Source organism: Pongo abelii, chromosome 6, assembly GCF_028885655.2.
Source record: "Pongo abelii isolate AG06213 chromosome 6, NHGRI_mPonAbe1-v2.0_pri, whole genome shotgun sequence".
Lineage (NCBI taxonomy): Eukaryota > Metazoa > Chordata > Mammalia > Primates > Hominidae > Pongo > Pongo abelii.
In genome coordinates this window covers 91980474-92847673 of record NC_071991.2, presented here as the reverse complement: position 1 = coordinate 92847673, position 867200 = coordinate 91980474, and the positions used below count along the sequence as shown (strand labels likewise).

General features: G+C 34.6%; 1 protein-coding gene and 1 pseudogene across 4 annotated transcripts; one reads left to right on the top strand and one right to left on the bottom strand.

The window, feature by feature from the left end:
- Positions 1-12929: 12929 nt before the first annotated feature.
- On the top strand, positions 12930-14102 carry LOC100459524 (UV excision repair protein RAD23 homolog B-like; annotated as a pseudogene).
- A 302739-nt stretch (positions 14103-316841) lies between these two features.
- SEMA3A (semaphorin 3A) lies at positions 316842-835496 on the bottom strand. 4 transcript variants are annotated; one of them, XM_054559577.2, is made up of 20 exons: positions 835062-835496; positions 718113-718189; positions 647643-647728; positions 536148-536341; positions 472578-472735; positions 466933-466995; positions 448250-448369; positions 406385-406478; positions 398290-398409; positions 365895-366037; positions 362834-362948; positions 362673-362742; positions 359031-359175; positions 357029-357248; positions 353641-353732; positions 343085-343126; positions 338957-339114; positions 334756-334820; positions 320787-320929; positions 316842-319413 (listed from the first exon to the last, which is right to left on the bottom strand). In XM_054559577.2, the coding sequence occupies exons 4-20, from the start codon at positions 536257-536259 to the stop codon at positions 318958-318960; spliced, it is 2316 nt and encodes a 771-aa protein (XP_054415552.1). In that variant the 5' UTR covers positions 536260-536341; positions 647643-647728; positions 718113-718189; positions 835062-835496; the 3' UTR covers positions 316842-318957. The 4 variants fall into 4 exon arrangements, with proteins under 4 accessions (XP_054415552.1, XP_002818337.1, XP_054415553.1 ...); XM_002818291.6 differs by lacking the exon at positions 647643-647728; XM_054559578.2 differs by lacking the exons at positions 647643-647728; positions 718113-718189; positions 835062-835496 and adding an exon at positions 635425-635514.
- Between the last annotated feature and the right edge of the window lie 31704 nt (positions 835497-867200).

The following is an 867200-nucleotide window of genomic DNA, read 5'->3' as shown; positions in this document are numbered from 1 at the left end:
TTATCTAATAGTGGGATTATAGGAAAAGTAAATGTGGTGCCTATACCTTTTATTGCAAATTCATGGCTACTCTCACATAACTGAAATTCTACTTAAGATTGCATAGTGCCTGTCCTAACTCTACTATAGAACTGAGACAATGTGAGACATTACAGTCATTTCATTAGTACACAAAATATGCACCTCTCAAATGTTGACAAGAGAATATATGTTATGAATGCCAAGATCTGTCTTTGGTTTTACATCTCATCCTTCAGATTAAGTTGGAGCAATTTAGAAGTAAATGCCAGAATAATAGGTTCTTTAGATTCCTCAAAATGTGCTTTGGCTTATCTGCCAGTTGTCAATGTCCTTACTTATTTTCTTTTAACTCCTCTTTATGTCCTTTTACCTTTATCTTTATCCTATAGAAAATATGTAGATGATGCCAAAAAATGACTATTAAGAAAACTATCTATAGCCTCAGTTTCTCCCATGTGGCATTAGCAATGAAATAAAGAGTCTTTGGGACCAAATTAGTCACTTACATCATAAAATAAAACAAGAAGAATCCTCAGAAGCAGAGTCATCAAATAGCTCATCATCTAAACAAGACATTTTTTGAGAATAAAAGAGGCTTCTATTCATAATTACACACACATCAATAATACTATAGACAAATCACAACATCAAAATCTGAATCCTTGGGAGCCATTTCTAGATACTCTTGAGAAACATGGAAATAGAACATTAAAAACAATAACAACAACTGACTTACCACCAACAGTGAGGGAGGAGCTTTAGTGGACTGAAAAACTTTGGAGTTACCAACAATATCGGGTGATGTTACTGTATTTGATTTGAGAGGATCCAGGCTAGCAGTTTGAACAATATCAGACAACAAGGAAAACCAGGGGAGAAGATAAATGCCAATTAGAAAGGAATTGATTGCCAGGTCAAGGGTTTTATTCCAAAATCTCTCTTTCTTGCTAGTCTTACGTCATTGTATGAAGAGCAATCTCAGTCTGGTAGAAAAAGGAGAAAAATAAAAAAAAGAAAATTGGGTACTCATCAGGAGCTGCAGTCTCCCCCACGATGGGTTCCATCACTGGTTCTCCAATTTCAACAGCAGAAAATCAACTAGCTTCTAGAACAAGCCCTCCCAGGAGGCAATCCCATACTATCTGCTGCTGAATCAACCTCAGGTACTTGTTAAAGAACAGCTTGCTATGCCCCACCTCACGTTCCCAGTTTGCCTGAAATTTTACATTCTAAGATTTGTGTTTGACAGATGTTCCTTTAGGGCAGTGTTACCAAAACATTAGGCATCTCTTTACCACATTCACCATTTTTAATATAACACATAGTATCTACAATTAAACTTAAATTAATATAAAATTAAACCATTACCTCATAGGCTTGATGTCCTACTTGTATTTTTCAAACACATGCAAAAACCAAACAGTTGTAAAAGTGTGTTTCTACGTGACTTAAAATTATCTTGCATACTGTGGGAGACAGTACTCATCAATATTCCTTCAATATCGTATCATCAACATTCATTCCTGGGTATATGGGAGACTATACTTTCCAGCTCCTTGGCAGTTATGTGAATTCACTTGACTAATTCTAGCCAAGGAAATATGAGCAGAAGTGATATGTATCACATCTGGGCTGAGGCAGTGAAATATTCCTAAGAAATCATTTGGTCTTTCTGAAGCCCTTTCTGTGGCAAAAGAGGAGAACTTACCTGGAAATGGTGGCATGATGAAATTGAATCATCTTACATTACTGAATCACCACTGGAGACAGCTACCCTAGAAAGTTACTCAGACCCACAGGAGACTTTGTGTGAATGGGAGGAAACATGTTATGTTAAGCTACTTAGTTTATTTGTTACCACAGCAGAGCGTAGACTCTCCTGACTAAATGCACACACTGTACCTACTGTGCTTCAGGGAACATGCTTTTGGACAAACTTACAGCATTAACAAGTTGCTGATGGTGTATTACGGTGTATTCTATTCTATGTGCCACTAAGACTTACTTCAGCAGAAGTTATTAATACAGACAGGCAGAGATGTGGATACTTGAGGGCCAAGTAAGAGGTAAAGTAATTCCCTGTGCCACTTATAGAATGGGGTGGAATATGCCTTTGGCTTTTCCAGTTGAACATTTACACAAAAATGATGACACATACATTATTTATAGGTGGACAACATTATATAGTACTACATCTGAAGAACATTATGATTAAAAACATTAAAAAAAGGAAAGTATCAAAATAGCAATGATAATTATCCTTTTTATAACGAAAGACAGAAATACATAAATTTTATAAATGTGTAATGGCTTAAAATACTTAGATAACGTAACTTCTCTGTGGTAGTTATGGCATTTCAGCTTCACTAATCCCTCTTCTATCCCTGCTAGCCCTGCTATCCCAATGACCTCCAGTCTGGAGCACATAAAATGTCCCACCAATAAGACCTGCTGTTGCTGCTACTGCCACCATTGCTGCTTCTGGGTTTTACAGGTCAGGACTGCTAATGCTTTTATTGGTCATTCTATTCAGATGCCTTATATCACAGAATTTGTAAAAGAACTAGAGTCTGGATTGACTGTTTCCCACATTCAGTGATTCAGGCAGATAAGGACAGATAATTACGTTACTCCTGATTTGTGTGCTGCTAAGGGTAGTCCCGGAGAATGGCATTCCATCAATTAGTACCATATACGATCCAATCATTCACCAATCATTCACCTGCCTGAAAGAGGTTTGGCTAATGTCATTCTGATGTTATCATTTGGATAGCTGACAATCCAATAAGTTGGCCTAGTATTTTTCCATCTTTGACCAGCTATCCTAAAAAGCAAAAAAGACTCATAAAACTTTAATGAAATTGCCCTCATAAAATTTTAAAATTCTTTGTTTCCGACTTATACTAGGTTTATTCTCATTTTCTTTTAGGTCTTTAATAATAAAGAAAAGCAGAAGAAGCATTTGGAGCCAATATAAGCTTTAATGAACTTTAATCAAAGAGCAGTCATGATTTGCATGCCTTTTCATGGCAAAATGAAATGATTAATTCTGAAAATTCTATGATATACAGGCCCTGGGAGGTTTTCCTATACTCTTCCTTATAGGTTATAGAGAATTCCTTAAAGAGACAGAACTCCAATCAGTTGCTTTAAAAAATCTAACATTCTATTAAAAAAAAAATCTAACATTCTAAAAAAAATCTTCTATAATATGTTATAATTGTTGGGTTTTTATGTCTTTTGTTATACATATTTGTGAGTTATTGGTGGCACCAGTGGTGAATTGGTTATAATATGTTACTATTACTCTCAACATCTAGCACTATACTCCAAACTGATTCCACTTTAAAATGAATAAAAATAATGATTACTGTTAACTTTTTGTTTTCTATATGCTAGGCAGCATGCAAGGCAATTCATATAAAATCCAATTAAACCTAGAAAATCACTCGATGCAATAGGTACCATTTTTATTGTCACTTACACAAAACAGAATGTAGGACACAGATATCAGTAACTTAGTTAGTTGGTTAACTGCTTACTTAGTAACTTGTCTGAAGAGAAACACCAGTAAGCAGCATAATTGCCATTTTAAACCCAGACAGCAGGGTCCATGTTCCAAACATTCTAATTTTTTTAAGAGGATATGATTTAGGAAAGACTTCATAATAGTTCTCCAAATACTATACTAGCAGGAACCTATCTTTAATAAATGTTAATAATGAACTATATATAGTTTTAAAATAAAAACCTTTCAAAGCAGTTGGTGCTTCAACAATTAATGTCTATGATTGAACTCAGCAAATAAAGTCCTATATTCCAGGTTGTGTCAGATGGCAGAACATACTCTCTGTGATTTCCAACTGCACACATATTAGTGATTTGGTTAGTTAATTGAATACCGACCCTTGTAGGCTGTTGAGTTTTGGCTAGTCTTTTAGGCTTGGCAAACATGAATAACAGGATGGCTAAATAACGTAGGCAAAATTATTGAAGAACAAATTCCATAGGGAACTAAGAAATGTTTTAAGAAAAATTCTCAGATAATAATGGTTATTCTTATTTCTGGAAATATATATACATAGATAAATATGTAAAGAAATACACAGAGAGAAAGACACATATTTCTGGTTATGGTCACAAAAGAAGAAAGAAGTTTCCAAGAAAGGGTTTAAGGGTAATAAATCATTTACACATAGTTACCGATGTTTAGATTATTTTGTCCAAAAGATTCCAACATTTTCAAACAATGTTACCACTAATGTACCTAAACTAAAGACAACATTTTATACTCTGTCCACTTAAGAAATTGACTCACTATGAAACCAATAGTAAATGCCATAAACTTCAGTAAAGAAGTTACCCACTGATTTCTTTAATCTTATTCTAGACTTTAATACTGCCCATATTTTTTTTTCTTCCCAGCAATAAGTGATCTAATTGTTTGACAAGCAGTTTCTGAGTTGTATACTTGAAAAAAAAAATAACGGATGGAGGGAGGCAGAAAAAAAGAGGAGAAAGAAGGAAAGGAGGGAGGAACGTACATCATAATTCAGTATAATACATTTTTAATTTTTCTCTTTTCTTTCCAAGTCTTGAGTTCTCTTTCACATTCTCTATAATCTCCATTATTTTTCAACTGCCCCTGTTAATGCCATAACCAAACCAGTTGGTATTGAGTGATTTATTCAATAAGTATTTATTGAGTTTGTGTTATTTGCAAGGCAGTCTACAAGGGCTTAAGATACTTAGATACCAAACAGTTTCTTCTTGTTAATTATTTGGAGCACTTCTTTGGTTGTTCAGATTCTCCTGATAGAGGATGAAGGTTCAATTGTCAGCATAAAGTGAAGAAAACAATTATATTCCAACACAAAAGAAGAGGAAGGATTTAGATAAAACCAATGCAATTATCCATTAGTCAGTTGTCAAGAAACTAAGCAAAATGGCCAAATATTGTGCATTTTTAAAATATTTTCAACTGTCATACAATTGGCAGAGAGATGTAAAATTTTACACATCACATAAAACTGACATAAACTCAATGAATATACCTGTTTTACATTAAAATAAAGAGAAACATACATTAACTTTAAAGTTGTGAAGAATATGACTGAAAGTAGGAATATGCAAAATAAATTATATTTTGGCTTTGAAAGTGAATTTTATAGTTCAAAGGAATCACAATGACCAAGGAGAAAACCTGGCAGAAGGCCTTTGAAGCCTCTTCTCCCCACCCTCCACCACCCCATAAGTACTGCCTCTCCTTAACATCATTCCAAATAGCCATCCATGGAAGAGACAATACATGGAAAAAAGAATGTGATGTTGGTGAGATCCCAAGAAGGGAACAAGAAATCTAAAATTATCATTTTTGCCACCTTTTATTCAGCTTTACTATAATTTCTACAAATGATTTGGCAAATCATTTTGTACACTAACCAGATAATAATTGTATATGAGCCAGATTTTACATAAGGAAGGATTTCAGATACAGTGCCTTTTTATTTGAATCTGTTGTTTTATTATTGGGTTTATTTTTGATGGGCGGTATAAGTGGTTATTTTGCATTACTAGGTAGTTCTGGCTTTTCATGTTCCAGTGCATAACACTAGCACCATGTGGAGGCCAGGACTGGTACTACATGTTTTCAGTTGTCAAGGAAATATAGTTACAAGCCTATTTGTGCTCACAATTTGTTTCTTAAAACAAAATTAAGAATTTGCTTTATTAAGTGATAATGTGACACTTTATGTTCTGAAAATAGCTAGTTTTCAAGAATGGGTCTTGCTAGTTAAGGGGGAAAATTTTCAAGTGTTAACAGTAAGAATTTTGTTCAGGAAATACTGCTTAATAAATGGCTCAGAATGTTTAAAAGATGACCATAAATATACCAGAAACAAAGGTGATAAATAGACAAATATGTTTTGTGAAAATGTGTTGATTAAAATTTAGCAAGCTCAGTTAAATTTTATAATTTAGAAAACTCTAAATTAATTCAGTCCTGATTTTTAACTGTCACGTCTCATACTTAAAGCATCTTTACTGTTACTGTTACAATAGGACAATGATATAATTCCTGCAGGTCCTCTTTGTATAATCACATGTTTATAGTAAGCAATAAATAATGCAAAAAATATGAACAAAAATATAAATTGCTCTAACCTCTAACTTCATTCCTCTTGATTGCCAAAAACTAAAACCAAATAAAACAACATCTTTCCCTTGAGATCTAAATAGAAAAAAACATTTTCGGCCAAGAATTTCACTTTGTATTATATAGGACTAAGAAATTATCATGTTTCCAAAGAGAAATTAGTGTATGTGTGTAGAGCTATGCCTAAAATTAATCGCAGGAGAATTTCAATGCATTGTTTAATGATCTCAAGGTAGATCACTAATCATTGTTGAGAAAAGTTATAAAAATGGAATTTCAATTGAAACTCTACTGTAGGAAATTTTAATAGCTAAGTAAGAAAAGCGAACTAGTATATCATGTTTGTACAATAAAATTAATAAGAGTTATGCAGGGCTAAAATGCAAGAAACAATAATATGTTTTACAAATAAGGGTGAAAATCAAGTTAAAGATTTCCTGAGTGATACAAGTTTTAAATAAGAGTCTACCTTGCCAGTTATTTTCAATGAAGTAAGCTTTACAGTATTAAAATCATGATGTGTTATTTATTTCCGATGAGAGGATAAAAATTTATGGAAATTCATTTAAATTCCCAGAATGTGCTATTTCCTATAGTTTTTCAACTATAATGATATTAACATTGACATTTGATAAAAATCATTCAAGTATAAATTTCTTCATTCTGAATAAGCAATCAAGTTAGTTAAATATTCCTTCTAGAATTTTTCATTTTTTTCCATTATTCAGTATACAATTTCTTCATATCGTTCCTACATAATCAAATGATTCCTCTTTATTGAATAATTCCCAAACAGTATAGAAAAAATGTAGTTTCCCATCATAAAAATAAATCTCTCCCTAATCTCACTTATCCTCCAGTGAAAGATTCATTTCTGGTTCCAACTTATAGTTAATTTCTTCAAAATACTGTCTATACTCTGTCTTCATTTGTTCACCTCTCATTTTCTCCTGAATCTACTCTATCAGTTAGAATTTTGTTTGGTTGCAGGTGGTAGAAAACCCAAACAACAGTGATTTAAATATGACGAATTTGACTTCTTCTTGTAAACACAGTCCTGGGGTAAGTCCAAGGCTGGTGTGCCAGAGTAAGGATCATTACCGACATGAACACTTCCTATCTTGTAGTTTATCCATCTTCAAAAGGTAGTCGACGACATCGCATAGTCCAAACTCCAGCCATCACATCCTTTTTGTGGACAACAATAATTAAGAATTAATAAAGAAGGGTATAACTATGGCTTGAATGTCCCCTGCTAAACTCATGTTGAAATTTAATTGCCATTATGACCGTATTAAAAGGTGGGACCTTTAAGAGGTTATTAGGTCCTGAAGGCTCTGCCTTTATGATGGATTAATGCTATTGTCTTGAGAGTGGGCTCCTGATGAAAGGATGAGGTCAGCCAGCTTTCTTCTCTGTCTTGCTGTCAAACATGTGCACCTCCTCACCATGCGATGCCTCCCCCCATGTTATGAGGCAGCAAAAAAACCCTCACCAGATGTGGCCTCTCAAACTCAACTTTCCTGCCTCCAGAACCATGAGCCAAATAAGCTATTATTAATTAATTAGCCAGTCTGTGGTTTGCTATTATAGCAGCAAAAAAAGGACTAAGAGAGTTGTGCCTTCTGCTTTTAAAGACACTTCATAGAAGCCCCCGTGTTCCTGACCTCTAAATGTTTGAGTGCCACAGGATTTAGACCCATGACTTCATCTGTTCTCCATCCATACTCACCCAATATAGCAAATTTGCAATGTATCAACTTGGCTAAACTGAACTACCTTTCCTAGAGTTCCCTTTCGTGTTTATTTCCAATTTGGCTGAGTCAAAAAGGAGATTCTTGGGAGAATTGAAGGGTGGAAAAGAAACAAGTCATTTTTGTAAAACACACTGGTTGCTTACATGTTGGTTTCAGTGGCAGCTTTCAGGCCTGCCACTGCTGCAGCTTCCAAGGAACCTCCTTCGGCGTCTCTGTCTCCCGGGCCAGGCGTGTGTCTTTAACTCCATGACTAAGGGCTCCAGCTTCTGCAGGACACCCACATCACCAAAATCAGAGGCGACAAGAGCTGATACTGGTTTTCGTCTGTCTTCATTGGGTTCTTATTCATTGTTTGTGCATGGAGGTTTTAGCTTGTTCTTTCTCTCTTTCGTTTTGTAAGCTTCTTTTCTGACTACCCACCCTCTGTACAACAAGCTGTATTTTTAGGCAGGAGCATAACTACCTTACAGTGACTTATTAATCAGCTTCCAAAAATGTATAATTTGAAATCCTTATAACAAATCCATATTTACCTTCTAGGGAAACTGCTTCTTCCATTGAACCCTGACTAGTACACCCTCTAGAAATCTTATCCAAGACCATGACTTTTCATAACATCAAAGTGCTGAGGATCCCAAATTTATACCAATAAACTCAACCATTCAACCCTTTCCACTAAATTACAGATTTTATATCCACTTGCCTTCTAGATATCTCCACTTGCATGTTTAATAAGCATCTGTACCTTAATATGTTCTGGTTTCTAACTGGCCCTTTATTCCCTCCATCTATAAACCTACTTCCTCCCTCTAAATAAATGAACACATCTAGGTCCCTTCCCACAAATGCTCTTCTGCTCCATGTCAATTAGGATAAAAATAAAATCCTTATAGTTGTCTAAGAGGTCTTTCTTGATGCGGACTCCTACTATATCTTTGACCTTATCTATCATTTTCTTTCTCCTTCACCCCATTCAAGACACATTGAGTCCCTTGATAATTCTCAACCTAGGTAAGCGTTTTCCCACTTCAGGACCTTTGTGCATGCTGTTTTCTCTGGCTAGAAAGCTCAGCCCTCAGAAATACATGTTTTACTTGTAGTAACTCTAAATTTTTATTGGAAGTCAAAAAGTTAAGAAAGTATAATTACTAAGAAAATAAATACTGAATATAATTAATAATAATGTATAATTCTAAACACTAATTTCAACTATCTACAAGTATCTGTAATAATGATTTTAGCTGGAAAGAATTTTTTAAACCAATATTTAGAGTAAAAGGGCATGCGTTGAATCCTGGTTTAATACTATGTGGCTGAGTGGTGCCCATGATCAAAATATTTAACTTTTTCTGAGCATTATTTTCTGTCACCTGTATCATAGATGTAGTAATACTAACTTAAGTAGAATACATATTTTGAAACCCATATGATTATACTCAAACTTTTTATATACAAATATTTCTATATTTTTACATGTTCTTCATGTTAATATTAGCATATTCAAATATTCAAATAAGTTTTCCTGTTTCAATTTTTGGGTTATGAAAAGGTCTGCATGAAAGTTTATAAATATGTTAGTTGTTTTATTTGTACCATTTGAACAGTGGGTTATTTTTTTTTCCTTAAAAACTACTTCCTGGCTGGGCACAGTGGCTCACGCCTGTAATCCCAGGACTTTGGGAGGCTGAGGCGGGCAGATCACAAAGTCAACAGATCGAGATCATCCTGGCCAACATGGTGAAACCCCGTCCCTACTAAAAATACAAAAATTAGCTGGGTGTGGTGGCGTGTGCCCGTAGTCTCAGCTACTCAGGAGGCTGAGGTAGGAGAATCACTTGAACCTGAGAAGTGGGGGTTGCAGTGAATGGAGATCGCGTCACTACACTCCAGCCTGGCAACAGAGTGAGACTCCGAAAAAAAAAACAAACCTACCTCCTATAGGTACTTATGACAATAACATAAAAAGCGTAATTGATTTTTCAGGATGGAAATAACTTAGCTCTTGTATTATTCCTAATGTTTCGTATTTTCAAAAGCATTGCTGTAAATACAGAATGTCTCCTGTGTACTGTTGAAGAGATGTAAGTAGCAACCTAATACCTCTTTATTCTCATTAATGAAATGAATGACCTCTGCAGAAAGACAATATACTCTCTCAGAATAAAAGAAAGTTAATATCTCATCAGAACCTTTAGATTACTTACTTTTTGACTTTCTTTCAATCCATCAGCCTCTCTTATCTTTACTTTCTCCTTATCCTGCTTAGAGTCTAACATTTCCCTATTTCAATAATGCTATTGCCAATAGCCTAAACTACTTAGTCCCTCTTATTCTTCAACCATCAGGCAAAACACAAGCTCTGGATTAACATGATTATCTAATGATATGGTTTAGCTTTGTTTCCCCACCCAATGCTCAACTTAAATTTTAATCCCATAATTAATACCCAAGACTAGGTAATCTATAAAGAAAAGAGGTTTAATTGACTCACAATCCTGCATGGCTGGGGAGACCACAGGAAACTTAAAATCAGGATGGAAGGCACATCCCCACATGTAATGACGAGGACCCGGTGGGAGGTCATTGAATTATGGGGGTGATTCCCCCATACTGTTCTCATGATAGTGAGTGAGTTCTCACAAGATATGATGGTTTTATAAGCATCTGGCACTCCTTTTCTCTCCTGCCACCTTGTGAAGAGGTACCTTCCATCCTGATTGTAAGTTTCCTGTGGTCTCCCCAGCCATGCAGAACTGTGAGTCAATTAAACCTCTTTTCTTTGCAGATTACCTAGTCTTGGGTATTTCTTCATAGCAGTGTGAGAACGGACTAATACACCTGCTTTCTCTATGTCTAGACACAAAGTAGCTAGGCATTGTCTCAAAAAGCCGTGACAAGGAGGATGGATATTATACTAAAGGTATAAACAGTAACTCACTTGGGCTTTCTTCACTGTCTAGCAAATTTCAGATCTTTTGCTATTAAACTCATAGTCTCACTCTTCTCAGTACTTTTTCCCAAAACATTCCTTCTCAAATGTGTAGGCTACCCTTCCCCAAAATCTTTCCTCATTTATAGCATATAACCTAGATATCTATTTCATAGAAAAAGCTAAAAACATAACTGCATATATGCTTTCATTTCCTGCACACATTTCTGTTGATTAATTGTTGGTTAAGGAGGGATGTGATATCCCTTCTTCATCTGCCATTGATATTTCTAGCTATAGGCTGAACTCTATTTCTTCCCCCTTCATAGGAACTGTACATTATAAATTGCTTGTCCCCTTTCTCTTTCAATTGCTCTTTTTAAAGTAGATGTATAAATATGCTCAAGTCTTCATATTGAAAGAAAAAGAAAAACAGCAATCTTCCTTCAAACTCCTTTTCTCTATACTATCTATCTCCTCTACAGCCTCTTCCCTGTTACAGCAAAGCACTTTAACGTCCCCTTTACTCTCTTTTTTCTATAATTCATCTTTCTTTTCAAATTGTTATTGTCAGGCCGCTGATCCCATCACATCACTAAATAGGTGAGTGATGCTTTCATGTCACAAATCACTGCTCATTATTCAGCTCTTATAAAAAATATGCAAATAAAAAAGAAAAAGTAAGAAACCAATGGCCTATAACTTCCATGTCAAGATTTTCCATGGTCTATAATAATTTCCGTGTGTCCAAGACCTACTCTCCTTAATCACCAACTTTACAAACATTTATTTCTAAATAGTTTACTTTGAAAAAAAAAATTTTGTTTTGAGTCAGGGTCTCACTCTGTCACCCAGGCTGGAGTGCAGTAGTGTAATCACAGCTCACCACAGCCTTGATCTCCTGGGCTCAAGCAACCCTCCCACCTCAGCCTGCTGAGTAACTGGGACTACAGGCATGTGCCAACATGCCTGGCTAATTTAATTTTAATTTTTATTTTTTTAGAGATGGGGTCTCACTATGTTGCCCTGCCTCATAAACATGCATTTAAACAAAATTATTATCAATAGTCTTACACCAAGCTTACAGATACTGAACCTATGAACTATGATTTTCTAGATATGTTAGTTATCTGTCACTGAGGAACAACATTACCACAAACTCAGTGACATAAAACAACACACTGATTATCTCATAGTTTCTGGGGAAGGAGGCTGGCACAGCTTAGCTAGGTCCTCTGCTCAGGGTCTAGCAAGGCTGCAATCAGTGTCCGCTAGAGCTGAAGTCTCATTGTAGGCTCTGCAAGGGAAGGATCTGCTTCCAAGCTTACTCAAGTCGCTGGTTAAATTTAGCGTCTTGTAACTGTAGGGCTGAGGGATTCAGTTTCTTATAGCCTGTCACTCCAAAGGCTGCCCTCAGTCCTACAGGTCTCCCAGAGATTCTTGTTATGTGGGGTTCCCCAACATAGCCTCTAGTTTCCTCAAAGTGAACAAGGGAGACAGTCCAACAAGATTAGCACTACAGTCTAATATCATGTAATCATGTAATCACACATACATAAATATATACATCCCATCACATTTGCCATTATCTATTGGCTAGAAGGAAGTCATGTGTCTCACCCACACTCAAGGGAAGAGGATCACACAAGGGCATGAACACTAGGAGGTGGAAATCACTGGGGTCACCTTAAAAATTTGTCCAACACTGAGGGGCAGGTCATGATGATGACAACCACCATCCTGCGGTGGGCTAGTGGATTCTGTTATGTCACAGAGTTCCTCGTGCCTCCTGCAGACTCAGTGCACTTGTTCACAAGGAAAGCCATAGTTGAGGAGGCATCAGCATGACCTTAGGTCTGGGCTCTTGGTGAGACCACCCACCTGGGTGAATATGACAAGCCCCCAGACCCCACCACCTTCCTTCCCAGAGCGCAAGGAGTGCAGGTGACCTCAAGTCCTGGCTGGGCCTCAGACTCAGCCTGGCTGGCACCAGCGATGGCCCTGCAGTGGAGCTGTGAGGTGCACCACACAGGTCACCCTAAAACTTAGGCAGCCAACCTTCAAGATCAACATCGACTCTGAAGAGACAGTGAAAGTACTGAAAAAGAAGATTGAACCTGAAGAGAGGAAAGATGACTTTCTGGTAGCAGGTCAAAAATTATTTTATGCCGGCAAAATCCTCAATGATGATACTGCTCTCAAAAACTATAAACTTGTTGAGTTTATGGTGACAAAACCCAAAGCAGTGACAATACCAGCTCCAGCTACAACGCAGCAATCAAATCCTGCCACTGCTATGAAGTGAGTTCCTCCTCAGCAGCTGCTGTGGCTTAGCCTGCAACCCTCATCTCTGCCTTTGCTCCCACATCCACACCTATATCTATCACCCCAGCACCAACAACAGCATGTCCTGAACATGTACCTTCTAGTGCAATGAAACAAGATAAACCTGGAGAAAAGTCAGCAGAAACACCAGTGGCTACTAGCTCAGCATCAACTGAGAGTAGAGCAGGGGATTCTTCTCTGCCAAACCTTTTTGAAGTTGCAAGTACACTTGTAAAAGGTCAGTCCTATGAGAATATGGTAACTGAGGTCATGTCAATGGGCTATAAACAAGAGCAAGCAATTGTGGCCCTGAGAGTCATTTTCAACAATCCTGACAGAGGAGTGCAGTATCTTTTAATAGGAATCCCTGGAGGTAGAAAAAGTCAGGCTGTGGTTGAGCACCCCCCTCCTCCCCACCCAATCAGGTACTACTAGGACTCCTCAGTCTTCAGCAGTGTCTTCAGCTGCTGCAACTATGACAGCAAAAACTACAAGTTCTGGGGAACATCCCCAAGAAATTTCACAGAATCAGCCTCAGTTTTGACAGATGAGACAAATGACTCAATAGAATCCTTCCCTGTTTTTCCAGCATTGCTTTAACAGATAGGTCAAGAGAATCCTTAATTGCTGCAGCAAATTAGCCAACACCAGGAGCATTTTATTCGGATGGTAAATGAACTAGTTCAAGAAGCTGGTGAACATGGAGGAAGAGGTGGAAGTGGCAGGAGAGGAATTGCAAAGTTGGAAGTGGTCATATGAACTACATTCTAGTAACGTTAGGATAAAGAAGCTATAGAAAGGTTAAAGGCATTAAGATTTCCTGAAAGACTTATGATATGAGCATATTTTGTTTGTGAGAAGAATCAGTTTTGCTGCCAATTTTCTTCTATAGCAGAACTTGAATGAAGATTGAAAGGGACTTTTTTGTATCTTACACTTCACACCAGTGCATTATACTAACTACATCCAGTGGGTTGTCTGGAAAGACTTGGGATCCTACCCACAATACTTTGTATATGATAGATTGCTAGGGGTGGGGAGGGTGGGATCTAGGATATAGGGCAGGGATGAATACAGTGCACGTATGCTTCAATTAGCAGGTGCTGCACATCCAAACAGTATGATTGTACAGGCTGCTTTTGCAGGTCTTTATTTCTTCTATAAAGTAGGCGACTTTCCCTAGGTTTCACTCTTTTTAGTGTACTAGATTCAGAAATTTAGTGTAATGCCCTGCTTTATATTTCTCTGACTTAACATTGGTTTCAGAAAGAATCATTGGTACGTAGAATTTTCAGTCTTTGTTTCATGAAAACACTGGATAAGGGCTTTGTGGAATTAAAAGGAAACTCTATGGCAACTGTAAAGAGAAATGCCAAATTATTGATGGTTAATTGTTGCTGCTTTACAAAAGTTTAAAATTAATGTATAAGAAAGCCCATTCTTTCCTGTTAAATACCTGGGGTGGGGTAGGGGAGAAAGGGAAGCTTTTCTTACAATGAAAATGACTACTTTAACTATTTTAAAATTTCTTGATAACTTAATTACAGGCCTTTTTAAATTTTTTTTTTTTTTTTTTTTTTTTTGAAACAGTCTTGCTCTTTCACACAGGCTGGAGTGCAGTGGCCTGATCATGGCTTACTGTAGCCTCGACCTCCTGGGCTCAAGTGATTCTCCTGCCTCAGGCTCCCAAGTAGCTGGGACTTACAGACACACACCACCATGCCTGGCTAATTTTTAATTTTTTGTAAAGACAAGGTCTTACTATGTTGCCTAGGCTGGTCTCAAATGCCGGGGCTCAAGCGATCCTCCTGTCTTGGTCTCCCAAAGTGCTGGGATTACAGGTGTGAAGTACCATGCCCAGCCGGATGTGCCCTTCTAACATGATCTGAGAAGCTGTACAAGTATAGACAAAGTTATTTTCCTGTTTACATTTTTTGTTTGTTTGGGGGAAAAATTGGTATGTTTCTGATTACTGTTTACTTCATTGTTGTATTGCAGTAAAAGTTTTGAAACAATTGTTGATTATTTGCTTTTGAATCCCTTAGTGAAATTAGCAGTTTTAGTTCCAATGAAGAAATGCAGAATTCTCTCTTCCTCTTTCCCTTTCTTCAGCAAAAATGTGTTTATCAGCAAGTTGTGGGTCAAACTACTGCCTTTAAAAAAAAAAAAAAACTCACAAAATTCTGATTCAGATCAAAATTAATGCAAACATTTCAAAACTAGATTTCTGATATTTGTAAATGATTTTCTTTATTAATTAAGAATGTATTGCCACTTAAATAATTAGTGTTGTATTGCTTTCAAAAAGAGAAGGGGGACAGAACTGTGATCCAGCATCCCTTACTGCACTGGAAAGACTAATAAAATCTTTTGAAAGGATGAGGAGATATGTCTAGAAAAATACTTTTGAAAATATATAATCAAGATATCTCTTGGAATATTAAAGGAAAAATATTTTATAGCAAAAAAAAGTATCTGTCCACCACAGCAAAACTTGTTTTTTCCACACTTACTATTTTTTTCCTTTTAGAAGAAGAAAAGGCAAAGCTACAAAATATCAGCAACAGACTCTGGTACATTTCAGATGTTCATCTTTAACATCAGTGTGTTTGCTCCCTCAATCAGAAAACCCTAGAATTGGTTGAAAACTTGAGTGTGTTGGGGCTCAGAAAATGTAACCCTGGAATATGGTGCATTGACATGAAGCAGCCTCAAGATTTCTCTGATTCTCCCGACACCCCTGTGACACCCACCCCCTGTCTTTCAATCCTCTGTCTCTCCCAAAGCACTGAGTGAAGCTATTCTCTGAAGTTCCCTTATCTAGCTAGAAACCAGATCTGCAAAGAACACAATTGCCTTTCCTGAAATTTCATTAACCAGGGAAGATTAAAACTTGTATCGCAGAGAAAGAAACTGAAAATTAAACACCACACTTAAAGCCCAGATAAACTTCATCCCAACTATTGTCTGCTCTACATCCCATTCAATTTCCAAAGAAAATTATTTAGCAACTATTGTTTGAGCATTAGGCCTAATCTCCTCCTAAACATAATTTACTGTCCCTCAAGTTGCCAAATTTTCCCCATCTCTCTGCTTCTCCTGTGAAGGAGTGTATATATACATGCATCTGTACCTAATTGGGTTATTGGGTGATCATTTCTCTGTGACTTCCCCATGCTATGCACATTAAATAAATTTGCATGCCTTTCTCTCCTATTAATCTTCTTTTGTCAGTTCATTTTTAACAAATCTTCAGGAAATGAACGGGGAACTTTCCTTCTTTGCCTCTACTAGTAGATTTCAAAGATCCACTCTTCAAAATAAGTGTCCTTTTTTTTTTTTTTTTTTTTTTTTTTTTTTTTTTTTTTGAGACAGAATCTTACTGTGTTGCCTAGGCTGGAATGCAATGGTGCGATCTTGGCTCACTGCAACCTCTGCCTCCCAGTTCAAGTGATTCTGCTGCCTCAGCCTGGGATTACAGATGCCCGCCACCATGCCCAGCTAATTTTTGTATTTCTAGTAGAGACAGGGTGTCACCAAGTTGGCCAGGCTGGTTTTGAACTCCTGACCTACTGATCTGCCCACCTCGGCCTCCCAAAGTGCTGTGATTACAGGTGTGAGTCACCATGCCCAGCCATAAGTGTACTTTTGTAGGCAATAATTATCTCACCTGTAAGATGAAAATGTACCCTAAGTCTAGTGAGACACATTTTACTTAAATAAAAATTTTAAATGTTTATGTCATGACATGTTTGTAGCATTTTATTTGTCATTCACCCTATTCTTTAAATAACGATTTTGAAGTCATGTATTCCTTGAGAAGCGTTTGCTATTTTAAAGGGATTCCAATCAGTTATTACTAATCTTTTGGGGAAAAAAAAGATATAATTAAAAGGCAATTTAGGATCTATGTGAGCTAAAAAATAGATGGACCATATTCACTTCAGTTACCTTTATAACTGTGTTTCAATTGTCTCTCTTTTAATTATTGCCAATTTATTTAATGTACATAGTATGGGGGAGTCACAGTGAAATGATTATCCAATAACCCAATTAGGTGCAGGTGCAGGCATATATACATTTCTTCATAAGGAAAGGGGAGAGATGCGGAAAATTTGGCAACTTGAAGGATGGTAAATTATTTTTACGGGGAAATTAAGAAAACCAAGCTTGTAGACTATGCAGTTTGCTGTTGTTTTTATCAACCTAAATAACAAATGGACAGGGATATGCTAAAAGAAGTGATGTTTAGTCCAGAATAGGAACTGCAATGGGTATATGTGTGTCATAGTCCTCTCTGTGCATATTCAGAGATGTAAAAGAAAACAAATGTTTTTAAAGAAAAAAATGAAGAGGATTACATTTCTCTTTATTATCCTTAGTGTGATAATTATCCTTAGTGTGAGATAATTATCCTTAGTTGCAAAGATTAATAACAAGGGTGGAGTTAGTGCAAAGTTGGATAGGCAATTGCTGGGTAGATGTTCTGGCAGAAGTTTTTTGATTTATTTAGTTAGTTATGTAGTTAGCTAGTTAGTTATTTGCATAAGGTTGTGGTGGCTTTTGTGCAAGGTTATAGTTTTTTGCAGAGTCTTTTGTGATAGATTTTTTTTTTAATCAGACAATTGTGCATGAAAACCATTCCTTCATGTCCTTTCTCTGCTCCATTTTTCAGGGTTTTTTCCTTTTTTCTTTTTTTTTTTTTAACACAAGTGACTATTTTTATTCTGACAGTTTTTAACATTGTTTATAGGTAGATTTTAGCCAAGTTGTAACTAAAATTACATCTAACTTAACAATTTGCTGTTGTCTTCAATAAAAAGTCACTCTTCCATAAAACTATGCATAATTTGTATGTTGGACACAAGAAGGATGTTAGATTATCCGATTATCCAGTTATTGAAGGATCAATTATATGTCATCTGTAAGGCAATCCTCACAGCATAAATCCTAAGAGTAGCTTTATATTAAGGAACAAATAATACATACATATGCTGCATGCAAGCACACACTGCCTGTGAACAAATTTGGAGGATTTGAAGAAAGCTTTGAAGAAATGCTTATAACTTAGATTAAAATTAAGTTTAATTATATAAAGTATTAGATTTTTGGAATTTAGACAATTTAAAAATGAATTAAAATTTAACTGAAATTCCACTCTTTGGTTCTTTCCCTTCCTAACCTGGAAGACAATGAACTATTTTTTTAATGAAAAGAAATATATTGGCGTCATCATTTTTACTCATAACAGTAAGTGAAGGAAAGTCAGAATTGCAAATCATACACTTCTGGTAAAAAGCCAATACAATTACAAAATTTATTTCAGTGTTTTAATACTTGATGTAGAATTGAGCCTTGGACAACATGGGAGTTGGGGGTGCCATCCCCCAAATTGTCAAAAATTTGCATATACATAAACAGTCAACACATATTTTCTATGTTACATGTATTGTATACCATATTCTTATAATAAGCTAGGGAAAAGAAAATGTTATTGAGAAAACCACAAGGAAAAGAAAATGCATTTGCAATACTTTACTGTCTTTGTCCATACAATAAGTTTACATTGTCTATTTCCTAGGTGAATCATCTGTCTGAAATGGGGGGGCAACCCCAGTTGCAGGCCTCGATCTGGGCTACATGTCAAGCAATTCAGCTTTTTCTTATAATGTCATGACTTCTCTGCTTCCTGGGAGCACTTCCAGCATCACTAGTGACACTTTGTATGGGTCCCATGGTGTTATTCCAGGTTTAAGGTACTGCATTAAGCACAATGAAAAATGCAGAACTATGGAAGAGCACTTTTTACTGCTACACACAATTTAGTAGAGAAATGAACTGCTCACATGGAGATGATTGGTGTCATCTGGCATTTGAGCAGATACCCCCAACAGTTGAGCTCACTGCAATAGCAACAGGAGGTGGCTGGGAAATTATTGCAGTAATATAGTATGTACTACAGTTAATTTTATGCAGTTATGGCTTAATACTGCCTCTTTACATTTATTTACATTTCTCTCTATTGCAAATGTTGCCATGTAAGGTCATGTGTGCCTAAGTTTTGATGAATTTTATTTTTTATAAATTTATGTGTATGTTATGGTAGTAAATGATCAAAAGACTAGTGTCTACATATATTTTATGCATTCATGACATACTTAGATTATTCTTAATTTTTCATATTTGTAGGCCATGTGTTTTGTCTTTTTCAAATTGTAACAATCTCAAGAAATGGTTAAAATATATTTACTGAATAAATCCACCTATACATGGATCTGCACAGTTCAAACTCATGTTGCTCAAGGGTCAAATGTATTATCTTTTGTCATCACACCTCTACAGAGATTTTTTAATATTTTCAAACAGGAGGGACCACATTGTTTTCACAATTTGTTTCTGTTTTTCTTCATGCAGGTAATATACAATGAACATCCTAGTAGCTATTCTGTATGATCTCAATAACTTTTTATTGTCTTAAATTATTATGATTGCACTAGGTTTGAAATCACTTTCCTTCTATTTTGCATTACAGGAACATACCAGAAGAATTAGGATTTTTCAAATACCTTACACTTTTAAAAAAAACTTTTTAAAATATGCATTAACTTTACAATGAAAAATGTACCTAGTTATCTCTCCTTTGTGTATATAAGTATCCACCCTTCCTGGAGGTGATTCTTCAATTACTGCTTTTCAATTGAGTAGCATCAAATGAGGTCCTTCTGTACTCTATAACTGGGCATGTCTGCAACCACTCCTTTTTTAAGGTTTAGTTTGTTATACTGAGTAATCATTATACATTCTCCTAACTTTCAGTCATCTTCACTGTGTTTTCTACAGGTCTTTTAAAATACCAAAGCCTAAGGAATTGCAACAGATCCTTATATTAGAATATTAGGCTGTCCTTTAAAATTATGTATTTTGGAAGCCCATTTATAGATATATAAAAAGTTTATGAAATAGAATTACCTGGGAAAATTAGAATATAAAATTATATATACAGTAATGGTTGTGTATACATACAAAAATATAGGAAATAGACTGAGAGTTTAACAGTGTCTCAGGAGGAAATAATTTACATAGCTTAAATATTTTCATTTTTTAATATATTCTATAATAAGCACATATTACATACATATATTTACATACATAAATATATACATATATATATTTTATATACATACCCACATATATTACATATATATGTTACATATGCATAGATAATAATGAGAATTTATTTTCTTTTCATGATTGTCTTATTTTGTTGTCATTTTGTCTTTAACATGGTTTCCAGGAGTTTGAAACTAGATTCCTTTTATTTTCAATTCTACTTTTGGCTTCTCAGATATTCCATTAACTCTGCATAGAATATCGCCTTATGGAAGGTTAAACTGCTTTGGATCAGAGGCCATTAAACTGCAGCAAACAAACTAAATCTGGTAGCCCACAGTGACCTAGGAGAATTCTTACATTTTAAGTAATGAAAAAATATTCAAGTAAAAATACTTTGAATACTTTTTGGTGACATGTGAAAATTAAATTTCAGTGTTCATAAGTAAAGTATTATTGAAACACAACCATACCCAGTTGTTTTCATATTATCTCCAACTGCTTTTGCACTACCCCTTCAGGGTTAAGTAGTTGAAACAGAGACTGAATGGCTTATAAAGCTTAATATATTTACTATTGGGCCATTTTCAGAAAGTTTGCTGACCCTTTTCATGATCGTTGTTCCTTAAACTGTGTATATATACAAATCATAAGACTAAATTCATAAAAAATGCAGATACTGATTCTGCAGCCTATAACTCTGCATTTCAAACAAGCTCCAGGTGATGTCAATTATTGCTCTTCCATGAACCACCCCCCAGGTAGTAAAGCTCTGGATAGCCATTTTGATGTAATATGCAAAATGTATGAGTTATTTGAAACCATCATTCCCAGGGTGTTTTCCAGTGCGTGTGTGTATGTGTGTGTGTGCACATGATTGTGTGTGCACATGTATGTGTGACTTCACATCCCTCTTTTACTGAAAATCAATAATAATGGATCTGGGTAAGTGGTTTAAGTAAAGATAGGAAAAATATATGATAAAAGAAATGGTTACAGAGCATTGATCTCTAGGAAATGTCTAGTGGAAAATTTATAAATGTCATAGAATATATAAAATATTCAATATAATGACATATGCCAGGATATTGAGACTGAATTTTTTTCTTTTTTCTTTTCTTTTTTTCTAGAGGCAGGGTTTCACTCTGTCACCAGGCTGGAGTGTAAGTTCTCCTTTTTTATGTAATAATAATAAAAAAAAAAAGTTATGTGCCTACAAAGATATTTAAATGTTCACTCCTTACATACTAATAATAAATGTGCATATAAAATCTGTAAAAATTATTAGGTTATAATTATTTAGTTCTTTTCCTTTTTTGAGAAAATTATCTCAAACTAGTTTACAAGAACAAACCAACCACCACCCGAAAATGAGTAGCTCTGGTAATTTATTATAAGTGTTGGCTATAAGCTGTAGCAATAGCTCTAGACCACTCTTTCTCACCATTAACAGAGGGACAAAGTAGGCTATTGTGTTAGAAGAGCTTTCCCAGGGAGGAACTCTGTTTGGATTCTTCTCCCTTTCTAAATTGCTTCCTTTTTCCTAAGGCTGGTAAGGTAAAAATGAGTTTGTGATTACTTCTCCATGGGAGGTCCCTTTGTCCCTCTAAGATTCAGGGAAACCAGGGAAAGGAGATCTGTAGTGGTTAGCTTAGAGCAGCTCTTCTCTAGGCCTTAGGAAAACTATTATTTTACTTGGGTCAGGATTCTTTGTCTCTAGTCACAGAAGGTTGCACCAAGGAACAAGATTAGGAAAAAGACCAATAAGCTAATTTCAGTTTAGACCTTAAGCTAGAGAGCCAGTAGAATTCCTATAGTATTTGGAGATCATAAAAACAAATCAACATAAATAAATGTACATTTACATTTACAGTAGGGTGCATTCCTGAAAAATCTGGTAAATTTGAAAAACATACAAAAGTAATTTTTGGTTTATATGTAAAATAGAATGAAATTCTAGGTTCAAATAATCATGAGTGGTTTTTTTTGTTTTTGTTTGTTTGTTTTCCTGAGACAGAGTCTTGCTCTGTCACCCAGGCTGGAGTGCAGTGGCACGATCTCGGCTCACTGCAAGCTCCGCCTCCCGGGTTCACCCCATTCTCCTGCCTCAGCCTTCTGAGTAGCTGGGACTACAGGCGCCCGCCACCGCACCCGGCTAATTTTTTGTGTTTTTAGTAGAGGCAGGGTTTCACTGTATTAGCCAGGATGGTCTTGATCTCCTGACCTCGTGATCCATCCGCCTCAGCCTCCCAAAGTGCTGGGATTACAGGCGTGAGCCACCGCACCCGGCAATCCTTTTAACTACATGAATGTCAAGCTGTTAAGGGGTGTCCTAGCTCCCAGAGCTTCCAAGATGGTGGCAGGCCACTTCCAAGATGGCGGAGGGCCCCTTCCAAGATGGTGGCAACCCTTGTGTTCTCTGACCTGGGGTTCTTGGCCTCACAGATTCCGAGGAATGGAATCTTGGGCCATGCGGTGAGTGTTATAGCTCTATTAGAAGCTGTGGGTCATGGAAGAGAACCTAGAACCCAGTGACTGGTGTTCAGCCCGATTAGGATGAACCCGGGCACTTAGCCCTGCAGGAACAATGGCAAGCCTTTAGCCGGATCTGGAGTGGCAATGGGAGCCTTGCTGGATCAGGAGCACAGCGGACACCCTGCCGGATCCGGAGGTATGGAAGTCAGCAGGGGATCTGTGACAAGGGCAAACAGCAGTGGTGGACAGCCAGCAAAAGCTCAGCTCCAGCCGTAACAAACATGGACCACAAGAGAGTGAAGTTGCAAGATTTAATAGAGTGAAAACAGAACTCCCATACAAAGGGAGGGGACCCAAGGAGGGTAGCCATTGCCAGCTCAAATGCCTGGGTTTATATCCTGATCATTGTCCCTCCTGCTGTACTCTCAGGCAATAGATGATTGACTATTTCTTTACCTCCTGTTTTTGCCTAATTAGCATTTTAGTAACCTTTCTTTACTACCTGATTGGTCGGGTGAGAGCTAAGTTGCAAGCCCCGGGTTTAAAGGTGGATGCGGTCACCTTCCTAGCTAGGCTTAGGGATTCTTAGTTGGCCTACGAAATCCAGCTAGCCCTGCCTCTCAAAGTGAAATATTTCAAAACTATGTGAGAAAGTCTTCCTAGGCTGGGCACAGTGGCTCACGCCTGTAATCTCAGCACTTTGGGAGGCCGAGGCGAGCGGATCATGAGGTCGGGAGATTGAGACCATCCTGGCTAATACAGTGAAACCCCGTCTCTGCTACAAATACAAAAAATTAGCCAGGCGCAGTGGCAGGCGCTGTAGTCCCAGCTACTCAGGAGGCTGAGGCAGGAGAATGGGGTGAACCCGGGAGGCGGAGCTTGCAGTGAGCGGACATGGCACCACTGCTCCAGCCTGGGCCACAGAGTGAGACTCTGTCTCAAAAAAAAAAAAAAAAAAAAAGTTTTCCTTATGCCTTATGCTTTCCTTAAGCCTTAATTGATTTGAATTGCAGGACAGCTAGCACCCCTGGCTACCAACCATAACCACTAACAGTGTCCCCAGTCATTGTGAAACCAAAAATTCCTTACAAACAGCAAAAGCTGATGATACAAAACCTATTAAGAATCTATGTTATAAAGCAAAATATCAGAATTAGTAATAATCATAATAATACTTAAGGTTTCATGATCTGTTACCTGAACCTTTCTGGCAACAATTTATCTCTGTGACTTAAAAATTATGTATCTTTGAAAAATAACTTCAAAAGCACAAGAAAAAAAAATCACTGTAAGTTCAAGTTGAATATTTGAATATTAATATGGGCCAACCTACCTATTCATTAATTTCAGGCATTTTTGTTAGCTTCTCATTCTTCTTTGCCCACTTAATTCTGAGCTTGGTTTACAGCTAAATTTTCTTTTACTTACTGGTTCAACATCTACAGAGGACATCTCTGTACCTAACACACTGTTAGCATTTCTTAATCTGCTTTAGCCTTTCAATTGCAACAGGATTATTTGATTATATTTGATATGGAAGTAAAATTCGGCTTTTTTTTTTTTACTTAATGAACATATTCTAACTCTGTCTATCAACATTCCTTTCTATTTATTTTTACTAAATTCTATAAAATTAGAAATTTTATGCATTCAAAATTTTTGTACACAAGAACACCATTTAGCTTCTATTGGTATCTGGTCTTATTCTTTTCCATGTTAAGTAGATTTCTCTTTGAAGATCTGTTTTAAATTTCCAGTAAACGTGAGACACCTGAATGGGTAGCATAAGAAACCGATCGTACTGCTTTTCTTTATACAATATTATATTTCCTGGGAAATGAGCCAGAGTCTGATCTAACTCATCTCTAGTACTTTGAATATTCTACCACATATTGCCTTGCAAAATCTTCCACAAACAGTAATAAAATATATTCTTCCGAAATAATTTGATTTCCATTCAAATATATTTGCAGATCCTAACAATCCTATAGAACTTTATGTTAGAGTGAGAAGAGTTTTAATTTCTTTTCTTTTCAACTCCTAAATTGTGACCAAAGGCTTTTCTTTTTGTTGCAAAGTTACCATTCTTAATGAGTTTAATTTTGTTTTTCCTCTTTTCTTTTTCTTCCACGTTAGAATGTGCTGTTAAATCAAGAGTCCAGGTGCAAAGGTGGTTTCTAAATGGAGAGTTAGGGTAAGTTTTTTCCACTTTTTGTGATTTAGGATTGGGCTCCCAGGTTGATTCATACCTCTAAAAACAGCAGAATTTATTTTTTGCTTTTCTAAGGCAGAGGTCACTTTGACAATTTTTAAAGCGCTTTAAATGACTACTTTAAACAACCTGCAGACCAAGGAAGTTCTCATAGCTCTGGAAATGGAAACAGCTGGACTAGTTCAGTGGAGATGATTCAGCCTGAGTCACAGACCCACACCCAAATGGAAAGTGTAAACCCTGAAGGCCTTAGGGGATCCCTAGAGCCAGGAATCCCCTCTGGGACCTACCACAGTCTCTGGACTGGCTCAGGTTTCAGAGATTATTTTTAGCTCCTCTTTATTTATCCTATGGTTCTCCATCCTTTTCATCATAAGTTATAGTATTCTTTATTTACATTTCCAGTAAGTACTGGTGAGTAAGAGTAATTGCAGAATAAATTAAGATATGTCCAGTGGACACTTGACATGACACAACCCTAAAGAAAACATCGACCTAACCCATATCTTCATTTAGTCTAAAAGTCTGGAGGAGTCTGAATATTCTTGGAGTCCCCAGAGGCAACAGCACTTCATGTTTAACTTATAGGCAAGCAGACTTAATGAAATACAGCATACAGGATACACAGCACATTTCCCCACCCACTCAAAAATACTTTCATAAAAACAGTAACCCGTGTTTACTCTGGCCAGGAACTCCAAAACATACCCTTCAGGCTTGTTCTTCATTAATATATCACAACTGCTTTGTGACATGGACATGGTTATTATCTCCATGCTCACGCAGCTCATAATTGGTAGAGCCAAAAAATGAACACAAGATCTTTGACTCCAAAGCCCAAGTTCTTACCAATTATGATGACTAAAACTAAAAACCAGTTGTATGTTTTTTCCTGAATATATTCAACAAACTTGCGTTGAGCAAAAACTGTGTTCAAGCACTGTGCTAGTTAGAGAGAATTCAACAATAAATAAAACTGACAAATGACATAATGGACTTACATCTCATGAGGAAAGTAAATAATACAAATGAGTCGAATAAATTGTATTGTGTAAATGTGATAAAGAAAAAACTCAAGAAAAGAAAGTGGGGTCATTGAGATGATAACATTTAAATCCTATGATTAGTAATGATCTTTCTGAGAAGGTGATAATTAAACCAAGACCTGTAGGAGGTGAAGAAACAAGCCCTTCTCCATCCTCAACCAACCTAGCCTCCAGGGAAAATAGCATTCCAGGCCAAAGGGACAAGTTTAAAGGCTGTGAAGCACCTGGGAGCATTGCTAGAATGACCCAAGAAGAGCAAGAAGACAGATGGGTTGTAGTGAAGTGACAAGTAGGAGAGGCTAGGAAAAGATGAGACCTGAGAGATAATAAGGCAAGGAAGTGGAGGCTTCTTCTCAGATGAGAATAAAAGCAATTGTCTTTCAAACAGAGTTGAGACATAATCTGATTTATGTTTTTAAAGGGATACTCTGGCTTTTGTATTGAAAATAGACTGGGAACATAAGGAGAGAAGAACTATCAATCTGGTATACCTGTTAGGAAACTGTTACAATTCAGAAAAAAAGATAATGTTTGCTTGGACCAAAGAGAGTATTGAAATTGATGGAAAATGATTGATGTACGTATTTTATAGGTGGAACTGATAGAATTTGCTAATCAATTGTATGTATAGTAAATAGCTGGGTCAGGCCTGAACATTTGGAAGAACGGAGATTTATTAGCTGAGATGCAGAAAGCAGTAGGTGTAGTAGGTTTAGGTATTTTGCTAAGCAAATATAGTGAAGAAAGAGAGACAAGAGAGTAGAGAGAGTATCCAGAAAAATGATCATAATGATTGACCATAGACTGTCACTGGGCTGCAGAAAAATGATCAAGGTGGACTGGGAGGGGAGTGTAGAGGTGGTAGGATCAAGGACTGTAGGTCTGTGTGAGGCTGCAGGGTTGCTGGAGTCAGTACTGGAGGAGTGAGGAATTTAATCAACGCCAACTCTAGATTCCTGAAGTCAAAAAACTTATTAGAATATGTCCTAGCAGAGCTCTTAAGAGAGGCTAGCTTCTGGGACTCTCCTGTAGTCTATTTCAATATTAGCTTTAGATAACTTTTAAAAACAATTATTAATTTAAGGACTGAATGATTTTCTAATTATCTAAAAATTAAAGTCGTCACCACTTAATATTTGAATACTTTATAAGATAGGATTTGCCTATTTGGGATATATTTGAGAATTCCCAGAATAAAATAGATTGTCCCATGTTAGCAGTCAAAGCATATCTTTGGGCCATGAGTTACTGTATTATAAAAAGATTTCAAAATGAAATAAAATGTATTAATATGGAGATTAAAGGTTAATTATTAATTTGTGTTATTTTTAAAAATGGAACACACATTCAGAATTTAAAATTTTAATATTAATCTAATGATTGGCAATCTTTTATGAAATCATTTTACCAACATCGGTTAATTCTTACAAAATAGATTATGATAAAATTATATTCTCCTAAAGTATATTTTTAAAATAAATGTGAATAGTTCATATTCAGACCATACAAATACTTTATATGTATAATTCAGACTGTACAAATACTGTATATGTATAACCAATCTCGTAGGAAGGGGGTTGGATTCTTATCTCCATATGTTTAATTCGAGATACCAGATAGCTCACCTTTCCAAAATATGACCACCCCGAGCACTGAAATATAAACCACTAAATCCTTTTCTATTGTGTGTCCAAAGATCCCTAGTTCAAAACCTATACATTACTTTTGAGGTTTAAGATACCCCCAATTTATTTTCTATTGTCATTATCTATTAATAAAGCAGAAAAGTCATGGAGAAATTAAGCATTGATCAAGTAAGCTTTGTTGGAGTATATGGGAAGAAAAAGATCCCAAGAAAAAGAAATGGGCTGGGTGCAGTGGCTCATGTTTGTAATCCTAGCACTTTGGGAGGCTGAGGCAGGTGGATTGCTGGATTGCTTGAGCCCAAGAGTTGAAGACCAGCCTAGGCAATGGGGCAAAACCCCATCTCTGTAAAAAATACAAAAATGAGCCAGGCGTGGTGGTGCACACCTGTAGTCTCAGCTATTTGGGAGGCTGAGGTGTGAGGATGACTCGAGCTTGAGAGGCAGAGGTTACAGTGAGCCAAGCCTGTGCCGTTGCACTCTAGCCTGGGACCCTGTCTCAAAAAAAGAAAAAAAAAAAAAAAAAGAAATGACCTAAGGGAGGCAGGTCCCAAGTGAGAGATAATACAAAGACAATATGGTGTTAATGAGTTGAGATACTCATTTGGAAGAAGAAAAAAAAGACAACATTTCTACCTTTTTTTTTTTTTTTCTTTTTTCCTTTTTGAGACAAGGATCTCACTCTGTTGCACAGGCTAGAAGGCTGGAGTATGGTGGCATGATTATAGCTCAACCTCCAGGGCTCAAGCAATCCTCCCACCTCAGCCTCTTGAGTAGCTGGGACTATGGACACACGCTACCATACTTGGCTGTTTCACTTTTTGTGGAGACAGAGGTCTCACTATATTGCCCAAGCTGGTCTTAAACTCCTGGGCTCAAGCAATCCTTCTGCCTCACCATCTTAAAGTTCTGGGATTACAGGCATGAGCCACTGAGCCCATCAGTGTTTCTACTTTAACAGTTAACCTCATCAACACTAGCAGCAATTCTTTTGATTCAAATACAGCAGATATATTTTTTATTAAATGATTATGATCTTGGTTTAAAAAAATTTTTTTAAAAAAGCAAACAAATTACATAATACCTTTAATAATAAAGGTATAAGGAGAGTTTCAGCCATATGTATTTCTGTAACAATGTAAGTGATTGTTTTTGTAATGGAAATAATGTATTTTTGGAGGGGAAAGGAACATACATGTTTAATTTTATGAATAATGAAGGTGGAGTAAAGGCCAAAAGAACTTATTATTAGGTATAAAAATGTTATTTCAACATTATTATTATCTGCAAAACCAAAATGGATTTAATTAAGGTGGGCAAGGAAGGACATATTTTAAATGAGAGAATTTTCTTATGCCTAAATTGGATACTAAAAACATTCAATACTGTTTATCTGTATTATTTTATTAACTTTGAAAATTATTATTATATTGTCATTCATTTACATCCTGATTTAAAGAAAAGTTTTATAACTAGTTTTGGAACAGAACCTATTAGATCCCTGCTAAGGTCCGTTCTTTAGGAAAAGACTTATTTTATTCCTTTTGAATAATCTTGTATACTTATGAGGTCGAATGGGTAGTCAAGGAAATAACCATGTTCTCAAGATGTGGCCACCGTGGTGACCATACAGTCAACACAGTAGGCTCCAGCGTTTGCACTGTAGTCCAGCTCATTCAAGCAAAGCTAACTCCAGTAGGGAATTTCCCCTGTAGGGAGCATGTGCATTTTGATTTTACCTGTCCTCCGACTGAACTGTGCTCATTGTAACAGTAGAAAACACACCCCTGGATGGAGATTTAAAGTGCTGATGAGACATGTGATGTATGAATAAGCATGTACAGCGACTGCACATGTGGACTACCCAGACCATGCTTACTAGTAACACCTCTTTCCACCTCCTTATGAATAATTACGTAAAACTCCCATAAAGGGAGTCTCCCTAGTGCCAGTCTCTCCTGTCTCATCCTTATGAGCAGCCTACCCTGAATACTCTCTCTCAGTGTGTACTGTATATTCTGCACCTAACTTTCAAAATATTATTTTCCTTTGCAGTAAATTGCTGTATGCTGCATCTTCTTTGCTATGTCTCTTGTTTAAATTATTTTAAACTGAGAAGACCAACCACCAAGGTTTCATAATAGCCATCAACATTCTACACTCATATCTACTACTTGTATCAACTCTTAATAATTATGATGGGGCAAGAACTGCTCTAAACAGTTTCTATGTATTAACACATTATACAAATTTTATGTAGATTATATTATTAACCCATTTTATAGATGAGGAATCCAAGACAGATATGTCAGATAACTTGCTGAAGATTGTGTAATGAACCAAAGGCTAAGCTGGCGTTTACATGTGATACAAGTATACTGTGAAGAAGCCAATATGGTCAAATGACTCGGATTGTCTACCTGTAAAAAGACTAAAGATTGTTCTGTTTCTACTAACTTCAATGGAGTGGGATAGTGAGTATCAGGTTTTAGTGGGTTAAGACGTGAATTCAAAGTCTTAAAGTGAAGACATTAAATTTATATAAAATGACAGGTAGTATTAGATTTTATTAATTGTCAAGGTTATCAGTTCCTGCTGGGAAAGGAAGTGTATGTATGTTGGGGTTTGTAGGTGGGAAGTGGGTCAGAAAAGGCTTACAAGAAGAAATAAGAGCTGTATTGAACATGAAAGACAAATAGAAAATTTCCAAAAGATGAAAGGCTGGAGGAAAGGGCAAAGGATCTGGACTGAGAGAATGGGATGAGGAAAGAAGGCAGGGAGGAGTTTAGAGTGGAAGAGGAAGAGAGCAAAGTTGAAGCTAGAGATGTAGGAAAGGGTAAGATTATGGAGGCCTTGGATGATCTGCCAAAAGCTTTAACTTTATCCCTTATGTAATGAGACATCTTTTGATGATTTGAAGCACAGGCTTCAAATGTTTGAGCTTATGTTTTACATAAATCACTTTGGCAGCTTTGAGGAGGCTATGTTTGAAAAGGGAAAATTTGGTAATAGAAGGTTGCTGCAGAGATCCAAGAAAAAGAATACATGATTTTAGGAGGAGTGGCTACAGTGTCTGGGAGAAGAGAACATATGTATAAACATGCAAGAGGTAAAATCAGCAAGTGTTAGTCTATTTAGTGGTAAGTAGTGAGCAAAAAGGAGGCCTCATCTCCCGGTTTTCTTGGATAGCAGAGTTCTTGTTGTTATCAAAATTAAGAGAAAACACAACTACAAGTGCAGGATGATGCACTAAATTCTAAACAAGGCTCCAGGAAGACATATAGTGGAGACGTAAGGTAAAAAATAGAATGTATAATACTTTAGGAAGATACAGACTGAAAGGTGTTTATGGGCAGTAACCAGCTCCAACATGTTCTCAGGAGAACAGTCACATTTAAGTTTCAGACAGAAGAGCCCAGGAGGAATAATCTATTAACCAATGATAGGGCATAAAAGATCCAAGGGAGTAGAGAGAGAATCTCAAAAAGGAAATAGAAACTAACTTTAAATATAAACTCTAATAACACAAGAACCTTTGGATATGGCAATGGGGGTTGGGAGTTGTTGGTTTGCTTAATGATGCAGTCACTCTCAGTAGACATAGAAGCCAGATTATAGTTGCTTGAAGAGGGAGTAAAAGGCTTAGGATTTCATGAATTCCTTATTTTTCCAAATGACCCTCGCCTTGAACATGTTCTGTAGGTGGCTGTCTTTGGTCTCTGACTGTGTTGGAAGGGAGGTTCATAATTTCTATCACTATTTTCAGCAGTTTTACAACGAAAGCTTTAAAATTTAAGAGGCAAAATAACTTTATGTTGTAAATCTATGTGACAAATTTTTATCAGTTGGTACTAACCTATGATATTCTCAGAAATAGTTTCCATTTGAAATTATATGGAGAAACATGATCTGTAATTTGCATCACCAGGAGAGAAGAATGTTGGCATATATATATATATATATATATATATATATATGCTAACAATCCAATGATTATATATATATATATGTTAGCTAATGTACAATATATAAAGATATTTCAGAATTATTTCTACTATTTATTTTTATTTGTACATCTTGGGTTTTTTTCTCCTTATAAGTATATAAAGATAGTGATTGTGGTAGGTTCTATAATTTTTATTGTCTTAGAAATAGCCAGATCTGTGCAATTATCACTATGTCACTCAATAATTTAAAACTTTATTTGATAATCTGAGGATGTGATTATTTGCACATACTAACAAGCATTATGGACATCTAAAACCTAGAAATCAAAAATTTTCAAAGCTTATTTGTTTTTATGGCCCCCATGGGGACAACTTGCAGCTCAAAATTCAGCCTTCTGGTATCCTTAAACTGGCAGTGGAGACTGAGAGAGATCCAAAAGGTATTTAAGCATTTAGACTTGTTACTTAGCAAGAACTCTACATTATATGACATCAATTCCCTCTTTAAAGAATGGCCCTCAAGTACATGCAGCTCCTCTTCATCATTTTCATTAACTAACAAACACAATGCAAACATATACACTTTTAAAGAAAAAGAAGAAACATATAAAACAAGGTGGTTGGCCTGATTTTCTGATTTTTTTTTTTAATATTTGATGAAAATTTCTGGAGATTTAAAGACTAGATAATTATCTCACTGCTTTATACTTTTACAAACACTTTGGGGTCATCATTGAGAACAGTTAGTTATCTACTATTACCACACATATTTATGTAACCAAACCCTATTCTGTTCATATAAATTGTTTAATACTGCAATAATATGAGTCACTGAACTTAAGAATCATATTTTGTCAAAAAGTTTTATATTTTTGTCATAGCCATTAGAAGGTTATAATGTGCTCATCTGTGAATTTTAAATAAATTTGGTGGGAATAATTGCCTGATTGTATGTTTTCTTAAGAAACAAATTGATATTAGCTGCCAAGTTATTTAAAATTCTCTCTGGTTTCCACCACTGTGTAAGTTAGAGGTTATCTTTATAAAATCCCAAGGACTTCTTGAAGAGTTACAGGAAATCATACTTTTTGCTACGATTCTAATTCCATGGCTATTTCCTCAATTTCAAATTTCTGAATGTTTGACACAACTGAAATAATAAATGGGGTGGGGCAAACTCGTTAGTGTAGGCAGCTGTGAGAAATCTAACAAAGTGCCCTGGGCTTCTGTCTGTCTCCCAGAAGATGAAGCGAGCAGGTGCCTGAGGTGTGCTCCTGTGGAGGAACCCTCGGGCAGAGCTTCAGAACTCATAAAGGTCTAAGGCTGTGGGAATCTAATGTCTAGGGCTGTGGGAATCACCTTGTTGGTTTCAGCAGCTGTGATCTGTACTGAATGCCTGACGAACTCCCTTCCTCCCAGGGAGGAATGGATGGAATGTGGATTCTCCACTTTACCTAGGGCTTTGAAACAGCAGGGAGCTCTTTACCATCTCTAAGGCCTTAGCAAGATGAAGGTATTTAAGACTCATAGGTAGAGGGGCCAGGGTTTCCCTATAAGTCAAAGTGAGGGACGCTGCACAATTAGAACTTACTACAATTATCTTGGTTTTATTTCAACATATATTTAAAAATTAAAACCAAACAACAAATTGAAGAATAAGAGTGGAGGTAAACAAGTACATTATCTTAAAAGTCTATTTATAGATTCAGCATGGGCCAGATCTTGTACTCAGAAAATGGTGTTGCACAAAATTGTAATGTAATCTTTATGGCCATAAATAACGTAATCATGTGTAATGTCTACCTAATTATGTGGATTGAAGAAAGCTGACTTCAAGCATTTTAGAATCAGAGAGTTGGTATGTATTGGATACATAATAATAATGAGTTGCATAACCTCGGGAGATAATTTTACCTCTCTGGGCTCTCTGAAAAATAAAGAAGTTGGACCAGGTGTTCAGAATCCTATTATCTCAAGTCATGAAGTTTTAAATTATAACTATTGGTCTATTTTAAAGTTATAAGCAGTATATGATTCACTAATTGTTTTTGTATTATTTTAGTTTTTTATTTTTCTAAGTATCAAATCATTCACGCTTGGTACAAAAAAGAATCAGAGATTTTTTTAAAAAAATTCAGAAAACCTATAAACCCAATATCCTAACAAATCTAAAGTGAACATTTTTGTGTCTGTAAGTGTAAACTTCTTGTAATACATACACATTTTATTAAATTGGGATTATACCATTCATGCTATTTCATTATTCACTTTTTGTCTTAAAATGTATTGGCCGTGCGTGGTGGCTCATGCCTGTAATCCCAGCACTTTGGGAGGCCGAGCACTTTGGGAGGCCAAGGCGGGCGGATCACGAGGTCAGGAGTCTGAGACCAGCCTGGCCAATATGGTGAAACTCCGTCTCTACTAAACACACACACACACACACACACACATTAGCTGGGCATGGTGGTGAGCGCCTGTAATCCCAGCTACTCAGGAGGCTGGGGCAGGAGAATCATTTGAACCCGGGAGGCGGAGATTGCAGTGAGCCAAGATTGCGCCATTGCACTCCAGCCTGGGTGACAGGGCGAGACTCTGTCTCAAAAAAAAAAAAAAAAGTGTCACATATATTTTCTATGATTATATTTATTTTGCTAATAAAGGTTGCATGTTTTTCTGCATGTATATTTTATGTATAAGCCATCTTTTATTTAAAAAATCATAGTAATGCTGATGAAGACTATCAATAAATATCAATAGATTATGTTCAGTAACATTATTAATGAACATTTAAGTTAGTTATTTCTGCTATTATTTATGCTTCAGTAAGTACACTTACATACCCATGGTTATGAATTTCTCTAAGTATTTCCATAAGATAAATTCCAAGAAGTAGAATTGTGAAATCAGAATTGTGAGTGTGTGTTTTAATGTGACAGCTATTTTTAAATTAAATAACATACACATTTTATGAAATACACAAAAATCACGTTCAGTCATAATTTTAGTGTAATACTTAGTTGAACTTCCATTAAGTGATTTTTCTGTAAATATATCTTTTAATATTGTTGAGATTAAATGCATTTGCAAGAATATATTTTGAAAGTAATGGTGTATTTGTCACTAACATTGGGGCAAGAGAGAAAAGAATAAGTGCTAAAATCAGGCCCCGAATTTCTCATACAGTTATTGGCAGAGACATACACGAAGCAGGTCTGTTACTCTGGGACCTGGCTGGAGTAGAAGTAAAGAGCCTTGGGCTGCTGTCCCTCTTGGCCCACATTAATTTTTTTCTCCTACTTTTGCACATGCTGTGGGTGAGCGATCCCAGAGAATTTTAAGTCTAAGGCCATAGACTCAATGTAATTATTTTCTAAAATCTGGATTGATACCAACTCAGAAATAACTATTTGGCTACAAATTAGTAAAAACTACCATTTAAAAACACCCTTTTATCAGGCACCATGCTTTATGCCTTAAATGCATTGTTTGTTAAATTTGCAAGAAGAAAAATAAGAAAGAAAGAAACAAGAAAACAGGAGTTCTGCACTTTAGGTTCTGTTGTGCCTGTGAAAAGAAGAGGTATTGTTGAGGACATTACGCTAAGTGAAATAATCCAGTAATAGAAAGACAAATGATGCATGATTCCAATTATATGAGGTATCTGAAGCAGACAAATTCTTATAATCAAACAACGGAATGGTGTCTGCCAGGAGCTGGGAGGAAAGTAAAAGAGGGAATTACTAGTAAACAGGCATAACATTTAGTCAAGCAAAATGAATAAGCTCTAGAGAAATGCAGTACAATGTTTTACCTATAGTCAACAATAATGTGTATTGTATTGTAGGGGTGGAAAGTTGTGATACCTTTCTTCACTCATCATAAGGGTCATGGCCGCACTCCTATAACAAAGATGGGTTAACAAGAAACAAATTTACTTAATCAAAGTTTAACATGACACAGGAGCCTTCAAAAATGAAGACCCAAAGACGCAGAAAAAAATTGTCCATTTTTATACTTAGATTTGATGAAGAATGGAGAGTTATGAGGAAATGTGATTGCACAAAAGGGCATGATCTAAAGGTGATTGAGGAGGGAAACCTAACAAGGACTGTCTGTTCAGATTCTTCTTGGCCTCCCTGTGTAGCATTTCTTGCTCCAGGGTAGGGGGCAGGACCCATCTGGAATTAGCATCTTCAAGGGAGAAGTGAGAAGGGGGACAGTGACCTTTCTAGGTTTTATGGCTTGCTTTGAAAAAGAGGGGTTCTCATTTCTAAGACCTGCTTTGGGGAAGTTATATTCAGACTTTCAAGATTCGCTTCTGAAAGAAGGAGTGGGAGACAGGACGGCAGGAGAAAATGAGAGATAGATTGCTTCTGAGGCCTTCCAGTGTCCTTCAGTTCAAAGTACTCAACACACCAAGGCACCATACTTTGGGGTATCATATTCTGACCCTCAATATTACACTTAAAAATTTGTTAAGATGAAGCCAGGTGCGGTGGCTCATGCCTGTAATCCTAGCACTTTGGGAGGCCGAGGCGGGCAGATCACTTAAGGTCAGGAGTTCAAGACCAGCCTGGCCAACCTGGTGAAATCTTGTCTCTACAAAAATACAAAATTTAGCCAGGCATGATGACGGGTGCCTGTAATCCCAGCTACTCGGGAGTCTGAGGCAGGAGAACAGCTTGAACTGGGGAGGCGAAAGTTGCAGTGGGCTGAGATCGCACCATTGCACTCCAGCCTGGATGACAGAGTAAGACTCCATCACAAAAAAATAAAAATAAAAATAAAAAATTGTTAAGATGGTGGATTTCATGTTCAGTATTCTTACCACCGTAAGATTTTTTGGAAATGTAAAAATTGATGCATAGAATTATTTAAAAACCTGCCCAAGATTAAAAAGCTAGTAAGTGGATGATTGAAATCAGATTTGAGGCTCTTCATCCATAATCCTGTTATTTGTCTTAACTCATCATGTTTTATTTACAGTATGTTTACAGAACATCACAAATTCATCTCAATACAACGATCACCTGAAACTCACCACTTATACTATTTGAGTGAAAATAGTTATAACCTTGTTCTTCTTATGTCTGGTAATATTTGTTTAGTCTCATACATTTCTGTCCTAAAAACATTAGGTGTGGGATGAATTCTGTTTCTTATCCTTTTTCCTGGAATGGGTGAGTTGCTCTAACTTGCTAATTTTCCCCCAACCGAGTTCTATGGTTTCTCTGCTAGTGTAATACTTATCCCAATCTTATTTATTCATTTATTTGGAGTCTTTCTTTTTTGTCACTATTTAGCAGATGAGCCCTTTGCACAGTGAGTCGAAGGCTAGCTTTTGTTAAGCATACTGATCAGTAAGAGATTTTTTTTCTTAAATTGGTGAGGGATTTGAGGAGATACTAAATAAGATTATACCTCTGTTTTATAAAAGGTGCATATGTATTAAATGCTTTCCATCATGTAAATCTTAATATTTTATAAAGCCTGTGTATCCTCTCCAAGTTGTATGGGTTATTTCTCCCTCTTTAAATAGCTGAAAGAAATGGAATCACAGAAGTGTTACGTGACTTCCCCAAGGTTATTTAGCAAATCAGCTGCAGAATTGCAGAGTTTAGTTCAAATCAGCTAAAACTAAGGGAGTGCTTTTTAAAAATAAAGCTGTAAAAGCTTTAAAATAATCACTAGAGTAGACTAGAACTACTTAATGAAAGCTAGACAATCAAAGAGGTTGTTTTACTTTTATCAAAGGCAAATATTCTAAAAGTATGTAGCTGATCTTAAAAGATACTGAGTTTTTCAATCATAAAGCATTCTCAGATAAATAAGATTCACACAAGGGATTAAATCTGTTTAGTCCTGCTCAAGGTTATGAAGCAAGTATAATAGAGAAAGGCTTTTAGAAATCTGCTTGAATAAGCCATTTTGATCTTTTTATCTTAATTGCTTTTTATCTCCTGATAGTTTGCTTCTCAGCTTTGGTGTTGGGTTAAAAAAAATTTTTTGGTCTGCCTTTACTTTGTGCTTGTTTGCCTGTTGTAATGACAATTGTGTGTCTGTAATATTCATTCCAAACTATATTGTTTATACTCTTTGTTTAAATGGTTCGTTTCAGAATTATTTAAGAAGATTTCTCTACCTAAAATGAACATTTTGAAGAACCATTTAGGAGTAAGAGAGATGATGACTAGTGTGTTTTGTGTTAAGCACAACTGTGGCTCAAAGTGTGAAATCTTTGCTACATTGCAAAAATAGTTTCAATCCCTCTTCATTAAAGCAAATAATTTGGTTGCCTGAAAGTCTAAAATACCTGTGTCATCCAAACAGAAATCAAAAGGCTGAGATATGTGTGGCATTTGTTATTTGAATTCCTACACCTTTCTGTGCTAGTGTTAACCAGCAGGTAAATTGTGAAATGCAATGAAACGCAAAGCTTAAAATAAAATCAGGTCATAAGCCGATCTATTTACAATTTGATATAATATTAACAAATTCTTACTGCAAGTTTTATGACATTTATTTGGTGTAGGAGAGAAACCAATCTTACTTTGAATACCTAACACATGTAATTGGCTCTTCTATAAAAACGTGATCCTTTAATGTGACTCCTTAATATCTGAAAAGTCATTGGGTAGGGGAAAAAAAAAACCCAGAAACATGCAATAACATTAACATATATGAAATCAAGAACAAAGCAAATCTAAATAGTGTTTTAAAAGGATCTATATTATATTTTACTATGAACAGCTGATACAAGAATTTTAAATAGGCACTAAATCATTTTGAAGCACTCTGAAAACTCAAACTTTTTTGAGAGAACAGTTTTTTATAGTGAACGCTGCTGTGTGGAATGAGCAGTGTTCACTATAGGATTGTGGAAACATAAGAAATAACTTATTAAAAGTGTTAAAAAATGGTTTGATAAAACTTATAGCTCCATGACTAGAGATATCTGCATATACTATAATATATATGTATATGTTGTTTTGGTTTTTCTAAGTTGGCTTTGAGGTCTCTCTTAGGAAATTGGCTATAAAATCTAGCCCTGCCCAGATGGGGCTCCAGGGAATTTGGTCATGGATGTTTACGGTGTGTCTTTCATGGGATACTTCTTCATCCTGGTGGACAGCCTAATGGCTAAAGGTCCAACTTGTAATCAGGTGTCATGTTCACAGGAAACTTCTTTATAGTGGCAGATGCTCTCATGACTTTTGTTTCACCTGTGTCTCATTTATTCCTACTAAGATTGCCACTCTCTTGGAGAGCCCTGACTGGGAAAGATGTTAGGTTCAAGTGTGTTGGTCAGGTGAGGCCCAGAGGAGGCAACACAACAAAACACTTAAAATAACTGAATCAGTTGATTATTTACAGATCTCGGAATTGAAGAAAGCAGCATCACAGGACCAAGGGGAAGAGGGGAGCTGTCGGAGACAGCACACTCAACCAGCAGGGTAGAGAGAAAGAGAGAAAAAGAGGGATAATGGGCTGAAGCCTTTGTTGGGGCCCAGGATATTACCCAAACAGGTTTCCCTTGGGTTTGGAGCAACCAGGCATGAATTCCACAGAGTCATGCTGTGACTGAGAGGGGGGTCACCGCAGCACATCTGCAAACTCCATGCAGGGTATGGGGGTTGGTGGGGCAAGTCAAGTAGGTTGTATCTAGCTCCGTAGGGAGGTGATTACTAGGAGACAGTTGTATAAGGCAGATATCTGGGTCACTACATTGAGGAATTGGGAAGAGGTGTAGAACTGGAAACTGTCAAGCCAGGCTTCTGGTATGAGAAAGTTAAACTTAAAATGGATGTGGAGGCAACATGAAATTCTAGGAATTTACTACATTGCATGTATGTGTGATAGGGAGAATTCAGATGTACATTCAGTTTATATATAAAGACTTTCAGAGCTTATGATGGGGTTTGGTAACTTTAGGGCTCATTTTAATCTTGAAAAATGAAAAAAAAGAGTTGCTTAAAAAAATTTTCCACAGTGTATAGGGTAGATATAGTATTGAAATAAAAAAAAAAATATGTCATTTGAATCATAACATGTTGTGTTGAAAATTAGTGTTAAACTTTATACGAGTCTAATAAAAATGATTTTGTTTTAAATTATGGTTTACTAAACAACATTCAAAATATTATTTTCCAAGGGAAGCAAAGACAAATGTGATTATTATGAAAAATTAATAGTAGATAATAAAAAGAAATAGCTTTATTATTTTACAAAAATTTCCAAACTTGTTTACTATAAGCTAAAATTACATATGGCAAAAAAAAAAAAATCACATAGCTGGCATTAACATTTAACTACAGTGTAAAATTACTGATTTACATGTGGCTGTAAAACTTTACACCATTACATGTTCCATAAATATATATTTTTCAAATGAATATAATAAACTGAATATTTATAGTTGCGCATCTGACCCTATTAAGGTAGAAATGTATGAGAAATTCTTAAAACCCAGATTTTTCACTCAGCAATAAATATGAATAAAAATTATTTAATTATCTTAATGTTAATCTCAAAGTAATATAAATGGTACATTAGATCTAATTTTTTCTTAGAAGATTGTATCTTGAAAATTTATATTATCTTTTTTATTTAAAAATCAGTTTAATTCTATTATTTGTTTGACAATATACTCATCAAATATTTTTAGGCATCTATTATTTTAAATTCTCTGCAGAAATATTTGCTACCAAGAGTCAGGAGATATAAAATTTGGTTTCAATTCTGTTACTAAGTTATTGTGCTGCCTTCTAATTAATCAACTATTTTTTCTCTGTTTCACTGTCCTCATTTGTGAGAAAGAATCTCAATCTATAATTGAGACATGGTTTCTGCTCTTAGGGTCTTCATAGTGTATTAGGAGAGAAGACGATAGTATAGAATGTTACAAGTGTTGTAATAAATCAAAAATGTTCAGGTGGCAGAAATTTCTTCTGGTTAATAGGAAACCCTCTTGGAGAAGGTAGCAGATGAAATTGAATAGGGAAATTAGTAGAATGTAGTTTTTCAAATAAAGATGGTGGAATAAATTATTGTAGGTGAAATGAAAGCAAGGAGAGAAGGTATGGAATTTGGAAAGCTATAGCGTTTCTAGAACTTTCTGGTTCATGACCCAATTGGTGTGTCAGTAACTATTTACATCAGTCTTAGGCCAAAGGAAATACTTGACAGATTAATTTATAAGTAGTTTAAGTCCAAACAAATTATAGTTCACGTGGTATGCAGCAAATATCAGCATACTTTCTTGGAATATTTAAAGATCCTGTAGTGCCACTGAGAGTTTACTCAAGTGCCCCATGGCACCTTGCTTCTGTAAACCAAAAAGTATCTAAGACAGGACTCAATTAATTTAGAAGTTTATTTTGCAAAGGTTAAGGACATGCCCGTGACACATCCTCAGGAAGCCCTAAAAACATGTGCTCAAGGTGGTCACGCTACAGCTTGGTTTTATACTTTTTAGGGAGACATAAGACATCAATCAATACGTATTAGACTATGTTGGTTTGGTCCAGAAAGGTAGGACAGCTCAAACTGGGGGCTTCTAGATTATAGGTGGATTCAAAGATTTTCTGGTTGGCGATTGGTTGAAAGAGTTTATCTAAAGACCTGGAATCAATAGAAGGGAGTGTCTGGGTTAAGATAAGGAGACCAAGACTTTTATTATGCAGATGAAACCCCCAGGTAGTGGGAGAGAATGGATTATTTTAAGGTCTCCATTTTAATGTTAATGCTGGTCAATTTTGCCTGAATTCCAAAGGAAGGAGGGTATAATGGGATATGTCCAACCATGCATTCCCATCATGGTCTGAACTTATGTTTCAGGTCAACTTTGAAATGCCCTTGGCTGAGAGAAAAGTTTCATTCAGTTGGTCGGGGGGTTGGGGAGCATAGAATTTAATTTTTGGTTTACAGTTCACAGTTTGGGAAGCATGGTTATAGTGTGTTTGGTTATAATGCATTCAGATTATGGCAAAGGAGTTTTTGTTATGTTTTGTTTACAGCATGAGCCACATGTAAGACTGCAAATGAAAAGCCCCAATGGAAGAAGGGCTTACACAATCTAGTCTATCTGTGAACTAGCATGTAAAAAGAATCCAAAGGCTGGGTGTGGTGGCTCACACCTGTAATCCCAGCACTTTGGGAGGCCGAGGCAGGCAGATCGCCTGAGGTCAGGAGTTCAAGACCAGCCTTGCCAACATGGTGAAACCCTGTCTCTACAAAAATACAAAAATTAGCTGAGTATGATGATGGGTGCCTGTAATCCCAGCTACCTGGGAGGCTGAGGTGGGAGAATCACTTGAACCCAGAGGGGTGGAGGCTTCAGTGAGCTTGTGCCATTGCACTCCAGCCTGGGCAAGAAAGTGAGACTCTGCCTCAAAATACACAGAAATTGGAGGGAATAAAAAAAAAAATTCCAATATCAAATTCAATCTTCTTGAGAAAGATTAAGGGAAAGATCAGCTTTATACATACAGCAAGGCTTCTTCACCTTTTTCCCCCTCAATTTTATGCTAAATTCTTTCCCACTTGCTCTGACCTTTGGTCTATCCCTACTACTCTTCAATTTCTGAATTGCAAAACATCCTGGAAATGGTTTGCAATGCTTTAGAGGAGAGAGAGAAGGCATAGTCGAATCATCATAAACAAATATTGCAATCTTATTTGTGCAGAAGTATGTAGAATATGGAGACTATATACAAACAAATAAATATTGTCCTGGTCACATATTCCCCCATTTCGTGAACCATCATGAAAGGGCTCAGTCTTTAATTGTGCCATCTAGTGACTCTTTCTAATTTGGTCTATCTCATCCCTTTCTTCCATATTTACTGGTACGCCTTTGAAGGTATTTACTTGGTCTCCAAAGTTTTCTTCTTAGAAATCTAAGAGCAAAGGAATGTGGGGCTTCCTGTGAGATAAATGCGTCAATGTTAGAGTTTTTCTTCAATGTCTGTGTCCCTAGCAGGATGAGAAATATAGTGTATAATCTGAGTTCTTCCCCTCATGAAGGCATACTGCCATTAGATATACCCCAATGTCACAAATAAAGAAATGCTAATCTCACTCAAATCTTTCAGCTGTCTAGCAATAAATGTTGGGTTTGGCCCACACTAACTATTGTTTCTAAAACGCCATCAGGTGACTGCATAATTCCTAAGAGGTGCCCACTTGCTGACCTGTCTGCCACACTGGAACCTGATGAATGGGCACAGCCTCCTACTAAGCTCTGGCCTTGTTTGATGTGGTGGTAGTGGGAGGCAGCAAGAGTCCCCTGACCACTAATGGAAAAATGTAATTCCAGCCACCAGCACCTTGATGGCTGGACTATAATTGAAAAGGATAAGCATATGTTATTACTTTCAACTACCGAAACTACCAGCGTGGCAGGCCTTAGCTCCAGCATTCAGCACTTGATTATGGAGCAGCATCATGATAGTCATTCTCTCTTCCTTAACCCTTTTTAGCTTCAACAGTTCAGAAGGTTTACGGGGGTTTTATGGAGGACCAAGGCTGACACGAAGTCATGAAAAAATCTGGTTCACCTATTCTTATTAACCAAGCCATGCAGCTCTCCCTCCATGGCAGGGTACAGGGGTGTGGGGTAGGGGGTGGGGAATACTGCTTTACTACTCCTTTCAGTCTTACCATAGAGATGTTAATTACATGATTATCATCTAAACATATTAATTTCTTTCCTAACCAATTATCGTATGGCTTTAGTAAGGCAGAGAAACAGTCCTCCAAAGAAAGGAGTGTGCTGTTGGATTCAAAGCAGTGGATTTTCTCTCATGCTGAGTCTTTGAATGCTTTCTTACAAAAACTTGCTCACCCTACAAAAGCAAACCCCTGGCTCACCCCTGTTAAGACCCCCCACTTCTTTTCTGTTTTAATTCTCCAAAATTTGAATCCCAAAAGATTAAAAACACAGCTGGCAAAGATAAAACCCTCAGAAGGCAATGGGAGGGTGAAAAGGGAGAGAACAAAGATCACACTTTTTTTTAAGTGGGAAGGTGAGGAAAGAGATGTTTAGAACTGAGAATGCTCTATAATGTAGAATGGGAATAAAAGCTTGGAGGGTATTAAGGCTAATGGCTAGAAGAAAGAATTTGAATACCCGGCCAAATAAGTTAGCTTTCTCCTGCAAATGATAACAAGGCATTAATTTTTATTATCCTTTCAAGTATGAGAAAAAAGTGAATCAGATAAAGATGTGCATTAGGACAAAATGCATAGGGTAGACATGACTGGAGTTAAAGCCAACAGCTATGATGATAACACACAGCCAGGTATGGAGTAGTGAAGACTCAAGCCTGGCTGGTGGCAGTGAGAATTAAAACAATGGGAGATAATTAAAAGAAATGAAAGATTGTGCAAAGATAAACTCAAGAGAACATGGTGGCATGCATACATCTGGTGGAAAACAGAGGAAGGAGTCAAGTTTGGCTTTAAAGTTTTATGTATCAGTGACTAACAATTAAAAAGTGCTATCAGTACAGTGAGGGAGATTTGGAGGCTTAAACCTGGCCCTCCCTTGATGGTGTCCCTTGAGGACAAGAAGACCAGGCTTAATCCTCCAAATCTTCCTCAATGTACCAATGGCACTTTTTGATTGTTAGTCACTGATACGTAAGTGCTCAGTGCTCACAAGTACTTCTCATGTTGCTGAGCTCTTACTGATTCATACTGGTCTTCATCATCACTTCCAGACCAAGTTACCTACCTTCTTCCTACCATGCCCAGGTTTGAATCTCATGTCATCACTTTGAAGGATCTATTTCCCCTCCTTTTTGCAGCCCCTAGGTAATAGGCCCTTCATTTATGAAGATTTTACCTCATGCTTTGTTGAAGCTCTCCCCAACATTATTACTTCTACCCAAATTCTGTATGATTTCAATAGCTTTAGTGACAATTACCACTGGTACAATGTGTATCAATTTCTACCAGGCACTGTTTTAAGTACCCTACATATATTAACTCATTTAACTCCCATAACAAGCCCATTAATTAGATATTATAATCATCATTTGATACTATAATTCCCATTTTATAGATGGAGAATTGAGGCACAGAACAATTAAATAAATTGCCCACAGTCATTCCGCTAAGAAGACTACTGGATGTGAGTCAAGGCATTAAGGCTCCAAAGTCCATGCTCTTATTTGCTCTGAAATATTGGTGGGTAGATGGTGTTTCAGTTCCTGATCTCCTTTCCTCCAACAACTATACTCTTGACCCTACCAAAGCTTCTCATTCCTTTGATTATACCTTAGATCTTCTCTGTGATTGCAAACCTCTTTAATCTCATTTTCAAATATTCCATTTGCCAACTGTTACCTCCCAATTTTCTAGCTCTGAATTAGATGGAACCAGATAAAGCAATCCTTTGACATACAGTTCATTAATTCTACCATCCTTTTACTGTCTCTTACTCCATCAAGTCTTTACTTCCTCCTTATCCAGCTTAAATTTTAGAGTCAATCCTTACCACTGTTTGGCATGTACACTCAACTATCTTGACCTTCTCTTTTCTGTAGATTTGCTGAATCAAATATAATCCTCGTTTAATTGGTTTAGTTCAATCCTTTGTCTAATCCTAGACAATATCCATATGGTTGAAGAAATCTAGAGAAAAACACAACCATCCTGTCAGTTTTCATTTTATGTTCATGATCAAGGACCTGAATGATCATGTTATATTTCCTCTGTCCATTACCTCTCCCAGTCTCCTGGACCTGTGATTCTCAAAATTGAATCCACAGTGCCTTGAGAATTCCCATGACCTTTGCAGGGGATCTTGAGATCACAACTATTTTCCTGCCAATATTTACATGTTGTTTGCTTGCTTTACTATGTTGACATTAGCTTCAAAGGCATAAAAGCACTAGAGGGTAAAATTGTTTGTGTCTTAACACAGTTAAGTCACTGGCACCAAACTGTAGTCGAAATCTCCAAAAAGCACATTCACTTAAATTTTATAAGCCAGTTTCATTTAAGAAAGTCCTATTAGAAGCAGTAAAACTATTAATATTAAATCTCAACCCTTGGATATATGTCTTTTTAATATTCTTTGAGACACAAAGTATTTCTGCTGCATACTAAAATTCAAGAGTTGTCTCTAGAAAAAGCACGTGTGCCATTTCATGGAACACTATTTTTATTTGAAAGAACAACCAACAAATTATTGTTATTCATAACTGGGTATTTGGCAGATATTTTCTCACAAATGAAGAAAGTGAGTCTTTCATTTCAAGAAAAGCAACTGACATGATTTATTGCCAGTGATAAATTTCTTGCTTTCAAATGAAAATTAGAATTGTGGACAACTTTTGTCTGCCACAGAGGGCTCCCTAATAGTTAAAGGCTTTTTTTTCCCCTGAAGAAATTAAGGGTGTTATAAATGAAAGTGATTTTTTAAAAATATTGTATATTTGCAGAACTCAGTGAGCAAATATTTTCCAAATGACTGAAACATGATGCTATAAAGTCACTAATGAGTAAAAAATCCAATGAATGAACAATATAGACCAACAGACTTCAGTGTAACAGAATACAAAATGTTTATTGATGTGACTTCAGATTTTTCATTGCAACTAGCCTTTAAAAGGCTACACTACAGGAGTGACAAAGAAGACTATCCACTATTATCTAAGAAAGTGATTACTCCCTTTAACAACCACATATCTGTGGGAGGCCAAACAAGCACTGCTCTGTGTGACCCCTTCCTCTCTGATATACTGAGAGCTCAGTAGATGGTTTGTGCTCTGCCAGGTTTTTGCAGGCAGCTCTCCTCCATCCCTCAAATCTATTTTATATTTGTTTCTTTGGTTTCTTGTGGTGCAGGTGTCTCTGTTCCCTTTACATAGCCCCGGTCTCTCTCCTTCAGTGCTTTTTCCTTTGAGTCTCAATGCAGGAACCAGAGTGATCGTGTAAAATACACAAATGAGATTATATCTTGCCTTTTCTTTAATCCTTCAATGTTTTCTCAACTTAGTTATTTTAAAAGCTAAAGTGTTTAGAATGGCCTAGATGTTACACACAGGATCTGGCTCCCTGTTAACTTCCTAACTTCATATCCTATTGTTTCCCACTTTCCTCACTGCATTGCAACCACGCTGGCGTCCTTGCTTTTGTTGAACATTAGGCAACCTTCTGCTTCAGGGTCTTTGCATATGCCCTCTGCCTGGAATGCTTGTCCCCCATATATCCACATGGCTGGCCATCTCTCTTCTTCAGGTCTTTACCCAATATAATCTCAGGGAGAACTAACATAACTACCCCTTTTAAAATTTGTAACTCTCTCTACTCTATCATTTACTATTCTCCTTCAGAGATCTATATTTTCCCCACAGCATTTACTAACATCTAGAGTACTATATCATCTATTTTTAATTTTCTGTTATAGTTTTCACCGTTCTAGAATGTGAGCCTCATGGAGGTAGGAGTCTGTGATTTTTTTGGTACACTGCTATAATCCATTACCTTAAGCAGGATCTGACAATAGATGGGACTTAATAAGTAGTTGTTAATGGAATGAAGTGAATAAACACTCATGAGTGCCTATCTAGGCACTGTGCCAAACTCTGGAGACCAAATGATGAAGAAGACATAGAACCCAACTAAAGAGACAGAGTATAGTGAGGAAAGAGAAGATACAGGGTATATAGTAGGGAAAGAATTAAAGGAAATTGGTTTATGTGACATGTGACTTTACTTTTTATTGTGTTTTCCATTGATACTTAAAATTTATAATGTTTATGTAAATGACATTGAGCTTGATAATATTTTTATGTAAAGAGCTCCATAACCATCCTCCCAAGAACATTTATACATGTCCGATACAAAGAATCAAACTGATATACTGAATAAGTAATTTTTAAATATTGTTACTTATAGAAGAATAAACTGACATTAGCATTTTTATAAATTAGAGCTATAATGATTAAAAAAATCAGCTATTTGAAGCAAGAAAATTAAGAACAAACTATCAGAATCCACCAGCCTAGCTCAAATGTATGAAGTGTTCCTATTTGGAAACCTAACTTGGTTGACACATTGAATCCCTCTTCTAACACGTTACTCAAAATCATGTGTGAATTACATATGTAAAGCATAGATGACTTGGCTTAAGAATTTAAATGCCATCTTCTTCTTTTTTTGCTGCAGTTTGCTAGCTGTGGAAATGACACTAGCTATTATGACATAGTACATGCTGACTTAAGGCTACTTTATAGCAAAGGTTTTGAGGATCTACATCCTACTGTAATACAGAAACAATCATGTCTTTTACTAAATTTTAAACAGTAATAGGAAGAGTTTGTTGGATAATGAAATACGTACGGATGAATCCAGGCAAAGAGGTGTTAGACAAAGTGTCAGATGAACAAAACAACCTGGAAGATTTTCATTCTTGGCTAAAAGTCTTCAGAAAATGACAAATTGTAAGAAAGTTATTAGTGATATTTATATTTTTTCATTCAAATTACCTAATTGAGGGTCTGAAAATATGACCTCTCTATATTCCCATGTAAAAAAAAAATTGTTCTATTCAGTATTTTAATCAGACTGTTCATCAGTTCTCACTTGTGCATCCTTTTATATTTCTTACATATATATGAGTTGAATATGAAGTAATTTTACTTTTTGCTCTACACATTGAGAAAAAAAAATCCCAAATCTCAAATTTAAATGTTTTTTAGGCTAGGTGCAAAGTCTCATGCTGTAATCCCAGCAATTTGGGAGACCAAAGCAGGAGGATCACTTGGGGCCAAGAGTTAGAGACCAGCCTAGGCAACATACCAAGACCTCATATCTACAAAAAAAGAAAATAAATAGCCAGGTTTGTTGGCACACACCTGTAGTCCTAGCTACCTGGGAGGCTGAGGCAGGAGGATCACTTGAGCTCAGGAGTTCAAGGTTACAGTGAATTATGATGGCTTCACTGCACTCCAGCCTGGGTGATAGGCTGAGGCCCTATCCCTAAAAAAATAAAAACTTTAAAGTTTTTCACTTACATTTTTAACCCAGAGGATTAAATTATTCTATTGATTATCTTCTTTCTAATTACAAGTATATAGACTGTGCTATAAATATTCCAGAAAAAACGGGACAGTATCTACTATTACTCCATAAAATAACTTGGACTTTCAGAGAAGAATTAGAATTAAGAATTACTGACCGGGTGTGATGGCTCAGGCCTGTAATCCCAGCACTTTGGGAGGCCAAGGCAGGCGGATCATGAGGTCAGGAGTTCGAGACCAGCCTGGCCAACTTGGTGAAACCCTTGTCTCTATGAAAAATACAAAAATTAGCTTGGCATGGGTGCACATGCCTGTAATCCCAGCTACTCAGGAGGCTGAGGGAGGAGAATTGCTTGAACCCAGGAGGCAGAGGTTGCGGTGAGCCAAGATTGTGCCATTGCACTCCAGCCTGGAAGACAGAGCAAGACTCCATCTTGAAAAGAAAAAAAAAAAAAAAAAGAATTACCGGTGCCACTAAGTACCCATTGATTTCTTATATTCATTAATGTTTGGAAGTTTGCAGTATGGTAAATAATTTATTAGGGAACAAGTGATTTTATCAGATTTTCTCTAACAAAAATACATTGTTTGATAATGAGTGATTACATGTAGGACTTCAATACTGTAGCAAATTAATATAATATCAAAAAGCACAACATTGTATTCAAATAAATAGAGCAATGACCAAGTCTCACACTTCTGTGCTCTTTTCTGTGCCCCAACTCCTCTGACTGGACTTTATTCCTGCCTCCCTTTCATCTTTTCTGTCCCTTCTTTTTATGTTATGCTTTTTCCACTTAAGCAAAAGAATAATTTTATTAGAAGGATACTGGAATATCTTACAAAATTTAGAAGGCACTAGACCTAGAAGCCAAAATGAGAAAGCCATAAGTGACCCAGTATTAAGTACTTGCTTTTCATTTCTTGCCTCTTCATCTCTCTGGGTACCAGTTTCTTTCATCCTTCTTTCCAAGCCTGGCTTTTGAGGTCTCTGCAAATGATGGCAGACCCATAATTCTTGAATTTACATCCCCTAGTTCAAGTTACACCCACCTAGATTAAGTTCAAATTTCTAACTCCTAGAAGAGAACATCTGGAGCAGTTTGGGTCAGGGTTTTATTTATAGTCTAGTCAATTGTGGCCAGCAGAGAGAATCTAATAATAACAATATGCCTGTCAAGGATAAGTCCCTCGAGAAGGGTGTGGGGAAGGAAAGGCAATTCTCAGAAGTATGCTGTAAACTTCTACTTGGCTAGCTTCCTATAAAACCATCAAGGGCTAATTTGGGTGTGATCTTTTCTGGTTTAATCCTTCTACCCCCACCACTATCCACATCTGGAGATAAATTTATAGAATTTAGTGCCACTAACTAAGCACTCATCTTCTGTTTCTCTCTCTTTCTCTCTCACTGTACAGGAACTTCATCTTCCAGCTTTGTGTGTCTAGTTTTGCTTTGTATCATTGTTCTATGGTAAGGACCTAAGAAATGTTTGTAGAATAAAAAGATCAATCAATGTATGAAGGAACATTAAGATTCATACCTGACCCTGGTTCTTTGCTTGTTTGCCAAGTATCTATGGCAGTCTTTCATAACAAAAGAAACATAAATGCTTTTGAAATATATAGTGTCTGTAATTTTTAAAGACAATTAACTCTATCTTCTCTTTTTTAAACAACAGCTTTATTGAAATATAATTCCCATACCATCCATCCACTTACAGTGTACAATTCAATGACATTTAGTATATTCAGAGTTGCCCAACCATCATCCTACTTTTAGAACAATTTCATCACCCCTAAAAGGGACCTTGTACTCTTTAGTAGTCACTCCCCATTTCCCTCCAGTCTCCCAGTCCTAGACAATCACTTTCAGTCTCTATGGATTTGTGTACTCTGAACCTTTGATTTAAGTGGAATCCTACAATGCATAGACTTTTGTGACTGGCTTCTTTCATGTGGCATGTTTCCAAGGTTCATCCATATCAATTGCATGTGTCAGTAATTCATTCTGTTTTATAGCCAAATACTTTCAGTTGCATGGCTATAACATATTTTATTTATCCATTCATCAGTTGATGGACATTTGGGTTGCTTCTGCTTTTAGGCTATTAGGAATAATGCTGCAATGAACATTTTTTCATATCTGGAAGCCTAGGAGTGGAAATCCTAGATCATAAGACAACTTATTGTTTAACTTTTTGAAGAAATGCCAGATTGTTTTCCAAAAGGCTGCACCATTTTTTGAAAGGATCTGAATAAATATTTGTCCAAAGATGTATAAATTGCCAATAAGTACATGAAAAATACTCGACATCAATATTCATTAGGGAGATGCATATAAAAACCAGTATGAGTTGCATTTTACATCCATGAGAAAGGCTGTAACTAAAAAGATAGATAATAATAATGATTGGTAAAGATGTGGAAAAATTAGAATCTTCTCTTTATTTTACAAACTCTCACTCTACCACAGAGTGACTGCCCAATGAGAATATTTATGAACTGACAAGTGCTCCAGTGCTATAATAACCATGGTATTATTTAAATATTATTGTAACATGACTTTTTAACTTTTGACATTATCTTTAAAAAAACTCATAAATATAGATAAATGAACAAATATAATAGTATCATAATTTAAATTTTTCTGAAATTGTTTTTGAAGAAATAATTTTGGTATGTGGTTTTTTTTTAAAAAAGAAAGGAAAATACTAATATCAGTTTAGTAATCAAATAAATCTCCTTCCATTCCTGACCACTAGCCCCTCAGTCCTCCTCCCTAGAAAAATTCTGTGCCAATTTCTTGCTTTCTAAAAACATTTCATTGCATAAGGTTCTCAGTATATATTGATAGTCTTTTAAAAGTTGTCATCAATGCTAGCATACTAGCGTAGCAGACTATACCGAACCATGCTTTTTTATTTTTGTGCAAACACACAAATATTTATTTTTAAGTACACAGATATAAAACTTGCCATAGTTAGAAATTTTAAAAATATATTGCAAATAAGATAGCAATTTGGTTACATTTTTAAGGAGATGGTGCCAAATTTTTAAAAAATCAGCAAAATATTTGTGGCAAATGTTTTTATTTTTATATTAACAACTTATCTTGAGAATTATTCTTTATCATTTCTGTGTCATTCTTTGTAATGGCTATCTGATATTCTCTTTAATGTGTGTACCATAAGATCACTGGAATTTCAGTACCATCTAATGACTCATACTTAAAAGTGGTTTTTATATATTCATCTTCCATTTATACCTATTGACATTGATTCCCTTTGCATTTTTATCTTCCATCTTTCTTTTATAAGTACTTATAATCTGATTTTCTGCTTTTGGCTCAATGAGAACAAAATGACATATCCCTTAAAATACTGGAAGAAAGAAAAAAGTTGTCTTCTTGAAAATATAGGCAATAACATATATATTTATTTATAAAGATTTATGTATAAATTGTATGCTTATAAAATTATATATAAAATGTAATTGTATATGACTATATAAATTATAAAATATAAATTATAAGATTATGGCATACATTTTAAAATTATATGCATATAATTTATGAAATATTCTTAAAATATGTTTACATGCATGGTTTGAAGACTTGGACTTTTAAAAAGTTAAGGTATATCTACTTACATTTTGCATGTTTTTAATATCATTTTTAAAAATCGACACGCAGATGCTTTTGCTCATCTATCAGGACAAAACACTATAGACATTGCCCAAAAATTACTTGAGAGAAGCAACAGAAGAAGATGGTGGGTAAAATCCTAAGGAACACAGACATTGAATGATTGTGCTTATAAGGAGAGGATTAAAAGAGTTAGTAGCCTAGTCTGATTTTATAATTTGAAGCCTGACTTTTCTCATGTACAGTGATTCAAACCCTGGGAGGAGAATTTTAAGCAATACCACGCCGGTCAATCGTCAGGTCACTGGAAATCATTGCCTTTTCACCTGGAATGCATGCCACATTGCCTCACACATGGCTAATCCTTCAGGTCGACATGTCTCTCCACATTCTTTGTGGTTCCTCATATTGTAAAATCAACCCATCTTGAGTTTCATTACCGCCAGTTTACCGCTGAGTGGTTGGATAATTAATGTTTTCCAGAAATTTGAACTGCTAGGTTAAGGATATGCCAGATAATACTTTTATTATAACAACTGCAGGGCTTCAAAGATGTCAAAAGTCAGGCCCCAAGCAGAGTGCCTTGGCAGAAGACATATCCTGACTTCTCTTAAATTAGACTGTAAAGTAGGAAGTTATATCACCATACTCTGTTTAAATTTCATACTCTCTCTCTAGTTCTTTGCCCATTGAAGATTTTTTTAAATAAATTTATGTTGAATCAAGTTCCCTATTAATAATACCAAGAAGTTGTTACAATTGAGTTTATAATTTGAAGCCTGATTTTCTTATGTTCAGTGATTCATAGTTGAAAATCTCCTTTTTACATAGGAACTCAAGCAAATAAGAAGGCTATTTAAATTATACTTAGAAAGCTAATTATATTTTGGGCGGAAGAATTACTGCATTCTTCAGTTGAGAAAATGCTGCCTAGAAACTTATATTATTTTTTCATTACTTAATACAACAATGTGAGACTGTGTCTACCTGAGATATACTGTAATATCTAACAATATGAAATTATTTCTACCTAACTGCTTTGCTGGATTAATTTTATAGTTTAAGAAACTTTGAAAAATGTTTCATCATTAAGATAAGATTATCAAGTATAGTTCTTCATGACCAGCAGGCAGTTCTTCAGTCTTTTCTTAACCTAATTGGCTTTCTAAATTCTCTAATATTTCTCTAAGTTTCTGGTGTATGTTATCACTTTATATATATATTTTTCTTTTAAAAGGTTTCTTCTTTAAAATTGTATTTACTCTAAATCAGCCTTAATCCCAAATAAGTAGCATACAAATAAACTTTGAGTCCCATAGAATATATTCATTTAATAGGCAATAGTCAAACCTTCTCATGAATTAATAAAAATATTTTTCTATCTATCTTTAAAGCTACTTTTCAGTTGGGAGTGGTGGCTCACATCTGTCATCCCAGCACTTCAGGAGGCCAAGGCAGGCCGATCACTAGATCAGGAGATCCAGACCATCCTGGCCAACATGGTGAAACCCTGTCTCTACTAAAAATACAAAAATTAGCTGGACGTGGTGGCGCGCACTTGTAATCTCAGCTACTGGGGAGGCTGAGGCAGGGGAATTGCTTGAATCCAGGAGGCAGAGGTTGCAGTGAGCCGAGATCGGGCCACTGCACTCCAGCCTGGCAACAGAGGGAGACTCCATCTCAAAAAAAAGCTACTTTCCAGGCTGCTATTGTAGGCAGTCTACAAATTAGGCTGTTTTGAGCAGTTTTATTTTGAGTTTTTGCCAAATTTGATTTGATTGACTTTTTCACCTTAATTCATTAAAATGTTAATGTTAAAATTCATTAGTCAAAGTACAAATACATCAACAATTGTTTTGACATTAAAAATATACAATTTAGAATGTTATAAAGAAGCTAACATAAATCTCTAAGAGAACAGTTGAAGGTTATTATTTTTAAATTTGTGTTTGGAATGATTACAGTGATTATTTGTATGAGAGGAATGGAGTGCACATTATCTTCTGGGCAATAATATTTATCACCTAAACACAGTTCTTTTATTACCTTTTTTTTTAAATTTTATAATAGTTTAAATTACAGGCATAGTAATGCATTTTGTGATATAACTGAAGTGACACCATATAAAAATATATGTATGCAGAATAAGTATATCTCCCATATCCTCTTCCACTTTCACACCCACATGTAACCAATGTGAAAAGCCTGTTGTGGTAGTCTTCAGCCCTGTTTGCTCACTCAATGTATACAAGCATCAATGCACATTAAGAGAGACATTTATGTTTATCTGATTTTTAAAATTAATACATCATACTATACATTTTATCCTGTACCTGATTAATTTTAATTAACCATATATTATGGATACTCCTGCAATTCCACATGCATATCGTCTGTATAATACTAAGTCTCAGACAACTCAAATAATAAAAGAATGAGCAAAGGATGTGAATAGGAAATACAAAGAAAAGCCAGTGTAAATACAGAAGACTAACAAACACGAAAAAACCCTCATTGTTAACAAGGAAAATGCAAATTTAAGTAACGAGACATCTCCTTATACCTATAAGATTGGCAAATATTTAAATGAGTTAGGATGCTGGTCACAAATGAAGATGTAGGGAAAAAGCTGCGTAAATTATAATATTTTTTAAAAAATTATCTTTTTAAAAATAGTATATTAAAAATGGAATCTATCAATTATCTATCTGCTTATCAATAACCTGTCATCTATTTAATTAAACTTTTAACCCAGAAATCCTAGGCATTGTTTTACTTTTAGATAGCTACTCCATATAAATAACAGCAATGACATTAAAAAATATAGGAACAAGATGTTCATGTTGGGTGTTACGATAGGTCCTGGGAGGGAGTTTATTTGAGAGGGATGAGGAAGGGAAAGGATAGATTCAAGCAAAATAAAAAATTAAAAGACTACCAAAAAAGAGAGTAATCTTATAATTCCATTTATGTAAGATTATATTACATGTATATGTATATCTGTATTAGTACATTAGAAAAACTTCTATATCAACCTAAAATTTTACATTATTCAGGAGAAGACTTGTATGTACTTTAACACATCTGATTCTGAGAACAGTTATAGTAAATATACTCTTATGACTGCAACTGGGAGTGACTTATTGCTCATAATACAATGTATAAAAGTTTTCCAAGGTTCATGCAGTCCTGCTACTTACTGTTTCATCTGTGGTGATTAGTTCTGTCTGTTAGTACTATTAAATAAGGAACTGGAACAAGTTTAATCTACTTTTTTTATTCAATAAACTGCAAGATCACTTTAAAGAACAAACAGCAGGTGTTGCCTCTTAAATATTTAAGAAAGATGAGAATAATTAATTTCATGGTTAAAAGTATATTCATATTTTCTTTTCATCAATGGTTTTTCCAAATAATATCAATATCAATGTACTTTTAAAAAGCATGTAAAGATTCTATGCTTCTGCAAGTGACAGTTGGTGTGATTTTATTTTAACTTTATGCTACTTACCCATATTAGTGTTATATAGAATCCTGGGATATGAAATTTATAGGTAAGAATTAAGTATACAAGTATCAAATTAGAACTGCTTAACTTTTATTCTAAGCACAATAATTATGCAGTTAAAGGACTACAGACAATAAAAATTAGCATTAATTGTGGGTCTTCAGGGTTACATATATTTCCCAAGCATCTGTTTTTCGAGTTTTTGTGTTTTGTGTATGTGGTTTTTATTATTGGTTGTTTGATTTTGTTATTTTTGGAGATCCTAAAATTTTCCACTGAACGTATTGTGGTAATTGTTTCATGTAATGTAATATTATTATTTTGTAGTTGTTCCATAGTTCTTGAATATTCTGCTCTGTTTTTTTTTTGTTGTTGTTGTTCTCTTTGCTTTTCAGTTTTGGAGGTTTCCATTGAGATATATATTAAAACTCAGAGATTCTTTCCTCAGCTCTATTCAGTCTACTAATAAGCCCATCAAAGGCATTTTTGCTTCTGTTACAGTGTTTTTGATCTCTAGCATCTTAGGGTTTCCATCTTTCTATTTACATTGCCCATCTGTTCTTACATGCTATCTACTTTATCCATTAGAGACCTTTGCATATTATCATAGTTTTTTAAATTTTCTGTCTGATAATCCCAATATCCCTGCCATGTTCAATTCTGATGCTTGTTCCTCTTCAGACTGTGTTATTTGCCTTTTAGTATGCCTTGTAATTTTTCCTTGATAGCCAAATACGTTGTACTAGGTAAAAGAAACTGCTATACATAGGCCTATAGTAATGTGGAGATAAAGTGTGGGGTGAAGGGAAGAGTTCTATAGTCCTATGATTAGGTCTTAGTCATTTAGTGAGTCTCTGTTCCTCTAGACTGTGAATTTCACACATTTTTTTTTAGTACCTGCATCCCCACTATTGGTACTCAGAAAACAATATCTCAGAATATGGGGCCTTGTGAGAGAGGAGGAAAGAAGAAATAGGTCAGGCAGGCAGTTAGGGTGGGTCCTCGGTCGAATTATTTCAAACAAAAGAACAGCCTGAAAACTCAAGCTTCAGGTACAGATAAGGGAACTTCCATATGGGGGGCTTGCCCAAGACAAGCCCACAGCCTCATAGATAAGAAAGGCTACACAGGTGACTTGCTCAAACATGCCCCTAATGGAAAATTTTATCCCCTAACACATGTGCAGTAAGTGGAACAAAGCAATATGGAGTAACTCAAGCTAAGGGCCTGCATGTGCACTAAGAGGACAGGGCAGAGCTGCCAGAAATTAGCACCTTATGCAAATGAGCTGCCCAGCCCTCATTGGTTTATTATAAAAGCCTTTGCATTCAACTGTAAAAACAGCAACCTTCTTCTAGGCCCACTCTCCACAGCAGAGAGCTTTCTTCTTTTGCTTATTAAACTTTCACCCTTTCACCCTCCAACCTCACCCTTTTTGTCCATGCTCCTTAATTCTCTTGGTCATGAGACAAAAACTCCAGGTGATACCTTACAAGTAGAGACTGCTACATTGTGGTGCACTGGTGAGACTGTAACACTTGGAGTGCTAACTGCTTCAAAAATTGAAAGTCCTTAGAAATAAGCCGTACAACCAAGTTTTCTCTGTGACTTTCCCCACAATCTCTGTCTTTCAATCCTCTCTCTCTCCCAAAGCACAGGAGGAACCTGTTCTCTGAAGTTTCTTCATTTACTTAGATCCTCAAAAGATCTCCAAAGAGAACCACAATTGTCTTCTATTCCTTTGCTGAAAGGTGCAGTGAAGGGGGAAGATTTCTTCACTCCTACACCACCTTTTGGTGTGACAGGATGACCAGAGCTGGCTGGAATTGGGTATTTCTCCTTTTCCAAATCAATTAGGCTCTGATAAAACCCCAGCAGGTTAGGCTCTGGTTAAGTAGTTTTACCTGAGGGCAGATCTTCTTAAGAAGAACAGAATGTTTTAGTGCATAGTAAGTGTTCACTTAACTTTGTCAAAAGGTTCTTGGAAACAGTGACTTTAAAGGAGACAACATATAAGAAAACCAATTTTTTTTTCTTCTCATCATCAACCTTATAAAGAAAGACTTTGAACAAACCGACATTATTCTAGGACCTGCTCTTCAGTTATTTCATTAAAGCTGCACTTCCCAAGGACCTATGATATTAAGTGAGTGTATTTCAAAATGGTTTCTTCCTCCCTCTGCTGCCAGAAACAGGAAATACTTTTTCCTAAATATTTATTGTGAGAATTTGGTCATATTCCTAGAGGTAAAACTCACAGAAGTGTGGGGACTCCTGATAACTGAAGTTATTAAGTCTCTGACTCCTCTACACTTAGCCTCCAACAATTTCTCCATTACAGTTCAGGTTTTCTACCCAGGCACTTGTTCCCACATAGGTTTCTGCTCAGGTAGGCTGAACTGTGTAACCACCCTATGAATTCCTCCTGCCTGCTGCACAAAGTCAACTCACAGAGACCACGGCATTGCAGTAAAGACAGTTTAACTGATGCAGGGCCAGCTAGGCCACGTGGGAGACAGAGTTATTACTGAAATCAATCTCTCTGAAGGCTTGGAGGTTAGGGGTTTTTCAAAGATAGTTTTGTGAGCAGGGGCTAGGGAAGGGGGCATGCTGATTGGTTGGGGATGCAATCAAAGGGGTGTGGAAAATTGTCCTCATGTGCTGAGTTAGCTTCTCGGTGGGGGCCATAGGACTAGTTGGGTTCTGAAAAGACACCCAAAAGGCCAATCTTAAGTTCTTAAAGAGTAATTGGGAAAGTTGCAAATCTTATGACATCCAGAATAAATGCTAGTAATTATTTAGAATTCAAGCCCCTCTCATTCTCCTAATTGGTGACCTTTCATTAGTTTTACAAGAACAATTTAGTCTTTGGGAAGAGCTATTATCATTTAAATTATAAACTAAATTTCTCCCAATGTTAGCTTGGCCCATGCCCAGGAATGAGCAAAGATAGCCAGCCTATGAGGTTAGAAGCAAGATGGAGTCAGTTATGTCATAATGGCTCTTACTGTCACACTTTTGCTAAGGCAATTTTAACTGCCTCCGTATCTGCTTGTTTTGTCTCTCCAGTTTTGAAGGCAGCAGTTTGCCCTGTGACCTCATTTCCCTTACTGACTCAGGAGGAGTTGCTGATTTTTCTGTTTGTTCAGCTTTTTCTTGTCACTAGAACAGACTGGTGACTTCTAAGCTGCTTACATGTGCAATTGAAAAGCAGAGCCTCCTGTATAATATTATTCTAACATTTTAAAATTGTTGCAGGATATGACCAATATTTTTCACATTTTCTACTATTAAAAATAATACATGTCTATGAACATAGAACAATAACAACTAACCAAAACTATCAACCATAACATTTTTCCAAAAATTTTCATCTCATTATTAAACACAAAATATTAGTGTTTAGCAGTTCTTTCAGAAATGATTTACAAATAGTAAATTATTTTTGTCTTTATGTGGCTGAAAATAAATGTCAGTCTGCCTCTCTCTCAAAAGATACATTCATTTTGTTTTCTATTTTTTAATTTTATTATTATACTTTAAGTTCTATTGTACATATGCACGTCTAGGTTTGTTACATATGTATACATGTGCCATGATGGTGTGCTGCACCCACTAACTCCTCATTTACATTAGGTACATCTCCTAATGCTATCCCTCCCCCTTCCCCCTACCCCATGAAGGTGTGTGATGTTCACCTTCCTGTGTCCAGCTGTTCTCATTGTTCAGTTCCCTCCTATGAGTGAGAACATGCAGTGTTTGGTTTTCTATCCTTGAGATAGTTTGCTCAGAATGATGGTTTCTAGCTTCATCCAAGTCTCTACAAAGGACATGAACTCCTCCTTTTTTATGGCTGCATAGTATTCCATGCTGTATATGTGCCACATTTTCCTAATCCAGTCTATCACTGATGGTCATTTGGGTTGGTTTCAAGTCTTTGCTATTGTGAACAGTGCCGCAATAAACATACGTGTGCATGAGTCTTTATAGCACCATGACTTATAATCCTTTGGGTATATACCCAGTAATGGGACTGCTGGGTCAAATGGTATTTCTAATTCTAGATCCTTGAGGAATCGCCACACTGTCTTCCACAATGGTTGAACTAGTTTACAGTCCCACCAACAGCATAAAAGTGTTCCTGTTTCTCCACATCCTCTCCAGCACCTGTTGTTTCCTGAATTTTTAATGATTGCCATTCTAACTGGTGTGAGATGATATCTCATTGTGGTTTTGATTTGCGTTTTCTCTGATGGCCAGTGATGATGAGCATTTTTTTCATGTGTCTTTTGGCTGCATAAATGTCTTCTTTTGAGAAGTGTCTGCTCATATCCTTTGCCCACTTTTTGATGAGGTTGTTTGATTTTTTTTTGTAAATTTGTTTGAGTTCTTTGTAGATTCTGGATATTAGCCCTTTGTCAGATGTGTAGATTGCAAACATTTTCTCCCATTCTGTAGGTTGCCTGTTCACTCTGATGGTAGTTTCTTCTGCTGTGCAGAAGCTCTTTAGTTTAATTAGATCCCATTTGTCAATTTTGGCTTTTGTTGCCATTGGTTTTGCTGTTTTAGACATGAAGTCCTTGCTCATGCCTATGTCCTGAATGGTATTGCCTAGGTTTTCTTCTAGGGTTTTTTATGGTTTTAGATCCAACGTTTAAGTCTTTAATCCATCTTGAATTAATTTTTGTATAAGGTGTAAGGAAGGGATCCAGTTTCAGCTTTCTACATATGGCTAGCCAGTTTTCCCAGCACCATTTATTAAATAGGGAATCCCTTCCCCATTTCTTGTTTTTTGTCAGGTTTGTCAAAGATCAGATGGTTGTAGATGTGTGGTGTTATTTCTGAGGGCTATGTTCTGTTCCATTGGTCTATATCTCTGTTTTGGTACCAGTACCATGCTGTTTTGGTTACTGTAGCCTTGTAGTACAGTTTGAAGTCAAGCAGCATGATGCCTCCAGCTTAGTTCTTTTGGCTTAGGATTATCTTGGCTATATGGGCTCTTTTTTGGTTCCATATGAACTTTAAAGTAGTTTTTTCCAATTCTGTGAAGAAAGTCATTGGTAGCTTGATGGGGATGGCATTGAATCTATAAATTACCTTGGGCAGTATGGCCATTTTCACGATATTGATTCTTCCTATCCATGAGCATGGAATGTTCTTCCATTTGTTTGTGTCCTCTTTTATTTTGTTGAGCAGTGGTTTGTAGTTCTTCTTGAAGAGGTCCTTCACATCCCTTGTAAGTTGGATTCCTAGGTATTTTATTCTCTTTGAAGCAATTGTGAATGGGAGTTCACTCATGATTTGGCTCTGTGTTTGTCTGTTATTGGTATATAGGAATGCTTGTGATTTTTGCACATTGATTTTATATCCCGAGACTTTGCTGAAGTTGCTTATCAGCTTAAGGAGATTTTGAACTGAGACAATGGGGTTTTCTAAATATACAATCATGTCATCTGCAAACAGGGACAATTTGACTTCCTCTTTTCCTAATTGAATACCCTTTATTTCTTTCTCCTGCCTGATTGCCCTGGGCAGAACTTCCAACACTATGTTGAATAAGAGTGGTGAGAGAGAGCATCCCTGTCTTGTGCCCATTTTCAAAGGGAATGCTTCCAGTTTTGCCCTTTCGGTATGATACTGGCTGTGGGTTTTTTATAAATAGCTCTTATTATTTTGAGATATGTCCCATCAATACCTAATTGATTGAGAGTTTTTAGCATGAAGGGCTGTTGAATTTTATCGAAGGCCTTTTCTGCATCGAGATAATCATGTGGTTTTTGTCTTTGGTTCTGTTTATATGATGGATTATGTTTATTGATTTGCATATGTTGAACCAGCCTTGCATCCAGTGGATGAAGCCCACTTGATCATGGTGGATAAGCTTTTTGATGTGCTGCTGGATTCGGTTTGCCAGTATTTTGTTGAGGATTTTTGCATCGATGTTCATCAGGGATATTGGTCTAAAATTCTCTTTTTTTGTTGTGTCTCTGCCAGGCATTGGTAACAGGATGATGCTGGCCTCATAAAATGAGTTAGGGAGGATTCCCTCTTTTTCTATTGATTGGAATAGTTTCAGAAAGAATAGTACCAGCTTCTCCTTGTACCTCTGGTAGAATTCAGCTGTGAGTCTGTCTGGTCCTGGAATTTTTTTGGTTGGTAGGATCTTAATTATTGCCTCAATTTCAGAGCCTGTTATTGGTCTATTCAGGGATTCAACTTCTTCCTGGTTTAGTCTTGGGAGGGTGTATGGGTCGAGGAATTTATCCATTTCTTCTAGATTTTCTAGTTTATTTGTGTAGAGGTGTTTAGAGCATTCTCTGATGGTAGTTTGTATTTCTGTGGGATCAGTGGTGATATCCCCTTTATCAGTTTTCATTGTGTCTATTTGATTCTTCTCTCTTTTCTTCTTTATTAGTCTTGCTAGTGGTCTATCAATTTTGTTGATCTTTTCAAAAAACCAGCTTCTGGATTCATTGATTTTTTTGAAGGGTTTTTTGTGTCTCTATCTCCTTCAGTTCTGCTCTGATCTTTGTTATTTCTTGCCTTCTGCTAGCTTTTGAATGTGTTTGCTCTTGCTTCTCTAGTTCTTTTAATTGTGATGTTAGGGTGTCAATTTTAGATCTTCCCTGCTTTCTTTTGTGGGCATTTAGTGCTATAAATTTCCCTCTACACACTGCTTTAAATGTGTCCCAGAGATTCTGGTATGTTGTGTCTTTGTTCTCATTGGTTTCAAAGAACATCTTTATTTCTTGCTTCATTTCATTATGTACCCAGTAGTCATTCAGGAGCAGATTGTTCAGTTTCCATGTAGTTGAGCGGTTTTGAGTGAGTTTCTTAGTCCTGAGTTCTAGTTTGATTGCACTGTGGTCTGAGAGACAGTTTGTTATAATTTCTGTTCCCTTACATTTGCGAGGAGTGCTTTACTTCCAACTATGTGGTCAATTTTGGAATAAGTGCAATGTGGTGATGAGAAGAATTTATATTCTGTTCATTTGGGGTGGAGAGTTCTGTATGTCTATTAGGTCCGCTTGGTGCAGAGCTGAGTTCAATTCCTGGGTATCCTTGTTAACTTTCTGTCTCGTTGATCTGTCTAATGTTGACAGTGGGGTGTTAAAGTCTCCCATTATTATTGTGTGGGAGTCTAAGTCTCTTTGTAGGTCACTCAGGACTTGCTTTATGAATCTAGGTGCTCCTGTATTGGGTGCATATATATTTAGGATAGTTAGCTCTTCTTGTTGAATTGCTCCCTTTACCAGTATGTAATGGCCTTCTTTGTCTCTTTTGATCTTTGTTAGTTTAACGTCTGTTTAATCAGAGACTAGGATTGCAACCCCTGCTTTTTTTTTGTTTTCCATTTGCTTGGTAGATCTTCCTCCATCCCTTTATTTTGAGCCTATGTGTGTCTCTGCAAGTGAGATGGGTCTCCTGAATACAGCACACTGTTGGGTCTTGACTCTATCCAATTTGCCAGTCTGTGTCTTTTAATTGGAGCATTTAGCCCATTTACATTTAAGGTTAATATTGTTATGTGTGAATTTGATCCTATCATTATGATGTTAGCTGGTTATTTTGCTCGTTAGTTGATGCAGTTTCTTCCTAGCATCAATGGTCTTTACAATTTCGCATGTTTTTGAAGTGGCTGGTACTGTTTGTTCCTTTCCATGTTTAGTGCTTCCTTCAGGAGCTCTTGTAAGGCAGGCCTGGTGTTGACAAAATCTCTCAGCATTTGCTTGTTTGTAAAGGATTTTATTTCTCCTTCACTTATGAAGCTTAGTTTGGCTGGATATGAAATTCTGGGTTGAAAACTCTTTTCTTTAAGAATGTTGAATATTGGCCCCCACTCTCTTCTGGCTTGTAGAGTTTCTGCTGAGAGATCCGCTGTTAGTCTGATGGGCTTCCCTTTCTGGGTAACCCATCCTTTCTCTCTGGCTTCCCTTAACATTTTTACCTTCATTTGAACTTTGGTGAATCTGACAATTATGCATCTTGGAGTTGCTCTTCTCGAGGAGTATCTTTGTGGCGTTCTCTGTATTTCCTGAATTTGAATGTTGGCCTGCCTTGCTAGGTTGGGGAAGTTCTCCCAGATAATATCCTGAAGAGTGTTTTCCAACTTGGTTCCAATCTCCCTGTCAGTTTCAGGTACACCAATCAGACATTGAGTTGGTCTTTTCCCATAGTCCTATATTTCTTGGAGGCTTTATTTGTTTCTTTTTACTCTTTTTTCTCTAAACTTCTCTTCTCGCTTCATTTCATTCATTTGATCTTCAATCACTGGTACCCTTTCTTCCAGTTGATCGAATCTGCTACTGAAGCTTGTGCATGAGTCACGTAGTTCTCAAGCCATGGTTTTCAGCTCCATCAGGTCATTTAAGATCTTTTCTACACTGGTTATTCTACTTAGCAATTCGTCTAATCTTTTTCAAGGTTTTTAGCTTCTTTGCAATGGGTTCGAACATCCTCTTTTAGCTCAGAGAAGTTTGATCATCTGAAGCCTTCTTCTCTCAACTCGTCAAAGTCATTCTCCATCCAGCTTTGTTCTGCTGCTGGCGAGGAGCTGTGTTCCTTTGGAGGAGAAGACGAACTCTGATTTTTAGAATTTTCAGCTTTTCTGCTCTGGTTTCTCACCATCTTTGTGGTTTTATCTACCTTTGGTCTTTGATGATTGTGACATACAGATGGGGTTTTGGTGTGGATGTCCTTTCTGTTTGTTAGTTTTCATTCTAACAGTCAGGACCCTCAGCTGCAGGTCTGTTGGAGTTTGCTGGAGGTCCACTCCAGATCCTGTTTGCCTGGGTATCACCAGCAGGGGCTGCAGAACAGCAAATATTGCAGAACAGCAAATGTTGCTGCCTGATCGTTCCTCTGGAAGCTTCGTCTCAGAGGGGCACACGGCCGTGTGAGGTGTCAGTCGGCCCCTACTGGGAGGTGCCTCCCAGTTAGGCTACTCGGGGGCCAGGGACCCATTTGAGGAGGCAGTCTGTCCGTTCTCAGATCTCCAGTTGCGTGCTGGGAGAACCACTACTCTCTTCAAAGCTGTCAGACAGGGACATTTAAGTCTGTAGAATTTTCTGCCGCCTTTTTTTCAGCTATGCCCTGCCCCTAGAGGTGGCAGGTACAGAGGCAGGGAGGCCTCCTTGAGCGGCAGTGGGCTCCACGCAGTTCCAGTTTCCTGGCCACTTTGTTTACCTACTCAAGCCTCAGCAATGGTGGGTGCCCCTTCCCCGGCTTCACTGCCGCCTTGCAGTTTGTTCTCAGACTGCTGTGTTAGCAATGAGCGAGGCTCCATGGGTGTGGGACCCTCTGAGACAGACGCAGGATATAATCTCCTGGTGTGCCGTTTGCTAAGACCATTGGAAAAGCACAGTATTAGAGTGGGAGTGACCTGATTTTCCAGGTGCCATCTGTTCACAGCTTCCCTTGGCTAGGTAAGGGAATTCCCTGACTCCTTGCACTTCCTGGGTGAGGCGATGCCTTGCCCTGCTTCAGCTCACGCTCGGTGGGCTGCACCCACTGTCCTGCACCCACCGTCTGACAAACCCCAGTGAGATGAACCCGGTACCTCAGTTGGAAATGCAGAAATCACCTGTCTTCTGTGTCACTCATGCTGAGAGCTGTAGACTGGAGCTGTTCCTATTCGGCCATCTTCTTGGCACTGATACATTCATGTTTTATGCAATTCTGGGATTAAGTTACTTTTTCTAACTATAGTACTTTGAATATTTTAACTACTATTATTTGTAACCTATTATTGCTCATGAGAATTCCAGTGTTAATATATTCCCTCTAGTAGATTTTAAAATATTCCTTCCATTTGAAATGCAAAGCTTTCTCACCATAATGTATCTATGTACTTTTTAAACTTGAAGATTTATGGCTAATCTCAACTTTTAAAATTTGCAGAATTTATCTCCTTAAATATTGTCTCTTATTCATCCTCCTTATCAATCCAGCATCCTTGAAGATGGATATTGGTACTTCTCAATTCATTTTCTTGCATTTTTATTTATCTTTCACATTTTCCTTCTCTAGCTGTTGTTTCCTTAGTAATTTCATCCCTTCTATCATCTAATTTCTTAATTTTCTATTGAAGTTTTTCCTCTACTAAGGTTATTTTTACAATCACTGAATTTTTCATATTTCTATGATTTCTAATTATTCTTTATCAAATTTACCTAGCTATATCTATCATCTATCTATATAAATAAATATACATTGAAAACAACTGATAAACAGAGGACACATACATCAGCTGATCTTATTTTATAACTGTTCCCCCTCCTTTTTTGCTTTAAGAATTTTAACCTCATTTATTTTGAAGTCATTTTTTAAATGATCTACTTGGGAGGTTTTTAACTGTGTTTAATGGATTTATATTTCCTCTTTTGCTTTGGATTTCTTTTTCCTTAGCTAGTCTTATTTGAGAGTAGTCCTTTTCTTTTGCTTGACCCTTCCTTGTGCATTGCATGGGTTCAAAAATCAGGGAAATGCATAACTCCATTCCAGTTCTTATTTTATAAGGTGGAGAATTATGATTCAAGAGAAAATTGTAGCTCCTGTCTTCCAACAAAATGCAGCAGCCAGGTATTCATTTGCTTTCTTCCTCCTAATTTCACCACAAGCAAGGAGAACATACAACTGTAAATAACCATCTAGATACAACCATGAACAAGCAGGGCGAGCTTTTACATAATCAAGGAACACAGCTGATCCTCTTGCTTCCTGTGAAGGGCCTGATTCTGGATCCCGATGATCTGTCAGGTTTGTGTCTTTTGGATAGGATTTGGGACCCCAGGCTCTGCTACTACTCCCAACATTCATACTTTAGTGAATACCAGCATCTGCTGGGCTCAGAGATGTGCGTTTCCATCTTATGTCTATGTGGCAGATAGTCTTCTATTCATCTCTGTTTCTCTTACTGCATCTGTGATTGTTTGATGAAAAAAATTATAGCTATTATTTTAATATTTTTGTCGTGAAGTGAGAAGACTCCCTGTGTTCTTTTTCATCCATTTGCCATAAGTACTCTTCCCTGAACCATTACTAAAAATAACTATTTCAGTCATGTGGTATATAGATGGTTGCTTTTCTTTCCCTTTTTCTTCCTAAATCCTAAAAGCACAAAGGCAGGCCTTTCTCCATTCCAAATTGTTGTAGAATCGGAGTGCATTTGGACTGTGGACTAACACCAAAAGCATCAAATGTATTGGAATGATTATATTATCATCTTTTAGATGGTCTCCATTAGTCACACGCACAGATCTTTTTGCCATGATCTAATAAAGATCTATCCTGTGGATCTAGTTACACAAGGAAAGTTAACACAGTAAAATAATATAGTGAAACATCCATCACTCTTTCTTTTAATTCAAATTTTGTCACAGTATTTCAAAGACTGCAAACTGACTTTCAACAGTAAACTTACCACGTCATTTAATTTACTTTTATGCTTATTTTTCTTTCACAATTGAACTATTAAGCCATGTACAAGAGAGTATGTATTTTCTGAAGCACTTGAAAAAATCAGGTATCAATTTTGCAGTTTGAACATTCAGGGTTTTATTTTAGAATAATTTCTTCTAAAGAAAAAGGAAGTTAGAACATGGGTTCTGGAGCCAGGGTGCCTGAATTTGAATCTAGTCTCTGCTACTTACTCATCACATGGCCTTAGGTAAGTTACTTACCTTTGCGGTTGCTCAGTTTCCTAGCCAATACAATAGGATTATTATATTACCTGCTTCAGGAGATCATTGTGAGATTCAAATAATTAAAATATGTACAGTGCTTAGAAGAGTGTCCGATATAGAGTAAGCATGTAGTCTTAGCAGTTACAGAAATTTAGAGTCAGCAGTCTGTTTGACAAATGTAGTGGAAATAACAGTAAAGATATCCTGTATTTTTATTTATTTATGGCAGTTTTATTTTATTTTTTTTATTTTTAGAGACAGGGTCTTGATCTGTCATCCAGGTAAAAAGGCAGTGGTATAATCATAGCTCACTGCAGCTGCTCACTCCTGGGCTCAAGATGTCCTCCCACATCAGTCTCCCAAGTAGCTGGGACTACAGGTGTAAGACATCACGCCTGGCTAATTTTTGTTTTTTATTTTTTGTAGAAACGAGGCCTCACTCTATTGCAGGCTGGTCTCAAACTCCTGGACTCAAACAGTCCTCCCCAAACCTGGGACTCCTAAAATGCTAGGATCACAGGAATGAGCCTCCTCACCTGCTCACATGATAGTATTAATAACTGTGGTCTGTTTTCCAAGACTGTATAAGCTTTCAATTAAAATGGTGTGGTATATCATAAGTAATAAATAAATTTTCCCCAATATTTGCCCCTCTCTGCTTCTAAAGAACCTTTGATCCCTTCAGATTTCTTTCACTTTTTTTTTAAGTGTCCCCCTGGAGCATTTAAAATTACACGTTTAAAGTTGGCTTTCATCAGCTGTGCCACTGCTGTCCACTCACTCTGGATGAGGGGCTAATGATTTGCTTGCTGTTCTCACTGTAGAGCCAGCCTCCCATTGCTTTCTATGCAGTTGCCCTAAGTGCCAACGTTTTCTACTGCTTCAGAGTGGGTGCTAATGAAGATACCAAGGCTACTCACCACAGGCTCAGGAAATAAGCTGTAGTGTGTGCCCTAATAATGCTGTGCTGTGAGATCCTGATGTCAAAGTGCATTATTCATCATTCAGGAAGCTACAACTCCTGCTGCAGTTGTCTTAAGATTCTCAGTCTCTCACACTAATTTTTGTTTGAAAATGGTTCTTGAACCTTTTATTTATAGCTTCTGTATCCTTACAACACCTATGCAAATCTATGGGAAGCTTGGACTAGGATACAAATCTAGTGTGAATTTTACTGTGGCAGGTCAGGCGCGGCAGCTCACGCCTGTAATACCAGCACTTTGCGGGGCCAAGGTGGTCGGATCACCTGAGGCCAGGAGTTCGGGACCAACCTGGCCAACATGGTGAAACGCCATCTCTACTAAAAATACAAAAAGTAGCCTATCGTGGTGGCGAGTGCCTATAATCCCATCTACTCATGAGGCTGAGGCAGGAGAATCTCTTGAACCCGGGAGGCAGAGGTTGCAGTGAGCCGAGATCGCAGCATTGCACTCCAGCCAGGGCAACAAGAGAGAAACTCCGTCTTAAAAAAAAAAAAAAAAAAAAAGATTTTTTATTATGCCATATTCTGAATGTTCAATGTTTCCTGGGATATTATTTTTCACAAATGAAAGTTTCCCAACACCAAAGTTCTCTGTATTTGGTTAAAAAAAAAAATTAATGAATTGGGTCAGCTTGCATAGGTAGACTCAAGCTGAGACCCAGCTAATAGGAAATGAGAGCAAGGTTTCCTTATTAGAGCCTGTTGCTTGTGAAATATACCAAGCTACACAGGAGAGTTTATAGCTCTGGATAGAGACGTTCTTATTACCTTGGAGTAACTTTGAAATTTATTGCAGTAATGATTGCCTGACATTTTGCAAAAGGTAGATCTTGATTACATTATTCTAAATTATATGTGCATTTTAATTAATGTTTTCACTATCATTAATTTTAATATAAATTTATCTTATTTCTAGGGCAAGAAAATAGTTAATTTCCTACAGGAATAAGTTTTAAAATTGGTAATTACTGATTGTTAAATGAAATACTAAACTTTTGCTAAATATCTTATAACTTACAAATTTTGATGTGGAAGTGGGAAATGGGTATTTAAGAAAGAAATAATATACAGATTAGATTACCCAGCATATTAATACTAGTCTTTAACTTTTCATATCAGGGTTTTAAACATTCTATTTTTCAGCCTCTTGGTTTATGACCTTACAGAAACTTTCAATGAAATTAGAGCCTTGTAATTCTACACAGGGTGCACTTTTTCACTGCATAATAAATATAAAATTTTACCTGTACCTTGGGTCCTATTGCAGTTCACTGGGAGTAGTAATTGAACAAAAACTTTAACTGCTTAAAATATTGAACTGTTTAAATTATTTTTTGTTCGTGTAATAAAACTAATCATGAAACTAAGCCAGTGAAACCACATACTCAGTGTTACAAATAATATTGTTTAATGCTTATATAAAGCTAAGCATTTGTTACCGTGAAAAGCCTATTTGTTGAACAGCCAATAAAGTTCAAAGAATTTTATTTTTGCAGCCCAACGCTTTCTATATGGAGAAAGGTGTTTACTGCAAATTGTGTTCTCTTTTGCCAATTAGCACTTGCCACTGATTCAGAGTTAGAAGACCCCTGCCAAGCAAAGTGATGGCTGATAATTTCTTTCCTGCTGATAAAATGGAAAAAGTTATATAAGTTTTGAATTGTGTTTTTATTGAAAATGATCCAATGTGGCATTTTAAGTAATCACATAATATAGAATAAATATTAGGTTAAAAAATATGTTTTCATCATTTTTTAATTAACTTTAAAAAATATTGCTACACTAAAAGGTTAGTACACATGTTAAGGACACGTCTTTTTTTTCTGATTTTTTTTTTTTTTTTTTTTAAGAACAAAAGTTCTTAGGAATAGATTTTCTATGCTGATATCATTACAAATGTCACATAAGCATGTTAAAGTGTACCTAATTTCCATATGAATGTAAAGCGATTGGTATTCCAATGAAAGTTTGTAATGTGGATTTTCTTTTACCTGGGTCTTTTTAAAATTTTATAATTGATCTCTGACAACATAATTTTGTTCATTTAGGTTGAGGCTTCTTAGTGGGTCTTGAGTTCTTCATCATGACCGTAACATAGTAGGCAGTATGTATATGTCTATAGTAGCAAGTAGTAATGTTTTATAATAATGAATCATAAATCATAGTGATGTAAAAGCAGGTTTTAATGTTTATAACCACATTTTATACACTATTTTAAAATGTGGTATAATTTAATGTTTATTAGTGAGTTATATAACTGGGTTCCACTGTTTTATAGACACTTTGCATTGAGTTTCAATTTTCATTTCATTTTTTTTTTTTAATAGAGACGAGGTCTGGCTATGTTGCCTAGGTTGATCCAAACTCCTGGGCACATGTGATCTTCCCATCTCGGCCTCCCAAAGTGCTGTGATCACAGGCGTGAGCTACTGTGCCTGGCCTCGATTTCCATTTATTATTTAAGATATGGTTGAACTTCAACTGAAAGTCTAGCATCTAGGTGACTCTTTATTTCAAAAAAGAGATATACAAATCTAACCGATGGCAGCGACAATTTTCAAAATTTTTTGAAATTGTATTAGTCCAAAGTAATACTTTTTGGTTTTTTTTGACAGGGCCTCACAGTTGTTGCCCAGGCTGAAGTGCAATGGCGTGATCTCGGCTCACTGCAACCTCCCCTTACAGGTTCAAGTGATTCTCCTGCCTCAGCCTCCCAAGTAGCTGGGATTACAGGCATGTACCACCAAGCCCGGCTAATTTTTTTGTATTTAGTAGAGACAGGGTTTCACCATGTTAGTCAGGCTGGTCTCAAACTCCTGACCTCAGGAGATCCACCCACTTCAGCCTCCCAGATTGCTGGGATTACAGGCATGCACCACTGCGCCAGGCCCCAAAGTAATAACTTTTAAAAAATAGAAATTATTTTGAAATTAAATGCATATTATTTCAAAAGAATAAAAGTTTGCCAATTATACTGGTATGTTTCAGTGAAACACACTATGATAAACATAACTTCTCAACATGTCAAATATTGCATAGTCCATGTATTAAATATTTAATCTCACATTATAAAAAAAGAAACTTTTATTCAATGGTTACTCTATCAACAGAATATTAGCCCATTTGCCTTATTTTATAGCTTCATTAATTATTTTTCTCTGATTTGGACTTTCAGGTATATGTTACTGTCTGTTTTCTAAAAGTTTTAGTGATAATATAGGATTATTAATATAACCATAGAGGGTTTCTCATAAAAAAACTAAAAGTAAGTTGGTAGGGTTCCAAATGTAATTTCAGTTTTTTTCTTTTGTTTGTTTGCTTGTTTTCAGATTGTCATTGCAGCAACAGCAGGCATTATATAAAAAATTGATCTGTCATATTTTGGGATTAGCTTGGGGCAAGAAGTATATATTGAAACTTTTTCACACTGAAGTGTGGAATGTGTATGAGTATATCCATACAAATTAAAGCCTATCCATGTATTTAATATTTGGCTTCTGTTTTTTTAGTGATATGTATAATATATTTGTATTTCCATTTTCAGAACTATCATAGAAAAATGGATATTTTCTGGTTTCATCTTTCTAATATATGAGTCAATTAATTTGTTCAAAAAACATGGATTATTATGTACCAGTCACCATGCTAAGCACTAAGAACATAAAAATAAACCATAAGATACTTCATTAGGAATGACAGATATTAAAAAGATAATCACAAAAAGCCTGCGTGGTCATTTATAATAAAAATGTGCAAAAAGTAGAGGTCTCTAAGTGGGAGAAAATAAGCACAAGTCAAGACATGATAAACAGCAAAGTGACTAAAAGCAGTTTGTTATCATATATCAGATGTAAGAAAAATGTTAAACCACTTTATTGGGATGTAATTTACATATCGTATAATTCATTCATTGAAAATATACAATTCAATGGTTTAATGTTTTTTAGCAAATATGCAGAGCTGTACAAACATCACTTCAATATAATTTTAGAACATCATAAGATATATTTTTAATAGACATTCCAACACATATTATAAATACTTAATATTTTAATTAATTGTCAGTTTAGAAGAAATATTTGAATCATATATGGTATTAACCTCCTTAAAGCACTATTATGAATTACTTGGCATATTTCACAATTACAAATGACACATAACTTGAAATTTACTCTTCTGAACTAATGCTAGCTAGATAGGTTGACATAAAATAAATAGTTTTTCCAGTATTAGTAACATTCAAGGTCACACCTGATGAAATTGGAATAAAATGAGGTAATAAGAAAAATTAAAAATGTATTTTTATAGGCCTACATTTTGTGTATTTATTTTTAGAAGAGATGAATGATTTACTATGGAATATGCAAAATTATATCAAATTCACTTCAAAATTAAGAGCACATATTAATGATCAAGAGTTGTTTATTGATTAATTAGAATATTTTATCACAACATATTCATTTAGAATTTTCTTTTGTAGGATATTCTGGTTTAATTCAGATGTTTACATGTTTCTTAAATAACTGTAACTTTAAATTTCACTGATTTGAAGCTCATGTAACACACACATGCGCACTCATACACACTTCAATTAATTTATTTTAGCTCACCAGTACCCGCTCGGTCTTATGTAAAAGATAAGTGACATAAGCCGTCTGTAGACAGGCTTTACTTCTACAGACCGATACAAATTTGGAAAATACATTTAAATTACGTCAAGCCCAACACATTGACGGGTAAAGTGCAGGATACAAGTCTGGAGGAAGACAGAAACTGAACTGTGTTTCAGTTAAAATAGGCACATTGATATACTTCTAAAAAATGTGAATTTAAATATACATTTTTGAGATTTGAATTGTCTTTTAGTATATCATTTTCATATAATGATGTATCACACATCACAGATAAAATTTTGTTAAATAAGAAAATTAAAATATAGCTGTATCTTTTGTATTAATATCAAGTGATTCATCTAATGATTTATGAAATGCCTACTACTGGACTGTCAAGACCAGATTTTTTTAAGCCTTCTGTTGTCTAACAGCTGACTTGTCAGAAGAACATATTAACTTAAAAACATGTATAGTACAAATCAAATATGTGTGCAGTTTACTAAAAATTTACATATTAGACATATGAAAGAAAAATCTTTGTGTTTCCGTGAAACTACAATTTAGAAATGTATCATTATTAGTATTATCACTAAAATTTTAAGAGCTACAATAAATTTCTGAAATTTTATTTCCTATGAAATATATCAAGCAATTTATTTAAATAACCCTTCTATTAAAATTTCAGATGTTTTACAGTGGCCCAGAGCAATGGAAAATATTAGAATTTGAATCTTACAAAGAATCCTAGAACTTATGTATTGATACTTGAATTCCATTCACACCTCTTTGACATTTATTCATTCCACCTCTGCTTGAGTACCTTTAGTTATGGGAAAGTGGTGATTCTTGATCTGGTGTAATGTTCTTATTTGAGTAGAAGCATGCTCTAGTTTATACGTGATGCTTTCAAATTATGATGCCCACAACTGAATAAATTACTTCACATCATCTCCTTTATTATGAATTGTCATTCATATTCACCAACATCGCCACAACTTTTTTTACTGAATGTATCACTGGAAAATAAAAACATCTTCTTTTACTCTTAATTCTGAAACAGTTGTGAATATTTCAATTTGTGTTTTCCAAGATGCAATATGCCTACTAAGGGTGTTATAAAATGTGATTTTAGATGATATATAGAATAACTATTTTCTGTTAATAATTATGTTTTAGTGGTCATGTATATTAGAAAGCAACAGCACATTCTATTTGTGATTTAATAAACATTATCATTTAGAGCAATATTAAAGTTAGATTTAATTTTAAGAAATTAGTGCAGTTGATTCTTATGTATGATGACATGAATAAGAGAAATTTGGTATAATGGGTCTTTGCTTCTAATTGTAGTCCACTTGTGAGAGAGAAATGACTATGTTTGCATGTTATCTTTCACTTCAAAGCAGTAAAAGATTGGAATAGAAGAATGTTAATTTTCTAAAGAAGTATATTGTTTTAGATTTATTGAACTTTGTACGCAGATCCCTTTCCAATGAGTTTTCTTGCCTCAGAAACTCAGGACATGGAATGAAAGCAAATGCTTTAGTGCAGAATAAATTCGGACTAATGAGGAACTCTCTCTTCATAGCCAAACCACAGTAGAGTCTCCGTAAAACACAATATAGCAGTAAGTCTGACAGCACAAGGCATTTAGTGGAAAACTTTTAGAGGATGGTGGAAAGCATTGAAGAAAAGCAACGCACTCTTCAAAATTTGTTAATTTAATGATTCTTGAGAAAATAATGTACTTTTCTTGTTTTTGTATTATATTGCTTTTTACTGGCAGCAAAAAGAGGGCTTTGAACCTAGGGATGATTCTTCAATGAGTATTTCTCCTTCATTTGCAACCATGGTGTCTTTGAATGAATTATTCTGTTTCTCCAGAAAATTGTCTCAAGTCATCAACTCATATTAACTGTCAGGACTTCCTTGCCTTCTCCTTGCAAGTAAGTTGAAATTAAAAGCTGTCAAACTAGGAATTAGGTATTTGGTAAAATACAAGTTTTATATAAAACATGCAATTCTACTGGCATACATGTCTGAGAAACAAGGCCAAACCAAAAAAGCTGTCTAGCTCAGACAATACAAATTGCCAAGTTGCACAATCATGATCCAAATAAATGGTTAAGTCACTAATTTGTGGTGTTTGTTACACAGTAAAAGCTAACTGTTACAAGACTTAAACTAACCTGGTTGATTTCAGACCCTGAAAGTAAAATGAACATGATAGTGGGTCAATGAAGCAAGTAAAATCCTTACAATATCCTAAATTGTATAAATAACAAGAAAATGAAAGGAAAAGTATTAGAACAAAAAAATGTGTGACACAGCATCTGGATTTTTAGTCTGTATTTTACTGGAGTTAGAAATAGATTTACTATGTATGAAACTAAAGAAAGTTGACAGTAAAGCTGAACAAAGTCTTCTTTTTACATTGCACCTAATGTAGGAAAACAGAACTCTGACAAAAAAAAAAAACACACAAAAAAAACAGAGGTCATTTTAGGAAGACTGAAACATCTTAAAGCAATAATCTAAGGGAGAAATAACATTGCAGAGTAAGTTAGTGGAAATTATAATGAGGGCACAGACACAATTTTCTCAGGGAAAAATTTTGACAGATTAATGAATAACTTGTTGTAGAAAGAAAAAATTAAACCATATTCTTGCTTTCTGATCTTAAGTAGTATTGTTATTCTAATACCATGTCACAAAAAATAGAGATATAGTAACCCTTAAACCATAGCAATCATTGATGGTCATAAAATTAGGAAAACAAACAGTAACTTTTACATTGTTAGAAAACAAGTTATGTCAACATCTACCTCCAATATAGTTTTATGATTAGGGTGGCATCTAATTTATATGAGGTTATATGTCAATTCTACTAAGCGGTCCAAAAAAAACCCAGTCTTATTATTTTATGTTCATTTGCAATGTGCAAGCTAATTTTATTATATACTCTTCTTTCTATTGCTGTGTAACAAACTACCTCGAACACTGGCTTAAAAAATAACCATTTATTTTGCTTGTAAATTTGGGTTTTGGCTGGACTCAAGTAGGCAATTCTCGTTCAGCATCTCTCATTAGATTGCAGTCAAACAGTGGCTGGGGTCATCTCCAAAGTTATTTTTATGGATACATTGTAATTGTTCATATTTATTGTGTGTAAGTCAAAGTTTTGATGCATATATATGTTATATAATGGTCAAATCAGTGTATTTAGCATCACCTCATGCATTTATCACTTCTTTGTGGTGAGAACATTCAAAAACCTCTCTTCTAGCTACTTTGTAATATACAAGAACTTACTCTTAACCATCATCACTGTAACTGTGCAATAACATACCAGAACATCCTCTCCTCCCTTCTTTTCTCCCCAGTCTCTGGTATCCAGTGCTCTGTTTTCTGCTTCTGTGATATCATGTCTCTCTCTCTCTGTCTCTTTTAAACTTCACATATGTGTAAGATTACAAGGTATTTGTCTTTCTAAGTCTGGCTTGTTTCACTTACCATGATGTCCTCCAGGTCCATCCATGTTGTCACAAATGGCAAGATTGTATTCTTGTTTATGGCTGAATATTATTCCATTGTGATTCTTCATTCAGTATCTGGTGCCTGAGCTGGGAAGACTGAAAGAGCTGGAGCTCCGTGGGCATATCTCTCTCTGTCTTGATTTGGTCTGCAAGGTATCTCTACAAAGCTGCTTAAGACTCCCAAAGCAAGTGTCCCAAAAGAGGCAGCAGAGATTACGTGACCTTTTCTAGCCTATCATCACCATGTGACTTATGTTGCATTCTGCTTGTCAAGGCAATTACAAAGCCCCATGCAGTTTGAACGGGAGGAAACATAAGCTCCACTTCTTGATGGGACAGCTATCAAAGAATTTGAGGACATGTTTTAATACCACTATATATACATACATATAGTGTATGTATATATAGTGGTATTCTATATATATATATATAAAATATAGTGGTATATGTATATATAGTGGCATATATATATGTGTGTTATACTATACCATACATGTATATATAGTGAGATATATATACATATATGTAGTGGTATATATACACATATATAGTGATATATATACACACACGTATATATATATTTGTGTTTATGTATTGTATTTACATACCTTTTCTTTTGGCCTACACCTAGCTCCAATAAACACACCACAGACATATTCTAGGAACAGTCTACCTATCTTTACAGATCAAGGGCCAATGGGTTCATTTAAACTTACTGCTTTAATTGTGGACAATATATTTTCATATTTTTCTTCTGGGACTATTTAAAAGAATTAGCGTACCTTCATAGAATTTCTTCTTGGTTATGCATGTCTAACTTTTCAGTAAAATGTGTAAAAATAATTTATGTTTTACTTTCCAGATGTTATGTGAAATCTGAGGAAGAGTACTTTGAAAAATATTAAATTAGGTTATTCTCCCTTATAAATGAGGTAAGGACTAAAAGAGGTAAGAGAAAAATTAACATACTCTGTCCTATTATTTTCCTATATCTCTATAGGGATATAATATGTTTCATTCACAGAGCAAAATTTTTACCTTTATGTTGAATAAAGTGAATAAAAACCTTGTCATGTGTGAAAATGAAAATGCAGCTACTTCCTTAGGTAAATGATTATAATGATTAATTAGATCAGTGATTTCAAAGGTTTTTTGAAGTATTGCTTTGATGTATTGCATTTCTAACATCTTTTAATGGTTTTTCTTGCTTTACATAAAATTAAATAAACAATTTGTGATTCAACTAATAATGAATTGATAAATAGAATAAAAGTTTATCTAAATATGAAGTTCCTTTCAATTTCATTGTAAGCTTATATTTGGGTCAGACTCTAGGAGACTATTTTGGAGAAATAATGAATTTTTCTTCTGTTTTGTTGCACTCATGTAGTTGTTAACAAAACCAAAATTTTGAAAACTCTAAGCAAATTTTTTATAAAGTCAGCACTGTTTTTAGTTAACTGACAAAAAACAATTCTCCCAGCCTTCCTTAATACAAGAACTGCCTTTGCATTAAATAGCTAGAGGCAGAGGGAAAAAGAGAGAAAGGAGTGGGGGAAATTTTACAGTTTCCCCATCCAGCCTATAACTATGTAAGCAGTTAATTATCAATATGTGAGTAATAAATGTTTAATGAGAAGAAAAAACACTGCAAATCTAAATAATTTAGCTGAGAAAATAACTTTGTATAAATGAAGTATTTTAGGGCTCTTAGGAATAGATGGATGGATAGATATAAATAGTAGATAGAAGCCAATATTGTTTTGTGAACAAAAACAAAAAGAGAGTTTTGATTTTCCAAATCCTTAACCAAAGGTCTGATACATGTGTAGCACCACACATGAGGGAAGCAGGGACCCTCATACAGTGATCTCAGCCTTAGGTGGTTAGGTGCCCTCAGTCTAGGCCTATATTCACTCACCAATGCTCCCTTCTTTTTTCTGCATTAGAACCTTCATGCTGTGTTCTAGATCTGTCTGGAACATGCCTCTGAATCCTAAGACAGGTCAGTCCCACAAGTAGCACTCTGTATTTCCCACCTGGCACTTATATTTTGTACTTGTTCGTTTGTGTGATTGGTTGATTAATGTAAGATTATAAACTTCAGGAGTGGAAAAAAAGTTTGTTTTGCTTATTTTCTATAAGCTTATTTCCTAGCACTGTGTCTAGAATACAGTAGTAAGTCAATAAATATTGTTTGAATTAAAGGATGGCCATTTCTCAGACAGTCTTAACCTTAGAGGAAAGGAAGGGAGTGTCTTCATGATGCCATAAATAAACACGGTTATATCATTAGTAGAATGCAAAAATCGCATAAGTAAAAGGGAAATAGGAAGAAAAGAAGAAAAGGGAGGAAGGAAAGAAGGAAGGAAGAAAGGAAGGAAGAAAGGGAGATAAGAAAAGGAGAAAGGGAGGGAAGGAGAGAGGGAGAGGGGAGACTAAGCAAGTCCTCTCTTTTCCTCTTCGTCTCCCAGTCCAAAAATGCTTTTTTAATCTTCATAACTGGAGGTAATTTTGCATCTTGGAGCAAGGCATCCGTTAGGCTGCCACCTTCCCATAGAGACTGGGAGATAGGGGCCCTCTCTTCCTAAGACTACATTTCAAAGACATGGCTCATAGCTCCTTGAGAAAGACTATCCTGTGTTGTAAAACTGGGAAGAGGCTTTAAAAAGATTTACATGTCAAAGTGAAAGGGAAAGAATTTACAATGACAGGTTTTCTGAAGTAAAGGCTCTAAAAAAAGGAGGTTGGGGCCTAGTGCCAGAAAGAAGCCTGCCTAAAACTTAGTTAAGGGGAGAGGAATATTAAGTCTGTCTTGGTCACCTGCAAAGGGCCATCTCTTCACACTGGATGAGCTATTCTAGGCCTAAAAAGTATTTCCCTGCTTTAAGTCCCTACCCCACAGGATCTCTGCTCATGGATAAAGAAAAGAAGTTGGGGCCGGGCGCAGTGGCTCACGCCTGTAATCCCAGCAATTTGGGAGGCTAAGGTGGGCGGATCACGAGGTCAGGAGGTCGAGATCATCCTGGCTAACACGCTGAAACCCCGTCTCTACTAAAAATACAAAAAAATTAGCCGGGTGTGGTGGCGGGCGCCTGTAGTCCCAGCTACTCAGGAGGCTGAGGCAGGAGAATGGTGTGAACCTGGGAGGCGGAGCTTGCAGAGAGCCAAGATTGCGCCACTGCACTCCAGCCTGGGGCACAGAGCGAGACTCCGTCTCAAAAAAAAAAAAAAAAAAGTTGAAGGAGATGAACTGATCTCTGGGAATAGAGTCTGCTGTCTGCCGCCATCCTTCCTGCATCAACCAGGGGTGCTCTTCTCAGGGGTAAAAGTTTCGTTTTCTCCCAGTGGTATATTCAGCCCTAATTAAATCAATTTTCCTAAATTGCCCCTGAACTCCTGGACACTTATACCCTAGGGTTATTTTTTTTCTGGTAGAAAAGTCCTCAGGACTCTTTGGATTCCTGCACGTTCTCTGGAGCTGCTGGATCTCAGAACCATCCTGCTGAAAAGTGTTCCTTTCTATTGCTCATCTAGATATCTCATCGAACCAGAGACCCTAGACCTGACCTATGAGCCCTTCAACTGCCTCCCTCATATCTGGAAGTTCCCAAGCCAGGTTTCTCTGAGCGTGGATTTCAGCCAACCGTTTTCTGCCATCAGCCTCCGCAAGATGTGGCTGGACGTCAGCGTCCTCAGGCTAGGGGAAGACCTCTTGCCTTTGCAGCATTGTTAGGGCCTCCTTTATTCCTGAACCCTGCAGAGAACTGATCTTCCTACTGTTTGGGCAACCACTGTTTTGTGGTATTTGTGTGGTTTTGGCAGCCCAGGGCTCAAAACTCTGTGTGCAAACAGCAGCTGGCAGCAGCCAGAGGGCCTGTTTGTTTCTCTCAGCTCTACCTTTTCTGAAGAAGCCAAGAGAAGCAATTAGGCCATACTTGCAAGTGAAGCCCTACAAAGAGTCTGCTCTCATAACTTGTCTTTACTCTGCCTTGAACCTCCCAAGAGAATATTACTGCTCCAGCCTCTTTGCCAGGTGCTGCTGGTGGAAATAGAAAACTAAAACTCAACCATTCTGTGTCCAGCAATATCTTGCCCTTACTGTGTCTTTGCAGAGGGCTTCCCTTTTGTTACACCCTGATTCTTGTAAATAGCATATATGGCTAGGTGTCAAGAGAGTTTCATTTGTTTCTTTATCTTGCTCATAATCTACAGAAGGAGGTAGGTAGGTTTGCAGTACATTACTTCTTTCAGTTTTGAGCTAAATTCAGTATTTCTTACTCTACAGGTAACGCAAAGTAGTAATCTACATGCCAGTACTACCCCTTACCTAACCTTCCTCCAAACTCCATCCAGGTTAGTCAGCTTTTTTTTTTTTTTCTTTTTTTAAACGAGGAAATTCTGGAGAAAGTCATCCTTGTTGGTACGGCAAAAAGATAATGTTTTTAATAGAAATAGGTGAAGCAAAGAATGTTTATTCATGCACAGATGTGACCTGATAAAATTTCTTTATAATATTCCTGCTGATGTCAAAGAGATCCAGTATCAAAAAAGGCAAAAGGACTACAATATTCAATTAATAAAATGCAGGCTGGGCAAAGACAAGAGGTGGGGACCTTTAAGGAAAAGCACTAACAAGCGGCATGTGGTGACTCACACCTGTAATCCTAGCAGTTTGGGAGGTTGAGGAGGAAGGATTGCTTGATGCTAGGAGTTTCAGACCAGTCTGGGCAACATAGCGAGATCCCTGTTTCTACAAAATATAAAAAAAATTAGCTGGGCCTTTTGGTGCCTGTAGAAAGAAAGAAAGAAACAAAGAGAGACAGAGAGAGACAGAAAGAAAGAAAGGAAGAAAGAGAAAGAAAGAAAGAAAGAAAGAAAGGCAAAGCACTAACAAAAACCCAACTATATGAAGAAACATAGGCCATACTCTTGAAGGGATAATTAGTGTAGTAAATATTAATTCTCCCCATACTGATCTATAAATATGTGATGGAATTCTAATCAAAATCCTAATGGTATTTTTCACAGAAATTGACAAGTGGTTCTTAAGTCCATATGCAGTATTAAAAGTCCAAAGTTAGCTAATGCATTAGCAAAAGGAACAATGGTGGGAGAATACCATTCCAGATAACAAGGTTTAATATAGTGTTATAATAATTAAAACACTACAGACAAATAAAAGACAATACACAACTCAGAAATACAAACATGAACATGAGGAAATTGAATATGGCAAAGTGGCATTCCAAATTAGAAGAAAAGCATAGATTGGTGTTAAAACAATTGGCTATTCAGATGGAAAATATTAGATAATTATCACACACATAAATTTCAGATAGATTGAAAAATGTGAAAGGTAAAATTATATATTAAAAGCAAAACTTTAGAACTTCCAGAAAAAGTATAGAAACATTCTTACTGTAAGATAGGGAAGAATTTCTTTTTTAAAAAATTATTATTTATTTAATTTTATTTTTTTAAATTTTACTTTAAGTTCTGGACTACATGTGCAGAATGTGAGGGTTTGATACATAGGTATACATGTGCCATGGTGGTTTGCTACACCCATCAACCTGTCGTGTAGGTTTTAAGCCCCCCGCTTGCATTAGGTATTTTTCCTAATGCTCTCAATATAGGGAAGAATTTCTTAACATTCAAAAACACAAAACATTAAAAAATATATTTAAAAAAGACCCTTCTGTTCTACTAGTAAACCTAATTTTTGACTTCTTGAACTGATGGTCATTACATGGGTACGTTCACCTTGATATAATTTATTTGCACTTCAGATTTGTTCATTTTTAAAATATATACTTTAGTTGAAAGTTACATTTAAAAATCCTCGTTGACAAAAAAATTAATTAAAAACTTCAAAGCAAAGTCACATTCCTCAAGAAGCTATATTCGACATATTCAATTAATAAAAGCTTCAAAATGACATCAAAGAACTGCAAAAAATAAAAAATATATATGAAATAAAAGTTGCTCCTGGAAATTATTGAATGGCCAATAAGCCTATAAAATGATATTTATTTTCAATAACAACTAGGATAATATAAAATATAAAGCAGTTTCACTTCACATTTAAAACATTTGGGTAAAAATTACAATTGTTTACCACCAATTGTTAGTGAGCATAAGAGAAAATAGACAGAAAACTGCTATTTCTAGTCAACAACCATTGTTGTGAACATTTAACAATGTGGAGTGAAGTCACTACAGCTGCTTAGGTGTGAGATCCAGCTGTCGGGGCAGTATTCACACAGATTAAAATGTAAGTTGTGCCCCCCGGAGTTGTGTTTGTGGCAGTCCTGCATATATACCTCAAATCAAAAGATATCACAGTTATACTCTATATAATCATTTTAAAAAATCACATGAGCACAGACAAATTTCAAAAAAGTTAATAGAGCATTTTATTAGAAAAATTTAATGTATATCATTAGAGAACTGATAAAAAATTGACTAATACTTGTTCACAATGTGAGCTAGTATGTAACAATGAAAAAGAATGAACAGAAGAATCTCAGCGTATATCCATAGGGAGATCTCAAAAATGATTTTGAGTGAAAAAGCAAATTGTAAAATTTCTACAAAGTGTAAAATACAATATAATATATATTTATGAAAATATATATTTGCATAGACTATATAAACATAATAGAAAGATAAAGATACATTTAAGACAGTGATTTCTCTTTTAAAAAGGAAGGAAAGACATTGAGTGAGAAGAAGGCTTTCAACTGAATGTAAAGCATTTGTTATTGAACAAATATTTGAATCAAACATGGCAATACTTAGCATGTGTTACATTGGAGGGGTGAGGACATGGGTATTTCATATTGTTCTTTGTATTTTTTTACTTTGGAGTATTTCATAATTAAATTACAAATGTATAAAGTTGGAAGTGCTCAATTATAATGTTTTTTACTGAAGGCCAAGCAAGATGAAGATGTGACATTGACCAGTAGCTTTGGACAAGAGCTTGATTTTCAAGCTTTAGTGTCCATCAAAAACACCTGTAGGACATGCTAGAACACAGATTGCTGGGACCTGGAATTTTTATTAAATAAGCTTAAAAAGAGCTCTGGAATGTGCATTTGAACAAGGTCCTCGATGATATTGCTGCTGATCTGTGGACCACACTAAGAGAACTATGGGTATAGGTTACAGGTGAACATTGATTAGAGCCTTTTCAGATGAGTTAGTTGAAGAGAAAATATATGGGTAATAATGAACACATTTTTATGGTAAAACTATCAAAAAATAATGTAATGAAGGTAGAAGGTAATGAAGATAGAAAACCATGTGGTCATTTCCTTAAATAGAATATATTTGGAATGTTAGAATCAGAATTCACTTAAGATATTAAAGAGTACAGATACTTACAAATTATCCCAATTGCTTAATGTTTGATATGAAATATTACCAAACTGAATTGGATGAATTTTATTGGATCATAATTTGTCCAAAAGGTATTTTGAAATACAGCATAGCATATATATGTGTGTATATACATATATATGCATAAATGTGTACATGCATATATTTGGAAATTTATATTGGTTTTCAAAATTAAACTGGTATTTGCTATTTTGGAAACTAATACGAAATTGATATTTGATAAGCAATTTAAACAGTCTTTTAAACTGAGACTCAAATTTCAATATCATATTGGTTTCAAATGCTAAAAGAATTTAAGACTTACTTGCATTTAGCTAAATAACTCTCTGTATTATCTGTATCCTTTGGGGATTAAACATGAATTAGAATTACTCATGGATTTCCACCAAAATCCATTAAGGGAAATATAGCCCAGAGAGATTCTCTTACATCTGACATTGCTTAGTGTGCTCACAGTATTAAATGGATACTCTGCAACTAAGGATTAATTCATTATATAGAAGTCACATATGTGAATCTGTCTCTTTTTAATATTATTCTCATGCTTAAAATCTGTCATAATAAAATTAAATAGAATCTATATACCTGTGATTCCTTTTTAATTGGAATTACAAGGTAATTCTTTAAAGTGACTTTTTGTTAATGAACATTTTTTATCTCTAAAAATTTAGGCTAAGAAGATACGGTTACTTCTCTTTATCCTTCACATGTTAAGTCTTCTTACATTATCAAAGAGGCAGTAACTACACAGCATGAATCTGGTGCCATAGCTATAATTGGCAAAGTATCAAAATTATCTTGGAGAACTTGTTAAAAACACAGATTTTTAGGTCGTATCTCTTTTTCTTATCAGTTATAATTCACTGTATGTCGGGAAGGATCCAGAAGTGTGATTTTCACTCCCATGATCTGCCTACAGAGGAAGCTCAGGGCACCAAGGCACCTTAGGGAAAATGGCAGATGTTTCAAGGAGTCCCTAACCTACACCAAGGGCTCACACTATTTTTCTATTTTTTTCTAATTGCTGAGGTCATGAGAAATACTCACTTTTGCTGATTCTGGAACCTAACATCTTTCCGGCCATGGAAAAAGAAAAATACCTGAGAAGTAAGTGTGACTTGAAAATATTTAACATCAAGCATGACAACACCTGCCCTCATGAAAAATAGTTTTGCCTGTATGTTCCAGCTGTATCTTTCTTTGAGAAAAGTTAAGTACGCCTTCTTCCTTTGCCTAAGGCAATACACCTGCATGAACTTTTGTTACCAAAGTGTTGTATCTCTCATGCTTCTAATCTCTTGACAGTTTCACTACTATGCCCCTTCAGGTTTAGTTAGGACACGGCTGATATTCGGCTCTCCTTGTAAACTCTGCCAGCTTTACCAGTTTGGGTTTTTCAGGACAAATGGATGCAAGAAGAAAATGATTACATGGTTCAAAAATGGAATTTTCACTGACTTCTTATTTTAAACATAAGCCTGGAGTAAGCCAAAAGTATGAGTGCACCTGTGTGGGACTTTCACTGTATGCACATCACAATTTTTATTATATAATTGTTTTAAAATAATCTGGGTATGTGTTTGTATTCTGTGCTAGTCAAAGACTCCTCAAAATTACAGGATATCTTCAACATTAGAAAGACCAAAGGCAGATTCATCATAAGATTATTATATAACATTTATTGAATGCTTGCTAATATTTTATTTAGAAAACAATTATATAGCACATACTGTGGGCACTTTACAAATGGAATCTCACCTAAACCTTCAAAACAGTCCAATGAGGCAGGTACTATGCTGCTTTATGTGAGTTCAGTTATTTCTCTCAGCAATTACCTAAGAGGTAGATTAATATTGTTCCTATTTTATAACTGTAGAGAGGGAAGTTTATATTAATGGTATTAGAATCCATTCCTCTTCTGACCTGCTCTGATTATTTATTTATGTATGTGGTCTATATAAATGCTGGAAATTACAATGCAAAGGGTACTAGAACCATATTGGCCCTGAGCAATGAGCTAGGCATACAAAGTTAGGATATTTGTTGAGGGAATGCTTAATGTATCAGAAGAAGAATGACTTGTACTATTAAGCAAAAATTTTACAGATGTATGCCAGCACTGCCCTTTTCTCTGCCTTGGAAATAATGTAGTTTCCTTTTTAACCATGGCATTGTCCTTTGATCTAGCTAGGGAGCCTGGGAAAAAAAAAAAAGAAAGAAAAAACCACCAAGGAGGAATTCAGCACCTTCACTGGCTGTGTTTGTGTAAACACACAGGAGAAAAACACACCATCCATCAAGGAAAACGGCCCCAGATAAACATGTAACCTGAGGAATATTTTATCTCTTTTAAATTTATTAACATGAATATTTGTATGTTTGTGCTGCCTCCACAGGTTTGTGACAAAGCCCAGAGCATTCAACTAACTGGAGGGCATCTCCTCACCCCGATTAGGTTGCTATTGTTCTCTGATGCAGCTGACATTTCTAAAAGAGTTTTTGTTGGATTAATTATCTTCATACATTGAGACCTTATTGTTCAGTTCTGAGGGCTTTTGTTCAAAAGCTTAAACATAAATAAATAACTGTCTCCAATTACTGCACTAGAATTGAAGAAATATCCTGAGGGAATAGTAAAGTAAACTTTATTCTTGAATCCTCTCCCTCTCTACCCCCACCCCCTCTTTTTAAGTTAATCAAAACTTCCATGAATATTATTTCCTATTTTGGAATAAATTATTTTTCTAAAGCAAAATTTGAGAACCAACATTGTAGTCATCCTCATGTGGCATTTTCACTCTCTTTTCAAAATAAATAATGCCTGTACTTTATTGCAGTATTTTAGAGTTTAGTAAAGAGCATAAAGATTATTAGGTAAAATTCCTTTTAATGGCCATATTTTGAGATTTGTTTTCTAAGTGTAAGACCAGCTTTCATGGTGATTACTAATTCTCTCTAGTATCCATATCGCCAACAAGCAGAGCATTAGAACATATAAGAAACAAGACTGGCCAGGCGCTGTGGCTCACGCTGGTAATCCCAGCACTTTGGGAGGCTGAGGCGGGCGGATCACGAGGTCAGGAGATGGAGACCATCCTAGTTAACACGGTGAAACCCCGTCTCTACTAAAAAAAAACCAAAAAAACAAAAACAAAAAAGCAAAAAAAAAAAAACACAGAAAATATTAGCCGGGCGTGGTGGCGGGCACCTGTAGTCCCAGCTACTCTGAAGGCTGAGGCAGGAGAATGGCGTGAACCTGGGAGGCGGAGCTTGCAGTGAGCCGAGATCGCGCCACTGTGCTCCAGCCTGGGCTACAGAGCAAGACTCCGTCTCAAAAAAAAGAAACAAGATTTACCACCCTTGACTGTCCACTTTGTATTATAACTTCTTAAATCACTCTATTCATCGTAGCCTCTACAGTTGAGGGAGTGTGAGGTAAAATAGAGGAAATGAGGTTATTCAGGTTGCCTAAGAACATCTAAGGGTAAATTTGGAAATGATTTTCAAGCACACAGAGACTGTGATCTTTATCTCCCCTGAGGTTAGAAAAGGAAAGAGAAGCCTTAAACCACAGCCTAAGAGGATTATGTTGGATATATAATCATAGCAGATCAGAAGCGAAAAAGTCTATAAAATCATCTAGTGTAAACCCTTCTCTTTTCAGAGAGGAGAAAACTGAAACCCACAGAGGGAGGGTCAGTGTGTAAGGTTACACTGTAGATGTTGGAACTAGAATCTGTAGATGGACTTTGCTTAAAGTCTCTGTCTCCTGTCAGAGAAGGTAGTTTGATCTGTGGATGGATTACTGAGAGATGATGAGTTTTCCTTTTGAGAGTGACAAGATATTACAAACAATCCAAGGAACAAGTTATCACCTTAATTTTTCCACGAATCAGAAAACAACATTTTAAATATTTTTACATGGTCACATTAAAGGTCACATTTCTCCATGGGTATGAAAATTTGTTTGGATTATTTAATCATTTAGGAAATAGCTTGATCACAGTGTCATATACTGTGCTAAGGAGAACAATATAGTGAATCTGCCCTAAGAAACATGTAGCTTAGTGCAATGACTCCCAAATAATGATACATGGATAGGTGCATGCTTACTTGTGAAAACATTTTATAAGCCTGGAAAGATAATGTGTTTCATAAAACTAAATTTTTGTCTTTTAAAAAATATGTCATTCTTACCTTTTAAGAATTAAAATATCATTCATTTCATTTATGAAATGATGTTAAGAGTAAATCTGATGTTAGGATTTAAAAAAAATTGCCCTTACTTATTAAAGAAAAAATACTGCTCCATGAAATTTTTAAATCTGGTCTAGTGTGAAAAGACAATTATAATACTGAAAAATAAGCAGTGATAGAGGTTCAGGCATTGTGGAAGAACACAGGATCACAGTATCAGATTCATCCACTTTTGACAGAAAACAAAACGATGTTATATAAAAGGGCGGTTGGACTCTATCTTATTTAAGTTCTAGGCAAGAGGATGTATGAAGAGAAGCAGCATATGACCCTTTTAATAAAGAGATTTTTGCGGAATAATTGCACAGTAAGTCCATGATTGTATTAGCCACAATACAAGCTGAAAAATGTACTCTTTGAGCTAGGCATCTAAACATTAGGATTAGTTCTTAAGAATCAGGACAAAATACATAATAGGAGCCAATCTTAGTCTGTACTTTAAAATTAAGCACTGAACCAATTGTGGGAATGAGAGAAAATGCCTATTAGGCTGCTGCATATGTAGGCTGAAAATATTATCTAAAATGAAGATGAGAAACGGGTGAAAAAATGTGTTCCAGGAAGTATTTAGCTAGGACCTGATACCCTCACGTAGAAATAGTAATTAAATCTAGTTGTAAGAAAATAAGATGAAAAAAGGTGAGAGATAAATAGAGTTTGGATTACAGATGGCTTTGTAAATTATATCAAGGGTTTTAGAACTTTTTTTTAATGGCTTTGGGTATTCATTAAAGGTTTTAGCCAAGTGTGTGCTGTGAGCTGTTTATGATTTAGAGATAATTTCAGCAGCTTTATAGAAAATGAATTGAAAGGAGTTTAAGACTGGACTCAGAGCAACATGTGTTAGACTTTTGCAATAATTCAAATGAGATTTGTCTTCTAAGAGAATAGTGGTAATGGAGCTAGATTGATGTGAGTGGAGCCAAGATATTTAGACAATTGATTTAGTTTAGTATGTCATAATGAATGATTAGATATAATGGAAAAAAGGAGAGAGGATTGAAAGGTGGTAACACCCTAGTTTCTGTGTTAGATAACTAGGCGCATAGTAGAATAACTCCCTGAAAGAATATAAACAGATTCGTAGGGAAAATTCACTTCATTTTAGACCTACTAAATTTTAGACACCCGCTAGATAGGCAAGTGAGTATCTCTGGGAGACTATTGTATGTGTGCATCTGCGGTCCAGGATAAGTATTTGTGTTGGGATTGTAGTTTGTCTTTTATCACGTGTAGGTGCTAGTTGATACCTTGGAGTAGATGATAGTGTGTGCAAAGTAGAAATTGAATGGAGACTAGAACAGAATCCTGAGAAACAACCAATAAAAAAGATGTCTAAAATGATAATAAATAAGAATTACCTTGAGTTTACAAAGAAAACTAGCAGACTAAAATCTGACAGAAACAAGAAGAAAATTAGCATTTTAAGAACGAACTCGGTTCATTGCTTTTACTGCTATGCTGTGGAAATAAGATACAAAATTCAAACTATCGACTTCACCAAGCAACTTTTGGTGATTTGGCAAGCGTAGTTCTCGTAGAGCGTTGTGGTGGAATTCTGACTACAATGGTAATGGGTATGGAAGTGTGGGGAGTGTGGAGACAGGTCTTTCAAGAAGTGTTGTGAAAAGAAAAGCAGAAACATAATATATAATGACAATGGCAGAGGCATGGAGTTGAGAGAGGGATTTGGAAGAACTACTAGAAAAAGAGAGATTGAAATTACAGGAGAAGAATAATAAACAAAGCAACATTTCTAGAGAAGTGAGAGGAGATAAAATCCAAAGTAAAGGTAGAAGTCTGCTTCTTAGTGAGAAAAAGGGATATCTTTTCTAGTTTAATAAGAAGAAAGAGAAAAACCATTGGATTAAATACAGATAAACTAGTCATTTGGGGAAGAGTATTGAGAAATTTCTCCTGTCATGCTCCCACATTCCTCTCTAAGAAGAGGGTAAGTTTGTGAGATAAAAGGCTTATAACAGAAAAAGTATTTCAGGTACATTTTTTCTCACACTTTATATCATGCTATCAGTTGAGATTATATTCACTTGAAAGTTACAGATACCTGGTTGGATTAATGAAATAGAGATTTGTTTTTTTCATGTGAGAAGAGTAACAAGGGTAGAACTTCCAGTACTGGTATTGCTGCTCTTGGAAGTCATCAAGTCCTTCTCCACCATCCTTTGCAGGTGATTTTTCCTCCTTCTGGTCCAAGATAGCTATCCAGCATCTGAGGTTATAGGCAAAAAAAAAAAAAAAGAAAAAGAAAAAAAAGGGAGAAAAGGGAAAAGAGATTTAGGGGAATCTATCTTTTTTTTTTTTTTTTTTTTTTTGAGATGGAGTCTTGCTGTGTCACCCAGGCTGGAGTGCAATGGTGTGATCTTGGCTCACTGCAACCTCCTCCCAGGTTCAAGTGATTCTCCCACCTCAGCCTCCTGAGTAGCTGGGAATACAGGCATGCACCACCATGCCCAGCTAATTTTTGTATTATTAGTAGGAACGGGGTTTCATCAGGTTGGCCAGGCTTGTCTCAATGTCCTGACCTCAGGTGATCCATCCACCTCGGCCTCCCAAAGTGCTGGGATTACAGGCGTGAGCCACAGCACCCGGCCTGCAATCTATCATTTTTAGCCATGTTCACTTCTGCTACAAATAAGACTGGGGTTCTGTTACATTGTGGCAAAAGCAGTCAGACAGTCTTGTCAGTTATTTAATTTTAAAGTACAATATTTTGAGCGTGGATGAGAGAAAAGGAATGGGGAATGGCAGAGGCTAGCAAAGAAAGTTTACGTATTATTATTATCAGACACTATTAAATAACTTTATTTTATTGGAAGTAACTTTTTACTTTTCGTGCTTTTTTTTTTTCTTTTCTTTTATTATTATACTTTAAGTTTTAGGGTACATGTGCACAATGTGCAGGTTTGTTACATATGTATGCATGTCCTATGTTGGTGTACTGCACCAATTAACTTGCCATTTAGCATTAGGTGTATCTCCTAATGCTGTCCCTCCCCCCTCCCCCACCCCACAACAGTCCCCAGAGTGTGATGTTCCCCTTCCTGTGTCCATGTGTTCTCGTTGTTCAATTCCCACCTATGAGTGAGAACATGCAGTGTTTGGGTTTTTGTCCTTGTGATAGTTTGCTGCGAATGATGATTTCCAGTTTCATCCATGTCCCTACAAAGGACATGAACTCATCATTTTTTATGGCTGCATAGTATTCCATGGTGTATATGTGCCACATTTTCTTAATCCAGTCTATCGTTGTTGGACATTTGGGTTGGTTCCAAGTCTTTGCTATTGTGAATAGTGCCGCAATAAACATACGTGTGCATGTGTCTTTATAGCAGCATGATTTATAGTCCTTTGGGTATATACCCAGTAATGGGATGGCTGGGTCAAATGGTATTTCTAGTTCTAGATCCCTGAGGAATGGCCACACTGACTTCCATAATGGTTGAACTAGTTTACAGTCCCACCAACAGTGTAAAAGTGTTCCTATTTCTCCACATCCTCTCCAGCACCTGTTGTTTCCTGAATTTTAATGATCGCCATTCTAACTGGTATGAGATGGTATATCACTGTGGTTTTGATTTGCATTTCTCTGATGGCCAGTGATGATGAGCATTTTTTCATGTGTCTTTTGGCTGCATAAATGTCTTCTTTTGAGAAGTGTCTGTTCATATCCTTTGCCCACTTTTTGATGGGGTAGTTTGTTTTTTTCTGGTAAATTTGTTTGAGTTCATTGTAGATTCTGGATATTAGCCCTTTGTCAGATGAGTAGGTTGCGAAAATTTTCTCCCATTTTGTAGGTTGCCTGTTCACTCTGATGGTAGTTTCTTTTGCTGTACAGAAGCTCTTTAGTTTAATTAGATCCCATTTGTCAGTTTTGGCTTTTGTTGTCATTGCTTTTGGTGTTTTAGACATGAAGTCCTTGCCCATGCCTATGTCCTGAATGGTAATGCCTAGATTTTCTTCTAGGGTTTTTATGGTTTTAGGTCTAACATTTAAGTCTTTAATCCATCTTGAATTAATTTTTATATAAGGTGTGAGGAAGGGATCCAGTTTCAGCTTTCTACATATGGCTAGCCAGTTTTCCCAGCACCATTTATTAAATAGGGAATCCTTTCCCCATTTCTTGTTTTTCTCAGGTTTGTCAAAGATCAGATAGTTGTAGATATGCGGCATTATTTCTGAGGGCTCTCTTCTGTTCCACTGATCTATATCTCTATTTTGGTACCAGTACCATGTTGTTTTGGTTACTGTAGCCTTGCAGTATAGTTTGAAGTCAGGTAGCGTGATGCCTCCAGCTTTGTTCTTTTGGCTTAGGATTGACTTGGCGATGTGGGCTCTTTTTTGGTTCCATATGAACTTTAAAGTAGTTTTTTCCAATTCTGTGAAGAAAGTCATTGGTAGCTTGATGGGGATGGCATTGAATCTATAAATTACCTTGGACAGTATGGCCATTTTCACGATATTGATTCTTCCAACCCATGAGCATGGAATGTTCTTCCATTTGTTTGTATCCCCTTTTATTTCCTTGAGCAGTGGTTTGTAGTTCTTCCTGAAGAGGTCCTTCACATCCCTTGTAAGTTGGATTCCTAGGTATTTTATTCTCTTTGAAGCAATTGTGAATGGGAGTTCACTCATGATTTGGCTCTCTGTTTGTCTGTTATTGGTGTATAAGAATCCTTGTGATTTTTGTACATTGATTTTGTATCCTGAGACTTTGCTGAAGTTGCTTATCAGCTTAAGGAGATTTTGGGCTGAAAGAATGGGGTTTTCTAGATATACGATCATGTCATCTGCAAACAGGGACAATTTGACTTCCTCTTTTGCTAATTGAATACCCTTGATTTCCTTCTCCTGCCTAATTGCCCTGGCCAGAACTTCCAACACTATGTTGAATAGGAGTGGTGAGAGAGGGCATCCCTGTCTTGTGCCCATTTTCAAAGGGAATGCTTCCAGTTTTTGCCTATTCAGTATGATATTGGCTGTGGGTTTGTCATAGATAGCTCTTATTATTTTGAGATACGTCCCATCAATACCTAATTTATTGAGAGTTTTTAGCATGAAGAGTTGTTGAATTTCGTCAAAGGCCTTTCTGCATCTATTGAGATAATCATGTGGTTTTTGTCTTTGGTTCTGTTTATATGCTTGATTACATTTATTGATTTGCGTATGTTGAACCAGCCTTGCATCCCAGGGATGAAGCCCACTTGATCATGCTGGATAAGTTTTTGATGTGCTGCTGGATTCGGTTTGCCAGTATTTTATTGAGGATTTTTGCATCAATGTTCATCAGGGATATTGGTCTAAAATTCTCTTTTTTTGTTGTGTCTCTGCCTGGCTTTGGTATCAGGATGATGCTGGCCTCATAAAATGAGTTAGGGAGGAGTCCCTCTTTTTCTATTGATTGGAATAGTTTCAGAAGGAATGGTACCAGCTCCTCCTTGTACCTATGGTAGAATTTGGCTATGAATCCATCTGGTCCTGGACTCTTTTTGGTTGGTAAGCTATTGATTATTGCCACAATTTCAGAGCCTGTTATTGGTCTATTCGGAGATTCAACTTCTTCCTGGTTTAGTCTTGGGAGGGTGTATGTGTCGAGGAATTTATCCATTTCTTCTAGATTTTCTAGTTTATTTGCATAGAGGTCTTTGTAGTATTCTCTGATGGTAGTTTGTATTTCTGTGGGATCGGTGGTGATATCCCCTTTATCATTTTTTACTGCATCTATTTGATTTTTCTCTCTTTTCTTCTTTATTAGTCTTGCCAGTGGTGTATCAATTTTGTTGATCTTTTCAAAAAACCAGCTCCTGGATTCATTGATTTTTTGAAGGGTTTTTTGTGTCTCTATTTCCTTCAGTTCTGCTCGATTTTAGTTATTTCTTGCCTTCTGCTAGCTTTTGAATGTGTTTGCTCTTGCTTTTCTAGTTCTTTTAATTGTGATGTTAGGGTGTCAATTTTGGATCTTTCCTGCTTTCTTTTGTGGGCATTTAGTGCTATAAATTTCCCTCTACACACTGCTTTGAATGCGTCCCAGAGATTCTGGTATATTGTGTCTTTGTTCTCGTTGGTTTCAAAGAACATCTTTATTTCTTGCTTTATTTCATTATGTACCCAGTAGTCATTCAGGAGCAGGTTGTTCTTGAGTGGTTTTGAGTGAGTTTCTTAATCCTGAGTTCTAGTTTGATTGCACTGTGGTCTGAGAGACACTTTGTTATAATTTCTGTTCCTTTATATTTGCTGAGGAGTGCTTTACTTCCAACTATGTGGTCAATTTTGGAATAGGTGTGGTGTGGTGCTGAAAAAAATGTATATTCTGTTGATTTGGGGTGGAGAGTTCAGTAGATGTCTATTAGGTCTGCTTGGTGCAGAGCTGAGTTCAATTCCTGGGTATCCTTGTTAACTTTCTGTTTCGTTGATCTGTCTAATGTTGACAGTGGGGTGTTAAAGTCTCCCATTATTATTGTGTGGGAGTCTAAGTCTCTTTGTAGGTCACTCAGGACTTGCTTTATGAATCTAGGTGCTCCTGTATTGGGTGCATATATATTTAGGATAGTTAGCTCTTCTTGTTGAATTGATCCCTTTACCATTATGTAATGGCCTTCTTTGTCTCTTTTGATCTTTGTTGTTTTACAGTCTGTTTTATCAGAGACTAGGATTGCAACCCCTGCTTTTTTTTGTTTTCCATTTGCTTGGTAGATCTTCCTCCATCCCTTTATTTTGAGCCTATGTGTGTCTCTGCACGTGATATGGGTTTCCTGAATACAGCACGCTGATGGGTCTTGACTATCCAATTTGCCAGTCTGTGTCTTTTAATTGGAGTATTTAGCCCATTTACATTCAAAGTTAATATTGTTATGTGTGAATTTGATCCTATCATTATGATGTTAGCTGGCTATTTTGCCCCTTAGTGGATGCATTTTCTTCCTAGCCTCGATGGTCTTTACAATTTGGCATGTTTTTGCAGTGGCTCATACCAGTTGTTCCTTTCCATGTTTAGTGCTTCCTTCAGGAGCTCTTTTAGGGCAGACCTGGTGGTGACAAAATCTCTCAGCATTTGCTTGTCTGTGAAGTATTTTATTTCCCCTTCACTTATGAAGCGTAGTTTGGCTGGACATGAAATTCTGGGTTGAAAACTCTTTTCTTTAAGAATGTTGAATATTGGCCCTCACTCTCTTTTGGCTTGTAGAGTTTCTCCTGAGAGATCAGCTGTTAGTCTGATGGGCTTCCCTTTGTGGGTAACCTGACCTTTCTCTCTTGCTGCCCTTAACATTTTTTCCTTCATTTCAACTTTGGTGAATCTGACAATTATGCGTGTTGGAGTTGCTCTTCTCGAGGAGTATCTTTGTGGCATTCTCTGTATTTCCTGAATCTGAATGTTGGCCTGCCTTGCTAGATTGGGGAAGTTCTCCTGGATAGTATCCTGCAGAGTGTTTTCCAACTTGGTACCATTCTCCCTGTCACTTTCAGGTACACCAATCAGATGTAGATTTGGTCTTTTCACATAGTCCCATATTTCTTGGAGACTTTGTTCGTTTCTTTTTATTCTTTTTTCTCTAACCTTCCCTTCTCGCTTCATTTCATTCATTTCATCTTCCATCACTGATACCCTTTCTTCCAGTTGATCGCATCGGCTCCTGAGGCTTCTGCATTCTTCACGTAGTTCTGGAGCCTTGGCTTTCAGCTCCATCAGCTCCTTTAAGCACTTCTTTGCATTGGTTATTCTAGTTATATATTTGTCTAATTTTTTTGAAAGTTTTTAACTTCTTTGCCATTGGTTTGAATTTCCTCCCATAGCTTGGAGTAGTTTGATCGTCTGAAGCCTTCTTCTCTCAATTTGTCAAAGTCATTCTCCATCCAGCTTTCTTCCATTGCTGGTGAGGAACTGCGTTCCTTTGGAGGAGGAGAGCTGCTCTGCTTTTTAGAGTTTCCAGTTTTTCTGCTCTGTTTTTTCCCCATCTTTGTGGTTTTATCTACTTTTGGTCTTTGATGATGGTGACGTACAGATGGGTTTTTGGTGTGGATGTCCTTTCTGTTTGTTAGTTTTCCTTCTAACAGACAGGACCCTCAGCTGCAGGTCTGTTGGAAGTTGCTAGAGGTCCACTCCAGGCCCTGTTTGCCTGGGTATCAGCAGCGGTGGCTATAGAACAGCGGATTTTCGTGAACCGCAAATGCTGCTGCCTGATCCTTCCTCTGGAAGTTTTGTCTCAGAGGAGTACCTGGCCGTGTGAGGTGTCAGTCTGCCCCTACTGGGGGATGCCTCCCAGTTAGGCTGCTCAGGGGTCAGGGACCCACTTGAGGAGGCGGTCTGCCCGTTCTCAGATCTCCAGCTGCATGCTGGGAGAACCACTGCTCTCTTCAAAACTGTCAGACAGGGACTTTAAAGTCTGCAGAGGTTGCTGCTGTCTTTTTGTTTGTCTGTGCCCTGCCCCCAGATGTGGAGCCTACAGAGGCAGGCAGGCCTCCTTGAGCTGTGGTGGGCTCCACCCAGTTCGAGCTTCCTAAGCAAGCTCTGTTTACCTAAGCAAGCCTGGGCAATGGCGGGCGCCCCTCCCCCAGCCTCGCTGCCGCCTTGCAGTTTGATCTCAGACTGCTGTGCTAGCAATCAGCGAGACTCCGTGGGCGTAGGACCCTCTGAGCCAGGTGCAGGATATAATCTCCTGGTGTGCTGTTTTTTAAGCCGGTTGGAAAAGTGCAGTATTAGTGTGAGAGTGACCCGATTTTCCAGGTGCCGTCTGTCACCCCTTTCTTTGACTAGGAAAGGGAACTCCCTGACCCCTTGAGCTTCCCGAGTGAGGCAATGCCTCGCCCTGCTTTGGCTCGCGCCCAGTGAGCTGCGCCCACTGTCCTGCAGCCACTGTCTGGCACTCCCTAGTGAGATGAACTCGGTACCTCAGATGGAAATGCAGAAATCACCTGTCTTCTGTGTCGCTCAGGCTGGGAGCTGTATACCGGAGCTGTTCCTATTCGGCCATCTTGGCTCCACCTTGTCCCCTCTTCTCGTGTTTTTTTTTTCCTAAAAAAAAATGGAAATACGATTTTTTCCAAGTAAGGGTAGACTATCAAATGCTTCATATTCCACGCATAAAAGAGTTTGAAAATTCAGTTTTGTGTGATTTGGGGTGAAATAAATGTTAGCTCTGGTAGAATTCATAAATTCTCCTTCCTGCTGATGTCTCTTAAAATAAACTGTTAACACAACATCAGTGTTAATGAGTAGAGGAGTTCCTATTTATTTTCTAGCCTGCACTGAAACGACTGTAGACAATTTCAGAAATCAATGAATTTCAGTTTAAAACATTACTTCCAAATAATAGAACATAAGTTGATGTAATAAACATAAGTCTGTGTGACATATATCTATACATCATAAATTAACAAAAGAAGTAAAGTTTATTTTGAAAGCTAAAATACCCAATTTACTTATAAACAATAAACGAGGAAAGATATTTTCTAAAACTTTACTCTTTAATAATAAAGGCAAAGATTGAACTATGCTTGCTCATAGGCAAAAATGGAATATTCTTTTTTTTTTTTTTTTGAGACGGAGTCTCGCTCTGTCACCCAGGCTACAGTGCAGTGGCACCATCTCTGCTCACTGCAAGCTCTGCCTCCCGGGTTCACGCCATTCTCCTGCCTCAGCCTCCGGAATAGCTGGGACTACAGGCGCCCGCCACCACGCCTGGCTACTTTTTGTATTTGTAGTAGAGACGGGGTTTCACCGTGTTAGCCAGGATGGTCTCCATCTCCTGACCTCGTGATCCGCCCACCTCGGCCTCCCAAAGTGCTGGGATTACAGGCGTGAGCCACTGTGCCCTGCCGGAGTATTCTTTAGACAAGTTAGTGTAACATTTTACACAAATGTGTGATTTGGGGTGAAATAAATGTTAGTTTTCGTAGCATTCATAATTTCTCCTTCCTGCTGATGTCTCTTAAAACAAATAAACTGTTAACACAACATCAGTGTTAATGAGTAGAGGAGTTCCTCTTTATTTTCACCCTTACAATTAATTTTATGTTCAGATTATGTAAATGGTGTCACTAGTAGATGTCCGAGAAATAAAATACTGATTTTACAGTAGAATGCTTTTTAACTTTGAAGAATTAGGGTTAGGTTTCATATCTAAGCAATGATGAGATCTCTGTTTTTCAGACTTGAAATATGCATATAAATCTTCAATATTTGAGAAACTGTTTAAGTTACATAACCTTTTAAATTTTATAACTGGAATATGTAATCAAGCCAATCTTCAAATTTTCAACATGCTTATAATCCTATCTAGACTTATTTAAATTTAGATACTAACTATTGAGGCCATGCATGGTGGCTCACGCCTGTAATCTCAGTACTTTGAGAGACCAAGGTGGGTGGATCACCTGAAATCAGGAGTTCCAGACCAGCCTGGCCAACATGGTGAAACCCTGTCTCTACTAATAATACAAAAATTAGCCAGGCGTGGTGGCATGTGCCTGTAACTCCAGCTACTCTGGAGGCTGAGGCAGGGGAGGAATCGCTTGAACCTGGGAGGTGGAGGTTGCAGTGAGCCTAGATCATGCCATTGCACTGCAGCCTGGGCAACAACAGTGAAACTTCATCTCAAAAAATAAAAAAAAAACAACATAACTATTGATTGAATTTTCCATTTTATGATTGAACATCTAGATGTGTCTAAATTCCATTTTTATTTTGCTTTGTTTTATTTAATTTTTGTTTGTTTTTAAATTACAATCTGATGTAATTACAAGTAGGTAACCTAAATTTATTTTAGTGGGATCTCCATATTAAAGTAGCTTGATGTAGATATTCTCACTCCATTTTAGCATTAATTGTGTATATTTTATTTAGTCCCAGGAATACTTGTACATTATTTTTTCTTTCGATTTAAAGTAAGTGTATATAAACAAGTGTCATCGCTTATGGCATGTATGTGTGTGGGAGGTAAGGGGAGGGAGGGAGGGAGTTTCTCCACTTACGTTTTGCATTCCATAGTTTTACTATAATACATTGACAATACTGTGTGGCAAGTCTCCAAAATCCAAATTTGATCTCATTTTGTAGGTCATCCAAATTACTCAGAAGGACAAAAACAACAGTGAACAGTGAGTCATTTTATTTATAAAAAACTCTGCCTTTCTGTTTCCAGAACATAGTGGACCGTCTCTTTCCTGCTTAGAAGATAACTGCAGTTTGTAAGTTAGATCTGTGTTTTGTTTCTTCTGTACAATCTAAAAGTTTACAAGTTAATGTTACATGGAAAATCCAGTTTATAATAAAGTTACATGATGTTCATTAATTGTGAAGTGAATAAAATGAATTTCTTAGTAGCAAATTTTGGAGGACAAAAATATATCAAAATATAAGGTTTAACAGACAAATTTTCCCTACATAACTGCATATTTTCTTTAAGGATGATCTTTTTATAATTTCATTATCTGGTAAACAGTTTGCTTTTGAAAAGTGAAATTTTTGTATAACAGCATACAAAAAATGAAGAACAATATTTAATAGGTAATATATTTACAGAGTTCAAAAATAGTAAACTGTTAATGAGCTGTACATTGAAAATTCCCCAATTCGTCTGTTTTCTATCTATATGTTGTACACCTCACTCCTACCCGTAACTTCTATTGTTAATTCTTATACATAATTCTTGTTTTTGTCCTTCCTTTCTTTAAGCATACACAAATGAACATAAGTATGTATTTTTAATACTCACTTTTTTACATAAAATGTAACATGCATGTTTTGAACACTCATTTTTACCCCTTTACAATATGTCATGGAGGTCTTTCAGCATCAATCTCTTCATGGAACTTAATAAAAAGACACTTTTACTGGAGAGGAGTGAAGTTAGAATAACCTCTGAGGCATACATAGATATAGTACTTATATCATAAGCCCAGGGCAATAAATTTATGTATTATCCTTGAAATTAAAAAAAGGTAATATAACAGTAGATTTTCACTGATCTATAGTTTTATCATAAAATTTAACATCAGTATTAATTCTCCTTAACCAATAATAAATTTATATTTCAAGTGTTATTTTAATTGCACGATAAGTCGAATTAAAAAAACAGGTAACATTCTCTATTATTTTAAGGAAATTATTTCATATAAAGTAAGATAATGAGAAGGGTCTGTACAGTACATCATACAGACTGGGAATCTCTGAACAACTAAAACTAAAATGGGGGGTTACTAAAGTCTAAATATGTTCCCCCTAATTGATGTGTTGGAAGCTTAATCCCCAGTGCAACAGTGTGGCAAGGTAGGGCCTGATGGGGGAGGTGTTTAGGTCATGGAGGCTTCAACCTCATGAATAGATTAATACAACCATATAAAGCTCTGGCAGGAGTGGATTCTCTCTCTTCTGCTTTTTGGCCATGTAAGGATACAGCCATTCCTCTTCTCTGGTGAATGTAGTAACAAGACACCATCTTGGAGCAAGAGATCGAACCTTCTGGTGCCTTGACCTTGGACGTTACACCCTCTAGAACTGTGAGAAATAAATTTATTTTCCCTATAAGCTACTCAGTCTTTGGTATTCTGTTATAGCAGCACAAAAATTTCAGGATATTGAATGAAACTAAATATGGATTAGACCTTTTCAAATGTGGATTAGAAACTTTTCAAATTGGAAGAGATAAGCCATTTGAAAGGCCAAGTTAAATGGAGACTAAATTAGTATTTAAAAATAACATTTTTATTGTAATATGCCAAATTTTAAATTATAGAGGAAAATTATTTACTCTAAATGATTTTTAGTCTAAATGAATTATTCACTCTAAGAGATGTTATCTTTTGTTAAATATATGTATTTAATTTTGGTGGTCATGAGGAAAGACTGCTAAAAAATCTTTAGCTTCAAAAGGGAAAAGGGCTTACTAAAAATGTTAAAAATAGACTTAGCATGAGACCCAGCAGTTTCAATCATAGGTATATACTTAAAATATTTGAAAACAAATTCTCAAAAAAAAAAAATTGTACACTCATGTTCATAGCAGCTCTATGAACAATAGCCAAAAGGCGGAAAAAGCCCAAATATTCATCGATGGATAAATGCTTAAACAAATTATGGTACATACATACAATAAAATATTTTTCAGCCATAAAAAGAAATGAAGTGTTTATGCAGATACAACAGTGGAAGAACTTCACAAACATTAACATAAATGAAAGAAGTCACACAAAAAAAGGTCACATTATGATTCCATTTATATGACAAGTCTGGATAAGGTAAATTCATAGAGACAGAATACAGATTGGTGATTGTCAGAGGCTAAGGGGAGGCGACAAGAGTTAGAAACTGCTTAATGGATACAGAGTTTTATTTTGAAGTGATGAAAATATTTTAAATCTAGATAGATGTGGTGGTTGTACAACATTGTAAATGTTCTAAATACCACCAAATTGTCCTTCCTGAAATGGTTAACTTTATGTTTTATAAATTTTATCTCAATACATTTAAAAAAATCAATTCTAGAGTCATGGCCAGAGGCAAAATAAAACTTATTGAAATTATTTTTTTTTTATTTTCTCTCTTTTATTGTAAGCAGAATAACAGGCAACTTAATAAGCAATCTATACAGCTTTATATATTGTCAGGATTTTTTTCTTGGGGAGCTATTCCTACCCTGTTTAAAATAACATACTTTACCAATAAGTTGCATAAATATGAATAATATGTTTGCAGCAAGATGCTTTTGATTTTTGTACAGTGTATTTTCTCATTTAATATTGGGAATATTAGCATTTGACAAATAATGTTAATTTGTAGAGGAAATGCCTTGACTACAGCACATATTCCTATGTGTTTACAAGATGGGTTTTAGAACAGATATGAGAATATTCTTTCATTAAATTTTATATATATATAATATTTTTAAGTGATATCTATATTAGTCTGTTTTCACACCACTAATAAAGACATATCTGAGACTGGGCAATTTACAAAAGAAAGAAGTCTAATGAACTTACAGTTCCACATAGCTGGGGAGGCCTCACAATCATGGTGGAAGGCAAGGTGGAGCAAGTTACATCTTACATGGATGGCAACAGGCAAAGAGAGAGAGCTTGTGCAAGGGAATTCCTCTTTATAAAACCATCAGATCTCGTGAGACTTATTCACTATCATGAAAACAGCATGAGAAAGACCCACTCCCATGATTCAGTTACCTCCCACTGGGTCCCTCCCATGACACATGGGAATTGTGCCAGTTACAATTCAAGATGAGATTTCAGTGGAGACACAGCCAAACCATATCAGTATCCTATTTGCATTCATGGAAGGGGAGGAGGAAATAATGGCTTCTAACCTTCTATACACCTGCCATAGTAGCTCCATTTTCACATCTCTGTCTACAAGAATTTTTATGTGAATATCGTCTTTTTCCAATTATTAATGTTTTCCTAAGCCATTTTTCTTTCATTTTAATAAATTCAGTAAATCTCTTAAAAAAAAAAAAAAAGGAGAAGAAGCCACACATGGTGACTCATGTCTATAATCCCAGTACTTTGGGATGACAAGGCAGGAGGATCACATGAGCCCAGGAGTTCAAAACCAGCATGGGCAACATAGTGAGACCCAATTTCTACAAAATATTTTTAAAAATTAGCCAGGTGTGGTGGTGCTCACCTGTGGTTCTCGTTACCTGGGATGATGAGACAGGAGGATGGCTTGAGCCCAGGAGTTGGAGGCTGCAGTGAGCCATGTTCTTGCCACTGCATTCCAGCCTGGGTGACAGAATGAGATCCCATCTCTAAAAAGAGTGAATAGTAAGCCACTTAATTACTAAAGTTACTAAAATCACTGAGTCTAACAATGGTAAGCCTCAAATTTTATTTTGTAATTTTTGATAAAAGTTTGCTACAGAGATTTACTTACTAAAATTATATACTAGAAATTAAAGTAGATAATTTGAAAAACAAATATGTTGGGAGAGCTGGAAAATAGCTGTCTTTTTCTGTATTCTGGGTGTAAAAGAAGGTTGATGATTTGGGCATTGTAGAGTTTACTTGGTTTCCAACTTAATGTGTGTTGACATTGATGCCCTCCCACAATGTAGAGGACTTTAAATATAAAGCTATAATTTGGATGTCATGTGGTTCAGAGATCTGAAGAAAAATCAGGTTTTACTTCACAAATCCTTAAACTGTAAGGGATTCTGAAAATTCTTATTTTTCATATCCAAGGAATATAATCAAGCTTAGTTTCTGAATTTTAAAATCTCATACACGAAGTAAATATTCTTCATAAGAATCAGTTAGGACACATAAGCTGCGAGAATTTTGTCTGACTTCAGCAACGTTGAATGTCAGGTTCAACGTTTAGCATTCAACTAGCTGAGCAGGAAAGTATACATATATATCTTTTGTTTTCCTGTAAAGTCTAATACAGGTAAGAAAGTGGTTTGTTGAATGAAGTATTTACTTTGCAAAGTAAATGGTAATTTTTGGCCAAATTTTTCCTTTTAAAAAAAAATTTATGGCCAGGTGCAGTGGCTCACACCTCTAATCTTAGCACTTTGGGAGGCTGAGGTGGGTGGATCACCTGAAGTCGGGAGTTCGAGACCAGCCTGCCCAACATGGTGAAACCCCATCTCTACTGAAAATACAAAAATTAGCTGGGCGTAATGGTGGGTGCCTATAATCCCAGCAACTCGGGAGGCTGAGGCAGGAGAATCGCTTGAACCTGGGAGGCGGAGGTTGCAGTGAGCCGAGATCACGTCAACGCGCTCCAGCCTGGGTTACAGAGTGATACTCCGTCTCAAAAAAAAAAAAAAAAATTATTTACTCAGCTCATATGGCTTTCCGACTACAAAATTGCATGGTTTTTATGTTTATTAGAATAGTTCGTGTATTATTCTAATGTATATACCATGCTCAAATTTTATACTTAGCTTATATTCTTATGAAAATAGTGTGCACTGTGGAGATAATTTCATTAAGATAAGACTATTGTCGTCCCTTTGTGTCTAGAAAAATTTCATGCTATTATTAACCTGTGCTTAAATTTCTATATAGCTTATCTTGACCACAAAATCTCATTTTATAATTTGTTAATCAACATTGATTTTTAATTTTTGTTTTAAAATTTTACTTTAAGTTCTGGGATACATGTGCAGAACGTGCAGGTTTGTTACATAGGTGTACATGTACCATGGTGGTTTGCTGTGCCTATTAGCCCATCATCTTGGTTTTAAGCCCCGCAGGCATTAGGTATTTGTCCTAATGCTCTCCTTCCTCTTGCCCCTCTCCCCCAACAGGACCTGGTGTGTGATGTTACCCTCCCTGTTAAGAAGTTCAGTCTTATCTGAAGGTAAAATTCTAGGGATACTGTGTTTATTTATTTATTTTATAATTGTTATTTTTTTTTAGAGACAGAGTCTCACTCTCTACCCCAGGCTGGAGTGCAGTGGCATGATCATAGCTCACTGCAATCTCAAACTCCTGGGCTGAAGCGATCCTCTCACCTCAGCTTCTTGAGTAGCTGAAACTACAAGCATGTGCCACCATGTCCAGCTAACTTTACTTTTTATGTAGAAAGGAGGTCTCACTATGCTGCCCAGGCTAGTCTTGAACTCCCTGGCCTCAAGCATCCTTCTGCCTTGGCTTTCCAAAATGCTGGGATTACAAGTGTGAGCCACCACGCCAGGCCGTGATACTGTATTTAAACAGGGACTTCTACAGGCTTTTGTCACTTAAATGCAAATGAAAAGGGAAGGCAAAGGAGGGAGGGAGGTAGAGAGACAGAGAAATCATAAATATAAATAATTCAAGCACACAATTTCTCAACCTTAGTATGCTTCTTTTCTCTTATATTGCAGTCTCAGATTTTCCAGCAGACGGTTCTGATCAGAGCACTAAAACCAAATTCTCATGTGTATAATTAAGTTCTATCTATTTTAAATGCCTCTTATGTTGTGGGACCTGACCTGGTCAATGATGTTAGGCTTTCATTTCAGAGGCAAGTCTATTTTCTAAAATGACTCGGAAGTCTGGCCAAGCCATGCAGGCCTTGTTGCTTTTTTGAGGACAACGAAATAAAGCAAAACCAAAAACCTGACAAATAAGAACAACTCAATATAGGCTGTTTTCATAGAATGATGAGTGTGCTGAATTACAGGACTCATTTTCAAGGGAGGAAATCCTGAACAGCATCATCCAATAATAAATGTAAAAGTGCAGTGAAGACTATTTGATGAAATGTCTATATGCTTGCATCAAGTTTTCACAAAGATGTAAACAAAATTTCATATGTCACATTTCATCTCAGTGTGTTGTGTGACTAGCTGGTATATGCAATTCACTACATCTATTTAAAATGTTTTACTCTTTGCTGTGAGTTAATTTTGCCTCCTATTATATACCACTATGTTGCTCATGTATTCTTTATGAATTTGTCTTCATTACCACCTTTGGTTGCTAAAAGTTGAGGCAAACCAGCATTTCAGCTCACCGATCATTGTCGTTATCAATTAGTGCAAGACTGCCCTTGGTTCACTTTACCTTACTTTATTTCATTCATAAGAGAGATCATTTCATTCATAAGAGAGACAGATCTCATTCATAAGACAGAGATCATTTACCTCAATGATCTCTATCTTATTCCACTTCCTACATAGGCATTTTCTTTTATATGTTTGCTCTATGTCCTTAAACATTTATTATTGGAAAATATGCAATAATTTCTCTCTCTCTCTCTCTCCTTTTATTTTTTTAGAGATGTGGTCTTGTTGTGTTGCCCAGGCTGGTCTTGAACTCCTAGTCTCAAGAAATACTCCGACTTCAGCCTCTGAAAGTGCTGGGATTACAAGCATTAGCCATTTTTACCTGGCCTGTCCCTTTAAAATTTTCGTATTTATTTTACTGCTTTATTCATTGAATGCTGTTTTTGAGGTATATTTATGTTTCTGTCATGTATTTAGTTCCTTATACAGCATTGTTTTCCTAGTGGGCAACTAACCATGTTTTACTTTTTCATTTTCCCAATGAATTCTTCTAGGTGCTTCCAACTCCCACAACAACAAACATTGCCTTGAAAAACTTATTGTACAGTTCCCATGTGAAATTATATGAGAATTTTGCTAGCTCTTAATGTGTTCATCATATATAGTTCAGAGTTGCAACAGAACAATGACTGCTGTGTATTTCTCTTTCTCCCATTTCTGTGAAGAGGAGCAATTATTGTGACTCTGCTGACCTTGCTCCACTAGGGTATACTGGCAGCATGGGAGGCAGATGGCTTGTAGTTTGTATTTCTCTGGATGGAGAGGAGATGCATCTGGACTTGGTATAGAGACTATCACACATTGTCCAGAGTTACTACACTTCTAGCTTGATGCTCTGACCAGATGAGACTTTGGGACTGAATGTAGTTTGGCTGAAGGAGGGAGAGTGAGCCAAATGACCAGAAGAGCAAACTGTGGTTACCATTAATTCTGCTCGTGAAATGTCTCTGAGTCTCTGCCTTTTGGTCAAATGATAGTGTGGTATCATGTGACAGAGGGGATATCCATCAATTCTAGCTCAACTATAGAATTGTTAGTGTGAGATCCTCCATAATGCTCTTTTTGTCTGTCACAATAACCAGCAATATTACAGATGTAGTTCTCTGTCAGTCTATGTGCAGATATGAGGACCATACCCAGAAAGCCCTCCACAAGACCCATCATGGGCGTGTAGTATAAGAATAAATCTGTGTTAGTTTGAGTCACTGAGATTTTGAAAATATTTGTTACCAGAGCATAACCCTGCTTGTAACTCATAGGATATGGATACTTAAAGAGTGGGATCACTGGGTCTTTAGGCATCTGCATATAATTTTGCTAAGTACTTCCAAGAGTACTCTAAATTCTTGATAACACTTGCTATTATCATTTCTCTAAAATTTGCCATTCTTTAATTTGTAAGGGGCAAACATTTTCTGTATTTTCTATTAGGTTGATTCTTAAATACTAAATAGTTTTTAAGTTTGTGAATGTATCTTTGCTTTTATTGTAATCTCACATTTGCTATCACTAGTGTAGAGGTGAGTTATTAGTTTTCATAAGTTACTCTAGTATTGGTGAATATTTCTCGACATTCTTACTAATTATTTGTGGGGGGGGGTTGTTTCTGTGTAGGTGACCATGCAACAATGACAGTATTATATCTCCCTTCCAATCTATAAACCTGCCATTTTCTGGTCTTGCAATATTAATGAAAAACTCTAATACCATGCTAAACAAATAGCATTGTTACTCAGATCCTGAATTTAATGACTCCCAATTTTTTTAAATTAAAGTAATAGTTGCTATTATTTAAGGTAGTTGCCTTGTATTTCTATATTCCATAATATATATAAAATATATATGTATATATGTTATATATGTGTATATATGTATATATACATATATGTATGTATATATGTATGTGTGTGTGTATATATATATATGTATTTTTTTTTGAGATGAAGTCTCACTCTTATTCCCCAGGCTGGAGTGTGATGGCACTATCTCAGCTCACTGCAACCTCTGCCTCCCGGGTTCAAGCAATTCTCCTGCCTCGGTCTCCCGAGTAGCTGGAATTACAGGCGCCTGCCACCACGCCTGGCTAATTTTTGTATTTTAAGTAGAGACGGGGTTTCACCATGTTGGCCAGGCTGGTCTAGAACTCCTGACCTTAGGTGATCCACCTGCCTCAACCTCCCAAAGTGGTGGGATTACAGAAGTGAGCCACCATGCCTTGCCATTCCTAGTATAGTTTTTAAGCATAAACAGGTGTGGAAGTTTATCAACTGCTTCCCCCTGCCATTTAATCTTTTAATGTACTCAATTATATCGAATGTTTTTAAAATATTTTTATTTATGGGATAAGCCCTACTTGAAGATAATGCATTGTTTTTAATATACTGTTTTACTTAGCTAGTATTTTATTAAGGATTTCTGTATTATGTTTATGAATGAAATTTACCCACTACCTTCTTATGTTTTTAAATAGTTGTGGAATCAGAATTAAATTGGGCCGGGTACAGTGGCTCATGCCTGTAATCCCAGCACTTTGGGACACCTGAGGATCACCTGAAGTCAAGAGTTCAAGACCAGCTTGACCAACATGGCAAAACCACGTCTCTACTAAAAATACAAAAATTAGCTGGGCGTAGTGGTTCAGGCCTGTAATCCCAGCCATTTGCAGGGCTGAGGCCAGAGAATTGCTTGAGCCCGGAGGTGGAGGCTGCAGTGAGCTGAGATCATGCTATTGCACCCCAGCCTGGGTTAGGGAGCGAGAATTAAATTAGACCAAAAGACTATGTTGAATAACTTTTTTATCCTTTCTGTTTTTCATATTATCATGAATATATTGAAGATCATTTATTCATTAAATGTTTGATAAATGTCATTGGAAAACTGGGGCTTTGGAAAGCTTTTTATAGGTAGATGTTGATTTCTCTTTCCATGTTTTTTAAGACACTGGTCTACTCAAGTTTCATATTTCTTTTTGTGCCAATACTGAACTTATGTTTTCTAGGACCTTATCTACATTATCTAGATTATGGAATTTATTGGCAGATACAGTTGGCCTTCGAACAACACAGGTTTGAGCAGTGCAGGTCCACTTATATGTGAGTTTTCTCAATAAATGCAGTTGGCTCTTTGTATTGGTGCACTCCCAGTTTGCAACAAAATGCAGATCAACAGTAATCACAGAAAGCTAAACCCACCTATATGAAGGGCCAATTTTTCCTGTCCTAGTGTTCTGCAGAACAGACCGTGGGACTTGAGTATGTGTGGATTTCGGCATCTGTGTGGGTCCTGGAACCAATACTCCATGGATACCTATGAATGTTTATAATCACTTTTATGTCTTTGAGTATTTTAATTTTTATTATCTAGAGATATTCTCCTTTTTGTAATGTAGCTTGTATCTTTTGATCATCTGCCTTTTCATTTTGATCATTATTGCTGTATATTGTGTGTTTTATCTAGTTTTTAAAAGACCTTTGTCATCTCTGTGTGTTGTGCTCCTTTTCTGTGCTCCTTTTTTTAGCCATTTCCTTTTACATTGTTTCTATGACTCTATTTTTATTACTTTCCTTCATAACGTCTTAATTTGAATGCCTAAGAGGTTTTGTTTGTTTTGAGTTTTCTGTTTTCTGACATAAACTTTCATTTTTATTTTTTTTCCCAACTTTAGGTTCAGGGGGTAACGTGTGCAGGTTTGTTACAAGGCTAAATTGTGTGTCTTAGGGGTATGGTTTACAGATTATTTCTTCACCCAGGTAATAGCATAGTACCTGATGGGTAGTTTTTTGATCCTCACCCTCCTCTCACCCTCCACCCTCAAGTAGGCCTTGGTGTCTAATGCTCCTTTCTTTGTGTTCATGTGTACTCAGTGTTTAGCTCCTGCTTTTAAGTGATGCCGTATTTGGTTTTCTATTCCTGCATAAATTCTCTTAAGATAATGGCCTCCAGCTCCAGCACTATACATGTTACTGCAAAGGACATCATTTTGATCTTTTTTAACTTTTATGATTATAAATTTCATTCTGAGTATTCATATTCATTTAGTTATGTTCTACAATCTCAAGATACAATTTTTTCTTGACTTTTTTTTTTTTTTTGATGGAGTCTTGCTCTGTTGCCTAGGCTCACTGCAACCTCCACCTCCCGGGTTCAAATGATTCTCCTGCCTCAGCCTCCGGAGTAGCTGGGATTACAGGTGTGCACCACCACGCCCAAATAATTTTTGTGTTTTTAGTAGAGACGGGGTTTTACCATCTTGGCCAGGCTGGTTTCCAACTCTTGACCTCAAATGATTCACCAACCTCAGCCTCCCAAGGTGGTGGGATTTCAGGCATGAGCCACCACAGCAGGCCACTTGGCCATTTTTAAATAAGTATTTTGAATATTATAATTTTCTTTCCTGTAGTTTCCTTTTTAACTAAAAACATATTAGCAGTACTTTAATTATTTTATAATATAATTTAAAAACTATATTAAAATTTATTTTACAAGTATTTATTGAGTGTTTAGTATGTCTAGAATTGGGGAACTTGGTGCACAAAGCAAGCTAATAAATACCAATTTCGTAATACCTATATTCAAATGAGGAAGACAGAAAATAATAAATATCATTATTAAGTTATATAGTATGTTATATGGTGATGAGTGCTACAGAACAATACAGAACTGAGAAAGGGTGATTATCAATTGAGGATAAGGCCAGGTGTAGTGGCTCACACCTGTAATTCCAGCACCTTGGGAGGCTGAGATGGGAGAATCACCTGAGGTCAGGAGTTTGAGACCAGAACTCCAGACTGGGTGACAAAACAAGACTCCATCAAAAAAAAAAAAAAAAAAAAAAAAAAAAAAAGACAAAGAAAGCTTTCAATTTTAAAGGGAATAGACAAAGTTTAGCCTTATCGAGAAAATAATGTCTGAGCAGACTGAACTTCAAGGAGTGGAATAGAAAGGAGACCTGTGGGGGCATGAATAGAGTGAGGAATAGGGAGAGTTCCTTTTCTATTCTGTGACATGGTAGTTGAAATCACCTGACAAGAGGAAGTAAGTGAAGTACTGAGATTGCATGGTGTTTTTTGTTTGTTTGTTTGTTTGTTTTGATGGAGTCTTGCTCTGTCACCCAGGCTGGAGTGCAGTGGTGTGATCTCAGCTCATTGTAACCTCTGCCTCCCGGGTTCAAACAATTCTCCTGACTCAGCCTCCCGAGTAGCTGGGACTACAGGTGCCCACCACCATGCCTGGCTAATTTTTGTATATACTTTTTATTATTATTGTTGTTATTATTATTATTATTTTTATTTTTATTTTTTAGTAGGTACGGGGTTTCGCCACGTTGGCCAGGCTGGTCTCGAACTCCTGACCATAGGTGATCCTCCCACCTTGGCCTCCCAAAGTGCTGGGATTACAGGTGTGAGCCACTGTGCCCGGCTGAGAATGCATGTTTTTAGGAAAACTTTGAAGGTTTGAAATAGTTACTGTAGACAATGAAGAAGGAGGTGACTAGGAACCCCCACATGCATTTCTGTACAGGGTTGAGGGGGAAGCTTGGCTTGAAGTCCATGGGCATCTAGCAAAATCTTTTGACACGTGAAATTTTTCCAAAATGGTGAGTATCTCAAAAAGCATACAGTTGGACATCATTAATTGGAGTTTTCCCAGGTGGATGAGGGGAAAGAATAAAGAGGCAATCACTGGCAAGAGATTGAATGAGTTTTTCAATGTGGTTTTATAGAAATTAAGTAGTTTTTTGTAGGGAGGCAGAGAATTCTTAGATAATGGAGAAGTCCCCTGAAAAATTAAAATGTGATATAGACATGTATGCCCATCTGTGAGGTTTTTTTCTGCTAGAGTAAGAAACCTTTTTGCTTATATTTGTGATGGTGCAGGACTGCATAGTCAGCAAAGGTGACTTAGCAAATAAGTCACTAGGAAGAAATAGGAGTCTCTATTATATTCCTTTGAGGAAAAAGAGGTCTTCTTACTAGTGACCGATATTTTTGATCTTCAAGGAGTAGCAAGCCATTTTGTTGTTGTTGCTAAGAATAGGGTTCAATATGGCTTTTCCAATGGATCATAAAATCCCATCATTCTAGTATAGCACCAGAATGAACTTTTAGGTAGATCTTTACAGCCTAACAAGGAGACAGAAAGAACACAAATAAAGAGATAGTGGGCTTGGGAAAGAAAAAGGAGAAAGAGCACTGGAGGTAGGGAATATGAACGACTACTGGGCCTCTTTTCTGAAAGTGGTCCCATAGGTGTGGCAGAGGGCTAGGGCCCAGGAACTGTACTAGATCAGATGATTGTCCCCAGGTCTGCAGACAAATCTGTAAGCCAGGTGCTCTATCATTTGAGTAGAAATATGGCCTACCTGCTATCTTCCTGCCTGCTGGTGCCCAGAAGTTTCAACGTTCTGTCTTAACTCTGAAAAGTCACATGCTACATTGTAATCACATTAGATCACCTACCTGAAATCTTCTAAGATATAAATTATCTCTAAAGGACCATTGTATTAGTCTCTTCTCACACTGCTAATAAAGACATACCTGAGACTGGGTAATTTATAAAGGAAAGAGGTTTAATGGACTCACAGTTCCATCTAGCTAGGGAGCCTTCACAATCATGGCAGAAGGCAAAAGAGAAGCAAAGGCACATCTTACATGGTGGCAGGCAAGAGAGCTTGTGTAGGGGAACTCCCCTTTATAAAACCATCAGATCTTACGAGACTTATTCACTATCATGAGAACAGCATGGGAGAAACCTGGCCATATGATTCAGTTAACTGCCACTGGGTCCCTTCCATGACATGTGGAAATTATGGAGCTACAGTTCAAGATGAGATTTGGATGGGAACACAGCCAAACCATATCAACCATTAAATACCATTAGTTTCCATGCTTGTATAGTGTATAGATTGAAAGTGTCACATCAATATCATATTGTTTGGGGGATTTTCTCTACTTTTTTGGAGCAATAGGTTGAAATATGCCAAAGTTTAAAATGATTAAGCAACTATTTTATTTGGGAAATATGAACTATTAGGTTGTTATGTGAAATACAAAGGAATGTATCTCTTATGCATATGCATAGTTTATTTTTCTTGCTATATTGTACTTATGTTAAATACTGCATTGGAGAAAATTCATGCACGTTTAAATAAAGTAATTCAATACAATAGTCTCAGAAATAGGTATTAATATAGACATTTAATCCTTTAAAATTTATCAATCTTCAACTGTGGATAAGTTAATCATTTGCAGCTGTCACAGGTTAACTTCCACTTCCACTTCAATAGCTACTGTAGTTAAGTTCAACATATGGACTCATAACTTAAAGAATGTTCTTACATAAGTGGCGTTTATGATAAAAAAAAATTAATGCCAAACAGATCAGGCATAAGCTCCAGCACTTGCAGAATTCATTACTCTAGTTTCACAATTTTTAAGTGTTATGATATCGTTCAGATTAGTGTTTTAAAGTTATCGTTTTTCACTCTTGCAAAGAATACCTGTATAATAGGTCCTTCATAAAGTTTGTACTTCTTTCACATAGTCTATTTTTCTGTGTGTGCCACCAGAATCACTCAAGAAAACTTAAACCTTTTCCTCTTACATATTCAATAGGACCTGTTGTTGGGTTGTGCTCCTTGGTAAAACACACGATTTCTAGTTTGTCTGTTTACTTTATATTTTATATATTAAGGTTTATTTATGGCACATTTTATTTTATTCAATTAGCAGAAGACTATTTCACATATAGTTCACTTCACTTTTAATCACCTATATTTAGGATTGATTTGTATAGAAACTAATTTTCTGAAACAGAGCAATTATGATTAAGAGTCTCATGCCAGTTACTGATGCTAGTTATTAGTGCTATGATTTAATGTATTTTATTTATATTGTCATTTAAAAATATTGCAGTCATGCAGGCAAATTGTTGATTATTTGTCAAATAAGCACCTAAATGTAATCTTGAGCAGATGTAACATATGCAAAGACATCAAATGATCTCTAAAATAAATCTAAATCCCTTCTATTAAGATACAGCTGTCCTAATGATTTTTGAATTCCCTTTCCTAGAATGTTATAATTGAGATGAAAACTGACATAATTTTAACATATTCCAATTCTAAAATACAAATTTCCCATTAAATGCAATAATCACTCAGAAATCTAACTAATTAATTCCATCTACTTTGAAATAAAATTTCAGGTTTTTATTTTCCTTAGAAAGTCTTATGTAGTACTTTGAATACTATGGTGTTAAAGTATTAAATTGTCTTTAAATTCCTTCATCTTTACATTTGTGAAAAGATACAAAATATTGAAACAAATAGTAGGTTGCTTATTCAGCTTTGACTTTATTAATTTGTGATCCAGAATTTTATAGTTTAATTTGTAAATCTTTAATGAGGAAAATGGGAAACCCAGACTGTTCCTGGAATTGACTGAAGTGGAGATCTTTCTAGTCTCTAAAGAACATATAAAATTACCTTTGGTGTTTTGATTTCAAACACAAAATAGTATTGTACATAATAATTGTGTTGATTCATTTCTTATTTGGGGCTTATTACATGTGCTCTGAGAAAGAATGTTGTTGAAAATGTTTTACACTTATTTACTATAGTGTAAAAAAATTGGTGGGCTTTAGATTAGATTCATTCAAACCCTTCTAAATGGGAATATTCTCGGATTTCAGAGAGTGATGCTCCTAAATGGAATCTTACCCAATGCATTGAGCAGCAGGGTTTACAATGCCTCAGAAATGAGAATCTGACTATTCCAAGGGAGACGATAACTGCCATGAAGCTGATTTTTTTTTTTTTGAGACAGAGTTTCGCTCTTGTCACCCAGGCTGGAGTGCAATGGCGCAATCTTGGCTCACTGCAACCTCCACCTCCCAGGTTCAATCCATTCTCCTGCCTCAGCCTCCTGGGTAGCTGGGATTACAGGCACCCGCCACCATGCCCAGATAATTTTTGTATTTTTAGAAGAGATGGGGTTTCGCCATGTTGGGCAGGCTGGTCTCGAACTTCTGACCTCAAGTCATCCACCCGCCTCGGCCTCACAAATTGCTGGGATTACAGGAGTGAGCCATTGCGCCCGGCAAAGCTGATTCTTTTTTAGCACTGCTCTCTAATTTATACAGGCCTTGGTATAAAAAGGTAGAGCTGCCAAATCCTTGATCCTCTTATGCTTGCCTACATCAAACTCCATCATCACCAAATTAGTATGAAATCCCTCGTAATAACACTCATCTTACAGATTTTTTCTATATGGTAAAAGACATAGAGAATTATATTCATTTTCTAGTGCTAGCATAACAAATTTTTATAAACTGTGTGGTTTAGAACAACTGAAATGTATTCCCTCAAAGTTCAGGAGGCCAGAAGCCCCAAATTAAGATGTCAGCAAGGTTGATTCTTTCTGGAGACTCCAAGGGAGAAACTGTGTGGTACCACTCTCTTAGCTTCTGGTGGTCACCAGCACTTAGCATAGCTTGGCTTGTGGACTCATCTCTGTCTCAATGTTCACATCACGTTCTTCTCTGTGTCCTTGTGTGCCCCTTTTTGTCTCTTGCAAAGACACTCCCATTGGAGTTAGGGCGTATCTTAATCTAGTATGCTCTCATTTGCATCCTTACCTTAATTATATCAGCAAAAATCCTATTTTCAAATAAGATCACATTCTGAGGTCCTGGGTTGATATACATTTATGCGAGGGACACTATTCATCCCACTATAGGTATGGAAAAATACATTGTCCTTGGTAAATACTATTGGGAAATAAGACCCTCTATTTCTAGGTGTCAAGAATATCTAAAACTTTAACTTTTACTATGGATCAAGCATTACCCATTAATGTATTAACTCATTTGATACTCAGAAAACTCCATGAATTAAGTACTGTCTGTTGCCATCTCCAATTTACAGATGGAAAAACTGAAGCACAGAAGGGTTGAAAATGTTTTAACAGTTATTATAGCTGTTAAATGGCAGAGCTACATTTAAATCCAAATATTCTAACACAAAGCTCATGCTCGTAACCACTATCATATTCCCAATAAGGAAACAGGACGGGGAAGAAAGGAAAAGCAAACAAACCAATAGTTTGAAGGACTAATATGCCTAGGTGCATGTGTTACGTAATCTAACTTTAATGATAGACCACTTTAGTAGGTCTTATCAGTATTCCTTATTTTCCTGAAATAAAAAATGACAGTTAAGGAATAGGAATTTTCTCAAGGTTCCATAGCTAGTAACATCCAAGTCCTGTTGCGGCTGCTTTCAAAGCTCACTCTGATTCATCACATGTTATTTTCCTTGTTCCAGGAATAATTTATAATACAAAATTTATATGTATATTTCTAGATCAATTAATTTCCCAGTTCTCAATGGTGATTTGCTGTGGAATTATTAAAAGTATAAACGTTATTTCCCTTCAAATTTATAAATGATTTAAACATTTTTAAAAATGTATCTGGTCATTAAATATCCTACAGAAAATATTATAATGTAATACCACTACTCATAAGTGAGAAATAATTAATATTTTTATAGATTGTAGGAAAATATAAAATTAATAGAATTAAATGGATTTGGAAAAAATATGTTTCAAATTGGAATATGTTACTGTAGCTTTCAAGTATTTAAAATATATCTAAGTCAAAAAGATATGCATGCTTCAATTATAAGATTTAAAATTAATGATTTAATTTTGCAGCAGTGTAAAAATGAACATACATTTGGGCCAATTTCTAGTCTCATTCCCATGAAATTAAAATTGGAAATAAGTGCTCACAGATATTTCCAGATTGACTATTTTAGAAACCACATGGAAGTTCTGGAAGGTGAAAAATCTGACTTTTTATAATGAGGTTTCATCAGGGAACACTGACAAATAAAAAATATTCAGCAATATTTTTCTTGTAATCTCGTGTACCTCATAATTTATAAGAAAAAAAGCTCTATTTTTAAAGTTAGTCTGACAAGTTTTTTTTCTTACCATGTATTTTATATATAACTGGTATCATTACCACACAGCATATTATGCTATGTTTGCATTCTTGGCATTAAAAGACTTTTTATATACTTTGTAGAGAATGATGTATTAATAGAAGTGGTGCAATTAATTTGAAGAAATAGCCATTAATTTTGGCTGGAAAATTTTTAAAGACTCATGCCAATCACTATAAAATGAAATAAATAAAAATAACAATTTTATTGAAGTTGCAAGAAAGCAAAATAGAATGGTATATTTATAGTCTCTACTGTAGTTTGGACATTTGTAAAATAGTGCAAGTTTGTGTCATATTCTCTTGAATAAAAAAATACACTTTGTCATTTATTCAATTTGGGATTCAAATGAAATGCTAAAGGTACACACACTATTGTAGTCATTTATGGTAATATTAGAACCGCTGAAAGGCTTTAGGAGAAATTTCTATGTACATCATAATTTATTCACTGAAAAGACCCTGATACAATTACAATTCTTCTTCGTCTCATGTAATTTAAACTGTCATTTACCATTTCCGAGGGAGAACATTAACACTCTTCAGTAGGAACTAGCGACAAATAGGTAATGGGAAATATACATGGAAAATTTTTCTCAGTGTCACATCAAATAATCATTTATTAATTACTTCAGAATATTTACACCTACTCGTGACAGGTTTTTGCCAGGCAATGGAGGCTCATTGTTTAGTGGAAAAAAGGCACAGTTCCTGCCTGACAGCAGGCATATGGTCGTGCAAGGTTGAAAACAAGTGAGAGTAGTATTAAACATTTTTGTTGCCCAAGGATAGCACAAACAAGAAGAGCTAAATAAATAATTCATGGATATGCCAAAGAAAATCCTTTGGCATTTGACTTAGTATGTTACACATAGGCTGTGGGAATGACTTTTTTTTTCTTTGAGGGTTGAATGAGTGTGTGCATCATAGATCAAGACTATTGCCTTTTAAAAAATGTGCATGTTAAAATAAATCAATAATTTAGGGTAGCATATTTGCCTTGCATTATTTCTGTCTCCACAGTCTTGCTCACTCTGGGCCTACTGACTGCAGACATACAATTCACACACTATTACACAACCATGTGCAGTGTACTGAATACTCCCCCCGACATCCTTCCTTATTAAAAATTGACATCAGTACTTTAAGAGGCAAGTCTAAGTTTTAATCCATCTTAGCATCTATCGCAATTCATCTCATGCCTGCATTTCCGTAGCAATCATTTCCTGTACCAATATTTTGGTTCAAGAGAGGAACTTGCAATGATGCCTACTATTGGCTCTCTGGAGACAAATTGCTTGGAACAAAAGCTGAGTCTTGTTTTGCTAAGTTACCTTAAGCAAATGAGATAGATCTTGGTTTCTGGGAAGAGTAGGTAAGACAAATATTCAGCTCAATGCCTAGAACATTAAAAAGTGTTTAGTAAGCAGCATTTTCTCCTACATTTTATTGCCTATTTTTCTTTCCCTTTTAAATTACGTTGTTTCTATATTTACCCAAGAATTCCAAGAAAATTATTTTAAAAAGCCAACAGTGTTAAAAGATTTATGATAACAACCAGAATAAAACTAGTTCTTTTCTGTCCTCTTTCCAACTCACCTACCTCATTCCTCTCACCATTCAGATTACCATTGTGATCTTTGTGATCTATGGCACATATTTGAAAAATTTGGCCAATACAACAGTGAAATATTTGTCCATTAAACAATGCAGGAATCTCTCATTAATACAAACTGAAACACAAAATATAGTCAATCTGTAACAACATATAATATTTGTAATGAAATAAAACCAAAATATAATAAAATCAATAGGTGAAGCTAAACATTTTAAATAACCCTTACCATAGTATCAAAGATACTATGTAAAGTTCCTACTAATGAAAACAGTTTCTCACTTTCCTAAAAAAAAAATAAATCATGTTATAGTTTAAAAATTTGATTGGAATTTCTGTTAAGGAGCTCCGGAGCTAACAAAGCCCATCAGAGTTCTTCCAAGTTGGGCTAAGTTTGTGAGTTTTTTCTGCCCCCATATATGGGATGATTGATATACCCCATATCAACCAGTTATTGGATATAGGCAGCTGTGAAAGGAACATAACCTTGGGTGAGGTGGTCTGCTGCCGCTGAGGCAATGCTGAAGTACCTGGCAGCTCCTGGCAGCTGCACTCAGTCCCCTGACTGCTGCACTCAGTCCCCTGACAGCACTCTGCAGCTCTGACATGTCCCTCTTTGAAAAGAGGTATAAGCAAAGCTTCTCTTTGTCTATTGGGGTAGCTTATTTAGTCTTTAAAAAACATTATATTGGTTCAAGAAACCCTTTCAGACAATGAGAATTACCTTGGGAAGATCAATTGAACATTTAAGAAGAAATTATTGACAGATAAGTTAATGGATTTTATTTTATGGAAATGTGCTTGTTATTTTTGAGGTCATTATTTGATTTGGGATGAAGATCTTAAAATGAATGACTGTGTTCTACATTATGGCTAGAAATAAATACACCATGGAAGCCTAGTGATTTAGATTTTTAAACGAATTTAAGAAATTTGTACGATAAAAAATGAGATTGAGTGTTTGTCTTGACTTCAAGGAATGAATTTTAATTCTAGTTTTTCTTAAATGGTCACTCAAGGTTTATAGTTCAACAATTCTTCCACAAGGCCACCAAAGGGTATTTTGGAGTTCTGTTTCTGCTATTTTCCAAAGGATATTGGAAGGCTTATAGCTACAATCAACTGTATTTTTTTTTTTTTTTTGGTTCAGTGAATTTGAGACCCATTAATCATATGATTTTAGAACCAGAATTGAGAATTAAAGAACCTGAAATGAAGCTTGCAAAATGGTGGTCCACAAGCAAAAGCTCTCTGCTGACAAGTTTTGTTTTTCCCACTTGTATTCACATACATTATAAATTACTTGCTGTTAAGTTGAATTAGTTGCTCTTCTCTTCTCCACTCTGGGGAAGAATTATGTTTTCCCAACCAAGACGTTAGTATTGGCCATATGACTGTTTTGTCATGTGAAGTGTTATTGACATATTTTGGCTTTAACAACCACTGGATTCTTTGCCACATTCTCTTTTCTCTGATGCAACTCAATCAGCCTGGAGTGACTATGACATGGAACACACAAGCAGCAGAGCTGCAGGTAACCTGTGATGGCCATGTAGGATGGACAAGAAATACATTTTGTTGCTGTAAGCCATTACAATTTTCAAATCGTTTGTTACTACAGCATTATCTCATCTATTCATATAGATTTGCCAACATTTAAAACATGAGAACTATAGCTTCTGGTCTAATTAGAATATCTGATTATTTCACTATTGGATAGTGGTTACTTCTTCAAGTAAGTAGTGTATTCTCCAGTTTGCCAAGGTGCCCACATAGCTTTTAGCTATATATCTGTACCCTATAGAAAAGCTATTTGCAGCTCTGACCTAAGACTTCCCTTGTCAATTGAACTATTCTATATAAATGTGAATTTAATCTGTATGTGTGCATACAAACACACATATACACATACACTTACAGTCATCACAATATTACTTGAAGCTAGAAAATTTCTATTAACATTAGAAATAAAAAAATCATGTCTATTACCATTACTATTTAACATTTTATTGGAAATATTAGCCAATTCACAAAAGAAATAGAAGGATTTTGAGTCAAAAGCTTTAAGGTTTACAGGAATGCAACTGTCTGCAAATAAGTTCTAAAAGATTTAGTTACATAACTATTAAAACTGGCATGAGATAACTAATGTCTTATAGAAAGAAATATACCAAAACCCATAGTTTTCTAATCTATTCACATGAATAGTAATACAATATAATAAAAAATAAATTTACAAGAGGAAATATTATGGAGTTCCTTGAATACAAATTAAAAGACAGTCTCATCAACTAGTTTACATATTTAGTACAACTTTAACCTAAATTCAAGTATTATTTTAGAAAATATGATAAAATTATTATAAAATTCTGCTGGCACACTACTGAGACAATAAAAATGCAGTAACAGCCAGGAAAATTATGGAGAAATAAAAAATAATGCCATTATAACATATCAAAAAGTTAAAATAATCAAAATAAGTGTGGTAATATATTACAAGACAGAAAACAGTGAAACGAAAAAGGGAGACTCCTGAAAGTGACAGAATTTAGTATGTGTTGCAGATGGGAATTTTTAGAAAATGGGTGAAATAAGTAAGTGTAGTATGATTTTATAAATCTGTAGTTACCTGAGGAAGAAACCATAAAGGTTAGACTGAAATACATAAAGTAAGAAAAATATAAAATTATCAAAATTCTATGACAAAAACATCATAAACACAATTAAAAGAAAAATAGTCATCTGAAAAAAATTTACATAAAAAGTGTTCATATTTTCAAAGCAAAGAAACTTCTTATAAATCTATTTTAAAATGCACACTCCAAAAGAAAAAGAGACAACATGAATAATTGCAGTAGTTAAGAATCTTTCTGCATTGACATCAAAAAACCCAATACAAATTAGCTTGAATAGAAAGGGGGCATATTTGTTCATTTAACTGGAAAACCTATGTATAGCTGGATTCAACTGTTTAAGCTATGATATCTGAACTTTTTCTCCATCTCTTAACTCTGTTTTCCTATATGTTGGCTTCATCTTCAGACAAGGTCATTTGCCATGGTGGCAAAGAGACTTCTGGCAGTATATATCCCCCCACCTTTTTAAAAGCTATTCCAAAAGGAAAAGGGCTTTCCATCAGCAAAACACAAAATAAGCTCTAATTTGCTCTGATTGGGCCATGTGCCAATCATGGACTAATTACAGAAGTAAAAGATGAGTTCTCTGGACACAGGAAGGAGAGCAACACACACTGGGGCCTGTCGGGGGACAGAGGACAAGGGGAGGGAGGACATTAGGACAAATGCTAATGCATGCGGGGCTTAAAACTAGATGGCACGTTGATAGGTACAGCAAACCACCATGGCACATGTATACCTACGTAACAAACCTGCACATTCTGCACATGTATTCTGGAACTTGAAAAAAAGATAAGTTCTCTGATTGATCAAGCATTGGTAACATGAATCCTTGTATGTGGCATCAGTTCACCCAAGCCAAATGGCCTGAATGAGCCAGGAAGTCTGACTTCTCAAAGAAAATACCCAAAGGATTATAAATCATGCTTACTATAAAGACACGTGCACATGTATGTTTATTGTGGCACTATTCACAATAGCAAAGACATGGAACCAACCCAAATGTTCATCAATGATAGACCTGATTAAGAAAATGTGGCACATATACACCATGGAATACTATACAGCCATAAAAAAGGATGAGTTCATGTCCCTTTGCAGGGACATGGATGAAGCTGGAAACCATCATTCTAAGCAAACTATCACAAGGATAGAAAACCAAACACCGCATGTTCTCACTCATAGGTGAGAATTGAACAATGAGAACACCTGGACACAGGGCGGGGAACATCACACACCTGGGCCTGTCAGGGGTTGGGGGGCTGGGGAAAGGATAGCATTAGGAGAAATACCTAATGGAAATGACGAGTTGATGGGTGCAGCAAACCATCATGGCACATGTATACCTACGTAACAAACCTGCACATTGTGCACATTTTGCAAATGTACCCTAGAGCTTATAGTATTAAAACAAATGTTATCTAGTTCATTCTCCTAACCAATGGAGAACAATGGAATATTTCTAATTCAGTGCATCTATCTACAGTGCCTCTTTCTAATTATTAGAGAGTTCTACATTATTTTTAGTCAATTTATTTTCTTTAATGTTTTCTCTCTTGTCAAAGCTTTGCTGTCTGCAACAACATAGCTTAAGTATCCTTCATTCTGCAGAACCTTAAAATATTGAATAAAACAATTATTTCTCCAAAAAAAATACAAGTTCTGTTGCCAGAAAAGTGAAGGCTAGGCCAGATGACAAAGGACCAGTCCAAGTGTGAAAATGGACAAGCATGACAATTTAGTTGAATTTTTTTCATTTTGATCTATAGTAGAAATAGAAAGAAACTCGATTAAAAATCTGTATTAAAAATAATAAAAGAAGCTCCTTAATGCCCCCGTAGTTCCTTGCTGAAGCATACTTGAAGTTTTGTATACAGATGCTCCTAGGCTTATGATGAGATTATGTCACAACAAACCCACACTAAGTGAAAGATACAGTAACTAAAAAATGCATGTAATACACCTATCTACTGAACATCATAGCTAGCCTAACCTATCTTAAACACTCATACTATGCTACAGTTGGGTAAAATCATCTGGCAACACAGTATACTCTCCAGAGTACACAGTGTACTCTCCAAATCACTTGGCTGACTGGCCCAGCATCACCAGAAAGCATCCTACCGCTTTCTGCTGATAGCTATTGCCTTCACATCATGGGAGTTTGAAAATCATTAAGTAGTACCATTGTAAGTCAGCGACCGTTTGTATAATGCTTCATGTGTGGCGATCTGCCAGTCAGAAGGAGTGAATTTCAGGTCCGTTGCCAAATGTATACTATTCGCCTGGTGAAGGAAACACATGAGCATCTGGATTCTAACTGCTAGTGTATAAGGGAATTCTTGCTGCCTTACAATTGCATACTCTGTGTTCTATTTCTTATTGTGTCCCTAGACTATTTTAAAGATGGACTGGAGCTGGGCATTAAATGCATGTTATTTAATGTATAGCAAGAGAGAGAAGTAACGAAGAAAAAAACTATAAATAGATGAAAGATGGTCACATGAAACAGTAGTAAAATAATAGTGAATTAATGAAATGCTGAAGTATTTTTCACTTATCAGGTTGCAATGGTTTTAAAATTTATGTTGTTCTAATTGGGTGAGAGTATAGAGAAACAGTCTCCCATGTACTGTTCAAGATATTTGAAACTGGTGATATTTCTACAAGGCAATTAGGCATGAATTTATCAAAGTTTTAAAAATAGTTTTTCATCAAAATATTAATATTTATTTCACTAAAATATTACTGTTTACTCTTGGAAAATGTATACTTATAGAAGTGTATGTATATAAATGTGTAAATGTTTTAAATGTAAAATGTTTCAGTAATTATTAATTGATGGGAAAAATTAAAAATGTACATATATATACATATAACATTTGGTTAACCTACATTACACTTCCATGACAGAAATGCTACTATTTTCTTAAGTTTGAATCTGAGTATTGCAAATTTTGATTGTAGATATTTAGAGGTCATTTAGGAGAAAAAGTGCTTACCTCTTATTTTACTTAGACTTTTCCAAAAATATTTTCTAAAAGGGATTGGATTTTTTTACCCATAAAATGCATATGTCATTAGTCAATTACCCTCAACATACTTTGAGAAGGGCTACATTGTCAAAATTTTAAAGATGTACACTAAAAGGAGTGTATTGTTAGTAGACTTCACATTTTGAAAAAAAGAGCATCTGGGTAATATAGCATGGCCTCGTTTATAAATTTATGAGGTGATATTTGAAATATAATTCATGTTCTGAACCCTAAAATACTAAAATCACATAGATTTTAATGAAACACATGTATTATGTAATACAGTACATGTGTATTATTTGGTACCCACATAGTAAGCCTCATATCACTGCTTTTTTCTCCCCATATTGAAATAGGCAAATGTAAATTACATTAATAGCTATTATGGAAATACTAACTCACAAACCCATAACATTATATAAACACTATGCTAACAGTTTATTTTGCATAAAAAATTTGACAACTAAATGCAGATGACAGCTTAACTTCAGGATAATCAATGAACTGAGACAAATCAGAAACCAAAAAATTAACAGATGCACAAAAAATATTCTTTTAGCAGATATTTAAAACTAAAAAGTTGTAAATTTGAGGTGAACATCTTCTTTAAAATTAAAGTAAACTCTATATTGGTTTCTATCAAGTGAAGTTTTTCCATTATTTTTTTCCAAAACAGAGTGAGGCTTAGAATCTTATGAATCTACATCACATTTTTTTTTAATTTTCCTGAAACCTAAAAAGAAAAAAAAAATGTCTTTAGTTTCTAGAAGGCTGGGGCATCTTCATATCAACTTTAGTCTAAATTACTTAAGAAATAATCATTTTTTTTCCAGTCCAGGTTTTGGAGTCCAGATTATCGTTAACCTTGGATAAATGAAGTTTTGGGAATTTTCCTCACTGCACAATTACTGAAATTTTGATCTTCAGATTTAGTTATGATTGTAGGATATGCTGTTATTCCCTTAATGGTCAGGAGGAAATTGTTGGGCTGGGTTATTTTTCTAGATGCTGCATCTAAGTGTTAGTCTGCTTCACCTGGTTAAGGACCCCGACATTAACATAACATGTTTCCCAATACCACTGCCCATGCCGAGCAAACATGCTTCCCCACCTATTGCTCTGTTTGATCAAAAGCCTACATTTCATTCATTGTTCATTATTCTCTCACATAGTTATGTCTTATTTCAGAGGGTCAGTTGAAGTCCTTTCATTGTGGGCCAAATTGTTTCTTTAAAAATTTTTTTTGAAGCCATTGGAATTAGCATGTAATCCAGTTTTGAATGAAAAACTGAAATAACATCTAAGTTCCCATTTCTTTTTTTTTTCTTTTTATTATTATTATTATTATTATTATTATTATTATTATTATTATTATTATTATACTTTAGGCTCTATGGTACATGTGCGCAACGTGCAGGTAAGTTACATATGTATACATGTGCCATGCTGGTGCACTGCACCCACCAACTCGTCATCTAGCATTAGGTATATCTCCCAATGCTATCCCTCCCCCCTACCCCCACCCCACAACAATCCCCAAAGTGTGATGTTCCCCTTCCTGTGTCCATGTGTTCTCATTGTTCAATTCCCACCTATGAGTGAGAATATGCAGTGTTTGGTTTTTTGTTCTTGCGATAGTTTACTGAGAATGATGATTTCCAATTTCATCCATGTCCCTACAAAGGACGTGAACTCATCATTTTTTATGGCTGTATAGTATTCCATGGTGTATATGTGCCACATTTTCTTAATCCAGTCTATCATTGTTGGACATTTGGGTTGGTTCCAAGTCTTTGCTATTGTGAATAATGCCGCAATAAACATACGTGTGCATGTGTCTTTATAGCAGCATGATTTATAGTCCTTTGGGTATATACCCAATAATGGGATGGCTGGGTCAAATGGAATTTCTAGTTCTAGATCTCTGAGGAATCGCCACACTGACTTCCACAAGGGTTGAACTAGTTTACAGTCCCACCAACAGTGCAAAAGTGTTCCTATTTCTCCACATCCTCTCCAGCACCTGTTGTTTCCTGACTTTTTAATGATTGCCATTCTAACTGGTGTGAGATGGTATCTCATTGTGGTTTTGATTTGCATTTCTCTGATGGCCAGTGATGGTGAGCATTTTTTCATGTGTTTTTTGGCTGCATAAATGTCTTCTTTTGAGAAGTGTCTGTTCATGTCCTTCGCCCACTTTTTGATGGGGTTGTTTGTTTTTTTCTTGTAAATTTGTTGGAGTTCATTGTAGATTCTGGATATTAGCCCTTTGTCAGATGAGTAGGTTGCGAAAATTTTCTCCCATTTTGTAGGTTGCCTGTTCACTCTGATGGTAGTTTCCTTTGCTGTGCAGAAGCTCTTTAGTTTAATTAGATCTCATTTGTCAATTTTGGCTTTTGTTGCCATTGCTTTTGGTGTTTTAGACATGAAGTCCTTGCCCATGCCTATGTCCTGAATGGTATTGCCTAGGATTTCTTCTAGGGTTTTTATGGTTTTAGGTCTAACATTTAAGTCTTTAATCCATCTTGAATTGATTTTTGTATAAGGTGTAAGGAAGGGATCCAGTTTCAGCTTTCTACATATGGCTAGCCAGTTTTCCCAGCACCATTTATTAAATAGGGAATCCTTTCCCCATTTCTTGTTTTTGTCAGGTTTGTCAAAGATCAGATAGTTGTAGATATGTGGCATTATTTCTGACGGCTCTGTTCTGTTCCATTGGTCTATATCACTGTTTTGGTACCAGTACCATGCTGTTTGGTTACTGTAGCCTTGTAGTATAGTTTGAAGTCAGGTAGCGTGATGCCTCCAGCTTTGTTCTTTTGGCTTAGGATTGACTTGGCGATGTGGGCTCTTTTTTGGTTCCATATGAACTTTAAAGTAGTTTTTTCCAATTCTGTGAAGAAAGTCATTGGTAACTTGATGGGGATGGCATTGAATCTGTAAATTACCTTGGGAAGGATGGCCATTTTCATGATATTGATTCTTCCTACCCATGAGCATGGAATGTTCTTCCATTTGTTTGTATCCTCTTTTATTTCCTTGAGCAGTGGTTTGTAGTTCTCCTTGAAGAGGTCCTTCACATCCCTTGTAAGTTGGATTCCTAGGTATTTTATTCTCTTTGAAGCAATTGTGAATGGGAGTTCACTCATGATTTGGCTCTCTGTTTGTCTGTTATTGATGTATAAGAATGCTTGTGATTTTTGTACATTGATTTTGTATCCTGAGACTTTGCTGAAGTTGCTTATCAGCTTAAGGAGATTTTGGGCTGAGACAATGGGGTTTTCTAGATATACTATCATGTCATCTGCAAACAGGGACAATTTGACTTCCTCTTTTCCTAATTGAATACCCTTGATTTCCTTCTCTTGCCTAATTGCCCTGGCCAGAACTTCCAACACTATGTTGAATAGAAGTGGTGAGAGAGGGCATCCCTGTCTTGTGCCAGTTTTCAAAGGGAATGCTTCCAGTTTTTGCCCATTCAGTATGATATTGGCTGTGGGTTTGTCATAAATAGCTCTTATTATTTTGAGATACGACCCATCAATACCTAATTTATTGAGAGTTTTTAGCATGAAGGGTTGTTGAATTTTGTCAAAGGCCTTTTCTGCATCTATTGAGATAATCATGTGGTTTTTGTCTTTGGTTCTGTTTATATGCTGGATTACATTTATTGATTTGCGTATATTGAACCAGGCTTGCATCCCAGGGATGAAGCCCACTTGATCATGGTAGATAAGCTTTTTGATGTGCTGCTTGATTCGGTTTGCCAGTATTTTATTGAGGATTTTTGCATCAATGTTCATCAAGGATATTGGTCTAAAATTCTCTTTTTTTGTTATGTCTCTGCCAGGCTTTGGTATCAGGATGATGCTGGCCTCATAAAATGAGTTAGGGAGGATTCCCTCTTTTTCTATTGATTGGAATAGTTTCAGAAGGCATGGTACCAGCTCCTCCTTGTACCGCTGGTAGAATTCGGCTGTGAACCCATCTGGTCCTGGACTTTTTTTGGTTGGTAAGCTATTGATTATTGCCACAATTTCAGCTCCTGTTATTGGTCTATTCAGAGATTCAACTTCTTCCTGGTTTAGTCTTGGGAGGGTGTATGTGTTGAGGAATTTATCCATTTCTTCTAGATTTTCTAGTTTATTTGTGTAGAGGTGTTTGTAATATTCTCTGATGGTAGTTTGTATTTCTGTGGGATCGGTGGTGATATCCCCTTTATCATTTTTTATTGCATCTATTTGATTCTTCTCTCTTTTTTTCTTCATTAATCTTGCTAGCGGTCTATCAATTTTGTTGATCCTTTCAAAAAACCAGCTCCTGGATTCATTGATTTTTTGAAGGGTTTTTTGTGTCTCTATTTCCTTCAGTTCTGCTCTGATTTTAGTTATTTCTTGCCTTCTGCTAGCTTTTGAATGTGTTTGCTCTTGCTTTTCTAGTTCTTTTAATTGTGATGTTAGGGTGTCAATTTTGGATCTTTCCTGCTTTCTCTTGTGGGCATTTAGTGCTATAAATTTCCCTCTACACACTGCTTTGAATGCATCCCAGAGATTCTGGTATGTTGTGTCTTGGTTCTCGTTGGTTTCAAAGAACATCTTTATTTCTGCCTTCATTTCGTTATGTACCCAGTAGTCATTCAGGAGCAGGTTGTTCAGTTTCCACGTAGTTGAGCAGTTTTGAGTGAGATTCTTAATCCTGAGTTCTAGCTTAATTGCACTGTGATCTGAGAGATAGTTTGTTATAATTTCTGTTCTTTTACATTTATTGAGGAGAGCTTTACTTCCAAGTATATGGTCAATTTTGGAATAGGTGTGGTGTGGTGCTGAAAAAAATGTATATTCTGTTGATTTGGGGTGGAGAGTTCTGTAGATGTCTATTAGGTCTGCTTGGTGCAGAGCTGAGTTCAATTCCTGGGTATCCTTGTTGATTTTCTGTTTCGTTGATCTGTCTAATGTTGACAGTGGGGTGTTAAAGTCTCCCATTATTAATGTGTGGGAGTCTAAGTCTCTTTGTAGGTCACTCAGGACTTGCTTTATGAATCTGGGTGCTCCTGTATTGGGTGCATATATATTTAGGATAGTTAGCTCTTCTTGTTGAATTAATCCCTTTACCATTATGTAATGGCCTTCTTTGTCTCTTTTGATCTTTGTTGGTTTAAAGTCTGTTTTATCAGAGACTAGGATTGCAACCCCTGCCTTTTTTTGTTTTCCATTTGCTTGGTAGATCTTCCTCCATCCTTTTATTTTGAGCCTATGTGTGTCTCTGCACATGAGATGGGTTTCCTGAATACAGCACGCTAATGGGTCTTGAGTCTTTATCCAATTTGCCAGTCTGTGTCTTTTAATTGGAGCATTTAGTCCATTTACATTTAAAGTTAATATTGTTATGTGTGAATCTGATCCTGTCATTATGATGTTAGCTGGTTATTTTGATCGTTAGTTGATGCAGTCTCTTCCTAGTCTCGATGGTCTTTACATTTCGGTATGATTTTGCAGTGGCTGGTACCGGTTGTGCCTTTCCATGTTTAGCGCTTCCTTCAGGAGCTCTTTTAGGGCAGGCTTGGTGGTGACAAAATCTCTCAGCATTTGCTTGTCTGTAAAGTATTTTATTTCTCCTTCACTTATGAAGCTTAGTTTGGCTGGATATGAAATTCTGGGTTGAAAATTCTTTTCTTTAAGAATGTTGAATATTGGCCCCCACTCTCTTCTGGCTTGTAGGGTTTCTGCCGAGAGATCCGCTGTTAGTCTGATGGGCTTCCCTTTGATGGTAACCCGACCTTTCTCTCTGGCTGCCTTTAACATTTTTTCCTTCATTTCAACTTTGGTGAATTTGACAATTATGTGTCTTGGAGTTGCTCTTCTCGAGGAGTATCTTTGTGGCGTTCTCTGTATTTCCTGAATCTGAATGTTGGCCTGCCTTGCTAGATTGGGGAAGTTCTCCTGGATAATATCCTGCAGAGTGTTTTCCAACTTGTTTCCATTCTCCCCATCACTTTCAGGTACACCAATCAGACATAGATTTGGTCTTTTCACATAGTCCCACATTTCTTGGAGGCTTTGCTCATTTCTTTTTATTCTTTTTTCTCTAAACTTCCCTTCTTGCTTCATTTCATTCATTTCATCTTCCAGGGCTGATACCCTTTCTTCCATTTGATCGCATCGGCTCCTGAGGCTTCTGCATTCTTCACGTAGTTCTCGAGCCTTGGTTTTCAGCTCCATCAGCTCCTTTAAGCACTTCTCTGTGTTGGTTATTCTAGTTATACATTCTTCTAAATTTTTTTCAAAGTTTTCAACTTCTTTGCCTTTGGTTTGAATATCCTCCCGTAGCTCGGAGTAATTTGATTGTCTGAAGGCTTCTTCTCTCAGCTCGTCAAAGTCATTCTCCGTCCAGCTTTGTTCCGTTGCTGGTGAGGAACTGCATTCCTTTGGAGGAGGAGAGGTACTCTGCTTTTTAGAGTTTCCAGTTTTTCTGCTCTGTTTTTTCCCCATCTTTGTGGTTTTATCTACTTTTGGTCTTTGATGATAGTGATGTACAGATGGGTTTTTGGTGTGGATGTCCTTTCTGTTAGTTTTCCTTCTAACAGAGAGGACCCTCAGCTGCAGGTCTGTTGGAGTACCTGGCCAGCCGTGTGAGGTGTCAGTCTGCCCCTGCTGGGGGGTGCCTCCCAGTTAGGCTGCTCGGGGGTCAGGGGTCAGGGACCCACTTGAGGAGGCAGTCAGCCCGTTCTCAGATCTCCAGTTGTGTGCTGGGAGAACCACTGCTCTCCTCAAAGCTGTCAGACAGGGACATTTAAGTCTGCAGAGGTTACTGCTGTCTTTTTGTTTGTCTGTGCCCTGCCCCCAGAGGTGGAGCCTACAGAGGCAGGCAGGCCTCCTTGAGCTGTGGTGGGCTCCACCCAGCTCAAGCTTCCAGGCTGCTTTGTTTACCTAAGCGAGCCTGGGCAATGGCGGGCGCCCCTCCCCCAGCCTCGCTGCCGACTTGCAGTTTGATCTCAGACTGCTGTGCTAGCAATCAGCGAGACTCCGTGGGCGTAGGACCCTCTGAGCCAGGTGCAGGCTATACTCTCCTGGGGCACCGTTTCCTAAGCCCGTCGGAAAAAGCACAGTATTCGGGTGGGAGTGGCCCGATTTTCCAGGTGCCATCTGTCACCCCGGAAAGGGAACTCCCTGACCCCTTGCGCTTCCCGAGTGAGGCAATGCCTCACCCCTGCTTCGGCTGGCGCACGGTGCACTCACCCACTGACCTGCGCCCACTGTCTGGCACTCCCTAGTGAGATGAACACGGTACCTCAGATGGAAATGCAGAAATCACCCATCTTCTGCATCGCTCGCGCTGGGAGCTGTAGACCGGAGCTGTTCCTATTCGGCCATCTTGGCTCCTCCCCCTAAATTCCCATTTCTAATTCAGGTCCACATGAGACGCCTACTTAAAAAATTATACTCATTTTTAAAGGTATTATCCAAAGTAGGTACAGTGAAGTCCTTGACCGAGAAGCCTCCCACGTAGAACAGTGATTTTTAACCACTATTATTGCTTCTATGCTCTTTCTAAGTATAACAGATACTCCTCCTTCTCGATGTTTCCACATCCTCTAGGGAAGGGCATCTTGGAAATGCCAGAATTACTAGGAAACTGGAGTAGGGCATATCTGGTCATCTAATAATGGTGATATTTATGAAATACTTCTTATTCCCTGGCACTTTGTTAAGCACTTTATGTAAACATTGTGTCTTTTAATAAATACAATGCAGAAAACAATCTTTTAATGTGAGCACTAATATGAAATCAATTTTTCTAGGAAACTCAGTCTTATCAAAATTAATTCACCCATGTTGAAAATTAGTGCCTGGTTGGGTCATAATTCATGCTCACAACTGTCTGTCTCCAGAGCCACAGCTCTTATCCACTATATTTCTTCTCTTTGACAGTAAAATATTCTGTGTTCTTGTTGATGCATACAGTGCTATGGAAGAATAGAACAGGGAACAATTTTTTTCTAAAACACTGTGGAATAAATTATATATTTAAAAAGGAAAATAATCTTATTTGTGTCATTCACCATGCATCAATTGTTTCCTAATAGCAATGGGATTTGAACAGAATCTTAGGATACTTAGAAATTTAACATATGGAAAAAAAGCCATGGTATTTCAAGATAAAGTTATGCCATGAGGAAAGATGCAGGTGTGATTGATGAAGCATAATAGCCACTGAAGGTAGAAAAATTTTGTTTGTAGTAGGTCGTTGTGGTTATTGATTTTTGCTTGCTCTGTGTTTATACACTTCACATAGTGTGTGGGAGGATGACATATTCACAAATAAAAATTACAATGCAGTTTAATAACTCTAGAATAAGTGTGCCTAAAATACAAACATGATTACCAAGGTAAGAGGCATTCACTTTTCTTGATAGAGCAATGTATTGGGTTTTTTTTTTTAATGTGAGGATATTTGAATATTTTTATGTAGAATACAAGGAAAAGGTCTTTCCAAACAGTGGTAACATGAACAAAGACATAATAGTTTGAAGTAGGATTTTGGATGGAGAGAATGCCTGAAATTATCTTATATATTCAGACCATGTGTGGGAGTATGGCATGGTGAGAGATGAGGACTGTCAGATAGGTAGAGTTCTGTTCTGAGAAACCTGGTATTTGAGGAAATAGCATCAGATTTGTTTTAGGAAGTGTGGCAGTGTGGAGTTTGTGAAGTGAGAGAGATGTAGAGCAGAGAAACCAATTAGTGGAAGATTAATACAGTAGCACAGACTTGAGATAGTGAATCTACCATTAGGAATGGGATTGGAAATATGTGATGCAAAAGTGAGTAAGAGGTACACGGACATATGATGGGTCATAGGAAGAGAGGTTGGTAGATTATTGGACGACATAAAGGATGAGATGTATAGGAACAGGGTAAGCATCCAAGGTCCTCTTGAAGGGATGTACCCATGGACAGCTCCAGGGAATCTTGTGGGAGTGTGGTAACCAACTAGTGAGCACTGTGCCTCCGTTGTGCTGAGGCCCGTACTATTACTCTTCCCACTGGTGTTGAGAGTGCACCTCCCATCACCTGCAGTTAGCACGTTGCTTGCTGACTCTTCAGCATAAGTGAACCCTCTTGAGCGAAAGTACATTTTCCAAGACTTTGCTTCATCCTCACTAGAGTTACCCTCATGTAGCCAATCCTTATATTGTTTCAAGACAGTCACAATCCCCAAAAAAATCAGAAGATGAATCCTGGACCCCCCAAATGTATGAAAAGGAAAACCTGTCTTCAACATCCCACCCAAGTATTATTAAATAAAATCAGTTTGAGTATTTGTCCCTGAACCAAGACAGTGGAGAAGCACTCCTCTATTGAATTCAAATAGGAATGAATCTATTTTTTTAAAAAAAAGGAGAGGATAATAACCCTGTATACTTTTAATGAAGAACCATTGATACAATGTATATGAAAGCAAAGATACTTTGAAGAATTACACATAGATTTTTGTTATTATCACTCATTTGACAATTATAATCCATGTATTTCTTTTGCTACATTATCTCCAATTAAACTGAAAAGATTTCAGAATGATAGTTAATTTGTGAATTATGCTGAATTATACCTCTTTGTTTCCTATGAGCCTTTTTCATACTGCCTTATATTGTGGGGTTCTCAGTTTGTATTTGTTGACTCGTCATAGGAAACCTTTAAATGTGTTTGGTGGCAAAATATCTTGAAACTTAATATTAAGGAAAATGTGAAGGAAAACTTTGACTTTAACTGTCACTACTATAAATACTGAGCCATATTATAAAATGTTCAAAGAAAGTCTCTTTGACATTGCCAAGGAAATAAATACAGTGTTAGCATAAAATAATTTATGGTTTCTGAAGAATGACACCTAATTTTAAAATCAAGTTCTAAGTTAAAAGTTAACTTGTTTCAAATTTCTTTCTTGATATAGTCTAAGAGACACCACTTACTGGTAAAGCAAGAGTTCATAAATGGTTTGATCTCACCTCATTGCATTAATTAGAAGCAGGTAGAAGATAATTTTTACAGTTTACTTCAAAACACTTAAAAAGCTCATCAGAAGTCAATTTTCAATTTTTATGAAGAATAAGACAGAAAGAGACATGGATTCATAATCCCAAGCCCAATGTCTTTTATATAACTAATGATGTGATTTGACTTTGAATGCAATTTAGACTACAAATTTAGCTCTCTACTAATCATTAGTCTTCATTTAAAATATTCTGATTGTGCCTGGGAGAGAAACATGATATAACTGCTTTTTTTCTCTTTCACATACACGCACATGTACACACACACACACACACACACAAATGCCTAAAAATTCCTATTCATAAAGGGGGAGAATGGAAGACACACAGTAGATCTCTGCTCATGGCAATTCTGAAATCTGACTGGGAAGACATTGTCAAGGTCTCCAGCCTTGAGCATGGGATGTGCATTAAACTGTTTTAAGTGCTATTTCATTTCCTGTATTAAGCCCTAATTCATTTTCCTGTATTAAGCTCTAATTCATTTCCCTAGAAGAAATTATTTCATTCATTTTTCTTCATGGCTCCTCGATCCACCACCCATTTGTAAACTTATTCTAGTCCTTTTTTCTCTTTGGCCACATCTTAAATAAGTGTTAGAGAGAATACCTTCCTCTGAGCTGTGGAATATTCAGGCTGTGCTTCATGCTGGTGGAAAATTGGATTCTCAAGTTTGTTACTATTTACTTATTTGTTTTAATTCTGAAGCAGTCAAATTTCTGACTTTTTGACAATAAAATTTTCTCAAATCAGGAGAGCTGCTGATTTGTTTTATTCTAATTTTACATGTACCAGTAATCACATACTCAGAGTTCTTTTCCAGATGTGGTTCTCAAATTTCTCTACTTCATTGCTTTTCACCAACTTGCTTACCTGTTACTTTAATGGTAAACACCTATTTAGGAAAATGAGTGGGAAACCATGCCTAAGCTTATTCGTTTCAGCTTTGATTTATTACATTTATTTGAGACATTTCACTGGATCTTGTTCAATCCTTTTAAAATTCTATCGCCAACTGCTAGGAGTCTATAAGCAGCTAGCTTTCCTAACTCTGGAAGGCACAGAATTTCAGAACTCTGTTCCCTTTTATTTCAGCTTGCTAAACGGCCAATTTGTTCTTAAACTGACTTCCTCCTTTTGATGGTAATATTTTGTTAAAGTTGTCCATAATGTTCAAAATATATTAATTCAGTACAAATATACTAATATACTAATTATAATACTATATTTTTCCAACTATATCCCCTAAAGTTTCCAGATGAATAGGAAATAGGAATAGGAGTTGTCTGCTTTCAAGTTACTATATGCAAAAGTTTTATCAAATGTTTGCTTTTGCAAAATATGGTTCATCATCTTTCTAAATTTCACTGTAAGGTTTCAAACTGTCCTTTTCCTGTTCACTAAACATATAATATATGTTTTATGTCTTTGTTACAGCTATAGCTCTCATAATATTGATTTATGAATTAGGATAAGTTATGCGATGGTTAAAAATAAAGCATGAAATCCTAGTGGCTTAGTAACAACAATGTTTATTTCTTGCTCTTGTCAAGATTGTATTGGTTTAGTGTGTATTGGAATTGACACTCTTTGGCAATTGTCGTGGGCTGCATGTTCGTGCCCCCTTGCCAAACCCGAATGTTGAAATCCTAACCTCCAGTGTGATGGCAAGGCCTTTGGGAAGTGATTGGGTCATGATAAAAGAGCCCTCATGAATGGGATTCGTGTCTTTATAAAAAGAGGCCAGAAAGCTAGCTCATTCCTTTTCTACCATGTGAGGATACAATGAGATGTTGGTAGTTTATAACCAGGTCCTTTCTATAATCCAATGATGTTGGTACCATGATCTCAGATTTCCAGCATCCAGAACTACGATAAATTAATTTTTGTTGATTTTAAGTAACTCAGTCTGTAGTATTTTGTTATAGTCGCCTAAACTGACTAAGACAGCAGTTTACCTTCAAGCAAGTACTCAGAAATTCAGTCTCTTTTCAGGTTACAGTCCTGGTAATTTAAACTCATGGCTTCTAGAAAGGATCAAAAAGGGACCCTGGAGACAGACCAGAAAGTACATATATTATTGTCATCCACTTCCATTGATCAGAAGCAAGAAATCTACTCAATCCAGCTGCAAGAATTTGGAGTCGTTCTGTGTTTTGTCCCAAAAGAAGAATTTGATGAACATCTAGGCAGCATGTGGAATATTATCTCCTGCTGTTATTTTTTTCAAAACTATGAAAAGGATCTCAATATATAGTGTGACAAATGCTTATTAAAGATTATCTAATTAATTAAAAAGACCATCCATCTTCACCTCTCACAAACTGTCCTTGAAATAATATCACTCTTCCAATTTCCTAAAACTAAAACAACTTTTCCATTATTCCTAGTGACATCAATTTTCATTTTGTGTACTGCTCTCTTTCAGCATATCATTATGAACACTTACTTGGCCTTATTGCTTAACAAATTCTCTTGCATTTGGGGAAAGAAGATTTCACCTTACTTTCTTCTGTAAAACTTCAGAGTTTGCAAGTGGGAAAATTCCTAGGAAAAATGCATGCCTGTTTAAGAATAGATTCCTTAACCCTTTGCTCCTTTTTCTTCATTACAGGGAATAAATAATTTTATAGTAACAGTAATCATTAATTGTTTTGATTTACCATGACCAAAGCAAGTGCTGAACAGCATTCAGTCCCCAAGGTTTTGAGTAATATGGGAGTATCCTTTGGAAATGAATGCTAGATTTAGTTTATCTTACTCCCACTAGAGTCTGAGGTCTGGGAAATGCCAGGGATTGAGTCACCAATCAGTCATCATTATAATTTTGAGACCTCAATCTTTGTTACTCCCATAAGACAGTAAAGGTCACCCGCAGAGTGTGAATCCTCATAACTGCAAGTCTGTAAATTACCTTTCGTGTAGAGCCTTAGAGATATAGACGGAAATGGGAGCATCAGTCTGGTTCTAAATCTGTTCAAACTTTCTGGTTTCTGTTGTGTATTCTAATTATGGTTCAAACTTCTGTATTTTGGCTTGTGGAATGGAATTCCCAAGAATTTCTCAGTTTTCTGGTAGCAATTACTCAATACCAGAAATCCCAAAGTAAGTAAATCTGCTTACTTGCAAGATCCCAGGTAGACACCTAGGGAATCAGGACTCTCTTGGTGGCACAGGGCAGATATACCCTAATCTTGGTTGCACTGAACTCTCCTCTTTCCAAAAGACTCTTATTTCATTGCTTACTCCTGAGACTGGTGTAAATACATAAATGTTTTGGTGTGTATATATATGTATGTGCATATGTATGTGCATGTGTGTGTGTACACCATTTTTTCAACAGATTGAAAATCATAGTAAAAGGGTACACTCAACTTTGGTCTCAAATGATTACTTAATCTTAGGCCCTAAATTCTAGAAGATTACTCCCAAACTGTAATAATTGTAAACCAAAGAACTCTGTGTTTTTCTCGATATGATTTAAAAAACTCAAAAAAATAAATAATTACCAAAAAGTATAAATTTTACTGACATTTCTTTAAAAAATAATAAAGGGAAAGGCCATACCAATCTGGGCTGGGCCTAAGAGAAGAATTGCAGACACATTAAGTTTTTCGATGCACGATTAGATGTTTATCAAAAATGAGAAATGATAGGGTTTTTATGTATTTTTAAGTGGAATTTTTTATTATTAACATTTTTACTATTTTCACTTCTGGCTCTTTAACTTTTAACTCATGTTACATACTTTAATACATCATTTTACAGTGCAGGTATATGAGACCTGTATTCTGAGACTAGGAAAGCTTTTAAATCTAGCTTTACTACAGATCATAATATACTTAGTGATCTAGAATGTTTCATAAAAATAAAACTCCATATACTTTTATGTTTGCAAAATGCATAGAATTTTTGCAAATTCAATTATATGCATCAATTTATCTTCTAAGAATTCCCTATCTTGTTAATATAGCAGTCCCTTAGCCTCTGTGGGGGATTGAGTCCAGTACCCTTGTGGATACCAAATTTGCAGATACTCAAGTCCCTTATGGAAAAAGGCTTAGTATTTGCATATAACCTGTGCACTTCTTCTGTGTACTTTTAGTCATCTCTAGATTACTTATAATATCTAATACAGACTGGGTGCGGTGGCTCACACCTGTAATCCCGGCACTTTGGGAGGCCGAGGTGGGCAGATCATGAGGTCAGGAGTTCGAGACCAGCCTGATCAACATGGTGAAGTCCCATCTTTACTAAAAATACAAAAATCAGCCAGGCGTGGTGGTGTGTGCCTGTAATCCCAGCTACTCAGGAGGCTGAGGCAGGAGAATTGGTTGAACCCGGGAGGCAGAGTTTGCAGTGAGCCAAAATCGCACCACTGCACTCCAGCCTGGGTGACAGAGCGAGACTCTGTTTCAAATAATAATAATAATTAATAATAATAATACCTAATACAATGCCTACACATCACATCATTCAAATGGATTCAGTGAAGTACTCAGTGACAACAAATTAAAGTATTGTTTTCTGGAACTTAGTATAATTTTTTTTTAATATTTTCTATCTGCAGTTGGGTTGAACGCATGAACATGAAACCCACAGATATGGAGGGCAAACTGTATCTGTCTACCTTGCCAGATTTAAAAAAAAAAAAAAAAAAAATTGTGCTGGAGTATCACCGTACTTATGGACTGTGAAGGCTTTCTGCATCTATGAATGGAATAGTGAATATCAATAATATGCCATTAAATAAGACCTCCTTCCACACCAATGAACTTAACATTGGCTTCTCTTTAATGCTAGTAAATCAAAACAAAATGAAAGTGGTTTTCAACGTTTATATCTATTGCACATTTTTAAGAATACTGATGTCAAAAGCAACATATTTCCTAGAGAAATACCTTTTACTGGGCAAGTGTGGGCACGGCATAAGAGTCTATGTTAATATTATTCTTTCAAGTGTTTTTAACACATATAAACATGACCTTTTATTGACTCATTTAAGACTCCTAGTGGAAATCTTATAGAACATGTTACAATAACTGATCTTTAGGGATTCAAGTGGGTAATTCTCAACTAAATAAAGTGATCGCTTTTCTAATCTGCTCTTGTAATGTTTAGTTAATATGTTGAAAACAAAGCACATAGTGACACTATTTCTTGTTTCCTTTTTCTTATGAGACTCATGGGACTATCAATGAATTCCAACAGAGCATTTATAAACTGGATCTTATAAATGCATTATGTTTGAAGTTCTGTGCAAATGTCACAAATGTGAAGCAGAGAAAACATTTTAAAATATTATTCTAATATTTCAGTAGGCAGAGCAGTTTTTAAATACTCTGAGAGAGAGCATGTTTCCTCCATGATTTTAAATGTATAGTGGAAAGCTGTGCTTCCCCATCAGGCCAAGAAAACATAAAATACTCCTTTTGGAAACACAACCATCACAGATACTCTTCTTGCCTATCTGATAGAGAGACACGTTCTGGAGACTCCAGGTATCAGTACAGAGTGCATATTTCTTTTAATGAATATTCTGGAAATATATCCTCCCTGTCACTGAAGATCCAATATCAAAGTAAAGGTACAAGTTGGGTGAAGCTGAAGAGTTTTGGCTCATGTAGCTAGAGTGGAAGAACCCCATAGGGAGGCTGTGAACGTATTCTGACACTTGTTCAGAGGTACAAAAAATAAAAAGTTTGCTTCGGTAAACTCCAGACATATGGTGACAGAAATAAAACATAATATTAGCTTGGTGCAAAATTGATTACTTTTTTTGCCATTACTTTTAATTAAAAAGTAATGAAAAGTAATGGCAAAAACCACATTTGCTTTTGCAGCAACCTAATAGCAAGCACAGGTAACTATCTATAATTTGACTCCCGAGACGGGAGCATTCGCTCAGCATTACTCTGGAAAATCTGGAAAGTTACTATTAGTGTATTCTCTCTCAGTACTACTGGCTCAGGGAACCTAACTGTCACGTTTCCAGGGCTTCTCATATGTGTTTTCATAAGAAATCTCATTTACTCATGTGATTCTTATTACTACATATAAACTCATGGGTTGCAACCTTTCCCTCTCTCTGAACTCCAGACTAGGCCTTTTTATTGGTGTCTCACAGTACTTCAAAATGAATATGCCTAAAACTGAATTCCTTGTCTTCACGTCTTCATCTCATTAAACACCCCACCACTTGTTCAGCATTCAGCTTTCAGCATCTTTTATACTACTTAACTCTGAGGGTAGCAGAGCCATGTATACAGTCACTTAAGTACAAAAAATAAATTAATGAAGAAAAAAGTTCAAGACTGTAGAATTTTTAAAAAGTGATTGTTTTGGTGTGTGATAAAGATGTATTTATATAAAAGGTGTTCAAAATTTATGGACAGTGCAGAGATTCTAAGATATATGAGACAATCTGTTGACAAATATTAAACTAATGCACTTTAATCCCTGCCAAAAACCTGTTCTTGAAAGTTCTCATCCTAATATAAATTCCAATGTTTGCCTCTCCAAAGTAAGGGCTGACGGGCAGTTGACCTCCTTGGCGAGACAAGACTTTAAGCCAGGCTTCTATCTTCAGATAAGATTTTCCAAAGCCTTTCTCTTTTCTTTTAGCATGTGAAGAATCAAGCCTGGAGGGTTCAACTCAAAACTTTCTCCCTTAGTATGGAAAATATACAATTGAGTTTAAGGCTTTCTGTTCTATATTGGCAAGTGGTTATAAAGTGCTTGAAGAAGTCCATTCTGATCACAGAGATTGTTGCAGAAAATAGGAGTGAGACAGAGATGAAGAGGAATATTTAGTATTCACATGCATGCAGCCAAAGTTTGTTCTCTGGGTGTTTATGGGAGTATAGCATAAGGTCTAAGATTAAGAGCTAGTATTATGTGTGCTTAACATTTGGGGAAAACTGAGAGGGACTTGAATGACCTAACGTCAAGTTGCCCTTCCCACTCTGCTCCTGTGGATAAGGTCCTGTAGCCAAACAACCCTCCTTATCACAAGGACCAGGCATAGTTCCTGCTTATTTCTGAGTATCTGGCTTCAGTCTTCCTGCCAGATCACCAAATTATTCAAATAAAGCAATCACGCTCTCCCATTGGAGTCTGGTGGCGCCTCATCCTCTTGACATTACAAAGCCTGCCTCCCATGACCTCTCACAACACCCCCAGTGGCCCTGTGTGGTGTGTAGGATCCTTTTCCCCCAGGCTATGAATCTATGGAACTAATAACCTGCTGTCAATCTCACCTAGTCAGTTTTGGATATTGTGTATTCAGGCATTCCCATAATCTTAGGAGGATCTCTCCTGTACCAAAAGGATGAAGAGGATGGTGGTGGCCAGGCATGGTGGCTCACACCTGGTGGATCACCAGGTCAGGAATTTGAGACCAGCCTGGCCAGTACGGTGAAACCCTGTTTCTTCTAAAAATACAAAAATTAGCTGGGTGTGGTGGTGTGCACCTGTAGTCCCAGCTGCTCGGGAGGCTGAGGCAGGAGAATTGCTTGAACTTGGGAGGCAGAGGTTGCAGTGTGCCAAGATTGGACCACTGCACTCCAGCCTGGGTGACGGAGCAAGACTCCATCTCAAAAAAAAAAAAAAATACGGTGGTATATTATATATGTCTGGGAATTCCACAAGAATACAGAGTCCTGCCTGTTTTTATTTAGGGCTTTGGAAAGACATCCCTGCACCAAGGAAAAACAAAACATGTTAGAGTGAAGTTGGTGGTAAAGCGTGGTGAAACACGAAATCCCTAGGTGACATGCAAGGAAACGAAAGTTCCTCTGCTGCCCAATGCCTTGCCTATAGTACAGTTTCAGTATTTAGTACTTATTGATTTAATAATTGAAATACTGTATGACATGCTCTAAATAGAAAGGAAAGGAAATGACCAATGTTGCAGATTTAGGAGTTGAATTAGGAGAAAAGACCATAATGGAACAGCTAACGACAAAATCAAACAATCACATGGAGGTTGGTGTTGTGGGATTCACAGGCAAAACCACATTGGAATGCACTTCTCTACCCTTTTCAGTAAATCACAATACGGTTACTTCCTTCTTTTTCTTCAATCTAAAATTCTTTTCTCTTTCTGGTATTATCATTGGGAACATAACAAACTTTGCAAGAGGAAAGGAGGCAAAATCCTTCTTTGAAATTGTCTCTCTGATTTTCTTTACCTTTAAGGTCTTTCCTTTCCCCTCTCCTCATCTCTTTACCAACAGCCATGGAAAGCCATTTAGCTGGATTGGTCTTTATCCTCATTTTGCCTGATGGCATTTGTTGGAAACTTTTTTGGTGGGGGTGGGGAGTGTTAATTTTATATTATTATGTGTAAGTTATTATTCACTATCCACTTTAAATATAATTAGATAACACTTTTTTAAAAGCCAGTTCTACCTTTGCTAACTCTTTTTTTTTTTTTTTTTGAGACAGGGTCTCACTATGTTGTCCTGGCTGGCCTTGAACTGCTGAGCTCAAAGAATCTCCTCCACTCAGCCTCCTGAGTAACTGGGACTACAGGTTTGTGCCACCAGGCCTGGCCTGCTTTGCTAACTTTTTAATGTACTATCAATTATAGACAAGTATTACTATATAACAAAATTTAATAATAAATATAGCTTTAAATTTAATTCATCAGAATTTTGAGCATGGTAAGTGTATAGTTATTTTCATATGAATTTAAATATTAGATCTTGGAGGAAGGGTAAGATCAGGAGAAATAACTAATGGGTACGAGGATTAATACCTGGGTGACAAAATAATCTGTACAGCAAACCCTCGTGACCTGAGTTTACTCATATAACAAACCTGTACATGTACCCCTGAACTTAAAATAAAAGTGAAAAAAGTTAAATCTTTATAAAAATTGGGTGGGGTCAAATTGACAAGAACTTCATAACTATTTTAATATTTTTATAATCTAGGCTATATAATTTCCTAGACTATCCATGGGAGTAAAAGGAATGCCTACTTTTTTTTTTTTTTTAAGTTAGAGTTTTGCTATTGTTGCCTAGGCTGAAGTGATCACGCAGTGGCGTGATCTCAGCTCACTGCAACCTCCACAGCCAGGGTTGAAACGATTCTCCTGCCTCAGCCTCCCAAGTAGCTGGGGTTACAGGCACACGCCACCACACCCAGGTAATTTTTTTTTTTTTTTTTTTTGTATTTTTAGTAGAGACCGGGATTCACCATGTTGGCCAGGCTGGTCTCGAACTCCTGACCTCAAGTGATCTGCCCACGTCTGTCCCCCAAAGTACTGGGATTACAGGCGTGAGCTACAGTGCCTGGCCCTTACATTTCTTAAGTTAGGTATAGAGAAAAAATTCCTTCAAGCATGACACAAACTCACACATACACAAATGCACACACTCCTGCTTACAAAGTAGATATTTAATTCTCTATCATTTACCAAATTTTTAAATCAAAGTCAGCATTATTTATCCACATCTTATTAAAGAATTTAGTGTTTGATGGAAATTTGGGGCAATAATTATATTTATACATACATTATGAAATAAATTCAATGAATATCATTTGTTTTCTCATCAAAAAATGTCAAAATTAGCTTTTTTCTTTGAATAAATTAATAAACTGAAAACAAATGGTTACAGATCCTACCATAACCACACGAGACTGTTTTTTGTACATATAGTGTTCTCCTTTGAGATCCCTAAGTTTCTACAAACCATGTCATATGTACATCACTGTGTTCTGAAAGGAAACAAAATTAAAAAAAAAATCCATTGCGTATCTAACTACACTTCATGTTGAACAATCAGTTAGTACAGTATGTAATTTTTAAAACAGTTGAGTGCTTTTCTTAAAAATGTTAACTTTTGAAATTATTATATGTGGAGCCATTTTCAAGTAGAAGCTGACCTTGTCAATTCTCATATGGCCCTGCCCTTGTCTGATTTTTTTTAAATATAAGAGTTATTTTCTTTTTGTTTTTTTTTTTTTAATTTTTGAGACAGGGTCTCACTCTCTCACCCAGACTGGAGTGCAGTGACACAATCGCAGCTCACTGCAGCCATAATCTCCTGTACAATCGATCCTCCCACCTCAGATTCCTGAGTAGCTGGGGCTACAGGTGTACGCCACAACATCTGGCTAATTTTTGTATTTTTTAGTAGAGACGAGGTTTCATCATGTTGCCCAGGCTGGTCTCAAGCTCCCGGGCTTAAGTGATCATCCCACCTCGGCTTTCCAAACTGTTGGATTACAGGTGTAAGCCACCATGCCTGGCCTATAATAGTTATTTTAGTACCTGTCTAATTCTTTGCAAGCAGAGAATTTTTTATTTGCAAGCAGGGGTTTGTATTCATATTTATTTTCCTGTGCTATGTAATACTCTCCCTGACACACAGTAGCTTCTCAATAAATATTTGTTTGTATTGAATTTGGTTTATCGACATTGCAAGTTTGAAGTTGTGGTATTTCCAGTTTTTTGTTTCTCATATTGTAGGAGAAACAGAATGAGACTCTCACATTTGTCACAATAATCAAGGGACTAATCAACTCTTGTTGCTAAGGGATAACACCTGCTGGACAGACTGGTTAGCTTAAAAATGGAACAAAATATTTTTACAAGTATTTTATCTTATGTTTAATAGGAGGATATATAGAGAGAACGCTACTCGCTTTTAGATAATATGTCTTAATAGCACATCACTGTCCTTTTTATGTGATTAATATTAAAATATAAACTGTCATTTTGTACATTATATTGACAGACTCATCAGACTTTTAAAGATTATATAGTTTATTTTGATATTTGTAGAAAAAATGGAGTCTGGTAGACTACATTTTCATATTTCAAGTTTTAATTAATTGCTAAGTGCTTTACTTATGAATTCTATAAATATTTTAACTGTTTTATAAATTTTTTAATATGTCATAAAAAATTGATTTTTTAAATCTTGACACGTGGTTATTAATTAGATTAAATCAATATTTTTGTTTTTTATATCTAGTGCATATTTTAAAAATATAATTATTCTTGCTACTCCTTTTTTATATTCTGATTTTACTAAATGCAATATATTTAAATTATGTTCAAATCAGGTAAAGAGGTACCTCAAAGTATGGATGGAAGAAACTGAAAACTTTTAGAATACTAAATTAATTGCATGTTTATTTGTGACAACTGTTTATAATATCATTGGTAGGCATAAAGAATGTCACTAGGGCCTCCCCCCAATGCAGGCCAGAATGACTAATGACTCCCATAAGAAAATGTTTCTGAAAATAGTAATTCACTTCTGCAAGGAGCAAAAGTAAAGAAAAACTAAGACTGTATATTCTTGTCTATTTAATTGTCTTTTTTTCCCCTTTTTAAGAAGTAGCTGTAAAATAGTGAGTGAGTTTAAGAGAACAAGCTAATTTAAGAAGGAAAAAAAAAGGCACTTGGATTGAAATACCTTGAATCCCCATCAAAAATTTTCTTATTTACATTCTTTTTCCTTATTTGGTGACCTTCAGATTTAATTATTATAGTAAAATCCTACAAAAATGGGAAAGTAGCAACAGGAAATGACTACTAAAATCCTTTAAAAGGTAATAGAACCTCTCTCACTATTTTTTACAACTTGCAGTATTGTTTGATTTTTCTCATAGCTTTTCTGTTGGTTCTGTGAGAAGTGTTTTTTTTTTTTTCTTCTTCCCCTTCTTTTTCTTTCATGCTCAAAAGCAGTGTAGCATATGCCAATTTCCACTCCACCTGCCTTCCTACCTGTGGTGATATCAGCCTCCAAGGCTATAGTTGCTCCCATGAACTGTGCTTAGACTGCAGAGACATCGTCTCAAAAGTGCTGATGCCATATTCCATCACTCCTGAAAATACCAGAAAGTTATACTACCACCTTGTGCCATGAGTTTCACCCAGCAAGTGAAGTGAAAGGAACTTTTTGAGATGTTTTTATTTTTTCTTTGACCTCATCTATGCTTAGCCACCAGTCAAGAACATGCCATGAAGACTGGACAAGAGGAAATTCTGAGCAGCAGATAAAATTCTTCCACTCACACTAGCCCATGTCCATTGCTTTTTGTTGGGGGGTAGTCTTCCTTCCCGTAGGATAAGTAGACGTTTATAGGAAGCCCAACATTTCTTCTTGCAAACTGATCCTGGTGGACTCCATGATCATCCTTTTGCAGGTGCTGCGGTGTCTGACTCCTGTGATGGTTAATTTTGTCTGCCAAGTTGGTAGAGCTGCTATAAGTAAAATTGTTTAACTTCTGCAGCTAGTAGAATAGAGTGTTTGAAAATGATGTAAATTATCATAAATTTAATGAGAGTCTTTCCTGATTTTGACTCAATTTGCCTACTGCTCTCTCAAATCAAGGTATTCTTTTCCTTTGTCTTGCTCATAACACTTCAGCAAATACACAAGGAGTACCAGACAGTGCCATACAGCTCCACAGAGAGATCAACTAATCCTAGAAAGTGGTAACTAGCACAGGCATTCTTTCATATTGTTTTAGAAGCAGAAAACCTCAGATCTGTGCAAGGAAATGCAAACATTACTGGACCAGTAGAAATCTAAGTGATAGAAACTCACAACTTTAACATCTGAAATGAGAAAAATCATGGGTTAAGTTGGAGGTGGAATGAGGAGTGACCATTTTCTACAGTCAGTTTTATGTTCTAATGAATATTAATACAAAAAATATTCATAGTGTATAGTCTACAGGGAACACTGAGAAAAGATAATCTATACTGTCTTTCATGAAGATAATTTTTTTACAGTCATTTAATTATTTCAAGTTGACACTATTTTCTGAATTGGGAAGCATTGAAAATTTAGGTGAAATGGACTGTATTTTTTCTAGTTCATATTATCTATCTGTCTGAAAAAAGTACCAAACACTATTGTCTGAAATGATTTATACAAATAGATGTATATACAGCCTTCTTTTAGTGTTTATAAAGTCCTGATTAAAGAATACCTTTTCTTGCCTGTAGGTACCTGGACATAGAACTTAACTAAAAATTATAATCATAAATTTTTATGTACTAAATAGCCTAAACAAGTTAAGAAGTTTATTTCCAGTGCCCCATGCTAAATTACTACAGTAAACTAACAGTTGTTAATCAATTCATATGTTCAATTTTTCTTTTAACGTTGTCAAGTTACTGGGGGTGATGGATATTTATGACTATAAATAATTTATCACATTAATGGTATTAAATATTGTTTATGTTACCAAAATGTAACTTATAATTTCTTTAAAAAATTTGTTCATAATTACCTACTCACTTTCTTAGAATACTGAATACTGGTTATAGAAGATCTTTTGTCTACTGAAAGGAAACAAATTCAGTATTTACGATAGCATACATTCATGTATATGAAGACAACACTAAGTGAAGGTGAGAGGATACAGGTTTGGAGAAGCTGAGACAAAGCTGAGTTGTTGTGTGTAAGAAATGGAGCAATGCATAGAGATGATTGGTGTGGGATGGTTACTGGGCAGAGAAGACTAGAGTCAGTGACCCTGGTGTGGACAGAGGAAAAAAAGGTGGTGGGGTGCTCAGACAAAGTCTGCAATAGAGGATCCCAGAAAGACGTAAAAGGAGACGTTTGGGGGAGGTAAAATGATGTCCACGTGTTGTGTTAAATACCCATTTTATAATTAATGCTTATATAGCACTTATTGTATGCCAGGCCCTATCCAAAGATTTCACATACATTTAGTCATTTTAGTCAGTAGTTATCAGTCACAAAAAACCTATGAGGTAGGTAAATTATTTCCATTTTATGGATGAGAAAACTGAGGAGGATGAGGCCAAGGTCACTCAGCAAATAAGCTGAAGAGGCAGGAGTCCAGCCTGAGTTCTAGAATTGGCAGGGCTGACCTCGATGCTGTTTTGGGTTTGCTTTTGGGAAGAGAAGAAAACTGTGATGTCCTGATACAGTGCTGGCACATGATGGAAATAGAGGCTGTTTTCTCACCCCAACCATATCTTGGTGTCAAGTACATAATAATACAAAGGAAAGATTTGTAGATGAGCTCTTTGTGTTGTATTTATTTAAGAAGTTTAATTCTGTGCCAAATGTCTTGCTGTAACCTAAAAAAAAAGCATTGTTTTTTCTAAATCAACTCTAAACTTGCTTTTGGTTTTATTATGCTATGCCTTGAAAAACTCATAGTGTCTCTTAAACATTCACAGATCTCAGCAGACACCACTTTTAGAGAGAGTCTACTTCAATGTAGAATTAAGATCCGATTCTTCCTGTTGTGTTCCTTTTTATTATTAAATAAGCTTATAGTGGGTCATAAATATATTGGAAACTAATTGGTTTTAGTATCAATTAATTGCTACAATATTTATTTATATAATCCGTTGCTTTATTAAGTTTGATCCTTATGATAGAAATCTGAGATTATTATTTTCTTTTATTAAATATTAAACCATAATTAGCCAAGTTTAGTCCACAAACATGTGCTTACCTATATTTCTTGCTTTCCCTGGAGGTAATAAAAACAAATTATAGTCAATTACCTACAATCATTTCTTTCACAAATAAATATCAGAATGTCGAGGCTATGCCCACAGATACTTATTCTGAAAAATTGCTCTCTTAAAAAAATAAAAGTGTACTATAGGATTTGACAGGTTCTAGGGGCTAAGATTCCTGCAATTATTTTTATGTTATTTTTCCTTTTATCATTCTTTCTTCGTCTTCTTTTAACTCCCTGGCTAAATATGATATGATTTGGAAAAGTTAATTTATTCTCCTAGGAGACAGACTCTTTCAATACCAATCTGAAGTTCAGTGTCACTCATTACTGACTAGCACGGGGAAGGAACTCACTGGGAACACCATTTTACAAGAATCTGACTGCTGAATGGAGCCTATGTAATCGGATGGCAGATGTTGTAAGTAAATCATTGGGACGTCTACCATCAGCCACCTGAGTATTTTTCAGTTGCCACTGAATAGCCATAAATTAATGGAGTGCTGAAAAGTCTGTCGACAATGTCACATGCCTGGAGTGACCAGGCTTTCATCTTTTCTTAGATAAACAAAATAAAGATCAATCATAATGTGATTAGCAGTTTAAAGGGACTGCTTTATTTTTATACATATGTAACTAACCTGCACATTTTGCACATGTACCCTAAAACTTAAAGTATAATAATAATAAAAAAAGAAAAATAAATGGAGTTTATCTATATTTAACTTTGTAATGAAAATATCCTATATCCCATAAAAATTTGTTAGCTGTCAGGCTCTTTGTTCAAAATAACAGTTATATAACAAAGATCTATAAAATGAATTATTTCTTAAAAAGTCAGATTAGTTGCTCAAACTAAATGCATGTGTTGTGTAAGAAAGCAATATATATCTGCAAAATTTAACCTCTGCTTATAAAAAATAAAGTGTAAAATACAAGCTCTGTTTATAAATTAAAATGACACAGTCCATTTTGTTGATGTTTTTACTTATTCAACACTCTAAGGGCTTTAGGTGTATTTCCATTATACAACAGAAAACACTCCAGGCCTTAGGTGTATTTCCATTATACAACAGAAAGAAATGACGTTCTTCCACCTTCTTATGACTATTAGGAGTTTGTTTTCAGTTTTTATAGCTCAAGACACACCTGTGCTGCTACTCATATAAGTTTAATATATTACAGTCATAAAATGCCTCTGATGGTTGGAATTTGGTTCCCAAGAGATTATCTAAATACTAAGTTTCAGAATTTAGCAGAGGTTGCTGCTGCTCCTTCAGCACCACTCTCCTTGTCCTCTGCTGTTAGTCCCTAGACTTGTTCTAGTGGGATTAGCCTCAAAGGCCCAATAATGACATTAAATTATAGGCCCAGGAGCAGAAAACTGTTTCAGCCATCAAATTTGCTTAATATTGGCCTTGCCTCTGTTTAGTGTTATGCTACTCTTGAAGGCTGCCCTACCAATGAGCAATTTCCCCAGAGCCGGGAAGAAATGTCTACTCTTTGGTTAAAAACATTCTTTCTGTGTTATTTTGTAGTTCTAGTTTCTGCACTGTTATTTGCCCTGGCACAGACCTTTCTTTCAACTCCCTGAAGCACTTCACTTATACATTTCTTACAGCATTTCTCTTACCTTGTCTTGCATTATAGTTACATTTTTACTTATGTTACTGAATTATTAAGTGTTAAGATCATAGAGAGAAAACAGTGTCTCTCACTCTTCTCTCTAACTTTTTGTATACTCATCCCAGAGCATGAATTAAATGTTTGTGACTTTCATTTGGCTCTTGCTTTGGTGGGTGAGTGTAATTTTGAGAATTTCAGTTTTTAGGTATTCATTCTTTTTGTTGTTCTAACTAGATAATTTTTTCCTTTCTTTCTTTATTTTCCCTTTTGCAAAATGATTACCTAATTTCAAGCCTAGTATTTTGTAAAACAGCCTGTTCTAAAAGGTTGTTCTAATGTCCTTCCCAACAGTTTTGTAATAACCGTGGCTATGTGTCATTGGACAAAGTAAGGAAAATAATGCAGGTTTAATTAAAAAGCAGAATCGTGATGCCTCACAAAAGATGAGGAATGAGGGACTTCTCAGTTATGAGGAGGCAAACAGGAGTAGAATTAGCTCCAGAAAGAAGGATCTTGCTGTAGTAGAAAGTTAAGAAGGTTCTGGACATTAATTTGGCTTCCACTTACTAAATAAAGCATAGCAAGTTTAAATATGCCCTCTTTCTCATTTATGAAATGTATGTAGTAACGTGTACCTTAAAAAGTTGCTATAAGGATTAAATCTGATAATATTCATGCAACCCATTTACTGGTGGCTTTGTCACATGGCAGGCTTTGGTCAATGGTTCATTGTCTGAACCGTCGTGATCAGTTATGGGCCAAAAAGGTTTCCACTGATATAAGGTCACAGGTGATAGTGCAGAAGGGTTACTATCATAGAGGACGCATAGATCAGAGAACTGAAAATGCTTATCTTGTTTAAAAAATTGCTTAAAGAGCAAGTGCTATCTCTGGTCAATATGTACTCATTCTGAGAAAGACCTTTATACTAATTGGGGATTTCCAAAATAGAGCTACAAGAATGGGACTTGATGTGGTATATGTGTATTGTGGATATTGCAGAAAAAGAATGTCAGAAAAATGAATGCAAAAATGCCCTTCCAACTTGATTTTCTATGATTATACATATACACACATATAATTTACTCTCCGTTTTTTTTCCAACAGCAGCAATCTTCCAACTCTTCATACACTAACTGGATGTCCAGCAATTCAATTCAGTTCTGACACTGACTATCCAGAACTAGCATAAACTTCACAGGTTAAGGACTCAGTCCCTCAAGACTACTCCCACTTCAGATGACAAAGGCAAGTCACAGTCTCCTGTACTTTTGACCAGCTGCTTATAAACCAGGGATTCCCATGATCCCATTCTCAGGTTCAACGATTTGTTAGAATAGCTCACAGAACTTAGGACGGCACTTTACTATTACTGATTTATTGTAAAGGATACAACTCAAGAGCAACCAAATAAAAGAGGTCCATAGGGCAAAACATGCCAGGAGATGTGTGAAGCTTCCATGTCTTCTTTGGGCACACTACCTCCCAGTACCTTGTGTTCATCAATCCAGAAGTTCTCCAAGCCCCATTGTTTAGGAGTTTTTATAGAAGTTTCATCATGTAGGCATGATTGACTGTTAGCTCAATTGCCAGCCCCTCTTTCCTCCTTGGAGGTTGCAGGGAATGGGGCTGAAAGTTCAAAGTCTCTAACGGAGGTTCAGTCTTTCTAGTGACCATTCAATCCATTTACTGGTGGTTCTATCACATGGCAGGCTTTGGTCAATGGTTCATTATCTGAACCATTGTGATCAGTTACAGGTCAAATACGGGTTCAACTGATACAGGGTTAGGCCATGCTGAAGTTATTGAGGGATTTGACAAGAGTTTGTTCATTAGAACAAAATACTCTTCTATCACCCAGGAAATTCCACAGGACTTAGGAGCACTATCTCAGGAACCTGACACATAAACAAAGTGTATATCTCTTGTTATGTCACATCTGCACACATGCACACACACACACACACACACACGTACATGCATATGTTGTTGTTAGAACAGGTCTAACAATACAAATGTGATTGGTTCTCATTTTGAATTACAAAGAATAGGAATGTCTAGTTGGATTAATCAATGTAGAGGTGGAAAACAAGAAAATTCTTGAGAATTCTACACAGGCGCATGTGAAGAACTGAGCTGAAGATACAATTTTGGAGTAATCAATATATAAATGTAATTTTAAACCATGAGACTTACTGAGATAATTAAGGGAATTAATACATGTAAAAAATTGAAGATACAGGAAGTGAGCCCTAGGACATTCCAGCTTTAAAGAGGATCAGGAAACAGCAAAGGTAAAGACTGGCCAATAGAAACCAGAAAATGTGAATGATTGTATTTTCCTAAATGACTGCAATATTTCTCATTGCACCTGCTCTTCTTACAATGTAATTTTGACACTCATTCCGTGAAGAGGTGAGTCTCTGTTTTCTCCTCTTATACCTGGCAGGGGCTTTGTGACTGCTCTAAGCAATAGTGTCAGTGGAGGTGATGTTGTGACTTCTGAGGTTAGGTTATAAAAAGGATACAGCTTCTACTAGGCCTGCTCATTTGGGTATTCTTACTCTGGTGAAGCCAGGAACGATATGGAGCTTGAGGAAGCTCAAATCAGCCCATGTGGAAAAACCACATGGAGAAACCCACACATAGAGGAACTGAGTTTCCCTGTCAACAGCCAGCATCAACCTTGCAAGTGATTTTTGCTCACAGCACTTTCATTTGCGGTTTCAGACATTTCAGAGTACAATAAAGCCAACTGTGCTGTGCTCGCTCTGAATTCCTGACCCATAGCATCCATAGATGTAATAAATGATTGTTTTACAGCTCTAAGCTTTGGAGTAATTTGTTACCTAGTCATAGTAACTGGTACCACAAGTTGGCCATAAGGAGATGCTACCCAGACATCTTAAATTAAAAAAAAAATTATATAGATTAAATACTTTACTTACACAGAAAACAGGTTGTATAGCAATTCCAAATAGTTATTAGTTAATCACTATTGCAATATTTCTTGAGATCCAAGGAAGGGAAGGAGGCTAACATTAATAGTTTTCTATTCATTCATTTATTCAATCAACATTCATTAATTCATTCAATATACAAACATACATACACATACACAGAGATATATATGTATATACAATAAATACATAAATACACACACACATCATTGCATGGCTCTCAGCACTTGGGATATTAACAGAGAACAAAACAGACAAAACTATCTGTTCTCATACATGGTGCCCTGTACTAGAAACAGGGAGTAGAAAACAAACAAGTAATATGCAATCTGTCAGATGGATAAAAGTCCTAAGGAGAAAAGTAAAACAAGAAAGAGAAATGAGGATTGCAATGAGAGGAGAAAGAGGTAGAGGGTTGTGACTTTAAATAAAGTAGTCAGCGGAAGCCTCTATGAGAGGGCAAACTTTGCAGGGAAAGAGGAAGGAAGCCTTATGTGTATCTGTAGGTGGAGGAGATGCGTTCTAGGCACAGAGAATTACAATTGAAAAGGTTGAGTGCTGTAACAGAGTGAGCAAAAGGCAGAATAGCAATATATGAAATCAGAGAGGCAAGGCAGGGCACAGGCAGAAGATGGATGGTTAGTAACGATCAGGCTTTTCTGGTTCTTCTGTGTATCCTTTGTTCTTTTCTTTCTCTCTCACTGTTTATCATTTTGTGCTTTGAGTAACCTGGGATGTCTTTGCAGGGTTTTGAGGAGAGTAGCATGGTCTGACTTACATTTTAACATGCCAATTTGGCTGCTGTGTTGAGAATAGTTTTGGGTGGAGGGGAGGCAGGAGGAATATGGAAGAAAGAAGGGTCAGTTTGGAGGCTGTTGTGATAATCCAAGGTGCAGATGATTTTAGCTCAGACCAGACAGGCAGCGGTGGAGGTAGTGAGAAATTGTTTATGTTTTTGGGTGTATTCCAAATTATCTGTACTGGATTAAGTGGGGAATGTGACTAAAAGAGAAGAATCGAATATGATTTCCAACTGTCCTGAACAACTGGTAATATAGAAGCCTACTTATAAGATGAGGAAGACTTTAGGAAAAATAGATTGTGGAGAAAAATAACAGGAATTCATTTCTGGACAAGTTTAACATGCCAATTAGACATTCAAATGGAAAATGGAACAGTCAAAAGTAAGAGTTTAGAAATTAATGGAAAGATCTGAGCTGAAGATAAAATTTGGGAGTAATAAATATACAGATGTAATTTTAAAACCATGAGACTTACTGAGATAATTAAGGGAATTAATACATGTAAAAAATTGAAGATCCAGGGAGTGAGGTCTAGGACATTCCAGCTTTAAAGAGGATCAGGAACCAGCAAAGGTAAAGACTGGCCAATAGAAACCAAAAAAGTGAAATCCACCAGGGAACTGAAGAAATTGTTGCAAACAAAAGGAGTAATCAACTGTGCCAAATGTTTCTGACAGGTGAAGTAAGTTGAAGACTGAGATGGACCATTGGATTTAGTAAGGTAGAATCATAACTGACTTTGACAGATGCACTTTTGGTGAGGTTGTGGGGTTTATAGACTAATGGACCTGGGTTAGAGAGAACCTAATAAGTGGTATTAGAAAGAGTAAATGTATTAATAAAAGAATTTATTCTAAAAGGGGGATATAAAAGTAGTCTAGCTGGCAGGGAAAATGGAGGTAGAAAGTTTTGATTGTTCTTAAACATGGGAGAAATAATAGTATATTTGTATACTGAAGATTTTATAATGATGACCTAGTAGATCCAGTAGAAAGGGAGATACAGAAAACATAGGCAGTAGAGAAAAGAATTGTAGACCCGTGTCCCTGAAGATGGAAAAGCAAAAGATCCCTCATAGATATAAATGGGATTTGTCCTTAGAGATACAGATGGTTGGTCTATGGAGATGGTAGAAAGACAGATGGATGCCAACAGAAAAGGGGTGGATTAGGGATTAAGAGCCTATAGACCCTCCCTTCCTCTGGTTCAGCTTTCTCAATGAGGGAAGCAAGATCTTCATCTGAGAATGGGAATGGGGAGGTGGCACAAGAATTTGTAACACAAGCGGATGATTTAATGAACTAAAAAAACGTAGTAGAATTACCAGGCAGGAAAAGGTCCCTCTCTAGTTTGGTAGTCACAAATTTAAAGTGAGATAATTCAATATTGTGTAAATTTATTTACTATAATTATTGATTCTTGATTGTATGTTTTTCTTTTTGAGACGGAGTCTGTCTCTGTCGCCCAGGCTGGAGTGCAGTGGCAGGATCTCGGCTCACTGCAAGCTCCGCCTCCCGAGTTCACGCCATTCTCCTGCTTCAGCCTCCCAAGTAGCTGGGACTACAGGCGCCCACCACCACGCCCGGCTAATTTTTTGTATTTTTTAGTAGAGACGGGGTTTCACCATGTTAGCCAGGATGATCTCGATCTCCTGACCTCGTGATCCATCCACCTTGGCATTCCAAAGTGCTGGGATTACAGGCGTGAGCCACCAAACCCGGCCGATTGTGTGTTTTTCTGAAGCCATGTTCAGCTGTGCAGGAATAGCCATGGAAAAAGAAAAGGGTTATATTTAACCAGGCATGCGACTTTTTCCAAACAAGGATGGTAGAATATAAGAAGTGAGAGAGTTACAGATTTTCACAAGGAAAGGATTACGGTGCCTGCCACAGGATTCAAATTGGATTAAATGGCCAGAGAAGCCAATGAAGGGGGCTAAGGAAAATTAAAATAGTAGTAGTATCAATGAGTTGAAGACATCAGTACTTTTGCACTCAGGAAATCAGAAGAGAACTGGAAAAAGGTAGTGATCAGCGCTGGGGAATGTTTATTATTAAAACTATGGAAAATGTACATCTACTGGCAATAAAAGGCCTAAGTCAGTATCATGGAAGTAAGTGGCTAAGGTAGAATGGAGGAAGAGGTCATTGGAGGAGAAGCATTGAAGGAACTCCAAAGCCAAAGAACTAAAAGCTTAACCTGCATGGGTATTAAAATCATCCAGAAATGTAACAGGAGTCATTTTGGCCTGAGTGATGGTAAGCCAGGAATAAAAATCTTCAAGTAATGAATTATGGTATTGAAGAAATCAGTAGTTTCTAAGGTTCCAGAAAAGAGGTTTGAGTGTTTTTGTGTGAAAAGAGAAATTTTGTGTATGTCTGGGGACAGGGTTGGGGGTAGGATTCAACTAGTGTGAGAGATAAGAGGAGAGGAAAGGAAAGAGGCTACAGGTCAAGTGCTGTGTGATGGAAAGGCCAAGAGAACACTCCCACCTGCGGGTTGGCCAACAAGGGTTTCGAAGAACATAAGTGTCTGATTTGCCTGTGGCTTGCTATCCACTGAATTCTGTGACGCTGTCTCTTATGCTCACCTTTGGAGTAATGTCAACCAGACTCACAAATGTTTTGTGCATATTTTTAAAAAATGTTAATATTATTTTGTGGAATTTTATGAAGTTACTTTCTTCCACATTTTTATCATCAGAGGAATGAGTAGAGACTAACAGAAAGATGGAAGCGGCCAGGTGAGGTGGCTCACACCTGTAATCCCAGCACTTTGGAATGCCAAGGTGGATGGATCACGAGGTCAGGAGTTCGAGACTAGTCTGCCCAACATGGTGAAACCCCATCTCTATTAAAAAATAAAAAAATTAGCTGGATGTGGTGGCGGGTGCCTGTAGTCCCAGCTACTCGGGAGGCTGAGGCAGGAAAATTGCTTTAACCCGGGAGGCGGAGTTTGCAGTGAGCCGAGATTGCACCACTGCACTCCAGCCTGGGTGACAGAGCAAGACTCTGTCTTGGAAAAAAATCAATAAATAAATGATAAGATGGAAGAAAGAGGCAGAGGAGGCCAAGAGAATGTAAACCTCCTATAAATTCAGATAAAGTTTGGGGAGTGCTTTGGAGATCCCTAGGTTGCAAATTTGGTGGGCTGTAAGAGGGGAGTTTTAGTCAAGTTTCCTTTACTGTATTAGGAAGCTAGGAGTAGATGTGCCCACCTATCTTTGCTCTGTATCTATATATGCGGTATCCATGTTATAATTTACCTACAGCAGTGTTTTTCAGCTTTCTAAAAAACATTGTCTCCCTGTGAAACCTTTGTGCACAATTTTTTCCTAATTACCCTCACTCCGTGAAATTCTAACACCACTGATATAAGGTACAACTGTTTCTGTACTGGGATCTTTTGGAAGGCCGCAGACCATTGTAGGACCTAAGATTTTTCACTCTACCCAAGAACCAATTTTGCCCCTTTGAAGGTGATATTGGTTCCAATGAGCAGTAGAATGTAGAGATATAAATATATGCTGAATTTTTCAGTCTAGTGTTCTTTTTACTATAATTATATTATCTTGCTCAAGGTAAACTTACTGCTTTCTAGAAATATTTCTTTCGGGAAAAATGATCTGTCACCTTTCTCAAATCCTGTGCTACAATGTCATTTTTTTTTTCTTCATACCTATGTCCAGTAAGGATTTCCCAGTAGATTTTTCCAAGCAATTTAATTCCTTATTAGTGTGGCTGATTCATGAACACTTAAGCAGGTTTCCACTTTCCTTGGGGGTCTGGGCACATGTTAAATGGTTTTGTATCATCATGGACTAATCCTTAGCAATAAAACATGATCCCAGAACAGCTGCTTAAATGACTTGGCCTCCTGGTACACATTTCAATTTTTTTAGAACCATAAATCTACAATCATTTGTAGCAAACATTCTCTCCACTCACACCAGATGTGGGTGGAGGAATAGGATGGGGATGAAGAAAGTAAAGGTAAATAAAATAATTGTGTATTTTTGGTCTTTTGTACAACTTGGATTTCCAACTTCTATGTTCAATGTATCTTACCATCCCCCCTTGGTGTCATGAGTTAAGGTAGAAATTTCTATCTGAATGTCATAGCTTACCTTTTATTTTACCAAGTACGGTGATATTGTGTTATGTAACCTTACACATTTCTCAGTGTGTGTTTGTATAACAGATACAAATATGTTGAGTATATATATATACATATATATGTATATATATGTATATATACATGTATATGTATGTATACATTACAGTTACAAATACACATTTGGAGCTACAATGTCCATTAAATACATAAATGTTTAAAATGTTTATACGCATGTGTGCCTATCTATCTATCTATCTATCTATCTATCATCTGTCTATCTATCTATAATGTATTAGTTGGCTTAGTCAGCTAGGGCTGCCATAACCAAATACCACACACTAAGTGGCTTAAACAACAGCAATTTATTTTCTCACAGTTTTGAAGACTGGAAGTCTGAGATTAAGGTGTTGTCAGGTTTGGTGTCTCTGGAGGCCTGTCTCCTTGACTCGGAGAGGCGCCTTCTCACTATGTCATCACGTGGTCTTTTCTCTGCATGTGTGCATCCCTGGTGTCTCTGTCTCTTTTTGCAAGGACACCAGTCATATTGGAATAGGGACCCACATTAATAACCTCATTTAACCTTAGTTTCCCTCTTAGAGGCTTTCTCGAAACACAGTCACACTGGGGTTTAGTGGTTTAGCATATCCATGTTGGGAGGGCACAATGCAGTCCAAAACATTTATTTATTTGTTAATTTGTTTGTTTATTTAAGACAATAGCACTTTTAGTTACTGTGAATTTGGTTACAGATGTATCCAATACAGTGACCCTAAAAATGGCAATACAGTAACTTCATACACAGGAACCATGATATCAGTTTGTATCTCGAATGTGCATCTAATTTATAATATGACTTATATTACTAGAGCCATTAGAAAGATGATGCAGTGATATGTACTTAGTAGTTGTCATGTAATTATTATAATTATTTCCAAGACTAGTGATCTCTAAGACCAGGGATAGTTTTTTCCTGATGTAGGCATAGGTCTTAGGAACAAAAGAGGAGGGTGAGAATTGACCAGCTATGCACCTTCTTCTTTAATCTATTGCTTAGCTTCTGATTAATGAATATTGATGACAACTATACATTTTTCTTGATATGAGCAGGACAATTGAAGTTTAGGAAGCACTATAACTATTGTAGCACTTGAATGTATTTTTCTTTTTAAAAATCAGTATATCCAAAGTAAATAATCTACCCTTCCTCCTGTCTAAAACATTAAATACTTAAAGAAAATATCTGCATGACAGCAATATAAAGTGTTAAGCCAATCCAGATGTTTAGATCTCTTTATATTGGATTTGACTTAAACTAAAACTTCAGTAGCATAAATTTGGCCTTAAACCATAGCTATACATACCATTATATATTGTCCCCCAATTTTGTTTTTTACAAAATGGCATCACATTACAGGACATTAAAGAGCAATTTGCCTGTTTTCCCCTATAAACAACATATTGTAACCATTTGCTTTTCAGGTCAATTTTTTATAGATCTAACTAGTTTTATAAATGTAATAGCTACATAACATGGATATTGTATAATTTATTCAATTTCCCTAATAGTGATCATTAATGTTTCTAGTTTTTGTCACTCCAAATAATGCTGCAAAAGTACTATTATAATATAGTCTAATTTACTGTTATATTTATTTCTGAAGGTCAGAGTCTTAGAAGTAGGACTGCTTTTTCAAAGCATATGTGTACTTGACAGCTTACTGGACCTGCCAAATATTTTTAGAAAAATCTTTCCACAAACTTTATATACATACACTTACCTCAGCATATTTTTAAGATCATCAGTTTCTTACACCTAATCAACACTTGTTATCATCAATTGTTTTAAATTTGTCCATCTAATTAATAAAAAGTCATATGAGGTCATGTTGGCATTTTTATTTCCCTGGATTGGATATTATTTCATAGATTTATTATTCATTTTTACTTTTCTGTTCAACCTGTTTATTATGAAACTTATTATCCCACTAAATTTAAATGCAGCTTTTATTACACAGTAAATGCATACATATATACATATTTGGAATTGTTTATACACTCTATTCTGTCCCACAAATTCATTTGTGGTGTTGTGGATATGTATGTACATGTGTCTGTCCAATTCTTTTGATCATAGTAACCCGACAGCATAATTTAATGCTTATGATTTAGTACCCTATAATAAAATAGGTTTCCACTGCCAAAATGTAAGAAAAAAGTAATTATCTCATCTGGAAGATTTATTAAAAGTATGGTCATATTATAGCCTTAATTCCTTAGGTACTTACTTTGATGCTTGAGGTCTTCAATGAGGGTGATATGCTCAGGATAAATGGAAAACTCCTTTTCTTCAGTATTTAATATGGTGGTATCGTGAAAACTGCTGCACTTAATTTTACAAATACAATGTTACAAAATGCAATACAAAATAGGTTCATTTAAGCTAAAACATCTTTCGATTATGACATAATACATTTCTGCTTAAAAATTTAAATACATTTGTTTAAAACAAATATGTGTATGGCAAAATAAACTTTGAAAATCAAAGATCCATTTCAGCCTAACAAAAAAGAAACATTCTTCCTTTCCTATAGAGAGCAGCTGTCATGTTACAGGCATCTCGTTCTGTTGAGGAATTTGATGATAGCTTTAAAAACCTTGAAGTTTCCAGAGCAATTTAAATATGATCTTTAATGACTTTGGAGTGGATTAGCCCTTGACCTTTCTGTTCCCATGGTATTTTTCTCATCTAGCTTTGACATATGTAAAAGAAAATTGTGCTCTTCAGATCACTTTGAAACTTCCAATTATGTCAAGAGGCTTAACTTGATTTTTGATTGACTTATAATGGCAAGAACTGATCTCTGGAGGGGGTAACAGATGCAAATCAGTGTTCTTTAGGACTCTATTTTGTCAGCTGTAATTTTCTTAATACTAAAAGGAAACATTTAAAACCAATAAATTTGTGATGTGATTTATGTTTATGTAATTTTGGAAAAAAATATAATTGATTTCCCAAAGAGTGCAAATTAGATTCTTTGGTATGATTGTTGTTCCTATATTATTTCTCATCATTTCCCATTTGCGTTTAAAATCCATATAGAAGGTATATTTTCATATGAACTTAATTTGGGATAATATAATAATAAGGTTAAAACCCACTTTCCGAATTGAGTAAATGACAAAAGGAAGCTCTTATAAGCAGAGCTTCAGATACAACTAGAAGAGGGAGTAAGCAGATACCAGTATAGAAAGCAAGATGAGATATAGAAGAAGACATGTAGAAAATCTCAAGGTGATTAAAAGAAACAACAAAATAACCACTAAAATAGTCTATGCTTTAAATACAATAATGTCTGTTTTATGTAAACATTGCTGTACAGGAAAAAGAGCATTTTACAGAACAGATATACTTTAAAAATTAACTTTATAACTTAATTATTTATGTACATCTATATAGAACGATAGTCCAGACTAGGAAAAAATAGATAATTCACATTAAGAATGTGGAATTTGAAGGTATTGATGAATAGAATATTTCTGTTCAAATTTATTACTGTTGAATATGATTCTAAATGAACTATTCTAAATGAAGTACAAATGAAAAGAGAGACACTGTCATTTCTGTGAATAAGAAAATTAGATGAAAAAATAAAACTTTTTTTTTTAGCCAAGTAATAGTCTACCAGCCACGGTGTAGTTTTGGTTTTAGTTATTGTGTCCTAGTAATATAGACCTTTATCTCATTTACAAGATTTACAGTGAAGGTGTCAGGCAAGCGCATGGCAATTTGTTTTAGTTAAATTTGTGCATTCGTTTAATTTCTCTATTCTTGTTTTCAAAGATAATAAGTGTTATGGGTTGAATTGTGTCTGCAAAAATTCAGATGGTGAAGTGCGAACCACAAGTATTAATAGAATGTGACCTTATTTGGAAATGAGGTCATTGCAGATGTAATTAAGTTAAGATGAGGTCACACTAGAGTAGAGTGGGCCTCTAATTCAGTATGACTGGTGTCCTGATAAAAGAATGCCATGTGAGGAGAAAGACATACACAGGGAGAATTCTGTGTAAAGATGAAGGCGGAGATTGGGGTAATGTTTCTACAAACCAAGGAACACCAAAAATTGCTAGCAAGGCCCCAGAAACTAGGGGAGAGGTATGGTATTTGTTCTTCCTCACAGCTCTATGAAAAAAAACAAGGGTGATACCTTGATCTTGGACTTCTAGCCCAGAACTGCAAGACAACACATTTCTGGTGTTTAAGCAGCTCAGTTTGCAATACTTCGTAACAGCAGATCTAACAAACTAATATAATAAACATCCATTAATCCTTCTAATTTTTTGTGATGAAGTTAAAACCAATAGAATGGAAATAAATAATGACAAATAAACAATAAACATAGAACAGAGAAAGCATGAGTTATAATGCCAGCATGAGGGGCAAAGATTAGTAAAACCGAAAATTCAAGTGAAAATTTACCAATATATTTGCAAAAACAGAAAATTAACCAACTACATGTACTAAATAAGGAGCAATGTTATGATCACAATACCTTTGTTCCTGGACCAATAATTAAAATTGCATTGATTCTACAAATGGAAAGGTACCATTTCTTACTCTGCTGGTATAATATATAGCGCTTCAGTTCATCCATAATCTGTCTACCTATCTTCAGCTACTCTATTTATTTATTTACTGGTAACAATAAATTCTGCTAAAATTAGCTGTATTGAATATGTTGGATATTGAATATTGATATATTACTTCAGCCTAAGACTTTAGGCTCACAAATAATTAAAGTGTTATGAATAGAGATCTTTCACCCTGCCAATTTTTCTGTTGGAAGGAAAGAAGGAAGAAAGGAAGGAAGGAAGGAACTTAAGATCTTTTGAAAAATAACTAAAATTTGATTGAGACCTTTTGGGAAAGGAATAAAATTTAAAAATTATATCCCCAAAGGATCCCCAAAGCATTTTTAAATAAAGCTAAATTTTGAAATTTTTATTGGATTTAGCTAGCTGTGTTCAGATATCAAGGTATAGTGTTAAACAGTTGCTTCAATTTTCCCAGAGTTGGGGAGAAAAAAAACCCTGGAGAGCTAAAAGTTAATACAACTAAACAGTTTATTTAGATTACATCATTACCTCATTAATAATGCCCAAAAGATAGGACCTCCCTCTATATGTCACGCAATGCTTACAAAAGTCTCCCACAGACCAGCTTATACACTGAAATGTGAAGCATCTCTTTTTGCTACTCAAGTTTCTTAGATATATAGCAAGATATAGTATTATACAAGACACATACTTTCACTCAGAAAAGCATGTCTTATTGAACATTACTATATAATTTATAAATATATTTTCAGTTTTATAAAAATGAAGAACAAAAGTATGCAAAAACAGCAAAAATATTGAAGTAGATTTTACCTAAATTAAAATATACCACATTATATTTACCTTGAAACTCTTAAGACTTCACCAAAGAAAGTCAAATAAAATCATTCATGTGAATTGAAGTCAAAGCTCTATTTTTGTGTGATTTTGAGCAAATAAAATAATTCTTAGCTTTTTTGGAGAGAAATATTGGGTGGAATGAATAGTCTGCTGTGCTTTTCTTTTTGATTTTATGGAATTTTTAAAATTACTGTTCTATTTGAACTGTTGTCTGAAAAAGTAATGCTGAATTTGTGAGAAGTTTGTTGATTTCAAGGAATATATTTTCTTTCTATAAAACAGGGGTAACCCTTCCCTAACTTAGTGGATGAGGTTGCTATGATGAACTCTTAAAATAATGCATAGGGTGTTTCTGTGTATGTGTCAAGCCCTATACCAAAACAAGATATTATTATTTTATATGAAGCCGTCTCCAGCTGACTCAGTACACTTGGTTTTTCTTTTTCTCTGAATTATGCTTGTACTCTCAGTTAGTGACACACATGTTTGTTCATGTTTGCATCCTTTCATTTATTTAATACAGTCAAATTTCAATCTTTAAAAGACTTTTATTTACATTTTTAGAAGATTTATTTGAGCAACATAGAAAAACATGACAGAACACTTCACAGGTTACTTTTCACAATAAAATAGGCAATAATAACATACTTATTTTGTAAGCATAAACATACACTCTAATAATGACAGACATGTGAGTATAACATTTATGAGCAGATGAACAGTACTCATAAAAAGATCCAAAAGCAAAATGTATAAACACATATCACTATGGTTGGTAATTGTGTGCAACCAACTTCATAATTGTAGTCATCTGAAGTATTGTGACAGACAACCTAAATCTTCTTTTTTTCAACTTTAATTTTAGATTCAGGGGGTACATGTATAGGTTTTTTGTTTTTTTTTTAACCTGGCTATATTGCGTGATGGTGAAGTTTGAGGTCCAAATGATCTCATCATCCAGGTACTGAGCATAGCACCCAATATTTAGTTTTTCAACACTTGCCCTCTTCTTTGCCTCCTCCCTCTAGCAATCCCCAGTGTATTTTTGCTATTTGTATGTGCTTGAGTACCCAATGTTTAGCTCCCACTTATAAGTGAGGACATGGTGTATTGGCTTTTTCTATTCCTGCCTTAATTCATTAATGGCCTCCAGTTGCATCCATGTTGCTACAGAGGACATCAATTCATTCTCTTCTGTGGGTGTGTAGTATTCCATGGTGCATATGTACCATTTTTTAAATCTAGTCCACCACTGATGGGCACCTAGGATGATTCCATGTTTTTGGTATTGTGAATAGTGCTGTGATGGACATATGAGTGCATGTGTCTTTTTGGTACTGTTTTTCAACTTGGTTTTTCCTTTTAAATGTTGTTGTGCCTATTACATGTTCTCTGCGTGTCCTTATAAGTACAGAAAATAAATTTCTATTTTATGTATGTACATGTAAAAATATTATTGTATATGTAATTTAACGTAAATATATGTAGAAGAATATTTATATTGTCCAATTTCTTGTTCTTTGCCTATTCTTTTGGTTCAGTATATACAATTTTTTCTTTCCTTACCCACTTAAAGCTTCTACTCATGTTTTTCACTTGCTTCAAATGTCATGTTTTAGAATTTGCCACATTTATTAAAATACTTCTCTTTCCTCCTAAACTAATTTCCTGAAAGGCAGGAAGTTATAGGATTTTTTTCTATCTCTTTTTGTATTCATAGCACCTACCTCTTTGCCTGCACATAACAGAAACTTAATAAATGTTGAATTAATTAGTTATTAATTTCAAGAAAGTTAAATTCAAAGTAAATACATGACTAAAATATGAAATATATGTACAACGTTAATGAGACATTTGACATTTAAATATTCAAATTGGTGTTAATTGATCTGATGGCATCTTTAGGTGGTCAAGATAAACACTTTTAAACAAATAATAGTGCTTACCAATAATGTAGATTTATTTTTCTATGAACTTACTTAGAAATATATAAAGCTGATAATGTTTAAGCTGAATAAATGTTAGATACTTTTTATTATTATGAAATACATCACACAGATATGTGGATATATATGTGTGTGTGTGTGTGTGTGTGTGTGTGAGTGTGTGTGTGTAAAGGCTGAAAATAAAGTTGTAAACACAAATCTATATAATGAAATGTTACTATTTTCTAGTATATATTAGATGAAGTTCCCAGGAAAAGATAAGCTAATGGACTATCTGTGTAACAGACTGGCTTCAGTTTTCCTGAGATCGTCTAAGAGCCCCTCAGGGAAGTCAATGGACAAGGTCATGAGTGAGGCCTGGAATACACATGGGGCAGCACCGTGGTGTGGACCCAGTAGAATACATCCAACAGAACTACAGAAAGAAAGAGTGGGTGGCTCTAGTTATTCTGTCATTATGAGTATTCTTATTATGGCCCTTCTCTACATTGCAGGAATATGTGCAATTAAAACACATTTGCAGTGAAATGAATGACCCAACTGATCCAGACAGCAGACATGCATGGTACAGCAATAACTTTATCATGTAAGACAAACCAAGGATAGATAAAAACCTAGGCTAGGCTTATCCATAAATTCTGTCCTCAGGCAAAAGATCAGTTCAATGGGAGCAGGTATGTTGCTGATAACCACCATACTGCACCTTTCTCTTAAGTTATGTGGCTCTGGTTTATGTTCATTGCTGTCGAAATCTGGGGGCATAGCTGTCATATATGATTTTCTTTCATTTTCACTTCACTTCCTTCTTGTGTGGAATCTCCTGGTTCCTATATTCCATACCTTCTTTTTCATAGGTTAATTATTTTGTCTTGCTAAAATTCAACCTCCAGAAGCTTCCTGAGAGAGTGTTCACAGAGACTTGTGTTATTCTAACCTCATATTCGATTGACATTTTAAGTGGGTACAGAATTCTAGGTTGGAAATATTTTTTCCTCAGAAATTTTATTTTATTTTAAGTTCTGGGATACATGTGCAGGATGTGCAGGTTTATTACATAGGTAAACATGTGCCATGGTGATTTGCTGCACTTATTAACCCATCACCTTAGTATTAAGCCCAGCTTGCATTAGCTATTTATCCTGATGCTCTCACTCCTCTCAACCTCACTCCCTGACAGGTCCCAGTGTGTGTCATTCCTTCCCTGTGTCCATGTGTTCTCATTGTTCAGCTCCCATTTATGAGTGAGAACATGCAGTATTTGGCTTTCTGTTCCTGCATTAGCTTGCTGAGGATAATGGTTTCCAGCTTCATCCATGGCCCTGCAAAATACATGAACTTGTTCTTTTTTATGGCTGCATAGTATTCCATGGTGTATATGTACCACATTTTCTTTGTCCAGTCTAGCATTGATGGGCATTTGGGGCTGATTCCATGTCTTTGCTATTATAAATAGTGCTGCAATGAACACACACATGCATGTATTGTTATAATTGAAGGATTTATATTCCTTTGGGTATGTACCCAATAATGGGATTGCTGGGTTAAATGGCATTTCTGGTTCTAGACCTTTGAGAAATCACCACACTGTCTTCTACAAAGGTTGTAGAATGTATTCTTTTGAGAATTACCTGTTCATGTCCTTTGCCCACTTTTTGCTGACATTGCTTGGTTTTTTTTTTGTACATTTGTTTAAGTTCTCTGTAGATTCTGGATATTTGACATTTGTCAGATAGACAGATTGCAAAAATTTTCTCCCATTTTGTAGGTTGCCTGTTGATAGTTTCTTTTGCTTTGCAGAAGCTCTTTAGTTTAATTAGATACCATTTGTCAATTTTTTGTTGCAATTGCTTTTGACATCCTCCGAATTTTGAAACCACTGTTTCATTATCTTATTTTTAGAAGCGTATTTTATTATTAGAATTCTTTTTAGAAGCGTAAAGCATCCTAACCTCTTCTTTCTTGAAATTTATAGAATCCCTATGTTCTGAAATGTGTTGATATACTTTTGTGTGTTTTTATATTGCTATATTTTTTGAGAGCACTATGGACATTAAAATCTAATATCTCATATTCTCAGGGTAATTTCTTGAATTATTTCCTTGAAAATTTTCACTTTCTGTATTCCCTAATTTCTCTTGTTATAACTCATATAATTTGGATATGGACCCTACTGGAGTAATCCTCTAATTGTTTTTATTTGCCTTACCTTTTTTTTCTATTTTTACCCAGTCCTCTTTTTTTAATTTTTGTGAATTTTCCTCAAGTTTACCCACATGTGTTTTCATTAATATTTTTAAATCAGGTGCGTGCCACCACACTCAGCTAATTTTTGTATTTTTTGTAGAGACAGGGTTTTACCATGTTTTCTGGGCTGGTCATAAACTTCTGGGCTCAAGGGATCCACCCGCCTTAGCCTCCCAAATTGCTGGAATTACATAGCTTCTTATTCCTTTTTTTGGTATCTGTCATTATCTTCTTTTCCATTCTTTTTTTTCTTGTCAATTTTTAATTTTCTATAATTTTCTTTACATTCACAGAAAGAGATTAAAAAATTTTAAAGAGCATTTGTGTCAATGGATCTTTTTATTTGCTATTTTGGACTGCTGTAAGATTGTTTATATTTTAAATAATAGAATGTGAATTGTTCTTTTTTTTCAGTGTTTGTGATGTTTTAGATAGAGCATGGATAAATATTTTAATTTTAATATTTATGACCTTATTTTAATGGATACTAATTTTTTTTAATTTTATTATTATTATACTTTAAGTTTTAGGGTACTTGTGCACAACATGCAGGTTTGTTACATATGTATACATGTGCCATGTTGGTGTGCTGCACCCATTAACTCGTCATTTAGCATTAGGTATATCTCCTAATGCTATCCCTCCCCCCTCCCCCCACCCCACAACAGTCCCCGGTGTGCGATGTTCCCCTTCCTGTGTCCATGTGTTCTCATTGTTCAATTCCCACCTATGAGTGAGAACATGCGGTGTTTGGTTTTTTGTCCTTGCGATAGTTTGCTGAGAATAATGGTTTCCAGTTTCATCCATGTCCCTACAAAGGACATGAACTCATCATTTTTTATGGCTACATAGTATTAATGGATACTAATTTTTACCTATTACTCATTGCAAATGACTCTGGTTTATATTTACAGCTGTGATATACATTTTATTTTCTATATGGCTTATAGTTAAACAGTAAGTTGGCTTAAAATTTAAAAGCTAAATAATAGTACATGCAGTTTGCTGATATGGCAAAATTCATTAAGGTGATTTGCAAAATGATGATAACTTTAGAAATATATGAAAGCTTAGTTTTATAAAGAGATTCCTTTCCCTGAAAACAATTCCTCTTTCGTGAACATCTCTCTGTTCCTGGACACTAATAATCTGTGTACAAAGAACCAAAGAAATAAATATCTGCTTCTCATGCTGTATAGCATGGTCATCTCAGTGTTAGAACTTATGGTAGTTAATACTGATATTAGCTGTTAAGCAAGAAATAATTGCCAAATTGCTAACACTTTGATGTAAATAAAATTACCAACCCTTTTTCAGTCTGCTCAGCTGTGAACAAAGACATGTTAAAAACTGAACAGACTTGGGAGGCCTAGGCGGGTGGATCACTTGAGGCCAGGAGTTCGAGACCAGCCTGGCCAATATCACAAAACCCTGTCTTTACTAAAAAGTACAAAAATTAGCCAGGTGTGACAGCTCAAGCTTGTAATCCCTGCTATTCAGGAGGCTCAGACTTGAGAATCACGTGAACCCAGGAGGCGGAGGTTGCGATGAGCCAAGATCGCACTACAGCACTCTGGCCTGGGCAACAGAGCGAGACTCTGACTCAAAAAAAAGAAAAAAAAAAATTAAAACTATAGGACATTTTACATAGAAAGAGGTACAACAGATCTAGGTGAATATTCAGAGCAGATGAGCTGAGAGGAGAACAGAAGCCAGCCAGAGGTGCTTTGAGGTAATGATAGGAGTAGGAAAAGAGTTCATGAATTGTCAGTGAAGATGATAAGACGAACAATTAAAGAAAACATGAATAACCTTGGTTTGTTTCAAAATTTTTGCCAACATAAGTACTGTAAATAAATATTAATATTAATTCATACATCTTTCAAAAATGTATATTATGTGTTATAGTCTTTAATTCTCTTGTATAGGTGAGTGAAGATGGCAATTATTGGAAATTATTACTGCTTGTTTATCAAATTTATATAGTTCTCGGAAGTGCTTTTTTAGATACACATTTCTTCCCTGAAAATCTTTCAATTTGAAATAAATATTTATAAGATTCTTTCCAATCTTTTATATGACTTTCTATAAACTCCCCTGTGATATTTCACCACTTACTTAGCAATAAATGAATTGCCCAACTTTATTTAAGACGAAGTTGGTAACATAATTTAACCAATACATGTTGTGACAATTTTAAGACATAAATTATTTAAGTGAAAGTAACAAAAGCAAAGAGCTAGAGAAAATTCTAATTAGGGAAAATGAGTGCTTGCAATTAAAGGTGAGCTCTCCATTCTCCATCATCTAAATTAATTACATCACCTGAAATGTATGGGATATATTTCTTTGGCTTTGAGAAACATCTTTTTTAGTTAGCATGTGTTCTTTGGACTATATATTATACCCAAATTTCTTTTACAGATTTTTGTATTTATAATAAATAACCCAGGCAATGAAAATATTGTTTTTTTCAATTCAAATCTATTCGCTTTGAAATATTATCATTGGAAATTTAATTAAATATTCATACTTAGTATTAAACATGGTACACAATTTGCAACAATATTATTCAAACAATGTGATACAATTTTTTAATTAAAGCATTTGATCAAACTGTGATGTTTAAACAAATTAAAATACTCAAAATCTGTGTCATAACATCAGTGTTTTGAAGTCACACATTTTTGCCCCTAAATGGCCTACTCATTACTGCTATTTTCTAACTCATTCCTACATGAAAAAAAAATGAACTTATTTAAAAACTGTAAATTCAATAGCAAAAGCTACATTTTAAAATTACAAAAATTAAAATTAAAACTTAAAATTGCAAAATTAATACAAATTAAGACAAAACATAAAATGTTTTAGTTGGACTAGGAAAAGGATGGTTCGTGCTTTTGCATTTTTACTTTCTAATGTCTGGTTTTAGCTAGATTCTACTAAGAATGTGAACAAATATAAAAACAAAGTATTTGCTTAACTTATGAAAAAAGTTGATATTCCATTATTACAAGACAGTTCCAACATTACTAAATCAATGATGTAGCTAAAAGGGAATGAAAGACGATAAATACTTAAAGAGGCTTTATTTGGGTTTTAAGATAAACGTTGATTACTCTAAAAGGCTTACTTTTTGGCATTAGAAATGTATTTGCAATGATTTAAGTTGCAATGATATTTTCAGATGTGCTCAGTCTTATCATCGGGTGAAGAGACAACCCATCTATTGTGTTTTGCTCTCATATTCTATTTTAAATCCATTCCAGTCGAGCTTTTGTCATCATTATGCCATTGAAACTTCTTTTACAAAGAAACCAATGATCTTCATGTTATGAAATCCAATTGTCAATTCTCAATCCTCATATTATTTGGCTGTCAGCCCCAACTCACATTTACTCACTCTACAATAGATTAAAAATAATCATAAATTCTTTTACACTCCTTTCAGTGAGAGTCAAGGTCTACAGACCCTCTCCTGTATGGTAGAGGACACACTACCAGTTTCTGGACCCAGATCTTAAGGCACAGACAGTGTTTATGTCTTGTCTTAAAGAACACATTCATTGTCAAAGCCCTAAGCCAGTATGTAATAAGACTGATTATGCTGAGACTGTCCCTTTGGAGACGTCATTTATAGGTGCTTTGGTAGACGGTCCTAGTTGAGCTCAGCCTTCTAGACATCTCTGCTAGAAACCAGAAATGTGAAGGAAACTGTATTGGACCCTCCAAATTAGCCACCCACTAGCTGAATACCACTAAGGACCCCAGTCAATGTAATGAGGAGCAAAAAAACATCCTCTTGGTGCTTCCTACCTGAATTTCTGACTCACAAAATAATGACATATTAATAAAATAATTGTTGTCTTAACTACTAAGTTTCAAGGTGGTTTTAGTCACACCAGTCTGTACCTAGAACACACAGCCTCCTTCTTATTCTAATTTTTTCACATTGTTTCCTGGACAGTGACATTTTCTTGGTTTTCTTCCCACCTCATTGCAACTTAATTTTTGTTTCTTTGATGGTCATTTCTTTGCTGATTCACTCACTCTTTAATGCTCATATCAATACACTCAGTCTTTCATCCTCTTTTCTTCTATCTGTCTTCCAATTTTTTGATGATCTGATGTAGTTTCACAGCTTTAAATGTCATCCATGTGCTAATGAGTACCAAATGAGATGGTATGAGATATGAGATATTAAGACTCTCATATCTGCCTAGTCAACCTTCCATTAGCATTTCCTGTAGTCAAATCAAGCTAATTATTTCTCAAACTTAACTGCAGATCTTCCTTCAAAATTCTGTTTCCTACCAGTATCCCTCATTTCAGTGACCATAGGACAACCATATAATTTGTCATTTAAACTAGTTGCTTTCAAAGTAAAAGGCATACTATATTAGATTACAGGCACAAATTGGGATGGAGGAAACTGGGATGTAGGGTTAACCTGGAAATCCATGGTTCAATGTTCAGATAAAAAACAAACAAACAACTTGGAGTCACTTCTGACTTTTTCTTTCTCTTACAAACACCACTTAATCCTTCCCCAACTATTATACTCACGCTTTTGTGCAAAAGCCTGTCTCCCAATTTTACTAACACTCAGAGCCAATGTCTTAATACAAGCTACAATACAATTCATGTGCTGGCTCCCTCACATCTCTTCTATATTTTTAACTTTTCTTCCCCTCACTCAGGCTGTTCTAGCTATACTAGCCTCTTTGCCTTAGGGCCTTTGCAGTGGCTGTTCCTTTTGCCTAAATTATCTTCTAGTTATTATCTAGACTTGCCCTCTCAACTTCTTTTTGTTGCTTCAGTGTCATCTCAAGGAGGGCTATCCTGAGCACGCTTTTAAAATTGCATTAGTCCCGCAGCACCCCACCTGACATTCCTGATCACCTTGTAACATTATCAAAAGACAAAATTACAACAAGTTTAGTTATAGATTTAATGTGTTTTTATTCATGAATCACAAATGGGAGCAGCCTCTATTCTACAGAATTGAATAAGATCAACCAAAGGGCAAGGCAGAACAGTGAGTTTTGTAGGGTGGAAACAAGAAAAACGAATAAGAAAGAGTGATCAGTTAACATCAGGTTAGTTCAAGTTAATTTTTTTAAAAGGTGAAAGTAGAGGGGTCTTCCTTATTACACTAATTCAGGTAGGCTGGAGTCTTGTTTTTAGGAAAAACTGGTCTGTTTTAGGATCTATCTGCTTCCTTAAAGTTTGATCATGTGGCATTTAGTAAGAATGACACCATTTTGGTTTCATCTGTTCTGTTGAGTCCTAGTGCAGGAACTCAGTCGAAAACAATGGACCTACAACATGCTACATAATTTATTTATTGGTTTTGTTTTATTTTATCAGTTATTATTAATAAATGTACGTTCTGAATTTTTCACCAGTACATTTCAAGTGCCTAATGTGGTGCCTCACAGAGTTGATGCTAAATTTATTTATATATAAATGAATAAATGAATGAGCATATTTTATAAATTTTGTATATGGCCATGGGAATTGCATTGATCCACTCTAAAGTATAGCAACAAAGAGAGTCATGCAATTATTATAGGATTCTTTAATTTTTGAGCCAACATTGTTAGTATATTTTTCTCATGTAATGTTTTGATATGTGTAAATGTTATGTACATATGAAGCAACATTTGCATTTTCTTTCAGATAGCTATTTTATGGTTTTTTATGATCTTATTCTCTATGCCTGAAATTATTATTAATGCTTAGAGAGAAGTAAGAGATAATATGCAATCTGTTACATTATGCTTCCAGCTTGACAGTTTTGTCAGCTCTGAGATTTGCAGTCCTGTACACATTTTGATTTCTTTAAATGATACATTCAACCATTTTTGTCTTTACTCTTTCATATAAAAACTTAAAAATAATTGTCTTAAATGTAAATCATTTTTAAAAATATAAAACTGGTATATCTTTGAAATAAAACCCTAGGTCTTATTTTGATGTGGGTGTGAATAAATATCGTACTGATCTCTTCCAGCCTGATGAATCTGTAATATGCTCTTATCCCAGCAACTGTTATCACTTTATAACAGATTGGCTATCATATAAATTGGGTAATTTCTTAGTCATTATTTTAAATATAATATTTTCTGAAAATCCTGGGTAATCTTGGGTATAAACTGGGTAATTTCTTAGTCATCATTTAAAATGTAATCTTTTCTTGGATCTGATTAAAACGTACTTCAGTCAGATATTTATTGTGTGAAAGGAAAACTAATTTAAAAAGGGACATTTACAGACAATTTATAAAAGGGGCATTTTATAAACCATTTATAAAAGGGGCAAGTAAGGAGGATGATTTTGTTTGGCTCTGTGTCCCCACTCAAATCCCATGTTGAATTGTAATCCCCATGTGTCAGGGGAGGGGCCTGGTGGGAAGTTATTGAGTCACGGGGCAGACTGCCCCCTTGCTGTTCTTGTGATAGAGTTCTCATGAGATCTGGTTGTTTGTTAAGTGTGTGGCACTTCCTCCTTTTCTCTTTCTCCTGCTGCCTTATGAAGACGTGCCTTGCTTCCCACCTGTATCTTCTGCCATGATTGTACATTTTCTGAGGTCTCCTCAGCCGTGTGGTACTGTGAGTCAATTAAACCTCTTTTCTTCTTGAATTACCCAGGCTCAGGTAGTTCTTTATAGCAATGTGAGAACAAACTAATAAAGAGGATTTCACAATTGCTTTCTGCTAATCCACTTTCTACTTATTTAAAATAAATAGAATTCATAAAATTTATTTTTTGGTGTAGTATGATTTTAGAAGACTCCTGAATAGTTGTTAAAATAATGAATAAATAATGTGTCTATTTTTTCTTATGATGTTGTCATTGGTTATTTCAGGTACATATATTAAGAAATAATTCATTATTTTTATTTTAGAACAGACAAGAAGACAACTCTGATCCCTTAAATTAGGTGAATTGTATATATTTTTCCTCTGATACTAATCCATGCTAACTTTTTCAAATGGAATTGATATAGCTGGCTTTCTGATGTCCCTCTAACCAAACTATAAACACTCAAATATATAGTCATTGAATACACTTAAAGAGTAAATACGTTGATTCATCTACTGTAGGTGCTCAAAATTATTATGTAAGTTAATATGTGGTGTTTTATAATTCATATGTGGTAAACCATAAAATAAAATACTTGACATAATGCCTAAAACCTAACAGAAAACACTGCACACATAAATAGATGTACAGTCCAAATTTTCCCAGGATATGCTGAATATGATATGAAAGACCAAAATAGATGCCCCTTTACCAACTAAGACAGGTCCTATGGTTAAGAAAACTTAAGTTACCTATAGGTTGAGGGTTCAGATCTTGGCTGGCATGATAACTTCCTAAATTCCTATAACTACTAGAAAAAAAAGCTTTCTTGCTCAACTCCCTAACAACAGAAGCTATCAGATACCCCCAACTCTGACTTAGAACCCAGACTACTAAAACTCTGATTGGACAGAGGACCTACCTTGCGCTCTTTTCTGACAAGCAACTGCAGACCTTAAGACTGTTCAATCAGCTTACAGAGACCATGCACTAACTGTCTTTGTGTCCTGTAGTTCACCTTTTGACGTAAAGAGCCAAATTCCACCCTACTGTAATGCTAAAACCCCATCCCTAGGTGAACAAGGGATGTTTATGTTACATATATGTTTGCACATTTGCAGGACCCCATCATAAATATGTATAGCTTTCCCCCAAGCATGCTGAATATGTATGACTTTATTGTCTGATACAGGCCCTGTGAGGCATAAAACCCAATCTGCCCTTTCCTTCTTCAAAGAGGAAACACCTTCAGCCTACGGTGGAGACTTTCTTTTCCCAGATTGCAAACTGTTATCACCAACAAAGCTCTCCTTTCTACTATTTAGCCATCCTGGTCATCTTTTGGACAACATGAGTGATGGAAGCCTTATACAAAAGAGCACAAACTGAATGATTCTAATTAGAGGTAGTTTTATAACAGGGAAAATTAATCTATGGTGGGGGAAAATCAGAATAGTGTTTGTTTGTGTACTACAAAGTGCAGGCAAAGATGGAGTGGGAAGGGGCATGAGGGAACTTATCCAATGAATGGCTATGCTTAAAAGCTATTTATATTACATAGTTGCATGCATTTGTCAAAACTTGTAGAAGGATATAATTAACATTTGTGCATTTAATTGTATATAAATTTTCTCTAAAAAATAACTATAAACAAACATTGAAAATTTTAGTTAACAATATGCATGCTAAAACGTTTATGCTGTGGTGATAGTTCATTTTATGTGTCAATTTGACTGGATTAAGTAATACGTAGAGAGCTGATAAAGCAGTATTTTTGGGTGTGTCTGTGAGGGTGTTTCCAGAGGAGATTAGCATGTTAGTCATGGGTGGGGAAGATCGCTCTCAATGTGGCCATTCAGTCAGCTGGGGGCCTGGATAGATCAAGAAGGCAAAGAAAAGGCAAAAATTCTTGTCTCTCTCTTCTGGAGCTGGACATACTTCTTTTGTCCATGAACATCAGAACTCCAGCCTCTCTGGCCTTTGGACTCCGGGACTTGGACCAGTGGCCCCCTGTGCTGTCATATCTTTAACCTCAGACTGAGAGTTATACCGTCGGCTTTCCAGGTTCTGAGGCTTGTGATTTGAACTGAGCCACAACTGGCATCTGGGTCTCCAGCTTGCAGATGGTCTAGAGTGGGAACTTCTCAGCCTCCATAATCACACGAGCTAATTCTCCTTATAAATTCCCTCTCTCTCTCTCTTTCTGTATCCCATTTTTTCGGTCCCTCTGGAGAATCTTGACTAATGCACGTGTTTACTGTGACCTTTTTTAAACTGACATAAATGTTTGTAAATTTTTATAATAAAAAAGAAAAATATTCCTGAGAAAGTGTGGATATTAATATTTCAAATTGTTTTCTCAAAGATTTTTTAGTGAAATTATGCTTTCCTTATTTTAAATATTTGCAAAACCATATTATTAAAGATTGTAGAAAATTCTATACAAGAGTAGAATCTGATTATATAATTTCAGTTTAGTTATATTTTATATTGAGCTTCTTTAATCTCAATTTGTTAAGCAAATTGATTTGGGATCTTGACTAACATAAAAGGAAAATTTTTGGGGGGGGGCAATAAATTGCTACAGAGAAAAAATAATTATATTTCTAAAAAAGTTATATTTGTGGCTTCTTTATGCCAGAATACTACTGTTAACATATACATTCCTAAAATTTGGTATCTTGAACAAAATATTTTATAGAAGCCATGATTTTCATGTAAGTAGCTGGCTTACAAATAGAATTCTATTGAATCTCAGGTAAATATTTGCATACCAATTATGTAAATAGAAAACACTAAACATGAATTTGTTCTGACAGGTCTGACTTGATGCCTTGGCCGCAGTCAAAAAGAATGCACTCGACTGGGCATGGTGGCTCACGCCTGTAATCCCAACACTTTGGGAGGCTGAGGCAGGCGGATCATGAGGTCAGGAGATCGAGACCATCCTGGCTAACACGGTGAAATCCCATCTCTACTAAAAATACAAAAAATAGCCGGGCGTGGTGGTGGGCACCTGTAGTCCCAGCTACTTGGGAGGCTGTGGCAGGAGAATGGTGTGAACCTGGGAGGTGGAGCTTGTAGTAAGCCAAGATCGCACCACTGCACTCCAGCCTGGGCAACAGAGCGAGACTCCATCTCAAAAAAAAAAAAAAAATGCACTCTATTAAGTTATTGCTTTTTTGCTGGCTTGTTAAAAAGCCAAGGGAAAGCATAACTGGACTTATAATTAACTAATCATTTTCCTTTAGAGCAGAAGCAACATGAACATCAGTAAACTAATGAGTGGGCCTAGGATGATGACATGGTCAATTTTATGTGTCAACTTGGTTAGGCTATGGTGTCCAGTTGTCTGGTCAAATATCAGTCTAGATGTTGTTATGAAAGTATTTTTTAAGACATGATTAGCATTTAAATCAGTAGACTTTCTGAGTAAAGCAGATTACACTCCATAATGTCTGTGGGCCTCATCCAATCAGTTGAAGGCTTTAAGAGAAAAGATTGAGGTCACTAGGAGGAAGGAATTCTACCTCTAGACTGTCTTTGTTTTCAAGACTGCAACATAAACTCTTGTTGCAATGTTGGACTTGAACAATTGGTTGGAATTTTTTAATTTTTTTTTATTTTTTGTAAAAAATAAAAACAAAAACAAAAAAACAGGATACATGTGCAGAATGTGCAGGTTTGTTACATAGGTATACGTGTGCCATGGTGGTTTCTTGCACCTGTTGACCTGTCCTCCAAGTTCCCTCCCTTCACCCCCTACCCCTCCAACAGGCCCTGGTGTGTGTTGTTCCCCTGTCTGCGTCCATGTTTTCTCAATATTCAACTACCATTTATGAGTGAGAACATGCGGTATTTGGTTTTCTGTTCCTATGTTAGTTTGCTGAGGATGATGGCTTCCAGCTTCATCCATGTCCCTGCAAAGGACGTGATCTCATTCCTTTTTATGGCTGCATAGTAGTATTCCATGATGTATATGTACCACAATTTGTTTATCCAGTCTATCACTAATGGACACTTGGGTTGATTCTTTCCTATTGTAAATAGTGCTGCAATAAATATACGTGTGCATGTGTCTTTTTCTCTCATCTCTTTTTCTATTATCACAACTCTGCTTTTGACTTCCATCAGCTTTCACCTAGGTTATTTTAGTAGTCATTCTTCCTCTGCCTTTATTCTAGGCTTAAGTCTATCCTCAAAGGGCAATGTTGTTTCTCTTATTACTCAGACCTTAGTCACTTTTCTTTTACTACTTATCAGCCGTATTCTATTTCTGTATCCTATGAAGTAGAAATCTTTAGTATGTAATTTTCAACTGAACTAGAAGATAATTTTACCAATTTGTGTTCTAAGTGGCAGTCTAGCATAGAATTAAAGGATGTGGGCTTTGGAATAAGGAAAGAATTTCAATGCTGGCTTTCACTTTTTTGCCTCATCTAAATTAACTGGGTAGGATTCATAATTTCTCTGTTTCAATTTTCTCATCTCTAAAATACAGATAACAAAAGTCTCTGTACCTCATGCTGTTGAGAGATCTACATTAGGTAATGAGATAGTGAATATAAGGTGCGTATTTCCTGTAGTTCTTGAAACAAGTAAGCATTCAAGAAAAGGCCAGCAGTGATTAAGTTAAATGTATTATTTAATTGGAAATACAGAAAAGGGTTTAACCTTATAGAGTATTTCAACTTTGACCAATTTAAATGTGTGTTTTTAAAAGAAGCAACTTCCTTAAGTATGGACATTTACCTTTCTTTGTAACATCTTTAGATGAACAAATATCTGAAATGTTTTCCCTATAAACTGATTTTCAAATGATTTGTAACTCACTTCTAATATTCTTACTAGTAACAATAGACTTTAAAAGGTGAAAATGTGTAGTGAATAATTATACTTACTTCTGGTTGAGTCATCCAACAAAATACTAGGTAATTTTATTTATTGTGATGACTTAATAATCAGGAAATATGTCTTTGACTTCTGGTTATCATTATATTTATTGAGCATGGACTTTTAAGTAGTTATTTGAGGACAGTATTTGCATTTATAAAAGGTGATTTTGGTCCTTTTCATGTAAAGTTCATTTAGGTACACAATATGCATATAGTTATATGGCTATAAAAATGATCTAAAAAACTATTTTGAAAAAAAAAATGGCAATATTCCCTTCCTTCTGTTCCTGAATTTTATTCATTTAGAAACATCAGAATTAAATAACATTGGGTATTAATTTTAGTTAAGAATAATGTTCAAAGATAGGGATAAAATTTATGAAATTAAGTCTGGAACACTTATGTAACAGAAAATTGATTTACATTTTGAATTTTGTTACTTGATGTCAAAAAATCTTTTAATTTGACAATGCTATGAAAAACTGGGTGATTCCAAAAAGTAAAATACAGTTGTCCCTCTGTATTCGTGAGGTATCAGTTCCATAACTCAGCCTAGATACCAAAATCCATAGATGGTCAAATTCCTTACATAAAATGGTGCAGTATTTTCATAAAACCTATGCATATCCTCCCATATACTTTAAATCATCCTTAGATTATTTATGATACCTAATAAAATGTAAGTGTTGTGTAAATAGTTGTTATGCTGTATTGTTTAGGGAATAATGACAAGAAAAAAAAAAGTCCATGCATGTCCAGTACACATGCAACCATCCTTTGTTTTTTTTTTTTTTTTTCCCACATATTTTTGATCTGCCATTGGTTAAATACATGGATGTGGAACCCAGGGATACAGAAAGTCAACTGAATCCAGTATTCTATAATTAAATATTGGTTTGTTATGGATTCATATTTTAAGAAAATCACACTTGGTTTTCTAAAGTGTGTTAACAGCAGTAAGTCACCAATGTGTTATAGTTTTTTAATTGCTTGGTATTATTAAAATAAACCAAGTTTATTCATGAACAAACTTCATCTCAATATTTAATTATTTATAGTAAATGAAAATGCATTTTAAAATATGTTGATAGTATAGTTATAAATAAGAGTATACTAAGAATTGTTAATAAATGTTAATTTAAATCTTATCTCTGACATCTCAGAGTATTTCATCTAGTTAGCAATTCTGACCTTGTAAAAGCTTTCCAACTATGAAGTTATTGGCCACTTTATTCTATTACTTGCTGTCCTTAAGGTCTTTCATAAGTGATGGTTCTGTGTTCTACATCATATCTAAATTTCATGTTAATTATATACATCATAAGAAAGTAGATTATCTACAATTTGATGAAAGAATTATCTTTCACTTGGGAACAATATCCATAAGTTTTATGTACATTAAGTTAATTCAGAATCATATGGTGAGAAGAATTTTTACTACATTTCATACCTGTCTCCTTGTATCACAGAGTGATTTGTCAAAGATCACAGCAGCCAAGCTACTTAAAATGTTTATTATATTTATATTATACCAGACATTTTACTAGAAGGGAGATCATTTGTGGGTAATTTTTTATTCCCTTGAAAAATGAGAGTAGTATACCTTTTCATAAATAGTAGGTTGGTGCAAAAGTAATTGTGGGTTTTGCCATTACTTTCAATATTTTATTTATTTTTTAATATTTTTAGTGTGAAAAATCACCAAATTTATAAGTTAAGAACTTCTAAGCAGTGGAAAACATCAATAAGTTACATTCTATATTTTAATATGGGGATAAAATTATGATAAGTAACTATTGTTATCTTATTTACTTATTTATTTTTACTGAGACAGAGTTTCGCTCTGTCATCCAGGCTGAAGTGCAGTCCTGGAATCTTGGCTCACTGCAACCTCCGCCTCCCAGGTTCAAGAGATCCTCCCACCTCAGCTTCCCAAGTAGCTGGGACTAAAGACATGCACCGCCTTGCCTGGCTAATTTTTGTATTTTGTATTTTTTTTTTTTTTTTTAGAAGAGATGGGGGTTTGGCCATGTTGGCCAGGCTGGTCTTGAACTCCTGACCTCAAGGTGACCCGCCTGCTTTGGCCTCCCAAAGTGCTAGGATTTCTGGCATGAGCCACTGCATCTGGCACAATTATTGTTATTTTTAAGAAATCTAATTCTGTTGCAACATTTAAAGGAATATATTAAAAATGATAGGTTTTAAATTTTTTTTTAATGCTAAGTAATCACTGAGTTTGCTTCATACAAAATACATTCTGACAATCACCAACAAATCTTCAAATAACCAGGAAGGTAGAAGCCTAAATGTATTAAAATCATGGGGTTTATCAGTATCACTCAATGTTCCCATGTAGCAACTCTGCACATGTACCCCCTCTATCTAAAATAAAAGTTGAAATTTAAGAAATAAAAACGTGGGGTTTAGAGTCAGACTAACTGGCTTTCTTCAGTTATTGTGTGACCTCTGGCAAGTCTCTTAATATTCCAGAGCCTAATTTTCCTCATTTGTAATGTAGGCGTAGAAAAGCATACCTCTTCATGAGGTGTTCTCAATTAAATAAGGTATTGTGTTAAGTGTCCAAGAGAGTAATCACTCAGTAAACATGAGTTTCTTCTCCCTATTATTTGACTAAAAAGAAAAAGCAAAAAATAAAAATTTAAAAAGCAACAGGAAGACAAATCACTGAGTAGAAGCAATTTTGGATTATTTTATATTCAGTAATACTCAAAATGGAAACATTATTTCCTATACAACCAAATTTTAATGATGTTCTCTTCCTGGAACAAGCAAATTCAATTCACTTTGAACAATTCACTTGTTCACAAACAATTAAAATAAGTGCTTAAGCTAATTATTTTGCGTCCAGGCTAAGACTTCCAGAGTATGGCTGGCATATCTCATTATGTAGTTTGTTTCTACAGTTTTCCCTTTCTAGAAACCACACATCCCCAAAACCTATATGTGGTATTCTTATTCAGGCATGAATTATACTGGTTGATCTTTTCCGTGCAATTTCTATAACATTTATCATATAAAATGTGGAAGGAGAGCTCAGTTCTATCATTATCAATTAGCATTTATATCCTTGGTGTTTTGGAGGTATTAAGTATTGGGTTTTTATTATATACAAAATACATTTGTCTACACTGTTCTGATTTTTGTACTGTTGAAAAGTTTTAACAATGCGTTTTTAAGCCAAGAGATGCCTTGCTCAAAATCCAACTGCAGACTGTACTCCAACTTGAAGTTAAACTGCAAACAATATTAATGCTCACAAAACAGTAGGCAATGAGGACTCCCACCTCTGCAGTGAGTAGGGTCTCAAACCAGCCCAGGTGCTCTAAACAACTGATAGTATGTGGCTGCCGTAGTGGTCCCAGGTTACCATTTGCTGAATGAACTGAAGATTTCCCATTATGTCAGCAAGCATTATGTCTACCTAGGCAGTATGAATGAACTTTCTGTCTTGCTGTCTTGCTTTGCATTTTGGTTTCTTCTCTGAGACTGAGGTCCAGACCATTATCTAGTGTGTTCAGACTCTTGAAAACCTACCAAGTTCACCTAAAATCTGATATAGCTTGGATGTTTGTTTCTATCCAAATTTCATGTTGAATTGTAATCAGCAATGCTGGAGATGGGGCCTGGTGAGAAGTGTTTGGGTGATGGGGGTGGATCTGTTGTGTCCTGGTGCTGTCTTCAGGATAGTGAGTTCTTTTGAGATCTGGTCGTTTAAAAGTGTGTGGCACCTCCCTCATCCACTCTCTTGCTCCTGCTTTTGTCATGTGACGTGCCTTCTCCTCCTTCGTCTTCCACCATGATTGTAAGCTTCCTGATACCCTCATCAGAAGCCGAGCAGATGTTGGTGCCATACTTGTACAGCCTGCAGAACTGTGAGCCAGTTAAACCTCTTCTCTTTATTAGTTTCTCAGTCTCAGATATTTATAGCAATGTTAGCACGGCCTAATATCATACAGAGTCCTAATCCCCAAAGTTGGATTTCCCTTATTATTTACTTCTATCGCTGGCCGGTGTTCCTTTCAAAAATAGACTATTTGCTGTACTATTATCCTCCCTCTGAGCATCTTGCTACTTAGAAATGCCAGCCACTGAACCATATCAACAGAGAAATCATTTATCAGGGTCAAGTCTGTTTCTCTATGACTTAGAGCACTGGTTCTTGAATTTGGCTGTACCTGGGAATCACCCAGGAAGGTTTATAAACTCTTGATGTCTGGTCTCAGACTCAGACATTCTCATTAATTTGATATGCATTGTGGCATGCACAGTGGAATTTTTTTTATTATTCTTGAAGTTCTGGGGTACATGTGCAGAATGGGCAGGTTTGTTACATAGGTATACACGTGCCATGGTGGTTTGCTGCACCCATCAACCCATCACCTACATTAGGTGTTTCTCCTAATGCTATCCTTCCCCTAGCCCCCCATCCCCAGCAAGGCCAGGGTGTGTGATGTTCCCCTCCCTGTGTCCATGGGTTCTCCTTGTTCAACTCCCGCACAGTGGAATTTTTAAAAGCTCAGCAGGTGATTCTCATGGGCAGTCAAGACTGAGAACCACGTATTTAGAATGCTAACTCCAGGCCTCCCCTGATGCCTGCCTTAACCGAGGTTATTTCACTATGCCTTAGCTACACCTTTTCCTCTTCTACCTACATATTCTTCTGCCTTTCTTGGAGATCCCAATTGTCTTTGTAGCTGAGTTTATGTGAGGAGTGACAATAGAATTCTGAGGTTTGTGTTGTTGTTGCTGTTATTTTTGTTTGTTTTTGGTAGATTCATTTGTTTTTGAAAGGTTAGATAAATGGCAGAAAGAATTGAATTATTTCAAAGAAGTTGTGACTGACATTTTACTGCTGCTCTTGAGCCAGAAATGAAAAAAAAAAATTCTACCAATTGACAAGTCAAGGACATATAGAGATAAATTTTGGGTTCATTACATTAGCAGTCACCAAAGTAATGTGGAGGGAAGTGTGCAAGATGGTCTGCTAGCATATCAAAAAATATTTGAAATTCTATGTGATTGTTTTGGTAGAAAAATAGAAAAAAAATGAAACTTTAACAATCCATACAGCACATGAATTAATATTGGTGCTCTCGCTTAGTCCTTCATTTACTTGATCACTTGCCTTGCAAGTTATGTGAGAGGAAAGCTCTGCAATGGATTATAGCTTTTGTGTGTACAGGTAAATGGGTGTCAATCTGATGCGTAACATTATGGAAAATACTCTCACAAGATGGAAATGGCTTAATACCAATCTCTTAGTTAACTGTAGGTTGAAAACTATACGTTAAAAATGTTAAAAGATAAAAGAATAAAATTATTTCTCATTTTGGCTTGTGTAAAAACTATTATGGAAATAACTCCATAATTCAATTTTTATCATTATTTTCATTTAATAATAGCAAAATAGTGAGCAAACTAGGAAATTTTTTAATAGCTGAATTTCTTACTTAATATGATGTCACTCAAAAATTATTATTGTGAATTATTTATCAAATACCAATAAATGAATAAATGTTACTTTTGTAAGCATTTTATACACTATCTCAGCATACACATTTGATCCCCAAATATAAAAAGAATCTTTTTTAGTTGAGCACTCTCAACATTTTTGTGAGGTATCCACCTTTCAAGATAAACTCAGAAATTCCTGCCTCCTGGAATTCATGTCCTTTTGTAGTCCCATTTCACTTCTACCAGAGTTGGTCAGGTAACCAGCAGCTCATTGTGGAAATGACGGTATATCATTTTCATGTTCAGGTTATAAAAGATTGTGGTAGCCAGGCATGGTGGCACATGCTTGTAGTCCCAGCTACTAGGGAGGCTGAGGCAAGAGGATTACTTTAGCCCAGCAGTTCCAGGCTACAGTGAGCCATGGTAGCACCACCACACTCCCAGCCTGAGCACTCTCTCTCTCTCCTATTTCTTGTTCTTTCTCAGATCACTTACATGGGAGGAAGCCAGTTTCTATGTTGTGAGTTGCCCTTATGGAAATGTCCATGTGGCCAGAAACTGAGGAAGGCCTTTAGCCAACAGTCGGAGAGGAACTGAGCCTCTTAGTTCAACAGATGGTAAGAAACTGAGGCCTGCCAACAACCAAAATAATGGGCTTGGAAGCTGATCCTTTAGCCCCAGGTAAGCCTTGAGATAACTGCAGCTCAAGAAGACAGGCAGCTGGATTGCAACCTCATGAGAGACCCTGAAGTCTTTCTTAACATAATTGCTGGCTTTTCTTTCTTTCTTTTTTTTTTAAGAAAAATAAAGTGAAAATATATATTAATAACTTTAAGGAAGTATTAATACTTTTATTTCTTGCTCTATACGTCCTTTTTTTTTTTTTGCTCAGTTGTATTGGATATCAGATGATTTGGGATCTACTTAATTTGGAAAAGTTCCCTAATGTAATGTTGCTTCTTCCTCTTTTATAAGATGGGACTTATCATGATTATTCTTTACTGAATACTATTTACTAAGCACCTGTCTTATCTTCACAAGAGCCTTTTTGGATCTTGATTATTATCCCCACTTTTTATGTTAAGAAACTGAGGTTTAGTGATTATTTATCAATATGTGGCTAGTAGGTTGAGATTAAACTCACCTGAGTCTAGCTCCAAATTTCTGTTACAACATACAACTTTCCTTGTTATGCATTTTCTTACTGAGATTTCAAGTGTTTTATTAAGAAAATTGGGATTTTGAATCAAATTTTGCGTTTTCCAAGAATAGAATGCATTCTCTCCAGAAGAGGAGAGTGGATGCCTCACTGAAAAAAAAAAAAAAAGAAAAAAAAAGGAAAAAAAGAAAATATCAGCCAGATACCTTAGTGACTAAATCCAAAGTTGACTAAGGTCAAGAAACATCTTGTACTTTTATCACAGTTACAATATTTTCTACAAACGTGGTGACTTTTTTCCTAATAATATATAAATGTGGGGAGAGGTGTGGAGATTTTCTTCTTTCAGCATGAAAAGGCACATTAATCTCTCACATCTACATTGTCCCTTAATGTTCATTTTTCACAGCAGCAGGTATTTGTAGAAGGATCACATGGTTGGAGTCAGTCAAATGTGGCTTTGAATCAACAAGTTGGTTATTCTGTCTGAAACTCAATTTCCTCATTTACAAAGTGGAGCTAGTAATGCCAGCATTCAAGATCGTTTTGTAGATTAAATGGGCATTAAACAAATAGTAGTGTGTAGAAATAGTAAATATTATGGGTTCACAATTCTGAAATCCAAGTACTTTGAAAATAATAGGTGTGAGTGATATGGGGTAAATAATATATTTTTCTCTGCAGGTGTTTTGATGAGTTTCATTATGAATTATAGTTCCAGAGTCCAGAGGAAATATGACATGAGATATGGCATATGCACCATTTAACTGTTTCAAATATTAAAAATCCTTAATTCCAAAAGAAATTTGGCCTAAAAGTTTCGGGAAAAGTATATGGACATATTATTTTTATTATTAATATTATTAATTAAAATATGGATTAAAACTTCTATGTAAAATAATAACTTTTATACTCAGTGATAGTATTCATTAAGTTTTACAGTGAACGCTCAAGATTTATATCGAAACACTTTGACTTGAAGTGACAAAATTATCTTCACAAGTAGCAATCGGTAAAATTAATATGACCTTTTGAAAGCTGAAGAAACTGAATTATGAAAGACATATGTAATTTAGGTAAAATTAAGTTAAAAATTAAGATCGCAGTTGAGATTTGAAATCTTTAATTTACTTTCTTTGTGTTTAGCTCTCTGATTAGGCATCTTTTATTTCCAGCTCAAGTACTTTTGGAAAGGATCAGCTTTGCAAAACAATCTTATTGGCAACAAAAAAAAATAGCAGCCTATATTTCTAAACATATTTTTTCAGATTAAAACAAACTAAAATTTTGTGAGCAATTTTTGCATATAACCTTTATATTTGCCATTTGTTCATATGAATTTGCTCGAACAGAAATTTTGAAAAATACTTTATAAAAATATGTGTGGTTTGTAAGAAAACATGAACACACACATGCGAATCTATGTATCTATGCTTGTTAGCCATCTAGTGGCTTTGAAATAAAATTAACAACAAAGGTAGAAATCACTATGTTATCTTAATTACTACCATGGAATATGTATTGTTTAAATTATATAGTGTGTTCTTAGTTCTTAAACACAGTCATTTTGATAAATTTTGAAGTCAAATTTTATTTAGCAAATCTTGCTTTCAGTTTTTTAGAACTCTGCCTAGTCCACTCCTCACTTTCAATTGACATAAGCAAAGTTTGAAGCACTTGTCATTTTAATTTATTTTCACTCCTTATGGACACCTATGCCAGTGGTACACAAAAGTATTATCCTTTTGTTTGTTAGAAGATTAGCCTTTCTTGCCACAGGATTGCTATAGAATCAAAGAGCCTAAGGCCTTTGTTGTTTCAGTATAACGGGAATGTAAAACGTAGTCATCATTTGGAGTTTATGCAGTCTCCAGTCATCAGACTTCTTCATATAAGAAATCACTTCTCATTTTATAGAGTATCCTATGTACTATGCAACTTCATATATTTTATAACATCAAGCAGCTAAAGATAAATTAAAATATCAAATGTAAAGAATGTTTGGATTATTTTCCATTTTGGAACGCTTACTCTGTTGTTGAGTTATTATTAGCTTTTCCTACTTAAGGCCTGTGTAAACTTTTTTATTACTTATTTTGTGGTTTGCTAGATTTTGTGCGAGTGTGTATGTGTGTTTTTTATAACTTGGTAGGCTTCTTTACATAGAGATGGAAGGAGCTAGAGATACCATGTGATTTATTTAATTTCCTTCAAAGTTTGCCATTCTTTACAATTGCTGAGTAGCTGTATTAATGTCTATGAAAATGCTGTATTAACACTATGCTGCATGTGTTGATATGATATAATCTCATTTATTGATGAAATTAATGTATCTTTATATTTAAATAAAGTAGAAAAATATTGTGGCAAAATCTTTATATTTACTACTGAAAGCCAATCTAACAAAAATTATTGTTTTATCATTTCTAACTAGCTTTATAAACTATAGCTGAAGAGGTGTTTATGTCTAAGTTTTTGTTTATTTTCAGCCATTATTTTTGCAAATTCCTAAGGACTAATTACATGTCCAGTCGGGGCATTGTGAACAATCTTCTCAATCCCTTGAGGAGGGTTCTGGGTCATATTCTTTTTGGGTAGCATTGGTGTGATCAGCTCTGTTTGAACCACATCTCTGCACTTCTACATCTTAACAAGGGAACACAAACTAGGTTCGATTGTAAAAATTTAGATTCTGGAAAAAAAAAAACACCAAAACATTTCTTATTTTGTTCTAACAATTACTATGTATGGGGGGACTCTCTATTTCATTGCTAATTTTAAACTTTATTATCTTCACCCACTGACTTTGGACTCTGCCTCAGAATTATAGTTTTATTAAGTAAGGCAACAGAACTCAACATTTGTTACAGCAAGTTAATGTTGAGTAATAAGTATTATATTCTTATACATTTTCTAAATGTGCATTAATCAATGTATAGGATTTGTTTACTTCTTCAAATTTTGAGTTATAATATATTCATTTTCTTGGGGTAACAGCCTAGTATAGAAAGATGTTCCTTGATGATTATTCCAGAATGGAAAGACAATATGTCTTGTATTTTGTTAATGTTTTCTTTTTTGTTATTTTCTGAGATGTTACTAGATTAATGATACTAGTTGAAAAACAGATGTTTCATTGTTAAAGTGAAATGAACAGGTGCCCTTCATGAGTAAAATAAAAGGGCTTTCTTTAACATCCTTGTGGAGATGATCCTTATTATTTCTTTTTTTAAATTACATAATGGGAATGTTAATCTTTATATCTCAGTTTAAATTGGTTTTAAGTACCTAACACATTTAAAAGTTGGAAAACCTTAACTACTTCTATTAGGAATTTTGTGTTTAAATTACTTAATCCCTTTTACGCAGAACTTGCATGTCATTTCTTGAAAGAATACTGCCTGTGAGTTAATTACATGAATTAGATATTTGTGTTCATGGTTTCTTGGCATTCAATCACATATTTGGCTAGAAGTATTTTGAGGTTTTAGAAAAAAATACATGGGAAATAAATTTAAAATATAATGCCTCCATTCAGATAGGGAAGTGCATGGCAAACCCTTACTTTTGCAGATGAACAATAGGATTTAGGACATCATAACCCTATCTAGAAAAAATAAATAAAAATGTAGAAAGTAATCCTCTTGGATGGTTTCCCCTGCTTCTGTCAAAACGTGAGGCTCTTTATCTAATTACAGGAGCAGAAAAGAATATAGAAGAGAAAAATTTGCAATAAATTCAGAATGTTGTGACAGAAGAGAAATAAAATTTCTATCCACTTGAAAAAAATTGCCACAATTTGAGACATAATTTACTCACTAATTATAGCCAGTTGAAATTACTGGTGACATACTGACTGGCAGAAGGCACATTTACAAGGTGTTCAATGCTATGCACTCCCTCTGAGCTAATTAAACCACCTTCAGACTTTAGCCATGGGCTCCATTTTCAGCAGAAGGATAGATCCAGGCCTCTGTATCTTTTCATTACTCAATGTTCAAACACCTGAGTGCAAAGCTGAGCGTTGAGATTGACTAGAGTTGGCAGCACCTGTTAAACATTTCTCACATCCTCTCTCGTTTCACAATAGTTTCAGAAATTCTAAGTGTTAGAGTGACATTTGGTGACAGACCGTCAGTACTGTCATCTGGGCATTAAAAAAAATCAACTGATTATTGACTTTAATTAGCTTGTTATTCCTACTCTAATATTAACTGTAATTTGGAATTTAGGAAAAGAGATGGCACCAAACCCTGTTAGTATCCGTCTGCTTTTCTCCTTGGTGAATTCAGTTGTTGATAGCAGTTTTATTATTATAAATATAACATAACTTAAAATGCCTGGAAACTATGTATGTGTAATTTAATGTAATTATGATTATTTTGCTGATGCCTTGAAATAGAAACTTTTATGTTAGATGACATACTGTTTTTATTTAGGAATCTAAAGACAGTCCCTTAAAATGCATACTTGTACAATATTTGGTATTTCTTTAAAAAGTGTAAAGTAGGAGTAGGTAGCATAGAGATATGTCCACTGAAACTATTTTAGATTTAGACATACCTTAGTTTGAATTCCATTTCTTTCACTTACAAGGCAAGCAAATTAATCTATTTCAATTTTCTTGTCTCTAAAATGGGAACAAAATGTTAGAGGTTTGTTTTGAGGACTGCATTAGTTGCTATATAGCACTTCCTTCAGTGGCTAGCACATAGTAAGTACTCAATAAGGTTTTTTTTTTTTGTTTTTGTTTTTTTTGAGACAGAGTCTGTGTTGCTCAGGCTGGAGTACAATGGTGCAGTCTCAGGTCACTGCAACCTCCGCCTCCTGGGTTCAAGTGATTCTCCTGCCTCAGCCTCCTGAGTAGCTGGGATTACAGGCACCCACCACCACGCCTGGCTAATATTTGTGTTTTTAGTAGAGACGGGGTTTCACCATGTTGGCCAGGCTGGTCTCAAACTCCTGATCTTGTGAGCCGCCTGCCTTGGCCTCCCAAAGTGTTAGTATTACAGGTGTGAGCCACCACGTCCGGCCTCAATAAGAGTTTTTAATGCAATAATGTGATGATATTAAATGTGGTGTAAACAAATTATGCATTCATGATTATAATTATACAATTACATAACAAAGTAATATACTATGTAATATTAAAGACGTATATTATAATAAAATATGTCATGATTGCATTCATTTAAAATATAATTACAATGTATACTTTATAGTACAATATAATATACTATTAATATACCATAGTAGTAATACAATATAAAATCATATACAGTATATTTTATATATTAAAGTTGAGTCATTAAAATACAATAATATATACTTAATTGTTATTAGTAAGAATAAATAAATGAGGAAAAGCTGGGAAGTAATATAATTTATCTGGTTAGCTTTTTCAATAAATTATATATTTTAAGCTTGTTACATACTAAATACCACATTAATTCTGTGAGTAAAATTAAATTTAACTATTTATCTTTAACTCTTGGGCACCTACATAAGAAATAGGCTACTCAAAATACAGAGGAACAAAATAAAGTATGTTTTGGAACATTTTTCCTTTAAGCTGAAATTCACATAAGTCCCAAATGGCCTTCACATAAGTCCCAAATGGCCTCCAGTCTACAATGTCCTCCACAAACCTAGACTCGATGTAGAATGACAGTTTGTTCTGAGAGTGCTAACAGTAATTGTAAACTTAACATCTCAGAATTGGGGCAAGAAAGTGCAGTTACTGTAAGAACAGATGTTCTTTAAGGTGATTTCTATTCTGTGAAGTCAGGAATTTCCCTTTTCAATGTTATTCTCTCAATTTATTTCAGCCTTGTCCTTAAACTAGTTTCTAATACTGATTTCATCTTTTTGTCTTTTTTTTTTTTATTTTCTCTAAACTCAGAAACAAAACTTTTAGTTGGGTACCAAACTAGTTTCTAATACTGATTTCATTTTTTTTTTTTTTTTTTTTTTTTACTTTTCTCTAAACTCAAAAACAAATCTTTAAGTCGGGTACTAAATATTTCAGTATTAAGTAGAGCTGAAATGTGAAGCATTGACCATTAATAAAATAAGATTGTATTGACGTGAGTTGGCATTGTTCTACTGGTTTGTTGTATTTCTTGGGGGACACTATCACAAATCTTAGCTTTTGACATGATCATCTGATCTTTATTGGAAAAAGTTAGAAATAGAAGAAAATAGAATGTTTTACTCAGAATTTTTAAGTAAAATATTCAATTTCCTTTTAATTTCTAGTCTAAAAATAGCTTCTCAAAAACTAATTTCTTAAAAAATACAATAGTGATCAAATAAGTATCTGATATTATGGCCTATGATCTAGTTGGCAACTCTTTAACATGGCTTCTCAGTCTCTATGACATAGTTTATTGTAAAATGCAGCTTCTTACCTTCAGGAAGATAAGAAAATATTAAAAGACTACTCCCATGACACTATCACATTCTTGACAGTTACAAGTACCCCCCAAATTTAGATTTAGTCAGAAAAGTGAAAATAGGTAGTTGAAATCATGTGATTAGATGAGATCACTGCATGAATTAAGGTTTAAAAAGATGAAATTATATTCAGGGAAGAATACTAAGAAATCGGTGAATATTAAGAATCTCTGTAGAAGGAGAGTGTCAGCAGGAGAAATTTCCACATAGTTACAAAGCTCTGATCTGGGAGTAGTCTTTAGCATTTTGGCCTGTGCTGTGTCCACGGTAATGGATCTATCATTCTCAGCCAAAGGAAAGACAATCAGCTTAAAGAATCAGCAAAATAGAGAAAGAAACCTCATATTTTCAACAAAGATCAAATGACAGTAATACCAAGCAATGTATATGCCGAAGATTATGCTAAAGAGTCTATGATGTTTGTCATTCAATAAGAAAAATATTTTTCTAAAGTATTGTTTTTAACATTTATATCCTGTAGAATCTATCTTGTAGCAGTTCCAGTCTCTCTCCATCTTCAAACATCTCTAACATGTTGCTCATTAAGGAACAACACTCTTCAAAGTAATAGCATCAGAACACAAATGCAGCATCATTAATATGAATTATCAGTATAAGGTTAAGGTCACTAAAAAGTTAAGTATCTCTTAAAAAGTATGTATGTTTTGAGTGTTTGTGAAGTATTAAAAACATAAGTTATATATATATCATATAAATAATGATACATAAAATGACAGAAAAGAACTGTATCAAGTTAAAACCTTCCAAACTGTGTAAAAATTTAGAGAATCAATATGTATTCCAGTTGGGAAATTCCCAAATATATATAAAAACATAAGCCATCTTACTTTTGGGATTTTCCAGAGAAACAGATCAATAAGATATAAATAGATATATAAAAGGAGATATATTGTAGGAATTGGCTCTCATATTATTATGGAAGTGGAGAAGTCCCACAGTACAGTTCATGCAAGCTAGAAACTCAGGAAAGCGATTGCTTAATTCAGTCCTAGTCTGAAGGCCTGAGAACAAGGAGCTCAAAAAGAGAAAGAGAATTTGCCTTTATTCTGCCCTTTTTCTACTATCTGGGCCCTTAAAAGATTGGATGATGCCTACCCACATTGTTAAAGGTGGATCTTCTTTACTCAGTCTATTGATTCACATGCTAATCTCTTCTGGAAACACCCTCACAAACCTGAACAAAAATAATGTTTTACCAGCCATCTGGGCATCTCTTAACTTTACAGTCAAGTTGACACATAAAATTAACCCTCACAGTTACTACAGTTACTATTACAGAAAAATATTTTAATATAGAAATAACTTTTTTTCTTTTACTATTAGGAAATAAAGAGCTAAATAAACACTAAAGCAAAAAAGATACGAGAAGGTGGATGCACAAAAGAGTAGATTTATCTATTGTTTTCTCTTTCTGGAAATAACTGACTCCACTTGTAATTTTAAATGGATTACTAGTTGGTGACCCCCTTTTAATAATAGGAAGCAATTGTCACAAAATAAAACTAAGTTACAATATGTTGCAATTTTGAAAATTGTAATATGTTCATTAAAATACAAAAAGATGAAGTTCTATATGGATCTAGATCATCAGGAAGTGTTGGTCAAGATCTAAGATCTTTTTCTTTTTTTTATTGTGATGAGGTTCTGGGATTTGCTAACACAAATATTCTAAGGAGTTAGAAGATGCATTCTTAAATGGAGAAGGAAGAATAGCAGCAGAACTGGAAATCATTGTGTCTAAGGCCCTTTTAATTAACCAGCTATCACAGGGTAATATTATCTTATCTTACTGTAGCATGTGAGCTTTTCTACGGAGGTCAGCTGCCACTGATCATACAACGTGAAGATTTCAGGCTGATTGTCAAAGTGAATTTTAAAATAAAAAATAATAAAATCCCCTCTTTAGGGTTTGATTACCATGAACTCCAATACCTCATATAATCAGTAAAGGCACACGCACACATGAACACACACACAAAATTAGGACACTTTCAAATATAAAGGCAAAACTTGGATGATACCAAGAAACCATTCTAGTTTTAGAGCAATACAATATAATTTTCATAAAGAAACTCTAAAACAGCAATTCACTAAGTAATTAATTCTATTTCAGAAAAGGGCCACAACAAAATGCAAAGAAAAAACCATAATTTTTTCTAAAATTACAGCAAATATAAAGGCAAAACTTGGATGATCCCAAGAAACCATTCTAGTTTTAGAGCAATACAATATCATTTTCACAAAGAAACTCTAAAACAATTCACTAAGTAATTATATTTCAGAAAAGGGCCACAACAAAATGCAAAGAAAAAAACCACAATTTTTTCTAAAAATTACAGCAAAGAAACCAGACAGTTCTCTGCTTGTGATAATAATGAAATACACTTTATTTTTGTACATTGTGATATTCATTAATTTTGTTGCATTATATTTACTCCACTATACAATATGATTATATTACAATCTTTTTATTTCATTTTTTTGCTTCTTTAATTAAATGTTTAGCTGCTGGGTCCCAGGAAACACTAGTATATTCCTTTGTATTTCACACGTCATTTTAGCTATACATGCCAGTACCAAATATATGTCCACTGAATACAGTAGCCATAATATGGCTTATTAAGCTCTATCTTATAGAAGAAATTAAACAAATACGTTTCCCTGATAAAGAAGAAAAAGTTTACATAATTTATTTTAGTAACCAGGGGAGTTTCGTATAAACTAATCAGACAACTTAGGTAACTACAGATGTTTACACAGCAACAGGTGAGAATGTTTATTTCTAAACAAATATAGCTGAAAATATCTATTTTAATAATAGATTATAATGCCCATTCTATATGTTAATATTTATATTAAGTACATTATAATAAATATCAACAAAGTTTGACAAACTTTTAGCAGCATCAAATCATGATGACAATAATTTTTTTTTCAAGGCTCTTTGAAGAGTAAGCATGGCTAATTACACCCCCAAAAATTTTTAACTGATATGAGTCATTATGATAATTTGACAGATAGAAAAATAAAAGGTACAAAAGAGGTACAATAACTCCTAATGTCACCATAGAGGCACTGAAAATACAGAGAATAACATTAGGCCTTTAAATACTGTTTACCATATAAGCAAATTCACATTACCTTTGACAAATGTCTCCTAAAAACTAATCTAATTATTTTTAAAAGTTATATGTTGAGATATGTGAATTTTTATTGACTTTGATGAGTACCCATCACTATTATATTTCAACTTTTATGGGAGCTTGAATATTTCAGCTTTAGTTTTCTAACCTTTAATTTTCTAACACTATTCCTTGCGACTGGAAAGCATGGACAATGATTGTGTTGATCACCTCCGGATCTCCATTAACTAGGATGGTGCCCAGGACACTACAAAACTCAGCATATATTCATAGATTTCATATACATTAGCTTCAGTTCCCTGACCTTAACTTTCAAGAAGACTTTTTAAATATTAGTACTATCATTTTCAGTAATGATTTCTATCTACATGATTTTTAAATTTAGTAGAGCCTAATTCCATAAGGATTGTCTATTTTTTGCTGGTACTCTTCTTCCAATGCTGCTTCTCTGATTCAGCAACTAGTTTTAGATGTTAAGTGCTTAATACAAAATAGGAATAGAAGTTAAGTAAATAAATATTAACTTCAAAGTAATTCATATGTCTACTTTTCTCTTAGGGTAACAAAATCTTTAATAAAAAGCAGTTGAAGTTTTCTTTTAAATGTGATACCGTTCTTATTCTGTACCAGAGATGTTTAAAGATTGTATTTTATTATTAACTCAAATGTGCTTATAAGCAAAACATTTTTCTAAATCTACCATGATCAGTAGGGATAAGGATTTTTTAAAGCTGATGTGGCATTGTCTTATGTACTCACACAGTGATCTCACCTCTGCCATGAAAATACATAAATGTATCCTGGAAAGAAAGTCCACTCAGTGTTTCCATGTTATCACAAATAATTTGTTCAGTGTTTATAGTTATCAACACCACTGAAATAGCTGGGGACTAATTAGCTCAGTTTGAAAATGTAAATTCGGTAAGCTTGACACCCGTTTGAGAAACTGAATTTTTGTCATCAATAAACTTCCTTTAGGGATAAGGTACAAAAATGCATTGAACATTTTCCAGGGCACACCTCTAAGTTAGTTATATGATATATTTTCCATCGGTGGAGTTTTGCTTGACTTGCATCACAATCCCTTTTGATAGGATCCCTGTAGCATCAATTAGCATAGTGTGCACCTTGTGTCATTTCAGCTACCTGCAATATTTAAAGAATAACTTTAAAAGATTAGCAACCTCAAATAAGAAAGGCAGTATAATGTACTGTATGAAAGAGTGGATTCTGAAATCAGAATACTTGGGCTTAAATCTGCCTCAACCATGTGTTACCTTGCATAGTGTATTACCTAATGGCCATTTGCCTCTGTTTTCTTATCTGTAAAATGGAGCCAATAATAGTATTTGAGTCATTCTGAAGAGTAAATACAAAGTGCCATAAGCAATAAACTGTCTAAATCAAAAAAAAAAAAAAAAAGTGTTAGCCTGGTACATATTAGGCGCTTGATATGGTCTGGCTCTGTGTCACTACCAAAATCTCATCTTGAATTGTAGTCTCCACGTGTCAAGGGAGGAAGCTGATGGGAGGTGACTGGATTACGGGGATGGTTTCCCTGATGCTGTTCTCGTGACAGTGAGTGAGTCTCACAAGATCTGATGATTTTTTTTTTTTAGACGGATTCTCACTCTGTTGCCCAGGCTAGAGTACAACAGCAAAATCTCAGCTCACTGCAACCTACACCTCCAGTGTTCGAGCGAGTCTCCTGCCTCAGCCTCCCAAGTAGCTGGGATTACAGGCACTTGCCACCATGCCCGGCTACTTTTTGTATTTTTAGTAGAGACAGGGTTTCACCATTTTGACCAGGCTGGTCCCCAACTCCTGACCTCAGGTGATCTGCCTGTCTAGGCCCCCCAAAGTTCTGGGATTACAGTCATGAGCCACTGCGTCCAATCCGATGGTTTTGAAAGTGGCAGTTTTTTCTGTGCTCGCACTTCACTTCTCTTGCTTGCAGTCGTGTAAGACGTGCCTGCTTCCTCTTCTGCCATGATTTTAAGTTTCCTGAGGCCTCCCCAGCCATGCAGAACGGTGAGTCAGTTAAACTTCTTTTCTTCATAAATTACTTATACTTGGGTATTTATAACAGTGTGAAAATGGATTAATACAGGGCTCAATAAATATTAACTTGTTCTGATGATTAATATAATAATTATTGATGATTCCAATGTACAAAATATATTCATAGATGCTTTCAATAATCTGGCCTCTCAGTTTGCTGAATACTTCTTCTCTGGTAATCTTGTCCTCAACCCTCTTTCAGACACACTTATAGTGGTACTGAAGTGTTTAATACGGTAAACACATGTGACTATTTATTCTTAATGTAAATGCACAAAATTAAATAAAATCAGAATTTTGTTCCTCAGTTTCACTAGCCACATTTCAAATGCTCATTAGCCAGTTCGTGGCTAGTAACTATTATATTGGACAGCGTAGATATAGGGCATTTCTATTATAACAGAAAATTTTATAGAATAGCACTGCTGTAGACCTTGCATTCAGTAATGTTGACTGCTTTCCTATCTCTATTCTATGCATTATACTCTTATCATCACTTCCTATCTTTAAGTTCACTTTCTTTTACAATGACTTCAACAAAGTTTTGACTTTATCATTTCCTCTAATTCATCAGTTCTCAAACTTTTTAGTCTCATAAATTCTACACTCCTAAAATTACTGAGGATGCCTAAAAGCTTTTATTTATGTGAGTAACATCTTTGTTGTATTATAAATTTAAAGTAAAAAATTAAAAATAATTTATATGTTAATTAAAATAGCAAAAATAAATTAGTTATATCTTAATAGGGAAAACCCATTTTAACATAAAATTTTACATCTGGGAGATTGTTATATTTTCCAAAGCAAAAACAAATTTAGAGAAAACAGTATTAGCTTTGTTATACATTTTGCAAATCTCTTTAATGTCTGGTTTAAAAGATAGCAGCTGGATTCTAATATTTTCTTTTGCATTAAATCTATTGTGATATCACCCACTATGAACTGTAAAACTCCACTGCAAAGTCATCAGCAATAAGAGTGACAAAGGCAAATAATATCTTAGTAGTAGTATGAAAACTTTGATCTTCTGGATCTCCTGAAAGGATCTTTGAGAACTTCATGACCATACATTGAGGACTACTATTCTAGGTCTGACTCTCTTTTCAGTGTCCTTCACTCCCTCAGATTGTCTGTCTGCTTTCTACTCAGCTTAAATACTTTCTTGTACATAAAATTAATTTCCTTATATATAATTATTTGGCATGCCAGCTTGAGAAAGTCACAACCATGGTTAAATGCTACTTTGTCCTATTCCACAGCTGCATCTGTGCAGATGAAAGCAGGAAAAAGATCACACAAGAATGTGGTCTTATCTCACTTGATGTCCTCTCAGTATTGTGAGGCAGTGATGCTTTGCATCACAGACTGTCTATCCCTCACTTTTGTCTTTTGCTCCTAACCCCCTAAATCTCTTCCCTATGGTCACTCTCAATGACCAATCTCACTGAGAAAAGCAAGCATTTAGGAGAGAACTTCCACAGACTCTTTCCATCTTCTATAGATGCTTCCAACACCTATTTGTTGGTGCATGATCTCTGATTCTATCCATTACTGTGAAAGAACACTCCGCAGGCCTGACTAATCCATCAATTCATGGGAGCATAGATCCTTTCTTCCTTCATCTAAGCAAGAACCTCTCTCTACGATTTATTTTCTTTCTTCTTTACACTACCAATGTTTTCTTTTTATCAGATCATTCCCATTATCATATAAACAAACTATTGTTTCCCAATTTAAAAACATATCTTCTTTTGACCCAACTTGTAGGAGCTACCATCCCATTTATAACAAAATATATTCCAAAAGTCACTTGGAATTACAAAAGTCATTTGGAAGCCCTATTTCAAATACCCCTCTCCAATTCATTCTTAAACACATTCTAATCAAGCTTTCATCCCTGCCTTCCTCAGAATTTGCTTCTGTCAATTTCACCCCCAGGTTGATAAAATCTAATGATTTATTTCTGGTTCTCACCTTAATTGTCTTATCAAAGTATTTAATATGGTTGATCACCTTTCCTCCTTTGATACACACCTGTTACTGGGTGTATTAGTCCGTATTCACACTGCTAATAAAGACATACCCAAGACTGGGCGATTTATAATGAAAAAGTGGTTTCATAAACTCACAGTTCCATGTGGCTGGGGAGGCCTCAACCATGGTGGAAGGTGAAAGGCATGTCTTACATGGTGGCAAGCAAGAGAAAATGAGAGCCAAGTGAAAGGGAAAACCCTTTATAAAACCATCAGATCTCATGGGACTTATTCACTACCACAAGAACAGTTTAGGGGAAACCACTACCATGATTCAATTATCTCCCACAAAATCCCTCCCACAACACATGGGATTATGTGACCCACAATTCAAGATGAGATTTGGGTGAGGACACAGCCTAATCATATCTCTAGGTTTCCAGGACATAACTCTCCTATATGCTTTCCTCAGCTTCTGCTGTCCTTCTTAGTTTTGGCATACCTAAAGTCTCTTTCTCTTCTCTATGTATACTTGTTGTTTTGTTGACCTCATCCAGGTTTTAATATCACCTCTATACTGCTAACTTCTAAATTAGAATCCTCAATCCAAAACTTTCCCCTGAATACCAGATTGTATAGCCAAATGCCCCCTTGACAGTTTCACTTAGTTGTCAAATCGGTATCTTTAATGTGTTCCAAATGAATTACTGATCTCCATTCACAGACATTCCCATCTCAGTTGATAGCAAATCCACTCTTGACAATGCTCAGACCATAGGCTTTAGAATTGATAGTACCCTTTCTTTTTATTCCTCACCCAGTCTATTATAAAATCCTAATGACTCTACTAAAATGTGGCTAGTGAGACTGAGGAACTGAATTTTAAATTCTATTTCATTTTAATTAATTTAAATTTAATATTCACCTATAGCTAGTTGTTAAACATTGGGTAGCACATGCCTAGACTGACCACTAAAATAATAAATATTAAATCACTATTAGGAAAAAAATAATTGATAATAGTTTTCAGTACATCCAAAAGAAAGTAGGGTAGAAAAGAAGAAATAATACAGACCAGTCGGGATGAAGAGAAAGCAAACAAGATTCTTGCATTCTACGTTTACTGGTACATTATTTTTGTCTAAAGTAGTGCCTGGCACATTGTAAGCGTTCAGTGGGTGTTGAATAGATATTACTATTAGCTTTTTAAGCCCCCTGTTATTAAACCAAAGATAAAGATTTTGTATGTTTTTGTGTGAATTCTGTTTTATTCTTAATATTTAATCCCTAAAATCAATATTTTATGTCACAACTTAAAAAAATACCATCACCTTTACAGAACGATTATAAAAATGTAAGTTTTTGGTGGCTTAAAGCCCCATGGTAAGTGTCTTCCTAACATACAGTTCTTTGCACTACATTAAAATGTCACCTGCACGTAAAAGTGCTTTACTGCTGACTTTTGGAATGGTAGATGCATTCAATGAGACAGATAATGTCCTCTCAATAGTTGCACAGAGTCTAAGTTTCTTTATTTAGATGACTCTAGACTCTGGATAGATTATAGATAAACATATTTTCTCCAACAAAAATATCGTTAGTGAAATTTATGTTTTTCATTATTTTGCTAATAAACTTATTACTATTACTTAGAAGAAGTTGTTTCCTGATTTTTCATGGCTTGAGCATGATAAATTTTATTTTAAGGGATTCATACCAAGATAAATGTCGTATGTCAAAAAATACCTTCATTGCTTTCAAAACTTAAAGTCTGTTGACCACCTAAAAGAAAAAAATGACAATAACCTAAGGAAGATTCTGTCATTTCATTCATTAACATAATTAACTCATGGAAATGCTTTTCTTCCTTGTGTGCTAGCATTAAGAACTTATTTATATGGGCACATTTACAAATGTCAGAACTATTGAATGGCACAATGTGTATCTTTTACCAAAATAAAAAAATCCTTAATAACAGTTTATAAAGATTCATTGTACAGAGTACATACGGTAATATATATATGATTTATTAAAATGTATCTTTTTATTATGACTTTAAATCAAGTTTAGATTTCCCTTACTATTTCTCACTAAAATTGAACGCTTAAAATCCAGTATTCTGTTGGGAAAACACTTAAAATTAGTATGTTAAAATTCAGTATATTTTCCCAGCAAATTCTGGGAAAAAATATAGTAGAGATATTTTATGTATGTTTAAATCTTTTGTAAGGCCTACTCTATTGGGCATCTGGAAAAATGAGAATTCTTCTTGTTGTATTAATAATTTATTAGTCTCAATTACAAAATGCCAGTGTGTGTGTGTGTTTATGTATATTACACATATCTATCTCTGTATTTATCTCTCTTTTTCTAACTCTCCTGCAAAATCCACTTTGTAAAGTTAAAAATTCAATCCATGACCTACTTTTTTATTATATTCAACATCAGATTCACAATTCTGTGAAACAAAATGTAGAATATTCCTCATTGGAGAATAGAAAAATAGAAACCATTTCTCTTGACTTATATAAATGTAAAGCTCCTTGTAAGTCTCAATGTGGATCAGATCGTCTGAGCTGTAAATTATCCTAAGAAAATAAAGTTAATGTCTGTTGAAACCAAATCATGTTTTACTTTACAACTTGCTTAACTTATTCCTCACATGAGACAAATAGCAGTCTATTCTCACCTCTTGTTCCTTTATGACATTTTTAAGGATTATTTTTAAAATTCTAATATGTACAAGTTCATAGAGAATTTCACCTTTTCAACCTTATGACATTCAATTCCTGTTTAATTTTTAAAAATTCTTGATGCTTAGCCATAATCTGCTGTAATTAATTTCATTCCATTTCTAGAAGAAAATAGGAATAAAAATAACGGCTTCTTCAATCATGAACAGCAGGCATTTCTGGAATTTGTTGATGTGATGGTGTTGCCAGGCTGACCTAACAATTATAAAGTAGAGTCCTTGCTTATATCGGAGCCTAATCCAGGCAGGTGTAACTCCACTCCCATCCACACGTGTTCATCTACTCACTCTTAAGAAATGTGTCATTTTGGCCTTGTTTAGATTTATATGCATATGCTTCAAAAATAAATTTTAGAGCTCGAATATAACTTTGTTCTTTATAGAAACAAATGAATGTGATGTTAAAATAAGGTTTCACTGAATCACATATACTTATAAGCCTCAATAGGAATTTACCCAAAATATCAGTATAAATTTCATAAAATATTAGGCTCCTACAACACAGTAAATTAAGTAAACTTAGACTAAAATTTCATATTGTAACCAACATTGACCAAAGCAAATGAGAATAGTCAAGGTGCATTGGTTAAAGCACATCTGCAATTTCACATTCAGCTTTAGGTGTCACTTCTAAAGTTCTGTGTACAAATTAGAATTAATTAGAAAACAGTGACAGGGAAAACGAAGTGACTCCAAATGAAATCAATTTATATATTATTTATACACCTTTCTTCTGTTTTGTCCTCAAATTGTTTTGAGGTAGCTTATACAGATACATGTAAGAGGTAGAAATTCAGATAGAATGAAGAATCAAGAGCAAGAGAAAAACAAAAATGTGCAGTGCTTATGTAGTAATGTAAGTTTTAACAACTCCATAGAGTGTTGTGGATACATGGTCTTATTCTAGAGTTTCCTGGCATCCACTTAGAAAACATGATTATGAACCTGACTCATGTTGTCCTAAAAATAAAATGAAATGCACGCAAATTACTGAGGCTCTGTGTTCTGGCCCTAGGCCTGAAAGCAATTATTCACGTGGCTCTTTATATTGGGAACACTTAGTAATGTAGAAACAGCGTCCTCAATAACATCCTCTGATAAATAAAATAAGAAGTTCCATATGTTGAGTGTGGTGTCTCACAGAATAAGCTTGGGACAAAATACTCTGTGTAAAGAAGTCCTCCAAGGAGCTAAAACCATATTATATAAATGCAGTATTTTCTGCACTTTTAACTTAATTGAGATAAAACCTAACTATCAAAACATAGTAGACTTGAGACCAAGTCACCAGGGATGTTGAGGAAACTTTGGCGGTGGAGGTAGTGGAGGTAATGGCGTGAGCTTCACAGCACAGTGCTTTTACTGAACAAGCTTGGGGGAGGTGCACAGGATTTCAACTGTCTATGCAACTTCAGTGAATAATGGAACCCCTCTGTGCTTGTTTGCTTCTTTGTAAAACAGAGATGATGACCATATTTCTATTTCATGTAACTGTTGTAAGGACTGAATGAATAAATACAAGTCAAATCCCAGGAAAAGGGGTCTGGCACATATCAATTGTAAAATAAGCATTAGCTATTACTTTTATCTTTAAATTGAAAGGGGTTAATATAGTACACAAATGAGGGTAAGGATTGATTTGTTCCACTCTAAGCAGTGGAAATAGGATAAATTCAGTCGTTCCTCATTCACGGACTTGGTATTTTGACTTCCCTTATTCGTTAAAATTTATTTATAACCTCAAAATCAATAGTCGAGGAGCTTTTGTGGTCATTTGTGGACATGTGCAGAGCAGGAGATTTGAATTGTCCTGTAAGAGTTGCCCACTTCTCAGCTGAGAGTAACAAAGCGATGCTCCGCCTTCTTGTTTCAGCTCTCACACAACAGAGTCCTTTTCATATTCCAGTTACTGTGACACTTTCCACACTTTTGTGCTTTTTCTTGGTGATTTTACTGTTTAAAATGGCCCCTGAGAGTAGTCTGGAAGTGCTGGGTAGTGTCCCTAAGTGCAAGAAGGCTGTGATGTATCTTTGGAAAAAAGAGCACTGGGAGGAAGGCAAAAAGAATGAAAGTGAGGCTATCAGAGTCAGGAGGCTGAGCTGCTTCAAGAGTTAGTGTGTCTGTAGTTGTGATGTCGAAACACACAATGAATGACCATTTATGCCTGATTCTGTAAAGAGGAAGCAAGCAAGATTCATGTTCAAGGCATGAATCTAATAGCTGTGAAAAAAATTAAGACAGTTATAGAAAATGAGTGTCATTTCTTCAGAGTAAAAATAATGGGGAATTATACAATATTTAAGATTAACTCTTGGTTTTTGTTTATTTTTAAAGTTTGGCCAGAACTATTGCTAGCTGTTGTTATTGTTTTCATGCTTATCTGACTTCTCAAGTGTGTGTATTTATGTCTGTCATGGCAAGTTGAATTCACCTAATTTTACATACAGTATCTACAATATGACAAACTTCTACTGTAACAAGGTCTTCATCAATGAGTTTTTATTTTGTTTAAGAGAACCTGTTATATTTGGCATAGTCATAAAGTCAGACTAAGTTTATTGAGCTTGCTGCGAAACACTTTATACCCAGGGCTGGTTCTGTTGAGAAGAAAGAATTACCAAATTATATAAATATTGTAGCTCGGCATCTGGTTATATATTCCTAATGTCTATTCTCAGCCTAAACAATGCATGCCCACAGATGAGGAGGAGTTTTGCTCAGCCTGTTGTACTTACTTTCTCTACACCTCTGATCAGGTGGCTTATGGAGAAATCACTGATGCATTTTTTATAACTCACAATTCCTATGTGGTTTCAAAATTGTTTTCCCAGACTGGCCTGCAGTGTCTTGCCATCAAATGGAATGTTAACAAAGAGTAATTGAGGGTCCAGGGTAGGAGAGGCACCTTTTCCCTCTGTGTAAGAAGTACACTTACTAGAGTTCCAAGGAAATGTGGACTCATTGTTTACAGCTATTTCTCAAAATTGATTTATTTATTTTTTTCTCTGCTGTCTTCGTGTAAAAAAAAAAAGCACATACTTTGGTGGAAACTAATTCTTCTCAACTTTGAATCAAGTCTAGTTACTTTTTAATACAAATGTAACAATCATTTAATACAAATGTAATATTCATAGGAGTTAGGAAGCAGAATAATAAAATGTACACGTTTTATTGTCACCACTGAACTTCAGACCTAGAATATTGCTAACCTTTTAAAACTGCCTGTGTAAACTTCCCTCTTCCATGCCATTTTCTCACCACTGATCATTTTCTTTCTTCTTTTTAAATTTTTATTAAATGATTCTATTGCTTTATTTATGTATACACACCGTGTATTTGCCATTACGTTATAGAAATGAGCATGTGCATTCTTCACAACCAAGTGATTCTGCTCTTGAATAGATGTGCCAAGATACAGGTATTTAGGTGTTGTAATAGCTAAGGCAGGAAACAACTCACATGTTCTCCAAGAAGACAATACATAAACAAATTGTGGTATAGAATATATATATGTGTGTGTGTGTGTGTGTGTGTGTGTGTGTGTGGAGAGAGACAGAGTTAGATTTTGTTTGGTTTTGAGTTCAATAAAAATGTTACCTTATTGCTTATAATTCATATCTTTCCACAAACATATTTCTAATATTATTCTGTGTTGTTACAAATAGCTATAGTTTATTTAATTCCACTCAATAATTTCAATAATGGCTGTATAATATTCCATCAATTCTATCCCAGAATTTGTTTATGTATTGTCTTCTTGGAGGACATGTGAGTTGTTTCCTGCTTTAGCTATTACAACACCTAAATACCTGTATCTTGGTACATCTATTCAAGAGTAGAATCACTTGGTTGTGAAGATTGCACACGCTCATTTCTACAAGGCAATGACAAATTATCCTTCAAGATGGCTGTATGAAAACATTCCTACAAGTTGTGTAAAGCAGTTCCATTCATCTACATGAACACCGGCAGCTGGGAACATCAGGTATCTTAATGTTTGACAATTTCCTGGGAATAAAAGGAACTAGTGACTCATTGCAGTCTCAATTTATACATGTCTGACTGTTATCATGGGTGAGTAATTTTCCTATGTTTAAGAGTTTTATTTTTTCTTCCTCATTGAAATGCGTATTCATGATTTGTTTAAATGTGAGCTTTATTTTTCAGAGCATTTATAGTTTCATAGTAAAATTGAGCACAAGGTAAGAGATTTCCCAGTTCCTACACACATGCACAACCTCCCCACTATCAACATTCTGGCTGTTCATCAGTTTTGTACTGTTCTCTAGTGATTGGCATAATTTTTTTTTTCTGAACAGTCATCTGTTTTCTAGTTTCTGGCTTGTCTTTTCACTGTTTTATGGTATTTTATGACAACCATAACAATTAAAATGTCCTAATTCAGGTGTGTAGCTTATCAATCCTTTCTTTTATGGCTCACATTTTTGTGTTTTATTTGTAAAAGTATATTCCACACAAAAGGCCATGAGGATATCTTCTTACACATTCTTACAAAAGTTTTTCTAGTTTTTCCTTTCACATATAACACTTTAATTCACCTAAAATGAATTTTTGTACAATAATATAAGGCTCTAATAGAAGGTTTTTTCTGTAGTGACGTATAGTCCAAGTTTAATCAGTATATTAAATTCTCCCACTCAAAATAGTAGGGCTTTAATAACTTTAATTCTGATCATCTCTTTCTTACATATATGCTATAATGTTGCCACGATTTTATTTCTGTCCTTATTTTCAAATCTACATATTAGACACTTTATATACAGATGTTTCATTTATTTAAGTGCATAATTTTCAACTTCCTTGCTTTCCATTCTAGCATCTCAAATCTTCATTTTTCCTTTAATGTATTTTTTTTCTAAAGATCATATGAGATGTTATAGGTCATTTCAAAGTGTTTGTTTTCATACTGAGTGAAATGGGGGAGACTTTGGCAGTTTTGGGTAAAGACGACATGGTCTTACATAAGATTTAAAAGGGTCATACTGGTTGCTCTGTTGTAATAGAGGTACAAATAGAGGTAAGTCGGCAATCAGGAAGGAGGCTATTGTATTATCCAGGAGAGAAATGATGGGAGCTTAAATAAGGTTGGTAAGAGCATAGGGAGGAGTGAATATATTTCAAAGTAGAAACTATAGGATTAAAATATTATTTTACTATGTTCTTAAAATATTTTTATATAATAAGATATAAAAATAATACCCAAAACCAGTTGGAGAAAAAAAAGTAATGTTCAACAAATATGTATAGGCTTTCTTTTGGCAGAAAAATATATAGTGGAAGCATTTTTTGCTTTTTTTTTTAATTTAGCTGTCCAGCAACTGTAGTCATTCATCATTTCGTGCTCCCAGTATAACCTATTGTTTTTCTATTGATAATTCTGGTTTATTTTTAAACATATTGTGTTATATTGAATTATAAAATCTGCTTTGAATCATTTTATGTTATGGATTGTTTGTTAAATAGACTTTAGTACTCTGATATCTTGAAAATTTAATATGTTAGGATGTGACTATGGTTTTTATCATGCCATGGACTTAAGATTTCACGTGTAACTAGTTGCTGGGCAAAACTATCTGTCTTGAATAGGAACAATGATAACATGTGTTTCTGGAATAAATATGGGTATCTTCAGTTTTGGAAAATAGGGAGTTTCCATAGGGGGTGATTGGATTGGTAAAGGAAAGAAGATAGCAGCTTAAGAAGAGATCAGCAAGAAGGATAACATTATGACCCGAGTTAAAGTATTCAAACAAATACACTTCAGTTCCTGAGCTAAGAGAGATTTAAAAAGTTAACTCTTGCTGTAAACAAGAAGAACGTGATGGTAGTTATAATGCTGTGTTTGCAAGAGTAGGTTGAATTGCCAGGAGGTGAAATTGAGGTAAAGCATCAACTTTTTCATTCTTTTTAGATTTTTAAAAAGTTTTATTGTTTCTATTAATACTAAGATAGAACATTTTGAACTCTGTGGGCTTAGTTTTAAAATGTAGAGATCCCACATCTTCAAAATCAACCCAATACTAGATAATCATCCATAGTTTCAGCACTGGAAACAATAGGAAACCATTTACCAAGACTGTTCTGAAAATCTGGAGTGGGAAGTATAAAAATTAGCTGTTAATTCTTAACCAGAGGCTGACTGAAGAGCTGTAAGGGCAGAGAGAATGTCATAGGGGTAGAAACAGAATCTTAAGAGGAAATGAACACAGGTGTAAGGTGAATCTAGTGGCTAATACCAAGTAGCAAAATCAGGAGGGGCTGGAAGGGACAAGTGCCATATCATATATATGGGTCAATGATGGAAGTCAAATAATCAAAATGAGTCAGATATTATTACATAACTACAGGCACACAGATATTCAAAGTAAGGGTCCAGGATATTGAACCAAGTGGAAGCCATGGAAAGCTGAAGGTCTGTACAATCAAATGTTTTTTTGCAGGTGTTTCTATCTCTGGATTTCAAAGTTTCAAGACTTTCGTCTTACACGAGAGTGTGCCAAGTGTAGCTTAAAAATGCTAAATGCCTTGCACATTATAGGTGCTCAATACATGTTTATTTAATTAAATATTTATTTAATTTAGTTATAGTATAGCATGCCAATGAGTTGCATGCTCTCATATAACCAAATGAGAAACATGTGTTATTGATCAATAGATATTTTATGGGAGGGAAGAAAAAAAAAAGGAAGGCAAAAGGAAAGAAAGAGATGTAGAAGAAGAAGGAGAAAGAGGCAGGCAGGAAGGAAGGCAGGCAATAAGAGACTTACATTTTCTAAGTCCGATGTCACAATATTATTCAACAAAGTTTTTTATGTGGCTTCAAAGAGGATATAAAATATAACTCTGTGGCTGTGAATGTTATAATTTAAAAAGTAACAATTATAATTAATAAAAAAGTAATATTAATAAAAGTAATTATAATTAATAAACTAAAAATGGTATAATTTAAAAAATTTTCAGGATGGAATGCTTTTTGCAGATGAATAGATGGAAGGATAACATGACAACAATTATTTTCAATCCCCAGCTGGAATAATCTATAGAATAATGAGGAAGCATGTAGCAGGGTCAGGGAACTCTAAACACCAGTGAAATATACATATGTATAATAAGGCAATGTATGTGTGAATGACTCTTCATACTTCATTTAAAGCAGGTTCACTGTGCACTAGTTACCAATTTGTCTGAGTTTAGTGAGATAGAATACCTACATACATGACAAATTACATGAGCAGATTCATTGCTTACAGATAGTCAGGAAGGGGCAACAGAAGCTTAAGATTCATTGCCAACTGAATTCCCCCAAGACCCAGAAAAGTTGGCCAAGGGGGATGGAATCTTACCTTCACGGTCCCCACAAGAACTGCAGCTGAGAGACCCCAGAAGGCAGCCGATCCTGAGCTTTATGCAATGGGGTCACATGAACCATGGGGGAAAAACCTTGTAATAAATCCTTTTCTAGAGGGAGGCTGGAACAGAGCATGAGGTGTTCCATTGAGGTTCTATCTTAGTGTGTTGTATTTCCAGAACATTCTACAATTTTTCTTGAGAACAGGAGAGAAGAGGGAGAACTGGATTGGTTCAAGGCCACCTGGAGGAATTTCCAAAGTCTCACGATATAAATTCAAAATTAACTATGCTTAAAAATTGGAATCATCATAAGGCTAGAAGATGAGATGAAAAAATATATAATCATTAAAGTGGAAAGGCTTGTTTATGAACCAAAATCCAATTACCACAATAAAAAATATTAATCAAGTATAATTGCATATAAACCTAAACCATCAAGAAGAAGAACAGCTAAATGTAAACTAGTAGATCTAAAGAAGACCCAAGAGAACTGCATGGCCCAGTGACCAGAGACCAGAGAAATTTGGATGATTCAACATATCTAAACGCAGAGAGGTAGAAAAGACCAGGTGGGAAATTGTGCTTTTTTTTTTTTTTTTTTTTTTTTTTTGAGACAAAGTCTTGGTCTGCCACTCAAGCTGGAGTGCAGTAGCACAGTCATAGCTCACTGCACCCTCTAACGCCTGGGCACAAGTGATCCTCCCATGTCAGCCTCCTGAGTAGCTGGGATTACAGGCATGTACCACTACACCTGGCTAATTATTTATTTATTTTGGGGAGATGGGGCCTTAATATGTTTCTCAAGCTGGTTTGACTTCTTGGCCTCAACCAATCCTCTTGCTTTGGCCTCCCAAAGTGTTGGGATCACAGGAGTGAGTCACTGCCTGTGTGCGCTTTCTACTAGATGCCATTCGAAGATATGCCCAAAAGATGGGCAGTGTGTTAACCTCCTAGAAGTTAGACTTAAAGCTAGAAATTTGAGGAAGAAAATACCTCAATTGATCAAGATATCCTAATTTAACTAAATTAGGCTAAAGGGATTAAGTTTTTGCTCTCAGATAGAATGGGGAATCAATAGTAAATTAAATCCAGCTTTTAATTTTTTTTACATAAGAAGCAACATGAATAGCAAAAAGCACCATAAAGAAGGCCAGAATGCAAAAATAGGTTATTTAATTTTACTATATAAAAATTATAATTGTTACAAATATACTATTATATTTGATATAAAGATACAAAACACTGAGAAAAAGCATTTGCAATGTGTAGCACAGGAAAGGACCAATCTCCTTAATATATTTCAGGAGCTCCTAAAAATCAATAAGAATTAGCATGAAAGCTCTTGAAAATCAATAAGAATAAAGACATTCAACCCCCACTTCTCAAAATACAGGCAGAGACTAATCATGGAAAAGAACTTATGAAAATTCACCCAGCCTTATTATATAAATTAAATTTGATGCCAATATTTAGCAACACATTTTGTTAATGAATCTGTGGGGAGATAGGTGTTCATGGATATTTCTGGTGGAAGTGTAACAGGACTTTACAAACACGTTGGACAATTAAAATTACGAATGTATAATAATTTGACCTAGAATTTCATTCTAGAAATTTATTTGCATGTGTGTGAAATGAATATGTTTACTGCTTTATAATGCAGCATTGCTTATAATAGCATATCACAGGGAGCAATTCCATATCCATTAATGAAGGACCAATGAAATAGAATATGGCATATCAATAAAATGTAACAGTATGAAGCTATGTGAAAAGTCTGAATGCATGTTTTAGGTACTAATATGGAAAAGTTTCTCATGTGAAAATTTTACTACATACCTACCTTTACATTTTACATATTTGAACATGTAGATGTATCACCTATTCAATCACATTTTTAAAAATTAGAGGTTATTATATAATAGCTCTCATATAAAACCAATGAAAATTACAGAAGTATTCTCTTATTTGAAGATCAGTGAAATAATACGTTTGTTCAACCTCTTCATTACAAAAAAAAATCCTGCAAATTAAAATCATATTGTGGCACCATTTTTCATCTATCAGAAATGGAAAAATTCAAAATTTGACAACCCACAATGCTGGTGAGGCTGTGAGGAAATGGGCACTCTTGTACATAGCCGGTCTGCCAACCCTACAGCTTTATTCCTACCAATTTTATTTTTTTCTATCAGAGACCATCTCACACTTTAATAGATGAAAATATCAGCTACTTTCTTTCCCAGAAAACACTGCAGCTAACATATGAGCATGGAAACTGGTACAAATAGAACCTAACACGATAGCTGAGACTCCCTTTTATGTTTTTTTTTTTTTTTTTTTTTCCTAACAGAAAGGAACACACAGAAGAAGAATATTTCTCACTCCATAGGATGCTTTTGATGGTAGGACTGTAGCAACCACACTGGACCATACTGGGACAAGTTAAAAATGCCTTGCATTTCGATTTTGTGTTACATGAAATGGTATGTCTGTAACTTTCAGCCACTTTTAGCTGTCTAGTCTGTTATTCGCAGCTGTAAGCATTCTAACTGCTACATAAATTTATCAGAAAGTAGATCAAATGTAAGAAATAGAGCAACTTCAAGTAATTATTATAACTTTTTCACAGGTTAATAGTAGAAATATAGAGAAATATAAGGATAGAGAAATATTGCAGGGAGTAAACATCTCTATTTTCTGTAGATGTATTTTGCCTAGCTTTAGCAATGATATTCCTTACTTACTTGTGGTTTATGTACATATGGTTTTAATATTTAATCACATGGAATTTGTGGGCATAACAAATGTTGATATAGTTTTCTGAAAGAATGCAGAATTCAAGAAAATCACTTCTCAATGAACAATGATGATACTGAGGTGAGTCTCTTTTATATCTTTGTTGATTTTATTTCTTTCAGATGTCAGCACCTCTTTGGGATTTGGACTCTTAAAACTCATGATCACTCAGAATAGAATCATACGACTGGTATCTCCTAAGCTATTCAGTGATCAGCTATTGGCTTATGAAAATTGAATCCATCTATGAAACTCCTACAAAATTATTACTCCCTTACTACTACTACCTAGCAAACACAATTGGTTTTTAGGTTTTTAAGTCTATACTTTAAGGTAATACCAGAGTATTTTTTCTCCAAATGAAGTCATGTGAACAAGTGGTGGATTGCTAAGGAATTTGTACATAACAAATACATTAATAGAGTTTACAAAGAGAAATATAGGTAAAGATTTCTAGTAACAATGACAGAATCAATTCAAATCAAAGAGCTGATTGAGATTATTAACTTACTAGACTATAAATAACTCTAATTTCTTGCTTATATACGGAAGTATATGTTTATTCTCATTTTCAATGAAAACATTCAGATGCTACTGAAATTGAGAAATTATACCTAAGCCAATATCCAATAAACACTATAAAATTTTAAATTTAGGAGATCTAAAGCCTTACTGATTTCATTATTTTGCTAGTACATCTATGTAAATATCATTTTTCTTACATAAATTTATTTTTGTACTTACTATGTTATTATAAATTTCTCCCAAACCTTATAAAATCTAGATGAAATTGCAACTATTCTACTTGCAACAGAAGTGGCATCTAATAAATTATAAATCCTCTGCCAGGCGCGGTGGCTCACACCTGTAATCCCTGCACTTTGGGAGGCTGAGGTGGGTGGACGCCTGATGTTAGGAAATCGAGACCAGCCTGACCAACATGGTGAAACCCCATCTCTACAAAAAATACAAAAATTAGCCTGGCGTGGTGGTGGGTGCCTGTAATCCCAGCTACTCAGAAGGCTGAGGCAGGAGAATCACTTGAACTTGGGAGGCAGAAGTTGCGGAGAGCTGAGATGGCGTCACTGCACTCCAGCCTGGGCAGCAGAGTGAGACTCCATCTCAAAACAAAACAAAACAAAACAAAACTAAAAACCAATAATAATAATAATAACAAATCCTCAAAAGTATTTAGAATTTTATTTTGCAGAACTGCATGATTATGTAATATAGAATTTAGTGATTAATAAACACTTTGTTAAACATTAAATTCTAAGTTAGCTATTCAAAATGTTTTACTCTATTGTTTATAATGATTTATCTCCTTTTCTTAAGTATTTTAACTAGTGTGAGATGTATATTGCATCTTCAGCTGGAACAGGAATAAATATGTATAGCAAGCTTGGTTGATTTTCTATGACTTAAGGAAACTGAAATTACACGTTGTTTCCAGGAGTCATCTGAGGATGACAGACATGTTATGAAAGGAAGAAGAAAACAACTAGGGCACAGGAAGAGAGAGCTAAGATTACTTGAGCAATGCATGGTCATATCTGAGGGGGAAAAATAACATAGAAGAATAATGTAGATTCCTTTGAATAATTCTTGGTAATACTGGGGGTAGTGGCCCCCATATTTCATCACATGTCACAAAGCAAAACTTCTTGAAAAAACTCTTGAACATGTCTTACTCATTACAGCTTTTATTTTCTAAAGCAGGTGACTTTCATCTTGTTCTCATTCTATTACTGTCCCCAAGGATTTTTCCTTAGTCTTTGTCTACTGAACATCCCTTTCCTTCCACTCTCATCTTCTCCTTATTTTTGCTTTTCTATCCTAGGAAGGAAAAAATGGCTCAACCATGAGTCCAATTTAGACAATGCATTTCCTCTAGCGTGGCTCTTGAAAGAGTGTGTACACTTCTTGGGGGATAGGGGAAAATCTCAATGCTTCCTGCTATATATGTCTTATATATGTCTGAATTATTAGACATGTAAGATATATGTCTTATACATGTCTAATCTATATTGCATGCATACTATGTACCTAACGCTGATTTGACAAGGATAATTCACAGGTACCTACACATACACACGTAAATACATACATGTACATACACACACATACACATATATATATATAATTTCCCCATTAGATTTCTGATTGGACAATCATTTTATCCGTTAACACTCATGCGCAAGCACAGATTACATGTTTCTCTGTTTGAGGCTGCTTTCCTCTCAAGGATGTTTTGATGAGATATTAAAGTAATTTGGTGATATTCCACTTGACCGTAACCTTCCCACTCACCATATTCTTTTGCCTTCTGTGAGTTTCAACTTGTTTCTGCCTCTTGGACCTTATTATGGCTCATTTAGATAAGCCTCCAAAAAGAGTTGAATGCAAAGGTACAGAATTCCAGAAACGATTTGTTTGAATACCCTTCAAATAAGCTCCTTGCCTCATTCCCAGCTACTCTCATTTTGTTAAGCCCTGTCCATATTCCTGATTACCCTAGTGCCAAGTCCTTTCTGTGTGGCTGCATGCTTGCCCAGATAAACTTTCCACCCATGTAAACATATACTGGCTTTAAAATCCCAATAGAGGAAAAAGTCGAAGTTGGTTTTCCAAAACTCTTTCCATTCTTTTTTCAAATTTCACAATGTTTACATAAAAATTTTATATATTTACCATGTAAAACATGATGGGCTGAAGCATGTGTATACTTGTGGAATGACTAGATCTAGTTAATTAACATGTTCATTAACTCATATATTTATTTTGTGGTGGAAGGAGATCCTGTCAGTTGTGACATTATGGATGAACCCAGGGGACATCACGTTAAAGGAAAGAAGCCAGGCACAGATAGACAAATATCACATGATCTCACTTATAAGTGGAATATTGAAAAGTTGAACTCATAGAAACCGAGAGTAGAATGGTGGTTACTGAAGCCCAGGTGCAGGGTGTCTTGGGGAGATACTGGTCAAAGGATACAAAATTTTAATTAGGTGACAGGAGTAAGTTCAAGTGATCTATTATACAACATAGTGACTACAGTTAATCACGTTTATTTTTACTTATGTTCCTCTTTGTTTAAACATAAAAACATTCCCTTTTGTCCTATTCTTAGCAATAATAAGGAACAATACATCCTATTTCAATTATTTCTCTTTTATCTAAAGGTCATCAATGTTCATTTTCTGTGTTCTATTTGATTTTATCCCAAACCCTCTCTGTCATTTTAAGAGACAGACTAAGATGTAACTAGCTGTATTTCAGTGTATTATTGTAATGTGATTTATTGTCTTTTATTTCAAGTTTGCCTACATTTTAAAAGATAAATATCACAGACATTTTTACATCTAATTTTAAACCACTGCTGGTATTCACAAGCATTTAACCAAATCTTTTAACTCATTCTGAAACACTGGCTGTCTTCAGGTATCTTCAAGGAATGTGTGTTCCTAGGTTCTTTTTTTCACCTCCTTATACAAAGCAGTATTGTGTTCAGGACTAGCAGGGCACCTTAATAGAATAAAGCTTTGTTTCATTTAACCAACAGGAACAATAGGCTTCCTCAATGCCAACAGGTGTTTTGCTTCTTCTTCTTTTTTTTTTTTTAATCACTCATCTGCTCCAATTAGAAACATTAGGAAAATATGATATATACTACTTTTGGACTCTAAACTTCTTTATAAGTAAGTCTTCATGGTTCCAGTAGTTCATAGAACAACCATAAAGAAACCTCTTTTATTTACCTGACAAATAATTTTTAAGTAAATTTGTGCAGAGACGTGCATAATTACGGTATTTCTATCATAAGGACTGGTAATACTGCTAATGAGTATAACAATATTTAGCTCTTTCTAATCATTAGCACTAATGCACTTGAATGGTACATGCATCTCAGTATGGAAAGCTGCTCAAATGAGTATCATTTTCTGGCAAAATTGCTTAGAGTAAGTCAGCTTCCTTTCCCAAATAACTTTCTTTTAGTGCTAAGGAGGAAGGAACTCATTAGTAGTCATGGAGCATTCCCTGATAAGTCATTTCCATTTCCTCAAGGTAGAAAAAGGCCCTTGAAAAACCATTATGGGTAATGATAGACAAGCAACAACAGAACCATGTCTCATGACCCATGAGAGTATGGGAAAGAGAGTATCAAAAAAACCAGGAATCATTTAAAACAGCTTTATTTGTGCTATATATATATATATATGATTATATATATGATTATATATGTGATTATATATATGATTATATATGTGATTATATATATGATTATATATATATACACACACACGTATAAATATATATGTATATGTATATATGTATTATGAAGAACATTTTGGATCTAAGTTTGTTCTTTTTACAGTTGGCTGCATGGTTTCCCAATATCAGTTATTCAAGATTCAATCGTAACTATAATCACCTTAGTCTGTTTCTGGAGTTTCCAGTGTCTTACATTGCTCTATTTATTCACATGTCTGTTGGCATAGGTTTGATTATTTAGGCATTCTAATATATTTTTTATCTGCTAAATAAGTCTAACCTTTTTGTCCTTCTTTTTCAGCTCACACTCCTCCCCATCCCCCACTAAGTTGTTTTTCTAATGTGAAATTTAGGTCATTAAATAAGGTGATATGAATATTATATATATGTATTAAAATGAATCATCAAATATTTTCTTAAAAATCAGTGGATTTCTCTATAATAGTTTCTTCTTCTTTTCTTATGATATGTACTGAATGTTTATGTCTTCTTAAAACTCATATGTTGAACCTAATTCCCGGTGTGATAGTATTTATACGTGGAATCTTGGAGAGGTAATTAGGACATGAAGGTAAAGCTTGCACAAATGGAATTAGTGTCCTTATGAAAAATGACATCTCTCTTAGTCATGTGAGGAGACAGCAAGAAGGAGGCCTTCTGCAAACCAGGAAGAGGACCCTCACTAGGAGTCAAATAAGCTGGAACCTTGATATTGGATTTCCCAACTTCCAAAAGTGTGAGAAATAATTGTCTGTTGATTAAGCCACCCATTCTATGCCTTTTAAGTAGCAGTCTGAGATGACTAAGACACTTACCATGTGTTATAGTTTATAGGAGGTTTGTACTTTATATAACCATTTTTTACTTTTAAAAAGAAAAAAATGCTGAATTTTAGTTGATACGTACTGAAGTCAGGGAAGCATGAAATTCATTCTGGCATCACAATTTAGAAAAAAACATGTTTTTGACATTTTTTATTCTTCTCTTTGGTATTTTATGTATCTCATCTCAATTCAGAGAACCTAGAATAATGTAACTAAAAAAGATACAATTAATTTTTGGTTCATCTCCAAGGTTTAATGCTTCACAAGAAGCCTCTTGAAAATGGAGTTCTCAGTATTTACCATTATAGGGAATATTTGCTAGTTGTGCAGTGCAATAGCTGAGACTCAATAAATGTGCACTGAGTTGATTTGATCAGCATTACCAGGTATTTAGAATGTCTTGCCAAACTTTAGCTTGCCAAGCCATTATCTTCTCATCATTTGAAAATTGTCTCACATGAGTTTTGATTTCACTTCCAGATGTGATATAAAAGAGCTCTCAATTTCTTCAACTATGTCCCGCCCTCTCATCAGAGATTTTGAGGTGGTTCTCCTTCAGCCATGTACATACTCTTGAAATGCATAATGATTCTGTGGTGAACTGTGCATCTCCGAAACATTTTATTATCTATTAATTTTATTTTTTAGGGTAATAAAGTCATCTAACAATGTCTGAAAATTATTATAAACCCTCAGAAAGCACAGACTTGATGTAACGGTAGAATTTTATACTTTATTGTCATATACAGTCAGAAAATTAATGAATAATGTTAGGTGACTTTGAAGATTAATATTATCGTAAAGTTAGTTTTCTTTTCTAATCTACTGCCTGTTAAGTGTTTTTGCTTATGATATACTCAAATTTTAAGCTAAGTATAGACATGTTATGGTATTATTGACCACTAATATGGAGTTGTATAAAAAAACTTAAATTAATTTCCCATGTACATTTTCCTTAATTTTTAAATGTATGTGTAACTTAAAGGAAATATTACCAAACCCACATGGTTTCATTCATTTCTATTTTAATTGTGAAAATATTCACTCAAAGAACTCTTTGAAGTTCAAGTATATTTTTAATAGCCCATTACAGCCTTTTTGTCTTAAAACTAGGATTGCATTTTGCCAAGAATAAACAAAGACAAACACCTCAAGGTTGCGGTTCAGTTAGAAATTCCAAAGTATCATATTATCCTCCATGTGTTCTAAACTTAAACATTCAAAATAAAGCCTCCTTTCCCTAGCACCAACCATTAATGAACAGTTGGAATATGGTAAGTGTCCCCTTTTCTTGACTCTATTCATTGACTTTGAGTTATCAAATACTTGATTTGCCTATTTATCAACACTATTTTGTATCAGGGACATTATAATCAATTACTAGAAAACAGTCCAACATTTTATTTTGTATACTGACTTAACTGAGGAGAATATGACTTTTTTGCTTATTTTAATATACAGCTAATGATGCCTGTTCAAAACAGTCATTTTTATGCTATAAATTTTTTTATTTAATTTCCATAATACTAAGCATCAAAGATAAAGAGAGAAAAATCCACTCCAGTAGAAAGGACAGTAAATAAATAGAAAATGTTAAAGATCTAATAGAGTTGAAGAACCTTTTGTAACAAAGCATGACACTTTAAAAAATGATAGATATTTGAAAAATTAATTGCCAATACGTCATCAATATGTTCGATAAGATACGACATATATATTCATATTTCATTTTCCATTGCTTAGTCTATTACCCGTACTCTGATTCCTATACCTCATGAAGATATTCATTATTTTCCTCTAAATTAGTCCTAAAACGGCAATGTTAGCACCAGAGCTTGCATGGGTGTGGTTTTTCCTTAGGAGAAATACACTATATGGCTAGATGTATTGATAGTTAGATGTTATGCCCTCAGCATGTTGAAATGTCAATGTTATGATAACCATTCCAACTATTCAATTATGAAGACAGTATAGAAGAGGATAGTATGGAAATAAAATGATATGTTCAAGTTGTTATCCATGGTCATGACAAGCAAATATGCATAAAATATGCTCAATGTGAGTACATCTGACAAAAAATTGGAAGAAAATGTGAATAGAAAAATCTATTACTTTTTAGGTAATAATAGGTTTGCAACATTACATTATAGCCACAGAATTATGTAATAGATGGAGAACATCAATCATAAACCATCTATCCTATCTACAAATTTTTAGCAAGAAATTTTTATTCTTATTCATACTATATACCCAAGGCTTATAATAAAATTTGGCAACTCTTACCTATGAATATTGGTGGAAAATTTAGTAAGTGAATGTGGCAGACCTCTTATGTAGCATTTTATCATCTACATTTTTCTTTAATGATTTTAAGATAGTCCATTTTATAAGCTATGCAAAATTGTAATTAGGAAGTGGTAATAATAATGGCAGCTTTTCTAATTATTTTCCTTTATAAGGATGACAAAAATGGTATGTTTTGAAAATAAGCCTAATTTTCTGAAATGTAAAGTAATTATTCTTTCACATATAAAATATATATCTTATTACATAATCCACATGTATTATCAGAGAAATGGTAAATTATACTATAATATATATTGAGTTTTGCTATTAAGTAAAACACAATTGAATATCTTTGAGCTGATCCACCTTTCTTCCCTTCCTGAGTGTAAAATATAACATCTTTATTTTTATTTACAATTTTGTTTTCTGTTTCCTCTCTAATATTTTTAGCCTTTCATAATTTATTTTGCAGGGTGTCTTTTTTCCAAGGTAACATAGCAGGGCCTGCCTACCCTACAGAAAGCATTTTGTACATAGGAAGTTCCATCTAGTATGGGTTTGACCATATGATGAAAATAGTTCTCCACTTGCATAAGCAGGGATTTTTTTTCCTGAATTTTCTTATCTGTATATTTCTAGTGTACTTGGGCAAAGAGGTGTGGGGTAGGGCAAGCATGTTGCACTCTCTGTGAAACTCTTCTATTAAGCAAAGAAAAAAAATGACTCTGCTGTGAACACTAGTACATATTGGAACTTTCTCAACTACTAACCACCTAGCAGTTTAATGACTGCAGAAGATAGTTCATATGACATTTTTAACAGACAGTCCCAGAGTAGGCTGATTGTCTGATATAAATGGAATGATGTAATCCATCTCAAGATTGAAAGAATGAGATGCAGGCTCATTGCATGCTATTGAATCAGCTGGAGGATGCTGTATGGAGGTCACTGATTACTTTGCCATAGTAGTTTCAGCCAAGCATAGGGACAAAATCCTGATAAAATTATGTTGAAGTGAGACAGATTGTTGAGAAAGTGTAGGTGAGTATAGATACATGTTGGGATAAGATTTTCTATAAAGGCTACAGGGAAATGGGCAGAGAAAATGATCCTGTGGGGAATTAATTTTTATTTTTTACAATGTAATCTCTTACAGTGTATGTATATTTTTATGAAAATGAGCCAGTAGGAAAAATAATGATTTAGGTAAGAGAGAGTGTGTGATTACAGAAACAAAGTCTGATATGCTAGAGGAGATGAGATACAGTGCAAAGGTAGAGGGAATAGCCATTCATAACAGAAGGAAATTGCATTCCTTAAAGGAGCAGGGAAGTTTGAGCTCCTAGGATCAAGTCCAAAATCCTGATCAACTAGAAGACTTCAAATTATCTTGCCATTATCTTCAGCCTTATGTGTCCTTTCTTTCTTTCACAGTCTCCTCTGCAAAAATGGTGGCCTTCTCTTCGTTCTTTCTATAGTCCCTCTTTGTTCTTCCAACTCAAATTCTACACACACATTATTCCCACTACCTGGACCAGTCTCTCATCCAAATCTACCTCTTTTCTACCCTCTCTGTTTGTTCAGTTAATGGCAACTTGTGTTTTAAGACTAGACTTAAATATTATTTTCCGAGTGATACCTTTCTGATCCCTAAAGTAGGCTGTGAGCTTTAGTTATGCACATAAACAGCATCCTGTGTTAGCCTACAATGTTCATCTCACCGACACTTATTTGCTCTTCTTTCTGCATTGTGAGTTCCATGCGGCTAGAGATTGTTTTCCCTTATGACATTTCTGTATCCTATAACAGTTGACATATAATAGATTCTTAAAAATTTTACAGATTGACTGACCACACTTCCTAATTAAATGAAATTCTATCTTTAGTTTTTTTTTTAAGTCTTTAAATCCGTATGCTCTGTGAAATATGAATTTAGTATAGAGGAAGCTATTACACTGATGTCCGTTGACACTACAATTCAGGTGAGGAAGAAATCACTTAGTAGAGAGCAGAGCAAGGTGTGGATGAAACATGGGCTGTATAAGCTCCATGGTAATTGAAGGGATCAGTAAATATCTAAAGTATCAGCTAAGGATTCAGCATGAAATTGACTTTAATGGAGGGAATAAAGTCACCCTGTTCTCTGCAGAAAAAAATACAAATTTCCACACATTCTGTTTTCAATTCAGTAAAAATAACCCTGGCCTTTTCTTTTTTGTTAGCCTGATCATGCTTCAGACTTATGGCCAGTTTAGAGAAGTTGATTACTCTCAAACATGGTTTGGCAATAGCATTTTCCAGCTTGCTCCCATCAACTGAGTATCTGCTTTATATTATTTTTTTCCAAATTTGTTTTGAGCAGTTGAATGCCAACCAATTTTCCAATGTAAGTGTTGTTTTTGTTTTCATTCTGTATTTCTGACATAGCTACCTTTTTCAAATTGTCCTTGAGGAATCATTAAGTGTTCAATCTATATTTTGTGTATATGACAAATATTTATTGAGAATTTATTACATTATAGGCATTGTTCTTAGTGGACAGAGTATACACGGCATTTACTCCTGACTCAAATTGGTATACAACTAATTACAAAATATTATAGGAAGTGATTGGAACTATTGGAAGATTTTGAGTGGTGTGCTTTTAGGGTCCAAATGAAGACATAATAAACTGTCTTGAGAGAACTGAAGAGAACTTATAGAAAACTTTTGATTGGGGCCAATGCTAAAAGTAGTAACTCAACAACATATTCAAGTAGAAATGAAGGTATGATTACCAGCACAGAGGTATCAAGTGTGTTTGGATAAGTGACTTCTCTGGTGTGACAGGAACACTGTGTATCTGAATGAAGAAGAGTAAGGACATGAAGCAAGAAAAGAAAGATACAGCCAAATTTCACAGGATGTTGAATGGTTTCTAAAACTTAAAATTTTATTCTGTATGTGATATAGAGTAATTCAGACCTAAATTTTGAAATATAACTAATTTGCATAATTGCTTCAAAATTTGGGAAAGAAGGAGCCCAGTTAGACAGCAAGAGAGAAAGAGGGCCTGAAATTTGGAGAAAAGAAACTCCCATCCATTTATCAAACTCCTACTGGGTGCCTGGCAATGAGCTGAATGCTTCATAGAAAGTCTGAGCTAAAACTTTCAACACTTTTACGAAGTGGGCATTTGTACTGAGAAGAGCAAGTAATAATAATAGCAATATTTATGTACTTATTTCTAAGTGCTCTTCATGAATTTTAACTCACTGAATCCTCTCAACAACCCGAACGGAGTCCCAGAGAGAATAACTTAGATAAAGTTACATGGTTTGTAAGTGGCAGAAGTAGGATACAGACTCAAGGAGCACAGCTCCAGGGCCCTTTCCTTTAACTCTATGTGTTACTGCAGATAAAGAGTCAACATACTGGGCATAAGGCTATTGTTCTTTATGGGTTAACAACAGACATCACAGAATCATATGAGATAATGGCAGGAGAAGGTGTGGAAAGAGATATTATGAATCAGGTACTGAGTTCTTTTAAAGTGATTTTTACTTTTGTTATGCATTTGAAAAATAAAATTAGATAACAATATCCAGCATCGTGTGTTAGTAAAGAACGTGAACTCCAGAGAGAGAATTCCTGGATTGAGTTTCGGCTTTGCCAGTTGCTTTGTGACCTTCAGCAAGTTAATTAAGTATAACACTTCTTTTCCTATTTCCTGTATGCATTATTGGTGATATTGAGTATTGGTAAAGTACTTAGAACAATGTCTTGAGTGTACCCAAATTAACACTATATAAATGTTAAATACAGTGAAAATAAAATGTCAACTTAAATCTTAATTATAGCAACTTCAATTCTATTAGCTAAAAATCTTAATTTAGAGCAAAAGAATAAAAAGTCTGTATTTATGTACAGGCTCCACTAATTTATGACCTGAGGGGGAGTATATCTACATCTAAGAAAATAAATGGGTCATCCAACAAGGGTAGTTTTGCTGCTTGTTTGGTTCTGAATGGACTTTTCCTCTACCTGGGAGAACTGGTGACTGAACTTCCTGCCTGTCTAAGAGGTTTGATGGAAGTAACTATTCTATAGAAGTGGCTTATTTTCTAGCACAGTAACAGGCATCTGGTGATTTTCTGCAACTATCTTTCATAAAATGAGCTAAATTTTTGCTGGATTAGATGTTGAGATTTTATTATACATATGTAAGTGTGTCTCTTTTTCTTTCTTTTTTTCTTACTTAAATGTGACTGCCTAGAGTAGTAGAAGGTTTTGTGAGAAGTGGAAAATTTATTAATTTTTATTTTATAAAATTCCTGGGTTTTTCCTTATTTCAGCATGTTTGGAGAAATATCTATGTGTATGAAATAGCCTGATAGGTTTTAAGTGGAATTTTTGTTCCAGAGATTTTCCCTTATGACTTTGATTCAATGAAATCAGCATCATAATGTCTAAGATCTTAATAACTAATATCAAAATAAGCATATTTCATGGTAAATGCTTGCATTATATTTGAGCAAAACATATATTTTTAGAATCTATTGCAAAAACTAGTATCAATGCAGTGGATCAAATATGAAATAATCCTTATTCTGTATAGAATGTGGTGAAATTTACTAGGGCAGAGCTTGCATATTTATTTTCACTTATTTGCAATTGTCTTCAATATTATAGATATTTTATTCTCCCCAATGCATTTACCTTCCAAAATAGAGCAGGCTTTGGATTGGTAAATAAATCAGAAAAGAAAACCTTGTGTGAATCCAGTGAAGTGCTAAAGCAGCTTGTAATAGCCCTGAAAGGATGAGGGAAAGGGCGTTTAAAAATCCTCTGGGGATATTTGACAAGCAGCTTCCTTTCATGCTAGAGAAAACTGCTTATATACCAGGCTTTTTTCTCACATGAGTTTCTGGGTCACGACTCCATCTAACATAAGCTGCTTATGCTTAGCAATTTCCAATTTCCTCTTCAAGGATAAAAACATTATATTTGAACACACATATTAGTTAATAAAAATTCCCCATGCCTTTTATTTAGCAAACAAGATCATATATTAGGCAGAGATAGGATAATAGTTTTAAAATATCCAAAAAATAAAGTATTATTCTGATTTGCAATCACCCTTTACAACTAAATCTTAGTGTGAATTGTCACATTGTCTACCATTTAATTAAACCATATTATTTACAGTGAATGAAGTCAATTATTTTTCCATAAATGTTGATATCTTTTAAAAATATTTTTGATAGACTTTTTTTTAAACATTCAGTTGTAAGAAAAGCAACATCTGAGAGATAGCTTTTTATTTTTTATTTTATTTATTTTATTTATTTTTTTTTGAGATGGAGTCACTGTGTCGCCCAGGCTGGAGTGGAATGGCACGATCTCGGCTCACTGCAACCTCTGCCTCCCAGGTTCAAACGATTCTCCTGCCTCCACCTCTTGAGTAGCTGGGAGTACACGAACGCACCACCACGCCAGGCTAATTTTTTGTATTTTTAGTAGAGACGGGGTTTCACCATTTTAGACAAGATGATCTGGATCTTCTCACCTCCTGATCCGCCCGCCTCGGCCGCCCAAAGTTCTGTGATTACAAGGAGTGAGCCACCGCACCTGGCCCAGTCTTTACCGTTCTAAGGTGGATGAATATCAAAGTAGTCCCCGGATTAGAAAAAAAAAAAAAAAGCGCTTGGTGGATGAGGCTGCAAACAACAAAAGCTGAGAGAGAGCAAAATTATCTAAGAGAGAACATAACTCAGGAGGACTCAGCCCAAGATGGTGTTGGAGAAACTCCAAGAAGGTTCAAGTCTACAGGCAAAATAAAGGTATTTAAGAGATGTAGCAACTGCTTTGAGGGGTGAAATGTTAGGCAAAACTGATGGTTTAAAAGGATTTTAAAGAAGCTTTGTTTTATATGTGTTCTTTCTCCTCTGTTTTATGAAATCTTCAGAAAAATCTTTATTCCCCCTTAATGTTATTTTAAAGTCTTTATTTACCAGTTATACGAGTATATTTTTTTCTCTCATTTGCTTACTAAGGTATTATTTAAAACAATACTATTTATTCATTTTAAGTGCACAGTTTGGTGAATGTAGTTAAGTTATGTAATTGTGAAACCGTCACCACAAGTGAAAGAGTACTTCACTCTAAAAAGTTTTCTCCTGCCCCTTTCCACCCCATACCCTTCCCTAACCATGGCCTGAGGTCACCGCTGATTCACTTTGTCACTATAATTTGCCTTTTTGAGAATTTCATGTAAATGGGGCATATAGTACATAACCTTAGCACAGGGGTTCTCTATCTTTTAACTACTGACATTTTCTCTATGTTTTCCTCTCTTCTACATCATTGATTTTTACATTCGTATTTATTGTTTCCTTACTTTTGTTTGCATTGTGTTCTAGATTTCTCTTCTTTTTATTGTTTCCTAATGTTTAAACTTAGCAACTGAAATGTTTAAGTAATAATGGCAGTAAGAAGACTAATGAATTTACTTTCATCTATAATTCTGTGCATTTTCTTTGCATTGTTTTTTGTTGGTTTGACAAGAAACTAAGATCTGTGCAATTTTAAATGGAGTATAAGTAATAGTTTTCTGTAGTTCTTTAACTGGGAGTTAGCTTTTTGTGATATTGTTAATCATGTGTGGTGGGAATAGGTTTTCATCAAACGTCAAAGAAAACAAGAAGACCTATGGTGGATGCTGTGTTTACCACTGGGTTTTTCCTTCCGGACCAAAGCTATCATTTCCCCAGCTGCCAGGACTGTTGGCATTCCACTCCTACGTGGAAATTACCTGTGGTCAGGTGCAGCTGCTTCACCTAAACCTAGATACCTTTTTCTGGGACAACCCATAATCAATGATATGAGTCATGAGATAATTATACATATAGGGAGAGAAAAGGTTAATGATACTTCTTTACCTGAAATGGGGATGGCACTGAAGAACCATGCTAGCTCCAGAGTTCCCCATGGGCTCAGCTGAAGCACTGTAACTGCATTGTAATTCAACTTTTTTCCTTGCCCAGTCCTGCTTTCTTCAGAGCCTTATAGGTGTTGAATAGAGTGTGCTCCCTAATAAATACCCCATACACAAATACCCATCTCAAATTTTATTTCCAGAAAATCGGACCTAAAAGAGCTGGTGCCATGTGTGGCTCTAGGAAACAAACTCTAAAATGCCAACTGGGGATTGAATCACCTACCTGCCAGATGATAACAAAGACCCTATCTCTGATGATCAGTAGTGTATCGATAGCTCTTGATATTCTGTATTGATGCAATTATGAAAACTCTCACCTGTGGTAAGTGGGATGGGATACCTATGGAAGCAATGTATGGGCCAATGAAATTTCTCAAGCCTTTGAGAGATATGGGGAAAGTACTAAGTACTACAAAATTACATGGTTGTTGGAAGCTATGGATGTGTTAGAGAAACAAAGAAAGGCTGAATGTCAATGATTGCCAATTTAAGGTGAAATGTGAAGTCAGAATGTTTCTTTGGCTCTCTGTAAAGAGACTTATATTTTGGCTAACAAAGGGCTCTTCCATAATATGAGATTTAATAGCCTGGCAGGGACCCCATGAGACAATGCTCACATGCTACTATGATTGCATTTAGAAGTATAGAAAACTGATGGGCTAAGCTAAATATAGAAGAAGGGTTCAAAAAGCTCAATGAGGTGTGCATGCTGGAATGGCTATATTAAGTAAGGTTTAAAAAAATCTACCAGTCTATGTTCCACGGGAGGGCCAAAAGGACACTCCATTTTTCAAAGAAATATGTTAGCGAGAGGAAATCAGTATCACTGAGAAGCTCAGCAGTGGTTGCTCTCTGTAGGCCAGGTTCAAAACAGAAAATGCTGATTAGGAACAGGGCTCCCTGAAAGTAATAATGACCCTGATATAATAGAGGCCAGCTGGCAACATTTAACCATCAGAATTCAGATGGGAGCAATTACCATAATAGGTTGAAAGGTCTGAATGGCAGTCCATGATTCTGCCCTGTGGAGAACTATTGAAAAAAGAGAACAGTGTTCCCAGGCACAAGATAGTGGGAAAGCAAACTTGAATACTGGATAAACTATACAGTCAGAATATATCAAAGATGGAAGATGAGGAGGCTGAAGGCAGTCTTTCCAATAAAATGTCACATTCTTATGCCTAGTTCTGAGACTTGAGCCAGCTCTAAAACTGGAATTCACAAGTCCCATTGGAAGGATCCTGCAACACCAGTGCAAGTGTAAACAGCAATGATAGCCCCAGTGGTTTTCTAAATAAACTTAAGACTATTTACTTGGAAACTATGTATAGAGAAGAGGGAAATAAAAACTTTGGATGTAGGACACAAGGTCTGACGGTATACAGATAACCCAGGTCTCAATGTTATCATTGTGCCACTATTAATTAAGGTAGATATGTATAGGAACTTAGTAATAAACTAAATCCTGTCCAAGGTCTGGCTTACAGCGTTTTCGCTAGGTCCACAGATCCACCAAGTGTATTTTTTTTTCTTTCTGATTCCTGAATTTCCCAGACGTTCTGGAAAAATAGAGTGAAGGGTAATCTTTTGAAGGCAGAGATGTAAGACCAGCTTAGAGAAGATACCCTGTAAAGATGGGGCACCATTCTCCATGAGAACATGGTATATATTCTATATTAACGAACATTATTGTATACTATTTATTCAAATAGTAAAATGTATGGGCCCTGGAACCAAAGGACAGAAGTAGCATCACTCCCAGCGACCCAGTTGGGAATCTGTATTCCCCACTCCCTCAACTTTAGGTTCTGTGGGCTTAGAGCAACTGGAGATGATTTTGCATCCCCCAACCCCCTTCCCTCAAGGTACATTTGGCAATGTCTGCAGACACTTTTGGTTGTCACTACTCAAGAGTGATACTGGAAACTAGTGGCTAGAGGCCAGGGAGGCTGCTAAATGTCCTGTGATGTACTAGAGGGCCCACAGCAAAGAATTATCTGGATTAAAATGCCAGTAGTGCCAAAGTTGAGAAAACCTGATCTGGAGAACACGCTTTCCAGAGGGGAATATGCTCTCACCAGGGGGCAGAGTAAGAGTTTAATTGAACTTTAAGCTACAGTTGCCATCCAATCACTTCAGAATCCTGAGCCCAAAGTAATGCACGTAAGTGAAATAATCGACATCCCAGATGGTGTAATTGGTCCTCATCATTAGGAGGCAGTAGGGAAGCTGTCATATCACAGGACAGGGAGGCTCACCCCTAATACTCAGGTGACACAGTGCACCATTATTTTTTTTGTACTCTCTCGACCAATTTTGATAATAAGTGAAAAAGTGCAGTAGCCATGGCTTGATAAGGGCATAGTGACTGGGAGCTCAGGGGCATCTCACCAGGTATGCCACATAGAGAAACAGAAGTTCTGTCCATGGGCGTGAAGAATCAAAAGGAAGGATATGATGAGTTTTTAGATAAGCTGCATCAACAGAGATTATGATCTGTTCTACTCACCTTCAACTTTTAAGTTTCCTGAGGAAATGAGACAAAGCAGAATTTTGCAAAAGTAGTTCCCGGATGGGTTGAACTTACAGTAAGAAGCAAACGGATCTGAGTGGGTGGTAATAGATCTTTTGGTGCACTGTTCATTCAGGACAAAAGTACTTATTCTCCCAGCAGAGAGGCCTTCGGCTGCTGAGATCTCAGAGCTTTATCCCCTTCCAGGAATCCCCCTCACTCATTAATGCAGGAGTGAGAGTTGCCTCTATGTCAGATTACTCTCAAAGCAAACCATGGGGCAGGTGACCTCTCTTTTGCAATTGCATTACAATTGCATTTGGTCTCTAGTACCGAATCCTGCTTTCCTCATATCCTTAGAAGTGTTGTTCCCAAGTGCACACTTTACTATATGTCTGCATAAAAATTTTCATCACAGAGTCTGCTTGCAGGACCCCAAACTTAATCAGAATCAATGAAACAATTCTAACAAGTTGAGATGATGAAAGCATTGTCCTGAAAATCCACATATAAGAGGTATATCTAAAAATTATTTGCTAAATGAAATAGAAACATTTTGAAATCCTTTTTATCAACAATGAATTTTCTTTAAAAATTTTAGTAAGCTGGACAGAGAATAAATGAAATAAGAACAGAATGGAAATCAACTAAAAAAGCAATAGCAAAATCAGTAATATTAATAATACTGAAAGCAAAATTCAACTGCTCTACACTTAATTGTTGATATCAGTAACTAATGTCAGAAGCTTTGAAAGAAAATAAAGGTAAAAGAGGAAGAGATAAGTTTTGTGAGAGAAGATTAAAGATACATGGACAGAATGTGGACACCAAACCACAAATTCTGAGTAATCACAAGAAGATGATCATAATTTTACTTTTTGCGTTTTTCTTTTTTTTTTATTATTGTTATACTTTAAGTTTTAGGGTACATGTGCACAATGTGCAGGTTAGTTACATATGTATACATGTGCCATGCTGATGTGCTGCACCTATTAACTCATCATTTAGCATTAGGTATATCTCCTAATGCTATCCCTCTCCCCTCCCCCCACCCCACAACAGTCCCCGGAGTGTGATGTTCCCCTTCCTGTGTCCATGTGTTTTCATTGTTCAATTCCCATCTATGAGTGAGAACATGCAGTGTTTGGTTTTTTGTCCTTGTGATAGTTTACTGAGAATGATGATTTCCAATTTCATCCATGTCCCTACAAAGGACATGAAGTCATCATTTTTTATGGCTGCATAGTATTCCATGGTGTATATATGCCACATTTTCTTAATCTAGTCTATCATTGTTGGACATTTGGCTTGGTTCCAAGTCTTTGCTATTGTGAATAGTGCCACAATAAACATACGTGTGCATGTGTCTTTATAGCAGCATGATTTATAGTCCTTTGGGTATATACCCAGTAATGGGATGGCTGGGTCAAATGGTATTTCTAGTTCTAGAACCCTGAGGAATGGCCACACTGACTTCCACAATGGTTGAACTAGTTTACAGTCCCACCAACAGTGTAAAAGTGTTCCTATTTCTCCACATTCTCTCCAGCACCTGTTTCCTGACTTTTTAATGATTGCCATTCTAACTGGTGTGAGATGGTATCTCATTGTGGTTTTGATTTGCATTTCTCTGATGGCCAGTGATGGTGAGCATCTTTTCATGTGTCTTTTGGCTGCATAAATGTCTTCTTTTGAGAAGTGTCTGTTCATATCCTTTGCCCACTTTTTGATGGGGTTGTTTGTTTTTTTCTTGTAAATTTGTTTGAGTTCATTGTAGATTCTGGATATTAGCCCTTTGTCAGATGAGTAGGTTGTGAAAATGTTCTCCCATTTTGTAGGTTTCCTGTTCACTCTGATGATAGTTTCTTTTGCTGTGCAGAAGCTCTTTAGTTTAATTAGATCCCATAATTTTACTTTTAAAATTTGTACAAAAAATGACTAGAAGATTATGGCTACAAATTATTGATGAGATGATAGGATTATACCTTTTGTTTTTTCATACTCTCACTTAATAAAATGATATGGAGTAATAGTGAAATGAAAATATTAGTTTATTTTTCAAATTCAAATAGTACTTTGTATATAAACTATTACACTAATATAATAGTATACAAATAATACTATTTGTATTCAAACAGTACTTATATATATATTAATAGCATGAGGAATAACAGTCTTGCACCATAGATATTTTAAAATAAGCAAAACTGCAAGTACAAAGGAAAAAGAGAAAGGTCTAATTAACACTGCCTAGTGTTAAGATATAATAAAAAGGAACTGGCTGGTTTGTAGTGTAATTTTGACACCACTGGTACTCTATGTTGGCAAATATTGGAAGAAAATCAGAGAGTAGCAGTTTTCCGTGAGAGGCTAAACAGGGAGCCCAGAACACAACAAAGCCACTGCATCATATGCAGTGATCGGCGATTCAGTGGATGAGTACACTCTCCTAATATGGGCACATGAGGAGTCAACACTGTGAGTTTGCTCACCCAGGGAACAGATTCCCCCAGGGGAACAGAGAAAAATCTGTGGATAGGGTGTGAGTTGTCTTGGGCTATGAACCATCAGGTCAGGCTTAATAAGTTTAGACTTGCCTTTGCCTTGGCTATCATGCTAGGCAGTCACAGTCCTTAGGGAGAAGGAAGAGAAAGATGGATTTATATGAACTGTTATTTTAAACTGACAACAAAGTAAGCAAACAAAACAACAATTAAAAACAAAAGGGTAGAGGAAGTCACAAAGCATTTTCTACATGCAAATTGAAAAGTAATATTGGTCCAAAGAATAAAATGAAAAGGAAACAATAAACTAGGAACACCGTTTGCATTAAAGTTCAGACAGAGCATGGCTTGAGGGTCTGCTCTGGGTCAGTCAATCCCGTGTTAAACTCTCATTTCAGTTTAAACGAAGAGTGTGGCTTTGGGCAGGTATATCAACTTCTCCATGTCCCTGTGCCCTTGTCTGTAGAATAGAGATAATAATGGTGTTGATATCATGGTCTTATTGTGAGAATTAAATATAATGAAAACTGTAAAGGTCTTGGCACAATTCCTGGCCCATATGTATTATTATTACTGTTATTAAAATAAATGAATGCAGATAAACACGAATAAAGATATATATATATATATATATATATATATACACACACATTAGGGTATGAAAAATAATTTTAAACATAGAAATTCTCATGGTTAATATGTATTAAAATGTTGAATATCAGTAGTAAAAGATACGCAGTTTAATACTCCTAATTTTTGCTACCAAGTTAGTAAAGTTCAAAAACTGATGGCACAATTTAAATTACTGCCTCACTGTTAGCAAGGATGAAGTAAAAGAGACATTTCTATATGGTCCTGTTAGAATTATAAATTGGTGCAACCTCTTTACAATTCTGTTTGACTGTATAATAATAGCTGTAAAATAATTTGATCAAGTATTTCATCTATTACAATATATTTTAAAGAATTAAAAAATTAGACAAAGATTGATGCATAAAGGTATTTATTACAGTATTGTAGGATATTTGAAAAGTGTCAGAAACAAATTATCAGTATTACACATACTGGTTTTTTGTTCGTTTGTTTTGTTTTGCTGGTCTCAGTTTAATAAGCATAGAATCTAGACCTTGAAAAGGCAGCATGAGTATTACTGTTTGAAAATTAGAATTTCAGGTCACACCCTATCCCTTCTAAAACAGAATTTGCATTTTAGTAAGATCCCCAAGTATTTTGTACAGATGTTAAAATTGAGAAGCACGACTGCATTAAGTTTGATAGACAACCAGGTTTGTTAACTGATGTGGAAGTTCAGGGAAAGCGTGACAGTAAGACATCATTGTTTAATATGAGTTGGTTGCACTTACCTCAAACGTATTTGGTCTGCTAACTGTTTTATCGGAGTGACTAACATATAATTAAATTTCAAGGACTGTTTACAAAAAAAAAAAAAATCTTAGCCGTGGAATGAAACTGTTTCATAATAACAGAGCAGTAACTATTGTACATAATTATTTTCTATAGGGTATTTATGACCATGATTAATATGGAAAACATCAAGATATCCACAGAGCTATGAGAATGAACTGAATAGAGAAACTAAGTTACAACACCAACACAAACTACTAGGACATAACTCAAAGCAATGTGTCTTACTTTTGCTGTATTTGGCAGTAGTAGTAGCAACAAAATAAAGGTAGCTGGAGGCTCCTTGTACCACACAAATTTGAAAAGACCAAGAAGCCAAGAGTAACAGACTTTGAGTCTTCAACAATTAATCCTTCTATGGTCTATGCATGTTTCTGCACTGTTCAAAGGAGCATTTGTCATGCATCCCAAAATTGTACCAAAACAAACCCCATTTTCTACTACAAACAAACAATAAGCAAAAGAAACAGTATGATGGAATCAGTTTTTAAAACCATTTCAATAGGAACAAAATATTGTTATTGCATGATCAAAGCTTGGCATCTTTCAGGAGAATAATTAGTACAGTCAGTCCAGATCTGATAATAATGTCATAAAATCTGACAAATCACAGCTGGAATCCTCCTAGAAGAATGAGGAGAGAGGCTAAGAATCAAATGCTTAAAGATTTTGTTTGCACCATGAAAGGGTTTAGAAATGCAGCTCAGCTGAATTTGGAGTCAATAATTCTTTATTTTATTTATATAAAGTGTTCTTGTATTCAAGTTTCTTAATCACTGCTGTCATATGATTGATTTACAGAGAGATAATATAATGTTGATTTGATTCTTTACCTCACACCAAAGAATATGCCTTTCTCTAAAGGCAAAGGCTATAAGTGAATTGTGTGTCCCATTCCTTTATTATTTTATGAGACCAAATTTATTTTAAGCTTCTGAAGAAGCTGCCTTCCTCTGCTTGGCTGGGTTCGTAGCCATCATTGCAAGTGTTGTGAGAGACTTAAGGAATCATGTTGCCAGCACACTGGCAGAAGATGAGGAACAGAGAAACATGGAAAATATTTTTCAAGAAATTACTTCACCCTAGAAGAAGAGACAAATAGAGACATAGCATGGCTGATTAAGGGATGGTGTAAGTACCACTGTGTACACCATCTATTTTTATACATTTATTAATCACGAGCAAGAAAGAAACTTCCAAAACGTAAACAGTAGAACAAAGATGTTAGATATGAAATAGTGGCATTAATGTCAAACAGATAAATGAGAAATAGACATTTACAGTAACAATAACTTCATGTTACTTAAAGCCTAACTTTTGAGAGGTTATGCTGTTTTTAGAGGAAAGTTATGGCAGCACAGAAAATTGTGGATTTAATTCAGCATAATAATTTATGGTCAGAAACTACTGTGGAATTTTTTTGTTCTAAATTTCTGTAGGGTTTATATAGCTTTAGGTGGATTCCCCTCTGCAGTAACATCAAATATATTTTATTAGTTATACCAACTACCACAGCCTACAAAGGAGCTTGGATATACATACTAAAATAAAATACTCCCTAAAAATATTTGCATAATCTGAGATGCTTCCAAATTATAACTCTACCAGAGATTTTTGGGGTGCCCGCTTTGCTAATTTTTTTTTCCAAAAACCACTGAGTAAAGCTCTGAATTCAGAGAATTTGGTCTCCATTTCTTGGCTTATTGCTTGAGGATTAGACATCTGGTCCAATCAGAGCCGATTAAATTCCTCTAGTTTCTAGTTTACATTTATTCGGTATTAGAAGTTGCATCTGGCTGTAATGGCTCTTAAACGTGAAGAGTACTTGGTTTTTGGAGTGCTTCGGTTGCAAAAAAGAGACCAAAGAAGATTTCCAGTGAAAATGTAGCTGGAATATGCCATGCACGTGGTTCAATTAGAGCTCCCAAATTCCTGGTTGAGGAACACTCTCTCTTAAGGTCACTGCTAGTGCCACAGCCTTGGCCGCAAGATCATAAACCCTTTTGAGGTTCCACAGTACTCAATTCCATCATTTAAAAGAAGGTAACAACAGCAAAACTAACAAACTATCTTTGTATTGTCGGATTAGTCCCTAAGATTCAAAATCCCTTTTATGATTTAATTACATATATCATGTTTTGAAAAGGAGCACATATATTTAATGTTTTAAATAACTGCTGAGTTGCTCACAGTCTAAACCATATTTTATCATTGCAGTATTTATGAGAGTCTATTTTAATCATTACATTTATTGCATAATTGTTTATTTCATAATCTAGCATATTATCTTCACAGATATCTAACTTATGCAATAAATATAATGGTTAAAATAAACTGTCTTAAATACTTCAGTGATAAAACATGATTTAGACTGTGAGAGTCAACCCAGCAGTTATTTAAACTAAACTGTTCCAACTTTTCAAAGACTGATCATACTCAGAATATAATCTAAAATTCTTTATGCGTTCTGCAAGGCCCTATGATCAGACACCTGGATGTCTTTCCAATGGTATTTTCTGACGTATTTCCCCTTGCTCAGATGCGTCGGCAATACCAAGTCACCTGCTATTTTTTAATCATATTAATTAAGCAGGGTCTATACTTGGGTCCTTTCTATTGACTGTTCCTGGGACTTTGGTCCTTTGAATAGTCAAATGCTTCATTCAAGTTTCTCCTTAAATGAAATTTCATCATTAAATCCTTTCCTAACAATTCTGCTTATATTAGCATCCCATCTCCATCATTCTCTACCATCTCTCCATCATTCTTTACTTACCGTAATTAATTTTTTCTTTGACTTCTTACAACTTGACATCTTACATATTCAGTTTTTGATTCTTGCCCCAGCACCACACACACACACACATGCACTCACACATGCACACACACACACACGCACACACACACACACTCCACACTACAGGAATGTAATTGCATTAGTCCCTTCTCACGCTGCTATAAAAAACTGCCCAAGACTGGGTAATTTATAAAGGAAACAGGTTTAATTGACTAACAAATCTGCAGCTCTGGGGAGGCCTCAGGAAACTTACAATCATGGCAGAAGGGAAAGGAGAAGCAGGCACCTTCTTCACAGGGCGGCAGGATGGGGTGAGTGCAAGCAGGGGAAATGGCAGATGTTTATAACACCATCAAATCTCATGAGAACTCACTTACTATCACAACAGCATGAGAATAACTGCCCCCATGATTCAATTACCTCCCACCAGACCCCTCCCACGACACGTGGGGATTATGGGAACTACAATTCAAGATAAGATTTGGGTGGGGACACAGTCAAACCATGTCAGTAATGTAAACTCCGATTTAAGGATTCTTTTTTCATTGTAATATTCCATGCAGTTTTAAGGATGACTAAATTATGGTATGCACTTAATAAATATGGGTTGAATGAACTAGCAATATGGCAATAGATTACTACAGATGATTTTTTTTCAGGAGGTAATACTCAGGAACTTTCAGCATCCATGTTTCTTGACATTCCAAATCCTTAATTTTACAGTTGAAGAACCTAATGGTAAGAATAATGAATACTGTGCAGCTCGGAGACTGAATGACTTGATTCTATTTTATGTTTTCAGGTGGGTTTTCTTTTAGATGATAAATCGTTTTTAATCCACATATAATGCATATATTTAGAAAAACTAGTTATAAATATCTAAGTAATTGGCCCTCATCTCTAGGCCTTGTGGTATTTGACTTGTAAATTAGGGTGTAGGGTCATTAAAGATGAAGATAATTTTTTATTGTATTTAGTGTCTTTGTATTATCAGAATATAGCACCAGTAAAAATACAGAGCAAGATAGTTACATAGAAAAAAATCTTGTTGTATGTTGAGAAAATTTGTGTTGCAAAATTTTCTGAATTGTCAGTGAATGAAAGACTTGAAAAGTTGAGGAATATAAGGAGATTTTGGATAGATGACTTTCAGATATCTTAAAATCTATTTGTGGATATAATATATGTATAGGCAAAAGAATTACAGTGCAAGGTAAGAATAAGACAAACTAATGGTAGAAGAAGCAAGTTAAACTTTGATCGAAGAAGATAGCTTAGAGTCAGGAAAGTCTTTATAGAGGAGGGACAATAGCACCTATATTGGTGATAAAATATAAACATTTTCCTAGATTACCCAAATGAAAAACAATTTAATAAATTAATAGCATATTAATTATTTAAATCTGAAATAGAAAAACAGGATACATAATATGATTAAAGCTTTGTAACCCAACCAGGGTCATATGTAAAACTCTAGGTGACCAATTGACTACCACAAAAGATGTTATAATTCCTATTTACTCCAGACATAAAGAGTTACTGCTGGCACAGCTTCTTTTCCTTTGAAAAGGAACACATACCTTTAATGTTTTAAATGCCTGCTGAGCTGACTATAGCTCACAAGTATAGACAATGTTTATCTTCCTAAGGAACCCAGAAAAGTGATGACATATCAAAATAAAGTGAACAAACAGCCCTTTTTAATGCTTACAATAGTGAATGGGTCTGAGCAATTTGCATTCCAGATCAAACTGAAAAGGAAACTAATCAAAAGCTCCATGGATCAGTGACACAATATGATTTCAAATTTGATCCTTGTTATTCAAAGAATCTGAAAGTCTGTTTGTGTCAAGCTGATTACTTTATCTATTTTATTAAAATCCTTAATGATCATATGAATAGGGCAGTTGTTTGAGGGACCTGCTTTATTATATATCTACCCGAATCTATTTGCTGTATCATTTCTATGCACATTTTTGTTGTCATCATTTAGAAATGCTGTATTTCTTTTGTCTCTCTTTCCTCCTCTCTGCTCCAGACTTTCCTTTGCTCTAACCATACGCACATTGGAACACAAGCACACACACGTACACAGCACAGCAATAGATGCACAAATGACAATTACTTCATTATCCTTATAATTGAAATTAGCCTAAGGTAATGCTCAGGCTAACCAGTGAGAATGTCTGTAGATACCGAACATAAAGCTTTTCATTGAAATATGAAGAGTTAAAAATGAAATCATCAAGTGAAGTGGTCTCTGCAAACTTCCCTTCACGTTACAAAAAGGGACTCAAAATGAGTAATTTTTACATGAAAGGAATTTTTTTCTTGTCCTTCTTTTACTGTCTCTAATATAATCCTTAATAAATCTGCCTAATAGCCCAAAGAACAGACAGTTCAAGAAAATAAACAAGTAGGGCCAGGAGAGAGTAAATCTCTAACAAAGAAATGAGAGATTAAAAAAACTTAAATAAAAAGGGAAATGTATAGTAGACTTTTGCCACTTGAAATAGTAAATATCAGTGATATGAAAAATTTGATATAACTGAATATCTGATTCCCTCACCTATGTGAAAGAAGTAAGTCATTATTGCATATATCTTTTTATTCCACTGATAAAATTTCCAATTCTTTCTGAAACTTATCCTTTGTTTACTTCTCAGTTATAACCTTATGACATGGTTGGAAGTCTTATAACAAATTTTACAATAAAAACTTAGGGAAAGATACAAAGTATTTCCTTGAAAGATAATATAAAAAATAAAGAGCTTGTGCCATTAAATTAATATTTAAAAATTATATTCTAATTATCTTATTACAATTAAATTTCATGTTCTAAAATAAAAAGTCTAGGTGATTACCATACTTAATTTAATTTAAATTAAAAATTGATACTTTGTGATAAAAATTTATTTCAGGATTTATACCCACGGAAAATCTATTGCCTGTATCCTTGAGACAGCAGTTTCCTGCTTTCTCAAAGAAAGACCTTAACATTAATGGATTTCATATGTTGGGTCCTTTCCTGTATGTACACAAGCAGTTAGATGTCCATTTTCCAAAACTATGAAATTACTTCAGTGAGTCTTAGACCATCCCAGAACTAATATTACTCTTTTTCTGACTTTTTTTAGAAGACTTTGTTGAGAGGCCTAGGAAGAAGGAAGTCTATTTCTATAAACTCGGTTGAAATTTGAAGCTTTAAAGAAGCAAAATCAATTTCCATCAAATAGAAATAACTTTTGATGACTCTGAAGGGATTTTTTGTGTGTATGTGTGCAAGGAGCAGGATAATTCCAGGGAAAATTTCAGATTGCTGGCAGAGGGGATACTACAAAGACCTTATATGGACTTCACTGGATACATTTAGATGCTATAAAATTATAGCATTTAATGTATTAGGAATATCTTCTGGTATTATTCTAACTGTGTTCCCCACATCCAGAAACATTTCTCAAAGATGTTGCCACTGGAGGTAGCAGTGGGATGGGAGTGGAAGTGAGAAAGGAACCCTTGGACTATGAACCTTGCTTCAATGAGAAGAGATCCATTTTATGAACTTCCAGTTTTGAGCTTTCCTGTTGAGTTTCACTCAAAGAAAAATATGTGTCCATTTTGGAACTCTAGAAAGCAGATGCCGATATGGAATTTGGAGTGTAAGATATAGGTTGTGAGAAATATCTGTGAAGGACAGAGGTAAGAATGGGCAAGCATACATGGAATAGAATAATCTTAGTCCTTAGAGAAGTAGATGCCAAAGTGGGATTAAAAATATCCAGATTTCAAGTAAGTAACTTGTATGAAAGGAAATAGGAGGCCAGAGAAGGCTTGTATGGCTATAAAACCATGGCACAAGTCTGATTCTAAAGAAAAGAAAAGGAGGGATGGATGGGAGCCTCTCAGGCAGCTGTCTAATCTTATAGAGGATCAGCAAGACCTTTCGAAGAATTCTCAAGTTAATGTTGGCCTTCCAAAGATACCCATGTCTACCAGGAATAGGGCTGCCTTAGCATCCTTGCTACACTCAGTCCTTTGCAGGGAGCATCACATAGATAGTGGAGTCTAATTACAAACTTGGGCAATGGATGTCTCATTACAAACTTGGCAATTGATGAGAGCTAAATGATGATAGCTCATGGACATAAAGAGGGGAATAACAGACACTGGGGCCTACTTGAGAATGGAGGGTGGGTGGAGGGAGACGATCAGAAAAATTTACTATTAAGTACTAAGATTAGTATCTGGGTGAAGAAATAATCTGTACAAAAAAACCCCTGTAACACGAATTTACCTGTATAACAAACCTGCACATGTACCACTGAACCTAAAATAAAAGCTCAAAAAAAAAAAAAAAGAAAGATCTTTCTTGAAGAAAGAGCTGGGTGGTACACCTTCATGGCTGCCATAGGATTTCATAGAAAAAACAAGTTTGAAAATGACTTATCTAGTAAATCTCTCATTTTACAGCTTATAAAATTTAACAACTAAATGAAATGACTTTCCAAAATCACAGTTACTTGTTATACAGACAAGACTGAAACCCAAATATCTTTATCCTCTACTCAGAATTATTTCTACCATACTTCCAGGCTTTTCCAATATTTACTTATGCAATAAAACCAATTCTGTGGATCTTTTTTATTCTCACCATCAAAGCCTTTAAATAATTACAGGATGAAGAGATATCACAATTTGGACTTACATTCTAATTAAATTTTTATTTCCCTTCTTTACACATTTTGAAATTGTTAATGAAATTCTCAATCAGAGTTTACCTTATAGTCAAGGTAAGGATAAGTGTTAAGGATAACATTTTTCAATTAATTTTTAAAAATCAACTGCCATTGATTTGCAAATGAAGCAATAAAGCCATGGTCAGAGGTAAATTGCCTTACCTGTCTGAACAGCAACAGACTATGCAGGATGGTGTAACTCATCTAACCAAGACAGCATCAAAATAAAATACACATGATTTCTTTGCATGTGGTTATTTTCATGCATTTAAAGATGGTTCTGTTGACAAGATTTCTTGCTTTTTGTTAACAAGGAAGTCATAAAAATCAAACTGTTGTGTGCAGTGGCTCATGCCTATAATTAGCAGTTTGGGAGGCCAAAGATGGAGGATTGCTTGAGCCCAGGAGTTAGAGACCCATTCACTACAAAATATACAAATAATTAGCCAGGAGTGCTGGTGTGTGCCTGTAGTCCTAGCTACTGGGGAGGCTGAGGTAGGAGGATCACCTGAGCCTGGGATGTCCAAGTTGCAGTGAGCCATGATCTCTCCACTGCATTCTAGACTGAATGACATAGTGAGACTTGTCTATTTAAAAAAGTAATAATAACTCATTTATCATTCATTAAAGAGTACGTGCTCTTAAAATCCTGCTTCTGTAATTTTTAAATTATGACTTTATAGACATACTTTATGGTACTTTCTTTTGACACTCAAGACAAATAAATACAATGAATGTTAAACGTTTCATAAAACAAATTTAATAAATAAAGTTAAATGAAAAAGGTAGATTTTAGTGCTGTTATTTCTGTGATATTTGGTCTCTCTAAGAAGTTATAGATTAAGGTTTTTCATATTTTCACCTGTTCTCCTAACTTTTTGAATTGTTGAATAGTATACATGTTATTCATTTCTTAACTTTGCTCTTATGTGTATTCTAGAATAATGTTTAAAATTTATTGCCAATATAGAAATTATATGAGGGTTCTATGAGGGCTTCTGACTGCATGTTCAGTAATGTCTTTCTCCTCATTGTTTCAGAAGAAAATAGAATGAAACAGACAACAACATAAAATGACACTGACATTAACTGTATCAGAACTGACCTTAAAAATCACAATTATATTTTATATTTTAAATTATATTTGATACACAGCTGTGAAATTTGTGGTATTTTTTATTTATTTTATTTTTAATTGGCACATAATAATTGTATGGGGTACAATGTGATACATTGTATAATGATCAAATCAGGACATTTAACAAATTAGTCACCTCAAATATTTATCCTTTCTTTGTGATAAGAACATTCAGAATTCTCTCTTCTAGCTGTTTTAAATTATATAATAAATATTGTGAACTATATTCACCATACTGTATAATAGAACACCAGAATATATACTGTATCAATTGTAACATTGTACCCATTGACCAACCTCTTCTTATCCACTGCCACCCACCCACCCCAGATTCTGGTAAGGGCTATTCTATTCTTCTATGAGACCAACTTTTCTAGATTCCAAATATGTGTGTGATCATGCAGTATTTGTCTTTCTGTGTCTGGCTTATTTCACTTCACATAATGTTCTCCAGGTTCATCCACGTTGTCCCAAGTGATGGGATTTCATTTTTTATTACTGAATAGCAATAAAATGTGGTGTATATACCACAATGGCATATATATAATTCCATTGTGTATATATACCACATTTTCTTTATTCATTCATCTGTTGATAGGCATTTAGGTTGATTTCACTTCTTGGCTATGCTGCAATGAACACGGAAGTGTCGATACCGCTTGACATGCTGATTTCATTTCCTTTGAGTAAATACCTTGTAGTGGAATTGCTGGATCATATGGTAGTTCTATTTTTAATTTTTTTGAGGAAACTCCATGCTATTTTCCATAATGGTAAAAAAAACAATTTTATAAGAGATTATGTATAATGTTTTTTCTTTTGTGAGAGTTTTGACTTTACATTCTAAATAATCAAATAGTAACTTTTAATAAAATACTGTGAGCTGTGTTACATATTATAGCTTTACAAAAGAATTTAAGACTCTCTTTTGGTGCACTAAAGTCTTAGTCACCATGATCTCAGATCTAATGTGAATGTAGATATCATTCAACACAGTTTATTCCCTGTGCATTCCTTTAGAAAATATCCAACAAATTAGCAACCATTTGGGTCAGAAACAACCCTTATTGTTAAAGAACACCTTCATTATGTTGGCTACACCTATCTGATCTGTTGGTTTTATTTATTCTTTGTGAAGCAATTCAAAATTTTTTCATCCCTTTTTCCGCATCATAGAACTTGAATATTGAAGAGAATTCCCATTTCTCTACACTTTTGTCTAAATGTATGCTAATATACCTTTTCTTTTAAATTAAATATCTTGCTTCTGTGGCTTTAAATTCATCCTGAATTTAATTAAGAGCCTAAATAAAGCACATTTGTAAGAATTGGTAGGAGTTTTTATTTCCTTGACTTCTTTATAAACCAAGAATCTTGATGAGAGTCAAAAGAGGTTGGGGGGGTGAGGAGGGGGTGGGAATTTAGCTTCTTCAAATCCTTTAGAATCCAGAGAGAAATCTCTGGAGAAATTGCAGTAGAGAAGGCATAGAAGGATAAGCTTTAAAAGTAACAGAATCTGATAATTAGATTTATTTGGGTCATCTCCTTACTATCATCATAATCTACTTTCTCATTTAGTGTTATTACACATCAGGTGAAATAATGAGAACACTTTTGTAGTGAACAAACTGAAAGTCTGTTAAAAAGTGAGAAATTTAGAAAAACAGAAAAAGTCATTAATTTGTAGCTATTTTAAAAATTTGTTAATATTTGTGCATGTATGCATCCTAGTTTCCATTACATAAATTTAGAATGCATTACGTAAAACTTATATAATGGTGAATGGGATTTTACAATTCTAAATGAAAGGTAAAACTAAAACTAGAGTTTTTTATTTTTAATGTAAATGTTTTACTTATTTTAAATAATATGATAAGAGACATGTCTAAGTACTACAGAAATTAAATTTAAACTAGCAAATATGAAATCTTCTAAAACCCAAGATTTACTTTCAATCATGTTCTCATAACATCCCTTTACAAGATGACTTTTTAAAGTTATCTTCTAGGAAGCAAATGCATTTGGTTTCGATTGCACAGAAACTTATGGTGAAGTTATACACATTTGCAAACATCTCCATGCACAAAGGCACAATATGGTATTTTACCAAAGTATATAATGTACATACTGCTCTAAATTTTGTTTTCTGTATGCGTGTGTCTTCTCTTGGTGGTATTATTTTAAATCAGTTCATGTGATGATACTGTTATTTGGCACTTCATTCTAGTTAACTGTTAACATTAATTTATATATTTTATTTCACAAAAGTGAAATATTTGCTACATTATTCTAGAGCCATTATGATTTATATATATTTTACAAATCTCACCAGAACAGCAAGAAAGAAAGAAATGCTTGATATGAAGCAAAATTATTTTCTATATTCTAGCTTTCTACTTTTGTATGCAAAATCACTTCATTCAAAATAACAACTTTGTGCCAAATAAAGTAAAGTACTGGCTGAGCATCATGGCTCATGCCTGTAATCCCACCACATTGGGAGGCCGAGGCAAGCAGATCACTTGAGGCCAGGAGTTCGAGACCAGCCTGGCCAACATTGTGAAACCCTCTCTCTACTAGAAATATAACAATTAGCCAGGTGTGATGGTGCACACCTGTAATCCCAGCTACTCGGGAGGCTGAGGAACAAGAATCGCTTGAGCCTGGGAGGCAGAGGTTGCAGAGAGTTGAGATCATGCCACTGTATTCCAGCCTAAGCAACAGAGTGAGGCTCTGTCAAAAAAAAAAAAAAAAAAAAAAAAAAAAAGGTAAAATACTGAAGATTAAAAATGTATATAATGCATTTACTTCTATAGCTGAACCATGCCATCTATTGTTTTTGTTTTGCTAGATTCCTTCTTAATTTTTTTTCTGAAAATAGTACTCTAGTGAGGCCCCAATCACTAAACTCTATCCCCAGTTTTAGAAGTATCCCCAATTTTAACTAAGGCTTGGCCAATAAAAAAGTTTCTTATCCTTCAGACCACAATGATTGACACAGGAATCTGATAAAACCTTGAGCTTTTATACAAAAACATTGAGAAAGAGAAAACATCTTGACTACCTGTGCTGATGTCAGCCTGGATCTGTCAGAGGTCATAGGCTTCCATGGTATGAAGTAAGTCACAAGCAGGGATGAGTCCAACTTATCAGGTGAGGTTTAGGAGAGAGACAGATGACTGAGAACCTAAAGACATGATTTAAGCTTGGGATTCCCAACTAAAAACACCAGTAAATCCCCTTTTATTGCTTAACCGAGGTTGACTTAATTTCTCTATTTCACAACTTGCAACGTCTTCACAAATATAGGGTGCGATAATGTAATAGCCTGCAAAGAAGAGTAATGAGCAGTAACTTATTCTACTGGAAATTAAAGTGTCTAGTAAAATTACAATAAATAAAACAGTGACATATGACATTTTGGCAAAAAGAAATTGACAAGGCAAACCAATAAGAAAGAAGATACTGCATGGAAAAAGGCCTGTGTGTGTGTTAATTCCAGTTAATTCTCGTGTGAGTGTGTGTATATGTTTGTATGGGTATGTACTGACACCTGATTGGGGCAAGGGGAGTGGGATTGCTACATACCCATAGAGGATCTGTTGAATATCCACCAAACAGTGCTAATGTATTTGTCATTTGGGAAAAAAATTCAAGTCATACACTTAATATACTATGTGTATGTACATTTACATACTAGATGTCTGTCTACTTGCCAAATTTACATGCTAAAAAGTTATAACAGATAGTGAATAAATGTCTAAAATTAGATAAATTATTAATGACTTTAGAGATAGGAAGGACATGTTATTCTGAGAAACAATGAAAATAACAAAAATAAATGCATTTTAATATATAAATATTATATTCTATAAATCAGAAAACAAAAATAGTAAATTTACTAAGCAAGAGATAAGACAACTAAAGAAATACAAATAACTAATAACTGTATATAAATATACAGTGTTACCGATAATAAAAACAAGTCAAATTACAAAAAATTAAAATGAAAAATATATAGTGTGATTAGAAGATCACATGTTGGCACACACCTATAGTTCCAGCTACTCAGGAGGATGAGGAAGGAGAATTGGTTGAGACCAAGAGTTCAAGGCTTCAGTTCACTATACTCATGCCACTGCATTGCAGCCTGGGTGACAGAGTCATATCCAATCTCAAAATAAAATAAAATAAAATAGAAGATGGCAAAACAGGTAATCTAACAAACACAATTCTGATAAAAGCTTAATTTTGCATCCTTTCTGCAAGAAACTCTGCCCATCTGAATAAAACTTCTTATATTTTATGGGCTTTTAATGACCCTTCTATGAGTTCTCCTAAAACATGTACTTTCATAATTGTTTTTGCATGGTTATTTAAAATAAGAGAATATAATAATAATCTTAGTCCTAAAATAGTTAATTCAATGATGTTATCTTCACACAAAAATTTTGAAGCCAATTATTTTTTTAAACACAGATAAATGTAATGTGCAAAAGTAAAGAAAATAAAGAGAAAGTCCCAGCCAGAGCAATCAGGCAAGAGGGGAAAAAAAAGTCACCCAAATATGACAAGAAGACAAACTATCTCTCTTCATTGATCATATTATTTTATACCTAGAAAACCCTAAGGACTCTGCCAAATGGCAACTAGAACTGATAAATTATTTTAGTAAGTTTTCAGGATACTAAATCAATGTAAAAAATATCATTAATACTTCTATACACCAATAACATCTAGGTTGAGAGTCAAATCAAGAATGTAGCCTTATTTACAACAGCCACCAATAAAAACAGAAACCAGAAACAAAAACCTACGACAACTTCTAACCAAAAAGGTGAAATATCACTACAAAGAAAACTACATAACATTTCTGACAGAAATCAGTGATGAGACACACACACACACACACACACACACACACACAAATAAATGAAAAAAAAAATTCCATGCTCATGGATTCAAAGTATCAATGTCATTAAAATGGCCATAATGGCCAAAATAATTTACAGATTCAATACTACTACTATCAACCTACCAACATCATTCTTCAACAAATTTAAAAAAAAAACTATTCTAAACTTATAGAACCAAAAAAGAGCCTGAAGAGCCAAAACTATCCTAAGTAAAAAGAATAAAACTGGAGGCACCACACTACTTGACTTCAAACTGCACTCTAAGGCGACAGTAACCAAAACAGCATGACACTGGAAAAAAAAAAAAGAAAGAAAAAAGCAAACACACTGACCAATGGAACAGAATAGAAATCTCAGAAGTAAAGCTACATAGCTACAACTGTTTTTCTTCAACAAGGCCAGCAAAAACTGTCATTGAGGATAACTGGTTCCAGGATAACTGGCTAGCCATGTGCTAAAGAATGAATCTGGACCCCTTCCTTATACCATAACTCAAGATGGATTAAAGACTTAAATGTAAAACCCAAAACTATAAAAACATCAACCTTGGCAAAGAATTTTTGGCTAAATCCCCAAAAGCAATGGCAACAAAACCAAAAATTGACAAGTGGGACTTAAACTAAAGATCTTCTGCACAGCAAAAGAACTCTAAATAGAGTAAACAGACAATGTACAGAATGAGAGAAAACATTCACAAACTTTGCACCCAAGAAAGGTCTCATGTTGGAAATCTATAAGGAACTTACACAAATCAACAGGAATAAAGAAATACTCCCATTAAAATTGGGCAAGAGACATGAACAGATATATCTCAAAAGAAGACATGCAAACATCCAACAAACATGAGAAATGAGATCATTACCAATTATCAGAGAAATGCAAATCAAAATCACAATGAGACACCATCTCACACCAGTCAGTGTGGCCATAATCCTAAGCCAATTAGTGCAGGAACAGAAAACCAAATATTGCACGTTCTCCTTGTAAGTGGGAGCTAAACGCTGAGCATGGATGGATCTAAACATGGGAAAAATAGACACTGTAGACTCCTACAGGGAGGAAGCGGAGGTGTGAGTGGGGTGAAAAGCTACCTAATGGGTACTATAGTCACTACCGGGGTGCAATATACTTATATAACAAACCTGCACATGTGTTGCCTGTATCTAAAATAAAAATTTAAATTGAAAAAAAGAAAATAAAGAGCATGGAACAAAGCCATATGCTGTTGTTATTATTTTGTCAAAGAAAGAAGGAAAAAGGGAGAAGAAGGAAGGAAGTTAGTCAGAAAGAGGGGAGTGAAGGTTTTTCAGAAAATAATTTAAAAAATACTAATTTTTGAAGTGGGGGATGATTACAAGGGATTCACCAGAAAATTAGAATATCTTGGGAAAATTCCTTTAGAAAACAATTAAGAATTTTATTACAACTACTTTTTATTACAGGGATAGAAATACAGTTTCTTGTGTGTATATGGAACTGTAACATTCTCAAATATTTGACGCATTATTAGGAAGACAGAGTATGAAATCTTTCTACTCATTATTTTTTTTTAATTTTTATTTATTTATTTTATTTTTCTTTATTATTATTATTATTATTATTATTATTATACTTTAGGTTTTATGGTACATGTGCGCAATGTGCAGGTAAGTTACATATGTATACATGTGCCATGCTGGTGCGCTGCACCCACCAACTCGTCATCTAGCATTAGGTATATCTCCCAATGCTATCCCTCCCCCCTCCCCCCACCCCACAACAGTCCCCGAAGTGTGATGTTCCCCTTCCTGTGTCCATGTGTTCTCATTGTTCAATTCCCACCTATGAGTGAGAATATGCGGTGTTTGGTTTTTTGTTCTTGCGATAGTTTACTGAGAATGATGATTTCCAATTTCATCCATGTCCCTACAAAGGACATGAACTCATCATTATTTTAACTTCAACTTTATTTGTCCTACACGGCAAGCCCAGCATGTCATTAAAAATGGAACTTTAAAATAGTGAGTAATAGTGGTTGAAAATTGACTGGTAATATTGCAAAGTATTTACAAAAGATAAAAGGATAAAAGGAACTCCTCAATCCCCAAACTACTAAAAAGGCAAATTTTCAAAGCTTTGAAGAAACAATAGTATAAAGGAACACATGTACAAACTATTTAAAAATATTCTTACATACTTTCACATAAATATATTTAATGTCTAATAATTTCTAGAGATTATGGTTTGACAAAAAAAATAAACAAGGAAGGGACTTTCCTGCCTTTCAATTTTCTTGGATTTGAGCAGAAGGAATGGCAGAGTTTCCTGCTGCTGATTTCACATATTTCCTCCTCCTATATATAAGTATTTACTCTCAATCTTTATACTGTGGAACAAATTAAAGCAATTTGAGAAGGCAGATGAAAGTTAAAATCACAAAATGATAAGTTATCTCCTAAAAGTGTTTAGAATTTTTGTGCTAAGCACAAAACAATGCCTGGCAATTTAAAGACAATCTCAACAAATTATACACAAATTATACTATGTTAGACAGCCTCTAAAATGGCCCCAGTAATCCATTCCTTGTAGTATTCACAGCCCTGTGCAATTCTCTTCCCTTGAGTTACTTGCTTCTAACCAACAGAATATGGCAATGATGATGGGATGTCACTTATGTGATTATGTTTCTAAAGATTGTGACTTTCACCAGGCTAGCCATCTCTATTGTTTTCATGGCTTGCATATTGTGATGAAGTAACCTGTCCTGTTGAAGAGGCGCACATGGCAGAAAACTGAGGGCAGCCTCCAGCATATAGCCAGGGAGGAATTGAGACCCTCAGTCCAGCACCCTTACAGGAACTGAATACTGCCTGAAACCACAAAGGCAAATGACATTGGAGCCTTCAGATATGACTGCAGACACCAAGCCCATATATTTTTTAAACTTGATATATAATGGTTGTACATTACAGTTGGGTTTACATGTGATATTTTGATACCTGAATACAATGTGTATTATCAAATCAGGATAATTGAGACATTCATCACCCCAAATATTAGTTTTTCTGTTGGAAAGATCACAAATACTCTCTTATAGCTATTTTGAAACATACAATAAATACAACAATTTGTTAAGAGATAGGCAATGTAAAATATGTAAACTGTGACATCAAAAATTCAAGATGGGGTGAGGGGAGAAGGGAATTAATGGGCACAGGTGTTTTCTTGTTGGTTTGTTTGTTTCTTTTCTTTTTTTCTGTGACCTCACATTTTAATTTCTGTTTTATGGGAAATCGTAAAATATAAGATAAGTCATGCCTAGGTTATTGATCCACAGAAACTGAGATAATGAATGTGTATTGTTTTAAGCTGCTAAATTAGGGGATAACTTGTTATGGAACAGTCAGTAACTAATATACAAAAGTTACTTTCATCATGATGAATTCAAATGCAAAATTAGTGGGGCTAACGTATTTATAGTATTACCTAATGTTAACAAGTGTGTAGAAATTCTGAATTCCAATTGCTTCCATATACTTTAAACAAGTGGAATTTACTATTTCATAAATGTAACTTATCCAGTTTCATCTATTACTACTGAACTCAAAGAGGAAGAGGAACGAAATTAAAAGTGAGAGGAATTTTTCCAGAATAAAGAGCACTGTACTTATATAATGGGATTGTAGCATTTGGCTAATCATAAATAAGATAATATCAAAAATGTTCTATATCCATAAAGAGCATTCACATATTTATTGTATTTATTCTGTTTTTACTGTAAATATTTATTGACCACCCACTTTTTATCAGAAATTGTTATAGGCATGTGAACCACAGTGGTAAGCAGTATGTTTTATTTTTCTTACCTTCAGCTATAACGTTAGAGGTTGTAGATCAATGCAAAACTTGAACTCTCGTTCCCTAAATCCACATCCACCACCATCCCTCTGACCATGTGGCCTGTAAGATTTGATCCTTAATGGCCTGAGTTTTAAATTATTACTAAAACTATAGTTAGATATTCATATACGTTCTTTTAATACTGTTTATCTATAATATTTATTATTAATGAGAGACCATTTCTCACCTTGTACAGTGTGCCTGCATCAGATAGCTATTCCTCTGGTAAAATGTCTATAGCATCTTCACTTCACTGTCACTTATCAAAAATATTAACTTTTATGTGCATAAAAAGTATTTAATGAAATAAGTAATTTCAGTGCTCCATGTTTTATGGTGTTTATAAAACTAAGATATATTCAAGAATATAAATTTCAAATTGGCATACACATATACATATATAATGTATTAAATAAATATGGGTGTAGAGCAAAATAAATGTTCAAATATGCGGTCATTTCCCATCTAAATAATGTGATCCAAACGTGATAAGGCAAGAAAGTGAAATTTCCTCCTCATAAAATGTATTCCTGGTGATTCATACTTCTGTAGCTAGAGCAGACCATGCCATCTGGTATACAAAGTGAATGCTACCACGAACAGTGGGACAACAAACTCATAAGCCCAGAAACTCATGATTTCAGAATTCAATAGATTTCACTGAGATTTATTTGAAGACATTAAAAGTTACAAAAGAATACTGTTTTTTTTTTTAGATAAAGAATGGAAGGTTATATCTCTCTGTGATAACAAAGGCATAGTGATATTAGTTACTAATCCTTTTCCTTCTTCTCACTACTCCATCTCACCCCACACAAGGAAATTTATATTTCAAAACCTCGTGCTCTAATAAGGTATCTCAGTTATTTGTTCAAGTGATCATCCAGAAACATATCATCAAATAAAATGCTAGAAACAGTAGAAATAAATTGAACAAAAATAGCACTTGATCTTTTTAAGGAGAAAATCATAAAAGCAACTAAAGACCAAAGGAAGCAGACATCACTGAGAACATCTTGTAAGTGTGTGGAAAAAGCCCAGATATAAGTGCTTGGTGTCAATGTGATTAATATGTGTAACAAAAGGCTAAGGGAGAATAAAAGCTTAATAACAGAATCACATTAACAGTCACAGCCTAAATTCAAATCTATGCTTCATTTTTATCCTCTTCAAAACCCAGTTTCACTTCATTGTGAAAACAGAGGTAATTTTCATATGCATCTCAAAGGATTATTGTGAATATTACATTAAACAATATACATAAAACAAAAAGGATAGTTCCTATCACATAGTAAGAACATTAACATTGGAGAATGTTTAATACCGAAAAAAATAACTACAAGAAAGTGCTACATTGAGCTAGAATGACAGCACTATTAAGTTCACTCTGATTCCATCTTCCACCATTTGTATAGTCTAATTCATTGCCTAGATCCTAGTCCCAGAGTCACACCAAATTTCAGGGAGACTGTGAAATGTAATCCAGGTTTAGTTACAAAAAGGAAGAGAAGAATGTATGTTGGACTATGCAACTGTCACTCTCTGACACAAACGTGTTGCCATTTAAGTATAAATTTGAACTGAACCCATTGCTCATTAATAATTATATACTAAATATTCAGCTACTTCTGGAATCCAGATAGCTGATGACTAACTGTAGCATCATGACATATTCCCCTAAAGTATTCCCTTTGCACTCTTGATCGTAACTTAAATAAGGCTGAAATAAGGCAGACACCTGTCTGTTCCACTATCACCCAATTTTCTTTTTTTTTTAATTTTTTAAAATTTTTATTTTTATTTTAAGTTCTGGGGTACATGTGCAGAATGTGCAGGTTTGTTACATAGGTAAACAAGTGCCCTGGTGATTTGCTGCACCTATCAACCCATCACCTAGGTATTAAGCCCAGCATGCATCAGCTATTTTTCCTAATACTCTCCCTTCCCCCACCCTACCCCCCAACAGGCCTCAGGGTATATTGTTCCTCTCCCTATGTCCATGTGTCATTGTTCAGCTCCCACTTATAGGTGAGAACATGTGGTGTTTGGTTTTCTGTTTCTTTGTTAAATTGCTGAGGATAGTGGCTTCCAGCTCCATCCATGTCCCTGCAAAGAACATCATCTTGTTCCTTTTCATGGCTGCACAGTATTCCATAGCATATATGTACCACATTTTTTTAATCCAGTCTATCATTGATGGGCATTTGGGTTGATTCCATGTCTTTGCTATTGTGAATAGTACTGCAGTGAACATGCGCGTGCATGTATCTTTGTAATAGAATGATTTATATTCCTTTGGGTATATATCCATTAATGAGATATATTAATGACCTTTGGGGAATTGCCACACCATTTTCACAATAGTTAAACTAATTTACATTCCCACCAACACTGTAAAAGTATTCCTATTTCTCCAAATTTATTGTTTCTTGACTTTTTAATAATCGACATTCTGACCAGTGTGAGATGGTATTTCATTGTAATTTTGATTTGCATTTCTCTAATGATCAGTGATTGATATAGTTTGGCTCTGCGTTCCCATCCAAATCTCATCGTGTAGTTCCCATAATTCCCATGTGTTGTGGGAGGGACCCAGTGGGAGATGACTGAATTATGGGGGCGAGTCTTTCCTATGCTGTTGTTGTGATCATGAATGGGTCTCACGAGATCTAATGGTTTTAAAAACAGGAGTTGCTCTGCACAAACTTTTTTTGCCTGCTGCCATGCATGTAAGATGTGATTTGCTTCTCCTTGCTTTCTGCCATGATTGTGAGGCCCTCCTCAGCCATGTGGAACTGTAATAATAAGAAAGTAATAAACCTCTTTCTTTTGTAAATTGCCCAGGCTTGGGTATGTCTTTATCAGCAGCATGAAAACAGACTAATACAGTGATGTTGAACTTGTTTTCATATGTTTGTTGGCCACATGAATGTCCTCTTTTGAGAAGTGTCTGTTCATGTTCTTTGTCTACTTTTTAATGGAGTCATTTGTTTTTTCTTGTAAATTTGTTTTAGTTCTTTGTAGATTTTGGATACTAGATCTTTGTCAGATGGGTAGATGGCAAAAATTTTCTCCCATTCTGTAGGTTGTCCCTTTGCCCTGATGATAGTTTCTTTTGCTGTGCAGAAGCTCTTTAGTTTAATTGGATTCCATTTATCAACTTTTGCTTTTGTTGCAATTGCTTTTGGTGATTTAGTCATGAAATCTTTGCCTGTGCCTATGTCTTGAATGATTGCCTAGATTTTCTTCAAGCATTTTTAGACTGAAACAGGAAGAAGTTGAATCCCTGAATAGATGAATAACAAGTTCTGAAATTGAGGCAGTAATAAATAACCTACCAATAAAAAACAGCCCAGGACCAGATGGATTTACAGTTGAATTCTACCAGAAATACAAAGAGGAGCTAATACTCTTTCTTCTGAAACCATTCCAAATGATGGAAAAGGAGGGACTCCTCCCTAACTCATTCTATGAAGCCAGCATCATCCTGATGCTGAAACCTAACAGAGCTACAACAAAAAAAGAAAACTTCAGACCAATATTCCTGATGAAAATCGATGCAAAAATTCTCAATAAAATACTGGCAAACTGAATACAGCAGTATATCAAAAAGCTTGTCTGACAATCAAGTTGCCTTCATCCATGGGATGCAAGACTGGTTTAACACACACAGATCAATAAATGCAATTCATCACATAAATAGATCTAAAGACGAAAACCACATGATTATCTCAATAAATGCAGAAAAGGCCTTTGATAAAATTCAACCTCCCTTCATGTTAAAAACACTCAATAAACTGGGTATTGAAGGAACATACCTCAAAATAATAAGAGCCATTTATGACAAACCCAGAGCCGATATCAACCTGAATGGGCAAAAGCTGGAAGCATTCTCCTTGTAAACCAGCACAAGACAAGGATGTCCTCTATATTAGTCAGGGTTCTCTAGAGGGACAGAAATAATAGGATAGATGCATATATAAAGAGGAGTTTATTAGGGAGTATTGACTCACAGGATCACAAGGTATGGTCCCATAATGGGCTGTCTGCAAGCTGAGGGGCAAGTAAGCCAGTCCGAGTCCCAAAGCTGAAGAACTTGGAGTCAGATGTTCGAGCTCAGGAAGCATCCGGCATGGGAGAAAGATGTAGGTTGCAGGCTAAGCCAGTCTAGTCTTTTCAGTTTCTTCTGCCTGATTTTATTCTGGCCGCACTGGCAGCTGATTAGATGGTGCCCACCCAGATTAAGGGTGGGTCTGCCTTTCACAGTTCACTGACTCAGATGTTAATCTCCTTTGCCAGCACCCTCACAGACACACCCAGGGACAATATCTTGCATACTTCAATCCAATCAAGTTGACACTCAATTAACCATCACATCTCACTACTCCTATTCAAAACAGTATTGGAAGTTCTGGCCGGGGAAATCAGGCAAGAGAAAGAAATAAAGGGTATTCAAATGGGAAGAGAAGAAGTCAAATTGTCATTGCTTGCAGATGACATGATCCCATATCTAGAAAACCCCGTCATCTCAGCCCAAAAGCTTCTTAAGCTGATAAGTAACTTCAGCAAAGTCTCAGGATATCCCCCAATTTTCACCACAAAACACATATACAATCTGCCTTATAATCTGAAGGGAAATAAAGCAAGACTTAGTAGAGAGAGTCGAGAAGTTCACTTCTGAAGTAGAGAAAATCTCTAAATTTCTTTCAGCACTCTATAAACTTATTATACATTTTTCTGTAAGAATAGCCTTTTTCCTTTGATTATGGGAAGCATGCCAATCTCCAAATGTCTGTCATATATGCTTCTGGTTAGGAAAAGTTTTCTAAAAAAGGTTTTTATTTGTTGTTTATTTTTTGTTGTTGTTTTTGTTTTTGTTTGTTTTTAAAAAAGAAGACACAAAATAAGAGTTGGGATAAGGGACAGGGTGAGAATGTAGAGAAGGAAGAAATGAATGTGAAGATGAAGGAACACATTCCCACACTTCTCATGTCCACCTAGGGGTAGCGGACCCTGTGATACCCTCTTTTAAGGAAGCTGCCTCTTGCTGTGCCCTGTGTGATAAGGTTGAGTTGCACTTGGAATACTTGCTTTTAGGAGCTCCTTTGCTTTTTGAGCCTCTATCTAGGTCTGTGTTTGTTGTTTTCCCTGAAGAAATACCTTTCTCGGCGGGGCACGGTGGCTCACGCCTGTAATCCTAGCACTTTGGGAGGCCATGGCAGGTGGATCACGAGGTCAGGAGATAGAGACCATCCTGGCTAACACAGTGAAACCCCGTCTCTACCAAAAATACAAAAAAAAAAAAAAAAAAAAAAAAAAAAAAAAAAAAAAAAACTAGCCGGGCTTGGTGCCGGGTGCCTGTAGTCCCAGCTACTCCGGAGGCTGAGGCAGGAGAATGGCATGAACCCGGGAGGCGGAGCTTGCAGTGAGCCGAGATCGCGCCAGTGCACTCCAGCCTGGCAGACAGAGCGAGACTCCAACTCAAAAAAAAAAAAAAGAAAAAAGAAAGAAAGAAAGAAATACCTTTCTCCATGTTCTCTATGTGGTAAAATCTTACTAATCCTCTGAAATACATTTCGATTTTGGTAGTTATGCCACTCCCATTTATCTGTCCTAAAGTACATGCATATATCCTTGCTACTCATCACCTAGGAGCTTATTAGAAATGCAGATGTTCAGATATATTAATCAGCATCACAAGTGACAAAATCTTCAGATGATTTGTATGTACATTAGACTTTAAGAAGTATTAGTTCCTATTGCCAATCATTTTAATCATTTTATATTTTAAAAGTTTATGTACATAGAATATCTGTAATTTTATCGTGAGCAACCATAGGTAAAATATTATAATTTATTTATATTTGAATCAACAGCTTTTAACATTGTATTTGTTCAGTAAGTATACTATGAGTAAGTGAAAATAATTTGAAAAGTACCTGTAGCAAAAACAAACTACTCAAGAAATGTAAATTTCAAATGTTGATCAATAATTATTACAAATACTGTTATTAACTATATTCACCATTCTGCTCTCTGCTTCTATGAGTTCAATTTTTTATATTCCACATATAAGGGAGAACATTTGTCTTTCTGAGTTTGGTTCATTTCACTTAGCATAATGTCTCCAATTCCATCTATGTTGTCATAAATAACAGAATTTCTTCTTCTTTTCAGGCTGAGTAGTATTCTACTGTGGAGATATACCACATTTTCTTTATCCGTTATTTCATTGATGGATAAAACTTAGGTTGTTTCTTTAACTGTACATTTCAATATTGCTAAGAGAGTATATCTCAAATGTTCTCATCACAAAAAAAAGTCAAATATTTCGGGTGATAGTAAAGTTGCTTAGCTTGATTTAATACATTACACCTTGTATTCAAATATCATAATATCACTTTTTACCCTATAAACATATATAATGATAATTTGTCAATATATAATTTTAAAAATTAAAAATATACTAAAAATAGATACTTAATGATTATATTTTATTACTTAAAATTTTCAAAGCAACTAGTAGTAATATCATTTTTCTTACATTGCTGGTGAACAGAACAAAATGTCACATTATACCCCAATATACACAATTATTATTTGTCAATTTTAAAAACAAAAAAAATTTTATTCATCTTAATATATTTATGTAACTTGGAAAATGATATTTTTTGACTTCTCCAGGACAGAACTTGAGAAAAGGAAAACTCTTTGCTAAAAGAACAATTGAGTCATAATTAAGATGTTTACTTCAAAGCCTTCCTTTGTATATGCAGAAAGACATCACTAAGAGTATCATACTTCAGAAATTTATCTACTATCTTGTTATTTTAGGCCTGAAAAAGGACACTAAATGTAACTCTAAAAAATGAATTAATAACTTTTTGGGAGAAGAGGCAGCTTGTAAGTTATAAGAAATCTATTTGCTTCTTTTTCATTTTGTATTAAAATTACATTGTCTTTAAAAATTAGTATTTTTTCTCTTGGAAAGGGTGTATGTGAATGTGTGTTTGTGTGTGTGTGTTTGGTTGAACAACTACACTGTGGATGCCTGGAATAATAAATGGGTATGTCTGCATCTCCCATTGGGAGGAAAATCTTTAAATAAAACTGTTTTGAAGGGCTCAAGCCCTTGCTGTACTTTATGGGGTGACTAAGAGCAGCCAGATACCCTAGACTTTGACATTCTGTTTTTCAAACATTATTATGCATGTTTTGTGGAACTCCAGCTCTGGTATTAGTTTTAAAGGAATATCTCAGAATTAGGGAAATGCACTACCCATGAAATAATGGACTGATTGATGGGCATGGGGTAAGACCAATTCCTCTTGGAAGGAGACTTCTAATTGCTGAGTGAAGAGCAGAATGCTAGAGCTGAAGAGTATGAGGCATGCAGCAGGGAGTCAGCAGTGAGAATGCCCATTGAGAGAGTTTAACTTCACCTTAATCCAGGCACTGCCAACCCAGGTGCCTCCCAGGTGAGGCAGGCAACAGAAATGAATCTAGCTGCCAGGTGGAAGAGTGTCTGCATATTCAGTGTGAGAGGTAGAAAAATGAGAAAGCACATTTTTGGTTTAAGTGGGTGGCTTAGTTTGCTCGGCTGCTACAACGAATGCCATAGACAGGGAAGCTGAAATAATATAAATAGATTTCTCACAGTTCTGGAGACTGGGAAGTCCAAGATTAAGGTCCAAGCCGGTAGAAGATTCAGTTCCTGGTGAGGGCCCATTTCCTGGCTTGTAGGCAGCGACCTTCTTGCTGTGTCCTCTCATGGCCTTTTCTCAGGGCAACCACATGAAGAGAGAGGAAGAAAGAGAGACAGATCTTTCTGTTATTCTGTTCTTAAAAGTGCATTATTCCATCCTGAGTGGTCTACACTCATGACCTCATCTTAACCTAATTACCTCCCAAAGGCTTCACATCCAAATACCATTTCAATGGGAGTTAGGGCTTCAAAGTATGAATTTCAGGGAGAACATTAAGCATTCAGTCCATAACAGGAGGAATCCATCATTCAGCTCCAGCCTAACGTTGCCACCCACACACATCTACCAGCCGTGTGCTCTCTGATAATTATTTTACAAAAATAGTGGAAATCTGGATTTTCCTGTAAATTATATCAGAATAACAGCACATTTTTCAGATCAGCTATATCTCATAATGGCTGGTTTGTAACCACCTTTTTGGAGTATGCAAAATGTCTTCTTTCATTAGATGTCAATTTTAAGTTTCTCCTCTTTTTGGTAATTCTCTTTGAAAAGCAAAGCAAAGATTGAAACAACTGAGTACAGGGGAAATATAGATGATTCGCTATCAACTGGTTTTCCACTATCTGCTGAGTAGCCAACATCTCATTAAATTGGTTGCCTCTAGGATTTTCAAGGTCTGGGATCACTGTGGAGTGGCAGTAAGTAAAAAGACCTATGGCTTGAAGAGTTGATGTGAAAGTAGCTTCTCAAAGGGGTTATGAGTGAAAGGTCCTCTTTCTCACTCTATGTTAACTAGGCAAAGATAGACCTTGGACAGGAGTGGAGGCTGGATGAAGTAGAGGACAGCATTATATTTATGACCTATAAAGGCCTGATTGTCCTCTTACAAATATGAATCCAAACTTCAAAAAGATAATTCAGTGCTCCAAGCAGATTTTATTTGCTTCCTCTTGTAAAAAAAAGTTACTTTTATTTTACAGAAAAAAATGTATGAGGTTTTAATGTCAGGCTGGAAGAAAATTTCAAATTAGTGGTTACGAAAATCAGCAAACAGGGATAATTAAGATACATGTATGAATCATGACCCTTATAGTTTTGAACTGTATATGATAATTCCATTTCCAAAAAAATACTTTCACATCCTGTGGACATTTTCCAAAGGGAAATTTTCTTGTAGATATTTAAAAATCTCATATTACTTATAAATTTTTAGATGGAATATTTAATTTTGGTGAGTAATCCCTGCTGCTAATGATTTTTAGGGTTATTATCATATTGAAAGTTAGAATTACCTGAGTAACAATACAAATCCCCAAAACAGAAAATATAATTATTAGTATCTAATATGCCTTTTTGCTATTTATAATTTTAGAAAGCTAAATTATTTATTTAGAAAGGTAAATTTTAGAAAGGTAAATTTAGAAAGATTAATTTATCTGAGAATTTATTATAACCAAAAGTTTCAATTAAGATAACGGAAACAAAAAACCCTAATTAAATAAAAGTTTTTCATATATTCAAAATAAGCCAAGGTGCAGAAGCAGGAAATCATACGTTTTCAGGTGTACCTTTAAAAGGTTGAGTATTACCAGGTAAAAGGTAGGTTGTCTCATAAAATCAACAGTTACTTTACATTCTATAATTGGCTATTTTAAGAAGTGTATGTGTATGTATGTGCATATATATATATATATATATATATATATATATGATGGCCTAAATCACATATCAAAATATAAATTTGATATGAAAACAATAGTCAATTTTTCATTCTGCTCATTTTTATTACAAATCACTACCACTTAAACATAGAATTAAATGTAGATTTTGAAAGATCAACTAACATTTAAATTTGTAAACTCAATAGCACAGTAGTACTGTGACTTGATTTAAATTATCTTGAAAAATAACTATTGTGAAATTCTAAAATGTGTTCAATATAGATGATGCATGTGGGCTTTACATATAAGTGGAACCAAGTTTGTATTCTGGGGAAAGTGCAACAACTAATATTACATTTTAAGCAGGAATAGCATTCTCTAATGTTGTGTACCCATGCAGGATGTGTCTGAGTGTATGTTTTGTCCTGCATTGGAGTTTTTGTTCTCTTTGGGATTCTGATCCAAGCCCTTATTCTCTGTGTTTGACATATGTTCACACACAGAGGTAGAGCATGCTGGGGAAGTCATCTGCTTATACTGAAAAGAAAATATCCTCTGTATTAAGCCTGCAATCAAAAGAGTATGTCTAGTAACTGTTGAAAATTCCTTTAAATTTAATAATCATTAATAAGAAATTTCCCAAATTTACTCAATAAAAATAACAGTACTTTCTCCTTTCACCTACTTATGATTTAATGTTATTTGCTGTTTTAAAGTTTGAAATTTACTAAAAATTAAAATGTCTCAAAATGTTAGAATTTGTAGTTTATATTATGTCTTATAATCACACATCAATTTTTGTGGCCCTTGAAAAAATGATGTGGGGAATATGTTACCTATTTCAAAAATATACTTCTAAAAGTAGAAAATAACATTTGTAAATAAACTTAATTCATATATCAAAAAGGTAAAGTCACTTTTGAACTTTGATTTCACATATCTCATTATAATAAATATAAAAGTAATTCTCAAAAATAAGTTTGTCAAGCTCAGTAATTTATAGAGTTCATCATTATAATGTAACTGATAGATTATACACATTATATAGATGATAATTTGTTGTGTGTGTGTAAACTTTGTCCTGATATCTAGCATTCCCCCAACAAGACCTCGCAATTTGAAAATGTTCAGTCTTTCATCACAGATGTCAGATCTTCTGCTGAGCATGATAACATCAACGAATTCTCTTAATGAGCCATTATTCTCTGCTTTTCTCCCTTTTAGCTTGTAAGACATAGGTATGCAGGTGCAGAAACACACTCAAAATTTCTAATAACCATTGGCACGTAACTAATGATCCAAGTGATAAGACTTGAAATTGCTGCTGAGTAAATCCAAGCATTGTTTTTTATTGAAAAGAAATGTGAACACTGTAGTATTCTGAGATGGAGTGAATAATAGGAAAATATTTAAAATGTCTGAATTAGTACCTTATCAAAATAATATTTAAATCTTTTTTTTCTAGTAGCATAACACTGGGGATCAAATCATCTGAGATTTAGAGTGAAATGTGTAAATTCTGGTTGAAAATTTTACTTTTTGATTCAATTTCTAATTCACTCCTCTATGTAAATTATATATTCATCGTAATTTAAATTTTATTTTTATATAGAAGTAGAGGATGTGTGTATATTGTGTGAATGAAGGATATGTATATATATATATATATATATATATATGCAGAATTGGTCATAGGCTATTAGGCTATTTAAGTACATTTAACTTTACACATTTCATTTGATGTATATTAAATATCAGGGTATTTAACTTTATACACTTTAAATTTCCATGTTCTTCATACTGTATTAGTAAAGGTCACTTTGAAAAATTGTGGTGGGTTCTACAATCCACAATGAAAGCTCAAATTTGTTCTTATCAACCTTGAAGGTTGTTGTAAACCATCCAAATTTCAGAAAAATACCGATTATTTCTGAATAAAAATCCAAATATAGATGCTTATGGTTAGATTGAGCCTGGATTGCCCTCAATTAAGAACAATTGAGTTATTTGTTGTTTGTTCATTTTACATGTTGTATTGGTACATGGTACATGTACTAGTGGTTTTCCAAAGTCCATGTTTTTAGTATCTTATATAAGAAATTAATTGTCAGCCAGGCGCAGTGGCTCATGCCTGTAATCCCAGCACTTTGGGAGGCCGAGACGGGTGGATCACGAGGTCAGGAGATCAAGACCATCCTGGCTAATATGGTGAAACCTTGTCTCTACTAAAAAATACAAAAAAAATTAGCCAGGTGTGGTGGTGGGCGCCTGTAGTCCCAGCTACTTGGGAGGCTGAGGCAGGAGAATGGCATGAACCCCAGAGGTGGAGGTTGCAATGAGCCGAGATCGAGCCACTGCACTCCAGCCTGGGTGACAGAGCAAGACTCCGTCTCAAAAAGAAAAAAAAAATAAAGTAAGCAAATAAAAAAGAAAAGAAAAAGAAAATAAATTAATTGTCTAACACAAATCCCTGAAGATATTCTCCCTATGTTTTCTTAAATAATATATATTTTTTAACTTTCACATTTTAGTTATGTATGAGGTAGAAATCTTTTTTTTAATGGATAACCAATTGTTCTAGCCTCACTTATTGAAAAGACCGTCATTTCTTTTCTAATTGCAGTAGTGCCTTTGTCGTAAATCAAGCACCCATCCTTGCACAAATATCCACCCAGCTGTCTTAATTGTTGCTTTAGTGTACGTGTTGAAATATGGCTAAGTTCTGCTTTTTAAATTTTCATTTTGAAGTCTGTATTGCCTAATCTAGGTCCTTTGTATTTCTACATGGTTTTAGAGAGTTTTTCCATTTCCACAAGAAGAAAGCATACTGAGATTTGTATTGTTTTTTCATTGAAGCAGTAGATCAATTTGGAAGCACAAGATTGAGTTTTCCAATCCATAAGCAGGAAAATATCTTTATTTACTTATGTTTTTTTTTAAATTGTCTCTGCAATGGTCTATCACATTCCTCTCAAAAAGTTCTAACACATTAGATTTTTTGATGATGTTATAATTTTTTTTTAATTCTAGTTGACTCTTAACCAGGCATTCAGCAACCTATCTAAATTCACTTTTTATTATTTGCATTTTTATTTTTTTGACAAACTCAACAATGCATACTTTATTTCTTTGGTTCTTTTTATTATTATTTCACTAGGGTTTCGGGGAGCAGTTGGTGTTTGGTTACATGACTAAGTTTTTTAGTGGCGATTTCTGAGATTTTGATGCATCCATTGTCCGAGCAGAGTACACTGTATCCAATGTATATTATTTTATCCCTCATCCCCTTCCCAAACTTTCCCCAGAGTCCCCAAAGTCCATTGTATAATTCTTATGCCTTTGCATACTCATAGCTTAGCTTCCACTTATGAGTGAGAACACACGATGTTTGGTTTTCCATTCCTGAGTTACTTCACTTAGAGTAATGGTCTCCAATTCCCTCCAAGTTGCTGAGTAAATTTACTTTTTAATACTAGTATTTTTATTTATGTATTTATTTATTTATTGAGACAGAGTTTCACTCTTGTTGCCCAGACTGGAGGGCAGTGCCACAATCCTGGCTTACTGTAGCCTCCGCCTCCCAGGTTCAAGCGATTCTCTTGCCTCAGCCTCCTGAGTAGCTCGCCTGCCACCACGCCTGACTAATTTTTTTGTATTTTTAGTAAAGACAAGGTTTCGCCATGTTGGCCAGGTTGGTCTCCAACTCCTGGCCTCAGATGATGCACCTGCCTTGGCCTCCCAAAGTGCTGGGATTACAGGCATGAGCCACTGTGCCTGGCCAATACTAGTATTTTTATAGAGTCTTTCAAATGTTGTAGACATATGATGAAAATAATATTCCTTCCTTTCAATCTTTATAGGTTTACTTATTTTCTTTTTATGGCATTGGATAGGCCCTTTGGTAAAAACTGAAAAGAAGTGATGAGAGTAGACATAATTGTCCTTTTTTCAACTTTAAAAAGAAAGTATTACATATTTCACCTTTTAGAATGATACTAGCTATAGATTTTCTGGTAGATGGCCCTTTATGATTAAATCCAACAAGTTTTTTTTAACGTCTAGTTGTTTGAGAATATTTATTATAAATATTCGTTGAATTTCATCAAATACCTCTTCTGCTTCTGGAGATGGTCACATAGTTTTAAACCCTATTGTTAATGTGGTAATTTATATTGATTGTCCTTGTAATTATAATTAATTTCAAATTTATAAAACAACTCCCTCTGGGACATGGTGAGATATATATATAATGTGAATATTTTGTTTTTGATTGTTGTATCTATGTACGTGAGAAACGTTACAAGTTTCCATTCTTGTGAAGTTCATACCTCACATTGGTACGGTGATTATGCTAGATGCAAGAATGAACTGGGAATTATTTCTTCCTTTCTATTCCCTAAAGTAGTTTTATAAAACTTATATATTCCTTTAATATTTAGAGAAATTTATCATTGAAGACATCTGGGCGTAGACTTTTCTTTGTGGGAATATTTTAAATTATGATTTTAATATTTACAAAGTTATTTCCTAGATTATAATTTTTATATTTTATCTTCAAGCATAAGTAAGGTTTGGACCAATAATATGGAATAAGTGTTGAGAAGTGAAACTCAGGCAAACGTAAGAACTCCTCAGGTAGCGTGGGAAGGGTATCACTTCATACAGAAATTCAATTCATTAATGTTAGAAGAAATGGAAAGGTGATGTGGGGTTACTTGTAAGTTCCATTTAAAAGGAGCGTGAATTATAATTTAAAAACAGTACACTTTTGTTCAGAAACAGAAAATGTTATGAAATGTTAATAAATTTTAGAAATATGAGGAATTTCTTGGTTTATTTTGTGAGATTATTTTTATATCTAAATGCAATTCTCTAAATTCACCTGTGCCAAAAACCATAGTTGTCTATATGTTTTCCTCTCTCACTTCTGCTGATGCACCTCAACAACCTACATATTTCAGAAAGCAGAATGAATTGCTTTGCATTTGGTTTTAATTATGTCCCCTGATTGGCTCAAGTATGTCTGAAAATTAAGGATTTCCCTTTTGAAATAATTGTAACAATTTGTTTAATATCAAAGACATCTAACATAAATTTGCTTGATTTTTCTTTGCAAGAATTCGTGCCCTTCTAATTTAAGCTGGCATGAAAGAGAGACAGAGAGAAAAACATATTTATTCTGTATTTATTGAGTTCCGAATTTGTACCTGGGTCATTGATGAAATCTTTCCATATGCCACTACACAAAATGTTTATTTTAAATTATGTACCTTCCCCGTAAATGGTGATATTATATTAACCATCACTTTCCTAAAGCAAAGTAAGAAAGTAAAGGACAAAAAACAGAGTAATTGATTATATTGGTTTCACTTTCCCCAAAATATTATTAGCCCCTAAGAATATAAAAACATTATTAATAGGATCGATAAAAAATGATCACAATTATAAACTTCAAAATCAAGCTATTTTTTTCTACTTTTTGTATTGCATAATATGGAAAACAGATTACGATGCTTACTCTTGAGTTATTCATTTATTGAACAATTTTTTAAGCATCTACTATAGTAGGTACTGCATTAAGTGTTGATGAACTGAGGATGAGTAAATGGCTAATTAATTATTCTTTGTGCCAAAGTAACATTAGATGCTTATCTTCACAGAGTGTAATTTGTGATTGAGTACAGAATCCTAAATTATGTATTTCACTATTTAACCTATTAGGAGAATAAAGAATTCTCTTAATAAGGAGAATAATATTTTAAATATTTTTTGTCTGACACTAGGATTTTTATTACAATTTAATATGAATACTTCATTATGTACATCATTAAATTATGAGACTAATTTATTTTGTATTTAGTGTTCATTAAGTAGAATATTTTACAAAAACAGTTTTAGTAAAAGATTCATCATCTCAACTTCGTAGATAACATTTTACATTTTGCTTAAAACTCTTAACCTGAGTATAGCATAACCCTTAGCAAATGTTAACAAGTTATTATCAAGTTTTAAAACATATTTAAATGTTTAATATTTTTTCTATACTTCAAAATTTCACTCCACTAAATTATAAGCTACTTTTATACTGGAGATGTATTTTATTTTCCATTAAATTCCTGACATCAAGCTGAGGTTAGGAGTTCAATAAATGTTAATTGAATGAGTTTTAAAGTTTTATAATATAATATCTTTTTCTTATGGAAATAAAAGACAAATTATCATTATTTTGTAGTGTAGACTGAAATGGGCTAAAGTCACCAATCTAAAAACATATTCAACTTTGAAAAAACATAATGGGACATATTTTAATAAAATAACTTGGATACATTTGTATTTAATTACAGTGTGAGTTTTCTCTATTGGGAGCACTGAAAATCCCCCAGTTATCTCATCTTTTACTTTCTAGTTATTCTTCTGATCAGAAGCCCAAGGTCATGCTGTGACCCCTTCCAGGTTTCAGCTACTGAACAAGGAGACCTGGTTTAGAAAACATCTCAGCAGAGTTAACACCAAAGGGAGCCAATTCTAAGTTTGCCTATTTGCAGTAAAACAGCCTTACATGGAGCAAGACATTTTCATTTCTCACTCTTCCTTAGTTAAATATAAAGTCAAACGATCTTCTAACTAGAAAATGGAGATTGCCACATTACCCTTATTTTTTTCTACTCAAGGCAATTTAAATTTCAAGGATTCACGACTCATTTAAGCAAAGACCAGGTAGGGACTTTCAGTGTAGAAAACCCTACCCTGAATTTGAGGAATGGAAAGAAGTAGAAACGGGTCTCACAGACTGGAAAGCTGTCAGGGATTGAACTTAATCTATGTCTCTCAGAGATGACAAGTCTCCCATTTGTCTTTGCTTTTGTGCTATACTTTCCTATTTCTGTAAGCAGAATGGCCTTTTCTGTTTCTTTATTGCCACTACATAACTGAAAGCTAAGAGCTATAATCCCAAAGTATATCATTGCTTGACTTCCATTATTGGTTGACCATATTCTGTGTTCTTGATTTTTTTTAATTTTAATTTTATTTTTATTTTAGAGTAAGAGGGGTACAAATGCTTCTTTGTTACAAAGATATATTGCATACTGGTGACGTTGGACTTCTAGTGTACCCATTACCCAATAGTGAACACTGTATCCAATAGGTGATTTTTTTAGCCCTTGCTCCCCTCCCAGTTTTTCCTCTTTTGGAATCCCCATTTTCTATTCTTTCCATCTGTATGTGCGTATGTACCCTTTGTTTAACTCCCACTTATAAGTGAGAACATATGGTATTTGGGTTTTTGTTTCTGAATTAGTTCACTTAGATTAATGAACTTCAGCTCCATCCATGTTGTTGCAAAGGACATAATTTTATTCTTTTTCATGGCTGCATAGTATTCCATGGTGTCTATCTATCTGTCATCTAACTATCTGTATGTATGTGTATCTATCTATATGTATTTGTATATGTAGTATGTATGTATACCACATTTGCTTTATCCAGTGAACCATTTATGGACACTTAGGTTGGTTTCATGACTTCATTATTGTGACTATCTTTTTAATATAATGATTTCTTTTCCTTTGGATATATACCCAATAGTGGGATTCCTGGGTCAGATTTTTAATTCTTTGAGAAATCTCCATATTGTTTTCCATAGAGGCTGAACTAATTTATATTCCCACCAAAGATGTAGAAACATTCCCTTTTCTCCACATCCATGCCAACATCTGCCACTTGCTTTCTAGTAATAGCCATTCTGACTGGTGTAAAATGACATCTTACTATGCTTTTGATTTGCATTTCTCTGATGATTAGTGATGCTGAGCATTTTTTCAGGTGTTTGTTGGCTACTTGTATTTCTTGAGAAATGTCTGTTCATGTCCTTTGCCCAGTTTCTAGTGTGGTTATTTGTTTTATCCTTGTGAGTTTTTTTAGTTTCTTGTAGATTCTGGATATTGGGTCTTTTTCAGATGCATAATTTGCAAATATAGTCTTCTAGATTGTAGGTTGTCTGTTCACTATGTTGCTCATTTCTTTTGGTGTGCAGAAACTTTTTAGTTTAATTAAGTCCGATTTGTTTATTTTTGGTTTTGTTGCATTTGCTTTTGGGGTTTTTATCATAAATTCTTTGCCTAAGACAATGTCCAGAAGAGCTTTCCCTAGGTTTTTATCTAGAACTTTTGTAGTTTCAGGTCTTAGGTTTAAGTCTCTTATCCATGTTAATTTTAGAGTATGGTAAGAGATAGGGAACCAACTTCATTCTTCTGCACATTGGCATAGAAGGCAATTTTCTCATCACCATTTATTGAGTAGGGTATCCTTTCCCATTGCTTATTTTTGTAGTCTTTGTTGAGGATCACTTGGTTGTAGATATGTGGATTTATATCTGTGTTCTATATACTGTTCCACTGATCTATGTGTCCATTTTTGTACCAATACCATCCTGTTTTAATTAGTTTAGCCTTGTAGTATAATTTGAATTTGAACAGAGTGATGCCTCCAGAATTGTTCTTTTTGCTTAGGATTGCTTTGGCTACTCAAGGTCTTTTTGGTTCCATATGAACTTTAGGGTTTTTTTTTTTCCTAACTCTGTAAAAAATTATGTTGGCAATTTAATAGAGATTGTGTTGAATTTGTAAACTTCTTTGGGCAGTGTGGTCATTTTAACAATATCTTTTCTTACAATCCATGAGTATGGAATGGTTTTCCATGTGTTTGTGTCATCTATGATTTCTTTCAGCAGTGTTTTATAGTTCTCCTGTAGAAATCTTTAATCTCCTTGGTTAAATATATACCTAAGTATTTTAATTTTTGTGTGACTATTATGCTTGAAATTCTTAAGAGAAATAAGCTTATTGGCTCAGTTCAGCCCATGCATCCCTCCCTCCACCTGTGGGTTGTATCTGTATCCTAATGTAACCAGTCATGTTCAGGGCTGTGGATTAATGTGATAACAGATATAAATATTTACACTCTCATGTAGAAAAGACACTTTAAACCCAGAAGCTCTAGATGTGGTAGATGCTGTGGAATGAGCTGCGAATGAGGCAAGTAAATACGCTAACATGACTGGTAAAATACTGTATGAATTTAAACAGAGCACTTGCCCATGTTTACTGCATAATGGAATGTAAGTCTGTTTCCTTCCTTTTTGTGTTTTTCTTCTACTGCTGTGTTTAGAAGCTTTTCAAGATAGACAACTTTAGCACAACTTTTAAGTGGTTTTGAAATTACTATTTTTGTTTCTATTGTCTGCCTGGACGGCTTCTTTTTCCTTACTCTTCCTTTTTTCCATTCTCAAATGCCTGAACCCTACATAATATTGACATAAAATAATTAAGAAATAATTTTAAAAACATTTTAAGATGTAATATTTCTAAGAACTTAGTTAATATTTATACTTTATCAACAAAATGTTGACAATGATCTTACAAATAGAGGCAGTATAGCATAGTGACCAACAGTTCAGACTTTGGAGTTAGAACACTTGGTTTCTTATATAACTTTTATGATCTTGTACAATATGCTGAATGCATTTAATTTATTTTATATACTAGTCATGAACTATCACTGTTAGTACTACTAGTAGTATTATTACTACTCTCATTACTTCTATAACTAGTACTGTTACTACTAGTCAATTGTCTTTAAAGCTTGTTAGTTCCTTAGAGTTTTCACATTAATGAAACATATTTAATTGTACTCTTGTGGCTTTTTCAACAAGAAGAAGATTTACTATTTTAATCTGAGCCTCATCGATAACCTTCTGTCAACTTTAACTTACTGAATATTTGTTCACTGGGGAAATTCTATCTTCTGAAGTGAGATCCAGACAGAAAAACTTATTTCTTTATCATATGAAAGTTGTCATTTTTCAGGGCTGCATAATTGCCCTTTAAAATCTTCTCTTCTCATGCTCCACTCTAACCTTGATTGACAATTTAGAGTACCACTAGATTTTTTAAAGGGAGGGAATTTCATTTTCTAGGTTTTACTTTTTATAGCTTTTACTTTTATTTAAATTGTCTTGTTTTCAATGATCTTATATAAGAAGAATAAAAACCAATAGACTATTTAACATTTCATTTCAATGAAAAGTCTATGCTTTTACTGATGAATGTTTTACTGTAGTCAAAGAAATGAAGCTTCTTAATGGGCAGGCTTCTGATATAAATTTTGCTATTATAGGTCAATGTGCATCCTAGTTTCTACATCTTAATGTACCTACCATATTATTAGAGGAAAAAAAGTAGAAAGAGAGGATATAGGACTATGTTGAGAAAGAAAGCACATATCAATGTCTTTACAAAACCTTACAAAAATAGTTGCCTATTTCATAAGAGAAGTGATCATGAGTAAAATATAACTCAAACATGCACATAAATTATAAAGGCAGAACAACCTTTTCATTGAGATAATTCACATTGTGGCAACCCTTGATTTGTCACACATCTTGGCGCTATGTAAATATTTCTATCATAAGTACAAATCAAGAAGAAGGTCTTTTTTAGATTAGTGGTAAATTTGAGAACACATGGCAGCTCAATTGCTGGAAAAGAACATTCTCTGGTGCCTTCAATTTTATTTCCGAGAATGGCAATCTTAATACCCACTCACTGAAGCCTTTCCAGGAAAGACTTCTTGAGCATGGCAGCTAGTTTGAAGACACCAAGACATTCAAATTCTTTGGCTGGTCATCCTCAGGAGGAGGATTATGAAACAAATGTATTGGAAACCTTACATTTACGTGTAACAATTGTAATTCATGTGGACATGGTAGAGATGAGATTTTTCTTTCTCCTTTTTAAAAGCCTAATGTTATTTAACTGAAACAACGCTGTGTTGCTACAAATAGGTAAAATAAAATTACATCAGTTATAAACATTTGAAACCAAATAGAGGCTTTTTAAAATCCTAACGAAATAATCTTGTATGTTTTCGGTTTGTTTGTTTGATCTTTCTCTCTCTTTCTTTTTCTTTTTGCTTCTTTCACCAATAAGACTTGTATTCCAACAAATAGCAAGATTATGGAATATATTGTTGAAGTTACTGAATTAAGTGTTTTGCCCAAAAATAAAAATGAAAACCCAAATCTAGCTACATTTTTGTTGTTTCTAGTTTTGAAGTGGAAATCAAGTTTTGCGTTGGAATTGAGTGATTTAAAAACTAATTAATTAGTTGTCTTGATGTCATTGGTTTATTACAAATTACATACGTCTGGCAGGACTGGGCTCTCTATACAATAATTTAAAGAGAAATGATAGCTACATAAACTTACTATAATCTGTAAAAAGAGAATTAAATAGCATATAATTCAACTACATTCATTTCGTCCTCAAAAAGAAAAGGACATCATATTACCATTTACACTGCTGTTCCTGATAGCATATTTCAGACTTTAATTTTTCAGGTTGTTATCGGATAGGAGCTAACATTAAACTTGGGACTCATTGGACAAGAAACATATAGCTAAAAAGAAGAGATATTTTCAAAAAGGAGAAATCAAGTTACTAATTCATTGATTCATTTATTCAATGTGTCTTGAGAAAACACTATGCTAAGTTTTTTTGGGTATTGGGGTTGAGAAAAAGACAAAACAATATACCTTTCTCTAAGCTATTTGAATTATAGATGAAGGAATAATTATTTACATGATTCATATAACTTTATTAATATAAAATTAATGCAAAAAAGGATGTGTAAAGATGAGGTGGTGTAAACATTTTTAGTAATGAACTGAACCAAAAAGTAGTATCCCCTGTTCTACGTTGCTGTTACAGTATGAGTCTCTATAAAATCTCATTTTAGGCACACAACTGGAAAGAATGCCAGATGACGGGGTGATTTTTAGATCCCATCTCAGGGTCAAAGTTGATGGCCAGATGTAACAGATCTGGAGAAAAGAGTCTAAGCCAGATGGAAAGGGCAGTTTAAACATACACACAAACATACACGCTCTGTATTTTTAAAAGGCTAGAAGTCTGGTATTTCTTTAGTAAGTCATAATATGTGTATTTTCTAAGTACAATTTTTAAAAGTTAAAGATATTAATATTAAGAAAGCAACTAGTTGTAGACTTACATTGAAATAAATTGTATAACTTGATTTGTTTTGAAAATGTTGTAATATACTAACTTGATATTCAGCCAAGTAATACTGACGGTAAGTCTTGATGTGTTGGTATCTATGACCATGAATCAAACATCTTATTATTTTACAACAATTTTCAGAATGGTTATCCTCCAAATCCCCATCTCATTTCACCTCTTATATGGCAACTTAGTCCTTGATTTGCTCTCGGTCTCTTGTGTAAACATGCTTTTCTTAGGTCTATATATCTTTATTTCCCACTTCTCGTACCAGGCATTCAAGTCAAAACCCTCTGCAATATCCATTCCGCTGCAACACGTGGTCAGGATATTTGAAGAGCCCTCTGGAAATAAAACAATGAAATCTTAAATCAATGACAATTCACATACTTCGAATTCATTAATGGGATAAAAGAAAGTTAAGGAAATCTTCAGGGGCAAACAAAACAAAACGATCAACAAAAGCAACAATAAAAAAAGTGAGCTGAGGGCTGGGTGCGCTGGCTCATGCCTGAAATCCCAGCACTTTGGGAGACCAAAGCAGGCAGATCATGAGGTCAGGAGTTCGAGACCGACCTGACTAACATGGTGAAACCCTGTCTCTACTAAAAATACAAAAATCAGCCAGGCATGGTGGTGTGTGCCTGTAACCCCAGCTACTCAGGAGGCTGAGGCAGGAGAATCGCTTGAACTCAGGAGGCAGAGGTTGCTGTAAGTCAAGATAGTGCCACTGCACTCTACCCTGGGCGATACAGCAAGACTCCACCTCAAAAACAAACAAACAAACAAAAAAATAGTGAACTGCAACTAAGATGAGTAAAGACGTTTTTGAATGAATGTTTACATCAATATATCTGCAATAAGAAATTTCTGTAAGGTATGTTTTTTAAAAATGGGAAATGACCAGAGAAAGAGAACAGTTACAAGAAAGAATAACGAACAAAGAAACAAGTAAATTAAAATGTGTATTGTCTATGTAAAATAATAGTATAGTCTAATTTATAGAGATAAGGAAAAACAGATAAATAGTAGGAGAAATCAAAATTGAAAAAATCTAAGGACCTTGTATTGTTTGGTAGGGGATGAAGACACTGAATAACTTTAGAAAAATGTTAAGTTAAATATATACATAAGTGATACAATTTCCAAATATTTTTATTCAAAGGGAAAAGATGAAAAAGAAAAAAGGCAGTCATGCCAAAAAAGTAAAATATAAAAAATTTGAAACTTAAGACACATTCAAAATGCAAAATAAAAATGGTAGAAATGAATCCTTTGTGTCAGTTGTTGTAATCAATATATTAGGTTGGTGAAAAAGTAATTGTGGTGTAGTATCCATAGAGCAGGATTTTACATCATTATCCTATTATCCCTAATATTGGGTTGGTGCAAAAGTAAATGCAGTGTTTGCCATACTTTTATGGCAACCTAATAAATAGGCCAAATTTGACAGGTAGAAAACAGAGGTCATCAGGTGGGATAAAGATGTAAAATCCTGCTCTGTGTATACTACCCATATATAGATAATATAAAGATGCAGAAAGATATTCAATGATAAAATTATGTAGTAATTATGCAACTCCAGAATATAGGACACTCTAAGAACAACTATTCACAAGTCTATGGTATGAAAATGGTGCTGGAAGTGAAGGAGAGAGATCAGTTCAAGAGTAAAATGTATGCCTTTTTGCCATTTGTATCTGTATTACATTATATAAGTTTTTTAAAAAATTACGGTATCCTGACCCAGTTTGGAGATCCCAACTAGAGGTCAGCCAGTTCCCTTCTTGAGCAGCTGAGTAAGTCCTTACTCCTATCCATTTTCCTTATCAGGTTCACACATTTTAGTCAGATACCAGACAATGAGAGACAGCCCCTATGCCCCAAATCTCACAAAATTATTCAACTTAGTCAATCCACAGGGAACAGAGAAACCTAGCTAACTCTGCTTGCCATACATAAACTGCCTGTTATAGCTTTAGTTTACTGTTACTCTAACCAAAGTGCAACTCCCAAAGTGGGTCTGCCTGGCAGCCTTCTCTCATTTGGAGCTGTAAGTAACAGAAAAGTTTTCCTTTCATCTATTCAAGTATTACTGTGTTATGGCTCGCCATCAAAAAGATCTTTAAATCTTATAAAACACATAACAACTGTTTAAGTGTGTTTTGTGTTGCCATAACAGAACACCATAGACTGGGTAATTTATAAACAATAGAAACTCTGGAGGCTGTAAAGTCCAAGAACAAGGGGATCACATTTGCTGAAGGCCTTCTTGCTGTGTCATAACATGGCAAAAGGCATCACATGGTGAGAAAATGCACAAGTGAGCAAGAAGGGGCTGAATTTGCTTTTACAACAAACCTACTCACACGATAACTAACCTACTCCTCTGATAATGACATTAATCCATTCATGAGGGCTCTACTCTCAGAACCTCACACCTCTTAAAGGTGCCACCTCCCAACACTATTGCATCAAGAGTTAAGGTTCCAACACATGAACTTGAGGGGTCATATTTAAACCATATCTACAACCCTAACCTTAAAGCTATGGGCATCCACATGAAATAATTAATTCAACATGCATATTCAGGACTCCAAGTAGGAGGTGTTTTGTAGAATTTGGGAACAAAAGACCTTCATAATAAAAAAGCCTTAACATGATTGCTCTGGAGCAAACAAAGAAAATGTAGCCAGCTACTATTTGTAACTAGCTTTTTAACTTCTTATAAGAAGCACTTATACCTTATTCCTCATGTATATGCCTAGCATAATATGAACTTAAAAACAAATACCAATCAGTTGAGTTCAGAAAATATTATAGATTTTTTTTTTAGATTGGACATTATGGGAGATACCTTTTAGTGTTTCATTATTTTTGTGTGAATGATTTAGTCCAATTTAATTATATTAATTTAAGGTAGGCTTAATAGACCCTGAGGTCAAATAACATAGACAATAATTACATTGAGTTCAGATATAAATAGTATTTTGTCATTTTAAACTAAGCTGCTACAACTAATGTTCTTTTTCCGCAGTCTCCAGCATCTGCTGAACTTACTCTATAGGTTGTATTGTCCTTATATTTTGGCAGAAACATAAGAGGGAACATATTTTCCTTACTGCCCCTCACACCCTTTGACTGGAAGGTTCCACTACTTTATTTGGACATTTTCCATTATACTTCTTATAGCATCCATATGCTAGCTTTTTGTGCCTATTAATGTTTTCTTTACTCTGGGCACCTTTCCAAATACACTACTTCGAAATATGGAACTTCTTATTTAGTTATATAGCCAATATCTAAAAAACCTCAACTAAGAAAAGATTTCCACCAGCATTTTCGAAGGTGCTGTTAAGATCAATCAATGCAGCCACTCAGTGAGTGTGGAAAAGAGTCTTATATCAGCTCAGGAAATCCACCCCATTAAAGCCTCTACCAAACAGAACATATCAGAAGATACAGCATACAAACCAGTATAAGGAAAAACTATAGCCAAACTCAGCAGCAACAGATGTAGAATAAATACACTTATTGACTAACTTCCTTGTGAGGCTATATTTGTGTTTCTACTTATTGGGTGCAGATTATATTTTCCTGCCAACAGTAAATGCTGTTGATTTAATACATGTGACAGCTCTACACCACATTGTAGCCCCATGAATGTTGGGATGGAATAGAAACATAGACATCTTTATTCTAAGATACAGAAGGTAACCCACAGAATACACAGATACTTTTGCTCAAGAGAGGCTCATGGCTAAGAGGAACTTGTATATTGTCTTTGAAAAAAAGTACAGACATGAAGTAAAAATACATTTTGGATGGGGATAAGGAACGTTGCTTCTTTTCCAGATGTCTGCCTAATTTCCTTGCCAGAAATTTCAAAGATGTGTATAAAATTTTCCTTAAAAATATGCTTACCAATGTTCTGTGAAAGAAAAAGCAAGGCACGTAATGACTTTATCATCTCAGAATGAATCATAATGGACCAGATACTGCATCATTACTCAGAAAATATGAGTCCAGAGAAAGCAGAGATCAGGGCTCTGGCTACTGGCAGAGCCATGCTGGCTAGCATGAGCAGAGGTTTTGATCCAGTTGTAAATTTTCTCCTTTGTGATGATGAGATTCCATCTCCAGCATTTAGGAGGTAAACATTTTAAAGTAACTGGTAACATCACTCGAAAATCAAATCCCAGAGATGCTGGCTGGAAGCCAACGAGTTACCCCCAATGTATAAGAAAGTGGTTGCAGCATATAATTAGGTTAATGCTGGACTAGCCTTGCTTTTGATGAGTTGGCAACTGTCATGACTGCTTTGCTTTAAGTGGGCTGGTGCCTGGAAGGAAACTATACCTATGGGACTTAGCAAGAGACAAGCAGCAGAAAGCAATTGAAAAGCTGGAATTCCACAACCTTTTAAATAATGGAATCACAGAACAGAAAGGTCATCTGTTCGGGTTCCTGACGTTACATGCGTTTTAAGTTTGAAAGATAAAATTTGATCCACTCTTCATTTATGTCTCCAAAAGGAGACTCCACTATCTTCTTTGGTAAAGGTTTTAAGGTATAATATATCAAAAACTTCTTCCATATGACTTTTCAAACTCTCTTTGTTGTAGTTAAGTCTCAGTACACTTTTTTCTCATAATATCTTTTTACATACACATGCGATTCCTTCATATTAACTGTTCCAATATCTGTACTTTTTTTTTCTTCTATCTGTACTTTTTTATTAGTCACATTCCACACTGTGAAACTGTTAATTTTTCAGTGGTTTAAAACTGATGATAATTCCATTAAAAAGTTTGATCCAATTCTGATTAACATGGAAAATGTTACACTCTGGTTCTTGGATTTTCTATTAAAGTCTGATTACTTACAAAAATAGCATGTTTGTGGTTATCTGATACTTTGTTAATTGAAAGATACTATGAGGGACACTAAATACACAGTTTGCCCAATGCTAAATGGTTAAATTACTTAAAATCAAATTTGGATGAAAGAGAATTAAAAATATCAATATATAGAATAAGTTTCTGGTATATAAGAAAAAAATGCTGGTTTTCTATAAAACGAAACAAAGTTATTATTCAGTTTTATTTTGAAATATATAGAATTACATGTATATTGAAAGTTTTACACTTTATTGCACGAGCAAAAACTTTTCAAAAATGTTAACTGCTGTAATGTCCCTGAGTTATATAATAATACTAAAAATATGAAATACATCACTTTCCAACAGCACATTTAATAGAACAGATGATTTTTTTGTGCTCTGTGGAATATAATACAGGGAAATGTTTTTCAGTAACATGTCTTCCAGAAGGAATTTTTAAACCAAAGACTCAAGTTTGAGAAAAATCTCAAGAATACATTATGAAGTTTGAAAATGATTGGCAAAGTATAGCATTCATTTTGACCAGTTTTTTATTTATAGAAAATGTTAGCCTCTCCTAAGCGAATTAATGCAGGAGCAGAAAACCAAATAATGCATGTTCTAACTTATAAGGGGGAGCTAAACACTGAGTACACATGGACATAAAGATGGAAACAATAGGCACCGTGGACTACTAGACGGGGGAAGATGGGAAGGGATCACCCACTGGGTACTATGCTCACTACCTAAGTGATGGGTCATTTGTACCCCAGACCTCTGTGACATACAATTTACCCTTGTAACAAACCTGCACATGTACCCCTTGAACCTAAAATAAAAGTTGAGAAAAACGTTAGCCTCCATAGACAGAAAATTATGAGAAATTTTCCACTTGAATTATTCTCGTAAGTACACGATTCTGAACTTCGATAAGAAAGAACAAAAATGTTGTGGGTACGTACTCTGTTCTTGCATTTTTTCATTCCTTTAAACATTGTATTATTAATCCTGTTGCAAACCAAGTTGACTTGTCAACAATTTTATGTATATCATTTTAGAATTTTTTCTCCTACTGGATTTTTATGTCTATGTTGATATTTTTCTTTTAATTTATCATTAGGGAAATAATTACCAGATAGTTTTAAAGGTGTTTTTTTTTCCTTGCAATGATCGTGGCCTAAATGAAGTGACATAACAAAATATTAAGACTTATTGAAAATTAAATACTGTGTAATGTTATAAATTTTAGAATTCAAAACAATTCTACAAAGATTAAAAGTACTGGATACTTCGTTTTTACAGTTTTGTTTTAATATTATTTATGTTATTATAAAAATCTCCCCCCAGGCCAGGTGCGATGGCTCACGCCTGTAATCCCAGCACTGTGGGAGGCCGAGGCGGGTGGATCACGAGGTCAGGAGATGGAGACCATCCTGGCTAACATGGTGAAACCCTGTCTCTACTAAAAAAAAAAATACAAAAAATTAGCCAGGCGTGGTGGCGGGCGCCTGTAGCCCCAGCTACTCAGGAGGCTGAGGCAGGAGAATGGCGTGAACCCAGGACGCGGAGCTTGCAGTGAGCCGAGATGGCGCCACTGCACTCCAGCCTGGGCGACAGAGTGAGACTCCGTCTCAAAATAAATAAATAAATAAAAATAAAAATCTACCCGGGTGCCGTGGTATACGTCAGTATATGTCTGTAATCCCAACTATTCAGGATCCTGAGTTAGGAGGATTGCTTGAGGCCAGGAGTTCAAGGCAGCAGTAGCTATGATTGCACTATTATGCTCCAGCCTGGGTGGCAGGGCGGGTCCCTAAGGGAGTCTCTCTGTCTTTCTCTCTCTCTCTCTCTCCTGCTCTCTCTCTGTATATATATATATATATATAAAAAATACTTTTTAATGGTAATAAATAAATTATATATAATTTAATGTATAATTGTATATTTATATATTATTATAATTTATATTTTATATATTATACAAATTATATGTTTACATTATTAAAAGGATATACTTTTCTTAAAATTTCTGTGGCCAAGCTAATATATTTTGTCTTTTAAATTTTTATGGTTTCTTATCTCTTTGAAACATATAATTTTATTTATGCTTATGATAATGTCTTTCACAATCATGATGCATTATTGTAGCATTTCACATGTTCAGCTATAAAGTATGCTCATATATGTGTATGTTCAGAAAAAACACCTTGAAATAAGGTATTCTCAAATTCTAGCCACATTTAATGAATCATTCAGGGGCTATATGTTAGTCTCTACCAGGCACTTGTACATCCTTTGATGTACAATTTTTTTTTAATGAAATAGTGTCGCTTCCTGGGTGTGTGTGTATATTTCATCTTTCGCTTCTTAATTAAAATATAATTTAGTCATTTAAACAATACAATTCACTCTTTTAAATTGTAAAATTCCTCAGATTTTAGTATAGTCACAGAGTTGTGCAATCATCACCACAATCAATTTTAGAACAATTCATTACTCCTAAAAAAACTTGACATGCATTAACAGAGTCTCCATTTCCTCTCAACCATCTCAGCCCTAGGCTGCTGTATTTTCTGTTTCTATAGATTTGCCTATTCTAGACATTTCATATAAATGCGGTCATACAATATATGGTATTTTGTCAGTGATTTATTTCACTAAGCATAATGCTTTCAGGGCTCTTCTATATTATAACATGCTTGAGTGCTTTACTCTTTTATCTTGCTGAATAATATTCCATTGTACGGAATATTGCATGTTATTTATTCAGTCATCAGTTGGTGGACACTTGCATTGTTTTCACTTTTTGGCTATTATGAGTAATGCTACTATTAATATAAATATTCATGTCAAAGTTTTTGTGTGGACACCTGTTTTATTTCTCTTAGGTATATACCTAGAAAGGGAATTGGTGAATCATAGGGAAACTCTATGTATAACATTTTGAATAACTGCCAGATTGTTATTCACAGCAGCTGTACCCTTTTACATTCTCAATGGCAATGTACAAGTGTTCCCATTTCTCCATACCCTCAAGACTTGCTATCGTATGTCTTTTTGCTTATAGCCATCATAGTGGGTTTTAAGTGGTATCTCATCTTTTTTTTTTTTTTTTTTTTTGCGTTTTCCTGATAACTGATGGCCAATCATGTCGAGAATATTTTCGTGTGCTTAATGGCCATTTATTTATCTTCTTTGGAGAAATGTCTAAATGTATCCTTTCTTCATTTTTAAATTTGGTTTTTGTCTTTTGTTTATTGTGCTGTGTGAGGTCTTTTTTATAAATTTTGAATACAAGTTCCATATCAGATATATAATTTGTGAGTATTTTCTACCATTCTCTGGTTTTCTTTCCACTTTCTTGATAAGATCACTTGATGTACAATTTTTTTAAAATTTTGAGAAAATACCTTCTATTGTTTCTTATCCCTTGTGCTTTTAATGTCTTATGTAAGCAGGCTTTGCCTAATCCAAAGTCTCAAAAATTTATTCCTACATTTTCATTTAAGAGTTTTACAGTTTAACGCTTACATTTCAGTCTATGATTCATGTTGAGATAGTTTTGTGTATGGTATGATGAAGGCATTCAACCAATTGTTTTACATGTGGATGTCCAATGTCCCAATGCCATATTTTGAAAAGACTATTTTTCCCCATTGAATTTTCTTGGCACTGTTGTTGAAAATCAATTGACCATTAGTGTAGTTATTTATTTCTAGACTAAAACAGATTTCATTGTTCTATATGTCTAGTCTTATGCCAGTATCACACTGATTACTGTAGCTTTGTAGTAAGTTTTGAAATTAGGAAGTGTGAGTCTTACAACTTTGCATCTCTTTTTCGTAATTATTTGGCTCTTCTGGGTCCCTTGCAATTCCATGTGAATTTTAGGATCAACCTGCCAATTTCTAAAAAGAAGGCAGCTGGGATTCTGATATGAGTAGCTCACTCACCCTGGGAGTGTCAAGAGGACACAGCTTTCACTAAAACTTTGAGGAATAGCAGCCCCGGTATCCATGGAGAACTCTGTGGTCATTCTCTGTAGGTCAGAAATTGTACTGGAATCTGCTGCCCTGAACTGGAAGTATTAAATGCAATGGGGATAATCAGATCCCATGGTGGCAGAGTCCAAGTGGTGTCACTTAATTGCAAAAGAAAGTGATTGCGCTTACTGTAAAGAACAGCAGAGTCAAAGCAGATCAGAATAGCCTATCCCTGTAAGTGAAATAGATGAGCATTCTGTTAAATTCTCACTCAATCTTTATAGATAAAATAGTTCTAGGTCAAGTAAATAGAAGTCTAATTTCACTTATGATAACATAGTTACAGCTTCTTGATCAATTCCCAGACTTGAGTCAGTTTACAGACCTGAAACTCTTTGAATGAAGGGGCGGTCAGGTCACCTTGAAGAAAAACCTGGATATACTGCCAAAAATCCATACCGTTACTCTTTCATCAGTTTTCTGCCAAGGAACCTGTAGACTTTTGCTAGGATGACTCTGCATTGGGAAAAGAAAATAATCAGACTTTTGGTGTATTATTGGACACTGGCTCAAATTAACACTAATTTTAGAAGACCCAAAACATTACTGTGGTGCACTCACCAGTCTTACTAGGGGCTTGTGGAGGACCAGTGATCAAAGGAGTTTTAGCATAGGTCTGTCTTACAGTGGCTCCAGTGAGTCTGTAGATACATCCTCTGGTAATTTTTCAGTTCTGAAATGGATAATAGGAATATACATTCTCAGTAACTGGAAGAATCACCACATTTGTTTGCTGACCTGCAAAGTATGGGCTATTAAGGTGAGAAACTCCAAGTGGAAGCCACTAAAATTGCTGTACCTAGGAAAATAGTAAACCAAAAATGATACTGTATTCCTGGAGAAATTACAGAGATGACTGCCATTATCAGACACTTGACAGGTGCAGAGGTGGTGATTCTCATCATACTACTATTCAACTCACCTATTTGGCCTATGCAGAAAACAAATGGATCTTGGAGTATGACCGTAGGTTATTGCAAATTTAACTAGGCAGTGACTCCAATTACAGCTTTTGTACCAGATGTGGTTTCATTGCTTGAGAAAATTAACCCATCTTCTGGCACCTAGTATGCAACTATTGATCCAGCAATATTTTTTTCTCGATGTCTGCTTGTGAAGACCACTAGAGCAGTTTGCATTCAGCTGGTAGGGTGAGCAATGTACCTGTACTGTCTTACGTTAGGGGTATATCAGTTCTCTAGTTCTAAATTGTAATTTAGTTCAGAGGGATCTTGACCACCTTCCCCCCGACCCCTGACACAAGATATCACACGGGTCTGTTAAATTGACAATATTCTGCTGATTGGGCCTAGTGAGCACTAAGCAGCAGCTACTCAAGACTAGGTAAGGCATGTTTATGTCAGGGGTGGGAAATAAATCGAACAAAAATTCAGGGATCTTCTACCTCAGTGAAATTTTTAGAAGTCCAGTGATGTGGGGTGTATAAAGATATCCCTTATACAGTAAAGGATAAGTTGTTGCAGCTGGCCCATCCCACAATCAGAAAAGAGGCACAATGCTTAACAGGCCTCTTTGGATTTTAGAGACAACATATTTCTCATGTGAATGTGTTACTCCGGCCCATGTATGAATAACACAAAAGGTGCAAGTTTTGAATAGGAACCAGAACTAAAGAAGGCTCTGCAACAGTTCCAGGTTGCTGTGGAAACTCTTCTGCCTCTTGGGCCATATGATCGAGCAGATCCAGTGGTGCTTGAAGTGTTAATGGAAGATAGGGATGCTATTTGGAAACTTCAAGAAGGCTCTCTAGATGAATCAAAGCATAGACCCTTAGGATTGTGGAGCAGTGCCCTAGCCTCCTCTGTGGATAACTATTCTTTTGAGAAACAACTTTTGACTTACTATTGTGCCTAAGAAGAGGGCAGAACCACAGACAAACTTGATGTATGTGTGCACACATATATGTGTATATCCTGAGAACCTTCCGCTATGCAGCCTCCACTGACCTGAAGAAGACCATATTTGCTTCACTAGAGTGTAACTCAAATAGAAATGTACTGGACCAAATCTTTGAAAAATAGGCCAGAAAGAATGTACACTTTTATTCTAAAATACTGAAAAGCATTTAAGTTATATATTTTTAGGCAACATGTATTTGCCTACAGTCACTAAGACGAAAATGATGATCTTCAAATAATGGAAACTCTATAGAAGATATCAAATTAATTACTAAATATGATTTAATTTTTCATGATTACTTGGAAAGCATCAAAACAAAAAAAGTAATCAACCTGAAAATCCTTAAGATGAATTAAAATAATGGAAATATATACAGAATAACAATAAAGCAAGTAAATAAATAAACTAGAAACCACTTTTTACTCATAGCTATAGATTTTACATCATATGACAAATGCCAATCATTGGCAATTACTTTGTCTTGCTGTTGCAATAAAAACCTTCAGAGTCAGAGTGATTTTTAAAAAATGTTTTAGCAATAGAAAATCAGTTATACGTGACTTTATTTAACACAGCATGATTGTAACCTTCCTTTGGATTTTCAGTCTGCTGTAAGCCAATGTTATTTTTAAGAGCTGCAAGAATTCCACAGAAACATCAGTAAATACACAGAATATGTGCCACAAGCAGCAATTAACCTCAATGTCATTAAAGAAAAAGCTACCTCTGTGGTGCCAGATACTGCTTTGGTATTTTGCCATAATTACAATTTTTCTCTTTGGTTCTTCTTAAACACTCTTGATAATTTGGATTTTCCTCTAAAAACAAACTCTGTTCTTATTGTAGAGCTATAAATATATTTTTGAAGATTTGAAAGCAAAACCAGAACATAAGCAAAATGCAAAACTTCATTTAAAAGTTGACAAAGCTTAAGTGCATTTTTTTTGTAATTAGGAAAGACGGTTAAAAATATTTAATGAAACTAGAGAGAAATTACAGATTATTGACTTGGCTATTTTTGAAGGATACTTTCTTCTGTCATTTAAAATTTATTAAAAAACAGAAAGTTCAGATAAAGCTGAAATATAAAACAAAGTGATGCACAATAACAATAGGAGACATCATTCTCATATCCAGTAGTGAATTGTAACAAAAAATTAGATAAATACTGAAAGTAGTAATTTAAGAAATAGAGATAAATTTTGAGTGTAACACACCAGGGCCTGTTGGAGGGTGGGGGGTGAGGGGAGGGAACTTAGAAGACAGATCCATAGGTGCAGCAAACCACCATGGCACACGTATACCTATGGAACAAACCTGCACGTTCTGCATGTGTATACTGTTTTGGTTTTTTTTTTTTCAGAAAAAATAAAAAATAAAAATAAATAAATAAATAAATAAAAATCTTCCCTGTCAAAAAAAAATTTTGAGTGTAAGTGTTGAATAGGTTCTTTCGTTGTATGCTAATCAAGTTACTGAAGAGCAATGAATCATATGAACACATCTGAAAATACTGATGGTAAAAATAATATAAAACCCATAATGCACTGCTACAATGAGACTAGGAAATATTCAAGAAGCTGTGATATTCTATGAAATACAGTATTATGATTTATGCAGAGAAGTAACTTCATAGATGCTTTCCCCAATTTGATAACAATCCTAAAAACTTCATGATATTATCTAAGTTGCAAGGTGGAAATATTTTCTAAGCTATTAATAACTTAAGACAGAGATATTTTTATTATCTCTATAGAAAATGCTATTACAAATTGTATAATTAAGAGGTAATGAGAAAGTATATAGTTAAAAATGTAAGAAAAAATGTGTTATTAAGGTGTATCAGTCAATTAATAAAACTTTTATTTTATACTGTTTGTGTTATTTGTAGTTTAAAAAGATGGTTTACTTGTTGTCATTTCATTTCTCATTCTAAATAAATATTTGTCTTCTTATTTAAGTTTATATATAGTTTACATATAATTTTGTGGGTTTTTTTAGTGAGGGTTTTTACAAATTGTATAATCTTCAGGTTCTGTGGAACCTGAGTCTTGAACTACTGATGAGGTCCAATTCCTATATCATAAACTTAGAGGATTCTATTGAGAGCAAACAAGACTTTACTGTATGATATTTTGATTTGGTATTTAGCTTAACCATATGATGGATTCTAAGCAGTTTTTTCCTTTCATTAATATACAAAAGATATTTTTAATTCTACTTTTTTTAGTTTTTGTCTCTAAGTGCAATAGTAATAAAATATTATTTTTCTAACTTATTAATATAAGCTGGATTCCTTCTCTGCTTTTCAGTATGTTGGTACCTCTGTGTGATATGAAACTATCAGAGAAACCTTTTTAACCAAAGATTAGGAAATAAATTATTTGCCAGGTTTAAACAATCTGTCCAGCCCTGTCACTGATAAGACTATTTATTAAGTCAATAGAAATGTTACTCACAGTGTTTTTTAATATAAGTAGTATTAAAATCTATTTTATCCTTTCAAAGGAAAGGAGTGTCATCTTTCCATTTCCAATGTCATAACATGTAGTTACAAAATACTAATCTGTATAATTACACATTATATACGAAAAATATGTTATCTTATATACCTAGAGTACTAGAAAATGCTTAACTTCCACACGTCTCACTACTATTCTTTCGCAAATATTTGTTGAATGCACATTCTTTTAAAAATCAAAAACATGGGATTAGTTATCTCCTATATTAATTTCTTATTGTCACCAGAGTAAAATACCAAACATTTGTAAATTTGTTGTTCACTTCAAGCAATATCCATTTATTATCTCTCAATTTCATGGGGCCAGAAGTCTAGGCACAATGCAGCTTGGCTGCTTCTCTGCTCTGCGTTGCAGAAGGAACACATCAAGTTGTGGGCAAGACTATTCTTTCATGAAGGATCTAGTGACAAATCCATTCCCAAACTAATTCAGGTTGTTGTCAGAATTCAGTTTGAGTGGCATTGTTTTACATTTTAACAACTTTCTATAATATCTGGTAGTAAAAAAGAGCAAGATTCTCCTGTCATCTTCTGTCACATTACACAGAGAAGGGTGCCTCTGAAAAACTCCACTGTACACCTATGTATGAATGAAGGTGAAAAGGCAAACGTTGCATTAGTATTATTAATATAATTTTGACCTTATGAATCCACTGAATGGACTTGGGTTTCCCAAGGGGTCCACAGAAAACACATTGAGACTCACTTTTCTAGTGGAAAAACAGATAAAAAGATTATTTAGTGGAGTGACAAGTGAGGAAAAGGGTCACACAAAGTGTTCATTTGTAACTAAGTCTCTAGCTTATCACACTATAGAGGGCACCATTCTCAACGTTAAGTTATCCTTCCCAAGCCAGAGCATAAGACGAAGGGACAATAATAAATTCCAACATGTATTTTAATTTACTTTAGAATGAATTTAAGAATAAGTAGTTGTGTGAGAAAATGTATCAAGATTTTCTATTTCCTTGATCTTTAACAAATTATTCTTGTATTTTTTTGACCTGTAGTTGGAGAGGCTGATGCTCTTAGGTTTTCAAACTATCATTTAGAACCAACTGCTCCTCACTAAAACTCATCATAGCAGGAGCTAGGTTTTCTACTAGCAGCTGGTTTTAGTTGCCACCTACTTTCTACTTATAATAAATTGTCAATAATTTTGTTTATTTATTTGTTTTTCAACATTTGTTTTTATTTCAGAAGTACATGTGCAAGTTTGTTGTATATTAGGTTGGTCCAAAAGTAATTGCAGTCTTTGCCATTAAAAATAATGGAAAAATGACAATTACTTTTGGACCAACCTAATAGGTAAACTCATGTCAAGAGGGTTTGTTGTGCAGATTATTTCATCACCCAGGTACTAAGTCTAGTGCTCAACAGTATTATTTTTTTGCTCCACCCTTTCCTCCCACCCTCCACCCTCAAGTAAGTGCCAGTGTCTGTTTCCATGTGTTCTCATCATTTAGCTCCCACTTATAAGTGATAGCGTGCAGTAATTCGTTTTCTGTTCCTGTGTTAGTTTGCTAAGGATAATGGCCTCCAGTTCCATCCATTTTCCCACAAAAGACATAATCTCATTATTTTTATGGCTGCATAGTATTCCATGGTGTATATGCACTACATTTTCTTTATACAATCCATCACTGTTGGGCATTTAGGTGGATTCCATGTCTTTGCTACTGTGAATAGTGCTGCAATGGACACGTGCGCATGTGTCTCTATAGTAGAATGATTTCTATTCCTCTGATGTATACCCAGTAGTGGGATTGCTGGATTGAATGGTAGTTCTGTTTTTAGGTCTTTGAGGGATTGCCACACTGCTTTTCACAATGATTGAACTAATTTATACTCCCAATAACAGTGTATAAGTGTTCCCTTTTCTCTGCAACCTGGCCAGTGTCTCTTATTTTTTGACATTTTAGTAATAGCCAATGTGACTGGTATGAGATGGTGTCTCATTGTAGTTTTGATTTGCATTTTTCTAACAATCAGTGATACTGAGCTTTTTTTCATATGCTTCTTGGCCGCATGAATAATTTGTTTTAAAAAGCTTATAACCATTTCTCTTTTTCTCTACAAAAACAAAGGAAATACTGGGCAGCTGTATTAGTCCATTCTTATGCTGCTATAAAGATCCTACCCAAGACTGGGTAACTTATACGCAAAGGAAGTTTTATTGACTGACAGTTCTGCAAGGCTGGAGAGGCCTCAGGAAACTTATAATCATGGCAAAAGGGGAAGCAGGCGCCTTCTACACAATGTGGCAGGAGAAAGTGTGAGTGTGTGAAGGAGGAACTGACAAATACTTATAAAATCATCAGATCTTGTGAGAACTGACTCACTATCATGAGAACAGCATGAGGAAAACTGCCCCCATAATCCAATCCCCTCCACCAGGTCCCTCGCTTGACATATGGGGATTACAGGGATTACAATTGAAGACGAGATTTGGGTGGGGACACAGCCAAACCATGTCAGCAGCTGAACATAATCTTTTAGTGGGTGTGTACTTAAAATAATTTTCTCCATGATTGCTGACAAACTGCTCTCTGGCCTCAGCTCTTTTATTCAGAGTCCTGTTAGAGTATTTAGTTCCTGAATATGATTACCTTAATCCCGAGGGGAAAAATGAATAAATGAATGTAATGTTCATATACATTTCATTCATTGGAATGAACTTTTTTCATTCACATTACTAGTTGTTAGGCCCTATAATTCACAATTTCTTTTATCTTCACCTATAACAAATGGCCCTGTGAATTATTTATTTATCTGATGTAACACCAGATTTCTCTAGTTTATTAGCTGGTTTATAAACCAGAAAATTAAGAGTTGTCTAGCATCCTTTGTGAATCATTTTAAAAAGTTGATGATTTTAGAGCAGATGGGAAAAGAGCAACAGATTAGGAAATGTGCACAGAGATACAGCATGTGATGCTGGGCAAAATATGTTTCAAAAATAAATTCAGTTATGCTTTTGGTGTAATAATAAGCTCTTTCCCCATTCATTTTCATTGATTCATCAGTTATTTGGTTATTTATTAACAGCTCTTGATCTTGGATCCTGGGTCAGGCACTGGGCTGGGCACTGAGAATACATTTGTCAAAACACATACAGTCAGGCCTTGGTAAGTTCACCTTAATCAAGAGCATTTCAAGCTGGTAGCATGCAGCCTAAATCCAGCCTAGAGACATCCAAAACAGTGTGCGTTGTTTTTGTTTTTGATTGTTTTATCACCTATCAAGTTTTATCACTGCCCCTAAGCCACAGGTAACTGGCTTCTAAGCCACACTCTAGTTAGCGAAACAAGCACACCACAGAAAAGGTAGTCTCCTTGAGATGCTTTCATTGTACTGGGGGAGGTGGGCAAACACAAAATTCATTGGGAAAGGCACTGTAATTTTGTGGGATCATTGTCAAGGGAGATGCTAATTCTTTGGTGGGAGAAAGAGTTGAAGAAGATTTTATAGAGGTGCCATTTGAGCTAGAATTGTAGCATTTTTGAAAGGCAAAAAAGCATCTTTTGGGCAAGGGCTGAGAAACACTGCAGATCATGGTATATTTGGGAGAGTACCAATTATTATAATAAAAGTGGATTTTAGCCTGCACAGGAGGCTGAATAATGGGAAGTGGCCAGATATAAAAGTGAGGGGACTATAGCTTGGAATAATGTCAGTGTATGCAAGGCTATGAAAAAGATGCTAAGAAAAAATGTAAATAGAGGAGTGGTTTCAGATTTGAGCTTCAAGTCAAATCCATGGGTGATTAATATTATGCAATGTAGAAATCAACATCCTGAATATTCCAATAACATTGAAAACTCTTCTACTTAGAGGAGAGACAGATAAAATATAGAGCCTGATTTGGTTATAAAGTGTATTAGTCCACAGCATTAACTACCCAATACAATATGCCCATTGTCAAACATTAAGCATGAAGGACTCAGAATTATCTATGTTCAGTTTTTTGTTTTTTTTTTCTGAGACGGAGTCTCGCTCTGTCGCCTAGGCTGGAGTGCAATGGCGCGATCTCGGCTCACTACAACCTCCGCCACCCGGGTTCACGCCATTCTCCTGCCTCAGCCTCCCAAGGAGCTGGGACTACAGGCGCCCGCCACCACGCCCGGCTAATTTCTTTTTGTATTTTTAGTAGAGACGGAGTTTCACCGTGTTAGCCAGGATGGTCTCCATCTCCTGACCTCGTGATCCGCCCGCCTCGGCCTCCCAAAGTGCTGGGATTACAGGCGTGAGCCACTGATCCCGGCCCTGTTCAGTTTCAATATTACAACCTAACTGCTCATTTGTCTACATAGCTTTTGCTTGAGCAGGAAACTCAGCTACTTAGATTCAGTATACTTTAAAATGTTATCAACCATTAGGCCTGAACCTGTATGTAGAATCTCCAAATTCCCTTAATACAAATACTTTGCATTAAGCTATGTAAGTAAAGTCTCCTACTAAAAGCATATATATGGCACAACATAGAGATAACATAGTGATCTTATTAGATAGTATTTCCAGGATGTAGAATATTTTATAACATTATTATTATTATTATTATTGTGACAAAGTCTCACTCTTTTGCCAGGCTGGAGTGCAGTGGCACGATCTCAGCTCATCGCAACCCCTGCCTCCTGGGTTCAAGTGATTCACCTGCTTCAGCCTCCTAAGTAGCTGGGATTACAGGCGCTTGCCACCAAGCTTGGCTAATTTTTTTTGTATTTTTAGTAGAGACAGGGTTTCACCATGTTGGCCAAGCTGGTCTCTAACTCCTGACCTCAAGTGATCTACCCATCTTGACCTCCCAAAGTGCTGGGATTACAGGCATGAGCCACAGTGCCCAGCCATAAAATTATTTAAGTAGTCATTTAGAAAGGCTTTGAGCGTTTGTGGCATTCTTTAAGGATAGATACATATTAAAAATTTAAAATTCAAAATGCATATACATTATTAAAAATTCCAACTAACACTGTTACTCATTTTCACATCAATTGTTTTTTATTAACCATAAAAATTTCTTATAAAGCAGCTTTCTTTAAATCAATTTTTAGCTATCAACAAAATGATACTCCAAGTTTGTTGCTGTTTGATAATCAAACTAATGGCTGAATATATTTCTGAAATGTTATAAAATGATGTGTAGCTGTTTGTCATTCTGTTTTCTTCTCCTACCTGGGAATATGAATGACCTGTTTTTAGACTCTCTCGCAGTAAGATGTTGCCTGTAAATAACTACTGGCCACAGAAGGACAGTGAAATGATACATGCAACTCAGACCATCTGTGTGATTACATTTCCATCTACAAGCTGGATTTTGATGACCAAGTTCACCTGAGAGAGCATGAGTTGAAAGTATTACAGCTTCCATAATCTGAGACCCTTTAGGACTTCCAGGAAAATATGTCCCTTCTCTACTCCTCCCCACTCCTCATCAGCAACACTTCATTGAACTTTACACGGACTAAAGTAAACAAACAAGCAAACAAACACATTTTTATTATGATATGCTACTGAGATTTCAGGAGTTACCTCTTCTAGCAACTATCCTTACCCTGCCTTGAACTACTTGTAAAAAACGCTAGAATTGTGGACGTGTTTAGGAGATTGAAGTTGCCCAGGAACAATTTGTAAGCAGCACGTTAGGTCTAACTTTGGGACTAAATTTGACAAGTTTAGGGAATATCGATGATGGAGGCAGTGGGATCTTGTACGATCTGGAAAAACTTTTTCTTTTCCCCATTGCTCATCTAATTGATAGGATTAGAGAATTCACGAGTTTTATTTATTTTCCTGTAGTGGAGAGGAGGCCTCTGAATTATTGTGCATTTGTGAATCCCTCCTACTGGTAATACGGTGGGTTTCCTTTTCTTTGCTGTTTTGCAAAACCTGAAAAATTACTCTGTAAAATTTTAGGTGTGTTGTGTATATGAATTAGTATTCCAAAATGTCCCTGGACAATTGATTTAGCTCCAGGTTCTCTTTCTGATTTGAGATTCTAGTTTTACACAGTCATGTGTTTTGAATGTTTTAAAAAAGGAACAGCAACAAAGACACCTTTAGTTCACAAATATAAATTGAAAGATTGACGCTTCCTAGAAATACTGGCATAAATGGCATTTAATAATTAAAGTAAGTTTCCTCTCACTATTCTCTATCTCAGATTCTTGTTTGTTCCCTTCATTTTATACACTAAATATGGACTTATTTTAATTGTTTTCTTTTTAAAATTTGTCTTATTCTCACCATAATGCGCATCAGAAGAGGCCTTGTACCCCTTTTTATTTTATTCACAGTTGTGTCCTGGGACTTAACCAGAGCAACCAAAGCATAGTAGAAAATTAATAAATATTTGTTAAACAAATTAATTTAATACACTAAAAAGTATTTTCTTAATATTTACCACTAGAGGGCATTTTTATTCTGTCTTAAAATTCTAGTTCTTAAAAGAAAAACCCTTTTTTTTAAAGCTGAAGGTACTGAGTACCACTTTATTAACTTGTAAAGATAAAATATTTCAACCATCTCAAGTTATGAAAAGCATACATTCTTTATGGCACATATTAGCTTACAATACATAAACATTCATATTCTACAGTAACATCAGCTCAAATTTAAAACATTGCTCTAATAAAATATTCAGGCTTTACAATTTAATATATCAGTATTTTAACACATAGATATACACACATATAGGATTATGTAAAATATTTCAATGATGTAAAATAGACATGATGGCCAAACACTATATATTTTGTAGCATTTTAGTTATCTGAAAGTATAATATGGATTTGATAAGATTTGATAAGACAGAAGGATATTTTGATTAAGTTAAAGAATAAAGCCTTTTTCTATAGAAGAGGACAAAACAAAATCACATGGTCACAACACAGCTGTCTTTCACCTTGAATTGCTGTTTGGGTTTCTCTGGAAGCAGGAGATGGAGTTCCTGCGAAGTGTTCACCAGGGAATACTATTGGGGTCATCCCATGTGGACAGGAGGGTAAGAAAGTAGGACTGGGCCAAGACAAAGGCCAAACTCAAGGTAAGAAGTTGAAATTGATAGGAATCAACCCTCCAAGAAGTTCTGGAGCTACAATGGCACATCAGAGGAGTGCCAAATTAAGTCAAACTGGCTGGCTTTTATATTCCTGACCCCAGCAGTCATCAGATGTGGGTGGACAGGGTGACTGGAGCAGTCAGCTTGCTGCAGCTGAGGAATCTCTGAAGAAGCCTGCAACTGAAGTGTGAGGCAGGGAGTCCTTGGAAAGGAGCTCTGGGAAGGGCCTGGCTACATCTATCACAACTTAGTTTTGTGAAAAATTTATGGGAAACGAGGGTTAGGTGGGAGCTGTGAAACTGGGAAGTATATTTAGAAACACAGTATATATTGTAGATGGAATAGAATTGTTTCAACGTAATAATTTTTTAATGCGTGGATGTTTAAATGACATTATTAAAAATTAAAGGTCAGAAATTGAGAAAAAAGTGTAAAGTGTCCATGCATAAATGAGGTTTTAAGTAGAAGACGTTATGAAGATCATTTAACATTAATAAAACAATTTTATAATTTTGTTATATTTTTGATATATGCTTGCTCTAATTTAAATGTTAATATTAATGTCCTTGAGTAAAGAACATGGTTTTTATTTTTTTAGACGGAGTCGCGCTCTGTCGCCCAGGCTGGAGTGCAGTGGCGCGATTTCCGCTCACTGCAAGCTCCGCCTCCCAGGTACGCCATTCTCCTGCCTCCGCCTCCCGAGTAGCTGGGACTACAGGCGCCTGCCAACACGCCCAGATAATTTTTTTTTTTTTTAATTTTTAGTAGAGACGGGGTTTCACCATGTTAGCCAGGATGGTATCGATCTCCTGACCTCGTGATCTGCCCGCCTCGGCCTCCCAAAGTGCTGGGATTACAGGCGTGAGCCACCGCGCCCGGCCAAGAACATGTTTTAACCGTCAAGAATTTCCACACTACTTAATAGCTAATTTACCTGAAGGAATTTACAATAAAATATAAATAACTAGTTAGGAAATGAAACAAAAAGACCCTCTCTTCACAGTAAAATTAACTTTGCTGTTAATGTTCTTTGTCAAAATACGTCTCTTTGTCTTCCTTCTTCCCCTTTCATCCCACTTTACTTTTTAGAGTGCATTTTTACTTCATTTTATGCAGCTGGAAGTGGAGTAATATCTAGATGAGGAAATGATATTTTTAGCTATTCTGTAATTCAGCTTCAAAGAAATGAAAATTCTTTGAGCAATAATTTTCTTTCCGAAGAGTTTCAAAGCCTTCTGTATGTGCTCAATGTTGTTAACCAGCAGATGGCACTCTTGCTCCTCGGCAGTGAACCTGGAGGCTTTGAAACTTGTCAGGAGTGTGGGTCAAATAGCTTCCTTTGAAAGAAGTATAATAAAGAAGGCGCCTTCAGCCTGTATATCTGAACCAATAGAGATTCTTTATGTGCAGGTGCAACTAATCCTTTCAAGATGTAATGAAGCTCAATAAATCCTCCTTTCGCAATATCTTCACTGGTCTTTTCAGGCTGATTCTGCTTTTTGTGAGAAGAAAAGTGCAGAACAGCTCAGCACAATGCTATATGTTTAAGCAATAAGGAGACTGACCCATTGTCTCATGTCAAGCTGCCTGGGACGCAATTTCCTTTTTCCTGTTCTCAAAATTAGCTGATGAGAGCAAGTTTCCTAGGTGAGCATAAGTTCCCCATATATTTTCTTTTCTTTCTTTCCTGAAGTAGGTGGCCAAAGAACTATGCCTTCACTAGCTGTTATTCTCCATTTTATGTGCTGGGAAATTCACATGAGCACAAGAAGTTATTCTTCATATCTCCATCACTGCTTCTTATTAATAAAACAAAGTACTTACCTGTTATTCATTCTCCTTTTAGCCATTTCATAAATTCTGAAACTACCCATTGGAAATATTCAGAACTCTTATTAACACAGGGATCGATAGCATGCAAGTTTGGTGTTTTTTTTTTTTGGTACAGGTAAATTATTGTTTTTTATTTAGTTATATCACAAAAGATAACAAACCTTTTGGACAGCATATTCAGTACCAATCATTTCATGTTAGCATTTTTTTTTTGCCATTTTTTAGGAAATCTCAAATTCTCAGATGTAGTTAGCTAAGAATATTATTGCTAACTGGCTATGTCTATAAGAAATAGTATAAATGATAATGAAATAGGACTTTACATTACTTTTAGTTCAAGAAAATTACAATATCAGTAATATCAATTGATAAGCTATGAGTCTTAGCCCTTCATCACACTCTATTTGGAAAACCAGCAGTTGCTTCTGAGAGTGGATGAAAAACAAAAGGAGAGGAAGGCTGCAATTACTCATATGACAATTACTTGTATTTGGTGTTGGCGTCATCCTCCCTTAATATTCTTCCGTTTTTCTACTGTCATTGTATTGATACTAAAACATGTTGCCAAAGACAGGATTAAGAGGTCTGGAAATAGCATGTTGAGCTTACTCCAAGCCATTCCTCTTTATGACTGTATGCTAGTGATAAAGACAGGAGACAGAAATACTGGGCAGAAGAGGGCAGTTTCCCAGCAGAGGCCCCACCCTCAAGCCTGGAAACCCGTGGCCCTCAATGAGAACAGGTATTCCTATTTTCACGCCCAAAAAGTTGCCTTTTGGCCTGCTATGCCCCCTATCCTGTACCCATATAAACTCCACATCCCAGGCTCCAGAAGCGGCCGAGCAGATGAAAAGCAGAAATGCAGGGCATTTGGAAGGAGAGAAGAGAAGGAGTGTCTGAATGCCGAGAGGAGTTCATCTGGGGACTACTGGAAAGGAGGTTGGCCACTGGACAGCCAAACTCCAGAGGAAGATCATCTCCCTACTCCATTCCCCTCTCAACTCCCGATCCATTCTGTGGAGAGCCACGTCCACCACGCGCTAAAACCCCAGCTTTCACCCTTCTAGTCTGTGTGAGACCTGATTCTTCCTGGATGCTGGACAGGACCTGGGTGCCAAGAGGATTCACTGAGCTGTCTAACACTTAAGCCATCCGTGGATGGCAAGACTAAAAGAGCGCACTGTAACTCATGCCCACTTGGGCTTCAGGAGTGTCAGACAACCACTCCTAAATGCTGCCATGGGGCTGGAGCCCAAAAGCTCTCCCCTTGGTTCCTGCACCTGCCCGTCTGCATGCTTGCCCTCCCATAAAGGGTTTGAGCTTGTTCAAACAAGAGAGTTTGAGAGCTTGTTCAAACAGAGAGCCACACCCCTGTGGCAAGTCCTGTGAGGGTGGTCAAGGAACTCTCCCAACTCACTAGTAAACTGAAAAGCCAACAACACAAAATACATTTTCCAGGTAGAAATCAGAGAGAATTTTTTAAATGTTAAATACTGAGTCCACTTCTTGCTTATTTTCAAATTTTCACACATTTTCAAATTGGATTTAGAATTAAAATCTGTATAAATTCCTATGTTACATGAATCTTGAATTCCTTTCTCACCTGTCTCCTACCCTTCTATCCTTAGTCCATTGAGCTTTAGCCTCATTTTGGTTCCTTAAATTTGCCACACTTAGGAGTTTTGTTGCCATTTTTTCTATTTTGAGCATTCTTCCTGTTTTTCTTTTTTGTGGCTAGCTCTTTATTTTCATGTGAACCCCAGAATCAATCTCATTCATTGATTTTCTATTATATAATTATCTTCCTAATTTACCTCCAATGGATCACTGCTGTATTAGCGCTGCCATAACAAATTACCACGAACTAGATGGTTTACAACAACAGAAATTTATTCTCACAATTTTAGAGGCCAAAAGTCTGAAAGCCAGGTGCTGAAAGGGCCATGCTCTGTACAAAGGATCTAGAAGTGAATTCTTCCTTGATTCTTCTTGTTTCTGGTGGCTCCTGGCATTTTTCACCTTTTGGAAGCATAAGTAATTCTGCCTCCCTCCAAGCTCACATGGCCTCTTCTTTATGTGTGCCTCTCTGCGTCCTCTCCTTTTCTGATAAGGACACCAGTCTTTCATTTTAGGGCCTACCCCAATCCAATATGACCTCTGCAAAAACCCTACTTCCAAATAAGCTCACATTCTGAGGTTTGGGTAGACATGGATTATGGAGGGACACTATTCAACCCACTGTAGTCACTATTTGATATTTTTCTTGATCTATGTATTGTATACTTTATTGTTATCCTTACTTCATCCATGACAACCACCCTGAGACAAGAAACATTATCTACATGCTTATGTGCTATACTGATATATATGAGAAATTTAACAAATCTTTTTTCTTTTTAATGAAGAAGCGATGGTTCCAATAATCATAGCCTGAAGCTCTCAAAGATTTGAATCATATAACTAATTCCTTTTGTCCTGATTTCATGCTAACCAGAAACCTCCCATTGTATGCTTTTCTATCTCATTCGCAGTTATATTTATCATTGCAAATTAGTAAATTATCATTCTGCTTTCCACATTGAATTTTGTACCCTAGATTCAGCATCTCTGAGTACATAAGCTCTGGAAATCTGGCAGATCAGATTTCTGAGCATGTGAGGACTAGATAATGGGCCTTGTTGAATACAAGATTATTCTACTTTGTGTGGCTTTTTAAACATTAATTTTTAGAATATTTCCTGGAGATACCCTAAACTTACTGAAGCTGCTCTTTATTCAAGTAATAGGCAATAGGCAATGGCAACAGAGGAAAACCAGCAGAGGATAAAGATAATACCATAAATCCTAGAATGCTCTTTCAATTTTATAATAGGCATCATAGATTCAAGCTCTTCCTCTTCTCTGTGAGGGTCTGTGTGTGTTTTAAATTCTTGTTATTGATATCCTATCACAGAAGGTTGCATCCTTGGCTGGATATAAATGTCACTTGAGAAGCTTTTAGAAATCCTGATCCTCCGGCAGCACCCTGAACCAATTTTATCATAACACCTAAGGGTGAGACTCAACACTTTTTTCAGCACTAAAGTTGAGTTCTCAACACTTTTATTCTTTAAAAATATTTGGCAAATAAAAAATTGAATATATTCAAAGCCAATGTAAACCTACATATACATTGTCTACCGATCTCCACAGTCAAATTAATTAACACATCCATCACCACAGATAGTTTCGTTTTTAAACAGATTCCCATGCAAAAACTATCTGTTGATAATCACTGTTCATCTAATCTGTTTTCTCTAGTTCAGGTTCTCCTGTTTTATTTTTAATCTTCCATGGGGCAGATACTTTTAGGGTGTCTTGTGATTCTGTTGAAGTGTTCTTATTGGTAGTTCAGCTTCTCTTTCAGGCATTTGGTTATTTTAGCTCAGTAAGTCTGTCTGGGGTGGAACACTCAAACCACGGCTGGCCCTTTTACTACCCACAGTTTTCAGTGATTCTAGCAGAGGGGCAAGATTAGCCTTAGATAGCGGCTAACCTGCTCTTCTTCCTTTCGTTTTTTCTCAAGCATTCCCAGCTGCCTATGGCCTCGTCTTCTGTCTCCATCCCTGGAGTTCCAGCTGGAAACAAACACGAATGCTATAGATTGTACTGGTGGAGAAGTGTGTGTGCTGTGAGATGGCAGAGGACTAGGAAATGGGCTTGGGCTGACAGACTATTCCTTTTGTGATACCCCAGTTAATTCTAATGCGCGTGCTCCAGCCTCCTCTCACTGCAGGCCTCTACCATGGAATTTCTGTGGCTTTGCTCCTATCAAGTTTTAAAAATCACACTCTTCCAAAAGTTTGATGAGCTGACTTTCTTCTGCATAATCAAAGTTTGTCCCTTTTCAGTCTCTTGGGAATAACTCTGTTTTGATCTTCAGAAACTTTACTTACCACTTCTGAGCATTACCCTACATCTATGCAATGTTTAAAGACATAATTCTTAAAAAATATTTAGTTCTGGGGTTTAATATGAGTGAAGAGGATTGTGGCGTGTCCTCAGTGTGCCTTTTTGTTCAATGCTATGGTGCAATATCAAGTTTTCTACACTTGATACTATACTACGTATATGTATACACTCACGCACATTTGTCATTCATACTCAAATACAGCACTCTCATTTTAAAATATGTGTTAAAGTCTGACATGTTTCTAATAGTAATGTAATTACAAATCAACCAATTAAACACTGATTGAGTACCTACTACTATGTGTCTTGAACTATGCTTGCAGCACCAGACATAAGGACAAATCAGATATGTCATTTTTTTCCCAAAAAGCTCACCATCTGAGTTAAGATGCCAGTCAAATTAAAATGTAAAGTGTATGCTGTATGGGCATATAAAATAGAAAATGCTGGAACAGAGACATATGGGAAGCTTTTCTGAAGATAACAAAAGATAAAATAAGTAAAATGGCCTATGCCTTTGAAGGATCAAAATTCAGTATCTGTCATTACTTTTCTGGTTTGTGTGAATTGTCGGTGTCCTTTGCATTCTTCATCTGAGTTCAGGGAATTTTACTGAGAGGATAGTGGTGCTTTTGTTAAGGCCTCATAATTGGAGTCATCTGACTTCCTATGGTCATGGTTATCTGAGCACTAGAAGCCCCTGTTAGTTTTCCATTCTTTATACACTTTGACATTGCCTATTTGTCTTGTGAACTGTGTTAAATTTTTGCTTAAAATGTGTCACTCTATCTTAGCTCAATGTCAGACTGACCTGCCTGCTACCATTGTTTCATTGGTGACTAATCTACGTGGCAAGTGCATTTCGTCAATGGTGTTATTGTGTTCTTTTTGCCTGGGGTCACTATATTTGATTTTAGAAAATATCATTTTATTGCTGTTTTTCATACACACTTATCCCATAATAGTTTGAGTAAACTATGTCAATTTATTGGCATTAAAGTGGCCTTTCTTTATCCAGATCGTATTGGAGAATCTTGTGTTGTTTCATGACTAAACTCTTCTGAGAAAAATACATTTTCAAAAATTGTTACAACTTAATTGTATGAAAGTGTTAAGTGGTGGTTTCCTTTTTAATATCAGTTATTTTGATATATTGCATTAGCTGGTGACTGTGAAAAATAGAGAAATTACTCTACATAACATCATTGCAGACTGATGTGTTTTATGACATTTCATATATCTTTCTAAAAATTGTGGTTGATAAACAACAATCAATCCTGATATTATTTTCTGCAATTTTGCACAAATGTTTCAATATTCCTTTGTTTTCCTATTTCATTTTTGCATTTAATATTCTATAAACTTGATCAAGGTAATAAAAATATTGTATTAATTAGAAAGTACTGACAAATTTGAGGAACTATTGAGAAGTTGCGAATTAAAATATTTACATTGCTAGTTTAACTGCAGGGTCAGCTTTTGCCCAAGTATTTTGGTAGTGGATATCTTTATTATGTAGCTAATTGCAGATACATAACTAGCTAACATTCAGAGTTGAGTTGGTTGGCAGTAAGTAAGAAGCCCAGTCTATTTTATGTTTTTCTTTTTAGAGATGTGAGTCTCACTATGTTGCCCAAGCTGGACTAGAACTCCTGGACTCTAGAAAACCTCCAGCCCCAGACTCCCGAGTAGCTGGGACTACAGACATTCATGCCCAATAGAAGCCCACTCTATTTTAAATGTAATACATTTTAAATACTTTGGGAAATAATTCACCATTTTTAAAACATAATTTTGTTATATCCTAATGGGAAAGTCTTTTCCTCAATTTTGATTTGACTCTTTTTAAAGTTATTCCTTATTTCTAAAATATTAGGTGCTATAGTAATACGTAATTAAGATTAATAGTCTCTCATTTTAAAAGTAGAGGAATTAAAGTTTTTATAAATGTACCTCTCATTTGAAACCACAGTCATTTAGAGAATTCATACAATATCAGTTTTCTCAGTTAACAAAGAATGTGGGAGAATCAATCCAAGTAAGAAAATATAACATTCAACTCCACTGGGATTTCAGAGTTAAGAGATAGTGGCAGAAAAGAGGTGTTGTTAAGAGAATATTCCTGAATAAGTAGATTGTCTACGTTTTTCCACGTTACTCTGTCCCACTTACTCATTTAGTTTTATATTACTTCCTTTCCCCTATTAACTAGATTTCCCCTCAATTGCCTATGAGAAAGCTAAGAAAGAAAGGCATTTTCTCATGATATTGTTTCTAACAAGGAAGGCCTTGGAGGCTAAAGAAATATTTTTTAGGTGAAGGTTTATTTATTCAATATTTGCAGATGTACTCATTCACTTGTTAATTTTGGTTCTCCATCAGTGAAATATATTATAATTTTGTGATTTATGGTACCTACTTACCTTTTAATAAAAATAGGTGAATTTAAGCAAATGAACTAAACTCATGTATGGAATCTACATATGTCAAACACTTTGACTCTATTCATGTAATTACGACCTCAAATAGCATTAGTTAAGTTTTACCAACTGACACTGATGGAAACTATCATAGATTTACAATGTGTCATTTTTTTCTTTTCCTGAAGGTTTTTCATTTGAAGAAGGACAGATGTTGAGATTCAAACTGAGTGGGGCCAGTTCTCAATTAAGTGGTTTCCACTTGAGTTTATGTTCATGGCATAATATTGGCAAGTGCAAGTTCTTGCATGGTTGGGTTAGTTAGCTAAATTTTATGTTATGATAAGATACAGAGGAGTTTGTCTCGTATTAAAGGATTTCTGTGTTTTATGACAGTTTAGAGTACATGCACATTTTCTGGAACATTAGAGGTTCTCAATATTTGTTGAATGAATAAAGTAAGGTGTGCATTATCAAAATTTAATTATTAACAGTGGTAAAAGGAAATGATTATAGCACAAATAGTAGAATTATAAAATTATATAATAATCAGTTTTAGTACTTATAACACATTTTATCCTCCTACTTAGTATATCTGCTATTCTGGGTACTTTCACCACTTCAGTTTGTATATTGAAGCCACTTTGAAACGACTAATTTTCAGCCGCAGCTGCAGAACGGCTTGACTATTTTAGCCTGCACACTAATACTGACCTATTACTCATTTTATAGAGCTATCACCATCACTTGTCAGACTGATTCAAATCATTAGCTGAAATAGCTTACTCCTTTATGTCTTTTGATTCTGATTGATTGTGAATTGTCGATTGTGAATTTCACCACTGTTGAAAGTGAAGAAGGAATAAGATGTCTTTATTCCGTCCTTCCTGATTCATTCAGGTGCAGCTATCCCCACTTAGCTGTATCTAACCACCTACCAGAACATCACTAACTGTATGTCTTTAATTTTTCTAACACTTACAATGTGTTGTGCATAAGTTTGTGTTGAAGAGAAGTGATGCTTTCCATGATTTACTATGTGGTAGGAAGTGTGATTTACACATTTAGTACATTGTGTTTTTAAAATCTTTACAGAAACACTGTAGATAACTCTTTTTATTCCCATTTTAGCAAAGATGATAAGTAGCTTGTTAGTAAGTAGCAATGACAGGCTATATCTTTCATTCAACAAATAGTTGTTAAGCACTTACTTAATGCTAAAGAAAACTGTGGGAAAAACAGATATGCTAGATATATACTTGTTTAATGTTTTATTGTGGGTTTCACACACTGAACTGTAAAAGCCTTTAGTGTAGGAATTTTGCCTTTTTCTCTTTCACTACTAAATCCTCAGCACTTAGAAACATTTTTAACATAGAGTATTAGCCCTCATAAAACATTTACTGAATGAATGAATGAATGAATGAATGACCAAAATATGTCCTCTTAGAGTACTGACATATGCGTCAGAGGTCTAGACAGGATATCACCTGCAGAAGCAATTCCTTGCGCAGGATTCTAAATCCAACTTAAAAACGAGAGGCAATAATTATAATCTATTTTCTATGCTCATTATCTAACCTCATCAATTGAGTTTTGTCAAAGATTAGACAGATTTAAGATTCTGTCAAATGTTTTCCAAAACGCAAAAGGAAGAAGGCAAAAATCAAATAAGGAAAGGAGATTTCACCACTGAAAGTAGGACTTTTAACAGTTGGAAATAACTTCAATGCGATTTATAAAAAGCTTTTACTTCATGCAAGGAAATCACACAGGAGTAGGTCCCCAGGGAAAATGTCAGGTGCAGGTGGCCTAAAATCATGGAGCTTTTAAGTTTCTATACTCATTTGGAATCCTGTAATGTTACATTCTTCAAGATAATGATGCATGGAGATGCCTTTCAATTGAAAAATAAAATGTCAAAAACAAAAGTTGCCACGAAATTCAGACAGACATTTTATGATGTGAAAATAGCCTTTGCAAAACCCCTAGGTGCTCATATCCTGAGAGGTCTTTACTTGAAAAGTTGACAGACTGTTGATATTTTCCCCTAACGCAAACCCATTCTCAAGACTGAACTCTTCCCGAAGTATATTTTAAAAAGTGAACACACAATTAAAAGTTATGCATTATATCAGCACAATGTGAAAGAAATGAGTAATCTAAACTCCTAGGATCTTTCTACATAAAAGCAAAATAATAATTAAGAAGGGGTTAATAGGAACCAAGTCATAGAAGCTACTAGTAGCAAATTGAAAAGCAGAGAGTTACCAGTATAAAACATTTGTTCTGGAAATATCAAAAATATTTACACATAAACAAATCTATATAAAAAGTACATTTGTATAAATATTTCAATTATCATAGAGAAATATTTATGTTAACTTCATACATCATAGAGACAGTGCTATTTAGTATGATCAGCACTGTAAGAGACATTAATCCAGCTGGGCATAGTGGCTCACACCTGTAATCCCAGCACTATGGGAGGCCCAAGTGGGTGGATCACCTGAGATCAAGAGTTCGAGACAAGCCTGGTCAACATGGTGAAACCCTGTCTGTACTAAAAATACAAAAATTAGCTGGGCATGGTGGTATGCACCTGTAATCCCAGCTATTCAGGAGTCTGAGGCAGGAGAACCACTTGAACCCAGGAGGCAGAGATGGCAGTGAGCCAAGATCATGCCATTGCACTCCAGCCTCGGTGACAGAGCAAGACTCAGTCTCAAAAAACAAAAACAAAAAACCGAGAGACATTAATGCTAGCATCAAACCCTTCGACTACATGCCCATTTCCCTGTGTAATAGGGCTAAGAAAGCTGGATGTACCTGACAGGAAGAAAGCAGCTCTTGAATTACTTCTGAGGCTTTTTAATTTAACTGTATGTCTTGTGAATTGTTGTAGCACATAAACCTCTTTTTTAAAGATGCTCATCACTTTCTATTACATATTTCAGCATCAGCTATCTTATCTCAACTGACAGGTTGTAACCCCCTAGAAGTCAGGTTTGTATTTCCTATGCTGAACACACAGTAAGGATTTGATAAATAATTTTTGTCCACCAAGTAAATGAGATACATCAATATATTTTGGTCTTCCTGAGCCCATTGTGGATCCTTTCATCATGCATGTTTGATTAATTTTTACATATTCTAAGCACGTGACAGATGATTGCCTATCATACGCACCTGTTTCTGATTAATAAATCTCTAAATAAATCATCAGATTATGATGATAGTTTGGATGTATTATAGGAGACAGCATGACATTTTTGAAAAGTGAACTCCAGCACTTTGGGAGGCTGAGGTGGGTGGATCACGAGGTCAGGAGATCGAGACTATTCTGGCTAACATGGTGAAACCCCGTCTCTACTAAAAATACAAAAAATGAGCCGGGTGTGGTGGCGGGCGCCTGTAGTCCCAGCTACTCGAGAGGCTGAAGCAGGAGAATGGGGTAAGCCCGGGAGGCGGAGGTTGCAGTGAGCCGAGATTGCGCCACTGCACTCCAGTCTGGGAGACAGAGCAAGACTCTGTCTCAAAACAAACAAACAAACCAGTGAACTCAGATTCTAACAATAGTACAAGTGCCTGGGTATCCACAATTATGAGCAGTGATGAACAGGTCTCTCGTGGAAGGAGAGACTGAAGTAAAGTAAATTTTACAGGAAAGCAGAAGAGGCAGTAATGTGGTTAATGAGATTTGGGGAAGATCCTTCCTATTCCGGAAATGCTTCCCTGTTAGTGTATTATGTTGTAATTCAGGCCGTTTAACATTCCATCATTTACAGCAATTATTTCATGTATGTTATGATGCACAACCTGGAAAATTGTTAGAATCACATTTGAAATCTGTTTGGAACAGTCCTGTGATACTTGTTGCATATCCCAAGGGACTTCCTTGGTTCACCTTCTTTCTTCTGTAATCTATGGAAGGTTTTGAGGAAGAACCTGAAAAAAAAGCTTCTCCTTTAAAAAAAAAAAAAAAAGTCACTCTAGGAAGAGAATGAGAACAATTGCATTTGGGCACTCTCACCTGAGACAGAAAAAAAGTCTGATGCAAAAATCTTCATCTTGCCTGAAGTCTCTTCTGGTTGAGTTTAAATTGAAAATTCTTAAAAGAAATGATTAAGGACATTTAAAAATGTGTGTAGACTTATTACTACTATTGTTCAATTGTGTGGATCAAACCAGGAACCAGAATATGTAAGACGTGGGAAGGCCAGGGAAGTAGAGGAACTGGAATGGCACCATCGAGTGGCACAAGGAACTGCTGTGGCTTCCGAGCACAGGGGTCTGATGCTGGGTATGTGAGTATCAGCTAAGACAGTCTCTTAGCTGGATCTCAAAGAGCAGCAGGAACTGAAGGTGTGTAGTGGCAGGGTCCAAGACAGAACTTGAAAGTCAAGAATTGTAGGAGGAACGTACAACTATGAGATGTATATGACATTTTATTTCTCCAAGTTCTCCTTGAGTTTTGTGAGAAAGATGGAACTTTCGAGTTTCTTACCACTGAAATGTACATCCCTAGTGAAGGAGAAGTTACAATCCATTTTATAAGCCAAAGGTGTATAAAATGCAAAGATGAGGAAGGTGAATGGCTGCTCGCATCATAAGAAGTATCGCTTTCCAACAGAAATTTTAGCTTTGAATATAAGAATCCTACAAGTGACTTGTTTTTAAATATGAATACATAGATAGGGCTATAATGTGGACATGTTTAAATTAGTTCAAACACACACACACATACACACACACAGAGTACATAGGTAAAAAAACCCAAGATTTGAGAATCCGTGTTTCCAGCTAAATGAGCTACTCCCTGAATCAACCATTAAGTCATGCCTTTTTTCAGATTAACCCAAACCCCAAAATTATCTTTTCTGTAGCTTCACTGTAACTATTGTCTTGAAAATTCAGATTTCTAAAAGGAAGAAAGGTAAAGTTAGTTATCCTTCCATCTTTTCTCCCACTGATCTTCTTACTTCCACTTTTGGGTAATTACTCTGAACCCTCAATCATATGTAGCTCTTTTGCTTTGACCTGGAGAGACATTCCTCCTCTCTGGAAGTGGTCAGAGTGCTCCTGTTCCCATCCTCTGACCTGGCTATGTACTTTGTGGTTCTCTCTTCAACTCCAAAGAGAAAAGGATGCAGAGTCTCCCGGAAAGCATAGTTCTTCCATGCTGAACAATTTTCCACCATTTCTCACTAACTAATTAAAACCTTGCCCATTTTACATAACATTTATGTCATGAGCTACTGGCCCCTACTCTATGGTGGTCAGCACAGGATTTGAGTGGAAGGCATGTGGATTCTCTACCACATCTGGCCAAGAAAACAGTTCCTAAAGAATCTTGGTTCTAAGTAACTTCCCGTAAGTATGTGTCAGGACAACATATTTATCAGTGCATACCTAAGAGTGGACTGTTTGCTATCAATGGAGATTTGGATTGTAGGATTCTTTGACACTGGGCTTTGTGTCTAATGATATGGCTGTTAATGCTATATGAAATTTTTATTAAAGGGCTACCTCTTTAGGATAAAAATATAAAAGTATGATTTTACCATCACATTAAGAGGCCTGACACATAATGATACAGATGAAATGGTTATGTTTTATGAGAGAGACAGTAAACTAGCACTTCTTTGTTAGTGACTTAATTTTGTCCGGTAGCAACTCCTCAGTTAGTGCACCGTATCTTCTTTAGAAACTTTCCCGCACCTCACTTTGTCCCCTGATTCCCATTCCCATTGCTCCCAATTTATCCCTTCTCTCCAACAAAAATTTAGGAGCTTATGTTACACATTAGCAAATCAGCAGTATTTTAAGATGATTTACAGACAGCTTAAGATAAAACTGTACTTTTCAAACTCCATAGCTGGAAACTCCCTTGAGCTTTAATTTAAAGTCCCTGCTTCCTGAAATCTCATTGACATAAAACATTCAGGACTTCAGTTCTAAATGATTTTGTGGAAGTGATTTTTAATAGGCATATAATACTGCTGTTATTTAATAAACTATTTTCATACAAATAATAGTATAGGCACTTTTTTTTTAACTTTTCTTAAGGACAGACATTCTGTTTGACAGAATGTATGGATCTGTAACAACTGACAGTCCAAGAAGTTCACAGCCTTCTTAAACACATAGTGTCTGCTGCTTTGACATGCAACAGTGAGTACAACATAAAAAAATTATTTCACTTCTTCATGACCCTACTTGAATTTTTCAGGACAGATTATTGGGTGATTTTAACATTATTGCAAAATTTTAATTGTACAATAAATGGTAGACATTGATAAGGGCGGTGAACGGGTAAACTTGCTGAAACCTTTGTAAATATCCTCTGGTACTTAAACAATGCACACATGGATTTTATTTATGATGATTTTCAATAACCCTGAACTTGGAATCAGTTGGTTGTAGTGCAAAAAGCAGTAGTGGACCACCCAGTATGAATTGAAAAATAAATCTTAAAAATATATGGCATGTATGCATGAATACATTGTTAATGTTGGTTGTATTTTTAAATATTGGCTCTATATATTATTGGGTTTCAGTGGCACCAAAATTTTCTAAGGAAATAGCCTTTGATTACTATTTTTGCTAAAGTTGCATATTTTAGTTTAAAAGGTCTTTCAGTGGGTAACTTGAGTATTTCTATTTATAGGAAGTATTTAAGTTACTATATTTCCTTCATAGAATACAAATACTATGAAAATTACTGGAAAAAAATTTTGAGAAATCAAACAACTCTCACTGCCGCCAAACTTCTTGAAGCCCAATACTGTAATAATTCAGAAAAATGTGTACTTTCATTACACTGAAAACCTAAAAGAAATGAGAAGATAACATTATCTATAAAGTAATACCATTACATTGCAATGCACTGACTCTCTGAAGGATGTTATTTGTCAGCTGGATAAAAATATTTCTGTAGTTGAGGTGTTGCATATTCTTTTCTTATCAATTTTTTTAATAAGGGATGCATTACTTTTGAAAAGCTAAATAGGGCCAGGTGCAGTGGCTCATGCCTATAATCCCAACACTTTGGGAGGCCGAGGCCGGCAGATCACTTGAGTGAAGGAGTTAGAGACCAGCCTGGCCAACATGGTGAAACCCCATCTCTACAAAAACTACAAAAATGAGCTGGGCATGTGGTGGCATTGTCTGTAGTTCCAGCTACTCGTGAGGCTGAGATGGGAGGATCACCAGAGCCCGGGGAGGTTGAGGCTGCAGTCAGCCATGATGGCGCCACTGCACTCCAGCCTGGGCGACAGACCCTGTCTCAATAATAATAATAATAGTAATAATAATAAGAAGAAGAACAAGGAGAAGAAGAAGAAAAGCAGAATAGTAGAAATAGTAGGAGTAGAAATTCTCCTACCTCCAATTTACCCTATATCATTGCTGAGTAAATATTACTTAGAACATAAATACTTTCTAATGACTTTCATCACAACAACTCTGAAATATTTAATATTTTCATCAGCACACTAAGTAATTTTAACCCGGTGTTTTAGGGCCCTTACATCTTAGTATCTGGTCCTCATCCCTAAGGCCAGCAAACCTTGGAAGCAGGTAAGCCTTCTTAGAACTCAGACAGGAGAAAGCCCGAGTGGAGCCACTGGGCCAGTGAAATCTTGACAATCATTGGGCAAGAACACTCCAAATTTGTGCCCCTGAAAGAGTGAGATACAAATTTATGTGAATCACTCAGTTAAGCAGTGGTTTCTAACCTTTTGGCATCAGGGACTGGTTTTGTGGAAGACAATTTTTCCACAGACGGGGGTGTTGGGAATGATTTCGGGATGAAACTCTTCCACCTCAGATCATCAGGCATTAGGTAGGTTCCGATAAGGAGCACCCAACCTGGATCCCTGGCATCCACAGTTCTTAGTAGGGTCCATGCTCCTATGAGAATCCAATGCCACCGCTAATCTGACAGGAGATGGAGCTCAGGTGGTAATGCTTGCTCCTCCACCACTCACCTCCTACTGTGCGGCCCGTTCCTAACAGGCCATGGACTGGTACCACACTGCAGCCTGGGAGTTAAAAGCACTGGGCTCAAGCATTGTTGTGCACACAAATCACCTGCGAATTGACTAAAATGTTGATTTTGATTCTGTAGGTCTCGTGTGGGTCTTATGTATCCGTATTTCTCATGAACTCCCAGGTGATAGAAATGTCCATATTCCACACTTTGATCACATGTTTTGAGTATGCTGGACTTAGTGGATGGTTACCCATGTTAGACAATCTAAAGAGAGATCAGTAGCACATCAGATTAGGATCTGCATAAGGATAAAAAAGGAACAAGACAGTAACCCAAGCATTTGCACTGTTAATAAAAGAGATGATATCTTTGTTCTTTTTATGCTGTTACTTCCTTTTAAAATCAATGCATTTTCTTTCCTTGCTTTTTGAGCCCCTATTCTCTTTCAACCCTCCCAGCATTGAGATTTTTCTGGCTCATTATGTCTTCATTTTCTAAAGTTTTTGAGCACTTTCCAATTCAGTCTCTTAATATTGTGTTAAATATTTTAGCATCATGTGACTAATAAATGAAAGTTGAGTATATAAACTGAACTGTGTTGTATTCAATGAAAGACATTTAAACATAGGACGACTGCTAAGAAGCACTCAGAAACTTAGATATGCCTAGAACTAGATATGTATATATGGTGCGTCTGTACTCAATGCATAAAAGAAAACTTAGTTCAAATTTTATCTGAAAATTATCCTCAGTGCTATCTACCATGACTATATTTATACACACTTAGTATAGCCTATTGGGTTTTTTAATTAATTCTCTTTTGAGTTATGGGCAGTATAAAATATTTGTGTACAGGCCTTACCCTTTTTCTCCCTTCCAGATTGTCTAAACTGTAACGTATACAATTGTCTTTTCTGGGGGCCAGCCCAAATGGTCTCTTAAAGTTACTATGAACAAAATGACTGTACTTCAAAGCCTGCACTTTTGTTTCATCTTTTTGTGCTGCTTTTTATCAATTTCCAAGATAGTTAAAGCTTAAAGACGACAATACTTCAAACAAAAGCAATTATTTTAAAAAGATTACCAAATAATTGAAGCCAATCAGTGTTCACACTTTTGGAACTTTTATCCTTTCCTACCAGACCTTGAAGTCCATCAGATTTTGCTGAGGCCTTCATATTAGTGAACATCTGGATCACGTCATAGTTTGGTTTTATTTTTGCCTAACAGTTTCTTTGTGGATTTGCCTCCCACAACACATATGGTTTATTTCTTATGTTTATCCCTAGCTTGGCAGGGTTTTGAGGTGTCACGTCTCTTTTCATCTCTACTTTTTAAAGGGAATGATTTTGCATAAATTATCTTTTTAGGTGTGAATTATGGTAGTGGTCTTTTCATGTGTTCTTTAGAGACTATGAATAAATGCCTCTGCTTACATTTTCTTCCTGTGAATTATATAGTATTACAATACATAGAATTTTTTCAACAATATGTATTTTTTAAGTTTGATTTTATTTTTGAAAGTTCATCAGCACTTGCAATTGCTTAGACTGTGTCTCAAACCTTTTCATATATGAAAACACACTTAATATCATATAGTTTATTTCATTGAGTCTATATAAAAATAATCATTTTGTCTTCTGGAAGATATTTTATTAGGTAATGCATAGAAAACTGTCTCCTTTTAGGGCTGGAAAATGCTAACTTTGAAAACTGTATATTAAAAGAATTAAACAGGTGATTACTTAGTAAAAAATAATTAGCCGGGCACGGTGGCTCACGCCTATAATCCCAGCACTTTGGGAGGCCGAGGCGGGCAGATCACGAGGTCAGGAGATTGAGACCATCCTGGCTAACACGGTGAAACCCCGTCTCTACTAAAAATACAAAAAATTAGCCGGGCATGGTGGCAGGCGCCTGTATTCTCAGCTACTCGGGAGTCTGAGGCAGGAGAATGGCGTGAACCTGGGTGGTGGAGCTTGCAGTGAGCCAAGATCTTGCCACTGCACTCCAGCCTGGGCGACAGAGTGAGAATCCATCTCAAAAAAAAAATAAATAAATAAAATAAATTTGACTAATGTACTCTAAAATGCATTCTTAGAGATCATGATGGCAGACAGTAGCCCCAAAATTAGGAACTAAAGGTTAACATGGTTGGAAATTAAGATAAAAGTGCTGGTATATTAATGTAGTGTTTTTTTAGAGGATAAAAAGTCAAACATGTTATCTTTGACTAAGAGTCATTTAGAATTTCTTTTGCAAATTTTTATGGGCAAAGGTAAGATGTAGAAAAGTGCTCACATGAAAGACATGGCTAAGGGAGATTATTGCTATTTTTTACAACTACTACTTTAAAATGGGAAGCAAGAGAAATTAATGACAGAAACTAGAGGGCTAAAGATCTACAGAAGGTGGTAATAGATATAATCGAAAACATTTTATTTGGAAATGAGAAAGAACATCATGTTCTCATCATTATTAGGACAGAAATCAAGAAAAGTGAGTAAATATTAGTGTTAGCAGTAAACATTATATGTCAATGTTAACTATTACCCCAATTCTGTGAATACATTTTCTATCATTTATCTCATATAGATGGAAGAACTGATATATTAAAATCTTATACATGGGAGAACTGAGGCCCAGAGAAGTAAAAATATATCAATACTCAAAGACACCTCTAAGTACATGGGTATAGCAGGTATTCAATCCAGGTTTGCAGGTCTCCAAAACCTGTTTTTAACTGTGCTGCTGGTTTCCTATTTGATTGTCTCTCCTGTCTTAGTGAAAGAGATGTTCCCTTATTTCTAGGTCAACTCATTCACCATTCTCTTCTTCATCTTCTAAGAGTCTTTGACATCCTTTTTCTCTCTTTCCATACAGCATGGCATCTTAAATTACTAGTTATCTTTCTGGAAACACAGGTAATCATAAATCATCCTTGAATTAGAACTTTATGTCTACTGCTTTTGATCATGTGAATTGAGCAGTTAGTTATTCAACCACTCTGTACTTCAGATTCTTTATTGAAATAATAAGGATAAAATAAGATTTTTTGAGTTGTTATAATAATTAAAGTAATACAAATAAAGCACTTGATAAAGAAAACAGTATGTTATAAACACTTGATACTACTACTATCGTTACTAATATGACTACTACGACTATTACTATATCCATTGTATGACACATCATGTTAAATGTTGTGTTTCCCTCTCTTCAATAGATTGTGAGTTTCTCAAAGTCAAAGGCTAATTCTCACTCACCATAGAAAACCCAAGTACAGTATGTTGTGCCAGATCCTTAGGCTGTGTGTCCTACTTCATATGAAAAGGCCTACGTGATATCATAAGAATATTGACTATAATATCGAAAAACACAATTAATATAAAAATACGTAGTGAATATAATATCTAAAAACACAATGAATATAAAAAATATAATGTTACTATCACCGGGCAGTAACTTTAGCACTTTAGGATGTATTAATGCTTCTATACTTCTGCTTATGTTTTTATTTAATATTATATTATTGAATTAAAATTAATACAGTGCAATGTATTACAAAGAGTTTCTGCTTTGGGCTTATTGATATAAATTTTATAAATTATATAAATATTTCCTTCCAGAAGTTCAAGAATATTACTTCTCAATAATGAATATAGAGCTTCCTGATATGACATAATTTTTAGAAACATTGTCTCAGGACCAAGAGGAGCTTAGAAGAAGACCAGTACGGTCACAGTTGCAAATTACATTCCAGTCTTCACTGAGTGGAAGAGGACATGCTACCTTTTGAATGATAAGTGATTTTGCCATCTAGAGTACTTGTTGATTTTTTGTTTGTTTGTTTGTTTTTGTTTTGAATTCTAGAGGGGTCAGGAAGTTAAAGAAGAAACCTAAACAGTGTAATGTTTCTAAAGTTAATGACTAATGACTACATAATTGTTTTGATCAAAATAGAATAATCCTGGAATAAGTATTCTCTTACGTTTTGAGTAAATATTTAAAGAATTCAATAAACTCCTTGACAATATTCTTTTCCAAATGGATAACAGATTATTTTTGTGATACTGTCTAATATTCATTGGGTAATAATTTAAACCACTTCTGAAGCCAAATACAATAAAAATAATTTCAACAGGCATGCTATTAGGGTCAAAAGTTCTGCAAGGAAGAAAATGAACAATGATTCTGAAATTGGTAGATGGCAACAATGCAAATTGGATACTTAGCTAGACCATTATTCATCAGTATCTAAATTTAAATGGAATATATTGAATGGCATATACAGACCCAGACTTAAACTGAGTTTTTCACATTTATCAGCAATTTAAAATACTGCATGAGTAAAATACAAATATTTGAGGGCTAATAAAACTGTCAATCTTTTTTGAAGGATGAAAATCCCTAAAAATTGTGGTGTATTTTAAAAATTCCTGAAGTGGCTGTTTGATTTTAGATGAAAACTTTGTCTAAAAATGTTTAAGCTTCTCTGGAATTAGTTATCAACAAAACAAACAAAACATTAAGAACTGAGCTATACAAATGACATGGATTTTTTACAAATGTGTTTACTTGAGATCTAATGCTTCAGTGAGATTTACAAAGAGAGAAGACAGAAGTTGAGACTTCAAATTACCTGAATTGTGATGACATGAACACATCTATAAAAACTTTTGCTTAGGTCCTATATAAATAAACATTGTATATACAAGTATAGTGTTTAGATTAAAAGAAATAAAATCCATTCTTTTGTTATATGAGAAAAACATGACAGATTAATACAACGGTGGTGTGGGGTTGACATATTCAAGATGAAGGTGGGTCTCATTTTTTAAAAAACTTTTTTGGTTTGTTTGTTTAAAATGATAGGAGTCTGCCTATCAACTACATGTGCTGACCACACCTGCAGCATTGCTTGGCCATGAATTACTCCATCTAAAGTATGCCTTGAACAAATGCAGACTTCATATTTTAATGCTATCTTTGCTGAAGTCTTGTTTGTGATCCACCTTGCTTTTTAGCAAGGCAATGTTGGAACTCATTGCTGAGTAGTCTAATGCTAGCTGAGTAAGGTAAGGCTGTACATAGGTGAAATATAACAGAAACTTTCGTTTGAACTGAGAGCATAGAGGAGTCTCTGATGAAGTTAGCTTCCTCTAAATATTTATTTGTAGAATTCAGAGTTTCAGCTGACCTGCGGTGGTTTGAACTAGAGAAGAGATTATGAAATACAGATGAGTTTGAAGACAGTTGTGGGAACACTGCCTAGTGCTATGACTTTAGCTGAGTAAAGATAAATGAGGTGAACATTAAGAAGGAAGGTAAAAAGATTGTGGGGTGGAAGTGTAGGAGGCTGAATGCATGACATGTGACAGTCTATGCCAAGGATGAGAGTGTGGGGTACAAACAGAGGGCAATAAATCAAAACCCAGGAAAAAACAAACGCACCATTTTGACTCATAGTAGTGGGACATTTAACTTTTCTTTATGAAACCTGTGTTTTATCTGTTTGAATACTTGTTCTCAGAAAAAGGACTTTTTTCACACCTCTCCTCCTTTCTCCTTATTTCATCTACTCAGATTGCCATTTTGTTTCTTCATCTAGGCATATCTGACTGATACACAGCTGGAAAGCCACTTATTCTCTGAAGCACCCCATGATCTCTCTCCACAAGTTAATTCCTCCTTTTTTTTCCTTTGATCCATACCGCTCTTATTGTGAGCTTGTATTTGGCGATTGTCATATCGTAACTTGGTTATTTTCAACAGTGATTTATTGGGCTCCCTCTTTGTGCCAGGCATCATGCTAAACACTGAGGACAGAGCTCAATTAGATACAAATCCTGGCCTCAGGGAGCTCACAGTATAGAAATGGAGATGGAAACATAAACAAATAAATCACACACTGGGGTAGCGTGACAATAAAAGGTATATACAAGGCACAGGTTTAGCATAGAGAAGGTCCCTAGCTTGAACTAGGGACGCGAGGATCAGGAAAGACTTGCTGGATTAGATGATGATAAGTCATCTCACTCTGTTTCCTTAATTTCATTGTGAGCTCTTTGAGAACAAGGGTTATGTCTTATTCACTTTAGTGTCCTCATCACCTAACATAATACCTAGCACATTGTAGGTTGTCAAGATCTATCAGTGGAATTTACTTGAACATGTAGGAAGCTGGTTCTAAAAGGCAAAGTGTCTAGAGGCCCAGTTTTTTAATATTCAAAATCATCTTTTTGTTTGGTTTGATTCCAGCTTTGCCTCTGCCTGTGTGTGCCTGCATGTTTGAAATGATAACAAAGCTGTTTTCCTTGGTTACATTGATTGCGAAACTGTCCTTACTATATGGGCAGCCACATATGCTGATTTTATTCTCTCTTTCATTTAGATGTTTTCTTAATTTATTAACTTGAAAAATTATGTTCATTTAATTAACTAGTTTAAGAAAATTTTTAGAGATCAAACAAACTAATGAGATTTTACAGATTTTTGAAAAATAATGTTTTCTTCTTTATGGAAACATGTATTTGTAAACACTAACATTGACTTCAAATAATTATTACAAATCAAGTTAAAAGTATAGATGTCTTTGGTGTTAGACCAGTTTAACATGTTATTACACGATACGGGGGTGTTGAATCCTATTTAAGTCTGTCTTTGAAACCATGAAACCTGATACAGTTTCATGAAATTGAATGGAAATTGTGTTTTAAAAGGAGCTAATAAAACAAAGATTTTAACATATTATACTAATGGCTCCATATTAATAAAATGCTTGTCTGTGACCTTTAAGATAAGCAATTTCAATAACAGTCATCTGACAACTTTGTGGATCCTGAATAAAACCAAACTGATTATGAAAATGACACATTATAAAAATTTATCCCTACATTTCCTTTTTAGGTATGACATTAAAAAGAACAATATTTAATTTAAAGGGCATACTAATTCACATCATCACCATAAATATAGAATCCAGTTTACAGATGACTACAATGAAGAAATCTGTTAGCTAATTATGTAGCAACCTGACTCCAGTTCTCAACATTTTATGAGCTTATGTTCCTTAACACCATATGTTATAGGGAACAGTAAAGACATCTGAATTCAAATATTTTGAAGAAATGTGTATTTAGCAAGTGAATACATGCTAAAAGGAATAATTTACAGCAGCAGTTTCATTACATTTTTCTCTCCAGTTTTTCTAGTTCCCATCTGAAATGCAATGATAAGTACAGATATGGAACATATTTCCTACCTGGCAAAAAACATGCTTATTGAACGGGCACGCACGTTCCGCCCTTAAATAGTACATAAACCACCTTGTCACCTGCATGGGAAAATCTTGCATTTTAGGATGATGTTGAATACATTGAAATGGAGTACCTATAGAAAGTTTTATTTTACACTGTTCTTCCTCTTTTTCTCCCAAATTATTTACATCTTTTCTTCTGCCTAACGTGTAGGTAGCAAAAATATTAAACACATACCATTGAAAATTACTAAATAATACATAAAATGAAGTGTGCATTTACATGCATTTACATTTTACATTTGATGTCAACTGGGTCATAATGTCTCTGCTGTGATGCATCTTTTTCATACTTTAAGACTGCTGTTGTAATTTTCGTAAGGTCACATGAGTCTCTCAAACAGTTTCATCTCTGATGATTCATGCATATGACAAAGTCTATTTAAAGCTGAATTATTAAATGGGCCAATAATTCTTTTTCGTGCAAACTGCCCCCTCTCAATACACATGGGCAGAGCTTATGACTGTAATGAGTAATCTGCAAGTTATATCTACAATTTTCTTTGAAAACTTAGACCTGATGGTATGTAAAGACATGCCTGTAGATTTGTTTGTTTGTGTAACTTTTAATTGAAGTCGAGACTCTTTTCTATTGTCATTTCATAATGCTAAACAAAATGCATTCAAATTCTGAAAGCCTTCTATAAATTTATCATATAATCTCTATCCCTTCAAATCCTTTATTTTTGAGGATGAATAATAAGATATTTCTGCTATTGCAAATAAATTTATTTCAGCTGCAAATTTAGAATGAAACACAACACTGAATGTTAGTACAGTTTAGATACTTTATGAAAATAAAAGAATGACCTATTTTTTGGAGCACTCTTTGTTCTTCGATTTATATTTCAAACACTATTTTCTGTACAGTGGTGTGTCCTTCAAATAATTTAACAATTCGGCTTCCATTTGAGGATATACAGTACTTCCAAAAGCAACACCGTATTAGTCAATGGAGCCTAAAATTGAATGTAGATTATTTTTAGGCTTTTGTTTGAAACAAGTGGCAACAACTTGTTTATTCAAAGCAATCATTAAAACTGAAACATGAGCTTCCATCTGTGAAATACTTCAGCTGATAGGAAATAAAAATTCACTGTAGTCTGAGGTGAGAAATTGATGCTGAGTTAATTAGAAGACAGCTAGAGTTAGAATTTCAATGTTGCTTCATTAATTACTAATAAGATGTTTTCTTTGCATTTTTGTGCATGATGAGGAACCTGAGGGAGGAGTCCTGAATAGGTGAGTGCAGTGCAAAAGAAACCACAGTATAATGCTGAAAGTTTCAAATATCTCAAAGTCAGTGATTCTCAATGAATCGTCTTAGGGCAATGAAGGAAGCAAATCTTGAATTTTAATCTTTTACCTTACTTTGTAAGTTGTTGCAGGAAACAAAGAGTTTTACATTGTTTAAATGTGGGTTGCATCCTGGAAAATACTTCGTAGAAAAGTCCCTCCCATTGACATGAAAAGAGTCATGTGTTTCTTGTACAAATAATTGTCTTAAATAAGGAAAGGTAAGAGGCACCTGATACAGATGTAAATGATTGGAAACTTTGCCTTTAACATGTTGCTCTGAATAGTTATTGATCTCTCTCTTTTAAAAAAATTAAGTGACACAGATATAATTCTTAGTAGAATCATAAGAGAGATCTTTGTCTCAAATATCATGCAGGGATTAAAGCACAGAATTAAGACACATTTTCTATTAACAGTATATTAAGACAATGCTTATTATTTTCATGAAATATGCAGTTCCTTTTCCCTTCATTGATTCATTATAGTAAAATGCACTTAAAAATCAATTTGTTTCTTCCTTTTTTCCTGCTTAAATGTTCTGTTTTTTTTTCTAAGAACATTATGCAAGTAAAAATTAATTTAGATAACGCTTAAAGAAGGGGAGGTGTGAACAGCTTCCATTTGTTTGATTTTCTCAGAGAAATAAAGCATAATTTATATCCTGGTTTTAGAGATTCACTCTTAATGATGTATATGTGTTTCTAGAACAATGTCATCTATCCCTCTTATAGAATTGAAAATAAAATGTCCGAAGAAAGCAGCACACCACTGGAATTTTTAAAACAAAAACTACATAGCACAATAATTGTAAGACAAATCCTACTCTAGCTTAGAAAACAACTAATTTTTACTGCATATTTTTCATGGTACATTTAAATTATAGTTTTAATAAAATACATCTTTAGATCAAAGCTGAAAGAAGACATCAGTAGTAGATCAGTGTATTCCATTTTTCTTCCGGGTGATGGATGGCTTATGTTTTCTTTTTTTTTTTAATATTTCCACAGAACATTTCATTCAGTATCATTTTACTCATTTTACTCCTCAAGTACATACAAACATGAGGGCCGGTAGACAAAATATATCCTTGAATCCAACCACGTTTTGGAGTATTCATCAGCTTAGTAAATCCATGCAGTTCATTTTAAACTTCTGGTTCAATACAATGGCTTTGCTGATGCAGTTTTTCTCCTTTAGATGGCAATATGGCAAATGACATTTTTATTTCTCAGGCAAAGAAGAAAGACAAACCTGTACAGTGAAATCTCATAGGAAACATTAAGTCTGCTAAAGTGAACATCTGCATTCACCTGTGTTCTCTGTTAGGTGTTGGTATTAGGAAAAAAAGCCTATTAGGAAAGTTACTCATGGATTTAATTTATAATTGGTGGAACTCAGCTGAATTTCCCACCATTGTAAACATCCACATAATGCCATGAAAAAAGTTCATGTATATTGCATTTTTTTTCCAGTTATTGTCTAGGCAAGTTTCTACTTGTTTGAGGTTTCTAGAGGTAATGCAGCTCAGACACTCCTGGGTGCCCTCTCAAATTCGTGGGTCCTCCTGTTTCTACCTTTCTTATTTTCTTGTAAGTGCTTCCATTTGTTACTGTTCCCTGGGGTATGTCCTGGCCTTTGCCGACGTTGTTTTCGGTCCCTTTTCCAAACTTGTTCACAGAACTCATCCATCGTGTTGAGATTGGGGTGGTTGATGAGCTGCATGAAGTCTCTGTACCAGACCTTCTGGCTAGGTGTCATGCTATTGGACATTTCTTTGGTCTTAGAGCCATCTCCATCATCATCTTTATGAAGAAGTTCTTCCAAATGCTCTGTGTCAATGACTTCCAGGGTCACCTTAAGAAGAGTTTGTATGAACCCATGTTCCACCGCATGGCAGAGGTAATTGCCTGAATCCTTCTGTTGTAGACTACGCAGCAGAAGGCCTTGATCTGTCCTGATGATATGATCATCCACTCTGATCTAGCAGGTTAAAAAAAAAAGGCAGTGTAAAATATACATATTTAAAAGAAATATAAGCTCTGAAACTGTGTCTGTAAAACTTTAGATTGTGTGTTGAGGCACATTTTAACAGTTAATAAAATTTTTAATTTAAGAGAAGTGATAGCATTTTCCCATTAGGAGAATTATAATATCTGTCAATTGTTTTTAAGATGTATTGGAAAGTATTGGCTATATTACTGTTTTAATAGAATTTCTTATAATAATTTAAAATATTCAAGGTAACTGGAGGAAAGAGCAAAGATACTTTATACATTTGAAAGTAGGTATATAAATATAGGATAAAGTTAACACTAAATATGAAATTAGAACTACAGGACCATGACACTAGAAAGATATGGGGCATTAGAATGAATTTATAATAAGATTTCCAAAAATGAAATTTAAAAAAAAAGAAGTTGAATAAGCAGAAAATTTTATGCTTACTAATTATTTATTTCATTTAGTTGGTCTTTAATGGGAATATATATGAGATCATATTTTTGAATATTTGTAACCTCACTTTTATTTTGAATACAGTTTAAAATAGAGGTCTCAAAAAGCCTCACCTGTTAATGCATGAAATCAATCTTGCATTTTATGATGGGATTATATAGTTTTAAGACTGATTAAAATGTCAAAAGGTAATGGAACAGTTTTTACCCTTAACGTCATATTATGTTTGTAAAATTGTCTGCATATAATACATTTTATTAATCAACTCAATAGTCTGTTTACACTTATTTAAGGCTGTTAAAAAGTTTTAAAGGCTCATAGTGCTCACTAAGATTTTCTGTATGCAATTCTTTACTCTTATGGAGTTATAAATGGATCAAATGAGCAGGGAGATCTGCCTCATCCTGCATCAATAGTTGATATCAGAGCTTATAGTGCAGCCTTAAATCCATTACCCTACATCTACTACTATCTTTTCCCAACCTCCCTTCCCCATTTAAGGAGGAAGGTAATGGATAAAGAAAAACAGATTTTGATAACATAATTAATTGAACAAAATTTAAAATTAGTAGGAGGTTTTTTTCATTTGTGCACAAATATAAATAACACAATCTCTTTGTAGATAAACACAGTAAGAAATAAGGGGAGTCTAATATGTATCCCCAAACTGCTTCTGGGACAGAAACTCTTACCAGGTTACCTTTGTTTCTCTAATTCATAGTACAAAGTCTGTCATGTCATCAGTCTGCACTAAACACTTGTTTAATGAATGAACCGATTGATTGGTTCAGAAGAGGATGAGCATTCTCAGTGCTTTTTCTTTCCTCAAGTGGAAAATACAAGGATTACCTAACAGTATATCTTAGATATAAATGATCCAGTCAGTTTCATTCCTGTACCTCTTCTTTTCGCTCTTCATTTCGCCTCTGGAATTGCCAATAGACCAGCGCTCTCTGTGACTTCGGACTGCATTCCAAAAATGTGCTACTATTCTCTACACCATAGATGATTCGCTCTTCAGGGCTGTGGCCATGGTGATTATCTGGCCAGTGATGAGAAAATGAAATGAGAAAATATTAGAGAAGTAATTTCAACTTTCCAAAGTTTTTATTTGGAAATTCAGGAGACAAGTTATTGCCAAGTTGTAAGTTGTTTCACATTGATTGAGGATGACAGAAATGTCAATGATGTAAGGTTTCAGAGCCCAAATGCCTACCGAAATCGACTAATCATTTTGGTATGGGTTATATAAAACATAGATGGAGATTTGTCTACCAGGAAATGGCATTACATTTACAAAATCAGTCATGTGTGTAGCATAACTATACGTCTTTATATGTCATGATAAATACTCTACAGGAAATTATTTTCACTGCAAAACTCCATGCTTGGACTAATGGGGCCAGTTTGTATTATATTATTCTGTAACACAAAAAGTTATTGGAAGAAGTCTTTGGAAACAAGGATGTATTTCAGAGAAATTATTTTGCCTGTGTGTTTATTTTTTATCTGTAAAATTATATTTGCCAACTAATATTTATCTAGCATTTTACAGAAGGTAGAGTGCAGGAAGTTTATACTATCCACCAATAATTCCTAAATAATCTACAAATTTGTTCTGAAGATCAATTGGTGTGAAAAGTTAGGGATGGCTTTGAAAAACAGATGCATAGTTATAATGCAATGTGGTTTCAATTGTTCTTATTTTAAAATGACACATCTTTTATTATTTTCAGGAATTAGGCTATGGAATAAGGCAAAAGTACATAATAAAATGCAGCAAAAAAAAACCTGTTTCCTGATTAAGTTTCTATTATTTTACCCTTTATGTAACCTCCTCCAATGTGGTAAATGAAACACGGTTCAGATCAAAAGTACAACACAGGGAGTCTAGGTAAAACTCATTTAGAGAACAAAACTCCTTCTTATCTTGCATAATCCTGTTTCCATTATGACATCCTGTACAATCTGAAACTCATTAAATTAATTTAGAAAATAATAAATATGTTTTACATGCACAGAAAGCTGACAGTGTAGACAGATGAAAAATTTTTGCTCTCTACTTCAAACTCAGCTAGATTTTTAATTTAAAAAATGTTTTCCCCTTTTTTTGTCATCACTTTGACAGTTTTACTCTTGTCATAATCAACTGAATACTTTTGACTGTCATAGCTGATATGATTTGCTCTCACTAGGTTTAAAGCGTTCAAAAATGCTACTCCCATACAATCCCTGTACAAGGCCTGTGTCTATCATCTCCTACTCTCATCATACCCTACCTACTTCATTCCACCTTCTATCTTCAATTGCTGTCTCCAGGGGTGTCAACCTCAGTGCCTGTTTCTCAAATGTCCTAGGTGTGAAACAAAACTCTTCCGATACTGGGAACTATCTGTTTCTTATAGAAAAGATCAATGCCCTGGAAATAGGAAAATAAATCAGAAATGATTACAATGTAAAGAAATAATATGTAACTGATTCCAAGTAACATTTTTAAAAAATATTGGATATGCGTATCTTCATGTGCCAATATCTACATTGTATAGGCTGTTTTTCTTCCCCCTCTGAGATTATTAGTGCGTCTTGAATTGAATGCATATGGAACATGTTGCTATACTTGTTTATAAGACAGCTGCTTCCTGGGATACAGGTGAATTTAATTGCTATGGCCAACAGGGCCTGGAAAATCTAATTCAGGAGCTACCTGAATAATTAGAATGCATTGTCACAGAAGTTAATGCTATTTACAATGAATACATTTTTTTCTAACTGTTTTGTGGTTTAAACTTTTTTGTATTTTTTTTTTTTTTTGTATTTTTAGTAGAGACGGGGTTTCACCATTTTAGCCAGGATGGTCTCCATCTCCTGACCTCGTGATCCACCCGCCTCAGCCTCCCAAAGTGCTGGGATTACAGGCATGAGCCACAGTGCCCGGCCCGTTTAAACTTTTTTTTATTAAGAAATACTTTTAGGAGGAGACCTTTCATTCAATCTCTATATATGAATGAATTATAATATATATGACAGCAAAACATAGAAAAATCCACTGGATTTAGAAACAAACAACCCAGTGATCTGCCAGCATCTCCTTTCTCAACAGCCATGTCTCCTAGGTCTATTTTCCCAGGTAGAAATTTATAATTGTAACTGACTTGTCTCTTGCATAATCTGCTAAAGCTACTAAAGAAAACTATGGTATAAGTTATTACTCTCAAACATAGAACTTCATATAAATCCTTCAATACATTAATTGACTCAGATAAGAGGAGTCACGTAACTAGTATAATAGAAATAAGTGTTTCAATACCAATGTAACACCAATAGGTGCATATATATATATATATATATATATATATATATATATATTTTTTTTTTTTTTTTTTTTTTTTTTGAGATGGAGTCTTACTCTGTCTCCCAGGCTGGAGTTCAGTGGTGCGATCTCGGCTCACCGCAAGCTCCACCTCCCGGGTTCATGCCATTCTCCTGCCTCAGCCTCCCGAGTAGCTGGTACTACAGGTGCCTGCCACCACGCCCAGCTAGTTTTTTGGATTTTTAATAGAGACAGGGTTTCAATGTGTTAGCCAGGATGGTCTCGATCTCCTGACCTCATGATCTGCCTGCCTCGGCCTCCCAAAGTGCTGGGATCACAGGCGTGAACCACCGCGCCCGGCCACCAACGGGTACATTTTTAAAAAATCACTTAGTTGTCTTCTTTCTAACTAATTTAATCATTCTAGTTAGTCCACAGAGATAATTTTCTGGTAATCTTTCTTGTAGTTCTAGGTAACTGCTCAGTTTTCATTTCCTCTTCAAGACATCCTCTGGTGGTGGCAAGCTTTTTCCAATGTACCAGAAAACTTATAAAAATAGTTCTTTCAATAGAAAATATTTTCTCTTATTAAAAAAGTATTTCATTTGATCTGCTACTTCTTCATAGTGGAATCTAGACTATAGACTATAGTCTTATAGACTTATAGACTATAAGATGGTGTTTGATTTAGCAATCATGATAACAAATTGTTTTTAGTTTAATATAATAATATTTCACGCTCTTCAAGAAACATTCTGATATTCAGGTACTTTCTCACCTAAATAAGGCAAGAACCACAATTGGTTAATTTGGTTTATGAGCTTGGTGCCCTTAGTAAGTTTGCTTTGATAACTACTCTTGCCAGTACCTCAAAGTCTCATTATTTCCCGTTTACCCTTTCTTTCCCCTTTTTGTCCAACAAAAAGAAACAGAATCATCCAGCTAGTGACTGGTGAGGCTAAAAGCCCTGTCATGTTAACTATCAATCATGATTAAGATACAACGATACTATTGTATTTCTTTGGTTTAAGATTCTCCTATTTTATGTTTTGTTAGGTTCTGTTGTGATCAGCAATAATTATTAAAAGTAATTTTTTTTTTTTTTTTTTGAGACGGAGTTTCCCTCTTGTTGCCCAGGCTGGAGTGCAATGGCGTGATCTTGGCTCACGGCAACCTCTGCCACCCAGGTTCAAGCGATTCTCCTGCCTCAGACTCCCTAGTAGACGGGATTACAGGCATATGCCACCACACCCAACTAATTTTGTATTTTTAGTAGAGATGGGGTTTCTCCATGTTGGTCAGGCTCGTCTTGAACTCCCAATCTCAGGTGATTCATCCGCCTCAGCCTCCCAAAGTGCTGGGATTACAGGCATGAGCCACCGCGCCCGGCCAAAAGTACATTTTTATTGGATACAGTTATTTCTATTAAGTCTTCTGCCACAGGATGTTTCTACCATCAGCAACTTCTGACTTACGAACAGAACTTTTATTTAAAATGGCCTCAGCCAAGCACCCATCTATTTGGGTGTTCAGAAGTAAAAAATTTTCTGTTAATTTCCCCTAACCTGACATCTTATAAACAGATACCTAATCAATATTTTAAAATAATAATTAGAAGGTATTCAGTAAATATCCTTTCCATTTCCTGAGTGTTCTACCGCAATCACTTGCATAAATTTTGTACAACATAGGAAACATTAGAAATCCATTAACAATGTGTTCTATCTCCCTCCAGCCCCCTTCTCTCCCCAGCTCCAGAAAAAAGTACAAACAGAAATAATATTTCGGTTACTATCTTATAACATTATTAAGTTCTTCACTTTTTCTTGGGATGTCAAACATACTATCAATTTTGCCGGGCATGGTAGTTCACGCCTGTAATCCCAGCACTTTGGAAGGCCGAGGTGGACGGATCACTTGAGGTCTAGGGTTCAAGACCAGCCTGGCCAACATGGTGAAACCCCATTTCTACAAAAATACAAAAAAATTAGCCGGGCATAATGGCGGCTACCTACAATCCCAGCTACTCTGGAGGCTGAGGCAGGAGAAGCGCTTGAACCCGGGAAGCGGAGGTTGCAGTGAGCCAAGATCGACCCATTGCACTCTAGCCTGGGTGACAGAGCAAGACTCAGTCTCAAAAACAAAACAAAACAAAACAAAACAAAAAAACTATCAATTTTAAAAATTTTGTTTTGTTTATAATTGACACATAATATATGTACATATTTATAGGGTACAGTGTGATGTTTCAATAAATGTATACATTGTATAATGATCAAATCAGGGTAATTACCTTATCCATCACTTTAAACATTTATCATTTCTTCGTGGTGACATGTAAAATCCTCTAGCTATTTTGAAATATATACTACTTTATTATTTGCTATAGTCCCCCTACTGCATGCTATCAACTTGATTCTTTATTAAAGCAAACAGTCGTACATATAAATGGCAGCACAGTATAGCTCTACTCTAGGTACTTTTCAGAGAGTATAATATTTAATTCATGGTTATCCAATATAAACAAAAACTCAACTGAGGAAATATTAGTGAGTACATATTTCCTGAAAGATATGAAATCTTATATATTGAGGATAAGAGTGATATAAAATCTTCTTCTGGATTAAACCAGTTGATCTGAGAGCAGTTTACAAGGAGCACACCATGTTAATCACATCAGACAATTAATTTTATTAAATTGGTTTTGGCAGGGTGTTCCCACCCTATGCTGAGTGAGACATTTGTCAATTCTCCCTTATTCACTGCATTGATGTCACAATATTTTTGATATTATATTGATTGCAGCAATGTTTACTCTATGTTTACCTTTGGGAAATTTTTCTTTCTGGTTTTACTTTCTAGAAATTATTGAGATTCTCGTGAACAACAGATTCTTTCATTTTGAAATGAACTTTGTGATCATACTTCCATCTACATTGACTGAAAAAAAGCAGTTAGACAAACGTATGTCTTACCCTTATAACTTCTTGGTAAATATTCTTGCCGCATGTCTGTCTTTGTTCTCTCTCAGTCTACTTGCTCTATATGTGTGACATTGTTGTTATTTTTATCTTATTTTTATTTCTACCAAACAATTGCAACTCATCTTTTATATATTAGATAGGTCATTTAGCAATTTTAGACAGTGAAATATTTTTATAACCTTTTTTTTTCTTTGTTTCGTTTCTTTTCTTTCTTTTTTTTTTTTTTTTTTTGAGAAAGAGTCTCACTCTCTCACCCAGGCTGGAGTGCAGTGGCATGATCTCGGCTCACTGTAACCTCCGCCTCCCAGGTTCAAGCAATTCTCCTGCCTCAGCCTCCTGAGTAGCTGGGATTACAGGTGTCTGCCACCACACCTGGCTAATTTTTATATTTTTAGTAGAGATAGAGTTTTACCATGTTGGCCAGGCTGGTCTCAAACTCCTGATCTCAGGTGATCCGCCTGCCTCAGCCTCCCAAGGTGCTGGGATTACAGGCATGAGCCACTGCACCAGTCTTTTATAACCCTTTCTGTTGTTGTTCTTAAAATATACTTGTACAAAAATCTTAGCACAATATCTGGGCACAGCAATAGTCATAAACATGTCAGGTGACATCATTATTATTGCTATTATGATAGTTTCAACTGTTAATTAAATCTTAAAATCCTTTATTGAGAATCCAAATGAAGACAAATTACACTCCTCAATGTGAATCCTACTCCCCTACAACCATCAAAGAAAATATTTCCTCTTCTATATTGCCAAAAAAAATCCCTTTTTAGTTATCTCCCTAGAGTATGTGTAGTTATATTTGTTACAATTATTTTTAATCTGGTTTATTCCCCTCGCCCACCACACTGTGTATTCATAATCCTGGCAGAACGGTCATTGTAAACGCTTAGCTGATGTTTGCTAAATGGCAAATCCAGGTAACACATTGAATTTAAAACCTGAAATCTCATGTAACTTTGACATCCTCAAGACGTAGAGTTATCATAATTATATAAAAGAAATGAATAAAAGTTTAATCAATCAAAAAGGAAATAGGGTTTATAACCCTGGTTATGATGGAATACTTTATTGAACTGCTGGAGGATGTAAGCATTTCAAATATTCTCAATTTGCTAAGTTTAATAATGTTATAAAAATTGACTTGAGAGAGGGTGGGAGATAATGATGACTAATCATGTCTACTCCAAAATCAAAAATTCCAAATAGGGAAAAATAAGAAGAGAAAGAGAACTGAGAAGTCATACGAGTATCTTCTCACATCTCCAAGGATACCTATATCACTAAAAGATGTCATGTAATAGATAATTTTGTAGGCTTCCAGAAAGAAAGCAATCTCACTTTAAATCATTTTTGAATAAATTTCACACTTATAAAGCAACTGTTTTGAATACAAACTTTTGTCATGAAAATTGCCAGTAGAAAAGAAGGGTATCCTTGTTAAATTGGCATAATGATTCCCCATGGGTTCAACCATCTGAATGGTTAGAACAAAATAATTGAAAGCAACAAAACATTAAAATTATTTTAAAAGCACCACAGTGTGTTTGGATAACACAATGTTTCAATATGTTGCAGCTGTTAATGACAAGAAATAATGTTTTTAAGGAAGCAATCTTCAATTAATCATTTCCTCTTTTAGTGGGATAATTTATGGAAATGAAATGAAGCTAATAAACCAGAAAGAATAGGAGGAAAGAAAATAGTTAAATAAATTGCTTCCTTTTGTAACAACAAAAAAGTCATGATATCCATCATTTGACCAGAAATATCATGTTGCTAAAGGCCTTATTTAGCATTTGATTCTCTTCCAATATAGCAGAAACAGAAGGCATCACATTTCAGCTTTCTATTTATTCACTCTCCATTTTAACCCCATAAATGTCTCGCAAGATTGAAATGTTAATAATGCAACCATCTTAGGAAATTTGATGTTATGTAGAGAAGACAGAGATGGATGAGGCTGTGAACCATATTCATTCAATTTTGATTTGTTATCAATTTTGATGTTCTACTTTATTGTAAGTTTAATTTGTAAATAATAAATGTAAAACTAAAACATAATTTAGGAGATGGGTAAATGAATGCCAATTATTTTACATATTTATTTAGGTTATTTAGCAAATACAGTTAGTTGCTGTACCACATAAAGAGAAATAAAATTCCAGTTGTTTTCATTATAATTTTAGTATTTCTCTCAATAATACTCAGTGTCAAAGGTCAAGAACAGGAGGAAAGGAAATGTTGCCCATAAACTCCTGGTAACACAGAATACTGTAGCAATGCCTAACTTAAAGTATAAACGGCATTACTTAGATTTTTCTCATTGGATTCTACATGATTTTCTGCAGAAATACAATAGATGCTCTATCAGTAGAAAAGACTAATTTAACTTCAAGTGGCTGGAAAACATTTTAAAGATGAGTCAATATCTCTTGAAAAGACATAAACTATTTAAAAATTTGTAAAATGAAAACAAAAAAATTCATTCATTCTTAACATTCATGTATATTTTGAACCTGAGTGTTAAGATGGCTAACAGGCAGGCATGGTGTTTCACGCCTGTAACCCCAGCACTTTGGGAGGCTGAGGAGGGTGGATCACCTGAGGTCAGGGGTTCGAGACCAGCCTGACCAACATGATGAAACTCCATCTCTACTAAAAAGAGAAAAATACAAAATTAGCCGGGCATGGTAGTGCATGCCTGTAATCCCAGCTACTTGGGAGGCTGAGGCAGGAGAATTTCCTGAACCCGGAAGGTAGACGTTGCATTTTGCAGAGATCCTGCTATTGCACTCCAGCTTGGGCAATAAAAGTGAAACTCCGTCAAAAAAAAAAAAAAAGCTAATAAACTATTTAATAATATCATATATTGTAGTGCAAATAAAACAAAGTCTACGGTATATACTGAAGTATATAACTGTGATGTTGTTTACTTTTTGAGGTAATGCCTAGTACAATGTTTTTCCAATGTCTAGTATGACATTTTCACCAATTAGATTCTATGTAAATATTCAATGTGTGTTTGCAGGCATGTATGTGTGCATGTACCAACAAATGAATGAATAAATGGGTAGTTAAGAACATGCATGTGTGCTTAACCCATTTACTAGAAATAGGACCAATATATATGAAGTTAGTGGATGTAACTTGCCAAGTACAAAAAGACAATGAAACCTTAAAGAAAATTTAAACTTGCAATTTTTCAACTGGCTAAAATTTTAATTTTAAACTACTTTGTTTTATGCCCTAAATTAAGATGTCTTTGGTGCTGGGAAGTAATTATTAACCAGGATATAGCATTTAGAATTTTACAGTTTAAGTAGTTTCTAATCTTTCCTGAATCCATAGATTCCTGAAGATTTGAACTTAAAATTGGCTAGTCTGTGTGTGTATGTGTGTGTACATATATACGTGTGTGTCTAAATATGTGTATATATGTGTATGGATGTATATACATACAAACACATACATATATACATATACATATACATAGATATAGGTATGAATATATATACAAATAGTGAAACAGTCATAGGACCAATATATTTTAATTTTATTATTCATAAATATTTTTTGGGGTAGAGTCACCAGTATCTTACTTTCAGAGATGATTAATTTGAAATATGATAATAAAATGTATGTGTTAAGAAGTTAACTTTGAAGCCACTTGAATAGTTACTTTGAACACTGTACTTGATATCTTGTGATGTCATGGGTAATATGCTTAGTATAGGGCAGGCTGAAACTCATTTACTTAAAAAGAAATACCAATATGAAGATATCTACTGTAATATTTATTTAGTTTATATTGAACATCTGGTATATTTTATTTTCATGATTTTATAGCAAATGCATTACAAAAGAAAGCACAAATAATCTCTACGCCAGAGCAAAACTACCATAGGAATGTTTATTTTAAAAAATCCGGAAACATGGACTTTAATGTTTCATTTACTTTTCCCCAAGAGATATGATGGGAGATGGAAAATGCCCATTTGCTGAAGCAGAAACCTTCCATAAACAATAATGAAAATACCATCCTGTATTTTAATGATATGTGATCCTTATAACTTTTGGAATAAAAAAATGCAGCAAGCTTTTAAAAAAAATCTCAGTTTGTAACAGTTAAATTGTAGGTGTATGAATGGGTGATCTCTGATGACATACTTAAAGACTTCAATGGAGAATAATGATACGCAAGCTATTTCAAACCTCTTCTTATTCATGTTATCTGTGCATTTGCCTTGCACACATGTAATATGAATAATTAGACTTTTTTCCTAAGCAGAAGACAAGTGTCATGATGACTGATTATCTCCAGTGAAAATATTCAAAAAGGGTTTATAAAAATCATAGAAGGTAATACTGCAAGTATTTGATTCTAAGATGCATACTTCTTTATACTTGAATATCTCTGATATCAGAATGTGTCTTACAATTGTTCTTGATCTGAGTTGAAGTTGCTTTCTTCTGGGAGAAATTCTTTCTTACTTCTCCCAGACATGTGGGATCCTACTGATATGATACCTCTTTAAATTAAAGTCTCTGTCTGAAATTTGGGTCCACTGTTTGTGTGAATTCAGAAAGTAAATATTCATAAATACCACCTTGTAGTTCAAGGAGTATTTTTTAATCTCTTTCTAACCAGACATGATTATGATTGAAACAGACAATTTTCTTTGCTATTATCATCTGAATAAGAGTTTATTTCTCCTTTAGTCTAGTCCTGAGTCATTTGGTGTCCCAGTTTGATGCTGGGATCATCTAGTAGACTGACCATCTTCAGCAGTTTTTTTTTTTCTTAAAAGTACATAAAAGAATGTTGTATTTTATATTATGTCATCTGAGACTTGATGAAATTTGATAATTTATTAAAGGTAGGGATTATTTTTAAGGCTGACATCATGCTCATCTATCAAATATTGAGACTCCTCTTGGGGCTAAATGCTCAGATTCATCACTGGAAGAGGCTAAGGCACAGACTATAATAGCACTGCTACAAAATACTAAATTTACAGTTCTGCAGATCATAAAGATGGCATTGCCAAAGACATTTTATAAAATTTTGGAATGATTCTGATGCCAACCAAGATATAAATTGAGATGGACAGTTGTGGAGATAATTAAGAAGATTGAATTCTGTGGACATATTACTATGAGGTGCCAGGAAGGTAACGCATGCATGCAAAACTATTAGAAAGTGAAATTCAATGATGCCATTCAACTAGAAGATAGGACATAAAATATTTCAAAGATTCAGAAACCTAACATGATGGTACAGTTGAAAGAAAAATTAGTACTGATGATGTAGTTTTTTTTTTTTTTTTCCTTTCTGGACATGTAAATCATAATATGGCTCATTCTTAGTGAGAAAGAAAATGGGAAGTATTTTATAGGTAAATTGCCTTCGTCAGTCATTTTCTTGAGTACAAAGTCAGATGAGTTCCAATTTTGTACACAGCAATTATTTTAGGGAAGGGAACAGATTGGAAACAACCTGAGATTTCTCTTTAGCTTCCTGTATGAGGTGTGAGTGGGAAGACAAGAGTTGCCAGCACACATATACTAAGATTTGATACTAAAATCTCCCCTAGGTGCGCAGCCACCGGTGACAGAGGAGAGTATCCTGGGATCAAGAGGAGGTGTAGCTGGATTTTGCTGTTTCACCTGGCCTAGTTCACCACTTGGGCCACTTGACATATAAGGGAGCAGAGTGCCAAGTGGGTGTTAAATGTTTCATCTAAAGTGAAACTTCTTCCACCTTAATTCTGAGTTATTTTGTATATAGTCTCTCTATTAAAACCTCTGGATGTGTAAACTATAGAGTGTTACAGAATATGTTTACCATTACAGCTGGAGCTGATCATCCTGAAGTGTATAATTCGGCTTCATGTTGCCTACCAGCTTTCTGTGAAAACATCTCATATTTTATGCTTCCGCATGAGCACATATATTTTATTCAATGTGAGAATTAATATTAGCAAGACAACATACGTAATTTAATAAGGCTGGGTTCCAGATTTTTGCCCATTTTACTTTCAAATACTGATGTCAGCTATTCCAAAATAATCACTGATTCCTAATGGTAAGACTCAGCCTGGCCAAATGGGAATGCCTGCCTTAGTTTCCAAATATTTGAAATTTAGTGTAATCTATGGTGTATATGGTTTATGTGTGGTCATTATCAAAACAAGCAGACAAGGGGAAAAAGGCATTCAAAAAGGAATATTTTATTGCTGCAGGGCTTATTGGGCTAGTTTACCCTTTCCTCTCAGATATCACAAACATCTAGAGTTGTTTACCACAACCCTCCCCTAAAAGACCCTGTAACATTGAACAGTAGCACTTTCTCTTCTCTCTCCAGTATGCATTCTGACGTAAGAATCAGGAGAGAAATTTATTTACACTCACTTTACTTCTTACTTCTTATAGCTAAGCCATTCTTTATGCCAAATTTTAATAGTGTTTAACCACTCTAATTTTATCAAAACACATCTTTAATATCTGAAACACTCTCCAAACCCCAGTTATTCAATAGTTAACAATATTTATGTATTCACAGTCTTACTTTTCATAAAAATTCCTTTGGTCAGTTTTTCCCCATATATATTTACACTCATAACTCTAGCATGAATATAATTTTGAAATACTAACTGAATCTATAAAGGGATCACTAAACAAATGAATATGCCATTAAGATTATATATGCATATAATCTCTAAAAATTTTCAAAACACAGCGTAGTGTCCTACACATGATGGCATATAATCAATATATATTAGTTAATTGATTAATTCATAATGATGTTTCCTAAGAGGTGGTGTTAATAATAACAATGTATGACATTTTTGAATATAATGGTGTTAATAATAACAATGTATGACATAAGGTATTTTTTACAAAAATCAATAAGTGCCATTAGTTCAAATCTCTACTGAAAAACAAAAGTAATAAGACAAGTATCTAGATTATAACTTGAAATTTTTAGATCATTCTGCCATTCAACAAATATTTGTTATCTACAATACTCATAATGTTGTATCAATATAAACCTAGAAATATACAACGAGCAAAATAATGTTTCATTTTGACATGGAGATTAAAGTCTGATTGGTTCAGTTACATTCTCTTGATTCTTTTACTTCCAGTAATTATCATTAACTCTCCACATATAGGCAAATAGATTATTTAGTGTAATGAATTTATATTTCAAAATACTACATTGCTGGAATGGTGCTGATCATAATTCAATATTTTTCCATGAAATAGATTAATGAAAGACTAGCAAATATTTTAGGATTCAATTGAAATATGCTATTTGAAAAAATTTAAGGAGAGTGTTCAATAAATGCACCATACTAATGCAGGGACAGTCATAACATTTACTCCAGTTTTGTGGTCTCTTTCTTATTTATAGTAAAGATAATCACAGATAGGAAAGTCCCTGGTGAGAAAATTTGCAAGCAATGTGGTTCCGAAACACTGGCTTCATTCACGGTTACCCGTCTCCTGGTAGTAGGATTCCCCAACCAATCCCGTGAGCATTTGTAAATCAAATACCAGCCCATTCAGCTTATGCCAAAGGGGGATCTGAATTTTAGAAAGTAAGTTTTGGAATGTATGCTGCTGGGGTTCTATGTGTGGTAATGTTTTATTAAAATCCATAAACATGAATATTCCACACATAAAATTAGTAAATCAAAGAAAAGTCAACTGATAAATATTAACTACCTTTAGAATAAATGGCATCAAAAAAATTAATAGAATAATTATGTTAAGTGACGATGTTTACATTGTACATTTCAGCCATTTTTAACTGTTCATTAGCAGTATTGTCATTGATAAGTTCCCCCAGCAGAGGGAAGCATAACCTCGTTATTATTTCCATAGTAATATGGCATAATGTTTGAATTATGGAAAGTGGGGCATCACTACAATTTCACTCCGTTTTAAGTGAAGGTTGGTTGATGTTTCTGCATTTACTAAGCAACTTTGACATTAAATAGGCTTTGACATCTTTTAGGAAGCAAAAAATGAATTTGCTACAAAATGCCCAGTGTAAGGGAATACCCTACTAGTAATTCAGTGTAGAGATATCCACATTATCTTCTGCTTGACTAGGATACCCAATAATGATATATTAGGTTTATATCATGAGCATATAAATGAATCATTTGTAAGGCATATTTTAAGACTGTAGTTTTTTCCTTGGTATATTTTAATGTACATTTCCATTGCCTACTCATCTCAGGTTGCTACTATATACAAAATGAAGTACTTAAACATGGCTTCTTTTTGTTAATATAAGAAAGTTGAGCTTTAAACCTTGTAAGCATCTAACATTTTGAATTTATCATCATAATAAAACATAATTTATGATAATAAAACATAATTCAGTGCCTTGTGTTCTTCAGGATTTTATTTCTGTAAGATTTTATTTCTCTTCAGCTGCATTTCTTTAAGTATTCTGAGACAGATGCGTACATTGCATGCATATATGTGAATATGCATTATTATGATTTTAGCCTGGTCTTAGCAGGTTGAAAGATGAAAAATGTGACTTACCATGGTGTAAGTCTGAACAGTGAGTCAGTGGGTCTCCATTTCTTATATCTTGTCGTCTTGTGCGTCTGAAACAATTACATTTAAAAGGTGTTATTGTATCCTTATTTTTCCCTTCTAGGAATTTGTCATAAGAATGAAGAGAAATAAATAAATAAATAAATATATATATATATATATATAATAGACTCTAGTAACTTACAGGAACAGATGAATCTACATCCAACTAAAAGATTTTTTTAAAAAACATTTCATTATGCCTGTAAGAGCAGTCTCCAAGATGATCAAAATGGGAAACAAGATCCAAATGTACTAACAACATGTTAAAAGTCTTTAAAGTAGTGATAACAGAGAATTCATGGCTTTTTCACTACCAGATGTCAGTCAATAACAATCTAATGTCTAGAAACTCAAGGTCTAACTTCTGTGGAAAAAGCACAAAATTTAAAATAATAATCCATTTTTTTCAATAAAGGGTATTAAACTTTTTCTGATTATTAATGAAGGAATAAGCTTGAAAATTATAATTCACATGAACGTTCTCTTTCTCTAAATGCTTACACATAATTCTTTAAAGAGACTTTTGCTAAATTTTATAATATTAAGACTAGAAATTCTATCTTTAAGCCAGTTTTAAAATTTCTTTTCTTGATTGTTATATCAACCTATCCTTTTTTCTTTTCTTTTCTTTTTTTTTTTTTTTTGAGACAGAATCTCGCTCTGTCACCCAGGCTGGAGTGCAGTGGCACAATCTCGGCTCACTACAAGCTCCGCCTCCCGGGTTCGTGCCATTCTCCTGCCTCAGCCTCCCGAGTAGCTGGGACTACAGGCACCCGCCACCACGCCAGGCTAATTTTTTGTATTTTTAGTAGAGACGGGGTTTCACCGTGTTAGCCAGGATGGTCTCGAGCTCCTGACCTTGTGATCCGCCCTCCTTGGCCTCCCAAAGTGCTGGGATTACAGGTGTGAGCCACTGCGCCTGGCCATATCAACCTATTCTTTTTTAAAACAGTTTATTTTATGATCATACGGCTACGATTGCAAACCAATTTACCTGTGAAGTGAATAAAAGCAACAATAAATGTTGAACTTAAGGGCAAGGCCTCCTCTTGCCAGAGGAATGAGAGAGAGAATAAATGAACTTACATTTAAGAGAAAAGCAAAGTTTGCTTATAAAAATCAAACGATTTCTTCTACATTCTACCCCCAGATCACATGTGAGCTGCAGCACGTTGTGGGTATCCTTTTTCTACATTTTGCTAATGGTTGCCTGGGAAGGAGGAGGTAGGCTCTAGTCATTGTGGTGCAACAAAGATGTGAAGTTCCAGGAAGAGGATAAAAATGGAGACTGGTTATGTGTAACAGCCTGGAAAAGATTGGGGGACACTTGCCCAACTGTTTGCTGCTGCTATTTTAATGGGTATTGTCTTGCTGCAAAATTAGTTACCATCCCTAAAAAGAGCTCTCACAAAGGCCATTGAGAATTGCAAATATGGAATTTGTTACTGTATTCATACATTTAGAAGTCTAAAGTATTTATAGATTTCTATTTGTAGAATTAGTGAAACTATCAAACAGATGTTGCACATTTCAAAATTGAGCCAACAAGAGAACTTGTGAAACACGAACTACAAAGCATTTGGGAAGGCATTTTTCACTGCCATTTAAGCTTTTGAAAAATGCCATCACAAAGAATATATAAATCATGAGGCTTCTAAACATCCTTTTTAAAGACAGCATGTCACTCATGAAATTGGATTAAGTAACATCTGTAAGGTATAACAAAACTGTGCTAATGAAAATTCCTTCAATCTTGAATTGTAGGTGTATAATAAATACTTTTCAAATATGTAATAACATATAGGTTTTAACTTATTATAGATGTCTTGATGATTTTCTTTTTATCTCTTCCCTTATTAAGAAAAGCTTAAAATTCAAATAGATTATTACTAAATTAGGTAATATTATAAACTTTCACATGAAGAAGAAATAATACTCATTTTAGTTCAAACACGAATTCCAATTTTTTTTTTTTTTTTCGAGACAGAGTCTTGCTCTGTCACCCAGGCTAGAGTGCAGTGATGCAATCTCAGATCAGTGCAACCTCTGCCTCCTGGGTTCAAGCAATTCTTCTGCCTCAGCCTTCCAAATAGCTGGAATTACAGGTGCCCGCCACCACACATGGCTAATTGTTGTATTTTTCGTAGAGATGGGGTTTCACCATGCTGGCCAGGCTGGTCTCAAACTCCTGACATCGTAACCTGCCCGCCTTGGCCTCCCAAAGTGCTGGGATTACAGGTGTGAGCCACGGCGTCAGGCTGAATTCCACATTTTTAAGTAAGATAAAAGCCACCTAGAGTTAAATGTTTTTGAGAAGCATTAACTTTTAATCTTAAAAAATTTAATTTTACTGCTGTAAAGATTGCATATTGCTATTCCTTAAATTACCTACGGTTTCTTTAATGAACAGACATTATCTCCACAGTAAGTTTTATTTTAAATTTGAAATCTCAACAAAATGAATGGTTATATAAAAGTAATACAAACATGTTACCTCAATTCTGAATGTTGAAGGTTTAATAATTGTATTTCTTATATGATATAATATAGCATATACATTTAATATTATTAACAGGATACTGTGTTTTAATCCTTTGGACTGCTTATATAACAGACTAAATTGTAGATGATTTTACATTCAGTCAATGTTATCTAAAGTGTGTAATCAAAAGATTTAAGTAGGCATTAGGGTCATTTCTTTGCTCAAATATTTTACCAAATATTCAAACTGATACAAATGTTGTAGGACATACCTCATTAGCTATGAAAATCTACATTCATAGCTTCTTTGAAAAACATAGCCATAATAAACAATAAAGAAATCAAATTATATTGCTTCTAAAATGCAGAGGTTTCATAAAGCTGGTTTCCATTTTATGTTTCAATAGGTTGATATACATGCTGTTAATCTTTGGGCTCATATTAACGAGATACTGTGTGTTAATTTCATCCACCATTCTCATTTCCTAAACTCTGCTAAATATTGATAGAGAAAGACATCCTTCAGTGAGTAGTAAAGGATATGTTTTTGAAAGGGCTATTTCGCCAAATGAAGAAAGAGTTATCTTAGCAACTTTTATTCGAGCATGTCCAAAAAAATACTTTTAAGTATTATCAAGAGTATGTTTAAGAGATATATAAGTACATATATGCCAGGCACGGTGGCACACGACTGTAATCCCTGTAATCCCTCTCAAAGGCCAAGGCGGGAGGATCACGAGGTCAGGAGATCGAGACCATCCTGGCCAACTGGTGAAACCCTGTCTCTACTAAAAATACAAAAATTAGCTGGGCGTGGTAGTGCACGCCTGTAGTCCCAGCTACTCGGGAGGGTGAGACAGGAGAATCGCTTGAACCTGGGAGGCAGAGGTTGTAGTGAGCCGAGATTGTGCCACTGCACTCCAGCCTGGTGACAGAGAGAGACTCCATCTTAAAAAAAAAAAAAAAAAAAAAATATATATATACACACACGCACATATATACATATATATGCACATATACATGTATATATACATATAAATATATATTGCATATGCGTAGATAGATATTTTATTACATGGTTTTATGTTTCAAGTTCAAACACTGCAAATGCAAGTTGATGCTATAATAATATAATAACACTTAAATTTTCTTGAAACAAATAGACATATTTTGGGATGTTAATCAAAATTACATATATCACATATTAAAATGTAATATTTTCAAAACTAGAAATAAATTCTTCCGGACTTTTTATAATTAGGCCCCTGTGTACTACCTAAGACTCTAAAGGAAAATAAATTCCTTTCTCTGATCATTTTCTGTTCATCCAGAGACATAAATTGCCTTATTAAGGTTTAAAAATGAGACAATGTTGCTGGATAGAAATAGAAGAACATGTTTGGAAAACAGAGTATTTTGGTCTAAAGGAACAAGACTCAGTCCAGATTCTGTTCATGACTTTCTCTTTGACTTTTTTTCTGATTGTTTTAACTATTTGAAGAGAAGAGAAAAAAACAAAAACAAAACAATCCCCTCCATCTGCTCCCAAATCTTTTTATTCATTAGAAAAAGTTGATGCACTTATTTGAAGAAAGCTATTTCAAACTTGGAATCAGATAGGATAAGTAGCAAACATTTCATTTATTTTGAATATTTTTCCTACCTCTTTGCAGTGGGAAAATAGCGAGAACATGCAGAACCATCCCAAGCACAATAAGGGTCTCGGGCGAGGCAACACTCAGCACAGGCTTTCCCGTAAATATCACACCGGTGTAAAGGGAGCTGGGCAACCCCAGCCGTTGAACCAATATATAGTTGTTGCTGTGGAAAGAGTTTACTGCTGTGACAAAAACTATCTTGTCTTTTAAATCTCTTTTTCTCTTAAAAAAGAGTTTATTTATATATAACTTCTCAGAGATAAATTAAGGGTTTAAAAAAATCATCCCTTTATTGATAATTTCTTTAAAGGCCTTCTAGACAAGATGGCAGTTTAAAATGGAGCAAGAGCAAGTTCTAAATATTTGACTGAAACAAGAGTCTTTTATTAAGTGTAAAACAAAGGGAAGATGAAGACAGTAATACACCAACCAATGTAATAATTTTCAAAGCTACAAGTTTTGTTCTTTGCAAGTTTGCTTTTTTACCTTTACTTTTATAATACTCATATACCAAAATGTCTTTATTACCATGTGTTCCAGATTGGCCAGAGGCAGGAACCATTGCTTCTGACTTCTCAGTACCCTATTGTATTGCCTGTGATGGAGTGTGCCCTTTCTTATGATACGGGAAGGGGCAAAATTTTGGTGCTAACATTTGAAAAATCTTTCGGCTCAACACCAAGAACTGTCTTACCCTTGCACTACCTCCAGGAAGATTACTTTTAAAAAGACTACTAAATTACTACCCTTCAAAACATCTTTGAAAAGAGGAACTAAGTACACTCTGGTGCAGTCTGCCAAACCAAAAGCTGAGGTGTTGTGGAAAAAGCATAGGGTTGAGCATGAAGATACCTGGATTCTAGGTCTCGCTGCCCATTAACACCCTGTGTGATCTTGAGCTATTCATATAATTTCTCTAAGAATTAACTTCCTTATTAAAATGAGCATGTTTAACAGGTCTTTAAAGGATGCATTCAGATAAACATTCTACAATGCATTTATTCTCAATGAAATTGGTGTTATTGAAAGAGCCAGAATATGGAAGATTAAAAAAAATTGTTTTTCTACTAATTCAGGATTTCAGTACAACTTTTAAAATGCCTTTAACAAAGTTGAGCCAATGTAACATATTAGCTGCAAATTTATTTAAACACAAAATGAAATAAAATTATTTTGCAATTTCTCCACATTTACTGTTATTGGCACCATAGCTCTCTTTTCTTGCACTAGAGGATTCAATAATTATAGTAAGCCTTAAGTAAAACTTACATAAATACTGAAACATGTAATGTTTTCATACATTGAAAAGACATCAAAAGTGTAGTTTCTCTAGTATATAAATAAAAAATAAGTTTTAGAAAAATCAGTCTCTGAACAATGATATGCGTTTTTAATACTACACATTTTCTAATAGTTAACAATGATTGTAAATGAAATTGCATTTCCAAAGGCTTTCACGTATAAACTGCATGTATAAATAACCAGATAAATTGAATGCAGACTGAAGTACCTATGAGAATCTAAGAAAATATTAAGGTTATAAGGAGTGTTTACATAGAAAATAGTTCTCTGCTTAAATCTCAGCAACTAACTTATACCTTATTACAAGCAAAGTAAATAAGGGGAAATGTAATACAATAAAATCTAAACCGTTGTGGAAACATTTATCTTCATTAATATTATTATTCCATTTCACTAAATGGAAAAAATGAAATTATAGCATACATTACTAAATGCTCATTTTTTTGCTATATTCAACTTTTATTATAGTATTGAATTTTGCTATAAACCAGGTCAAATTAAGAAATGATGGTTAAATTCTTTGGGAAAAATAGATTAAGTATTGTTAAGCTTTCCTTCCCCCTTTCTCTTTCTTTCTCTTTCTTTCTTCCTTTCTTTTTCTTTCTTCCTTTCTTTCTTTTTCTTTCTTTCTCCTTTCTTTCTTTCTTTTTCTTTCACAGCCTCCTTTTTTAAAATGAACTTAGACACTATTGAATGTAAGCAATTTCAATATATGAATGTGTCAATCCATACATTGTGTTTGCAACTATTTTGAAAAGCTACTCATCAAGTTAGTCCTGCAATCAAAAGATCTCTATGTTTGGCCAATAACTTCTAAGAAGCATGAGCAAAATGTATATTTATAGATTTTTTTAAGAATGTGACATTTAAGTAGGAAAAGTGTTATTACCTATAAATAACAATATCTAATTATGTCATATTCCTTTAGGGGAAAAACAGAGAAATAGTATGTGGAAAGAATAGCAAACCAAAATATGGCAGCTGAAATTATTATGACGAAAACCTAAAGTGTGATAAAATGCCAAAAGTAACTATAAATCAAGGTCATGTTCATTTTACCATAATTTTGCAGTATTATTAATGAAGTGCAAAAATAATTATGCTATCCAAATGAAATATAGGGTAAGCCTTTAGGCACCATTGAGCAGAATCCAGTCACTAGTAAGTAACCTGATGTGCTTTTTCTGCCCAATTTAGCATCACCACAGGCTTTCTCACTATCCTCCTTAACAAAATGTGGGATATAGCAGGAGATGGGTTCATTTATCCAGAAAATTACTTGCAACACTTCTTGTCCCTCTTGAAACTACTATCTCACTTTAAAAATGCCCATAAGCATGAATGAAATTGAGTCATATCTGAACGAAATCAAATCATTTCTTCCAGTTATGGAAAATAAAGGAAAAAGACACTGTCTTCTCTCATGGTATTTTAAACTGATAGATTGTTTTTCTTTGTCAGTAAAATGTTGGCTTAATATGTAATTTTTTAAATAGATTTAAAAATGCAAAACAGAAAGAAATGGTTTACAAAAACAGACGTGGAGTTAGCGCAATTAAGACTGGCAATGAGGCCTAACAGAGAATAAATAAATAATTTTAAAAATCATTACAGGAAAGAATATCCCAGTCTAGCTTCCATCCTGGAAATCCCCAGATTTCTTTGCCAACCTCTAACAATTTTTAGATTACGAGAACAGGTGAACACATACTTATGCAGTGTAAGATAACAGTATCAGGTCAATCATATCTGCACTCTGGGTTGCTTTAAATATCTTGGAGATTATCAATCTATTTTGATATGTCTGTGTGGGGAAAGGATACACACTAAATTTTACTGGCAGAGTAATTTAGTGTCTTGTTCAAGGGATAAAGTACGGTCAGAGATAAAACATGTAAACAGTTCAGAAATAAGATTTGCCAAATGATTCTTATTTTACAATTTTGTATGTAAGTTTTTACTCCAGTAAGTGAGGCATACCCTACTTCATTCTGGATTTTTCTGCTTTGTTTTTTTTTTTTTTTCTTTGTAGTTACCATTGATATACTGGACAGAAGAAAGTCTAGGTAACATTTATGGAGAAAAATTAGAGATTAAAATTATATTTGTTTACACATATTACACAGTATTTAGAAGCAATTCACTTTTCTGAAGTGTCTTGCCAAAGCATTCATTTGATATGAATAGAAAGACTATTAACATGCTGCCCTTAACCTTTGAATTCATGAAGTTTTAGTACTTACTTGGCAGTGATCGTTTCTTTGTTTTCCTTTGATATTTAGCCAAAGTTAAATACACATTTTGTTTTCTCTAGCATACAATACTACTGGAAAAGTAAAATTAACTTTTAAGTCAAGGTCCTCCAAACACATATAGCCAGTGAATAATTTTACTAGCCTCTAAAAATGCATTTTTGTTTATATTTGCAAAGTAAGAATAAATTATAATTTTTTTTAATATTCTGAAATATCACAATGCTATTTCAGGGTATACACATATATACATAATCAGAAAAGATGAAAATTATTATTGAGTATTGAGTAAATTATATTAAAATCACCAAAATACACTGTATATAAAAATTTATAACAAATAATGATCCAGAAAATAATGTTTATAGAACACAGATGAGATTGATCAAAAACATGAGGGCAAAGAAAACTATCTTCAGTTTCTAATCTACTAGCTTATTGTAAGAATGATATTTGTTTTCTCCTGTATTTTTGTATAATTGTTAACAAATCTGTGAAATTTGATAAATAGATATATCTATTGAAACACAAGAATTAACAAAATATTGGATATCCAATGGTAATACATAATGATAGTACCTGCTTAGTGGAAAGCTCCATTGCTGAAATAGCAGTCGGTTCCTAAAGGAGAAAAAGAAATATGTGAGGTGTTTGGTCAGTTAGAACAGCTAGCTATTAGTTAACTCAAGGCACTGCCATTAGTTTTCAGACAGAGAGAACTTCAGTGTCCACGAGAAGCAATGTGACTGGGAAATAAGACACATAAAGAAACTGCATAGATAAGGGTCAAATATGTGGAGCAGGCAATAAGATTGTGTCAATGTCATACAGTCTACATACCTGTAGTTGACCAAGTTGGGGTTATTGCTTGCTACAATATAAGGGAAAACATGAGCCTGCACAGTGAGCACAGTGAGAAGGTGCTGGAAAAAACATGTTTTGGACTTGTGTTAGGTGATTGGGGGAGGGTTCTAAGAAGTAGAGCTTTGTTCTACATTGGATGTGGTCAAAAAGCAGGGGTAATTCTATGGTTAAGTATCTTCATAAATCATTTGGGAGGGAAGAACAAAGTAAGGCTAAAGCTATGACTGGTTAAGAAGTAGCAATAACTCGTGATAAGCAGGATAGGGGATATATGGTCATTTTTGTGGTTTGGACAATGTTCATGTTTTTGTCTGTGTTTGGACATGATTACAAAATGGTTTTGCTTTTATCTTGATTCATCATGGTCTCAGAGCAGTCCTTTCTGATGTTGGTATTCTGTGAAAATTGTTCTGTTCAACTGGAGAACGCTGCCTTAGCTGAGAGTACCAGCCTCATTCCTAACAACACCAGTGGCAGCTGATGAGAGTAGGCCACTTTCCAGCTGATAAGGACTACAAGAGCTCAGGTGGGATGAGATTACTTCATTATTATGAAAAACACGGTTTCATGTGTGAGGACCTACACTCAGGTCTTTGCCAGAGAATATAATCTCTTTAACGTCTATTAACAGGTTAACATAGAAAAGTAATAACTAGGAAAGTAACACTCACCAGTGCACTTCATTAAGTGTTCTCTCTGAGGCTTATCATGAATGCATATAGGCTTGCATAAATAAATTGTGTTCTTTGATGTAGGCAGACTACCAAAAGCCTATATAACTGAACACATGAGTTTATATCCTTTAGGTTCATGGTCAATGAACTGTGCTGCAGTTCATTCAAGACAAACATTATGTATCTTTCATTCAAGACAAACATTATGAGAAGACAGAGACTGCTTGTGGGTTTCTGAGGGATCTGATAAGAAAGAGGCTTAGGTGGAACGAAGGGTCTTAAAAGACTTCACTGTGTAGGTGACCGAAGCTACTCAATTAAGTGTGAAGAGTTGGACTCTGGAGCCAAAGTGCCTGGACTCAAATTGTGATTCAAATCTGGCCAGAAATGCAGTACTAGGCAAAGTGTGTAAACTTTTTGTAATTCGGTTTTCTCATTTGAAAGTTAGATGGTACCTCTTATAGGGGTGGTGAGAAGACTGAATGAATTAATACATGTAAAACACATTACAAATGTGCTTGGTATATAGTGTTTATTCAAATCTCTCTTCCCTCTCTTCCTCTCTCATCTCTCTCTCTTTCACACACACATACACACCCACACACACCCACACGCACACACACATGCATTTCCATCTCATTTCCTTGCTTTAGTTTTTCTCTTTAGTGCTTATTACTGGTTATATACATGTATATTTATACACATCTTATCTAATAAATATATTATTAATAATATATCTTAATAATCAATAAATTTTATATAGATACATATAATTCATTTTTTGTCCTGTGAGTTTCTTCACACATCCCAAAGCAGAATCTGAGATAAAATCTTGTTTGCAGGTTTGGGGCAAGAGTAAAAAATTGAGGATTGAGAAGAAGGTGGAAAAAATCAATTAAAAAGTGTATTATGGAAGTCAACACTGAGAAAAAAAATCTGAGGATAGTTGACAATGACTCTCCAAATTGTCCACTGAGGTTTGTACCAAGAAAAGTACTTATTCATTCCATTCCTCATTGAACGCTCTCAGGGGGTTAAATCTCCCACAGCCCCAGCTGTGACTCTTGCTTGTCTTTTGGCCTGCTGGGGCATAAAGAAAAAGATTCTTCATAGGAATCAGAAGTGAGGTGAAAGGATGTGAGGAGGCAGCTGAGGCATCTCACGTGTCTTTCCAATTGCCTCTCCCCCTCAATTTGGGACAGAGATTTTGGCTGTTTATTTCACAGCCATATCCCTAGCACCTGGAATTACGCCTGGTATTTACAAGTTCTTAATACATATTTGCATGAATGAATATATGAATGAACAATTTCTTTACCAATGTTCCTTTCTCTCCTCTCTTCAACTTACCCCACTAAACTGTCTTTCTTCCATTTAATTTATATTTAAGATAAAGATAGCCCTCTTATTGTCTTTCTTTGTTTCTTATAGCTTAGCTGGAATTTCTTCAAAAATAATTTAGAATAGTCTACACTCACTGCTTTTGCTTGCTCATCTCTCATCCAATGCCTTCCCTGCTCAACCCAGTGAGTCTAGCTTTTATTCTAGAGAGGTGTCCTACTATTTTCAGAAGCAGAAATCACCAATGAACTGTGTATTGCTGATAGGACACTTTTCTGTATCCATAACTATTATTAGACTTTATTTTATAAGTTACTATTGACGGCTCATTTTTTCTTGACTGCTTCCTCTAATAAACCCCATTATGCCTTGGAATTCTTTATTAATTATTCCTTAATGACCTTTATCACAGTTTTCTCATCCTCCAGTCACTCCTAACATATTTACTGTTCCTTGCCCACTCCTTTCTACTCTCCTTTGGATTCTATTTTTCTTCCCTAGTAAGCTCTTGTGTTTTTGTTGTTGTTGTTTGTTTGTTTGTTTTTTGAGAGGGAGACTCGCTCTGTCGCCCAGGCTGGAGTGCAGTGGCGCGATCTCGGCTCACTGCAAGCTCCGCCCCCCGGGTTCACGCCATTCTCCTGCCTCAGCCTCCCGAGTAGCTGGGACTACAGGCGCCTGCCACCACGACTGGCTAATTTTTTTGTATTTTTAATAGAGATGGGGTTTCACCGTGTGTTAGCCAGAATGGTCTCTATCTCCTCACCTCGTGATCCGCCCACCTCAGCCTCCCAACTTTTGTGGTTTTAATTACTATGTGCTGTAGAACTGCAAATCTCTACTTCGAACCCTGATGGCTGAGCTGAGAACAGGATTTTCTTAACAAATTTAAGACAATCTGCCTGAGACACAAATTAAACAAATGATTTAGGAGGTACATTAATGTAATGGTATAATTTAGACATTTTCCATAGTTTCCAATTTTTATAGCTTAAATGAATTATATTAGTTATTAAATACAATAATTTTACACAAAAATTATCAATCATAAAGACACTTATGATGAAAAGAATGTCTATCAACTTTTTCTATGCAGAGATATAATCTTTAGAATTTAGTAGCCGCAAATCTCAAAAACTAAGGGCACAACACGTCATGGATACTCAGCTTTTTTTTTTTTTTTTTGAGACGGAGTCTCGCTGTCGCCTAGGCTGGAGTGCAGTGGCGCGATCTCGGCTCACTGCAGCCTCCGCCCCCCAGATATTCAGCTTTAAAAAAAAAAGTTGAAGACTGTATTTAGGTTTGTACAATATTGGAATCAATAACCAAAACAGAAATTTTAGAAGAGTAAGGAAAATTTTCCACAGATACTTCTTTCATTCCAACAATTTCACATGAAAAATAGTTATGTGGTTATTAAGGAGCTTATTTCATGAAGGTTTTTATAATATAAAGTTTACAATCAAAATTCAAAGAAAGTGTTTTTTAGGCAGAGAAAGATTAACAGCTAATGTAATTGAAGTGAAATTAGCCAGCTCTAAATACTTTCAAAAATGAAGCTGATTAATATTTATACATTTCATGTTCCTTAATAATACAAAAAAAAACAAATATCTATAAGGTAGATAAAAATTATTTCATATATGAATGGTGAAACATAAAAGAAACCCTAGTACATAACAGACTCCACTGTGTCATATTAAGATTTTAACATTCTTAAGATCCTAGAATCCATTAATTAAAGGAAATTTATTTATTATTTAGACCAGGAAATTAATAACAGTTTGGAATAAGATGTACTATATGCTTCCTGTGGTTGAATATTAATAGACAATATATTAAGATGACATTCATTTAAATAAGCTATGGGGATTTTTTCTGAGAAATAGAAGGTAGTGAATACGACTTCCATTTAAAACAGATATAGCTTCATAAGCATGTTTTCATGAAACTGGTTTCAGTTGCATTTAATTGGTGTTCGAGTAAAAATAAAATTAAAACTTAGCATCTTTTCAAGGCTTTCTACGTTCCAATTTACAATTTTTTTCAGATATTTTAAACTAGTCCTTATTAAACTTTCTCACTTGCAAAGCTTTTCAACCTGCTGATCCCAGGAGATTCTGACATAGCCTATTGGATGCTAAACACAAGGACACTTTTTTAGAATGAGTTTATAGACTAGGTTAGGGAAGTATCAATTATGTTTTCATTTGAACAAAAATTAAACTCTTTCATTTGTCTGCTTAGCTGTTCATGGAATATTGCATAAATTGGGTTTAAAATGCATGTGTTATCAACGTAACTGCCTTGCAATTCCTTACATTCAATAGAACTATAAATAAAGCCCACAGTCCTAAGAGCACTGCAACTTGTTGTAGCATTTCAGTCTCAAAACTAAACCCTCTTTGATTGTACTGGAAAGAAAATCCCAAACTGACTAGTTAAAATAAAAATCAGCATAAGTTAGGCTTTTATATCTTCTGAGTATTTTTATAAAACAAGGTATATGTATGGAATTTTCAAGCATTTTTAAAAGAGATTTTCATTTGTATAACTAGTTAACAATAGCTACCATTTACTAGTAATCTTTTTTTTTTTTTTTTTTTTTTTTTTTTGAGATGGAGTCTCCCTCTGTCACCCAGGCTGGAGTGCAGTGGTGTGATCTCACCTCACTGAAACCTCCACCTCCCAGGTTCAAGCGATTCTCCTGCCTCAGCCTCCTGAGTAGCTGGGATTACAGGCATGCGCCACCACGCCAGGCTAATTTTTGTATTTTTAGTAGAAAGGGGGTTTCACCATGTTGGTCAGGCTGGTCTCAAACTCCTGACTTCGTGATCCACCCACCTGGGTCTCCCAAAGTGCTGGGATTAGAGGCATGAGCCACCGCGCCCAGCCTTTACTAGTAATCTTAATTTTAAAACAAAACACTTTTTAAAAGTATTTATAATCACAGTCTTTACTGTGAGAAGAAGAAATTGAGGCTCAATTGACTTTAACTAACGTGTTCAGAATCACATAATAAATACAATTGAAGTTCAGGTTTATGATTGCAAATCCTTTTTGGAATTAGGCTTGTTTCTTAGTACTTTAATGTCAAATTTGGGGTATTTTATAGCAAATCAAAGTCATTTCTAGAGTCCTATACCAATGCCAGTTTTATTTCACCTCTTATTACCTATTAAAAATTTTACTCTAAAATGAAAATTTGTATTACTAAGGAATATTTTTCTTTCTATACTCTGATCGAGATTTGATTTCACCCCAAATAAAAGTATATTGGATGTAACTGAAACCACTGGAATGTGTATGATTAGTTAGGGTGTTTTCCTGAAACCAACCTCAAGATAGAAATGGGTGTAGCACTGGTTTTAATTCATGTATTTATATGAGGTTTGGTTATTCATTCTGTCAAGGACACATAATGAACATGGCCTCATGAAGATGATAATATGGTAAAATTAATTGGTTGGGTAACATTAAATGTCTTTAATAAAATCCAAGAATATCAGATACTACCATGACCCTAAATCTTTACCTTTTCTATTTCCTTGTCAAACTATCCCTGACCTTTTTTATAGTATTTTATTTTAAATGGATTGACTTACATGGCTCGAATAGAAACAAAGAAACTGTAAAATTTCTCTGCTTATTTCACTGTATATAGCTATGGCTTTAATGTGTTGTGGGTTTTTTTTTCCTTCCCACTGTAAAATTAAACAAAGTTTGACAGTGAAATATTCCAATTGCTAGACCACAATATATGTATGAACTTTGCCTGGTAGAATAGAATGTTGAAAGTAAATATTTCTCTAAACTCTGCCCAAATATGTTTTGTCTACTTGAGTGCCAAAGAAATAATAATGACAATAATGCATAGCAGAGAATATGGAAGAGAACTGAAATAGTTTTCTATCAAAGGAATATTGTTCATGCACAAACAATCTTTTTCCAAAATTGTAAAGTCCTAAACAAGCATTTCCATGCCAGCACAATATTATTTATTTACATTTAATTGTTACAGATTGATAATGAAACTTTTTCTTTTGCTTTTTCTTTTTTTTTTTTTTTTTTTTTTGGAGATGGAATCTCCATCACCAGGGCTGGAGTGCAGTGGCATCATCTTGGCTCACTGCAACCTCCATCTCCTGGATTCAAGCGATTATTGTGCCTTAGTTTCCTGAGGAGCTGGGATTACAGGCACCCGCCACTACACCCAGGTAATTTTTTGCATTTTTAGTAGAGACGGGGTTTCACCATTTTGGCCAGGCTGGTCTCGAACTCCTGACCTCGTGATTTGCACGCCTCGGCCTCCCAAAGTGCTGGAATTACAGGTGTGAGCCACTGCTCAATATCTTAACTGCTACACAGATGTCATCTAATAGCTATCACAGGTATAAGTTGGTTATGTATTTCTCTGGTAACTGCAAAATGCTAAAAAAAAAAATCTAATAGATATTAAGTACTCGTACCATCATGTATGGGTTGATGACAGAGATACATTCTGAGAAATACATCATTATGTGATTTTGTCATTGTGCAAAAAATCATAAAGTACACTTACCTACTACCTAGGCTAGATGATACAGTCTGTTGCTCCTAGGATACGAACCTGTATAGCATGCTACTGTACTGAATATTTTAGGCAATCATAACACAATAGTAAGTATTTGTGTATCTAAACGTATCTAAACATAGAAAAGGTACAATAAAAGTATGGTAGAAAAGATTTTTAAATGGTACACCTGTGTAGGGCATTTATCATGAATGGAGCTTGCAGGACTGGCAGTTGCTTTGGCCAAGTCAGTCAGTGAGTGGTGAGTGAATGTGGAGGCCTAGGACATTGCTATACACTACTGCAGACTTTATAGTCACCATACACTTTGGCTACACTAAATTTTTTTAAAGTATTTTTCTTTCTTCAGTAATATAATGTTAGCTTTCTGTAAATATTTTACAACATAAACTATTGAATTTTTAAAACTTTTTGATGCTTTTGTAAAAACACTTAGCTTAAAACACATATTGTACATCTGTCCCAACATGTTTTCTTTCCTTACATTCTTGTTCTATAAATTATTGTTATTTTTAAAATTTGTTATTATTATTTTACTTTTTAAACTCCTTTTGTTAAAAATGAAGACACAAACACATACACTAGCCTAGGCCTACACAGGGTAAGGATCATCAGTATCTGTGTCTTTCACCTCCATATCTTGTCCTACTGGAAGGACTTCAGGGTCAATAGCACGTATATTTGATATCTCTATATTATAGGAGATAACACATGATCTCCTACGATAACAATGCTACCTTCTGGAATACCTCCTGAAGGATCTGCCAGAGGATGTTTTATAAGCAATTTTTTGTAAGTAGAAGAAATACAATGTAAAATAACAACAGAAAGTAAAGTATTGAAAATGTTAGGCAATAGGAAATTTTAGGCCCATTATAATCTTATGGGACCACTGTCATATGTGGGATTTATTCTTGTCCATAATGTTGTTATACAGCGCATGACTATACTTGCAAGATTGTTGGTTTCCAAAGTCTCATAATTTTGTTAAAAGTCATTTAGTAGGTCAGTTTAAATTAACATCTTTTTAAATTAAAATTCTTGTTAATGTACTAAACAACATAGCTAAGATGTGAAATATAAACTTAAAATCCCTGGAGATATAAATAATAAAAATTCACGAAAGCACAATATCAATGCAAAATTATGCACATTCTAATTCATAATATCAGAAAATAATTAAATAATAAAAAAGAATCTTATTTTTACAATGTCGTGATATGATACAATTCTACAAAATAAAATGTAGAATGTATTAATAGGTAGAAAATTAAGTTCTAGAAACTGAGATGGATAACACATCAGAGTCTTTGAGCTGCATGAAGTCACAGACCATTTTTATAGTGTTCATCTCTGTATCACCAGAATTTAGCATTTTGCCAGGACTATCATATCTACTAATATACATTTATTTACAGTGGAAATTAGTTAATGAACCCTGTTTTAAAAATGTATTATAACTGAAAGGAAATATGCAAAGGAACCATGACAAATGCAAAAGTAAGAGATTCTGGAAATTAGAAATTCTTAAGATAACAATATTTTAGTGTCTCCTGTAACTTCATTTGCAACAGTAGTGGCAAAATTATTCTCCAGATAAATAAAGGTTCTCTACTGGAGAATAATATGGTGCAGAATCAGGATGATAATATGTGACTGTTCCTAGGTTATCTTTCTCATACTTGGGCACCTCACTTTAAGCATGGTCTCCTTGAGGAAGGCCTTAAATTCTTTAATTTCTTGTATTTCATTTTTTCATCAATACTAATGCATTCAGTCATTTAATATATGTTGGTTTAAAAGACATTTTAGGTTTTGGAGACATAACAATAAAGACAAGACAGCAATTTATATATCCACCCCTGAGTGCCCGTATAGTTTTCTAAATCTAAACATACTCTATAGTGGCCAACAGAGTCCATTTGGATAGTTGTTAGCTGTTGTTGTTTTTAATTTCTAAGATAAAGTACCAATGTGTTTGTTCATTGGGGTAATCTATGGGACATGGTGATTGATAAGGATTAGTCATCATTCTATACCAGACTGATAAATTAGATCACATTGATACTTTAGCATACAAATTATTATAAACAAATAAGACTAATGTGCCTGATTTTTAAAATCATAATAGAATTATGATTATTTTATTATTTTGAACACTTAAACCAAGGATTAGTAGGAAAGGCTACTGGGAATGTAGCTCATTTTTAGTTTAGCTAAACTAAAATAATAAAATTATATTAACAATGACATTTTGAGCTAAGTACCTGTTACTGTCTTTGAGGCATTACCTATAGTGTTTCTAATTCTTCCAGTGTCCTGGTGAAATAGGTATTACGCTCATTGTTTTACTGATGGTGGAGCTCAGAGGGATGGTCTAAGTGTTCCAAATGGATTTATCATGTAGATATGACTGTAGAGTCTAAACCCTTTCCAGTAGAACATTGTGTAGTTTGTTATCACAAAACATCTATGCTACAATTCACCAGTTGTATGTTTCAATGTTAATTATAATGCCTATTGAATGAATATATATTAGGAGCTTTCCATATTATACCTCATTTTTTCTTTAAAATACTACTGAAGAGTGAGGAATAACTTATTGTATATAGGTATGAAATTGTGGGGGTAAGACATCTTGGGAAAACTACTTACCATTAAAATATTGAATCAACTGAAAATTTGAATCCAGCCCATTCATTTTATAGGTAAACTACCACAGACTCCTGAAGACTAAATGAGATCACTTGAAGTTGTCAGACAAGATGCAATATTTTCTCATTTTTCTGTCTACCCACTTCTTCTAATACACATTTTTTTTGCAGTTATAAATGTCTCAATAGATGTTTGCTCTATTCTTTTATCAAAAAATTCAAATAACACATTTTCAGGCATGTATTTTTCTGTCATATGTCATTCATCATTTCAAGGTGTGCTTCAATTTAAACTATTTCTATTAGCTGACTTCCCAAAAGGAACAACAGACATGTGGCATATGTAAGACTACTTTAGTTCTCCTCTTTCCCTTCACCCCATGTCCTGCTGCTTTCACCCAACCCACCTCTCACCCGTACCCCCATTCCGCCAACCCTATACAAACCCCCCCAGGCCATCTGTGATTCAAGATAAAGGGACAAATATATGTACATTTCTTAAACATGTAGACTAGGAATCTATAACAAATTTACTGTCAGTGATATAAACCTCTCAAATTTTCTTTAGCTAACAAATGATTTCTTTAAGAAAATATAAAATAATTCATACCTAAGCTAAAAATGGACTGAAATGTCTTCACTATTCTGTCATTCTGAATATATTTCCTTTAGTACATTCATGGAAGTTACGTATCATTTCAGTTATACTATCATGTGTAAAATAGATTTTAGGAGTGGGGAAGAGTTTGTTCATTGAGGTAACTTACATAGATAATATAAAATGTAAATAATATATTTTATCATTGAGAAAACAAAATATGAGCCAAAAATATATTTCTTTACATCTTTAGATTTAACTAGCATTGAAAGTTTCAAGGTTTATTTTGACTAGTGTCTGGCTTTCTAATTGACAAGCTAATTAGAAGGGTATGTATGCTAGACTACTTGTCCATACCAAGTTCAGTGTGCAGCTGTCCTGGGGGAAAGACGTACAACTGAACTTGTTGACACTTGAAATTAAGCAGCACTCACCCGAAAAACTGTCATTTCTTCCAGCAGAACCTCTTCTAAATCATACCAAGTCTCCTTAGGAATTGAAACTACTTTAAGAACGGTCCCAACATCTTTGAAAGAAAGTGGGGAGAAGACTACAAGTTAAGTAGATATGAACAGAGTTTAGTGTTAATGAATGAAATATGTATTTGTCAGACAAAGAAACTTTGATATCAGTCTTCCTTTTAATTCATTTTTTGGTCAAAACACAAGTAAAATATATATTCAAATGCATTTCATGCAATTAGACAAAGTATAAAGGTAAACTATAAAGACAACCTTGGAATATAAAAGATTGAATTTTTAGAAATATATTTAGCCTTGAAGAAGATTTTATCATGAGACTGCATACATTTTTAAAAACATAATAATTATTACAGAGATTGCCTGGGTTGGATCAATTCTTTTCATTATTTCTAAAAATATCTCCTTAATTGCCTGGTGTCTCAGAAACAAAACCTAAAAATACTGTCAGTTTGTCATGACAGGTTCTTCCACTTTTATTACAAAATCAGGGTACTACTATGAAGACTAAATATAAATGAAAAATGCAAGGAATGTTGTCAAGCAAGGGAAGTAGTCAGAGCTTCAGAGCCCTGGCTGCTCTTCTTGTCATCTAAAAGTCTTTAGTACTTAGAAGTTCCTAATGATGGCTCAATGGCCATTATGTGATGAATGACAATAACCCAATCTCTCCAAGTAAACACCTAGGATTACTTATTACTGTGGTTTTTAAAAAATGCACACTTTGGTTAATCCATTTTAGAGCATTAAGGAAATTTAACATTCAGAAGCCAAAATCATAAAAATATTGAATACATTTTATAGAGATTTCAAACCTTACTTGTTTTTCTAATTTGCATTGTTAAAAGAGACAACTTGTTTTAATGACAAGAGTGGTCACTCTTACTCTAAGTTGGGCTTAAAAGTTATTAATTTTCCAGTATTACCGATATGTTCCTATTCCTTGATGGAATGAGGAACAGGAGCTTATTAAATTCAAAAATTTTACTCTTCAACCTTCTAGTTCTGACTAAACTTGATCAAATCTAGTTAACCTCAATTGGTTCCTTTTAATCAAGTTCAACAAAGTTATTGTGAAGAAAATCTTGTCAACAAAGAATAAATTATATAAGAAAAATAATTCATCGATAACTGTTTTTGGAGAACCAACATGATATGTTATATGAGATCAAGAAAGGTTGCTAATTTATCCCTTGTAAAGTTAAACGAAAAAAAGTACACTTTTAAGAAGATCCTTCTGTATTTACAGGACCTTAGACTACTCATAACACTAAAGATTAAAGGTAAATTAGGTTAATCTACTCAGTGCTTCTGATCCATGTCTCCTGTACCCAAACACAACTTTATCTCTTTTCCAGATCAAGTTTTACTGAGTAGTATTTCAAACAATTTCACACAAATTGAATCAGATTACTCAACTAGGATCAATATACTATGATGTGCAACTTAGTTAAAAGATAAAATTACTGTAATCAGTTTACTTTGCTGACAGATGACCCTGGTCTGTACTGACCGATAGCCATCCACATCATCAGACATTCAACACACTCATGAAATTGGTGCCTTTAAAGACAGATTTCGTCCAAGAGGAATTAAAAGCTCATGATTAAGTTTATTTGGTCAAATACCCAGAAACAAGCTTTGTCACTTTGACAGTGAGTGAGAGACTTCTCAATACATTTAAGCCAGAGGTGAAGAAAAAGGCAAGTGTGACATGACTGAACAAACTTAATTCCTCTGCAAAGAAATTCAATTATAATTTGATGTTAAATGATAAACTAATATTTATCCGAGAGAAATACTATTTCTTATATGTTCTAAGGATATTTATAACCAGAAATTGATACTTGCAATTCACTGACTTTTATGAAACCCTGGGTCTGCTTGGGATTCTTTTATTTGGTAGAGAAACTTTCTCACTCATAAAAGTAGACTTTAATATATTACTCAGAACCTGACACTGTTACACCTGATAACATAAGTATTTCACAATTTTGTTATAAAACTTTAAGTCTTTAAAGCAGTTACTATATGGTTGCCATTCTCCTGTAGTTAATGCAATTTTTTTTTCTGTTTCTCACTAAGGGAAAATAAATGTTATTATACAAGGTTTCAGTGGAGCACTCACTCTGTTTCCCATTGATTTATGTCAGTTAAGAGCGTTAATGGAGACTAGAAATTTATTACCTTGGAATCTGACCCTAAGTAGCAAGTATTAGATTTGTAACTGGGACTTTCAAAAATAATATTACTATTAAAAAGAGCTGGGAAAAAATAAAATAATATATCATAATAACAATGGAATTCATTCTGAAAATATACCTGAAAAAGTCTGTTTCTAATTATGGAATTAGTAAAAGTGAATTGTTAAATGTCCATAGACATGTGTCTAAGAATTACTTGAATCAATTATGTTGTTTTTCTAATGAATTTTTTTTCTTTTCATTGTATGAAAAAAACACTGAAAAAATTTTATTGCTAACATTTATTTACTAGATGATGTTCACCTTATTGTAATTTTAAAGTTCAGATAATTTTGCACTAATATTCTGGAACTATTATTGAATGTCTTGGGAATTTAAGGCAGGATTTGAGTAATATATCTTTGTTCTAAAAAGCCACTGGCCAGAAAAGTTACGATGCAATTATAAACACTGATTGCTTACCTAATCATTAGCTTTACCTGATTAAACTTATCTACTTGTCACAGAAAAGGGAATTTATTTTAAGTTAGTATGTCTCAATTTGTCAGAAAAGATAATAAATTTGTAATGGAAGAATATTCATGTTATTTAGTCATTTATTAAAGGTGAATTATACCTTGAAAGTAACTATAGAAACTGGCCTCAGTTCTTAGTATACATTTGATCCTTGAACAACATGGGTTTGAACTGTGTGGGTCCACTTATATACAAATTTTCATCTGCTCCTACCACCCTTGGGAGAGCAATGTCAACTCTTACTCTTCCTTCTCTTTAGCCTACTCAACAGGAAGACAAGGGTGATCCAGTTCCACTTAATGAACATTAAATATATTTTCTCTTCCCTATAATTTTCAGAACACTTCCTTTTCTCTAGCTTGTTTTATTGTAGGAATAGAATATCTAATACATATGGCATACAACATATGAAGCTAATCAACTGTTTATCTTATAGGTAAGGCTTCCAGTCAACAGTAGGCTATTAGTAGTTAAGTTTTGGGGAAATCAAAAGTTATATGTGGATTTTCAATTGCACAGAGGGTTGGCATCCCAACCCCTGAGATGTTCAAAGATCAACTTTACTTAATCAGTTAAACATAGTGTTCTGGAAAAAAGTTTACAGCTGAAATTAAAAAATTTACCTGTTCCGATAAACATAACATCATACTGTCCATCTTCTGCATCCACTCGGTCTACGACAATTTGTGTAAATTGATAATTTACATCTGTTTTGATCACTATCGGGCGATTGTTCATAGGAAACACTGGATTGTACATGGCTGGATGACTTCTTGCAAAGGTTATAACATCATCAGGAAGGTCCTTTGTAGAGTCAAAACCACCAAATGTTTTGCTGGGACACTATTAAGATCAAGAGAAGATTATCTTTTGATTAAAATCTAATAAACGTAATTATAAATTATATAATAACACATGGCCTCAATGGTTCTACTTAAAATAGTAGTGCAGGCCAGGTATGGTAGCTCACACCTCTAAACCTAGCACTTTGAGAGGCCGATGCAGGTAGATCACTTGAGGCCAGGAGTTCCAGACCAGCCTGGGCCAACAAGGTGAAACCCCATCTCTACTAAAAATACAAAAAATAGCTGGGCGTGATGGTGCATGCCTGTAGTCCCAGCTACTTGGGTGGCTGAGGCAGGAGAATTGCTTGAACCTGGGAGGTGGAGTTTGCAGTGAACTGAGATCATGCCACTGCACTGCAGCCTAAGCAATAGAACAAGAATCTGTCTCAAAAATAAAATAAAGGAAAAGAGTAGTGCAATATATAGTATATATTTCCCAAATATATCTTAATTCTCAGTGAGATTTAGTTATGTCACTAATTCTTAGGCAAAATTACAAATGCATGTAATGAATTCAGTGAACTGGAGAAGTTTGGTGCCTCTATTAGTGCCACAAGCATGAGTGTTATTAGTAAAATAAGTGAAGTATTTGACATAATGAATGAATATACCACAACTAAATGCAATTAATCTTTGGATTAGAGACGCTCAGAATAATTTTATTGAATACATTTAATTTTTTACTATGGCATCATGCTAAAATACAAACTCTCTTTTCAAACTGAAAAACAAGATAAACTATTCTTTATTGTTTTGTTTCTAACATAATGCTAAAAAAGTACCATTGAGATACGTAATACATAAAATAATCCCAGAGTTAAGGAAAAGTGTTATTCAAAGTGTTCAGTAACCTGCATTGCACAAAAAGTGACCAATCAGAATGCACATCATGACCAAGCAGAAGAGATAATGGCCCCAGCAGCCAGAAAGATGCGTGGTTTTGCACTGGCATAACCTCACCTCTGGATGTAAACACTGTATGTAAGACAATACAACAAAAATGACAAATTAAGATTTCACCGTCTCCTTTCACTATATTTATTGATGCAGTGCAAGCATTTATAGAGTACAATATCTCCAATCTCTTGCTTTTAGTCTTACACTTAAATAATTTCTACCATTTAATGTAAAAGCTTGGGAGCTAAAATGTAATTATGAGGGACTCTTGATCTTATAAGAAGCTTAGAATGAGAAATCAATTGTCTTTGCCACTAGCTTGAAAAATATTAATAATTCATGAGAAACAAAATGAATGTGTTTTGAAATGGGAGGAGTATATATAAATACACATATATATGTCTATGTATGTGTATATACATACACAATAATACAACATAACAGTTAAGGAATGTAAGATTGTATTTCTTGTTTTGTATGTAAATTATAAAATTAAGGTTATAGAAATATCAAATGCTTATGTAAAAACCTGGAAGACACAATAAAATGTATTTTCATGAGATTGAAAATTATTTCTGCACTTCTCTACTACCATGTAAAAATAGTTTGCAAAAATTTAGAAGTATGTGATCAAAAATTAAAATAAGATTTAATAATTTTAGATTTATATCTTATACTGAATTTAAGCACTGACATCTGTAAAGAACATGTTTTTAAATGTGAAATTTCATTCAATCATGGAAAATCTTTGTCTTGCTTTAATTTGTAGTCTTCAAATCTTTTTTCTACATTACGGGATACATTTAATATCTGTAGCTGCATTGTTTTTTGACCTTTGACAGAAATATATTCATTTCATATTTTAAACTCCTAAGCTACTTACAGTTCCCGGCCGTGGATAGGGGACTCTTCCTTGATAAGGCACCCATTGATAGTTGGGTCCATCCCTGTGGGCATATGGACCAAGGAACACCCTTCTCACATCACTCATGCTATACATACACACGGCTGATCCCTTGAAAATGTTACTGAACAAGACAGCAAGAATAAAAACAGACATTCATCTTTATAAAATGGTAAGAGAAATATTGATACTGAGTTCTTACATTTTAGATATTATTTATTAAAATATGAACATAAATTCTTAGCAATAATGTTTGGGATTTTTCTAGTCACATGTATGCATTTAACAATACACAAAAGGACAAAAAATTGTGATTTCTTAAAAATAGAAGGCATAGCTGAAAATGGCTTTAGTACACATAGAATATATGCCTTCATATGAAACATAGAGTACTAAGTTTTGATAGGAAAAACAAATACATATAAACTATAAATGAATATGTAATTTTAATATCATGGGGAAATTAAAAATGTTGATTAAGTCTCAAGCATTATTACTGAAACCAGGAAACTTTTAAATTAGCAAGAATTTTTAAGAACTCACTTTGTAGGCTGAAACTAGTACAAAAAATAGTGTCAAATGATGTGCCACATTATATTATTTTTAAATTCCCAGAAGTATTAGATCAAGTAGGAAGTCGATTCTTGTGAAGACACTTAAAATCAGCTTTCTAACACAGAAAATAATTACGTTAGTAGCTATTTCACTCAGTTAAAGTGGAGAATTACAGCAATTATATTCATCATTTCACTAAACAAAAATTTTGTGCGCTGAACAAAAAATCAGATAAACTGGAAGTAAGCCACTGAATTGCCACAATTTTCCATTTTATGGCCGGGCGCAGTGGCTCAAGCCTGTAATCCCAGCACTTTGGGAGGCCGAGGCGGGTGGATCACGAGGTCAGGAGATCAAGACCATCCTGGCTAACACGGTGAAACCCCGTCTCTACTAAAAATACAAAAAATTAGCCCGGCATGGTGGCGGGCGCCTGTAATCCCAGCTACTCGGGAGGCTGAGGAAGGAGAATGGCGTGAGCCCGGGAGGCAGAGCATGCAGTGAGCTGAGATCGTGCCACTGCACGCCAGCCTGGGCGACAGAGCAAGACTCCGTCTAAAAAAAAAAAAAAAATTCCATTTTATTAGGCTTATAGAAATGTGGCTTGAGTAATGTATTTATACAAAGATATTAAACAGTTGTGCACATTTAAAATATGGAATGCTTATCTTTTAACCAAACTTTTCCCCTTGAAAATTACATATAAATCAGACCAAATGAACAACATGTGCTCGCAACAGTTTATTATTAGAAACTACTGCATATAGACAGCGTTTCATAGACTGCAACTTTCATGAGGGAAGAGACCATGCCTGGCTTCTTTTGGGCTACATCAATTACATATCACATGGCATTTCAGAGAGTAAACCTCAATAAATACTTATAGAATTTAATAACATTTTCATAGCAGAACAAATAGCAAATTAGTGCATACTTGATACATCACACTTTGTAATGTTTGGGTTATCTATCCCCTTTCCATTGTTCTTTACTTTGCTTATCTTTGATTAAGTCAGCTATCATCGAAATACTTAAGGAGTATGATATGTAGCTATTAAGACTCACTCACATACAAATATCCATTCTATTAACATAAAGAGGTGAAATTATTTTATCTCTAGCTCTCAAAAGGTGGTCCCTAGACAAACAACATGGGCATCACCTGGGTACTTGTTTGAACTGCATATTCTTAGGTCCCATTTAATTTCTATTGAGTCAGAAACTCTGGAGGCAATGCCTAGGAATCTGAATTTTATCATGCCCTCTAGGAGATTCTGATGCACACTCAAATTTGAGCCACTGCACTAAGCAATGAGGAAACGGAAGAAATGGATTCATATTTATCTGAGTCTCTCAAGTTCTATAGCTTAGTCATTCTGGTTTTATTTTTTCCAAAGGGAAGAAATACTATTTAGGTATGCAGAACTGCAAATAGTTTTAGGAATATGGATTTCTTAATTTTTATGTGACTTTTTAAAATTATTGAGTAAAAACAACCAAGCAATTTGTAATGGCTTTAATAGTTACGGAATAAAACAGTGTTGGACATTGCAGTTACTCATTTTCTTTGCTATCAAAGTTACTTGCAGTACTTTTCCTGACTTTTGATTTTAAATTATTTTTATTTTAACATTTCATACGTATCCCAATGCATATCCTTCTTTATATGTATGTAAATGTACATGTGTTTCTTTCAACAACCCCAGGTAATGTGAACTTTATACTGAATGTAATAGTCTGGAGGGAAATAATCTCTGCTTAATTGACAGCAAGAGACTTAGGGAGGATGAGAAATAGGAAAAGGAGAAGGATGAGGAAAGAGGGAAGGAGGCAAGAGGAAGAGAGAGAAAGAGAGGAAGTAGAAGGGGAAGGAAGAAGGTAAGGAGCCAGTGGAGAAAGAGCAGGAAAAGCAGGGCAGGGATAAAAGGACAAGGAAATTAAGTTTGAGTTTGACACTGGTTACAAAAAAAAAAAAAAACAACAAAAAAAAACCCAGTCATAATGCTATAATGCTGAAGGTTTTTGTTTGTTTTTATTATGTGCTGTAATGGTGAAGATTTTTGTTTGTTTTTATTATGTCTTTTTATGTGGTTATAATGTAACCCTAGTGCTGTAATGCTGAAGGTTTTTGTTTATTTTGTTTATGTCTTTTTACATGATTATTTTAAAATCTGGGTTACAAGGTAGATAATAAAAAACTAAATGGAGCCTCAGAAAAAAAAAAGTAGATTTTTTTACAAAGAGAATCTATTTATTGACTTAAAAAGCTTTAAAACTATTTACACTACGTAAAGTGTCTTCAATTGTTGTATTAATAACTTTTCACACAATCTTAGCTAAAAGGTTGAGAATTTTTTAAATTACCTAAAAGCAATTAAAACATTTCTTTTGTAAACAATCAACTTTCTCCAAACGTATACATTTCCAGTTTAGTTCTAGTTTTAAAGGTTTAAAGACCGCAGAAAAGTGTAGCAAATATCCTATCTGTGGAATAGACATACTGAGAAGAACCATGGACTGTTTTGACATTTCTAGATGTATTTTGTCCCCAGATTCCCATGCTAATCATCTGGTCAAAGATAGGACTTTCAGTGGAATTGCTGATGGGCTTTTCTCTCATCTCATTCATTAGCAATTGACTAAAGTGACAGAGATCAAGAGACAGAGAATTTTTTCCATTGTATTTTCTACAAATTTTAAATTAACTTTTCCATCCTTAATTTATATCCCTACAAACTCTTCCCAAAACTCAGACTTCCATCTCTATAATATTTTACATTATATTCCAAGGTTTAAAGTCAAAGATATGCATAAGATGACATGAACATTTCAAACTGTTTCACCATTACATATTCACATCATTACAATGATGATTTTTTCTAAAATTGATTTAAAAAACAAACATCTACGTAGATCATAACTTCTTTCAGTCACTCAAGAATACACAACAGCTCAAAGGTTAAAGCAACACTTGTCTTTCAAAAATATACTTTCACAAATTATGAGTACTTGGGATACCACCTAAATAACACGAAGTTTCTATAAGGTAGTTAAAAAGTTATTTACCTGGAAGTCGTAAACACTCCATATACAATTGGATTTTTAGGATCTTTAAAGTTCATTAGGAATACATCCTCTGTTTAAAAACAAAATTGGAGAAAGTTGCTTTTTTATGGAATGGCAAAGTCTGAACAAATATTCTCTATACATAAACACTAGCTTCTTACGCAGTTCATCAAAATGAGTGTCAATGCCATTTGGACCTGGCACTGAGCAAATCAGACGAGCTTTGAGGAACGTTGTCCATTTATTCACCAGACTTCTGTGCCCTCCAAAGTCATTCTGAAAGAAGGGAACACCAGTGTTAGGCACTGTTAATGAAAATGATAATTTAAAATATTTCTATTTTCTTCATATCTTCAGACAAACATAAAATACAGTTTCTCATGTTTTAGAAGTTCCTAATCATTTTAAATGACCAGATATAGGTAACTATCACTTATTGTTACATTTGTGGTCAAACCGTTCCCTCAAGCTTTTTTGACTTTTTAAGGGATATTTATTGTGAGTAGTCCCTTTATTTATTCAAGGGATTACTTATAAAGTCAATTCATGTTCATCTACAGATCAATGGATAAAGAAATTGTGGTCCATTTACACAATGGTCTACAATTCAGCCTTAAAAAAAAAGGAAATCAATTAGATAAGAGGAAAAAACAGTTTTTTCTTTGAGATATGTTGCACAATGTGGTATCATAAATAATAATGTATTATACATTTCAAAATCATAGTAAGAGAGTAAATTTCAAATGCTCTCACCACAAAAAATAAGTATTTGAGGTGATGGGTGTGTTAATTAGTTGATTTAATTATTCCACATTATATTCCTAAATCATAACATTGCTTTGTACTCATAAATTTATATAATCATAATTGTCAATTTACAGTTTAAAAACAAAAATCAAGAAGGAAATCTTGTCATTTGAGACAACATGAATAAACCGGGGGACATTATGTTAACAGAAATAAGACAAGCACAGAAAGACAAATACCACATGACCTCACTTATATGTGGAATATAAGAAGCTGAACTCACAGATGCAGAGAGTAGAATGGTGGTTACCAGGGGCTTTGGGGGAGGGATGAAGAGATTTTGTCCAAGATATAAAATTTCACTTAGGAGAAATGAGTTTAAGAGATCTATTGTACAACACCATGACTTTAATTAATAAAAATGAATTATATTATTGAAAATTGTGAAAAGAGTAGATTTTAAGTCTTCTCACCACAAAGGATTATAAATATGTGAGATCATGCATATTAATTAGCATGATCTAGCCATTTCACAATGCATGCACATTTTAAAACATCGTATTGTACACAGTAAATGTATACAATTTTTGTCTATTAAAATAAATGATAGACTCTTTAAAAATCACTTAACCTTCCTTTCTACTCTGCAATGAATGGATTCGTTTTGTTTTAGTATAATGCTCTCTCTCCTACCTACTATGCATTGAGATCTTACCTACATAGGCTGGTTCACAGCCAGTGCTTGTACACAGTAGGCATTCAGTGAATATTTAACGAATGGATGATAAATATATGCCCTAAATACCCATACAAAAAATAGATCTCAAACAAAAGCACGCTAGCCTCAAATATTTTATAAGCTGAAGGAGTTGAAGCAATTTATATTTTACAAACAACACGTTGAGAAAATATTTGAATAACCGTTAATAAAGGAAACTCATTCCAGAGAAAACATTTTGAAAGTCTTCTCAACTTGAAGAAAACTGATTTAACCTAAGCATAGTAATAAATTCTGTTATTGAGGTATGTGTTTACTAGAAGCTATAGTTTTCAAAAACGATATTTATGTACATATATTGAAAGAACATGTTACTTTAAAGTAAAACTGATTTATATTTTATTTATATACTTTTAAACACCTTAAAGATTTTTTTTTAAGCCTTGAAAGTAGTGCTTTTAAATATGACATGTATTTTGTGGAGAAAAAAGTCTCATCTACTTCACATGCTATTTGTATGTTTTCAAGTATTGAAAACTTTTAATTTTTCAGTAATTGAATATACTAGAGATAATAATTAGATCATATTGGGGTAACAGGTCACACATAGAAAGAAACAGATTTTTTAAATTTCAGGATGCTTTCTTCAAAAGATAGAATTCAATTTTAAGACAGTCATTGAATGTGGCCTTATGATTTTCTTTATTTGAAGGGTGCTTTAATATATACTAACAGTTAACTTTTTCATAGTGCAGGAATACTGCACTATGCACCGTAGAGGGAAACAAATGGAACTATTATATTTTCACACTGATGATACTAATTAATCTATAAGTGTTTATTGAGCAATTTTTATTCTATGTATCTAACAGTATAATGCAATATTACATTTGACATTATGCCACACAATAAGTGAAATACCTCAGATAGGTAAAGCTCACAGCTTCAAAACTGTTTTTGTGTGGGTGTTTGTGTGTGTGTGTGTATATGTTTACATAGGATGCTACAATCAGTTTGTAAAAACGAGCTTTCATGTTTTTCTCTCTTAAATGAATACTTCACATCTTCCAACAACAAATATTTATTCAAAACTTACAAGGTAGGCAGGGTGCAGTGGTTCACGCCTGTAATCCCAGCACTTTGGGAGGCCGAGGGGGGCTGATCACCTGAGATCAGGAGTTCAAGACCAGCCTGGCCAACATGGTGAAACCCTGTCTCTACTAAAAATACAAAACTTAGCTAGGCATGAAGGCAGGTGCCTGTAATCCCAGCTACTTGGGAGGCTGAAGTGGGAGAATCACTTGAACCAGGGATGCGGAGTTTGCAGTGAGCTGAGATTGCATCACTGCACTCCAGCCTAGGGGACAGAGCAAGACTCTGTCTCAAAACAAAACAAAACAAAACCAAAACTAAAAAACTTACAAGGTAGAGAAAACTGTGCTAGGACTGAAAAAACATAAATTATCTTCTCCCAGGTAAAATAAAATTATTTTGTTACTCTAGAATTTCAAACAGATATTATGTAATGTAATTGTGAAATAATGCCAGTTACCTCACAACCTGTACCTGCATATTTGACTGCGAAGAGTTACTCATAACCAACTATAATATTCAATCATTATTTACCATTTATTTGTTATATCAGTCAAGCTTTAGCCATAATTTTTATTGTATATGCGCACAGGTAGAAAATTTTAAAAAGCAAAGCTGTTATGGGAAAATGACATCCTTCTCAGTTTTTTTTTTCTTTACCTCACCTTGCATATCTGACCTATTCTAGCGTGAGTAGCTTTTCCAGAGTGTTCTCCATCTATTGCATTTTCACGGAAGAAAAAGTATACTTTGTCATCTTCAGGATTGTCACTCTCTGAGATGAGGTGGGCACTAATGAACTTTGGATCTGAGAGACAAATTATAGCATATATATTAATTCACAGCTTAATAAATAATACCATTCTGAACAGTCCATTTTTACTTTTTCTTAACTCTTAATTGATATATTTCAAGAAACGTATCTTTCGTTTGTTCATTTTGTAGGTACATATTAACTGTTCTTTATGCATTTTAAAGTATCTTACAAAATACCTTATATCTCTAGAAAAATGTATTTATTTTGTTCTGAAGGTTAGGAGTAGGTGCAGAAAGAAATCTTCAGGGTGATCATACATTGCAGACGCGTTACTGGATATTAAAATATTTTGCAAACTATAAGTACTATCAAATATTACTTATTGCTGTCACCATTGTTATTCTTTCTTTTAAGCATAAGAATTTAAATCAAAATACTAATTGGTCTATTTCAGTTTTCAGCAAAGACTGGGTGGGAAGGGAAAAGTGAAATCCATATAAAACAAAATAAATTCTCTCCTGTCATTCCCCTTTCCTGTAAATGGCAGTGTCATTCCACTAGATACACAGGAAAAAATCCTGGCCACCCTTGAATTCTCCCTTTCTCTCATACCCAACATTCTATCTATCAGCATATCCCTACGTATCACCATTTCTTACCACATTCTTCAATATCACCTTCCTTCAGGAATGTATTGCCAATCTGAATTATTACAATAGATTCCTAAATAGTTTCTTAGTTTCTACCTTACCAACCCTTGTCTGCACACGACAGCCAGAATGAACCTCTGCTCTATCACTCCTTCTCCAAACTCTCCAATATCTTAATTGGATTTATTGTCTGGTATGATACATCTCCCAAACTATTTATTGATTAATCTATCCATTTATCTATCTAATCTTCCTTTGCTTATTGTCTGTCTCCACTGCCACCCCAATGAAATATACATTCCATGAGAATAAGGATTTGTCGTATTTTTTTTTTGATTCGGTGAACCTAGAGCTTAAAACTTGATAGGCAGTCATGGATATCTGTGCAATGAGAAAAGAAAAGAAAAATGGTGAGGGGAGGGGACTGTCTAGGTTATACAGAATGTATATCAGCAATATTTAGAACTCCACTTCAAAAAGTACTTTTGAATGTTCTTGGGTTGATATGCCTGTGCCTCACAAACTATATAAAATATGTAATAGCTTCATAGCTTTAAGATGCTATGTGCAATGAAGCGAAGTGTACCTCACTGAAGGCACTTAGGATACTGCAGACATTTATATTCTTACAATAATCTACCTTTATCCTTTAGTGTATTATTTTATCCAGGTAACAAGGAAATATACACGTACAGGTCAACACCATTCTTAAGAGACCAGGAAGAGATCAGAACTTGAAACTAGCTTTATCTACATGTAATCCAAGTTATTTAGTCCTGATCTTTACACCTGTGAATAATCATCATTATCATGTGTCCTATGCTTGTAACCTTTTAACATTTGCTCTGGGACCATACATTCAAGTATATTTCACAAGGCCACACTTTACTATCCTTTTTAGAGAAATTATACAGATTCTGGAAATAACATGAAACATATGAAATATTACCTGTTCATATTTAAAGCTCAGTGTGCCAGTGAATAAGAATAGGAGAATAATAGTTTTAAAGTAGAATTGCTTAGCACCAGCTTTTTTAAAAGATCCATACAATAATACAATACTCTAACCTGGATAACTGTTGCAAAGCTTTCTTTTGTTCAAAAATTTCTACTTGTTCATATTCATACATATATATTATATATGTAAATATGCATATATAATGAGGAGTATGTATTCTCGTGATGGATGGTGAGCAGAATAATTAATGTGACATGTTAGGAATTACTGTCACAAACTGAAGAATTACTATCACATTGGTAAAGTTAGGCTCCAGAAATATGTGTGTGTGTTTGTGTGTGAGCACATATGTAACAGAAACCTGGCTGGGCGCAGCGGCTCACGCCTGTAATCCCTGCACTTTGGGAGGCCGAGGCGGGTGGATCACAAAATCAGGAGATCCAGACCATCCTGGCTAACACAGTGAAACCCCGTCTCTACTAAAAATACAAAAAATTAGCCGAGCGTGGTGGCAGGCGCCTGTAGTCCCAGCTACTTGGGAGGCTGAGGCAGGAGAATAGCATGAAACTGGGAGGCAGAACTTGCAGTGAGCCGAGATCGCGCCACTGCAGTCCAGCCTGGGCAACAGAGCAAGACTCCGTCTCAAAAAAAAAAAAAAAAGAAAAAGAAACCTGTGTGTGCAGTGATTTAATTTAGTCACTTGTAGCTTCTGTGTCCTTTAACAAGACTCTTCCCTCTCTGAGCTCAGATGCATAATTTTCAAATTATGTTTATTTCAAATCGAGTTACTTCAAACTGAGACCTATTCAGCTTGTCTGTCATAAATAGTTCATATAAAAACAAATATTTTAAGCCTAAGACATGTGAAACAAATTTGTAAAATGTTAACAAATATACTATATTAACATCATTATGATGATACTGAAAGGAAGCCTCCACCACATGGTAAGTTTGAGGATATTATAATCCAACTGCAGAATAAAAATGAAAACAATCATACATTCTTCTGCTTTAATACTGGAACAATGGAGGGAGAAGTTGGTCTACTATTACCTCCCAAATTAGTGTAGTTGTTCATACAAACACTTGAATAACTTAAAGAACTCTAAGTAATTAAATTCAGTTGCCTGTTATTAGATCACAAATATGTGCAAGACGCCATGTAGAAAAGAGTATCCATAATATATAATCCTTGTTCTCAGAAAGCCACAGTCTAACAAAAGCAATGTTAAAAGCATGAAAATGACAACAAAGAAAACAATATTTTACATGTATAGATTCTTATGTTCTCTTGGTGTTTCGGCATGAGTGAAGGTGTCATTGAGCACTGCACTGACCTCTCTAAAATATGTGAGGATAATTATTATCTTACAAATGTGGACTCTAGTGGGAAATAACTCAATCAAATTATCAAGTATATTCATTGCTGAAAGAACCTTCAATTTTAGTGTCTTCTTCAATATATGATAACTACAGATGTGGGGATTTTTGCATGTGAATTAACAATCTCATCTAGTTTCAGGTACAGCCAAAAAATAGAAGTATACACAGAAAATGAAAACCAAATTCATTAACACAGAAAATGAGAATATCCAAGAAAAACACTGTCAATTTAACACAACTTGTGTTCAAGAAATTTAGGTTATATCTCAGACTTGAAAAACAATCATTCCCATTTCCAAATAAAACAGGACTTGATTTTAGCTGATCTCTTCCAACAATTTAAAATGAGCCATTCTTCTAATGTTTCACATTTAGAAAATCTGCTTTTTGGTCAAAACCTCTGCTCACCACACATTTTCTACTTCTTCAGTCCCACAAACATTGCCTTCCCCTTCCTTGTTATGTTTTGTCCTCTTAGCCCTCTCTCTTATTCTCTAAGTGTATTCATCCCCTCACTGATGAATCACCTCTTTATTCAATCCGAACCTTCAAATCAGTCATTCCAATTGTCTTCCCTATTATCTAGGATTTCTTGGCTGCTGGAATCTCCACTGTACCAGCTTTATAAATCCCCAGATTTTTTTCCCTTTGTCCTACACTTAAGCAAGGGTTTAAAACCCCATGTACTCATAGTAAATATATCTGCTATAAATTGAAGCTATTTTTCCTAAACAAGAACCCTAGTGTTGCTAAGAAATTGTTTTATTTTCTTCTAAGATCACTACAGATTATCAACAACTGTTTTAAAGCATCCTGCTCTTCCTCAAATCGACAAATATACATCTTTAATTTATTTTCTAAAGATGGTGTTGTTACCTGCTGTACTGATAGGACCAAAGCCATTTAGTAATAATTCCCTCCTTTTCCTTCCTTCACCTCCGAATTTCTCTTCCTTTCAGGGAAGAATGATCTTTTCTCATTTTTAAATCTAAGATCTCTCACTATGTGGTCTCAATCCAATATTCTACAAACTATTGCTCAAATAACTTTATTCTTCATGCAATCACTTACCATCTATACTTTCATTTATAAAATAAGTGTTAAGCACCTACTGTATACTCTGAATTGTGGAAGATTAGGGCATATTAAGGTAAAATGTTTTTTGTCTACATTGTAGTTATTATCTTCAAGGGAATTCTGATAATTAGACTGAACAATTGTTAAACTGCACAGAAAGAACAAAAATAAGAGCTTAGAAAAAAATGCCATGGGAGATAGGGCATTGAAGGAATACACCAGAAAGAATTTGCATAAGTCTTAGTCAGAAGATATGACATATACTTCAAGATCTGAAGAATAACCAGAAACATCTCAGGTGAAGGAATGCATTTGCAAAATCACAGAAACAATGGAGAAAGTTGTACACACAGAGAGTAGTCAAGAAAAAGGGAGGTGGTCAGAAATTATGACAGTAAGTTAAGCAGAGACCAGAATATGCAGGAAGTCATGTTCAGAAATATATCTGGCCTGCTGGCTCTGGACAAAGCCACTGAAGTGTTCTAGACCTGGTAATGACATTGTCAGGAGTATATTTTCAGAGGATCACTCTGGTTGCTGCAGAGAAAAACAAAACAAACAAAAAACAACAACAAAAAACAATTGCAGTTAGGCCAAAAGGAAGGCAGGAAGACCAGTTTGGTGGTTGTCATAGAAACACAAATGAGAAAGGACAGTGACCTGGGTATGGATGGGGTAGTGAGGATAGAGAAAGGAGCCATGCAGAGATCAACTGAAAATAGAATTGATGAATTATGCTCGTTGATAATATGTCGAATGTAAGAAATAGTAAATCATAAAAAAGAAACTTCTGATTTGAATAATTGCTTGTAGAGGAGTTACTGAGAGAGCATGTGAGCAAGGGAAGATTTGAGAGATGGAAGGAAGACAAGCTCTGTTTAGTGCGTCTTTAGAGTGAGAGCCTTGTGAAGACCCAGAGGTCATGAATAAAAAAAGCTTAGGAAGGAAATGTGAACTAGAGTTGAAGTTATTTGAAACTGAGCCAGTGGAGTGATTAGGAGTGTACAGAGTAAAAAGAAAAAAAAAAAAAAAAAGAGAGAAGAGAACCTAAGACCTGGAGAAAGGTGAGGAAAAGTAGAAAGGATTCTCACAAGTGGGGAGTTGCAGAAAGGAAGGAGATATAGTTCTTCCTTAGATTTTTATTCTTTCCCTTCTTAATGACTCTCTTTAAATACAAATATGTATTTTAAAATTTCTTTATCCTGAAAATAAACTCCCACAGGCACTGTATGCTCTAGAGTCTCATGATTCCTTGCATTCATTCTTTAAACCAGAGGACTTTTTCAATGGGTACATGTATATCCTGCTGTTTTGCATCCTTCACTACTATTGTATTGATAATCAACCGGAACTATCAAATAAAAAAAATAGATTTGTATATTTATCCTGCTTCAGTTGTCTTCAGACATTGGCACAATACAATTTCACATGTTTCTAATATTTCCATTGCTTTTTCTGGCTTCTTGTGGCTTTTCTGACTCTGAACCTGAATTGTAAGCTATCTAAACTTCACTATTTCATTCATGACTTTTCTTTCCCTTTTTCTAAATTTCTATATATATTCTTAAATTTTTCTTTAGGTGTCCTTTATTTTCTTTTACTTCTATAAATGAAGTCATCACCTAGTGTTTCTTTCACTATTTCAACATTGTTAATGATTTTTTTCTTTCTTTTTTTTTTGAGATGGAGTCTCACTCTGTTGCCCAGGCTGGAGTGCACTGGCATGATCTCGGCCCACTGCAACCTCCACCACCCGGGTTCAAGTGATTCTCCTGCCTCAGCCTCCCAAGTAGTTGGGATTACAGGCAATGCCACCACACCTAGCTGATTTTTGTATTTTTAGTAGAGATAGGGTTTCACCGTGTTGACAAGGCTGGTCTTGTCCTACCTTGGCTTCCCAAAGTGCTGGATTACAGGCATGAGCCACTGTGCCCGGCTGTTAATGATCTTATCTTTATTTATTTCTCTTTGAGAACTTATATATTTCTATAGCTTCAACTTCATCAAGCTACGTCAACTTTCCTATTTTTTTTTTAGACCCAATGCTGCATTTCAAAATTCTGGATAAAAATTTCTATCTAGATATCTCACTACAACTTTAATTTATCATACCTATTTCTTAATTTTATAAGAAATATCAAGTAATTTCTTAAGTTTATAAGTTTCTTACTTATAAACTTTCCTCTTAAAACTGCTTCTGCTCCTACCTTTTTCGTTTTGGTAAATCTCATCAAAATAAAATGTTATTTTACCTTAAAATTTTCCATCTCTTGCAAGACTTCTTTTTCAGTGCTCTAAATTTAACACCAAAAGTATTTATGTGGTTTTCATTTTCTTTTCTTGTTTTATAATCTTAATGTTGCCAGTATAATTCGTGTCCTTATTATTTTACAGTAATATTTTGGAATAATATAACTGGTCTTCCCCATGCATTATCTATTTCCTCTAAGCCCCCCATACAGTGTACAAAAATAAATATGAATGCATTTATACAATACATTTTCCAGAACAGATTTCAGGTTTCATAGATTTGAGAAATTAACACAATTTAAGACATACAAACCAAAAAAACAAAACTGATGTACTGACGTTACTCTGTCAGGACAAAGGCTAAAAGTATCTACCACATGGATCAATATATATACTTGAGGTGGGTCACGATTTTGGCTTCCAAGTTTTTTAGCACAATAGGGAAATGGGAAACCTTGTCAGTTACATTATTCACAGTGTTCCTAATATGCATTAACTAACCTTGATATATCTTTCCACCAGAACTGACCACAGACTCTCATTAGGAATCCTTTAATTAAACTGTTTATCATTCTACAACACCTTATCTACTATCCTTATAAATTTGTTGTTCACATGACACGGAAAGAATATTTGCTTCTACTTATTTTATAACATTTAATTCTTTTTATAATATCTGCATTTTCATATTTGTCTTATGACAGGCATTTGCCCTATATTTCTCCCTCTCTTGCCTTCAGCTTCTATATATAACAATGTTTTCCAGTAAGCTTATTTTTAATCTTTCCCACTGAAACTATCCACATGTAGGCCCTTATCTTTTCTCTCCTGGCAGTCACATTCACTCTGTTTTTTCCCTGCCTCCGGCCTTACCATCTCCAAACCACGTTGTATGGTCTATTGCCTTTTAACACACAAACTTTCCCTGGCATCTGGTGCATATTCCACAATTAGAATCTGTAAAACTCTATCTTAATCACTTGTTTCCCTCCATCTTCTTGTAAACTAATATCCCTATTTTTTTCTTTTCCTTTCTTGCTAAGCATAAATCCTGAAACAGTGCATAGTTCCCAAATGACTCAATGAATGAATTAATACATAAATGAATCTCCTGAACTAAAAATGGGTAGGTTCTTTTGAAAGAAGGAATTACATTTTCTTGTTTTTTGGCATGGTTTACAAGTTTTTTGGATGAGTTGAGCTCATCATAGACTCGAAAATGTTTAGGTTGTCAGTTAAAGAAATGCTTACACATGCTTCTTTAAATTCGCTACTATTTCTGCAAGATATTATACAATGGCAGGTTTTCAAAATGCTTTTTTGAAATTTTATGAATGTTCTTTTAACCTAGAAGAAGCTGTTCTTTTCTTTGCACTAGATAATTAATGCATTAAAATTTTCTATTTGCAATTCTTCAGAATTAGATTTTGTCAATAGGATTAAAATAATAGAAAACATGTCTCTCCATTTTATGTAGCTAAGAATAATGCATATGTTGGAGATCAGAGATTCCCATTGTCCTGTGAAACTACAAGAAATTCAATAACTTGCCTTGTCATCAAAAACTCTCTACGGAAAAGGTTTACCAATATCTATTCAGATTGACCTACTTTATTAATTCCCCTTGGTAACCTAAGAAAGTTCATGTTATTCACAAAGGAAGCTATTCTATGTCCAGTCACTCTCATTAAATGGCAAGCAGAAATGAAAAACTCAAATCTAATAATTAGGTTTTCTTTTTAAACCTGTGTCCTGTGGCCCATTAAAGTAGAGAATACCTATTTTCAGCCTGCAGATAGAAATTATTGATTTCAATGTGGCCACTGAAACTAATTGACACATATACAGATCTTTAATAATGTATACAGTGACCCTGGATATCTTTCTACATGAAAATGTTATCTACTCTGTTCACAAAATGCCATCTAACAATAGTGTAAGAAAATATTTTTGAAATTAATTTGAAAAGATTTCTTGCTTTGTGAAGCAGAAAGTCATTGTGAATGTATATTAAAAGCTGAACATCAAAAGGAAGTGGCAATATCCATTTTAGCAAGATCAAAGTGCACTAATCTCACTGCCATAAAACTGCAATGTAAACACTATGAAAGGTAAATAGAATTGAGAAGGATTCTTGCATCTGCATAGCTTAAGTGGTATGCCTTTGGGGAAGAAACTTTGTATTTACAGATACCACGGCAATTTTGCAATGTCCTCAGCACATAGTGGAAGCTGAACAAACAATCACATTTACTAATCTTGGGCCAATGCTATCATGTGAAGCATGGAATCTTTAGTCGTGATAACAGCAATAAACGCTGAGTAAATAAACCACTCTTCTCTCTTTCCCCTTTATCTCCTTTACCACCTCCTTGACATTCTTCCATACCTCATCCCTCAGATGGCATTTCTTGCAAAATTCACGTTTCGGCACCACCTGCCACTTGTAACAGTACCACTCTGTTGAAATATTTTTAGCAGCTGCAAATTAAACTGTCCTTCAGGTGCAATCTTACACTTAATGAAAATGACACCTTGGCACAGGACACGCGGCTGCACTTATGATTCATTTGGCAGCTTGAGCTTATTTAAATAATGAATGCATTTTGCTACTCTCAGCATTAGAATCAGACTGAATGTCTAGTACAGCAACATTTTGACCAGCATTTGGCTGGACCTATCCCTTCCACCAACAAGCCCCCCAAAGGACAAGAACAAAAATATTTTTTCTGAGAATTAATCAAATGTACAGAATGACTAATTAAGGCATTTGTAGTATCTGTAAATTTAAAAGTTGGGATACATATTGGTTTTCTAGGACACAAATTATATAAATTTCATTTGTAAAAATGGAATTAATAATTATAAACTCTTTCGCACAAGTGCTGCAAGGCCTAGTTAATTTCACACCATGAACCACTGAGCCAATCCTCTTGAAAAACATGTCAGAGGTTGCAGAGCAGGGAAGGAGGAATATATAATCCCACTACAGAAAAATGACAGAAATCCCCTCTCTCTCTGAATCAATAGGAACACCATCTATGAAAGGAAAAAACAAGGCTTTAAAATGTAGATAGTGCCGGGCGCGATGGCTCACGCCTGTAATCCCAGCACTTTGGGAGGCCGAGGCGGGTGGATCACGAGGTCAGGAGATCGAGACCATCCTGGCTAACACGGTGAAACCCCGTCTCTACTAAAAAATACAAAAAATTAGCCGGGCGTGGTGGCGGGCGCCTGTAGTCCCAGCTACTCGGGAGGCTGAGGCAGGAGAATGGCGTGAACCCGGGAGGCAGAGCTTGCAGTGAGCCTAGATAGCGCCACTGCACTCCAGCCTGGGCGACATTGAGACTCTGTCTCAAAAAAAAAAAAAAAAAAATTAGATAGTTCACAGAAATATACATACACATTCTTTTCTTCACACTTTAAAGGAGGTCCCACTGACATTATCACTATGAAGGAAAACTCTTTCAGAAAGCAACATAATAAAAAGAAGCAAGTTTTTCCTTCACTGTACTTACATAAAAACTGTTCTGTGATAGGATTCAGAGAAAATGGGTAGAAATTAGGCTTCTCCCAGTCACTAGATTTGTTACTTCAAAAATATCAACTTGGCGGGGCGCGGTGGCTCACGCCTGTAATCCCAGCACCACGGGGAGGCCGAGGCGGGTGAATCACTTGAGGCCAGGAGGTTGAGACCAGCCTGGCCAACATGATGAAACCTCATCTCTACTAAAAATACAAAAAAAAAATTAGACAGGTATGGTGGCACACACCTATAATCCCAGCTACTCGGGAGGCTGAGGCACGAGAATTGCTTGAACCCGGGAGGCGGAGGTTGCAGTATGCTGAGATCGCACCACTGCACTGCAGCCTGGGCAAGAGCGGAGACTCTGTCCCTGCACACCCCATGCCCCACCACAATAAAAGAAAAAAGAAAAAGAAATCAACTAGCCTCAGTTACTTGACTATCAGAAAGTACATATCTTTGAGGCGTGTTGGGAGAATTAATTAGGGAATACACGTACATCTATCTATCTGCCAATGCCAAGCATATTATTGGTCTTCAAAATTGCTAGCTGTTATTAATTTATAACATTGTTTTTAAAACTTTGTGAAATATTGTATAAAAATATATGTTTAAAAGTTAATGGTAACATAAGATCAGGTGCGGTGGCTCATGCCTGTAATCCCAGAACTTTGGGAGGCCGAGGCAGGTGGATCACTTGAGGTGAGGAGTTCGAGACCAGCCTGGCCAATATGGTGAAACCCCATCTCTACTAAAACACAAAAAGTAGCTGGGCATGGTGGTGGGCACCTGTGGACCCAGTTACTTGGGAGGCTGAGGCAGGAGAATCTCTTGAACTCAGGAGGTGGAGGTTGCAGTGAGCTGAGATGGTGCCACTGCACTCCAGCCTGGGTGACAAAGCGAGACCCTGTCTTTAAATGAATAAATAAATAAATAAAAATAAATAATGGTAACATAAACTTAAATTACCAGTGGAAGTAAGTTGGTAGCTGATAAGGATTCTAAAACCCTGCTACAGACAACTAAGATCAACAAAGACTAATTATAAATTATGTAAATTATAAAACTATATTAATATTTCCAATATCACAGTCTCAGGCTTCAAAATATTTACAAAGAAGCTAGCTGGGAAATTGGTAATGGGGGATAATTATCACCAGATGACTGCCAGCACACCAGGATGGCAGCCACAGTGACTGGTTTCTTCCCTTTTCAGCTATGCCACAACATACAGAAAACAAAAGCCCCAAAGAATCAATAGACCATGAATGGGAACTTTCAGCACATTAAGAATGCAGGGAATGCAACATAAGGTCATCTCACATTCTTAGCTAACAGCCTAAGCAGAGGAGATATATCATTTTTGGCTGTGGAATAGAAAAACCTCTGGCTGCCAAGGAACAGGCCTGGAAAAACTTCTGATGCTAGCTGGCTGGGAAACTGTGAAAAGCCTTTGGGATAATTTAACCCCAAGAAAAGTTCAAGATGAGTCACATCAGGAGAGAGAGAAAGGCTGATTAGAATGAAAGATAAACACAGAAAGCAAGTGAAAATAATAGATACTGTTTATTGCACCCTTTCCTTCTGTACTATCTGCATTATTTAATCCACACATACCCCAGAAAGAAATCCTGGGATTAAGACCCAGCGAATGTTCAAGGTACAAACTAGTAACTGGCAGAGCCAGGGCATAACAAGAGCCGAGTTCCTTCTACTGCCTCAAGCTACATGGAGTGTTTGCACCTATATAATTTGCAATATGTCTCTAAGTTGCATGTACTTCTACACTATTTGGTTATTTGGTTTGCTATTTTAATATACTTTTTAATCATTAATCAAGAGAATAGCGGGAAAGCTTGCTACCTTCCAGCACTACAAAATAAGTCTATTTGAACTAAATGGTCATAACCAAAAGCAACGGTTCATAGTTTTCCCCATAAAGGCAAATGACCGAAGAAGAAGTGAAAGGCTTTGGGATATTGGACTTACAAGCATAAATACATAAAGTCATCACGAATATCACTGTGGTGTGGAGTGCTCTCGACTCTGTACCTTAAATCAAATTAAGTACCTTGTATCTCTTACGCAACCCTGACTTTGAGGAGAACATGTTTTTCCACTTTCATCTTTTCAGTTTCATCTCCCATATCTATTTAACTGGCAATTACTACCAATTCTCTACTAATAATTTTTAGAATATTTTTAGCTTATTTATTTGTTTTCTATTTAAAGTCTTCTCATCTCTCTCCTAGAGTATTGATGTGACCTCTAGAACGAGTCCCCTGCTTTGAACTACCATGCAACCCAGTGAACCCATTACTAGGTATATACCAAGAGGAATATAAATCATTGTACCATAAAGACACGTGCACATGAATGTTTTTTGTAGCACTGTTCACAATAGCAAAGACATGGAATCAACCTAAATGCCCATCAATGACAAATTGAATTTAAAAATGTAATTAGTACATGTACACCATGGAATACTATGCAGCCATAAAAAAGAATGAGATCATGTCTTTTATAGGAACATGGATGGAGCCAGAGGCTATTATCCTTAGCAAACTAACACAGGAACAGAAAACCAAATACTGCATGTTCTCACTTATAAGAGGCAGCTAAATGATAACCACTTATGAACACAAAGAAGGGAACAGACACTGGTCTCTACTTGAGGGTAGAGGGTGGGAAAAGGGAGAGAAGCAGAAAAAAATAACTATTGGGTACTAGGCTCAATACCTGAGTGATGAAATAACCTGTACAACAAACCCCTGTGACATGAGTTTACCTATAAAGCAAACCTTCACATGTACCCCCAAACCTAAAATAAAAGTTAAAAAAAAACTGCAAGTAAAATTATGTGTGTGTGTACCTATAAAAAAACGGACCACTGCTTTAAATAATTTTCTTCCAAATCAATATTTTACAATATTTACAAGGTATATCTCTAAATATACACAATTTTTTAATGGTTTTTCATTGACTAAGCAAATTCAGATGACTTTAAAATACATGCAATGTCTCTGCTACCTAACCCCTGGATATACCCAAGTCTAGGCTCACTCCCAGTTGAATTTCCTTGTATCCTCCTATCTTACCACTTGGGATTCCCACAACTTTTATTCTTAAATTACTTTATTTATGAAAATTCCTTTACCAAGAATCATGACAATTTTTCAAGACCATTTTCAAATATATTTCACAAGTCCTTTCTCTAAATTTGTCAGGTGGAAATTTCTCTTCTGCATTTTTATAATGCAGTATTTTGTTTGATTTTCAGTGAGTTACCGGCCAACCAGCACTAGTTTATTCTTTAGAGCAATACAAATCTGGGTTTCTATTTCTATTTCACTAAGTTTGTTTGTTTGTTTTTAGTTAGAGTTTGCCATTAATCTTTGAATCCTCTCTAGTTCCTAACAATATATTACACTTTAGGGTACTTGGTTACTTGAACTCAAACAGACACTATTATATATACTTACATAATTGGCTTGTGGTTTATAAACTGCCTTCATGGAGATGATGGCAGTGTTAAGAAGCTGTCACAGTATCCAGTTTAGCTCCACCATTTAGTTACTGTGTGACCATGAGCAAGTTAACATCTCTGTCTTGAGTTCTCACTCATAAAGTAAGAATTTGGAGACATTATAAAGATAATAGAGCTGATATACCTGGACTTAGAACAACGTACTATTGTGAAATATCTATCTTTATTGTTATCTCATGGTTGATTACTTCTGCTTCATTATTAAGAAATGTGTTTACCACCAAAAATCATTTTCTAAAGTGTGTCGTTTTCTAAAGTGTGTCATCAAAATACAAGTATTATTTCTGAAAATGGAAGTGAAAGACATATCATTATTAATCGGGTAAGAAGGGTATACTGATGTCCGAAGCTACTTTGCCTTAATAAAAAGAAAGATGATTGGTGAATGGAGAGAGGAGTGATGGGAGAGATACATGATACATTGTAGTAAATTGTAAATTTATAGAATCTAGGTGGGAAACAAAGCTTTATAGCTGTAAAATTATTTTAACTTTCCTGTTTTTGAAATTTTTCATATCAAAATATTAGAAAAATACTTTTATGCTTCCCAAAAACAAAAAAGTAGCATTTGTTTTTAACATTCAGCAAAGGTGAACTTAGGTGAATATAACGATTAAGGCAAAACTAAGAAAATACAATATGTAAATACAATAATTATAATGGGTGATAAATGATATCATTTAGTTTCTTTTGCTAGTACTGTCCTTATCCTAATGGTTCACACTTATCCTTAAACTGGAACAAAATCAACAAAGTATATTATTTTTACTTAAATATTATGGTCTTTAACATCTTATAATTCAATAGAAAACTTTTTATAATGTAACTGGCTATATGCCATAGAATTACTTTTGAAAATTAAATATATAATAAATAAAGTTTGTTTGTTTGTTTGTTTAACTTATTTATTTATTTTGAGATGGAGTCTCACTCTGTTGCCCAGGCTGGAATGCAGTAGCACGATCTCGGCTGACGGAAACCTCTGCCACCTGGGTTCACGTGATTCTCCTGCCTCAGCCTCCCGAGTAGCTGGGACTACAGGCGTGTGCACCATCCCCTGCTAATTTTTATTTTTTATTTTTTTGTATTTTTAGTAGAGACAGGGTTTCACCATGTCAGCCAGGATGGTCTCAATCTCCTGACCTCGCAATCTGCCCGCCTCGGCCTCGCCTCCCAAAGTGCTGAGATTACAGGCGAGAGCCAATTCCGTCACATTTCAACTTTGTATTTCTATATTATTGATTGATTGATTCCCATCCTGATATCTTAGAATAACTTTTCTACCATGGTGAATGAATGCCTCAAATTGAATTGCAGGAATATAGTGCTGAGCACAAAACATGTTTCAAGGAAAGTACTGGGCATATTAATCTAATTTAGACTAAATGGATATGTCAAAATTTATATAACTTTTTTTGTTATTTTATGTCATGATTTGATAATTATTATCTACTAAATTGTGACCTACACCTAAACTCTTTTATCTTGTAAGTATGTGGTGTTTTCTAATGACTGTTTAAGAGACAATTCTTCAATATTTCAATGTGGGATGACATAATTATGTGCCCTTAAAAAATATTTTTACAGTGCTTTTTGTCCATTGCAGATTGCGAAAGTTGCACAAAATATCTTGTTATTTACAAGTTCACTACAAATAATGATTTAGAGGTTTATATTTTATAATGTTAAATATGGATTGGAAGGATTTCAATGTGTTTTGATTAATCTAGCTATTTTATAATGTTTATAGGCATTTCTATAATATTTGGTTATTTATTCCCTCTTAACTGCAGGAAGCTGCCATATTTACAGATGCTTCTTTGCATTAGGTCTTCAATAAATAAATTCATAGTGTAAATGTATTCATCCATCATCATCAACTGTCTTTCATAATTTACATTATTATGCTTTTGAATTACATTAGATATAAACCTAGTGTGTGATTAGATTAGATGCTCTTGTCTTTTGAGAATATCTGATATAATTTCATTCAGTAAATAATCTCTAGGAACAATTTTTTTATTATCTCATAAGGTTTCACATTTGCACACACATCCCTTCCACATACACACACACAAACACATATTTTAGAAAGTAGTAATTTGGATATTGACCTTGATTACATTTAAAGACATGAAGACAAAACAGATGTTTCTAATGAGTTTCCATAAAATTGAAAAGATTTGGAGGAAAAGATGATCATCTTTTTACATTGTCAACGCAAGACATGTCAATATAAAAGAAAATTAAGTGGAATATAAATAAAAACACACTGCTCTTTAAAAACAAAATTATCCTCTCAGTGTGGCTCATGTTCAAGAAGTAATTACAACATTTTTCTACAATGCAATTAAAAATAACTTTTGAACTTGGATGAAGTAAACCAAGGCAGCAAACCTTCATATCCTACAGCCAAATAATATAGAACTTTCTATTTAGAAAGCCTTTGCTCTGTGATAGCAAGTAATTTATATGATTTTACTTAATCAATGACTTCACACTAAAACCTTCTCTTTAAAGGGAAAATTGGTAGTGATTCAAGAAACATGGTATTTCCTAACCTACCTCATTTTTAAATTAGAGCACGTTTTTCTTCCCTTTGCCAGGAAGTTCATCAAATTTTTAGACAGTATGCTTACTCTGCTTTATTAAATGAGATGAAACAAATACGTTTAAGTGTGTGTGATTTATTTTTTTAAAAGTTTCAGTGCTTCAGCAGGAGCTAAAAAAAATTGAACACACCAAAAAGATATAGTACAGGCATGATTCAAATCTCTCTGAGAAAAAAGAAAAATATACCAATTCTTCCTTTCAACTCTTTCTGCAATCCACAGTCATATCTCACTCATTGGTTATGTTTAAAATAAGGAGTCTAGATAAGTTTAAGATGCATCTCATATACACATATATGTTTTTCAAATAACAATTATAATAACAGACTCCTTGGATTAATAATGTATTTTTATCCATTAAGAACTTTAATTGGAATTCAACCCTTTCTTCATTACGTTAAGAACATTTTCTTCTTCTCCTAGCTAGCATATTTAAATTGATCAGAAAAACAATGATTTTATCTAATTTTTGACATTGTACTGGGGAAAGCACATATTTCATTTTAAATATTAAGTTAATGAACTGAGCTAAGAAAATTCTTTAACAGATAGATTGTATAATTTTATTTGGAATATTTGGATATTCATAAATATATTTGCTTCTAGTTTTACTTTTTGTCCAGTTTTTTTTTTTTTTTTTTTTTTTTGAGACGGAGTCTTGCTCTGTCTCCAGGCTGGGGTGCAGTGGTGCCATCTCGGCTCACTACAACCTCCGCCTCACGGATTCAAGGGATTCCCATGCCTGAGCCTCCCGAGTAGCTGGGACTACAGGTGCGTGCCACCACGCTTCGCTAGTTTTTTGTATTCTAATAGAGACAGGATTTCACCATATTGGCCAGGATGGTCTCAATCTCCTGACCTTGTGATCCACCTGCCTCGGCCCCAAATTGCTGGGATTACAGGTGTGAGCCACTGTACCTGGCCCTGTCCAGTATTTTTATTGGTGATATTACAATCTCATGTAAGTTGGATGACCTGAAAATCTTTTTCATCTTTGTCTATGCTCTAAAACGCTTCTTAAAGGTTTCATATAATTTTCTTGCCCACATATTCTATACATGAGTCAAAGATAAACTGATTGACAATAAACATGGTCAAAAACCAAACAAACAAAACCGCTAAGCAATGGAAAAACAAAAGCGAATACGTAATAATAATTTAATGTTTTTTGTATTAAAGTGTCCTGGCCGGGTGCGGTGGGTCACGCCTGTAATCCCAGCACTTTGGGAGGCTGAGGTGGGTGGATCACCTGAGGTCGGGAGTTCCAGAGTAGCCTGACCAACATGGAAAAACCCCGTCTCTACTAAAAATACGAAAAAATCAGCCGGGTGTGGTGGTGCATGCCCGTAATCTCAGCTACTCAGGAGGCTGAGGCAGGAGAATTGCTTGAACCTAGGTGGCGGAGTTTGTGGTGAGCCGAGATGGCGCCATTGCACGGCAACAAGAGTGAAACTCCATCTCCAAAAAATAAAAAATAAAAAATAGGCTGGGCACGGTGGCTCATGCCTGTAATCCCAGCACTTTGGGAGGCCGAGGCGGGTGGATCACGAGGTCACGAGATTGAGACCAGCCTGACCAACATGGTGAAACCCCGTCTCTACTAAAAATAGAAAAATTAGCTGGGCGTGGTGGCACGTGCCTGTAATCGCAGCTACTCAGGAGGCTGAGGCAGGAGAATTGCTTGAACCTGGGAAGCGGAGGTTGCAGTGAGCTGAGATCACGCCACTGCACTCCAGCCTGGTGACGGAGCAAGACTCCCTCTCAAAAAAATAAAAAAATAAAAAAATAAAAAATCAAGTGTCCTAAAATATAAGCATATACTCAGTTTATGCTTACTTTCTTTCCTCTGAAAAATAGGTCAGAATCTACAGATAAAAATATTGGTATTTGTGAATTCCAGTAACTGTTTTATTCAAAATAAAAAAATTGTCACATAATCATAAAACTTACTTTGTCAAAAATTGTTGAATACATAATCTCACAAAACATTTACACAGTGAAATAAAAAGTTAATTTTATGCAAAATGGAGAAAGTTTGTTTTGATGGCCACCTGTTTCCTAGGGCATGCTAGGAGTTCAAGTGTTCATTAGAGGATGGCATTGGCAGTGTGGCTTGTCCTCCAAGTTGCCCCTGATTAGTCCCCAGGGGTCTAGTGAAAGGGAGATATCTATAAGAATGTGGCTTGATTCTTAAAATAAAATAATGAGTTAGGGACCAGGAAAGATTTAGGTCAATTTTTATTTGACACAGACCATGGCAACTTTTTAATAACATGAATGTGATTATAGATAGAACCTAATTATACTGATTGCTACACAAGAGGAGCTACAGCACTTCTATTATTCCATGGTCAAAAAATGTTCTCAAAAACACCAGAAATTCAGGATCTCTACAAAGAAGAAAAACATGTTTAACTGCAATATAATTAGCAGTTTCTATAGCTTTTGTTCATAAGAGACAATAATAGTTTTGATTCTTGAAAATGCCTAATTATATGAAGAAGGAAACTCCAGGCAGAAAAGCAGATAATTTATAGCATAATTTTCTAAGTAATTAGAATTCGTGCAAAACAATTCTTATCACACATTGTGTTTAATCTGAAAGATCTTATTATCCTTTAAGAAATAAGAATTCAAATTTAACATTAACTACCATGTTTTTTGAACTTTTCTAATCATAATATATTGAAAATAAATAATTATTATTAATTTGTTTAGTATCCTATCTTGGTGAACTAAATAATACAAAAGTTGTTATATTTACATGAATTTGAAGAGTTCTTTTTATATTGGGGAAGTGATATTTTATTTATATAAATCATATTACATAGCTATAATTTAAAGTTTAAGGTTATGACATAAAATTTAAGGTTGTAACATAAGATGTATAATTTGTGGTTTCATATTTGAGTTTTAACTTGTTCTCTTGCACTAAAAATCTTCCTTGTTTTTCTTTACTGAGAGCTTCTGACAAAAAGATGTTTACAGGGAAAAAAATTGCAAATTACTGCATATTATAAATACTATTGGCTGTTTTATCACTCTATTTATTATTTAAAATACACCATTAGTCTTTGTGTGGTTCCAGTTAAAGACAGTTAATTCATAATAACCTCTTCTGAAAACAACTGTTTTAAACCACTGTACTTTGAGACTTTTCTTGAAACCCAAAAGTCACGACCTCTACTACATATTTTTTTAATTCTTAACATGTAGTTATGGAAAATTTTTAGGCTATCATAAAGAGAATTTTTTTTTAAAAAAGAAAAATTTAAAAGCAAAAATTTGTAATAGTGCTAGCAGCTGTATTAATCTGACCCTGTCTCAGTGAAATGGTTTGAGCAGTGTTAGATGGGCTTTCATTAATTGTTGCTTGAAAATCCAACCTACCTGTTCAAAGAATACACTTAGCCTATGTTTTTATCTTCCTAGCTTAAATGGAATAATCCACTAATTTGAGATGGACAAATAATTTAGCCCTCTTAAATTGCAAAATTTGAATTAGATCACAAATGAGCAGTAAATTGAATCTAAATAATAACACATCTGCCCTGTCATACACATTATTTTGTGCTAAAAGTAGGGATATAAAATAATCTATTCAGGTAGAAGGGAACAAAAACCACTTTTATGTCGCTTTTAGTAATCAAAAGTATAATATACTTTGGTAGTTTAGTTGAGTCCTTCTCAAATTTTAATGTGGGCTCTTGATAGGTACAGATTCTCATTCAATAGAACTGGATGGGCCCTGAGAGTCCACATTTTGAACAAGATCCCATGGATGCACATCCTTTTAGTTCAAGAGCCACACAGGTAGTAGCAAGGGTCTATACAAGCTAAGTTTTCAGTGATTTTAACTATGTATAAATAACACAAATCTTTGGTTTGTGAACTATGGTATGATAGAATCCTTCAACTTTGGCAATTTTTTGTTTTTAAATTTTTTTTTTTCCTAGGCAGAGTTTTACTCTGTCATCCAGCCTGGAATTCCCCGGCGTGACCTCAGCTCACTGTCACTTTCCCTTCCCAGGTTCAAGTGATTCTCCTGACTCAGCCTCCCAAGTAGCTGGGACCATAAGCACATACCACCACACCTGGCTAATTTTCGTATTTTGAGTAGAGACAGGGTCTCATCATGTTGGCTAGGCTGGTCTTGATCCGCGTGCCTCGGCCTCCCAAGTTACTGAGATTACAGGCATGAGCCACTGTGCCTGGCCTGGTATGCTCTTTTATCTTATCTTGGAACAGTATATATCTGACTAGACGAACATTCCTTACATGTAAATATTTTGCAAATTGCAGAAATATGTAAATTTTTAACATGATAAAATTAATTTCATAAAATTAATGGTAAAATTAATTTAATCTCAGTTATCACTAAATATCAGTTTACAACTAACTTTTGCAGATTACTTAATTTGATTATCTACAGTTTGGAAGTGATCTTGTAGATAGCACTTTGAAGATAATAAAATACAATACAAATATAGGCTCTCTGTTGTTCATGATTATTTCAAATATTTACTTCTGTAAGACTGCCAATTTTTCAAATATTGCTTTTAATGATAAACTTTCAAATACTCAGTGTAATAACACCAATGTCACGACACCTACAATTTGGGGGGTACAGTTCTAAATTGCTGCTTATGACTATAATGAAGTATTGGTCTTTGTTCGGTGCAGGCAGTCCATTAATCCTATTTCTTGGTTTTTGGTTTTTTTTTTTTTTTTTCCCTTATTTGAGTGCTCATATGGAGTTGTTTGCCTAGGTACCTCATCAAGACTAATAAAGTTTTTTCTAAACTAATCTGATACTTCCAACTTTCTTTTGAATAAGCACATGGTTCCTCTCATCTTATTTTATTAGCACAAAGAAACGGTTTCCAATATCTTTATAAATTAAATTTAAGTTAGGTTTACTTTCTAGTGGAACTACTATTTTCTACCTTTTCCCATAAAACAACTATTAGAAAATACCTAGAATCATTATTCCTGGACAATGCTGAGTTTTCTATAATTAGATATTAATTAGAATAAAACTATTAGACCATCTATAAGACATGTTATACATATATTTATTAGTTAAAAACAACAAAGAAAATATATTTGCCCATCTTTTGAAATAATACGCCTCCATATCTTACTGAGACCAACGAAAATGCTTAGAGATTTTATGTAAATAGAAAGGCAATTTAAAAAATATGCCAACAAACACAATTTACACATTTATATAGTAAAAACCAAAGAAATTGGGAAATGACTGTGCGTTTTATTTCTTTAATCATAAAATAGGAAGGCAGTAAAATTACTGGTATGTAAAAATTATCTAGCAAATAACATGTTAAATATTTATTGTCCATATTGTAAGAGTATTACCGTGTTTATCATTCATTAAGATGAAAAAAATTACTTAAGAAAATTTTTCAGAACATGTATTTTTAAGTTCCTATTTATTCATTCCTTTAAATAATCAAAGAAAAGAATTAAAATCTTAAAGCAAAATAAAATCCCTTAACTCTGAGAAAAATGTCTGGATCAAGAGCCATGAGTATTCTTATTAATTAATTTATTATCATTTTATGTGTGGCTTTTAAAGTGCAGAGACTAGCTGAAGAGACCTTATTTTACTGTGATGATAGTCCAGGGTGTCAGTTATCAAGCTTCTACTGAATAGAAAAGAATACTGTTTCTGGTTTCTCCCCAATCTCTGATTACTTCTTTCTGAACACCAATATATTTTTCATCTCATTATTTTTTCTATGATTCCTGTTCACAATTTACTTATAGTTAGGGACATTTGTCACTGAGATAACATAATTTAAAAATCTACAGTCATATAATCTAGAAATAATATATACAGTTTTTCTGGTTCCAACTGATTCCCGTCCTTTTCTTCAAAACTTAAAACAATAATTTCCAATTTCTTGTTTTGAACTCTCTTGTACACACGCTTTCTAAGAGAAGACTGGGTATATTTAGACAAAGGAAAGCCTGCCACATAAGTTGTCATATCCTGCTTTCATTTTGTAGTAAAATCCCAGTCTGTAGTTGGGATACTAGATTGAGAGCCTGAAAATCAATGGGATCCAAAAATTTATTTAACCTAAAGGGAGATGGATAGTAACTCCTCTCTTACTCTATGGGTTAAACAATGGTTTTGAGATATAAAGACATTTTGGAAATATATGAATATGATCCTATAGATGTATTAAGACTTCTAGGGTTTTTCATTAGATAAAAAGTACTATAGTTTTATCCTGGAAAGCAGGGTTTTCACTTAATTTTGTTTCTTATAACAGTTCCTTGAACCTAGTGGATGCTATTTGCATGTAAAAAAATGGAAGTTGCTAGAGTATATATTGGTAGCTACCAAATGTAGTTCATACACTGTGCTATTATCAGTGATTCTAGGAGGACTTATATCAGCAGTAGGGAAATGAGAAGAGAATAATATTCTGTGTAACTGGGGTGATTTAGAAACCTAAATTTTCTACAGGTAAATAGAAACATTGTTGAATGAGAGGAGAAGAGACTAGAATTGAGAATATAAAAATACTTACTGAAAATCAAAAATTTAAAAAGAAACAAATTGATAAACAGTTACTGAAATGAATAGTTTAATCTCTGTAGAGAAATACCTAGTCTTAACTTCTCATTAATAATGTAGCTATTTTACCTCTATCATATTATATTACATAGTATCTTAATTGTTTTTATGGACAACCATATGGTCAGATATAAAATGGTAATCTGAGTGTTCTTAGGAATTAATATATGTTCCAGTAACATTTTTTTTAATGTTTTGAGCTTATAAAAAAGTCCTTAAGTATGTATCACCTGTAACTTGCATTATAAAATTGAGAGTTAAACATTTGGATAGCAGACTATATGGTACAGTTTGGGGATATTTATTTCAGTTTGTTGACGTCATTGATTTTATTAAGATGATACATGTTTAATATAATCAAGTAATGACAAAAATCTCATCAGGAAATTATTATTAGCCATTAGGAATTATTTTCTTTTTTCCCTTTCTTCCTTCCTCTCCTTCAACATTCTTTGCAGATTCCTTCCAAACAGCTAAGCTTTTTTTTTCCTTTTTTTCAATTTTGTTTTCTCTTAAGGATTACCTGTTTTCCTACCCTAGAGAATATGTAATAATTCCAATTAATTAATGAGAATAGCAACACCAGTTTTCCATAAATACCCTTATAAATGTATGGGAAAGCTCTCTGTGATATCAAAGCCCTGGCATCTTTTGTTTATTTGTTGTTGTTGTTGTTGTTGTCTGAGACAAGGTCTGGCTCTGTCACCTAGGCTGGCGTGCCCTAGCATGATCATGGCTCACCACAGCCTTGACCTCCCAGGCTCAGGTAATCCTCCCACCTCAGCCTCCCAAGTAACTGGGACTACAGGTGCATGCCACCATACCTGCCTAATTTTTACATTATTTGTAGAGATTATTATTTGGATTTAAAATAATTCAGACAAATTTGTAAACACGTTGAAAAGTTACAATTTTGATGAGTGTCTTACACTATTAGCCTATGTTAAATCCAACAATGATTAAAATTTAGCAAATCTTCAAGCAAAGTAATAAAAACCATACTTCTAATGACAAAACTGCACCCATATTAACTTATAAAATTACTGCTAGAAACAAATTATGATTCATTTTAAAAGTATAACCCTATTTTTGAATAGATTTTTAAAATAATAATAACAAATATATAATGGTATACAACTTAAAATGCAAAACGTATGTGATAATAAGAAAGTACCATAGGAAACTGATATATGGCTGAGAACAAGGACTTTGATATTCTCTTGTCTAATTTCTTTAGTCATGTAGTAACCCATATATTTCTACCTTGAAAATGTTTATTTTAAGGGCATCTAGATGCACATCTTCTTTACCAGTATTATTGGGGAAACATTTTTAAAGACCCTTTACCTGAATAACATTTTTAGTTGATATACGAAGCTTAGAACATTTTTAATGCCTTTTTGTCATGTGTAAGTAACTTACCAATAGGTATGTCACTAAGCTTAGAAAAATGCTTTTTCTTTTTATGGAAGCAGAGTCAATTTATTTTTATCAAAATGAGCAGACACCATTAGGCAAGAATTCCTGTATGTATAGATTCAGTCTAAGGCAAGGACATAGATCACTATCACTTCATCTGGTCTTGTTTTCCCTACGCCACTTTGATTGCTTTCCTAGCAATATGTGGCTGCACAGTTTAATGAGACTGTGCATTTTACTACGTTTTTAGCAACTCGGTATATTTATGTATTTTAATTGTTCCATTCATTAAAATTCTTACACAATATTAAGAAAATATCAGTTGAATTTTTTGATTTTTGTAGTAGTTATTTTTCCAAATGCATTACACAAATTAATTCATATGTGATTCTCATAACAACCAAATGAGAGAGAAACTGCAGTTATTCTCATTTGAAAAGGAGAAATTGATCACAGAGAGCTTACACTAGATCACAAAGAGATCTGTTTACAGTTGCCAAAGTCAGACAGTAGGTCTCCAGAAACTCCACGCTGTTAACAATCATCCCAAAGATTATAGTTGATGACCCCTCATGAAAAATTTAAATGTTAAACTGTGATGTAGTAGGAGAGTTATAAATGCAGTTAATGTCTTCTTAACCATTTTATTGAAAAAAATTTAATGGAGAATTAACCTAATTGTTTATTTATTTAAGTTTATTAAGTTATAAGTATTGTACTTCCTAGAGATAAATTAACACGTACAGAAACACATTTCATTACAATTTAGCCTTGGCTATTCTTCATAATTTCGTTGTTTCATCTTCTAATTTTGTAAAACACAATGTGTTTTATGATTTTAATACTAAAGCTAAAACTACTACTAGAAACATATTAAATATTCCTGGTGTACTAATTTCCCCATATAATGATAGTAGCTATCAATTAAAACATAACCAAATAGCTTGACAACATTCTAAGGAAGACAAGCATAAATTTCAGAGTTGTTTGTTGTATCAATTTACTAAATGTGTATTGTCTACTTTGCATAGAGGTGTATATAGGTAACAGCAGCAGCAATCACAGTTAACATGAGCATTTACTATATTATCAGATACTGTTCTGATTACCCTATACACACTGTCTCATGCATTCTCAGAAAAACAGTATGAGATATTACTATTAACCCTTTCTTACAAACCATAAATGTGTGGCAAATATAAATGACTTAAATGACTCCCAAAGTCACATAAGTAATAAATGGAGGACCTGGGATACAAACTGAGGCAGATTAACTTTAGGGCCCATGAAGAGATTCATTAGTTTCTTATTTCATATATCCTAGGGTAAGAGGCTGGATGTTAGGCCCTGTGATAACTACAAACATACATCTATCTGGTCTTGGGGTTCAAAGGTGGAAACATTTAAAATCCCGTGGGCAAATGGTGAGGCTATATGAAAAAGACAGCAAATTTGAAGGCCACCAGCTCTATTTGATTTGAGTATGGTAGAGTTTAATATTGGAGAGGTCACTTAGGATTAGATGATAAAGGACTTGACAGGCAGCAGAATCTGGATTCAATTTGCTTGTAAATTGAGAGACATAAATGATTTTTGAATGGGAGAGTATTGTGATAGTAATCAGTGCTGTATTTAGGGAGAAATCTAACAGTTATATCTAAAAATAAATGTATATATGGCTTAAAGTGTTATGCAACTTATAAAATTAAGCATAATCAATAACCTTATTAAAATAAATTTTAATTAATAAAAAAATTGCATCCAGAATTTGTGCTAAGCCTGCAGACACAATTTCTAGGTATAATTATCTAAACTGATATTTGTAAAAATAAATACGAGAAAATATATTCTCATAAGTCAACATTTCCCTCTGTCTCAGTATTCATTTTATAGTGCATCTGAGAATTACATCTTATAGAATAGTAGAGTAGATATATGAACACATATTTTATCAACATGTAAAGGCAGGTTATTTTGGAACTTTAAAAAATTTAAATATTATATGACCTTTTGTGATATTGTCATTAATATCTTCCACTGTGAAAGTTCCTGAAATCTTCTATTCTGAAAGTATTTGCATCAAACCTACATTGAATATTTCATAATATTGTAAACCCATTCCTTTCACTCAGAGTGATTAGGGTATAACAAGTGGCTTTTTTTTTTTTTTTTTTCTGGTCAAAACTCTCCATTCCATTAAAATTCAATGGCATTGCTTCCCATCATTCAGCTTGATCTGGGCAAAATCCTTTAATTCCCCAGCCCCTGCTGTTGGGGAGCTCTAGGCTCATCACACTTAACCTCTGCCTGGGCTTCTCAGAATAGAATTTGTTTCACCCCATTCATAGCTTCAATAGTTGAGCAAGCCACACGCAAGTGCACACTGGTCTTTTACCCTGAGCACACTAATCTGATTGTTTTTCCACTCTACAAACTCTGGGTCAACAATCAAGCTGCTGCCAGAAACTAATTAATTTGCAAATAGGCTTCTGTTTTCACAGAGGGAAAGCTTTTGAGAGCCATGTCAGGGAGGCCGGTCACACCATGGTTACATGCATTGTCATGGCATCCACTTCTCTTGGTAAATCTCTTGCTTGATGTCACTGCACACAGGAACCCAGATTACCCAGTCAGCAGTAAATCCCTATTGAGGCCCACCAAGCTTTGAATGTAGTGACTCTAGAAGAGGAAATTGGTATAGACAGGCTGTGTATTCATTAAACTGATGGTGAGACAAGAGAGAAAAAAATGTAAAAAACAAGAGGAAAAAGGAAGCTGCCTTTGATATAAAGAATTGTCGAGTATATTGTCTCATGTTTTGATCAACTTTCATTTAAAAAGCAGGATTACCCTGAGAAAATATAATAATACTTCTAAATCTTAGATTTCTACTCTCATCAACTGTTAATTTCAAAGTAAGAAATTCAAAATTTGCTGCCTATATGCCACATCTGAGAGTGGTACGTTTTAGCCCAACATTAAAAAAAATTCAAACGGCAAATTTGAACAATTCATGTCGCTTTTCTTAGAAACCCGGAAAAAATAAAACCAGTTTTCAAATATATTGCCATTAATGAGTTAATTTTTATTCCAAAGCTTTATTCATATTTCCTCATTAGTAATTTCAAAAAACTTGCTAAAAGTCATTATGTTCCTTAGACAAAAAGTGACAGAGAAAGTATGTCCTTGATAAAGGATATCAAGTGATGGTATATTTTGGTAACTTTTAGCTCTTTAAATGAAAAAAAGATATATTTAGTGATCTGATTAAATGTAATATTATTTAGAGAGTAGAATAATTTCATGGTGTATATCTATTGTTTAAAAAGATACATTTCTAATGGTTGTGCATTATTTGTTAGGATGAAAATGTTTCTGAGTAATAGATTCCTGAGAAAACAAAACTTAACTATTAAGTTGTGTTTAGGTATAGACATAACTATTATTCTAAAGTTTGCATATTCAAATTTTCAGCATAATTTCAAGAAAATAACCTTAAGTATTCTCATTTTATTTCTGTGACTTTATACATCGATACTCCAGAATTGCTAGCTAATGCATACACTACTTACTCATAGAATACATAATTCAAACGTTTTAAAATACTGCATTCTTGTTTTCTTCTTTCATTGACTATAAAAACTAAGAGGACCTTTGTTGTTGCTGTTGTTTTAACTGAATGATCACTCAGCTTCTCTAACACTCATCTGCTCAAATAACCATAAAACAGGCTTATAGAGGGCTTTTTCCCCAAAGGTCAGCAAAATATTACTAACTTGCTTAAGCCAAAGAAATAATCAAAAATGACATCATCGTAAGTCTGACATTATGCAAAACTAGATGATCTGTTTCAGTTATTAAAGAAAATGCAATTGGATACTCTGATGTTTTTTATGTCTCCAAAGATAGTAAGATCGAAATAGTGTATTAAAAGAGCTGTACAAGTGATTTGAGATTGGGTATCTGGTAACGTGTAATGTTAACTTGTGTATTCATAGTTTATTTGCAGTCGTATGTTTTGTCACTGGGTCTAGTTCTCTAAAAGAGTATTTTGTGAAGAAATTTGAATCTTAAGAGAGTACGAAATATCCTAGTACATGACCACAGAGGAAGCTACGCTGATTCCAATAAGGGCAAGCCATCAGGGTATGAATATTACAAGTGAGAGGAAGTGAAGTGATGACTTGCATACCATTTCAATTACAGAAAAAGAGCAAGTGAGTTAGTCTATCTACAGGCACGATCCTTTTAGGAAATTCCACTAAAAGAAAACAGGTCTTCCTGAAATGAGTGGGAAGGCGTCACACTCCAGGCATTGTAATTAGGTCTGTTTGTGTTCCCCAGGCCTTGGGATCCATGTGGTTTCATATATTAAATCCGACTCTGGCTGCCCTTTCACCCTGACTCAAAGATAATCACTCACAGAGTGAGTCAGGCCAAGCTTCCTAAGCGTGCTCCACCCAACAGAAGTGGGATAAAGGATACCCAGATAATTAGCATTTATTAAGTGCTTACTACATACCAAGAACTTGCTCAGTGTTTTTTATACATTATTATGTGGTCATTTTTCCACAACAACTATAGGAGATAGGTAGTACCTCTGTTCATTTTATTAATGTAAGGGCCAAAGTAAAGTGAAACCCTGCCTCATTCTAAAGATAGTCTTTCTTCCAAATCATGTATCATCCCACTATTACTCCAAGACATAAACAATATTGGAATACAGTCTCCATCAAATAAGAAAAATAAATGTGGGCTAGTAATCTAACTGCTCTAATGAATGGTTAATATGGACAATAACTAGGTAGTAGTATTTCCATACTAAATGTTAAGATATCATTATGATAACAGCAGCATAAACTTATTTGTTTCCTTACTATAAATGCACACAGAACAATTTTACTTTATTTCCACATTAAGCTGAAATTGGAATTGAAATTTGAAATCATATGGTACTGAGAAAATTTATGTAGTACAAGAAAAAATACTGGATTTTGGTATATCATGCCAAACCCATAGCAGTATATTTTCTGAAATAAAACATAGTTATAATATTTAGAAACCCTAAATTAGGGTTTATCGTAACTAATGAAGATGTTTTAAGAACACTATTACATGTTAAAATGTAAAATACACAACAGACTCCATTGTCTGAAGTTTCTTAATATGAAAGTGTTATTCATTCCTAAATTTTCCTGCTAAAACTGAATTTAAACATTTATTGGCATTATCATATAAATTTTCTAATTATGAAAGTAGTGAAACTCCATTTTAAAAAATCAAGATACTTCAAGTTCCAATTTTAGACAACTGTTTTGTTGTTTGCTTTTCCTTACCAGGAACAAAAATTAAAAGTCATCTAAAATAGGTGAACTGATTCTTCCAAAAGAGTTGAACTGATTTGAGAAAAATAAAGTCCTATGCTGAAATTAATTTTAATAATCCTGAAGACCCTTAAAAAATACTTTGCAAAGCAATGTGTTAATTCTGGAACACATATGATTGTGTAGTCTATGCTGATGCCTCAAACTCATTTATTTTATGCATGAATGTGTAAACATTGTTTTCAATTTTATTCTGTAATGGTATTTAATTTCACAAGGCTTGTGATTCAGAGTCCCTTGGTTCTATCCCAAACTTATCTGTATCTTCCATCTTGCAGCAGTTCTGTTTTTTGCACCCTGTCAGATGTAACCTTTGTGCTAATGTGGAAAAATCAGTTCTCACGTTTAGTGCTGAGAGACTGATAACTGAATTCTCAAATGAACTACACATTTTCAGAGATGAAGTACAGAGCTGTGGACAATGACTGTGTTTTCCCACAGTGTAAATTCTTCAGACTCAGCTGTCAACATGTGAGTGTGCAGCATAAAAGCAGCTTTAACTTGATGGCTTTTTTTTCTCCAAGGCCATAAAAATGAAATGGATACTATACTCTCCTTTATGTTATTCCATCTTCTAATGAGATTTTGTTTCTCATGCACAGAGAAAGCCTGTATGCCCCTTAGTGTACTTAGTAGATCAAAGTCTTCTTTCTAAATAGAAAAACAAACATTTTCCCTCCCACACAAATATTTCAGTTTGCGAACAAACCAGATAGCAACGTTAAGAGAGTTTTTTTTCCTGCTAATTTTGCCTCTGCACACATCCTAGGTCTAATAATTTATACTGGATATTCTAGAATATTCCCCTGGGTTTTTGGAGTTCTGCACATGCTCTTCTCTTCATCTCAGCACCTTTTCATTTCCCTGGTGAGGCATCACATTTCTCACATGGTCACCCAGGTACCATGAGACCCCGTCTACCTCTGGTGGCAGAGGAACATTTGACTACATGTCTAATCCCCTTTGATTACCACAGTGTTTGTATGCAATCATCAATTATGTTAGGCATCATTAGCATTTTAAACAATAAAGAAGTGATGCCAAATTTAGAGAAAACTTGGGAGAGCAAGAAATAAGGGAAGCTAAGAGAAGAGATTTAAAAAGAATGGGCCAGTTAATGATAAATACTGCAGGAGACATTGTCAAAGTAGAGATTAATAAAAAGTAATAGAAAATCATTAGTGTCCTTTGGAGGAATAATTTCATGGAAGTAATTATTGGATGAATGCCAGGTTTAAAGTAACGGTAGTGAAACATTGAGGAAACAAGTCCTAACCAGGCTATGAACTTAGATATATTGGGACTTTGTGGCATACCACGAGATAACAGTTTTGCATGGGATAAGTAAGATTTCAGCTTGGGGGAAGCAATCAGTGCTGAAAAAGAGATAAAGATAGCAAAGGAAATGTAAATTGGCTAAATTAACCAAAGAACATCAATGCCATTAAAAGCCAAGGCTGAAGGGTCAAACGTGGGAGGCAGGGAGCATGCCTTTGTCACTACTACATGGAAAAATTATAGGACATTCAGAAATGCTGTCACAGGAGGGAAGAGATGCTGATTGAGGTAATTTGAGGTATGTTTTATGTTTTGAATAGTCACTTTGAAGTATAGGATCGATCAGAACAAAAGTTGTCACACAACTCATGGTCTTTTGGAATTTCAATGAGGTCTAGAGGTAGACCTGTGATTTTTCTCTAATAACTAATGGAAGACAGAAGGGATGAACTAAATTTTGGGGTTCCTGGAATAAGGCAGGAAAACCAAGTGTGGCAGAAGTTCATAGAATGAGATATTCAGGCATCTTACTGAGAACATGACTATAAACCATAAGCCTCTTTCTTATTAATGAATTATGTAAAACCAGGAAAAATTTCATGCTTCATTCTTATGAATTAGTTATGTACAAGCAGGAAAAAATTCATGGAGGGATAATTGGAGATTGGGTGGCTTTATTTTTTAAGATTGAAGGTAGGTATAAATATAGATAATTAAGTAACGATAAAAACAACCATGAATAATATAGTAGGGACCTTTATAAAAATTTTTGGTAAATGTGTAAATGACTAACCAAAAAAAAAAAAAAAAAGAACTCTAGGTAGAAGGATATAAAAAGATTGCTTAGTTAAAATTTTGAATAAGAGTAGTATTTATTTATTTTAGGTATATACATTTTGTACATTTTCTGCTGTGCCGAAATTATTTTCTATACTAAAAAGAAAAGAGAGTAATAGTAATAAATAATAATAAGCATCTACTTGATCAAGTAGTTAAACCAGTGCCTGAAGTTCAGAAAACTGGGTTTCTGTTCTAAACATTCTTCTACTAGATTAGATAATAATCCTAACCTATAAAATGGGAGAGGGTTTTAGGATGATTAAGATTAAATGTGAATCAAATGAAATCATGATTTAAAAGACCTTTGAAATTTTGGAAAGACTATTAATATGTTATTCACACTGCAATAACATTCAATTTTTGACATTCACTAGTATATAAGATGATGTTTTCAAGGAAACAATAAGAGATGTAAAAGAAAAAAAAAATACTACACTGTAAGATTTGTTGTGGTGTCCCCATAAGACAGAATTGGTAAGTCATCTTATCTTTTTCCATTTCCTCCCTTCCGTAGCTCCGGTCCAGATCTTTCTTTCCATAGTTAACTACTGAGAAACTTCAACTTTGGCACTAAATGAATCTTTTCCTGAATATTTAATCTCTCTTTTCTTTCTTTACCGAACTTTCTCACACCCACCATCATGAAGTCACCACCATTAGCTTAACTGCACAATAAATTTCAAGTCATATTTCATGTACTGTAAAAGAGTTCTCTAGTAACTCGATACAGTTACACATGTTACATGTCTATGTTCTTTCATAAACCACCTACCATTGAGCCACCTGGAATCATGCTGCTCTGTCCTGATTGGGTGGTGGTGCCCAAGAGTTCGGAAGATAGCAAAGTCTCGCCCCATAAAATCAGCTGCAGTTCCAGAGTATAATTCTCCATCTGTGTTGTGACAAAACCACATACACATTCTTAAATTCAATTAAGGCAAAAACAAAACAAAACAAAACAAACAAAATGCAAGTTTCATGTTATGACCATGCTAAGAAGAAAACTGAAATGCTCTCTGCATCGTTATGCAGTTACTTATTTTTTATCCTTATTGAAGGAAGTATTTTATCAAATACTTATTCACTGATTTAGTGTATGACTACTTATCTAGTACTAACTTAGAAAATCTGAATAAAGTCTGATTCAATGAATCTTCCTAAAACATAAAATTTTATTATTTTCTGCTATGACCACTGACAAACTCACAAAATGGAAACTACATTTATCATATCACTTGCTTTCATATGTGTAAAGTTACTATGGTTCTAATATCCTTATAACGTAGGGTAAGGTATCATTATAAAATCTTATTCATAGCTTTTATTCTAATGACAATTAAATCTTGTAGACACTTCTTTCTCAGTAGGATCTGAATTAATGAGATTTTGCTATAATTTAGAAATAACTAATATTTTTCTTGCCAGAATTTTTTTCTTGCTTTTTATTTTTTAATATATCTAGTGGGAGAAGTGTTTTTATTTGTTATAAGCTATCAACCAGTCCAAAAATAAGTCAACCACATGGCCTCATGTGTAGCAGAAATGTGTTTTAAGAGGAAGGAATTTTGACAAACCCAGATCATAATCACTCCAATGCAAGATTCCATCACTTTTTGACTCATTACTACTTAAATTGAATTAACTCTAGGTCAGAGTTTAATAATGGAGGAATCATAACCAGACGGTAAAGAATAGAAGGGAAAAGACAAGAGGGGGGTAAAAGAGAAGTTAATATTTACTGAATTTCACTCTGTGTTTGTCAGGCAGTCGGCACTGGCTTGACACTTACAAGTTATCTCATTTAGTTCTATTAACAATCTCATAATGTAAATAATGTTATCCCTATTTAACAGTTCAAGAAACTCAAGGTTGCTCAGCTAATGGCAAGTCAAGGTGAAGGTTCAAACTCAGGTCTGTTTAATCCCAAGCCTTTTACACTAAACCATACCACCTTTCAATAAACTAAAGTTTGTAAAAATTACTCTTTCTTTCTCAGAAACAGAAAGGACCTTTTATTATCTCTTCCAGAAAACATGTAATTGCCTTTCTACATACAGTGAATTATTTGAAAACAAAACAACAAAAGTTATACATTTTCCTTCAAATAATCCATGACAATTACAGTATATCTTAATATTATCTTGTTGATCGAATAGGTTAATGTTTATTTGTTGATTTGGAAAATATGCAGATAATAAAGAGGGCAAAGATAAATTATAACTTAAGCATTCGTGTAACATTACCATATGTTCACATACCTAATTCTTACTTGCAAATGAGGGCTTTGCGATGTAAAATTTATATTCATAGTGGCCCACACCAAAGCAATTCCTTTGGTAGAACCTTTGTCTTGCTTATATGTCTGAATAGACTTGACTTTGGATACCCTCCGGAACAGTGGAGAATAGCAACACAGAGAAAATCACTGAGCAACATAAACATGTTATTACTCTAAACATCCATAGATATGAATCTTATCTTGAAAACTGAGTTTAAAAATTTGATCTTTCATTTTGGATTGTTGTGACTCAAGATAAATAAAAATGATGGTTAGATAACATATTGAGTATAAATTATTAGTAAGTGAATTGTTCTTGCATGTCATCCTAAATTGTCACAGCATGGTGTCTTTGGGATTCAAAAGCACTTTATATTTTCTTCACTTACTTAAATATCAAGTGTAAATCTGACTTGCTCTCACTAAAATATGCCTTTATTTTTAGAAATAGCCCTTTTCTGAAAATGCAAAAATGTTATGATAATCTATGTATAAATTTCAAAGCCACTTTGAAATACATAAATGCCTATTGTCTCCTTAATATTAACCAATATTCAAGCACCACGACATTTTTATTAAGGGTAATATCTAATTTTTTCCCAAAATATTGGCAAATAGATTATGTATTTTTAAACATCAGGTGAATAGTTTGTTATTGGTCTGAGTGAATAAGAGGGTCTCAGTTAAAAGCGTATTGTCAAAACGTCATAAAACAGTCATGCAAATTTCAAACATTTTCATGATGGAACACCTGTGAGAAGATACCTTGTGTCTTCTTTCCTTAAAAAAAAAATCAAAAAAATTAAATTACTGGTTGAACCTCTCTGCCTCTAAAACACTGTTAAAAAACTAAAAATAGAATAATTTAAAAAATGAAAACTGAACAATTTAATATCAGGATTTAGTCAGACCATGCCAACACAGGAGGTTTAATAGGAAATATTAGAGTAAATAATGTAATTAATCAATTATTCTTGTCATTTAGCTTTCTTTAGGGTAAGAAAATCCATAATTATGATGTTTATTACATTTAAAGTCTATTCAAGAGGCAGTTGAAATAGTAAAATCAACAACTAAAACCTATTACTTGGATAGAAAAGGTGTTTGTCTTTCTCTTGCATTTGGTTGTTTTATAACATTTTTTATCCAACCTCATATTAGAAAGACAAAAATCAATGCAAATTAATGTAAAGGCAGAAATAATATTTTATTTCTCTTTTCACAAAAGGTAAGAAGGTCCTTCAGAGAAAGTAGAAGAGGTATTCAGTAAAACAGCTACTCCATTTACGACTAAAGGAGAATTAAACAAGTGACTTATAAACCAAAATAAGTATGCAGTTTAGGCACCAGTTGCCTCCAGCTATAGGAAATTACCTCCCACATGAATATTATTTTTGGCAAGAGTTAGATGATTTTATTGAACTGGAGGGTACCAGATGATTAAGTGGCCATGAAGGGCACATTCCCATCTTGTCCATGCTCAATGTCAGTAACTGTTTAGTTGCACCGGGCCTTAGATCAGATTTCCTGGTGAGAGTTCTATGGGGAGTCTTATCAATGATGATTGCTCTAGATAAGGTATGACATCTTTGTTGTTTTGCCCAAAAACATAGGCAGCAGTATATTCTACCTTCTCTTATTTCTCATTAAGTAGAAATGTAATATCAACCCAGAGTATATGCCATTTAATAAACTTGAACATTTACATTCTGTGGCTTTGTGAAATAAACTAAAAAGATATCTGACTATAAGAAATTTACAGTACCTCAGTTGGCTTATTTTGGAGAATGGATATATTTTTTAAAAATGCCTATTCAGCAAACTTCTTTTGTGGTTTCTAGGCCACTTATGAAGTTATCAAATTATATGTTGATTCTTAAGCATAGTGTTAATTTGACAATTTTCTGATCCTAATATGTCTTATTGAAAATCTGAAGTAGTGTATTAGTTAAATGTTATTCTGCAATTATTCAAATGGCATTATAATTGAGATACATACTTTAGAGCTGTTCACATATACTAAGCCAATTGTGAAAGAAATAAACATTTGTCCAATTTTATTAAATTGATGGTAGAATCATATATCTAGAAATTATTATCTACATTAAAAGGTGGTTGTGAATACTATACCCTACAAGATCTTTAAGCCTCTCTAAAAAAATACCACATGGGAAGTTTAACATTTCAAAAATAATATATTGAACTAAGACAAATTTGTGCTGACAGATGTAAACTATCATCCAGAAACTGTCAAATACAAAAGTTGCTATTTGAGTATACGACCATTCTTTCTTAACTGGAAGCTTTCTTAACTCTCTCACAGGAGAGCATACTTTACTGAGATGAACAAAAACTGTTTTGTGAACTGCATTTCTATTACGGCTTAGTTGCCTGAGAAGTATGTATTAAAAACAAAAGTTCATATATACTCTAGACTTTCTGCTCAAAACTCAAAATGAAGTAAAAATGTGGCTTAGATCAGTGAATGTATGGGATTACAATTCCTAAGAAGGGTGTGGTGAGGAGAAACAGAAGGTGGAAACAAAACCACATTTCCTGATGAAATTGCAGCACTACTAACACAGGTGAAAAGGGTGACATGGATATGAGCAAAATATCAAACAAACTTAAACACCAAACCATTATGTTGTTAACACCTTAAGTAAATTCCACTCACAGAGTACCAAAGAAATTAGAAACAGAAGGGGGAGAAAAAAAAAAAGAAAATACCCCCTCTATCTCACACACACACACACACACACACACACAGAGCACAGATGAAATCCATGGATGTAAGAAAAATTTTACACTATTATATTTATTGAGCACCTTTTCTATATCAATAAATATAATATGTTGGCTTCGTTACTTATGTTGTTCTTTTAAAATTAAAATTTTTCAACAGTTTATATGTCTACATGGTATAAAATTGAAAATGTAAAATTTATAAGGTACCAAATCTCCCTCCCAGCCTTTCTACAGGCAACTACTGCTACAAGTTTGCTTATTTTATCTTTGCATATATTCCAGAATTACACAAGCACTGAAAATAATAGTATGCTATTACAATGTCTTATTTCTCACAACACACTAGTGAAAGTAATACTGCCATATCATTTCACGTACAAGGAAACTGAGGCTCAGAGAGCTTCAAATAATTTTTTCAATTGTATCTAATTAACTTAGAGAGTTCCTTATTTGTTCTAATGTCAAGTGAGAGCATTTTGTAATCTCAAATTATGCTCTTTCCTGAGACAAGACAGCATTTTGACTTGAGGATATAACCTTAGCTAAAAGTCTCAGACCTTTGAAATAGGTCTCAATAATACCTCTTAGGGGTGGAATATTTCTAAATTATTAGTGCTGCATTGCCTGGAAAAGATTTCAATGAAAAAATAAAATTGCTCTCAAGTTGACTATTCTTTCACATCATGAAAATGTGAGATAGCACTTAATTAGTGTTGGAAAATACTGAGGCTTATCCTTGTGCTATGTTCACACCTGGCATTTATTATTAGCAGGTGAGTAATTGCTATCTTTAATAGAAGATTTTTTAAAACAAATTCATTAAAAAAAATTTGCAGGTGGATGAAATAAGAAAGAGTAAAAAAAATAAGGCCAGGCACTGTGGCTCACACCTGTAATCCCAGCACTTTGGGAGACCGAGATGGGTGGATCACCTGAGGTCAGGAGTTCGAGACCAGCCTGACCAATATGGTGAAACCTTGTCTCTCCTAAAAATAACAAAAATTAGCCGGGCCTGGTGGCATATGCCTGTAGTCTAAGCTACTCAGGAGACTGAGGCAGGAGAATTGCTTGAACCCATGAGACGGAGGTTGCAATTAGCTGAGATCATGCCACTGCACTCCAGCCTGGGCGACAGAGCAAGAGAAAAATAATAAAGAAAGAAAGAAATAAAGACTGGAGCAAATTCATCTTGACAAAATGATCACTTTTAACGGAGATTGCAAAATTAACTTTACTATGTTGGTTTGAAAAACTTAGGACATGTTCTTGGATTTGGGAACTTCATTCAGTAGCTTTGCATTGCTCAAGAGAGAATCCATATTCTCAACAGTCCTCAGCTTAAAAACCCATGGCATTTTGGAAAGAAGTCATATTAAACCTTGCTAGTTTTTGTAAACTAAAAATTTTAAGCTTTCATCTGGTTTTAAAGTTTACTACTGTTTGAAAATATTTCTTTCCTAGTGGGATTGGTGGTATAAAAAATATTTGCTGCCAAGATCCATCTAGCCAGTTTACAGATGGTTTGAGCCCAACCTGAAATTTTATTTCCCAGTATTGGGGAAGGAAGAAGCCTGGAACCACCTAAAAATTTCTATCTTATTTGTACCAATGAGGAAGGTGTATCCAAAAGCTTTTGGGAACATAGGTTTTCCCAATGGCCATTTTCTGATATACAAAGTACAACCTGTATATTTCTGAGACGGCTATTACCCTTGTATGTAAAAGAGTTTGGGAAGTGCTGTAGAAAATATTTATGTTAAAAAGCTCCATTAAACTAGTGAACATTCTTTTTAGAGCAGTATGAGAGAAAATGCCAACGAAAACCCAACAAAGGGAACTAAATGTACCATAAGAGGAAGAATTTATAGCACAGTTATAAAGAAAGCAAATAACTTCAACACAGAGAGTTTCAGCTCTTGAATTAAAATGGCGTTTCAGGTATTTTGAAGGATTTTGCCAGGTATAATATGGCCTGTTTCTTTTTCTGTATCTTGCTATTCAATGAATTCAGAAGTTAATTTATTTGGTCTTGTCAATAAGCGCTACATACCTCTGAAAATTACTAAATTATTTTACCATATTGGATAGGTTAGGTCTGCACTGCCATCTGAAAGTTCTTTTTCTGAAACACCTATTGTTCTTTCTAGCCACGTCCTCTTCTTGACTCACTGAACTTTGCTCATTCTCTCTGCCTTTTCATAAACCTATATAGCTTTTTCAAAGATATTCAAATATAAAACTAAAACTGTGGAGTTTCATTTTCTTTGTGGACTTTGGGTGGTTGCATACCATATGAACTAGGTAATACCTACTTGTCATCATTATTTCTCAGCGGAATATTAAAATAAATAATCAAGCAAGTCCCTACTGAGAAACATACCACGAAGTAAAGCTGCTTTGGGCACACTTTAGCATATTGCTTTTTAAGGAATATCTATCCTTTTTTCAGTGTGCAGTTTAAAAAAGCATAGGCTGTAAGTTCATACAAAATATGACTCCTACCCTTTGTTTAAAACAACGTTCAAATTTCAGCATGTATTTTTGAGGAAGCCATCCACAAATAATCACTAGGGCAACCGTGAATAGGAAAATTGTTAGTGTGCTAGGTATGCTGCCTTCCTTCAGGTCTTAAACTTTTGTTAAAATGCTGCATAAATGCATGAAATGGACTAAAAGTGTCCACATTTGTAAAGCAACAGAGGAGATAATTCATGCCACAATGGATTTCTTCTTAATAGAATAAGGATCAGTGAAACATGGTGATAAAAGAAAACACTAGAAAATACAGAAATAAAATATATATCTTCATGGTTAATATGGCAGTCAATACGACTAGAGTTTATTTTTCTGAGTAGAAAAAAATTATAAGAAGAGAAACATGGAAAACTTTATAAACTTATGACACATCAGATAACCTAAATTTAATTTTTTAATCAAGATTTATTATTTAAAATTTAATTAGAAATTTTAGATTTGAAAAGTTTCATTTTGTTGTGCTATTAAATAATTCTTTTGCATATTGTATAGAAAAGGAAAACAAAAAGGTACATAATTTCTACACAGTTATGTAGAAAAATATGTTCAAGAACAGAATCATGACCCAGAATTTTTTTGTTTTAGGTTGTTGGTATGCTCAAAATTTACAAAATAAAAAAGAAAGAAAAAAATGATAAAAGGAAGAGAAAATAAAAAATTTAAAAATTGCTTCATGATTTGCCACTTTTTGTTTGTGTATTTAGTTAACTCCAGTCCAGAGGTAGTTAAGAGTCTGGAAAAAATTCTTTATTTTTCAATACAGACTACAGTTTTATCTTATTTGTATCTACTTCTATTATTTTGAACTATAAGCATTCCCCACTTATCAGCAATGCTAAATGAAAAGAGGAGAAAACTAGAAAAGACAATGGTTACAGAAAAAGGTAGAGGACGTCACATCAAATATTTTGTTAGATTTTCCAAAAAAGAAGAGCTGATTTATAAAAAGTGAATACAGAATGTATCTTCCCTTAGCCAGTATATGTAATATGATATTAGGATGAGCCAGCATAATGTAACACAATGGGTCTCTGCCAACTGTACCAAGTGGGGATGCATAGTAATTGAGAGGCCATTTTAAGATCCTATTCCATTTCCATTGAAAAGAATCAGACCAGTTGGTGCAATAAGCAAAATAGCATTTAGTGTTTCTTCTTCATTTTCAAACATTTGAATATATCACAACTAATGTCCTTCTAAAACAATTATTATTTCATAATGGAAAATCTTGGTAGATAAAAAAGAACATGCAACCTCTTTGTTATCTATAGAAAACTCACTATTTAATTGATTGTTGACTACGCACCTATCAAAAGGGATGCTGTCAGCAGCTTAGGGTCATATGGACTCTTCCCACGGCCGTTTTCAAAATGTGAGTTCTCCAGCTTAAAAATATTGTCCTGTGGATTTAAAAAAGAAAGAGAAAAGGGTTTCCTTTATATATAAAAAATGAGTGTTTTCAACACATCAGTTAATCAGAGCGGTGTCAAGTATTCAGGTCCAACACAAGAGTTATTTTTATTTGTTCAAACTTTTGAGATGGCAAAATAAATAAAATGTATTGAAAATAGGTAATACTAGCCAAATATCTACTTAGCTTAATGATATTTAGTAGTAGTTAGCCCGTTGCAAGCAATAATGTGTAAATGAACTATAAAGAACAGGATGTGTCGTGGTAAGAGGAGAGTGATTATTTTATCACACAGGTATGTTAAAATCTATCATAATGGCTTTTGAGGAAAGAATGTTAAACTTAAATAAAATGACTCATTTCCTTCCTTTGTAGAAAAGAAAAATAGCAATTCACTACGTTAGTTGTCTAGAATAAATTACACAATCTTGTCTGTATGTACTTTCCAGAAGACATGCTAAATAGCCATCAAATTTATTTTCCCCACTATGTCCTTTGTACATCTTTGGTGGCTACATGCTTCTTGTGTATTTTTAAGTTACATCAGCAGCAGGTGAAGTGCCTGAAATGCCTCATTCACTTCTCTAAGAGGGAAATATCCCAGGTTAGGATAGCAGTGGGCCTGGAGGTGGTGTCATTGGAATAACAAGCACATTATTACCACGGGAAAGCCTGCGCTGTTGGGTCCCTAAGTACTCAGAAACAGGAATGAACTTTTGACTACCTATAAAAAATATACACATGTCTCAACGTAGAATATGTGCAGGAAAGCGTGACATCAAAAATCTCGATAAGGAGATAACTAATTAACGCTTGAGACCCTGTTGTCAGAATGTGTCTACCTACTGCACTCTATATGTGACAGTGGAGTAAATCTGGGGACATTTCTGAGCATTCTTTTAAGAACTAAGTGCCCTTGGAATTAATTAGATAAGAATATGTATGCTTTTTCCAGTAGCACATTAAGTTGCCCACAGACTGAAATAAAATAGCTTTTTATTTTTTGGCAATTTCTCTACTATTCACATAAAAGTATTTTCTACCATCTTGGTATAGTAAATGGTGTCCATTTTATGATCAATAAGGATCATTTTGTTTAACATTTAATATTTCTGATGGAACTAATGGCAGGGTTTCAAATTATTACTCTTAAAACTCATTTGAATTAGGGACGAAAGTTAAAAAAAGGAAGAAATTCCAAGTGTTCTGTTTTTATTACTGTGAATGAGAATTACCAATTCTATTCTTCTTTCTTTGCATTTATTCTGTGTTTGGCAATAGCTGTCCTGTACCAATGATATTTCTTTAGCTTAGTTCTAAAATCTATACTGTGAAATAATTTATGGGCTTTCACAGAATTGTGCTAAGTTATAGTGGAAAACGCAATGAGCCAGGCACCAGGCTTAGCTCTGGTTTTCTGGTCACTGTTCCATATCTCTGAGCCTCTGGTCCTAAAATGTCAGCACATATAAGGATATTTAACCTCACAAGTTAATTGGGAGGGTTAAATAATTTATTTAAAACATTTTAAAAGCGGCAAAATTTTAAAAATCCTATTTGTTTTTATTCTATTAATTATGTTAGTATTACCAATATAGCAAAATAATACGGAAATTAACACAGGTTGTTGCCATTATTTTCAGCTTTCCTAACATAATGTCAAAGAAATATTACATTGAGACATTTATATAAATCACTAAATTACAAACTTTTTCACAAATACGAATTTATCATAGGTATTTAAATATTAAAATTATATGAAATGACATATTCTATTCAAAAACTTAGAAGAATCATTAAAGAAATACCCAGATATATGTGTATTTTGATGAAAAATTAGGAAATAGTAAAAAGGAAACATAATAAAAAACCCATACTCTATTGTCACAATTCACACAAAACATTAAAACTTGTATATGTGAGTATATATTACAGATTCAAAGAAGCAGCAGAATGAAGTGGTAGTGTGGTAGAAATTATTCTTATAAATATTGTTATATTTTCGTGTACTCAATAAGACATTTTACACTACTGATACAGACAGACGTGCTATCTCCTCAAAGCATAAGATACTTTATGTCTGGGATCATATGTCCAAGTTAATCAGACAATGCCAAGGTAGATGAGAAGTGCTTCCAATTTTATGCAGTATTTGATTTACAAGGTAAAGGATTAGACCTCATAGGAAGAGAGGTTAAGCATGTCAGTTATGGTTCAAGAGAAGATGAAAAACTATCCTTCGTCATGGTGTCAGGTAATGTGTTCAAAGTTGGCATCCCTTTCCTTTCCTCCTTTTTGTTCAACCCCATAAATAAATACTAAGTTAGTCACCTCTTTTACTGATACATAATATGTTTCCTTTTAATGTAACTCCCACCCAAATTTCTGGGAATCTACCATGTAAATTCTATATTCTTACACAATTCCATAGAGAATAAATTGAATTTCCTTTCCAGTCTAGTGAGATGAGGATCTGAAATAAATATAATTTGATCTTTGTATAGGGAGATAAAATGACATTTCTTACACATGTTTGTAATGTAAAATGCATGCCCATTACATGTAATAATGGGCTTTAAGGATGTTGAATTCGGGCAGAACTGGGTGTTATCTCTGGCTGTGCCTTTTATTGGCTCTGTGCCTCAGGCAAGTTCCTACACCCTTCTGAAACTCAGACTCCTGTAATAAGCAGGTAAGAAAATCTCATAGTTGAAGTGAAGAATTCTTGTTATAATGTCTACAAAATACTTAGTATGCCCTTGAAACAGATTTATTAATTTCCCTTAACCATTGTTTATAGTTGTTACAGTAAACTTATTCTGTTCTACTATGATCAAAATATTTTATGTCACAGTAGAAATGCCAGCCTATATTTTTCCCAGACAAAATTATAAGGCATGTTTGAAATATCTGTAAATATTTTGACCTTTCACAATGCATTGAAAATTCTTTCTTATAGGTAGATGAGAAGATAATCGAAAAGGTTTCCTGAAAAAATAATTTAAATTAGAAAAAGTACATTATTTTTCTAATATGAGACATTCTTTCAAAAGGAATATAACTGCCAATTCATTAAAATATTTTGTTGAGAATCTCTAAAAGTTACAACATTATTACATAGAATACGTGTGAAAATCATCAATTAAAACAGTGTCCTCTTTAATATATCTGATAAATTTAACGTCATTGATATAAAGAGACACTAATATTGCTGTTTCTGTTATCTAATGAGCAAGACCTTAATTTAGATGTGTGAAGTTATTGAATTATCATGAACGAACAGTGTTAATATAATTGCATATTAACACCCCATGTTATCATATGAAAAACATCACATAGACCACTGTCTGGCTTTACTTGGAAGGACTTTCAAAATGTGATTGCTACCCAGTGGATTTCTGTTTTGGAAGAGTGTAAAATAGATTGAATATGCAAGTAATAAGACTGAAAATCCTCAGACCAACGTACACAATTAAACTGCATAACTTAAATGTCTTACATGGGCTGAAAGAGTTTTCACTGTAGAAATACAAGAATAAAACCTTAGCTACATGGATTCTAATTGCTTTAGCAGATGCTATGAACATATCATATAAGTTATTGTGCTATATTTTATTATATGATTGCATCAGTTTTCAACGACTGTTTTTAGCTTTCAAGACCACGCTCTCCCCTTTGTCTTTTGGATTTCCTGAATGTTATTAGACTGTGGTGAGGTAAGGCATTAGAGGAAATAATAACTGTGCTAATGTCTAATCCAAAGTCTTATAAATTATAAACCATTGGTGACTTCATGGCAATAAATTTCCTAAATCTCAATCTTGTCCAAGTCATAAATTTAGGTAACAAAGTTGTAATTTTAGTTGTTGTGTTTAATGATTGAAACGTAAATGATGTTTGTAAAAGAAAAAGAAAGGAAAGGAAACCTTTATATATGTGATAGGATGAATATTTTAGGTGGGAAATTGCATAAAATTATGTGAAAACTAATAGTTGGACGGTATTGAAAGAATGTATATTATCATATATTTTTTTCAAATGGCATTTTCTGTCTTTCTCTTTCTCACAAAAGACACTTTGTATGCTAGTTATACTAAATTATTGAATATTCCCCTGGTCATGCCATCCTTTTCTCATCTCTGCCTGGGACCCCTTCCTTCTGCTCTCACTCACCCTCAGCCCCCAGCCTGAGGGTGACCTTCTTTTCCTTTGAGATTAAATTCAAAAGTCACTTCCTGGAAGTCTTCAGAGATTCCTGCTGATATAATTAGTTAGTCTTCCTTTGCACATACTTGAATTAATAGTATACAGGCAATAACTCTACAGGGTGAAACTACTGGCTTCAGCAAATAAAGAGTGTAATAAGATCTCAAAGGAAATATCGTGACATATTGCACTTTGACCAAAAGAGATCCTTCCGCAGATCAAATTTATCCATAATTTACTTTTCCTTAAAAGGCAACTTTAGATATACAGTGTGCAATACTACAGTCACACGTTGCATGTGGTTATTTAATTTAAAATAATCAAAAGGAAAAATTCCATTCGTCAGCTTCATGAGTCACATTTCAAGATGTCAGCAGTCACATATGGCTAGTGGCTTCCATAATGGATAAAGGCAAATATAGAACATTTCCATTGAACAATACGTGTCCAAATCTTGAATCCTATGCCCTTAACAGCACACAATATAGAGTCAGAAGTCAGAGGACCTCCAGGAAGAGAAATTTTGACATCAGATCACAATCATACTAGAAAAAGTCCATGACACCTACAAGGAGGGATCACACTGAAAACATCAGTTTAGTTTTTGGGTTAATTCTTTTTTAGGCCAGGAGTTATGCGAAGTGGTATTTAACGGCAGAACAGATGAACAAATACTCACTCTATTTTTCCTGTATGTCATTCTTCATGTACTTGGAGTCACTTTTCCCTAATCTAAGCAGGTACAAATTTTACCTATTATGTAAAGATTAGGCCATGATGCACAGTACATTAAATGTCCATTTATTTTCCCCAGCAGAGAAAAATGTTTTCTGTCTGGAACTTGCATAGCAATCTATTCATACCTTTCTTCTGTTATTTTCTTTAAACTTCAAACTTGATATTCGGTGATGCATGTGTTCCTTTTTTTTATTAGATTTTTTTAAAGGTGAGGGGCAAATCTAACTACATTTCTTTCAAATATAAATATAGAGCTTTGCACTGAGTTAAAGCTCATAAAAGAATCAATGAATGAGTGAAAAAATTAGTAACTGGTTGGAAGAGACTGTGGAAAAACTACATACAGGGAGTAGCAAAGACACATCCCAGGAACTAATAATTTCGCCTTCAGGAGCTACTAAGTTAAGGATCTGACACAGATGTGAACACCATTGTGTAGGAGATGTTAGCATACAAAATTCAAATATTACCAAGTTTTAAAGTGAGTTTTGGGAAACACGATACTCTTTAATGTCTTGGTGGTATGTGTGTTATTATTAATATATTGTTGATACTTACAGACTTCAAATATTAGTCTACTCTTGTTATAAAAGATTAAAAAATAAAACCTATAGTTCAAAGTCCCTTTATCTTTATAATCTTGTTCCTCCTTAATTTTCACTGGGCCTCGTAATTCTTCACCTGATTTTCATACTAAGCTTATCAATAAATATTACCCCTCTGAAAAGGGTCAGCCTCATTGATAGGCAAAATTATCAAATTGTTTCTTTGTGGAATATAAACTTATTTCTGATTAATGTAATATCTCTCCTGTGTATCCCATCATTCCAGTAGTTTTTTTCCTGACTGTTTTTGCTCAATAGGAATTACTGCAGGCAGCTCTGGGATGTAGGCAAGCGGAGGAGGAAACTGGAGAAGCTGCTTGGATTTGTGAAATAGAATTTTCTGTTTACAGAAATATATAATTTATTTTTGATATGTTCACCACTGTATTTATTTTTGAGACTTTATTAATTTATGTAAGTCTTTGAAGCACTAATATAAATATTAATGATTCAGTAGATACATATTAAGCTGTTACTATGTAAGGTTTATATAGGTATTTGGAAGATGGAGATGAAAGATCTAGTTGTGAATTTCAAGGAGTATACCACGAAGTACAACAAAAATTATATAACAATAATACATTACAGACACTATTACAGAGTTTATAAATTATTTGTTAGCTATTTTCATTTAAAATTTAAGCGTTAACATTGCCTTAAAACTTCATGTATATATTATTTCACTTCATCTTCATGACAACCCTACTATTATTATAATACCTGCTTTGCAGACGAGAAAATTGAGACATTTTGCCTATAACATCAAATCACAAAGCTAATAATGGAGGGAATAAGAATTTGATAACATCTTTTTCCAAAAACATGGTTTTAACCACTATATAAAAATGCAACATTCACAAACATAATATTATTTACACTAAATAACACACTAAAGTAGTAGAAACAATTTTATTTTAGTATATTTATAATGCACTAAAACTATTTTATTTTAGAGTATTCATAACACACTAAAATAGTAGAAACTGGAAACCATCGGAGTTCAATGTGAGTAGAGTGAATGCTCTGTTTTAGTATATAAATAATAGCTTTATTTGATTGAGTCCTTCAAAATATATTTTGTAGAAAGACGTGTGTGTATGGGTGTGGGTGTGTGTGTCTGTGTGGACTGGATGTGAGTGTAGGAGGCCAGTAGAATCCAGAGAGAGGTCAGAGGAATGCAGGGAGACAGATTATTCTATCTAGAGAAAATAGCGCCAGCAAAATTTCCAAAGAAAATAAATATAATTCATACTTGAAGAATAACATAAAGTTGAGTTTGGACAATGAGGAATATATACATATATTAAAAGATGAAACTGGAAAATAAATGTGGGGGCCAAACTGTGGAGAGTTTTCTATGCCAAAATAAGCAATTTAGTCCGTATTCAGTAGGTGCCAGTGACACAGTGATAATTTTAGTTGCAGAACAATAGCATCAAAGAGGTGCAATATGATGATGAATCTGACAGGGATGATTTAGAGACGCACAAGCCTGGTAGCAGGCAAAGAACGATTTGCCATAGCTTGGGAAGGGAAGAATTAGGTCTTTTTATGCATTATGGTTGTTTACAGGAATTTTAAGCGTTGTATGCTGCAACTTGGTCAAGTCACTTAGCTTCTTTAACTCACGTTTCTCAACATCTGTTCCATCAGAATCCTCTTTGATGTTCCAACAAAGCTATGGCTTAAAAAAAGCTAAAAAAAAAAAAAAAAGCTAAAAAAAATGAAACAAATCCTACATATGTTTTATCAGCAATCTTAAAAATGTATGGACTTTATGTAGTCATGGTAAGGCAAAGGTCTTTCCATCTCTAACATGGTATAATTTTAAGGTCGTATCACTCTGAACATCTACATTTACATCTGCTTTTATACTTTGTCTCCATCCTTGTAAATAAATACAGAGATTATCCAGATTTTTAAAATCTCTTTTCCTTTGCACTGTATATATACTATTATATGGAATTCACTTATTTTTATAAATTAAATTATTGAACCTCAGCCCTCATTCTTCTGCTAATCAAACTGCTTAAACTTGGTTTCCTGGCCTGTATGAAATTTCCTTACTTTCCATAGTTATTTCAAAATTGCAAGCTATTAAGAGTCCTTGGATATTCAAAAGAATATGAAAGCAATTACTAATTATAAGCTTCATAAAATTAGCCTGTCAGAAGCAGTTATTTAACAATATACATTGTGGGAAGATGCAAAGAAATGTAACCCTGATCTCTGTCACTAAGTGCTGAGGAATTTAAAATATAAACTCACATGAATAAAGAAAGTATAATTTTCTGCCTTGTTTATAATGCATTAACCCTACCTTAGATTTAATTATGATTTACAGCCATATTCCAATAGAATTTCACCTTTCCCTTCAATAAAGCAAATAATAAATTGCTGCAAATAAGTTACTATGATTAATTGAAAGAAGAACTTCAGTGAAAGATAAAAGTTTAAGGAAGATGTGTACCTATAAGGAAATTTAGGTCTGAGTATATTAACTTTTTTATATTAATTAATAGTTTTGAGTAGTTAGATGTATAATAATTATAATATTTAGTTTTAAATCTAAAATGTAGCTGTTAACTAAAATATTTTGAATCATTAGTTATTGTTATTATGCTTACTCAAATAACAACCAGTATTTTTTCAAAAACTCTATACTTTAGGAAAAAAAATCTCAGCAACTACAACTACAAAGCAACTATAATTGTTAAATAATTGTTTTGATAAAAATGCATTTTACCTATTTAATGGTAAAATTATTCCAGTTATATAAATATAACCCAGTTTAATATTCATGTATAATCTGTATGATTGATCCTTAGTTACATCTAGGCTAGAATTTTTTTTACTGATTAAAACCGCTGTTTCTAGAGAATCTCTACTAGAATCTAAAACAGAAGGAAAGATAATATTTATTATTGAGCTAGACAACATTCCCAGAAAGTTTATCTACAGACTGTATCTAAGTAGGAATGCTTTGCCTCTGCTCTCATGGACTTCAACTTTTTTTTTTTTGAGACGGAGTTTTGCTGTTGCCCAGGCTGGAGTGCAATGGTGTGATCTCAGCTCACTGTAACCTCCACCTCCTGGGTTCAGGTGATTCTCCTGCCTCAGCCTCCCAAGTAGCTGGGATTACAGGCACCTGCCACCATGCCAGGCTAATTTTTTGTGTTTTTAATAGAGACGGCTAGGCTGGTCTTGAACTCCTGACCTCAGGTGATCCACCCGCCTCGGCCTCCCAAAGTGCTGGGATTACAGGCATGAGCCACCGCGCCTGGACTTTTTTTTTTTTCTTTTTTTTTTTGAGGCAGACTCTAGCTCTGTCACCAAGGCTGGAGTGCAGTGGCGCAGTCTTGGCTCACTGCAAACTTTGCCTCCTAGATTCAAGTGATTCTGCTGCCTCAGCCTCCCAAGTAGCTGGGATTACAGGCATGTGCCACTGCCCCACTAATTTTTGTAGTTTCAGTAGAGAATGTGTTTCACCATATTGGCCAGGCTGGTCTCGAACTCCTGGCCTCAAGTGATCTGCCTACCTCGGCCTCTCAAAGTGCTGGGATTACAGGAAGGAGCCACTGTGCCTGGCCATTGACTTTGACTTCTATTGTATCCATTCAAGCACTTCTCTATTGTAGCAGAAATCTTATCTTTGATATTGGTCTCCAGGCATTATATGGCTTTTCTGTGACTAAGAATTTCCCCATTACTTAACCTTTAAGGTGCATGTAGTAAAAATATTATGGTTTATCGATTATGAAATCTAGATTCTGTGCCTCATTGTAAAATTATTGATTGCATATTCTAAAACAAGTTTTAAAAATATCTTTGCAGTTTCAATATTCTTATCTATGAAATGGAAATCCTCTACCGATTCCAGGATTAAATGAAATAAAAATGTGTATTAACATAAGGAAGCATATGTAAAACCTATAGAAATTTAGTTAATTATAATTTATTACCACAGATACACTTATGGTACACTTATGGTATATCTTTTTATGATAGATAGTATGTGAATAATTCATTTTCTAGGATAATTATTGCTAATAACTGTTAGGCAGCTATTAGCCAAGAACAATCTTTTAAGTGCTTTGTAGGTATTTACTTTTTTATCCTCATAATGCCCCTTGAAATACATGGTGTGATTGTTCTACTTTTGTACATAAAGTAGCAAAGAGACAGAAACAAAGTAAAGTAATGATTAATTTCACACAGCTGGTTTGTAGCAAAACCACATAACCTATTTCCAGAAACAGTAGTTAGTGGAGAGATTGTAAAAACCTGATTTTTTTTTGTACTTGATTTACTCAACTATGCTACTTTATTGATACATTTCAGACATAAAGAGCTCTTATACCATATATACTGTCTCTTAATATGCCTTTGCAGTTCCTGTAGCTCACGCATATATTAGATCCCGAATTCACCTGAACTGACTTGACCATGACAGATAACGGTGTATTTAACATGGTCTTTATGTTATACTATTAACACAGTAAAGGTAAATAGAATGAATTAACATATTTTCTACTTCATTTGCAAAAATATATAAATTCACTTTGTTTCTAAGTTTGTGAAAAGTTAGTATCATGTTACCCATTCCCATTCTAATAACAATATGTACATGCACAGAGCCCTTAGAGTTGGATTAAATGGGATTTGCCCTCTTAAATTTAAGGGACCTGAATTTATCTGGGTTCCCCCAAAAAACATTGGGGCCATAATTCATCTGCTTTTTGTCATCATTAAAATTAATGGTAGAAACCAAGGAAAACAGAAAGCATGTGTGTTCAAACTTCGTGTAGATTATCTTTTTAATAGGAGCTTAATCTGAGTTTATGCAGATATCATATGCCTGCCATAGTATAATTATTCAGCTATGAATGCCTGTTAACTCCCAAGATATGTAACAATGAAAGGGAAAATTCTATCTTGGCTAGAATGAGAAAGTCCAGAACATGAACAATTTACTCTACAACATTTTGCCCCAGTGAGACCTGAGTCAGAAAGCAAATCAATGGTCTACAAAAGTAAAGTAATAGAACAATTGACTTGATCTTTCCATATGTGCATTTTAAGTCTTCTATATTCAAAACACCGTTATTTTTATTTGTGATCTTATAATTTCTTAAAGCATCAATGTTTTTAGTTCCAAATTGTGAAAGTAAAGCTATTTTTTTTTACCACTTCTTTTTATAAATGTGTTTGTCAAATCCATGATTAGACATCACTGGGAAATTTTATCAACCTAAATGTAAATATGTCAACAGAAAGGAGCATATGTCCTGTAAAAAGAATTGGAATCTAGTCATATGGTTTCTTTACATTTCAAGATTTTTTTCAGAGATGCCATCTGGGAAGTGACGAGGCCAAAAGGATTAACATTTTATTTATACCAAACTTTGTTTCAGCAAAGCCTTGTCATTCAAGCGCTGTCATAATGGTATCATGTAACTATATGATTTTCTTTTAGCAAATTAGTGAAGACTTCAAAAATAATTGTTATTTTGACAAAGTTATTCTGGGAAAGAGACAATTCTGTCAATTCTTAGTGATAATGCACATTTTAGAGAATAATTTGGGAATTTGGAGGATCCTTAAAAATGTCCATAAAATTTAACTTATTTTACTGTAAATATATCTTTATGAAAAGAAAAGAAAAAAAATCAAAGCAAGAAGTTCATCATGGTGAACTCAGTATTTAAAATATTGAAAAATTTTAATGCCAGTTGGGGGGAATGGCAAAGTATTGCCTAGCTATGTAATTGATTATGAGATAGGTGTTAAAAATAGATGTTTAATAACTCTACTATTTCATTGCAGAAGCAACATGAAATGTTGTGACAACTATTTAAGATGTGTGGAGAAACACTTTGAAGAAAATGCATTAAAATATTAGGTCTTTAACATATGGAATTTGGAAATTTATTCTATTTTATAAATGTTTTTCTCTATTTTAAATACTTTTTACAATGACCATACAAGACATGTATTACAATAAGTAGGGTCCCTGTATCCCATTATGTAAGTCCTTAAACTGACAGTGCATGGAGTGAATCTAGTCCAGAGACATGCTTTATTTACTTGACACAGAGTTGTGAAATCTTGAATTTGAAGGCCTTTTCATGAAACCTAAGGGCTTTTCAAGGGGGAATTTAATGTTTCAATTACTCCCTATTATTTTGCATTTTAAAAAAATCTATTACTATGTTTCTATATTTTCATATCACCTGCATGAGCACTGTAGACATTTGAGTTTGCAACCCCCCTAAACCACTGTAACTCATTTGATCTCCAAAACTATACTGCATTTATCTTCTAAATACTTGCCATTCTTTAGCTTTACTTCAAATAGCAAAGTTTTCAGAGGGTTGTGGTCCTGCTCTCCTATCTCATGGTGGAGGTACTATATAGTTTAGCAATTAATCATGGTTGGACAAGGAAGTTAATGGGAACTTCAAAGTGATTTGAAATTCTAGTTTAATTGTCACAGTATCATAAATCTCCATAGCTTTTCACTCATTGCTTTATTATTATATATATGTAATTATGTAATATATATGTATATGTTACATATATACATATATATATACACATACGTACTGCTATTTAACAGTATGTCTCTGTTTTATTTAGAAAAAGAAAACCCTGACTGTTTCAAATATTTATGTCTAAATTAAGTGTTGATCTGTAGGGATATATATTTAGTGATTGCAAAATACAGGCAGGGCAGTTCTTAGTTACGTATATATTAAGTGACTTCTTTTGCTGTCAACTTAATCACCATAGAGGTACTCTGTATTACCTGTTGAATTGACTTTTAGGTCATTATTTATAATCCACTATAATTAATACTTGAATTATTTATAAATAATTTCTCTCACTGGTAAAAATTTTTGTCTAGAGAGCAAGACATCTTTGCATCAAATAAACAATTATAATTACATGATCTAGAATGAATCAGGCATTTAATTTGTTTTTTTAACTACAATGTTTGATGTTAAAAATTATACTGTAGGCTTAAAATTACCATTCATATTTATTGGACATTTATCATTCCAAATTATATTTTCATTTGGAGAAAACATATTAAATCTTTATTATAAATTATTTTGAGTAGTTGAAATTTTGATTAATATCTTACTCAGCTTACTAATTGCAATTTATAATTCTTTAAAAATATAGTTTGATCTCTGTGATTCAGAACTTTTAAAGTTTACATGTGGGGACAATATTAACACATACAAAAACATGAAAATAGTAAAAATAATTAATTACTATAAGTTATGACATAGATTCCTACATAATTTGTGTTACATTTGTTCAAATTAAAACAATGCAAGAGGTTTAAATAAGTTGAAGAAAGAATGCACGATTCATATCTATATATGAGAGCATTGCATATAAATGTAATATATGTTTATTATCTATGTAGCTAGATCTAGATATAGACCTATATTTAGAAGAATGATCCAACCTGAAGAATGGACTGATGGGGGCATGATAGGCAAGAAAAATTGGACAAATTTGTTTTCTAGCTGTCTAGGCACTATTGAATTTAAAAAACTGGTAAAAATTTCCCAAGCTTGTAGGGCCGGGCGCGGTGGCTCACGCCTGTAATCCCAGCACTTTGGAAGGCCAAGGCAGGCGGATCACGAGGTCAGAAGATCGAGACCACCCTGGCTAAAACGGTGAAACCCCCGTCTCTACTAAAAATACAAAATATTATCTGGGCGTGTTGGCGGGCGCCTGTAGTCCCAGCTACTCCGGAGGCTGAGGCAGGAGAATGGCGTGAACCCGGGAGGCGGAGCTTGCAGTGAGCCGAGATCGCGCCACTGCACTGTAACCTGGGCGACAGAGCTGAGACTCCGTCTCTTATGGAAATATGCAGATATTAAAACATTACTTTGGACTACTTATTACATCCATATATGCATATGTACATACAAATGTACAAATAAATTCTACATATATTTTATCTTATATATTTTAAGTAACATAAATATGCATATGACTTAATGTTACATGTTATATTTATAATCTCTTACCTATGCTGTTTTGTTTACAAATAGTTAAACATCTAGATACACACAAAACTACAGTGTATATTTTTGAAGTTAAGAATAAAGAAACATTTAATTATCGGATTAACTAAAAGTTTCCCTGTTTTAATTTTAATTTCTGCTCTCCTTATTTTTATTTTCATTTTTTATAACACTACAGGGAACAAGGTTAAGGGTGGTCTGCCCCAAAGTGGTAGAAGAAAAGGACTTAAAAATGAATTTTACCTTCTGAGTACCTTCTCTGTCTGACTCATGGTTTTGCTTTAATGTCATTCTCTTCTAAGTTGTATCATCTTAGTGATCTATTGTATTGACATGTCCTTGAGTACACAGAATCAAGAGATATATGATTTTGAAAGAGAATATATTATATGTGTTTCACTCATTTCCAATTGTAAACTATTTATCTGAGCTATGTTCTAGCTACAGAGCTACAAGGCAAGAATGAGCAGCAGGAAATGGGAAGTGGAAAGTCGAAAGAACTTAATTTGCTATTAGCAGATCATAAGAAAGGAGTGCAAAAGACAGTGAAAAAGGCATTGGATACGTTGTGAAGCAGTAACCCCTGAGAAGTTAAGGTAACTTCTAATATTATAGTCATAACTCCAGAAATTCTTTATTACTAAATAAAACAAAAGCTACCTGGAAAAGAAATATATTTTAAGTTATCTTTATTTATGATCATGTATAAAGACACTATTCCTTACTTTAAAAAGAAAAGGTTATATTTTGTTAAACTTGAAATAATTTGGTCCCAAGGTCCTTTTAAAGGGTTGATTAAGAAAAACCTAGGAGCATGTTGAATATGGAATATCTACAAGCAAAGTCAAAGATGCTATTAGCTTTCGAGTTCAAATAATTTCTATAAATTACTGCTATTATTCAAACTCAAAAAGAGTCAGTAGAAAAACTACACTTTGGCTTCGGCAAAATTAAAATATTGCAGATGTCATCATCTCAGAGCCATCATCTACACCTAAAAATGCACATATTCAAATCCTGTCTCCTTTTTACACGGTCACTTAAATAATGTATGATGACAATAGATAGTGATATTCTTACCTGTATTATAATAATTATAATAAAAATAGAAGTTTCATTCTTTAAATTTTATGTCAGAATTTGAGTCATTGGACATTTATCTTCACAGTAATATATAACAACATTTTAAAAACTTACATTGTCACAATGTAAACCAGGCCCAAATTTTATTGAAAACCAAATTAGTTAAAATTTTTTGGTAAATAAACCAATGTATGATAAGATTTCCTATCTTTAAATTTATATTAAAGGGCATTAAATGATGGGCATCTGATATGAGATGGTTTATTTGTACATATACATACACACACACATATTTGTACTTTACTATATACTATTATTATATCGAATACTAATTTGAAACCATATTTCTTTTTTATTTTTTTCTTTTTAATTATTATGGATACATAATAGTTGTACACATTGTGGGGTAAATGTGATGTTTTGATGCAAGTACGCAATGTGTAATGATAAATCAGGGTAATTGGGATATCTGTCACCTTAGGCATTCATCATTTTTTCATGTGTGTTAGGAACACTCCAATTCTACCTCTTCAGTTGTTTTGAAATACACAATAAATTACTGTTAACTAAAGTCCTCTTATTGTGCTATCAATCACTAAATCTTCTTCCTTTTATTTAATTGTATTTTTGTTCCCATTAACCATTCCCTCTTCATATCTACCTCCCGAATATTCTTCCTAGCCTCTGGTAACCATCACCAGATTTCTTTTAAAATTTGCTATATAATTGTATATCAATTCAAATAATACCAAAATAATGACTGACTCAGATAAGTAATAACCATGACTTTTAAGTAATAAAGACTTTTTATCTTAACATTTTATATAATCCATCCAAATATATAAAAACACTAAAGTTCAGAGAAATTAAGTGACTATTCAATATCAAGATTCACAGTTTTCAAATCTTTCCTGCTAAATAATTTGGCTCTTTCCATTATAACCTCTGTGGGTTACTGTTATATTTATTATAAGTTCATAGTTAATGATATAAAAGGCATGATTCCATTCACAATAACAGCTAAATCTCAAGTGTCACTACTAATTATATTATGTTTCTTTTTGCTGACCTGTTTCAAGTCCAAATTTCTGCTTGGCTGAGCATCACTGATCATACAAGCAGTGGCCAAAAGTAGGTCTAAAAGCACTAATCATCTCAATGCAATTTCAGCTGGTCATATGTGTTTAATGCCTTTTGATTTTTGAGTTTAATATGGAAGAAACATTTATGATTTTTCTACAGTTCTCTATTCCTTTCAAGTTGCTAGGAATTATTTATTTACTTATTTTCCTAATAATGCTTTCAAAAAACTGATTATAAAGGTCAATGACTACCTGGCTATTGTTTTTACTTAGTCTTTGAAATTATTTTGAATGGTCAAATAGTTATAACAAAAAATCACATTTATATTTTATTTGAAAATAATTACGAAATTAGCAGGGGTGATAAAAATGACACAGTAGGAAAAATATGTCTAACTAGTGAATTGTAATTCTATTCAAGTAGTATTACAAATTTACATTCAGAAACATTTGAAAATATAAAGGAGACCTGTCAGTTGTTCGACAGAGACTGTAAATTGAGAATATTGAGAATAAACGTAAAAAAAAAAATTGGTAAAATCATTTACAATGTAATCTGGTCACTCCAATGTTCCATAACATAGATCACAAAATAATTCCTATTCTATTTTGTTTAGAATGCCTAATGGCTAATTTGAAATTGCAAGTATTTGGGGGGGAAAATGAATATAGTATATTAAATGGTTAGCAAAATAAATGTGGTTGTTCTATGTGACATAAAAAGTTCTTTTAAAAAATGCAAAGCACTTTTTTATAGAGCTTCTTATTTTGTGGTTTTAAAAAATCAGCATTCGTGGAATTTGACCTTAATTTCCCATCATTTAAATGTATGTTCCCTGATATGATATGTATTGGAAAGCTAGCTCTTGTTTATTTGAAGACACTGAAATATTGCTGATTCCAAGATAGTATGTGTAGGGAAAAATGGAAAATTTAGCTTTACAGTTGATTACTAAAGAGCCACAACAATACCTATTTGCCTAAAATATCCTGTTGCTTAAGCCAAAATCTCTGACCTTGAACAAAATAAGGTAGGGATCTAATCACAATGGTAAGAGAATTATTTTTTTTCTTTATACATACATTTAGAAAGGGATCTCTTTCAAATAAAGAGGATATCTATGTAATGTAATACCTACCAAAGTGGATTTCTCAAGGAATGTTAAGAATAAGGGTCAAACATAAACATGTGTCAATATTAGTGAGGGTGGATGCTTCATTTGGAATGAGATTTTTTTTTTTCTAACTGCATCAATGGACTGCATTGAAGTTTAGAAGGAGCAAAGGGAGGATGAGTGGGGGTGTCATAGGAAATGAGAACATAGATGTAGGAGGATATCATATTACACAGGGATTTGAAACTGACCATAAAATCATAGACACTATTCTGGGAGAAAAAAAAAAGTAAACTAGTGGGCTGGATGAGAGCAATGAGTGAACACATATGGAAGTGAAAAACTGTAGTAAGACCAGAAGAGAAATAATGATAGGAACTAAACTGAGGAATATCCTGAATCATACACTAAAGCTATAAACTGTAGCACAACTGTAAATTTTAAAATGTTTACTTTTTTTGCAAATAAAAATGTCTATTAACATTTAACAGGGAAAAAATGATTAGAAACATGGAATTAATTTGTTAAACTATTTATACCGTAAAATTAATTTCCTCTAAAACACCCTTTATTTTATCCTAATATTTTGGTATCTTTCTTAACCTTTTAAAGTAAATGAAGCCAGCATTCTCTTCTAAACTTTTCTATCTTCCTTTTCCTTTTAAAAATAAATGAAGCAAAATGGAAAAAATGCATATGCATGGATTGTCAGAAAGAAAAGTCTTGTTGTTAGTCAGAAGCTCTGACATACCCTCTTTTTTGGAAGAGGGATGTACAACTGAACCTTAAATATATTGTCAACCCAGACTGTTTGGCTCCCACAATTTTCTTTTTGCCATTGTTGGACACATTGTAAGAGTTTCAGCTTCCAAAGATATGTAGCCACACAGAAGCAGGGAAGGGGCCAGAATAATGCTATTTTTCCTGCTCTTCTACCCCTGTTGCTATTATAAATTCTCTATGAGTGCTCTGTATGATAAAGTCACAGAGCCAGAGCAAATATGTCAAAGGCAGAAAGCCTGCTGCTGATGTGGCTACTACAATCACTAATACCGCTGTCAACCTTTGCCAGCACTCTCCCTGGTACGTGCATTAAACCACAGCAGCACAAATTGAGAACACAGGAAGATACTGGGTCCTGTACTGGTTCCTACAATAGTCTCTAGAATTAGCATACCTGGCTTTGAGTCCAGAATCTGCTGCTCTATAGTTGTGTAATCATGACCTTAATCTCCTTAAAGCTGTTTGTTCCTATGTGATAACATATACACTATTTGCTATTATTATTTTTAATATTTCATATTATACTATATTTATATATAATATATATTAATATTTATAATCCTCACAGTCCTCACAAAAATAAAGAAAATAACTTGTGCTCCAGAGGGCACAACTCATATATATATGTATATATATGGAATATACGTGTATATATATATGGAACATATATATGTATACATATATAAGTGCATATATATATATTTTTTTCCACACTCACCTTTCAAGTATTGGCTGTGATTACATCAACTAGATTTTTGCCCAGCTTTCTGATAGACTTCTTTGGTGCTCTATCCTTCTTTACCCAATTACTTCATCACATACTCCACTAAACTTTATAATGCATGCTTTCATCATGTTAGGTAGCTACTCAGTAATTCTCAGCAGCTCTCTTTTTTCATATACATGATTTTCTTTCAAGAGTCTTAATAATTTGGCTTAATCTGAGTCATCAAATTTGTCTTTCTACTATTTTGTAATATTCAAAATGATTTGTAAAGAACATTCTCTTTATTATGCAACAAAGATGGTATATTTGCTATTAATTTTATGTCTTTTTTGTTGTATTATTCTTAATGAAAATATTTACGTTGTTGCATCCATTTATCCAAATTCCAGGCCATTATCAGTAGCTTATCATAGTTACTGTATTAAGAGGTTAGCACTCATAAGGATCTGAGTTCAAATCATGGCTCTGTGATTCCTTAGAAGTGTGATTTTGTGTTATTTAACATTTTAATTCTCATTTTTCTCATCTATAAAATGCAAAAAGTCCCATCTGCCTGTTTAGAATGTTATAGGAATTACACAAAATAACTTAATTGGCATAGTGTGTAGACATGGAGTCATTCATTTCTACAGTATTTGTTGTGATCCTATTTCATGCCAGGGGCTAGTGTTCTACAGCTGGATAAGACAGATCCAGCATTAGTCCTCTGGTGCTTACAGTATTGTAGGGAAGATCGGCATTAAACATAAACTTTCACAATATTCATATAATTTTAAGGAATATTCCTACAAGGATAATATCATATGAAAATATATGATGCTGATTGAACTTGGGGACTGGAATTGAAATAGAGATGGCTTCCCTAGAGGACATCTAAGTAGAGATGTGGGGGAGTAAACAGAAGTTATGCCAAAATGTGTTTCGGTGTAACTCAATGTGCAGTAGTTGATTATTGTTATATTGGCATTGTTGTTACTATTACCTTCTTGAATCCTTTTCTGAACACTTCATTCCCATGAACTTCTGTTCTCTGAAAACCTATTGCACAGCATTTTATTCTTTTACTATTGTTGGCCTTCCTCTATGTTTTTGCATTTTGTTTTACTCTTGTTCCACTTTGCCTTGCAGTGTTCTTCTCATTTGCTGAAATGATCCTATTCTTGTTTTGACTCTTTTTGAAACTAGCTCAAATACTCTTAGGCATAATTAAATATTCCTGTTTTAGGGATCTTGTAGCACTTTGTAAGTAACTGTATTATACCAGTCATTGCTCTATGTTACATTTATTTTTCCCCCAAATATGTAGTTCTGAGGGAGGGAAACATGTTAAATTTATCTTTTCATTATAAATCCACATGTTGTCATCACAAAATGAGAACAAAAAAGTGTTTATTGAAAGTATGCTTGCCAGGCACAGTGGCTCATGCCTGTAATCCCAGCACTTTGGGAGGCGGAGGCGGGCAGATCACAAGGTTGGGAGATCGAGGCCATCCTGGCTAACACGGTGAAACCCCTTCTCTACTAAAAATACAAAAATTAGCTGGGCATGGTGACGGGTGCCCAACTACTCGGTAGTCCCAACTACCCGGGAAGCTGAGGCAGGAGAATCGCTTGAACCCAAGAGGCAGAGGTTGCAGTGAACCAAGATCGCACCATTGCACTCCAGCCTGGGCTACACAGCGAGATTCCATTTCCAAAAAAAAAAAAGAAAGTATGCTTGACAACTATGCTAGCTTTATGTCTGTAAGTAAATTCTAAAAGTTACTTAAGGGGAAGTTTCCTGTCTTAAATCAATTTTATTTATCATTATCATAATATTGTAAAAATGGTATTATGTGTGTGTCTATATGCTGGTTGATTGGGAACACATTTTTGACATCTATTTAAATATGATAGAATCATTAATTAACATTTGACAATAAAATTTGACATATTCAGAAAACAATATGAAATGCATGATTCTATTTATTTTTCCACCTTGCTGCCTAACATTAAAACTACAAGAATATAAAATAGTAGTTGGAGAATTTAAAAATGCATAGGGTGTAATTTGATCTAGTTGATGTTTAAGTTACTTGCAGCAATGATTAATACATGAAAGTATTCCTTTGTGAGTGAGAAGACTCCCTTGTTGCTCAGAATGTTCTTTCATGTTAATGTTTTTTTTTTTTCAGGATTTTAAACAGTGAGGGAGGGGGTTTTATTTGTTCAAAAAAGCAAAGTTATTTTCTTAACTTTTTAGAGCTTACAGTAAGAGTAAAAAAAAAAAGGCATTGAAGTAATAATTCTCCTAAGACACAATAATGAGTCAATTTAGAGCTGTTAGGAAGAAGAATGCCATTTGGTGAAAACGTATATGTAAACACTCATCTTGAGCACTACTTTGCAGCATATTGTCAGAGGAGTAGTGCAAAATACTTCCCTTTAAAGAAGAATACAAATCTCAAAATCTCACTTAGTTTAGTCATAACCGTTCTGTTTAGTAGTCTGTTTGCAGGAGAATATATGCTGTTGTATATGCACATACAATGCAACTAGTATAACTGGTACTAATTTTGCCATTTTTAAAATGAATGAAGTCCTATGCAAATGCAAATATGTCAACAAGAGTAAGAATTTTCAACTACATAGGTAACAATCTACAAAATTTGTCAATTATTACCATATGGATAAATACCGTATGGTAAATGTTATTTCATAGATTAAAAAACAAGGAGTGTTAAAAATTATTGATTTTAATGTAATTATGGGTTTGGAGTCAACCATATAACAGTCTGTAGCCTTCAGTTATTTGACTGAAATCATACACATCTAAATTACATAAACTTATGCTATAATTGCAAATTGTCTAAACATCTATTAAAAAATATAGTCATTCCTTCAAAGCAATCATTAGTATTTGGATAGTAAATCATTATAGGGCTTCTTTTATAAATTGATTGCTTTTTTATAATTGTACAATTCTAAAGGACACATTTGGTAAATATATGTACACAGATAAACAACTTATAGGCATGTACTGTGTATCACTTTATATACCTAGATTTATTAACTGAAAAGGAAGACTTTTGTGCTATCAGACTAAATTTTAAAGGTTATGAGCTGTGCTGAAGATGCAATATTGATTTGTAAACTTGATACATTTAATAACTATATAGAGACTAAAGTAGGACATTTACAGAATTCATTCTTAGAAAAATATATTTTAAAATACTATTATTATATGATGGATGATTTGAAGTTAGATTATTTTGTTGTAGAAAATAAATTTGAAAAATTATGCTCATGAAAATTTTAAAGGTTTTGAAGTTTAATCCCATATATTCTCTGAGTAACAAAATAAGACAAAATATTATACAAGATAGTTTTCATTTTTTATGTTGCAGTGGAGGAGTAATTTTTTGCAGTCCCCAGATTTAAAGTTTGATTCGGAAAGAAGTTGGTAAGAACTTTTAAGTAAAACTATGTGGGTTTAGGTACTAGGTAAGTGAGTTTTAATATTACATAGGAAAGATCAGCATGTGTATTTAATAAAAAGATGAGAAATTGTCAATGAGAGAACTAATGACTGCTAGATACACTCCCTCCTTTCTATTTCTGAAACTTCTTTACGTATTGATCCTAAAATAATGGACAGGCAATACAATGTTTGCAGATGATTTGTCTAAAACTGTGCAAGAATAGCCTACTACATGGGAATAGCATGTTCTCTCTGCAAGGAGGAAAGAGTCAGCCTAAATGCAAAAAAAAGAAACACAAGACCCACGTTAAACAAATAATGCAAACAAGCATTAAAGCTTATGTGTGGAAGAAATGAAACTAAATAAAAGGGGAACCAAATGTATGCTTTTAAATAAGCAATTTTCTTTCTTTAAAAAACAAGAATATTATTTAATATTGATAATTTTAAAGTCATAATTATGTTGACATTGGTATCTATATTTATTTATTGAAATTAATAAATATTATCAAGTATGTAAAATATTCCAGATACTACACTGTAGAAAATTGTGTAGGTTGGCCGAGCGTGGTGGCTCACGCCTGTAATCCTAGCACTTTGAGAGGCCGAGGCAGGTGGATCTCTTGAGGCCAGGAGTTCGAGACCAGCCTAGCCAACATGGTGAAATTCCATCTCTGCTAAAAATACAAAAATTACCCGGGCATGGTGGCTCATGCTTGTAATCCCAGCTACTCAGGAGGCTGAGGCCAGAGAATCACTTGAACCCGGGACGCGGAGTTTGCAGTGAGCTGAGATCATGAGAGAGAGAAAGGAAGGAAGGAAGGAAGGGAAAGAGAGAGAAAGAGGAAGGAAGGAAGGAAGGGAAAGAGAGAGAAAGAGGAAGGAAGGAAGGAAGGGAAAGAGAGAGAAAGAGGAAGGAAGGAAGGAAGGAAGGAAGGAAAGAAGGAAGGAAATTGTGTAGGTTAATATAAAGAATATTCTTTTACACAAAATATTTTATATTTCACATCTAACATAAAGAGTAAAAGCCAAACTAAAATAGCACACACCTTATCAGGGCATGCTGGGTTAAGAATGTGGGTGGAGATTTAGAATGATAAATATTTACTGTCACAATCAGAAGCTATTCAGCTGAGTGCTTTACTAGGTTATCTACATTTGATCACAGTATTCCTTTGAGGTAAAACAATATAATTAAACTTCAGTCTAACACTGTGGATAATCCAAAGTGGTTTCTAAAAATTCAATCAGAATTAGAGAAAACTGCTTTAATTTGGCTCCAATTTTTAGAGAATATCTTCATACTTTTCTCAAGATGAATATCCAGAAACTTAATGATGTATTAATAACCATGAGTGAAGAGTTTAAATAGAGCCATTTTGATGATAATGTTCTTTTTCTAACCTGCAAAGCATAGAATTCTGAGATGCTTTATTTAGAATCTAAATCAGTAAGTTATGAACAAATGAAATTCCATAATATTAAAATGTTATATTTTTTTCCTAATAGATATGCAGGTTGTATTTTTATATAAGTCTACATACTACACTAAATTCTGAATTCTAGGCAGAGTACCCTAAGAATACTCTATTAGTATCAGAGTATCAAAATACTCTGGAGTATTAATGAATTAATGTTATACATGTGCCAAATGAATACGTGCTGTTCACATAGATTTTTTAAAAGGCATTTTTTTAAATGCTCCCTCTAAACCTTCTCAACCTTTGAAATACCTGATTGTTAAGCAGGTTGTGTCATCTCCTGCCAATTGAAATCTTGATGGAGGAAGATAAAAGGCAATTTTTTTACCCAAATAAAATTTACCATTATCCTCAGAGAGCTTTAATTTGAAACTCAAACAGTGGAGCATAGTTTTCTTGTAGTGCCACTTTCAGTGATAATCTTTTGAATGTCCGCGTGTACATATGACTGCCTTTGTTTCTACTTGTGTCCTTTGCACTCTCACTTTAAAACTCCCACTTCCTTACAGTGCGGGGAAGAAAGCTGCCGCTGAACCTCACAACACTTTTCATATTTATTGCTTCCTGTGTGTCAGTTTCCAGGAATAAAATGTAAACTTTAACATAAACATGCTATTTTTTTCAATGTGATAAATGAGTGAAAAGATCTCCACAAAATTTTTGTGTCATACCTAATTCAGAATATTGAAGTTTGCAGGCAAAGAATTTCTATTCTATTTTAAGCAAAGGGCATGAAATAAAAGTTAACAGATATTATTATCTAACAAATTCCAGTATTAGCCAGACTGGTTTTACCAAAATAGATCTTGAGGTATATTTCTTACTTCTTCCTTCCCTGCATGCCTCCTTCTTCCCTCCTTTAATTGTGGATGTGCATAACCTCCAACTATTTCTTTGCTAAGTTACTACACAAGGACTGTAACAGAAAATAACTTTTACTTGCACTTCTGTGTAAATGTTATTATGAAGAATTCATTTAAATTTATTTTCTGTTAGGTCATGTGTATACAAGGGATAAGACAATTGTATAATACCAACCAAAAAAAAAATCAAATGTGTTAAAATTACAGGATAATATTTGTTAATCAATATAGATTATTCCTGACATATATTTGATATATGTCAAATATAGAAAATGACTCTTATTGAAATATGGAGATACTACGTTTTATTTTTGAGAGACTCCTTTGGTGTTATTTATCTAAGAATTCAAACTGGCTGGGGACATTTATTTCATATTCTAATTCTAATTTGCGCCATGTAACTTTTTGCACAAGATAAACACAAAAATAACTAACATTTGAGAGATGAAGAAATGGTCTTCAAGAGTTCAGAGAGTTTATGTGATGTGACTCCTACATGCAGATATATATCCTACTTCACACAAAGCCTCTAAGTACTAATACAGCACTTACCACAATATGTGTATTTATTTACTCATCTGACTTTTTCCTGTGTTGCCATGAGAGCATATATAATGGCAGACTACAATACAAGTCAGTGGAACTTGTTCTGAAGAAGTAATGCATGAATTGAGATCAGAAGGATGAGATGGATTTATTAAAGCAAATATCCAAGAGAAGATCTAGCCACGCAACAAAAACAATAAATGCAATATCCTAAGAGAAGAGAGATGAGGAATGAAAAGGAACTGAAAGAACAAGACATACAATGTAGTATATATATACATTATAAAATATTATGCAGCCATAAAAAGGAATGAGATCATGTTCTTTGCAGGCACATGACTGGAGCTGGAAGCCATAATCATCAGCAAACTAACACAGGAACAGAAAACCATACACTGCATGTTCTCATTTATAAGTGGGAGTTGAACAATGAGAATACATGGACACAGGGAAGGGAACAACACACATTGGTGCCTTTGGGGAGTTGGAAGGAAAGATCAGGAAAAATAGCGAATGCATGCTGGGCTTAATAGTTAGGTGATAGGTGCAGCAAACCACCATGGCACATGTTTACCATGTAACAAACCTGCACATGCATCCTAGAACTTAAAAAAAAAAAAAAAAAGAAAGGATGCCAAGGTGGGAGGCACCAGGAACAAAAGGCCAATATCTACAATTGCTAGGAAAAAAGGTAGGCAAAGGAATGTCTGTAAACAGAGGCTACCAGGCTACCATTTGCCTTTTATGAAGTTTGTTCTGGCTTTGATGTGGAAGTCTGACTGGATAGGGTAAGTCAGGCCAGCGAGGGGAGAGGTGGAGAGAGTGGGATTTCAATTAAGATTGTTATTTCACGAAAAGGAACCATATGCCTTGGTGACGTTTACACTTCTGGTCTGCTGCCCAGGAGAAAAGTCCACTTAGTTCATTACATACACGCACCATCTTTGAGGCAAACGTCCTTCTTTCTATATTTTTAAATTACTTTCTCCCTACATCTAAGATCTTAAGTTTTTGCCTTTTTTTTTACCCATGTTATACTTTCACTGATCTTAAACAGGCTCTGCTTTCCTGAACTTAAAGTACATATATTTTCAATAGCTTTCTTTTTACCTTATTATTTTAAAGAAATTAAGGCCAATTCAAGGTTAAGGCTCTGCTGGCATTATTATATCTACTTGTATTCTAGACCATTCATATGCATATAACGATGGGTGTTCTTATGAAAGAATGTCACATATGTGCATGTCATCTGCTAGATATAGATTGGGAACTGCAGCTATGGCATTCAAAATCTTAGAAAATACTATGTTACGTGATAGTGGAATCTATGTTTCTAACATCATAATATGACACCAATTCTAAAATAAAAAAAACCACCACCGCTAACAACTAAAACACACTTTGCAACACAAAAACTCACAAATCTGAAAGTACATCAAATTTATTAATTGCCCATTGAAATATTTTTGCTTTGAGTATTTGCTGTAGTTGAGAGATGGACAATGCCCAGGTAAATACATCTGTATATAGAACTGACCCACTTCAAAGGAATCACCTTTCCCACAGCAGACATTTATTTCCTTAAGTGGAAAACTGATAGAAGCCTACATTTACAGATATATATCCAAGCAGTCTACCATTAATTATATTGTTTATATAACACCTTCATAGTTTTGTCTAAGATATTGTCACGCACAATGAGTAAACATACACACACACACACACACACAATATATACCGTATACAGGTAATTTATTTATAATTTACATAAGTAAATATACTGTGTCTCTCTCTACATATTGCATTATATATATTGCATATTATATATAGTATACATATTGCATATATCGCTCTATATATTGCTATATATAGCATTATATGTATATAGTGCATTTATATATTACATTATATATAAATATATGTTTATATATATTATTACATACCATTATTATATAGCATATATATAGCATTATATTTATATAATGCATTTATATATTGCATTATATGTATATATATTTTCTATATATATATATTTTTTATATATATATATATTCCCATTGAAAACATTTGTAGGAAACTCCCTTCTGGATTTTTACCTACTTTAAACATAAATCTAACTGCATTTATTTCAATATTTTTTTCTATGTCAGACTTTATCTCTTTGGACTAGTAAGGTCTGAGGCTATAAATAACTTGGCTTATGCATGTTATCTTTTTTTTTTCATGCCCTGTGTCTTATGTCAACTAGTCTCCATTCTGTTCACTAAACCTTTATTCTAACAGATGTTGCTTTTTTTTTCTTTTCCTCTTTCATGTTATCCAGGGGAGATCAAAGCATTTAGTCATTCTTGTCCACTGAATGCAGAAGTTTGTGTGTGAAATTTTGCATGATTACTGTGTTCAAGTTGCTTCTCTGATGTTTCCAATTATTTTATTTGATAATATTTGATATGTGTTGACTGCTTCAACTGATAGAAATCATGTTAAATCCAACTACTTTTATGAGAATAAAAGTTCCTAAAGTAGTGAAACAATATTCAAATTTTGTCTACTTTGATGAGGCAGTTGATGCATTTTCAATAAGTAATACTATTTTTATAAAAGATATCATAAACATTTTCCCTGAAATTACATAATATAGTTTATAATCAGATAATTTATGCATGAAGAGGTAAAAGACAATCATATTTTAACAATAATTATTGAATGTTACTAATAAGCATTCAATTTATTTTAATTTTTGAATACAAAAAGTTATAAACATCTTGAGGTACATGGAAAATTGTGGCTTTCATTCCCTTTTAAACATTTGGCAGTGAGAGTGAAGGCAATGTAACATAATGGAAAAGACTCTGAATTAGCTGTCAAGAGAATTGAGCTTAACTTCAGCTCTTACCACTAAGTAGCCAAGAGATTTAAAGATACTTTTTAACTAATTTGAGTTTAAATTTTCTATATTATAAAGTGAAGGATAGGAACTAGAGAAGCTGTACAGTAACTGAAAGCTATAGTATTTTATAAACATATTTTTTAGCAAGAATTTTATGGAAATTTTGGCCACAGCTTTTCTTTGGACATGTGTTTTTCTCAAAGTAAAATACCATATATTGTTGAGCTTTCTGTTCAGTATAGCATTAAGCATAAGTAGTTATGAGTATATAAAAATTTCCAAATGAATTTTTTGCACTAAAATATTCCAGACGAAAATTATTTTCTTAGAAGCATTAGTTGAAAATAACTTCATTTTTGTCTTAGGATATTATTAAATTTTTTAGACTTCTCTAAATACAAGGTAGAAAAGTGAATAGGATAAAATTTTTTGTCATTTATGCGTCAAACACATCATTTCATTTTGTCTTTTCATTTCACCTCAAGTTGATTTTAATTCACAGACAGGAAATTACTGATTGCCTCTGATGCACCTTATAAAGCAGGTACACAAGTCACTTCTATTTTTCTGGATTTTCATATGATAAAAATTGAGGTATTTTGCTTACCAGTCACATACATTTTTCTCATTCTTCTGTTAGATAAATTATTATACATTTCTAGAAAATAAAATATGTTTACATATGTCTAAGATACTGTGCAATTTTAACATGAATTTTAAAATGTTTCCATATTGCAGTTAGTAAAGTTTGATCTGGTGTCAAGGTAGTACCTAGGAATGCTATCTAGCATGACAAGAATAAGGATTCTTAAGGGCAAAGGTTACAATTGTCCCCAAGATTGAGGCCAGCAAAGGGCAAGTAAATGCGGGACGCCAAGCATCCATCTGTTTCAGGTGAAGCAATTTAAATAAGAGGTAAGACAGTTATTAAATGCCAACAAAAGATAAATCAGAAGAAGACAAATTTGCCAGGAGAAAAGCACTTAAAAGGATCTTGAACCCTGGCACGTATACAAAACCGCATTTGCAACACAAGAAAAATACAGACTTCTAAGCATTTGTATAAAGCTTTGTGCTAATCTCAAGTGAGGTAACTGATTGAAACAGAAAGTAGTCTAATATTTATTAATCAGTAATCTGTGTTCTTTAGTGTACATGCATAGTGAATAGGTAAGTATTTTTTAATTACAACAAAAATACAGGGGTATAAAAATGCTGGTTTAAGAGACTGGTTTAATGTCATTTCAGTGGCAGCAAAAGGCACACAATGAATCAGTGGCAGACTTGCGAATTGATTTTAGATCCCATTAGACTCGCTTTTTAACCGCTCAGCAATTCCTGGGATTGCTTTCAGGGACCAAAGACACACAATGGAATTAAAATGGCAGACTGGAAAATAAAGATAAAATAAAAATGGAAAGTAGTCAATGGATGTGGTTTGATTTCTGATAATTTGAAATAATATTCTTTTTTACCTATAAATCTTAAAGCTGTATTTGGGTAGTATTACCAAATATTCTATCATTTTTACAGAAATAGATTTTAAATTACTAAAGAATAATAGTAAAATATGCAAGGATAAAAATAATTGCATTCAATGAAAGTTGAATACCTATGGCATTCGATTTTTTAACGCAATGATTAAAGGATGAACCTTCACATAAAGATATATTTCCCCAAATACATTTGTTCCTGCTGGAATTTCCAAAGATTCATAAGTACAAAATTAGAGTAAAACGTAGCCTTTGGAAAAAAATGTAATATTTCAATATTCTTACAGCTAGGGATAGCTTGAAAAGGTCCATTTACATTAGAAATAATAGAATAAAGAGTATGACCATCTTCTGATATTTAATAATAATTTATGCTATATAAAATTAAGTATTTGCCAATTCTTAGAGTATAACTGGTTGATAATATACTGGTATTCATACTTTTCTGTGTATTTGAAATATTACATGATCAAAATATTAGGAAAAAGTAAAAGGACATGCTTCATTGCTAAACTTACTTTGAATGAGAGTTGGAAAACATTTATTTTTATTTTTATTTTAAGTACTCTATTTCAAAATATTTGTATTAATGCTACAAATCCTAACTTTTTCCTTTTGGCAAAAAATATAGTTATATTTTTCTTTGATTGTAAAACATGTTACTGCTCTTCTTCTTGTCCAGGTAGAAGTAAGGGTAGGTGGGTTTTATTTATCTTTGCTGAATCCCTAGAATTTCTACAGAGAGAATTAGTAGTAACAGAATAACTGTTTTGTGGGGTATCCTAGCACTAGTTTTATTAAAACACAACTCCCAGTGTATGTTATTACCATAATCTTTTAAAGGACTCTGTGAGTTTGCCACTGCCAAGGAATTTTACCAAGGTGACATACACTATTTCAGCGTGAAGAATTTAATGCTACTTTCAAGAAGATTCTTGATAATGCAAGTTGTAATGGATTTAACTTGAAATTCAAAGTTTTGAGTGTTTAGAACTAAGTATTAATAAGCAAATCACGTAGCATAATGTCAATGGGGTATAATATTGATGCCATTAGAAAGGTCGTTTGTTATGATGGGTATGAGGACAGATGATTTACTGGCTGTGTGATGTTATGTAACATGTTGAACCTCCCTGAGCCTTAGTTTCCTCAACTGAGAAACAGAGATAATGCTTCTTTCACAGAATTATTAAAATCAAATTATATAATTTTGATAAAGCTATCAACCATGCCAACAATAATAGCCTCTAATAGTAATAAAAGTAATAACAACAATCATGGGCAATAGTTATAGCAGAAGATAAATTGGATAGAATAACCAGAGATTAATTAGGAATTGCATTTTCATTAAAAATTCACGTAATTATTATAAGCTATAAAGTAGTAAAGAAGTATAAATAAAGCATGGCTTAGTGATTCTTGATGTTAAAATTTACTGTTTCTAAGTGTTATATATTAAATCTTGTTTCTGTTTAGTTGCTTTTTTTTTTTGAATTTTTTTTTAAAGAAAAGTGCATTTGAATTACTTTCACATATACATTCCCCAAAATAGTGTTTTCTTTATTTACGAGTATGGAGAAACTCTTCTTTGTGATATGCTATCAATGCAAAATTCACATAACTTTGCCTATAGTAGCTTAATGTTTTATGCACAACATAAATGCAGCTTAACGCAGCTGATTTGTAAGCTCAGGAGTTAAAATTAAATGTGCATGAACCACAATATGCTATAAAACAGGTTTGACTAATTCACAAAAGAATTGTAAACCCTTTTTTTAATAAGGAGTTTAAACAGTGTCATCATCTCAGTTATATTTCACCTAATGGCTTATGAGGTCTGGCTATTATTTAGATATCTTGATGTTTTCATTTGAGAATTGTAATTTTACGCAGCATCTTTCACTCAATATCAGAATAGGCTCTTATCATGTCACTACTGAACTTTTGCTATAGCCTCAAAAGAGGATGTTATGTATATGTCTATTAATTTTTCTCCCATATTTATGCCAGAAATATGTTTCAAAGTGAATCATGGCAATAGTGGTTTTGTCTGGCTGAAAACTTGCATGGTTCTTGACTAGCTTCCCTAAACTGAATTTGATCTTAACTTTCTCATCTCCTTTTTTTGAAAAGCAGTAAACTCTATGCACACCGGGCTATTTGCCATTTCCCTGTTGGACTATAATCATTTATGTTTTTCTCCTTCCATTCACTGTTTCCATAGCCTGTCTATCTTCCAAATCTATCAATATCTCATCCATTTCCAAATTCCAGTTCGAATAAGATGGCCTTTGTTTACCTCATCAAGTGTTCCCTTATTTACACTCATCACTTTGTCCAAACGAGGTGTGCACTAGTATTTCTGAAGTGTAAATCCAGGAGAAAAAAATCGCTCCGACATAATCCTCTAAACCAGAACTAATCATTTTACTTTTCTTCTCCTATTGTATGGTGCTGGAATTTCCTTTTAAAGGTGCAGGTTCTGGATTCAGACATGAACTACTGAATAGCATGTTTGCCTCGGGTCTATTACAAAACAATCATGAAAAACTTTATTTTTCTCATTAGTAAAATGATGATACTGAGAGTAGCTACCTCATCAGATTTTGTGATAATTAAGTAAAGTAATACTTTTAAAGTACAGGATATATATTCACCATTCAATCAATATTAGTTATTGGAAGTATGATTTGTATTATTGCAGATGTCTTTACCAACACTGAAGTTAGATTTTTGTTTCTATGTGAGCCCTTTGAGGGATGATATTTGTGTTTGTATTCCTTACAATTAATATTAGAAAATTAAGAAAAATTATTCCTAGGTTTTTATTAAAGCCATTCTTATCACTACTGAATCACTCATGTGAATACAAATTGCTTCCAAGGTCATCTGGGCATTGTTAATTGCAGTTGAGCAGTATTGTAGCCTCAAATCTGAAGAAACATAGATATGAATGTTAAGCCTCCATTATTTTCTAGTACTCTCTCAGATATATCTAATAAAACCTTTATTGCAGAAGGTTTGCTTATGACGCTTTTCTTTTTCACCTCAGTGCTGTTCTCATTACCTCATGCTGATTCTCATCCATGTCCCTGCTATTTCTACTTCCCCAGCTCTCATCCTGTAGGAGAATCATGGTGCAATGCTGAGATTGAACACAAGGATACAGCTGACTAATCAGACTGCTTCCCCATGGTACCCTATGATGTCATTTTTTTTCTTTACACTGCAATTGCATTTATATCAGTACAAACACATCTTAGCAATTTAGATTATGATATATCTTCTGGCTTGTTACAATTGCATGTGTATGCTTTTACAGCAAGATTGTTAGATCCATAAGGTTAGGTCCTTTCCATATAAAAAGCTTTCATGAAATGTCATGGATAACAAGAGGGGTTCCATGACTTTGGATACAAACAAAGCTATGACATCATTATCCTCCTTTTCACTATTCCAGAGTAATAGTTATTTATTTTATCTTCTCTTGGAAATAAGGACTCTTTCTACATATTTGTATACTGGTGAATGTCAACTGACATTATGCAATATTTGAAGCTTTCACCATAAAATGATCTGAAAATTTATCATTATGTTAAAACCACTGTGCAACTATAACACAATGGTTTTCTCCTCCCACTCTCTTGAAGTTGAATTGTGCAACATGTCAGGTTTGCTGGATTATACTCCAGTTAGTTCTAACTGCTAGATTTCATTCAGTTTTGGTGACAATGAGGTTTTTAAGAGGGTAAATGTAAAACAGTTTAAATAATATTATCATAAGCAACAATATTGGATTTCAACTATCAGATATTAATTTTTACACAAATGCTCATGTAGGTATGATGATCACCTGTCATTCTGCATTCTATCTTTGCTTTACCTTGTAGGACTGAGCTGTCCTATACGGCAGCTACTAGCCAAATGAAGCTATTGAACACGTGAAATGAGACTAGTCTAAATTTAGTTGAGCTGTAAGTCTCATAAAAACTCTAAATTTCAAAGGCAGTACAAAAATAATGTCAATGTTATTAATAATTTTATATTGATTACATATTTAAATAATATTTTGGATATATTTAGTTAAAATAAATAAAAATGATTTCACCTGTGGTTATCTTTATTCCTTCTAATATAGCTACTAGAAAAACTAAAATTACATATGCAGCTAGCATTATACTGCCTTTGAACAGAGGTGTTCTAGAAAACCCTAACTTTGATAGACTCTAATGGAAATTACAAAAATGAAGTTTTAAACAAGGGTGCTAGTTTAAGCCCTATCACCAATAAACTGAGTGAATTTGTGTTAGTGATATCAACTCATATGACTTATTTCAAGATGCTAATTTAGGATAAAAGTGTGACTATTAATGTGTGCTTTTCTACTTATCTGCCTTAAGAGAGTTTCTTGACTTATTTTTTACAAATCATGGTAATGTTTCTATTATGAAATATGAGTTTTAGTCATTTTTTTTAAACCACAAGCTATCTGGCTTTGGCTGTGGAAGACAATGATCTACAAGTACTAACTGGATGAGACATTAATCCAGTAAGGAAAAGAGCAGTATTAAAGCTATGCAGACCAAATATGCTAAGTCTGGAGCAGCAGAGAGCCATCGGGACCCATAGACCAGGGCTATAAAATTAGGGCAAGGAGAGTATCCTCTGGTGTGAACACAGAGAAGGAGATTGCATTATCTCTCTCTCTCTCTCTCTCTTTTTTTTTTTTTTTTTTTAACAGAGTCTCACTCTTGTTGCCCAGTGGTGTGATCTTGGCTCACTGCAACCTCTGCCTCCTGGGTTCAAGCAATTCTCCTGCCTCAGCCACCAGAGTAGCTGGGATTACAGATGCCCGCCACCACACCTGGCTATTTTTTGTATTTTTAGTAGAGATGGGGTTTCACCGTGTTGGCCAGGCTGGTCTCGAACTCCTGACCTCAAATGATCCGCCCACCTCAGCCTCCCAAAGTGCTGGGATTACAGATGTGAGTCACTGTGCCCGGCCTTTTACACTACCTTTTTAAAAACACTTGTAAAGTGTCTTCTAGCATGCTGTCAGAGTTACCACATATTGTATGGGGTTTTTTTTTTGACAGTAACTAAGTATATGCTCTTTATATTTAAAATTAAGTACCAACAAAATTGGAAAAGAAATCCAATTAAAATTAGTTATAGCAATGCAACATGACAATGACATTGCTATGTATAATGAAAAGTAAATACAATTTTGCAGTGTGAACATAGTCCTAGGACCCAGAAGCTACGGTCTTTGCGGTTGGCAAGTATACTTTCATGTGCTCTGGGATGATTTAATTCTCTCACCATTTTTCTCTATTTCAACCACAGCAAAATCTTCCTTCATACCGTGCACTCTGGCCTTACTTTGGCCCTTAGTTGGCAGAATATAGCATTTGCATATCGAGTCAGGCTTTGTTTCTTTCTCATTAGCCCAATACAAATAAAGGAGCATTTTTTGGCATTTAAATAATCATAAGCTTCAAGCAAATGAGGGCACTAAAATTTTAAATTAAAAAAAATTATGACTGTGGGATAGCCATCCAAATAATTAGAATGTGCTTATATCATTTTTTCACATTATTACCAGAATAAATTATCACAGTTAAAAACAAGACTGAGAGATAGCTTACTGATGTCCATTTATTAGAAACACATTGCAAGAGGAGATGAAGGTATTCTGATTTCAGGAAATTCAGTCTAAGTTTGTTATGCTATTTTTCTTATATTTTAAAAAAATAACAAACTTACTCCTTCTTTCTTATCTGCAGATTCAAGTTGTGTTTCCACTATTAAACTTTGGTTTTAAAATGAAATTATTTATATAAGGAGACAAAGAGGTAAAAAATGAAAATAAAAATAAAACATAGAACTAGAGTCGAGAGGTAAAAGAAGGATCATGAAGCCTGGAGAATGAAAGGGAAGACGAAAAAATACCAAACAGGTGGACAGGCAATGGGATTTAGTGTTATTCTTCATGTTTTTGTAAATTTAATATTTATAACAAATAAATGGAAGCTTTTATGAATAGAAATTTCCTCTTAAAGTAGATTGTATGGGAAATATGTGTAAGGGAATCAATCAAAAGAGGACCCATATATGAGAAAGAGTAAGTAGGAGATAAATAACTCCAGTGACTGTCTCACCCCAGTAAATGTAAGAGCTTTGATCCAAACTAGGTATTAGTCTACAAGGAATAGGAAAACATGTTTATGGTTAGTATTAACTGTATACGATGTAGTCCTTATCTGCATTGATTTCTGGTGAATAAAGAAGTCATTCAAAAATCAGATACTACAGTGCTCACTTTGGCAGCGCATATACTAAAAAATAAAGTACTATAGATAATATATTATTTTAATAGGTGATTGGGAATGGCATTATTGTACCAATATGGCCTTATAAAAACTGTTTAAATTTGTCCAAATACTTTACCTGGCAATAGGTATGCTATATGTGCTAAAACATAAAACTAAATATCCTTCAAGGTAAGAATTTAATGCTAACATTTCCATTTCTATCTGTCACTGTTTTTAGGGGAAAAAAAGCTGTCAAGTATTATCAGTAAAAAACTTTACAATTGAACATACAAGAGGTACAGGATAAATGAATGTTAATCTCATAACTATTGTGTTTATATATCAAATATTCAGGGAAATCAAGTCAAAATATAAAATGCTCAATTGAAATGTTTTAATTAAGGGTGTGAAGGATGTTCATTTGGATTTTGGTATCTATTTTTTTAGCATTTTGAAATTTTTTTATTGTTTCAAATTATGACTTAGGTCACTTTACTCCCTCACTTAAGCACTAGTTCTATTAATTTTGAGAAATAGTTTTACTGATAATATTTAGAATTTAGAACTTTAACAGTCCAAGCAAAAATACACTAGTGAGTTGTTATCTCAGAATTTATTAACTGCAAAGCTTCTCCTCAAGTACAAAGAGCAGATCGTTTTAAAATTTAATTTTGAATATAAATGATGGTACTTTATTAAGCATAGTAACTTGTACAAGTCTATCTTCCAACGTGATTCAAGTATTGAAAGATTAGGAAAGAAAAACCTAGAAACCACTATGGACTTAACTCTAATCACATTTGGCTCGGGTCCTTAGTGCAAATGAGGGATACGCTGCATCTGATGGAGACAACGAACAGTTGAGTTGCCAATGAATCTCGACTTTTCTCACTGAGGCTAGCATGCTACAAAATAAATACAGACTCCAGTGTAAGATCTCAGAAAGACAATCCACCTACCCAAAAGCAACTCCTTATTGTTTTCCCAAGATATCTGAATTTCTCAGCTCCAGTACCAATTCGTAGAAATAAACTTGCTCTTCATTGGACTAAATAGTATAATAAATTGAAAGAAGTAACTCAACTAGAATGGGTTAGATTAGATGTATAAATCAGTCGACAGAGCATTACCTAGTACTTAAATAACATTTTGGCCTGGGGCACTGTTACTAAGAGGATTGATTCAAAGTTTTGCATCAGAGCACACTCCTATTTCTAGTGGAAGGAAAGAACCAGACAAAACATTTTATTTCATATATAGATATATTGGTTGTCATTGTGGAAATGACCTTAGAGATAGCCATTAAGCCTCATTGCATTTCTTAATGTCCCTTTGGTTCTATCATAAATCTCAATCACAACATTATGAGAGTATTTATGGAGTTAATACAAGTCAGCTCTCATCTGGGCCTGCCTTTTTTTTTTTTTTTTTTTTTTTTTTTTTTAGATTTCCTGCCAGTAAGTAGAAAAGACCCATTTGGAATTTGAGAAAACATCCTGAGACGTCTTCGAAAATCTGTACTTCTCCTAAATTCATACTTTGTTTTATTAACAGATGTAAATTTGAAGGGGAAATACCATATACTATAAGCCATTTGGGAATATCCTGCCTCTCAAGGATGACTCACGCTTTTCATTTCAATGGCATGGATGCTGAGAGCTTAAACTCCAAACTCATCTGTACTCTAACTCTAAATCATTTTTTCCATGAACTCTGCAAGCATTTTATATAAACACACACATGTGTATGACGTATGTGACCTCACTGGCAGTTTTTTGCAGTGTCAAGTGTTATTGGAAGATACCCAAGAATTGATTGACACATATCTCATAGAACTGGAGTTAATTAATAGGTCTACCAATTCCCAAATGTACCACAGGAAAGAGAAAATCTGTTTAAGACAGCAATCAATGACATACTGTGTGTGGTCAGGAGGCATTCATGATACAGCTAAAGGAGATTTTGGAATATGCTATTCAGGAGTGTAAATACAGTCAGGTGACACATAACATTTTGGTTAATGATGAACGGCATGTAGGATGGTAGGCCCCTAGGATTATAATGGATCTAAAAAATTCTTACTGCATAGTGACCTCATAGCCATTGGAAAGCCTTGTCTCTGTTTACATATGTTTAGATGAACAAATACTTATTATTATGCTACACATTACTTACAATATTCAGTACAGTAACATGCTGTACAGGTTTATAGCCTTAGAAGCAATAGGCTCCACCATATAGCCTAGGTATATAGTAGGCTATACCATCTAGGTTGGTGTAAGTACACGCTATGATTTTTGCACAACAGTAAAATAGCCTAAGGACATATTTCTCAGATTCTATCTCTGTTGTTAAACGACGCATGACTGTATTGCTATTAAAATGCCCGAAGAGTAAAAGAGGTCTATTTTCGTAACTAGAAGACGAAACTGAAGGTTATTTTGCAAACGGTTGTATTATTACTTTAAAGGAACCATTAATTTCTTCCTATAAGATCCAAAGCTATTAAATAAGAAAGTAAGCCCTGATTTCCTTCAAAGTGACGGGTTTTACTTCTGGGATATTCTGCCTTATATGATGATAAGTCTATAATGTCATTTTCTGACAATGGAGTTTCAACATTCTTGAAAACAGAATGTAAGATGATAAGTTGTTTTAAAGGAAGAACACTGCAAAGAAAAAACTGAATGTTTAAATGCCCATGAAAGTCTTAATAAAAGCAACAAATGATGTCTTTTTTTCTATGATAAAATTATTTGTAATATGTCTAGACAAAATTTTAAAAGGAGATTCGTCTTTCATTATTTCACATTGCATGGGGCGGGTAATAGCAAAGTACACACACAATGTCTAAACTAGAATTTAGGAGAAAAATAGGTCCTTTATCCGAAAAGTTGTCCTTGAGAACAAAAGTTGGTATATTCAAACTCCATGAGAGTTTATGAACTCTAAGCCAATAATTCTGGCCTCTGTTTCGATTGCTATTTTATTTCTCACTCTCCCGATCTTTCTATTACTGTCTTCTCCCAATAGTATGAAGTATACACTGTTTCTTTTTTTCAACTTCACCAACAGCATAACAGTTTAAATCCAAAGGTAGTGTTTTAAGTATAATATAGATGAATTTAAAGCAGATTCTCTCTTAAGGCAGCTTAAGCATCGAAAATTAAATTTGATGTAGTCTAGACAAGCTATATTGATAATATCTTTTCCAGAATTTCATAGATTGACTGTCTAGACTGCTTCAAATTCCCCAGATAATTGCATAATCATCTTACTTCTGATCCCCTAAATAGTCTGGAACAGTATTTCACAATCTATAGTTATCATGCAAATCAAAATCACTGAGCTTCTGAAGGAGGACCTCTCTCAAAGGCTGTGAGTTTCAGAGTCTCAGGAAAATACTTGCATTTCAATCTCCCACCTCAGAATGCTCGGACGGGAAGCTTTATATATTGGCTATTTGGGTAGAGGAAATCCTGGTGAATGGCCTGGCTCCAGAACCTGTACCTCTTCATTTCCCCAGCTGCCCACCCATACAGCAGCAATGAGTAGTTGATGAGTGGAAGAGGAAATAGACTGTTAACTCTATTAAAATCTCAACTTCAAAAATTAACATTTCAGGAAAATGATAAAAACGCAAGAATAGCATATGGCATTTTAATTTAAATGACCATCAACATCATGTAAGCCTCACATTTAAAAAGGGGAAGTTAAGAGAGGTGCAGAATCACCCGGCAGCCATGAGAACCCAGTGCCATGATTTACAATCTCTGATGAAGTGAGAAACATTTAAGAGGGCAAAGTGACAATTGCTAGCAAGCAAAACGGCAACACAGCTTTTAGGCTGTGATGCAGATTTATATTTTGTATTAAATACAAAATGTAAAAATACAAAATGCAAGGTATAGACTTGCATTTTAAAATATTTATAGTTTCTAATATTAATTGGCTTTTTTCACCCACCACTATCCATTAGACAATGTTTAACTTTCACAACTGTATGAGGTACAGACCATTTTCCTTACAAATTTCTAGCTTAGAAACTTAGATACAGAGGAGGTAAATAATTTGCACCAGATTAAGCAGCTAGTACCAAGCTGAGTTTGAATGCAAGTCCTGCAGTCTGAAGCTAGAGGATATGCTTTCAACGATGGGATTAAAACTCCTTGAGTTTCTACAGGGGAAAAAAAAAAAAAAAAAGAAAGGCAATGGGTCATACTGTGCTAGGAGCGGTGGAAGGCAGTTAGAGGTAATAAGTCAACCTTGCATTTAAAATATACAGACACTGAGAATCAAAAGATTGTTTTTAGTTTGTGTTGCATGTTATGAGACAGAGTCTCAGAGAAGTTAAATCATATTTCCAGTGCTCCACAGCTAGTAAGTTGTAGAGCAAGATCTGAAGCTAGATGTGACACCAAAGTCCAGGTCCTTTCTGCGAATTTGTGCTAAAGGTTCAGCATTCCTGCTGGGCGTGGTGGCTCACGCCTGTAATCCGAGCACTTTGGGAGGCTGAGGTGTGTAGATTACCTGAGCTCAGGAGTTCGAGCCCAGCCTGAGCAACATGGTGAAACCCTGTCTCTACTAAAATACAAAAAAAATTAGCCAGGGATGTCGGCTTGCACCTGTAATCCCAGCTACTTGGGAGGTTGAGACAGGAGAATTGCTTGAACCTGGGAGGCAGAGGTTGCAGTGAGCCGAGATTGTGCCACTGCACTCCAGCCTGGGCAACAGAGTGAGACTCCATACTCACAAAAAAAAAAAAAAAAAAAAAAAAAAAAAAAAAAAGGTCAGCATTTCTGATTCCATTGCCAATCATGTAGAGCATAATTCTTGACGCATGGAAAAAGTGCAATATCATGACTCATGTAAAAAGTGCAATATCATGCAGCGGGAGTTCTCTAGAGCTACCTTCAGAATATAGAAAAGTGAGACAATCACCTTGGGCCCAAGTTTTAGGACAACTGATGTATTACAATAGGAATTGGTTGAGAAGACAGCAAAGAGAGAGTGACTAAATCAGGTGCTAAAACAAATTATGTGTACAAGGTCTCCAGGACCATGTGAATAAATTTATCCCTAATTTAATCAATGTAAAACAAGCAACTTCACTAGAATTGCCTGTCCTAAAGTTACTTTTTACTTAAAATTCTTCAGTCTGTCAGCATAAATACTATACATATGGACTTATAAAAAAGAGAAGAAGGAAGGATGTGGTTGGGGAAATAGGATGATGAGAAGCCACTGGCAACTGGTGAGATCCTGGGAATGTGTCTTCCCTGGTTCATCAAGAAGAAAAAATAATTGTGTTTAGTCTAGAAACCGCATAATCTCTAAGGTGCTTTCTTACACAAAGAAGTTATAACACAAATTGTTTTGATTTCTAATTTATTTGGATCGAAAGACATATTTGTATCACTTTGGGACACTTTATGAAATTTAGGGAGAGAGTCTAAACTTTAAGTCATAAAGAAGTAACTACCAGGTCAATTTTATTTTATCTTTAGGATATCAGAAATATTTCAAGAATAAGTCCTTTATTTGTTGAGTATTTCTGAATTCCAGTTTTGAAGAAAATTCTGTCACCAATGATTTTCTCACCACGTGAACACTTTTGTTCCTCTTAGAATTTTTTGCCAAAAATTACAAGAGGGTTTATAATTGAAGGCTATTGATAAGCCAAATTCACCAAACTGCTTTCAACATTAGCAACTTTTTATCTTGATTTTTACTTAAATGTACATAATTTCCTCACTAAACATCTTTACAAGGAATAGACAGATTTTTTTAAAAAACTTATTTTTTTCTTTTCCATACCACCAAATTAATAACCAAAAATATACAATCAAAGCTTAGCCAAGCAAGAATGCAAATGTGAATAATGTGAGTCAAACTTGAGATCAGATCATTGTGCAAATGTATGGCATCCTATCTTAATCCCTAGGCAGAAGAAAACAACTGGGTGGCAGACACTTCTGGCTGAGGATGGAAATGGAGGAGAAGGCTGGCAATATACAAATGAAGGAGAAAACACCACACATTCAGCCTGCTGACATCTGCTGCACATGCAAAATGGATTGGACTCTGTAATCCAGGGTGAAAACAAATGCTTTCTTCCTTCCTTCCTCCTGCTCCCTAGTTTTTGTTGAGTGATGTTCTCATTCTTTTTGCATTCACAGATTAAAATTAATAACAGCATCTGAATTTGAAGTAGGTCCCACTGAATAGTGAACCACAAGCAAAATGAACTGAAGAAATTAGTAATGAAGCATTTTGAATAGAAAGGGATCATGGACAAACACAATTTTTTTAAAAGCCAGTTTTACCTCAGGATGATGTCCAATTTCAATGTAGGTGCAAATTGGATGAAAAGCCCCCGTTCCACAGGCATACAAGTGAGTCTGATTATATGTCTTAAGTACCTTGATGAAATTAGCACATTCTTTCTGCAAGACAAAAGGAAAACCAAAGAGTTTCAGCAATCAGCATGACTGAGGTATCCTCTAGGGTGCTAGGCATGCTGGAACAGATTCATCTTTTGTTTTCTTTTTTTTTTTTTTTGGCATCCTTTTCACAACATTTTAAGGACTTATTTATTATTCTATTGTTTTGCTTATATTATAATATGCATTAAAATATAGAGTTTCTTACTCTGGTGAGAACAATTATTTTATGCCCTTCCATCAGTCTTCCATTAAAAATATTTTTAATTTATTTATACAAAAGTGGAAAAAAAATTTAGACAATCAATAATCACAGGTGATTTTTCCAGAAATGAGGAGAGCACCAAATTACTTGATTAACTAATGAATTAATCAAACAAAATGATGGTGAAAATTTACTTGCAAAAATCAGTTCTATTTTAGGAAAAGAAAACAAAAATATAATATAATATGACCCTCTAATAAACATAAAGTTTAAACATTATTAGTAACCCATTTTGGAAATATCCAAATGAGTATTCACATGGTAAATAATAAAAACTGCAATCAAAATGATTTTGTTAAAGGCTATAGACTTTCTTATCTACTTTCTTTTTTCTATAAACATTTGGAATTAAGAACCAAATGTGTAACTATAAATGCAGTTAAGGATCAAGCGTGGACAACAGTACAAGCAAGGCAGGCACACATGACAGGACTGGGTTGTTCCTGGCACTTCTAAGTGTGTCACACTCCCAAAGTCATTCTCTATGACTTGCCACTTTTCAAGTGAAAGCTCAGAGTGCTTTATGTAGTCAGTTGGAGCTTACAACTGAGGTGGTAAAATTATTTGAGTACATTTCCAAATGACATCTGTATTCTATATTTGCAGCTGATTATTTTTATCTTAATTCCATTGCCCCCATAAGATAAGGATCCGGCAACCAAATTTAAGCAGATTAATTGATATTTAAATTCAAATAATTGCTGTCTATTGTCACTTATTTTTCTAGGATGAAACCTGATGATGACCCTAAAATACATTGCCCTAAAAATGAATGTGGCCTATTTAAAGTAAAATGCGAAAATTTCTAGTTATGACTCCTCTCTCATGCTTTCCTAACATATGCTGAGTACTTTGGGGGTAACTAAAATAAACATGATTTCTTCCACTGTTTTGCTACACAGATCCTAAGTCTTTCTTTTGTCTGGTAAGGCATTACAATGTATAAAATTACTCTCTGAAATAAATTGATCTTGCAAGTTGTTATGAGGAAAAATTTCCTAGCTTAAAAGGTATGTGGATCTCATCCATGTTTCACTTTAAATAGGGTACCTCTTAGGTAAAACTATGAAACAGATATAACTCAACTTCCACTACTCTTAGCAACAAGCTCTCCATTCTGTAAGAGTCTCTCCTCCTTCCCCATGAGAATAGGACATGAAGGCTTGGGCAGAGGAAAGAGGTTGTAGAAAGGGAAACATCTGATAAACTCATTTACAAACCAGGCATTCATGAGCCTTTCCCAAAGGATTTATTTGTAGTCTTAAAAAAAATTCAGTCATTTGCAAAGAAGCCATTTTCAGGAAAATGTTTACTTTGAAACACGTAGGTGGCCACATACTCTGCTTTTATATAAAGATAATCATCTCTGATTGTGGGCTCAATATTATAGTATTCAAGATTAGAAATAACCAGTTCCAGCACCATATGCTGAAACCAAGAAATTGGCTGTGTACATATTGGTAAGCAAACAGATATTCTAATAAATAATAGTGGCAGACCCAGATGGATGTCTTTTTCATTCTAGAAAAGAACAGGATTTCAGTTTGCATGCCATGCCTTTAAAGATATGCATGCAATTTTTTCCACAAACCCCAATTTTTTAGTCCCATCAGTATCACCTAAGTGCCTCCTTAGAAATATGACAGTGAACTTACTTCTCCATAATAAAAAAGGAAAAACATATTTTACCAGTAAGAAGACTTGTGAACAAAACAAAGGTTCACGTCACCTCTGCAACTGTTATGAATCATAATGTCACAGAATTTGTGGGCTCTTTATCTCTTATAGATTGAATAACTGATTAGCAATTTATAGTGACTACATCTGTCCTTCCAAGGAAACTAGCAGATTGTAATTAATGACTGAAAAACTCTCAGGGTTCTTGCTAACTATGAAATTGGGCTCCACTGAATATCATAATTTTAATTTGTTCTCTATTAACTACTAAAGAGGAACGACTATAATATGACAACAATTCCCCTACAGAGCTGTTGGAACAAAATCAGTCACAGACCATAGCTGTGAAACCTGGCAAAGGGTTCTACCTAGAGTGCTGATAACGGGAATCTGTCTGTGTTACAAAGCAACTAGACCCACCCTATTGGCCTAAGGCCTGGAATGATTCCCTTCATTTCCCCACTGAACTCTCCCAGTTGGCAGCAGGTTGTACTGTTACCATGCCCTGGGGGCAAGCTCAATATTATTTTGGAAGTGAAAGTTGATGCAAATAGAATGGAGAGAAATTTCTTGGGCTTAGAGGATATAAAGATGCTTGAAATGAAACAAAGGAATGGAAGGAAATACTTTCAAATTTGGTTAAAAATAGCTGAGAGGAGACTCATCAAAAACAATGGAGGAAGAAAGTACATTAAAAGAACTGGACAGAGAAGAAGCAAAAACTTGACATTGTTAGTAAGATTTGTTCTTAACAGAAAACCTACATAAAAGAGTATCAATCCTGTCATTCATTCGCCTTCATTCTCTAGCTTGTTGCTGCCAAGGTTTTCGAGTGTTCCAAAACAGGATATTCATTTTATTTGGAAGCAGCTTGGACATTCCTCTAAAAAAGAAGGAAGCGTGGCAGAAAAAGGAAACACACTTCACACATTTCTGCTCTAGGGAGACAGAAGAAGAGTGTTTCTGACCTTTTCTTGAACCATGACGATTCTTAAAACTCAGAATGTAATGTACTTTTTGGCCTTAAACTACTGCACTGCTTTGCTCAGCACTGGAGGATTTACAATGTAATAAAGAGAGTGGAATCAGTTCAAAATGAATTCATTTTTCAAACCTTGATCCTTTTTGGAATTTAAGTTGATGAACACAGACAAGTTTAGCAACAAGTTGGCAGTTGGCTTCCCAAGAGTCAGGCAACCATATTGACCTCTTATTTTACTGAAATGTTCTCCAGAGCAACAGTGTTATAGATTGTTAGCTAGAAATAAAAGTAAGGGCAGTTATAAACCAGTAAAATCCAAGGCCACACCTGAGGAGTAATGATTCATCACCCTTAGTGACAAACCACTTACCCTTATTTTTTTAAGGGCCTCTTGTCTTTTCAGATCAAATGGATAGAGGAATTATGTATAAAGATATTACCTGGAGAAATAAATTTAGAAGAAAATGTCTACCCCTAGAAAAAGATACAGGAGCCAAAAGCACAGTGATTCAAAAACAAACATTGCAGATATGAAGCACTGATTAGACTGTGTTACGCAGACTTTTCCTGGACGGTTACAAAAATAAAGTCCATCCATCTGTCAAAACAACTGCTCCATGCATGAAAATTAAAACAGAATTGAGGTGTTTTTAACTAACTTCCGATAATTATACTTTCTACAAAAGAATATGATTTACCTCCAATTCCAATTACCTCCTTGCATGTTCTTAAATTCTGGATGGAGCAGTTAAATTTTACTCTAAGTAAGCGAAGAGAAAAGGAGAGAAGACTTGTGAACATGAACAATCTCTATTCAAATATATTCAGTTCATGATTAAATCAAACAACTTGTTCTGGCTCAACTATACATCAGTCCAAAATGAATGGGTAGCATATAACATTGACTCAGGTCAGTGAGAATTCATGTAAAAAGAAGAAAAAAAATGCTCCTATCCCATCGATAGTTTATGTAGAAATATTTTGGTGCATAATCTAGCAGCTGGGAAAGCAAAGAAAACCTTTTCCTATCATGATGGGTGGATACATTTCTGCCTGAAAACCCATTAATAAGCTTAATTCCTGAAGTTAATCTGTTGACTTTCTTTTTCTCTGGTCAATTTATTTGGCAAGCTAGCTGAATACTGGAATCTTCCTGCCAAAGCAGTAATCCGTGAGATTGTTCCTGTCACTCACTTTATCCCTTCCTCTATTTAAGCTTTTCCACACTTATCTGGCAATAATGTTTAGTCCTTTTTTTTTCTTTTAACATTGTGCTATTACAGCTGTAATCCGATCATCCATAATTGTGTCTAATACTTCACTATTCACTAAAGGAGGTTAGACATCTCTTCTCCAAAGAGGCTTATCTAATAAAACTAAAATATAAACCATGTTATAATTATAATATTAGCCTTCTAATGTTGAATTTGTGACTTGGAATTTTTTAACATTCGTCTTTCTAAGTGATGAATAGGCAGTTCTGTCCATTTGGGAGGCATTTTTACCTTCAGTATTTAGAATATGCCATAATAAAAAGAATTGAACTTTCCACATCAATGCTTTTATATTTTTTAGAGATTTGAAATAATACTGACTCAACTAACACAACAAAGTTACCATTATTATATAGCCAGTTATTTTGGTATGCAAGCATATTCATATTAATTGAACTATATCACCATTAAACCTATGATAACTGAAAAACAACTTTTAAAGTGGCTTGAATTATATGATTAAACTAAATGAAGACTCTCTGTACAAGGCTCCCAAACTATTTTACTTAAATGCTCATTTCAGTTAAGTGCCCAATTTGACTGCTCTTTCCCCTCCAGATTGACTATTTGTTTTGAAGTTCTAGAAATATTGTTCAAGATTCTATAAACATTTTTCTTTCAAATTACTTGAAACCTTCAAACATGTTCAAAATGATTATACACATAGGCACTATAGACCATGCTATTAGCAAAAGCTGACCGCTGTGATTTTCTTTTATTTAAAGGAGTTCAAAAAATTCACTTTGAAATTCTGTGTGGACCATAGAAGCTTGATATCTATTTTTAGGCTTATGTTTTCTTTTATATTATACTATCACTCTGATTCATCAGGATGTGTGCCATTCATTTGCATGATTTGATTGTGGTGCATTATGTGTACCTAGCATAACCTTTCTTCATCTCATATTGCAATAAATGCGGACAATTAAAAATATTCTGGGAAATCTACATAAATATGTTTCCTACCGAACCAGGAAAATTATGAAGTACTCACAATCCTCACCCTGATTTCAAAAATGATATTCTGTGGTTTCCCTTTTTAAGCAAGGTGCTGAATATTTAGTGTTCATGCCTTAATGCAACCAAGTCATTGGTTTACATGAAGTAAGGAGAGTTATAATGTAAAGGAATTTATTGTGGGCAAAATTATTTGGCATATTTAATTCTAACATACATGCCTTTACCGTAACAGAAATCATTACACATAAAAGAGAGATGAACTGCATCTTTAATTGCACGTCAGATGTAGCCTTAGGGAAAGACAGAAAAACTGAGCCTACATTTTAGAGGAATGCTTGATTTCATTCACATCTATCTCCTTTCTACCCCCTGTCTTGCCTAATTTCAAAAATTAATTTTTGTTGGAGTCTTTAATGTCCAAAGTACTAAGGTCTGTTTTATAGTTATAATATAAAATATTATCTTAATACATCTTATAATAATTGAAGACCCTAATCAAGTTTAGTGTTTGTGACATAGACACTGATGTATCACTTATTCAAATGCAAGTGCCTGTGGCATATTTCACATGTGTACTCTTTTCCTTTTCTTTCTTTTTTTCATGACCAAGTTTAGTTGCTTTAAAAGGAGATTAAAAAGTAGAACATTCGGAAAGAAAGAACTTTTACAATATAAAAAGTTTCGAAAAGAAGTCAAATGCCCAGAGGGTAAAATGAATTATCAAACCAGAGTTGTGAGACTCTGTTATAAGCTGAACTCCATTTTCTCAAAATTTATACCTTGAAGCTCTAATCTCTACCATCTGGGAATACGACTCTATTTGGGAATTAGGGTCTTTAAGGAGGTGACTAAGTTAAAATGAGGCCCTTAGCGTAGACCCTAATCCAAACTGGCTGGTGTCTTCATAAGAAGAAGAAACTCGGACACATAAGGAGACATCAGGGGCATGAGTGCACAGAGAAAGGACCATGTGAAGAGGCAGCAAGAGGACAGTCATCTGCAAGCCAAGGAGAGGAGGCTCAGAGGAATTCAACCCTGCTTACACCTTGAACTTGGACTTCTAGGCTCTGGAACTAGAACATAAATTTCTGCTGTTTTGGCCACCCAGTCTGTGCCACTTTATTATGGTAGCCCTAATGCTGTAATGCAAACATTAAAAAGAAAGTAGGTAATTGGAGGCAACCTGATGCTTGGTCAAAAGATACTTAAATTTACCATTGCTTAAAATATTTTCACCATCAGAACATATATGGTAACAGAATTTTGTCACCTGTCAGCCAACTTTGGATCTTCTGCTTTGTACAGAATTAGATATTAAAGAGGAAATTTTACAAATTTCATTTTTTTCTGGCACAATTTTACTATTTCTTCAAATATCGTCCATATATCATAATCTTCCCAAATATGCACATATATGTGGATATTTGTATGCAACCGTATGTATATATCAACTTGTAGAAATAATTTATGCACACATTTAAATTTCAGAATTTGGAATTTTTAAATTTATTTATGTTTATTGATATGTAATAAAGATGTTACTTATTGAAGGATATTTGCATTTGAAAAGGCATTCTCAAAAACTTTAAGAAAAAACATGTAAGGCAAAACGAACAATTTCATAATGGTAAAACAGAAATGGGGGTAGTTACTTGTATCTCAGTCTCACAATTTAGAGCAGGGGTCCCCAAAGCCCAGGCAGACTGGTAGCAGTCAGCGGCCTGTTAACAACAGGCTGCACAGCAGGAGGTGAGCAGCAGGCCGGCCAGCACTACTGCCTGAGCTCCGCCTTCTGTCTGATCAGCTGCCGCATTAGATTCTCATAGGAGCATGAACGCTTTTATGAACTGCGCATACAAGGGATCTAGGTTGAGGTCTCCTTGTGAGAATCTAATTAATATCTGATGATCTTTGGTGGAACAGTTTCATCCCAAAACCATCCCCTTTTCGGCCCGTGGAAAAATTGTCTTCCACGAAACCAGTCCCCGGTGCCAAAAAGATTGGGGAACCACTGCTTTAAAGTCAGTTAGACATGGGTTAAAACTACTCAGGCATTTTCCATTTGCAGTGTGACTATAACAAAGTTACTTAGAATCTCTGAGCCTGAGTCTCCTCAACTAAAAATGAGATTAATGATATATTCATGTAAATTACTTAACATGATGACTAGCACTTATTAATTAATAGGTAACCGGTTATCCAATTCTTAAAATAATTAAACTTCACTATTGTTTGGATATTTCTATGACTGCCTAACTCTCACACTCTTCTACATATTATGCCATTTCACAAATTATGACAAGAGCTCCATTATGAATAGTTCATTCTTTATAAGGATGTCGTTAACAGAGTTTAAGCCTATACTTGGTGCTAAACAGAGATAGATTTAACAAAATTGATTTTGAGTATTACTCTATGCCCATTTCTGCTACCAAGGGCAATTGCATTTTGTTCAATAGAATTTCTATGAAATCCTAGTCCTCTGGCAGTGAAGACTTATAAATTATAATCACTCTTGTTATCAAAGCAGTAAAAATGCCATGATTCATTGTCTCAATACAACAGCAAATACAGCATGCGTTAGTCAATAGCTGTGGCAGAACTGTACTGTGCCAACTGAAATAAGCTGGAAAAATATTTCCTCAAATTCCCTTTTCTATAGGTTGGTTTAGGCTGGCTAGCAACAAAATCTGCATGAGATTTGGGAGGTATAAATTAAGCTGCAACCATTACACTCCCCAGGTTGTTCTGATCTGCTGGCCACACTGTTAGCTTGGGGCAGTACCTGGGCCTCCAGGTCCTCTGGCTTCCACCAAATCTCATTTGTTAGTTTCTACAAGACTGAGTCGTGATACTTGTATAGCTCCATGACGAAAGGCATCGGTTTCTTCTTTAAGTCACCCAAATCGACCCAAAGAAAGTTAGAGGTAGTAAAAGACACTATGGTCCTAGTTTGTGCTTGTGGGTCTCAGTTCGTCCTTGCTCTTCCTAATTCATGTCCGGCTTTTCTTCTATAAACATGAACAACTGTAGTTACCTGCAACAACTTCACGCCCACTACCTGTCTCAGGCAGTAGCCTTCCATAGAGTTCTTCACCAGCTCTCATGATTGTATAAGGTCTAATTCCCATAATAAAACTTTTTCCATATCAATCATACAGTTGGTCTCTGACAAAACCATGATGAAAAGATATATCTTACAGCCATAGACTAGCTCATTGTGATATGTAATATAAAGAGAACATAAATTTGGCCTATTTAAAAATACACACATGCTTGTTGTAAGAACTAATGACTAAAGGTCATTAGTTAATAATTTTATTTACTTCTAAATATGAATGATTTCTGCTTTTTAAGTGCATATTAAATTCTATAATCAGTAAGTTATATTAATTTTGGTATCATTTCAAGCACAATACTAAAAAACCTATCTTTTAGCATTGAATACATATGGAATAAACACATGCACACATGTATGCATACATAATAGTTACATTTAACACCATGTATAGCATGGATAGTACAGTATATTTTGCACCTAATTTGAATGGAATAGTGAGAAGCTTCAGGAATTTTCTGCTCTTAAAGCCAAAAGCCAAGATTCTGCATCTTTAGAAATAGTGTCAAGTTTTCAGAGCTACCATAATTTTGCAATCTGTTTTCCTTGCTACCAACTAAAAAGGCGAAAAGTAAGTAGATGTATATTAAAATCAAATGGCAGAAATTTGGGAAAGTTTCATGATGTCCTGTGGACATAAGAAGCTGATGATTTTTATTGTTATTGCACAAATGATTTTTATGTTTCTAAGTCAAGTAAAAGGAAAATAGTCAAAAGTTGGTGATGGCATATTTGTCTTGAGACATAACACGTCTAAGTAAAATATTATCAGAGTCCATGTTAAATACAAGACATGATGGACAGTGTACTCTCAGAAATGAGTAGAAATCCACTTATGAAGATTATCAAACACATATAGAAGAATACTAAACACAAGTATTAGAAACTACGTGTCAGTGGGACTTCGATCAACTTGCTAAATATGAGGTAAGAAGATATTGGCCAAAATCTTTTTTCCTGAAGGAACTGGTCAAATCATGATAATAAACCTTCCAGAGTATAAAATACTTACTGTATTCTAAAAGTATGTACACTGATACATGGATGAGTTATGGTGTCCAGTCAAATCTAAATAATAATTTGTTAACCAATGCCAAATATTTTATCTTCATTTCTGCCACTTAAGGACGCAACTGAAATTTCCAGTAAAAAAGGAACACAAATCAAAATCTCCAAATCTTCTGAAAGACTTTTATAAAATGTCTCTATTTCAAATGCTAGCCTTACTTTACAAAAAAAATAAATAAATAAAATGCATTTAAATTTTAATCCTGACCCTAAAAGATTCCCAAAAATGTAAGTTTATCTGTACGAGACTTTGTTCATGGCAATTCAAACATAATTAATACCAACCTATTTGGCTGTATTAATAAAATGTATTAATTCAAAATATGAATACTACCTAATTTCTGAAATAAACTTAATGACAAAGTTTTATTTGCCATGTCTCTTTTACCGTATATGCAAAATTTGCTTGTTTAATTACTCGAAAAGAAATATGGACTTGTAACCAAATATGAGTCACTTAAACGAGTTAATATACAAAATGCATTTAGATCAATACCAGGTATAAAGCAAGCTCTCCATAAGTGTTGGATATTATTATGCTGCTTCTGAAGGCTACAGTTAAACTGTAATTATTCAGTTCAGCATACCAGATATTTACCCACAAACAGATATACACATACACAGGTACATACATATGAAAATCTGTGCTCATAAGATAAGGCATTTACTGGTATTCATCAAAAATCAGTTATCTGTACAACTGAAGTGCCATCAAAATTCTTGATGAAAATCATATTTAAAATGGATAAACTGACCATATTCTTTCACTTGTAAGATTATGCAGAGTGTCCACATAAAATTGTAATCGATATCTTCAAAAATTATAAAGGGTCTGGGGTTTTACCCTATTTGTAAGATAGCAAGTTAGCCTACCAGGCTTTCATGAATACTAACAAAAGATTTGTGACTCAGGGTTCAGAGGTAAAGGACTTTATTACTCACAAAAATAGTGCTAGCCAGAGTATTAGAATTTCTTGTGCTATTTCCCCTGGGCATTGGGAAGAGGGTCAGGTAATACCTATACATGTGGTGAGTTGCATTATAGGAGAGGAACTCTGGATGAGAAAACCTAAATATTTTATAATAGGTATAGCATGCTGAGCTTTAGATATTGATGGAGATGTTATGTTTATTGCACCGGACAGTGCACATATCTGCCCTTTGCTCCAGAGGGAGACACTCTCTGTTTCCCAAGACCATTTGCAAACCAGCCTTCTACTTCAGAGGAAGACACTATCGTAACTGTGTAAACAGTTTTTTCTTTTTTTAAACTTAATAAAACAATTTTTTTATTATACTTTAAATTCTAGGGTATATGTGCACAACATGCAGGTTTGTTACATATGTATACATGTGCCATGTTGGTGTGCTGCACCATTAACTGGTCATTTACAATTAGGTATATCTCCTAATGCTATCCCTCCCCCCGCCCCAACCCCACGACAGGCCCCGGTGTGTGATGTTTCCCCACCCTGTGTCCAAGTGTTCTCATTGTTCAATTCCCACCTATGAGTGAGAACACGCAGTGTTTGGTTTTCTGTCCTTGTGATAGTTTGCTGAGAATGATGGTTTCCAGCTTCATCCATGTCCCTACAAAGGACATGAACTCATCATTTTTTATGGCTGCATAGTATTCCATGGTGTATATGTGCCACATTTTCTTAATCCAGTCTATCATTGATGGATATTTGGGTTGGTTCCAAGTCTTTGATATTGTGAATAGTGCCTCAATAAACATACATGTGCATATGTCTTTATAGCAGCATGATTTATAATCCTTTGGGTATATACCCAGTAATGAGATGGCTGGGTCAAATGGTATTTCTAGTTCTAGATCCTTGAGGAATCACCACACTGACTTCCACAATGGCTGAACTAGTTTACATTCCCACCAACAGTATAAAAGTGTTCCTATTTCTCCACACCTACCCATATGACAAAGGGCTAATATCCAGAATCTACAAAGAACTTAAACAAATTTACAAGAAAAAAGTCAAACAACCCCATCAAAAAGTGGGCAAAGGATATGAACAGACACTTCTCAAAAGAAGACGTTTATGTAGCCAACAGACACATGAAAAAACGCTCATCATCACTGGCCATCAGAGAAATGCAAATCAAAACCACAATGAGATACCATCTCACACCAGTTAGAATGGTGATCATTAAAAAGTCATAAAGAACTTTTTTAAAAAAGCGTGCAAAAACCTAGTCAGGGCCTCTGCTCATAAGATGTGAGAAACGTGAAGACCCATGAAAAACTATATTCCAACAATTACACATGAGGATTTTGAAATTTAATGTAACTTTATTATTTGATAGACTCCCAAATTAGAAGGTAATTCTAATTATCCACTTAATACAGTTTTATTATATCTTGATATGCCTAAAATAAAATTTAAAAAATTGAGAGTTCATGTCAAATTTGACCTTTGAAAAAGTAATGAAATTTAAGGGTTGACATAGGCATTTTGGAATGCACTGTAACTTTAGATACATGTGCAGCTTTAAATTCTCAATTGCATTCACTTGGCAAAAATTAGCGCGATTGAGGTCCTGCAATTTGAGCCATAGTAAACATGATAGACATTATAATATATCATATCATTAAGAGGAGTAACAACTAAGGACAAATATATAAAAATAAATCCCTCAAGAATTTTAAAAAGTCTCAAAGTTCAGGTGCATGATACAACACTTTGAAATGTATCCAAGAATCAGAATGTTATGAGAGTCTGCTTTTTTGTTCCTCTCAGATGGTTGAAATTTTGATTTCCAATGATGTTCAAAATGTTTCTAACAGTCATACGGTTGCCATTTGGTTTTATTGAAATTTAGTGCAAAGAGAGATGGTTTAGTAGGATAAACAAAGAAGATTCAGAGAGCTATTGATTCAAAACAGATTCTTTTAGCAGCTTAGAATGTATTCAGCTTTCATTTGCAAAACAGGGTCAATGAAGTTAAATCCATCAATAGAAATGTTACTCTGTATAACAAACTGAATTTTAAGCACTAGAAAAATACCGAAAATGGGAGTAAAGGTGAATAACAGCAGCCAGAATACAGGTATCTCGACTGTATTTATTTCCCTATCCAGGGTCTCTGTCCAATAGTATTATATACTGCATGATATATATATTTTTCAAATATCAGCTCTCAAGTAACAGCAATGGAAAAATTCATGAGCATTTCACTACTCTAATGCTAAAAATGCCATAGCAATTTGAAGGTTTAGAATCTACAATACCAAAAAAGACATATTAATATGATGATTTGTTTTATATCCTGTACGTTCAGTTCTAGAAGAGAAAATTAAATTTAGATGAATATCAGAAATGTCATCACCAGCACATGCATGTACATGCATGCACAGGCACATACACACTCTATATAGAAAAAATATATAAATATATAGAAAAGCAATATTAAAAGAACAATAAGTGTTATCAGATAAAATATATATTTCATATATATCGGATAAAATATATATATTTAAAATATACAATTTATTTCTTATTGTTTAATATGTATATTATCTGATGACCTTATATATATATATTTATCTGATAACCTGATATATATATAAGAGAGAGAGACAGAGCAAAAGAGTATAACTATGTGCCTAAGGCTACAGGTTTCCTCTTTAACAACACAGTCCATTCTTTGTGGAATAGTTGCTTGAATTACAGCTGCTGATTTAATATATGTGTTTAGTGCAAAACTGGGCAGAGAGTAATGATGAGTTATGTTATCCCAGCTGCATGAGAGAATGCGGAGAGGTTTCACTTTTCTGTATGATACCATACTCAGTGACACAGAAACTATGTAAGTTCAATCCAGTGGCATGTCCTGGCTTCTGGTTTACAGTGTTGTCATAGCCATAGGAATGAGCTTTTCCTTAACTAGATTTAAGAGTGGCCCACTCTAAAAGTGCGTAAGATTAGCCAGTGTCTTGACCCCTCTTTTCCTATTGTAGCCTTCTATCTGAATCTGATGCTGCAGAGACAGCATTTTACCCAGTGTGACTTGTTTAAAGGCACTTCATTTCCAGTGGACTTTTTGAGGAAATCAGTAGGAAATGGCAAGCGCAGGCTCCGGAAATCAGGGATAACAAGCAAGGAGGTTGTTTGTTTACTTTACTATAGATGTTCAGGTCAGTTCCTATTTTGGTTACAATTCTGTCTTGGAGCCCTGAAGGCTGCCACAGCCACTCACATCCATTCTTGTGGTTTTCAGTATTACACGAGCCCTTTGAAAGGAATTATTGTCCGTAAGTCACAGCTGACTATTATTTACCCAAGATACAGTGCAGAATTTCCATCAAACTGTCCTTGTGTCACTTTGCAAATCAGGTGTCAAATGAAAGAAAAAGCCTCTTTCTTCTTAATATTTATTTCTTATTGTTTATTTAAATCATTGTTAAAAATAATAATGCTATTTATTTTCTCATGTTTATTAAGGAAGGGATGTTACAAATCCCAGGGATCCATCCAATAGCTATTTCTAAAATCATATATTAAGAAAGAAATGCAAAAATTGCATCTGTAAATTAAAATCCAAAAATAACCAATGAATGCCATGAATCATCTTGAAGTGCAAAAAATATGTAAACTGAGGCATTACTTAAAGGAGGTTAACTGAAAATTAAAATAAATTTTAATAAAATTTTAAATGAATAAAATATATCTTGCATAAAAAATGTATGAAAAGCAATATTAAAGGATCTATAAGGGTTATCAGCAAAATAGTATGAAATACATTTTAATGTTGAGTAGAGCTGGAAGAAAAATATATTTTTCCTTGAAATAAAATATATAAAAACTTCTGTTTTCTTTTCACTGTATAAATCTTAATGGAGAAAATTCAAAATCTTGAATTGATTTAATGCAGAATATGAAGAAATACCAAAGCACAAATATTTTATAATGTTACAATTAATTAATTAACTGATTTTTGAAAACATTAGTAAGGCAATGTTATCACACCATTGCACTTTTAAAAATGTGTGTCTTTCTATGCACTTCTATATAATGATTTATATTTTTTCAGAATCTTTATTACAAGGTGCTGTGAAATGATCTGGTGTCACTCTATCAGATTCAGCAAACTCCATGTCTTAGATCCTTTTAATTAAGTTCCATAAAATTCATAAACATTTTTAGTAAGTGTGGAAAATGCAATGAAATTGCCTTTCTTCTTTGAAAGTATTCTTGACCAGCCTGGCCAACATGGTGAAACCCTGTCTCTACTAAAAATACACAAATTAGCTGGGTGTGATGGTGGGCACCTGTAATCCCAGCTACTACGGTGGCTGATGCAGGTGAATCTCTAAAGTCATGATTAAGTGATTAAATTATCCTCCACAGGGCCTTGTGGATCATTAGTTTATTGCGGCTGCTGAACTAACTACATCTGGGCTAACCGCAAGAATCCCTTAGTTTTTTGTATTAATAACAGGGAGAGAGAGGCAAAGATAGGGAGAGAGAGGAGAAAGTTCCATAAAAGATGTGGGAAATGCCTTGAGGTGAATAATTTTAGAAATCACAAACACAAATTAAATCTGCTATCTCAGCCATTGAATGAGTTGATCCAATTATGAAATCAAATATGCTTGACTGGGTTGATTCAGTCATGAAATCAAATAAAGCTTCAGTTTGTATTATAATATGCAGATAATTTGTAAGATAACTAGATAAGCATGGTTATTACCTTCAATTTTCAGACCAAATCAAATTCAGAACAATGAAACACTGCAGTGGTCATAACCATTAAAGAGTGTTGAATTAATTTCATTAACAATGTTTTCACTTAGAAATTGTCCATGCTACTCTATTACATATACTAATAATAGCAATAATGACTAACATTATATTTATATTGTTAGTTATTAATATCTCAGTTACGTAATATTTTGTATGGGTTCCTTTGAGCCTTACAGGAATTCTGTGAGTTAGTTATTTTATTTTACTTTTTTTTGAAACAGAGTCTCACTCTGTTGCCCAGGCTGGAGTTCAGTGGCATGATCATGGCTCACTGAAACCTGCACCTCCCGGGTTCAAGCAATTCTCCTGCCTCAACCTCCCCAGTAACTGAGACCACGGGCATGTGCCACCACGCCTGGTTAATTTTTGTATTTTTAGTAAAGATGGGGCTTCACCATGTTGGCCAGGCTGGCCTCGAACTTCTGACCTCAAGTGATCCATCCTCTTCAGCCTCCCAAAGTGTTGGGATTACAGGCATGGGCTACCGTGCCCGGATGAGTTGATTATCATCATACTTACACTGTTGATGAGCCAGAAAAGGTAATATATTTGTTCAAATCTATTACTTATCATCTGTGTGTTAATGGGCAAATTCAAATCCAAATATTCCAGCTGATATCAAAACATCATCAGGGACACTGAAATTTTGATCTCAGTGTCTAGAATAGTACCCAAAACATCCATACATTTTTGAATGTAAAGATTTTTAATGAAGAATCTGAATCATTGTATTTCCTGATCAAGCATGGGAAATCATTCTATTTTCTCATCAAGATCAAGAAAATGGGAGTAACTATATCTGCCTCATAAAACTATTGTTAAAACCACATTTACTAAATGCTAGTTATAGTAATCAGTAGATGAAAGATTCGATTTTAATAGAAAGGGAGAAGTTTGCATTTTCAAAGGTAATAGCTGTATATAGGTAAATTAGCCATTTCTATTCATCCTCAGGTATTAGCTCACTGAATATTTTAATGTAATTTGTTAATGGTAAAATGTAGCTTTTTGACGTTAATAGATTTTTGTTTGTTCAATTATACTTTTAGCCTTGTATTATTGAAGTTTTTTCTACTTTTCAAATAATTTTCACAAAAACTATTAGAGTTGTTTCTCACAGTGATATATGTGTTGTCTCACTTAATAGATGAGAAGCTAAAGCCTAAAGAAAGTTAGCATACTAGCTCAGTACATTCATGAGTCAGTAGGGGTATCAGCACAAAATTCTCAACCTCTCTGGGTTCTTACTTCATTGTGCTTTCTATTTACTCCTTTCCAAAAGTTTCAAATTATGCATCAGTTAGGGATAGTATAAAATTTGATAGAAGGACACACTTTTTTTTTTTTTTTTATCTACTGTTACATAACCAGAAAAAACGTTTGCTCTACTACGAAGGTGTAAAGGGACTTTCAGTTGACAGATTCTCTCCTTACCTAACTCTAGTCAGAGTCCCCTGAACTCTCTTCACAAGAAGGCCCTGGCTTTCCGATTTCCATGTTCACCTCTGCTTGGTCCAGTTTTCACAAGAATCCTGTTGAGTCAGTTTACAGAAATTCTCCCACCATTGATATGTGTGATCAAATTCGTACCCCACTGCCCTGCCTCACTGTCAGTATCTTATCACCCTGGCCTGCCTTCAGTAATAATCCTGTCTAATCAATTTATCCACAATTCCCATTACTCTGATGTTTCCTCTTGGCAATTTTCCACCCACTGACTCCCACTTTGCTTCTTAGCTATAAATTTCCACTTATCCTTGTATTCAGCATATCCTGTATTAAGCTCAATCTCTTACCCCCATTACAAAACTTCATGGTAGCAGTACCCCTGAATAAAGTCTGCCTTACCTTCTTTAATACATGTCATGCATATTTTAACATAATAACTATATATTTAATATATAATTTTCAAGGATGAATTTCCCATGCTTGCTAATGTACAGGTATTAAGGATGGGGGATACTTGTGTTTTGTGATCCTTTATCTAACTTCCTTCACCTATAGGCAACATTGCTGCTAGATTGAGTCAATCTTTTCCCAGGAAGTCAGATTCCAACTCTAAATCCTTCTAAACATATACATCATTGTAGGCAGCTGTAACAAATCAATCAAGTTGTCCCTTGAAAATATCTATGTATCTATACACACACATGTACAGTTTGATTTATGTCTTTAGGCAACACACAGAATAAATTTATTCTAAATCCTAATACTTTTAAATGCAGATAAAACTTTTAAACGCAGATAAAACTTTTAAACATATTGCTTTGTATTTTAAACATCCCCAAATATCAGTTAAATGTAAAATTATATAAAATTATATATTTTTAAAATTCTGTAATTCATTTGAATTAATTTATTTAAATGATTGTAACTACTTTTCATGGTCTGTGCAAATACTGGGCTATTCCTCAAACCAGTCACCCACTTAATTTTCCTGACAGTTTACTTTCAAAAAACGGCCTCTATCTTTTTACCCATTGTAGGGATTGCTTACTATTCATCTTCCACTCCAGAGTGCCTAGGACAATTCCCATTGCATGGTCCTTTTTCAACCCATATTTATTTAAAGGATGAGTACATGGAAGGAAAGGAGAGAGGAAGAAACAAAGGATGAAAGGAAAGGAAAAAGATGGAGAAGGAAAAGGAAAAGGAAAGAGATAAAAGGAAAAAAATGGGAAGAAGAAAATATAGGTACTTTAATTATGACTCAGAAATGGAAACATTTCATATCATTTCAAGAAGAATTCAAGAGGAATTAACATGAAAATCAACCTGTGGAAAGAAGTTGACTTATTGAATATAAGTATGTATGCTACAAAATCACATTTTGTTAATTAGTTTTTGCATATATAAATAACCAAAGAGACCATATTTTTGCTTTAAGGAATATTCTTATTTTTACATACATTCTATACATAAATCTGTCAGTGTTCCAAAATTGAATACTATCATTTTATTTCTCAAGGGTGATTAAGTTTAAAAGTAAAATGTGGTGCTTCGTAGAACACTAAACAAAAATAGATGACAGAGTAATAAATTACTTATGTAATTACTACAGGTCAAGCATCTCTAATTCAAAATCCTGAAATCTGCAATCCTCCAAAATCTGAAATTTTTTGAGCACCCACATGACCCACAAGTGGAAAATTCCACACCTGACCTCATGTGATTAGTCACATTCAAAATGCAGACACACGGCACAGTTTTTTCAGCATCCCCGAGGAAAAAATAAAATTACCTTTAGGCTATGGGTATACTATGTATATGAAACATAAATAAATTTTGCTTCTAGTCTTGGGTTCTATCCTAAAGATATCTTATTATATATATGAAAAGATTCTAACCCCTTCCCCACAAAAAAAAAAAAAAAAAATCAGAAATTTGAAACACTTCTGTCCCAAGCATTTTGAATGAAGGATACTCAACCTGTATAATAATTTAGTAGGTTAATGCTTACCAGGATGTCTTTTCCAGCCCACTTGCATTCATCTCTTCTGGTGTAAGATACTGGCCACACAATCTAAGGACAGAGAATAAACATTGTTTTATGTCAACTAGGTTGTCTAAGAGATCCAACACCATATAGTCTTTTAGATGACATTGGGGCAACTGAAGTAAAGAAAGTTCCATAAAGACTGTTTCAGGAATCTTTCACTTTAGACCTTCCAGTGGCTCCAGTTAATTGGTGTGAACATAAGTCATTGATTCTCCATCTACCCAATAGCCTTTGCTATATATAAAAGTTGAGCAAGAGAGAAACTGATGTAGACAATAGATCTAAGCAGTGTAGTATGGGAAGAACTAGCACACAGATTGGGAGAGGGAGATCTTGAGAGGACGTGAGAATTTCGTGAAGAGAAGTAGAAACTGGCATAGAATATGGCTCAGATTCTTCTAAATTAGTCTTTATCATGAAATAGTGATTTTGCAGTTTTAACATTTGGGTGCTTTGGATACATTTCCCTGAAACAAATCTCAGCATGACATTTTAGAATAAGTAACTGAAAGGATTAAAAAAATACTTAGAATGGAAACTTCTCTTTTTTCTCCTCTTTACTTTTTTTTTTTTTTTGGAAAGGGAGAATATTTAAAAGTAACATGGTATATGTTAGAGAAATAAAGGTAGATTGAAGAAGCAAACAGATAGCTCTAAAAGACAATCACCCTCTCTAATGTGGGCTAAAAGACTAGTTGAGAAACAATTATTTGTGTTTTTATCACTCATATTTAGTCTTCATCCTTCCAAAACGTCCCATATTGTGTGAATACAGTGACAGTAGTAGATGAACTATGATGTTAATGGTGGCTTGGAGGACAGTGGATTCATCCACCTAACAATATTAATCCAAATACTCTCATTTGATTTTAATATAAAATCCCCTGGGCAATTCCAATGACTCCTATCTGTATAGGGGCAGAACAGTTTGTTTTTTTAAATTCATTTTTCCTTTCTAGTAATATTATGAATAGTTAATTTCAGTGGGAAAAAAGTCATATATATAAAAACAGAAATGATGGCACTTCATCATTCGTGTCTGCTGGAAAGCTTTTAGTCTAAAATGACTGATTATCATTCATTTGGGAACCTCTAGATAACTCAATATAAATGATCATCAACTTGGGCAAAGGCTATGATATTCAATCTGGAGAATTACAAAGCAAAACAAAACACATTTACAAACAAGGATTTGGCACATATTGAAGTAGTGTATGATGACTTGATAAATGCATTTCAGGTCCATGTCAAAACAATATGCCCTAAAAATTATTGGATAGGCATTCATTTTTAACATTAAGTTCTAAATTTTAGTATTCTTTCTATCTTATGTGCTTTCCTTTTCACATTTGCCTGCATATGTAAATTAAAATTATAGTTGACTTCTTCCTTTTACAAAGTAGTCACATAAAAACATTCGAGAATTCAAGACCAGTAAATGTATCATTCTTATAATTAACATTACTCTGACTACTGAATTTCTAGAATGATTGCTGGGCAATTCCAGCAGTTGAGTCTTCATATTGGAGATGGAAAGGCAAGGGGATCTATTTTTATTTAAAGTTTATAATGTAAGAGGGTAAAACATAACTTTTCTCTAGGGCATAACAATAATAATATATAACAGTTAAGATGTACTGACTTTCATATTCAGCTTTCCAGCTAAGTTGTGCTGAAATCACTGATTGTTAAAACATATATATGTTTAAAAACAGAAGTTACAATATAAAAATATATATACTTAAAAAGACAAGTTGTTTTCTCATAGTTTCCTAGCTCTTGTTGCTTAATTGTTGAGACAGTATAGACCTCATTTTATGATTCTCTGTGATTCTTTTATCTAAGTAAAATATTTATAAACAATAATTTGTATAATATTCATGCTAAAAATCTTAGACTTAAAAGGGCCTTTTAAGTTTCCAGAGTTCCAAGGTTAATAATAATAATAATAGCAAATAAAAGTTTAGAAATCTGACATGAGTAAAATAAATTTTGATGTAGAAATGTTCTTTTGGAGAGCAATTTAATGAGGATAAGTATAAGCCAGTGGAACAAAGTAAATGTATGTTTAATAGTCTTTTAAGTATTCATTTCCATAAAGAGTAATTACTAATGTTTTGGATGGATTTGTTTAACTGTTGGTGGTTGGAATTCTCTTTTATTCTTTGCTCACAAATTTCTCAGTTAACTATCTAAATTTCTTATTCTCATTTTCAAAATGCTTTGTAATCTATTTTGTACTTTTTAATCCTTATACCTCTACACTTCCACTCATGGCAGGCCCACTTACACGTGTTATGTAATAAGCATTTATGCTTTAAAGAGATTGTACCCTTTTATCAAAGCCAAGAATCTTTCCACAGTTCTTCCAAACCTGAACATGTGTTTTTGCCTCTAAGAGGGATTTGCCTAGTATTTACCCATAAGATTACTATTTTATCTTTACTGTTAACCTTGTAAGGTCATCGAGAATTATTAATAACAAACCATAAATCTCCTGTAGTGTTCATCACAATAGGTGCTTAGAAGAAAGCTATTTGAACATTACATATACATAGGTTAAAAGGAATATTAAAACACCCCAAATATATGTATAAACCGATTATTTATTTATTTATTTATTTATTTATTTTGCGACAGGGTCTCACTCTATTGCCCAGGCTGGAATGCAGTGGTATGATCACGGCTCACTGCAGCCTTGACCTCCAGGGCAATGATTGTCCTGCCTCAGCCTTTAGGCTAGCTGTGACTACAGGCATGTGCCACCATGCCCAGCTTATTTGTGTATTTTATTTACTTATTTATTTATTTTGTAGCGACAGGGTTTCACTATGTTGCACAGGCTGGTCTCAAACTCCTAGACTCCAGCAATCTGCAGGCCTTGGCCTCCCAACCTGCTGGGATTACAGGCGTGAGCCACCATACCCAGCTGATATAAATTCTTAAGTAAATTGGGTTCATTTGTATAAACAATGTGATATAATTAAAATAAATAATCTGTTTGTAATAGGATGTTTTTAAAATTAGAAATATACCCTTTATTATTAGTAGAATGATTTTAAACTCAAAGGCAAGCACTATAACAAGAAGATCACGATTTTGGGCAAATCATTTACCTTGTAATTCATTACTTTAAAATAGTTCATTTTAAGTATATTTAGTAAAAGATACTGTGATATATTCTGAGTGTACAAATGGCTAAAGAATTTTTCTTAGCTATAAGATTTTTATTTTATAATTTGATTATTTTTAGTTTTAGAAATAACTGAATAGTTTAACCACATTCAGAATATATAGTCACAGAAAAATGTTAAATAAGTTAAATATATAATCTTAGGTATTCTATGCTCATAAAGCTATCTATCTGTAGATATATACACACATGAATATCACCAAATGATAAATTATTATAAATACCTACAATTTTAACTGATAAAATTTCCTAAAATCAATATATCTAATTTTTCTTCATCAACTTAGTGTTTTTTTTTTTTTTTTTTTGAGATGGAGTTTTGCTCTTATCACCTACACTGGAGTGCAATGGCATGATCTCGGCTCATTGCAACCTCTGCCTCCCAGGTTCAAGCCAGTCTCTTGCCTCAGCCTCCCAAGTAGCTGGGATTACAGGCACCCATTACCACACCCAGCTGATTTTTGTATTTTTAGTAGAGACAGGTTTCACCATGTTGGCCAGGCTGGTCTTGAACTCCTGATCTCAGGTGATCCACCCGCCTTGGCCTCCTGAAGTGCTGGGATTACAGACATGAGCCATCGCACCAGACCTATTTTGCACTCATTTTTTAAAGAATGGTTTTCTTTTGGTAAAATGACAACAAAAATCTGCCAGTTTTATGATATTTTCAAAAGACTAAGATAAATATTTATCATTTCAGAAAAACAAATGAATAACCAGTATTTTTAGACAATAGATAACAGGCATTTATTCTTATCATCTGAGGGGGCTTTGAAATCAATCGAATTGAAAAATCAAATAGAAATACCCTAAGTGATTTTTAAAGTTGGCATATCACAATTCTAAAATACATTATAAGTGTATTACCATTTTATATGACTCTATATATAATGAATCAAATTTCTTTATGCCGTGGTCAGATTTTTAGTGTTCAGGTAATGGAAGAAAAGAAAATGTCTTAGGTTTATGCTATACTCTATTAAAAATGTAAATCAGCTTTGAATTTAAAACTGCATTTTATCCCAAAAGCAACCCTCTCCAACCAGAATAAAAGCTTTTAAAAATTCTGTCACTTCTTAAAAATTATCATCAAATCTGTTATTGGTTGTGAGTAGTTGGGGCATACCAGTTCAAAGCCCTCAATGTTAAGAAGTAAAACTAATACAAATAGAAACAGACAGGGATGTATTCCAAAATGAATATTCTACTATTACCTTTATGAAAGCTACTGCATAAAGACCTTTATTCTTCAGATAATTATTATCAGAAATGTTGACTGTGATAAAATGGTTCACTTAGACATAACACATGTAGACTTAGTAGCATAATTTTCACTAATTTGTCAATCTATGTTTATATCTGTTAAATTGTATAGCTTATAAAAGGCCAGGCGTGGTGGCTTACACCTGTAATACCAGCACTTTGGGAGGCCAAGGCGGGCGGATCACTAGATCAGGAGATCGAGACCATCCTGGCTAACAAGGCGAAACCTCGTCTCTACTAAAAAAAAAAAAAAAAAAAAAAAAAAAATACAAAAAATTAGCCGGGCATGGTGGCAGGCACCTGTAGTCCCAGCTACTCAGGAGGCTGAGACAGGAGAATGGCATGAACCCGGGAGGCAGAGCTTGCAGTGAGCCAACATCGCGCCACTGCACTCCAGCCTGGGCGACAGAGCGAGACTCCATCTCAAAAAACAACAACAACAAAAATATAGCTTATTAATGAAATAGGCCAGAAATACTATAAAGAATAAAGATAGAACTTATATCCTGCTGATGTCTGCATGACCACATTTTAAAAAATCTGATACTTTGATCTCCTAGATCAGGGTTTGGCAAACTTTTAGTTTAAAAGGCCAGATAGGAAATCATTTTTGTAGACCAGTTGATACCCTTTGTAACTACTGAATTCTGCTGTTGTAGCACAAAAACAGACATAGGCAATATGTAAATGAATGGGAGTGCTTGTGTTTCAATAAAACTTTATTTACAAACACTGATAGCATGCCAAATTAGGCATGTGGGTAATGGATAGATGGACTCTTCATTTTCTGGAAATACAGAGAAATATAAATTTATGCCTACACACATATAAATAGTTCATGAAGTCAATTATGATGTATTGCTACGATGGTTCAAGTATTTACTTTTATGTAGGAAAATAGATATGAAAGGATAAGCTGAAGCTCATATTTCTTATAATGATTACTGCAAATACTGTGGTTTCATCCTTGAGATTTTTGATTTATTGCATCCATTGATTCATTATTGTCATTTTTATTTGCATCAGAAAAGACAAAATATTAATTCAAAACAATTTTCTGTCAGTAATCGTGCTTTTAAATAGCTAGAGAATTATCTATAACTTGAGACGCTTCAAAATAACTATAGTGCATATATTAGAATACTGATACCTTTTGAAAATCCTTGATATTAACCAGGTTGAATGAAAATATGTGATCCTTTGCTCCAACATACAGCCTACTCCGTTCCTCATCCAAAAGGAAGGTATGATAACTGGAGCTGTTGGCCAAGCCATTGAAAGTGATCACATTGTTGGATTCCAACATTTCTGCAAGGTAACAAAGCAAAACATTGGGTATTAATGTGAAGCACTATATAAGCATAGACTGTTGGTACATGGTAACCTGACTATATTGACTGCTGTAGTTATCAATCAGTGCTTATTCTTCAGGGTACTAAGAAATATATTGGAACAAAAACGTGTGCATTTTACTTTTTTTTTTTTTTTTTTTTTTTTTGAGATGGAGTTTTTGCTCTTGTTGCCCAGGTTGGAGTGCAACGGTGAGATCTCGGTTCACCACAACTTCCGCCTCCCAAGTTCAAGCGATTTTCCCACCTCAGCCTCCCGAGTAGCTGGGATTACAGACATGCACCACCATGCCCGGCTAATTTTTGTGTTTTTAGTAGAGATGGGGTTTCTCCATGTTGGTCAGGCTGGTTTCGAACTCCTGACCTCAAGTGATCCTCCCGCCTCGGCCTCCCAAGGTGCTGGGATTACAAGCGTGAGCCACTGTGCCCGGCCTGCATTTTATTAAAATGGGAGTTATATTTCTATTTGCTGGTTTCATACTTAATATGGTGCAGTCCTAAAGAAGAGAGGAAGTGAAATAACTTGTCTATACAAACTGATCTGTCAGAATTTATTTGCATGTAGTAATGGATTAGAATGATCAATATTGTATATAAATGTATTTAATTTTACAAAAACTTTTAAAAAGTGGTTTCATTTGTTCCAAGCCATTAGATAGAAGGATAAGCACAGAAACTCACAGAATAGGAATGTGGGGGAAACATCCAGTTTAACCTCTTAGGTTCCTTGAGGCCTCTTTTATTTGAAATATTTTAACATGTCTTTTTGGTCATTAAATCATTCACTGTACTGCCTAAATTCTTTCAAGCATTTTGGACTGATAAATAGAGAGAAACTGAGATGAGGCCTTCATGAAAACATGAATTAATTTTACCATCTGACTTCAATTTTTCATTTCTTTTTGCTCTCCAATTTGCTTCTGCTGTGAATAGGCAAATACTAAACAATATACCTATACTTTAGTGACAGGAACACTTTCAGATTAAAAATAACATTAAATATAAGTCCACTTTTGTATTAGGAAGCTCATTAATTGTTGACTTCTTAAAAATATGTTTTGCTTAATGCACGAACACATGTACACACACACCCCTCACCCCCATGGGATAGAATTTTTGAGGATTCTCCAAAACTGTATGTCCTGAATCAGTGCTTTAGATTATTCAGGTGCACACTTAGTAGGAAATTTTCATCAGCATCCACAAAATGTAGAATGCGATGTGCCTTCCGAAGAGAGAAAGCTGCAATGTAGACCTGTCCTCTGTTCCAGCTGTTAACATCAGGAAACATATATTAGCCATGTGATCGATTGCCTTGCTTTATCTATTTGTCTTACTGACCTCTCCATTTTATCATTTTATCATCAAAAATATGATTTCAACAGAGGATAAAATTCATACTCTTTAACTTAGCACTAAAGGTCAGGTCACTATCATTTAAGTTTAGACCCTATCCCAGTACTTCTCATGTCCTCTATCATGCAGGAAACCATGCACTGTGCTCATTCACTCCTTGGCCTTTGTTGCTATTTTTCCTGACTCCAACAGCTACAGAATAGATCCACGCTTAAAGCTAGTTCAAATGCAACTGCCAAGATATTCTCAGAGAGCTTCCTGTTACATTTTGCTTGAATTACTCTTATAACCTGCATCCCACTGTCAATTATTGCAATCTTATCTACCAGAATGAACATTCCCTCAGGAAATATATAATTAATAGCTCATCATGCCTAACTCACATTTTTTTTTCATATTACCTGGTCAACAACGTAAAATGAAATATCTATCTTTTTATATATTTACCTATCCTATAGACAAAAATTGTTAACAAATTGTTAAAATATACTTTTCTCATTTCTTCATGAGAAATAGTATAATACTAGGCTGGCCATACTCCCTACCCCACCCCACTCTCCGCACACACACAAAAAAGAAGAAGGGGAGGAAGGAAGGGAGGGAGGCAAGGAGGGAGGGAAGAAGGAAGGAAGGAAGGAAGGAAGGAAAAGAGTTTTTATTCATGTGAATCACAGCTGAAATAAATGAGAGCTGTTAGTCTCCGGAGAGGAGGGACAGAAAATCCACTACATAATATCTGAATTGAAATGGCATTCATTGGCTGGACACGGTGGCTCACGCCTGTAATCTCAGCACTTTGGTAGGCCAAAGCAGGCAGATCACGAGGTCAGGAGTTCAAGACCAACCTGGCCAACATGGTGAAACCCTGTCTCTACTAAAAATACAAAAAAATAAGCCGGGCTTGATGGCGGATGCCTGTAATCCCAGCTACTCGGAGGCTGAGGCAGGAGAATTGCTTGAACCCGGGAGGTAGAGGTTGCAGTGAGCCGAGATTGCACCACTGCACTCCAGCTTGGGTGACAGAGCAACATTCAATCTCAAAAAAAAAAAAAAAGAAATGGCATTCATTTCATTGGCATCCAAAAGATTACAAATGATCAATGCTACGCTACCCAGAGTCAATAAAAGACTGAAATTTCAGGCACTCTGAGTTGTGTGAGGATTGAAATGGGCTGCTGCCAGAGGCACGGGCTCTATCACTGGATATGTTCAGGCCCTGATTGAATGGTCATTCAAAGAGATCTGTTTATCAAATGGATGCCCTTCATCCTTACTTCCAATTCTAAGATCTATAATTCTACCTGAGTTTCAGAGAGGCAAAACTTTAAAAAAAAAAAAAAAGCCCACAAACTAAAAAAAAAAAAAAGCCACCTCAGCCTAAACCAAAAAAATTACATAGAGATATTAAGCAATGAAAGTGCCATGTAAGAGATACAAGAATGGATTTTAATTGCAAATGCATAGAAACTACATAAGGGATCTGTAAGCATCAATTGGAAGAAGTTGTAGGAAAATAAATACTGTAGCTATAGATTTTGGAGTTATACAGCTGTAAGTAAGAACACAAGCATCACCACAGTACTTATTTTTTAGGTGTGCAAACTAGGACAAGTTCCTTAAACTCCCTGGCCCCAAGTTTTATAGAAGATGGGATGAATAATGTATCTTTTAAGAGTTAATGTATCTTTTAAGAGTTACTGAGGTGAAATTAGATAATGCCTATAAAAAGACTAGAACAAGCATTTCCTAGTAAGCACTCAATTAAATATTTCCTGTTTGTATAAGTAGAGGTTAAATATTTGTAGGTTGATCTTCTTGACCAGATGTAGCAAATTACAGTCCAGATGGAGTAGACTGAAAACTATATATACATTTTTTTCTTTTTTTTTAACCTATCTTACTAAGTGCCCTAACTTGTAAACATCAGTAATTTTGTATGATGGAGGGAAAATAAGAATAGCAATATGTTCTTTGATTTACACTAATATTAAATGTAATGGCATTCTAAGAACAATAAAGTATTCCTTCTTGTTTTCCAATTTATGTATTCTCGATTCTAAATAATAAAAGGAATGACTTTCTATATCACAGTTCCCAACAATGAAAATATTTTCCCAATTGAAAAATATGTTCCAGGGTGAATTCTGTAAATTAGTTTGGACAGAATTATTGGTTCCTACGTACAGACAACTTACGGAAGTTTTTGGTGGCTTATGTATGAAATCATCATGAAAACAAACCACAGTTTTAACGTGTTACTTCTCAACAGTTTGATTTTTTAAAAAAGACAATACTTCCCTGGCATACGTGTTAGCAGCTGTTTTCCATTGCTTTCAAATGTGCTTAATTTTGTCTCATTATTCCTTTCACTCCAAATCCTTTAGATGTTCTTCTCCAACACGAGCTTTTTATATTGCTTTATAACTTAGAGAAGAGTCTTAAAAACTAATGTCAGTGAACAATGCAAATTCTGGATTGCTTAGGTTATATCACCACTTTCCAGTGTGAGATTAAATAGAAATTGGGTGAAATTTTATTCAATAGATTAAATAGAAATGTGGGTTAAAATCAGACACATTTTTTTTCCAAAAAATGTGTTCTAGTTCTCAGATTCTTCAGTATTCTGTTTTCCTTAGTTAAATGCATGACTTTGATTTTCCTAGATGTAGAGAAAATTACCTGCACCCGATATTAAATCACTTTGAATGTACTCTTTCAGAATTTTAAGTCTTTCTTTTGTTTCAGTTATGTATCTTACAATGACATAAACTGCTATGGGAACTATAGTAAAATTCAGTAATGTGAGATGTGTGGTATTCTTCCACCTTCTTACATCTTGCCTATGCTCATATTCAGTTAAACAACAATCGTTGTTTTTAAAAAACAAGCTAAGTTTCTATAAAATTAATTTGACTATGGTGAATCTGAATAGGCCAAAGCTTTTAAAGGCATTAATTCTCTTTGAGTGTAATTGTTTTTCTCTGGTTGAGAGATTACTTCAACTTCTACATGCTGTGTCGAGCTATAAGAGAAGTAAATGTGTGATTGTAATTAAAGATGCCATTTCAGATCACTCTTTAATAAAGTATGTATTCTTAAATTTGGAAGGTAACTAAAGAAGCATTCTGTTCACTCCAGATTCACCAAAGGATTTAGTGTATTTATAAGTTGCTTAATGACAAAATGGAAAACATACTGACTGTAAAACCAGACAGAGACATGCAGTTTGCACTCAATAAGTGCTAATTATTGTCACCATTCTTACTATTATATAAGACAATGAAGACGACAAGCTTTAGTGTATAGCTTGCGAGGAAGAAAAAATCAACTCAAATAATTTAAAGTAGTAGTGTTGTCAATTATAAATAAATTGTACTCTCGTGATGTAGTTTCACAAAGTAGAGGAGTCTCATGAAATTCAAGACTCTTATATGTAAAGTCCATTTGATAGATTTCTATTTAAGAGTATGTTACAAAAGAATAAATTATAAATCATAATTGATCTATAATATGCTACCAGTTAATCGTGCAAGAAAAACCATATTTTATAATGAGTCAATTCTAATTTTTATTCTACTTATTTATCTATAAATGTTCATATTTACTTTTCCCCCCAGAGTAATCATAATCTCTAATGTATATTTACTTTTAAAAAGAAGCATGTGAAGGGAGAAATTGATAGCAATCACTATCAGTTCCATATTTGAGATATTAAAGGTTATTTTATAAACTAGTGTTCCTCTTATGCGTGTGTTTTGTTAAATGGAAAGAAAAAAGACACTTACACCAAAATCATGCATGATGATTGGGAACACTTACACAAAAATAATAAATGATGATTCACCCCTACATAACAAGACTGTATGTTTCCTGTTGTGATTTTCTTTAGGATGAACACAGATTTACAAAGATGGTTACATTATAATGACTGGGTCAGATTCTCAAAAAGGCAATGAAATTAATACAGATTTCTGGTTTGCAAGAGTGCCCAGAACTAGACTTTTTATAGTGGGAGGAAGAACTCCTGTGTATTTGACCTTCAAATCCAGATAATATCCACCCTGTTCTTTATATTTCTGACTTCTGTTATATTTCTCTGTCTCTCTTTTTCCCTTCTACATTTTGTAACATGAAAGGTAATAGGACCCCACCAGTTGCTGGACTCAAATGAATTGCCTGTATTCATTGATGGCTTTAGGCTTATGTCCTTTTTCCATGACTTGAACTTTGTCCTTTTCATAGAACAGTCAAAGAACCCATTGAAAGCAGTCAAGGGCTGGGTCTATATGATGCCAAAACATTTTGGCTAAATGATGACCACATCTAGATATTTGTAAATATTGGAAAGTTCAGTAAGGTCCAACAGTTTTAGATCCTATATTTTAGTACTTCCTGGATTTTATTTTCAATTACATGAACCAAAAAAGTTCCAGAAGAGAGGCAGAAATGAAAGTTCACAACTTTTTCTTGCACTATAAGAACAAAAAAACAAAAGCAAGGACAATTTGCTATCATTGTCATTTCATTAGAAAAAAGGGGGGAGCCATTTTATTTTATAAACAAAATGATCAAAATGAGCAAAAACACGAACAATGAATAATCTTCAGAGATAAATAAATTTGCATAATGGAAAAACTCAATTTATTTTCTTTATTTCACCAAGGACTAGTTTTTAACACTTTATTACATGCAAGATTAGGACCTTTCCATAGACTGATGTTTGGCAAGTACTGCTCTAAGGTAACTGTGTGGAGGATGAATTCTACTCCTACTGTTTCTGGTCAGTGCATCTTGTCATTGCGTAGATGGGGCCAATACCAATGGGCATCTATATGCTTTTATTTATTTGGTGATGCTGAGTATATTCTCTTATTCTACAATGTTTGCTTAAAATATGCATCAGGCTTACACATCCTGATCTGTTACTAACTTTTACCTTGACTAGTCTCTCCAGCCTGTGCCAGAGGCCACAGCAGTCTATGAAACACAGCTCTACCACCTTTTCCTAGGACATGTTTCCAAGCTCTTCTTCCAACTTGTCCCTTTATATTTGTTGATGTTCTGTACTCTAATGTCTCTATCCACTGAATTTATGCCAGGATTCTCCTCTGCCAGATGCTTATTTTTAGTTAATATGAATAATTGTTTTTACTTGTATAGACTTTCTTCTTTTTTTAACTTGTATTTTAAGTTCAGGCTACATGTGCAGGATGTGCAGGTTTGTTACACACGTAAACGTATGCCATAGGGGTTGGTTGTACAGATTATTTCATCACCCAGGTATTAAACCTAGTACCTATTAGTTACATATCTTGCTTCTCCCCTTCCTCCCACCCTCCACCCTCCAATAAGCCTCTCTGTGTGTGGTTGTTGTTCCCCTCTATGTGTTGTTCCCCTCTATGTGTCCATGTGTTCTCATCATTTAGCTCGCACTTATAACTGAGAACATGCAGTATTTGGTTTTCTGTTTCTGCATTAGTTTGCTAAGGATAATGCCCTCCAACTCCATCCATGTCCCTGCAAAGGACATGATCTCATTTTTTTTATGGCTGCATAGTATTCCATGATGTATATGTACTGAATCAAAGAACAAGATGCATGTACTTGAGCTTTGGACAACTCGTAAAGGTTCATTCTCAGCCCAAGCCCAGCTCCCATACTTCTAGACCCCACACAAGACACAAGTGTCCTAGGCCATGTTGTCAGGGAGAGACACTATATTTTTCCTCAAATATGCTTATAAATCTTCAAGGGCAGAACTATCTGTTATATGAATTTATTTTTCATTTTGTGTAATGTGAAAAATATTTATGTAAAGTAAGTTGTTCATAATCTAATTTTATGATTCAGATTGTTATCACTTAACAGTCATTCACCTACTAAGTCAACAAAAACACATTTAGTCCATATTATTTATAACACATAGACCTTGGCTAAAAACTATGTGGAGTATTAATAATAATAAAAACCTTCATGGAAAAGCAGACAAATACCTTTAGAGAAGCAAAACCTAAATCTGTAACAGCAACAACAAAAAAAGGCTAACTATAGTTAAGGAAGTTAATAGGAGTTCATTCCCATTTTTTTCTCATGAGGAAATTGACTCAGATAGGCTATCAGGAATATCCTAGGTCACAGAGCTAGTATGATGTAGAGTTAAGATAACTATTTCCATCTGACATCAAAAGTCTGGGTCTTTCTGCTTTTCTCCATAATCACTTCTAAGGAGGGTATATTTTGGAAAATACTAAGAACTGATTTTGGAAAAGTTTGTTACCTCTCACTCTCATATAATTAGCTTTAGCTAACAGCTCTTGCATATTTATATTATTTTATTTGCTCTGTACTTGGTCTTTTTACACAGTAATAACTTGGTGGCTAATCTTATCTACAACTATGGCTTTCATCACTAGCAGTATTTTGACATGTCTCAAATATATATCTTCCAAGAGATATTTCCCTCCAAAGTCCAAACAAAGGCTTACTAGAAACCTCTATTTAGATATTGTACAAACATCTCAGAGTCTGTATGACTTAAACAGAATTCACTCCTTTTTCTTCTTTCCATTACTGACATCATCACCTTTCTGTGTGTTTTAAGTTTGTTGTATCAATCATTACAGACCCATGCAAGCCAGACCCTTCTTCATCATTCACTGATCTGATCCATCGCTACAGTTTTGCTTAACACAATAACTTGTCCTGTATTTTCTTTTGCTTACATACTCACTGCCACTGTCCGAATTTAACTCCCCATACTGTCTTCCCTGGATTACAGTAATCATCTTCTTACAGAACTTCCTTTACAGGTTTACACCAACAAACCATGTTATATACTGCCCCCAGAGTTAACTTTCTACAAAACACATGCACTTTCTACAGGTGAAAGATGACAGAGTAAAACCACGTGTACTCTATCCCCTTCCTTTGATTTTCATGAAAAGAAAAAAAGATGAAAAGTATGAGGAAAATATATATATTAAATGAAGAAATGACACCAAAGTGATATCAAATTATTAAGGAAAAATTTCAAATATAGTGAAACTTGAAATATTTTGATATAAAATGCTGAGATCTGGCATATCTCTCCACATATTTCAAGTAGGATAGAGTTAATAAGCAAAGGGTTAACAAATCATAGAGATTGCATCCATAGATGCTTTTATTACAGAAACAAGCTCTAGGAGTCTACACGACCATAAGATTATTGGAACATGTCCATAAAGAGTGGAGGTGCAGACCGAACACAGTGGCTCAAGCCTGTAATCCCAGCACTTTTGGAGGCCAAGGTAGGAGGATCACTTGAGACCAGGAGTTCCAGACCAGCCTCTGCAACATAGCGAGATCCCATCTCTGCTTAAAAAAAAAGTTGCCGTGCGTGCTTCAGGCTGAGCAGGGAGGACGGTTTGAGCCCAGGAATTCAAGTTTGCTGTGAGCTATGATTACAGTGTGAGACCCTGTCTAAAAAAAAAAGAAAAGAAAAAGAAAAAGTAGAGGTATAGGTAAAGTATAAAGGCATGGTCATCATCATTATTATCATCATTTCAACTAACATGGGCAAGCCAAGCTAGGTACTGTCCTAATCTCTCTCTCTCTCTCTCTCTCTCTCTCCCTCACACACGCACACACACACACACACACTATTTATTGTGTATGCATTATCCTTCTTCTAAAGGATATCACTGTAGGTAAATTAGTATGAGGGCAGAAGTGAAAGGTATGAATACCAGACTATCCCACAGGGTGTTTCTGACGGGGCTTCATGAGAAACACAGCAATCACACCAGTCAAGATATGAAAAAATAATAATAATAATAAATAAAGTGAGATGTGTTCACAGAAGAAAATATACTAAAGATCACAGAGTGATCTTTGTTGTTTAGTGATCTTTGTTGTTTTAGTGATTTTGTTGTTTAGTCAAAACAACAAAAATCATAGGCTGCAAATTGCTCCAGCTCATTTCCTCATTGTCAGAAGGAGGAAATAAGTTCACTAAAACGTAAATGAAGAGCATAGGAAAGAAGAGGAGTTGGCACAAGAAATAGAGGCTTAATTCTGGTTGCAAAAGTTACAAACTAAGTAATAATAAAATCTAATTTTTTGAAAGAGATGAATTGATTAATATGATAATAGAAATGAAAGATAAGGAAATAAAACATAAAAATAGATTGAATCTACAGATCGAAAAGTCTCTTATAGAAGCAATAATTAGTAGAACTTACTAAATAAAGAATACATTTGGAATTTATGTGGAAAATTGAGTCATGTACAAGGGAAGATATCAGGTGGGCCTCATACTTGTTCAAAACAGCATCATTTGCCCCCAAACAGAGAAGCAATTTGCACAAAAAACCAAGTGAAAACATCTGTGACTCAGCAACTTGTCTTTCAAATGAGAGAGGCATCACCAGTCATTCTCAAACAAGTGAATTTTAAGGAAATAGAGCAGACCTTCAAGAAACTATAACAATAACAACTTCTTAATAATGAAATTCATTCAAACAAGGCATGAATCAAAATCAAAAGAGAACAGATACTACATCACTTGCTTCCTTAAAACCTGGCTAGAGATTTTCATTATCTATGAGATTTGGGCTCTTTATATTTTACACATTCATTTGTTTTCTCCTTCACCAATAGAGTGTGCGTAAGTGTATATGCATGTGTGTTTACCCCTATATACAGCAATATATAAATATATATTTTATTTACATACACACACAAGAATATTTCCAATTAGCTCGATGACATGCCATCTATAGTCTCACAGATTAGAATGCTCTTTATCTCCCCAATGCTTTCCATCTTCCACCCTCACCTGCTTAGGTAAATTTATTCACCTTTCAAGACCCAAGTCAACCTTCTCTTGTGAATTCTTGACCTTCTAAGGGACAATGCATCATGCTTTCCTTTATAAAGCATAGTGCCCTGTACATACGTAGATTAATCACTGCTTTATCTCCTTAGCTCCTCTTACAGAGTTAAAATATGCTGCCTTTACTTATTTTTGTATGTCTAGCCCTAGAACCTACTCCTGGCATATACCTAGCACTGACACACAGAAGCGAGTGACTCAATATATGTAATTTGAACCACATTATTTTTTTAATGCAACAAAAATTTAGAAAGAGTAAATATAAAAATATCTAAGAAAAAGCAAATGTGGCAATATAAATTTTATGTCAGGATATACATTAGCTTTGCTAATTAAGTTATAAATTATGTTCAAATGACTATTAAAATTATACCATCTAAACCTTAAATTACTTATAAACTGGCTATCAAATAACAATTAAATGGCTAATATTTTTTCATTCTATGTGCTCAGCACTGTTATGGTTGTTTTACATACAATAATCAAATGAATAAATTTCTTGAGAGTTCTGTTTTGCCAGCAGCATTAAACACAAAATCTACTGAAACAGCGAAGTAACTTGTTCTTTATATTTAATTTCTCTCAGTTTTGGTATACCCTTCAAGTCACCAACATATAAATTAATGAGAAGACCTTTCAAAAATGTAATGCTTTTATTAAAACAAAGCACAGACCTACACCCACCACCTTTGCCTTAGTACCGTCTCACTAACAGCAGTTGCAGTCCCTAATCTTGTTCTGCTATCTCATTTTATGCCTGTTTCTGTAAGTTTCCACAATTTACTCTTTTCTAAACCTGGCTTGCTGCCTCCTGCTTCTAGTTGATTTTCCCTTTTCTTGTGCTTCAAGTTACAGTTAGAAGCTATCTCTCCCATCAAAGACTTGAGAATTAGCAGACATCTATCCTCCGATGGATGCCTCACTGTGCTTTCATTATAACACACAGTCATAAATTAATTGCATGCCACTTTTCTGCATGAGTATTAGAGTACACACATTAGTTCTCTTAGATGTAAAGGTTAGCACAATGCCATATGGGTCAAATTATACGTGGAGGAAATGGTTAACTAGATAATCAATCATTAAATTAAAGATCTAGAAGGATCTTTAGATTGTCTGAAGTCTGACTACTTGCATTTAGAAAAGAGCATACATGACTTCACCATTAACAGTTGCAGAGGTCAGATTTAAATATAGGTCTCCTGGCTCTACATTTGATGCTCTTTCTAAATAATTTTCTGGAAAAATTGTGACTTTAATATTTCTCCATATTTTTTGCTCTCTGGTGCCTGATATTGATAGTAGCCTTTTGCACAAGAATATAGGCAAAAAATAAAAGTTGCAAACAATTTACAAAATAACTAATGAGCAATATTAATTTTTACTTCTTGAGGGAATAACTAGAGTTTAAATGTAATGACAGCATAAAACAAGTAAATGTCAAAATGCGGACAAAAATAGATAATTCAAATGTGCATTGCCATTGGTCACTCGTTTTTGTGTGAGATGATTAGTCAGTAAAAATTTAGAATTAAAGTGTGGATTCTTCTTTTAAAATTCCCATTGGTTTTATTTAATGCTTTGAGTGATGGGCTAGTAATCTAGAAATTAAAACTTTGTTTTTGATTCTGCCTTATGTTTTAATTATTTATGAGACTCCTCTATAGGCAGGTCTCTGTTATCAGTCAGTCCACTGATAAGTGCTCATTAAATACCTATGAGTGGTAAGCATTGTATTATCATTAGCAAAGTGAAAAAGAGAAGGCTTCTCTGTTTCATACAGTTGAAATACTAATTTTTCAGGCAGTCTTGCTCAATTATTTACTGTAACACAGCACATGTTTCAGAGTGTTCTTCAAATAACCATATTTCACATGGCTACAAGAAAGCACGTGTTTTTTAAAAAAAGAAAGCACATGTTTTCTGACATTTACAAATTATATATACTACATTTTCCAGTAACAAAACAGTGGAAAATATTCACATATGGAGAAATAAATAGTGATAAACCACTTTGTCACCCATTACCTGTTGCATATGTCTGCTATAAGGCATTTTTAAAACTACTTAAGAATGATTTATTTAAATTGTTCTAATGCTGAGCAAAATGAGTGTTTTTGGAGAAAGAAACTTAGTATTTTATCCAGGATATTTCTATCACTTCCATCCCAAGATACATTTTGGGGAGGAAAAAAGTCTTCCTTATTCACTGACAAAAACTGATCTGTATGGGTGCAAATATACTGGAGAACATATTCCTATCAGTGTTCATAGATGTCCCTTTTATATGTGAGGCAAGCATCTATTTCATTCCCAGAGTGAGAAGAAAGAGAGCTCAGGAGATCACATAGACATACTCAAGGATCAATCAAGTAAGCAGATCAGAGAGACAGGCTTGTGTGACTGGTGGTAGGAATTACCTAAACCCTAGATTTGTCTGACAACAGGTGCTCAGTAAATACTTATTGAATGAATGAGTAAATGGATTACTGAATAGTTGAATAAAGTAGATATGTTTATGAATGTGCAATAGTGCATATGGGTTAGATAGCTCATAATTTATCATGCTGCTCTTACTAGCTTTACTCTCTTCATTCTTTACAACATGCCTGGTGCTATAAGCAAATGCAATTTAAATTTGTCATTTTAAAAAATAGTTGTTTACCTCAGAGGTTTTTTTTCTCTCTCTCTTTTTCTTACTCTCACTCTCTTTTTTCCTTCCTTCCTTCCTTTTTTTTTTTTTTTTTTTTTTTGAGACAGTGTCTCACTCTGTCATCCAAGCCAGAGTGCAGTAGCATGATCTTTGCTCACTGCAACCTCCGCCTCCTGGGTTCAAGGGATTCTCATGCCTCGGCCTCCTGAGTAGCTGGTATTACAGGCATAAGCCACCATGCCTGGTTAATTTTTGTATTTTTTTTAGTAGCGACGGGGTTTTGCCATGTTGGCCAGGCTGGTCTCGAACTCCTGACCTCAGGTTATCCACTCACCTTGGCCTCCCAAAGTGCTGGGATTACAGGCATGAGCCACCACACCCTGGCTCCTTTTTTCTTTTCTTTTCTTTTTCTTTTTCTTTTTTTTTTTAAAGAGGCTTGTAGAGAACATCGATATGGCATTCCTAGCTATGTCCTGCACCTTTATCTAGAATAAATACATTTTGATTATAAAGGCTTCTGGCTTCCCCATAAAAGGATTTTGTTTGAATCAGAGCTCCATGCAGAGGGATGGAAGGAGATGGGAGAGCAATATGTTGAAAACCAACGAATCCAAAGAATTTCTAATGAACAGCATACAACGTAGTCTGGGTACATTGTAATCTTAGTCACAATAATGTCCTATTTATGATAGCACACTATAAATCTGTCTTCCCCAATAGTGTGCTTTAATTTTGGAGTGGACACATTTTGGAGTTTATGAAGTCAGATATCCTAATGAAATTTGTACATAACAATTCATTGATATATTACAACTTTTCTAAGTTGATCCTTGAGCAACATGGGTTTAAACTGTATGCCTCCACTTATATTTGCATTTTCTTCTACCTCTGCCACCCCTAACACAGCAAGATGAATCCCTCCTCTTCCTGATCATCCTCCAGCTGCTCAACAAGAAGACGCTAAGGATGAAAGACCTTTATGATGATCTACTTCCACTTGAAGAGTAAATATTTTTTCCTCCTAATAATTTTCTTAATAGTGTTTTCTCTAACTTACTTCATTAGAAGAATATAGTGTATATAGTACATAGAACATACGAAATATGTGTTAATTGACTGTGTTATGGTAAGGTTTCTGGTCAACCGAAGGCTGTTAGTAGTTAAGTTTTTGGATAGTCAAAGTTCTATGTGGATTTTTGACTGCACAAAGGGTCGATTCTTCTAACCCCCACCTTGTTCAAGAGTTAACTGTATATACAAATAAAAAGAAGGAAAAATTGGATTATCATGTAGATAAGTTGGACAAGATTAAGTTCTCCTATATCCAGCTCTCCCCAAGTAATTATTTAGCAAAAACTATCTGAAAGTATTAATTCTAGAATTTATTTTGATGGCACAGAAAAAATAAATAAAATAAAGGATTTTATCTTAATTGGCAAATGAGAAAAGATTAAATTCTTCCATTTTGTTTCCAAATACTTTCTTGCTATTAATGTAATTGTCTACAATTGGGTCATATTCAGAAATGTTCTAAGATTGAAGTTAAATATTATGTGAGCCAGGTTTGGTTTAAGACCCCTAAGGACAACTCGTGATTCCCTTGAATGAAGCTAAAATTCCAGCTTGTTTGTTGAAAATCCCTGCTCTCCCAGGACCCATTAAATCAAGCACACCTCTGGGTTGGAAAGGACAACAGACTAAAGATTTTCTAGACCAATGCAGGACACACAACATTAATCCTCACAATGTCAAACGTCAAATTCAGAGCCAGATTTATCTCTTAAAGATTGGGCAAAAATATAGCATAAGCTATTTTCTCATTAAACTTCCTTCTCTACTTCATCACAAAACGTGATTGTGTATCACTGACAAAAGCAAAACAAAAACAAAACACTACTAACAATGTTAAAATTACAAGTCATAAACATTGTTTAGAGTGAAATATGATCTCTATTTAATCCCTGCTGGCCACAACATTCATTGAAAATGAGACACTAGCATTAGTTTGAAGGCAGAGAATAATAACAAGGGTAAAATTTGCCTTTCCACATGAAAGAAAGGGAAGTGTTATTGCTATTAAATTTTAATAAACCTTCATGGCAGTTCAACGTGAGCAAACAGAAGAGTCATGTAACATTACTAAGGTTGCTGATTTCTTAATTCTTTCATTTTCCTGATATTTATTTTGCATGTAAAGAGTTTAAAAATGACTATCTTTGTCAATCACATCTTTATAACAATATTGTCATTAATCGGTTTTGGACTGAATAGTTGAAAATAGTTTTATGTATTTAAAATTGAAACATTATTTGAGGATAACTGGTAGGAATTATTTTTTAACTTTACCCTCAAATTAATAAATTGTTATGAAAATAATTACCTATGTACATCTGCCTCACGAAATTGCTTTAGAAGCTGAGATTATGTACTTGGCTGTGTCTCTAAGTGGCAATATATTTTCATAAAATTTCCAAGATTTTAAAAATGTATTTTATTTTTATATTTCCTATAAGAGAATTATGTAAAGCAGGCATTTGTTTTTATTAGCTTAAATGCTATTGCATTTAAATGTAAAAAAGTTATAAAAACTAGAAGAATTATAAAATTGAGAAAAAATTCTAGCTTTTCCCAATTATAACTGTTATTTTATCATTTCTAAGTACTCAAGGTGGAAAATGACTTCCACTTAAAAATATGTCTACTTAAAAAATCAAGAAATTAGTTTAAAATTTATAGCTGAGTTTGTTTGATGATCTTAATGACTTTCACCTCATTTAGTAAATCAGAATCTAAAAAATGCTACACCCTCCTTTTGATAAGCTCTGGAGTTTATCAGCCCTGCTTTGCCACTTCATTAGCTGTCAAGAACCAGTAAGTGATATTGCTATGAAAGTCTTGATTCAGGTAGTTGAAAATGCTCTTGTTGCAAAAGTACCAATTATCAACAGACTTGAAGTTAAAAGAGGGTCTATCAGGAGAGGGCTGTCATCCACATACATACAGTTGGTTATCATCTTTGTAGACATCAAAGAAAGAGGGAGCATTTGAACTATCAGTAGTTCATTTATAACATTCAGAGGAAAGGACACACACTGATTTAATATACAATGCAGCAGAGTTATTACTGACCTTAGAAATCTTACCTTATGATCATGTGATGGCAAGTAAATGAGAATAAAAGGTGAATTTTTTCCCCAAAGGAAACAGCATAAAATATGAAAAGATGCATGTTTTAATCTCTATCTTTAAGTAGTTTCTTAAATTTAGCCTTACATTATTTTATGGTGAATCTTTCCTTAAATGTATTTTTGTTATTTAAACAACTCTACCATGAATTTCCCCTTTAATACAGATATACCATTTGAGGTCTAAAATGTTACTTTAATAAAATTTACTTTTAATTATAAAGACTTTTATTTCCACTCTTGCTTCTATTACACTTCTCTACAGTTAAGCATAATATTAAACAAGAAAAGCATGTTGATATAAAATCTTGAATAGTTCAAATAAAAGTTAAAAATATTTTCTATTTACATAACGCTATTTACATATTAAGAACAATTCACCCATTTCTTTGCTTGAAGAAAGCAAACATACATATTAATGAATGAATCCTTTATGGAGACGTTCCATAAAACACTAGTTCCTTTTGATGTTCAATGGAATAAAGGGTTCCATGAGAAAATAAATTCAGGAGAACACTACATATTTCATTATATTAATTTCAAATAAAGGTATTAAATATTTTGGGAGGTCTAGCTGTCAAGACATTTTCTTATAGAAATCTTATTAAACCAAATGTCTCTCAACTTTGTATGAGATAGAACCATTTTTTATATATAGTGTAACTTAATTTTCAAGGAATATTTAGAAAGATACTGTAATATTAATAATAAACCTTGATTATTAAAAATACAATACAACTTATGAGTAAAGCTGGGATGCCAAAATATTTGGGGGAAAATAGTTTGGTGGAAATTGGTTAAAAATCATAGACATTTCTTAGGCTAATTATTTTGAAAAGTCAATACAGATAAGTTTCTTTCTTTAAGGTAAATAGAACATAAAGACAGGTGATGACGCCGGGCAAGATGGCTCACGCCTGTAATCCCAGCAATTTGGGAGGCCCAGGCAGGCAGATCATAAGGTCAGGAGTTTGAGACCAGCCTGACCAACATGTTGAAACCCCGTCTTTACTAAAAATACAAAAACTAGCCGGGCATGGTGGTGGGTGCCTGTAATCCCAGCTACTCAGGAGGGTGAGGCAGAAGAATCCCTTGAACCTGGGAGGCGGAGGTTGCAGTGAGCCAAGATGGCGCCACTGCACTCCAGCCTGGGCGACAGAGCAAGACTGAGTCTCAGGGGAAAAAAAAAAAAAAAAAAAAAGACAGGTGATGACATTAGTGCAACAAATATTTTAGATCTAATTCAGATGAATTTATTAATTCATATTGTCTAAATAAGAAATCTGGATGGTTTCCTAGAATTTCAATCATATGCCTAGAATTGAAAAAAAATAGAACATGTCACTTTATATTTGCTATAAGTTTTAAGAGACAATAGTTTTAGAAAAGATATTTATATCAATATATTTTTGGTCAAGCCTTTCTGTTATTGGTTTATTTCGAGGCCAATTATATTTTCATGCTGAAGCAGCATGTCTAAAGTGCTTGGGTCCAAATGTCCACCTCTCTTTGAGAGCTGTGGAATCCTTAAAATGACAGTAGCTAATTTAATTCCATTTGTGTGCAAGACATTGCATTTTACAAAAGCAGCTGTTTTTCATGGACTAAGTCCAGGTTTTTTCCTCAGGATATGAACCAGTGACCTCATACTTCCAACTCAAGACCTATCTATCAGCACTCTTTCCCGTGAAGATTTTCATGATGCAGGATTCTTCTGATGATTGAATCACCATATCCAGGACCACATAAAATAGTGTCTCTTTTAATTAGGCTCAAATGTGCACATCTCACATTGAATTTTCATATTTTTAAAATTTACTCCAACTCTCTGGGAGAGTTGTGGTCTATTTTAGCTTTCATCAAACTCTATACTTTACTAGTCCACCGCTTCCACATTTTGAGACGTCAGTGTGCTTTGGGCAGGTATGCTTCCTTCTTCCCAAACAACTTGGCAAAATCATTTGACCTCAAATAGGCCATCTTTTCCACTTTAGGAATTTCTGTTCGTTGGATTATAAATTGTGTCAACTTTTGCCAAACATTGCCTTAAGTGGTTACCAAATGCAGTGTTCTTGGCTTGCATTACTTGTTTCTGCCTTACACTCATTATCTTAATTTAATCATGTAGGAGAGGATAAGGAAGATTAAAGTCAAAATGTTCTCTTACTCTAACTTTTCCAGTAAAACAGAATTTAAAGTATGTATTCCATTTGCTGGTAAGAGCTGCTGAGATTTTTTTAAAGTTATGTTAATAATTTTTTCCTTGTATTTATATCAATGTAATATAATTTTCAGATTCAAACATATTTAGTTTAACTGTAGGGTAAAAGAAGATTCAGAAAGCTCAGTTTTTGCTCAGAATGTTTTATTTAACCCTATGATAGATTTGTGACAGAACTAATGGCAAGATACTGTGTCTTTCTCTGACTCTGTTTGGCCACATATAAAATACCTGTCTCTAAATATTTTTCAAGCAAACTTTATAAAGTATGATGTAATGTCTGAATGTCTTTAAAGCCCTTTTTCTGAGTTAAAATGATTCCAATTTTTTAAAGTTTCTATACAGCTTTTTATAATTAGGACTTTGTAAATTATAACAAGTCATATTTTGTTTTTGCCTTTTTTATATCATCCTTTAGAATCAAAGGCTACTGGTGTTTACATGACACATTAGAAAAAAAGAAAGAAATTATGGTGTTTATACTTTCTTACTTCTTAGGGTGTGTATCTGACTAAAGTATAGCATTTTTTACTTATGGCTATGACAACAACTTGGTTATTTAGACTCAGTCAAATTTGAAGTCTCCACTGGTGAACCCTATATAACAAAAGTAATCTTTCAAATATTATCCATGACAGTTAATCATGAACCTCTGAAAGTGTGACATTTTATAAATGTTATTGTTAGAGCTATGATAGCATTCTCAGCTTGCTAGCATTTCCAATATAATCTATTAGAAAAAATGATTTCGATTATTGTTTCATAATTGGGTAGGCCCCAGAAATGACTGTTTTATCACTTCCTTTAATGTTCATTGACTGGATTCTGTATGAAGAAATTATTTGTAAAATATACATTCCGATTCTACATATGTGGCATGTTTCTGTGGGAAAGTTTGTACGCATGCAAGTCTGTATACAGTGAAGATACACATGTCAAAAAGACATGAAATGTATGTGGGAAGATTATGTTTTTTTACCAGCTGTGTGTTTTAGCCATACGATTTTTTTCTCTATATATTTATTTGAACGAAAGTCAAAGTCCTCTAGCCTGACCCATAAAATGTTAATCCTTTCAAGAACATTTCAATTTCTTTTGTTAAAGGAACTCTGTATAACATTATCAATCCCAGAGCTGGTTTTACAATACATTATTATCAAATTCTTACTTGTGACTAATCTTTTCACCTGCAATATCATGGCCATGCTTGAAATGTCTATTATTCATGCCAGCACTCATTTGAAATACATGTATAGAATTTGTTTTGTCTTTAAATTCCTGAAAAATTGGCAATCAGCAATGTAATTTTCAACCTTGGTACATTTTGATCAAGTGATTAAATGCTCTATGCAATTTTCACATTATCTGGAATATATGCATGAGTAAAAATGCACTCTTTTAAATGGCAGTAGATGAAATGCTGATTATTAACATGCCTTTGAGTATTAACGTCTGCTAATTTTCCTTCACACTGGTACTTCTGCTTTTCCAAACTTCTCATAACAATACAATGTGTGTGTTTACATGCAACAATGCAGGTATAACTACTAGCTTTAAACTATTTTTCCATGCTGTAAAATGACTACATCCTTTGAAATACCATACTTCAGTGCTGAGAGATGAATAACATCTGTAGGCATCTCAAAAGCCTTAAGTTCACAGTCTTTTGAGTACTAATTTAAGAGTTCACACTCACGGTTTTCTTGTTATCGTTGATGACCACAACACTGTTTAAAATCTATTAATGTTAAGGGGACGCTGGAGAGCAGATCTGCTGGGAAAACATTAAAAGGTGGATGTTGTGTTCTTATCTACTTTGTGTGTATATGAAAATAGTGCTGGAGCATATGGCTAGTTCAAGCGATTTTAATATTCTGACTAAAGTATCTTCAACATTTTAACTATGAGGGAATTGATAGAAAACCAGTCGTTGTAATTATCCAAATTTGGAAAGTCATTGTTAACTCCATCCTTAGAATACAGCTCAATCTTATACACATCTTTCACTTGCCACCACTACTGCCCTAGTTCAAGACACTCTTCTTTTCTCCTTGGACTCATGCAACAGAATTCTAAATAGGCTTCGTGATTTGACTACAGCATTCAATGTATTCCACTCAGAACTATCAGGTGTATACACTTAAACATAGGTCATATCATACAATTCCCTGGCGCAAACTTCCTACTGTGTTTCCCTTTACATGTGGGATAGAAATCACAACATTTAAATGTTCCTCAAGTCCCTGCCATAATAGAGCCAGTATCTAATTGATTCTTCCCTCTTTCCTTACACTTAGAGATAAGGTTCTTTTCTGTTGTAGGTCTTTTTTTTTTTTTTATTTTTTTTTATTTTTTTTCTTTTATTATTATTATTATTATACTTTAGGTTTTATGGTACATGTGCACAATGTGCAGGTAAGTTACATATGTATACATGTGCCATGCTGGTGCGCTGCACCCACCAACTCGTCATCTAGCATTAGGTATATCTCCCAGTGCTATCCCTCCCCCCTCCCCCCACCCCACAACAGTCCCCAGAGTGTGATGTTCCCCTTCCTGTGTCCATGTGTTCTCATTGTTTAATTCCCACCTATGAGTGAGAATATGCGGTGTTTGGTTTTTTGTTCTTGCGATAGTTTACTGAGAATGATGATTTCCAATTTCATCCATGTCCCTACAAAGGACGTGAACTCATCATTTTTTATGGCTGCATAGTATTCCATGGTGTATATGTGCCACATTTTCTTAATCCAGTCTATCATTGTTGGACATTTGGGTTGGTTCCAAGTCTTTGCTATTGTGAATAATGCCGCAATAAACATACGTGTGCATGTGTCTTTATAGCAGCATGATTTATAGTCCTTTGGGTATATACCCAGTAATGGGATGGCTGGGTCGAATGGAATTTCTAGTTCTAGATCCCTGAGGAATCGCCACACTGACTTCCACAAGGGTTGAACTAGTTTACAGTCCCACCAACAGTGTAAAAGTGTTCCTATTTCTCCACATCCTCTCCAGCACCTGTTGTTTCCTGACTTTTTAATGATTGCCATTCTAACTGGTGTGAGATGGTATCTCATTGTGGTTTTGATTTGCATTTCTCTGATGGCCAGTGATGGTGAGCATTTTTTCATGTGTTTTTTGGCTGCATAAATGTCTTCTTTTGAGAAGTGTCTGTTCATGTCCTTCGCCCACTTTTTGATGGGGTTGTTTGTTTTTTTCTTGTAAATTTGTTGGAGTTCATTGTAGATTCTGGATATTAGCCCTTTGTCAGATGAGTAGGTTGCGAAAATTTTCTCCCATTTTGTAGGTTGCCTGTTCACTCTGATGGTAGTTTCTTTTGCTGTGCAGAAGCTCTTTAGTTTAATTAGATCCCATTTGTCAATTTTGGCTTTTGTTGCCATTGCTTTTGGTGTTTTAGACATGAAGTCCTTGCCCATGCCTATGTCCTGAATGGTAATGCCTAGGTTTTCTTCTAGGGTTTTTATGGTTTTAGGTCTAACATTTAAGTCTTTAATCCATCTTGAATTGATTTTTGTATAAGGTGTAAGGAAGGGATCCAGTTTCAGCTTTCTACATATGGCTAGCCAGTTTTCCCAGCACCATTTATTAAATAGGGAATCCTTTCCCCATTTCTTGTTTTTGTCAGGTTTGTCAAAGATCAGATACTTGTAGATATGTGGCATTATTTCTGACGGCTCTGTTCTGTTCCATTGATCTATATCTCTGTTTTGGTACCAGTACCATGCTGTTTTGGTTACTGTAGCCTTGTAGTATAGTTTGAAGTCAGGTAGTGTGATGCCTCCAGCTTTGTTCTTTTGGCTTAGGATTGACTTGGCGATGCGGGCTCTTTTTTGGTTCCATATGAACTTTAAAGTAGTTTTTTCCAATTCTGTGAAGAAAGTCATTGGTAGCTTGATGGGGATGGCATTGAATCTGTAAATTACCTTGGGAAGGATGGCCATTTTCATGATATTGATTCTTCCTACCCATGAGCATGGAATGTTCTTCCATTTGTTTGTATCCTCTTTTATTTCCCTGAGCAGTGGTTTGTAGTTCTCCTTGAAGAGGTCTTTCACATCCCTTGTAAGTTGGATTCCTAGGTATTTGATTCTCTTTGAAGCAATTGTGAATGGGAGTTCACTCATGATTTGGCTCTCTGTTTGTCTGTTATTGATGTATAAGAATGCTTGTGATTTTTGCACATTGATTTTGTATCCTGAGACTTTGCTGAAGTTGCTTATCAGCTTAAGGAGATTTTGGGCTGAGACAATGGGGTTTTCTAGATATACTATCATGTCATCTGCAAACAGGGACAATTTGACTTCCTCTTTTCCTAATTGAATACCCTTGATTTCCTTCTCCTGCCTAATTGCCCTGGCCAGAACTTCCAACACTATGTTGAATAGAAGTGGTGAGAGAGGGCATCCCTGTCTTGTGCCAGTTTTCAAAGGGAATGCTTCCAGTTTTTGCCCATTCAGTATGATATTGGCTGTGGGTTTGTCATAAATAGCTCTTATTATTTTGAGATACGTCCCATCAATTCCTAATTTATTGAGAGTTTTTAGCATGAAGGGTTGTTGAATTTTGTCAAAGGCCTTTTCTGCATCTATTGAGATAATCATGTGGTTTTTGTCTTTCGTTCTGTTTATATGCTGGATTACATTTATTGATTTGCGTATATTGAACCAGCCTTGCATCCCAGGGATGAAGCCCACTTGATCATGGTGGATAAGCTTTTTGATGTGCTGCTGGATTCTGTTTGCCAGTATTTTATTGAGGATTTTTGCATCAATGTTCATCAAGGATATTGGTCTAAAATTCTCTTTTTTGGTTGTGTCTCTGCCAGGCTTTGGTATCAGGATGATGCTGGCCTCATAAAATGAGTTAGGGAGGATTCCCTCTTTTTCTATTGATTGGAATAGTTTCAGAAGGAATGGTACCAGCTCCTCCTTGTACCTCTGGTAGAATTCGGCTGTGAATCCATCTGGTCCTGGACTTTTTTTGGTTGGTAAGCTATTGATTATTGCCACAATTTCAGCTCCTGTTATTGGTCTATTCAGAGATTCAACTTCTTCCTGGTTTAGTCTTGGGAGGGTGTATGTGTTGAGGAATTTATCCATTTCTTCTAGATTTTCTAGTTTATTTGCATAGAGGTGTTTGTAATATTCTCTGATGGTAGTTTGTATTTCTGTGGGATCGGTGGTGATATCCCCTTTATCATTTTTTATTGCATCTATTTGATTCTTCTCTCTTTTTTTCTTTATTAATCTTGCTAGCGGTCTATCAATTTTGTTGATCCTTTCAAAAAACCAGCTCCTGGATTCATTTATTTTTTGAAGGGTTTTTTGTGTCTCTATTTCCTTCAGTTCTGCTCTGATTTTAGTTATTTCTTGCCTTCTGCTAGCTTTTGAATGTGTTTGCTCTTGCTTTTCTAGTTCTTTTAATTGTGATGTTAGGGTGTCAATTTTGGATCTTTCCTGCTTTCTCTTGTGGGCATTTAGTGCTATAAATTTCCCTCTACACACTGCTTTGAATGCATCCCAGAGATTCTGGTATGTTGTGTCTTGGTTCTCGTTGGTTTCAAAGAACATCTTTATTTCTGCCTTCATTTCGTTATGTACCCAGTAGTCATTCAGGAGCAGGTTGTTCAGTTTCCACGTAGTTGAGCGGTTTTGAGTGAGATTCTTAATCCTGAGTTCTAGCTTGATTGCACTGTGATCTGAGAGACAGTTTGTTACAATTTCTGTTCTTTTACATTTATTGAGGAGAGCTTTACTTCCAAGTATATGGTCAATTTTGGAATAGGTGTGGTGTGGTGCTGAAAAAAATGTATATTCTGTTGATTTGGGGTGGAGAGTTCTGTAGATGTCTATTAGGTCCGCTTGGTGCAGAGCTGAGTTCAATTCCTGGGTATCCTTGTTGACTTTCTGTCTCGTTGATCTGTCTAATGTTGATAGTGGGGTGTTAAAGTCTCCCATTATTAATGTGTGGGAGTCTAAGTCTCTTTGTAGGTCACTCAGGACTTGCTTTATGAATCTGGGTGCTCCTGTATTGGGTGCATATATATTTAGGATAGTTAGCTCTTCTTGTTGAATTAATCCCTTTACCATTATGTAATGTCCTTCTTTGTCTCTTTTGATCTTTGTTGGTTTAAAGTCTGTTTTATCAGAGACTAGGATTGCAACCCCTGCCTTTTTTTGTTTTCCATTTGCTTGGTAGATCTTCCTCCATCCTTTTATTTTGAGCCTATGTGTGTCTCTGCACGTGAGATGGGTTTCCTGAATACAGCACACTGATGGGTCTTGAGTCTTTATCCAGTTTGCCAGTCTGTGTCTTTTAATTGGAGCATTTAGTCCATTTACATTTAAAGTTAATATTGTTATGTGTGAATTTGATCCTGTCATTATGATGTTAGCTGGATATTTTGCTCGTTAGTTGATGCAGTCTCTTCCTAGTCTCGATGTTCTTTACATTTCGGTATGATTTTGCAGTGGCTGGTACCGGTTGTGCCTTTCCATGTTTAGCGCTTCCTTCAGGAGCTCTTTTAGGGCAGGCCTGGTGGTGACAAAATCTCTCAGCATTTGCTTGTCTGTAAAGTATTTTATTTCTCCTTCACTTATGAAGCTTAGTTTGGCAGGATATGAAATTCTGGGTTGAAAATTCTTTTCTTTAAGAATGTTGAATATTGGCCCCCACTCTCTTCTGGCTTGTAGGGTTTCTGCCGAGAGATCCGCTGTTAGTCTGATGGGCTTCCCTTTGATGGTAACCCGACCTTTCTCTCTGGCTGCCCTTAACATTTTTTCCTTCATTTCAACTTTGGTGAATCTGACAATTATGTGTCTTGGAGTTGCTCTTCTCGAGGAGTATCTTTGTGGCGTTCTCTGTATTTCCTGAATCTGAATGTTGGCCTGCCTTGCTAGATTGGGGAAGTTCTCCTGGATAATATCCTGCAGAGTGTTTTCCAACTTGTTTCCATTCTCCCCGTCACTTTCAGGTACACCAATCAGACGTAGATTTGGTCTTTTCACATAGTCCCACATTTCTTGGAGGCTTTGCTCGTTTCTTTTTATTCTTTTTTCTCTAAACTTCCCTTCTCGCTTCATTTCATTCATTTCATCTTCCAGGGCTGATACCCTTTCTTCCATTTGATCGCATCGGCTCCTGAGGCTTCTGCATTCTTCACGTAGTTCTCGAGCCTTGGTTTTCAGCTCCATCAGCTCCTTTAAGCACTTCTCTGTATTGGTTATTCTAGTTATACATTCTTCTAAATTTTTTTCAAAGTTTTCAACTTCTTTGCCTTTGGTTTGAATATCCTCCCGTAGCTCGGAGTAATTTGATCGTCTGAAGCCTTCTTCTCTCAGCTCGTCAAAGTCATTCTCCGTCCAGCTTTGTTCCGTTGCTGGTGAGGAACTGCGTTCCTTTGGAGGAGGAGAGGTACTCTGGTTTTTAGAGTTTCCAGTTTTTCTGCTCTGTTTTTTCCCCATCTTTGTGGTTTTATCTACTTTTGGTCTTTGATGATGGTGATGTACAGATGGGCTTTTGGTGTGGATGTCCTTTCTGTTAGTTTTCCTTCTAACAGACAGAACCCTCAGCTGCAGGTCTGTTGGAGTACCTGGCCGGCCGTGTGAGGTGTCAGTCTGCCCCTGCTGGGGGGTGCCTCCCAGTTAGGCTGCTCGGGGGTCAGGGGTCAGGGACCCACTTGAGGAGGCAGTCAGCCCGTTCTCAGATCTCCAGCTGCGTGCTGGGAGAACCACTGCTCTCCTCACAGCTGTCAGACAGGGACATTTAAGTCTGCAGAGGTTACTGCTGTCTTTTTGTTTGTCTGTGTCCTGCCCCCAGAGGTGGAGCCTACAGAGGCAGGCAGGCCTCCTTGAGCTGTGGTGGGCTCCACCCAGTTCAAGCTTCCAGGCTGCTTTGTTTACCTAAGCGAGCCTGGGCAATGGCGGGCGCCCCTCCCCCAGCCTCGCTGCTGACTTGCTGTTTGATCTCAGACTGCTGTGCTAGCAATCAGCGAGACTCCGTGGGCGTAGGACCCTCTGAGCCAGGTGCAGGCTATACTCTCCTGGGGCACCGTTTCCTAAGCCCGTCGGAAAAGCACAGTATTCGGGTGGGAGTGGCCCGATTTTCCAGGTGCCGTCTGTCACCCCTGGAAGGGGAACTCCCTGACCCCTTGCGCTTCCCGAGTGAGGCAATGCCTCGCCCCTGCTTCGGCTGGCGCACGGTGCGCTCACCCACTGACCTGCGCCCACTGTCTGGCACTCCCTAGTGAGATGAACCCGGTACCTCAGATGGAAATGCAGAAATCACCCGTCTTCTGCGTCGCTCGCGCTGGGAGCTGTAGACCGGAGCTGTTCCTATTCGGCCATCTTGGCTCCTCCCCCCCTGTTGTAGGTCTTTAGCTGATGCTATAACTTGGGTCTGGAATCTTCCAGTCCTCTATACCTTTTCTTCCCTTTGCTACATTGAACCTTATGCTTAATTTAACAGCTAATTTTTTTTTTTTTTTTGAGATGGAGACTCACTGTTGCCCAGGCTGGAGTGCAGTGGCGCGATCTGGGCTCACTGCAACCTCTGCCTCCCAGGTTCAAGTGATTCTCTTGCCTCAGCCTCTTGAGTATCTGTGACTACAGGCACACACCACCACACCCGGCTAATTTTTGTATTGTTAATAGAGACGGGGTTTCACCATATTGGCCAGGCTGGTCTTGAACTCCTGACCTTGTGATCCACCTGCCTCGGCCTCCCAAAGCGCTGGGATTATAGGCATGAGCCACCGCACCTGGCCAACAGTTACTTCTTTATTGATGCCTTACTTGATGTGACAACAAAATATAAACCTCCCTGTTAGATTTTCTTATGAGGGCTTACTTGCTTCAGAGCATTTATCATAGGATGAAACTCTATATACGTACTTTTCCCATAATTTTGTGCACTGCCCCTCTTCCCAACTAGATGATAAGTGTCATTTGGGTAGTGCCATGTATGTTTGTGCTTCCTTGCAGAGCCTGTACCTAACACAGTGCCTAGCACACTGTCAGTGCTCAGAAGAAATTAATTAAATGAAATTTGGATTAAAAATTATTGAGACAATTTTTATTGCTAATAATTCTTACACTGACACTTGCAAATTATTGTGATGCCTTGAATTTAAATTTCTTTTTAGAATTTTTATCATTAAAATATCCACAAGATAATAGCAAAGAAAATTTGTAGATTTTCTTTAAGAAATAATGCTTATTAGTTTCTGTAGATGACAAGCATTTCCTGAATTTATATAATAGGTCACAGCTCAGCCCTATATTAAATTTTACAGACCATGTTTTAAAGCTGGCATCTATGAAAGTAGGCAATTAATGGAAAAAAAAAAAAAAAAAAACCTTCATGTTACTTGCTGGACCTGATAAATTCATGATTTCACATTATCGTTAACTCAGAAGGTTTAACGTTTTGCAAATTTTTTTAAAGAAAGGGACTGCATATTCTGTCTGCCTTCCCCTCTTTGTAGAAACTCAGAACTATCTGCCACTGTACATAGTACATAGTGAACAGCCACTTTAAATTGTTTACCAAGGTCTTAAAGACAAAATATTCATAAAATTATAATTCACATTTTAGTGCTTAATACAATTATGGTGATACTAAAAGAGTGTTTCTACATCTACAGAGGCATTTCATTCTGTTACATCTTGCAAGAACAGCAATTTAACAAAAAACTTTTTCTGTACCTTTTTATTTTTAAGTAATTTAAAAGAAGTAGAGTGATGTTTTTGGAAGCACTGATCTTTACAAATGTATTTCTCTCCAGGAAATATTACACATAAATCCTGTCAAATAGATAAACAAGTTAGATGCAAAACTCCTACATAAAGCTCTGTCATTCTACCCTTGCCTTACTTCCAAGAGAGCTAACATAGTAATTGTGGGGGAAATAAAATTAGAACCCCACCTCTTCACACCAGTAGAGAAAAACTTTCCAACATTAAGGCAATTTGCAGCTGGTGAAGCATGCTACTTAATGATACTATAATTCAATCACAGAATAAACCATCAAAAAATATAGTTAGACCCTTAGCTCTTGATGCAGTCTCAGGATGAATGCTTCTTACAATTTGAGGACTGTAAAGATCCAATTTTGCCATTAGTTTTAGAAAATGACTTATATGCTAACTGAGTGTGAACAATTGTGTTCTAATGAGCTTAATATGAGTTTCATAATTTGTGCATTTTGCTGTTAAAAAGCCAGAAAACAAAACAAAACAAAATACTGAAACCAGTGTGAACAAGAGTTACACGATGGAAGACATCAGTTTTCACACCAGAAGGAATAAAAACAGACAAAAAGACCGTAAGTTGATCCTCAAAATATGATTGATTTTAAGCCTTATGAGATAATTGTGAGGTCTTAAAATCTGGGGTATCAAAAACTCAGAGTGAATATATATTCTTAAGAATTATGATTCCACATTTATCCTCATTGACAGAATTGCACCAAATATTGGTACTTAAATGTTTACTACAGACTATTTAGTGAGATAAAAAAAAAAACTATCAATCTGTCTATCTATCTATCTATCTATCTATCTATGTTAGTTCTTCTAAACTATGCCAAGTGTTCTAGCATACCCTTTATATATATTAACCTTAAAATAACTCCATAGTCAGCCTGACCAACATGGTGAAACCCCATCTCTAAAAAAAATACAAAAATTAGTTGGATGCAGTGGCACATGCCTGTAGTCCCAGCTACTCAGGAGACTGGGGCAGGAGAACCACTTGAACCCAAGAAGCAGAAGTTGCAGTGAGCCGAGATCGCACCACTGCACTCCAGCCTGGGTGACAGAGTGAGACTCCATCTCAAGATAAATAAATAAATAAATAAATAAAAACAAAAAAATTCCACAGGGGGTCAGGTGCGGTGGCTCATGCCTGTAATCCCAGCACTTTGGGAGGCCAAAGCGGGTGGATCACTTGAGGCAGGAGTTCGAGATCAGCCTGGCTAACATGGTGAAACCCTGTCTCTACTAATAACACAAAAAAATTTTGGGGGTGGTGGCATGTGCCTGTAATCCCAGCTACTTGGGAGGCTGAGGAAGGAGAATTGCTTGAACCTGCGAGGTGGAGGTTGCAGTTAGCCAAGATCGCGCCATTGCACTCCAGCCTGGGCAACAAGAGTGAAACTCCATCTCAAAAAATAAATAAATAAATAAAATAAAATAATTCCATAGGGTAGGTAGTGTTATTTCTACTTTATTGATAGGAAGACAGGACCCTTATCACAACTGCACTTTCTGTGAGCCTCAACAGACATGGTTACCAGAATTAGGATGAAAGGTTGTTGTTGCATGGGTAGAAGAGGACAATACTTTTTATTTAAGAATTTTAAAATTTAGGCTGGGCGTGGTGTCTCATGCCTGTAATCCCAGCACTTTGGGAGGCCGAGGTGGGCAGATCACAAGGTCAGGAGATGGAGACCATCCTGGCTAACACGGTGAAACCCTGTCTCTACTAATAATGCAAAAATTAGCCAGGCATTGTGGCGGGCGCCTGTAATCCCAGCTACTCAGGAGGCTGAGGCAGGAGAATCACTCGAACCCGTGAGGTGGAGGTTGCAGTTAGCCAAGGTTGCACCATAGCACTCCAGCTCTCCAGCTTGGGCAACAAGAGTGAAACTCTGTCTCAAAAAAAAAAAAATTTTTTTTAATTTAATTTAGAAATTAACATGTAAAAACACAATCCTTAGACTACAAAGCACTGTCTACAGCACAAATCATCCCTGACATGCTCATGGGACATCAGGAGTCCTGGCTCTTCTACATTAGAAAAATCAGTGTTAGAAGGGTTTCACACTACCAAACTATAAAAGTAGTTGGCAAGCTCATGAAATAGGTGGCTAGAAGTGATGTGTGAAATGATTTCATTGTACAGTGTGTCTTTCCCTGCTTTTGGACATTGTAGGAATGCCTTGATTTATGGAGAGAACTGCTAGATCTTTATGGTCTAATTTTGGAACTGGTACAGAGCAGACACAGGAGGGGTTCATTTATACATAAAAGTATTTGCATGTAGTATTTACTGAAGAACAAAAGCAAATATATGTTTAAAATGTGAGAGGCTGACTGTAAGAAGAGATGATATGAGTATATTCTATTTTTAAAATATTCTACAAAAACTAATATTTAAGTTCATTTAATACTATTAATGTTTCATTTTTCTAGCACCTTGATATGAGCTTATTATTAAAAACAATACTGACAATATATCAGAAAACTGCTCGGCTCCGCAGTAATTTTAATCCTGACCCTAATTCCCAATCCTGCTTAAGTATACAATATTTAACATATGGTCTTATTGGATTTACTAAAAATAAAATGTTTATATTTTGAGTTTAATGTCACTGGGCAAGAATATTTAGCTTCATATAGTGCCTGTTGAATAGGATAAGTATATATTTTGATAATTTATTTTTATATCAGTGTGCAGAAGAAGCTTTTGTATGTTTGGAATTTGTTCCAAAATGCCATTTATTAGATCTATTTTTTTCTCTAATAAAAAAAGAGTCACTACAGAAACAATTGGATGTTATTATGTTCTGCGAGTGGCTAGCAGAATTGATGCTAATAGTAGGATTTTACAAATGTAAATGTGCAAAGGGTGAGGAAGGGTGGGGAGAGAAGAGAAAAGCAGCGTGACCAGCTAGAGTCAAACCTGGGATCCAGGCTTGGCTAAATTTCAGGAATTGGACCTGGGGACCCCTCATTTGCTTTAGGGCCTGGGAAGGGAGAGACAAGAGAGAGAAACTTCATAACAACTCTCAGGAATAAAAACTGAAGGATGATTCTGATTCTAAGTACAGCAATGGTATTAATTTGTCTTTTGGCTCATATCCTCAAATTTTTTTTTAGAAAAAAATAGATATGATTTGCTTAAAACACTTTTCAAAACACAAGTAGCAGCTTAACTCCCTTTATTGTAGAATGTTGAACAGGCTGGGAAGGAGTCATTACTGTTAACTTACCCATAAACAACCAGAGAGCTTGGGCACCTCAGGTTCTTAGAAGCAATACCTTGCTGAGAAGCTCTGTAAAACTTAGCAAAGCTGTAGCTATGTCCACCCAGTACTACTAGGCCCAAGGAGAGTAGAGAGGCACAATTAAGCAATAGTATTATCTGTGCAATAGTTCATGCTAGTTGCATCAGATTTGTTTCATGAAATAGACTCTGGAAACTTCGATAAGTACGTAGGGAGAGAGCTACTACATGGAGGTCAGGATCTTGCATTAGGAATTGTATACCAAAGTCAAGAAAACACAAGTGATTAATCAGTGTAATTGCTGGTAAGTCAAGAAACTCAAATTCTGGGTATGCTGCAAGATAAATACCACTAACTTTTATTTTATAGGTAACCAAAAGTAGGCTATTAGTGGTAAAATAATTTGTCAAAATCCACATAATAAATTGCTAGAGCTAAAATGTGATTTTAAATTGTTGATTCTAAAATCCAAGCTCTTTCCAGTATTCATATGCTTTGTATAATATTATAGTTCCAATAAATTATACTTAAAGGTATAAATGTATCATTTTAAGCGATATATGTGTGTGTTAATGGGTGTACACAGGTGCGTGTCCTTTTTAAAACACACTTTTAAAAAGCATCATAGTGAGCGAAGATAGATGGTAACAGCAAATATATAGTAAGAGGCCAAAAAAAAGAAATCAACTGTCCTTATGTTATATGAATATTTGTAGATCTGCCTATAATTTTCAAAAAGGGCAAAGTCAAAATGATAAACTCTGATGACTCAAAATTCAGCTTAATAATGTGCACATTCTGATATCAACGATGCATAGAAATACCTTGAACAAAATGATATAATAAAATATGAGATTGGAAGAAAGCAGTATCCCTCGACATATTGTTTTTTATGTATTTTTACATGTTAAACAATAAAATAAATGATATAAATAAATATTTTTTCTATATCCCTACATTTTATGAATTCAGGTTGACCAATATTTGGGAGAAATCTTATATGTAAATTTGCGATCCCCTTCGAATTAAATCTTTCTTTTTCCATTGGCCAATATTTAGGCTTTTCAGATAAATCACATTCACATGAGAAAATGGCAATTGATTTCACACAGTACTATTTTTTTTTTTTTAAGACGGAGTTTTGCTCTTGCTGCCCAGGCTGGAGTGCAATGGATCAATCTCGGCTCACTGCAACCTCCACCTCCTGGGTTCAAGTGATTCTCCTGCCTCAGCCTCCCGAGTAGCTGGGATTACAGGCATGTGCTACCACGCCCAGCTAATTTTGTATTTTTAGTAGAGACAGGGTTTCTCCATGTTGGTCAGGCTGGTCTCGAACTCCCGACCTTAGGTGATCCATCCACCTCAGCCTCTGAAAGTTCTGGGATTACAGACGTGGGCCACCGCACCCAGCCACACAGTACTATTTTTACCAGATATGTTTCATCATAAAACCAAAGGTAAATAATTATTTTTAAAATACGTGAATAAATCTTGGGAACCATTTTCTGTAACTCTACTAATTTATCACTAAATGCATTGCCATGACTTATCCTAAATTGTTACTAAAATAGAAAGATGTTTCCAATACAAATTTTGGAATAAATTTGATATTTTTAGTCTCCAAAATTTTTTATATAATTATGAAAAATTAGAGTTGTAGTTAAATACTACTCAGTGGCTGAGTAAACATTTCTTTATCATGTTTCTTTATCATTCCCTGGATGATAATGGGATAATCTTATCCCATTGGATAAGATCGTATATTTGGATAATCTTGTATATTTGTGATGACCATACTCTGATAAGAGCAACAACTGCTTTGACTTATGGAATGTTTATACAGGCCACGCAGACCCATATAAACACATTTAGTCCTAGCAATACCCTTTGAGGTAGATATTATTATTATTTCCAGTTTACAGTGAGAAAATGTATGTTATGTATAATTTGCATGTAGTAAATCACTTGAGAACAGAACATGGACAGCTTGGCTTAAGAATACTCTTGTCTGTTGTACCACACTGTCTATATGCCCTGAAACAATGAGTCAGAAAATAGTTCTCAACACATTCCTTATTACCAATGTATTAGTCCCAGGTGACAAAGATTATCTGCATTTTAATATAATCATATAAAGAGCTCACCAAGGAAAATTATTAACGTGTATTTTAGAATATGCTCTAGCGCTACCTTAGAAAAATCTCAAAGTACTGTAAACCCAGCACTTTGGGAGGTCGAAGTGGGTGGATCCCTTGAGCTCAGGCGTTCAAGACAATCCTGAGCAACATGGCGAAACCCCGTCACTACAAAAAATACAAAAATTAGCCAGGCATAGTGGCACGTGCCTGTAGTCTCAGCTACTTGGGAGGCTGAAGTGGCAGAACGGCTTGAGCCTGGGAGTTGGAGGTTGAGTGAGCCGTGATTGTGCCATTGCACTCTGGCCTGGGTGTCAGAGTGAGTCCTCGTCTCAAAATAAATAAATAAATAAATAAATAAAAAATCTCTGCTGTGACAAGAACTCATCAACATCTCATCAAGAAATGCTGCTCTTCTCTCATCCTCTCTTAGGGACATGGATGAAATTGGAAATCATCATTCTCAGTAAACTATCGCAAGAACAAAAAACCAAACACCGCATATTCTCACTCATAGGTGGGAATTGAACAATGAGAACACATGGACACAGGAAGGGGAACATCACACTTCAGGGACTGTTGTGGGTTGGGGGGAGGGGGGAGTGATAACATTGGGAGATATACCTAATGCTAGATGACGAGTTGGTGGGTGCAGTGCACCAGCATGGCACATGTATACATATGTAACTTACTGCACATTGGGCACATGTACCATAAAACCTAAAGTATAATAATAATAATAATAATAATTACAATAAAAGAAAAAAAAAAAAAAGTAGACTAATATTTAGAAAGAAATTTGGGCAACAATATATATATTTTTAGAAATAGCTAAATTAAAAATCATTATAACTACGTAATTATATGGGGCATTTAGGTAACACCTGATGCCAATGAGTTAAAAAGCAAAGATGTATTGAGTACTTAATATGTTGGAAGAGAAAATCTTTTTCTGTTCTAGTGAAAAAAAAATATTACATATGGTGGGCACATGAGTTCACTTGTAGCATAGCTGGTCTTTTTTTGAGACGGAGTCTCACTCTATCACCCAGGCTGCAGTGCAGTGGCAGGATCTCGGCTCACTGCAACCTCTGCCTCCTAGGTACAAGTGAGTCTCCTGACTCAGCCTCCTGAGTAGCTGAGATTACAGGTGTGGGCCACCATACCTGGCTAATTTTTGTATTTTTAATAGAGACAGGGTTTCACCATGTTGATGGACCTGGTCTGGAACTCCTGACCTTGAGTGATCTGCCCACCTCTGCCTCCCAAAGTGCTGGAATTACAGGAGTGAGCCACTGCTCCCGGCCTACCAATACCTTCTTAATAAGATCCTTGTCAACTTACAATTCAGGTTGTATTTACACTAAACATGAGTATGTATATCTAATATGTGAAAATATAAAATGTGGAGGGTGTGAAGTGGCAAGATAAGAAAGATGAGATAGAGCCAGGTGAGGTGGTTCATGCCTATAATCCCAGCACTTTGGGAGGTCAAGGCAGGAGTATCACTTGAGCACAGGAGTTTGAAACCAGATTGGACAACATACGGAGACACTCTCTCTTGAAAAAGTAAAATAAATATTAGCTGGGTATGGTGGCGAACTCCTGTAGTCTCAGCTTCTGGGAAGGCTGAGGTGGGAGGATCACTTGGGCCCAGGAAGTCCAGGCTATGTTAGCAGTGATTGCATTGCTGCACTCCAGCCTGGGTGACAGAGTGGGACCCTGTTAAAAAAAAAAAAAAAAAAAAAGAGGCCGGGCGCAGTGGCTCACGCCTGTAATCCCAGCACTTTGGGAGGCTGAGGCAGGCAGATCAGGAGGTCAAGAGATCGAGACCATTCTGGCCAACATGGTGAAACCCCGTCTCTACTAAAAATACTAAATTAGCCAGGTGTGGTGGTGCATGCCTCTAATCCCAGCTACTCCGGAGCCTAAGGCAGGAGAATTGCTTGAACCCAGGAGGCGGAGGTTGCAGTGAGCCGAGATTGTGCCATCTCACTCCAGCCTGGGCAACAAGAGCAAAACTTCACCAAAAAAAAAAAAAAAAAAATGCCAGGGGGCGTGGTGGCCCTTGCCTGTAATCCCAGCCCTTTGGGAGGCCGAGGTGGGTGGATCACGAGGTCAGGAGTTCAAGATCAGCCTGGCCAAGATGGTGAAACTTCGTCTCTACTAAAAATACAAAAAAAATTAGCTGGGTGCGGTGGCAGGCGCCTGTAATCCCAGCTACTTGGGAAGCTGAGGCAGGAGAATCGCTTGAACTCAGAGGGCAGAGGCTGCAGTGAGCCGAGATTGCACCACTGCACTCCTGCCTGGGGGACAGAGTAAGACTCTGTCTCAGAAAAAAAAAAAAGAAGATGAGGTGGGTAGCAGCAATGCTGAATTAATAATGGACAATGTATTGTATATAAATTTGTGCCTATTTTGCTAGAAGAGTGTCTATCATATAGTGAGTGTTGAATACTTGCTGAATGAATGAACGAATACTGCTAAAACAGTTCAGATTTGCTTGATCACACATGCAAATGACAGACCAGAATTATGTAATAATAAAAAGACAGGCATATCCCCAAAGTATAGTGCATCTTGTAGGACATGGCAAAAATATACATTTATCCAGAAGATGAAGAGGAATCATTGCAGAGGAAAAAATAAATAGAAGGGACCTAATCAGGATTTCAGGATTGAACCCCAGAAAGGTCACATGTGGTTCTCAAGCTGCCTTTAGGGCACGTGGTTGATATGTCTAGGTGGCAGTTGAATAAAGCTTGAAGTCATACAAATTCTTACTATATATCAACAGCCACAGCCTTCCTCTGAATAATAGAAACAGTAGTTCCTGGCCATGTTTTATATCATGCAACCACAATTTAATGGATTAGCTATCTCTGGCTGAGCCACAGTCTCTATTCTATATACCTCTGACATGGCCTGGTATCATAACTCTTTTCAGTAGTAGAAATATTTTGTTCTTGAATCCTATCTGAAAAGATTAAATTGAAACTCTTAGGGAGTTTGAATACTAGAGACACAGAGAGTTGAGTATGGCAAACATCCAGACACATAGAGAGATGATTGTAAGAACTCATGACGATAAACGTCCCAAAAAGCAGAAACTATGAGGTGGGGTAGAGTGCAGAAGAATTGGTAAGTGGTGTTAACAGAATAAGACAGAGGGAAGTGATAATTATCTGGTACAGGCTTTTCTATGTTAGACAGATACACAGTTTGAGAATTCCCAATTTCTTCATTTTTCTTGTTCAGCTTAATGTCACTCCAAGAGAATAGGATAAAAGTTAGCATAATATCCCTTCTAAAATACAAATGTAAGAAACAAGAGCCATAATATTGAGACTAATTTGATGTAATAGCTTAATTTTGTAAAGGATTCATGATCATGTCCATCTTTTGAAGCTAAAAATGAATGGCAGTATCGAAGTGGATCGTAGATAAAACCAACAATTATTAGAAGAAATTAGTGTTTAGAGTTCCTCTGTTTTGTTTAATCATATTTACTATTTCTGTTTTGTTTAATCATATTTACTATTTTCATTCCTGTAGATTATAAAACCATATCTCACTCAGTAAGTGAGGTATTACCTATGAAGAAATAAGGCACCATATTTTAAGGTCAAAGATAATTTATACGCAAGTGAAATAATATTCTGGAAATCCATGTTTCAGGCTGATACTCAATTACAAAGCACTGCTTCTGAAAAAGGACAATGAAAAATAAACAAAGAGGTAACAAGACAAAATAATGTGCCTCTTGGGTTGTTATTTCCTATATTCTCATGATTTCTGCAAAAATCAAACTAAATTAATGGATATAGTCTCCCTGTTTAAACTTGTTTAATTTATGATGCATTTATAAACTCTTTTGTTCTGTTTGCAGCCCACATGCTGAGATAACAATTTATTTTCTATTGTTTTAACTTCTAACACTTTAATATTTTGGATTGGCCAAAAGATAAATGTATATAGGTCTCTTTACATGAAAAACAGCTAGGTTTCTGTACTGTTGGTTGTTTCATTAAATAAAAATAGCAGTAATATTACAAATATACAGAGAATTACTAAAAAGAAGATAATTTCTACAAATATAACTGGAAGCAGAAATCGATGTATTTTCCAAATTAAAATAGCACGTTTATTCAACCTAGAGAGAAATAAATGACGCCTATCTAGTTATGGAAAATTATACTTGATTTTAATCAATTTATGCCATTTTATAAGCAAATTAGATGATTACTAGGAAGGCATATTATTTCAGAATCTGATGAGAACTAATTGACACCTCGCATACCTACCAGTTCAGAACATATGAGGTTTTTTTCATTTGCATTAATATTTTAATGTAAACTTTTACAATTATCTTCATTATCTAAATTTATCAGATAATAGTTTAAATTTCTTTCTGTTCTACTTGTCTCTAATATATAACTTTACGTTCTTGAGGGTTCAAGTTTGTATTGAATTATATAATACTAGAACAGTGAACATACATTAATGTCACCTGACAAGCTTAAAAAATGTTGAGGCTAATATAATTGATCCCGAGTTGAGGTCAGGAGCCAGTATTTTATTTTTTAACAGTCTCACCAGGTGATTTTAATGCATACCAAGTGTTTCAAATTCTATATTGTCCCCAAATATATTAATCATTGTGATGAAACTAACATGTCTATTGTAAATTATAAATATTTCTATTTCTATTTAATAAAAACATTTCCCAAAAAAAGAGAAAGTTTCTTTATTATTTATGAAAATAATGAAATATGATCAAATGTTTTAAAAACCTAAAATGAATGGGCCATAAACCTATCTCTGCCACAAGTATTCAAGAGTGAAAGCCTAAGTTAAAATTTCATAATTAATAAAATTAATATATTGGCTTATAGGATGTCTAATGTAATATGACATACTATTGTAAAATCTGAATATTGTAGATAATCATTTATGTATTTAAATAAATGCTCCTCACTGTAAGTTTTGTTTACTGAAGCAATATATAAGTAGTAGTGAAGGATTTTTAAATTAATTACAATAAGCTCACTGTATTTCCATATAAATTATTATATAATACTATATATAATAATAATTATATCATTTCTATTGTTCAGATATTGAAACTTAGATTCATAATATTAAGATGGAATAATTTTTCCAGAAGTTTCTTCTTGGCTTTAAAAAACAAAATACCATTTCTTTGTTGTTAGATCACCATAGATAGTCTACAATTCATCACAAAAAGAATGATGCCTTGTTTGGAAGTAAGATTAAATAATGCAATTACAAATTGCAATGAGGTTAACTTATTAACGCACATGATAAAGTCAATTTAAAAAATAAGACACTATTTGTTACAAATGACAATAACTTGTAACAATTCCTTTGCATAAATCTTCAAGGTTGTTTAGCAGAAAGGATATTACTCTCCTCATTAAATAGCTTCATACTTAACAAATATTAAAACCCAAAACTCCTCTTCTAGTCTATATTTATTTAAAAATAACATGCCCTCATTAACTGAGAATTCTAGCAAGAAAAGTAAAAATTTTAATAAGAAAAATGAAAAGAAAGGAAATGACAAATATTAAGTGTCACCAAGCACACTGCAATTTCAGTTTTCAGTTTTCAAAGATGAATGATACTTCAGGTGAAAATAGCTTTGTTAGTACAGTCTTGATGTAAGTTATGGAAGATGAACACAGCCTGGCGCTCTCAGTTACGATGACTCATTATCTTGTAACGATAAAAAATTTTAAACATGCATTGCTTTATATTTTTCCCATCTTTTTATTTATAAAAGCCTTAACATTTCATTTAGAAAGTAAAAGTTACTTTTGTAATACACAAAATTAAAATGTATATGATGTGCAGCTACCGCAATTTCTCAAGGTGCTTGATTCCACATGGCAGTGACTTCGTAAATGAGATTTGAGTCTTTTTCATTGGTGCTTTTTATGCTAATAACTCTACACTTTAGCAAATACTTCATTTGGTTTATTTAGAAAATGCTATTGCAAATGTTATCTGTTATTTGCTATATTTATATTTGTAACAATCATATGAGATACATTTTATATGTGTGCATAAAACTTTATATGGAGAGAGTTTTCAAATGGAATAAAACAACTGAAAATTATGTTAGGGTATTTTGAATAAAGTAATTAACTTGTTTTATGTAGATAATTATATATTAAAATCTCTGAGAATGTTTTCAGATTTTTCTTGCATTTAAAATTTTAATTATTGGATGTGTACAATTGATCCTCATGAAAAGCTCTTGCTGCATAAAGGGATTTCCAAGTTGGAAATAGACAGTGTGTGGCTTTATGTTTGCCAAGTGTTGCCATCTTAAAATCTTGACTGTTGAAACAATAACATTTTGGCTGCTTTTATAACACTCATTTAATGTTTACAGTTTAGTAAACGTGCATTTTTATAAACAGAGGGCTTACCTAATTAAACTGGACCGTGCAAGAACTAGGTCAATGTATTATGAACAAAATAATCCCAATATGGTTGGGTTATGGAACAGCTCAATTTTGCTCATTGAGTTCTATCGATTTTTGGCAGAGAGAAAAGAAGGAAAGAACAGATGGTGAAAGAAAGAAATTGAGCTGCCGGTGATGGAATACACTATCACACTGAATTATAAAGAATGGTGCTCTAATCCCCTGAATAGTTATTTCAATTAGAGTACAAAATTAACACATACTGCTTATTTCTGAAGCAACGTAATATTTTAAACAAAATGAACACACATTTAAGTTTCATGTTGTGATGAACCAGTGTTAAAATATGACATCATACAAAGTAGGAAGGTTGCTTTGTGCACTTAGATTAATGAAAACAATAAATCGTATTTCCCTCTTTGGGTTGGAGAGTGGAGAAAGATTTGCACTTCTTCATTGGCAATTTCAGTGTTCAAATCTGAGGGACTTACAACACTTAGAAATAGGTGAAGCTTCTGTATATATGTTAATTACCTGTAAATATGTGGATTAACACTTTGCCCTGACAAAGATTGGAAAGTGTTCTACCTTCAAATAAACAAAAATCACTAAAAAATTAATCTATTTCAAAATAATAACATAAAGGTCTCAATTTAGAATAATATGCAAATTAAGTTTCTATAGACATTGGTATCAATTCAAATGTTTTTTCATATGTTTCGATAAATAATATCTTAAACAGCTTAGCTGTAGTTTCATGTAAGATTTGTAAAACCTAAGATGATGCAAATGTAAAAATATTAATCAAGAAATTATAATTCTCACACTTGAACTGCTTTGATTAAAAAAACATATTAAGGGAGGACCAAATTATTTTAATGCTAAATATTTTAAACTTTTTTTTACTAAAAATTATATTTTATTCTGCTTAAATTGAAGCATAATTATTTTACGTCTTTTGCATTTGCTGTGTCATGAGAATAACAATTCAAACCATATCAGGCTGCTTCAAATAAGGGTCAAAAAGAGAAACAACCATTAACTTATATGTTCAAGTGGTAGCAGAAGAAAGCTTCCTCAAAATCAAAAGTAAGAATTCACTCTACTTTTTTCAAATCCCACAGTCTTTTTAAGTTTTGTATCAGAATTTGTCTATAATTTGTGAGTTAACTGATATATTCATTTTACACATCTCCGTTTTTAGTCATTAGTATTAAATAGACCTTTGCTCTCTAAAAGAGCAAAATGAAAAGCTCAGTCATTTTCAAGTGTCATTTAGTTAGCCATATGCACACTCTATGTGCCACATATATATAATAAATATTTTTGACACTCTAGGTCAAGAGGCAACATTGAAAATATTGTGTGTATATATATATAACAAGAGGGAACGCATTGCCCTTCATCTTTTATTGACAAAATTTGAAGCTTTATTTATGGAACTGAAGTTTGAATTTCATATAATTTTCATGTCACAAAATATTCTTCTTTTGATTTTGCTTTCAGCCACTTGTTCGTTTCTTTTTTGAGACAGTCTCGCTCTGTCTCCCAGGCTGGAGTGCAGTAGGCTATTTAGGCTCACTTCAAGCTCCGCCTCCTGGGTTCATGCCATTCTCCTGCCTCAGTCTCCCGAGTAGCTGGGACTACAGGCATCCTCCACCACGCCTGGCTCATTTTTTTGTATTTTTTTTTTAGTGGAGTCAGAGTTTCACTGTGTTAGCCAGGATGGTCTCGATCTCCTGACCTAGTGATCCGCCCACCTTGGCCTCCCAAAGTGCTGGGATTACAGGTGTGGACCACCACACCCAGCCTGCTTTCAGCCACTTAAAAGTGTAAAAACTCTTCTTAGCTTGCATGCTGTCTGAAAACAGGCAGCAGGCTGGATTTAGCCCACAGACTATGATTTACCAACCTCTCAGTTAATCTATTGTTTTATTTTTGTTTTGGAAAATATTGAAGTTCTAGAAAAAACATAAATTTCTTTTCCTGACTTATTACAGGTCACTTAACCTGAGATTTTTGTTTCTGAGATATGTGCCTGGGAAAGTTTTGGGAAAATATTAATCCATTCAATGACAGAATTCCAAATTATCTTGTGTTCCTGTCCACAAGGTAAAGGGTAAGTTTTTGTTTCTGCCAACACTTTATGACCATATTTTCAGAGGAAAAGTACAGTAAGAAGCGATAACTTTTTGAAGCAAAAGCATAGTTATTATTTAATATTTTACTTACTATATATGCTCCAAGTTTCTCTCTTGTGGGCCTGTCTTTTGTCATATCATTTTTAAAGTATCCTTCCTAATCATTAAAAATAGTGAGAATCTTCTATTGAACCCTCCGAATTATCTTTAAAAGTTTTGGCCAGGCGCGGTGGCTCACGTCTGTAACCCCAGCACTTTGGGAGGCCGAGGCGGGTGAATCACCTGAGGTCAGGATTTCAAGACCAGCCTGGCCCACATGGTGAAACCCCATCTCTACTAAAAATATACAAAAAGTTAGCCAGGCGTAGTGGCGCATGCCTTTAATTTCAGCTACCCAGGAAGCTGAGACAGGAGAATCGTTTGAACCCGGGAGGCGGAGGTTGCGGTGAGCCGAGATCGCGCCATTGCACTCCAGCCTGGGCAATAAGAGTGAAACTCTGTCTCAAAAAAAAAAAAAAAAAATTTACAAAGATTGTTTTACTTTTTAGAAAGATGTATTTGATTAGAAACCGAATACATTTCTACATAATGGAGAAACCCAGCATGACTCAATGTTTCTACTCAGCTACCCCATAGTGCCACACACCAAGTGGTAGAGCAGGGCTTCCCAATCTCCCTGCCACAGATGGGTACCAGCCCATGGCCGATTGGGAACTAGGCCGCACAGCACGAAGTGAGCAGCCGGCGAGCAAGCATTACTGCCTGAGCTCCGCCTCCTGTCAGATCAGCGGGGGCATTAGATTCTCACAGGAGCGAGAACCCTATTGTGAACTACACATGTGAGGGACCTAGGTTGCATGCTCCTTATGAGAATCTAATGCATGATGATCTGAGGTGGAACTGAGCCGGTGATACTAGCGCTGGGGAGCAGTTGCTAATAAAGATTAACATTAGCACTGAGGTTTGACTGCAGACCGTAATAAATCAATTGCTTGCAGGCTCATATTGAAACCCTATCAGTGAGTGGCAAGTGACAAATAAGCTGCATCTGGTGGCAGGCTTTACAGTGGCAAGTGAGTTGAAAAAAAAAGTGCACAATAAATGTAATGTATTTGAATCATCCCAAAACCGTTCACCCCCACCAGCCAATCCCAGTCTGTGGACAGATTATCTTCCATGAAACGGGTCCCTGGTGCCAAAATTGTTGGGGACCACCGTGGTACAGGACAAGAAAAATCTTTGGAAATTTTATGTGAACCAGGTCCAAGTTGCCAGCAATGCTGGAGTAATATTTGGATTTAAGGAAGGAACTTGTGGTTTAAATAGTGAAATGTGTGAAGCATAGACGTTTTTCCTTATTTCAGTCTCAACCAGCAATCATTTAGAAGTTTCACTTGAGCTTTGCATAAAATTTTCATTGAGTCTATAATATAATGGTTTATATACTGAAACAACTTATGCATCCACAAAAATCAGAAGCTAGAACTATTTACTTTTGCAACAGTTACTATTTACTATGTTTGTTATTTCAGTAAAGTTAATTATGTAATGGTATATGATTATGTACTACTGGAGAGCTATACATCATTCACCTCAAAAACAATGAAAGTTGTTACCCAAATCATGTATTAAATAAAGAGATAGAATAAGTGAAGATATAGATTATAATTAGTATTCTTGTAGTTCTAATTGTTTATCTTTATATGTAGTCAATACGTTTAGAAGAAAGTTTTCACTTTTTCTGAAGATTTTAGGTGTTGTTCTAAGTGAGGAAAAGAAAAAAAATTCTTGTTAAATTCTTGGAAACATAATATTCTCTAAAATGTTTAGCATCTCAAATCTAATAGCAGTAATTTATAGCAAGAATTTTTAGGACTCTGTGATTTGACTGTTAACTTTATAATCTTTTTTTTTTTTTTTTTTACTGTAATGAGTATGCATAATTGAACTCCTGCAACCTTTGAATGAGAGTCTTTTCCACCTGTCTGGAATCATATATCTTCAGCCAGACCAGTGATTAAAAGTAAGTAACGGGTTTGGTGTCCAACAGACATGGAGATTCTAGCTTTTTTCCTACTGCTTGTTCTATTTTGAGCCTTGGTTTCCTTATCTGTAAAATGATAGAAAATGCCTACTGTCTGGGTTTGCCATGATGGTTACATGGGATAGTTTACATAAATTCATAGAATCATTTCTGGCCAATAATGAATATCTATTAAATGGGAATTATTAATATTATTTTTAACATCACCGTTATTTACTGTAACACAAACATAGGAATTACATTTTCTAATTAACATTACAAACAATTGCTTTAAAGCTAACCTTATTTCAAAATGCAGTATGTATGAACATTAGGAAAGACTGATCTCAAGCTGGCACCTGACTGTGTTACCTAGTCCCATGGGGCATCCTGAGTGTCAGCTTCCCTTGTAGGGTTCACCACCAGGAGGTATATAGCAAGTAGTAATCAGTAGTCTGTATCATTTAAGACACTGGTTCTAGGGTTGGAAAGGGGAATTTTCTTGTAAACAAGTTCCATTTCCTTCTTTCAGAGTCATCTGGATGTCTGGAAGGTAGAGTATGAAACAGACAAATGGTTTTTGTTATCTAAATGACAAATGATGAATGTTTTGGTTGGAAACCTATAGAAACCTTTTTTTTTTTCTCTGTCTGTTATCACATCCATTATTTTGAATAAAACAAACTGGTAAATAGTACATCAGTTGTAGATATGTACTATTGAAAGCTGGGTACGTGAATCCTAAATGTCTCGAAGTAGGTACAGGAGCAGACTCTGTGAACCTTCCTTGCCCCACAAAAGAATGCTCTGAAGTTTATAGCACTTTTTATTTATGGTCACAGTGATCCACCAACACTAACAAGCATTAAATTTTCACAGCACTCCTATCACTTCATTTGGCATGGGAAATTGTTAGTATACTATGGCCTAAATATGCAAATTCTGAATTAAAACGTTCAATGCTTATCTTCCTTAAGAATGATTATGTCTGTTTAGTGGTTTCCCTTTTTAGTAATACAATAATCTTTTTCCTGGGGTTTATAAATTGTTTAGGATGCAGTTCTCCCATTTCAGTTGACAGAAATCATGGTACAAAATATACATTACGAGGCTATTCTGTGGTATGTTGTAAATTGCCAAAGCAATTTAAGTGAAGGTCCCAATTAGTATAAATAGTAAGGACTTTGAAGAAAAGGACCAGCAAGTCAAAAAATTAGTATCCAGACTGGAATGAAGATCAGAGGGGTGTAAATATGTTTTCTATTGGGATTTCTCCCACAAATGGTTCATTTTCCTTGTATTTAATGGAAAACATACCACGAGTTTGATGTAAAACCTATCAGAAATTATTTATTATCTTCTAAGATGTATGAGCATATTTATTTATGAAAGATGGTATGGAACATCACTAGGGTGCCAGATTAACGCCTATGAGTCTGGAACAGTGGCTTAAAAGTCCCAAGGATAATAGTTTAAAGGATCAATATTTGTAGAACAAATGAATAGTTTAACATCTAAGACTTAAGAGTGGTGTTTAAGAATGTAAACACATTTTTTAAGCATTTAATCCAACTTTTGGACTGAAAAGGAGCAATTCCTTACATTCCCTGTTCGATCACATTTCCAAGCCACACTGACAATGTTAGTACGTGAAGTGGAAGCAATGACTTTGACAAAAGTAAATACTTCCAAGAATTCAGTCTAGTCATTTTTCCTAATAGAATGCGCTAAAGTTTAGGGTGTGCAACATGCAATTTCAGTAGTGAAGATAACTGACTATGGAAACTGGAAAAATGTCACCATCTAAGCCTTCTTCCACTGTTGCATAACAATGTCTAGCCCTGAGCCATAAAATTAGACTACTTTAGTGGTGCTGTCAAGTTTCTTGGCAGTATTTTTGGAACAGTCTTCTATTATTAGGAACACCTAGGGAAAATGTTGAGAAAATGCCTTCAAAAAGTAAAAAGGACATGATGAAGCATGTTCATTCAAATAAAGCTCATGCCTCTACATGAATCACTTAAGTAAAAATAGTTGAAAGAATAAACCCATAATCCAGTGGAATGCCTTTAGAACTGTTATATCAGAAGACAGAATGAGAAAAAGATACAGCATTTACTGTATGTAGCTGATATGGCTCATGAAGTTTATTTTGATCTATCAAATATCAGAAGGCACATTATAATAAACCAACATAAACATAGGTTACTTGTATTTGGTTTACATCAGTAGGCCATGCATTCATTCTCCTATGTGGTTATAATACAAAGTTATCACCTCTGTTCTTCACCTACAGCTTCTGTCCATTATTGTTAAACAAGGTAAAACACTCTGTTTTCCTAGGCTAAAAGAAACTACATATTCTTGAGCACAACTTCAACAATAAATGAAACTTAATGAAATTATGGGAACATGTTATTCAGTAATAATGATAAATTATTTTTATGTTTTGTTCCATGCATATTTATTATGCTCACTTTTTATAAAGTATATTGAGAAAAAAACCCTAGTAATTTTTATCCAACAATTAAATATCCTCTACAAATGTATAAATAATTTTGTAAGTTGGAGTTGTTTCCTCTCTAAAATGAATGAGAGATGTAAGAAGAAACAAAAGTATTAACTGATTTATTTTTAAGGAAAGTTTCTCTTCCCGAATTCCACCTCACAACATCTTTTCTTTTCTCTGGATTCCACTGTTCTGATTTGATTTACTTCCATGCCTTTAAATGTCATGATAAACTTCTGGATATAACATTGTATTAAACAACTGTATTGTTAGCTGCAACTACTGGAATATCCTGTCATCTTGCTCTTTCAACTCTCTCCTAATGTATACATCTTGGCTTAGTTACTCCTCATCAATCCTTTCAGAAGACAAAGAGAATAATAGAAAGTCACACACAACAATTACTATGTAATTCATCAAATGTAGCCACACTGAATGAAATTATTTATTCAACTGAATGGTTAATACAATGCAGGGAAAAAGCAAACAAATTATCTTTTCCTCTCCAAACATAGCTTGTGTATTTACCTAATTGCCCACACCATTATCTCAACTCTTGAGTTATCTTACTTGTCTTGTTCCTTCGATCCACAGCTCTTATCTAATTCCTTTGTAAATAAGGCCTCTTTTGCTTTTTTATAACACTTATTGTCTATTCAGCACTTTGATCACTTGACCTGATACTTCATATTGTGAGTCATTCTTACATTTTCTATCAATGTATAATATTCACTGAGCCTTTACCATGCCAAGCCCTTTGCTGAGTGCTCCCTGTGTCTCATCCATACACATTTTTAACAGGCACTGTCCAAGTCTCATGTAATCTACACAACAATCCAAAAGAGGTAGATCTTTTATTATTAGCCCTATCTTACAAATAAATATTAAGTTTTAGTGGGTTATATTGTCCAAGGTCACACAGAAAATTAGTGTCAGACTTGAGCTCAAATCTCTCTGATTCCTAAAACCAAGCTGTTAATTACTATACAGATTACAACTAAACTATAGTTCTTAGTGCCTTGCCAATGTACCCAAATATATAAATTAAATATAATAATTATTGCAATTTTATAAATTATTTAATTATTTCCATTGGAAACTAAAGTGAAAGAGGGAACAGACAATTACTGACTACCTCTTTTGTGACGTCCTTTGTTTGCTCATAGAAGTTACTTGCCCATGGTTATTCAATTAGTCCCTGAACTTAATCTGATACAATTTTCTTACAAATGTCTTGGCAAAGTAAAATACTGAACATTTAATCAGATGCTGTTGACGCTTTCTCTCTTGCTTTTCATTCATTCTACCTCCTTCAGCTAGAGTGTTCTCCATTCTTTCCCACCCCTCCATGCCTGCCAAACGGTTCTTTGATTCCTACTTCAAATATTTCTTTTCACATAAAGACTTTCCTGATTTCTTGACCCACTGTGATATCAAATTTTCTCAACACTCACAGTTCCCTATTGGTATATACCACACATTTTCCCCATAAACTGTGTTTTGACATACTTGCCTACCTTTCCCATTGAACGTAAGCTCTTTGGTGCAGAGCATATCATACTTACCTATACATATCCCATAATTAATATTGCACTACCTTGACTATTATATTAGTACTTATTAGAAGAACGATCAAAGATTATACAGAGTCATTGATCACTGACATAGTTGGATTTTCAAAATTGGCTCCCATTGTCTTATTATCTGCCACTCCATTCCGTATGAGGTTAAATTAATTTGTTGTTTCTCAGATACACAGCACACATTAATGCCTCAAGTCTCCAGACAGTGTGCTTCTACTAGAAAGCCATTCTCCATTTTTTTCTTGCAAAACTTTTCTCATCTATATAGGTTCAGCTTAATGTTCTCTACCTGTAAAACATATTTTCCTCATACTTAATAGCATATCATAGAATAATTAACAAGTCATTGTCACCTCTGAACTTTACAGCATTTGTTTTACATCTGAATGATAGACCAATTTGCTTTGTCATTGTGTGGTGTATTTTCTCCAACGCTATGTTGTGAGGTCTTGAGAACAGAGGCTAATCCTATGTGTCTTTCTACTCCTAGTAATTATTACAATGATTGCTGCACAATCATACTTAATAAATCTCTGTTCATTTGAAATTGATTTAAAAGTTTTAAAAGAACATTTTCTAGATGAGAAAGAGAACAACATGTATAGAAGCAAGAGTGTAATATTATGAAGACAAACATAAAGAGTAATCAGAGTTACCCCGGACCCCTATACCAAATTGTAACAACAACAACAACATACAAACACTCACATATTTGAGTTTTCTCTCTTCTGGCAACTTTCATATCTAGTATGTTTAGTCAATGCATCTCTGCTTAACTGTTCTTTTTTTTTTTTGAAACTGAATTTCGCTCTTGTTGTGGCGCGATCTCGGCTCACCACAACCTCCACCTCCTGGGTTCAAGCGATTCTCCTGCCTCAGCCTTCCTAGCAGCTGGGATTACAGGCATGTGCCACCATGCCCAGCTGATTTTGTATTTTTAGTAGAGACGGGGTTTCTCCATATTGGTCAGGCTGGTCTCAAACTCCCGACCTCAGGTGATCCATCCACCTTGGCCTCCCAAAGTGCTGGGATTACAGGCATAAGCCACCGTGCCTGGCCTGCTTAGCTGTTCTATTCCTGGTCATTCTCTTTCACCTTCCTTCCATCTACCATTGCTGCATGAAACAAACTCCAAATGGCAATTGGCATTTATCTAGTAGACTATAGAATTAATTCTATTTTTGAAAATTTTGTATTTTTTAAAAAACTAACCTGACGAGGCTGGGTGTGGAGGCTCACGCCAGTAATCCCAGCCTTTGGGAGGCCGAGGCAGGTGGATCAACCGAGGTCAGAAGTTTGAGACCAACCTGGCCAACATGGTGAAATTCCATCTCTACTAAAAATACAAAAATTAGCTGGGTGCGGTGGCACATACCAGTAAGCCCAGCTACTTGGGAGGCTGAGGCAGGAGAATCACTTGAACCTGGGAGGCTGAGGTTGCAGTGAGCCGAGATTGTGCCACTGCACTCCACCCTGGGCAACAGAGCGAGACTTCATCTCAAAAAATAAAAAATAAAAATAAAAATAAAGAAAAATAAATTAACCTGATGATACACTAAATCCTAAGTAATCCAAGCTATATTGAAGATTGAAGGTCTTTCTGCACAAAGACTGTCTTTTATTTCTGTCCCAGTTTCTTACAGGTCCTGGCTTACTAAATGAAGGATGCATGCTGACTCAAGATGTGGAAGCTATTTCCTTTTTTGAAATATTGTCAGTTTTACTTAGATATTCATTATAATGATTCACTTATTGGTTCCCTTAAGTAAATACATTAAGCAAAGTTTTATTTCTAGTTTTTATAAGAAAATTGGGAGTACAATACACTTGATTTCAGTCTAGCAAAATATGAACTCATGCTTTTTCTTCCATTGAAAAGTTGATAAGGTAATGTTTAAATATCTGCCTGTGATTTCTTTTCTTTTGCCCCCTTTTCTTTCCCTCCTCAAATGTTGTACATGTGTGTATGTTGTCTAGTAACAGTACTTTGAATTTGCATTGTTTTAATATCTGGGTTTACATATAGCAGATGATAAAAATATTTTATCATTTACTTTTATTATATCTATCTCCTTTTCAAGGAGATATGATTCAGGTTTACATGGTCAAAATTTATATAATGTTACAAATATATATATATAACACACACATATACATGAGTAGAAAGACTATATGACAGGAAAAAATTGATATCATGCTAAAAGAAAAAGAAGGGGATTTTTTTAAAAAAATAAAAGTTAACTGTAGTCAGTCTAAAATGCTACTCTTGACAAAAGTAGTTTTTCAGAGATAGACTGATGTAATTATGTCTAACTACAGCTACTCACATTTTAACAATTACTTGAGGAGAAAAAATTTGCCTTTGAATATTGTAACCTAAAAATAATGTAACAGCACAAAGGCTGAGGTTGTAGAACTGTAATTTATATTTATTGGACTTTACTAAGAAAACACTAGTAGTTTTACAAATTCATCACTGATTATTTTTACATTTAAGTTGCTATTTTTAAAAAGTTGTTCTTTGTGATGTGGTTATAATTTATAACCACAGACAGTCTAAGTTTTTAAGCTAAAACTATACCTCACCTTCACATATCATTTACATATACTGATTGCTTCCACATGTCTGGCATAAGGTAAAATAGTTTATGAGCATTGTAGTACAGCTAAAGCCACAATGAAATAAAGTTCTTCTTTGTCTAGAGTACCTCAGAAACTTAGTCAGGTTGGTGCATAAGTGTTTTCCAAAAGAATTCTGCCTTCCAGAAAAACTCTATAAAATCTGACTGTGGTTAGTGTCACCTCCTTTTCTAATGACGTCTAGATTTCTCAGTCTGGCTTCCAAGTGTCTTCTGTTAGACAAAAGCCCCTTTAAGTTGCTCTCAACATGTTCTTCATTCTATTTACTAGATTCAGACTGCAGGTTTATTTTCTTGAGTGACTGAATATCCTCTTTCCTGCAAATGGGTTATTTGCGATCACAGGTGGTTCACAGAATTAGTCAGCTAGACTCAGACTTTATATCTACAAGGTTTCATTCAGACTCGGAGACATATTAAATAGAAATATTGTGTTAATCCCTATGTGGATTCAATACTCCTTAAGTTGTCATGAAGGATGTTGTGTCTTCATGGACCAAGTCATAACAAAATAATATTCAAGGCAACCATTACGCCATTTTAGAGGATATGTTGTAAGTACAGAAGCAAATAAAACTAGTCATTTCCTGGTTATTTTTACTGAATATTAAATGACTGACTTTAGTTCATGTTGAAAACATAAATTGGAACTTACAGTCTGAGATGCAGCCAATCCTTTCCTGAAGAAACAGGTGCTTCCTTGCTCAGCCTGTCTCAGTAAGTACTCAGATCCAGAAGAACTAATAATCAGGTCTCCTTTCATCCTCATCATTAACTTCATGTACACACTCATGTGATTCCAATGAAATTACATTTAAAACAATTACACAAATTACATTTAATTTATGCTTAACACACTTAAAACTGTGTTAAGCAACAGGTCTACAGTTAAGACATTTAGCTTCACCTAAATGTAGGTGAAAGACTGAAAAACCTAAAGTTAGATTCATTTTTTTCATCAGTTGTTTACTTGAAACATTACCATTTTACAAAGCCTCCTCATATCTTCATTGACTAGCAGATATTGACAAATTTCATGTTTTAAGACATTCATGCTATTACGCTACATTTCTTTGAAAGACACACACTACATATAAAATAGTTGTGATTTAGTTTTCATTATTACTTTTAATATAATCTCCAAAGCAAGTAACAGCTAGAGAATACACACAAGTAAACCACTATAAGGGAGCAAAGCACTGTAATCCAAAACCTAGGCATTACTAATCTGCCTCAAGGAATTAATAGTTATTGAACATCTTCTATGTATCAAGCACTGGTTGGGCACTTTACACCTGTATTTACATTGTCTCTATAACAGCTTCTGAGTGGTAGCTATTCTACCCATATTAAGGAAGAGGAAACTGAAGCTGAAAAATAAAATACCATGCTGCAGTCCTCACACCTAGAAAGCGTCAGAGCCTATTCAATGTTTTTGTCACTAGAATGTTCCTCTTGTACTTGTGAAATTTTTTTTTCAGTAGCTATGTATGAAAACTCCATTAATTTTCAATAGGCCAACAAGTAGGTACTTGGATACTATAAGCAGAGTATGACCTATCATTCAATAATAAGTAATAACAATGCATATTATCAAATATATTTTTAATTTGAATATATGAAATTTTAAATTGAATATATGAAAAAATACTTTCTAACACCTGTGAAATTACCTAGCAAGGCAGATCAGTGTCTGCTTTGTCCACTCGTGCTTCATCAGACCTAAATGAATTTTCAATAGGTCAACAAGTAGGTACTTGGATACTATGAGCAGAGTATGACCTATCATTCAATAATAAGTAATAATAATGCATATTATCAAAGATATTTTTAAATTTAATACATGCTATAATTTTGCACATTCCAAGAAAGTAAAATTTTACCTTTTTGGAAATATGAAAACGCAATAACTCTGGCACAATAGAGACATTCAGCCATGATCTCCTTCTATAAAGAACACTAAATGGTATAAAATACATGGTATGATATGAACAAAAGAGCATTCATTTCTGTGAAAGTGTCCATAGTGTGTGTTATGTGTGATACAGCTCAGTATTATAGACTGAGATTTGTATGAAAGAAATAAATTACTATACCACTACTAATTTGACTTCCTTACATGGAATCTGCTTAAAATAGACTAAACAGATTCTCTCAGTATCAATGTGCTGATGTTTATATAGTTGTGAACAGAAGTATTGTCACAGAGGAGATAGTTTTTCCCTACTTGACAGCTAAAGAGAAAGGCCAATCAGATAAGTATTAATTTAGGTCTGATGAACCACAAATGGGCAAAGCAGACATTGATCTGCCTTGCTAAGTAATTTCACAGGCGTCAGCACGTTTTTTTTTTAAAATCATTTAGTCTCATTATGTTATGTTAGATCTTAAATAGTTGTCTGGAAGAAGGGCTTAAATGACAGAAAAGATGTCTGTATATTAGAATGTGCAAAGGAAACCTTAATTCTATACTGACTAGGCACCTTGGGAAGTAAAAGAAGTCTGAGACTCTATTGAACACGGGGATCATGTGGTGAAAGTAAGAAACTCTGTGGCTCTGGGCCAGTGCGGGAGAGCCTAGCTTGAGATTGATCTGCTAAAAACAAAAGGTTTCATTTTTGAGGCTCGGAAAGTTTTCCCATATCCCGAAACGAGAATTAACAGGATTTTGTTTTTGAAAGGATAGCCTTAAATGAGATTTATTTGGAGAAGTCAAAAGATATAGATTGAAGTACTACCAGATAAAAAGGTGGGGGTGTGGGTAGGGGGAGAAATCCTTTTTTTTTTTGCAATATATTTCAAACCTGGAAAGATAGAAGGCAATTATACTGGGAGAATCTGTGTGCTGATCAGACCCTGCACCCAGCATAACTTTCACTCTGGAGCTTGAAGAAACAGAATAGAAACATGACGTGCACACCTTTAGAGGCAAGACAAGTACTAAGGTCCAGAGCCAATATAATGAGGAGGCTTAGTGGAAGGGTGGCAGAAAGGAGACTCTTGGTAACTTTTTAAAGTACCGGTGCCCAGAAGAGAGCAGAGAACTTGGTTAGACAGCAACATTGAACAATAGAGCGTGCCCTGGGAAGGTCAACCACAAATGACAGATCACAGCCAATCATGAACTGCTTAAGATCTGACACAAAGCAAAGGGAGAGACTGTCTCTCAAGACCTGTGTCCAAATCCTTTATTCTTGTGCTCTAATAACTGGTGTTTTAATTTCAGTAATTCCCAATTAAATGTAAAAAAATTAGAAAAATAACAGTATATGACTTTTCTTGTACTTGAGTATCATGGATATATACAACACACACATGTACTAAATATAAACCCATGAATTTATGTATTTCTTTATCTATATACAATTCTTCAAAGTACAAGGAATTATACCATTTTGAACAAAATTCCAGAAGTGACTTTTTTCTGTGTTGCCGGGTACCATGAACCTACAACGTTGTCTAATATATATTATCAATTATTCCCAGACTTGTTGTGAAGACTTTATTCACAACTTGTTGAATTAAAGAAATAATAAGGGGCTGGGTGCCTGTGATCCCAGCACTTTGGGAGGCCAAGGCAGGCAGATCATCTGAGGTCAGGAGTTCGAGACCAGCCTGGACAACATGGTGAAACACTGTCTCTACTAAAAAAAAAAAAAAAAAAAATACAAAATTAGCCAGGCATGGTGATACATGCCCATAACCCCAGCTACTCAGGAGGCTGAGGCAAGAGAATCACTTAAACCTGGGAGGTGGAGGTTACAGTGAGCAGAGATCATGCCATTGCACTGCAGCCTGGGTGACAAGAGAGAAACTCTGGCAGGAAAAAAAAAAAAAAAAAAAAAGGGAAAGAAATAATAAGAGTTAATTCAAAAAACATGAAGAAACCATCACTATAAATCATTTTATGTTATAGTTTTAAAAACTGATAATAAAAGTGTTTTCTACATCAGATAACCAAAATCAACGTTCTTTTCTTTTTTCCTTTGGAAGAAATAACCCTGCTTCTGTATTTTATAGATAAATTCCAAAAAAGAAATAGAGAAGCCCAACTGACTGACCACTCCAGAAGGTCCTCACAAGTATGTGTCACTTGTCCCTCCTGATCTCACTGTCAGTCAAACATAGACAACCACGTATCAACTCTATGAAGTTCCTAGCCTGCTATGCTGCAGCTCTAAGTCATATAAATTATTCTAAATGTATTGCTGTTTTCCTAAAAAGAAAATCAAATCCAAAGAAATAGTTTCTGATACAGTAGTCACCACTCTTCTCTACTTTTACCTTCTCATATTTGTCATATCACTCAAGGCCCACCTTCTTCATGTCCTATTTTAAAAAGCCACCCTAAAGTCTTTAGGTAGATATGATATCACCTTTCTCAAAAATTCTACAATATTCACTTTATTTATCCAAGAATCTATTCATAAAGAAATCTGACAGATGAGTTATATGGCTTTATGTGTCTATTTTATACATACAATGCAAGTAAGAAATAATAATGGTGCTTTTGTAAATAAAGTTTGCAGAACTTATGAAAACGTACTTTCATTTAAGCTAGTTCTTAAGGGATAATAACAACAGAACAGCGTTTATTCTCTTGAAATTCAAATTTGAAGGTTAAAACAAAACAAAATTTCTGTCCCATATTATGAAGATTCATAAGCACTTTGACAGCTTGATTTGACCTCAGGTGTAAACAACTTTGTTTTAGCTATGCCCAAATACATTTCTAAGAGTTTGGATTACACATTAATCATTTTTCAATACCACTTAATAACTATGATTTGTACATAATAACAGTGCTGTTAGTAGTTGTCCCATTGTCCTTTCCTGGCAATATTTCTACCATGTCACAATAACTATATATTTTTTTAAAAAAAAAGAATTTTCCAGTGAACATTGTAAGTTCATTTTACTCTAAATACCAATCTATAGATCTATATATAAGTGGCCTAAGGAAATTAGCCTACTATCCTCTCCCACCCTCTCAATCAGTATCTTAAACAAAGAATTCAACATATATTTTTCATGTTCACACTTTAGCAAAAATTCCCATGGTATTTCCTATCACATCTACTCTCTTGAGTAAGTCTGAGGATGGAAGTGGATCATACTCTGAGGCTGTGGAATGCAAGGCCAAGGGAAGAAAAAGGATGACTTGGAGATGTAGCTTAGAGAGCAATGAGCAAGTGTTGCTCTTGACAAGTGTAGGAGGGGAAGCAAGAAAGGCTCCGAACTGCTAAATCTCAGCAAGCTGTCAGAGAGCCAAGTCTGGATTCTCCTAAAAGTATGGACAATGAGAAAGAACCAATTGAAATTACTCAAGGATTACACTTACAACTTCATTTGGTAGAACTGATTTGATCTACACAAACATTCAGATACAATAAGACTGAGAATGGGATACTTTCACTTATCTTTAGCTACTACTTGGTTTTAGAGTAGAAGCCTCACTTTCTTTTCTGGCTGTATATACTGTGACCTGATAAGAGGATAAGGAAAATCAGGGTTTTTGTCCAAAGGAATGCAATAATTCCTCAGCCTGGTTCCTGATTCCTAGAGCCTTCCAACGTATTTATTGTATGTTTCCTATCTCTTAGCTGCAGACTAACAAATATGACCTGGATATTTTCTGATTCAGTTCTGGAATAGGTGTGGTTCAGAAGGAGATACTGTTTATGGAGATAGTGTTACTCTCATAATCCTTTGTGCACTCTTAAATGCCTTGACTGATATCTTCCTGCCCTAGCACCTAACACTAAACTCACTTTCTCTACTATATATTATAATGCACAATTCATTTTTAATGAATTGATTTATTGTAAATTTTCATTCTTATTATTTCCAAAAATAATTTTGTTTTATTAACAGGCATATTATTTGTTAATTTTTAAAAGGTGTGCCAAATAAAGCACAAAATCATTCAACAATGAATAATTCTGTGCTAGCCATTGAGAATATAAAGATGAAAAATAATACATACCCAGCCTTAAGAAACTCAGAATCTGGCACAAGAAGATGATTCACATAAGCAGTTTCACAGACTAAATGAGTCAATTGACATATTTAATAGAATGAAACTTCATTTGGCTTGCTGATGAAGACTCCAGTGGGTCATGTTATATTTTATCTAAAGACATGTTTATGATTGCTGCAACACTTTAAGTTACTCTAAGTTTTGGTCAACATAGTTTCCCACACCGCATTTCTCCAAGAAAGGGAAACCTAGAAATGCAGGTTTAATGACTCATTCAGGAGATGACAAGATTCCTTAAAATGTGTGGTTCCTTTAAATTTTACCCTAAGCTTGTAAAAACTACCAAGACCAAACTATTCTTCATATTTATCAACAGAATTTTATTTTTGCTTATCTTCATTCCCCAATTCAAGTATAAATTGTATATTTTCTTATCCTGGGTTTGACAGACTCCAGCTTTGTTACTGTTTGGAAACAGTGTGTGGATTGCCTATTTATACTGATGTTTATGTCTTGGCAATAGTGGGAGATAGTAGCTGGAGACATTCATACTTATTTGTGTCAGATAGAATTTATTGATTCTTCTGTATGTTTAATTAAGATAACGATGTTAAAGAACCTACAAATTAAAAGGAGTCAGTCTTTTAAAAATATACAAATGCCATTTTCTTAACATTATTTTACCTTTTCAACTACCTACTCTCCAACTATAAATGGTTGTAATAATGTGCCACAGGCAGGCTACTTCATTCTTGGTAAGCACACATCATATAATATGTGATATTTAATATATACAGGCACGTGAATCTCTGCTTCCATCATTCTAATTGTTTAGTACCATTGTTTCATTCACTATTTTGTTTTACATTTTACAGATTAATTTCACATACCAAGTCGTATTTAAGTTAAAATATATGTATTTGCTTTTTACTTAGAAATATTTAGCTTTCAGGATCAAAATGTACCAATAAATGCATGCAAAGAGCACATCAATATCTTTAGCAAATTTCATTTTAAGTAATTCTTCTGTTTTGTGAATGTTAAATTTCGTGACTATTATGCCAATTTTTCCAAACTTGGTCTGCACACCTTATTCTGTGCATATTTACCCTAGTAGCCTGCCCATTTCCAAATTAATGAAAGAGCTGTCACAAATTGCTAGTGCCACCTATTAGTGGAAGCATAGAACTGCAAATCATGATAACTCCTTTATGTAGTGCCTTAGAAATCATGAGGGGTAAAAGTCATCTCAAGATTCACACTTGTTCTAATGTATGTTTACAACTGTTCGTCTTTTTAAAATAAACCTTCACTACATGTGCAAAACTTATTTCAATACTGTCATGAGTTTTGGAGATTTTAAATCTATAACTTTGTAGCAAGGAATTATTTATCACATATTACTTTTTCGTAAAGGTTTGACAAAAGCAATGTCTTAGTCGATTAATATGTAACTGTAATATCATGACTTTGTAAATAAAAGTTGTTGGATAATGATCAATTCAAAATTTATATGACTATTGGTCATTTTGGAAGATTTTGTAAAAATCAGATTAAACATTATTCAAAATAATCCTGACTTCAGATTTTGAAATTCTTCAAAAGTTGTGAAGGTGTGGTATTTTGACTTTTGGAGCTATGATACAAAGGTGTGTCACTGGAGTTAAAATGAGAAAAATTGGGATAATTTAAAATACACAATTTCTTACAGGCAACTTAAAATTCATGATAACTTTAAAATGCAAGTTTCTGAAAATGCAAACCTGAAAACATGATAGAAAATTTAATGCCCTATACAATTATGTATTCACATTAAGCATAATAGCCTCCATAACAACAATTTAACATTAATTTTTATTACTAGGAACATATGCAATCATATTAATTAATTCTAATTAAACGTATTCCTGAAAGATCCTTGAAATACATTAAATCTTTACTATAGAATTTAAGTATAATTGACCCCAAATTATAATATATGATTTATATAATAATTAAAATCAGAAAATAAAGGAAAATTAGATATCACAGATCAATATATCTGTTTAGTTTGCTAATATTTTAGTAAACTATGTATGTCACTGACAATAGTAGAGCTCTAGAAATCATTCACATGAAAAGAAAAAAACCCTAAAAAGTTAGAATTGGGAAAATTATCTATTCAGTATTCATATTTATTTAAGTTGCTAATGACTGAATATCATTATTAAAGCTGGTGAGTTAGAGGATTACATGAATTTGTTTTGCGGTCTCAGTTATTTTCTTGATTGCTAAAGTCTACACTGTATAAATTCTTTCAAAGGTCAATCTGGTTGGCAGCTTTAAGCAGAGAATCCACAAATTGGAGATTTTTACAAGCCCTCATCTGATCTGACCAGCATTGAATCACAAGATGTGTGACTGAGTGTTTTATTTTATGTTCATTTTACATTATTTTGCCAGGGTATACTTGTTGAATAGATGAATAAAAAGTTCTAGTTTTCAGTGTGTTTAAATTCAAGATTTCAGCATCAAAATATGATTTATAAGGTTAATAGAATTTGAGAAGAAAAGGTCATCCAAAGTCCTGGTGACAAATATACAGTGAGTATTTGAGAAAAGTCATTGCAAATAATTGATAACTTCTTTGCTCTATGCATGTGTGTATGTATGTGTGTGAGTGTGTGGGTGTGTCTTCACCCCACAACTCCCACATATGTTTCCTAAAAACATTGATTTTAGCTGTGAGCAGATTTTTAGGGTAAGACTAACTCTATCTTATACTATTATGTGAATGTTCAAGACATCCATGAAAACTTTTCATGGGACACAAAAGACAACACCCACTCTATTATTTTATATATATATATATATACACACACACGTATATATGATTTAAAATATCAATGTCATTTTAAACCAACAATTTACGAAGAATTGTATTGTGATTCACAACTTGTAGATTGCTGAGGTTATTTTCACAATTATAAAATGAAGTTATTTTCTGAATTATAAAATTATAAAATGAAGTTATATTTCCTATGTATTGAAATATATGTATATGTATACCTATGTGTACACATAAATGTATTGGTATACACACACACACACACACACACACACAAATACTGCTGTGGTGAAAGTAAAGAAAATCTTAAAGGAAAGACAAAAAGTTTAATTAGAAAATCATTCACATTAATTAATTTTTGAACTAATTGTAATTTATTAAACAAAAGGTAAAGAACTTTTGCAAATTTTACCTCAGAAATTTTAACTAAATAAAATAATCTTCTCTTATCACAAATATACATAAGAGAATTTTTATTTAATTGATAACCTCATTCTTATAATAACACCTTGACTCTGAAAAAAAAAAAAACAACTTTAGAAAATAGAAAAAAGAAAGCCTTCAGAATGTCTACCACTTTTTAAAGTGCTATTTACTAAGTCCTTCCTATGAAGTTAAGGTTAAAATCATTGATTTAACCTTTGGATTCACAGGATCACCATCACATTGAGACTTGCATGTGTCTTTGATTTCTACCAAAACTGAAGCACACAGTGTCCTGGAATAGCCCATTACATTGGATGATGGAACATTTGTCATTTGTTTAAAACCCAAACCCTAATTATTTTCTTGTGATTCATGCAGGTTTTTCTGAAGACTTCATTGTATCACATATCCCAAATGGAAGATTATATGATTTTCCTGTATTTCGTGAGAAAAGTGAAATTTGAAGAAATAAACATTTATGCATGGACCGCTTTTTAAAAGAAAGATTTTACCATTTAGCTATGTTACATATATTTAAAGAAGACAAAAGTATTTCTGAGTAAATGCTTCTTAAGGATAATTTCTATGTAACTGCTGAGATTTACAGAGTTCTCACATTTTCTTCCCCCATAAGGATTCTAAATCAGATTGGTTCAGAGGAAAAGCCAGCATACCCCATTTTTCTAATATTATCACTTCTCCAGATGGTCCTGAACACATCTATTCAATTCCTTTTTCCTAGAAAGTAAAGAGGTATCTTATTAGATATGTACACCCGCTACAAAGGCCACCTTCCTGTTTTCACTTCTTTTTAACATATCAAGTCTCTTTCATCTCCTACCAGGCAAAAATGATAAGTAGAAAGTAAGCACAGTGATTGCCTGAAACTTCATCTTGGCAACCTGAGCAATGAGAGAGTTAATGGTGGATCTTTGAAAACAAGTGACCATGGGAAATTAAGGTTGGCAGGGATTTAACTCTTCATGAATCATGCTGGAATATTTTTAAGGGCAATGCAGTGGATGTTTTAACTGTGTTTGACATCTAATTAAGGAGAAACAAGAAGTAGCTTTAAAAAAAATCTCTATTGTACTTTAGAAACAAAGTACTGGCAATTGACTGCCACATACTTGCTTTGGCCAAACAAACATACATGTAGAGAAAAAAGGTAATGACAGATTAATAAAATTACAGAAAAAAACTTCCTCAGGCCATTCCTTTTATTCTTTTTCCTGTTGTTCATTTCACAGTTTATTTTACTAAATTATTAAGCTCTAGGTGAATCAATGGAATTGTTATGTAGCTGTAAAGCAGTTTTTTACTTAAAGGAAAGCAGAATAATTCTAATGGATGCCACCAATAAAACAAGGCTTATAAAGACAGTATCAAATATATACACCTTGCTAATATATACTGCTTGCTTCATCAGATAGGTTTAAGGCATATGTGCACAACAAAGGATATTCAAATTAAATGTGATCTTTTTAATGTACAGAAAGAACAAGTGCCTCCTCTATCATGGAGAGTAACCTATTATCATGGAAATAAAATTCTTGCAAAATAAAAAAGTTTAATTCCCTATTATTATTTTATTTTAAAATGTATTTAGCACTTAGATATATTCAAACCTAGTAGATTTTTAAAATATATTTCATGATTTTAAACTTGTTAAACTAAAAGTATTACAAATAGCCAGTCACATCTTTGAGAACTAAAGTTGCATGTAAAACTTACTCATAGGGAACATAAACTTGGATAAAGTGGACTATCAACTTAGACTTATTTGATGTCACCTTGTCAAGGAGTGAAAACAGAAAGCAAAACTGATAAAAACACAGACACCATAATATCATATACTATGGAAATAATTTAAAGACAGTTACTAAATTAATTAAATAATGCTATATGATTTTTTAAAACTTACATAAGTAAAATTGCACTTCTGTTTGTTGATGTTTAAGTCTCTATTCCCAACTTGATACTCAGGAAAACATTACACCAAAAAGTAAATAGATATTCTAATTCTATGCATTTTATCTAACGAGCACTAAGTCCAAAGAAACACATTACTAGGTGTTTAATTTTCTAATTCAAAGTGTGAAAATTATATCTCTCTTTCTGATTTCAGATCCTCATTCACACTAGGGCATTCAGAAAAAGATGTTCCCCATCATATGAGAATTAAAGAATATGTTTTGTGGCATAAGAGCAAGGAACAGTAGTCAGACATCTCTACAAATACATTCAATAATTTTTATTTTAACTTATAGGCTAAAAAATAAGCTTAATTAGAGCTTCTCACTGCTCCACCCCCAATTTTAGACATCTGAGAATCATAAGAAATCAACACCTTAGGGAGTAAAACTACTTGAGTTAAAGCAGTTTAATCTTCAACTCCATTTTAATAATACCTGAGTTATAGAAAGATTTACTGCCACTAAATGTATGTATATCATTTTGGGATCTACTTTAGCATTACTTTACACATCATCTATCTATAAGACCTATCTAAGCAAATGTAGAACAAATAAAAAATCCTCAATAAAAATAAGCACATACACTAAATTGTAACCAAATAAAGCACTAGTGATAAAGCTCTTTTTTCTCTCTTAAATTTATACTTTTCAAAAGAGAAGTTTACACAACTACCTATGCAAGTAGACAGTAATGCGTCTGCAGTTCTCACTGAAGTACATATAGAATTAAATAACATAATATTTCAAAGACTTTAGCTTTACACAATTAGCCAAATACAGTCTTTTGTACAATCATAACGCACTGTGGAAAAACTAGTCTGTTCCATCCAGTTTATGTTCTCTTGGCAAACCATGATCTACTGCTTATGTTAAGCATCTGATTGTCAGATTTGAACAAACTGAATATTCATGATGACGATTAACCATTTCATGTCTAAAACTAAGAAAATGCAATTCATCATAGTAATTATAGGTAAGGCATGCACATCTACAAAGAGACCATTTTTGCATTTATATTTTTAAGAAAATATTTTAATAGAATTAAAGTCAGAAAAATTAACAGGCATAAGACAGGATAATAAGATATACAGATCAGCATGTACCAGGCATACAGCTCTTTTCTGCAAATGTGATTAAATGTTCTTTGTTTGCATTTAAATTGTCATATATCAAACAGAAGACATGCTTTTTACAAAAAGGGTTTAAAGCATCTCAGAAAGATACACATAATCATGTCGGTTTACCAGGTTAAACTAAAGGTTAGATGATTTGGGGTTGGGAAGGAGTTCAAGGAATTAAAGGGGGGGGGGCGGTTATTACAAAGCTAACCAGATAAAAGAAAAATAAGATTTACCTTTGTAGGATAATTTCAGCCTTGGCACATTGTTCTTCCCATTCTGATAGTTTGCTCTTGCTGTAAGTAATACTCCCCAGAAAAGACAGACAATCCTAGTTAACCAGCCCATGCTGCAGACGCTGTAGGTCCCTTTGCTGCTTTAGTCTTCCTTCCTGTATTGTGCGGCCAGAGAAGTTCAAACAATCTGGAAACTGGAGGTAACAGGTGATTTAGGTCAGTTTCATTCATAAATGCAGACAATCAAGACCTCATGGCAACACTAACACCTCTTCTTCTGTAACAGTCACTGAAGCACAGAAACTTCAAACCCTCCAAAAAGAAAAAAAAAAAAAAAAATTCCGAGCCAGGCACCGGATAATGAGGCACAACTGTTGTGTGGAAAGCAAAAAAAAAAAAAAAAAAAATTAACAAGGTCTGCTGCAGTGGTGCTTAAGAACCAGTTCCTTTTATCTAAGCTCCTCTGATAGCCGGTGGCAGTCTCTAATCCTGCTCTCTGCTTCATTCGGCTCCGGGGAAGCAGAATGAAAGGGAAACAGAGAGAGAGAGAGACAGAGAGAGAGAGAGAGAGAGAGAGAGAGAGAGAGAGAGAGAGAGAAACCGTGAGCAGCGCGGACTTTTCCTGTACGCATGTAGGGGGAGATGACACAAGATCCCACAGACAGGTTTCCCCAACACTCACTAGACTGGCTGACAATGGGAGAACAGGCGAGCTCAACCCACTCCCCTTCCCTCCTGTCACACAACACATGCAAAAAACATCTCGTAGAGATTAGAGCCGGGAGCAGAACCCTCCGGCGTGCCTGTGAAAGGCATGTAGCTATAAATTTACTTCCCAAGGCAAGCGTTGTTTTATAGCCATTTTTGGGTGCAATTTTGATTTTAAAAATCTGAATTCTGCTACCTACAAAATTTACAATTCATGCTCATTATACAATCCTGCTGAACTTATGCATTGTGTGTGTGTGTGTGTGTGTGTGTGTGTGTCTATATATCCTCATCAATACAACTTTAACCACTGAAGGTTTTAAAGCCTTGTTAGAGATCATTCCCTCCTCCCAACAAACCCCCTGGGCTCAACCACCCCCTTCCTCTGTCCCACTGCAATTTCAGGGAAGAAATTCCTAGTAAAGCCCATTCCAACAATCAGTTCAAGACAAATATAGGTCCTTTGAGAATTATAAATTACAACGGGGGATTCCCAAAAGGATACTCAGAATTTAAAAACATCTATGGTTTTCCAGCTTCTGGAATGCTCTGGCTAACATTTTTAATGCATCATATCTCATTAATTAAAGACACTTCCCTAGTTTTGGTTTAAAGGGCAGCGGAAGATGACAAAGTTCACAAAAGTCCCTGCTGAGTGTCAAGGAGTAACATGAAAAGAATATCTCTGTGTCTTCATGAGCTGCTGAAGGGTTACTAAATTTTCTGTGGGACGTATAGGCATGTATTCAGGCAGTCATATGAACGCCATTAGTTCCTTCTGAAACAAGTAGTTGGCTGTGGCCTCTCAATTTTCTCTCTTATTTTTCATTCAGTTTTCCTCAAAGCTGATATTTTTACAAGAATCTTTAGGGGATGTATAAAAAAGTTAACAGGACAGAACTTTCTCTCCTTTATTCCCCAAATGATTCTGCCCTACCCTGTCCTACCACCACTCCCCACCCCCCACCTCCAGAACAGCACTTGGAATCCAGAGGCTCAACTTCAATTGTATGGAAACTTCTTGGTTGAAGGGAGAGAGTGAGTCTCACAATTAAAAACATAAACACCTACTGAAAGTGGCTTAGTATTCTTAAGAAAATGATCTAAGCACTGTTACTACAGCTTTCATTACTTAATGTCTACAGACCAATAGAGAAAGCACAGCGCTCTCTCTCTCTCTCTCTCTCTCTCTCTCTCTCTGTCTCTCCCTCTCTGCCTTTGGATGTGTGGCTTGTGTGAATGTAGGTGGAGAAGGAGGAAGAGGAGGATTTAAAGAGGGAGAGAATGGGGAAAAGGGAGGAGGAATTCTCTCTCTACTTCACTAGATTGACTCATCAAACAGATCTTATTGTATTTGTCAGTTTCTGCAAGCCTATTGATCAGCCAGTATTGTTAAGAAAATAAAATCCAAAAATAATGTTGATTTTACTGATTCCCACACTTGTTATCCTAGGCACTTTTCACGCTCCAGGCAATGGATTAAGGCTACAAATGACAAGAGGCTTGTCTGTCTTCCATGGATTACTCTCTATAGACATTCATTCTGCAGAGGAATTCGTGTCGCTTTGGGATTATTTCAAGGATTGGACTAATGAATTATCCTATTGAAATCTCACATATAATTAGTTTAAATGCTTTAAATAGTTTTACCATTTTCATTAGTATATATTTTATATGTCTTAAAATATATTTATATTTTTACTCTTGTTTTCTCGAATAGAAGAGCAAGTTTATTTTGTCAAAACTAAACAGGATAATAAAATTTGTAAGTGTATCCATTTCACCTGTGTAATGTCTAATCCTAAAACATTTTTATATGCTCTAGGTAAAACAAAAGGCTGTAAGTAAATTTAGATAAAAGAGGGTCAAAAATGGCTCCATGGGGGAAGAAAAACATAAAATCTGGATTTTGAACCACAAAATCAGGACAAAGTTATTTCATTTCATAAAACGAATAATTTAAATTAATGTTGATGCATGGAAGTTGGTAGCACAGACACCTCCACATACACACTATTTTTTATAAACTATGATATGATTATTTATATTTGATATTTTTCTTATCCTCCAAATTATTTATGATCTTCCTGTTTTCCCAGATGTTTAAAAGTTTCATAGGTTTGCATTTATATTTGCTTTTCTGCAGATTTTTTATTTAAGAAATGTAAAAATAGTATATTCTTCAGGCAAACTAACTGTCCTGGACTGATTAAATTATAAAACACTAGAAATGTCCGGCCACACACAGATAATTCAAATGTTAAATAAAAAACGAAAGAAGAAAGTAAATGCCTGAAAAAGACTCACAAAAGCATTTGGAATATTATATTTCTACTGCCTTCTCATTTGACTATGCTCAGAGTTGAATAAAATTGTGTTTAACTTTTTTTTTTTAATATCCCCAAATACCTGAGGATAATCAAACTTCAACTTATTTCTCAACTAAAGTAGAAGCAAGGTATGGGTGGACCTGGATGGGCGGTGTCAGAATCTATCGGAATCTGGCTGCATATGTACAATGCAGATTTTAATCCACTCCTCCAAAGATCACTCTTGTTTTTTGTTTTGAGACGGAGTCTCGCTCGGTCCCCCAGGCTGGAGTGCGGTGGCGTGATCTCGGCTCACTGCAACCTCCGCCTCCCGGGTTCAAGCAATTCTCCTGCCTCAGCCTCCCGAGTAGCTGGGACTACAGGCACACGTCGCCACGCCCAGCTAATTTTTTGTATTTTAGCAGAGACAGAGTTTCACCGTGCTGCCCAGGCTGTTCTGAAACTCCTGAACTCAGGCAATCCGCCGGCCTTGGCCTCCCATAGTGCTAGGATTACAGGCGTGAGCCCCCGGGCCCGGCCGGATCACTCCTTACTCTGAGAATCTGTGGCCTAAATTCTGAAATTAGAAAACTTGCTGTATTTGACACCATAACCATTGATTTTATTTTACTGTATCACTTACTACTTTTTAAAAGTCACTAATATTATATTGGCCTTTTTTTGTTTTTGTTTTTGTTTTGGAGACGGAGTTTTGCTCTTGTTGCCCAGGCTGGAGTGCAGTGGCAGGATCTCTACTCACCGCAACCTCCACCTCCCGGTTTCAAGTGATTCTCCTGCCTCCGCCTCCCGAGTAGCTGGGATTACAGGCACCTGCCACCACACCCGGCTAATTGTATTTTTAGTAGAGACAGGGTTTCACCATGTTTGGTCAGGCTGGCCAGGTTGGTCTCAAACTCCTGAACTCAAATGATCCACCCACCTCAGCCTCCCAAAGTGCTGGGATTACAGGCATGAGCCACTGTGCCCAGCCTTATATTGGCCTTTTAACATTGAATTTTATTTAAGGTATAAGTGAAATATTCTTATTTCTTCCCCTAAGTAGTCTATTTTCAATTATTTTCTAACCCACAATTTACATCGTGTACTATATGTAACTGTATTTGTAACTGAGTGTCTAATACGTTCTAACAATTCGAGCTTTCAAATATGATTAACTCCTGCCATGGAGTTAAATTTCAGCAGGTGCTTCATAGGATGATCATGCTGTCGTATACTTTTCTGTCAAATCAGTAGTTTTTAACCTCACCTCCCTCTGTACTGAGAAAGACTGCTAATATTTTTGACAGTGGCAACTTTCTGGATGGTGTGCTTGATTTTCTAGAGGAACAACACTTCCCATTTCACAACAGGTTAGTTAACTTGTTTTTCAGTAAAGACCTCTGTAGTCACAGACGATACATATTAAAGTATTTACACATTGGCTATGTATTTTTTATCTTTTCATGTATTGGATGAAACCAATGTGTATAATTTTAAAATGTTCACTCTCTATATTTTGCTATTATTGAAACAAATTTGGATAATAATAAACACTGTAATTTAAGAGCAGCACTGTTTCCTAATTTGGGAGATAGCCGTCTAAGTACTTTCCTTGGTTATACATACCCTGAATCTCTCTGTGAATGGTTAGGTAGAAATACTAGCTGTATTTGTCCAGAAAAGAATATAAGGAGAAATTGTGTTTTAGATGTACTTCAAAGATTTAGTGGACAAAATGTACCTGAAGTTACGACGCACTTGATTAAATAATCTCACCTCTTTCTGCAATTCACCTTCCATACCCATTTTATTGTGATCAGATACAGGAAATCCCCAAAAGTGTGCCATCCTCAGAAGCAGATGACCTCTTTAAAGGAAATTACTAAATTAGGAATTTTTAAATGAGTTAGTTAATCTGTTCTTCTAAGAAATAACACCAAAGAGGAAACCAGTACTAAAAACACAAATTTTAGTATTCTTGGCAAGGTGTTTTTCAATTGAGACATGTAAAAAACATATTGTTTTTTAATCAACATCTGTTATTTCCGTTTTTCTTTTTTTTCCTTCAAGGAATGCTTCATTAGTATTTGAGAAAGGCTTACAATCAACAGAATTTCAGCAAATGTCATACTCAAACATTTGCCTTGCTCTGCCTTCTGATGTTGGAAATTCATTTTTAATGAAGGTTTTTTCTATACAAGAAATTTGAACCTCGCTTTTTTCTAAAAAAGAATTCGGTGGGTGAAAAAATTATTTAGACGATCAGAAGACACTCTATTAATTGGAGAAACTAAATAGTTGATGTATTATTCATTCTAGCCAAAAATGATAGTGATTTAGGAACTATTGTAGTTGTTGCTGGAAACTGGGGGTGGCAGGTTAAAAGCAATGTTGAAGAAATTAAGTTAAACTTTTTAGAATCTGACCCTTATGAATGCTTTCAGTATAAACAACATGTGAAAGCATGAGTTTAGAGAAGGAATTGATAAAATGCAAAGAGAATTCAATCTGTAGGGAAGCATTAACTCTTCCCTCTCCCTTTGACTCTCCCACCCCGCCATGCCCTGACCCACCCTCATCATGAATAGTGATTTCAGTAAAACAAGCTCTTCCTTCCCCTGGACTGAATTTGTAACAGTTTGGAAAAAAAAAAAAAAAAAAGTTTTGTGTTTTCCTGTTTTCTTTTGCAATATTAATGTTTATGAAACTTTAAAGTAAATAGGGACTCAGAACATAAAAATATTCCTTGTTTTTCAAATGAATTGATGTGATAAGCCTTAATATTAAAATAATACAGAAGGAGACCAGAAACTGTTCAAATAGTCATTAATGATGGCGGTAGAGTTGAAGAAAATCCTAGACAATTTAGGTTATCAGAAATTACAGGGAAAGTCTTCTAGTGGTAAACTGTCTTTTCCCTGAGAGTTTGAGTAATGGAGCCAGTAGGTGAATTTTATTAGGTTGGTAAGTTTGAGTGGGGGATGAAAGAGAGTGACAAGAGAAGGGATGCATAAAATTTCATAAGTTATGGTTAGTATCCCACTTGCCAAATGTAGCTAAAATCCGGTTATAGAAATGATTTATCACTGCTATGGTCTCTCTTTTCTTTTGTCTTCTTAAATTCAACACATTTTTGACATTTCAGAATGTTTTAAAGTGGCATTTTCTCTTTGCCATTTCTATCTGCTTAAGGGTCTTGTCATCACTACAGCTACTTTGTGAGATTATCTGAAGAATGAATGCAGTGTTCCTGAATATTAATATATTAAAAGCAGTGAAACACTGAAAATACCTGTTTTTTTCCCTTTTTTTTTTTTTTTAAGTGAGAGTCTCCACCTCAACTCAAATGGAACAAGAAAGTTTTCAAGTGAGACAAAAATCCCATTGTTAATACTGATCAGTACAGGCTAGGCAGTGAGGAGGAAAAAATGAGGCATCTGTGGAATACAAATGAAATGAGCAGGTTGGCTGTTGGGTGTTTCAGGATATTAAGTTATTAGCTATTTGCTTTCAGTAAAGGCATATCACACACATTTTCACTGAATAAATAAATAAGTAGGTCTACACTAAATAAACAAAGTGAAGAGACTAAGCAATATGGTTTAAAGGATTACTTTATATCTGACTCACGCAAAGCAGATGCATAGAGTTCCCCTTTGTTATCCACTGAAAAAGAACGTTGCACCTCAGATGTTAAGTTTATTACAATCTCTGTGGCCTAGGAAGAGGACTTTTTTCTTTGTTTTAAATGTTTTTAATGAGCTTGAAGCTGGCAAGGATAAAGAACAGGAATGCTGAAACCTAGAATTAAAGCTCCTTAAAAGGGTTTATTATAATGGCAAAATCAACTGTTTGGTAAACGGTGATTCAAAATCTACAGTGCATTCTGCTTTTTAAGGGCACAGATTTCTGTAAGTTGCAATAGTTAGAAAAAAAATGACTTCGATTATTTTTATTCCATATTGTCTCAAGTGTAAAACATCATTTGATCCAGTTTATGCTTCTTTCCCCGCCCCTCAATGTGTAGAGTAGCATTATATTCCAGGTTTAATTTCACTGCCTTGGCTACAAAAGCAGCTGTCACCTTATGGAGGAGATTAGAAAATGCCTTGTTTATTAGTTAACAATGTTTTGATTATTGACAATAATATGTTTTTTAAAATCCCATTTTTTTCTTAGAGCATATCCATAGAACTAATCTCTTTGAAAATCAATCAACATAAATTCATTTTCCTTTTCCTGTTGTATCAAGGAGAACAGAAAAAACATCCAATATGTCTAACTTTGAATCTTCTTAAATTACAGATTCAAGTTGAAAAAGTTTGACTTGAGGACTTAAGTGACAACGTGAGTATTCTCTTGGTTGATTTTTTAAAGTTGATACATAACTTTGGTGACTTAAAGCACTTTAAAGATCCCCAAACATCTAATTAAATTTTATAATCTTCCTTTTGAGACAAAAACGATGTTCGCCCAATGCAATTGTGTTCTCACATACACTTTGCCATCTCAACTAAAGCTTTATCAGTGAACTATCATAATGTGCTGATTATATATGAGGAAAACAAATTAATTTATTTTTTTAACCAATGATTTAAAACAATGAGTGTAGTTCTCATTGTGTAACTTTGTTGAAATGATATTTGATATTTTTGATAGAATTGTACAACATGGCAACTATAGTTTGCAATATATTGAATTCTAGAAAAATGCTAAGAGAGTAAATGTAAAGTGTTCTCACCACAAAAGTGATAACTATGGGAGGAAATGCATATGCTAATTAGCTAGATTAAGTCATTCCACATTGCATACATGCTTTAAAACAATATGTCCTACACAGTTAATACATCCAATTTTACTGTCAATTTTAAAAATAATAAATAATAATCTGATATTTTAGTGGTCTAATTTCATCTATTAAATACTCACTGCACATTTATTGATGCTGTAAACCCTCTTTCTGTTCTGTTAAATCAAAATTGCAATCACTTATGGAAATAGGAAAACTGAAATTCAACAAACCGAGTTAATGTAGTAGTCTCTTTCTTGGGCTGTTGACATGACTTGGTAGGTGCTTGCCACAGTGTGCAATCCAGCTCACTTAATTTGTTTCCAGATAAATAATTTTAAATATACTCTTTTCTACTCTCAAAACTGGTAACCATTGAAAACATTTTACTTATCACATATCTTGCATTGTTTCCTTTATATTTATCCATTCATTCAACAAAATTTTGAGATATGTTTAGGCACCAGTCTTTGTGACTTACAAAACTAATCATAGGTATTTTTTTAGGATAGAGATGTATATTCCTAGTTATGAATGTCCTAATGCCAATTTATCTCTTTTTTCCCTGCCCCAACTTATATAAACCATCTATAAATCTTTCTGTACCTATTTTGGCATAATGTGCCTAATTTTTTAGTACATCTATACTGTTATACTAATTTCATTAATTCCTGTGTTGTTTTTCATCCCTTCTAGTAATATCTTCTCTGTTCTTCTAGAAGACTCTAGCTGATGACAGATTGTCTACATATTTTGTTGGATTACTCATGATTAAGGGCTATTGTATTCCCCTAAAGCTAATCTGCCTACAGTTTGCATTAGGGACTCAGGATATAAGATTTTGCATTAGGGACTCAGTATATAGGATTACTTTATATATTTTTGAAAAAGCCTTGCATAATACATCACAATATTTTGCAAGTATTCTAGGAGCTCCTTCTTCCTATGTTTCCACGGTGTTGAGTGCATTTATCTATTATAGTTCTTATTGCTTTGTATCACATTTCCTCAGTGGGCTCTAAATTCAAAGGGAAGAGGAGCCTTTTTTTTCTTATTTTATTTTTAATGCTCAGCATAGAATTTGGCACAGAGTAAAGTCTATCCTATTAATTAATGGATTAATTAATTAAATAGTCAAGGGAAATGTATACTAATTAAAATATTATGTTCAGAAATCTCCTAGTTTTAACAGTTTTGTAGAAATTATTTCTTTGTGTATATATATATGTGTGTGTGTGTATATATATATATTTTTTTTTTTTTTTTTTCTGAGACAATGTTTCACTCTTGTTGCCCAGGCTGGAGTGCAATGGCACAATCTCGGCTCACTGCAACCTCTGTCTCCCAGGTTTAGGCAATCCTCCTGCCTCAGCCTCCAAAGTAGCAGGGATTACAGGTGTGTGCCACCTCACCTAACTAATTTTTTTAATTTTAGTAGGGACGGGGTTTCACTATGATAGTCAGTCTGGTCTCGAACTCCTGACCTCAGGTGATCCAACCGCCCCAGCCTCCCGAAGTGCTGGGATTACAAGAGTGAGCCACAACACCCGGCCTCTTTGTAGATATAACTGCACTAGTTGTTCGTGCTTTTATGTTAAGCGTGTATTGGAATGTAGGCCATGGCATTAGAGAGAATTCTAAAATGCTGCTAAAATAACTATATTATAGTTCACAAAACAAAATATGTTTAGTTTCTCCTTCAAAACATAGAAAATGTCATTGTTATTAACTTTGATACAATTATATATCTCTTTTGGGATTAAAGACTCCTCTTCAGATTTACTATAGCTGGCGGACTATCACAGTATGTTACTCATATAGATAATAATCAAAATGAGTATTCTACAGTGTTTCTAAATGTGTAGTGTCTCCCAATGGTAATATTCTCTTTTTTTAATTTAAAAATTAAGAATGATGGCTGTGAAACTCTCAAGAAATAAAGCACCACAATTGTGAAAATTCATGTATTGTATAAGACAGAACATCTGGATTTAAGTCATAAGATCAGAATTTGTAGCAATATAATATAAATGTCAGTTTCTCCGTCTAGAAAGCAGTTGATCACCCCCTTCTCCCATCATGGCTGTCAAATGGGATATATTTTCTTATTGCCAAATACAAGGACACCCAGGGTCCCACATTCCCCGACACTGTGGAGTCGGATTTTGCAGTCACAGAGTTTGGGTAAGCTTCTGGGCATCAGAATTGAACATGGGGCATAAGGATATCATGTAGATACTGGGGAGAAAAATTAGTGATTCCGAAATGCCCTTTAGGAGAACCAGGAGGCAACTTCTTGAGAATCACTTGCTATAGGTACCACAAAGGCTAAATGAAAGAGAGGAGGATCTAGACTCTTATTAATTTTATGGCTTGAAAAGTTGCCCTTTAAGTATTACATGATACATTTTAAATGTGCTAAATTTATATATCAAATGCAGTAGGTTTGACCATGAAGAATCAGATCATGTGTATTAAAATGTGAAGATTGGAGAGGGCAGTAGTAAGCAGAGAAACCATGACTTAGACTAACAAGTATGAGGTTGCCTTTGCTAATCAACCCTGCAACTGTAGGCAGCTGCAAATTGAAAGAGAGCAACATTTCACCACTTCACAAATTGCTGGTGACTCACTTGGCCAGATGTGCATTTGAGATCCTCCATCTTTCGTGGCTTGCACAGAAAGAATCGTATCTTTTATGGTAAATCAAGCCTTAAATTATTAGAAGACCCATCACTAGTACAAAATCCTCAACATGTGAGTGAGTTTTAATAACCTTAGTTACGAACTGCATGAGTTAGTGAGTATTTATATTTCAGAGCAAATTATTTTCCCAGATAAGTGTCATAGTTAACTTTAGGAAGCAGAGAAGTTAAGGTCAACAGGTGAAACACCTGTACAATTATTATGGGAATATCTCCTGCTACTATTTATATTTCAAGTCATTACATCTCATAGGTCAATAGCACTCTTTACTATTTTAACTACTCAACAAGTTTTGTTTCATGCTGTTTTCAGAACACTAGGGAATCCTGATTGGCTGGTAAATAAGTTAATTTTCCATTCTGGTGGAATTTTTACTATAATAGTTTCAACAGGAACATTCTCTCTTTACTTTTTGTATCATTGTTAAAATACCTTGGCAAAAACATGACAATGATTACAGTTATGCAACTATCTTTTAACAGTTTCTCAGATCTGCAAATAGACACCCACAAAAATATCATTTAAATTCATAAGATGAATTCTTACAGATATCTAAATTTATAAAACAATTCATGTCCGTATTTATTTTTTTATAATAATTTCCAGAAGTCTAGAAACAGTATAAAGTTAAGCATGAAAATATAATTGCCACAATCTGAATAGAATTACAATTCCTATGCGTAAGTGTCAATCCATGGCAAAATTCCTAGATTTATTAGCTATAAGTAGTGTGATATATTCAGTAGACTTTAAAGAATCATGTTTTATAACACTATCCAGAATTTTGAAAGTTCATTCCTATTGTAGTCCCTCAAAAATACTGTTTCAAATGTATTCAACAGTACGTTCAAATGTGAATTCAATAAATGTGGAAAGCCACTTAGTCTCTTACTAAATTGAGTCTATCAGAAAGTGGTTCGAATGTCACTAATTATTTTATAGGAATAAGCATGTGGTAGCTTTAAACAAACTTAGGCTTCAGTCTACTTTAAAACTAGAGTGCCAGGATGAAAATAAAGACCCTTCTTTTAGAAATAGAGATGACTGAGTTACATTTAACAAGATGCAGGATGTGGCACTTCAGCTATCTAACAGTGACGGGCTGTTTGCAACCCCAGCAGCTAGATCATATTTCCTTTCCCTCACACAATTTCAGAATAATTTCATAAAAATCACATGATTGACACTATGGCATTCTTCTCAAACTGATTTATTTAAATGTTAATACCTCCATAATAAATATATACTTTAAAAGCATTAAGAAAGTAAAATAAGCCAATTTTACTCTGGTGAATTTTTAAAATCTTAGTTTATTGTAGAAACCAAGATGGCATTTTTTTTTTTTTTTTTTTTTTTGAGACGGAGTCTCGCTCTTTCGCTCAGGCTGGAGTGCAGTGGCATGATCTTGGCTCACTGCAAGCTCCGCCTCCGGGGTTCATGGCATTCTCCTGTCTCAGCCTCCAGAGTATCTGGGACTACAGGTGCCCACCACCACACCTGGCTAATTTTTTCTATTTTTTAGTAGAGACAGGGTTTCAACATATTAGCCAGGATGGTCGCGATCTCCTGACCTTGTGATCTGCCCGCCTTGGCCTCCCAAAGTGCTGAGATTACAGGCGTGATCCACCGCGTCCGGCCTTCCAAGATGGCATTTTAGTCTAAATAAAATTTAGGTTTATTGATTGCTCTGATTGCTGTTACTTATCTATTAAATGGTCTCGAACTCCTGACCTCAGGTGATCCAACCAGCCCAGCCTCCCAAAGTGGATACTATTAAATGGGTACTTTCTATTAAATGGGTATTTTCTATAGTTCTTTCTCGTTCAACTGCATAAATAAGTGACAGGATATGGTAAAAAAAAAATGAGTAAGATATTTTTCTATGTTTTGTATCATAGCAATTATATATTATAGTAAATATCCCTTTCTGTAATTCATTCTATCTCTACTTTGATTACCCACCTTTAAATATTCAATTATTTACAAAGTCTTGCAAAATTATTTATCCTAATTATAGGCACCCAAACAGTGATGATCACTATTAGTTAAATCTCTATACATACAGGTGTTTGGGCATGTTTACATGTATTCATGCTGTCAGTAATGTGCCTATTTCATGAATATATTTGTCTTGTAGCACTGCTTTAATCGAGAGACCTCTTCAGTGGTGAGGCTCTTATGGCCTATTTCCTGTGAGGTTCCTAGTAACATACCTTTCACACAATGGGTCCTCAATAAATGTTAGTGAATTACTTCCTGACTATTGTCATGGTTCCTGGGAGATGCAGGGTGCGGCTGACAGCAAGAGACAAAGCTGGCTGTCAAAACTGTTATTTAGATGAACAGTCAAAGTAGGATTTAAAACAAATTCTGAAGGTTTTCAGAACTCTGCCCATTCTATCAAATCCTGATTCAAATGATTCCATGTATTCCATAACCCACTAAGATCAATTTGAAAAACAAACCAGAATTAGAAAACTGGTTAAAGACCATTTTCTTACTTAAAATGTAATTGCTTAAAAGGGCTATGTTAAGAAACTCTGTTTAACCAGAGAAATTACTGTGTTCTGTTTTGGGATGTGTGGAAGAGTAGTTTGTTTTAGGGTAATGAAATATGCTTAAATAATAGAATTTCATTAGGTATAGGTTTGACAAAAATGGCTTTCATTTTGCCAAGTTCTCTGACCTATAAGCTAAAAATCAGGCATGATAAAATTTAAGAGGTCAAGTCATCTTCCTGTGGACATAGGTGTAGGAAAACCGTGTCTTCCTTTTCCTAGGAGGTTGGTGGGGTTGTTGCTATGGGAGGCAGGTTTCCCTGCAATTGCGCTGCAATAAAGAAAGACTGCTGTGAGAGAATAAGGCTGTGTGTGGAATGAGGACCCTGAAACAGTAAGACAGTGAGGAGATTGCAGTTATGTGGATGTTTTTCTTCCTAAGATTATAAGGCATTTTAGTCTTGTGTATTTTATATATACGTATATGCACACATGCACATGTACACATACCTACACACATATGTATGCATATTTATGTATAAATGTATATGTGTATATACTTATATATACATGCATGCCTACATTATATACACACACATACATATTTAATGTAATTCAAAATAGTTATTAAACTTTTGTACCAGGTTAGATACTAAAATGTTAATGGAAAGACAAGCCTGGTGCTGTGGCTCATGCCTGTAATCTCAGCACTTTGGGAGGCCGAGGGGGGCGGATCATGAGGTCAGGAGATCGAGACCATCTTGGCTAACATGGTGAAACCCCGTCTCTACTAAAAATACAAAAAATTAGCTGGGCGTGGTGGCAGGCGTCTCTAATCCCAGCTACTCAGGAGGCTGAGGCAGGAGAATGGCATGAACCCGGGAGGCGGAGCTTGCAGTGAGCCGAGATCCTGCCACTGCACTCCAGCCTGGGTGACAGAGACTCCATCTAAAAAAAAAAAAAAAGAACGGAAAGACAATTGAATACATTCTCTGCCATCAAAAATTTGCAATTAAATGAGGGAGGCAACATAAGACTAGCCTTTTAGAAATATACATCAACAATCTACATGTCATTCAACTATAAACTTTAAAACATGGATAAAAGATAATTACTCTTATCTTTTAAAAAGTATTTAGTTAAGCTGAGGTAGTTTCCAATAATGTGTCATAAAGTAATTCTCTTCTCTACTGAATGATACAAACTCATGAGTGATTTCTGGCATCTTAAGTATAAGTGGAACAGTTGGCTTTGACCCATTTCCTTATTCCAAAGAATTACTCTCAGATTTCAGTCTTGCAAAAAGTGATAAAGGCTAGTTTCAGAAATCAGATTCAGAATACAGAAAACTACAGGTTTCTTATTACTGCATTATACATGGATCTAAAGGTAAACACTATCACCTGAGTCTCATTACCAGAATTGGATACTGTGTATATGTAATGCTCTAGAAATTATATTCAACATCTAAATAGAATGTTATTTTATAACAAATGGACTAATGGCCTATTTACACCTTAATTCAATTTTAAATATTTGTGACTAATACTTGCATTTTAGAATCTTATTGTTCCTCCAAGAGTTTTATTTCATGTATGCTATGGAAGAAACATCACTTTTCATACTTTCATTTTGTTACATATATCTGCATAGAATCTGGAATGAAACTACAAAGCAGAGAAGAACATTGTGTAACCACTTCTTAGTGATTCAGTTAATTTTAGAGTTGAGCCTTTTATATTAGTCAGTGGTCCAAGTAGGAATGACAACAAAATGATTCTATTATTTAATCACTCCATGTAGTAGGCTGTGTATGTGTGTATGTTTGTGCATGTGTTTGTGTGAGTGCAGACTCAGGTTTAGGCCAAATGCATAGATTATATTATTAAATAACAAATAAAGAGGCAGTACAGTATGATGAGGGAAACCCAACCTGAGTCCTATTTCCAGTTTGGGCATTAACCAATTATGTGTCGAGTTAATGAATTTCTTGGGGGCTCAATATCCTTTTCTATACATGAATGAGATGGATTAGAAAAATTCCACCTTCTGTTCCTTCTTGTGCTGAAAATAGTATATCCAAAAATGTATTTCAAAACCATAGTATAAAATGTATCACTTAAATTACTGGCAATATTTAATTATTTGGGTTAGGAGTAAGAATTTAATGGTTCATATTTCTCCACGTAAAACTGTAATTTTAGTTGGAGAATAAAATGTGATGGCTGTTATATAATACTCTGCCAATCAAACTATTCAACAATAACTATGATAGCCCCAATAACAACATATTAATTTATTAAATAAAAGTATTTGTAATATACTTCCTACACTAGACTCCGAAGTAAGAACCTGGGATAAAGTCATTTACATGCTTCTGACATTAAAAGTAATTGGTATGGTGCAGAAGAATTTGGCTGAAGTTAAAGTTTCTGGAGGGTGTCTACCATTCTTATTATTTTGGGAAGAAAGTTTACTTTTTTTCCTAAGGGGATAATTAGAGACAATAATGTACATGTTCGATTTACATTCTTTTACTCAATTACATCGAGATATTCATATAGCGAAAGAAAACCAATATTATTGATAATAACTTTATCCAACTTTTTTCAATGAATAGTTATTTTCAGCCCTGGAATCATTTCCACACACTAAAGTATTTTTTTGTGGGGAAGAAAAAAATGAATAATATGTGATTCCTGCCCTTAAGGAGGTCCCAATCTAATGAGGGAAAGAGTTACATAAAAATAAAAAACAAATACAGCATGGTAACTGCTCAGATAACACAGACAATAGGCGCTGAGCCCAACTGGTTTTACAGGAGGCTTCCTGTGGGAGAGGGTGTCTGACTTGGGTCTTAAATGATGAGTAAGAGCAGGTGAAGAAAGATGGAAGAGGTCATTTCAAGGCTTCAGCCAAAGTAAAAAAGCCATGAAGTAGGAGGGCGTGTGTGAGTGCAGGAAATGGGAACAATTTTGTCATTAACAGGGTATAAATTGCAAATAAATAGGAGAGAAAGGAGAAACCAGCAGGAGCCAAATCAAAAAGCATTGCTATAGTCATGCTTGTAACTCTAATGTAGGCGATGAAAGCCATGAAAGGATTTTAAGGAAGAGAATCCTTAAATCCATGGGCAGATTTTCTTTTTAGAAAACGGAATATGGCTGCAGTGTGGAGTGATGTATTTACTAGGAACAAACATGGAGCTAGGAAGGCTATGTAGGTTTTTTCTTTTTTCTTTTTTTTTTTTTTTAGAAAAGGTATTTATTATTTACACCACTGAAACTAGTCCTGTAAGAACAATATACACCATGTTTCTTTAAAAGGATTAATTCCTTTCAAACACAAGAACTTCATAAAGTAATATTGTCAACACAAAACAGTGGTAACATTACATATCTGCAGGCTTAAGGATTGCAAATAATATATTTTTTTAAATTTTATGGCAAGATATTTTTACTGAAACAGTGTTAGCCCTTAGACAAGACATCTGGAACAGAACAAAAACTTTTTGTCCATGCTTTTTATGAATGAATCAGTGATATGTCCCTTTTAAAAATTTGTTGCCTTTAACTGCTTTTATGACAATGGTTTTAGGCAGATTCTACTTAGCCACCAAAAAGAGACTCATTCTCATTCTTTAGTTTTTATTCTTCAGTCTATGTAGGTTTTTAATGGAATGGTCTATACCAGAGATGGTTAAACCCCAAATCGTAGCAACTGAATGTGAAGAGAGAAGGCACATTAGGTTTGTATAAATGAGGCAAATATGCTAGCCTCTGTGAAATGTTGCGTAAAGAGGAGGATAAAGAAGTGGGATTTTAAAACATTTCTCGGCTGGGTGTGGTGACTCACACCTGTAATCCCAGCATTTTGGGAGGCCAAGGCGGGTGGATCATCTGAGGTCAGGAGTTCGAGACTAGCCTGGCCAACATGGTGAAATCCTGTCTCTACTAAAAATACAAAAAAAAAAAAAAAAAAAAAAAAAAATTAGTCGGGCATGCTGGTGCATACCTGTAATCCCAGCTACTCAGGAGGCTGAGGCAGGGGAACTGCTTGGAACCCAGGAGGTGGAGGTTGCATTGAGCTGGGACTGCACCATTGCACTGCAGCCTGGGCAGCAAGAATGAAACTCCATCTAAAAAAAAAATTCTTATAATTCCTATTATTTTGGCACAGATAAATAGAGACATTAACTGAGATCAGCAAGAAAATAAAAGGTGTGAATATGCCTGAGGAGACAGAAGGCAGTTGAATTTTGAACTTGCTGATTTTGAGAAGAGTAACAAGTTTGTATTTTAGGTACCCATAAGCATTTGGGAATCAGTTTAAAGCTCACATGCCAGAGACAAAAATTGGTCTATATGTGGGACTCAAGATCAATGTAAAGATAAAAAGTAGGCTGAGGACAGAACTCTGCATTGCAGTGAGGAACAGGTAAAAGAGTATAACTTTAGCTAGAATAATGAAATAACCAACCTGGGAAGAACCGGGGAAAGTAATGTCATGCACATCCAGGTAGAAACTATTACAACAGTCAGCCAAATATGGAAGATGAATATTCGGGAGCTGAGCATTGCATGTACTATTTGAAGGAGTTAGGTGGAAAACATAGGTACCCCATGAAGAACAGAGGTGGTAGTGGAAAAAGAAACCACATTGCAGTTGGTTTGGGAGACAAAACTACAAGAGAAATAATTAAATAATAATTATCTGATTTTGACTAATCAATGCTCTCTCCTTCTCAAATATAAAAAGATTTAAGAATTATTTTCTGTCCTAGAAGTTTGAATTCACAATGAAAGTGAAAATATTTACTCTAAACACAAAAACTATTTAGAACACACAGTTTTTCATTTCTCATCACCATATTGGGGAAATTAATTCTCTTTTCTTTTAAATGATTCAATTTCATCTACTTCTCCATTTCCCCACCAAGTGTTTTCACAGTCCTCTAACAGAAATTGATTCACTGGTCGCAATGTAATATTATGCCCTTAGCTTTGTTTTAGGTTGCTATAACAAATGATCTTATGAAGAATACTCTTACAATGTCTGCAAAACCACTATTCATTATACTAGTCAACATCTCAAATAATGACACACATGATAAATTTCTCCCAGAATTTAGTGCTAGAAAGTGTTTCCTCTGTTGAAGAACTGATATACTTCTTTTTATCAGTAAATTAAAATGTATTTCCTTTTTAACCTTGGTGGATAGGAAGTTTAAAATGAAACAATGTGGTGTGGAAACCAGCTTTTTCACATTTCCTAGTTGGTAGCTGGAGTATATATTTTCCTTTCTTTTATGACTTTTCTTGTTCTGTAATAGTTTAATTGTTTATACATATCTGCATATGTGTGATTATCAAAGTCATCATCAAGTTTTATTAAAAATAAGTAGTACATAACAGCAATAAAAATATTAGTAATATTTGGTTCACATTTTATTTCAGTCTCTCTTCCTTCTTTCTTAATTTTTTTTTTTTTTTTTTTTTTTGAGACGGAGTTTCACTCTTTTGCCCAGGCTGGAGTGCAACGGCTCTATCTTGGCTCATTGCAACCTCCGCCTACAGGGTTTAGGGTTCAGGGTTCAAGCAATTCTCCTGCCTCAGCCTCTCTAGTAGCTGGGATTACAGGCATGTGCCGCCACACCCGGCTAATGTTGTATTTTTAGTAGAGACGGGGTTTCTCCATGTTGGTCAGGCTGGTCTTGAACTCCCTACCTCAGGTGATCCAACCACCTCAGCCTCCCAAAGTGCTGGGATTACAGGCGTGAGCCACAGTGCCCGGCCTGTTTCTTAATTTTTTTAAAAGACAAGTCTTGCTCTGTCATCCAGGATGGAATGTAGTGGAGTGCAATAATAGCTCACTGCAGCCTCAGACTCCTGGGCTCAGTGAATCCTCCTGCCTCAGCTTCCCAAGTATCTTGGACTACAGGCATGTACAACCACACTCAGCTAATTTTTTATTTTTAAATGTTTTGTATAGATGAGGTCTCACTTTGCTGCCCAGATTGGTCTTGAACTCCTGGCTCCCAAGTGATCCCCCATCCTTGGTTTCTTAAAGTGCTGAGATTATAGGCATAAGCCACTGTACCTGACCTTTTCTTTATTTTTGAAGCTCCTATTTCCCTCCCACGCAAACATTGGCATAATAATAATTTTTGTAGTATCACTTTAATTAAAGATAAATCTTTCTCTACTTGAGTTTTCTTATCAGTTATTTTCTTCCTTTTTCATATATTTAATTCCAAGAAAAGAGATGCAAAAGAATTTAATACTGGCTTAAAAAGCATTATTTATTAATTTATTATGCTTGTCTTAATTTTTAATTACATAATTTTGGGCCTAGTACCAAATAGTACTTTCATTTCTAAAAAGGGAGGTTGTCCCAGCACTATCATGGAAATAGAGGCATTGGGCTATGGCCCTCAACATGACATCCAAGTGTGTTACTAACTTACCTTTTACTTGCTCCAAGTGGTCTGCTTATAAGAAGAGAATACGATAGTTATGAAAATATGAGCATTGTGGTTTTGTGACATTTATGTTTCTTATTGTACCTTAAGAATAAACATTGCAATTGATTTCATGATAATAACATGCATCAGTTTTAAATGCCCACAATAAGCCAGACATTGGACTATGAATAGATACTTTTTTGTACAGTAAGTTTAATCTCACAACAGTATGCTGCAATATATTAAAAAAAATTATCCCCATATTACCAATGACCAAACTAAGCCTGGGCAAATTAAGTAATTTTATGTCTGACAACAAAGCTCCTATTGCATTTTTTGTTAACATTTCCTCTATACAGTTGCAACTCAGTTGGACTTACATTGTATGTCTTGTTAGATAATATAATACCAACATTATCTATATAAAGGATTATATTTGGCCGGGCGCGGTGGCTCACGTCTGTAATCCCAGCACTTTGGGAGGCCGAGGCAGGTGGATCACGAGGTCAGGAGATCGAGACCATCCCGGCTAACATGGTGAAACCCCGTCTCTACTAAAAATACAAAAAATTAGCCAGGCGTGGTGGCAGGCACCTGCAGTCCCAGATACTCGGGAGGCTGAGGCAGGAGAATAGCGTGAAACCGGGAGGTGGAGCTTGCAGTGAGCTGAGATCGCGTCACTGCACTCCAGCCTGGGAGACACAGCAAGACTCCATCTCAAAAAAAAAAAAAAAAAAAAAAAGGATTATATTTTTTCAAATTCATCTGCCTTGTGAAATTGGGACAAATATTCTACCAGCACTGTTATTCTTTAAATTACATTTATTAGAATGATATGGATTCTTATACTCACAAAACATGATGAGGAAACATATTATTCCAACTTCCTGTACACAGGGAACAGTTGAATTATATACAATGTCTATCTTCTGACCTCAGAAGAGTTCCTAGGATAGAAGCCCTAAGCTCTGCATTCTTACACATAAATAATCAAAGGCCAAAAGCTGCTGTTCCCCCTGACATGCTGTCTAATTGCTACAGCTCTTTCCTGTACCTACTTAAAGCTTACTCTTTTTTGCGGGGGGGGACAGAGTCTTGCACTGTCACCCAGGCTGGAGTGCAGTGGTGCGATTTGGGCTCACTGCAACCTCCGCCTCCCGGGTTCGAGCAATTCTCCTGCCTCAGCCTCCTGAGTAGCTAGGATTACAGGTGCCTGCCACCACACCCAGCTAATTTTTGTATTTTTAGTAGAGACAGGGTTTCACCATGTTGGCCAGGCTGGTTTCCAACTCCTGACCTCATGATTTGTCTGCCTCGGACTCCCAAAGTGTTGGGATTACAGGTGTGAGCCACCGCGCCTGGCCCTTGTTTATTTTATTTGTTTATTTATTTTTTGGACCTGGAGTTTTACTCTTGTTGCCCAGGCTGGAGTGCAATGGCATGATCTTGGCTCACTGCAACTTCCCCCTCCTGGGTTCAAGCAATTCTCCTGCCTCAGCTTCCTGAGTAGCTGGAATTATAGGTGACCGCTACCACACCCAGCTAATTTTTTTGTATTTTTCATAGAGATGGGGTTTCACCATGTTGGCCAGGCTGGTATTGAACTCCTGACCTTAGGTGATCTGCCCCCCTTGGCCTCCCAAAGTGTTGGGATTACAGGCACGAGCCTCTGCACCCGACCCAAATCTTACTCATTTTGAATAAGATTGTGCTCTCCCTGACAACTCAGTTTAAACCTGTAACTCTTTTTCCCTGTCCCCTAGCTCTATTTTTCCCCACAGCCCTTATTGCCATCTGCCATATTATATGCCTTACTTGTTTTTGTGGATTCTATTAACCTCCTTTATTAGAAAGTACTCTTTATGCCACATCTGTTTTATTCCATATTCCTAGCATTTGGAATTGTGCCTGGGACATAGTAGGTATCACTAAATAGTTATTGGATGAATAAATTCATAGCATACCCAGTATAACTGTGGAAAATTAATGAACTCATTTTTCATTCACTCTGAAACAAATATTATTTTTCTAGGTCATGTGGAAAATATGTAATCTTTTACAAAAGGGAAAAGACAAGATTGCAGTGTCAGTTAAAAATGTATATGTGTACATATATATATACACACACACATAATTACCTCAAAATTAGAAATGAACTGTTAAACATTAATATTCATTTATAGAACAAATAGCTATTAAGGATGATTTTTTTGTCTTTTTTGAAAAGTGATTCCTCTGGTAGTAAAAAATAATCTGTCCTTCAGATTTTTTTTTTTTTTTTTTTTTTTTTATTGATGGAGCCTTGCTGTGTCGCCAGATTGGAGTGCAGTGGTGCGATCTCAGCTCACTGCCACCATCTCGGCTCACTGCCACCATCCCGGCTCACTGCCACCATCCCGGCTCACTGCCACCATCTCTGCTCACTGCCACCTCTGCCTCCTGGGTTCAAGTGATTCTCCTGCCTCAGCCTCCCGAGTAGCTGGGACTATAGGCGCGCGCCACCACGCCCAGCTAATTTTTGTATTTTTAGTAGAGATGGGGTTTTACCATGTTGGCCAGGATGGTCTCCATCTCCTGACCTTGTGACCCGCCTACCTTGGCCTCCCAAAGTGCTGGGATTATAGGCGTGAGGTATCTCACCTGGCCTCAGATTTTCTTATAGATAAGAGCAGTTGGAAGAGTAGCTCATTGCATTAGGATATTAAGAATCTATGGTGAATATTTTTTAAAACATTTTTTCAAACCTGATCCTTTCTCCAGCTCGAACTTTACCGATATTTTTTAGATAGATTAAAACAGCACAACAGAAGAGTAACCTCAAGTTATGCCACTGAAAATAAGAAAGAAATTGTGTAACAGTCATGCCTCTGAGTCATGTTAGGCAGAATGACAAATGGACAATGATACACATAATGACATGGGAGTCTCTGGCTTTGTACAGAGGTCCATAAATATTTTGCACATGCTTGGAATACATGGACGTCCAGTTGACAGACTCTCCAAGAAAATTCTAAAATTAGATACTAGATCTAAATTGGTCTCAAGAATTTAATAAAAAGGAATGTCCTCAGAGGCTTTTAGGTCATCACACAAAGGGGTCTTCATTATGCTTTATTTAGCATTGTGCCTTGCAAGCCATTTTGGAAAAATTGAGTCAAAAGAGCTGAATATTAAGACATTGATTCACTTTCCCCCCATATTGCAATCAATTTGAATAGCAGCGGATATGCGATTCATGTTAATTGTGCCAAAACAGCAGCAGCATGAATGTTAAATTATTCACCATGTTCACAAACTGTCACATGGAGCAAATAGCCAACTATTCAAAATAATTGCAAAAAGATTGGCACAGCTGTAATGTGTTTTCAGTGTGTATTTTATATCCTCCTGAAACCAATGGTTAATGCAGAAAGGAATGCCTCTCTTTGATAGACTTAGATGGGAATTTAAATTGCATTCATAAGTGTTTCAAGCAAAAATTAATTAATTCATCTGTACTATAATTTCCTCCTCTCTAAAAAAGTAAAAATATCAAAATATTTCCAGGATAGAAGAAATCAGCAATAAAAAGTGAACCCTCAAAGATATGTTGATGATGCATTGAGAGGTGCTTTTTCTCCTATGGTTAAAAGGAAACAAAGTCATTATTTCTAAATTGCAGCCCTGACTATTTTTATGCTAATAAACACACTTGACCCTATATAAAAAATTTGTTTCCATTCTAAATGTTATGTTATAATATGGCTTACTAAATCTACCATGTGCTGTGGTGTTTAAATGTGCCACATTTTGAAAAGATGAAGGGAAATGATGGGGTATGGGGAGGGGAGCACAGAAGAATAGGAGGGCAGAAATAAGGAAGAAGTAAAACAACCCAAGGTTTAAAAACTTTAAAATATCTTTCTCAGATCTCTTGAGGCAAGAGTTCAAGAGTTCAAAACTTCATTGAGCTATGATCCTGCCAGGGCACGCTAGCCTGAGTGGCAGAGTGAGACTGTCTCTTAAAAAAAAAAAAAAATTATCCTCAGGCTGCTCAGGCTGAGTACCATCGCTCATACCTGTAACCCAGCACTTTGGGAGGCAGAGGCAGGAAAATCACTTGAGGCCAGTGGTTTAAAATCAGCTTGGGTGGGCAACAAAGTAAGACGCCATCACTACAAAAAATTTAAAAAACATATTAGCTAGTGTGTTGGTATGCACCTGTAGTCCCAGCTACTTGGGAAGCTAAGACCTCAGGTTAGGAGAAAAAAAAATTCTCTCATACAAGGTTAATTGACTTTTATCTTTATTTCAAAATGTCTTAGTGATATTTTTTGTATAATTTAATATAATTCTTACTTGAGAAAAAAAATCTTAAATGTTACATTTGTATAATAGAATTTCAGATAAACTGTATATTTTGTTTCTAAATTGTTTATATTCAAAATCCTAATAATTTGAAATATTTTTGGTATGATTCCTTGATTTGCGTATTGCAGATCTTTGGTCCTTATTGATGGGATTTTTTAATACTAATAACGATTTAAAAATTTAAGACATTTTATAATATAAAAAGAGTTTTGCCCCAACAACTAAGTTGCATATAGTACTTCAATCTGGAAAGCTAAATAAAGAGAATTAGAATTCTTAGACTTCCCATGAATTACATGATCTTATCTTCTGCATTCGGATAGGTTAAGGATCATTGTTTCATAATCCCTAGTTTTCTTGTTTCCTAATAGAAAATTATGTATAAAAGACATAAAAATAATTTAGGCAAAATTACTTAGAAACATCAAACTGAATGTCAAAAACCCCAAATCTGCTCCTTATTTTTTGGCCTCAATTCAATTTGATATTCAATTTGAATTTTTGCTGTTCAGTTGGCCTTCATTAAATAATGGAGATGAATGACACTTTTTCTTAAAAATAAATAATGCATTGGTGATAGGTAGGGATTTCAACTGTGAGTAGAGCCATGAGAACACACATAGCATTTATTGATTAAGTTTTCTGTCTTACATAGGCATAGTTTGTGGCATCCCAAAACAATTATGATAGTAACATCAAGGGTCAGTAATCACAGATCACCATAACAAATATAATAATCTAAAAGTTTGAAATATTGCAAGAATTACCAAAATGTGATACAGACATGAAGAGAGCAGATGCTGTTGAAAAAGTGGCGTCAATAGACTGTCTTTATGCAGGTTTGCCAAAAACCTTCAATTTGTAAAAAAACACAATTATCTGGGAAGCGCAGTTAAGTGAAGCATAATAAAACAAGATACGCCCATATATCAATACCTAATGCTCTGTCAGATGATTCTCTACAGTATTACTAACTAATATAATCTAGTCATTGCTTCCAAAATTCATTTTTATACCTCTGAGAGACTTCTCAAGATAGCAAGATATATGCCAAGGAAAAAAAAACTTTTTCATTGATTATCATCTTATACCCTATGCTATTAAATGAAAAAATGATCTAACAATATTTGAATTAAAATATAAAGGGAATTAAATTTCAAGTTTTATATCTGTGACACTGAGTATAACCTCTAAATTATAAATATCATGTCCTATCTTCAGGTATTCTTACACTTACGAATAAAGCAGAAGTGCATAGTCACCAATGATAAATACCTAGATGCAAGGCAGGTTACCATGACTTTTCTCAAACACATTAAAATAATAATATGGAGTACACGATAAGCAGGAATAAGCTATAAGCAGGCTAATCCATCATTTGTAATACTGTAAGCAGATAAGATAAAAAACAATGACAACATTTAAAATTTCATATTTCCTTAGCAATTGGCATAACTGTTTGCTTGGAAATGACACTTCCTAACAAAGCAGCCCATGAAGAATTAGTTTTATTTTTGTTCTAAAGCTTAATATTAATTGTAAACATATGGTAGATTTTCCCTAAGAAAAACGCATATATTTTATATAAACAACAATTATTTTTTAATTGCAATAAACTTGATTTTAATATAGAAATGTTTATTGATCCTAAGTAAATATTTTCAGCCTTATTCATTTACCCATTAAATCATTATTCAAGCACATAATGCCAATAATGTTGCCAAGCTGTTCAAGGGCAATGGTTCTCAAAATTTGCTGTGTTGGTATCACTAGGGAAGCTTTTGCAAAATACAAATAGCATAGAAACTTTCTCATTCAGGATCCAAAGATGTAGAACATAATTATCTGTTCTCAATAAGTCCTTCAGATGATTTCTATGCTAGAAACAGATTAAACAAATTAAAATGCTTCTCAATATAAAATCTTATAACAGAATTATTTCTGGACACATTATATAGATAGGTACAACAAATATTGTATAGCAGGTTCCTTTGGCATGGCAACTTACAAAACAGATGTGGACTGAGAAAAGATTTGCACCTTCATTAAAACTTTGAGGACTAAAGACAGGCAAGGGAAGATCTTTGATAAAAGTCATGCTAACAATAAGAAAAGTGCCAGAGTGTCACCAAACTTTAGTTAATGTTTCACGAAGAAGAAACAAGGTAGGAAGAAAAACCATCAGAGTAGTAAGTAAAGCTGCTTTGTTACCTCTCTCAATATAGAGGTGTGTATGTATGTTTGCATGTGTGTATGCATGTAAATGTGTGTGTGTGCATGTATATACATATATATACACACATATTTGCCCAACACGTTACATTATCTGTAATATTGTCTTTGTGATAAATGGAGAGGTTAAGCCACTGACAGAGTTCAAATTTTACTGATAGAATCTCTTTCTAATATCATGATTCTTTAATGTTTTAGAAAATAACAAACTTACTTGATGAGATTGCATATAATTACATTCACAAAAAGCTAAAATTTAAGCTACTTATGTTTCAAAATTCAACTCAATATACAGTGTGTTTCTGTATGTAAGAGTTAACCAGTTAGAATGGGGATTCTAAAAACCATAGAAAACAGGCTCTGAGGAGGAATACTTTATATGTATTTGAAAAACTAAGGCTTTAACATATGAAACCAATATAGGGAATAAAGATAATAAAATTAACATGACATGTAGAGAATTCCAGATATCATGAACTTTAGAAAAGATAAGATGATATCATAGTTTAGAAATAAAATGGAAACCTTAACTGAACCCAGTTGCAGAGTTCACCAGTAGAAAACCTTACGGCTTATATTACATACTTCTATTGAAATAAATGTCCAGGCATACATAAGGATAATTACAAGAATAAAATCTTGCCAAAAGCAAGGACCAATATGGAAACAAAAGTGCATGGCCAAGGAATTTCTTTAAAAAGCTTCTACAGAAATGTATATTTAAAAAGGGGTTAATAGGATAATTTATTGAAATTGTACATTATTAGATGTTAAGAATAAATAAAACGAATTATAATTTTCCCACACATTTTCCCCATCTTTAATTTAATCATTCATTTGCCTTGTATTCTACATGTCCTATTTCGTACTAATTTAAAGGTGATTAATTTATACCAAAGGATAGAAGAGAGCATAAAAGTGACCTGTGTAAGAGATGACACTTATAAATCAATTATTGGCGTTTCATTTTGTATCTGAAGGTTTAACTCAAAAGACATGGGCTTTGCATACAATTAAAGTTTTTTACTTTGTAAATTACAGAAAAATTCAAATATTACAGTGTTAATTGTGTTCTCTGTACAACAGAAAAAAATTTTAGAGATGATCTTCACAACTCAAATTTTCTGGATTTAATTATTTATAAGAAATTGTCTGGTAAACACACCAAAGGGTAAAAGGTCACTTAATTTTTTGCTCTATTTATGTTTTAAAAAAACAGACAACATCATGATGAATGAGTATTGACCCAGAGCTAAAACATTCCCAGGAAAATATACATTATGAACTATACACAATCCATTAAACAAGACAAAGTCCATTCCATTTTAGTTTCTTTCTAGACAGTGTGAGGAAGGAGAGAGATTTAAGACACCTTGAGCACCCTTTTGAGTGCCACTAATGAAATAAATAGTATTTGTTGTCACATCACCCAGTAGGAAGTAGGTGTGACTTCATGCTTTTTCATTTGTCACTCTCCAGTTGAATAACGGTTCTTTTATAGACAGACCTTTTTGCCATAGCTGGTAACTCCACATAGAAGTTAATTGATTCATTGGTTTTTCCCTAGAATCTGTGGATCCTTGGGATAGCAGGCCATCAATACTACATATTACTAGGTCCAACCCCTGCTATGAAAATAAGATGACCCTGCTTTATAGCCCCCCCAGTATATGTAATGGAACTCTATGTCATTAGAAGGAGCAAAGTTGAGGAACAAATGAATTACAAAGTATAGAATGAGAATAAGTTTCTTGTAGGCCTAATAGGAAATACTTTAATATAGTATTTTTGTGCTTCACAGAAAAGTTAAATTTATTTTTCTAATTGGTTATACAACAGTGACTTCTACGTCTCATGATTCTCAGATTTAATACAATTTTAGAAAAGTATTGCACATAGTGTAAAGAGAGATGAACCATGATAAAGAGATCTAAGTTTGTGGTCACTGCTCTGTAGAACATGAACAGCATGTAATTCAATAATTAAACATTTTATCATATTGCACACGTTGTGCTTGACCTTGATATGCCAGAAATTGTTTCTTATGGCAAAAAGATGACACATCCAAAGTTATGGTAAGAAATAAAAAATCCCCAAACCAGTTTATCTATTTAGAGAAAGCAAGATTATTGCTTTTGAGTGACCCATACGAAAGTAATGAAGTAGGTCTTGGAGGTTTGTTGATCTGCCATTAGTGGAATATCTCTTTCACAAGCAATAAAGAATGAATGCAGAAGAGGTGTCTGGCCCTCTTTGAAAAGTGAGGAGGCTCTGTTTATAAACTAAAGAAGTTGTTTTTAATATCTTAAATCTTGTGCAACATATTCAATGTGTTTGCCTGCATCAATCACCCCGAGGGCCAAATGTAAATTCCTAGGTCATCTCATGGAGGCAACACAAAGACATTCACACGGTATGTGCTCTACCTTGTGGAGAAGCATGCAAGAAAGCTGCGTGTAGGATGTGGACATACTAGTATAAAAGAATTCCAGGCAGCTAGAGTGGGATAGTAGGAAGTGGAAAGAAAGTTAAAAGAATAAGATAACGTGCTGTCTACTTTACAAGCAGTTGCACGAAGATTAATGGGCTAATTTCAGAGAAGCACTTAAACAGTTGTGGATGCCAAGTTTAAACATTATTATTTATTAGTTGGCTATGTGGTAAATTTCCCCTGAGAGCACAAGTGAAAGCCATATAAAAATGTATCTTGTTATTCAATTTCAATATGCATATTGCATATATGGTAGATTTTAATTGTGTAAGAGCATTTGGAAAGATAGTAAATCATCTTGAAGTAAGTCTAAGAGAAAAATTATATTTTTCCAAATATGTAAGCATGATCAGTATTCCAGGGGTGAAGAATCAGAAATTAACCATTAAACAAGACATTCTGTCCCTACAGAACAAGATTCAGGACAGGGAACATAAATTCAGAATGGTGTTGTTGGGAACAGAAAAGGTGTCAGAAATCACACATTTTGCCATGGACTCCCCTATAAGAAAGTCTTAAAATAAAATGTCTTTAAATGTACAAGTAGAACCCATAAAGCTTTACAAAAACAAAAAAAAAAACCAGAGGCTTAGAGAACCCAGACCTTCAAGTGTTATGGAGAAATTCTGAAGCACTTTGAAAATTTGTCTACAATAAAATCATAAGGCATAGCAAACAAGAGTAAGTGTTCATGCAGTAAAAATCATATCTATAACTTTTTCAGTGTAGTTTGTTATCCACGAGAGTAACCAAGAGGTTAAAATATATTATCACTATTTAAAATAAGTGAGATTTTTAAAGTGCCACATTGTAGCTGGGCAAAAATTTATAGCTAATATTGTAGTCAAAATATCATATTCCAATTAAAAGCCAAAGAGCCAAATATTTACAATCTTTCTGTATTTTCTATTCACATAGCTATGTTCTATAATAAATATCTGATACTCACTCCACAGTTACCAATATATGAAGTTTAAAAAGCAAGATAATTTTGGTATACAGTTTTCAAAAACATCTAGTAGAAATGAGATATTATTCTATTCCTAATGGCTGTGGCATTTTGGAAATGAAGATTTATAGTCAGTTATCATTGCCTATAATTATAGAGATGCCATTAAAAACCCTCTGTGCATTAAATATGCCTCACTGATTCAACCCTCATTATTTAATGCTTGAGGATTTTTCTTTGTAGGATAGAGAGACAATAGAAATGAGAGCAGCTATCCTGTACAAGGTTAATTTGTGAATGATAAATGAGTGGTTTAAAATGAACTGCATAGGTTACAGTTTAAACAGGTTTTGGCAGAAAACCAGTTTTCTCTATTGGCGATCTATATAGATATCTATAGATAGATAGATAGATAGATAGATAGATAGATATGAAGAAGATTCAACAGCCAACAGCACAGGAGAAATGTAATTGACTACTGTAGGAGTCTTTCTTGAGACAGATTAAAGAGTTTATCAAGATATTTTTCAATCTCAAAGCAGCCAAGATTTGTGATCCTAACTTCAAACCAGCAAGCATTCATTTGCAACCTCATTTCTTGAAACAACAGCAAAACTAAAAATACATTTTTTTTTTTGCCTTAAATAAGTGTGTCTCATGTAACAGTTGAAAAAACAAAATGCATTTCAATGAAATAGCTGCCTGGAAAAGTCATTCTATCCATCTTCTCAATTTATTCAATTGAACTCTGGTAAATCAAAGCCACTTTCTTATTATATTATTTCTCTTTAAAATAGGAGTTCTACAGCCATGAGTGTTTTCCCGATAATTCTGAGTAGGCATCCTTACAGGCATTCTACTTCAAGGTATTAGTCCTGATGCCTGGGGTGTGGTGAGATTGGAGGTGTATTATTTCTTTACTATGTAGGACCACCTGTGTGATGTGATTTGAATGGAACTGAAATACCCGGCTTATGCAAAATAACTCCCCCACCAGACTATCACAGAAACTAACCCTTCTTTGCCTGTTTGAAATTCTCATTGCCAAGTAATTTTCTCCTCTTTCCCTAGCTACTGAAAGCTGGTAGATGATGTAAATGATGTAAGTCTGTGTGTGTGTGTGTGTGTGTGTGTGTGTGTCAGGGAGTGGGGGGGCAGGTAGTAGTTGCATGGGAATGGTAAGAAAAGGAAACAGATAATGAGATTAAAAAAATGATTAAAACATGAAATGTGCCTTTAATACTTTGATAAATTCTTCTGTTCTATTAATATGGAGGGCAAGATATGGGTTGGGTTGGCTGGGTGCAGAGATGTGGCAACATAGATGTGCTCTAAAAATGGGTGATGAAGCCAGAGTACAATGAGCTAGGATGAGATGGTTGGGCCTGGAATAAATGGAGGACTAAGCAATGGGGGGCAAATTGGGAACTATGAAGTAAAGGAAACATTTCACTAAGGAGAAAATAGAAATAATCTTAATGAAGATTGAATCAAAATTAGTTGGACCTTAAGGAGGCTACAAATACCGTACCCCATCACACAAATATTCTGTACTTATTTAGCATTCATTGATTGGGGCTACTAGGAAACTGATTTTCTTTTAATGAAATGTTACCTCATTATAAACATTAAAAATAGACTATATATATGCTGAGTATTTTCTATTTGCCCATCCAAAACCTCTCTCTATCTTGTTTATCTTCTGTGTCCATAAAATGATTAACAGCAAAGGTAAAAATTCATGTATATATACTTCAAACTATCATGTTATATATGGTAAATACATAAAAATTTATCTGTCAATTTAAACGAATACATTTAGAAAAGAAAAAAAACATCAATTGATTCTGATGTTTTCTGGGTTCTATTTGGGGTTTGCCAATGGGGATTAACAGCAGGAGATCAGAGTGAATGAGAAAGGGAATGAAAGCAAGTTAAGTACCATGTTCATTTGCCGGGATTCCTCCCTGCAGGATTTCATGGGCTGACTGCATCCTTCCTGTCTGTTTTTCCAAGTTCTGTAAACACTTCTTCCCTTCCACTTTTTTAAGTCCTGTGGTTGATCCTGGTGCCTTCTATTGAAGACCTGTAATACCTCATTATCCCTTGAAATTTCCCTAAATCCCACCAATATCTTTCTAAATTGTCCCTTTATTAAACTTTCCTCAAATTAATCATTTTTAGTGTGTCACCTATCTTCTTCCAGAATTCTGACTTATTTTTCTTACTTTTATACTAATTTGACATTGCCTTTCATATCTCCTTTTTGGTTTTTTGTCACTTGTAACTACCAGCAGAGGCACTCACACTAAAAGTGGCTGATTAAACATGGATATAGTTTTACAAGGTTGCTTTAAAATTGTGGACTAAATTTGGCAAAATAAAAAGTTTTTTTGTTATGTTTTTCTCAAGTCTTTTTTGAGCAGTAGTATTTTCCCTTGATAATAAAACCAAATAATTCAGACATCCATTCACCATGAACAATTAAAAAGCATTTTTAAAAGTTTAATATAACTCAAAATTGCAAATTAAACTCATTAGGCCCCCTCTTAGTAGTAAATTTTATTTCATACATAGAGTGAGTGACACAGCACTTACTAGAATCTCATAGATAAACATACACTTTTTCCTTTGAGTTTCATTGTCAATCTATTTAACCTTGGATTATTATTTAACCTTGGATTGCTGATTAAGCACAACATGCCATCTGGCAGAATTTGCTTTTCCAGACAAATTCTTTTAAAAATATTTCTTAGTTTCTGGGGACTACCGTAATGAAATCTTGTGGCCTCTATAGTTTTTCAGTGTCTTCAAGTCCTATATTTCTATATCAATGTTAGTTCTTAATGAAAGGTTTTCTGTAGAGTAGAAACAAAATAATAAAATTTAATTTTGATTTTTGTGATGGAACACTATTAATTTCTGGACTCTCTATCCAGAGAACAGTTATATTAATCCCTTTCTCTACTATCTCTGGTATACCTCCCCACTTTCATCTTTCCTTGGTTCTTTTCTTTCGAGTCAACAAGCGTGCCCAATTTCCTGACCTTATGGAAAGAAAAAGAAAAACAATTGTAGTAAAGAACAACTTCCTTGTCCTCATATGTCCCCCTTTTGCTTTGTATCAAACTCTACTTCCCTTTACCGCCAACCTTCTCAGATGACAAATTAACTGGGACTGGCTCTGATCTTACCCCCCTTTACTCTACTCAGTTCTCTTCAGTCAACAGAATACCCTAAGTAAGTCATTAATGATCTTCTAATTATCTAGTTTTCATCTTATTTCAAATTTCTGACATTTGACATTCTTAACCAATTGAAATTCCTAAAATGCCACCTCCTTCCTTTTTTATGATATGGCCTTCACTCAACTCTTACTTCACAGATCTATAACCCCCATCATGAGCTTTGCTAATTGAGTCACTCTCTCTCTTCCTATACTCACTTTTTATCGAGGTTTTATCCCTGCTCTTTTCTCTTTTCAGTCTAACAACTTTTAAAAATTATATTTTACCTCATTATCATGACTTCAACTATGGCGTATATTCTGATATTTTTTAAATCGATGTCTGTAGCCTATAACTCTCTTTCAAACTTCAAAACTGATATTTCTAACTACTTTGGAGGGAGGTCCACATAAACAGGCTCAGTTGAACTCAACTTTAACAGGGACAAGTTCAATTTAATATTGTCCTAAAGAAAGCACTCCTCTTTTATTTGTACTTTCTCCTATGCACGTAACTTTGAAATCTCAAGTCAATAATGTCCTTTCAGTTATGTTAGCTCATGCGTCTCCTAGGTTTTATTTTGTTGTTAACCTAATCATCATATCTTTTTTGATTCTACTGTCTAACCACGGCTCTTATGTTTGTTGTCATCAGCTTGGTTTGATGTCTCAACTTCTCTTGATTACAGTTTTGCAATAATGTCCTCAAGCTTGTAATCTTGATTACACAGTTATCTAATTTAAATGAAAATTGTTTATATTACTCTATTACACAATGTTTTTAATGCCTTCTCTTTCTTTGTCATTATTTTAAAAAATGTTTTTTATATTTTCATAATCAAGCTCCTGTTGTTATTTCTACTTTATCTTCTAGCACTTCCCTGTTAGAAGTCCATCCCAGTTATTCCAACAGCATTTACAGTTTACCCCCCGATCTCCGAGTATCACAGTAAGGTCTGTATGCACAATCATTTGGGCTATAACTCTATACTACTATATTTCTTATTGGAATATCCTTGTTATACTTCAAAAAATTTCCTCATCTGATGCTTCTTTCCTGGGGTGATTCCTGAATCTCATAAACAGAATGAATCACACCAACCTTGGAATATCTACATATATTTATCTGCACATATCTCACTATACTGAAATGTTTCATTTACACATGGGTTTCAAGTTATCCTGTGGCCTTCTGACTATAGAGTATGTGCCTTTGTTACTTTAATTCCTCAGTTCCTAGCACAGTGCCTGGATCATAGTAAGCAGTCAATAAATATGTGTCTACCCACAGGGAATAAGTGTAGGAGGGAGAAGGAGTACATGACAATCTCATAGTTGTCTATCATGTAGGCCAGGAATAAGAATCCATGAGGTTAGATGGAGAGAGACTGTGAGTCACCATCCAGTGGAAGAAGATCAGAAGGAAAAGAAGTTCTTCGAACATAATTTTTCTGGGAGTGGAAAGTATAAACAAGGTGGTAACAGCATTCTACAACTAAAATAAAATGAGACTGTATGTTCCTCATTTAATTTTTAAGGAGAGACCTATTACACTACTTAAAAGCCAGTTAACATAGAGCACCAGATAACCATGGGAAAGCTGCTGATGTGGTACAATGACAGAAAGAGTCTTTGGAAGTTTGAGAAAACTTTTGAGGCCAGAAGGGAATGGAAAAACTAATCCTGTAAAATAAATTAGCATCCTGAGGACATCCTTTGGCTGATCCTTACTAAGCAAGAGTGTGTTTTAGTAAGCTGAGTTGAAAAAGACAGCAGACGAAGCCAAGGCCAATGTCAGGTTGGGTAGGAAGCCACTTCAAAGCCAGAAAAATAGCTCTTCCACTTTGGGAAACAGAAAAATAACTTTCCCAGAGAGGATACATGGAATGCTTAGCCTTGGTTCTTAAACTTGGTTTTTAGAGTAGAAGGAGAGAGAGACAGACAGAGTAAATAAAAACAAAGGGGTGTGTGTGTGTGTGTGTGTGTGTGTGTGTGTGTGTGTATGTAAATATATGTTTGTATATGTATGCATGTGTGTGTGTTTATATATATATACACACACATACATACACACACCCAAGATGTATCAATGTTTAAATAATAATTCAAAGAAAGCCAGTATAGCCTTATTAATATCTGTCAAGATTCTCTTTAAGTTATAAGGTATCACTTATGAGAAAGAGGTTCACTAAATATGACAAAGCATTTAATTCCATAGATTATATATATATATTTATATGTATATTTATTATATTATATTTTATTATATAAATATATATATTTAATTTTCTGGCAACTAAGGTCAAATTTTGAAAATATAAAAGGAAAAATGTCCAGTTTTCCAAACAGAAATTGACAGGCTCATGACTAGAATAACAGATTTTAATATATCTCTGTGATAGATTGTTTAATATCTCTCTCTCTCTCTCTCCCTCTCTCTCTGTCACACACACACACATCAGTAAAGATACAAAAGATTTAAACAACAAAACTAACAAGCTTGTACCCAACAACTGAAGAATATAACTATCCCTTTGTAAATAAAAGCCATACTATACTTTTGGTTTTAATTATATTTCTTTTCACATATTCTTTTCTTCATTTTAACCACAGCATATAAGAAAACACTGTATTCAATATCACATAACTTGTCTGAGACAAGTTTAAGACGTTTTGCTTCTAATTTTCTTACAAAACTAAGTTGGTGTTTCTATTTTCATTCATTTTCTTGAAATGCCTCCAAGTTCTCTTTAAATGCAAAAGAATGCTTTACACAAACACAGATTGCTATTTCACAAACATTTTGTCATCTTTGCTCTTCTAGGTGCTTTCCCTCCTCAGCATCACCTCAAAGATTCTTTCCATGAGTCTGAGCCAAGTGTCAGCTCTTCCCTTAGTGGATAGCTTACATAGTGTTTGATGTCAACAAGTCCCTTCTTAGGATGTATTGAGCAGTGAAGGATTAATTTAATAAAGAACATTGCTTTACCCCTAGGAAAATGACAAGTCATTAAGATGGAATTGGTCTTTGGAGTTATTCTACTTTTTGAGGTATTTCAACTATTTGTAGACTTTCCATTACCCATCAGCTGACTTAATGAATTAACCTGTAACTTCTCAATCACGCAATATTTTCTTCATTTTAATTGATTTTTGCCCTTTTTATGTAGTTCATACATTCATTGGTTAAGACCAAACCTTTTCTTGCATATATGTATTGTCTTGGGTAAAATTTATGTTCTGTTGAATGCTCTAGCAGAGCAGAAACACTGATAAACATTTTAAACCCCCAATTCACCTGTTTAATAGTTGCGTGATTTGGCTACTTATATAACCTCACTGTTCTTTGTTTTCTTTTATACTCCCCTTAAAAAGAAGCAAGGCAAATAGCATTTACTTAATAAAGTTGTTGTGAGGATTAAATGAATGTAGTCTATCTGCTACAGGATATTCTGTGTCGTATAATAAAATTTCACGGGAAAATTCACAACTATGCAATTTTTACACATAATGAGAAATGAAAATTGTTTATTGTCAATGAATATAATTTACATTAATAAAGGAATTTTAATTTAAAGATAATAGAAAAGTGAGTCAACATTTTTAAAAGCCTTGAGAAAGATTTCAACCATGTAATGATATAGTCAATAATACCATAGTGCTGTCCCATTCCCTGAACACTTATTGTTAACTGAGTAGATTCTTCCTACCGTTTTTCAATTCAGGTTGACTAAATCAAAAGAAAAAATACTTTGAAAGCAACACCTTTACTGTATTTACTGAGTGGCCAAATGATGTCTGGCAAATTTTGCCATGCAAAGACGTAGCAGTGCTTTCGGTGAAGCATAGAGCCCTGGTAGAAATGCAACATTAACTGGCTCTTCAAATGCCTGAGATAAATGGAATTAATAATAAATGTACAATATTTTGACTACCATGTGAATCTAATCGATGCTCTATAATAAAAAAAAGCCTCATTTTTATAAAGTATTTTAGAACCACAATTAGTCCTATTTGTTCATTTGTTTATTATAATGATAACCTCAAAACCATAATACAATATAAGATGTCAACAGGAACTTGCATAAAAAGTAAATACATGGTTTTATGGGGGATGGGGGGTGTTAGTGATGGCCATTATATCATTTGTTCTCATTCTCTACTTCTAAACTGGAATTGCTTCTAGCTAAATTCTGGATCTTTTAAAGACTTTAAAAATCCTACAACCTAATGTTTTCCTAGAATAAAGTCCCCAGTTTCTCACCTGAACCAAAACCTGACCTTACTCTGGTGGTGCTATTTACCCTAAAACCCTTCTACACTCATGCTCATGAAGAGGCTAGTGTTCTCTTAATCCTCGCTGCCACGTTGAGACCATTGCCCTGGTATCATTTATCAGTAACTTTTCTACTTTTGACACAGGCTAGTGTTCTCTTAATCCTCGCTGCCACGTTGAGACCATTGCCCTGGTATCATTTATCAGTAACTTTTCTACTTTTGACACACGTGCTATTCAGTTATGCTGCCTTCTTTACATTGATTTGTCTTTATCTCTCTACTACATGGGGTTCTACTCTTTTCCTCATTGATGTAAGTCTGCTGTGATCACAATATTCTTTGATTACCCTTCCTGCTCTGGTTCTTAACATTCAAGTTGAGGAGCCTTTGAACCATACCCTTGTTGCACTTGGGCGTCTTCAACTCCAAAGACCTCGATTTTTATTTTACCCATCTGTTTCTCTTGACTTTTTCTATTCTTATAAGTTTTATCCCCTCCATTCCAGCCCCAACACTCACTGCAGGCTTATTCCTTTTACATTTAATAGCAGGCAGTTTCATTATTCAGTTTATGTATCTGTAGATGTACTAATTATTCATTCTGACCTTCTGCCTGCCATGTGTGTGTGCCATTTCAATTTTCAAATCTAGGGTAATCTTTTGTAGCTTCATTACTGAGTACTGAGCATCGTTGGAGAAGGTCAAATGACAAAGGTAATTTTATCTATTACAGATGAATTCTAACTAATATCAGTTAACATCCCAATGCTGTTTTCCTGTGTTTTTACTCTGCATGTGGCAGAAGAGGAAACTTTTACATCAACTTGCCTAGAGTGCAACTTCTTGGAAACATTCTGAAGGGGCATTTGGTAATATATAGGAAAATGATTTAAAAATAAATTCTTTAAAACAGGAAGGCCATTATTAGCAAATTATCCAAAGACAAATATCAGATGTGTGTACAAATACGTATTTTTTCAGGTGTTCATAATGAACTTGTTAAATAAACTATGTAAGTATAGTAGACTAGTATGCATTCATTAATTGCATATTATATTAAAAATGACAAGATATTTTTCTGTATTACTGAGTGAAATGAAAGATAAACTGGTATGATACATATGATTATATACATGGCTTTATATTTAATATATGCAATCATTTATAAGTGTCTTGTATGTGAATAATTGTATGTATTTTGTAGTTTGGAAAAATGTTAGCTGGATTATCAATAATTATTGATTTCTGGTATTGAAATTTTGATTACTTTTGATATTATTGTTTTTCTTTATTTTCTTCTCCATATTTTCAATATTACTTGAAATACCTGCATGATAAATATTATTGGAATAAGAAAAATGATACAGTAAACGCTATTAATTTTTTTAAAAAGTAGTTTGGGTATAATTGTTTTAATTCTTAATTCCTCTTCTCCATTTTGTGCTCAAACAAACTAGAATCTACTTTCCTCACTCCAACTATTCAACTAAAATGGTTCTCATAAAGACCAATTATCAATGAGCTTATTATCCAACCCAAGTACCCTCTATTCTTGGGCAACAAAGAAAACTCTAACATGGTCGAGTATACTGTCTTCATGAAAACATAGCTACTTTAGACCATACTTTATGCCATTGCATCTCAAGCTCTTTCACCAGTTTATTTTCCTTCACTTGGCCCCTAAGAACAGATGTTTCCTAAGGCCCCATGTTTAGGGTGCATTCCTTTTCACCCTACACACTTTTAACTAATTTTTTTTCCTCCCACAACTTCAAATATCAACCTCATTGGATGATTCTCAAATCATTATCAAAACATCAAAGGCACATGCCTAATTGGCTACTGTTTACTGCACAAAACAAGCCTGATGTCACCTCAAATTGCATAGGTGCAAATTAGAATTCATTTGTTTCTCTTCCAAACTTTCCCCTATGCCTTCAATTTTAAGTGCACCACTGGCCACTCTCCTTTGCTTGGGTTAAAAATTTCAGTTTTCTTGAACTTCCTCTTCTTCCTGTCTTTTAGCTAGTCACCACGTCTGTATTGATTATGTGCCTATCACATATTTGTCAGTGGGCGAATGAAGTAAAGTTTCAGATGAGGTGTTATTTCCTTTATGCTCCCAGTTATACTAGCCTAATTTGGACATTAATCACTTCTATGTTTGATATCCAATATAACCTCCTAACAGAAGTTTCTAACTCTCCCTTCAATTACACAGTCATCAGTATTAATTCGCTAAAATTCTGAATATGATTGCCTCTCTTTGCAAGAGAAAATGAACATTACTAAAACATTAGTTTGCTATTTCAGGCCCTTCCTCCAAGATGTTATTGCAATCTTCCTGTTTAACTTCCTTTTCCATGCATAGTTTATCTTTATCTCGCAAATACTCTATTAGTCACTAATGACTAATCCCATTCTCCTAAGAGCAAGACTTTTCCATCTATGATATTAATTTGATATAGAAAAAGAGTTTGAAATTCACTTGGAATACAGGTAATTATTGATTTTGCCCTGCCCTCTTGATCGTTTTGCCTCAGTCTATCAAAACCTAATCAAGTGTGTTTTCTTCCAATACCTTGAACAAATCTCTCTTCCCCTGTCGTTTATGGAGTGCACATCTGAGGTAGAAAGTATTTCAGTTAATTCTATATGTGAGTCACCTTCATGATTGTGAATACCCTCAAAGCAGAGGTCTTAAAAAGGATAGATTGTGTTAATTACCTGGAAAGAAATGGCAGTAACTGATATACTTAAAGCAATATCATATATATTCTATTTAAAATGAATTTAACTGTGTTAGAAAGGAAGGGAAGGAAGTTAAACTTACATTCTAAAATTTAAAACGACCAAATAAATAAATTGGGAAAAGCAATGCCCAACATTAATAGTGAAAACATATTTTTAAAATAATTAACACCTGAATCATAATTAGCAACTAAGTGTATGAAGAAACTGATGATGCTGAAAACAAAATGTGTTTAATTTATCCCAGAGTTAAGGAAAAGACAAACATATATATGTATGTAAGTGAATTTCCGAGCACCAACTTCTTAGCAACCAAAGTCTAATTTACCAAATTTAAGATTAAGATTTGAGATAGTTTATATCAACAGGTAAATTTCATTATTAAGCAAATAGCCACTCATTTTCTTACTCAAACTTATTACTCATTGAGTTAATACAACATACAAGACATAGTATTAGGGAAAATGACTTTAAGAAGTTCATAACCAAGAAAAGAGAAGAAGAAGGAAGAGAAGAAGGGGGAGGAGGATGGAGATGAGAGGTATGGGAGGGACAGACAAAAGTAATATTAAATGCTTACAACATACCACCCATTTTTCTAAGTGGTTTACATTATCGTCTCTTATACTGTGACAAGATAGATACTATTATTGTCTTTATTACATAGATAAGGGAACTGATGCATGATGTGACCAAATAACTTCTTAACATGAAATCACTGAGTTTCATGAGTGATTCATGAAATCTGAGCTGAGTTTCAATCGCAGAACATACATCCCGCTCTGTAGTTTATGCCTTTAGTCACTGTGGTTTACTATAATTAACATACTGTGCTGGGACCCAGATGCAACCAATTAATAGAAACATACTTTAGGAATGCCTTTAAAAAATTCTGTGAGAATGCAGATTAGTGTGGGAATTCCTGTTGACTGAAGTCCTAACAGAAGACTTAACCATAAAAAGAAGACAGTACTATCATAGGCCACCATCTCCATGGAGGAATAGCAAGGCTGTATTGGAAGTACTAAGGAAGCCAGATTTGGTGGAGTATCGGTGTTTTGGGGAACAGTAGATGACAGTGCCCCAGAGGGATATTAAATTTTTTTTTTCTTTAGATGGAGTCTCACTCTGTCACCCAGACTAGAGTGCAGTGTGATCTTGGCTCACAGCAACCTCTGCCTCCCAGGTTCAAGGGATCCTCCTGCCTGAGCCTCCCAAGTATCTGGCATTACAGGTGCCCACCACCACACCCGGCTAATTTTTGTATTTTTAGTAGAGATAAGATTTCACCAAGTTGGGCAGGCTGGCCTTGAACTCCTGACCTCAGGTGATCCGCCTGCCTCAGCCTCCCAAAGTGCTGGGATTATAGGCGTGAGCCACCGTGCCTGGTGGAATAACCAATTTTCAACTGGAGTACAGGACAGTGAATAATCTACAGTAGGCACAGCGAAAGTCTACACCACTTAATTTTTTTCATGTCTTTAAATCGGCTTCCTCCAAACTTGTGGTTTAAAGAATGGAGTGAGGAGAAATAATAGCTTATGAATAAATTACTGATAATCACTCGTACATAATATTAACTTAATTTTTACAAGTGAATATAGAGATGGAAAGCCTTTCTGCAATAGTTCTGTTTTCTAAAACAATTTTAAATAATTCATTCCATATACAAAACTGTTTGCAAAAGTGCACATGTAGGCATCTCTCTCTTTTAACTGTATCATGAAAACTACAATAATTTTTTTTTTCGAGACGGAGTCATGCTGTGTTGCCCAGGCTGGAGTACGGTGGCATGATCTCAGCTCACCACAACCTCCACTTCCCTGGTGCAAGCAATTCCCTGCCTCAGCCTCCCGAGTAGCTGGGACTACAGGAGCACGCCATCACACCTGGCTAATTTTTTTGTAGTTTTAATAGAGGCAGGGTTTTACCATGTTAGCCAGACTGGTCTCCAACTCCTGACCTCAGGCAATCCGCCCGCCTCGGCCTGTCAAAGTACTGGGATCACAGGCATGAGCCACCACGCCTGGCCAAAAACTACAATGATTTAAAGCCATGTATCAAACCCAAAAACTTAAAGAATGTAGACCAAAAATAATTATATCATAATGCTAATATTAAAATAAATTTTTAAAAATAAAAATAATACATTAACATATTTCAGAATAGTCTGCAAGATTTCATGATCGTGCAACTGTGAATATTTGCTTTAGGTAAAACCAAGCATTTAAAAAATTAATAGTTTTTTTAGTTATCTACTTATTCAAAAGTTTAATTCTCATAAGGAAATTATTTTTTGATTTGTAAAACATTAGGCGTTTTATCTAAAACAATCAAGCAAAGGCTTTTGTTGAAAATAAATTTAATATTTTGCCCATGGGCAGCTGTACTCACTAAATACTCTGTAAGTAATCCACTTTTTGTGGCCAAGTGGCATACTCATTTTACACCCGAATATGAAAGAGAAATGGAAGACATGGCTAATAAATAATATTTTAGAAATACTGGAACTGTTACTTGAGGGAATAATTACAGAACAATTTTTGAGAGTCTTGTATAATGAATTTTTAAAGTATCTTGTTATCTTTCTGACTACAAATGCAGTGCCAATTATATTTTATAGGTAGCAATTTCTTTTTATAGTTTAGAAATTGGATCGTAAAAAAACAACTGTAATTTTTCTAACATATTTTTAAGAATAAAATGATCTGATACACTAAATTAGAGGACTTAGGACTTAAAGATAAACCACATACTAATTTTTACCATCTTTGGAGGCCATCTTAATGAAACTGATTTTGTGAATGTTATAGATGCATACACTTTTATTACTGCTTTTGTGAGTCTAGTCAAAGAATATTCTGATTTGAAATAAAGAGGTCATAAAAAATTCATCTGTCCCAAATAAATATTAAGGTGTGATGCAGTATGGTAGGTTAATATTTTCTATTATTTCACTGGTCTGACTAATGTTAGAAGAATGTTTTAATTAAAAGCAATATATATAACTATAATGCCACAGTATCCTATAAATTTTTAAGTGTTTTAAATTGCCAATGTATACCCAAGTGGTATGTTGGTCTGTAGGATCCCAAAAGAAATTATACTACTTGTAAATATTTTAAAACTAACACCAAAACTAGTCTAGATATAGTATATTCAAATGGAGAGTAAAGAAAAGATGGGAGAGAGATTTATAAGAAGTCTTAAAAATACGTAAGCAAATATTTAACTTGTTGTACATAATTTTTAAAAAAAGATTTTAGTAGGTTGAATAATGGCCACTCAAAGATCTTTAATGCCTGGAACCTGTGAAGGTTACTTCTAGTGGTGAAGTTTTGCAGATATGATTAAGTTAAGGATCTTCAGATAAAGAAATTTCTTGTTATCCCTGTTTGGGCCCTAAATGTCATCACAAATGTCCTTATAAGAGAGAGGGCGGGGGGATTGGGCATATACCCAGAAGGCCAAGGCCTCAGAAGATAGAAGTAGAAAGAAAGATTTGAAGATGTTACATTGCTGACTTGAGGAAAGAGCCACCAGCGAGGGAAGATAGCTTCAGAAATTGGAAGAGGCAAGGAAGAGATTCTTCCTTAGAGCCTTGCAAAGAAGCATGGGACGGCTAACACATTGATTGGACCCAGTGGTACTAATGCTGAACTTCTGGCCTCCAGAATTGTGACAAAGTTAATTTTGTTTTTGTTTTTGTTAATTTATTTTTATTTGTTTTAATTTTAAGTCACAATTTATATAAAAATAATTTACATTAAACTTAGATTTAGATGTGCAAAGAGGTTTTGAAATAAATCAAAGTAGTAGCAATAGAGAACTTAACTATTTTGTTGATTGAAAGTAAATTCAGGGCCGGGCGCGGTGGCTCACGTCTCTAATCCCAGCACTTTGGGAGGCCGAGGCGGGCGGATCACGAGGTCAGAAGATCGAGACCATCCTGGCTAACACAGTGAAACCCCGTCTCTACTAAAAATACAAAAAATTAGCCGGGCGGGCGTGGTGGCGGGCGCCTCTAGTCCCAGCTACTAGGGAGGCTGAGGAAGGAGAATGGCGTGAACCCGGGAGGCGGAGCTTGCAATGAGCCGAGATGGCACAACTGCACTCCAGCCTGGGCTACAGAGCGAGACTCCATCTCAAAAAAAAAAAAAAGAAAAGAAAAAAAGAAAGTAAATGCAACAAAGAAATTCTATTACTTAGGATACAACATGATAAATTTACTCTATTTGGATGTTTACCTTTCAAATATATATTTAGTGTAATTTCATTTGATATAAGTATTTGGTAATCATTGAGAATAAATGTCTAACATATTAACTCAATATTTAGCAACTAATAATTTCCTTGATATGTTTCGTTACTTCCCTTGACTCTAAATAAGTTTCTTTTTAAAGATATATTCCCATCTCCAGGTTTTGTATTTTCTCAGTAATAGGTCTAATATTATGTTCCTATAAATTTATTAATATGTTTTGTTGATGCACCTCAGCAATGAAGTGAGTATCCTCATAAATAAAGCTTAGATTTTAGACTATAAAATTTAACCATTACCATAGCAGGATTTGACACAAACTTTGCTTTGTTCTATGTTACAGCAGCGTTGTTTTGTTTAAAAAGCCTTCATGAAATACGATTCACATACCATATAAATCACACATTTAAAATATACAGTTCAGTGGTTTTGACATATTTAAATATATGCGCAGCCATCCCTCCACAGTTATTTTTAAAACATTTAATCATCTCACAAAGAAGCTCCATATCCGTTAGATATCAATCCACTGTCCCACCACTACCCACCACCTCTAAGAAACCACTAATCTACCTTCAAACTTTATAGGGTTACCTATTCTGCACATTTTTTTTTCATTATACTTTATCCAGTCTATCATTGATGGGTGTTTGGGTTGGTTCCAAGTCTTTGCTATTGCGAACAGTGCTGCAATAAACATACATGTGCTTGTGCCTTTATAATAGAATGATTTATAATCCTTTGGGTATATACCCAGTAATGGGGTTGCTGGGTCTAATAGTATTTCTGGTTCTACATCCTTGAGGAATTGCCATACTGTCTTCCAAAATGGTTAAACTAATTTACACTCCCACCAACAGTGTAAAAGCATTCCTATTTCTCTACATCTTCTCCAGCATCTGTTGTTTCCTAACTTTTTTATAATCACCATTCTAACAGCATGAGATAGTATCTCCTTATGGTTTTGATTTGCATTTCTCTAATGACCAGTGATGATGAGCTTTCTTTCATATGTTTACTGACCACATAAATGTCTTCTTTTGAGAAGTGTCTGTTCATATCCTTGGCTCACTTTTTGATGGAGTTGTTTATTTGTTTCTTGTAAATTTGTTTAAGTTCCTTGTAGATTCTGGATATTAAGCCTTTGTCAGATGGATAGATCCCAAAAATTTTCTCCCATTCTGTAGGTTGCCTGTTCACTCTGATGATAGTTTTTTTTTGTTTGTTTGTGTTTTGTTTGTGTGTTTGCTGTGCAGAAGCTCTTTAGTTTAATTAGATCCCATTTGTCCATTTTGGCTATTGTTGTCATTGCTTTTAGTATTTTAGTCATGAAGTCTTTGCCCGTGCCTATGCCCTGAATGGTATTGCCTAGGTTTTCTTCTAGGGTTTTTATGGTTTCAGGTCTTACGTTTAAGTCTTTAATCCATCTTGAGTTAATTTTTGTATAAGGTGTAAGGTAGGGGTTCATTTTCAGTTTTCTGCATATGGCTAGCCAGTTTTCCCAAAAGCATTTATTAAATAGGGAATCTTTTCTCCAGTACTTGTTTTTGTCAGGTCTGTCAAAGATCAGATGGTTGTAGATGTGTAGCATTATTTCTGAGGCCTCTGTCCTGTTCCATTGGTCTATATATCTGTTTTGGTACCAATACCATGCTGCTTTGGTTGCTGTGGCCTTGTAGTATAGTTTCAAGTCAGGTAGCATGATGCCTCTGGCTTTGTTCTTTTTGCTTAGGATTGTCTTGGCTATATGGGCTCTTTTTTGGTTTCAGATGAAATTTAAAGTGGTTTTTTTCTAATTATGTTAAGAAAGTCAATGGTAGCTTGATGGGGATAGTATTGAATCTATAACTTCGTTTGGGCAGTGTGGTCATTTTCACGATATTGATTCTTTCTGTCTATGAGCATGGAATGTTTTTCCATTTGTTTGTGTCCTCTCTTATTTCCTTGAGCAGAGGTTTGTAATTCTCCTTGAAAAGGTCCTTCACATCCCTTGTAAGTTATATTCCTAGGTATTTAATTATCTTTGTAGCAATTGTGAATGGGAGTTCACTCATGATTTGGTTCTTTGTCTATTATTGGTATAGGAATGCTTGTGATTTTTGTATACTGATTTTGTATCCTGAGACTTTGCTGAAGTTGCTTATCTGCTTAAGGTGATTTTGGGCTGAGATGATGGGGTTTTCTAAATATACAATTATGTCATCTGCAAATAGAGACAATTTGACTTCCTCTCTTCCTACTTGAATACCCCTTGAATACCCTATGCTTCTTTCTCTTGCCTGATTGCCCTGGCCAGAACTTCCAATACTATGTTGAATAGGAGTGGTAAGAGAAGGAATCCTTGTCTTGGTCCGATATTCAAAGGGAATGCTTCCAGCTTTTGCCCATTTAGAATGATATGGGCTATGGTTTTGTCATAAATAGCTCTTATTATTTTGAGATATGTTCTATCAATAACTAGTTTATTGAGAGTTTTTAGCCTGAAGGGGTGTTGAATTTTATTCAAGGCCTTTTCTGCATCTATTGAGATAATCATGTGGTTTTTGTCATTGGTTCTGTTTATGTGATGGATTATGTTTATTGATTGGACTATGTTTATTGATTTGTGTATGTAGAACCAGGCTTGCATCCCAGGGATGAAGCCGACTTGATCGTGGTGAATAAGCTTTTTGATGTGCTGCTGGATTCGGTTAGTATTTTATTGAAGATCTTCACATCAATGTTCATCAGGGATATTGGCCTGAAATTTTATTTTTCTGTTGTGTCTCTGCCAGGTTTTGGTATCAGGATGATGCTGGCCTCATAAAACGAGTTAAGGAGGAGTCCCTCTTTTTCTGTTGTTTGGAATAGTTTCACAATGAATGGTACCAGCTACTCTTTGTAACTCTGGTAGAATTCGGCTGTGAATCTGTCTGGTCCTGGGAATTTTTGTTGGTAGGCTATTAATTACTGCCTGAGTTTCAGAACTTGTTATTGGTCCATTCAAGGATTCGACTTCTTCCTGGTTTAGTCTTGGGTGGGTGTATTTGTCCAGGAATTTATCCATTTCTTCTAGACTTTCTAGTTTATTTGCGTAGAGGTGTTTATAGTATTCTCTGATGATAGTTTGTATTTCTGTGGGATCAGTGGTGATCTCCCCTTTATCATTTTTTATTGTGTCTATTTGATTCTTCTCTCTTTTCTTCTTTATTAGTCTGTCTAGTGGTCTATCTATTTTGTTAATCTCTGCAAAAAACCAGCTCCTGGATTCACTGATTTTTTGAAGGGTTTTTTTGTGTCTCTGTCTCCTTCAGCTCTGCTCTGATCTTAGTTATTTCTTGCCTTCTGCTAGCTTTTGAATGTGTTTGCTCTTGCTTCTCTAGTTCTTTTAATTGTGATGTTAGGGTGTCAATTTTAGATCTTTCCTGCTTTCTCTTGTGGGCATTTAGTGCTATACATTTCCCTCTACACACTGCTTTGAATGTGTCCCAGAGATTCTGGTATGTTGTGTCTTTGTTCTCGTTGGTTTCAAAGAACATCTTTATTTCTGCCTTCATTTCATTCTTTACCCAGTAGTCATTCAGGAGCAGGTTGTTCAGTTTCCATGTAGTTGAGCGGTTTTGAGTGAATTTCTTAATCCTGAGTTCTAATTTGTTTACACTGTGGTCTGAGAGACTGTTATGATTTCCGTTCTTTTGCGTTTGCTGAGGAGTGTTTTACTTCTAATAATGTAGTCAATTTTAGAATAAATGTGATGTGGTGCTGAGAAGAATGTATATTCTGTTGATTTGGGGTGGAGAGTTCTGTAGCTATCTATAGGTCCCCTTGGTCCAGAGCTGAGTTCAAGTCCTGAATATCCTTGTTAATTTTCTGTCTCATTGATCTAATATTGAGAGTAGGGTATTAAAGTCTCCCACTATTATTGTGTGGGAGACTAAGTCTCCCACTATTGTTGTGTGGGAGACTAAGTCTCCTTGTAGGTCTCTAAGAACTTGCTTTATGAGTCTGGATGCTCCTGTATTGGGTGCATATATATTTAGGATAGTTAGCTCTTCTTGATGCATTGATCCCTTTATCACTATGTAATGCCCGTCTTTGTCTTTTTTGTTCTTTGTTGGTTTAAAGTCTGTTTTATCAGAGACTAGGATTGCAACCCCTGCTGTTTTTGCATTCTGTTTGCTTGGTAAATATTCCTCCATCCCTTTATTTAGAGTCTATGTGTGTCTTTGCACGTGAGATGGGTCTCTTAAATACAGCACACAGATGGGACTTAACTCTTTATCCAATTTCCAGTGTGTGTCTTAATTGGGGCATTTAGCACGTTTACATTTAAAGTTAACATTGTTATGTGTGAATTTAATCCTGTCATCATTATGCTAGCTGGTTATTTTGCCCATTAGTTGATGCAGTTCCTTCATAGCCTCGATAGTCTTTACAATTTTGTGTTTTTTTAGTGGCTGGTACTGGTTTTTCTTTTCCATATTTAGTGCTTCCTTCAGGAGCTCTTGTAAGGCAGGCCTCGTGGTGATTTTCTTCTCTCAGTATTTGCTAGTCTGTAAAGGATTGTATTTCTCCTTTGTTTATGAAGCTTAGTTTGGCTGGATGAGAAATTCTGGGTTGAAAATTCTTTGCTTTAAGAATGTTGAATATTGGCCCTCACTTTCTTCTGGATCCTAGGGTTTCTGCAGAGAGATCCACTGTTAGTCTGATGGGCTTCCTTTTGTGGGTAACCCGACCTTTCTCTCTGGCTCCCGTTACCATTTTTTTCCTTCATTTCATCCTTGGTGAATCTGATGATTACGTGTCTTGAGGTTGCTCTTCTCGAGGAATATCTTTGTGGTGTTCGCTGTATTTCTTGAATTTGAATGTTGGCCTGCATTACTAGGTTGGGGAAGTTCTCCTGGATAATATCCTTAAGAGTATTTTCCAACTTGGTTCCATTCTCCCCATCAGTTTCAGGTACACCAATCAAATACAGGTTTGATCTTTTCACATAATCCCATATTTCTTGGAGGCTTTGTTCATTCCTTTCCATTCTTTTTTCTCTAGTCTTGTCTTCACACTTTATTTCATTAAGTTGACATTCAATCTCTGATATCCTTTCTTCCACTTGATCAATTTGGCTATTGATACTTGTGTATGCTTCATGAAGTTCTTGTGCTGTGTTTTTCGGCTCCATCAGGTCATTTACGTTCTTCTCTAAACTAGTTATTCTAGTTAGCAATTCCTCTAACCTTTTTTCAAGTTTCTTAGCTTCCTTGCATTGGGTTAGAGCATGCTTCTTTAGCTCAGAGGAGTTTGTTATTACCCCCCTTCTGTTTCTTAGTTTTCCTTCTAATAGTCAGGACCCTCTGCTGCAGGTCCGCTAGAGTTTGCTAGGTAGCACCAGTGGAGGCTGCAGAACAGCAAAGATTGCTGCTTGTTCCTTCCTCTGGAAGCTTCGTCCCAGAGGGGCACCCACAAGATGCCAGCCGGAGCTCTACCACATGAGGCGTCTGTCAATCCCTGCTGGGAAGTATCTCTCAGTTAGGAGCCATGGGGGTCAGGAACCCACTTGAGGAGGCAGTCCATCCCTTAGCAGAGCTCAAGCAGTGTACTGGGAGTTCCGCTGCTTTCTTCAGAGCCGGCAGGCAGGAACGTTTAAGTCAGCTACAGATGTGCCCACAGCCGCCCCTTCCCCCAGGTGCTCTGTCCCAGGGAGATGGGAGTTTTATCTGTAAGCCCCTGACTGGGGCTGCTGCCTTTCTTTCAGAAATGCCCTTCCAGGGGAGGAGGAATCTAGAGAGGCAGTCTGGCTACAGTGGGCTTTGTGGCAGCGCGGTGGGCTCCGCCCAGTCTGAACTTCCTGGTGGCTTTGTTTACACTCAGTTGGAAATGCAGGAATCACCCGCCTTCTGCGTTGGTCTTGCTGGGAGCTGCTGATGGGAGCTGTTCCTATTAGGCCATCTTGCCCAGGAATACAATTTCGTTGTTTAAAGTCACTAAGTTTGTCGTAATTTGTTACAGCAGCACCAGAAAATTAAAACAAGGACTTTCCAGGCATAAAACCATGGAAAAATGGTTTAAAAATGCACTTGACAACATAAAATCTTAAACTTATGTATGTCAAAAATAAAATGAAATATAAACTGTTCATATGGTTTTGCTAAAAACATTAAAAAGGATTAATAATTTCAATATATAAAAAATGACTAACACCTCCACATTAAAATAAGACAGAGGTTATATATAGTGACACAATCTCTGAAATAAGAAATTCAAGAGATAAAATATACATGTATATTATATATCCAAAATGAAAAGCAATCATATATATGCAAATGAACTAATAATTGCTACTAACTTGTCAAAATTCTCAAACTCTTTTTTTTTCAGTATAGATGAGGGTATAAAATTTAAATACTAGCATCCTCTTCTCATGGGAGGATGAACTATATCATCCTAGAAAATAGCTTGATATGTATACACATGTACAATGAACTATAAGTGTGTGTTTTTGGCTCTGTAATTTAACTTTTAAAAATTAGTCTTAAGGGAGTCATCAGAATGATTTATACAAGGTTATTTTTTCACAGAGCTATTTATAGTAGAAAATGATTGAAATAAAAGCAAGAGCTTAACAATATGAGAATATATTTATAATTACTGCAAAATGATATAATGTAATACAAAGGGATGACATGATTATAAATCATGGTTTTTAAGTGTCATTAATGACATCAAAAATGTTTTCAGTGGTGAAATCTAAAAGCCTAAGAAAAAAGTAAAATATCAGATTGATATTTGATATCAGTATATATAAATTTGTGGCAGTAAAACAAACCAAGAAGAATTATAAGAAGGTACATTAAAAAAGCAAGCACAGAAAGACTTATCCAGTTTTTATAATAGCTAATTCTGCATGGCAGTTATGTAGGTGAATTAGTTTTCTTATTTTTAATCTCTAGTGGTTTTATAATGAAGTTTTATTAGCTTTACAAATTTTTAAAATATAACTACTTCAACTTCACAGAATATGTATAGCACACATCCGTGTATTCAGCATCAAGATTAACATGTTGTCATATTTGGTTCTAGTCTATCATATTTTCTAGTTTTTAGAAAAATTGAAAAAATGACAATATAAAAAGTAGGCTCCCTCTCTGTCTGTTTCTAGTTAACAGTTATCATAAAGTTGGTATGGATAACATATGTAATTGGGAAAAATGATATTAAAATTTTAAAGAAAATAAAACCTTTGGTTAAGAAGGGTTAAGCCAACAAAGAGTAACACAGCTTCCCAATATTTACAGCAAAACATTTTGACTGGCCAGGCAGACAAAGGAAGAAGAAGAAAAGGAAATTATCTGCAAGATGTAGAATAAATAGCTGTTTCTGCTTCTAAAATTCATTTAATAACCCAATGATCCACTGGAGAGTGCGTAAACCATAGTAACTCCCCTTACCCCGGTGACCACACACCGCCTGGTAGCTGTTGGTAGTTGTCCAGAAGAGAGTGCGAGAGTACTACTGTCCTGAAAGTATGAGACTTAGAAGAACTTAAAAAACTACAGACATTGATGACTCAGTGTTTAGAAGGTAAAATATATGATAAGTTTAAATTATTTCTTCAAGGTACTTTAAGCATGATTTACCTTCTGGATTACATCTGCATGAATTGACTACCTAGGCTCTTTTATAGTTTATATTTTATGTTTATATATTCAACATGAATAATTCTGCTTTGTGTTGGGCAGTATAAAGAAGTCATTCCCTTGTCACCATCCAATAAATAAATGCATACATAAACAAATAATCATTCATACTATCTACCTTTATTGCTCCAATATAAAAACTGGCATATGTGGTCTCCTTTCCAGTAAATGACAAACATAATGAATGCTTAAAAAATATATTTAAAGATAGTTTTTCCATGTTGATGTTTTCCCTCAATTCTCTGCTTTCTCTTCAGATAACTTTTAGCTTTTCCTTTAAAATGGCTGTTAATAATTTATTTGAGGGAAAACTATTAAAATGGATTTTTTTTTTTAACGTACTTCAAATTCTTGACCATGCCACTCTGACAAATTAAGCACAAGTACTTTCTGCAGCCCTCCTGTGCATGTGCTGTATGCCCAGCATGCAGATACTTCACAGCAAAAGGGAACTGGGAAAAAACCTTTTGCTTGGAGGCTGTGGCATGTGGTCAAGCAAATAATTTCATCATAAACTGAGCATTCACATGTCTTTTTGTGAGAGTCAGCAGATACACATTTATGTTCCTCTACAATATGTCTCTATTCTGCCTAGTGATAAAAACTGCTTTTTTTTTTAGCTCTATTATCTATGAGTTAAAATATTTTTTTCAGACACGTTTCAATAAACAGCACGTCAGTGATTGTTTATAGTGTTAAAAGGTTTTCTCTAAGCATATCACCTAAAACAACTCCACTCTTTAATCTCTCTCTCTCTGTTCCTCCCTCCTTCCCTCTCTCTCTTTTTAAAATTATGCAGTGTGTTTTAGGAGGGTCTCTACCTAGGAGAAACTACAAAAACGTTCCTTAAGACATAATAGCCCAGCGTTCCCACTATGAGGGAGTGTGAGGCTTCAAGGAACAGGAAACGTACTGCTCCTCAGAGACTGCTTCTTCCCTCATGGCATGGTCTGGGTCAATGGAAGGCTACATTTGACTAGATGTCTATGAATAAGTTCTAACCTCATGAGGAATGAGAGTCATGGATGTATCTAGGCTTGGCAAATCATATGCAATATTTCATGCAGTTCAACTTTTCGCTTCCCTGTTTCAGAAGAATAAAGTGCTTCTCTGAACTCTGCTGGATTGCCAGTCCTCTGGCTCCTCAAGTGAGCCATGTTCCTGCCTTAGCTACTGTATCCGGAGATTGCCCAGAATCTAAAGTATCTCTTAAAGGGTCATTCTTCAAACCCACCCCTCTACATGTATTTACCCACACTGAAACACTTTTAGATTAACTTCAAGTAGATAGTATTTGTTCTGAGAATAGCAATTAAGACCAAGATGGAAAAGAAATTAGTAAGGAGGAGATTCGTGCTGGTCACAGTCTCTCTCTCTCTCTGTCTATCTATCTATCTATCTACATATATATAGATATATACATATTTAACTTCTTTTTGCCAATATATTCAGGTAAAATAAACACATCTGGCTTTCCTGTTCCCCATGATGATGAGTTAAGATATATTTTTCATATACACAAGTTTCAGTAAATAGTATGTCAACTATTGTTTATAGTGCTAAAAATGTATTCATTAGGAATGCCACCTGTTTTTAAAGAGATAAAACCAAATACTATATGATACTTAAAAGAACCATGATTCCAGGTCTTATGTCATGTAATATGTGGAATTAGCAGTGCATTTGAGTCTGGTTCCAACTCTTAAAACACTAAATATGTCACCTTGGACAAGTTACATCATCTTGCTGATATTCCTTTCTAAATAAAAAAAAATTGTCAAGTACCTCTGTGCCTTATACAATTATTTCAGAAGTCAAGTGAGGTAAAAAATATGAAAATTATTTACATAAAATAAAATAGGCTGTGCTTGCATAATGCTCTAAGGAAGGGGAAGCAGTTGCATCCTGTTTTTTTTTTTTTTTACTCTGAGACTGGTATTCTTTCTAATTGACTATGCTCAAACATATGAAATATTATTACCACATTTCAACAAGCCTGATTTCTTTCCTCTCTAATCCAAAATTATAGACTTCCGAAGTCTTCAGACATCATATTGCAAAGAGAAAATCTTATAATCAGTTATTTGCAGGGGATATATAAACTATACTGGTGTGTGATTTCTTCTGAAAAATTAATGTATAGAAACATATAATTAGGCATAAAACACAATTTCTTATGTATCACTTTATTACTTAGAGATATATAAAAATTTACATTTTGGTTACATTAATAATTTTTTTTTCATCTGTGGTTTAAAACCAAACCAAAAAAAGAAAAAAAAAAGTAACATTTAACTGTTTAATTGCTTCCATTTTGTTTGGGAAACTTAACCTCAATTTAACCTTTGTGGCTACTGTGCAAGTCAAAATCAAATGACTTTGACGATCTCAGTCCCAGAATAATAAACTCACTGGGGGCTTTAAGCCTCTTTACCTTTAGCAGGGGGAGCTGAGCAGTCTTCAACTTGTTTGTGTTCATTGATTGATAATGAGCAGTTTCTCTGTCTACATCTGTGTGGGACCATGTGAGGTCTGCTTTAGCCTGCTGGGAGTTGAGAGGAGGGAGAGGCAATCACAGTGTGTTTAAAAAATTGTTCTAAGGATGACATTTGGGAGGCAAATATTTTGGCCACAAGCCAATGTAATTTTTTTTAATGCTAAGACAAGCTTGGTACTTTACATTTTAACTTTAATCTGTTTTCATAATTCAATATAAATTGACACATCACTATTTCTATGTAATGGAAAGTTTCTTCAAGTGCTTACCTCTATCAATAGGTTATTTTTAAAATACAGTTATGGAATTTTATTCTGATTTCATCATTTGCTTAAAAAAATCTATTAGGCCTCAACTCTTACTTGTCAATTATTAAATACCAGTTTCTTACTTTTGTTTTCTATTCAATTTGACAAAGTATGCATATGTCCAGGACGTAGATAATCTCCCCAAGAGTCAATTTTTTCTTATTAAATGGAGATGAGACAGTAGTGATGAAATTCATAGAGCTTACTCTTACCAACGGTTTCTCTTATCTTTAAAATTTCAAAGTACAAATAGGTTCAAATACAACCATTGCATTTTTGCCGTTTATGTAACAGAAGAAAGGTATGTCAAATTTCAACATATCTATGGTTTAATGACACCATTAATTTCTTTGCGACTGACTAACTTTAATGGTATCAACATTCTGGTTCAATATCGTGTTTTCAGAAGCATTGGTTAAAATGAAAAATGTCATTTGTTGATCCAAGGTACTATGTTTTGGAAGTGATCAAGAGAGCAGCTGGGCTGGAATTTCTGATTGAGGAATTCCAGCAGGTTAGGAGCCAGGAGAGCTGATTTACATGATTGTTAGCCAAGAGTGTGCTTCCAGGTGGACAGGAGGAATTGAAGCCAGTACACATGGTCAGAAGAACTAACTCCAGCATAAGCAGCAGGTTCTCATTTATTCTTAAGTGAGGACATCTATGCTAAAGTGAAGACAGAGAGATTGTCTTTCAGCCAGAAGGCTGACTCAAGAAAACTATATTCCTTTATATCTTGAAAGGCTATTCATGGAGTGGGTGTCCCACAGAAACCATGCTACACAGTTAGTGACCGCCCTAGCACTCTTTACATAAAACTTATTATTATGTGACTCATCCAGCCTCACCACATACTGAGCTTCTCCTAAGCAGCAAAAGCAGTTTGTTTTATCCTGAGAGTGACTGGTAGGATTTCCTGGGTCACTGAATCTGTAGAATTCTTACAAAATTTAGAAGCTCTTTTCTGATTAACCTAGAACAAGAGAACCTAGACCTTCTTTTCCTACTCATGTGAGCTACTGATTAAAGAATGAGGATTAATATAATCACTAATGTGATTCAGAGTTCCCAAAATAAAAAGAAAACAATTGCAGAGAACATATACTTATTGAGACTAGAGAATTTGGAGGGGGAATTATTCTTATAATAAATAAAACCGCAAGAATAATATGGTTTTTAAAATGTCCTATAATTCCAAAAAAGTAATTCTACCTGAGGTCAAAATGATGTAAATTTGAATACTCATCTGAATCCAGCAATGGACTCTTCTGAGTAACTGCTAGAGTGGAAAGAAAGTACATCCTCCCAGCAATCCTCTTCCCCGAATGTCACTGTTCCCTGCAGAGACTGTGTGGTAAGTGTTCAGGAGGAGTAAGGTCAGTGTTAGACCACTTAATTGTTACCTGGTGGGCATCATTCTATGGTGTTGCTGAAGTGTAGCATCACATAATTTAATAGTCAGCCATGGGGAAATAGAATTGACAGTCACTTATGAAAGAAGATCGATGAGAAAACAATTCATAGTCAAATAGAAGAGTACTGACCTCCATAGAAAGGCAAACCACACAATAACACAGGAAGAAATAATTTTTCCAGATGTGGTATTGAGTCTGCTATAGCACACACAGCAAAATGGGCTACATGTAACAGAGCCATTGTTGAAAGTGAAGTCTCCTTCATCAGTTATGAACCTGCCATAAAAATTACTGCTTACCTGAGATATTTTCCCAGTGCTTGAAAGACATTTATCATTGATTGAAAACCAAATTTCCCCATATTTTTTAAATTAGAAAAACAAATTGTTACCTATACAGTAATTCAGGATGACATGAATATTAAGAGTTTCTGCTATATACTAAGAATAAAAATATATGGATGATATAAAACATGTTATTTCACTCTCTCATCTATTTACAGAAATTGTATATATAAAATTATCAATTTATTTTAAAATGTGAAGTGTAAATTTTAATAAAGTTTCTAAGAGAACTCGGATCTAAAGGCTTTGTGGATGTATATTTTTGTGCTGAAGTTACTTATCTTTATTTTTATTTTATTTTATTTTTTTGAGACAGAGTCTCACTCTGTCACCCAGGCTGGAGTGCAGTGGCAAGATGTCAGCTCACTGCAACTACCACCTCCTGGGTTCAAGCAATTCTCCTGCCTCAGCCTGCCGAGTAGCTGGGACTACAGGCGACCGCCACCACATTGGCCAATTTTTGTATTTTTAGTAGAGATGGGGTTTCACCATGTTGGCTAGGCTGGTCTCAAACTCCGGATCTCAAGTGATCCACCTGCCTCAGCCTCCCAAAGTGCTGAGATTACAGGCATGAGCCACGGAGCCCAGTCCTGAAGTTACTTAGAATCATGCTTTCTACAAAGGCCTGGTTAAGAGCTATGTAAATTTTTTATAACTTTAATTAAATCACACAGTAAGCATTTCCTGGGCATCTACCTTGAAGGGTTTGGAAATATATGAGTAGCAAGACAGATCTAGCCTCAGCTTATATAGATTCTCTAGCCTGGTGGAGAGTCCAAAAAAAAAAAAAAAAATTGTGCTAAGGGTCACAATGTGTCTATTAGATTAAGTGGCCCAGTTACTTGCTATTTGCAACTTTAATGAGGTCAGTTTTGTAGAGATAAAATGTGTACAAGATATGGATATATATTTTGTGTTATATATTTATGTATATATAGTATCCATTATGTTAGATATGGATGCATAATGTATGTATTCCATATATATGCATATAATATACGTGCTTTATATTTAATAGGGGGGGTGCAAAGTTGGGGTGGTTCTTCTCATCTGATCGTTATACTTTCTCCATTGCAGTAAGAAGTTAAATTATATCTTGGAAGGAGGGAGAGAGGAGGGCAAATGCTGTAAGAGATAAACATAAAGATACCTTGAAGAGACTTCTGTGGAGAATTGCAGAGAAGAAGTTGATACAACTAAGAATCTCTGGGCAGCATTAGGACCTGGTTGCTGCTGGTCATCATGAATGTGTACCATTACCAGCTTTCATTGTTCTGTGATTTTCTCTAGTAGTTCTGGTGGAAGCACGGAGATGCTAGACTAGTACAAATGATCCCAAATTGGGGTTTGGCAGAAAGATGCAAGAGCTTGATTAACTTAGACAAATAAAATTTTAACATGATAGTGAATTACAAGGAGGATAGAAAGGAAATGACAAAAATGATAACAATTGAGAAAACAGAGAGATCAAGCTATCAAATGTGTGAATGAGACAAAATCTTGAACTGCTCTCCTCAAACATCTGAAAGAGAGAACTGGAAAGAAGGAGGCTGTGAGAGATTTAGTCATCTCAGTCTTTTATTCTAAACTTATGATGACAACAAGGGCCAGATGTGACTATTGGGATTTGGTTACTGAGGTTGAATCAAGTGGAGTGAGGTCAAGGAACTGAAAGGGCAGGTTGTCAATTGAGCAAAAATAAAGACATTGCATTTCCTTAAGATAGCTATAGGTTTTGCATGGGGAAAACAAAACAAAACAAAAACTTGAGTTGGGTTGCTAAAGTTTTCAGCAAATTACAGGAAATGATTTGAATGTGAGTGAAACTCACTAGGAAGCAGAATGAAGAGATAGATAGAGCTGAGTGCTATGGTCTAAAAGTATATGTGTTTGTACCCGAGTTGATCTGCATTGGCTTAGAAAATTCCCTGATAATTAAAATCAGAGGACAATGACCCATAATAGTCCAATGGGAATTCTAAATATTGTACATTTCATGAAAATCCTTAGTTCTTGACATCTCTTCTTTAAAAATTTAAGCAGTTTTACTATAGTATGATGATTATAAAGTACACATATTTTAACTGCCAATTGGCACGTATTTACAAAATGGACTTTCTATGTAATCACCACCCAGTCAAGACATGAAATTACCTATAACCCTTGCTTTGTACACCTAATCATTATCCATACTCTGACTTTTATAATCATGGATTGGTTTTGTCTATTTTTGTCTGCTTTTATAAACTGACCTATTTGATGGCCTACATTTATGAACCAAAAGACATTTATATGAAGTTAATGAAGTATTATTTGCAATTGACTTCCTCAAATTTTAATAAAAGAAAATTTGGCATGTACCTCATTTAAGAAGAATGTGAGTCTTTTCAAGTTCTAGTTTTTGACCGTTGGGGAAAAAGTTCAAGTGAAAAGCAGACAGAAGTAAGATGAGGCTTCAAAGCTTTGGAAGTAGAAAGTAGATTGTCATCATGGAGTGAAGCACTTGGGGACATTACATACCTGGCTATATGTATGAGTCCTTGTCCATGGGCAGGCCTTGGTTCAAAGGTGAATTTATCAAAAACACCATAGCAAACAGAAATATCAGTTAATTTTTTATTGAGCACTGATCACAATACAGGCATTATTTTAATAGCTGCGTATATATTATCTCTGTTATCTTCACAGCCATTCTGTAAATTTGCTATTCTCCTACTTCCATTTTATATCTCTCTAAACTGAAACATAAATAATTGAGATTGTCTTCATCCAGGATTTCCGTCCAGACTATCTCCCCCAAAGGCAACACTCTTTCATAGCCAGACTCCTTTCAAACCAAACCTTGACCCCTTCACAAAGATTGTAGAATTCCAACTGGAAATGGACAGGAACACATCTGTTACCCCACAGCAACTCTGTTGAAATCTGAAACCTGAAGAATTACTCAAATGGATAGTCTTTGGTGAGTATTTCTGGAGTCTGCATTCTCCCTTTTCTTTGGTCTAACCTAGAAAACTTCAGGGGCGAATCTCTCCTGTGTCCTTGTCATATTTCCATTGATTGCAAAAGTCTTATGGTTTTATGCTAAGGTCACATTCATTATCAACCTCATTATGAGGGCTGATTGGTAAAGAGAAAAATGGCATATAGATTAGTAGGCATGCCAAAATCACTTCCAAAAATAAATACAGAAACACTCGGCACTGATTTTTTTTCTGATCCTTTAAATAATTGCCAACTGATAAAATAGGCAAGACTTTTAAAATTTTAATGTCCTCTTTATTATGATGGCAGATAAAACAATCCTGCTTCTATCACTTTCTTTTTTTCTTTTTTTTTTTTTTTTTTTTTTTGAGACGGAGTCTTCTTCTGTCGCCCAGGCTGGAGTGCAGTGGCGCTATCTCGGCTCACTGCAAGCTCCACCTCCCAGGTTCACGCCATTCTCCTGCCTCAGACTCCCGAGTAGCTGGGACCACAGGCGCCCACCTCCACGCCTGGCTAATTTTTTGTATTTTTAGTAGAGACGGGGTTTCACCGTGTTAGCCAGGATGGTCTCGATCTCCTGACCTCGTGATCCACCCGCCTCGGCCTCCCAAAGTGCTGGGATTACAGGCGTGAGCCACTGTGCCTGGCCCTTCTATCACTTTTTAATTCAGATTTATTGAATATCTAGAGATTTATAATCCTTTCCCCAAGCACAAGAATAAAATGTAATATATAATTAGCATCTGGAGTTTTTTGAAGATGATGTGATGGACAGAGGTAACAGAGATGATGTAAAGGTGTCAATAGCACTTAAGTCTATGTATGTTTGATTGTGTGCATTTACGGTCCCATACCTGCTTAAATACGTACAAAATGCAGAGAAGAATATGAACTTGACTATCTTCCACAAGAAACGACATGCTACAGTAGGTGGAAAAGTGTTGCTTTAACATATTTAGTAGTCAATAAGTGGTATGTGAATTTGTGAAGTGAATGTAGTACATATAGATGCACTATATATCCTATGATAATTGAAGTTACATCATTATTTAAAAGTAATGATTTGTCTCTAACTCATTTATCTTTGAACAAGGGAAATATATTCTTAAAGCTCTATTGAAGTGCATTACAACTGCTCTGAGACTTAGAGATCCTTTGGACATTTTTAAAGCCATTATTTCAATCATTATTTTATCTAAAAATATTGTTTTAAAAAAAGGCAAATAAGGAAAACAAAAGCCTAGTGAATTTTAGCGTCTGTCTGAAAGTAGTCTAGTAAACCACTGTAATAAAAATGATGTGATATACTGAGTTTGCTGAACAAAGGGAGCTTACAACACACTCCAGGGTAGCAATGAAGGGGTTACTGTTTATCATAATGTACAACAGGATGGAAAACGCATACTGGCTTTCAAGTTCAAAGGGCTTGAAGAAACTTTGGTAACTTTATCCCCTTTAGTCACAAACTGTGAGACGACATATGGTTAACATCCTTTTTTGGTGTTATTTTTAAACTTGTTTATGAGACATAAATACAAAGTATTCTAAACCCTATAATGACTTTTCTCTCTGAGTGGAAACTTGATTGTGATCGCCAAGCATTACTTCTTGCAGTTTGATTATCTGATGAATTTTCTCTTCACTGGTGAAGCAATAATGGATGCTGGAGAAACCAGAATCTAAAAGGCTAATATATTATATTGTTGCTCTTCTTTTGTTTTCTCTTTTGAGTTTTCTTACGGCATAGGTATTCCAGACATAGACAGCTTCGATGGTTGAAAAGGGGATTTAGAGAACTGTCAAAAATTATTTGGAGAAAGAGAGTGTCTCCACAATGTTCCATGAATCAAATGGTAACAAGGGAATATTATTTTCTGACTAACTTAATTTCTGACTCTATAGCAGCTAAAGGTTTGGTCCTCCTAAATCACATGAGATTTTTTTTAAAGAAAAGAAAAGCCAAAGGAAGTAATAAATGTCAAACTCTCATCAAAAACAGGCTGGGCACTTTAATTTTTTTTTTTATTTTAGTCTTCACTGGAATTCTTTGAACTTGTAAAAAGTAACCCATCTGCAGTTCAGATCTACTGTAAAGCTGGTTTACCATGCTACCTGTTTTAAAACTTACATTTTTTTCCCAGGAGATTAGGAAACTGGGACCATAATACATTATTAAATATAGGCATCTATTCCCTTTAATTTTCTTTGGTATATATTTAGAATCCCATACACTGTAATCAGGTAACATTTACAGTATTAAGATGCATAAACATGTGGGTACTAGCTGTAACACTGAAGTCACTTGTTTTAGGACAAGAATGTGTACCTGCTCTGAAACATTAATCCCCACAGAGGATGGCCGGGGCCTCCCAGTAGAAATTAAACAGTGTCTGCTGTGATTTTCTCTCATCTGATTCATCAACTATGTGTGTACTGGCTCTCTTTAAATGAAATTGAAAAGCAATAAAGACCCAGAATGAAACTTCATAAAGACACTACTTTTTTATAGTGCTTAATTGTGGCAAAAAGTATATGTGTTTTTATTCATAAAATGTAAAGAAAATTGTTTAGATGGAATGAATATCACGACACAAACAACTTAACCTAGTGAGACAAAACATGTGGACCAAAATCATATAATATGATTAACATTTTATTTCTATATTAGACATATAAACAGAATGGTATTTCATTTCTTGTGTTTCTTACTTTTTCTGTGACAAGTCAAATGTTATTGCAAATATTCGTGTGACATATCTAAGACAAGACAGAACAATGTCTCATTTAAAGCTCTGAGATACAGGTCATTGTCTTCATGTTCAAAGACTCATTCTCCCTTTTCTTCTAGCAACACTGCCTCACACAGGGTCAGCACATTACTGGTTCCCCTTTGTTCATCATATGGATTCACATCCAGCATTTCATTGACTTAGGGTGTTTCTTTTTAGGGGTCAACGGGTAGAGGAGATATGTGGCTTTCAAGCAATCCTTCTGATATAAGCTCATATTTCCGAAGGTCAGATGCTGCTATTGCTTAGTTCGTAACTGTTACTACCTTGACCTCACTTCCTTTGCATAATAGGTATTCATGGATGGATGTTTAGTATTGTAATGTTTCTACTGAACTCTTGGGGAATTCTTTCCCACCATATAACAGTTCAAGGGAAAGAGAAAATGTGACATAGTAATCCAAAGAAAGATTTATATACTGTATTTTGAGAAGATAATTCTACCCAATTCAATATTATGCTCTCATCCTTGTGGGAAAAAAAATGGGGACAGTCACTTTGGTTTTTGCAGGATTTTACACATTTTCAGACTAGCAAAAATATCCCCTATGTTTCATTTTTTGATATCTGAGAATTGAATAATATTTTAAATGCTTCTGGTCACAATGAATATTTGCTTAGTGTGCTTTTCACAGAATCCTAGAAACAGCTGGTCGATTTTTATTTATTAATCAGTGCTGCTTTACTGCTCCATGAGACAATGAGTAAATGGTGCAATCAAAATTATAGCCCAAGATTCCTCACTTTTAGTCATAAATTCCAACCACAAAACCTCATTCTTCTTTTTAAGGTACTGCTGTAGGAAACTTGTCTTATTCCAAAGCCAACACCCTAGGGATTATCTAAACCAGAAGGGATGATTTTTTTTTTTTTCTTTTCTGAGCTGTGGCCTTGCCATCTGCTCTATTTCCCTTGTTTCACAAAACTGGTTTCTATGACCAAGAAACTTAAGTTCCAGCAAAGAAACAGGATATCTTATGCTGGTCTTTTAGTTTAGAGAACAGTATGTTTCAACAACCTCAATGTTGAGATACCTGTATTTTACATATTTTCATATTATTTAGTTTTTCAAAGAATAAAATAAAGCATTTGAGCATTAAAAAATCCACATGTATTTTAAACTAGTCAATAATAATTTCCAGCAACTTTTCACTTAGTTTAGACTATAGATGATAGGTTTTATGGGATACTATTTTTCTATTAGTTCTATGCAACACACAATTTATGAAGAGAGTTTTGTTTCTTCTATACTTGGTCTGAATAGTATGCCACCTCCAGGATAAAGTATGACCAAAGAGACGTGTATTTTTTTTCCTCTTTCATATCTCCACCCACTTCATTCTGAGAACAGAAATTGGTTCCCTAAAGCTATGCAAGATTAACTTCTCAGGTGGAAGTTATGTAAGATATATATATATATATTTGTCCATGAGGTGTGGGGAATTGGGGGTGAAATGAGGGAGGGGTTTGGAGAAAGGGTTACTTGAATATACAACTGAGAAAAAAAGGAAAACTTGAAAATAAATAATTATTATGTAATTTTCCTGCAATAATCCTAGGTACTTATTTTAGAAGAAAATAAAGGAATATTTATGGTACTGGGAAAAAAAAGGGAATCTTCCCTTGCTAAGATTAAACGTTGCCCAGGAGGAGATATAGATGTCATTAATGAAAACCTTGGGTAGGAGAAAAATTAAAGCAAGCTGCAAGTGAAGATCTAAGTGATTAGTGCAGTTAAAAAACCAAACAAACAAAACAAAAAACAACACACACGCACAAAAAAAAAAGAAAGAAAAAAAAAAGAGCAAGCAAGTAGAGTACTTGGCATAAAATGGCATAAAATGAAGGCAAGCCCCTGGCTGTTCTCTGGAGAAATGGAGTGGTCTAGAGCACAGCTCATTGTAGATGCCAGTACACAGCAAAACTTTTGATGCTTCGTGTCAGGTGCCTACAGTTGTTTTCAAAGACATTTTCTCATATACTTTGTTGCATCTATAACAAACAGAATGATGCTTAGCATTTAGTTGGTAGTAAATAAATACTTGTTGAGTGAACAAGTAAATGAATAAATGAGGGAATTAATAAAATATGAGAATAACTGAATAATTTAAGAGTGGTATATCTTTAAGAGCTTCATAGAACAAAATAAGTAAAACATTACTCTCTCCATAAGACTAGGTAACTTTATGTCAAATAAATAATGTGTACTAGGCACCATAATAGGTATACTACTGATGGCAGCGACAACCCATCTGGAGCTGCCATTGCAAGGATGCCAGCTGCAGGAGGAGAGGTGTAGCTATTTACTACATAGGTCCAGCGGGAGCCAGGAACAGGCCAGAGCCCCACCCGCCACCAAGTTGGTGGGGCAGGAGCCCACACTCCCAAGCTCAGTCACAGATGCCCAGCCACAGCTCCAGACCCCAGTATCCCTGCACTCTCCAGGGACCAGAAAGCCTTTCGCCCCTGAAGGCTCGAAAGTGCCTGCTCCCACTGTCTGGCCTCTCCCCACTCCCGGCACCTACTCCAATTTTGGACCAGAGTTGTAGCCAACCCCAGGTGCTGTCACAACCCAGTTGGATGTGAGTGCTCTCAGGGGTGGCTCTAACATGCTAGCCCCTGCTGCCTTGGCTCCCTCTGGACTTTGGGCACAAATGAGCATGGGAAGGAGGCCAAAGGGGGACTGAGGGAGGCTTGGCATAGGCCTTCAGGCAACCCTTGGCATGAACAGCCTGTGCGTCATGGATGATATGTTGATGGCAGCAGAAGGCAGACAGGCTTAGGGGCAGAAAGGGGCGTATCCTTGGTGAAATCTCACCTTCAAGCCAGGGACTTCCTGAAGCCTGAGGCCCAGACTGTCCATTCCAGGTGGAGTCTGTGGCCAGGAGTGAGAACTTATGGTGCTTTGTCTGGGCCCCCCATGGCTGTCCATGGACCAATCAACATGCATTTCCTCCCTTTTGAAGCCCATAAACCCCCCAGATTCAGCCCAACTCACACAGACATCGGGACTACCAACTGTGAGAAGGAGATACCCAATCTGGGTCTCTTCAACTCATTGGGATGACCTGGCTGTGGAAAGGAGCTACCCACTCAGGGTATTCTTTCTGATGAGAGCTGGAGACCCATCAGGACTACCTGTCTGTGGATAGGAGCTACCCACTTCGAGTCTGTGGAGACCTGTCCTGTCACTCAATAACACTCCTCTCTACATGGCTCACCCTCCAGCTGTCTGCATACCTCGTTCTTCCCGGACACTGAACGAGAACTCAGGACTCGCTGAATGGGAGGACTGAAAGAGCTATAACACAAATAGGCTGAAAAACCCCCTTGCTGACCACATTGTGGGTGATGAGAAGGAAAAAAAAGCTGTGGCCCTTTAGGGATCCCAGATCTAGGGGTTCCCTGTGCCAGGGCTGTAATACGTTATTTGGGGCTCTGTGATTTTTGGCCTCTCCATGCTTCCAGGAGCCACCACATTCCCCTCATCCAGACATGGGTGCCCACAGCAGAAGCTGTTTGAGGTGCATCTGATCCAGCTGCAGGCTTGCACAGAGCGAGCACCTGTGCCAGTGCCTGGAGCTGCCCACCTTGCCACACCAGCTGGCATGCTTGGCTGTGCACAGAGACCAGATCCAATGCTCACTCACTCATGCACACCTTGCTGCTCTCCGCCTGGCTCGCCCTTGGCAGGCATGGCATCCAGGCTGGCTGTGCAAGCTGAGCAAAGCCTGCCATGCCAAGTGGGTGGGACAAGCCCAGTGGGCCCGAGCAAAACCCAGGCAAATGTGCCACCAGTCACAGAGGTTTCAGCTGGAAAAGTGACACCATAAGGATCTTGTGACACTATTAATATTTATAACACTTACAGTCATTCTTTAAAGTGAATATTGTTATCTTTTTCTTAGAGAGGAAATCCTCTTTTAGCAGATCTGCAGGACCCTTTTGAAGCAAAAGCATGTGCAGGTGTACTTTTAACTGATGGCCAGCATACTTTTTAGACTTGCCTCTATTTTCAAGGTGTTTTTTTTTTTTTTTTTTTTTTTTTTTTTTTTTTTTTTTTTGAGACAGAGTTTTGCTCTTTTTGCCCAGGATGGAGTGCAATGGTACGAGCCCAGCTCATTGTAATCTCCACCTCCCAGTTCAGGTGATTCTCCTTCCTCAGCCTCCCAAGTAGCTGGGATTACAGGTGCCTGCCACCATGCCCAGCTGATTTTTGTATTTTCACTAGAGACAGGGTTTTGTAATATTGGTCAGGCTGGTCTTGAACTCCTGACCTCAGGCAATCTACCTGTCTTGGCCTCCCAAAGGCTGGGATTACAGGTGTAAGCCACCATGCCCGGCCAATGTATTTTCAATCATACTAATATATTTATTCAATGGAACTTATTCAACATTTTAAAAAGATGGAAACTCTTTTGCCTTAAATTACTTTCTATGAGAAGAAGAACTAAGGAAAACTATATCCATATTCATATCTACTTCTATATCTGTAAACTTATAGATATATGAGTGACAAAAAAGCTTTCTTAGAAATATTATCAGTAGTAGAAATATAATCAGTAGAAGCACTTAAACTTAAACTAGTTTTTATTAACCAATTCTGGGTAGACTAGTCTAATGTTTGGCAAATACCTAAAAAAATTTTCCTGTTCATAGTCTATCAGTCTTACATGTCAGATGAATATTTCAGGAAGAGTAGACTAAGAACTTGTATAGCCTCTGCCAGGCTTTATTCAGAGTATCAGGATCAAGCTCAGAAAAAGAACAGATATTTCATGGATGACCCATGGAAGAAGAAAACATGTGGTTTGTTTTTGGAAAAAGTGAAAGGTTTGGATTTAAGAAGCTGTAATGTTGGGTATAACATATAAATTTATAAGTCTTCTTAAATGTGGCATAATTTTAAAAATAAATTATGACATTTATATACTTTCTCAAATGGGACTTTTTCATTTACTTATAGGATCTTCCCTCTATATTATTTTTTGGGCAAAATATTTTCCCAATTTCTTTCTTAATTTTTTAAATGTATCCCAAAATTCTAAAATACATTGCATTATATGGATATGTGATGGAATTTGTGCTCTTATTCAATCTTGCGGACAAAGAGCAGGCATGTGTAGGTGGGAATACTTGAGGTCTGGAAGTCCAAGTAACTCCCACTTGGAAAATTGTGTAGGTAGTGCAGAACACAAGGTCAGACTTCATTGCCTCAGAGCAAAAAAATCTGTCTTTTACAGTGTGTAACTTTAATATTGGCAACAAGAGCTATGGTATTTTTTCTTAGCTTGTCTTTGCATTACTTTTAGTCTCCCCATTGAGATATTTTACACTATATATAACTCTGTGTCTAAGAAATGGGTTTAATAAAAGTACCTAATGCACAGTGTTGTTGTAAAGATTAACTCAGTTTATATACATAAATCTTAGCAACATGTCTGGCACATAGTCAATGCCATATAAGCATTTGCTATTATTATTCCCTCTCTCTTTCTTCTCACTGACACCTTTGCCTATTGCATTTAAAAGTTATCTCTGAAAATGATGTTCCATGCTCATTACTTCCTGTATCAGTTTTTGGAGTATTTGAATGGAGATCTGTTCTATATCGTTACAGTGCTTAGTAAAGATGGAGTACATGTTAGGTATACACGATAATCATATAATCATAGCTATGACTCTCGGTCTTAAAAGGAAATAATGCATTCCAACCTAAATTATAGTAACTGTTAGTAAAACTTTTCTTTATAGAGTTACAACTGAGATTTGAATAGTGGCAACACAATGTATTCTGGCATATTTCAAACTGTTATATGTAAAATATAACATATACTAACTTATTTTTAAATGTAAGTTGTAAATAAATTATGAAACAGTCAGCATTATCACTACTGCAACCACAAATAGACATTAATAATTGACCCTCCACTACTGTTTATGATAGTATATATATTTTTATTTTTTTGAATTCAGTCTTTTTTATTTTAATCAAATAATGAATATTTTAAATGTTTATAAGTCTGTCTTCCTTCTAATACAAGTTTAGAAGTCTTTCTCAGCTATTTGCATAGATGGAATACTTTAGAAAATTTAACCTGATGATTCCAGAATGTGTTAGGAAAGAATGTAAATATTTGACAAAAATAAATAGTAACCTAAAACAAACTACTTGGGGGGCCTATAACAACAATGTTGATAATTCTTTTCCTTGTTCTTTTTAATTTTCCTGAATATTTATGCATTGGGCTTCTGGCTAAGGATGGCAGCAGAATAGCCAAGAGTCTATAACAAAAATTACTTCTGCGGTTTTTTTCTGGCTGCTGTAACAGCAATAAATTCAGGGATACCAGATATATTAAGATAACGTATTTTCATTAGCTTTCTAACCCAATTGTGGATCTATGTGGTTCAGATGAAATGCATTCATGTACCCAGATCTGAAATGCTCATCATAACCAAACTGAAATCAATGCCCTAGAGCATTATTCATCATGAGAATGAGCCACATTCATGCCTAGAAAAACAAAATCCAGTTTGTAATTTGGGTGGGTAGGGGGAGGGTTTGGAAGGTCTTTATTAGACTGCTTAGAGCTGACCTGAGCCAGGGCAGATTCAGTCTTCTATCTTTTCTTTGTTCTGCAGTGAAACTTTAGGTACCAAGACACTGTCTCCTGTAAGTAATCCTGGGTCATAGCATCTCAATGTTGACTAGTTTGTTTCCAGATTCTAATAAGATTTGAAGTTGTCTAAACTTGTGTCCCTATTTTCTGAACCAGGTTTCTTGTGTGGTCTCCACTTTGAGTTTCTCTCCCAGTCATCAGTCTGCTTATCCATTTCCCTAGTACACTAAGGCTCTACCTATAGCACTACCAATAGCACCCACTTCCCAACCCAGAGTACCCCACTTCGAAGATGAAGGCTTCACTTGAGTCTTGTTTAGAATTTTCAAAACGTTATGTGGAACTTAGAAAGTTAAGGAACTCCCCAGGTACGAGGACTAATAAATGGCAAAGCTGAGTATATTATTACACGTAATCATATTCATTTCATTCCAAAGCCTGTGAACTTCTAAGCTATTACTTTTGATTGAGCTTTTGTCTTTTTATCCCCATGAATATAAAGAGTGCAGTGGCATGACCTCTGCACCCAATTCCAGAATGGAGCACAGCAACCCCTGGAACTGCTCCTTAAATGCTGTTGGATGCTAGATCTTGAAGTAGTATTTAACCTGAATCCACTGTAACTGCATTCTGCTTTCTTTAAATATAATATACACGAGATATATATTATATATTTTAAATATATTATATAATATAAATATATCTTATATATAAAATAAATATGATATATCATATATATCATACAATCTATTTCATATATTATATATTATATATTTTATATATTATATATTATATATTTTATATGTATTATATATATATTTAAGACATATATATATTTGAGAGCTATAATACCCCATTAACCAATATTTTGAGTGAACTGGAACTAAGTATTTCACTCCTATTTGTCTAGCATGCCTGCCTGAAAATTTGAAAATCTCCCTTCATAGTAGTTCTGTCTACACTCCTAGGCCCAGCCTAGTAGACTAATCTAGTAACAGGTCTCATCCCTGCCACCTCTCCCACTGTCCCCCACAATTCTGAACACTTTGCCTTCTGTGAGCAAACAGTCTTGCTTAGATGAAGCCAAACTATGGGTGAAAGCACAGAAAATGTAACTGATATATTGGCTACCTGTTATAATTACTGAGAAACAATGCTAGAAAATTTTTAGGATTATGGCATGAATGACTTCTTAAATCCTAAGGAATTTGAATACAATTTAGTAATAAATAAGATTCCACGGACTATTTGGATAGGTCAGAGTAACATTTTAGAACAATTTTTCTAGCTGGGCATGGTAGCTCACATCTGTAATCCCAACACTTTGGGAGGCCAAGGTGGGCAGATTACCTGAGGTCAGGAGTTCGAGACCAGCCTGGCCAACATGGCAAAACCCTGTCTCTACTAAAAATACAAAAAAATTAGCCAGGCATAGTGGTGCACTCCTGTAATCCCAGCTACTCAGGAGGCTGAGGCAGGAGAATTGCTGGAACTCAGGAGGTGGAGGTTGCAGTGAGTCAAGATCATGTCACTGCACTCCAACCTGGAGTGAGATTCAGTGTCAAAAAAAAAAAAAGAAAAAGAAAAAGAAAAATTTTTCTAATTGTATCACAGTAGCAGAATAAACAAGAGGCCATTTTAGCAATACAGAGTATAGGTGAGAATGGCTATAAGAGAGTGACTGCAAATTGAGAGGCTTTTTTGTGGGTCTGTAACTATCCAATATAAAATCATTATTCTTGGGCAAATTTGGAGAAGCCAGATTTTGAGTTAACAAAAATGTAAAACAAGAAGACTCATGAGTCATCCAGAGAGAAAGGTGTACTACTTAAAACTGCAATGAAATGGAAGGCCAAATATAACTCAAAAAAATTAAAAACATAATTGAAAAGAAACGTAAGGTGCCAACTGGCACATAAATGGAAGGAAATTGCTTTAGCTGGTGAGTGAGAAAATAGAAATGATGAATTAGCTGAGGTTTGGACACCACAGGACTTGCTAGTATGTTTCAAGAATGTTATGAATATTACGCACAAGAGCTTATTGAGAATATTTACAACCTTAAGTATAATATAAGCATTACCTAATCATTGGTGTGTCTATCAAATTACAGTTACAGATTATCATTATTATAGACACAATAGAGATTATAAGTGAAATATAGTCAAATTTATGGAAATCTTTTTATATTCTCTAGCTTTATTTTTTAATACTTTGCATTAAAATATATAAAATCAATTTCACTTATTTTAGCAAGGGTACATATATGATACCATAATTTGAAATACATACACGTTACTAAGTACACAGGTTGAACATCTCAAATCCAAAAATCTCAAATCCAAAATTCTCCAAAATTCAAAACTTAAGTAACAAAATGAACTCAAAGGAAATGTTTATTGGAGCATTCCATATTTTTCTATTTGAGATGCTAAACCAGTATAACACAAATATTCCAAAATTTAAAAAACCTAAAATCCAAAACACTTCTAGTCCCAAGCATTTCAGAGAAGAAATACTCAACCTGAATTACCAAAATAATATGTTGCCATCCTTTGAAATACATACACGTTACTAAGTACACAGGTTGAACATCCCAAATCCAAAACTCCCAAATCCAAAATTCTCCAAAATTCAAAACTTAAGTGACAAAATGAACTCAAAGGAAATGTTTATTGGAGCATTTCATATTTTTTGATTTGAGATGCTAAGCCAGTATAATACAAACATTTCAAAATTTAAAAAAGTCTAAAATCCAAAAGACTTCTGGTCCCAAGTATTTCAGATAAGGAATACTCAACCTGAATTACCAAAGTAATATGTTTTCATGACTCTCTTACCCTTATCCATCTTTCTTACACATGCATGTACACACGAGCACAATTAACAACTTCTCAATGGAGGAATTGTTAAAACATGTTAAAAATTCCCAGAACGTATTACTTTTGCCTGACAATAAGTAAATTTGTTAGTAAATAGTATTAAACTATGTCCCTTACCATACCCAGCAAAGTATGAATATGATTTGTAAACAACATTTCATGGGTCTTTAAAAATGTACTTTTTTTCTATAAATATCTGTGCACAGGTAGGCCTATACTTGAAAATATATACAGTTTTATTTGCAAGTTTTGATAAAAATGAAGACGTGTGTCACAATTAACAAGATGATTTTGTGGCTGTGTCTGCAAAAAGTAGACTGAAAGACAGCTAAAATAAAAGTGATTCATGGTCATTTCATGTCTAAAATATTTAATAAAATCACCAACCATTCTTTAACACACACATATGCAAACACATACACATAGACTACTTAACCACATTAAATCAACATTATATTTTATATATAGCTATGAAGTTCAAGTTGTAATTTTAAGGCAGCCAAACTTTATTCTTTTCTAAATATTTATAAATGCTTGCTTGTATTTCTTATGATTAACAGCCAGCTTGGTGTGTTAATTTCTACTTTTGTTTGTAACCTGTCTGATTTTCTTATAGAAATAAATATGCAAAGTTTATTTGAATTACATTAGGGCAGCTATGAAAATGGAACTCATAGCTGTATAACTATATTACTTTATTCCTATTATCTAAATACTATTGAAGGGACTAATTGGATCAAGTAGACATAGCACCCAATTTGCTTCTGGTGTGGGCTGCATGTCATTAAACAATGGATACGGTACCTTTTCCTTATGACCATGGTGATTTTCCTGTAAGACAGAAGGGGCACCAAACTGAGCAAAGCAGAGATTTTTCCTGAGAGACATAAGCGTGTGTGTGTGTGTGTGTGTGTGTGTGTGCAGGTGCTCTGAGACAGAGAACTCTGCCTTTCCTGCTTTTCCCTTTGGATTCCCAAGGTAGGATGAGGCTAGTTGTGACACTTTCCTTCTCACCTCCAGCTTGATAAAACACATGGTCTGCAGTAGAGAAGAGTAAAGTCCACTTGGGCCCAGGTGAGGGGAAGGCTCTGTGAAATATCTGAGTGCAAACCCTGTTCTTGTCCTTCCTAGTATTTTCCCTCTTTCTTTAGGATAAATTGGGTTGGCTTTGTGTAACTTCAATACACAGTATTTCCTTGACGTTCCTAGCAAGAGACGGACTCACCCTCAGGGTTACGAACAATTTACAGTCCTCTGTTACACCACCCTTCCTTTCCTCTCTAGACAGAATGTCAGAATGGAAGCAAGGAGGTTATTATTACAGGCTTAACCTAAATGTGTTCTGATTTACTTTAAAGAAAATCATTTGCAAACTTTGCTCCTTTAACAAATATCAAATTACTTGAAATTCACCTCCCAACTAATCATGACCCATCAGTGTCTCCACACCTCTCTTGAGAATTGCAACTCCAGCTCAAGGAAAATGAATGGTTTTAATTTGCTTCTCATACATGAGCCTGATCAATGAGCAATTTCACAGTGACTCCTCCTTCTGCTAGCAAAATGCACTTTACTGTACAACTGGAAGAAGGTTTTCATTACTCTTACTACTCCTTGCTTCTTTCCTTTCTTCATTCTTTCTTCTTTTTATCATTCTCTCTCTCTCAGAAATTATTTCTCCTTTCTCCCATCACTGTGGATCAATAAATAGCCTGAATTTGTTATTAGTAGAATTCTTTTTCTGTTTATATCTCATATGTATACTGTATTGTTTAGTAATTTTCATCATCCTATACAACTGGAGCACTCTGTTCCTTCCGTAGTTTATCTGATTTGGTTTAATTTATTGGAGTTAAAATGCTAATTATTTGATAAATAAACTTTAAATATATTTTAACGAAACCTATAAAAATGTGAAACATGGCTTTGAAGTAGCTTATTCTTGGACAAACTACCCATGTCAGTAATCTTTATGAACCCTGACAAAAACTGGGCCACGTGAACTGATGGAGATGGGAATTACGTGAGGTTAGCCTTCTAGCATCACAGAAATTTTAGAGCTTATAGGGACCTAGAGATAATGCAGTCAAACTCTCCAATTTTAAGGATAATTAAATTTAAATCAAGAAAGGGTAGGGGAATTGTATAAGATAAAACAGCTAATTGATGGCAGAGCACAGATGAAAATTGGGGTACCTATCTCACAAGTCAAACATCTTGCTTCTGCAACATGATCTATGTTAGTCTAATGTTAAGGAAATAAACATTACTGTATTATTATATTGTGTTATTATTATTTAGGTTTGCAAAAGCAACTCTCCACTTAGAGCTTCATTTTCTAAATAATCTTGGTTGTTTCATATTCCATTAACATTTGCCTCTGCGACATAGATTACTTTTAAGTAAAATATTTAATTTAGTGTTTTTGGCATATGTAAGTTTTTTTAACCAACTTGCATAAAATATATAAACACATTACAGTAATCATTTTCGAACAAAAAGTAATTATTTAAAAGAAGCTTAATTTAACTTCTGAAGATGAAAATAAAGAAATTTCTTTATAATGAAGTCACATTTTCTCAAAACAAAAAATGCTTTTCTCCTCTACAAAACTTGTTGAGCAAGTGTGGTTTAAAGCAGGAATATTTAAATGGAGAATATGATTTGGTATCCCCTGAGGTAAGATCAGTTTTCAAAGGATTAAGCTTGGGAATTTTCTCAAATGATTTACCTGCTAATCTGCTAGGCCATGAGAGCCGGAGTGGCACTATGTTTTGCTTTATTTTTCAGCCTGGGTGGGCTTAATTTTGGGAATAAGGTAGAGAAATTTGTGCTTGGAATAATGGAAAATAAAAACTGAAACATCTGTGTGTCAAGTACACACATCTGTATGGTTTGCAGAATATCTGTGAAACATACTACATCTCAGACCTTTATTTACCTACTGTGCAAGAGAATACAAGTGAAGAGAGTGAATGAAGTTGAAGACGACAAGATGAATAAATAAATCCATCTCCTTAGTTACTCTCAGCAAGTACCTCTGACTGTTAGTTTTGTTGTTTATCAGCCTTTGGCAATAATATCTTTTTCTTTCTCTCTCTCATAGAATATATATGCATATATATATTTCTTTCTCTCTCATAGAATGTATATGCATATATATTCTATTCATATATATATTCTATTCACATATGCATATATATGCATATATATGCATCTTTTATTATTTGCTTAGCTTTCTTGTTTAGTAAATCTCAGGAATACATTAGGAATAAGTGTTATTGGTTTTAAGAATAAAAGCACTTGCAAGTATTAGATTTTAAAACAATTTAACAACATTTCTAAAAATAGAAGCACAATTTATAGGCAGCAATTGTGCTTCGCAAGTTCTAACAGTAGGGCAATTTCTATAAAATGGAACTTTCAGGTAGATTACTTCTTTTAATCCTCTGATTCTACCTGGGTCACCTATTGAATAGGCTGACATTTTTTCAGATTAGTAGTACTCAGTTTTACTGTTTCTATTATTGATTTATATCCAGAATCAATTTGCTATTATGGGACAAATTTAAGAATAATTAAATTTTGTAAGAAATATATAAGGACTATATATTGTGGACAATATCATTTTTCTAATCACAATCTGATTTCTTCTTTCCTCTCTCTTTTTTCTATTTATTTTTAGCTACCTCCTCTGATGTGTACTCATTTTAATGTTCATATTTTTTGAGACAAAGTCTCACTCTGTCACCCAGGTTGCAGTAAAGATGCGTAATCATAGCTCACTGCAGGTTCAAACTCCTGGGCTCACGCAATCCTCCCGCCTCAGCTTTCCATGTAGCTGGGACTACAGGTGTGTTCCACTACACCCAACTTGAAGTGTGCTAATTTTAAAGACACAAGTACACACATTTAAAGAGACTAAGATAATGGACCAACAAAATGAAAGTGGCTCTGTAGTTTTCAACTTCAGAATAGCCTCCCTCAGGTCACTATTACAATATCTGGACAACCACATTCACTAAATCTTTAACAGAAACACAAATGTAAATAAAGAGAAAATGAAATTATCAGCCTTATAGAGCCATGTTATCTGGTTTCTGACAACTGTTATAAACCCGTTGTATCAAGTGTCTAGGTAATTCTGACACTTGAGGAGAATACTAACAAGACAATCCTAAGCAATCTTACATAAGCCACCAACTCTCTTTTATGTTGCAAAAATGACTCCCTTTTTAACCTTAGCAACCAAAGATGCAAGATGAGGCAATGGAGTGGGCACAGATCTGTCAGCACTTTTCAAAGGTCATGCCGCACTGAAATCTACTCAGAAAAGTCATCCTCAGAAATTCCAGAAAGCACAGTATCAACAATGTAAATATAACAATTGTAATAAAAAGCTTCTCCTAGTTCAACCTTCGTCTTTGATATAAAATAATACTTTATACTTCATAGGATTTCTCTCAATTACTAAATGCAAGCACTGAGTCTGTTTACTTGCCACCGTCTGTTTTTCTCACCATGCTATAAGCTCCTTATAGCAGATACTATGTGTGTCCTGCTGATAGATATACTCAGAGTGTCTAGCGCCTTGCCTGGCACAACTTGCATACTTGATGTAATGAATGGAAAAAATAACTAAAATGAAATATGAGCTTTATAAAAGTAATATCATAGATTATAGCAATAGGGTCATTATAATTAATTGCAGGAAAAGATTGAAAAACAAAGAAAATTTAGAATCTATGAAAAAAGAGCAAGATATATTGGGAACTGGGGTAATTTCATGTGCACCTGCTGCTGACTTTGTAGATTTTGGAATCTGTTTCAGTGACAATCAAGGACATAAAACTTTCAGATGCTTGCCTTTCTAATAGGTTATTAACCCAATAATTAGTTATTTATTGTTACATAATGGACTACTCATATCCATTCTGATCAATAATTAATACCAGATTTAACTGAGTATTAACAGCAATGAAGTAATAGAAAAAAATTTGTTTTTCTATTCAAATATATTAAATGATTACGGCCAAAGGAACCTAGTTCTGAGGAACTAGGCAACAAAATAAGATTATGTTGGTAATAGCATCTAGGACCTTCTTAAATACTATTTTATTTCACCAATTCTATTGGCTCTATTTTATTCTTCAAGCTTTTTTTGATTGTAAATGAGACTAGATTACAAAGTCCGGTGCAAAACGAGATTTTCCCACACTTCCACCAAGTTAACCTTAGTATAGGCAGGTCAGGTTACGCCATTATCTCTGAGCATCTGGAAAACTGTACTATTTGGTCCCTAGGCATCGCCAAGCAAATCTTTAGGGACTTTTCTATTTTTCCAGCTCAGCTTTTTTCCACCTTAAGAAATAAATTATAATCATGAGTTGAAATGTAAACGCTTATTTACAATGGTATATTTTATCATCCCAATAGCAACAATGATGATTCCTACATTATACTTTTGAGAGTATATCTATCTTCTTTTAAAAATGTGCATCTTGCTTAAAATAAATATATATTTGTGCATACTAACTTTTATCAAATCAGAGGTTTAAAACTCAGGAATGTTTCAATATTATTTGTCAGGTTCCTATTAAAGCAGGTCTTTTGCTGATACATTAATGTAAGCATGAAAAGAACACTGCTCTTTCAGATGTAGAGGAATGCCCAAATAACTAAGCAATGAAAATACAAATTTATCTAAAACATTTTGAAAAAATTGTACAATACTATCTTTGATATTCTTTAAACTTAGGTATTCATGTCAAGGCCAACCACATGCTAGGAATAGAAATATATCAGCAACATTCCTCTAGCCCCGAATTTCCATAATGTTTTCTGTGGGACACTAGTCTCCTAGAATATTAATAGACTGTATTCAAACTAAAAGTTCTTTAGTTTAAGAAGCATGATTAATGATGGAATAAACAAAGGTAAACAACTAGACTAGCTACTGCCAGGAAATCTAAGACATTTTAGTGCATGAATGCATAAAGTGAATTTTACTTAGGATAGTAATAGAGCACACATGTTTTCCTACATTTACTTGAATGTGGCACATTTTCCCCAAAGCATATTAGAAAGCTAGTGTTCCAAGGAACACACTTGGAGAAATGTTGTCCCACCCAAACCATCATTATGTGAAAAATACTAACATCTGTTGTAGGCAGTGTTGAGGGTGCTGAGAGAGCAATTGCATGGTGATTAGACATTCTGTAGTTTAATATGTATACATGCAATGTAAACTTTTGACATTCCTTGTCAAATGCTTGTTATATTTTTGTAGGCTCTTTGTCCTGCTCTATTTTTTTCTTTACTATTAGAGTCATGTATAACAAACAATCCTATGTTTCTTTTATTTCCATATTACAGGGTTATTTAATTGCTGATTCAGTACATCCCTCTTCAAATGATTTGTCTGTCTCATTATGGGTCATTCAAATTTCATAGTGCATTCTCCAAAATTTGTTAATCTTATTCTTTTCAGTTTAAATAAAAAATAAAATTATATTTACCTGGAATGGAAAAGTACATCTATGTAAGTTTTATTTTCTTGATATAGAATTTTGGAGTTTCAAAATATTTTCAGAAATTACATAAGAATCCATTTATTTAGAGTTTGGCCCATTTTTAACCATTTAAAATTTGTCTTTTGCTGTTTCTGCTTAAACATAAAATTTATATTTCCAGCATACATGTAACTTGTCCCAGGTGAACCAGAAGTGGATGATCCACTTTGTGGTTTGCAAAGGGGCCTCTAAAGTCTCACAGGCCACTCTAGCTTGACTTGGTGAAGTTGCTGCCTCCTGTTCTTCTGCCTTTCCTTTGGTCAGTAAACAATCCACCATGCAGGAAAGGCCCCTGAAATTCCTAACAATTATTTTTCCCTCTTCCCACAATTAAGGGAGTAGAGAGAAGAAAGAGAGTAGAGAAAAGTACACAGCCCTGCTTAGACTGTCACTTTGCATCAGTCTGAGAGGGAACACATTCCCAGGCTGAAAGGGGTTGCCCGGAACAATTAAGCATGGGCTAAGAGTGAAACTGGGAAACATTCCAGCTTCTCAGAAGTCAAGTCTTCATTGTGTGATCTTCAAAATAACAGAAAATAAATAAATAAATCTCTACTAGAATGCATGTTCATTCATTCTAAACTTATGTAAATGTACTCTACTGTACTTATAAATTATATGTATTATAAAATACCCAAAACATACATTTTTTTATGCATGTGATAAGCAGGGTGACCAAAAGATTTATTTTCCAAACAGGGCTGGCCTTCTTTTGAAAGCAAAGGGAGGTGTTTTAATACTTATATTGAGACAACTCAAAGCAATTGGAACTCCCTAGGCAAACCTGGACATAAAAATGCCTAGCACAGACTAAATTTAAAATATTAAAAATATTTTACTAATTACAATGGCTTTATATTATCATTAGATTATATCTGTAGGTATGATCCTTACTTGGAGCCAAGTCCACCATGAACTATATAGGGGTGTTAATCTACATTTCCAGTAGATATTTTGATAATTTTACTACAAGTTTCACTCTGCCACTTAATAAGTCTGATAATACTATTATTATTTTTTACATATAATTCAGACTGAGAATGACTTTCTGTAAGGATTGAAAGGGTTAGCTCTGCATTTGTTTTCTTACATATTTGCAAAAATATTTTATAGCCTCCGTTTTGTGAGAGTTAGTTTAATCAATGCTAGGAAATATAATAATGACATCCATACATCCACTTACCAGACATAGATAAGAGATGATATATACTCTCTCACTTTTGTGGAATTTTAAGTCTTACCTCAGGCTACCAGATATTAATGACATGAGACAATCTGATATTTGGACCAAATAAAAGCATCAATGTCAATACAACATCAAATATTTGTAAACTCTAATTCATTTTGTACTTTTAAGACAAAATTAATATACTTTATTGTTCTAATCCAATGTTCTTGAAGACCAATAGCATTTATATTGTGTACCACCTGGGGTGCACACACCTGACATTACAGCTGAGTCACCTGGACCTGTGCTTCTCTGATATGTACATATAGTCACCTGGAAAACTTGAGAAAATACAGATCTAATTTTGTTGATCTAGGGTGCAGCCAGGATTCTGCATTCCTAGAAAGTTCTCAGGGGTTGCTGGTCTAGGGATCACATTTTGAGTACCAAGAATCCTAGCCCTGTGCTCTTTAATATAGTAACCATTAGCCACATGTGCCTACTGAACATTTGAAATGTTTCTAGTCTAAGTTAAGAATTACTGTAAATGTAAAATGCATAACAAATTTCAAAGACTTAAGTAGGGCAAAAAAGGAATGTAAAATATTTCATTAATAATTGTAATTTTTGATTACATGTTGAAATAATTTTATTTTTATGATATATAAATGTTTAGTGTAGCATATAGATACATTAATTTAAACATGACTCCTAGAAATTTAAAATTATTTACATGGCTGATATTATATTTTTATCAGATGTTGCTGCTTAAAACTACAAAATATTGTTCTGGTCATGTAAAGTGGTAGTGAAATAACTCACTATGTTCCTCAATTGATCTTCTCAGACTTGCCTTTTTCCACTCTCTGTCCCATGCCCTAAGTTCCAGCTATATGTTACTTGATATTCACCCAACATCTATTCTTTAATTCTTTTGTTTATTCAATAAATATTTATTGAGTGCCTACACTGAACCAGGCAAAACTAGTAGGCACTGTGCGCACTGGGGTATAACACTGAAAAAAGATGAACATGAACCAAGTCTCATTGAACATACTAGCTCTAATTCTTCTCATTTTATAAAAGGAAAAATTCCTTTTAACCCTTACTGTCTCTTTTTCTTGAAGTCACTCACTGGCTCGTTAATCTGTACTTCTATAGTGTTTTGTCTGTTTCATAAAAAACATTGCCTTATAATTGATATATATAGCATATGTTTTCCTTCAAATAGGTTGTTAAATAAGTCTTTAATGGCATGATTTAATTATATCTTTCATTCTAGTACGATTTCCAGCACACAGTAGGTACTTAATAAACCAATTTTTGAATGGATTATTTCACAAATAAGATGGTACAATTTTAAAACAATTTAATTTCAAAAAGTACTGATTATTTTAATTTGATTTCCATTTGACATGGTTCATTCCAGCCCTTCTTTTGTTATTACAAATATTTTATATAGTAATGTACTATCAGGCTCAGCTGGTTTAAAATCAACACAATTTGATCTATGCCTGCCTAGTGCTCTTATTATACTTTAAGCATTTCATTTAGTCTTTCTGAATACTGATCTCATTAACAAAATGGATTTTTAATTCCTGCTACATGTTTTGTTGAAAAGATTGAAAGATTCAATTTATGAAATTGTTCCTAGATCATGGCAGTCCCTCGATGAATACGAAACTTAAATAGTTCAGACTTAGTCATTTTATTTCCTTTTTATTAACTAAATGTAAAATAATGTTTTGTGGGTAAAGCATTAGGCCACTTATGAGTTCCAAGTCAAATTTATGGCTTTATATGTACCTAAATGTGCTGCTTTGCCAAGTAGTTTCATTTCCCTCTATATCAATTATTTTACATGTAAGATAAGATTGGACAAAATGGCATCCCTCTCATGTCTACAGTTGTATGAGTCTTTGAAGATGATGATGAAGTCTTTTTTGAAAATCAGCAATAACGAAGGCCTTTTAATCTTTTCCTTCCCTCCTTTCTTTTTCTCTCCAGTTGCAAACATTATTAGGCATGCATGAGTGATAGTAGGTTAAAATTGGGAGTATTGGTATGAAATCATGGTTTAATATATAGATATAGATGTAATGATACATATAGAGACGTAAAGTTGTGTGGGTGTGTGTGTGAATACATATACTTCCTAGTTCTGTCCACCTAAAGGGTGAATAGCAAAATCCACAAAATAATGAGCGCATCTACTACTGAAATTTTGGTTGCTACATACTTTCGACTGAAAGAAATCAGTGCTTCTTAAAAAATGGGCTGTGACTGAGAAGAACCTGAAATATTGTGTTGTGCCAGATAGTAATGAAATACTCAAAGAATGATGTTGTGTTAGTCCATTCTTGTGTTGCCATAAAGAAATATCTAAGACAGGGCAATTTATAAAGAAAAGAGGTTTAATTGGCTCATGGTTCTACAGGCTGTCCAGGAAGCATAACACAGACATCTGCTTCAGGGGAGGCCTCAGGAAACTTAAAATTATGGTGGAAGGTAAAGGAGAAGCAGTGTCTTGAGGCTGCAGCAGGGCAATGGGGACCTAGGCCTGGCTCACAAAAGCATTCTTTCCTTCTAGGCTTGAAGACCTCTGATGGGACTGGCTGCTGCACAGGTCTCTGAAATGCCTTGGAGGCCTTTTTCCCATTGTCTTGGATATTAGTACTTGGCTTCCTTTTTGTCATGCAAATTGCTCTAGTAAGTGGTAGCTACACAGCCTGCATGAATTCCTCTCCCCTAAAAGTTTTTTCTTTCTCTGCTACATGGTCAGGCTGCAAATTCTTCAAATTTTTATACCCTGCTTCTTTTATAAATATAAGTTTCAACTTAAAGTCATTTATTTCCTCCTGCATGAGTATTGGTTGTTAGGAGCAGCCAAGTGACATCCTAAATGCTTTGTTGCTTAGAAATTTCTTCCAACAGATATCCTAAATAATCAGTCTCAAGTTCAAAGTTCCACAGATCCCTAGGGCAGCGGTACAATATAGCCAAGTTTTTTGCTGAAGCATAACAAAAGTGACCTTTGCTCCCGCTCTCAAAAAGTTTCTCACTTCTGTCTGAGACCTCCTTAGCCTAGACTTCACTCTTCATATCACTGTCAGCATCTGGGTTACAACAATTTAATGAGTCTCTTAGAAGTTCCAAACTTTCCCTTCTCTTCCCTGTCTTCTTCTGAGCCCTCTACCCTCTTTCAACCTCTGCCTGTTACCCAATTCCAAAGCTGCTTTCACATTTTCAGGTATCTTTAAAACAACGCTCCATTCCTTGGTACCAATTTTCTGTATTAGAACGTTCTTATTGCTATAAAGAAATATCTGATGTGGGTAATTTATAAAGAAAAGATGTTTAATTGGCTCATCGTTCTGCAGGCTGTACAAGAAGCATAGAGATATCTGCTCAGCTTCTGGGGAGGTCTCAGAAAACTTACAATCTTGGTGGAGAGCAAAGAAGGACAGGCAGAGCACATGGTGAAAACAGGATAAAATGAGAATGTTGGCAAGGAGCCTCACTTTTAAACAATCAGATCTTATGAAAACTTACTTGCTATCATGAGCACAACACCAAAGGGATGGTGCCAAACCATTCATGAGAAATCCATCCCCAGTATGCAATCACCTCTCACCAAACTTCACCATCATCATTGGGGATTACATTTCAACATGAGATTTGGGTGGGACACATATCCAAACCATATCACATGTAAAATGATTAAGGATCTAGCTTAAGGGACTTCCACTGATCACATCTGAGATGATAATAGTAATTATTATAATACTCTAAATAAAATAGGTATTCATCAGTTCACACTGATATAAACAAATGAATAAATGAATGAGAAGGTGAATCTTTTACTTAGAATGCCAACTAATAAATGCATTAAAATAAATGTGAAAATAACAATTTGACAATCATCATAGTAATCATTAGGCAAAATTATCAACTGTTTATAAAATAAATGGATAAAATGTGATTAAGAATGGGATATGTATTTAGTTTCAAAGTATCTCTCTTCAAAGTACTTACCGATTGCAAAGGAAAAAAGAAATGTAACTTTCTAGTGGAGAAACCTGGCAGTGACCAGGTTACTTGGTCACTTAAGATAACTTGATTAAGATAACCTAATATCAACAAAAATGGAACACATCAATATTATATACTACCTAATAGGATGTAATAAGAAGGACATAGCATCACTCTTGTACTTTCCTACCCAAAATGCATAAAGTAGATACAACCTTGGAGAAATACTGGAAAATTCCACATTGAGGAACATTCTACAAAATCAATACCCTATAATCTTAAAAAAAAAAAAAAAAAGTCAAGATTGTAGAAGTTAAGGAAAGACTAAGGAAATGCTCTTATTGAAGGACATGAGAGAGACATGGCTACTGATTTCAAGTGACCATCCTGGATTGGATTCAGTTGGAGTAATTGCCTGGGACAATGGGCAAAATTGAATTTGGGGCAAAGGTTTTGTGGGAGTTCATTTTACTACTGCAATTTTTCAATAAGTTTGAATGCTTTCCAAATAAAATTAATTTTCATAAGAAGACATAAATAAAGCCAACAAAACATTTTCTAATATGAAATAGTAGACTATATGTGAAAACTTCTTGAAGTTAGTCAAATACCTAATAGTTGGAAGCCAGTGTACTCACTAGGAATGTGTGATATTGGCTGGATCCATGGTCTCCATTGTTACATTTTTCTTTTTTGTCTCTTGACAAGTAATGACATATTCATATATTTTTATTTTTACTTATTTATTTATTTTTGACATAAGGTCTCACTGTCGCTCAGGCTAGAGTGCAGTGGTGTGACCACATCTCACTGCAGCTTCGAACTCCAGGGCTTATGTGATCCACCCATCTCAGCTTCCTGAGTATCTGGGACCAAAGGCACATGCCACTGTGCCTGACTGATTTTTGTGTTTTTCTGGAGAGAGGAGGTTTCATATGTTGCCTTGGCTTGTCTCAAACTCCTGGGCTCAAGCGATCCTCCACCCTGGACTTCCAAAGTCCTGGGATTACAGATGTGAGACACCGCACCCAGCATCTAATTTTGAATAAAAGTTATTTCAGTCATAGTTTGGCCTCCCAGTCGATTTAGATGTTACTCTTTCTATATGTCCACAGCATGCTTTATATACCTTTATTAGCACAAATCACAGTCTCTCCTAAGCTAAACTATAAGATCTGTGATGGCAGGAAGCTTGTTTTAAAAGACCACTGTACCACGACAATTTATTTCAGAATTAAAGTTACACCATGCTCATATTGTGAATTACGTATCATTTATCAATATGTAAGTAATCCTTTGTTCCCTTACATCTCTTTATTCTTTAAAATGTCTGTATAGTGGCAGGGCATGGTGGCTCATGCCTGAAATCCCAGCACTTTGGGAGGTAGAGGTGGGCATGTCACCTAAGTTCAGGAATTCGAGACCAGCCTGGCCAACATGGTGAAACCCCACCTCTACTAAAAATACAAAAATTAGCTGGGCATATTGGTGCATGCCTGTAATCCCAGGTACTGGGGAGGCTGAGGCAGAATTCCTTGAACCCGGGAGGCGGAGTTTGCAGTGAGCTGAGATCGCCACTGCACTCCAGCCTGGGTGACAAAGTGAGACTCAGTGTCAAAAAATAAATAAATAAATAAATAAATAAATAAATAGGCAGGCTGTATAGAAATAATAATATAAAAATTGCACTGGCATTTTTCACAATAGCAAATTTTAAGCATTTGATCTTTCACATAGTATTCATTGAATTTAGTTTTATTTATTTATTTTTGCCCTAAATGACAGAATGAATCTTTTAATATGGAATGTTCCAACTTAGTGTTATAAACAATATACTTCTTTGTCCTTCTCTTTAATGCCCTGGCTCCTTGCCATCTCCTTTACTTTTGTTATATGGATTATGTATAATTTCATTTTGAATTCACTGGTATGTTAGAAACTGGATGCCACATTTAGATTTGCCACCCATTGCTCTTGAATTTTGAAAAGCAGTTTTAAAGCCATTAGTATTTTTTTCTAGTTGTGAGTGAAGGTTGATCTCTAGGATAACCCATTTCTGATAGAAGATTCTGCCTCCTTACTTCTCAGTTACTATCATAATGAGGGTTGGATCGAGGAGGTTGGGAGCAGAATAGAGATCATCCATAGAAGAGGTCTGCGGTGCTGAAAGGAAAGGCCAGCCTTATGATAAGCACTTGAAGACAAGAAAGAGCAGCCTGGGGATACTGCCCACGTGAGCCATGGTAGATTCAAAGACTTACATGGAAACTGGGTGGAAGTTAATCAACATGTGGAGTTAGTGTGTTGACAATCATGTGAGCATCACCCAGGGATTATACTTGGATAGGATTAGATAGGGATGACCCAGACTACTTTCCACAAAAAAAGGGATAAACAGTTTAGTTAATGATAGCCTGGGTTTCTTTCATTACAACTGTATTTTTGTCAGTTTATTCCAATTTGAAATCATTATCAATTTCTTATAGATTTTGATATTAGACAGTATAGTGTGGTGTTCAAAAGAACAGACTCTGCAGCTACATTCAGTAGGTTCAAATTCCATCTCTGTTGCTCATTAGCTGTGCAATCTTGAGTGTTTTACGTAGCTTTCTTATCTCAATGTCTACAGCTATAAAATGGGGGAAAATATGGATAGGCATAAAATATTTTAAAAGAGAAACTGAGTCAATATTTATGGCAATACTTGGTTGGCATAGCTAGAATTCAACAAATGTTCATCATTATTAAAGTGTGTTTTGATAGTGCTGAGACGTTTTCTTTTTCTTCTGTATCTTCATGGATATTTAAAAGAACAGAGAAATTGCCATTTGTCTGCTACCCAGAAGCCACACTGAAATGGAATTTCTTGATTGTCCATTTTAAACGATATTTTCTATAATATTCAGAATCACCTGAGCCCTTAACTGCACCAACCTTGCACTGACAAGGATGATGTATATAGAAATTCTACCATCTGTGCATATGTCACAACATCAACCTTTTTGGAATAAATCCACCACTATTAATTAGCTCCACAGTAAATTCATGATTTTTAGTCACTGCTGGATCCTCAAAGCTGGTTTACAGTTAAAAAAAAATTATTCCTAGGTTCCTAGTTGACTCCTTTTTGCATTTCCTTTTGTGGCTGTTATAAAATAATTTCATTCTCCTTGAACTTGCCAATTATTTATTCAACTTCCAGAACAGCTAACCTCTAAAAGCTTTGTAAATAAATCCATTTTTTATGTTAGCAATTAAATTAATATGTATTCTAAGCATCCTCATATTTTTTAGCAACATCATATTTTGTTAAAATGTTATTATCTTTACTGTTTCTCCCATTTATTAACAAACATAATTGTCTTTCCTATCCTAAAACATCTTCCATTTGTGAAGTTTGTAAGCTTCTCTCATTCTAACAACCTTCTCTAAGTTAGTAGATAATGTTAAGCCAGTGATTTCTAAAGAAAAAATATTTTCATTTCTGTATAGTATCTATTAACAGCTGCGCTCTCTCTCACACTTTCTCCAAGAAAACCCCACCAAAACTAAACAAAAACTTCCATGATAAAATAAATTTTGGGGCCGGGTGCAGTGGCTCATGCCTGTAATCCCAGCACTTTGGGAGGCCAAGGCAGGCGGATGACTTGAGGTCAGGAGTTTGAAACCAGCCTGGCCAACATGGTGAAACCCAGTCTCTACTAAAAATAAAAAAATTAGCCAGGTATGTTGGCAGGCACCTGTAATCCCAGCTACTTGGGAGGCTGAGACAGGAGAATCGCTTGAACCTGGAAGGTGGAGGTTGCAGTGAGCAGAGATCACACCATGCACTCTAGCCTGGGCAATAGAGTGAGACTCCATTTTAAAAAAAAACATTTTTTTTTTGAAGTAATGAATAAAATTACGTAAATTTTATTTAGAGAAAAATAAGCATTTTAACAGGTTAATATAAGTTGTTAATCTTTAAGAATTGTGTGTGTGTGTGTTTGGGGTTTAAAGGTTATGAACAGTAAGAGGAAGCTTGGCTTCCAAACTTACTGGAACATTTAAATCTTCTCAGCACACCCAACATCATACCATTCTAGAAGCAGTATACCAATGAACACATACTAACCATTTCCAGAATGCATGGAAGGCAGATACATCAAATACACGCATGTGTTAAACTATGGGTTGGGACTTCTAAAGTAATGTATCAAGTCAAATCTCATCAAACCTACACTCATTTTTCTCCTCAATATTTCTGTTCAACTATTACTGTTAATGTTACACATCATTAGGCTTAAAATCCAAGAAAAACACTCAAAATAATATTTGATTCTTTTCCAGTGCTCTCATTTACTAAGTGAAACATAAGGAGGACCAAAAATGGTGTTATCAATGAAAATGGAATTACTGAAATAGATATATTTTACGGAAGAATGTATAGAAGTTGGCAACTGATTGCATGTGGCAGAAAAAAAAAGAGGATATTAACAAAAATGGCATAATAGAAACAAAGTATCAAACTAGCTGCTTATTAGATATATATGCAGGGTTTTTTCCACATAATTCACATAGTAAAAGTGTTGTTAAACATAATAATAAATAAAATAAGACTTGGAATTTACTAATTTAAAAGTAAATGCTATAAATGCCACTGATTCGCTGATCTTAGTTTAATTTTGCATATGGAAACATAACTTCTTAAATTCCAGTTACAAAGATTGTCAGAATTTTAAAAATGCCACTTTCTTTCATTCTGTAAACATACCTTGCATTTTTTAAGAATAAAAGAAATTAAATTTATTCCTTAAATTTTTTTCCTGGATACTGGACAATCAATTATTTAAGATTTACGTGCTTTGGACATGTTGGTTCCAGAACTGCTGACAATGCTAGATTGGGGAAGCAATAAATGCTAAGTTGCATACAAAAGATTTGAATGAAGCTGTTATGGTTATTAACATCATGTCTGAAAATGACCTTTTTGATTTGTTTTTAAATTTAGATAGTTGTATGATACAAAGAAATCAGATGACTAATTTATATTTAATTTTATATTTAACGGAAATTTGAGCATTTACATTCTTTTTTAAAGTAAATGCTATGTGTATCTGTCTCTGAGCAGGTCTTTGCTTCAAACTTTCGGCTGACACTAGTTGGTAAAAACAGCAAAGGGACTGCCTACTAAAGGAATGTTCAATCTAGTTCTCCTGACAGTCAAAGGATTCGATTATCATTTTCTAAGTATCATATTCTTTTTGTTCAATCACAGTGATTCAGGAACAATCTTCAAAGTTGACTTTGAAATACTGAAACAAAGACAAAATAGGAAACACAGCCCTAAATCTGTCCTAGTTAACAGTATTACCATCTAAGTTCATCAGAATCTCCTCCCCGAATTTTGGGGTGAGATCAGACAAGGCTAGGGAGATGGCCAAATGTAGAATGGTAAAATGCTTCGTCTCCTAGAACTCATCAAAATGAAAAGAAAACTTGACCTTCAGTTTCTGTGTCCCTTTCTGTAAAGAGTATTGAGCACTTTAAATAGCATACTGCATTCCAGTTAGGAATTGTGTCTTTTGAACTGAGTGATTTTTCTTTTCAAAGGTATTGATAACAAGGGTCATGAAGGAGGGGAATGTGCTTATTTTTTCAACTCACTGTCAAATCTCTTCCCCAATTTTCTAGATTATGTTCCTTTTTTTGATTGATGGACCTATTAAATTTCTGGGAATAAAAGCCAAACACACACATCATACAGAGGTTTGCTTCAGGCACACAAATTCGAGTTCTGTTTAACACAGTGGGGTCACCAAACATCTAGTAAAGCCTTTGCCAATGTTTGTGTTTTCTTGCAATTAGATGAAAATCAAAGCCATGTGGACACCGACAGGGAAAACAGCAGGTCTCAATGTGTGTTTGGCAGTGCACATTCTCCACTTCTCTTGTACTCTTTTATTTTTTTTGACAATGTAACCAAAGCTTTATTTTATTTTATTATTTGTGTTATGGTGGTGGTGGTGGTCTCAAACATTTTTCTCCCATTTTACTTATATTGTTTATCTACAATTCCCAGGTGGCTTCAGAAAAGAAAATCAAACTTCCCTCTGTAATAAGTCTACTTCCCTTACTGTTTAAATACAGAAGACAATATAGCAGGTGCCTGAAAACCTGTGGGAAGACATTAAACAAAAGGCAAATATAAAGAATTTTTGACTTTATGCTCTACCAAAGGTTTTTCCAGGAAATGAAAGCAATACAGGCATAACAAAAGTATATAAGAAAAAAATATGTGCACATATACATGCAAGCATCCATGTGAAATTTAATTTTTAAAACATGCAGTTATGGCAGTAGGAATTAATAAATCCCTATTTATTTAATAGAAAACTTATTATATTTCTTTTTCAAGTAAATATTACATTGTAAAGGCTGGTGATGCCAACAATTGTAAGTGACTGATATAAATTCAAGCATAAGAAATCTTTATTACTTTTAAATTTCCTCAGAGTTTCATTTAATGTTTTGTTTGTTTTACCTTTGGTTCTCATAAGGGAAGTTGAATATAAAGAAATAGTTGGCAAGGCGTGGTGGCTCATGCCTCTAATCCCAGCACTTTGGAAGACCTAAGTGGGTGGATTGCTTGAGCTCAGGAGACCAGCCTGGGCAACATAGTGAAACCTAGTCTCCAGAAAAAACACAAACATTAGTGGGCATGGTGGTGTGGACCTGTAACCCAGCTACTGGGGAGGCTGAGGCAGGAAGATCACCTGAGTTGGGGATGTCCAGGCTGCAGTGAGACATGATTGTGAGACATGATTGACTGCACTGTAGAGCCTGCATAACAGAATCAGACCCCATCTCAATTAAAAAAAAAAAAAAAGAAGAAAGAAATAAGAAACATTTCCTTTCCTTTGGTAACAAAAGCATAGCCCTCAAATTCAATGTATAAACTGTAAGGATTAAAATTCCGCTGAAGTCTTGACAGGTTCAACTTTGTTAAAAAATTTTAAAATTCACCTTCTCTTTCTATCTCAACTTTAAAAAATACATATTAGTGGACTTTTTAATCTAAAGCAAGAAAAATTAAATAGATATGAGGCACCTCAATGTAGCTGTAATGACTTTGATTTGATATTCATCCAAACTAAATTCATTCATTCACATATTGAGTTCACATTGAATTCAGTGGCAGACAGTGAAGGAATGTAGAACAGATCGAGAGTAATGTAGATAAAGGAAGGAGTGGGCATAGAATTTCATTGTGAAATATGATGCCATCCTATAAAAATTATTTCAAGAATTGCTGAAAATGTATCTAAAATAGTAGACTTTGATAAACAACAAATATAAATATGAGTCTTTAGGAAAGAAAACAGTATTTAAAGCTCTCTGATTTATTAGCTATAGTTTGATGGATTCGTATTTTATTAGATAATGATAGCTACTTTTTTGACAAAAATCATGTTAACACTTTATCTGATTCATCCTCAGAATGGCTCTTTAAAGATACAGGGCTCAGAATATGAGTAAAAGTTCAGAGAAATAGAAGACAAGGTAGCTAGACTTCAAAGGTAGTCCACTTTCCCCACCAAAAAAAACCCCTTTCCATCCACACCCTAACTCAGAGCTCTTATTATTCAAGAATATGTTGCACTGTTTTAGGACCTTAGCGAGGTTTTGATGTTTCAACTTTTTAATTGCAAGGAACTATGTTTGCATCATTTAAAAATGCCATAATCATGTATTTCCAAGGATCTAAATATTTGATGTCATTTATATCACCAATAATCTACATGTAATATTTAAAATGAATAATTTGTGTTGCATAGAATATGTAATGTTTAAAAACTATATTTATTTTTTATAACATGCACACAGAACAAAGAATTCCTTTATGTGTTTGACTCATTACATACTCACATTAATTAAATAATTCAATTTCTAAAAATGACTAACTCCAGCTACATACCAAGGACCATACTAGGTTCTGCTTCATATCATAGTCAGGCTATTTTTATCTCTTGATGAAAGTAAAAAATAAAGTTTGCATTACCTTAGTTTATTATTAACTAAACTTGTCACGTTCTCTTAATTTTTCATTCCAAATCATCCGAAGCCTAGAATCATAGCATTTTGGTTGTTTCAATATGAATTTTTCAAGCTTTATTGAAGTATAATTGACAAACAAAAGATGTATATATTGAAGATGTATGAAATAATTACCACAATCAAGGTAATTAACACATTCTTCAACTTACCAAAGAACATCACTCCCATTTTTTTTGTTAATTTTTCCTTACTTTCAAGGCAATTAAAACATTTTTAGTATATTCCATTTGCTTTGAATGTAAAGTATTTCTGTTTTTCAGTAATTCCAAAAGAGCATGTATTTCAGAAGTCTTTCTAATTGGAAGAATGGACTGTGACAAACTGTATACCTCAGTCACCAATCTAACAGATGATCTTACTTCTCAAATAATACAAATTTTCACTTTACTAAATTTCCATATCACTTCATTCAATTTGTTTAATTTTTTTCCCTATCTATATATTCCTTTACCTTGAAAAGTGGATAAAACTACTTTTTCAGATTTATGATTTTGTGTATTACTTGGAGGAAAATGTATATGAAGTGAAATTAGCACCACCAGTATTCTGTTCAGTGTACCATTGTGTACACCAGCCATGTCAAGCACTCAAGTGTTGTTCGTTTGCAACTGATTTATCATAGTATCTGAAAACTCAGCATGTACTTTTGTGGTTTGCATTAGAAAGTTCTTATAAGACAATGAGAAGGACTATTTAATTTGACTAGTTAATTTTTAAACTCATAAAAGTATACAAAAATAATAACAGGTTTCAATGCTGGGTTTAGAAAAATGGTAACAAAAGAGAAACTTTCCTTTTATATTCCAGTTTCTCTCTGAGAATCATCACTGTACCACGTGTAGATACAATGTGTAGTCCAATTTTCCCATGCTTCAGGAAATAGATACTTCCATCTTTATTGCTTAAAAATTTAACGAACCTTAAAATGTTTATATACGTAATCTTTTTTTTTTATTTTATATTTTTTGAGGCAGTGTCTCATTATATTGCCAAGGCTGGATTTGAACTCCTGGGCTCAGAAGATCTTTCTATCTCAGCTTCCCTATAGCTGGGGCTACACATGTGGCCCACCATGCCCAGCTAATCTTTAAACAAATTTAAAGTAAATTTTTCTAAAAAATATTGAATGTTTAAATGAATTAAATTTATGCTACCCAGTTACACAAATAAGTGGCACCCACAAAGTAATTTACATCATTTTAAAATAGTCAGGACATAAGATATTTAATCTAATCAATGCATTTTATAAATGAACACAATGAGGTCACAGAAGTTCAAAGACCATTTCGGGGGCCAAAGCAGATGGATCACTTGAGGTCAGGAGTTCAAAACCAGCCTAGCCAACATGGCGAAATCCTGTCTCTACTAAAAATACAGAAATTAGCCAGACCTGGAGGTGCATGCCTGTAGTCCCAGCTACTCGGGAGGCTGAGGAAGGAGAACTGCTTGAACCCGGGAGGTGGAGTTTGCAGTGAGCCGAGATTGCACCAGTGCACTCTAGCCTGGGCAACAGAGCAAGACTCCATCAAAAAAAAAAAAAAAAAAACAAACCAAACCAAACAAAAACAAAAAAAAACCATGCCTGTCTGTGTGTTCTCTGAACTTGGCTTATATATTGTTTGGTGGGAATGTGAGTTAATACAGTCATTTTAGAAAAGAGTATGAGGTTCTACAAAAAAACTGTATAATCCAGCAATTCCACTACTGGGTATATATCCAAAAGAAAGGAAATCAGTAAGCTAAAGAGCTTACACACTCGTTCCATGTTTATTGGAGCACTATTTGCAATAGCCAAAAAATGGAAAAACCTATGTGTCCTCTCATAAATGAATGGATAAAGAAAATGTGGTATATATACATCCAGTGAAGTACTATTCAGCTGTTAAAAAAAAAAATGTAATCTTCTCATTTGCAGCAACTTAGATGAGCCGGGAGGACATTATGTTAAGTGAAGTAAGCCAGGCACAGAATGACAAATACTACATTTTCACTCGTATGTGGGAGCTAAAAGAGGTGATCTCATAGAAGTAGAGAGTAGAATAGTGATTGCCAAACTGGAAAGGGTAGGTGGGAGGACAGGATAGGGAGTGGTTCATTAATGAGTACAAAACTACAGTTAGATAGAAGCAATAGGTTCCTGTGTTCTATAGCACAGTACGGTGACCACAGTTAACAATAATTTACTGTATATTTCAGAATAGCTAGGAAAGAGGATTTTGACTGTTCCCAACATAAAGAAATGATAACTGTTTGAGGTGATGAATATGCCAATTATCTTCATTTGATCACTGCACACTATATGCAAGTATAAAAATACCATGCTATATACCCCATAAATATGTACAATTATTATCAATAAAAACTAAAAATAATAAAGATAGAGGCACAAACACAAAATAAATGCAATTAAAAGCACAAGACACTATTTCACAAAAACTAGGATGGCAATAATAAAAAATATATAATGACAAATGTTAGCAAGGATATTGAGAACTTGGAATCCACGCATGTTGCTGGTGAGAATGTAAAATGATTTTAGCTTCTGTGGAAAACAGTGTGGCTGTTCCTCAAAAAGTTATACATAGTGTTATCATGTGATCTAGCAATTCCACTTATAGATATGTACCAACGACAAATGAAAACATGCCCATGTAAAAACTTATACATGAATATTCATAGTACTACTCACAATAACCAAAAAGTAGAAAAAATCTAAACAGCCATTGATTGATAAATGGTGTATAAATTGTGGCGTATCCATTCAATGGGATATTACTTGGCAATAAAGAGGAGTGAAGTAATGATACATGCTAAAATTGAACGAACTTTGAAAACATGCTAAGTGAAAAGTCACAAAAGAACATAAATTATATAATTTCATTGATATGTCGATAGGCAAATCAATACAGACAAGAATTTGATTAGTGCTTGCTTAGGGTTAGAAGTGGAAGAATGGGGTGTAACAGCTAGTGGTTTCTTTTAGGGAAGATGAAAAAATTCCATTATTAGATTGTGATGATAATTATACCACCTTGTAAATGTACATGGTACTGTATACTTAAAATTGGTAAATTGTATGGTATGTAAATTATACATCAATAAAGCTGTTTTTACAACCAAAAACCAAACCAAACCAACCAAACAAAAAAACTGTCTGTGTCCTTGGCTCATCTAGAATCCGAGGACCTCTTCTTTGATCTTAAATACCTTTGAAAAAGGGTTATCTTTTGTATTGCTTTCAATGTTATACTCTTTCCATTTTTAGATTTTACACATTTAAGAGTTTTTTTGTTTTTTTTTCCTATTTATCTTAACTGTGTCTAAGGAGCCATAATATTCTGAGTACTAGCCAGGGGATTCACACAGCTGAAGCTTCACTTTCCTTTCACGTGACAGCCTTCAAATTGTCTCCTTTCCCAAATTCCTACAGCAACCCCCACAACTCCCATGGCATGGTAAGTCCTCTCACCAGAATAGCAGTTCTCTTCTGAAGTAAGCCCTTTTAAAAATTAACTATTCATTTGAAATCTGAACATACTTTTATGGAAGTACTAAATGGGTCTATTGCTACTGTTGTTTCATGTACTAAACTTCAAGTAAATGTTACCTCTACTGGACCACTTCATTCAGAGATGAACATTTAACTGTGGATTAGATGACTGTACCCTCTTGAAAAGATTTTACATGAGCAGATTGAGAAATAATTTGGAACAGAAAACCCTTTTCTTTGCCCCTAAAATCTTAAAGCATTATTTGTCTAATCATTGTATTGTATTTCTTTTACTTTGAAAAGTTCAGGTACCTAAATGAGAGCTAACATTTCTGATAAGATTGCTGATTAACTGTAAACTTATGTTGATGTTCCATTAAAAACTGGACTGTAAAGAGTTAGATTGTATACCGCATATTGTTCCTGCTGGTACCAAGGAATCAATCATAAATTATTCTCAATAAACTCCTTTCTGTGTGCTATATTACCTTGGAATGTTGTTTGTAGCATCTCATTATTTATCGTATTATATTTAATGAGCTATAAGATAAAAATTTTAGATAATAAATTTTTAGATAAATAAATAATTTTTTAGGTAATATTACTTAGTATTTCTTTGTGTAAAACGTAAAACAGAATTTATTATTTGCATGATATAGACTTGCATTTCAAATTATTTATTTGTTCTTAATATATTTTACCCATTATTCCAACATATAATATTTGCACATAGCCAGTACAGAAATCTTGGGATCATAAGACTAAGGATTATCAGTGGTGTATCTTACATTCAATTTTTATTTTATTTTACTGAATTCCTTTTCCTTCTCCATTGCCAACTAATTTTCATGACCTATCAGAAAAACGTAAAAAATTACGTAATGCTGTCTCTTCCATTAAAAAATAATCTATTTCATAAACATTGAACATTTCCATTTGGAAATTTGTGTTACCATGTTCTTTCAAGTTACGAAGGCAGGTAGTATTATCCCACAAAATTTTTAAAATAAGAAAGGGCCATCTAGAAATATAATAGAAGATGATTTTCTCCCCATAAGTTGTTTAGTCTTTATTTATTACTAGGCTAACATTACTGACATCTGACACTGGCCATTCCTCAGTTCAAACGTGAAAAGCTTCTTAGAAAGCAAAACTGCTCCTCCATTTTAATTCCCTAAAGAGTTTATTCCTTTGGGCAAAATAGTCATGTGGAGCACCTGTGGTGCAAGTGCTAAAGAAATATCAAGCAAAACCCAGCCACAGCTGTGCTGTAATCATTGAAGTGTGCCCAGTGCATAATGGCACATTAGGTAGGCATTGATCTCTGCCAGTTTATGAGGTCTCTTACAGAATTAGGCAGACTTTTTCACTGAAACCCATGGAGCAGAAATTGCTACTTCTAAGCTAATCCATTTTCAAATTACCAACCAATTGTGACTGATGACCTCACTACAAATCCGCTTATCTACCTCTAACCACTCAACAAGCAAGGGAGAATAAATCATTATTTCCCTCTATTTTCAAATCTTTACAAAAGAAAACTCTTCTTGCCATTCTTAATCACCTTCAATGCCACTGCAGCTGTGAAGATAAGCATGCTAAATGTTAAATGCTGCCTAATTGTCAGTGCTTATTTGTAAGGAAAATGAGAAGGTAGAATATCTACTTACTATGGTACATGGTTTTATTAAGATTTAGTTTAAAAATTCCTGCTAAGCATTATTATTAATTTCATGTATTTATTAAAAGTAATTTATTCAGAATTAAGTGACATTGAATACTTGACTAAAAAAAAAAAAACTATTACCACATTATGCAACCGTTTCTTGGTGTAAACTCTGGGTCTAGTTTAATCACCTGAGTAGATAAAACTCAAAACATGTAAGAGAAGAGCCTTTATTCTGAAAATAGAAGCAATCCTCAATACTTTAGTTAATTGAAGCCAATACTATGTAAAAATCTGTAGGAGGTAGAAAATGCACAAATTGGGGTTGGCCAAAACCTATTCCTAAACTCTCCCCAACAAACTTTACCACAGAGGGTAACATTAGTGACATTATGGTCCACAAAACTTGATAGTTTCAAGAATGTGTAAAGAAAGAATGTAATAAAGTGATGCTGACTTGCATTTCTATTAGAAATTATATTTTATTTTACATTTCAAAGGCCTTAGGACATATTTTAAATCAATATTTTAACATATATTTCTAGGTTATGTTGTGAAAAACATATTGCCCTGTTCTCTGAAAGTTTTTCATGTTGACCATGTAGATGAGGCCTAAATGGTAAATATATTAATGTATGTATAAGAAATTAATGTACATGTTTATTGCATTACATTATATAGAAGTAGAAATTTAAAAACAGTTCTAGCAAAATTGTAGAATTTATGTTTACAAATTCATTGGACAAAGCACTAGTTATAAAAACTTAGTTTTTGCAGGGTGATGGATAAGGAAGAAAAATAATTATTTCTATGTCTATACCTAAAGCACATTTTAAAAAATGTTTCTAACTTGAACATAATTAAAATTCAAAGATCCATACTAACCATTGCTGTGATGCATCAGCCTAGCTGTTTTATCTGTACCCTATGCCATGGACTGACAAAATTACCTATTCAGAGCCAGTTAGCAACACTTTGTTTTGTTGAAAGAATAACTTCTCAATGGAGTTGGAATTGCTTTCTTATATTTGCCTTTTGATTGATATAACTGTGTCAGAGTTTCTTTCTGAACATGAATCAATAATTTTTTTTGTGTGTGTTTGGCATGTAGACTAGGGCAAGTCATTTGTAAAGCAAGACAATATTATCTACTCCAATCTACCTACTAATAGACATGAGAAAAGGTATCAAGTTAATTTTCAGATGCAAAAAATATAACAATTATATATTTTGTTAAAAATCTTAATTTTAAAAACAACATTAAATTCTTAATTATCTATACAGGTGGATGGGGAGAAGTCACAGTTCCATAAATTATAAACACTAGTAATACAAAAATATCTCAAGTTCATTCCTCTCATTATTTTACAGCATTTCTTTATGTTTTTGTTACAATTAATATTTTCAAGCAAAATCTTAATAGGTTTACCTGAATTAGTCAAAATATAAGAATCTGTGTAAGGGGAAAAATTAACAACAATCCGTGTGTGAACTTCATTTCTTATGCTACAGGTTTCCAAGGTTAACAACAGCCTTTTCCATATCCTTCTTCACACAGATGAAAAGATGTATACTTATATATCATACACAATGAGTTTGTTATTTGTTTAAAAAACAGTATTTCAGTGTCACAATAAAAACACTGTTTAGCAAAAATGTCTTTTTCACAAAACATGTCAAAAGAAAGCCTCCAGTCAAATGTATGGATCTGACAAACACTTTTAATCAAGGTAAAATATTCAATAATATGGATCATAACCACAAGACTTAACTTTTCCCCAGTGATGAACATTTTGGATATTTTTGGAGGGTTTTTTACTTCTCTCCTTGTTTATTTGTCTTGCTAGTTCGTTATTATTTTATTAAGATTATACATGTTTATTTTAGTAGATATTCCTTTTCATGAATTCATAGCAATTTTGAATTTTTACAAGCCATGAGCATGCCTACTTCCTGGCACCATAGGAAACACTGATTGGCTTCCCCACTTTTAATTTTCACTGACCTGGAGGAAGGAAAACAGTATCTCTTTACTGCTGTAGTTGGCAGTTTCCTACTAGTAAGCTTTAGAACCTTTCATATGTTTGCTGCATATTTTAGCCTGGTTTGTGATAATCCCTTATTTATATGATTTGCCCAGTTTTACATTAGGTTATTTGTCCATATTTATCACCATAATAAAATAAATTAAATTCCTATATTCTTCTCATGGGAGTTACATGAAGGCTAAATGAAGACTGAGAAGTGGGCACTCTGCCATTTTAGCACTTAACATATTTCATTGAAAATTTTACAATATTGCTCTCATGATGGCATATTTTGATTGTAGGACATTTATTTTTACTCCTCTTTTACTCCAATAATTTATAATAATACTTGTAATCCTCTAAATATTCAGAAAATAAAGGTTAAACTGGTAAAATGGTGAGAATACATCTTCAATCAAACTGTCAGATACTTTGATCAAGCTGCGAGTGAAGGAATCACATCTGATACATACGTGTCCCCCCACAGAAAGTTGTTGAGAAAATACTTCTGAGTTAATTATAATTGGTTGCTCAATCTTGAAATCTTTTTCCCAGTTCCTCCCTGGAGGTAACAATAGGTCAGCTTCAAGTTTAAATCTGTGAGTGGAGAATGCTGGGGGCCCTTCTTTCCTGCTGTTCTCTGTAGAACCTTTATATAGCAAAAAGTTTTTAATGTTAATTTTTCTTAGTTTCCTTACTTTTAGTATTATGTTCATTCCATTGAAACTTGGCAATTGAAGACTGTGTGGAATTTCAACTAACACATCTCAGATGTGCATGATCTCAGCCTGTGGGATATAAAAGGATTTGATTTAGAAGGTACCTCTGTCCAACTTTGTAGTCTAGACTAGCAATTGGTCTAGAATATTTCTATAAGACAATGGTCTCTTGGTTCAAAATAGACATTAATCAAAATGCTGACAGTATCATTTTGTTGTTAAATGAGTGACATTAGATTCATTATATTTTTTGGATATCCTTGCATTAAGCCAACCAGGCTGTAGAGGTAAAGATTTCTGTCATTCACAAAATGTGAATGTTGCAATTTATCTTTTGCTTGGGGCAAAATTTTTCAAAAGAATACATTTTTAAATTTGGAAAATATCTGAAATGAAATCCACATGTTTGCAGTTGGAAAACTGTCTTCATAGGTCTCAAAATTAGGTTTCCATAACTAGGCTTTCTATCAACTGTGTGATTTGGGACAAATCAGCCTGCCTTTCTTTTCTCAATTCTTTCGTCCTTATATGTAAATAAATTATGCAGAGCAACCTAAAAATCTATTCCAAGTCTAATTTTGTTGTCTTTGGTTTAAAAAAGAAGCAACTAATAAGTTAACAAATTTGTAACTATGCCCTCTAATATTCAAGCCAAAGTTTAAAAAATAATTTTTTTTCAACTACATTTTGTACCTCTTCTTGGTGGCACTTTACTCTCAGTTATAATAAAATACTTTCATTATGATTCTGAAAATAAATAAACCAATATATTGAGGGTAATGATTGTAAAAGCTTTTGATAACATATTACCATATCTGGATTTGATAACTCAAGTTATATCTATACATCTACAATTCAAAGCCACTTTTATAATACACTACTCATATTCTGTTAGAAGCAGCAAGAAATCATGAAAATGATTCAGCAAAATACGTCATATTTAGATGTAAGCTTATTTAATCACACAAGTAAGTTACTAATTGAGCAACTACAAGAGATAAAACAGTACATAGAGAATTAAAATTCCTGACTTAAGAGAAGAATGTAATATATAGAAGACCTGTCTTGAGAAACAAGTATACCCCCACTTCAGCTACCCGAGTAGCTGGGATTACTGTAAAATATGAACGTATTTTTTTTTTTTTTTGTGGTGGTGCCATTTAGCTAAGATATGAAGGTTTGTATAGCGTTAGCTAGATTAGAGGATGAGATTAAAATTAGGCATTTTGACAGACCAATCATATGATGTAATTCTATCAAAATGGCTGCTTCACATGTGTACCCTCTTTGTAATCATAAATTTGAGCAACACGCTTATCTACTAGTTTAGAAATTACATGAGATTCATGGTAAGAGGTGGAAGGATATTTGTTTTACATATTATCCAGTAATAAAAATTTAAATTCCTCATTCCATCAGGTCTCATTGCTTTCTTGAATGAATCTGTAGCAGAGTGGCAAGCCTATGTAGCAAGTTAGAGTAGTGCTGCTTTAGAGGGGCTTCTTTACCACTTAAAAAAGAAATTTGGGATGTTATTTAAATTTATTATAAAACTGCAATTGTTTTTTTCTAATGGTATAAACAACTAGAATCTAGATGTCCTGAAACATTTTTATGATTGCATATGCTTTTATTTTACTCATCTTTGTACCTCCATACTCTTTGTGATAGCTTTTAAATCAATATCCAAGGGAAATTTCATATTGTGAGTAGCAAATTCTACAAGATGTTAAGGGAACAATCTTTTTAAATATCATTATTATTTTATAAAATAGATGTTTTTATGGCAAAATTCCAATCAAAATGTCACACATTCATGAAATGATATTTAAAGGTTGAAAACCACTTCAAATTATGTCAATTTTGTCATAGTATTCAGTAAGATGGCTTTCTAAAAGCAGTTGGATATTCTTTTCTGAGATTTATTTTTATCTTTGTTTTTGGGATGGAGTTTCGATCTTGTTGCCCAGGCTGGAATACAACGGCACGATCTCAGCTCACTGCAACATCTGCCTCCCAGGTTCAAGCGATTCTCCTGCCTCAGCCTGCTGAGTAGCTGGGATTACAGGCATGCGCCACCATGTCCGGCTAACTTTGTATTTTTAGTAGAGACGGAGTTTCACTATGTTGGTCAGGCTGGTCTCGAACTCCTGACCTCAGGTGATCTGCCGGCCTTGGCATCCCACAGTGCTGGGATTACAGGTGTGAGCCACTGTGCCCAGCTGAGTTTTTAATCACACTTGGTAAAGCAGTACTTAAAATATAGACAGTTCAGTAATTTTATCTGAACTTCTCTGCTCTTCTGATTGAAAAATAATTCCATAATTTGATCTTAATTTTTTTGACTTCACAATTTTAGAAACCAAACAGAATTTTCCTTAACAAAGAAAGCTCAAGGGCACTTGCAAACACATATTTAGAATAAAATGAGATAAAATTCCCTAAAACTTTGAGGGTCTAATTTCCAACTTTTGTAGTATAGATGAAAATAAATTGTTCCAGAATACCAATCAAAATAACTAATCTACATAGATCTTTGTGCAATGATCTACAAGTCTCAATTTTGTTAATACCCTGTTGCTCTATAATTATTTATTTACCTTTGTTATTATAAGTTCTGGCTAACTGTTGGTTACATTTCCACTAAGGAAGAGGGAGTGGAACAGTTTTCATAGCAACTGTCTCAGACCTCAGACAAATTCCCAATGACTGTGGGTAGCACTCCTAGACATAAATTGTTGCAAAGTCCAGTTGTAGCTCAACAGGGATATAGTTTTAATGAAACCCAGATGAGCTGCAACTGTATTTCAGTCTATACTCCCACTTCAGCTCTAGTCAATTACCTATGGTAATAGGAGGACAGAAATAACATGAGTAATGAAATCTGTAGATAATCCGAAAGCATCATTTTAGCCAATAATTCCCAATCTCTCGTGTATTAAACCTCTTACTAAAACGTCTTAGCATGTATTAAAATGGACAGATGTGAATCTTTGTCTCTTCCTGTGGTAAAGATGTCAATAAGTTATAAAATGATCCTAAAAATATGGCCATAAAGGAGGAAGAACTGATTCATCACTGATACTGTAGATACTTATTTTTGAGAAACTCAGGAAATTATTTCTTCTGCCTATCAAACCTATGGAAACATATTGCCGTCATTCATAATAACATTTGAGTTAAATAAACCTATGAAAATTATGTAATTATTTATTAAGAACATAATATGAATTCTAATGAAACCAGACAGATTAAGCACAAAAGTCAATCTCCTTTCCCATTCTTAACCCCAGGAAAGGCATAGCAGAGAATTAAAACAAATAAACAAACAAATATATTCATCCATTAAGACAAGGAGGAAAGATAAAAGTGACCACCTCAACATAAGATTTCAAGGAACTGGGGGAATAATAGATTCACATAAAATTTATTAATTTAGCAAATGGGAGTTAGAGACCTCTCAGGATAAGCAAGCCCATTCACTCTAAGGAAACTGGGAGATAGTCAGCGCTAACGGCATACTCTACTAGAAGAAGAGATGAGGAGGCGACAGTTCCCTATATCTTGTTCCAAAAATATCAGTAATCAGCAGATATTTCTCCATTGCCAACTATTGAAGAAACTAAAAAGCACTGAAGAACTTTCTACATATTATCTGTGATGGTTAATATTGAGAGTCAACTTGATTGGCTTAAAGAATGCAAAGTATTGTTCCTGGGTGTTTCTGTGAGGGTGTTGCCAAAGGAGATTAACATTCGAGTCAGTGGACTGGGAAAAGCAGACTCATCCTCAACCTGGGTGGGCACCATCCAATAAGCTGCCAGCAAAACTAGAATAAAGCAGGCAGGAGACGATGGAAGAGCAGACTTGGTGAGTCTTCCAGCCTTGATCTTTCTAATGGGCTAGATGCTTCCTGCCCCTGAACATCAGACTGCAAGTTCTTCAGCTTTTGGACTCTTGGACTTACTCAGTGGTTTGCCAGGGGGTCTTGGGCCTTCAGCTACAGACTGAACACTGCACTATCGGCTTCCCTACTTTTGAGGTTTTGGAACTCAAACTAATCCACCACTGGCTTCCTTGCTTCTTAACTTGCAGAACTTGCAGACAGCCTATTGTGGGGCTTTACCTTGTGATCCTGTGAGTCAATTATTTTTAATAAACTCCCTTTCATAAAGATATAAAACAGTATATAAATATATATGTCTCCTACTAGTTCTGTCCCTCTAGAGAGCCCTGACTAATCATTTTGTAGTCCAGAGTAAAAAGACGGATGCACTTATTGGTCAATATAAACAGCAGTCTAATAATCCACAAAACACCCTCTAACCTCTTCCATACCCAGTCTAACTCCCATCCAACAGAGTACTTTCAAAAATGGCTTGATTTCTCACTTATAAATACCAATGGACAGCTTAGAATTACTTGACCATGAGGAAAGCTGATAATATAAATAATGAACAAAACCCTCCAAAATCTCTAATATAAAAAGAACTTGGAGGAAATAATGAGGAACGTGAAGACCATGTCAAATCAAAACTATAAATGATATTCTCTAGCAGTAAGAAAATACATTTAATCTATTAAAAACAAACAAGCAAACAAATGAATAAGACTATAAAAAACTTGCAGCTGGGAGCAGTGGCTCACAACTGTAATCCCAGCACTTTGGGAGGCTGAGGGGGGTGGATCACCTGAGGTCAGGAGTTTGAGACCAGCCTGGCCAACATGGTGAAACCTCGTCCCTACTAAAAATACAAAAAAATTAACCAGGCATGGTGGCGGATGCCTGTAATCCCAGCTACTTGGCAGGCTGAGGCAGAAGAATTGCTTGAACCAGGGAGGCGGAGGTTGCGGTGAGCCGAGATCATGACATTGCATTCCAGCCTGGGTGACAAGAGCGAGACTCAGTCACAAAAAAAAAAAAAAGAAAGAAAAAGAAACTTAGGAACTAAAACTATGATAACTGAAATAAGAACTTTAGTAGAACTGTTGGAAGATAAAGTCAAGAAAATTTTTCATAAAGGAGAAAATAAAATAGAAAAAAAAAAAACAAAATTAGTGGATCAATTAAAGAAGTCAAATATCATATTTTTAGGACTAACAGACTAGAGGGAAGAATATATATGCATATATTTCATATATATACATTTCATACACATATACACATCTCGATATAAATACACAGAAAATTTCCCATAACTGAAGGGAATGAGTTTTCAGGTGGAAAGCATGTACTTAATCCTTAGTATAATGAAAACAAAATAAAGCAAATCCCAAAAGGCATAACATAATTACACTTGAAAATATCAGTGATAAAAATAAAATCCTAAATGCTTTTTATTTTGGTAGGGGCTACATGTTACACAGAAACAGAAATCAGAATATATTAAATGTTCAACAGCAGTACTACACATATGGCTTAAAATGAAGACACAAATAATAAGCATGAGAATGCTGGAATGACTATATGAATGCCAGCTAAAATAGACATAAAAGCAAAAACATTATCAAATATAAAAATAAAAAGCAGATAATAACAAAATAGTCAATTTATAAGTCTAAAAAAGAATTAAAAAGTACAAAGATACTTGACTGAATTGAAGGAAGAGAAGGAACATTGCATAGTTATTAAAAGAGATTTTATTTAAAAAAAAAAGAACCAAAAATATCAATGAAATCTTGGTGCATCTAAATAATGCCTTGAAGCATCTTGACCTAATTGATATTTTTAGAGGATATAGTCATTAACTGAAAAGTACACAATGTGAGTGGACCAGTCACTTAGTTTGACACATTCTGGGCCTTAAAACAACTCTGAATAGATTTAAATTATTTCTATCAGAGTATGTTCTCTGACTATAGATTTAGAAATTAATAGTAAAAAGATAACCAGAGAAATATTAATTATTTTATGGATTAAAAAAATTCAATAAAAATTTCAGGAGATGTTTCTCCTGCAGGGGAGGGGAGTTAAATGGATCAAAAACAGATTATAAACTTTGAAAACTACAAGAGTAAAACTCTTAGAAGAAAACATCAGAGAAAACTTTTTAACTCTGGGATAAGCAAAGGCTTCTTAGATAGTACTCAATAGCACAAGTGAAAAAATAAGGAGAAAAACATATTGTACTTCATCAATAATAAAATTTTTGCTTTTCAAAAGAAGCTGAAAAAGAAAATCACAGAATGGTAGAAAATATTCACAAAACACACACACACATGCATATATCAAAGAATTTGTCTTCAGAATGCATAAAGTGCTCCTATAATTCAATAATAATAAGGCCAGAAAGCCAATGAAAAAGATGAGCAAAAGTTTTGAATAGGTACTTAAGGAAAGAAGACATGTAGATGGTAAATACACAAATTAAAATATACTCAATATCATCAGTTATCAGACATATGCAAATTAAAGACCTGTTTGGATACCACCACATACACATTAAAGACTCATAACATGAAGTTTTGCTAGGATGTAGAGCAGGGGTCAGCAATTTTTTTGTTTTAAGGGCTAAATAGTAAATATCTGATGCTTTGAAGGCCATAAGGTCTCTTTCACAATTACTTAATTCTGCCTTTGTAATATGAAAGCAGCTTGTTCATAAACGAATGTGCCTGTGTTCCCATATACTTCTATTCACAAATAAACCCGAATTTGGCTTAAGTACTATAGTTTGCAGAGCCCTGATACGGAATGACAGGAACTCTCACGCGCTGCTCAGGGAAATGTCAAATGGTACAACCATTTTGGAAAACTGTCATTTCTTCAAAGCTAAACATACACCTACCAAATGTCCCTGATTTTCCAATCCACGTATTTTTCAAACTACATGAAAACACATATTCATACAAAGACTTGTATACAAATACTCATAGGAAAGCAATTCACAAAGGACAAAAGATGGAAACAACTATATACCCATCAAGTGAATGAATAACCAAATGTAGTATATCCATAGAGTATATCCATTCAAAGGACTACCATTCAGTAATTTAAAAAAATCAACTACTAATACACATAAGTCACAGATAAATGTATAAATTGTTAGCTAAGTGAAAAAGTATACACTTACATTTATATACTTATTTATATGAAATAGAAATTAATGCATAGTATCAAAAAAGGAAAGAATTAGCAAGAATTTTTCCTGGGTGATAAAAATATTCTAGATTTTGCTTGTGGTAATGGTTTAAAGGATATACACTTCATTAAAACTCAAGAAACCTGAGCCTGTTAAAATAGACGAAGTTTGTTTCATCTAAATTATTCCTCAATAAAGTTAATAAAGAGAAACAAATGTGTACAGAGGACTCCACCAAAACATTTTTACATACCTCAAGGAGTTTTATGCAGTGTTTTGCCTTTCATACATGTATCAACAAATATTTAGCCAGCCATAAAATCCCCTTCCCCAAACAGAGTGGTTCTCTGAAGTGCTATATTAGATGTGTATTTTAAAAATTCCTCAATCTTTCTTGCTCCTTTAATTTTACTCATTGACAGACTTTTATTGGTAGAACAGGGGGTCACACATTTGTTTTGTTCACAAAAACAAAAATTGCTGCTTATGACAATGATAATGAATAATGGAAATAATGGAAACTATCAAAAGATTCCCAAAATAAATGAAAAAGAAAGTTTAGTAAAAGGAATATCTTGAGAGCCAGATCTTACTACATAAGGGAAAAAAATGTAGAACTAGAGTTGGGGTTTGGGGATCTTGGTTTCTGTAATTTGTATTCATCTTCTCCCCCATTTCTTAATGTAAACACTGAGATGATTTTTCTAAGTTCCTTCTGGCTCAGAAATTCTGTAGACCTAAAAACATTTAGTACAGATTATCAAAGAAAAAGAAAAAGAAAAGAACAGTTTGAGGAAAGAAATAATTAGCCAGCAAAATAAATAAATAAATAACTACGCCATCTGAAGTTGAAGTTGGACTTGTGCAAACATGCAATGAAGTTTTTCAAAGAGGTAGGTGACATTCCACACCTACTCATAGGCATTCCAATCCCCACCCTCACTGGGTGCAGAGGAGGTTAGGCATGTAAGCTAGATTCTCTCAGGGGCAAAACCAAGCCTCTAAGCACTCTTTATGACCCTGTGGGCACTAACATTTGAGTCAAGGCCATGAGGTAAGAGCTTGCTACTTGACTGGGTCACTAAGGTTGCTTGTTACTAAAACTGAATGTGCACTCAATTACAGCATAATTTTCTTAGTATCCCCAAGCCATCTCTTTTTTAAAAAAAATGCCTAGGAATTTTTAAATAGGGAAAACATGTTCTAGTTCCTTCAAACATCTTGTAAGTGGTTAGAAAACAGACTGAGATATAAATATGGTATAAGCTAAGACAACTCATTTGAAAATCAAAATTAAGTAACAATTAGTAACAGCTAAAATAATAGGTGAACATATTGACTATTCTTCATTTGAAAAAAAAAATGTATTAGTTTGTTAAATACAGATAGTCCCCGACCTGGCACTGGTTCGATTTAAAAATTTTTCAACTTCACAATGATGCAGAAATGATAGACATTCAATAGAAACTGTACTTGGAATACCCATACAACCATTCTGTCTGTCACTTTCAGTACAATATTCAATAAATTACATGAGATATTCAACATTGTATTAAAAAATAGCTTTGCGTTAGATAATTTTGTCTGACTTTAGGCTAATATAAGTGTCTGAGCATATTTAATGTAGTTTAGGCTGTGCTGCCATGTTTGGTAGGTTAGTTGTATTAAACGCGTTTTCAGCTTACTATATTTTCAATTATGTGTAGGTTTATCAGAATGTAACCCCACTGTAAGTTTGGGAGTATCCATCCTAACATTTTCTAGAGAATTTTAAATGCTCTTAATGGCTTTGTTTTAACTCAACTCACTGGCCATATTTCTATACAAAAGGTTCTTATTCTTTCTTTCATTCACTACTGAAGTAATATTGCCTGTCCCTTTAAACTGGTGTGTGGAGGCAGGCATAAGGAAGAAAAAAATAGGGGTTCATAAAGCATTTAAAAGAAGCGCCTCATGGATGAAGGTGTTTAAAAACTAGAAACATGGGCAGAAATACTTTAATTTACAAAATAGATGTATTTCTGAAAAATATGTGAAGTAAACATTCAATTATATAATATATTGAAGCAGAAAGCTCTGAAGTATAGTAGGAGAAGGCACAGAATCAGAAGTCATGTTCTAGTTTCTAATGCTGGCTCTGCTTCATTAGCCTCATCCAAGTCACTTATTCTCTCTGAACCTGTTTCCTCTCCAACATATATGAGTAATTTTCTATCTGCTCCAAGTACTTCACCAGATTATGAGGATCAATCAATAATACAATTTTTGAAAAGTGTTATGATAAATAATTACTTGCCAAATAAAGAATGCTTTTCAAAAAAAGAAGAAAATATTTTCCACTTCAAAAAGCTTACAATCTTGAAAAGAAAAATAAGAATTATACTCAATCATTAAAAAAGTAGAATGCTTTTACAAATAAGATGAATATACTCTCAAAACTAATCACAGAAAAGAAAAACTATTTCAAAATTCAATTTATAAAATATTTCAAAATATTTAGGTAAGTTAAGCAAATAAAATTAAGTACTGCTGGCACTAATGTATCAATGAGAAAATGAAATTAGGTAGAATAATTTTCCCAAATAGTGATACAGCTTGGAATTCCAGTGCTATCTGAGTCTATAGTGCAATTTCATAAGTGATCATATCCCTACAAACCAGATCAAACTTATTCAATGATCATATAAAAATAAATGCATTTAAACTTAAAATAGCAAATTATATAGTACTGTTGATCTTAGCCTTCTGGTGTTTATCTATTTCCTTGTTATCCACATATTTTCAATTTCACTTTTAGCTAATGTGGAATTTTATTTACTTTCCACTTTTTAAATAAATGCTTGACATCTTTATTATGAGATGCTAGTAAGGCATTTGTATATATTTAATCTAGAATTTGTTTAGAATCAAACATATATGGAACCATGTTGAGGGAATAGTCAACAATGGCAGAACTATTCTCAGATTTGGGAGAGGAAATAAATGTATCATGGATCCTGCTATGTAGGCATTGCTTAAGTAAATAAGTTATTTACTGACAGAATTAGACAAGAAAAATATATTGTCTATGCTTTTAAATAATTATTTATATAAGCTATTTCAAAACTCATTTGATATGTTAACAATTCTTTTTCAGGTTACTTCCAGTAAAAAAAAAAAAAAAAAAAAAAGCAAAAAGAATAGATAAAATGAAGGTCTGATAGCCCCCAATTTGAGATGACCAGATATTTTCCAACCAATTGATATTTATGTATCCTAGCTTATATGTGTGTTACCCAAAACTTAGAATCATAAATTAAGTTCTGCAAATAGTTCTATTAGATGCAATATCTGGAAGTAAAATTTCATCAAATTTTAGTCATATTTGCTAAATATTTTATGAATTTTCATCGGTTGACTTCTATCCACTATCCTGTTTCAATTCAATGTGTATATTGTCAATTGCATTCAGTGATTTAAGACTCATCCATCTGAGCTCTTGATGTTTTTATAAAGTAATTTTTAAGAACTGGCTTGATTCCAAATAAACATTAAAAGACAATGGTGGCAATGACAGCAACACCAGCTCTATGTATAACTTTGGCCTTTAAAAATTTGAAACAGATTTTAATTAGTACCCAGGAAATTCATCTCATGAATCTCGCCTCCTTTACTGGTGAACTTGGAAGCAATTGTAACTGAAGGAGCAGAGTTTTTAGTTAAAGGAAGCAAGTGTTTAGTCTTTGTGTGTGTGATGCACTCATAAAAAATAACATCCAGGAAATTAGTATTGTGGAAGTCTGAAAATTATTCTAGCCAAATAATGAATACATACACATATATATTAATTTGTATATGTATATATACACATATTAATTTATATATATGTGGGTATATATGTATGTATAAATGTACATGTATGTATTAGAGAAGTGGCACTACAAGTCATTTTTGAGGTTTTTAGTGCTCTACCAATTCTAAAGATACGAGGTATATTTCTCATAAAAGAATCAAATATCCTTACCAACTTGATATGAACTCTAACAATTTCAACATACTTCTTAAATCAGTAAATTTTTGCCTTATATGATAAATGTTTTTGTGTTTTTAAATGATGTTTACATATAGCATTATATATTTTTTCATAAATTTTTTACTTTTATTGGTACTAATATGAATAACCTAGAGAAAAATGTATTTGTTCACATTAAATGGGAATAATCATCCAGTTAAATCAAAAGGAACCCAATAAAATTGTGAATTCTTCAGATTTACTAAAATAAAAATCAAAACAAAATTGACAAATGAATTTTATTCTACTCAAAGGTCCATAAGAAAAAAAGAAACATATTTAAATTCAGTGTTACTTCATCTTAACAGTCCCATACAATATAGATCTTCAAGAATATGTTTTCATTTCTTTGTTCATTGTAGCCATTCCTTTTAATAGCAACATATGTAACGGTGGTGGAATGGTAAACTTAATGTTGCCAAATTTTCTTCCTACTTTATACAATGAAATGAATCCTGAGAAACCTTTATGGTTGAAAAGCATTAAAATAAGTAATACAGTATGTATACATTCAGATTTCCTGACTGTATTTTACTTTACAGGTGATATTTCAATCTCACATGTGAGGTCAAAATTAAGATAGTGTAACACATTATAAACTGACTTCTCCACCCTGAGTGTGGCACTCAGCCTTTGAGTGGATTCTGGATGATAGTAACCATATGTGGGCCAAGAAATGTAGAAGGGGCAGGTTAGCCAAAGGATTTTTGTGGATAGTAATACGCTCACATTCCAGCTATCTCTGCTCTGTGGCTCCTGGGGAACATCACAAACCCAGTGAAATTCCCAAGTCTGGAGATTTTTTTTTTTTTAAACCAAAATGGTAGCAATCCACCTCTTGACATTTCGAATGGCAATTCCTACAAACTGATTTTTATTTTAAATGTTGGAGCCCTCTCATCTACCCAAATAATTCTACAGAAGACTATATAAACAAAAAAAGAAAGTGCTCTTAATTTTTAAAAATTATCTTATAAATTATATGCCACAGAAGTGCAGTAGGATCTCTAAATTTTCACTAAAACTTATTAACATGCCAATGTGTATAAGTTTAATTATCTTACCTTCTTTTAGGAAAAATTCTTAATTCCTGAGATACAATGTGTTCAGTCCAACTTGTTATTGTAAGTACCTGGGCACTTTAAATACCCTATAAAAATAAACAAGTTTATTCTTAAAATTTAATATAAATCAAACAATTACCAATCAATTAATATATGCTCCACTTAATTAAAAGTCAGTTTAAATTTCTTCAAACAACCCCTCTATCTTGTGTGGGATAATATAATGTATGAAGGTAAAGGAATTATGGAAGGCAGGTACTGAATTTGGCAAACATTTTACTCTGGCTTATCCAAACAAATGACAATTTGTAATCACTAATCGGATTTGATGTGCTTTGAAAAAATTCATTATTTAGGCTCTGGCTCTACTAAAGAATAACTGATTTATTTGAGAATTAGGTAAAACACTAACATGCTCTATTGATTTGCCCATAATACTATGATGTCATTAACATTTTTCACCACTGATGATGAAAGGCTCACACTGACAACCCAGCTAAGCAGTAATTTCATGGCACTGTTAGTAAGTAACTGGATTTCACTTTAACAAAATCTTTTCTTTTTTCTGAATAAAGGAAATATACCAAATATTTAAAGTAAATAGAAATTTTAAATAACAGAATTTTTCAAACATGAAATTTAAAACGTGCTTTGGAAAATTTCATTATACTAAAATAGATGCTTTGTAACAATTGTACACATTTCATAGTTGAATAAATAATGTAAATAACTTAGAAAAGAAAACAAAGACAATTCAAAGCTGGGCCAAAGAATTAATATATTTGAAAAAAGTAAAATTTGGTGAAAACAAAAAAAGTATGCAATGGAGATTCATTAGCTAAGTTATTAACCTTATTAAACATTTTAATCTTATTAAAGTAAAAAAAATAAAAAGATACAGGTTCTAAAGTAGTATTTCTTTCCAATCTTTGTTTTTTTCTTACTGTACTATTTTGAGAACTATAGAATATTTCTATATTACCATATATTTAAAAAATAGAATATATTATCCTATATGCATTTTTCGGCAGACATTTTTTGGATCCCTTACTGTGTGATAGGATTAGATAAAATTTAGTGAATTATTTTAAGCAAAGAATTTATGGTAGGTGTATAGGTAAGTTATCAGAAAATGGTATCTCAAATGTATATACAAGCTTTTAAAACTCCAATGTCAATACTATACCAAACATCCCTTGGATACATGCATCATGAGATGGTGAAATTATCTGAAGCTAGTGATTAGATGGAAAACAAGTTCTTTGTGGGAAAGGAGTCAATCAACTGAGAAACTAGAATTTTTGAAGACTCATCTGGGTGGATATTGGAATTGCCATAATATATGACGGAATGGAGTTGAAGAGAGTGACAGTGAGCTACAGCTAAAATCTTAACAGAAGACAGGAAGGAGCCAGAGGTTGGTGGAAGACTTCTCTGAGGGGTAGTAGCAGAGTAGCAGAGAATATCTACTGATGTCTGGAGAACATAGCTAGGAGATTTTAGGGAGGGGAAATGGTACTGATTAGGAAGCGGCACTGTGAGGTAAAGAACATTATCCCAATCCCAATCTCAGTGACTTAAGTGGAGTATGAGAGAAATACCACTTTTTTTTTTTTTTTTTTTTTTAAGATGGAGTTTCACCCTTGTCACCCAGGCTGGAGTGCAATGGCGCCATGTCAGTTCACTGCAACCTCCGCCTCCCGGGTTCAAGCAATTATCCTGCCTCAGTCTCCCAAGTAGCTGGGATTACAGGCGCCTGCCACCACACCCGGCTAACTTTTGTATTTTAAGTATAGACGGGGTTTCACCATGTTGGCCATGCTGGTCTTGAACTCCTGACCTCAGGTGATCCGCCTGCCTCGGCTTTCCAAAGTGCTGGGATTACAGGAGTGAGCTACCACGCCCTGCCAAAATATCCACCTTTTAAAAGCCGGTGTGTGATGCAGAGTCATCAGGCTTCATTTGGGGTGACGATAAAGGGGAAATATACAAAAGTGAAAGATAAAAGGGCTTTGTTGTTGAGTTCCGGAGAGGATAGTGAAAGAGTATCCAAAGACAGAGAAAATTAAAGGATGAGGATTAGAGTCTTAGGGATCAGGAATGACCTGGAAGTTCTGAGTTCCTTCTGGTGACTGACGTAAAACGAGAAAATGAACATGATGAGTTAAGTCCTAATTTTTCCTAAGCAGACAATAGTGATGAGTCTTTGAAGGTCAGTGGGAGCAGAGAGATGGCTGTAAGGTCATGTCAGGAGTGTTGAGATTGTTCAGGTGTCCACTTAAGTCTTGATGATGGACCTCTCTGACCCAGCAAAGGGTGTGTAAATTCCTCTTGACTTTTACTGATGGACCCTTCTAGGCTAGCAATGGGTCAGCCTTTCTCCCTTGACCCTAACCAGCAGTGGCCTATAGAACATATACCATGTGTGGGCTTCTTTCTGACATACACAGTGTTATGAAATAATAGGATAGAAGGAATCCTAGTATTCATTTGCTTGAGATGGTCAGGGCAGTCTTCTGTATTGGTAACATTTTATCTGAGACCTGAAGGAAGACTATGCTGATATTTTGATGAAGTGTTTTCTAAATCAACGGAGCAATAAATACAAAGACCCTGAGGCAAGATCATGCATTGACTATTCCAGAAACAGCAGTAAAGTCAGCAAGCAATGAGTGAGAGAAGGGTGATGAGAGAAATATGAAGATGTAAAATAAAATATGCTTATAACTATAAACCAAATTTAAATGATAAGACAATAAACTACAAACATTGGCAAGATCTATAGAATACAATTCCTATTTTTAAAAAGTGCATTGATCAAATCAAAATATTGTAGAAAACATACATAAGCTATGTTAAGTATAATTAAAATAGCCTAATTACAAAATGGAGGTTTTAACTATTTCAGGTATCTCTATTCCACATTGACTCAATGCAGTCATTATGCTGGTTGAAAATATCACTCTAACACACAGAATATTGTTGAATTCAGTAGTATAATGATAATTAGAATATACATGTCTGACAAGAAAAAATATACATCTTCTCTAATAATGTAGAGAATCTGCTTGTACAAATGAGTTTTTCACCTAGCTTTGGGGAAATTATGTGAGCCAAGCAGGTACCGGCAGATACAAAATAACTGATCCAACCTGACAGGTTTTTTTTTTTTTATTCACACCATATAATTTTTGTTTAAAAAAATCTGTCAAAAGAGGTTCCATTAGTGTCAGGTAAAGATTCCTAACAAGCATACTTTTCACTTGTTCTAAAATGATAGTAACAAGTAAAACTTAAATGGGAAACTCCTATTACAAATAGATGATAATTCTTTATCTTATCTATTTCTTTTCTTTGATCCTGGCGTTCTCCTGGAAATTCTAAAGGAGTTGTGACTTTGACAAATCTGATGTCTGCTAGTTCTTACGGGGCCGTACTAAGAACAAATAAAACATTATACTTTCTGCTGTACTTGTTTTCATTAAGCCATGATTTACTAGCAGTTAGAACTGCAACTTACACTGGTCATTTTCTTTTAAAATAACACAGTGAAATTATTGGAAAGATTTAAAGCTGTCATTAATATTGCTAGAAAAGTTCATTCCAAATTTAAAATATTTCCCTCACTTTCTCTTCTCTCCATCCATCTCGCCTTCCATTTGTCTCTCATGAGAGGGTGGGAAGATGAGGTAATTTGGGCAATAGATACAAATAAATTAAAAACAAATCAATTAAGGTTTAATTTCATTTAAATGCAGATTTCCAAGTGATTTTTATTAGAATTAGTAGATGTAATATATATATATATATATTTCTAATGGCTTGAAGTTGTTACACTGAATATTGAATGTACACCAAAATTATGCAAATTTAAGTAATTTCAAACAATCTTATCTTTAAACATGCGATTTCAGTATTTTATTAATAATCTGAAAATACTTATTAAACATACTATGTCAGGCAAGGTTTTAGGTGCAAAATTAAATTAGACATACAACCAAAATGTAACCTTCTGGCTAGCTGGGACTTGTTTTTTAGTTGCTTCCATATCCTCAGTGAATAGAACAGTGTCCTTCAGGGAGTTGCATTAAAAAATATCTAACAAATATACACTTTATGTGAATGTCTCTATTAGAATAAATGTATGTATTTGAGTAAATGAAGGAATGTGCTCCCATCTCCTTTCCTCTGTTTTACAGAGGGAGTCACACAAATACGTTAGTACGCTGTAGTATGTGATGAGTATAATGATGGCCTTATATACTGAATGCTTAGCAAATGTAGAAGTAATTATCTAAATCAGATTACAGGGTTTTTTGTGCTCCCAAGTCTATGAAGAGAAGATTAAAGATGAATGGTAAAGATTTATAGTACACACTTCAGGGGTTGATATATACATTAGGCACCATAGAACATTGCTCAGGGAAGGCAAGTACACTTTTCCAGTACCCAGAAAAATATTTAAATTGTGAAAAATGTTTTAGTTTCTATGAAAAAAGATATGCAAATTAAAAACTAAATATTTTTAAAAATTTTAACTAAATGTCTATTAATTTACCTCTCAAACTTATCAGTTGCTCAACTGAAACCTTTTCATAGTTAAGATGTTCTCCCTTTGCAAGTATCTCCCAATATGCATAATAATTATTTTTTAAGATTACAGACAATTGTAATGAATTGAAAACACACGTTTATAAAGTGCTTTCCAATTTTGCAAATATGAAAACCCATAATGCTTAATATTGGGCAAAGGTAAATTTTCATATATCTAAAATATTATAGGGTGACACCACCAAAACAAATAAATGACACCTAGGACATCAGAGGACCTACAATACCTCTGTATCATCTCGTCTTATACTGCCTCTGACACAGGCTGAAAATAAATGTAATTGGTCATGAATGTGTACGGCATCTATCTTTTAAGTAAGCAACTTCTAAACCTAATTTTTTGTTGATGGTCTCTAGAGTAGAAACCTGAAACTCAAAATTTCATCATTTTTATTTTTCAGTGAGATCATAAAGAATATATAAATAGAAAATTAACATATGTGTCCTTCATTTAAGATTCTTTAGGAAAATTGCTGCCTTAAATAAAGTTCTTAGCGCCTTTTTCAGCAGACTTTACATCAGCCTAGACAAATTTCTTGGGACAGTTTTGGTTCATGAAAAGGTCATGAAGAAATCCCCAGTGGCAAAAGATCATTCCTGAAGGCTTTTTAAAAAATTACACTGAAACAATATTTCCCTTAGAAAATAAACAGAACTTCTATAAACTATCATACAACTAAAATAACCTGGAGCTTAAATGTTTGAGTTAATTCATATATTAAGATCTTGTAAACTTTCATACATATGTATTTTATAATATATACACATTATTTACATGTATATATACCTTACGAAACATACAGTATTAAATACAAAATACATATTTACAACATATATGCATATGTACAAATTTGTGTGCTTGTACACACACACGTGTACACACACACTCTTTGGAGAATCCTTATTAGTTGATTTGTATATGCTTTGCTATCATTTTAATTAGGTAACCTTTGAATCTAAATCACCCAAGTGCCCAAGTGTTCAGTACGACCAGCGTTTCTGGAGTCCCTATTTCTTTCAGAAGATATTTTGATGTTGTAGTGTGTATATATATATATGTACACACACACATATGTATGTTACATATTATATATAATATATAATACATGTATATATAGATGTGTATCTATATTATATATGTAGGTATATATACACATATATAAGTGTGTATATATATGTATAATATATATTATATATAATATAATTGTTTTCATTAAGCCATGATTCACTAGCAGTTAGAACTGCAACTTACACTGGTCATTTTCTTTTAAAATAACATAGTGGAATTACTGGAAAGACTTAAAGCTGTCATTAATATTGCTAAAAAAGTTCATTCCAAATTTAAAATATTTCCTTCTTTCTCTTCTCTCCATCCATCTCGCCTTCCATTTTTCTCTCATGAGAGGGTGGGAAGATATATATGTATATACGTGTATATATATATACACATATATATATACACGTATATACATATATATATACGTGTATATATATATATATAAAAACTATACGTGACTCCTGGTCACACACACACACACACACACACATATATATATATAAACTATACGTGACTCCCGGTAAGAGAGTCTTTCTTGGCTACAGTTATGAACCTTGGTACAATCACTATTTTGGAACCTTCCTAATGTTTGCACTGTCTCCTATTCTAAAATTATTTGCAGTATAGTTTTGTTATTCTTCTCTTTGAAATATTATGTATAAAATATTTCTCTTTAATCACACTATCCACTATCCACTTGACTCTAATTACATCATGCATTGGTATTTGTCATTACTTTTTGAGAATATCAGCTTGATGATTTTAAATACTTATTTTTTTCTGAAGTTCTGTTGTCATCCTAAGCTACAGAATCCAATTTTGAAAGTAAAACAGCTAAAATCATAGGAAGAGTAAAATTATGCTTCTATAAGCCCTCTCATGTAAGCTATTTGTTTTGTAATTCTGTGAAAACAAAAATATTGACTCATAGTTCTTTGGAAATAAATCAAGTTAATTACTTAGTTTCCTCCTCTGTGGTCTTAATCATTTTAACAATAGGCTTTCATTCTTTACATTATCTGATAAGAAACTGGTGTTTTTTTCTTCTTCAGTTGGATGGCACCATATACAGTTTTACACTTAAGGTAATAGATAAAACTGTGCTCGTTGAATGAGTTTATGATAGCAAGATCTTGAAGTGTAAGCCCAAATGTGACTTATGATGAGTGAAAAGGGATTATCATTTTACAGATATAATACTCAACATTTTTACACTTCCTATGTGTGTATGATAGCTTCTCAAGTTTCTCAAGTTCATTCTAAAATTGGTCTATATCCTAGACATTTTAATAGTCTGATGTCTATAAAATCCTCTCAGAATTCAGTCAGTGAGTCTATCTAGTTTTGCAATTAGATAAAGAGATAAAATGTTAATTAAGGCAGAGATTGTCATAATCAATGATTTAGTTCTTTGGTAATATCAGAGACATAAACATTACAAACAGACATCCGTGCAATAGGATTAGACTTGCCACACCACTGAATTTATACTTGGTCATATGACTTATGTAGTGTAATGGGACATGACTGCAAGTAACCTGTGCCACATCTGAGCAGAAGCTTTAAGATCCAGCTCATTGTTCTGCTCTTGCTCTTTTCTTTCTGCCATAAGACTAGTATGTCTCAGATTGGGGTTGGTTCTTCATTTTAGAATGATGGTGCAGAGCCAAAGCTGTCCATGATAGACATATAATGTGTGCAATATATAAACTTTGTTGTAATAAGCTATATAGATAGATGTTGAGATCATTTGTTACCATAGTACGACTTATTCTAGACTCACTGAACTATGCAATAGAAAGTGCACAGATGCAAAAGGTGTATAGAAGACAGCATATCAGAGACAATCAAGCAATGCTTGTTTTAGACAAGATTGATTTTATACTGTGTCTGCCTTAATACAGCAAGAATTTGAGGAAATTGCCAGCTAAGACTCGATTAGAAAGTCATTTTTTCAAGTAAAAGCTGGTTTTCTTTAAATATAAATGGGAGGAAAACAATGAAAAACTAATGAGGAAAGTAATCTGATTTGTTTTAATCTCATAATAAATCCAACATAGTACTATAAAATCATGAAGAATAAATAACAAATTAACTGAAAATATTATCTGGAGAAGCTTTTGGTTTGCTACGAATAATTTTCTACTCACTGTTCCAGCTGGTGGAATGAGATCAACAAGTCAATCATTTCCAGAAGGGTAATTAACCTTACCAATATCAAACTCCAAAAGATTAAACATTGTATCAAGTAGAAATTTAAATATTATAAATGTAATCAGTAAATTTGTCAGATCACTGAACAGGTATGATATGAAATAGCAGACGATTAGGCTGAAGAGGACATGAAATATTCTCCTCCAGATTTTTTTAACTTTTGAAAATCTTAGTTTCATTAATGACACTACAACTGCAGGCACAAACCCCATGAAGGAAAGACCACAATATATAAGAGTCTACACATTTTGTATTTCTTCTTGGATGACTGACACAATAACAATACACAGGATTCTGAGCTCTATTTTTAAAATAGCAGGTATGATTATTAAGTCATATAATCATTGTATAGAAACAAATAAAAAAATCATCTAGGTGGTCTCAGGTTAAAAACAGACTTCAAATAGTTTATCTCTTTCTAAACTAATTATGTAAGAAATCTTTGGTGACTTAAATCTTTCTCAGATTTCATCCTCTCTTAAAAAAAAAGATGAAATTGATAAATGCAATAAACTACATATTCTTGTTCTAAATAACTAAATTTAGCAAATGTTTCAGTAGATATATGGTTAAGAATTTCTGGGGAGGGGCAGCAAAAAAATTCTTCATAAAATTTTATGCAAAAACTTATTTCAATTACATTCAAATAGATTACTGTGATAACTAGGTTTTATATTAAGATGTTTTGATGCTATTTAATTTTAACTACAAATTCACTCGATAATCTGATTATTAATCTAAATATATGCATTGGATACAATTGTAGGGATTACTCTTTTTCACATTTTATGATTTTAGGTATTTTTTGTATTACTAATATATATTTTTTGTTTTTAAAATTTTGTCTTTCTTCCTCTAATTTTATTTTCTATTCTCTTTTGTTATTTAGAAAAAGAATGGGAGCAGTGGTGCACATCTGTAGTCCCAGCTACTCACGAAGTTGAGGCAGGAGGATTTCTGGTGCCCGGAAGTTCACTTGAAGGCCTGTCTGCACGATATAGGAAGACTCTATCTCAAAAAAAAAAAAAAAAAAAAGTGCTCCCTGTTTTCAAACTAAACCTCATTTATCGTCTTTTTTTCATTTTAATTTGAGAGAAGTTAACTGTGATAAAATTTCTCAAATTAGAAAGACCACTGGTTAATTTATTGTGTATAATTTTTAACTTGCAGCATAACTATTGTAACCAAATTAAATCCAAAGTAAGCACCAATGTAAAGAGTTACTTGGAAATCAATTAGTTAATATTTTCAAGTAATGATACTTTAAAATCCTTAAAATGAAAAAAAAAAAGAGTTATTTCACGATGCACAGAACAAATGTACACAAAGTAAAAATTCACTTACAAACATACAAAAAACTCCTTAGTTTTTGGATCATACATAGTATATTACCACCCTATGAAGTCCACCATTAACAAGATAAAAGAGGTGCTATAAGTCTATATATTAAAACTATGCTTGGAAGCATTAAGAGAGTAGTTAGAGATAGAAAGAGAGAGAGATTTACCATTTAAGAGCTCCTGTGAATCTTCTCTCCTGTTACTTGATGATATTTTTATAAAGTGGATTTTTTTATCTTCCATAATCACATTCTATCACTTTATTTTAAAGCTATAATACAGAAGCAGATTTTTTTTTTTCCAAAACTGTTAGTGGTCAAAGAAAATAAAGGACAAGGAGAGGTTGCAGAGCGCCCACAATCAAGCCGATTAAACTGCAGGATCTGCGGTTTGTCAAAAACCTTTTTGCTGCTTCACATTTTCTAAAAATGGAAAAGGTGAAGCTTTCACAAGTAGCAGGCTCCAAATAAACCAGTATGCCCAGCACAAAGCTTGTGATAACAGCAAAAACATTTTTTTTTCACACATTAGGAAATTCTACTATTAGCTGGTACCCATCATCATAATAGGGCACTTCTCCATATTAATGTGAGATTCGGCTTATGGACCCTAAAAACTCTTTCTATCCCTCAGGCTAAATTTGTCGCAAAGAAGCATAGTCACAATGTAGCCTTGAGGGACTTTTATACAAAACTTATGGGAATATACAGATTCTTTCCTTGGAAGGGAAAAATATAAAACAAAACTGGGTCACTAATGGTGATTGTTAGTACAGTAAAACTGAGAACACTCCTTTACTTTTTCTCCTTCATTTTATTTTCTGTTTCACTCTCTGATTTTCTAGAGATAGAAGTACTGTGTGTAGAGAATAAAATATGGACTATATGATAGTCACACATGATGCTATCTATCAGTGACAGCATACTCTATCAAAATTCATTTATTTCTGTCCATCACCCTATCTAGGTGTTGAAGTAACAGTCTAAGGCTTTTATATGTGTGTGGAATAGAGATTTATCGTAAGATAGCTTTCTTCTTTTTATATTTTAACTTATATTTTCACAAAATTTTTCCTTACTTAAATATCACTATTTCTCAGCTTAAAATATTGAAAACAAATATAACATGATTTTATTGATATTATTCTTCATTTTTACAGGGATCTGCTTTTCCTATTCTAAAATTTGTGGTTTATTTCACATTCACCATACTTGACTATTCCTTGTCTCAACATATTTCATCAGCTATTGTGGTTGTTGAGTTGCCAATAAATTATTTAACTGAAATAACTGTTCTCTGGTGGACAGGATTTCTTAGGAAAAACTCCATGAAAATGAAACTAATTTAGGAAGTCTTGAAAATGCAAAACAGTATTAAAAATATCTGATTTCTGGGTAAGCTTTGAAAAAAATATGATTTAAGGTATATTTGTTTCTTAAAATTCAATTTATCTAGAGACAATTGGTGTATTGTTATGCCACAAAAATAGCATGAATAATAAAATAAGCAAAAGAAACAAACAAAAAAAGAGAGTTGTCCATAAAATGTTTTTAGGTCATATCTAGGCCTCCATTTTTTTATCCATTAAAATGAATGAACAATAACAAATTCTTAGGCATTTCGTACAATATTGTTCTTTTTTAACATTTAAAATAAAAGAAACATGCACTTAAAAATAAAAATATACATTTTTATATTTAGTACCATGACTGCTTTAGCTATTACATGTTAATATCAAATTGATAATCACCAACTAACTGTTTTTTTTTATTATTATACTTTAAGTTTTAGGGTACATGTGCACAATGTGCAGATTAGTTATATATGTATACATGTGTCATGCTGGTGTGCTGCACCCATTAACTCGTCATTTAGCATTAGGTATATCTCCTAATGCTATCCCTCCCCCCTCCCCCTACCCCACAATAGTCCCCAGAATGTGATGTTCCCCTTCCTGTGTCCACGTGTTCTCATTGTTCAATTCCCACCTATGAGTGAGAATATATGGTGTTTGGTTTTTTGTTCTTGCGATAGTTTACTGAGAATGATGATTTCCAATTTCATCCATGTCCCTACAAAGGATGTGAAGTCATCATTTTTTATGGCTGCATAGTATTCCATGCAGCCACATAGTATCCCATGTGCCACATTTTCTTAATCCAGTCTATCATTGTTGGACATTTGGGTTGGTTCCAAGTCTTTGCTATTGTGAATAGTGCCACAGTAAACATACGTGTGCATGTGTCTTTATAGCAGCATGATTTATAGTCCTTTGGGTATATACCCAGTAATGAGATGGCTGGGTCAAATGGTATTTCTAGTTCTAGATCCCTGAGGAATAGCCACACTTACTTCCACAAGGGTTGAACTAGTTTACAGTCCCACTAACACTGTAAAAGTGTTCCTATTTCTCCACATCCTCTCCAGCACCTGTTGTTTCCTGACTTTTTAATGATTGCCATTCTAACTGGTGTGAGATGGTATCTCATTGTGGTTTTGATTTGCATTTCACTGATGGCCACTGATGGTGAGCATTTTTTCATGTGTTTTTTGGCTGCTTAAATGTCTTCTTTTGAGAAGTGCCTGTTCATGTCCTTTGCCCACTTTTTGATGGGGTTGTTTTTTTTTTTCTTGTAAATTTGTTTGAGTTCATTGTAGATTTTGGATATTAGCCCTTTGTCAGATGAGTAGGTTGCAAAAATTTTCTCCCATTTTGTAGGTTGCCTGTTAACTCTGATGGTAGTTTCTTTTGCTGTGCAGAAGCTCTTCAGTTTAATTAGATCCCATTTGTCAATTTTGGCTTTTATTGCCATTGCTTTTGGTGTTTTAGACATGAAGTCCTTGCCCATGCATATGTCCTGAATGGTATTGCCTAGGTTTTCTTCTAGGGTTTTTATGGTTTTAGGTCTAACGTTTAAGTCTTTAATCCATCTTGAATTAATTTTTGTGTAAGGTGTAACGAAGGGATCCAGTTTCAGCTTTCCACATATGGCTAGCCAGTTTTCCCAGCACCATTTATTAAACAGGGAATCCTTTCCCTATTGCTTGTTTTTCTCAGGTTTGTCAAAGATCAGATAGTTGTAGATATGCGGCGTTATTTCTGAGGGCTCTGTTCTGTTCCATTGATCTATATCTCTGTTTTGGTACCAGTACCATGCTGTTTTGGTTACTGTAGCCTTCTAGTATAGTTTGAAGTCAGGTAGCATGATGCCTCCAGCTTTGTTCTTTTGGCTTAGGATTGACTTGGCAATGCAGGCTGTTTTTTGGTTCCATATGAACTTTCAAGTAGTTTTTTCCAATTCTGTGAAGAAAGTCATTGGTAGCTTGATGGGGATGGCATTGAATCTATAAATTACCTTGGGCAGTATGGCCATTTTCACGATATTGATTCTTCCTATCCACGAGCATGGAATGTTCTTCCATTTGTTTGTGTCTTCTTTTATTTCATTGAGCAGTGGTTTGTAGTTCTCCTTGAAGTGGTCCTTCACGCCCCTTGTAAGTTGGATTCCTGGGTATTTTATTCTCTTTGAAGCAATTGTGAATGGGAATTCACTCATGATTTGGCTCTCTGTTTGTCTGTTATTGGTGTATAAGAATGCTTGTGATTTTTGTACATTGATTTTGTGTCCTGGGACTTTGCTGAAGTTGCTTATAAGCTTAAGGAGATTTTGGGCTGAGACAATGGGGTTTTCTAGATATACAATCATGTCATCTGCAAACAGAGACAATTTGACTTCCTCTTTTCCTAATTGAATACCCTTTATTTCCTTCTCCTGCCTGATTGCCCTGGCCAGAACTTCCAACACTATGTTGAATAGGAGTGGTGAGAGAGGGCATCCCTGTCATGTGCCAGTTTTCAAAGGGAATGCTTCCAGTTTTTGCCCATTCAGTATGATATTGGCTGTGGGTTTGTCATAGACAGCTCTTATTATTTTGAGATACGTCCCATCAATACTTAATTAATTGAGAGTTTTTAGCATGAAGGGTTGTTGAATTTTGTCAAAGGCCTTTTCTGCATCTATTGAGATAATCATGTGGTTTTTGTCTTTGGTTCTGTTTATATGCTGGATTACACTTATTGATTTGCATATATTGAACCAGCCTTGCATCCCAGGGATGAAGCCCACTTGATCATGGTGGATAAGCTTTTTGATGTGCTGCTGGATTCGGTTTGCCAGTATATTATTGAGGATTTTTGTATCAATGTTCATCAAGGATATTGGTCTAAAATTCACTTTTTTCGTTGTGTCTCTGCCCGGCTTTGGTATCAGGATGATGCTGGCCTCATAAAATGAGTTAGGGAGGATTCCCTCTTTTTCTATTGATTGGAATAGTTTCAGAAGGAATGGTACCAGTTCCTCCTTGTACCTCTGGTAGAATTTGGCTGTGAATCCATCTGGTCCTGGACTCTTTTTGGTTGGTAAGCTATTGATTATTGCCACAATTTCAGCTCCTGTTATTGGTCTATTCAGAGATTCAACTTCTTCCTAGTTTAGTCTTGGGAGGTTGTATGTGTGGAGGAATTTATCCATTTGTTCTAGATTTTCTAGTTTATTTGCCTAGAGGTGTTTGTAGTATTCTCTGATGGTAGTTTGTATGTCTGTGGGATCAGTGGTGATATCTCCTTTATCATTTTTTATTGTGTCTATTTGATTCTTCTCTCTTTTCTTCTTTGTTAGTCTTGCTAGCGGTCTATCAATTTTGGTGATCCTTTCAAAAAACCAGCTCCTGGATTCATTAATTTTTTGAAGGGCTTTTTGTTTCTCTATTTCCTTCAGTTCTGCTCTGATCTTAGTTATTTCTTGCCTTCTGCTAGCTTTTGAATGTGTTTGCTCTTGCTTTTCTAGTTCTTTTAATTGTGATGTTAGGGTGTCAATTTTGGCTCTTTCCTGCTTTCTCTTGTGGGCATTTAGTGCTATAAATTTCCCTGTACACACTGCTTTGAATGTGTCCCAGAGATTCTGGTATGTTGTGTCTTTGTTCTCATTGGTTTCAAAGAACATCTTTATTTCTGCCTTCATTTTGTTATGTACCCAGTAGTCATTCAGGAGCAGATTGTTCAGTTTCCATGTGGTTGAGTGGTTTTGAGTGAATTTCTTAATCCTGAGTTCTAGTTTGATTGCACTGTGGTCTGAGAGACTGTTTGTTATAATTTCCAATCTTTTACATTTGCTGAGGAGAGCTTTACTTCCAACTATGTGGTCAATTTTGGAATAGGTATGGTGTCGTGCTGAAAAAAATGTATATTCTGTTGATTTGGGGTGGAGAGTTCTGTAGATGTCTATTAGGTCTGCTTGGTGCAGAGCTGAGTTCAATTCCTGGTATCCTTGTTAATTTTCTGTCTCGTTGATCTGTCTAATGTCGACAGTGGGGTGTTAAAGTCTCCCATTATTATTGTGTGGGAGTCTAAGTTTCTTTGTAGGTCACTCAGGACTTGCTTTATGAATCTGGGTGCTCCTGTATTGGGTAAATATATATTTAGGATAGTTAGCTCTTCTTGTTGAATTGATCCCTTTACCATTATGTAATGGCCATCTTTGTCTCTTTTGATCTTTGTTGGTTTAAAGTCTATTTTATCAGAGACTAGGATTGCAACCCCTGCCTTTTTTTGTTTTCCATTTGCTTGGTAGATCTTCCCCCATCCTTTTATTTTGAGCTTATGTGTGTCTCTGCATGTGAGGTGGGTTTCCTGAATACAGCATACTGATGGGTCTTGACTGTTTATCCAATTTGCCAGTCTGTGTCTTTTAATTGGAGCATTTAGTCCATTTACATTTAAAGTTAATATTGTTATGTGTGAATTTGATCCCGTCATTATGATGTTAGCTGGTTATTTTGCTCGTTAGTTGATGCAGTTTCTTCCTAGCCTCGATGGTCTTTACAATTTGGCATGATTTTGCAGTGGCTGGTACCGGTTGTTCCTTTCCATGTTTAGTGCTTCCTTCAGGAGCTCTTTTAGGGCAGGCCTGGTGGTGACAAAATCTCTCAGCATTTGCTCATCTGGAAAGGATTTTATTTCTCCTTCACTTATAAAGCTTAGTTTGGCTGGATATGAAATTCTGAGTTGAAAATTCTTTTCTTTAAGAATGTTGAATGTTGGCCCCCACTCTCTTCTGGCTTGTAGAGTTTCTGCCGAGAGATCCGCTGTTAGTCTGATGGGCTTCCCTTTGTGGGTAACCTGACCTTTCTTTCTGGCTGCTCTTAACATTTTTTCCTTCATTTCAACTTTGGTGAATCTGACAATTATGTGTCTTGGAGTTGCTCTTCTCGAGGAGTATCTTTGTGGTGTTTTCTGTATTTCTTGAATCTGAATGTTGGCCTGCCTTGCTAGATTGGGGAAGTTCTCCTGGATAATATCCTGCAGAGTGTTTTCCAACTTGGTTCCATTCTCCCTGTCACTTTCAGGTACACCAATCAGATGTAGATTTGGTCTTTTCACATAGTCCCATATTTCTTGGAGGCTTTGTTCACTTCCTTTTATTCTTTTTTCTCTAACCTTCCCTTCTTGCTTCATTTCACTCATTTCATCTTCCATCGCTGATACCCTTTCTTCCAGTTGATCGCATTGGCTCCTGAGGCTTCTGCATTCTTCACATAGTTCTCGAGCCTTGGCTTTCAGCTCCATCAGCTCCTTTAAGCACTTCTCTGTATTGGTTATTCTAGTTATACATTCGTCTAAATTTTTTTCAAAGTTTTCAACTTCTTTGCCTTTGGTTTGAATTTCCTCCTGTAGCTCAGAGTAGTTTGATCATCTGAAGCCTTCTCTCAAATCGTCAAAGTCATTCTCCATCCAGCTTTGTTCCATTGCTGGTGAGGAGCTGCACTCCTTTGGAGGAGGAGAGGCGCTCTGCTTTTTAGAGTTTCCAGTTTTTCTGCTCTGTTTTTTCCCCATCTTTGTGGTTTTATCTACTTTTGGTCTTTGATGATGGTAATGTACAGATGGGTTTTTGGTGTGGATGTCCTTTCTGTTTGTTAGTTTTCCTTCCAACAGTCAGGACCCTCAGCTGCAGGTCTGTTGGAGTTTGCTAGAGGTCCACTCCGACCCTGTTTGCCTGGGTACCAGCAGTGGTGGCTGTAGAACAGCGGATTTTCGTGAACCATTAATGCTGCTGTCTGATCCTTCCTCTGGAAGTTTTGTCTCAGAGGAGTACCCGGCCGTGTAAGGTGTCAGTCTGCCCCTACTGGGGGGGTGTCTCTCAGTTAGGCTGCTCGGGGGTCAGGGGTCAGGGACCCACTTGAGGAGGCAGTCTGCCTGTTCTCAGATCTCAAGCTGCATGCTTGGAGAACCACTGCTCTCCTCAAAGCTGTCAGACAGGGACATTTAAGTCTGCAGAGGTTACTGCTGTCTTTTTCTTTGTCTGTGCCTTGCCTCCAGAGGTGGAGCCTACAGAGGCAGGCAGGCCTCCTTGAGCTGTGGTGGGCTCCACCCAGTTCGAGCTTCTTGGTTGCTTTGTTTACCTAAGCAAGCCTGGGCAATGGCGGGCGCCCCTCCCCCAGCCTTGCTGCCGCCTTGCAGTTTGATCTCAGACTGCTGTGCTAGCAATCAGTGAGACTCCATGGGCGTAGGATCCTCCGAGCCAGGTGCAGGATATAATCTCCTGGTGCGCCGTTTTTTAAGCCTGCCGGAAAAGCGCAGTATTAGGGTGCGAGTGACCCGATTTTCCAGGTGCCATCTGTCACCCCTTTCTTTGACTAGGGAAGGGAACACCCTGACCCCTTGTGCTTCCTAAGTGAGGCAATGTCTCACCCTACTTCAGCTTGCGCACGGTGCGATGCACCCACTGTCCTGCGCCCACTGTCTGGCACTCCCTAGTGAGATGAACCCGGTACCTCAGATGGAAATGCAGAAATCACCTGTCTTCTGCGTCGCTCACGCTGGGAGCTGTAGACCGGAGCTGTTCCTATTCCGCCATCTTGGCTCCAGCCCCCCATCTAACTGTTAATAATGATGATTTGTGATGACAATTTTGAAACACAGTTTAAATAAGGAAACCATTAAACATTCTGATTTGCAACTTGTGTGAATAAATGATTTCTTAGTTTTATACTCAATGAGATTGATAGAACAGAGCTGATGGATCAGTGGGCATAAAAAGCCTTTCCTGTACACTTATATTGCTCAATAATATTTTTCAACAGCCACTCTTACCTTGTGACTTGGGTGATAATACGCAATCCCATCATACCCAGATTATACATTTAGGTATGGTCTTGGGAATGCATTGCTCAATGTATTTATGTAAATGGTTATCACAAATGATATAAACTCACCAGATAATGCAAATAAACAAGGCTAATGAAACAGTAACCTTAATTTCAAGGGACTTATTGTCTCCTAGTATACTTCATAGATGTTGATTAGTTTAGCAATTTGTCATGCATCAGTCACCAAGGCGCAGAGGTAAGAATAACAGCAGCTACTATTACTGGACATTTATTATAATTCAAGGACTGTTCAAAACACCTAATACCTATTGGTTATTTTAATACTTAAAACATTTCAGTGAGTTTGTTATTTTAAATTCACTGTACAGGTAAGAAAATGGAGAGAGAGAAACCTCAATGAATTTGGATAACCAGTGACAATATTAGAAAATTATTCGACCTGATTGAAAAGATTCAGATCTTAATTAGGAGGTTCTGTGGCCTTTGCATCAATGTGATCAGGAATATTTAGAGGGAAAAGGAAAGCTGGAAGAGTCAATAGACCAGAGTGCTCAGCTCATTGGTGCTAGGCTCTAAGAAAGGGCAATTTTTGTAAAAAATGCAAATGCATTTCTGTTGAGTAAGTCTGGTGCACCAAACAGGAAGGGAGAAGGGGGTAAAGAGGTAGATTATATCCAGGATTTACTTCAGTGGCATAATAATTTCCTTAACTTCATCAGTAAAAGTTACTAAGAATCCCAAGGCTTATTAGCCAGGAGATTCACAGACCACCAAGAATTCCATGTAAAATTCACCTGCTAGATGAACTTGCATTGGAAATTTTCTTAAATAACTTTTAACTAAAGATTGGCATTTCCTTCATTTATAAAAGTAGATAACAAACCACAGTGGTATTAGCAATGTCTGTGACATTATCACCAAAATATATTGCAGATATTTTCATATCACAATATACTTCTTTTGTAAATCTTAAAATCTCATTTATACTCATAACTTTTTAAAAGTTGTGTTATTAACGTCTTTCACTAGATCCTCTTATTTAATGATTTAAATGAAAAGCACATGTATTGCTAAATCACAAATTTTTATTTTTCAATATTTTTATAATTTTCACAATATAATGGATTTTCCTTGTTAACACTATATATTTTACATTATGCATTTAAAAATCACCATTCTAAGAAGTGGTTCAGAGAATTCACTACACTGCCAAAGACAAGAAAATAAATGATTTCTTTTTGCTAAACCCAAAGTAGGAGCCCAACTGATAGCAAGGACTTCAGTTGAATCACTTCTCTGTTACCATATCTGACACTGTCACACTTCTGTTTCTTATTTTCTGGGCCCACACTATGATTATGATAATGGACGCACTGATTCCCTTGACCACACATAAAGATAATTTGGTAATAAATGTAATATGGTTAGTCTTAATAATACCTTACAGGGTATATATATTATAATCTCCTTCCTTCCATAAGAAAATAATTTTTTGTCTCTGGGTATTATAATTTATTACTTTTTTGTCCATCTTAAATTATTCATCTATGTATAGGCTTTTTGCTTACTCTGTTAGGATATAGTTAAAATAATATGTTTCTTCCACTACAATGAAAAAGTTAAGTTTCAGCAGGAATTCCTTCAAAGAACTTCTAAAAGTTTATTAAAAAAATCTAAGTAGTTGTTTCCTATGCTAGCCTAATCATATATTGTATATTGCTAGCATCAACTAATAATATTATTGAATGCATGTAGTTGGAAATGTAAAATTATTCATAAAAAGTAAAAGTGAAATACAATTTCATTTGCAAAAATAAACAAACAGTTTAAGGTATCTTTGTTAGGTCATTTTGTTCATAGAAGGGAAGTTTGTAGTGTACTTGAGAAATAAATTATGATTTTTTTCTGCACATGGGTTTATTTCACAGTAAAATTATAAGCTATGTACAATTGTTGAATTGCAATTATTATACAGTGTGGAGTGTCATGTAGTGAGAGAGCAGGAGATTTGAAATCACATGAAATTTCTCCAAATCACTTGCTGTGTTACACTAGTGCAAGTTGTCTAATCTCTCTGTGCCTTCCTTCTTTCTTTAGTAAAATGAGTATCATTGTGATTTTCATGTAGAATTATTGTTAAGATGAAATGATAAGGTATATAGAAATGTTTGACTCACTGGTGTGTTAAATATATACTGGCCATCAATATTGGTGAATTACCTCGTAATAGTCCAATATGTATTTAGCTGAATTTTATTCTTCGTTGTTGACTTTAGGAAAGAGTTCTTATTTGATAATAACAAGTTTGATTACAATTACAGTTTTCGATATTTTAGTTTACCTCGAAAAAATCAAGTGATTTGGACACAATGTATGGAGGAGAACACATAGTTTGTAAACCTAAATCCAGTTGATAATTCTAATCCCATGTCATAATCATTAGTTCTCTATTTTGGTTAACTCTAACTGTATCATTACAGATTTAACTCAACAAATATTTATTCATGAAAATTGCTCTTTATTGTATGTTTTTCCAAGTTACATTTACATGATTTGTGAAACAAAATTAACTATAATTATCACTAAAATTAAAATGTTAGGATACTAGTTTATGAAAGTGCAACAGAGACTCAATATAACACAATCTCTCTTCACAGTAAAATCAGCAATAAGCATAAGAAAGTAAAATACACATGATCTAAGACCAGACTGCCTGGGTTGATATAATTGCTCTGCAACTAACCAGTTATGTGACCTTAGTTTAATTGTATGTAAAATGATACTAATACATAGCAATACTATGTACTAGTCCATTCTCATATTGCTATGAAGAAATACCAGTGGCTCACGCCTGTCATCACAACACTTTGGGAGGCCAAAGCAGGCAGATCACAAGGTCAGGAGATCGACACCATCCTGGCTAACACAGTGAAATCCCGTCTCTACTAAAAATACAAAAAATTAGCCAGGCATGGTGGCGCATGCCTCTAGTCTCAGCTACTCGATAGGCTGAGGCAGGTGAATCGTGTGAACCCGGGAGGCGGGGGTTGCAGTGAGCCAAGATAGTGCCACTGCACTCCAGCCTGGCTGACAGTGCCAGACTACGGAAACAAAAAAAAAAAAAAAAAAGAAGAAGAAGAAGAAGAAGAAGGAAATACCTGAGACTGCATAATTTATAAAGAAAAGAGGTTTAATTGACTCATAGACTCACAGTTCCACATGGCTGGGGAGGACTCAGAAAACTTATCATTGTGGAAATCACCTCATCACAGGGTGGCAGGGTGGAGAATGAATGCAAGTAGGGGAAATGTCAAACACTTATAAAACCATCAGATCTCATGAGAACTTACTCACCATCATGAGAACAGCATGGGGGAAACTCCCCCTATGATTCCATTACCTCCCACCAGGTTCTGCCCTTGACACATGGAGATTATGAGAGTTACAATTCAAAGTGAGATTTGGGTGGGGACACAGAGCCTAACCATATCATACTACTTACTCCATAGTGTTGTGAGAATTAAATGAATTAATACTTGTAGAACAAATGTCTGTCACAAGCATCCCACAATAAAATACACTTATTTTCTCACTGTTATCATCATTCATATTTTAATTATGGATATGGCTTGGCTATATCCCCAACCAAATCTCACCTTGAATTGTAATAATCCCCATGTGTCAAGGGCAGGGCCAGGTGGAGATAATTGAATCATGGGGGCAGTTTCCCCTATGCTGTTCTCTGGTAGTAGTGAATAAGTTTCACAAGATCTGATGGCTCTATAAATGGGAGTTCCCTGCACAAGCGCTCTCTCTTGCCTGCTGCCATGTAAGATGTCCCTTTGCTCTTCCTCCATCTTTTGCCATGATTGTGAGGCCTCCTCGGCCATGTGGAACTGCAAGTCATTTAAACTTCCTTCCTTTATAAATTATAAGTCTCAGGTGTGTCTTCATTAGCAGCGTGAGAACAGACTAACACAATTATTTTAAAGAAAACATAACTTTTTAGAAAGATACAAAAATATTATTTGAGGATTTAAAAAATGTGAAATCACATCAGTCATGTTTAAAGTCCATACAGGCTTCCTGAAGGACTTTGCATTTGAGAAGAGGGGCTTCCATTTCTAATACTGAGGGAGAATAGCATGGCAGGTATGTGTGTATTCAGTAGAGCCACACTGTCTAGATTGGAAACTTGATTCTACCACTGCATTTACTGGACAAAATTTGGCAAACAACCACAACTGTGGCCTTCATTTTTTAACCTGTAAAGTGAGGAAAATAATAGTATACCGCTTGTCAGTTTATAACGAAGATTAAATCGCTATTTAAATGAACATGATCAAATACTATGATTAAATGCATAGTAAATGCTCCATAAGTATTAACAACAATGCTTTCTTTAATGTTCTCTGAAGATTAGCTACCAATAGATTGACTTTAATTAAACTAATTGTGCATTTTGTTCTATAGTGTAATATTTATGTCAATCAAAAGTATCAATACTCAAGAGTACTTGATTTCCTCTTCAAAAGATGCAATTCACTGTGGTAGGGTTGCTAAAGTTTGCTGATATTCATGTTAGCAAAGCTCTTAATTTACATGTTTTTTGTCACTAATCACTACACAATCAAGTGTGCCACATATGACAGACAGACCACCTTCAGCTAAAGCAGAACGTAAGTACAATTGCTTTCTTATAAAGAAAACACTTCTCTGATGAAGAGAAATCATGTCATTTCCTGAGTGGAAGTTCACAAGGGGGTACTTGCAATGTACAAAGAGTGAAAAACGAGTAAATTTTGAGTGGAAACATAGAGAAAACCCTGAAGAAATAGTATAAAATTAAAAAAAAATGCTTCCATGCTAAATATGACCCTTTCTTACAATGAACTATAGTTCTTTAAAAATGGAAAGCTTATTCTCTGATTATATTCTGTCATAAATCATATGGACAGATGTGCACCTTAGTCATGCATCATGGTTGATTACCATCATTCAAAGTTTATGCAACACAGGCTAAGAATTTTATTTTTTAATTTAGAATTTAATTTTCTGATATTATAACAGACGGTAATATCCCATGAATTTTTCTTTGCTGTAGTACTTCTGCACAATAGAAATATTTACATCAAACATCTTTCTTTGTGACTTTAAAATCATATATAAATCTGTTTATTCTCTTCTAGAGAGTAGCATATTTTAGTTTTTAAATGTGGTTTACAATAAAGTGTTTGAAAGTTTGTAATTATGTATTACCTTTCCTAGCTGTTAAAATAAATGGTAAATCAACACAATGTCAAAACGTGTAAATAAATAAAATTATCTGAAGAACTAGTGTTTATCAGTGTGATGGCAGAGCCAATTTAAATTTTTGGCACAAAGTCAAGGATTTTAAAAAATTACAGTGTGTGTGAAGACCTTTCAAATATTGTTGAGCTACAGCAGCCTGACTTAGGTGGGTGGGATAAATCCATAGGATGGTTTCCTTCAAAAGCAAATTCTATAGGACCAGAGTAATCTACTGGAGCTTGCATTCAAATCTTGTTCATTAGTGCAAGTCAGAACTGTTACACAGAGAAGATTAACATGAGATTACTCAACATTTGTATTAGATAGAGTCCAGATTTGACATTGGTCATGGATATAAAGTTAATGCTGAATTGGCTTCGGAATTCCAACTCATAGTTATCTGCCAGCTCCAATGAATGAACAAAAACAAGATTGTCATAAAGCAAAAAGAAAAGAACATATGGCTGAAACAAAACAAATGCTGTTTTGGCTGATAGATAGCAAAATGGTAATTATATATACATTGGCAATCATATTTTATTAAATTAGAACTCTAGATAAAAAAATATGTAATTTTTTTAACTTTAACAAGAAAATTCAAAATAATTTCTGAATTTATTTTTCAAAGAGACTTCAATTTACTATGAAGCACATGGTCTTAAAAATCATTTTCTATTCTTGTGAAAGATACATACCAAAATATGCTTAGCTGAATAGACTACAATATATAGGTGAAAATGGAAAAAAAAGACCGGACTAGAGTATAATCATTAATCATAAAAATAACTTCATTCTTTCAACATTCAACAAATACTTATTGATTGATAAAATGTATAAGGCATGTGTGGCATTGTAGAAAACACTGTAATTCAGTAGATGCAATCCACTCCATCCCTCAAAGACCTTACATTCAAAAGGAAAGACAAAAAGATACTTTATAAAATATGAAGCATGAAAACAAGCTGTATATCTAACAGAATAAATGCTATATATACCATAACTTGTGTTTGTCTTTTTAAATAATAGACCTACAGACCTGTCACAATGGAGAATGTATCTCTCTCTCTCTCTCTATCTATTTTTAAACAATTATTTAGCTGGGTCAAGTATGGAGCAGAGTTCTGAACTCTGAAGTTAAGGCAATGGATACATGAAATTCCTGCTCCTATAAAACTAACATTCAAGTGAGAAGAAATAGACAATCAACTAATCAATCAAACAATCAAATTATGATTTTAAAAAATACTACCAAAGTGAGGCAAAAAAGAGAGTGATGAGAGGTGCAGTTTTAGATCGGAAGGTCAGGGAGAACTTCTCTGGAAAGGTCACATTTGCACAAAGATCTGAATAAAGACAGAAAATTTGCCAAAAGATATCTGAATCTGAGACAGAAGAGACTCAAAGTATACAGGGGGAAGTATTCTAGGAGTAGCAATGAAGGCCATGTGGCTGCAGTGGTCCAAGCTAGGGGACAGGTGGCAGAGGAGATCAGCGATATATGAGGGAGTATAACCACCAAGAGTTTTGTAGACCATCAAGGAACAGGCAGCCCATGAGGAACCTTGTATTTGCAAGGTTTTGAGCAGAGGAGTGATATGATTTGCCCCATTTTATTTTATTTTAGATAATAAAATATTTAATTAGCCAGTAAAGATTGAATATATTCAAGGAATACAATGATGTTATCCAATATACATATACATTGTTTAATGATTATCACAAATTAACACATCCATCACCACTCATGCTGTAATTTAAATCACCAGAACTTGTTCATCTTGTAAGAGAACACTTGCATCCTCTGGCCAACATCTCCCCATTTCCCCACCCCCAACACTAGTATCCACTGTTCTGCTCTCAGCTTCTATGAGTTTACCTTTTCAGATTCCACATGTAACTGAGATCATACAGTATTTGTCTTTCTCTGTCAGGCTTATTTCACTTATCATAATGTCTTTCAGGTTCATCCATGTTATAAAAATTGGCAAGATGCTCTTCTTCTTTCTGGCTAAATAATATCCCTCTGTGATCTGGTGTACTTCAAAAGAACCACTCTGGCAACATGGTGGAGTATGGACTATAGAGCTGCCTGTGCAAGCATGGAGATAATTTAGAGAGCTTTTACAAGAGTTTAGAGGAAAGATGGATGTTGGTTGCTTATGCAAGGGCATTCTTAGTGATAATCATTAAATAAGTATTTCTGATCAAATTCTAAATTGATTAATTCTATAGTATAAGGAGACAAATATAAACCAAAGTTAAGTGTTCTATGAAGCATAAACAATAAATATTTTCTTGAATTATTTGCTTTTGACTGATTTGGGTTTTTGGACATATAACTAAAACCTATGGGTAAATCACAGTTTCACCACGGAGTTATAGAAAAGATACAGAGTGATTAATTTTATTTTGTAAAATTTCCTTGTAAAAAATTGAATTTATAAGTGATATGTATTTAATAAATATTTTATGTATATTTATTTGATGATTATTTTTATTTAGTTTTGTGAAAATTTATGTGGCATAAAAATTTATCCTTGTGTTGAAAATAGTCTAGAAGGCTGTTACCGGCACAGTATCATAGACCTGTTTTTAAAATGATAGTTTGTCTGACAAAAACAAACAATAGGGAAAAGACTCCCTATTCAATAATGGTGCTGGGATAGCTGACTAGTCATATGCAGTAGACTGAAGCTGGACCTCTTCCTTACATCATATACAAAAATTAACTCAAGATGGATTAAAGACTTAAATGTAAAATGCAAAACTATAAAAATCCTGGAAGACAACCTAGGCAATATCATCATGAACATAGGCATGAGCAAAGATTTCATGGCAAAGAAACCAAAAGCAATCACAACAAAAGCAAAAATTGACAAATGGGATCTAATTAAACTTAAGAGCTTCTGCACAGCAAAAGAAACTAACATAATAAACAGACGACCTACAAAATACTTGCAAACTATGCACCTAACAAAAGTCTAATATCCAGCATTTATAAGGAACTTAAATTTATAGAAGAAAATAATAGGTTATCTGAAATATGCAAAATCTGTTGATGAGTTTATCCCTACTCTTAATAGATTCACAATATTTTCAGAGAGGTGAACATTTGCATATGAGAGAATTCCAAAAGATCTTTCAAAATAAAATACATAAAATAACTTAATTCTAGGCCACTAGGTATGTTCAATGACAGTCAGAAAGCAGGTAGTCAGTTTTCATTTGAGTAATCGGGGGTACTTCATGTAAAATAAAGTAGTCATGATGGGGGAAAGGGTGAAAAAAATGCTAGGAAGGAAAGGAGAAAGAGAGAAAGGGAGGTAGTGGGAGAAAGAAAAGCAGGTAGGCAAAGGTAGTGGGAAATAATGAACCATTGATATACGCCAAGAATTATACTAGGATTTTTTCACATATAGCAAGGTACTATCAAAGAGCATGTGTAATTTCTAACAGAGAATGCATGACAGCACGAAAAATTATTCTTGATTTTTATAAGATCTCTCAGGATATTGTATATGAGATCTTTAAAAAAATCTATAAAATTATGAATTGTATATTTTAACCATCTTTTTTTACAGAATGTTTAATTTTTCAAAGTAGCATTATTTTAAATTAGCTCCAATTTTATAACTTTCACCACTGCTGGCTAATGCAAGTAATGTGGCATTTCATCAGAGATTTCAAGCATAAAAGCATGCAAATGATGCAAGCTTCCATGTAGAAAAGCAGCTATAGAACATGGTCTCTTTGATAAATGGATAATCACAAGACTGTTTTCCTTTTTGCTAGATTTTTTAGCCAGAGTTAAAATGTAAACTAGGATTAATGGCAACAATGTAATGTGATATTTGCATATATTTTCCACACAATTAATCAAACAGAAAGATAATTTATAGTAGTTCTAACTTATTGGGATAATGGTTGGATTACGGTTTTGAGTTTATGAATTAAATCTTTATAAGTGCTTCCATTTACCTTTCAATAATCAATTTTGTTGGATTGCATATAATTTCTTTTGTACAAATAAGTGTGTTTGTAAATTATTTTTTAAAAGCCAGTGTACTCTTTAGGAATATTACTCAGAAAACCCAAAATGAATAAGGACTGGAAATAAGAGAAGTCAGTTATTATTTATGGCAGACCTATTTGGGAAAAACCATTTTAGCATTCTCATCTTTACATTTCATAATACTCATTTGCATTGCCAAAATACCATTTGATAAACATACGTAAACATGAATGACCTCTTTAACACCATGTCCTAGAGAAAGTTCTGACATAACATAAATGTTCAGTTCTTGAAAGAAAGAAAGAGTCAAAGAGAAAGAAAATGAAAGAGCAGGAGATAGAGGGGAAGAGAGACAAAATAGACAGTAATTTTTAGAATAAGAAGCTTCTTATATGAGAAAAATATCTTTGAAAAATGCAATGTTGCTTGTAATACATAAAATATTTGAAGGTTTCTCTTTTGATGAGAGACTCTTACGTACATTGAATCAGTTGATTATAACTGATCTATTTCAACAACCTATGGTAAATTTATACAGAATGAAAATATCTTTTATTGTATTGACTTTTATTCATTTTGACTCATTTCCTTCCTTTGTTCATTCAACAAATATTTTCTAAGGATTTGGGGCCTCTACAAGGTACTACTAGAAACACAGTTGTGAATGAAATGCAGTCTCAGCAGAAAAGGAATTCAAATTCCCACAGAAGGGAAAGGCATACAAATACATGATGGAAAGAAATGCAAAAATTTAACTGAATCACAGACACAGAGTTATACAAAGTCTCTGGGAAATAATTTCAACTTCCTCTCACATATAATTTCCTAACGGAGGTCATTTTCAACCTGGAACTTTTTATTCATTTATTTATTTATTATTGTTATACTTTAAGTTTTGGGATACATGTGCAGAACGTGCAGGTTTGTTACATAGGTATACATGTGCCATGGTGGTTTGCTGCACTCATCAACCCGTCATCTACATTAAAACCTGGAACTTTTAAGAAGAAAAAAAAACCCGATTGCATCAAGCAAATGGGGATGTTGTGAAGGGGGTAAGAGAAATCCAATGACATTCTGGCAGAGGCAATATTATGTATAAAGGCATGAAGGCAGTAAAACATTGAGTGTTCAAGACATTACATGTAATTTTCTGTTTCAAACCAGACATTATAATGAAACAAGTAGGTAGAATATGAGTTTTGAGATGTTGTCATGCAGCTGTGTCCAACCCTTTGAATGTGAGAACCTTTTTGCTTAAATGTGTGGTGGATATCACCACATTATGCCTGTTCTTTTATTTTATTTTATTTATTTTTTTTTCAGCTCATCAGCTATTGTTAGTGTTAATGTATTTTATGTGTGGTCCAAGACAATTCTTCTCCCAATGTGGCCCACGGAAGCCAAAAGGCTGGACATCTGTGGTCATGGCAAAAGATTTGAGGAAGACTGTAATCAAAGAAGAAACATGCACATATCAAAATTTTAGGGAGGACACTCTCCCAGAGACCTAGAAGAAAGACTGAACAATTAGATCATGTGACTATTATAATATCCAAGTGAACAACAATGAGATTCTAAAGCAAGATGGAGGCCATAGTTTTGTTTACCATACCCTTATAAAATACAGTGCTACATTATATTTTCTAATTGAAAATTAAAATAAACATTTAGTGCAAAATAAGAGGGAACACAGTGTATAATTTCAAAAGCTGTGTTATTTTATATTACATACTTGCACTTCTCTTTGTGCTTTCACATTGGGTCTCTCTGGCCTTGAAATAAATTACAGTCCCACACTGCAAAATTTTATGGTATTATTTTTCTGGCCAACTTAGGGCTTGTAACTGCTGGTTTAATTGATATGTTCCACTATATGATTAATTCAATAATAGTGATTTTGGGCCAATCATAATAATCCATATCAGATGCCCCACACTTTTACCTAATAAGCAAAGATGAAGGCATAATCTAGAAAACACAGATTCTCATAACCAATAACATAAGTAAAATAAAAGCAAGGTCAGTTATGTGCAATTTATTTTAAGGCATCATTGGCTTATACTTAGCAGAAATTAATATTTTATATCCTGGATATATGTCTCATTGCTCATTTTTACCTATATAACAAATCTGCATATGTACCCCTGAACTTAAAATAAAAGTGAACTTTAAAAAATAGATCTCATTATTAAGTATTTTCATAGTACATTTCAAAAGTGAAGTTGATAATTATCTCAAAAATAAAGTATGGGTGAGAAAAATGACTTTAAATGTACCTCCTGAACAATTAGGAATTCTAATATCAAACTTTGAAACAATTTTAAAAAGTAACAAATTATCATATGCATTTAATTAATAAGATCTGCTGACTTAAATGTTTCCAATGAAGTTCATGTGTTTAGATGAATATCATAGTAAACATTTGGAAGATATCAGTGGCAGAGATGGTGAGGACATAAAGTAGGAAGGCATATGTACATTTTCATCTGTCTTATCACTGGAAGGGTATTACCTAGTTTATTTTTCCTTTACCACCCAAAATAGTCATCTACAATTGACTTTCTATCACTTTTTTTTTCCCCTGTGGTACATGGGATATGGTAGTAGTTTTTAATTTATTTTTTTGCATGCTTAAATGACTAGATATTTTAGAATACTACAAGCACTTTTTAAAAAAAATAATTCATCTTCTCCATGAAGCATATGCTAATGACTGCAATGGTCCTTCCCTCATATTCTGAGATAAGAATGGTTTGGATTTTATTAAATCAAAGAGGATGAAAAGTATAGAAATGGATTATGTTCTTTATCTATCTGTTTGATATGCATATTTGAGGGTGGCTAGCCAAGGCATCCAAGACATAAACCAATGATTCCATGCCATGGAAAGAAAGGAAAGAATCATACACTGTTATGTTTTATAGATCAAAGTCAGTATCCCAGGTTTTATATTTGAACGTCATGACCTATGTAGAAATGTACTGAATGAAGTTTCAAGTAGTCAATACCTGTGACAGATATGGTTTTCTTTTTCGAACTATTGATTGCTTTTCTGAGTAGTCTCCAAATCCCACTTTGAAGCCATCCAATATGGATCACAAAAATACATCAAGAACTTTAGGGTATCAAAAAAACAGAAGTATCTAAGATGACTAAGGAATTTGCCAGGGGTATTTGGAAGAATTTTTGGCTTTCTTCCAAAGATTTTTTAGCTTGAAATCAAGGCTTAATATTTTATGACAAGAGCCTTCTACCTTAAACAAAGTCTGTTGAGTTTCTGCTTTTAATCCCAACCCACAATTTTATAATAAAGTTTGAAAATGAAAGATTCAGGTGATTCTAGTTACTTTAACTGTTTCAAATTCACTTAATTTTTAAGTTAAGTTTTCATTGCCCCTTATCTACAATGCATTGAAATTGTTCTTTATTACTAGCAGTTTGTGGTTTTATATGCTTCTAACTAATCATTGTTCATTATACCAAGAGAATCAGATTTCCAACTATGGTTTGATGTCATTGTGTATATACAGGACGTCCACAGGTGCCTGGAAAGCCATAAAGAAAAAGAAGGAAACCAGCCAAGACTAAAGTTTCACAGATCCAGATGTGGCTGCTGCTGCTGTTTGGGAAAAAAAAAATAACACATTTTAGACCTTGGCATTTCAGCATTACAGCTGGCAAGTAATAAGAGAGAATGAAGTCTGTGTGCGTGCATGCATGCGTGCATGCTCCTTTAGTGGCAGAAAAGGGGGAAATGGAAGGCAGGAAAGTCCAATCTGCTGGAGTAAAATAGAAATGTGGATGAGAGCCTGTTCAACCCCACTGGCAATGAGGTATTTCCCTTTTATTAATGAAATGTTCTGGCACAGTGGAAAAATATAATTTGTATGAATGAGCACATCAATCTAAAAAAGTAAAAGTCCTGACTCCTAGTCATTTCTTTCAGCTTATTCACAAAATTCTCATAAGCAGGATTCAGTTGTCTTCCTCTTTAGTTAAGTTACTTATTTTTTACCATTATTCAGCCATATATACCCTTCGGAGAGAGTTCCAACAAAGGATCTGGAGACTACATAGGTCATTGAATCATACGATATGTTAATATCAAGTGGCTCATAGCAGATGTTCCTATCAGAATATTACAAATAAACCCAAAATTCTAAGTCCCAACGACTCATTTCCAGAAAAAAATAACATTATATTTGCTTAATATTAAAATGTCATTAATGTGATTGTAAATTATTATGAATTATTTTTCATGTATATGTAATCTACCTCTTTTTATTTTTCACAGTGCCCATCACTGGATACACCACCAATGAAAAGAGATGTTCTTAATTCTACGAAGTCTTGGACAGTAGTCTGCAGAAGTCTAAATGGCAAGACAAGTTAACATCTGTTCATTCTTCACTATAAGTCTACACTTACAGGATAAAATTGAGAAAAGACAATTTAAAATCATCCTAATCTGAAGAAACTAATCCTTGTTTTCGTTCAGTGACAATTTAGCATAGTAGTTAAAAGAACATAGCTTTAACATGTGGCTGTGACATCAATCCAAGGCACTGATGAATTGAAATGTATGTGTGTGTATACACACACACACGTATGTATATGTGCTTTATTTAAAAAGCATAGAAGAAAAAATAATTTATTTATTAGTTCTTACCCCAGAGTAAATATTTACAGTTCTTGACTATATTAAAACATTGAGTACCTTTATTAAGTTTGCTATACTGAAATATGTTATTATTTACATGTCTTGACTCACTACATACATATTATCAAGGTAATGACTTAACATTTCAGAGTTATGAATCATTTTATCATTTAGGATAAGAAAGAGAAATAATGCAATCTCATTCTATAAAAAGTCATGATTCCAGCTAAGACTGGTATCTTTAATAATATATCAGGACTTGATTTAGGGAGTCACTTCATTAGTTCTTTAGTTACCTCCATTGATACTATTTTTGTGAAATTGCTGGTCATGATGGAGCGTGTCTTATATAAGATGTGAAAAATGACAATTGTAACTTTGTACTTTTTGTATCAAATTAGAAATAGCTTTTAAAACTTGCTGTCTTCCAAAATCCTCAGTTGAAGCACCTATCAGGATTTTCATCACAAAAAAACTTTGAGACCTGCCTTGATGCTCCCTAAGTTGGTGTTTTCACCTGCGCTAGATTGTACAAAATGCAACACAAGGAGGAAAATATCCTCCATTGGCTAGTATTCCAACTCAGTAACACTCTAACTTGACCATGATGATATCGAAGATTTTCTACAACACTGACTCTAGAGTCTTTGGCCTCATCATTTACTTCTTTACCATAATGCTTAGCACACATAGAAGAAACTAAAACAAGCAAAGAAACAACACAATAGGTGAGGAGAGTGGCTTTAGTCAATAGAATGATACGAAGGAGTACTTAATTATTATTTCAAAATTTCAAACTGTTCTAGCTGGCCAGGATATACTTTACTTTCCAAAGAAAAATTGAAAAGCAGAAAAATACAGTTCTAAGACAAGAAAGTAAGAACATAATCTGGTAACTGTGCTAATTTTGAAATCTTTTAAGGAAAGACATTTTCAAAGGTATAATGCCTATGAGCACTGACACATTTCTCTTTTGTTTTCAGCTTGTGACTTTTATCCAAGACATATGCTACACACACAAAGTGACTAAGTATCTGTTATAATTTAAATGAATTCTAAGCCTTGGGGCATCAGGGAAGTTATTTTTAAATTATAAAGGGAAATTACTTTTGAATTTGCCATACTACGTTGTGTTCCATTGCCAGAAATTTAATCTGAATGCACTGAAAAGAAGAGATGTAGTTTTCACTTTCCGGATTGTGCTATATCCTATATTTAACAGATTCTGTCATATACTTAAAGTCCACCAAATATACTGAAAAGTAATAGTATATACCCATGTTTTATTTTCTTACAATTGACTAAATATTAAAAACAATAATTTTTTTCTTAAAAGTTAATCATCTAAAATGCAATAAGTCATCACAAACTAAATTTTGATCACTGCTAGTTTAAGTTCTGTCTACGTAATTCCAAATCTCCGAATTGATCTTTTTAAGAGTAAATATTTTGGAATAAAAGTTTATTTTCCATTTGTATATTTGCTGTTCTACAAATTTTGTTTTCATTAATATATTAATAAATTTTACGTAATGAAGATTTCAGAGTAATGAAAATAATTTTATAATTAACTACTAAAGTTAATCTCTATGTTCATAATCTATAATTTACCTCATGAATTTCAATCTAATTTCATGTAACCTGAGATGAGATTTTATGGATGAGAAAAGTTTCCAGAAAACTAGGCTACTTACAATGTATAATTACATAAATAATAAAAATATTTTATTAAATTAATGGCTTGTAATAAAATAATTTTAGCCCTCCATCCTTCCCCTTATTTCCTGCACTCTTCCTCCACCTGCTCCCTCACTTCTCCTCCTTGCTTCCCGTCTTGCTCTTCCTTGGTCCTGGCCCTCGCTTCTCACCACCTCTGTCTTACTTCCCTACTTCTCCCCCAACCTGCTGCCTCCTGGTCACCTCTATCTTCTTTTCCCCAACCTCAACCCTCTCTTTTACTACCTCCCCTTCCACTTGCCCGCCTGCTTCTTCTCTCCTGTCTTGATCCTCTTTTCATCCCTCCATCTTCTCTCTTGTTTCCCTCTCACTCACACCCCCTGCCCTCCCACCACTCCCACCCTCCCCTCCTGGTCCTGCTCCCTGGCTCTTCCCCTGGCCCTGCCTCCTCAATTTCCCCCTAAGTCCCATCCCTCATTTTCTACTTAGACTCATGCCTTCAAAAAAAAGTGATAATTTTATTTTGACTTTTTTTTGTAAATATCTTTCTAAAATGTGGTACAATTTCTAATATGCTGTATATATTTTCTACTATAAATACTTTAATATTTCCTTACTAATAAAAATTCAACCTTAAAATTTTCAATTTTTTGAAATACTTTGAATCTATTCTGTAAGATAGGGAGGATAAATTATCTAAATTACTAGAATTTCCTATTGATTTTTGTATTTTCCTTTACTATTAATTTATTATGAATGTTGGTTGTAAATAGGCTTATAAAATAGATATAATTGTACATAATTCCAATTGGTCTTGGTATAATAATGGACCACACTACTTTTATAACAAAAAACATGAGTTTTACAAATTTTGCACCTTTATTCCTCAGATATTTTGTATTTATATTTTGAGTATGCAGGGTTATTCCCTGATAAAAAATATATTTTTACATTAGCAAATATAGGTTATAGTTGTGGAAGATAATAATTTATTAGTCCAACTAAGAAATTGTGATGTGTATGTGAGACAGAAAGTGGGAGTGAGAGAGAGATCTTAGTATTTATCATATACACACACTATGTTTAGTTTTTGCTGAAAAGTAAAGATTATGCAATTCACATTTTCTTTGGGAATTCAATCATGTTATTTTTAAATGACAGACATTTATGAACTATGGAACAGGCATCTAAGCAAATAAATTATAATTAACAATAAGAATGAACGTATGACCTTAGAGAGTGACTATACTAACTAATTTTGTTTACTGACATTATCTCAAATTTCAGAAGTGGTCTAAAGAAGCCCTGCCTATTTGAAATATAATGTGGGCTATATTTATTTAATTTTGTATATATATAAATTAATTGTATATATAAATTATATTAATTTATAATTTATATATTATAATTAATATATTATAATAATATATATTATATATATTTTATATATTATTATTTATATATTATAATAATGTATAAATTATATATATAATTTATATATATTAATAATTTATATATTAATTATATATATAAATTAATTTTAAATTTCCTAGCAGTCACATTAAAATAAATTAATTAAAAGGTGAAAGGAACTTTAATAGTAGATTTTATTTTACTTAGTATACTGAAGTATTATTTCAGTGTGTAATAATTTACAATTTATTGAGCTAATTTATGAGTTTTTTTCGTATTGTGTCTTCAAAATCTATACATTTCAACTCAGATTAGCCCAGTTTAAGAATTCAGATGCCACATGTGGCTACTTGGTATTTATAATATTGGACAACAGAGGTCTAGAGTGTAGCTAAAATCCAGTAACAGCATGATCTTCTTTAAAAAATATCAGAGCACCTTCTTCCTAGACACCATATTTAGAAGAATATAAGCAGGCAACTGTCACATTTAAATATTACAATGACTATAGAAACAAACCTTCTATGAGTGCAATTAAGAGGAAACTTTTCAAAACAGAGGAGGTAATTAAGTAGAAAATGTGTGGTTAAATCCACACAAAAAATGTTGGATGGAAAGATCCTTTTCTAAACAGAAGAACACCAAACATAAAAGGAGAGGGGAGGGGCGGAAACTTAGCATAGGCAAAAATTACCATATTTACTGAATAGAAGGCCAGTTTGGCTCTGGAAAACTTCTTCTTTTTTCCCCCCAGAGAGAATGGCCACACGCCAATAGATACAGGCCTAAAATAGAGTATATACTATGGTAACCATAGTAATGAGTAGATGGAACTAAAAAAAGCTGGTCTTGGGTGAGCAGATGTTCAGTCAAAGCAAGAATGAAAACATGAACTGCATTTCACAACCTCCATTTTATCTACATACAGTAGGACAGTGTTCTATGAGCCTGTGGGAGAAATGTGCTGAAGGAGGAGGAACCAGAATGCCAGGAACGCCTTGTTATCAGTACAGGCACACAAACCTAGGTTCCAATAGAAGAATTCATCAGAAAGAAACATCCCCAAGTAGGGCTATGAGAGATTGATACATATTCCAATTACATATATATCTTCACGCATGCATGTTCACTTTACTAAGTAAAGTAGCATGTCTTGTAATCTTGTAAAATTGTCTAGGTTGAAGTATGAAAAAATTATGTACTATTTCTCAATTTCCTTCAGGAAGTCTAACTTAAATATAATTTTTCTAAGAATAACATGGTTATCTATATCATGCCAACACCTTCCCTAGACTTGAAGTTATTTTTGCTGCAGAACTAGATCAGTGTTGTGGTTAGGAAGGAATATTATGCAGATTGCCTGGGTTTGAATCCTAGCTTACCAGATAACTTTGGACAAGTAACTTAAACTCCTTAAGACTCTGTTAACTCACCTGCAAAACAGAATTAAATAGTGTCAACTCATAGCATTGATATGAGGATTAACATGAAGAAATTAGGAGTGTCTGGCACACAGCATTAATAAATTTTAGTTATTTTTAACAATAAATTGTCATTTTTATGTCATATGCCAATAAATTCCCAAAGACCTGGCAAGAAAAATGTTGAAACTATGTTTTACTGTGCCTAGCACATTTTTGTTGATGCATGTGTAATATATACATAAATGCACAAAAAAATGCACAGAGATCCATGTCCACATATACTTCCATATTTTCCATCCCTTAAAGCAGGCATCTTATGAGAAAATAAAGTCATACTCAAAGAAGACAGGTAGTTCTCATCTTCCAATGTGCTATTTGGCTAACAATCCATCATTGCATTCATCTGGCAGTGTTTCAAAACATATCCCAAGCCGCAGAAGACTACTGAGCCAGAGGAGCATTGAGTCATAATTAGCTCAAGATTAAAGTTCACCAAGGAATGGATTCAAATTCAATTTAACATAAAAAGGCTTTGGAGCGAGGGATCATTGTGTTGAGATCTCAATGAAGCAAGCTTGCATTCTTGATTATTGGAAACTCCTTGATAAAGAATCTCCCTAGATCCTTAAATGCTTTGTGCAGCTGGGGTTTGAGGTCATACTTTTCACTCCACTTGGTGTGGGAAACAGAGTTGGCACATGTTCCTCTTGATCTACATGTAGCCCCAAAGCATTCTCAAAGAAAGAACAAAAACATACATAATTGCCTTGCAAGAAATGTTTCTCAACAATAAATTTCAGAAAGCAGTGCTATATCTGGGAGGAGAACATTTCAAATACAAGTTGAATGATAAACCCCACTGGTCAGGGACAGAAAGTCTTATCAAATGTCTGACAAAAGCTTTATGTTATCCAAAGTTTAACAAAAGCCTACACATAAAGACTTTTATCATAATGTTATACACACTTATACATATATATACACACACATATCTCTATACACATATACCTGTGTATGTGCATATACTGAGTACATGTGTATATATATATAATAAAATACGTGTATATATATGCATATATACATATATATATAAATAAAATAGTGGAAAATGTTCCACATATCCCAATAATGGGTCAGTACATATGAAATGAATATGAATTATGTTCTTATGTAACACAGAAGAGAAAAAGAAACCCATTAAGATAACTAGAGTAATGCAAATCCGTGTGCTTCCGTATCATTTTAACTATAACCAAAGTGTAGGTCGAGGAGGAAGTTAAACCATAAATTAAATAATTGTTTAGAATTACATTCCTCCCAAATTTTTGCATCATCCCACTCTTGCATTAGGATAAACAGTAAGAGTTGATTATTAAAATGGTAATACTCTTAATGTTTTATAGATTGAAATTTATGATGCCCAAGAGCTTAAAGAGATGTTAGTGTCACCTTGCATTTAAGTTACCCTCAGACTTTACTTATAATACTCCAGGATTATTCCTCTGCAGCTAAGAATAAATATTTGAATAAATAGGAAGTTTGGCACAGAGATTAGGCATAAATGAATACAATGGTTCTAAAATGACAGAGATGTGGATTTAGAAAAGCTTGTAACCATACAAGAACAAAAATCTTTAAATTCCAGTTTTGTCTTCACATGGACCTTCTCAATAATGTTCATTCAACTGAAAAAATTTAGAAGCTTGAAGAATAAAAGATCAATTTGCCAATGTAGTTTTCTAACATTCCTTAAAAGAAGAGGGACAAAGTTTTAAAGTATTAAGTGAACTTGTTTTAATCACTGATGGGAACAAGAGAACTGCATGGCCAAATCTAGTTTTGAAAAATTGGAACAAAAACATGTTTTAGGTTATTTTCATCAGATGTGAGGTTTTACTTGAATTTGCTCTTTGTTTTTATATGTTATAGCTCAGATGTCTGTGGTAGGTTCCATTCTCCAATTTGGTATATATATATATCCCATATATTGCATCTGTAGTAATAATTTAGTGCCAGGAATTGCGAATTAACTGTTCAAATGGTGTGCCCTTGGAAAATTACAAATCAGAGCATGGGCACTAACTGAATCAATGTAATAGCCCTCTATTTGGTGTGGGTTTGTGTGTTGAAAAAATATATAATCCTAACAAAAGTAGATGAACTGGGGACTAACAGAGGCACAATAAGGGAGATCAGATTCTCTTTGCAAGTTCAATTAGAGACTGTTGTGCAATTTCCCTCCTGTCTAATGGCCTTAATATGACCACATATTCTTATTATTGCTAGAAAGTTATTTAACATATATAATCTGTGTATCTGCCTTTGTGGGTCCTTTCAATATTTCTGTTCAAGGCAGCTGCACTTGAAGCTTAAGGGTTTGCAGCTGTTGGAAGTTATATCAGGAACGTGAGGGTTTGGCACTCATTTTCATAGTTCCTACTGTGTAGAAGTTTGGCAAGAACTGTGGAAAGGGTATGGTGACTTAAAGAATGTTTGTAAAACTTTCCCCCATCATTGTGGTTCTGAGCACATGAAGTACGGAGTTGAAGAATATAAGGGTGGTTATTTTGATTGGGGCATTTGGGTTCCATTTATACAATTAACCATAAGGGCAAAACATTCTGAGATTCTGCTTAAATTTTGTTTTTTCCTTGATAAGTACAGTAAGAAGAATTCTGTGAAGTAGAGCTAAATGGTGTTTCATTTTCTCAATTCCAAAAACAGTTTTCAAAGCTTTAACATGATCATTCATGCATATAGCATCTTTAAGGAACATATTAATGATGGTAATCCTAAAAAAATTTCAAGCTCATAAAACCATTTTATTCATATACATTAATTTGGGGGAAAAATTATAATCCTCAAATCATCACATAGAAGATTTGAAGTCACTTTAGAAAAAAACCAGTCATGGAGGATTAAAAAACATCACTTTAGAAAGAAAATTTAATGAATTTTAGCTTTGCCCAAAAAGGATATTTTGTAAAATTACCATGCTGTGATGTAGTGATATTCATGACGAGATTATTTAACTCCTATAAAGAAAAAGAAATAGTTAATATATTTTTACAATTTCTGAACATGAGATTATTATAAACTATGAATCTCAATGCTCTTAAGAGGAAATTTGAGAAGTGACATTTTCCTGAATAGATTTTAAAATAATATGTTAGAATAGATTAATAATTCAAAGATATCTCTATTTCTTCATGGATTATAGCATGTAATTAAAGATATTTTTCAACTCTAGTAATTTTGAATTTAGTTTAGCCATAGAATCATACTAAATTCAGAACGAATTTATCTAGATGGATATAGATATAAATACTTCGGGAATATTTGTGTCAGGTTAACTATGCTATTAATAAATTTGTAATTGTTTCAACATTTCTGATGAAAATGCATCAAAAGCCTTGGCACGGTGGCTCATGCCTGTAAGTACTTTGGAAGGCCGAGGCAGGTGGATCACCTGAGGTCAGGAGTTCGAGACCAGCCTGGCCAACATGATGAAACCCCATCTCTACTACAAATACAAAAAATTAGCTGGGAGCGGTGTTATATGCCTGTAATCCCAGCTACTCAGGAGGCTGGGGCAGGAGAATCACTTGAACCCAGGAGGTGGAGGTTGCAGTGAGCCGAGATTGCACCATTGCACTCCAGCCTGGGCAATAAGAGTGAAACTCCGTCTCGGAAAAAAAAAAAAATGCATCAAAATAACTATATGTACATCAAATACATCAAAGTATGCATATATACTTTTTTATATATATACTCTGAGGCATTTATTTACATATTTGATAGATTTATATTTTTGGAGAAAATATTTACATTTCTCACTGAAAATATAATGATGCATAAAAACAAAATAGTAATTAGTAATAATCCTCCATAAAAATATTTGGTATGTGAAAGGGAAATTACAATTCTTCTGATAGGCTTAATCTTGGTGATGGTTATATTTCCATGTACAAAGCAAAATAAAGAAAAACAGATAAATGGATTCCTCAAAATTAGCTTTTCAAGCATATCAGTGAAATAATTTAACAAGTAAAGTTTCTGCTACACTTCATGTAGACATGATTTGCCACAACATCAACCATATGGTATGCACATACTCTGTACTCTCCCTTGTTCAGGCTGTTAGCATGAGAGTGTATCCAACTAAGAAATTCATCTAGTACCACTTATTAAGCATTTCTTATGTGTGAAATATTGGAGATTTAAATATTGTTTCCAGGTTGTTCTCTGTATTTTTTTAAATCAATCTTCAAAGAATATTTCAGAGTAAGATTAGGTTTTCCACCTTTTAGAAAATACCATTAAACTCCAAGTCATTAAGATAATTTTTTTCTAAATTAAAAAATAAATCACAAGCAAGTTGTCAACATTCTGATTCTTACACTAGTTCATAAATCTAGTTGCCTGAAACCTAGGAGTCATTATTTCCCCTTTATTCTTTTCTATCCCACATTCATTCCATCAGCAGGTCCTGTGGATAATACTTTTTGAATAGTCCTTGATTCCCTCTTTGTCTCTATTTCTGCCCTGACAGTATCTATTTAAGCCTTCAGCCTTCGTCATCTCAAACCTGGATGACTGAAATAGCCTCTTTATTATCACATTCACTGTAGTTGTCCTTTAATGTAGTCTCCACACTGCTTTCTGCTAAAGTGATTTTTAAAGCTACAAATCCAGTCATGTTAGCTACATACCCCAGGATGTTCCCCCTTTCAGACTTTGAAATCAGCACTATGACTGCAGAGACCACCTTTTTTAACTAAAAACTTCCGGTGCTGCTTTTAGGAGTTTATGCCCCTCATGCTTTAGAATCTTTACCCACCCTGCCTTCTCACCTCCAAACCAATTACTTTCTACTCATTCTTCACATGTCATCTCAACTCAGTGAAGCCTTTCCTAAACTATCAAGTCAGATTCATTTGTTGCTTGTCACTAATTTTTTTTTTTTTTTTTTTTTTTTGACGGAGTTTCGCCCTTGTTGCCCAGGCTAGAGTGCAATGGCATGATCTTGGCTCACCGCAAACTTCGCCTCCTGGATTCAAGTGATTCTCCTGCCTCAGCCTCCCGAGTAACTGGGATTACAGGCATGCACCACCATGCCTGGCTAATTTGGTATTTTTAGTAGAGATGGGGTTTCTCCATGTTGGTCAGGCTGGTCTTGAACTCCCAACCTCAGGTGATCTGCCTGCCTTGGACTCCCAAAGTGCTGGGATTACAGGTGTGAGCCACCACACTTGCCACTATAGAATTTTTTACTTTACTATTAAAGGTTACAATCATATTTTTATGATTGTTTATTTAACATCTACACGATGAAGGCCACGAACACAAGAAACTATGTTCAAATGAATTAAATGAAAATTGAAGAAATTAAAAATAATTCAGAAGGAATATAGGCCTTCTAATTATATTTTTCAAGTAAATGAACATTTCAGGGAAAATCAGAGATCTACAAATGCAGGAATAAAGAGAACCTTATATTCGTGTGCGCACGCATGTGTGTATGTACAAATTTTTCAATAGACTTGCTTCAGTTGTAAATTTTCCACATCTCTTGAACAAACACACTATTTGCTATGGTTGGCAATTACGTGTATAAATAATTAGTTGCTAATAGTATTCTTAAAATTGAGGAATACACATTGAGTTATGAGAATGCAAAGGAAGAAAATAATAATTCTACCTGTAGACAGTGGGTGAGGAATTATAGAGACGAGGGAGTTTGTGCCAGGCCTTGAATGGTGACAAAAGCTTCAGCAAGCACATGAATGGCAAAGAACACTATAGGCTGTGCAAACTATGTGAGCAAAATTATGGCCTCCTGATTGTGCTTAGTGTATTTTTGAAATTTTAAGAGCTACTTATGAGTGAATAACACTAATAATGAGTATTTAACGAGCATTTACCAAGTATGCTTTGAAATGTACACTTTCATTTAATTCTCACAAGCATATCAGGTAGGCACTACTGTTACCACTAAAATTCATAGACCAGAGTGTTCCAAATGCTCAAACTAAGAATTAGAGCATTTTAGTAAATTTTGCATGAATGAATAGCAAAGGAATACATATATCTGAACTCAGACGCCCACAAACTTGACCATCAGATTATAATTACTCTTGAGGAGTAGAGGCAGAAAGGGGTGAAACTGGAATTATAAATGGTAGTTGAATTGTGAGTGTATTGGATTCCATGTATAGGAGTTTAAACTTTGTCCTGTTGGCAACTGAAAACACTGGAAGGTCTACTCATAGGGTGATTATAATCCATTATAATTTTTAGAAAGATTTGTAGGGTGGATCATATGGAAAATTAATGAATGCAAATTGATTAAATTGCCTATGACTGCATTAAATTGCATATAACTGAGCTAGGCAGCTAGAAAACTTAAAGGTAATTTAATTCAGCCAGTTTCTAAAACTAAATACTGAGTGATTATGGAATCCTACTTCAAACTCTGCCAAATGCTGACTCTCTAAGGGAAATGTGTCTGGTGAGGATAAACTGGCTTTGAGAAATAGCTGAGGTGCTGAGACAGCCAAGTGGAGATGTCAATATAAAATTAGCAGTATGGATGGGGAGAGGAGGGCTAACTCATGATACAAATAGAAAAATTATGACTGGGCACAGGGGCTCACTCGTAATCTCAGCATCTTGGAAGGCCGAGGGGAGAGGAGAGGATCACTCGAGCTCAGGAGTTTAAAAGAAGCCTGAGGAACATAATAAGACTTCATTTCTATGAAAAACAAAACAAAACAAAACAAACAAACAAGCAGTCACGTGTGGTGGCATGCACCTGTATTCCTAGCTACTCAGGAGGCTGAGATGGGAGGATCACTTGATCCCAGGAGATTGAGGCTTTGCAGTGAGCTATTATCACACCACTGCACTCCAGTCTGGGAAATTGAGTGACACCTTGTCTCATGGAAAAAAAAAAAAGAGAAAATTTGTAATATTCATATAGACATTATTTAAAGAAAGAAGTAATCTGACTTTACAAAAATACATTAATACTTATGCAAAATATTTATTAATCAGAATATGGTTATTCCTGCCACTGCAATTTGTTCAAATGGAAATGTTTGTCCGTATACTCAGTATGGATTTTTGACAATACTTTCAATATTGTGAAGATAAACATCAGTGTTTCCAGCTAATGTTGCATAACAAGTAAGGGCCAGATTTACCCTTCCACTTAAACAAACAGAAAAACAAACACAAAATACACACACACAAAATGGTTGACAGGCATTAAACAAAAGGTAGAGCGGTATCCAGAGTGCAGTGCAGAGAAGGAGAGAAGACCCAAGAATTGAACAAAATTTTTACTGAGTTGAGGATACAGGACTAAGTTCCAAAAGGCCAATGCAGCTAGACTTTGCTGGTTAGAGTCACGGAAAAGAGAGAGATTCACTTTTGCTAGTTAGAGTCACGGAACAGAGAGAGATGCACAGGGCAAGAGAGAGGCCTCTGTCTGTTTGCAGTGTGCTCTGTCCTCAAGTCTTTGGCTGACCACTGATCTACTCAGGCGTGAGAGTAGACTACAAAAGGAAGGAGAAAGAACTATTTTAAAAAAGAATAGGCAGAAAAATACCTGGAGCTCAAGGATTACAGTTCATGTTTCCATTATCTAGAGTGGGAAGCCTTCTTAGCACATGCAGCATTAAGTAGAATCCTTAGATTTACTCAAAATTCAAAACATCACTTCGAGAAACAGTGTTAGGGAAACAATAAGGCAAGGCACACACTGAAATAAAATATTTTGAAAACACATTCCGGAAAAACATTTTATCCAGAATAAGTAAAGAACATCTTCAACACATTAATAATAATACTATTTAAACAGTGTCTAAAATATTTAAATAGACACTATACCAAAGAATATACAGGTATACCTCAGAAATATTGAGAGTTCAGTTCCAAACCACTGCAATAGAGCAAATATCTCAATAGAGCAAGTCACAGGAGCTTTTTGTTTTCCCAGTGCATATAAAAGTTATGTTTACACTATACTGTAGTCTATTAAGTGTGCAATAGCATTATGCCCAAAAAAAAGAACATACTTTAATTTAAAAATATTGTATTATTTAAAAATGCTAGCAATCATTTGAGCCTTAAGTGAGTCATAATCTTTTTGTTGGTAGGAGGTCTTGCCTCGATGTTGATAGCTGCTGACTCATTAAGGTGGTGGTTGCTAAAGGTTCAGATGGCTGGAGAAGTTACTGAAAATAAGAAAACAAAATTTGCCACATTGATTGGCTCTTTCATTCACAAAAAATTTCTCTGTACCATGCAAAGCTGTTTGATAGCATTTTACACACAGTAGAACTTCTTTCAAAATTGGAGTCAATCCTTTCAAATCCTGCCACTGCTTTAGCAACTAAATATATGTAATATTCTAAATCCTTTGTCATTTTTACAATGATCACAGCCTTGTCACCAGGAGCAGATTTATACTCAAGAAACCACTTTCTTATACACCCATAAGAAGCAATTCCTTATCCATTGGAGTTTTAACATGAGATTGCAATAATTTAGACACAACAATTTAGGCTCTACTTCTAATTCTACTTTTCTTGTTATTTGTACCACATATGCCATGACTTGCTCCACGGAAGTCTTCAACACTTCAAAGTGATCCATGGGGGTTGGCAACAATTTCTTCCAAACTCCAGCTAATGATATTTTAACCTCCTCCCATGAACTACAAATGTTCTTAATGACATGTGAAATGGTGAATCCTTTCTAAGCCAGGCATCGTCATTTCTCCAGCTATTAAAGTCCTAGGCATCTTCTTCCATTAGACAATTGTTCCATCTGCATTGAAAATCTGTTGTTTAGTGTAGTTACTTTTGTCAGTGATCTTAGCTAGACATGGATAACTTGCTGCAGCTTTTACATCAGCACTTGCTGCTTCACCTTACACTTGTAAGTTATGGAGATGGCATCTTTTCTGAAACCTCGTAAACCAACCTCTACTAGCTTTAAACATTTCTTCTTCAGCCTCCTCATCTCTCTCAGCCTTTATAGAATTGAAGAGAGGTAGGGCCTTGCTCTGGATTAGGATTTGGTTTAAGGAATGTTGTGGCTGGTTTTATCTTCTATCTAGACCAAGAAAAATGTTTCTTTATTAGCAATTAGTCTGTTTTGCTTTCTTATCATTTGTGTATTCTCTAGAGTAGCACTTTTAATTTCCTTCCAGAACTTTTAACTTGCATTCACAACTTGGCTAACTGCTTGGTGCAAGATGCCTTGCTTTTGGCCTACCTTGGCTTTTTAAATTATTTATAGCTTTTTATTTAAAGTGAAAGACGTGTGACTCTTCTTCCACTTGAACACTTAGAGGCCATCGTCAGGCTATTAATTGGCCTAATATCAATACTGTTGTGTCTCAGGGAATAAGGAGATCTGAGGAAAGGGACAAACATCGATAAATGACTGGTCGGTGGGGCTGTGAGAACACACCAGCATTTATCTATTAACTTTGCTGTCTTATATGGGCATAGTTTGTGATGTCCCAAAACAACTACAATAGTAACATCAAAGATTACTGATCACAGATCAACATAACAACTATAATAATAAGGAAAAACTTTAAAATAATTCAAGAATTACCAAAGTGTGACACAGAGACATGAAGTGAGAACATGGTGTTGGGAAAATGGTACGAAACATTGCTTAACGCAGGGTTGCCAGAAACCTTTGGTTTGTAGAAAAGGCAATTATCTGCCACTTGCATAAAGAACAATAAAAGGAATAATTCCCATATAGCAATGGCAAATGAGCATATGAAAAGAAGCTCACCATCATTACTCATGAGAGAAAAATGAAAACAAAATGAGCTGCTGATACACTATGGATAACACTAAAATGCTAATAACACCAAGTGTTTATGAAGATGTGAAATTTACCTGTATTATTTGTGAAAATACAAAATTGTATAACCGCTTTGGAAAACAAGTCAGCAGTTTCCCATAAAGGTAAACACAGATTGCCTTATACCCAGGGAATCTCAGTGCTAGATATTTATCCAAAAGAAATGAAAACATGCATTTCCATAAGGACTTGTACTCAACTTTATTCTTAATAAACAAAAAAGGCAGCTTTATTCTTAGTAGGGAATAACTAAAAAACAAAACAAATTTCCATCAACTGATGAATAAATAAACAAATTATGATATATTCATAAAATGAGGCACTACTTAGCAATAATAAAAACAGCTTACATGCAACAAGAATGATTCTTCAAAGTTTTTTTTTTTTTTTTTTGTGATGAGACAGAGTCTCATTCTGTTGCCAGGCTGGAGTGCAATGGTGCAATTTCAGCTCATTGCAACCTCTGCCTCCCGTGTTCAAGTAATTCTCCTGCCTCAGCCTCCTGAGCAGCTGGAACTACAGGCGTGCGCCACCACGCCCGGCTAATTTTTGTATTTTTAGTAGAGACGGGGTTTCACCACGTTGGCCAGGATGGTCTCAATCTCTTGACCTCGTGATCCGCCCACCTCGGCCTCCCAAAGTGCTGGAATTACAGGCGTGAGCCACCATGCCCAGCTCTTCAAAGCTTTTTTTTAGTAAAAGAAGCCAGCCACAACAGAATATATTCTCTATGATCGCATTCTTATGACGTTCTAGAAAATGCAAAGTTTTAGATTCATACAGCAGATGAGTGGCAAGCAGTAGCCAGAGATGAGATGAGGAAAGTGACTGCAAAAGGTGTAAGGCAATTTTTAGAGTGATGGACATGTTCCAGGACATGATTGTATTGGCACATAGATGATCATCTAAACCCATCAAAACTCATTAAATCGTACATTTGAAGTTGGTAAATTTTATTGTATGTTTAAAACATTAATGCGAGTGTTGATTAGTAGAGTTGGGTGTGTGGGGGCCAGGGAATGTATGGGGACTCTGCATTTTCTGCTCAATTTCACTGTGAACCTAAAAGTACTCCAAAAAATGTCTCTTTTTAAAAAGTCAATAAAAAATGCTGCTGAATATTAAATTTCACTTATCAACAAAATTAATGCGGCTTTGCTAAAATCTTAATACCTTAATATTACAAAGGAAATAGATAAATAACATTTATAGGATTTTTAATTAATTAAGCATTAAGTAGAAATAATATATATGAGAAAATACTAAATATTTGTTAATATGTAGCCAAAGTAAAGATTAGTTTTCCCTCAGTAGATTACAAAATGTAAACTCTCTTAGCATTAGCTAACATTTCTGTTTACCTTTTCGGTTTAGGAAATTATTTTTTTAAAAATTATTATTTAGTATTTCTGAAGGTATGTTCTAAAATTTATAATTGATTATTTTTTTCAGAAGAGAAAAAATCATTAAAACATAAGAAGGAATATAGTAGTTACAGTGTTGGGTAAAAGCCAGACCCCTAAAGTACATACTGTATGTTTCCATTTACATGAGTTTCAAGAAAAGGACACAATATAGTGATAAAAGTCAGAATCTCAGTTCTATTTGTGGGGCTAGTGTCTGGAGACTGGCATGAAAGAATCTCTGGAGTTTCCATAAATGTTCTGTATTTTGGCCAGGTGCAGTGGCTCACGCCTGTAATCCCAGCACTTTGGGAGGCCAAGGCAGGCTGATCATGAGGTCAGGAGTTTGAGACGAGCTTGGCCAACATGGGGAAACCCCGTCTCTACTAAAAATACAAAAAATTAGCCGGGCATGGTGGCAGGTGCCTGTGATCCCAGCTACTCAGGAGACTGAGGCAGGAGAATCGCTTGAACCCGGGCAGCAGAGGTTGAAGTGAGCCAACACTGCCTTACTGCACTGCAGCCCGGGCAAGGGAGTGAGACTCCGTCTCAAAAAAAAAGTTCTATATTTTTATTTCAGTAGTGGTTACTTGGATATGTGTGTGTGTGTACATGTGTGAGTTTCAAGTTGTGTAACTCATCAAGTTGTATAAGAATTGTTCACTTAGTCCATGTATTTTGTACTTAATTTTTGAAGCACTTTTTTCTGTATGGGAGTTACATGATCTATTCATTTTTTGTCTGAAAATCTATTAATTGCCCCTGGCTTCTTGTTCTTCATTTCTTCCTTTGGTAATACACTTCCATGTACGTTATGGGTTCAACTCTGCCATCTTTTTTCCTCCCTCCACTCCTTTCATCTTTCTTTCCTCTCTCCTATCTTTTCCTTAACAAATATTTTGGAAAACCTACAATATCCTCAAATATGGTAGGTACTAGGGATTCAAGTGAATTGCTGAAATGGGTATTGTCCTGCTCTCATGGAGATTAAATTCTAGGAAAAGAGTCTTAATAGTTTTCAGAAAACTCAAATAAATTGAGAAATAATAAATTGTGCTAAAGGTAATGTCAGGTTGTGAGCAAGGCAGTAAGTTCACAGATGGTTTTCCTGAATAAGTGAGCATAGGTGGATGAAGAGGGGAGGAAGACACTGGCTGCATAGCATACATGTGGACAGACACTGTGAACAGAGGAAAACATCAATATAAAAGAATAATGTTCCCCCCCACTTCAACTGGCTTCACCAAAACGGTATTCTCTTTGTTTATCTATGGCCTCCATATCAATTATTCCACCTGTATATTTTTCAAACCTAATCTTAACTGACAAGAGTATTAAATCTTATTGTTAGCTTGTCTTAGAATAAGTTACAGGTCTTTTTTCCACTTTTTCAGTATAATCACTAGACTTTCTCATCTATATCTATGACTTCAATGAATAAGTCTTCAAAGATTTGTCCTAATTCTAACTCTAGCCCAGATTTTCCCTTTACGCTCCAGATTTATATATCTACCTGCCTTCTTGATGTCTCCAGGGTATATAAATATATCCAAATTGGAAAAAACATCCTCTCTGCCCCAAATCCCCCCAAATTGACCTAATTACTAGTGTTCCCTATTTTGGTATCACGTCTGTTCTGACACAAAGCCAGAAACCTAAAATTTAACCTGGACATCTCTTTATTCTTTATGTTCCACATCAATATATTTCCATGACCTTTCAGATAACCTCCATTGTTTAGATTGATTAAATGTTTCTCATACCAATTCATATTTCTTATTTTAATTTTCATTATCTTTGTTCATTCTACATTTCCTCCTTTATTGTGCCCCAACACACTTCCCAATAACTTCTCATGGTGCCTGATACATGATAGGGCCTGGCTAGGTACTTTGCAGGGGCTAGGGAATGGGATAGTCATTTCCTTTTAATCATATATAAAGCAGAAAATTTTCACTGAAAACATAGTACATTTATAATATTTCTAATTGAATAAAAGTTTTATATGTTTATTAAGTTCATTTTCATTAAAACTGATTTATTTATACAATTTGACATGTATTCTGTGGAAATGATAGGCCAATGACCCAAATTACATCCGCACAGATATTGTTACTGGGGTAATTGCATTCCATATTTTCTTGTATGTGACGATGTGTTTACTAGTAAAAATGGATATATTCATCTTTGTTTCTCATTTACCTTGTTTAAAAATATAATGTCTGCTATATACCACATTGACTTCTAAATTTATAATTCTTAGCAAGCATCATTAATGCTGCTTAAACCGAAGAATGATCAGAGCACACCTGTCTCAACAAACATCTAAATCCTTAAATACTATATGGTTGCTATTTTATTTCCATAACTTGTATTTCTCAATTGTCTTTATCTCTCATTTATTATTTCTAAAGGTTCTTCATGTAACCTTTGAAACATAGTTAACATGATTGGTCCTGACACTTGGTGTTCTTGAAGAGTTGCTTGTGATTGCAAAGTGTAAAAGTAAGGTGAGTTGTGTATATTTTGTGATTCTCCTTGAAGATTAGATTGTTTTCAAGACAGACTATTAATAGTATAAATACAAAGTTATATAAACTTAGGGAAACACACATGCATGCAGATGTACACATGCACACACACACACACACACACACTCCCTAAAATAACACACTAGAACATATTTTTGAGATACGCATCAGAAGCTTGTAGAGGGCAAAAATTCATTCATCGTGCTTATATAAAGTCAATGCCAACATTTCTAACGATTTAGGTGGCTCTCAGTACTCCTTCCCGTCTTTCCCATCATAACACCCTTTTCCTCATTTACAGGTGGACTTGATGGTTTGCTTGGTTTCCTCCAAGGATGTCACACCTTACGTAAGCCTTTGAAAAACATTGACTACAATTTGTCTTTACCAAATATTACATTAGAATTTGAGGGCTTTTTGATCTTTAACTCATCATGATAACTTTTGCCTCCATATTCCAGAAAATGTAAACAGTATTTTGAAAATTTGACCATCCATATGGCAAAGGATTCATAACCAGAATATATAAGGAGCTTAAAACATTCAATAGGAAAAAAAATCAAATAATCAAATTCAAAAATGGATAAAGATCTGAATAGATATTTTTCAAAAGAAGATATAAAAATGGTAAACGTGTATATGAAAAAGTACTCAACATTATTAGTCATCAGATAAACAAAAATCAAAACTAAAATAGGATATCATCTCACTCTAGTTAAAATGGCTATCCAAAAAGCAGATAATAAAAAATGTCAGCAAGGATGTGGAGTAAAGGGAACCCTTGTACACTGTTGATGGGAATGTAAATTAGTACAGCCACTATGGAGTATAACATTATGGAGGTTCCTCAAAAAACTAAAAATAGAACTACTGTATGATCCAACAATCCCACTGCGAGGTATATACCTGAAAGAAAGGAAATCAGTATATCAAAGGGATATCTGCATTCCCATGTTTATTGCAGCACTATTCATAATAGCTAAGGTTTGGAATCAACCTAATTGCTCATCAGCAGATGAATGGATAAATAAAATGTAGTATATATACACAATGTACTATGCAGCCATAAGAAAAAAAAAAAAAAGGTGAGATCCTGTCATTTGCAACAACATGGATGGAACTGGAGGACCTTTTGTTAAGTGAAATAAGCCAGGCACAGAAAGACAAACTTTGCATGTTTTTACTCACTTGTAGGAGCTAAAAATTAAAACAATTGAGATAAAGAGTTAAAGAGTTGAATGACAGTTACCAGAGGCTGGAAAGGTTAGTGGAAAGTGGGAGAAGTGGGGATGGTTAATTGGTACACAAATATAGTTAGATGATATGAATAAGATCTTGTATTTAATAGCACAACACGGTGATTATGGTCAAATGTAGTTTATGATAGTTTTAAAAATAACAAAAAGAGTATAATTGGAATGTTTATATCACAAAGAAAGGATAAATGCTTGAGGTCATAGATACCCCATTTACCTTGATGTGGTTATTACACATTGTATGTTGGTATCAAAATATCTCATGTACCCCATGAGTATATGCACCTACTATGTACCCATAAAAATAAAAATAAAAATAAAATAAAAATGAAAATTTGGCAAAATTTTTAAAGTAGAACTATTTCTAAAATGAAGCAATAAACTATTTGCCCATATAGTCAGTATAGTGAGGGCCAAGACTGAATATGAACTGTGAGGCATCTTAAGGGCCATGGAATGTCTCAGGTATTTGATTATGTAACATGGATATAGTGTAGGGGAAAAGAAAGATACAGTTTCTTAACAATATACTGTTGTATTCCAAAAAATTCCAGGACTATCAGAAAGTAAGTAGATTGGAGTTAGATGGCCACATCAGTTATTAATAATTCATTACATCCACAACTATTTATTGAGATCAAATAAAGAAACTGATCTGTCATGTATGAAAAGGTATGAATAAGAATGTTTGGATTGGCAAAGATAAGTATCATATTAATCTATACTAACTATTTACAGTCACCCCTTGGTATCCATGAGGGATTGGTTCAGGACTTCCAAGGATAACAAAGTCCACAGAAGCTCAAGTCACAGATGTAAAATGGCATAACATTTGCATACAACTTATGCACATTCTCCCATATATTTTAAATAATCACTACTTATAATACTCAATATAATGTAAATGTTACGTAAATAGTTTTTACATCATATTGTTTAAAAAATGTCTGTGCAAGAAAAATGTCTGTGCAAGTTCAGTGCAGACACAACCATCCAATTTTTTGGTCCTTAAGTATTTTTGATTCATGATCGGTTGAATCCTTGGATGCAGAACCCATGGATATGGAGGGCTACTGTACTCTCTCTATATATTTTATATATTCATATATCATAAATATGTATACCCATACACACACATCTTCCTTTCTCTTTTATTATAATAGAGGTTTTTTTGAAATTGGGTTATTAATTTTAATGTTTCTCAGAATATCCTGAAATAAAAAAAGAATGTGATCCAGAAATAACAAATTTTAACATAAGGGACTCTGCTCTATGAAATAAATTATTTTGGGGTATACTTTCCAGATGCATAGTCTATTTTTGTGATCATAAATACCATATTTTATATAGCAGATATAAAGGTTCAGATGGGTAAAGCATAGTTCAATGTCTATGAGTAAATTAATACAAAATATGAAGAAAAAGTGTTTCATTTTCTTTGTCATATTAAAACAGGCACAGACATGCCATGCTATTTACAGAATCTGAAATCAAATTCTCAAATTTTCCTTTTATTCCGTAGTATATTTTGGGGAGAGAATAAAGAAGCATTGGATAATCACAACATTAAAATATGGTAAAACATGGAATCTAACATAAAAAGTAATTTTGTCCATGAGCTTTTAGGTTTGCATTTTTTGTTGATTTTATCTTCTTTTTAAACTGTATGTTACATTACAAATACTGAAATTGCATCATTAAATCACATTTTTTCTTCTTTTATATGTCAGTTACCTATTGAGAACAGATGTTATCTCTACACATTAATGCTTACTCTGAAGTCACATACTGTAAGCTTAATGTACTGAAAAAAGAAATAAAAATGTCATCATATTTTAGCTGAAAATAAAATTTCATCAAAATGATATTATAAACATTTAAAATTAAAGCAAAAAATATAATGACCTAATAACACATCTACAGATTTTTTGGACATTAAGAGATATACTAAAAAGAATTGACAATGTATTTCCCTCAGTATGAAATCTCTGCTTATTATCTGCTTGATCTACACAGTTAAGACAAATCAGACCAAATTTCTGTTTAACTCAAGTGATGTTAGTTTTAAAGTGGTAAAATGGCTCTGCATTTACTCTTAATAAAAAAAGTCTTATTTTCTTTTTTACACAACAGATACGGTGTTTTCAAATAAATTTTACTAGTAATTGTAAGATGGTATGAATCTGTATAATTTTTACCCATTCAATTTTTACTTCTCCTTCCATTTATTTTCCTATACCCTCATTCCCTTAAGTTGCAAGCATTTTGAATAGCTTATTTTAGGAGAATTTTCAAAAGAAAAAAATATGTAGTTAAATAACAGTAAATAAGTGCTCTACTTTATGTTAAGTCATATGCACAATGGGTTTTATTCTGCCAAACATGGATAGAGAAAAAAATAGTACTGCAGAAATTTTTCTGCCTTTGGGGTGGAGGAAAGTACCTATTCTGTCAATTATTTCATTTTTTTTCATGATGGTCCAAGAAAGAAGAATTTAATGCTTTTTTAGATATGAATTACAAATGTCATATTTTCTGAGTCCATGTGTTATGTATGCCCCACACACAGAACAAATAGTTGTATAATTGGTGTTTTTAGGAACATGGAAGAGATAAGTATACTTAAGTCACTAAATTCGGGTCATTTCTACAAAAACGATATAAAAATATGGTATCATTCTTCATATTATAATAGATTTTATTCGCCCAACTAAGTCATAAAATCAGTTTTTCTCCTATTTCAACTTCTTTAGAATGGAATACAGCATCTGCATACCAGACCTTCATGACTGGATGAGAACACAGATTATTTCCAGTTAGGATTCTCTGGGAAATTAAGTATACAGAATGGAATTCTCTAAATCAGAATGTTCATAATATGAGAGTAAAAACTGCTTTGACCAGAAACCAAGTCCCTAGTGTTTCACAAGTTTAGTTTAACAAAAACAAAGCTGCTTTTGAAATCCTGAGCTCTGCTCAATTTCTTAGCTGTTTTGTAGCATACTATGATTTCATTCATTCAATAAACTAGAAATGAAGGCCATATTAAAGTACAGATATACCTTTTCTCTGACCAAAATACATGTTCCTCTTCTAAGCCTTGGACTATTACTGTGATTTTGTATTACTTACAATAATACATCTATAACATATTATAGACCCACTGAGTCTTTAGTTACGTAGGAAAAATTCATCATCAACACAGGAAATTCACAAACACATAATTGTATCCTTTAGTAAAATATCAACTGCACAGAGAAAGAAGAGTGCATTTCTTAAGGTCTAAATTTACATAACTAACATTGACAAGAGTGAGAAGAGGTTGATACTGTAGTAATGGGATAATCAGAACCTACATAACTCTTTTACAAAAAATCCCCTAATTTATCAACTCAACAACTAACTTCTATATTACTCTCATCAGTAATTTCTCAGTCTAATCTATTTTTATAATCTGATCAAGGGCCCACATCATATTGTTCCCACTTGGAAAAAATTATGTTTGCTCAATTCAGACAATCAAACCTAAGGAGAAAACTGAAGGAAATTAAAAAATATATAAGCCCAAGTTAATGTTGTAATAAAAGACCAAGAAGAAAAGATCTATTTGTAAGTGCTTGAGAATGTAATTTCTTAACACATATTCTTGGCCAATAAAATGTGAATGAACATGTTGATCTGATGAGCCCATGGCCTTCATAATGCTATTTTTGGAAATAAATGGAAATATCATATACTGAAAGGAAATATCTTGGAACAATTCTCCAGAAACTGCTTTAACAAGAAATAGAAACGTTATACTAATCTTTGCTACATGTCTAACTCTTGAATTGTATTTTACAGACTTCATTTATCCATCATGCACAACAAATAGTACAGATATTTGAATATTAAAAGTATTGTTTTCCTTCTGAAAATTATTTTAGTGTTTTATTTTGAAAATTATTTTGAAAATTTTTGGAAAATTACTTTAATGGGTAGGGATTTGGATTATATTAATATTATAGTACATGCAACACACTGATTTTAATTTTCCCTTATTAAAAGGTAATTTAGCGGTTATGACAGCTAATTATTTATTATAACTCAATGCAAATTAATTTTACTTCTTTTAAAGTATATCCAATAATGAAATCCAAAATTACACTTCATTAACTCATTCTAATTTCAAAAGTATAAATAGCACTCTACTTTTTAACATATTGTATATTATAAGAAAATGGTGTGGACCTTACAAGTCAAATTTACCTACATATTTAAGTATAAAAGATTCTGAAATTTGTTTCTTTAATTATAAGCAGTGATTTAGTAGCGGCCTATCAAATAAACAGAAGTTGAATTCCATGAAGTAAAACTGAATCATTATGAAATCCAAAGCTTTACAATATGCATTTTAGTAAGAAAATATGCAGTTTGAAAAGCCTGTGATATTTTTGTTTTTTTGATATAAAGTAAACTTGGTACATGCTAGGAAGTCTATAAAAGGATTTCAATTAGGTCATTAAGTTTTGACAATTAATTTTGAATTGTTCTCCATTTAAGTAAATATAAATATACCTCCATTTAAGTAAATATGAATATAAATACAGAAAAAAATTACAATATTATGAATCGTAGTTTAAAAATGATAAAATAATTTAGTTTTGATAAGCCTGTACAATGATATTTAAGTTTTTACTATTTTGAAAATATGCTAGGTTCTAAAATTCCACTTATACATGATGTGCTGCAAGTTAAAAAAAAGTTGCTAGGCAACCTTTAATGACCACACAAAGCAGCTATAGTATCAATATTGATTAAGTCCATCTGAGCACCACACACACTAAATAATTTGGCACCTTTTTCTCTAATTTATGTTGATAAACTAATTTCTTTTTTTTCTATTTTTATATATATATTTTTATTATAATTTAAGTTCTAGTGTACATGTGCACAACATGCAGGTTTGTTACATATGTATACATGTGCCATGTTGGTGTGCTGTACCCATTAACTTGTCATTTACATTAGGTATATCTCCTAATGCTATCCCTCCCTACTCCCCCCACCCCACAACAGGCCCTGGCATGTGATGTTCCCCTTCCTGTGTCCAGGTGTTCTCATCGCTCAGTTTCCAACTATGAGTGAGAACATGCGGTGTTTGATTTTCTGTCCTTGCCGTAGTTTGCTGAGAATGATGGTTTCCAGCTTCATCCATGTCCCTACAAGGGACATGAACTCATCCTTTTTTGTGGCTGCATAGTATTCCATGGTGTATATGTGCCACATTTTCTTAATCCAGACTATCATTGTTGGACATTTGGGTTGGTCCCAAGTCTTTGCTATTGTGAATAGTGCAGCAATAAACATACGTGTGCATATGTCTTTATAGCAGCATGATTTATAATCCTTTGGGTATATACCCAGTAATGGGATGGCTGGGTCAAATGGTATTTCTAGTTCTAGATCCCTGAGGAATTGCCACACTGTCTTCCACAATGGTTGAACTAGTTTACAGTCCCATCAACAGTGTAAAAGAGTTCCTATTTCTCCACATCCTCTCCAGCACCTGTTGTTTCCTGACTTTTTAATGATCGCCATTCTAACTGGTGTGAGATGGTATCTCATTGTGGTTTTGATTTGCATTTCTCTGATGGCCAGTGACGATGAGCATTTTTTCACGTGTCTGTTTTCTTTTGAGAAGTGTCTGTTCATATCCTTCCCCCACTTGTTGATGGGGTTGTTTGTTGTTTTCTTGTAAATTTGTTTGAGTTCATTGTAGATTCTGGATATTAGCCCTTTGTCAGATGAGTAGGTTGCAAAAATTTTTTCCCATTCTGTAGGTTGCCTGTTCACTCTGATGGTAGTTTCTTTTGCTGTGCAGAAGCTCTTTAGTTTAATTAGATCCCATTTGTCAATTTTGGCTTTTGTTGCCATTGCTTTTGGTGTTTTAGACATGAAGTCCTTGCCCATGCATATGTCTTGAATGGTATTGCCTAGGTTTTCTTCTAGGGTTTTTATGGTTTTTGGTCTAACATTTAAGTCTTTAATCCATCTTGAATTAATTTTTGTATAAGGTGTAAGGAAGGGATCCAGTTTCAGCTTTCTACATATGGCTAGCCAGTTTTCCCAGCACCATTTATTAAATAGGGAATCCTTTCCCCATTTCTTGTTTTTGTCAGGTTTGTCAAAGATCAGATAGTTGTAGATGTGTGGTACTATTTCTGAGGGCTCTGTTCTGTTCCATTGGTCTATATCTCTGTTTTGGTACCAGTACTGTGCTGTTTTGGTTACTGTAGCCTTGTAGTATAGTTTGAAGTCAGGTAGCATGATGCCTCCAGCTTTGTTCTTTTGGCTTAGGATTGACTTGGCAATGCGGGCTCTTTTTTGGTTGCATATGAACTTTCAAGTAGTTTTTTCCAATTCTGTGAAGAAAGTCATTGGTAGCTTGATGGGGATGGCATTGAATCTACAAATTACCTTGGGCAGTATGGCCATTTTCACAATATTGATTCTTCCTATCCATGAGCATGGAATGTTCTTCCATTTGTTTGTGTCCTCTTTTATTTCATTGAGCAGTGGTTTGTAGTTCTCCTTGAAGAGGTCCTTCACATCCCTTGTAAGTTGGATTCCTAGGTATTTTATTCTCTTCGAAGCAATTGTGAATGGGAGTCCACTCATGATTCGGCTCTCTGTTTGTCTGTTATTGGTGTATAAGAATGCTTGTGATTTTTGCACATTGATTTTGTATCCTGAGACTTTGCTGAAGTTGCTTATCAGCTTAAGGAGATTTTGGGCTGAGACGATGGGGTTTTCTAGATATACAACCGTGTCACCTGCAAACAGAGACAATTTGACTTCCTCTTTTCCTAATTGAATACACTTTATTTCTTTCTCCTGCCTCATTGACCTGGCCAGAACTTCCAACACTATGTTGAATAGGAGTGCTGAGAGAGGGCATCCTTGTCTTGTGCCAGTTTTCAAAGGGAATGCTTCCCGTTATTGCACATTCAGTATGATATTGGCTGTGGGTTTGTCATAGATAGCTCTTATTATTTTGAGATACGTCCCATCAATACTTAATTTATTGAGAGTTTTTAGCATGAAGGGCTGTTGAATTTTGTAGAAGGTCTTTTCTGCATCTATTGAGATAATCATGTGTTTTTTGTCTTTGGTTCTGTTTATATGCTGGATTATGTTTACTGATTTGTGTATGTTGAACTAGCCTTGAATCCCAGGGATGAAGCCCACTTGATCATGGTGGATAAGCTTCTTGATGTGCTGCTGGATTCGGTTTGCCAGTATTTTATTGAGGATTTTTGCATCGATGTTCATCAGGGATATTGGTCTAAAATTCTCTATTTTTGTTGTGTCTCTCCCAGGCTTTGGTAACAGGATGATGCTGGCCTCATAAAATGAGTTAGGGAGGATTCCTACTTTTTCTATTGATTGGAATAGTTTCAGAAGGAATGGTACCAGCTCCTCCCTGTACCTCAGGTAGACTTCAGCTGTGAATCCGTCTGGTCCTGGACTTTTTTTGGTTGGTAAGCTATTAATTATTGCCTCAGTTTCAGAGCCTGTTATTGGTCTATTCAGAGATTCAACTTCTTCCTGGTTTAGTCTTGGGAGGGTGTATGTGTGGAGGAATTTATCCATTTCTTCTAGATTTTCTAGTTTATTTGCATAGAGATGTTTGTAGTGTTCTCTGATGGTAGTTTGTATTTCTGTGGAATCGGTGGTGATATCCCCTTTATCATTTTTTATTGCGTCTATTTGATTCTTCTCTCTTTTCTTTTTTATTAGTCTGGCTAGCTGTCTGTCAATTTTGTTGATCTTTTCAAAAAACCAGCTCCTGGATTCATTGATTTTTTAAGGGGTTTTTTTGTGTCTCTATCTCCTTCACTTCTGCTCTGATCTTAGTTATTTCTTGCCTTCTGCTAGCTTTTGAATGTGTTTGCTCTTGCTTCTCTAGTTCTTTTAATTGTGATGTTAGGGTGTCAATTTTAGATCTTTCCTGCTTTCTCTTGTGGGCATCTAGTGCTATAAATTTCCCCCTACACACTGCTTTAAATGTGTCCCAGAGATTCTGGTATGTTCTGTCTTTGTTCTGGTTGATTTCAAGGAACATCTCTATTTCTGCCTTCATTTTGTTATGTACCCTGTCATTCAGGAGCAGGTTGTTCAGTTTCCATGTAGTTGAGTGGTTTTGAGTGAGTTTGTTAATCCTGAGTTCTAGTTTGATTGCACTGTGGTCTGAGAGACAGTTTGTTAAACTAATTTCTAAACAGACAAACAACTTCAAAATCCTTGCTTTGCTGGATCTGGAAGGTGTTACATTTAAGCAGATTATAGTTTTAAAAGTATTAGCACATTTTTTACTTACCCAAAGCCTTGCAGCATGTCAAGATGAGTCTAGAATACAATCTATTATACAGGTTGCTTCTCATGTGCAGAGTATTCTTAAATTAGCTCAGTGTCAAAGCAGAATAGAGTAAACCATACATTTTGGCCAGCTATCCCTACTAACAGCAATTTTGTAAAATCCACTTTTTAAAAAAAAATTTTTTTTGAGATAGTGTCTCTCTGTGTCACCCAGGCTGGAGTTCAATGGCATGATCTTGGCTCACTGCAACCTCTGCCCCCCCAGGTTCAAGTGCAGAGTCTACAAATTTAAACAACACTCTACAAATCTACTTTCAGGAATTAAAATTAAACTTAAAAATAAAAATGTACAGCTAAAAATGTTATTTTAAAAACTATGTTATCAAGAATTCAAAATTAGTTTAATATGCAATTTTCCATTTTTTTCTGTTGAATACTTGAAAATGTTTTACAACTTCAAATGCTTACTATAAATTTTATTGTGAGAAAGAAGATTTTAACAGACTTCATTGACTTTGGGAAAAATAAGCTAGTTTTCACAACTTCCAGAAGGGAACAATGGCTGAGTTTCACTGGAGATTCTGATCCAAAGATGAGAGAGCCAAACCAGGAACATGTTCTCATGAAGTGCTGAGCATGTTTCTAAGAAGAACAGCTAATAAACTTCAATAACTTTTAAGATTTGTAAGGCATATTGAAGGGAAGAAATGATGCAAAATAGAAACCAGTTATTATAATATTCCTGAACAAGGGAAAGAAATAAATAAAGGAAAAATAAGAAAACTGAAATAAAAATGGAAAACGGAAAGCTATTTCAAGGTAGAGGAAATTCTACTACTCAGTTATGGAGCAATGTTTATAATGCAAATAAATATATCTATCCTTACCGAGCATGGGAGTTAGATTTTCTAAATATGCAGCAATATTCTATTGAAAGAAAATGGATAGATTGACACCATTAGGGAGAACGAGTAATATAAAATAAGAGTCAAGGGAAGACTCTTAATTACTAATGATACCCTAATTACAATGAATCTTATGACATAGACAAGGAACTTAAGCCTTCTGGAAAAGTACATTGAACAAGGGGAATTTTAAAAAGTCTATTGCTAATTCATATAAATGCTAATGACATAATCAAAAGGGTCAGAGAAGCATCTTTACAGGTAGGCCAGGGAAGTTAACTGAAGGACTCTGTAGAGGAGACGGTGTCCTTCATTTTCACTACTTCCTGTGTAAAGGATCCTAGAAGACAGAACTGCAGGGTGAACTCGGCTCTAGGCTCTCTCTTATTCTATTTCTATGATAGTTTTATGAATTCTTGAAAACAGATTATAGCTTTCAGTTGTTTCTCTTTGGTTTTTAAAATTACTCTAAGTATAGATATTAATGTTGCTCATATAGTTTTGTATGGTATATTTAGTGGTTAAGAAAGAGAGGTCTGAAGACAATCTCTCTAAGATAAACAGTCTTCCTTCATGACTAAATAATTGGATGACCTTGGCCAGTCGTGGTGGCTCACAACTGTTGTAAACTTGAGAACAGGAGTTTGAGACCAACCTGGGCAATGTACTGAGACCCCCATGCTAAATAAATAAATAAATAAATAACCTTCAATAAATTCTTAATTTCTCCCAGATTCAGTTGCCATATTTATAAAGTAGCAAAAATAACAGTAACAACATCACAGTGGTGTTGAGATAACTAAAGGTAATAATTCTCAATATCAACCATAAAATAAATGTTCAATGATTGTTAATTTTATTATCATTATTCAGGGTTTTTATAGTTTCATCATCAATATTGGAAGACATTTTTGGAAACTTGTTCTAAAAACATCAGAGAGATTCAGCACACTATTTGCTAGAGCTGAATAAAAATGAATGATGGTGAACAAAGGCAAATATGTCGCTGTGGAATCATTATTGTACTTTGTAATCTTATCCTTCAATTATGGCTTCTTGTAAAAGTTTACAACTTTAAGTTTGATATGGTTCAGAACATATGAAATCCCTTTCTATATTTATAGTAGAATAAGTATTGTTAATTATTCGTGTTTGCATAATTACATGGAACTCTAGCATTTTTACTGATAATTTTATGGTAACATCCATTTTCTAATGTTAAGGATGTATGTAAGATTATGGGAAGGCAGAATAAAGATAAAAATGTAATTCAAATAATAAACACAAAATAATTGTCATAACATATAGGACTATGGGCTACTCCAGAGTAGGACCGAGAAGACTCTATCTAGAGCCCTGCTCTATGTCTGCAAAAAGCAGTGTTCATCCATTGATTCAAGTTTGGAAATATGCTACAGATCTAATGATGAAGAAAAAATGGGGAAGTTACAAAGTAAACAGCAGTGTGGGAGTACATTACTGTACAATTAGCTAGAGCAGGAAATAGATGATATGCCCTGACCCAGATCACCATGCTGCCTCAGAAGCTAAAGTAGCAAGGGAAGAGTTAGTCTACGGACATCTGCTGAAATTCTCTTTTAGCAAAATCACATCATCTGACAAATTCCTGATACACCTTACTGAAAATTCTATCCATCAAAGATAAAGGAAATGAATTATTTGGGGAACAGCTATTCTGGACCTAATTCCAAACCAACAAAGAACTGATTCATTAAGTGAGAGAAATAGAAATCCTGAGAGAAAACAGTTCAGTGATCTAAAGTTTCATGACAGTTCAGGAGATAGAGACTAGATTGTCACTGCTTTTTCACTCTCGGACATTCGAAAATACATACCCAGGTGCCTTTGCCTTAAAGGCAAGTGCTGATTATTTTTGGTGCATGTTCTTTCAATTTTTCACCCCAGTTCTTTAAAAACAAAAGTTTTAACAGCTTTCTTTAGATCTATATCTATCTATAAAATATCTATACACATTTAATTGACCTAAGATTTTTAATTTTGTATTTTTTGCCTTCAATTTTATAACACAAACATGTTTCCACTTAATTATGTGGAATTGGCCTATTGTGAACGGCTTCAGTACAATAAACTTTATGGTTTAGACAAATTGTGATTGTAACTTTCACAACTATTCTGCTCCTCTTCTATAGCAGCTGTGCTGTTTTTGTAATATTGTTATTAATTCCAGCTCCCTGTATAGTCCTGATTGGTCTAGGCCAATCTTTCTCATAGTGTGATCTAGGTAACTCTAAGCTTCCTTAAGAACGTTTCAGGGGCTCTGCAAGGTCAACATTACTTTTAAAATAATATTAGGATATAAGCTGTTTCTTCCCCTCTCATTCTCTGGTGAGTGTACTGTGCAGTTTTCCAGAGGCTGCAGATGAGTGCCATCACCACAGATTGAAAGCAGATGCAGGTATGAGAACCCCTCTATTTAGCCAGATGTTATGGAGATGTTCAAAAATAATGAAACAATGGTACTTGCTCACTAATTCATTTTGTTTTGAAAATATATCTTCATTAAAATATGCATTGGTTAACACAAGATTTATTTATTATAGTTGTTAAATGACATAATAAATATATATTATAAAATATCTGTTTTAATTTCCAGTACAGTAAATACTGATAAACATAAACAAAACCTTTTAGGGTCCTCAGTGATTTTTTAAGAATGTAACTAGATTCTGAAACCAATAAGTTTCATATATTGACATAATCCTTTGTCATATTCCCTTAAAACAGTCCCTGAAAACATCTTGTACATTGGCCTTAAAGAAAGAAAATACAGAGACATGAATATATAAAATTATTTTTTCAAATAAAACTGTCAATTCTGTGTTATTAAATATTTACTTCTTAATTCCATTTCATTATTCAAGCTTAGAAATCCATCACCCTTTTGGATTACAGCTGTATTTATTTTTTTTTTAGAATTTAAAAAATCATTTGAATTTTTACATTTAATTATTTCAGCCACAAAAAGTATATTGTTATATTGCACAATAAACTAAATATTTATTACCCAGAATGTATTTTGTTATGTGACATGGGAACCTAAGCATTTATTGTACTTCCAAATAGCAAAAAACAATTTTATACTTGCATTACCATGCTGTCACTTTATTTCAGTTAATTATAGATTGGAGGTAAAATTTATTTTACAAGAAAAGGGGAAAAGTAACCAAAAGTAACATTTGGAACTAAAAGAAGTTAGTAAATTCAGAATAAACTGTGCAGGTCAAGCAGGCCCTGAGGCCATAGAGAGACTGAGGAGTGAGAGAAAAAAGAACAAGAGAAAAAAAAAAAAAAGAGGTGGAACTGCAGAATTGTTTGCATTCTTGTAACCACAAGAATGAGAGCAGTTAAAAACACAGAATGCATCTGACCAAATAAAGCTACAATTCTTGATCAAAGCTGCATGGTGCATTAACTCTATTCCCAGCTGCCCAGCAATAGGACCCTGCCTTACCATTACCTTGTGGTTATGGCACTACAGAGGGAATAAAAAAAATATGAAAATTAAATAATAATCATTAGGAATAGTAATATAGGAGATAGAGTCAATTCAATCCTGTAGGGAGAATTGAGGGGTGTTTGGGTGGGGTTTATGCCACAGGAAAATAAATGATGTTGTGACAAGGAGAAATAGTTACAAAAGCCTACGTGCCAGAGAGAACATTATCTTACCCAGTTTACTCAAGTACTCATGTTTGGAAAGGAATATCATATATATTAAAAGTTTGGAACCAATAAAAGATGTTCTTTTGGTGCCTTTATGGTTCAGAATAGTCTAGGTATAAGTGCTTTGTTTGAGCTCTCTCTCTGCATTTATTTTATAATGCCCACTCTATACTTGAAATAGAGGCTGAAAGCGTATTACTTGTTCAGTGTCACAGAGCTCATAGGTATTGAATGCAGGATTCAAACCCTCATCTCTCTTTGTCTCCAAAATTAATTCCCTAAGTGAGTTCTTCACTTTTGAGAAGAATTCTTTCTCAAAGTAAATATGACTGTATCTCATACTGTATTATTATTATTTTTTCCACTGATCTGCTTGTATAAACTGGTAACCACATTTTTAGTATGCTGACTTCTAGTTATTTATTATTCATCATATTAACACTTTTATATTCTTACTTTTTTTTGCTGCAACAACTTCAAAATCACGCTGTTAGTCTTAAGTGAATTTTTACATTTAACGTATTTCTATTTACAACAAAATCTAGACACAATCTGATATTGAGAAATGCATGAACATCACAAGATAATTATTCTAAAAGATTGTGAATAGATAACACATCTACAATAAGTAACATGAGTTTAACTAATAGTTAAATATTTTATCTTGAGTAAGTTAAATTATAATATTTAAATTATATCATAATTTACATTTGAGTAATTATAACATGGTTATGAAAACATAAACTAAAAAAAGTGGAGACACTACTCTTTAACTAAATGATTTAAATATCACATTTGTCAATAAGGAAAAACAAAGGCGTTTGTACTACCTCTGAAAAGCTTGCACTGAACCGGTCACAGACAGACACATCATTATTTTTATAAAAGACTCTTGACCTGTCTATATGTCAAAGACCTTCTTCTCCATTAATTTTTTACTTCACTTTACCCCCTATGATTTAATTTTATGTTAGCCAACATAGTACACTTGCTTCAGAAATGAAAACTTACATCATCGTATATTTACTGTGAACCTAGTAGTAGGTTCCACAGACCTGAATTAGGCCCGCGAATACATTTTCAACTAAAGCAGAAATATATCATCCCATTATAAAGGTGACAGTGTAGTGGAGAAACTAAAGCATTAAATAAATAATTACAATTGTAATAAGTGGTACAGTAATATAATATTAAAATGGTAAATTATGATGACATGATCAGTATTCATTTACTAAAACAGTAAATTACTCCTTTTATCAATCTGCTATAATCAAGTTTCTAAGCAAACCACTGTAGTGGAAAATGGATTCTTGCTATCTAATTCTCACTTCATCCTCTGTGACTCCGTGCTACACTCAAGCATACTACAACCATACTTTACACTCAATCAAGCAAGAACGTGGAACACATACTCTTTCTGCCTTAATAGGTGAGCACTCCAAGGCAGAATTACTTAAGTCTCCCCAAGAGATTCACTTGGTTCATCCATAAACAACAACTGAGAAAAGGCCTTTCTGTGCAATAAAAATCCACATGTCATTTTCTGAGGTATTTTAAAGTGATAAGCATACTAGCGGTAAATTGCTATTCCAACACTAACCATATAAAAAAGATAATTCAAATCTAGCTACTTGATTATGCAGGATGTTTTTTCTTGTGCTCTCACTTGATTCTATAGGCAGATACCTGAGAGTTTGTTCAGCAATTCAATGTTCTAAAAAATTTGCATACACTAAAATGCCTTTAATCTTAAAAAAAAAAACTTAATTTTTGAATAAATTGAGGTGCAGAGATTTTAAGCAACATGTTCAGGGGCTTGACCATTTATATATGACATATGTCTATGAATCTGATTCATAGACAGTTCAATTAATGTCCTCAAGTAAGGGTCAGCAAGGCCCCTCTAGGAACTGGGGCTAGAGTAGAAGTAAGAAAGACATTTTCTAATAAAAAATAAATGTATAGGTGAGATGTGGAATTATCAATTGTGAATATATGTCCGCAATGTAGTTTAATTACTTAATTTTTCATCTTAAAGAAAGAAGCAAACAAATGCTACTTGATTTAATTCAGGTTATATGCCATTGCCTTAAAAGGAAGTATTGTTAAAGTAGGCCAGTGGATCCTCAAAAATAATCTACATAATTTGTTTATGTCTTTAAGAATCCTAAATATATTTAAAGAGCTAATGTATGTGCATATTTAAAATACCCCTTCTTAAGAAAAAAATCGCCAAACAATAGTTTTGCCAAATGTTTCTCTTGATTTTCAAAGGACAGATTTGCTACAGATGATCAGAAAAGATGGTGATCTAGTATAGCTCCACACAGCTCTTCCAGTTACTTCAGAGAAAGAAGACTGGATGTGAGTTGAGGCTTAACAAGAGCCTAAGATTTTGATAGGACTTGCAGAGGGAAAACATTTCAGACAGGAATAATGGAATGAAAAAGGCAGATAGGTGAGAAAGCAAGACTTGCATTAGGAATAATGAGTAGACCTATATATATAGGTAGAGGCAGATCCGGTTGAAAATAAAGATGGAAATGAAACTATGAAAAAATCTCAAAAAGTAAGCTAAAGAAACTGCATTGAATTCTTTGGAGTGTCATAAAATTTCCCTTAGTCAAATCTACAATTCTGTTTATTTAAAAGAATCTTGAAGAAATCTTAGGTTTATAAAATGTTGGACTTTCTGATGAACACATTCAGTAAATACAAAATAATTTTATAAATATTCTATGCTACTTACTAAATATAGAAACATCACAAAAGTAGAAGTAATGCTTTCAAGGATGTGACTTGAGTACATAAGTGAGCACAATGTAATGTTATAGGTGCTATAGAAATTAAATTTACAACATAAAATATTGAAGCTTACTTATAGATAACCCATGGTATTTCTAAAAATAGGTTATAAGCTTCAAAAATTCTATTTTTCTTTACAACTTTAAAAATGGTCTGCAGATTCATTCACCATAATGTTAGCAAATCTTGCTTAACAAAACAGTGAGCTTCTAAAAAGAACTCAGTTTTTTTAATGAAATTTAATCTTTTATTTTGTATGCAATCCAATAGAAAGTGACCCGCATGTCACAACCACTTATGGATATAAATCATTGTCATTTTTGATGAGTTGTAATTAAAAACATGTTATTTGTCTTTGTAATGAGGTTTACAAGGATAAAGATAATTTTAAAAGCAAGGCAGTTATTTTATGCATCACTTAAAAATTACATCAGTAGGTCAGAATTTTGGTTTGGCTTTATGGTTTTATGTTATTGTTTTAATGTACTGTATAATGTATTTATACAGTACAAATATAGTATATACATATAAACATACTGGCCATATAATGACCAAAGTAAGATAAATTTAAAGCAAAAGATGAACAAAAATAAGCATCTTACCTAAATGACTAATAGTTTCTAACAATTATTATTATAATTAACATATAAAATGCATGTTAATTCTATATAAGTAATATATACAATTTATCTCACCTTGATTATTATATAGCAAGTGTATATGTATACAGATATACATACACACACATATACAATATATAGACGTACATATTCACTATATATATCTAGCATAAATATATATGCAAAAACACATATATAGGTAACAAGTGTAAGATAAATTTACATATAACTTGTATAAATTTGTGTATGCACAAGTCACTGGATTTTATATCAATCATGAATCTTCAGTATAGATTTTCCATCAAATATATATCCAGCCCAAAAACTGAAGATATCACTAGAGCACAATGTTAATTCATCTCATTGGGAATTAGTATATTGATGTTTTCACTGGAAACAATAAACTCATGTTGCCAAAACTGAATCCCAGTGGAAATCAAAAATATAGAGATGGACAGATAAAATACACAAATCTATATCCGGAGTCCAGGCAAAACTTCAAACCGACTTAGAGCCAGACATTTGATGAATTTGGGATGTCTGGAACCTTTCTTATAAATATGTATTTTAATATCCTGTGTTCTGTATGGACTTATCCCTAATACACCAAAGTGCATTATTATCTTTCTTTGGAACCAAGCAGAAGAATCATTTTTAGTCATTCCAAAGTTAATAACGAGCTGTTGAAAGTGACTTTTGGAATTCAACGTACTTTTTTTCCATCAGTTTTGTAACTTCAAGTGACAAGAACAAAGGCAATAATGTTTATTACTATTTCATAAATAGAAACTGAAATGTAGCTTGTTTAAGAGAGTTGCTGTGAAGTGACAGATTTGGTACAAAAGAAGAATCTAGTCTTCAGATGTTTATATTGACCAGTCTTTTTAAGAAATATATTCAACACCCAAATTCTGCAGACCAGAAAAGACAACATATTCCTAATCTAGTTATTTGTAAATGTTAATTCATTCATTCAAAATAGATTAGTTGAGCATCTAGTATATTTCAGGTGAAAATCTAGGTACTGTTTATAAAATGGTGAACAAAACAAAGACTCACAGGTATGCCATTTTAGAAAGAGGTGACAGGTATTAAATATATATGTTATATATAATAAAAATAACATCAAATTGTATTAGTAATTAGTAAATTAATATTTTTATATGAATGAAAATTAGTAATATAAATATTACTAATTTTTTTCAGATAATGGTGAGATAAAATCAACTGAGATGATTCAGAGATGCAGCTAGGTAGAGGCTGGACCTGTTATTTAAAGGACATATAAGCTTTTGTCAAGATGGAAAGTCATACCAAATAGGAAAGGAAGCTGCAAAAACAAAGGTAAGGATGTAGACTGCTTTTGGAATTGTGGATTGAATGAATAGGTTAATCTGATTGAAGCACAAAATTTTAATGGGCATAAGTAGAAAAAAAACTTAAAGAGGTAGAATGGGACCAGATTCTTGAGAACTTGGAATAGCAATTTAGGAACTAGTAACTTATTCTGCAGGCAAAGGAAGCAATTGCTGGTTTTGAGTATAGGCATAAACTGATAAAAGAAATCGTGTTTAAGAATTTATAGGGATTTAATGTGATAATATATGTGAGTCACAATCGATAAACTTTGTTTCCACACTGCACCACGCATGTTTCATAGCTCCAGAGCCTCATTAGAGAATGAGCAATGTGTGTACACATAGGCCAATACCTTATATTTTAGCATAAGTTTCCTTCCAGATTTATATAGTTTAGCAGACACCTCTTAAGATAAAATATAAAATATCTTTGGAAATTATGAATAATTTATAATTTTGTGTAAAAGTTAGATTTGATAAGCCTCAAATGCAATTAAAAAGAAAAGGTTAGGAACATCTTGGTTGCTCTGTTGAATTCCCACTTTAACCATGTGCCAATTCTAGTTTTTCTTATTGTCTCAAAACCATGCCAATTTATAAACATTTACCTTTTCAAGGCATTACATTTAATACACATTATTTTGTTTAGACCTCAAATATACCTTTATAATGTATATTTTTATTCTCATTTTATAGGTAAGGAAATAAAATTAATTCACAGGGATGAAGTTGTAAGATGTAAAGTTTCTTTAGAGACAAAAATAAGGAGACATACAATGGTAATTACATAAAACACAAGTTAATATAGCATGTTCTAAGGCAGAATAAAAGATTCTCAGTTCCCCCAAGTTTCTCCATGCTAACAACAGCTATGGATGAAACTACTAATTTGTTTATTTGAAATAGATTAGTTGAGTATCTAGTATACCATATAGAACATATAACCATATAGAACGTGAGAATGGATGATGGAGGGAGAGGAAGGAGGTAAATAGGTAGGTATATAGATAGGTAATATGTATATCTACCCTATCTAACATATATACATAGATGCACATACATATAGGTTAGAAGCACTGGGTCACATCAGTAGTTATTGACAGAAACTCCTTCCAGTAATATTAGGTTGGTGCAAATAGGTTTACATTGTTTTTTTATTATCTTGTTCCTTCAGAAACTTTTTACAGAATCAGATATGCCTTTCTGTACCAGCACGTTGATGTTTACTAGTGAACAACATATAACATGGTTCAGAGACTTTAATTTATGTCATATAGTATGGGGGAAGTAGACAGTTGAGGCATTTAAAACAATAAAATTGGAACAGTAATCATAATAACATCTAGAATTGGCAATTATCTTTAGTTTCTACCCCGATGCAGAATACTTGAGTTTTTTAAAAAGTAATTTTCTAACACAAAATTTTGTATTTTTATGTAAATTTGAAAGAGCATTTAGGTCTTAATTGTTCAGACTATAGCATCAACTCATAACTAAGATGTAAGAAAATAAAATATTAAATCATGGAACATAATTATATCCATCTCATTACTTACATCAAGACAAGCCCTATATCTCATAGAAGTTGAGAAACAATATTATATATGTTTGAATTTGAAAAAATAAACATCTGATTGGATTTTTCACTTTGCTTTGAGGTTGTTATTTTGAAGACGTTAGCTTTAAGAATATAAAGATGTTAATCTCCTTAAAACTTTTTCGGTTCCACTTAAAGTCAAGATGAAGGGTTTCCTCACACTTACCAGCTAAAGGGCCTCTTCTTGATGAATAATTCCCTTTGTTATGTTAGACTGTCCCATGGATCGTTTTTTTAAATATTCTGGAAAGCAAAGCAAACAATTTATAAAGGTTGAACTTTGACGCAAACTTGAACCTTCTTAGTAAACTGGTTTAATAAACAAAAAAGCACACTTCTGTCCTATTGCCAGCACACTCTTCCATGACACCTTGGAAACATTGCTGATCCCGTCTCTCAGGCATCGTTAACCTCTTTGTTCTCTCATCACTAGGCACTCAGAGCACTATTATCTCCCTCACTTCTTCCCAAATTGGATTCTCAGAGATTATTTCCACTATTTGTGTGTGTAAATTTGGCTCATGTCTTCTCACCCTCTGTTTAGCTGCCTTATCTTTTTAGACAAAATCTGTTCGCCCTCTTAACTGCTTTGGACATTTCCGGCTATCTTCTTTCACACTCTGGGGCTGTGACTTCCTCCTTTAATTTCCGGTTAACTCACTGTGAGTGAGTAATAGTCAACTTAGCATCTGGTTACAGAGCAACCAAGCTATTTTTCTTACAATTACTCTCAAATGCTCTTAAACTTAAAGGCTTAGTGTTTTGGCACAAGTTGAATAGGAATTCTGGATTCTACAGTTTTCATGCTTATGTGACACAGCAGCCACAGATTTGGAGGCCATGGCAAGAGGTTGAGTGGGTGGGTACAATGGTGATTAGTTTAATGAGTCACTCATTGAGAGTTTTAGTGCTGAAAACTGCATTCAGAGAAACACACTAGTGGTTCTTAAAGGACACAGGCAAAATCATTTCATACGTAGAAATCACCTGACCAGAAATTAAAACATCTGCAGCATGCCCTCTCTGTCTCAGGAAATCAAAAAACTTCATAGTACATCATGACCAAATAATTAAAAATATAGGTTAGTTTTTAAGTTTAGAACCAGAATATCTTTTCAAGTAAAAACTCAGTTGCTTTGGTGCTAGCTTGTATTACTGGCACCACTTCTCACTTCCGTCTTATCTCCATGCTTTTTGCCACATGAGTTTGCCATTCTTCCCTCAAAAGGGAACAGCCTATTTCTCCACTATTTGGCTATGAGTTTCATCATGAGACTTGCTTTTGCAAATAGAATGATGTAAAAGTGACAACATGCCAGCTCCAAAAGCTGAGTCCTCAAGATATGTTGTATGTTTCCATTTGTTCTCTTGTCCTTTTGCCATCACCATAAAATTTACATACCTGGGCTAAACCACTGGTTTCAAAAGAATGATGAAAAATATATAGAATGGAGAAGCCCTTGCTAAGTTGCCCCAGCCAAGCCCAGACTAAGTAAGTATCCCCAGTCAACCTGTAGAAACTAGAGTGAGTTCACACATTGGATAACTCCAGTGGACCAAGCTGATGGCTTCTTTAAGGCCACCAAATTTCCTGTAGTTTGTTATTCCATAATAGCTCTTCAATACATGTTGAATAGAATCACTTTTGAAATAAGCACAGAAATCAGTTACCTACAAGCTTGCCCAAATTCCTACTTCATCAGAGTTACATGGACATATTTTCAACTAGGCATCTCTTAGGAAATGTCCGCAACCATTATTAACAAAAAGCGAATAGGGTCAGTAACTTTTTATTATGGACTAAAATAACAGATATTTTCTGAAATAATATGAGATCAGCCTGAGTTACCCCAACGTAAATTTATATTTTTTATCACACAGTAATTTATGAATAAAAGTAATTTATAAAATCATGCCTTTGAAACGTTGGCAAAGCTCTAAATTTGTTCCTGAATTTCCAAATGCAAACAGTACATCACGGTGGTTAAGAACAGAATTGCAATAATACAACCAAGGATATAAGCCCAAATGTGCTATATATATTTGTCCTTGGAAAATAACTAAGATTTTCTGAGCTTCAGATTTTTATTGCAGAGGAAGTTAATAATAATAACATTCAATTTTCATATAATGCATACATAGTACTTTGTCTAGTGTCTGGAAAATAAAAGTGAGTATTAACATTTTCCAAGAAAGTTTAAGTTACACTCATTAACATTAGCATTTACTATTTTGTATTATATTTTTTAACAAGTAGTTGTTGAAAATATGACATGAGATGAGTTTGGCTTTAGGTGACAAGAAGATTAGCAAGGAAGTCTTCAAGTTTGAAGAAGGGGCCCAGCTAAAAGAGTCATTGAAAAAGCATGGTCAAGAAGGCCTGGTCGTGAGATCACGGGAGAGGAATGGATCTCAGGCAGCATCTCATGGGCAGAAGCCCAGAGGAGAAAACAATGTAAACAGAGAATGAAACTCATGCAAACTTTAAGACACTGCATGTCAGTGAGAACAAAAGTTGGTAATTGATTTGTGAAAGCCAGTATGTATCAAAAATGTGAATGTGTGTATCCTTTACCCAACAATTCCATTCAAAGAATTCTTTAAAATAATAGCAATAAATATGTGTGCAAAGATATTTACACCCAAAGATGTTCACTGATGCACTGCTGATAACAGTGGAAGTAGAAAACTTGCATGTCCATCGAAAAACATATTTAAGTCAATTATTGAATATGAACACTGTACCCATTAAGATACACATATTAAACACATATATTTCATACACTTACATTTTATGAATCGATGTGTGTGTGTGTGTGTATGTGCATACGCAAGTACAACAAAATGTTTAAAAGGACGATGACCATCTTGTTTAAAACTGTCTCTGGTTTACAGGTGTTGTGCTTATATTATCATCTTTACAGTGATCTGTATTTATAGTTAAGCTAAAATAATAATCTAAAATTGTTCTGATCACAAAAATATAACAGTAAACCATTTAAGGTATTTCTAAAAGTATTCTTTTAAGAGAGAAGAGTTAGACTTAGATGTAAAAATGGAAAAGCAAGCTTCTAATAATATAATTGGCCTAGTAGATTGATAACTTTGTATGGTTGATGCTAGGTATATTTGGTGGAAGTAATTGTTTTTAATGTATATGATTGCCAGTATATAGGGAATCAGAGGCTTAACTGTGCTTGTGAGATATATGTAACTTGATCAGCCACTCTGCCATAGCCTCTGCATGTGACAGAACCCTGTGCACTATGACTCATCATCTGCAATCCTAGGGAGGAGATGTGTATGTTTGAGGCATAAATTGATACTTTAAAGAGACTGTTTCAGGGAATAAGTAATATTTTATTTTATTTTTTATTTTTTTGAGACCCCGTCTCACTCTGTCACTCAGGCTAGAGTACAGTGGCACCATCTAGGCTCACTGCAACCCCCACCTCCTTGGTTCAAGCTATTCTCCTGCCTCAGCCTCCTGAGTAGCTGGGATTACAGGCACCCACCAACACACCCAGCTGATTTTTATATTTTTAGTAGAGATGAGGTTTCACTATGTTGGCCAGGCTGGTCTCGAACAACTGACCTCAGGTGATCCACTCACCTCGGCCTCCCAAAGTGCTGGGCTTACAGGCATGAGCCACCACGCCTGGCGGGAAAAAGTAATATTATTAAGGGCATTGAGTGTGCAAAGTGCCAAGCTCCATTCATTGTACACGTATGCTACCTTATTTGTCTTTCTAATAACCCTATGTGATGACCGCTGCCATTCACTAAAATCTTCTTCAGTACCAGGGTTGAACAGAGTACTTTGGGGAATTATTTCATTTGATCCATACCCCAATCCAATGTGGTAGGTATTCTTTCTTTTATTAAAACTTATTCTTATTTTTATTTGACACATAATAATTGCACTTATTTATAGGGTACTGTATGATATTTTAATGCAAGGATACCATGTGTGATAATCAAATCAGGTTAATTTGTATATTCATCACCTCAAACATTTATCATTTCTTAGTGTTGGGAATATTCAAAATTATATCTTCTAGCTATTTGAAAATACACCAAAAAAAGTTAACTGTAGTCACTACAGTGTTGTTAACTACTGAACACTAGAAATTGTTTCTTATATGTAGTTCCAGTTTTGTACCTGTTAACCTGTCTCTTCCTATCCCCAATCTGCTCTACACTTCCCAGCCTCTAGGAACTACTATTCTACCCCCTGCTTTTATGAGATCAACTTTTCCTCTCCCACAGGTGAGATAAAACATGTAGTATTTACTTTTCTGTGCCTGACTTATTTCACTTAACATAATGACCTCCAGTTCCATCCATGTCCTTACATGAATGATAGTATTTCAGTATTTTTATGGCTGAATAATACTCCACTGGGTATACATTAACAGACCAGTTTTTTATTCATTCATCCACTGGTGGACACTTGGGCTGATTCCATATCTAGGCTATCGTGAATACTGTGGTAATAAACAGGGATGCAGATATCTTTTTGACATACTGATTTCCTTTGGATATACACCCAGCAATGGGATTGCTGGATCATAAGATAATTCTATTTTTAGTTTTGTTGAGGAACTTCCACACTGTTTTTTATGGCTGTGCTAATTTACATTCCATCAACAGTGTACAAGAAGTGTCCACATCTTCAACAGCATTTGTTACTCTTTCTCTTTTTGATAATATACATTTTAACAGGTTTAAGATGACTTCTCATTCTGGTTTTGATTTGCATTTCCCTGATGATTAGCAATGTTAAGCATTTGTTCATATTTTTTTATGATGTTTGTGTGTCTTCTTTTGAGAAATGTCAATTCAGATTGTTTGCATATTTTTAATCAGATTTATATTTATTTATTTATGTTGCTCTTGAGTTGTTTGAGTTTTTTGTATATTATGGGTGACAATCCCTTATCAGATGAATAGTTTGGAAATACTTTCTTTTATTCTTTAGGCTGTTGCTTAACTTTATTGTTTCCTTTGCTGTGCAGAAGCTTTTCAGTTTGATATAATCTTATTTGTCTATTTCTGCTTTGGTTGCTTGTATTTTTGAGATCTCCATAAAATCTTTGTGCAGATCAATATTCTGAAGCATTTCCCCTATGTTTTCTTCTAATAGTTTCATAGTTTCAGATCTTATATTTAAGTTTTTAATTCATTTAAAGCTGATCTTGGCATATGGTCAGAGATGGGGTCTAGTTTCATCTTTCTGCTTGTGGATATCTATTTTTCCTAGCACGACTTACTAAGGACACTGTCCTTTCCCCAGTTAATACTCTTAGTGCCTTTGTTGATAATAGCTCTTCAATACACATTGGATAGAATAATTTCTCAAATAAGCACAGAAATCAGTTACTTACAAGCTTGCTAATGTTGATAATCAGTTGGCTGTAAATACATGGTTTTATTTCTGGGTTGTCTATTCTGTTCCATTGGTCTATGTGTCTGTTTTTATGCCAGCACTATGCTGTTTGGGTTACTATAGCTTTGTAGTAAATTTTGAAGTCAGGTAGTGTGGTGCCTCCAGCTTTGTTCTTTTTGCTCAGAATTGCTTTGGTTATGTCAATGTCTTTTGTGATATTCTTATTCTTATTTTGTAAATAAGGAATAAAGGACCCTGTTTGAAGCTAAGTAACTTGCCTGAGGTTTACAATATTAAGTGGCAGTGCTGGAATTCGAATCTTTACAGTTTGATAGATAATAAGCTTAGATTTTTATTCACTGATCTCTGCTACCCATCATCAGAGAAATAATTTTTTATATGGAGGTGTCCCAGGGAGAGATGTCCATTATTGGTTCAAAGTGGAAAACCAATTGAACTTCAGCTGTGACTCAACAGATGGTCTAATTTATTCTGGAGGACCTCCATGTTATTGGTGGTGAATCATTCAGTTACTGCTGATCAAAAGCTATTTACCTGAATATAGCCATGTCTCCAGTAACGCGTGGTGCTATCTTAAGGGATACAATTTATACTTGTCCCCTCGGGTTCATCTGATCACCTCTCTCAAAGCCCTTCCCCATTGGCCAGAAGAGGGTTCCTCTCTTTAAAAACTTTCCAATGATGGTCATTTCAATCTCACACAGTGGTGAGAACAGATTATCTTAGGCAATAATGGATAAAATCTCATTTTCCAATATTTCTGGGTAAATGAAGTTATCCATAATGTCATTCTATGATCAATATAATTGTATTAATATTCAAAAGAAATCTAAAATTTCTTCAGTTTATAAATAAACTAAAGAATATATATATAGTGGCACTATTTACAATAGCAAAGACATGGAACCAACCCAAATGCCCATCAATGATAGACTGGATAAAGAAAATGTGGCACATATACACCATGGAATACTATGCAGTCATAAAAAAGAATGAGTTACTGTCCTTTGCAGGGACATTGGCGAAGCTGGAAACCATCATTCTCTGCAAACTAACACAGGAACAGAAAACCAAACACCGCATGTTCTCACTCATAAGTGGGAGCTGAACAAGGAGAACACATGGACACAGGGAGGGAACATCACACACTGGGGCCTTTCGGGGTGTTGGGGGCAAGGGGATGGAGAGCATTAGGAGAAATACCTAATGTAGATGATGGGCTGATGGGTGCAGCAAACCACCATGGCACATGTATACCCATGTAACAAACCTGCACGTTCTGCACATGTATCCCAGAACTTAAAGTATAATGTTAAAAAAAGAATATATATGTACAGTGAATTTAGACATGAGCATACTTTTTATATAACTTAGACTATACTCATTTAAAAACTCAAAATGTAAATTGGAAGATTTTATGTGGATCTACATTTATTATTTGTTTTTTTCTGATCAATAGGGAAATTAAGATCCATGACTATATATATATATATAGATCCATGACTATATATATATAGATCCATGACTATATATATATAGATCCATGACTATATATATATAGATCCATGACTATATATATAATATATCCATGACTATATATATATATATATAGATCCATGACTATATATATATAGATCCATGACTATATATATAGAGAGATCCATGACTATATATATATATAGATCCATGACTATATATATATATAGATCCATGACTATATATATATATCGATAGATCCATGACTATATATATATATAGATCCATGACTATATATATATAATATAGATCCATGACTATATATATATATAGATAGATAGATAGATAGATCCATGACTCTCTCTCTCTCTATATATATATATATATATTTTTTTTTTTTATTTTTTTTTTTTTTTGAGATGGAATCTTGTTCTGTCACCCAGGCTGGAGTGCAGTGGCATAATCTCAGCTCACTTGCAAGCTCCGCCTCCCAGGTTCATGCCATTCTCCTGCCTCAGCCTCCTAAGTAGCTGGGACTACAGGTGCCCACCACCACGCCTGGCTAATTTTTTGTATTTTTAGTAGAGACAGGGTTTCACCGTGTTAGTCAGGATGGTCTCAATCTCCTGACCTCGTGATCCACCTGCCTCGGCCTCCCAAAGTGCTGGGATTACAGGTGTGAGCCACCGCGCCCAGCCATGACAATATTTTTAATTACTTATTCTAAGTTTTAATGAAACAGAGGAAGCCTTAAGTTTTTTTCACAACTTTATAAGTTAGTTTGTAATTCATGGAATTAATTTATAGCTCTATGATTAATACCTCCAAAGCTTATCTAACACAAGTGAGCACATATATACAAGATGAAGTATATAAGGAAAAAATATTGACATCAAGGATAAACATTCCTCAGACTGAATTGTCCCCATTGACCAAATTCAAGAGTAAAATTCCAAAGAATTGAGGAAACTACCCATGAGAGACTCTGTTTAACAGGCACATTACTGAATTCATCTATAAAACATATGAACATAACTGTATCTATTTATAAGAACAAAGCTTCAATTTGAGGAAGTGATCAGGTTTTGAAAAATATCCCCAAAATCACCCCCTTGCTTCATAACTAGAATGAAATGACAAGACTGAAGCTGGGGAAAAAAAAGAAAAAGAAAAACAACAAAACTAAAGCTCTGTGTTCATCAGAATTAATATGGTAAACCTATGTCATTTTTGTAACCAATAAACTTCAAAGTATTGGTGGCTTTTTCCTTCATATGTTACTGCTTACAGTATTTTTCAATTAGGGAAAATTTATTACAAGCAAGGCAAAAACACTGGCAGTATGACTCATACACAATGGCTAAAAATATAATTAGATTTGTTTGGCATCTAATTTAGGGCTATTTTAATTCAAATATTAAAAACGTAAATGAAAGTTATGTTTTGGAGTGAGATTGAGTTTAGCATATTGGACTTTGGAAATCTTATTTCTATGAACTACATGGCAATATGAGAAATTCCATGGCAGAATTTATGTGCATTCAAAAAGAGTTCAGCATATGTTCCCAAATAAATGAGACTTATTTTCTGCAATATATTTTAATTATTTACATCATAACAAAGTATCATAAAGATGGCCCAGTAAACAAAAATAAAGAGCTATTTTCCTGGATTGAAGAAAAGAGATTTGAATGATTAATGCTGTTGCTTTAAATGCTTTTAGATCAATAAAAATGTACATTGTCCCAGGTGTACTGGAAAACTCAAAAGAAGGATAAACATGAATAATTCCTATGATATGTTCACAATCTAGTTTGATAGCATAATTAAAATGAACAAAATCTTCATGCACAACAATTCAGTAGAACTATCATACAAGTTCTTTTGTGTGATACGGGTTACAGGAAAACTCTGAGTACTGTTCAGAGGAGGTGATGGTTTTCTCAAATGGAATTTACAAGCACATCTTGGGTAGGCAGAGGAAGGGTGAGGACACTGATAGAGATTATGAATAAATTCAAGAAAAGTGAATGGATTTAGCATAGGTATTAGGTTTCTATTGATGTTATGAAAAATTAACAGAAAGTTAAAAAGTTAGTGCCAAAAGCAACATAAATTTATTATATTACAGTTCTATAAGTCAGAAGTCTGCAACTTTAACTAAAATCAAGGAGTCAGCAGGGCTGAGTTCCTCACTGGAGACCCTCGTGGAGAATCCATTTCACTTCTATTTCCAGTTTCCAAAGGCCTCTCTCTGGTCCATGCACAAAAACCCTTAACTTTCAGAGTCAGCAACAGGGAGTTGAATCTTTCTCATGCAGTCATCTCCCTTTGACCACTGCTGGGAAAAGTTCTCTGCTTAAGGAACTCATGTGATTAGACAGGATTTACCTGGATAATGCAGCATACTCTCTCCATCTCAAAGGACTTTACCTTAATCAAACCAGCAAAACTCCTTTTGCCACGTAAGGAAACGTATTTACAGCTTCTGAGATTAGAACATGGACATCTCTGGGAACCACTGTTATTGCCTACCAGATCCTACATATAGGATGGAATAATTTTCCTTTCTTTCATTCTTAGAGTTTTCTACGTTTTTAAATATTGCCCTTTACACTTTATATTAAGCTAAACTCTACTCAATAAAGACAGGGGGATTCTAATTTGGATGTGGAGATGGGAGGAATGGTCATGGTGGGGAGAAAAATAAAGACCTTGCTTTTAATTGTTTTCTGATTTGTAGCAAGTCAGTCATGGTGTTAGCCTAAAAAATTTAAGCCCATTTTCATAAGAGTATTCTAACTTGAAATTCCAACCTCATCCATATAATAATACACATTGACCTTGTTGGTCATGGTTTACAGATGGGAAAACAGGTGGACTGCTCTTGTTTTGTCCCTAGTCATCCAAATTACTTCAAGAATGAGGACTAATGTCTTCTGCAAAACAGTCTAACTCAGAATCTCTGGCCTTCAGACATCAAAACATACAGAAACCTAAATGTTTAACAAATTACGAAAGTACTCGATTTCTGCCCATCACCCTCTCTCCTATCCCTTTGGTCAAACCTCCACACAAAATTCCACTATTTGATCTTCCATTTGGGCTACATTTGGGCTCATCCTTCTATATGCTGTGGTATGTAAAGCCAATCCTGTCCAATATGGCCTAGTCTTTTTTGTCCAAGCCCAAATCTTGATAGAAGAGACTAAGAACACATTCCTAACACGCAATAGTTTTGTCTTGAATCTCAGTAGCAAATACAGTTTGTTGGATATTTTGAGGTCATTCTATGAAGAGTCTTAAATTTGGGGCAGAGAATTTTGCCTTGATGAAGTAATTCATCAACAATAAGAAAGTTTGAGGACTTAGCTGATATTTTTAAACATTTAATTAAGTATGCATGTAAAAGAACAAGAATTGGGTAGTTGAGGATAACAGCCCAGGTGTGAGGTTTGCATAGTAGTTGAGGCAATCAAGATTATGACAATTTCAAGAAGGACTGGCTTCATTCAGAAAGTTGTAAAAATTTTTAAAGTGGGACTTCTTTCAAAATACATATGCCATTTTTTCTTTTCTTTTTGAGATGGAGTCTCACTCTCTCGCCCGGGCTAGAGTGCAGTGGCATGATCTCGGTTCACTGTAAACTCTGCCTCCCGGGTTCAAACAATCCTCCTGCCTCAGCCTTCCTAGTAGCTGGGATTACAGGTGCCTGCCTCCACTGCCAGCTAATTTTTGTATTTTAGTAGAGATGGGGTTTCACCATGTTGGCCAAGATGGTCTCAAACTCCTGATCTCAAGCAATCCACCTACCTTGGCCTCCCAAACTGCTGGGATTACAGGCGTGAGCCACTGTGCCAGGCCTCATATGCTATTTTTATGTAAATGATATATTTTAGATACTAGTTTTTTATGTATGTGTCTGTGGGTGCCTACATGAAAAAAAATCAGAGATTGAACGAGTGATAATTTTACCATTTTAGAACCTGCTTGAAATTAAAATCATGATCAGTTTTTAAAGTTGTGTATGAATTGGCCTGGCACAGTGGCTCACGCCTGTAATCCCAGCGCTTTGGGAGGCCTAGGTGGGCGGATCATGAGGTCAGGAGATCGAGACCCTCCTTGCTAACACTGTGAAACCCTGTCTCTACTAAAAATCCAAAAAAAAAAAAAATTAGCCAGGCGTGGTGGCGGGTGCCTGTAGCTCCAGCTACTCGGCAGGCTGAGGCAGGAGAATGGCTTGAACCCGGGTGGTGGAGCTTGTAGTGAGCCGAGATCATGCCACTGCACTCCAGCCTGGGTGACAGAGCGAGACTCCATCTCCAAAACAAAACAAAACAAAAGTTGTGTATGGATTTCCCATATCATAAAAGCTAACCTGTGTTTAGAAAATGGATTCTAGATTACAATAAACATAAAACTGGATTTTTTCCCCTTATAATAGGTATGTGTAAAGGTAACTGGAATCACTTACTGGAATAACTCTCAAACATTTATGTCATTATTCATTTTTAAAAAATTCTATCTAAAGTTTTAGCCTAAGAAGATATGAATAAAAAAGAAACAACAAAGAACCCTTCTTCTACATTGCAAGCTATTAATTTTAATAATAAACTGGAGAAAACCAAGTTACTTTGTAATACATATTTAAGAAATTGAAAAATAATGAATGATAGAAGTGTACTAAGCCAATGAACTTCTGTACTAAAGAATGCTACATAATTTGGATAAGTATAATAGAATATTCCAACTAATAACTAACTTTATCAGATGGAATATTAAAAAATGGAGGTATTGATTATGAAAACAAAGTATAAAAACTGTTATCTTTAAATACAAAGGAACTTCCAAAGTACAGTAAATTTGAAAAAAATTCTAGTTTACTTGCAACAGGATACTGCAATATTAACTTTTTCTTAAATTCACTTTCAACATTTTACTTCAAAATTACAGCTATAGCAAATTTACACAAGTGAAAGTAATAATTTAATCACTGATGCAGATAATTCCAGCCCTTCGCTAACCTAAGAAGGCATCTAATTATAATTTATTCAAAGGAGCTATTACTGTGATCAAATAGAACAGATTGCCATCCAAATTTCTGTAAAAGGTATTTTAACCAGTTCATAGAACAAGAAAGTGGAAAAATATCCAATAAGTTATTTCTTCTGTATTATTCAATGCATTTGTGGAAGTTTGTTGCTACCATGAGCAAGATTAAAAGATCTCTACATCTAAACCAGTCATAATGAGAAATCTGGAGAGAAAACTTTCAGAAATTACCCCCTTACTTACCTTACGTATTAAGCTCTTTACACTTAAAAAATACATTTGTAAGCATTTAATATTAGATATGATCACGAATTATTTAAGAGACAGGTATCTCCTTTTTCCTGAGCCTCACAGAGATTTGGCTAAACACAAGTTCACTGCCTTCCATGTCAGTCAATTTAGAATATTTGGAAACCTCATTAATCATTTGTTGGACGGTACTTCTAGGACACGACTGTCTCAATTACAAAGAGGGACACATGAAAGTTAACGAGTCCTTTAAATAACTCATTGGTTCCTTGTTCCATTTATTTTTGCGAAGATATTAGAGCAGGGATCACTCTTCTATGACATTGGGAAATTAAAAATAATAATCATCTGTGGTTGTCATGTTATTTTGATTTTGTTAAATGTGTTACATTTTATTTTAGGTCTGTGTATTAGAGCGTCCTAAACATAGAAACTAATTCTACAATTGTGGCTTCTGAAAAGTAGGAAAGAGTCAGATTTCTAAAAATTATCATATGTAAGAACAGAAATAAACATATAAATCTGTTAAAAATATTAGTCAAACAAATTTTTCATTCTGACAGAAAGCAGAATTGTCTAACCATAATTTCCATTAAATATGGTAACAGAGTATGTTAGTCAGGAAAGGTTTTTTTATATAGTAATCTAAAAAATGTCAGAGACTGAATACAACAAAGGTTTATTTCTCATTCCTACACGTGCACTGTACACTGTGGATTCCCATGACATCCCCAGGCCAGTATCCTGTGTGCAGTATACAGTGATTCAGGCAGCTTCAATCATGTGACTGTGTCATCTCTTGTCCTAACTTGGCAACAACTTAGAACAAGAGAGATATTGAAGAAACAAAAATGGGCCAAACTTTCCTCCCTTGAAATTTACATTCATGTTCACCATTCTTGAATACGACTAGTTCTTGGCCCCTCCTAACCTCTGGAGCAAGGAAATGTAGGGGAATAATGTAATATTTAGGGAGTATTATTCGCAGTTGAAAATTGCAGATGAAACAGTCTGCAATTCATCTACAAAGAAACACTCTTAACTACTATCTACATGAGACAATTCAAAGGATTAATCCAGTCCCATCTCCAAGATCACCCAGAACATTGGCTGAGACGTGAGAGCTTCTATATCAGGTTCAGATGTCACTACTTTTGATTAAGACATATAAACTAAAAAGTCAAGTGATGGGAACATCCACAAAACACACACACACACACACACTCAATTAAAATGGGGGAACAGACACAGAACAGATACCATTAGGAAAGGGGAAGAGTGAGAGGCATGTAGAAGTCACTAGTCCATAGACGTTTTTGTTCTAGCGAGGAGGCATTGTGAGGGGTGCTGAGCTGGTGAGGAGTGCTCCTCCACTGAGCCTAGATTTGTCTTTTGGGAAGCCTTGAGTCCATGGTTGTCTGTGCCTCCTAGCTCCAACTTTAAGGATGCATTTCCTTGCCCATTATACTTGTTGTACCCATCAGAAGTGGGTTTTGGGGAATGTCCTCTACTTGGAGTCCAAGGAGTTTTCCCAGTTAACTTCCTGCTCATGGAAACTTTTAAATCTGTAACAATCTTTTGTTAATGTGTGATCCAAACTCATCGTTTCATTGCCAGTACAACTTTCAAACACTCAGTAAGCTTTAACTTAAATCTTCATTATGAACCTGGAACATACCCAGCTCTTTCTATCTTCTCCATCTCTATTCTTTTATTCCATTATTCATTCTCTCAATATAACAGGGTTACTAGAAAGTTGTTTGAATTTCCCAGAAGAGCCACACTCTTAATCTGATCTTTGCTTTGAGTCGTTATACCAAATTATTGAGTACCATGTCCGTAACCTATTTTTTGCTTTGATGCAGTTTAATCAATTGGAAATACATTACCAGACACTTATCTGTAAAGACCTTTTCACTCTTACCATTTATTAGGACTATAAAACAATTATTTTTCCAACACTGAAAAGCTCTGCATTGGACTCTTCTCACCTCTTATAATTCTACTTGCAAACTAGCCAAATCTATTCTGAGCCCATTTCTTTCTTATTATATATTGCCAAATACAGTTAATAGCAACTCACAAACATGAACATTCTGCTTTTAAACCAAAGTCACATATTTGTCAAGTACATGATCTGCTGCTCACATTATTCTAAGATTTTTTATTGTATGAAATGTGTCTTCATTTTTCCAAAGTCACTAATATCAGTTCTCTCTCTGTTTGCTCACTGTGGAATCACTCAACTGATACCAAATATATTGTGTTTATTAAAATAACATCTCACTTATGGTACTAATTTCTACAAAAACCAAGGTAAGCTGGGTTAGTTAGAAACAAAAAATGTCCATATCTCAGTGCTCAATGCAACAAAGGCTTATTTCTGATTCATTCCAAATCTGCTACATATTTGGGCACCTCTTTGGGCACTGTTCTTGCAGCAACTCTGTAATCCATAATCCATGCTGTTTTGATGTTTTGGATCCACAACACAAGGCCTCCTAGTAACCATAGCAGGGAGGGAGAGAGATTGAAAAATGGTGCCTGAGATTTCACTATTTTAGGCCTGCAAGGAGACACATGATGCTTCGTCCCACACTTTATTCTCCAAAATAGTCATATGGTTTAAAATAATTGTAAGGGTATCTAAGAATGTAGGGGAGAAAAATGGAATATTCAGTTTTATTCTGTGCCACAAGAGAGAACACCCTCCCATATATAATTTTGCCTAAATCTTTGTAAAAATAGTACTGTAATGTACTTACCTATTTTAAGATAGTAAATAACACTATCAAATAAAAAACAGGCAGTATATTCCAATACTTAAGAATGAAGGTACTTTTATAAAGTCAATTATGGGCCTGTAATCCCAGCACTTTGGGAGGCCGAGGTGAGTGGATCACTTGAGGTCAGGAGTTCTACAGCAGCCTGGCCAACACGGTGAAACCCTGTCTCTACTAAAAATATAAAAATTAGCCAGGCACGGTGGCATTTGCCTGGAATCCCAGCTACTAGGGAGGTTGAGACAGGAGAAACACTTGAACCCAGGAGGCAGAGGTTGCAGTGAGCCGAGATCACACCACTGCACTCCAGCCTGGGGGACAGAGCAATGCTCCGTCTCAAAAAAAGAAAATAATAATAATAATACAGTCAATTATAGCTTATTAGCTGTGTGATTTGGGGCCCAGAGAGGTTAAACGAGATAATTTGTATAAACTACCAGACATCTATTCTGTATTTGGTGGATATTAGCTTTAATTTGGAAATGCACACTATTTGCATTTTCTCTTCTTTTACATAAATACTATTGATATTTAATCCACAGTTTTCTGCTGTATTAAGAATACATTTTAGTAGAATCTTGCCAGAGGGATCTACTTCTTTTACCACTGAAATAAATAAATAAATAAATAAATAAATAAATAAATAAATACATAAAGCCACACTTTTGTTTGAAAACTTCAAATTTAATTGGGTTTCCTAGAATTATTTTAAATGCTCTGAAAATTGAAACACATGGTGTGACACCATTCTAAGAAAACTATTAAATTAGCGGAAAAGGGATGGTGAAGGAGAAGTGAAAAGATTAGAAGAAGGACAGATTAAATTTAGTGGCTCACAATATTTAATTTTGTTTTGGACAAAAACCTAACGGTAATTATGGTTAATTAATAGACACAGATGCCTTCAACATCTTATTTTAATACTTGGCAATAAGATTTCCTGCTTGATCTCTTTTCATTGGAAACTGGTTAAATAATACAGATACAGATAATTCTGCTCTAATCAGAAAATGGGTTTTGACTTTGAATCTGATCCGTAGTCTGGCTCTTTTATAGCCATCCTGACTTCTAAAGAAACAGATCTCTTTAAAAACTGTTAGAATGTAGACATGGTTGACATATTAAAACTCTACATTTGTTTGATCTTACTAAACAATTTGAGTTTATATCAACAGAAAGAAAGCTCACAGCTGCCACAACAGGCATGTTTACAATCATTTTAATGATACCATTAGATGTTGCTCTTCGGGGCTTGCTAGTCCAGGCTGTTATATAAAAACCATGTGAGATAAGTTTACCACCTGTGCACAATGGAAATAACCTATTCAGATGAACCATTCTAAACACAGATATAGGATAGAAGTCAACTCATTTCCTATGTTAAAATATTGCCTTTAAAAAAGATGCTTAAGGCAGAGAAATACCTGTCCTCTAAACCTATATAAATACACACACACAATAAACAGACTTTTCCTAATTGCAAAACAATTGAACTTCAATGCCTCTGGAAAAGTTTCTTAGTTGACAGGTGAGTACTTAGCTCATATAAGAAACATGAGCTTAAGCTTTTGCAAGACATTTACCTGGTTCTTAAGCTGTTTTGGATTCTGATATTCTTGGGGAAGTTGGTAGTTAAGCAACCATAACCAAAACCTTTTATACTTCTCTTTAAAGAGGGGTGGAAATTGCTGTATGCTTTTTGAAGACTCAAAGAATTATAGGTTAATTCCTCCTGAATGCATACAGTTTTAAAGCACATGTTCTGTCATTTTTTAGCCTAGGGATTATATAAGTATTCTGTTCATTACACTTAATAGCATTATTGAATAAATTCTTTTAAAAATTTTTCAGTGTTCACTCTCTTGACTTGCATATACTTTCTATATTTCTAGACAACAAGGCTGCTATTACCAGAATTTGTAGTGATATTTTATTCAATTATATATGAATGTGGAATACAAAGGAAAATTGATTATACTTTTTTTAACATGTTTTCTATGTGCCAGAAATCATACTTAGCCCTAGGAACAGAAATATAAATAATAGAAGCATAAATATGTTTCTAGTAGTTTGTAGGTTATTAGAGGAGATATGGTATTTAAGGGACCTTCAGTTTCTTAAAACAAGCCCAGCAGCATTTTTCCTGAAATGTTGCATGATTCTAGGAAAAATTCCTGATTTCCTTAGCTGTTTTCAAGAGCTGTGTAGAAACAAAGCTTCATTAGTATGATTCTAAGTGATTATAAACAAAAGTGTGATGGCCATCAGAGAAATGCAAATCAAAACCACAATGAGATACCATCTCACACCAGTTAGAATGGCGATCATTAAAAAGTCAGGAAACAACAGGTGCTGGAGAGGATGTGGAGAAATAGGAACAATTTTACACTGTTGGTGGGACTGTAAACGAGTTCAACCCTTGTGGAAGTCAATGTGGTGATTCCTCAGGGATCTAGAACTAGAAATACCATTTGACCCAGCCATCTCATTACTGGGTACATACCCAAAGGACTATAAATCATGCTGCTATAAAGACACATGCACACGTATGTTTATTGAGGCACTATTCACAATAGCAAAGACTTGGAACCAACCCAAATGTCCAACAATGATAGACTGGATTAAGAAAATGTGGCACATATATACCATGGAATACTATGCAGCCATAAAAAATGATGACTTCATGTCCTTTGTAGGGACATGGATGAAATTGGAAATCATCATTCTCAGTAAAGTATCACAAGAACAAGAAACCAAACACCGCATATTCTCACTCATAGGTGGGAATTGAACAATGAGAACACCTGGACACAGGAAGGGGAACATCACATTCTGGGGACTGTTGTGGAGTGGGAGGAGGGGGGGGGGATAGCTTTAGGGATATACCTAATGCTAAATGACGAGTTAATGGGTGCAGCACACCAGCATGGCACACGTATACATATGTAACTAACCTGCACATTGTGCACATGTACCCTAAAACTTAAAGTATAATAATAATAAAATAAAAAAAGAAATTTAAAAAACCAAAAAAACCCAAAAGTGTGACATTTAATTGGAATACTTGCTTACTGTAATGATCATATGTAGCAATCTAGAGTATCAAAATCAAAAGCTATCCTTGATTATTACAAAGGAACAAATTACAATAAGCAAATTACAAAAAGGAGACATTATGAGGGGGAAAATAAGTAAAAGGGCCTTATTTCTATGCCTTAGGTTGTAAAAATTTGAAATACTTGTAGGAGAGTTCTTTGCAAGGAAAGCTTTTTCTGTCAGACACAAAATCAAATGAAGAAAAGCATAGTGGGAATTTTCTGGATTAGATAAAAATGGAGTCAAAGTTTATTTAAGCTTTGACCTTCTAGATATATTGGAGTCATCCTACTCATGAAAAATTGCTAAAGGGAATCTACTCTTTCTGTGCTTCACCCCATGTCAATGTGATGTGATCTCTGATTTCTCTATCAACTATTTACAGGAAGGAAGACTATTTTGTGAGTTTGAAGTACGTAATGATGCACCCTGAGAGTGCATTTGGCTTTCCTATCTATACGGCTTTTATGGTTTCATTTCCCCTTTTTGATTTTCAAGTATGTAATTGCGTAACTCAACAGTATACACCTGGTTTCTGAGTAGTGCAGTCCACGCTGGTAGGGAAACAATTCACAAATGTCTAAAGTCTTGGTAACATTAATATGTCAAATTTAAAAAACCTGTACAGAGATCCTAAACATACCTGCTAAATACAGATTGGAGATATCCTTCCTATATATAATATAGGATTCATTGTTTTAATTAAGTAATTATAATTAGAAGCTTTAAAGTAGTCATTGTTGTAGGGAAAGAAATTAATTATGTACTTGAATGAAAATGTATTTCACTTATATTCCAGCTGCCATACACCAACAATGATTTTCTTTAAAAAGTTTATAAAATGATACAGGACTAGAATGAAGGAGTGTTTACGTTTTAAACCAAACAGATAAAATTGTAATCATCTAAAACTTTTTTTAAACCAAAATTAGACAGAGAGAAAGAGACGGATAAGTGATAGCCTGCAAAATATTTAAAATATATCCAAGGACACTCAAAACTTTATTTATTTGGACATTGCCTATGCAAGCTGAGTTGAAAAGAAAGCTATCTAATTTCTTAACACTTTTGTCAGTCTTATTTCCACAAGGTGACATATTAAACTCAGTTTGTTAGGATTATTTTTTACCAAAATAACAGCCACAAGTATCCTCTGCATAAAAACTAAATAAATATACAATAAATACATGATTGTGTTTTGGGACACTTTATATTCATAAACCAAGTGCAACCACTGGTTGCCTTGAATGTTCCATTGAGACTTGTAAAATTTCTTTCCAATCCCAATGCTATTATGGTAGGAACCCTCCTGCACATCTGGCAGTGCAAGATTTTTTTTTTTAATTGAAAAAGCGTGTGATATTCAAGAATTATTATTACTATTATTATTATTATTATAGCAGCTGGGAACGATTGCTGGGTCAATTTCAATGTCTTTTAGAATATTAACCCCTTTACTATGATAAATGAAAAATAGCATTTCTGGTCATAAATATAATTTGTGAGAACATTATCTAGATTTTCTTTTGTTTTCTGTTTTTTCCCTGAAGTGCTACTGTGCTACTTGATTCAGTGTATATAGTAATTTTAATGTCACACGTGTCATTCTAATACAGTCATAAAATCATGCGTAAGATTCTCAAGCCCTCAATAAGTGACAATAAGTACTGTGAACAGAACAACTGAATTAGAGATACACGTATCTCTAAATGTAGTAGTGCTTGATAATAGGATAAAAAGAAGCAAGAAACCAACTATTCTTGCCTTCCAGAGACCCTTATTAAGATTTGGTGAAATATTTTCTCGAACTGTTACCTGAATCATTTTGGAATATAGATAATGTGCTAAAAATAGAGGCTGAACTGCTGGTGAATGAGGAGTTAAAAATCAGAATGGTGGCCTGTGTTTGGTTACTTTTTGAGGCTTTCAGGGGCAATAGTTAAAAGAGAATCATAAAGTTAGACCCGAAATGTTCAGTTTGAAAACAAAGAGAAAAGTACATATGGTTTTGTTAACACAGTCCCTCTCTGCCTGTAGCTTGCAATCCAGGGTTACTAAGGGTCCACATTCAAAACTTAGAGCTTGGCAGGGTTAGAAAAGTCAACTTTTTGTTTGCGAAGTTGAAGCTTGTATAAATGCTGGCATGGAAACATCAGCCTTATTAGGAGGATTCAAGTGATGTGAACTCCTCAGCATCTTTCATAGGACAAACCTTCTAGCAAAGACTCAATTATAAGCCATGCCTACATATCCTAGCTTAAATATGTGTCAGCAATTGATCTTGGCTATAGATACAGGAGTACAAAATTGATTAAAGGCAAATAGACAAGAACCTAGTAAAATCTGAGGGAAATACACTAGCAACAAAATACTAAATCTGGCTAGGAAACATATGTGGAAATCCCTGAGCCTCCATGCTTGCATCAATGTGAAGAGGGATGCTAACACGGTGGATCCAACGGAAGAAGTCTCTTCCCGAGTAACCAGTTTAGATGTGGATGGGAAGGAAAACAGATAGAAAAATACCTCCCTCAGTGATAGAAGTAAATATTTTGGAACAGCAGGAACAGACAGATTGCCTACTCTGGAAATGTACTTCACTTCCAGGACAGGATTTTCTGCTGTTATTATCTAGCAGGGTAAGATATGTGCTCTCAATGGCATTTATTGTGTGTTTGCAATGATTCACTTGAAAAACGTTTTAAAAAATTACCCATTGACAGGCCAGGCATGGTGGCTCACACCTGTGATCTTAGCACTTTGGGAGGTCGAGGTGGGAAGATTGCTGAGTCCAGGAGTTCAAGACCACCTTGAGCAACATGGCAAAACCGCCTTCTCTACAAAAAAATACAAACATTAGCTGGGTGTGATGGTGTATGCCTGTAGTCCCAGCTACTTGGGAGGCTGAGGTGGGAGGATCACCTGAGCCTGGGAGGTAGCCATGATAGTGCCAATATACTCCAGCCTGAGAAACAGAGTGAGACCCTGTCTCCAAAAAAAAAACTCTATTGAAAAATTTTAGTTTTATATATTTATCGAGTATAAAGTAATGTTATAATTTTTGAATACAGCGTGGAATTATTAAATCAAGCTTTCCATCACCCCAAATATTTGACGTTTTTGTGATAAGAACATTTGAAATTTACTCTTTTAGTGATATTGAAATGTACAATATTAAATTATTAGAGGTATTCATCATGATGTGTAATAGATCTAAAACAAACAAACAAATTTATTCTAATTGATGTTTTACACCTTTGATTATCATCTCCCTATTATTTCCATCCCACCAATCTCTCCTTTCATGAATTAAATTATTTTAGATTCCACATATAAGTGAGAAATTTTTGATATTTGTCTTCTTGTTTGGCTTATTTCACTTAGTATAATGTTCTGCAATTCCATTCATGTTGTTGCAAATGATAAGGTATCTTCCTTGTTTTAGGCTGAATAGTATTCCATTGGGGATATATACCACATTTTCTTTATCTGTTCACCTAGTGATGGTCATCTAGATTGATTCCATAACTTGGCTATTGTGAATAGTGCTGCAGTAAACATGGATGTGCAAACATCTATTAAACATGGATGTGCAAACATCTATTAAACATGGATGTGCAAACATCTATTAAACATGGATGTGCAAACATCTATTAGACATACTGATTTTACATCTTTTGGGTGAAAACGCAGAAGTGGCATTGCTGGTAATTGAATTTTTAGTGCTTTTTGGCAACCTTTATACAGTTTTCCATAATGCTTTTCCTGATTTACTTTCTCATCAACAGCATCCACATCCTTGCTGACACTTATTAACATTCATCTTTTTAATAATAACCATTTTAACAGATGTGAGGTGTTAAATCTTTGTGGTTTTAATTTGCATCTTCTTAATGATTAGGTATGTCAAACATCTTTTCTTGAATCTGTTAGCCATTTGCATGTCTTCTTCTGAGAAGTGTCTATGTAGGTCCTTTATTCATTTCTTAATCAGATTATTTGTTTTCAGTCTATAGAGTTGTTTGAGCTCCTTATATATTTTGGGTACTAATTCCTTATCAGATGTATGACTTGCAAATATTTTCTACCAAGCCTTACGTTGTCTCTTCAACATTGTTAGTTGTTTCCTTTGCTATGCAGAATCATTTTATTTGGATATAATCCCATTTGTCTATTTTAGCTTTTGTTGCCTATGCTTTGGGGGTCAAATCTAAAAACTCATTGCTCAGAGCATTATTGTATAGTTTTCCCCCTATGTTTTCTTCTAGACATTTTAAAGTTTCATGTTTTATGTTTAAGTACTTAATCAATTTTGAGTGGATTTGTGTATATGGTGTGAGATAAGGGTCCAATTTCATTCCTTTGCATAAGGATATCCAGTTTGCCAATACCATTTATTGAAGAGTCTTTTTTCCATTGTTTATTCTTGGGAACTTTCTTGAAAATCAATTGACTATAAATGTGTGGAATCCCAAAAATCTGTAATAGCCAAAGCAATCATGAGCAAAAAGGACAAAGCCAGAGGCATCACACTATCTGATTTCAAACTATAGTGCAAAGCAATAGTAATTACAATAGCATGGTACTAGCATAAAAGTAGACACATTGGGTAATGGAACAGAATAGAGAGCACAGAAATGAACCCATGCATCTATGATCAATCATTCACTTTTAAAATTACAAATTAAGTTATGGCGTTTCTTCTCCATGATTGTATTAGTTGTGCTGTTCAAGGCAAATGTCTTCTGTTTTAACCATAAATCTCTAAAACATGAGTTGTCATGCCTGTTTTATCAGAGAGTAATACATGCTATTTAGATAATCTTAGAAAGGGTGCCATATTTGATAAACAGATGAGCCTTTGGGGTGGTTCCCCTTGGTAAAGAGGTGTGTATCTTCCATGAAAAATGAGTAAGGTTGTTGAAGAGCCAGTGGTAGAACTACTGTAGGTACCATTAGTTTGTTTTCCACAATTCATTCCTAACTTTCTTGCCCCAAGACAATTCACAGAACAGCTTATTTTGTAGTCTCTCTTGAAGCTAGAAATTGTCATGTTGCCCAATTCTGGCCAAAGTAATCAAAGAAGAATTTTGCTGAGGACTTGTTCAAATATAATTTGCTGAGAAGAAATAAGCACAAGAAAAGAGCTGGCTGGTGTCACTTTTTCTCTTGGATTTCTGCCTTAAAAATGTGATTTCTACAGCTATGGAAACTATCACAATATGCAAGAAGGATTAGGAAAAATAGCAGATAAAGAATTAGAAATAAAATAGGTATGCTTGTAGTTTTAATTGCGGGATTATCCATAAAACAATCATCCTTTTGCTGCCTTTTAAGATAAACAATAAATAACATTATAGTGAAAATTTGTTACTTGCAGTTTAAAGTATTTTTAACTTCTATGTGTTGATTGACCATTAATTAATAAACTTTACCTCAATGCACACCATATGATTTAGAAAATAAGAACTTGTAGACTGTCATGTTGGGAGAGATTTTTATGTAGAATCAATGAGTCATAGCATTCTGTGCATTGTTTGCTAGTCTTTAAAGAATAGCGCAGGTAAAACTGGGATGTGATTTGTAAAGTATAATATCTAGAATCCCAGCTGTCTATAGAAGTTGGAGGCTCATTTCATATGTTATATCTAAACATTAAGTTGCCTTCTGCATCAGTTCTAGCAAAGGGCCCAGTATCCGTATGAGAGTCATAGTTGATGGCTGATTGGAACAACAAGTAAATGTTTTAAAACTAAAACCTACAGATTTAATAGATGAAAAGCAATATTCATATACAAGAACATAAGAAAGCATATGTTATTGAAGTTTTAAAAATGATACAAATAGAATTTTCATTGCCAGCAATTATTAGAAAAAACTGCAATGGATCTTCTGATGAAATACTAATAAAAGAGCTACATAAAATATAACAAATATATTTTTAAATGCCTTTCTGAAGTGGAAATAAATTAAAGCATTCACAGAGGTTAGAAACAGTGAAAGTGCAATCTAGGAATGAGGTGTACTCAAAAGTTAACTTTTACCCTTTGTTAAGGCACCAAGCCCATGGGATCTTAAGTTTCCATTTTGATGGCTATTCGGAGTATAGAAGACATAAGCTAAAGCCTTGGGCATGCTTAAAGTAAGGAATAAGATAGGAGATTGGTCTATAAAGCTGAGTTTCCAAAAGATTACACCTAAAATAAACCCACAGCAGAAGGAATGGTAAATAAAATTTCTTATGTCACTAGTATTGTATGAGGAGGAAAAAATTATCCTTTGAGAATTTATTACCAAAACATAGTTTTCACATAGACTTGATCCTCAGCTTTATAGAACTCATTTGGTGGGAGATCCCAGGCAACTAACTCAACTAACCAAATAACTAAATGCAAAATCTACACTAAAAAATATTAACTGCAATTCAGAATTCTTATGCATAGATACAAATCAAGAAACCCATTGGAAAAAAAAAAAAAAGTACCATGAGTGAAAACTAGCAGAAGTATACTTTCAGAGACATCATATATTAACTATCTTAGAAAATAATTTAAATAAACATGTTGTATATATTTCAGGAAAGTTTAAATAGTTTAAACAGTTGAATGAGGATTGATATGCTTTGGTTCTGTGTCCCCACCCAAATCTCACCTTGAATTGAAATAATCCCCACATGTCAAGGGCGGGACCAGGTGGAGATAATTGAATCATGGGGGTGGTTTCCCCCATGCTCTTCTCAAGATAGTGTGTGAGTTCTAACGAGTTCTGATGGTTTTATAGAGGGCCTTTTTCCCTGTTTGCCCCTCACTTCTTCCTGCTGCCCTTTGAAGAAGGTGCCTTTCTTCCCTTTCACCTTCTGCCGTGATTGTAAGTTTCCTGAGGCCTTCCCAGCCATGCAGTACTGTGAGTCAATTAAACCTCTTTTCTTTATATGTTGCCCAGTCTTGATATTTCTTCATGCAGCATGAGAACAGACTAATACAAGGATCAAGAAAGGAAAAAATGTATGTAGAGATTTAGAAAGAAATCCAGTGGAAGTTTTAGGAATGGAATTAGTACCCGAAGGAAACAATTCATTGCATTAAAGCAGAATCAAGAACTGGAAGACAAACTAAAGAAAATATTCATGAGATAATTCACAAATAGTTAAAAATATCAAATACTGGTTATAAGACATAGAAAGTGAATTAAGGAAGGCTGAATTAAGTGTAACTAAAATTTTAAAAAGAAAGACTAACAGGAATAGGTGAAAGGCAATAACTGAAAACTAAATATACTTATGAATTTTGAGATATAATTATGAATTATTAAACTGTGAATGTAATATACAGAATAAATGTAAAATATTCAACATTTTATCCTGGAAAAAGATCAAGAAATCAGCAACAGGGTCAATACAAATAAATTCTGAACAAAATATATTATAATACTATAATATGCAATATAATAATAGTACTATAATAGTAACTATAGTAGTATAGTAATGTAAAAAGGTAATAAAGCCTCAGTGACAAAGAGAATGTTTTAGAAGTGGCAAGAAAAGATAGATCTTTTGTAATGAAATGACAATAGGCTGGTATCTCAGCAGCAACAATGGAAGACAGAAGGCACTGTAATAATAAGTTGAATATCTTGAAAGAAAATACTTTATAAATTTATAATTTCATTGTAAGAACTACTATCTTTCAATAACCAAGTTGAAATAAAATATTTGTTTTCAGGCAAAAGAACAAAAACGTAAAGAAACTGACTTCCAACTGACCCATTGAACAAACCTCCAAAGATAGTAATAGCTGTAGTTGGAAAACGATTTCTGCTTGAAGCTTTAACATATAAGTAGATAGGAAAAATAATGTTGTTTTCTAACTGTATAATCTTTATTTTACTTTCTTATCTCAAAAAAATCACCTAGGACCCATATTCTCATCCTCAGTTTCCTTACCAAGGCAGTATTTACTTCATTAGGTTTATAATATGGATAAATTCTTAGCAAGAAAATTAGTAGATAATAAACAATTGGCATATGTTACACATAATTCTGATGATGTCCTTGTATCAATATCCAATGTAAGCTAACAAAGGTATGTGTTTATTTTTGTTCTGTACCAATCAGAACATAAATGGCAACATGACAATTTATGGCAAAGAAAGTACAAAAATAAAATCTTGATTTACATTTCCATGTTTTTAATGAAAGTTGTGAAAGGCATACAAAATCACAATGTTGAAAATTCGAAATTTCAAATACCTAAGGCTATTGTGTATGCTCATGATATCAAATAATAATCTACTTTATCATGTCTATGACTTTAATTGTCTGGTTCTGATTAAAATTGTGATCTCTAGAGAAAAGTATGTGAAAAGTAGCAGTCAACTGCTCAATAAACATTTACTAAAAATTTATTTTACTTAAAATTTATCTTCTGGTGGATAATTGTGAACATTTAATGTTTCTCAAATCTATGCATTGCCAAAACAAAGCAAAACAAAAATCAAAACATATATGTAACAAGCATTATATATATAAAATATATAATATATATTTTACATATATAACATATACATAATATGTATTATATATAACAGGTATACAATACATATTACATATATTACATATAACATATATACACATAGTGTGCATAGTATAATTTTTTTTAACTTTTATTTTAAGCTCAGAAGTACAAGTGCAGGTTTGTTAACATAGGTAAATTTGTATCGTGGGAGTTTGTACAATTCCTAGCATTTCTGTGAAAATACGTTGTGAACTTTGCCAATGTAATCTCCACGAATTTCTTCCCTTTTTACAGATACATAGGGACAGGTAACTTTGAACACTTAATGTGGCACCATGAAGAGGAGTCAGACAAAACCTTCTAGGTAAGTAGTTCTGAAAAGTTTAGTCTACCTATATGGACTTTAGTTTCCTTATATGTTTTGACATAATAGAATGATAGGCCATTTCTGGGAGAGTGACAAATAGGCCATGGGGTTTTATGATAATTAAATAAGATAAATCATGCAAAGTGTGTAAAAATGGGCATGACACATAGTAAACCAAAATATTACTTCCCCTTTGCACCTGTATGCCATGCATTGTGCTAGATGATTTATTTCTTATTTGATTTGCTTTTTCTAAAGACCAGAGAAGTCTGATTTTAAAGAGTGAAGATAAGCAAATTAACCAAACAACCAAAACACATTTTGATTGACATCCCTTTTTCAATGCAATTTCCTCAACTTTCAAATATAAATATTCTAACTGCTTCCTCAGTCTCCTATCCAACAGGTCTTTTAAGACACCAGAACTAATTTTCATTCCACCTCTCATTATTGAAACTAATAGTAGCTACCATTTATTGTGTGTATGCAATTTCTCAGAACCCGTATGAGGAGCTTTATACAATTTAATTTAACATAAACGTCTGGTGCCTTTTTCTTAGTTTTTGTCCTGATTAATATTATTGTAGCATGTGACATTCATGACAATTTGTGTCTTAGAAAAGTGTTTTTCCTGATTCACAGGCATTGCACACTTCAAACACATCACCCTCCTTTCTCAGTTCCTGACTGAAGCTGTTAAAAATCAAACTTAAGGTCTAGTAATCCTAGTATTTGGGAAGCTGAGGCAGAAGGACCGCTTGAGGCCAGGAGTTTGACACCAGTCTGGGCAATATAGCAAGACTCTGTCTCTACAACTTTTTTTGTGTGTGTGTGTGCAACATAGCAAGGCTCTGTCTCTACAGAATTTTTGTTGTTGTTGTTTTAATTAGCCAAACCTGGTGGCATGTGCCTGTAGTCCTAGCTACTCAGGAGGCTGAGGAAGGAGGATCACTATAGCCCAGGAGTTTAAGGCTGCAACGAGGTATGATTGTGCCACTTAACTCCAGCCTGGGCAACAGAGTGAGACTGTTTCTTAAAAAAATAAAATAAAATAATTAATTAAAATTAAAATCACAGTTATATTGAGGCTACGGAGCAAGATGGCCTAGTAGAACCCTCCAGCAATTGTACCCCCCTTGCAGAAACATCAACTTGAACAACAATGCATGCAACAAGAAAGCACCTTTGTAAGAAATAAAACATCATTTGAGAGAACACCGTACCTGGTCTTAGCATAATGACAAGAAAATATGCATTGAATAGGATTGGAAGAACAGTCTTGAACAGCCTATACCACACTTCCTCCAACCCCAGGGAGCACAGTCTGGAAAGAAAATCTGTGTGCTTGGGGAGGAAAAGCAAGGTGAGTGTGGGATTATGCATTGGAACTCAGTGCCACCCTGTCACTATGAAACACAACACAGGAAAAAATTCTGCCAGTGCCCACAGAGGGAGCATTTAGAATAGCCCTGGACCTGAGGGGAATCCATTGTCCTAGCAGAAGGAATGGGAGTCCCAACCTTCTTTACCACTGGCTGACTAAAGTAACCTTGAGCCTTGAATAAATTTCAGTGACAACTAGACCATCCTGACAGCAGTCCTTGAACGAGCCCTGGTGCCACACTGCTATCAGAGGCTGTGGGCTCAGGGTACAACCCAGCATGACACTAGCTGCAGTGGCCATGGGAGAGCCTATGCCACCCCTCCCCCAATGCCAGACAGTGCCCTGTAGACAGAGACTCCTTCAGTTTGGATGAAAGAGTGAAGAATACAGAGGACTTTGTCTTCCAACTGACTATCAGCCCAACCACATTAAAATAAAGCACCAGGGAGAATCCCAAAGCCCCCAATTCTAGGTCATTATTACTAGGTCATTGCTTGTAGACCCATTGTGAGCCAGAAGAAATCTACTTCCCTGGTAGGATGGACCAAGTCTAGCAGGATTCACCACTAGGTGCTGGTTAAAATGGCCTCTGGCCTTGAATAAACATTGGTGGCAGTCACGCAATAGCAGCCATGGGCCTTTGGCAAGCTACAGTAATGTGCTGGTCTGGGAGACTCTGGGCTTCACATGCAAGCTGGTGTAATGCCAGCTGCAGCAGCCATGGAATTGCTAACATCACCCCTCCCCCAACTCCAGGCATCTTAGCATAGAGAGAGGCTCTTTCTACTAGAATAAAGAGAAGGAAGAGAGCAAGGGACTTTCCCTGGGAACCTAGGGAAATCTCCCTCATCTTCCTTATGCCCATCAGGGCTGGGTATTTAGGAGTCTGCAAGAGTTGCAGTATATTGGGCTTAGTGTGCCACGTAGTGTGAAAATGGCTGCAGTGACCACAGGCTTACGGAACTCAAAACTCAGTCCCCTTTGAATTCTTGGAAGGCCTCTGAAGAGGGACAGTTACAAACAAGACCAGACTGTGAAGACTAGAATAAATAGTCTTCAATGCCCAGACATCAATGAATGTCCACAAGCATCAAGGACGTCCAGGAAGATATGATCATACCAAATGGAATAAATAAGGCACCAGTGACTAACCCTGAAGGACAGAGACATGTGATCCCTTACCCAGAGAATATAAAATAGCTGTTTTGAGGAAGCTCAATGAATTTCAAGAAAACAGATGGAAGGAATCCATAAATTTATCAGATAAATTTAACAAAGAAATTGAAATAATTTTAAAAATCAAACAAATTTTGGAACCACAAAATAATTAACAAAACTGAAAAATGCATTAGAGTGTCTCAATAGCAGAACTGATCAAACCGAGGAAAGAATTAGTGAGCTCAAAGTCAGGCTACTTGAAAGTTACATAGAGGAGAAAAAAGATGAAAGAGTGAAGAATGTTTACAAGATCTAGAAAATAGCCTCAAATGGGCAAATCTAAGATTTATCAGCCTTAAAGAAGAAGTAAAAGTAGAAATACAGGTAGAAAGTTTATTCAAAGAAATGACAACTGAGATCTTTCCAAACCTAGATGAAGACATATTCTTTGAAGTCATGTCATCATTTTAATAAATGCCACAAAAGCATTCAATAACATCCAACATCCTTTCATGACCAAAGCTCTCAACAAACTGGGTTTAGAAGAAATACCTCAAGTCAACATAGGTCATATGTGAAAAACCTATGGCTAGCATCACACTGAATTGGGAAAAACTGAAAGCTTTTCCTGTAAGAACTGGCACAAGAAAAGGTTTCCTATTTTCACCACTTTTATTAAATATAATACTAGAATTCCTAGCAAGAGCAATTGGACAAGAGAAATAAATAAAGGGCATTAGAAATTAGGAAGGAAGAAGTCAAATTGTCCTTGCAGATGACATTATCTTATACTTACAGAAACTTAAGAATTCTGCAAAAAGACTGTTACAACTGACAAATTCAGTAAGATTGCGGGTTACAAAATCAAAATACAAAAACCAGCAGCATTTCTATATGCCAATAGTGAACAATTTGAAAAAGAAATCAAGAAAACAATTCCATTTAAAATAGCTACAAAAAATACCTAGGAATAAATTTAACCAAAAAAGTGAGATATCTCTACAGTGAAAATGATAAAACACTAACTAAAGAAATTGAAGATGACAAAAACAATGGAAAAATATTCCATTTTCATGGATTGAAAGAATTGTGTTAAAATGTTGATGATACCGAATGCAGTCTATAGATTCAATGAAATCTCTACCAAAATACCAATGATATTGTTCACAGAAATAGAAAAAAAAAAAAACACTAAAATTTGCATGGAACTACAGAAGATCCTGATATAGCCACAGCAATTCTTGGCAAAGAGAATAAAGCTGGGGACATCACTTCAACTGACTTCAGAATATACTGCAAAGCTATAGTAATGAAAACAGCATGGTACTAGCATAAAAGCAGACACATAGACCAATGGAACAGAATGGGGGACCAAGAAATAAATACACACATTTAAAGCCAAATGATTTTTCAGAAATGCACCAAGAACATATGTTGGATAAGGGAGAGTGTCTGTAATAAATGGTGCTAATAAAACTGGATATCCATACGCAGACAAATGAAACTAGACCCCTTTATCTGTCATCATATAAAAAATCAACTCTGGGTTAAAGACAAACCGAAGACCTGATGCTATGAAACTATTAGAAGAAAACAGGGAAATGCTTCAGGACGCTGTTCTGGGCAAAGATTGTTTGAGCACCTCACAATCACACACAATCAAAGCAAAAATTGGCAAATGGGATTACATCAAACTAAAAGCTTCAGCACAGCAAAGGAAACAATCAAGAAAGTGAAGAGATAACCTCTTGGGAGAAAATATTTGTAAACTATCCACCTGACAAAGAGTTAATTGCCAGAATATATAAGGAAGTCAAACCATTGTGTAGCAAACAAACAAACAAAACAAAACAAAATCTAATTTAAAAATAAAAAAGGCCTGGATAGACATTTCTTAAAATCGACACCACGGCTGGGTGTATGGAAAAATGCTCAACATCATTCATACCTAATTATCAGGAAAATGCAAATCAAATATCATCTCATCCTAGTTAGAATGCTATTAACAAAAATACAAAATGTAACAATTGCTGACAACAGTGTGGAGAAAGTGGGGAACATTTGTACACTGTTGGTGAGAATATAAATTAGTACAGCCATTATGGAAAATAATATGGACATTCCTCAAAAAACTATAATTAGAACTACCATATAATTCATCAATCCCCCAGCTGGGTATGTATCCCAAAGAAAGGAAATCAGTATATCAAAGAGATATTTTCACTCCCATGTTTATTGCAGCACTATTTATAACCAAGATACAGAATCAACCTAAGTGTCCATCAATGCATGTATAAAGATAATGTGGTGTATGTACATGATGGAATATCATTCAGCCACAAAAAGAATATTATTATTAATCGATGAATAAATAAAGATAATGTGCTATATATACATGAGGGAATATTATCCAGCCACAAAAAGAATAATATTCTATTACTTTCAGTAACATAGATGGAGGTAGAGGGCATTATGTTAAGTGAAATAGACAAGATATAGAAAGACAAATATCACATGTTCTCATTCATGTCTGGGGGCTAAAAAAATTGACTTTATGGAGATAGTGACTTTATGGAGATAGAATGTTGGTGAGGTCAGGAAGGGTAGTGGGGTAGAGAGCTGAAGACAGATTGGTTTACAAAAAATACAGTTAGGAGTGTGAGCAATGCAGAAGACGGGTGATTTCTGCATTTCCAACTGAGGTACCGGGTTCATCTCACTGGGGAGTGCAGGACAGTGGGTGCAGGACAGTGGGTGCAGTGCACCGTGCATGAGCCAAAGCAGGGCGAGGCATCGCCTCACTCGGGAAGTGCAAGGGGTCAGGGAATTCCCTTTCCTAGTCAAAGAAAGGGGTGACAGATGGCACCTGGAAAATCGGATCACTCCCACCTTAATACTGCGTTTTTCCAACGGGCTTAACAAATGGCACACCAGGAGATTTTATCACGCACCTGGATCAGAGGGTCCTATGCCCACGGAGCCTCGCTCATTGCTAGCACAGCAGTCTGAGATCAAACTGCAAGGCGGCAGCAAGGCTGGGGGAGGGGCACCACCCGTTGCCCAGGCTTGAGTAGGTAAACAAAGCGGCCAGGAAGCTCGAACTGGGTGGAGCCCACCACAGCTCAAGAAGGCCTGCCTGCCTCTGTAGGCTCCACCTCTTGGGGCAGGGCACAGACAAACAAAAGACAGCAATAACCTCTGGAGACTTAAATGTCCCTGTCTGACAGATTTGAAGAGAGTAGTTGTTCTCCCAGCACGCAGCTTGAGATCTGAGAGCGGGCAGACTGCCTCCTCAAGTAGGTCCCTGACCCCCAAGTAGCCTAACTGGGAGGCACCCCCCAGTAGGGGCAGACTGACACCTCACACAGCCAGGTACTCCTCTGAGACAAAACTTCCAGAGGAACGATCAGGCAGCAGCACTTGCAGTTCACCAATATCCGCTGTTCTGCAGCCACCGCTGCTGACACCCAGGCAAACAGGGTCAGGAGTGGACCTCCAGTAAACTCCAACAGACCTGCAGCTGAGGGTCCTGACTGTTAGAAGGAAAACTAACAAACAGAAAGGACATCCACACCAAAAACCCATCTGTAGGTCACCATCATCAAAGACCAAAGGTAGATAAAACCACAAAGATGGGGAAAAAAACAGAGCAGAAAAACCGGAAACACTAAAAATCAGAGCACCTCTCCTCCTCCAAAGGAACACAGCTCCTCACCAGCAACAGAACAAAGTCGGACAAAGAATAACTTTGACGAGTTGAGAGAAGAAGGCTTCAGAAGATCAAACTACTCTGAGCTAAAGGAGGAAGTTCAAACCAATGGCAAAGAAGTTAAAAACTTTGAAAAAAAATTAGACGAATGGATAACTAGAATAACTAATGCAGAGAAGTCCTTAAAGGACCCGATGGAGCTGAAAATCACGGCACGAGAACTACGTGACAAATGCACAAGCCTCAGTAACTGATGCGATCAACTGGAAGAAAGGGTATCAGCGATGGAAGATGAAATGAGTGAAATGAAGCGTGAAGACAAGTTTAGAGAAAAAAGAATAAAAAGAAATGAACAAGACCTCCAAGAAATATGGGACTATGTGAAAAGACCAAATTTACGTCTAATTGGTGTACCTGAAAGTGACGGGGAGAATGGAACCAAGTTGGAAAACACTCTGCAGGATATTATCCAGGAGAACTTCCCCAATCTAGCAAGGCAGGCCAACAGTCAAATTCAGGAAATACAGAGAATGCCACAAAGATACTCGTCGAGAAGAGCAACTCCAAGACACATAATTGTCAGATTCACCAAAGTTGAAACGAAGGAAAAAATGTTAAGAGCAGCCAGAGAGAAAGGGGAGGTTACCCACAAAGGGAAGCCCATCAGACTAACAGCTGATCTCTCGGCAGGAACTCTACAAGACAGAAGAGAGTGGGGGCCAATATTCAACATTCTTAAAGAAAAGAATTTTCAACCCAGAATTTCATATCCAGCCAAACTAAGTTTCATAAGTGAACGAGAAATAAAATACTTTACAGACAAGGAAATGCTGAGAGATTTTGTCACCACCAGGTCTGCCCTACAAGAGCTCCTGAAGGAAGCCCTAAACATGGAAAGGAACAACCGGTACCAGCCACTGCAAAAACATGCCAAATTGTAAAGACCATCAAGGCTAGGAAGAAACTGCATCAACTAACGAGCAAAATAATCAGCTAACATCATAATGACAGGATCAAATTCACACATAACAATACTAACCTTAAATGTAAATGGGCTAAATGCTCCAATTAAAAGGCACAGACTGGCAAATTGGATAAAGAGTCAAAACCCATCAGTGTGCCATATTCAGGAAACCCATCTCACATGCAGAGACACACATAGGCTCAAAATAAAGGGATGGAGGAAGATCTACCAAGCAAATAGAAAACAAAAAAAGGCAGGGGTTGCAATACTAATCTTGGATAAAACAGACTTTAAACCAACAAAGATCAAAAGAGACAAAGATGGCCATACATAACGGTAAAGGGATCAATTCAACAAGAAGAACTAACTATCCTAAATATATATGCACCCAATACAGGAGCACCCAGATTCATAAAGCAAGTCCTGAGTGACCTACAAAGAGACTTAGAGTCCCACACGATAATAATGGGAGACTTTAACACCCCACTGTCAACATTAGACAGATTAACGAGACAGAAAGTTAACAAAGATATCCAGGAATTGAACTCAGCTCTGCACCAAGCAGACCTAATAGACATCTACAGAACTCTCCACCCCAAATCAACAGAATATACATTCTTTTCAGCACCACACCACACCTATTCCAAAATTGACCACATAGTTGGAAGTAAAGCACTCCTCACCAAATGTTAAGAACAGAAATTATAACAAACTGTCTCTCAGACCACAGTACAATCAAACTAGAACTCAGGATTAAGAAACTCACTCAAAACTGCTTAACTACATGGAAACTGAACAACCTGCTCCTGAATGACTACTAGGTACATAACAAAATGAAGGCAGAAATAAAGATGTTCTTTGAAACCAACGAGAACAAAGACACAACATACTAGAATCTCTAGGACACATTCAAAGCAGTGTGTAGAGAGAAATTTATAGCACTAAATTCCCACAAGAGAAAGCAGGAAAGATCTAAAATTGACACCCTAACATCACAATTAAAAGAACTAGAGAAGCAAGAGCAAACACGTTCAAAAGCTAGCAGAAGACAAGAAATAACTAAGATCAGAGCAGAACTGAAGGAGATAGAGACACAAAAAACCCTTCAAAAAATCAATGAATCCAGGAGCTGGTTTTTTGAAAAGATCAACAAAATTGATAGACAGCTAGCAAGACTAATAAAGAAGAAGAGAGAAGAATCAAATAGACGCAATAAAAAATGACAAAGGGGATATCACCACTGATCTCACAGAAATACAAACTACCATCAGAGAATACTATAAACACCTCTAGGCAAATAAACTAGAAAATCTAGAAGAAATGGATAAATTCCTCAACACATACACCCTCCCAAGACTAAACCAGGAAGAATTTGAATCTCTGAATAGACCAATAAGAGGCTCTGAAATTGAGGCAATAATTAATAGCTTACCAACCAAAAAAAGTCCAGGACCAGAAGGATTCACACCTGAATTCTACCAGAGGAACAAAGAGGAGCTGGTTGCATTCTTTCTGAAACTATACCAATAAATAGAAAAAGAGGGAATCCTCCCTAACTCATTTTATGAGGCCAGCATCATCCTGTTACCAAAGCCTGGCAGAGACACAACAAAAAAAGAGAATTTTAGACCAATATCCTTGATGAACATTGATGCAAAAGTCCTCAAAAAAAATACTGGCAAACCAAATCGAGCAACACATCAAAAAGCTTATCCACCATGATCAAGTGGGCTTCATCCCTGGGATGCAATGCTGGTTCAACATACGAAAATCAGTAAACATAATCCAGCATATAAACAGAACCAAAGACAAAAAACACATGATTATCTCACTAGGTGCAGAAAAGGCCTTTGACAAAATTCAGCAACGCTTCATGCTAAAAACTCTCAATAAATTAGGTATTGATGGGATATATCTCAAAATAATAAGAGCTATCTATGACAAAACCACAGCCAATATCATACTGAATGGACAAAAACTGGAAGCATTCCCTTTGAAAACTGGCACAAGACAGGGATGCCCTCTCTCACCACTCCTATTCAACATAGTATTGGAAGTTCTGGCCAGGGCAATCAGGCAGGAGAAGGAAATAAAGTGCATTCAATTAGGAAAAGAGGAATTCAAATTGTCCCTGTTTGCAGATGACATGGTTGTATATCTAGAAAACCCCATCCTCTCAGCCCAAAATCTCCTTAAGCTGATAAGCAACTTCAGCAAAGTCCCAGGATACAAAATCAATGTACAAAAATCACAAGCATTCTTATACACCAATAATAAACAGAGAGCCAAATCATGAGTGAACTCCCATTCACAATTGCTTCAAAGAGGATAAAATACCCAGGAATCCAACTTACAAGGGATATGAAGGACCTCTTCAAGGAGAACTACAAACCACTGCTCAATGAAATAAAAGAGGATACAAACAAATGGAAGAACATTCCATGCTCATGGGTAGGAAGAATCAATATCGTGAAAATAGCCATACTGCCCAAGGTAATTTGTAGATTCAATGCCATCCCCATCAAGCTACAAATGACTTTCTTCACAGAATTGGAAAAAACTACTTGAAAGTTCATATGGAACCAAAAAAGAGCCCGCATTGCCAACTCAATCCTAAGCCAAAAGAACACAGCTGGAGGCATCACGCTACCTGACTTCAAACTATACTACAAGGCGACAGTAACCAAAACAGCATGGTACTGGTACCAAAACAGAGATACAGACCAATGGAACAGAACAGAGCCCTCAGAAATAATGCCGCATATCTACAACTATCTGATCTTTGACAAACCTGACAAAAACAAGCAATGGTGAAGGAATTCCCTATTTAATAAATGCTGCTGGGAAAACTGGCTAGCCATATGTAGAAAGCTGAAACTGGATCCCTTCCTTACACCTTATACAAAAATTAATTCAAGATGGATTAAAGACTTAAATGTTAGACCTAAAACCATAAAAATCCTAGAAGAAAACCTAGGCAATACCATTCAGGACATAGGCATGGGCAAGGACTTCATGTCTAAAACACCAAAAGCAATGGCAACAAAAGCCAAAATTGACAAATGGGATCTAATTAAACTAAAGAGCTTCTGCACAGCAAAAGAAACTACCATCAGAGTGAACAGGCAACCTACAGAATGGGAAAAAATTTTTGCAACCTACTCATCTGACAAAGGGCTAATATCCAGAATCTACAATGAACTCCAACAAATTTACAAGAAAAAAAAACAACCCCATCAAAAAGTGGGCAAAGGATATGAACAGATGCTTCTCAAAAGAAGACATTTATGCAGCCAAAAAACACATGAAAACATGTTCATCATCACTGGCCATCAGAGAAATACACATCAAAACCACAATGAGATACCATCTCACACCAGTTAGAATGGCAATCATTAAAAAGTCAGGAAACAACAGGTGCTGGAGAGGATGTGGAGAAATAGGAACACTTTTATACTGTTTTTGGGACTGTAAACTAGTTCAACCATGTGGAAGTCAGTGTGGCGATTCCTCAGGGATCTAGAACTAGAAATACCATTTGACTCAGCCATCCCATTACTGGGTATATACCCAAAGGACTATAAATCATGCTGCTATAAAGACACATGCGTACGTATGTTTATTGCGGCACTATTCACAATAGCAAAGACTTGAAACCAACCCAAATGTCCAACAATGATAGACTGGATTAAGAAAATGTGGCACATATACACCATGGAATACTATGCAGCCATAAAAAATGATGAGTTCATGTCCTTTGTAGGGACATGGATGAAGCTGGAAACCATCATTCTCAGCAAACTATCACAAGGACAGAAAACCAAACACCACATGTTCTCACTCATAGGTGGGAATTGAACAATGAAAACACATGGACACAGGAAGAGGAACATCACACTCTGGGGACTGTTGTGGGGTGGGGGGAGGGGGGAGGGATAGCATTAGGAGATATACCTAATTCTAAATGACAAGTTAATGGGTGCAGCACACCAACATGGCACATGTATACACGTGTAACAAACCTGCAAGTTGTGCACATGTACCCTAAAACTTAAAGTATAATAATAATAAAAAATATATATGTATATATATATTCAAATGTAAAAAAAATACAGTTAGAAGGATAGGTTCTATTGTTTGACAGCACAATAGGACACTATCATTAAAAATAATTTATTGTACATTTCAAAATATCTAGAAGAATTGGAATGTTCCCAACAAAAATAAATGATACATCTTTGAGGTGATGGATATTTTAATTACCTTAATTTGATTATTACACCTTGGATGCTTGTATCAAAATACCACATGTACCCCATAAATATATACAACTATTACCCATCAATTTTTTTAAATAAAAAAATTATAGTTATATAATAATCTAGTGTTCTATTTTGCTTCTGTAGTCCTCTAAAATCTGTCATACTGCCACTTTATACATACAAATCCCAATTGCATCTTTTACATTAGCCCTTTTTGTGTTACTTCCTTGGCATTTTACAACTGCCCAAATGTTTTTAGATCAAGCCATAAGGGGGAAAGAAACTTTTACATTATTACATTTAACTTAGTATTTACTTGTGATTCACAGCTGAAATTTACTTACTTCTCTGAAAAGTATTTAACCATCCGTAGATACAAAATAGCTATTGTGTAAATTCTTCTTGTATTAAAAGAAAAAAAACTAATTTGTGTTTGATTTAGTAGTTCCCAAATGAGAATAATCAAGCAAATGTGTTTTCTCGATCACTGACTTTCTTGGACCAAATAAGTTACATAAGAAAAACTAAGCTATGGCATATGATTTCTGGAAACAGTTATTGTTGAAACAAATTAATTTAGAAAGAAGTTATAAAACTTATGTACAAATTTTATTTATTAGATAATTATGCATTGATTTCCAAGTTTCTCCTATTGTGAGGTATAAAGTACAGAAATATGAATTTTACTGAAATAAATGTAAATTTTACTTAATCTTTTCTTAATAGCTTTCATTTTTCTTGTTTGGAAAAATGATTCATAAGGATCACATAGGGAGTAGCATTGGTTATACTACAACTGATTTTAAAGAAAATTTTTCCATGGAGAAACACAAAATTGAGTTGAAAATACAAGACTGTTAATTGTTGTTTTATTCCTGTATAAGAATCAACAAAAGTAAACTCATTGTTTCGTCTTATGTTATATAACTGTCTGCTCTTAAAGAAAAACACAAATTCATACAATCATTTATACTTTCTATACAATAATATACATGTATTATTTTATATATTTACCTTTATATTTATAAATATACACAATGTATTTTTCATTTGTAAGAATTGACTGCAGTTGTTCATCAGGGGGTCATTTTCTTCTATAATTTTCAAGATAAAAGACATTCTTTTAATGTCAGCCTCATGCCTACATGGCTATGTTTTATACTATTAAAGCAAGCAACCTGGATTTAATTCCCAACCCAGATTGCACACTCCCCAGGCTACTTTGTTCAACACCAGTAAAGAAGAAAATTACTTATGTTACATGAAAGCACCTATTTTAGTTTTAAGGAGAGGTGCTAGTTTCCAATAAAGGAATAGAGTGTATTTTACTTTGTTTTCTGTTGGAAATGTAGTAGTTGTGGCCTTTCAGCAGAATATGTCAAGCCACCCCACAAAGAGTTCCTTTCCCAGTATATTTATTGCTGCGTGCACCACCACATGTTTTTCGCATAAAGAAAAGAAAAATGCAGGTATTAGAGATTCTAATTATATGTTTCTACAAGCTGAATTAACACGGAAATGTCAAATTGCTTGGGGGAGCATTTAACCCTGTACCTCTAGAGCATTCCAAAGTATTTGTGTTTCTATACACTTAGACTCTTAAAAGCTATTTGACCGTTTTCCCAGGGTATCTGCACCTAAGAGACTAACTAGCTTTATACTGACACAGTGACAAGTATTAGATAGAACTTACTTCAGGTTTTTGTTGTTGTTGTTGTTGGGGGATTGTAACTTTTTATTCCACTCCAAATCTGAAGGTTTAAGATAGAGGAATATAAACTTTCAGTAGGTCAGTGTATTAGCAGATGTTTATATTGTCTGTGTGTTTGTGTATCTGTGGGTGGGGTGTATGTTTATGAGACAGAGGGAGAGAAAATCCAGCTAACTGTATCTTAGAAACATCAATGGAGAGGTAGAGAAATAGCATTCTTCTCCCACCCTGTAATACTTGATTTCTGGACTAGGAAAAAAATTAGTAGCGGTCCACTTGGGATTTTTTATAATATTGCAAAATGACTATGATTATTAATTTATGTTTTAACAAATAACCACATTAAGGGATAAAGTAGAAAGCACAGTCATTGGAGCATAAACTTGAACACGAATAATAGGACATTTTACTGTCAGGAGGGATTTATCTCTCAGGGATGCTAGAATGCTGGGTTTCCTTTGCTTACCATGAACTATTGACTCTATGTCCTGTTACTTCCATCATGGTGTTTCCAAAATATCAGCCTACCCAGTCTTTTGTATTAAACCTATTTCAAAAATAATAGACTACTAATATAATTGCATCAGTTTCTTAAAATATTGACATTTGGGTATAATTATTATATATATATTCATATTCTAGTATTATAGAAAAATAACTGAAAAAATGCAGTGGCCTCAAATATATTAACTATCTACATTTCAAAATCTGTGTAAACATCTTATTGAAAAATTGTTAGGCTTTTCCTTATGTATGTTGAGAAATTTTTTGGCATTTTTAATTTTCTCCTGGCAACATGAAACAGCTGGGTTAAAACAACAGTTTAGATTCAGGTTTATTTTCTTTCTTTTTCTTTCAAGAAGAGGTCATGGACCACCTGTAAACTGTATCTTGATGGATTAAATAAAACTTGTAAAATTGAATCCTGGTAATAAAGTAGATTCTATAAAATAGACACCTTGTATCTCTCTCCATTATTCCATTCTTTTGTGGTTCTTCCTTGATTCAAATGTGCACTTATTTTAACATATGTAATTTCTACAAATTCTACAACACTTCTTGCTTTCTTTCCTAAGACACCTATAGTGACTTTTCTTATTGTGCTGGGCAAACTTTGAACTCCTAAATGCCATTTATGACAGCCCAAAACGAATGCCTTGATAAGGCTACAAAGCAAAGTGGTGGTTTGAAAAGCCTATTGATGAAAGGTTGGCAGGGAGGCTGTGCTAACCACATGCAAGGATCATGCATGAGGCTACAGGAGGTCACAGGTTTTTAAGGAGCATGGATCAAGCCGGGTCAGATTGGTTACAGCCAATTGCACAGCACATTCTTCTCCATTCATCCCTAGCTGAATCTCTAATTATGACCTACACATTCAGCAATGAAGCATTAAAAAGTGGAACTGTATTGTTCCATGGAGAGTGCTTAGCAAAAAAGCTGGAATTTGATACTTAGTCACAGTTTGCAAACAATGTGGTCGAACCACCTGAGGGGTCACATTTTTACATTCTGAGGCAATTTATTAGTAATGGTACCTGTCAGTCAAAAATCCCCCTAAACCTCTTTCATTACTAGCCATGACTTTGATACAGAAATGGTTCAAAGTAATAGGCAAATAAAACAAGAGCTAGATCATTTAATAAGAAGGATCACCACATTCCCTTTATCCTTTCCTGATGAGCAATCTTTGTAGTTGAGCTCTAAGTGGTATAAAGATTATACTGGATGGGTTATTTTGAAAGCAAGCCTTTTTATTTGTCAATGAGGGATTGTTAAAGCTTCCAAACTATTTCCATGATTTCTTCCATTTTAACTGAAAATATAAACAGAAGCAAACACTATGGTTGAGTCACTGCAACGACACTTCTCCCAGCTATAGTTTTTTAGATAGGAATGACTCAAGTTTACAAAGCTGGTATAAATTTGAAAAGAGTCCTGCATAAAGATGTTTCACAACTTCCTTCCAAAACACACACACACACACACACACATACTCACACACACACACATTCATACACAAGTTTCTTTTTCAAGACAAATGTAAAGAATTCAACAAAAATTACTTTTCTATTTTTGGAAGGAAATACCACCTTTCATCAACAAATGCAGCATTTTAGTAGTTTTAATTTTTCTATACATGCTTCTGGAATGATTACTCTTATACATTTCTTTTTTCATCTACTGACTTCTATGTAGGAACTTACCCTTCATAACTGATCCAGTTATGACATCACAGGATGTATTATATGAGTAGAATAACGGTTCTATTGCCAAAGCCTCTCTAAGTGAAGGTTTTTTAACAATGAAAGTCACATTCTTAAAGATTTTATAGGGTCCATTTTACATCAATAAACAAAGATTTAAAATAAGAAGTAGAACATACTGTAGAAAGTAGGCCGAGTGTGGTGCCTCATACCTGTAATCTCAGCACTTTAGGAGGCTGAGTCAGGAGGATTGCTTGAGCCCCAAAGTTTGAGACCAGCCGAGAGAACATGGCAAAACCCTGTCTCTACAAAAAACACAAAAGTTAGCTAGGCGTGATGGCACGTGCCTGTAGTCCCAGCTACTCAGGAGGCTGAGGTGGCAAGACCACCTGAGTCTGGGAAATTGAGGCTGTGGTGAGCTGTGATCATGCCATTGCACGCTAGCCTGGATGACAGGGTGTCAGAGTGAGACCCTGTGTCTAAAATAAACAAACAAACACAAAACTTAGTAGTGGTAGTAGAAATAAAAAAGAAATCAATCCATTGAAATTGCGTATGTAGAGAGAAAAAATTTGAAAGCAGTCTAGATTTTATTCTATTTCTTTGTTTTATACTAGTTATTTTAAAAAAAGAAACAATAAATAATGGGATGTGTAGGAAAAATATAACGTAGTGAAAATAACTAAGATTTACAAATCATTTTTACATGCCAGGACATATAATCTGCGATTTGGATGTAGTATCTCAATTAATCCTCAAAACAGTCCTATGCATCATTTTCCTCTCTAAAGTCTTATGAAATATGTATTATTATTCCAAATTTAGAAGACAGAAAAATTAGGTTCAAGGTCACATATACTGCTTCACTGTAAATTTCTGATTACTCTATTAACTGATACTTCATTAATCTTATAATGATATTTGTGGTTTAACCCCTGCACCAACTTGAGCAAATTGATTCCAGTTTAAAAAGTAAGTTATATATTTGTTTTCTTGTTTTATATTAAAAATAGTTTTCTAATCAATGTTCACCATTATTGTTTGAAATCTGGAAGCTATGCACCTGTGTATGAACATCTATGCATATATCTTTTGATCCCACTCTTAAACTCCCCTAACCATTTCCATTGCCCATAAACACTAACATTTTAGAGTGAAAAATTTGGTTGTGTAAACATTAATGTAATAATTAACTCAAGCAAAAGTCATCAGGACATGATAAATAATTGGCTAAAAGTAAAAAAAAAAACAGTATTGTTATGTAGCCTAAAAGCAACACGCCACAGATGGCTTGATAAATACGTGCAATGAAATGAAACTTTACAACAGAAATTCCCACAGAAATCACCTTCACCAACAGGCTGAATTTGGCATCTTCTAAAAAGACACAAACGGTCATTATGTGACTCTAATATAATAGGAAGTACACAACATCACGTGTAGTATTCTTGTCAAAGTTGTTTAACCTTAGTGTAATCATGAATAAACATTCAAAAACACTCAGATGGTGGGACATTCGATCAGAAAATTTGCCTCTACTATTAAAAGAAAAAATGTCAATATCATGAAAAACGAAAAAAAAAGGCGAAATGAAGAAAGTGTAATTTCACATTAAACTAAAAAGACAGGTAACCAATTAAAATGCAGAATCATTGTTTGAATCCTGGATCAAAATAATCAAATAAATAAATGAATCAGCAAAGAACTATTGAGATAATGGGGAAATTCAAATAAACACTATATGTTAGATAACATTATTGTTAAAGTTTGATTTACAGAAATTTAAAAACCATGAGGAAAAAATAAAAAATAAATACATCTAAAATATTTATCTCGCTCACATCACTTAATAAGGGAACCAGTAAGATATTAACCAATCCAAAGATTATATGAAGAGTTAAGTTTCTATAAGGCAAATTAATAGAGGGATATTAAGATAGTATTGCTGGATTAGATGTAAAACTAGAGCAATAAACTGTAGCTGTAGAATTGTTGTTTCAAACAGATAGAAATTATTTGCATCTGTATAAACAGAAATCTACCAGGTGACCTCTGTTACTTCATAAATCTGTGTTAAAAAATCTGTTTCATAAATTTCGTAAATCTGTTATAAAATACAACAGTCAATAGAAAATTTACCAAAATTGTAAGCCTAGAACTAATGGGTATACCAAAGGATATCTAGTAATCTCTTTCACTTATTAACAAATATCAGAATTTGTTTTTTGCTTAATATTAATATATCAAAGTTAAAGTTCTTGTGTGAAGTAACAGAACTTCCATTTTTGTAGAGCACTGTCCTAGCTTTTAAAAATTACATGCAGAAAAATTTTGAGATTGTATTTCACAATTATTTTCATATTGCTTTCAAATGGATCTGATAAAGATACCACTTGGGGAAGGCAGAAAGTAAATTTGGCAAAACTATTTATACCTGATGAATCTAGATAATGGGTATGGAGGTGTTAATTTGCTAATCTTCCAACTCCTCTTCAGGTTTGGAATTTTTAAAATTAATCATTTGAGGACATCAATAACGAAATATGTAGCATGTTTTGGCATTTTTTCTTATATATATTTTAAGGTGATATCAATTTGCTTCTATATGCGTCCTGATTTTTCAGTCATAGAAAAACCATAGCCCTTAGGACATAGCTTTGCAGTGACAGGGTTTTTGTATTTTTTTTTTTTTTAGCAATTTTCAAATATCATAATTGCTACTTGCAAGCTGTGTATCATTGGGAAACTTAATTACACTCTGTGTTATATTAGGGATATGGCACCAAAATTATCAATCATATATTTAATACTCAATAAATTCTGTTAATAGTATTAAATTTTATTTCCTTGGTAAGTAGACTAGTAATCACCATTTAGTTAAATAGACTCCAAAGATTCTTATAAAGCATAATGTGGGACTAATTTTAAAAGCCTCTGAAAGTATTGATATGGTTTGCCTATGTCCCTACCCAAATCTCAACTTGAATTGTATCTCCCAGAATTCCCATGTGTTGTCAGAGGAACACAGGGGGAGGTAATTGAATCATGGGAGCCAGTCTTTCCAGTGCTATTCTCATGATAATGAAGAAGTCTCATGAGATCTGATGGGTTTATCAAGGATTTCCACTTTTGCTTCTGCCTCATTTTCTCTTGCCACCACCATGTAAGAAGTGCCTTTCACCTCCCACCATGATTCTGAGGCCTCCCCAGCCATGTGGAACTGTAAGTCCAATTAAACCTCTTTTTCTTCCTAGTCTCGGGTATGTGTTTATCAGCAGTGTGAAAATGGACTAACACAAGTATATACATGTAATGTCGACTAGCTTGTACTGCACTCACTTACGAAAACATACAATATCTTTTGGTATTGGCTGGGCATTTATGAGCTCATTTTATTGGTGCTGATTATCCCTTGCTGATCAGCATCCATAAAATGCAGTTGTATTCACAAACATTTGGCTTAAAAACGCAAAGGTTTGAAGTTGGAAAACACTCTTTCAAACATGAATCTCGGGTTTCATATTGACTTAAGTGAATAAAGGTAGGAGCTATTTCAATTTTTAGTTAGAAACCAGATTGGAAAAGTTAAAGTTACAGAAACCAGATTTCAAAAAACCGTTGTTCTCAAGTGTTCTCACTTTTCTTTGAAATTGGACAGATATGATTTTCAGTATTTGGAGAAAAACTTGGAGCAAAAGACAAACTTTCAGAAGAATAAAATGATCCCGACACTATTTTTTAATCCAGATGGAGTTGCAGCTATAATATAGCAGACTTCCAGGGAGAATTAAAAATTCAATTCTTTGCTTGTTCGTTAAGAATCCCATGGTACTTGAAATTTTGAAAACTTTTTTTAAACTTTAATTTGTTTGATTAGTGTAACTGACCATAGTGTTTTTTAAATTTAGGTTCTGTACTAACCAGTTGGATTTGGCTGCGTTTACAATAAATACTTAATTCCAGTTCAGAGCAATCTTGCTCCAACCATGAACAAAGGGTACATTACTATATTGTGATATAATACTTTATTACAAGTAAATAGTACAAAATTATTTCAGATATTCTGTGCATATTACAAGACTCACTACAAAATGTAAATGTAAAGTAAATATAGAGAGCTACAGTGTTGTTTGGTCCAGAACTGTTAACCTGATGAAAACTTTCCTTTAACATTTGAATCAATGTATAGTATTAAATTAATTTGATTGATGAATAGTATAGTGTAAAATGTTTATTTACATGATAGAAGGCAGAGACATTCACTTTAAAGTTTCTGAAAAAATAAACTGATAAACATGTGTAAATGTAAATATATTTCTTCACCAAAAATTTATGACGAGTTTGTTTCCATATAACATCAATGATAAACTTACTCTCACAAAAAATTTCTCTTTAAAGTTTTCAATTTTTTAGTGATTTTACCTAATACTATGGAAAACATATTTATTGCTTGAATTTAATTATGCAAATTATAATAACAAATTACTAATTTTAGAAATGACTTTTTCTTTTTATTTATTATTGCTGTTAATACTCAGTTATTCCTTAACATCACCTTAGACATGAAGGATATAGTAGCCTAATCCAAATTAGTTCATAAGCAAAAATGCTGAAGTAGTTATTTTTTTCATGGGGGTTGGATGAGTGGATAGAGGACTCTTCATAAATTTAAAGTGCAGGTGTAATGGTTCAGAATTATGACTGAACACTGAATGTATGTATTTAACATTATATAGATAGCAATTACTAAGTACCAAACACTAGTCTAATTATTAAGCTAATATTAAATACTTATTTATCATACCAACCCTTCTAGGAAGAATGACAGTGCTTAGGGATTTTCACATATAATTGGTGTGATTGTTAATATTAGGCGTCAACTTGACTGGATTGAGGGATGCCTAGGTGGATGGTAAAGTTTTGTTTCTGAGTGTGTCTGTGAGGGTGTTGCCAGAGAAGAATGACATTTGAGTCAGTGGACTGGGAGAGGAAGACCCACTGTTCTAATCTGTTCTCATGCTGGTTATAAAGACATAACCCAGGACTGGGCAATTTATAAAGGAAAGAGGTTTAATTGACTCACAGTTCCACCTGACTGGAAGGCTTCACAATGATGACAGATGAATGAGGATCAAAGTCACATCTGACATGCTGGCAGGCAAAAAGAGAGCATGTGCAGGGGAACTCCACTTTATAAAACCACAGATCTCATGAGACTTATTCACTACTATGAGAACAGAAAGGGAAAGACCCACTCCCATGATTCCATTACCTCCCACCAGGTCCCACCCACAACATGTGGGAATTATGGGAGCTACAATTCAAGATGAGATTTGAGTGGGGACACATCCTAACCATATCACCCACCCTCAGTGTGGGTGGGCATCCTCCAATTTGCTGCCAGTTTGACTAAAACAAAGCAGGCTGAAGAAGAGGGATAAGCAGGTTGCTGAGTCCTCTCTTTTTCTGTCTTCCCATGGCTTCCTCTCCTCCAGTCCTTGGACATCATACTCTGGGTTCTTAAGCTTTAGTACTCTGGCACTTGTACCAGTAGCCTCTGGGGGGCTCTTGAGCCTCTAGCCTCAGACTGAGGGCTGCACTGTCAACTTCCCTGGTTTTCAGGCTTTGGGACTTGAACTGAGCCATGCTGCTGGTTTCTCTCTTTCCCAGTTTGAAGATGGACTATCCTGGGACATGGCCTTGTAACTGTGAGTCAATTCCCTCTAATAAAATCTCATATATATATATATATATATATATATATATATATATATATACACACACACACACACACACATATACATATATACATATATACACATATATACAGATATATATACATATATACACATATATATATACACACACATACATATATATACCTACATACATATCTTATTGATTCTTTCCCTCTGGAGAACACTGACTAATACAATTGGTTTTCACTTTCATGTTATATAGTAGGATTCAACTTCTCCATGAATTGAATTTATGTATGGCTATATGAGATTACTTGGTCAGTTAAGGTGGAAATGATGTGTGTCACCCTCAATTCTAAATAACCAGTGTGACATTTTCTCTCGACTATTTGAAGAGGCAATTATTTAGATGTAGTCTGTATCCCTAAGTGACTAAGCAGGGCCCCTTTGTGACAATCAATACAAATATGACAAGAACATGAAAGAAGCAAATTTGTTTTAACCTACTGAGATTTGGGAAGTTTTTGTTATAGAAGCACAACGTAGTATATCTTAAGTGATACAGCTATGTATTATCTCCATTGTATACATAAGTGACAAGAAGGCTAACTGGCTTGCCCAAAAAGGCAGAGCTTTCAGCAAAATTAGAACTCTTTCAGGGTGGAAAAGCAATGGGTATACTTCAAAACATTGTAAGGCAAATATAATCCCACAGCTGCATGAGACCAAAAAAAAAAAGTTGAGACTTAAAATAGACTGCCTAAAGCCTAGGAGGAAAAGCTTGGGGGAGAGTTTCCTTGGGAAGGTTTGACATTCAAAAGTGCCTATGTACACTGGAGGATTTAGAAAGTCACATACAGGTTCAGAGTGGAATGTATGCTCAGCAAAAGACTTGAGAAGATCATAAGCTTTCACATCTGGGTGATCTCTATCTGAGAAGTGCAATAACTAAATTGAAAATTTCGCTAGGGTATTCAACAGCAGATTTGGGCAGCGTAATCAGGAAATAAAGGCTAAGGCAGCATTGTTAACAGCCTGATTAAGTTTTGAAGGAATGCTCCAGAACAGACGCAATCTGCAAAAACTGCTTTTTTGTTTGTTTATGCCTCTGGCATTCAAGGAAATTTCTGTCAAGATACTAGCTGAACACACGCTAAAGAAACTGACAGTTAAATGACCATACATGACACTGAATACAATCTTTGCAAAAACAAGAAAAGATACTAGACATATTTTTACAGTCAAAGATAGTGAGTTCTGGGGAAGAAGGAGAATCTTATTCCCAGAATTTTCACAGGATTCAAATATTCAGATTTGGATAAAATAGTCACATGACATACAAAGAAACAGGAAACTATGTTTCATTCACAGGAAAAAAAAAAGTGACAGATACCATCCCTGAGGAATCCCTGACATTGTGTTTATAATATAAATAGTTTAAATAAACTGTCTTAAATATTCTCAAAGAACTGTTAAAAACTACAGACCAAGAACTTAGGGAAACCAGGAAAATGATGGATTTACAAGTAGACACAAAAAATACTTTAAAAAGAAAGAATTAGACATTATGGAACTTAAAATTACAATAACTGAAATAAAAAATTCACTAGAGTGTTCAATAGGAGATTTGAAAAGTCAGAAGAAAATAACAGCAGACTTGAAGATAGGTCAATTAAAATTATCCAGTCTGAAAACCAGAAAGAATAATAAAGCAAACCAAGTGACCTGTGGGATGAAAAAATATATGAAGAATAGTGGCAAAAATTTTTCTTATTTGATAAAAAACGTAAATCTCCTGATTCAAGAGGTTCAAAAATTCTAACTAGGATAACCTCAAAAAGATCCATTCTGAGAAATATTACAAACATATTGTTGAAAGTCTATGAGAAGATGAGAATTTTGAAAGCAGCAAAAGAAAGAAACTCATCATTTACAAAAAAATCATTAAGCTGATTTTTTATATAAAACCCTGGAGGCCATATTTAGTGGGGTGACATATTTAAAGCGCTGAAAGAAGAAAGTCAAACAAAAAATTTATATCCAGCAAAAGTATCCTTCAAAAAATCAAGGAGAAATTAAGACATCTCCACATAAAAGTTGTGAGAGTTTGCCATCAATAGATGTGTTCAGAAGAAATGCTAATGGGAATTCTTCAAGTTTAAGCAAAGAGACACTAGACAATAACTTGAAGAGATACAAGAAAATAGACCTCCAGTAAAGGTAACTGTAGAAGTAAATATAATTTGACTTCCTCTCTTCCTATTTGAATACTCTTTATTTCTTTCTCTTGCCTGATTGCCCTGGCTAGAACTTCCAATACTATGTTGAATAGGAGTGGTGAAATAGGGCATCATTTTCTTGTGCTGGTTTTCAAAGGGAACGCTTCCAGCTTTTGCTCATTCAGTATGATATTGGCTGCTGGTTTGTCATAAATAGCTCTTATTATTTTGAGATACGTTCCATCAATACCTAGTTTATAGAGAGTTTTTAGCATGAAGGGGTGTTGAATTTTATTGAAGGCCTTTTCTGCATCTATTGAGATAATTGTGGTTTTTGTCATTGGTTCTATTTATGTGATGGATTACGTTTACTGATTTGCATATGTTGAACCAGCCTTGCATCCCAGGGATGAAGCCACCTTGATTGTGGTGGATAAGCTTTTCAATGTGCTGCTGGATTCAGTTTGTCAGTGTTTTGTTGAGGATTTTTGCATCAATGTTCTTCAGGGATATTGGCCTGACATTTTTTGTGTGTGTGTGTCTCTGCCAGGTTTTGGCATCAGGATGATGCTGGCCTCATAAAATGAGTTAGAAAGGAATCCTTCTTTTTTTATTATTTGTAATAGTTTCACAACAGATGGTACCAACTCCTCTTTGTACCTCTGGTAGAATTCGGCTGTGAATCCGTCTGGTCCTGGGCTTTTTTTTGGTTGGTAGGCTATTAATTACTGCCTCAATTTCAGAACTTGTTACTGGTCTATTCAGGGATTAGACTTCTTCCTGGTTTAGTCTTGGGAGGGTGTATATGTCCAGGAATTTATCCATTTCTTCTAGATTTTCTAGCTTATTTGCCTAGAGGTGTTTATAGCATTCTTGGATGGTAGTTTGTATTTCTGTGGGATCAGTGGTGATATTCTCTTTATCATTTTTTATTGTGTCTATTTGATTCTTCTCTATTTTATTCTTTATTGGTCTGGCTATCTGTCTATCTATTTTGTTCATCTTTACAAAAAACCAGCTCCTAGATTCATTGATTTTTTAAAGGGTTTTTCGTGTCTCTATCTCCTTCAGTTCTGCTCTAATCTTAGTTATTTCTTTTCTGCTAGCTTTTGAATTTGTTTGCTCTTGCTTCTCTAGTTCTTTCAATTGTGATGTTAGGGTTTCGGTTTTAGATCGAAAGCGGGAAACGCTTTCTCCTGTGGGTATTTAGTGCTATAAATTACCCTCTAAACACCGCTTTAGCTGTGTCCCAGAGATTCTGGTACATTATGTCTTTGTTCTCATTGGTTTCAAAGAACTTATTTATTTCTGCCTTAATTTTGTAATGTACCCAGTAGTCATTCAGAAGCAGGTTGTTCAGTTTCCATGAATTGGTATCAGTAAAAACTAGAAAGTTACAAATTTAGAATGTCAATTGTAATCCCTATAGGGACCAAAGAAATGTATCTCTCAAGTACCAGCATGCAAACTCAGTTTAATTCCCCAGTCTATCCTTTTAACCATGTTATGCTACTTCTTACTGTAAAAGGAGATTTGAATCATTCACACATTCATTGAGCAAATATGTATTTTGACCATCCAGTGATTAATATTGTAATAAGTTCTGGCATTATAATGCTGGATAAAATATTAAACATAGCTTCCAATAGATAATAGTTTTATCATTGTACAATATTTATCGTAACAATAGAAAAATGTACACAAATCAAAACATTTTCTATCAAATAAGTACAATGTAAAAGAAGACATGTTTGTAGTTCTGGTACCATGAGAATACTACGAAAAGACTTGTAAGTATTATACTCTAATATGAATTTGTTACTAGGTTAATGTTTGTAAGTTTCAAGTGGTCTCTCCACCTCTTTTACTTCAATTCCTGTCCTTCTTCCACGGCAGTCCCACTGATATCCTTGCCATTTCTTAAAAATACTGGGTATATTTCTGCCTTGAGACCTTTGATTTACAATTCTTTCAGCACAAACTCAGTCACTGCACATAACCTGGAGGCTCCTCCCTCATGTATTTCACTTAACCAAAGAGGTCTTCTGTGGCCACCCTGAAAACATGAATTGCATTCCTTCCCAGACACTTCCTATTGTAATTTATTTCCTATCTCTGTAATTATTTTTTGTCAAAATAGATAGTTATATCATCTATATCTATATTTAAACCTATATCGATCTATATGTTCATTTGTTCATTTTCTTTGTTTCCCCAAATGAATATAAGCTTTAGGAGAGCAAACATTTTACCTGTTTTGTTCCCTAGTTAGTAGAAAATGTATTTCTAAAAATATTTGCCAACTATACATCCAACAAAGGAATAACACCCAGAATCTACAAGAAACTCAAACAAATCAGCAAGAATAAAAAATAATTTCATCAAAAAGTGGGCAAATGACATAAATAGACATTTCTCAAATGAAGATATACAAATATATTTTTAAAATACTCAACATCACTAATCATCAGGGGAATGCAAATTAAAACCACAATGAGATAACACCTTACCCCTGCAAGAATGGCCATTATTAAAAAATCAAAAACAATAGACGTTGGCATGAATGTGGTGAAAGGGAAAGCTTATACACTGCAGGTGGGAATGTAAATTAGTAAAACCCCTATGGAAAACAGTATGAAAATTTCTTAAAGAACTAAAAGTAGACCTACCATTCAATCCAGCAATCCCACTACTGGGTATCTATCCAAAGGAAAAGATGTCAGTATATCAAAAAGACACCTGCACACATATATTTATTGCAGCACAATTCACAATTGCAAAGATGTAGGACCACCCTATGTGCCCACTGACCAATGAGTGGATAAAGAAAATGTTAAATATATATAAATGTATCATATATTGATATAAATATATAATATATAATGTATAATATACAATATATAATATAATATATAATATAATATACTATATAATATAATATATAATATAATATACTATATAATATAATATATAATATAATATACTATAGATAATATATTGATATCAATATAAATATATAATATATAATATATAAGTTAATATATTGCTATCAATATATTATATGTAAATAATTTATATGTACATATTATATATTTAGATATCAATATATATTTATACATAAATATACAATATTTATATATAAATAATTTATATAACTATACAATATTTATATATAAATAATTTATGTAACTATACAATATTTATATATAAATAATTTATATAAGTATACAATATTTATATATAAATAATTTATATAACTATACAATATTTATATATAAATAATTTATATAACTATACAATATTTATATAAATTATTTATATAACTATACAATATTTATATAAATTATTTATATAACTGTACAATATTTATATATAAATAATTTATATAACTATACAATATTTATATAAATAATTTATATAACTATACAATATTTATATAAATAATTTATATAACTATACAATATTTATATAAATAATTTATATAACTATACAATATTTATATAAATAATTTATATAACTATACAATATTTATATAAATAATTTATATAACTATACAATATCTATATAAATAATTTATATAAATAATTTATATAACTATACAATATTTATATAAATAATTTATATAAATAATTTATATAACTATACAATATTTATATAAATAATTTATATAAATATGCATATATAAACCTACATATATTTATATAGTTATATAAACCTACATATATTTATATAGTTATATAAACCTACATATATTTATATAGTTATATAAACCTACATATATTTATATAGTTATATAAACCTACATATATTTATATAGTTATATAAACCTACATATATTTATATAGTTATATAAACCTACATATATTTATATAGTTATATAAACCTACATATATTTATATAGTTATATAAACCTACATATATTTATATAGTTATATAAACATACATATATATTTATATAGTTATATAAACATACATATATATTTATATAGTTATATAAACATACATATATTTATATTTTTATAAATATAAATATATGCATATAATATATCTATATGAATATACATATAATATATTTATGTAAAATATAAGTATATGCATATATTTATATGAATATAAATATAAACATATAAATATATATATATGCCTGGTTGTTAAAACTTTATATAATTGTAATGAAGATTCGATATGAAAAAACATTTTGATGTAATCCCAGAACTTTGGGAGGTTGAGGTGCACAGATCACAAGGTCAAGAGTTCAAGACAAGCCCGGCTAATATGGTGAAACCCCATTTCTGCTAAAAATACAATATATCATATATATATATAAATATAATGTTTATATATAACATAAACACACACACACACACACACACACACATACTACTCAGTTTTAAAAACGACAGAATAATGTCTTTTGCAGGAACTTGGATGGAGTGACAGACCAGTATTCTAAGTGAAGTAACTCAGGAATGGAAACCTAAATACTGTAAATTCTCACTTATATGTGGGAGCTAAGCTATGGCTATACAAAGGCATACAGAGTGATATAACACACTTAGACTCAGGAAGGGAAGGGTGGGAGGTGTGTGAGGAATAAAAAACTACATGTTGGGTAAAATACACACTGCTCAGGTGATGGGAGCACTAAAATCCCAGACTTCATCACAATACAATTCATCCATGTAATCAAGAAACACTTGTACCCTAAAAAGCTGTTGAAGTATAGATAGATAGATAGATAGATAGATACATAGATAGACAAATGCCTTGAAAGAAATAAAAATGTATCTGTAATTCCTAGAAAAATGTCAGGTTCTAAGTATTTGTTGATTGATATGGTCGATGAACCACAATCAATATATGTAATTTATATTTCACAGAGAATGTAACAGAATGAAACTAACATTGCACAAATTATGTAGCGATAAGATTAAGAGAGATTTCAATATTCCCTGAATCTGTTCTTCTGCCTTGAGGTAAAGCAGTTTGTTTCACAATTTAAAAGAAGAAAATGTTCTAGCATCACATTTCTCTACTCCTATCATTAATTCATGAAATCATAGGATTCTTACAAATTTATCTTAAATATCTCCTAATGAGGTTTAATCTTTTTTCCTTTTTCACTATTAGCTGAGAAAATCTTGTAAGTATATCCATTGTAATAGCTTTTGAGACATAAGAACGTTATAACTTCTACCACTAATCTTTACCTTTTCAGAATAAATATTTTAGCTTTATTTCTATGTTTCATATTCAGACTTATACATTTTTTCTTAATCTCCTTTGGAAGGTGATAACTTCAGTGTTGGTATATATGCTATTCTGCATTTCAAAATATTTTGTAACACAGTAAAGTAAAATGTTAGCAAATTAATGTATTACTGTATTTATGTACATTCTCTCTAATCAAGAGCCAGAAGACTGACCCTTGATGTGGGGACATGCATAATGAACGCATAGAGATTCCAGAGTGAGGATTATAACTATCGAGTAAAGAAGAAACTAATGTTAATGCAATTCTGGGATGTTAAGTTATTCAACTACTAATAAATACCATCCCTTTGCTCTATATTTCCTAGAGGCAGTTAAACAGAACCTGGAGAAATTCTCTGAGATTCACTATGCTCACCTGTCTGAACCCTCCAACCATCCCCCACAATGAAGAGAGATATCTATGAATTTTTTTTTGCCTACACCATCACTTCAAAATAAAAAACTTAAAAAATGACCATGACTAGGGATTACGAAGGCTTGAAACAAATGCTTGGTTGTTAAAACTTTATATAATTGTAATGAAGATTCGACATGAAAAAACATTTTGATGTAATCCCAGCACTTTGGGAGGCTGAGGTGGGTAGATCACAATGTCAGGAGTTTGAGACCAGCCTGGCCAATATGGTGAAACCCCGTCTCTATTAAAAATACAAAAATTAGCTGGGCATGGTGGCAGGAACCTGTAGTCCCAGCTACTCGGGAGGCTGAGGCAGAACTGCTTGAACCAGGGAGGTGGAGGTTGCAGTGAGCCAAGATGGCCCCAGCCCCACTGCACTCCAGCCTGGGAGACAGAGCGAGATTCTGTCTCAAAAAAAAAAGTATTCACTCATATGTAACAATTAATAGTTTTTTATGTATTACCTTTTTAGATGCTGTGAATAAGAGCTACATGGTCCATTCATACAGAATGGGGAATAATAAATACAAATAAGTCTGGTCATTTGTGCTGATAAACCACAGATAAACTATCTCTGATAGCAAGTACATAAAAAATTATGAGAAAAATACATAGGTGATAATTGCAGTGTATTAGTACTTCCTATTATATAATAATAGCATTGATATAGTAGGTCTATATCCAAGACTCAATGTAGAGTGATTCAGAATTTATAAATTTTAAAGTAATGAATATTGTATTTAGCTTCTTTAATGTCATCTTTAAAAATCCTAATATGAAAAAGTTCAAAAAATAGTTAATTTCTATTACTTTAAAAACTCAATAATGAGAATATTTTAGTCTCCAGAGCATATGCTACCAATGCAAATTAGAGAACTTTCATTACAATATCAGATTCAATAATGCTTTCCTATAGAAATCTGTATGCTCATAGATAATAAAGCAACTTATTTTGCATGGAAGTCAAGTTCCTGCTTTGAAGTGAATTTGATATGCTTGTCTTATTTGTGTGAAAGCTTTGGGAATATCTCTTTAGCAATTATAATAAATGTAAAATAAAAGTATGACATGTAAATATAATTTTTTCTCCTTAAAGACAGTAAAAAACAAGCATAATAGTTTATATTACTAATAAAGTAATATTTCATAATCACATCAAATTTCATATTTGTACATGATTTCAAACATAACAGCTATCCATCACATATAGTTTACCTCTTTAAAAATATTGGTACTACATTCATTCTACTCTAGTTGTTCATAAACAAGCTTTCTTTTTGTATATTTTAAAAATTCCTTTGAATATTGTCCTATTTGAGAATTTTGAAAATATTTCTTCTCTATTAGTGCTTATATCTGAAGCACTTCATAATTTGGAATTATCTGTGAATTCCATTAGTATAAAAATTTGCATTCATATTTTTGAGTTTGACAATGCAATTTTCTTTAAGTACTTTCCACCAAAACTGTATAATTTATCAGTAAAAAGAAAAACATAGTAAAACTTGATCAATACAAGTCAGATACTGTCCCTATAAACAATTTAATAAATGCAAAACAATGACTATCAAATGTAAGTAACTTATCTGGGATTAAATTCTTTGACTAATAGAAAGTAAGTTATTTAATGAGAGGGAGAAAGGAGCAGAATAAGTGTTCTCATCTTTATTCCATGGGAATCAAAAATCTCTATAAGAAGCTACTTTTCATTTTCACCAAATTTTAGGAGGCTCAAAGCAAGAAGGGACCTATGATGAAGTTCAAGGGTGAAGTGGAAAACCAGAGCTGCTTATTGGGAGGTTCATGTTCCAACACAAAAGGAAGTCATGAGGAATCCAAGAGGAGGGAGACAGTGGTTTAAACCAATTTGAAGATAATTCAGGCTGAGATCAATTAGCATAATTTAGTTACTAGTTGCGAATCTCATCAAATAACGTCACATTAATTTACATTTTACCTACTAATATATCTGCTTGATACTACAAAACATTTCTGTACTTTTCCACCAACTTTCTTACCTATACAGATACTTCAAAATTGAACTAGTAGGAAATCTTCAATTTTCCTAAAAACAGTTTTCTTCATTTGTAACCATAGTGTGAACAAGAGATCACTAAGTTGTTTGATAGTTTCAACTATTTTAGATATAAAAGTTGAAGGTGAATATATCAAATTAACAGAAAAAAACTATGCAATATATTATGTAACATGGTTAAATATTGACTTTTGCATTAGTAAAATATAGAGTTTGTTATATATATATATATATATAGAGAGAGAGAGAGAGAGAGAGAGAGAGGTTAAAATTGTATCTAGTGTATCTGATTACATGTTATCATTCAGCTTTTTCCTGCCCTGGTCATCCTACACCCTTCTCCTAAAAATAGAAAGATAGAACCTCAGCATTTTAGGTGGGGGTAGGAGAGGATAGAGTGCAGATCTCTAATTCAAGGGTGTTCTGTCAGGTAAGACGCACAAAAGAAAGACATGGTAAAGAAAGAATAGACAGTTTAAATAGTTACATAAACTTAGTTTTATTTACTGTAAGGAATAACGTTGAGAGGAAGAAAATGAGGCAGGAAAATGGACATGAAGCCTTTCCTTCTGATGGCATCTTTAACAAGAATACCAACATGTTAATCATCATAAAAATTCCACAGGCACTATAATATGCTACCTAGGAGCTTTACGCTGTTGCAAAAGTGACTTTCAAGTTGGAGAAACAGAAAGAGAAAATACACATTAATCTTCAAACTAAGTAAAAATATCTCACTCAAAATGTTGAGTAGAGTGGGTTTGTTTCTTTGTCAATCTAAATGAAATGTAAACCCAATCAGGGAAGCTATGTCTTTGACAATCTTTACATTTCATTAAAATATAGCACAATTTTCTTTCATTTGTCTTCCATTTTTTAATAATAATATTCTCTCAGTGTACTAATTATGACACATGTTCAGAAGAAAACATACATATTTCAACAGCCTTTAGTTATTGAGAGAATAATTAAAATGCAATGTACATAATTTACAGCAAGCAAAAGTAAGTTTTAAAAATTGAGACATATTTATTAACCAAATATAGTTAACTAAATAACACACTTTCTAAGCAGGGAGACATTTTGCATAAGAATGATTAAATTCGCATAACACTTAAAAAAACAATAGTAAACTTTTGTTGACAAACATGGTTGTTAAAGAATAAAGATAGGTAAAATTTCACGTAGAATGGACAAAAATAAAAATTATTGCAAACTCATAAGGATCTAACATGATCAGTTTAGACATGTACTTTTCAAATTAGATTATTCAATCACATCAATGTGAAAAATAGGTAATAATTGTAACTCTTTGTATGTAACATAGTAATCTGACTCCATGTTTGATAATTTAACAAAAAAGTAGGGTTCGTGGGATGAATATTTGGGAAACAGGTTGGCTGAGAGCGCCAGGCATATAAGTTCAAGGTGAAGACGATTTGTCTCAAGGCCTTCCATCTTTCTTCTATACCTACACAACATAAAATTTGTGTGTGTGTGTATTTAGATTATATTGTGTATTTTTACTGTATTTAGACCAGCATTTAGTTTTGGCAAAGAAATAAACAACTAAACTGTGTAACAGTAGCACATATTTTATTTTTTAGAGCACTTTCAGGTTGATAGCAAAATTGAGAGGAAGGTACACAGATTTTCCATGTACAGTCAGATATAATAGAAGCTGTATAACATTTTCAAGAAGTTTATGAAGCGTAAAGCTCTAAAAGCATTAGATATTCAAATATAGTCCTGCAATATTATTTTCCCAAGAGTCACTTGATATAATGAAATTTAACATTGATTGCTACTATGCGCAGCTATTTAGAGAATTGATTTCTCCTAATAATCTGGCTGCTGTAAACATTTTACACAAAGGGCAGCCGTAATGAAAACATTTTAGGATTTTCAAACAATTATATTTCAAGTCTGAGAAAAGCTAAGTGCATTTAAACTTGCCTTTTCTGCCCATGAATATTGAAAGGGCAATTTCGTTTCCATGACTGTGACTCATTGATATCTAATTCATCAAATAAGGCTTTATGAGTGCTATTTGATGTTTAAGGGATCTCATGAGTCTATTAGCCTTTTAAAGCTCTTCTTCTTTGAACCAGGAAGCTATGCTTTGCCAAGCTTAGAATATAACTAGTTTTCCAAAAAGCATATGCTCACTCTTAAGAGTCAGATTTTACTAGATTTGAATTGCACTCAATGACTAAAGCATTTTTTGTCATCTCCTCAGGATAATATGAGAAGAAAATAGAGTATGTTCTAAAGAAGTTACAGAAAATTAAAAATCAGAGTTTTTTTTTTTTAGCAAGGCTACCTAGAATTGATAACATTTAAAAAAATAATTTGATCTAAGAATTATTGAATAATAGATAAAGCCAGCTTCAATAATTAGTAACAAAAGGGTGAGTTGTGAGATTCAATTAATTTAACAAGCATATATCAACATTTACATTACAAAGATTCAAAGACTTAAGGGTACCCTGCCTTCAAAGAGTTTACAGTTGAGTAGTGGAGGACTATATGTAAAGAAATAATTACTATACATTATAATAAGTGAATTAACAGAACTACCCACACTGAACACAGAAGAAAGAATGACTTTCTCCCTCTGGTGAGTTCAGGGCAGGTTATGTAAAATGAAATATATTTGTAGTTGACTATTAATGATAAGGGAAGTTTTACACATAGGCAAAGAAGGGAGACTGTGGATTATTGACCCCCAAAATAGCATCAGAAGTATATTTTTTCCAACGGTAAGTGAGGCAGAGGGATTTCTCTTCACTCTAATAATAATAGATAAGAAAAATCCACCCAATCTGTCATTTATAAAACCTTGTACAAAGCCTAAAAATGACAAAAGCCATTGAATGTTTTAATGTAGACGTGACAGGACAAGATATGTGTTGCAGAAAGAAAATCAGAATCGACATATGTAGATAAATATTCCATTTCCAGTAGTGCCACCAATGTGCTATAAATCATTTAGTTTTTTTTCTGCTTCACTGATTTATTTTTCTCTTTATTCTCTTGTTTCTCTTTAGTACTATAATTATTTTTATTATTTCAACATTTATTTTAGAATCAGAGGGTACATGTGCATGTTTGGTACATTGGTATATTCCAAGATGCTGAGGTTTGAAATAGGAATGATCCCATCACCTAAGTAGTGAGTGTAATACTCAATAGTTTTTCAACCCTTGACATCTCCCTCCCTCCTCTTTCTAGTAGTCTCCAGCGTCTATCATTGCCATCTTTATTTCCATGAGTAGCCAGTATTTAGCACCCACTTATAAGCCAGAACATACGGTATTTTGTTTTCTGTTCCTGCATTAATTCACTTAGGATAATTGTCTCCAGCTTCATCCACGTTGCTGCAAAAAGACATAATTTCATTTTTTTTGTGGCTGCATAGTATTTCATGGTGCATATGTGCCATATTTACTTTATCCAATCCACCATTGATAGACATCTAGGTTGATTCCATATCTTTGCTATTATGGATAATGCTGTGATGAACATACAAATGTGTATTTTTTTTTTTTTGGTAGAACAATTTATTTTCTTTAGGGCATATACCTAGTAACAGGATTGCTGGGTTGAATAGTAGTTCTGCTTTAAGTTATTTGAAAAATTATCAAACTGTTTTCCACAATGGTTGAACTAATTTACATTTCCTACCACAGTGTATAATGGTTTCCTTCCTCTCCATAGCCTCTCTATCACCTGTTATTTGACTTTATTATTATTATTATTATACTTTATGTTCTGGGGCACATGTGCCGAACGTGCAGATTTGTTACATAGGTATATATGTGCCATGGTGGTTTGTTGCACCCATCAACCCATCATTTACATTAGGTATTCCTCCTAATGCTATCCCTCCCCTAGCCTCCCACCCCCCAACAGGCCCCAGTGTGTGATGTTCCCCTCTGTGTCCATGTGTTCTCACTGATCAACTCTCACTTATGAGTGAGAACATGCAGTGTTTGGTTTTCCATCTTGTGTTAGTTTGCTAAGAATGATGGTTTCCAGCATCATCCATGTCCCTGCAAAAGACATGAACTCATCCTTTTTTATGGCTGGTTAGTATTCCATGGTGTATATGTGCCATATTTTCTTAATCCAGTTTATCATTGATGGGCATTTGGGTTGGTTCCAAGTCTTTGCTATTGTGAACAGTGCTGCAATAAACATACGTGTGCCTATGTCTTTATAGTAGAATGATTTATAATGCTTTTGGGTATATACCCAGTAATGGTATTGCTGGGTCAAATGGTATTTCTAGTTCTGGATCCTTGAGGAATTGCCATACTGTCTTCCACAATGGTTGAACTAATTTACACTCCCATCAACAGTGTAAAAGTGTTCATATTTCTCTACATCCTCTCCAGCATCTGTTGTTTTCTGACTTCTTAATGATCACCATTCTAACTGGCATGAGATGGTATCTCATTGTGGGTTTGATTTGCATTTCTCTAATGAGCAGTGATTATCAGCTTTCTTTCATGTTTGTTGGCTGCATAAATGCCTTCTTTTGAGAAGTGTCTGTTCATATTCTTCACTCACTTTTTGATGGGTTTGTGTTTTTTTTTGTAAATTTGTTTAAGTTCTTTGTAGATTTCTGGATATTAGCCCTTTGTTGGATGGACAGATTGCAAAAACTTTCTCCCTTTCTGTAGGTTTCCTGTTCACTCTGATGATAGTTTCTTTTGATGTGCAGAAGATCTTTAGTTTAATCAGATGCCGTTTGTCTTGACTTTTTAATAGTAGTCATTCTGACTACTGTAAGGTGGTGTCTTGTGGATTTGATTTACATTTCTCAGATAATTAGTGATGTGGATCACTTTTTCTTGTTTATTGGCTGTTTGTCTTCTTTTGAGAAGTATCTGTTCATCTATGCACACAAACTAGAAAATATAGAGGAAATGGCTAACTTCCTGGAAACACACAAACTCCTAAGATTAAATCAGGAAGAAATTGAAACCCTAAATAGACCAATATTGAGTTCCAAAATTGAATCAGTAGTAAAAAATCTACCGACCAAAAAAAGCCCTGGACAAAATGGATTCACAGCAAAATTCTACTAGACATATAAAAAGAGCTGGCACCAATTCTACTGAAATGATTCCTAAAAATTGAGAAGGAGGGACTCCTCCCTAACTCATTCTAGTAAGCCAGAACCACCCTGATACCAAAACCTGGCAAAGACACAACAAAAAGAAAACTACAGGCCAATATCCCTAATGAGGACAGACATAAAAATCCTAAACAAAATAGTAGCAAATCAAATCCAGCAGCATGTCAAAGAGTTATTTTACCATGAACAAGTAGGTTTCATTCCTGGGATGTAAGGTTGATTCGAATTACTCAAATTAAATAAATGCAATTCATCACATAAACATAATTAATAACAAAATGCTGTATGATCATCTCAATAAATGCAGAAAAGCCTTCAATAAAATCCAACATCCCAACATGATAAAAGCCCTCAACAAGCTAAGAATTGAAGGAATATATGTCAAAATATTAAGAGCCATTTATGATGAATGCATAGCCAACATCAGGAACAGGCAAAAACTGGAAACATTCCCCTTAAGAAGTGGAACAAGACAAGGATGCCCACTCCCACCACTGCTATTTAACATAGTACTGAAAGTTCTAGCTAGAGCAGTCAGGCAAGACAAATAAATAAAAGGCATCCAAATAAAACAAGTGGTCAAACTATATCTCCTTGCTGACTACATCATTGTATACCTAGAAATCCCTAAACACTCTGTCAAAAGGCTGGTAACTAATAAACAACTTCAGTAACGTTTCAGGATACAAAATTAAGGTACAAAAATCAGTAGCATTTTTATACACCAATAATATTCAAGCTGACAGCTAAAGAGTGTGATCCCATGTACAACAGCTATACACACACACACACACACACACACACACACACTACCCGGGAACACATCTGTCCAAAGAGGTGAAAGATCTCTACGAGGAGGCCGGGCGCAGTGGCTCACGCCTGTAATCCCAGCACTTTGGGAGGCCGAGGCGGGCGGATCACGAGGTCAGGAGATCGAGACAATCCTGGCCAACATGGTGAAACCCCGTCTCTACTAAAAATACAAAAATTAGCTGGGCGTAATGGTGCATGCCTATAGTCTCAGCCACTCGGGTGGTTGAGGCAGGAGTAGCTGAGACTATAGGCACGCACCATTACGTTGGACCTGGGAGGCGCAAGTTGCAGTGAGCCAAGATCGGGCCAATGCCCTCCAGCCTGGTGACAGAGAGAAATTCTGTCAAAACAAACAAACAAACACACAAAAAGAACTCTGCAAGGAGAACTACAAAACACTGATGAAAGAAATAATAGATGACACAAACAAATGCGAAAACATTCCATGCTCATAGACTGGAAGAATTAATACCATTGAAATGTCCATACCACCCAAAGCAATCTACAGATTCAACACTATTTCTATCAAACTACCAATTTCATTTTTTTCACAGAATTAGAAAGCACTATTGTAAAATTCACATGGAATCAAAAAAGAGCCAGAATAGCCAAAGAAACCCTAAGCAAAAAAACAAAACAAAGCTGGAGGCATCACATTACCCTACTTTAAACTGTGTTGTAAGGCTACAATACAGTATCCGAAACAGCGTGGTACTAGTATAAAAACAGACACATAGATTAATGGAACCGAATAGGGAACTCAGAAACAGAACTGCACACCTAAAACCATCTGATGTTCAAAAAAGTCAACAAAAATAAGCAATGGGGAAAGAACTTCTTATTCAATAAATGGTGTTGGGATAACTGACTAGCTATATGCAGAATATTGAAACTGGATCCCTACTTTTTACCATATACAAATATTAACTCAACCTGGATTAAAAATTTAAATGTAAGACATTAAACTATAAGAATCCTAGAAGAAAACCTAGGAAACACCATTCTGGACTTTGCCCTTGGGAAAGAATTTATGACTAAGTCCTCAAAAGTAATTCTAACAAAAACAAAAATTGATGAGTGGTACCTAATTAAACTAAAGAGATTCTGCACAGCAGAATAAACTATCAACAGTGCAAACAGACAACCTACACAATGGAAGAAAATATTTTCAAACTATTCATCCAACAAAGATCTAATATCCACAATCTATAAGGAACTTAAGCAATTCAATAAGGAAAAGTATTTTCTAAGCTAATGCAATATGCATAACATTTTACTGGGCCAAAGTCTTTCTTTTATTCTTTGTAAAACACTGAAACTTTACAAGATTGATGTTTAAACTTATTTTGGGCTTCTCAGATATAAGTTCAAATTTCTTTGTGTTATAATATGATTTTTAAAATTATATTTATGTTTGTTTTGATACTGACAGTAAATTTGTGTTTGTGTTATTTTCTCATAAAACAATCTATAAGATCATGTTTTGATGGTAAGTCTGAACATAGATTGCTTGTAGAATGCTTCTCTTATGCAAATGTGGAAAAAGTAAATACATTTACAATTTATAGAGACTAGATTTAAGCCACAGTTTCCTTCGTAAATTACTTATCCTATGTTTCCTGAAGGTGTAAACATTAAATTTTAAGTGCATGTGAAAACAATGAAAAATTACTTTTTTCGTGAAAAGTGTTTTCATTCACCTTCCTCAAACAGTCTTAAACTGCCGTTTATGTTAAATACCAATAATTCAATTCCATGACAGGAATACAGACAAAACAGAATTGCAGGGACTGCCACCTAAAACAGCTTCTCAACTGTATGTATTTTTGATGTATCATCCTTCTGAATAAAGGATCACAAGGGTTTTTACAATAAGCACTCTGGATTGTTGAGGTGATTCTTAAAGGGTTAAACAATGAATGATCTATGGTAATTCAAAGGAAAGTATATTTTAATGGCTAAAGATTCCTAGAGATCAGTTACAATAAAAAAGGAATAATGGGATGAACTGAAGTAGACAGAAATGGAAGGTGGAATTTGGTGTCATGTGAGCTAGTAATTAGTTTTATTGCTAGTATTTAAAGTCACTCCCTGCTTTGGCATCCCTTGAATGTTTATTTCCAGTTAATAGTCCGGCATGAACATCAATTACTTAAACTGATATTGTTATTAAGATAGTCTTAATAGCTCATAAGATTGAATACATTTCCCCTTTTTTGTTTTATTAGAGCATATTTTATTTAAAAACATTATAAATTTAATTTAAAGCATAACCTCATGCCTTCATAACATTGACTTTCTAATGCTGGCTTTTTTTTTTTTAAGTAAAAGAGGAAAAAGCTGCTTTAAAGAAAAACATTTAAGGAAAGATTTTGAAAATCTGGATATCCATCCTGATACATGAGAACAGAGTATTCCAGAGAAAATTTCAAACTGGGAAGGCCAATGACGAGTTGGTGGGTGCAGCGCACCAGCATGGCACATGTATACATATGTAACTTACCTGCACATTGCGCACATGTACCATAAAACCTAAAGTATAATAATAATAATAATAATAATAATAAAAGAAAAAAAAAAAAAAAAAAAAAAAAAGAAATTATCTTGAAAGGTGCAGTAATCAGATTGACAGAATGAATGCAAATGTTTAATAGAACATCAGAAAACTGTAATATGTAAATCTTCCAAAATATTTGCCATAATCAGTAGTATATAGATGCTGCTTTTCAGAAACAATTCATATAAACTATAATGCAGTCCAGTTTTATTGTTTCCTCAGGCCAATATGGCACTAATTACTCCCCTACAAGCCTCAGCTGATTTTTTAAAAAACCTAAAACAAGTTTTATTTTTACAGAACATGAAAGTTGCTGGCTAAAAAGATAAAGAATGAAAGAAAGTCTTTGTGAACCAAGCAATCTATCCAGAAAAGAGCTAGAGAAAAATTTGTAAGAATTATATATTTTCAAAAATTTCCTAAGACTTTAGACTAGGAGGTATGCTTTATTAATTATAAGGAGGTTAAATACTATTCTCTCAGCAGTCAACAATAATGTATTTGCTGTCTGTCTACTATTGGCACAAAATAGAAAGACCAGAATGACTTGGATACAAATACTGTACTCAAGAAATTTACAGTGCTTTAAAAATGATTTTATATGTATTTATGTATGTGTGCAGGCATAAATTATAAAATAAAAATAGCCAGAGGAAGATGGCCCTATGACATTTTGTATTAGCCTCCATCGATTCAGTTAACTTGTCCTACCACTTCAAGGAACCAGACTAATGTGTTACAATGGAATCCATAGAAGACCAATAAAATAATTATAGTATGTGCGCTACAGTAACTATGATAGTTATATAGCTAAATTTCACTAATCTGCGAACCGTAATGAGCTAGATAACATTTCTCTAGGCAGGATGTTGGGGTTAACGTGAAGTATAAGCTGTTTCATTATGTGAATTATCACAGATTGCCAGAAAACCATCGGGAAGTCATGCCTTTCACACTAAAACTTGAAAAGCAAGAACATTTTCCCCATGATCTGAGTAAGGACAAGGACTTGATATGGTAAAGACTTCTGTATGGTAAGTAATAAGATGGTACCCACCACATAGAAACAACCAAGAGTTTGAGAGATCAAATAATATCATCAAGGAAATGACTTGAATTTTGAGGTTTCACAGTCCTTGGAAGCCCATAGTCTATACATTATAATAAAGTATATATTTTTTAATTTTCTTATTTCAGCTTATAACAGATTTAATTAATGTTACTTCTTTATTTCAGTTAATTACTTTTAAACATGTAATAAGGCAACAACCTATAAGTATCAGTGTGTCTCAACTGTGCAAAAGAAACTAAAGGAAAGGGCATTTACTTCATGGACTGTTGTGTCAGATGGGCCTGAGCAGGTTGATACAGCAGTAGCAAAATTAAAAGAGTATCAACTTCTACATACATTGACTACTCTGCTAAATCTCCTATGGAATTAGAATAATACATATTAACTACCTGTACTTCTTGGGGTGTTGTGATTTAAGGACTTACAAATAAGAGACTGGCAAATGGCTTTTCTTCTTTCTGATTTGTATCTATTAGAACATAGGTAAGAATTTAGAGAGGGAGAATATGCACATAGCCTCCCACTTTAAGCCCAGGAAGAATTTTCTATGACAGGATGTAGAAAGTACAACGAAGCATGAAAGGCTTGGGACAAGTGAAATTTCATGTGTCTACAAGGATAAATTTTACCTTACTTTCCTGCCTGCCTTAAATCTTGGTTGTATTTCAAAAAGTAAAACTACTGTGTTATTTTAGATTACTGACTGCAATGCTAGTTTTATTTACAGTGTTTCCATTAAGCATAAACAAGGCAGCAGTTCTGATTATTTTATTTTGACAGAACAAGTATGTGTGCTATGTAAATTTCTGGATTATGTCTGATATTAAAACAAAGCCATATAAATAGATATTTCTGATGAGACTTTTCAAACAGTGACTGTCAAAGGTTAGCCACCCACTAAGAAGATTTAGATTAAGGCTATAAAAAGCTTGCTTAAGGAATTATTCACTGTTAGAAAGTGGAAAAGAAATTAAATCTGTAAACACAAAAGAAATGGGTGAAATGATAGTACATGTATAGTACATGTGAGAATTTATGACAATGTTATCAGTGCTCTAAGAATAATAAAATAGAAAGAAGACAAATGGAATACATAATGAATTATTAAACCAAGAATATATGTATTTTTAAATGATGAAAATTTAAAGATGAATAAAATCAAGTTAAAAATTCAATTAATAAACCCAGGATATGCAAGATGGATTTAATTCATATATTCAAATATTTATGAGTACCTACCATATATTAGGCACTATATGTGATAAGGTGATATAGAAGTAAATAAACATGCATGACAATTACATTTGGAACAGAGGAAAGAAACAAGTAAGTGAGAAGGTACTTTGGTAAAAAGCAATACATCAACAGAAGATTCTGGGAAAATGGCAGCATGTAAAGCACCAGGAATCTGTCTCCTTACCTAGACAACAATTACAATGGCACAATCTATCTGATGTAACTATTTTTGGAAATCTGGAGTCCGTTGATGGCTTACATCTTTCAGGGGAAGACTTGGATGGGAAACTGTGATTAATTTTGATTATTTTCAGCTCTTAGCACAAAAGTAGCTACCAATCTTCCACCCCTCAGCACCATGTCAAGCAGCTGTCCACATGTTCCTGGTGCAGCTTGAACACAGCTTGTGGAAGCCAGGGTAGGTAAAATGGGTCTTGCTTTCCAAATGTCATAATATGTGCTCTGATCTCTGATTGTTTCTTCTGATCATAGAGGTACAGAAATTGTTGTGAGCTCTGGCTGAAGTGACTTTTAGGGGACTTAAAGGGCCAATAAATCCTCGGCCTTTCTTTTTTTTCTTTTTGTTTTGAGCACCAGACATTGAAGACCAGAACATCAAAAAGCAACTGCATATTCATGGGATAATGGAATGCCACCATGCATGCCCATGGGAAGGCACCAGCAGAGAAGTCTTGATAAGGCCATAAGTTTATACCTCAGTTTGGTCCTCAGCACAGAGACAGCTTGCAACAATCAAAGAAAGAAACAAACAACAAAAAAGGGCAGCAAATCCTGGAAAGGCAGGGAAACTCTCTTCTAGTTATGTTATTAGATTCAAATGTCCAGTTTTCAACAAAAATTCACAACGCACACAAAGAAACAGGAAAGTATGGCCAACTTTAAATAAATAGGCCAAGTGCGGTGGCTCACGCCTGTAATCTCAACACTTTGGGAGGTCAAGGTGGGCAGATCACCTGAGGTCGGGAGTTCAAGACCAGCCTGACCAACATGGAGAAACCCCATCTCTACAAAAAATACAAAATTATCCGGGCTTTGGGGCACATGCCTGTAATCCCAGCTACCCGAGAGGCTAAGGCAGGAGAATCACTTGAACCCGGGAGGTGGAGGTTGTGGTGAGCCGAGATTGCACTATTGCACTCCAGCCTAGGCAACAAGAGCAAAACTCCATCTCAAAAAGAAATAATAATAAAAATTAAAAAATAAACAGAAACTGACCCTGAAAAGATCTTATAACAGACCTACTAGACACTGCACAACAGATCTATCTTAAGTATGCTCAAAAAACTAAAAGAAGATATTAGGAAAGTCAAGAAATGATGTATGAGCAAAATGGAAACATCAATAAAGAGATAGAAACTGTTAAACAAAACCAAAAAGAAATTCTGGAGCTTCAAAATATAACAACAGAAATGAAAAAAAAAATACTAGAGAGATTAAAAGTGTGATTTTAGCAGGCAAAATAAAGAATTAGTGAACTTGAGGATAAGGCATTAGAAATTTTTTGGTATAAGGCGCTGACAGAAAAAAAAATTAAAAACTGAACAATGCCTTAGAGACCTATAGAACACCATCAGGCAGACCAACATACAGAAGAGAAGAGAGAAAGAAAGCATCATAGAAAGTGTTTCAAGAAAATATGGCAAAAACTTCCTAAATTTAGTGAAAGAAAAATATACACATTAAAGAAACGTCAATGAACTTCAAATGTGATGAATTTAAAGAGACACAAATGGAGATATATTATAGTTAAACTGTTGAAAACCAAATAAAAGAGAGAATTTTAAAATAAGTAAAATAGATGTGACTGGTCCTACACAAGACATCCTCAGTGAGATAATCAGCAAATTTCTTATTAAAAGCTTTGGACACCAGAGGCAATGGGCTAAATTCAAAATGCAAAAAACAAACAAAGCAAAACAAAACAAATCTCAGGGAGAAATTAAAACATTCCCAGATAAACAAAAGTTGATGGAGTTTGCTACCAACAGACGTGCTCTGCAAGAAATGCTGAAGAGACTTACAGGTTGAAATGAAAGAACATTAGATAGTAACTCAAAGACATATGAAGAAATAGAGATCTCAGTAAAGATAAATACATGGGCAATTATAAAATATAGTATTGTAGTGATGGTGTGTAACTCCCCTTTTAGTTTTTGACAAGTTTTAGAAGACAAATAAATTACAAAATTATGTATTTGCCTAAAACTAATGTCATTGTAACTTTGGTTTGTAAATCCAAATTTTGTTTTCTACCTAATTTAAAAGACTAGTATATTATAAAATTATTAGTTTCAGTTTTGAACACACAATGTATAAAGATGTTAATTTTTAACATACAAAACTAAATGGGATGGGGACAAGCCTCTTAAATAAGCAGAGAGTTTGTATTTTATTGAAGTTATGCTGGTGTAAATTCAAATTGGAGTGCTATAATTTTATAAGATTAAAGATAATTCCCATTATAACAATACAGAAGTTAGCTAAAGAATAAACACAATAAGCAATGAGGAAAAAAATCTGAAAGTTCTACCACAAAAAAATCAACTAAACACCAAAGAAAATGTAGGAAGTGAGAACAAAGAAAGGTATGTCATATAAAAAACAAATAGTAAAATAGCAGAAATCTTTCCTTATCAGTAATTACCTTAAATTTAAGTGGACTAAATGCTCCAGTCAAAATTAAAAGACAGCAGAATGGATTAAACAAGCAAATGAACATGAGCCTACTATATATTGTCTATAAGAGACTCATTTTAGATCCAAAGATGAAAATGGGTTGAAGAGAAAGATTATAAAAGGATATTCCTTGAAAATACTAATAGAAAGTCAGCAGCAGTTGGATTTAATAATATCAGACAAAATGGACTAAGACAAAAAGCTCACAAGACATAATGAAGAATATTAAGTTGATGAAAGTTTCAATAAAACATGAAGCTATAACAATTATAAACATTTATACAACCAATAGGAGGCCATCAAAATATATGAAGCAAAAATTGAAAAAATTGAAGGGAAAAATAGACAATTATATGATAATTGTTGAAGACTTCAATACACCCCTACCAATAATGAATAGAGCAATCAGACAGAAGTATGCAAATAGAGGATTTAAACAACACAATAAATGGATTAGATCTAACAGACTTATGTAGAACAGGCTATCCAACACTATCCAACAATAGCAGCATATACATTCTTCTTAAGTGCACATGGAATAATTTCAGGATATATCATACATTAGGCAACAAATTACACCTCAGAATATTTTAAAAGATAGATCACACAAAGTACAAGGGAACTTCAAAAAGTTTATAACATGGAATTAAAAGATAAGAATTAAAAATATACACTTTATTTCTCAAATAAATTCCATCAAGGTCAAGACACTTGTTTATGTAAATATTAGCCATTTTGTCCATTCCTAAAGAACTTAAGGTCCTGTGAATCTAACCATGTCAATGGTTAAATTGACTTTTTTTTTTTTTTTTTTTTTTTTACGTTATTAGTGGAACAAAGATCAATGCCCTTTACAGAGTTTTTGAGAGCAGGAAACAAAAAGTGTCAGAAGGAGCAAATCAGGACCGTAAGGTAAATGACTCATGATTTCCCATTGAAATTCTCACGAAATTGCTCTTCTTTGTTAAGAGGAATAAGCAGGAACACTGTCATAGTGAAGAAAGACTCTCAGGTGAAGGTTTCCTGGTTGTTTTCCTGCTAAAAAACTTTGGCTAACTTTCTCAAAACACTCTCATAATAAGCAGGTGTTACAGATATTCTCTGGCCTTCCAGAAAGTCAACAAGCAATATTCCTTGAGCATTCCAAAAAATTCTTACCACGATCTTTGCTCTAGACCAGTCTACTTTTGCTTTGACTGGACCCACCTCTTGGTAGCCATTTTGATTGTGCTTTGTCTTTTTTTTTTTTTTTTGAGACAGAGTCTCACTCTGTTGCCCAACCTGGAATGCAGTGGTGTGATCTTGGCTCCCTTCAACCTCCACCTCCTGGGTTCAAGTGATTCTCCTGCCTCAGACTCCTGAGTAGCTGGGATTACAGGCACCTGCCACAATGCCTAGCTAATTTTTGTATTTTAGTAGAGATGGGGTTTCACCATGTTGGTCAGGCTGGTCTCAAACTCCTGACCTTAAGTGATCCACCCAGCTTGGCCTCCCAAATTGCTAGAATTACAGGTGTGAGCCACCACACCCGGCCTGATTGTGCTTTTCTTCAGAATCATACTGGTAAAGATATGTTTTATTTTCTGTTAAAATTCTTTGAAGAAATCATACAGGATCTTAATCCCATTTGTTCAAATTTTTTATTAAAAGCTCTTCTTGTCTCTGCAGTTTATCTAGGTGCAAAAAAATGTGTCACCCATTGAGTGAAAAGTGCTCAACTTTAATTTTTCAGTCAAAAACAAGTGAGAAGTCTTTGGTATTGGTCATATTTCTACTGTTAATCATTGGTCTTCTTCAATTGGAGCACAAACAAATTAATTTTTTTTCTTTACAAATTAAGTTAGATGAGCCATTGCTGTGGGCTTCATCTTCAACATAGTCTTGTACATGCTTATAATGATTTTCTTTTCTTTTCTTTCTTTTTTTCTTTTTTTTTTTTTTTTTTTTGAGAGGGAGTCTGGCTCTGTCTCCCAGGCTGGAGTGCAGTGATGCGATCTCAGCTCACTGCAAGCTCGTCCTCCCGGGTTCGGGCCATTCTCCTGCCTCAGCCTCCCGAGTAGATGGGACTACAGGCGCCCGCCACCACGCCTGGCTAATTTTTTGTATTTTTAGTACAGACGGGGTTTCATCGTGTTAGCCAGGATGGTCTCGATCTCCTCACCTCGTGATCCGCCTGCCTCAGCCTCCCAAAGTGCTGGAATTACAGGTGTGAATACAGTGATTTTCTTATTTGTAAACTGCTCATTTCCTGGGGCATTGTTCATAAACTTTTCATAAAGCATCAGTGATTTCATCTTTCTTTCACCCAAGCTTCTCCACAAATTAGATGTTTGCTCTTGCTTCAATTTTAGGAGGATTCATGTTGCTCTGATAGAGGCTCTTTTAAAACTGATATCTTCTTCTGAGTGCCTCAAACTAGATCCCGTTTTGACACAACAAATTAATATAATTTTTTTCTGATGCAAATAAATTTTGACATCCACATTTAGTTTTTAAATAATATGCATTTTCCATGAACATTCTAAAGTCCCATATATCTTCTCTGACCACACTGGGATGGTATTAGAAATCAATAATGAGGCCGGGCGCCGTGGCTCACTCCTGTAATCTCAGCATTTTGGGAGGCTGAGGTGGGCGGATCACGAGGTCAGGAAATTGAGATCATCCTGGCTAACACGGTGAAACCCCATCTCTACTAAAAATACAAAAAATTAGCCGGGCGCGGTGGCGGGCACCTGTAGTCCCAGCTACTCCGGAGGCTGAGGCGGGAGAATGGCGTGAACCCGGGAGGCGGAGCTTGCAGTGAACCGAGATCGCGCCACGCACTCCAGCCTGGGCGACAGAGCAAGAGTCCGTCTCAAAAAAAAAAAAAAAAATCCTTCCCACACAGAAAACTCCCAGCCTAGATGGCTATACCAGTAAATTGTCTCACAGAATGAGGGAGAAAATAATATACTCAAATATACGTTGAGTATATTAATAAATATACTCAACTATACCTTATAGAAACTTTTTCATTAAATAGCAACTACCCATTTCCCCCTCCCTACGTCCTCCGGCAATCATCATTCCACTGTCTGCTTCTGTGAGTTTGACTATTTTAGACATCTCATCTTAAGTGGAACCATGCAATATTTGTCATTTTGCGGCTGAATTATTTCACTTAGCACAATATCCTCAAAGTCCATCCACGTTGTTGAAAGAATTTCCTTGTTTTTAAAAGCTAGTTAATATTTCATTGCATCTATTACAACATTTCCTTTATCCATTCATCCATCCACATACATTTGGGTTGTTTCCACATCTTGTCTATTGTGAATAATGTTGCAATGAACATGGAAGTGCAAATATCTCTTCCAGATTCTGACTTCAATTCTTTTGGATAAATATCCAAAAGTTGGATTGCAGAGTCATAAGGTAGTTTTATATTTAACTTTTTTGAGAAACCTCCATAATTCCATAGCAGCACCTTTCACATTCCCACTAACAGTGTACAAGGGTCCAATTTCTCTACATTCTCTCCAACACTTCTCTCTCTCTCTTTTGATAACAGACATCTGCAGGAGTATAGGGCCCCAGATGTTCTTGGATGACCAAGCTCTTCCACTCTTGCATGCAATTCTTGGGCAGAATATACCAAGAATGCCACATTCTGAGATGAAGAGGAACTTTCTGGAAAATCCTGGGCTGTGTCCTAATTCCTCCCAGAACAGGACGTTCTGCAACTCTTGACCTCAGTGACATGAATGTGTTCAGGCTATAAAACCCAGAGCTTAGTGCTTTGAGGAACACTCATCTGTGATGAGTGTATGGCACATGTACTCAAGACTCCATCCATTCTGGAAACCTTTCCTAAACTGTGGAGTACTAGCTTGCCAATGATTATAGAATTCATTTATTCTTGCTGCCTATTTGTAAGTAGTAAATTTACTTTGTCTGAATTGTGGGAGGGTTCTGTCTCATTGTACTAGACCTAAAAAATTTACAACATCCTAACAGGTGTAAAATATCTCATTGTGCTTTTGATTTGCATTTCCCTAATTCGTGATGTTGAACATCTTTTCATAAACTGGACTATTTATTTGTCCTCTTTGTAGGAATATCTATTGAATTCCTCTGTCAGTTTCTTAAATTAGATTGTTTACTGCTACTAAGTTGTTAGAGTTCCTTCTATGTTTTGGATATTAACCCCTTAGCAAATATATAGTCTGCCAAGTATTTTCTCCTTTTCTATAGGTTGCCTTTTCACTCTGTTAATTGTTTGCTTTGCTTTGTAGAAGCTTTTTAATTTGATGTAATTCCAAGTCTGTGTTTGCTTTTGTTGCTTGTGCTTTCAGTGTCATAGCCAAGAAATCACTGCCCATACCCATGTCATAAAACTTTCCCTTATGTTTTCTTCTAGGAGTTTTAAAATTTCATGTCTTAGATTTAAGTTTTTAGTCCATTTTGAGTTGAATTTTGTATGTGATATAAGATAGGTTCTATTTCATTATTTTTCATGTGGATATCTAGTTTTCTCAGCACCATCTCTTAAGAAAAAAAAATGTGTACACATAACATTTCTTCTAACCCTATATACATACTTTTTTCCTTCCCCCTTGGGTCATATTTAAAGTCATTTCCACCAGTATTCAAGGTCATAGGGAAAAGTCTCTGTTGTCAGTTTTGAATCATTCTGGAACAAATTTTGCCCAGCTATCACAAATAACTCCTAAATTGATTAAAGATGTTAATAGCCCTAAAATATTGTTGAAAAGCAAAACTAAATGGTGAACCTGAGATTTTGATTACTCTTACCAATGATAGTGATGACTTTTATAGAGTATGACAATAGATAGAAATTTGCCTCATAGATGCATGAATATTCAGTGGAGAAGGAACTAAACTCTCTTGTTTATAAAGCCTCTACAAACTTTGAAATCCAGAACTACTTTACAAATTGACACGGTTTGAAAAGTTACAGCAAATTTATCTCAGAAAATACACCTTGGCAAAACTTCTGTTGGAAAATCATCAATGACTCAGTTTTATGTTGTGTTCACGTTTCATTGGACACTTCACTGCAAATAGGAACATAGCTCCCATTTTTAAAGGTGTGTTATTCCTCTAAATTCTTTATTATTTATTCCCCTCTTAGAAGAAGAAGAAGAAGGGGAATAACTCTTAGAAGAGTTATTCCCCTCTTCTAAGTTAGTTTGATGAAGTTGGAATCCAGTATTTTTGTTTTTAACTCTGTAGTCTACATAACCTTTTTTAGTATCATTATATTTTCCACAAATAAAGGAACAATTACATGGGTTAAACAATCTTTACTCTCCTACTCTTAATCTATAAGTGAATTTAGTAGCAAATATTTAATTGGTTGTTTTTCAAATACATTTTTAAAATTATATTTCTCTCTTTACTTGTTACTTATTTAAATATAGCTTTAACATCCATTTTTTTTACACATCTGACAACAGCCTAAGTAAAAACATTCAAAGAAGGATCACACATTTGTCCTATTACTTTTTAAGGCTTCAAAGTTCAGTGTTTGGCAAAACAGAATTATCACTTAATAAATATACTCAAAACTTATTATTTTAAGGCAATATATTTTTAAAAAATAGCCAGTACTAAAGTAATTGAATTTAAATATGAACCTACTTAGATGTTATTTTGGATGAGTGATGGGCCATAAGGCTTCCTTTATGAACAGCAGCAAGGCCATGGGCACCTTAGTGGAGAATGAATCCTATTGTTTGAGAGTTGACATTGCCAGCAAAACAGATAGGTATCATACACTTTGTGAGTATGATATGGCCATTTGAGAGAATTTTGTTATTCCCAGAAACACCAAGATAATATATGGTGGCATGATCGATAATACAAATATGGTATGCTTCTTTTCCAAACCTGCATGTTCCTTTTTTATCGGCTCTCAGCATGAAATTTTAATACCGTTATGTTACTATGTATAAAAAATAGTTTTAAAAGAGTTTAAAAGCCAGAATATGTAGTTAGACACTCACAGGACAGCTATGTATTTTGCCACAGGCACACCTCCATAGGGTGCTGCTGGTGAAAGACTGCACACTGCAACAACAATTCACCTAGCTGTTTTCCTTCTAGCAAGCCTATGATGGATGCAAAGTTCATCTGTCATTGACCAGAGGTGTCATTTTTCTTTTTGTTTTGCTACTTGTCTGAACTTGATGCACTGGGTCACTTGTTAATCTGTGTGACCATTTGTGCAAGCAAACAAGGGCCTTTTTTGGGGGGAAGTAAATCTTTATACACTGTCAGAGTCTTTCCCCTTCTTTTTAATATTGAAAGTTTGCATGGTAACATCCTACAGATTTGTAGCAGGTCATTTTTACTAGTAATAGCTTTAAAATTTTCTAGGTTAACCTAATCCAAAACCTTCCAGTGTTTTGTCTCAATTTTATCAAACACAAAGGAATCTGGAGGAAAAAAAATAGTCGTATCCTTATACACATTGAATACCTGCTGCTAAGCAAATTCAACAGTGACAAACGTGGAAAGAGAGATCCTCTGAATCTAATTTCAGGGAGTATTATGGTTCATAAGACTTTGTTTCTATTGAGTGATAGTGAGAATGCATCCTGATTCACACAGTGAAATGCTACTTTCTTCTGAGTAAAGTCAAGAAATGGTGTATAATGGAGTCACCAGAGAGACACATTCCCTGTCTCTACTTTAAGTCTACATTGTCTGTATTAAATATTCTATCCTGTACATTATCTCAGTAATAAGTACTCTGTAACTTATCAAGAATAGCTGTCTGCCTTTCTTTGCAAAAAAAAACTTGCGTAAAATTGTTTGCTAATTTGCAGAGGACAGCTGTTGTTCAAATATCACTTCAATAAATAAAAACTGACTTGATGAGATGATTTAATTCTAGTTACACTTTTTTTTTCTAGAAAAGAAAGTAATACCTAAACTTACTGATACTACAGTGATATATTATTGCAAGATAAAGAAAACTACTGCATCAAAAAATGAAGTAGGTGGGCTTATAAATTATTCTTTTTTTTGGCTTTTTAGACTATTTATTTATGAGCATGTGTCAAAATTTGATTTCAATCTTGCTACAAGTGAAGAGACCTATAAAAGGCCGGCCGCTTCAAGATGACTTCTTGGTAGATACATTTAGAGGCAAGCAATAAAAATGTACCCACAATACATGTGCTACAATTATTTAAAGTACATGGAGATGTAATTTGTTAAAATATTTGCCTCAATTCTCTAGCTTGCATATATTCAAAGTGTTAAGGCATCTGAACTCTTTTCTTTAAAATGTAAAAATGTAAAAGAACTGTGGAGTCTTGCTGCAATTTGGGGAATATTTTCTCTCTTTTGCCGTTTTTTATTCCTATTTTGTAATGGCTTTTTTTTAACTACCTACGGAAGATGTCAAGCTGTGTAATACTAAGACTTTAATGTGTTGATTCTGTGAAACAGTAAGACATACATCAGACACAGATAAGTCATTTCTTGGCCTTGACCAAAGAGTTACTAACATTAAGGTAACAGCTTAGTTACTTTTTCCATGCACTTTCTTTCCACCTGTGTATAGAGGAACTGAGTAACCAGTTATTTGACACTGGCAAGTCTGAGGATTCACAGTACCAATTATTATAGTAATTTGAATGTTACTAAAACGGTAACTTTAAATATCATTTTAAAATTCATGACAACAATAGCATGAATATGGTAAATGGTATAGTACAATTACAGTGAAAAATACAAAACATTTTCAGTGAGATATTGTATATTCATGTAATACAAATGATGTCTTGGGCTATGTACAAAATATTGATAGAAAAACACCCAAAATGAAAACAAAAACAAAAACCCTCATTCATATTGTTCAACAAGAACTATTTGACTCTGATTTTTCCTGCCATCTGGTGGCAAGATCAAAACTTAGGCAATATATATTTAATCATATTAAATCTTTTTACAACCGTCAAACAAAGTACATTCAAATTAATTTTATATGAACCTAGTAAGAGACTGAATAAGCCTAGTAATTTCATGTACAATCTAAATATAATAGTTATTTTAATTATATTAACAAGTAGCCCCTCAAGGTTTAATGTAACCTTGAAAACTATATGATAAATACAATAAAAATGAAACAACTCTCTCAAATGAACCTGAATGGGTAGCTAGGTCACATTGGTAGGTCAATAGTTCTCATTTTATGACATTGAATAATTATTACAAATTAAGTAGATAGTATTGTAATATATTAATTCTTTCTATCAGAAAGTGAAATCTGGTTAAAATCTGAAAGATAGTTTTTCAACAAGAATATGACAGAAATATGAATACCTTATTTTTAATTTTTTATGAAGTTAAGGGATGGGGAGGAATAGCTCTTTCTAAAAAGGGTTAAAAATAAAACAGGTAGTTTAAGATTAAAATAAACATAGTTTCACATAAACATTGTATAAGTTAAATACTTTCAATGCATTCTTTTCAAATATGACTTCAATGTTTATTTTACAAAGTGCATTTAAAAACTACTTTGTTTAATATTTCCCATCCCATTGAACAATAATATTTAAAAGGCTGTATGTTAAACTAATATTTCTAAATGTTCAATATATGTTTGATTAATAAAAATATTTTATAACCTCTTTACAATAGCTTAGAAGGTATGAGATAGTAACATATATTACATGTTAATTTCAGGAAGGCAAGCTGAGTTAGTGATATCAACAGTTGGCAAATTCAGTTCATTTGAAGCCTTTTTTTCAGAGTGATAATTTCTATAATTTCAATGTGAATAATTCTTATAGTTTGGTCTGAAGCTTATTAGAAATACAGTTGTGTACAGTTAAGAATATTCTTAAGTTTAGAACTAAGTGATAAGAATTTTCTTAAATTCATAACTGTAAACCACTTTAACAGTTACAAATGTTTCCAAATTTCAAGAAGTAAACATCTGTTTCATTTTATATATGGGAGAGGGAAAAAATTAGAAAAAGATTTAACCAGTGTAGTAACCAAAAAATACTCTAAATTTCATGCTAATGAATATCTTTTCTTACCTAGTTGGCAATAGGCAATAGCTGAAATAGCTTGTGAGACAGCTGAATAGCTGATTCATGAAGGTCATATGGATACATATTCTGTCTACACAGCATAAACTGAAATGGAAATTTGGCAGCTACCCAATTTATGTGATCCTTGGCAATTCAGGCTTTAAAGTAGATTTAACACTTGCGAATGAGATGACTAAAAGTAAGGATGTCTGAGATGATATTCTAAATTATTTCATGCACTTCACAACTTAAGATCTCCTATGAGAAAAAATATTGAAAAAAGAAAATATCCTCCTTTTTTAAATCCTCTGTGCTTATAAAGATATGCTTATAAAAATAAATTAGATATTCCAACATATAGGATGCTTCAAATCAAGTCGATTTGGGGAGTAGGCGGTGGATAAAGTCTTAATATGGCAAAATCTGTTATTCTGTGTTGAAGCCCCAAAGAATAATCTAATTCATAGTACTCTTGGAATTCTAAATCAATACAGGAGTCATTCATCAATTTTTTAGCATTTATATATCAGACACCCTGATTAAGTAAGAAATTTTAAAAGCACCATCTTTTAACCATTTAACTTTGAATGGGCCAGATATCAAATGATAATCATTCTGCCGTGTAAAACTAGACGTCTGACATTAATCAAATAGAAAGATTTACATTTTGTAAATATTTATTGTTTAATAATCATTAATATATTGATTTAGGAAACTGCATACCTAGATTTAGGTAACTATAACATACAGTAAAGTCTTCAGAAAATAATTTCATTGGTAAATTGTTCAATTGAAAAACAAAGTTGTCATTTTTAAAAATAAAACAAAGAACCATGTTATATTTGGCTTTATTTACGTTTAATATCTAAAATGCTACTTCAATGCTTTGTAGGGGTACATAAACAAACACAAGGCAAATATATATCCATTTGCAGAATATGTTAAAAATACCCTTTTAACCTTTGAGCAATTTTGTAAGTTAAATTTTCTTATATCCACTATGATGATAAATAAAATAACTGAGGCTAATGGACCCTAAGTTACTTGCTAATGTCAGCTAATAAGCGATAAAGCCAGGATACTCCAATTCAGGTTTTCAGATAGCAAGCATACTGCTTTGGGTAAGAAAAGCAGTATATATAAATATACTTGCATTTTAGTATCAAAAATAAGTAGACCCCAGTTTCAAATTTCCCAATGACATAACTGGTACCATTGAAAAAAAATCTGGTAAGATTTTTGCTAGTGTGGAATAAAGTGTTAGGATGAGTGGATGAATAGGAAAAATTGCAATTTTCTAGTTTCCCGGGTCAGTTATTCCACAAGCACAAATATATTGTTATTCATATATACCAATACACTCCATATTTCATCACTATCCAAGTCAATTTTACAAATTTCAGTTTTGCAGCTCCTGTGCTCTCTCATGAGTAATCAAAATCTATATGCGGAGCAAACTCCTTGGAAGTTGCTAATATTAGGTAAGGGGCTGCAGTCAGTGGTGAAAGATTTGATATTTAGAAGAGGATGATTTGCCTTTTACATTTTTTTTAGCAACTGTGAAAATTCAAAAATAGTGCTTATGTTATAAAATTAAAGTAATTTAAATTTAAAGAACTTTTAATTGAATTGATGTTTTTGCCCAATGAATCCTTTGAAAATGGAACTAGAAAATATTTTGTTTAGATGAGGCATTTCTGCCAGATTAAAAAACATAATCTCAAATGTTCCTGTTTAATCAACTGTTACATTTACTGAATGTAACATGATGTAATTAACCTCTGATTATGCATTTGAAGTGTTCTGACTTGAGAATACAAATATACCTAGTTATAAATAAGGGAAAACACATTTCTAACTATTATTAATTTCTTCTCAAATATATTGGTCAACCAATCTCCAGAGATAGACAATTATTAGACAAAACAATTCACTTTTGTTATGTAGCTATGGAAACAAGTATATACATCATACGTTAACTGATGTATGGGAAATTAACAAACAGATAGATAAACAAATAAATGTATTAACTGATGTAAATGAAATGAAGAAAGTCACCTTGGTAAGTGACCAGGGTCTAAGTATACCTGACTTTTAGTCTTAGTACTTCCACTGACCCATTATGCAGTCTTAGGTAAGACTTTACGTTTACAACCTGTTTCTTCAATTGTGTTGATGCTACATTAAGCTCTGTTTGAGGATGACATAATTCAAATTTTATGAATAACTACTCTAATCACAGAAGCATTATATGCACAAGAAGATTCTGAGTTTGTGACATGGCATGCCTCATGTTTATAGACAATGCTTCACGTTTACATCAAGGGAGTGAGTTTCCTTTTGTAGTTTTTACGTAAAAAGAATACATCTTATCTGTTAATTTAACATGTACACCAGCTTTTATTTGTGTCTCTCTTCAAACAAAGGGAATTCATGTTCAAAAATATCTTCATTTAACTTTAGTATTATTCAACATATTATTGCCATATTAATTCAGAGAAAAAAATTATCAGTTGATTTTAACTATTGTGGCTATTTAAATCATAAAAAAATTTGATAGGAGGTATATTTTATTTTTGAATTTTGATTTCATTTTCTAATGTACTCCAGTGGAATTATTTATTTTTCAACTTACATGCTTTGTACACCTGAAACTTGAATTTCTGACTTTTTGCCTTCCCTTTCTTTGAAGAAAGATCCTCTAGGCTGTCAGGTTTGTTACCAGTACCCTCCCACCTCTCTGCCTCGTCATCACCGGAAATCACTTTTGCTTATTGATGCATCATAGTTGATCATATTTTGGTGCTACATGTGATATTTTGATACATATATACAACGTTTAAGGATTAAATCTGGGTAATGGGATATCCATCACTTCAAATATTTATTTTTTCTTTGTTTTGAAAACACTCTGATTCTTCCAGTACTTTCAAATATATAATGAGTTATTGTTAACTATAGCTTCCCTACTTTACTATTGAATACTAGAACTTATTCCTTTTATTTAACCATATTTTTGTACTCATTAGCCAACTCCTCTTCATTCTCCTCTCCTGCTACACTTCTCAGCCTCTGAAAATTATTTTTTGACTCACCATCTCCCAGCTCTTAATAAAATTCATTTGTGTCTGTAGCACTAATATCATCAACCTCCCAGCACCTGCTTTTTAATTTTATATATGTATAATTTTGTTCTTACTCTATAAATATCCCCTAAGAACCCATTACTTTTCCAACATGTGACTTACTGTCATGTTGCAGAGAGCCGATGTGGTATTAGGAAAAAAAGGCCATGTAAGGTGATAAATGAGTTGCAGTTAAAAACACATACTCATATTTCTAAACACTTTCTCAAAGTTTGAAAAGGAGGGAATGTAGCTACTGAAATATTAAAAGTAAGAAGGATTCACACTAGATCTTTTGATACAAAATAAATTCTCCACAGAATGCTGATTATTACACTTTGTGTTTGATTTGCTATAATACACCAAAAGTAGTAATGATGAGTTGCACCTGTTTACAATTCCCTCTAAACAACTTAAGATATTTTCCAAACAATAACTTGTAATCTTTGTAGCAGGTAAACAGTAAATGCTATTAATGTTAGTAGAGATTATATAAACTAGATATTCAAATCAATAGTGTGAAGAAAATCAATAACAGAGGAATTGAAAGAAATACAAGATCTGAATCACAAATTTCCTCAGGATTTCCTTGACAGCCTAAAAAGTGATTTTTGCATTCAATAAAGGTTTTATGATTTCCTCAGATAACTTTAATAATCTTAAGGAATAAATTTTTCTCCAAATTAATTTTGATTTAATTAACAAAATATTTAATCCTGGAAGAGCCTGGTGGCTCACACCTGTAATCCCAGAACTCTGGGAGGCCAAAGCGGGTGGGTCACTTGAGCTCAGGAGTTTGAGAACAGCCTGGGCAACATGGCAAAACCCCGTCAATACAAAAATACAAAAATTAGCCAGACATGGTGGCGCATGCCTGTAGTTCCAGCTACTCAGAAGTCTGAGATGGGAAGGTCACTTGAGTCTGGGAGGTCAAGGCTGCAGTGAGCTGAGATAGCATCACTGCACGGCAGCCCAGGAGATACAGTGAGACGTTGTCTCAAAATAAGCAAACAAACAAACAAAAAAACCTAATTCTTATTACATATAACTTTTCAGAGACATTAGGCAGGATTTCATCAACTCAGTCAATAATGTTATTACTTCTCCTTTTCAAAATGTTAAGAATTCTTGGTGTAGAATGTTTTAAACCAATGTAAAGAAATTATTATAATCCTGGATGCATCTTTCTGATAGATTGTCTAATCCTGCAAATAGAAAGGCAAATAAATCAATGTGATAAAAGTTTGACTCTGTTTTCCTAACATACTCAGGAACTTGTCATACAGTGCCCATCTTTGTGTCAGGACTTATGTTTTTGGGCATTTTTCCAAAAATATAATGAATCATTTGGAGCTGTAATTTGCAAATCAATTCTCAGAAAAAAAACAGTGAGAAGGAAGAATAATATTGATAATCATTTTAGACAATTTTCATGCAACTTAAAGGTTATTATGTATCTATTTTTCTACCACTTAATCATGAAGAAAATAATATAAACTTGTTTACTCCCTAAATCTTACCACTTGATAAAATCAGGTTAAATGATTATTCACAATTTAAAGGTATAATAGCCTTTGCACAGTTCCCAGTCCACTGATTGTCCATAACGTGGAAACCAGCAATTTGAATTATAATGTACTTTCCTATTTGATTAGTGTTTTACATTTTAACCAAAACTTTATTATACGCTATGCAGTTTAAGATACACAAAGCTCTATGGATAGAGAGATTTGTCCCTATTCAAAAACAAGGAAGCTGAGGCTCAAAAAGCAAGTCAAAGGAGCCAGGGCTTCACCTTCCTGGGTTCAGGTGTTATTTTGTGACTACCTGCAACTGGCACCTAAATACTGCAAAGTGCAAATTGAGTCACATAGCTTCATTAAAATGCCTATACTCATACAGAGAGATTGCCTTACATTTCAAACCAAGATAATTCCCAAAACATGCAGTTGAACAGCAGGGTTATTTATTCCAATACTTTTAAAATACTTTCCTTTCTTTAAAATTATTTATCAGCCCAAATAGAAGCTTAAAATTCATAGGGTATAAGGAATGTTACTTATTTAAAAAAAGGGTGATGTGCTTCAAATAAACTTCATCCTAAATGCCATGTAATAGACAGGATCCTCTATACATGGGATGTAAAATGAATTGCCGATTAAATATGTTGATAAACGTTCTTAGTAAGCAGTCTGCAGCTGCCTTATGTTTCAGTCATTTACATCCTTAATTCAAACAGAGTGAAAATTCAGTGATATACAATGAACGTCCTGCTTTGTCCCTCCAGGAAGGACACAATACCACAGTATAAAGACAGGTTGTAACTTTTTCAAAATTATAATGTTGCCCCTTGAAAAGAACACATTTTTGGTGGGTAATTTTCCATCATGAATATGTATTTTTGATGCATAAATACTTGGAAAGCTTTTTTTTTTTTTTTTTACAGCTGTCTTCCCCTCTTTTAAATAAGACAAACTTCGATGCATAATTTAGGAGACTTATGCATGAAGAGATAATATTTTGTGCATTATAATCAAGCAAAGTCCATGAACAAACAATGGAGATGTCTGCCATTACCACCTTCCTTTAAATGATGTACAAACCTTTTGGGACCTAAACAATGACATTCAGACAAGGATTAAATCCACTTTAGAATACGTAATCTATTACTGTTCAGCTAATTCATATACTATTAGGGTATATTTGATTCATACAGAAAAGAAAAACTAAAGCACATTGAGAAAGTGGATTTGTTTCATGCTTATGTACAACAAATTTAAGATTTATTCTATTCTTCTCTGAATTTTATTTCTCGTTTAATTCTACATTGCTCAATTCTTTTACAATTTATGTTAACCATCTTGGGCATAAAGACTAGTGTTTCAATAGCAGGATTTGGAGGTTTTAGGAAGATTCTACTGCCTAGCCATATTGTTAAAATGATGTGATATTCAGTCTTCTGAACATCTCTTTTGATATTGAACTATCTCAAATCTCTTTTTGATATTTTAAAGCACTGGTGATAGCCAATATATATTAATAATTTCTCTCTCTTCATCAATATATAATGTCTCATACAAGACTAGCATCTTAAAATTTATAAAGCATTTTCCCATACAGCATTAAGCATTGACATGTTATTTATTGGATGATTTTTTTCTCATAAAAATATACCTTATTACTGAAGCATTCTGAGGAATTAAAAAAAGATATATGGCCTGATTCTCAGCGAATATTACATTTTCAGGATATCATTACTGCAATATTTTATAGTATAGCATATAATCTAGGGGGCTGAAATTAATCAAGTAACAAGAAATGACAAAATTTTACATATAACAACTGTGACTTCTGGAGTCTTCCCAAGGAATTTTATGTAAAGAAGCCAACATGTTCCTGAAAGAATGTGAGGAACTAATTTTCCATGATCACTGATACTGACACTAGCTCCACAGTATCATTACAGACTCTTATTTTTGAAATTAGAATAGCTATGGTCTGTGCTTTGGTCTGGCTGGTTTCCTTTAAATCACATTTATTCTTCCTCACAGTCTGGCACTCTTAATTAGTCATGTTCCTTAGAGCTTTATTTTGAGTGGATCTGTAACAATAAAGGCCTGTTCTAAAGAAGAAAGTAGGCATCATGTGTGAATGACTACTCTAGTAGAAAAGTTCACCTATTTAGCACATAACCAAACTGGACCCACAGTAAAGGAGATAAGAGGGGTTTAGTGAAAAACTGTCAAGAAAGAATATATACATAGCTATAGCTATAGATAGATAGATAAATAGATAGCAGTTGTTCAACTCACAAGGTCTCAAAATATCTATGATGGAAATCCTCATCTCTTTCCATGCAGAAACATGTCTGAGTCCTTCCACTAAGGCCTTGATTACTTATATTTTCAAATGTCCTCCGTTAACTCGCCCTTCCTCTTATAGTTAGAAATTTCTTCCATCTTAATAAATTTCTTCTCATTACCGTAGTCTCTACACATTTTCACTTAATGTTTTACTTCTTTTGAATAACCACCAAAGTATTGAATCAGCAGTTCAACTGTTTTTCATTTTTTAACATCTCTCTTTCCTCAGCACTCAGAATCTACATTCTGCGTTCATTATTCCAAGGCAATAATTGTTCAAAGATTTACCAGACACCTGCTTATAATTACTTTAGTTTTTTGTAACTATTTTTTTCTTTTCTTTTTTTTTTTTTTTTTGAGAGGGAGTCTTGCTCTGTCACCCAGGCTGGAGTGCAGTGGCCTGATCTCGGCTCACTGCAAGCTCCGCCTCCTGGGTTCAGGCCATTCTCCTGCCTCAGCCTCCTGAGTAGCTGGGACTACAGGCACCCGCCATCAAGCCCGGCTAATTTTTTGTATTTTTAGTAGAGACGGGGTTTCACCGTGTTAGCCAGGATAGTCCCGATCTCCTGACCTCGTGATCTGCCCGCCTCGGTCTCCCAAAGTGCTGGGATTACAGGCCTGAGCCACCGCGCCCGGCGTTTTTTTGTAACTATTTAGCTTTGAAAGCTTAGGCTCCATTGACCCTTATTCCTTAAAACTCTCTTCTGAAGCTTCTTATTGCATTCTTGTCAGTGTTACAATTTGCTGAGGTTTCATCCTTGGATTTCTGTTTGGAATGACTTTTCTTCTCCCTGTTAAACACCTGTTCAACTTCTGAGAATCAACTAAAATTGAACCTATATAAAACTATCCTGCCGTTCTTCCCTCTGTCGCTCCCACTTTTCCTCCCTCTTTCCCTTCCTTCCTTTTCCCATAAACCATATAACTTTATTCCTAACGTATATTACAATATAATTATATACCTTTTCCTCTATATATTTTGTATGCCACCGTTATTCTTCCAGGGACAAGGTCAGTACCTGATATGTAGTGAACACTCAGCATTAATGAATAAAGAATGAATGGATTAATTCATTAATGGTAGGTCCTGGGCATGGCTGATGATCTAAAAATGTTACTCATACTTTGACATAATTTTCAATTCAAATACTCATATTCCTAGTTTTCCTCATCTTTAAACTCAAAAAAATGTAACTAGAATTCCTTTTAAGCTCAGGAGAGACAGAAAACAGAAATTAACACAAATAACAGTTTTCCTTTATTGAACTCTTAATTTTACAACAACCCTGACAATCAAGTAATGCTAGCCATATTTTTTCAGCCTAAGCAATGTTAAAAATGTCATGTGTCTGAGTTTGCATCACAAGCGAGTTGCAGAACACAAAGTGGAACTCAAATATTTCATCCCAAAATTGTGCATTAAGTTATAATGGAGTGAAGATGTAAGAGAAGGTTGCTTTGAGGAGCTGACATTTAAGCTGAGCTCTGAAGAATGAAGAGCATGCCTGGGAAGATATGGAGAAAGAACGTTCTAGGCAGAAAACAGAACCAATACAACGACCTAAATTAAAATAGCATGTTTAATAGGTTTAAGAATGAAGAAGTAAATGAAAGAATGAAAGAACTCCTTGAGTGAAATAATGACAGGGGTAGGCAAGAAATACATCACTTGGAACTTTATATTTCATGGTACAAATTTACATTTTCCTCCAATTGCCATAGAAATCCATAAAAAGGTTTTAAGCTAAATAGTAATATGATCTGTATTTTGTTTTCAAAAGATCATTGCAATTGATGCATAGAAATTAGCTTAGAGAGAACAGTTATCAAAGATGGGGAAAGTTAGGAATAATTAAGAAATATATGAAAGTCATATTTAGTTGGTTTTGGAAGACAGAGGTATGAGAAAATAAACTTTTCATAATGTAGTTCTGAATCAGGAGCATGTATTCCTATCAGTGTAATAAAGAAAGATATGTCTAAAGTAGGAAGAATTGTTTCAAGGCCACGTGACTATACAGAAGTTTTCTCTGGAAACAGGGACCTATGTGAGGAGTAAACATAAAGACCCAGAGACTGTCACATAAAAGCCATCTCCTGTATGGCCCCAAAAGATAAAAAGACTTAAGGATAAAAAGTCCTGAAGATTTTACTCTACCATTATTGAATTCTATAATTATATATAAATGTGTCTGGATTTCATGCAACATTAAGCAAATAACCTAAATTTTTCTAGTATCAGTTTCATGTATATTAATTAGGAAGATTATATACAACCAGTGTTTTCTAATTGATCCTGGGAGTCCTAAATATTCTGCGGGAATTGCAGGATCTTCAAACTGGATAAGGATTGACTGTATTGGCAAGGATCCTCATCCATACCCCAATCAAATAACTCATTTTTTTCTCTTGTATATGTTAGACATATAATACTTCATTTGAATGAGGCTAAAGAACATTGAAAACCAACTGCTAAATTGTCTCTGAGGTTACCTTCAGATACAATGTTATGTAGATCTATTATTGACTTTCTTTTCTGATTTTTTATATTTATTCATATGTGTTCTTCTGTATGCTATTACCACATACATAAAGAAAATTTCCATTTTGTATTTCTAATATAGTCTTGCTTTCCAAATGGGGATGATTATTTCTAACTGCAAATGTTTATCTGAAACTCTCAAAAATATCCCAAACTCAACATACAACAAATAAAACACTTGATTTATCTTTATTTAATTTTTATTACATAAGCCAGAGATCCAGAAAAGTCATTCTATATTTTTCATTTGCCTCATTTCAATGTACATCCTTGGGCCCTATATTCTACCTCCTAAATATCTACCAAATCTACTCTACTCATTTTGACTACTTATTGCCTTCATTACAAGCATCAACATTTCTTTGGAGGGTATTAAATAGCTTCCTGAAGAATTTCTTGCCCCTAATTTCATCCTCTTCCACAATACATTTATCCCAACTTTATCCCAAAACTATCTTCTGTATGAAGCTGATCATTTTTATTTCCTTATAATGGCTTCACAATTTATCCAGGACACACTTCATAGCTTGACATAGCTGACACTTCAGGTATTCATCACTCACTCCATGCCAATCACATTTTCGTTGTTTTAATGCAAATCCAGTATTTGCAACAAGTTAGTCTGTGACATAATCAAAATGCAACTTAGTTTTTGTCTCCAACTACTTTTCTTTTTTGTTGTTGTTGGGTTTTTTGTTTGTTTGTTTGCTTTTGTTTGAGATGGAGTTTTGCTCTTGTCTCCCAGGCTGGAGTGCAGTGGCGGATCTCAGCTCACTGCAACTTCCACCTCCCTGGTTCAAGCGATTCTCCTGCCTTAGCCTCCTGAGTAGCTGGGATTACAGGCGCCTGCCACCACACCCGGCTAATTTTTGTATTTTTAGTAGAGACAGGGTTTCACCACGTTGGCCAGGCTGGTCTTGAACTCCTGGCCTCAGGTGATCCACCCGCCTCAGCCTCCCAAAGTGCTGGGATTACAGGTGTGAGCTGCCGCACCGGGCCTCCAACTAATTTTCAAAAATTTTTATGAAGATTTTTAATATGAAGATTATAAAAATTTTAAATGATTAAAAAGATTTTAAATGAAGATTATATTTCCTTATCCATGGAAGCAAATTCTAGCAGGCCTATGAATTCTCTGCTCTTTCTTAAGTAAGAGATAGCTCTATGATCACTAAAAGCAGAAAACACAGCCTCAATTTTGTATTAGCATATAAATCTCCATCCAAGATGAACCTGACTTACCATCAGATCTTCTCCCATATGCCTGCACAGGCCAACCTCAGGCTGGAAGATTAGATGGTACCCTGGACTTGGAAGAAGCTAGAAGTCGATTGTTTCTACTGGGGTGACTTTGTGAGTGAGTCCCTAGCTGGGATCCTCTCCTACCTGTAGTTCCCCTTTGTGAGCTTGAGGTGATAGAGGTAGCACCACTTTATCCCTCATTTTAATAGGAATAGATGCCTACAGGTTGGCAACTACTCTTTTCAAAGAAAGTTCTTCATAAACTTTCCTCCTCAGTCTTCTCTCTCAGCCCATAAATAGTTTCAAACTGGATTATTAGTGTTCAGAAATTTCCCTCATACATCTGCATATGATGATTCAGTATGTCAATTTTAAATTTAACTTTTTCGGGATTTTGGTATTTAGTTGAAGTTTCAATATCAGTATGCATGATCTGATTTACTCTTTAGCACAACCCCATAAGAGAAAAAAAATCTAATCATCTTTATGCACTTGTGGAAACTGAGGTTAAGATGAATTAAATATATTTTCCTAAGTTGTAGACTTCATAAATGACTAAAGTAGAAATCAATTCCATGGCCGGGCGCGGTGGCTCATGCCTGTAATCCCAGCACTTTGGAAGGCCGAGGCGAGTGGATCACGAGGTCAGGAGATCGAGACCATCCTGGCTAACACAGTAAAACCCCATCTCTACTAAAAATACAAAAAATTAGCTGGGTATGTTGGTGCATACCTACAGTCTCAGCTACTTGGGAGGCTGAGGCAGGAGAATTGCTTGAACCAGGGAGGTGGAAATTGCAGAGAGCTGAGGGTGCGCCACTGCACTGCATTCCAGCCTGGGCGACAGAGCGAGACTCTGTCTTAAAAAAAAAAAAAAAAAAAAAAAAAAAATCAGTTCCAGGCACTGGACTCTGAATCCATGACCCTAAACACTGAACTACGACTTCCTATCCAATTTCTTTTATGATCTTGCCTGTCTACTTTTAAATCTATTTTCCCGTTTTCAATGCATCCCAACATCATTAACTTTCTGAGAAGTCTTTTCATTTACCAATCTTTCCTCACCTCCTGCCTTCACACAGACCATTTTCTCTACCAGAAACAGCCTTCCTTTTTTTTCCTTTGATAGAAAATACCTAATGAATTCTTGTTCAAGACAGCTTTGTTAACCTCACCAGAAGACTTAAGGCATTTCCTTCAACATGCCTGTGTATAACATTATTATAGTATTTTTATATTTTCTAATACTCTGTTTACACTTCTGTCTTGCCTGCTTTAACTCTGGGCCCAAGGCAGAGACTGTTTTTATTTATCAAGCCCTATCAAGAAAAATGTTTGTTGAATGAATAAGTGATAGACTGTATGTAGGCTCCCACTAATGAGATTAAACGCTGCTAAAAATTCTAGAGAGTAAATCCTTGGAAATAATCTAGTCCAACAAACTCATTGAAGAGTCTGGAAAATTTAAAACCAGGGAGGAAAAGTTACTTGTTGGTAGCATCCAATACTGTATTTTTAAATTGGAACACTCTCTTCCTCCCACATTTTGGGATATTTTGAATTTCTTATTTGTGCAAAGTTTTCATTGTGCAAAATCATGTGGCACAATGCCAGTATGCAGAGCCCTTTTCCCCATCTTCCTAAGACCTAGCAGATGTGACCAGGCTGTGCCAGGACCACCTGGGACTCATTCCTAAGTGGTAAGACGGTCTTATTTATGTAATGGTTATAACTACAATCCATAGCAGGTGCCTAGTTTACCGCATTTAAGGTCATTACAAAAGCACTTTGCGAGGTTTTTAGATGCCATAAAGTTTTGATCTTTTTTTAAAATATTTCTGTCACACTAGTCACACCAACAATGTTAATTTGGACTGCTCCTTCTCCTTGTTGTTATCAACTATTAAAGTCAATGGTTCTTGATATCTGTAACTTTTACCACGAGTCCTCTTTAGAGCTAATGTATAAATTCTGAATGAGTAAACTAAGGAACTCGTGTTAATATCAGTCAAGAAGAATGAATTTAAAATAGGTGTGAGACAAAGAGATTTCTTACCTTCATGTTCAGTATAAATTGGTGCTAAACGATCTGATTTCCAGGTTTTTCTAATAAAGATTTATAAGTATTAGATTTATATCAAGAATAGTTTTTATTTTCTTTTTTTTTTTAGAAAAATGATTCTCTTTAGTAAAATACTCTAATTTCATAACAGCTAGGTCAATCTTAGTGTTAAATTTTAGTTTTCAAGTATTGCTTGTGGTTATATAGGTAACTATATATAGTAAAAACATAGGTGATTTTCTCTTTTTTTATTTTATTTCAGGAAAAGTAAATAAAATGTTGACAATGTAAAGAAATTTTTTGATCTGCTGAGGATAGAAAATTGATTATTTCATTTATAAAATAAGAATAGGCTGAACTGAAAAGCATGCCACATGTGTTTTAAAAGTACTGTCCATGTTTTATGTTTTGATATTTTTGAATAATAAACTGTCTATTCCTTTCTAGGAAAGAGAATGTGTGCTTATGCATATGAATAGCTAAATGATGTAATATTACTTCCTGTCTTTGGGAGACCTTCGCTCTTGTTAGTACTGCTATCCCATTCAACTGTAACCCTGTATAAGCTTTAAAGAATGTTTTTAGTCATGGACCTTCACCTTCCAGTGATTTCATCCAGATAGAGTTTCCATAAGTTTTACTGGTTTAAACAGAAGAAAAGAGTAGACCATCTGAACAAAATAAAATGTCACCATTAAATTGGTTTTTGTAGCTTAAGGTATAATGTAATGATATTTTTCCAGCAGCTGCTTTCACTTGGACTTAAAGTTTAGAGAAAGCTTTGCATCTGATACAAAATAATAAAGTGCAGGTTGAGTTACTTCCTTCTTTTGTGTTCCAAAACATAAGGAATATTTGTGTGCTTTTTCCATGGTGACTTAAGATCATTAAGATTTTTTTTGTTAACCTAAATCATTGTCCACATGTGCTTAATGAAGTATATGTAAAAAATGCTTTTGAAGAAAGTAAAATTATTCTTCTAATGAATATTAAGAGTGACATGGATCAATTTCTATTATTTCTCACATACAATTTACTTTATTTTAAAAAATGGTTTAATTACTAATGTAAAATGAGATGTCTTCATGATAAATCTATTGTAACTGCCAAGAGGTAAGGAGTTCTTACATATAATAAGAGTAATGAACTTTAGTTTCAAATCATGTTGATAGTTTGTTCTATTCATAAAGAATATAAATGTTAGAAAAGTGTAAACATTTAATAAAATACAAAATAATGGTTATGTGGTATTAGATTTTTTAATTGTTAATGAAATTAAAAAGGATAAAATGAAATAAAAACATTAAATATTCTAAACAAAAATTAATTTGGAAATGCTTTTATCAGTTCTATCATTAGTACAGGGAATATGTATTCACCAGTTACTAAATTTATTAGTAGATAATCTAACAAAGAATGAAAAGGAGAGAAAACTTGTTAGGGGATTTCTTAAGTGCTTGAGATTCTACTGTACTTACAATTTTAAAGAATTCGGAAACCCTTTTTTGTTTCCATTATCAGAAGTTTCAAGGTCAGAATTAAATAAGGAGAAGTGTTTTCCTTCAAAACAATATTCTTAGCAAACCTCATTTTTGTTTTCTATTAATTTGGCCAAATTTATCTTCCTAATCAAAAATATATTTTATTCTAGATTTGAACTAAGCTGTAGGATGAAGCATTTCTGGAGACATAAATGATTCTGTGAACAGAAGAAGACAGTAACAGTTGTAAAATATTGCTAAAACAAACAAATTGATAAAACAAATTCTGGAAGGTGAGAAGATGGGAGAGTACAGACTGTGCCTTTGTGCATGGGTCTTACCTTTGCCGTGCCCTAGTGGTTTAACTTAAAGCATAATGAATGTAAGACTATGACTGTCAGTTGATGCTAAAAAAGTAAGGGTCATATACAGATCATGGCTAATAGTTACTGACATATGGTATATAGCAAGGTTTATATACACAAATCCCAGAACTCTTCTCCAATTATCTTTTTTTTTTAACACTTCTCTTTTAGCAATTGTCATTAGCATTAGCTCTAGAAGAATACTCTAAAAGAATAAAAGCTGGCCCAGCTCAACCTTGTCCCCATTCACCCATTAGGCTGCCTAAGATTTTAATTCTTTCTCCTTATAGACTGTACTTGACATCTTTTTTTAAATAATTGGATTTCACATGTAAAGTTATTTGGGTCAGAGGGAAAAATAGATTATGATTCTCTACTGGCTTGCAACCAGTAAAGATGGGAACACTGAGAGTAGACAGGAAAAAAAGAGAGTTGGGCCTGTTTTAACAGGCTTTCCAGAAAGCAAATACACTGAAATGGGGAATAAGGATATTTTAATTATGTATTTCAGCAAAAACTTTGAGGTTGATAACCAGCAATACACAAATAGACTGCTTTTTGAAGCCTATTAAACACAGACTAAGTCATTTCCCCCCATCTTCTGTAATGTTTCTTTTCTGTCCTGGATCATAAGCATTAATGCTTATGAGTGGCCTTGCAGGTGAACTGATATAAACTATGTTATTGGTTCCCACACCCCCAACATTTTTTCTTGTTAGCAATCAGAGTGACTGCTTGACTCAATATCATTTTAAAAGGCTGACAATTTTTCTGATTCATCATATTTATATTTCACTTATTAAACAGACACATAAAGCTTTAAAAGGACGTAAGGACATCCCTAAAGGAGATATTTCAGTATCTTTTTTCAGTGCAAGATTTTTAATGAAATGTTGGAAATGTTGCTTAATGCAATACATCTTGTCTTTCTATGGCATAAATAAACACATCTATGCGGGAAGAATCAAAAGACCTTGAAATTTACAGTGATGTTAAAAAAGCAAACCTTAGATTTGTGAGACAATAATACCAGGTTTTTGAGGGATAAAAATAGAAATTGTGTTAGCAACCTATCCCAATGGCTTTATATTCTCATGAGAGAAAGAGAGAATGAAAGCGTTATGAAATCTAGACTTGGAATTGCTAGAGTGCAACAAAATCCCCAATTCCCCCAACCGAAAAGAAACAGTCGAAACCATCCATATTTCTATGCATATTTTTCCTGGTTTCTAGGGAAACATACTTTTATACATAAGGCTGGCTGGGGAAATCTTTTTTTAGATCCCTTATTCCAATACAAATTTGCTGCTTCTAATTGTAAAAAGCACATTAGGATTAGTGGATCTTCAAATCATCTGACTTTCAGGTTTTTTTCTTTTGGTATCTTAGGTTAATGCCCATGATTATTATTAATTGCATTGACCTGACACTGATCGCTAACCAAATTTAATACAGTTTTAAGCGACAACTCAGTGAATAAATAGTACATATCTCTGAGGATTACTTAACCTAAAATGAGGGTCCAGTCTATAATAAAATATTAATATATACGGCTATAATAGAAAAGAAGGCATGTGTGAGTGTATGTGATTACATGTCCATATAAGTAAAAGAGAAAAATGATAATATTGTTCATGAACTGAGAAAAAGTTAGATTAGAGTCAAGAGCTACAATGACAAACATGAGTTATATTTTCCCACTCCCCCACTCGAACACATGATTCAAAAATATGCAGAAATTTTGAGGAAGACTTTGGTCTTTCATGGGATGTGGGTTGGGACAAGGAGGAGATGAGGTAAAGATGTAGATCTTAAATTGCAAGGAGAGCTTAACTAACATCTTTATTATTAGACAAATAGGCTAAAACGCATTAGCACTTCGTATTGTATTATGTGTATTGTATTTGTATCATGAGGCTCCCAATGTTTGTTCCATTTTTCAATCTGTATTTTGCGTGTCTTTTTTTCTGTTTTTCAGCTAAAACATGTCACCACATTTCTATCAGATACAATGTTCAATGTTTGTCAAATTTCAAAATACCTTTAAATATTTTAGAGCTAAATAAAATCTTCTGTTAAAAGTAAACATATGTCACACAGGATCATATTAGAGGAACTCAATCAGAAAACAATATCCTGCTCTTAAACTGTTAGCATTACATAATTTACCATATTATTTCAGAAAAACATAATCCCACTAAACCAAATCGATCCATAGAATCATATCAATAGCTTATGTTAGGGAAAAATAAAATTCCAACAAAAGGAAACATTGACATTTAAGAAGTAGTATTACCTCCCAAAGTGGCAGATGATATAATTAACAACAGCTTTTAATACTGCTATTAGTTTAGAGAGATCATCAGTGACAGCATTAGTGGCAGTAAAAACGGTACTGTATATTCAGTGTTACAAAACTCGATTTTGGAATTAGGTCTAGGTCTAAATTACAGCTCTGCCACTAAATCTAGATAAGAAACTCTACAATTTACTTAATCTCTTTGGAATACGATATATAAAATTGCTTCAGAGAAGTATTGTTTGGGCTTAATGGGAAGAAATGGTGTGTGTGTGTGTGTGTGTGTGTGTGTGTGTGTGTGTGTGAAACCTACATACTTCTTAAGTATTAGTTTCCTTCTTTGTTATTTCCTCTGAAGGTTTTATTATAAATTTTTGTGTTTAGTCACTTTTTTATTCTCTATAACTATAACTTTAAAATGAATAAAATTATTCACAGGAACAAAGAATTGGGAAATATTAAAATGTCATCTATAGATAAATCTTATATACTTTATACTTTTGTATTATTATTATTATTATTATTATTTGCGATTGACTCTCACTCTGCTGCCCAGGCTGGAGTGCAGTGGCACATTCTCGGCTCATTGCAACCTCTGCCTCCCTGGTTTAAGAGATTCTCTTGCCTCCTGAGTGGCTGGGATTACAGGTGTGCACCACCACGCCTGGCTAATTTTTGTATTTTTAGTAGAGACAGGGTTTCACCATATTAGCCAGGCTGGACTCCAACTCCTGACCTCTAGTTATCCACCCTCCTTGGCCTCCCAAAGTGCTGGGTTTACAGGCATGAGCCACCGCTCCTGGCCTAAATATTTTAATTTCTATGGAATAGTTAAATATAAATATCTGATTAATCAGACTGCACAGAAACTAACAAAAACATTTTAAATAACGACGAGGAGCCTCAAAATTATAGAAATAATACTAAACATTGGTTCTAAGAGTAAAATTTTAAATTAAGAACATTAAAAAGACAAATATTAACAACACTGTGCTGAGTCAGGAATGAGTTATAGTTCTGTTTTCCATAACTTTATTGAGCAAAAGACCAGATCCCTGAGCCGCACGTAAGTCAGGATCTTGTTGGAGATCTGAATCAGTTCCAAACCCTCCATGGCTGTGTGTTTTCCATCACTGCAACAATGGCTTTCGGTTTCATCTACCAAGAAGTGGGAGAATCCTAATTCTTTCAATTTTCTTATCTCTCAGCCTTGGAAATAAGTTTCTTTCTGTTTTATCTGACTATAACATAATATTACAAAATTATATGATTAGAGAAAAGAAAAGAGCTAAACCTGAACTTTGCTAGAGAAAACAGTCTATTATTTTAAATGAGAAAACGAATAAAAAGATGCAAATTGTATTTCAAAAACAGCATTACATAGAAACTTCACCTAGGACAAGCCTTCTTGTGTAGTGAAGACAGACTTTGAAACAAGTGAAACTGAGGCTTGTTCCTCAGACAGGTTGTTTCCCAGATAGGAAAATGGCTGTATGAGAAATTCTGTTCCCCTATGCAGATTGTGTAGTTCCCTCCTTTGACAGTATGTTGAGGACTGCTCCTTTTTTTTTTCTCTCTCTCTCCCAGAGTAACATTTGAAATCATTTTGAAATACTTATGACTACTCCTCTTTGTAGCAGCTTTTACACTTGACACTGTAACCTCTAGGTAGATGTAATAAGGAAGATGACTCTTTTTCCCCATCGGGAGTGTAAGAGCTGATGGGTCCAGAGCCCAAAGAAGGGAGCTGAGTTATTACTACTATACAGTTATATAGAGTGCTTCCTCTGCAGAGTGTGAGGCACATCATAAGCTGTTAATTAATAGCTGGTATTCTTCAATACATCCCTAGATATGAGAACTGCTGCTGATGATCCTAACACCCTTGCTTCTACCCTGAGAAAAAATAAGCCCCATCCACAGTAAAAATGGAGAGAAAATACAAAGGACCAGTAGGAATAAATGTTTATATTTAGTCAGAAGAATTGTCTCTCTATTTTAGGGGATCAGAGCACTTTGGAGAAATGTTAGAGGTTTAAAAAAAAAGTGAAGAGAAACTATAAAGAGAGAAAACTATTTAAAGGCCTAAGAAAAGAGAAGGAAATAGGATGAAGAAAAAACAGTGAAACATCTGTGACATCATTCTTCTTACCTAAAGCCTCAGATGGGCTGGAGGCGCCAGAGTTCTTGCTCCCCCTTCTCCTCCCACCCCCAAGAGTGCCGGGTCCCAGGAGTGCAGGGGCTGGGAAAGAGGGGAGTGGTACAGCCCCTCTCATACTCCCTGGTGAATGTGTGTTTTGTTTTTTTTAACTATACATATTCAACCTGAAATTTCCTAGCAATAATGGATTGTTAGAGAGCGAGAGTCTGTTTTTGTAGTTGGTTTGTTTTTTCTGTCTGCTTATATGTTTGTTTGTTCATTCTGTGTCAGGGTGTCTGTGAATGTGATGAGTGCTTGTGCTGTTCCTTGTCATTGCTTTTGGAGTTGTGGTGGTTTGTTTGGTTGCTGTTTTAAGGTTAAAAAATTCATAGGAAACAGATAGAATTTCCTTAAATGTTTAGCATTTGAGAAAATCTCAAGTGAGAAAAGCAGCCATACAGATGTTAGAGCAGACTTTATTGGGGTAGGTTTTACACGCTCACCTAAATCTTTTACATAAAAATATGATCACAAAATGAATTTCAAGGGCAGACTTTCAAAAAGAAAATTCACATAACATGCAACCTGGTGGTTTAGTTGGAAAGTCGGAGGTGCCCCTATTTGCTTCACTTTTTTTTCCAGTACAGCATTAGTAACTAGTGCTGAGCAAATAATTTGTTAACTTACAAATGATGAGTACAGGAATATGGGTTTACTTACAGAACTCCAGACTACCTGTGGCACTTGTTTCTGCTTTCATCCCTAGAAACTTGGATCAAAGCAAACTATTCCCTATAGAACAGTCTCAACCTTTGAAGTTCTCCCTAAAATGTTTCGGCATTATTTTTTTGGACTGGTTTTGTTGTCATGGTAGACTTAATCCTTAGTTTTCACATGAATCTAGATTAAGATACATCTTAGTAAAACATACAAATAAAGCCAGTTTTGCAGGAAAGATACAATATGTATGACGGTAGTTTTCAATTTCCATAAAAGTTTTATATTTCCTTAGAACTTAGAGATAAGGTAAAGAAAGTTGTTTAAAAATTTTTTTTGGCTGGGCGCGGTGGCTCATGCCTGTAGTCCCAGCACTTTGGGAGGCCAAGGCGGGTGGATCATGAGGTCAAGAGTTTGAGACCAACCTGACCAATGTGGTGAAACCCCATCTCTACTAAAAATACAAACAAAATTAGTCAGGCGTGGTGGTGTGCACCTGTAATCCCAGCTATTCAGGAGGGCTGAGGCAGGAGAATCGCTTCAACCCGGGAGGCAGAGGTTGCAGTGAGACAAGATCGCACCATTGCACTCCAGCCTGGGTGACAGACAGAGCAAGACTCTGTCTCAAAAAAAAAAAAAAAAAAAGAAAAAATATTTTTTTCAATGTGTCTTAGTTGTCGTCTAAATGTAGAGCCAAACAACCTTGTAGAGTCTGCAAAATAATGCAGTAGAGTAGTAACACTTGAAGTTAGTTTCATTAAATTGGACTGACAGTGCTTAACTGAAACAACATTCAACAAATAGCATTGAATGCCTACAACATTGTAGGCATTCAAGTGCCTAAAAAATATATAAAATTCTATCATTTATAAATACTGAATATATTGTGTTGCTATTAACTAGAAAAATAAGATATTAAAATCTTGTATTCCTTAGATGTAATAATTAAAACGGATAAATTAACCAAAAAGTGATAAAGTAGAAAAAAATAGAGTTAGAAAACAACGCACAAATTATTGATTCCAGATTCTTTACATTGTAGCTGAAAATCTAATGCAAGAAACAAACTTGCACAATATCAATACTTTGCTGTTCACTGTGCTGACATTAAGTTGACTATTTCTTGTAACTTAGAGACATAACTACAATTATTAATAATTCTTAGCCATGTTCTGAAGAAAAAAATAGTAAGATAACATTTTGATCAGTTTTCCAGTATTTAATTAACCTCTTTTATAACACTTAATACTTGTGCTAAAGGAAAGAGACTTATCTTACTTCTAGTTGTTCCTCTGTAAAGTAAAAAGCAGTATGGTAGAGTATATGCCATGTGTTTGTAAAAAAAAAAAAAAAAAAAGATTTCAAAAATACATCCTTTATATGTTTACATCACTATCTCAACAATTAAAATGACTTAAAATAGGCAAGGTGCTGTGGCTCATGCCTGTAATCCCAGCACTTTGGGGGACCGAGGTGGGCGGATCACAAGGTCAGGAGTTCGAGACCAACATGTCCAATATGGTGAAACTCCGTCTCTACTAAAAATACAAAAAAAATTTGCCAGGCATGGTGGAGGGCGCCTGTAGTCCCAGCTGCTCGAGAGGTCTGAGGCAGGAGAATCGCCTGAACCTGGGAGGCAGAAGTTGCAGTGAGCCGAGATCAAGCGCTGCACTCCAGCCTGGGCTACAGAGCGAGACTCTGTCTCAAAAAAAATAAAATAAAATAAAATAAAAGACTTAAAATATTCTTTGCATAAAATGGTTGCTCAAGAAATGTTGTTTAAATAAATAAAATGTGTATATTGGAGAAGACATTCTGAAAAGATAGAAATTTACTCCCACTTATTTGCTCAGATTCTCAGCTAAATTTGCTTGTTTTTTCATCATCTTGTGTGAAAAGAAGGCCTATGTATAGTGATATAACTAAGATATATTTCCATATCTATAGAGGTGTTGCGGTGTGAGATCTACAAAATAAAGAATGAAACAGTGAATTAATATCCTTAGCATATGTCTATCTCTGAGAGCATCCTCTTGGTCATGATTAACTGCATGTTAAAACACGTAAAAATGTTCAGTGAGGGAAATAAACATACGGCCTGCAATTTCCGTGAAAGTTATTGATTTATTGATTTATTGATTTTCAAAACACATGGTCATTGTTGGCATTTGATTTGCCCTTGTGGAGCTCATTCTGCCTGGACTTTCTTTTGCCAAGTCACCCTCATTATCACCTTCCTCCTATGTTAGGTAACTGTAAAATTCCAAATGAACAGCTAAGCAGCCTGGTGTTGAGGTAACATCTTTTTAGAGTTGAAGTCATCATGTTACACTGGTTTGTTATTCCAGTGAGATTTCACATTCGTTAAAATATACTTTGAAATTTAGTGGTACGAGAGACCCTCCCCTGCCCTCAGTTGCTCACACCTTCTAGTGTCAGTTCCCTGCGGGACTTGGAGCAAAACTGAGCACTCTGGCAAAGCTAAAAATAATCAGTCCATTAGTATCAAGTTGCTTTCCTGAATATAGCAAGGTGTTCTTTCTACCTCCCCATCCCCAGCCATCCTCCCACACTCTATGTGACCTCACCTTAAGATGTATTATGTTCAGAATACAATGGCAACTTCCCTGACTTACTGTTTTCACCCCAAGGATTAGTCATGAAACATAATTGCATATAAAATTACACATAAAAATTTTTGAAACTTCGTAATATTATTTTACTCAATTCATACTTAGTAAATATAGATCTTGGTGAAAATAAAACCATGATATAAAAAATACAATGAATTGGAATATATTAATATGAAATTTTGTTTCTTTCCAATAATGTATAATTATTATTTTATACGGTCTTTGTGAAACACTCAAAAGAGAAAATATAGATTTTATAGACTACAAAGGATTATTTTAAAAGGTAATATTTCAATATAATTAGTTAGATTTATGGGACAAGAATATTAAAAAAAAAACAAATCTAAAGTGTTATGTTTAAAGAAAGGAATTTCATTTATTCTTTTTCTCTGTTATAATTTGACATTAGTTAGAAAATATCAAGCAGTCTCTATTCTTAAAATTATTAGTTACTTCCACATGTCTGGAATTAACAATAATTAAATCTTTTTAGCAATAGCTATAGAAAATATTGTTTATTTCTTATAAATTTTCTAAGTTAAATAGACGGTGATATTGACACGCTTGTGATTATCAACCTTATATAAAATCATACTTATAAAAGCATCCTCTAGTCCTTCTCTTGTCAAATATATACTAATGTGCTCCTCAAAATAATTTCCCAATTTCTTATCTTTCTTTGGACATCTGGAAAATACATTAATAACTATAAAACAATTAGGTCAAGTGTTCTTTTTCAAAATATAATTTTTACAGCTATCCACAGAACAATAAAGACATTCTACTAGGATTATTTTTCATGGTAAAAATGCATCGAGTAGGGTCTGCTTTGGGGGATTGTAAGGGGAGAAACCTGGGGTGCTTTAAGGTTAATGGACAGTGATTAAGGTTAATGGCTAAGTGCTTAAGGTTAAGTGCTATATTTACATAGCTGTCAATTCCTTAAAAAAAAGTATTTATGTCTATCAATCAGTTCTAGCTAATAGCCAATTAAACAGCAAATGGGGGATAGAGACATAGGTAAAGACCCTTTAACCTGCATTTATAGGGTGGAATGGTCAACTTACAATCAAGAAGTACTTATTGAACACCTATTTTGTCATGGCTGTGTCGCACACAAAAATGTAGACATCATGGCCCCTGTGTTAAAAATGCTTAATATCTAGCAGAGAATAGAACTAGATATGGAAATACATCAGTATGGGCAGCTATCAAATAAATGACACAGATAAGACATGCTATAGAATTCAGAAGAGGTAAAGATACTATGTAGCTCAAGATTTCAGAAAATCGGGAAGGATATTTAAAATAAACCTTAAAATTAATGTTTGTCAAAGAGCTATATTTTATTCTTAAAAAAAAATACAATCCCAAATATGTGAACATACGTCAATGACATGATGTGCCTGCCATACATACTGCTCTGCATTAAGATGACTTCAACAATTTAACAACAATACTAATAAATAAGAAGCTCAATAGTTAGGAATATGCATATGTTCCTCTTTTTTACACACAAAATCTCAAGATCAATTTAAAGCAGCAGCGACAACAACAACAACACAGCCAAAGCAAAGCTAGGTTAGTGCATTAACTCTGAATCCAATGCAAACTTTCTTAAGAGAGGCAAACCAGAAAAGTTTAAGTTAATATAAGGGTCTAAAGTATCCAGCAGTTATTTAAGGCATACTGCATCACTAACCCTTAAATGACAACATGATTAATCAGATAAAGAAGTTTACTAAAACAAGATTAATGTTCATTTCTACAAAAAAACACTGAGAACAGTGCTTCATAGATGGAATGGCCTCACTTTCACTCAATTAGCAACATTCAGGCAGGGCTCTGTGGTTTTTTGTTTGCTTGTTTTTTTGTTTTAACTTTTTTCACTCTCCCTGAATTTCCAACTGCAAGATTGGATTTTGATTGCAGAAGGAAGGTATACTAGGAATGGAGAATGGATGTTAAGGGACTGAAGAGAAACACCTGGAATGGAGCAGAAGTGAACAATAGTAACACAAAAACATTAAAAGTAAATTTTAAAACTGCTCGTAGGGAATCTTTCCATTCAGTAATTTTCTTCCATTAGCTAATTTCAAAATGTTTAGAGCATGAGCATAAAACAGACAAAGATAAATGAGTACCAGAAATTCATAGTGAATTTTAATACATCCTGATCTTCTGACAGCCAGAATGCTGTCCAGGTAGCAGTGCCCAGGGTCAGTGTTGGCGTGAGCAGATTAGAGCTCTAAGGCAAGATTGAAGGGCCCCTCAGCTCCTTGATCTGAAATTCATTTCTTTTTGAATTTTTCTGAAACTGAATAATTATCTGTTTTTGAATTGGAAGTGTCCTCTTTTTAAAATGTAACTACCCCCAAAGTGTTAGAACTTTATCAATTTAAGGATGTCCTATCAAACTGTATTTTCAACATACTGTGTCTATGTTTAATCATCATTGCTCCCATGATGTAGCAGTGAGTATTAAATAGGATGAGTGTTTTGACTTAGGTATTAGTGGGAAAGAGGGTAGCATACCAAAAAAAAATAAATAAATAAAATAAAATAAATAAATAAAGATTTTAATAGCATGGAGCTTTATGAATTGGAAACACTGATGTTGGCAGAAATTCAGTATTGGGAAAAATCTAAAGTTAGTAAGAAGCCTATGGCATGAGGGTGACTGTTTTTGAAAGAAGGGTAGAGAAGTCACCCTGATTTTGGAAAAGTGTGAGGAGAGATAGAGTGTCAAAGATAAAGCTCATGACACTTGAAATTTGCTAAGGAGCAGTCCTGTTCTTTGTATTTTCTAGCTCCAAAGGCTTCTAAGTAAAGAAAGATACAACATAATGGTGGGGTTGATCAATGAAAGGATACGAGGGCAAATCTAAATCTTCAGGGATCCACTGGTCTTTTAAATATTTACTACCCTCACCTTTTGCATGTGTCTCATTATTAATGGCTTCTGCTGCACAGGGTGGGACTAAACCTAATTAAAAATGAACATTATTTCAAAGCTCTTTTAGGGTAACTCTGTTTTCCTAAAGGAAATAAACCCAAAAATGCTTTAAGTATATTATTCATCCAAATTGAAAGAGCCAGCTACAACTGATGTTGAAATCCACTATCTGTTAAATAAGAAATGCAGTGTTTAACAGAAAAAAGATCTAGCATAAACTTTATATATCTCTGATATTTCCCCAAAATTTATATCTTTGATTTCAAAAGGAATATGAAATAATTGCAATACTTTTTTATTTAAGTAATGCTAAATATGGTTTCTTATGTTTTTTCTTATTACACATAATTCAAGATAAATTAAGTTCACTCTTTTCAGCTAATTACATTGCACCATCTCCATTTTATTACAGTGTCTATAGCTTGACAGAATAAAATGTTACCTTTAATAGAAAAAAATGCAAATTATTATCTATTTAAAGTGGAAGAAATGAATTTTAATTATTTAATTTGTGATAAGCACTCAAAAGAAGACAGCAAAGTTAACTAAAATAATCAATGCCCTCATTTTTCAATATTCAAGTAATGAGGATATTTAATTACTCAAGAGTAGTTTATTAATTTAGTCATGATTGACTGTAAGTCATTAAAAAGCATCATAAAAGTAAGATTTAGTACATATCTTTTTAAGAGTAATATAGCTTCTACCTAAAGTTTATTTTTAAAAGCTTGTTTTATGTCTTAATGTTGATTGTTAACTTATCATAAACGAAATTATATATATAGGCATTTGAAAAATTAGGCATAAAATTAAATTCATCTATTTCAACCTTCTCATTTTACAAGTTAAAATATTGAGGTAGTGTTATTAATGTTATTAATGTAAGAAGTGTGTAAGTGCTATTAATGTTACTTGTCCAAGCTCATGTTTATTTTGACTTTACTACAGTAGAATCTCCGAACTTTTGGTTAATTCTCTATTTATCATAAAACAATGCACATATAAATGCATATGTATTTTATAATTATTGTATATCGAATATCTATTCCTAAACGGTAAATTAGTAGACTCAATTTCATTCAACATATATTTAGTGTTCATTAATGAAATATTATTCTTTTGAATTTTTAGTGGTGCTTTTAAAATCTAATCAATAGCATTGGCAATAACATAGTAAATGCACCTAAAATATTCTGAGACTGTTCAACCCACGGCCCTTCCTAAAAAAACAGTTGGAGTCAGTCTTTAAACACTGATGATCATAGTTGTAGGAATTTACAAGGTGTTATTTGTCCATTACACTGCTTCCCTATAGAACAGGCCAAGTACCCACCACATTCACATTTTTCCCTTAAGGCATGCTAACCTCATGTGTGGCCTATATATGGCATTATTGTTGTGGCCACAACTGCTGTTAGATGCCTGCATCCTGTTACAGCCTCTTCCCACCGTTACAGATGGTGCGGCATAACTAGTATCCTGAGTTTTGGTAGAAAATCCCTGCTTTTCTTATGTGAAACCTTATTTATTTCAAAAAGTTACATGATAGACTCAAAATTCTAGTTTTTTTTTTGAGTGTAGTCTCAAACTTTCTTAGTCTAGTCTCATCTGAAAGTACCCTTGGAATGTTTAATTAACAAATCTAATCTCTTTCAGCCCTTTGAAATGTTTACTTGTAGGTGTAGTTTTTAAAGTTTACAGAAAGGGCAGAAATACATAAAATGTTTTGGAAGCAAATCAAAACTATAAATAATGAGAGCTCTATGTGCAATAACTATAACCATAAACTAAAGCACAGGATTGCATTTGTAGACATAATGGGAATAGGCCATACTAGTCCTTAAAATTAATTTTCTCAAACTCCATGTTAATTACCCGTGGATAAAGAGCTAACAATAAAATTTTCACTTCATGGTAATCTGAATTTTGTTAACTATCTAGTTCCATTCCCCTCAAAAATGATAAAAATTAGAATGTCAACCACATTACTAGAAAAATTTACCTATAGGAAAAGTGACCCTTAACTGCTACAATGAATCAGGACTAAGACAATTGTAAATACCTGATAGTAACCCTAACGTTGGGTATCCCTGAATATGGTGATGATTTTCACCGGGCAGGCCCCTTGCGAGAATCCTAGAAGCTGTATCTCTCTTGTTATAAAAGATATCATTTTTTATAGAAAAGGAGGCTTTCAATCCGGGAATTTCCCTCACTTGCTGCATTATGACCTTGCCTGCTAGCACCTGAGTTGTTGGACTACTTAAGGACTGCCTGAATTGGTGCCCCAGTGGTGCTTTGCTGGTGGTCCATGGTTCTTTCTTGTTCTATCTTCTGAGTAGGGTAGTGTCAGATGCAGCCAATGGTAGTCTTTTGAGTCTAGTTGTTAAGGAAAATTTTCAAAGACTTTGAGTGGGGAATATACAACCCATATCATACTAATTTAAAAAAATTCTGGGTCAGGCACAATGGCTCATGCCTGTAATCCCAGTACTTTGGGAGGCTGAGGCAGGCAGATCACCTGAGGTCAGGAGTTCGAGACCACCTGGATAACATGGTGAAACCTCGTTTCTATTAAAAAATACAAAAAATCAGCCAGGTGTGGTGGTGCGTGCCTGTAATCCCAACTACTCGGGAGACTGAGGCAGGAGAACCACTTAAACCCAGGAGGTGGAGGTTGCAGCAAGCTGAGATTGTGCTACTGCACTCCAGCTTGGGCAACAAGAGCGAAACTCTGTCTCAAAAAAAAAAAAAAAAAGAAAAAGAAAAAGAAAAAATCTGGGTTTTGTCACAGTCAAAAAGGAAAGTTCATAATTTCCAAAATGGACTAGTTAAAAAAAAACAGTGTTGATAATAATATAGTACTAAAAATATTATAATCTACCTAGAAGACCACTGTATAAGGCTGGGGGTAGCTTTAACACAGTTTAAAGTTACACATTAAATAATAAAAAAAATGTAGTGTTCCTATAGCAGCAGAGAATAGCAAGTGGTTAACCTAAATGTTCAAAACATTAAAAGACTGAATAAAACAGGAAACAAATATTTTAAATGCATACATTTTTCTTGTTGGTGCATATAAAAATTTGTGGTAAGAGCTTTTCTTTAAATTATAGAGTATAGTTATTTCAACAAAATAAAAATTCTTCTTTTTAATTTAACAAACCTATCACTGTGGAATATCTAATAGGAATCCTGTCAAGTAGAGGGTTTTACTTATGCATGCACATATTCACTTGCTCACTTTCACACACACACACTCAGAGCAAGTTTTTATCACATTGTAACACTGAAATTAATAAATATACCTTAACATAGGATTTAAAGATTTTTTGCAAAAATATAGCATTTCCGACTGGTGACATCATCTTTAGCATTATATCCTCATAAAAGTGCCAAAGTAGAATACATTCCAAAGAACGGCATTACTTGTTTCTTGAATCAAAATATGATGGCAACACTGATGCTCTTAAGACACTTATGACTCATATAAATAAAGTATGAATGCTCATCCTTAAGGATCATAATATATTGAAGTAGTACAAGTCTCTAAATTCCGGTCCAAAGGAATGGAACTATAATACAAACAGTTTTTATTGCAACCTGCACTGCATGTGAGTATCTTGGCATGTTTGTACACATTTACTGCTTTTATAATTGGATTAGTCACCTGAATAGATTTCTGTATGCTTAATCTTCTTTAGAAAGTCAAGAAAATAGAACACATTGCTCATTTGTAAAATGGAAATGACAAATCTACCTTTATTTGTTAATATAAAGATTATATAAGATAATGTAAGCCACATGACACATAGTAGTTACTGCAGTAATGTTCCTTTTCCATATTTATTAACATATATTTTAATATTTTAAATAAAATGTAAATGTTTCACATAAACTAACAGTACTCAAATTTTCATGTATAAAGTAGATATTTGGCCACAGTATTGGATGTGATAAAATATACTTCTATCATTATTTAAGAAGTAAAAAAATCAAAGTTTTTTGGTACTATTTCATGGGGTAGCTGAGAGCAAACATGAAAATACATGTTAATATTTTATTTATTTTTTTTTTTTTTGAAGAAAAGGGTCTTACTCTGTCATCCAGGCTGGAGTGCAGTGGGGCAATCATAGTTGATTACAGCCTCGACCTCCTGGGGTCAAGCAATTATCCTGCCTCAGCCTCCTGAGTAGCTGGGACTACAGGCCTACACATCACTCCTAATATTTGTATTTGCTTTTTGTAGAGGTGGGGTTTTGCCATATTGCCCAGGCTAGTCGTGAACTCCTGGGCTGTAGCAATCCTCCTATCTAGGCCTCCAAATGTGCTGAGACTGCAATTGTGATTTACTGCTCCCGCTTTATGTGAATTTCAGACATCCTTACCAGTACTAACAATTTTCTCTTCTTTATCATGCTTCAAACCAATATTAGTTGTGATTGAATGGGTAAACCAAACTTGATTCAAAGGTTCAGTATTGTAGAGCTTACTTTCAAGTAATAAAGATTTGGGGCTCCCATTGTTAACTTTGTTTCATTTCTGAAATTGTTGAAAACTGGGGTAGAGAAGAGGCTCATTTAGAAATAGTATTAATCAAATATGAGTTCTTCATCAAGTTTACAAATTGGGAAAAGGTTTGATAAGTGTTTTCTTGGCCAGAGAAAGAAATTTTGATTTTTTGTTGAAATGGAAATTAGACTCAGAAAAATGTTTAATGATTAAATATCATTACAACATATTTTAATCTAAAGGGGAAAATAGGCATTATGGTTTATATGATATAAAACAAATTACAGGCTGGGTGCGGTGGCTCACGCTTGTAATCCCAGCACTTTGGGAGGCTGAGGCAGGCAGATCATGAGGTCAGAAGATTGAGACCATCCTGGCCAACATGGTGAAACCTTGTCTCTATTAAAAATACAAAAATTAGCTGGGCGTGGCGGCACGTGCCTGTAATCTCAGCTACTTGGGAGGCCGAGGAAGGAGAATCACTTGAACCAGGGAGTTGCAGGTTGCAGTGAGCCAAGATCATGTCATTGCATTCCAACCTGGCGACAGGGCGAGATTCTGTCTCAAAATACAAAAACAAAAACAAATACAAAAAAACAAATTACATCAAACATTTATTCCTACACCACATCTAAAATCTTTCACAAGTCTACCAAGCGTATTACATGAAACATCATATATATGGCTTGTGCATGCTCCTATGTTCTTTTCTGTCTTATAATAACTTCTCAGAATTCCCTATAGTACTTTACAAATAGTTTTGCAAAGTTTATTCACAAGTATTCACACAAATGTTGCATGATGGATATTCTGTACATTTTGAAAACAAGGCAGTGATTGTCACAAAGAGGACCCGAGCCCCAGTGTTTTTACTTAATGCTCACTCTTCTCTTTATAGAGAATTTTGGATTTGTGAGTTAGCCAAGTATAATTATAAACACAGAAATGCATCGCATAGTTAATAGCATTTAATTTATTTCAGGAAAATAAGTTTGAGAGTGGCCAAAAATATTATTTTTCAGAAAAACACGATTATGTAGCATGTAAAATTCAAGCGTATTAGTGCATCTCACCAGAAAAAAAAGGTTAAATCCTCAAGCTTTTAATAGAAGTACAGATAGAACACTAACGATTCCTCTCTGTCTCTTCCATACAAATTTGAAATGCACAATATGAAGTAATAAAACAAAAGTGAAGTTACTACTAATTAGATGCCTCTTTGATTTCTTGCTTTAGACATACCTGCAGCTAACTTCTACTGTGAACATATAGCAATGATAATATTAAAAATGTATACCCATGCTTTAAAAAATGGGTATTTTAATGGGACTCAAATGAAAAGAAACATTTAATATTAAGCAGGGCTAGAAATGAAAAACTATTAGATTTTGGCTGCCTGCAAATCCAGACCCAGGTGGCCAGGAGTCTAACTCATGTAGGGAAACTGGGACCAAGAGCCCCCCATGCAAAGGGAAGACCATGAGTTGGGTTGATTGTTGTGACTGCTGGCTAGGACTTCAGGTTGTCAGAAACCGTGGAAGTGAGCAGAGACTTCTACCCAGATCTGAGTAGAAGTGTCCACCAGCAATGTCTAGGTCTGCAGTGTTCCCAATATTTCCCTGGAACATGAGCCAGAAGCAATTAGCATAAGAATTAATTCTAGACTGGTTCCCTGGTGAAAGGCTTGTAATGTGAAGTAAGAACAGAAAGAGGGAGAGAAACACTTTTCCACTTAAGATGAACCTAGAAATAAAAATAAAGTAGTTACTAGATAATTCAAAAAGGATTTATGAGGATAAGATTAACTTCAAGAAGTTAACCTGTGGATCTCTTTGACTAATGATAGTGATAGAGGAAGTCTTTGACCACTGTTTTTAAGTAATCATCAATCCTCAAGGTATTTAGAGCTTTCAGATCCTGTCACCACAGATTAATTTTTCCAGGATCTTGAGATTAGTTTTTAAAAACCGTTTTTTCCTCTTTAAAAAAAAACAAGAATAGTTTATGACTTTATAAATGCTGATCATATTTAAATATCTTTTATAAAAACCAAAGGAAAAATGAGAATTAAAGGAACATTTATTTCTACCTACTCTTTTGTAGAAAATGAGTTGGGGTTACTCAGGTTTGAAGGAATTTCCTCACGTTCATTCCATTTGTCTTGCATAAGTTTGCTTGTGTTTGTAAAAGTAAACTATGTGTTGGTTTAATAATTATAATAATATTGACTGTTAAAAATAAAATGAAATCTCTCTTTAAAATGAATATCCTGTGTTTATGTGGGAAAGGATAAACCTATAATATTAAAAATATAAGATATAAGTTTTTATTGTCATAAATATTTTGTTTTTATTTTCTTCACAAAGAATCTCAATCATAGTGATGAATGTCTGTCTTGAGAAGAATGTTTTCCACTAGAGAGACATACCACATATGTAGGTTCTAGGAAATTATATTTTAAATGAAATATTACAAAGAGGTGTTTTCCAGGCTATGTTTCTTCATATATATATATATATATACACACACACACACACATACACACACACATACATATATACATACTCCCCACAGATAAGGAGAAAATTCAATTGGCATTCTATCTTCCAACAAACAAATATCCAGATAGTCCTATTGAATAACTGAGGCCTAAAAGTCTTTGAAAGTGGTTGACAGCTCATTTTTTTTTTTCACTGTCTTGCAGGCGGGAATGTGTTTAGGTGACTCTCATTGAAAGACTATTGGGATTAGAGTGATCTCTGTTTGTCAGTCAGCCAGACATTGCTGGGTTGGAAATACCCTGAGGAGATAAACTTTCCAGAGGCCCACTATTAACAGGTGTGGACACGTGAAATGAGTGAGAGTTGAAGGGTCAGCTCTTCCTCACATGTTAGAAATATAACTGCAACTCCTTCTTTACCTATAGTCAAACCTCTGAAAATAGTGGAGTAAAGTATTGAGTGATGTAACCTGAAGTGAGATCATACTCCTTGATTGACAACCAACTATTCAAATTCATTTTGGAATTTCTTTCTAAATTCAAGTAGTCCCGATAAGATGGTCAGAGATAAAGCTAACTTTCCACTAATAACGAAGTCACCTATTAGAGAGGTAGTACAGTCCGGTGGTTGGGGTAGCATCTTCCCTCAAGCAAAGTTAATTTGAACCCAAGTTACACTATTTACTACCTGTATGAGTTTGTTCTCACACTGCTATGAAGAGATACCGGAGACAGGATAATTTAAAAAGAAAAGAGGTTTAATTGACTCACAGTTCCACATGGCTGAGGAGGCTTCAGGAAGCTTACAATAATGGCAGAAGGCACCTTTTCACAGGGTAGCAGGAGACAGAATGAGTGCTGAGCAAAGAAGGAAGCCTCTCGTCAAACCATCAGATCTCGTGAGAACTCACTATCAGGAGAGCAGCATGGGGGAAACCGCCCCCATGATTCAATTATCTCCACCTGGTACCGCCCTTGACACATGGGGATTATTAGAATTCATGGAGAGACTTGAGTGGGGACACAGAGCCAAACCATATCACTATCTGCATGTCACTAAGCAAGTCCCTTAACCACTCCGTTTTCACATTCGTAAATGGGAATAGGAAAACTATCTACTTCATTGGACTGTAAGGATTAAATAAATCATGGCATGTTTAGAGCAGTTTTGAGGAATTTATTTTGTGAGAGCCCACTAATGTTATCCATTAGAACTCTGGAAGTAGTTGGCTTCCAACTCAGAGCAAAAAAATGGAATCTTGAATAATGGAATACTGGGAAGACGTAGCTGTGGCCATTGACAAAATGTGACACAACTAGGAAGCACTGTGCCCATTTTACAGTTAGTAGATTTTTCTCTTCCTTGAGTGGCTGTTGAAAGCTCCTCTTGTGCTATGTTGGCTTTCAAAATTGAACTCCTTTTTTCTACACTTTCAATCTTGATGTCTAATATAATTCCTTCACTATAAGTGAACATGAAGTTATTAAGTTATATAAGTGTTGATATGTGGTTAAAAAAGAAAATTTATTAGAAAGAGAATATCCCTTAGAATAAGTTGATATATCCTATATCTTCTAAAAATTTTCCTCTAAGCATACAGCAATTTTCATATGTAATAAATGTAGTATATATACTTATATTGTTTGTATTCTTTAATTACTTATATTGCAATCTCATTTGAAAACATGTATAGATAAAGCCACAGGGACACAAAATGCATAATACATGAAAAAATTTTAAACATATTTAAGGACCACTTAATTTATTTATTGCCTTAATTTTATAGGATATTTATTAACAAATTATAATTCCAGTAAAAAGAATCATTTAAAAAATGTAAGTTGGATATAACCACAATGCTTTTCCAGCAAAAAAAAAAAAAAAAAAAATTTAACTGGAAAGACTATAACACCACCACCATTATAAATCTTCTTCTTTGAGGTTGTCACTAGGATTAAAATTACTGTATTCATCCTCACTCAGCTATATTCGTCAATGATTTTTCACCATTAGTGAAAAATCATTATCTTTATGAGTTACGTGTGTATATTCACTTGCTAGCACATAGCTAGCATTTAAGCATAATAAGCCTAGGTTAAAAAATCAGATGTTTTTTCCACTCTACCTTTATCCATACGGTCCCTTTTAAAAGTTCATTAAATTAACTGAAACTTAGGCAAAGGCTATCTATTCCATTTGGATAAAGAGTAAAATTTTCATTCACCAATTATTAGCTCGATTGATTTTTTCACTTAGTTGTTATTTTTTATTTACTAAACCAAATATACTGTTGTGTTGCTATCACATAAAAGCAACCACAATGCATTAAAAATGTGCAATATAATACTACTTGATTTTTATTACACTTTGAAAAGCAAATGGAGTAAATCAAGAAGAAACAAATCTAAATACCGTGCTGAAGTGAGGTCCAGCCTTTGAAATCAGCTTCCTATTAATCACAGTGCTGACCTTTTCATTAAGGGGCACTTGTTGAAGTCATTGACACAGTTACGGCATTCATATGTGTGAACTGTACTCTACGGCATTCATGTGCTGGGGAAGGCATAGTGAAATTAGAATCTCTCCCTGTAGGGGGTAGACATTGACCGCTATTCAATGCCAACGATTGTTGGTTAAAGTATTTCATGAAGAATGACTGTGAAACTCCATTTACTCCACCATCAGTAATGTCAAATGCAATTCTTAAAGAAATATATTTAACTAGAAGTAATTAATTAAACCTCTCATAGCAGCAACTTTATCCAAGCTAAATCATTTCTGAATATACACAAAGGAGTCATCAGGATTCTACCATCATGGCTTTTAAATCATCATTTTCAATGATGTCCATCTATAATAGTTAGAAAATAAAAACAAAACATTGGCCGATGGGGAGTTATTTAAACAGTGCAATACTGTTTTGTCTAATTTTGCCTGTCTATCTACTCTGCATATGTGCATTGCCTTTTGAGATGACAATGTCTTCCAGACTAATTTTTCAAATTAATAATGGTTAAATTTAAAAAAATCAACTCAAATGACTACTAATAGATAAGAAATGCGGAAAGTTTTTCTTGCATTCTCTTTAATCTGATCAGCTTTGTGCATTGTTTGATGGATTAATTGAGAAATTGTTAATAACTGGAATCTTTGGTAGGGCATATGTTCTATGTGTTTATTTCTTACATGAAGCATCATATATTTGAGCAGCAAACACATTCTTTTACATTGGCTGACATTCCACCTGAAAGTCCACCACAGTTAGCCTGTTAACACAATTCAGTATATATGGTAGAGTAGTAAAAAGATTCCCCATAGCCAAGTAAAAATCAGAGTAGGGGGCTCAAGGAACAAGGTTGTACTTAGATCAAATCTGAACTTCAAGTTCAAACATAGTTTAATGGTGAATCCAAAGTTGTAAATGCAAAATAAACGCAATGTGAAGACTGCTTTAAACCAAGCATGAAAGACTAAAAAGTCAAAGTTGAGATTTCGTACATCTGGTTTTAATATATCTTCTTATGTTATTAGACAAATGACCTTTTGTTTTGTTTTGTTTGTTTTAAAAATTCACTATCATTGTCATTGCTGCTACAACCTAATACTCTTTCAGAGTTTTTAGTGTCACTTCTCTAGTAAGAGATCAAGCTATAGAACAGATTTGTTAGGCAAAAATTAAAAGCAAATTCCTCACATTAATGTATGAAGAGTAACGTAGTAGCATAGTTATGCATAAAAGTGAAATCCATTTTCAAGAAGGGTATTTGCTTCAAAGATTTTTTTTGTGTGTTCTCGAAACTGACAAAATACTTGCAACCATCATTTTTGACAGTAATAGAGGACATTTCACCCAGAAGTAGCAGTTAATACGCCAAAATACAGGATTGAATTAACAGTATTATTAGCACCACATTTCAGTTCCAAGACTTTCTGAATGAGGAGTCACTTCAGGAGCATTTAAGTATTAATGATAGTGCCAGGGCATTGTGCAAAATGAAACTGGAGAAATTAACGGGGTTATGAACATAAGCTTTGTCCTAGTTCACTTTTGCACAGTCTTTAGAGGATTCCCTGGGAGTAAACACCCGTAATTAATTCCCAAGTAAAAGAAAGAAAGATACTTTTTTCCACTTACTGCATTTGTTGTCCTTTGTCCATGCGTTGAAGTCAAAGGTCTGTTCTGTTCTTACCTAGCTCCAGGTTGCCCTCCAGATTAGGCATAAATGTGAGCGGCAAGAAGCATGTTCACTTTGTAACTGTACCAGGAGCAGCCCATCACACTGATGCTAGAGAGCCCGTCAGGACACAGCACTAAACTTCAGCATGAGAGCACAGAATCTATTACCCCTGAGGCTCTACCATTTCACCTACACCTGGGCGGATCTATCAGGCTTCATCTCTATTAGAGCTATTTGACTCTGTGGTTTAAAAGGGAGGAGAAAAAAAAAAAAAGGAGGCTTGCCGTTGTCACACTTGTTTCCTATTAAAGAGCCTTACGGTGGATTGAGTAATTGTGTACGAAGGTAGTCTGGCTGGCAGATGTGTGCAGCCCCAGTGGAGCACTAGATTCAAGGCAGATGGGTTGTACCAGGGCGCAAACAACATCGAGAGAGAGAGAGGCGTGATTAAAACAGCAGGCCTCTGTTTTATAGTGCTGGAAGTGGGGTAGCATTAAAACTCCTAGGAGACAGAGTTCCCCAAATGGTATTGCTCTGTAGCAAAGAAAACAATAAATTCAATAAAAAAGAAAGATTCTCAAACTACAATAGTTATAGAGATATTTTTAATAATCACTTTAACTATTAATGAGGGGCTAAATAATGCACCCTTCCCCCAATACCCTAACTGAACTTAATTAAAACTACTCAATCATGGGTCATAGTGGGTTATTGATAGTGTTAACGTGATGGATTTGAAACAGATCCCTCATTCTGCTGCATAAGCCAAGTTATCTTTTTAATCTGAATTAAATTGCTTTAAGGAGATTTACACTGTCAGGCAGATTGACATTCTGCAATTGGACATTTATTTTAATGTTCTTGAAGCCAATTTTTATGGAAAATGTCATTATCTAGGTATTTCTGTATATTACTTATTATCTCAGGCACCTTAACCCATGAAAATTTCAGGGTTTTCTGTGCCACCACTCCTTTTCACAAGAAAACAAATGCATAAGTAATCAGAATGAGTATAATTAACTTCCAAAAATCAGGCCGTTAGATCTATTTTCCTATGTTGCTGAGAGCTATTTTCCTGTGTTAAACAGTATGCGACTACTATTGTTAATCATGATGATGATGGTAATTGAACAGTTGCTACATGACAAACTATGTAAAGAGCGTTACACACATCATCTCTTTTGAGTCCTACAAGGACACTGTAAAGTCAATATTACTATTATTATCACTTTTTTTCTTTTTAACAAATGAGGGAGTCTCTGAGAGATTATTGTACCCAAGGTTGTGGTTTTGTTATGGTTGGAAGGGGGATTCAATTTGATTTGCCTCTAGAATTCTCACTCTTCCCCATGTCAGACAGTCTCCATGAAGAATAATTTTTATCCAGCACAGAATCAAATGATTATCATTGATTTATTTTATAAGAAAATAAAAAATAAACTCCTATTTATATGGATAATTATAATTTAGAAGCAGATACTCTAACTTCATGTGCCCAAACAGGTAGTAGAAATTTAGTCTAGTCTACTATAAAAGTGTAGACACATGATAGAGGGACCCATCAAGTTAAGAATTACCTAATCACTTATAATTTTAAAATAGTTTATTAGAACTTTTTTATAATGAAAATCTCTTGAGCAAATGTTTCTTTAATATCTCTAATTCCTTTGTAGCAAACTTGAAGAAATAAGTACAGGATTAAACAATAAAAATTATCAATCAATTTTCCATGTTTCCATAAGCTGTCCAAAATTCATTCATTGTTTGATTAAAAATTTGTATTATCCTTTTCAGATTTTACCATTTCTCTGTAAATAATTACTTTATTCTAACAGAAGCTTATTTTACTCATCAGTAAAATAATATAATTTAGCAGACTAAAAAGAAAAAACCTCATTTCACTCCTGGAAACAAAAAAGACAAGAAAATAATTATTTTAAAAAGTATGTTAAACTTCAATAAAAACTGTATTTAAATTATGAGACTAATATTTATTGAAAATTATAAAATTAAACAACAATATAAAAGTCTGATTTTTAAATAATTGCATTGTCTTATTCTGTACGGCAGATCACACTAAGCATACATATCTTTTGTCCTCTGATTTTGGATATTTATAATAATCACACTAAACAATTAGAAAAGTGTTCTCTCTGGTCATTCCATCTAAAAAAGGAATAAGAACAAACAAGCTTCAAAATGCAAAACCATTTTTAAGGGAAATATTAAAAGGTTATAAAGGAGAATATTAATGTATGGGAAAAATGGAGATAGGATATCAAGGAAAAGACAGATGGAAGCAAAGAACAGAGATAACAGAACCCAAGAAAAAAATACATAAACAGATTGTGATGTCAGTGTACCCCAAAGGGCCAATGCAATTTGAAGAGGTCTAAATGGTTCATAAATATCATTCGTATATAGCTATGGTATGAGAAGAGGGTCTCTCTAACAATGTCTGGTTATTTTAGAGAGTGTTTGCGTATAAGTGCATGTAATTTCATATCCTAAAGACATTACAATCATGTGTTGATATTCAAGTTTCAGAAATCATATCACTGGATGAGCATAAAATTACCTGTAGAAATATTATATAGGAGAGCAATTTATCATAACTTTCTTTAATTGGATTTAAGTAAATTACGTTGAAGTTTCTGGCTATCTGAACTCTCTGTTATGAAATTTAGCATTTTCAGATTTCAAAAATTTTCATTGGAAAAACAAACAAAACTTCTGCATTTTCATGGTTTCACATAATTTGCTATGAAGACTTTCATTGTGATTTTTTTTTCTGTCTTAGTTGAAAATGAAACATATTGGAAACATCCCAAGAAAAAAATATCCTAGGGAGTTTCCAGTCTAACTTTTATACCAAAGTTTGGATAAGATTTAGAGAAGCATACAGTTTCTTTGTTTTGATTTATATCTAGGTTTTTTTCCCAACCCATCATACAAGCCTATTCACAAGGGGGTCCTCTTTAACAAATGCTCTCTAATTTATGAACTAATGATTCAATGCTTGCTAGTTTTTCTTTTACCTGCAGGAAGGCAAAAATCAAAATTTCCCCAACACATGTCTAGCTGACCACATCATTCCTGATTTGAACCTGCCTTCAATTGCGTATGTTTATTCCTATCGTATTAACTCACAAATTCCCCTTTAGTTTTACTAATGGAGACTATGGCAGTGGTTGTGGTGTCTGTGAAGTTGTTATTAATAAGATTCTTTTAACAAACTTCAATATGGTCTGTCATTCCCAATTAAATATCAAAGTAGTTTGCCGAAATGATGTACAAATATTTCTCCTTAATAAATATGTTCAACTACTTATGATATGTCATTGAAACAAAAATTTAGGGCTCTTTTAATAATCTGGTTTAAGACTTGATTCTCTTTTAAACATGTGTCTTGCTTTGATCAAGCTTTTGAAGTCCAAATGGAAAATAATTTTAGTTACAAGCCACTTATTTCTGAATTTAAGGTAATGGAAAAACAGGATGATGATCCCTAGTATCAAATTGGCATTTCTGAAAACAGTGCTTCAGCTCCTAAATGTAAACACACTTGATATAAATTCCTTTAAAAAAAGTTTCTGCTGGGCGTGGTGGCTCATACCTGTAATCCCAACACTTTGGGAGGGCAAGGCGGGTGGATCACCTTAGATCGGGAGTTCGAGACCAGCCTGACAAACATGGAGAAACCCCATCTCTACTAAAGATACAAAATTAGCCGGGCGTGGTGGTGCATGCCTGTAATTCCAGCTACTCGAGAGGCTGAGGCAGGAGAATCACTTGAACCCGGGAGGCAGAGGTTGTGGTGAGCCGAGATCACGCCATTGCACTCTAGCCTGGGCAACAAGAGAGAAACTCCATCTCAAAAAAAAAAAAAATCTTTCCATATTTTTATACTTTTTCACTCCACAGTTTCAATTTTGTGCCTCACTAATCCAAGGATATAAAACATATGGAGTTCCTTAAAGCACAGGGTTCACTGTCTCTTTTACAGATATATCTTCTTTCCAGTGTGGTTTATTGGAGTGAGATTATATGTAAGGTGAAGATAAAACAGAGTTTTGCGTTTTTGCTGATTCACCAGCTTTAGAAAATGGGACTGAAATGTTACTTTATGTTGTTGTTGATTCACCAACTCTAAAATATATCATGCAATGGGCAGAGAAAGTAAAAATTTAGGTACCAGACCATTAATATTATATTAATATTATGATATTACATTAATAGGATACGCTATCAATAGAAAAAGATTGGATAGGATTGTAGAAAAAGATATATTTCTATGAGCAGATCTGATAAAACTGTACAGAGATTTCCCAGTTGGGTGTGAATAATCAAGAATTCAACAAATATTTGGGGTAACTCCTTTTATGAGACTAGGCATGATTTATATAATTTTATGATATGAAAATATTTCCAGTATTGGTTCTCTTCTCCTATTAGGTTGGTGCAAGAGTAATCACGGTTTTTGTTATTAAAAAGTAAGAAGTTTTTTACAATCTAATATTAGATCTTAAATATCATCCTAAAAAGCAATCCGGCCAAGGTAAGAACATTCTCTCCAAAAATTTTATTACAATAAAAATGCTAGTGATCTAGGAGGAGGATAAATGCACCAAATTAAATATTTTTAAAACTTATTATTTATTCTCTATATTAGTTTAGGACATTAGCTAATGGTAGTCTGGTGTAGTATACTTTTCAAAGGACAAGCTGCATCAGGGAATAATTTCTTTGGGGAATATGAATAGTATGGGTTGTCAAAAGTGGTACAGGTGGTGTGATCAAAAAGGCTCCAGGTTGAAGTCCTTAAAACCATAAATCCCCATGAGGTGACCAAGCCAAGGAAAGTTATTATTTAAAAAAGACACATTTGGGTGAGTTCAAAATTAGGCAACTTTTGGGGGTGAGGGACAGAGGGATAGAGGAAAATTTAAAGGAAAGAGATCTCAAAAAAGTTCTGCCAACTTTACAATTTTGCCTTGGCCAACACTGGGAAATATGTAAGATAATATGTAAAATAACTGGAGACTATTTGTGAGGCAGTTAATGAAAACACTAAAACTCTTGCATAAAAATTATTATTTTACCATGTTTTCAAGATTTGCCAGACAATTTTTAATTTAGCTATCACTGATACATAACAAGGCCTAATGTCTGACCTCAACATTTTACAAACTATTGGGGATGAAAATATACACATAAAACAAATTAGATAACATTTCATTTCAAGAATGATATATACAGCGTATTTAATAAAAAGTCAGAAAATGTGAGTTCAATATGGATTGCATGAATTCATAAGTACTCAAGGACTTTGCTTCAGAAATGATGACAAAACTTGTCTCTGTCATATAGAAGGTTTAATTTGGGGAATCATGAATAAATGTGGGAAGGGCAAGATTGTGTAGAACAAAGAAACACTGTTAGAAGTTTTCTGGTAAGTGTCTGGCATGATAAATATCATGTTTGGGAAAGATTAATTGGAAGGGATTAGCAAAATGCAAGACTGCCTCTGAGGCTGCTGCAATAACTCAGGCACTGACCTACTTTCCTGATTTGATCGTCACTTTTCCCTCAGCATAAAAGTATCCCTGCAGACTGATACACTCTAGTCCTTGTAGCATTCCTTTCTCATTTCTACTCCCATGTTTATGCCACGTGCTTGTAGTTCACTGGAAAGGATAGGATTTAAAAACAGTCTTTGACCCAAATCCTGATTCCACCACTTAATAGTAATTTAACTTCCCTAATCCTATTCAATAAATGGAATTGCAACACCTACTTTTGAAGTTGAGCTGTGATGAGGTCTCTAAACTGGAACTTTATAAAATGAATTAAATAGAAACTTGAGGTAGTTAATTAATGTCTTTATATCTCCAATTTCTAATATGGTGACTAGATTCTAGTATAGATGTCCAAAATATTTTTTCAAATGTTTGTGTATCATAATATTTTTCATAATATTTCTCAAAAATGCGAAAAAACTTACCAAGTTTAATTTTGTAGAATTACCAAATGGACTTGGTTAATGATAATGATATTAGAAACAAACTAACAAAAAAAGTCTTATATTCAAGAGAAATTTCAAAGCTAAAAGCAACAATACTTGATAACGAATTAGAGATGAAAGAGGCTGAGTCAAAATTGATTTCACAAATAACAGAAAATTAGAGTGGATTAAACAAGACCACTGTTTATTCAGTGTTTCTTTCTTGTTCAAGTAAGAGAAGTCCACCAGTAGCATTCCAAGTCTTGTAGGGCATCATTTCTCAAAACATAAGAGATCCACCATCTTCTTTGTTTCTGCCCTGCCATTTCCATCTAATGGATGTAATTTTCAAGGTAAGAAAAAAAAATAGCTGCTGGAATTCTGGTCATTGCTTTTGTGGTGACCAAAAGTTTGGTAGAGAGGATAAAAACAAGCCCATACCAGGTGTTAAAGGGCCAATCCAAAATGGTCCACATATAAACTTTTGTTTATATAATGTTGGCTTCACTGGCGGTAAGGAAGGTTGATAATGTAGTTGTGTTAACTACCTGAAATATAAATCAGAAATATATTACTGAGAAGTACAGCTAAATACTTTGGAGAGGAAACTAAAAGTCTCTCCTTTACCAATTAAAATGAAGATCAGTATTTGGGAGAAGTAGAAATATTTGGAGGAGAAACTATTTTAAGTTGGAATTTGACTTTAAATATGAGTGGATCCTGTAATCCTAGCATTTTGGGAGGCCAAGGAGGGCAGATCATTTGAGCCCAGGAGTTCCAGATCAGCCTGGGCAACATGGTGAAACCCCATTTCTCCAAAAAAAAAAATACAAAAATTGGCTGGGCATGGTGGCATGTGGCTATAGCCCCAACTACTCCAGGGAACTGAGGCAGGAGGATCACTTGAGTCCCAGAGGCAGAGGTTGCAGTGAGCTGAGATGACTATTGATTGTGTCTTTTGATGCACAAATATTTTAAATTTTGATGTAGTCCAGTTTACCTCTTTTTTTCTTTTGTTGCCTGTGCTTTAGGTGTCATAGCCAAAAAATCATTGCCAGATCCAATAATATAATGATTTTCCTCTGTTTTCTTCCAAGAGTTTTATTGTTGTAGCTCTGACATTTGTGTTTTTAATCCATTTTTTATTAATTTTGGTATATGGCATAAGGTAACAGTTCAAATCATTCTTTTGAATGTGGATATACAGTTTTACCAACACCATTTGTGGAAAAAACAGCCTTTTCCTCATTGAACGGTCTTGTCAACCTTGTTAAAAATCACTTCACCATATATGTTAAGGTTTATTTTTGGGCTCTGTATTCTGCTCCATTGGTGTGTATGTCCATTTTTATGCCACCATACAGTCTTCTGATTACAGTAGCTTTGCAGTAAGTTTTAAAATCAGAAAGTGTGAGACTTCTAACTTTGTGTTTTGTGATTTTTTTTCAAGATTGTTTTGCTAATTTGTGGTTTTTTGAGACTGTGTATAAATTTTTGGAAAGATTTTTCTATCTTTGCAAAATCACAATTGAAATTTTGACAGAGATTACACTGAATCTATAGATCACATTGGGTAATATTGAACTCAACAATATGAAGTCTTCCAGCCCATAAACATGGGATATCTTTTTATTTTTTATGTGACTTTAGTATCTTTCAGCAACTTTTTAAAGTTTGCACTGTACACATATTTTGCCTTGTGGGTTAGATTTATTCCTAAGTATTTTACTCTTTTTGATACTATTTGTAATAGTATGCTTTCACATTGCTGATAAAGACATACCTGAGACTGTGTAATTTATCAAGAAAATGAGGTTTAATGGACTCGCAGTTCCACGTGGCTGGAGAGGCCTCACAATCATGATGAAAGGTGAAAAGGACATCTTACATGGCAGCAGGCAAAAGAGAATGAGAACCAAGAGAAAGGGGTTTCCCTTTATAAAACCTTCTGATCTCACAAGACATATTCACTACCACGAGAACAGTAGGGAGGAAACCGCCCCCATGATTCAATTATTTCCCACTGGGTCCCTCCCAAAACACATGGGAATTATGAGAGCTAAAATTCAAGATGAGATTTGGGTGGGTACAATGCTGAACCATATCACTGTTGTAGATTAAATTGAAAAACTGTTTAGTATTTCTAAGAGTAATTATTACAGAAGGTTTGAAGTATCTGATATTCTCTGTTCTCCCAAGCTCGATACCTCTTCTAGCTCTCCATAAATTTGGTTTTTATAATTTTAAGAGGTAATAGTATTAATTTGCATTAATAGTATTTCATGGGTTTTAAAGTTTACTTTTTAAAACCCAACACTACAGATTTATTCATGTTAATATAGAGTTAATTATTTTAACAATGGTAACAAAGTTTATCATGTGACTCATACAATATTTTTAGTCAGTAAACAGTTTTAATCTATCTTCTTTTGGTTGTTTTTGCTTTATTTATTTATTTACATTTATTTTTTTTCTAGATTCAGAGATTACATGCACAGGTTTGTTACATGGCTGTTTTTTGTATAATATTTCTTTCTCGATAAATTTTGTAAACACTTTACTTTTTTAAATCAACACAAATTATATATATTTATTATGTACAACATGATGTTTTGAAATATGTACACATTGTAAAATGGCTAAATTAAGCTAATTAACACATGCATTATTTCATACACTTATCTTTTTTTGTAATGAGAACACTTAAAATCTGTTATCAATTTTAAAGACAATACATTGTTATTAACTATAGTCACCATGTTGTAAAACAGATCTCTTGAACTTATTCCTCCTAACTTAAATTTTTATCCTTTGCTCAACATCTCTTCAACCTCACTCCACCCCACCCCTAGCACTTGTTAACCATCATTTTATTCTGTAGTTTTATAAGGTCAACTCTTCAGATTTTACATATAAGTGAGAGCATGGTATATTTGTGTTTCTGTGCCTGGCTTCTTACATTCAGCATAATGTCCTCCAGGATTATCCATACTTTTGTAAAATGACAGGATTTCCTTCTTTTTTGAAGCCAAATAGTATTCCATTATGTATACATACCATGTTTTTTTGTTCATTCATTAATGAACACATAGATTGATTTTATATCTTGGCTATTTTTAGTAATATTGTAATAAATCTGGGAGTGTAGATATCTCTTCAACACACTGATTTTATTTCCTTTAAATATATATCTAGTGGTGGGATTACTGGAATATGGTAGTTCTATTTTTGTTTTTTAAAGAAACTTTCACACTGTTTACCTAATAATTATGCTAATTTATACTTCCCCTATAGTGTGCAATGATTTTCTTTTCTCCACATCCTCACCAGCATTACTTATCTTCCACCTTGTTAATAAGAGTCATTGCAGCAGATGTGAAGTAATATCTCATTGTGGTTTTAATTTGCATTTCTCTGATGATTAGTGATGTTGAACATTTTTTCATATACCTGTTGACCATTTTTATGTCTTCTTTTGAGAAATAGAAGACATTTGGGTCCTTTGCCCATTCTTTTAAATGGGTTGTCTCCTTTCAAACTATAAACTATTGAGTTGTTTGAGTTTCTTATATGTTTTGGATATTAACACCTTAACAGATATGTTAAGAAAATGCAAACATTTTCTTTCATTCTATGGGTTGTCTCTTTACTTAGTTAATTGTTTACTGAGCAGAAGCTTTTCAGTTTGATAAAATCTCAGAACTCAGAATGTAAATTTATTTGGAAATAGGGTTTTTGCAGATATAATTTAGTTAAGGACTGCAAAAAGAGATTATTCTCTATTTAGGATTACCTCTAGATTTAATGACCGGTATTCTTATAGGAGAAAAAGCTGCAGAGACACACAGAGGAATGTGCCATGTGATGATGAAGGCAAAGATTGCTCTATGTGCCAAGGAACAGGCAGTATTCCTGGCAACAACCAGAAACGAAGAATTATGGAACAGATTCTCGCTCAGAGCCTCCAGAAGTAACCAACTCTGCCAACTCCTTAATTTTGGACTTCTGGTCTCCAGAATTGTGAGAGAATAAATTTTTGTTGTTTTTAGTGATGAAGTTTGCTGTAATTTGTTATACCAGCCCTGGGAAACTAATGCATTACTTTACAAGTGTTAATTCATTTATCCCTCATAATAGCTGTATGAATTAGTTCCTACTCTTATCCAATTTTATACATGAGGAAATAAAGCTACAATATACTAAATAATTTACCAAAAGTTACACAGCTGGGAAGTGGTGGAGACAGATGGTAAGATACAAATTACTAGAAACATGCCACATTACCTCTTAATGTGGGCTAATTTAGTAATTATGAGCATTCAAATGCATATAGCTAGCTTGACTTGCTAGCATTGACCATCAGAATGATTATTAAATCTTTACTTTCTACCTTGTATGTGTTAGAAAAGGATGGTTAACTGTATTTCCATATGTCAAGAATATTTCTATAAGTGTCTATATAAAAACATTTTCTACCACCAAGATTTAAAACTTGTCACCATTATTTAGTAGAAGTTTACCATAGCACATTTTGATTATACTTATTTGGAATTGCTTTTTAAAGAGCACTAAAGGAATCTGAAAAACTAAAGCAAATGTTAAAAATCCTTTAGGCAGGAAGTATCAGAGGAGTGAAAGCTGGTTTTCATTGTTCAAATAATCATTCTACAATACTTCGACATTTCACAGTGGCATGTTACATGTGTCATTTTATTTATGTGATGGGAAAGTACAAGGAAGTACAACTTATTTAGTAAATCCAGATTTTGGTAGAGCAATAATCAAGAATAAAATCTTATTATAATATGTCCAATCATAAATTAGCAAATTTTTCTAACTCATTTAAACACAACTAACTCTTCCTAACTTTCTAACCAATCTAAACTCATCTAAGTTTTCTCAAATCTTTATTTTAGCAATACTATGTTTATATTTAAAAAAAAGAATCACATGTCGATACTTTAGATTAGCCATATATGTATGAGTTTTTTTCTTTGTGGGTTTTTTTTTTTTTTTTTTTCATGAAGTCTGTCTTTGTCGCCTATGCTGGAATGCAGTGGCCTGATCTTGGCTCACTGCAACCTCTGCCTCCCAGGTTCAAGCAATTCTCCTGCCTCAGCCTCCCCAGTAGCTGGGATTATAGGTGTGCACCACCACTCCCGGCTAATTTTTGTATTTTTAGTAGAGACGGGGTTTCACCATGTTGGTCAGGCTGGTCTCGAACTCCTGACCTCGTGATCTGCCCTCTTCAGCCCCCAAAGTGCTAAGATTACAGCCACGAGCCACCGTGCCCAGCCTCTTTTTATTTTTTATCTTTTAAATTTTCTCCTTTTTTAATTATAAATATAATTAAAAGATTTATAAGAAAATTTAAAAGAAAAATTTCTTTTAAATTTTCGATTGCATAAGTTCTTTCTTGATAATTAGAGTTTTTACAATCTTTTAGACTTTTAAACATTGATTGACTATTTAATACATGTTAAATATAATTAGCGTTTATGGAATTGTAAAATTTATTTTGTACCTTGTCATTGCTTAATGAAGGAAAGTAATTTCATCCAAAGAGGAATTCTTTAAATTTAGAAATAACCTCATATAATTTTATATATCCTTCTACTTCCCCTCATTAATTAATCTTTAATCACTATCAAAAATTGCCTATTATGCCCCGAAAGCACAGTGCTTAACAGGTGCTATGTAAATCTAGCATTTATGTAAGTTTTTCTTATTCTCTCTCATTTTTCATTTCCCTGTACACATTTGTAAAACAGGAAAATGAAGTTAGAAATGCATATCTTTATGTGTCTATGCTGACAAACAAATAATTCTTCAACAGTTTTTCATTGAGAATCTACTATATACAAGGCATTATACTAGATGCAGTGGGTAAATGTAACATTATTAATACTGTTCAGATTAGACAAACTGTAGTTAAATTATTAGTAAATAGTTTTAAAATATTGCCCTGTGGCTTTTTGAAACTACAAAAACATGTTAGGTAATGTTTTTAAAGGTTCTTTTGTATTCTCTTCTAGTGGCATTGATTATCAATGATGCCAAGAGCAATCTCCTTTTTTAATTTTTTTTTTCAGTCAGTAAAGCCCATCTACAAATATAAATTGTGTTCAAAACTACATGGGAATGCTTCAAACTACTAGTGACTTGTGGGTTGGTAAAGATAAGCAAATTGATAAAATAATAATGATAACAATCCTGCTAATAAAAGCATATTCTAAGTTGCCAGAAAATGTTGTTTTAAATTATGTTAGTGATTATGGAGCCACTGTGTTGGTAACCGTGCTTGCTCATCAGAATACATGTGTCAACTGAGCTTTAAGCACTGGAGAGTAAATGTTAACAAGGAGAAGGCCCTGAATACCACATTGAGCGTTTTATTTTATTTTGAGTGTCAATTGAAAGGCACTTGTGGATCCTCAGAATGGGAATCATGAAACGTTGTATTTGACAAAATATTTCCCTCTGAGAGCTTCACAAGAGTTTGGAGACAAGAATGCCATCATTTGAAAAAAAAAAATTTTTTTCAGTAGTTTGGCTACAGGTAGTGATGACTTAAGCTGAGGCTCTAACTGTAATAACAGAGCAAAGAATAATTCCAGAAAATAGTATGATGAGCTGCATTTGGTAATTACTCAAACACAGGGGAAAAAGAATAACAGATACAAATGAGACTTGAAAACAAACACAGAGTATTCTGTGACAAAACAAGAGTGATCAACTATCTTTCTAATCACAATGTTTACGAAAGGCCACATTGCAAAGCTGACTACACAAACCAAGAATATAATTCTCCATATACAAAAGATATTTAATTTCTAAACAGCATGATCCACTGTTCTGCATATTTTTAGTGTGGCAGAAGACAAAGTACTTTTCCTGAAAATTTTAAGTAAACTCGTTTTTTTCTGCTCTGTTATTTTATGCCAACAATAGTCAGTAGATTGAATGGCCATCCATACCCAGAGAAATGTTACTGATGAATTAGTGTCAGCCCAGGGAGACATAACAAGTGATGTTTTGAAGGGGTCACCTTTACACTGAGGGCTGCTTAAGTGTTTCTTCAATGACCTGGAAAATGAAATAGAGAATAGGCTCATCAAATTTGTAGATGAGTTCAATCTCCTGAAGAGAATAAGGACAGAACGACTCATGGAAGATGGATTCAGTATTCAAAATGAACTTGGCAAATTGGAAAGGCAGTGAGAGATGAACTGAACAAAGTTCAAAGAGGTCAGATTCAAGTTAGTGCAACACAGACAAAGATCCAATGTCAAAAGATACACAACAATATATTTGTACTAATGGGGGAAAGGTGATTTAGAATAGTGTTTGAAATATTCTCTTTAGTGATGCCATGCCAAAAAAAAGAGTGGGGAATGGTACCTGTAATGGCAGCCTGGCACAGAAAAAACAAATTCACCACATTCTAAAACTTTCTTTGGAAATTACCTAGGGGCTCAAATCCTCACAAAGATTTTCTATGTAACAGTTCAGCAATAGATATTTACTAGATGGATTTATCTGTGTTGTTTTTGTTGTTTTAATGCTACATCACAAACATTTGCTACAGACATTTGTTATGTAGCATTAAAACTATATTTAATGTAGCTAATAAGTATAAATAAGTATAGTTCAAAAAATTAGGATCAAGTAGTTAAAGAACAACCTATGCTCGCAAAAAAAGATTTTGTGTATTTTGAATATTTTTCTTAATCACATTGTTGACAATATTAAGTTATTCAACAACCAGTCAAGAAATAATAGTTAAGTAATAACCATGTGTGGTACTCAGTTAAGTACTGGTATGCAGCTGTGGAATAAGCAATAGAATCTCTGACCTCAGTGAGCCCATATCTAGGGCAGGAGTCAGCAAATTGTAAAAGGCCAGATAGTAAATACCTTAGACTTTTGTTGGCCATATGGTATCTGTTGCAATGAATCAACTCTGCTGTTGTAGCACAAAACCAGCCACATACAATATACAAATAAAGAGGTATGGCTGTGTTCCCACAGACATTTCTTTATAAAAAAATAGGCAGTAGGGCAAATTTGGCCCACGGGTCTTAGTTTGCCAACCCCTGTTCCAGGGGATAAGATAGGCATTAAACAAGTAAAAACTTGATATAAACACAAATAGAGTGTCATGTGATAAAATACTGAGAGATGGTCAAGAAGACTATTTTAGGGTGGGTGGTTTGGAAAGGTTTTACTGAGGAAGTGACATTTCAGATGAGACATGAAGAATGTTCATGGTTTGCCAATCCACACTGCGACAAAGGCTCTGGAGCAGAATGACATTTGTGCAGGTGATGCCCTAAAAAAGACCAGGCAGCAACAGATACAGGGCCTGTTCTAAGTAAGGGGAAGGAGATGGTAAAAAAGAAAAGGTAGCTACCATCCAGACAGAGTATTATGTTCCAATGGAATGAGGCAGTTTAAACAATAACTGTACACACATAAATGAGGCAGAGAATTTCAGATCATGAAAAGTGCTGCAGAGAAGATGAAACAAGTTCATATGATAGTATGATTTGGTAGCAAAGGATGTATGAGCATGACATATTTGACCTGAAAATAAAGGAGAATACAGCTTTGAAAACACCTGAATGGAGGGAGTTCCAGCCTGAGGAAACAGTAAATGACAAGGCTCAAAGATGAAAGTAAGCTTAGCATGATATACGATCAGAAAAAAGGCTGAGGTGGACACAGCATCTTTTGGAAGTGGTAACATTCACTGTGATGTATAAGAATGAGCGAGGAGCAGAACTAGAAAGAAATATCATAAATTCTGTTTTGGCTTTGTTGAGTTTTCATTGCTTCATAAGCATCTAAACCAAGATCTTCAATATGCAGTTGGATACATAAGCCCAGGGCCCAGAGCTAAGAAAACGGCTAGGGCTGGAAGTATAAATTTGGGAAGATGTCAATGTCTTTGGGTGTAGTGAGTTATGAAGACTCTGGCATAAGAAATTAGAAAGGTAAGCAGAGTCATATCATGTAAGACCTTGCATGCCATATGTTAACCCGGTTATATTTTATTCCAAAAGTACTGAGAAGAAATTGCATGATTTTTAAACAGGGGAGTGACGTGATTCAGTTTAAAAGAGGTTGTCGTTATTTGTGGATTCCGTATTTGTGAATTTGTCTACCCATACCCAAAAAAATCTATACTCACAGCATTTGTATGGTCACTTGCCAACATATACAGGTAGCGAAAATTTGAGTCTCCAGATGCCCATGTGCCCAGCTGAGGCTGAACAAGTTGATGTTCTGCTTTCTTGTTTCAGTTCTCATACTATGTAAGTTTTCTTTTTGTGGTCTATTTAGTGCCACATTTCCCTCATGCTTATGCTTTTTGTTGCTGATTTTGTGATTTAAAATGGTCTCCAGCCATAGCGCTGACGTGCTGTCTAGTGTTCCTAAGTGCAAGATGTCTGTGATGTGCCTTAAGGGACAGATACCTATGTTAGAGAAGCTTTATACAACCATGAATTATGGTGCTGTTGGTCCTGAGGTTCAAAGTTAATGAATCAATGTTATATATTAAATAAAGTGTCTTTAACAGAAACACACTTAAAACAAGATTATGTATTAACTGGCTGATAAAAATTTTGCAGCCAGAAAATTTGCAGGAACCTAACTTTGTGTTTCCCCAAGGAGCAATGGTTCCATATTCGCTAATTCAGTGTTTGCAGTAATGTTTGCAGCAACTTCCTAAAATATAACTACCTTTAATAAAGAGGATTGACTGAATATCTCAAAAAGACTATACTGAATTACACGGGTTATTTTATCTGTCATTAAGTAAAATGTAAAGTGCAGTTTTACTTGGCTTTTCCTGCCCTGGCCTTGAAATCAACAAATACAATTATATAAATGTGTGAAACTAAAGCCAAGGGCTTAGCACAGTGCATGATGAATACTCCTTCCTCCAGTGTTAGGTGCTGCTGCTGCTGCTGTTTCCAACGCCCTATACAGGGATGCCCTATTTCTACCCTGAGATGGCATTCCTGAGGGACAAAGTGGCAACCCCAGCAGATTAACCAAGATATGTTCCCTAAAGGTAGTTATGACCAAGACAGTCTCTGCTCATGCCTGTTGTTTCAGCCAGTATCCCATTCTGTTGGTGGTCCCTTTTTTGGTACAAAAAATTATTTGCTCATGCTATGCAGAGATGTTTCAAATATAAAAATATGAAATATGGATTTAGTGTTGGAGCAGCTGCCATTTAGCCTCAGAATCAGTTAGACAAGGGGCTAGGGATTGGGGAATGTTCTAGGCCAGTGTGTTCTAATCAGGAACAGAAGAGGAGGTGGCTGTCTTAGGGTCAAAGAGAGATGTTGGAGCGAAAAGCCACAAGAGCAGGAAGTTTTCAGAGAAGGATTTTGGCAGTGATGGAGCAGAAAATATGTTTACAACAGCACTAACAGGAATGCTGTAGAAAGTGGAATTTGGAGAGAGTTATCAAATCACAAAATGTAAAAAGCAAATTTTTAAAAATGTGAAAAAAGTCATTGATATATAATGAAAACAGAAATGATTACATAAATGTAAACATAAAATGTTGATTTTATTCTTGACTTTATTTCTTCAATTATCTTTATTTCCTGCCATTCTCTAGTTTTCCTTCATGACCTAAATTTTATTTCAGAAACCCATTGTTTAATACCTAAGTTCACAGTGATCTATTCCATCCTCCTTGCATCACACATCTAGTCCCTTTGCTCACCTAAGTTCTTCCTCCTCCATGTCTTATTTTTCCCCAATCCCTTCTGCTTACACTCTTGCCTGAACTATGTCAGCCACCCTCAATTCTTTGCCTCATCGCTGATATCTCTAAAGTCATGACTTATAGACATTTTTTAAAAAGTAAATTAAGGATTTTCTAAAAATTTGTTTTAGTTTTCTTTTTCATCTTTATATCTATCTGTTGAATATTGTACTAATCTCTTTATCATTCTGTAATCCTGTTTTCACTCTCAGTCAACTCTTATTCTCTGTTCTCATCTATGTTAGTTTTCTTTTTCTTTCCCTGTTTTTTTCTTTGTTTCAATTGGTCAAATAAAGTATAATTTTAATGTTTCTTCTTTTTTTCTTATGTTCCAAATTTTAAATGAATTATTTTCTTTAAAAAATAAAGTTTACTATAATATTATTCTTTACTAAGAAGTCTTGCTGTGTGTGTGTTCTGACTCCTGTCCAACTCTCCTGCTGCATCTAAAGCCACTATTTACTAACCTGTACCCAATCCAGAGCCTTGTTTCAGTTTCTCCCTAGAGCAAGCTCTTGCTAATTTCAAGGGTTATCAATTCACAATTTCCTCCTCTTTGAATAGCTTTTCCTAGTCTTCATTACTCCTAGTAGTTTCTTAGTTTAAATGTCACTTCCTCAAATAAGTCCGCCCTGACCAGACCAATCAATAGATATTCACTGATTACTGTGATCATTAATATTGTCAACCTGATTGGATGCAAAATATTGTTCTTGTGTGTGTCTGTGAGGGTGTTGCCAAAGAAGATTAACATTTGAATCAGTGGACTGGGAGAGGCAGACCCACTCTCAATCTGGGTGGGCACCATCCAATCAGTTGCCAGCACAGCTAGGATAAAATCAGGCAGAGGAAAGTGGATGGGCTAGACTGGCCTGAGTCTTCTGCATTCATCTTTCTCCCATGCTGGTGGATGCTTCCTGCCTTTGGACATCAAACTCCAAGTTTTTCAGATTTTGGACTCTTGGACTTATACCATTGGTTTGCCAGGGGCCCTCAGACCTTCAACCACATACTGAAGGCTGGACTGTTGGCTTCCCTGCTTTTGAGATTTTGGGACTCGGACTGGCTTCCTTGTTTTTCAGCTTGCAGACAGCCTACTGTGAGATTTCACCTTGTGATTGTGTGAGTCAATACTCTTTACTAAACTCCCCTTTATATACACACCTATACTATTAGTTATGTCCCTCTAGAGAACCCTGACTAATACAATTACTTACTACACAGCAGAATTTGTCCTAGACAATGGGAATACAGCAGTGAGTAAAAGAGACAAAAACCTCTGCCCTCATGGAGTTTAAAAGGTAGTGGGAAGACAGACAAGAAAGCAAGAAGTAAAATCCTGTTATGACAGATGGTCTGAGTCACAGGAAAAATGAAGAAGGAAAGGGAGTGAGAAAAACCGGTGTGTTTGGGGGTTGTACGTTTCAAAATGTTCTTCAGGGAAGGCCTCTGTGAAAAATTAGTTCTTTACTAAACACTCAAGAATGTGAAGGCTTGTACCACATGGAAATATGCATAAGAGTATGGCAGGCTGAAGAAATGTGAAGTCCAAAGGGACTGAGGAGGAAAAAGCTAGGAAATGCAAATAGCTGGAGCCTGCTGAGCAAGGGCAAATGCAGCAGAAGATGAGGCCAGGCAGGCAACTGGGCACCAGGCTGGGATGACCTTAGGCTCTAACCCTGATTGAGATGAGAAGCCATGGACACATTAAGCAGAGTGACATGTTCTGTATTACATTTGAACCACATTACTCTGGCAGCTGGGTTGAGACTCTACTGAGGCAGAGTAAAAGTAGTCTAAAGGAGCACTTCTCACCCCCCATAAAGTGCATTATTATGTATTCAATTTTATATTCATTTATTTAGCATCATGACTCTCATCCGTTGAGATATATGTACCATGAGGACCAGAACAAAGTTTTGTTGACAATTGTCTCTTTTCCCAACAGGTGTTGAGCCTGAGTTTTTGGACGCATAGTAGATACTGAATAAATAATTGCTGTTGAAAACATTAAACAATCATATGATGCATGATTTCCACCTTAGAAATGGGGAAACGATGTTTCTGGGAAGTTAGATTGCCCAGGAAAGTGGGATAATGGGAATTGAATTTTTTTTTCAATTCCAAAGTCAAATGTTTTAAATAAATGCAATACTCCGTTAATATTTTATATATTTTTCTATAAATATTGTAATCAATACTTGAGTTATAAATTAACAGAACACATTAAAATTCAAGTAACTTTTTGATTGCCATTTTAACTAGAAAGATTCACACTTCTTATTATACTTTAACATTGCATTTCCCAATATTATTCATGGAGTGTTAGTCCATTATATGAACTACATATATAAGGAATACAAGGGAAAAAAAAGCAATCTTCCCTCTTCCTTCCACAGTGATGGAATACGTTTCAAAAACAACTGTGGTTTTTGTTTATGGCAGCATGAAGATCTCTAGGGATTTGAATCTTTACAGTATATCTTGGACTCAGTGAAGGTAGAATAGAATCACATTTCCAGGAGGTTACCTAATATCATAAAAGGCTTTTGCTAAATCTCAAGTGATCTGCAGTAATATTTTACTGCTCCGTTGCTATAACTTTCCACATGTAAGTGTATATAAGCTGTCTGAGAGTCTTCAAAAGTAAACTTCGATGGACAATCCATCATTAGTATATCTTTTCCATTAAAAGAAAAAAAATGGTTAATGTGTTTCACCAATCATGCTCAAAATTCTGAGATTTTTTTTTCTATCTTAAAAAAATGTCATTCCAAACTAGGCTAAATTAATCTGTTTTTTAAAAGTAATTTTTAAACACAAAATCTTTCAATAATACATTTATCTGTTTAAAGCGAAACATCAATTGAGCAGTCTTTTAAATGGAAAAATGGGAAGATGTGATAATATAAATTCCAGGAAATTTACTCTTTGAATCTGGGACCTCATAAAAATGATATAATCTTATCCAGAATATTCATGTGTTCCTATGTTTCAAACATGTGCTTTGAAGGAGAAAAATAGTAGCAATGGTGGAAAGAAATGCTTTCCACTAACATCAAAGATTTCTTCTTCAGAGTCTTGAAACTACCACAAATACAAGCAAACCTCAAACTAAGAAATTAACCTATATGATACAGTCTGCCTTGTGAGCAAGGCACACAAGGTTTTATTATGATGTTTCTTTAATTTAGAACATTGGTTACCAGTCAGATACAAGTTTCAGGGGAATAATATGCAGTAAGAATTGTTTATAATTTCTTTATCTTCTGCTCAAGAACATATTAGAAGCTGTAAATAAGACCCTGATAATGCGAATTTCATCTTAGTAAACCTTATTTTCCCCCATAACACACTGAAGCGCTGTAATATACCAGCTAGTCAATTTTGGCAATTCAACTAACTATAAATTGAACTAACAATTAAACTAATCTAGATATTTATCATTTTATGGCAAATATTCAGAGAGTTAATTGTGTATTTCAAATTAAATGTATATTTTCTCTGAACACACTTTTAGGTTTATTTTAAAGTTTATAAAGTGGCCATTTCAGACTTTTGGAGTTTATTTTTCCTGTTTAAAAATTAGTCAGAATAAATGAAGCATACAGTAGGAATTCTCCTGGAAACATATAGTTCAAAGAAATTTCTGGAAACGTCGTTGTAGCCCTGCAGAGCCTTTCTTTGTTGCCTACAAGGTTTCCCCCAATTAAATATTCTATCAGTGCTATGGGCATACCAGTATTTTTATAGCTTCTGATATCCGGGATCTGGTATCTGCTTCTGTCACCGTTCTATTTATTTCTTCTGTATGCCTTGCCACTTAGGAAGAAAACATATTTTATGAAAAATACTTTTCTTCTACCCTTGGGAGCCCCAGAGAAAGAAGCACAAGGTTGGGATGTCCTGTAACATATTGTTTATGGCAGTATCCAACAAGCAACATTTTGTATGTCTACATATGGTGCAAGTCTTATTTTAATTTGGCCCTTGGGACTTCAATCCAATAATGCTGCCAAAATATACTCTTCTAAGTTCAGTGATAATAGAGTCTGAGGACAGCACACTTCCAAGCTTTCCAGCTTATAGATGGCTTAATTTTTCTACATATTTTATACATATGCATAGTAAAACATACGTAAATAGTATTTGTGACTTTATTTTATGCTTAAGCCCGAACTCTATTGTGGTAAGTCAATGTCTGTTTACTTTTATTAATAGAATTATGTCTTTACTATTTTGGTGTATTTTTCTTTTGTTTACAGTGCAACCAAATACATGTGACATCTGTTAGGAGCTTGAACTTTTTCAAACACAGGTACACATTTTTTTTTTTTTTTGTAACTCAAATGCTTATTTTACAAAGTGAAATATGGAATATCCAAACACACTGTAATGTCCCATCAGAACTGTTGCTTTTTCTGGATCTGTTTCAGGGTTTTGGGCCCAAGCATAGAAAGGTGTCCACTGATTTTACAAGCCAAGCCTGACATATGTTTTTTACAGAACTCTAGAATGGAGTAAAGAAAATTGTTCGTATTTAGGTCACAACAATGCCTTGGGGAAGAACAAGTGTGCTCACTAAGTCTGTATTACACTTAATGCTCTGGCCTCTGTGTCAAGGCTTTATTTTGTGTTTTTTTCTAGATTAGAATGTTAATTATCACTACCAGTATATCACATATTTGTCTTTAAACCTTGAATGATTGTGAACAGCGAAGCAGCCTAGGTTAACATAGCTCCCATTAAAATGCAAATTAAAAAAACAAAGCAGGGTTTGTTTTTTTTTTTTTCTTCTCACTGCCATGTAATCAAAAGGAAGGACAGCAAAACCACTATAAACCGCTTTGCAGTATTTTTTTCCATAATGCCTTTAGTTTATTTCTGGGCTTAAACTAGGTAAACAGTCACTTAAAATCATGTTCCCCAAACTTGTCACTTCTTATTAAAAGCCTAAATAAGCCAGATGAAATAAAGATTGTTTTTACTTACAAAACATTTAACTTCTCAGTCTAAATCTAATAGTATTGAAACATTTTAATTCAAATATATTGGATGTAATTTTATTGCAAACTAACACAACTATTCATATAGATCAAATAAGACAGTATTTAAACAAAGTCACATCTGTAGACTGAGTAATGGCAAATTCAATTTTCTTTGCTTTATAGTTACAGACTAAAATAGGTTATCTAGGCACTCCCCATTAATGTCAGTAATTCATTTCTGAAAATCAGAAGTTCTATGTGAAAATAACTACTGGAAGTCCATTTCATATTGTATCAATGGGAGAAATTATAATGCATTGCATGTCAATCTCCAATCTTCAACCAATTATTTAATATGAGTATGTATAAGTAACAAACTACCATGTTAGAATGTTAAATGTTTTAAAACATGAGTTCCTGATGACCAAAAGAATAATATGTGCCATTTAAAAGAAGCAGTAAGTGCAGTACACTGTGTGGTTTGCACTCCTTACCATAAGCATTTATTTTTGACAAGGCATGTCAAATGCAATAAAATAAACGTATTTAGAAAAAAAAAACAGTTATACAAAATACAATGAAATTATCTAAAAATATAGAATGACAAATGAAAACTAGGGGATTGTTCTGGTTATCTCTTCATGCCTAATATTATCAACACTTACAGTTCTGTGGGTTGACTGGACTCTGCAGGATCCTTCTAGCTTACGGTTTTTCACGTGGTGACAGTCAGATGGAAGCTGGCATTGTAGTTATCTAAAGATGCAGCTGGATTGGATGTCCAAGATTGTTCATGTACACAGCTGGCAGTTGATACTAGCTGTTGCCCAGGACCTGGAGCCATCTAGCAGAGCACCTATACCTGATCTTCTCATGGTATGGTGACTAACTTCATATAGGAAACATTCCAAGAGCAAGCATTTCAAGACGTCCAAGCAGAATCTGCAAGTCTTCTTATTTAGCTTCAGAAGTCCCAGAACATTATTTCTGTTGCATTCTCTTAGTGACAAGTTTATTTTAAGATCAGCTCAGATTTAAAGAGAAGGAGATTTAGATTCTACCTCTTGGTGTCAGATGAAGCATAAGCATGTGCATATAAGGAAGGAAAATAATTTATAGTGAGCATATTTGAAGATTGTCCACCACAGAAATTAGCAAACTACAACTTCCAGGCAAAATCTGTCTTACCACCTGGGTTTTTAAATGCAGCTTTATCGTAACAGTGCCACACTCATTAGTTTACATATTGTCTATGTCTGTGTTCACTATATAAGGGCAGAGTTGAGTAATTGTGACAGAGAACATATGTCCCAAAAAGTCTAAGGTACTATTACCCTTCTTTAACAGCTGAACCCTTCTTTAACAGCAATTTTCTGGAGCAAATGGTTACTAGCTGAGGTAGAGACTTGAAGCTTTAAGAAAAGTTCAGAAATAAGGTGGGAAAGAGAAGTAGATCAGTGTCACTGGGTGTGAAAGATGATGGTGTGGATCAGCCAGGTGAAAAAGGGAGAATTTTAGGTAAACTATTAAGACTCAGAGGCTCTATCTTAGATTTTTTTATTATTTTGGTGTTCCTATTGACATTCCAAAGCAAAAAGATCTTGAAATATTTTTAGTGGATTTAGCAAAGTCTTTTGAATTTTAAAACCAATACAAAATGGAGCTTTACTCACGTTCTTATTTGTGTGTGTGTGTGTGTGTGTGTGTGTGCGTTTGGAATTATGTGAATGGTGTTATAAAGGACATCAGACCATTTCAAAAGAAAGGACACTCATGATACATTCAAACACAATGCTTATTGTTGCATAATCCACATTTCTTCAAGCTAATGGTGTCTTGCATTTTGATTGACTACTCTTTTAGGTTTTTTACACCATGGTCTTCTTCAGACTAGGTGAAACCTAAAAGCTTTTCAGTTATTTCTTTGATCTCTTCTAAGCTAGTTACTATTGCAAGAGCAAAACTTTTCTTTTTGGCATTGACTATCTTTTCATAGCTTTTGAAATTAACCACAATTGCAGGATCTGTTTCTTCGATATACTGTTCATCATTTGTGGAGAAACTCTTTGCCATGCCTTATCAATGATTTCTAAAACCTTTTTATGTAAAAGCATTTCCAAAGGCCTTTCAGTGAATCTTCTTGATTGGCAGTCACACTGTAGACCACATATTGTTTGCAAAGGGAAATAAGCATAAGAAGCTATAAAGGAGGCAATACCGTACTAGTTCACAGGAGGCATTAGAGAGGTCCTGTATGAGAAAAGGAAAGCCACCTGAATGTTGTCACTACATATTACAACACTGTGTGGTTGTCTAGGAATATTGTCAATAATGTGTAAAGCCTTCTTTGTGAGGTTTTATTTGGCTGTTTCACCTTCAGGAAGCACAGTTATTAACATTGTATGTAATTTACAAAAACCTTCTCACTAACTAGTGTTGATATTGAAACTCCAAATGACAATTTTTTTGAACATTTTTTGAGGGCATGCAGATTTACAAAATGATCATTAGAAAAGGTTGAAACTTAACTCCCAGCAATGAAGTTGATCTCTTCTGGAGACTTTGTGATCAAATGCTTTCTTCTCCTATAGTAAAATAAATGCTGAGAAAGACGTATACTTTCAAAACTCAAATTCGTTTTGCCTATAATTTTTTACATTGAATGATTGCTCACTTGTATAGACTCTTTCATCAATACTTTTTAAAAATTAGATGGTAATGTGATGTTCACCTCCCTGTCAGTTATAGCTGCCTCCCCTGTTGTCTTGATATTTTGGAATATGGCTTAAAAATACAGCAAAACTCAGGGCTTCCTGCTTTATTAATTATCCTTCTCTATGACATTCTTCCCCTTAAGCTTCTCAAACTTGTTCGCAGTCTCCCAGATGAACACAGTACAGAAAGAAGTGTCTTAATCACTTTGGCTTAACATCTACTTTTCCAGGTTTATTCTAAGCTTTCCCAACATAGAACAGTGTATTATTTCCCCCACTGCACGTATTGCTACCAAAGTGCTTTATGGCTTTCATTTTTTTTTTCACTGCTTATTATGATAGCACACAAGGTGATGATTAAATAGTGCAGTATGCACATGATGTCTTTGGTGGGCTGGCTGTCCGTTGTCAAAACACTATTAACTTCATTTTCTCTTCTATTGTAACCATCCCTCATACTCCTCATACTCTTTTCTAACTTTTTCATGCTTTTTTTTTAAACTTTTTCAAACTTATTAAGATATTTTATAACATGAGACAAAAATAAGCCTACATATAAGGATACATTGTAAAAATAAGTTTAGGACATTGTATAGCTGAGGAAAAATAGTTACACTAAGTGTGATCCTGTGATGACCTTCTTGGTGCTAGAAACATTTGATATTCATGTCCCTTTTATTAGAACTCAAAATACCTTTTAAAATATCACGTGATTTTGCTATTTTACTGTTAGATTTCAAATGTAACATGAGACATTACTTCCACATAATTTTGTGAAAATATTTCAGTTTGGAAATTTATATTTGATCAACTGGAAGAAACGGTATCAGTGATTGAAGATCAAATGAATGAAATGAAGTGAGAAAAGAAGTTTAGAGAAAAAAGAATAAAAAGAAACAACTAAAGCCTCCAAGAAATATGGGACTATGTGAAAAGACCAAATCAACGTCTGATTGGTGTACCTCAAAGTGATGGAGAGAATGGAACCAAGTTGGAAAACACTCTGCAGGATATTATCCAGGAGAACTTCCTCAACTTAGCAAGGTAGGCCAACATTCAAATTCAGGAAATACAGAGAATGCCACAAAGATACTCGTCGAGAAGAGCAACTCCAAGACACATAACTGTCAGATTCACCAAAGTTGAAATGAAGGAAAAAATGTTAAGGGAAGCCAGAGAGAAAGGTCGGGTTACCCACAAAGGGAAGCCCATCAGACTAACAGCCGATCTCTTGGCAGAAACTCTACAAGCCAGAAGAGAGTGGGGGCCAATATTCAACATTCTTAAAGAAAAGAATTTTCAACTCAGAATTTCATATCCAGCCAAACTAAACTTCATAAGTGAAGGAGAAATAAAATCCTTTACAGACAAGGAAATGCTGAGAGATTTTGTCACCACCAGGCCTGCCCCACAAGAGCTCCTGAAGGAAGCACTAAGCATGGAAAGGAACAACCGGTACCAGCCACTGCAAAAACATGTCAAATTGTAAAGACCATCGAGGCTAGGAAGAAACTGCATCAACTAACGAGCAAAATAACCAGCTAACACCATAATGACAGGATCAAATTCACACATAACAATATTAACTTTAAATGTAAATGGGCTAAATGCTCCAAGTAAAAGACATAGTCTGGCAAATTGGATAAAGAGTCAAGATAAAGTGTGCTGTATTCAGGAAACCCATCTCACGTGCAGAGACACACATAGGCTCACAATAAAGGGATGGAGGAAGATCTACCAAGCAAATGGAAAACAAAAAAAGGCAGGGGCTGCAATCCTAGTCTCTGATAAAACAGACTTTAAACCAAGAAAGATCAAAAGAGACAAAGAAGGCCATTACGTAATGGTAAAGGGATCAATTCAACAGGAAGAGCTAACGATCCTAAATATATATGCACCCAATACAGGAGCACCCACATTCATAAAGCAAGTCCTGAGTGACCTACAAAGGGACTTAGACTCCCATACAGTAATAATGGGAGACTTTAACACTCCGCTGTCAACATTAGACAGATCAACGAGACAGAAAATTAACAAGGATATCCAGAAATTGAATTCAGCTCTGCACTAAGCGGACCTAATAAACGTCTACAGAACTCTCCACCCCAAATCAACAGAATATACATTCTTCTCAGCACCACACCGCACCTATTCCAAAATTGACGACATAGTTGGAAGTAAAGCACTCTTCAGCAAATGTAAAAGAACAGAAATTATAGCAAACTGTCTCTCAGACCACAGTGTACTCAAACTAGAACTCAGGACTAAGAAATTCACCCAAAACCGTTCAACTACATGGAAACTGAATAACCTGCTCCTGAATGACTACTGGGTAAAGAATGAAATGAAGGCAGAAATAAAGATGTTCTTTGAAACCAATTAGAACAAAGACACAACATACTAGAATCTCTGGGACACATTTAAAGCAGTGTGTAGAGGGAAATTTATAGCACTAAATGCCCACAAGAGAAAGCAGGAAAGATCTAAAATTGACACCCTAACATCACAATTAAAAGAACTAGAGAAGCAAGAGCAAACACATTCAAAAGCTAGCAGAAGGCAAGAAATAACTAAGATCAGAGCAGAACTGAAGGAGATAGAGACACAAAAAACCCTTCAAAAAATCAATGAATCCAGGAGCTGGTTTTTTGAAAAGATCAACAAGATTGATACACCGCTAGCAAGACTAATAAAGAAGAAAAGAGAGAAGAATCAAATAGACGCAATAAAAAATGATAAAGGGGATATCACCACCGATCCCATAGAAATACAAACTACCATCAGAGAATACTATAAACGCCTCTAGGCAAATGTACTAGAAAATCTAGAAGAAATGGATAAATTCATCGACACTAAAATTCCCAACACTAAGCCAGGAAGAAGTTGAATCTCTGAATAGACCAGTAACAGGCTCTGAAATTGAGGCAATAATTAATAGCTTACCAACCAAAAACAGTCCAGGACCAGATGGATTCACAGCTGAATTCTACCAGAGGTACAAGGAGAAGCTGGTACCATTCCTTCTGAAACTATTCCAATCAATAGAAAAAGAGGGAATCCTCCCTAACTCATTTTATGAGGCCAGCATCATCCTGTTACCAAAGCCTGGCAGAGACACAACAAAAAAAGAGAATTTTAGACCAATATCCCTGATGAACATCGATGCAAAAATCCTCAATAAAATACTGGCAAACCAAATCCAGCAGCACATCAAAAAGCTTATCCACCATGATCAAGTGGGCTTCATCCCTGGGATGCAAGGCTGGTTCAATATACACAAATCAATAAATGTAATCCAGCATATAAACAGAACGAAAGACAAACAACACATGATTATCTCAATAGATGTAGAAAAGGCCTTCGACAAAATTCAACAGCCCTTCGTGCTAAAAACTCTCAATTAATTAGGTATTGATGGGACGTATCTCAAAATAATAAGAGCTATCTATGACAAACCCACAGCCAATATCATACTGAATGGGCAAAAACTGGAAGCATTCCCTTTGAAAACCGGCACAAGACAGGGATGCCCTCTCTCACCACTCCTATTCAACATAGTGTTGGAAGTTCTGGCCAGGACAATCAGGCAGGAGAAAGAAATAAAGGGTATTCAATCAGGAAAAGAGGAAGTCAAATTGTCCCTGTTTGCAGATGACATGATTGTACATCTAGAAAACCCCATTGTCTCAGCCCAAAATCTCCTTAAGCTGATAAGCAATTTCAGCAAAGTCTCAGGACACAAAATCAATGTGCAAAAATCACAAGCATTCTTATACACCAATAACAGACAAACAGAGAACCAAATCATGAGTGAACTCCCATTCACAATTGCTTCAAAGAGAATAAAATACCAAGGAATCCAACTTACAAGGGATATGAAGGACCTCTTCAAGGAGAACTACAAACCACTGCTCAACGAAATAAAAGAGGACACAAACAAAGGGAAGAACATTCCAGGCTCATGGATAGGAAGAATCAGTATCGTGAAAATGGCCATACTGCCCAAGGTAATTTATAGATTCAATGCCATCCCCATCAAGCTACCAATGACTTTCTTCACAGAATTGGAAAAAACTACTTTAAAGTTCATATGGAACCAAAAAAGAGCCCGCATTGCCAATTCAATCCTAAGCCAAAAGAACAAAACTGGAGGCATCACGCTACCTGACTTCAAACTATACTACAAGGCAACAGTAACCAAAACAGCATGGTACTGGTACCAAAACAGAGATATAGACCAATGGAACGAAACAGAGCCCTCAGAAATAGTACCACACATCTACAACTATCTGATCTTTGACAAACCTGACAGAAACAAGAAATGGGGAAAGGATTCTCTATTTAACAAACGGTGCTGGGAAAACTGGCTAGCCATATGTAGAAAGCTGAAACTGGATCCCTTCCTTACACCTTATACAAAAATCAATTCAAGATGGATTAGACTTAAATGTTAGACCTAAAACCATAAAAACCCTAGAAGAAAACCTAGGCAATACCATTCAGGACATAGGCATCGGCAAGGACTTCATGTCTAAAACACCAAAAGCAATGGCAACAAAAGCCAAAATTGACAAATGGGATCTAATTAAACTAAAGAGCTTCTGCACAGCAAAAGAAACTACCATCAGAGTGAACAGGCAACCTACAGAATGGGAGAAAATTTTTGCAATCTACTCATCTGACAAAGGGCTAATATCCAGAATCTACGAAGAACTCAGACAAATTTACAAGAAAAAAACAAACAACCCCATCAACAAGTGGGGGAAGGATATGAACAGACACTTCTCAAAAGAAGACAACAGACACGTGAAAAAATGCTCATCATCACTGGCCATCAGAGAAATGCAAATCAAAACCACAATGAGATATCATCTCACACCAGTTAGAATGGCGAGCATTAAAAAGTCAGGAAACAACAGGTGCTGGAGAGGATGTGGAGAAATAGGAACACTTTTACACTGTTGGTGGGACTGTAAAGGAGTTCAACCATTGTGGAAGACAGTGTGGTGATTCCTCAAGGATCTAGAGCTAGAAATACCATTTGACCCAGCCATCCCATTACTGGGTATATACCCAAAGGACTATAAATCATACTGCTATAAAGACACATGCACTAGTATGTTTATTGCGGCACTACTCACAATAGCAAAGACTTGGAACCAACCCAAATATCCATCAATGACAGACTGGATTAAGATAACGTGGCACATATACACCATGGAATACTATGCAGCCATAAAAAAAGGATGAGTTCATGTCCTTTGTAGGGACATGGATGAAGCTGGAAACCATCATTCTCAGCAAACTATCACAAGGACAAAAAAACCAAACACCGCATGTTCTCACTCATAGTGGGAATTGAACAATGAGAACACTTGGACACAGGAAGGGGAAGATCACCCACTGGGGCCTGTTGTCGGGTGGGGGTAGTGGGGAGGGATAGCATTAGGAGATATACCTAACATAAATGACGAGTTAATGGGTGCAGCACACCAACATGGCACATGTATACATATGTAACAAACCTGAATGTTGTGCACATGTACCGTAGAACTTAAAATATAATAAAAATATATATATAAATTATTAAAAGGACACATCCTTTATTATACATAGAAGGAAAAACATATGTATAAATGCACCTAACTGTGCCAGTAATATCAGAGACTGAAAGTCAAAAAAATCAGAGTACGTTTCTTCTTTTTGTTAATCAAGTATTTTAACAGAAACTGTGGTAAATACCACTACCTGTCCACCAAATTCCATTTTTTTTTCTTTCTGTGGAATAGAATTAGAGCCAAGCACATGACTGGACTCCATTCCCCATCCTCCCTGAAGGTGAATATGGCCACATTACTAAGTTTCTCCAGTGTTACAAAGGTTGAGGCTTCTGATAAGGGCATATGTGCCCATTCCACTCTGACTTTCCCCTTTGTCTCTCTGGAAGTGACAGCTGACAATGTCACAGAAAAGGGTGGAGCCCAAAATTGGGTGGAGCCCAAAATTCCTTGTATTACCATATGAAAGACAGCTGCCTACCAACCAGGAGTGTCTATTTTGGTTCATTATGTGAACAATAAATAAATTCCTGCTGTGTTTATGTCATTAAGCATTTTGGGTTCTGGTTGTTACTGCAGTTTAGCTTACCCTTAATATTACAGAAGTAATTTAATACATTGAAATTTTTGTGCAAAAACATCAACGATTTGTAAATATTTTGCTTTTTCATTAAGAAAGTAAGAATTTAAACGTTGAGTCATTAAAAACATTAAGCATGTAGAGTTCTAAGTTTGTTATAACCTCTAAATATGCTAACTCTTTATATTTTTATTTTGGCTCCTTGGCTGGGAATATTAGCTACATGGTATGGTGATTACATTTTCTATCACTTTTAATTTTATTTTATACTTTTTTTGTGTTTATAGTTTCCCTCACAGAAACTATAAAACTCTTCAGGGTCATATCATATATGTTTTATAAATGGTCCATCCCACCTAGTATATACTAGTTACATGGTAGTTTCATAGCAGATGCGATAAATAAAATTGAGAACTTTGGTGTTTTTTATCATTATTTCCTCTCATATATACCAGTCTTTGCCCATAAGGTAATTCTATGAAAAAGGATAATGATATTTATCTCAGGCATTAAAGCAAAAATGCACAATTTTCATATATTCTTTACACTGTAAATGAAGATACTAATATATTTTTTAAAATTAGTTACAACACTAGTTTATCTTGGGAATTGCTTTGAGGTATTTAATATTTTTCCCTCTGATAGTTAACACAAAACTTACAAAAGAAACAAGTGTGAATCTCAGTGATCTCACACATTGTGTTATTTTAAATTACTTTATAACAGGTCATCACTATAGAATTAAAACAAAATGAATGTGAACAACATTATATTAGTATAATAACATTAAATTCTAATTTTTTCAGCACAATATTTCAAAAATAAACTACTTTGAGAATAAAGCAGTTACAAATAAATTGAATAGGTTTCAAATAATTTCCATTTAGGCAACTTTTCATTCTAACCATAAATAGTATAAACATGCAAGCACAGGCTTTGAATGCATATAGATGAAAATGAAATACTTACTTTTAAATAACCCAGCCTAATCACAATATTGAAAATAGTGATATATCATCAACCATTGAAACTGCAGTAAAACATTTTAATATTCTGAATTTATTTTATTTTTCATAAACTACTTCACCCGTGTTAATAATAATTATTACCTGGACAAAACAGGATCCATACTATTTATTACTTTTTATGTGGTTAAATAACCAATTGAATCAATACATTGTGAAATATAAACTGAATCATGTGCCTTTTTCCTCAGAGTTCTTATTTCATTCGTGGTTAACATCATCTTTTTTTAATTTATTTTTTACTTGTTTTAAGGCTACAATTAGAAACATGCTTATATAATCAAACACTGCCTAGTGTATTGTGTAACTATAAATAAACAATAATTCTTACTTCTTTTCTTATGTCATCACACACTGCATTTGATTATTAATAATATTAATAACTTAGCATCATCGTTTGTACAAACTTGCTCTTTTGCTGTGTCATTTTCAACGTCA

Bases quoted from the DNA above. Each gene is read 5' to 3' on its own strand.
- SEMA3A (XM_054559577.2), bottom strand. From the start codon at position 536,259: ATGGGCTGGTTAACTAGGATTGTCTGTCTTTTCTGGGGAGTATTACTT. The intron at 357,249-359,030 runs GTAAGTAGCTTA...TGATCTTAATAG, and splicing joins CCTATCCACGGCCGGGAACT to TGTCCCAGCAAAACATTTGG. The intron at 334,821-338,956 runs GTAGGAAAAATA...TAATTGTTTCAG, and splicing joins TATTTTCCCACTGCAAAGAG to ACGCACAAGACGACAAGATA.